This window comes from Homo sapiens, chromosome 22 (genome assembly GCF_000001405.40).
Source record: "Homo sapiens chromosome 22, GRCh38.p14 Primary Assembly".
In the NCBI taxonomy this organism is placed as follows: domain Eukaryota; kingdom Metazoa; phylum Chordata; class Mammalia; order Primates; family Hominidae; genus Homo; species Homo sapiens.
The window spans coordinates 32,161,186-33,058,776 of NC_000022.11; the positions used below are offsets into that span (position 1 = coordinate 32,161,186).

Genomic DNA, 897,591 nt, shown 5'->3' on the forward strand with positions numbered 1-897,591 from the left:
ATTTAAATTCTATTGTCATAACAGCATATAGAAAACAATTGAAGCCATGGGTAAGACCGTGACTGCTTTAAAAAGCTGTGTCTAATAAGGGGAGGGGTTGGAGAGAAAGGAGGCTTGGGGAATAGGGAAATGTATGTGGCATGAAGTAAAGCCTGCAAAAGTGAAAAGTGAGAGTCAGGGCACCTGAGTGTTCATCAGCAATGGCTGATCTGGTGAGACTCATCGGAATGGAGGTGGTGTCTGCTTCTCATTTCTGTAATGGCCTCACCTAGCACAGGGCCTGGTCAGTAGGTACTTTATACCTAATACCCCAATCAACAGAGCCATATGTTGCCAAGAAGGCAGAAAAGCCACAAATGCCATTGCCTGTGGCAACTCAGTGATTGGGGATGTGTGTGAGTAAGCTGAGTGTCAGCAGTGGGGAAAGAGTGAACTAGAAGTGAGAAAGTAAAGACATCAACTGAGGGCTTCTCCTCCTAAAAGTTTGGCTGAAAAGAGAGATGTGGGAATAGTTAAAGGGAGATATATGGTTAAGAAAGCTTTCATCCCCCCCCCCATAAAGATGAGTATACTTTTATGTTAAATGGTAAGAACCAATAAAGGAAACACATTTACAATTGGAAGAGAGGGAGAATTAATAACACATGATGCCCAAGAAGGCACAAGTTCATGCAATCCAGAGTGAGGACAGATTAGCTTCGGACTGATACAAAATCAAGAAGGGAGAAAGCACTGTGTGACTAGAGACATTTCTTCTAAAGGAGAGTTTTGCAAAAAGCTCTTTTCATGACCAGTTTCTCTCTGTTTGAATAGACTTGTCAGATAACTACTCTAGGAAAGAGGCCATTATGTATAGAGAAGTCTACACTTTAGAAAAGCTTGATACACCTTACAATCCCCAAATAATGGCTTTCCTCAACAGTGAGTAAATTGAAAAGCAATTTAAGCAAAAACCCAGAGGCTCAAATATGAATAGGTGCTTCACAAAAGTTGAAGAGGGGGCTAATTAACTCCCTCAAAGGGTTAAAAGAAAAAGCAACAACTGCGAGAAGAGTGAAAAATAAGAATAAAAGTATATGTAGTTGCAAAAAGTCTGAATGTTTACAAACCCTGTGACCACAAAAGAGACCATAAAAGGGGCCACAGGGAGTGTTATCACAGGAGGAAAACGGTTGCTTCAAAAAGCAGAGGAGTGGGGGTAATAAAGATTCCATTTAGTTGCAAAGATTTAAGTAAAGTTTGAGGACAGTTAGGTGACATGTTGAAATGTGGAAAACCAAAGTGGAAGGGGAAAAGACCCGATAAAGTTCAGTTTCAGCAACCAACATCCGATGAAATCCTCAGGACCCAGTGACTGCATTCTGCATAAATAATCATATTGGCTGAGGTCCCAGGAATGTCATTAGATACCATTTTGGATGATTCTTATGGACTTGAGGTGAGGTCCATTTTGTTACAAATCAGTGCGTGCATTTAACAACAGACATACACAAAAATACGTATCCATGACCATGAAAATCTTACTACTTTCCCTAGCTCACACTTTATCACATAATAATGAATTTCTTCTTTAAAAAAAAATAGAGAACTAATTTTGGTCAGCTTTAATATGATTCCTTGGTTGGGTGTGGTAGATCCTGCCTGTATTCCCAGCACTTTGGGAGGCTGAGACGGGCAGATCGCTTGAACCCAGGAGTTTGAGACTAGCCTGGGCAACATGGTGAAACCCTGCCTTTACAAAAAATACAAAAATTATGCTGGTGTGGTGGTGTAAACCTGTAGTCTCAGCTCCTGTGGAGACCTGAGAGAGACCCTGTCTCAAAGTAAATAAATAAATATGGGCCCTTATGACATTAGATGACTCAGACGTGGGTCTTGTTTTTGGTTCATTTATTCTCTTTTCCTCATTACTGTAAGTTGACATGTAGTAACTGTACATAGTTATGGCATACAAAGTGATATTTTGATATGTGTGTACAATGTAATAAATCAAGGAAATTAACATAACATCACCTCAAACATTTATTATTTCTTTACGTTGGGAACATTCAGAATCCTCTCTTAGGTATTTGAAAATACACAATAGAGTTAACCCAATTTATTTTACAGTGCCATGGAACACCAGAAGGCATTTCTCCCATCTAGATATAATTGTTTATTAAGTAACCAACCTCTCTACATGCTCTTCCAAGCCTCTGTACCCATAATTTTAGTCTCTGCTTCTGTGAGCTCAAAATGGTTGTTTTTTAGCTCCCACATAGGAGTGAGAACACGTGGTATTTATCTTTCTGTACCTAATTTATTTTGCTAGACAGAGACTCAGGTCTTGACCAAGAGAAATGAATAAATCTGCAGATACCAAAGGCTAAGTGATTGGTTTGTACTTAATTTATAGAATAATAGCTTTGTTTCAAATTTTAAATAACTTGAATATAATCTTACTATTTACCCTTCCTACACATGTATCACATATTAAATGTATATCTTATGTATATAGAAAGAAGAAATATTATATTTTTAATTCATATATCTATACACACAGATATATATTTTTTAAGATCTAAATTTGGTCCTATTAAAATACGACGCATGCTGGGGTAGAATGACTCCTTGGGATTCAATGTCTGAGCAAGGAAACAAGGCTTGGGAGACAGAATATTGCATGCGATTGGAATAAGTTGCATTCTGATTATAAAGGAATCATTTAGGGCTTACTTTTTGCTAGATGCAAGATGTAAAGACAGAGTCCAGTCCTGATGTATTCTCTAAGTGAGAAAATCTCTTCCATAAACAGAAACTATATCCTGATGCAAAGACAGAGTCCGTCCACGGTGACTCTGAGACAAGTGAGAAAATCTCTGCCTTAAACAGAAACGTGTTTTACACTGGACACAATGTGAAACAGCAAGGATGACTTATGAAAAGCCAGTTTCACAAGGTGATTCTATGAGCTGTTCCAGGCAAGAGGGAGAGAGCAGACAGCAAGATACATGTGTAGAAGAGCATGTGAGATCAATAAGACAGTGGTGCAGGTCAGGATGAGGCACCCTGAGCACAGAGATGCAGGCAGAGCCACTCAGACAGACCTGGGAGGGACTTGGGGCAACAGCCCAGAGAGGGCCTGGCTTCTGTGCAGCCCTTACCGTGAGAGGGGGCGGATGGGGAGGGGCAGCCCTTACGGTGAGACGGGGTGGATGGGGAGGGGCAGGTTCTTGGGTTTCTGCTCTCAAGGTGCCCACTATCAGACAGGGGGTGAGGAGCCATGATTAAGGGGTATCACATGGCAGTTATTTTGTGGTGATGAAACAGTTTTGTATCCTGACTGTGTTGATTGTTGCACAAATCTATACATGGAAGAAAGCTGCATAGCACCACAGATGCACACACACAGCGAACAAATGTGTGCCTGTAAAAACTGGTGAGAACCCAACAGGGTGTTTAGTGAACAGATTGCACCAATGTCAATTTCCTGACTCTGCTAATGCACTATAGTTATACAAAGTGTCATATTGGGGAAGCCGGGGAGGGTTCTGGGGATTCTACTTATTGTTGTTGCAACTTCCTCTGAGTCTATAATTGTTTCAAAATAAAGGTTTTTAAAAGGAGAAAAAAAAAGAAAACCTCTCCTGAGCTCTGCTTCTTCAGTGGGCAGCCTGTGTCTGGATGGAGGGGAGGGATGCGTGTGTGTGTGTGTGTGTGTGTGTGTGTTTGTGTGTGTGTGTGTTTCTGAACTGGACATCTTTTTTTTTTTTTTTTTTTAAGACAAGGTCTCATTCTATTGCCCAGGCTGGAGTGCAGTGGTGCGATCACAGCTCACTGCAGCCTCAACTTCCCTGGCTCCAGTATCCTCCCACCTCAGCCTCCTGAGTAGCCAGGACCACAGGTGTGCCACCACACCTGGCTAAATTTTGTATTTTCTGTAGAGACAGGGTTTCACCATGTTTCCCAGGTTGGTCTTGGATTTCTGAGCTCAAGCAATCCACCCGACTTGGCCTCCCAAAGTGCCAGGATTACAGGCATGAGCCAGTGCCCCCGGCCAGAACTGGGCATCTTCCTCCGGAGGAGCTGAAGTCAGAAAAATGCCCCTAATCCAGTGCGATTCCAGCCCTGGCTCTGAGATGAAGGTCCCCACAGAGCTCTTTTACTGGGATGAGGGCGAGGCAGTCAGGTCTTCTCATTTTTTATGTGATATCAAAGGTCTCCGACAGGGCGTCCAATCCAAATTCTGAGATGATGGAAATGTTCTCCGTGCTGTTCCAAAGGAGTGGAACCAGCTCCATGTCACTGTTGAGTACCTGAAATATGGGTAGTGCAGATGAAGAACTGAATTTGTCATCTTAAGTGTATGAATAAGTTGTTTAAATTCAAGTAGCTGCACGCAGCTAGTTTTTACTAAATGGGGCAGCGCAGGTCTGAGGAACCAGGGATTGAAGGAAGCTGGAAAGACCTTTCCCTGGCTTTGGGGTCTGTGGGACAGCCAGAGATGGGAACAGGCCCTAAGAGGGCCTGGTGGGGCTGGAGTTTGGAAACAGGAAAGGTGTAGGTCAGGTTTGATGGGAAACAGCTGGGATCTCTTGTCATTCGTGAGCTCTTGGTGACACATGCAACTACAGTAATAAATAATGGAATTCACTTTCTCAAAAATGCATTTCCTCTGTATGTAACCTTTACTCTTTTACAGAGACACACCCACTCTTTCTCCAACACAGGCACATACACACACCTTCTGTCACACACGCTCTGATATACACTCTCCCACTCTCTGTTCCAGTCTTTCTGTCACACTCACACCTTGTCTCCATCTCTCATCCATAGTCTGTCCCACAGCCGAAACACACACGCACAGCTAACACACATGCGCCCACAGACACGCTTTCCCTGGCCCTTGTCCTCACCCACTGACAGACAAATGTCTGCAGTTCTCTCTGCTTGTGCTGTCTGTGTCTGGCTTTGGAATCAGGGTAAAGCTAACCTCATGGGGTGGACTACGAGATGTCCTCTACTCTTGGATTTTCCGGGCTCTTGCTGCTGCATGGCTGTCATTTGGATCTGTTGATGTGCTGAAGTCCTCCAGCCACTTCCTCCTCAGTGGCATATCTTCCCATTGCATGACCTGCACAAGAGCCCCTCTGAGTCACTGTCTCCTCTTCTTCAAAGTGCAGGTAATAAGGCTGGGCATGGTGGCTCACACCTGTAATCCCAGCACTTTGGGAGGCTGAGGTGGGAGGATCCCTTGAGCCCAGGAGTTCAAGACCACCCTGGGCAACATAGTGAGTCCTCTCCTTTACAAAAAGTCAAAACATTAGCTGGTCATGGTGGCACACACCTGTGGTCCCAGCTAACACCGGGGATCAAGAGGCTGATGTGACAGGATCCTTTGAGAGCCCAGGTGGTCAAGGCTGCAATGAACCGTGATTGCACCACTGCACTCCAGCCTGGGTGGCAGAACAAGACCCTGCCTTTAAAAAAAAAATGCAGATAATAGTAGAGTCTACCTCCAGTGTTGTTCCGAGTAGCAAATGAGTTAACATTTATAAACATTTTAGAACAAAGTCAGGTGCATAAGATGCTGTACATAAATGTATATTAAATATTACTGGAGCAGCCACTTCACTGTTATCCCCATTGCCATTGTTTATAATACAGTCACGTGCCCCATAAGGATCTTTCAGTAGAGGATGGACCTCATATACAATGGTAGTTCATCCCATTATACATTATAATCTCATAAAGTTATAATGGATCTGTCCTATACAAGTGTACCTTTTTATATATTTTATACTGTATTTTTACTGTGCCTTTTTTGTTTAGATGTTTAGCTACACAAACACTGTTGTGTCACAGTTGCCTGCAGTATTCAGCACAGTCACATACTGCACAGGTCTGTAGCCCAGGAGCAATAAATAGGCTGCACCGTGTGGCCCAGGTGTGTAGTAGGCCGTCCCATCTAGGTTTGTGTAAGTGCACTCTGAGATGTTCCCACAATGATGAAGCTAACAGTGCATTTCTCATAATGCATCCCCATTGTTAAGTGACACACCACTGTACTTAGAACAATGTTCACTAACACAGCAAGTACCAGCATGCGTCGTGTCCGTTTAAAAACAGCTATTGGCTTCCTATTACTTTCATGGTGAGGTCTGTTCACAAACAAAATTTCAACCAATGTAAAGATTAAATTGGCTTTTATTAGTGATTCATAAATCAGGTAGCATTTCATCTAGAGATTTGGAAAAGGCACTCCACTGGGCGTGGCAGCAGAGTCAATTTTTATAAGGTAGGTTGAACAGGAACAAGGGAACGACATAATAGAAAAAGCGGGGCTGGTTGGCTGGGTGCAGTGGCTCACGCCTGTAATCCTAGCACTTTGGGAGGCTGAGGCAGGTGGATCATGAAGTCAGGAGATTGAGACCATCCTGGCCAACACGGTGAAACCCCGTCTCTACTAAAAATACAAAAAATTAGCTGGGCATGGTGGCGGGCGCCTGTAGTCCCAGCTACTTGGGAGGCTGAGGCAGGAGAAACACTTGAACCTGGGAGGCGGAAGTTGCAGTGAGCCAAGATGGCGCCACTGCAGTCCAGCCTAGGCGACAGAGCGAGACTCCATCTAAAAAAATAAAAAAAAGACGGGGTTGCTGGTTAGCGTCAGGTTTCTTTCCTTGTAAGGGTTAAAGCAGAGAGGACTTTCTTATGCTGGCTAAAACTGGCTTGTTTGGGGATTTGGCTATCATCTCTCTTCTGATTTCTTGGAAGGCCAAATCAACAGCTTAGTTTCTATTTGAAGACATGGAACTTAAGCATGAGTGACTCCATTTGGGTTTGATCTCTTGGGGCCCAGTACAGGAGCTCAGTCCAAGTCAGTGGCCTCCCATAAATTGTATTTAACAAGCCTAGGCTTATTTGAGTCCAGGCCTTGCACAGGGCACTGGGAATATGATGTGCTTGAGAGACCCACAGTCCAGTCACCACAGTCTCATAAAGAAAGATAGACAAGGAAAGAGGGTATGAGGCTGGATTTAAGCACCCCAGGGTGCCATGGAATCCCCACGCTGGTGACAGTCAGCGCTACAGGAAGGATCTGGTGGGTTTCTCAGAGATTGCCTGATTTGGACTTTGGATGACCTAGTGTATTAGTCCATTTTCATCTTACTATAAAGAACTTCCCTGAGACTGGGTAATTTATAAAAGAAAGAGGTTTGGCCAGGCACAATAGCTCACACCTATAATCCCTGCACTTTGGGAGGCTGAGGCGGGTAGATCACTTGAAGTCAGGAGTTCGAGACTAGCCTGGCCAACACAGTGAAACCCCCTCTCTACTAAAAATACAAAAAATTAGCCGTGCTTGGTGGCACACGCCTGTAGTCCCAGCTACTCGGGAGGCTGAGGCAGGAGAATTGCTTGAACCCAGGAAATGGAGGTTGCAGTGAGCCGAGATTGCCACTGTACTCCAGGCTGGGCAACAAGAGTGAAACTCTGTCATAAAATAAAATAAAATAAATAAAATAAAATAAAATAAAATAAAATAAATAAAATTTAATTGACTCACAGTTTCCACATGGCTGGGGAGGCCTCAGGAAACTTATAATCATGGCGGAAAGGGAAGCAGGCATCTTCTTCACAAGGCAGCAGGAGAGAGAAGAGTGACAGGGACTTCCAAACACTTATAAAGCCATCAAATCTCTGAGAACTCACTCATTATCATGAGAACAGCATGAGGGAAACTGTCCCCATGATCCAATCACCTCCCTCCCTTGACATGTAGGGATTACAAATCCAGATGAGATTTGGGCGGGGACACAGAGCCAAACCATATCACCTAGATTTTTCCAGGTGATGGAATCAAGTGTTCCTGGAAACGGGAATTGCAAAAACACACACCTGGGTGCATGCATTCAGTAACAACAGTCAGTACAGCAATCACTACAGCTTCTGATCTGACATCATATGCATGTTCCTGATGCTCTCTGCTCTACAAAAGCATGCACCACAACTAACAGGGCTTATGAGAAAGTGAGGCTGGGAAGGACCCCTCAAGATCTATGGAACTGGCTGGGTGTGGTGGCTCATGCATGTAATCCCAGCACTTTGGGAGGCTGAGGTGGTGGATCACCTGAGGTCAGGAGTTCGAGACCAGCCTGGCCAACATGGTGAAACGCCGTGTCTACTAAAAATACAAAAATTAGTCAGGTGTGGTGGTGCGTGCCTGTAATCCCAGCTACTTGGGAGGCTGAAGCAGGAGAATCACTTGAATCTAGGAGGCGGAGGTTGCAGTGAGCTGAGATCGCGCCATTGCACTCCAGCCTGGGCGACAACAGCAAAACTCCCGTCTAAAAAAAAAAAAAAAATCTATGAAACATCAAAACTAGACCACTAACCAAACAATGATCATGATAACAATTCCTCCCAGTTAAACCTCCACCAGCATTTGTACCTGGCCTCACAACCAGGCAATGTTTGCGGCTTTAAGCCCCAAGTCCTGATTCTTCCTTTGAGATGTAGGTCCTGGAGAACTTTTGCTTTTAATAAAGACTGTTTTCATCACAATTAAAATCAGATCCAGGATATAGCCTTCTTGATGAACCCACTATTTTAATACAGCAGGAAATGTCTTCACACTCTCCTCATCTGCACTCACGGTTTCACCAAAGAGTTGACCATCATAGAAGCTCGGAGGCTCTTGGAGGTGCTAAACCAGCCACAACTTACACAGAAGGGGGCAGTTGGGAGCTACTCAGGATGGTGGGGTGTTGGGAGGAGAAGGGTGGTCCCATGGTCCTGTAGATTGTCAACTTTGCCAAGTCTTTAAAATTAAGAGCCTGGGCACTGGCCTGGGCAACATAGCAAGAACCCATCTCTACAAAAAATAATTTAAAATTACCCAGATATGGTGATCCACACCTGTAGTCCCAGCTACTCGGGAGGCTGAGGTGGGAGAATTGCTTCAGCCCAGGAGGTTGAGGCTGTAGTGAGCTATGATCATGCCACTGCACTCCATCCTGAGTGACAGAATGAGACCCTGACTCAAAAAAAAAAAAAAAAAAAAAAAGCAACTATTTGTACTGCATTCACTTAGCACCTATTATATTCCAGACCTCCTGCTCAGGGCTGGTGGTGCCCTGGGGTTTGGGGTTCGAGTGCAGGAGGAGCCACAGGAGATGAGCTCAGGGTGGAGAAGTAACTGAAGCTACATAGCAAGTTAGTGCCAAGACTGGGAGTAAGACTTCGGGCCTGCGTGTCATCCTGGAGACCTCAGCTGGTTCCCCACAGGAAAGGAGGCTGGACAGTGGGTCGTGGCTGGACTTGGGCTGTCCTCTGAGTTAGCCAGTGGACGGATGGAACCGAGGTTGAGAATAGAGCCAGCCAATTTATTTCCTCTGTGTGATTTCTTTTCTTCTTTGTTTCGGCCTCCCAAAGTTCTGGGATTATAGGCGTGAGCCACAGTGCCCTACCTTTTTTTTGTTTGTTTGTTTTTTGTTTTTTTGAGACAGAGTTTTGCTCTTGTTGCCCAGGCTGGAGTGCAATGGCACAATCTCTGCTCACTACAACCTCCACCTCCCGGGTTCAAGTGATTCTCCTGCCCCAGCCTCCCAAGTAGCTGGGATTACAAGTGTGCACCACCATGCCCAGCTAATTTTTGTATTTTTAGTAGAGACAGGGTTTCACTATGTTGGCCAGGCTGGTCTTTAACTCCTGACTTCAGGTGATCCACCCACCTCGCCCTCCCAAAGTGCTGGGATTACAGGTACAAACCACCATGCCCACCTGGCCTCCTCTATGTGATTTCTGTTTCCCTTGAAAGTGTGTGTTGGATAAGAGAGGGAGGGTCTGGTTAGAGCTCAGTAACAGGGGTCCTTGGGTTGTTGGCAACCAGCATCACCAGAGGTGATAATAGCTGGATCTCACTGGCCGGTGATACTTGGGGGATAGGGAGGAGGATGGCTTCCCTCTCACCTCATCCTCAAAGTAAAGCCTTTAAAGAAAGAAGTATTGTCCCCATTTGGCAAAGAAGAAACCGAGATGCAGGAGGTTCAGGTAACTCGTCCAAGGTAGAAAGCCTGCATCCAAATCCAGGTTTATCCGACAGTTCTTTTGCAGTTTTTCCCCTGAAGAATGGAGAGGCAGGTGGGAGAGTGAGGATTCTCCAGGCTCAGCATGGGTTCCCAGACTACTTGGGGCATGGCCAGGTGACCTCAGAAGGCAGCAGCCGTGGGCCATTTGCATTTCTCTGGGCACTCTGGAGGAAGCAAAGGAGGTAGAGGTAGGACATGGAAGACCGGAGACCTGGCCCTTTGTCCCAGTGGCCTGGTCCCATGGGAATGGACTTGGGTGACATTATTAATGTGATGTGGGTCAGAACCGCCCCCAGGAACCTTCCCCGCTCTAGGCTGCCCCAAGGGTGCTGCTACTAAGGCCTGACAGGGGAAGAGGATTTTTTTTTTTTTTTTTTGAGACAGAGTTTCGCTCTTGTTTCCCAGGCCGGAGTACAGTGGCGCGATCTCGGCTCACCGAAACCTCCACCTCCCGGGTTCAAGCGATTCTCCAGCCTCCCAAGTAGCTGGGATTATAGGCACGCACTACCACGCCTGGCTAATTTTGTATTTTTAGTAGAGACGGGGTTTCTCCATGATGGTCAGGCTGGTCTCAAACTTCTGACCTCAGCTGATCCACCTGCCTCAGCCTCCGAAAGTGCTGGGATTACAGGCGTGAGCCACCATGCCCGGCCGCAGGAAGAGGATTTCTTTTGAGATACAGGAAGCCCAGAAATGGTTTCATCCGCTTTGTCTCTGAGCACCTCCTCTTTCCTGCAGGAAAACTGAGGCTCTGGGAGAGGAGTGACTTGTCCAGGGTCCTATGATGGGAGACTGAGCAGGTAAATTGCAGGACTCCACCTCTCTGGCCCTCTGTTCAGGCCTGTGAGGCGATGAGAGAAGAAAGAGACTGTGCTGTGTGTCCCGAATGGGAAAGATGGCCCACACTGAGGGGGTTGGGTGGGCGCTGGGTTGGTGGGAAGGATATGTTGCAGAGTGGTGTCTGCAGCATGATCCCAGCTTTGCAATCATAAGATTAAAAGCCAAACTGTAGGGCACATGTTCTTAGGATCTCCTGGAGCTATGTCATGGGGAAAAAAAATAGAAAATAAATTTTTTTTTTTTTTTAGACGGAGTCTCGCAATTTCACCCAGGCTGGAGTGCAATGGTGCGATCTTGGCTCACTGCAAGCTCCGCCTCCTGGGTTCACGCCATTCTCCTGCCTCAGCCTCCCGAGTAGCTGGGACTACAGGCGCCCACCACCACACCTGGCTAATTTTTTGTATTTTTAGTAGAGACGGGGTTTCACCGTGTTAGCCAGGATGGTCTCGATCTCCTGACCTCGTGATCCTCCCACCTCGGCCTCCCAAAGTGCTGGGATTACAGGCGTGAACCACAGCGCCTGGCCAGAAAATAAATTTTTTAAAAAGTAAAAGAAAAAGCCAAAGTGTAGATATGTGAGTGTAACTGTGGGAGTGTGAGCTTAGACCTCTGTGTTTGTCGAGGCAGAGACAAAGCAAGCTGCTACAAGCAGTTGGGGATGGAATAGCATTCCATTTCTTACTTTAGAAACTTTGTGATTGGCCGGACGCAGCGGCTCATGGCTACAATCCCAGCACTTTGGGAGGCCAAGGCAAGAGTACTGCCTGAGCCCAGGAGCTTGAGACCAGCCTGGGCAACAATGTAAAACCCCGTCTCTACAAAAAATACGAAAAATTAGCCGGGCGTGGTGGTAGGTTCCTGTAGTCCCAGCTACTTGGGAGGCTGAGACAGGAGAATCACTTGAACCCAGGAGGCAGAGGTTGCAGTGAGCCAAGATTGTGCCACTGCACCCCAGCCTGGGCAACAGAGCAAGACGCCATCTCAAACAACAACACAACAACACCCCAAAAGCCCTACGTGCTGTCCCTGAGGGCCTCCACTCCTCGAATGGCCTCAGTTTCCACCTCTGTTCTTGTTACACTTGTCTTTCTGCTTAGGTTTCTGTTCTGATCCCATTTGGGTGTCCCAGGAGCCCCTGACTTGCCGCGTGTCCAGAGAGAGCACCTTATCATCTGCTTCTTGCAAAGCCAACTCTCCTCCTCCGTCTGTATCACGGCTGAAGCGTTGGTCATTCTGTTTTCTGAAACCCAGGTCTCTTGGTGTGTTTAGCTCTCGGCCCCTCCTTTACTTCCTTCACCAAGCCCTCTTAATTTTGCTTGTGAAATGCCTCATGACTCTGACTCTTTCATGTCATTTCTGTGGCTGTGAGCGCAGTGGAGTGCAGTGCCCCTCGGCCCCATTTCATTCTTCACCCGGCACCTCCCTTCCAGCTGCTCCATTCTCTCTCTGCTGCTCACAGAGTCCTCCAGCAAAGCCCTACAGGTTACGGGCACCCCACCTCGGGCCCCTTGGCTTCCTCCCTTTGCCCCCGAGAGAAAGTTTGGTGTATGGCACCTTTTCCCAGCATCACTGTCCACACAGCACCGTCACTGTCCTGTGTGTGCATCACCTGTCTCAGGGACATAACGATTTCCTTCAACTGGTTCAGGTTTTAAAACTTCAATGGACTTATTTCAGAAGGCACCTTTACGTCACTACCATAAAAGGAAAATGAGGGTAGCCTGCCACAAAGAGGGTCTCTCAAAGCTCAGTAAGTGACTACTACAGTGAAGACCACCCCAGGTGCCCTCGGGGGCCAGCAGGGATGCATGCGTCCACTCTGGGAAGCCGTGAGCTGTGGGAGCTCCTCTGCAGCGGGCTCCTTCTCTTCATCCGAGGGAGTGTAGCACCGTGGTTCAGGCCAAAGACCCTGGAGCGAGGCCTGTGTCCAAGTCTCACTCTGCTACTTTCCAGCAACATGACCTTGGGCAGCTTAACCTCTCTGAGCCTCATTTTCCCATCTGTAGAAGGGGTTTATATTATTTTCTTCAAGGCCAGATGCGATGGCTCACGTCTGTAATCCCAGCACTTTGGGAGGCCCAGGCGGGTGGATCATGAGCTCAAGGAGTTTGACACCAGCCTGACCAACATGGTGAAATCCCGTCGCTACTAAAAATACAAAAATTAGCCGGGCGTGGTGGCGTGTACCTGTAATGCCAGCTACTCAGGGGGCTGAGGCAGGAGAATCACTTGAACCTGGGAGGTGGAGGTTGCAGTGAGCTGAGATCATGCCACTGCAGTCCAGCCTGGGCGACAGAACGAGACTCCATCTCAAAATAAATAAATAAATAAATAAATAAATGTAAAAAAGTTAAAAAAAACTATTTCCTTCAATGAATTGTGGGATTAAGTGAGATTTTAGTGTATGTGGATCATTTCATGCAGTGCCCTAACCCTCCCGTCGTCTCCTTTTTTTTTTTTTTTTTTTTCTTGAGACAGAGTCTCCCTCTGTCACCCAGGCTGGAGTGCAGTGGCATGATCTTGGCTCACTACAACCTCTGCCTCCTGGGTTCAAGCGATTCTCCTGCCTCAGCCTCCCAAATAGCTGGGATTATAGGCGCTCATTACTATGCCTGGCCAATGTTTTGTATTTTTAGTAGAGATGGGGTTTTGCCATGTTGGTCAAGCTGGTCTCAAATTCGTGACCTCTAGTGATCCGCCCACCTTGGCCTCCCACAGTGCTGGGATTATAGGTGTGAGCTACCGTGCCTGGCCTTACCCTCTCCTTTTGTGAGCCTACTCCACGCCCTCCAACGGTGTTATGTCTCTCCTGGGCATCAGCGACACCGGTGGTCTCTTGGTCGCGTTGGCCACCTTCCTCCGCGTTCCTGCCTCTGTGCCTCCTCTTCACCGTTTCTCTGGCAGGTCACTGCTGGCCTCTTCTGGAGGCCTAGATCAGCCGTTGCCTCCTGTGTGATCCCACAGCTGGTCTCCCAAGGAGAGCCAGCCCTCTCCTCCCTGTGACCTCTGGGCACTTGATTCTGGATCTCTTGTTTTACCCCATAACCCCACCATTCATGTTTGGCACACGAGTCTTTCACGTGGGTGTGCCGTGCTGGCACGATGGCTTTTTGCATTTTCATCTCCTGCCTGGATCATTTTCTCAAGTGCTTGTGAATCACACAGACGTCGCCTCCCAATGGGAGTCAGAGATCTCAGGGTGGAGGTCCAGCTCTCCTATTTTCTGACTCTGTGACCCAAGGTTCACACTGAACTCGGAATCTCTGCTGGCTTAGGCGTAAACCATAAAGCATGCGTCAGTTCTGAAAGCTGCTTGTCCAGTAAAGGCTTAATTTTCCCAGTGTGAGGATTTACCTATGTGGGTAGATTTGGTCCATTGTTCTGAGATACGTGCAGGGGAGGCCCAGACCCCCGACTAGAGGCCTGCGGAGGGCTGCAGAGGTTCTCTAGGGTGGTCTGCTCATATGATCCTTTTCCTCCTGGCTCCTGCCCTTTCTCCTAGCCCTGGTCCAGTTTAGACCAGGGAAGGACAGTGCTGTCCTCATCCAGTGCACCCGGAGAGCAGGTGGAGTGTCTCCTGAAGCTGCAGCCACAGAGTCTGGCCCAGGCCTCCCCTTGTGCCCCACGCAGCCACATGGTCCTGCGCAGGGTGTGGCCTGCAGCAGAGACTCCAGCCGGCACATCTGCACATCCTGGGCCTCCTGCTCTCTCTCTGCTCCGTGCAGAGGACCTGTAGCGCCACCTTTGACCCCTTTTTTCTTCTGTTCCCTGGAGCCCGACTTGGGGAGGGCGGACGGCAGGAAACGCGGGAGGCGAAGGCGAGGCTGCTCAGCGGCGGCTCGGGATGCCTCCAGCAACGGGGACTAGCCCTGCGCGCCCGGGGAGGGGGAGGCGCTGGCGCTGTGACGGCCGCGGGGAGGGCCACCTTCCCAGCACACGCACACATACGCCCCCGGCCCTCAGCCGCTCCGGCTGCCGCTGCCCGCCGACAGCTGACCTCCAGGCACCGCAGCGCCCGGGAACAGCCATCTGGGAACCGCGACCGCGCACTGACACACGCAGTGGCCGCCGCCGCCGCCGCTCCGCCAAGCGCTGCCTGTAGCACCTGCACGGTGGTTTGGAGGGGAAGGTCTGGGCAGGCGAACGTTCCACGAGGGCGTCCCAGAGGCATCTGCAGCCTCCGCTCTCCTGTTCTGCTCTGGCGCCCACCAGCCCCTGACCGAGTCCAGAGGGTCACCGAAGACGCCCCCCAGTGCTCGAACGCCCGTTGGTGCCAGGCTGCCCGGCCCTGAGGGCCTTGCCTGAGGACACCCCTTTCCTCCCCTCCGGAAGGGGCGACCGCCCTTTGCCAACCCCAGGCAAAGCTGGGGCCCCAACCTTATGTGCGCTACCGCCCCCTCCAGGCATTTGACCTCCCCGCGTCCCCATTCTTGACGAGCCCCGTCCTAGAAGTCTCCTGGGGGGTGGGAGCACTGTCCTCAGGCCAGGGCGGGGCCGCGGGCTCCCCTGGACTTGGCCCTCTCTCTGCCAGGTCTCACTGGCCAATCTTAGCCAAAGCAGTCCCGGGCCAGATGTACCCGAGTGAGCTGACCTAAGACCTTGGGTTCCTTGTGCCTCTGCATACTTAAAGAATGGGAATCGGCCGGGCGCGGTGGCTCAAGCCTGTAATCCCAGCACTTTGGGAGGCCGAGGCGGGCGGATCACAAGGTCAGGAGATCGAGACCGTCCTGGCTAACATGGTGAAACACCGTCTATACTAAAAATATAAAAAATTAGCCGGGCGTGGTGGCAGGCGCCTGTATTCCCAGCTACTCGGGAGACTGAGGCAGGAGAATGGCATGAACCCGGGAGGCGGAGCTTGCAGTGAGCGGAGATCGCGCCACTGCACTCCAGCCTGGGCGACAGAGGGAGACTCCGTCTCAAAAAAGGAAAAAAAAAAAAAAATGGAAATCGTGGTCATTAATCTATAAAGTCCCAGGGGCTGATTAATGCGAGGAACGCAGTAGGACATCAAAACACAAAACATACTTGAGCCTGAACCAGGGACTGTGGGAGATATCGACGACCTTGTAACAAGAATGGGAGTTTGACCTTCGCTGAGTACTTACTATGCGCCTTATAACGTAATCCCCACAACGGCCGTGTAAGCATACTGCATTACTCACCCTTACTTTACAGGTGAATACACTGGTGTGCAAAGAGGTTCTGTAGCTAGTGGAAGCACACAGAGCTACTAAAGGACCAGAATCCAGAGCCAGCAGGAACTCCGTGCACAGTGCAGTGGGAGCCAGGGATGTGGGACTGCAAGTTTCCTCTGCAGGAGGAGCACCGCCCTGACTCAGTTGCTCTGGTCATCGGTTTCCTCCGGCATATGGTGAGGGATTTGGAGTGGATGATGGCCACACACCAGCTCTACTGGAGTGAGGCAAGGGCAGCCCTGAATCCAGGCTGAGTTACTAGGAAACAGGAAGATGAGATTGGAGGCTGAGCGGAACTGCTAGAAAGTACCTTGGACAGAGCCAGGGAGACTAGGCCAAATTCTCTCTGCCCTAACTTCTCTTTCTAGGCTTCTGTAGACACCACCTCTCCCGGCTCCACTTGGCATTTCCTTTTCCCCAGGCTGGAGGGTTTGCATGAGCAGAGCTCACCAGATTATCTCCTCCAGGAAGGGAAGAAGGAAGGGAGGAAGGGAGGGAGGGAGGGAAAGAAATGGTCCAGAGGACAAGTATAATCCCCATATATTTGCTCAACTGCTGTCTCACTTGACATCACAAATATCCTCTAGTCATAGGCTTCTGGCACCTGCCATTCCTCAAACCCTCAGCTCAGGTTTCTGAATGAGCATTTTCCCTTGTTTTTTTCATTCTTTCCTTTAGTCATTTGTGTTCTCCTTGTAAGCTGTGCCAATATAGAGTGTCCACTGACACCTACATCTGGGAATAAGTTGAAAGCTGGGTAACTTTGCCTGACATTTACTAAGGGGTTAAAGACCCTGCCTGACATCCTACCCTACAGCCCCTCTGTCTCCATTTATGGTAGGGCAACCTGGCCCCAAGATGCATGACCTGGAATCTGCCCTGACCCAGGGGGCACCAATCTCACTCTCCATCGGCATGGCTCCAGGCCAATCTCTGATCTCACAGCCCACTCCTGATGCCTGGACATCACTATGGTTCCAAGATCTTACTCTGACCTGGTGTTACAGTTTGAGCAACTGGGTCCCTGATGTGCTTCCTGAGTCTGAGCTCCTGCCTCAGTCACCAGCCTAGAATGCATGTTCCTCCAGAGCTGGGGTCCAGCATCTTGCTTTATGATAATCATTCATTCCTTCGACCAGTGTTTTGAAGGGCATACTACCTGCTGGGCAGTGTCCTAGGAGTTGAAGATATAGGAAGGAAAAAAACCAGACCAAAATCCCTGCCCTTGTAGAATTGACATTCTAGTAGAGAAAGAGAGACAATAAATAGGAAGAAGATATGTTAGTATGTCTGTTTATGAAAAGTACCATGGTGAACAAAAACACAGGGAAGAGGATTGAGACTGGCAGCGTGGGGCTGCAATTTGAAATAGGGAGGTGAGGGAAAGACACACTAAGGTGACTTCTCAGCAAAGACACAAAGAAGGTAAGTTAAGAAAGGCGAATAGTGTTCCATGCAGAGAAACAGCAAGAGCAGAGGTTCTGAGACAGGAGTGTGCCTGGCATGTTCAAGGAGCAGTGTGGAAGCCAATGCGGTGGAACAGAGTGGGCAAAGGGAAAAGCAATGGGACCCAAGGTCAAAGGCAGGTGGGACCGTGTGGGGGCTACTGGGTAGAGCAGTGACATGATCTGATGTATTTTAACAGGATCACCCTGGCTGCAGAGTGGAGAATCAGCGGGGGAAAGAGTGTGAGCAGTAATACCGGTTAGGAGACTCTGCTACAATAAGCACATTTGGTGGGCAGGCCAGGGTATAAGCAGAAGAGAGGATGAGAATTGGCTAGAGTAATCATTGTGCTTCTTATTAATTGGAATAAAATGCATTGGCCAAGTCCCAGGATGTGGAAAACACTTGATTCCCATGAACACGTCTACCTTCTAAGAGATGTAAAAGAGACTTAGAAAGCAACGCGCTCAGGTTGCACCTCCAGGAAATGATGAAACATCCACATTAGTCCAAGTCTGTATGGTTTAAAATATTATCTTGTTTCCATAATCCTGTTTCCTTAGCAATCTTTTCTCCCAAACCCTCTGCCTACACATAGAAGTCAGTCTCCAAACCCCAGCTCAGAGGTTGACAGATGGTGCCCACTTCCTTTCTGGGGATTTTGGGGCTCCATGGTCCATCTGATTGCCTGTCAACAAGACGCTCCATCCCTTGGAACAGGATCCTGATTCTGGGAAGCTAACCAGGCCTCTCACTGCTGTCTGCTGTCCTTCCTTATTGGGCTGACACCCCCTGCAACCCAGAGCTGCTCAGATCTGCCCTCCAGAGCTGCCTCCTCCCAGGAACTGGGTCCAGTTTTTAACACCCTTTTCCCAATTTGATTGTTATCCATGCCTGCCTCTACTCTAACTCTTAACAGCAGCAAGGTCTTATCTTTCTTCTTTAAAACAAAACAAACTACACACACACACACACACACACATGCACGCGCGCGCACAAACATACATACATATATATACATACATATATATATTAGTTTGGTGCAAAAGTAATTGCAGTTTTTGCCACTGAAAGTAGTGGCAAAAACTGCAATTATTTTTGCACCAAACTAATATATAGGATTCAGACTGGCAGGGTGGAGCTGCAATTGTGTTTGTGTCTGTGTGTGTGTGTAAACCACACTCAGTTGTCACTCATATTCACCGTCTCTCTCGGTTAATGCCATTGTCCTTGCACAATCAGATTTTCTTTCTTGTCCTAAAGCATTAGTCAAAATGTTAAATAGGAGAAAGCCAAAGGCACAGCCCTGTGACTGGCCACACTGGGAGTCATCTGCCCCCTCTGGTCCTACAATTAAACCTACTGAAAATTGCTCCCAACTTCCACATTCTGTAGTCCTCATTTCTGTGTCTTGTACTCCTGAAAATCATGAAAAGTCTTCCTAAAGCCTGTGCTGAAACCTTGATATGTGCTATGTCCTAATTTCTCTGAGCTGTCAGATGAATAATTCCATGAATTAGGGTGGTTGTAACTGGGTCGGTTCTTGGTGAACACACCCACTCCTAGGGAGCTCTGCTCTCCTCTGTGTGATCACACATTGTTTGTACAATCAGCTCTTCTCAAACGCTGCTGACGATAAACACCCGAATCCCCTATTGCTGAAGTCACCGTTTTGGGCTCTCAGGAAACCTGAACCCTGCTGCATCCCCTGCCACCTAACCCTTCCCTTCACTCATCTCCCAAAGATCCTTCAGGTGCTCTTTCTGGATCCCAGCTACAGTGTCCTGCTGTCTTGACAGGTACTTACTCTGGCCCTAGAGACATAGGCTCATTGAAAGCATCTAGGTGCCCTCTAACAGTCTCCTCGTCTTTCATTTTATGCTTGCTCCACTATCTCCTGTTTCCTGGTCATTCTCTACCGGTACATCCTGTGTGTCTCTGTGACAGGCCTGGAGATGAGAAAGTTTTGCATTCTTTTCAACATCCACCCATGCTTTCTCCTAATGCACCATACGAAGTCCCTTTTGTGGTCCATGGCATTATCCCAATGCTTCAGCTCATTCTACGATTGAACACCTGCAGGGTCCAACAGCTTCCTGCTACCTCCGTTCCAGATCCTGACTTCCAGTTCTTTCCATGGCCCTAAGTATGTTTCATAAATTTTATTGAAATATAACAAACAGTTCAGTGAATTTTCCCAAAGTGAACACACTCATGTAACCAGCATCAGGAACCAGAACGTTACCAGCACCTGAAAGTCATGTTGTTGGCCAGTCACTAACCTTCCCCGGGATGACCACCATGCTGACCGCTAACACTGTAGATTTTGGTTCTGCCTCTTCTCAGGCTTGATATAAATGGAATCCCTGTCTGTCCTCTTTGTGTCTGGCTTCTTTCACTCAACATTGTGAAATTCACCCATATTGTTGTATATGACTGTAGATATTTTATTCTCATTGCCATATGGTTGCCTTAACCTTTAAAAAATCTGACGTCATCACGAAGATCTGAATGTATGGTTTTCTTTCCACCCACCCCCAACCTGGCTCGTTGTGGTCTCACTTGTATCTATTCCTGCCTCTATTCTTACACTTCTCCATGCTATTCTTCATTTACCCTGCCAAACTGACCTTTCCAAATCACGTCACCCCCCCACCCCCCGCCAGCTCAATGCATTCAATGGCTCCCTGTTACCTCTGGGGTACAAACTCCCATGTCTGGTATTATAAGCCATTTACAATGTGGCTCCAATGTTTCCAGCTTTAGCACCAGCTCTCTCTCCCTGCACCCTTTATATTCTAACTACTTAGAATATATTAGCTGGCCCATAAACATGGACCACTGTTCTGCCTCTATACCTTTGCTCATGCTATTCCTTCAACTTGGAACACTCTTCCCACTCTTTCTCCCACTGACAAAATCCTTTGAAACTCAGGTCAAATGTCACCTCCTTTGTGATACCTCCTCCAGTCACTCCAGCAGAAATAATTACTACCTTTTCTCAGCATCCATAGTAAGGCTTGGTTCATGCTGAAAGATAGTACTAATCACTTCTTTAAAAGTTAATTACCACATTTCACCATTCTAACACAGACATTCTTATTCATCTCTGGAATCAGGATGCACTTTGCCATTGATGGCATCTTGTAGTTGGAAGTATTTTTTTTCTTTCTTGTTGATACATAAAATAATGGTGTTTAAGATTCAGTGAAATATATTTCATGTTTATCTCAGCATATTCTAGGAAAGCTCGCCACACTGCATTGTATAGTTAGTTGTCTACAATTCTGTGTTCCTTTTCATGTGTGAGACCATAGACACACACAAAGCCAGCAATCTGTTGAATGAAGAGATGTGCACCATGCACTAGTACCTGAACATTTACTAGGTCATGGGAGGCAGCGTGGCAGGGAAGACCTCTGAGTGTGGTTCTTCATGAGGTTCCTCACAAGGTTGAAAGAGTTACCCTTTCCTCCTGAGGTGCTGAGGCCCAGGAGACCGTGGTGGAGGGCTGGAGAGAGCCACAGAAATCTCTCTTCCTTGTGGCTGGCTGTCATGTCAGCTTGCATCGGGGCAGGGGAGGAGAAGTTACATAGGATTAGTTTAATGCCCAATACTTGATCAGCAAAGCAAGCTTGATTCAATTATAACATCATTCCTATTGGGTAAATAGGATTTGCTTCTCAAGGATCTGATGTATGGCCTGGTTTTCAGGAGCACGCTATGATAGAACGCAGTAGCATCCTGTTGTGCCAATCTTATTCCAAGCCTCTCTTTTTGAATAACAACAGTGGGTCTTTTAATTTGCTTTTTCCTAATGAAATCAGTTATTTCTCCTGCCCCCACCACCACTCTATGTTATATTAAATAACAAAGGACACAGATAGGCTGGCATCTGACTTTAGTGGTATTTCAGTTACCTTTTGCTCATTTCTTAATATTTCAGCCTTTCAAATTTCATAGGTGGTTTAGGTAAAGGCCAGTATGTTTGTCTTAGTCCATTTGGGCCGCTATAGCAAAATACCTTAGACTGGTAATTTACAAACAGAAATTTATTGCTCACAGTTTTCTGGAGGCTAGGAAGTCCAAGAGCAAGGCACCAGCAGATTTAGTGTCTGGCGAGGACCTGCTCCTCGTAGATGGCGCCTTCTGTGTCCTCACATGGAGGGCAAGACTCCCTCAAGCCTCCTTCATAAGGGCACTAATCCCATTCAAGAGGGTGGAGCCCCCATGACCCAATCACTTCCTAAAGGGCCCACCTCTTAATACCACTGCAGTGAGGATTTGGTTTTAACACAATTTTTTACTTTTTTAATTTTTATTTATTTATTTTTTCTGAGACAGAGCCTTGCTCTGTCACCCAGGCTGCAGTATAGTGGCATGATCTCAGCTCGCTGCAACCTCTGCCTCCTGGGATCAAGTGATTCTCCTGCCTCAGCCTCCTGGATAGCTGGGATTATAGGCACGCACCACCACACCTGGCTAATTTTTCATATTTTTGGTAGAGACAGGGTTTCACCATATTGGCCAGGCTGGTCTCAAACTCCTGACCTCAAGGGATCCACCAGCCTTGGCCTCCCAAAGTGCTGGGATTACAGGCATGAACCACCACACCCAGCTGGTTTTAACACAAATTTTAGAGGGACACAAACATTGGGACCGTAGCAGTGTCCTATTGATTTTTCACATGCTTCTGAAATTTGGAATTATGACATAGTCAAATGGTTTGGGATGATCCACTTTGTATGATGAATGATACTCTCATATGTTGTGTGAGACACTGCACTATCCTGCCTGCAAAAGACCCCCTGAATTCAGATGGATCTGTGGCTATGTTTAAAGGATTGGTTGAGGAGAAAGTTTGCTCCTGGGTTCATTAGGATTACTGAACGAGGTAACAGTTTTACAAGATTTCCTCCAGTTTCGGGTTGGCTTTATAAAGAATCACTATATTTATCAGGTATTGCTTTCTGTTGGATGGTTTTCCTGGGTATTTCAAGGGCATTGGGGATTGCCAGACCTATCAGCATGATAAAGTTCAATTGCATGGCCATCTGGACTTCCTTTGGGGAGTTTCTTTGATTGATATCTTTATTTTGTCAGGATCCAGGAAAGCACTTAATTTTCATATGATGTTCATTATCTTTTAGCAAATTAGATGCTGCTGGGAATTTTCTAAATTCCATCTTCTCCTTCAGAAAATGGATACCATCGCTTGCAATGTGAAAAACACAATAAAAAGTTTCCTTCTGCCAAGAGTAGCAAACTCTGGCTAATAGGTCTAAGGATAAGGAATAACTGGCGGGGGGCGGGGCGGCGAGTAAAAACAGATTTATTTTTTACTTCGTACCCTTCTATATTTTGAATTATCTTTTACCGTAAGCATATATTCCTTTTTTTTTTTAAAAAGTTCTTGTATTACTTTGCCATTTTTTTATTGCTTTTGTTTCTATTTTTCTCCTTTTCTTCTTTTCCTTTTGTGAAGTTTGTGCAGAGGATGACAAATTCAGTTCATTTTAAAAAAAACTCCAACAACAAAACAGCAACCAACCCGCCATATTTGGTTTCTGTATTTACTATTGTTTTTTCCTGTTTCAGTTTTCTTTTTATCTCTGCTCTGGTCTTTCTCAATATTAGATTTACTCTTATAATAGAAATAAAAAAAAAAAAAACAATGTCAGCATCTCTAAACTGTGGGAGGGGGAGCTGTTAGGAACTCTTTAGACAATCTGAGTGGAGGGGTGGGGGTGGTGGCTCACGCCTGTAATCCCAGCACTTTGGGAGGCTGAGGTGGGCAGATCACCTGAGGTTAGGAATTTGAGACCAGCTTGGCCAACATGGCGAAACCCCATCACTACTAAAAATACAAAAATTAGCTGGGCGTGGTGGCGTGCACGTGTAGTCCCAGCTACTCGGGGGGCTGAGGCAGGAGAAATGAACCCGGGAGGTGGAGGCTGCAGTGAGCCAAGATCACGCCACTGCACTCCAGCCTGGGTGACAGAGCAAGACTCCATCTCCAAAAAAATGAAAAGAAAAGAAAAAAAAAAGTATTTCCTTCAACGGATTCTGGGATTAAATGAGATTATAGTGTATGTGGATCACTTCACGCAGTGCCCTAACCCCCCTCTTTTTTTTTCTTTTTTCTTTCTTTCTTTTTTCTTTTTTTTTTTTTTTTTGAGACAGAGTCTTGCTCTGTCACCCAGACTGGAGTGCAGTGGTGCGATCTCGGCTCACTGCAACCTCTGCTTCCCGGGTTCAAGTAATTCTCCTGCCTCAGCCTCCCAAGTAGCTGGGTTTACAGGTGCCCACCACCATGCCTGGCCAATTTTTTGTATTTTTAGCAGAGACAGGATTTTGTCATGTTGGCCAGGCTGGTCTCGAACTCCTGGCCTCAGGTGATCCGCCCACCTCGGCCTCCCAAAGTGCTAGGATTACAGGCGTGAGCCACCGCGCCCTGCCCCTTCTGGAGACTTGCTGCTTACTTCCTGCAAACCTGGCCTGAGGTGATTTGGAAATGGGGCCTCTTCTTTGGAGAAGAGAAGGGAGGCTTGTTGTGGGGTTTGGGCAGCTCCCTCGGCTCTCCAGCCGCCACGTGCTTGTCTGCATAGTGAGGCTGTTAAGTGGCATCTGATGCTTTCTCCCACGGCTGGTGCTCTCTTCGTCCATGAACCCTGGGATTGAATTAGGGGTGGGGATTGCCATTTTGCATTTTCTGTGAAGTCCTATTTTGTTTTTTGAGACAGAGTTCCACTCTGTCACCCAGGCTGGAGTACAGTCATATGATCACGGCTCACTGTAGCCTTGACCTCCTAGGCTCAAGTGATCCTCACACCTTAGCCTCCTGCATAGCTGGGACTACAGGCACGCACCTGGCTAATTTTTAATTTTTTTTGTAGAGATGGAGTTTCACCATGTTGCACAGGCTGGTCTCGAACTCCTGGGCTCAAGCAATCCTCCTACCTTGGCCTCCCAAAGTGCTGGGATTACAGGCATGAGCCACCTCGCCCGGCCATGTGGGGAGTGGGGAGTTTTGAATCATCAAAGGTCTAGAGTTGGTGCCCCAAATCTCTGAAATCCTCTTAAAGCATGTGCTGGGATGGGTTGTGACCCCAAGGTCAGCCCTGCCAGGTGCGAACAGGTGAGCAACACCTGCTCCTTCTCAAGCCACCCCCATTCACTCCACCTGTTGGAGTCTTTGTTCCTGAATCCAGTGCCCTCTTCCCTCCCCAACACTCTGCCAGGTCTGCTGGGCTCATGCCCTTTCTCCCTTCCACATTGGCCCCAGCACAGGCATGAGGGTCATCAGTGCCCTCATCTCCATGTCTGTCCCCTTGGGGCTTGGAACTGAGCCATGTGCATACACTCAGGGCCTGGTGGTTCCCATACTGTGGCGGGGCCTGCATGTCTCTGCCTCCCAGATTAGCATCCGCAGTATGAGGGGCAGCAAGTGCCCAGAGCTGAAGATGTCCCTGCCCCTGTCCACCTCTGCCTTCTGATCAGTTTTCTGCCTTGGCCCCTCCTCCTCCTCTTCCATTCTTCCAGTTGATTTGAGCCTTGGCAGCAACCATCACCCCCACAAGGTGACCAGCTATTGTGTTTTTGCCATGTACCGGGCACTGTACTAAGTGCTTTCTGGGCGTTATTCTTAACAGCCCATGAGGTAGGTAGTAGTCACACCGTTTTACAGATGAGGAAGCTGACAGAGAAGTGAGATAACCTGACCACATAGCGAATCAGGAGTGGTGCTGGAGTATTGATTAGCAGGAGCATTGATTAGCAATTACATCTCATTCCCCTCTCCCTGCAGCCCCTCCCTGGCAACCACTAATTACCATTCTGTCTGTGGATTTGCCTGTTCTGTGCATTTCATGGAAATGGAATCACACAACACATGGCCTTTTGTGCCTGGCTCCTTTCTCTTGGCATCGTGCTTTCTAGGTGCATCCGTGTTGTAGCACAAAAATTACATCAGTACTTCATTCCTTTTCTTTCTGTTGCCTTTATAGTCATATGCTATCATTGTTTATTCTGTTTATTTTTATTTTTGAAAACTAATTATTTTTCTTTCTTTTTATGGGTGAACAATATTCCACGGTATGGAACAACAGAATTTTATTTATCTGTTTGTTGGCGGATGGACACTTAGATAGTTTGCCCCTTTTGGCCATTATGAATCATGTCATGTTTCTTGTTCCTTTTGGTTTGGTGTTCCCAAGAAACTCTTTGCAGTGCCCAGTTGTCTGTATTCCTCTAGCTTGGCTATTTGGAAAGCAAGAGAAAGCATAGCTGAGCATGGGTGAGTGGCTGGGAGGGGTGTGGGGAGGAATGAAGAAAAGGGGAGTTGCAGGCTTTGGGAGAACCCTGCATGGAGGGGGCCTTACACCTGGCCCCAGAGCCATCTGCTGCTAGGTGGGTGTTTTTCCTGTGGTTGATTATTAATTAGGGACCTGTCTTCATCTCAGGCAACTCTTCCTGAGCATGAACTCTGTCTTTCCACACAACTTGGAATAAAAGGATTGGAGAAAGAGAGTGAAGGGGTCCCTTTGATCAGTGGTCCAGGGCACTCTGTCTCTAGGGAACCAAATTCATTTCTCCCCCCAGATCCTTCACTCATTAGAATGGGATTCTGCAAATCTCTCACCATCTCTAAGTGATACTCAGCCCCTCCTGTGCCCACCCTGCCGGGCTGATGTGGGGAGTCCCGGAGATAATAGGAGATGTCCTCCAGAAGTTGTAAGGCATCACACCCACGTAAAAGATGAACAGGGAACCACCCTCCACTGGCCTGGAGCCACCCAAGCAGCCTCTCTGTGTTCAGCCACTACTAAGTCTCCGGCTTATTCCTTCTGGCATTTAGTAAACCCTTACACATCACTACTGAAGTTCTGATTCTCTTTCTTAATATTCTCCTGCATTTAGTGATTTTTCTAGCCCCATACTGTGAGATTAATAAGTAGGCCCTATGAAAAGTTTAACATGACAGTGCAGAGATCTGAGGGCCGAGGGATTACATGACCTTCCCAGGTCTACGTGGCTCTAGTGGGATTGGGGTCCAGGCCCCCACTACACCAGCCCTCTGCCTTTCTGTATCGTCTCATCTATGTGAAGGCATCGCCCACGCAGTCTTTCTTTTTCTTTTCTTTTCCTTTTTTTTTTTGAGACAGAGTCTCAGTCTGTCACCCAGACTGGAGTGCAGTGGCGCGATGTCCGCTCACTGCAAGCTCCGCCTCCCGGGTTCGTGCCATTCTCCCGCCTCAGTCTCCCGAGTAGCTGGGACTACAGGTGCCCGCCACTACACCTGGCTACTTTTTTTTTGTATTTTTAGTAGAGACGGGGTTTCACCGTGTTAGCCAGGATGGTCTCGATCTCCTGACCTCATGATCCGCCCGCCTCGGCCTCCCAAAGTGCTGGGATTACAGGCGTGAGCCACCGCGCCCGGCCTCGCCCACTTAGTCTTTCTAATCCACTTATAAAGTGCTCACTGAACTCCATGATCTTCCTGAGACCCAACTTTGATTCAGATGGCTCTACTTGGAAGCCAGTAAACAATGGGATCAGAAGTTAGAACCAATTATCACAATTCTCCCTCTGGTCTTTCTGTCAGTAACGTATCAATGGCTGTCTGCATTGCAAAAAGATTAACCAGGATCTTCTCTGATAGAGACTTTCAGAAGATACAGTGTCTACACCAAGAGGCACATGACACAACCTGGACTCTGGGCAAACCACCAGGTGCACCCACATGAAGGTACCATGGAAATTTATTACGTTGATTTAAGAATAACAATTATGGATTATAGTCAGTGTCCCATATGTAAGAGGAAGCTATGAATAAGTTAAGCCATATGTTCAAATGTGCTAGTTTTTATTCGCCTAGTCAAGAAGTATTGCTGAAATCACAAAATTAAATACACATTTAAAAGTCAATTCTGATTCACATTTAATAGTAAGACAATCTTTCAAGCTAATGTCTAAACGTGACTGAATTGTTGAACATTATTGTGAAGAGATCTCCCTGAAACAGTCGTGCTATATTACAATTTAAAAAATGAATATGTTTCTTTAAACAAGAGTTTTAGATTGACATAAAGATTGAGCATGTAATACACAAAGTTCCCACATCATTCTCTTCTCTCATCCTACCTTATAATTCCACCTAATATTCACATCTTACATTACTGTGTTATATTTGCTAAAATTAATGGGCAAATATTGATACATTAGTATCTAAAGTCTGTCATTCACATAGTGTTCTTTCTTCCTGTTACACATTTCTATGAATTTTGAAATATTTACTATGTTATGTTTACCATTTCGAACTCATAAGGAATATTCTCACTGCTCCAAAAATTCCCTCTTCTTTACTTATGAATCTCTGTCCTCTTCTCCAGAAATCATGCCAACTATGGATATTTTTACTGTTCCCTTGGTTTTGCCTTTTCTAGAATGTCATATAGTTGGAGTCATATATTAGGTTGGTGCAAAAGTAATTGCGGTTTTCCCATTCTTTAAATGCCAAAAACCACAATTACTTTTGCACCAACCAAATATTATGCAGCTTTTTCAGCTGAACTTAGTTCACTCATCAGTATACTTAAAGTCACCCTGCTCTGCTGCCTTTCTGTGTGTCTCATCCACATGAAGGCATGCCCTCACAGTCTTTCTGATACATGCCATTGTCTTTTCTATGCTTTGATGGAGAACTCCTTTAAATCACAGAATAATATTGTGTTTTATGGATGATGATTTTTTTCATTCACCTCTTGAACATCTTGCTTCTAGTTTGGGTGGTTATAGATAAAGCTGCTGTAAACATTCCTGTGCAGGCTTTGTGTGGACGTAACTTTTCATCTCAACTGAGTACATACCTAAGAGCGCAATTTTTGGATTATATTGTGAAAATATGTTGGGATTCGTAAGAATTTGGTAGATTTCATAAGAGAAATCACCTGGTTCTGGTGTTGTCTTTTTTTGGAATGTTCTTAATGTTAATTCACTTAATAGGCTGTTTCTAGTGTGACCTTGGGAAGATTATGTCTCTCAAGGAATTGATACATTTCACCTAGTTATCAAACTGTGGGAATAGAGTCATCCATAACAGTCCCTGATTATCCTTTTAATGACCAACAGTTTGGTAGACATGGCCCCTCTTTTATTTCTGATATTAGTAATGTGTGTTATCTTTTTTTGCTTTGTTAGCCTGCATATTTATTAATTGTAACAATTACAATTAATAATTACAATAATTAACTGGGGGGAGTTACCATTGTTAATGTAGATGAACACACATCCGGGAAAATGTTACCTATACTGAGCAATGATGGCAACAACTTGTCTTTTCAGTTCTGGATAGGACATAGGCATTTATCCAGCTCTCTGTTCAAATACACACACACCCACACATGCACACACGTATACACACACACTCACACTTTTACTATGAATAAAATATATTGCACTCCTATCATTTAGAAAATCACATAATCCAGCTGGGTGCAGTGGCTCATGCCTGTAATCCCAGCACTTTGGGAGGCCGACGCGGGTGAATCATGAGGTAAAGAGTTCAAGACCAGCCTGGCCAACATGGTGAAACCCTGTCTCTACTAAAAATACAAAAAATTAGCTGAGGTTGGTGGTGGGTGCCTGTAATCCCAGCTACTCAGGAGGCTGAGGAAAGAAAGTCACATAATCCATTAGGTGATATTCCAATCTTTATTTAACTCATAACTTCTATAATACATTAATTTGAACTTGCAGAAATAAAAAAGTAAAGCATTTGGAAATTGATCCCAGAATACAGGACATTTCTATAGGAAACAAGATGTGAACCATAGGACTCAATGAGTTTGATGGTGGCAATAATTAATACTTAGGACTCTATAATCTAATCAAATTAGATTAAGTACAATCAAGAAATGTCCCATATTTTTCTCCCGTGACTTTGTATAATGCTTTTACGAAGTAGAGCGTTCCTAAGTCTACCCACCCAAGTAATTTTCTTACCCTGTTTTTTGTTTTTTTGGAGTGAGGGCTTATTTGGCCTCCCCAGGACGGACTGGAGCATCAGTAGTGCCTGAGTTCATCAAAGGACAGATGCTCAAGACACCTTGATCACCATTAGGTGGAACTGAAGGAGCCAAAAATGGGCGCAATGGCTCCTCAGCAGATACGCTCCTGAATGTATAGACATGGGAACCACTTTCAGCATCAAAAAAGGAAACGTTCTGCATGCCCATATCCAGAAAAATCCCCACTCGCTGTAACTTGCGGTCTACGAAGAGGAAAGTCAGCGGCACCGTGGTGGCAGAGAGGCGGCCTCCATCCCTCAAACTCACAGTCCAGAATCCAAGCTCTGTGGTCAGCTGGATCCTCCCTTTGCGGTGAACAGATTCTCTGCAGACTCCCAGGTCCCATTCTGTGCTTGTTCCCACGTCCACCTCCCAGCAGTGGCGGCCACAGGTAAAGCGAGGGGAGCCCAGGATGCAAACGGACACGTCAAATCTCTCGGCAAGGTCTTGCCGATTCTGTCTGATGCGCCCACTTCGGACGCTCCTGAGGTCGTCAGAAATGAGGAGGAAGTTGTTGGCTGTGTTGGCATCCAAGGTCATATCCACTGTGAAAAGGAAAAAAAGTTGCTCAGCAAATGGACAGAAACCAACCCTATGCCTCTCTTCTACTTCAAAGGCCCAAATATCTCTTGACTTTAGTTTCTTTAATTCTCTTCTTCCCCCAAAATCCAAACTTCATGAGGTAACTTCCCTGACTAGTTCAAATTCTCATAGGTATGCTTTGTGGCAATACCTGACCCTTATTCACAGTAGCAATTCTTATTTTACTTTATGTCATGTGTTTGCTTCATTGGCCTTTTCTTCGTTTAGAGTGGAGGGTCTTTGAAGGCAGACACCATGCCCCCCTTTCTACCACCTTGATGCATGAACAAATAAATGATAAGACAATGCAAGTGGTCGATATTAAATGATGTTTGTTTCCACATTTTTTTGCTTCAATTTAAATAGTATCTAGAGCATGAGTCCAGGCCTTTGTTTTCCATGTTTGTAAACAAATTAATCGTGTACAGTTCTGACAGAAGATGGAATATCTCTGCAGCTGACGGTGTGATGACAGAGGAAGGAGGCAATGTGATCTGGCCTAGAGAAAATTAATTGTCCAGAACATTCTGAAAAAAAAAAATCTACAGAACATATGATCCTTCAAGTCAAAAAACTGATATGATCACCAATATAGATTTTATAGATTACAGTAAGACTTGAAGAGATTGATTGCTGTTTGATGGTGAATTAGGGAATGAAATGAATGGACATGGATAAGGAAGGAGGAAGAGGGTTCCAAACATGACTTGGGCAGGGTGAATCTGTCCTCCATATTTCAGCAGAGAGACAGTCAGTTTTGGGTAGGTGGAAGAGTAGAGATCGTGGGTGTCAGGGCAGAAGCTACCAGTGTCGGGGACATCATAGGGGCCCACCACCATTTATAGGTGTAATTCTGTGCCCAGGCTGACCATAATCTCTTCATGTAAATGTCCCTTTTCTCCAGAGTTATAGAGATGTATAGTATTTTCTGTAGCCAGGACCACTGTTGAAGCCCATGGCGCATGGATGAGGAGAACACTGTCTGAAACTCTCCCCACACTCACAGAAACAAACACCATAGGTGCTCCATTCCCAACTCTTCCCAACCCTGGGGTAAGGTTGTTTGTACAATGGGTGCCAATATTCACCGTGCATTAGAATTACCAGGCCCATTTTAATGTTAGAGTCCTGGGAACCTTTGCTAGAGAGAAATTCAAATTCAGTTGCTCTATGTTTTTGCTACTCAGCAAAGTCCCCAAGCCAGTGGGATCAATCCTGAGACTTCCCAGTTCAGCATCTGCATTTTAACAAGATCCCCAGGTAATCTGAGCACACTAAGTTTAGAGAATCCCTTGTCTAACCCATGACATAGACATCGGGTTTTTGTTTGTTTTTGTTTTTGACATCACCAGGTGATTCTGTATGTTGTCAGGGCTGAGAATCTGATGATGAAGCATCTCAATTTTAGGTGCCAGACAGCAGCTAATCCCCATGTGGAATGAGGGGCCAACTGCACAAATGATTTTTCCTGGTCTGGTCTTGGGAAGGGGGCAGGGTATACAGATGCCTTACCTTGGAACTTCCGCATCCTTGGGTTCATCTGCAGAATCTTCTTCAGCTTGGGCTCCAGTTCCTTGATGTGGGAAGCCAGCCTCTCTAGCTGCCGATTGCGCCTGATTTTGTTCTTCCGAGAGACCATGGAAGAGCAACAGCAAAGTAGATCCTCCCCATGGGGCTCCTTCTGCAGTGAATTAATGCACTTGAGGCAGACGGCGCATCCACACTCCAGGGACATTGGTTTTTCCAGATAGTCTGAGCAGACGGGACAGCTGCTTGCTTCTTGGAAGAGTGCAGCCATGTCCACTGCCAGGGGAAAAGTACACAAGGTAAAAAAATTTCCATGAGGTGAAAGCCTGTTAGTTGTGACAAGTGACAACCTTTTCATGCATAGAGGTATTGTGTTCCAGCTTTGTCACTCCGAGAATAAGACCATGAGTACAAACACTCAAGCACATCCCCCCACCCCCCGTCTTCAGAGATTTGAAGTTCTATTGGGAAAGTCACGAATCATCACTGTGCTCTGAGCTGAGGTGGAGGAAGCGTCCATTCTCCTGGTGACCCAGCAGCTGAGCCTGAGCCAGTGACATGGCAGCACCCATGTGAGGAACAGCGAGCTGGGGTCATTTCACCTCCTCCTAGGGGAACCCCAGCAAGAGACTGATTGATGAACATAAGAATTAGGGGCTGGGAGGCCGGGCACGATGGCTCATGCCTGTCCAGCACTTTGGGAGGCCAAGGTGGGTGGATCATCTGAGGTCGTCAAAAGTTCGAGACCAGCCTGACCAACATGGGGAAACCCCATCTCTACTGAAAATACAAAAGAATTAGCCAGGCGTGGTGGCACATGCCTGTAATCCCAGATACTTGGGAGGCTGAGGCAGGAGAATCACTTGAACCTGGGAGGCAGAGGTTGCAGTGAGCCGAGATCCTGCCATTGCACTCTGGCCTGGGCAACAGAGTGAGACACCATCTCAAAAAAAAAAAAAAAAAAAAAAAAGAGGGGCTGGATGCAGTAGCTCACATCTGTAATCCCAGCATTTTGCGAGGCCGAGGCAGGAAGATCCCTTGAACCGAGGAGTTTGAGACCAGTCTGGGCAACACAGGAAGACCCTGTCTCTACAAATAATACAAAAATTAGCAGAGAGCAGAGATCACGCCAAGTCACTCCAACCTGGACAACAGAGTTAAGACCCGTCTCACCAAAAAATAAAAAAATAAAAAAATAAAAAAAATTACATCCTTCTCCAGCCTTGGAAGTGAATACCAAATTGACTGCCACCACTCTTACACTCCTAGACTGGGGATCCAGGGTGACTGGTTTCCAACTCTGAGGCAGCACTCAGACGGCCTTTGTTGAATTCATTAATTACGAATTTCTCTCATTCATCCCCCCAAGTCATAACCCCCATTTCTAGGCATCTAAGAGGAAAAACACACACACAGGCATGGGCTCACCTCTTCTGCTGGAAGCTCCTCTGTCCTCCAGCTGCTTCCACTGGGCGCTCAGGTCTTGTGGGGAAGGGGCACACGAGGGCCTTTTATTGGTGAGATTCCCACCTCCCACTGGGTCACGCCCTTCCACACCCTCTAACCTGATGAGGCTTTGATTTAATTATAACAGGGAATTAGGTTTTTACTGGTGATATATCTCCAGTTAATTATAACTTCAGTAAATCCTTCATCCTGACAGTGTATTTTTCTTTCATATGAAGGTAAGATTAAATTGCCTTTATATTAAATTAGGCTTAATGTACTAACTTCAAAAGCTTATTTTAGAGATGTTTCCATCAGTTGTCAGTAAAGATAATTCCTGTAATATGTTGTAGGCTTCAAGCTTTGCTTGGAATCCTAAAGTATTAAGTGTGATTGGATTTGCAATTTTACAAAATGGTTTAAATTCATATACATCAGACTCAAAGGTAATAAGGGCAGGCATTCCATTGAGGAAATTCTAGGTACTTTTTATTTGTTTCCATTGGTTTATTTCCGGCTTTGAAAAAATTTCATAATTCATAGGAAAAAATTAGATAATTACTATTTTGACAAATGACCATTAAGCTTCTTGGACCTTGAGTACTTCACAGAGTGTTAAGATAAAAGTCACAATTTAAAAAAAAAGATGATTTTCTTGTGAAACCTGTGTTTTCAAATAAAAATTGTTACCCGTGAAGTGAGTTGTGCTTTCTTCCATTTGAATCAACCCCGAATCTTTTCGTCTTCATGCCTTTCTGTGTAGTGGGATCTTTACTGCTTTGTTTTCAAATTTCAAATAATTTGAATATAATCTTATCATTTTCCCTATCCCTTTGGCACATATTAAAGGAATTTTCTCTTTTTGCGTAATTAAAAATAAAGACCTAATTTTGGTCAGCTTTAAATATGATTCCTCATGGGATTAGAGGACTCTGAGACACTCAGGTCTTGTTTTGGTTTACTTTTTTTTCCTCTTTACTTTCAGTTGACATGTAATAATTGTACATATTTATGGCACACAGTAATATTTTGATACATGCATGTATAATAATCAAGTCAGGATAATTAGCACACTCTAAACATTTCTTTCTTTTCTTTTTTCTTTTTTTTTGAGACAGTGTCTTGCTCTGTCAGCCAGGCTGGAGTGCAGTGGCACAAACTTGGCCCACTGCAACATCCGGCTCCTGGGCTCAAGCAATTCTCCTGCCTCAGCCTCCTGAGTAGCTGGGATTACAGGCATGTGCCACCATGCCTGGCTAATTTTTTTTTTTTTTTAGTAGAGACGGGGTTTCACCATTTTGTCCAGGCTGGTCTTGAACTCCTGACTTCAGGTAACCCGCCCGCCTTGGCCTCCCAAAATGCTGGGATTACAGGTGTGAGCCACCGCGCCCGGCCAACATTTATTATTTCTTTGTGATGGGAGCCTTCAGAATCCTCTTAACTTTCTGAAAATATGCAATCATGTATAAGTGACCATATTTACCCCACAGTTGTGCTAGAGCCCATTTCTCCCATCTAGCTGTAATTTTATATTCAATTACCGACCTCTCCCCAAGCTCCCCTCCCTCTTACCCTTCCCAGCCTCCACCAAAGCCCATTTCTCCCATCTAGCTGTAATTCTGTATCCAATAACCAACCTCTCCCCAAGCTCCCCTGCCCCTTACCCTCCCAGCCTCTATACCCACAATTCTATGCTCTGCTTCTGTGAGCTCAGCATTTTTCTTTTACCTCCCATATAGGAGTGAGAACATGCGGTATTTATCTTTCTGGTCCTGATTTATTTTGCTTAACATAATGTCCTCCAGGCTGAGACTCAGGTCTTGACCCAGAGAAGTGATGAATCTGCAGGTATCGTGGAAATGGCCAGGTTAGTGATTAATTTGTACTTAATTCATAAAATAACAGCTTTGTTTTCAAATTTCAAATAACTTGAATATAATCTATTTCCCTCTCCTAAAGTGTATCACATATTAAATGAAGATTTTTTTCTTTGTATATATATTTTTAAAAGACCTACATTTAGTTCTATTAAAAAATGATTTACAGTGGGATGAGATCACTCCTCGGGATTCAGTGTCTGAGCAAGAAAACAAGGCTTGGGAGACAGTGTGTAGGGAGCCAGGTTAACTTTACGTGATTAGAATGAATTGGATCCGGTCATAAAGCAATCATTTGGGGTTTGCTCTTTGCTGGATTCTGGGTCACTCCACATCCACATGTAAAGACAGAGTCCAGTCCTGGTTTATCCTCTGTGTGAGAAAAACTTTCTGCCAAAACCAGGCTGGATACAATGTAAAGAGTGTGAGAATGACTTATGAAAAGAACCAAATTCACAAGATGATCCTTTCAGCTGCTCCAGGGAAGAAGGAACAGACAGCAAGATAGATTTGCAGAAGAGATGTGATGTCAATGAGACAGCAGCATAGTGCAGGGTGAGGCAGCCAGGGCACAGAGAGCCAGCAAAAGCCACTCGGACAGGTGTGGGAGGGACACGGAGCCACAGTCCGTAAAACCCAAAGGACAACTGTAACACTACTTTTTAGTATTTAAAAGGCAATTTCTTATTAATCTGCTTAATTGACATTCATGGTTTGAGATGTTCCATATTTTTCTGCTGTAACTTTGTTCCATTATCTTGTACCAAGCAGAAAAGTTTCTAGCATTGGGCATAAAGTAACTGTCTAAATAGTTTTGTGGCTAAAAGTTTATTTGCCCTGCTCAGGAGAAACTATAGGTTTGTCAATGCCCAGATTAATCACAGGACAGATACTCAGGAAGATTTGGTCATTGATAATTGAATCTGCAAAAGCAAAAAATGGGCACAGTGGCTCTGCAGCAGAAATCTTAGTGAATGTAAAGATATGAGTCCCATCATTAATGTTATAAAAGGAAATCATTCTCATACACATATCCAGGAAAATGCCTACCCTGCATAGCCCGGGACTGACCCAGAGGGTGGTTAAAGGCACAGTGCTGGCTGCAAAGAGCTTTTCTTTCCTCACACCCACAGTCCAGAAGCCAAGTTCTTTTTTTTTTCTTTTTTTTTACTTCATTTTTTTTTATTATTATACTTTAAATTCTGGGGTGCATGCGCACAACATGTAGGTTTGTTACATACGTATACATGTGCCATATGCTGCGCCCGTTAACTCGTCGTTTACATTAGGTATATCTCCTAATGCTATCCCTCCCCTGTCCCCCCATCCCACGACAGGCCCTGGTGTGTGATGTTCCCCACCCTGTGTCCAAGTGTTCTCATTGTTCAAATCCCACCTACGAGTGAGAACATGCAGTGTTTGGTTTTCTGTCCTTGCGTTGGTTTGCTCAGAATGATGGTTTCTAACTTCATCCATGTCCCTACAAAGGACATGAACTCATCCTTTTTTATGGCTGCATAGTATTCCATGGTGCATATGTACCACATTTTCTTAATCCAGTCTATCATTGATGGACTTTTGGGTTGGAAGTGGGATTTAGAGATCACACTCCGGCTGCTACTTACATAGTCCTTTTGAGTCAGACACTCCAAACACACCCAAAATGAACATGAGACCCTGAGAGGGTGATAGGGGCTTGCTTCCAACTTCTCCCTGGAGGTTGAGGCTGGACTTTCTTACTAGTACCTGGCAAGACCCATCCCAAACTAAGACAACACCAGGGAGGATGGAAGGGAGACCCCTGGAGTTGTGGTTGTGGTCAGATTGGACCTTCCCACGGCTGCTGACTCTGGGCCAAGCTGCCCCTTCTCTGGGGCATTGGGGACACCTGAGGATGCCTCCCTGCTCTTGCTTTGTGATCACACCAAGAGATCAGGGTTACAACAACCCTGTAGTGTAGAGAATCCCTGTCCCTTTCCATGCCCCTTCCCTCCTTAGGGAAGCAAATGCCTTCCAAGGAGCTCCTTCCCCCTATTCCTGGGCCACAGTCAAAGGGAAAACCTGATCCAGACACAAACTTCCTTGGCCTCTGCATTTCCAGATGTCCTGTCATTGCATGCATGGGGTCAGCTGTCCCATCTCAGCTTGAGAAGGGCAGGCAGGTATGTGTGGACTCTCTGCTGAGCAAATGCCCACCGGGGTCAGTGGTTTGGCTTTCCTGAATCACGGCTGCAAGTGGGGGCTGGGGAGGGGGGCGTAGGGGGTCCTAGGGAGTAGATTTTCTATGAGCCTGTGTCACAGTGTGGGGTATTTCATGGAGGACCCGGCTGACTGTCCTAGGTGAGTCTCTTCTTCCCTCTCCTTCCCTGCTCTCCCGAAGGTACTGAGAAATTTTCTATTTTTCTTCTTTTCTGTATCTCGTGTTGGCTTGTGGTAAAGCTTTCTCCAGGGAGAAAGACCCTGGAGGAGCCCGGGCCCTGGGCAAAGACCTCTCCCCTCCCTGTTCAGATCCCTGCCTCAGTGGGTCACCGTGACCCCTTCACCTCTGACCTCAGAGGTACGGCACTAGGCCGGGTGACCTACACAGGTGTTCATCTGTCTGTCCATCTGTCTGTCAGGGCCAGGTTGCTTCCCTAAAACTTGCTCTGTTCTGTCCTCCCCCGTCTGGGCTTTTGTCTGCCTAATGAGCTTTATGCAGGGGAAACTGAGGCCTCATCCCATGGAGAAGAGAGAATGAGAGGCTTGAGGGAGTGACCACCTGCAAGACTTTAGAAGGACCTGGAACCCTTAAAGCCGAGACTGGGGAAGAAAAATCAGAGTCTCAGGGCCTAGTCCTTTGGGCTGTGGGACTCCAGATCCAGTCTAGGAACAAGGTAGGAGGTGCAGGGCCCTCTCCAGGTTTCCGTGGGCTCCCAAGGAGAGAGCTCTGTGCTGGCCTGGGACTCAGGAAGCCCAGTCAGGAGAGAGGGGAAGGCTGTGGACATGAAGCAGCCGGGCAAAGGGTCACAGAAGGACATGCTGTTCGTGGAGGTGGATGCTGAGTCTCTGTGGGAGGCACCCCTAGAACCAAGAACTCCTGAATTCAAATCTGACAGGCAGATCCCAAGGCAGAAAAACTGTAGATAAGACCTAAACACAGAGGGTCTCTAACCGGACTCCACAGACAGAGAACCCTGGACAGACAGTGGGACTTGGGTGAGCAAAGGCCCTGACCCCACTGCAGAGGCTCAGGAGAGACTGATCTGGGAGCAAACAGAGCTATTAGGTGAGAGACTCACTCTCTCCCAACCCAGAGCAGCTGTGTCAGGTGAGAAAAGTTCCCAGACTGAATTCAACAGGAGGCTCACAGAGCTCAGAGAACACAGCCAGAGCCGGACTGCGTCAGGATGATGCGTGGCAGGCAGCGGCAGGCGGTTGAGGGTCTGTTGTCTGTACAAAAGCCCAGGGCCTAGAAAGGTTTTCTGAACAGGTGATGGGCAGGGGACAGGCTCAGAGGTTCCCTGAATGACAGAGATTTGTTTTAGGAACATTGTGTGACACCCTTCTGAGACACTGTGGACCATGTCTGAGGGGTCCTGCACTGGCACTGAGGGGGCCTGACCCCTCTTCATACACTGAGGTCAGGGGGCTCCCAGGTACACAACAGGATGCTGACCTCCTGCCGCTCGCCCACTCACAGGCCAGCCCAAGGCCACCCCCTCGGTCACTCTGTTCCCGTCCTCCTCTGAGGAGCTCCAAGCCAAAAGGCCACACTGCTGTGTCTCATGAGTGGCTTCTACCCGGGAGCTGTGACGGTGGCCTGGAAGGCAAACAGCACCCCTGTCACCCAGGGTATGGAAGTCACCAAGGCCTCCAAACAGAGCAACAAGTACACAGCCAGAAGCGACCTGAGCCTGACACCCCATCAATGGAGGTCCCGCAGCAGCTACAGCTGCCGGGTCACACACAAAGAGAGCGCTGTGGAGAAGACAGTGGCCCCTGAAGAATGTTCTTAGGCCCCTGACCCTCGCCCCACCCATGGGGGCCTGGAGCTGCAGGATCCCAGAACAGGGATCCCCTCCCACCCCAAATCATCCAGCCCTTCTCCCTGCACCCAGGAAACCCTTAATAAATATCCTCACTGTCAACCAGAAATCCTGCTCCCTCTCTTCATTTCTTAGCTAACATATAATTTGACACTCACCCTGGGTTCTCAGTGTGTGTAAGGGGGGATTCCTGGCACCCAGTGGGATAGTAGCCCAGGGGGAGAGGCTCCCAGACTCCCAGGGGTGTCTCCTGGGGAAACAGGCCAGGCCATGCATTTGGTCATTGAACACCTCTCTCTCCATTCTCTCTCCTCTCCTCTTCCTCCTTGCAGCTTGGCCCCCAATTGCTGCCTCCTTCCTGGATGAAGCTGTCCCTGGCTGAACCTTCAGATGCACCCTCTGTCCCTACCTTGGTCAAGACTGTCTACCCACCCACCACGGCCTCTGTTTCTTTAGTCTTGAAATCCTATTCTTGGCCTGGTGCTCCACTGCCCCTGACCCCTGGAATGCCCTCTTTTCTCTCTGCCCAGCTCCCCAGCCCTGAAAGCCGGGCTGTCCAGGACACTGCAGCACCATCAAATTCATGAGGTCTCACGTTTGGGGCCCGCCTCGATTCTTCACCTTACAGCAGGTTCAGAGGCGTAAAAAATTGGGAGGAAGTCAGGACGGAAACACACACAAAAGGCCGGCAGGTGGCTCAGGATGCTTGTGAAAGATAGTATCTGAGCTCCGCAGGAAACAGTGCAAGGAGGGTAATAGGTGTTCCCTTATTTCCTTTTTTTTTTTTTTTTTTGAGACAGTCTCACACTGTCGCCCAGGCTGGAGTGCAGTGGTGCAATCTCAGCTCACTGCAAGCTCTACCTTCCAGGTTCACGCCATTCTCCTGCCTCAGCCTCCTGAGTAGCTGGGACTACAGGCGCCCACCACCACACCTGGCTAATTTTTTTGTATTTTTAGTAGAGACGGGGTTTCACCATATTAGCCAGGATGGTCTTGATCTCCTGACCTCGTGATCTGCCTGCCTCGGCCTCCCAAAGTGCTGGGATTACAGGTGTGAGCCACTGTGCCTGACAAGTGTTCCCTTATTTCTATGAGAATATGCAAAGCATTTGGTCAAGGAGAGTTGGTTTTCTCAATGTTGAAGCCAGGCATGTTTTCACAACTAAAAGCGAGGACCCGTCTTAACCAAGGCCTCAATATTGATGGGATTTGGTCTCTGACACATGCACAGGTGACCTGTGTCTGTAAGTGCACCTACAGCTGCCTGGCAGCTCTAGGACATGGCGATTCTCTCAGGTACTTGGCACAGAAAGTCACTGGCCTTCTTTGGAGGACGCATCATTTATAGAAACACTTCTTTATTGGATCCTGGGTCTCGGGTGGAAAACCAGGTCCCACATCAGGACTTTCTCTGTGAGGCTCCCAGGTTCTGGGGCTCCAGCTGCTCTCTGAGAGGAAGGTGTGGAGACAGAGAACATAGCCCAGCCCCACCCAGCCCCTCTTGCATTGTCCCTGCTCTGTAGGGAGTTAGAAAACTGGGGGCATCAGCAGCAGCAGGCCTGTGTCACTGTGGGTGGGGCCAGGGAGGGGCCGAGGGGCATCCTGGGTGAGTCTCTCCCACGGCTCCTGTTTGACTTGCCCATGGCCACTGTCACAAATGACCCCTAATTTAGTGGCTTAAAATAACACACATTTATTCTCTCCCAGGTATGGAAGTCAGAAGTCCAAAATGAGGCCTGAGCTGCTAAGATCAGGGTGCCAGCAGGGCCGGGCTCCTTCCGGGGGCTCTGAGACAAATCCATTTCCAGAACTTTTCCAGCTTCTAGAGGACGCCCCCAGCTCCTGGCCCTTTCTTCTAACTACAAAGCCAGAGCTCAGCATCTTCAGATCTCTCTCCTGATCTTCTCTCCCCCCACTTTCTGTCTTCCTCTCCCTGGACTCCCCTCTCCTTCTCTCTCCCTCCATCCCCACATCTCCTCCTCTCACTGTGACCCTCCTCCTGCCTTCCTCTTTCCCTTATAAAGACTCCACCCTGGAGCAATGCGGAAAACCCAGAATTGTCTCTCACCTCAGGCTCCTTATCACCATCATGTCTGCAAAGTCCCAGTGGCCACACAATACAGCACATAGACAGATCCTGGATTGGGACACTGCAGTCTCTGGGAAGCCTAATTCAGCCACCTCCATCGGAGGCAAATCATGGTGCCACAGGCTCTAGCCTCCAGCCCGTGGCATGTAGCTCCTTCTCAGGGCACTGGGCATCCGGGCAGACAAAGCCAGAAAAGCCTAGAACAGGATGCAGAGTGGTAACATTAGAGCGCACCTTGTCATGCTGGCCACTGGGTGGCAGGGGCCGGTTTCAGCGAAGGTACTCACACCCACACTTCAAAGTCCAGCCTCTCCTTTTAGCGCAAGCTGGCCAGGAACTGCGGCCTGGAGTGGGGACTGCAGACACCACAGTGCCCGGGCTTCCCACTCCACAGGAACAGCTGCAGCCACCCTGGCTGCACTCCTCGGGAAGCAGGAGCAGCAGAAACTCAACCCCAGCCAGCCCTCCCCACCCAAGTGCCGGTTCCCGTTCCTGATGCCTCCTCCACCCACAGGGCCCTGTAGCCTCCTCGTGTCCACTACTGCGTGCCCCGGGGTCCCAGGCGGTCTCTGCAACACAGAGCAATAGGAGGCGGGTCCAGGAAGCACCACGGGGCTGGGGCCCCTGCCGCGCTCAGGAAATGCTGTGCGCCCGCCGCACTTGAGCAAGAACAGGAGGAGGTGGCCGGGAAGAGGAGGACCGCTCCTCTCTTGCAGACCACCGCTGTCACTGACACCTCCACCGCCCGCCACCGGCAGTGCAGTCCCAGATGGCGCCCCTAACTCATCCGTGCCTAGTACATGCAGCACCCAATGGCGCTGGCAGCCTGCCCCCTGCCACGGGCAGCGCAGCCCGGGATAACTCCCCAAACCCGCTCTGTGCTGTGGGCAGTGCAGCCACGGATACCACCCTCAACCAGCCCCTCGCCACAGGAAATGACTCCCGGGATAGCGCCCCAAATCAGCCCCCAGCCTCGGGCAGTGACGCCTGGAGTAGGTCACCCAACCCAACTCCTGCGCGGGCAGTGCAGCACCAGATAGCGCCCCTAAAACGCCTCCCGCCACCGGCGGTGTAGCCCAGGATAGCGCCGCCAACCCGGTACTCGCCGCGGCAGTGTAGCGATAGGGCACCCAATCTGCCACCCACCGCCGGCAGTGCAACCCCAGATAGCGCACCGAACTCACTCCCTGCTGGGCAGTGCAACCCCACATAGCATCCAACCCGCCTCCCCACCCAGCCACTGGCAGTCCGCCCCCGATAATGTCCCATACACGCTCCTGGCTGTGGGCAGTGCAGCCCATGGGTAGCGCCCCCAACCAGCCCCCAGCCATGGGGAGTGATGCCTCGGATAACACACCCAACAAGTTCCCCACCATGGCACTGATGTCCCAGGTAGCGCCCCCAATCCTTGCCCCTCAGCGACCAGTGCAGCCATGGATAGCGCCCTCAACAAGCCCCTCCACTGACCCCCGCCGCTGTGGGAAATGACGCCCGGGATAACGCACCCAACCCTCCCCCGCCATGAGCAATGCAACACGCACTACTGCTCCTTACACGCCCCCCACTACATGCGGTGTAGCCAACGATGGCGCCCCCATCTCCCCCTCGCCTCGGGCAGTGTAGCTCCCGATAGTGCATCCAACCCATTCCCTCTGCCCCTCTCCTCCCACCGAGTCAACCACCGCCGGCAGTCCAACCCCAAATAGCGCACCCAATCCACTCCCTGCCAGGCAGTGAAGCCCCCCGATAGCACCCAACCCGCACCCCCACCCCCGCCACTGGCAGTCCGCCCCGATAACGCCCCAACACGCTCCTGGCTGTAGGCAGTGTAGCCCATAGATAGAGCCCCCAACCAGCCCCCAGCCAAGGGCAGTGACGCCTCGGATATCACAGCCAACAAGTTCCCTGCCATGCGCACTGATGTCCCAGATAGCGCCCCCAACCCGTACCCCAGCGCGACCAGTGCAGCCACGGATAGCGCCCCCAGCAAGCCACCCCGCGGCTGCGGGAAATGACGTCCGGTAAAGCACCCAACCTTCCCGTGCTGTAGGCAGTGCAGCACCCAATACTGCCCCTAACACGCCTCCCACCACCGGGTTGTAGCCCACGATGGCGCCCTCAATCCGCCCCCGCTCCCACCTCGGGCAGTGCAGCTCCAGATCGTGCATCCAACCTGTCCCCCTCCCCGCCCCCTGCCGCAGGCAGTGAGCCCTGGATAGCTCATCCACCCCGCCACCTTTCTACATTCTGGCTGCGGTCTAGTCTCCCTCACCGCCACCAACGGCAGCGAGCCGAGCCATGCTGCTGCAGGCTTTCAAGCCTCCAGCGTGGGACAGGTGACTCCTCCTCTAACCTGGGCATGGAGCAGATGGGCTGGCAGACGCAGAAGTGCCTGGAATGGCAAGAACCCCTCCCCCCACAGACCGAGGTTATGCAAGTAAGGTTTCTGGACTACATGTTCAGATTGGATGAGAGAAAAACCTCTAGGTCTACTCTGATTGTGCTTTATTTTCACGTTCTGACTGGATGACAGCAAGTCTTAGGATAACCAATCAGAACAAGATAACAAAGCCCGATCAGAGTAGGCCTAGAGGTTTCTCTCATCCGATCAGACTATGTAGTCGAGAAACTTCATTTGCATTAAACTCAGTATATAAAGGATGCCAAGAGGGGTGGCTTGCCCTTCCAGGCTCATCTGCGTCGGCCTGCGTAGCTGCTCTGTGCCCGGCTTAGAGGAGAAGGAGGAGGAGCCACTTGCCGCGCATGCCAGAGGCTAGAGTCATCTACCGCGCATGCTGGAGGCTGGAGCCTACAGTGGCTCACCTCGCTGCTGCGGTTGGTGGCCGCGAGGGTGACTACAGCGCAGCCAGAATGGTGAAAAGGTGGCAGAATAGGTTCGTTATCCCAGGCCGTACTGCCTGTGGCGTGGGGGGCGGGTTGGGGGCCCTATCCAGGGCGTCACTGCCCGTGTTGGGGGGCTGCTTGAGTGTGGTACCTCGGGCGTCACTGCCCGCTGAGGGGAGTGGGGTGGGGGCGCTATCCGGGGGCGCTATCCAGCCTATGGCTGGAGATGGGTTGGGGCGCTATCCGAAGCTGTAATTCCTGCGGCAGTGGGGAGTTTTGGGGGCACTATCTGGGGATGCACTGCCCGCGGCCGGGGGGCGGGGGTGAGTTAGTAGAACTATCAGGTGCTGCAATGCCCTGATGCCCTTGTTGGGGACAGGTTGTGGGGGGCTGGTGGGTGCAACACTGCTGGTGGCGAGGGTGGGTGCTGCTATCCGGTGCTACTCTGCCTGTGGGGGACGGGGGCGGGCGTGATATCCAGGGCATCATTGCCTGCATCTGGGAGCTGGTTGGGGACACTATCCATGGCTGCACTGCCCACAGTGGGGAGCGGGTTGGGGGCACTATTTGGGGCTGCAATGCTGGTGGTGGGGGACGGGTTAGGGTCACTATAGGGTGCTACACTGCTGGCAGTGGGGAGGGGGTTGTTGAGGGCGCTCTCTGGGGGCTACACTGAGACAGGTAGCGGGGGGTTGTTGGGATTGGTACCGGGGCTGGACTGCCCATGGAGAGGGGGTGGGGGCGTTGGTTGGGGGCGCTATTGAGGGCCGGGTACACTGCCTGCGGTGGAGGGGTGGGTTGGGTGCTATCAGGGGTCTGTACTGCCTAGCAGGGAGCGGGTGGGTGTGCTATCTGGGGCTGCACTGGCTGCAGCAGGGGCAGGTTGGGTGCACTATAGGGGGCTACACTGCCCTTGGCAGGGGGTGGTTTAGGTGAGCTGTCTGTGGCCGCACTGCCCGAGGTGGGGAGTAAGTTTGGGTGCTATCTGTGGCTGCACTGCCTGGAGGCAGGAAGTGGGTTGAGGGTGCTATCCTGGGCTGCTTCTCCTGGTGGGGAGCAGGTAGGGGCACTATCCAGGGTTGCACTGCCCGGGGTAGGGGGCGATTTGGGTGCCATATCGGGGCATCACTGCCCACGGCAGGGGTCTGGTTGGGGTCGCTACCCATGGCTACACTGTCTACAGCCACTGCCTACGGCAGGGAGCGGGTTGGGGGCGCTATCCCGGGCTGCGCTGCCCAAGGCAGGGGGTGGGTTGCGGGTGCCATTGGTGCTGCAGTGTCCGAGGCAGGGGCGGGTTGGGGTTGCCATCTGGTGCTACACTGCCAGCTGTGGGGGAGGGTCGGGGGCGCTATCGGGGGCTGCACCGTCCCCCTGGTGGTGGGCAGCGGAGGTGTCAGTGACAGCGGTGGTCAGAGGAGGTGAGAGGGACTCCAGTCTCTAGAGGGCCATCTCCTTCTGCTCCTGGCCAGCACACAGCATTTCTGCGGGGATCCTGAGCACGGCCCGGCCCCTAGACCTGCTGTGGTTCCCAGGCGCGCGCCCTCTCACCATGTGTTGCTGAGACCGTCTGGGACCCCTGGGCACACAGTAGCGGACATCATGGAGTGACAGGGCCCTGTGGGTGGAGGTGTCAGGAAGAGGTACCGGCACTTGGGTGGGGAGGGCTGGCTGGGGTTGAGTTTCTGCTGCTTCTGCTTCCTGAGGAGCGCAGCCAGGGGTGGGCCCAGCGATTCGTGCCGAGTGGGAAGCCCGGACGCTGTACTGTGGTGTCTCCAGTCCCCACCCCAGGCCCCAGTTCCTGGTGAACTTGGGCCAAAAAGGGAGGCTGGGCTTTGGAGGGTAGGTGTGAGTGCCTTTGCTAAAACTGGCCCCTGCCACCTAGTGGCCAGCATGACAAGGTGAGACTCTAATGCTACCACTCTCTGCATCCTGTTCTAGGCTTATCTGACTTTGCCTGCCCAGTTGCTCCGTGCCAGGAGGAGGAGCCACTTATTCCATGCTGGAGGCTGGAGCTGGGGGCACCGCAGCTCACCTTGCTGTGGTTGGTGGTGGCGATGGAGACTACAGAGCACCAGAGCGGTAGGAGAGCAGCAATGGAGACTGCAGAGTGCCAGAGCAGTAGGAGGGCGGCTGGCTGCTGCCTGGGCAAGGGCAGGCCTGCTGTGGTATCCAGGTGGTAGGAGCCTTGTAGGGTGGACCAGTGGACTGAGGGCAACAGGAACAGTGGTTGTATTGGCATCAGTGCTAGTGGTGGCAGCAGCAGCAAGTCTGGAGGTTGGGAAGGCGGGTAGGAGCGCTCCAGGGCTGACCCGCCCGGCTGGGCCTGGCCTGGGGTGGGTAGGAAGCTGTGGGCCTCTGGGGCAGCGGTGGAGGCGCAGCCTGGGGAAGGAGGAGTCTCCTCCGCTTCTCCTGCAGAATCTGGAGGGCGCCCTCCTCCTGGTAGGTCCTGAGCCAGGCGTGAGTGGCAGCATTGTGTCATTATTAACAAAGTTTGGGTAGTGACTATTTGTGTATCTTTTTGCTTGTTTTTTGTTGGGATAGTCTTGGGCTTTTTTAAATTTCATGAATCAGGGAGGGGACAAAAGCTGTAATAGGACTCCTGATTCCCTTGTCTGTTCTTTTTCTTTTCTTCTCCTTATCATCATTTTCTTGTTCCTCTTCATTTTCTTATGCTGCTGCTTCTATTTCTTGTAGCATGTGGAGGAGGGAGTGGGAGATAGAGACCAGGCCCTCTCTAGAAACAGTCACATCCTGGAGGAACGGTGATGTATTTTCTGATGAGGATTTTCATTCATGAGATGTGTGCAGAGTGACCCTGGCTAGGTGCCCAAAAGCCTCCTTGTCTATGGTGTGACTCCAGGCCCAGGAGGCAACCCCGTTTTTGTAGAAGAGCCTGTCCTGGAAGCATCTGTCCTGAGAGCACCTGATGGCACAGTAGGGAGCTGAGAGCAACTGAGTCAGGAGGGACAATGGCCAGCCCCTCCCAGGATTCCTGCCTTGGGCAGATGCTGGCCCACTGACTTACAGCCCAGGGGCTGACAGGGGTGTCTTGTCCAAGCCACTGTGGGCAGGTGTTGCCTAGGCAGTGTGGTGTTGGATGACACCGAAGCTGCTGCACAGCCTGGGGTATTCATCTCTGGCAGACTGAGGGCCAGGTACTGCACATCCTGAGGTGTTCATCCCTGCCAGACCGAAGGCCACGCCCAGGCAGCTCCCCATCCCCTGCCACAACAAGGCCTCATTTTTCCCACAAACCAACTCCATGCACCCATCCTCCAGGCCCCTGAGTATGCCAAGCACCAGGCCCGGTGAGCCCTGGTCTCTCTGTGCTGCAGCCACGCACCTGCCTAGGGACCTCCTCCTCACCTTCCTGCCCCTCATGCCAGTTATACCCCACATGCTGTGAGGCTGAAGTCAAGCAGGGAAGCAGCAGAGAAGGCATGGAGAGCGACAAGCCCCACAGCAGGGTGTGAAGGAAGGCCTCTCCAGGTCAGTGTCCTTGTCTAGCCCCCAGGCATGTGCTGCAGGCATTTGGGCCCTTTACTTCTTCTTCCAAGGGAACCACAAACAGCCCTGGGGTCCAGGGGGTTATTGGCCAGATCTCCAGAGAGTGACTCCAGGGTCCTGGTCTCCAAGGGAGAAGAGGGTTTGGGGAGAGGCCTTTGGTCAGGCATGTGGCGCATGCTATTCCTGAGCAGGTCGGGCAGCTGGTGCTTGCCTGGCTAATGCAGTTTCTGCTGGGCCTCTCTTCCTGGAGGAGAGTGTGGCCTCTTTCCCAGCTGTCTTTTAGCCAAGATGCACAGAAAGCAGACCAGAGATGCAGGTCACAGCCAAAGCAAGTGGCAAGTGGTGCTGCTTCCCAAGGGACATTGCCGTGGCTGTTCTGTGGCTCTGAGATGCTTGGGGTGCCCACCTGGAGCTGTGAGCTGGCCTGGCAGGCCTGGGAGGGCCCTATGGGCTCTTTTGAAAGTTCACTTTTGTTGAATTTTACATAGAATCTTCCCATGTCCACTCCCCAGTACTCTTTTCTGCTGTCCCCAGACAGTGCCAGCAGAGGCCACGTGCTGTCTAAATATGTCCGCAGGCACTCAGTGCAGGGTCCTGGCCTGAGGGGGCATGAGGCCAGCATCCCTCACTTTAGGACCGGGAAGTCAGTTCTCAGGCTTCCAAAACAGCTGAGACAGCTGCCACTTCCTGTCACTTAAGCCTGGTCTCTGTACCTCACTTTCCTTCTGGGACCTCAGTGCCTTCTTCCTACAAGATACTGGTGTTCACGTCACTAGCTCTGGGACTCGGGAGGAGACTGAGGCACACAGATGATCAGTTGTAATCACATGGACTCAGGGTGAGGTCCAAAGTTAACCAGCACGTGGCTGAGATCTCAACCATAAAGTTTCTAATTCTAAAGTCAGGCTCTGGGGTGGAGTGAGTGTGTGCTTGGTACGTGGCTGAGTCTGTGATGGTCAGCCTGTGTGAGGGGAGGATCCGGTCAAATGAGCAAAGGCACCATCCCAGGCACAGAATGTGCATCCTGTGGTTGTTGGGGGGAGTCTGTCAGAGTCTTATTCTGGACTAGAGTCAGGACTGGGTCCCATAAGGTCAGGGCAGGGTGAGTGTGACCTTGGGGCTACAGGCAAGGCCAGGCATCCAAGGGGTCTCAACTGCCCCAAACAACCCCATCCTGCCAGGCCCCACTCCCCCTGTCCCTCCCTCCCATTGTTCAGTCCCCTCACCCCCTCACCATGGGCACCTGCAGTCTCATTCAGAGACACCCTCATCTTAGAGTCCCTGATAGTGGGGAGTTTGGCCCCTCAGAGGCCTTGGTTGCTTTGGTCAATCCATAATGCCTGGGCCTGGGACCCCCACCATTTCTTGTTCATCAGGGACACAGCAGCTGTGAAGGCAGCTGCCTTCACCAGAGCAGCGATGTAGCCCAGCAAGGGCAGGGACAGAGACGCAAGGTCTGGGGGATTTTTCCACAATGCTGCAGAAAGAAAGTCCCTGTGGAGCTCAGTCTCAGCCATCCCTGCCCCAGCTGTGAGCTGAACTGAATTTCAGGCATCTCAGAGTCCCTTCACCTTTGCATGACCCATTTCCAGGACATGACAGGTCAAGCCCATGGGAGAGGGGATCACCCAGGTCTCCCTCATCTCCATGGACCTCCTGGGAACATTGCCAGGGTCCACTCCACCCCTGGACGCTGTCCCCAAGCTTCACCCTCTTTTTATAAGTTGTACATTTTTATTATGAAGATCTTTGAACACAAAAATAGGGAGATGAAAGAATAATAATGTCCCCAAGGTTCCCATCACCGAGTCCCCATAATTTTTGATTTTCAAATAATGTTGACTCACCCACAACAGAGTAAACGATTCCCTCAGACAATAGTCTGAAGCAGATGCGAAAGCCATCACAAACTTAAATGGAGAGAATCAATGATTTCTTGACACGAAAAAACAGTTAACGAGGGTCTCACCAAATGTCTTGTGAATTTCATTGTGTATATTTTTAGTTGACTTCGTGGTGCATTACGTATTTGTGGATTTAACTTTAGTTTCTATGTGGAGTAAATACTTGATGTTATCAGTGGTGAATGTGTTTTTAGACCCATTCTATCTACAGCTGTCTCCCAAATGGCTGTCAGGCTTTTCCTGGCAAGGCAGGAGTGGCAGGAGCAGAGAGCTGGTCCTGAGACCCTCCCACAGTCAGGATGCAGCCACTGCCTCCCTGAGCAGGAACCCAGTGCTTCCTTTAGCTTCTCTTTTCCTGAAAAATTGTTCTAGCATCAAGAGGCTCAGTGGGGTTCAGGCTGGACATTGGCATAACTGCTTCCTAGGACATGTGGTTACTTCTAGCAAAGCCACCCATGTTCATCATTCTTTTAGTGACATTAGCTGTGTTTGATGATCGATAACTTTGTGCTTCAGATAAAAAGGAAGACAGAGGGTTGAGGCTTCCATTCACCTCCTCGTGAGAGCTGCAGTGTGTCGCTGAAGGGAGGGCCCAGCAGCTGTGCTATGAACCTAGGAGTGTGCTTCCTGCTTTGGAAAAAAGGAAGAAAAGTAGTTTCTTCCCTTTTATTCACCACTTTGATAATGGACGATCTGGTGCTCGGCCATACTCGAGGGTGAACAGAACAACATAGAGCCAGAGTGAGCTCCAGCATGTGAGGACATCTGACATGTGGGATCCACTGCGGTTATATTGAATTGGTGATCATGATGTGGCTACAAAACATAAACATTTGCCCACTGAGCACCTCCTCAGGGGGCACCTCATTTTCTTTCATTGCTCCGGAAGCTTCAGTGGCTCCTGATTTCGCAGAGGATGAGAGGTCCTGTCTTGTCATGTCCCTTTCCTGCCCCAGGCCTGGGATCCCCCACTGATCCCACTTCCCTTAGGAGGAGGAGGTATTTAAGGACCACACCCTGGAGACTCTCTCATGTCCCCCATTTGAATAAGGAAATGGTAGCCATCACCCCACCTGACCTACCCAATGTAAAACCAGATTGAGGGGTCCAGGGATCAAGGATGGAGCTTCCATTTTGTTGAGGGGGACCAGCCGGGCCTCACTGGCCAGGGCCATCCCAACTGGGTCAAGACCTGGGAAGATGGGGCTGAAACTCCTGGAGTCAGGGCTAGGTTAATGGGAAGGTTCCCAGGACACTGCACTCTAGGGTAACCAGCTTCTCCCTGGAGGGAGAGGGTACTGTCTGCATCACCCCATGGTATCACCAAGCAATCAGTGTTGAGTCAACTCCCCCAGGGAGACCAGGTATCCCTGTCCATGAAAATTCCTCCTAGTGGCATAAATGCCCTCTGATAAACTCATCCCCATGACTACATGATGGTTGGTGGGAAAACCAAACCCAAGACGCCGATGTCCTCCAGGGATCCTGCTGCTGGTCACAGGATGTCACTTGTCCCCTTATCTGTGGGGGTGAGGGTGAGGGGTGTGTGGACTCAATGAGCAGATGCCACCAGGGGGAGTGGCCAGAGCTTCCTTCCTCACAGCTGCAGTGGGGGCTGGGGGTAGGGGCATCCCAGGGAGGGGTTTTTGTATGAGCCTGTGTCACAATGTGGCGCTGGGTCTGCTGGCGGGCCTCCTGATGGTTCTTGCCTGTGCCCATGGCAGCAGGTGGGACAGAACAATCCTCAGGCTCCCAGGTGCTTGCCTGGAAGTGCAGCGGCGGCGAGTGGGGCAAGTCTTCCCTCAAGCCCTGGGACAGTATCTGGGTGGGCTGGTTCCCAGACACAATGAAGGTACGTGCAATTTTGTGTCAGCCCTGCTGCTGGGGGTGGGATGTGGGGTTGCTGTCAGTGGCAGCAGCCACAGGCAGATGGCTCTCAGGCTCATGCACTTGGGTTTCCTTTGTCATGGAGCTGGCCTCCTTGGTGCACTGCATTGCCCATTCCCTGGGGTGTAGGACTCTTGTGTGGGCTAGAGTGCTGGAGACGCGGTCAAACCGCTGGTCTAGCCGGCATCATGCTGCTGTAGCCCTCTAAGTGGATAAGGGGAGATGTCAGGGGGGCTCTAGGGATGTGGAGATGCAGGGCTGTTGGGCCCCAGGGCAAGAGGCAATCCTCATGGGGTCTGGGCTCTCAAAATGGCACGTGCTGGAGCTTCTTGGATCTAAAGTGTGTGTGTGGTACCCAGCACGACTCCCTCTGGAACAATGCCATTGCGTGGACAAGTACAGGCAGCATCCTATGCTGTCTCAGGGCCCACAAGAGCTGAGGGGCTCTCCCATGGCCAGGGTTGCAGGAATCTGTGGTGGGAATGTGGACCCCTGGGAATCTCTCACTTACCTTTTCCCCTGCACTGGGGAGCTCATCTGGTCTTGCTTTTCTCTCCTTCCATATCTCGGATGGTTCTGTCACTTCCCCGCTGAATTCCAGCATTCTCTGTTAGATGCTCTATTTGACATGTGATTATCTGTTTTGCTCCTTCTTTGTGGAGGAGACGAATGTTGGGCACCTCTAGTCAGTCACCTTGAAGCTCTTCTCCAAGTGTCATTTTTTTTTTTGAGTTTTAAAGTTGGCCTGTTGGTCTTTTTATTCCGGATACAACTCCTTTGTCAGACGTGTGCGTACTCTAAGTATTTTCAGTTATTTTGTGGGTTGTTTGGTCATTTCCTTTAAGGTGACTTTTGTTGGCTAGAAGTTTTCAATTTTGATGTAGTTCAATATATTGCTTTTTTCTCCTATGATTGGTAATTTTTGTGTCCTCTGTATGAAGACATTGTCTATTCCAAGGAGGTTATATTATATATATACACACACACACACACACACACACACACTATATATATATATACACACACTATATATACACACTATATATACACACACTATATATATACACACTATATATGTATGTGTGTATATATATACATATATGTATACATATATATCTATATATGTATACATATATGTATACATATATATCTATACATATATGTATATATCTATATATGTATACATATATATCTATACATATATGTATATATCTATATATGTATACATATATATCTATACATATATATGGATATATATCTATATATGTATACATATATATCTATACATATATATGGATATATATATCTATATATGTATACATATATATCTATATATATAGCAGGGAAGCCCAAGTCTGTTTCTTCCTATCCAAATGCAGTTCAACAGTTAGGCTTACTTGTCTCTTTCTCATTTATTTATGGGAGCTCTTTTTTTCCTGTTTTGTAATATCTTTTGGACTCCACATTTTCAATTTCATTTGCACTGCCTTTTGATATACAAAATGTGTTTATTATTTTTAGGTTTCCTGTTTTAAGAATGTTCCTCACCTTAAACCACTTGATAGAAAAATAGGAAAAGGTTATAAATAGGCAACTAATTGAAGTTAAAATAACTGATTAGTTAGCACTCCTGTGAGATTTTTCACCAAGGGAATTAGCAAGATATATATATTTTTTGAAAAAGCAACAACTTTTGTTGCTACTGAGCCTGCAGGGGAAACGGTCCTCCTGCTTGTTCCCTGTTGATGGGAATGTGAATTGCTTCAACTTTTTGGAAAGTAACTAATCAGTATCTATTAAAAGTGTAAGTAAACATAGCTATGGCTAAGTTATACCACTACAAAGATTCTGTCCTGTAGAAATGAAACCATCCAGTGTAAAAGATGATTGCTACAACACTATTTGTGGTGGCAAAGAGTACTTAACTTGAATGTCCATCTGAAGGGGAATTGTTGGCTGGATGCAGTGGCTCATGCCTGTAATCCCAGCGCTTTGGGAGGCTGAGGTGAGTAACTTGAAGTCAGGAGTTCAAGACCAGCCTGGGCAACATGGCAAGATCCCATCTCTGAAAAAAATAGGGTGTGGTGGCATGTGCCTGTAGTCCCAGATACTTGGAAGGCAGAGGCAGGAGGATTTCTTTGGCCCAGAAGTTGTTCTTTTAATTTCTGGCCTTACTGAATCACTGGGCCCAGGAATTGCAGGCTGCAGCAAACCATGATAGTGCCACTGCATTTCAGCTTGGGTGACAGAGCAAGAACTTGTCTTAAAAAAAAAAAAGAAAGAAAGAAAGAAAAGAAAAAGCGGGAATTGCTAAGGAAATAAAATACATTCAATATTATAAATTAGGCAGAAATTAAAATAAATACATTTGATCTACATTAGTTAGGCTTAGTAATGTCCACAATGCAGTATAAAGAGAAAAAAGTAAATTGCAATATAATGTAGGATTTCAGTATGTCATTTCAAACAAAACAGACAACAAAACCCTGAAAAGACAATTGAAAGTAAGTCACAAAACCCAGAAGTCATAAGAGAAAAAGAAACAATTTGACTAAATATAAATTAAAGCTTCTGTACAATAAAAGACAACATAAAGTTACAAGGCAAGACATAGACTTTAAGACAAAATACTTGCTATTCATATGCAAATAATAAATATATAGAATATGTAAAGAATATCTGTAAATGAATTAGAGAATTGGTAAAGGATATCAAGTAATTCACAGAAAAAATATGAATAGCTAATAAATACATGCAAATATATACAATCTCACTAGTAAGTGGAGAAATACCAATTTAAAAAATGAAACTATTTTTCAATCATCAAATTGACAAAAATTCACTATGATTGGTAATATACCCTGTAGTCAAGCATGTGAGTAAATAAAAACTCTCATATACTGATGAGAATATAAATTGGCAAATCCTTTTTGAAACATAATTTTTAATCAAAATATTAATGCTTGTACACTTTGCTCCAGTATTCCATTTCTAGGAAAATAAAGAAAATAAAACTAGCAAATATGTCAAAAGATGAATATACAGGTATGTCTATTTGAGTATTGTAGATAATAGCAAATAATTGAAACCAACATGAATGCTCCTTAGTAGAAAAGTGGCCAAATTATAGTGAACTATCCTATGGAACAATAGTGCAGCTATAAGAAGAATGAGGGAGATCTATTTGTACAGATAGGCAAAGATCTCCAAGATATATTTTATGTGTAAAAGCCAGTCACAAAATAACACATAAAGGAAGATTGCATTTTGTAAATGTATGTGTATGTTTACATATGTATATAAATTAATAGAAAAATTACTTACTAGAACATATGCTTTAACTTGTCAACACTTCTTTGGGAAGTTAGTGACAGTAGATGAGAGGATTAGGTTGTCAGTGAAGAGTATTATATTTAATTCTACAGACCCAAGGGCATTGTTTGAATTTTTATAACAATATGATGGATATGTTTCTTTAATTTTTATTATTTTTACCCAGGAAGAGACAGTCTCCAGCATGTGCTGAAAGTGCTCTCTCTTCCATGTTTCTTTTTTGAGATGGAGTCTCACTCTGTCACCCAGGCTGGAGTGCAGTGCTGCGGTCTCGGCTCACTGCAACCTCCGCCTCCCAGGTTCAAACGATTCTCCTGCCTCAGCCTCCTGAGTAGCTGCGACTACAGGCGTGTGCCACCACGCCCAGCTAATTTTTTGTATTTTTAGTAGAGACAGAATTTCACTATGTTGGCCGGGCTGCTCTCGAACTCCTGACCTCGTCATCTGCCCGCCTCATCCTCCCAAAGTGCTGGGATTACAGGTGTGAGCCACCGCGCCCGGCCCTCTTCCATGTTTCTTACGTAATTTATTAAAACATATTTTAGTTTGTTGACTTGCTTACAAAAAGGTGTGTCTTAAACCTCTCTACAATTCTACATAGAGATAATTGTCATTCACTGTGTTAAAACAGAAATAAAGACAGAGAAATACGTATATTCAAGGATGCCAATAAATGTTAATATCTAAAATTGGATTGTGATAATTGTTGCAAAACTCTGTGAATATATTAAAATACACTGAATTATATGCTTTAAATAGATACATTTTATAGTATGTGAATTATATTTTAATGAAGCAGTTAAAAATCAATGGTTTGATGTTTTAGTATTCAGTGACAAATGGCTTTAAGATGTAAGCAATAATTTCCAGTATATTTAAAAGATATTTACAATGGATATTTCTAGTTCACCCCCCTGTCAACTATTAGAAAACATTTTTATATTTTAAATCCTTGAAATAACTGAGTGAAGGTCGCTTCACAGGAGAAGTCACTGTGGTGTAGATGAGAAGGTTACTAGGTGAGGCAGAGTTGGAAGAGGCATTCTTTTCAAATGGAAATCTCTGGAAACTTCAGAAAGCAAGTATGAGGTAGGGAAATTTGCCTGGTGTATTAGTCTGTTCTCACACTGCTAATAAAGACATACCCAAGACTGGGTGATTTATAAAGGAAAGAGGTTTAATGGACCCGCAGTTCAGCATGGCTGAGGAGGCCTCAGGAAACTTACAAGCATGGTGGAAGGGGAAGTAAACACGTCCTTCTTCACAAGGCGGCGAGAGAAAGAAGTGCAAAGCGAAGTAGGGGGAAGCCCCTTATAAAACCATCAGAAACCATCAGATCTCATGAGAACTCACGATCACAACAGCAGCAGCACGGGGATAACCGCCCTCACAATTCAATTACCTCCCACCAGGTCCTTCCCACAACGCGTGGAGATTATGGGAACTACAATCCATGATGAGAGTTGGGTGGGGATACAGCCAAACCATATCACCTGGTCATTTTCTTTTTAAGGCTTCACATATAAGTGAGATCCTATAGCATTTGTCTTTCTGTGTCTGGCTTATTTCACTTAGCATAATGTTCTGCAGGTTCATCCACATTGTTGCAAGTGGCAGGATTTCCTTCATTTTTAGTTCTGAATCGTATTCCATTATGTATATATACAACATTCTCATCATTCATCCATCACAGCACACTTAAATTGTTTCTGTATCTTAGCTCTTGTGAACAGTGCTGCAATGAAAAGTTGAACTCATAGAAGCAGAGAGTAGATGATGGTTGCCTGGGGCGAAGGGGTAGGTAACTGGGGAGGTATTAGTCAGAGTACAAACATTCATAAGATGAATATATTCTGAGGGTGCAAAGGATAGCATGGTGACTGTAGCTAATGATACTGTATTGTGTGCTTGCAATTTACTAAGAGTCTATCAGTTGTTCTCACCACACACACAGAAAAGGTAAACATGTGAGGTGACAGATGTGTTAGTTAACTTGATTGTGGTTACTGTTTCAGAATGTATACATATATCAAATCATCACGTTGTACATCCTAAATATAAACCATTTTCATTTGTTTACTATACCTCAATAAAGCTGGAAAAATAGAATTTAGACCTGTGTGTCTTGTTTGCACACGTAGAGGTCACTTCACAGTTTTATAAATTATCAACTCTTAGTGACACAAAGGAGCAACAAAAGCAAAATATCAAGTCTGTAGTCATCTCATTAGATAAAATTACCAACTGCTCATTTTTTTTTTTTTTTTTTGCCACACAACATACTATAACATGAAAATGGCCGGGCACAGTGGCTCACGCTTGTAATCCCAGCACTTTGGGAGGCCGAGGCAGGTGGATCACGAGGTCAGGAGATCGAGACAATCCTGCCTAACACAGTGAAACCTCGTCTCTATTAAAAATACAAAAAATTAGCCGGGCGTGGTGGCGGGCGCCTGTAGTCCCAGCTACTCGGGAGGCTGAGGCAGGAGAATGGCGTGAACCCGGGAGGCGGAGCTTGCAGTGAGCCGAGATAGCGCCACGGCACTCCAGCCTGGGAGAAAGAGCAAGACTCCCTCTCAAAAAAAAAAAAAAAAAAAAAAAAAAAAAAAAAAAATTAAAATCACTAAAATTATCCTTTGGTTCATTATTAAGAATTATTCATTATTCTAATGGCTCAGATAGAGTTCAGGCATAGTAGCCGTGAATAAAGACCACCACAGCCAGGAGGAGGATGGCGTTGATGTTCACTATTGTCCTCCACGAGGGCCTCTCAGACGTGTCTGTGAGCTTCTTGCTCAAGGCTTCCTCCTCCTCCTTGGTTAGCTTGGGTCCCTTCTGCAAACCGCAGAACAAGTCATAAGCTTTCTTGAGGCATCCACGTGATTTCTCAGGATAATCTGGAACAAAGATAAGCAAATGATTGCAGAAGATCTAGATCACAAAGGAACTAGAAATCCTTGTCAGTGTAGTACCTATGACTGTAAAAAATGATTACAATCAGCTGGGAGTGTTAAGAGGAATCCCTGAGAAAATGTAGATAAATTTAATCATATAAAAACAGGCGACTTTTGCATGGCACGAAGTTCAATAAACAAAGTAAAAACAAATGACAAAATGGGGGAAACGTTCGCATATTCTATTACAAAGGGTTTAATATCTTTAATATATAATGGGTTTCTAAAAATAGGTAAGAAAAGGCTATCAACAGCCCCATGTCAGCATATTAGAGAGATGAATAAACAGTTGAAAGAAAAAAGACACATGGTTCTCAAGCTCACTCAAAAAAGAGAAATGTAAACTAAACCTATACCACTTTCTCATCTATTAGTGGGAAAAATACAGAAGTTTCACAACATACTGTGTTAGTGAGTTTGCGTGGAAACAGGCACTCTTCTATATTGTTGCTAGGGAAGCAAGTCCCCTATGGAGGGGAATTAGTAGCGTATTGCAAAATCATATAGGCATGAACCCTTTGACCCAACAACGGAACTCCACAAAATCTATCCCCAGCTTACACTGGCAAAAATACAGAAAGACTCATGTATATGGCTATCTGTTGCAGCACTGGAAAATTTAATACTTCTAAACTCAAATGTTTATAAAAATCACAATTAACGTAAGATTATATTTAAAAAGAAATGATAATGAAAATTATACAAATTAAAAGCTGTGAGATTTAAAACAGTATTACTTTGAGGGAAATGTATATGGTCTTATTTATGTAGAAAAGAGAAAGAAAAATCAAAAGAAAAGTAAAATTTCCAGATTTACCGGAAATGAATGAGTTAATATCCAACTTAGCAAAAAAAAAAAAAAAAAAAAAAGAATAAACCTAAATAATGTAAATGGAAGAGAATACAAATAAAAACAGAAAGGATGAAATAGAAAAGAAGGAAAATAATAGAAATGACAAAGCCAGAAGTTAGTTCTTTGAGAAAAGCAAACTAGACAAATCTTTAGTAAGATTAAGAAAAACGATAAATCACAAAATATACTAGAGATTGAAAGGATAACACAACTATAGAGGCAGCATAGATGGATAAGTAGACACTATGAATAACTTTATGCCAATATATTTAAAATGTGCACTAAATGGGCACAATCCTAGAAATGTATAATTTTCCAAAAACAATTAATGAAAAAATGGAAACTCTAAATAGTTCTATAGCCATTATATAAATTTGATCAGTAATTAAGATGTGCAACACACACACACACACACACACACACACAGCCCTTATGGTATTATTGGCAAAATACCAAAATTCAATGGCAACATTATTTCAATCTTATTGAAATATTTTCATAAAATGGAAAAATGGGCTAATTTCTGATTCATGCTATGATAACTCTATGATCTGAATACCAAAACCAAAGACTTAGTACAAAACCAGAAAATGATAGGCCAGTCATACTCAGGAATGCTGATATAAAAAATCAAAAGGAACAGAAAGCACTGACTCTTCACTTTGAAGAAACCAAACCAAAACAGACAATTATTGTCCAGTTTAAGACAACATATTGTGAAGTGCTAAACCTTATCTGAGGTTTAAAAAACATTAGGTAAACAAAGAGCCAGGGGGATGACTGATGGAGAAATTTTCATGAAGGAAGTGAGATTAGAACTTAGTTTTAAAGAATAAGCATTTTTTTTCCCCTTGGACAGGAGGTAGAAATATTCTAGGGAGCTTGGCGCATGTGGAAAAGTGAGAAAACCTGTCTGCCTGGAATAGAGGGTATGTTAGAGAAAATACTGAGAAGTAAAGTTGGAGAGAAGGTGGGGCTAGATGCTTATTTGCAGACAATCAAGATTGAACACTTACTATGTAACTAGGAACAGGCGAGTCTGTAACTGTCATCTCAGTAACTATGGATGGATGATGGGTGGACAAACCAACCAATGGACAGGCAGATGAATAGATGGATTTAATATGTTGTCTTGGTTTTTGGAAAGGTAAAAATTTAAAGTTTCAGTTTGTCATAAATCTAACAGCCTTTTCGGAAGCTGGATTTAATGACATTAAAAGAAAACCATAAACAAGCCTGTGCACAGAGTTCCTACATGAAAACCAAATGTAAACCAAATATTACCTTCTTCAACACCATCATCTGTTTCTTCCTGACTTTTCTCTTCTGCATCTATATCGATTCGCTCCTCTGTACTGTTCCGAAGAACCCAGCACAGGCGGTACAGCTGAACAGGGACCATACAAAAGTGCATTAGTAATAGGCAAATGTTTGCAATAGTATAATAGAATGGTACCTTTGTTTATCGTCTGGTGTTTTTAAAAAATCAAACCATACAGGAGAATATAGATCACAAAGAAAAGGCCTCCTACCACACTCACTCATCAAAACACACTAATCATTTTAAATTTTTTTCTGTTTTTAATTCTTTCTGGTTGCTATTTAGAACTTCAAATGATATACTTAAAAATACCTACTTCTGGATTTGTAATTTCAGCAAAGTTGAAGATTTAGCTAACCTACACTATACCCCAGCTTCACTCATTGTCCTTAACATCCAACAGTTATTAGCCACATCATGATTTCCTTCAGTTTATCTAGTGGTTGCTTTTATAACTTTCAAACTATCTTCTTAAATTCTATTTCTGGATCCATCACATTTGGCTGGTATCTATGTACTATTGAATTCCAGTTGCAATTAGTACCCTTACACACTCCTTTTCCTAAACCATCTCCAAACTTCTGTCAGCTATACCATTATTTTAAACTATTATGCTTTATATAATTATTATTTTCTGTAAATATATTAAGATTTCCATGGTTAGTCTGTATGTTGATTTAAGCATTTGAAAATAAATAGAATTGATGCTGTATGTACTGATTGGACACAAGTAAATATCAGCCCTGGGTCATTCTAAGGAAATTGCTCCAAGTATCAATGTTTTTTTTTTGTTTGTTTGTTTTGTTTTCAATAAGAAGGAGTTTCCATCTTGTTGCCCAGCTGGAGTGCAATGGTGCGATCTTGGCTCACTGCAACCTCCGCCTCCTGGGCTCAAGCAATTCTCCTGCCTCAGCCTCACGAGTAGCTGGGGTTACTAAAGGTGACTGCCACCATGCCCGGCTAATCTTTGTATTTTGAGTAGAGACAGGGTTTCACTATGTTTTTGGCCAGGCTGGTTTTAAACTCCTGACCTCAGATGATCCACCCACCTTGGCCTCCCAAAGTGCTGGGATGACAGGCGTGAGCCACTGCGCCCAGCCTATCAATGGTTTTTAAACCTTTATAATCTATCATATTCTAAGTTATACCTCATTTTAATTTGGCTCATGACTTTCTTGTACAAATTTACTAGAATTTGTAATTGGTTTTATTTGTTCTTGATGTAACATATGCCTTTACCTTCTCACTAAGATTCCTAATCATGTCTTCATAAGCTCTTATTCACAGGATTTCTTGTATTAGATCCACTTTCTTTGTTAAAAACTCTCTTCTTGGGAGTCCTTCAATTTCTGTTTAATTACACATAGAGTAATTTCTAGTTTTGCTGAAAGACTATCATCCTGGGACATCTCATTTCTGCACTGGTAGGCTAGATTCACAACAGTTTTCATGACTTTCTCTGAAATAACCATGATATTTATCAGTCTATTTTGAAAGTTAAACCTTGCAGCATATTAATGAGACATTAACATAAATCAGAAAAATGGTCTCACTGGTCCTTCAGACAATATTTTTTTCCTAAAAATTAGTAATAAAATTGGTTACTTCTACTGGCAAATAAGAATTTAACATATATATATTTAAAAACTATGATATGTTTTCTAGTGTTCTTTCATCTAACTCAATATTCAGCGTAAATATTTAGTTAGGAATTTCAGTGACATGTCCTTCGTAAAACATTTTGAGCTGTGCTGTATTTCAGGTTTCCCATCCACACATAATCTACTGGCCACTTCTCAGGAAAATATATAAAGAAGCATTGCTTCAAAAATTGTGAGTGATAAATTCAAAATACATAAAAGCTACACATGTTTAGTCATAAATTCAAACAATTCAAACAGTATTAGTATATAAGCAGTATTTATATTTTAAAAATAATTAGTTAATATTTGCTGGGCCCCTAGAGTGTCTCCCCACTCCCTGAGATGCCTCTTGTTGAAAATCTTAGGTGGATATGCTCTAAGATTTTTTTTTGTATGCTTAGACAAACATCTATATGCCTACATGTGTTTTATTTCAGAAAGCGCTATTATACATTATTATATTATTCTGCACATATTTTTCCACTTAACCATATTATGAACATTTTTTTCCAAAGTGAATAATAGAGCTCCCTCATGTTTCTAAACAGCTGCATAATGTTCAGTGCCCTGTGTTTGTGTGCTCATTCCTTTCATGATGAAATCTGGATTTTCTCCCAGCTATTTCCTATTTGAAAACTTTTGCAGAGAAAATCCTTATACACATATTTTTCCTACTTGAACAAGTATTTATACACAGTAAGCTCCTAAAACTGGGATTGTTGTTTCATAAGTATTCATAAGTATTTATCCATAAATACTACCCAATTGCTTTACTATAAATTACAAAATCTACGCACTCTCCAACAGTTTTGGACTGTGGGAATTTTCCCACAACACTAATATCAACCACTAACATTAAATATTATTCATATTAAACATTTTTGCCAAATTGAAAGGCAAAAATGCATCTCATTATTCTATTCTTTCTTTTCCTGCCCCCTGGTACCATGTACTTTCCCCCCATCTCTGTGCCAGTCAGTGTTCATGCTGTATATGAAATCCTATTGACCCAAACAGGCACAGCCCAGATGACAGCTCTGCTGTGAAGTCTTTCCCAGTGTCTTTGGAAACACCAATTATTCTCTTCCTGGTGTCCTATGACAATGCTGTAGATTGACTTCCCAACTACTCTGTGAAGTTTACAAAATATAATGTCCATTTTCTAATCCCTTACTTTTTAATTCACTGGTGCTTTGCACATACTAGGTGCAAATTGTTCTTTATTTCAGTGACTGAATGATAATCTCTTAGGGTTCTTCTAGCTCTAGAGGTACAATGAATACATTTCCTGGAACTCATACATGCATACAATAAAAGGCAAGGAACTCTTTTTTTTTTTGAGACAGTGTCTCGCTCTGTCACCCAGGTTGGAGTGCAGTGGCCCGATCTTGGCTCACTGCAAGCTCCGCCTCCCAGGTTCACGCCATTCTCCTGCCTCAGCCTCCCGAGCAGCTGGGATTACAGGTGCCCACCACCACACCCAGCTAATTTTTTGTATTTTTAGTAGAGACAAGGTTTCACCGTGTTAACCAGGATGGTCTCCATCTCCTGACCTCGTGATCCGCCCGCCTTGGCCTCCCAAAGTGCTGGGATTACAGGCGTGAGCCACTGCGCCCGGCCAAGAACTCTTATTTAAAATTAGCATGTATTCATTACTCATCACTCACATGTACATCAGGAATGGGTTTTGTTAAGAGGGAAATTCCCAGGGTGACCAGCATGGACCCAAAAAAGAGAACGATGGAAAAGTACAGATAGTGCACTCCACAGATAATCTTGGGACAGTTACTGGGAGCCAAGCAACTCCCTGTTCCATAAGCAAACTCTGTTATCATACGAATGAGGCCCATTGCAAGTCCAACCATTAGACCCCAGAATGCTCCCTGCAAAAGAAGCAAGAAGAAAATCAGAATGTTTAGAAAATATGAGAAGCTTATTCAAGTAAGTCATCATTATAATCCTGCCTGCTTTCTCAGTTAAGGACCAACAAATGGCTAACCTTGGGCACAAGGTTACCGACATAGAGAAAATTGCAAATACATGTGCTTCTTAGTTGGATGCTGCTTTCCATGATCCTGAACTGTACATACCACTGCACCATCGTTGATTCTCCAATACCAGGACACTACTGTCTACACTGACCCAAGCTGAAGTTTTCCTTGACTTTTGTTTCATAGTTAGATCAAAACACTTGTGATTTATTTGATAAAATAAGCAGAAGTATCAATTATGTTACACAATTTCCAGAGCTGATATTAGGTAGTTTTGAGAGTTCTATGAAGCTCTTGATAATTTATTTCTGTGAGGAGTTGATGGGGGTGGAAACATGTGTCTGTTCCTCTGCTCAAGATGTTATGTTTTAGAAAAACTGTATTGCATGGAGATTAATGGTATGAGCTTTGGATGGAAGAAGATCTAAGCCTGAATACCAAGATCCCACTTACTAATATTAAGTAACATGTGGAAAGCACATAGATACTAACCCCTCTGCACCTGTTCCTCATCTGAAAATCATAATAGTAAGGCTAGTACTAAGGAATGATTGAAAGATTAAGGGTACATGATCCACAATAATCAATTAATTACATATATCACAATAGTAATGAACACAATTTGAATTCTTAGCAGTGTGGTAGGTTTTCTTCTAAGAATTTCACATATTTTATCTCACTTAATACTCACCACAATCCCATAGAATAGGTGCTATCATTATCTTCATTTTACAGAGACTCAAGCAATTTGCTTAGGATCACAATACGATTAGGTGGTATAGCCATGATTGGGCCCTGGCAGTCTGCCTCCCAAACATGTTCCTCAACTCTGCACCATGTATGTACGTAATATTTTGTAAGAAACATATAAAGACTGTACTATGAATGTGCGCTATATTTTTATACTTTAGCAAGGATCAGGAATTGTGGCTGACCTCAACTAAAATTAAGATGGGCCATGATTTGCATAAATAGGGGAGAAAGAATGTATTTTGATACCCCAGTGAAATAAACGATTTTTTTCTCACTCCAGCAGGGAAACTTTTTTTCCAGTTTTCACTCACCTGTTCATTGACTCTTTTACAGAAGATGGCAAGCACAAAGACAGCTGCAATTGGAGGCCCAAGGTAGCTAGAAATTGATTCTGTGTAATGGATTAGTTGTCCATTTTGAGAAACTTGTACCAGTGGGACCCACACAATGCTCACAACAGTTAATAGAAGAACAAATATCCTGAGAAGAAAACAACATAATTTAAACATTAAACAAAAGCACTATAGTTACTTCCATTGTGCTTTAGTTCTAGCGTTCATTCTTGTTGTCACTCATTGATTTTCCAAACAAAATCAAGCTCCTTGATCATACATAAACCCATGCTGTGCTTAATGGTGATCTTTTAGTAAAGTGCCAATAAAGCAATTGCTTGTCTATAATTAATCATAATAGCTTCATCTATGAGATTAAATATCTATTCATAAAAATAGTTAAAATATCAGTGATTAATAACTCCAATACACTACATGTAGTATATCAATTGGAAATAAATACCACACTACTTCTATTAACCAGCAATTATTTGTATGATAAAGAAAGCAGACTTCCATTTTTTGTTCTTTTGCTAGCTTGCAGGGAACAAAGTTGGTTTGCATAGGTTAGAATGGAAACAGCCTCTATCTCAGAATGCTGGGTAAATCAGCAAGAAATGCTAACTTGTGCATTTTACTACTTGAGTACTTCAGCAGGTAAAAAGCGTGTTAAAGGCTCCTGTTGTCCAGGGAGCATGACTTCTTAACCTTTCTAAACTGCAGCATTGTCTGTGCTTGTTCTGTGAGTAAATGAACCGACGCAATTTACTGCAGTGTGCGTAAAAGGCCATTCATCTCTCTCTGCTCACATGAAACAGAGAAGCAGTTGTGGGGTGGAGGAAGGAACAAGCATTTGGGCAGGAGACTGAAGCACAAATGTCTCATTTAAATGTTACAAAATCACTGCATCCTTGCAACAACTAAATGTGATAAACTATGGGAAGTCTTAGCATAATGCCTAAACCACAGTAAGGATTCAATAAATTACACTTACTGTTGGTATTTTTTTTTAATTACCATTGGAAGACAAATCATGTGCTTTCCCAACTCATTCAGTTCCAGTTTCCTATCACATGTAGAATAAAATCCCGTCTTGTTATGACTTCAATGGCCCTGGATGACCTCGCCTCCAGGCACCTTTCTGACCTTGCTCTTCACTCTCCCACTGGCTTCTCATGGATGAACCTCACTCCTGCTTGTTCTCAAACATATCACATATGTGACTGTGGGAGGAAAGCAACCCTCGTTTTTCCTTCCCCCAGAGCACCATGGGGCTCACTCCCACACTTCCTGCATTGCAGGCTCTGCTCAGATGCCACCTCCTCAGAGAGGACTCCCTGAGCACCTGGATGAGGTTACTTCCATCCTTTCTTCCTGCTTTGTCTTTCTAGCACCTCTGGTCACCTGAGGTAGCATACCTTTATTAATTGTCTATCTTCCTGACAAAGGCATATATTCCACAAGGCAAGAATTTTAAAAACGTACATGTTTTTTTCCTATTTGTGTTTTGTGAGATAGTAGACATTTGATAACAGAGAGAGGGGAAAAGAAAAAGTTATTACTTTATCATTGAGACTTAAGGAGGATGTGTGTCCAAGATCATATACCTATCAGTGGGACGACTGCATCTTGGGTCTCCTGAACACCAACCAGTACCTTCTCTACTAAAGGTACACTCCTGCCCTACTGTACTCCCTCTCCTACAGCATTTGTCCAGAGTCAAGCTCTGGGCCAAGTGAGGCCTTTGGGTTTTGCCCCAAGTGTTTTAATTTACTAAAGCTATTGTTACTGTCACCAACAAAGTACAGTCTTTTAAATAGTTGGTCAGTTTCTCTTGATACCAATTTCTTTGAAAAGAGTAGACAAATTCTGATATCTTACTACAGTGGAACATCACAGAGAAAGAAATTACACTACAGCTACACATAGCAACACGGTTGAATGTTGCAAACATAACATGAGCAAAAGAAGCCATATTTCGGCAGGTGGGGATGGCTCACACCTGTAATCCCAAGACTTTGGGAGGCTGAGGTGGGCGGATCACGAGGTCAAGAGATCAAGACCATCTGGCCAACATGGTGAAACCCCGTCTCTACTAAAAATACAAAAATTAGCTGGGCATGGTCGTGCACGCCTCTAGTCCCAGCTACTCGGGAGGCTGAGGCAGGAGAATCGCTTGAACTCGGGAGGCTGAGGCAGGAGAATCGCTTGAACTCGGGAGGCAGAGGTTGCAGTGAGCCAAGATCGAGCCACTGCACTCCAGCCTGGGCGACAGCAAGACTCTGTCTTGAAAAAAAAATTGTATTTCAAGGGATACAAATTCAATTATTCTACTTATGATAGCCTGAAGTTGGAAAAGACTAAGCTATAGCATCACAAGTCACAGTGGTTAGCTTTGGAACGAGGTGGCCCAAGACGAACGAACTTCTGGGTGCTGGTAATTTCCATGTCTTGACTTGATCGATGGTTACATGGGTCCTCACTTGGTGACACATCTCTGAGCTGTGCATCCATGTTTTAACTGTTTTCTTTATGTGTGCTGTACTTTGATTTTTAAAACATTTTACAAAATGCTATGACAGGCCAGGCCGGCGGTGGCTCACACCTGTAGTCCCAGCACTTTGGGAGGCCGAGGAGAATGGATCACCCAAGGTCAGGAGTTTGAGACCAGCCCGGCCAACGATGTGAATCCCTATCTCTACTAAAAATACAAAAAATTATCTGGGCATGGTGGCGGGCACCTGTAATCCCAGTTACTCAGGAGGCTGAGGCAGGAGAATCGCTTGAACCCGGGAGGCGGCGGTTCCAGTGAACTGGGAGCATGCCATTGCACTCCAGCCTGGGCAAAAAGAGTGAAACTCTGTCTCAAAAAAAAAAAATGCTATGACAATATAGGGTCTTCTCGAAAATTGTGAAGGTGAAAAAGGACATTCTGGTATCGATTTTTTTCCTCTTGTTTCCCTCCATCTCACTTCCACTATCTTCAAGGCCCCCAGGCTGCTCAGGGTCCCCTGGGTTGACTTAACTCTCCAAGCATCCTCTTGGAATTAGTCCCTTCCCTGCTCCTTTGTAACACAGCCCAATCATTAATGAATATGACTGATAAACTCCTCTGTGTTCATGTGTGGAAGACTTAATCCATTACCTCCATGTGATATACATGGAAACTGCTAGAGACAATGCATTCACCTATCAGAGTAGGTGGAAATTTTACACCCTATTAAAATACTGGTGGAGTTTTATGAAGATGTGGATAGGGGGGTGATGTGAGGAGGGGAAGAAATAAGAGCCATTCAGAAGCATTTGAAAGACTGAAAAAGTGATTATTTCATTTAAAGGTATGGTTCAAATTTTTGTATCTGGAAAGTGATCACTTGAATTTGATGTACTCCAATGTCTCTTCCCTCTACCCAGATGCTATGATTACTTTCACCAAAGCCAAAGACAAGGGAACTCTAGTTCACTTCTACGTCTGTACTTCTCCAGAGGATTCTAGGTGGGAACCAGGGTTCACTCACCGTCCAGCTATCAGGAGCTCTTTCTCCGACGCTTGCTTCCGCATCTTGGTGTAGAGGTCAATGGTGAAGAGGGTGCTGGCGCTGTTGAAGATGGAGGTCAGGGAGCTCATGAGAGAGGCCAGCATGACCGAAAGCATCAGGCCTCGCAGTCCTGGAGCCGGGAAAGGGTACAAGCACTGGTTAGTGGCTGGACACTGCCTTGCTAAACCAGAGAGGGTTGAAAGGTTAAAAGTATCATCTGGAACATAGGTTAACTGATGTCCTTATCAATACACATCAGCATGTGGAGTTTCCTGCATATTTTCCTGGTCACCTGAGAATAATCCAGTATAAATAAGTCAGGCACAGAAAGACAAAACATCACATGTTCTCACTTACTTGTGCCATCTAAAAATCAAAAACAATTGAACTCATGGCTATAGAGAGCAGAAGGATGGTTACCAGAGGCTGGGAAGAGTAATGGGGGACTAGGGGTGGCAGCGGGGATGGTTAATGGGTACAAAAAAGAGAAAGAATGAATAAGACCTACTGTTTGATAGCACAGCAGGGTAACCATAATCAGTAATAACTTAATTGTACATTTTAAAATGACTTAAAGAGTGTAATTGAATTGTTTGTAACTCAAAAAATAAATGCTTGAGGGGACAGATTAAAGCAAAAAGAATTTTAGTCCTAAACATGAACTTAGAGATCATCTACTGGAACCTAGTTTTAGAAGAGAGGAAACAACATCACACCATCTTTCTTTGGGTAGGGACTGTTGGCTTCCTGAAGACTTAAGAGAACTGGAGAGGAAGAAGTCCAGTAGGCGGTTCTGCTAAATAAGTCTTTGGAGGGGCAAAGCCAAGAGTTTTGAGCCATGATGGGAACTTCATCCTCCAGTTCCCTCTGCCCATTAGTAACGGCCCTAAGCCTCCTAGGACAGAGTGTGTGTGGATGGGAAGCATGTGGTGTCATGGTTGTGGGCCATGACATGGTTGTGGGCCAAAAGTTGAAAGATCATAAGGAAGGAAAGAGGGTCCCTTCCTCCCTCCTGTGTGTCAGGGTGGAGGAAGGTGGAAGAAATGTAGCCAACCCTTGATGGAGTAGGAGATCACCTGGTCAAGTCCTGAGCTCTGTACCCTACTCCATTTCTGTTCACCACAGCAATGATCACCTTCTGGCATCCTAATAATTTATGTATTTCCTATGTGGTTTATTTTCTATCTCATACTACTAGATTTTGAGTTCCAAGAGGTAGGGGACTTTATGCCTATTTCACTGATGTTTTGTTAGCACCAAAGCAGTGCCTGGCACTTAGTAGGCACTCAATAAATAGTTGCAGATTAAATAGATTGAGATCTATTATTTGGTTATCACTAGCCCCAAAAATGCCCCCCAAAAAGCATAATAAATAGTTTATTCTATTTGGTTTATTTGGTTATCACTAGCCCCCAAAAAGCAGAAAAAATAGTTTACCTCTAGGTCTTGTGTTTACAAGTTTATGACTATGCAACTCTTTTATTGACAAATGGATCATTTAATTTGTTCTTGGCTGCCTCAGAAAACAGTCTTGAATCTGAAGGAGTAAGAATTCTTCTAACAGTAATTGTACCTGGTTCATCTCTGAAATTTTCAGGCCTAGCACAGAGCTGGTAACCTGTAGAAGGTGCTCAAGAAATGTCTGATGAGTTGGATTGAATTAATGGAAGGTGCAAGAATTGCACCATAACCCTTCCTCGAGGCCCGTCTTAGACAGGCCTCTGGGGCTGTCCCAGCAGGGACATTTTCCTACCTTGGGGCATCAGTTCCAGCACCATCGTGGGGTATGCGTAGTTGGTGCAGCCAACATCAACGCCACAGTGTTTCACGCATTCAGAAGGTACCACACATGCTACCATATCTGGGGAAGAATTCAGAAGTGAGTCCAATGAGGCCCAAATAGGCAAAACCAACAACCATTAAACAAAGAGAAAAGTTGAAAGATCATAAGGAAGGAAAGACATTTGCCTGGAAACTGGAGATTCAATTTTGAACTCCATATCATAGATCTGGCCCCTCTATGCCCAAAACACAACCCCAAGTATCTTATCCCCATAGCCCCTTGCACTGACCCATGGGATAGGGGCTCCCTTGGGACGTGGCCTAGCAAGGGCATTTGAGCAAAGAGAGGGAGTGGACCCCATCCTCTGGGAAAACAGCAAAAGAAGAAATTCTTCCAGGAACACAGAGCTCCGGAGACTGACAACAGCAACAGGAAGTTAGGTCCTGTGTGCAGTCACATTTAGCCTAGTATCTTTCACCTGCATCTAAGAAGAGGTGTCGCTTGTGATGGTCAGTTGGGTGACTGTCCCATGTGTGATGATGCCTCACCTCTGTGGCAGCTGCACAATACCTTGTTGGTTTTTTGTTTTTGCTTAAACAACATTATGACAACAGACAGGGAGAATTGATAAAGAATCACGCAGAAAAATAACACTTCAGCACATTAGCTTCTTTTCATTCCTTCCTAATCCTTTTCTATAGAGAAATGTCTTTTTTGTAAAACTATGATAGTTGTTGAGACATTATGTTGCAAGTTTCTTTTTACATTTAATATCATAACCTCAGTATTTTCCCAAGTTTTGAGATAGTCTTCAGTCTCCTGTTTTCATTTTTCCATAAAGGAGGTGCACAATAATTTCTTTGGCCATTCCCCACTAGTTAGATACCTACACTTTTTTTTTTTAAGAGACGGGGTCTCTGTCACCCAAGCTGTAGTGCAATGGTGCAATCATAGTTCACTGTAGCCTTGAACTCCTGGGTTCAAGCAGTCCTCCCACCTCAGCCTCCCAAGCAGCTGGGACTACAGAACACATCACCATGCCTAGCTACTTTATCTTATTGTTTTAGAGATGGGATCTTGCTGTATTGCTCAGGCTGGTCTCAAAGTCCTGGGCCTCAAGCGATTCTCCTGCCTCAGCCTCCCAAGTGGGTGAGGTTACAGGCGTGAGCATTCTTTACCCTTATAAACATTACAAAGCTGCAGTAAGAAGTGATGTTGGTCCCTTGATGTTCACTTAACAAGATTTCAGTGAAATCAACTGATGCCCAGTTGAGAAAACATGAAGTGGATTCAGTGTTGTCTGAGGGATTACCCCAATAAAAATGAGTCCTCAATTAGCCAAGAAAGATTTGGTTATATTTCCTTCACTTTTCGTAATAAAGAAAGGAAGTTGAATTTTTTTAAGGAAGATTTTTAACACTAGCAGTTACTCTTAGCTGACTCAGAAATTTACATATCCTCAAACAACCTGATTCCAAAGCACTGAAAATTGATTCAGTTCTCCAGTTTTCTCAGAGGGACCAAGACCTTCTCAGTCAGAGATGTCACCAAACTCAGACAGTACGGCTCACTCAACTCAAATTAACCCAATTCTACCTCATCCTGCAGTGTCCTTTTGCCATATTCTCTGGACTTCCTTAAATCTAAGCAACTCATGAAGACGGAACTCACAGACTCAAATGTCTACGAGATAGGCAGATGGTATGAAGAGGATAAAGGAACAGAGCGTCCAATATGCCAAATTTTCCTGCCTTTGACCACTGTGCAGGCTGCTCCCTCCACCTGGAAGTCTGCTTTTACTTCCTTCCAGAATGGATTTTCTCAAGGTTTTATGACATTTTAAAAACACTTATCAGAATACAAGCATAAAAAAAGAGAGAACATACGGATTCAGGGCTTACCTGTGTACAGGATGCGGCTGATCATCCCCGGCATCACCATGAGGAACATGGGCAGCAGCTTCAGGTAAGCACACATAATGCAAGCGGCCTTCACGTGAGACATGTCCTTGCCACACAGGCAGCGCTGCACAATGACCTGCCGGGAGAACGTGACACACTCATGAAACAAGCCAGGGGATGATTTCAAAGGCAGTCAGCGTCCCTTTCCAGAGTTTAATGTTGCAATAAGAAATAATGTGGACCAGTATACCAAAGAGCTATCTGCACTCCTGTGTTCATTGCAGCACTATTCACAATAGCCAACATGTGGAATCAGCCTGAGTGTCCATCAGCGGATGAATGGATAAAGAAAATATGCATAATACACAATGCAAAACCATTCAGCCATACACAACAACGAAGCCCTGTCATTTGCAGCAACATGGATGGAACCGGAGGTCATTAAGTTAAGTGAAATAAGCCAGGCACAGAAAGACAAATGTCACACATTCTCACTCATTCTCACTTCCTGAGGCCTAGCTTAGGAAGATACTGAAGGCTTTGATTTGCCCTGAAGGACGGAATAAACTAAGAAAGAAGACAATAGGCAATACTGGAAAAAGGAGAAATAACCGGAGTAGGGCAAAAATGAATTCCCAAAGATGATAGCGAAGGGGTCATTGGATAAGGTTGGGCACCAGAGGGAGTGCTGCCAGACTGTGAGAGGGCAAAGACTCCAGGAGAATCTTTCATTCAATGAGTAATAATTAGCAAGAAAATTCAAAATGAAAAATTAAAAATTGGCCAGGTGCGGTGGCTCACACCTGTAATTGCAGCACTTTGGGAGGCCAAGACAGAAGGATTGCTGGAGTCCAGGAGTTTGAGACCAGCTTAGGCAACATAGTGAGACCCTGTCTCTATTTAAAAAATAATGTTTTTAAAAAAGGAAGAAAACAAGAATTAAAATTATTAATTCCAGGAACCAAAAAAAAAAAAAGCTGAGGAAAAGTCAGGCAGTATACATCACATGGTTCAGCTGTGAATTACATTCAGGTAGTCACAAAAATGGTGGCACTGAATGCTGATCTCTCCAAAATTGTGATTGACAGCTATTGGGAGGATGGGGGAACAGGTGTGCTTGCATGGGGCTGAGAAGGGAAAGTTGAAAGACAGCTAAACTCTCATCCTTCATCATAGGGAAGCCAACAATAAAATCCTAAAACCAAGAGAGAGCAACACAAGCATTTATCTGAATCACTTGGGGATCAAGTTAATGAGCAGATTCCAATTCAAAGGGTCTAGATAGGGTTATAGGGTCTGAGAGCATTTATTCCTAGTGAGCTCCAAGGTGATGTCCATGTTGATGGCTCACAGACTGCACACTGAGCACAAGGATTTAGGGAACAGAAATAAATGCCAAAACACTTACTTAAAAGAGCTGAAAGCATTTGCCTCTGAAGGACAAGAAATAGGGTGGAAAGCAGGGCACCATGCAGCTATTTTTAAATAGCAAGGTTTGTAGAAGTGTTTGACTCTTTAAGCTGGGTGCGGTGGCTCACCCCTGTAATCTCAGCACTTTGAGAGGCCGAGGCGGGCAGATCACCTAAGGTCAGGTGTTCGAGACCAGCCTGGCCAACATGGTGAAACCCCGTCTCTACTGAAAATACAAAAATTAGCTGGGCGTGGTGGTGCACATCTGTAATCCCAGCTACATGGGAGGCTGAGGCAGGAGAATCACCTGAACCCGGGAGGTGGAGGTTGCAGTGAGCTGAGATCATGCCACTGCACTCCAGCCTGGGTGACAGAGTGAGCAAGACTCCATCTCAAAAAAACACAAAAAACAAAAACAGAGAAGGGTTTGACTCTTTAAACGATGTGTGTGCAAAATGGAAACTAAATGTTTTTCTATGAGACAAGAAAGAACAAGCACATGCACACATACAGACACACAGACAGACAGACAGACAGACAGACACACATATACATATACTTCACCTGATTTGTGCACCAGTACCACAAAGCTGTAATGGGCATTCCAAATATAATTCCTGGCCATGGAATGTCCCCAGTCACAGCATCTCGGAAGATGTGGAAGGAGTCCGCCCGAGGTGTGTAGCAACTGGCACTGATTGTCAAGTTGTCCCCCTCGACTACGGATGGGGTGGCATTCACGTACTTCTCGGTAAAGCTCTCATAACCTCCAACTTCGTTAAATGCTAAAAAGGCATCAGAGTAAAATGAGATGTCTTACTGAAATCTAAGACATCCAATGTTTATGATGACTACTTTTTGGTGGAGGTAAACAAGCACCTCCCATCAGCCCAGTCCAATCCTCAGTGACCCTCTCCCAGGTCCATGTCTTTCTGGTACCTCCGCTGGCATTGGCCATGCTACCAGATTTACTTTCACGAAGTACACAAAGCAAATAACTGACTTGTCTTCCTATATTGCTCTTTGAAATTTTAAGTTAGTGTTTCTTTTAAGGTAAAAATGAAGCTGTTATCCAACAGGCTGACACTGATGTCTCACAACCATTTAGAGCATAAGCAAACTGGAAGGTGAGCTAACAAAGTGAGCCTCATGAAATTATCCATCAGAAAGCCCCAGCTCCTCTGAAAAAGATCAGGAGGCAAAGGCCTCTCTTCTTGACCCAGAGCTTGGCTCTTTTGATCTTACTTGCAATCTGGTTTTCTGGTGCAACACTATATTTTGCCTGTTACAATAAAAAATTGGAAAGATAAGAAGCAGAAATTGGGAGTGGCAGGTTAGACGTGACAAGAGAAAATACTGAGACTCAGCCTGTTCGGGTCTGGAAAGGCTAGTCAGGTGCAGAAGAGAATTGTGATTGCCCTTAGAAAGCTGAGTCCAGGCATCTGGGGTCCCTTAGTATAGCTTTAAATGATGAAAAATTCATCAGGGTATTATACAATTGTAGGGCTGAGTTAACATTAATTTACTTCATTATTTAGCTGAAGGACTACTATGCGCCAAACACTGCTAGGATCATGTGCAAAATAAATGTGCAAGGCAGGAACTTAGCCGAGTGGAGGATACAGACAATACAAGGAAGTTGCTTTGATTAGATAAATATGGTTTGCAACAAAAATACATAGGAGACCCTAAGAGATGAGAGTCCCCCTCTTCATCCTAAAGATGGCAGAATTGAGGCTTAGAGACCCTAATGCCAGAGAGTGCATCACTGAGGCCAGAAACCAAGGCACCATGAACAAGAACAGCACAGAAGTTCTGGATAACTGAATAGAAAGTACACAAAGAATTGGTGCTAACAATAGCACTGTGCAATAGAAACATTCTGCAATGATAGAAATGTTCCGTATCCATGCCGTCCAGTATGGCTAGTTTTCCTATGCAAAGATAAATACCATAATAAGAGAAAACAAATATTGGCAAGCAGTAAATCAGATCAATATTGCTTGACGGCAATGAACTGAATGATACTAATAAGTGAGCATTATTAAGAAAACTCCAACCTATATTTGTGTATTATCACAATGTATTGTTAATAGATTTCCATCCAAAATAGTCATAATGAGGTTATGGATGTTTTGGATGAAAATCCACTACAATACATTGTTAGAATACACAAACACAGGTTGTGTATTCTATGTGTATGATTCAGTTGAACTGACTAATATTCAGTTCTCAAATTTTTTCCTACTATTTAATCCTTCATTTCATAAAAATTCTATGTAAATGAAAGGTTTCTAGACAATACTTCTGTAAAATTATCAGCCCAATGCTACTGATTTTGTCTGTCCTTAACACAAAGAAATCAAGGTTAAATGAGATAACTTATCTAAGCAGTAATTTTTTTTTTTTTTTTTGAGATGGAGTCTCGCTCTGTTGCCCAGGCTGGAGTGCAGTGGCGCCATCTCGGCTCGCTGCAACCTCCGATTTCCGGGTTCACACCATTCTCCTGCCTCAGCCTCTTGAGTAGCTGGGACTACAAGCGCGCGCCACCACGCCGGGCTTATTTTTTATATTTTTAGTAGAGACGGGGTTTCACCACGTTAGCCAGGATGGCCTCGATCTCCTGACCTCGTGATCCACCCGCCTCGGCCTCCCAAAGTGCTGGGATTACAAGCGTGAGCCACCGCGCCCGGCCTCTAAGCAGTAATTTTTAAAAGAAAGTGATGTTCTCTTCCCCACCATCCATTTCCTCATGCTGAGCTAATAAAGCAAGAAAGAAGTCAGGCAGATATTTCAGTGATGGGGATTATGTAAATGACTGGAAAGTGTGACCAGATGGAACTGGAAGGCATCCCAATAAAGAGCAGACAGACCGAACAGAAACAAGTCCCGTGATTTCCAGGCCCTGGGCACTGCACGCAGGGTCATCACTTACCAAACCCCATGAGAATAAAAGAGCCAATCAGCATGATGATGGTCTGGAGGGTGTCTGTGTAAATCACCGAGGCCAAGCCCCCTAGTGAGAGAAAGAAAAGAACCAGGGCATTTTATCCATGTGTCCTCATGTATTTACCTTCACCACTGGGTTCTCCTCCACCCACAACCCTGGAAATGACCCAGTAGAAGACATCAAAAGCTCCTGGGTGAGCCACAAGCTTGTCCTGGCATCATGATCTCCTCAGCACTGGTTTTCCTACTTCCCTTGCCTTGCCCTGATTCAAAGTTTCTGTGAATTACAGTGAAGTTTCATCTTTGTGTGAGTTTTTGAATATTAAATAGGGGAAAAGGCAGCACTTTAATACCATGAAAGTTTCTCTTAACAATCCCTCAATTTACGCCCATTCAGCACAGTGCACCTGCTCTAAAATATCTAGTGAAACCACTTTTGCTCTAGTGCTGGAACGTATTATTGTTTCATTAATTCAGTACCAGATATAGTTACTGTGTTTTGTGTTTTGCTGTAGTGTTGAACAACAACAACAACAAAAATCCAAACCCAACTTCTTTTTCAGTTCTAGACTAACTAGGCTCTCAGTCTAGTTAGTCACCAGCACCTGCAACAAGATATTCCCTTTATGAGAGTGTCATGAGAAAATAAGATGAATCCTGAACACAGAAGACTCATGCCCTTATTGCTCCCTTATTCTGAAACACATGCTCTGTGAAAGTTGTCTGTACCAAAATAGAGACACTTATGCCAAACCCTAACAAAATGGGGCTGGGAGACCATGCAGGTAGAGCCCTCATACACCTATGCCGGTAACAGGAACTGTTGGAAGACATTATCATGAAGACTGTCTCCTAGCAACAGCCAGTACCACCAATGAACAAACACCAGCACCTGCAACAAGCAGGTGAAGCAATCATCTTTGTTTCAAAACAGCTTACATGGACTCTCCCTCTCTGTCTTTAAAAGCCTCTCCTTGCCCCAACCCCCTTGGAAGTCCTGTGGTCTGCCATAGCACATGTATCCTGGTTTGCAATCCCTCACTATTCCCGAAGAAACTCCTCATTTTGGAGAGTTGGTCTCTCTGTCGCTTATTTTAGGTTGACAGCTCAAATGCACGAAAATGGCCCCAAAACTGTTTTGACTGTTCTAGCTGGTATTTTTCCTTACGTCTTCCAACTCAGCTGGTATACTTTAATTTTTATGTTAGTATGCATGAGAAGCATATCAACATACCTGGTTCATGAGAGCCTGCTTGGACTATTGTCACAGATCGTCTCCCGCCAGCAACCCACTGCTCCAGTTCTCCTCTCCCAACTGCACCATTCATGGCCATGGCCATGCCCTGGCATCCTGTGTTCATTTGAACCTTGCCTTTCATTTGCTAGTCTCCTATCTGAGCTGCTACTTCCTCCCAACCGTCTGTGTGGATGATATGCTGAATTCGAAGTGCCAATCTGGTTACCAAACATATAGCTGAACCAAATGACCTGTTTCCTACCCCATCCCCCACATAATTCCCTTCCATCAAGATGTTCACATCTAATATGGAGGATTCTGTGTTGTATGGTCTAGTTGTGTTTCTGGTGCTGTGCTTGACTCTCATAGTGGAAATGAAATGGTGCCTTTACCTCGGCAGTGACAAGGTTAACACTGAGAATGCTAATTGCAGGTTGGGGTGGGATCAGCAAAAGATAGCCTGAGTGAGCAAAATATGCAACATACTTACCAGTGGTGGTGTAAACAGCAGTCATAGCCAAGAGGATGAAGATTGCCAGGTAAAGGTCCAATCCCAAGGCCAGCTTGATGAATATGGCTCCAGCAAATATGTCTGCCTAAAAAGGGAACAGTCAGGATGAGAAAGAAACATGCATTTGAGGCCACTGGCTTCTCTGCCCCAATGTCCACTCTACTCAACCCTTCTTTTTCTGATAGACTCCTACTTACCCTTCAAGAATCCACTGAGATGGCCCCAGAGTAATACCTTCCATAAAGCCTCAAAAAACGATTTTTACTCTCTTCACTCTCTTCTGTAGTCGCATAGAAGTTAGTTCATTGCTCAGTTGAGGTGCTTATTAAATGAAGTGACATGTCCTGAGAACTTTTTCTGTATCATGAGGCTTAGACAGGCTGAGTAATTGCTTATAGGAAGCCCCTTGACTGTGATGGAGTATTTAGAAATATATCTTCTCCTTGAGCCCAGGAGTTTGAGGCTGCAGTGAGCAGTAATTGAGTCACTGCACTCCAGCCTGGGAGTGCATATTATATATATATATATATATATATATATATATATATATATATATATATATATTTATATATATATTTATATATATATAAATTATATAAAATATATGTATAATATATAAAATATATATAATATATATATTATATTGTGTGTTTTATGTACTATAAAATTTATTAAGGGCAAAACCACAATTACTTTTGCACCAACCTAATATATTGGATAGAAAGTATGTACCAAACGGCCGGGTGCGGTGGCTCACACCTGGAATCCCAGCACTTTGGGAGGCCGAGGCAGGTGGATCACGAGGTCAGGAGATTGAGACCATCCTGGCTAACACAGTGAAACCCCGTCTCTACTACAAATACAAAAAATTAGCCAGGCATGGTGGCAGCCGTGTGTAGTCCCAGCTACTCGGGAGGCTGAGGCAGGAGAATGGTGTGAACCTGGGAGGCGGAGCTTGCAGTGAGCAGAGATGGCGCCACTGCATTCCAGCTGGGTGACAGAGCGAGACTCCATCTCAAAAAAAAAAAAAAAAAAAAAGAAAGTATGTACCAAAATAGAATGCAACCAAAGAGCATTGTTTCATTTATATTCCAAATAGATATGTGCTACAGTGATGGAAAATTGGTTTGAATTGGGGGGTTAGTTATGATTATTTTTGAAATTGAGGGGAAAATGTAGAATTAATTTAGATTATGCAGACTGTGCTGTAAAAGCATGATGTTGGCTGGAATTCAATTAATTACATGTGTCTCTGACCCTCCTAGGGCCCTTAGGTCTAACCATAAAAAAAGGAGACTATGATCAACTTAAAAATCTCTCTAAGGCAAACATATTTCAGTGGGAAGTACATTTTCTTATCTACACTGTTTGGCTCAGCATAATTAACATGAATAATTCAGGACAATTTCCTGCTAGTTATTATATATGTGTGTATATATATATATGTGTGTGTGTGTATACATATATAAAACTAATAATGTATATGTTCTTAGAATTAGTATTCTTGTTTGCCAATGAGGATTTTTATAATTATCTGTTTGTTTTAATTTTCCTAAAATTATTAACAGAACTGAGTCCGTTTTAAGAGACAAATTGCGTAACATTTTTTTCTCTGTTCTGGAAAAACTTAAGCTGCCAACAGATCATCTCTTACTTGAAACCTTGAAAGAATTCACCCCTACCCTTCTCCATGTCCCCAAACTACCTGTCAGGTAGGTTATTATTATCATCATTTTGCATCTGAGAAAACTGAGGCTTAGGGAATTTGTCCTAGATCACCCAGATAGAAAGTGGTAAGCTCAGGATTTAAACCTGTGTGGTGTGACTCAGAAGCTTCCATGGTTAAACACTTTGTTATACTGCTATCATGGAATTTTACTTAGTGAAATATGTGGGGAACACTTAGAGAAGTATAGATAAATTATTCTAGGAAGATGGTGAATATGGCAGCATAGTTTGTGAACTTCCATGAATCTCTACATTAGACAGAGCAAGTTTATGGCAAAACCAACAAAATTAGATGACAGGGTATTTCCGTGAGGCCCAAAAGGCAAGACGGCAGGTGCAACCTGCCACAAGACCTGCATGGCAGCAAGATCTGGGAGGAGGCAGAGAGAAACAGCAGCTTATCTGAAGAAACTTAGAGTTAGACATCTCCACATAGCCACCAGGTGACACTGAGCAGCACAGTGGGACAATTTCAGAACTACAGCAGAGCATAAAATAAGTTTTGCTTTAATAACCAGTGGGCAACTGTAAGGGCTCCTTGGTAAATTCCAAAAGGGTTCAGAGTAGTCTGGGTCAAACAAGCTCTCAAAACTAACAGCCAAAGCTGCCTTTCAGAACAGGGACCTACACCGAGGAGAAGCTTCTAGAAGTGGCAACAAAGTTTGGCAAAATGAGGAACACCATGTTTGATGATACACTAGTCTTATGGTGGGGATGGAAGAGAACTGCAAATAAGTTCTGAATTCATAGTTTGTTTTTTTTGTAGCAGTATGGGCGAGGCAATTCGGAAATAATTTTCTTTTTAAAAATATTTACTTATTTTTGTTTCAGCCGGGCACAGTGGCTCATGCCTGTAATCCCAGCACTTTGGGAGGCCAAAGCGGGTGGATCACTTGAGGTCATTTGTCAATTTATGCTTTTGTTATCTGTGGTTTTGAGGTCTTATCTAAAAAAACCTTTGCCCAGACCAATGTCCTGAAGCATTTCTGAAACCATTTTTGATGCATTATAGGATTGAGCAAACAAATTTTACATATATATATGTGTGTGTGTGTGTGTGTGTGTGTGTGTATATATATCTGTATGTGTGTGTGTATATATATATCTGTGTGTGTGTGTGTGTGTGTGTATATATATGTGTGTATATATATATGTATGTATGTTGATGACTTGGAGGGCCAGGATTCTCAGTTGTGGAAGAGGGAACATATAAATATAGAATTGCAGAAGGCAATAAAATACTCTATAGAGCTGGACTGGAATTGGAGATATTAGTGTGAACTCATGATTTCTAAACTGTATATGTACGTGTATAGCTGCCTAGAAAGTATATGTATGTGTGTGTGTGAATATATCTATTTATGTGTGGGCATTTACATGTGTGTATGTATGCATTTATTTCCTAATGATGTCAGCTAAAATAGTCAAGAAAAAAAGTCCACCCAATAAGCACACTTAGCACGCAGATTTTTGTTTCTAATACCCCTCCCCACTAAAGGAGCCAGGGCTCTCCCAGAAAAATAGGTGACTCCAGGACTGGAGCAGGGCTGGTACAAGATGAGTCTGAAACATTTTGTTAGGCCAGAATTTAAGAAATTGCCCAACAAAATGATGGGATCATGCCCCATCCTTTACACAGAATCCAGTTTGAGGAACTCTCACTGGCCAAATGTGGTGTAAGTATCAAAATAACTGGCTGGGCGTGGTGGCTCATGCCTGTAATCCCAGCACTTTGGGAGGCCAAGGCGGGCAGATCACGAGATCAGGAGTTCGAGACCAGCCTGACAAGCATGGCGAAACCCTATCTCTACTAAAAATACAAAAAATTAGCCAGGTATGGTGGCGCGTGCCTGTAGTCCCAGCTACTTAGGAGGCTGAGGCAGGAGAATTGCTTGAACCTGGCAGGCAGAGGTTGCAGTGAACTGAGGTCACACCACTGCACTCCAGCCTGGGCGACAGAGTGAGACTCCGTCTCAAAAAAAAAAGTATCAAAATAACTGCATATAATAATATTGGTAAACCAATGATAAATAGGAATGTATCAGTCCATATCAGTAATAGATAAATAGAGAAGGGAAGACTCCTGCCCTCAGTAGCCTGCTGAATGCTGTCTGGGAACTGTGGAAGGAGTGCTAGGAGTTTTGGAAAATTATTATTTGGCAACCATCATAGTAAAGATTGGATCTGATAAGAACCATTTATGAATGCTAAATCTAGTGGAAAAATTTGAAGAGGAACTGGATATTTCAGTGGTTTAAAGGATCTGTCACAGACTGCTTATTGGTTACAGGGGAAAATAAAACAGTAATTCTATAGTGGAGAAACTGGGCAATACTTTGACCAGGTGATTAAAATTAACATCACCATTGAGGAACAGACGGGCATTGAATGCTTCTAGATAGGATACTTTTAGTAGGATACATCACTTATGCAGTATTCCAGCCAAGAAGAATGCATAACGTGAATCCAACCATGAAGAAATATCAGGCAAATCCAAAAGAAAAATTGTCATATTAAGAAGGGTGGAGTAGGGACTCTATCCTTCAAATTGTCAGTATCATCAAAGACAGAAAAAGGGTATGGAAATGTTCCAGATGAAAGGAGGCTAAAGACACTTGGCAAGTGAATGTAGTACCTGACCCTAGACCGCATCCTGTACTGGAGAAGAAAAGATGATTAAAAAAGGTATTACTGGGTCAATTTACAAAGTTGGAATTTAAATGGTAGATTAGTGTATCCATGTTATGTTTACTTGAGTTGATAATTCCAATTGGTTTTGCAAGAAATTATCCCTGCTCCTAGGAATAACAATATACAGGGAAGGCTCAGTTTAAAAAACCATCATTTTACACTGCCACAGTAAAGACTGGATCAGGTAAAAATCACTGGATCAGGTAGAATCATCAATGAGTGTTAAATCTGGGGGAAATTTTACATTGAAATTATTGGGGTTAAAGGGCAATGACATATGTAACAATTTCAAATAGTTAAAAACATATGAGAGACACTTTGGGAGGCCAAGCAGGGTGGATCATTTGAGGTCAGGAGTTTGAGCCCAGCCTAGCCAACATGGTGAAACCCCATCTCTACTAAAAATAGAAAAAAATTAGCCGAGCGTGTTGGTGCATGCCTGTAATCCTGGCTACTGGGGAGGCTGAGGCAGGAGAATCACTTGAACCTGGGAGGCAGAGGTTGCAGTGAGCTGAGATTGTGCCACTGCACTCCAGCCTGGAAGATAGAGTGAGACTCTGTCTCTGTTTCTGTGTTGAAGTTGGGGCTAGAAACAGGTGTAGCAGGAGACGGTTGTATTTTTCTCTAAGATTTGAAATAAAATCTGACATTTTATCATCCCATGCGATACTGATGTTGGCCAAAAACCTGTTCTTGATTTTCTGAGCCTAGATCCCAACTCGGTTGTACAAATGCAAAGTACTTTCTGTAACTCTATTGCACATTGGGGTTTCCCAGGAATACCAACTAATATTGAGGGAAGATTTCACTTTTAAAAAAATGTTCAGCATTTCAGAAAAAGAGTGTTACCTGTGGAGGTGCCACGTGTGATATCTGCCTCTGCCTGCATTTATAGCTGTCTTCACTCATACTGCTTTATCCTCATCCACAGAGGGGCGAGTATTACACCACAGCATTTTGACTTCATGTGTAGTTCTACTTAATCATTTTCATATTAAAACACACTATCTTATTATGGATTCTTTGACCTTTGTTTCTATTATATAGTACTATTAAGGAATTAAATCCATGGTTTTAAAATTGTATGTAAGTAGTTGACATATTATCAATGAATTTTTTCCTAAAGAAATAGGGACTACTCCAGGTCACTCACGCTGTGGTGCAATGGCATGATCTTAGCTCATTATAACTTAGCTCCTGGGTTCAAGTGATCCTTCTGCCTCAGCCAAAGTAGCTGGGACAATAAATGTGTGCCCCCATACCTGGCTAAATAATTTTTTTTTTGGTAGAGATAAGGGTCTCACTATTTAGCCCAGGCAGGTCTGGAACTCCTGGCCTCCAGTGATCCTCCTGCCTCAGCCTCCCAAAGTGCTGGGATTACAGGCAGAAGTCACTGGGCTCAGCCATCAATGACATTTTTCTTTTATTGTGATGAAACATATATGACATAAAATTTACCATTTTAACCATTTAAGTATATAATTCAGTGGCATTAATTACACTAACAATGACTGTAAAATATTTCTCATAATAAAGAGGAATTGCAAGGATCAGGATTTTCTTTTGCTATAAAGGACTGTATTAAAACAATAGTCAATATCTGAATAAAGACTGTAGATTAGATAATAGTTTATATCAAATCTCAATACATATGTTATTGCAGGTTGAGAACCAGTGAACAAGATGATCTTTTTCCAACCTGGGCAGAGGAGAGTTATGAAAACTGTCCTGTCCTAACGTCTCATAACGATCTGTTTAATAAGTAACTAGGAGACAATCCGTGTGTCAGAGTGTAAGAGTACACAAAAGGTCATGTCTAAGGTTAATCATTATTAATGTCACTTAAGACATAAACCTGCAGGCAAGAATGGACTCCTGCTAAGGTGTCTTTCCAGCCAGCCACAGACTCTGCACAGCCACAGACCTGCACATGGCTTCCCTGCACCCACACCTAGCTCACCAACATTCTGTCCCTCCCCATCCACCAGTGACCCTCCAGTCTGGGAGGTTGCATCCTTCGGGGGCCCCTTTTCACTGTGCATTGTCCTCTGTTCTATGCCTTCATGCCTTCTCATGCTCTTTTTTAAATAAAAATTTTATTTATCTACTTTTTTGAGACGGAGTCTCGCTCTTGTCACTAGGCCGGAGTGCAGTCGCGCGATCTCGGTTCACTGCAACCTCTGCCTCCCGGGTTCAAGCAATTCTCCTGCCTCAGCCTCCTGAGTAGCTGGGACTACAGGTGCATGCCACAATGCCCAGCTAATTTTTGTATGTTTAGTAGAGACGAGGTTTCACCATGTTGGTCAGGATGGTCTCCATCTCTTGACCTCATGATCTGCCTGCCTCGGCCTCCCAGAGTGTTGGGATTACAGGCGTGAGCCACTGCGCCCGGCCTGCTCATGCTCTTCAGAACTGTAAAGCTGTAGATGTCAGCACCAGAGGACAATTGGGAGACTAGCAAGTCCAACGATTTAAGAGACGTGTGAACTCTAAGCCCCTGACACCTGTGAGCTTCTCTGCTTCCCTCTGCCTCGCCTAACCTTCCCATCCTGGGGAATACTTAAGTGCCCTCTCCAAGAGTATGACCCCCAATGCCATCCATCAGGGAGCATACTCTTCTCCGGGTGTGCACGGCACATTTTCTGTACTTGTCCATGCACTCTAGTTCAGCATGTATTTTAGTACATTTACATGTATTGTCATATGGGACTAATTGTTTCATGTGCAGAATTCTTATTTCCTTAGCCAGATGGTGAACTCCCGTGGCTCAAGAATCTTTGCTACGCTCACACAAAGCTCAATAATATGCAGTCAGTGCTGGGCAATGCTCACGTTGCATTGGGAAGGCTCATGCCATCTAACCTAAGCAGCTAGTTCACTTCCAACAACAACTCGGTTCAACAGAGGAGCAATAGGAAAGGTCAGCCTTTTCTCTCATGAACTCTGAGACACCTGCCTAGACTGTAAACTTGAGATTATTTCATTAGTCACCGATACATGAGGAGCAAATAAGTTACTCTTTGTTTTTTACATGTGCTGCTGAATCTTCATATTCCTTCCTTCTTTCCTCACTGATTATCTCCCAAAAATGTAATGTTTGTTTGTTTATTTATTTATTTTTGAGATGGAGTCTCACTCTGTCTCCCAGACTGGAGTGCAGTGGTGTGATCTTGGCTCACTGCAACCTCTGCCTCCCGTGTTCAAGCTATTCTCCTGCCTCAGCCTCCTGAGTAGCTGGGATTACTGGTGTGCATCACCATGCCTGGCTAATTTTTGTATTTTTAATAGAGATGGGGTTTTACCATGTTGGCCAGGCTGGTCTCAAACTCCTGACCTCAAGTGATCCACCTGCCTCAGCCTCCCAAAGTGCTGGGATTACAAGTGTGCGCCACTGCACCAGGCCCAAAAAAATGTAACTTTATAAAAAAGTACTTAAAATGTACTTTAAAATTTTTTAACACTTATTTGTGACATATGTCTTACCATGGTGGTCTTAGATAGAGTGAACTTAAGAAAAATCAGTATAATAATACAAAGTACTTTCCTTGTGGTTCACGTGTCAGATAATAAAACTGAAAATGAAAATATAAATCTGGACATGGTCTGAGAAAGAATATAAAGGTTATCTTGCAATGGAAAAGGCAGGCGACCAAGTCCTTCTCTTTACTACTAAAGAGCTGTGTTACTTGAATGAGACGTTTTGTTCTTTCTTTACATCCATTTTTTCATATCCTTGATGAGAGGGGAGATTTATACCCAGAGCCTCTCATGACTTAAAAGTCTACCACTCTACGAACACAGGGTCTTTGAAGCTCCCTTTTTCCTCATGAAGACTTTGAAGAGACAGTCCTGAGAATTTAAGACATCCATATCCTTGACCCTTTAAAGGCTGTTGACAGTCTACACATCCAGCTCTCTGATATTAGCACTCTGGCCCCATCTGACCAACCTCTTGAAGCTAAAATGCCAGGAGGCTCTGAACTCACAGAAATTAACAAAACCACACAGATGAAGAGGGAGAGGATGGAGAGGTAGACCTGGAGTCGCTCCCCACCAAACCGCTTCTTGAGATATTCCGGCATGGTCATCACCTGCAGAGACAGACATTGACAGGGACTTAACTTACCCTTAGGGCCCTGTGCGTTCAGATTATTCAGCATTTCCTAAGCACCTGTGAGTGAAAGTCCTGTGTGTGGCCCCTTCCTGGTGATGGAACCATGGCTTCTTACTCATAGAGGCATCCCTGATGCCATGCACAGTGACTGGCAGAGGGTGGGTGCTTAAACCATGCTTCTGAAGAGAAGGACCCCCCCATGGATAACTCCAGCCAAGGTCTCTCTCCTGACCAATCTGCAGATCTCACTTTCCCACTGCCGGTTGGGTGTCTCCACCTTAGTGCCTTGAATGCACCAAACATAAGTGAAGTCATCATTCTCCTTGTCATCCATCATTTGCCTCTGATCTGGAATCCCTGGCTCCATTAATGGTGGCCTCGGGCACTCCGACCCTCGAGCTTCAAGTCTTAGAGCTGATCATAATGCTTCCCCCTCCATTGCCTTCACTTTTACTCTGCCATCAAACCTGTCATCTCTGCTCCAGGGTCATTATGCAGGGGCACCATTGATTTCCCCACTGGCTGCAGCCACATTCTATACTGGAAACCTCTCTAGGCAAGAAATTTGATTTTTTTGTCTTCTGTATATTTCTAGCAATAGGCCAGGTGAAGGGCAGGGACCCAGGTTTCATGATTGAAGAGAAAAAATAAGTGAATAAATGAATGCCTGACAGATTTACCCAAACACTGTGGATACGGAACTGGCCCAGTTGTCCCATAGAACTGATGTCTGTGGTTTATTTGAATAAGCATAGAAACTGATCCTCCCAGTGTTACAACTTGAGAAAGTTACCTTTGTCTTATCTGAGTTCCTCTCTCAGGAAATCAACCATCAGTTCTCCCAGATAGGGTCAAAGAGCTGAAACTCACTAGATCAACACACCTGGACAATGAGAAGCCAGACCCCTTGCCCATTATAATTGTCTAACCCACCACCAGCTTCCTGTTGACCGACTTCTCTTCCTTATCCCCACCCCTAATTCCTGTTTTCCCACACATGGTTACATATCTTCCCTGTTATATAAACCCCTAATTTTAGTCCATCAGGAAGATGGATTTGAGACTGAGCTCCCATCTCCTCTGCTGTGGCACCTAAATAAAGCCTTTTTTCCTGGCAATACTCATTGTCTCAGTGATTGATCTTCTGTGCAGTGAGCAGCAGTGCCTAGAACTGAACTCTGGCATTTTGGTAACAGATACTCACCCCCGACTTGATGTAGATAGGGACAAAGATCCACCCAAGAATCAGCAACATTACTGAGGACTACAAGGAACCAAAATAAGAGACAGTGAGACATTAAAGAGGCTTGGCTTGTGGACCTTCTCCTTCTATGACCTCTGAGTCTGGAAATTAAAAAAAAAAGTTGGCTCAATCCTGTCCCATTCAAACAACTATAATCCCAAGACAATTGTGAGTTCCTTTTTTTCTGTTTCTATGACTCAGGGGCCACCATTTTCTGAGGATTAAATTGTGGTGAAAAAGGGAAAGAAGATAAGGGATCTGATCCCAGTGGAACCCCTGGAAGGTCATACAATCTTTGCCAAAGGGAATTTTTCTTGAATTGCATAAATGATAAATGGAGTGACAAAGCAATGAGAAAGGAACCTGGAGATAGAAGAATATCACCAGTGCTCCCCAAGTCTTCCCACATACAGTGACGATAATAATATAATCTAGCATTAATGTGCAATTTTTACAGAGAGTCTTCACATAGATCACTTACGCTGCTCTCAGCCTAAGTGAGGCAGATATGAGAAGCACAGTTATTCTTATCTTAGAGAGGGGGAACTTGAGCCTTACAGAGATTAAGGGGGCCCAAGGTCACAGTGACAGGGGGAGCAGCTCAGTTCTCTGCAGCCTGCTCATCACACCCACTTGGTCCATAGGTCATTCTGGCCATGCCTCTGGAGACTGGCTTCATTCTGGTGTCCATGGCACTATTAAAACAAAGCTCCAGCCATAGGGCATATCTGGAGGCTGGGTCCATCCTGGACTCCTGGATACTACTGAAGTAAATGTAGGGGCAAAATCTTCAGCAGGGGAGGGGCACAGGTATGTGTGATCTCTCAAGGTCACTTTCTGAGTTCAACCAGGGAATGGTCTGTTTAAACTTTCACTATGATCCAACTTTCCTTTACACAGGCATCGTCTTCTGCCGAATATGCACATGCATGTACATGAAAACACCAGAAAGAGTAAGACAAAAGAACAGAAAAACTCAGGCAACTCAAAAGCTGTTGGTGGCACATCCATCACATGTCCAGCCTTGTGCTAGAGCAAACTTGTCCAACCTGTGGCCCAAGCTGGCTTTGAATGTGGCCCAACACAAATTTGTAAACTTTCTTAAAAAATAATAAGGTTTTTTGGTGATTTTTTTTTTAGGTCATCAGCTATTCTTAGTGTATTTTATGTGTGGTCCAAGATAATTCTTCTTCTTCTAGTGTGGTCCAGGGCAGTCAAAAGATTGGACACCCCTGTGCTAAAGGATGGGCTGGACACATAGTGGGGACTCAGGGAGGAGAGATGAAAGGGAGAGCTAAAATGCTCAAGTGAACATAGGGATTGAGGCATATAGAAATGACATTCCTGGTGGGAATAACTGCTTGAGAAAAATCTTAGAGGTGAGCAGTGATGTGCATGGAATGGGCCAGGCAGAATGGGACCACAGAAGTGCTGAAGGTCAAACAAGAGGTGGAGGCTGGGTGCAGTGACTCACACCTGTGATCCCAGCATTTTGGGAGGCTGAGGTGAGAGGCTTACAGACCTCAGGAGTTAAGAGACCAGCCTGGGCAACATAGGGAGAACCCCATATCTACAAAAAACCAAAAACCTAGCTGGGCATGGTGGTGCACACCTGTGGTCCCAGCTACATGGGAGGCTGTGGTGGGAGGATTGCTTGAGCCCAGGAGGTCAGTGAGCCATGATCCTGCTACTGCACTCCAGCCTGGGGAACAGAGCAAGGCTGTGGGAGTGCAAATTAGTTCAAACATTGTGGAAGGCAGTGTGGTGATTCCTCAAGGATCTAGAACCAGAAATACCATTTGACCCATCAATCCCATTACTGGGTATATACCCAAAGGATTATAAATCATTCTACTATAAACACACATGCACATGTATGTTTATTGCAGCACTATTTACAATAGCAAATACTTGGAATCAACCCAAATGCTCAACAATGATAGACTGGATAAAGAAAATGTGGCACATATATACCATAGAATACTACACAGCCATAAAAAAGGATGAGTTCATGTCCTTTGCAGGGACATGGATGAAGCTGGAAAGCCCTCATTCTCAGCAAACTAACCCAGGAACAGGAAATCAAACACCACATGTTCTCATTCATAAGTAGGAGTTGAACAATGAGAACACATGGACACAGGGAGGGGAACATCACACACTGGGGCCTGTCAGGGGGTGAGGGGCAAGGAGAGGGAGAGCATTAGAACAAATACCTGATGCATGCATGGCTTAAAACCTAGATGATGGGTTCACAGGTGCAGCAAACCACCATGACACATGTATACCTATGTAACAAACCTGCAGGTTCTGCACATGTATCCCAGAACTTAAAATTGACAAAGAAGACAACAACAAACAAATAAGCAAAAAAAAAAAAAAAAAAAAAAAAAAACCAAAGAGGAGAACATTCTATACAGACACCCAGAAAAACCTGGGATATGACTTCCATTAATATACCTGGATGCTATGGTTTCAACGTGTACCACCAAGTTCATGTGTTGGAAACTTAATCCCCAATGCAACAGTATTGAGAGGTTAGACCATTAAGGGGTGATTAGGTTATGAGGGCTCTTCCCTCATAAACAGATGGATCCCATTATTGAGATAATGGGTTAGTTATAGTAGGAGTGGGTTCCTGATTTTAAAAAATGAGTTTCACCCTCTCCTCCCCTTTTCTCTTCTGTCTCTGTCTCTGTCTCTTTCTCTCTCTCTCTCATCCTCCATCCCTCTCTCTCTCTCTCTCTCTCTCTCGTGCCCTATTGCCCTTCCACCTTCCACCTTCCACCATGGGACGATGAAGCAAGAAGCCCTTGCCAGATGTGGGTCCCTCAGCCCTTGCACTTCCCAGCCTTCAGAGCTGTCAGAGATACATTTCTGTTCTTTATAAATTATCCAGCCTGTGATATTCTGTCATAGCAGCATAAAACATACTAAGACACTGGATATGGTTTTGATTTGAAGGAAAAAGCCTATGATGTCACTTACAGTCCATTCAAATGTTACGGTGGCGACTCCTGAAGCTGCTCCTGTCCCAGCCAGCCCCACATAGTGGTTGCTGCCGATGTTACTGGCAAAGAGAGAGGCGCCCATCTGGAATGCAAGAGAACAGACTAGGGTTGGAGTTAAAAGATCCAAATCAGACTTCTTGAAAATAGACAGATGTAGCTGGGCGTGGTGGCTCACGCCTGTAATCCCAGCACTTTGGGAGGCTGAGGCGGGTGGATCACAAGGTCAGGAGATCAAGACCATCCTGGCTAACACGGTGAGACCCCATCTTTACTCAAAATACAAAAAAATCAGCCGGGCGTGGTGGTGGGCGCCTGTAGTCCCTGCTGCTCTGGAGGCTGAGGCAGGAGAATGGCATGAACCCAGGGGGTGGAGCCTGCAGTGAGCGGAGATCGCGCCACTGCACTCCAGCCTGGGTGACAGAGCAAGACTCTGTCTCAAAAAAAAAAAAAAAAAGAAAATAGACAGATGCTGAGATGTTTCAGTCACTACTCCTCAGAGCAGGAGTCAAGCAAACAATGGCCCCTGGGCTAATCCAGCCCACAGTCAGTTTCTGAATGGCCCACGAGCCAAGAATGTTTTTTTACATTTTTGCATTGTTAAATAATGGTAAACAATCTAAGTAAGCATAATATTTTGTGAAATGTGAAATTGTAAACTTGTGAAATTGTATGATTCAAATTTCATTGTCTGGAACACAGCCGTGCTCATTGGTTTTCCATATGGACTTGGGCTGCTTTTTGTCCTACAACAGCGGGGTTCTGTGGCTGCAATAGACTATATGTCTAGAAAACTCTAAAGTATTTACAATCTGGCCTTTTACAGAAAAGCTCGTTGGCCCCTGTCTTGGGGGAGCATTGGTCAATCTACTAAAATGCTCTGAGTTGAGCCTGTCCTTGGCCAAGCACTGCCAGATCTCCCATCAGCTCTTCTCCCTTTAATCATATGCAAAGACCCCAAGCTGGCTAGGAGGGAGTTTCTCTCCATCCTCCCAGCCACAGGACACTCTTTTCATTCATCCCCTCGCCATTACAGTGTCTGCTGTTCTAAAGACCCAGAGACCAAGAGAGGTCTCTTGAGTGGACGTAGATGAGCACCAGTCCTAGCAGAAGAGAATTGGGGTGTGGCTCTTCCCACTTTTTAAGGCCTCTGTAAAATCACTTTTTCTGCTCAGCTACATGGGGCCAGAGGATGGGATTGAGCTGGTTTTTGGCTTCAAGATCGCTTGAGCCTCCTTGCATGTTTCACTAAACAGTCCTAAAAATGCAATGTCTGATTGGATGTCCCAAATAAAATTCATTTCAAACTTCCAGTTGTTCTGCTTCAGTCACCCCAGCCAGGACAGTTGCCCATCTCCACTTCCCCTCATACCATTTAGAAAATGAGTCAGATCTGTGAAGGAAGCATTTGCTAAGCACCCACTGTATAATGTGATGCTGGGCTGACACTCTCCAGGTGCAGAGGGGAAGATACAGCCTCTGCTGCAGTGGGACCCTGGCTGAGGGGGTCACACATCAAAACCCCACAAGAACACCCACTGGGCAAGAATCAAGAGGCATCAGCATTAGCACCATCACAGGGAACACAACCAATAACTGCATGGGACATAGGGACCCATGGAGAGAGCCGGGAGGCTCCTCAGATGAGAAAGGGCTGAGGTGAGGCATTGAAAGAGGACAGCAGACAAGGGGAGGCCAATCCTAACAAGAGGGCCAGCATCAGCTCAGGACTGGCAACAAAGCAGGAATGCGCAGAGCTTGTAAGAAGCCAGGAGAAGACTCTTGATAAGGAGCAGAAGAAAAGAATATAAGGTGGGGCTGAGCTGGGGTCCTTCAGTGCCAGACTGAACCGGCTGTCATAATAGGTGACATATTGTAATGTCCTGGAATTACAGAGAGGAGCCATGAAGTCGGGGATTTAGGAAAGGAGCCCCAGCGAGTAGGCAACCAATGTACATCAGAAATGATCAACATTCCCAATGTTGTCTACATTCACTTTTTTTTTTTTGAGATGGAGTTTCATTCTTGTTGCCCAGGCTGGAGTGCAGTGGTGTGATCTAGGCTCACTGCAACCTCTGCCTCCCAGGTTCAAGTGATTATCCTGCCTCAGCCTCCTGAGTAGCTGGGATTACAGGCATACACACCACCACGTCCAGCTAATTTTTGTATTTTTAGTAGAGATGGTTTCACCATGTTAGTCAGGCTGGTCTCGAACTCCTGACCTCAGATGATCTGCCAGCCTTGGCCTCCCAAAGTGCTGGGATTACAGGCGTGAGACACCGCACCCAGCCTACATTCAGTTTTAAGCACACACACAGGAAATTTATCTCCAGAAAACTTCGATCCACTTACCGGCCACCAGGCCATATCACGACCAGCGAGGAAGAAGCCTCCTATAGTACCTCGGTTGGTCTTCAGCATCGCCTGAGCAGAAGGGAAGACAGGTGAGGGTCAAGCCCCAGCAAGTGCACCCAGACACCCCAGAGGCTCTGGCCAGGGTGCTGAGAGGGGTGACTTCAGCACTCCTACAGAGAGAAACATTTCGCTGGAAAGTGTTCTATAGCATCAAATTTTAAAGGACTTCAAAAACAGTCGCTTTGTAAAAACCCAGGGCTGGAAGAACTTAAAAAAATCATAATCCTTAACTTCTATCTTAACTGCTCTGATTATTCTCACTTATGAAAACCATGTGAGGTATCATTGAGCCATGCTTGCAATAAAATTTGCAGTCTCGGCCGGGCACGGTGGCTCACGCCTGTAATTCCAGCACTTTGGAGGGCCGAGGCGGGTGGATCACAAGGTCAAGAGATCGAGACCATCCTGGCCAACATGGTGAAACCCCGTCTCTACTAAAAATACAAAAAGTTAGCCGGGCGTGGTGGCGCATGCCTGTAGTCCCAGCTACTTGGGAGGCTGAGGCAGGAGAATGGCGTGAACCCAGGAGGCGGAGCTTGCAGTGAGCCAAGCAAGCGCCACTGCACTCCAGCCTGGACGACAGAGCAAGACTCCGTCTCAAAAAAAAAAAAAATTTGCAGTCTCAAATTTATTAAAATAAAAAAATTCAACATAAATGAAGAGTCCAACTCACTAAATCAGAAAGTGAGCAAACAACAAAAGAAAGCGAAAGAAATGCGATAATAAAAATACACTCTTTGTCCATTATGCCAGGTGTTGGGGATGCATAGTAAATCTGAAGGTCCCGGTGCTGGCTGTGTGCACACGATGGGGTTATTAGGAGAATACATTAGTTCATTGTAAGCGTTATTTATGCAACACACAAGAAAATGATTCTGATAACACAATGACATTTGTGAAAAGCTTTGTCACAACCACACCCCTTCCCCCCTTAAGATACCCCCTCCTAAACCTTGTGCCCACCCTAAAAGCCACTGGGATTCCACCTACCCACAGCCCAACAGCCATCACCACCAGAAAATAGATGACAATGACTGAGATGTCAGCAGCATTTCGGATGTGGTCAGACAATGGAGGTGGCTCTGGGGTCTCAGCTATGGTGCTGGGGCTAACCGTACTGGCCATGGCTGCAGGCAGTGCTATACCCATTCCACGCATGAGCCATCTTTATATAAGTTCTGGGTTAATGATCAGCCTCAGGCAGGTGGGGCGAGATATCAGAGCCAGCTCCTGGATATGGAGACCTTTAAACCTCTTCTCCAAAGCTGTGGCACCCCAGCCCTCCACCAGTGAGTGCTAGCCTAGGTAGAGTGTGAGAATGAGGGATGCAGGGCCAGAAATGAGGGGAGAATTTGAGGTGGAGCATGGGGCGTTCTCTGAGTGCAAAGACAGGGTCTTTAAAGAGATTTGCCCAGGTGGAGGGGGGATTTGAGAGAAATGAAGACAGACAAGGAGGGGAGAAGGACAGACTAGAAGGTACCAGAAACCAGCCAGGAGGGACCGAATGCAATGGTCCTTCAGAGAACAGATACAGTTTCTGACCAATGAGCTATATCCCTTGACAGTGAAGTGAATTATGCCTTTCGTGGATTCCAAAGTCCCACATTTCTCTGAAGTGGGTTTCATGTGCCACAAAAAGACATTGGTGGCCTGTATAGGAAAGGAAGTGGCTCTTCAAGCACCATATGTGGTGAGTTGAGGGCAGAGCTGTGGAGAGCGCTGGGTCAGAGGGTTGTACAAAGAGTGAATCAACCTGGAAGCATGTGATGGGGATCATGAGGACTCAGGAAACAAGACTCCTGGACTACAGCCAAGAAGAAGTTAGAAGTAAAGCCTATGCGGTGGCTGACACCTGTAATCCCAGCACTTTGGGAGGCCAAGGAGAGAGCATCACTTGAGGCCAGGAGTTCAAGACCAGCTTGGGCAACATAGGGAGTCTTTGTCTCTATAAAAATTAGCTGAGTGTGGTGATGCACACGTATGGTCCCAGCTACTTGGGAGGCTGAAGAGGGAGGATCACCTGTGACTGGGAGGTCAAAGCTATAGTGAGCCATGATCACGCCGCTGCACTCTAGCCTGGGCAACTGAGCAAGATCCTGTCTCAAAAACAAACAAAAAAAACAACAACAAAAAAACAAAACCAAAAACACACATGAAAAAACGGAAAGCCCAGAAATTCTTCTTTTATACTTCATTTTTTATTGTGGCAAAGCATACATAGCATAAAATTTACCATTTTAATCCCTTTTAAGTGTACAATTCATTGGCATTAAGTACATTTACAGTGTTATGCAGCCATTACCACTATCCATTTCCAGAACTTTTTCATCATCTCCAAACAGAAGTATGTACCCACTAAAAACTAACTCCCCATCCCTCCCTCTCTCCAGGCCCTGGTAACCTCTGTTATTCTTTCTTACTATATAAATTTGCCTATTCTAGGTACCTCATACAAATGAAATCATACAATATTTTCCTCTTTGGTTTATTTCACTTAGTATGACATTTTCAAGGTTCATCCATATTGTAGCATGTATCAGAATTTCCTTCCTTTTTAAGGCTGAATAATATTCCAATACTCATATATACCACATTTTGTTTATCCATTCAACTGTTGATGGGCATTCAGGTTCTTTCTATACTTGGCTATTATAAATAATGCTGCTGAGAACACTGGTGTGCAAGGATCTGTTTGAATCCCTACTTTCAATTCTTTTGAGTCTATATGTAGAAGTGGAATTGCATGTGATAATTCTGTGTTTAACTTTTTGTAGAACTGCCAAACTGTTGTTCACAGCAGCTGCACTATTTTACATTCTTTCCACAGTGCATAGGAGAGTTAATTTCTCCATATCCTCTTCAATACTTGTCATTTATGTTTTAATTATAGACAGGCTAGTAGGTATCAAGTGGGTATCACAATATAGTTTTGATTTACACTTCTAACACAATCACTAGTAGTGTTGATTTTTTCATGTGCTTATAGCCATTTGTGCATCTTCTTGGAGAGAGATATATTCAACTTCTTCATCCATTTAAAAATTATGTTGTATTCTTTTTTACACTGCTCCTTGTGGAGCAGGACTACCTCATTGGCAGTGTACCCAGAATAGCCTTATGTTGTATTTTTGTTGCTGTTGAATTGTAGAATTTCCTTTTTATTTCTCAGAGACAGGGTCTCATTCTGTCACCCAGGCTGGAGTGCAGTGAGGTAAGCATGGCTCAGTGCAGCCTCAACCTCCTGGGCTCAAGTGATCCTCCCATCTCAGCCTCCACCATAGCTGGGACCACAGGCACATGCCACCCATGCCTGGCTAACTTCATTTTTTTAGAGGTGGGGGTCTTACCATGTTGTCCAGGCTGGTCTTGAACACCTGGGCTCAAGTAATTCCTTGTCTCAGCCTCTCAAAGTGCTGGGATTACAGGCATGAGCCACTGAACCCAGCAAGGTTTTCTTTTTTTTTTAATTTTTTTTTTTGAGACAGAGTTTCACTCTTGTTGCCCAGGCTGGAGTGCAATGGCACAATCTTGGCTCACTGCAACCTCCATTTCCTGGGTTCAAGCGATTCTCCTGCCTCAGCCTCCCGAGTAGCTGGGATTACAGAAACACACCACCATGCCCGGCTATTTTTTGTATTTTTAGCAGAGATGGATGGGGTTTCACCATATTGACCAGGCTGGTCTTGAACTCCTGACCGCAGGTAATTCTCCCGCCTTGGCCTCCCAAAGTGCTGGGATTACAGGTGTGAGCCACCTCGCCCAGCTAAGGTTTTCTTTATGTATTCTTTATTTTATTTGTGAGACAGAGTCTTGCTCTGTTGCCCAGGCTGGAGGGTGGTGGTACAATCTCCACTCACTGCAGCCCCCACCTCGCAGGTTCAAGTGATTCTTCTCCTGCCTCAGCCTCCCGAGTTGCTGGGATTACAGGCATGCACCACCATTTCCAGCTAATTTTTGTATTTTTAGTGGAGATGGGGTTGTGTCATGTTGGCCAGGCTGGTCCTGAACTCCTGATCTCATGTCATCTGTGAATAGAGATGATCTTACTTCTTTTCCAATTAGAATGCCTTTTAATTATTTCTATTTCTTACCCACTTATTCTGGCTGGGACTTCCAATGCTATGTTGAATAGAGGAAGTATGGTTGATTCCAAAATATAAAATAACCCCCCACAACTCAATGGCAAAAACAAAAAAACTAATAAGCCAATTAAAATGGGCTAAAGACTTAGACATTTCTCAAAAAAACACAAACCAATAGCCAAGAGGTATATGAAAAATTGTTCAACGTCACTAATCGTCGGGAAAATGCAGATCAAAACCAGTATGAAATATCCCCTCACACCTGTCAGGATAGCTATTATAAAAAAAAGAAAAAAAAGACAAGTATCAAGGATGTGGAGAAATTGGAACCCTTGTACACTGTTGTTGAGGGTGCAAAATGGTGCAGCTCCTATGGAAAACGGTATGAAGCTTCTTCAAAAAGTTAAAAATTGCAAGTGATCTAGCAATTCCATTTCTGGGCATGTATCCAAAAAAATTGAAATTGGCATCGCAAAAAGATATATCTGCACACCCATGTTCATAAGTACTATTCACAAAAGATACAGAAACAACCTAATGTCCATCAGTGGATGCATGGATAAAGACTATGTGGTATATGCATCCATGGAATATTATTCAGCCTTTGAAAGGCAGAATATTCTACAATATGCAACAATGTGCATGAACCTTGAGGACATTATGCTCAGTGAAATAACCTGTCACAGGAGGTCAAATATTGCGTAATTCCACTTATATGAGGTACCCCAAATGGTCAAATACATAGAATTCGTGAGTGGAATGGTAGTTGCCAGTGAGCATGTGGGGAGGTAAATGGAGAGTTGCTAATTAACAGGCAGAAAGTTCCAGTTAAACAAGATGAATCAGTGGCAGAGATCTGCTGTACACCATTGTACCTACAATTAAGTACTGTTTTGTACACTGAAAAATTTGTTAAGGGGTAAAGTTCATGTTAAGTGTTCTAATCACATAATTTTTTATTAAAGTCATGAAAGTAGACCACATGGTCTAGATCATAATCTCAGGGGAAAAGCTTTTAGTCTTTCAGCATTATTAGCTATTAATGACAAAATTAACCTATTAGCTATAGGGTTTTCATATGTGGCTTTATTATATTGAAGGATTTTTCTTATATTCCATGTTGATTGTTTTTTATCCAAAAAGGGCTGAATTTTGTCAATGCTTTTTCTGCACCAGGTGTTTTTTTCCTTTGTTCTATTAACGTGGCATGCTACATTGACTGATTTTCATATGTTGAACTATCCCTGCATTCTGAGAAAAAATTCCCCATGTTCTTGGTGTATAATTTAATATGCTGCTATATTAGGTTACCTATTTTGTAGATTATTTTTGCATTAGTATTGATAAAGGACACTGCTGTGTATTTTTTGTTCTTGCAGTGTCTTTGTCTCTTTTTGGTATCAGGGTCATGCAAGCCTCATGTAATGAGTTAAGAAGTGTTCCCTCCTCTTCAGTTTTTTTGGAAGAGATTAAGGTGGATTGGTGTTAATTCTTCCTTAATTGTTGGGTACCATTCACCAGTGAGTCATTTGGTGAAGGGCTTTTCAATTTTTTTGAGAATACACACCAAGTTTTATTGGGAGAAGGGAGTATTCACAGGAGTAGGTAAAAGAAAGGGAAGTCACACAGGGTGGAGCGGTGGGATGATTGTGGGTACAAGGCAGACAGGGGAACACAGGGCGATGCCTGCCCCGACCCCAACCCCAGGAAGGGCAGGGGAGCAGCGAAGGCCCAGGAAGATTGAGGCTAGTGAAAGAAAGCAACAGGGTCCCTGGGCTGGGGGACTCAGGGGCTTGTAAACATTGACCACTCTCAGAAGGGGATGAGGGTGGGAGAGGGGTCCCCCTATACTTCCTCACAGGGTTAAGGCCTCTCCAGGTCCCTGGGCCCCCTAATTCCAAAGCTTCTTAGCTGGAGGTAAAGAGCAGAAAGAGACAGGAAGGGTGCCCCACTTCCTCTACATTGGCTGCAGCAGAGGTGGGGGTGCTTACATTCAGTCACAACAGGAATCTCCCCCACACCTGCCTAGGGGAAAGGAGGAGCTGGGGGCAGCAGCAGCAGTCACTCCCCCCAGCCGTCACCTCTTATCACTTTAGAGAAAAGATTGTATTTTCATGGACAAATGCTAACACTGTTGAAACCAGGGAGAAACGGTGGAGGAGTGCTTCCACCCAAGGCCAGCTGTATTCCCCCAACACCAACCCAGCTGCCATTTTGGTGACAAAAAAAAAAAACAAAACCAAAAACAAAAACAAAAACCCACAAATCATCTTTCTAGGATAGACAGGGAAAGAAACAAGCCACTCTCCATATCCCCAGGGCAGGAGGGAGAAATCTACTCATGGAGGGTGGCAGTGGCAGAACCTTGCCCTAACAGTGCACTCTGAGCAATGAGGTCTACGAGAGGAGTTAGATGAAAAACCCAAAAGATAAAACAAACTATTAAAAATCGGAAAACGGATGGAGACAAATCCAGGTATGGGACCAGGAATAAGAAGTCATGAGGCTGGGCACAGTGGCTCATGCCTGTAATCCCAACACTTTGGGAGGCCAAGGTGGGTGGATAATCTGAAGTCAGGAGTTTGACACCAGCCTGGCCAACATGGTGAAACCCCGTCTCTGCTAAAAATACAAAAATTAGCTGGGTGTGATGGCGGGCTCCTGTAATCCCAGCTAGTCAGGAGGCTTAGGCAGGAGAATCGTTTGAACCCAGGAGGCGAAGTTTGCAGTGAGCTGAGATCGTGCCATTGCACTCCAGCCTGGGTGACAGGGCAAAAAAAAAAAAAAGTCACGAGCACTAGAAAAGGCAGCCTCCCCTGACCCAGGAGACTCACACTTCTCTTCACCCCTTTAGCGAAGGCTAAACAATATGCACAGGGGAGAACGCTCACTCCTCTCCCGTTTGGTCAGTGGAGGGGTCAGCTGCAGAGCTGGGTGGTCCACACCCCAAGAGCTGGCTGCAGTTCAGGTCCTGGGTCAGAGCTCCCTCTGCCATTGCAACCTTAAGCTGCCCACTCCTTACCCTTTGAAAGTCTATCCTCCTGCCCCCTTCACAGGCCCCTACTCAGTCCACTTAGCTTTCTCTCTGCAGCCCCTAGAGCAATTGTCCACCTTCGTTGTTCCCAGGAGTGAGGCAGGAGCGAGGTGGGGGCTTGTGGCCCAAAGAACACATTCACATGGCAAGACAGAGAGCTGGAGCTTTCAGGCTCACACCCAGGGTGCCCCCTTCAATGGCACTGGTTGGGGAAGCCCCTTACCAGGGGCAGGGTCAGAGTCCTGCCACCCCGAACTTCCAGACAGATAAGGTTGGCATACCCTGGCCAGCACAGGATGATCGCCCAGGGAGCTGGGCCACTAGTCCAATTTGTGCAACTCTCCCCCAAAGCAGCAAAGCCAAGGGGCAACTTTGTGTTTGTTTGTTTTTTAATGTACAATTAATATTGACTGTAGTCACCCTGTTGTGCTATCAAATAGTATGTTTTATTCATTCTGTTTTTTTGTACCCATTAACCATCCTCACCTCCCTCCCAGCTCCACAATACCCTCCCCAGCCTCTCATAACCATCCTTCTGTTTCCTATGTCCATGAGTTCAACTGTTTTGATTTTTAGATCCCACAAATAAGTGAGAACATGTGATGTTTGTCTTTCTGTGACTAGCTTATTTCACTTGACATAATAATCTTCATTTCCATCCATGTTGTTGCAAATGACATGATCTCCTTTTTTATGCCTGAATAGTATTCCATTGTGCATATACATCACATTTGCTTTATCCATTCATTCGTTGATGGACACTTAGGTTGCTTCCACATCTTGGCTATTGTGACTAGTGCTGCAATAAATACGAGAGTGCAAATATCTCTTCAATATAGTGATTTTCTTTCTTTTGGATATATGCCCAACAGTGGGATTGCTGGATCACATGGTGGCCCCAATTGTAGTTTTTTGAGGAGTCTTCACACTGTTCTCCATAGTGGTTGTACTAATTTACATTCCCATCAATAGTGTGTGAGGGCTCCAAGGGACTACTTTGGCCCCACCCCAGACACCTCTGCCAGTCACAGCCACAGCCACAGCCACAGGTTGTTGCTCACAGCAGGTCTGATGGAAGGGGCTCGGAGGGGCCTCACTGTGCAAACTGATGGCTAGCAGCTTCTAGTTACCCTGATGGCCCACCTTCTAGGGGCAGGTGGGTAAATGCAGCCTCAGGGGCCAGGCAGGACAGGTCCATGTGGCCTGTGTCCCTGCTGAAGGGCTCTTCTTTATCGACAAGTTTTTGATTATTGATTCAGTCTTCTTACCAGTTCCAGGTCTGTTGTTTCCTTCCTCTTGACTCACAGTTGGTAGACTGCATGTTTCTTTTTTTTGTTTAGACTCTAAGTTCTGGGATACATGTACAGAACATCCAAGTGCAAAAAAGAAAAGAAAGTTCAAATTCCTACAGTCAGAAATAAAAGTGCGTACATCACTACATTTTTATTTTTATTTTTATTTTTTTTTGAGACAGAGTCTCACTCTGTTGCCCAGGCTGGAGTGCAGTGGCGTGATCTCGGCTCACTGCAAGCTCTGACTCCCAGGTTCATGCCATTCTCCTGCCTCAGCCTCGCGAGTAGCTGGGACTACAGGTGGCCACCACCTCTCCCAGCTAATTTTTGTATTTTTAGTAGAGATGGGGTTTCACTGTGTTAGCCAGGATGGTCTCGATCTCCTGACTTTGTGATCCACCCGCCTCGACCTCCCAAAGTGCTGGGATTACAGGCATGAGCCACCGTGCCCGGCCCTACATTTTTTTTTTTGACAAGATACCACTGTCAACCAGGCTGGAGTGCATTCACTGCCTGCTGAGTAGCTACAAGCATACACCACCATGCCTGGCTAGTTTTTGTCTGTTTGTTGTTTTTGTTAGAGACAGGGTTTCACCATGTTGCGCAGGCTGGTCTCAAACACTGGGTTCAAGTGATTCAGCCTCCCAAAGTGCTGCGATTACAGGCATGAGCCACTGAGCCTTGCCTCAATACTGGTTTTATAAAAATTAAAAAGATTTTAAGAGAATACTATAAACATTTGTATGCCAACAAGTTGGTTAGCCCAGATAAAATGAAACAATTCCTTAGAAACATGCAGTCTACCCATTTATGCGGCCAAGAAACATATGAAAAAAAGCTCATCATCACTGGTCATTAGAGAAATGCAAACCAAAACCACAATGAGATACCATTTCACGCCAGTTAGAATGGCGATCATTAAAAAGTCAGGAAACAACAGATGCTGGGGAGGATGTGGAGAAATAGGAACACTTTTATACTGTTGGTGGGAGTGTAAATAAGTTCAGTCATTGTGGAAGACAGTGTGGCGAATCCTCAAGGATCTAGAACCAGAAATACTATTTGACCCAGCAATCCCATTACTGGGTATATACCTAAAGGATTATAAATCATTCTACTATAAAGACACATGCACACGTATTTTTATTGCGGTACTATTCACAATAGCAAAGACTTGGAACCAACCCAAATGCCCATCAATGGTAGACTGGATAAAGAAAATGTGGCACATACACACCATGGAATACTATGCAGTCATAAAAAAGGATGAGTTCATGTCCTTTGCAGGGACATGGATTAAGCTGGGAACCATCATTCTCAGTAAACTAACACAAGAACAGAAAACCAAACACTGCATGTTCTCGCTCATAAGGGGAGTTGAACAATAACACATGAACATAGAACATCATACACCGGGGCCTGTCATGGGGTTGGGGGCTGGGAGAGGGAGAGCATTAGGAGAAATACCCAATGTAGATGATGGATTGATGGGTGCAGCAAACCACCATGGCACGCGTATACGTATGTAACAAACCTGCATGTTCTGCATATGTACCCCAGAACTTAAAGTATAATAAAAAAAAAATTAAAAAAAAAAGAAATTGTCGTGAGACCACTTAAAACTGGACGATGACCTTTCTTTTTTTATATTAGAGAATATAATAGAACTAAGAAATCTCAATCAGGTGTGGCAGCTCACACCTGTAATCTCAGCACTTTGGGAGGCCAAGGCAGGAGGATCACTTGAGCCAGGGGTTCTAGACCAGCCAGGGCAACATGGTGAGACCCCCATCTCTACAAAAAATAGAAAAAGTTCGTTGGGCATGGTGGCATGTGCCTGTGGTCCCAGCTTCTTGGGAGGCTCAGGTGGATCACCTGAGCCCATGTAGTTAACGTTACAGTAAGCCATGATTATGCCACTGCATTCTAGCAGCAGTGGGCGACAGAGACCCAGTCTCAAAACAAAACAAAACGAAACAAGAAACCAGAAAAAAGAAGACATCTATTAATCAGACCAAAGTCCTAAAAAAGAAATAACATTTAATCAGACCGAAGTCCTAAAAGAGAAATAACATTTAAAAAGAAGACATCTAAAGTTGTAATCATACCCTGCATGTTTTATCCAAGCCTAGAATTCATATTAACACAAAATATATTACTGATAGCTGTTCCACACTTTTTTTGTAGCCCTTGTTAAGACTAAGAATGTATGTATTTTGAATCTGTTTTTGGCTGATAAATGTGTGAACCCCGCACGTTTATAGTCTGTTGAAAGAATATACCTCAAATATAGTCACTGTCTCATATTTTCTTTCTTTTTTTCATCTCAAGTTTGGAAATGTTTGAAAATGCCCATGTATAATGATAATTGTAGTCTCTTTCTTAGAAAGGAAATCACAAATAATTTATATAGAATCTTAATATTTCCACTTATTGATGTACTACAACTCAGATATACTTCCTTTGTGTTACTCTTTGGATGATGTAAAATCAAATTTGCTTCCTTGCCAGGCATGGTGGCTCACACCTGTTATCCCAGCACTTTGGAAGGCCAAGGTGGGAAGATTGCTTAAGACCAGTTCTGGCAATATAGTGAGATCCTCATCTCTACAAAATAGTTAAAAAATTAGCCAGTCTTGGTAGCACACACTGGTAGTCCCAGCTACTGGGGAGGCTGAGGCAGGAGGATGGCTTCAGCCCAGGAGTTCGAGGCTACAGTGAGCCATAATTGTACCATTGCACTCCAGCCTGGGCAACAGAGCAAGACCCTGTCTCAAGAAAAAAAAATTTGCTTCCTTAAATTATATTATTGTTTTAGATGACCTCCAGAGAATCATGAAACTGCAAGGAGGATGAAAAGCAAGAGGAAATATGAAGGAAACCAGATTGATTAAATTATATGTGGATCCAATAGTAATTATTTGTTGTCTACTTTTTGGTAAATATTTTTCATATTTCATATCCAAAATGTAGGCCACACACTTTCGGAGGCTGAGGTGGGTGGATCACTTGAGGCCAGGTGTTTGAGACCAGCCCAGTCAACATGGTGAAACCCCCTCTCTACTAAAAATACAAAAATTAGCTGGGTGTGGTGGCTCATGCCTGTAATTCCAGCTTTGCGGGAGGGAGAGGAACGAGAAACGCTTGAACCGGGGAGGTGGAGGTTGCAGTGAGCCGAGATCATGCCACTGCACTCCAGCCTGGGTGATGGAGTGGGACTCTGTCTCAAAAAAAGGAAAAACAAAACAAAACAAACAGAACAAAATGTAGGCCACAGATACAGCTCTCAACTAAGTTTGACTCTTTTAAGACCACATCAATACAAATAAGAATAGTAACAGATTCTGTTACAAGTGTTTATAAATTGCCAGGGGAGGACAACAGAGAAAGGATTTGCCTTGGGGCAAAAGGAAAGGCCCCTACAGGAAGAAACACTTGATCAGGGCATTGGGTGCAGGAGAGCTTAGCCATTTAGCCATGTCATTCAGGGATAAAGGTTTCCAGGGAGCAGGAAGGGGGAAACTTTGCCTTTGAATTTAAACTAGTATAATTTATAATAATCTTGTGAAGAGCAAGTAGTCAGGATATCCTCAGCTATTAAAAAACAGAAATGATGACTAACTGAGTGGTTATGAGATGCCAGGGGCCCGTGTCTTTTGGTGGGCGTTTCAGAAAGTAGAACGGGGACAGAAAGCTTGGATCCGGACCAGGTCTCTTCATAAACTTCCACACAGCGCCACCTGGAGACAGGGAAGAGGGAGGCAGCTGAGAGAAAACCCTAGGTAGTTTCACTATTACTTCATTTATCAAACGTGGTTCAATATGTCTGCAATAGTCATGCAAAAACTAAAACCTGTTCACACTTTACAGATTAAGCACAAACTATTTACAAATACAGAGAGTAATATTAATGAAATTAAATGTACAGGAATGATTTTGTCTAAAAGCAAAGAAAAAATTATAAATACTGGCCACGGGCAATGTTCTTGAGATTTTTAGATACAGCTGACCCTTAAAAAATGTGGGGTTTAGGGGCACTGAGCCCCCGGCAGTCCAATACCTGTGCATAACTTTTGACTTCCCAATAACTTAAGGATGAATGGCCCATTGTTGACTGGAAGCCTTACCCATAATATCAAGTCCGTTAACGCATATTTTGCATATGTGTTATGTACTGTGTTCTTACAGTAAAGTAAGCTAGACCAAAGAAAATGTTCTTAAGAAAATCATAATGCAGAAAAAATATTTTTATGTGGAAGTGAATTCAACCTCTTCTAAATGTGGATCTTCACAAGAGTAAGTCCTTTTTAATAAATGACTGGTCTAATGAGTGTGGTTTTAGGAAAGACCTGTGAGTAAGTTTGACTAATTTTCTTCATCAAACTGTGAGTTTTTATTTTCATGATCAAAAACAATTTGAAATTAGCTCCATTCATAACAATTAATTTTGATGCCAAATGTTTTGTTTGAACAGTTTCAATCCTGATCCCAAATCTTACCAACGCCCACAATATACAAGACCTAATTTAGAATGATGTGGCAATATTTGTCCATATTAACTGTGAAAACCCTTTAGTGAGGACGATCTCCTTTGTGGCAATCTGCTTATGACGTCAGTAAAAATCTAATATATAGCATAATTAAATCAAAATCTGATTGGATTAAGAATGATAAGCAGGATGTGAATAAGGTGGGAGGAGGGACACTCTACACAAAAACCCTTGTAAGTGGAGCTCACTCCAACTGAGTTGTCAGTGGAAGCAATTGGAGGCCAGGGGAGAACCTAGTGGAGCAGAGGTGAGAATAAATTAAGAAAAAAATTAAAATTTTAATACAGAAAATGTTATCATTTCAGCATGAAATTAACTTTAAGATTGTTTTTAAGAAACAGGGTCTCCCTCCATCACCCAGGCTGGAGTGCAGTGGCACGATCATAGCTCACTGTAGCTTCAACTTCTTGGGCTCAGGCGATCCTCCCGACTCAGCCTCCCAGGGTGCTAGGACTACAGGCACATGCCACTGCACCCAGCCAACCTTTAAAAGTTCTTAACAACATCATTTACATTCTCTATTTCTCATTACATTTTCCAAATCCATTATGCATTTTACACTGAAAGCACATCTCAATTCTGATATGCCCCATTTCAGGTGCTCAAGAGCCACATGTGGCAGGACAGCCCAGTATAGACACTTTTATGACATCAACTTCCCAAAGAAACAATCAAGTCCTGGCTGGACGTGGTGGCTCACGCCTGTAATCCCAGCACTTTGGGAGGCTGAGGCAGGAGGATCACGAGGTCAGGAGATTGAGACCATCCTGGCTAACACAGTGAAACTCCATCTCTACTAAAAATACAAAAAATTAGCCAGGCGTGGTGGTGGGCGCCTGTAGTCCCAGGTACTTGGGAAGCTGAGGCAGGAGAATGGCGTAAACCCAGGAGGTGGAGCTTGCAGTGAGCCGAGATGGCGCCACTGCACTCCAGCTAGCATTTAAAATATCAGAAGCTCAAGGCCCTGAGTCTTTTATATATGTATTTATATTGTGTTTCATTATGTTTCACTAGTAATTGTGCATAGTAGGCCCTGATATCTCTATGTATATAAGGAGGAAAGATTTCCAAGGAGTGTTGTCCTTCAACTCATGACACTCTAATAGCATGTACATTTTTCCATAGAGAGTGGTCACGGCTGAACAATTTCAAGAAGCGAGTCGATGTCTCATCTCCCTATCTTATCTTGAAAAACCCGTGTACCTAAGTCGTGGATGTGTCTGCTGCATCCGCTGCATCAGTTCACTTCTGAAGGAACCCCATGAGGAAGGTGTAATGTGCTCCTTTCGCTCTGTGGCTACTCAGAAGAATGACATCAGGCCCGATTTCCAGCTGGGAAAGATGGATTCTAAAATCAAGGAACTGGAGCCCCAGCTGACAATTCTATATCAGAACCCAAAGACGCTGAAGTTCCAAGGTAAGAAATCTGTAAAATTTGCTCTCAGCCCATCAATGGCCCTGAGAAAGTAGCCATTCAAAATGTTCTCCATTAAATATGGGCATAGGCTGAATTCTGGCACCTGAAATATTTATGCCCCCAAACCATAGTTGAATATAGACTAGAGATGACTAGAGATTTTGAAGGTAATGTAATAGTTAGGTCGTGCTCTAGGCCTGTGCTGTCTAATGTGGTAGTCGCCATTGGCTGCAGAGCCCTTAAATGTGGTTAGTGTCCTCTGTGAAAATGATAATAATTTGGGATATACAGGCTTATAATATACTATTTAAAGTATTTTTTGCATTTTTTCTCTTGAGACAGAGTTTCGCTCTTTCGCCCAGGCTGAGTGCAGTGGTGTGATCTCGGCTTACTGCACGCTCTGCCTTCTGGGTTCAAGCGATTCTGCCTCAGCCTCCTGAGTAGCTGGGACTGCAGGAGCATGCCACCACACCGGGCTAATTTTTATATTTTTAGTAAACACAGGGTTTTGCCATGTTGGCCATGGCGGTCTCGAACTCCTCACCTTGTGATCTGCCCACCCTGGCCTCCCAAAGTGCTGGGATTACAGGCGTGAGCCACCACGAGCGGCTGCATGTTTTTTATTACTTTTTTAGCATGTCTACAGGAAAATTTAAAATTATACATGTGGCTGTCATATTTCTTTGGGTGTAGCACTGACCTAAAACATAACTTCTCAAGCTTGTTTATATTAAATCACCTGGAGATCTTTTAAAAATCCGTATTTTGATTCCATAGGAGTGGGCTGGCCTGTCCTGTAGAAGCTACCTCATCGATGTGCAGGCCCTGGATGAGAAGCTGCTCATCATCATCGCCCTGCAGTTCCTGCACGGCTACTACAAGCCCATCCTGTTCGAGCCCAACCAGACCTGGCCCGGGCACGTGGCTGTGTGGCAGGACACGTGCTCCATCGTGGCCATCTTGCTAACATCACGCAGAAGGTGCACCCCGTCATCTGATCTCTCACCAGCTACCCTTTGACTGCACCCAGGCTCTGGCCGTACCCAAGCCCATAGGTGGGGTGGTGGTCTTTGTCGTCAGCTCGCTGTTATACCTGAACCAGAGCATTCCCCCGTACGGTGTGGCTCTCAGCAGCCTCACCACAGGCACCGCAGCTTTCCCGCTGTGCACCCAGCTGGGTGTGTGAATCCCCCTGGACTGCGCCCAGGCCACCTTCATCTCCCATGACAAGATGGTCATCTCCCTCAAGGGCAGTCAGATCTACATGCTGACCCTCATCACCGATGGCATGCGTAGCGTCCGAGTGTTCCACTTTTGACAAGGCGGCCACCAGCGTCCTCACCACCAGCATGGTCACCATGGAGCCTGGGTACCTGTTCCTGAGTTCTTGCCTGGGCAACTCTCTCCTCCTCAAGTACACCGAGAAGCTTCAGGAGCCCCCGGCCAGTGCTATCTGTGAGGCTGCTGACAAGGAAGAGCCTCCCTCACAGAAGAAGCGAGTGGACACATGGCCAGCTGGTCAGCCAGGGACAAATCCGTGTCACAGGACGACATGGACGAGATTGAAGTGTACGGCAGCGACGCCCAGTCGGGCACACAGCTGGCCACCTACCTTTGAGGTGTGTGACAGCATCCTTAACATTGGACCCTGCACCAATGCTGCCATGGGTGAGCCTGCCTTCCTGTCTGAAGAGTTTCAGAACAACCCTGAGCCGGACCTGGAGATTGTGGTTTGCTCCAGCCACAGGAAGAATGGGGCTCTGTCGGTGCTGCAGAAGAGCATCCAGCCCCAGGTGGTGACAACCTTTGAGCTTCCCGGCTGCTACGACATGTGGACAGTCATCGCCCTGGTGCCTAAGGAGGAGAAAGAGAATCCCAAGGGGGAGGGCACGGAGCAGGAACCCAGCACCCCCGAAGCGGACAATGACCACCGCAGACAGTGATTCCTGATTCTGAGCCAGGAAGACTCAACCATATTCCCGCAGATGGGGCAGGAGATCATGGAGCTGGACACCAGTGGCTTTGCCACGCAGGGCCCCACGGTCTTTGCCGAAAACATCGGGGACAACCACTACATTGTCCAAGTGTCGCTGCTGGGCATCCACCTGCTGGAAGGAATGAATCAGTTGTACTTCATCCCTGTGGGCCTGGTCACCCGCAACATGCAGTGCACTGTAGGCAACCCCTGCGTGGTCATCATGAGTGCCGACGGCCGCGTCACCATGTTCCTGCTGAAAAGCACACTCCTATAGTGGCTGCCACGACCACCTGGTGCTGCACAAGCCCCCGCTGCACCATCAGCCCAACGTGATCACGCTGTGCCTGTACCGAGACCTCAGTGGCATGTTCACCACTGAGAGCTGCCTGAGCGGGGCTCACGATGAGCTAGGGGGCCACAGTGGCTTGGAGGCCGAGAGCCTGGGCTCGGAGACTAGCCCCACAGTCGGTGATGAGGAAATGCTGTGTGGGGATTTGGGATCCCTCTTCAGTCCCAGCAAGGAGGTGGCCCGAAGAAGCAGCCAGCCCCTGCCGACTGGGACTCTGTACCCTTCCAGACAGAGCCCATCCACTGGTGCCTGCTGTTGCAGGAGAATGGCACCATGGTGACCTGCCAGCTCCCCGACTGGCGGCTGGTGTTCTTGGTGAAGAACTTCCCTGTGGGGCAGCGGGTCCTCATGGACAGCTCCTTTGGAGAGCCCACCACACAGGGCGAGGCCCGCAGGGAGGAGGCCATGTGCCAGGAGGAGCTGCCTCTCTCGTCAAGGAGGTGCTGCTGGTTGTGCTGGGCAGCCGCCAGAGCACACCTTACCTGCTGGTGCATGTGGACCAAAAGCTGCTTATCTACAAGGCCTTCCCCCACGACTCTCGGCTCAGCCAGGGCAATCTCAAAGTCCACTTTAAGAAGGTCCTTCACAACATCAGCTTCCGTGAGAAGAAGCCGAAGCCATCCAAGAAGAAAGCAGGTGGCCGCACAGAGGAGAGGGTCGGGCCCGGGGCCGCGTGGCGTGTTTCCACTACTTCGAGGACATTTATGGCTACTCAGGAGTGTTCATCTGCGGCCCCTCACCTCACTGGCTCCTGGCGACAGACTGAGGGGTGCTGCGGCTGCACCCCGTGGGCATCAATGGCCCTGTCAACTCTTTCGCTCTGTTCCACAATGTCAACTGTCCCCGCGGCTTCCTGTACTTCAACAGACAGGGCAAACTGAGGATCAGCGTCCTTCCTGCCTACCTGTCCTATGATTCCCCGTGGCCTGTCAGGAAGATCCCGCTGTGCTGCACGGTCCACTGTGTGGCTTACCATGTGGAGTCCAAGATGTACGCTGTGGCCACCAGCACCAACACACTGTGCACCTGCATCCCACATGACTGGCGAGGAGAAGGCATTTGAGACCATTGAGAGAGATGAGCAGTGCATCCACCCCCAGGAGGCGGCCTTATCTATCCAGTTCATCTCCCTAGTCTGCTGGGAGGCTATTCCCAATGCCAGGATTGAGCTGCAGAAGTGGGAGCTTGTGACCAGCACGAAGACAGTGTCGCTGCAGCAAGGAGACCAGGTCAGGCTTCAAAGGCTACGCGTGGCCGCCGGGACCTGCCTCATGCAGGAGGAGGAGGAGGTCATGTCCTGAGGGCGGATCTTGATCATGGATGTGACTGAGGTGGTGCCCGAGCCCAGCCAGCCCTTGACCAAGAACAAGTTCAGAGTCCTTTACGAGAAGGAGCAGAAGGGGCCCGTGACTGCCCTGTGCACTGCAAGGCCACCTGGTGTCGGCCATCAGCCAGAAGATTTTCCTGTGAAGCCTGCGGGCCAGCGAGCTGACGGGCATGGCCTTCATGGTCGACAGGCAGCTCTACATCCACCAGATGATCAGCGTCAGGAACTTCATCCTGGCAGCCGACCTCATGAAGAGCATCTGGCTGCTGTTACCAGGAGGAGAGCAAGACGCTGAGCCTCGTCATGTGATGCCAAGACCCTGGAGGTGTACAGCGTGGACTTCATGGTAGACAACACCCAGCTGGGTTTTCTGGTGTCTGACCACGACTGCAGCCTCATGGTGTACATGTACCTGCCTGAAGCCAAGGAGAGTTTTGGGGGCATGTGCCTGCTGCGCTGGGCAGACTTCCATGTGGGTGCCCACATGAACGCATTCTATAGGACCCTGTGCCAGGGAGCCACTGAGGGGCTCAGCAAAAAGTCAGTGGTGGGAGAATAAGCATATCGCGTGGTTCGCCACCCAGGATGGTGGCATCGGGCTGCTGCTGCCCATGCAGGAGAAAACCTACTGGAGGCTGCTGATGCTGCTGAACGTGCTGCCACACCACACAGGCCTCAACCTCCGCACCTTCCGGATGCTGCGTGTGGACCTCCGCACCCTCCAGAATGCTGTGCTGCAAGCTGCACGGGGAGCTGCTCAACCGCTACCTGTACCTGAGCACCATGGAGCAGCAAGCTGGCCAAGAAGATCAGCACCATATCCGACATCATCCTGGATGACTTGCTGGAGACAGATGGCGTCACTGCCCACTTCTAGCTCCATGGATGTCGCTGCCACCACCACACCGCACTACCTCCCACCACCTTTTTTGAACAAAACACAAGGAATATATACTTTCTGGAAGACCATCTGATACTATGTATCAAGAATCTCAAAAATATTCATATACTATAATGCAATAAGGCCATTTCTAAAAATTTACCCTGAGAAGATAATCCAGACCTGTGCTACAATTTCCATTACAGAGACATCTGTTGTAATATTGTTTACGGAAGGGGGAAACAGAAAACAGCCTCCATGTCCACAGAGGAATGATTAAATATGTGGTACACCTACAGGCTGGAGTGTAAAATGGACACAAAAACAAGAAGAAATGCTCATGAGAAAACACAGTGATAGACGCCTTTTCTAAACAGTTTCTGCTTTGTTTGGGGTAAGTGTTCCACCTTTACCATCCCTAAATGCTCTAGTATAGTATAGTCTTAATCACATGTTTATTTGTATGCATCTATTATTACTTTATAAAATCTTTGAAAACCAAGTCTGTATCTGTCTCATCACCACTGCTGGCACAGCTCACAAGTATTTGCTGAGTGAGTTATTTAATCAGAAGTTACAAAACCAAACCAAACCTTATTTCCTTTTTGATTCTTTCAACTACCTAACTCTACAGCATACGGCACTATTTCCTAAACAAGAGAAAGCAAAACAAACAAACAAGCAAACAAAAACAAACAAACAAACAAACTCCAAATACTTTAAATGCTATTACAGATTATAAAATTACAACACTGCAGACTTGGCAGAAGGAAAGATTTAGATTTCAGAAAACATACACAAGTCATTTGGTAGAAGGCCCAGGGATATGAACAGATACTACACGCATGAGAAAATATCATGAGTAAAACAAGTACAGAAAACTGTACAAAACAGTGCCACTTTTGGCATGTTAACATTTGATATTCTATTTTTTTTTTTTTTTTGAGACAGAGTCTCGCTCTGTCACCCAGGCTGGAGTGCAGTGGCGTCATCTCGGCTCGCTGCAAGCTCCACCTCCCGGGTTCACACCGTTCTCCCGCTTCAGCCTCCCCAGTAGCTGGGACTACAGGTGCCCGCCAACAAGCCTGGCTAATTTTTTTTGTATTTTAGTAGAGACGGGGTTTCACTGTATTAGCCAGGATGGTCTCGATCTCCTGACCTCGTGCTCCTCCCGCCTCAGCCTCCTAAAGTGCTGGGATTATAGGCATGAGCCACTGCGCCCGGCCCAACATTTGATATTCTTATTTAAAAATGGAAATGCCAAATACTGTTACAGATATGATGAAATAGTACCCCTCATAGTTTGTTGTAGATATTATAAATTGGCACTGTTCTTAAGATAATTATAAGTTAAAAAAAGAAAGTTCATGGCCCACTTACACTCTACTGAGAAGTGAACAAAAGAAACAATCTCGAGTATGAAAAAGCTTATGCATAAAAACAGCTCAAAATATTATTTGTGATAATAAAAAGTTGAAAAAAAATCCACACCATGAAATATTAAATATCTTTTAAAACAGTGGCCAGGAAGCCTATGAGCCACCTGGGAAATGCTTCTGAAATAATTTTAATTAGATAAAAAGCTCCAAAATAGAACATGTGCTGCGATTAAGTTTATCTTAAAAAGACAAATTCAGAGGTGACACCGGAAAGAAATATACCAGAACATTAACAAGAGTAGAGTTAATACATGATTTTATACCTTATCCCTACTTTCCATAATGTGGTTACACTATTTTTCCAATGATTTTCTTAAAACTGAAAAAGATTTAGAATGCTTGTATCCTGGCCTTTCTTTAAAGTTCAGTTCAACTTATGAGTCCTTGAAAGCTCAGCTTCCCTATTCAAGCTCTTTCTCTAGTCAGTCTTCATATCATACAATTCACAACTTCATTAACTCACTTGTTTGATTTTATAATTGTCTAACACTGTAACATACAGTTCTTATTTTATAGCAGCTTATAACTCTATTGTACACCAGTAGTACACTAATGGCTCTCTCTGTGTCTGAAAAGTTCTGTGGATGCTGGAGATACAAAAGAAAAATCGACTCTTGATTAATTGAATCAAGGTGCATACTCTGAACAAAAGGGGACCACAATTTTTTTTAACTTTATTTTTTTATTACACTGTAAGTTTTAGGGTACATGTGCACAACGTGCAGGTTTGTTACATATGTATACATGTGCCATGTTGGTGTGCTGCACCCATTAACTCGTCATTTAGCATTAGGTATATCTCCTAATGCTATCCCTCCCCTCACCCCATGACAGGCCCCAGTGTGTGATGTTCCCCTTCCTGTGTCCATGTGTTCTCATTGTTTAATTCCCACCTATGAGTGAGAACATGCGGTGTTTGGTTTTTTGTCCTTGCGATAGTTTGCTGAGAATGATGGTTTCCAGCTTCATCCACGTCCCTACAAAGGACATGAACTCATCATTTTTCATGGCTGCATGGTATTCCATGGTGTATATGTGCCACATTTTCTTAATCCAGTCTACCATTGATGGACATTTGGGTTGGTTCCAAGTCTTTGCTATTGTAAATAGTGCTGCAATAAACATACATGTGCATGTGTCTTTATAGCAGCACGATTTATAATCCTTTGGGTATATACCCAGTAATGGGATTGCTGGGTCAAATGGATTTTCTAGTTTAGATCCCTGAGGAATCACCACACTGACTTCCACAATGGTTGAACTAGTTTATAATCCCACCAACAGTGTAAAAGTGTTCCTATTTCTCCACATCCTCTCCAGCACCTGTTGTTTCCTGACTTTTTAATGATCGCCATTCTAACTGGTGTGAGATGGTATCTCATTGTGGTTTTGATTTGCATTTCTCTGATGGCCAGTGATAATGAGCATTTTTTCACGTGTCTTTTGGCTGCATAAATGTCTTCTTTTGAGAAGTGTCTGTTCATATCCTTCGCCACAATTTTTTTAAAGATTTGCAGTTATATATCAAGTTACTGTTTCCTAATATATAAAAGCATAAATGTTTTAGTTCTATAAATAGTATTACAGATTTATTTCCTTTCAAAAGCCATACATTATGACACTTTCTTTTGTAAAATGTAGATGAATAAATCAGATAAAGATAATCTTCCTATAGGACTTTATCTCTTAAGACAATCAATATTTTGTATAAAGTCTGTATAGCTGCATTAATAATCTGAGCTATCAATGAATGTCATCACAGGCTCAGGGAGAACATAACGAAAACTTACTAAATTAGTATCTGCTGGTTTGGTCTCTGTGCAAATTGAATACGGCTGACAAGGCATTTAGCTTTGTATTATAGTTTGCTAAGCAAAGGGACAATGGAAAGAAAATTTCAAAGGGAAACGTTTAACCAACTTTAACCAAGAGAACAAACTATTTTCAAGTATTGCAATAGCTCCATTTGCATAAAAATAATTAGGTGCTGATTAAAAATGAATCTTCTTTATTCATTAAATCAAGGGTGCATTGTAAGAATTTAGGATTACTATTGCCATATTTCTATATTATAATATAACTACATTTCTTTTAAATATCCCGTAATTCTGAATATTCACTAATTTACACAGACAACCCTCCAGGTCATCCAAAATGGAAGCTGAATCATAACAGGTGGACTACGTTTTGTAAAACTGATTTGACACTAAGAAAACTTACTGATTGAAATGACTGAACTCTGCTCTTTCAAGATATTCCTTTTAATTTTTTTGGCAAAGCTAGATATACTTTTTGATTTGGAATAATATATCTCAATGAATTCATTAATAAGGTCATATAGTTCATTTGTATTCTGATTCTAGGTATAAATTTTCACTTTTTAGATTTTCTTAAGTTATAATTATGCTTATAATTTGTTTTGGCATCTCTTATGACTATCAAACTGATGATTTAAAATACTTATTCCCAATGTAAGTGACATGATTTACTCACACTACATTATGAAATAATTTTTTCATTCAAAATTAAACTTCAGTTGTCCTTCTCTTTCTCTCCTTTTCTAATCCAACAAATCAGATCTATTTTTATATTTGTTTATATTTTTTAATCAACTACACATCCCTTTAAATCTGTTTATTGCTTTAGAATTTGAAGGTTCAAAAAAGAGAAGGGCCTATTAAGAAACTGTACAGAAGTTAGTACATATTTCTGGACACTTTCAAACATGTATTTCCTTAAGTCAACCTCTGAGTGTGATCTTTTAATAAAACTCATGAGTCTCCCGGAAATGATAGGTTAGAATAGAAATTATTTTAACTTCTGCTTTCTTATATGGATTAAAAACTTGTGCATAATCGAATTCATAGATTCTAATATAACAAAATTATCCTGAAATTTCACTAATAAAGGGGGAAAACTGTGAAGGATTTTAAGCTCTCATGATGTTCATCACTCTTGAATAACAGATGCTCATAGATTTCCGGTTTTATGTATTTACTTATTTATTTTTTTTGAGATGGAGTCTCTCTCTGTTGCCCAGGCTGCAGTGCAGTGGCGCCATCTTGGCTCACTACAACCTCCGCTTCCCGGGTTCATGCCATTCTCCTGCCTCAGCCTCCCGAGTAGCTGGGACTACAGGTGCCCGCCACCATGCCTGGCTAATTTTTTGTATTTTTTAGTAGAGATGGCGTTTCACCGTGTTAGCCAAGATGGTCTCGATCTCCTGACCTCATCATCTGCCCGCCTCGGCCTCCCAAAGTGCTGAGATTACAGGCGTGAGCCACCGCGCCCAGCCCGATTTCTGGTTTTATTTTAAAGTTCTATTTCAAAGGTCTAAATCTCAAAGAAAGTCTATCTTAAAATTGAATTAGGCAACTCATAAAAACTTCCATGACATTCATATCACATCTTCAGAGCTGTGGCCCACAGCTGGTTAGGCAGGGGGAAGGGAAATGAAAGCAGACAGCTTTGGTGAAAGAAAGAGGTTTAGGGCCCCACTGGATCATCTCTTATATGGGACTACAAGAACTCCCTGGGTCTAGGTCACTTAGCGTGTTAGGGTCTACTGTGAAAAGACTTTGAGAACATCTCTCTAATTTTGAACTATGACAACTAAGTTTCCAAAAGGGAGAACCTAAACCTTAGACCCCAAATGGCTTTACAAAATCATTTGAGCTGTGAATAATCTCATAGCATAATGGTGAATCCCTAGGTTTAGTCTAACTTCGATCAAGATTCTGTATTTGGGCCAAAATTCAAACTGTTTATGAGTGGTGTTTATTCACTTTGTTTTTCTATTCATTGTTTGTTATAATATGCACATTTCTTACCCTCATAAAGATGTAAGCAAGGACAAAATTCAAAAGCAAGAAAAGAATTCTTCAAAGTTAATAGAATATATCCCTGTCTTTACTGAGTTCCAGAAAATGCTTCAGGATTCACCCCAAGTCAAGCTGCTGATTTTTTTGTTTTGTTTTGGTTAGAAAATTTCAATCTTAAATAAAAATGGATCTTTAAGTTTTGGGAAAATATTCTGAAGTTTCTCTAAATCAAACAAATATTTGAACTGTGACGTGTGTAAGATTTTAAAAAATACTATATTCAAAGAAGAATGGACCAAAGCATAATTTAAAATGAATTCAAGGAACGCAACAAAAAATAAAAGTCCTCGAGACCTAAAATTCCTCCATAATCAATCAGAATTTTCTACATTGTAGTTAAATGACATTTTAGCAACTTCAGAAAAGAGAAAGACAGTAAGCAATACTATGAAATGGATAAAAAAAGAAGAAAACAAGATTACAGATCAAGTCAGATACAGTTCTTACAGAGAAGAAAATATTTATAATTTATCCCTCAAGATTTAGAAAACATTTTTCATTTCTAGAAGTTAAATACTAATAGAGAAAATATCAACATATCATTTAAAACTTGCTGCTATAGGCCGGGCGCGGTGGCTCACGCCTGTAATCCCAGCACTTTGGGAGGCCGAGGCGAACGGATCACGAGGTCAGGAGATGGAGACCATCCTGGCTAACACGGTGAAACCCCGTCTCCACTAAAAATACAAAAAATTAGCCGGGCGTGGTGGCGGGCACCTGTAGTCCCAGCTACTCAGGAGGCTGAGGCAGGAGAATGGCGTGAACCCGGGAGGCGGAGCTTGCAGTGAGCGGAGATTGCGCCGCTGCATTCCAGCCTGGGCGACAGAGTGAGACTCCGTCTCAAAAAACAAAAACAAAAACAAACAACCAAAAGAACTTGCTGCTATAAAATTAAATTGTTAAAAAGTTTATGCCCTGTGCTTAGCAGTAGGTAGGTTGACATCAATGAAAGAAGTATGCTGAATAATCGCTGAGAGCTGGAGAACTCAGTAGTGGCACAACCAAGGAAGAGGCTGCAATGAAACAAAGCAGGTCATCTGCCAGTACAAGAGACACAAAAAAAATGTTAGTGTAGGGCCGGATGTGGTGGCTCACGCCTGTAATCCCAGCACTTTGGGAGGCCGAGGTGGGCGGATCACCTGAGGTCAGGAGTACAAGACCAGCCTGGCCAACACGGTGAAACACTGTCTCTACTAAAAATACAAAAATTAGCCAGGTGTGAGGGCAGAACCCTCATGATCCAATCACCTCTAAAGGCTCCACCTCTCAACACTGCCAAATTGGCAATTAAGTTTTACATGAGTTTTGAAGGGGGTTATATTCAAACCATAGCAGTGGGCCACTGTGACCTCAAGAGCCTCCTCAACATGTCTGCCCTCTGTGATCCCAAGCCCACCCAGACCCTCCTCCCAGCACCACTCAGAGCAGACAGGAAGGCCAGAAGACCTAGAGTCGGTGGGGGTGGGGAAGGTGGGGAGGTGACCTGGGGGAGGGGCTGCTCAAGGGTGATGCACACCTGGACAGGTGGCCCATGCCCTGCGACCAAGTGCCCAATTGCCTTACTCCAGTTTTTTGTTGTTGTTGTTTGTTTGTTTGTTTTGAGACATAGTCTCACTGTGTTGCCCAGGCTGGAGTGCAATGGCACGATCTCTGCTCACTGCAACCTTCACCTCCCAGGTTCAAGTAATTCTCGTGCCTCAGCCTCTGGAGTAGCTGGGATTACAGGCATGCATCACCATGCCTGGCTAATTTGTGTGTTTTTAGTAGAGACAGGGTTTCCCCATATTGGCCAGGCTGGTCTTGAACTCCTGACCCCAAGTGATCCACCCCCCCTCAACCTCCCAAAGTGTTGGGATTACAGGCGTGAGCCACCGTGCCCAGCCCTCCAGTTTTTGATCCTGGGACTGACTCTTCCCCAGTGAGAATGTCAAGGGTGCCTGCCCACCTCTGGGAATTCCCGTCCCTCTGTTCAGAATGCTGCCCTCACTTGGACCCACACATAGAGCTCCTTCCTGTCACCCAGCTCTCAACTTAGTCGACACTGCTCAATGTCAACTAATGCAAAAAGCCCCCTCACCCTCTCCTGTGGCCTTGTGTCCTCTGCACTGCTAAGCACGAGCTGGACTCTCCTCCCTCCCTCTCTTCCCTATGCTGCTGTGTATAGGTTCCTGTTTGTCTCTCCACTGAGGGCAGGGACTCTGAAGGACCAGTTCATGGCATCCCATGTCTAGAAAACTGCTCAACACATTACAGGAATTCAAGAAAGAAGTTTGTCAAATGAAGGAACTTTCTAACATTCTGAACCAACTAACGACGGGCATGGACCACTTGGTGGTAGTGAGCTCCCTGCCATTGGTGGTATTTAAGCAGTAGTTGGATGACACTCGGAGGGTGCATTAGAGAGACAAACTCAGGAGGTACGGTTCAAGCTTAGGGCAAACACAGATCCTTCCCAGGGTCTCTGACCATTCAGGGTCCCCTTCTCTGCTACCATCTTGCCCTGAGACCCTGGGGGACGCCTTTCTTCTGAGCCCCAGTCTCTCAACAGTTCTAGAAAACAAAAGGTGGCAGCATCTATTTGGCTGAGCCACCCAGAAGGAAAAGGCTGTGGAAGGAAAGACCAATATTTATTCATTATCATATTCCGAAATTAGACTGGGGAGCCACAAATAGACATTTCTAACAAGAGCCCGTCTGTCCCTGCCTCTCAGGCTCATCCTGCACACTCCTCATTCATGTCACGTCTTGCTGCCTCCCGCACTGGGGGTTTGGCTTGAATATTTGCCAGCCACTCGGTTATTTTCTGGGGTGATTCATGGGAAGGTGGGACGTCCAGCTGCGGTTGGAATGTTCTTTTAAAACAGCATGTGCTGCTCCCAACGGGGCCGCATCTGAGCAAGGCACAGGGCTGCTCTCCTCTGGGGTTGGGCGTGCAGGGGTGGGGAGGAGCCAAAGCATGTGCCACTGACTGGAAGGGGCCCCATCAAAGCCCGGGCTTCACCAGGGAGCAGTCTGTCTGTTTTGTGCACTGCCACAGGTGCTCCACTCCTAGCACCAGCATTCATGCACCCATTGTTTCTCCATCTTTATTTTATTTTATTTTATTATTTTTTGAGATGGGGTCTCACTTTGTTGCCCAGGCTGGAGTGCAGTGGTCCAATCACAGCTCACTGCTGCCTGGAATTCCTGGGACTACAGGCATGTAACACCACACCAGGCTAATTTTTACAATTTTTGTAGAAACAGGGGTCTCATTATGTTGCCCAGACTTGTCTTAAACTCCTGGTCTCAAGCAATCCTTCCCGCCTCAGCCTCCTGAAGTTCTAGTATTACAGGTGAGAGCCACTGTACCCTGATTGTTCCTCCATCTTCAAAAGCAGTCTTGATCTCTACTCCTGCCCTCCGCTTTCATGTTTGTTTGTTTGTTTTTAATGGAGTCTCGCTCTGTAGCCCAGGCTGGAGCGCAGTGGCACGATCTTGGCTCACTGCAACCTCAGCCTCCTGGGTTCAAGCGATTCTCCTGCCTCAGCCTCCCGAGTAGCTGGAATTACAGGCATGTGCCACCACGCCTGGCTATTTTTGTATTTTTAGTAGAGACGGCGTTTCACCATGTTGTCCAGGCTGGTCTCAAACTCCTGACCTCAGGTGATCTGCCCGCCTCAGCCTCCCAAAGTGCTGGGATTACAGGTGTGAGCCACGGCGCTCGGCCACTTCCGTGTTTCTTTCCCCCTCTGGATAGCAAAGCTCTTTGTAGGAGCGAAACTCCTCTCCGTCTTTCTTGAACACCCCCCTCCAGCACACTCTTGACCTCATGGATTCCCTGAGGCTTAATGAAGTCAGCAGTGACCCCCAACCCAAAACCCAGGGTCGGCTGGCAGACATCGGCTGTCTGAGCCACCCACTGAGTCTGACTCTGCTGGCTAGTCTCTCTCTCCTTGCTGGCCTCTCCTCACCTGGCTGCCAGGACTCTGCTGCTCTCAGCCTCGCTCCCACCTTCTGGTAGTTCCTCCTCACTCCCTTGCTGGCTCTTTTTTGTGAACTTGACCTTGAACATGTTGGCACATTCTGGAGCTCAGTCCTTACTGTACCTTGTTTTATTACCCTCTCATTCCCTTACTGATCTCATCCTGCCTTGGGCTTTTAAATGCCCTCCAGATTCCAATGACTCCCATGTACGCCTCCAGCCTGGACCTCTGTCCTGACTCCTGACCTCCAACCAGGTTTTCAACGTGGATGTCAAAGATACCTCTGCTCACATCCAACACGTCCAACACTGAACTCCTCATCTCCTCCCACCTCCCTGTCTGGGTTGGTGGCTGCCCTGTCTTCCCCATGGCTTGGGCCAGGAGCCTGTGTTTGTTCATGGTTCCTTTTTCTCCTGCACCCTACATCCAATCTGTCAGGAAATTGTCGTTCCATTGCCCCAGCGCATCCGGGATCTGATGGCTTCTCTCCACCCGGCCCCGTTTCCATCCTAGTGCAAGCCACCTTCATCCTCGCCTCTGCAGTCTGCTCTCAGCACTGCAGTCAGAAGAAGCCTTTACAACGGTAAGCCAGATTATGCTGCTCCTCTGCTCAAACCTTGCCGAGCCTCCTCCTTTTCACCTGAAATGCAAGCCAGCGTCCCTCCTGGATTCTGCAAAGCCCCAGATAATTTGACTGGCTCCCTGCACCTTCTCTAACATCCCCTCCTATTGCTCCTTCTGCATTCTGCAACCCCTTCACTTTCTCCTGTTCACTGGGCTCTCAGCCACACTGCCCTCTTTCCCATTCCTCCAACCTGCCAGGCACACACCTGCCCCAGGGCCTTTGCACTTGCAGTTCCTTCTGCTCAGATGCTCTTGTCTCAGATATTCGCTGGGCTCACACCCTCACCTCCTTTACCTCTGTGCTTACCTTCTCCATGCAACCCCTCTCAACCAACTTATTTAATAATTCAAACTCCTCACCTGTCCCTGCTTCACAATGCAACAGCTACAGACGTGACACACTTTAAAGTTGAATTTGCACCATTAACATTTTCTCCATCACTTGCTTAAGTCTAGACAATCAACAAAACAATCAATCAGGCCCTGATGTGCATTGTTTGCCAATTCCCATGGTATATATAGTTCCACCAAGGCCAATTTTAAACTACCTATTTGACACCCCTGAACACAGTCTTGGAGAGAGATGCACAGAAGTTCACCATTACATAGTATTTTGTAATAAATGTAAGTCACCCTAGGAGCATCAATAATAGTAAAATGAGGTAAGATAATTAGGACTTGATTACTCTGAGTATGCATTACCTTTGTTTTTAATAACATGTACTTAATTGGAAGTTTGTGTAATTTAATTTTTTTTATTGGCTGCATTTAACAGCTAACTCACAAAATTCCTAAAAATTAACAGTAGACTTTCACCAGCCAGTATATGCTGGCTCCAGCACACCCCTGAGAATGGTTGATTAATATGGAATGGCCATGCTGTGTAATTTTATGCAACTATTTAAAAGAATGAATTGGAGCTCTATAGGGGATTTGGAGGAATTTTTACAAAGAATTGTCAAATAAGAAAGCAAAATATAGAACCACAGAATCATTTTTATAACACAATGATCCCCCCTCAATAAAACCCTCTCTATATGTGTCTGTACACATTAATAAATAATTGCATAAGTATCCAGAATCAACTTGATTTGGGGGCATAGGATGTGATGTGTGGGAGGGAGAAAAGGAAGCCAAGCAAAATAGGAAAACAGAACCAAAAAGACTGCCAGGAAAGCAAACTATACAGATGGTAACACGTTTTGGCATTTAAGCATAATATGTGTATGTATTTGTTCATATCATTAAAATAGATTTTTAAACCAAGTCCTCATTTGGACAGTTGTTCAGGTTATCTATTGCCATATAACAAACCACCCTAAAACTTAGTAGTTCGAATTGCCAATAACCATTCATTATGACAAGCCTGTGGGTTGCACATGTGGTGTATCTGCTTCACATGGTGTTGGGATACTGGGATGGCTGCAGGGTTCAACATTACCTCCCTCACATGGCTGGGGGTTGATGCTGGCTGCAAGCTGGGAGCTCAGCTGGGCCTATCAGGAGGGGACCTGAACTCTCCTTTATGTTGACCTCTCCACGTGGCTACTTGGCCTTCCTCACAGTATGGTGACTGAGTTCTAAGAAGAAGCACTCCAAGAGGCAAAGGCTGGAGCTGCGTCATTTCCACCATATTCTATTGATCACAATGATGACAGGGTCAGCTCAGATTCACGGGGAGGAGATACAACATTCACCTTTCGATGAAAGTGGCAAGATAATATCACAACAGTGCATGTGGTAAGGGAAATATTGTGGTAATTGTCTTTGGAAACACAAAAGACCACAATGATCCAAGCCCTTGATCATGTGGCCATGAAATCTTCACTTCTGTGGGGTGAGGATCCAGCAAAATCCTCAGTGACAACCCCCAGGAGGGTTTTCTTCCAGGTTGACTAAGTTGTCTGTGGGTAACATTTTGTTATATTTGTGTATTGGTTGCAACTATCAATTGGCTGCAGATACAAGACTTTGGCAAAAATCAAAAAAGCATTTTGTGAGAATCAGTTGAATATATACATTTTATAAAACAGTATCATATATTTTATGATTATTTGTAAACTTTGTGCCACAAATCTTTTAGTGTTAATAAATTTTATAATAAAAGTAGATGTGTGTGTATATATGATATATATATGCGTATATACGATATATGTGTGTATATGCATTTTTCCCCTGTAGCACACCTCTAAGTCTTCCTCTATTGATAAGCATCATTTTGTTTCTATTCTACCATGGAATTCCATTTTACTCATGCTGGGTTCAAAGTGTATGTGCATTTTTAATTTTAATAGATATTTTCAGATTGCTTTCAACAGAAGGTATAGTTCTCATTTCTAGCAGCAGTGCATAAGAGTACCCTTTTCTCACACAGCTGCCAACAATAGATTTATAGATTTATTTTTTGCTGTCAATTTGTGCATGTTCTCTGTATCTTAAATTTCAGCCTTACAAGTGGCTATGCATTCCAAATCTCAATTATATATTGACTTTACATCATCTTTTGTCATACAAAAATTAATTTTTGCATTACCAAATGTTTATCATTTCTTCTATAGTTTCCGGGTATCTGGTCTTGGTTAGGAACCTGTCCCTTTGTTGAGAGTGTTGATATAACCCTTCAGAATTTCTTGCTGAATTTTTATTGTTCTATTTAAGCCTTTAATATAAATCTTATTTTCTTTTTTTATTTTTATTTTATTTTATTTTTTATTTTTATTTTTATTTTTTTTGAGATGGAGTCTCACTCTGTCGCCCAGGCTGGAGTGCAGCGGCGCGATCTCGGCTCACTGCAAGCTCCGCCTCCCGGGTTCACGCCATTCTCCTGCCTCAGCCTCCTGAGTAGCTGGGACTACAGGCGCCCGCTACCACGCCCGGCTTATTTTTTGTATTTTTAGTAGAGACGGGGTTTCACCGTGTTAGCCAGGATGGTTTCGATATCCTGACCTCATGATCTGCCTGCCTCGGCCTCCCAAAGTGCTGTGATTACAGGCGTGAGCCACCGCTCCCAGGCCTTATTTTCATATATGGCTAAAACAGGAGTCCAATTTTATTTTTTTTACTGGCTAGGTAGCCTGTTATGCCAGTTAAATATTTGTGGTTTAGTGAAAACCAAAATAATTATGTATTAAATAATAATTCCCCACTGTATTGAAATGCTACTTTTGTTGTATTAAATTATTACATATACTCACATATATTTTATATTCTAATCTGTCACTCTTATGCCAATGACATATTGATTTGGTCATAGTGTTTTTGTAGTATGTTTTAATTTGTGGGGTTTTAGGAAGGCAGTGTACAACGCTATTTCTGGAATGAGGTCATGAGGAGTGCCTCCTTTATTCTGTTTCCCTTTCCATGACATTCACTGCAGGGAGGCTCTGTGTTGAGATTGTGGAGACACAAGATGAAAGTAGTTGGATCCCTGCATCACTTTATGGAGGAAAGTTTCTTGCCTGGAGCTTTGCCTGATTGCATCATCTTTGTATGAGCGATAAACAACCCTTTGTTTTTTACCTCAGCATAGCCTATCCTGTCCCGACTAATCATTGGTGCTGCTGTATCAAAAAGCCAAAATATACAGCATTAGCTTAGTGGCTGGTGATGTGTGCCAAGGACACTGATACTGGAGGCTGGGGCATGGCAGTCTGTACTATTAATGGTAACACACTTGTTAAATGGCATACTTGCATTAAGAAGGCTAAGAAAGAAGGCTATTGTAAGCATATCTTGGCTGTTGTCTTCATTCAACAAAGCCTTACAAGAAATAAGTGGCTAGTTTGTGAGCAGCAATAAAGGAAATAGAGAAATTCCAGAAAGTTAGGGCTTAGCAAAATTAAAAAGCTGTCTGCTTCCAGATGCCAACTAACTTGATACAGGATTGACAACACCATTGAGCAACAAAGGCCCAAATTACCTCAGGGCAAAAGGCAGATTAAAAAGATCCAGATAGACTCAAGGTAAGTGCCATGATATTGTGTGTGAGAGAGACGGGGGAGCAAAGAAGGTAAATAAGTTGAGATCTACATCTGAAAAATAACTTTTGGGGGAGTTACGGTACAGGGAACTCTTTGGAAACAAATTAAAAGCAGACTAAGTTTTTAAGGACATTGTATTACAAAAGAAACCCACAGTTTGAACTAAAAAAGGCTCGGACTATTCATGACTTAAAACAAGCTATGGCTCCCTAATTTTCCATGGGCCAACAGCAGCTGAGTTTCACAGTCCAAACACAGCATATTCTTCCACGTCCATTTCAGATGTGGCCAAGGAGAGTGATGGAATGACAAAAGGGCCAGGGAGAACAAGGAACAAGGGACTTCTTCCTAGAGAAGCTTAATGAAGAAACCTTCTCTAACGAGGGTATGAGCTTTCACAATGTCTACTCAGAAGGATTTCAGAATTGTTACCCCTACCTGTCTTCATTCTCTCCGTTTAAAAGTGTTTATTGCAGTTGTCCTAACCCTACTTCATCATTGAATATCGGGTCTATATAGGAGGCAAGTAATATGTCTCTTCTAGTTTATAACTCTCCAGACCAAGAAGAAGCAGGTGTAGACCTGATGGAGGGCACTAGGCAGTTCACTTGAAGACCCTCAATTTCTTTTTGTTTCTTTCTTTTTTCTTTTTCTTTTTTTTTCTTTAGAGATGGGGTTTCATAATATTGGTCAGACTGGTCTCAAACTCCTGACATCAGGTGATCCACCTGCCTCAGTCTCCCAAAGTTGTTGGGATTACAGACATAAGCCACTGTGCAGAGCCTAAGAATATTTCAAAATTGTTACCCCTATCTGTCTTCATTCTCTCCATTTAAAAGTGAAAGTATTTATTGCAGTTGTCCTAACCCTACTCCATCATTAAATATTGGGTCTGTATAGGAGGAAAGGAATATGTCTCTTCTAGTTTAGAAATCTCCAGACCAAGAAGAAGCAGGTATAGACCTGATGGAGAGCACTAGGCAGTTCACTTGAAGACCCTCAATTTCTTTCTTTCTTTTTTTTTTTTTTTAGAGATGAGGTTTCACCATATTGGTCAGGCTGGTCTCAAATTCCTGACCTCAGGTGATCCACCTGCCTTGGTCTCCCAAAGTGTTGGGATTACAGACATGAGCCACGGTGCCTAGCTTAAGAAGACCCTCAATTTCAAGCTGGATTTGCTGACAATTTCAAGTGAGGTTTTCTCTCTTGAGAAAGTGAGAGTATGTTCTACATATGGGAAAAACAATGACCAGAGGGGCGCACAGGAAGATTACACTTCCTACTACCTGGTAGTTAGGTGGGGCCATGTGACTAGTTCTAGCAAATGAAATGTGAGTGGAAATGCCATGTACCACTTCTGGGCCAAAGTTTAAAAGTTGATGTGTTTCCCTAACACTCTGTCTTTCATCATGGTGACCTTGGAGGCCACCAGTGAGGTGATGGTGGACAGGATGAAGGATGCCTAGAACTAAAGGAGTTTTCACCAACCCACATTAGATTTTGCATGAATGAGATAACATATTGCTTTCTCTGTCTCTTTTGTTTTTTTCTTTTTTTTGTTTTTGTTTTTGAGTTGGAGCTTCGCTATTGTTCCCCAGGCTGAAGTGCAATGTGCCTCACCACAACTTCTGCCTCCCGGGTTCAAGTGATTCTCCTGCCTCAGCCACCCGAGTAGCTGGGATTACAGGCATGCACCACCACGCCTGGATAATTTTTTATTTTTAGTAGAGACAGGGTTTCTCCTTGTTGGTCAGGTTGGTCTCGAACTCATGACCTCAGGTGATCCGACCGCCTCAGCCTCCCAAACTGCTGGGATTACATATTTCTTAATGTTTAGCTACTGGGAATAATTTATGTTAGATTATTTTAGGTTTTCTACCTATATGATCATATCATCTGTGAAAGGTGATGTTTGAAAATTTCTTCCTTTTTGATCCTTATACCTTTTTTTTCTTGTTTGTGTCTTGCTGTACTGCCTGGGACTTCATAGTCAATGCTGGGTAGCAGTGATGACAGCTGGGACCATGGGCTTGCTTCTTACAGGAAAGGAAAGCTTTCCGTATTTCAAGTATTGAGACAAGTAAGATTTTTCTGTAATTTTTTGTGGCTATCTAGTGTCTCTTAAAAGAAAGTTCCCTTGGACTCCTAGCTTGCCTAGCTGTTTTTATCTTGAATGGCTGTTGAACTTTACATTTTTTTGTATCTCTTGAAATGATCATATATTTTTCTATTAAAGAAAAAATGTTAATTCTCCTAATTATATTTATTGTTTTCTGATGTCAAAGCAACCTGATTGATATGGTTTGGCTCTGTGTCCTCACCCAAATCTCACCTTGAACTGTAATAATTATCAGGTGTCAAGGGTGGGACCAGGTGGAGATAATTGAATCATGGGGGTGGTTTCTCCATGCTGTTCTCGTGAGAGTGAGTGAGTTCTCAGGAGATCTGATGGTTTTATAAGGGGCTGCCGCCATCACGCTCCTCTCCTTTCTGGTTTCATTTGAGACGGAGTTTCGCTCTTGTTGCTGGAGTGCAGTGCAGCTCACTGCAACCTCTGCCTCCCGGTTCAAGCGATTCTGCCTCAGCTTCCTGAGTAGCTGGGATTACAGGCGTGTGCCACCATGTGCCACCTTGTGAAGAGGTGCCTTCTGCCATGATTGTAAGTTTCCTGAGGCCTCCCCAGCCATGCGGAACTGTGAGTCATTAAACCTCTTTTCTTTATAAGTTACCCAGTCTTAAGTATGTCTTATAGTAGTGTGAGAATGGACTAATGCACTGACATTCCTGTTCATATACCTGATTAGGTCATGCTGATTCTGTCTTATTGTCTTTTAATTGGTATTTTTGCATCTAGGCTGATGAGTGAGACTTACTTTGTCAGGTTTTAGTATCAGGGTAATTCTAGTCTCAAAAATGAATTGAGGCCATTTTATGCTCTTTAATATTCATTTTCTATTGCTTTTCTATTCTCTGGAAGAGCTTGTGTATGATTGGCGTGGTTTCTAGAAGAGCTTATGATTGGCATGATCTCTTCCTTAAATGTTTGGTTGAATTTGTAGGGCCTGGGTTTTTCTTTTTTTCTTTTTACTTTTATTTTACTTTAAGTTCTGGGATGCATGTACAGAATGTGCAGGTTTGTGACATAAGTACACATGTGCCGTGGTGGTTTGCTGCACCTATCAACCCGTCATCTAGGTTTTAAGCCCTGCATGCATTAGGTGTTTGTCCTAATGCTCTCCCTCCCCTTGCCCCCATCCCCTGACAGGCCCCGGTGTGTGATGTTCCCCTCCCTGTGTCCATGTGTTCTCACTGTTCAACTCCCATTTATGAGGACATGTGGTGTTTTCTCTTCCTGTGTTAGTTTGTTTGCTGAGAACGATGGTTTCCAGCTTCATCCTTGTCCCTGGGGTTTTCTTAGTGGGAAAGATTTGGTTATGGATTCAATTGATTTTATTACTACAGGACTCTTTAAATTTCTATTTTTCTAATATCAGCTTTGAAAACTTGTACTTTTTATTTTATATTTTCAAATGCTTTGGATATGATTTTTTCATAACAATTTCCTTTTTAGTCCTTTTGGGTTGCTGTGACAAAATACCTCAGACTCGGTAACTTACAAACAATAGAAATTTATTTCTCACAGTTCTGAATACTGGGAAGTCCAAGATCAGGGAACTGGCAGATGTGGGGTGTGCAGAAGACTCGCTCTCTGCCTCCAAGATCGCAGCTTGTTGCTGTGTCCTCTGAGGATGAATGCTGTGTCTTCACATGATAGAAGAGATGGAAAGGCAAAAAGGCCCAGAAAGTCCCCTCCAGCCCTTTTATAATGTCACTAATCCCATTCATGAGGGTTCCATCCTCAGGACTTAATCGCTTCCTAAGGGCCCCAACTCTTAATACTATCACATTGGGTCTTAGGTTTCAAAATATTAATTTTGGGGGAAAACATACATTTGAACCATTTCAGCCTCTTTTTTATGCTTGCTGGATGTGTAGTGGTGTCTTCTTTTTAATTTCTGATATTGGAATTTGTCTTCTTTCATTTTCATCATATGAGTTTTGCCAGGGATTTATCAATTTTATTTTTTTAAAGAGCTAGCATTTGGCTTTGCTGATCCTCTCTGTGTTATGTTTATTTTCTTTTTCTTTAGTTGTGTATTTATCTTCATTGTTCTCTTTTTATATACTTTGTGTTTGACTGTTCTTTTTTTTTTTTTTTGAGATGGAGTCTTTCTCTGTTACCCAGGCTGCCACCCTCCGCCTCCCGGGTTCAAGCGATTCTCTTGCCTCAGCCTCCCGAGTAGCTGGGATTACAGGCGTGCGCCACCATGCCTGGCCAATTTTTTGTATTTTTATAGTAGAGACGGGGTTTCACCGTATTGGTCAGGCTGGTCTTGAACTCCTGACCTCGTGATCCACCCACCTTGGCCTCCCAAAGTGCTGGGATTACAGGCGTGAGGCACTGCGCCGGGGTCAACTGTTCTATTTTTAATTTGTGAGAAGTATGGCTGACATTAGTTTTCAGTCAAACTTGTGTATCAACTTGGGGAAAATTGACACATTTACTGTGTTGTCTTCCAACTCATGAACATGGTACGTCTCTTCATTAATTTAGATGTTCTTTGATTTCTTTACCAAGATAGGCTCTTAAGCTTGAATTTTCTTTTAAGCACTTATTTATCTGAATCACCTAAGTTTTAATATGTAACAATTCCCTTATACTCAAATGTATTCTACTTTTCATTATGATTTATTCCTTGACCTTAGCCTATTTATATTTCTTGTTTTCCCAATGTATGGAAATTTTTATATTTTATATATATGTGTGTGTGTATATATATGTATGTATATATATAATTTATTTTTCTTTTCTATCTTTTTTTTTTTGGAGATGGAGTCTCATTCTGTCACTCAGGCTGGAGTGCAATGGCACAATCTTGGCTCACTGCAACCTTTGCCTCCCGGGTTCAAGTGATTCTCGTGCCTCAGTCTCCTGAGAAGCTGAGATTACAGGTGTGCACCACTACGCCCGGCTATTTTTTTATATTTTTAGTAGAGACGGGGTTTTAGTATATATATATAACATATATACTAGATATTATATATAATATATAATACATATACTAGATATTATATATTATATTCTATATATTATATATATAATATATACTAGATATTATATATAATACATACTAGATATTATATAATATATATATTATATTCTATATATTATATATATAATATATACTAGATATTATATATAATACATACTAGATATTATATATAATATATACTAGATATTATATATATTTTTCTAATATATATGGTATATGGAACTATAGGAATTTTCTAATCTGTACACACATATTTTCTAATATGTACATACTAGATATATATTTGTTTTTTTCTAGTGTATGTGTGTGTGTGTATATGCTAGAAAATCCCCATATGTTTGGAAAACAGCATTCATCCCCAGAGAACACAGCAACAGGGTGCTATCTTAGAGGCAGAGAGTGAGTCTTCCCCAGACCCCACATCTGCCAGTGCCTTGATCTTGGACTTCCCAGACTTCAGGACTGTGAGAAATATGGTAGAAAATTCCTATATATATATATTTTATAGAATTCTATCTTAATGGCATTGTGGTCAAATAAAGTCCTCTGAAGTTCACTGATACTTGCTTAATTATACAGTATAACATAACTTTTTGTAAAAGTTCTGTGTCTGTATGAGGAAAATGTGTATTGGTATGTGTTGAATGCATTGTTCTAGATATCTCCACTAGGTAGATTTCTTAATCACATTCAGTTCTTCATATTCTTACTTATTTTTCATCTGATTGTTTGACCTGTTGTAGAGAGAGGTAGGTTAAAATTTCCCAGTATAATTGTGATTTTGTCTACTTCTTATAGTTCTATCAGTTTTGCTATACATATTTTGAGGTTATGTGTCAGTAGGTGCCTACCAATTTAAGATAGTGACATTTTCTTGTAGAATTGGCTTTTATCATTATGAAATGTTATTCTTTATCTTTGCTAATACTTCTCATCTTTAAGTATACTTTAATATTATTACAGATACACCAGTTTTTCTGTTTATTGTTTGAGTTAGTGCTTGCACAGCATGTCTTTTCCCATCCTTTTACTTGCACTTATTTTCTGTGACCTAATGTTGTAAATGTCTTTTATAAATAACATATAGTTGGTGTTTTTGGTTTTTAAAAAATCCTATCTGGTAGTCTTTGTGTTTTAAATGGTGCATTTCATTCACCTATATTTGATGTAATTACTAAAATATTTGGTTTTAAATGTTTTAATGATGTGGTTTTTTTGGTCCCACCTGTTTTATATTCTTCTTTCTTCTCAATTTTTGTTTTCTTCTTTTGGATAAGTGCATTTTGTCATTCCATGTTTTCCTTAATATTACCTTGGAAGTTACATTTTCTTTTACTGTTATTGCAACTGTTACCCTAGAGATTACAAAATGCATCCGTAACATAATATTGTAAATATTGTTTGGTATTCCTGGACAATCCAAGGACCTAACAATAGTTTAACTTAATTTATACCCCTCCTGTGTTCTCTGCAGTTGTTATGTATTTTATTTCTGTATATTTTAAAACCCATGAGACATTATTACAGCCATCAAATCAGCCATTCTTTATTTAGATTTGCCCCAGATATAACCTTCCTGTTGCTCTTTATTCCTTTCTGTATCATCAACCTCTGCCTAGGATCATTTGTTTTACTGTCTAAAGAAGACACTTTGGTATATTTTTTAAAGTTGGGGCCCATTAGTTATTAGTTATATATTTTAAAAATTTTAATCTTTTCTAAGAAGTCTTATTTTACCTTCACTCTTGAAAGATATTTTTGCTAGGTTTAGAATTCAAACATATATACTGTTTGATATAGTAGTATAAAATAATATTATATTGTCTTCTAGTTTCCAGTACTTTTACTGTAGTTTGTAAGTCTAATTGTGCTTCCTTGAAGTTAATCTCCACCCCCACCCCAGCCCTTTTCTGACTGCTTTTAAGGTTTTCTCTTTGTCTTCTACTTCAGTTTAGTAGAGCTTCTTGAATTTGTGGCTTGATGTCTTTCAGTAGTTGCAGAAAATTCTTAGCCTTTTATCTCTTCAAATAGTATTTCTCCTCCAATCCCTTTCACATTGCCTACTGGAACAATTGTATTTGTTACATATCTCCTATGACTGCTAAGTACTTTTCTGTGTTTTTCATCCTTTTATCCCCTGCTCTTCATTCTGGATGTTTTCTTGTGACATATCTTCAGGTTGATTAATTATCTCTCCAGTTGTATCTAATCTGATTTTGTAAATTAAACCTTTTTATTCTGTGATAATTGCATATGCACATGCAATTGTGAGAAGTAGTACAGAGACATTCTTTTACTTGGTTTCCTTCAGCTGCAACATCTTGCAAAACTACATTACAATATCACAACTAGGATACTGACATCAAAACACTTGAAGATACAGGGCATTTCCATCACAAGGATCCCTCCTGTGGCTCTTTGAGAGCCACACCCACTTTCCTCCTGCCCCACCCCCTCCTTAATCCCTGACAATCATTAATATTAATATGGTACCCATTTTTATAATTGCATCATTTTAAGAGTATTATATAAATACAATGGTGGTTGGCTTTTTCTTTTTATTATACTTTAAGTTTTAGGGTACATGTGCACATTGTGCAGGTTAGTTACATATGTATACATGTGCCATGCTGGTGCGCTGCACCCACTAACTCATCATCTAGCATTAGGTATATCTCCTGATGCTATCCCTCCCCCCTCCCCCAACCCCACAACAGTCCCCAGAGTGTGATATTCCCCTTCCTGTGTCCATGTGGTCTCATTGTTCAATTCCCACCTATGAGTGAGAATATGCAGTGTTTGGTTTTTTGTTCTTGCGATAGTTTACTGAGAATGATGATTTCCAATTTCATCCATGTCCCTACAAAGGACATGAACTCATCATTTTTTATGGCTGCATAGTATTCCATGGTGTATATGTGCCACATTTTCTTAATCCAGTCTATCATTGTTGGACATTTGGGTTGGTTCCAAGTCTTTGCTATTGTGAATAATGCCACAATAAACATACATGTGCATGTATCTTTATAGCAGCATGATTTATAGTCCTTTGGGTATATACCCAGTAATGGGATGGCTGGGTCAAATGGTATTTCTAGTTCTAGATCCCTGAGGAATCGCCACACTGACTTCCACATTGGTTGAACTAGTTTACAGTCCCACCAACAGTGTAAAAGTGTTCCTATTTCTCCACATCCTCTCCAGCACCTGTTGTTTCCTGACTTTTTAATGATTGCCATTCTAACTGGTGTGAGATGGTATCTCATTGTGGTTTTGATTTGCATTTATCTGATGGCCAGTGATGATGAGCATTTTTTCATGTTTTTTGGCTGCATAAATGTCTTCTTTTGAGAAGTGTCTGTTCATGTCCTTCGCCCACTTTTTGATGGGGTTTTTTTCTTGTAAATTTGTTTGAGTTCATTGTAGATTCTGGATATTAGCCCTTTGTCAGATGAGTAGGTTGTGAAAATTTTCTCCCATTTTGTAGGTTGCCTGTTCACTCTGATGGTAGTTTCTTTTGCTGTGAAGAAGCTCTTTAGTTTAATTAGATCCCATTTGTCAATTTTGTCTTTTGTTGCCATTGCTTTCGGTGTTTTAGACATGAAGTCCTTGCCCATGCCTATGTCCTGAATGGTAATGCCTAGGTTTTCTTCTAGGGTTTTTATGGTTTTAGGTCTAACGTTTAAGTCTCTAATCCATCTTGAATTGATTTTTGTATAAGGTGTAAGGAAGGGATCCAGTTTCAGCTTTCTACATATGGCTAGCCAGTTTTCCCAGCACCATTTATTAAATAGGGAATCCTTTCCCCATTGCTTGTTTTTCTCAGGTTTGTCAAAGATCAGATAGTTGTAGATATGCGGCGTTATTTCTGAGGGCTCTGTTCTGTTCCATTGATCTATATCTCTGTTTTGGTACCAGTACCATGCTGTTTTGGTTACTGTAGCCTTGTAGTATAGTTTGAAGTCAGGTAGTGTGATGCCTCCAGCTTTGTTCTTTTGGCTTAGGATTGACTTGGTGATGCGGGCTCTTTTTTGGTTCCATATGAACTTTAAAGTAGTTTTTTCCAATTCTGTGAAGAAAGTCATTGGTAGCTTGATGGGGATGGCATTGAATCTGTAAATTACCTTGGGCAGTATGGCCATTTTCACGATATTGATTCTTCCTACCCATGAGCATGGAATGTTCTTTCATTTGTTTGTATCCTCTTTTATTTCCTTGAGCAGTGGTTTGTAGTTCTCCTTGAAGAGGTCCTTCACATCCCTTGTAAGTTGGATTCCTAGGTATTTTATTGTCTTTGAAGCAATTGTGAATGGGAGTTCACTCATGATTTGGCTCTCTGTCTGTTGTTGGTGTATAAGAATGCTTGTGATTTTTGTACATTGATTTTGTATCCTGAGACTTTGCTGAAGTTGCTTATCAGCTTAAGGAGATTTTGGGCTGAGACAATGGGGTTTTCTAGATATACAATCATGTCGTCTGCAAACAGGGACAATTTGACTTCCTCTTTTCCTAATTGAATACCCTTTATTTCCTTCTCCTGCCTAATTGCCCTGGCCAGAACTTCCAACACTATGTTGAATAGGAGTGGTGAGAGAGGGCATCCCTGTCTTGTGCCAGTTTTCAAAGGGAATGCTTCCAGTTTTTGCCCATTCAGTATGATATCGGCTGTGGGTTTGTCATAGATAGCTCTTATTATTTTGAAATACGTCCCATCAATACCTAATTTATTGAGAGTTTTTAGCATGAAGGGTTGTTGAATTTTGTCAAAGGCTTTTTCTGCATCTATTGAGATAATCATGTGGTTTTTGTCTTTGGCTCTGTTTATATGCTGGATTACATTTATTGATTTGCATATATTGAACCAGCCTTGCATCCCAGGGATGAAGCCCACTTGATCATGGTGGATAAGCTTTTTGATGTGCTGCTGGATTCGTTTTGCCAGTATTTTATCGAGGATTTTTGCATCAATGTTCATCAAGGATATTGGTCTAAAATTCTCTTTTTTTGTTGTGTCTCTGCCTGGCTTTGGTATCAGATGATGCTGGCCTCATAAAATGAGTTAGGGAGGATTCCCTCTTTTTCTATTGATTGGAATAGTTTCAGAAGGAATGGTACCAGTTCCTCCTTGTACCTCTGGTAGAATTTGGCTGTGAATCCATCTGGTCCTGGACTCTTTTTGGTTGGTAAGCTATTGATTATTGCCACAATTTCAGCTCCTGTTATTGGTCTATTCAGAGATTCAACTTCTTCCTGGTTTAGTCTTGGGAGAGTGTACGTGTCCAGGAATTTATCCATTTCTTCTAGATTTTCTAGTTTATTTGCATAGAGGTGTTTGTAGTATTCTCTGATGGTAGTTTGTATTTCTGTGGGATCGGTGGTGATATCCCCTTTATCATTTTTTATTGTGTCTATTTGATTCTTCTCTCTTTTTTTCTTTATTAGTCTTGCTAGCGGTCTATCAATTTTGTTGATCCTTTCAAAAAACCAACTCCTGGATTCGTTAATTTTTTGAAGGGTTTTTTGTGTCTCTATTTCCTTCAGTTCTGCTCTGATTTTAGTTATTTCTTACCTTCTGCTAGCTTTTGAATGTGTTTGCTCTTGCTTTTCTAGTTCTTTTAATTGTGATTTTAGGGTGTCAATTTTGGATCTTTCCTGCTGTCTCTTGTGGGCATTTAGTGCTATAAATTTCCCTCTACACACTGCTTTGAATGTGTCCCAGAGATTCTGGTATGTTGTGTCTTTGTTCTCGTTGGTTTCAAAGAACATCTTTATTTCTGCCTTCATTTCGTTATGTACCCAGTAGTCATTCAGGAGCAGGTTGTTCAGTTTCCATGTAGTTGAGCGGTTTTGAGTGAGATTCTTAATCCTGAGTTCTAGTTTGATTGCACTGTGGTCTGAGAGATAGTTTGTTATAATTTCTGTTCTTTTACATTTGCTGAGGAGAGCTTTACTTCCCAGTATGTGGTCAGTTTTGGAATAGGTGTGGTGTGGTGCTGAAAAAAATGTATATTCTGTTGATTTGGGGTGGAGAGTTCTGTAGATGTCTGCTAGGTCCGCTTGGTGCAGAGCTGAGTTCAATTCCTGGGTATCCTTGTTGACTTTCTGTCTCGTTGATCTGTCTAATGTTGACAGTGGGGTGTTAAAGTCTCCCATTATTAATGTGTGGGAGTCTAAGTCTCTTTGTAGGTCACTCAGGACTTGCTTTATGAATCTTGGTGCTCCTGTATTGGGTGCATATATATTTAGGATAGTTAGGTCTTCTTGTTGAATTGATCCCTTTACCATTATGTAATGGCCTTCTTTGTCTCTTTTGATCTTTGTTGGTTTAAAGTCTGTTTTATCAGAGACTAGGATTGCAACCCCTGCCTTTTTTTGTTTTCCATTGGCTTGGTAGATCTTCCTCCATCCTATTATTTTGAGCCTATGTGTGTCTCTGCACGTGAGATGGGTTTCCTGAATACAGCACACTGATGGGTCTTGACTCTTTATCCAATTTGCCAGTCTGTGTCTTTTAATTGGAGCATTTAGTCCATTTACATTTAAAGTTAATATTGTTATGTGTGAATTTGATCCTGTCATTATGATGTTAGCTGGTTATTTTGCTCGTTAGTTGATGCAGTTTCTTCCTAGTCTCGATGGTCTTTACATTTTGGCATGATTTTGCAGCGGCTGGTACTGGTTGTTCCTTTCCATGTTTAGCACTTCCTTCAGGAGCTCTTGTAAGGCAGGCCTGGTGGTGACAAAATCTCTCAGCATTTGCTTGTCTGTAAAGTATTTTATTTCTCCTTCACTTATGAAGCTTAGTTTGGCTGGATATGAAATTCTGGGTTGAAAATTCTTTTCTTTAAGAATGTTGAATATTGGCCCCCACTCTCTTCTGGCTTGTAGGGTTTCTGCCGAGAGATCCGCTGTTAGTCTGATGAGCTTCCCTTTGAGGGTAACCCGACCTTTCTCTCTGGCTGCCCTTAACATTTTTTCCTTCATTTCAACTTTGGTGAATCTGACAATTATGTGTCTTGGAGTTGCTCTTCTCGAGGAGTATCTTTGTGGCGTTCTCTGTATTTCCTGAATCTGAACGTTGGCCTGCCTTGCTAGATTGGGGAAGTTCTCCTGGATAATATCCTGCAGAGTGTTTTCCAACTTGGTTCCATTCTCCCCATCACTTTCAGGTAAACCAATCAGACGTAAATTTGGTCTTTTCACATAGTCCCATATTTCTTGGAGGCTTTGCTCATTTCTTTTTATTCTTTTTTCTCTAAACTTCCCTTCTCGCTTCATTTCATTCATTTCATCTTCCATCGCTGACACCCTTTCTTCCAGTTGATCGCATCGGCTCCTGAGGCTTCTGCATTCTTCATGTAGTTCTCGAGCCTTGGTTTTCAGCTCCATCAGCTCCTTTAAGCACTTCTCTGTATTGGTTATTCTAGTTATACATTCTTCTAAATTTTTTTCAAAGTTTTCAACTTCTTTGCCTTTGGTTTGAATGTCCTCCCATAGCTCAGAGTAATTTGATCGTCTGAAGCCTTCTTCTCTCAGCTCGTCAAAGTCATTCTCTATCCAGCTTTGTTCCGTTGCTGGTGAGGAACTGCGTTCCTTTGGAGGAGGAGAGGCGCTCTGCTTTTTAGAGTTTCCAGTTTTTCTGTTCTGTTTTTTCCCCATCTTTATGGTTTTATCTACTTTTGGTCTTTGATGATGGTGATGTACAGATGGGTTTTTGGTGTGGATGTCCTTTCTGTTTGTTAGTTTTCCTTCTAACAGAGAGGACCCTCAGCTGTAGGTCTGTTGGTGTACCCTGCCGTGTGAGGTGTCAGTGTGCCCCTGCTGGGGGGTGCCTTCCAGTTAGGCTGCTCGGGGGTCAGGGGTCAGGGACCCACTTGAGGAGGCAGTCTGCCCGTTCTCAGATCTCCAGCTGCATGCTGGGAGAACCACTGCTCTCTTCAAAGCTGTCAGACAGGGACATTTAAGTCTGCAGAGGTTACTGCTGTCTTTTTGTTTGTCTGTGCCCTGCCACCAGAGGTGGAGCCTACAGAGGCAGGCAGGCCTCCTTGAGCTGTGGTGAGCTCCACCCAGTTTGAGCTTCCCAGCTGCTTTGTTTACCTAATCAAGCCTGGGCAATGGGGGGCGCCCCTCCCCAAGCCTCGCTGCTGCCTTGCAGTTTGATCTCAGACTGCTGTGCTAGCTAGCAATCAGGGAGACTCCGTGGGCGTAGGACCCTCTGAGCCAGGTGCGGGATATAATCTCGTGGTGCACCGTTTTTTAAACCAGTCGGAAAAGCGCAGTATTCGGGTGGGAGTGACCTGATTTTCCAGGTGCCGTCCGTCACCCCTTTCTTTGACTCAGAAAGGGCACTCCCTGACCCCTTGCACTTCCCAAGTGAGGCAATGCCTCGCCCTGCTTCGGCTCGCACACGGTGCGCGCACCCACTGACCTGCGCCCACTGTCTGGCACTCCCTAGTGAGATGAACCCGGTACCTCAGATGGAAATGCAGAAATCACCTGTCTTCTGCGTCACTCACGCTGGGAGCTGTAGACCGGAGCTGTTCCTATTAGGCCATCTTTGGCTTTTTCATTAAGCATAATATCTGGAGCTTCATCCAGATTTTTGCATGTATCAATAGTTACTTTTTATTGTTGCATAGTATTCCATGTTATGAATGTACTACAATTTGTTTAACCATTCTCCAGTTGAAGTACATGTGGATTTTTCCCATGTGTTTTTCATCATTTTATTTCTGTCATAAAGTTGCCATAAACATTATTTACAGGTTTTTGTGTGAACATTAGTTTTAATTTAAATGGAATAAACGTGCAGGAGTACTGTTGTTGGGTTAGATGGTAGTTGCATGTTCAGGTTTCTTTTTTTTGAGACGGAATCTTGCTCTGTCGCCCAGGCTGGAGTGCAGTGGCATGATCTTGGCTCACTGCAGCCTCCACCTCCCAGGTTCAAGCAGTTCTCCTGCCTCAGCCTCCCAAGTAGCTGGGCTTACAGGCGCCCACCACTGCGCCCGGCTAATTTTTGTATTTTTAGTAGAGACGGGGTTTCACCATCTTGACCAGTCTGATCTTGAACTCCCGACCTCATGATCCAGCCACCTCGGCCTCCCAAAGTGCTGGGATTAAAGGAGTAAGCCGCCACGCCCAGCCACATATTCAGTTTCTAAAGAAACTATCAAACTGTTTTCCAGAGTAGCGGTAACATTTTACAGCCCCACCAGCAAGGTTTTTTATTTTTGCTATTCTGATAGGTGTGTAGTGATACTACACTGTGGTTTTAATATGCATCTGCCTAATGATTAATGATGTTAAATAGTTTCATGTACTTATTTGCTGTCTGTATTTAACAAAACAGTATAAAACTTATAACCTGAAAACTGCAAAACATTCTTGAAAGAAATTTTAAAAGGTCTAAATAAATAAAAAGACATCCTATGTTCATGGATTGGAATACTTAATATTGTTAATGTGACAATACTTACCAAATTGATCTATAAATTCAACAAAGTCCCTCTCAAAATCCTAGCTACCTTATTTGCAAAAACTGACAAGCTGATCCTGACATTTATATGGAAATGCAAGAGACCCATATTAGCCAAAATAGTCTTGAAGAACAAAGTTTGAAGACTCAGACTTCCCAGTTTTAAAACTTACAACAAAGCTATGCTAATAAAGAGAATGGTACTGGCATAAGAATAGGTATATTAATCAAAGGAACATAATTTAAAGTACAAAAAAAAAAAAACCCTCACATTTATGGTCAGTTGGTTTTTGATAGTGGTGCCAGAACAATTACAAATTGTACTGACAATTGGATATCCACATGAAAAAGAATGAAGTTGGACCTCTACCTTCCCATATACAAAATTAACTCAAAGTGGATCAAAGACCTAAATGTAAGAGCTAAAACTATAAAGTTCTTAGAAGAGAACATATGGGTAATTCTTCATGACTTTGGATTAGGCAATGGTTTCTTAGATATGAAACCAAAGGCACAAGCAACAATATAAAAAATAGATAAATTGAACTTCCTCAAAATTATTTGCCCTTTGTATATCCTCTTTAAATGGATATCCTCAGTAAAATGTCTCTTCATGTCTACTTTGATTGTTTTTGTCTTTTACTGTTTACTTTTGAGTGTTTTTTTTTTTTGTGTCTAGCTACTAGTCCTTTGCTGGGTATGTGGTTTGAAATTTTTTTTTTACAGTCTGTAGCTTGTCTGTTCCTCCCTTTAACAGGGTCTCTCACAGAGCAAAACATTTTAATTGTGATTAAGTCCAATTAATCAATTTTTATTTTAAAGAATATTTTCCCAAAGTTTTATAGTTTTACATTTAACATTTAAATTTATATTCTACTTTAGTATTATTTTTACTTAGTATGTAAGACTTAGGTACTTACCTCAAGGGTCTATTTTGTCTTTTTCCTATGAATGTCCAATTGCTCCAGCACCATTTGTTGGAAAGCCTATCTTTCCCTTATCAAACTGCTTTTGCCCCTTAGCCAAAAACCAATTTGGCAAATATGTGTGGGTCTATTTAAGTTCTCTGTTCTGTTCCATTCATCTGTGTGTCTGTCCTTCTAACAAAACTACGTAGACTTGATTGTTATAGCTATATAAGCAGTAAAATTGGGTTGAGTGATTACCCCCATTTCTCCCACTTTACTCTGTTTCAAAATTATTTTAAGCTATTCTTGTCCTTTGCTTTTCTGTATAAATTTTAGAATAATTTTGTCTGTCTTCAAAAAAATCTTCCTGGGATTTTGGCAGGAATTGGAGATAACTGACATCAATCTGATTTGGGGAGAATTGACATCTTTGTTGAGTATTTCAATCTGTGAATATGTCACATCTCTTCATTTATTTAGATTTCCTTCAGCAGTGTTTTCTCTTTTTTAAAAAAATAATTTGTTTACTTATTTTTTTTCTTTTTTTAAGCAGTGTTTTGTAGTTTTCAGGATATGGGTGTGAACCCAAAAGTCTCTGAGACAGATCTCAATCAATTTAGAAAGATTATTTTCCCAAGATTAAGGACACACCCATGACACAGCTTCAGAAGATCCTCACGACACGTGTCCAAGGTGGCTGGGGCACAGCTTGGTTTTATACATTTTAGGGAGACATGAGACATCATCAATATGTGTAAGGTATACATTGGTTCGGTCCAGAAAGGTGGGACAACTCAAAGTGGGGTAAAGGACTTCTGGGTCATAGGTAAGTAAGAGACAAATGTTTGCATTCTTTTGAGTCTCTGATCAGCCAGCCTTTCACCAAAAACACAATCTACATGTGGGGTGGCGTAGAGTAGCCGCCACTTCTACCTTAGTTTGGCTTTAGTGAAACAATAGGTCAGAGGAAGGAAATCAGACATGGCATTTGTCTCATGTGAGCAGAAGGAGGACTTTGAGTTCTGTCTGTCCTTTGTGCACAAGGAATTTCCTTGTGGGACAATCACAATTTCAGATTGGCTTCTTTCACTCAGTAATATGCATCTGTTTCCTCCATGTCTTTTAATGGCTTGATACCTCATTTCTTTTTAGCATTGAATAATCTTGTATTGTCTGGATGTACCACGGTTTATATCTGTCCACCTACAGATGGACATCTTGGTTTCTTCCAAGTTTCGGCAATTATGAATAAAGCTATAAACACCCATGTGCAGGTTTTGTGTGGCCATAAGTTGTCAACTCCTTTGGGTAAATACCAAGAAGTGTGAATGCTGAGTCGGATGGTAAAAATATGTTTTGTTTTGTAAGAAACTGCCAAACTGTCTTCCAAAGTGGGTACCATTTTGCATTCCCACAGCAGTGAATGAGAGCTCCTGTTTCTCCACATTCTCACCAGCATTTGGTGTTGCTGGTGTTCTGGATTTTGGCCATTCTAATAGGTGTGTCATGGTATCTCATTGTTTTAATTTGCATTTCTGATGACATATGAGATGGAGCATCTTTTCAGATGCTTATTTGCTGCCTGTGTATCTTCTTTGGTCTTTGGCTCATTTTTTAATCACGTTGTTTCCTTTTCCTTTCTTTTTTTTGAGAGTCTTGCTCTGTCATCCGGGGTGGAGTGCAATGGTGCAATCTCAGCCTACTGCAACCTCTGTCTCCTGGGTTCAAGTGATTCTCCTGCCTCAGCCTCCCAAATAGCTGGGACTGCAGGCATGCGCCACCATGCATGGCTATTTTTGTGGGGTTTTTTTCCGTATTTTTAGCAGAGATGGGGTTTCACCATGTTTGTCAGACTGGTCTCGAACTCCTGACCTCAGGTGATCCACCCGCCTCAGCCTCTCAAAAGTACTGGGATTACAGGCGTGAGCTACCATGCCCAGCTTGTTTTTTCTTTTTCTTTTTTGAGACAGGGTCTCACTGTAGCTACCAGGCTGATCTCGAACTTCTGGGCTGAAGTGACCTTCCCGCCTCAGCCTCCCAAATAGCTGGAATGACAGGTGCAAGCCACTGTGCCTGGCTCTGTTTTCTTATGGTTGAGTTTTAAGAATTCTTTGTATATTTTGGCTAATGACCCTTTAGCAGCTGTGTCTTTTTGCAAATATTTTCTCCCGTTCTTTGGCTTGTCTTTTCATTCTCTTGATAGTATTTCACAGAGCAGAAATGTTTAATTTTAATGAAGTCCAACTTATCAATTCTCTCTTTCATAGATCGTGTCTTTGGTGTTGTATCTAACAAGTCATTGCCAAACCAAGGTCATCTAGATTTTCTCCTATGTTCTAGGAGTTCTACAGTTTTTTTTTCTTTTTCACTTAGGTCTATGATCCATTTTGAGTTAATTTTGTGGAGTGTAAAGTCTGTGTTCAGATTCGTATTTTTCCACGTGAATGTCCACTTGTTCCAGCACCATTTCTTGAAAAGACTATTTTTTCCTCCATTCTGTTGCTTTTGCTCCTCTGTCAAAGATCAGTTGACTATTTTATGTAGGTCTATTTCTGGGCTATATATTCTGTTCATTGTCTGTTCTTTTGCCAATACCACACTGTCTTATGTAATCTGCTTTTCAACTCATGTACCGAGACCTTAATTTGGGTTATTATGTACTTTTAAAAAAATTTCTCCAGTTTCTAATCAGCTCTTTAAAAATTTTCCTGTATCTTTTTTTTATGGGTTTCAGATGTGATTTTATGTATTTGGAGCACAGTAAGCAAGTGTGGCTGTGTGAAGACACGTGTCTGACTGCTCCCGGGCTTGTAGTCTCTCTGCCTGTCTCCTAATCCTTGTGCCTCTGTTGCTTCTTCACATTGCTGCCTTGTGTACCTGCTGATCTCTGATTGTGTGCCAGGAAAGATATATTTAACAAATTGTTGGCAGAAATATTTTGAAGCATCGGATGACGAGACCTCTCTGGAGAAAAACAGTATTTGCCACCATCCATTGCCTGGGGGTGCCAGCAGTCTGGTATCCCCATCATCAGATTTCAGGTGTTGAGGGCCTCTGGGCCCCAGGTGAGGTGGGACTGGGCTGCAAGATCTGGTGCCGCTTTTCTCCACTGTGCAGCCTGTCCCTTCTCCTGCTGGCGGGTGGGGCCAGAATCAACTGTGTTCAGCGTGAGGGACACACGGTCCCAGTGTGAGGGACGGTGGCTTTTCAGGAGCACGGTGCTCATTAAAGGTGGTTACTCTGTCCCCTTGCCTACGAGATGAGAAACAAGAGGCACATGGCATGTCACACCAGGGGCCACTGAAGGCATGCCGTCTGCAGTGATTGGCCCTGTCCCCCCACCCCCCACGTGCTTTCGGCTCTGTCTCGTCTGGTGCCAGTGCCAGATTCAGGGCACTGTCACTCCTCTCTGACCTTGCCCCTGCCCCTTTAGAGGTGGCGTCCACCTGCCATTGGCATTGAGTGTGCAGGATGGACTCACGTGCCCAGTTCCCCCTAACACCACCTTGGCTGGGACCCCAGTCCCTGGTCCTCCATCCTCCCCTACAGAATGACAAATTATGTGGGCACAGGTTCCCTTGAGCTCATTTTGAAACATTGAAGCAAACGTCAATCTAGGGAACAGTTGACATGACACTCCTTTATTAAAACCTAGGGACATTGTTATAAAAATTACTGTATATAGGCCGGGCGCGGTGGCTCACGCCTGTAATCCCAGCACTTTGGGAGGCCGAGGCAGGCAGATCACGAGGTTAGGAGATCGAGACCATCCTAGCTAACACGGTGAAACCCTATCTCTACTAAAAATACAAAAAATTAGCCAGGTGTGGTGGCAGGTGCCTGCTAGTCCCAGCTACTTGGCAGGCTGAGGCAGGAGAATGGCGTGAACCTGGGAGGCGGAGCTTGCAGTGACCCGAGATTGCACCACTGCACTCCAGCCTGGGCGACAGAGCAAGACTCGGTCTCAAAAAAAAAAAACAAAAACTACTGTATATAAAGACAAAAGAGCAACAGCGGTCAGTGAAAAACTCATTATTGTTACACTCCAGTATTATTAGGAATGTTTTTGGTTTTCCTGGTTATCAGCTCTCAGAGAGACCCCATGCCTGCTCACATGAAGCCAGAGTTTACAGGAGAGAAAATATTTCCATCCCCCAACCCCTGCCGCTGTATGCCCTTGTCTGGCTGGCCCTGGGGAGGACACATCACCCTTTTGTGGGAGGTCTCCTGCCTTGTTAAGGTGACTGAGCCTCTCACCCTTGCAGCCCCCCACCTCGTTACTGCACATTGTCCAGACACTGACCGCTTGGTTATTTGACTATGATGTATGCTACTAGCTTTAAAACGGGAAATGGGGAACAATAGGAAGAAACTGGGTATGAGAAACTGACATGCAATTCCAAGAAGAGGCGCTCTCTCTTGGGCCACCAGCTTGGTTCCAGTTGTGGCCAGGGTGGCCATGTCATCCATAGTTTTTGATTCTGTGCTCAGGGATGGCGCTGACCAATGTGGAATCCTGCATATTTGGGAGGCTGGTTTAGGGTCATTCAACAGGGTACCTCATTGTACCAACCCAAGGGTAACCATTCTCAGTGCAGTCTATGTAAACGGTATCCCTGGGAGCCCATTACCATTTATGGTACAGTGTCGTGAATGGTGCCTACTGGAGGGTTGTGAACCCTGCAGCAGCCCTGGATTTCAGTCTGTTAAGGGCAAATCTGTCAGGGCTTTGATGTGAAGATAGGAGTTTTAGGTACAGAGTAACTAATAGTCAAATCTGCTCTTCATCAAGCATTTATCTAGCATCAGCTGTTGGCCAGGGGTTTGGACTAGAAACTGGGGTGGTGGGAGCAATGACACCTCCAAGGTCACTTTCATGGGTGGGACTTCTGAATTCATTTTGTGAATCTGAGTGTGTCCGTTAGGCACAAATAGCCATTTCACAGGTGGTCCCAGCTATAGCAGGAATGGTTCCCAGAAGGGCCCTGGGTACAGGGCCAGGCAAGTGGCAGGCGTTCGGCAAGTGTCTGTTGAATAGGTGAGGGAAGTCCATGTCATTGAATGGGTTTTCTAGGAGGATCCTGACCTCTTCTAGCTCGCCTGACTGCTTAACATTTGAGCTTTTCGGGTCACAACCCCCAAAGTTGTTTGCATGCACTGAAGCACCAGTGTGGGACGTGTTGGTGCTACAGCAAGGAACTAGGGCACTGTGCCTGGCATCTGGTACATAGTAAGTGCACAGGCTTGTCTTCCGGAGGGGACAGGGCATGGCCCCAGCCCAGTGATGTACTCCTGGACTGCAAAGGGCAGTGATTAGGGCGTCATCCAGGCATGGCCTGACTGTCCCAATGCTGTGGGGACCAGGCAGACACCCTCTGATACCCACCACGTGAGCAGGATGATTAAGAATCCCTGCAGTTTGCAGGGATTCTTACATGTTTCCAACCCTAGATTTTCACGGCAGACAAAATCAACCCACGTGGATGTCTCCCTGCAGTGATGGGTGGCCCTTCAACATTGATAAGACATGTTCCCAGTAACTGCATCCAGGTCTGTTATTCCTTCCTTCCTTCTTACCTACCTACCTACCTAGAGTCACTCTGTCACCCAGGCTGGAGTGCACTGGTACGATCTCAGCTCACTGCAAGCTCTGCCTCCTGGGTTCACGTTATGTTAATTTCAAACATGGGGGAAATCTGTAAATTCACTTCTGAAGGCTCTTCCTGTTGATGGGGACCAGTACACCCAAGTTGAAAAATTAAAATAAGCCAATTAAAAAATTTTACAAGTCTGCACCTCCAGGAACCCCATGTCCTTGAATGGCAGTCTCTGATAGACACGGTGATTGCGAAGGCAGCCACGCCAGTGGAGGGGCCTGGGTGTGGACAGCGGCTAGAGGGATGTAAAGGGCCTGGCGCCACCAGGCTGGAATCCTGACCTGACCTGGACAGCGGCCTGTGGGGGAGTCAGTGTCAGGCTCAGCCACACCCACAGCCCTAGTCTGTTTGACATGACCTGAAGAGAGCTTTTGGGATGACGGTTAACTGGAAACCATCTCCTGGCCAAAGAAGCCTGTTAACCCCCATTCCTGGCTGTGTTTCCCCTGACATTCCCAAGTCCTTCTCTTCAGCTCTGGGACACATTTGAATCTTTCTGATGATGAGGGGAGATGCCACCCACCCTGGGAACACTGTCAGCTGCCTACTTGCTGCTTTCTAGAGCATTGGAGACAGCAAGAGGGACCAGATCTACCTATGAAATCACATGTATGTGTGTGAGGGCATGTGCTTGTGTGTCCATGCATGTGTGTGCATGCACAGCTGGGTGTGTGTGCACCCATGTATGCATATGTATGCATGTGTGCATGTATGTACTTGTTTTCAATTGAGGCCTGTTGCACATGTTCCCAATAACTTCATCCAGGTCTGTTATTCCTTCCTTCCTTCTTACCTACCTACCTAGACAGTCTCACTCTGTCGCCCAGACTAGAGTGCAGTGGTATGATTTCAGCTCACTGCAAGCTCTGCCTCCTGTGTTCATGTTATGCTAATTTCAGCAATGGTTATGGTCAGCTGCTGGCCTGGCAGCTGGAGGGTACAGGTGAGGTGGGTGAGCAGGCTGCTTCTCTAGGTGCAGGGCATGTTCAGAGGCTAACATGAGGGCAGCGAGCCAGCAGGCACTACCAGCTATTGGTTCTGAATAGAGATTCCAAAACACACAATAATCACACCATACACAGATGAGAGGGAAAGCATAAAACTGCTCGTGAATCACACACAGTTCCCAGTGAGAAACAGTCCTTACAAACGCGGTAGTTCTGCAAAGCAGCCTCGAATGCAGATTCCTCTGTGGACATCTTATCCTCTTGTGTTTTTTTGTATTATTATTATTACAAATTACATGGTGATGGACAGAAGCTCACAGCAAAAAGTAAGAGTAGGCAGCTTAAAAAATCAGGTTGAGTTGCTAAAAACCGGTAACTCTAGAAATCTATGCTTGAACTTGTCACTACCCTGCATCTTGTTTCTCAGGGACACTCTACTCATTGAAGGACCTGCCAGCCATAACCACAGCAGGATGGGGACAGTGTTTATCACAATGACCTGGGGACCCACGGGGTTTTCAGGAGCCCTTGACACCACTGGGGGATTGAATACACACACACACCTGCTTTCCACACCGAGTGTTCACACCCAAGTGCACACTTCTCACCCCTCGGCTCCTCCATGAGACAGCAAGGGCCGTGACCCCCTGGCACCCCACCTCACACATTTGACAGATAAGAAGCAGAGGCTCTGAGAGGTTAAGTGGCTTGTGGGGGTGACCTGCGGGAAGGAGGGTGCTGTGGCTGGCTGCACTCTGCACCTGCCTTTGCTGCAAGCTATCTATACCATGTGTGCTGGGTCTCGGTGATCTCTGCTGAGGCCTCTTCCTTGCCACAGAATGTTCCAGTCCTCAGCCCAGCTGCCCAAGAGGGACTTGGCAGAGCAGCAGGACCACAAACCCCATGAGTTTTTCAGTTATTCCTGAAAAGACCTCTGGGTGGCAGCGGGGTGGGGAGGGGGGAGGGAGGACGGGGGATGGGGGGGGTGGCAGAAGGAATGTCCTCCTAGAAGGTTGTAAATCTCAAGGGATGCTTACGTGAACTCCAGCTCTGTCTGTTTGGCAGTGACCTGTGACCTTAGGTGTCCAGGAGAGGGAGGCAAGGCCACCAGTTCCTTTTTGGCAGAGTAAGCACCTATAGAGCATCATCCAGGACAGCAGGACATGAGGGTTGCAAACTCCTTAAATACCCATCTGACTCCTTCCTCTTACTGATGGGGAAACTGAGGGAACAGACCTTGCCTGAGGTCCCGCTGCTCTCAGTGGCAGAGCTGATGTCAGAATCTGGGTCTTGGGCCCCCACCCCAAGGCTTCCTCTGCCTTCCAAGGCACTGCACGTGGGACACAGCTGTGGCTGCCCCAGCTGGGCTAGCAGACAGGCTGTGCACCCCCTTATGGCAACATGGGCCTGGGGGGTGCCCTGGGATTGCTCATGTCAGGGGAGAGGAAGCCATGCCTTTCTCTAATTGAGACCCCCCAGCACAGGTTCTCCCACTTTGCCTCTGCCAAGCCATATGCCTGGACACTGGCAACACTGCCTGGAGGAGACAGCTGGACCCAAAGACTGAGGCCAGGGGCCTGGGTCTTCCACAGCTGACCTGTGTGACCCTGGGCAAGCCACTTGACCCGGCTGAGTCTGTCTTCTCATCCATAAAATGGGGAGAGCCCCTTCTTCATGGGGCTGTTGAGAGGATGAAGAGCCAGGGAGAATGGAGGATGCTTTATGCCCTAGCAAGTTTGTTCTGCTTTTCCAAACGCAGGGCATTGTTTGCACAGTGTGACTCACAGTGGAGCCCAGGGCTGGGCACTCTTGCCCTCATCTCCTGCCTTCCCTCTGGGTCCCAGCCACCTGGCTTTCTTATGCTTCCTTGAAACCACCAAGCCTGTGCCTGCCACAGGGCCTTTGCACTAGCTGTTCCTTCTGCCTGGAATGCTCTTTTCCTATCTTTAACGCCCATTACTCGGTCCTGTGTGTCATTCAAATCTGGCCTTCAATCATCTGCTCAATAAGGCCTTCCCAGACCACCCCAGGTCCACGAGGGTCTCACTCACTTGTCCCTCGAACTGAGTTCCCGGCAGAACACTCGCCGCCCTTGCCACCTTCACTGTATTCCCGCCCCAGCTAGAAAGCCAGCACAGTGAGCAGGGACCTGCCTTGCTCACTGTTGTGTCTGGTGAATGGATGGGCAGTCAGTGTGAGAACACTAGGTCTGATGAAATGAGGAAACTGGGTCAGAGGACACACATGTTTATTAAGCAGGGCCTCCTGAGCTAAGAACTGGGGGAGATTTGGTATCACTAACACCCATGGAATGAGTGTGTCTACACTGGCAGCGTGGCCTTTGGAGATGTTTGTGATCATTTAGGTGATGCCATCCATCTCATAGGTGCCCCGGGGCAGGAGTGGAGGTGATTAGCTCTGTGGGTGGATGTTACGGGCATCTAGGCTTATGTGGAAGTCCCAATTCAAAGCGGGTGGATTTCTAGAACCCTCCTCTCTGGGTTTCCATAGCCTCGTTACCCTGCCCAGCAAAGATCCATGTGTCTGTGTCTCCCACCAGATGGGAGGCTCCCCAGGGGCAGAGATGAGGTCTGACTCATCTTCTGTCCCCATCACTGCCCAGCATGGGGCCTGGCGCACAGCAGGTGCTTAGCCAGAATGTGCTGAGTGGATCAGCGCTCTCGGCGGTGATGGTGGAGAACTCAGGGCGACAGCCTGTGGAGGCATCAAGGAGATGCTCCTGGCATTGTGCAGGGTGTGCCCTGGCTGGGGATCACGTCATGTCCAGGGAGTTGGAGCCTGGACTTTGGGTTCCTGCACCCCTGAGGTCAAACGAGGGGTTGGTCTCCTCCTGGCCATGTGGCGCCTGGGCACCCCCCTTCCCCACTGTGAGCTTTTTCTGCAGCTTTTTCTGCAGGGGGTTAATCATACCTGCCTCCCACGTGGTGAGAGGGAGAGTGCATGAAAACACTTAACTTGGTACCTGCCCTGTGGTCAGCCTGAGATGCGTCCCTGAGTATTTTTGTTACAGGAATGAATTCTGTAAGAACCAACCCTGACTGGCATTTTCAAATCCCCAGTGCTCCCTGAGACACAGAGGGGCTGTACCCTGTGCTTAGCAAGAAGCTTGCAGCCTGAACATTGACACGGATGAGAACCCCCAGCCAGAAGGTAACCCGCGCCCATCAGAGAACTTGAGGGGGGAAGCCCCAATAAAAACCAACCAACCAAACAAGAACACCCCAAATCACACGCGCGCGCGCACACACACACACACACACACGCACATTCAATATTCTGACACAAATAGCCCCAAGGGGCCGCTATTGGAGGGAGCAGGGGCAAGGGAAGCTTCGGTTTTCAACCACAGGTATAACTCACAGGCCTCAATCCTCCTGGCTGGAATCAGCCAGAGTTGCTTTGTCTTGGTCATCCTGAGGCCACAATGAGTCACCTCTCAGAAGCCACCAGCCCAAAACAGGACTATCGCTTGTGGACAGGTGGCTCAGAATCCCCTCCCCTGCACCCCCAGCCCCTACCCCTGAGTTTGCTCGTAATCTTAGAAGTCCGCAGAAGGGGGCTTTGGGCACAGGCAGCATTCCCTTCTCTACCACCTCGGCTGTCCCTGGCATCTCTGTAGAAGTTGTCCTTCTCGGAGGCTGCACTGGGTATTTCAGATCTCATCTCCCCCATCCTGAGGCACAGCAAAAGGGTTTTCTGGAGGAAATACAAGGAAAAAAAATATCACATGGTGTCTCCTCAATGGGGACTCACTGGGGACATTTCTCTCTGGCCTCAGTGCCAGAAGAATCCAGGTTTCCTCTGAACACATGGGTTTTGTCTTCTGAACGTTGTGAACCATGTGACTTTAAGACTGGAAGCGAGACAAAAATGTCGCTATCATTATAGCTCCATATAGTACTAGAGCTCTGGCTCATGCAATAAGGCAAGAAAAAAAAGCATAGACTAGGACTGGAATAGAAGAACCAAAATTACAGTTAATTGTGGATAACTTACATAGAAAATTTAATAGAATCAACAGGTTAATTAGTAGAATGGAGAGTGCATACATAGAGGTATAATAGTCAACCTGTAAGACATCAGATCAATTTATAAAATGCAACAGTGTGCATTGACCTCAGCAGTTACTAGGGTAATTATATGTCATGGCTTGGGACAGTCTCAGTTGACACTTGTTGTTCTGACATAATTTTTAATGTTGTTCCCCTTTTACCCTCAAAAGTATTCTGATTTGGATGATAAATTATACTGTCACCCTTGCTATAACAAACTAAATATTAAACACAGATACAGATACCATTCATACTGACAAAAACGATCCTGTATTTTGGAATGACACTAAGATATGACCATGACCATGTCATACAAAGCTATAGAGAAGATACCAAGATGCTCCTGGAATAGGGAAGAGCCAGGAGAGCAGTGGAACAAGATCTACAGTGTGGAAACAGGTCTGCTGGGCACTTATAGCTTTGAATGGCAGAGTCAAGTTGCAAACAAGACAATGAGGAAAAGAAATACAAACTCCATCTGTGGCAGGCAGCATGAACCCCACTGCCCTGTGTCTATTACAAGAGCAATTGCCCAGCCACAACTACTTACCTTCCCAGACTCCCTTGCAAGCAGGGGTGGTCACATGACCCAGTCTGGCCAATGTCATGTAAGTGGGAGTCTATTGGGAAGGGGACATAAATCCAGGGGAAGATGAACTATCTTGCATGCATGAGAATGAAGGATGCTCACTAACACAGGTGGAGTAGAAGGCAGGGAGAAACTGGGTTCTGGTGGCAGCCCTGGACTGCCCCCTCCACACCACTGCAGTCAAATTTCCTTTACTTGCATAAATTGCAACTGGTGACAGTTCTTAACTGATAAACCATCTTCAACCAAACTACATGTTTTTTGGGCAAATGGAGAAGTCAAGGGAGTGGCTCCGACAAAGCCAGCAAAGCCCACCTCCCCAGAGTGAGAGATACGCCAAGAAGGAGAACCTACTCTCCACTCTTTGCATCAGTGGGAATGTGTACAGGGGCTAAGGGTGAGAGATTCCGTGGGGCCATCTCCTCAGCTTCACAGAACAAAGCCAGGTACTCTCCATCACCGACTTTTTTTTCTCCATAGCACACACCTCTATCCAGCATACCACCTATTGTACTTACTTGAATAATTTATTGTTTGTCTTCCCCACATAGAAAGTTAGCTACAAGAGGGTTAAGGTGATTGTGTGTTTTACACATTGCTGCATTGCCAGGGCCTAGGACAGTAACTGGCATACTGTAGGGGCTTAATAATGTTTATCAAATAAATGAATGAACCAAGAATTTAAAGCCCAATGAACCATCTTTCAAATATAAAGTCAACAGAAAAACATGTTGAACATATTTTTGAATTATAGTTCCCATGACCCCTTCTTAAAAAAATTAAGGACACCCTTAGGCAAATCAAGAATGATTCAGAAAAGTTTAATGTAAAAGGATGGGCAGATGATTTTTTTAAAAGTTCTGTGGATAGATGGCAGTGATGGCTGCTGTATTAATCCATTTTCATGCTGCTGATAAAGACATACCCAAGCAATTTACAAAAGAAAGAGGCTTAACTGGACTTACAGTTCCACATGGCTGGGGAGGCCTCACAATCATGGTGAAAGGCAAGGAGGAGCAAGTCACGTCTTATGTGGATGGTGGCAGGCAAAGGGACAGAGAGAGTGAGCGAGCTTGTGCAGGAAAATTCCCATCAGACCTCATGAAATTTATTCACTATCATGAAAACAGCATGGGAAAGACTTGCCCCCATGATTCAATTACCTCCCACTGGGTTCCTCCCATGACACATGGGAATTGTGGGAGTTACAATTCAAGATGAGCTTTGGGTACAGCCACAGCCAAACCATATCAGTTGCCCTACAGTGAGAAGGTACTTAATGCCCCTGAACTGTATACTTAAAAATGGTTAAAATGGTTATATGTTATGTGCATTCTACCACAATTCATAAAAAGGATGAGCAGAAGCATAACAAATGCAAATGAAGAGAAATCAGGGGTCAAGTTGTAAATGGAGCACTGCCAAGAGTGCCAGCAATGAGCACAGAATTTGTGTAACTGCAGGACTATTAAAGCCAATCTAAAGATTATGACCATCACAGAGAAGAATGAAACAAAACAGAACTGGCATAAATAATAAAAAGTAGGAGGGGTGGAGGTGAGAAGGAGAGAGGTAATACAAGTAAACTATGTCATATTCATATATAGTTGGAGGTCTAAATTATTGCTTAGAAGTCTAAGTAAAATTAGAGGCATCAAGGTAAACAAAAAATAATCAACTAAAATAACTTGATGGAAGGGAGACAAGAAGAGGGAAAGTAGAAATATTCTAATTTTGATATTGTTCACAGTAGGGAGAAAATAAGCGCTGTCTAGAGAAATAAAAGGATTAAAGATATCATGTCATATTATAATTATGAAGATAACCATGGGATCAAAAACGCAGCTTTCCAAATTATCAGAAGACATACACACAGAAAATAAAACAAAGACAACAGAGACCGTATGGTGAAAACTGACAACCCCCACAAAACTATAAAAGCAGAAAGCCTATCAAACAATGATGACAGAACTAAGACCAAATGCATCTGCCATATCTGTAAATGTTAGTGAGCCATACACACTTGCTTAAAAAAAAAAAAAAAAAAAAAGAGACTGGATCACAAACAAGGGCACTGAAGGTAGAATGATTCAGCAAGGTTTCATAGAAAAGGATGGGCAGGGCCGGGCATGGTGGCTCACACCTGTAATCTCAGCACTTTGGGAGGCCAAGGCAGGTAGATCACGAGGTCAGGAGTTCAAGACCAGCCTGGCCAACATGATGAAACCCCGTCTCTACTAAAAATACAAATAAATTAGCCAGGCATGGTGGTGGGTGCATGCAGTCCCAGCTACTCGGGAGGCTGAAGCAGGAGAATCGCTTGAACCCAGGAGACTCTGTCTGAAAAAAAAAAAAAAAAAGGGCAGATGATTTTTATAAAGTTCTGCAGGTGGATGATGGTGATGGTTGCACTACAGTGAGAAGTACTTAATACCCCTGAACTGTATACTTTAAAAATAGTTAAAATGGTAAATGTTATGTGCATTTTACCATAATTTTAAAAAAAGGATGAGCAGAAGCATAACAAACAAATGCAAATGAAGCTAAATCAGGGGTCATAATCTTAATATCAGACAAAGCTGAAGTCAGGGCAAAACATATTGAATGAGAAAAAAGAAGGGCACTGTGTGAGGGTGAAGGATGAGAGTCACCATGAAGATCTAACAGTAATGAATGTTCATGTACCAAATAGCATAGCCTCAATATTCATAGAGCAAGACTGGAAATTTAGGGAGAAAAAGCAGAGTATGCTAGCATTAGTGCTTTTTTTTTACTTTTTTTAAAGACAGAGTCTCACTCTGTTGCCCAGGCTGGAGTGCAATGGTATGATCTCAGCTCACTATAACCTCTGCCTCTTGGGTTCAAGCCATTCTCCTGCCTCAGCCTCCTGAGTAGCTGGGATAACAGGTGCTCGCCACCATGCTCGGCTAATTTTTTTTTTTTTGACTTTTTAGTAGAAATGAGATTTCACCATGTTGGCCAGTCTGGTCTCGAACTCCTGACCACAGGTGATCCGCCCACCTCAGCCTCCCAAAGTGCTGGGATTACAGGCATGAGCCACCACGCCCTGCCTAGTGCATTTTAATTCACCTTTCTCAATCCATTCCATATGCAGTTGGCAAAAACAAAAGTAAGGAGATAGGGAGCCAAATAATCTAATTAACAACTCTGTGTGTGTGTGTGTGTGTGTGTGTGTGTAAAACACAGTCTACCTTCATTCTATTCAAATGCTCTTGAAAGTGCATACACAAAAGTGACTATCAGGCCACAAAGAAAGTAAATTCCAAAAAATAGAAAAAAGACAACATTCTCTGATCACAATATACTAGAATTTGAAAATACTAATAATGAAACCACAGACCAAACCAAACTTTGCCACCAAGAAGTCTATAAACACTTAAATAAACTTGAGTTACAGACAGCAAAAAATAAAAACTGCAGAATATCTAGACTATAACAAAATATATATTTAAGGACCTGTGGGATGCAGACGAGCCAATGCTAAGAGGAACATATATAGCCTTAAAACACTGATCTTATTAATAAATTAGAAAGCATGAATTGCCCAACTCAAAAAGAAAAGAAAGACAAACCTAAGAAAGACATACAATAGCAATAAATAGATGAAAACAGAAATGGAGTTAACAGCAGAAGAAAGGAACTCATAAATAACTCCATGTTCTTTTTTTAATTTTTAAATTATTTTATTTTTTTAGAGACAGGCTCTTGCTCTGTCACCCTAGCTGGAGTGCAATGGTGCAATCATAGTTCCCTGCAACCTCAAACTCCTGGGCTCAAGTGATTCCCCTGCCCCTGCCTCCTGTGTAGCTAAGACTACAGGTGTGCACCACTACACCCAGCTAATTAAATAAAAATTCTTTGTAGGGATGGGGTCTTGCTGTTTTGCCCAGGCTGATCTTGATCTCCTGGCCTCAAGCAATCCCCCTGCCTTGGCCTCCCAAAATGCTGGAATTACAGGCAAGAGCCACCATCCCTGGCCCCAACTACTCGTTCTTTGAAAAATAGTGAGACATGTTCCTGCTGGGGAATCTAATGAAGCAGGAGATATAATACATAGAAGGTGGAGGTGACTGCTTGGAAGGATTCTCTGCACTTTTGCTCTCCAGTTTCACTTCTCACCATCCCTTAGCCCCTCCCAACAGGCTTTTCTTCCAACTTCTCTGCAGAATTTGCCCTTGTCAAGGTCACCAAAGACCTCCATGTTAATAAACCCAGTAGTCAATTCTCAGTCCCCCTTTCACTCATCCTCACAGCAGCATTGACTCAAGTGATCACTCCACCTGCTTCCAGGACACTGCACTCCCCTCTCCTGGTCCTCCTCCTCCTCCCACTGCTCCTGCTCCAGCCCCTTGTTGGTCCGTCCACATCTTCCTGACCTCCTCTTCACTCTTTCTACTCACTCATGGACCTCATCTCTTCCCAAGGATTTAAACAGCATATGTTGATTTTTTTTTTTTTGAGATGGAGCTGGAATTTCACTCTGTCACCCAGGCTGGAGATACGCTGATGACTTTTGAGCCTCAAACTCTCATCTAAACTCCATTCTGATGGCCAACGTGTCTACTCGATGTCACCAAATTGATATTTAATAGACACCTCAAACTTAATATATCCCAAACGAAAATCCCAACCTTCCTCCCCCATCTAGCTTTTCCCACAATTTTTCTGACCTCAGGAAATACAACTCCATCCTGTCAGTTGCTCTCCTCAGAGGCCTGGAGTCATCTTTGACCCCTCTTTTCCTCTCACACTCCACATCCAACCCAGGAGCAAATCCCATTGGCCCTTCCTTTGGAATCTCAACAAGCCTTACACTTCCTGCTGCCTCCACCACTCCTACTGTGGTCCACACTAGCAGGATTCTTGCAGTGGGTGTCTGTGCTGGTCAGCCCCTTCCATCTGCTCTCAACACAGCAGCCAGAGAAGCCCTGTGAAAACCTAAGTCCAATTATGCCACCCCTTTCCTCAAAACCCTCAGTGGCTCCCAGATTCACTAAGAGTAGAAGCTAAAGCCCTTCCCACCCCATCACCTCCCTGTCCTATTCCTCACTCTTTTCCTTTTCATTCTCTCCACTCCAACGGTAATGGTTTGTTTAGTGTCAATTTGACTGGGCCACAGGGTGCCCTGATATTTGGTGGGATATTTTTCTGGGTGTGTTGTGAAGGTGTTTCATGATGAGAGGAACATGTGACCTGGCAGATGGAGGAAAACAGTGTCCTCCCCTGTGCAGGTGGCCTCATCCAACCTGCTGGAGACCTAAACAGAACCAACAAGTAAGGGGGAATTCACACTCTCTGCCTGCCTTTAAGTGGGGACATCGTTCTTCTCCTCCCTTTAGACTCAGGGTGGGACTGAAATTCACACCATTGGCTCTCCTGGCTCTCAGGCCCTTGACTCATAGTGGAACTCATGCCATCAGCTCTCCTGGGTCTCAGGTCCTCGACTCACACTGGAACTCACACCATGGGTTCTCCTGGGACTCAGGCCCTCGACCACACTGGAACTCACACCATCAGCTCTCTTGGGTCTCAGGCCATCGACTCACACTGGAACTCACACCATCAGCTCTTCTGGGTCTCAGACCCTCAAATCAAACAGGAACTCACACCATCAGCTCTCCTGGGTCTCAGACCTTCAAATCAAACTGGAACTCTCACCATTGGCTCTCCTGGGTCTCAGGCCCTCGACTGACACTGGAACTCACATCATCGGCTCTTTTGGGTCCCCAGCTTGCTAACTGCAGACCTTTGGATTCCTCAACCTGCATAGCTGCAGGAGCCAATTACCTACAGTGTGTGTCTTCATATGTGTCTATATGCGATTGGTTCTGTTCCTCTGGAGCACACTGACTAATACACCATCTGTACCAGCATGCTCCTGTCTCTTCTCCCAGATAAACCCAAGGCTGAATCCCTGATCTCCTTTAAGTCACCTTTTTAGTGAGCCCTTGGCCACATGTTTAAAATTATCCTTTACCTCAAATGCATTATCGCTGTCTAAAAGTCCATATATTTCACATAAACATTTTAAAAACTGTCTGCAGTCTCCATAAAAGCAGGCTTTTTGCTGCTTTTGGCCCATGACTATATCCCCAGGGCCAATAACGATGCCCAGCACAGGGTCAGCACTCAATTAAGATGAACTGAACAAACAGAAGAACAAAAGCGACTGCCTGCTCAACTCTACAGAAACCAGGAAGCCTCCAAGAAATGGATCAATTTCCAAGAAAAGAGAAATTACCCAAAGGATCCGGGAAGGGAGAATCTAAACAGACCAGTTGCCAAGAAGAAAGAGAGAAACTGTCAAACAGCAAATCCAAACTCTAAAATAAGAGAAATGCAAATTAAAGCCATAATGAGAGAGGATTTCAGAGCGCAGACAAAAGGGAGCATCCGCATTCCTTCACTTGCCACCCTGACACTGATCAAAAGGGCTGAGCACCCAATGCATTTGCTGGTTTGGGTTTCTGCTTCACTGCTGGTGGGGGGGATGCTGGGGTCATTTCTTTGGAAGGCAATTTGACACATGCCTACGGTACAGATGCCCACATCCTCTGACCCAGCAGTCTCACGTAACGATTATCCTACAGACATGCTCACAAGGGCAACATAGGTACAAGCACATTCATCACACAAAGGTGGGTCACAGCAGAAGATTAGGATCAGTGAAGTCTCCATCAGCAGGATGCCAGGTCAAAAACAACAGCTCCTGCACAATGGAGAGCCATGCAGAGACCAGGCAGGCTTGGGCAGCTGTCCTCAGCCACCTCCCATGCTCTGCTTTCCTTTCCTGGGTGTTAGTCATTGAGATTCATGATTTGTGGCATTAATGCCACTTACACGCTGAGCCCTCTGCCCTGAACCTTAGTCTTGAATTCCCACCCTTCCTCCCCTGGGCAATTTCTGTACTTTCCGCTCAATTTTTCTGTAAACCTAAAACTGCTTTAAAAAAAATCTATTCATTACCTAGATAACAAAATTCGTAAGACAGTGAGATGTCACTTTAAATCCATCAAATCGGCCAAACTTAGGAGATCAGATGATTTGAAAGGTAAGTGAACACCCGCGAAGGGGACTCACCACCATGCTCTGTGGACGATCCGGCAACCTCTCTCTGTGTACTTCCCAAAGAAGCCCGGGAGCTGGTCTTCAGGGGCAACCCGTCACCTTCCTAGGGAACTGCATTAGCATGAGCTGCTTCTTTTTAAGAAACGTTTAAGGCCGGGCACGGTGGCTCACGCCTATAATCCCAGCATTTTGGGAGGCCGAGGCAGGCGGATCACCAGGTCAGGAGTTCAAAACCAGCCTGACCAACATGTTGAAACCCCATCTCTACTAAAAACACAAAAATAAGCTGGGCATGGTGGCGTGCACCTGTAATCCCAGCTACTCAGGAGGCTGAGGCAGAAGAACTGCTTGAACCCAGGAGGCGGAGGTTGCGGTGAGCTGAGATCGTGCCATTGCACTCCAGCCTGGGCAATAAGAATGAAACTCCGTCTCTAAATAAATACAAAACTTAGCCAGGCATGGTGATAGGCACCTGTAGTCCCAGCTACTTGGGAGGCTGAGGCAGGAAAATCACTCGAATCCAGGGGGTGGAGGTTGCAGTGAGCTGAGATCGCGCCACTGCACTCCAGCCTGGATGGCAGAGCGAGACTCTGTCTCAAAAACGAACACAAATCTTTTAAGTTCAGGGGTACACGTGCAGGACGTGCAGGTTTGTGACACAGCTAAATGTGTGTCATGGGGGTTTGTTGTACAGATTATTTCATCACCCAGACATGAAACCTAGTACCCATTAGTTATTTTTTCCTGGTCCTCCCCCTCCTCCCACCTTCCGCCCTTCAGTGGGCCCCAGTGTGTGTCCTTCCCCTCTATGTATCCATGTGTTCTCATCATTTAGCTCCCGCTTATAAGTGAGAGCATGTGGTATTGGGTTTTCTGTTCCTGTGTTAGTTTGCTAAGAATAATGGCTTCCAGCTCCATGCATGTCCCTGCAAAGGACATGATCTTGTTCTTTTTTATGGCTGCATAGTATTCCATGGTGCCTATACAGTCTTCCATACAGTTCTCAGAAGTGAGGGTGCAAGAGCGCCTATGGCAGAATGCATAGGTCTTGCACATAAAACGTTGGGTCAAAGGTGAGAAATACTATACATGACAAGTGAAAACACTTCCATGTTCCCAGCATTGTGCATAATTTGGGCATCACACTCAATTAAGATGAAAGAGTGGGGTGGACGGAGTAGGCTTGGAGGGTGGGAGAATGGGCAGGTACAGTAAGGGACCCATCACAGCCACTGATGTTGGAGCTAGGGACCAGGAGGTGTGACCAGCTCAACATTCTAGACCTAAGGGTTGGAAACCAGAATGAAGCCTGGCTGACTCGACCATGAGGCTGAAAAGCTGAGAACATCACACAAGGCAAGTGAAAAAGGGAAGCGCGTCCTCACCTGCCCTCCTATGTTCTTAGGTGGAAACTTACAACAGGGTGGCCACATGGTAGAAATGGCCAGAAGCAGGCCAGGGGCAGTGGCTCACGCCTGTAATCCCAGCACTTTGGGAGGCTGAGGTGGGTGGATCACGAGGTCAGGAGTTCGAGACCAGCTCAAACATGGTGAAACCCCATCTCTACTAAAAATACAAAAATTAGCCAGAGGCAATGGTGCACACCTGTAATCCCAGCTACTCAGGAGGCTGAGGCAGGAAAATCACTTGAACCCGGGAGGTGAAGGTTGCAGTTGAGCCAATATTGCGCCACTGCACTCCAGCCTGGGCAACAGAGCAAGACTCTGTCTCAAAAAAAAAAAAATTATTGGAAAAAAAAAAAGAAACAGCCAGAGGCCCAAGGGAGCTGGGAAAGAGCAGGATGGGGGCTGCTTCCTGGGTGGAGCCCTCGGTTGCACAAATGGGTTCTGAGAAGTGCTTCCTGCCCCTGGGCTTGTGCATGGCATGGCTGTGTGTGGGGACAGGCAGATATTCTCACATGCCAAGGGAAGCTGAGAAGGAAGAGGACTTTGGGTTGCATTAATAGAAATATATGTACCAAAATAGAGCAGATGACCCAAGGTTCTTCTGATCTTTGTGGTGGCTGGACCACAATGTCAGAATTTCAGCTTAGGAGGGCTTGCAACCAAGTGTCCAATTTTCCTAGAACTTATCTTTACCTTTTTTCTTTTTCCCTGTGTGTTCACCTCTTAGCTCTTCAGGAATGCAATTGTAACATTTACCTCCTCTCCACCAGGCACTCCCTGCACTGCAAGCGTATCTAACTATAGTTCGATTTGCTTAGAAATTCTCAGGACAAAATGTTGAACCAAACCAGGCACCCTCCGGGATTCTCCCCCACCAGGAGATTGGCTCGAGACAACAGCTTACAGCTTAGCTCTGTCCACCATGGCGCCCTCCAGACTACCCAATTGAGAAGACACAGAAGCAAGTCAGGTGGACCCCGCACCTCCTCACCCCCTCCCCTGCATGCTTTTCACACCAAGTTCCCTTTTAAAGACTCCACTTTCCTCCCCAAAAGCTGAAGCAATTCCCTTAAGTCAGGAGCCTGTATGTTCCCCCTTAACCAAGCTCTGGGATAAAGTCCCTTTCTTTCTACCAGACCTCTCTCTGTTCATTGGATTCTGCAAGAGGCTGGACATGGGTTCAGTTACGGCCTGACCCAAGAGCCCATCTCCAACCTCCATGCTGCACAGGAAGGGAAGAATGTGACATGGACTCATTCTCAGCCCAGGACCTGGTGACTATTCAGTCTCTGGCCTTGGAGACCCTGTCTGCAGGCACGGACGGTGCCATTAGGCTGGAAAAGGTTGGAACAGAGGGAGCCCAGGGGCTGAGGGAAGAGGGACAAAGTCAGAGGAGGCTTGGAGAGGAGGTCCAGGTGATGGTCGAGGCCTCTGCTTGGTTTCCCCCAGGAATGGTAAGCTCACTCCTTTACAGGCCATTCCCTTTTAAGCTGCTCAGTTCCCTGGAAAACTTTTACAACGCAGAGCCAAACCCTTGCCTGTGGGCCACAGTCTGGACTTCCTGGCCCATGGTGGCCCTTCTGGGATAAGGGTGGCAGCAGCCATGCCCCTCCTCACTCCTTTTTGCTGCTGCAGGCTGATATGTTAAAGAGGTTGTCCATTCTGGGGTGGGGGCAGCCTCACCCGACTTTGGCAGAGGCCTCCCGATGGCTGCCCCTGTGTGGCAGTCTTTGCATTCCCCAGAGCGGTGTCCCTGGAGGGCAAAGCAGCTTTGGTCACTCCCTGGGGATACACCTCCGTTTGGGAATGACAAGCACCAAATTCAGGCTGGTGGACCCAGGAGGGGAGGTGTGCCACTGGGGCATGCTGAGGGTCGCTATGGCATTGACGCGGCTCTATTTCTCATGCCAGTGGTGAAAATGTGGTGTTTGCTTCATTACTTTTTATACCTCATATATATACATATATGTGTATACATATGTATGTGTATATATACACACATATATGTATATATATATACACACATATATACGTATATATACTAGATTCTCTTGCAGAAAATGAAATATTTCAAAATCAATGACTTTTTAAAAAAAACATTCTACTTACAGTTTCTTAGAGGGTAAAATTTTGATGTCTTAGCTGGGCCTCAGGGCCTCTTACCAACAGGACTCTTACCGCTTTCAGTTTTATGGTCTCCACTCCAAAGGAGTCTTTCCAGAAAGCCCCAGTGTGTTCTTCACATTACTGGGAACACCCTCCCCTATCTCCACCTAGAAAACTCCTACACATCCTTCAAGACCTCACTCACTGGGCGCCCCTTCAGCGCAGCTTGTCTGACTCCCACAGGCCTTTGTAACACCCTGTACCACACAGCACCGTAGAGTCCCATGGCAGAGATGTCCACGGCCTCAGTGTCAGACAAGCCCGGGTTCAGGTCCCAGCTCTGCCCCTCACAAGCTGTGTGACCCTGGGCAAGTCATTAACCTCTCTGGGCCTTAGGCACCCACCTAATACCACTGTAGGCCATCCTCACCGCTGCCCAGCAGGGCTATCACTCCTGTGGACACAGCCCAGCCCATCAGCCCACAGTAGCCCCGGGAACGCTTCCACATTGCACAGCCTTCTGGAAGGAATCTTTGGCAAATGTCAACTCTTGTTCTGCTTTCATGGCAAGCACGCCTTGGTCACATGCGGGGCTGTAGCCTGTGAGTGCAGGAAGCTGTTCCTGTGTGGCCATCGACTCCTGCCACGGAGAGCACTCGCCTGCCCTGATGCGGGAGTCACGTGTCCTCCTAGGCACTCTGCAGGTCGCCTTGCCCCTCATTGCCAGTCCCGTAGACCCCGAGGCCCAGGCCCACCAGTGCTCCCCTCACTCAGTGTCAACTCTTGGCCCCTCGCACTAGGCCTTCCAATAAGCCAAAACTGTGGCGCCTTCGCCAGGCCTGGGCTGGGTGCTGGGGGCTCAGAACTGAGTCAGGTGCGGGCCCTGCCCTCGAGGGCTCCAAGCTGGTGGGGGAGCCACACCAGGACCCCAAAACAAGAGCAGCAGACCCACGCTGTGTCAGTGGTGAGTGTCTAGCAGTCTTGGGGCCCTGGCCGGGGTGGAGATTGGGGAAAAAGTGATCGGGAGCAGCCACAGAGCTGGGCCCTGGACAAGGTTTGTTGGGACGACAGGTCACTCTGGGCAGATGGAACAGCCTCAGCCAAGGCCATTCAGAGGATCACAAGGAGCATGGCTGTCGCGGCACAAGATGCTCCCGGCAGGGGTGAGTATGGAGAGGCAGCAGCCACAAGGCCTTCATCTGCCAGAAGGTGTCTGGACCTGATCCCGAGGCTGTGGGGAGTTGACATAGAAGATCATTCCTAATTCTCAAACCGGCAAGATTAGAGCTGCAGGGTCCTGATTATCTCCTCTGCGCCGGGCACTGTGCCAAGCACTTCCCATGCGTGTGTAGCCTCAGTTCTCTCAGCAGCCTCAGGGGTGGGGACCACTAGTCCCTGCAACTTGCTGATGAGGCAACTGAAGCTCAGAGAGACAATGTCACTAGCCCAAAACTGCCTATCTAGCTAGCAGTGGAGCTTGGCCTGTGCTGCTGACCACAGGGCCACACAGCCAGCCCCTCTCGTCCAGGGCAGTGGCCTGGGCAGGCTGGGGAGCAGCAGGCTGCCCTGCTGGCCCTAGTGAGAGAGGAGCTGAGCCTGGAATCGGAAGCAGGGCCCACGGGGTGAGGAGGGTCTGCAGCTGGCAGGCCTGGTGGGCTGGTACCTGCAACCTAAGTGGGAAGGTAACAGAGCACCTGGCAATTTGAATAACAATGAAAGCTTCCAGAATGCAGACCCTCTGTGACAATAACCCTTCCTGCAGACAAAAGCAGAGGAGTCATGAGGCACAACACGCCTCATTCCAGGTGAACTGGAGACAATGTGTTCCCCAGCAGCGGCAGCGGCTTCTGATAGTTGGCGCTGACTGTATGCACGTGGGGTATGGGGCTGGGAGCCTTCACGTATTTTTTTTTTTTTTTTGAGATGGAGTCTCTGTCGCCCAGGCAATGGCACGATCTTGGCTCACTGCAATCTCTGCCACCCGAGTTCAAGCGATTCTCCTGCCTCAGCCTCCCAAGTAGTAGGGATTACAGGCACCCAACACCATGCCCAGCTAGTTTTTTTATTTTTAGTAGAGACAGTTTCACCCTGTTGGTCAGGCTGGTCTCAAACTCCTGACCTCAGGTGATCCACCCGCCTCGGCCTCTCAAAGTGCTGGGATTACAGACATGAGCCACTGTGCCCGGCCACCTTCATAAATTTTTCTAAGGGATTCTCACAGGGACCTGAAAGGAGGAGATGCTATTAATCCTACTTGTAAATGTGTCCCTGCAAACAGTACAGGGACATCAAGGAACCTATTCGGGGCAAGATGGCCATCCCAAGGAACGCTACCTCAATACGGAGAAAGAGACTCTGCTGACACGATAGAGTTGAGGGTTTTGGGAGAGGGAGATGAGGCTGGATTAACTGGCTAGGCCTGCTGCCATCACAGGGTCCTAAGTGAGAAAGGCAGGAGGCTCAGAGTCAGCGGAGGGGATGTGGCCACGGGAGCAGAGGTCGGAGAGATGTCCTTGCATCTGGAAGGGGCCAAAAGCCAAGGAATGTGGGTGCCTCTGGGAACTGGAGCAGGCAAGGAAATGGACTCACCCCCGCAGCCTCCAGCAGGGCCCCGTGCTGCTGATAACTTGACATGAGGTGTTCATGAGTCTCCTTTCCAACTGCTGTCCTCCGGATCTGTACAAGACTAAATCTATGTTGTTTTAAGCTACTGCATTTGTGATAGTTTATTACAGCAGCTACGGGACACTCACATAATACCCAAGAGAGATGTGTGCATTCATTTCACCAGGAGACCTGGATGCGAAGGTTCACAGCAGCTTTACTGATGACGGTTAGAAGGTGGAAACAACAGAAGTTTCCTCAAAAGGTGATGGAGAAACATGGCGTGGTATGTCCACACAATGCAATGGGCACAGATCCAGGCTGATGACTATCACTGGGCACAGATCCAGGCTGGGGCCAAGATGGGAACCTTCATCTTTTGCTTCCTGGCCAGAGTGCTCTGCCCCAGCACCTGCCTTGTCAAAGCCCTGGTGGACCCATGGGATGGCCCAGTTCTTGCACCTTCACTGGGAGGAAAGCAGAGACAATGACTCCATTTTACAGTTGGGTAAAGAGAGGCTCAGGGCCATGCTGCCCAGGGAGGAGCTGAAGAGAGACCCGAGGCCTGCTGGGGACCAGATCTTCTCAATGGTGGTTCCTTTTGGCATCCTCTCTCCAAGCCCAGTGCAGAGCCTGGCACGTGGGAGAGCTTTATGGGAGTTTGCTGAATAAATGACAGAGAGCAGGTGTGGTGTGAGCTCTGGTGGCTGGACTCACCTTCCCATCCCCTGCAGACCTGTCCTCCTGACAGGGTCCAATGTGCACGGGTTTGGGACACAGTTGGGAGTGTCCTGACGGATGTAGTCACTCTCAGGGGATGTCAGTCCACGGACACAGATGCAGCAAGGTCCCTGGAGCCCTGCCGGCCTCCCTGCACACCCTCTGCACTCTGAGGAATGCTCTCTGCCGGGATGGGGCACCTCGGGCATGGCATGGGAGGCCTCTAATGTGGCCCAAGATGTTTAACCAGAGTCCTACAGGCCCCAGCCTGAATTGGGCCCAGCAATTCACAAGCTGTGTGACCTTGGACCAGGTCCCCAACACATACACCAGAGCCCCAGCAATTCACAAGCCGTGTGACCTTGGACGACGTCCCCAACACACACACCAGAGCCCCCAACACACAAACACACACACACCAGAGCCCCCAAAACACACACACCAGACCCCAGCACACACACACCAACTGTTGACTTTTCCCTTCTGCCCTCAGTTCCCCCATCTGTAAAATGTGGCTGCTCACAGCCCCCTACTCTGATTCTACATTGAGGCCTGTGGTATGCAGCCCTAAGACAGCCTCCAAAGAATCCACCTGCAGCTACTCACACCCTCCTTTGGTACCCAAAGGAGAACAAAGGATGGGGACAGAGCCAAGTGGCTCGCTTGTAACAAATGGATAGAATAGAAGTGACAGGCATGGGATGTCCCTTCCAAGGTTAGGCTCCAAAAAAGTGGGTTCCACTGGGCTTTGCACCTTGAACTCTCTCTCCCAGAGCCCTCTTTTTGGGTGGTCAGCTGTCATGCCATGAGCTACCCTGCGGAGAGGCCCACCCAGTGAGCAACTGACAACGCCAACCAACACGTGAACCTACTACCAGCCACCTGAGTGAGCTGGGAAGTGTATCCTCCCCAGCAGTGCCTTGAGAATGACCATAGTCTCAGCCAATGCTTTGACTGCAGCCTCCTGAGAGACCCCAAGCCAGGAGACCCAGCAAAGCCACACCCTGACTTACACCTTTCTGACTCACAGAAAGAGTTAAACGCTTGTTTTAAGCTGCTGACTTGTGGGGTACCTTGTTACACAGCACCAGCTAGCTAATACAAGGCCTCAGGGCAGTGCTAGAGATTCTGGGAGAGGGAGGATCTTGGAGATTGTGCATCTGGACATCCCTCTACTCTACCCTCAGGGAACGAGCCTCTGACCTTGGCCTGCACACCCCAGTGATGGGGAGCTCCCTGCTTACTGAGGCCAGCAAATCTGCTGTGGAGCCAGGCTGCCTGGGAAGGTCTTCCCTCTGCCTCCTGCTTCCTCTTCCTACTGGTGCCAGCATGGCTCTGGGGGTTCCCTAGCACCAGCCCCATCCTTCAGGGATGTGTGGGTTCCGCCAGAGTGAGCTGGCGTCTGGATCAGGCTTCTCTGCATCACACTTTCATCCCCTTTTCTGCTTTTTTCTGCTTCAGGGGAGAGTTGTTGGGAGGCAACTGAGGGCTCTGGCCCAGCCTTGCCATTCAGTGTGCACCTGGCAGAGAGGACCCCAGGATGCACCAATCTTCACTCAGCCTTAGCTCGAAGTCACCATCTCCACCCGCCTCAGTTTACTCATCTGCTACATGGAGATTTCTGTGAGGACATGAGACACTGCATGTAACAACACTTGGCACACAGAAAACACTCAAGAAATGTATGTCTATTGAGTCGGGAGAAAACATTCACAGCGGGGCCGCGGACATGCTTGAGGGAATTTTTACTTTGTCTTTAGCAAAATATCTTGCTGGGCCATCTAGATGGATGCAGATGGGGAGGGGACGAGGCAGTGGGGGTGTGTGTGTGTTTCTTGGGGGGGCTCTGTGTCTGTTGAGGGGCTCTGGTGTGTGTGTTGCGGGCTCTGGTGTGTGTCTTGGGGGCTCTGGTGTGTGTGTTGGCTCTGGTGTGTGTGTTGGAGGGCTCTGGGGTGTGTGTTGGGGGCTCTGGTGTGTGTGTGTTGGGGGCTCTGGTGTGTGTGTGTTGGGGGCTCTGGTGTGTGTTGGGGACTCTGGTGTGTGTGTGTTGGGGGCTCTGGTGTGTGTGTGTGTTGGGGGCTCTGGTGTGTGTGTTGGAGGCTCTGGTGTGTGTGTTGGAGGCTCTGGTGTGTGTGTTGGGGGCTCTGGTGTGTGTGTGTTGGGGGCTCTGGTGTGTGTGTGTTGGAGGCTCTGGTGTGTATGTGTTGGGAGGCTCTGGTGTGTGTGTTGGGGGCTCTGGTGTGTGTGTTGGGGGCTCTGGTGTGTGTGTGTTGGGAGGCTCTGGTGTGTGTGTTGGGGGCTCTGGTGTGTGTGTTGGGGGCTCTGGTGTCTGTGTGTTGGGGGCTCTGGTCTGTGTGTGTTGGGGGCTCTAGAGTGTGTGTGTTGGAGGCTCTGGTGTGTGTGTGGGGGGCTGTGGTATGTGTGTTGGAGGCTCTGATGTGTCAGGGGGGCTCTGTGCGTATTGGGGACTCTGTTGTGTGTGTGTTGGAGGGCTTTGGTATGTGTGTTGGGCCCTGTGTGTATTGCGGGCTCTGGTGTATATGTTGGGGTCTCTGTGTTGGGGGGCTCTGGTGTGTGTGTTGGGGGGCTCTGGTGTATATGTTGGGGGCTCTGTTGGGGGCTCTGGTGTGTGTGTTGGGGGGCTCTGGTGTATATGTTGGGGGCTCTGTGTTGGGGACTGGTGTGTGTTGGGGGCTCTGTGTATTGGGGCTCTGGTGTGTTGGGGGGCTCTGGTGTATATGTTGGGGACTCTGGAGGCTCTGGGGTGTGTGTGTGTGTGTGTTGGAGGCTCCACTGTGTGTTGGCTCTGGTGTGTATGTGTTGGGGGCTGTGTGTGTCTGTGTTGGGGGCTCTGGTGTGTATGTTTTGGGCTCTGTGTGTGTTGGGGGCTGTGGTGTGTGTGTGTGTGTAGGAAACTGTTGTGTCAGGAAGCTCTGGTGTGTGTGTTGGGGGCTCTGTATTGGGGCTCTGGTGTGTGTGTTAGGGGGCTCTGGTGTGTGTGTTGGGGGCTCTGTGTGTATTGGGGGCTCTGGTGTGTATGTTGGGGGCTCGTGTGTGTGTTGGAAGCTCTGGTGTATGTGTTGGGGGCTCTGGTGTGTGTGTTGGGGGCTCTGGTGTGTGTTTTGGGAGGCTCTGGTGTGTGTGTGTGTGTTGGGGGCTCTGGTGTGTAGGTGTTGGAGGGTCTGCTGTGTAGGAGTGTTGGGGGCTCTCCTGTGTGTGTGTGTGTTGGAGGCCTCTGGTGTGTATGTGTTGGAGGCTCTGGTGTGTGTGTGTTGGGGGCACTGGTGTGTGTGTTGGGGGCTCTGGTGTGTGTGTTGGGGGCTCTGGTGTGTGTGTGTGTTGGAGGCTCTGGTGTGTGTGTGTTGGAGGCTCTGGTGTGTATGTGTTGAAGGCTCTGGTGTGTGTGTGTTGGAGGCTCTTGTGTGTGTTCGAGGCTCTGGTGTGTCTGTGTGTTGGAGGCTCTGGTGTGTGTGTTGGGGGGCTCTGGTGTATGTGTTGGGGGCTCTGGTGTGTGTATTGGGGGCTGTGTGTTGGGGGCTGTGTGTGTGTTGGGGCACCAAGGCACATTGTAGGTGCTCTGGGAGAGCCTCTCCCTGGCTGTTTGACTTTGGACACGTGCTTTGGCCTCTCTGAGCCTGAGTTTCCAGCAAAATGGCAAGAAAAACGCCGCTGGCGAGATGGCGGCACGGGGGAAATGGCCGTGCTCTGCAAACTCCCTCGCGCCCCAGTCAGCTCCCCTGGTCTCCAGGAAATACCAAAATAAAGATCCTGCTTGAGGACAATGAGAATTATTTTGTGCTTTATAGGGCGCCGCATAATCTAAATAATGACACACGGAAACTTTGTTTCCTTCAGGAAGAAGCTGGCGGGCAACCCAGCTATAGTAAAAGGCAAGCGGTGGGGTGGAGATGACAAAGCTATTTGGTGCCAGCTATGCCCAGCGGCTTCTGGCAGACAGGACAGTGCCTGCTGTGTTGCTGGAGCCCACGGATTGTACCTGGGATGGGGACGTGGGCATGGGAAGCAAGGGACATCGCAGGAGCGACAGGCGGAGGGCAGGACACGCAGCCCACATCCGAGGCCAGATCCCATGCCCCTCGGCTGCCCTGATCCTCTCGCGGCTTCCAGACCCCATTCGCCCTGGGGTTCCTCCTGCCACGGGTGGGGGCTGCTCCTCCCCAGGCCCATTGCAGTGGTCTCTCGGGGCATCTCAAACTCAAGACACTCCATGCTGCTGAGCCCAAAGCCACATCTGCCCCAAGGTCCCCATCTTGGAAAATCTCCCAGGCTGCTCAGCCCAGGGGCCCAGACATCCTCCTTGGACCCCCACCTCCTTCTCAGCCCCCACCCCAGGCCCTGGCCAATCCCATGGACTCCACTCCCTGGTGCCGGCCCCTCCCCACCACCACCCTCGGCCAAGCCGCAGACATGGCTGCAGCTCGTGAGACAGTGGCAGCCTCTCCGGTGGACTCCCAGCTCCCTTCCCAAAGGCAAGTGCCTCCTGTCACTCTCCTCGAGGGCACCCTTGTCCCTGGACTAAGAAGCCCACATCTCACCATGGCCCTGCACAGTCAGACCTACTTGCATCTGCCACCCGTCCCCTCCTGCACTTCCTCCCCCACACTCATGCCACCTGACTGCCCTTCAGATGGATGGATGTGCGGCTGTCTCTGCCTCAGTGCCTCTGCACATGCTATTTCCAGTGCCTGGACCACTTACTTCCCACTTCCTCCCCTGGTCTCTTCCAACTCCGACAGGCTCATTCCTTTCCATCCTACAGATCCCAGCTGCCCCGAGAGGCAGGGCCAGGCCATGGAAAGCTGTGGATGCCCAGCTGAGGGCCTGTCCTTATCCTGCGGGCCTTCTGGGAGTCTCTGAGGGGCTGGGAGCCTCTGCAGAGACAGGGCCGGAGGCTGCCCTGGCGTTGGGAGTGGGGTCAACAGGGAGCTGTGTCAGTTTTAGAGGCTTCCATTATTCACACCTCACTTGTAGCCTGCCTTCCTGTCGCTTTACCCTCCTGACGTTCAGACACTTCTCGGGGAACTTAGGGACTTTATACATCCCCATGGTAAAGGTTAATTTTTAATACTGCTTTGGTAAATATTTGATGCCACTGCTTTAACGGGAGGATGCATTAGACATTAAATACCACAAAGTGCTCTGAGATGCTGTCCTTTTCATCGGCAGCCTCTGTCCGTAACTCCTGCCTCCCACTCTGCGAAAATAAAGACTCTTTCTCCTTTGCCTCCTGCTATGAATTTTTCAAAGCGTTTTTCAAATCCATTCTTACCCCTGATCAGCATCTCCATTAGCCAGATAGAAAGTCAAAGAGGTTTTAAGCTGAGAGATGGCTTAGAAGCCTCAGTCCCTTCCCTCATCTTACACAAGGGGAAAGTGAGGCCGAGGAGGGACGTGGCCTGCCCGAGGTTAAACAGTGAGTCTGTGGGTGTAGGAGTGGAATGAGGTGCCGGGACTCCCAGCCCAGGACTCTGCTCTAGCACTGGCACCCCCCCCCCAGAAGACTCAGACCAGTCCTGCCCTCACCCAGTCCAGTGGAAACAGGCCACGGGGCTCTCTGACTGTGCTGGAAGTGGGCAGCAGGCAGAGGGGTCTTTTAGAGGATGGGGAGAGGCCTCCGGAAGGAGCATGACCTCAGTGAGGTTTTGAGGAATGAGTAGGAGCTCGCCAAGGGGCCAGAGTGGGGAAACCTGTGAGGTGAATGGGTGTAGGTAAGCACCTCAGGGCAGGGATGGGGACTGATCCACTCTGTATCCCCAGTCCTGGCCTGGGGCCCAGACTTAGCCCATGCTTTTTAATCCTTATGAAATGAATGTGTCCTTTACCTCCAAGGCTGTGTGCACTGTGGCCCTGATCATCGGCTCCTGGTCCCACAGGCCCTGGTGCCCTTGCATCTCCGTGCTTCCTTCAGCCCGGGCTCTGACCTGACCAGCTTCCATGCATTCTGCATTCCTGGCCCGCCCCTGATGCTGGGGCTGCTTCCCCAACGTCCTTTCTACTGCCCAGGACAGTAAACATCCACAATACACACACGTACACCATGCCACACAGACACCCACAATACACATAAACACACACACCATGCCACACAGATCCACACAATATCACACACACACACCACATAGACCCTCACAATATACACACACACACCACAGACACCCACAATACACATACACACACACCCCATGCCACACACCATGCTGCATACCCACAACATACACATAGACACACGTCACACACCATGCTGCAGACCCACAATATACACACACACCATGCAACACAGACACACTACACACACTACACCATGCCAGATACACCATGCACACACACACACCATGCCACAGACTCACACAATATACACACACTATGCCAGACAACACACACACACACATCACATAGACCCACACAATATACATATACACACCATGCCAGACAACACACACACCCCATGCCACACAGACATCACACAATGCACACACCATGCCACACAGACTCCTGCTCACCTGTGACCTGTCCTAGCCCCTCAGGACCCACCTCTGCCCTCTCCACCTCTCCCCTGGTGCTGGCGTCCCATGGTGGTAACAATGCACGACCCTGTGCCCAGCCCCGCCCCTCCAGCACTGTCCTTCCTGGTCAGCAGCAACACCACGTGTCTCTTGGTTCAGACCCTCGAGTTGTCCTCGTCCTCAGTGTGCCCCTCCAACATCCAATTCCTCTGTGGCTCCTGCCTGCACTACCTCCAAAATACTGCCTTGTGTCCCCCCACTGCCTGGGGCACAGTGATGGCCTCCCCCCGGGCCTCCCTGCCTCCATTCCTGCTGGTTGGCTGCTGTGAGCTGTGTGGTAGTGGCCTCTCACCAAAACCCCCACCTGACCAAGTCCCCGTGCTTCGCTGGCTCCATGTTTCCCTTAAACGAACGGAACCACTCTCCCATCTCGACAACCCTGCAGACTGGAGTCCCGAAGCTCCCTCCCTCTTGGATGCTGTCAACGGTGAGATGTCCCAGGGATTGAATCATGGCTTTGGGGAGGACGTCAGCGGCACTCCAGTAAGCGTACACACTGATCGGGGGACACATCTGGGCTTGAGGCCCTGAAGGGTGACAAGGACATGTCCCTTAGAAACAAGTGACAACAGTATTGGTCAGAGTCCAGGCAGGGACACAGCAGCCATGGCTTCATGGAATAGGGCATTTATGATAAGGACTTGAGTTTCCACACTTGTAGGAGGAGCTGGGCAGTGAAGGTCCAGAAGGGACCGTGGAGGCTCAGAGAAGGGACGCTCCGCAGTGCTGGGCAGGGAGAGAGCGGGGCCAGCTCGCATGGAGGCTGAAGCCAGGCCCATCCTGCCTCCAAGAGATCACAGGGAGGGTCACAGGGTCTGCCAGCCTAGGGTAGGTGGTCGGGAAGGAGAGCCAGACACAGATGGAAAACCCAAGGACACTGGGAGCCCTGGGACACCCCTGCAGCTGTGCTTCTCTGGCTCTGCCCAGTGAGACCACCAGCACCAGTGACAGCCGCTTCCGCCTCCCACGTCTCAGACAGCTCAAGCCAGCTCACCGGGAAGCAGATCCTGGGATACAACGAGCCCAGAGCAACCAGGCTGGCAACAGAACCACCTAGCACAGTATCTCCTCCTTCTTGTCTGGCTAGACAAGCTGTGAGTAAGCCCTGAGCAACCTCAAATGAGGGGTAAGTGAAGGAGGCACGCTTGGCAGGGACCTCTTTCCACACACAGAGTGGACAGAGACAAGAAAAGAGGATAGACTTTGGGGGTTCTTCCTATGAGCGGAGTACGGAGCTAGGCCCTCCCCACATCCCCTCTGATTTCATCCCCTTGCCAGGTGGAGCTCATTTGCTCTCTGTGCCTACATCCACATGGCAGCCCAGAGAGGTGATGCAACTTGCCCAAGGACACACAGCTGGGCAGCACGGAGTCCGGTCCAAGCCCAGCCCAGGCGGCCCCAGAGCCCATTGTTCCTGCCTGCCCCCAGCTGCAGCACCCAGCGATTCCTGAAGCCGTAGGTCCCAGCACACAGGGTGTGACAGACTCAATCCCAGAGCTCACGGCTGAAGGGGTCAGGTGACAAGTCCCCCTCTCCCCCAGCACCTCTGGGACCCCTTAGAAGCTACAGGAAGTCCGATCTGGACGGTGCTTAGGAGGAGCAGGGAGCGAGCATCCTCCAGCCCACGGGCAAGCCTCGGTTTCCATCATTGTCACGGGAGCCGAAATGCCCGTGTTGGGAGACGTCTGCAGTTCCAACAAGCATCTATTCTTGGAAGCAGGTATTTTAGCAGTTAAGACCAGGGGTGAAATAGTGGGTGAAATAAAGTAGAATCCATAGTCCTCCCTGACCCAGGACAAAGGAAATAAATTCCTTATCCACTTGCCCCACCCTGCAGTGCCTGATCTGGGAGCTGGGCCCATTAAGGGTCACTGAACTAAATTGGTTTTTGGGAACATTACTGCCACCGGCCCAACCACACTCCTCTCTGTAGGATCTCGCGTCTTCCACATTACTCTTGCTGCAGCTCAGAGGGTGATTAAGTGGAATTCCTGTCAAATCAACATAAAGGAGCAGCCTCTGAGCTGGAGGCGTATTCACGAGCCCCCAGATTCACCTGGGCCTTTGTGGAAGCGTCTTTTTGTTAATTACTCACGCAAGCTGGCATCTTTGTTTGCACAGTAGTTGCTGCGTTAAGGCATTTTAATTAAGATTCCAAACTAAAGATTCCAAACTGGCTGGGTGGAGCCACGCGGGTCTCTTCCGGGGCAGGATTATAGGAGCCACCTCCCAGGAGGGGGCTTGTAAGATGCCCGCTGCAGGCAGCACGTCCCCAGAAACAGGTGTGCCATGTTGCCTGTTAGGAGCTTGGGCTCCTAATGGGAGCTGTTTCCTTTCTCCTGACAGCTGCACCCTGGGCCCAGAGACACAAAATCTCCATCTAAACTCCAAATAGCTGTGTTAGGTCTAGTTCATTCTAGAAGTGCCTCTTCAAAATGACTTTTCCAAAACCTTCCCTAAGGAATATTCACCCTTTGGCTGAAGACATTGATTTTTCCAAGCAAAGCCAGGGCAGGGTCAGAATGGATTTTCTACACATCACTGGACAGAGTTCCTTAAGGGCAGGGGCCTGGCCTTTTTTGTCTTTCTGTTCCCAGAACTTAACACGCGGCATGGCCTACGGCCAGCCTTCAATAAATGCTTGCTGAATAAATGAGTAAATTAATCTTGTCTGGGCTGCATCCATACAATGAACACGGATTGTTCCAGAGAAAGAAAAGCAGGACAGGGCTGGAAGCTTTGCAAAGAGGATGCCTAAGACGTTTCCTTGGGGGGACTAAAGACCCAGATGTGTGGCACGGAGGTCAGATCAGTCTTTCGGCCTCCTCATCTGCTTTCTTTGCCTGGGGAAGGGCCAGGAGCTGCAAAGGGCTGATGAATTGGCCTCCCAGGACCACCTTGCCTCTTGTCCTGGCTATCATCGCCCTGGGTGCCTGTCTGTGGGTGTCCCTGGAAACATTAGGTTGCTGTTTTCCTGTGCACATAAGAAACACATTGGCTGTAATCCCAGAACTCTGGGAGGCCAAGGCAGGCGGATTGCCTGGGCTTAGGAGTTCAGGACCAGCCTGGGCAACGTGGCAAAACTCTGTCTCTACTAAAAATACAGAAAGTTAGCTGGGTGTGGTGACACAGGTCTGTAGTCCCAGCTACTCAGGAGGCTAATTCAAGAGAATTGCTTGAACCCCGGAGGTGGAGGTTGCAGTGAGCTGAGATCGCACCACGGCACTCCAGCCTGGGCAACAGAACAAGACTGTCTCCAAAAAGAAAAAAAAGAAAAGAAAAAAGAAACACATTGGCTTCCCACAGTAGTGTTCACAGACCACTGGAGCAAGTGAGATTATGTGAGGAGATAAATACACTAGCATTTGAACACTTATGCACAGGGGCAAGCTGGTCAACATTTAACAACCTGTTCTCCAGAGGGAGAAAACTCTGATTTGTAGCACGTGCTGTCAATTTCCCGAGCGTAAATACTGGTGCTGTCACTGAATCAAAGACAGGAAGAGATACAAGTAGTCACCACTTAATAAATTTCCACCATACAGACACAACAGATGCAAATAACCTTGCCAGCACAGATGATAGGTAAATGTAGCAAAAGAACTAAGAAGTGATACATTTTGAGTATGTATTACCTCTGTTCAATACAATGTATTTAATTGCATGTTTATATAATTTGCAATAGTGGCTGTGTTTAACAACAGGCTCCCAAAATTCCTACAGCTTGAACTCTCTTGAGTCAGTGTGATGCAGCCCCATCTCATACTGGATATGTTTACTTGTTTTAATGCAAATTAGGAAAAATACAACTCTTAAATCAGCGATGATATTGCTTAGAGCAAATCTGAGTTTTCTACAAATTTGACTTGATTTCAAGTCAGTTAAAAATGTATTAAGTAAACAGAATGAGGGATGTACACAGACAAGAACACCAAGGAACTGAAACGTGGGGGATAAATGTTGCTTCATGAAAATGGCTTCAAACCTCAACTGTCCTGGGGGTGGAGTAAAATAAATGGGCAACTCACGAGAGGAAATACAGTTAACAAATGAAAGTGGTTTATCTCAAAAACCATCAAAGAAATGCAAACAGGCTGGACGCGGTGCCTCACGCCTGTAGTTCTAGCACTTTGGGAGGCCGAGGCAGGTGGATTGCTTGAGGTCAGGAGTTCGGAGACCAGCCTGGCTGACACAGTGAACCTCCCCCACCACCCACCCTGTCTCCACTAAAAATACAAAAATTAGCCAGGCGTGGTGGTGGGCGCCTGTAATGCCAGCTACTCGGGAAGCCAAGAAAGGAGAATCACTTGAACCTGGGAGGCAGAGAGAGGCTGTAGTGAGCCAAGATCACACCACTGCACTCCAGCCTGGGCGACAGAATGAGACTCCATCTCAAGAAATGCAAACTGTATAGAAATGGGGGCACCCCATACTGGAGAGGGTGCCCCGAATCCAGTGCCCTCAAAAGCTGCCTCACTCCACCAGCCCTTTGGGAATGAGGCTGGTGCTGAAATCGAGACCCATAAAACTGTCACCCCCTTGGACTCAGGAATCTCCCTGCCTGGCATCTATCCAGAGGAAATCATTCCAGAAAAGGAAAGGCCACAAACTCACAAAGGTGTCTGCTGTTTTCTGGAGTATGTCTCCTCCTCCTGCCCCCAGGAGAGCTGGGATTGGTGTTGTCATCGTATTACTAAAAAGATTACATGCAGTATAAATGCCCCGCTGTAGGGAAATGACTGCATGAATCCCACACATGGAATCCGGACAACTCGGTGGCCGCTGAAATGGTATTTAGAAAGGTCAGGTAAAATCGCAGGGTCATCGCTGATTCAATAGGAGAATAAAATCAAGGCACATCATTAGAGACGCGCAAAAGCAGGTGTGCATTAGAAGGGAGAAAAACGCAAAGCAGTCGTAGCTGCGTGTGAGTGGGATCCGTAGCGGCTTTTCTTTTCCTATTTTTTACTCTTCAAATAATGGTCGCAACAATCATCACAGTTAGCATTTCCTGAGGCATCTGCCACAGGCCGGGCTCTGTTCCAGTCCTTACAATCATCTCACAACCTAAAGGCTACTTGTGTCCATTGTACTGATGGGAACACTGAGACTCAGGAGAGCTACTGGCTTACCTGCAGTTGCCCACTGGCCCGTAGACAGGATCTGAACTCAGCTCTGATTCGAAGACTACGCAGCTCACCCCTCTGCGGGTTTGCTAGAGTAGAGTACAGCTAGGAGGTGTTCGACGTAAACTCATGAAAACTAAGCGTGGGTGTTGTGTTTTTACCTTCTGTTCCGCCGGGCCCTCCTCTTGTGGGGAGTGGTTTGCAGAGGGAGGTGGGGAGCCACCAGGTGGAAGAGATGAGTACACCTGCCGCCTCTGGAAAGATTCAAGGCTGCGAAAGACCTTCACAAATGGTGCAGGGGAAAAGACAAACCCCGAGAGCAAAACCAACCATGCACCCCAACAAAGACTGGCACCCTCACCTCGTTTAAACCCCTGCCTGGTAGCCCACGAAGGGGCCAATGGCAGATCAGAAGCCAGGCTGAGTTTCAGGAGGCTCCTGGACCCAGACCAGGACTTGTTTCACTGACACCTGCGGGCCAGATCTCAGGTGCTTTCGGGGACCCCCGAGGTTCTGCCCTGGGGATGGGTGAGACCTGCCTTGCACAGAGAACCCACAACCACAGGGCAGCTATGCACCCAGCATAGAGTGGCATCATCTCAGGTTTAGCTCTCACAGGGAGAGAAGTAAAGGCAGAGAAGTTGCTCTTCCCAGTAGAAGGATGTCGGCTTTGGAGTTCACCAGACCTTAGTTCCAATTCCAGCTCAGCTGCTGTGCGTTTCCCAGGAATCTCTCTCCGAGCCTCCTCGGTGTCTCCTTCATAAAATGAGGCTCGGGATGGCCAAGCTGCAGTGCAGCTGGGGAGGCTAAATGGCACAATTTGTTACAGCTGCTTAGCTCAGTGAGCCCTCAACAAATGGGAGCTACTGTTACTAACGGTACTAATGCAGTTCATTGATCGGACACTGTCTAGGTGCCTTCTGTGCACAAGGCACTGGGCAGGAAGATTCATTCATGCAACATGGATGTACTGAGCACCTACTATGTGTCAGGCACTGTTCTATATGCTGGGGTCACAGCTGAGCACAAGAAACACCAATCCCAACTCTCTTGGGGTTTCCATCCAGCAGAGGAGACAGGCACAAAGCCACAAAGCAAACGTTATGTCAGGCGGCGACGCACGTGACAAGGCAGCTGAAGGAGGACAAAGGGAGAGTGACGGGAGTAGGTGGCTGCTTCTATTTTGTAAACCTTGGTCAGAGAAGGCCCCTTTGATCGGGTGACCCTGAGCAGGGGCTGTGGAAGGGAGGCATGAGCCCTGCTGGTATCCCGGAGGGGAGAGGTCTGGTTGGAGGAACAGCAGCGGGGCTGGTGCGGCTGCAGCCAAGTGCCAGTGTCGGGAGATGAGGACAGAGGGACAGTGGGGTGGGGTGGGGTCAGATCATGTTGTTGGCCAAGGAAAGCATTTTGATTCCTAAGTGCAAAGGAGACCATCGGCACGTCTTGACTTAATGTTTTTAAAAGATCGCCCTGCCACTGTCGGGGACACAGGCTGGCATCAGGGAGACATGCGGAGGCGGCTGCCTCCATCCTGGCCAAAGACGACGGACAAGGAGGGCTGGTCTCAGTGGAGGGGTGGGTGCGGATGGATTCTGGCTTCATTTTCAAGGTATTGCTGATGGAACACGTGAAACAGGAAAGAAAGAGAGGAGCCAATGAGATGGTAGGAGGCAGCGGGGACGTGGATGTGCCAGTCTCCCACGTCTATGGGGTATCCAAGAGCTGCTCTTGAGGACTCAGGCTCTGCAATGAACAGCTAGTCTGGATTCAAGGGAGAGAGACCAGGGGAGAAAGACTGGGAGGTGGACAGGATTGGAGCTGTGGGTCTGGGTGGGGGTCCCCAGGGAGTGGGTGGAGATGAGAGAGAAGTTAAAGGGAAGAGCCCTGGTCTCTAAGATCAGGGAGATGAGGATGGAGCCGCAAAGAGGAGCAAGAAGGGCGGCCGTGAGGGGCCAGGAGCCTGTGGGGCAGAGGACCCAGGGCTCCCCAGTTCCCCTCAGCCCCTCCCTCCTCCGAGGCTCTGCCTATGCTGCCCTCTCTGCCGGGATGACCTTTCCCCACTTTGGTGAACTCCTAGCTACTCATCCACTGAAACTCTTTGTGTTGGCTCCTCCTCCCCTGGCTGACCAGTGCTTAGTCCAGTGGACCGTGAATCCTGGGACAGCAGAGCACTGTCTTCAACAGAGCCGTGAACAGCGGGGAAGGCTCACGGACGTGACGCCGGAGAGCATCCTTCAAAACCTACCAAATGCTTCTTGCCACAACTGAGTAATTCTGAAGTCCTATCCGTGGCCTAAATGGCCCCTTATGTTCTGCCCCTGCCAACCTCTTCATTTCCTACACTTCTTCTGCTAATGCACTCTGCCTAACGCTGCCTTTCTTGCTGTTCTCCAAATACACCCAGCGTGTTTTCAACTCATGCCCTTTTTACATTTCACTCCCTCCACCTGAGTGAACCATGAAACTATGTGAGTAAAGAGCATATTCAGGTCTCTGCTTAAATTGCCTCTCGTTAGAGAGATCTCCCTGGATCGCTTCATTTTCTCCCCGACATTTAACACTACTTGAAATTTTATTGTTATTACAAAAGCATTTTATTTTCTTTGTCTCCCCAGGCAGACCGTAAGCTCTGTTCACCAATGTATCACCAGTGGCTAGTACAGTCCCTGGTATATGATACAAACTCAAACCCTATGTGCTAAATAAATGGTAGCAGGAATTAGCATAAAATAAAACTGAAAATGGCTAATGCTACACAAATGGCTAATGCTACACATTATAACTAAAACATGAAGTTTGCTTTAGATGTAAGAACTGACTTGAGAACCTCTTCCTTTTGATTTCAAAGAACACAAAAAAATTTGACCCAGGAAAAATTAGACCTGGTAGAAACAACACCAAGTAACATTGTAGAAGCCTAAAACCACACAGAATAAAATCTGTAACTAATAATGATGGAAGAAGCAAATCTTGACAATAATCAAGATTTGTAATAACTAATCTATGTGAATGAGACCTGGTAGATATAACTATAGAGAGAAAAAAACCACTAGCAGGAGCTGAAATCCACAGACTTTAAGATAAACAAAAACAACCCAAAATTTCTTTGTGAAAGTTAATAATCTTAATAAATTAAAAATCAAAATAGAAGTACTTAGAATTTACTTCTACTTCATATAAAATTAATTTAAAAATTAAGCTTATTTAAGCAATACTTAGAAGTAATTTACTTCTACTTCATATGAAATTAATTTAAAATTAAGCTTATTTAATAGTGTCCACTGGAAAATACTTTCCCAATAAAAGTTATTCAATATTATAATAATTCTGATTCAAATCTGGATTCCCAAACATGCCAGCTAACATTCTGGAGAGGAAAACACCCATCAGAACAAAATGGCATATTCAAAATTAGAGTCAAAAAATATTCACTTCAATTAATACAGAGCATGAGAAAACTAGCTTTTTGGCTGCTAGATCACATTGTTGACAACTGCTATTTCCAAGTTTTGTCTTTTTTCCCCCAATCCCTGCCATGTAGCCATGGCTCCTGTACAGTTGAGTATTTAATCAAACACAGAACTGAAAAAATCATCCCTTTCAGATCTTACATGGTTGGTTGTTGAATACTTCTGTAATCCTAAAACTTGTTTGTCTTTCTCAGCGGCCTTCTAATACTCTCTCATGCTTTGCTGCATTCTGAAGGTGACAAAGGTCTTTATGACCATGTCATCTCAAACTGTGAAATAAACTGGTCACAACTGTGACACTTTTGGCAGGTGGTTTCACACCCCCACACCTTCCTTTTTCCTAACCATCTTCCAGTTTAGAATGAATGTGTGCCACGGTGTGTTCTGGCCATAGAGACATAGTCAGAAATCTGCTAGATGGGGCCTTTGGGGAAGACACTGCTAACCTGACAGAAAAGGACAATCAGCTGACATATCTCCTTGCCTTTTTCCTCCTTAGTCCTTTTCCCTTGTTCCTATCTGGATGGCAGATGAGATATGATGGCAGATGGAGGCATGATGAGAAAAACAACACGGTAAAAGCAACACTCTAAGAATCTTCCATTTTAAGAAATGGAGAAAAGTAGGGTTGCTGATGGCATCACAGAGTTGTCGGCTGCCAACCTCCAGACTCTATGCTACATGAAAACATAAATCTCTATTTCTCTTAGCTACTGTTAGTTAGATTTTCATTGCTTACATCCATAAGCAGTCTTAACGGATAAACTATCAGCTAATCTTCATGCATAGCTACTACATTTTTGTGGTCTCTACCCAAACTTTTCAAGGCTCTGTTGATGAACCCAATTATCAAGTCTGAGGCAGCACTAGATAAATTATCAATTAGAAAAGCACATTTTAAGTCATGCAAAATAAAACAATGCTAATACAACTTTTCTACTTCACCTTTGTTCAATACACATTTTAAGGAGTGAGTCAGAAGAGAAGCAGAATCATTCCACTGGTTTGTTATATTGAACTCATCCCTGGCATTATAGATCTAATAAGTAAGTCTTTAGTGTATATCTCCACCCACATCTTAACCTGTAGGCTTCGAACAGTTGTAAGAAAATGCTTAGCAACATAAATAATGAGACTGTAAAAATGTGAACAGAAAGGAGAGATGATATCAGTGATATCTGTAAGCGCTATGGCAGTGAGGGTGGATAGAATTCAGCTTGTGTGATAGATTAAAGAAAACAGGATGAGAAGGCTAGTTTTCAATAGGAAGAAAAGACATCGCTGGGTTCAACGTGTGACATTGGATGAGTCAGTGTGATATCCACAAAGAAATGTCAGGTTTAAAGGTCAAAAGAGACCTTTCTGAGCCACATTTGCCTCAGTTCACTCCTGCTGTGTTTTGTTTTTCATTGCACTAGTTTCCAGATAGCATTACTGTAGACACACACAAATATAAGAATACATACGCACATATACTTTGATGAGCCTTCTATTTCTCATTCCACATGTCCCCAGCTCTTATTTAAACCTTAATTAAAATCCCTTCTAAAAATCTTATTCACTAACAAAGATGCAGGAAAGTATATGTTTTTATGTACACGTACATAAAGTTTTTATTGCATCTAAGTAACTGTCTCTTATGCGATATTGACAAGACATAAATGCTTTCAATATTAAATCCATGTAAATATCCTGCAAAAATATATTAAAACTAGAAATGAGATTTTCAGTATTCTTTTTGTAGCGATTGGCAGATTTTAATATTCAAGAAAAATTAATTTCATCATACACATTAAAAATATAGGAAATTTCATGCAGACATGAAGCTTCCAATTCAGCTTTTATGGCAACTTTTAGAATGACAGTTACATATAAATACAGTATATTTTACAGTTAACAAACTTCATAATTTTATATTGAGATTCATACAGCTTCTCCTTATATTGTACACATTCCCCACCTTGCTCACTGATTAGCGTACCCTGTATCTGCACTGCTTCAGAATACGGAAATTAAAGAAAAAAACCCACAAGAACAATGGACTATCTCCTCCCATTTCACAAAGTATATGAAAATGTTTGTGTATACAGCTAATTTAAGAAAAACATTTTAAACTTTAAGGCTTACATACTTTAGTAGCTAGGACTAAAATTAATACAAAATTAAAGAAATCCTCCAGGGATACTTCTATTACTGACTGATAACCACATTTTCAAGTTTAGAATGTATTAACTGCAAAAGCTGTAAGAAAAAAAGTGAGGCAAATTTGTATAGAACATTTAAAAAACAATATTCATGATATGAGGGATAAATTAACAAATGAAGTAACCGATTTCAGAATTAACTAAAACATGTGCTACAATTTAGAAATGTAACATTATTAAAGAAAACCTGATAGAAAAAGATTAATTAATAAAGCCAACCCACCAGTGTCAACGTGTTTTTGCCTGTGAGAAAAACAAAGATCATTTCTTTTGATACAAGTTGTAAAAAAGTGAATGTTAGTCAGTGAATAAAAAGCACATCTAAGCCATTCAGAAAACATCATGCATTCCTTTCTGTTCAATTGATTTCTTAAAAATACGTAGTTTGCAAGTTTTTTTCTTTAAAAACAATAATTTGAGTCTTTTCTTCCTTGCCACTAAATTCAAGCATTCATGTAAATAAGAATTCCCACCAAATGAACATCTGCTAAGTAATGAGGGACATGAAAAAGAGAAATCTTAAAAAAATAAAAACAAACACAAAAACAGGTTACAGACTTCCCAGTTTTGACATGTCAAATTAACTGCATCAAACTCTCTATTGCATAATGAGAGTAAAGGGCACAAAAGTCCCATCACTGTACACAGAAAAGGTCCCCCCAACTAGTAAGATGCCAAATAGGGTAGTGAGTCCCCAGCCTAAGTGACAACAAAGGTCTAAAGATTTACAAGTAAGTTTTCCTGTTAAAACATGACATTTATGCGACCAGCATGTTACTGAGATTAAATCCGTCTAATTTAAATTGCCACAGAGGTTATTTAAAGCAATCACAATCATCTGTGAAAATATTCAACAAGAGTTCTTCCTTTTCTCCAAGAAAAGGCTAAAACATTAGTCATCTCTACTTTCCAAGCTACTGGAAACAGAATAACATACATTAAAAAATACAAAGGAAAACTCCCTCCAATACAGATCTGCTAGAGGTAGAAATTTAAAGCAGGATATACTGTTTAAGCTCCATCTATCAGGGAACAAAATTGGTATTAATCTGAAATTACATGATGGCTGCGGCTTACAATACTGAAGACACAGACCATAGGCAGCAATTTATCCCTGAATTTCATAATCAATATTGCCAACATTAATACCATTATGACAGTTTTTCCTAGTACATAATTGTTTTAATGAAAAAAGTGCTTGCTTTCATAATCCAGATAATCTAAAGAAAAGATATTATTGTCGCTACCAATGACTTTCTTCACAGAATTGGAAAAAACTACTTTAAGTTCATATGTAACCAAAAAAGAGCCCACATCGCCAAGTCAATCCTAAGCCAAAAGAACAAAGCTGGAGGCATCACGCTACCTGACTTCAAACTATACTACAAGGCTACAGTAACCAAAACAGCATGGTACTGGTACCAAAACGAGATATAGACCAATGGAACAGAACAGAGCCCTCAGAAATAACGCCACATATCTGCAACTATCTGATCTTTGACAAACCTGAGAAAAACAAGCAATGGGGAAAGGATTCCTTATTTAATAAATGGTGCTGGGAAAACTGGCTAGCCATATGTAGAAAGCTGAAACTGGATCCCTTCCTTACACCTTATACAAAAATCAATTCAAGATGGATTAAAGACTTAAACGTTAGACCTAAAACCATAAAAACCCTAGAAGAAAACCTAGGCATTACCATTCAGGACATAGGCATGGGCAAGGACTTCATGTCTAAAACACCAAAAGCAATGGCAACAAAAGACAAAATTGACAAATGGGATCTAATTAAACTAAAGAGCTTCTGCACAGCAAAAGAAACTACCATCAGAGTGAACAGGCAACCTACAAAATGGGAGAAAATTTTCGCAACCTACTCATCTGACAAAGGGCTAATATCCAGAATCTATAATGAACTCAACCACATTTACAAGAAAAAAACAAACAACCCCATCAAAAAGTGGGCGAAGGATATGAACAGACACTTCTCAAAAGAAGACGTTTATGCAGCCAAAAGACACATGAAAAAATGCTCATCATCACTGGCCATCAGATAAATGCAAATCAAAATCACAATGAGATACCATCTCACACCAGTCAGAATGGCGATCATTAAAAAGTCAGGAAACAACAGGTGCTGGAGAGGATGTGGAGAAATAGGAACACTTTCACACTGTTGGTGGGACTGTAAACTAGTTCAACCATTGTGGAAGTCAGTGTGGAGATTCCTCACGGATCTAGAACTAGAAATACCATTTGACCCAGCCATCCCATTACTGGGTATATACCCAAAGGATTATAAATCATGCTGCTATAAAGACACATGCACACGTATGTTTATTGTGGCACTATTAACAATAGCAAAGACTTGGAACCAACCCAAATGTCCAACAATGATAGACTGGATTAAGAAAATGTGACACATATACACCATGGAATACTATGCAGCCATAAAAAATGATGAGTTCATGTCCTTTGTAGGGACATGGATGAAGCCGGAAACCATCATTCTCAGCAAACTATCGCAAGGACAGAAAACCAAACACCACATGTTCTCACTCATAGATGGGAACTGAACAATGAGAACACATGGACACAGGAAGGGGAACATCACACACTGGGGACTGTTGTGGGGTGGGGGGAGGGGGGAGGGATAGTATTAGAAGATATACCTAATGCTAAATGACGAGTTAATGCGTGCAGCACACCAACATGGTACATGTATACACATGTAACAAACCTGCATGTTGTGCACATGTACCCTAAAACTTAAAGTATAATAATAATAAAATTAAAAAAAGAAAATGAACTCATAACTATAAAATTACCCACAAAAAAAAAATCAATGCCTATTAAAAAACGGTTCAATTTAAAGAACAGAATTCCAGTTCTCAGCTCCAACACTGATCAGCTTCGACAAATCTGTTCCCCTCTCTGGACCTTGTTTTTTGGATACTTCACATGGGGATAATAACAGCATTGACGGCTGGGTTGTGGTGAGAATTAAGGAAGAGAGTCTGCATAGTAAATCCTCCATAAACATGGGCTTCTGTGACTTAGGGTGAGCTCCTGGAGGACAGGGAGGTGTCCCGTTTTTTCCAGGACACCTCCAGGGCCCCACCCCAGGACTTCGCTCTGTGCCAGACACGCAGTAGAAACACAGATTGCTGAAGGAACTGAGTCTCCATTTCTGTGGCTACTGGCCAAAGACCCAGAGAGCCAAGGCAGGCTTCCAGAATGCCCTCCCCACCCAGGCCAACTCTCCTGTGTGTATCCATCTCATTTCCTGGGTAGGTGAGGGCAGAGCAGCAGCCCAGGCCTGGCCTTCTGTGCTGAGTCTGGTGGGGGCCAGCAGCAGCTGCTCCTCCAGGGGAGTGCCTCCCAGTGGAGGCCAGGAAGGAGGGGAGAGCTGGGGGTGGTGGTGTTACCAGAAAAGGGTCCCGATCCAGACCCCAGAGAGAGCTCTTGGATTTCTCAAAAGAAAGAACTCAATATGAAACCAAATTTTATTTTTACGTTAGTACATCTTTAATGTTAAAGCTACTTTTTAATAATAAAATTTTATGAATCTATCCAGTTTTAATTAATGACTATAAGGTAAGATTTTCGTAACTATTTATAACTCTTTATAACATTTTTTCTTGTTAAAGAACTGATCAATGTTCCAAAAAACCCTATTATTTTGACATATGGGCCCAGATTCTGGCTCTGTTTCAGTGCCTTCTGTTTTAATATTTAATTTATGGAAGAACTAAATAATACCCTTTTCATTTTGGTCAACACGCTCAGACACACAATTCTTTACAAAGTTAAGTTTCATAAATGTCCCATAACTTGCTTAAATTTTATTTTCTTTCAGCTAAAAATAATACTTAAAATTTCTAAGTTTAGACAAAACTCTTTGTTGTTGTTGTTTTTTTAAGACAGAGTCTTGCTCTGTCGCCAGGCTGGACTGCAGTGGTGCGATTCGGCTCACTGCAACCTCTGCCTCCCAGGTTCAAGTGATTTCCCTGCCTCAGCCTCCCGAGTAGCTGGGATTACAGGCGTGTGTTACCAGCCTGGCTAATTTTTTGTGTTTTTAGTAGAGACAGGGTTTCACCATTTTAGCCAGGATAGTCTCGATCTCCTGACCTCATGATCCACCCACCTTGGCCTCCCAAGGTGCTGGGATTACAGGCGTGAGCCACTGCGCCCGGCCTTCCCACGCCTTTTTTAAAAAATCAAAAACAGGTAATATTTCTTTTTAGTATAAGCAGTTTTAATTACGTACCAGGTGCAGAGTCTAGGATACAAGACAGAACTGCAGATAAAGTCAACTCTTTCTAGCATAGCTAGGAGGCATGGCTAACTCCACCTGTCCCAGGGCCTTACATAGAAATCTAACAGCTCCAAACCACATAATCTGAACAATTTTCTAAAGTCAAAGAAGTGGTCTATGACATTAAAGCACTTAGCAAATTTAACCTCTGACTTAATTTACACCAAATGTCTAAATTTTGAAGACATTTTCATTTTACCAATAACTTTTAAAAGCCTTTATTCCCCAAAGATTACTGAAATCACATGAACTAAAAGGCATTAGAGCTTCTATTTTTCTTAAGAAGTATTTGAGAGCTTTCATTCTCTTTAAAGCCAGTTAATTAGAACTCCTTTATACAAACATCACACATACAGCACTTCTAGACAAGATTGAGCAGTTCTAAGTTTTTCTTTCCCATATTATGGCTTTCTGACTTGTCCTATATTTCTCTCTTTTTCTAAATAGTCATTCTACTTTAGGACAAGAATTTGTAATACAAAATCCTCCCTCCCATAAAATCTCTTTCCTTCATAACCTTCTTTACCATAAATACACCTTCTTATCCGCAACTTTCTTTAGCTCTCTTTCCCCAACTAATTTCTGATGCCCGCCCTCAACAAAAAGGTCAGCTAAAGCAAGGCAAAACAAAGCAGAGCCTTCCCCAGGTTTTGAGAGGGACCTGTCTGCTTACACTTCTTGGGGGTCCATGAGGAAAACAGAGGCTCCTCCTAAAATGGGGTCTCTGGCACCTTCTGTTTTTCCCAAGGACTCCCAGGCTGCCAGAAATTACCTTAGCTCCTCTCATGTGGCCATCAAGAGTGACAGCAAGACAAAGACTACCGAAATAATTCAGTCAACTGAGAAGAAAAACTTAATACTGCCCCCATTGTAAAGATGGATACGCGGAAGTGCCACGCAGTTTAAAAATTCATGTACACATACAGTTAGGCTCCAAAGCTCACTCAACCATCCTGTAAAAGTCTGCTAACACTACGCCCAGTCACTGATGCACTTGGTATGGTAGCTCATGGCCCCCTTAGAGCTTAGAACCTGGGTTTCATGTCCTCATCTACAGCTATATAATTTAACAATTTTCCTCTGAATTTGTTGGCTTCTACCCCTATATATCTCAAATTGTATTAATATTACTCAATCTTAAAGGAGACTGTGATGCCTTTAGTCTGTAGAAACATTAATCTGTAAACAAATGACTACATGAGGTTAACGGTATTCAAATTTTTTCTATATGCTTTAAAACACTAAGGCTATGTATTGAGAAACACACCTAAGAAACTGCAACCGATCTACTCTGGACAAAAATTTAGACACGTCTTCAAAATAAGCTATATAGTGGTACTTAGGCATATTTTTACACATATCAACAGTATTTTACATATTCATGACCTTAAAAATAATTTTAAAAGTGTAAAAATTATAGACCTTATATATTTGTTGGCTTGAAAAAAATGATACAATATATATTGTTTCCTTAAAGCAGTCAATACAATGCATAAATTTCTAGAGAAATCAGTAAAAAAAAAAAAAGTTCATAACAAAGGTAGTAACATTAGGAATAAAAGAGGGCTCAACACTGCAGGTTCTTAAAGGCAAAAGTTAGTGAAGCATTGTTTTTGGTTGTGAATCTTGCCCTAAAAACATTATAATTCCACATGATCCTCCCCTTCCTTTTCCTGTTGCAACGATGTGATGAACCAAATTTGCTTATGCAGATGACAATACTCTCAGAAAATGGTGGCAGAGAAATAAAATGAAGGGAATATGGTTCTCTTAATGATCTCATACACTGGAACTTATTACCTCCATGCCTCTTGCCTATCTCCAGACTAATATGGGAGAGAGAGAAAATGGCTGTTTGCAACCAATATTTTATTTGACGCTTCATTTTTTGATTCCCCAAATAACTACTTACAACGAATTAACAGGATATGAAAGCACAGCTACTCAAGAATCTAAATAATTATCCAACTGATTTTTTCCTCATCTCTAAAACAATAACGGACCGATCATTTTTAAAATACAACACACTGGGCCGGCGAGGTGGCTCACGCCTGTAATCCAAGCACTCTGAGAGGCTGAGATGGGAAGATCACAAGGTCAGGAGTTCAATACCAGCCTGGCCAACATGGCGAAACCCCATCTCTACTAAAAATACAAAAATTAGCCGGGCACAGCAGTATTCGCTTGTAATCCCAGCTACTCAAGAGGCTGAGGCAGGAGAATTGCTTGAACCTGGGAGACAGAGGTTGCAATGAGCAGAGATCACCACTGCACTCCAGCCTGGGCAACAGAGCAAGATTCCGTCGGGGCGGGGGTGGGGGGCGTGGGGGGAGGGTGGGGGCGGTGGGGGGAGGGCGGGGGGGGGGTGGGCGGGTGGAATACAATGACAAGTCGTCTATTTTTAACTCAGTTTTGGACTGTTGTTTGTTAAGGCCATTGCTTGTGATAAAGAAAACAAAGGGAGGAGGAGGAGAAACAAGAAAGGACACAAGAAATAGAAGCAGCAGCATAAGAAAATGAACAGGAACAAGAAAATGATGATAAGCAGAAGAAAAACCAGGCTGGAAAAAAAGAAAAAGAACAGGTAAGAGAATCAAGGAGACCTATTATACATTTTGTCCCCTTCCTGATTCATGAAATTTAAAAAAGTCCAAGAAAATGTGGCACATATGCACCATGGAATACTACACAGCCATAAAAAATGATGAGTTCATGGCCTTTGTAAGGACATGGATGAAGCTGGAAACCATCATTCTCAGCAAACTATCACAAGGACAAAAAACCAAACATCGTTATGTTCTCACTCATAGGTGGGAATTGAACAATGAGAACACTTGTACACAGGAAGGGGGACATCACATACCAGGGCCTGTTGTGGGATGGGGGGAGGGGGGAGGGATAGCATTAGGAGATATACCTAATGCAAATGACGAGTTAATGGGTGCAGCACACCAACATGGCACATGGATACATATGTAACAAACATGCACGTTGTGCTCATGTACCCCAGAAATTAAAAAAAAAAAAAGTCCAAGACTACCCTGACAAAAAACCAAGCAAAATGATACACAAATAGTTACCCCCCAAACTTCTGTTAATAACATAATGGTGCCACTCACACCTGACTCAGGTGCCAGCAGGAGGAGGGCGCCCTCCAGATTCTGCAGGAGATGCGGGGAAGACTCCTCCTTCCCCTGGCTGCACCTCCACCGCTGTCACAGAGGCCCACAGCTTCCTACCCACCCCAGGCCAGGCAGGGCTGCCCCCCAACGCTCCGACCTGCCTTCCCGGCCCCCAAACTTGCTGCTGCTGCTGCCACAACTAGCACCGATGCTAATACAACTACTACTGCTGTCACCCTCAACGCACAGGCCCACCCTACAAGGCTCCTAACACCTGACCACTGCACTGCCTGTGCCCTGGCGGCAGCCAGCCGCCATCCTACCGCTCTGGTGCTCTTCAGTTTTCATTGCCGCCCTCCTACCACTCCAGCGCTGAGTCTTTAGTCTCCATGGCCGCCACCAACCACAGCGAGGCGAGCGGTGGTGCCACAAGCTCCAGCCTCCAGCAGGCGGCTCCTCCTCCTGGCATGAAACAACTGGGCAGGCAAAGCCAAGAAAGCCTAGAACAGGATGCAGAGAGTGGTAGCGTTAGAGCCTCACCTTGGCATGCTGGCCACTGGATGGCAGAGGCCGGTTTCAGCGAAGGCACTCACGCCCACCCTCCAAAGTCCAGCCTCTCCTTTTGGCCCAAGTTGGCCAGGAACTAGGGCCTGGAGTGGGGACTGGAGACACCACAGTGCCCGGGCTTCCTACTCTACTAGAACCGCTGGGCCCACCCTGGCTGCGTTCCTCGGGAAGCAGGAGCAGCAAAAACTGAACCCCAGCCAGCCCTCCCAACCCTAGTGCTGGTTCCCGTTCCTGACGCCTCCACCCACGGGGCCCTATCACCCCGTAGTGTCAGCTACTGCGTGCCCGGGGGTCCCAGGCAGTTTCCGCAACACATAGAGGGCGCGGGCCTGGGAACCACGGCTGGTCTAGGTGACGGATTGTGCTCAGGATCCCCGCGGAAACGCTGTGCATCCGCCGCGCTCCAGCAGGAGGAGATGGCCCTCTAGAGTCTGGAGTCCGGGGAGACGAGGACCGCTCCTCTGACCACCCGTCACTGACACCACCAGCACCAGGGGGGCAGCGCAGCCCCCAACAGCACCCCTAACCCGCCGCCGGCAGTGTAGCCCCCAGATAGCGCCTCCAACACCTCACCCCCAACCACCGGCAGTGTAGCATCCAATGGCGACCCCAACCTGCCCTTGCTTCGGACACTGCAGCACCCAATGGCGCCCAGAACCCGCCCCCTGCCGCGGGCAGTGCAGCCCGGGATAGCGCCCCCAATCCGCTCCCTGCCGTACACAGTGTAGCCACGAATAGTGCCCCCAACCAGACCCCTGCTGGGGGCAGTAATGCCCTGATATGGCACCCAAACCGCCCCCCAACTGCGGGAAGTGCAACCCCGGATAGTGCCCCAACCTGCTCCCCACTGGGAGCAGCAACCCAGGGAGACGCCCCAACTCACTCCCTGCCTCCGGCAGTACAGCCACAGATAGCGCACCCAACCCACCCCCTGCGCGGGCAAGGTAGCCCCCGATAGCGCACCCAACCCGCCCCGCCGGAACCAATGTGGCCCCAGGTAGCACACCCACCAGCTCCCTGGCACGCAGTACAGACCTCTGATAGCACCCAACCCGCCCCCTCCCAAAACGGGCAGTGGATACGTCCCTCAATAGCGCCCCCAACCAGCCTCCCACCCCCTCTACACGGGCAGTCTGGCCCCCAGTAGCACTCCCAATAAATCCTGCTATCTCTGTCTCAGTGTAGGCCCCAGAAAGCGCCCTCAACACCCCCCTCCCTGCTGCCAACAGTGTAGCACCCTGTAATGAGCCTAACCCGTCCCCCACCACAGCACTGCAGCCCCAGATAGTGCTGCCAACCTGCTCCCTGCTGTGGGCAGTGCAGCTATGGATAATGCCCCCAGCCAGCTTCTAGACGCAGGCAATGATGCCCTGGATATAACACGTCCCGCCCACCGCAGGCAGAGTAGCACCCGATAGCGCCCCCAACCCGTGCCTGACAAGGGCAATGCAACACCCGATAGTTCTTCCAACTCGCCCGCCGGCCACGGCCACTGCATCCCCAGATAGTGCCCCCAGAACTCCCCACTGCCGCTAGCAGTACAGCTTGGGATAGTGCTCCAACCCACCCCCAGCCACGGGCAGCGCACACCCGATAGCACCCCCAACCCACTCCCCTCTGTGGGCAGTGAGGCCCCAGATACCACATCCAACCAGCCTCCTAACACGGGCAGTAACGCCCTGGATAGGGCCTCCAACCCACCCCACCACGCCACGCCACAGGCAGTACGGCCTGGGATGGCGAACTTTTCCCACCACCATTTTACCATTCTGGCTGCGCTCTAGTCTCCCTGGCCCGCACCAACGGCAGCAGCGAGGTGAGCCACGGCAGGCTCCAGCCTCCACTGTGCTAATGAAGTTGCTCCTCCTCCTTTTCCTCTAAGCTTCCAGACTCCAGTGTGCTCAGGAAGTGACTCGTTTTCTTTTTCCTCTAAGCCAGTACTAACCAGCTACACAAGCTGACGCAGGAGAGCTTGGAATGACAAAACTCCCCCCACTTGGCATCATTTATATATGAGAATTTATGCAAATGAAGTTCCTGGGCTACATGTTCTGATTGGATGAGGAAAACCTCTAGGCCTACTCTGATTGGACTTTGTTATCATGTTCTGATTGGTTGTCCTAAGACTTGCTCTCATCCAATCAGAACATGCAAATAAAGCCCAATCAGAGTAGATCTAGAGGTTTTTCTTCTCATCCAATCAGAATATGTAGTCCAAGAACCTCATTTGCATAACCTCGGTAAGGGGAAGTCTCAGTTCCAGGCTCTTCTAGGCTATGTTCTCTGTCTCCACACCTTCCTCTCAGACAGCAGCTGGAGCCCCAGAACCTGGGAGCCTCACAGAGAAAGTCCTGATGTGGGACCTGGTTTTCCACCCGAGACCCAGGATCCAATAAAGAAGTGTTTCCATAAATGATGCATCCTCCAAAGAAGGCCAGTGACTTTCTGTGCCAAGTACCTGACAGAATTGCCATTTCCTAGAGCTGCCAGGCAGCCCTAGGTGCACAGGTCACCTGTGCATGTGTCAGAGACCAAATCCCATCAATATTGAGGCCTTGGTTAAGACAGGTACTTGCTTTTAGTCGTGAAAAGATGCCTGGCTTTGGCAGGAGAATCGCTTGAACCTGGGAGGCAGAGGTTGCAGTGAGCCAAGATTGTGCCACTACACTCCAGCCTGGTGACACAGCGAGACTTTGTCTCAAAAAAAAAAAAAAAAAAAGAAAGAAAAGAAAAGATGGCTGGCTTCAACACTGAGAAAACCAACTCTCCTTGAGCAAATGCTTTGCATATTCTCATAGAAATAAGGGAACACCTATTACCCTCCTTGCACTGCTTCCTGCACAGCTGGGATACTACCTTTCACAAGCATCCTGAGCCACCTGCTGGCCTTTTGTGTGTGTTTCCTTCCTGGCTTCCTCCCATTTTTTTTTCCATCTCTGAACCTGCTGTAAGGTGAAGAATTGAGGCGGGCCCCAAATGTAAGACCTCATGAATTTGACGATGCAACAGTGTCCTGGACAGCCTGGCTCTCAGGGCTGGGGAGCTGGGCAGAGAGAAAAGAGGGCATTCCAGGGGCCAGGGAGCTCCAGGCCCAGAGTAGGATTTCAAGGCTAAAGAAACAGAGGCTGTGGGTGGGTAGAGGGTCTTGACTAGGGTAGGGACAGAGGGTGCGTCTTAAGGCTCAGCTAGGGACAGCTTCATCCAGGAAGTAGTCAGCAATTGGGGGCCAAGCTGCAAGGAGGAAGAGGTGGGGAGAGAGAATGGAGAGAGAGGTGTTCAGTGATCAAATGCCTGGCCTGGCCTGTTTCCTCAGGAGACACCCCTGGGAGTCTGGGAGCCTCTCCCCCGGGCTGCTATCCAACAGGGTGCAAGTAATCCCCCCTTACACACACTAAGAACCCAGGGTGAGTGTCAAATTATATGTTAGCTAAGAAATGAAGAGAGGGAGCAGGATTTCTGGTTGACGGTGAGGATATTTATTAAGGGTTTACTGGTACAAGGAGAGGGGCTGGATGATTTGGGGTGGGAGGGGATCTCTGTTCTGGGATCCTGCAGCTCCAGGCCCCCATGGGTGGGGTGAGGGTCAGGGACCTAAGAACATTCTTCAGGGGCCACTGTCTTCTCCACAGTGCTCTCTTGTGTGTGACCTTACAGCTGTAGCTGCTGCAGGACCTCCACTGGTCGGGTGTCAGGCTCAGGTCGCTTCTGGCTGTGTGCTTGTTGCTCTGTTTGGAGGTCTTGGTGACTTCCGTACCCTGGGTGACAGGGGTGCTGTTTGCCTTCCAGGCCACCGTCACAGCTCCCGGGTAGAAGCCACTCATGAGACACAGCAGTGTGGCCTTTTGGCTTGGAGCTCCTCAGAGGAGGACGGGAACAGAGTGACCAAGGGGGTGGCCTTGGGCTGGCCTGTGGGTGGGCGAGCGGCAGGAGGTCAGCATCCTGTTGTGTACCTGGGAGCCCCCTGACCTCAGTGTATGAAGAGGGGTCAGGCCCCCTCAGTGCCAGTGTAGGACCCCTCAGACATGGTCCACAGTGTCTCAGAAGGGTGTGACATGAGGTTCCTAAAACAACTCTCTGTCATTCAGGGAACCTCCGAGCCTGTCCCCTGCCCACCAGTGGTGGCAGTTAATTTGGTATTCATTTCCAAGGCTGGAGAAGGATGTAATTTTTTTTCTTTTCTTTTCTTTTGGTGAGACAGGGTCTTACTGTGTTGTCCAGGTTGGAGTGACCTGGCGTGGTCTCTGCTCACTGCTAATTTTTGTATTGTTTGTAGAGATGAGGTCTTCCTGTGTTGTCCAGACTCGTCTCAAATTCCTGGGCTCAAGGGATCTTCCTGCCTTGGCCTCGCAAAGTGCTGGGATTACAGATGTGAGCTACTGCATCCAGCCCCCTTTTTTTTTTTTGAGATGGTGTCTCACTCTGTTGCCCAGGCCGGAGTGCAATGGCACAATCTTGGCTCAGTGCAACTTCTGCCTCCCAGGTTCAAGCGATTCTCCTGCCAAAGCCTCCCAAGTATCTGGGATTACAGGCGTGTGCCACCACGCCTGGCTAATTCTTTTGTATTTTCAGTAGAGATGGGGTTTCACCCATCAGGCTGGTCTCGAACTTTTGATGACCTCAGATGATCCACCCACCTTGGCCTCCCGAAGTGCTGGGATTACAGGCATGAGCCATCGTGCCCAGCCTCTCAGCTCCTAATTCTTATGTTCATCAATCAGTCTCTTGCTGGGGTTCCCCTAGGAGGTGGTGAAATGACCCCAGCTCGCTGTTCCTCACATGGGTGCTGCCACGTCACTGGCTCAGGCTCAGCTGCTGGGTCACCAGGAGAATGGACCCTTCCTCCACCTCAGCTCAGAGCACAGTGATGATTCGTGACTTTCCCAATAGAACTTCAAATCTCTGAGGACGGGGGGTGGGGGGATGTGCTTGAGTGTTTGTACTCATGGTCTTGTTCTCGGAGTGACAAAGCTGGAACACAATACCTCTATGCATGAAAAGGTTGTCACTTGTCACAACTAACAGGCTTTCACCTCAAGGAAATTTTCTTCCCTTGTGTACTTTTCCCCTGGCAGTGGACATGGCTGCACTCTTCCAAGAAGCAAGCAGCTGTCCCGTCTGCTCAGACTATCTGGAAAAACCAATGTCCCTGGAGTGTGGATGCACCGTCTGCCTCAAGTGCATCAATTCGCTGCAGAAGGAGCCCCATGGGGAGGATCTGCTTTGCTGTTGCTGTTCCATGGTCTCTCAGAGGAACAAAATCAGGCCCAATCGGCAGCTAGAGAGGCTGGTTTCCCACATCAAGGAACTGGAGCCCAAGCTGAAGAAGATTCTACAGATGAACCCAAGGATGCGGAAGTTCCAAGGTAAGGAATCTGTATACCCTGCCCCCTTCCCAAGACCAGACCAGGAAAAATCATCTGTGCAGTTGGCCCCTCATTCCACATGGGGATTAGCTGCTGTCTGGCACCTAAAATTGAGATGCTTCATCATCACATTCTCAGCCCTGACAACACATAGAATCACCTGGTGATGTCAAAAACAAAAACAAACAAAAACCCGATGTCTATGTCATGGGTTAGACAAGGGATTCTCTAAACTTAGTGTGCTCAGATTACCTGGGGATCTTGTTAAAATGCAGATGCTGAACTGGGAAGTCTCAGGATTGATCCCGCTGGCTTGGGGACTTTGCTGAGTAGCAAAAACATAGAGCAACTGAATTTGAATTTCTCTCTAGCAAAGGTTCCCATGAATCTGACATTAAGATGGGCCTGGTATTTCTAATGCACAGTGAATATTGGCACCCATTGTACCAAACAACCTCACCCCAGGGTTGAGAAGAGTTGGGAATGGAGCACCTATGGTGTTTGTTTCTGTGAGTGGGGAGAGTTGCAGATATTGGTCTCCTCATCCATGCGCCATGGGCTCCAACAGTGGTCCTGGCTACAGAAAATACTATCACTCTCCATAACTCTGGGGAAAAGGGACATTTAAATGAAAAGGTTATGGTCAGCCTGGGCAAAGAATTACACCTATAAATGGTGGTGGGCCCCTATAATGTCCCTGACACTGGTAGCTTCTGCCCTGACACCCATGATCTCTACTCATCCATCTACCCATACCTGACTGTCTCTCTGCTGAACTATGGAGGACAGAGATTCACCCTGTCCAAGTCATGTTTGGAACCCTCTTCCTCCTTCCTTGTCCATGTCCATTCCCTAATTCACCATTAAATAGCAATCAATCCCTAGTCTTGACTAGGGTAGTCTTACTGTGATCTATAAAATCTATATTAGTGATCATATCAGTTTTTTGACTTGAAGGATAATATATTTTGTAGATTTTTTTTTTTCAGAATGTTCTGGACAATTAATTTTCTCTAGGCCAGATCACACTGCCTCCTCCATGAGAATTGGCGGCTTCACCTGTCAGTCACATACCCAATGCCTTAAATTATTGACCTTTGTATTTTCTGCCCTTATTCTCTACAATCAGTCAGTTATGACAGACAACTTTCAAATACCTTTCTCTTGGCTCCAAAATTTACCATTGTTTTGCTTAAGGTCTCACCTTCCATGTAGGATAGAAAACATTCTTTCATCTAAAAGGTCCCCCTCCTCCACCTGGCCTTAGAGCCTCCTAATGTCCAGGACCAGCATCTCTGTCATCACATTGTCAGCTGCAGAGATACCCTATCTGCTGTCAGAACTGTGCACAATTAATTTGTTTACAAACATGGAAAACAAAAGCCTGGAATCATGCTCTATATACTGAATTGGAGCAATAAAATGTGGAAGCAGAAACATATTTAATATTGACCACTTGCATTGTCTTAATTATCATTTATTTGTTCACACATCAAGGTGGTAGAAAGGGGGGCATGGTGTCTGCCTTCAGAGACCCTCCACTCTAAATGAAGAAAAGTTCAGTGAAGCAAACACGTGACGTAAAGTAAAATAAGAATTGCTACTGTGAATAAGAGTCACGTATTGCCACAAAGCATACCTATGAAAATTTGAAATAGGGAAGTTTCCTCATGAAAAGTTTTGATTTTGGAGGAAGAAACAGAATTAAAGAAACTAAAGTCAGGAGATATTTGGGCCTTTGAAGTAGAAGAGAGGCATGGGGTTGGCTTCTGTCCACTTGCTGAGCAACTTGTTTTCCTTTTCACAGTGGATATGACCTTGGATGCCGACACAGCCAACAACTTCCTCCTCATTTCTGACGACCTCAGGAGCGTCCGAAGTGGGCTCATCACACAGAATCGGCAAGACCTTGCCGAGAGATTTGACGTGTCCGTTTGCATCCTGGGCTCCCCTCGCTTTACCTGTGGCCGCCACTACTGGGAGGTGGACGTGGGAACAAGCACAGAATGGGACCTGGGAGTCTGCAGAGAATCTGTTCACTGCAAAGGGAAGATCCAGCTGACCACAGAGCTTGGATTCTGGACTGTGAGTTTGAGGGATGGAAGCCGCCTCTCTGCCAGCACGGTGCCGCTGACTTTCCTCTTAGTAGACCGCAAGTTACAGCGAGTGGGGATTTTTCTGGATATGGGCATGCAGAACGTTTCCTTTTTTGATGCTGAAAGTGGTTCCCATGTCTATACATTCAGGAGCGTCTCTGCTGAGGAGCCACTGCGCCCATTTTTGGCTCCTTCAATTCCACCTAATGGTGATCAAGGTGTCTTGAGCATCTGTCCTTTGATGAACTCAGGCACTACTGATGCTCCAGTCCGTCCTGGGGAGGCCAAATAAGCCGCCACTGCAAAAAAAAACAGGGTCAGAAAATTACTTGGGTGGGTAGACTTAGGAATTTTCTACTTGGTAAAAGCATTATACAGTCATAGGAGAAAGATATGGGACATTTCTATAATCTATATTCTAATTTGATTCGATTATTGAGTCGTAAGTATTAATTATTGCCACCATCCAACTCATTGAGTCTTATGGTTCACATCTTGTTTCCTATAGAAATGTTCTGTATTCTCGGATCAATTTCCAAATGCTTTACTTTTTCATTTCTGTAAGTTCAAATCAATGTTTAAATTATAGAAGTTATGAGGTAAATAAACATTTGGATATCACCTAATGCATCATGTGATTTTCTAAATGATAGGAGTGCAATAGATTTTATTCATAGTAAAAACATGAGTGTGTGTGTATGTGTGTGCGTGTGTGGGTGTGTGTGTATTTGAACGGAGAGCTGGATAAATGCCTATGTCCTATCCAGAACTGAAAAGTTATCGCCATCATTGCTCAGTGTGGGTAACATTTTCCTGGATGTGTGTTCCTGCATTAATGAAAATTCCCCCCAATTAGTTATTGCAATTATTAATTGTAATTGCAATAAAATTAATAAATTCATTTTATTAATTTATTAAATTAATAAATTAATTAATAATTAAATCTTTATGCAGAGATTAATAAATATGCAGGCTAACAAAGCAAAAAAAGATAACACACATTACTAATATCAGAAATAAAAGAGGGGCCATATCTACCAAACTGTTGGTCATTAAAAGGATAATCAAGGACTATTATGAATGACTCTATTCCCACAGTTTGATAACTAGGTGAAATGTATCAATTCCTTGAGAGACATAATCTTCTCAAGGTCACACTAGGAACACAGACAATCTGAACAAGCCTCTGCCTATTAAGTGAATTAACATTAAGAACATTCCAAAAAAGACAACACCAGAACCAAATGATTTCTCTTACGAAATCCACCAAATTCTTACGAATCCCAACATATTTTCACAATATAATCCGAAAATTGCGCTCTTAGGTACGTACTCAGTTGAGATGAAAAGTTACGTCCACACAAAGCCTGCACAGGAATGTTTACAGCAGCTTTATCTATAACCACCCAAACTAGAAGCGAGCAAGATGTTTAAGAGGTGAATGAAAAAACAACCATCTATAAAACACAATATTATTCTGTGATTTAAAGGAGTTCTCCATCAAAGCATAGAAAAGACAATGGCATGTATCAGAAAGACTGTGGGGGCATGCATTCATGTGGATGAGACCACACAGGCAGCAGAGCAGGGTGACTTTAAGTATATTGATGAGTGAAGTAAGTTCAGCTGAAAAAGCTACATAATATTGGGCTGGTGCAAAAGTAATTGTGGTTTTTGCCAGTTGAAGAATGGAAAAACCGCAATTACTTTGCACCAATCTAATATATGACTCCAACTGTATGACATTCTGGAAAAGGCAAAACAAAGGGGATGGTAAAAATACCAATAGTTGGCAAGGTTTCTGGAGAAAGAGGACAGAGATTCATAAGTAAAGAAGAGGGAATTTTTGGAGCGGTGAGAGTATTCCTTACGAGATCGAAATGGTAAACATAACAGTAAATATTTCAAAATTCATAGAAATGTGTAACAGGAAAAAGAACACTATGAGAATGACAGACTTTAGGTACTAATGTATCAATATTTGCCCATTACTTTTAGCAAATATAACACAGTAATGTAAGATATGAATATTAGGTGGAATTATAAGGTAGGGTGAGAGAATAGAATGATGTGGGAACTTTGTGTATTACATGCTAGATTTTTATGTCAATCTAAAACTCCCTTGGTTAAACATTCAGTTTTAAAATTATAGCTCCACTGTTTCAGGGAGATCACAATAATGTTCAACAATTGAGTAACGTCTAGAGATTAGTTTGAAAGATTGTCTTACTATTAAATGTGAATCAAAATTGACTTTTAAATGTATATTTAATTTTGTGATTTCAGCAATACCTCTTGATTAGGCAAATAAAAATTTTGGCACATTTAAACATATGGCTTAACCTCCTCTATAGCTTCTTCTAACATATGGGACACTGAATACAATCCACAATTGTTATTCTTAAATCAACTTAATAAATTTCCACGGTACCTTCATGTGAGTGCACCCGGTGGTTTGCCCAGAGTCCAGGTTGTGTCATGTGCCTCTTGGTGTAGAGGCTATATCTTCTTAAAATTTCTATCAGAGAAGAGCCTGGTTAATCTTTTTGCAATGCAGAGAACTAATGACATGTTACTGACAGAAGACCAGAGGGAGAATTGTGATAATTGGTTCTAACTTCTGATCCCATTGTTTACTGGCTTCCAAGCAGAGCCATCTGAATCAAAGTTAGGTCTCAGGAAGATCGTGGAGTTCAGTGAGCACTTTATACATGGATTAGAAAGACTGCGTGGGCGATGGCTTCACATAGGTGAGACGATACAGAAAGGCAGAGGGCTGGTGTAGTGAGGGACCTGCACCCCAATCCCACTAGAGCCACGTAGACCTGGGAAGGTCATGTAATCCCTCGGCCCTCAGATCTCTGCGCTGTCATGTTAAACTTTTCATAGGGCCTACTTATTAATCTCACAGTATGGGGCTAGAAAAATCACTAAATGCAGGAGAATATTAAGAAAGAGAATCAGAACTTCAGTAGTGATGTGTAAGGGTTTACTAAATGCCAGAAGGAATAAGCCGGAGACTTAGTAGTGGCTGAACACAGAGAGGCTGCTTGGGTGGCTCCAGGCCAGTGGAGGGTGGTTCCCTGTTCATCTTTTACGTGGGTGTGATGCCTTACAACTTCTGGAGGACATCTCCTATTATCTCCGGGACTCCCCACATCAGCCCGGCAGGGTGGGCACAGGAGGGGCTGAGTATCACTTAGAGATGGTGAGAGATTTGCAGAATCCCATTCTAATGAGTGAAGGATCTGGGGGTTGGAATAAATTTGGTTCCCTAGAGACAGAGATTCCTGAACAACTGAGACCTCTATATCGTGCCCTGGACCACTGATCAAAGGGACCCTTTCACTCTCTTTCTCCAATACTTTTATTCCCAAGGTGTGTGGAAAGACAGAGTTCGTGCTCGGGAAGAGTCGCCTGAGATGAAGACAGGTCCCTAATTATAAAGCATTCTTTTCCTCTGCCTTTCAAATCTTCCACCCCAAGTATGACACAGTTTCCTTTAAAGGATGTCACCTGTGGGACCTTGGGAAGCACAAATGCGTGGCCTTCCTCCCCCACTCCCTTCACCCTGTCAGCTGCCTCTCAGTAACTGTTTCCTCCAGTGATCACAGTGAGCGACCAGTGTCTGCCTGTCTCCAAGACTGCTCAGGCCTTAGAACAATGCAAAACATCTATCACAAGATGCTTCTGCAAGTAACAACTTCTCTCCCACTTATCAAACCTGAATAAGTAGCTAATGCGAATTAACTGAAAAAGAGGCCATCTGGGCTGGTGCTTTGGTGGTTTAATGAATTTAGTCTGCCACCCCCACTTTCTCCTTGACTGCTGATCTGAGCCACCTGGAAAAAGGTGTGGCTAAGAATGGGCAGCAGGTGCACCAGCAGGGAGTGTACACCTTATCAGCTCATTCTTTCCCCATCAAAGATCACTTTCTATTTTACAAACTCCACATCCATTTCTTGACCTTGCCGTGGCAGGGGACAGTCCTATCTCCTGTCAGAAAGACCCCTCCGGCCAGGCGCAGTGGCTCATGCCTGTAATTCCAGCACTTTGGGAGGCCGAGGTGGGCGGATCATGAGGTCAGGAGACCGAGACCATCCTGGCTAACATGGTGAAACCCCGTCTCTTCTAAAAATACAAAAATTTAGCCGGGCATGGTGGCGGGCGCCTGTAGTCCCAGCTACTCGGGAGGCTGAGGCAGGAGAATGGCGTGAACCCAGGGGGTGGAGCTTGCAGTGAGCCGAGATCGCGCCACTGCACTCCAGTCTGGGAGACAGAGCAAGACTCTGTCTCAAAAAAAAAAAAAAACAAAAAACCCTCCATAGCCACAGCCTGGAAACCTCTGCCCCAGGACTCTGCCCCAGGACTCTCATTCAAGGTTCACTCTGATCCCCCTTTCCCTCTGACTCCAGATGTCCCTTCCATTAACCCAATGGCTCTGCCTCTTCTCCCAATCCTTCACCAGTGAAAATGCCACTGATTCTCTCTCGTGAGCCCTCTGAAAGTCTTCTCATAAAATACCACTCTTCATCCTATTTTTTTAAGTCCACCTCTAGATCACTAACATTTGTTTTCAGATTTTGGGTTCCACATTCAGAGGAATGTTTCTGTCCTTCCACTTTCCAGTCAAGTCTATTATTGCAGGAGTGGAATCAAGATTCTCCTAAAATGATAAAGCACTATGGCTGTGTTTGCTGTGTATTCTCTGGAAGTGTGTGCCCAGGATTGCCAGTCTTTATTATTTGGTAGAAATAAAAGTAAGTCACATGGTCCTGATATTTACATTTTGAGTTTTAAAAATTTTTATATTGTTTTCATCAAAACTCACTTTAGATATTAATATGTTCATCTTGGTATTTTCTTCTAAATGCTATAAACCTGTGTTTCCCATTATTTGTTTCTCTTAGTGAGCTATATCCTTCTGTGAACCCCTGCTTGCTCTCAGAGGGATCCTAAATACAGAAATGGAGATTTGCATTACTGTTTGGAAAGATCTCATTTTCCGTTCTCAGAGCCTCCTATGTGCCTTAGAGACCACCGTGTCCCTGCTTTAACCCTATGTAATAGAAACAAATAAGATCTTTATTCTCAGAAAATTCAACAGTCTTCAGAGGAACCCACATTCTTACACAACTCTGTCATCCAGGTCTCAGGCAAAGCCCTCATAACTTGGCAAAATTTAAGGTATCACAACTTTACAAGCTTCTATTTGTTATTATAAAGATGTGCCCACTTTTAGTAGAGATTTTAGCAACAGTTGCCTAGTTAATAAAACATAGAAAGTTCTAGAAGAAAGCACATAAAGAACATACTATGTAAAATTTGACCTAAAAATGACCAATCTCACAGGGACACACAGAGCTGAACAACACACACGGGGCTATCGGATGGGGGACGGTGGGAGGAGGGAGGATCAGGAAAAATAACTAATGGGCGCTAGGCTTAAAACCCAGGTGACAAGATAATCTGCACAAGAAATCCCCATGACACAAGTTGACCTATGTAACAAACCTGCACATGCACCCCTGAACTTAACAGTTAAAAAAACTGGTGGGACAAAATGAGATACCATTTCACACCAGTCAGAACGGCTATTACTAAAAAGTCAAAAAACAGCAGATACTGGCAAAGTTGCAGAGAAAAGGGAGCACTTATATACTCTTAGAGACTGTGTAAATTAGTTCAACCATTGTGGAAAGTAGTGTGGTGATTCCTCAAAGAGCTAAAAACAGAAATGTCATTCAACCCAGCCATCCCATTACTGGTTATATGCCCAAAGAAATATAAATCATTGTACCCTAAAGACATCCACACATATGTTCACAGCAGCGCTATTCATAATAGCAAAGACCCAAATGCCCATCAATGACATACTGGATAAAGAAAATGTGGTACATATACACCATGGAATACTATGCAGCCATAAAAGAGAATGAGATGATGTCCTTTGCAGGAACATGGATGGAGCTGGGCGACAGAGTGAGCCTCCATCTCAAAAAAAAAAAAAAAAAAAATTGTGCCGGGCGCGGTGGCTCATGCTTGTAATCCCAGCACTTTGGGAAGCCAAGGCAGGTGGATCATGAGGTCAGGAGATCGAGACCATCCTGGCTAACACGGTGAAACCCCATCTCTACTAAAAATACAAAAAATTAGCCGGGCATGGTGGTGGGCGCCTGTAGTCCCAGCTACTTGGGAAGCTGAGGCAGAAGAATGGTGTGAACCCAGGAGGCGGAGCTTGCAGTGAGCCGAGATCGTGCCACTGCACTCCAGCTTGGGCAACAGAGCAAGACTCCGTCTCAAAAAATAAATAAATAAAAAATAAAATAAAAGTTAAAAAATAAATGACCCGTCTTATTGACTAACCTCACCACGGTCTTATGGATTCAATTAACCTGTTCAATTCTTTTTTGTGTTTACTCCATCAACTTCCTGTGTAACTGCACTCCACAAGGCACATAACCACACTCCACAAGGCACATAAAACCACTGAAGAGAGGAGGCAAATGAGGTCTTTTATCCTCCCCTTCAATTGTCTTACAAAGCTCATGCCTGAGTTTAGAGCATAAGTCATCAGTTTAGTCATAAGTCTTATAACTTCCCAAATGAATGCTTTAACTGCAGCTACAGTACATATCATGTGTTGAGTAGCACTTCTCATGTGCTTTTAAGCAACTCTTTCAATATTGAGAGACAAGATTCAATACTAGGGAAATATTCTATGGTATTACATCATTAATTTTATGTTACAGAGACCATATATTGAAAATGTATAAATAATGAAGTCCAGTCTTACTTTCAATACTGTGTGTAAGTTCATTGAGTGTGCAGACCCCTTAAGCTTGCACTCACCTGTGTGTTAGACACACATTCACAAACACATCACACAGACCTACACATAGACACCTTCTGCCTTGGTGCACACAAATCCACCCCACCTAAAGTGAATATGCCTGTTTCCAGGGATTGCACATAGGTGACAAGAGTTTGTCACCTGAAAAACCAGTTTTAGTTCACCCCAAATTCTCGTTCTTTCCAGGTGTCTTGGATCATGGAGATGGTCTAGATGAAAGTCAGCAATTAAGTTCCACATTTCTTATACATACACTTTTTTTTTTTACACCTGGTGAATGATTCCAGAATACATACCATTTACTGTGTTCCTTGGGGTCACCTGCAATTAGAAGAAAGAAAACACTCTGAGGATGAGATCATACTGTGGGCTGTTTGCACAGGTCTTTCGTTCTCTTAGGGGCTCTTGGTAACCAAGATGGGAAAGAATGTTTAAGTCTAAAGCCCCAACATCTAGAGTAGAGTTCATCTGTAGAAAGCACAATAGCTTTTGTTGAAAAGTATCTTTGTTGGCCGTGCTCAGTGGCTCACGCCTGTAATCCCAGCACTTTGGCAAGCCGAGGGAGGTAGATCACGAGGTCAGGAGATCGAGACCATCCTGGCTAACATGGTGAAACCCTGTCTCTATTAAAAATACAAAAAAAAAAAAAAATTAGCCAGATGTGGTGGCGGGCACCTGTAGTCCCAGCTACTCAGGAGGCTGAGACAGGAGAATGGCGTGAACCCGGGAGGCGGAGCTTGCAGTGAGCCGAGATCGTACCACTGCACTCCAGCCTGGGCTACGCAGCAAGACTCCGTCTCAAAAAAAAAAAAAAATCTTTGTCAAGACCATTTTGAAGTAGCAGTTACAAAATACTTAATCTAAAGTGGAAAGCTTGTTGCAGAGGAAAGTGTCCCCTAACATGCTGTGTGTGACCCAGCCCTGCCAATTCCAGATGTCCTCTTCAATCAGGTGTCAGTGGGTGGGGTGCACCCCTCCATCCCCAAGGAAACATCATCTAACACCTATAACGCACCTGATCATTTTTCTCTATCTGATATCAATTGAAAAATGAAATAACCAAGAAAATTACACACATGTTAGGCAAAGACAGGCTACTTTACCTTGGTAACAGAGAAGGGGTCCTCACTTGCCCACTCTTTGGAATCCACCTTCCATTGATCTTCTGGGGGAACTGAAAGGACACAACATGACTGTCAGTTCATTGGTGGTGACATGAACAAAGGGCTAGAACTTATGGATGTGGTTGGTTAACAAGCATGAATTGAGCTTCTCCTGGGCCATCCTCTTCTATGGACCAAGGAAGGCAGAGAGACGGGCAGAAAGGAAATGAGAAATAGAGCCTTTGTCTTTCCAGGTAATAGCAGATGAAAGCGACACGAAATACTCAAACTTCAAATGAGCAACTACTAAAATGCATGCTAGAATTCAACCACAGAGTCCTGTCACTCCCTCAGCCCATTTTAAAGTCCAGCAGAACTGCCACTGACTCCTTGATATTGACCAACTCCCTTTCAACCTCCACAGACCCCCATCTGCTGCTGTAACATTTAACATCTGGGGTATAGGATTCAGCCCCTGTTTATGTGTAAATTTTTATTGAGGAACTAAATTCAATATCAGGTACCAGGGCTAATTATATTTACTCAATTCTTTGTTATAAATCAATTATTAAAAACTGGAAAATACTGAAATACATGTTAAAATATCCACTGTAAATCAAAGATCTTCCTTTTAGTCTTCCCTTCCTATCCCTTGTGTTTGCAATCATTGCATGAGGGGGCCTAGTTTCAGCCAGGTCTAGTTCACCTAGCCATATGAGGTCTAGTTTCAGCCCAAGCTACCCACAGTGAAGGAAGGCAGAGTGAGGAGATGACCCCATGTGAGCACCGAGGCTCTTTAACCCAGCTGTACAGGAGAGTTGCCACAAGGGTGACACCTGAGGCTAATTGTGAAGTGGTATCCTGTGTTCTGTGATTCTTGTGCCTTAGCCACCTGAGTAGCTGGAATTACAGGTGTGCACCACCACGCCCAGCTAATTTTGCATTTTTAGTAGAGATGGGGTTTCTCCATGTTGGTCAGGCTGGTCTTGAACTCCTGACCTCAGGTGATCTGCCTGCCTCGGCCTCCCAAAGTGCTGGGATTACAGGCATGAGCCACCGCGCCCAGCTGCCTTATTTATTCTTAACACATGTAAGTGCCTCTAACTTTCGATTGTTTCCAAGTCATGGAACGAACAACCTCCTTAGAAAGAACTCTGAAGGATAGGTCAGGAGAACTAAGTCACACAATCCATCAGAAACAGTATTAACAGTTTTTCAAAGTTACACTTTATATGCAAACTTGTACAATTATCATCTTATTATTTTTAAATGTATCTTTACATATATGTATGTGACCTACGTGTTTCCTGGTGTGAGTAAATCTGTATGTTCTTGGTTAATAGTGTTTACCGATTCATTTCACTTCTCTATCTTTGTATGTTGAAATATGAACTACTCTCTGGATGAGAAAAAATGATTACACTTGATTATATTTACCTTTGGAAAGGTAAGTGGTTTGGGTGATTGACTATAATTGTTATCTCTATCATTTTGGATAAACCCCAATCATAAAAATAAGTGTGTTTTGTTTCACACACTGACACATAGACAATACACATTCTTACTTCTTTTCAAAAAGTTAATATGTGAATATAAATGACATATTCCAAATTTACTAAACTGAATACACATTTCATGAAAAAGGAGAGAGGAAAGACATACTAAAAACAGGCCAGGGCCTGGTGTGGTGGCTCACGCCTGTAACACCACCACTTTGGGAGGCCGAGGCAGGTGGATCACCTGAGGTCAGGAGTTCAAGACCAGCCTGGCCAACATGGTAAAACCTTGTCTCTACAAAAATACAAAAATTAGCCGGGCATGATGGTGGGTGCCTGAAATCCCAGCTATTCGGGAGGCTGAGGCGAGAGAATCATTTGAACCCGGGAGGCGGAGGTTGTAGTGAGCCGAGATCGCACCGTTGCACTCCAGCCTGGGCGACAGAGTGAGACTCCATCTCAAAAACAAACAAACAAACAAAAAAACAACAACAAAAGACAAAGATGGACACACTTCGTTGTGTTAAAAGCCTCAAAGACATCTGCATCATTCTAGCTTTGCTCCTAATTTTTAAAATTAATGATTTTAATAGGTTCTTAATTAGGTAAAAACTGCATTAAAACATACTTTGCCATATTTTTCCCAGAAGGATACCTAATTGGGTGGTTTGAGGGGTGCCAGATGTAACAGGAAATAAGACATGTCTTTTAAATAAAGGAAAAGCTCAAAGGCATCCTGCTTGATACTAGAATCAAATATATAAATTGAGGAATAAAACATAACCGGGAAACACATTTATAACTGCATATGAAAAATACAGAGGAGAATTTTTTAATAAAATATATTTTTAAATATTAACTAGTACATTTGAGAGGACAGCATTCAACAGGCCAATGTGAACATACCTTTAATGCAGGAACTCAGGTTCCCCATAAGAAAGACCAGAATCTGTGAAAATGACAGCAAGCATGTTCAACCTGCTATGAACTTTGAAAAACTCAGCACAGACAGTGGCAGTTAGGACCGAGGGCAAGATATACCCAATCACATAACCATGGTGATAGGAGCATCATCAACGTCTCAGGGTAAAGTCACAATGTGTATTGTGAGGTCCGCTTTCTGCTGCACCAACAAGAGTGCTTTCACACGCACAGGAGGGTCATTAAAGATTAGGCCTTTTACGGCAGGGAGTGGTGGCTCACACCTGTAATCCCAGCACTTTGGGAGGCCGAGGTGGGTGGATCACGAGGTCAGGAGATAGAGACCATCCTGGCTAACATGGTGAAACCCCGTCTGTACTAAAAACACAAAAAATTAGCCGGGCGTGGTGGCGGGAGCCCCCAGCTACTCGGGAGGCTGACGCAGGAGAATGGCGTGAACCCGGGAGGCGGAGCTTGCAGTGAGCCGACATAGCGCCACTGCACTCCAGCCTGGGCGACAGAGCGAGACTCCGTAAAAAAATAAAATAAAATAAAATAAAATAAAAGATTAGGCGTTTTACTTAAAAAAAAAACAACAAAACCCAAGCTCATTAATTACTATTCTGTGCTTATTAAAATAAGTTTTAGGAGGAGAAATTGTGTACCCCAAAATACACTCAATGGCAAGAATTTCAAACTGAGCAGGGGCAAAACCGATATGTTAGTAACAACCAGAAGTTCCATTCTCGATTCGAAATTCCATTGCCAAATATTTCTACCATTCCTGAGTCATCTAATATTTCTAGAACCAATAAGCAAACTGTTCAGAATTAAAGACAGCATAAATGGATATTGTTATAAAAGTCATGTTTCTTAAAAAGTGACATTTTTTAAAGTCACATTTTAAAAGTCATATTTCCCTAAAAAGTCATATTTCTACCATTCCTGAGTGATCTAATGTTTCTAGAAGCAATAAACTGTTCAGAATTAGAAAAAAGTGTTACTTGATATTATAAAAATCATATTTCTCTCACAATATAATTATGAAACTTATTTTTCCACTTATCTCTATATATTACTATGCACTTATTTATCTCCCAAACTTTGTGAATTCACAGAGGAATTTGTCTACCATTGTGTATGTAAACGGCTGGCCATTCACTGAGTATTTAAAGGAAAAAAAAATCACTATATTTTCACCAGTGCATCTTCTCGGTGGGGTGAACACTTTGGGTGAATACATATAATTTTTTATTTGAGACAGGGTCTCACTCTGTCACTCAGGCTGGAGTGCAGTGGCTTGATCATGGCTCACTGCAGCCTTGACCTCCCAGGCTCAGGTGATCCTCCCAACTCAGCCTCCCATGTAGCTGGGACTACAGGTTCTTGCCGCCATGCTCAGCTAATATTTTGTAGAGATGGGGTTTTTCCATGGTGCCCAGGCTGGTCTTCAACTCTTGGATTCAAGCAATCCACCCACCTCGACCTCCCAAAGTATTGGGATTAGAGGCGTGAACCACCATGCCCAGCCTAATACATATAATTAAAGTGTTTCTGAATGCAGAATTTTAGATAACTTTCAAAATGTATAACTACGTGTGTATTCTGGCTGATACATAACACCCAATTGCAAATACTTTTATGATATGCCCAAGAAAACAAGCTGTTGAAAGTGACCTGCCCTAAAATAAATAGAACAAATGAAAATTTTAGGGTTAAGATGAGAGAGTTGCTATGTTTCAAAGAGAATAGGTACCCTTCATGATATAAATATTACAGTACAAATGTCTATCATTGCTAAGTACAAATTTCTAGAACAAATAAATAGGTCACAAATGATGTATACAATCTGCATTAATATAGATGATGCTATATTTTGTCCAGTGATTATAAAACAGAGGGTGTAATGGGGTAGGTGCTGAAAGAATAGGTCATTCTGTGTTGTTATAAACAGAAAATTTCAATGGCTTCCAGATTGAACAAATATATGTATATACACAAATTATACACACACACACACGATACTATAGTTATATGTGTATGTGTTTGTATACTCAGAAATGCAGCAAACTAAAAAAAAACTTTAACAATCCCCACAGATTCATGCTTCTGAATGCTCAAATGGAGGAGAAAATTTAAAAAGAAGTGGAAAATATAGTGAGAAAATCTACTCATCCTATTGGAGGAGCTGATATCTATTTTAAGTTTAGAGAGGCAGGCTTAAATAAGTAAATGTTTAGGATTTGAAATTTAATTGTACAAGTATTTTTTTCGTTGAATTTCCTCCCAACTTTGTAAAATCATCAGATCAAAAACACATCATTTGATTAGGGTGCAGTTTTATAGTACCTAACAATCAAGATTTTGGAAAAAAAAAAAAAAGTTGATGATGGTGAATTTTGATAAATTCTAACATTGTCCTAGTTGAAAGAGGTAAATATGTTTTTATATGTGCTAAGAATTGTCTAATTTAAGAGTACAATGATGTTGTTATGACTGTTGATAAATTTCAATCGTTTTTGAAATTATAACTAAAAGAATGTTTTTATTTGGCTATTATTCCAGTTGATTTCAACAATGCTAAGTGAAATACATGTATCAGAACAAAATCATGATGATGTCACAAATGTTAACTATCTAATAGCTACTGTAGGTCAGACTTTTTTTTAATTTGAGTCTAATTTGTTTCTTCCATCTTAAAACTCTCTAACATGAATTAAAGGGCTAAAAAGATGTACTGATTAGACATTTTTGATTAAAGGTTTGGTAAACTAAACAGTACTTTCATCTAGCATTAGGAATATTGAAAGCAAGAAAATGGATTATTTAGTAACTATGTAAAATGCATTAGTATTAGAGTTGCATTACTTAGTATTGTGGTTGTCATCTAGCTTTTTTTTTTTTTTTTTTTAAACGGAGTCTTGCTCTGTCGCCCAGGCTGGAGCGCAGTGACGCGATCTCAGCTCACTGCAACCTCTGCCTCCCGGGTTCACGCCATTCTTCTGCCTCAGCCTCCCGAGTAGCTGGGACTACAGGCGCCCGCCACCACGCCCGGCTAATTTTTTGTATTTTTAGTAGAGACGGGTTTTCACCGTGTTAGCCAGGAAGAAATGTTAGTGTAGAAAGGTAATATATTCCAAAAGAATCTGTTTTTCTTAATGAAGAGTATCCACACAGACACTCATAGCAAAAAAAATTATAAGATGCATCAGAGATAAATAAAATAAAGTGTAGTCTTCCTAGAGCTGGATTTAGTTTCTGGTTTGATTTATTTTAACGACAGACATAAGAGATCACTTCGTAATGAAGTACAATTTCACACTATAGAAACAGAGTAAAAATATCTTTTTGAAGAAAATGCCAAATCTACCTTTAATCTCAAGGAAATAGGATCGCTCAAATAGATCTGTTAGCATGTTACATATTAATAGACAACCTGCTGTGTAAATTACTTAAAAGCCATCTTTTGCAAAAATTTTCTCCCATTCTGTAGGTTGCCTGTTCACTCTGATTATCGTTTCCTTTGCTGTGCAGAAGCTCTTTAGTTTAATTAGATCCCATTTGTCAATTTTGGCTTTTGTTGCCATTGCTTTTGGTGTTTTACTCATGAAGTCTTTGGCCATGCCTACGTCCTGAATGGTATTGAGTTCATGTCCTTTGCAGGGACATGGATGAAGCTGGAAACCATCATTCTTAGAAAACTAACACAGAAACAGAAAACCAAACACCACATGTTCTCACTCATAAGTGGGAGTTGAACAATGAGAACACATGGACACAGGGAGGGGAACATCACACACTGGGGCCTGACGGGGGTTGGGGGCTAGGGGAGGGATAACATTAAGAGAAATACCTAATGTAGATGATGGGTTGATGGGTGCAGCAAACCACCATGGCACGTGTATACCTATGTAACAAACCTGCACGTTCTGCACATGTATCCCAGAACTTAAAGTATAATAAAAAAATAAATAAAAATTTAAAAAATGGTTAAAAAGCCATATTTTAAAAGGTTTTTAAAATTCACAACATACTCCATTTTTGATATAACTTCTAATATTTCTTCTCTGTGGTAGAAATTTGTTCCTGAGAAATAAGAGGCCAAGGATATTACAAGAGCACAAAAAGTTTACATAAATGTGTTAACATTTTAAAGGCAACTATATATGAATAACATTAAAACATTGTTAAAAATTTATTAGAATGAATAATAAAATCATCAAGTTTATACTTAATAAGATCAAATATATTGCTTATATAATTTTAAAAGTAGTGCAGAATGTTTATTATTCTAGTCTCACTAAAAATGATAAACTTCAAACATATCTATAGGAAAATAATTACAAAACTCAGCAAGTAATATGGGAGATAATTTGAAGAAATGTTGAAATAGTTTCTTACATAAAGACACTAGGTATTTCTTTCATAAAGGACACTAGGTAAAAGTTCCAGCAATGAGTAGGGAGGTGATCTAGGTACATTTTATTATTGATTATTGATACAGGTTTTCTCTTGAGAAAGTGCACAGTTGGGCTCTTCTCTCTCTCTCCTCTCTCTCTCTCTCTCTCTGCAAGACAGTTAACAACAATAAAACCCACCTGGTCAACCCATCGACAACACTCAGCTTTATCCCTATCCCTCTCTCACCGTTCCTCTAGGGACACAGTTACCCTGTGGTTTCTCCTGGGTTCTTTCTCCTTCCTCCTCCAGATCCCTGGGATCAGCCATCAACCCTCCTGATACCCCCTCTCCTGTTTGGCTGCCTTCAGGCTCTTTGTTGAACCTGACACCAAAGGATGTCTTTTTAAACTGTCAGTTTCATCTATTCTGCCTCCAGTTCACAACCCGAAACAATCCCAGATAATGAATCAAACCAAACCCCTCACTGACACACAAGGACCTCTACAGTCTGGATTCAAATGTCCTTACCTGACTTGACACTTACACTTCACTTGTTCAATCTTCTCATCAATGATGTATTCTGTCATCCCCTCAGCATATCATTGCATTGAAAATGTCTCTTTTTTTTTTCCAAAGCCCTATCTTTCCAAAGCTAGTAATGTGTGAGTATTTGTTCCAGAGCAGGACCCCACAGCCCAGTGAGACCCAAGTCACAATCACCTCTTTCCCTGGCCTCTGTGGAAGGAGCTGCCCAGGACTTTGCTCCCAGAGCCCTCTGCAGCCTCCCCGCAGCCTCCTTTCATTGGGTGGAGGTGATATTTTGCCCATGTCCTTCTAGTAATGCAAGAAAAACGTATTGAAAAATGCTGTCTTTCTTTTAGTATCAGCAACTTGGGCCATGGCCCAGGGCGTGGCCATAGATACTTCTAGACTGACACTCACTAGGCTCTCAGGCCGACACCACTCACATGACTTCTACTGAGGGAATGCAGTCTGGCGAGAGAGCAGCAGGAGACACTGTGGATCTCAGGGTCTGTGCAGTGGGCAGCCACAACTGTGCCAACCCCCTCCTACCCCACAAATTCCGCAGGGCTGGGTGATGGAGCCTGCACTCACTGAGGCTGACCTGGAAGCTGTGCCCTCCCTGGGTGTGGTTCCAGCACCCACTTCTTCCCAGGTCTGGCCTGTCGGACTTCCCCTGTCCACCAGCCCCTAGGACTTGAATAAATACATGGGGTAAAGTAGAGGCAGGCAATGTGGGGACACATTGGCATCTGTAACTCCTCCTCTGTGAGGTCAGTGGAAGGGATAAGAGAGGCCTGGAGCAGCCCACTCCAGCTCTGGACCTCAGAAGGGCTGTGTCCACCATGGCTCCTGTCCTCCTGCTGCTCCTCTCTCACTTCCCAGGTAAGGACAGGCCTCCCACGTCCAGGGCAGGTCCCCCAGGCTTCAGCAGTCCCCTCTGGCTCAGATCTTCCAGCAACTTCATGCTGGTAAGTGAGCCAGCAGCCATATCCACCTGTGTCTGCAGGTTCCCTCTCCCAGCCTGTGCTGACTCAGCCGCCCTCCCTCTCTGCATCTCTGGAAGCACCAGCCGCACTTCCCTGCATCCTGAGCACTGGCGTCCATGCTGATTTCTATTGGATATACTGGTACCAGCATAAGCCAGGGAGCCCTCCCTGGTATCTCCTGAGCCACTACCAAAATGTACTTCATGACCAGGGCTCCAGGGTCCCGAGCTGCTCCTCTGGATTGATGGAAGGCTGGTCCAATAAAGGGCTTTTGCTCATATCTAAGCTCCAGTCTGAGGACGAGGCTGACTAATTACTGTGTGATTGAGCACAGCAGTCCTTCGCACACTGACACACAGGTGGGGAGGCGGGATAAAACCTCAGCCTGCTCAGAGTCTTGTTCTCTGACAATGTTTAGATATTAAAATAACTCACATATACAAACTTCACAGGAAAGCACTTTCTGGCTCAAAAAATACTCTCTTCTCAATTCTCCATAGAATGTTTCTGAAGTCTCAGGAATGCTGAAAACAAAAACAAAAACCTCCTGATACACTGCGGTGTTGCCCGGTTATCTAGATGAGCAAAACTCAGAGCCTGTGGAGTTGACTTTTTTATTATTATTATTTTTTGGAAGAAGAGAAATGAGCCTTTCCTAGTTTTCTTTTCGGCCAGAGGCCGGAGACCATTCAAGCAGGTAGACAGTCGCTACAGCATGGACTACTGTCTTTGAGGGATCAGAGCAGAAACCTCCTTGTCCCTCTCCAGTCACCTCCCTCCAACCCCGATCATCTGTGCTTGGGGCTGCCTGAGGCTCCCCGTGACCCAGGGATGAGGCACTAAGGTGTGAAATGAGTGAGGACACAGGTCCCAGGGGAGTTCCAGCGAAGATGTGGCCAGAGTCACTCACAGGTAGGTACCTGCACCTTCAGTGTTCATGTCAGGAGGTTGGGGGTATGGATGGGGGGAAATGAGGGCCTGAGGCCAGCAAACCTCTCTGTGGAGCGTGAGAGGGTGAAGGCGAGGCTCCACCATTGCTGGAAAAACACCATGCCTGCTCTGGGGAAGTTGGGGGATGTTGATTTCATGGATGTGACTTTCCTATAGCTGATCCCACTCAGGACCACAGGGACCCCCATGGGTGATTTTCTCAGAGACCACAGAAACTATCTTGTGTTTTCTCCTCTCATACCTTACCATTGGAGCTTTTCAACAGTCCAGGTGGCGGGGAGGGTTGTGGGACATCAGGGAGTAGGAACTCCGCAACCTGTGCATGCAGAATTCCCCTTGTAAAGCTCTTGTTGTGCCCCAGACCCTGAGGTCACCTTCTCCTGCACAAGGGGCAGTAGAGACATTGGGAGTTACCATGGCAACTGGTGCCATGGACTCTGAGGCAGAGCCACTGTGTTTGTCACCTAGGACAGGGAGGATGGACCTTCAGAGATTTGAGCCTCATTATCCAGATGCAGGTTTGTCAATAGAAACCCTCTGTCCACCTCTGGACTCCAGCATTATGGGTAAGGCTGATTGTCTCTGTCACATAGCTGAACACAGCCTCATAAACAGAAAGAGCTCCTGATCCATGGAAAAATGGATAAAAATGTTGTCCCTCTCATCTTACCAGAATGTACGTTGGGCCAAATAGTGGCCATGGCACTAGCTGTGTAGGTGGCAGCTGCAGAGCCAGGGGCAGTGGATGGGCCAGGGGGATACGGCAGGGTGGGTGCTTGTGGGGTCAAGGTAGAAGTGGTGAGTAATGGCCCCCCAAGGTTGAATGTGTTTTGGTGCCTGGGGCTGGCTGGCCTCCAGGAGGCTGGGGCTGGACTGGAGCTGGAGGTGGCAGGCCTCCAAACTGGAAACAGTGGTCAAAGGTGGGGATCTGTGCTGCTGCCCCACAGGGGCCCCAGATATGGGCTAAGCAGTGGCTCCAGGGTTAGTGGAAAGTTTCAAATTTGGGGTGGGGCCACAGAACCCCAGTGCAGGAAGGTGGTAGTGTCCTTGGCTGAGGCTGTGCTGCCACCTAGGGATGTGGGAAGGGTCTGGAAAGATGGAAAGTAGTTCCCACTGGAGCCAGCAGGAGGCCCTAGAATGAGAGGCTAGGAAAGGGGAGTGGTGTCCGTGGGGGTGACAATGGTGTCCACTGGGGAGCCAGTCCTGCAGATGTGCTGGCTGAGGGCCTGGAACTGGCTGCACATGCAGCGAATGGCTGACCAGGGAGAGAGGGGCCTTAGGATCCATGAGGAGAGAGAGGCCCTGAGTGAAGAAGACAGGAGAATGCATACACATTTTTGTTGGGGTTGACTACTTCATTATGGGGGTGCTGCGAGACATGAGGAAGGCTGAACTGGCACCTGCTGCAGCTGTGGCTAAGGCCGTGGGGCAGGCCTCAGATGTCTTGAGCAGCCACCAGCCTGGGTCAGTGCCCTCTCTTCCTCTCTTTGAAGAGCTAGACTTGTATCCTTGCTGCCTCACCCATGAGCATCTCTGTTCCTGGTTTCCTCTCCGAGTATGCACTGACTCACTCACCTCCCTATCTTTATCTCTGAGAACTTCGAGACTTGCCTGTGCTCTGAGCAGTGGCTTTAATGTTGATGACTTTGTGACCATGTGGTATCAGCAGAAGCCAGGGAATCTTCTCTGGGTTCAACTGTACTCCTCAAGTCCACTGTGGGGATTAGAAATCCAGGGGCTTGGCTGGGCACCGTGGCTCACACCTGTAATCCCAGCACTTTGGGAAGCCGAGGTGGGTGGATCACAAGGTCAGGAGATTGAGACCATCCTGGCTAACACAGTGAAACCCCATCTCTACTAAAAATACAAAAAATTAGCCGGGCGTGGTGGTGGGAGCCTATAGTCCCAGCTACTCGGGAAGCTGAGGCAGGAGAATGGTGTGAACCCGGGAGGCAGAGCTTGCAGTGAGCTGAGATCGTGCTACTGCACTCCAGCCTGGGCAACAGAGCGAGACTCCATCTCAAAAAAAAAAAAAAAAAATTACTGTGAAAAATATTCCATTACATATTCCCAAGCAAATGAGCTGCATCTTCTTTACTGTATTTTACAATTTAGTACCACAATTTTAGGCCTCAATCTTCTCTTCACATCACTGGTATTTTAAATTTGGCAATAAATATGAAATTCCTTTTGACTTACAGACTCATTATATTATTACTTTGAAAACGCATTAATTTCTTAGGAAGGTTTTGAGCCTCTATCTTTTTTTGAGTTAATATTTAAATTCTCTGCTTATTTTAATAGCCTGTACTAAGTGAAAATAGTATTTATGCAAGTAAACAAATCACTATAGGTGTTCAAGACTTTAATTTTAAATTTTGTCATCATTGAGGTTTAAATTTTTTACCTGCTGTCCACTTAAAATGTATATTAACAGCTTGTGACGTAAAATAGTTTTAAGTATGATATACGATGCACCTGCATATAAATGAAGATGGCGTGCACAAAGACACTTTGCTATGGGAACTGTACTGGAAGATTTATGAAAGCATGTGAAATTGCACCTAAAATTGTGCTATTAGTGACTATAAGCAGCAATGCTAAATTTATTGTACTTGATGAATGAATGTATTTAGTCTAGTGACAATTACTTTGGTTTAAATGTGTAAATGTCTTGAGTTTTTTTTTTAAAGTGTAATTTGTACTATTGTGGGGGTGTACTTGGACTGCAGGGGTTATTGTCAATGTGTGATTTGTGTTTTTATTTTATGTATAATATATATTTATTTTATATAGTAGATGATTTCATAGAATCATCTAATGTGATATATCAATTTTTTTTTATTTTGAGACGGAGTCTTGCTCTGTCACCCAGGCTAGAGTGCAGTGGCGCGATCTCGGCTCACTGCAAGCTCCACCTCCCGGGTTCATGCCATTCTCCTGCCTCAGCCTCCTGAGTAGCTGGGATTACACGTGCCTGCCACCACACCCGGCTCATTTTTTTTTTTGTATTTTTAGTAGAGACGGGGTTTCACCATGTTGGTCAGGCTGGTCTTGAACTCCTGACCTCAGGTGATCCACCCGCCTCGTCCTCCCAAAGTGCTGGGATCACAGGCGTGAGCCACAGCAACTGGCCAGTGTGGATTTCTAGAGAGGGGGAATTCTTCTCCACACTTGTTGGGGAAGTAAACTAATACATACACTACGGAAACAATGTGAGGCTTCCTCAAAACATTAAAACTACAATGACCATTTCCGCTAGCAATTGTACTGCTAGGTATACATTCAACCCACATGAAATTGGTACATGGAAGAGAGAGGTGGTGGACTGCAGCACTATTCACAGCAGTCAGGGAAATGAATCAACCTACCGTCCATATGCAGATGAAAAAATAAACTCCCATGTGTGTACACAAAGGACGACTCTTCAGCCAGGAAAATTCGATGACATCACCTCATGGGGAGCCCTGTGGTTGTACCTGGAGGATGTGATGGTAAATGAAATGAGCCAGGCAGAGAAAGACAAACCTTGTATTATCTCACTCATACAGAATCTAAAAAAAAAAAACTTGATCTCAAAGACCTAGAGAGTGTAACAGCGGTTACTAGAGCTTGGGGGAAGAAGGGAGGATGATAAGGGATTGGAAATAGGTGCATAAAAAATTACCACTAAAGTATGCAAATATAAATATGTGGGACTAGGTAAAACTTTAGGATTTCTACAGAGCAAAGGAAACAATGAACCAAGAGTCAAGGCACCCTAAAAACTGAGAGAGAATTTTGGAGAAAATTCTATCTCTGAAACGGATTCTCATCTAACATGTACAACAAACTGACACGACTAAGGTGAAATAAACAGTATCAACAACAAAATGAAAAACCCCTGCAACCTCAAATACCCAATCCTAAAGGACCTGAATAGACCCTGTCTGAAAAGGAGACATGAAATTGACACAAATGAAAAGTTTCTCACAATCACTAATTCTCACAAAAACATAAATCAAAATCACACTCAGTTACTATTTTATTTCACTAAAAATGCATATTACCAGGCCAGGTGTGGTGGCTTATGCCTGTAACCCCAGCATTTTGGGAGGCCAAGGGGGGGTGGATCATGAGGTCAGGAGTTCAAGACCAGCCTGGCCAACGTGGTGAAACCTCATCTCTATTAAAGATACAAAAAATTAGCCAGATGTGGTGCCACGTGCCTGTAATCCCAGCTACTCAGGAGGCTGAGGCAGGAGAATCGCTTGAACCCGGGAGGTGGAGGTTGCGGTGAGCCGAGATCATGCCATTGCACTCCAGCCTGGGTGACAGTGTAAGACTCCATCTCAAAAAAAAAAAAAAAAAAGCATATTACGAAAACAAAAACAATAATTTTTGAAGGGGATGGCCAGTGCAGACGTGCAGAAAGGAAAACTCTCATACACTATAGGTAGGAATTAAATCACTCTACACACTGTGAAAAACAGTTGGAAGTTCCTCAAAACGCTAAATACAACTACCGTTTCAGCTAGCAGTCCTACCACTGGGTATACCTTTAAAGCAAGTGAAATCCTCATGTTCAAAAGAGGTATCTGCCTTCCCATGGTGACTGAAACACTAGTCACGACAGCCAAGGTACAGAATAAACCTATCTGTCCATCCTCAGGTGAAGGGATAAAGAAAATGCCGTGTGTGTGTGTGTGTGTGTGTGTGTGTGTGTGTATGTATATATATATATATGTATATATATATGTGTGTATATATATATATATGTATATATGTATATATATATATAATGAAATACTCTTCAGCCATAACACTCCAGGAAATCCTATCACCTCTGCAGCCAGGTGGAGAAAGCTGGAAGACATTAGGTAAACTATGAAATGACCCTGGTTGGAGAGAGATCTACACTGCATGATCTCAGGCATGCAGGATCCAAAAAATTTATCTCCTAGAAGCAGAAAGTTCAATAGCGGTTACCAGAGGCTGGGAAGAGGAGGAGGCCTAGGCAAGGAATGGTGAGCCGAACGCTCCCCACTCCAAATGTATTTACTTGTTTAGAGACAGAGTCTTGCTTTGACATCCAGACTGGAATGCAGCGGTGCCATCATGGCTCACTGCAGCACCCACCTCCCAGGCTCAAGTGGTTCTTCTGTCCTAGCCTCCCAACTGGGACCACAGAAATATGCGAACATTTTCAGCTAATATATATTTTTTTAATTTGTAGGGACAGGGGCTCCCTATTTTGCCCATGTTGCTCTCAAACTCCTGGGCTCAGGCAATCCTCTCACCTTGACCTCCCAAAGTGCTGAGATTCTAGGCTTTAGCCACCATGCCTGATCGTATGTTTACATGTTGAAATTCTAACCCTCAATCTCATGGTATCAGGAGGTGGGAGGTAATGAGGTCCTGAGGGTGGAGCCCGCATGAATGGGATTGCTGGCTTATTAAAAGGAACCCCAGAGAGCTCTCTTCTCCCTCTCTCTGCCAGGCGAAGACACAACCTGAAGTCTGCAGTCTGCCACACAGAAGACAGTCCTCACCAGGGCCCAACCAGGCTGGCACCCTGATATCCGACTTCCAGCCTCCAGAACTGGGAGAAATACAATTCTGTCTGCCCTGGGGATGAGCTCCCCAGGCTATGGCTCTTTGCTCTAACAGCCTGAACTAGCATAGAAGTGCTATCCCATCATCTGGGTTGTATTCTATTCAGAAAGGCGTCACTAACCCCTCAGTGCTGTGATCCTTGCGGACGCTGCCCACCATAGGCTGAGATGAGGCACAGGGTCTGGTTCTAAATAGAATCAGAAGGCACTGGAAAGTGCAATGTCAGAGGACGATGAGGGCTGAATTTCATATAATCTCAGCCTCTACTGGTGCGCATGGAAAACGAGGCCCAGAGCAAAAATGCCTTTCTCGAGATCACACTGTGGACCCCAAGCCCATTGGAGTTGTATTCCATGCTACCTCTCACCCCTCACTTCTTCTTGAAATTCTTCCATCTCTAAGCGTGTGCAGTATCTACAGGGGACACCAAACAATGAGTTTTATAAGATTTATCTCAAAGACACCTGATGAGTTCACCAGGAAGGAGATGCTAGCAAAACCCCATTGTGCATGTTGCAGGGCTGGGGAGGCCCCAAAACACCAGAAAACTTCTCTAGGGTCACAGAACTGGTAAGATCAAGGAGGTTTGGCCCAGCACTGTCTCCTCAAACCTAGGGCCTTAGTTGCCTCCAGGTCTTCCCAGGGTGACGAGGGGGCACTTTTTTTGCATAATTTGGAACAGGTAAGAAGTTGGTAGGAACAGGTAAGAATAGGGGGTTGGTGAGTGGTCAGAAGCCCAGTGGGGCCTTTGAGTAGGTCTTATGGACGGAAGGAGCATAGGGGATTGGACCTGGAAGAAGTGAGTCTCCTCTCAGATCCTGGGCCTTGTGATGGGCTTTCTCCCACCCTGGAGTCTTCCGGCATTTTCCCCCTGCCAAGGGCTGAAATGGCCTTAGCTGTTTCTCCAGACTCCCTTTGATGTTAAAGGATGAAATCCAATTATATTCCTTTAAGTTAAAGCATTCTTCTAAAGCATCTTGTCCTGTGCACTGTCTCTAAAATGAGGAGGGGACGAGGCCTCCCCAGGCCCTTTCCCTCCATATCAGAAGTGGAGCTTCAGGTGGCCTAGAGGGGATTTCATGTAGCCCTCCCTCTGGAAGGTGCTGAGTTCTTTTTTTTTTTTTTTTTTTTGAGACAGAGTCTCGCTCTGTCATCCAGGCTGGAGTGCAGTGGCGTGACCTCGGCTCACTGCAAGCTCCGCCTCCTGGGTCCACACCATTCTCCTGCCTCAGCCTCCCAAGTAGCTGGGACTACAGGCGCCCGCCACCATGCCTGGCTAATTTTCTGTATTTTTAGTAGACACGGTTTCACCGTGTTAGCCAGGATGGTGTCGATCTCCTGACCTTGTGATCCGCCCACCTCGGCCTCCCAAAGTGCTGGGATTATAGGCGTGAGCCACCACGCCCGGCCAGGAAGGTGCTCAGCTCTGACCCAGGTGCTGCTGCACTGCCATTTGACATCCAAAAGCCCGCGTCTCCTCATCTCTACCATGAGGATGATTTTTGAGGACTCACTGGGATGATGCTCTTGTAGGCTACTAATACAGCAGGTGCCACTGCTTCACAGCTGACAAACACCGTGAGGATGCCTTGAAGGCACTAATGTTTTTCATTATTCTCCACTTTTTTTTTTTTTTGAGTCTTGTTTTTTCACCCAGGCTGGAGTCCAGTGGTGCAATCTTGGCTCACTGCAACCTCCAACTCCCGGGTTCATGTGATTCTTCTGCTTCAGCCTCTCGAGTAGCTGGGACTACAGGCACATGCCGCCAAGCCCAGCTAATTTTTTTTTTTTTTTTAGTAGAGACAGGGTTTCACCATATTGGCCACGCTGGCCTCAAATTCCTGATCTCGTGATCCGCCCGCCTCAGCCTCCCAAAGTGCTGGGATTACAGGCGTGAGCCACCACGCCCTATTCTCCACTCTTATGTCAAATTTTAAAGTCTAGAACCTTTTCCACCATGGGAACCCATGTCCTCCACATCCACAAGTCTCCAAAGGGTTGGGGATTCCTTGTGTGAGCTCCAGATCCCAATCCTCTGGTGGTTCATGGTGTTGTCAATGACAGGTCTCTCCTTGTCACCCCAGTATGAAAATGAGGAGACTTACAGGGTGCGAACATTCCAGATAGGTACAGGGGAGAAACTGGTGAAGGCCCTGGTTCCAGCCTTTCTGGGTAGAACCATCTCCTCCTATGCCACCTGTTTGGGCCCCTCCTGGGACTTTATCACCGTGCCAGACTTCATGGAGGAACTGTTTACCAGGTGAATGTCCATCCCCTCCAACTCACAGTGGTGACTGTCTCCGACTAGCTGTGTCTTGAGGATGTCACCGAAGCCCTCTGAGCCTGTTTGCTCCTTTGTAAAGCAGTGAGATGAACCTCATAGGGTTCTTATGGGAACTAAATGGCCTAAGGCATGGCAAGCAGGTCCCAAGTGCCTGGCTCTGTGAAAAGGCTGCTGAGCATGCTATAGTTCACATTTATTATCTTTCCCTTCAATGGAGCTCTGGGCATGCTGTCTCAATGGCCCATATCCCTGTTTGGAAAAGCACACAGAAAGCAAATCTGTTTTTGCATTTGTAAAGGATGTCTGTGATTCTTTCTAACTGGTCTTTGTCCTTGACAGAGAAAGAACAGTGGTCCCTTGGGTCCTGAAGGAGGGGCCCCAGGCTCACTCAGGTATCTGTAGAGGTTCTGGTTGAGGTTCATTCATTCAACAGATATATATGAAAAATGTAATTTATGCAGTCACTTTTCCAGTGGCTTGGCATAATTTAGTAAAGAAAGCAGATGACAATGCCTGGGCCTCAATTCTACTTGAAGTGTCAGATACTTCCAGTAGAGCGCATAAGCAGGTCATATCCACAGAATGTTAGATGTGACAGCCTCATGGCCTCCTCTAGGTATGGTGGCATCTTCCCAGGTTCTGGGACTAGGATGACATAGCCCAGGAACAAGTATAAACTGGGTGGATTTAGGGTTCTGAAGGGTCTTTTGACTTCCAAACATACGTGGAGGAAATATGTGGACTGTAGCTGGGAAGAGACTGAAAAAACCCTGGGTCTCATCTCTCTTATGATTCCCATGAGAAAGTTGAGATCTAGGGACTTTCCCTACAAAAGGAAAGGAGAGTTGTAGATGGCACCTTAGGTCCCCAGTAAAATATAGGGGAGGCTATGGCCAGGGCCGACCCCCAAGAGAACCATTCCCAGCACAGGGGTTTCCTATCTCTGCCTGTCCTCCATGCCACATCTGCCTCTCCCAACCCAAGCACCAAGTGGCCCAGAGCTGGAGTTTTGATGGGCAACCTGCTCACACATCTGCCTGGAGCTGCAGTTGTGAGTGCCCAGGTGCTCAGCACTGTGTGCCAGGGCCTTTGGGAAGAGAATGTCAGTAGGAAGCCGGGGCCCGCAAGGGTCTGTATAGCCCTGCTGCATGGCCAGGTCTGCCCCTATCAAGACAGCACAGATGGCTGGGGCTGGAGTGGGGCTGTCCTCTACACAGGAAGCAACAAGCCAGGGGCCCAGAACCACAATAAAAAGCCCCGCAAGGGCCAGGCGCGGTGGCTCACGCCTGTAATCCCAGCACTTTGGGAGGCTGAGGCGGGCGAATCACGAGGTCAGGAGATCAAGACCATCCTGGCTAACACGGTGAAACCCCATCTCTACTGAAAATACAAAAAATTAGCTGGGCATGGTAGCGGGCGCCTGTAGTCCCAGCTACTCGGGAGGCTGAGGCAGGAGAATGGCGTGAACCTGGGAGGCGGAGCTTGCAGTGAGCCGAGATTCCGCCACTGTACTTCAGCCTGGGTGACAGAGCGAGACTCAGTCTCAAAAAAAAAAAAAAAAAAAAAAGCCCTGCAAGGCATGTGTAGGAGGGAGGCCAGGCCTCTGGTTCTGCTGTGCCCTCCATCACCAGCACCACCACCTACCTCCATTTTGTTCACCCGGCCCCATGGATACAAAAACTCTGCCGTGTATTTAGAATAAGAAAGGTAGTAAAGCTATGAAGACTTTGTCTTTTGGGCCGCTATTCCTTAAACCTCCCCATACTCCCTCTTCAATGTGTTCCACTATCCATTCATCTAACAGCCTGATTACAACTCCCTGGGTGCTCTCCAAGTAAGAGGGGTATTTAGGGTTTTGCTGAGTGCAGGGGTGATGCCTAAATGGGTGGATGAATGGACAAACTGACAAAGCAACAGACGAAAGGAAACATTCCAAAACCTTATTGAACAGAACTTTCTTCATGACACCTCTCGGAATGTAAACAGAGCTTGGTGTGAAGAAGATCAATCTGATGGCTAAAGATCAGTATGACTGCGTAAGGCAGTTTGACATCTACCCATCCCTAACAGATTTTCCTAAAACTCTGTGGAACAACCAAGGAGAAGGCATATTCCTCCCTTTCCAAAGGTGGGCAATGTGCCTCTTCCTGGAAGGTTATTTTACAAGCACGGGCCCCTGAAAGCAGCAGCCTCCCCATCAGCCATTTTGGCGTGAGCAGTTACAGCTGCACACTTTGCAACTTGTCCCGCCTTGAGTCTGATGTCAGAAGAGCATGTCAGTCCACTTCCACTTCAGAGAGGGTTGGTGGTGTCAGGCAGCCCTGCTGTCCAAGGTTCTATCCTTTGATCACAGCAATTGGTCTCAGTTTAATGGCTTTCTTGCTGATTCCAGCATCATGGCAGGTATTTACCACATCTGTCACATTCTTATAGGACTCAGGAGCCTGCAGGAGAGGAATTTAAACATTGTACAAGTCCACTGAAAACACAGTCTTTACAAGCACCAAACTTCACTTGTGATGAAATAAATGCACACTAAAATAATACAGAGAGTTTTTTTTTGCCTATGAAATTAGCAAAAATTTAAAAAAGAAGTAAGCCTGATGTTGGTCAGTGCTGATTTCCAAAACACTTTCACCTTTTTTTTTTTCTGTATTTTTCAAAATGTCTTTAAAGAACATGTATTACTTGTATAACTAGGAAATGTAGTAAATGTAAGTAAATAAAACACACACCAGAACCTGATTGGAAGAAACGGCACCCAACCATCATATGTTAGTGATAATTATCTCTTGATGGTAGAATTACTGGCAATTTTAATTTTCTTCCTTTATATATTTCTGCAGTTATCAAAATTTCTGGAATGAACATGTAGTACCTTCACAGTAAGTTATAAAATTCATATATGTATAAAACAAAGTAAAACTGTGTGCACATGTATATGTGGGTATCTATGTGTACCTACACTCACAGACAATTTCTGTGACTTTCCAGCAACATTCCCACCATTCCATCCTACCCACACAGCCTTGCCACCATTAGCACTAATCTCATCACACACTCACTTTATCTTCATTCCTGTCAATACAAGCTTAGGCCATCCATGCTGATTCCCGTACGGTTCTGTACATAATATCCTTTTCTATCCCATCTCCCATTCCCTTCCAGTTTCTGAAACTTTCCCACTGTGGCCTCTGGAACTCCTTCCAGAAGGAGCAAAATCCCCTCCCTCCCTTCTTCTTTGAATGTTCCCTTCACCTTCTTGTTTTACTGAAACACGGATCTTTCCCGAGGATACCACTTTCATCTCCAACTTTCTGAATGGTGACTGCTGTTTTCCCCAAATCAGGTCATGCCATTGGTCCCAGAAGTGGGACAGGTGTGCTCCTGGCTTTCATGGTTGTTTCTATTCTCCCGTTCTCCCTAGGCACTCCTAGTTTTGAATCTTGCAGTCATTACATCGTACCACAAACTACCTTTGGCTGTAGTTATCTGTGGGAGCCTGAATCACTCCCCAGTACTACTTGGCGATTTCTAGCTCCTGGCAATCAGATGAAATTCCACTGGGCCAATGACTGTCTCTCCCCTAGATGAATATTTCATACCTTTTCTCAGATCCCACTCTCACTTGCTGACCTTACTATGTAATACACTGAAAAAAATAGAAGCAGCCAGAATATTCATAAACATGCTAACTTTATCTTCCCCACATATCTGTATCTATACCTTCTCTCCTTTTATTTTTTTACTCTGTCACCCAAGGTTGAGTCCAGTGGCACAATCATAGCTCACTGAGACTACAGGCATGTGCCACTGTGCCTAATTTTTTTTATTTTTGTAGAGATGGGGTCTTGCTTTGTAGCTCAGGCTGGTCTCAAACTCCTGGCTTTAAGCGATACTCTCACCTCAGCCTCCCGAAAGTGCTGGGATTACAGGTGTGAGCCACTGTGCTCAGCTTCTTCTCTCCTTTTATAAAGGATGAATTATCTGTGCTCCTAGCAAAGACCAACCCCATCCACTTGTACATCAGACTCTATCTCCTCTCATCTATTCAAGGACACTTCTCCAGCAATTTCCTCCCTCTTTTCTGCATCATTAATTTCTCTTGTAGATTCTTCTCATCAACATGCAAACACATTTGTCAGATCACGTCACTATTCTGCTCAAAATCCTCCAAGGTTTTTTCATTTTAATCAGAGTAAAAGCAAAAGTCCAAATGCTCTGGCGCCCCCTACCTCTCTGACCTCATCTCCCTCTGGCTTGCTCTTGTCATGCCTGGCCTCCTTGCTGTTTCTTGAACACTCCTTCATAACCTCAGCTCACAGATTTTGCGCTTGCTGTTCTCTCTGCCTCGAAAGCTCACCTCCAGATGCCCAGGTAGCCTGTTTCCTCTCTCTCTTCAGGTCTTTGCTCTACTGTCACCTCACTGAAGTCTTCTCCGACCACCTGCTTAAAACTGTACCCCTTCCCACCTTTCCTTACCACCTTTCCCTGCTTTTTATTTCATAGAACTTGCATGGTCATTAACACACTGTATGTTTTATTATTTGGAAAGCTCCACAACGAAGGGACTCGTGTTTCTTTTGTTCACTGCAGTATCTCTAGCATATAGAACAGTACCTAACTATAGCGGATGGTTAGTACGTGTTAGCTGAGTAAGTGAATCAAATAATCACGTGTTGCAGGTGAAAAAACAAAACAAAACCAAAAAACCAAAAATCCAAATTTTAACTGTAATTATTTCTGGCTGATTGAATTCTAAATGTTTTCTGTTTTCTCCTTTGTATTTTCCAAATCCTTTTTTTTTTTTTGAGATGGAGTGTTGCTCTGTCGCCCAGGCTGGAGTGCAGTAGCGCGATCTCGGCTCACTGCAAGCTCCGCCTCCCGCGTTCACGCCGTTCTCCTGCCTCAGCCTCCCGAGTAGCTAGAGCTACAGGCGCCCGCCACCACGCCCGGCTAATTTTTTGTATTTTTAGTAGAGATGGGGTTTCACCGTGTTAGCCAGGATGGTCTTGATCTCCTCACCTTGTGATCCACCCGCCTCAGCCTCCCAAAATGCTGGGATTACAGGCCTGAGCCACTGCACCTGGCCAGTATATTCCAAATCTTTTAAATTAACCATGTATTCTTAAGATCAGGGGAAAAATGAATTGTTATTAAAAAAAATAAGTCTTTGTCATACTCTGACTCAGTAATTCCACTTTTTTTCCTTATTTTTTTTTAGAGATAGGGTCTTGCTTTGCACCAAGTCTGGACAATCACATAGCTTACTGTAACCTCAAGGTCCTGGGCTCAAGCAATCCTCCAGCTTCAGTCTCCTGAGTTGCTAGGACTACACCTGGCTAATCTTTGGCCAAACTAATCTTGAACTCCTGGCCTCAAGAGATCTTCCTGCATTGGCCTCCCAAAGTACTGGGATTATAGGCATGAGCCACCATGTAACTCCACTTTTGAGACTTTGTTCTAATTACTATAACAACTGGAAAAAACCTTCATGCATGAAGACACTCATTACAATTTAATTTATAGTAGCAAAAATTTGGAAGCTACTTAAATGTCCACTACAGGCAGAAAGTAAGGTACTCAGCTGGTGGAATATTCAGCAATGATTTTAAAAAGTGACACAAACAATTTTATAATAATGTGCAAAATTTTAAAAATAACTACAGAATGTTTCTTAACTATAATTAAGACTAGCTTTAAAAAAAGCATTTAGGAAAAAACTATGACAATAAGTAAATTTTTTTTTTTTTTTTTTGAGACGGAGTCTTACTTTGTCATCTAGGCTGGAGTGCAGTGGCATGATCTTGGCTCACTGCAACCTCTGCCTCCCGGATTCAAGTGATTTTCCTGTCTCGGCCTCCTGAGTAGCTGCGATTATGGGTGTCCACCACCATGCCCAGCTAATTTTTGTATTTTTAGTAGGGGTTTCACCATGTTGATCAGGCTGGTCTCAAACTCCTGACCTCATGTGATCTGCCCACCTCGGCCTCCCAAAATGCTGTGATTACAGGCGTGAGCCACCACGCCCGGCCGACAATAATAAGTATTCTAAAAGATAAGGTAATAACTGTGTCAGGGCATTGAGTTTTTGGATGACTGTTTTTCTTTTCTCTTAAATCATTAAGGAATTATATTGCTTTTAATTTAAATATGTACATATATGTAAACATATATACAGAATTTAAACAAAATCTGTTCTCCTGTGAATCAAATAAAACTTTCTCCAAACATTTATGCCTTCCTTTTTCAAATTTGCTTTCAAATTGAAACCTAAGTATACAATTGTGCAAAAACAAGAGTCAGCTCAAACTACTCTTGAAAAGCTTAATATGTAGATGGAGACTATAAATGAACAGTAAAAATCATTCTTAAGGACTTGGCTCGTAATTTTAACCAAAAGAAATGAAAACATAAAACTGAAATAAGCTAATCCAAGGAAGATAAGCCAAAATTGAGGTCATAAAAAAAAATAACCCAAACAATTTCTGTTAGTAACACCCTAAATTGCTGTCTCTGTAGACTGGAACAAATTACAAATGGGGAACAATAAATATTCATGTATTTATCAAAATTTCACTTACCTCTTCCATAACCAGTTTGGGTGAGGCAACACGGATCGCAATTCCCATATCTGCCAATTTGTCTAAGACATCCTGGAAATCTAAATTACGTCGAGATTTTGCTCGGGACAATGCACGGCCCTAGAATGGGAAAGGAATGAACTTTACTTTAAACCCTAAGATGATAAGCCCTTTCCCTGATTTTCTCTCACACTAAAAAGGAGCTTAAAAAAACATCTTTTTTACTTTATCGAATTGGTAACAGGCCTTTTAAACCTCATCATATCCTTTTAGATTTTGGACCGGAGAATTCTTTGTTGGGAGGCTGTCCTATGCAGGGTATTCAGCAGCGCAGCGCAGTGTATTCAGCAGCATCCCTCGCCTCTAAGACCCACTAAATGCCAATAGCAACTCCCACTAAACCATGACAATAAAAAAAGCCTCCAGAAATTGTCAATGTCCCCATGGCGGTAGGGGGATCTCCTTTGTTGAAAACTACTGGGTTAAAATTAGGAGTTGGGAGGCAGCTAGAAATGAGAAACAATCAGAAAAAAAAGTAGGATTAAATACATTTGTGAAGGTCTGTCCTAGGAGAAGGTACTCTAGACAGTTTCTCTTTCCCATTTCAACACTGGCTCAACACTCTGGATGGCTTAGAAAAGGGGCCGGCAAACTACGGTGTATGGGCCAAATATGGCCCACCACCTGCTTTTTAAAATAAACTATTTTGTTTTTTGAGAAAGGGTCTCCCTCTGTCACCCAGACTGGAGTGAAGTGACATAATCATAGCTCACTGCAGCCTTAATCTCCTGGGCTCAAGCAATCCTCCTGCCTTAGCCTCCTGAGTAGCTATGACTACAGGTGTGCCACCACACCCGGCTAATTTAAAAAGTTTTTGTGGAGACGGTGTCTTGCTAATGTTGCCCAGTCTAGTCTTGAATTCCCGGCTTCAAGTGCTCCTCCTGCCCTGGCCTCCCAAAGTGCTGTAATTACAAGTGTGAGCAACCATGCCTGGCCTAAAATAGTTCTATTAGAACACAGCATTGCCCATTTACACAGTACTTAAGGTTGCTTCTGCACTGAAATGGCATAGCTGAATAGCTGGTACACAGACCATCTGGTCCCAAAAGCCTAAAATATTTACGGTCTGGCCCTTTATGGGAAGAGTTTCCTGACCCCTGGGCTTAGAAGATGAGAGGCAGTGTTTTGAAATGGGTGTGTGTGTAGACTGTACATGGGCTCTAATTTGCAAATAGGGCCTATCCTTCCAATCTTGCGTGGACCTACACAATAGGAAGGGGCAAATTAAACAAAGGAGCAGGTCCAGTCAGTCGCTGAGATCAACTGTGATATTTGCATCAGTTAAAGTTCTATCACTTATAAACCAGACAGTAAGCTCAGCTAGTGTGACAATTTCCCAGTCTGGATTTTCTGGACTTGCAGAGATAAGAAACGGTCCCTAACCCTACCAGATCTCACTGAGGCAGAGATACTAGGTGACCCCAGTCAGTTCACTAAATAGTATACATTATGGGGAACAATTTGAAGTACAAGACATGATAGGCCCAAGTCTCAACTCTGTTAATGTTCAATCAGCTACATTTACCAGTCAAAATGGAAAACCATAGCTAAACTGAAGAGAGCATTTCTAAGGAAGTTTCTGTTTTCCTTACCGCTCCATGACAGGTTGTTCCAAAGGTCTCAGTCATGCCCTGTTCAGTGCCAGTAAGAACATAACTACAGGTTCCCATGGTGCCACCAATGAGCACTGGCTGTCCAGTGAGCTGAGGATGCACATAAATCAAACATGTTAAAATTCAGAAAAACATAGGCTTTTTATGCATAAAATTTAAATTTTCTCTTGCACTGTAGGATTGTAGGAGAAACCCAGACTTCTTTTTTTTTTTTTTGAGATGGGAGTCTTGCTCTGTCGCCCAGGCTGGAGTGCAGTGGCGGGATCTCGGCTCACTGCAAGCTCCGCCTCCTGGGTTCACGCCATTCTCTTGCCTCAGCCTCCCGAGTTGCTGGGACCACAGGCGCCTGCTGCCATGCCCAGCTAATTTTTTGTATTTTTAGTAGAGGCGGAGTTTCACCATGTTAGCCAGGATGGTCTCGATCTCCCGAACTCGTGATTTGCCCGCCTTGGCCTCCGAAAGTGCTGGGATTACAGGCGTAAGCCACCACACCCGGCCGGAGAAACCCAGACTTCTAAACGCGCGGCTAGTAAACTATATTAAGATAGTACTTTGATTCTTTGATAAATCGGAGGGGAAGGAAGAGGACGAGAGTGAAAATCTGAGGACCAGTAAAAATGCAGAAGAGTCAAAATAAGAGCAAAGCAAAATCCAAAAGTGTAGAGAAGTGTTGCTAGAACCACCATCCTGAGCAAGGTGCTTGTCTTCTCTGTTTTGGGTTTCTCATCTGTAAAAGGAGCAAGCAGACTATGGGGTCTTTCGAACTCCACCACAGCCAGACACCAAGAGGACAGGAGGAATGAAACAGACTGAGTTTACTCTGTCTTCTGTAACTGAGTTACTCCTGTCTTCCACTAATTCAAAGGCCTCAATTCACGGTAGTGGAGTAAAATACACTTCCTGCAGCACTTGCTATAGCACACGGCACCACCGCAAGCACAAATGATGGGGGAAGGAGTTACTGCTTCAGAGAAGATTGGGAATCACTGTTCTCATGAGTGACAGAGTATTTTCTTTTCACAATTGCTGCTTTTCGTTTTAAATGTAATTCACATTTGCAACAATCTAAATCGTGCCCCCACTGCTTAAAACTACAAACGTAGAGCTACGTACTTGGTAATCAACAGCAATGAGGGGATGGTGAGGAGGGAAAGCGCGGGTGGATCCCTTCCTGTGTACTAACAGTGTCCGTTCCTTTCCGTCCACCACATGCTGCTCCACTTTGGCAATGTTGTGAGAAACATCATAGATCACATGTAGGTCCAAGTCATCAGGGGTTGTGTTGAAGACCTTGGCGAAAGCCTAGGAGAAAACACAGAAGATAAAAGCAGCCAGAACTTCAGGACTTATGTTCAGCTCTTCGTGACTCATCTCACTGGTTTCAGGTAGTCTGTTCTGAAGGGAGTAAAAGATTTAAAAGTTCAAAAGTAGCCGTAAGATTATCTTCACGTAAAGGACAAAAGCTGTCCTTTAGACCACACAGGAAATGCCACCACATCATTTTCATCTTTAGTTGAAAAGCTGCTGGGCAACTTTTGATCCCACCTTTCAAAATTGCTTCTTCTCAGCCTTCTGAATCTTAGTCAGTGGCACTTTTATTCTCTATGCTGTTCAAGACAAATTCTAGGAATAATTTTGATTCTCTGCTCTCATTTCTCATGCCTGATACTCTGATGATTTAGTTTAAGACAACACCAAAACCTTGGACACTTCTCTGGTATTTTGAAAGTTAACTATGTGAATTTCCAAAACCAAACACCATAGGCTTTGACTGGACTGCACGATGTTTTTTTCTTTTGGAGACAGGAGTCTCACTCTGTCACCCAGGCTGGAGTGCAGTGGCACGATCTCGGCTCACTGCAAGCTCCACTTTCCAGGTTCACACCATTCTGCTGCCTCAGCCTCCCGAGTAGCTGGGACTACATGCACCCGCCACGACGACCAGCTAAGCTAATTTTTTGTATTTTTAGTAGAGACGGGGTTTCACCGTGTTAGCCAGGATGGTCTGGATCTCCTAACCTTGTGATCCGCCCCCCCTCGGCCTCCCAAAGTGTTGGGATTACAGGCATGAGCCACCGTGTCCAGCCTGGACTGCACTATGTTTTAAAGCACTTAACATCATCATGAATGACTCGGAACAGAAGAGCAACTTCTACTGTACCTGACGGGTTAAGAAGGTCATGGAAGAGCGGTTGACCCAGGCATAGTTCCCAGCAGCTGCCATTCCCTTCAGATAGTCTTGACCCTCTGGGGAAGCGATTCGAGCACAAGCCAACTGCCGATCATTGACTATAATCTTGTCTCTCTTCATGGCCTTCTCCATAGCTACCAGCGCATCTGGAACAAGAGCCACAAAGTCCAAACCAGTTAGCTTTCCCTTAAATGAACAGTTCAGATTTACTGCAGAAAGGTAGGCTACATTCAAATTCATTCCACAAAAAAACCCAATGAAAGCCAACTTTCCCTTTAATGTGTTTCTGAGTTCATCTATTTGCTCAGTCAAGACGTACTTGAGAATCTTTCAGAGTGCAGTGACAGTTTGTGGGACACAAAGTCAACATTTGCCCTCTAGGAACTTGAAAGAGAATGGGATGTGTAAACAAATAGCCACAAGATGGTCTTCATTACTCCTTTCTCAATATGTGAATGCATGGGAATAGTAGTAGCAAAATACATTTTGTTGCCTTCATGATTAATCAAATCCATGACAAAATGCAGAGAAGTACTCAGGGGAATGTTCTGAAACACTAGTTGACACTTCGTACATCTGCTAGGTTAAATAGTCTAGAGGGTCAGGCTGGCACAAATTATTAAATTCTCACACAATAAAATGGACTAGAGGCTGATCTGTAACATGGAATTTTAAGCTTATAACAATTTCCAGGCATCTATATACCTTTTCATTGATTCGCTGTTGGAGGCCGAAAGAATGAGGGTCGTGAACAACTCAGTATACCACTGGAGGCTATGAGTAAACAGCAAACTGTTCTTATGAATGCAAGATGCTGGCAAGCTGACAACTGCGTCTGTTGCCCAGAAGGAATGCTGAGGGCAGCCACGCCCCAGGCACAAGTGTTTCTTGTGACAGGCACATGTGAAGCCTGTTAGCAATAATATGAACCTGGGATCAATCAAGCAGCTGACCAATAGTTACCTCCTCCTCCCTGCTCTTTCTACCCAATAAATACAAAGGGCTGTGGAAGCTCACTAGAAGCAAGAAGCCCCTGACTCCTTCTTTAAAAGTTTCTTTTGTTTTTTGTTTTCATTTCTGCGTTCATCCCGCTTCATTCAGTCCTGTAGTAACCGTCACAATTCATACATTATTTCACACACCCTCCAAGCTATCCAAAAGGACCTATCCAATATTTCGCTGCTTCCTGCTTTTGTTCATGCTGCCTTTGTCACCAGTCTTTGTGTGTAATTGTCCAAACTGTGAGATCCAGCTCAACACTGGGTCCATGAAGCCATCTCCAAAATCTTTTTCTTAAATGTGTTTTGTTTGACTCTCCTATATAATTAATTGCTACCTTTTAATATTTATTTTTTCTTTTAAATGGACATGACCTTTACTTCATGAGACAATTTGAGTGCAAAGTATCTGCCTCTTTCATCAGCAAATCCACCATCACATCTACTGTTGCAGAGCAGGTATATGATACATAATCTGCCAAATGAAAGCCTATTTCATAAATTCCACTCTTTACACATTTCTTGCTCTTTCTTGGCCAGATAGTAACTCATAAGAGTAAACATAACAATAACTGCAACTAACATTTATTGAGTGTTTACTAATGTCAAACATTAAGTGCTTTACATATATTATTAACTTTCCATGATAATTCTATATGAAATAACTATTATACTCATTTTTTTAGACAAGAAAGTTATGGCCCAGTGAATTTGTCCAAGTTATTTAATTGTTGAGGACTCAGGATAAAACCCATGCAGTATATTTCAGAGTTTTCGCTCTTAAATTTCTATCTGGTTGCCCATAAAATGTACATTTTAGCACAAAGTCTAGAATATACCTGTGGCTACTTGGTGGCCCAAGCCTCTGCTTCCACTGTGGATCATCACACACACCTGTCCCTTATGGTCGATGCCCATTTTTTTAGCAGCATACTCATTGAAAATCTCATCCACAACCTGGATTTCTGCATAATGGTTGCCTGCTCCCAGGGTCCCCAACTGCAAATGTAAAAATGTCTGGTAAGATAGTTTTTATTCCAGTTTTTTTTTTAATCTATTTAAAAACCAAAAAGATAAAAACAAACTAACAACAAAATAAACATACAAATAGTGTTTCAGTAACAAAAAAATTCCTAAGCTATAGAAGTGTTTCATTTACAATATTCTACACAACAAAATAACGTAGACTAGCTCCTGAATTTTGTTATATCATTATATGCTTGGTATACACATATAAAAAACTAACACAGGAACAGAAAACCAAACACCACGGGTTCTCACTCATAAGTGGGAGCTGAACAATGAGAACACATGGACACAGGGAGGGGAACATCACATACCAGAGCCTGTCGAGGAGTGGGAGGAAAGGGGAGGGAGAGCATTAGGACAAATACCTAATGCACGTGGGGCTTAAAACCTAGATGATGGACTGACAGGTGCAGCAAACCACCATGGCAAATGTATACCTATGTCACAAACCAGCACATGTATCCCAGAACTTAAAGTAAATAAATTAATTTTTTAAAAAAAGCTTCATAAACAAAAAAAATCAAGCTTTTAAATGGTTCATGGGATATTTTAAACATCACAAAGAGTCAAATTTTGGGATAAATGTTGGTAAATGTTGACTCTTAGACAAGGTCCAAGTTCAAATGATTTTGAAACATCTATGAGTTCATGGACATCCACCATTATTTATAACTGAAAGAACATATACCACAACTACAGCTAATATTAATAGATGATTTAGAGAACTAGAGAATGTCAGTGCTGGAAGAGTCTTTAGAGGTTGCCTAGTTTTAACCATCCCAGTTTTCCATAAGAAAATGAGATCCAGAGAAGACAGTCTTGCCCACGTGTCACACTGAATTAGTGGCAAAGCCTTCACAACTAGCTGTAATTTCAAACATCTAGTATATTCTTATCTCATGGATACCATCTGTAGACTGTCAAAATATGTATATATGTAATTTTGACGTATGAACCTGATAAACATATTCTATTTTTCTCCCATTCACTTCTAATTCATTATTTCTTATTTTATGAACATTTGCAAGCTCCTGATTGCTCTGTCACCCAGGCTGGAGTGCACTGGCGTGATCACAGCTCACTGCAGCCTCAAACTCCTAGGCTCAAGCAGTCCTCCTGTCTTAGCCTTCTGAGTAGCTGGGATTACTTGCATGTGCCACCATGCCTGGCTAATTTTTTTTTTTTTTAATTTTTGTAGAGACTAAGTCTTCTTATGTTGCCCAGGCTGGTCTCGAACTCCTGGCCTCAAGCGAACCTTCCTCCTTGGCCTCTCAAAGCTGGTGTGAGCCACCGCATCCAGCCCTGATAGTTTTTTTAGAATAAAAATGAAGCATAAACAAATTTGTATTTTTTGATATACCATAAAAAAACCTGGGAATATGTTTGCTAAATGTAAGATATAGATTTTTTTCCCCCAATAAAAACAAAATATGAAAAAAAAATTAACATGTTGCCCCTCCAAAGTGAGTTACCTGAGGAAGGCCTCTTTTCTTCGCCCTTGCAGAAACTTTATTGGGGTCAGCCTGCAGCATCCTTCCGTACTCCTCGCAGTGCTCCTTGTCTTCAGCCCAGGCATACCCTTCTCTTAAGGACCAGTCCACCCCCATCTCCAAGGCCTCCTCCAAGTCTCTGGATAAGTATAAAAGGTGCTAGTCATCTCACAGCAAAGGCAGATCAAAACCTAAGGATGACCACATCCTTAAAGGGCAGAGAAAAACTCGACATTTACTATCTCCTGTGTTCCAAGCCTTGAGTCAGATACAAAGTTTAAGCTCTCAGTAACTGGTTTTTTGAGGAATGCAGTCATATAAATAATTCCAATATAAAATGATAAATGCCCTATTAGACATCATTATAGTTCTACTTGACATTTATACTGCTCCTTGTTAATTTTCAAATCTTTTTTATATTCAGTTTTGCCTCTCTGATCCTGAATTCCATGAGGTAGTGATTAAACAGACAAAAACAAAACAAAACAAAAAACAACAACAACAACTCTGTAACCTTAATCAGCTATCACTCTCTAACGACTAATTCAACCAGGTACACACCTTAATCATTTATGAATTACGGTCAAATAAATGAAGGTATCTAGAATTCCTCAGGCAACACAGGTTAAATTTTAAGCTGTTTTCCCATCTTCACAGAAGTTCTGAGTGGCTTACGGCACCTCCATTTTGAAGCTGAGGTACACGTACATTAAACCCTTAGAGGGTACAAGCTTTAATCTTCATCCAAGGTCCAGCTCTCTTCTAAAACACTGCCAGGAAAAACTACACTTTTCAATGTTCTCTCCCCACTACCCCAGATGACAGCCCATTTCACTATCATTATTTCATTTTGTTATTATTTTTTACTGCTCCTTGCAGAGCAGGGTCACCCCATAGGCAGTGTGCCCAGAGTAGACCCATTTCAGTATTAGTAGACAAAATTCCTATCTAAAATGTTTATAAAGATGTTTGGAATTTGTGTGTTCCACGTATGCTTTTCAAATTGGGGCTGCATGTCAGGGATCATGTGAAATCACAGACCACGCATCATCCAAGTATATTGATTTTACTTAGGTATTTTTTTTGGTTAGGGGGAGTTAAATAACATTACAAGTAACAGCTAAAAACATTTTTTTCTATTAATTATAATGCAAAGTTCACATAAATTTGAAGGATAAAGCAAAATATTAAAGAAACATAGCTAGCACACTATTCTGCTACTGAAGTACTCTGCAAAGTTTAGGGTGCACTGCTTTGCATAAGCTATGACACGGTAAAATCTATGGCCATCTGAGAGATACACTATAGCATTATATTTAATCCTCTACTTACCAAAGAACACATCCAGTGCTATCATTCAAAGAGGAAGGTTGGGGTTAAATAGGCTTAATGACAAAAGGCAGTAGGATTCAGAATACAGCTTCTGAAGTCAAAGGATCTTTGGTTTGAATCCTGATATCACCTACTAAGTTTTTTTTTTTTTTTTTTTAATTGAGACAGGGTCACTCTGTTGCCCACGCTGGGGTGCAGTACTGAGATCTCAGCACACTGCCGCCTTGAACTCCTGGTCTCTCAAGGGATCCTTCTGCTTCAGCCTCCTGAGTAGGTGGGACTACAGTCACAAGCCATCATGCCTAGTTAATTTTTTTTTTTTAGAGACGAGATCTATGTTGCCTAGGTTCATCTTTTACTCCTGGACTCAAGTGATCCTCCTGCCTTGGCCTCCCAAAGTGTTGGGATTCTGTAAACCCAACCACACCTGGCACTAAGCTTATTACCTCTCTAAACCTCAGTTTTCTTTCTTGTAAGTTAGGGAAGATAATAGGGTTATTGTCTGGATGAAATGATATGATGCTCAGCACCTTACACATAGAAAGTGCTCAATAAACGTTGGTGGATATGATGTTATTATAAATACTACTCTATGTCAAAGGCTGTTATAACATCGGTTGACTAATGTCTCCAATAAATGGGCTGTACCTCATGCTTAAAAAAACAGTTCTTACTACTTCCTGAAAAGTAACTGAACAATCCTCATCTCTCAAGTGTACTGCACTGGAAAGGAAGCTGAAGGTCATGTGGTTATTATCCCTCCCATACCATGTACTGGAAACGTGTGCTCTTACTTGGCATTCATTGGGATGACACCTTTTGACCCCACCCCAACAGGAATGTGGTCAAACATAGCTTGGGCAAGTTGCTCCTTCACAGGCTGGACATCACTTTCATCTAAATTGGTTCTTAGCAAGCGGACACCACAGTTGATGTCAAACCCGACACCACCTACAAAATAGAGAAAAGTTAGCAAAACCAGCTGGTAAGGCACTGTTACCTGCAGTTTCTCGCCATTAATATGGAACTATAAAGATACCCATTCTTTTAAAGATAACTATGTTTTAAAGTAGACAACAAAGTGGTTCTTTGCTGAGTAAAGCTTGATGACACCAAGATAATCTAAAGTAACATACACACTAAAGGCACTTTATGGACAAGGGAGGCAGCAATGAACATTGAGTAACATGTAAAACAGAGATCAAAATATGCCTCTCTTTTCTTCTTGACCACTGTTTTCACAGGTTCATGAATTTTTTCAGTCTTTTCAAATAACCAACTTTTGCGTTTCTTGGTCCTTTCTATAACATATCTTTCCATTTCACTAATTTTACTCCTAATTATTCCATCTTTCTACTTTTTTAGGGTATAATTTGTTGTGCTTTCTAGGGTCACTGATATTCCAGCCTTTCTTCTTTCCCAATTTGTGCATTTAAGGCTGCATGTTTCCATTCAAAAAGGACATTAACAGTGACCTCAAAATTTTAGACATAAGTACTTTTATTTTTCATTTTTGAGACGGAGTCTCACTCTGTCGCCCAGGCTGGAGTACAGTGGGGTGATCTCGGCTCACTGCAACCTCCGCCTCCTGCATTCAAGTGATTCTCCTGCCTCAGCCTCCCGAATAGCTGAGATTACAGGCGTGCGCCACCACACCCAGCTAATTTCTTTTATTTTTAGTAGAGACGGGGTTTCACCATGTTGGCCAGGATGGTCTTGAACTCCTGATCTCATGATCCACCCACCTCAGCCTCCTAAAGTGCTGGGATTACAGGCGTGAGCCACCACACCTGGCTGACTTTTGTTTTTTTGAGACAGGTTCTTGTTCTCTCACCCAGGCTGAAGTGCAGTGGAGTAATCATAGCTCACAGCAGCCTCGACTTCCCGGCTCCAGCAATCCTCTCACCTCAGTCTCCTGAGTAGCTGGGACTACAGGTGTGTGCCACCAGGCCTGATTAACTTTTGTATTATGCGTAGGGATGGGGTTTCACCATGTTTCCTAGGCCAGTCTCAAACTCCTGGGCTCAAGTGATCCTCCTGCCTCGGCCTCCCAAGATGCTGGAATTATAGGTATGAGCCACCGCATCCAGCCTATAAGTATTTTTTAAATCATTTTCTCCTCAGCTTGAGAGATGACCGGCAAATAAATGGCAAATAAAAACTGTATATATTGGCAGGGTGCAGGGGCTCGTGCCTGTAATCCCAGCACTTTGGGAGGCCGAGGCGGGCGGATCATGAGGTCAGGAGATCGAGAACATCCTGGCTAACGCAGTGAAACCCCGTCTCTACTAAAAATACAAAAAAATTAGCGGGGTATGGTGGCGGGTGCCTGTAGTCCCAGCCACTCAGGAGGCTGAGGCAGGAGAATGGCGTGAACCCAGAAGGCGGAGCTTGCAGTGAGCCAAGATTGCACCAGTGCACTCCAGCCCGGGCAACAGAGCGAGACTCCGTCTCAAAAAAAAAAGAAAAAAAAACCTGTATATATTTAGGTGTACACAATGTACATTTACATTGTGAAGTAATTATCACAATCAAGCTAATTAACCTATTTATGATCTCACAGTTACTTCCCCTTCTGTTTTTCTGGTGAGAACATTTAAGATTTATTTTCTTAGAAAATGTCAAGTACACAATATTTTATTTTAGAGACAGGGTCTTGCTTTGTTGCCCAGGCTAGGTCATAGCTCACTGAAGCCTCCAAGTCCTGGGCTCAAGCTATCCTCCCACCTCAGCCTCTGAATTGCCTGGGACTATAGGTATTAGGCTGGTGCAAAAGTAATTGTGCTTTTTGCCATTAAAAGTAATACAATACAATACATTATTATTAACTACAGTCACTATGTTATACATTAGATTTCCAGAACTCATTCATCTTAAAACTGAAATTCTGTATACTCTAACATCCACCCTGTTAGCACCATTCTACTCTCTCTGTGAGTTTAACATTTTTAGATTGCACATATGGGCAAAATCATGTAGTATTTTCGTTTCTGTGTCTGGCCTATTTCTCAGCATATCCTCTAGTTTCATCCATGCTGTAGTAAATGGCAGGATTCCCTGTCTTTTCCCTTCAATTTTAAAAGATTGATTTCTTTCTTTATTAAGGTTGAATAATGCATTCAGGCTGTTTCCGTATCTTGGCTACTGTGAACAATGCTACAATGAACATGGGAGGGCAGGTATCTCTTTGGATACTGATTTCATTTCCTTTGGATATACACCCAGTGATGCAATTGCTGGATCATATGGTAGTTCTATTTTCGATTTTTTGAGGAATCTCCATACTGTTTACCATAATGGCTGTGCCAATTTACACTCCCTCCAATAGCATAGAAGGGTGTCCTTTACTTAACTCAATGTCAATTTTTAGACACAAGTATTTTCTACTTACATTAGTTATTTTCTCATTTCCATAGTTTTGTTTTTGACTCATGGGTTACTTAAAAGTATACTACTTAATTTCCAAATATATGGATTTTCTTTTTTGAGATCATGCCAGACTAGAGTGCAGCGGTGTGATCATAGCTCACTGTAGCCTCAACTTCCTGGGCTCAGGTGGTTCTCTGGATTCGGCCTTCCCAGTAGCTAGAACTACAGATGTGCGCCACCATACCCAGCTATTCTAAAACTTTTTGTAGAGATGGGGGTCTCCCTATGTTGTGCAGGCTGGTTTCAAACTTCTGGTCTCATGTGATCCTCCTGCTTTGGCCTCCCAAAGTTTTTCTAGTTTGTTTGTTTGTTTTTGAGACAGGGTCTCACTCTGTCGCCCATGCTGGACTGCAGTGGCGCAATCTCAGCTCACGGCAACCTCTGCCTCCTAGACCCAAGTGATCCTCCCACCTTGGCCCTCCCAAGTAACTGGCACTACAGGCGCATGCCCCCATGCCCGGCTAATTTTTTGTATTTTTTTTTTTTTAGAGACGGGGTTTTGTCATGTTGCCCCTGGCTGTTCTCAAACTCCTGAGCTCAAGCCATCCGCCCGCCTTGGCCTCCCAAAGTGCTAGGTCTAGTTTTTATTTAAACCATTTCTAATTTAATTCCACTGTGGTCAGAAAATATCCTCTTATATGAGTGGGTTCTTTAGTATGGTCCAGAGACCCTGGGGTGGGGGTGAGGGGGAAGACCATTTCAGGTGTGTAAGATTCATTTTATAATACTAAGACATTATTTGTCTATTTTATTCATATTCTCCCATGACTGTACAGTGAGATTTCTCAAAAGCTATATGACATAACATCTTTGTTCTAATGGATGAGACATGTACTTATATATTCTTGTCTTTAAAAAATGTGTTTTAATTTCTAATAAGGTAAACATTGATAAGAGTCTGAGATTAATCCTCAATAATTATTACTAAAGTGGTCCCGAGTGCAAAAAGTTTGAGGACTGCTGGTCTATATGATTTCAATGCTTTGAAATTTGATGCCTGCTTTACCGCTCAGCATGTGGTCAGTTTTGGTAAACTGTGTGCATTTGAAAAAAAATGTATACTCTGCACTGCTTGGCTGTACTACAATGCAAGTGCACATACACACACACAACCACACATGTATATTAGAGGTCACGTGTCAAGTTTGTTATTGGATCATTCAAATCATGTATATTCTTACTGACTGAAATTTGCAGTCACCTCCAAACAGCCCTACATGTAGGGCTCACATATCTGGAACTTTTTCTTCTTTTCCTCTAGATCTTGACTTCGCAAATTCTTACTGCCTTAGCAGATTTTCTGTGCCTTCAAACAGATTTAAGAAAAAATTTTTTACCCAGCCTTTCTAATTATTTTCAGCAGGGGATTGGTCTGAAACAACCTAGTCCACCACTGCTAGAAACAGAACTCTCAAGATGTCATTTAAACTTCATTTCTAAATTCACACTCTTTAACAGCAAAGATATTACTTCTGATATAGAATGTTTATTGAAAGCACCCCATAACCACAGCAGAAGGCGTATGCAACCTTCTGTATATTCAATGTTATCATTGAATAACAATGATAGTATTACTGAATATGTTCTACCTGCTTAGCACTGTTCTAAATATTTTACACAGCTGAACTCATCTAAGCTACTAATACTGTGTGGTCATTAACATTATTAGACGTGATCTGTCCACGAGGTAACTGATTTACAAAGATAAAAAAAAATTGCCAGTTTGTTTTGTAGCCAAAGTCTGAATACCATGATGTTTGGTAGGAGCCTCCCAAAATTTTCAATAAAAATATGCTTTGCTTGAAGTTGTAATAGCCTCTCAGTATCCACAAGCAATACTTCCAGTAAATATCAAAGAAAAATGACAGAACATGATGAGACTGAGTCATGCACATGGAGAGAAGTGCTCTGTTTCACAAAGGCTATGGTCCATAGAGAGAAGCTACACACATTTTTTTTTGAGATGGGGTCTTGCTCTGTCACCAGGCTGGAGTACAGTGGCACGAACTCGGCTCACTGCAACCTCCGCCTCCCGGGTTCAAGTGATTCTCCTGCCTCAGCCTCCCAAGTAGCTGGGAGTACAGGTGCGCGTCACCACCCCCAGCTAATTTTTCTATTTTTAATAGAGACACGGTTTCACCATGTTGGCCAAGATGGTTTTGATCTCTTGACCTCATGATCCACCCGCCTCGGCCTCCCAAAGTGCTGGGATTACAGACGTGAGCCACCGTGCCCGGCCAATGCTACACACTTAACAGCAGATGTCCACAGTGATCTTACCTGGGGATACTACTGCTTCAGGGTCATTCATATCAAAGGCTGCCATGTTCCCAATAGCAAACCCATATCCTGAATGGACATCAGGAAGCCCAATAGATCGCTGAAAAAGAATTAGAAAATGAAATACAAGTGTCTTGACCTGCTACCCTGGATGCCCTGATGGACCTGACACTGATTCTCAAACAGGTTGCAGGCTGAAGCTTTCCCTAAATCAAGACTGTGTTTTCACAAAATCTTCTATATGCATGGAAATAGTAAGAACTCCTAATCACAAAGCTAAATACAGTGAGAAAAAAACTTTTTTATAAGATCTGAATGTTAATTAAGGAAATACAAAACAGAAAAGCCTCAAAATAACATGATATAGGAGTAACACATACTAAGTTTAATGTACTATTACATTTTAAAAATAATCTTAAGACACTGACAAACTTTGGTTTGTCAGGTTAAGAAGAGGAAAATAACTGATTTATATAGGTCATTAGTTTAAGTAATCACAGCCAAATGTAATCCATTTGATGGTATAAATACTGTAGACTTCCTACATGTGGAGCCTAGAAAAGGACCCTGACCCAGGAAGAATGCAGGTCAAACACAGGATATATGGAGATACCCAGACACTAACAACTTCCTTATATACACAAGCCATACCATTTCATTCCCTCTACCAAGTGCCCAACATGGTAACTGGCATAAAGAAGACCTCAAAAATGTCTGCCGAATAGATCCATTTTCAACATCTACCTCTGATAGAATATGAATGTTAAACTGTGGTGGGGGCTATGCTGTCCTCTCTTCCTCCCCCTCAGTGCTAACCCTTAAACTTCTTGCCATTTCTTCTTCAATGATCCTCTGCATAGGAAGTGAAACTTACAACCAAGCGAAACTTACAATGAAACTTACATTGAAACAGTGAAGTGAAACTTACAATGAAACTTACAATGGTGGTGCACTGATCCAGGAATAATGTTACCATGATAAGAAACAAAACACAAAAACTACTTCGAAGGTTCTTAACACTTACAGATTCTAGCCAAATGCATTCAGAAACTGAAATACCATCCAGATTCAATTATTTCTTTAGGTCCATGGTTATTTCCTTTTATTTTTTATTTTTAGGGACAGGGTCTCACTCTGCCATCCACGCTAAAAGTGCAGTGGCGTGATCATGGCTCAGTGCAGTGTGGAACTCTGGGCTCAAGCAATCCTCCCACTTAGCATTCTAAGTAGCTGGGACAACAAGCATGTGACATCACACCTGACTAATTTTTTTGGTATAGACAGGGTCTTGCCATGTTGCCCAGACTAGTCTTGAATTCCTGGGCTCATGCAATCCTTCCATCTTGGTCTCTCAAAGTGTTGCGGGTGGCATGAGCCACTGAGCCTGGCTTCATGGTTATGTCTGGCTGTCCAAAGGTCATTGTCTAAATGACACCACTATCAGGCATGGCCATTCATCCATTCAATGGACTTTAAGAAATATAAATGATTAAAGTTCTGAACTCTGACTCACATGAACAATTCCAGGCAGGGCTGCCACATTGCCAATCTGTTTCATGGCTGGCAGGAAGCCACCAACACCTGAAGACAAAAATTGGGTATTAGAAAAGACAACACACTTGATTTTTAGCATGAATTATATTCATGTTTTTAGACTGTATAACGTGAAGAGGTAGTCATTAGGGCTACTAAGACAACAAAGCCTAGAAGGATGTTTGAGATGCAAGATGGAAGGGAGCTCCTTTTAGAGTCACTGTAAGTATTGCATGAGATAATCTCTGCAAAGCACCTAGTAACATGCCTGGAATATAGTAAGTGCAAAACAAATGGTAGGTCACTTGCTATTATTGTTCAAGGTTAGCTGAGAAACAAGTTCTACCCAGCTTCAAATTCCAGATGGAGCTTCAAATCCGTTCTATAACGCCAACTGGCTGACAATGTGATCACAAATAAGTAAGTGCTTTTGGTCTTACTTTTAAGTTGTAATCACTCCTTGACAATATTTCAGAATTATAATTATTTGAGTTGCCACTTTTTCAGGCCACAGGGAAGGCACTACCGTACTAACACAAGTGAAACTCTAATGTACTTACCACCACCTCGACAGGCATTCCTTAATTCCTCAAACATCAATTTCTCCAGAGCATCATTCACATAGAAAACACCTTCAACCTAGTACCAAGGAAAGTGAAAAGCAATGTCTGAGTACATGCGCGGCAAGTGTAGGCACTGGACAGAATGCACTGTATGCAATATTTACTGTGCTTTACTCTTTACCAAACACTTTCACGTTACCTTAAGCACACAGAAAACTTCCTATCAAAGACTACGAGCTGCTCCCATCGGAAAATATACCTTAAGAAAAATTCTGCAATGTTCACAAATTGTTTTGTTTATTCTCATACCCTCAAAACCACATTTAAGAATTCAACAGATTCAGCATCTTTTTGTGATAAAGAAAAATCTTCCAACTATACTCTCACAAAGCCCAAAGGTCTTAATCCTCAAGCTTCAAAAATATCAATGGTTTTTTGAAAATTAAAAAAAAAAACCAAATGAATCAAAAAGTCCAATTCTAAACATAAAACGTAGTCATCTAACCTAGTATGTTTATTCTGTGTTTAAGCCAATAGCAAATTACATTTTATTGTGCTCTAGTGGTGACTTACAAATCTCTAGTTAGGTAAATAGTGAGAAGAAAAATTTAACATGCAGCTACGTAGTTGTGTGCTCAGTTCTGAAAGCTATATAATTTTTTAAAAAATCTATAATTTTAAAGCTTGACAATAGAGGCAGCACACAGAAGGCAATGGACGACATACTTATGTAACACTAAAGAGCAGAACATTTTTATCACAGGTCAAATATTGTGAAAGAGCTGTCCAGTAATGGAGAACCAAAGATTTAACACTTAATCAATTGAATGTAGTTTTTATCAGAAAGATGACTTCATCACCATTGCATAAATAACAATTTAATACCCACTGATGGAAAATATTTCCAGTATAATTTCTTAAGGGTCACATTTATTAATTCACCAAACATTAACTGAGGATTTACTATGCATGAAGCACTGTCCTGGGCACTAGGGGAGATAGAAAGAATATAAGATCTTCCTTTCAAGGAGCTCCCAGTACACAATACAGCTCTTATATACTTTTGTTTTTTTTTTTTGAGACTGAGTCTTGCTCTGTCACCCAGGCTGGAGTGCAGTGGCATGATCTCGGCTCACTGCAAGCTCTGCCTCCTGGGTTCACGCCATTCTCCTGCCTCAGCCTCCCGAGTAGCTGGGACTACAGGTGCCCGCCACCACGCCCAGCTAATTTTTTGTATTTTTAGTAGAGACGAAGTTTCACGTGTTAGCCAGGATGGTCTCGATCTCCTGACCTCATGATCCGCCCATCTCAGCCTCCCAAAGTGCTGGGATTGCAGGCGTGAGCCACCGCACCCAGCCAGTACAGCCCTTATATTCTGATAAGAATATCAGAGTGCAATGAAGCAAGTGCCATAACATTAAGTACACAGTGCTATGGAAGAATCTGATGAGGAAGTGCCTCAACAGTCTAGGGAGCTGGGAGAGGTTTCACAGAGATCCTGTAGAGCTGGTTCTTTGAAGACAAGAGACATCACTGGCGCAGCAGAACATCTAGGAACTAAACGCAAAAATGACGTAAAGATGGGAAGGGAGTGTTTTAAGGGAATAAAGAGAAATTTTTAGTCCAACATGTGGGTCTTGGGGGAGAAATGGAGATTTAGTAACAGATGATTATCTGTGTGAAATTCACTGCTCTCATATGGAAGCACAATTCACGCTTAGAAGTCAATAGCGTTTTAAGAGCAATGCATTAACATTCCAAGTCTCTATTCCCAAAGGAAAGGTGGTAGTAAAGTGCTGTATACAAACTTAAACCAGAACTGCCTAGCAAAATGAGACTTGCCCCTAGATAGAATGAGCAGCAGTGTGTGCATCAAAGGCTGAGTCAGAACACCTGCCAGACAATGACAGTCTGTGTTATTAGATCCTACAGATAATCATGTCATGGTGTTTTCTTTTTCTTTTCTTTTTTTTTTTTTTTGAGACTCACTCTGTCACCTAGGCTGGAGTGCAGTTTAGAATGATCACGGGTCACTGCAGCCAAGATCTCCCAGGCTCAAGCGATCCCCCTGCCTCAGCCTCCTGAGTAGCTGTGGTGCACACCACCCCGCCTGGCTAATTAAATTTTTTTTGTAGAGACAGGGTCCCACTATATTGCCCAGGCAGGTCTCCAAAGTCCTAGGCACAAAGGATCTTCCCGCCTTGGCCTCCCAAAGCGTTGGGATTACAGGCCATGAACCACTGCGCTCTCCCTATGTTAGATTTTCTATTCCTTCCTTCAGGGTAACGGTTTCCACACAAAGAAAGTGGCCAAACAGCAAACAGAACACAGATTTATCCCCGTGCGCTTTTTCTTCCCTCAGTGTAAGTGACTTGCCAACAAGGGAAACTCAGTAAGCTTTGATTCTGAATAAAAGAATGGAGTGACTATTGGGAGCTGTTTACCAAGACGTGAGACGAGACGGTAAACCTTTGAAGCATTTACTTGGCACCTTCAGGGATTTCAAAAACTATTTAAAAATACGTTGCAAAACTTCATAAACGTTTTCTTTTTTCACATTAATAAAAATATGAGCACAGATGGTGATGAAGGCCGAGAGATACAGAGCCCAGGCTTTCAAACTATCTGATGATCCTGAGCCCTCAAGTCTCCATCTGGGACGTCAAAGAAGTAAACCGGACATCAAGTCCTGGCTGAGCTTCTTCCTAGGTGGGTAGAGGAAGCTATGTCACCGACAGATCCTCGAGGTCCTTCTGTGAAGTGAATATTAAAATCAAACAGGCCCTGCCCTGCGCTACTGCAAGAAATGACATCGCTTTATTAAAAACCAACATGCGATACTGAATGCTGAAAACCTGGTTTAGTGAACAAAGGTTTGTAAACGTTATTTAAATAACCAGCATGACTCAGAGGAGGTGAATTCCAGTCCCAGCAAATGAACCTGGGGCTGGCTGTTCCACCCTGGAAAAGATCACTGAAGTTTCTGTGAACGTAAAACAGCTCACGATACGTTTATGAGACTGATCTGTGAAAACGCTTTGGAAACCCCAATTTCGTATTTATTTAGATTCCCATATCCACCGCACTTAGCTTGTCCTCGTGGTTCGGGGACCTCTCCTGGCGGGAGGTGGTGCCGGAACAGGTTGGGCGGCCCCAGAACCGTGAGGGGAGAAGGACGGGATGAGGGAAACTCTGCAAGGGGCCGGGGCGGACCCAGTGGTCAGGGGAGGTCCAGAGGGCGCAGTGGACGCCGGCCGGGCCGGGGACGGAGCACGGAAGGCCCCGCCATTTGCTCTCCTGCCTTACCTGCATGTTGGGCACGAAGCCCTTCTTGATCCTCCAGCAGTTTTTATTGATCTTCTCCAAGAACTGCAGCTCATCATTATAGCTGCGACTCATGGTGGCGAAAACTGTAGCAAAAACTCCCGGCTCCGCTTTGAAGAGCCGCTGCCGCGTAGTCCGGCTTCTCAGAGCACCGCCTTCCAAGAACCAAAGCGCAGGCGCGACCAGCGCCGCAGCAGATGAGCAACGGCAAGCGCCGAGGCTCAAAATTCTTCAGGCCAATGTCTTTCCTCTGGTTAAGTTGTACTGTCCTGTAGTGTATAACTTTAGGATCTTTATTAGTCGATTTCCTCTAAACTACAGCTAAGCGAAATCCAGAAGTTTAAAGTATAATCTAGTTATCTTTTGTTTTGGAAATGCTTTTCAGCAGCTTATGAAAACACCTTGAGTCTGGGTCAGGTTCGGTGCATTGGCTTGGAGTTTACACCCTCAGCTGGGAGGGGAAAAAGATAACGCCAGCAGCTGAGAAAGAAAAACCTGTTTGAGTAAATACCATAGCTGAACATTTATGTTTCAGAATGAATCTGGATATACACCAAATAACTTTTTTGGTCAGAAAGGAGCATCCCAAAGAATGAAGCATGGCAGCTTATCATTTATTCTGACAAACACTTGTGGGTGCATCTATTGTGGCCAGACATATACTACAAAATGATCAAATCACAGCCCTTATGGATCGCCAAAACTCCCCAGTCTAGCCGCATTTGATGATCAAGACCTCTTTAATCATGCTTTTATACGCCGTGTCTCTTGTTCATAGTGGTAAGTGAGCTTTAAGTGATTTCAGTTTCCAGTTCGGCCTCATGTCAACAACTGCAACTTTGGGATTAGAAAGACGCAAGATTCAATTTCTATCTGTGCCATTTACTGACTTGGTGTGATTAACCCCTCTTATCTCTGTTTCGTCATCTCTAAAATGGGATCATAATTCTTTCTTGAGTAGAAGGCTAAATGAAGTGACACTGGAGGGGTAATCAGCACGGGGCTTGGCACACGGCAAGCACTCTATAAACAGCTCTCCTCTTTCCATTCCCCCACTAGACTGTAAGTGCTGCAAAAAACAGTATGTAGTTTCCATTCATTTGTTGCATTATCTACACTGGTTCCGCTTTTCTTCTCTTCTGCCCCAATTTCTCCCCATTGATTAGGTGCTCTGACACATTAATATCATTCTCAGTTATGAATTGTCTGAGTTTAGTACTCTGCACTGCCATTTCATTGAATCTGTGGTGGGTGAAAAATCCCAAAGCTTGAAGTGATACAACTTTTAGAGTTTCCTGTGGTTACCCTGTTCCTTCTTGGAAAGATTTCAGAGGTAAAGAATTCTCTTTTAAAATCAAGCCTTGATGTCTGTGCAACCTTAGGTCTCTTCCCTTTTCTATGTCTTATTTTATTTTATTATTTTTTTGAGTTGGAGTCTTGCTCTGTCGCCAGGCTGGAGTGCAGTGGTGCCATCTCGGCTCACTGCAACCTCCGCCTCCCAGGTTCAAGCGATTCTCCTGCCTCAGCCTCCCAAGCAGCTGGGACTACAGGTGCGTGCCACCACTCCCAGTTAATTTTTGTATTTTTAGTAGAGACTGGGTTTCACCATGTTGGCCAGGATAGTCTCGACCTCTTGACCTCATGATCCGCCCACCTTGGCCTCCTAAAGTGCTGGGATTACAGGCATGGCCTACTGTGGCTGGCCTCTTATTTTATTTTTTAAAAATTCAGGGCAGGCCATTTCTCAAATAAAAAAACCAAGATTGAAGTTGATAGAAAACAATTTTAATTAAACACAGAAGATAGTAACAGTGAATATAAAACATGAAAACCAATATGCAGGTAGGGGAAAACCACTAGAGGGCCTAAGGGATTTCCACTGAGAATGACCAATACAAATACAGACTTAGAGTTGCTTACCCACCTGGTCAGAAGTACATGCCTAGCTCTTGTCCTAGAATCTTTCTTGCCCCAAACAAACAAACAAACATAAACACAGACACACGCAGCATGCATACACTCACATTCAGACACCTCTATTTATCCCTTTAACAGAGTCTGCCTTATTCTGGGTTCCTGAAGGCTTAAGAAAGAAAACTTTCTGCCTAAGCAATTCACAAGGGCTTTACAATTCCAGTGTGTACTGTCTTTCCCTTCTGGGTTTACAGTAGTTGTAGGATTAAGGACCATTTACTTCCTGGGGTGAATTGCAAACCGGCAATCAAGGGGCTGACTTCCCCCTCCACTGTCTGCTTATCAGGTTCAGACCTTCCCATACGTGGAAACTTGGCTGCTGCTTTGAGGATGTTTCATACTTCAGGTCGGTGGAAATCAAAAGGAAACCCTGGAAAGGATGTGACAATGAAGATAACGTCAAAACTTGGGCATGTCTGGGTTTGTCTGAGGCGTGAGGAAGAGATGGCTTCTTTTTTTTATTATTTTAATTTTGAGATGGAGTCTCAAAGGCTGTCGCCCAGGCTGGAGTGTGGTGGTGCGATCTTGGCTCACTGCAAGCTCCGTCCCTCGGTTTCAAGTGATTCTCGTGCCTCAGTCTCCCAAGCAGCTGGGACTACAGGTGTGTGCCACCACACCCGGCTAATTTTTGTATTTTTAGTAGAGACAGGGTTTCACCATTTTGGCCAGGCTGGTCTCGAACTCCTGACCACCTCAGCCTCCCAAAGTGCTAGGATTACAAGCATGAGCCACCATGCCCAGCTGAGAGATGGTTTCTTTACCAGGTCCTACAGAGAGTCAGGCCCTCCTCTACCCTGGCCCTACTTTGTGAATGCCCCAGAGAAAGGAAAGGCCATTTTGGAGTACTGTCACCCGATGTGACTTAGCCATTGTAGAAGCAGTGGGGGAGAAGCAGGGAAGTGGGAGAGCATGCACGGTAGTGTAGGGCAGCGGTCCCCAGCCTTTTTGGCATTAGCGACTGGTTTCATGGAAGACAATTTTTCCACTGACTGGGATTGGGGGATGGTTTCGGGATGAAACTGTTCCACCTCAGATCATCAGGCATTAGTTAGATTCTCATAAGGAGCGTGCAACCTAAATCCCTTGCACAGGCAGTTCACAATAGGGTTTGTGCTCCTATGAGAATCTAATGTTGCTGCTGATCTGGTAGGAGGTGGAGCTCAGGCAGTAATGTTCACTCCTCGGCCGCTCACCTCCAGCTGTGCAACCAGGTTCCTAACAGGCCACAGACCGGGACAGGTCCTGGGCCTGGGTGTTGGGGACCCCTGGACTGTACAGGATTGGAGAATTTCTTTAGAAACATATTTCCACCTCCCCAAACAAACAACAATGCCAAAAAGAAAGAAAGAAAAAAAGGTATTCTGAAGTGAATGCATAATGATGAGCCGGAAAACGATTCGATCCCTGAACTCAAAGGTGTGTGCCTTTGGTTCAGGGGAAAGTCTTCTGACTGGGAGAATCAGAAGAGCCAGTCCTGTCCCAGCCATGCTCCTTTCCAGCTGCCTGAGCCACTTCTCTCTGAGTCCTCCTTTCCTCATCTGTAAAATGGGACTAATAATTCCAGCCTTACAGATTGTCTTGTGGAATAAGTAAAATAAAGCGTGCTAAGGGGCATCTTCTTATACTGTGGATTTGGCTGCTAAGTGAAATTGATCTTGGTCTGATTTTTAGACTCAACTCTAAATATTTTCTGTTAATTGTGATTTAAGAACTAAACATGTTTATAAGATTCCCTGGTCTGGGAAAAAGCAAAGCAGGACAAAAACAAACAACAACAACAAAAACAAGCAAAACAGGAGGAGGCTTAGTCTACTATAAAAAGAAATGGGTCAGTTAAGAGGTGAGATTTGCATTCTTACCTCAAGAACTTCAATATCTGAATTGACGAATAAGAATTTGTGTGGATTGGACAGAGGAAATCCTTGCTGCAATTTTGCTAAAATATAGAACAAGACGTAAAACAATTGGGCACAAGCACAGAGGTTTTAGCAAGCTTTTTAGTAAGAGACTGACTGACAGCTTGCTTTTTTTTTTTTTTTTTGAGATGGAGTTTTGCTCTTGTTGCCCAGGCTGGAATGTAATGGTGTGATCTTGGCTCACTGCAACCTCCACCTCCCAGGTACAGGTGATTCTCCTGCCTCAGCCTCCCGAGTAGCTGAGATTACAGATGCCCACCACCATGCCTGGCTAAGTTTTTTTGTATTTTTAGTAGAGACAGGGTTTCACCATGTTGGCCAGGCGTGTCTCGAACTCCTGACCTCAGGTGATTCGCCTGCCTTGGCCTCCCAAAGTGCTGGGATTACAGGCGTGAGCCACTGAGCCCGGCATGGACAGCTTTTTAATAGTTGATCTTTTCATTCTCCCCGGTTCCATGTTTGCATTCTCTCTGATATGTCCCTAGAATTTTCCTGGAAGAATTGCTCATTAATCTGTGATTAATAAAAAATGCACCTACAATTATGTTCATTTGGACAGTAGAGAAATGCTGTCCATTTTTAGCCTACCCGATGTATATTTTGAAAATACATAATTAGTGGGTCTTGAGAACATTTTGGTGTCTAATATACTGGGCCAGACTCCAGATGCTGCAGTTTATGAACAACTGCTGTGCAAGGAGAAGGCCCAGGATTGTCATTCATGAAAACTGTGTCTATCCAGTTAGTGGTCCTGGCATAAGAACCACGGAGATATCCCGTAGGGAAAATAATCTCGTTTCCGGTTGACTGGAAGGAGATTCTTTACTGCCTAAGGAGCATGGTTTCAATCTCCTTAACTCAACCAGAGTTGGCCGATCTTGCTGAGTTTGCAAATAGAATTGCTAACAGGGCTTGGACCTAGAATAACTAAATGTGCCACCACAGCATTGATGGTACAAACTTTGCAAATTCTGACGCTGGCCTGGATTCATGATAACATGATAGAAGTACAAGCTTCAGGGTGGAAAGTCCCAAACAATCCCCAGTGCAGCCGATGCAGATGTTAAATGTTAGCCGATGTTACAGTCACATTGTTTTCCAATAATCCCTTACCATTGGCCAGTGGGAGGACTCCAAAGTGAAGAATGGACGATAGAATATTTTCAAACCTCAAGACCTAAAATAAAAGAGGAAATAGAATCAATTGGCAGATCGGGCTTTTTTTTTTTTTTTTTGCTTTGTTACCCAGGCTGGAGTGCAGTAGTGTGATCATGGCTCTCTCCAGCCTCGAACTCCTGGGCTCAAGCAATCTTCCTGCCTCAGCCTCTCAAGCAGCTGGGACTACAAGTGTGCACCACTACACCTGGCTAAGTTAAAAAAATTTTTTTTAGGGACAGAGTCTCACTATGTTGCCCAGTCTCAAAGTCCTGGGCTCAAGCAAACCTCCAATCTTGACCTTCCAAAGTGCTAGGATTACAGGTGGGAGCCACCACACCTGGCCAATCATGGGTGCTTCGAAAGTACCATGCCTGGTTTGGATGTGTACTTTCCCAGAACTTCTTAGGCTAGAAAGCAATAACTAGGATCTTTTCAGAGGGATAATAGCTTTGTAGAAAATCATATTACAGGGTTTTCTAACTTTTTCCCTCTTGAGGACAGACACTTCTGCTTCCCTCTACACTGGATTTTGGTGATAGCAAATTCAGAGGGACTACATGGTGCCAGCAAATGTGGCAGCTCAGGTATCTACCAAGACAGTCAAGAACAACTATTAGATTTCCCAATTAGCAATCTTCCCTTTACTTACTGGGAATCTCGGCCACAGGAGTTCCCTTGTGTTACATCACGCTCCAAAGCTATTGCCATCCCCAGAACACCCAATTTTTCTTTTTTTTTTATTTAAAAATTTTTTTTTTGAGATGGAGGCTCACTCTGTCGCCCAGGCTGGAGTGCAGTGGGTATGTCTTTATCACCATTGTGAAAATGGACAATGGGAATTCACTTTTGCAGTTGGGACCTCAGAGTTTATGTATGAAACTATTATGCTACACTGCCTCTTGACGTAAAAATGACAATAACTGAAATAATTACCGTAAATATGAAAACACAGAAGTGACAATAACTGAAACAGTTACTGCGAATATGAAAATAGTGGCCACTGTTCATTTAATGCCTTCTATGTGGTCAGTGTGCTAAGTGCATTTCATATATAATCTCAGCTAATCCTTTCAACAACCCCAAGGTTGTAATTTCAGCTCCCAACTACTTGCACTGCCTATCCTGATTTCTTTTTCTCTATAGTATTTCTTTTAGTAAACACTATATTTGTTTGTTTGTTGTATGCTACTCTCAGCCTGTCACACACACATAAGCACAGTCACACACACTCTGGAACAGGGTTTCCCAGGAGTGGCACTCTTGACGTTTTGGGATGGATCATTCTTTGCTGTTGGGAGCTGTCCTGTGCACTGTGAATGTGTAGCAGCATCCCTGGCCTCTACCCACCAAGTGTCATTAGTATGTCTCCTTCCATCTCAGGCTGTGACAACCAAAAATGTCTTCAGACATTGCCAGATGTCCCTAGCTGAGAATCACTAGTTGAGAACCACTGCTTTAGAATGTAAGCGCCTTGAGGGTAGAGATTTTATCTGTTTTGTCTAGAACAGTTCCGGGCTCAATAAGTATTTATCAGTAAATGAATACCGTTAATACTAATAATTAACATTATGTAGTGCTGCCCATGAACTAGGCACTATTCTACCCGGGCATTCTGACACCGAAACCCACTTAACTTCTCTATGATAGTGCCATCCATGAATGTATGAGATAGTGATTTAGCTGATCTTCCTGAAGCTTGAGGGAAGGGGGATTCCAAGTCACATGTTGGGGTATCATCTTCCAATCAGAAAGTCACAAGGCTGGGAACCCCCCTCCCACAAAGGTATCCATACAAGCAGCATTGACCTAATTTTAGGAGATGGGCAGAAAGTGTTCAAAGAGTAAACCTAATCATGGCTTAATAATTTACATATTCCTTTGGGATATGTAACTCTATATGTCTCGTCTATAACTCTAGAGGATTATTTTATTGAGAAAACAGGCATTCCCTGAGAATGCCTGTTTTTCTAGCATTATACAATGTCTCAACAGTCTTTTGAGTTTTTAAAAAAGTATTTCTGCATAAATAAAAGTAAACTGTAGAGTTCCTCTCGTGAATGGTTAATGGGCTCAATTGATGAGTAGCTACATAAAGAATTTCAAAGTTAAGTCCTACAATTATGGAGGAATCAAGGACTCCAAGTCACAGAAAACAATTAATTCGCTATTATATATAGTAGGAGAATCCTCGTTCTTCCAGTGCTTGGTAACCCCAAGAGCTCAGATTCCTACCTCAATGTTGCTGCGATTGGACTCTGGCAAAGCAAGGCGGAATCTAAAAGAAAACAAGAAAAGTTTAAAGGATTTGAAAACAACAGCCTTAGTAGAAAGAAACCAAAAAGTAAAAGGATATTTTCAGTTCAAAAGTCACTATTTAAAAAAAAACACACAAGGCTGGGCATGGTGGCCCACGCCTGTAATCCCAGCATTTTGGGAGGCCAAGGCAGGCAGATAACTTGAGGTCAGGAATTTGAGACCAGCCTGGCCAACATGGTGAAACCCTGACTCTACTAAAAAAATGCAAAAATTAGCCAGGCATGGTGACATGTGCCTGTAGTCCCAGCTACTTGGAAGGCTGAAGCAGGAGAATTGCTTGAACCTGGGAGGTGGAGGCTACAGTGAGCCAAGATCATGCCACTGCACTCCAGCCTGGGTATCAGAGTGAGACCCTGTCAAAAAAAAAAAAAAAAAAAAACAGATAAAAATAAAACACACACACACAAATAAAACTGGGAAGACATCGAGTTCTATTACATCTTCTACCCCTATATTTTGCTGCTTAAGAAGCAGAGCAGGAATAGTTTAGGGCTTGGATTTGTAACCAGGGTGGGTTCCCCAAGGGCGTTTGCTACACGGAACTTAATGTTGGCAACTTGGAATGTAGAACAATCTTAAGAAACAGTTTTGGCCGGGCATGGTGGCTCAAGCCTGTAATCCCAGCACTTTGGGAGGCCGAGGCGGGCGGATCATGAGGTCAGGAGATCGAGACCATCCCGGCTAACACGGTGAAACCCCATCTCTACTAAAAAATACAAAAAATTAGCAGGACATGGTGGTGGGCACCTCTAGTCCCAGCTACTCGGGAGGCTGAGGCAGGAGAATGGTGTGAACCCGGGAGGCACAGCTTGCAGTGAGCAGAGATCGCGCCACTGCACTCCAGCCTGGGTGACAGAGCAAGACTCCGTCTCAAAAAAAAAAAAAAAAAATAGTTTTCAGGTTTCTGGCTCTGAACTCAGCCTCAGCCTTGTAACTTCCCTGAGCCTTTATAATCCCAGTCTACTTGACACTAAATTCTATGACCAGTCTAGGCCACACCCATCAGAAAGCCACATCACTCACACCATTTTTTTAGCTGTTCAATCGTTGCAGATAAGGGAAGCATTAGCTAAGAAAGCTATCTGATGTGAAAGGTACAGTATAATTGTTAGTAACCCCATTTCTGCCTCTTCTTAACTCTGTAGATTTACTTAATCTCTCTGGATCTTAATTTTCTCAACTATGAAATATGAATAAGAATATGTGAAATGACTATAGTTAACAATAATATATTGTGTAGTTTCAAATAGCTAGAGGGAAGATAGAACAGCCTCAACACAAATAAATGACAAATGTTTGAGATAATAGACACGCTAATTGCCTTGATCTGATCACTATACATTGATACACATTGAAACATCACTAGGTACTCCATGAATGTAAAATTACGATATGTCCATTAAACAATACAATTAAAAAAGAACAATACCTGCCTCGCAGGGCTGTAGTGAAAATTGAATGAAATGATGCACATAAAATGCTTAGAACTGTGCCTAGCATATCCTTATCACTCTGAATATGAGCCATTTTTATTAGGAAGAGAAATGCTAACAGTTATAACAGCACATAATGTCCTTGATGTTCTTTTTCAAATATCAACAGAGCACTTGCTGTAGGTCCAAGTAGAAGGGAGTCCTCCTCCCTGACCCCTCTCCCAGCTTGGTAAGGCTGAGTGACAGCGTGTCCTGTTGCTTGATATTTTATGGGAATTTTCATAAGAAAACTCAAGGTCAACGTTGTCTGTTTCCCAATTTTGCCAAGAGCTGATCCATAAGTAGTCCTCCCAATATACACAGTTGATTTTTCTATGCAATAATAATGATACTATGAAGAAATAGTAATGAATAGAGAAGACTCCTTCATTTTGCAGAGGGAGAAACTGAAGGTCAAAGAGGAGAAATATTAACGGCAGATTTGTTACTGGGACTCAGATCTCCTGATGCCCATCCCAGAGCTCTCTTTTTCGTATCTTGCTTTTCCTCTTAGCTTTCTATGGCTCACTTTTGCCCAGGTCTAGAGCCCTACTTCTGCATCAGCCTTCTAACAAATCTCCCTGTTTCCACTATTGACCCTTTCCAATCCATCTTCTACACCATCCCCAGGGGAAGCTACGTTACAGGCATGTCTGATAGAGATACTCTCCTGATCAAAATTCTTGTATTCCTAGGATTGAGTACAGAGGTACTTAATGTTCACTTATTCATTGATTGGGTCATCCAGCAAATATTTATTATGTGTCAGCACTGGGACAGGTGCTAGAGATAGCAGCCTTGTGAGCAAAACTAGACACAACCACTGTTCTCATGTAGCTTACCACCTAGTGGGGTGGCAATCATTAATCAAATCATCCCACTAATTAAGGTTTAATTACAATTGAGATAAATGCTCTTAAGGAAAGAAACAATTTCGTGGAGTCAAAATACAAAGAGGAACTTGATTTCATTTGGTAGATGTAGGAAGGTTTCCAGGGGAGGGCTGCTTGAGCTGAAATATGAAGGATGAATAAGATTCAAAAGGCAGAATGGGGAACGGAGTGGGGAGGGTTCCAGGCAGGGGTTGCAAAAGCCCCACGGAGGGAACTGAGAGCTGGGAGAGCACAGCAGGGCGATGCGAGAGGCAGACAGGATTGACTAGGCTCAGTGCCTCTGGCTGTGTTACGATTTTCATTTTTTATCCTCAGAGCAAGAAATCCAATGAAGGTTTTTTAAGAAAGGAGATGATGTCTGTGTTTTATAAAGATCACTCTGGCTGCAGCATGGAGAAAAGAACAGCAGGCCAACAGGTTACCCAGGTGCTCATTCTGTGCTCAGGAATGTGCGAGGCAATGTGAAGAATTTAACCTCTACCTATAATTATGAGGGATGGAGAGAAGTCGTTTGTAGAAGGTAGAGAACAACACAAAGCAAGGTATACTCAGGTGCTTCTTCATGGGTTTACACACCATACAGACTTGCTGCAGAGACTCTAAAAAGGGTGTGAAGCTGGGCGCGGTGGCTCACACCTGTAATCCCAGCACTTTGGGAGGCTGAGACGGGTGGATCACCTGAAGTCAGGAGTTCGAGACCAGCCTGGCCAACATAGCAAAACCCCATCTCTACTAAAATTACAAAAATTAGCCAGGCATGGTGGCACGTGCCAGTAATCCCCAGCTACTCGGGAGGCAGAGGCAGGAGAATTGCTTAAAACTGGGAGGCAGGGGTTGCAGTGAGCCAAGATCATACCGCTGCATTTCAGTCTGGGCGACAGAGCAAGACTACGTTTTGAAAAAAAAAAGAGAGTGCGAAAAGATGAAGAAACCAGCGTAGGCTAGAGTTGTGTGTGTGTATGTGTGTGTGTGAGCATGCATGTGTATGTGATATGGGGCATATCATGGGGGGAAAACAAGTTTCCCTTTGAGAGAAGACTCTGTACACATCTCTAGCATGTCCTTGGCACCCAGTACTGTTTCTCCCACCAGGCTGTGGACTGGGAAAATAGAAACCATTGTCCTTCTGTGTTAAAAACAGTGCAAAGCACATAATAGGTTCTCAGTAAATTCTTACTGAATGGATGTGTGGATAAATGAGCGGATGAAGGACATGGGTTGGGGAGTGTTTGTTGGAATTGGGGTCACTTTGAAGGTGAGCCAGTCTAAAGCAGAATGTTCATTTTAGTGAGCTTAGGAAGATAAGGTTGGCCGGCTTGAGAAGTAGGACCAGTGGATGAAGAGCTTGAAAACCTCAGACGGTGGATTTAATCCAATGATGAAAAGTTTTAAAGGGAAGAATGTGTTGAACCCATTCCACTATTAAAGGACCCTTTTGATGAGTAAGAGTTATCCAATGTTTGAATTTCATTGTTTCCTGCAGCCTGGAAATTCTGGAAGAAGCTTCCATTTGGGGTTTCCTCCTCTGGCAGGGGCTACCCCACTGTGGCATTCTTCTGCCATGGCTTCAAGAGTAGTTCAGAGGAAGGGTGGAGTTGGGGGGGTCAGCCCAGGTGCCAAGTCTGAGCTCCACTGACTTGTCCATCATTGGGAATTGTTTATATGCCCAAGCTTGAGGAGTAGAGTTAGGTAGTGATTCCATCTGCTTGTAGTCAGCTATATTTGCATTCTCTCGCTATGTTGCTTGGGAGGAGTTGTAGGGTGTGGGTGTGTGTGTGTGTGTGTGTGTGTGTGTGTTGTGGATGTGTGTTGATGGTGGAGTTCAATTTGGAGTGTCCAAAGTCTCAATCAATGCAATGTCAAAAAAAAAACAAAAAAACCTCCTAAGTTATAGATGGCTCAACAGTAACGTACATCTGATTGCCTTGAGCTTTGCATGGGATTAAGAAAAGAGGGTTAGAATTAAGTGATCTGGATGAAGACCAAAAAAGGGAAAGTGTCATTTAACTTGGCCTCTGAAGTAATCTAAAATATGTCTACTATGTGGGCCAAACTGTACTGAGGTTGCCTCCAAAGAGAAGTATGTTTGGAACAACTCTCAATTGTAAATAGAGCAGTGAGTCTGGTTTAAAACTCCACAGCTTTAAAAACCATCCTGACTTGTCATGTCTCTTGGGATCAGTTTCTCCCTGTTATTTGGTCAAAATTTGATCTTAGAATGGGGAAAAAGAATGAAATACTAGTACTACTAGGAACAAATATTTCTGGATCAATGACTATATGCTGACTGTTGTGCTAAGTGATTTACATACATTATCTCATCCACCCATACAACAACCCTATGGAGGGGTGTTCTGTTTTGCTAATGAGGAAACTGATACTTAACGAGGTTAAGTAACTTGCTTAAGGTCACTAGGTAGCAAGTGGCAGAGGTAGAATTCAAATCCAGATATGCCTGACTCCAGAGACTGTGCTCTTAACTAGACATGCTCAAAGAGTTCAAGTGTATTATTAGAATTGCTAGTTTTTTACTTTCTTCACCATTTTCTCCCCTTGATTCCTTGATGCGGTGACAAAAGTGCTGTGTGTTTTTTTCTATTTCAGCACAACCAGTTCCAGTGTTTTCTCTTTCTTTTATCAATGCTGAATATTGAAAAAGGGCATGCTGCCTGTTTCAACTTAGCGTGACTCCATGCTTATGGGTTTCCTCTTCCAGGCAAGGGTATAAAGGTATTTATTTCCTAAATCTTAAGTGTTATTTTCTTTCTTCTTCTTCTTCTTCTTCTTCTTCTCCTCCTCCTCCTCCTCCTCCTCCTCCTCTTCTTCTTCTTCTCTTCTTCTTCTTCTTCTTCTTCTTCTTCTTCTTCTTCTTCTTCTTCTTCCTCTTCTTCTTCCTCTTCTTCTTCCTCTTCTTCTTCCTCTTCTTCTTCCTCTTCTTCTTCCTCTTCTTCTTCTTCTTCTTCTTCTTCTTCTTCTTCCTTTTTTTTTGAGACGGAGTTTTGCTCTTGTCGCCCAGGCTAGAGTGCAGTGGTGTGATCTCGGCTCACTGCAACCTCCGCTTCCTGCATTCAAGCGATTCTCCTGCCTCAGCCTCCAGAGTAGCTGGGATTACAGGCATGCACCACCATGCCCAGCTAATTTTTGTATTATTAGTAGAGATGGAGTTTCACCATGTTGGCCAGGCTGGTCTCGAACTCCTGACCTCAGATGATTCACCTGCCTCGGCCTCCCAAAGTGCTGAGATTATAGGCGTGAGCCACCACGCCTGGCCTTGCCTTATTTTCTAAGTCAAAGCTCTTCACTACATCAAAGGCAGTATACTGTGGTAAGTAAATACTCACTGCTTTGAAAGCGGACTCACCCAGGTTCAAGTTCTGGCTCAGCCATTCAATAGCTCTGTGACCTTCAGTAAGTTATTTAATCTCTACAAACTGTAAAATGGGGATAATAGTACCTACCTCTAGGACCGTTCATTTAATCTACTGACATTTATTGAGCACTGTGCCAGGCCCTGGAGACACAGAGTTGTAAGATTTAAAATGAAATAATAGAGGTGTTGGGCTTGGCACAGGACCTAGTAGATGACAAAGATCCAATAATAAACAATAGCCATGAATTATACAAAAAAGGACTATTTCTTAGCTATCCATGGGCAGGATACAGGGGAGCGAAGTGTATTCTGAATCAGGGGACTCTGGAAATGATCTTGTACGATTGAGCACCTCCTTGTCCTGGCTGAGGCTATCTCTAAATTTGAAATCATAGTCAAAGCCAACAGCTAAGAAATAGTCTTTTTTTGGTACAGTTCATGACTATTCTTTATTATTGGGCCTTTACCGTCTATTAGGTCCCGTGCCAAGCCCGGTGCCTCTGTCATTTCATTTAAACCTTACAACTCCGTGTCTCCAGGGCCTGGAACAGTGCACAATAATGGTCAATAGATTAAATGAATGGTCCTGGAGGTAGGTACTATTATTCCCGTTTTATGCTTTATGGAGATTAAATAACTTACACCCAAGATCACAGAGCTATTGAATGGCAACCACACACTTTACCTGTATTAACTCTCATACTTCTCACAACCTTCTCCTGAAGTAGTCTTTATTACACCATTTTACAGAGGAGGAAATGGAGTCCAAGAGAGGTTAAGAAACTCGCCTGAGATGCCAGAGCTAATTAGTGGCAGCACTGGGATCAGAACCAGACCAGCTAGTCTGACTCCAAAGCCTGTGATCCTACAGTCTGTCTAGACCACCAACACGGGGTTTGTCTCTGATTTCTGTATTTGCTGTCTATGCAGCCAGCCCCGAGCAGCTCCAGGAAGAGGCACATTCAGGCAGGGGATAGTTAGAGAGGCCATGTTGTTCTGGGGAGAGTAATTTGGAGCCCCCGTGTTCCCTGGTTCTTCTCAGGGATGTTCCACTGATCTCCACCCACTTGATCCTTTTCCTGCTGCATCTCTCTGATATCACCCAAGACCAAACCAGCTCATCTTGAAAAGCCTGGGGAGCCCAGGAGTGGAGGAGCCAGCTGGGGCAGCCTGCATGGGAGGCAGGGCTAGGGATCCTACTGCCAGAGCCCAGGGCTGTCATTTCAACACAGCCTTGGCTCCTCTGCAAAGTCTTGCCTCCTGGTTTGGCTGCTTTAAACCTGAGTGAGGCCCAGCCCACCTGCCTTGCCCCCAGCCTGCTCACTGCCTGAGGTTTGCTATAACACCCCATGCAGGAGACACCCTCACTTGTGCTTAGAAGCCCCCTGTGCTTGGTTTAATGCCTTGCCATCTCTATCTTAAAATTCTTGACCAGGCACGGTGGCTCACGCCTGTAATCCCAGCACTTTGGGAGGCCGAGGCGGGTGGATCACCTGAGGTCAGGAGTTCGAGACCAGCCTGGCCAACATGGCGAAACCCCGTCTCTACTAAAAATACAAAAATCAGCCATGTGTGGTGGCACACGCCTGTAATCCCAGCTACCCAGGAGGCTGAGGCAGGAGGATCACTGGAACCCGGGGTGCAGAAGCTCCAGTGAACCAAGATCGTGCCACTGCACTCCAGCCCTGGCAACAGAGCAAGACTCTGTCTGAAAAAAAAAAAAGAAAGAAAGAAAAAAGAAATTCTTAATCCTTTTGAAAAGAGGCTCTGCATTTTCATTTTGCAGTGGGCCCTGCAAATTATGTAGCCAGCCCTGCTCAGACCCAGCTAAGGCATCAGAGCACCAGAAGTCTGCCCAGCGGAGAATTTCCAGGAGACTGCTGGGCAACAGACAACAAGCCAGAGGTCCTAATTTCAGGGTTCATGTTCATGAGGTCAAAGAACTCTGTGGACTGTAGGAAGCCAAGAGAATGAATTCACACATTTCCGGGATGATGTAAATTTATCGGCTTAAAACAGTTTTTTCTATTACTCCCATAAATAAACATAACAGCCATTGAACGTGCTGTTGCTTACTAGTATTATAGAAACATTAGAGATAAGGCTCAGTTTGATTTAAGCAGAAAAGTGAACCTGGTCTCCATGCTTCTTAAAGTCTTTTGCACCTTCTTGCCACAACCCTGAAGTTGAATCATGATTAAATTCTTCCTTGAGATCCTGCCAGTAAACCAGACACCTGCTCAGATGCAAGTGTTGTTTCTACCTTCTCTAGGAACCTTCTGCCTCAGTTAGCAGCCCTGCCCCTGTGCCCCGCCCCGCATCACTCCCCATTTCCAGCCTTTCCTTTCCTCCTGGTTCTTTCCTCTTTGTTTCCCAACAGACTGAGCATCACGGTCCCGATGCTCAGGCAATGCTATCCAGATTCTCTCCTTCCTTCCGCTCGTGGCCGATCTCAGATGCTGCCAATTTCTCACCTTTGGTTCCTTCCCCCCTCACCCTCATGCTCTCTGGCTTTCATCCTCTGTATTAGAACTGCCAAATATCACACCTGTAATCCCAGCACTTTGGGAGGCCAAGGTGGGTTGATCACGAGGTCAAAAGATCAAGACCATCCTGGCCAACATGGTGAAACCCCGTCTCTACTAAAACTACAAAAATTAGCTGGGCGTGGTGGCGTGCGCCTGTAGTCCCACCTGCTCAGGAGGCTGAGGCAGGAGAATCACTTGAACCTGGGAGGCAGAGGTTGCAGTAAGCCCAGATCGTGCCACTGCACTCCAGCCTGGGTGACAGAGCGAGATTCTGTCTCAAAACAAAACAGAACAAAACAAAACAAAAAAGAACTGCCAGATAAAGATCACTCTTCATGGTTCAGAGTTTCATCAGCCTGATTCCCTGGAAATGGGGTCACCTCATGACTTCTGGAGGCCTGAGGCACTTTTGTCTTTGGGGACCTTTCTTCTGTTAAAAAAAATGAAAATTATATTTTATAACTATTTGATATAAAGATAAGTATGATCAAGTCTAAATTGTATTCATTTTTAAAAATTATTATTTTAAAATACATTAAAACGTGTGTGTGTGTGTGTGTGCGCGCGCGTGTGTGTGTGTGTGTGTGCTTTTGGACAGGGTCTTGCTCTGTCGCCCAGATTGAGATCATAGCTCACTGCAGCCTCGACTTCTTGGGCTCAGGCAATCCATTCACCTTGGCCTCCCAAAGTGCTGGGATTACAGGTGTGTGCCACCCTGCCCGGCCTCTCATGGGCTTTTAAAGTATTGTGGCTCTAGGCACTGTGCCTATTGTGCCTAAAGGAAGCTAATGAAGAAGTCAGGACTGCTTTGAAGGGCTTGGTAAATGCGAGTAAACCTTCGTAAAACCTTTTCTTTCTGGGAAACCATACTACTTTAAACAAACAAACAAACAAACAAAACATTGTATTTCTGGGCATGGTGGCTCACGCCTGTAATCCCAGCACTTTGGGAGGCCGAGGCCCCAGATCGCCTGAGGTCAGGAGTTTGAGACCAGCCTGGCCAACATGGTGAAACCCCATCTCTACTAAAAAATACAAAAATTAGCCAGGTGTGGTGGCAGGCGCCTGTAATCCCAGCTACTTGGCGGGCTGAGGCAGGAGAATCACTTGAACCCGGGAGGCGGAGGTTGTAGTGAGCCGAGATCGCACCCCTGCACTCCAGCCTGGGTGACAGAGTAACACTCCATCTCAAAAAAAAACAAAATTATATTCCCTTTGTTGGAAAAACAATATACTTACAAAGAAAATTTTAATGAAAAAAGAACCCTCTCATAATCCCATATCCTAATACAACTCTTCATTTTCAGTTTTGTGATTCACTTCCTTGTCCAGATGCAAAGCTATTTTCCTCTTCCGGATGCAAAGCTATTTTCCTCTTCCAGATGCAAAGCTATTTTATACAATTAACAGCTGTTGTGTTTGTGCAGTTTTGTATTCTGTTTTTTCCATTTAACATAATTTTCTTGAAAACATTTTCCATGTTTCTTTTCTTTTTTTCTTTTTCTTTTTTTTTTCTGAGATGGAGTCTCGCTCTGTCCCCCAGGCTGGAGTGCAGTGGCGCCATCTCGGCTCACTGCAAGCTCGGCCTCCCGAGTTCACGCCATTGTCTTGCCTCAGCCTCCCAAGCAGCTGGAGCTACAGGCGCCCGCCACCACGCCCAGCTAATTTTTTGCATTTTCAGTAGAGACGGGGTTTCACCATGTTAGCCAGGATGGTCTCGATCTCCTGACCTCATGATCCGCTCGCCTCAGCCTCCCAAAGTGCTGGGATTACAGGCGTGAGCCATGGCAACTGGCCTTTGTTTTTTTTTTTTTTTTTTTTTTTTTTTCATGAAGTCCCGCTCTGTTGCCCAGGCTGGAGTGCAGTGGCGCAATCTCTGCTCACCACAACCTCCACCTCCCGGCTTCAAGCAATTCTTCTGTCTCAGGCTCCCGAGTAGCTGGGATTACAGGCACATGCTACCATGCCCGGCTAATTTTTGTATTTTTAGTAGAGATGGGGTTTCACTATGTTGGCCAGGCTGGTCTCGAACTCCTGACCTCATCATCTACTTGTCTCGTCCTCCCAAAGTGCTGGGATTACAGGTGTGAGCGACCGCGCCTGGCCATTTTCCATGTTTCCACAATAGACTTCATAACTACCACGTTGACTTGTGATTGATTTACTCCCCCTCTGCTGGTTTCTCAGATCTTTTCTGACTCTGCTTACGTCTGTTTCATTGCTTCCTTTTCTTCCATACATTTAGTCTATGCCGTCTAATCTTTCTGTAAATTCTCCCCCCAGGTAGTCTGATGGATGACTTCAACTACCAGCTTTATAGGGCTGAGGAAAATGGGCTTTGCAGACGGTTCTGCCGAATGGCACTTAGTGGTCAATGATCTGCGTCTGTGGCCTGCACATGGCCTTTCACCGTGTGTCACATGCATTTGACAGTCAGACAGGCCATGGGGAAGATCTTGTTAACTTCTCTGTTCTAGTAATGGGATCAGATGGTCAGAGTCTGAAGGTACCTTAGGCATGATCCAGTTCAACTTCCTTATTTGCAGATAAGGAAACTGAGGCTCAAGGAGGTTAACAGACTGGATCACAGTCATAGAGCCTGTGAATAAGGACTGGAAACTTGGTTCCTTAACTCCCAAAGCTTTATGCTCTTTCCTCACTAGCATGCTCTATGAATTTGATAAAGAAGAACTGAAGTTTATATTGCTGTACCATTAGAATGTACACTTCTATTACAGAATTATATATATATTCTTTGTATGTTTATATAAAATAAATAAAAATAAAATATAGGAAATAAATATAATATATAAAACATAATATATTTTATAAAATGTTTTATATAAATATAAAAATATATTTATTACATATGTAATATTTTATGTATTTAATTTGTATATGTATATAAAATATATAATATAAAATATGTGAGAGAGATATATTTTTTTGAGAGACAAGGTCTCATTCTATTGCTCAGGTTGGAGTGCAGTGGCACGATCATAGCTCACTGTAATCTCAAACTCCTGGGCTCAAGCAATTCTTCCCTCTCAGCTTCCTGAGTAGTTGGGATTACAGCGGTGCACACCACGCCTAGCTAATTTTTAAAAAAGCTTTTGTAGAGATGAGGTCTCACTTTGTTGCCCAGGCTGGGCTCAAACTCCTGGCCTCAAGCAATCCTCCCACTCCCAAATTGCTGGGATTACAGGTGAGAGCCTGTAAGATGGCACCTGACCATATTACAAAATTATATTTATAATTATTTTGTTCCCTATTTTATTTTTATGTTACTATAATGGAAAAAAGAAAAGCTTGACAGTACCATTTTTAGTAAAGTACATACTTTAAAGTTATCTGGCCCATTACAGGAGAGGTGCTTAACTGACTCATGTTCACACAATGGTTAACGTCCCTTTTTTTTTTTTTTTGAGACAGAGTCTCACTGTCACCCAGGCTGGAGTGCAGTGGTGTGATCTTGGCTTACTGCAACCTCTGCCTCCCGGGTTCAAGCGATTCTCCTGCCTCAGCCTCCTGAGTAGCTGAGATTACAGATCACTTGTTTTCTTAATGGTCACTTTGTCTCTGATCAGTTGACTCACTTATTACTAAGGTGCCCCAACAGTCAAATTGATTGATCTTACCTGTTCAGAGACAAGGAGCAGACCAGTCTTTGTCCCAAAATAACCAGGCCAACACTGGTACTAGCAACCTATAGACAATAAAAGCATTTATTATTAAGACGAGTGAGTGTCAATTTTGGCCATCAGTATAATTTCCAATAGTTGAAACATTATAAGCCCAACATTCCCCCTTAGTGTAAAGACATTGGAAGTCTAAAAGACATTGGAAATACAGACCTCTGAAAATCCTGTCTTGTAGTTAGGGAAGCTACCTGCAAAGACTTTTTGTTTGATGATCTCCTTTGAATTTTTTTTTTCTCCTAATCGCTCTTCTTTATGTATGTGTGTGTATGTGCCTATGTGCGTATGACATTTTTGTTAGGTTTATTATGTCCTTCTATCAGATTGCATTTGGCCTTCATTTGCTCAAGTAAAAATGAATTCTACCTTGATTGACTTATTTAGATTAAAAAAAAAGAGAGAATTCCAGCTGTCCATGTAACTGAGGTAGGTGGTGGGAAGAGCGTGCATGAAGTAGAGACTGGAGAGATTTTACAATGTATGAGAGTGTGAGTGCTTACCTCCCATCCTGCCACACATACCCTTCCCTCAACTCTGACCTCACTGAGACAGGGTCTTACCCTGTTGCCCAGACTGGAGTGCAGTGGTGCAATCATAGCTCACTGTAGCCTCAAACTCCTGGGTTCAGAGCAACACTTCCACCTCAGCCTCCTGAGTAGCTAGGATGACAGGTGCACAACACCACCACACCTGGCTAATTCAAACAATTTTTTTTTTTTTGGAGAGATGAGGTCTTGCTATGTTACCCAGGCTGGTCTCTAACTCCTGGCCTCAAGCAATCTTCCTGCTTCAGCCTCCCAAGACACTGGAATTATAGGCATGAGCCATCACGTCCAGCCTCCATCCTCACTCTTAATCAATGTAGCATCCCCACCCTCTTCAAACGTTTAAAAGCTGCTGGCCAACAGTCCACAGCAGGAGCAGGATTGGCATCTACAGGCTGCTCCACTGTCTCCCCAGACTTACGAAGTCCATGGAAACGATGGTTTCAACTGTGGAGTTCTTGGGTTGGGTGAGCATCATGATGGAGGCAGGGATGTCCAGGGTGAAATTGCCTGGTTGTAGATTGATTATGGGAGGCTCTGTGGCCATGATCCTCACCATGAAGGGCTGGGACAAGATGTAGATCTCTGCAATCTGCCCACATTCCGAGAAAGAAATAAAGATTGTGAGGCGTGAGTTGGTGAAGGGAGATCACAAGGTTAGGATGGCCTGTGGTGACTAAATCTTACATTGTGCAGTTAGAATAGAAAAAAAGCTCTTTAATAATCATAATTACACACAAAAATCAAACGATGATAACAGTTGGCAGTTACTGAACATAATACTTGATACTACCCACTGTGCCAGGGGCTTTATATATTATCACATTTAATCTTCAGAAAATCCCTGTGAGGCAGATTCTATCAGCATCCCTGTTTCATAGTGGAGAACGTGAGTCTTACAGAGGTTAAATGATGTTCTCAAGGTTCTAGGGGAATAAGTGGTAGAATTGGGATTCAAATCTAGGTCTGGGCTGGGCACAGTGGCTCATGCCTGTAATCCTAGCACGTTGGGAGGCTGAGATCGGTGGATCACTTGAAGCCAGGAGTTTGAAACCAGCCAGGGCAACATGGAGAAATCCTGCCTCTACAAAAAATAGAAAAATTAGCTGGGCATAGTGGCTTGTGCCTGTAGTCCCAGCTACTTGGGAGGCTGAGTTGGGAGGATCACTTGAGCAGGGGAGGCGGATATTGCAGTGAGCCAAGATCGTGCCACTGCACTCCAGCCTGGATGACAGAGCGAGACCCTGTCTCAAAAAACAAACAAACAAAAACAAATCTAGGTCTATCTGACTCAAGATCCTTGCTCTAGAACCAGGATGCTACATGAACATCTCTTTGTCCTCAAGGGCAATCCCTAGCCCGTAGGTTCATTATGTTCAATACTTAGTGTGCTACGAAGGCACAATATTAACAGTTGCTTTTTACTACAGTTACAAGTGTGGGCACTAATCCTTCATTTAAGAATTGAATCCTTCATTTCCACTAATAAATCCTTTATTTAAACTAATTATTTCAAGTATGATGGAATATTGTGGAAGGCACGGTGATTTATTTTGTGAACTTACAATTATACTCTCACTTGTATGTTAATTGCACTTTAAACTGTACTGTTCAGTAAATATTTGTAGATATTCGATTACGAGAAAAAACTCCCAATAATAGACAGAGGGACTTATCCAAAAAGGAATACGTAGAACCCACAAGTCTTCCAGAAGTAATTGCAATGGAGCCAAATACACTATCAAGACTCAAACCCTGAGCACTTACCCGGGAGAGCACGTTGCCAAGGCCTTGAGAGTTTTGAACAAAATGGTTGGAAATCTGGAAAATAAAGCCCATTATGTCACTGTTAGGATTTTACGTGGATTGTCTTTTCAGGGAAAATGTAGTGTTCCCTATAATTTGACGAATTGTGAAGCTGTTACACCATAAAATATTCAGTGTTTAAAGGTGACCTATCATTTTATAGCCCAATCATAGGGAATCCGAGGCTCAGAGAAGTAAAGTGACTTGCCCAAGGTCACACAGGATGTTATATTTCTTTTAACTCTGGGAACAATACAGTCTATTGTTAATAACTGTAGAATGTTTACACATGAATTGTACGTATGTAGTACAACAAAGTTTTAGTTATATATATATATATCTATATGTACATATTCTTTATTTTTATATATTACAACCTATCTATGTGTACATATTCTTTATATATATATTACAATCTATCTATGTGTACATATTCTTTATTTATGTATATTACAATCTAATGTGTACATATTCTTTATTTATATATATTACAATCTATGTGTACATATTCTTCATTTATATATTACACTCTATATGTACATAGTCTTTATATATATATTACACTCTGTGTACATATTCTTCATTTATATATATTACAATCTATGTGTACATATTCTTTATTTATATATATTACAATCTATGTGTACATATTCTTTATATATATTACAATCTATGTATACATATTATTTATATATATTACATCTATGTGTACATATTCTTCATTTATATATATTACAATCTATATGTACATAGTCTTTATTTATATATATATTACAATCTATGTGTACATATTCTTCACTTATATATATTACAATCTATCTATGTATACATATTCTACAGTCATTAACGATAAGCCTTGTGTTACTGTCCTCACTTTTAGGGATTACTGAGATACTGGATGCTTAAGGAATTTACCTTCAGAGATAAATGATTTTGAAGTCTGCAGCTAGAAGTGTCTAATTCTCAGTATCGTAAGATAGCCACTGCTGCCATACTTACCATTCTGAACATAAGCTTTATACCTACTTATATAATTAAAACATATAGAATGAGGAGATTCAAAAAGAGATGCTCAATAAAAGTTTTTGGTTGACTGGCTAGAGACAGTGCTGTCATTATAAAAGGGAGGTGCATGACAGAGGATCAATGAATATCTGTATTATTACTGATCATTGTAGATAAACCAGCTGTAATTACAACCAGGATAACTTTACGTCAGCATAATACAGGGAATAATGATGACAATGATGATAAGCAACAGTTATATCGCACTTATTCTGTGTTGGGGATTGGTCTGAATGCTTGACATGTATTTAAATCTTTTAATGCCCATATAAACTCTATGAGTAAGGAACTATTATTATCTGCCTTTTCCAGATGAAGAAATTCTGGCCCACAGAAGTTATATAAATTGAAATTACCTCTAAGGTCACAGGCAATACATGATGGAAAGGGATCTTGCTATTATTGGAGATTAATCTAGAACAGTGGTGAGTGGTGAGGTATTAGCAGAACTGGAAACTTGACAACTCCCCAACTAATACAGGTTGAACATTCCTAATCTGAATATCCAAAATTCAAAGTGCCCCAAAATCCAACTATTAAATGCTGACATGATACACAACGGAAATGCTTATTGGAGCATTTTAGATTTTGGATTTTCAGATTAGGGCTGCTCAACCGGTAAGTATATATAATGCAAATATCCCAAAATCTGACAAAATCCGAAATCCAGAACACTTCTGGTCCCAAGCATTTTGGATAAGGGATGCTCAACCCGTAACAATGTTCACTCCACAATTCCCTCATTCCTTCACTGTCTTGCTGGGAGTGATAGCCTAAAAAGGTCCCAGAATCGAAATTGTGGCATAAAAGTTCTACAATAGGATACTTATAAAAAGGCTGAATGATGGTGACCATTGACATCCTCAGTTAACTCTCCTCACCTCTTCGGTGGAGAGAGTGACATTGAAAACCCCAGCTGTGAAATGAGCAAAGGACGCAGATTTAAAGAAATACTCGGCGATTCCAATGTAGAGCATGGAGTTGCTGCGTTCTGGGAGCACAAAAGGAACTGGTGAGAAGGGGGGGTCGGTGAGGTTTTCCAGTGGGTAGAATACACCCTGTGGGAAAAGAGAGAGAAAGACCAGTGTATCAGGTGAAAACTCAAATTCTAAGAAGACTAAGAAGATGGACCCTCTGAAGTCAGAATAAGAATTCCAGAAGCTCGGGCCAGGTGTGGTGGCTCACGCCTATAATCCCAACACTTTGGGAGGCTGAGGCGGGTGAATCACTGGAACACTGGAGTTTGAATTGATTGAATGACTGTTTTTCCATGATCAACCTGGGCAACATGGCAGGCCCCGTTTCTATAAAAAATACAAAAATTAGCCAGGTGTGGTGGCGCGTACCTGTAGTTCCGGCTACTTGGGAGGCTGAGTGAGGTGAATCCCTTGAACCAGGGAGGTTGAAGCTGCAGTGAATTGTGACTGTGCCACTGCACTTCAGCCTCCAGCCTGGGTGACAGAGGGGGACCTTGTCCAAAAGAAGAAGAGGAAGAGGAAGAAGAAGAAGAAGAAAGAAGAGGAAGAGGAGGAGGAGGAGGAGGAGGAGGAGGAGGAAGAGGAGGAGGAGGAAGAGGAGGAGGAGGAGGGAAAAGAAGGAGAAGGAGAAGGAGAAGGAGAAGAAGAAGCATAAGAAGAAGAAGAAAAAGAAGAGGAAGAAGAAGAAGAAGAAGAATCCTAGAAACTCAGTAATGATGAAAAACTGTTAAGGCTTTCTGACTCCTTGACCAGTGACTATTTTTCAAAGCTCTTAGGATTCTTGAGCATATTTAGGTGTGTCTGTTTCACCCCAGGGTGTAACCCAATGAGAACCCTTGTTTGAACTTTTCTAAGACAAAGAAGGAGGTGTATTTAGCTGGAAGGACAACTCTGAGTAAAAGCACTTCCTGAGGTGCCATGTAGTGGTGTCAAACACTTGACCTTCAAAATCTGTGTCTGCTGAGTACCTGGGGAATCATAGAAAGAAGACCCAAGACTCCAAATGGTTTAAGGCATTTTTGTAGCATTTCTAGCACTGCTCTCATTAGCTATAGGGCGTTATTACAAAATATTGTCTTGTCCAACACTGAACTGAGTTGAAAGACTCTGGTGAGTGAAATATGAGCCAATATGCATTTTAAAAGACAATGATATTAGCTTTGGGGCAAAATGAAACATAACCACAATGATTGTTTTTCCATGATCAGTGAACACTAATGCCACGTGCTTATGGCCCTGACAGAGGTCAGCAGCCCTCAGTTAAATCCACTAACCTGAACACTTAGGAATGGAAGTGCCAACGTGTACCAGCTACTGATGTGTTTAGTTCCAATAAATGCAGACTGCTCTACTTGCTGCCTCCTAGCCTCAAACCTACTCCTAGGGGCAAAGACATATGATCCTTCTCCTGAAGAGGGCAGACATATGTTGTACAATACAATCATTTGCTTATCAATAAAACGTTCAAGAGTCTTTTGAAAAGGTGTAAACATGAGGCAGTTGCTTGAAAGAAAATTAAATTATTCCAAGAGCATGTATATAGATTTCCTTCTGTACAGAATCATTGTTTTTTGTTTTTGTTTTTGTTTTCATTTTGTTTTGTTTTTTTGAGATAGAGTCTTGCTCTGTCACCCAGGCTGGAATGCAGTGGTATGATCTCGGCTCACTGCAACCTCTGCCTTCCAGGTTCAAGCAATTCTCCTGCCTCAGCTTCCCAAACAGCTGGGAATGCAGCTGTGTGCCACCACACTGGCTAATTTTTTGTGTTTTTAGTAGAGACGGGGTTTCACCATGTTGGCCAGCCTGGTCTCAAACTCCTGGCCTCAAGTGATCCACCTGCCTGGGCCTCCCAAAGTGCTGGGATTACAGGTGTGAGGCACCGTGCCCAGTCCATAATCATTGTTTTCTAAATATTGGCTGTTGACAGCCAGGCTGAGGATTCTGATGATGATAAAGTTACCTTCAAGTTCAGGTCAAGGTAGTTCTCAGTAATTTCTGGAGAACTGATTAGGGAGTAATCCAGCAGAGTGTAGTTGTCAATCTTGGTTAAAACTAAATAACCAACAAAGAAAAAAGAAAATCCATATTCATTAAAGGCATAGTATAATATATGAATGATGTCTATCTAGAACAATATAATTTTAAATTCTCTGTTTAAAAGATCAATTCCTGCTTTTCAGAAGTAATACATGTTATCTTTTGAAAACCCAGGAAAAGTAGATAAATCAAAAGAAGAAAGTGAACATTTTTTCCAAGTGTATTACTCTGAGAGAAGCATCACTAAAATTTTGGTGTGCAGTGGTCCCCCTTATCTGCAGGGCATATGTTCCAAGACCCCAGTGGATGCCTGAAAGTGTGGACAGTACCAACCCCTACATACACTGTAATAAAAGGAATGTGAATGTGAATGTGAATGTGGTCTCTCTCTCTCTCTCTCAAATTCACATTGAGATATTAAATATTTTTAAACCACGGTTGACCACGGATAACTGAAACTGCAGAAGGCAAAACTGCAGATAAGGGAGGACTACTGTATATCTTTTTAGGTATACACACATACAAACACACAAAATGCATGTATAGTTTTGTTTTTTGTTTTTTGTTTTTTTTGAGACAAAGTCTCACTCTATCACCCTGACTGGAGTGCAGTGGTACAATCTCAGCTCACTGCAACCTCTGCCTCCTGGGTTCAAGCAATTTTCATGCCTCAGCCTTCCTAGTAGCTGAGATTACAGGCACCCACCACCACACATGGCTAATTTTTGTATTTTTAGTAGAGACAGCGTTTCACCATGTTGGCCAGGCTGGCTTCGAACTCCTGACCTCAAGTCATCCACCCACCTTGGCCTCCCAAAGTACGGGGATTACAGGAGTGAGCCACCACACCCAGCCCTATATAGTTATTTTTTAAAAAGGAAATTAGTACAAACACAAAACTCATATCAATATTTAGAGATATGTATTGGCTTGGTATAATGAAAGACTCTTCAGTTTGATGTTATAAATTGCAGTTAGAACTTTTTTTTTTTTAACAAGGAGTATGCTTTACTGTTGTCATTAGAAATATTTTTAGAAACAGATTGTGTGAGAGAAAATAAAGTCCACTAAATTGGAGAGGCCAAGGAGATTCTTAGGCACAGTGCTGCTAATCCAAATAATTTTATGTATTATCATTTTCAGAATAAAGCAGAAGTCAAGGGGACCAGGGTGCAGTGGTGGGTGAAGTTCCAGAAAGCACAGATTGGGCTGGGTGTGGTGGGTCACGCCTGTAATCCCAGCACTTTGGGAGGCTGAGGTGGGCGGATCACCTGAGGTCAGGAGTTTGAGACCAGCCTGACCAACACGGAGAAACCCCATCTCTACTAAAAATACAAAATTAGCAAGGTGTGGTGGCACGCGCCTGTAATCCCAGCTACTTGGGAGGCTGAGGCAGGAGAATCTCTTGAACCCAGGAGGCGCAGGTTGCGGTGAGCCAAGATTGTGCCATTGCACTCCAGCCTGGGTAACAAGAGCGAAACTCCGTCTAAAAAAAAAAAAATAAATGAAAGCACAGATTTTAGTCTCTGAAGCTAGTTGTATGTGCAGTGACTCAGGGCTCAGGTTTCCCACTCGGCTTTGGAGAGCTGCTTTCCTGACCACCATTATGTGTTCTACAATATGAAGACCTACTCCCTGTTCTAGAGAAAGTTACCTGAGCATCATGTCTTCTCTTTTCTTGCATGTCATAGATGGAGATGAAAAGCAAGAAGAGATGAAGTATCTTGCTAAGATAAAGGAATAATATTATCCTAAGCCACCATAGTTTTTATTTTTTATTTTTCACTTTTTTTTTTGAGACAGAGTCTTGCTCTGTCACCCAGGCTGGAGTGCAGTGGCACAATCTTGGCTCATTGCAACCTCTGTCTCTCGGGTTCAAGTGATTCTCCTGACTCAGCCACCCAAGTAGCTGGGATTACAGGCCTGCGCCACCACCTCTGGCTAATTTTTGTATTTTTAGTAGAGACAGCATTTCACCCTGTTGGCCAGGCTGGTCTTGAACTCCTGACCTCAAGCGAGTTGCTCGCCTCAGCTTCCCAAAGTGCTGGGATTACAGGTGTGGGCCACTGTGCCTGGCCATTGCCACAGTTTTTAAAATACTTTCAAGTTGTTACTCTGAGGGACAGCAATCATTTCACAGATGTGGTGAGTGAGGCTCAGAGGTAAAGGAACTTGCTCAAGGAAAGCTAGAACATGGTGATCCTTGGCTACTTCTTTCCTCACTACATCTTGTTTTCCTTCCCTACATCTCCAATCCATTCATTTTCTTTCATCCATCTGCATCCATTTATCAGTCTAATATATATATTTTTTGAGACAAGATCTCACTTTGTCACCTAGACTGGATCTTGGCTCACTGCATGATCTTGGCTCACTGCAGCCTCAACCTCCTGGGCTCAAGTAATCCTCCTACCTCAGCCTCCCTGTAGCTGGGACTAAAGGCGCACGCCACCATGCCTGGCTAATTAAAAAAAAATTTTTTTTATATAGAAACAAGGTCTCACTATGTTGCCTAGGCAGGTCTTGAACTCCTGACCTCAAGCAATCCTCCCACCTTGGCCTCCCAAAGTGCTAGGATTACAGGAGTGAGCCACTGCGCCTGATATTTCTTAATCTAATGGGCTAGGTGCTGTGCCTGACGCTGGGGGCACAGCGGTGAGTCAAAGTTCCTGCACCCAAGGAACTCATAGTCTTGGGGAGTAGACAGATATATCAACAGGAAATTATAATACAACACAGCAAAGGCTGATCTAAACTGGGCTCCTGATGATCCTGCTACAAACTTGTTCTTAGGTTCTTTCCCATCTCAATAAATGCTAAATCCCTTCTTCCAATTTTCCAATTGCTTAGGGTTTTACCCACCAAAGTCACCCTTCACTCTTCTCCTGACCTACATTTGATCTGTTGCACAAAAACCACTGTCTTGACCTTCAAGGTACATCCAGAATCCCAACATGCCTTACCATCTTCATCACCCCACCCTAGGCCGGCCACCATCATTAATTGTATGGGTCACTGCACTCATCTCTTAAGTAGTCTCTTTGCTTTTGCCCTTGACCCCCTTCCTTCCTGTCTATTTTTTTTAGCACAGAAGCCAGACCGATCTCCTTAAACTGTAAGTTAAGTCATGCCGGCCTTACTCTTCAAAGGCATCCCATCTTAGATTAAGAGGTGGACTTTGCAGTCCCTACACATCCCTGAAGATCAAACCATCCCCTCTTCCCCATCTCTGGCCTCATTGCCTGCTCTCCCCCAACCCCCTGCTCCTAGTGTGTCCTTCTCACAGCCTCCCCAGCACACTTGAGATATTCAGCCTCAGGGTTTTTGTGCCTGCAGTTTCCTCGATCTGGAATCTTCATCTAGATTGAGCAGCAGCTCACTTTCTACTCCCTTTGGGTTTTTCTAGTAATGCCACCTGCTCAGTGGTGGCTTTCCTGGTCACTCTATCTAGAATGGAAATTCCTCTCCACCTCCTCCACTGCTTTATTTTTCTTCTTACCACTTATCACTGCCATAACTTAGATTTTACTTGTTTATCTTGCTTGCTGTCTGTCTCCTCCCACTACTCCCATGACGGCAGGTATGTCTGTTGCCTGGGAATACTGCTGCATCCCCAGCACCAAGAACAGTGCTCAGGCTATTTCAGGTGCTCAGCGCGCCATTGGTGAATGAATGGATGGAGTGCAAAGTGAGAGAGAGATGTCCAAAGTGTCATGTGAGCACAGAGGAGGCATAACTTTACGGAGTGGGGGCTGTCAGGTAAGGTTTCCTGGAAGAGGCTATGTCTGAGCTGGGTCTTAAATATAAAGAGGAGGGAACACAACATATAAAGAGAGATAGAGAACGGAAAGGATTAAATCCTCCAGGGTTTAGCACAGTGCTGGCTAAACTCTGCAGGTTTAGAAATGGGCACTCAATATGTATCTGTTAAAGCAGCGGTCCTCAACCTTTTTAGCACCAGGGACCAGTTTAATGGAAGATGATTTTTCCATGGCCTGGGGTTGGGGGGGATGGTTTCGGGATGAAACTGTTTCACCTCAGATCATCAGGCATTAGATTCCCATAAGGCACATGCAACCTAGATCCCTCGCATGCACGGTTCACAATAGGGTTCGCACTCCTATGAGAATCTAATGCTGCCACTGATCTGACAGGAGGCAGAGCTCAGGCAGTAATGCTCAGTCGCCTGCCCACTGTTCACCTCCGGCTGTGCAGTCCAGTTTCTAACCTGTCTGTGGCCCAGGGACTGGGGACTCCTGGGTTAAAGGAATGAAAGGATGGAGGAGAGAGGAAGCTCTTCCAGGCAGAGAAAACAGCAAAAGCAAAGGCAAGGGGTGAGGAGGGCAGTGGAAACAGTTTGATTGCTGGGGCAGAGAAAGGTAAAGAGAAAGATGAAGCAGAGAGAGGTAAGTAGGAGATGGGGTGTGGTGAATCTTGTAGTCCATGCTAAGGTGCGAGGACTTGATGCTCAGGGCAGCCACTGCAGGCTGAGAACCCCAGAATAACCTGGTCAAGATCAGTGTTAATCCCTCTGAAGAGAAGGGATGTAATGTCACTGCTTGGGTTCGTGCTCGTGAGGGTTTAGTTCCTGAACCTACATCTCATCCCCCTGGAGCCACCCCTCTTGTGGCAGTGAAGTTAGTTATTAGCCAAAGAGTACATATGCCCTAAGCACAAGGCACATCCTCCCAAGCACCTTCCCGGGGCTCTAATTTGCAGAATATGAAGCAGGATGGATAGCTCAAGCTATACCGCCTTGAAAAGCAAACCCAGGCAGTACCAGCTTTTGAAGGTAGGAAGACAACCATCTGGAAAAGACAGTTCTAAGACTCACCCTCCAGTGTGCTGAGGTTGGCATTTAGCGCTTTGACTTCACTTGCAATAATGGGACAGAGCTGGCCACAAAGGAATAAAAAGAAAAAAGCAAGTTACCATGTTGTACTGGAAAGCCTTATTGATGGGCCTAGACCCTGCAAACAAAGGCCTTCTGGTTAGCAGTCATTATCCCTTTGGTCATCGAGACATTCTCTTAAATTTGTTGATGTCTATGGGCCTCGCTTTACGTAGATACGGGTGGTATGTCACTGAATGCCAGCTGAACTTTGTAGCAACTAGCACTACATCCAATCAGCCCTGTAAAGAGTGAGTGAGCCCTTGTCGTTTCTTTCTGTGACATGATAGGGCATGCGTCCCAGTCCATGCTGTTATACCCGAGGAACCTGCTGCTGGAGCTGCTGTATCTTTCCTGACTGCTGGGGGTGCCGCCAGCTTGCCATCTCCTCTAGGAGCGGTTGCATGCCCTACCTGGAATGGTTAGAGCTGGAGCTTTTTTTTTTTTTTTTTTTGAGACGAAGTCTCGCTCTGTCACCCAGGCTGGAGTGCAGTGGCGCGATCTCGGCTCACTGCAAGCTCCGCCTCCCTGGTTCATGCCATTCTCCTGCCTCAGCCTCCTGCGTAGCTGGGACTACAGGCGCTCGCCACTATGCCCGGCTAATTTTTTGTATTTTTAGTAGAGACGGGGTTTCACCGTGTTAGCCAGGATGGTCTCGATCTCCTGACCTCGTGATTCACCCGCCTCGGCCTCCCAAAGTGCTGGGATTACAGGCGTGAGCCACCGCGCCCGGCCCCAGAGCTAGAGCTTTTACTTTCCCCCTGGGCTAGTTGGAGAGCACATTATATCAGAGATCTACTTAGAGATCTATTTTGTTGCCACCTTTTTGGAATTTGAAAATTAGTCTTGAGTCACATTAATATTTTTAGGAAGGGGCAGAGGTATCAGCACTGATGTGCCTCTTGTGTGCTCATTGATGTGCTTGGCATAGTGGGTACAGCACAGGCTTGGCTGCCTGGGGCCGAGGGTTGAATCCCTTGGCAAGTTACTTGTATTCTTTGATCTCAGTTTCCACATCTGCAACATTTGCATGGGGATGATAATTGTGTCCACCTCATCACATTGTGAGTAGAAATGGAAGTAATCCATGTAAACTTGCCCAGCTTATAGTAAGCATTGAGTAAGTGTTAGCCGTTGTTAGTTTAACTCCATTTCACCTTCACTACAGCCTTGAGAGGGAGGCATGACGGTCCCCTAATTACAGATGGGAAAACCAAAGCTTAGAGAGGTTAAGTGAGTTGCCAGGTGTTGCATAGCCGGGATTTGAACTCAGTTTACACAGCTAGACAGCTGTGGTCTCAGCATTCTTTTCTATCTTCCAGTGGCACAGAGAGAATCACAGAAACATCTATTATCTTTAAGCCATAAATCAATTTCAGGCAAACTTAATTATTGGCTTCTGTGACATAACTCATTCTTCACTGGCCTCCTGTCAGAGGCAAAAGGACCGTGCCTCGTTTCAAACAGGGGAATGATCAAGTTTGGGGTCCTTGAGGATGACAGTGCACTTTGCCAGGGACTCTAATATGCACACTCATTGGCACTCAGCATCTGTCAGGTAAGGATGGAGAAGGACTATAAGGCTTCTGAGTCCTGGACAGCTGCGCCACCTCCTGGGATGAGCTGCTTGATGCTTCTGAGTGTTGATTTCCTTACGACTTTCATTAAGCACCTATAATGTCTGTCAAGCACCGAGCTGAGCACTAGAGAGATGGACGTGACCAGACCCTGTCTTTGTCCCTTCTTTTCCAGAAGAGTCTTCCTTCTTTTCTATTCCTCCTCATCCCTGTCCTTATCTCCCCCAAAATACAGGTAAACGGTTCAGGGAAGGTGTGGTCATTATTGGAAAGAGAGTGCATAGACAATTCCATCTTTCCCTTCTTCAGACACTGACTTCTGAGACTAGAAGCCTTATAGCTTTGGAAAGGATCTTAATATATTCTATTTTCTTAACTTATTCCTATTGTATGTCCTGGAAATACCTCTTCTTATCCTTCATTCCTTACATATACAAATCCTACCTATATGTTAAGATCTAGTTCAAGTTCTGCATCCTGTAAAAATTATCTCCCAGGACACTTCCAGGCCCTATTTCTTCAAAATTTTCCATTTCTCTGAACCTCTCCTGCTCAATCTAATGATCGTGTAACTGTATACTAAATTCAAGTACTCAGTTAGTTATTGTTTCACAAGCCCGAGTTTGAGCTTTTGAATACACAAGTGTATCCCTCTGTCCTATTCCCAACAGATCCTAGTCCATGGCAGCTGAGCATGCAATAGGTACATAATAAGTAAATTCTTGTTGGTTGTTTGCCCACCCTATGGTAAGAAATTTGAGAGATGTGCTGTTGCTTTCTTTATCTCTGCATCCCAAGCACCTACCACAATATTTGGCACATAGTAGGGATTTGAGAAACTGTTATTAAGTTGCAAAGGATATTTAATGTGTGTGAAAGTGCCTTGGATAGTGCCTAGCACACAGTAGATGCTCAATAAAGGTTTCTTGATTAAGAATTAATTAAAGGATTGGCCAGGCGCGGTGGCTCATGCCTGTAATCCCAACACTTTGGGAGGCCAAGGTGCGCGGATCACGAGTTCAGGAGATCAAGACCATCCCGGCCAACACAGTGAAACCCCGTCTCTACTAAAAATACAAAAAATTAGCCGGGCATGGTGGCGGGCACCTGTAGTCCCAGCTACTTGGGAGGCTGAGGCAGGAGAATCCCTTGAACCCAGGAGGCGGAGCTTGCAGTGAGCGGAGATCGTGCCACTGCACTCCAGCCTGGGCGACAGAGCGAGACTCTGTCTCAAAAAAACAAACAAACAAACAAAAAAGAATTAATTAAAGGATGATAGAACTTCTACTAATGGCATTTTACTGTGGTTGCCTAACCTCTAAAGACTCACCATTTCATTTAAGTTCTTTAAAATGGGTTTCTCCATGGGCTCAGCAAAGGAGTTATACAGAACACTGAGGAAAAAAATGAAAAAAAAAAAAAAAAAAAAAAGAGGTTACTCAGAGACCATAATCAGCCATTTGTAAACCTTCCCTAGGCGATGCCTGAGTATCCAGCCCCTAACTAGCCACTGCCCAACCCAGGGCTCTCATTCACCTGAGTTCTCCGGAAAATGAGACGTGGGCATGGCTCAGTTGGGCGTAGCAATCTTGGAGCTTCAGGGTAGGATGACCAAAGTCATTTCGGGTTAGGATAATGATACCGGTAAAGTAGACTCCGGAGAGAAACAGATCAGCCCCTCCTGTGTCTTGGCTGTTTAAAGAAGTGCAAGGTTATCCAAGCCTGAGTCAGGCACAGAGATGGATCTTGTTTCTCTGATTACCCAGAGACTCTAAGCTCCTGGACTGCAGTGACTTTGTCATGTTCACCTCTGACTTCCTTGCACCTACAACAGGTAGGAGCAGAGTGGGTGCTGATTGAATATTCCCAGAACAGACGAAGTACTGAATATGTGAAAGCTAACAGCTATTGGGATATTCTAATTATTTCACCCTGAGTGCTCTGGCCCTGGCAGCGAGTGAGCTTGTATTGAGCACCCTTCATATACAATGTTTGTTTGGGGAGAGAAAAGAAAGGGCAAGACTGGCAACACTTTATTCAGGAAGGGCATAGATGAAAAAGTGATGCTTAGATGTAGTCTGTGAACTCCTTGAGGGAGTGGATTGTGTGTTACTCATTTCCATGTCCCCAAGACTTAGCATGTGGCCTGACACAGAGTAAGTACTCAGCATATGGTTGATGAGTCATTGAATAAATGAATGAATACATGAATCTATGTTGCTGTGGGGAACGTGTCATTTCTCTACAATCTACAAGACTGGAGTTCTTTAGATGGGGATAAATGTTACACAGCAGGCACTCAATAAATGGTTGTTGACTGACTTAGTGGAAGAATGAATGTGTTATCCTGTGGCACCAACCAAGGCAGACCTAAACATTACACCCAGAACAGTGATTTACACATTGCAACTGGCCTGTAAAAGTACCTTGAATCTGATTTCCTCCTTCTACACGAGGGTGCAAAGGCCTTCCAGTTGGGCTCAGGCTTAAGCTGACTACCATTCTTCAACCTCTGTGTGAGGGAGAAAGACTCCATTTCCCATCACTTACTCCTGCAGATGGGGAAGTGTGTTGAATGGCTGGCTCAAGATCATGCAGTGATTTGTGGGTGATCGAAAATGTTGAGCATGCATCTGTTTCTCTGATAGTCAGGGACTTCTAGTTCTTAAGAGAATCTTAAATGACATTTGATCATATGCTCTGCCTTTAAGAGAAGAATGTTTTTCATCAAAACCCCCCAGTAGGATTTCCTAATTTAAGCCTCACCTGGAAAAAAATGCTTTTGAGAAAGATTGTTAATAATGAGGGAAAGAAGCCTATTGCCAAAAACATTGGTGAATTTCTACATTTTCCGTTTTTGCTCACATTCTCCCAGAACAGCTGCAGACATTTCAGTGGAATACTCACAAAAGTGGAGACTCGAACCCCCAGTCTGTGCTGATGTTGGCAGTGCCATGGTTGGTTAGCGCTTTGATTCCCACTCCAGGCACAAAAGCCAATGAGGTATTTGGAAATGAAAAGGCACTGATTTTTATACTGTAAAACCAGAAACAAGAAGTTAGGGCGACTCTTCCAGCACATCTCTTCAGTCAAGCAAACTTGGGAACACAGTTGCAGAGCTCTTACCATTGAGGCCATTGTGAACTCCTACAGAGAAAAGAACCTCCTGTCTGCAAGGCTGTCTCTGGGGAACTGCCTCCTAATTCTCCTCAAACTCTTACCAGGAAGTCCCTTGAATCCAGTTGATGAGGGAAATGAGCAAGTTTAGAAATATATATGTAATTTTTCTTCTCTCTCGCTCTCTTTTTTTTTTTTTTTTTGAGACAGGGTCTCATTTGTCTCCCAGGTTGGAGTGCAGTGGTGTGATCATAGCTCACTGCAGCCTCGAACTCCTGGGCTCAGGTAATCCTCCTGCCTCAGCTTTCCAAACAGCTGGGTCTACAGGCATGTGCCATCACACTTGGCTAATATTTTTTATTTTTTTTGTAGAGGCAGGATCTCACTGTGTTGCCCAGACTGGTCTTGAACTCCTGGCCTCCAGCAAGCCTCCTGTTTCAGCCTCCCAAAGTGTTGGGATTACAGGCATGAGACACCTCGCCTGGCCTAGAAATATATTTGTAAATAATCAAACAATCTACTTGTTTAGCTTATTTAAAGACAAAAAAAAGGCACAACATTGCCATCATTATTTTTCCTTCAGCAGTTCCAGTGTTTCACGAAAGGGGTGATATTTGTATTTTGCACGGCCCAGCTATTTTTTTTCTTTTTTCTTTTTTTTTTTTGAGACAGAGTCTCGCTCTGTCACCCAGGCTGGAGTGCAGTGGCACGATCTCAGCTCACTGCAATCTCCGCCTCCTGGGTTCAAGGGATTCTCCTGCCTCAGCCTCCCAAGTAGCTGGGACTACAGGCGCATGCCACCACACCTGGATAATTTTTTGTATTTTTAGTAGAGACGGGCTTTCACCATGTTAGCCAGGATGGTCTTGATCTCCTGACCTGACCTCGTGATCTGCCCGCCTCGGCCTCCCAAAGTGCTGGGATTATAGGCGTGAGCCACTGTGTCCAGCCCTTGGCACAGCTATTTTTGTAGAGGACTATCATACACATTACAGGACATTTGGTGCATATGCCAGTAGTGTCCCTCCCCACCTGTCATTGGGACAATCAGAAACGTGCCTTCCTCCTATTTCCAAATGTCCTCTATGTGGACAGTATCTTTGCTAGTGGAGAAACTTAGAGAGTTGACTTCCCCTAGGATTCTCTGGGCTGTCAAAAGGGTAACTAGGAGGCAGTGAGTTGCATGTAACCTGCAAAGGTAGATGGCCACATGCATTATAAGAAATTATTATGAACAGCTGGGCGCGGTGGCTCACGCCTGTAATCCCAGCACTTTGGGAGGCCGAGGCGGGCAGATCACAAGGTCAGGAGTTCGAGACCAGCCTGGCCAACATAGTGAAACCCCGTGTCTACTAAAAATATAAAAATTAACCGGGTGTGGTGGCATGTGCCTGTAGTCCCAGCTACTTGGGAGGCTGAGGCAGGAGAATCCCTTGAACCCAGGAGTGGAGGCTGCAGTGAGCCGAGATCGCCCCACTGCACACCAGCCCGGGTGACAGTGTGAGACTTCGTCTCAAAAAAAAAAAAAGAAATTATTATGAATATCTATTGAGTGGTTGCTACCTGCCAGGCATTGTGGTAAGTGCATTACACGCATTAGCTCATTTTAACTCTCACAGTAATCCTATGAGGTGGTTGCTGTTTTTGCAATCCCCATTTCAAAGATAAGAAGATAAAAAAAGTGGCTGAAGTCATATATAAGTGGCAGAACCAGACCTGGAACCCTCCTCAGTCTGACTTCAGACTCTTCACCACGAGGCTATGCCACTTCACATATTGTGCAAAGAGTGCTTGACTTGGAGCCAAGTTTAGTACCAGCTGTAAAAACTTGGGCAAGGCGCTTAACCAGATTCAATCACTCAAAAGAAGTGCTACTCACAGGTAGGGGCGGGGAGACAAAATGACTTCATTTGTGTATAATTACTGCACCCAAGAAAGGGATTGTTGTGAATGAAGATGAAGAAAAATTTAAAACATAAATGTGATAGCTGATAAGAAACAATTATTTGCTAATAATATTTCCTCTTCTATGCATCCTTTCCTACCTAGTCTCTGTCACGCATCCTGAGTCCCACTGTGGGAAGAGGATGGCAGAGATTCATTTACTATATCTTGGAAATATTTTCATTTTGATACATGCAGGTCTAACCAATTCTTTATAACTGCTGCAGAGTATTTCAAACTGTGGATGGATGTACCATTTCAAAAAAATCATTCCTATGTTGGTGGACATCTAGGTTCTTTCTAGCACTTCTGTATTATATACAATGTCACAGTGAACATCCTCATACATACTGCTTGTGTACATGTACTTCTCTTTTTTTCTTTTTTGAGATGGAGTTTCACTCTGTCGCCCGGGCTGGAGTGCAGTGGCATGATCTCGGCTCACTACAAGCTCCGCCTCCCGGGTTCACGCCATTCTCTTGCCTCAGCCTCTGGAGTAGCTGGGACTATAGGCGCCCACCACCATGCCCGGCTAATTTTTTGTACTTTTAGTAGAGATGGGGTTTCACCGTGTTAGCCAGGATGGTCTCGATCTCCTGACCTTCTGATCCACCCACCTTGGCCTCCCAAAGTGCTGGGATTACAAGCGTGAGCCATCACGCCCAGCCGTGTACATGTACTTCTCTAAGGAGGATGCTGAGCAGTGGAATTGTTGGGTCAAAGAGCATACACACACACACACACACACACACACACACACACACACACACACACACATATATACACATATATACACACATATATATAAGATTATATACTGTATTTTTACTGTCCCTTTTCTATGACTAGATATGCTTAGATACAAAAGTACTTACCATTGTATTACAATTGCTTACAGTATTCAGTGCAGTCTCATGTTTTACAGGTTTGTAGCCTAGGAGCAACAGGCTATGTCATATAGCCTAGGTATGTAGTTAGCTATACCATCTAGGTTCGTGTAAATACACCGTATAATGTTTGCACAATAATGAAATCACTTAATAAGGCATTTCTCAGAACATATTCCTGTTGTTAAGCAATGCATGACAGTAATTTAAAATCTTGTAGTAATCACATTTTAAAAAGGGAAAAGAGAGGTGAAATTAATTTTCTTAATATATTTACTTAAGCCAATATATGTAAAACATTGTCATATGAATATGTAACCAATATAAAAATTACTAATGAGATATTTTCTTTTTTTAAAAAAATAAGTTTTCAAAATCTCGTATGTATCTTATACTCATGATACACCTCAATTCAAACATTGGATTTTATGAGAGATACTGACCTATATATGTTTAGCATCCCAAATCCAAAATTTTTAAGTGCTGACATGATGCTCAAAGGAAATGCCCCTTGGAGCATTTTGGATTTTTGGATTAGGGATGATAAGTAAGTATAAAGCAAATATTCCAAAATTCAAAACAATTAAAAATCTGAAATACGTCTTGTTCCAAGCATTTTGGATAAGGGATACTCAACCTGTATTTAGATTTGATAAGATTTTCAGTTGAAAAAGTAAACTTACAAAATTGTTCCAAACATACTTAAAAGCTTTTCAGTAGTCAAACTGAGCATCAGTTTTTATAATTAAAATTAATGAAAATCAAATAAATAAAAATGCATTTCCTCAGTTGTACTAGCTGCATTTAGTGTTTAATAGCCACCTGTGGCTAGTGGCTACTGTTTAGACAGCACAGGCCTAAAACGATTGTATTGGTTTATCCACCCTGTCTAGCAATGCATGAAAATACCTGTTTCCAGCTTCATCCACGTCCCTACAAAGGACATGAACTCATCATTTTTTATGGCTGCATAGTATTCCATGGTGTATATGTGCCACATTTTCTTAATCCAGTCTATCATAGTTGGACATTTGGGCTGGTTCCAAGTCTTTGCTATTGTGAGTAGTGCCACGATAAACATACGTGTGCATGTGTCTTTACAGCAATATGATTTATACTCCTTTGGGTATATACCCAGTAATGGGATGGCTGGGTCAAATGGTATTTCTAGTTCTAGATCCCTGGCAAGGACAAAAAACCAAACACCACATGTTCTCACTCATAGGTGGGAATTGAACATTGAGAACACTTGGACACAGGAAGGGGAATATCACACACCGGGGCCTGTTGTGGGGCAGGTTGGGGTAGGGTGGAGGGATAGCATTAGGAGATATACCTAATGTAAACGACGAGTTAATGGGTGCAGCACACCAACATGGCACATGTATACATATGTAACAAACCTGCACGTCGTGCACATGTACCCTAGAACTTAAAGTATAATAAATATATATATAAATAAATTTTTAAAAAAAGAAAATACCTGTTTCTCCCCATCTCCACCTACACATGATATTGTACAATTCTTCCTGTACTTTCTGCTGTGGCATTATTACTGTAATTAAATAATTAGTTTTGTAAATATATATTTAATGTCCATCTCTCCCACTGGACTTTAAGGGCAGGTATGTTGTTCACTACAATATCCCCTATTGCTTTCTCTTTTTTTGAGACAGGGTCTCACTTTGTCCAGGCTGGAGTGCAGTGGCACAATCATGGATCACTGCAACCTTGACCTCCAGGGCTCCAGTGATCCTCCCACCTCAGCCTCCCATGTCACTGGGACTACAGGTGTGCACCATCATGCCCAGCTAATTTTTTGTATTTTTGGTAGAGATGGGTTTTCGTCATGTTGCCCAGGCTGGTCTCAAACTCCTGAGCTCAAGTGATCCTCCCACCTCGGCCTCCCAAAGGGTTGGGATTACACGTGTGAGCCACTGAGCCCAGCCTAATATCCCCTGTTCCTAGGACAAGGCTTGATATGTAGCAGGTGCTCAATAAATACTTGTTGAATGGCTAACTTTATACAGATCAGAGCATTAGCCAGAAACTTTCCCTAAGTCACCATCTCTCTTCCTCCTTGTCAAAACATCTTGGTTTTGGGCTGGGCGTGGTGGCTCACGCCTGTAATCCCAGCACTTTGGGAGGCCAAAGGCGGCCGATCACTAGGTCAGGAGATCGAGACCATCCTGGCTAACACGGTGAAACCCCGTCTCTACTAAAAATACAAAAAAAAATTAGCCGGGCGTGGTGGCGGGTGCCTGTAGTCCCAGCTACTTGGGAGGCTGAGGCAGGAGAATGGCATGAACCTGGAGGCAGAGCTTGCAGTGAGCCGAGATCGCGCCACTGCACTCCAGCCTAGGCAACAGAGCAAGACTCCGTCTCAAAAAAAAAAAAAACACAAAAAACAAAAAACCTCTTGGTTTTATAGAATATTATCATTGACAGCAGGGGAATGATCACCCCAAAGGGTTGGAGTAGCAGGGAATTATCACTGGATGGGTAAAATCTTTAACAATTGGGGCAAATTGTGAATCACAGTCACAGAGAACCCCTTAGAAGAGCTTGACTCTCCCTTGACCTTTAAGACTGAGCTCCAGATGGACAAAGCTATCCTCTCCTTATACTGCCTTTGGGGCTTTTGCTGGAGACTATGGCAGAGATTGTCAGTTGCTGTCTGAACTTCCAATTCACTTTCTTCCCTGAACATTCCTGATTTTATTGGGAACGACAAACTTGTTTGGTTGGAAAACTAGTTTTCCAGTCTCCCTTGCTAATAAATGTGGCCATATAATTAAGTTCTGTCCATTGTTGGTTAGGCAGGATCTTATTAGGGTAGAGCTTCAGAAAAACTCATTAAAAAAGAAGACTGACTCAGCTTTTAAGAACGCCTTTACCCTCGTCTCTTCCTCCTTTTAGCTGCCTGAAACATGATGATTTGATGGCTGGAACCGCAGTGGCCATATTGAGCCATGAGGCAAACTTGAGAATAGAAACCAGAGCTAAGGACAGCAGAACAGAAAAAGATAAGAAGGCTGGATTCTGATGAAATCGTGGGGCTTCCATAGAATTCCTCCACTGTTTCCTTTGAGCTTCTTATAAGAGGCAAAATGCTCTTCTTTTTACTTACTTTGAAAAATTGTAGTTTACATAATCAACTTTTAGAAATTCAAGAGACTCAGAACCGCTTAAATCTGGGAGTTTCTTTTCTTTTAGCATTTGCTCAATCATCTTCATTCCAGCTTGAACACCTGTGAAGGAAACAAGAAAGAATCTGTTGATAATGACAAAGATAATAATAGCATAATAACATTAACCACACAAATACAATTTATTGAGTGAGACATGCCCTTAGATACTTAGAAAATGGCAACCCCACAAAGTGGGTATTATTGTCTCTGGTTTACAGATGAAAACTCTGGTTCTCAGAGAGGCTAAGGAACTTGTCCAAGACCACAGAGCTAACATGAGACATTTTCATTACGTCAGGAGGACTAAAGAGTTTTATCACAGAACAGTGTGAGAAGAAAAGTATAACATTTTCTTCAGGTCAGGAGCAGTAGCTCATGCCTGTAATCCCAGCACTTTGGGAGGTTGAGGCGGGAGGATCGCTTGAGCCAAGGAGTTTGAAACCAGTCTGGGAAACATTGAGATCCTGTCTCTACAAAAACAAACAACAACAACAACAACAAAAAAAAAAATTAAAAAATTAGCTGGGCATAATGGTGCATGTCTATAGTACCAGTGACTCAGGATGCTGAGTTGGAAGGATTGCTTAGGTCCTGGAGGTCGAGGCTGCAGTAAGCCATGATTGCACCATTGTACTCTAACCTGGGCAGTAGAGTAAGACCCTGAGCCTCAGAGAAGTTCACTGTTGCCCAAATCATACAGCTAAGAACTAGGGGAGCCAGTGGTCAAATTCAGACACTTCGGCTCCAGAATCTGTGTGCTATGGACAGTTCCAGAAGGTTATTCCACACTCTTTTTTCCTTTCAGATTCTTTAAGCTCAAGAATTTTTGGCCTGTGGTTCTTGGGCTGTAGGAAACTCCTGAACTACATGAAATTCTAATAAAAAACTGTGGGTGAGTCGTGTGTGCATATGTGTCTCGTTTTTGAAGGGAGAGAATCTACATTTTGACCAGATTGTCAAAGGATCCTGATATTTTTAAAAACTTAATAACGACTGCTTTTGTTTCATCCTGGAATAACTCATCAGCTTCTTTATATGGAAGCATCACACGACACATTTCTCTGAGCTCATTGGGGAAAAGAGACCTCTCCCACATTAAAGAGCTTGAGAAAAGTAACCTCCATAGTTAATGAAGAACATTTACTTTCACCCTTTTCAAGGAGGAAATATTGCCTTTATCCCCTTATTTTGCAGTTTAAGTTCCTTTCCAGTTATCCTATCCTTGTTGGGGATGAAGAAGAGCAGGTTTTATCCTCTAAAATGCCAGAAAAAAATATTGCAATATGGTGATGCAAAGACAGATATAAAGGATGTGAAGATAGAGCCAGAGGCACTACCAGAGAGCTTAGGTTTGAATCCCAACTTTGCCACTGAATAGCTTGTGTGACTCTGCAAGTTACATAGCTTCTCTGTCTCTTACTTTCTTCATCTATGACAATAGTAACCTTGGAGGGGTCTGTTCACACATGTGAAAATGACAGTAGCTGATACTTGTTGGGCCATATTTGCTATGGCCAGACAGCATTCTAAGCGCTTTACGTATGTTAATTCATTTATTTTCCACAACAATCCTATGGGTAGGTACTATAATTTTCATTTTCATCTCCATTTTTTTTTTTTTTTTTTGAGACAGAGTCTCGCTCTGTCACCAGGCTGGAGTGTAGTGGTGCGATCTCAGCTCACTGCAACCTCTGCCTCCTGGGTTCAAGTGATTCTCCTGCCTCAGCCTCCCAAGTAGCTGGGACTACAGGCGCATGCCACAATGCCCAGTTAATTTTTGTATTTTTAGTAGAGATCGGGTTTCACCATGTTGACCTGGATGGTCTCGATCTCTTGACCTCGTGATCCTCCTGCCTCGGCCTCCCAAAGCGTTGGGATTACAGGTATGAGCCACCACGCCTGGCCTTCCATTTAAAAAAATATCTTGCAGATATTACTAATAACAGACACATCAGATCTCTTACTAGAAAATGTGGAGGCATAAATCATTGATAAAATTTTAAAAATACCTAATTTGTATTGAGTGCCTGTCTATGCTAGGACTCCACATACGTTCTCTCCTCTCTTCTTGGATCCTCACAGCAACCCAGTGACGAGGTGTTATTATCCTTGTTTCACAAAGGAGGCAGCTGAGGCTCAGGGAGGTTCAGTAACTTGCCCGAGAGCCCACAGCTAGTGAGCAGCATTATCCAGAGCTTGGAGGAACAGGGAGTAGATGATAGAGTGCAGGTTTCAAGCTCCGGCAGCACAGACCTGAATTCATATTTGCCTGAGTCCCTTACTGCTGTGAGACTTGGGAAATGTCATATTCCTCCTCTATAAAATGACAACAGCTTATTTGTAGGGTTGTTGGTGGAATTAGATCAACACACAGCCCAGAAAGCACATTCAAAGAGGCCGGCCATGGTAGATGCTCAAGAAATGATTCTGAATTCAAAGGCTGCCCTTCTCCACTAGCCCATGCTATATTTCCTGTGGGTGGGATTATAGCCCATGGATGATCCCGTTTGATCCTCACCTCACACTAAGTGTAGGTAGGTAGGCACCATTTTTATCATCCCATTTTCCATATGAGAAAATCCACTGGCCCAAGGCCATGTATCAAGGAAAGCAACAGAACTGACATTTACAGCCATGTGGATAGACTTCAGATCTGTTCTTTTAATGACTCTGCTCCAGAAGGTGAAGAAAAGAACTGCACAACTTTAATACTGTTACAAGATATCTGTTTCTGATATGTATTTCTTTGCACATCAGCACATCAGTATAGTAACAAGATACACACACATGCATATACACATACATATATTCCTGGTACGTATTTCTACACACACCATTGTCCACATAACATTTGTGCAAGATGGCTCAATTTTAGATCTCCTGCACTAGATGATGTACTAGCAGAAAAACAAGGAGTTGTCTCTAAATCCTTCTTTCTTCCCTCTCTCCCTCCCTCCCTCCTTCCCTCCCTCCCTCAATCCTTCTTTCTTTCTTTCTTCCCTCCCTCCCTCCCTCCCTTCCCTCATTTATTTATTTTATTTTTTCTGGTATAGTAGAAGAAGCATTTCTTAGTTAGGCTTAGTTAGGTATTTCTTGGTTAGACTAGCAGTGCTTAGGTTGACTGCTTTAGTTAAAGAGGACTGAGAAAGCTCCATCATCAACCTACCCTTAGCTAATCTCAAGTAAAATTTCACAGGAGAAAACAGGTCCATATACTTTGATTTTTGCAGTCCATTCCCTCTCCACAATCTGCTCCCACCTCATCTTAGCCCAAGGAAAATCACATCCCAACGTTTGTCTCTCCCTAGTGTTTATAAATGTTCTCTAAAGGAGTGGCTTTTAACCTTTCAGTGTTTCAGACTCCTTCCCACATCCAATAAATATGAAGGAGCCTCTCCTCAGAAAAATGCAGTCACCCATATTACATTTTAACCCAATTTTAGGGGATTCTAAGTCCCTTTTGAAACCAAGCCCTTTCTGAAGCCCCAAGGTGTTACTTTTACTTTCAAATTTCCTTTCCTGTATCCTACAAATGTGTCTTATTTGGAACCCTCAGATGTTCATTATGTGTATATATGGGAAAGAGAGAGAGACAATGAGAATCTGTGCTGTGTTTGGACATGCCTCCCATCAAGTTGACTATTTTTTAGGCAACGCTTTCTTCGCAGCCATCTTAGCAGTTTCTGCATAAGGTACTGGATCACCCCACAGTACGGCGTTTCTCAGTCAGGAGACAGCCCATGTTATGAGCTGTTCAGTTTGGGTCACAGACCCCACCTAGTGGGCCTGAGGTCTGGCTTCTGAAAACATCCAACTCACCATAGTCAAGTGCCCTCTGAGTAATCCTTGCCTTGATTCCAGGGTAAATGGTCTGAGAGGATGAGACATAGAGATTCCACAGGAGGAAACATCCCCAGAGGACTGGGATTGTCTTTGTACACATCTGAAATTAACCAACAGTTAAGGTTCCTTTATTATTCTTGACTTTCTCTTTGGTCAATTAAATCCAACATTTCTAGATTTTCTCATTTTTACTGTTTACTTCCAGAACTCAATACATCCATCCAATCCATCCATTCATCCATCCATCCATCCATCCATCCAACCATCCATCCGTCCATCCATCCATCCATCCATCCATCCATCCATCCATCCATGCGCTCTCCCACCCATCCATCCATTCATTCAGCAATCATTTATTGAACACACCAGCATGTGTTCTAGGTGCTAAGGGTGTAGTGTTGACCTACACATGGCCCCTGACCTATGTTTTTCACAGACTAGTAGTGAATATGCATCCTTCAGGGCCAGCTCCATGTCCCTCTCTGTGAAAACTTCCCTCACCAAGTCATTTTACCCTGGGCTCATCACATTCTACTCTGGGATCCCACCACACTTTACACAGTGCATATGCGTCCATTAGAACATCTGATACACGATGTTGTCTGTTTGCAGGCAGGACTTCTCCTCTTACCCTGGTTCAAGCCAGTACCATTTCACATAGATTTTTGTGATAGCCTCCTTACTGGTCTCTCTGCTTCGGCCATTGCTCCTTTCTGGCCATTCTCCACACCACAGCCAGAGTGAGCCTCTTAAAATGAAAGTTAGATCATGTTACTCCCCACCCCCATTAAAGCCCTTCAGTGGTTCCCCTTCTTACTCAGTGTAAACGCCGAAGTCATTTTATCAGCTACAAGGTGTAGAGGGCCTTGTAGCTGATGGAATGACCCTATGCCTCCACTTCCTCATTGACCTCTGTCCTTAACACACACACCTGGCTCTCATGATCCCAGCATCACTGGCTAACTTGATCTTTCTTTAATGATCTAAGTAGCCTGTACACCAGGATCTTTGTATTTGCTGTTTCCTCTTCCTGGCATAGTCTTCCTCAAAGAACCCGGTCTTGCACTTCTTCAGATAACTCAAATGTCGTCTCAGCAAAGTCTTTCCTAGCCACTCAATGCAGAACATGGACACCTTCCCTGTGGCCCTGTTATTATGACTCCACCATTGCTTTATTTTCTCCAAAGCACTTATCATCATCTAGTGTAGTATCCAGTTACTGATGTGTGTATTGTCTATCTCCTCTGCTGGAATTTTTAGGCTTCATGGGGAAGGACTTCATCACTTCAGCACCTTGAATAGTGACTGGCACACAGCAGGCATTAGGGAACTACTGAATGGCAGATGGAATGAATGAATGAATGAAGTCTCTTTCACAAGCTGTGAATTGGGCCATGTGTGCCTTATGGGTTCTCCAGCACCTGGGGAAGCCCTTAATCTTAGTATACACCATCCCGTATTGTGACTGTCTTTTTACTTGTCTATCCCTTTGTCATGGGGATTGTGTCTTACTTCTATAACTCTGGAGTCCAGTACAATACCTGGCACATAGTAGGCACACAACAGATTTTTGATGAAATAAACATTCTCTGCAAAGAGTGGGACCACATCTTACTCACTGTTATATCACCCATACTTGGCATACATGAATGATTAACGTATGCTTGTTGAATTAATAGACCAAACAAATTAATGGCATCCCATTTTCTTGATAGATGAAGCACAGGTCCCAAAAGCAGCAGTAATTTGGGTTTCTTTTAATGAAAATCAAGTGAGTAATATATTCACAGGCCTTCTTTCTAGTTTGGAAGTTACAATCTGGGTGAGCTATCACTGCTGCACTTACACATGCAAAAGACTCACAGGTGGCAGGTACCACTGCGCTAACACACAAACATGAAACAAATCAAGGAAGGCCCAGGAAGGTGACCTTGTGGATGTGGTCAGAGAGGAAGAAGTAAGCCAGGTGTGGTGGCTCATACCTATAATACCAGCACTTTGGGAGGCCAAGGCAGGAGGACTGCTTGAGCCCAGGAGTTTGAGACCAGCCTGTGGAACATGGCAGGACCCCATCTCTACAAAAAATAAAAAATAAGGCTGGGCACGGTGGCTCATGCCTGTAATCCCAGCACTTTGGGAGGCCGAGGCGGGTGGATCACGAGGTCAGGAGATTGAGACCATCCTGGCTAACGTGGTGAAATCCCATCTCTACTAAAAATACAAAAAATTAGCTGGGTGTGGTGGCGGGCGCTTGTAGTCCCAGCTACTCGGGACGCTGAGGCAGGAGAATGGCATGAATCCGGGAGGCGGAGCTTGCAGTGAGCCGAGATCATGCCACTGCACTCCAGCCTGGGCGACAGAGTGAGACTCCATTTCCAAAAATAAAAAATAAAAATTAAAAAAAAAACTAAAAAATTAGCTGAGGATGGTGGTACACACCTGTAATCCCAGCAACTTGGGAGGCTGAGATGGGAGAATTGCTTGAGCCTGGGAGGTGGAGGCTGCAGTGAGCTGTGATCATGCCACTGCACTCCAGCTTGGGCAACGGAGCAAGATCCTGTCTCAAAATAAAATAAAATAAAATAAAAAAAGAGGAAACTGTGAGAGCCATGTGTTTAGATAGAGGGAGGGGTCAGGCCAGGTGGTCAGGTAAGGATTCAGAGATGAGTAGGATTCAGAAGCAGCCTGGGTGAAGGAAAAGAGGTCACTGTAAGAGGTGGAGCCCTTGGCCGAAGTAGGTGAGAGGTTTGATTAAGGGGGGTGAGTAGGCTTTAAGGTGAGGCCATGGAGGTGGGAATGGGGCAATGTATATAAAGGGACTTCTAGAGAATTTGCTTGAAAAGAACAGAGCAGTCTGATTAGGGATGGAAGTGTCCAGGCAAGGCCACTGCTAGCCTATCTTGGGCTTTTGTGTGAAATGGGAAAAGGCGCCCCTCTGGAGAGATGCCAGCCTCTTGGCACAAAGTGGAGCCAGTGGAAAGCATTTTAGGAAAACCCCACACCAGTGTACGCAGCTGGGTGGGAGGTGGAAGGGCTATCCTATGTATCCATTGGGCTGGAATTTTGTCTAGTGCACAAACTCCCCAACTTACACAGGGGGCCTGTGCTCAGATTAGTGAATGCTTATGTGGGTATTTTGCTGGAGGCCAAAGGTTTAGAAATAAGGTCTTCACCTGTCTGTGGGTAAGTTCATCTTCAGGTCTGAGAAGGCTGGCTGGGTCAACCTGCTTACATCTCTCACCTGATCTCCTAGGAGCCCCCTCTATACCCCACCATCCAGCCAAACTGAACTACTGGTCCCTAAACACATGCCACGTTTTCTGCCTAATGCTATTGCCTATGTTTTTCCCCTCTGCCTATGCCTGCAGAAACCGTGCATATCCCTAAGGCCCATTTAAAGCACCATCTTCTTTCTAAAGCCATTTATGACTTCCCTGAGTTAATTTCATTTCCTTTTAACCCTTGATCAAAATACATATTTATTCATGCGTGTATGTTTCTTTTCTGGCTTATGATTTGCCTTCCCTACCAGAATATAAGTGCCTGAAGGCAGAGACTGCAACTGGTTTGGAGGTCCTAGGTCTGGCTCAGTGCCTGGGATAGAGTGAGTGACTGTTAAGTGTTGGTAGAATGAATCAATGGTAGAATGAATAAATGAAGGAATATCCCTTACCTTACTCTATCATGTATTACACTTCTTTACAGAGATGGTTAACAAAGTATTTGTGTACTAGTAAACTGCAGGCATCCATCGAAACAGATGTTGGCCACAGTCCTGGAGCAGGGGCCAGGAAGTTGAGTGCCAGATCATGGGGAGGACAGGGGATGTCTTACAGGAGGGGCCAGAGTAGTTGGGGGCACTGGGAATAGGAGGGGGACACTCAGAGTATTGGCTCCTTACCCTTAGCTATTAAGGCATTTTGGTATTTTACCACTGATATGGCCTTATGAATCCAGCATGATATTTCAGCCCTAAAGAGCTGGTTTGGGTTCTACAGGACAAGTTACAGAGGGAAACTGGGGAGCAGTGTTGGGAGCAGAGCTAAGAAAGGATGACTTGAGGGTGGTCAGGGTGCAGACAGCACTAAGGGAAGCACAGGGAAATGGGAGGGTTGAGAGCTGAGGGGAAGGGATTTGGGTAGGAGAGGAGGATCTCTGGCCAAGCAATGAGTGATCTGAAGGTTGGAGGAAATGTGGTGAGTGGGATAAGGGGGTGTAAAGCCCTCCATGTCCTGAGAGGCAGAGTGACAGTAACAGCATCTTAACACTCTGAATGGATGCATGTACCTCCTGCAGGAGCTAGATCCAGCTGATCTTCTGCTGTGCTGGGCCTTTCTTGATCCTTTAGTTGCCCTTGGAGGTTAGTCAAGGTGTCCTGGAAAGGGGGATAAGTAGAGATGAACTATGGGAGTGAGGAGAACACTTCTGGGACTCAGGTTAGTGGCTGCTGACCAACTGGTATAGGAGCATTTCCACATTTTAACATATGGCGAGGCCAAACTGAAAAGCAGTCTTGCTAATATCACTGCCGGCTAAAAATTGTAAATGGATGTGTTATGCCAAGACAGGCATTAGAGAGATTTTTGTTTTAAAAGAGCAAAAATAGGCCGGGCGTGGTGGCTCACGCCTATAATCCTGGCACCTTGGAAGGCCAAGGTGGGCGGATCATGAGGTCAAGAGATCAAGGCCATCCTGGCTAACATGGTGAAACTGTCTCTACTAAAAATACAAAAATTAACCAGGTGTGGTGGCGCACACCTGTAGTCCCAGCTATGTGGGAGGCTGAGGCAGGAGAATCACTTGAACCCAGGAGGCAGAGGTTGCAGTGAGCCAAGATTGTGCCACTGCACTCCAGTCTGGCGACAGAGCGAGACTCCATCTCAAAAAAAAAAAAAAAAAAAAAAGAAAAAAGAAAAAAAAGAAAAAAAAAAGAAAAATATTTTCATAGCAATGGAATGCAATGGGAAAGAATGTTAAGACCAAAATGTCTGTACCTATTAGACTGTGTGCAAATTAAGGCAGACATGATATCTCTCCCTGGCACATGGTAAGACCCAAATTAATATGTGCTAACTGATCAACTGACTGACTTAAAAGATTCCAGTCAACTAAGAAAGGTTCTACAAATGGTTAGAAAAAAAGGAAAAACCAAACTATCATATATAATATAGAGCTCTCCATTTCTATAGTGAAAAAAACATAATAAACCAGAGAAGAAATATTACTTGTGAATGGAATAACAACTAAAATAATAAATTTTTATTTCTTTACCCTTTACAAAACTCACAGTTCTTTGAAGTGGATGTTCTTATTATCTTACTCCCATTTTAGACACGTGGACATGGAGGCTTAGAGAATCTGATGACTCGTCCAAGATCCCACAGTAAGTAAGGCACCTGGGAACCCAACCTTGTTCTTCTGGTTCCTAATTCTAGTGTTGATGAATTTATTTTTATTGAATGACTCGATACATGCTAGGGTTTTCATTTTCATCTGGGAATTTTAAATAGGAGTTGCTTGACACCATTTTCCTTTTTGTTGTTGTTGTTTAAAAGTTACTCAATTTTTTTTATTACACTTTAAGTTCTAGGGTACATGTGCACAGAAAACCAAACACCATTTTCAAGGTGGAAAAATTCAATAAGCATCTAGAAACGTTCAAGCATCACAGTGCAAATCCCTTCTTATTTTCTTGGACACAACTGGAGTTTTAAATTCCCTGCCAGCAGTAAAACCTGTTTTCCCTTCTTGGTTAAAAAAAGTTTCTGAAGTGGTACACTTTGATGGAGATCCAGGAATCCAAAATTACAGGCAGGAAAACATATTTTTCCTCTAGAAATTTTATGAGTGAAAGAAATTACTGGGGTATGAAGGGGTGAATTGTACATAACTTTTCATTGAATTGTTCAGTTACGATGATAACTTATGGGCAGGGGAGGAAAGGAACCTTGTCAAGCAAGGTGATGACTACTAAAAGGTTAAGTAATTTGGCTGACAAGTGCAGGCAGGGCTAGTTGCCTGTTAAAAGGATCCAAGATCACTTAAAAACCCCACCAGCAAGTTATCTATTTTGTTGCTTCTGGGGAATTGCTTCTTTCCAAGATTCAAAATCTCAGTAGTCATTATTTTTCCATACAAATACACAGACAGAATAATACTCCTAAATTAAATGGTCCTTGTGTGAGTCATCCTGACAGCTAAGAAAATGCCAGTCCAATTTAGAAAACACCTGAAACTCACAGATGGTCCTACTACTACTGCTGCTTGGCAAGAGCTTTGACTGACTCTGGAAAAACCGATTAAGGGAGTAATGAATGAGTAAAATGTAGCCTTCAAAACAGAGGCGCAGGTTGAAAAATTAAGTTCAACAGGTTTAAAGAAGTCTAAACTAGAAGGGTATTCCGACATATTGGTTAAGACAAAATGACCGTACATAAGAAGTCTAAATCGACAGGTATGGAACGTGGGCAGAATATTTCAAGGGATCCACTCCTCACATCTAGTTTTATAGCAACATCTCTAATGACAAGGACCTTGAGAATTCATAGCATGTCTTTTCCCCAAAACTCTATGCCTAACACCAACAAGTTCAACAGTCCAGGCAAGTGGGTGGCTAGTTTTGCTCTGGCAGGATCTAGGTCACTGATGTGCTTTAAGACCTGCCTTGAAAGCACAGAGATTATAACAACTCCTTAGTCCTAACCATGCTGATTTTGAGAGACAAGATAGAATTTTCTGCCACTGTGCTGGGTTCCCCTCTGAAATGGAGGCAAAAATAAGTCCAGATCACTGAGCAACCCTCTTAACATTGTTCCATGATGCAAAACTAAGTAGGTGGTTTAAACCAACTCTTTTCTCTCTTATGGCTGTTTAGCTGTCACTAAAGCTTTTGCCTAAGAAGCCTCCAGGTGCGCATATGTGACATCACACAAACAAACAAACAAAGATACAGAAAAATCTAGGCAGACAATAATAATAACCCAGGATATATGACAGCTGCCTGTTCAAAGTGTCCTACCAAATCTGGGACATCTCCAGTTTGGAGATCATGGCTGGCAGAGACCTGAAGTTTGTTCATGAGTCTTACCTCAAGCAGAGGAAGTGTCCAAAGCTGGAGAGCACCTTCGATTCTCTCTGCCTTTGAAGCTGATGTGTTCTCCACCTTGCGCCTTAAACTCAGCTGCTAAAAAGCCAAGATAATTAAGTCTGACTCATCTCAGTGGTGAATTTTTTTAATGCCTCTTTCAAAATGTGATACATAATTGCTTCACTACAATTACCCAATGGCATGAATGAGCACTACAGTATCTACCTAGATAAACAGACAGTGCCACCTATGCAATAATTATCTTCCTGCAAAACACACACACACACACACACACACACACACACACACCACTTGTGAAATTGTGATGGCTACTTTACCAAAATGATTGAAAACGGTGTTAAACTGCATTGGAAGAGGAAGAATTTTCCTGTCTGGAATCATAAGCTGGTTCCTTCTGGTCAGGGTGCCTGCGGTGGATGGCTCTACTACTGCCCAGAATACCTTTGGGACTTGTGGTGGATCATCAGATTCAGTCTGAAAGCATGAGGCTTGACAATCGGGCTGACCTAGTTACCTTATCACTCAGGGTAGGACCTCAGTTGGCATCTCTCAGTGTCCGTCCGCTCCTTTTCAGAATGTTATTAATGACTTACTGTTCCAGCATTCCTTAAACCTAAGTTGGGTGGGTGGGTTCATCAACTATTATGCAACTTAACATTTTCAGATTCCAAACTCCAGCCCTACTCTCATCTCCAATAAATTCATTTTAGTTAATGTGTTTTATCTATTTTTATTTTTATTTATTTATTTTTTGAGATGGAGTCTCACTCTGTCACCCAGGCTGGAGTGCAGTGGAGCGATCTTGGCTCACTGCAACCTCCGCCCCCTGGGTTCAAACAATTCTCCTGCCTCAGCCTCCCTAGTAGCTGGGATTACAGGAGTGCGCTACCACGCCCAGCTAATTTTTTGTATTTTTAGTACAGACAGGGTTTCGCTGCATTGGCCAGGCTGGTCTCGAACTCCTGACCTCATGTGATTGATCCACCCGTGTTGGCTTCATAAGTGCTGGGATTACAGATGTGAGCCATCATACCCGGCCATTAATGTATTTTAGATGGCCAGGGATTTGATTGTATGAAGTTTTTTTTTTTGTTTTTTGGTTTTTTTTTTTTTGAGACAGTCTCACTGTCACCCAGGCTGGAGTGCAGTGGCATGATCTTGGCTCACTACAACCTCTGCCTCCAGGGTTTAAGCGATTCTTGTGCCTTAGCCCTCTGAGTAGCTGGAATTACAGGTGTGCACCACCAAACTTGGCTAATTTTTGTATTTTTAGTAGTGATGGGGTTTCACCATGTTGGCCAGGCTGGTCTTGAACTCTTGACCTCAAGTGATCCACCTGCCTTGGCCTCCCAAAGTCCTGGGATTACAGGCATGATCCACCGCACCCAGCCTGATTGCATGAAGTTCTTATGGCTTATCTACACTTTTCTGGGTAAGACCCGGTGACCAACTGTCCTGGTTTCCCAAGAATGCAGGATTTTCAGTACTAAAACCAGAACAGTCCTGGGAAAATCAGGATGATAAGTCAGTCTGAAAGGAACCACAGACGCTTTCACTTGGCATTGTCCATACTTCTCACAGCTTCTCAGGGGAGTTATACCTTGGGTTATACTTACTGATTTGAACTGAGTTTCCTTAAGGTAAAGTGGGGATAGAAATAGTAACTTCCTTGATTGGTTCTGGTGAAGAAAAACATAATAACACATGAGAATGCGCTATTAAAACTGTAAACTGCTGTGAAATTCTACTCATTAGCACGTGGCCGTATCAATAATGATACGGTGCAGAGACGCTCTTCATGGGATCATTTATTGTCGGTCATCATAGATGAATTCATTCATTCAATCAACAGATTTACTGAGCACCTACAATGTGCAAAGTCCTCTTCAGCAAAAAAGATGAAATTTTTGTCCACGAGGAGTTTATGTTCTAGTCGATGGAGACAAAATAAATAAGCAAACAATAAAATAAACAAAAATGTATAAATTGTGACATGTACTGTGACGGAACTAAGGGAATGTTGTTGGTAAGGTGGTCTTGTAATAGGTAGAGCAATGCAACTGGGGGAGGTGGGCTTATTTTATCAGGATACCCACGTGGGCGTCTCTGAGGAGGTGATTATTTGCGCTGAGATGTGACCGTTGGAAGCCAGGCAGGCAAAGTGCTGAAAGGAAAAGGTGGAGGGAACTGCAAAGGTGAGCCAGTTTGTCTGAAATGGAGTTGGGGCAGAAGTTATGGTATTCGAGATGTAAATGGTGATGTCAGGTGGGTAGAGTTCAGGGAAGAGGTCAACTGGAAATATGAATGTCTAAGTCATCATCCGAAAGGTGGAGTTAAAGCCACAGAAATGAATGAGATCATTGCAGGCAGCTTCCCACGTGCATGTGCTACTGAAAGTGTGGAAGATGAGTTCAGGCGCTATGCAGAGAAGCTCTTGAAATTGTACTGTGCATTAGAAAAAATACAGAGCTAGACATGGAAGACGAAGGACAACATGGAAGATGAAGGACAACATCAAAAGCACTATATGGAAAAAAAAAATCACAAAACACCTCTACATCTTTCTACCTTTTCCTCACTATTTTCCCCGGGTGGCAACATCAATTTCCTCCCCCGCCCCCTCTCTCCCTGTCCTTCTCCAGGGTCCGAGGTCTCCTCTTTCGTTTCTCTCCTCTCCAGAGCAGCTTCTTGGCTCCATCTTCTTCCCCTGCTCCCACCTTCACTGTCTGGCCCCTGCCCAGCCCATCCCCTGCTCATTCTCAATTCCTTTTCTCTGTTAGAAAGAAACCAACAATCGGCTGGGCGTGGTGGCTCACGCCTGTAATCCCAGCACTTTGGGAGGCCGAGGCGGGCAGATCACGAGGTCAAGAGATCAAGACCATCCTGGCTAACACAGTGAAACCCCGTCTCTACTAAAAACACAAAAAATTAGCCGGGCTTGGTGGTGGGCGCCTGTAGTCCCAGCTACTCAGGAGGCTGAGGCAGGAGAATGGGGTGAACCTGGGAGGCAGAGCTTGCAGTGAGCCAAGATCTCGCCACTGCACTTCAGCCTGGGCAACAGAGCGAGACTCCCTCTCAAAACAAACAAACAAACAAACAAACAAACAACCATAAAATAACAGTATCTTTCCATCTTTCCTGATGCAAATACTTTTTCTTCCTGTTACAAAAGACCTGAAAGTCTAACCACATCTTTGGTGAAAACCCCAGAATCATTGCTGTATATTCCAGGAGTCTGCCACAAGATAGAAGAGGGAGGTTGGCTTGAATGAGAATGGTGAGGAGAGACAGTGCAAGGTGTAGAGATTCGCCTTGCAGTCATGAGGGCTCTCGCCTCCCCTGGACCTGGACCTGCGCTACCCATTCCAACGCTGGGTCCTTGAACAATTTACTTCACTTCCAGGTCTCAGAGCCATCACCTCTAAAAGTGGAGCTCACATTTACTTTGAAGAGTCATTTTGAGAATGAAATTAGACGAGGCAGCACCTATGTTTTTCACACAGTGTCAATAAATTAGATGCATTTCATCTATTTTTATTTAAAGTTAATAATTACAAAGATATCTTAAACAAGGTTTGTTTTTAAGAAGTATACAAAGTTCAGTTTTCATGGTATTTACTTTTTACAGTTACCCTCTATTAGGAAATTTAAAAAGTTTCCCCTTTATATAACTTTTCCCTTTTAAATAAGATTATATACATTTTAAGAAGTGGGTTGATTTATGGGAAAAAAAAGTAAATAACAGTACAGCTCACATGGGACATAGAATACTTTTTTTTTTTTTTTTGAGATTTAGTCTCACTCTGTTGCCCAGGCTGGAGGGCAGTGGCACCAACTCGGCTCACTGCAACCTCCCGCTCCTGGGTTAAGCAATTCTCCTGCCTCAGCCTCCTGAGTAGCTGAGATTACAGGCGCCACCACCACGCCTGGCTAATTTTTGAATTTTTGGTACAGATGGGGTTTTGCCATGTTTGCCAGGCTGTTCTCGAATTCCTGACCTTGTGATCCACCCGACTCGGCCTCCCAAAGTGCTGGTATTACAGGCATGAGCCACCGTACCCAGCCTTAGGACATAGAATAATTTCTGAAAAAGGGGCTCAAATAATTAGAGTCTAGGAAACAAAGATCTAAGAAGAGAGTGTAGCTAGTCTGTTGTCTTTTATTTGGAAGAGGCCTTAGAAATCAGCTAATTAGCCTTCCTAATTAGCTGTTTAGGGCACATTTGCCAAATTCATCTTTAAAAACATCAACAACAAAAGCCAGCAGCACCCTATCCAGTTTCACTGTTTATTTTAGCTTTCCATATTTAACAGAAGATTTGCTGGGAATGCCTGCTTCTTCAGCCTACTCATGACGGCAATCTAAAATGCAAGATTAATTATTACACTGTCAAATAGCTGACAGTGTGTTTGTCTTTGCAGATCAGGGAACACTCTTAATTAAGACTCCAAAAGAAAAATCATAAATAACTGGCTAGAAATACTTGTTCATTAAAACGAGATGTCAAGAGATAGTGTTAGGGAACTGAGCATCCCTGTTCTTGGTTTCTAGAATGTCTGGGCTATAACCATATAGAAAGAGCTAACTAGGCCGGGCGCGGTGGCTCACACCTGTAATTCTAGCACTTTGGGAGGCTGAGGAGGGCAGCTCACGAGGTCAGGAGATGGAGACCATCCTGGCAAACACGGTGAAACCCTGTCTCTACTAAAAAAAAAAAAAAAATACATAAAATTAGCCGGGCATGGCGGCGTGTGCCTGTAGTCCCAGCTGCTGGGGAGGCTGAGGTAGGAGGATGGTGTGAACCCAGGAGGCAGAGCTTGCAGTGAGCCGAGATCACGCCACTGCACTCCAGCCTGGGCGACAGAGCGAGACTCTGTCTCAAAAAAAAGAAAAAAGAAAAAAAGAAAGAGCTAACTGAAGATCAAACATTTTTGAGATTGGAGGACAAATTATATTATTCTTGCTAGGAGACAAAAGTGGGAGGGAAGAGGGATTATGTGGATATGGAGGGAGGCGCCACATAGGGCAGTCTTGGGGCAAAAGACACTGTGAGTTCCAATCGCTCATTGCCCCCAATGTTTGCGTTGGTGAAATCTGGTTAAAAGGAAACCCTAAAGAAGGATACATAGGGTAGAGAAAAATAAGAGCTAACATTTATTGTTTGTTATGTTCTGGGCACCATCCATATATGAATTCACTAAATACTCATCAAGACTGTATAAAGAACTAATATTATTTCCATTCGCTAGGTGGGACAACTTGCCTAAGCTTAGACATTACAGCTAGTAAGTTGCGGAGCCAGGATTCAGGACCCAGGTGTTCCGTTTTCAAGGATATGCCTTTTTACCACTATACTATGCTGACTTTTTAGGAAGGTCACTAAAGGGCAACACACAACCCAGGGTACGCAGAAGGTGGCAAGAGAGAAGGATGCTGTTGCTAGGCAACCCATCTGGTTTTCTGAGCTGCTAATTGAATCTGTGTAGCGCAGATTTATGTGTTTGTTTGAAATAGCTAGTTTATTTCTAGCCAGAAGAAGCTGCCTGGAGTTCATGTGATTCTGAAGGTGATGAGTCATCTTACAGTTCATCCTGGGAGGGCTGGGGAGAAGTCTGGCAGAATCATCCTATCACCCAGCAGTAGCTCCTCCTCTTGTCCCTGCTCTGTCGCAGGCCACACTCCATTGATGTCTGTGTAATGATGTTTCTGGGTGGACATCAATGACTGACTCAGACTGTGACTTCTCACACCAGTCACGCTCTGGAACGGTTTAGAGCAGTGATGCTCTCTTGGTTTTGACAAATGAACCTACTCACGTCGGTTCCTTCCATTGTTACTAGTTATCTAGAAGGGAGTCACATTATCTTACTGCAGTTCAAAATGAACTTAAATTCATGCTAAAATTTAAATTCATATGTGACTTTTTGAGATATGAAGGGTATTATGGAACCAAACAAACAAGATAGTGTGATATTACTCTGAAACATCTGGGAATCGATGGTGTGAGCCCAATCCAAGTAGACCAGGATTTCCTTACTTTGGCCCTGCTGGCATTTTGAGCTACATAATTCTTGGTTGTAGGGGGCTGTCCTGTCTATACTAGAATGTTTAGCAGGCCAGGTGCGGGGGCTCATGCCTGTAATCCTAGCACTTTGGGAGGCCAAGGCGGGCAGATCACTTGAGGTCAGGAGTTCGAGACCACCCTGGCCAATGAAGTAAAACCTTGTCTCTACCACAAATACAAAAATTAGCTGGGCGTGGTGGCACACGCCTGTAATCTCAGCTACTTGGGAGGCTAAGGCGGGAGAATGGCTTGAACCCTGGAAGCGGAGGTTGCAGTGAGCTGAGATTGTGCCACCGCACTCCAGCCTGGCAACAGAGCAAGACTCCTTCTAAAAAATAAATAAATAAATAAATAATGTTTAGTAGCATCCCTACTATTAGATGCCAATAGCACCACAACCTCCTACCCTAGTTGTGACAAAATGTTTCTATACTATATCAAATATCTCCTGTCAGGCAAAGTCGCCACAGTTGAGAGCCACTGAAATATGGTATATTCAAGTATTCTGTTTAGCCCTTGCGGCAGAAAACAGCATTCCTCTCTATGATCAGATGCTGATATTCCTAATAACATTTTTCTTAACTATCCAATAAATATGTGAACACATTCTTGTGATAAAGGATTCAAATAATTACTGAAGTTTACAGATCAAATTGGGAAAATTACCGCACCCCCCGCCTCCAACTTTGTCCCTATCCCTCCCTCTTTTTATTTGTAATTTTTATTTTTCGAGATAGGGTCTCACTCTGTAACCCAAGCTGGAGTGCAGTGGTGTGATCACGGCTCACTGCAGCCTCAACCTCCCAGGCTCCAGCATTCTCCCACCTCAGCCTCCCTAGTTAGCTGGGACTGTAAGTGGGCACCACCATGCTTGGCAGATTTTAAAAAAATCTTCTACAGAGACAGAGCTGGTCTCTAATCCACTGGTTCTCAAGGTGGCATTTCCTCCCAGGGAATAGTTGGCATCTTTGGTTCTTACAACTGGGGAGGGAGACGGTTCTACTAGCATTTTGTGGATAGCGACCATGGATGCTGCTAAACATTCTACACACAGAACCGCCTCTTGCAACAAAGACTTAAGTGGTCCAAAATGTCAATAGTGCTGAGGCTGAGAAACCCTAATCTATCCCCCACATCCTATCATAATCCCTAGTGATAGATTCACATTACAGATCTGAGCCTGCCCTAGTAGTTAGTATACACCTGTCAGATTCAAGGCTTCCCACCATCTTTTGAATAGCCTTCCCTTTTTCGGGAGGAAATTCCAATATTCTACGTCTTGCCTCCCCGAGGAAGGAGTTCAGACCCCAATTCCCAGTCTCCTTTGTAGCCAGGACCCAGGTGTGGGGCCCAGACTTCCTCAATCAGACATCCCTATGAGCTTTTGATGTGGAAGTGAGCAAGGTGAAGAAACAGGCTCTTTTGGAAGTTTGGCATTATGCAGGAGGCTGCAAAAGCATGTGGGATTTGATGTTAACAGTGGCAGTGGCAGCCATTCCCCAGTGAATCCCAGCAGTTGTGATGGCGATTTCCTCCAGCAGCAATCCCAGTCTTAGTATTTTCCTCATCAGGCCAGTTTTCAGCTTGGTTCTGAGCTTCATTCTTGGAAGCTTAGCCTGGGGCCACTTCTCCATCCTCCCTAGAATTCCCTGAGCTGTACAGCATCCTTTTAATACACACCTTTTCTGCTTAGTCAGCCAGAGTCAGCTTCTACTGCTGAAAATTAAGAACCCTGATAGTAAAGACTCCCTGCTAAAAACTGTCTAGCGGCTTCCCATACATTCTAGAATATGTCCCAAACCCTGTGCTTAGCCCAAGGCTCTTCTTTATCTGGGATGTACCTATGCTGTCCATCACTCTGGTCACACAGAGTCATCCTGGTCCTGGCACCATTCCTCACTGCTCACTACTAAAGAATCCTACGGGCATGGCAAACCTCCTCTATGTACCCTCTTAAAACCAAAATGTATTCAAACACCCATGCTAACATTCTTAAATATCTGCTAGCCATAATAAAAAAATCAATGTACTTTACAATCTTAACTCCCACAATTTAGCCTAAATATTTGCCCTAACATATTTATACTAGTTCAAACAAACATTAAGTCATAGCCTATTCCTCTTCCTTAAAGGGGTGTTGACCTTTCTCAACATTCCACAAGTTACTTCCTCCTTGCTTTGTTCTCCTCTGCCTTTGCCTCTTTTAAAAAGTTCTAAATTACTAGCCAATCAAGACAAATACAAAATATAAAGTCCCATTCCAGCCAATAAAAACCAGACACAGGCCAGGCGCGGTGGCTCACGCCTGTAATCCCAGCACTTTGGGAGGCCGAGGCGGGCGGATCAGGTCAGGAGATCGAGACCATCCTGGCTAACACGGTGAAACCCCATCTCCACTAAAATAATAATAAAATAATAATAATAATAATAATAATAATAATAATAATAATAATACAAAAATTAGCCAGGTGTGGTGGCGGGTGCCTGTAGTCCCAGCTACTCGGGAGGCTGAGGCAGGAGAATGGCGTGAACCCAGGAGGCGGAGCTTGCAGTGAGCCGAGATCACGCCACTGCACTCCAGCCTGGGCGACAGAGCGCGACTCCATCTCAAACAACAACAACAACAAAAAAAAACAAAAACAAACAAAAAACCAGACACAGCAGTAAAGTGGACACATCAGGTTATATATGACCCTGTCTCCTTTGTTCGGTGTACTCTCGTGACAAAACTGCTGGCGAGTATACCCTTTCTACAAAAAATAAAAATGGCCTTGCTAAAAAAATTAAATTTATATTCAAGTGCTATTTCTTTACAACATCAAAAAACAAACATTTCTAACAATCCCATTCCTCAGGTCTGTATTTATGTCTATCATAAAGCAGAGACTTTTTACACTCTACTGAAAGAGCTGATTCACTCAACTGTAAACTTTGCATGGGCAGAAACATGTCTTTTTGGTCTCTTGAGTCTCCAGCATGTGGGGTATCTGTCACAAAGTAGGCAATCAATACATATTTATTTGCAGAATCAAGGGCAGGATGTGGACAAGTGCTGCCACCTATTGGGAGAAACTTTATTTGACTCTAAGGATTTGGACTATGGTTATCACACAAGGACGAAACTTGATACTCTCTCTCATCTAAGTTATCATTAGTTAGACCCTCTATGGTAGCCAGCCTCCAGGATGGCCCGCAGCGATCCCTGTCTGTTGGCATTCATACCTTTGGCTGGATCCTCTCACACATAGGGTTGGTTTGTAAATATGACAAAAGCCGTATGTGACCTCTGGAGCTAGGTCATAAAAGACATTGTGGCTTATACCTTGGTCTCTCTGGGATCACCTGCTCTGAAGGAAGCCAGCTGCCATGTCATGGGGACACTCAAACAGCCCTATGGGGAGGTTCACGTGGTGAAAACAGGTCTCTGGCCAACAGTCATGACTGTGCCATCCTGGAGGCCGATCCTCCAGCCCTAGTCAATAACTGCTGCCCTGGCCTACAGTTTGTAATCTCATGGGAGACCTGGAGACAGAACCACCCAGCCACGCATCCCCAAATCCCTTTACCTCTAAAACCTGTGGGACAACAAATGTTTATTGCGTTAAACTTTGGGGTGATTGTTATGCAGCCACAGAGTTCTAATAAACTGTCGGACATAGATTACTGGCTACAAATAGTTCTACTTTTTTTTTGAGACAGGGTCTCGTTCTGTGGAACCAGGCTGAGGTGCAGTGGTGCGATCACAGCTCATTGAGGCCTCGACCTCCGGGCTCAATCGACCCTCCCGCCTCAGCCACCCAACTAGCTGGGACTACAGGCAGGCGCCACCACACCTAATTTTTTGTATTTTTTGTAGAGATGGGGGGGGGGGTTTCACCATGTTGCCCAGGCTGGTCTCGAACTCCTGGGCTCAAACGATCCACCCGCCTCGGCCTCCCAAAGTGCTGGGATTACAGGCGTGAGCCACCGCGCCCGGCCAACCTAAGGATTAACCTAAGGCTTCTCAGAGCAGATGCCGCTGGAACTGAGGGCCACGGAAGAAAGGGGGTGACACTTGGTCCTGGGGAGTGGCGACTGTATTGTCTGTCTGCAGCATCCCTATCAGCGCTACCGTTGTTCCACGCACACAGGGAGTAAGTACTGGGAGTCCCAGCCACCGCCGCGGAAAATCTGGGATGCCAGCGAGCGGCCGCATCTCGGCGCCTGCGCACTGTGCCCGCGCTCTCAGGCAGCGCCGTTGCGCGCGGAGTCATCGATCGGCCGACCCCGAGAGGCCCGGTTCCTTTAGGCCGCCTGCCCGCCTCCAGCTCTCGGGGTCGGCTCCAGGAGGCGCCCTCAGGAGAGGGGCGGGCGCTCTATTCCAGAGACCGAGTGGCAGGGCGGCCACTGTGGCGGGGCTCTTTCCCCGTTTCGCCTCAGCTACCCCTCAGCTCCGGTAGTCGCCAGTCCGGGGTCGTCGCCGTTTGGGGCGGGAGCTGCTCGGCCCCGCCGCCGTCCCCGTCGCCGCTTCCGGGTCCAGGCCCCTCGGGCCGCCTGCCGCCGTCATGAGGCTGCGGGTGCGGCTTCTGAAGCGGACCTGGCCGCTGGAGGTGCCCGAGACGGAGCCGACGCTGGGGCATTTGCGCTCGCACCTGAGGCAGTCCCTGCTGTGCACCTGGGGGTACAGGTACGCTGGGGCCGGGGCTGGGCGGCCCGCGGGGAGTGGGGAGTGCTTGGGGTGGGTGCAGGGCGGGTTGGCGTCATCTGTGGGCTGCAGGCGCGGGCGTGGCCGGGCGATAGGCCAAGTGCGGGGACGCCGGGGGGGCCTTCACGGGAGGCCCGGGCTCTTCCGGGCGTCGCGGAGCCGGAGGGTGCAGGCGACGGGAAGCGCGGGTGGTCGGCTGGGGTCCGGCTCCTGGAGAACATGGCCCGGCCTCCCGGGGGCTCTGGTCCCCTCCTCGGTGAGTCATGGCTTCTGGTTTTGCAGTAAACGGAACCAGGGAGAGGAGGGAACGCACAATTTCCACAACTGGTTAGATTTCAAGTTGGAAATGATGAGCTTGGCTTGGGTTAAACCTTTCTGGACTGTGAGGGGTCCGAGTTAATTTCTTCAGCTGTTGGAGTATTTCAATGAAAAAGTTTGGAAATTGCTAGAAGTTAAAAATCTGCCCTCAATCCGAGGCCACCGGTAGCTTGTATCGCTGCTGTGAAGCGGCAACAATTTTAGATTCTGTTGTGTTCATGCGCCGAGCACCGCGGTGAGCGCTTGGACTTCGCCGCCGAAAAGTTTTAGAAAGGACAGCGTGTAGGCGTGTTTCAGACCATTTCATTTTCTTGGGTGAAATGTTGCTTTTTTGCTAAAACTGAGGCAAACGTTGATCTTGAGAGCTTGCAGTTTGGGGGCAGTAAAGTTGAGAAAGGATCATATTCTGTTATTGGTTTGTGGGACTGCAGGTGAAGCTGCTTTGTTTCCCTAAAAGATACTTTTTGGGGACAATAATTTGGGAGTAAAGCGGCAAGGTAAGAGTGGTCCTCTTCAAATACTGAGCTAGTGAATTTGAAACTTGAGTGTGCTAAGGAAAAATGAAAAAGATGTTCCCTGGGGATTTTTAGGTGAATTCTTCAAAACAAAAGCAAACCTTCCTACGTTTTCACCTTATTTTTAGGGAATTGGGTAAAATGAGGCCGTTATTCTGAACTTCTCGCCCTTTCATTTTCCTGGTTAAGACATTATTAGATTGAAAGTAAGCCTGTTTTCTTCCTGATTAAAAAAAAAACCCTAAATAAGATACTGACATAACTCCTTTTAAACATTATAGTAAGTGACATGCCTACTGTTATTTCTTGTTGTTAAACCTGTGTGTTTTACATACTGGCATCGTTACCAGTAGGTTACGAGTAGAAGATTGAATAAATCTTCAAACTTATTTTTTAAAGGTATTACCAAGTATATATATATTTTATTATTTTTAAATTAGGCAGTCTTGAAAGGACGTGAAACTCAATATGACTGCCCAAAAGGGCACGTTGGTTTCTCTTTCAGATTTCTTTTTACAGTTGAGGCTGGTTACCTGGACAGAATTTAAGCTTCAGCTTGTGAAAGTAAACTCATTTTTTCTGAAAGTATACTCATTTTCTAATAAAGGTGCAGTTTTAAAATATGTCCATGTGATATTATTTTAAAAATATCTTTACTGAGCAAGTGGAGCTAGGATTGTCATGAAATGCTTTTATTTGTTTTGTTTTTGTTTTTTAAGAGAAAAGTGAAAGCAAGTTTATTAAGAAAGTAAAGGAATAAAAGAATGGCTACTCCATAGGCAGAGCTGCCATGAAATACTTCTAAGAAGGCTGGAGTTTCTAGAATTTCATTTCCTGGAATTAAATACTCCTCTTAACGCCCCAATTTCAGAGGTAGAATCCTGGAAAACTATATATTACTTTAGAAATAGCTTTTCCCTTTTTCTAAAGTGGGAGGAAGAGCTGGTATATTTATTAAGCGGACCATGACCTTTTCTGCAAACAGATACTTGAACGTACCTTGTACTAGATACTGTTTTAAAAAGCAACCTTTTGCTGTGACAAATGACCCATAAACACATAGTTCATTTGAGGTGTTTTTGCTTTTTCTGCCAAAGTTGGGGTGGTGTTTTTGTGGGCAAATGGCAGATTTTCAACGTTTTGTTTATCAAAGCATTTTGAAAAGAGAAGCAGGGCCACTTGTTTTCTAGCAAACAGGAATAGCTTCTATTTCAGTAATTTTAATTTCTCTACCAAGGACACTTCAATCAGTAAGAAAAAATATATTTACGAGTGAAATAAAAACAAGAATTATTTGGAGCACTTTTCAAAATGCAGCATTGTAAGAATAAGTAAACAATATAATTTTTAAAGGACTTCATCTTTTGTTAACCTCTCAAAAAAGTAATGAAATTAGCATTGCTGAGTGTAAATGTTTTTAAAAATGTTTTATAATGTTTTGTTATTGTTCCTCACCACTGTGTGATGAAAAACATTTTATTCTTCTAATGTCAAATAATCTGTGATGCAGAAAGAATGGGAGTTTGTTGCTTCCGGGCTTATTTGAATTCTGAGCTTGTTTAACGTGGGCTTTTGGGTTTGCGCTATGTTCCACTAAAAGGCATCATAACTGATGATCAGTAGAAGGGTGAATTTAGCTTGTCATCATCAGTAAGAGAGATGAATTTATACTCAGTCATATACATAATACTCCTCTAACTTTTTGTGATTATGAATATATGGATCTGGTTTTTCGGAACCATTATAAGTAAACTGTCCTGTAAGGATATTGAATAGACATCCTTGATTTCACGCTCATCTCTTGATCTTCCCAACTAGTGTTTGGTGGTTGCATTTATTTCACAAGTACTTTATTTGCCAGTGTTGAAGATATGGTTTGAACTGTTCAGACAAGATCGCTGATCTTATGAAACTTAAGTTGTAGTGGCAGAGGTAGGGTAGACAGATCATAGACAAGTAAATACGATGTTTTCAAGTAGAACATAACAGAATAGAGAGCGCTGGAGTCTGAATGAAAGGCATCTCTGAAGAGGTGACATTTGGGCTGAGACTGGAATGATGAAGAGGAGTCAGTCATTTGAAGATCTGGAAGAACAAACGGAGAGGCCCGAAGGCTGCAATGAAGTTGATCTGCTTTTTGGAACGGATGGAAAGCTCATGTGAATAGAGAACAGTGAGAGAGGATGGATGGCACAGGATGCAGTAGGAGAAATGGGAAGAGGTCAGACGTTGAGCTTTGGAAGTTAGGTTAAGGATTCCAAATAGAAGCTATTGGAAGATTTTAAGTGAAGGAATGATGTGATCTAATTTGTATTTTAAAGGTATTTCACTGAATCTTAGTTGCTGTCACTTGTAAGACATATTGTTTTATGTAACAGCAGGGGAAAATGCTGTCAATTGATATGTCATTGATTTTAGGAAGTATCTTAATTTCAAAGATGTCAAAAAAAATTTGTGCATCTTAGAATTGAGGAAAGCATGGATTAGTGATAGAGGATTACTGTATCCCGTCCCCCAGGTGGAGAGTTTTAGCCATTAGAAATCTATAGATTAGGCATTCATTGATAAATACTTTTGATAATTTTCTCAAAACTATAAGCTTGATAGGGTAATGCGTGCCTATAGTCCTAGCTCCTCTGGAGGCTGAGGTGAGAGGATTGCTTGAGCCCAGGAATTTGAGGCTGCCATGAGCTGTGATTGTGCCACTTCACTCCAGCCTGGGCAACAGAGTGAGACTCTGTCTCTAAAAACAAACGAAAACAAAAACAAAAATGTAGCTGGACATGGTGGCTTATACCTGTAATCCCAGCAACCCAGGAGGCTGAGGCAGGAGGATTGCTTGAGGCCAGGAGCTTGAGACCAGCCTGGACAACATAGTGAGACCTTGTCTCTTCATCACTTAGTTCTTCTAGGGTCATACTGTGTACTTATGTATGCTTCAGATGTGCTATTGAAGGTATTAGAAGTAGGTAGTTCTTACTATGCTTATCTGTCTTTCTTGGCAGTTCTAATACCCGATTTACAATTACATTGAACTACAAGGATCCCCTCACTGGAGATGAAGAGACCTTGGCTTCATATGGGATTGTTTCTGGGGACTTGATATGTTTGATTCTTCAAGATGACATTCCAGCGCCTAATATACCTTCATCCACAGATTCAGAGCATTCTTCACTCCAGAATAATGAGCAACCCTCTTTGGCCACCAGCTCCAATCAGACTAGCATGCAGGATGAACAACCAAGTGATTCATTCCAAGGACAGGCAGCCCAGTCTGGTGTTTGGAATGACGACAGTATGGTGGGTATTAAACACCAATATATCAAATAGAGTAGGTGATAAGTCATATTGAACACCTCAGTTGAATTCTGTTCCAGTCAGGATAATTATCATCGATAGATTGCACATTTTATATATATTTTTTTCTTTTTTTTTTTTTTTGAGACAGAGTCTCACTCTGTCACCAGGCTGGAGTGCAGTGGCGCAATCTCTGCTCACTGCAACCTCTGCCTCCCAGTTCAAGCGATTCTCCTGCCTCAGCCTCCCGAGTAGCTGGGACTAGAGGTGCACACCACCACGCCCAGCTAATTTTTGTATTTTTAGTAGAGACGGGGTTTCAGCATGTTGGTCAGGATGGTCTCGATCTCTTGACCTCGTGATCTGCCCTCCTCGGCCTCCCAAAGTGCTGGGATTACAGGCATGAGCCACTGCGCCTGGCTGCAGATTATATTTTTATAGAATATATTTTTTTTAACTGCCAAATGCCTGTACCAATATGGGGCTGGCATCCCAAAGTACCTAGTGTCTGTCTGTTTTGTTCACATACTCTCCTTCAGATCAGTTATTCCTTGACTTCTATTATTGTTCCTAAGCTCATGATTCCTAGCCTTGCTTCTCTGATCTGGTCCGCTCATTAAGGCTATAGATGTGGTCTAATTATTTCCAGATGACTTGCAGGATATTTATACCTGGATTTTAAATTGTCATTGCAGACTTTAGATGTTGAACATAAATTTGGAAATATGTGTGCTCAGTTCCCTTCTTTGTCAGTGGCACTGCTGGTTTTCTGTGATTTTTGACTCCTTAAATCTAGCCCATTAATAAGCTTTGTCAGTTCTTCTTTTCCATTTCGGGTTCCATGGCTTTATTCCTCAGTCTGTTTTCTGGATTTGCCTTCTTCCTACATGGTTCTGATGCTATTGTTCCCTTGCTGTCTTTCATAACTCTATCTCATAAACTTGTGCTCATAATTTTTGAGCTGAAAAAGACAATATATCTCTAGTTCAACCCTGTCATTTTACAGAAGAGGAAAATGGTGTCTGTCCTCCTGTACCTAGTGCTCAAGGCTTTCTGAAAAGTTACTCCACTCAACTTTTTTAGGGCTAGTTTCTGTTCTTCCTTCCTTTAAACTGTCATCTCCAATCAGAACAGACCCATCATTTTCCCCCGCCCCCACCAACCAGCACATTCACCTGCTTGCATGCATGTGCACACACACAACCTGGTGACTACTTTTGTGACTTTGCTCTTGCTGTTCACCCAGACTGGAACCTGTTACCTTTCCTCCCTCTCTAGTCTATATTTCTACCCATCTTCCTAAGCCCTTGCCAACCATAGCCCAATAGTTTTCTTTAATTTCTTTGTATTGATTATCTGATTATCTTTATTGCCTTGTACATGCCTCCTCATTTTTCCCACCTTTTTTTTTTTTGGTGACAGGATCCCACTCCCTCACCCAGGCTGGAGTGCAGTGGCACAATCTCAGCTCACTGCAACCCTACCCTTCCGGGGTCAAGCGATTCTCCCACCTCAGCCTCCCGAGTAGTTGGGACCACAGACACCACCACGCCTGGCTAATTTTTGTATTTTTGGTAGAGATGGGGTTTCACCATGTTGCTCAGGCTGGTCTTGAACTCCTGACCTCAAGTGACCTGCCCACCTTGGCCACCCAAAGTAATGGGATTACAGATGTGAGCCACCGTGCCTGGCCTTTATCCGCCCTTTTAATTTTTTGAATGGTGCAAATGATCACCTTTATTTTTTTAATACCAATACACATGCCTTCTTGTTAATTGGTTTTTGTATGTATGCTTATCACCTCAATTTAATTGCTGGCCTTAAACATTTTTGAGTATAAGTATTCATGGTAACTTGTCATGGCATTAAGTATAGACATATTAAAAAATACTTTTTAATAGATTGGTAAATTGTGAAAATTATGTCCAGATATGTGGATTTTAATTTATTTTTAAAGTTATTGTTTTATCTGTGTGTTTCTGCCTCATAGAGGTAAACTGGGGAATGAGTAAGAATATTTCGCTGTATATTTAAATTATATTTCTGAGTCTTTTTTGCTGATAGACTTGTTCTGGGATGACTTAGTAGGGGCCATTACTTTTACTTCTGTGTACTTTTAAAGTTGTCTAGTAAGATGAAGCTTTTCACAGTATTTGTGATAGTTTGCTAGTTTCCTTTTGGAAAATTTTGAGAAATTAATGTTGCCTGAAGTTACTAATTTCAGTTCTAAGATTTTGCATATTGTTTTGTATTCCAAGACTTGTAAAGGGTGACAGGAAAATCTTTAGAGTATGGAAACTGAGCTCAAGATCTCATAAATAATGCTTTCAAGTACATCACACTCTGTAATGTAGAATGGAGCATTAGAAAAGGAAAATAGATGCGTAAAACTTGAAACCATAGGAGGTAAATTTACTCTTGTAATTAAATATCAGTTTTCTTATTTCATCATATTTGGGAATTCATCGAGTGCCTCTTGAGTCTTTAATGAGAAACGGGTAGCAGGTATCAGAACCTAATATTAGCTCTCATGCATCTTAGTCACTTGTTTTAGTCTTTTGTAAATGACATATGGCAAAATGATCTGTTTAGAGAGGTGTGGTGCTCACCTTTTTTTTTTCATTTTTACACATGTGAAGAATTTGATAAATATTCATATCAGAATAGCTCAGAGAATGTCAGTGGTTCTTATGGAGTAGTAGTAAGGCTTGACAAGCCCAGCAGGGGATTTTGATATCTCCCTCTCATGTACTCAGCCTAGGGTACCCTTTTTCATTTTTCCTCATATATTCTGTCCCACACAACTGCCAATAAGTAGTAAATGGCCAAAAGTTAGACATAGTGGTAAAGAAGCAAAACCTATGTTTCATAGTTTAGCTTGATGTTAAGTGGTTTTTAATGTAGTTGTTTCTGTTTTCTTAGGAAATATGGAAATATTTTTGTGCCATACCTCCTTTTTGGGTAATGTGACTTGTCATTGGCCTTTAGGTTTTAACAGGTGACTTTGGATCTTTTCCATAAGCCCTAGGGCTTAGGTCCTCAGAGATTTTGGAAGAACAGCTGTCACCTCCGGCTCCCCTCCATTTCTCCAACCTTTTACATATACTGTGTAATTTTAATTTCCTTTGCCCCTTCTTTAAACAAACCCTAAAAAGACGAAACGTATGCTTTGCATTAAGAGTTGGGCATATGCCTAGGAAACAAGCTTTCTGAGCAAACTTAATATAGGTAACTTAGTTTTTTTTGAAGCCATGTATTACATCTCAAAGCCCTGAACTGCAAGTTTAGAGATCTGGGTTCGTTTCAAATTTTTATTAGCTGGTAACCTTGATTATGTTATTTAATCTTTCTGATTTATAATTATAGGATCTATAAAAAGGCGATACCTGCCATGCCTATTTTATAGGATTGTTATAAAGTGCAAATAAGAAAACATTTTGAAAATAAAGACATTATGAAGTTGTAAGGTATTATCCTTCAGCATTTGTTCAGCAAACATTGAATACCTGCTATGTGCTAGGTACTTTACTGGGGTTACAAAAATGGGTGACATGTAGTCTGGTTTTTTATAAACTTGCAGTCATGGAAGGATGCAGATATGTAATCAGAAAATTGCAATACAGTGCAGTGTGATAAGGTGCAGTAATCAAGCCCGTTGCAAGGCAGAGTTGTGGTCTGTGTTACCTCTTTTGAAGAAGTGGAAAATACTGGGATGAGTAAGAAGGCACTGGCAGAAAGTGAACTTGATAATGAGTCAGAGATCAGGTAATGAAGGACTTTGTATGCTAAGGGATTTAGAAGTTTGGTCTTCATTTGTAGACCTGCATTTCTCAGTGTCCTCTGAAAATCTAGTTTCATGAGATGGTGTCACAGGGATGTTGACTGCTGAGGACGGAGGATAGTGTTTTTTGGTAAAGTGTTAGGCACACACTATTATTGTTATTAGACTCCTCAGTGCTTATATAATGCGAATAGTGTATTTTGTGAATATGGAGGGTGAAGTTAGGTGGCTGCAGCATGCAGTATTTTCCACACTTATTCCGTGTGCACCACCTTTTTTCCTAAGAACATCTAAGGCACAATTGAGGGAAATGCTGTTTATGTTGGGGAGGTACTGGTGAATTTTAAGCTGCGACATAGTACATGATCAGATTTTTAATTGTCAAGAAAATTCTGGCAGCAGGGACTGGGGTGTATTGGAAGACAAGAAAGTTGAAGAAGGGATACTTGCAACGGAAGCTCTTGCTGGATGTCGGGAAATAAATGATGAGAGTTTGAAGTGCCAATAGAGCAGGAAGGGGCAAATTTTAGACATATTTAGGAGTTAGTTTCAGGGAACTTTGAAGACTGATCAGATGTGGAACAAGGTTTAGTTAGGGAGGGAGGAGTCTAGGATGATTTCCAGGTTCTTGACATACCAGCTAGAATTAACAGAGGTAAGGAATTCAGGATGGAAGAGTAGGTCGCAGGCTTATTTATTTGTAAGGACTCACTTAAAATGTCTCCCATTTCTGAACCCAATGATGTACTTTGACTTTCAGCACTTAGTTCACTTTAGGATACAAAAATGTATAGTGTAAAAATAAGTCTTTAATTAATTCATTGTTTTGTTTTCCTTTTTCAGTTAGGGCCTAGTCAAAATTTTGAAGCTGAGTCAATTCAAGATAATGCGCATATGGCAGAGGGCACAGGTTTCTATCCCTCAGAACCCATGCTCTGTAGTGAATCGGTGGAAGGGCAAGTGCCACATTCATTAGAGACCTTGTATCAATCAGCTGACTGTTCTGATGCCAATGATGCCTTGATAGTGTTGATACATCTTCTCATGTTGGAGTCAGGTTACATACCTCAGGTAAGTACTGCAAGCAAAACACAGACATCTTATGATTGCTCATACATGTGGATGGTTCCTGCTCTCAAGTTGCCCGTAGTCTGAGAGTGGCAGAGAGAGACAAAAATATAAAGCACTGTGCTATATTGGTGAAGTTCTGGGAGAAACATACTCATATATAGGATGCCAGGAATTCATGGAGGAGAACATTTAGAATATTGCTTCTCAAACTTTAATGCGCTTTGGAATACCTGGGGACCTTATTAAAATGCAGATTCTGATTTAGTAACTGTAGAATGGACCGTGAACTTCTTCATACTCCTGCATAATACCAATGTTGCTGGTCTGTGAGCCATGTTATAAGTTACAAAGATACAGAGTAGTTCGGTGATCAGTGCACACCTGCAGCATGCCATGCACTGACCTAGAAATTAGGATATAAAAATATTGGGATATTTCTTGTCTTCAAGGAGTCCATACATAGAGGAGAGAGATGAATAAAAAGATACTCAGAAATAACACAGGTAAACATAGATAATAATACAATTGAAGTGTAATGGAAATATGAATAGAATGCTAGGGGATGAAAGGAAATGGCAAACAATTTTTCTTTGAAAAAGGCTTTACGGAGGAAGTGATATTTGAGCCGGAGTTTTAAATAATCATATGGCTTTGCTAGGAGAGAAGTGAGTCTTTGAAGAGAGAGATCAATCCCTGTTTCCATGATGCAGTTTTACCTATTTGAACAAAAATTTTGATTAAAAGTGTTCTAATATATTATCTTATACAATATGGTTATCCTACAATATAAAATATATTGGCAATGTTAATGATTTGATGCATTTTATTAAGAGGACTGTGTGGAGTGATTATTTCAAACAAGTTAGGAGTCTTTTGGATTTTTAATCTTTTTGAGAGTAACACCTTTCTTCATTATTTGTTTCCCTTTCATTTCGTTCCCCAGGGCACCGAAGCCAAAGCACTGTCCATGCCGGAGAAGTGGAAGTTGAGCGGGGTGTATAAGCTGCAGTACATGCATCCTCTCTGCGAGGGCAGCTCCGCTACTCTCACCTGTGTGCCTTTGGGAAACCTGATTGTTGTAAATGGTAATTGGATAGCATAGTCATGGTTGCTGGTTTATGGATTCTTAGACGTTTCTTTCCAAATGTTTTATAGCCACTTCAGTGATTGGCTATCATGATACAGTTGTGAGTCCTTCTCAACTGTATTTAATTCCTAGGCCACTGATAACATGTGTCTGGAAGATCATGGAATATGAGGTTGTTGAGTTGTTTAGGCCAGCACCCTTCATTCTTAGGGCATCCATTTTTTTGATGTCTTAATCTTTGTAATATTTTGCTCTGGGGGATAATATTTAATATTATCCAATATTATCAGTATTTGATAATAGGAGTGAAATGAGCCTATTACACATGAACTCCTTGGAGAATACTTTTTCTTTATGCCTGTGGATGGCTTTATTTTTTTAACGAAGGTCTTGAACTGAGACATGGGGAGCTAGACCTGGGGTCACCATTTATCCAAGTTGGCATCCCTGTGACCAGCAATGCACAACAACAATGCTAAGTTTACTGGGGCCTTAGTAAGTATGTGTTTTATTTGCTGGGCCTCCCCCAACAAATGTCACTCTGTATGAATAACTTTTCCTGTTTATTTTTCATATTAAGAAATTTCACTGGAATAGCAATGCATTCCATCTCTGTGTTTTAGTTCAGGTACCACTTTGTTTCATATCAACTCCTAGTGTTCTGTCATAATCACACATACTGGAGATCCATTTGAATGACTAGGAGCTTTCATTTTTGTTCTGTTTTGTTTTTTGAGATTTATCCTTTTAGTTAGAAAGATAGCGTGGTAAGATTGGGAGGGCTGCGTTTGTTGTTTTTTTATTCAGTATAGCTCATCTTTTTCGTTTAGCAAAGGCAGTTGCTTTGGTAAGCCTTAGGTCAAAGGTTTAGGTCAGAGGTTTTCAGTATGTTCTGTAGCTACTCCTTTCTGCTGAGATGAAAGTTAGGTAGAAGCCCTATCACCACTTAAACCTTGAGCAGCAAAATGTTTATCTGTTTCATTTATTGAAGTTCTGTGTAAGATTCTGTTTGAAAAAATGTTGGTTTTTTTTTTTCCTGCTAAAATCTATTTTGAAAGCTACTGACTCATGCCATCTTGATCTTTGACATGTTGGATAGTTCTCATTCCCCTCTTACAAAGTTTCTTTTTTCTTTTTTTTGAGACAGGGTCTTGCTCTGTCGCCCAGGCTGGAGTGCAGTAGGCAGAGCATGGATCATTGCATCCTTGACCTCCTAGGCTCAAGCAGTCTTCCTCCTTGGCCTCCTGAGTAGCTAGGACCACAGGCGTGTACCACCACACCTGGCTATTTTTTATTTTATTTTTTGTAGAGATGAAGTGTCACTGTGTTGCCCAGGCTGGTCTCAAACTCCTGGGTTTGAAGCAATATTCCTGCCTTGACTTCCCAAAGTGCTGGGATTACAGGTGTGAACCATGCCTGGCCTCTTACGAAATTTCTATTTCTTTAGTCATAAGATTCTTTGAAATGTTATTTAAAAGTCTCAAAACTAGGTTTAATAGCTTTGGTGGTACTTCACATTTGTCAGGACATGACTGTCTGATGACACTAGGACCTAGCAATGTCTATTCAGCAGTTCATCATAATTAGCAAATGTAGCTTTTACTTTGGCATTCTTGTACACAGAGTGTCAACAGTTTCTGCCTTCATCTAATCATTCTGCTACATCACATCATAACTTGCAAGGTTGGAGTTACCAAATAGTAAATGTGTAGTTGCAAATTTTGCCTTGATTTTTTATAAAAGCACTTAATGACGTGTATAATAACCTCTATTCACTAGATTCAGGATACTTAATATAAAAAGAATAACTGCTGAATGTCTTGATGATTTCCTAATTTCTGATGTTTTGTTTCTTTACTGTTCTTGGCAAATCAGCTCTTGGCAGACTTGCATGGCAGCCAGCCGTTCCAGGATTGATTCTTTGAAAAGGAGCAGTGTGTCTTTAAATCTTTCCTTCACCCAAGGCATCCTGCTTGGTGCACATGTGCATAAGCACATCACTGGGCTCTTTCATGGAATGAGATGAAGTGCGCCTTTGTATACATGATTAAAATTGAACCCTCTGGTGATGTCAAGTATATTTATCCTTTGGGTCTGGAAGAGAGATGATGCTGTGAAAACTAGCAAGATTATTTTAATGAACAAAGGAAGACTCATTGCCAAGGGTTAAATAAAAAATAAATGGAGTTTTTAGTGACTTCATTAGAAATAATGATTTTATTGTGTTTAGTTGCCTCTGATTAACCTTGTTGCATATCTTTAAGTTACTAATAAGCTGCTGCCTAGTGGATTTTATATAAAGATGCTTACTGTAGTTTTTAAAGGTGGTGTTGTAGAGTGATTTTACTTCATGTGATGCCAGGTTTACACTTTTGAACTTGCTATCAGAGAAAGAAATAGGCGAAGAACAGTTTGTTTTGTATAATGTGTCCTTAGTATATTAGGAGCTAGGAAATGCAAGCCCATACTAAAAAAGAAAGGCAGTTGATGAAGTGACAGAATTCTTTATCATCTTTCTTTTGTTTATTTACAGCTACACTAAAAATCAACAATGAGATTAGAAGTGTGAAAAGATTGCAGCTGCTACCAGAATCTTTTATTTGCAAAGAGAAACTAGGTAATACAAACATTATTTAACTTTTGGGGTGAAACTCTGTGAAATTCATATAAGAAAAAAATCTGAAAGATAATGTTCAAAAGACTGAAAATTTCTATATGAGATTAAAGCATATTGAAGACAATGTGGTTTGTTTAAGAATGCAAAGGTTTAAAAAATGTGAAAGTTTTGCTTATAATTTGAGGAGTTTGTTTCTTTCCTGTTTTTCTTAGGGTCATAGTGTGCTGAATTATATTGTTATGAGATAACACTAGTATGTAATTTATTACACTCTGATGATAGTTCATAGTTTCTGTACTAATCTTTGGAGATCTCCCTATTGAGATCTCCATATTGGTATTTAACCAATATGGAGGGGATCTGTGTTTCATGAAAGTAATTCAATGTCAAGTTCATTATTGAAGATTATTGGAGGAAAAACTACAATCAAAATGTTTGTTTAAACCTATATAAATTTGATGGCTATTTTATACAGATTGATACTTTACCAAAGGTTTGCATTCTAGGTAAGGTTTTGCTTAAACTCTATAAAATTATTAATAGATACAAAGAAGACAGGTTTTCCCTTTTATCATTTTTCAGTTAAACCAAACTGTGAGAGGCAGTTATAGGTGGTTGGAGCAGAAGAGATAAGGTGGAGAGGGGAACTGACATTTTTTAAGTGCCTGTTTCATTCTGTACTTGTGCCTGTACATATGTTATTCCATTTAATCTTCTTAGTAAACTTAGGAGGGTTTTAAGAGCCTAGTGGGAATGTTGTGGTACAATGGGAAGATGGCATTTATAGCAGTCCTTTAGGAAAGGCTGGCTAGATTGACATTGTTGCTTTGAAGGCCTAAAGGCTTATTCTTGTTCATTCCTAGGGGAGATCAGCCCTGAGAGATTGACTTATACTAACTAAAACTGACAGGAAAAGGAGATAGCAGAATACATATTTATAACGGTCTCTGATTGGATGTAGAGTCAGAAATTGGGAATTAGCTGAATTGAATTTTTTTTTTGAGACGGAGTCTTGCTCTTTCGCCAGGCTGGAGTGCCGTGGCGCTATCTCGGCTCACTTCAACTTCCACCTCCTGGGTTCAAGCAATTCTTCTGCCTCAGCCTCCTGAGTAGATGGACTACAGGCGCACACCACCACGCCCAGCCAATTTTTTTTTATTTTTAGTAGAGACAGGGTATCACCATATTGGCCAGGCTGGTCTCGAACTCCTGACCTTGTGATCTGCCCGCCTCGGCCTCCCAAAGTGCTGGGATTACAGGCATGAGCCACTGCGCCCGACCGAGTTGAACATTTAATGTCAGACTAGGCCAGAGTTTCTCAATCTTTTTATTCTCACTTCCCAAAGGAGCCGTTGGAGATTTTCCCCTCAATCTCTCTCCTTCATGAAATTTCATACCACAAATATAGTATGTTTTATTTATGTACTGTGACCCTTTGAAGGATCACAAACCAATATAATAGTTTTTCTTTTTAACCCGTCAAGGACCAGTTTTTGCCCCTGTTGGAAATGCATAAACTGGACTGATGAATTGGTATAGATGGCTTTTATCATGAGGATCAGAAAAACTTGAAATTCCTTGGCTACGACACTCCATATTTATCACCGTATAGGGAGGACCTTGTTATGGGGAGTAGAAACACTCTACACTTTACAGCAGTAGAGGTTTTATGCCCATTTTATAGATCAGGAAACAGATCTAGAGGAGGCTCACTTACTTAAGGGTCACAGAGCCAATAAATGGTGAAATACAGGATAGGAATAGATTTGGCTGACTCCCAGCCTTTTAAAACAACTTTTACAGGAATGTAGCTCAGATTGTTATTCTTTATCTGGTTTCTCTTAAATAAAGAAAAATGAAATGGAAGGGAGGAGGAACATTAAATACTGTTAAATTACAAGTTTATGGACTGTTATAATGAAGTATTTTTAATAAAGTCTTATGTTGAGTAGGAATATGCTGCTCATTTGGCAAGTCATTTTAATGAATTTTTACTGTGGTTCATAGCACCTAGTAACTATAACTAGGCACTGTTATTTATCCTTTTATTTATAAGTTCCTAATTAAATAGTTACATACCAGGTTGCTGAAGGAAAACATTCATTTAAAGAAAATCAATTTTCACATTTGAAAAAAGCCCTTGAGCCAAATTGATTTTAAAGAATGATATCTTGACAGCAAATTTCAACTCAAGATTGCAAGTCACACAACAAAGATTTAGACATTAGCTGCATATCTCTTTCCTTCTTCTTATCGATCCTGTTATACTGAGTGTTTTATTTGTTATAGATAGTGAAATACATAAATATGAAATGGGGAAGGAGCAAGCATAAATTGCCTACTGATACCCTAGGCACTGCTCGTGGAGCTTTCAATTATAACAACGCTTATCTGGTGTAGTGGTGGTGTCTCCTTTAAACAGTTGAGCAAAAAGGTGAGGATCAGAGGGGCAGGTTATTTGTCCAAGGCTATACACTTGGTAAATAGCAAAACAAGTGGGAACCTCGGCTGCAGTTTGCTAGTGCGTCCGTACTTTACTATGAGTCACCTGGGGATCTTATTAAAATATAGGTTCTGATTTGGTAGGTCTGTGGGGGCCTGAGATTCAGTAGTTCTAAACAGTTCCAGGTATTGTCAGTTCTGGTGATCTGTCGCCCACATGTTGAGTAGCAGTGTGGTGACTAAAAATGAGTGCTTTTGAGCCACACGGACTTGGGTTTGTGCACTGTTCTGCCACTAACCATGGGGCCTTGGACAGGCTTTCTGTACCTTGACCTGTTTTTAAAATGGAGATAGTAATTAGGAAAGAACTTCTGATGTGAAAGCTTGAAAAACGCTTGACACAGGTGCTGATACATAGTCATCATGCGATAAATGCTATTAATTTACCAGGTTCTAAGCGTTAACAGGAGCAGTTCTCCACTGTATCCTTAGTGCCCAGAACAGATTGATAGCTATCAGGAAATCTTCGTATGTATGAATCTCTCACAAGTCTTTTCTACAACTGCAGCCTATGAGCTAGAGAGGTTGGGCACAGCTCTACTAATTTGATATCATGGAATTTTTAGCTTTTATATCTAAGATTCAGTTTCATCAAGTCTTGCACTGTACTTCTTCCATGAGGGAATTTGGTTCATGCTTATCTTTGTGAATTATTTGTGAATATTTATTCACCATGTTGATTGGGTTTGGCAGAAATAGAGGACAGTTTTTTCACTTGATTTTGGGTTTTGATTTTACTTTAAAAAATATTCTAGGGGAAAATGTAGCCAACATATACAAAGATCTTCAGAAACTCTCTCGCCTCTTTAAAGACCAGCTGGTGTATCCTCTTCTGGCTTTTACCCGACAAGGTAAGAGATGAAATACTGTCACAATTTAAATGACTGTAAAGAATAGTAAGTATACTTAATATTCTTGGTGAGTATGACATCTGACTGCCCTCTTTTCTGCTCCTGGCGAAATGTTCCTCTTCTAAGACTAAGCTTAATATTCCTTAAGTGCTATTTACTTTATCTTTGTATCTCCATGCCATTTTGTACATATTTTTATTGTAGTCTCTTTTCCATGGACTATAATTGTTGATATGATTTCTTTCCACCTAAGGTTGGGAATACCTTGAAGGTAGGGAATATATCTTACTTTTGTATTCTTGTGGTCTAGCATGAGGTCAGGTACATAATAGATGCTCTTTCTCTCTGTGTAGATACATATATATATGTCTATATAGACATATATTTAGATATATATGTCTATATAGACATATATTTAGATATATATGTCTATATAGACATATATAAATAATACATGGTCTGTAATTGGATCTAAGTTTTTTTTTTTAAACCATTTATTGGAGGCTCTTTGCAGGCACTTAGTTGGATATTTCACATGCATTCTTATTTACTGCTAATGACTTCGAAGTAAATTATGTGGTACTTATTTTATAGATGATGAAATCATAATTCAATAAGGTTTATAATTCACTCGAGATCCTTATATTAGCTTCTCATTTTTTTGCAGTTAAAAAAATTAAAATCTCAGTGTCTTACAGTGAAATTTACTTCTCACTCGTGTACATGTTGTGTGTGGGTTTGCTTTGGCTGAAGGAGTTGTCTTTATCCAGGACATGCTCCTCTTGTAGTAGAAGGAAAGGAGTGCCAGTGGCCCAATTATGTGTTGGTTCAACGCTTTTGCCCAGAAATTATATATGTCACTTCCACTCACGTTTTGTCAGAAAAAATAAGACAAAAATGGCCAAGCCTGATGGTGGTGGGATGGGGAAGTATAATTATGCGTAGGAAGTGATTGAGAACCATAATACAATCTACCACAATTCTCCAACTAGTAGGTAGTTTGACTTATATGAATAGATAGTGGCTTTTATTTGCTCTCTATATGTAGAGAAATAAGTAAAACGTTTTTGGTGTCAAGTTGAATGGTGGCATGTCTATTATTACAGTAGTCTTCTCTGTAGTTGGTGATAAGGGAAAGGGAGTAATGCCAATTGAAAAACATGTAGATATGTCTGTTGGATTTTGATTATTTTTGCTAGTGGAGAATAGTATCACAAATATTTTGAAGGTGCTAATAACCAAAACATAATTTTCATTGAACTTGGGACATATTATTTTTCCTTTCCTTTCTTGGCTTTGTTTCTGAATTTATCTATCTCTTTTTAGCCTGCTAGACTTCAGATAATAGTAATTTGCTAACACTTGAGTGCTTATGCTTGGTGTGCCAAACATTGTTCTAAGCACTTAATATGTGTTAATACATTTACTTCTCACAACTCATTGAAGTAGGTGGAATGTAATATTAATCCATTTTACAGATGAAATTAAGATAGCATTTAAATAACTTGTCCAAAGGCACACAGTTAATAACTGGCATGGAAACAGATATAAAAGCCAGTGAATTATTCATTTTCTGTAGTTGAATGAAGAAATTTTGTTGTATTGAATAATGTTTGAGACAGAAGAGACCATTGGCTAGTATTTAGCAATTATCATAGTTATTTGATTTATATTAAAAAGCATTTGTCTTTCCACTAAAACATAAAGGGAATAAGGGCCTAGAGTTATATGAGTTAATAGTAATTATAGTCAAGCTGGGGTTAAAAATTTGTTGTAGATGATGCATACTTGGGGATAATTAAGAGTACCATCTAATTTTCTGTCACTTTAGAAAGGAACAAGTGGCAACTTTGTTGACTATGTGGAGAAAGCCAGATGTTCTTTACTCAGTAATACCTGTTACTTCTCTTTTTTTCCTTTTAGCACTGAACCTACCAGATGTATTTGGGTTGGTCGTCCTCCCATTGGAACTGAAACTACGGATCTTCCGACTTCTGGATGTTCGTTCCGTCTTGTCTTTGTCTGCGGTTTGTCGTGACCTCTTTACTGCTTCAAATGACCCACTCCTGTGGAGGTTTTTATATCTGCGTGATTTTCGAGGTGATTTCCGTAATGACATATTCACAAGAAAGGGCTCTTATTGTCTTGATTACTCAGCTCACCAAAAGTTTTTAGTTGTAGGATTTTTCTGTTGCAAATGATTACAATAAATAGCCTTAAAGAGACTGACTCTAAGCTTCATATACCTGTGCCTGTGTCCCTAAAACTCTCTCATTTTTGTGTTTTGCACAACACAAATCACTCATTAGACTAAGAAGATTATTTCAGGATAGAGAAATGGAAGTAAAACAGGCTTATTTTCTCACTAGAGACCATAGTCAGTATCTGACGTAGAAACGAGCTGGCATTTCTGAACTGCTTTCATGGTTGAGACCAATGTGTAAGTTAGGAGAGTTTTGTTGACCTGTTCCAAGTTGCTAGGGTAGCTTTATTTCTGTATGGTCACATTATGGTGACCTGGTAATTATTTTGGCAGTGATGATGGTAGAACTTGTGCATCAGGATTTCCTGCTACAAGGCCAAAAGCCTGATTGTGGAACTTTTTTTTCTGCTACCACCATTTTACTACATATTAGTGTTTTCAGAATGTTTGACCCTGGGGTGGGTCATGAAATCCATTTAATGGGTCATGTTACAAAAAAACAAAACCCACAATGGAAAAATCCATATTTATTTTATAAATAGTATTCCTATTTATAAAATAGGAGTAAACTTCTATTTCAATTATGTATAGGTAGGTGTATACTGTGTTGCAATGTAAAATTTTTATGTGGTTCACATAAATGTTTGAATGATACTGCTATATGTGATGTTAACACATACCACCTTAGTAACTGTAAAAATGTGGTGGGTAGATAGCTCCCTTAAAAAAAAAAAAAAAAAAAAGAATATCATGTAGAGTCATTTGGATTGCTAAAATTTTTTTTTCTTTTAAAATTTCAAAATGTGAGAAGTGTAAATGACCTGGTTTGTTCCTTTTCTTCTTCTTTGATTCCTGAGGTCCTCTTTCTGCTTTATTTATGCCCCTGAATTTGACATTTAAAATGTTATTTTGTCACAATTGGCAGCAAGAAAGCATCATCTCAAAAAATAATTCAATTTTATTTATTTGTGTATTTTTGAGACAGGGTCTAGTTGTGTTGCCCTGGAGTGCAGTGGCGCAGTCATAGCTCACTGCCACCCCCAACTCCTGGGCTCAAGTGATCCTCCCTCCTCAGCCTCATAAGTAGCTGAGAACTGTAGGCATGCGCCCCCACACCTGGCCAATTTTTGTTTGTTTGTTTGTTTGTTTTTAGTGGAGACAAAGTCTTGCAGTGTTGCTCAGGCTGGTCTCCAACTCAAAAAAGAATTGAAAATATAGTAAAAAAAGAAAAGACAGAATGACTGATGTATATGGAAGCACCGAGAAAAAGCAGAGTATGATATAAATACTTATAAAAGCAACAAATACCCTTTCACTTGTATATTCAAGTTTAGGATTAAAGCACAATTATTCTTTAATTTTTAGATTGTGGCCCACAAGCTCATTTGTAAGCTGTTCAGATTTTTCTGTAGATAAAATGTTACGGAGCTAGAGCTTTTATAAATCTTACTTCCATGCTAATGTAGTAACTTGTAGAGAAGATATCATCTTTTATTCAAACTCTTTTGTATACTTAAAGTTGAATGGGTTTCTCTTTCCTCATTTCACATATTTCAAATAAATAAGTACATTAAAAAATACTTAGTTATGGTCATGCTTCTGATAGCCGAGTCATTCAGGACATCGTTGGGAGAAAGTAGTGTAACCAGAATATGGATGAAAGCCTAAGTCAGCTTGACCTCCAGTAATGAACGTGGGCTGTAACACAGAAGCTCAGAGGTTGTTGCCCAGTTTGGTGTAACGTGAGATGTTGGATTAGAAGCAGGTGACACACCTAAATGAGATTAGGGGGAGAAGAGGTAGTGTAGGACCAGTTAATGCAGGAAGAGAGTAGCCACATGTTCCTCCATAGTCCCTGAGGAATCACACTGCATTGAATTACCATGTAGCACAGAGCAGCAATGATCACCCTTAACCATCAATAAAGTGTTTGAATTAGATAAGAAAGTACAAATGATATAGTGTGTGTTATATAAATGGTTAGTTTTTTTTTTTTTTTATGCTTAACGGGTAAGTTTCACTTTTCTTAGGAGAAAAACAAAACCCACTGTTTAATGCAGGACGAATGAAATGTTTTTAAATCCTTATTTTTCCCTTTTCCTTTGTAGACAATACTGTCAGAGTTCAAGACACAGATTGGAAAGAAGTAGGTATTTTTAAATATTAAGACTAATGTCCATAACACAGAAATGACTAGTGAATTAATATATTAAGGGTATATTTTCACTTTTATATGATGTAGTGAAATCTGTTTTAATTTATTGCTAAATTTCAGTAAATGAAAATGTTTTCAACTTTTACTTTAGACTCAATCCTTATTATAATTATATGGAAAAAAATGTTATCATTGTGTTATTTTTCATCTTTATTATAAAACATTCTTTTTTGCAACAAAATTTAAATGAGTTGTCTGTGCTGGAGTAGTCATCAGCTGTTCAGCTAGTTAAGATAGTACCTTATGAAAAGAATATATTGTATTGTTTCATAAGGTACTATTCTAATGTCTCTATAACAAAAACTGCAAGGTGGAGCAGCAAGTGCTGATGGAAAAGCTGCTGCAAGTTATCCAGAAGATGTAGCTAAAATCACTGATGAAGGTGGCTGCATTACACAACAGATTTTCAGTGTAGGTGAGACAGCTTTCTATTGGAAGAAGACGCCATCTATTTCATAGCTAGAGAGAAGTAGTCAGTGCCCAGCTTCAAAGGACAGGCTGACTCTTTTGTTAGGGGCTAATGCAGTTGGTGATTTTTGAAGCCAGTGCTTGTTGACCATTCTGAAAATCCTAGGGCCCTTAACAATTATGCTAAATCAGGCCGGGTGTGGTGGCTCACGCCTGTAATCCCAGCACTTTGGGAGGCCGAAGTGGGCGGATCACCTGAGGTCAGGAGTTGGAGACCATCTTGGCTAACACGGTGAAACCCTGTCTCTACTAAAAATACAAAAAATTAGCCGGATGTGGTGGTGTGGACCTGTAATCCCAGCTACTCAGGAGGCTGAGGCAGGAGAATCGCTTGAACCCAGGAGGTGGAGGTTGCAGTGAGCCAAGATCGCTCCATTGCACTCCAGCCCAGGAGACAGTGTGAGACTCTGTCTCAAAAAACAAACAAAAAAACAACAAAAAAAGGAATTATGCTAAATCTGTGCCTTTGCTCTGTAAATGGAACAACAAAGCCTGGATGACAGTACATCATTTATGGCATGGTTTACTGAATATTTCAAGTCCACTATTGAGGCCTACTGCTTATAAAAAATACTCCTTTTAAAATACTACTGCTCATTGACAATGCAGCCAGTCATCCCAGAGCTCTGATGGAGATGTTCAAGGAGATTAACGTTTTCATGTCAGCAAACAACTGCATTCTGAAGCTCATGGATCAAGGAATAATTTTGACTTTGAATCTTATTATTTAAGAAATACATTTTGTCAGGCCATAGTTGCCAGAGATGGTGATTCCTCTGATGGATCTGGACAAAGGAAATTGAAAACCTTTTGGAAAGGATTTAGCCTTCTAGATGCCATTAAGCATACTGAGGATTCATGGGGGAGATAAAAATATCAACAGGAGTTTGGAAGTTGATTCCAATCCTCGTGGATGACTTTGAGGGGTTCAAGACTTCAGTGGAGGAAGTGCAGATGTGATGGACCTAGCAAGAGAGCTAGAATTAGAAGTGGAGCCTGAAGATGGGACTGAATTGCTGCAGTCTCACAGTCAAACTTGAATGGATGAGAACTTGCTTCTTACGGATAAAGAGAGAAAGTGGTTTCTTTTTTTAAAAAAATGTCAATAGTTTTTGGGGTACAGGTGGTTTTTGGTTGCATAGATGAGTTCTTTAGTGGTGATTTCTGAGATTTTAGTGCACCCGTCACCCAAGCAGTGTACAACTGTACCCAATATGTAGTCTTTTAGCCGTCACCTCCCTCCCAGCCTTTCCCCCTAAGTCCCCAAAGTCCATTATGTCATTCTTATGCCTTTGCATCCTCATAGGTTAGGTCTCACAAGATTTGGTTTTCCATTCTAGAGTTACTTCACTTAAAATAATGGCCTCCAGCTGCATCCAAGTTGCTGCAAAAGACATTATTTCATTCCTTTTTATGGCTGAGTAGTATTCCATGGTGTATATATGCCACATTTTCTTTATCAGTGGTTTCTTGGAATGGAATCTATTCCTGGACAACAAAGGATTTCGAATATTACATAAATTTAGTTGACAAAACAGAAGCAAGGTTTGAGAAGGTTGACTCTGATTTTGAAAGTTTTACTGTGGGTAAAATGCCATCAAACAGCATCGCATGTACAGAGAAATCTTTCATGAAAGGAAGAGTGAGTCAATGTGACAAACTTCACTGTTGTATTATTTTAAGAAATTGCCACAGCCACTTCAGCCTTTAGCAACCAGCACCCTGATCTGTCAGCAGCAACGAACATGGAGGCAAGACCCTCTATTAGCAAAAAGATTGCAACTTGCTAAAGGCTCAGGTGATTGTTAGCATATTTTTAAATTAAGGTATGTACATTGTCTTTTTAGATACAATGCTATTGCACACTTACTATAGTGTAAACATAGCATAGCATTTATATACACTGGGAAACCAAAAAAATTTGTGTGACTTGGTTTATTGCATTGGTTTGGGACTAAATCCACAATATGTCTGAGGTGTGCCTATAGATCTTTACTATGAAAGCAAATTAGAACTAAAGGGAAACATCCAGATCACTTACCTTATCTTGTTCTTTTATTTTTCTTTTTTCTACAGCTGTACAGGAAGAGGCACATACAAAGAAAAGAATCCCCGAAAGGGCGGTTTGTGATGCTCCTGCCATCGTCAACTCACACCATTCCATTCTATCCCAACCCCTTGCACCCTAGGCCATTTCCTAGCTCCCGCCTTCCTCCAGGAATTATCGGGGGTGAATATGACCAAAGACCAACACTTCCCTATGTTGGAGACCCAATCAGTTCACTCATTCCTGGTCCTGGGGAGACGCCCAGCCAGTTTCCTCCACTGAGACCACGCTTTGATCCAGTTGGCCCACTTCCAGGACCTAACCCCATCTTGCCAGGGCGAGGCGGCCCCAATGACAGATTTCCCTTTAGACCCAGCAGGGGTCGGCCAACTGATGGCCGGCTGTCATTCATGTGATTGATTTGTAATTTCATTTCTGGAGCTCCATTTGTTTTTGTTTCTAAACTACAGATGTCAACTCCTTGGGGTGCTGATCTCGAGTGTTATTTTCTGATTGTGGTGTTGAGAGTTGCACTCCCAGAAACCTTTTAAGAGATACATTTATAGCCCTAGGGGTGGTATGACCCAAAGGTTCCTCTGTGACAAGGTTGGCCTTGGGAATAGTTGGCTGCCAATCTCCCTGCTCTTGGTTCTCCTCTAGATTGAAGTTTGTTTTCTGATGCTGTTCTTACCAGATTAAAAAAAAGTGTAAATTACATGGTGGTCTTGACTTTTATTACAGAAAGATATGTAGTAAATATTCAGAACAGATACACAATGTTACTTGGACATTTCAGAATTATCAGAGAACATAGCATAGGCAGATAATTTTTGTAAGGGTTTTCTGTTTGTTTGTTTTTTTTTTTTTTAGCAGCGCTCTGTCTTCTAATAAAGGCCTGATTTATGAAATGAATGAAAACAGAGCTAGTTTGGTTGAACTGGACTTGGGGTGGGTGCTTTGGCTACACACCTACTCAAATCCACCTCTTCTCTCGACTTCTCTCTCTCTGCAGCTCTTTCTTGGGTTCTGTGGTGGAACTTTCTGGGCTGTGAAGCAATGCTGTTGAAAGGCCATTTGGTATTAGGGACTCCTGTTTGTGGCTCCTGGGATGAGGTGGTTATGATTTTGTTTTCCTTGTGTTTTGAACACTTAGCCCCTAATTTGTAACTTAAGTAGAAGATACCTTTTTAAAAAGTTTTACTGCTTTGAGTGCTAATCAGGTACTTGTTCTTCAAAGATAGCCTTTTATTTGAAGAACATTTTGCTTTTCAGACTTAAATACACAAAATTCAAGATTTATTTTTTCTACAAGAAAAAGGCCAAACACAAATGACTTACACAAACAACTGTAGAAACATGCTATAGTGACAATCTGATTCACAACATAGGAATAAAACACTACTAGCATCTACAGAAAATAGGAATATTGCCAATGTCTTCCTGCTTTTTTAAAAATTCTGTTTTGCATATAAGGAAATGGCTTGGAATGTTATGTGCTGCAAGAATATTTTGAGTCCTACATACAAGTGAATTTTTTTTTTTGCTACACATGTATATTGAGGTTTTTTTTTTTTATCACAGTGAAGAAAATGCAGTGAATAATACGATTTTCTTGAGGCCTGTTACTTTTAGTAGCTTAATGTGTAGTAAAGAATTGGAGTTGTTGACATTTCTTTCTGTGGTATTTTGTAATTTCTGAGCTACAGGATAGCCTTTTAAAAATGTGTTCACTAGATGCCATATGGCTTTAATTGGGTCTAACAAGGTCCTCCTGAAGCTTTGTTGGGTCCATATACTAGTTCTCTGATACATTTCTTTGTGGCTTTGCAATGTTATGTTGCACTATGCAGGGGATGTGTGTATGTGTGTAGTGGGCGTGGGAGGACATGGTGACGACCAGAAGCACCAAATACTATAAAACAACAAGTGTTCAGAATGCAGGCTTTTTTGAGTGGCCCTTGAGAACTCCATGGATGGTGCTGGTGTCCTGTGGATACTGGTGCTGCTTTCCATCCTCACCTCTGACTAACTTGCAGACATTACAGATCTCACTTAGTTTAGGATATCAGCAGTGGCCTAAACCTAAATTTGCAGATCTCTCACAATAGTTTTTTTATAATTCTTAAGACGATCCTCAAAGCATTTGCTCTTGAAAAGCTGAATTTATGGTTAGAAGCTTGTGAAATCCTACATTCTTGTCATTAAACTGAGACTGTTGAGCTGTATGTATTGCTGGTGTATAATGAGAGGAAAGTCGTAGTTTCACAGTAGCCTATTCACTGCACAATTTTCTGAGATCACCTGGATGTATTGTCATGGAAGCAAGCAAGAGAGTTTAGAGTGCCACAGCAAGCAAAGCATCTTAGTAAGATGTGGTTCAACATCACTGATTTGTCCTATGCCTTTCTGTAGCCCCTTATTCCCCCCAACTTTTTTTTTTTTTTTGAGATGGAGTCTTGCTCTGTCGCCAGGCTGGAGTGCCGTGGTGCGATCTCGACTCACTGCGACCTCTGCCTCCTGGGTTCCAGCGATTCTCCTGCTTCAGCCTCCTGAGTAGCTGGGACTACAGGTGCCCGCCACCATGCCCAGCTAATTTTTGTATTTTTAGTAGAGATGAGGTTTCACCATGTTGGCCAGGATGGTCTTGATCTCTTGACCTCGTGATCTGCCCACCTCAGCCTCCCAAAGTGCTGAGGTTACAGGCATGAGCCGCTGCGCGTGGCCTCCTCTTTTATTAACAGGAGCTTTCTCTGCCCCATTCCCCCCATTTATAAATGAAAGATAACAGGTTTTATGTGGCTGGGAATCAAATCATGGAAGGTGTCCTTCCAACTTAAGATTTTGAGATTCCTTGTGTAAAAACTGTTGAAGTCTGACTCTTCCTTGGTAGCTGCCTGATTACAGAGCTTCAGAGAGGAGCTGGGCAGGTCCCGGTGCTCTGCTGTGCCATATGCATGAGCAGTGCTCCTTTGGGTAGTCTTCAGTTGACTGTAGAAGGTGTGGAGTGGATAAGATTATTGGGAAGTACTGGGTAAGTCACATAGAACAAAGATTTGATTTAAACTGACTAGCTTAAATGTCACTCCTGGCCGGGCGCGGTGGCTCACACCTGTAATCCCAGCACTTTGGAAGGCCGAGATGGGCGGATCACGAGGTCAGGAGATCAAGACCCTCCTGGCTAACATGGTGAAACCCTGTCTCTACTAAAAATACAAAAAATTAGCCGGGCGTGGTGGCAAGCGCCTGTAGTTCCAGCTACTCGGGAGGCTGAGGCAGGAGAATGGCGTGAACCCGGGAGGTGGAGCTTGTAGTGAGCCGAGGTTGCGCCACTGCACTCCAGCCTGGGTGACAGAGTGAGACTCCGTCTCAAAAAAAAAAAAAAACACAAAAAAGTCCCTCCTGAGATTCCCAATAGGTTACAGCACTTAGTTTCTGCTAAGCCATAGCAAAACATAGTATGTTAACTGAGTGCCAAAGAATGGTGACCTTGCTTCTGCTCTAGACTCAGTGAAAGACCGTGGAGAACAGACACTTAGAATATGAGAGTCTGGAAACAAATTACAGTTGGGAAGACCAATCAGTATAAAAATAATGAAAGGGATTGAGGATTTTCAAGGATTAAAACACGTGTAGCCAGGTGCAGTGGCTCTCACCTGTAATCCCAGCACTTTGGGAGGCCTAGGTGGGAGGATTGCTTGAGGCCAGGGGTTTGAGACCAGCCTGGGCAATATAGCAAGACCGCATCTCTATAAAATAAAGTAAGTGTATTTCATACACACATTGTGGAAAGAATGTTTAGTTTTAGATTGATTTCCCTTGCAGGAATGCCTCACCAGTTCCAAAAAATATTTCCCAACCACTTTCTTCTTTTCCTCTTGGCCTGCCAATTCATCTCAATACAAGGTCTAAGTGTCCACAGCTCATCTCTTTCAGCTGCGTGTCTCGTCCATGGAAACGGGAGCCTCTGTGTCTCTTATGCATTGTGTTTGATAAATGGACGACTTTAACTTACTTGATGCCCAGCCTTCCAATTTGTCTCCTACCAAACCAAAAGTGCTGCCTTCTATTAGAGTCCAGATATTAGACTGAACAGTTAATCAGCAGCAACTTAGGAGTGAGTCTAGGACAGCTTTTGACAATATAGTTAGTAACCAGCCAGCTTGCTTGCCCTCTAGGATAAAGGAAAAGCGGAGACTCTTTTAAAGTGCTCTCAGGCAATGAGCTCTGCTCCAGGATAATTAAGCCACCACTTGTATCTGCAAGGCTGACTTAATGAGCTTAACCCGTGACTAACCTGCATCCTTTCACCAATTCAAAACACATAAAATGAGCCACCAGTGTTTTACAAAGTTGAATAAAGCATAAGAGATTAGTCTGCCCTCAGGGGCTGGAAGGGGCAGAACCTGAAAGGACACTGTGTGCTCCTGGGCTGGTTCGAGCTGAGGCTGTGCTGTTTGGAACTCTGCTGTGTTTGTTGTGTGAAGCACAGTCTGTGTGCTTCCTTTCCTTGGTCCCAGACCTTTGCTGCTTAAGCTGTGGAGTTGTCCTGGTCTGCTCACTCCAACCTCCCTGACCGATGCTGACAATGGCATCTCCCCTACAGCTCACAGCCCTGTAGTCACCTCACCTTCTTGGGGGCTGTCAGGCCTCTGAGCCCAAGCCAAGCCATCGCATCCCCTGTGACTTGCACGTATACGCCCAGATGGCCTGAAGTAACTGAAGAATCACAAAAGAAGTGAAAAGACCCTGCCCTGCCTTAACTGATGACATTCCACCATTGTGATTTGTTCCTGCCCCACCTTAACTGAGTGATTAACCCTGTGAATTTCCTTCTCCTGGCTCAGAAGCTCCCCCACTGAGCACCTTGTGACCCCCGCCCCTGCCCACCAGAGAACAACCCCCTTTGACTGTAATTTTCCATTACCTTCCCAAATCCTATAAAATGGCCCCACCCCTATCTCCCTTTGCTGACTCTCTTTTCGGACTCATCCGGCCTGCACCCAGGTGAAATAAACAGCCATGTTGCTCACACAAAGCCTGTTTGGTGGTCTCTTCACACGGACGCGCATGAAATTTGGTGCCATGACTCAGATCAGGGGACCTCCCTTGGGAGATCAATCCCCTGTCCTCCTGTTCTTTGCTCCGTGAGAAAGATGCACCTACGACCTCAGGTCCTCAGACCGACCAGCCCAAGGAACATATCACCAATTTTAAATCAGGTAAGCGGTCTCTTCTTACTCTCTTCTCCAACGTCTCTCACTGTCCCTCAACCACTTTCTCCTTTCCACTCTTCAATCTCTCCCTTCTCTTAATTTCAATTCCTTTCATTTTCTGGGAGAGACAAAGGAGACACGTTTTATCCGTGGACCCAAAACTCCGGCGGCGGTCACGGACTGGGAAGGTAGCCTTCCCTTGGTGTTTAATCATTGCAGGGACGCCTCTGATTATTCACCCACGTTTCAAAGGTGTCAGACCACGCACGGACGCCTGCCTTGGTCCTTCACCCTTGGCGGCAAGTCTCGCTTTTCTGGGGAAGGGGCAAGTACCCCAACCCCTTCTCTCCTTGTCTCTACCCCTTCTCTGCTTTCCTGGGGCAGGGGCAAGTACCCCTCAACCTCTTCTTCACCCTTAGCTGCTAGTCCCGCTTTCCTAGGGGGCAAGAACCCCCCAATCGCTTATTTCCACGCCCCAACCTCTTATCTCTGTGCCACAATCGCTTATTTCCGCGCCCCAACCTCTTATCTCTGCGCCCCAATTGCTTATTTCCGCGCCCCAACCTCATCTCTGCGCCCCAATCCCTTATTTCCGCGCCCCAACCTCTTATCTCTGTGCCCCAATCCCTTATTTCCGTGCCCCAACACTTTCTCTGCTTTTCTGGAGGGCAAGAAACCCCCACCCCTTCTGCGTGTCTCTACTCTTTTCTCTGGGCTTGCCTCCTTCGCTATGGGCAAGCTTCCACCTTCCATTCCTCCTTCTTCTCCCTTAGCCTGTATTCTTAAGAACTTAAAACCTCTTCAATTCTCACCTGACCTAAAATCTAAGCGCCTCATTTTCTTCTGCAACACCGCTTGACCCCAATACAAACTCGACAGTAGTTCCAAATAGCCGGAAAACAGCACTTTCAATTTTTCCATCCTACAAGATCTAAATAATTCTTGTCGTAAAATGGGCAAATGGTCTGAGGTGCCTGACGTCCAGGCATTCTTTTACACATCAGTCCCTTCCTAGTCTCTGTGCCCAGTGCAACTCGTCCCAAATCTCCCGCCTGTCCCCTCAGTCCCAACCCCAAGCGTCGCTGAGTCTTTCTAATCTTCCTTTTCTACAGACCCATCTGACCTCTCCCTTCCTCCCCAGCCTGCTCCTTGCCAGGCCAAGCTAGGTCCCAATTCTTCCTCAGCCTCTGCTCCTCCACCCTATAATCTTTTTATCGCCTCCCCTCACACCTGATCCGGCTTACAGTTTCGTTCCGTGACTAGCCCTCCCCCACCTGCCCAGCAATTTACTCTTAAAAAGGTGGCTGGAGAGCTAAAGGCATAGTCAAGGTTAATGCTCCTTTTTCTTTATCCCAAATCAGATAGCGTTTAGGCTCTTTTTCATCAAATATAAAAATCCAGCCCAGTTCATGACTTGTTTGGCAGCGACCCTGAGACGCTTTACAGCCCTAGACCCTAAAAGGTCAAAAGGCCGTCTTATTCTCAATATACATTTTATTACCCAATCTGCTCCCAACATTAAATAAAACTCCAAAAATTGGAATCTGGCCCTCAAACCCCACAACAGGACTTAATTAACCTCACCTTCAAGGTGTGCAATAACAGAAAAAAGTTGCAATTCCTTGCCTCCACTGTGAGACAATCCCCAGTCACATCTCCAGCACACAAGAACTTCCAAACGCAACCAGGCGTTCCTCCGGAACCTCCTCCCCCAGGAGCTTGCTACACGCGCCGGAAATCTGGCCACTGGGCCAAGGAATGCCCGCAGCCCGGGATTCCTCCTAAGCCGCGTCCCATCTGTGCGGGACCCCACTGAAAATCGGACTGTTCAACTCACCTGGCAGCCACTCCCAGAGCCCCTGGAACTCTGGCTCAAGGTTCTCTGACTGACTCCTTCTTGACTTACCGGCTGAAGACTGATGCTGCCTGATCGCCTCAGAAGCCCCGTAGACCATCACGGATGCCGAGCTTTAGGTAACTCTCACGGTGGAGGGTAAGTCCGTCCCCTTCTTAATCAATACGGAGGCTACCCACTCCACATTACCTTCTTTTCAAGGGCCTGTTTCCCTTGCCTCCATAACTGTTGTGGGTATTGACGGCCAGGCTTCTAAACCTCTTAAAACTCCCCAACTCTGGTGCCAACTTAGACAATACTCTTTTAAGCACTCCTTTTTAGTTATCCCCACCTGCCCAGTTCCCTTATTAGGCTGAGACACTTTAACTAAATTATCTGCTTCCCTGACTATTCCTGGACTACATCTATATCTCATTGCCGCCCTTCTTCCCAATCCAAAGCCTCCTTTGCGTCCTCCTCTTGTATCCCCCCACCTTAGCCCACAAGTATAAGATACCTCTACTCCCTCCTTGGCGACCGATCGTGCACCCCTTACCATCTCATTAAAACCTAATCACCCTTACCCCACTCAACGCCAATATCCCATCCCGCAGCACGCTTTAAAAGGATTAAAGCCTGTTATCACTCGCCTGCTACAGCATGGCCTTTTAAAGCCTATAAACTCTCCTTACAATTCCCCTATTTTACCTGTCCTAAAACCAGACAAGCCTTACAAGTTAGTTCAGGATCTGCACCGTATCAACCAAATTGTTTTGCCTATCCCCCCTGTGGGGCCCAACCCGTACACTCTTTTGTCCTCAATACCTCCCTCCACAACTCACTATTCCGTGCTTGATCGTAAAGATGCTTTCTTCACTATTCCCCTGCACCCCTCGTCCCAGCCTCTCTTTGCTTTCACTTAGACTGACCCTGACACCCATTAGGCTCAGCAAATTACCTAGGCTGTACTACTGCAAGACTTCATAGACAGCCCCCATTACTTCAGTCAAGCCCAAATTTCATCCTCATCTGTTACCTATCTCGGCATAATTCTCATAAAAACACACGTGCTTTCCCTGCTGATCGTGTCCGATTAATCTCCCAAACCTCAATCCCTTACAAAATAACAACTCCTTTCCTTCCTAGGCATGGTTAGTGCGGTCAGAATTCTTACACAAGAGCCAGGACTGCGTCCTGCAGCCTTTCTGTCCAAACAACTTGACCTTACTGTTTTAGCCTAGCCCTCATGTCTGCGTGCAGCGGCTGCCGCTGCTTTAATACTTTTAGAGGCCCTAAAAATCACAAACTATGCTCAACTCACTCTCTACATTTCTCATAACTTCCAAAATCTATTTTCTTCCTCATACCTGACGCATATACTTTCTGCTCCCCGGCTCCTTCAGCTGTACTCACTCTTTGTTAAGTCCCACAATTACCATTGTTCCTGGCCGGGACTTCAATCTGGCCTCCCACATTATTCCTGATACCACACCTGACCCCCATGACTGTATCTCTCTGATCCACCTGATACTCACCCCATTTCCCCATATTTCCTTCTTTCCTGTTCCTCACCCTGATCACGCTTGATTTTTTGATGGCAGTTCCACCAGGCCTAATCGCCACACACCAGCAAAGCCAGGCTATGCTATAGTACAAGCCACTAGCCCACCTCTCAGAACCTCTCATTTCCTTTCCATCGTGGAAATCTATCCTCAAGGAAATAACTTCTCAGTGTTTCATCTGCTATTCTACTACTCCTCAGGGATTATTCAGGCCCCCTCCCTTCCCTACACATCAAGCTCCAGGATTTGCCCCCACCCAGGACTGGCAAATTAGCTTTACTCAACATGCCCGAGTCAGGAAACTAAAATACCTCTTAGTCTAAATAGACACTTTCACTGAATAAGTAAAGGCGTTTCCTACAGGGTCTGAGAAGGCCACCACAGTCATTTCTTCCCTTCTGTCAGACATAATTCCTCAGTTTAGCCTTCCCACCTCTATACAGTCTGATAGCAGACCAGCCTTTATTAGTCAAATCAGCCAATTAGTTTTTCAGGCTCTTAGTATTCAGTGAAACCTTTATATCCCTTACGGTCCTCTATCTTCAAGAAAAGTAGAACGGACTAAAGGTCTTTTAAAAACACACCTCACCAAGCTCAGCCACCAACTTAAAAAGGACTGGACAATACTTTTACCACTTTCGCTTCTCAGAATTCAGGCCTGTCCTCAGAATGCTACAAGGTACAGCCCATTTAAGCTCCTGTATAGATGCTCCTTTTTATTAGGCCCCAGTCTCATTCCAGACACCAGACCAACTTAGACTGTGCCCCCAAAAAAAACTTGTCATCCCTACTATCTTCTGTCTAGTCATACTCCTATTCTCCGTTCTCAACTACTCATACATGCCCTGCTCTTGTTTACACTGCCAGTTTACACTGTTTCTCCAAGCCATCACAGCTGATATCTCCTCGTGCTATCCCCAAACTGCCACTTTTAACTCTTGAAGTAAATAAATAATCTTTGCTGGCAGGACTATGCTGAATCTCCTTAGGCACTCTCTAATCAGATGTCCTAGGTCCTCCCAATTCTTAGACCTTTTATACCTGTTTTTCTCCTTCTTATTCCATTTAGTTTTTCAATTCATACAAAACCATATCCAGGCCGTCACCAATCATTCTACACAACAAATGTTTCTTCTAACATCCCCACAATATCACCCCTTACCACGAGACCTCCCTTCAGCTTAATCTCTCCCACTCTAGGTTCCCACGCCGCCCCTAATCCCACTCGAAGCAGCCCTGAGAAACATCGCCCATTCTCTCTCCATACCACCCCCCAAAAATTTTCGTCGCCCCAACACTTCAACACTATTTTGTTTTATTTTTCTTATTAATATAAGAAGGCAGGAATGTCAGGCCTCTGAGCCCAAGCCAAGCCATCGCATCCCCTGTGACTTGCGCGTATACGCCCAGATGGCCTGAAGTAACTGAAGAATCACAAAAGAAGTGAAAAGGCCCTGCCCCGCCTTAACTGATGACATTCCACCATTGTGATTTGTTCCTGCCCCACCTTAACTGAGTGATTAACCCTGTAAATTTCCTTCTTCTGGCTCAGAAGCTCCCGCACTGAGCACCTTGTGACCCCCGCCCCTGCCCACCAGAGAACAACCCCCTTTGCATGTAATTTTCCATTACCTTCCCAAATCCTATAAAACGGCCCCATCCCTACTCCCTTTGCTGACTCTCTTTTCGGACTCATCCGGCCTGCACCCAGGTGAAATAAACAGCCATGTTGCTCACACAAAGCCTGTTTAGTGGTCTCTTCACACAGACGCGCATGAAAGGGGCCCCAAGGAGAGGTCTCATGTTCTCATTCTGCCTCCTCCCATTCCTCTTCAGATTCAGTTTGGAAGAGGTCTTTTTGAGGTTGAAAACCTGCCATTGATCTTCTTCCGCTTCTTTTCTCTATCTCATTTTACTGGGTTTTGGTTTGTTTGATTCTGTTCCTGGGCAAGTGACTTCCATATATTGATACTCTTAGAAAAACATCTTTTTACTTCAATCTTAATACTTTTGTTTGGATTTTATTTCATAGTTTTCTAGGAGGGCTGAGCTAAAACATGTCCTGAACACCTGCTGGGTGCCAAGCAATGTGCTCTGAGCTTCACTCTCTTGACCCATGCACAAGATACCTGCACTAGCTTGCCAGATGAGAACTTCCAGAAGGCAGTTGATGTTCAGTTTTATGGGGTTTGCTGCTGTGTTTGTTACCATGTGAGTGAAGACCTATCATCCCCTTAAATTTTGGAAAGATAGAATTGAGTGTTAGTTCTATCTTGAATGTATCTGAATATTAGTTAATTCAGCAGGGACGGAATGTTAGGCTAGAGAATGTAGTAATGAAGAGAATCTAGGGAACTGATGGAAGAGAAAGGATATGCCACTGTTCCTGGAAAGCTGATTTTACATTTAACCAAAGTACGGTACCATTTTATCGCGCTGACGGGAGGAAGATCTGGAAGAACTTTTCTGTGGCTGGTAGAGCTGTCCGCTAAGGCTGCGTTTTTAAATCCCTGTTCATTGTGAACAAATCAAATAGGTCTTTGTTGTGTTTCAGCTTCCCCGAGTCAGCTTGGAGGGAAAATGCTAGCCTCTCTCTGGCTCAAAGTTGTGAAACAAAGCAAGAAAAACAACAAACATAACATTTTAGAGTCTATACAGCATGACTCCCCTCTCCCTCCTTTTTGCCCTTTCCCATTTCAAAATGTCACAATTATTAAAGGTTACATGTTTGGAAGGAACAGGTACTAGTCTATGTGACAGAACAGACTATTTTAGGGTCGCCATGAGACCTATGTGTCCTTGGTTCCTATGTTCATACACAGACCAATGGGGAAAGTATTATTATTATTATTATTATTATTTTGAGACAGAGTCTCACTCTGTTGCCCAGGCTGGAGTGCAGTGGTGCGATCTCGGCTCACTGCAAGCTCCGCCTCCCGGGTTCACGCCATTCTCCTGCCTCAGCCTCCCTAGTAGCTGGGACTACAGGCGCCCGCTACCACGCCCGGCTAATTTTTTATATTTTTAGTAGAGATGGGGTTTCACCGTGTTAGCCAGGATGGTCTCGATCTCCTGACCTAGTCATCCGCCCACCTCGGCCTCCCAAAGTGCTGGGATTACTGATGTGAGCCACTGCGCCTGGCCCCAGTGGGGAAATTATTTAAATGTGTTGGCTATAAACTAGTGTTATGTCATGGATCTGGATATATGAGTATGGTTATAAAAATCAGGATGCCTGGCCTGATTTGGAGCTTGGAAGGAGGTTCTGCGGCTGTTGTACACAGATACTGGAGTATCTGGGAGATATCCTTTGGATGCTGAGGTGTGTCTGAGGCCAAAGGACAGAATATAGGAATATGGGAGAATTTAGGCCATGTGGTCATTGTTCACGGGGCCACTAGTTTCACTCACTAAAGGAGTGGGTTCGTAGCTGCGTTGGAGACTGCAGCACACCCGTAGCAGTACTGTTTCTCATGCAGTGGCTTTCCCACAGAGCCCAGCTCAGGTTTGCTGGTCTCACATCAAAGTGCATTCAAAGTGGGGAGATTGACAAAGATGCAGGTTCTGGGTCCTGTGACCAGAAATTCGGACTCCTTTAGTCCGACATGAAGCTTCATCTGCCTTTGTAACTAGCTCTGCCCATGGCCGTGGCCCACAGGTTGAGAAACTTTGTCCAGCCTATTACCATTCAGTTGTATGTTTTGAGCTGTCTTTTATTACTAAGTGAAAACTGGGTGAGATTGTTGAAGAGGGACGATTGCCACAGGGGTTTCCTGTGTTCTTAATCTCCTGAAACTTGAGGACCTCATGGTTACACCCTGCCCTACAAGTTTTCTCTTACCCGTTTATTCAGGATGTCACACAGCATTATTTATTAATATTTGAAAGGTCTACCCCTGAGTAAGGAGGGTGGATATATATTTTTTTAAGTGGAAGAAACCAAACTTCAACTCCTATAGCTCTCTGTGCTTGAATCTTGTAACAGGCTGCTCTTATAAGCAGTGCCCCAGATCCTTCTAATGGGGGAACCTCACCTGCCCTTGTCAGGAAAGAAGGGGGAAGGGCCCAGGAACCTTCCAGTCTGAGAGGCTGGTATTCTGGTTCTTTCATCGTGTGACTTATACTAGTGATCCCTATCTTCTTGGGGGCAAGTGGGGAAGCCATTCTCCTCTTGAAGCCGGTTATCAGAGAACTATGAACTCATAGCGAGGTGACAGGATTTTAGGATGTGCATTTGTCAATTCCAAGTTATTGTCCAGGCGTGTGTGTGTGTGTGTGTGTGTGTGTGTGTGTAAGGGGACTCCTAGAATCACTGGCTAATCATCAAACCTTATGTTAATCAATATTTATACTCTCTTCTGTTAGATTTCTTTTAACAGAATAACTTTAAAAGGTACCCACATCTGATATTTTGAATTTCACCTCCCGTCTCTTTTCCCTATGCCCCACTTGGCTTTCTTCAGAAATTCCAAGGGAGTGGTGAAAGAATTAAGTGAGCAGCAGCAGGAGGATGAAGCAAAGTTCTACCGGATTATAAATGGTCTGATCTATTCCTTGCCATCACCTGACCTCCCCCAAGCATGACTGTGGGATATTGACCCCAGGACCCCCACCTCCACCCACCTTGGGGGTCTAGAAGAATGTGTCGACAATGATGCCTGCAAAGCAGCAGCTTCATGTGTCTGACTGCCCACTGCATCATCTCAGCTGCCTCTGGATAGGATTCTGCCAGCTCCTGGCCAGACTAGTTCTGTTGCATTGCACAGGCTGAGCAAAAAGAAGGGAGATGTGTTACTGGGCAGAGTGAGCTCCAGACATGCCAGACATGCAGGGACTGTCCTATAACATGGAACTCAGCCGAGCATGGAGACAGAGTAAGGGTGGTGGGCTTTTTGGGCGCTAGAAAGAGTACCAGGCCTTCACCTCTTCACCTCTCACCTCACACAATGGCTATTTTATTTGCTGCTGATCCTAGCCAGTGTTAATCAGGCCTGAGCCTACCAGTCTCCAGCTGCCAAATTATGGCTCCCAATAGTCACTGGCAATTGGACCTATCTGATCTTTCTTATGTCAGGTCTGCTACTTATTATTGAATCCCAGACCAAGAGTCTTGAACAGGAGGAGAGAGAGGACTTCTGAATTATCCTGGGGTCTCTTGCTCTTAAATCCAGACCTGATCATGAGTGAGGGAAGAGGGCAATGTGAAGAGGACTGTCCTAAAGGCCAAGTGGCTTTCTGGCAGCCAGGTGCACAGCTAGCACTTTCAATACTGACCCAGTCTCCAGCCAATAGCCCGTCAAAAGCCAGCTTGAAGGCAGGCTTTTCTGAGGTTGAGAGTTCTAAGTGATCCAATGCCCACAGAAGGAGAGGGTCTCTGGCCCTGACGTCACCACTCCAGTTTGGTTTTGAAGGACCAAAAAGGAGATGATTGCTTTTATGCTCCTGGGAACCTGGATGGATCTTGGCTGATTACCAAACAATCTACATTGCTTGGGCATAACTAGAAGCTGCTCCAGGCCAAAGCCACTTCCATTTTTACCTCCCTCTCTCCCTTCCCTGTGGACAGCAAAAGGAAGACATGTCTCATGTTGCGAAGTGGGAGGCAAGGGGCTAACATGGCTATGTTCTAATATCTTGGGCTCTCTTTGGGACCAGGAGGCTGCTTCTGGCACCTACAATGTTTCCAGCACCAGGTGCTTGGTGATTTGGATCACCGCTGAACGCTGTCTAAGCATGAGAGGCAGACTGGTATAGGGGAAAGAGCACTGGGAAGGGAGTTAGACTACTTTTTCCAGCTCTGCAACTAACTTATTGAGTCAAATCATCAGTTTGGATTTAACAAAGCTGATTTCTTTCCTGCAGGAATTCCGAAAGCCTTTGACATATATTATATACAATGCGTCTCCAAAAAAAGAAATACAAACAGCGGTTCCTAAACATATTTGGCCATGGGGCCCTTTTGAAATTGAGTAACCTACCAATACCTTGCTGTACAGAGTTTGTGAAATGCCAAACTAGAAGTGACTATCATTGCACTTCGGATCCTATGTCATTGATCTGTTGATTCTCTCTGGTTCCCAACAGATCCATAAAAAGGAAACGGCATTCCTGGTGGGAGGCCAGAGAGATCAAACAGTGGTGGAACAGAATGGGTACAGGAGCCCTAACCTGACCCTTTCCTTGGGAAGTCCAGGGCCTCTTTCTCCTTTGTAAACTAGTCTTTATTCCTACAATAACCTGTGATCTGCCCTTGGCTGTCCAAATAAGAATAATGCTCTGAGTATGAGTGGCATTACAAGGGCCCCCCTGTTTCTGTCGTGTTCTGAAAGACCCCACTTGTCATACAGGGTCTGGTTTCTTTCTTGGCCTCAGGACCCCACTAGTGGCCGAGTGTGATGGGGGCCTTTGCCTGCCTGGTCTAAGGGCGGGTCTTGAGCGTGGATGGAACTAGCGTGGGCAGGTGGCGAGTTCCCCTGGCTGGGATTTTTCTCTTTTTGTTTGTTTGCAAAACACTGTTAAAAGATTATTGCCTCCTATATTGCTGAGGTCTGACTACAGTGTCTGCGTTTGATGGAGGTGGGGCAAGGCCTAGAGGGGGCCTTTGCCCAAAGGTGAGCCAAACACTAGTAAGAATGTGAAAACTAGCCACTCGCAGACATCTCACTTGGTTATCTGGCAGGTAAGCAGGCACGTGGGTAGGCAGAGGGTGTGATGCCCATCGCTCAGGCCTGTTTTGAGGAACCTGGAGGCTCTCAAAGGCCCACCTCACAGTCAGACAATGCTGGAATGTCACGGTGAAGGAAAATGGGAACAAATATAGATAATCGGTTCCTGGGTCAAAGGCATTTAGAAAGTATGTTCTCAGGCCCTCCATTCTGTTCCCATCAGGAACCAAGGCTGAGAAGGAAGATGAGGCAGGAGGGGGACGAGTGTAGCAGAGCACTCTTCCCCTCCCAGCCTGGATGGCGTTAGTCAGAGAACAGGCTGGCAAAAGACTTCCTCAGGTTGCGGATGGTTTCAGCCTTGGCCTCGTCTTCACTTGGGGTCCCACGCTGGGAGGTGTCGGATGTGCTGAGGCTGTTAGTCAGGGACTGAGATTTGCTGAAACAGAAAGGCAAGGGGGTTGAGGAAGACAAGGCGAAGACTATCAAAGAAATGGGTCTTGGGGGCTTGCCTGTAAGCCAGATGGGCTACCCCAATCATCATAAGGTTATGAAGACCAGAAACCAGGCATTCCAATGCTTACATGATGTCAGGTACATTACACACATAATTTGCAAGGTGGTTATTTTCCCCATTTCTTAGGTTCAGAAATAGGGGTTCACAGAGTCAAGTAACTTGCTCCGGTCCTCACAGCAAGTAATGGGGGAGCACCCAGAGGCCACATTCTTTCCATTATACCAGACTGTTGAGGCAGCAGGCATTGCTGGAGAGTAGCTTGGCTGCTCTCCTGCCTATGGGTACAAACCCACTTTGTAAACTGCAATGTGCTGTATCAACATCAGGTTATAGTTATTTCCAGCACTCGTTTAGGTATCAGGAGGCCTGTATTCTAGAACCTTCTCTGCTCTTTGATGTGTGTAGCCTTGGGCAAGGAACTTACCTTCTCAGGGCTTCCTTTGCCTCATCTGTAGAGCGAAGGGTTTGTCCTGCTGACCCTCAGGCCTCTTCCAGCTCTGACATTCTGGACTTCAATTCCCATCTCTTCTCCAATGTCTTTATGGCTAATTCTGTCCCCCACCCGCTTTTGGAATTCTTTTAGTGCCATCTTTTTGAATGGCAGATGCCATTCTGAGTGCTTCCTAAATGCCAGCCTGTAGCAACTGCTTGCTGAGCACTTCCCCTGTGCTAGGGGACAGGGGTGTAAGACGAATATGATTCAGGCCCTGCCTCAGGAGGCTCAGTCATAGGAGGGGAGGCAACAGACCTAGGAAGAGATTATGTAAATGTGTCAAAAGTTGAAGAGCTCTGCATGTGATGCTGTCATCACATTAAAAACTGCACCACACTGTGCTGGGCGCAGTGGCTCACGCCTGTAATCCCAGCACTTTGGGAGGCCGAGGCAGGCGGACCACAAGGTCAGGAGATCGAGACCATCCTGGCTAACACGGTGAAACCCCGTCTCTACTAAAAATACAAAAAATTAGCCGGGTGAGGTGGCGTGCGCCTGTAGTCCCAGCTACGCGGGAGGCTGAGGCAGGAGAATGGCATGAATCCTTGAGGCGGAGCTTGCAGTGAGCCGAGATGGCGCCACTGCACTCTAGCCTGGGCGACAGTGAGACTCCATCTCAAAAAAAAAAACAAAACAAAAACTGGGGACTTCAACGCAGGGACTGTCTTTTACTCCTTGCTTATTACCCCTCAGAGAGTCTTATCTAGAACAAGGCACAGAGTAGGTAAATTCAGTAAATACCTGCTGACTTGAATTGAACCAAGTTCTTTAAAGCAGTAAGTCAGGAAATTTATGTGTTTTTAGCTAGAACACTGTAAGGTCAGTGACCAAACCTGGTTTAAGGCCCAGAGCCCCTGTCTGTCCTGTGATTAGTTGGCTGATCTCCTTATGTGGTGACAGGCTGTATGCAGATAAGCCTCTGTAGTGGCAGCAGCATTCTAAGCACCAACTGTGCATAAACTCATTGCAATCCTTATAATAACCCTGTGCGGTTATTGTCCCCATTCCACATGTGAGGAAATTGAAGCACAGCGAGGTTAGGCAACTTATCTGAGGTTGTGTAGTTTTTAAGTGGTGGAGCTAGGATTTGAACCCAGGCAGTCTGACTCTAGAGTCTGTGCTGTCAACTGCTATTCCATATTGCCAGGAGGGCCATTTGCTAGTGTCTGTCAAACTAAAAATACATTTATCCTTTGATCTAACAATATCATGTCAGGTTATTTTCTCTAGAGTGAGTCTTGCAACTATGAAAGTATATGTTCAGATTTATTAATTGCAGCATTATTTGTAAGATCAAACCAAGTTTCTATTTGTGATGGATTAGTTAGATAAATTATAGTACAATGGTACAGCGGAATACTATACAGCCATAAAAAATAAAATTCGAAGAAACTCGGTGCTCCAGGATTTTTTTTTTTTTCGAGATGGAGTCTTGCTCTGTCACCCAGGCTGGAGTGCAGTGGCACGATCTCAGCTCACTGCAAGCTCCGCCTCCTGGGTTCACGCCATTCTCCTGCCTCAGCCTCCCTAGCAGCTGGGACTACAGGCGCACGCTGCCGCGCCTGGCTAATTTTTTGTATTTTTAGGAGAGATGGGGTTTCACTGTGTTAGCCAGGATGGTCTCGATCTCCTGACCTTGTGATCCGCCCCCCTCCACCTCCCAAAGTGTTGGGATTACAGGCATGAGCCATCGCATCCAGCCCAGGATTTATTATTAAACATGAAAAGCAGTGAGCAGAATGGTGTTGATAGTGAATACTCCTGTGTGTGTGAGAAAATGAGGGCGAGGATCTGAACAATTTTATTATTTATTTATGCAAATATTTTTTATTTGCATAAGGAAGCACTGAAAGGACACATAGGAACTAACAAAAGTCATTTCTGGGGATGGGGGTAGCAAAGCGTTGGATGAGAATGGGGCGGGAACGAGGCTTTTCAACATACATCTTTGATTTATTTATTTATTTATTTATTTATTTATTTATTGAGATGGAGTCTCACTTTGTTGCCCAGGCTGGAGTGCAATGGCGCCATCTCAGCTCACTGCAACCTCAGCCTCTCAGGTTCAAGCGATTCTCCTGCCTCAGCCTCCTGAGTAGCTGGGACTACAGGCGTGCACCAGCACGCCCAGCTAATTTTTGTATTTTTAGTAGAGATGGGGTTTCACCATGTTGGCCAGGCTGGTCTCAAACCCCTGACCTCAGGTGGGATCCACCCACCTTGGCCTCCCAAAGTGTTGGGATTACAGGCATGAGCCACCACACCTGGCCTGATACCTTTTAGATCTTTGAACTATGTGAATATATTACCTATTCAAAAAAATAGTTGTTAGCATGATCCCTGGACTGGATGTCGTGGGTCTAATCCCAGCTCTTCTAGTTATTAACTGGAAACTTTGGCAAGTTATTTAATCTTTTCTTTGCTTACTCGTCTGTACAATGGGGATAAGAAATAGTTATTAACTCCTAAGCTTGTGAGAACTTAAAAAAAACCCAAGTAAGTAAAGTGCTTGGCACATAGTAAGTGGACAATAGCTGTTAGCTGTGAACTGTGATGATCAACATTTGGCCTTGAAAGAAGGTAGAGCTTTCCAAAGATCAGTTACTTGGGACCTCTCTTTAGGACAAACCAAGAGATGGGCCTGAGAGGAAACAGGATGTATATGTGTATTGTGATGGATGGCTTACAAAAATGACTGCAATGATTCCTCTTGTCCCTGTAGCCTGCCCTTTTGAGATGTGACTTCATGGCTCCTCCTACCAAAAATTTATTTCCTACCTCTTGAATGTGGGTTTGGCCCTGTGACTTGCTTTGACTAAAAGCGTGTGATAAAATAACATTTCATAACTCCCAAGGCTGGGCCTCAAGAGGCCTTGCAGCTTGTACTTTCTCCCTTTTTAAAAGCAGTTCTACCATGTAAGAAAGCTCGGCTTAGCCTTGGGGAGGATGAGACCCCATGGAGAGAAAGAGGCCCAGCTGACAGCTAGCACCAACAACCAGATGTGTGTGTGAGGCCTTCTTGGACCATCCAGCCTCAGTGAAGCTGCCAGATGACTGCAGTCGTATGAGTGATCCCAGGAAAGTAGAGTTGCCAGATTTAGCGAATAAAAATGTGTAGATAAATGTGCATTTCAGATAAAAAGCTAAGACTTTTTTTTTAGTGTAAGTATATTCCATGCAATGTTTGGGGCATAATTATACTCACAATTATCTGTTTTTTATCTGAAATGTGAATCTAACTGGGTATCCTATGTTTTATTCTGTAACTCTATAGGAGACACCAGCAGAAGAACCTCCCAGCTGAGCTAAACTCAGAACAAACAGCTGAACCAAAAAATTATGAACAAAGAGAATGATTGTTTTCTTCAGCCACTAAGTTTTGGGGTTGTTTGTTATGCAGCAAACAATAGCTGGTAAATGGCTGGTATGTGTATACACGGAGGGTCACGGTGGTGTCTAATCTATACTCTCACCTTGTTGGGCCTCCCCAGCAAATTCTGTCCTCTAGTCCTGTTTTTACCTATTTGAAGTCTAGGCAAGGCCTCGTTGGGTCTTCCTTTGTCTCCAAGTCCCTAACCCTGAATCAGCCAAGCTCTGCCTACACCCCAGCTCTATCCTATACCTTTTCCAATTCCCAAAGCACTTACTTGAGATGCGGATGGGGTGGTGCTGGCTTCTTGGACTCTTCACCCTGCTGGGAGGTACTACGGCCCTGCACAGGGGGCCGGGGCTGTGAGGCGAGGGTGGCACCTGGCTTGGAGGCCTGGTTTGGGGAGCTGCCACTGGATGCCCGGGATAGCTGCGGAGAGCCTGGTGACCTTTGCTGCTGTGGAGATCCGGACTGGGGGCTCAGGGGCTGCTGGCCTTGTGGGGAGAGCCTCTGTTGGGAGGGGCTTCCAGATCTCTGGGGCTGAGGAGACTGAGCTTGGCGAGGGCCTCCTAAGGGGCCAGAAAAAAAAAGGTTCAGTTCAATTTTTTTTCTTAGGATAGATATGGCTGTACACAAATAATGTTGCTTCAAGGATGTTCATTACAGTGTTTCTTATAATGGTGAAAAACTGAAAACCGTATAAATACCTAACCATAAGGAAGTAATTAGGAACATTAAGATACATCTGTATAATGGAATATGCTGTGGTCATCACATAGGATGTGGCTGAGTAATACTAAATGACACAGGATACTGTTGATAACATATGCTAAATATTATACTGCTGAACAAAATAGCTTAGAATACAGTACTTATGGTTTTATTTTGGCACATATGTAAAAACATATATAAAAAAGCAAGACTGGAAGACTGTACACTAAAACCAGTGTGCCTCAGACTTTAATGTGCATATGAATCACTGGGGATCTGGTCAAAATAAAGATTCTGATAGAGTGAGTCTCGGGCTGCGTTACGGACTGAATTGTGTTCACCCTGTCCCAATTCATATGTTGAAACCTTAACCCTAACCCTCAATGCAATTCTATTTGGAGATAGGATCTTTAAAGAGGTAATTAAAGTTAAATGAGGTGATACGGTGGGGCCCTAATCTGATAGGCCTGGTGTCCTTATAAGAGGAGAAAGAAATATCAGGAGTGTCATGTACCCAGGTACAGAAGAAAGGACACACGAGGATACACAAAGAAGGCTGCCATCTGCAGGCCAAGGAGAGAAGCTGTACCAGAAACCAACCCTGCTAGCACCTTGATCTTGTACCTGCAGCCTCCAGAACTGTGAAAAAAACATCTGTTGTTTAAGGCCCCCCCAGTCTATGGCATTTTGTTATCAAGGCAGCCTGAGAAAACTAATATAGGCAGGATCTGCGATTCTGCATTTCTAACGGGTTCCCAGCTTATCCTACGTTGAGTAATGAGACACTAAATAATCATTACAAAAGTGGTGAGATTAAGAAGGATTTTAATTCTCTTTTTTTTTTTCTCACGGGTATTTTCCACACTGAAGATGTATTTCTTTGGAAACAACGACAAGAATTAACTCTTACTTTTTGAGTTGCTCTCTAAACTTTTCCAAGAACTTTCAAAAGCAACATATCACTTGACCTAGAGAGGTCAGTAGGGAAGATACCATTCTTCTCACCACATAGAGGTGGAGACTGAGTCTTATTAAGGTTTCCCAGTTGGAAGAGGAGCCACAGAAAGCTCAAAGAGAATCTTGGTTTCTCCCTCTCACCGTACAGGGCACACAGGCTTCCACAAGCAAGCCAAGAGGCATCTAAGCTTGGGGATGTTGTAGCCACCCAGAAATGACTTTGAGTAGAATTCCAAGGCCCCCAACAATCAAGGTGCACTCTCCTAACCCTCAAATTCTGGGTGTCAGGGCTGTTGATGGTGAATTGCATTTTGCCAAAGCCGACTGGCTGCCCGTAGGTCTCTTCTCCCTACGACATGCTGCTGCTGGGAGAGTGGGGTTATTCTTGCCACGTTTTTTTGAGAGCACCGTAGGCACGTTAGGAGACTGAAAACTAAAAGGTGCTGGAACCCATCTCTGTGACTCTGTAACAATGGGGCTTCTACTGAGCACCTATTATGTCACCAGCTTTGGACTGGGCACAACAGCTCTGTGGGTTAGGCATTATTTTCATCCCCTACCCCCAGCCATGGGAGTGCTGTCCCTGGAACTCTAGAGAGAGCCACATGTATAATTACACATTTTCTAGTAGGCACATTTTAAAAAGTAAAAAGAAATAGGTGAACATAATTTTAATAGTGTGTGTGTGCGTGTATATAGGTATGTATGTATATATATAATTTTTAATTAAAGAGATGGGGTCTCTGTCACCCAGGGTAGAGTGCAGTGGCATGGTCACACCGCAGCAGTGAACCCCTGGGCTGAAGCCACCCTCCTGCCTCAGTCTCTAGAGTAGCTGGGACTACAGGCCCAACACCACTTTTTCTTTCTGCCTTTTTTTTTTTGTAGAGATGGGGTGTCGCTGTGTTGCCCAGGCTGGTCTTGAACTCCTGGCCTCAAGCAATTCTCCCACCTTAGCCTCCCAAAGTGCTGGGATTACAGGTGTGAGCCACTGTGCTTGGCCCCATTTTTACAGAGAAACTGAGACCCAGATATATTGTGACTTGCTTAAGATGTCACTACGAATAAGGGGACACGCCGAGATTCAAACCTAGATCTCTTTGACTCAAAAACCCTGTTTTATTACTTTTTCCTTTATGAAAACTACACCACGCAGGCTCGCCTGAGTCCTCATAACATCTTTATTGCTAATTAAGAAAAGGCGGCTTCCTTCAGCTGAAGCAGCTCTGAGCCAGATGCCAAAGGGGCAAGGACTAGATTTCAGCCAGCCTCCCTTACCAGATGTCACGTCAGCTGAGCACATTTTCAGAGGACATGCCACCTGTATAACCTCCATGACCTGTGGAGTCTGGTGGCCCTGACTCCACACTGGCACCAGGAGCCTCAGGTCCTGACTCAAGCCTTGCCATTAACTCGCTGTGTGACCGTGGGTAAGTCACTCCCCTTCTCTGGGCTTCTGGGCCCTCATTTGTAAAATAAGGTCATTGGACTGAACATCAAACATCCCTCCCGATCTGAACATTTTTGTGAGCTTGTGGAACACTAAATTGGATTAAATTGCAGCATCAGTTTAGCATCTGATTATATTACATGGCTTTGATTCATTACCTCTTTCATGATTGTATAGGCGAGTAGATGGGAGGTCACATTTATCTCAAACACCTCTAGGGCCAACCAGGTATGTAAATAAATAAAGCAGGCAAATATAAGAAAAGTAATGAGGCTTTCAAAAATTTGCCCACTTGAGATAAAAACAGTCCAGAGAACTATTTCTCTGAAGAGGTGCAAGCATAAAGAACATAGCAATTGCCCCTCTCTGTCACTATGGAAGTGAGGAGTAGGGCTGGAGGCAAACGCAGGAGCCCCTAGGAGCCCTTGCTCTGATCAAGGAAGCCGCTGTTAGTAACGCCAGGGACAGTTGCTGTATAGAAACACAGGCCCATTGTTTCTAGAGCTTCTGTGCTATCAAGAGATGCTGGAAATCTAGATGTTTAAGCAACACCTCTTGATTTTTTTTTTTTTTTTTTTTGAGACGGAGTCTTGCACTATTATCCGGGCTAGAGTGCAGTGGCGCGATCTCGGCTCACTGCAACCTCCTCTGTCTCCTGGGTTAAGAGATTCTCCTGCCTCAGCCTCTCAAATAGCTGGGATTACAGGCGTCCGCCACCACGCCCAGCTAATTTTTTGTATTTTTAGTAGAGACAGGGTTTCCCCATATTGGCCAGGCTGGTCTCGAACTCCTGACCTTGTGATTCGCCCACCTCAGCCTCCCAAAGTGCTGGGATTACAGGTGTGAGTCACCGCGCCCAGCTCACCTCCTGATTTTTAAATGTTGGTTACTTTTGGGTTTTCTAAACCCACCGCAGTTCAAATAAAACATTTGTTTTCTACTTTTATCTTCAGTTTCCCCTGATTCGCCTCCCTTCCCAGGTTGATATCTTAGAAAATGTGAATACCCATTCATTAATTCAGTAACTCTTTGTTGAGTCCCTATCATATACCTGGGATTTATCAAGAGAGACACCCTAGTTACTGGATTCAGAGACCAGAGTGCTAACCATTACCACTGCCCTAGTTATTTCTTTCGGCTTCTTGGCAAAGCAAACAATTTAGTATTTTTCATATGAGCACATACACAAAATATTAACATATATAGAAAGTATTTGCCTAAGCACAGACATGAAGCTTATTAAAAGAAAATTTCACTTTTACTGAGTTGAAATGAACAGCAAGTTCAAAATAATAATGTGATTTGTTAATTGGGGAACTCAATGAAAGCGTTGTTTTTCATTAGCCTTGTTATTTTTAATCTGAGCGTTAATTCACTGGGCATTTTCTTTAATTACCTTAATTGGTTTTAAATTGATTGTTTTTCAACTCACTAAAAGTGTGTTTAGCCTCATTTCCCTTAAAATAATATCTCTTTATCAAGCATGTTTTACTCTGGGCCAGAGAGGAAATCAGAATACAGTAGCTCTCTGTTTTAAAACGGCTCTGTTCAAATGTGCTTTTAAAAAGCAGGTCCCAGGGCAGAGGGGAAAGGAGGGTGTGGGGCAGAGGCACAGCCAGGAGCCTGGTAGAGTGAGGAATATGTAGTTTCGGAACACTTATTACTATAGAATTCTTGCTGGGTAACGGGGCACTGCATTAGTTACAAGGATTGTTAATAATAAACATGAAAAGCAATATGTATAAGACACACGTTATTAATAGTAAGCATTATGTCATAGTTATTCGTAGTAAATTATTAGTAGTAAGAACTGACACCTTCTACGCACTATCTCTGTGTCTGATGCCTTGCTAATTGCTTCACCTGCATTTATCTCATGGACAAGCACCCCATCCTTAAACATGGAAGCTGTTATTTCCTCCTTTACACTGAGGAAACTGAGGCCCCGAGAAGTAATATGACTTGCCTAACACTGCAAAGGCAGTGAGATACGGAACTGGATTCAAACACACTAGATCTGCCTGAAGGAGAATACTAATGTGTATTTTATACAGGCATACCTTGTTTTATTGTGGTCCATTTTATTTCAGTTTGCAGATACTGTGTTTTTTCTAAATTGGAGGGTTGTGACGACCTTGCATTGAGCAAGTCTGTCAATGCTGTCCTTCCAACAGCATGTACTCATGTGGTGTCTGTGCCTCACATTTGACAATTGTCACAAATTTCAAACTTTTAAATTATTATTATATCTGTTATGGTGATCCGTAATCAGTGATCTTTGATACTACTATTGTATTAATAATTGTTTTTGGGTGCCATGAACCACACCCATATAAGACAGTGAACTGGCCGGGCGTGGTGGCTCATGCCTGTAATCCCAGCACTTTGGGAGGCCAAGGCAGGCGGATCACAAGGTCAGCAGATCGAGACCATCATGGCCAACATGGTGACGTCCCTTCTCTACTGAAAATACAAAAAAATTAGCTGGGTGTGGTGGCATGCACCTGCAGTCCCAGCTACCCGGGAGGCTGAGGCAGGAGAATCGCTTGAGCCCAGGAGGCAGAGGTTGCAGTGAGCTGAGATTGTGCAACTGTACTCCAGCCTGGGCAAAAGAGCTAGACTCCATCTCAAAAAACAAACAAACAAACAAACAAAAAAAGACAGTGAACTTACTTGATAAATGTGTGTGTTCTGGCTGCCCCATTTACCAGCCATTTCCCTATCTCTCTTCCTGTCCTTGGGCCTCCCTTTCCCCTAGACACAACAATATTGAAATTGGACCAGTTAAGAACCCAATAATGGCCTCTAAATATTCAAGTGAAAGGGAAAGTCACACATCTCTTACTTTTAAATAAAAAAACTAGAAATGATTAAGCTTAGTGAGGAGGGCATGTTGAAAGCCAAGACAAGCTGAAAATTAGGCCTCTTGCACCAGAAAGTTAGCTAAGTTGTGAATGTGAAGGAAAAGTTCTTGAAAGAAATTAAATGTGCCACTCCAGTGAACACACAAATGATAAGAAATCAAAACAGCCTCATTGCTGATACGGAAAAATTTGAGTGGTCTGGAAAGAAGATCAAACCAGACGCAACATTGCCTTAAGCCAAAGCCTAATCCAGAGCAAGGCCCTAACTACTTTCAATCCTATGAAGGCTGAGAGAGGTGAGAAAGCTAAAGAAGAAAAGTTGGAAGCTAGCAGAGGTTGGTGGGTGAAGTCTCAGGAAAGAAGCCATCTCCATAACAAAAACTGCAAGGTGAAGCTGCAAGTGCTGACGAAGAAGCTGCAGCAAGTTATCCAGAAGAACTAGCTTAGATTATTGATGAAAGTGGCTGTGCTAAACAACAGATTTTCAGTGTAGATGGAACAGCCTTCTATTGGAAGAAGATACTATCTAGGGCTTTCATAGCTAAAGAGGAGAAGTCAATGCCTGGCTTCAAAGCTTCAAAGGATAGGCTGACTCTCTTGTTGGGGCTAGTGCAGCCGGTGACTTAGAGTTGAAGCCAGTGCTCATTAACCATTCTGGAAATCCTAGGGCCCTTAAGAATGATGCTAAATCTACTCTGCCTGTGCTGTGTAAATGGAAAAACAAAGCCTGGATAACAGCATAGTATTTCCAATATGGTTCATTGAATATTTTAAGCCTACTGTTGAGACCTAGTGTTCAGAAAAAAGATTCTTTTCAAAATATTACTGCTCATTGACAATGCATCTATCCACACAATAGTTCTGATGGAGATGTACAAGATAATTTTGTTTTCATGCCTTTTAATACATATCACGTCTTTTAGTTCATGGATCAAGGAGTAATTTAAAATCTGAGGTCATATTATTTTAAAAATACATTTTGGCCAGGTGCAGTGGCTCATGCCTGTAATCCCAGCACTTTGGGAGGCCGAGGCGGGTGGCTCACAAGGTAAGGAGTTCAAGACCAGCCTGGACAACATGGTGAAACTCCATCTCTACTAAAAATACAAAAATTAGCTGGGCATGGTGGCGCGTGCCTGTAATCCCAGCTACTTGAGAGGCTGAGGCAGGAGAACTGCTTGAACCAGGACCCGCGAGGTGGAGCTTGCGGTCAGCCGAGATTGCACCACTGAACTCCAGCTTGGGCTATAGAGCGAGACTCTGTCTCAAAAAAAAAATTTTTTTCATAAAGCTATAGTTGCCATAGACAGTGATTCCTCTGATGGATCTTGGCAAAGGAAATTGAAAACCTTCTGGAAATGATTTACCTTTCTAGATGCCATTAATAATATTTGGGATTCATAGGAGGAGATCAAAATAGCAACATTAACAGGAGTTTGGAAGTTGATTCCCATCCTTATGGATGACTGTGAGGGGTTCAAAACTTCAGTGGAGGAAGTAAGTGAAGATGTCGTGGAAATAGCAAGAGAACTAAAATAAGAAGTGAAGCCTGAAGATGTGATGGAATTACTGCAGCCTCGTGATAAAACTTGAATTGATGAGGAGCTGCTTCTTATGGATAAGCTAATAAAGTGACTTCTTGAGATGTAATCTACTCCTGATAAAGATGCTATGAAGGGGCCGGGCGCAGTGGCTCATGCCTGTAATCCCAGCACTTTGGGAGGCTGAGGCGGGCGGATCACGAGGTCGGGAGATCGAGACCAGCCTGGCAAACACGGTGAAACCCCGTCTCTACTAAAAAATATACAAAAAATTAGCCGGGAGTGTTGGTGGGCACCTGTAGTCCCAGCTACTCGGGAGGCTGAGGCAGGAGAATGGCATGAACCCGGGAAAGCGGAGTTTGCAGTGAGCGGAGATCACGCCATAGCACTCCAGCCTGGGCGACAAGGAGACTCCGTCTCAAAAAAAAAAAAAAAAATGCTATGAAGATTGATGAAAAGACAACAAAAGGATTTAGAATATTACGTAAACTTAGTTGATAAAGCAGCAGCAGGTTTTGCGAGGACTGACTTCAAGTTTGAAAGAAGTTCTACTATGGGTAAAATGCTATCACACAGCATCACGTACTGCAGAGAAATCTTGTGTGAAAGGGTGAGTCAATGCATGCAGCTAACTTCACTGTTGCCTTATTTTTATAAATTGCCTCAGTCACCCCTTGCTTCAACAACCAGTACCCTGATCAGTAAGCAGCCATCAGTATTGAGGCAAGACCCTCCATCAGCAGAAAGGTTACTATTCACCTAGGGCTCAGACGATTGTTAGTAATAAAGTATTTTATCATTAAGGTATGTACTTTGTTTTTTTCAGACATAATGCTATTGTACTTAAGAGACTACAGTGTAGTGTAAACATAGCTTTTATATGCACCAAAAAATTTGTGTGACTCCCTTTATTCTGATATTTACTATATACTGGGGTGGTCTTGAACCGAACCAGCAATATCTCTGAGGTATGTCTGTACACAGTTGTGTACAATTATACAATTTCCCTTTTCTTAAAAATATCTCCTGCTTTTCCAGAAGGAGAAACACAAACAAGAAAAATGAATGGGACATTTTATCTAAGACCTGTGGAAGAGGAAGCCATTTGGTGGCCAAGGTTGACTTTTTTTCACAAAGTAATGAATCTGTTGCTTTTAATAATAGTGACTGGGAAGGCCACAACATGATAGTAATGCCTTCTTTCTGATATATATATATAATTTATTTATTTTATTTTGTTTTTTTGAGATGGAATCTCCCTCTATCGCCCAGGGTGGAGTGCAGTGGCGCAATCTCGGCTCACTGCAACCTCCGCCTCCTGGGTTCAAGCGATTCTCCTGCCTCAGCCTCCCGAGTAGCTGGGATTACAGGTGCACACCACCACCACATCTGGCTAGTTTTTTTGTATTTTTAGTACTGATGGGGTTTCACCATATTGGCTAGGCTGGTCTCGAACTCCTGACCTCGTGATCCGCCCGCCTCGGCCTCCCAAAGTGCTGGGATTACAGGCCTGAGCTACCGCGCCCGGCCTCTGATAGGTTTTTAAGAAGATCCTTAAAAGATTGCAGCGAGACTGCCTGCTTTGGTTTCTTGGTGCACAGGTGCTCTGAAGCTCCATGCTGGTGCCAGAGCGAGTGTGCCCAGGAGGTTTTGATTGCAAGAGAGGATACGGGGCGGATTTCTCTCAAGACTGCATGCAAGAATATCAGAGCAGCTGATATTCTTTGAGAAAGTTAGTTAGCCATTGCCCTGATTGCTTTTCATCTTTTTACAATAGTTTGTCCATTCTCTAATAAGTGGTGGAATGTAGTAATGCTGGAATATATTTGAGGAGGAATTTCAATGGCCAAGGTTTTATAGATGATCTTCCCTTTTTCTATCTTTCTTACTCTAGCTGGTCGACTCACAAATCTATCATCAGGCACCACTCATTGAAATGAATAAACACTTCCTAGGTTTGAAAGGTCTGAAAGGCCAGACTTGTAAATCTACCATTTTCTGCCTCCTTGGGCAAAGCCTCAACTTTTACCTCGCAGTAGAAAGGCTCACGCCTGTAATCCCAGCACTTTGGGAGGCTGAGGTGGGCGGATCACCTGAGGTCAGGAATTTGAGACCAGCCTGGCCAACATGGTGAAACCCCATCTCTACTAATACTACAAAAATTAGCTGGGCGTGGCGGTGTGCACCTGTAATCCCAGCTACTCAGGAGGCTGAGGCAGGAGAATCACTTGAACCTGGGAGGTGGAGGATGCAGTGAGCCGAGATCGCACCACTGCACTCCAGCCTGGCGACAGAGCAAGACTCTGTCTCAAAAGAAAAAAAAAAAAAAGGAAATAATGACATTTTCACTGCAGGACGGCTGGGAAAATAAAAGTGAGAAAATAGGTGGGACATTCCCTGGCACAGTGCTTGGTGCATATTAGGTTCTTAATAAATTAACCTTCTATTTCCCTTCTCCTTTCTTGACTTTTTAAAGAGTTTGACCAACCCCATAGTCTCATTCATTCTGTGGATAAAGTATTCAGGTGCATTTTCCCAGAGCCCCTTGTGGGAATCACATGTGGATCCCTCGGTGCATTTCAGCACCCTCACTGCATGCTTTCTTGCAGTGGCTCGTCCTGGGTCATACCTTGCGGAGGTGGGCGTGGCTGGGGCTGGCCTAGCTGAGGCCCCAGCTGGGCTTGCCCTGGGGATTTCGCTGATTTAATCTGTGGAGCCTAGAGCAGAAGAGAAAAGAAGCCTGTTGGTATCACCACAGCCCTTTACTTCCTGGGTGAGAGGGCAGCATTTATGAAGATCTTTTTATCATTGAGAAGAGACTCTTACACATAAAGTGTACAGTTCTGGAGTATACAGTGTAGTGAAGTTCTATATGTGTATACGTCGGTGTAACCACTGCCCAGATCAAAACAGAGGGCATTCTCTGCGATAAAGCCTGCCCCGTGCCCCTTCCCAGCCAGCAGCCCCGTCAGTATAATAACTACGATTCTGATGTTTGTTATCATAGATTACTTTCTGTGGGGAAATCTGGGGTGGGAGGTGGAAGTTTGGGGACTTGCTTTTACATAAAGCTGGGGAGCTGGCAAATTCTTTGGAGAGCAGTCTGGTAATCCATGGTGGGAACTGTGGAGGGGAGGAGCGACGTGGGAGCTCATCGAGGTTGGGGAAAATGGGAGACACAATAGCGTCCATTGACTGGTTCCCTGGGAGCACACAGAGGGCTTGTGTGTCCATATGCTCTCGCACACGCACGCACACACATCCTGCTCAGGCCCAGCACCGAGGGCACAGAAGGGACAGCAGTCGATCATCTCTGCCCACAGTGCCCAAAGGCCATTTGAGACAAGATTGTTCTCCCCAGGATGGTGAAGAAGGGAAGGGGCCTCTGAAAGCCTCCTCAATTCACTTACTGGGGCAGGCTGTGAAAGCTCTCCCCAATGTCTGGCCTTCGTCCACACCCCCATTCCTTCTCCCCAAGGTGGTTTCTTCCTGGGGGTATCCCCTTTGGATCCAGGGGCTCCCCATTTCCAGACAGCCTGGCATTTCTCATGGCTATAAAGTCTCCTTTGATCGTGAGGGTCTTACCCAAGGTCTGAGGGGGGAGGGCGCTGTGCCTCCTGGCATCGGGAGCTGGCTCATTTTGGAGACAACAAGGTCGGCCATCAGCTGTCTGTCCTCTTCCACATGCTCTCCAATCAGCGGCATTGAGCTGTCCATTACCTGTGGGGAGGAAGGGAGAGCTGAGGGACCCCCATGCCAGGAGAGATGGCGGTTGGGCATCACATCCCAGAAGTGGGGGCTCAGGGCTCAGGACAGAAGTGACCACCAGATGGCGATGTCCTCCATGCAAATCACCTCCAGCTGGGACTGGCCGGCAGCGACATCAGTTCCCTTCGGTTCAGTCTAAACCACTCCCTGGAGGTAGTTCAATTCGGCCCACGTTTGCTGGATGACAGCAATGCGACAAGGGCCAGGGAGCCTCTGCCGACCTTTTCTGTGCTTTTCTTTGGGGAGCCGCTCTCCGCCCCCTCCTTTCTCACCCTGGCCCCCTCCCAGGGTCGGGGCTGGCCACCTCTCCTTTGGCCCCAGGTCAAGGCTGCTTTCCACAAAGCAGAAACAGTAAAGGTGGGGGCTTGATCATGACAAAAATATGACGCGGGCTGGAGTTGACCCAGGGTTCAGAGGAAAGAGGGAAGAGGAAAGGCCTGTTTTCCGAGGCCCTGGCAAAACACAGGCGGGAGGGAAAAGCATTCCACAGGGAGCTGGGCTGTTCTCAAAGTGCTTCTATCGGGAGGAACCTGAGGGATCCGAGTTTCCCCTTCTGCTGTTTTTACAAATAGAGCAACTGAGGCCCAGAGATGGGAGGGGACTTGCCCAAGGTCACACAGGCCAATGCTCCACGTGATTCCCTGGGCATGGGAAGCTATGGGAGATCTGGAAGGGGTGTCTGTCAGGCCTTGGCGCATCTGCGGAACAGCTGGCCGCGTCACCCTCTCTGCTCCACTGCAGGAGTCGGCGGCCTGCATTCACCCACGCCACCCCATCAGACTCACCGTCTTGTCTCCCCTGTTCCCACGCTCTGGACATATTAGGTTTTCTCTCTCCTCCAGGTTCTTATGTAATCCCTCTACCCACTCCTTACCTGGCCAACTCCTTTCATCCAACAGGGAACAGCTAACTAGGTCTTCCTCCAGGAAGCCCTCTCTGATAGTGCAAGCTCTGACGAGCCACCTGACAACTGTATCCTGCCGTTCTCACCTGGTTTCACACGGGACAGCTTATCCACGGCACTGTCACCCCTTGCTTACTATGTCTCCACCACCAGACTGGGAGCCCCCAAGGTTAGGAATGGGCCCCGTGTCCTGCTAAGCAGGTGTGCCCTCCACAGACACCTGTTTAGTGGAGGAATAAGACGCCCTTGTGATAAGCCCGGCTCATAAGGATAAGGATACTAAGAAGCGCCGTATTTTATGGGGCATTTCCTACGTGCTACGCTCTATTCTAAGCATTGGGTGTGGAGGATCTCTCATAAACCTCAGAATAGCTCTTTGAGGCAGTACTATTATCCTCATTGTAATCAAGAGGAAGCAGAGGGTCAAAGAAGTGGCAAGGTCAAGGACACAGCACTGGCAACCCACGGTCCTCCCACTGCATCAGGCTAATTCCCACCAAGCACTGGAACAGCACACCAGGGTAGGAACTGAGAAGAGGGAACCTGGGTTCCAGGCTTGGCTTCTGCTGTGTATTTGCTCTGTGATCTTGGGCAAGTTTCTTTTCCTCTACGGGCCTATTTTTTTTTTTTTTTTTCTCAACAGTGAACTGAGGGATCTGGGCAGCTGCTAAGACCCTTCCAGCTGGGACTTGTAGGGATCTGTGAGTTTAAGCACCCACTTTGATTAGGAAACTGAAAAGCTAGCTTAAGAATGTGAATACTGGCTGGGCGCGGTGGCTCACGCCTGTAATCCCAGCACTTTGGGAGGCCGGGGCGGGCGGATCACGAGGTCAGGAGATTGAGACCATCCTGGCCAACACGGTGAAACCCCGTCTCTACTAAAAATACAAAAAAAATTAGCCGGGCGTGGTGGCAGGTGCCTGTAATCCCAGCTACTCGGGAGGCTGAGGCAGGAGAATCGCTTGAACCTGGGAGTGTCGGAGGTTGCAGTGAGCCAAGTTGCTCTATTTGTAAGAAGAGCAGAAGGGGAAACTAGGATCCCTCAGGCTCCTCCCCATAGAAGCACTTTGAGAATAGCCCAGCTCCCTGTGGAACGCGTTTCCCTCCCGCCTGGGTTTTGCCAGGGCCCCGGAAAACAGGCCTTTCCTCTTCCCTCTTTCCCCTGGCGACAGAATGAGACCCCGTCTCAAAAAAAAAAAAAAAAAAAAAAAAAAAAAAGAATGTGAGTACTGCTTCTAGCAGGGTCCTGAGCTCTGCGCAGGTCGTACCTGGGACTGAGGCCTCCTGGATCCCAGCGCCCCAGACAGGGACAGTCTCTCAGTCACCACTGGCTGAGCTCTGACTGTGGAGTCTGCCGCGAAGGTACACAGGCTTGCTGCACCCTGCCTGTCCTCTCTCCCCCTGCCCCTGCCAACCCCATTTTATTCTGGTCTCTGTTTCCTACATTCCCTGCAGTGGAAAACAGCCACCGCAAGGAACCTGAGGTTCATTTTGGAATCCCCACGGTAGAGACAGCCAAAGGAAGTGGCCACCCTCGTCTCCCCAGGGAAACATTTTTCCAGTGAGCAATGTCATTCCCCGGACAAGGTCAGAGAGGACAAGTTCAAGGGTCTTTTCCCCTGAGTATTTCACTGTGAGCCTCTTCACAAAACATTTCACACACATTTTCAGTTCTCACCACAGAGATGGCTGAAGAAACCAGTGTTTTGGGATCTCTTCTGCCTTTTTTTTTTTCCCTTACTGGGGGAAAATACCTTTTATATTTCTGGTAACAAGCTTCCCATCTCCCCTGACCCCACTCCAAACTCAAAAGCAAAGGAAACAACTCTGCAATGTTTCTGCGAGGAAAAAAAAAATCTGAAAAGCTATCTTTCATTTTTCCCCTGGAACATTCTTGGGAGACGTTGTTTTCTTATTTTTTGAAGTCCGAGCCCACTACTTTTACTTTTTTTTTTTTTTTTTTAATGTGAAAGGTCTTTCATCCCCAACCCTCTGAATGGCTAAAGGCAGGAAGCCTGAGCCCATGAACACAGATTTTTTTTTTTTTCCCTAAGACTGAAAGCTGAGACCCGGAGAGGTAGGGGCTCACAGGGGACAGAGAGACTGCTGGTGCAAGGGAGGAGCTGGCCTTTGGGGGTCAGGGCAGTCCGGGAGCTCTAGGAGACAGGGCCCCTGCTCTTGTGTTTGCAGTTGTACTGTGTCCACCTGGCTTGGGGGCTGGCTCCTGGAGCAGCGGCTCAGTGAATAAACAAATGAGTGCGTGTGTGCCAAATCTGGGTTCATGTCTGGTGGTCCCCGTGAGGGGATGCAGAGGCAGGAGGACCTGGTGGGGTCTCAGGAGCTGCCGTGCTGGGGGTTCCTGCCCCACCTCTGGGCTGAAGCTCCCAGAAGGCGAGGGACCGGCTCCTCCAGGGAGCAACTGTACAGGTCAAGGAGTCTGTTCCCAGCCCCTTCCATGGCTCCTCCAAGTAGGGGCTACTTGGGGAACTTCAGGTGTGGTGGCGGCCAGAGGGAAGGCGTTTCCGGGCCTTGAGAGGAGAGCTGTTCTCCAGAGTGGGACTAGGTCTGCTAATGCAGATGCAGCTCTTCCTGCAGGAGCTTCCTGGCCTCTCTGGGGAGGAGAGAGGGGCTGTGTTCATCCTGGACTCCCTCCTCCTACCTCCAAGGCCTGGGTGTGAACACCCTCCTGGCATGACTGGGCTCCCACCCACTGAGTCACCTGGTCCTGCTTGGCCGTGGGCCCCTGGGGAGCGAGGCAGACATGAGAGACGGGAGGACCGGCTGGCTCCTGTGGTCACCCCAGCCATGTGCTTCCCATTAGCCGCCCACACCCCGGGGAGGGGACGGCCGCAGGGCTCTCCCTCACGTGTCCTGGCCTTGTGTCAGCACCGCCCATGGAAGGAGGGGGCTGGACGCGGCACTGGAGCTGTGAGTGTGGAGATGGGAAGTTATGGCGGACTCTGAGGCCAGAGGGGCCTTTTCAGGGGAAAGCAGTGGAGAGCCATGGGACATGGAGTGGGGGGGCAGGGAAGAAGAGTTGGGGAGGGGACGGGAGGGCTGTGGGACCGTGAGAGACACTGGGAAGACATGGAGGAGAGGTGGGGGTTAGTGGGATACGGGGAAACAGAGAGAGGAAGCGGCGGGGATGGGAGGACTATAGGATTGGGAGAGGCATGGGCTGCTGGAGGGTCTTGAGAGAGATTCCGGGACCCACAGCCCCTCTGTGAGCCCTCTGTTACCATTCTGTTTCCCTACATCTTTCCCTCTATTCATGCCCCTGTACCATTCCATCCCCCTTCCAAATCCTCAATGCTCTGCCACTGTTTCTCACCCTCTCCCCTGCCAGCCTGCACACCCCATGTCTATTATGTCCACGGCTGTATCCCCAGAGCCACACCCATGCTTAGCCCATGGGAGCCCCCTAAGGCCATGTTTGTTGAATGAACAAATGATGGACTGTCTGCATGGTGACCAAGGAAGGTGCCCATTTCACATGCTTGGACACTGGGGAAATGGAAGGGGCCCCATGGGACAGTATCTTGTTGACCCTTGACCAGATGCCCTTTCCTTCCCTTAGGCCTGTGGGTTGGGGATGTTGTTCAACCTCGGGCCCTGAGGTCTCCCGACTCAGTTCCAAGTCCCCAGGCATGAAGCCTTTCGATGCCTCTGAGGGTGGGAAGGAGCCTCCAGAAGCAACTCACTGAGGCCTGGGTTGCGTGTGCCCTGGAGCCAGGACACAGCTGATGGTGCCAAAGACCATGCAGGGATTCCCTCCCCCTGGCACGCCTGCCAGGCTGGACCAGCCAGGAGGACTCCCTGCTTCATCCCTCACCTCGATGATGTAATCTCTGCCATCCTTGCTGTGGACAGCCTTGACGGCACAGATGTCCAGGCCGCCAAACATTTCCGAGCAGCTGTCCACCCACAGCCTGTACCTGCAGGGACAGATGGACAGACAGTGAAGTGGCCTGGGAAAGTGGGGAAGCGGGTAGAGGGAGAGAAGTGGATTCACATGGAAAAACAGGCAGGGAGGGACAGTGACTCACACATCCAGACGGCGATGGAGAGAGACAGAGAAGCAGCAAGAGAGACAGAAAGACGGAGAGAGAGTTGGAGTCCAACACGCAGAGACAGAGAGGCAGGGAGAGAGGCAGGGACACACATGACAGTGAGAGAGAGACCCAGAGAAAGAACACGAGAGAGCCAGGAAGGAGGGGAGAGAGGCAGGGAGAGAAGGAACCAGAGTTGGGAGAGGTCTCCCCCGACCCCAGGACTTGCTGGCTCTGCAGTAATGGGGAGCTTGCCCTGTCCCCATCCGGAGTCATCCTGGACACCCAGCCACCCCTGTGTCCCTTTTCCCTTGGGAAAGCTGCTCCAAGGGCTCCAGAAGTCCCTCCAGGCTGCCCTTCCAGTCCCAGCCCTGGCCGGACAAGAGGCTGTGGAGGACAAAGGGTGCATTTTTCCCAGGGCCCGGGGCGGGTGGGCTGGGGAGACTGGCAGGCTGCTTCTGCCTCGCCCAGGGGGCCTGGCCCTCTAGACCCACTGCTTTTGTTCCCTTTCCAGCCACTTGATGTCTGCAAGGCCAGTTTGCTTTGCTGGGGACAGATCTCAGCACTGGACTCTGACCCTGCAACAAGGGGGTGGTTGTATGTGAAGAAACTGTTCCAGCTTTGCACTTAGCTTCCCCTGTGGGCTGGATTTGGGAGTCACAGGGGACTCTGTGTCAATGTTCTTGCTTCTCACTCTCCAGGGTCACACGGGGCACGCCTACTCTCACATCGCTTTGCGTCTCTGAGCCACAAGTGCTGGGATGAGGAGGGACTGTGACTGGAATGCTCTTAGAATGGAGTCTCATCTCATCCACCAAAGCCTACTGAGGCCCAGAGAGGGAGGGTGGCTGGTCCAGATCACACAGTAAGGTGTAAGAACACCAGGATTCCCTCGATCTCCTTGACTCCCAGTCCAGTTTTCTCATTCAGCTGTAGCACGGAGCATGTGAGATCATCAAATAAAAAGAAGGATGGAGACTCACACCCATGGAGCTCCTGGTATGTTCCAGGCATTCTGGGCCCGGGGGCTGACTCCTCATTCCCTCGAATCCCAGCACAACTCTATGAGGAAGGTTTTAACCCATCTTACTGATGGAGGAACAGGCTCAGAGCGATGATTAAGTGACTGTACCGCTTCCAAATCCAGATCCTGTCTGATTCCAGCTTCCAAGCAAGCCACCCTTCCTCTCATTCTGAAGGTGCCCCAGCCCATCCATTCTCACTCAGCATGGGAGACCAGGGACCTACATTCTTGCTATTAATTCCTTAATAATTTTGGAAAAGCCTCTCCCTCTTATCATAAAATGGGAAAGCCTAGATCTGATTCTGGTTGTACATCAGAATCACCAGGAGAGTTAAACGCACAAACAGCCAGACTTGGGGCTCCACCCTATGTTAGAGTAATTTCTATAATTTTTTAAAGCTTTTCATGTGATTCTGATACGTGGCCACGTTTGGGGACAACCTTGGGTCCTTGGAGCTCGAAGAATCCTCTGGGCTCTCTGATCAGGGTCCTCGTTTTTGGCCCCAGTGGCTGACTTGTGGGTGCCACACACAGGGTGAGCTCTGCCCTGAGACACACTCATAAATCAGGTTTCTTCTCAATGGAACGTGGAAATTTGAGCTGAGGTCCAGAGGCAGCTGTTTCCAGAGGCTGTTTTGAAAGGATGAACCTTGGGGTCCCCTGCTGGCTACGCCCCATAGGGCACAGGCATCCCAGGGTCTAGGAAGGGGCTGCAGGCGTACAGCAGCGTGAGAGTGCTTGGAGAATCGGGGGGGGGGCCCTGCTCCCCTCCTGCCAGGTGGGACTAGCACTGACCAAGCGACATCATTGGTTTTGCCCAGGAGTCAGGCCACCTGGCAAGCAGGCGAGCCAGTGGAGGGCGGGGTCAGGCCCTGTGTATGAGTCCCTGTATGGATTTTGCTCCTGTGGGGATAGGACTGGGGATCTCTCCAGCCCAGACCCTGGAGTTCTGCCTGTGATTGGAAAAGGGAAAGTGGATTCCAGGCCTGGGCAGGCCCACTCCCACGTTAGGTTCCTCCAGGGATGGCCCATGCAGCCTGGGACTTGGCAGAGCCAGGGATAGGTGGCCTGCTGGGGACATCTGTGAGTGGCTCAGGAGGCACTGGGGAAGGCTGGGCTCACATTCCGGAAGGGCCATAGAGAAGATGGCCACGACTGTCCCGTGAACACCTGTTGGGGGAAGGAGGTGACTGCCTCAGCCACATGATTCAGTCGTGCCAGGTCATGAGCGCAGCCTCCAAGAGACTCATTAGCACAGGTGGGTTCCCAGGTTGAAGGTGGCAGCTGCCCCCTGGGGTTGATGGGAAGGACAGGTGTTCCTCCCTGCCAGGGGCTGGTTCTGGATTAGGTGCAGCCCTCTCTCATTCAGTCCTCACACCTGCACTCTGACTTGGGTATTACTACTGCTTTCGTTTTGCAGTTGAAGAAGCTCAGAAAGCATGAGCATGCCTAAGGTCACACTCAGTCTTTGTTGCTGTAGGGGATGCTCCCACTCCAGTCTCCAGGGGTGCAGACCTGACATAGGCCTCCAATCACAGCGTTGCAGTGTCTTGGGCCATAGTGATTGGTTCAGGGATGGTCATGTGACCTAAGCCAGGCCAACCAGTACATATGGCTCAGTTCTAGGCTTTGGTTGAAATGACTGGGAAACAGAAGTTTTCCTTCTTTTGAACCTGACACTGTGAGGATGAAAGCCTGGAGCCACTGTGTGCCACCATGAAATGAAAGAGCCTGCCTGGATGAAGCCAACACACAAAGAAGCTGAACTTGGGTGGGCAGAGGAGGAGCCTTAAGGCCTTACCTGACACTGTATATCTGGAGTCGTCAGTGACATGAGCCAGTAAATCCCCCTTTCTGCGCAAACCAATTTGGTTTGTGTGGTAGCCCTTGCAACCGATACAGAGTTCTTAGAGGGAAGGATTGGATTTTTTCATCCTTTAGCGCTCAGCACAACATGGCCTGCAGTAGGTACTCAATAGGTGTTTACTGAACAGAGCTTTTTGAGTTCACAGCCCATGCTCTGTCCATTGCTATTGTGTGGCTGCTAGCAGAGGTCACAGGGCATGCAGGCAAGAAGGTATGTATGTGGCAGGCCCTGAGACCAGCTGACTTGGCCCTTCGACCCTTCCCCCCCTTTTTTTTTTAAACAGAGTTTTGCTCTTTTTGCCCAGGCTGGAGTTCAATGGCACGATCTCAGCTCACCGCAACCTCCGCCTCCTGGGTTCAAGTGATTCTCCTGCCTCAGCCTCCCGAGTAGCTGGGATTACAGGCACCCACCACCATGCTTGGCTAATTTTGTATCTGTAGTAGAGATGGGGTTTCACCATGTTGGCCAGGCTGGTCTTGAACTCCTGGCCTCAGGTGATCTGCCCGCCTCGGCCTCCCAAAATGCTGGGATTACAGGTGTGAGCCACCGCACCCGGCCGGCACTTCCTTAAGTGGGGCTGGCACACAGTGTCTAAAGGGAGAAAGACCGAAAAACCCTTCAGCCAGAGAGCATCCCTAAAACATGCATGATTCATGGGACGTCAACCTTTCCCTATTCATATTGAGATGGAAGGACGCTTGAGAGAGAAGTGGACTCTCCAATATGCCTGGTCTCCTAATAATGCTTCCTTGCAGCTGTCAGAGCACAGGAGGGACTGGCCAGGGCTTCCTGACCTCTTCCTATAGCAGCTGGTCAGGGCTGGAAAGACCTCGGACTTGGAGTCATGACATCAGGGTTCTACTCTCAGCTCTGTCATCAACTAGCTCTGTGATCCTAGACAAATCACTTCCCCTCTCTGAGTTTTCTTCTCCCATCTGTAAAATGGGGTTATTTTAATACCTGCCCTGTAGGTTGCTGTGGGCAGTGAAGATGATCATGTCTAAAAAAGTGCTCTGTGGATGGTGAGGCACTGGACGGAGGGCGGAGTGGCCTTCTCTTCAGGGCCTTTTGTTGCATTCCCCCTTCAGCTCCTACTATGGCCAGTGCCTCTCCCTACACCTCCTTTGTCTCTTACCTCTCTGTCATGGCCACCTGCTCCAGCATGGCAGAGCCTGTGTTGGCCTTCCAGTTCCCAGAGATGGAGGTTCTCCTGTACCAGAACAAACAACACATTGAGGGAATTAGGGACCCTCGTCACTGATCTGCTTTCCTTCTTTGCTTTGGCTGTTAGGAGGCTCTGATTCAAATAACTGGCTCACGTAATGGCATGTATTCTTACGTACACACCTTGTCTTCAACTATATTTTCCTATGTTTATTTCCCTTCATGCTGTTTGCCTTTTTTATTTGTTGGATCCTAGGTATTGTTTTCTAAGTCATCTTTGAAATTGAAAGATTAAATTAAAAAATGCCTACATCATCTGATGAAATCCCCCAAACTTTGGCCTGTTTTTGAGGAGAATGAGGGCAGTGTGTATAGCCCCTGGTGATTCTGGAATCTTTTGAGGGCCCCAAAATGTTAGAAAAGTGATCCTTAGAGAGAAGTGACTACTTTTCTCTGGTGAAGATTAGGAAGGCCTTCTGGTCTCTGACTGTCTTGCCATCCTTCTCTGTTTCCTTGCCCTTTCTGCTCCAGTAACAACCGACCTCCCTTCCGGTGCTCCACTGCCCATGGCTCTTTCCCAATGTCATGGCCTCTGCAGGTCTTCTTCCCTTTACTCCGTACAGTCTTTGTCTCCATCTTTGCCTCCCTAAGTCCTGCTCATCCTTCAGGTTTCATCTGACATACGACTTCCTGACAGCCCACCTTTACACAGCAAAAATAGACTGCCCGGTACTACGCCCTACACTAATGCTCAGTAATGCTCATCTCCCTTCTGATGACTGCATTAGTGTCCTCTCTTCTCTGATGGAGGAGAATCCTGACGGTAGGGGACATGTTTAACTTCATCCCCTGTATACCCAGTATCCAGTGGGATCCGGCAGGTAGTAGGTGCCCAGTAGGCACCTACTGGGTGAGGAACTGTGTACACTGGGGGAGAATCCAGACAAGCTATCTATCACTAATGATGCATCTGGCCTCGGCAAAGACTGAACGAGTTTAAGCATAGTGGTGGAGGTAAAGCTATTTGTCTTACGGTCAAGGGAAGCTATGTCATTGAGATCAAAGGGTGAACTGGTGAGAGGAATTGACACAAAAATGTATCATTGTAAGAGAAAATTGAAGTAAAAATGCTGAGAATAGATGACCACCAGGAGCCATAAGGCACTGCACCGTAGTTGGCAAGGTTGTTTCCCATGGAGCTACAGGTGAACCATTCTGAGACTGGGCACATACACTGAGATGGAACCAAAAAAGTGGAATAGATGGTGGATGGGGGAGCTGGATTTTTCTCTGTTGGAGTGGGAAGTTATAGATTAGCAATCAGGAAAGGCTAAAATGAACGAAGTGGTACCAGATGAAAGTCAGGGACATCCATAGGACTCTGTTTAGCTTCATAGGGATGTGGATGGGAACATATAGAAAAAATTATGGATATATGTGTATACACGGGTAAGGATACACACATGTACTTCCTTACTGTGTCTGCTAGGACTTAGAAAGAATGACAGCCCAGTAGCGACAAGCACAAAGGCCCGAGTGCAGGGCAAGGAGTGGGCCAGAGAGGGGGTTGAATGGCCGGGGAAATTCTACACTGAAGTCTGACATGAACCCCCTCCTTTGGAGATGGGCCAGCCCAAGGTCCAGGAAACTCGGTAAGTAATGACAAAGTGGAGCTGTCAGGCCAGGGAGGCTCAGCAGAAAAATGCTGCAATGAGGTAATCCTCAAGAAAAAAAAAAACTGGGACAAGGTGTCGTCAATGTCAAGTGGAAGCTCAAACAATGAAGAGAGGAGGGAAATGATATCATGGCTGAAGGCAGGGGCCTCAGGAACGCACTGGAATGGGCCATAACTCAGAGGGGGCAGGGAGGAGGTGATTTTATCACCCCGAGGCCATCTGAGAGCAGTGGCAGGTCTGGCTTGCCTCACAGGAGGAAGAGGTTGATTAGTGGAATAGGGCAGTTACTCCTCAAGAATGAGCTCCATCCCTTTCCTGGGAACACTTCCTTCTAGGGCAACTGCCTGCACCTCCTCCAGTTTCACAAGCAATGACAGGGCTCAGTAGTTGCAACAGAGACGATATAGCCCGTCAAGCCTAAAATTACCACCTGGCCCTCTACAGAAAAAGTTTGCTGACCCTTGGTCTAGGCAATCCAGGTAGTGCTAAAGCAACCACAGGCAATCCATAAATGGGCGTGCATGGCTGTGATCAACAGAACTGTATTTAGAGACAGGTGGCAGCTGGATTCGGCCTGTGGTTGTGGTTTGCCAACCCTAGCTTAAAGCACAAGCTACCCACACAGAAGCCTGCGGATGGAGGGACTTTCCAGCTGTCCAGGGCTAACCCTTGCAGTCCTCAGATATGGAGCCCTGCACACAGTCAGTGCCCCATAAATGCTTGGCAACCAGGCAACGATTGGCCCTCTGGGGTCTCATCATTTCAAGTGGAACTAACAATAACATTCCAGAGTGAAAGATAGAGAGGGCTTGGAGCAAAGACCTCTCCCAAGAACGAGACAGTCTGCCTATTCCAGAAGTCCCCATTCATCCTTATAACCACAGCCCCATGTAATCCGTGCTTTGTTGAACCACCTCTAGGGTGAAGGCGGGCTGCTTTTCTCTGCCTGGCATTCTTTCCTTTTCCTCTAGATTCAGCACCTCTATTTCCACTGGGCAATGGCTCTGCCCACACTGCATGCCTTCTTATAAAGTTTTCTGCTTTTCTCTAATCAATAAAATGCGATCAAAGTTGGACTAATCAGTACTTTTTCCACGGAATCACAATCTTGAGTTAAGCCTTGAAAATGACTAGGGCAGATTCATTTACCAGTAGGGATGCCATGAAAATTGTTTATTATTATTTCTGGCTGCCCACCTTCCTGGGGCTACTCTGTATCTGAATGTTTCTGAAATTGATAATTGAGTTGGGAGATATTTTTGTTTGCTTTTTTAAAGTTTCTGATAACCCATGGTTTTCTAGTAAATTCCCTTTAAAAACCCATTAAGTTAATGAGATGTGGTTTCTGTTGCTTGCAGGCAGAGAAATCTGGTGTAACCTCCTAACTGGTCTTATTGGCTTCAGAGAAACCGTTCTGCACCTCCCAGCCTCATGGTCACCTTTTTATAAACACAGATCAGACCCTTTGCTCAGAAGAGAAGAGAAAAATACTCCAAAACCCTCAGCAAGGTATTCAAAGCCCTCCTTGATTTGTCCCCAAATTTCTCTCTCAAAGACATATATCCTGTGTGTATGTGCAGTTCCCTAGACATGCCAAGCACCTTTCTTGCTCTGGAGGAAACAGCCCTTGCTTGGGTAGACAGATCTCTGCCCAGGGATAAGCAGTGACTGGACATCAGCCCCTCAGCCACACTGGACAGAGAAGAAGGGCAGTAAGGAGACAGGAAGGAGGATAATGATGCACCCTTGGGTGCAGGAGACAGCGGCTGGACATGCACCTCTGGGCTGCCTTCCTCCCACACTCCCCCAGCCCCTGCCCCAGAGACTCACATGTAAGCCTTGTAGTTGGATCCAATTTTCTGGATGCGGATGTCGTACTTGGAGTCGATGAAGGCCTCGGTGGTGGCGTAGGTTTTGGCCATGGCGACCACGCTGGTGATGTCCTGGAAGTCAAGCTGGTTTTCCACTTTGATCTGTGTGGGAGGATGAGGGGGATGAGTGCCACCCACCCCGTGTTCACTGAGCCCACCCTATGCCAGGAACAAGTGCTCTGTCTATAGACACGAATTCCCTTCAGAAGGTCACCTGCTGGCAGGGGAGACAGACACGGGAAGCAAATCATTCCACCACACACCGCACGAGCTGCAGAGAGGAAGGGAGTGATTCTGCTTGGGTGGTCAAGAAAGCTTTACAGAGGAGGTGAGCTCTGAACTGGGTTTGGAAGGATGAACATGTTTCAGATGGATGAGGTAGGTAGTGGGGCCATCCTCCAGAGATGCACGAGGAACCCACAGTGGGGGAAAGGGCAGGTGGCACAGACTCGCTGATGGGGGATGCGGCACGGGCCATGGGGGAACAGACTGTGGAGGGCCACAGTCTCTGGGAAGGAGCTAGGATTTTTAGCCTGAATTTTCTGGAAAGCCACTGGAAGAGGGAGTGGAGTTTAAATAAGGAAATGGTGTAGTTTGCGTTTTAGCAAAATCACTGAAGCAGCTGTGTAGAGGATGGAATGGATGGGTGTGATATGAGACACAGAGGGGCCATTAGGAAGAAGGGAGCGTGCATGTGTGCATGGTGTGTATGTGTAGGGAGCATGCATGCTGGTGAGTGTTGTGGAGTTTGTGGGAGATGTCTGTGTGTGGTGTGTTTGCATATTTGCTGTATGCTATGTGTGGTATGTTCTTTGTGTATTCATATGTGTGTGTGTATAGTGTGTGATATATGTGTGTGTGGTGAGTTTGCTGTGTGTGCTGTGAGTTGTACATGTGGTGTGTAGTATGCGGTGCTTCTGTGTGTGTGTGTAGTGTGTGATATGTGTGTGGTGTGTTTGCTGTGTGTGGTGTGTGTTGTACATGTGGTATATAGTATGCAGTGCTTCTGTTTGTGTGTATGTGTGTGTGTGTGTGTGTGTGTGCGCGCGCACACAGGCACACACTGGAGAGGCCAGCTTTGCTAGGCCAGAGGCTGGGAGAGAAACTCACACTGTTGACTAGACTGAGCCAGGAACACAGAGAGGTGTCCTGGGCTTGGGGAGAGGTCCCAGGAGAGCTTCCAAGGCCAAGCGCAGAGGACGAGGCCAAGGCTCTATGATAGTGATCTTAAGACAGAACAGAGGCTGACTCCCAGCGGCTGTGGACAGCTGGGCCAGCTGCTCCCTCCCACTGGCCACGGGAGCCCTGCTTGTCCAGAAGCGGCTCCCCACTTCCCTGTCACCCTCACCCCGACAGCAGAGGAGTTCTGATGCTGGGTCAGAGACGGGCAGAGCCCTGTGGAGTGGCCGGGCACTAGGCGGTCCACGTGGGGTTGGTCTCGGCCACACCCCATCTCACGTCCTTCCGATCTTCCTCTCAGCCCTTTTCTGCCTGCCCTTTGTGGCTCAGCTTTGCCTTGGCAACTCTGTCCCTCCCACAAGAATGCCCACTCACATTTCCACCAGCGTTGATGCTTATGCAGAGTCTTTACAGCTCTCCGTGGGGCCCAAACAGGATTGTGAGCAGGCAGGCAGGCTGGGCACTGTCGTGGTCACTTAACAGATAAGGAAACTGAGATTTCTTGACTTGCTCAAGGTTATAAAGCAGCTGAGCCCAGAGCTAGGCTTGAAACTCTGGACTCCGAAGGCACAGCTTTTCCTTGAACCATCTCAGGGGTCTGTAAGTAGGTGCCTGCCTGTTCTACCACAACGGACCTAAACAGCAACAGGAGAGAGGCTGGAAAAGCCATCTCTCTTCTTGGCTCTCTGAGTGATGACTCCAGGTCTCAATTTGCAGAGAAAATAAAGGTGACCAGGCAAGAGTTCCCTATTTTCCAGCCCTTTTCAAACTCAGCTACCCCACTTCTTCCTCCCAGCTGCAGTGGCGGTGGTGTGCCTCCTTCCTTTGTTCTGGGCCTTCTAAGCCCTTGGTTTTAGCTGGGTACCTGGCCTCCTCAGCCAGAGATTACTTTGCTCCAGTCTGTCGTGCGGGTAGATGTGCCTGAGTCTCCAAGCTCTGGCCGGTGAAACCTGGGTAGCCGTGATATTAGCAACCTCTGGGTGGTGCCCTGAAGATGAAAATAATCTTCCCCGTCCTTTTTCCTTCTTTGCTCTGGCAGGGAATGTGAACATGATGGTATGAGCAGCAGCCTCCATCTTGGGCCATGAGATGGAAGCTGCATGTTGAGGATGGCTGAGTAGAAAGATGGAAGGACCTGGGTCACTAGCACTGTGAAGCTCCCTTTCTGAGACAGGGTCTCAATATGTTACTCAAGCTGAGTGCTGTGGCATGATCATGGCTCACTGCAGCCTTGACTTCCTGAGCTCAAGCAATTCTCCTGCCTCAGCCGGCCGAGTAGCCGGGACTACAGGCGTGCACCACCATGCCCGGCTAGTTTTTGATTATTTGTAGAGACAGGGCCTCACTATGTTGACCAGGCTGGTCTCAAACTCCTTGGTTCAAGCGATCTTTCCGCCTCGGCCTTCCAAAGTGCTGGGATTACACACTCGAGCCACTGCGCCTGGCCCCTATTATGTGGGTCTTTGTTAAAGCAGCCAAATGACATTTCTGCTCATTATTTTTACTCTCTTGCTTTTCATTGATTCTTTATTCTTTGGATTAACGTGATCAAGGATCCACCATTCTCCTCAACATGTTCCTGCTTTTCAGAACCTCAGTTACGCACCACTGTCTATCTCTACATCTTCATTCCCCACTTGCCCCTCAACCCACTTTCTTTAGGTTTTACTCCCTACCATTCTCCTGAGACTGATTTGGCCAAGGTCCCTTTTAGTCCACTCTTTGGCAAATCCCATAGAATGCCTCTGGTCCTTGCCCTGCGTTGACCCTCTGTAGCACCTGAAATTAGTGAACTTTGGGAAATATGATTTCTGTACCACTGTTTTCCCAGTTCTCACCCTTCTTTCTGGCAACTTCTTCACAGTCTATGTTGCCACCTCTTCTTCCAATGCCCCTTTGATTATCCTGGGGTTTCATCTCAGCCAGTATTCAGGGTCAGGTGGAGAGAATCGGAATTGCCAAAATGAAAGAATCGGGTGAGCGTTTGCAGGGACGGCTTGTTTAACTCACATTTCTGTCCTTGGTGGCCTTGGAAAGAACCAGAATTTCTTTGGCACCTTGGTTTCCTAGACAGCCCTGAGCACAGAGTGGGCTACCTCGGAAGTGTCTAGCTGTCCACAGCATCATTTTCCTGCTTTACAGTCATGATGCACCCTGATATGGGGGGCATGTGTCCATCCAGGGTACACTTTACACTCTCTCCTCTCCCTGGCATCTTCATACCGCTGTGTGGCCACATTTTGGCCAACAAGATGTGAGCGGAAGAGGTGTATGAACTTCCAGGCTGTGCCGTTAAAGGGCAGGGGAGGGCTTTGTACTCCTCGCTTCTCTCCCCTTGCTGGCTGGAGTGTGGACCATCTTTGACAGTGTAGCTGAGGGCAACACACCAGGCATGGATGATCAGTAAGATGGAAGAAGTCCATGGTCATGAAACCATGGTAGTTCCAGGCCAGCCCTGGGCTGCTTTTGTGCAGAGCAGAGAAAGAAAGTCCTAGTTTGTTTATGCCTTTGTAAGTCTTTGTTATGGCAGCTGAAATTTATCCCAATTATTATACAAGCCCTAAGTAAATTTTTGTGGAATACATCATGCATTCTTTCACAGAGTAGACAAAGAGAGCAAAGGGAGAAAGCACAGACATAGTGGTTTAATGCAGGAGTGGGCAGGCGCCCTCTGGGAACCCTTCTCTTCTGTCTTCGTTTGAGTGGTTGTGCACTGGGGTCCCATTCTGTTGTCACCAACAGTGAGCATGGAACCCAGGTCTCTCTCTCTCTCTCTCTTTTTTTTTGAGACAGTCTCACTTACTCTGTTGCCCAGGCTGGAGTGCAATGGTGCAATCTTGGCTCACTACAACCTCTGCCTCCTGGATTCAAGCGATTCTCTTGCTTCAGCCTCTCAAGTAGCTGGGACTACAGGTGCGTGCCACCATGGCTGGCTAATTTTTGTATTTTTAGTAGAGACGTGGTTTCACCATATTGGCCAGGCTGGTCTTGAACTCCTGACCTCAAGTGATCCACCCACCTCAGCCTCCTAAAATGTTGGGATTACAGGCGTGAGCCCGGGTATCTTATACACAGGCATTTCAAAGCTTCAGGAGAGGCCCTGGCCAAATGTTCCTTTTTATTTTATTTTCTATTTCTATTTATTTATTTTTTTAAAGAGACAGGGTCTCACTCTGTCACCCAGGCTGGAGTGCAGTTGTGCAATCATGACTCACTGCAGCCTTGAACTTCTGGGCTCAAGCATTCCTCCCACCTCTGCCACTTGAGTAGTTGGGACTACAGGCGTCACCACATCCAGCTGATTTTATGTTCTTTTTCTTTACAGAGGGTCTCCCACATTGTATGACACCTGGGCAATAAAAAACGGATTCTACCCCTGGAACCACCATTTCTGTCTCCCCATTAGACTGTGAGCTTCTTGAGGACAGACGAGTGTTGTCCCCAGCTGTTGCACTGGTGCCAAGCAGATTGTACATGCTCTACACAAGTTTGCTGGATTGAATTTAAGAAGGTTGGATCAAGACCTGCTTATAATTTGGGAGGGGGGCAAGAAACTAGAAGGAAAAACAAGAGAGTTCCAAAAAAAGGCAAAGAAACTGTTTCAAGGAAACTTGTCTTTTATAAGGTGGATATTTCCATGCATTCTTGGGTAGGTGCTACGCTCTCTGAGGGTTACTGCCTGCCTCACAAGTTCTTGAGAACCGGAAGAATTCCAGGATTCTGGCGAAGAGGGGAGGTGGTCTGGAGCCTCGGTGGGTGGGTGCTGGAGGGGACTCTGGGATGGTCCTCAGGCCAGAGAGGGTAGTTGGGGTGAGAGGGCACTGGGGACACAGCCCTGAGGATGGTGAAATGGCTGCTAGCCTGGGCAGGGAGTCTTGGCACTCCGCTTTATTTACTGGCTGGAAATCCCTCCAAGGGTTCACAAAGACAAGCTGAAAACAGGAAGCCCTCAATGAGCTGTGATTCAAGATTACCCATTTGCTGCCCCAGGGGCTATGATGGGGCCACTGTGAACTCTCCAAAACAGACCCACCCACACCCTTGCCTCCCTCGCCCCTCTTCTCCCTTCTCTTATCTCCTCTCTCCTTCTCTCTCTCCTTTCTCTTGCGTCCTTGCCTTCTCACTCTCTCCTCCCTCCCTTTTCTCCCCTTTCCTCTAACACTCCTTGCCTTCTCTCTTACTCTGTTTTGTTTTTTTGTTGATGTTGAGACAGAGTCTCTCTCTGTCGCCTAAGCTGGAGCGCAGTGGCACAGTCAGGGCTCACTGCAACCTCTGCCTCCCAGGTTCAAGCAATCCTCCACCTTAGCCTCTTGAGTGGCTGGGACTACCGGCGCATGACATCACGCCTGGCTGTTTTTTCTTTGTCGTATTTTTTGTAGAAATGAAATTTCCCCATGTTGCCCAGGCTGGTCTTGAACACGTAGGTTCAGGCGATCCTCCCACCTTGGCCTCCCAAAGTGCTGGGATTACAGGCATGAGTCACCATGCCCGGCCACTCTTCCTTTTGCTTTTAATGCCATCTGTTTCCCTCTTGCACCTCTTTCCTCCTTGATTTTTCCTTGTTGCTTACTTCTTCTCTTATCTTTCTCCAGCCTCTCCCTTCCACCTCCTTCTCTGTCTCCTTCAGTTTTCCTGACCTCTTTTCAATGTTGCCATTCTTCTTCTCCTTCTCATTTCTTCTTCATTCCTTCCTCTCTGTCTTTCCTGCCTCCTTCCCCTCATGGTCTCCCCATTCAGGTTCTCACACTCTTCTCCTCTCTTGCTTTCTGAATTGCTTTACCCTCTTGTGTGCTTGTGTGCACACATGTGTGTATGTGAGTGTGCATGCATGCATGTGTGCTCTGTCCTGAGGCTGAGCAAGGAGGGAGAGTGGAAACAGAGGCAGAGAAAGTGGAGAGAGGAGTCAGGATGCAATTCCAAATCTTCTGAATGGGTTTTGGCTCAGAGGTCTCCTGTTCCAAATTACAAAATCCAACCCGGGATGGGAAAGTCATCTACATACTTAGTAGACTGTCTGCTATTTGCTTGAATATCTCCAATAGCAGGGAGCTTACTATCAGGCAGGGCAGCTCAATCCCTTTTAGGAAACCTCTAACCTGTTCTGGTGTATATCACACCAGGAATGAATGAATGGCCCTCGTTATTCTATGGAGTAAGTCTTAGCCCTCTGCCTTGTGTCTGCACTTCATCCACTTGAAGAGAGCCACCCAGGTGTGCACAAGTCATTCTTTCCTTAACCCATTCCTAATACGAGCTGCTTCCAGGCCCTTCACCATCATGAAACGCCCACATTTGACAACCTCTTAAACTACATAATACCCAGAATTACACAACAGACCCCAGGTGTGGTTTCACCAGCAGAGATCAGATAAGACTGTCCCCTCCCTCTATCCAGAATCCACCTGGCATATTCCTGCCTCAGGGCCTTTGCACTTGCTGTTCCGAGCCTGCATGGGGTTTCACCATGTTGGCCAGGACGGTCTTGAACTCCTGAGTTCAAGCCATCTGCCCACCTTGGCCTGGCAAAGTGCTGGGATTACTGGCTGAGCCATGGTGCCTAGCCTCAGGTTATTTTATTTTATTATTTATTATTATTTTTTTGAGACGGAATCTTGCTCTGTCGTCAGGCTGGAGTGCAGTGGCACGATCTCAGCTCACTGCAACCTCTGCCTCCTGGGTTCAAACGATTCTCCTGCCTCAGCCTCCTGAGTAGCTGGGACTACAGGCGCCCACCACCATGCCCGGCTAATTTTTTGTATTTTTAGTAGAGACGTGGTTTCACCATGTTAGCCAGGATGGTCTCAATCTCCTGATCTTGTGATCCGCCCGCCTCGGCCTCCCAAAGTGCTGGGATTACAGGCGTGAGCCACCGTGCCTGGCCTAAAATATTTATATTTTTATGCCACCTGTTCTAGAAAGAATTTATGGCAAATTTCAAAGATATATAACATACAACATGAGACGTAATTAAAAGCCGGATGATAGTAATTCCACTATTAAACATCCATCCTAAAGATATAATGGAAGACACATGAAATGGTATGCACGCAAGGCTGTTTATTGCAGCACTACGTGTAAAAGAAAGTTTTCTGTCAACAATTGGGCCATGTTCTATGATCTCAGAGGTTTATAGCTCCACCTTAAGCCTTGAGGACAGGATGAAGTTAGATGAGACCCTGAAGACAGGGGTGGGCGGCCTAGAGCTGTGGATGGAGCTGGAGGGATGTTGGGATGGTCCTCTGGCCAGAGGAGGCATTTGGGATAAGAAGGTATGTAGGGCGGACTGCCACCGGGATGGTGCATTGACTGCTGACCCACATGCTCCTCAGCAGGGGACAGCTGCATCCATGGTGCTCCATGCACACAATCGAATGCTTTGCAGTCAAGAGAAGGCAATGAGGAGGATCTACATACTGCTATGGCGTGAAAAAAATAGGGTGCAGAATAATGAGGATAACATGCAAGCTTTTTTTTTTTGTTTGAGACAGAGTCTCCCTCTGTCACCCAGGCTGGAATGCAGTGGCATGATCATGGCTTACTGTAGCTTCAACCTCCTGGGCTCAAGCAATCCTCCTGCCGCAGCCTCCCCAGTAGCTGAGACTACAGGCATGTGCCACCACATCTGGCTAATTTTTTATTTTTTATAGTGACAGGATCTCACCATGTTGCCCAGGCTGGTCTTAAACTGCTGGGCTCAAGCAATTCTCCGGCCTTGGCTTCCCAAAGTGCTGGGATTACAGACATTAGTCACCATGACCAGCCAACATGCAAACTTTTATCAAGAATTTTTTTGTGGACAATGCACATATTTGATTAAAAAAATACAGGCTGGGTGCGCAGGCTCACGCCTGTAATCCCAGCATTTTGAGAGGCCAAAGTGGGTGGATCACTTGAGGGCAGGAGTTTGAGACCAGCCTGGCCAGCATAGTGAAACTCAGTCTCTAGTAAAAATACAAAAATTAGCCAGGCATGGTTGTGTGCACCTGTACTTGGAAGGCTGAGGGAAGAGAATTGCTTGAACCCAGGAGGTGGAGGTTGCAGTGAGCTGAGATTGCACCGTTGTACTCCAGCCTGGGCAGCACAGCGAGACTCTGTCTCAAAAAAAAAAAATGCAATGAAGGAATGAACCAAAACCAAATGAGAATGTTACCTATAGAGGGAAGGGAAGCGGGAGGTGACGGGGATGGAGGCTAGTCCTCACTGTATATATCTTGTTTTTATAATTTTGGCTTTGGAATCAAGCAAAAATGGTTATTAATTATAAAACAAAATAAATCAACTGGAGAAAGAATTTCCTGAAAACAGAAAACAAAATAAAGTTAGTCTAACAATATATTAAGCTAGTGGCTTAAACTTACAGAGAAGAATTATTTCAAGTGACTTTGTAACAGAAGGCTGAGCACGTGGATCTCTGTGATATTCCATTTCTTAGATGAATAAATTCTTACTATTACTTATAACCCACAGTATTATAATATACTTATTTGACTGTCCTTCACACTAGAATTTATTTCTTAACAGCCTGATCAGTAATTGGCACATGGTAGATGTTCTATAATTTGTTTAACCACATTAAAAAAAAAAAAAAAGCTCAACACAACAGTAACTATATATCCCTAGCAGAAAATATCCAAAAGATTTTTTAAAACTGCTAAGAAATATAAAATTTTATTCAACTTGTTAGTAATAATAATGGTATTGCTATTTTAAACCATGATAATAGTAATAATGCTATTAGGACCCAAGATTTTTAAATATAAGAGAAAAGAGATACAATTTTAAAATAAAATAAATAAGTGTTGTAATCTAAGATTTGAATTCAAAATATCAGGATGAATTTATGATGTATTTTTCTCTTAAAAACATATATGCATTTTTCCCTGTGTCTGCCAAAAAGGCCTAGAAATGGCAAAAAAAAAAATAAGAATAAACATATTTAGCACCCAGATTGTGGTCTCTAAAACCCATTATGTTATTGAAAGGCTTCCATGGCTCCTTGGGGAAATGACTGATTCCAGGTTTGGGCAGAAAATGTACAAGATGAGTTCAAAACATCTTATCATGCTAGTAAAAGGAAAGCTACCATGTCAAGAAGACACATAAATCAACTCAAAAGGGCTCCCATTAGCCAAAGATGGGATAACTTGAGTATCAGAAAGAATAGTGACTTCAATAGATTGAAATACATCAAATTGTTAATAACCAATGACAAAAAGATCATTGGTCATGTTTGGAGGGTGCTAAGACACTATCTCACTATTCCAAAATAAATGGGTAAATAACAGTGATGAAGAAATATTCTCTTTGATGTTTTCTAGCTACTAAATGCAAAAGAAATAGAATTAGGACATCATCCTTCTGCAGCCCCTAATGCAATAACAGATTGAGGCAATGCTGATCAATGCCAAGGCCACTGGGGAAAGGCTGATGGGAAACTTGATAATGTGTGGATCAGGCAGACGATACCTGAGCTCAAGGACCACTCTTGACATCTCAACAGAGAGACTTGCCAGTCAGATGTGATGCAAGATAATGGCCCCTACCCCCACCCTGCACCAGGGAAGTATTCTTGCCAGAATCCAGAACCTGATTCAGATAAAAATCTCTGCATTTAACTACTAGTTTACAGGAAATGCAGGTGATAGAGGAACAACATGGAGCTGCCATTGGCCAAATTAGCATGTAGGAAATTCTACAGGAAAAATGGCCTCCCCCCACCAACAAATAAATGACAAGGAAAAAAAAAAAACAGAGGAGACTGAACTGTTATAGATCATAAGAGGCTTATGTCATACTAACCATGTGAATATGAAGGACTTGTCTGCATACAATGGAACACATCAATTAACAGGAGGCTATTGAACACTGATGATATACTAGATGATATTAAAGAATTATTATTATGTTTTTAGGTCTTTGGCTACATTAGAGACAAAAAAAGAAGCTTTTGTGTGTTAGAAATATTCACTGAAATATTTATGGGTGAAATGACTTGATATCTGAGATTTGCTTTAAAATATTCCAGTGATCTACAGAGACAGGAAGCAGAGGAGCAATTGCCAAGGACTTGGGGGAGAGGAATGGGTAGTCACTGCTAATTGATGTGGGATAATGAAAATGTGCTACAATTATACAGCGGTGATGCTTCCACCTTGTAGATATTCTAAAAAACACTGAAGGCCAGGTGCGGTGGCTCACGTCTGTAATCCCAGCACTTTGGGAGGCCGAGGTGGGTGGATCACGAGGTTAAGAGTTGAGACCAGCCTGGCCAACAGGGTGAAACCCTGCCTCTACTAAAGACAAAAATTAGCTGAGAGTGGTGGCGGGCGCCTGTAATCCCAGCTACTTGGGAGGTTGAGGCGGAAGAATCGCTTGAACCCGGGAGGCGGAGGTTGCAGTGGAGCAAGATCGCGCCACTGCACTCCAGCCCGGGTGACAGAGTGAGACTCCATCTCAAAAACAAAAAACAAAAAACAAAAAACTGAAAACACTTTAGAAGGGTGAATTTTATAGCATGAGAATTAGATCTGAAAAAAGTATCCAGAGGTGTTTGAGAGGAAGATTGGAGATGTACATAAAATATAATTGAGCATCAGTGGATAATGGTTGAAGTTGGGTCAAAGGTTTTTCTTTTTTTTTTCTTTTTTTTTTTTTTTAGTGTGAGGCTAAAGGTACATGGGGTTCCAGTTTACCATTTTCTCTTCTTTTGTATATATTTGAAACTTTTAGGTTAAAAACAAGCAGGACTAAAGGAGAAAAACAAAGATGAGGACATAAAATTGTACTTAGACTGGGGTTAACAGTGGTTATGTCTGGATATAGATGTGGCCCCTTTTTTGTGTGTCTGTTGAAGAAAAGAAACTTTGATCAGTAACATGATTCAGTCTCCCTAAGAGGAAAAAGCACGAGGTGCCTAAGAGATTTACAACCCATTCTTGCAATAAAATCATATGATGTTTCTCCTGAGCTCCTCCTATAGAGGACACTGCGATATGTAACAAATGTAAGCCTCAACAATGCTCTTTGATGATTGGCTGTTTCCTATAATGTCACTTAGTTAGGCTTCTGTCTTACTCTACTGGAGCTACTATCACAAAATACCAGAGACTAGGCGGCTTAAACAGCAGACATTTATTTCCCACAGTTCTGGAGACTGGGAAGTCCTAGATCAAGGTGCTGGCATGGTCAGGTTCTGGTGAGGCGCTCTGCCTGGCTTGCAGATTGCTGCCTTCTGGCTGTGTCCTCATGTGCCACAGAGAGAGAGTGAGCAAGCTCTCTGGTATCTCTTCTTATAAGGACCCTCATCCCATCATGAGGGCCCCACCATCGTGACCTCATCTAAACCTAATTACCTCCCATAGATCCCATCTCCAAATCCCATCACTTTGGGGATTAAGGCTCCAACATATGGGCTTTACCGGGGACACAATTCAGTCCAGAGCATCTCATGTCCTCATGTCCTCTCCTTAAAGCATGATTCAAAGAAAGCAGTTTGCAGATGGCCAATAAATGCAATGCAGTGATCATTTTGATCCGTTTTTAAATAAAGCTTATTAATTACTTGAAAAAATTATATACAGACATGGCAAAAAAGGTAAAAGATATCAAAAGGAAATCTGGAAAAAAAATAATTCTAAACCTCAAGCCTCCTGGTGATAAGATTTCTTTGTACTTGTCTGGAAATATTCTATAAATATAATAATGTAAGGTGATAGAAATGGGTCTCATTCTGTCTCAGTCTGAAATGAATCAAGAAGACAAAGTTGCTATTTCCCAAAGTGTGCTATGAGAGACTGCTATAGTCAAGACCTAGCAGACTCACCCATGTATTATATAACAAGGTTAGGTTGCTGGAGATTAGGGAAGTTTTTTGAAATGGTGGTTTCTTTGGAAAATGTTGTGTCAGCCTACTCTGGCCTTTTGGTAGATAGGTCTGGTAAGAGAGTCTATGGGACACCCAGTGAGGTGGGGCCTGGTGAACTGGTGCTGATCCCTAGGGCATCTGTAGGTGAGCATCCCAGCCTTTGGGGTTGGCCCACATCCCAGAGTTTATCCAGGCTCAGAATGCAAATGCTTCCTGTGGACTACAGTTGGGCTGTATGGGAGAAAGGCTGGCTTTGAGCCACTTAAAAATCTTACATGGGGGAGCAGCAGCTGAAGGAGAGACATTGCCACCTCCACTGCCACCACCACGGTCCACACCATCATCATCCCTCACTGGACCATCGCCATCATCTCCTTTGAAAATTCCCCTTGCCCAGGCCAAATGTCAGGCTTATTTCCTCAAAATCTCCGGAGGTACCAGTGTCTGTTGAAGCTCTGCAGGCAGATGTGTGCAGCCCAGGTTGGAGAGGTGGTGTCTGGCCATCTCTCTTTTGCGTTCAGCCAAACTTGGTCCTGCCTCAGTGACTTTGCACTTGCTGTTCCTGCTGCTTGGAACAATTTTCCTGAATATTGTCTGTGGCTGGTTGCTTCAGGTTTCAGCCCAGATGGTCCCTCAATACGGGCTTTTTCCAAGTACCTGATATACAGTGGCCACTCCTCCCTGTCCGCTCTGGGAAGTCTCTACTGAAATCCCCTGGTTTATTATCATTTTTGTTACCACCTTCACCTCTCTGAAATTACTTGTCTGTTAATATATTTACTGCCTTTCTCCTCCACTAAAATATAAGCTCATAAGACTAGGAACCTTCAGTGTCTTGCTAGGGAGGCAATTTACCAGCATGTTTAAAAATGCAAGCTCTCTGTCCTTAGGCATCCTTAGTCACCTGCTCTGTAACCGTCCTTCCAGCCAAACTATTCACCCCGCCACTCCGGCTCGTACCCCTGCTTTCTTTAAAATAGCCAATCGGAATTAGCTTAGACTGTATGGTCCAACCCTAGCCAATAGGGGAAAGACACAGCAGTAAGAACTAGCTGCATTAGGAATAAGACCCCCTTCCCCTCCCTTGTCCGGTGTGCTCTCGCCATTGCTCCATCTGCGAGACACACCCTTCTCTAGAAGTAAAATTGCCTTGCTGACAAAAAAAATGCAAGCTCAAATCCCAACTCCATCACTTATTCGCTGCATGGCCTTGGGTAAGTTACTTAACCTCTCTGTGTCTCACTTTCCTCATCAACGAAATGTGGATAACTTGAATACTGGATTGCTGTTGAGCATTCAATGAGATACTACATGTAAATGCACTAAAAGAGCACCTGGCTCATCACAAATGCTCAATAAATGTTATAACTATCATTATTATTCCTTTTTATACCCCTAGCACCCAGCATAAGGCCTGGCACATAGTAGGTCCTCCATAAATAATTGCTGAAAGAATGAATGAAGAGGCCAGTCATGAGAACTGTGGTGGGAAGAGAGTCTAGGCCGAGGAAAAAAGGAGGTGCAATAGCCCTGAGGTTGATGCTGAAACTCACAAGCTGTAACAGAAAACTGGGTCTTAACATCCTCTTACGAAAGCTGAAGGCTAATAGGGAATAATGCTTGAAGAGGGGACATCCCATCTCCCCTGAGAGAGGAACACAAGGAGTGAGGCCAAGATCCTTCCCAGAAAGTGATTTGGAATCAATCCTGATACAGAAACACATAAGCAACTGAAGCTTATTGCCCTATTTCAATCACCCAGAAAACATTTAAGGCAACCATGACCAGTTGCTCACCCTGCTGAGTTTCTCTCCAGCAAGCCTCCATAGAAGTCCCAGCTTGGAGCATGCTCCCTCCTGGTGTGATGGCCGGGACATACTGGTTTTTTTAAAGTAAAGATAACTGCATGAGGTAATTTACTGAACCAGGTTATTTACAAATCAGTGAAAAGTCAGGAGGATGCATACCAAAAATAATCACCATAGGTTCAGAACAGTCACTCTGTGGCCTTTCTTTCTGGCAAAAATTAGCTGGCAGGGCCAACTGGATGTTCAGGCCACTCCTAGTTGGAGATAATAAAACCATAACCCGGGCACACAAATGGATGCTTGTTTTCCTGTTTTTATAACAGGAAGGCATGCATCCAGCTCATTCCAAAGGGGTATCAGCTCATTAAGAAACTAGTCGGATGGGGTCAAGGGGGATAAACTAAATCTCTGTTTTACCTCCCAGGAAATTCTTAACCAGCCTGCATGTCCCAGACTCTCAAGACAGGATTAAGTACAAGTTCTGTGTGACGAATATTAATACCAGGTCATGCTCACAGAGTTTAGCTCAGAATCAATTCCCGAGCTCATCAAAGGCTTAGAAGCAGCAATGGGGACTTGCAAAAACCCTAAAGCAGAGGTTCCCAAGCCTTCTTGGTTTATGGTGCCCATCTCAAGAATTTTTTCACGGCATTCTTAAGGCCAAAGAAGTACTAAGCAGATTCACGTATTAAGTAGTTAGAGCGAAATAGCTTATTAAGTGTTTACATCCTAACAATTTAGTAACCATTTGAAAAAAAGTACGGAATGTTTTTATTTCATTCCTAAATAACTACAATTACTTACTAATGGGATGTATGTGCTTATTGGGCAGTGCACAAATTCCTGAACCTTAGAATCAGATTGGACACCATTACCCTCATTTCCTCTCCCACGTGATTTTCACATGGTACTTAGTTTTTGGCACAACCACCACCAAAAACTCAGCTTCACAAAGATGCAACATCACTGAAAGAAACATACGATCCAATCTAGAAACGAAACTACTTCGGCCATTAATTTACATGGCGTCTGACAGACGCTGAGAATTGCTATGTTTCCTTTGAAAATTAAAAATATACTGTGCTACCCCCATGAGTCTGTGGCGCTCCAGGACTTCTCAGTGTCGAGTTTGGGAACTGGAGCCCTAATGTGATGACTTTTGGAGTTCTCCTCTAACAGTAAATAACAGAAGTCTCTGGTGTTATATCCCAGGGAAAAAAGCCTGACTGCTCCTCATGTAAAACACAGGTCTGAGAAACCTATGGGGTGGGCTGGGGGGAGGAGGTATATCCATATACCCAATGACCCAATGACCCAATGACCCAATCTATAGGTTTCCTGGTTTTTTTTTTTTTTTTTTTTTTTTTTTTTTTGTGTGTAGAGATGGGGTCTTGCTGTGTTGCCCAGGCTGGTCTCGAACTCCTGGCCTCGAATGGTCCTCCTGCCTTGACCTCCTAAAGTATTGGGATTACAGGTGTGAGTCACTGCACCCAGCCTAGTCAATCTATACTTTAAAAAAGTCCACACTTTAGGAAAATTAAAAGGATATCACACTTTTTAAGATGGTATAAACTCTGTTCAAGATAGATGCATCAGGACCATGTTCTTAATGCATACAAAGGTGGGTTAGTTAGTGAGAGTAAGCTCGCTATTTAGAATAGTCCTTAAACATATCTGAAAAGAAAATGTTGCTCAAACGGTGTATTAAAAAGATTATTAAGGTACCATTTCTATCATGAAGGAGTTCACAGTCCATGGGAGAGGCAGATACATGAACAGATAATTCTATAGAGGGTGACCAACACCACAAAGGGCATGCGGCTGAGGGGCCCTGATTCACAAGGGGAGGGGGGATGGGTGCAGAAGTCTTCCCCAGTGAGGGGATGGAGTCCACCTGAATTTTCTTTGTAATGATTATGGAGATTAACCTGCAAAATAACAATTCACAGTGGGTGTTGGCATGGGGCTTCATCTCATTTTCACACTCATTCTTTCAAGACATCTTTCCTGCTTTTTACTGGGCATTAACTATGTGCCAGCAACTGTACTGCACAGTTTACATGTATTATCTCAGTTAATCTTCAAAACAACTGGATGAGCCTCTGGCCATGACGTATCCAGACAAGCCCTGTCTCTGTAAACAACTATAAAACTGGAAATAATTTATGAGCCAACTGTTTCTAGGCAGCAGAAATAGGCAATGCAAGGCTGTGATCCTAAGAAGAGGGGAATTGGGAGGGGAGCCTCGTGTTCACCCGGTGCCTTTCCCAGCCTCGTCACATGCCACTCTGCCCTTGCCCGTGACACTCCAACTTACTGGTCTGGCACTTCCTAAACAACCCAAACTCTTTCCTGCCTTTGGGCTTTTGCATCTGCTGTTCTCTGCCCCCAGAAAGTTCTTCTCCATTGTTCTGTGCCTGGCTGGCTTGTTGTCACTTTTCATATGTTTTGTGTAAGTGTCACCAGGTCAGAAGTTTTTTCTCTGATAGTTCTACTGTGTTTTTCTCTCTTTTAACAATCTCTTCTTCTCACCAAGAAGTACCAAGTTGAGTTTGTAACTGTGTATTTATTTGCTTGCTTTTGCATTGTCTGCCTATTCCACTAGACTATGACTTCTCTACCCAGGGCTTAGCACAGCACCTAGCACATAGTAGGTGCTTAATAAATAGCTGTTGAATGAAAAAAAGAAAGAAGGATTAGATTGGCCCCTCTCCTTCCTGGAGCAAGTGAGGGAATGAGGAGTTAGGAGGAAAATTAGGAGAAAGGCAATTCCTCCTTCCTCTTTACAATGTTACTGAAGCTCAGAAACCCTGTAGGATATAGCTGAGAAGGCTTTGTGAAGGATTAAAGACATGAAGACAGTGTATGTCCACTCAGTAGAGCCTCTTGGCAATCTTGGGAGGGAGATGTTGTTCCTCCCATTTCAGGGATGAGGCTCAGAGATGCGAAGAACTTGCCTGAAAGCACCCAGCTAGTAAGTGGAGGAATGAGGATATGAATCTGGTCCTGGAGAATTCAGAACCCCATGATCTGTCCATGATCTTGCCCTGGTTTGAATGCAGAGGATGGAGGCAACTTTTCCCTTTTCCTATCTTTTCTCTTTCCTATCTTTTCCCTTCCCCACTTCCCCTCATCTGGGTCTTCTGCAAACTCCAGTGACAGATGGGCTTGAGCTGGCAAAGTGCAGGTTTTGAGAGTGCCATGGGGCAGGTGCCTAGTCTCTTCCTGGAAGGACCCGGGAGGGCAAGCTGTACCAGCCAAACTCTATTGCCAAGGTATCCCCCACTGGAATCATGGCCCTGATGACTCAACCCAAGGGCCCCTTAGCCAAGGCAGACTGTGCCAGGGGACCCTAACATGGCCGGGGCTCTGGGCTGACTCACAGGGCAGGCTGCCACCACCTGAGTCACCCGCCCCACCTCTGACTGGAGAGAAGAGGCTGGGGAGGCTGGGGTGGGGCACTGGTCTGGGACCATGTGACTCAGCCTGTGAATAAATAATGATGACAGTGATTGTAATAACAAAAATGATGGACAGTGACAGCTACCTCTAACGAGTGCTTTCTATGTGCTTGGTGCTATTCTATGCACTATATACAGTATTCATTTAGTCTTCATAACAATCCTATGAGGTAAGTACTACTATTCCCATTTCATACATGAACAACTGCGGCCCAGCAAGGTTATGTCATTGGCTGCAGGACTCACAGCTGGAACAGAAAAGCTGAGATTTCAACTACGTCCGTCTGACTCTAAAGCCCAGACATTCATTCAGTTAATATTTATTGAGCCCCTACTACAAGCCAGACACTGTTGTAGACACCAAGGAGACAATGGCAGGGTTGGGTGGGAAGATAAACAAATAGATATATGACATATTAGGTGGAGATGAGAGATGAGTGCTACTGTTAGAGTAGCTAGTCAGGCAGACATGAGGAGGGCCAAGAGGGCTCTTCCCCATCCACCAGAAATGTCAGGCGACTTTCAGGTGATGGTCAGGCAGTTTTTAATTGTCTCGTTAAAATAATAATTGGTTGCAGCTGGCACCAGAGAAAGGCAGTCTCCTAATGGATAGAAAAAACCTTGGCCGGGCGCGGTGGCTCACGCCTGTAATCCCAGAACTTTGGGAGGCCGAGATGGGCGGATCACGAGGTCAGATCGAGACCATCCTGGCTAACACGGTGAAACCCCATCTCTACTAAAAAAATACAAAAAAATTAGCCGGGCGTGGCGGCGGGTGGCGCCTGTAGTCCCAGCACTCTGGAGGCTGAGGCAGGAGAATGGTGTGAACCTGGGAGGCAGAGCTTGCAGTGTGCCCAGATAGCGCCACTGCCCTCCAGCCTGGGAGACAGAGCGAGACTCCGTCTCAACAAAAAAAAAAAAAAAGAAAAAAAGAAAAGACCTTAAACTGGTGATCAGCAGCTTCCTGATTAGATCTCAGGAGTTGGGTGAGTGGGCTCAAGCCTGTGCACTAAGAGGCAAAATGGCGGAGTGTATGTAACTGGTATATGACCTTCTTCTAGGAACACGTGACTGGGAAGGGCAAAACGCCTCCAGTGAGCATGCGCACAACTTCAGTAAACACACTGTGCCTGCAGCCCCTCCCAAGTGCTGGCAGGCCACTGCGCATGCAGACAGCCCACCTCAAGGGAAGAATCAGGGGAGAAGGAATGCAAGACCCCGGAAGCAACCCCAAGTCAAAGGTCAAACTGTGCACTTGATCTCTCAAGTTGCCCGACTGGCCCTCTTCCAAGTGTACTTTACTTCGTTTCATTCCTGCTCTAAAGCTTTTAAATACAGTTTCACTCCTGCTCTAAAGCCTGCCTCCTTCTTTCCCTCTGCCTTAGGCCTCTTGGTCGAATTTAAGGCAAGAATGGAGGTTGCTGAAGGTTCCACTGCTAACAGTATGGGGAAAATAAATTACATAAAGTGGGGTAGGGATGATTGGGGGGTCAGACTTGGGACACTATTTCTCATAGAGCAGCTGGAGTTCTCCCTAATAAGACGTCGTCGAGTAAAGACCCAAAGGAAGTGCAGAAACAAGTCACAGGCCTATCCTGTCGATTCCAGGCAGACAATAGCAAGAGCCAAGGCCTGAGGTGCGACATTGACGTGTGTGCTTGGAGAAGAGGCCGATGTGGATGCAGCGGAGTGGAGGGAGGGCTGAGAGGTGGGCTGCAGGTCAGAAAGATGGGGAAGGGTCATGTAGGGTCTCAGAGCCACCGCAACGACTTTCGTTTTTACTGCAAATGGCATGAGGAGCCACGGAGGGTTTCAAGCAAGGGGGATCACATGATCTGACTTATGGCTTGAAAGGTTCGCTTTGTTGTGAGACTAAAGCAAGGACTGAAAAGCAAGGGACCTGTTGGAAGCCCACTTTCATCATAGAATCCCCATGAGAAGGGACAGTGGCTTGAACGAGGGTGGTACATTCTAGAAATATTTTAAAAGTAGAGCTGAAAGGATTTGCTGATGGGTAGGATGTGGGGTGTGAAGGAAATGCAGGAGTGGAGGATGATTCCAAGGGCTTTGGCTGGAGCATTTTGAAGGCGGATCCCGGCTTTCCCCTCCTCAGCCCACCCACAAATGGGAAAGCCTGCGGAGGAGCAGTTGTGCCCACGATCAGAGTCCTTGTGGACAGCCCCAGTCAGACGACAGAGAAAGTCTCCCTCCAGGTTTTTCCTGCTCCTAGTGGATGGGAACAGAGACCCCTGAAGCCCAGAATGTCACCTGCGGCCAGCGTAGGTCAGGGGAACTCGCTCAAGAAGGAAGTTGCCCCTGAGGCCAGCAGGAGAGACAGACAGAGCCTAGGGCATCGGTGACTTCACTGAGACACTCATCACCAGGACTTCATGGTGTTTAGGCCAGTTTGAACTGGAATTTTCTAGTATTTACAGCCAAAATAATCTTGATACAGGGTAGGTGCCTTCACTGGCTTCTGGCTGCCCAAACCTGCTTGGCTTGCCTATGGGTGTGTCTGCAGAGAAGGTATTTTTGCTGAGGCTCTAGTCTCCAGAATTTGTCACTCTGGAGGGACTTGGGGGGTCCTGGCTGGTTTTCTTCAGCAGCAGAGGACCTTTCAGTTGGGGGAATGATAATGGGGGCATCTCTTATTTCCAAACTCTGGCAGTTTCCTTCCATGTGGAGGGAACAACATCCCTGGCCTGTCGGCTGCCTGCCACTCACCCGTCCCCGGAGCAGGTGACATTCTGATCAGAGAGTTTGAAGGAGAAACGGGGCAAGTGTGGACCAGTCCATTCTTCTCTTCTTTCTGTTTCCCACGAAGAGCATGGAATCTACTCTGCTTCTGACTGGAGAGTTTGCAGGCCAGGCTCCTACGTGGGGAAGCCTGTAGAGGCCCAACGCTGCCTCCAAGGCTTGGGGGAGGCAAATCTGTCTCATTCTGGGGTTAAGTCCTGAGGAGCCCATTTGCCTGCACAGCAAAGCCACATTCCTCCACATCTTGATTTCTACTAGGTGATATATTTGATTTTGCAAATTCCTTCCTCTTACGACACCCCAGCATAAACCTGCAACGTGGCTGACTGGTTGGAAGAGCATATTGAAGGAGTGAAGCCAAGCATGAGGTGGGTTGAATTCTTCTTCCAATCCGAGATCCAATGATTCTGTTATCTGACAAAAAGAAGCACCCCGGTTCTGTCAAAGAGATAACATCCCCCCCAATACTTAATTCTGAAAGGCACATATTCAATGGTTCGTCATGAGACTTTGCACAGTGGATAACAAATAGCACCATTGCTGGTGGTTTTATAAAAGTTGCCGAAACGTCTCCAGCCGACTGGAACCTTCCTCCCGCCCTTTCCCACCTTCATTGCATGACCCCTTGGCTTTGTCAGGCTGAGGACAGGGCAGCGGGCTCCTCCAGAGCTCATTAAGGTTTGCTTTTCCCTTGCTCAAAGTGATCCTTGGTAAATTTCCTCTTCAGGGTCTGAGAACTCGACCTTTAGTCAAGGAACCATCTGGGTTGGCCTGGAGGGACATTGCTCACCTGTGAAATGATTGCCCCACAGTGACCGGCCCTGACAGAGAGCTCCTCTCTCCCTGGTCTCTGCCTAATACTCCCCACAATCTGGTCTTTCACGGGGAGTGCCCGACAGTGGACTTGACCGGCTCTGCCCCCTGTCAGCACTTCCTCACTAAGCCGCTCCACCCTACTCCGTTTTCTGCCCAACAGGAGAATAAAGGAAGCATCAGAGCCTCCCAGGCGAGATTCCAGATTGTCTGTAATGAAAACAGACCAAGCCAAGCAAACAAAGCAGATGCTTGGCCTAAGCCCTGCTTATTATTTCAATCTTATATGGACATTTCATTGCTTCGGGCCATGTCTGCAGGTGATTGGCCCAGGGTCCTTCCTTTCTGTTGTTGGGGGGCATCAGCCCAGGCTTTCATGGGAAGGACACAGGATCAACCAGGACAAGGGAAAGAAGAGCCAGGGGGCCTGAACTCCAGTTCCAGCTGGGAAGAGACCTCACTGGGTGACCTTGGGCAAGTAACTTTCCCTCTCTCAACTCTCAGATTCAAATTTCCACCATGCAAGCATAGGGTATAAAAGTAAATCAAGGTTAAGAGAGTGGCCTCTGGAGTCAGAGCATGTGGCTTTCAGTTCTGACTCACCGATTGCCATAACCTCATTGCGTTCCCACTCCTTCAACTGTACGCTGGTTATTAGTATCCAGCTTAGAGGCACTATAGGTAAGAGGTTTAAGTAAATTAACTCATGGGAAGTTCTCCAGGCAGGGCCTGGCATGTAGCATGTGCTCAATACATTCATCATGATTATTATGAATAATCCTATGAAGATCACAGCCTGTAAGGGCAATGAGACATGTCAAAGTTAAGTACACCAGCAGATTACAGATGGGGCCCCAGAATTCTGCATAAACACAGTGTGGATGCAAAGCAGGGAGGGTCATGTCAACTGAAGGTGTTGGGGAGAAGTTCAGGAAACTCTTGAACTTGAGCTGAGTTTGGTCTTGATGAGGCTGACACAGGTGTAGGACACTCGTGGAAGATAAAATGGAGGGAAAAGCCAGAGAACATGGAACAGCCTGGCATGTTCCGGGATTGGAGAGTGGTTGGGTGTGGCTGGAGCAGTGGGTGTGAGGAGGCATGTGCCGAGAGGACCCTGGAAAAGTTGATGGATCAGGGTGGATCCTGTAGGCTTTCCCCTTGGACAACCTGGAGCCCTGCTAGTTTTTTTGTTTGGAGACAGAGTCTCACTCTGTTACCCAGGCTGGAGTACAATGGCTCGATCTCAGCTCACTGCAACCTCCGCCTCCCAGGTTCAAGCGATTCTCCTGCCTCAGCTTCCTGAGTAGCTGGGATTACAGGCATGCACCACCATGCCTGGCTAATTTTGTATTTTTAGTAGAGACAGGGTTTCTCCATGTTGGTCAGGATGGTCTCGAACTCCTGACCTCAGGTGGTCTGCCTCCCTCGGCCTCCCAAAGTGCTGGGATTACAGGCATGAGCCACTGCGCCCGGCCCCTGTTGGGTTTCAAGCAGAGGAAGTGAGGTAGCCAGTTCTGGGTTTTAGGACCCTAGCAAATGGATGGGAGGGGCCAGCTGGGGGGCCACGCAATCCTTAGGCAGTGATTGTTGCAGTTTAGAGCAGAAGTGGTGCAGAGCTGACCTAAGACACCAAGATCAGGGAGGCAGGAAAATGCAACGCATGCCTGAGCTGGGAACACAGGACTCAATCATGGAGTGGCTGTGAGGGCCCAAAGGGGAGCCAAATGATAGAACCATTTGCCGGCCATGACTGCACGTCTTTCATACTGGGAGTCCTGCCCTGCTACAGATGAAGAGGCCCCGGGAGGGTTGAGTCACTTCTTCCAGGTCACATAGCTGGTGAGCAAAGGAGAAGGATGCCTACTGGGAATCTGGCTTCGCAGCTCCCAGCCATAAACCAAGGCTGCTTCTCTGTAACCATGGCCAGCCTTTATTGAATGCTTTTCATATGCCAGGCATTGTTCTAAGTAACTTTCCCAAGGTCACACGGCTAGTAAATGACAGAGCTGTGATTCAAACACAAGCAGTACTCCCAGACTGCACCCAAACAATGCTCCCGGACTGTACACAAACAGTGTCCCAGACTGCACCCAAACAGTGCTCCCGGACTACACCCAAGCAGTACTCCCAGAATGCACCCAAACGGTGCTCCCGGACTGTACACAAACAGTGCTCCCAGACTGCACCCAAAGAGTGCTCTCGGACTGCACCCAAACAGTGCTCCCGGACTGCACCCAAACAGTGCTCCTGGGCTGCACCCAGTGCTCCCGCATTGTACCCAAACAGTGCTCCTGGGCTGCACCCAAACAGTGCTCCCGCATTGTACCCAAACAGTGCTCCCGGACTACACCCAAACAGTGCTCCCGGACTGCACCCTAACAGCGCTCCCGGACTGCACCCTAACAGTGCTCCCGGATTACACCCAAACAGTGCTCCCGGATTGTACCCAAACAGTGCTCCTGGACTGCACCCAAACAGTGCTCCTGGACTGCACCCAAACAGTGCTCCCGGACTGCACCCAAACAGTGCTCCCGGACTGCACCCAAACAGTGATCTCAGACTGCACCCAAACAGTGCTCCCTGACTGTACACAAACAGTGCTCCCGGACTGCACCCAGACAGTGCTCCCGGACTGCACCCAAACAGTGCTCCTGGGCTGCACCCAAACAGTGCTCTCGGACTGCACCCAAACAGTGCTCTCGGACTGCACCTAAACAGTGCTCCTGGACCACAACTGCTTATCACTATGCTGAGTTGCTTTGGGTGACACAATGATGCAGGTGAAACCATGGGAGTGGATGGGATTGTCTAAAGCATTGTTGTCTCTGGAACTCCAGTGAGAGTCACATGTATAATTACAAGTTTTCTATTAGCCACATTAAAAAAAGTAAAAAGAAATAGGTGAACATAATTTTAATAGTGTATGTATGTATGTACATATATATACACACACATATACATATAAAATAGTTTACGTATATACATATATAAAAAATATAAATTCATACATAAAAATATATATAAATATATAAGTATATATAGGAGACCGAATCATGCCCTGTGCCCAGGCTGGAATTCAGTGGTGCGATCCTAGCTCACTGCAGCCTGGAACTCCTGGGCTCAAGCAATCCTCCTGCTACAGCCTCCCGAGTAGCTAGGACTACAGGCATGCACCACCGTGCCTGGCTAATTTTTAATTTAATTTAATTTTATTATATATTTATTTATTTATTTAATTTTTTTTTACTCGCTCTGTCCCCCAGGCTGGAGTGCAGTGGCACGATCTCGGCTCACTGCAAGCTCCGCCTCCCAGGTTCACACCATTCTCTTGCCTCAGCCCCCCCGAGTAGCTGCGACTACAGGCACCCACCACCACGCCCAGCTAATTTTTTGTATTTCTAGTGGAGATAGCGTTTCATCATGTTAACCAGGATGGTCTCGAACTCCTGACCTGGTGATCTGCCCGCCTCGGCCTCCCAAAGTGCTAGGATTACAGGCATAAGCCACCGCGCCCAGCCTATTTTATTTTTTTAGAGATGGGGTCTTGCTATGTTGCTGAGGCTGGTCTCAATCTCCTGACCTAAAGTGATCCTCCTGCTTGGGTCTCCTAAAGCACTGGGATTACAGGTGTGAGCCACTGCACCTGGCCAGGGTATTTTGTTTAACCCGATATAAAAAAAGTTCTCATTTCAATGTGTAATCTATATAAAAATTATGATTGAGATATTTTATGTTCTCTTTTTTGTAACTCTAGTCTTGGAATTGGGTGTGTATTTTATACTCAGCCTATCTCAATAGAGGCATGTGTCAAGCACTCAGTAGGTGCACGTGGCTGATGGCTACCAAACTGGACAGTGCAAGATGGAGGGATCTGTGGACAGTGAGAAAGAGAGAGGGGGCAAGGTCAGAACCGTAGGGCACATGGATGCTCAAGGGAAGGGTGGAAGAGGAGCTTGCAAAGGAGCCTGGGAAAGCCTGGCTGGAGACAAAGGAGGAAAGGCAGCCAGCATGGTGTCCCTGAAAGTGACGTAAAGTTTGTGTGTTAAGAGATGGGTACAACAGTGACACAACCCGGAGGAGAGCAAGCAAAACAAGGGGCTGAAGACTTTATCAGGATTTTCTATTTGGAGGTCATGAATTATCTTTGCCAGACCAAACTTTGTGGAGTGGTGGGAGCTGATTCAGGGAGCTGGAGAGAATGGAGACAACTACAGGCTCCTTTTTAAGAAACTTGGCTGAGAAGGTAGGTAAAGGGGTACAAGGGCTCAGCAAAGACTTATTTATTCTTTTCAAATCTAAATGAGACTTGAACATTCTTTAGTGTTGAAAGATGCCCTTCAGAAAGCAACATTGAGCGCCAGGAGTGAGAAGAAACGGACAGGTAGCCAAGTCCTAGAGGCTATGATGGAAATGAGAGCCAGAACTCAGAGGTAAAATGAAATCTACAAAGGAGAAAAGACTCCACTGAGATGGGAAAGAAGGTGTGGGGGCAGGCAGAGGTGCAGGAAGATGAACTTTGATACAGGGGAATGGATTCTCTTCTTTGATGGGAAGGACGTGGGGCTTGAAGAGAGCAGCAAAGTTCTGGAAATGCCACAGTGAGACTGGGAAAGGTAACTGACTAGGGAGATGTAAAAGCTTCACCAGGACCCACTAGGGCCCTGCTGGGGTTGGAGATGAGGCATTTGTAGTAGGAGCATGAGATCAGTGATGAGGTTTTCTCCAACTGTGCTCAGCAGTGTCAGTTTAGGAAAGGAGAAGGCCCATCGGTGGATTGATTCAAGGTTGAGTGTTCTAGGGCAGGTGCAATAGAACGATGACGGAGATCCTCCCTCCCTCCCTCCCTCCCTCCCTCCCTCCCTTCTTTCCTTCCTTCCTTCCTTCCTTCACCAAAAATGTATTAAGGGACTGCTGTATGCCAGGTACTCTGCTAGGTGGTGGAAATAGAACACAGAGCCAAAAGAGATTAAGATTCCCGCCTCCATGGAGCTTATGGCAATGGTTTTCTGCAAATTCTCAATTGGTCCTTAATATGGAAGGGGAAGAAAAGGGTTATGTATTGGGCCTCAGAACATTAGCTAAAAAATTGGGATGGACTGATACATTTCACATGTGGAGCTGGCATGGTCTACTGTGTGGTCGGGGAGAGGGTGGCTACTTTGGACAGTGGATACCAATCTTGAAGTCATGGAAGTAGGGATTATCATCCACATATCCCCAGATGGGGTTGACGAGCCTCAGAGGCAGCACGTGACCAGCCCGAGGTCACACAGCCAGGAAGTGGGAAGATTGTCTGGGCCCAGAGTCTGCTGTTTTTACTTTCCTATACTCCCAAGCTGATGAAACCCCAGGAAGAGGAGGTTTATTGAACTCCTTGCGGGTATAGGTTCCCTGCCTCCCTCCTCCTTCTCTTGCCAACCCTGATTTGGGCCAGAGCCATGGCCATTTTATGCATCAGTGTTGTTTGGAGGGGGAAGCTTGCTAATGAGGATGATCCCCAGTTTCAGAAGGGACCGGACGGTCACAGCTGCATAAAGTCCTCTGGATGATTAAAGCTCCTCACGGGACAGGCAAGGCTGTTAGAATCTTCCTGGAGTTGACAGGCAAAAGCACAGCCAGACCTTTGCTCCTAGCTGCTGTGGAGAGCTGTGCCTCTGGGAGGTCCTGAATGACACCAGCCTGGGCTCCCTGTACCTTTGCTCTTGTTTCCTTCCTGGAATGCTCTCCTTGCTCCTCTACCTAATTCCTACTCATTCCTCAAAACCCTAAAACTCAGTTCCTCCTCCAGCTCCTAGGAATTTCTCTTTCCTCCTCTGGACTTCCACAGGGCTTTGTATTTAGTCTACAAATATTTATTGAGGGTACTGTGCTAGGCATTGGGAATACAGTCATAAATAAGACAGGTATATTCTAGTCAGGGAAATGGAAAACAAATAAGCAGATAGTGTCTTGGGTCCATTGGGGTTGCTCTAACAAAATACCATAAACTGGGTGGCTTATAAAGGACAGAAACGTATTTCTTACTGTTCTGGAGGCTGGGAAGTCCAAGGTCAAGGTGGATTCAGTGTCTGGTGAGGCCCTGATTTATTCCTGTAACCTCACAGGATGGAAGGGACAAACAAGCTCCCAGGGCCTATTTTAGAAAGACACTAATCCCATTCCTCAGGGATCTGCCCTCATGACCTCCCGAAGGCTCCACCTCCTAATTCCATCACCTTGGGGGGTAGGACTTTAGCATATAACATATTTTAACATATCTGTAGCAGACAGATAGGTGGATACCTAGCTAGCTAGGTTGGTAACAAATTGGTAGAAAATAGCTAGTTTGCAAAGACTTTGAAAGACACAACCGGAGAGTGTCCTAGGGGATGTATTACTTTGTATTGCCTGAATACTGAGGGGCCTCCTGAAGCTAATCAATCAGGCTGGGTTTGTAGAATTCCATTTGATGGGTGTTTAGGCTGCACTATGACACACATTCTTCCCATGCAAGTCACAAAGTTGTTAGAGGAATCAGAAGAAATTTTGCAGGCAGCACAATGCAAGTATATAGATGACGGGGTCAGGATGGTCTAGATTCACATCCTAGCTTAGGGACTTACAAATGCCATGATTTGGAATGAGTTCTTAAGTCTTTCTGGGGTTCAATTTCCTCATGTGTAAAATGGAGATGATAATATTTATACTCACCCTCAGAGAGTTGGGAGGATTAGAAATTCTATCTACCTAATTCTTTCTTTCTATCTATCTCTATGCATCCAAAATCTATCTATCTATCTATCTATCTATCTATCTATCTATCTATCTACACCTATCTATATAAAATCTATCTATCTATCTCTATCCATCCAAAATATATCTATCTATCCATCTATACCTATCTAAAATCTATCTATCTCCATCCAAAATCTATCTATCTATCTATCTATCTATCTATCTATCTATCTATCTATCTTCTCTATCTATCTAAAATCTATCAATTGATCTAAAATCTATCTGTATCTAAAATGTATCATCTATCTATATCTATCTAAAATCAATCAATCTCTCTCTCTCTCTCTCTCTCTCTCTCTCTCTCTATATATATATATATATAAAATCTATCTATTTCTTCTAGGTGATGGTTATTATTGCATGCATAAGAGTTTTAAAAATACGAAATACTCCACAAATGGAAGGTATGGCTTTGAGCATGGTTTGGGAGTCAGGCTTTACTACTTCCTAACTATGTGACCTTGGGACATTTCTTAACTTCTCTAAACCTTAATTTTCTCATCCGTAAAATGGGGTTTGTAATAGTACCTGCTTCACAGAGTTACTGTGAAGATTTAGAAGTAAACTGGCCCAATGATTTGAACAGTGCCAGGCACAAAGCAACGAATGTTAGCTGTTTGTCATTAACCGTAAGCACCTTTATCAAAAAGGTATCTAGAGATTTTGTAAAGTCCAGGATACATTAATAGCATTAAAGCTATTGTCCTCATTTTTCTGGCCCCGATGGCTTACGTTTTCTGGGCATGGACACCCCTCTCCCAGTCCTCTGAAAAGTGTTTTTAGTACGGGCCATGCTGAGGGTGTGTTAGGTGCCACAATGGCTGGACTTATCTTGCTCATGCATAGCTTCCGAGGTCGATTAAACATGGTATTTAACCAACCTCCCTCCACACACACTGCCTTCTAGGGAGGACTGGAAAGCCTGCTGACTGTCCTGCAGGACTTGGGAGGGGTTTGTCTATATCCAAAAGACAGACAGTGGAGGAGGATGCTGAGCGTGGGGTCCCGCCAGGGGATGGCTAGACTCCTTGTCTGTCTGGCTCCCTTGTGAAATACTGGGAAATTAAAGGCCATTGTAAACATTTCCCAAAAGCAGTAAAGATTTTTTTATGCAGATGGGGATGTGACTCACTTTACCAAAGTTAAAGGGTCTAGAGCGTTGTGCTGAGGTTAGGAAGAATTGGAGGTTTTTGTTTTCTGATTAAAACATTGAATTTTAATTTTGGAGTTGAAGCTGTGCATGTTTCTCTCCCAGGTAGATCTGGGAGTAGGGAAAGGGGGTGTAGTAGGGTCGGGGGAGGAGTCTCAGGAGGGAGGGAGAGGGTGGGGTGCTGAGAAGTGTGCTCTGAGTATGCCGCATTTAGCAACTCTACCCTTATAGAAAAAACAGCTTAGAATCTCAGTGTGAAGGGACGTGAGTTGGCATCTGGTCAACCCTCTCATTTTGCAGCTGAGGCACACAGGGAGGAGCAGGTAGCTTGGATAGGGTTACTTACCCATGAGCCAAAGACCAACACTGGCTTCAAGCCTGCTCAGCACTGGGATGCTGACTTCTCTCTACCAGTGACCCACAATGCGTGACACTGGTGGCCCACAGGATGATTTAGGGGGGACACAAATGAACATGGATAATTTTAACAGTTAGATATTTATTTCAAGGTGTATTAGGAAAAATTATCTGGCCCATAAAACTCATAATCTATGGTAGTGATACAAAACACCATTTAAAAATATATTTAAGCAGAGCAAGAGGGAATTGTGTGTGTGTGTGTTTCTAAAATGTTGGCTAAATAACAGAATGGGTGACCTGTAGGGTGTCCTAAATCATGACCACAGTCCACTCCATCTTTAGGGCTTTTGGTGCTACAGGAGGCAGTCTGAGGAAGGCCTTTCAGGCTCTCCTAGAGTTTTAAGTCTGAGAAGGAGCAAACTTCCCCAGAGCATCCCCCCTCCCCTTCTCATCCTCCTTTCTTCTCCATTTCTCTCCTCCTTTGACTTTGTCTTCTTCCTTTCCATCCCCAGTGCCCAGAACAACCAGTAGGCAGCGGGAGTGGCTGGCCCTGGGTTGCTCTGGGAGGTCAGGATCTGCCTCACTCTACCCATTCCAGGAGCTTGGATTTATGTGGCACCCTGGCCACCAGGGGCAAAGCCTCAGGCCTTTTGCTCATCCTATCTCCAGGCATGTTAAGCTCACTCCATCTATCATTTTGGCCAGGGCTTCCTAACCTGTGAAGCAACTCAGCCTAAGCTATTAATGGGTTATAGTGGATAAATATGTAACAAGCAACCTCCTCCCACAACCCTTGACCTATGGCGATGGTACCTTAATACACCTTCAAGTCCTTCTCCCAAAGTCATAATTAAAAAATAAAACCAAAAGACTATGAAAGGTGGCACTGTTTATGTGTGGGTTCTAGCTAGGGTTAAAATAAAATGAATGAAAGTTCTTCTCTGCCAGCCTTCCTAAGAACAGCAACTGCAGGGGACTGACTTCGAGAGTCTTATCTATTGAGTGTCTTCTAGAATCAAACCCTTCATGAAGGCATCAGCTTTGTTTTGTTCACCACTGCATCCTCAGTGCCCAGAACACTGCCTGGCACTGGGTAGGGGTTTAGTTGGTATTTGTTGAGTAAACTAATGAGAGTATCAGGCTGTGTGCTCGGTGTTGGCGCTCCAGTTGTGGTTTCTGCCCTTAAGGTCTAGCCCAGAAGAGGAAACTGCAGATGGTGAGATGGTGCAGTAAGATGGGGCTGTGCTAGGCCCAGAGCTCGCTCACAGGAGGGCATGAATCGCATCATGCTTGGGCAAGCAGAGGAGGCTTTAAGCGGGGAAGGTACTTAAGTTGGGTCTTGAAGTATGATTCTCAAGGGGAAGGTAGGCTATGACGTGATCTGAGGTGTATAAAGTACAGGTAGGTTTGGGAGAGCTTGGCTTAAAGAGGAGTTACCATTTCTGCCCCTGGAGTCAGATTCTGGCTCCTTCCTTCCTTTCCTTCCTTCCTTCCCCCCTCCCTCCCTCCCTCCTTCCTTCCTTCCCTCCCTTACTCCCTTCCCTTCCTTCCGTCCCTCCCTTCCTTCCTTCCTTCCCTTACTTCCCTTCCACCCTCCCTCCCATCTTTCCTTCCTTCCCTCCCTCCCTCCTGTCTTTCCTTCCTTCTTCCTTCCTTCCTTCCCTCCTTCCTTTCCTCCCTTCCTTCCTTCTTTCTCCTTCCCTCCCTTCCTTTTCTTCCTTCCTTCCTCCCTCCCTTTCTCTTTCCTCCCTTCCTTCTTTCTTTTTTCTCTCTCCTTCTCTTTCCTTCCTTCTCTTCTCTTCTCTCTCTCTTTTTTTCCTTCTGACACAGCATCTCACTTTGTCACCCAGGCTGGAGTACAATGGTGCAATGATAGCTCACCGCAGCCTTGACCCCCTGGGCTCAAGCAATCCTCCTGCCTCAGTCTCCCAAAGTGTCAGAATTATAGATGGGAGCCACTATATCTGGCTCTCTGGCCATTTCTGACAATACACCAGCCCCAGGACTTCAGCAACTCCAGCTCGTGTCTTCCACTCCTCTGTTCCCCATCTCACTCTCACTGGCCCTCCTTGGCTCCAGCCAAAGTTATCAGGGCCTTGCGTTGCCACTGCGGGTGTTTGTTTTCAGATGATAGCATTCGAGGGGGCTCGACTCAAGAACACCAACCATGGATAAGGGCTGGAAGCAATGGTGTCCCGGAGCTGGCTCAGACTTGCTTATAAGAGGTGATTGTTAAATATTTAGACATCTTGTCAGCCAGTTATTAGATCATTGTTAGGTTGAAATCATTTGTGGTGGAAATATTTATACCCCAGAAACTGGCAAACACAACATATTAGGGTTCCCCCCTGTTTTCCCCAGAGAGCCAGTTTGCCAGCACACCACTGGCTGGAAGACAGTTTATGACTGTTTTCAGTATTCCAGGTAAGGATATGACATGTTGCACAAATGGCTTGATTGTCATTTTGTTAAAATAAAATATTTAAAAGCTTGACTTTAAAGCATCCAAAAAGGACACTCAAATGTTCCACACACATGAGCTGCCTGGGTGACCTTTTCTGGTGCAATCCTCAGAATAAGGCCTCTCCTTCCATCTTGGTTTATTTGGAGATTGCAGAGAAAGCCGGTAAAATACTGGTGATTTTGTCAACACTATGCTATTCAAGGACACAAAATAGAAAGGGAAGTTGGGTGCTGAGGCTAATATAGGACTGAGTTCATCAAAAGGGCCTTATTGTTCTCTTGATGAACTCTATCATACATGTTGTAAATGAAAAGTTATTGAATAAAATTACAGCTAATCTAATGCTACTTTTATCCATGATTTCAAGTTTCCTGTAGGATTTCATGCAAAAGGAGAGTTTTGAGTGGCCCAGTTCACTCATGTTTTGAAAGAGGACACAGCAGCCCCCGAGAGGAAGTCACTCTGTTTTGGTGGTACAACTGGAAAGGAAAAGGAAAGGAAAACTCACAGGGGAAGGAAGGGGTTTTTTTTTTTTTTTTTTTTTGGGAGACAGAGTCTCGCTGTGTCGCCCAGGCTGGAGTGCAGTGGTGTGATCTCGGCTCACTGCATCCTCCGCCTCCCAGGTTCAAGTGATTCTCCTGCCTCAGCCTCCCGAGTAGCTGGGATTACGGGTGCCCGCTGCCACGCCCGGCTAATTTTTTTTTTTTTTTTATTTTAGTAGAGACGGGGTTTCACTATGTTGCCCAGACTGGTCTCGAACTCCTGAGCTCAGGCAATCCTCCCGCCTCGGCCCCTCAAAATGCTGGGATTACAGGCATGAGCCACTGAGCTTGGCTGGGGTTTTTTTATTTTTAAGTTAGGACTCTCATCTCCCTCTCAGGGCCCTTTCCTTGATGAGGAAAGAAGTGAAAGTGTCCAAATTTCATTATTTTGGCAGGAAATAAAACCACCATCGTGAGCCGGGTACAGTGGCTCACACCCACAATCCCAGCCACTCGGGAGGCTGAGCAGGAGGATCGCCTGAGGCCAGGAGTGTAAGATCACCCTGGACAACATAGTGAGACCCTGTCTCTAACAAAATAAAAAAAGTAGCCATGTTTGGTGGTGCACGCCAGTAGTCCCAGCTACTTGGGTGGCTGAGGTGGGAGGATGGCTTGAGCCTAGGAGTTTGAGGCTACAGTGAGCTATGATCACGTCACTGTACTCCAGCCTGGGCACCAGAGACAGACTCCATCTCTTTAAAAAAAATCACCATCGTGTTCGATGCCAACAGCACCTGAACACAACCCACGCTTGCTAGTGTTTCATAACATGCACCTACAGGGGCTAATGTGGTTTAGCCTTGCTGGTTTCTCTGACCTCATCTCCTACCACTTGCCCCCTCCCTCTCTCTTTTACTTCCTAGAACTCACCAAGCTCAGTGTTGCCTCAGGGACTTTGCCCTTGGTACTCCCTCTGCCTGCAAAGCTCTCGCTGCAGCCAGTCCCATAGCTAGGCAGCGCCTTCTCATGATCTGAATAGCTGATGGATCATCCCATCTAAAGCAGCCCATCTGTTACTCCCAGTCATATGCTATTGCATTACTCTGTTTTGTGTTTTTCCTCGCACTTAGCACTGTCTGAAATTATTTTGTATTAATAGTTTTCTATACCCTCCAAAATAATAAGCAAAATATGGGCTCTATGAGAGTAGGGACTTGGTCTTTTAAACTCGCAAATGTATTCCCTGCTCCTTGCACACTAGCAGGTGTTTAGGAACAATTTACTGAATGAATAAAGGGATGCTGACCCTGGTACCTAGGCCCTCTTTTGACCTAAGCGGGTGGTTTTCAAACTGAATTCTATGGAGGGAATGGCGCCATGCCGGGAGCCCGGCTGGGTGGGTCTCTAGATCTCTTTTCTTTTTTCATTCAGAACAGCTCCACTAGGATCTGTTTAATATACTAAGTGTTTTCATTGTTCATTGGACAAAGGGCTCAAAGTCAAAAGAGCAAAGCCAGGTCACTGTTGAGGAAGCATTGGGTGGAAGGTTGGACGCCACATCTTTGGAAGTCCTCTTTAACCCCAATACTTGTGATTCCATGAATGGGACACAAGTCGAGTCAGCTTTGATATTGAGATGCGGTGGCAAGAAGAGAAGGACCATGACAGACGTGTTCTGGCGAGGGAGTGGGTGGGGGTTCCCCAAGCATGGGGGTGGGGGTCTTCCAGAGGGCGGCAGCCTGGTTCTAAGTTCTTCCTGCAGCTGCCTCAGCTACCTGCCCCTGAGTCATGACCTGCGATGCACTGGCTGATGCTTTTAGCTGAGGCCACATTTGAGGATCCAGCATTTTCCGACCACAACTTTAAACATAATGTTTGCTCCTCCACTCACCAAGAGAGCAACGGTCTTGCTCTCTGCGGTCTCATTAAATAGGATTCTATTTTCACAGCACTCACTTTTAGGACATTCTTATTTGCTGTTCCAGGCTCTCGGAGAGGCAGCCCAAGAGGCGCTGCTGCTAAAATGACTCTGGGCACGGTAGAGATGGGGAGATACGGAAATGAATAGCAGCTTTGTTTATTTGGCATGGGACCAGGCAAGAGGAGCTATATTAAAAAATAAATAAAGTTCCCCTTCTTTCCTCAAGACAAAAAACAAAACAAAACAAACAAAAAAAAACAAACCTATTCCGGCTGCGTGGCCAACAACACAATTTCCCTCACAGAACAGAACAGATGTGAGTACATTGAGATTAACTTTGTAGGAAGAAATTTAAAAAAATAAAATAATGATGAGCGGTCGTGGGATAGGGCTGGTGAGGGGGTAATATCAAGAGTATTTGAGATGCCCTCATTAGGAAGCCGGAAATAAAATGAAGCAATGGCCTGAGTATGGTTCTATCGACATATAGACACTCTGAGGCACCCACATATCCACAGGGCTCCCAAGTATTCCTGATTCCCTCTCTCGCAGACCTGGCTTGAGGTCTTCCCACAGTGGGGAAGAGATAATAACTATTAATAGTATGGCCATTCTCTGAGCATTCACCATGTGCCAAGCTCTGTGCCGAGTATCCCGTGCACACCATAATGGATGTAATTCACCATTCTTCCCACTGGCTTCGCTTGTCTGAGCTTCAGTTTTCCCTTCTGTAAATGGGTTTAATCAGATTACCTACCCCAGAGAGCTGCTGTGACAACTGAGTAGGAAAACGCACATGAACTACGAAGCACAGGGCCTGGCACCTAGTATGCGGTCAATAAATACACGGTTTATGATGGTGACTATTTTCCGTAAGGTATTTCAAATTCAAAATGTTAAAACCTGAACCCATTCTCTTTCCCCTTCAAGCCATTTTTTCTTGATTGTACACTTCAGTAATGGAATCGTGATAATCTTGAGTTCTTTTCCCGCCTGGCACAGTCAGTTCCCAAATTCATTCAAGTCTGCCGTTTTTCATATCACTCGACTGCATCCTTATCTCATTCCTCACGGCCTTGCTTCCTGCCTGGGTACAAACCCTTATCATCTCTTCTCTGAACTGCCGCAGTTTCTTCCTAATGGGGCCCTAATCCCCCGCTTCCAACCCCCACCCCTCTCTTCTCTTCACACCACTGCCAGGACGCCTTTTTTCCCTTATGAATCTGACCATGCCTATTCTTTGCTTGAAACCCACCAGTGGGTCTCTCTCACCAAGAAGATAAAGCCTGTATTCTAGAGTGTAGCATGAAACACTCTCATGATCTGGCCCCAGTCTCACTTTCTCTTCCTGGCCTCACTCCAGCCCAGGGCTTGTCCACACTGGCTTCACATTAGCATCACCAGGGGATAATACAATGCCAGCATCTGGGCCTTACTCCAGTCAATCACATTAGAGTCCCTGGGATTAGGCCCTGGGCAGAAGTGGAATTTACAAGCTTCCCGGGTGCTTCGAATGCACTGCCAGGGTTAAGCATCGCTGCTTCCCCCCATTCTGAGCAGCTTGCTTGGGCCTTTATGCTTTTGTGTGTAGGTCCTGCTGTGTTGGACAGTTTGCTCTGCTTTTTCTACCTGCGATGTCTCCTTATCTTTGGAGACACAGCTGAAGTTTCCCACCTTTATGGAAGTCTTCCCTGGGACCCCCTCGAAGGGGCTCCTGTTGCCCATGACATTTCCTGCTATGACAATGTAATCATTTGCTTGCATGGCTAGATTCCTGCTAGAAAGGGACCCCCTTGGGAGGCCCAATGTCCATTCATCTTTGGATCCTCACACTGTTGTGGTTGTCTAAGTACAGCGTCTACACACACTTACATGTTTTTTTGATAAATGAAAATATCATTGGAGATTTGTCCTCCATCATGACTCTAACTGGATTCTCAGCTCTTGGCTTATATTTCTGCTTTAGAGTTTATTCATTCTGCCTTGATCACAGTACATTGTCTACATGATCTTCCTCCACCACCTGTCCTCACTCTGGGAGCTTATTTCCTACCACTTTTTACCTCAAGCACTCACTCCTGCTCCATTGGCCTCCTCCCTGTTCCTTGACCTCCCTGTTCCTGCCCCAGGGCCTTCGTCTGTGCTGTTCCTTCTGCTGTCATGCCCTTCCTCCACATGTCCACATGACTCACTCTCTCCTTCCTTTACATGGCACCTCACAGAAAGGCTTCTCTGATCACATTCGTCACACTCTGCCTCTTACTTGGTGTCTTTCTTTTTCAGAGCCCTTCTCATCTCCTGATATATGGAAGATTTATTTGTTTATTCTTTTCTTCATCTGCTTCCCTCCATAGCATGTAAGCTGCATGGGGCAGGGACTTGATTGTGTTTGATATTGCATCTCCAGTGCCTAGAATAGTGCCTGGCATGTACAAAGTGCCTGGATGCTATAAATACTTCTTCAATACACGAATGAATGAAGATGATTTGCTTTCTAGTAAGCCAGTATTTTCTTTCTTTCCTTTTCTTTTCTTTCTTTCTCTTTCTTTCTTTCTCTCTCTTTCTTTTTCTTTCTTTCTTTTCTTTCTTTCTTGCTTTCTCTCTCTCTCCCTCTCTCTTTCTGACAGGGTCTTACTCTGGGGCCTAGGCTGGAGTGCAGTGGCATGATCATGGCTCCCTGCAGCCTCAATCTCCCATATTCAGGTGATCCTCCCACCTCAGCCTCCCAGGTATCCAGGACAACAGGTGTGCACCACCACACCTGGCATTTTTTTATTTTTATTTTTAGTAAAGATGGGTTTTGCCATGTAGCCCAGGTTGGTCTTGAACTCCTGGACTCAAGCTATCCACCTGCCTCTGCCTCCCAAAGTGTTGGGATTACAGGCATGAGCCACTGACCCTAGTCAAGCCAATATTTTTCAAACTGTGAGTTTGAAATTGGTCATCAAATCAACTTAATGGATCACAACCAACATTTTAAAAAATAAAATACACTAGAACTGAAGATATCACAATTCCTTGAACATAGTAAGGGCAAGTATTATTCTGTAAAACTTATCTTGGTCAATATACAGTATCTAGCAATCAGGTGGCAAGACAAAATGTATTCCTCATTGGGGTTTATTGTACACATTTTTGGAAAAGCATTGTGTTAGGCCAGAGATTGGCAAACGTTTCCTGTAAAGAGTCCAGTGGTAAATATTTTAGGCTTTGTAGGACATAAAAACTATTGAACTCTGATTTTGTAGTGTGAAAGTAGCCACAGACATTATGTGCACAAATAAGCAGGGCCATGTTATAATAAAACTTTATTAACAAAATCAGGTTGTGGGGCTAGATTTGGCCTGTGGGTGGTAGTTTGCCAAGCCCTGCGCTAGACTGTTGTCTAGCCTGTGACTATGTTTCATATGTGTAAATTCCCTTTATACAGGAGCTATGTCTTTTTCATCTCTGAATCTTAACCATGAGTGTGTCATCCCAGCATCTAACCCATTGATTAAATATAACAAATGTTCATGAAATGTTTGCCAATATATTCAATGAACATTTATTGACTCCTTAACTCCAAACAGCTTGGCACCAAATCCATCAGTATTTGTTGAATGAATGTAAGAGCCATGTCTTAGTCTGTCTGGGCTGCCATAACAAAATATCTTAGACTGGATAATTCAGAAATTTATTGCTGACAGCTCTGCAGGCTGGGAAGTCCAAGATCTAGGTGTCAGCAGATCAGTGTCTGATGAGGGCTTTATAGATGGTGACTTTTGCTGCATTCTCACACAGCGGAAGGGGCAAGGGAGCTCCCTCACACCTCCTACGTAAGGGCACTGATCCTATTCACGTGGGCAGAGTCCTCATGACTTAATCACTTCCCAGAGGAACCACCTCTTAATACTATCACATTGGGTATTAGGTTCCAACATATGAACCTAATAATATGTTTAGGAAGACACCAACATTCAGACCATGGCAAGCCATTAGTCTCAAATTCTCAAAAGCCTTTGCCCCTCCTCCAACCCTTCTGAAGATCAGGACTCAGAGCTCAAAGGTGTCCTTGCCCCAGCCGCTTGGGTCACTTGCTGCCAGGGGCCAGAAGGGGTGGTGGGAAGGTGATGGGAACAACAGGGTTTGATGGACTGTTTGGGGAACTGTCTAATTATCCTGCTTATCAGTGCTGGTTCCTTTTCTTAGCTCTTTCCCTTAATAAATGAAAACTCCTTCTGTTGTTATTGAGCTCCCGGGTCACTGATTCTTTTGAGTCATATAAACCACATGTTTATAGAGTTACAGTGTGACCGTGAAATTGAATGGAGGGGAAGGGAGGCACCAGAGAAGTGTCAGCCTTGAAAGGCAACACTTTCTCTTCCCAGGCTTCTGCTCATTGTGTAGGGCAAAGGACAGGGCTTTCCGCTGTCCAGGGCCCTGGCCTAGGCGGGGAGGGGAGCTGAGGTCACTGGGTACAGCTTGTGCGTCCACAGAGCTTACAGCCTGGTTGGGGAGGGAGATGGCCAGGCTCAGAGTTGAAGATGACCTAGATCATGCGTCAACAAACTATGGCCTGAGGGCCAAAGCCAGCGCACCACCCGTTTTTGTACAGCCCATGGGTTAAGAAGAGTTTTCAAAATTTTAAACAGCAGTCTCCCCTTATCCATGGTTTCACCTTCTGTGGTTTCAGTTACTTGCAGTCAACCATGGCCCAAAAATAGGTGAGTACTATACAGCAGGACATATTGAGAGGGAGAGACCACATTCACATGACTTCTGTGACAGTAGATTGCTATAATTGTCTGATTTTATTATTATTTATTATTATTTCTCTCTTACTGTGCCTAAATTTATAAATTAAACTATATCACAGTTGTGTATGTATAGGAAAACCCAGTAAATGTAGGGTTTGGTACTGTTCATGGTTTCAGGCTTCCACCGGGAGTCTTGGAATGTATCCTTTGCCAATAAGGGGGAGCTACTGTAGTCGGGAAAAAAAATCAAAGAACAATATTATTCGAAGTGGGAACATGATATGAAATTCAAATTTCAGTGTCCATGAGTAGAGTTCCAGTGGAAGATAGCACTGCCCATTCATTTACGTATTGTCTGTGGTTGCTTTCCCACTACAAGAGCTGACTGAGTAGCTTCAGCAGAGACCATGTGCCCTGCAAAGCCTCAAATAGGTAGCATCTGGCTCTGTGCAGAAAACTTTGATGACCCTTGCCTAGATCATGGTCTAGCAGCATTGATATCACCTGGGAGCTTGTTAGAAATTCAGAACCCCAGGCAGGCGGGACTGCAGATCTAGTGAATGAGAGCCTGCATTTTAACAAGATCCCCTGGGTGATCTGTGTGCACAGTCAGGCGCTAGAGGAAGCAAATCAACATCTCTTAAGTATCTACAATTTTTTAAGAGTGCGTTACCTCAATCAGTCTTTAGGTTAATCCCTTTTCCACTAGGGACATTTACTGGCCCTGTTTTGTTTTTATTTTTTGAGACTGAGTCTCGCTCTGCCACTCAGGCTGGAGTGCAGTGGTGCAATCTCGGCTCACTGCAACCTCTGCCTCCCAGGTTCAAATAATTCTTGTGCTTCAGCTTCCTGAGCAGCTGAGACTACAGGCGCCCACCACCACGCCCAGCTAATTTTTATGTTTTTAGCAGAGACGGGTTTCGCCATGTTGGCCAGGCTGGTCTCGAACTCCTGACCTCAGGTGATCGGCCCGCCTTGGCATCCCAAAGTGCTGGGATTATAGTAGGCATGAGCCGTAGCTCCCGGCCAACTGGGGCTATTTTACAGGTGAGAAAAACAAAGATCGCACGTCAAGTGCTCGCCCAAGGTTATATAATTAGGAATTGGCTGAGTCAGATTTAAACTCTTAGGTCCTTTGTACATCCTGTGGCCTTAACCATTAAGCTCAATGGTCCCCTATACAGAGAGGGTAAGGCCAAATTCAGTGTCTTCTGTCTGAAGCTGGAGGCACTAAACTGGCTCCCTAAGATACCCTAAGTGGGTGGCTGTTTTATTTGACGTATACAGTGTTTCAAAAGATTTTTAAATTAGTTGCCAATATTTAAAAATAAGGAGTCTGGATATTGGAGACCCCAGATAATTGATTCTTTTTTTCTTTTTCTTTTTCTTTTCTTTTCTTTCTTTCTTTCTTTTTTTTTTTTTTTTTTTTTTGAGACAGAGTCTCACTCTGTGGCCCAGGTTGGAGTGCGGTGGTGTGATGACAGCTCACTGCAACCTCCGCTTCCTGAAGAATTGAAGCAATTCTTCTGCCTTGGTCTCCCAAGTAGCTGGGACTACAGGCGTGCACCACCAAACCCGGATAATTTTTATATTTTTAGTAGAGATGGGTTTTCACCATGTTGGCCAGGCTGGTCTTGAACTCCTGACCTTGTGATCCACCCATCTCGGCCTCCCAAAATGCTGGGATTATAGGCGTGAGCTACCACACCCGGCCTGAGAATTGATTGTTATAAAAGAATCTGGAAATCAGGCTTCCCTGGCTGGGGCTAAGTTGTGACTTCTCTTGCAGGATGGCCTCGAACTCCCAGCCTGGGCTTCTGACTCATGGTAATGCCTGGTCCCTTGGGCATCTGAGTTTGCATCCCTTGGTCAAAACCAGTGGTTATGCAGAACAGCCTGCAAATCACCTGTGCATTTTGTTAAAATGTAGATTCAGAGTTGGCAGGTCTGGAAACAGGTCTGCATTCTCCCTTTTTTTTTTTTTGAGACCGGGTCTCACTCTGTTGCCCAGGCTGGAGTGCAGTGGTGTGATCACAGCTCACTGCAGCCTCGACTTCCCAGGCTCTAGTGATCCCCCTACCTCAGCCTCCCAAGTAGCTGGGACCACAGGCACATGCTACCACAACCAGCTAATTTTTATTTATTTATTTATTTAATTTTTGTAGAGACGGGCTGGGGGTGGGGGTGGGTCTCACCATGCTGCTTAGGTTGGTCTTGAACTCCTAGACTCAAGTGATTCTCCCATCTCAGCCTCCTGAAAACTTCTGGGATTACAGGTGTGAGCCACTGTGCCCAGCCTATGTTCTGCATTTTTAAGGGGCTCCCAGGTGATACGGATGCTGCCAGTACTTCCATAGGGCACACTGAGCAGCAAGGCTACCGAAGAGCTCAGGACCGTCTGACTTCAGGGCCCATTGCCCAGATCATCTGAATCGGTGCCCTTGGCTGCTGATCCATTATCTGTTAGAGTGGCCAGGGGCCTCTAGGTCCTTCTCTTCAGCTGTTAGCAGCCTCCTCCATCGACCTGCTGAGTTGTATAGCTACCACTCTTTTCTAGGAGTGTCATGACGTGAACAAGGCTGAGCAGCATTCACTGGCCCATCACAGTGCCTCCTTTGTCTTCCAGCTTCACCCCTGGAGGACAGAGCTATTGGTATGGAGGTCTCCTGGGGGTGAAGACCAAGAGTCAAGCAAGAGATCAGGGTCTGCCGCTAGTGTCCTATTGATCTGGAGGCTTAATGGAGGCAGATGTTTGTATTTTAGAAAGCTGCTTCCCCTACCCCCAACACATGGACAGACACACACCCCAAAATGTAACAAACCCATTGTCTGCATCATCTGTGGTCTTCCTGGAAAACAAGCCTGCCATGGCCACCTGTCGGCAGTGATGCCAACTGCTCCCCGGTACAGCTATTTCCAAGATTCCAGAGATGTGGCTGGTTTCACTTCCAGGAAGCTTGCTGGAAGACTGCCCTGTGCCCCACGCCTCAGTAGGGCAGGGGGCCTCCCCTGGTTTTAGGATCATGCTTCTCCTGCCTGCTGATGGTAAGAATGGGCTGTGCCTGAGCGTTTTGGCTAGAGAAGCCCTCAGCAGACATATAGGCTGTGTTCCAAAAGGCCTGGCAGAACTCTCTGGAGTCTTACCTCCCCTGGCATGGATGCCAGAATCAGTGGGAAGAACGTGTGCGTGTGATATGCAGCCCTGTGCAAATCATTTCTCCTCTTTGATCTCTGCTTATCTCATCTGTAAAATGAGTATCATTGAAACGGTCCTCACAGGGATAACAAAAATTACATCCTGGGTCCTGTGCAGAAATATAGTTCTATTAAGCACTAATCAGGCCACACTTTGGCCCACTTCCTTGTAACTGAGAGTCAGGTAGCACTAGATACTGACCATCTGCATCCTCATTGTTCCTATACCTAGGATTTCTAACCTTAGAATCATAGGTTTTTGTTTACGAATTGATTTATATCCCCATTGTTCCTATAGCTACGATCAGTGACCATGGACTCATAAGGCTTTTGTTTAAGAATTGCCTAAGATGTTCTTCAGATCCTGAATTCCAGCAGGAAAGCTAATGCCAACCAGTTTGAAAACAACCACAGAGGAATCGAATCAGCACGAGAATGCAGTTTCTTCATTTCCCTGTCCCATGACTTTACTCTGCACTCTTTGACCAATCAATAATCCTGGACCTTGGCCCACTTCAAACCCCTTGAAATCTCTAGCTCCAACTCCCTGGAGGGGTGGATTTGAGGTTTCCTCCTGTTTCCTTGTTTGGCTGCCGTATGATTATTAAACTCTTTCTTTGCTGCAATCCCTGTTGCCTTGGTTTATTGACTTACTGTGCATCGGGCAAACAAACCTATTATGATGACATCATGACGCAATATCCACCTCAAAGGACTGCTGGGAGCCTCAAAAATTTACAAATTTGTGAATTGTATGTGACTGTCTGATGCCGGGGAGCAGCAAGGAGCTTTTGGTGATTGGAGTGCGGTAAATTATAATGTTCCCCACCCCACCGGGTGATGTGTGCCCCACTTCTGTCTGAGGGTCTCTTAAGGGGAAGAATTCTCTGGCCTTTGTTAGATGCAGTGTCAGGATGGCTCAACAGACATGACCAGGAAAACAGAGAAAAGAAAAAAGGAAATCTTATTGCTTTTCAATGTCTGTCAGTTAAAAAAAATTGATATTCTTTGTTTTTCATGGAGGGGTCCTCTGCATCAGTGCTCATAAGAACAGACAATTTATTTCTTCCAAATGAGTCTGTTCCTGGGCCTCTGTCCCTCTTGACAAAATGGGGCTTATAGATGGTGTACACTGTCTTTAAAACACAGTGCCAGAGGGTGGTATTCTTTCTTTCTTTTTGTTTAAATCATTCTTTTGAAATGAATGTTCTTGGTTTTGGCTTCAGGCCTGGTGTGAGATCAGTTGACCAAAACACAAGAGCAGTTCATATGCAAAAGGTCAGTGCTGGTCTCAAAGGTACTGACATGTTTCTTGGGTGGGGCCTTGTGAAATTCTTTATAAATAAACTCTCTAATTAAGTTGGCTCCTTGCCTTGTACTGGGAAGAGATGATTACACCAGGGTGTTCCTGAGGGTCCCTGGCAGCAAGCAGAACAGGGCTGTCAATCTCAGTCCAAATTCTGCTTCACCACTTACCTGTGACCTTGGGCAGAATGACTCTTGGCACCTCTATAAAACAGGGATCAGAAATACCTCTGAAATACCTCTGAAGGTTAGAGGAGATGCACAAGGCACTCATCGTGGTGTACGGGCACTTGGGAATTGTTACTATCCTCCTTCTCTTTCCTTATTCATCCATGTAATCTGCTCTGAGCTATCCCAGAGAAGCAGAGGCCCAGGGAAGTTAAGAAATTTGCTGAAGGTCACAATGCTGGCAAACAGTTGAGCCAAGCTCAGAACCCCAGCATCAGTTGGTTTTCCCCAGCGCCAGTCTAAGCCCAAAGCCCATACTCTCTTTTGCTTATCTCCCCATCTCCTATTTCTATGAAGCTTTAGACTTTCTAATGCACTTTTATTCACTAGCTCTCCCAAGTGATTGGGTGAGGAAAATCATGAAATAAGGGAAAATTGCATTTACAGGTTTAAGTGACTGGCACTGGTGGTTACTGCTGGCCCCAGGGAGTGTGAGGCTAGCAGGATGACCCAGATTTCCCAAACCAGGCCAGGGCTCTTTCCAGTGAACCAAGGATGATGTGAAGATGCAGGAGGTGGCAGAGGAAGATCTCAGGTAGAGGTCTTAGCTTTAAGTTCTTGTAAGAAAAATGACTTCATGATCTAGATGGTCCTGCCTTCAACAGGTGAACATTGGGTTACACAGAGAAGCAGGATGACTGTTTCAGTTAGCTCTGCTTACGCCTAGAATCACAGCATTTTAGCTTTCAAAGGCAGGAAGCAAATTTAAGGACTCTTTACAAGATGGGCATGTGTGTCTTTTATATGTATATATACGTATATAGACATATATACGTATATATACGTATATATGTGTATGTATACATATATGTGTATATACGTATATGTGTATGTATACATATATGTGTATATACGTATATATGTATATATGTATGTATACGTATATATGTATGTATGTATACGTATATATGTATGTATGTATATATGTATATGTATATATGTGTATATGTATATATGTATACATGTATACATGTATATATGTATATATGTATACATGTATATGTATATATGTATATGTATGTATATACATATACACATATACACACAAACACATGCACACACATGCAAATATACACATGCAGTTGATTCTCATTATTAATGCTAGTTATGCCTTATAAAGTTGCAGTGAACACTGAATAAGTGAATACTGACCCATTGCTCCTAGGAGAAATACAGAGTTAAGTTCCTTTAAGCCTCTGGTCACAATATTTTCATCCAGTGATTAATATATAAACTTGTGTTATGTGTGTTTCTGCTGAAAGACATTTTAATATATATTGTTGATTCATTGACATTAAACTCAATGCCAATGGTACTGTATAACTCATGCCTAAATGAAACTTATCTAACACATCTATTTTTTTCCATAAAGAATATCACTTAGGAAGACTAGACAGCACTTCAGCACTACACTTCGAGGGCATTTTAAACAGTGAAATCATCAACAAAAAGCACAAAAATGCATAAGTGTGGCACCAAATAGACTGCAAGAAGGACACTTGTTTACGGTTTGAGAGCTGAAACCAGGAGACAGAGTGTTATCTTATTTGACTCAAATTTTTCACCACTCTGAGCAGGTCCGTGAATGGCCACAAAACTGCTGCGAGATTTCATTTTGGGGCTACAAAGGAATTTTTGCAAGTAGATGAATTGGCAAACATGGAGTCTGTGAATGATGAGGATGGACTGTGTATGTTGCATTTGTGGAGAGGACAACTTCATTGCAGAGGATGTGTAAAGGGAGCACAGTGCCTAAAGTCTTCATTAAGGTGTAGGGGACTGATGTATCCCCTCCCGAGGGCCCACTGTGCTCAAGAGAAGCAGAGAATACGCCGGGAGCGGTGGCTCACGCCTGTAATCCCAGCACTTTGGGAGGCTGAGGCAGGTGGATCACGAGGTCAGGAGATTAAGACCATTCTGGCCAACATGGTGAAACCCCATCTCTACTAAAAATACAAAAATTAGCTGGGCATGGTGGCCTGCGTCTGTAGTCCCAGCTACTCAGGAGGCTGAGGCAGGAGAATCGCTTGAACCTGGGAGGCAGAGGTTGCAGTGAGCCGAGATCACACCACTGCACTCCAGCCTGGGTGACAGAGCAAAGCTCTTATCTCAAAAAAAAAAAAAAAAAAAAAGAGAGAGAGAAGCAGAGAATAAAGGAGGCCAGTGGCCATCAAAAGGGAGTGGCAGGTAGGTGAGAGAGGACATAGGGAGGGAGGTGGGATTGAGAGGGAGGGCAGTGGGTGTTGGGGGGGAGGGTCCCTCACGGTTTAGCTGGGTCCCAGAACTCCCTCCCCCTGAACACCTCGTGGGTGGGTGCCTCTTCTCTGCTCACTTTTGGCTGGACTTCTGCTGATCTGTGAAACACAGAGAGACTCTCCTCTCTGGCTGTCTCCCAGTTGCGGGGAACCTTTTGATTTCTTAACTATTCCCCTGGGATCCATTCCTCTATTTGCTCATTTTCTAATACTCCCTCTTCATCACCGTGTTACTGGGCCACTGACTCCCACTCCAAAGGCCGACCAGGCCCGGAAAGCTCATAAAGTGAGTCAGCCTAAGAGAAGGGATCCGAGTCCAGGTCACTTGGAGCTGATGACGGCAGCGAACCTGGCTAAGCCAGCGTGTGCAAGATGCTGGCGCTGCTGGAAACATCGCCTGGAGGAGCGGCCCTCTCATCACCCGGAACAGACAGGGGTGTCTGCAGAGGTTTCCCAACCTGTCATCATTACTCTAGGGTCTTCTTAGAAGGACAACAAACCCTGTACCTGCATGGCGGAGTGTTAGGATATCTGGTACCATGTCACTCCCCTGAGCTCAGCCAGACTGCCTGAGGGTTGTGCCCCACTCCACCATTTACTGCTTGTGCCTCAGTTTCCTGATCTGTAAAATGGAAGTTCTAATAGTATCCACCTCATAGGGTTGTTATGAGGACTGCACTACATATATACATATAGCACTGAGAACAGTGCCTGCACAGAGTAAGCTCTACAGAACACTGGCTTTTATTATTGTGATTATTATTGCTCGTATTATTACTACTCTTCTCATCTCTAAAGAATGGAATGGGGCTGAACGATTTCAAAGGCCTTTCTTTCCCTTCCTGTTCTGTTACTGGAGATGCTCCCTTGCTGTGTGGCCTTGGGCAAGGCCCTTGTCCTCTCTGGGCCGCAAGTTCTTATCTTCTAAGTGAGGTGCTGGGAGTCAAGCCCTGAGAGCCTGAATCTATGAAATAAGGATAAGATGACTCCTAGAGTGGGGTTCATTTGTGACTGCAGCCTCTCCTGGGGATGCTGAATTTCCTTATTTTAAGAATTTACTCAGAATTTAATCCAATTCCTCTCCCCTTTTTGTCTATTGTAACTGCTTATTTCATCTCAGCTGAGATAAATGGTTAAGTAATCAACATAACAGGGTATATTTGTAGTGTGTTTTTAAAGCTCCCATTCACTGAACCAACCACCTTCCTAAGCCTGGATTAATTTATTCTATCATCATTACAACCCTGGGAGGGAGATTATTGTCCCTGTGTTAGAGATGAGGAAATTGAAGCACAGAGAAAAGTTAAGCAACTTGCCCAAGGACACACAAACAGTAAATAGTAAATCCAGATTTAAACCAGGAACCTTGACTCCAGATTCTGTAAGCTTTACCCTGACACTATACCAGCGGTTGGCCTTGAGCTTAATTTCTAATTCTACGATGGAAACGCTGAGGTGGGAGGCAGGTCTTTACTCCAGACCAGACTGATGACTGGCTGAACCAGGGAAGAGGCAAAAGCACCTCTCCATAAGACATGCTCACCAGTACATGCCAGTTTACCCTTGCCAGTAACTCAGAAGTTACTGCCTCTTTCCATGGCATTGACAGATCCACCCCTTTTCTAGAAATTTCTGAATAGCCCGCCTCTTAATTTGCATGTAATTAAAATGGGTATAAATATGACTGAAACACTGCCCCGAGCTCCTATTCTCAACACACTGCCTGTGGGGTAGCCCTGCTCTGCAGGAGGAGTCACGGAGCTGTAACACTGCTGACTCAATAAAGCTGTTTTCTCCTACCACTGGTTTGCTCTCTTGCTCTTGAATTCTTTCCCGAACAAAGCCAAGAACCTTCCCAGGCTAAGTCCCAGTTGTGGGGCTTGCCTGCTCTGCATCAACATGATATTGAGCAATTCCTTCCAATGGACTGCTCATAACATTGGTTAATACCACAGAATCTCATCATTGGAGGATAATGTAAGGGTCACCTCCATGGTGTCTTAATTGGGCTGGTCAGGCGACTAATGAGAAGCTGAAGGAAGTTATGGACCCCTTTCCCCCAAAATGCTCATGTCACATCCACACATAAACACACATGCAAGTTTGTCTCTATTTCAGGGGGTGCAAATATCTCAGGCTAAGAACCTCACATAATACTTAATCTCTTGAAACTCTCAATAAGTTTCCTAACTCTCTCATCTTTGCTCCAACTGTCCAGTGATGAGAACCTCTTACCTAAGGGGGCAGTCCAGTAAGATGTGCCTCTGATTGTTAGAAAGTTGCTCTTTCCACAGGACTGATAACACTGATTGGGTCCCAACTATGCCCACTAGATGTTATGTAGAATCGGTCTAATCTATCTTCCCATGATAATCCTCCATGTTTCTGAAGATGTTGTTGGTCACACTCTCTCTAGTTCTTCTGGGGTATATGCCTCATCCATCCACTACTTGGTTCATTCTTCCATACATTAATTTGTCACTATCCCTTTCAAACACCCAAAATTGGTGCAGCCCAGAACACCAGAATCTTCTGGCTGTGGACTGGCTAGCTAGGTGCAGGGCTCTTGTTTTTGTTCTGGGTATCATCTTTCCATTCATAGATCCTAAGAGTGAATTACATTTTTAAAATCTTATTTTGAAATATAGCACAACTATGAAGAAGGGCAAAAACAAAAAACAACAACTCAATGAACTATCACAAAGCAAATACCCACATAACCACCCCCTAAATCAAGAACTAGAACTTTGCCCACTTCTGCCTCATCTCCATGACTATCCCTTCCGTCCTCTCCGAAGATAACTTCTATTCTGACTTTTATGGTGATAATCTCTTGCTTTTCTTAGAAGTTCTATCACCTAAATATGTATATGAGTTAATGCTATAGTTAAGTTTTCCTGGTTTTTAAATTTTATATAAATGGAACTATAGAAATAGGCAATCTTTTGTTTCTGACTTATTTCACTAAATGGTGTGTTTGTGAGATTCATTCAAGTTGCTATATGTAGTTGTAGTTCATTAATTTTTATTGCTGAAAATATTCCATTTATATGAATATACTACAATTGATTTATCTATTCTATTAAATGGACATATGAATTTCCAGCAATTATAAACAAATCTAGCATAATCATGTGCTTTGGTCACACATGCATGTATTTAGGTCAGGTATACCTAAAATAACTCCTGTGCGATCAGCTTAGTAGACAATATCAAGCTATATTCCGAAGTGGTTGTACAAATTTATGCTTTTACAAAAAATATGTACTTTCTGTGTGTCTGTTCCAACTGTTCCATGTTCTCACCAACACTTAGCATTATTAATCTTTTTAATTTTGGCTATTCTCGTGGCTATAAAGTAGCAACTCATTGTGGTTTCAATTTGCATTTCCCTGATGACTAATAAAGTTGAGCCTATTTTCATCTATTTATTTGGCATTTGTTGATTAGAGCTTTTGGCAACCCAGTCCTCATCTGAGTCATACTAAACTTGTAGCCAAGTGAAATAAATTATGTGACATATGATGCTATTTAATCATATCTCCCCTACTGACTTAGGTTGGATTTTGGGTGCCCAGAACAGGTCTGAACATTCTTAATAATGACGGGCCATATTTCTGGTGTGCCCACTTGTTTCAGGCACTGAGCTATGTGCTTGACATATATAATGTCTCTTAATCCTCACAACCAGCTTACGAAGCTCATACAATTATTACTATGTTCATTTTACATGAGAAGAAACTAAAGTGGACGAGGCAACTTATCTAAGGTCTCACAACTATTAGGTGGTGTGACCTAGATTCAAATAAACACCCTTAGCCACCGTAATAACAATCTGCTTCCAAAGACGGAGACATATGGCTGCATTTAAAAAAAAAAACTTAAAAATTGCTAAAAACTGAATAATAAGGCAAACATGTCATTGTCAAAAGGAGAAAATAGTTCCAAAGTATGACAAAGCATTAATGGTTTTCGAATGTGAGATGTTCTTACAAATTAATAAAAGGACAACCATCTCAATAGAAAATGGCAAAAGTTTTCTGGGGTTAGATAAATCTGGGAATTTCTACTTACTTTTCCGTTCTTGTACCCCAACAATGTATATGACCAAATTTATGACTCTAAGAAGTTCTGCGCTAAAAGCTTACTTTAATGCAGAGTTTTCCAAACCTATATGACAAAAATAGATTTTGGCATCCTGAGTAATTACAATTCTTCAGAACATGCTTTGAAACATGTTGAACTCTATTATCACCACGGCTTCCTCTGGTTTCTAGTCTGGTAAAATCTCCAAAAAAGGAAATGAAGTTAGTTTTGTGCAATGTTTCTCAACCTTGATACTCCAGTAGTCCCTTCTTATCTGTGGTTTTGGTTACCCACGGTCAACTGCGGTCCAGATACATTAAATGGAAAATTCCAGAAATAAACAATTCCTAGGTTTTGAAGTGCACACCATCCTGAGTAGCGTGATGAAATCTTGCACCACCCAGCTCCATTCTGCCCAGGACGTGAATCATCACTGCGTCCAGCACGTCCATGCTGTATATGCCACCCACCCGTTAGCCACTTAGGAGCCATCTCAGTTACTGGATCCATTATCACGGAATGTTCAAGTAAGTGTTATTCTACTTCATAGTGGCCCCCAAAGTTCAAGGGCACTGTGCCTAATTTATAAATTAAACTTTATCATAGGTATGTAGAGGAATAATGATTCAGAACTATCAGTGGTTTCAGGAATCCACTGGGGGTCTTGGAATGTATCCCCAGCAGACAAGTGGGATCGACTGTATTGACATTTTGGGGCAGTACAATTTTTTGTCGTGGGAAGCTGTCTTATGTACTGTGGATGTCTAGCAGCATCCCTGGCTTCTACCTGGTAAATATCAGTACTACCCCCTCACTGTCCCCAGGTTATAACAAATAAAATTGCCTCCAGACACATCCAAATGCCTCCTGCCCGGGGGCAGATCATTTTCCTCCCAACCACTTGTCTAACCTGACTGACTTCTAACGAACTTATGGTATCCCCATGAATACGGACCACTGTCTAAGCACTCCCAAAATGGCACAGAGTTTCACCATATTTTGATTTCTGTTTCTCATGATGTCCACTATTTTTTTGTTTTAATACAAGGGGGTAATTGTTCCATCTCTTGTCTTCTAGTCTTTTTTATTTTTTAGGATTTCTTAAATCTCCAGGCACACCCAATCACATGCAGTTCCCCTGATGCCAGGTTTCCTCTTACTAGTTGAATTTTCTCCTTTCCTGGGCATGCTCTTAATCACCAGTGCCAACAAAGGCCATGCACTTTTCTTTCTAAATCAAGCCTCAATTCTCCTAGGATGCCTTTTCCAACTAGGTAGAATTAAGTTCTTTTCTCTAAGCCTCATACCCTCTGCACAGCCTTCTACCAGGCCCCCAACAACACATTATGCATATTTACACGACTATCTCTCCAATTCCTTGAGGACAGGGACTGGGTCCTATTGATTTTCCAATTCTCAGCATAGAGTAGGCACCACAAGTATAAAAGAACAAAGGAGTGAAGTATAATTTGGGATAGGCCAGCAATTGCATCCATGGGGGCCTGGGTAGATTTCAAGCAACACTGAGCTCATTGACAGCCTCCTTACCAGCTTTCTTCTAGGAACGTTCTCTTTGCTTGTCTCCAGGAGGACAATCTTCACTCCCAAGAGAAGGTAAACGTACCACAGGTACCAGCTTTGTTTTTCTCTCTCTCAGCTATGAATATGACATCCTTTGCTTCATCAACTTGGTCGAGACTGTTACTGCAAGTTTTCTCATTCCAAACATAAGGAGAAAAGTCCTTTTCCCTTGATCTCAGCATTTTTGCAAACCTCAGTTTATTCTCGTCTGTGTCATTTTTTTTTTTTTTAATCCTTGGAGTGCACCCTCCTTTCCATGTTTTGGGAGGCCCTTCTGGACCTGAGTTTCTCATCTCTTTATTTCCTTTTTATGTCCTGTTGGGGATTATTTTAAGCTTTAAGCACAGAGTTTAATTCTTGGGAATGCTTTGACTTTACCAGAGCTGTCCAAGATAGTGGAAATGGGTGGAGAGAAAGATACAGGTCAGAGAAACATTAACAAGGGGCAATTGACAAGACTTGGAGACCATTTGGACATGGAGGAGGGGGAGATGACTCCCAGGTTTCTGTTTTGAGGCAACTAAATGACTGGTGGTTCCTGCTGCAGAGATGGAGGTCACAGGAGGAAGCAGAGGAGGAGGAGAAGGAGGGAGGTGAGGGTGTCTGGGAAGATGCTGAGCCTGGTCTGGGATGTTTAGGCTCTGAGGTTTCCATGGGAGACAAAGTAGAGATGTAGAGGACATAACTGGATATAAGAGCCTGATGCTCTGGGAAGGAAAAAGGTGACTCGGGAGTCTGTTGGCATGCAGATGGCAGCTGAAGCTGAGGTAGCTGACAAGAGCACTCAGGGATCGTGTGCAGATGGAATAGCCACGGTTAGGGATGATGCAGGAAGAAAAGTTCTTGAAGGAGAACAAGAAGGAGTGGCAAGAGACAGAGAGGAGGAAAGCCAGGAGAGAAGCATGCACCAGAGGCCACTATAAGGAGAGTTTGGGACAGAAGGATGGCCAGCCACTGTAAATGATAGAGAGAGGTGGATTCCAATAAGGACAGAAAAGTGCCTGCTGAATTAGCAACAGACGATCATTGGAGACCACTGAGAGGACAGCTTTAGTGGAGTGGAGGGGGCTGGAGCCATATGCAAGGATGGAAGAGGCAGTGGGAGACAAGGGAATTGGGGGGCAGACATAGGATGATGGTTAAAGAGGGGTTCGTTCATTCATCCACCCAAGCAAGAAGTGGGGCAGGGGGCCTCCTGTGTACCGGGTGCCACTCAGGGCTCTGGGATACAGCAGTGGAAAACCAGGCAGAACTTCCTGCCCTCAAGGTGTGTACTTTCTAGAGAGATATACTCTGAAGGGAGGACTCTTTTTAAAAGATAGTTATTAGAATTATCATTTGACTGATGAGGAAACCAAGAGAAGTTAGATGGTAACTCACCCAAGTTTATGAAGATGTCCAAGCTATGGGTCATGCCCTGATCTGCCTGACCCATTCCTTTTGTTTTGATTTTTCTTTTCTTTTTTTTTTTTGGACTGAATTTCACTCTTGTTGCCCAGGCTGGAGTGCAATGGCGTGATCTCGGCTAACCGCAACCTCCACCTCCCAGGTTCCAGCGATTCTCCTGCCGCAGCTTTCCAAGTAGCTGGAATTACAGGCATGCGCAACCACGCCTGGCTAATTTTTGTATTTTTAGTAGAGACGGGGTTTCTCCAGGTTGGTCAGGCTGGTCTCTAACTCCGAACCTCAGGTGATCCACCCTCTTTGGCCTCCCAAAGTTCTGGGATTATAGGCGTGAGCCACCACGCCCAGCTGACCCATTCCTTTTTAGGCTGCCTGAAGGGAATGGAGTTTAGCCATACAGAAGGTATAACAGGGTAGGGAAAACTATAGATGTGAGGTGAAGAATTATTCACGTCTGGGTGGGCCTACTCAAAGAAAGGTGTCTACTTGGCCTCACATTGTTTAACTCCAGCTGTACTTTATCTAGGACCCACTATGTTGGGCATTGTGTCTGGGCTCAAGTCCCCTCCAATGTGAGTGGCAGGTACTGAGACCCACATGTTCCCACTTGTTTCTGAACCAGAGGCTTGAGAGGCAAACTGTGGGAGACCCCCAGTGCCCCCTTTCCTGTGGGACTCTGATGCACATGGTTTGACTGGTGTTAAACTATCTCTACATCCCATTGTTGAGGCCAAGTACATTGATCCAAGCAAGGTTCCATGGGATTAGATACAGAGGTGCTGGACAAAAAGAGGGTCTTTATCCTTTGGGGATGGTGAGCTTAGGGACCAGGTTGGGTGGCTCACAGCCATTTTGACTGTCTGAAGAAAATGCCAAGTAGAGATGAACAGAGCCAAGAGATAAAGAGGGAGATCAAGCTCTATTTCATTTGAACTCCTGGATCCAGCTCTGCTGATCTTGGTAGATTCCTACCAAGAACTATCTCAGACATCCTAATATCTTGAACATTTTGACACTTGCAACTGAAGGAGTCTGACCAATATAGTTTGTCAGGATGTTATTTGTGACTGTGTGAGATATATTATATTATTGACTTTTGCAGTTAACTGACTCTGGGGGCTTCTTCCATGAAGCCAGATGTGTTTGCCATTTTCTAGGTGTCAGCAGCCCTACAGTGATTGATATGGTTTGCATTTGGGTCCCCACCCAAATCTCATGTCAAACTGTAATCCCCCATGTTGGAAGAGGGGCCTGGTGGGAGGTGATTGGATCATGGGGGCAGATTTTCTCCTTGCTGTTCTTGTAATAGTGAGTGAGTTCTCACGAGATCTGGTTGTTTAAAAGTGTGTAGCACTTTGGCCAGGTGTGGTGGCTCACGCCTATAATCCCAACACTGTGGGAGGCCATGACGGGTGGATCACTTGAGGTCAGGAGTTTGAGACCAGCCTGGCCAACATGGTGAAACCCAGTCTTTACTAAAAATACAAAAATTAGCCAGGTATTATGGCACACACCTGCAGTCCCACCTACTTGGGAGGCTGAGGCATGATAATCACTTTAACCTGGGAGGTGGAGGCTGTAGTGAGCCGAGATCACGCTACTGCACACCAGCCTGGGTGACAGAGCGAGGCTCTGTCTCAAAAACAAAATAAAGTGTGTAGCACCTCCCCTTTCTCTCTCTTCCTCCTGCTCCAGGCATGTAAGACAGGCCTGCTTCCCTTTCGCCTTCTGACACAGTTGAAAGTTTCCTGAGGCCTCCCCAGCCATGCTTCCCATACAGCCTGTGGAGCCACAGCCATTAAACCTCTTTTCTTTAAAATTACCCAGTTCCAGGTATTTCTTTAGAGCAGCGTGAGAATGGACTAATAAAGAGATGAGTAAGACATGGGCTTACAACATGGCTGTGGAGATGATGACAGCAACCCCTTACAAAATAATTACGCTCAATAAAATGCTCTACATCTCTTTCTCTTCAGTCGCAATCATAGAGAATGATTAGTTAGCAATTCCAGGTAGGATTTGGCAAGGATGGACTGAACTGGAGAGATGTTCTGTGCACCAGGAGCTCTGAGGAAGGTGGGCTGGGAGGGGAAGGAGATGTACTATGGATTCTTTCTAACACTCTGTTCTGGGTGCCTGTGCTAAGGGGTTGATGGGTGACAGAGGGAGAGAGGAACAGGTAGTCTGGGGAATCTCTGGGTGTGTCCACTGTGAGTGGAAGGGCTGTTTCTCATACCTTTCCCATTCCAGCGTGGGCATGTCCCAGCTTGACTACCACCGGGAAGTGTGGGGCTGTGACCTGAAAGAGACAAGAAGAAGTCACTCTTAACATCTCAGAGCATTGCCACCAAGGCTCTGGGTGCTGCTTGTTCCATAGAAAGATCCATTCATTTCATATGGTCGGGAATCCCCACAAGAATGCTTCGACAGATGGTCACCCAGCCATGGCCCAAACACCCTCAATGTCAGTGCTTTTGGCTTCCAAAGGAAGCTCTGAGCTCTTAAGACCAGCTTGTCTGGGGCACCCATCAATCTGCAGAGACAATGGAGTGGGACAAACCAACTGGTTTCCAATCTTGGCTTTACCGCTGTGCAACTTCAGGCAAGTTATTGCATTGACCCATGCCTCAGTTTCTTCATTTGTCAAATGAAGACGATAATAATAGTATCCCACGGGGTTGCTGTGAGGATTGAGTTATTACATGTGTGGCACTCAGTGAATGGAAGCTTAATTATTCCTGGCATACTCCTGTCTTACATTATTCTCTTTTTTTTTTTTTTTTTTTTTTTTTTTTTGGGACAAGTCTTGCTCTTGTTGCCCAGGCTGGAGTGCAATGGCACGATCTCAGCTCACTGCAACCTTTGCCTCCAGGGTTCAAGTGATTCTCCTGCCTCAGCCTCCCAAGTAGCTGGGATTACAGATGCCTGCCACCATGCCTGGCTAATTTTTGTATTTCTAGTAGAGATGGGGTTTCACCATGTTGGCCAGGCTGGTCTTGAACTCCTGACCTCAGGGGATCCGCCTGCCTCTGCCTCCTGAAGTGCTGGGGTTACAGGTGTGAGCCACCGCGCCTGGCCCATTATTCTTTCAAATAACACTTCAACCACCTGAAAACTTTCACTACTTCCCTTAAGCCTCCCCAGGCCACCATACGAGGCTGCTTAATAATAGCGGCCATGTCTGCCTCTGGCACAAGCGTTTATCGACTGTACCACATAGGCTCCGTGCTGAGCGACTGCTCTGCGTCACCTCCCTTAGGAAGCCACACTTGAGGACAGCAGCCTTGCTGGGTTGGTTCCCTGCTGCACCCCCAGCTCCTAGAACACGGCCTGATCCAGGGAAGGTGCTCGATACTGAATCTGTCCTTCAATCAGGCCCCTCAGCAAGACCTAGGAGGCATGCATGCTTCTCCCTCTGACACAAGTGAGACAGTTGGGCTGGAAAGACTGTATACTTCCCCACACACACCATCACTTAACCAGGGAGCTAGGAAGCCAGGACTCAGGCCTGAGCTTTGCTTTCCCCCTTTCATGTTGTTCATGTGTTTTTTGAGGGTGTTTTCTTGATTTCTAGAAGAACATTTTGCATTGCGTGAGGGCAAAGGTTATCCCTCCTAGTTATGTACTAATAACATAACTTCCTTCCATGTGGACCATTCCCAACTGGGGGCCATCCTGACCCCTTCTCCTCGGCTGTCCATGGACAGCACTGTCTGTCCTCTTACACTGTGGGCACCGAAGGAACGCAGCCTTGCCCTCTTGATGTCTCTTGCCTGGTCTGTCCTGTAGTAGCTGCTGAGCCTCTGCAGAAGGCCGCCTGTGCATCACAAAGCCATTCTGTGGCCCTCATCTCATTTTACCCCCACACTGGCCTTAGAAGGCAACCAGGGAAAGTATTTTAATCACCATTTTACAGATAAGAAAATCGAGACTCAAGTGAGTTGCTGGGAAGGGGTGGAGCTGGGACTTGAACTTGGGTCTGTCAGACTCCCAGCTTGAGTTGAACAGTTCCCTTTTAGTCTAGCACAAGAGTGGCCTGCAGTAGACTTTAAATAATATTTTTTTTGAGACAGAGTCTCACTCTTTCGCTCAGGCTGAAGTGCAGTGGCACGATCTTGGCCCACTGTAATCTCTGCCTCCTGGGTTCAAGCGATTCTCCTGCCTCAGCCTCCCAAATAGCAGGAATTACAGGCATGTGCCACCATGCCTGGCTAATTTTTGTATTTTTAGTAGAGACGGGGTTTCGCTATGTTGGTCAGGCTGATTTTGAACTCCTGACCTCAGGTGATCCGCCTGCCTCAGCCTCCCAAAGTGCTAGGATTCCAGCCCCGGAAACCACTGCGCCCAGCCATAGTTTTTTTTTTCCTTGATTTCAGGCTAAAATTTACCATACCCTGGTGTCTATGGTGAATACATACATGTTAAAAAAACAGCAACATTTGATTTTGATTCCAAAAGCAATAAGTACTCACTATAAAAACTTTGCAAAATATGATAAGATTAATTGAAAGAACCTCATCAGTTACCTTATTGATTGATATATATATCAATTACCTTAAGTATAAAGACGTCAATAAAAATCATCCTCAGACTGCTAACAGTTTTGGTTTATTATCTGCTGCTCTTTTAAAAAAAATCTGTATTGAGGTTTTCCCTTGATTTGTTCTGTTTTTACAAAATTGGGAGTATAGTGGATATCCAGTCTTGGTTCTTGCTCTTTCCACTTAATATTATGTAATGAGAATACTCCTGGTGGTTATTACTTGTTAACTTAATAATAATTATGAAATATTTCACATATGGAAAAAGCCTTAAAGAGCAATATTACAGACATCAGCTTGCTTAAGAAATAAAACACTGCTTAGACAGCTGAAGCCCCTGATGTACTTTTTTTTTTTTTTTGAGGCAGAGTCTCGCTTTGTCGCTCAGGCTGGAGTGCAGTGGTGCGATCTCGGCTCAGTGCAAGCTCCGCCTCCCGGGTTCACACCATTCTCCTGCCTCAGCCTCCCGAGTAGCTGGGACTACAGGTGCCCGCCACCATGCCCGGCTAATTTTTTGTATTTTTAGTACAGATGGGGTTTCACTGTGTTAGCCAGGATGGTCTCGATCTCCTGACCTCGTGATCCGCCCGCCTCAGCCTCCCAAAGTGCTGGGATTACAGGTGTGAGCCACTGCGCCGGAAGTCAAGTTTATGTGTCTTGACTCTCCATCAAGCACTCTCTCCATCAAGGCACACTTTTCTGGGAATCATATGCATATCTGGGGTGTAATAAATGCTCCCCACCCCCCATGATAGTGATCAATAAAATAATATCAAATCAATTGCGTGGGCACGACTGAATGAGAACTATGTGGCTAGTTATGTGTCTTGTGCTGGTTGGGGCACACCAAAGGTTGAGACAAGATTTCTGCCCTCAGAGGATTTATTATCTGCTTGGACCCATGGGCTGTACAATGAAAGAGCAGAGTGAGGCAGCATGGCAGGAAGCTGTGGGGTACGTCGCGGTCATGTGCAAGTCTCCAGAGCAGAGCCCAACATTTTTGGCACCAGGGACCAGTTTTGTGGAAGAGAATTTTTACACGAACTAGAGGGGGATGAGGGGATGGTTTTAGGATGATTCCAGAGCATTGCATTTATTGTGCATTTTATTTCTATTATTATTACCTTGTAATACATGATGAAATAATTACACAACTCACCATAATGTAGGATTAGTGGGAGCCCTGAGCTTGTTTTCTTGCAACTAGACAGTCCCATCTGGGGGTGATGGGAGACAGTGACAGATCATCAGGCATTAGATTTACATAACGAGAGGGCAACCTACATTCCTCGAATGCGCAATTCACGACAGGGTTAGTACTCCTATGAGAATCTAATGCTGCCTCTGATCTGACAGGAGATGGGGCTCAGGCGGTCGTGCGAGTGATGCAGAGTGGCTGTAAATACAGATGAAGCCTCACTCACTTACCCACGGCTCACCTTCTGCTGTGCAGCTCTGTTTCTAACAGGCCATGGACCTGTACTGGTCTGTGGCCCAGAGGTGGGGGACCCCTGCTCCAGAGGAAATGAGGCTCTGACCAGGGTTCTGAAGGATGAGTAGGTTGTGGGTGGATGGATAGAAGGCACAGAGTTCCCCCAAGGGTGAATGGTGCAGACCACCACGGTCTTCCCGTGGGGCATGTTTAGATTCTTCATGAGCTCTAATAAACAAAGACCCATAGGAAGGAAGGATTTATTTTATGCAACTTAATATGATTTTTTTTTTTTGAGACAGAGTCTTGCTCTGTCTGCCAGGCTGGAGTGCAGTGGCACAATCTCGGCTCACTGCAACCTCTGTCTCCTGGGCTCAAGCAATTCTCCTGCCTCAGACTTCCGAGTAGCTGGTATTACAGGCTGTGCCACCATGCCTGGCTAATTTTTGTATTTTCAGTAGAGACCGGGTTTCACTATGTTGGCCAGGCTGGTCCCGAACTCCTGACCTCAGGTAATCCACCCACCTCGGCCTGCCAAAGTTCTGGGATAACAGGCGTGAGCCACCCCTCCCGGCCACTTAATATGATTTGATCTGCAATAAATCTATTTTGCAGGTGATTGCTGAACAGAATTGTATATTTGAACGGCATGTCCTTCTCCAGGGTTCTTAAATGAAATTGGAGGAATGTGTTCATTGCTAGAAATTGTGGAGTAGGTGCTGTATCTGTATTTAGAGAACACAGAAAGTCAATCTAGCAAAATCTGAGAATGTTTAAGTAAGATATTTCACAGAAAACATTTCAGAATTCATCCAAAGCAATGGATTTTCCTGATACTAGGGGAAATTTTCCTTTGCCTTTTTTTTTCTTTCTTTTTTTTTTTCTGAGATGGAGTCTTGCTCTGTCGCCCAGGCTGGAGTGCAGTGGTGCGATCTCAGCTCACTGCAAGCTCTGCCTCCTGGGTTCACGCCATTCTCCTGCCTCAGCCTCCGGAGTAGCTGGGACTACAGGCGCCCGCCACCACGCCCGGCTAATATTTTGTATTTTTAGTAGAGACGGGGTTTCACCGTGTTAGCCAGAATGGTCTGGATCTCCTGACCTCGTGATCCACCCGCCTTGGCCTCCCAAAGTGCTGGGATTACAGGCGTGAGCCACTGCGCCCAGCCTCCTTTGCCATTTTTTACTTTGACTTGTGGGAAACAGCAATCTTTTTAGAACCACGTATGGGCTGGCAAGACTCCGGGCTAGTGCTGGGGACACAGAAGAGGTAATTTGGGGCCAGATTATTGGGGGCCTTTGAAACCAAAGAGGGGAGTTCAGGTTGCTTGGATGGACAGTGGGGAAGCAGGATAGTTCTGGAACCGGGGAGCGACCTGCCAGCTGTGGGCAGGATGGATTTGTGCTAGTGGTGACTGAAGGGCCAGGGGCCAGTTTGGAATTCATTCTAAAGACAGTAAATGCCACTGGTTGGGCCTGGACTGGGAAGAAATGGTAGAGGGAGTGGGAGCACTCCCAGAGCTTTTCTTTTCTTTTCTTTTTTTTTTTTTGTGACACTTCTTTATTGAAATAATAGTATTAAAATGACCAGAGAAATTCAAGACAAAAATTGTCTACAATCTCATTGTCTAACCAAATCAGTGTTTGCATTGGTCCACATTACCTTATAATTTTTATATGTCCAATAAAACCCCCAGGATACTTTACAACAATATTAGAGGTAGAATTTTGCATCTATCTTCTCACTTAATATTATACCATAAGTGTTTTCTTATTTTTGCTACAGATGTTTTTATTTTCTTCTATCTTTCCCCACTCCCCTTCTCCAGACCAGGTAACTAATCTCACCTCCCCAGTGTGTCTGGGGTGTATTCCTGCCCATCCCTCACCACGTGCAATCTTTGCAAACACGTATGCACGGATATGGCTGAGGCTGATGTTTGTATTTTTGAAAATAGCTCTTATCTCTTAACGTCACACTGTATACACCCCTCCTCCCATGTCAATAAAGATAGTTCTATCCCGATAGTTTTTTGTTTTGTTTTGTTTTGTTTGTTTGTTTGTTTGTTTTTGGAGACAGAGTCTTGCTCTGTTGCCAGGCTGGAGTGTAGTGACACGATCTCAGCTCACTGCAACCTCCAACTCCCTGGTTCAAGCGATTCTCCTGCCTCAGCCTCCTGAGTAGCTGGGATTACAGGCACGAGCCACCATGCCCAGCTAATTTTTGTATTTTTAGTAGAGACGGGGTTTCACCATGTTGGCCAGGATGGTCTTCATCTCCTGACCTTGTGATCCGCTTGCCTCGGCCTCCCAAAGTGCTGAGATTACAGGCGTCAGCTACCGCGCCCAGCCAATCCTGATAGTTTTAATAATAGCTGCACCGTCTACACATGTACACGTGCACTGGTTTCCTATTAATAGACATTTGTGTTATTCATTCTCTCTCTGCTACTATAAACGAGACTTCATTAAACATCTTTGTACACATGTCCTTATGAGCTAGTGTTTTAATTCCTCCAGGCCAGTCCAGGAGATTTTCAAAGGGAGAACCAGCAGAATTTGGAGACATTCTTTTTTTTTTTTTTGAGATGGAGTCTCGCTCTGTCGCCCAGGCTTCTATTTCTAAAGTCAGTTGTTAGAGCTCAAGAAATGAAACCGGATGCCATGGCATTGCATACGGGGTGAATCAGCCACCATATTACCTCCAGGCTAAAAGTGACTGTATTTATTGTCATGTAAGAAGGGCCAGGAACGGGACCAGGCACTTTATGGATGGTAGCATCCTTTCCCTCCCCCATGTTATAGATAACAAAACACAGCGCTGGCCGGGCGCGGTGGCTCATGCCTGTAATCCCAGCACTTTGGCAGGCCAAGGCGGGCGGATCACAAGGTCAGGAGATGGAGACCATCCTGGCTAACATGGTGAAATCCCATCTCTACTAAAAATACAAAAAAAAAAAAAAATAGCCAGGTATGGTGGCGGGCACCTGTAGTCCCAGCTACTAGGGAGGCTGAGGCAGGGGAATGGCGTCAATCCAGGAGGTGGAGCTTTCAGTGAGCCGAGATCGTGCCACTGCACTCCAGCCTGGGCGACAGAGCGAGACTCCGAGACTCCGTCTCAAAAAAAAAGAAAAAAAAAAAAAAGAAAGAAAGAAAACACAGCCCTTTGCCCGAAGCCAGACAGTGAAGACGGTGCTGCTGCCCTGTGGCCACCCCACTTCCCAAGCTGTTCAAATGGGTGTCGAAGGCCATTCCCACTTCTACCCCTTTGCAACATGCCAGCCCCTCCCCAAACACAGACAGGTCACAGAGGACAAAAAACATCTTGCCGGCTATTTTCTCTCTTCCCTTCCCAACAATAGCTTTATTTAGTTCCCCTGGGGATGCCGAGGTCTGCATCAGCCTCTCACAGGCTCCCTGTCCCGCTCACATGCCCTGGGCACTCCAGAGTGCAGCACTGCCCAGTGGCGTAAGAGGCCTGACATCCTGTCAGAAGGGGCAGACCGATTTTGGAAAACAGAGATCCCCACCCAGATAAGGGCTTTATTCAAAAGAACCCAAAGAAACCAAAATACTCGGGGTAGCCCAGTGCCTATGCTGGGTGTTCCCTTGGGAGGATTAGAGATGGGAGTGGAAGCCCAGGTCAGCCTAGTCACAGCCGCATCCTCAATCCACAGAGTCAGAGAAACAGGACTTTAGAGTGGCCCGGACAGCCTCCCACCAAAGGAGGCAACTCCTCCTATGTTCTTGACTCTGAAGATTTAAATAGTCAGAGTCTGGTCCTACGTAAGCGATGGGAAAATCAAGATCGAGAAGAATCTGGAGGAAGAAATCAAGGACTGAAGTCTGGGAAGACTTCCAGGAGGAGCTGGCCTCCATTTCCTGCCTCCAAGGCTCTGCCTGATCCAGCTCTCCCCCATGTCTTCTGTTTCATCTCATGTGTCTCCCTCCTCCTCCTCAGCCCAACCCCTAACTCCCAGTTACAGCCTACTGACCTTTCAGTTCTTTACTGAATGTGCCGCACTCCCTCCAGCCACGGTCTTTGCGTAAGCTGTTCCCTGTTTCCCTGAGATACCCTCCCTCACACTCTTTTCTAGGCCAATCCCGTCTCATACTCATGTCTCCGCTGAGATACCCTCCCTCACACTCTTTTCTAGGCCAGTCCCGTCTCATACTCATGTCTCCGCTGAAATTCTGTCCCTGAAAAGCCCTCCCGGGCCACTGGTCTCCCGTAGGCACTTCCTGTTATCTTCTCTATCTCACTCTGAGAGTTCTCTTTTCCTAGCTCTAGACACCATTTAGAATTATACATTCATGACTGGGCGCGGTGGCTCACGCCTGTAATCCCAGCACTTTGGGAGGCTGAGGCGGGCAGATGACGAGGTCAGGAGATCGAGACCATCCTGGCTAACACGGTGAAACCCACTCTCTACTAAAAATGCAAAAAAATTAGCCGGGCGTGGTGGCGGGTGCCTGTAGTCCCAGCTACTCGGGAGGCTGAGGCGGGAGAATGGTGTGAACCCGGGAGGTGGAGCTTGCAGTGAGCCGAGATGGCGCCACTGCACACCAGCCTGGGCGATAGAGCGAGACTCCATCTCAGAAAAAAAAAAAAAAAAAAAGAATTATACATTCATCTTTTTTTTAACTGTCTGTTTCTCCACTCCCCATAGGTGGTCTGAGGACAGGAACTTTGCTTGTTTTGTTTACCACTGCGTCTCTAGACTCTCCACAAGGCCCGGCAGACAGTAAGCGCGTTTGTTGAATGCGTATTAGACGAAGTCTCCCACAACAAGCGGGAGAAGTCATATGCGAACAGGCAGAGTCAGGAGGAATGTGGTGATTCGAGTGGAAGGTTTGTTGGGGATGCAGCCAGAATTAGGGCGGACAGATCAGGAATGGCAAGCTTGGGAAGGGCCTGGCACCAGAGGTAGGAGTTTGAACTGTGTTTCATGGCTACCAGGCAGCCGTCGAGGGTTTGGATGCAGTGGGGTAGACACCTGTAGAGCAGGCTTTAGGAAGAGTTCTCTGGAGGCTGTGGAAACAACAGCTCATATCTCTTGAGCCCTTAGTGTGTACCAGGCATGGGGCTAAGCACTTTACATATATCGCCCCACGTAAGCCTCTTGATACTTCTTCTGTGAGGTAGCTCCTATCTTTATTCCATTTTACATACATGGAAATAAAGGCAAAGAGAGGTGAAGTTTTTGGCCTAAGATCACTCAGCAAGAAAGTGGAAGAGCTAGGATTCAGCCAGAGCCACCCGCCCCTGCTCCCTCCTGCATGGTGCCGCCTCTGGACAACTATGATCATCCAGTGCTTCCCCTGCACCCAGAACTGGAGCACGTGGGTGGAGGCCAGCAGACCTGTTAGGACAAGACTGGCTGCAGTCATCACTGGGCAGGGCAGGGCAAGGTGGCAGCAGCATGGACATGGGTAGAAGGATGCCAGTTCACTTCTGGCTCCCACATTTACAGTTGTGAGCCCTTGGGTAAGTCACCGACCACTCTGTGACTCAGTTTCCTCATGCCCCAAATAGGAAGATCACTTGAATCCCACCAGATTGATGGGAGGAATGGACATTATAATAGATTTTGGTCACTGAGGAGTTGGTCACTGGATGGTTGTTGCTAGTGGAGAGGCACAAATGAACTTAGAGGATGCCCAGGGCCTGGCTGGCCTGGAGTAGGACGGCAGTCTGCCCTTGCTCTCATCTCCTCCACATCTATGATCTCAGGGGCACGGCAGCAAGTGGGGGCCATGGGATGTCAAAGGCTGATCTGTTATTCCTTGGAAGCAGGAAGGGAAGGGAAGGGGAAGGAAGCCTGAGGCCCAGGTTGTGAGCAGGGAGCGCGTTACGAAGCCTTTGACAGAAATGGGGCAGCCCGGAAATGGGGTTTGTGGTAGACATTTAAAACAGACTCATTCAACAGAAAGCACAGGAGCACTCCCACGGCTGCTTCATAAAGCTTAACCTTGCTGTGTAGCATCTGACAGACTCTCCTTGGAATTTTAAGCACGGCACATAGAGACACTCCTGTCAGGAGGAGGAGCACAGACAAGATGACCTTTGCAACTCTTCTGTAATTCTGCCATGTTGTGACAAATCTACCAAATGCCATTTAGAGGAGTGAAATGTGGAAACGCAAATATGTTAAGACAAAACTTCACGGCTTACGGGGCTCTGTGTGGTCTGACCCCTGCCTTCTGCTCCAAACCCATCTTACCCACACTCCCCCATCAGCCTCTCTGGCCCAGGCTCAGTGGCTTTCTCCCCAGCCTGGATACTAGTATACTAGTGCTGTCCCCTCTGGCCACAGGGGCTTTGCATATGCTGTTTTTATTGCCTGCAGCGAAGTCCCTCTCTGCTCCTCTTCATTCAGCCAACTCTTTATTTTTTATTTTTTATTTTTTTAATTTTTAAATAAGTATTTATTTAAAAAATAATTATTTATTTATTTATTTTTATTATACTTTAAGTTTTAGGGTACATGTGCACAACGTGCAGGTTTGTTACATATGTATACATGTGCCATGTTGGTGTGCTGCACCCATTAACTCGTCATTTAACATTAGGTATATCTCCTAATGCTGTCCCTCCCCGCCTCCCCCCACCCCACAACAGGCCCCTATGTGTGATGTTCCCCTTCCTGTGTCCATGTCTGCATGCTTCAGAAGTCAGCTCCAACATCACCTCCCCAAGCAGCTGGCTTGCATCTCCCTGCCTATGTCACAGTCTGCTCATCTGTTCTTCCTTCTTAGCCATTTCAAATGGATCTGTGTGATTGTTGAGGAATGTCTGACTCCAAGAGAAGCGGTGGGGCAGTGTCTGTGGCTGCTCAACATTGAACCCTCAGGCCTCTCCTGAATGACAGACCTGCCTCCTGATCCCGGCCGCCAGGTGCTGCTGCAGAACCTGCAACTCAACATTTCCAAACAACTGCATGAATTCCCATCAAAAATGTTCTCTTCTCTTCTTGTACCCCAACCTCAGTCAACGCTGCCACCACCCGCCCAGGTGCCCAAGATAGAGATCCTGCCTGCCTTCTTCATCCTTATACCTGTCCTGACCCTGGTCAGGCACACAGGAGGGCCCAGGAGATGTTTGCAGAGTGAGGTCTGTGGTCTCCCTGCCCAGCCTCGAGCTCTCTGGCCTTCTAATCCCACCTCTGAACTCCCTGCATCACCTCCTTCCACCTTAAGTCTGTCTTGGGAAAATACCGGTAGCATATTCAGAAAAATGAAACGAAATCTGCCCTACCAAAAAACAAATATTCCATTATCTTACATTTCCTGTTTCCCTGAGAAACGGAATAGTCAAAAATAAACAAACTGATAGGATGGCAATATTTGTCTGCTTTTCTTGTTCTTGCCTGTGTGATGTTTATAGCATAGAACAGGTTCAGTCTCCCATGAGGATCCTCCTGGGTGACACTCACCATGCAGACAACATCTCCAGCAAACTGTGGCTCTGGGGAGGGTCTGAATGATCCTAAATGACGGGGAAGCGAAGACCACCCTGAGCCACATGGATACACGCAGCTGCGGGATCACAGACCCTCTGGGCTTGTGCTATAATTTACTTTTTTTGACAGTCTTGTTCCAGCTGCATCTGTAGATGGGGAAAAGCACCCCTTTCCAAGTCAGATGACCCTTTTAAAAAAAGTATTTATTCTTGAGATGGAGTCTCGCTCTGTCTGTCACCCAGGCTGGAGTGCAGTGGTGTGATCTCGGCTCACTGCAACCTCCGCCTCCTGGGTTCAAGCGATTCCCCCACCTCAGCCTCCTGAGTAGCTGGGATTACAGGCACGTGCCACCACGCCCAGCTAATTTTTTTGTATTTTTAGTAGAGGTGGGGTTTTGCCATGTTGGCCAGAGTGGTCTCGAACTCCTGACGTCAAATGATCCGCCCGCTTCGGCTTCCCAAAGTGTTGGGATTACAGGTGTGAGCCACCATGCCCAGCCCATGTCAGATGATCCTTAATATGGGAATTACTGTTCTTCTTAGTTACTTCAGAAAATAGTTGAATAACAATTACTTCAGTGTCCACATTTCTTTGCTTCAGTTGATGTTCACACATTTAATGTCTTAAGATTAAAGATAAATGTAAACTTTTGTTTAAAAGTACTGTTGTCTTGGTATTGCATAGAAGAAATACTGTTTGCTTGGGGCTGTAGGCAAAGGCATTTCATCTGGTTCAGAGAAACTATTTGTGCAGTGCCATGAAATTAGCTGGAAGAGAGAAGATAGGCTTTGAAGCCAGGCAGACTTGCGTTTAAATATCATTAGCATCAGTTCCTATGGGGATATCCTTGGCAAGTTTCTTAGCCTTTCCAGTCTCAGCTGCTTTACCTATAAATGGGAATAAGCACACCCAAAATCGACGTTGTTGTGAAGATTTGAGTTTTCATGTAAAATACATGTTATAGGTATCTGGATCCTAGCCAGAAACTCTTTGGGGATAATTTAAACTGATACGCAGTTAAAATCAGTACAACTCCCCCTCCTTCAAATTAGTACTTGATACAGTGATAGCCATTGCTCTTTTTTTCTTCTTCTTTTTTTTAAAGTTTTCCTTTTTGTACTATTTATTGTAAAAATATCTGCTTTGAATTTATTTTTAAAGTTATTAAATTGGGCCAGGCCTGGTGGCTCACACCTGTAATCCCAGCACTTTGGGAGGCCGAGGCGGGTGGATCACGAGGTCAGGAGATCGAGACCATCCTGGCTAACATGGTGAAACCCCGTCTCTACTAAAAATACAAAAAATTAGCTGGACGTGGTTGCAGGTGCCTGTAGTCCCAGTTACTCGGGAGGCTGAGGGAGGAGAATGGCGTGAATCCGGGAGGCGGAGCTTTCGGTGAGCGGAGATGGAGCCACTACTCCAGCCTGGGCGACAGAGTGAGACTCTGTCTCAATAAATGAATAAATAAATAAATAAAATAAAATAAAGTTATCATTACATTGAATAATGAATTTGTCTGATATTCCTTATATAAATAATGATTCTATGTATTTATTTACCTGTGCAGAAATATACTTAAACTCTAGTGATGACATCCTGCCTGGTGTTTTTTTTTTTTTTTTAAGAGACAGGGTCTTTCTCTGTTGCCCAGGCTGGAGTACAGTGGCGTGGTCGTAGCTCACTGTAATCTCAAACTCCTGTACTCAAGTAATCCTTCTGCCTCAGCCTCTCCAGTAACTGGGACTACAAGCGTGTGCCACCATGCCCAGCTAATTAAAAAAAAATAAATAAAAGTGTTTTTGGAGGAGACAGGGTCTCGCTTTGTTGCCCAGGCTGGACTCAAACTCCTAGCCTAAAGCAACCCTCCCACCTCAGCCTCTCAAAGTACTGGGATTACAGGTGTGAGCCACTGCACTTGACCTCTGCCTGGTTTTTATCCTGTAAATCTTGCATAACCTTTTAATGTAATTCAGTGAAATCTGACCCACTATAGCTGCAGAGATGGTGCCCGAATTTTTAAACTGTTTACAGCTGTTATTTTACAACTTTATTGAGATACAATTCACATACCATAAAATTCACCCTTTTAGAAATGTGAAGGAAACTAGTCATAAAAGAATGTACAATTCAGACCAGGTGTGGTGGCTCACGCCTGTAATCCCAGCACTTTGGGAGGCCGAGGCAGGCAGATGACAAGGTCAGGAGCTTGAGACCAGCCTGGGCAATATGGTGAAACCCCGTCTCTACTAAAAATACAAAAATTAGCTGGGTGTGGTGGTGGGTGCCTGTAATCTCAGCTACTCGGGAGGCTGAGGCAGGAGAATCGCTTGAACCCGGGAGGCAGAGGTTGCAGTGAGCCAAGATTGCACCGCTGCACTCCAGCCTGGGCAACAGATCAAGATTCTGTCCCCCTGCCCCCCCCAAAAAAAGAAATGTACAGTTCAGTGCTTGTAGGTTATTCACAGAGTTGTGCAGCCATCAACACTACCTATGTTTAGAACGTTTTTATCACTCAAAAAGAAACTCGGTACATAGTACCAGTCCTTCCCCATTTCCCTGGAGCCCCTTCCAGCCTCTGATGACCAATGCTCTACTTTCTGTCTCTACAGATTTCCCTATTCTGGACATTTCAGACACATGGACTCAAACAATATGTGGCCTTTTGTGACTAGTTTCCTTCACTTTGTATGTGTGTTTTTGTTTTGTTTTGTTTTGTTTTGTTTTGTTTTGAGACAACGTTTTGCTCTTGTTGCCCAGGCTGAAGTGCAATCACGCAATCTTGGCTCACCGCAACCTCCCCCTCCAGATGTCAAGCAATTCTCCTGCCTCAGCCTCCCAAGTAGGTGGGATTACAGGCGCATGCCACCACGCCTGGCTAATTTTGTATTTTTAGTAGAGACGGGTTTTCTCCATGTTGGTCAGGCTGGTCTCGAACTCTCGATCTCAGGTGATACAACCACATCAGCCTCCCAAAGTGCTGGGATTATAGGCATGAGCCACTGCGTCCAGCCACTTTGTTTTGAAGGTTCATCCATGTTGTAACATTTATCAGTGCTTCATTCTTTTTATTGCCACACAGTATTCTGTTGTATGGATGGTGTCTGACGTTTAATTATATTTTGGAATGACCTGGATATGTATTTCCAGTGATTGCAGACCATGAAGACAAATGAATGTCTAGGAAATCTCAAGAATATGGGTAATACTTTGGCAACGCCCTGGATCAGAAGTGATTTCTATACCTAACTGGGCAGCTCATGAATTTTTAACATTTGGGAAGAAGGAGGGTTTTCACAAGTGAACCAACACTAGCTTGCAGGGTCTTGCATCCTGTGTGAAACCTTTTCCGTCTCATCCACTGTTGTATCTTTGGCCATTTGAGAGCAGAGGGCTTCAGCTAGAGTTTTTTTTTTGTTTTTTTTTTTTTTTTTTTTTGTGGGGGGGATGGAGTCTCGCCCTGTTGCCCAGGCTGGAGTGCAATGGCACCATCTCGGCTCACTGCAACCTCTGCCTCCCAGATTCAGATGATTCTCCTGCCTCAGTCCCCCGAGTAGCTGGGATTACAGTCACGCACCACCATGCCTGGCTAATTTTTGTACTTTTAGTAGAGGTGGGGATTCACTATGTTGGCCAGGCTGGTCTCGAACTCCTGACCTCGTGATCTGCCCGCCTCGGCCTCCCAAAGTGCTGCGATTACAGGCTTGAGCCACCGCACCCAGCTGAGCTAGATCTTTTGTACAATTATTGGGGTGAGCAAGATCTCTGCTTCTGGCTTATTCTTACTTTGTCATCCCATGAGCAAGGTGATAAAGAGAAGGGCTAAGAAGGAAGAATGTTCAGGATGCTGTGACGTGATAAGAAACATGCATTTAGTCTGTGCTTCCAGTTCCTGAGACAGAGCTCCTAAAAGCCTTGTAATTTCCTGAGTGACAGGGGTGCTGGGAGCATCTTTTGTTCTAATGAGGCCACTCTTGGTGGGCTCCTGGATAGCTTCAGGATGGGGGCTGGTCACCAGATTGAGGCTTGAATCTTTCAGTCCCACCCTTCATCCTCTGGGAAGGAGAGATGGGATAGAGATTGAACTAATAATTCTTCATGCCTATGTGATGAGGCTTCCATAAAAATCCCTCAACTACAGAACTGGAGAGCTTCCGGGTTGCTGAAAACCTCCGTGTGCTAGGAGGGTGGTGTGCCCCAACTCCATGGTGATAGAAGCTCCTGTCCTTGGGACCCTTCTGGATTTTGCCCTATGTTCCTCTTCATCTGACTGTTCTTTATATCCTTTCTCACATCTCTTATAATAAACCAATAAATATAAGTAAAGTGTCTCCTGAATTATGTGAGCAGTTATAGCAAATTATCAAATATGAGCAGGGACTTATGCGAACTCCAACTCCAACTCCAACCAGTCAGACAAAAGTGTGGGTACCATGGGCACCCAAATTTGCAACTGGCTTCTGAAGTGGGGGACAGTCTTGTGGGACTGAGCCCTTAACCGGTAGGATCTATGCTAACTCCAGATAGTTAGTGTCAGAATTGAATTCAATTGCAGGACACTCAGTTGGTATCCACAGAGAACTGGATAATCACTTGGTATGGAAAACCCACATATTTAGTGTCAGAAGTGTTGCGAGTAGAAAAATAGTTTCGCTTTAGGGGCTAAAGAAAAAAGTATAGAGAAATACTGGAGGCCACGCATGGTGGCTCACGCCTGAAATCCCAACATTTTGGGAGGTCAAGGCAGGAGGATCGCTTAAGGCCAAAAGTTAAAGACCAGCCAAGGCAACATAGTAAGACCTTGTCTCTATAAAAGAAAAAAAAATTAGCCAGGCATGGTGGCACATGCCTGTAGTCCCAGCCACTTGGGAGGCTGAGGTGGGATGATCACTTGAGCCCAGGAATTGGAGGCTGCAGTGAGCAGCTGCACCACTGAACTCCAGCCTGGGTGACAAAGTGAGACCCTGTGTCCTAAATAAATAAATAAATAAATAAATGATATGGTTTGGCTCTGTGTCCTCACCCAAATCTCATGTTGAATTATATTTCCCAATGTTGGGAGGAGGGACCTGGTGGCAGGTGATCGGATCATGGGGGCAGATTTCTCCCTTGCTGTTCTTGCGATAGTAAGGGAGTTCTCACGAGAACTGATGGTTTAAAAGTGTGTGGCACTTCCTCTTCTCTCTCTCCTGCTGCCATGTGCAAATGTGCCTGCTTCCCCTTCACCCTCCTACCATGATTGTAAGTTTCCTGAGGCCTCCCCAGCCATGCCTCCTGTACAGCCTGTGGAACTGTGACTCAATTAAGCCTCCTTTTTTTTTAATAAATTAAAAAATTTTAATTAATTTTTTAAATAAAGTACCCAGTCTCAGGTAGTTCTTTATAACAATGTGAGAATGAATTAATATAATACAGTAAATAAATAACAAATAAATAAATATGAATAAATAAATATTGGTACAGGGTACCAGCAGCAGGGTAGGAGAGAGAATTATCTCTAGCCCTCCCTCCTCCTTGCAAGGCCATTGCCTCCTCCCTTCTGAAAATGACCTTCATTTTTTCAAGAGCTCTTATGCCATGGCTAACTTTGAAGCCATTCAGAGGGGAAGCTTTGAGACCTGGAGTTAATCCTGCCAACAAGGAAAGCTAAAGTTGGGTTTGCCCTGATATATTTATTTCCACGTTTATTTGAGTTCCGTGAGGGCAAGGATAGCATTCATTTTGTTCATTGGTTGCCCAACATGGAGTAGGTCCTCTGTAAGGATTCGTTGATGGGATTCATTGAATGAATGTAGGCACACAGATTGCCGAGAGCTCTGTAAACGTCAGGTGCTGTTGTTGTTACCATTATCATTATTACGTATTGACTGAACTACTTTTAGAGTATCAAAAACTCCCCTGTATCAAACCCTCTGCCATTCCAGGTGACTGGTGCTCTCTTGGTGTCTTTGTTGTTTTTCAGCCCTGCCTAGGGTGCACCATGCTTTCTTTAGCTTCTCCTTCACCCTTCCTTCCACCTACGGAAGAGGCTGCAAAACACAGTGAGCACTTAAAACTACAGTCTTTGAAGCCAGACCACCTGCGCTTGAATCTCAGCCCTACCACTGCTGAGCTGTGTGTCCTTGGGCAAGTTGCTTCACTTCTCTGTGCTTCAAGTTCTGCATTTGTGAATAGGGCTAAAAGTAGGATGCTCCACAGAGGTTGTCTCAGGGTTTAAATGAATTAACCGGCACAAAGCACTCAGCTGGGCATACAGGGAGTGCTGGCTGTTGGTATTATTGTTGTTAACCCAACTGCATTCCTGCAACTGCTGTTCTGTCTCACTCCATTGCTCTCAGCTTTCCAAAGTGACATCTGACAGGAGGAATCTGGGCTTCCGTGGTAGAGGCTGGCAGGGGTTTAATGGGCTACCGGTGTGCCATGTATCTGCAGCCGATGGATGTGTGTGGGTAACAGGGAAGGCTGCCCTGAGATACTGACTCTGAGCCCAAAGAGAGAGATGGACAAGGGTCACTCCAGCTCCTTCCTGGGCCTGGGGTCAGGCAGCTCTGTATGGACACAGTGGAGGGATTTGATGGTCCCTTGAGGGTTATTGCAGCTGCCAAGACCCCCAGTTTTCTTCATTACACTATATTGGGGTCTCCCCTTGAGTGGACAGGGGGATGAACCCTGTCTGACCAGTGGTGGGGAGGTGGGGACTCACAGGTCACCCAGAGCAGCAGAGCTCCTTCATCACACAAAGGAGGAAACTGAGGCCTGGGAAGCAGAGACTGTGGGCAGGTCCCATTTCTAGTCATCATCCTTCAATCTCCACTTCATTCTGCATTTGTAGCTATTATTAATGATATACAAAAGGCCGAAGGCATTACCTCAACTTTATAAATAAGGAAACTGAGGTTCAAGCTTGTCAAATGAAGCTGTGAAACCCAAGCCTTAAAACTCAAGAGCGGGGCCCCCTCCTCGGAATCCAGAAGTAGTTTTGTTCCATCCCCAGTCTTCTGCACTGGAAAAAAAACTTTATGAAGCACATACTGTGCTGGCCCCATGGAAACAGCCCCTGACTCCAAGGGACCTTTTATTCTGCAAATTTCAGACAAATGTTCCAAAAAAAAAAAAATACTGCCAATGGGGAAGAATAATTGGAAAGTAAAAAATTACCCCCACCGTGGTTGGGAGCCGACAGTGGTGACACTCTGCTAAGTGCTGATGTGCGTTTAACTCCTTTGATCCTCGCAATGACTCTTTGAAAGCTACAGATGGGAGGCCGGGTGCGAGTGGCTCATGCCTGTAATCCCAGCCATGGGAAGAATCCCAGACTTTGGGATCCACCGCTGAGGTGGGTGGATCACCTGAGGTCAGGAGTTCGAAACCAGCCTGGCCAACATGGTGAAAGCCGGTCTCTACTAAAAATACAAAAATTAGCTGGGCATGGTGGCAGGCGCCTGTAATCCCAGCTACTTGGGAGACTGAGGCATGAGAATCCCTTAAACCAGGAGGCGGAGGTTGCAGTGAGCTGAGGTTGTGTCACTGCACTCCGGCCTGGGCGTCAGAGCAAGACTTCATCTAAAAAAAAAAAAAAAAAAAGAAAAAAAGAAAGAAAACTACAGATGGAGAAATGGAGTCAGGGAGGGAACAACAGGGGCACAGGGTCGCAGTAAGTGGCAGGGCTCGGCTCCATCCAGCTCTGCCACATTCTGGAGGAGGTGGGAAAAGTCACAAGGTGGGAACGCCACTGCTCTCAGTTTAGGGAGTGGGCTTTGAGGGATAGCACGCTCTAATAAGGGAATCATACTTGTTCTAAGAGGCTGGCCATGAAGCAGTTTTAAACCCACCCTAGTGTGTGAAACATCACAGCAGTGCTCAGAGAGAATAACACAGGCCGCTTTTTCCCACCTGTCTGCAGGGAGTAGAGATTTGGGAAGAGGAGGGCTGTTTTGGGGCTCGTTCACAGCACGGCTGGGCCAGAGGAGGTCTTCCTGGGAGAAAGGGCATCCAGGTACGACAGGGACAGCTTCTCAGCTGCAAAGTGGAGGGAATGCAATGGGGGCGGAGTCTCCCTAACTTCTGTGAGTGAACGTGTGGGAATGGATTGGCTGAAAGCCAAGCTGCAAGATCCTCCCTAGGTCACAACTGGCCTGGCAGACGGAGCCTTCCTAGACACCTGAAGTTCCCAGGGAATGCAGGATGCCAGGAGTTCCCTGCAAGCTGCGAGGAGAGAGGGGCATTCCCCTGGACCCAGCCAGGAGCCGGAGTGACAGCACTGAGTTTCCGTGTAGAAGCCCCCAGGGAAGGGTGCAGAGTTCGCAGGGCCTGCTCTCCTGCATGGGGGCAGGAGGTGGGGGGCAGGAGGTGAGGGGCAGCAGGAGCCTCGAGGTGGCGAGCTGGTCCATGGTCCTTTACTGCAGGCTCAGTGGCCCAGGACCAGCCAGGAAACTTCCAGGGTCTCTGACAGAGGGGAAAACGACCAGGGCCCAAACACGACTAGGGCCTTATGCTAAGGACGGACATGTCTCTGGCTGAGGGGCCCCTTTGAGGGAGGAGTCATTGCTGACACCTGGTGATGAAGGTCACAATTGTTCAGTGTCTCCTTGTGGCAGTCGGGCCACAGTAGCCGCACAGACACAGGGCACTGAATCCACACGAGAGGCCTGTCATAGTGCTGAGTATAATAGCATCCCTAGTTCACAAACAAGACCACTGAGACTCAATTCAATAGCTTGTCCAGGCAAGGCTGAAGCCAGAATCCATGCTTGGGGACCAGATCGCCTCTCTGGGGGACACAGAAAGGACCCAGACCCTACCCTCGAAGGGTTCCCAGGCTGGTGGGGGCAGCAGATCTGTAAGCAAATGATTTCAACTCAGAAATATCAACATTCAGGAGAATTACGAAGAAAAAATGCTATAGAAGCAAAGAAGAGTGAGTGATGACCTGTGGAGGACAGGAGGTTGTTGGAAGAGGTATCATGGACAGTGCATAGGGGAAATTTGCACTGGGCTTTGCTGGTCATGCAGGAGTGTGCCCAACAGAGGAAAGGACGTTCCAGGCAGAAGTGGCCACAAAGGACACAAGGCCCAAAGGTGTGAAAGTGGTTGGAGGATTCAGGAAACAGGGCCAACCACAGGGATGGAAGGTCAATGGAAGGCGCTGCGGGAGGGAAGGGCTGGCCAAGGCTTCACGTTTAAGAAGGGCCTCAAATAGAGATTCCTCAATGGTCTCTCCAAATGAGGGCAGACATACAATCACTACGCCGTGTGTGTATGGATGTGGGTGTGTGTTAAAAACATTGGCTTGTTAAACGTGCACATTAAAGCTGTACCACAAATTCAGTTATTCTGCCCCCAACAAACTTGGAGCCTCAACAAAAAAAGAAGGACCCTCCTCATCTGTCAGAAATACATGCTGAAGTATTTTCAGATGAAAGGACATGGTGTCTTGGATTGGCTTTAAAATAATCCAGTGTGGGGTTTGGAGCGGGGATGGGTGGGGACGTGGAGGTGATGAGATTGGGCACGTCCTGGAACTGGGCAATGGGAATACGGAGGCGCCTCACATCACTGACTCTGCATTTGCTTACATTTGAACATTTCCATGACACATCTTTTTTTTTCTTTTTTTTTTTTTAAAGAGAGAGAGCCCCTTGTTCTGAGTCATCCCGTGGAGCTCAGGATATTCAGTATAGGGAGAGAGAAGGATGAATGATGGGGAAGCGGGGTGGGACCCAGGGCTGAAAGGTAGATTTGGAGCCAAATTGTAAAAAGCCTCGTAAACTATTCTGAGAAGTTTGGACTTAATCCTGCAAATAGTGGGAAGCCCAGTAAAGAATTTTTAGTAGGGGAATGACACCATTAGATTCTCATTTAAGAAAGAACTCTTCTCTGGCTGGTGCCTGGAAGATGGAAGGGGTGTGTGTGAGGGAGGCAGGGTTAGGGAGAGGAGGGGTTGGGGTCAGGGAGAGGACCCTGCCCGAGGCTTGAGGAGAGCTTGTCAGCTGCGAGTCTAGGTGGGCGACCTGCCTTCTCCTCTATGCTGTTTCTGGAGCAAGACCTCTTCTATCTGCCTTAGTAGTAGGCACTCTATTGTGATTACTTATCACAATAAGTAATTCCTTATTGCAATACATCAATAAGGATCACTTAGTGACTCTCTCTCTGGCTAGACTAGGTGTAGCCACATCACGCCTATCTCAGTCCCTTCTTATCCCCGGAGCCTGGCATGACGCCTGGTAATAAACCACTGTTAAGTGAATACGGAAATGTATAGCACAGGGCTCTCCCTAACCACTAAATCTTTGATGATCGAACGGACAGATCCAGCACAGTGCCTGACACAGAGTCGTAGAGTAGCCCCTCAATAAATGTTCGGGAGCCAAACTGAGCTCGTGTGAAATTGTAGGAAACTGATGCCTGAGTGGGGCGAGGAGGGTTCAGGTCTCCCCTTAGGAAAAAGCAATTTCCTCCCAGCACGAGAGCTTCCAAAAAGGCAGTGGTTTCCAAGCTGAAAGTGGATGGGAACAAACAAACCGGGCACAAGGTTTGTCTATGAATGTGTCAGCCCTCGAAACTTATGTCTCCACATCTCTCTTGGCTCCTTGATGAGGTGCTTCCTCCATTTCAGATGGATGGTGTTTCTTTCCCCCTTCTAAAAAAAGCTTCTAGATGCTTTTAAATTAGGCAAATGAGCAAGGGCAATGTTCATTTTCCCCCCTTTCATTCTGAAAATGTGTGGCGTGCCAGAAGGCCTTTGGACGGAATGTTCAGAGGCTGCATAATAGAACAAGAGAGGCTGCCAAGCTCCTAAATCACTAACCAGACAATCTCAGGCCCTGGGACTTAGAGACCCCTGGGACAACATCATGAGCTGAGTCCGCAACAAGTGAAAAGATGGCCCACAGCCCAAGGTCTCAGCAGGAAAGGAAGCCCCTACCTTGAACAGCTGAAAGTTCAAAGTGGGCCACAGCTCCTTAAGCTCAGCTCTCTAGGAGTTGCCTGGTGATGGAGGACCTTGGGCCCCCTTCTGTAAAACCTCAGGGAGTAGATCCAATGCCAACACTTTCTTTGTGAAGCTCAGTTTACCCACTGGTAAAATGGGTCTAAGCTGAAGGACTGCAAAATAATAGAGAGGACTCTAAATGCAGGTGTTTCTACCTGTGACCTCCTCTCTATAGAATCTGTGAGGTCCAGAGCCTTAATATTGAGCATTTGGTTGCAGGGCCAGCAGCATCAGCATCACCTGGGCTCTTGTTAGAAATGCAGACTCTCAGGCCCCACCCCAGACCGGCTGCTCAGATTCTGCATTTTCACAGCATGCTTAGGTGATTCATGAACACGTTGAGGTCCGACAGCACTGGCCTACCTAACCATATGATCGTGGCTAAGTCGCTTTACCACTGGATTTTAATTTATTCATTTGTAAAATAAAAGTGATTAATTTAAATGGCACATAGACCTGAAATCCTATAAAGTTCATAGCCTGCTAATAAATACCAGCCTTTGATCCCAAAATGTACATAGGAGTTCCACCCCTGTTCTGAAATACCAGGTTTTGAATTGGGTCAGATAATCAACAGTGGAGGTCACTGGGTCAGACTGTGCTAGAGTGATGTGGAGGAATAAATGTGAACATTCATTCTGGAGGGTCTAGGACAAACCCATTTGAAATACTGTGTTACACTATGAGCCCTTAAATCTCAAATTTTGGTTTGGAAAATAGAGGCTCCCATAGCATCAGACACAGTCCCAACTCATGTTAGGTTGATTGCACTGATAGTATCAATTACTGACTTTCCTGTGTCCATGACCTTTACAACATGACTATGCAGTTCCTTCCACCAAGAGAAGGCATCTGTTTTCCCACCCTTTGAATCTGGGCTGGCCTTGAGACTTTCTTTGGCCAAGGCAGTGCAGCAGAAGTGTCCCAGTTCTGCCTAGGTCCCCAGAGACATTGCATGTTTCAGCTCTCTCTGGGACCCCGTAATCATTTTGTGAACTAGCCTGGGTTAGTTGGCTAGAAGATGAGAGAATACGTGGAAGAGTGCCTACTCATCTCAGATGAGAACAGCCAGGACTGGCTTACAGCCAGCTGACCTCCAAACACAGGAGAGAACCCAGCCAAGATCAGAGCTACCGACATGACCACAACTGACCACCAATGGATGAATAAGACCAGCTGAGACTAGAAGTGCCACTTAGCTGACTCATAGATTTGTGAGCAATAATACATTCTTATTATTTTAAGCCATTGAGTTTTTGGGTGGTTTGTTACACACCAATAGCTAACCGATACATAAACCTTAAAGATCTTAAATCTGGTTGGAAAAAATTTCAAACTTCTAAGATTGCCTCTAGCTTGAAAATGCCATGGTTCTTTACAAAAGAAAGGTTTAGAATATGGTGTCAAAAGTGAATGCCTTCAGGGGCTTTGAGTGAAGAGAGCCAGTGTACTCCAAAAACTTTTTTTTTAATACATATATGAATCACGAAAGGCATATTTCTCTACTTCCACAGGGAAATCTTGTGGCTTCCATTTTCCTTGAATCCTCTCAGTTTGCCTTTTGTTTCTTCACTTTTGGTATAGACAAGGTAAATAAGACATATTTTCTTTTCTCCTAACGATAAGGCCAACCAACCAGCAGCCTCAGTATGGGGGAACAACCTGGAGTGGTGGGGACTGGGGCAAAATAAGGAGCATATACCTGGTTTCAGTGGGTCAATGGTTGTCTTAAAAGAAAGAGGGCCCCAAATTGCCAGATCTTCTCAATTTTCAAGAGAACCCGGAAGCCTGCATTTTTGGATATGAACTTACCTAATTTTCAAACTTGAGTTCAAATTGTTTTAAGAAGCTTCACAACCCAAATCACTCTTTTTTTTTTTTAAACGGAATCTCACTCTGTTGCCCAGGATGGAGTGCAATGGCACTATCTCGGCTCACTGCAACCTCCGCCTCCCGGGTTCAAGGGATTCTTCTGCCTCAGCCTCCCGAGTAGCTGGGACTACAGGCACGCGCCACCAAGTCCAGCTAAGTTTTGTATTTTTAGTAGAGACAGGGTTTCACCATATTGGCCAGGCTGGTCTCGAACTCCTGACCTCATGATCCACCCACCTCGGTCTCCCAAAGTGTTGGGATTACAGGTGTGAGCCACCGCACCTGACCAACAAAACACTTTTGATGGCTGAAGTTGGTCAACAGCTAGAGACTCCTGGTGTGGACTGCTAATGCAGAAGGGTTCTGGAGCAAGAGCACATGACCATGTAAGACATTTACACCAGATCCCTCCATGCTCCCTTGGGCTCACCAGGAGAGCAGCTCCAGTCAGGGAAGTCTCCCTTTGCTGGGCCACTTGTGTTAAATGATGGTACTGCAGCTTTAGGAGGGTCAGGCAGGCTAGAACCACGCTGAGGGCCAGGTAAAGCTGGTCCTGGTAACTTTTGCCTTTTTTTTTTTTTTTTCCATTTTAGGGGCCTCGCTGACCTGTGACTTCATGATCTCATCACCCCAGTGACTTCAGGAATGAACCAGGAACGTATGCTCCAATTTTACCCCTTATTAGGCATTTTAGAGGGGATAATGATTCACTGAAAGACTGGGGCTCTAAAAGAAAAACCATCTCAGATGGAGGGTGGGCAGGACAGCTTGGATTTTGTGACTGCTGTTTACATGTGCTGTGTGGGTGCTGGTCTGCACAGGAGCCCTGGGCTTGGGGGTGAGAAAAGGCAGATCTTGCCAAGCAATGCACCTGGTGCTGGGAACTGCTTCTCGGCCTGAAGCGAGTGCTGCCTTTCCCAAATTTCCCTTACAGGGGGTGCCTTTTACCTACCTCACCCAAGGTCTCCCTATGTGCTAATCTCTATTTCAGAGAGAGGGAGAAAGACATTATGGAATCTCCTCTGTTAAGCGCTGCCTGCAGCATTTCGAAGTTAGGTAATATGGCCATTTCACAGAGGGGAAAACTGAGGCTCAGAGAAATTAAGAGACTCACTCACGTTCACCCAGCTAAGAAGTGGAAGAGCAGGCCTCCTGACTCAGATCTATGTGTCCATCCCAATGCCCAGGTGAGCCTTGCTGGGTCCCCAGAGGTGGGGCTGAGGATGGTGACAGATAGGTATAACTCCTGATATAACTCTTCTGCTTGACCTGGGCACCTCATTTCCTCCCCTACAGGAAGGGTGGAGTGAGCTCTGTAAGTACAGGCTAGGGGTGGGGAATCTGAACCCCACAAAAGGCCCTGTTTGCTTACAGTCCGCACAGCTGGGCTGGATTAGTCCAGCTTCGTAAATAGCTTTCGAAAACCAGCCGACTGGAAAAGTCCACTTTGTCCTGGAGAATGCACAAAGGCCCCACCCACATTCATCACTGTCCGCTGCCCTGTCTCCCCAACCCTGACCTCTCTATCTTGTGGCCCATCTCCACCTCCTCCTCTGGGCCTCAGTTGAAAAGAAAATTCTCAAATCCCCGTTCCCACCTCTATCAAACTCTTGAAAGACAGAACTGGAAGGAGAGGCAAGGAAAAGGAAATTCCTTTGAGGTCGAGCTGCCTGGATTTCCTTCTGCATCCTGCCTCATTTCCATGGAGCCTACCTTTATTGATTTGGGACCTGGGTCTTGAGGAAACTGGGGGCTGAATTTGGGGCCATTAGTGAAGCCCAGGGCTGCTTCCTTCCTGAGGGGCAGCTGAGGGGGAGGCCCAGCGCTGGCCTCAGAGGAGAGCAGCTGGAATGTGTTTTCTCACAGCCACACTTCGGTTAACATTCCAGAAAGTCAGAGCTGGGAGGGGCTTCCAGATTAGCAAGTCCAAAAGACTCTGACCCTGGGTTCCCTTGTTGAGCTGCAAAGGGGCTGTGGATCTCCAGAAATCGGATGCAAAAAAAAAAAAAAAAAAAAGTTTCTCTGTACTAGTGAGGAATTGGATTTTTGCAGGGAGAGGCTTCAAGCTTCGTTTTCTTAAAGGGGGCTGAGACACTCTTCCTACAAGTTAAGGACACAGGATGTTTCTAGTTTAGCTTGTGTTTTATGTAGAAGGGGAAACTGAAGCCCAGGGAGGGGACATGACATGCTCAGGGACAGAGATGTGACTGAGCTCATTTGAGAGCACAGCAGAAGTGTAGTTTAGGGGAGGGAGGGGCGAGGGAGACTTGTTCCTCCTGAACACATTTTCCGAAAGTGGGGCCTTTTCAACAGTGTCTACCACAACAGATTAGCCAAACAGCTATTTAAAAAAGGGATCAGACTTTAATGGAAGGAGCATGAAAGTGAGATTGTGAACCCCAGGGAGAGAAAGTTGTCACAGATTGTCAAAGGATAGTTTTTGCTTTTTTTTTTGTCATAGTTTTTTTTTCAATGGAGACAAGATCTCACTCTGTTGTTCAGGCTGGACAGCTGGGGCATGATCATTACTCACTTCAGTCTTAAACTCCTGGGCTCAAGTGATCCTCCTGCCTTGGTCTCCGTAGTAGGCCAAGGGACTACAGATGCATGCCATCACAGCTGGCTACTATTTTATGTTTTATTTTTTGTAGTGATGGGGTCTCATTATGTTGCTCAGGCTGGCCTTGAACCCCTGAGCTCAAGTGATCCTCCCATCTCGGCCTCCCAAAGCACTGGGATTACAGGTATGAGCCACTATGCCTGGCCAAGTTTTTGAAAATATGTATTGTGCACTTCCAGCAATCAATGGCGGTCTTCCCATAACCCCAACCTGCCTGCCCTGCCTGGCCTGCAGGCCTAGCTGGCAAACCTGGATATGCTCCTGGATCCCTGGAATCCAGACGTGCCACTTCCCACTCCATTCCTCTCCTTGCCATTCATTCAGCCAATATTTATTGATTTCTTTAACTCTGTATGAGATGTTGTGGATACAGTGGTGAACAAAACTCCATCTTCATAGGACTTATTCAAATTGAGGAAACTGATGGCATTTTTCTAATAATAAGAGGGGACTTGGGTCCAGGGTGGGGTGGCTGAACTCTGTCGGAAAAACGCTTCTCTGTGAGTGCCGAGGTGTCCCCTCCCACCATAAAAGAGGGTTCTGACGGGAATCGAGGACACCAATGCCCATTTGTTTCAGATTCGACATTCTCCATCTTGACAGGGTCCCCAAGGTTCTCCTGAGTCCAAGGACACCGCTGCCTCCCAGCTCATAACAAACGATGCTCACAAGCATGCCAGCCCTCTCCTTCTATGAGGCAATCCTCGGAGGCCCTTGCCAAGATCAACTGTTTGGACTTCTGCCTTGAAAACTGATCCTCTTCCGAGTCCGGTTATTGCTTTTCTGAAACATGGGGACAGTGACATCATCGCTCCCTCCCTGGCTTGGGGATTTGGTGGTCAGCATGAAGTCAGGGTTTGGAACGGTGCCTGTTCTCTGCCAATGCCCAGGGAGGCCTGGGTTGGGGGCTCTGGAGTGAATTGGGCTTGCTGGGGAAGTCCCCAGAGGCTGGGTGGGGGGTCACTTTCAAACCTGTTGCCAGCATCTGGGTCTGCCTTGCAGTCCCCAGGATGAGCAGCATTCTGAGGAGGGCTGAACTGATGGTCGGTGGATACACACCTGCCCGGTCATACCCATTGTCAGGCTATTGAAATACTTTCATCTCATTGGTAGTCATTTACCGGGAAGACTTCCTGCCACCTTAGCTGTACTGGCTTCTCCCCTGGGCCACCTCTCCATAACTCCTACCATCTAACACCTGTAGGGACCTGTCCAACAGTACTCTGATTGTTGGTGCCCTGCACCACACCCATGGATAAAGATTTCGGCGATGACTCCAGGATCGGAGTGGAGCTGTGAGAACTTGGGCTGGGCCTTTGGTCGCTGGGCACCTGCTGGAAGGCACTGCCATGTGGAAAGAGGCAAGGTCCACATCTAAAGTTCCCAGGTCTGGGCCCTGCCAACAGGAATTCTCTCCTGCCACGGTGGGACCCATTCCTTGCACAGTCACCGGTTAGCATTTCCTTGCCAGAGGCTGAAAGGCATCTCAGGGGTATTCTAGTCCTGCCCGCTAATTGTACAAGGAGACTCTGCAGCTCAGAAAGAGGATGTCACTTGCTCAAGTCAAATAAGCTGGTGACTGACCTAAGCCTTCTGCCTACCCTCTAGGTCATGATTCTCAAGGCACACAAAGATCCTGGCTTCAGAGACCATGAAGACATTCTAAACCTTCTCCTATCACTTGCCCGCTGCCTTTCTATGCCCAGGGTTGGTTTATTGGCATACCCAGCACTTTCTCTAGTTGGGTGGATTTTAGAATTAGCTTCAGCAGGGAGCCCGTCACAGTCATGTCACTCCATAACCTGGCATGCACCTAGGTAGGAACCTCAGTCTGGCAGCCCACAGGCTGAATGTGGACGGATTTCACTGGGACCACCCAGTGTTGTTGATTTTTCTTTCTAATGGAATAGATTGCCCACACTTAGAAAGTGAGGGATTTCATACAAAACTGTGGATATGGGGCTTTTTGGAACAATGGTTAGATCCAGCCATCCATGTGCCACGTTTCTGCAGGCAAGACCAGCTCCCTATAAATGGGACAGATGCTCTAGTTTGTCACCAACCACCCCTTTCTCCCAGCTGGCTTTGGTCCTTTGCTGGCCTGAAGGCACCCAAGTTTGCCATCCCCAGCCCAGAGTTATCTCAGTACATGACACGGCCTTGCTTTTTGTTTCTTGGAAAAGTTGTGGTCCAGACGGAATAAATAGACCACTTTAGCATCCTTCTTCTTTCTTCACACATTCAGGCCATTTTGGATAAGGGAGATGTTTGGGGTCTCAGGCTTATCACAGGGACAGTCATTGGTTGACCACCTGGCTGTGACTTCCAAGACTCCTTCCTTCTGCTCTTCCCACCTCTTCCCCTGACAGTGCCATGATCTCCAACCAGGCTACCCAACTCCTGACATTCCATGGCTGAGCTTTGGACTGAGTTGTGCAGATGCTTACTGAGCACCTGCAATGTTGACGCCATGTGAGGATTCAAGCAAGAGCAAGACACATTTTTGGATGCTTAGTCTTAAGGATCTAAGTCTTCTTGTGCACAACAGATAAAGATATCGATAACCGTAAGTCAAGGCCAAATATTCTGCATCACAGGAAAGGTTTCAAATCAGACAGAGCTCACGTCTACTGGGTGGGGAAGGAGGAATCAGGAAAGGCTTAAGGAAGGAGGAATCAGGAAAAGCTTAAGGAAGGAGGAGGTGTTTGAGATGGACCTTGAAATGACCGTGAAAGGAAATGGTTGGGGGTAGAGGGAGGAAAGGGTGTTCCCAGTAGGCAGAGGGAATGGCTTGAGAAGAGGCTGGGCTTGGGAGGAGACTGTGCTGAGGGTGCCTCTTGTGCAACACAGCTTGGCCAGCACTCACAGGCAGGACACACCACACATCTTTCCTGCCACCCTCCTCTGCACCCAGGGACACACACGCATCTCTCTGGGCAGGGGCACACTCAGAAGCTGAGACTTCTGTACACCTCCCAAACCTGACAACAATGTGTGCTGAGATGTTAGGGATGATGTGGGACCTAAGGTGGCAAAGATGGGCTGCGGTCATTTCTGGGAGGGCTCTGATCGTCCTGGTAGAAAGTGGGGTTAGAGTAAGGCAGGGAACCTGTTCAAGTGTAGACAAAGAGAGAAGAGTTCATTAGGAATTTACAGCTTTGAGTAAACAAGGACCGAGAGTAGGTTTTTCAGAGGGGAGGAAGGAAGGCGGGAAAGGAATGAGCACTTGGGCAGAGCTGAGAAAGATGGGGACTCTGTTGACCTGCCCCAACCGGGGAATGGTGGAGCAGGGAGAAGTGTGGGAGCACAGACTCATGAACTTGCCACAAAAGAATCACAGAATTTCTGATGTGGAAGAGGCTTTGGTGCTACCCAGTTTAACCCCCTTATGTTATGGAGGACACTGGGTGCCCCGAGTGTGGAGGTGCGGGCACCAATCCTAGGGTGACAAAGCTGTCGTTTTATCTTCCACAGCGTCTATCATGTAGTAGGTATTTGGTGAATGTGTGTTGAAACGATGAAAATGTTGACTTCTACCTAGAACTGACCTCGTAAAATGGAAAATGAGGTCCCTGGACACCTGGTTGGTTGGCAATAATTTCCATGTAAAGGTGTTGTCTCCCTGCACCCCCAGCTTTGGAGGAAGCCCCCAGATGATGCTCTTATGCCCCCACACAGAGTCTCAGTTCCCATGGAGGGCCTGCCACTGGCTGGGGCGTCGAGGGGTAGCGAGCTGTGCGGTTCCTCCTTCCCTCCCACCCACCCTCCCGGGGTCGTTGTGTAAGTGGGGGGTGGCAGTGCGGCGGGCGGGTAACTTCCTGCAACAGCGGCAGGGCTGGGCATCCGAGCTGGCACGGTTCAAGTGCACCACAGCATTCTGAACATTTGGGAACACAGGAAGGGCTGCGTTTTTTAAGCTCCCTTTGTTTTCAAGGAGGGGCCAGAGTCCATGGGGAGGAAAGAAACAAAACCAGGAAAACAGATGACTTGCTTTGCAAAGATAGTGTGTACGTATGCTGCAGCTTCTGTGAGCCCTAATGCTCTGCTGTCCCTCTACACTTATGCACACCTACACACCCTGACGCACACTCACGGCAGGTCACACCACACATCTGTACTTCCATCTTTCTCTGGCACCCAGGGATGCAGACACACATCTACCTGGGCAGGGACACACCCAGAAGCTGAGACTTTGATACACAGAGACACCTCCCAAACCTAACCACAGAGGGACATCCACACACATGGATGGGCAAGTGCAATCATACACACATGTAGGAGTATGAAGCTTTCATGCATAGACATCCAGACACCCAGACACACACAGAGACATGCTCGGAAACTCCAAGACCCCCATACTTATAGAAAGATCCAGACTGAACACACACACACACATATGCAGGCTTGTGTACACACCCATCCCTCCTTGAAGAAGCTCCACCTGTACAAACACAGAGGAGCATTTTTTTTGTTTGTTTTTGTTTTTGTTTTTGTTTTGAGACAGAGTCTCACTCTGTCGCCCAGGCTGGAGTGCAGTGGCACCATCTCGGCTCACTGCAAGCTCCGCCTCCCGGGTTCAAGTGATTCTCCGGCCTCAGCCTCCCGAGTAGCTGGGACTACAGGCACATGCCACCACGCCCAGCTAATTTTTTGTATTTTTAGTAGAGACGGGGTTTCACCGTGTTAGCTAGGATGGTCTCGATCTCCTGACCTCGTGATCCGCCCGCCAAATCCCAAAGTGTGGGGATTACAGGTGTGAGCCACCGCACCCGGCCAGAGGAATGTTTTTACCAGGGGTCCAGGGAGCCTGCACACCCTCAGCCCTGCTCTCGGCTACCAGAAGAGTGTGGGCAGGCAAGATACAGTTCCAAAAGGCTCCACAGAGAGGGGCCAATGAGTCCTTTTGCTTTTCCCCTTGCTCTTGATGTTAGTGTTTCTAGAAGCTTCCATGTAGTGCCCTCATTTAATTTACAAGTTTGAATTCTTCTTTCACAAGGTATATTGAAGACCATTACTGGAAGTGAGGGGAGATGAGGAGGAAGAGGCCCTGGAAGGACATCTGGGACTGGTGGGAACAGCAGCTGGATTACCTGCTCCTGCCTGGGGATTTCTCTACATTCCCAAGCTGGTGCTGACAAAGTGCAGCCCCAAAGAGGCTGGGCCAGAGAGATTGGAAGAAGAGCTCTCAGGGGACTCCCACAATTCCTCTGACAATAAAATGAGACAGAGAGGTTAAAAGTCATTTAAATTTGGCCGGGCGTGGTGGCTCATGCCTATAATCCCAGCTACTCCGGAGGCTGAGGCAGGAGAACTGCTTGAACCTAGGAGGCAGAGGTTGCAGTGAGCTGAGATCATGCCATCGCACTCCAGCCTGGGGCACAAGAGCGAGACTTCGTCTAAAAAAAAAAAAAACCTCACTCAAATCTTTAGTTACAAGCTGGAAGATGCCGGGCTGTTCCCCCTGTAAGCTGTGCTGGCCGCTGGTCATGCTTCCTGTGGTGTGCTTTCAATTTCCCTCGTTGTAACTGAAAAGTGGGGGCCTTTTCTCTGAAGGAAGAGGCTGTGGTCTCCCAGGTGCCCTGTTGGGCTCTTTAGGGAGGGACTTAGACCCAGGAGGGCTCCTAGACCTGGGCAGGTAGAATTGCTCCGCCTGATAGAAAGAGAACCTGGAGCTCTCCAGGCAAGCTGGGCAGGTTTATGAGCTCGGAGCCTGAGAGGTGAAAGGTGAAGCTCCTCCCCTTCTGCTCTGACCCTGTCGTGTGTGCTCCCCAAATATTTGGTGAAATCCATCCCACTCAGAAATCGCTTTGGATTTGAGCGTGGGATCTGGGTCAGTGATAGCAACAGAGCAGCCCTCGAGGTAGGAACAGAGGCTTCCCCATCCTCTAGGAATTTGCATAAATATACTAGGAGATTGTGAAATGAATGAAAGTCCAAGAAAATCACATCTAGATCTGTGAGGCAAGGAGAGAGGCCCAGATGCCATCTGGGTAACATATGGGAAAGTGTTTGCAAACTTTAACCACTACGTAATGCAAAGAATCATTTGCTATCCTTGTTATATACAAAAATCTTCATCAAAATGTTTGCATTGAGCAGTTGAACCTAATGATGAAAGAGGCTTGCAAGAGCAGGCTGGCCGGGTCAGCCCTGGGACAGCCAGCCCAGGCTTTCTCAGGCAGGCGGCACGGTGTGGACGAGAGGTTGGTGGGCAGGGATTGGCTTCCTGGGTCCAAACACCTCCTTTTTCTCTTACTATCTTTCTTGTCTTTCACAGGTTTATTTAAACGCTTTATAAACTTTTTTCTTTGTATTTTGCCAGAGCCATCCCCTGGGAGCCTCTTTGCAATCTTCCTTCTCGTCCAGCTCCCAGTATAAGTCACCTCCTTCAAAGCTCTTTGAATCCTGATGGTGCCCTTGACTGGGAGAGGCCACATAGTGGGGTGGTTAAGAGCATGTACCCTGGAGGGGAACAGAGCTGGATGATCAGGGCCAGGACTAGGGTAAGGAGGGTGAGACCTGAAAATTAAATAAAAATGAAAATGAAATGAGATGAAAATTAAATAAAAATCTGAGAAGGTGCCTGCAAACTCATAAATCAAAATAAATATTTTAATGTTATTTTATATAGGTATGTATTTTTTTTTTTTTTTGAGACGGAGTCTCGCTCTGTTGCCAGGCTAGAGTACGGTGGCGCGATCTCGGCTCACTGCAACCTCGGCCTCCTGGGTTCAAGCAATTCTCCTGCCTCAGCCTCCCAAGTAGCTGGGACTACCGGCGCCCACCACCATGCCCAGCTAATTTTTGTATTTTTAGTAGAGACGGGGTTTCACCATGTTGGCCAAGATGATCTCCATCTCTTGACCTCATGATCTGCCCCCCTCGGCCTCCCAGAGTGCTGGGATTACAGGCCTAAGCCACCACACCCGGCCGTATGTATGTATTTTTAGAGATGGGGTCTTGCCATGTTACCCAGGTTGGGTTAAAGTGATCCTCCTGCCTCAGCCTTCCAAATAGCTGAGGCTACACGTATGTCCCACTGTTCCTGGCCTTATTATTGTGATATTTAAGTAAATGAATATCAATGTAAATAAATTCATGATGAGCAAAATACTAATATTTTAATGAAGATAGGATCCAACCCTACATTTGCATAACCCTGTCTCACTTGCCTGCCCTGATCTGGTCCTTTCTGAATTTGTATCTCGGCTCTGCCTCTTATTAGCTGGGGCACACTTTTAAAAAACTGATGTGCACGTTACAAACAGTAAAATGAATACTTTTAAAGAGTACAGATCAATAAATGTTTATATACGTGCACAGCTATGTGACCAACACTTAATCAAGACATAGGCCATTTCCATCTCTGCGGCAAGTTTCCCCTTAGGACTTCCTCTTGCTTAAAATGCTTCAGTGGGTGTTCACTGCTGTCAAGATAAACATCAAATCCTTTTGTCCTGGCCCCTTCACAGGCTACAGGTGTGTTCCCTACTGTTCTATGAGAAGCCAAATACAGGTGTTTGACCTGAAAACACCAGTATATCTAGCACATCCCACTGCTGAGCCTCTCAAAGCTGACCTTGGCTCTGAATTTAACAGCAACTCGGATTCCAACCCTAATGCTAACCTCAGCCAGAGGGATGTTTAAAAATACCTGCAGAGGGCCGGGTGTGGTGGCTCACGCCTGTAATCCCAGCAATTTGGGAGGCCGAGGCGGGCGGATCACCTGAGGTCAGGAGTTCCGAGACCAGCTTGGACAACATGGAGAAACCCTGTCTCTACTAAAAATACAAAAATTAACTGGGCGTGGTGGCATGCGCCTGTAATCCCAGCTACTCGGGAGGCTGAGGCAGAAGAATTGCTTGAACCTGGGAGGCAGAGGTTGCAGTGAGCCAAGATCATGCCACTGCACTCCAGCCTGGGTGACAAGAGCGAAACTCCATCTCAAAACGAAACAAGCAAAAAAAAAAAAAAAACCCAGAAAAACCTGCAGAGGCCAGATGATGTTTGAGATGTTGGGTTTTTGTGCGTATTTTCAAACGCTTGTCTCTTTAGGCTCTTAAATCATTGAGCACATCCTCTGTATGGCTCTGCTTAAGGCTGAAGTCTGCAAATCCTAAAGTTCCTTCAGGGACAAGAAGGAAAGAAAAATAAATTCACCTGGAGTCAAGTAATTTCACAGATCTTTAAAGCAGGAAGGACCTTAGGAAACCACCTGATACAACTCTGGGCTTTTGAAAATGAGCAACCTTAGAATTGCTGTGTCTTTCCTAAGGTTGCAGTAGTATAATAATTACACCTTTTATTGAGAAACTACTATGTGCCAGGCATCAAAGTGCTTTACATTCAATATCTCATTTAATCCTCCCACCATCCTATGAGGTAGGTACTGTTAAGATTTTCCGCTTTACAGATGAAGACATTGAGGTCCAGAGAGGGTGAGTAACTTGCCCAAAGTAATACAGCAACAAGCGGTGATGTATTATTTGAACCCAGCATGATCAGACTCCAGCACCTCCACTCTAAAGCCTGCATTGCCCAAGCCAGAGCCCTTTTATGTCACCAAAGGCAGGGAACAAATAGTCTATGAGGTGAGGAATTTGCCTTTGGCTCTTAGATTGACTTCCTATAAAAACAAGACAGAGAGTGAAGAGCCAGGATCTGTGGGTTTACTAGGCGCCGGAGGGATGCTGAAGGGGAAGATAGTGGCTGCCCTAGACAGATAAAGGTCTTGTGGCAATTCCTGGACTGGGGGCCTCATTGCTCAATGCAGGGGTATTGGCAGTATGTGAGTGGGCCTGCGCCCATATCACCAGGCAGGGTGTGGAGCCCTGGGTGTTCCAGCATACACTGCCAGGAGGGGTTGGTGAATCTCCCAGGACATTGCAGGCAGCAGCTTAATGTTAGGAAAAGAGACTTGAACTGGCAACCTGGACCTGGGCTTCTGCTGTCCACTGGGCAGTGTGCTATGGCGGTGAGAGCTCTTGCCTGGGCGTTTAGAATCCCAGCTCTGATATTTACTTGTATGGGATCTTGGGCAAATTACTTCCTCTTCAGGGTCTCAGTGGCTGATCCACAAACAAGACATGTTTGTGAGTGGTGCAGTGTTTGATAAATCCTAAACTAATGGGAAGTAGCCCTTGACCTTGGCCGAGACACCTTCCCTTTGGGGCCTTCGATCTTTCATCTGTGAACTAATGGGAGATGGGCCAGAGAATCTCCAAAGTTCCTTCCTGCCCTAAGGTTTGATGACTGAGAATCTGCAGCTTGGTGCTTAAAGGTTTGGGGCAGGAAGCTAGGGGCAGAGCAAAGGCCCTGTAGGCATTCAACAGCTGTTTGGCAATCATCCTCCTTAGCCTTTCCCTTCCTATTTACTTCTCAGCCTGGCTCAAGGTTTGATTGTATTACTGGTAGAAGAATTAACCCCAAACCCAGGGAAATCGCCACTTCACTGTGTTTTCTTACTGTCATTTTCTATTAACGTGACGCATACAGGGTTTGCAAGACCCGGGGACCGCCGTGGATGTCTTTGGCTTCTAATTCCATTAGTTCATCGGGTAGTTATGGATAATAACACAAAGCCTGTCATTTGGCCAGCACTTGAGAATTTATATAGTGGTCAAGCGTGTTCATTCCGAAGCCACAACCCATGGGTTCTCACCCGGCTCCTTCACATACAGGCTCATGACGTTAGGCAAATTACTTCTCCACTCTGAACCTTGGTTTCCTCATTTACCAAATGGGAGGAATAACCGCACATTGCCTCATAGGGCTGCTGTAAAGATGAAGGGATTTGACGTCATGTACGGCACTTAGCACCAGACTCATAGTCATAACTAAATCATCAGTTATTATTTTTACGAAATACTTCATATTCATTTTCTGACTTGTCACACCCATCACCTCCATCAGACTGCTTTGATTTTATTATCCTGATTTTTGAGCGGAGCAAACAGACTCCGAGGAACAGTGACTTGTCCCGGGTCACACAGTTAAGTGGCAGAGCCCCTGGGGTTCTAACCTGGGGTTCCTGAAACCTAGGATAGGCCATGTTCCACTGTCTCCCCCTGCCCTTCCCCCAGGACCAAATTTCTCTGTGGAATAATAAGGTAATATTGGATGAAGTACCCCCAAAACAAGGTTGGTCCTACGTGCGTAGGCATTAAGAAAAGAGGGGAATCCTAGTTGTTGGGAAGGCCTTTGGGCCTCAGGTGGTACGCCGAGGACAGCAGATTTTGACCTCCGAGGCAGAGGGAGCAAGGAAAGGAAAAATAATCTTTTTTTAAATTTTGAGACAGAGTCTTGCTTTGTCACCTAGGCTGGAGTGCAGTGATGTGATCACAGCTCCCTGCAGCCTCGACCTCCCAGGTCCAAGCAAGCCTCCTACCTCAGCCTCCCAAAGTAGCTGGGACCACAGGTGCGTTTTTCTCAATCTCATTTTTTTTTTCTTTTTTTTGTAGAGAAGGATTTTTGCCATGTTGCCCAGGCTGGTCTTGAACTCCTGGGCTCAAGCAATCCATCTACCTCGGCCTCCCAAAGTGCTAGGATTACAGGTGTGAGCCACCCAACCTGGCACAAAAAAAGGCATCCTAGGAGGGAGCTGGCACCGGCAAAGACTTGGTTTTAGAAATGGACAGCCTACTTAGAGGACCATCAAGGGACTGCCACTGGGACAGAGGGCTCTTGGAGGGAAGTTGTAAGAGATAAAAATGGAAGCAATACTTGCTAACATTTACTGAATGCTTACAAGGTACTGCTCTGATCACTTTATATGTATACGTAATAACTTACTAAAGTCTCATAACTGTTTTTCCAGGTAGGAACCAATATTATCCCTGTTGTATAGATAAGGAAACTGGAGGCACAGAGAGGTTTAAGTAACTCATCTGTGGCTACAAAGCTGATAAACAGCCGAGCCACTATTCAAACTCAGCAGGCAGTCTGGCACCAGAATCTATGTTCCGAACCACTAGACGATAGCATCTGACTCAATAGAAGCATGATCACCCAAATCAGTTCAGGATTCTTGGCATCTTCTGCTACTTGCTGTGGCACTGAATTCAAATATATGTTCCTGTATTCACAGAGGCAACGTAGAGATAGTGCATATGGGAATGAGGGGTTGACGGCATCCGTGAAAAGGATTCTCAGTTAAGATCTAAAATGCATATCTGACCAGGGCACTCTAACTCAAAATCACTAGACAGCTCGGCACCACCTCCAGAAATACAAGTGTCTGTGGTTCCCTCCCTGCGAGGGGTTTCATGGCTTCCTTGTTTTTTGTTCACGCTGTTCCCCTTTTGTCCTCTTCCTCATCTAACTATTACTTCTCTTTCAGGACTGCCCTCCAGCATCACCTCTGCCCCAGGAATCCCTTCTTGGTTTCCCCAGGCTGGCTTCCAGGCCCTTTCAGTGCTCCGGAATCCCTTGGCCACCTCTGCCTTCCCACCCTGGGCAGAAATTATGTCTACTGCAAGCTTGTCCAACTTGTGGCCCGCCGGCCATGTGTGGCCCAGGACAGCTTTGAATGTGGCCCAACACAAATCTGTAAACTGTCTTAAAACATTATGAGATTTTTTTTGCAACTTTTTTTTTTTTAGCTCATCAGCTATCATTAGTGTTAGTTTATTTTATGTGTGGCCCTAGACAATTCTTCTTCTTCTAATGTAGCCCAGGGAAGCCAAAAGATTAGACACCCCGGTCTACTGGGAGAACCCTCATGATGTTCTCAACTCTGTGCTTGTTGTATATCGGTCTACATCTCCCATCCAAATACTAACCAGGCCCGACCCTGCTTAGTTTCCAAGATCAGACAAGAGCGGTGTGTTAAGGGTGGTATGTCTGTAGGCTAATCTTTCTATCTATCTGTCTGTCTATCTATCTGTCTGTCTGTCTATCCATCCATCCATCTATCTAGTCTATCAGTCATCTATCTTCTATTTTCTATATGTATCTATCTTCTCTCTTCTTTATTTTCCATCTTCAGAATCTGGGGCTGTATTCGGCCTGTATTTGGGAAGCTCAGTAGATGTTGGTTGAACTAGGTGGATGAGCATTCCCAGTGACTATGATACAGGGAAATATTTACTCACAGCTGATGCTGAGTTAACCCACTACCTTCACTTATTTCAACCCAAATCAGAACATATCTGCAAACATTGGGGCCAGATATTTGAAATAGGGACATTCTAGGATATTAGAGCAAATATTTCACAGATGCTTTCAAGGTCCCTGGTGCAATGCTGGGTTTCTGTGGATGGTGAATTTCCTGGCATCTGGCTTAGTACTCGTTGTAGTGCAGGTGCTCAGCCGGTATGTGCTGGATGAATGACAGAGCCATGTTATACAGAAAACGCAGTTTGACGGTTGCTCTCTGGGACTCTGTTCTCCAAATCAGATGGAGGAGACAACTAAGTAGACTCCCAAATAAGCCATGCAAATTTCCCGAATCTCCCAAACTAAACCCAAACGTTATTTTTGTTTTAACTGAGTTAACTTTTTTCTTTAAAAAGACTTAAGAAAGAATGATAAAAGAAAGAGAAAAAATCCTCCTGATCCCTCCTTTGCTTGAAATCATTAGGCAGCTGCTCATTGGAACAAAACAAGATTTTTTGAACTTGAAACTCTACATACGTATTTTTTCCCTTAAGGTATCGATGTAGAAGGAATCTGACATTTTTGAATGTTGTCCCCAAAGAAATGAACCATATTTGTCATTCTGAGGAGCCTGCTAAGAACCCTGACAAGGACTGTTAGAAAATCAGAACCACGGCCGGGCGTGGTGGCTCATGCCTGTAATCCCAGCACTTTGGGAGGCCAAGGCAGGCGGATCACAAGGTCAGGAGATTGAGACCATCCTGGCTAACACAGTGAAACCCCGTCTCTACTAACAACACAAAAAAATCAGCCGGGCGTGGTGGCCAGTGCCTGTAGTCCCAGCTACTCTGGAAGCCGAGGCAGGAGAATGGCGTGAACCCGGGAGGCGGAGCTTGCAGTGAGCCGAGATTGTGCCACTGCACTCCAGCCGGGACGACAAAGCGAGACTCCATCTCAAAAAAAAAAAAAAAAAGAAAAGAAAAGAAAATCAAAACCATTTTGCTGGAACTGCTGTTCCCACCTTCACCAGTCATTGGTAAAAGAGAAGATCCACCTTAAAAGTGGCTGTCCCCATGACGGGCCATTGCTAGATGGACTTGACACCTTGACCTCTCGCCATCTGCAATCAGTGAGGCTCAGTAATGGTGACCTTGATCCTGGGGGGATAATCATGGCTGAACACTCAGTATAGTTGGAACTGGGCAGAAAACTTGGCCTAGGATCTAGACACTCTGAATTATTTCATTTTTCTTTGCCTTGGATATCTGAGAGCCCCAGAAAGAGAAACAGGCTCTCTAAAGCAGTGTCAGGAGATTTGGACACAGGCTCAGTCCTGACATTCATTTGCTATATGATCCTGCAATAGTCGCTCAACTCTTCTGGGTTTCAGCTCCTCTATCTATAAAATGAGATGGTCAGATTAGACAGGTGGCTTTCAGTTTTTTCTTTTAAAGCAATTAACCTCTTTTTGAAAAAATAAAATTATAGCCAGTGTCCCAGTATATAGAACAGATAAAAGTAAGGCCACTCCACCCTGTCCCGCCTCCACCATAAACTTGACTCATCCTGCAGAGGTGGAGGTGCACAGTCTGAGAACCACTGAACTAGAAATGACAGCAACAACAACAAAAATGAATCTTTACTGAATGCTCTTCTGTTCTACACAGGGAGTCCCTGCAGGGAGGAAGACGGTTGTGCCTGCAATTCTAAATCTTACCAGAGGCAAAGTGAAGTGTTGTAATAGAGAACCAATGTCTGGAGCCAGACTGCTTGGTTTCCATCCTGACACTCCTGCTTGCTAGCTGTGTGAGGCTGAGCAAGTTTTCTAACATCTCTGTGCCTCAGTTTCCTTAACTTCAAAACGAGGATGATGACGGTCCCACCATCATAGGGATGTTGTGAGGATGGAACAGAGTTATTATATCTAATGTGTTTAAAGTCTGCCGAATACACAGTCTGCGTGGTGGATATGTCAGGTATTATCATTAATTTCCACCTTCTCCCTGGGTTTTTGGTTTTGTTGTTTGCTTTTCTTTTTCAACTTGTCTTTTAGATTCAAGGGGCACATGTGCAGCTTTGTTACCTGGGCGTATTGCATGATGCTGGGATGTTGGGATATGAATGATCCTGTCACTCAGGTACTGAGCATAGTACCCAACAGTTAGGTTTTCTTTTTTTCTTTTTCTTTTTTTTTTTTTTTTTTTTTTTTTGAGACAGGGTCTCATTCTGTCGCCCAGACTGGAGTGCAGTGGCACGATGCCAGCTCACTGCAACTTCTGCTTCCAAGGCTTAAGCGACTCTCCTGCCTCAGCCTCTTGAGTAGCTGGGATTACAGGCATGTGCCACCATGCCCAGCTAATTTCTGTATTTTTAGTAGAGATGGGGGTTTCACCATGTTGGCGAGGCTGGTCTCGAACTCCCAACCTCAAATGATCCACCCGCCTTGGCCTCCCAAAGTGCTAGGATTACAGGCATGAGCCACCGCGCCCAGCAACAGTTAGCTTTTCAACCCTTGTTTCCCTTCCTTCCCTCTTCCCTTTAGTAGTTCAGTGACTATTGTTGTCATCTTTATGTCCGTGAGTACTTCATGTTAGGTCCCATTCATAAGTGAGAACATGCATTGTTTGGTTTACTGTTCTGCATTAACTTCCTTGGGATAAAAGCCTCCAGCTGCATCTATGTTGCTGCATAGGACATGATTTTGTTCTTTTTAATGGCTGCATAGTATTCCATGGTGTGTGCGAACCACATTTCCTTTATCCAGGTCACTCTTGGTGGGTGTCTATGTGATTCCATAACTTTGTTACTGTGAATAGTGCTGCAATGAACACGTGAGTGCATGCGTCTTTTTGGTAGAATGATTTGTTTCCTTTTGGATATATATCCAGTAATGGCTGGGTTGAATGGTAGTTCTGTTTTAAGTTCTTTGAGAAATTTTCAAACTACTTTCCAGAGTGGCTGAATTAATTTACATTCCCACAGACAGTGTATAAACATTCCCTTTTCTCTGCAGCCTCACCAACATCTGTTGTTTTTTGACTTTTTGATAACAGCCATTCTGACCGATGTGAGATGGTATCTCATGGCGGTTTTGATTTGCATTTCTCTGATGATTAGTGATGATGAGCAGTTTTTCATATGTTTGTTGGCCTCTTGTATGTCTTCTTTTGAGAAGCATCTGTTAATGTCTTTTGACAATTTTTTTAAATGGGGCTATCGGTTTTTTGGTTGTTCAATTGTTTAAATTCTGTATAGATTCCACATATTAGACCTTTGTCAGATGCATAGTTTGTGAATATTTTCTCCCATTCTGTAAGTTGTCTGTTTACTCTGCTGATTGTTTATTTAGCTGTGCAGAAGTTCTTTAGTTTAATTAGGTCCCACTTGTCAATTTTTGTTTTTGTTGCAATTGCTTTTTAGGACTTACTCATAAACTCTTTCCCAAGGCCTGTGTTTAGAATGGTGTTTCCTAGGTTTTCTTCTAGGATCATATAGTTTGAGGTCTTACATTGAAATCTTTTTTTTTGAGACAGAGTCTCACTCTGTGGCCCAGGCTGGAGTGCAGTGGCGCGATCTCAGCTCACTGCAAGCTCCGTCTCCTGGGTTCATGCCATTCTCCTGCCTCAGCCTCCCAAGTAGCTGGGACTACAGGCGCCCGCCACCACCCCGGCTAATTTTTTTGTATTTTTAGTAGAGACGGGGTTTCACCGTGTTAGCCAGAATGGTCTCGATCTCCTGACCTCCTGATCCACCCGCCTCGGCCTCCCAAAGTGCTGGGATTACAGGCATGAGCCACCACGCCTGGCCCATTTTGGTTAATTTTTTTACATGGTGAAAGGTAGGAGTCCAGTTTCATTCTTCTGTATATGACTAGCCAGCTATCCCAGTATCATTTAGTGAATAAGGGAGTCCTTTCCCCATTGCTTATTTTTGGCAACTTTGTCAAAGATTAGATGGCTGTAGGTGTGCAGCTTTATTCCTGAGTTCTCTATTCTGTTCCATTGGTCTATGTGTCTGTTTTGTACCAGTACCATACTGTTTTGGTTACGGTAGCCTCTTTTGCTTCTTTCATGTTTGTGAATTAAGTTCCTTTTCTTTTTTTGAGACACGTTCTTACTCTGTTGCCCAGGATGGAATGTAGTAGTGTGATCATGGCTCAGTGGTGCTATCATAGCTCACTGCAGCCTCGATCTCCTGGCTCAAGTGATATACCATCTCAGTCTCCCTAGTAGCTGGGACTATAGGTGCCACCACAGCTGGCTAACTTTTAAATATTTGTTTTGTAAAGGCAGGGTCTTGCTGTGTTTCCCAGGCTGGTCTCAAACTCCTGGCCTCAAGGAATCCTCCCACCTTGGCCTCCCAAAGTGCCTGGATTACAGGTGTGAGCCACCATGTCCCTTTTCCTTGGATGAGTGCTGTTGTCAGAATCTGTGGTTTAGCACTGAATTGGATGACACTTTGTGTGGCTATTGGATGTTATAAAGTCCTATCCTCTTCCCATTTGATCCTGATCCAATTCTTCAGTCTCATGCTCTTGCTGCCACTCCTTTCTTCAATCCATATGTTCTAGAACTGCAAAACTGTTCTCTCCACAAACACACAGGCCACTCTTGCCTATTTACCTTTGCACCTGCTTTCCTCCAACTGAAATGCTTTTTCTCTCCTCCCTCTGCCTGGTGAAGGACTATACTGTCTTCAAGTCTCCACTGAGGCCTCACCTCCTCCAGGAAGCCTTCCTTGGTACCCCACAAATCACGCTGGCTGCCTCCTCTGCCCATACTCCCAGGAATGAACCTCTATTGTAGCATTTATCCCATGCCTCTCTGCTAGATTGTAAGCTCCTTGGAGGCAGGGACTGTGCCTTGTTTATTGTGTACTCAGAATCGACCAAAGTGCTGGCACAAGATGGCTGTTTAGAAAGGGTTGATGAATTAATGAGACATTATTAATCTCATTTAGATCAAATTCTCCTTGAGAGATGACTTTAAGCTCCTAGGCCAGCGGTTTTTAAACTGTGTTCTTCAGAGAACTAGGGGTTCCACTAAGAAGCTGCAGGAGTACCACTGGGGTGGAGTAGGGGCTAAGCAGACAGGACTCCAGCCCCAGCTCCTCACAGTCTTCATAAATCTATTCATATTTGGCCGGGTGCGGTGGCTCACGCCTGTAATCCCAGCACTTTGGGTGGCCGAGGTGGGCGGGTCACAAGGTCAGGAGATCGAGACCATCCTGGCTGACATGGTGAAACCCCATCTCTACTAAAAATACAAAAAAATTAGCCGGGCGTGGTGGCGGGCGCCTGTAGTCCCAGCTACTCCGGAAGCTGAGGTGAGAGAATGGCGTGAACCTGGGAGGCAGAGATTGCAGTGAGCGGAGATCGTGTCACTGCACTCCAGCCTGGGCGACAGAGCAAGACTCTGTCTCGGAAAAAAAAAAATCTATTCATATTTGTCAGATCACTTGGATTCATCTTTGATTTAGAAACAGAGTCACAGGGGTATTATAAATAAGCATCGGGCTTCAAGTCAGAAGGCTCTGGTTTGCTACGTAGCTTAAGCTGGGTGTGCCTGGGCATTCGCCCAGGTCTCTGCCTCTGCAGCAAAACGGGGGTGACCAAACCAGCCCCACAGATTGATTATGAAGAGTAAATGTGGTCCCATGGCATCATCATATATGAGAAACACCTCAATACATTGAGCACGAACGTCAACAATGGTGATTAAATTACAGGCAGTCAGGCAGGGCTGGCCTCTTTCTGACTTGTGATCTGAACCGTGGAGCTCACGTGTTCAGAATGAACATCACCTCACTGGAGTTCAAGGCTCTGCAACTCGTACGTGCTTCAGAATCCCTGGGAAGCTAAACGTTAAGATGTGAGTTCTGGGGCCGGGCGCGGTGGTTCATGCCTGTAATCCCAGCACTTTGGGAGGCTGAGGCAGGCGGATCATGAGGTCAGGAGATCGAGACCATTCTGGCTAACACGGTGAAACCCTGTCTCTACTAAAAATACAAAAAATTAGCTGGGCGTGGTGGCGGGCGCCTGTAGTCCCAGCTACTCGGGAGGCTGAGGCAGGAGAATGTTGTGAACCCGGGAGGCAGAGTTTGCAGTGAGCCGAGATGGTGCCACTGCACTCCAGCCTGGGCGACAGAGCAAGACTCCATCTCAAAAAAAAAAAAAAAAAAAAAAATTGCCTAGGGCTGTTGGGGTGTGGGAGGAGGGAAGGGGAATGACTGCTTAATGAGTATGATGTTTCTCGCTGGGGAGAGGAAAATGGTCTAAAATTGAAGGTGGTAATGGTTGCACATATCTGCGAATATACTAAAAGCCACTTAATACTACACTTAAAGTGGGTAAATTGTATTGTAAGTGACTTATATCTCAATAAAGCTGATATTAAGAAAACGAAAAAGTGCTTCCTGAGAAATTGGGGGACCTCATTGTTTGAGAAACCCTTTTCAGGGGTACAGATTGCCCCTCCCCAGCCTCCAAAGATGGAAACTCCCATATTTCTAGAGCATTTCCTCTGGCAATCCTCACACTGTGCTGGTTAAGTTTCCGGTTAAGGCCCGGGTGCGGTGGGTCACATCTGAAATCCCAGCACTTTGGGAGGCAGCGGCAGGTGAATCACCTGAGGTCAGGAGTTTGAGACCAGCCTGGTCAATGTGGGGAAACCCTGTCTCTACTAAAAATACAAAAATTAGCCAGGCGTGGTGCAAGCGCCTGTAATCCCAGCTCCTCGGGAGGCTGAGGCAGGAGAATCGCTTGAACCTGGGAGACGGAGGTTGCAGTGAGCCGAGATCATGCCACTGCACTCCAGCCTTGGGTGACAGAGCAGGACTCCATTTAAAAAAAATAATAATAATAAAGAAGTTTCTGGTTAAGGATTCCAACCATTTTCTAGAAGGGCAATCCAAATCACAAGACTGTGAAAGGACTTAAGCCACACTCAGTGTCCTACCCCAAACTTTTTTATTTTGATTTTGATTTTTTATCTTTTTATTTTATTTTTTTAATTGAGATGGAGTCTTGCTCTGTCGCCCAGGCTGGAGTGCAGTGGCGCAATCGCGGCTCACTGCAAGCTCCGCCTCCTGGGTTCACGCTATTCTCCTGCCTCAGCCTCTCCGAGTAGCTGGGACTACAGGCGCCCCCACCACGCCTGGCTAATTTTTTGTATTTTTAGTCGAGATGGGGTTTCACCGTGGTCTCGATCTCCTGACCTCGTGATCCGCCCGCCTCGGCCTCCCAAAGTGCTGGGATTACAAGCGTGAGCCACCGTACCCGGCCTTATTTTTATTTTTGAGATGGGGGTCTCACTATGTTGCCCAGGCTGTCTCGAACTCCTAAGCTCAAATGATCCTCCCACCTTGGCCTCTCAAATACTGGGATTACAGGCTTGAGCCACTGTGCTTGGCCCTATCCCAAACTTTTTGATCAGGCCCCCTATCAAAAAAAGGTGAGGATGCATCTCAATATATGATGAGTTATTTGTTTTTTAAATCTACCTAAAAGTTATACTTGTATTAATATGCTGATCCATATGGACATTATAAAATGTGCACACAATTTACACTTAAAAAGATGAGCTTATAAAAGTGATAGGGAAACCTTTTTTGAGGAAGTTATTTGTTTGTTTGTTTTTTGTTTTTGTTTTTTGAGATGGAATCTCACTCTGTCACTCAGGCCGGAGTGCAATGATGTGATCTCAGCTCACTACAACCTCTGCCTCCCAGATTCAGCAATTCTCCTGCCTCAGCCCCTCCTGAGTAGGTGGGATTACAGGTGCACGCCACCATGCCCGGCTAATTTTTGTATTTTTAGTAGAGATGGGGTTTCACCATGTTGGCCAAGCTGGTCTTGAACTCCTGACCTTGTGACCCACCCACCTCGGCCTGCCAAAGTGCTGGGATTACAGGCGTGAGCCACTGCGCCCCACCAAGGGGGTGAGATTTGAGCAGGGATGTGAAGGATGTTTATCTTCACACTTTGCGTTGCCACCTAATCTCGCCCCACAGGGGTCAACTTAAGCCTTCTGCCAAAAGCCCAGAGAGTCCTTGAAATCACTGTAAGAGATCTCTAAGAATAATGAGAGGGCAAATTAGAAATGGTGGGGGGGCGGGGGGGGCAGAACAGACCCATAAAGGAAAAGATAAATGAAGAACAGAGGAGGGAAAAAAGAGTTATAGTAGAAATAAATCAGAAGACCCCATGTTCAAATCTCAATATTTCAAACCTCTAATATTTTATGATTGGTATGAATTTGACCTTGAGTTTAGCCTTCTCATTTGTAAAATGGAGGTAACAATACTTCTCCTATAGGACAGTTCAGAGCATTTACTGAGAGGATGTGCTTAAAGAAAGAGACAAGGGGCCGGGCGCGGTGGCTCACACCTGTAATCCCAACACTTTGGGAGGCCGAGGCGGGTGGATCACAAGGTCAGGAGTTCAAGACCAGCCTGGCCAACATGAAGAAACCACGTCTCTACTAAAAATACAAAAAATTAGCTGGGCACCTGTAATCCCAGCTACTTGGAGGCTGAGGCAGGAGAATCGCTTGAACCCAGGAGGTGGAGGTTGTAGTGAGCCGAGATCTCACCACTGTACTCCAGCCTGGGCAAGCGAGACTCTGCCTCAAAAAAAAAAAAAAAAAAAAAAAAAAAAAGCGACAAGACTGACTGATGATGGGAGAAAGGAACTATTCAGGGAGGGAGATGGGAGACAGAGTGCAGTTTCACAAACATATACTGAATACCCACTGAGTGCCAGAAACTGTGCTAGGCAGGACATACAAAATGGAATTTGACCCCATTGCTACCCTTTGGGGAGCCTGAAGTTTAGCAGGGAGACGAGACATATAAGCAGATAGTCAACCGTACATTCAGGGTTGGAGGCTGGCAGTGGAGGGGAGGGGTATGAGGTGGGGAAGAGGAAGAGGGAGGTGCTCTCCACCAGTCCCTGAAGGCACACTGAGGATAAAGATCCTCCTTCTAGGTGGCAGGTGGCAGCTGTCCTGCCACGTGAGTGTCAGGGGCCCTGGGAATGCCTTTTCAGCATGCCCTGGCTCCACGCAACCCTCCCAAATAAACGCCTTCCAGCCCAGACAAGCAGGAAGTGTGCTGGGCTGGCGGATGGACTGACGCTCGCACATGCAGGCACATGCACAGGAAACTGAACTGCTGGGCAGGTTATTTTCGTTTTTCCCTTTCCACCACCACTGGAGCAATCAGTGACATTCCTTTCCCTCCTAAACACACAGGTTTGTGTACCAGAGCCTGGCAGGAAGTGAAGAAATCCCCTTTGGAAGAGCAGCAGCGGCCTCTATCCCGTGGCCTCCTCCCTCATTCCTGGGGTGGCTGCCTGGGGCCTCCCAGTGCTGTGGCCTTGGTGGCTTTTCTCCTCTTTTTCTGACTGTTCCGGGAAAGGGGAGGGATGGGGGAGAACCTGGTTCAGACCTCTTTTTGGAATCACAGTGCCTTTGGCCCTCCACTGCCTAGCTCTCTCCAGCCTCAGCTCAGTTCTTAGAATGATGTCGTAGCAGGAAGTGGTTGGGGAAAGGGTGGTGAGAGGTGGCAGACACAGGAGGAGAGAAGAGGTTCCCAGGTCCGAGAGAAAACACCAGAGGGGAGAATCCAGAGAGGACTCAGAGGTGAAACTGTGCCTTTTGACAGTGACATTCCTTCCTTCAAAACACTTTTCCTAAGAAAATTAAGAAGGCAAGGACAAGGGACCCAGAATCCTCCCTAAAGCCAGACAATAATTAAATGAGAGCTAAGGGCCGAGGAGGGCAGATCACCTGAGGTCGGGAGTTCGAGACCAGCCTGACCAACATGGAGAAACCCCGTCTCTACTACAAATACAAAATTAGCCGGGCATGGTGGCGCATGCCTGTAATCCCAGCTACTTGGGAGGCTGAGGCAGGAGAATCACTTGAACCCGGGAGGCAGAGGTGGCGGTGAGCGAAGATCGCACCACTGCACTCCAGCCTGGGCAACAAGAGCGAAACTCCGTCTGAAAAAAAAAAAAAGCTAAGGGCCCAGGAATGGCAGAAAAATACCTCCTTGCATCTTAAACTTGTCTGCTTTAATAATTTACTCTACAAGTAATACGTGCTTTCGTGTGTGTTTAAAGCTTGTGAGGCTGGATGATATTTCTGAAACGTTAATTGGTAATTGTTTCCACCTGGTATGTCCTTTCTCTTGAGACCCTTCTCCATTTGAGCCAGTGGGCTGCTCTGTGGCTACTGCTTTGGGAAAGGGACGTAACTGCTCCCTGCCCTCTGCTTTTGTTTCCAAAACCCAAGTTCTTAGGAAAACCAAAACAACTCTTGGCATAGGAGACAACAGATTTGGGAGAAATACGGTATGTAAGAGCAGGGCTTCTCACCTCTGAGATGAGACAAGAATTCCCTGTCTGGGGGAAAGGGGAAAAGTGGAGGTAAATCCACAAAAGGGGATATTTTGGGGGTTGGGGTGGGGTGGGGAGCTGTACCCCACTTCTGGCACGTGAGCCTTGGAATAAGGAACAAGTCCCAAGGAGATTCAGGCAAGGAGGGGACCTGCACATTACTTCCTGGTAGAACTATGTCACTGGAGAAGCAGCAGGACCCTAGAGTGGAAGTGGCTGCTTGAAACGTCCAGGTGGATGGAGCCGCGGAAAGGGTGCCTACTGAGGTATGAGAATAGCAGGAAGATTCCCGTGCATCCAGGAAGAGCACAGAGCAGTGGAGATGCATGGAATGGATCCCTGGCTCAACAGCAACCTGTGTGGACCATCAGCTGAGCACCTAGTGATGGACATCTCCATGAATGCCATTTGGATCAATAACATTGGTGTTTCCTCCCACTGTCTTGGAACTAACTCAAGCTCCAAAAGTCTGGCGCAACTCTAGGAGAAGGGGAGGGAACCCCAAACTGACTTTTGTTCATGCTGGTGCTTAAAATAGAAAATGAACCTTAGAAAAATCCACTTACATTTCTTGCATCTGAGTCCCCCTGGGAAGGTGGATGGAGAACCTGACTCATAAGGTCGCTTATTTAGTGTTGGCAGTTTCCATAAATATTTACACCTGAGTTTTAAACATCCGGCTAGCGCTTCTTTGTGCTAGATCTTTTTTTGGGGTAATAGAGGGATAAAGAAGGAGCAGATGTGTTATAATAGGTGCTCCAAGAAGATTGCAAATACAGCGTTATGGGAGCAGGAGGATGTTGAGAAAGTCTTTCCAGGCCCTGCAAACTATGAGTAAGGGTTTTCTCGGGTTTGAGTCAAGGATTGAGGCACTTCTGATTTGACTGGCTTTGTGAGCAGAGACTGAGAAACAATGAAACAGTGGAAAGAATGGAGGCAGATATTGCAGAAATACAAGAATAGCAAATGGCAAGGCCCCCTCTCCCTCTGTGGTTCTGTTTTGGATGAGATATTCCAGATGGAGCAGCTGAAGTGAGTGGAGACCTGTTTGGCTTGTGGAAGAGGTTTTGGTTCTGTATGGAGAGTAAAAAGCCATCAGGTTAAGAGACAAGGGCTGGCTCCCCTGAAGCCCCCTGCCTTCGCTGGTTGCTGGGAACCAAGTGAAACTCTCTTGAACTTGAGTCAGCTTGAATACAGGTCTGTGTGTCCCTGTAACTGCCAAAGGCTTGGGGGCTTGTCTGGTCACCTGTTTTATGTGTCTGGGTTTTACCTCTCCTACTTATATTCTATGTCATGAGAAAACTGGCCTTTGGTCTTGGAAGACACCACCCAGAATGCCCCTCTGCATGTCTATGAGTTCCAAATCCAAGGGGGTCAGCAGAGGAGGGACCCAGGGATCTCCAGAAGGCCTCTTGGTGTTCTTTTCTCGGAGCCTACTGTGGGCTCCTCTTCCAAGGCTACAGGCATATGAGGTAGGGACAGAGATCCTGGTGGCATCTGAGATGATGTTTGGTGATGCTTGAAAATAGCATCAACAGACTGAATCATATGCTGAGAAAGTTATTTCCTTTTCAGTGAATTTTCTAGCTTTGAGATTTTTCTTTTTCTTTTTTTTTTTTTGAGACAGGGTCTCACTCTATAGCCCAGGCTGGAGTGCAGCGGTATGATCATGGCTCACTGCAGCCTTGGCCTCCTGAGTTCAAGTGACCCTCCTGCCTCAGACTCCTGAGTAGCTAGGACTACAGATGTGTGCCACTGTTCCCAGCTATTTATTTATTTATTGAGATGGAGTCTTGCTCTGTTGCCCAGGCTGGAGTGCAGTGGCGTGATCTCAGCTCACTGAAACCTCCGCCTCCTGGGTTCAAGCAATTCTTCTGCCTCAGCCTCCGGAGTAGCTGGGATTACAGGTGCGCGCCACCATATCTGGCTAATTTTTGTATTCTTAGTAGAGACAGGGTTCCATCATATTGGCCAGGCTGGTCTCGAACTCCTGACCTTGCAATCCGCCCACCTCGGCCTCCCAAAGTGCTGGGATTACATATTTTTAATATTTTTTTACATTTTTTTTGTTTTTGGTAGAGATGGAGTCTCACTATCTTGTCCAGGCTTATCTTGAACTCCTAGGCACAAGTGATCCTCTCACTTCAGTCTCCCAAGTAGCTGAGACTACAGACACACTTTTAGAAAAGTTTTTGTAGGGATTGGGGGGGTGTCTCACCACATTGCCTAGACTGGTCTCAAACTCCTGGCCTCAAGCAGTCCTGCACACTTCAGCTTCCCAAATTGCTGGGATTACAGGAGCCGCTACACCTGGCTTAGCTTTTGAGACTCTATTAAGGAGAGTCTTAGTTTGGTTCCTGTGCTCTTTCAACACCTCCCCAATATTAGCAAACCTCCCACTTTCCTGGAGAGCTTGGAGCCCATAGCAAGCAAGAGTATCCAGCATGAATTCAATAATATTGCTTTGTTCTTGTGTTTTTTATGGTTATTTTCTTTTGTCAGGAGATACTGGTTTTCCATTTATGGTAGTCATCAGTTTCTTTGAAAATAGGTTTATTGAAGATAAAACTTAAAAATATCAATAATTATATGAATTACAGTATACACAGTACATAAATATGGTAAAAATTGTAAAGGTTGTGACCAACGATTGAAGTTTGGGAAACCCGGACTTAAAGTTTTGGCCCCAGTGAAAATCCTGCCCTTAGTAGTTTAATGGAAAGAGCACAGCATTGGTTAGAAATATCTGCATTTGAGACTTGGCATTGTAAAGCCCTGTTTGGCACATATTAGCTACATGACCATGGGCAGGTTGATTAACCTCTCAAAGCCTCAGTTTCATTAGCTGTAAAATGGGAACGTACTACCTCTTGAGGTTGCTGAAAGATTAAATGACATCACACACACAGAGTATACGCTGAGCTCAGAGCCTGGCTCACAGCAAACAACTAAGATGGACAATTATGATTTTTGTTGTTGTCCAAGAAGCACCTCTTTTACTCTGAGGTGCCACACAACAGTCATTGGCCACTCATACCAATGAATGTGCATTTTACATTTTCTCCCTGCAGGGAGTTTGGATGGGCACAAAGTAAAACAAAGAGGCCCCTGGATGTGAAGGAGTGTATGAAATTAGGAAACAAGTATCTCCTGACCACCTATTACAGTTGATTGTATCATCGTTCCTAATTCTTCACCCCTCTCTGTATCAATACCTGTTGTCAGGTGACTTGATAGTTTCTTCCACTAGAGGCGGAGTATACTTCCCCTATCCCTAATTCTGGGCTTGGTCATGTCGCTTATTTTGGCCAATGGGCTGGTAGCAAACGTGACACAAACAGTGGCTTAAAATGTGCTTGTGAATTTGGGTATGACCCTCTTGTACTGCTGCAGTTAGCCATGTCCTGGCTAGCTTGCTGGTCCACTCAGCGCCAGGCCTAGAGCAGCCAATTCCCATCTGACCTGTGAGAGCAAGAATAATTATTTTTTAAGCCGCCGAGCTTTGGGATGGTTTATTATGTTTCAAAATTGTGACAATAGATGTTAATGACCCCTAGTATGTACCGAGTACAGGCATTTTCGTATAGTCTATTTAATTTCATCTTCAAACATCCCCATTTACTAATGAGGAAATTGAGACTTTGAGAAAGCCCTCCTGGTCCAAGATCACACAGAAAGGAAACAGCTGAGCTTGGAGGCAACCCTGTTCCAACTCCCAGAACATGCTCTTCTTACTACACCACGGAAGAATGGGGTGGTGGGAGGCGGAACACAACAAAACTAGCTTCGCGGCTGGGCCCAAGGCTGGTCCCATCTAGAGTCATCTTTGAGACCACAAGAGCCAACATCATAAATCTAGAATTGTGACAACACAGGATGACTCAGGCAGGGGGTGGCCGGACAGGGAAGCCCTGGTGAGGGGCTGGTTGGTTATAAAACCTCAGTCTAAATAGGGACAGGGCGGTAACATTAGTAGACAGGGCTGGGCCACAGAATCGGGTGGTTTAGGACAAATAATGACTTGAAATTTATTTTGGAAAATATTTTCCCAAGTGTCTCACTGGGCCTTGTGGGAATGAGAAAATCAGTGGGGAAAAAGCCAGGAGAAAAAGCTGATGAGGCTGAGAAGGGGCTCATGACTAGTAGGCTTTGATTTCATAAAATTCAGAGCATTAGATGTTCCTGGAGGTGAACTCTTACTCATGCTATAGAACTCTTCCCCCAATTCCCCCGCTCTGTGAGTTATCCCATCATAAGACAGACGCAATCTCAAATTTCTCTATTCATTCTCCAACAGTTATGACAACGGCCAGCATTCATTGAGCATGTACTAATTGCCAGACACTATTCTAAGCTCTTTACACTTTTCTTTCTCTCTCTCTCTCTCTCCCTCCCTCCCTCCCTCCCTCCCTCCCTCTCTCTCTCTCTCTCTTTCTTTTTGAGACAGAGTCTCACTCTATCACCCAGGCTGGAGTGCAGTGGAGCGATCACAGTTCACTGCAACCTCTGCCTCCCAGACTCAAGCAATCCTTCCACCTCAGCCTCCCGAGTAGCTGGTACCACAGGTGTGTACCTCCATGCCTGGCTAATTTTTGCATTTTTGTGGAGACGGAGTTTCACCATGTTGCCCCGGCTGGTCTCAAACTCCTGGGCTCAAGCGATCCCCTCATTTCAGCCTCCCAAAGTGCTGGGATGGCAGGCCACTCTACCTGGCTGCACTTTACACTTTTATTGGTCCTTTCAATCTTCACAATAATGCTAAGCAGAATATGCTCCTACTCTTTCCCATTACACAAATGAAGGAGAAAAACAGAGGCCCAGAGATATGAACTACAAAGCCCAGGCTCACACAGCTGGTCAGAGGCAGGGTTGGAACTCTAATTTGAGAGAGTATGCTCTGACTCACTATGCCGCGTGTTTACTGTACAGCGCTGTGACAATCTGAGTCTCTTATTAAATGAGATAATGCATGCCAAGCACTTAGCTTCTTGCCCAGCATTAGAGACGGCCAAAAATATTACAATACCAAGTATTCTTATGCTGATATGAATTTTATTTTATTACCTTATAACAGCTGCTTCCCCAGTCCTCCTTAGAGAGGAAAGTCTTTGTGGGGAACATACTTAGCGACTGGAATAGAAGGTCAGTCACTTGAGGGTCTGGGGTCAGCTGCAGCCAAGTCCTCATGGGTGGGAGGGACTGGGGAGAAGAAATTGGAGATCTTGGCCAACTGTGAGGGGTCTGAGGAGTAGAGATGGAAGAGCACAGAAGGCCAAGAAGACAGACAAGGGCTCTGTATTGTGAGATAAGACTCCCTTCTTGGGACCTCACTAAGGAGGTCAGTGAGTCTACTAAACACACTGCTCTTGGTAGGAGACATTTTCGCTTGTGGCGGGAGAAAGAGAAGCCACTGAACTTGATGCCAGCATTGATGTGTGTGGGGTGATGGCCATGGGGGAGTCAGTGCCCCAGAGGAAGTTCAGAAGAAGATGAGCCCACCAGTGATTAGCAAGAATCTGAGAAAGGCCAGGGAATTTTCCTTGAGTTAGGAGGTCTCCAGCTGGCCTCTGGGTAGGGTTGTTATTTTCGATGGTGTGGCTAACATTCTTGCCCCTCTCCATGATATGCATGTTTCTGGAGCACACAGGTGGGGCATGATCGCTCCTCTGGCTCCCCCAGGGCCAGCTCAGTGAGAAGTCAGGAAGCCTTGGATGCATGCTTGAATGAATGAATGAATGAATGAAAAGGCTTTAAACTGAGGATGGCCCATGCTTGCTCAGATATACATCAACTCAGCCACGCGTGATACCCCATCATCAGAGGATGCTTTAGACATCTCAGTTCGCCATGTTCCTAACCTACACCCTGCTTCCCAAACTGCTACTGATGCTGCAACCAACTCCATCTCTGGGTTGATCCCTCAGATTTACATTAGGGGATGGTGACATATGGGCCTCGTGGCTGCCCTTTCCTCCTCCTCACTTGGGCTGACATTAGAGCAGTGTGGTTCCACCATGAGCCAATGTGTGGAGACATTCTTGGTTTTCACAATGAGGGGAATTGCTACTGGCATCTAGCGGGTAGAAGCCAGGGATGCATCTAATCCTAGAATGCACAGGCTAGCCTCCTGCAACAAAGAATTAGCCTATCCAAAACGTTAATAGTGCCAGAGTTGAGAGGCTCTGCATTAGAGTGTCATGGTTCAGAGCACACTCACTGGAATTTAAGAGGACTGGTTTGATTCCAGACTCTGCCACTTAGGTTGAGACAGAGATGATAATTGTATTTACCCGTAGGGTCATCAAAATAATTAAATTGGGTCTATCAACAACCAACTTCTGCCATCTCCTCCCCGCTAGTCCCCACCAAAATGCACACACTCAATTTAGAACAGCCGGCCAGATTTCACCATGGCCCAGGAACAGAACTCGTATGGGTTCTCAGGCCCAGCAGGTTCTTTGTTCCACGAGCCATGACATGCTTCAGTCCTTCCACGCTAAGGGCATCTTTCCCACACCTAAGTCTGCGATGCAAGTTTTTTTTTTTTTGGAAAAAAAAAAGTTTTCTTTTTTGGAAGAAAACAAAGAAACAAAGTTTCTTTGTTGGAAATGGCTAATTGTTTTGCTTTCATCGTCTCAACTGGGGAGTTGGGTTTGAGGTAACAAAGTTGTGAATGCAAATGGTTATATGCAACTAGGCAAATCAGATTTATATAAAAATCTAATTTTACTAAAGGGAACACTTTCTGGTAGGGGGTGGGGGACCAGCAGCTCAATTCTATGAAGCAGAAGGTCAGTTCCTCGGAATTTATGCTATAAAAACTTAATGCACATCCACAGAATGTCAGAGGAAGTGATGTCAGAGACCATTTTGTCAAACCCCCTTTGAGAAATTGACGCCCAAAGGGAGGGGAAACTTCCTCAGGGTCACTCCCTAGTTAGCGGCAGAGAGGAGATCAGAACCGAGAGGTCCTGACGCCCTGTCCAGGCTGGCTCCACCCCACAGAATTGCCTCTCCCTAAGGGAAATCCCTATGAGCTTAGGTGTCGAGGAAAAGATGACTTCTCCCTACGTTTTCAGTTCAAACCTCACAGTCAATAAGAATTTAATGTTCAGAATCATCTCTTGCAATGGGGCTTTCATTGCACGTGTTTTTTTCTTCTCTTGGCCTAGAGGCAATATTAAAGTAATTCCCTCTGTGGGTGCTTTGCTCCATATGTAAACACATGTCTACCATCTATACACAGGCACATGCATTTGTCATTTCTTCCCAGAATGACTTAATGATTTCCATGTAACGAATATGTTGCAGCTGTTGGTTTTCTTGAGGCTGAAGCACTCAGAAAATCATCAGTTATCAAATTGCTTTCCCATCACTGTTTTTCCCAAACTGGACAAATTTTCTCCCCCTTTCCTTAAAAGAAAAAAAAAAAAAGGTATGATGGGCCAAGATGATGCCCCTTAGGCTTTAGAATTTTTTATCAATGGCAAAATCACGGCTAAAATATCCCTATCAGTTATTTTCTGAAGTTGATGTCTGCCTTACCTTTAAAAACAAAGGCTTGTGCTGCCAATGAAAAATGAAACAAACAAAAAAGGTTTACAAGAAAAGCATGAAAAGGAGGTTAGAAAACAAGGTAAGAAAAAAATGCTAGGGCTTCATTTCCAGCCAAACCCAGAGTCCTTTATGGGAGGGGCTGCAGGGACCAGGCTCATGGTGTATTTTTGGGGAAGCTTCTTTGGAGGAGAATTTTAGTTTGCTCACACATGGCAGCCAGCTTCCAGTCAGAAGATGCAGGAGGTGAAAAGTTGGGGGTCAGGAGGTAGGAAGTGGCTCTGGGGAAGACAGTGTGTTGAGTTAACGGGATCAGGAAGACTCGGGTCCAAATTCTCATAGCCATTTAGTAGCTTTGTAACTTTGAGAAAATGGTTCAACTTCTCTGAATCTCAATTTTTAAACTCCACATACAGAGCCTTTTCTCATTGGGTACTGAGGATTAGAATGAATGCCCAATAAAGGTATCTCCTCTCTCTCCCTGCTTCCTTTCCAGCCTTTTGAAGTCTGAACTCTGGCTGACAGAACGTAAGAGGTAGGTGTGTTCTGTGAACACGTGCCACTGCACCATTAGTTCCTGCCTGGCCTTGACCCCAACACGTTCTCTGCTTACCTGGACCAGGGACAGAAGAAGATCTTCCTGCTATAATGCCAGGGCCCAGTACCCACACTGGGGGCCTGTGGTGCCCAAGGTGTCTCCAGCCAGGCCTATGCCTGAGAGTTAAGAGAGGACACAGCAACAAGGTAAGTCGGCCCAGAGCAGCCTGGACCTGCCAGGTTGCCTAAAGCCCTTTTTGTCTGTTTCATTTCCTCCATCCCACCCTGACACCCACTCCCCTCCCTCCACTTTCTCAGTTCCTTGGTCCTGGCAGTTTTTCTTGTCTGGACTGTACTACTACTCTCAACTCCAGCCTGCTCACTCTGCCACATGTGTCTTCTCAAAGCCTGGCTCCAGTCATACCTGATTGTAAAACATAAATCTGTCAATGGCGACCTCCTCAAGTGATCCCCCAAATCAAGTTCCTTGGCTCTGCCTCCAAAGCCTCCTGTGGTCTGGCCCCAGCCTTATCTTCTGCTGGTCCTTTTCCTGTCCCCTACATGCCACCCAGACGGGACAGCTTGTCCCCTGCCTACGTGGCTCAGAGCCTTTGCCCTGGCTGGGTCACTCTTGGAGGTACTTCTGTCTCTCTCCACACCGAGATCTCATTCATGTCCATATCCAGCTCAGAGACCCTCACAGAAGTGTGAACCCTACTGTGAACTGCACATGCAAGGGAACTAGGTTGAACGCTCCTTATGAGAATGTAATGTCTGATGATCTGTCATTGTCTCCCATGCATGCTTCCCAGCATGCCTGCCTAGCCCCATTCCACGTGTTCGGCAGCCATTTGCTGCTGCTACTCTGGGCTGGGGCCAGGCTCCACCCCTTGATATTCTAGGTGCTTGTCCCTTTCTCTCCTGACATTTACCATGTTCTATGTCCTTTTGTAGTTACTTGTGTATATGTCACATTTCTTCTACTGTTGTCAGCTCTTCTAGAGCAGGAAAGGAAGCCTCATGCATTTTCCCCTAAGCTACAGGGCAAGCATAGAATAATGGAAGAAATTAAGACTTGAAATCACATGACCTGGGCTCAAAGCTGCTATGGTTTGAATGGATGTGTCCCTCCAAATTTATATGTTGTAGCTTAAACCCCAAGGTGATGGTATGAAGAGATGGGGCCTTTGGGAGGCTTCAGAGAGCTGCTTGGCTCTTCCATGTCTCATGCTATGTGAAGACACAGTGTTCATTTCTTTTATGCCACTTCTGCTGCATGGTGACAGAGCAAGAAGTACCCTCTTTGAGGCAGAGCGTCCTCACCAGACACTGAACCTGTTAGCACCTTGAACTTGGACTTCCCAGCCTCCAGAACTATGAAATACATTTCTATTCTTTATAAATGACCCAGTCTGAGGTATTTTGTCACAGCAGCAGGAATGGACTAAGACAGGGGTCTCCAACCCCTTGGCCACAGACTGTGGCCTTGGTACCAATCTGTGACCTGTTAGGAATTGGGCCGCACAGCAGGAGGTGAGCAGCAGGTGAGCCAGTGAAGCTTCATCTGTATTTATAGCCCATTTATACCCCATTGCTCGTATTACCGCCCGCACTCTGCCTCCTGTTAGATCAGTAGCGGCATTAGATTCTCATAGGAGCGTGGACCCTATTGTGAACCATGCATGCAAGGGATCTAGGTTGCATGCTTCTTATGAGAATCTAATGTCTGATGATCTGTCATTGTCTCCCATCACCCCCAGATGGGACCGTCTAGCTGCAGGAAAACAAGCTCAGGGCTCCCACTGATTCTACATTAGGGTGAGTTGTATAATTATTTCATTGCATATTGTGATGTAATAATAACAGAAATAAGGTGCACAATAAATGTAATGTGCTTGAGTCATCCTGAAACCATCCCTCCCCATCCCTGGTCAGTGGAAAAATTGTCTTCCACAAAACTAGTCCCTGGTGCCAAAAAGGTTGGGAGTCGCTGGACTAAGACAAAACCCCAGCTTCACCACTTCATGACCATTGGAGAACTAATCTCCCTAAGCCCAGTTACCCACTCTACTTGTAAAACAGGGGTGCAGGATTATTGTGAAAATGAGAGGATATGGTCTCTGGGAATGCCTGCTGTGTGGTAGATGCACAAAAACCAGTAAGTGTCCTTCCTTTAGCAAGGGGTTTTGAACGGCTCATAATACTACCGTCTACTGTTTCACAAGTATATCCTTCCATTCTGCAAATTTCTGCAGGGCAGGCCTCATGTCCCCTTTCAGCACAGTGGTTATGAGTCAAACATGTTGAGCTCCATTTCTCCATTTCTGACTCTCTCACTTACTTGCTGCTTGACCCTAGGCTAAAGAAGCCTCAGTTTGCTCATCCATAAATTGGGAAAAATAACATAATCTACCTTACAGACTGTTGAAAGGATTAAGCGACATGATGTATATCAAGTGCTTGGTTCGTGGTAAATCTCAACAAATATGAGCTGCTGTATCAGGATAGTGCTTTTGAAACATGATGCAGAAAGAGCTCTCCTTTGCATCTCCTTGGATGGAAACTTACCCAGCATGTGCTTGTCTTGGGGAGGTTGAGGTTTGAGGTGTTAGCAAAGCAGAGTGGTAGCGGATCGATAGTCAATGTTTAACATTCAGAGTAGGACTTTTTGAGTCTGTAAAAGGAGTCTTGTCTTAAGCAAAATCAGAATTTCTAAATTATTTTAGCTGCTATTGACTTAGAGGGAGCAGGACATAGTTTTTTGTTGTTGTTGTTTTGTTTTTTTGTTTGTTTTTTCTTTTACTGGATAGAGCAGCTACCTCTTCTATTCAGGCTGAGCAAGAGGCTGAATGCCCGTAGGAGGAAGACGGGATGTAGGGACGTCCATACCAGAGACAACAAAGAAGAAAGCTTTTCACTGCAGGGCATTGTGGGAGGGAGACAGGGAGAGAGGGGAAGAGAAGTGAGAAGCCCCTGTGTCCATGAGGTCTCTGAGCTGAAGCATTAGCTAAGGGCACCTTGTTGGGTGGAGAAGAAAGCTGGCAAGGTGGGTGGGGAGCTTCTGCCCCATTCTGGCTTGGAATTCTGGGAAGAGATCCCCTCCCAGGCATCCCCCTCCCTACCTACTCAGCATCAGTCTCAGCCTGAGAGACTCTGCATTTGCCCTCCTGAGCCACCCTCACTTCTCTTTTCTTTTTTTTCTTTTTGAGACGGAGTCTTGCTCTGTCACCCAGGCTGGAGTGCAGTGGCGCGATCTTGGCTCACTGCGAGCTCCACCTCCCGGGTTCACGCCATTCTCCTGTCTCAGCCTCCTGAGTAGCTGGGACTACAGGCACCTGCCACCTCACCCGGCTGATTTTTTGTATTTTTAGTAGAGACGGGGTTTCACCATGTTAGCCAGGATGGTCTCGATCTACTGACATTGTGATCCACCCTCCTCAGCCTCCCAAAGTGCTGGGATTATAGGCGTGAGCCACCGCGCCCGGCCCGAGCCACCCTCACTTCTTGTCTGACATGGAAGGGAACCAGAGGCTCCCATAAGCCACTGAGAGAGACACAGAAGTTAGCTGAGACTCAGACAGGGGTGCTGGCCAAGGAAGGTTGTTGCCCCAGGGCCAAATGGCCTTCAACCAGGGGCTACTCGCATTCAGGCTGCCCGGGCAGAGCAGAGTGGGGGTGGCATCATTCTGAGAACAAGGCAGGGCTTGGTAAGAAGGGCTGCAGACTGTGCTCTCCGGAGCCTTCCCTATGCTCAAAGGACACAGCAGTCATGAACTGGGCTCCAGTGTCACTCATCAGCTGAATGCTTGGGACAGGATCAGGCCAGCCCCTCCTCAATGCATGCCAGCCAGGCACAACCAAAGTGCAGACCTACAGCCCCCCAGTGGAGAATGGCCAAGGACCATGTCAGAAGACCTTCACCCTCTCTCCCCTTGCCACCCTAAGTCTCTGGCATTGTGCTGGCACCTTCAACAAACACTTCTCTTTCCCCTCCTGTCTTCCTAGGACAGTGTTTGCATCTTACTCATCCTGAATCTCCCTCAGTGCCCTGCAGAGAGTAAGTGCCTCACACAGTGCTTGATGAGTGGATGAAGGTAGCCTTGTTAAAGCCTCTGGGATGGATTTGAGGACGTTAAAGCATGCTGAGGGGGAGGAGAGAGAAAAAAGGAGGGTGGGCCGGGAGTCGGGAGGAGACCTCTCCATTCTTACGGTGAACAGGCCAAGTGAGGCAGAAGGAGAATAAAGGCAGAGCCTAGGGTGAGGGCAGGGGGGCTGCAGACACCCCTAGAGCCCAGGAGAAACCAAAGGAAGGTGGTCGGTGACGAGCAGGTGGGAGATCCCTGGGTAGGCTGTGCTGGCAGCACCCTGTGCTCATAGCTGGTGTTTGACTTCCCCCAACCCCGCTTTCGGGTGGATGGGTGAGAGAAGCAAGTGTGGCCCAGCAGGCTGCAGAGTGAGCTGGTGTCTGTGAGAGGCAGGGGTCCTCCTGGAGACTGGGCCTTGGGTCAGCGAGGGACATGCTGACCCTGCCTTGGCAGGTTAGAAGCTGGACAGCCAACAGCCCTTCCATGATGGCAAAAATACACATCTCTCACGCTCATTGAAGGCTTTGCAATTTACACAGGCTACAGGATGACTGTGGAGTCGCCCATCCCATCCATAAGGCATTTCAGGCAGGTACCATGATCAACAGATGCTATTACACCCCCATTTGATGAGTAAGGATGTTCGTGGTGACAATGGGATTTAGGGTGAACATGGGGTCGGGATGTGTACAAAGATGAGGGTGCACTTAACTTCCCCTACTGCTAAAAAAGGGACGTTGAGCTGGAGCTTGAAGAATGAGCTGTTGTCCATCTGAGGGAGAAGGCAGAGAAAGGACATTTCAGGCACAGTGAACATGTGTGAAAGGATGGGGGCGTGAGGAAGCATGTTATATGTAGCGATAATAACAGGAATGATTGCTAACATACATTGCGAGCATACCACATGACAGGCGCTATTCGGACTTCACATACTGAACTCAAATCCATTCTCACGACAGCCCAGTCTGGTAGATGCTAGCATGAACTCCATTTTATAGATGAGGAAATGAAGGCACAGGGAATTAAGTGATTTCCTTAAGGTCACAATGAGAGCAAGTGGTGAAGCCAGGACTGGAACCTACTTGAGGGACAGGCGTCCTAACAGTGTAACCAAGGTGAGTAAGGGCTAAGCAGGAAGGGATGAAGTATGTAGCTAAAGAGTTGGAGTGGGGTGATGATAAGGGAAGATATTTAGATTTTATCTAAGAAGCAATAGGGAGCCATTGATGGTCTAAGCAGAAGAGTGTTAGAAAGGTCCATGTGGCACAGGAAAGAGGGAAAATTGAGAGAGAGAATGAAGCCACGAAGAGTGTGCTGGGGAGACAGCCAGATCCTTTATTGTTACATGTAAGCCAGATTGCTTCTTCCATCTGGGTAACCATCACCCACTCTGGAGCTCAACTTCAGAACATGGGTTATACTATTTCACAAACTCTTCCTGGGAGACAAGAGCTCCACCTGGACCTGTGACATGACTGGTACCTCCCACATCACATTCTGTGCACCCAGTAACTGCATTTGGCTCTGTTTTCCTTGGATTGCTAGACATTCTTTACCTCTTTATTTAATGCACTAGGTGGTGTTCCTTTTCACCCTAGGAGCACAGGATAGTATTAGAGTCCTTGAAAAGGTGTTTCAGATATTCTTAGTGGGAAGCTCTTCCACTGGGTGTGACCCTGGACAAATGCCTCCTCCATACTTTTTTTGCTGCCTGTCTTGTTTCTCATATATACATGGGCAGGCAACCTGGATTCTGCCAGGCAACCAGGTGGCAAGTTGGCCCGCCCACCAGTCCCAGTTCTAAAGAGTGGCTGTGTGACTTTGGTGAAGTCACTGTGTCTCCCTGGGATGCATCTGAGAGGAAGGAGGCTGTACTAGACAATACAGGCAATACCTAAACTGTCCTCCAGCAAATCATGTTTGCTGTTTCCAGAATCTTTACTTCCGAGAGTCTAATTTTATTCAATGGTTCAATGTATATTTGTAGAGTCAGGCATGGTGCTAGGGATATGGTGGTGCAAGATAGAAAGAACCCTTGCTATCATTCTCACTGATCATATTCAGTAACTGATCCCATTGAACATCCATGCATTGAGCACCCATTACCTCCTGGATCTGCTGCTAGAGGCTATGAGAGGCATAGAGAAGATGAAGATATGGTGCCTGCTCTAAACTAGCTTTTCCTCCAAGTTCACCTCCTTAAAGGGAGACAGCCAGCTGAATGTGGTCAGGAGGACTCCTTAAAAGGCGCTCCTTTTGCTCATCACCTGTAACTTCAGTCAAATAAGTAGCCGTGCCAAACCTGGTTTCTTTGGGGCATGGCTTCCAGGTCAGTGCGTCTCTGACACTTGCCCCAGGTGCAGCAAAGTTGCGAAATGGACACGGCTCCGTGTGCCCACCAGATGGCGGCATTCTAGCATATTCCCTAACAGCTGGGGTCATTGAGAAACAGCACCCTGTGTTGGTGGAGGGAAGAGACCACTTCCTCTCTAATCCAGGGCCCATTCATACTGATCTTCTGGAAAGTTCTGGGGTTAAGGGGCTGGCGGGGAAGGAATGGTGGTCGGGCAAAGGAAAATGGCGCTAAATGCTCCATCCAACAAACATTTCTGGCTGCCTTCTGGAGCTCCCCTTGTCCCCAAGTCTGCATTTGGTGATAAATTTGCATCATTACTTATTTACCTGTCATTCTCTTTTGTCCAGTTGGCGCCATGTCTATTTCCTCTTGGGATCCATGGTGCCTACGCAGAGTCTGGCCCAGAGCAAGGATTAAGGGTCTTGGCCGAAAAAAAGTGAAGCTTATTTTAAGCAAGAACTTAAAACAGACTCTCACCTAAGGACCACCACCCAGGCGAGGGCTTCTTGGGCCATTAACATCCTTGACCTCAAAGATGGAAATTGCAAGATGGGAGACTGAGAGTGCCGTTCAAGGTTCCCTAATGTGAGCCATTGGAGACATGGCTGGGATCAACTTTAACCTATCTCTGCTCAAAAGGTGTCAACCTTGTCCACATCAGCCAGGATGTCAAGGTGGAGAGGATAGAAATTCCGGATCTGGCTGAGTCTAGTGCCCACCAGAGAAAACTTTGGCCTTTAATCTGGGATTTTTACATCATTTTCTTCTCTAACAGAGGGAGAGAGAGGGGCATGAGTTGGGTCCACCAATTGGGACAAGCAGGTCCAACCTGCTTCTCTGCTGTCTTCAATTCCATTCAGACCCCTACGCCCTGCTGCCTAGCACCTCCACCTTCCCCTCTGGGGCTCCAGCAAAGAGGAAGGCAGTCAGAACCACTCCAAAGGGTCCAATCTCCTTGCATTCCAGCCCTGGCCAAAGTCAGCCCGGGAACAAGTGGAGAGCCCCTCTTGAAGGAAGTGATTCAGAAACCATGATGGCCTGGCGGCCCGCCGTGACTCACAGCACATCAATGGGGGAATTGTCTGTAGAAGCCGAGAATTCCAAAGCTCTTTTCTTTCCTTTCTTACTTACTTTCTTTTTTTTCTTTCTTTCTTTCTTTTTTGCCCTCCCCTTGGCGGCATTGTGCAACAGCAGGGCTGCCCAGAAACATGTGGTTTTCATCATTGGCTCCACAGCTGCCCTAGAGCACTGTGGAGAAAATAAGATGGAGAGGGAACAGGATACAAGGGGACCTGTCGCGGTCAAGCAGGGTCCTTCTCTTTCCCCCCACCTTTCTTGTCAACACCAACATCCTCAAAGAGCATCTGGAACGGAAGGGAATAGAATTTTGGATCTGGGAGAAAACTTAGAGTATGTCTCATCCAATAACTCTATGTACAGATGAGGAAACTGAGGCCTCAAGAGGGGACGTAAGTGGCTTGGCAAATGTCCACAGCCAAGTTGCATCTTGCATCTTGCTGCAGTGACTGACTTTTCTTAGCCTCCAAGTCAGGAAATGTAGTTTGACAAAGGATAATTTTTTTCCATGGAATGTGACAGATGAAAAGTCATACCAAGTTTAGTTATAAATCTCTCCATTGTCCCTTTCCCCTTATCTACCAGTCTAGGGAGTCTGTTTTACCCGGAGTCATCTGTGGGGACACGTGCAAAATCTAAAGGTCTTTTTGCAGTTGTCATCTGATTGGTCATCTCTGTAGCATGTGAATTAATGTCCACAGGTTTCCAGGTATTCCCCCTATGCATCCACTCCTACCTCTGCAACGTCTCCTTTTCGGCATTCTTTTCTCCTCCCTTGGCTCTCAGATGCCTTAGTTCTATAGGGCTGTCTTATCTTAACTCATATCCATGTTCACGGTTTCAGTGGCTATCATTCAGCTGAGGACTCCCAAATCTTATCTATAGTCTGTTCATCATTCCTGAGCTACAGACGTGTACATACAGCTGCCTTCTCAGTGCCTTTCTTGGATTCCCCAGATGGAACTCATCATTTCCCTCCATAGCTCTTTGACTACTTTGATTTTATTACCAAGTAACTATGGGACCAATATAGTCAGTGTTCCAAAGCACATGCTTTGGCATCTTATTGACCTGGGCCTGACTCCCAGATATGCCACTTAACTGGCTACGGGTCTTTGGCCAAGTTACTGACCTTTCCAAGTTCCTCATCTGTAAAATGGGGGTAATAAAAATACCTACTTCATAAGGCTGTCATTAAGAGGAAATGAGTTAATACAATAGCATTAACACAATGCCTGGCACATAATAAATACTCAATTACTGCTGAGCTGTTATTTTTATTATGTACCTCAGCATCCTCCCAACTTGAGCCACACTGAATTCTTAGCACTTAAAATATTTACTGACCACATATGTGTTCCAAGCACTGTGCGTGGTATAGAATTACATGAGTGGATAGATGAATTTTCTGTTTTAAAATTGCCTTACAAAGTATCCCCATTTTACAGATGAGGAAGACAATCACTTTCTGAGAAAAGCAAACAACCAACCAAGAGATTCCCTCATGTTCCTTCTTACTAGCCAATAATTTATACTGAATATGATGACACAGAAAAAAAGAAAAAGGTAGGCCAATTCATAGTTCACTTTTCTTTTAGTCCTTACTTACTCAACAGTAAGCCTCAAGTAGAGGGGGTTGGAAGAATGTGTGTGCATCCAGAAGTGAAATAAAAACAGTTGAGTTAGTTTTGTGTAGCATGGTTGTGTAAGAGGAAACCCCTTTCGCTTGGCTCTCATTTTCTCTTGCTGCCGCCATGTAAGACGTGCCTTTCGCCTTCTGCCATGATTGTGAGGCCTCCCCAGCCATGTGAAACTGTAAGCCCATTCAACTTGTTTTTCTTTTCTTTTCTTCTCTTTTTTTTTTTTTTTGAGTCTCACTCTGTCGCCCAGGCTGGAGTGCAGTGGCGCCATCTTGGCTCACTGCAAGCTCCGCCTCCCGGGTTCACGCCATTCTCCTGCCTCAGCCGCCCGAATAGCTGGGAGTATAGGCACCCACCACCACGCCCGGCTAATTTTTTGTATTTTTAGTAGAGACGGGGTTTCACCGTGTTAGCCAGCATGGTCTCGATCTCCTGACCTCGTGATCCACCTGCCTCGGCCTCCCAAAGTGCTGGGATTACAGGCATGAGCCACCACGCCCAGCCTAAACCTCTTTTTCTTTATAAGTTACCCAGTCTCGGGTATGTCTTTATTAGCAGTGTGGGAACTGACTAATACAGCATGTAGGAACTATGAAATATGAATTGTGTAATTTTATTGATTCTGCTTATGAGTTCAATGTTTTCATATTTGCATTTAAAATTTTGCATTGCACAATGTAAAAGTAAATGGTAAAATCCACGTGAATAATGTAAAATTTCATTTATTTATTTTACCTAGAATGATATTAAATAGCAATTAAAACAGCATTATGACAAGTCAAGAGAGAGATAGTGGAAGGAAAGAAAAAGCTTTATATTTAGTATCTTTAACAGCATTCCCCCCCCACACTGCACATTTTGAAAAAGGGATCCTGCAAATTATGTAGCCATCCCTGACTAAGATAGGGAAATGTCTTTGAATTTTAGACTTGAGAAGAGACTATGAAAAGTCTCTCAGAGAACCCTGCTCTGCTCACCACCCATCATATTGTATGTGAAGATGGTAAGAGCTACAGGGAGTCTTAAGGTCACACAGGGAGCAAGTAGATAAACCAAGACTGGTGCCCATGCCATCTGACTCCATTCCTTCCTAGTCTAGCATTCTTCACCTAATGTGTGCTCTTCCTTCTGTCAGAAATCCCACCTTATGACTTGGAGATAAGATTTCCCCTTTGCAATTGAAACCATCCAATCAGTACTTGGCTGATGATGTGCAATTGATATGCCTTCCATCCAAGGCCAGGGAGACTTGGCCAGCACTTGGTTAAAAGTAATAAATAGTTTTCAGGGGAAAATCTAGTGGTCGGTGTTTTAGTCCTTGTCTTTCTTGACCTAACAGCAGCATTTATTTATTTATTTATTATTTTTTATTTCCATAGGTTTTTGGGGAACAGGAGGTGTCTGGTTACATGAATGAGTCCTTTAGTGGTGATATCTGAGATTTTGGTGCACCTGTCACTCGAGCAGCATACACTGTACTCAATTGGTCGCTTTTTTTTTTTTTTTTTTTTTTTTTTGACAGAGTCTCGCTCTGTCGCCCAGGCTGGAGTGCAGTGGTGCGATCTCGGCTCACTGCAAGCTCCGCCTCCTGGGTTCATGCCATTCTCCTGCCTCAGCCTCCCTTGTAGCTGGGACTACATGCGCCCGCCGCCAAGCCCGGCTAATTTTTTGTGTTTTTAGTAGAGACAGGGTTTCACTGTGTTAGCCAGGATGGTCTCGATCTCCTAACCTCATAATCTGCCCGCCTCGGCCTCCCAATCTGCCCGCCTCCACCTCCCAAAGTGCTGGGATTACAGGCGTGAACCACTGCACCCAGCCTAATTTGTAGTCTTTTATCCCTCAACCCCTCCCACCCTTTCCTCCCGAATCCCCAAAGTCCATTGTATAATGTATAATTCTTTTTTTTTTTTTTTTTTTTTTTTTTGGGGCAGAGCCTGTTCTGTCACCCAGGTTAGAGTGCAGTGGTGCCATCCCGGCTCACCACAACCTCTGCCTCCTGGTTCAAGGGATTCTCATGTCTCAGCCTCCCACATACCTGGGACTACAGGCATGTTCCACCACGCCTAGCTAATTTTTGTATTTTTAATAGAGACAGGGTTTTGCCATGTTGGCCAGGCTGGTCTTGAACTCCTGGCCTCAGGTGATCCACCCACCTTGGCCTCCCAAAGTACTAGGATTACAGGTGTGAGCCACCACACCTGGCCCATTGTATCCTCCTTATTATGCCTTGGCATCCTCATAGCCTAGCTCCTACTGATGAGTGAGGAACATATGATGTTTGGTTTTCTATTCCTGAGTTACTTCATTTAGAATAATGGTTTCCAATTCCATCCAGGTTGGTGCAAATACCATTATTTTATTCCTTCTTATGGCTGAGTAGTATGCCACAGTGTGTGTATATATATATATATATATATGTCTCACATATATCACAGATTTTTATCCATTAATTTCATTGATTAATAGGCATTTGGGCTGGTTCCATATTTTTGCAATCGCGAATTTTTAGCAGCAGAATTTAATCACGCGCTCTTCTGTCAAACACTTGTGTGTTTTGGCCTTTAGGACCCAACCTCCTACCTTGCTGGCTGCCCTCCCTTAGTCGCCATCACAGATTCCCCTCTACCTTCCTGACTTTGTATCAGTGAAGTGTCTCAGGGGTCAGCTCTCAGACCTTTTCTCTTTTTCTGTCCATACTCATTCCTTTAGTAACCTCATGTAGCCTAATGACTCTTAACACTATCTATATGCTGATTACTCATCTGTTTATACTTCTAGCCCTGACCTCTCCCTGAATTTGTTCTAACATGTCTAACTGCTTTCTTGACATCTGCACTCTGATGTCCAACGAAATCACACACTATATCTGTAACTGAGCCCTTGAATCTCTCCCCCAGCTCCAAACTAAGTCCTACTTCAGTTAATGGCAGCATCAGGTCAAAACCCTGCGGCTCTCTCGATGCTTTCTCATCTTTCACACCTCACACCCAATCCATGAGCAAATCCTAAAGCCTCTACCTTCAAAATACATTCAGAATATGGTCATTTTCCTCCACCATTACTGCTTCACCTTGGCCCAAATCACCTGCATTATGCCAGTAATCTTTGAATTGGTCTCATTTTGGTCCTCATCTCTCTTTTACCCAGAAGGGTCTCCTTGAACCACATGTCGGAGTGTGTCACTCCTCTATTCAAAACCTCTCAATAGTTTCTCATCTTACTCTAAAGAATAACCCAAACCAAACAATCCAAACAAGCCACAGAGCCTGACACCTTCAGGCATTCAGCACCAGGGCCTTAGGACTTCAGCTCTCTTGTCCCCTTTGTCCCCTCTCTCACTCTGCTCTGGCCATGTGGCCACCTTGCTCTTTCTCCAACTCACTGAGGACTCTCCCACCTCAGGCCCTTCGTCCTTGCTGGCCCTCTCCCTGGAATGCTCTTTCCCCAGGAATCTGGAAGGCTCCTTCCTTCACCTGCTATGGGTCATTATCAGATGTAACCCCTCTCATGAGGCCTTCTCTGGTCACCTTGTTTAACACGGTGGCCCCTTCTGCTCCCCATGCACATTCCCCATCTCCCATCCCTGATTTTTATTCCCCATAACACTTATCTCCATCTAACATGCCATCCAGTTGACTTTATTTTCTGTTCATTGTCTGTTTCCCCCTGTTGGAATGTAATTGCTTATTTGTCTGTCTTGATGTATTTTGTTCAAATATCTAAGCCTGCCTTGCGGTGGGCTGTGGTCTAGGTAACGTGATGGCCAAGGATTTACCAAGGAATAATGAACCACCTCCCCACCTCGACCAAGCTCCATGAATGTCTTTGACTCCATATTCCAGCCTCTACCTGGAATGTCCTTTGTCTGTTTCTCTGAATACCATGCCATCCTTCAAGGTCTGGTTGAAAAGTGATCTCCTCACGGAACACAAGGTCAGGAGATCAAGACCATCCTGGCTAACACAGTGAAACCCTGCTAAATTATGCCCCTTTTTGTTTTATTCACAGACTTTAGAACCAAATCTCAGGGTAACATACAATCTCTCTTCCTTCCTTCCTCCCTTCCTTCCTTCCTTCTTTCATTCCTTCTCCCTCACTCGCTCACTCCTTTCCTCCCTTTCTTTCTTCTCCATTCCTTCTTCCTCACTCACTCACTCCCTTCCTCCCTTGCTTCCTTCTTTCATTCCTTCCTCCTTCCCTCCCTCCCTTTTCCCCTTTCTTTATTCTCTCTTTCCTTCCATCATGCTTTCTGTAAGACTGAAGGGATCATACTATGTATATCATTTGACACTTAGTTTTTTTCAAGATGACAAATATCTTGACATATTTTTCTATCAGCATGGAGTAGCCTATAGTACTAAAGTTTATTAAACCAGTCCCTGCTGATCACACAAAAGTATTGCAAAGTCTTGGCACACCGTCTTTGCGCACTTGCTTAGGTTTTTGGGTAGGTCAAGTTCCTTAAAGTGGGTTGCTGGGTCAAAGGGGATGCACATTTTTATTTGCTAAATTGCTGGGTTGCCTTCCAAATCCATACCACTGTATACTTTAGTATGTGTTCATTTTTATCTCCATAAGGCATCATATAAGAGAGCTCTCCTTCTGCATTTCGCTTAGGTTTTTGGAAAAGTCAGTCAGTCAAGGTCGGGAAAGAAGAGGATCGGGGAAGGCTTCCAAGAGGAGATCACTTTTCTTTCTTTCTTTCTTTTTTTTTTTTTTTTTGAGACGGAGTGTCGCTCTGTCGCCCAGGCTGGAATGCAGTGGCGCCATCTCTGCCCACTGCAAGTCCGCCCGGGTTCATGCCATTCTCTTGCCTCAGCCTCCCGAGTAGCTGGGACTACAGGTGCCTACCACCGTGCCCAGCTAATTTTTTTGTATTTTTAGTAGAGACGGGGTTTCACCCTGTTAGCCAGGATGGTCTCCATCTCCTGACCTGATCCGCCTGACTCAGCCTCCCAAAGTGCTGGGATTACAGGTGTGAGCCACCGTGCCCAGCTTGGTTGTTCTTTACTTTATGCTCCTTCACAGTGTTTGAATTGTATACAAGGACACTTTTACCACAAGGAGTGATATAAATGTTTGAAAAATCACCTCATAGATGCAGAAGTAGAAAGTATACATGAAGAGTGTAAATTAGGTTTTACTTTAAAAGTAATCAATTGTTTAGAAGTGTTAAAAGAAACTGTGGATGAGAAATTGTTACATAATTATCTTTTCAATGAAAATGACAATCGGTTTTGTTTCTCCTCACTTCCCTCATTTCCACCCCCCCTTCCTTCACTCCTTTCCCCTTCTCTTTCCCCTCTTCCTGTGGATGAGAAATTGTTACATTGTTATTAACTTTTCAGTGAAAATGACAATCAGTTTTGTTTCTCCTCACTTCCCTCATTTCCCCCTCCCTCCTCCCTTCACTCCTTTCCTTCCTTTCTCCTTCTCCTTCTCCTTCCCCTCTTCCTTCCTCCTCCTTCCTCCACTCCTGCCTTCCCTTCTTCCTTTGTTGTTGTTGTTGGAAGCTGCAGGTATTTCAAGGAGCCAGCAATCCCATTGCAGAACTGATGTAAAGGGACAAACAGCATGGAATTAGGGCTGCCCAAATGTAATGCATGCTACACAAAAATGCTTCCAGTGAGTCTATCTGGGGATGAGGGCAGGGAGAAGGAGGAGAGGTTGGCTTTTAGCTTCACATTGTCCCCGTGCACTCCTGGACCTGCCATCTGCCCCATGAAAGGCCCCAGTGTTCAGATTGCTGCTGCTGAAACTCCCCTTAGGATCCAGAGTGGGCCCAGGCTCATGGTGCCCTGTGTTCTAGGAGCCACATGATTTCACAAACTCACCCTTGCATTTGCTACATTCTTAGCAGGGCCCTGGAACAAAGGAGACATTGAATAAAAACAGTTGACATTTATTAAGCTCTTACTATTATGTGCCTGACTTAGGTTACCTTTTATAATTTCTCAAAAATCCTATGAGGCAGGTATGTAAATCTATATTTTGCAGATACAGAAACTGAGTCATAGGCTAAGTAATTTCCCTAGGCTTGTAGATCTGGGATTTGAAACCGGGTTCTTAGACACTAAGGCTAGTCCTTTAACTACACCCTTTACTGCCTCCAAAAATTATGCTGAATGCTCTGATATCCTGTCAGGAGATATTTTTCTCTAATAAAATAGGGATGGGAGGTGTGTGTTGGGGGAGCTTTCTAGCTTGTCATTCCTTATGGGCCAGCAGGTTGGTGAGGATTAGAGCCAAAAATCTTTGGGGAAGAGAAAAATGGAACCACATGGTCTGTTCCTGAATTCTCCAACAGATCCCTTTGGTCCCAACCTCCAAGTGAGGCTCATTTTATTCTCTCTAGCTCTACACCCTAGTTTCTCTAGTCTGGAGTCATAAACACTGGTGTATGCAAATTAGGCATCAGAGAAAAGAGAACGGCTGTCATTTGCTACAGTTGGAGTAACCACTAGAAAGATGGCAGAATCTGTAAAAGAAGAGAGCGTAACAGTGACAGCAGTGGTGGGCACGTTGTTCTCTAATGCCCATTCTCCCTTGTTCCAAGGTTAAAGAACTCCTAATTTGTAGTTTTATACATGGTTGTCCAGAGTCAAAGCTGTATATTCCAGACTGTTTTCAAATTAGTTGTGACCATATGATTATGTTCTGGTAAGATTTAAGTGGAAGTGTCATCTGATAACTGCTGGGAGACTTCCTTAAAGGGGAGCTGACACATTCTCTCCCTTCTTCTTCATCCTTTTTTTCTTTCTGTTGGATGAAATGCAAATTGGATGGCAGGATAGGGCAGCCATCTTGGGCCATGAGGCAGGTATAGCAATACCTGTACTTTTCAGATAAGAAAACTGAGAATGCAATGAAAGCAACAAGCTAGAAGGAGCTTGACTCCCTGAGGTCTTCATGGAACAGTGTCATTATACTAGCCCCAGACTGCTTACTTCTGGACTTCACTGCATAAGAAAATTAAACTTGTATCATGTTTAAGGAATATTATTTTGGGCCTCTGTTACTTATACCATTTAATATACATCATCACGGCTTCTTGGAAAGATTTCAGGATTGGTAATGAGATTTGTTTTATTTCCATCTTTTCCCCTAACTTATACGCTTCTAAGTTCTCTTGTTCCCAATATAGAAATTAGAACTAGATATATCTCCCTCACATGCATTGATTTTTATATTATAGTAAAATACATTTCATAAAAAGGAGAATAGAGATTTGAGGAGTGGATGCAAAAAAGTCTGAGGGAATCTGATTACACTGGTATATTTTGGCTTTAGGCTATAGGGGGGAAAAGATCCTGCTTAATTAATTAATATAAGCACAAAACAGAGAGAGGACTAAACATTCAAGTTACAGCAAGACCAGAGATGACGCTGGGTCTCTGAAAAGCTGGAAAGAGGGATCCTCTGCTGTCTTTTAACCCTACTTCTCTATCGTTTGGATTCAGTCTTTGTTATGGTGGCTTTGTGGCTTCTTCCACAAGGTGAGTTTTGTATCTTACAGCATTAGGCATTGAAGAGGGATGACTCCCTTTCTTCACTGTGTTGTGAGGACTCTCAGGGAAGAGCTCTAACTGGCCAATCTTGGTTCAGCTGCTCTTCCTAGAGACCTATCAGTCATTGCCAGGAAGCATGCTGTGCAAAAGAACTGTTCTTGCAGAATGTGGCTATGTGGATTGTATATAACGAGCATGTGCTACTTTTATCGTAAGTGATGAGATGAATGTCTGGAGTAATGAGGTAAGTGTGGGACGTGGTGAGTAGGAGGGCATGGGGGGATTCCCCCCTTCCTAAAAAGGCAGCGCTGACAGCACACCCCTAGGTGACCACTACGGTGTTCAGGAATAGCAAGAGCAATTCTATTGACAACGGAGCAAAGTGTGGTGGACCGGGTGGAAGTCAAGAGACGCGGATTCTAGCCCTGGCACCATAAGGCTATTTGGCACATCTCTTTCTTCAGTGGGTTTCAGTTTACATATCTGTCAAGTGATGATGTTAAATCAGCTTGAACTAGCTCAGTTGTTTTCAAAGCTTTTTTTCGTTTACAGAGGTTTTTGGGGTGCACGGGTTAGGGTGCTAGGGATCCTCACTAGATCTTCTTTCCATTCTCTACAAAACCCGCCCATTTTCACACACACACATGCATTGACATGCACTCTTACACACTTACACTCCCACCCATGCTCACAGACACGCACACATTCACACACCTCCTGTCACATACACACACCCATCCACACCCACACTCACTCTTACTTCCTCACACTCACCTGCACACTCACCCGCATCCTCTCACACTCATCTCACATACATACTCACACATCCACCTAAAAACACACCCTCCCTCACACACACAGACACACCCACACTTACACACACATGCTGTCGCACAGGTGCACACACGCTCTCACACAGCTACACATACACACGCTCTCACGCAGGTGCACACACACACACATGCTCTCAAACAAGTGCACACACACACGCTGTCATACAGGTGCACACACGCTCTCACACAGGTATACACAGACGCTCTCACACAGATGCACACACGCTGTCACACACGCTCTCACACAGGTACACACACGCTGTCACACAGGTGCACACACATGCTCTCACAGGTACACACACATGCTATCACACAGGTGCACACACACTGTCACACAGGTGCACACACACATGCTCTCACACAGGTACACACACACGCTGTGACACAGGTGCACACACATGCTCTCACAAAGGTGCACACACACGCTCTCACACAGGTACACACACACACGTTTAGTGTATGCGGAGTCACATTTGTTCTCCAGAGCTTGTTGGATTGGATGATCTCAAGTGTCCCTCACAAGTTGTCAGCATCCATGGTTCCATTCAAATTGGGAACTTTCCAGGGCTTTGAGCCCTAAATTCTGGAGAGCAGCAGTTGTTACAGAGAAAAGTCATAATGAAGAGAGTCTAAACAACTATGAGAGACTTTCTACCCTCCTTTGCTCTTCCTCCCCCATCCATCATGGCCAGCAGGCTGGATGTGTCCTTTCACTAGTGATGGAAGATGAAGAACATCTGTAGATCCCCAGGGAGCTGCATTTATTAAAAAAAGGTCTGCATAGCCCTATTAATACACAATGTCTTGCCCATCCTTGGGTCCATCTATACAGTACTGATCCATCTTTAAATACATGTAAAAATAAAATGCAAACATAGACTATCTGGCAAAAAATAAAATAAAATAAACATATGTAGATGAGGAATAAAATTAAGATGCATGGTATGTTTTGGTTTGGAGCTATTTTCTCAGTGAGCAGTCATCAACGTAAAGAAACTGATGTGTGGGGCTGCAGAGAAATGGATTGTCTTGGAGAAGTCTCAGCGCTAAGTCTGGAGTCAGGCGTCTTCTCCCCTAGGGCAGGCGTGTGCTTCCAATGTTCCTGCTGCTTGGGGCAGGGATGGCCCCGCCATCCTTTGCTATCTCTCTGATCTCTCCACAGGCTGCTATGTCCCTCCGCCTGGTGAGAAGACAGACTCTCCCAAGCACAAAGCCACGCTGTCTTGAGCTGGCACCTTCCTGCGTGGGAACCCAGAATCACTCTCAACAGCCCTTTCTTTCTCCCTGCAGCCTGTGAGCTGGGGAGGCGGCCAGCTGGGGTGGTTCCCACATTGGGAAACTGGGTGGGGCCTGGGGAGCCCCTTGGCCTTGGTCAAGAAGACAGACCCAGGCCCCTCCCTGGGAATTCTATATAATGCAGAAGTGGCGAGAGAAAGAGAGCTTTGTGGATAGTCGCCTCCCATTGGGACATGGATTGGTTGGCCACTGACACTGATGTGGGCAGAAAGAAGTGGCTGTTGTTTTACCAGGGCTGGCACCTGGTTAGGACGAAGCCCAATCCCCTTTGGAGGGCCCCAGATGGGGTTCAAGTGGGAAAAAATGGATCTCAGGGCAGAATCTGATGTGGATTCCTTTCTGGGTGTTGAGAAAAACACAAAACAATAACTCTTCCTTTCGCCTCCTAAGAAGTAGAGTAGGTTCAGCAGGATGAAGTAGGTTTCTTGGGATTAAGGGTACGTAGGATGTTCTTTGGCAAAGGTGGTCATGCTTTGAAAAGGGGGATGCTCTATGGAGCTGTGGGGAAGAGGGAAGAGGGGAGGTTCCCACATATAGGGTGTTGTGTCAGAAATGAAGAGGGAGGCAGCTTCTCCTTCTCACTATCTCCTCCCCCAGAGAGGGACCCAGCAACAGGAGTCAAGGGTTGCCCCCAACACAGCTGAGCAGGACCCTCCCCACTGTGGGTCTTGATGCAGAGCATGGGCCGTTCGGTCATTGCTCATGGATGAAACGACCAAGCCTGTCTTCCATGTTTCAGGCACAATAAACAAAAGATTTCAAGAAGCTCACTGTGTACTAGGGAAGGCAGACAAGCCAACAGGCAGATCTGACATAGTGCCATGATAGTGGAAGGTTGGCAGCCATGGGAGTTCCCAGGAGGGTACCCCATCAGGACTTGAAGAGCCAGGGATGGCTTTCTCGAAGAAGCAACATTTAAGCTGAGAGTTCAAAGATGAGTTGGGCTTAGTAGGATGAAGGAGGGGCAGAGGGCGTATTCTAGACAGAAGGATTTGTACGTGCAAAGGCTTAGGGATGAGAGAAAGATGGTGAGTTCCAAGAGTTCAATACAGCTGAAGGTTTTACCATATGTAAGTTTCCCCAAATGAGGTGATGCCAGAGAAATGAGCGTGGCTCTGATGTGCAGGACAGTGCTGAGGAGTATAGGCTTTCTCCTGGGGGCAAAATCATCTCCTGGGAGCCCTGATGGGTATGGAGCTCCAGAGTGGCACGATTGCATATGAGCTACTCTGTGGAGGTGTGGCTACTCTGTGGGAGTTGGACTCAAAGGGGATAAAGGCGGGGAGGCTGTTGCTGAAACCCAGGCAAGAGATGGCAAGGGTGAGAGTGTGGATAGTGGCACAGGGGATGAGTGCTGGGCGGGAGGGGACCCAGATGGAGGGCAGCCTAGATATGGGTAGAGTAGGAGAGGGAGAAGGAGAGGTCAAAGGTGATGCCAGGTTTCTGGTTTAGCAGAGACTGAGATTGTTTTCCAAGCTGTGAATTGCACCCTTCCAGCTTTGGGGAAGCCATTTCTGCAGCCAGTCTTGTCTGTCCCTGAGGGATGGTTCTGGAGTTGGAATTGGGGTGGGGAGGCACCTGGGAAAGCGATGTTCCAGTGAAGATAGTGGTTCTGATAGAAAGACTGGACTCTGGCCTGCATATTTCTCATGCAAATCTGCCACCAGAATGTTCATGTCATGAGGGAAGGGGCTTTGCTTCTGTTGCTCTCTTTTGTTGCTACAGGTAATGCCTATCAGTGCTACCAGTTGCTAGAATAATGCCTGACACACAGGAGATGCACAGAAAATGTTTGTTGAATGGGAAAATGATGGTGGCTACAGGTACAGGATTGGGAGGATTTACCATTCCAATCAGTGAAATGGGATAATTGGATCCCTTTGATATGTCACAGAAACGTCACTCTGGTTTCATCATTCCTTTTGATCAAAGGGTGTCTAAGATGGTGCAGATGACCAGAATGGAGAGAAGAGGGATAATGGCATATGTATGCACACATAGGTATGTAAAGTACACGCCCTAGATGATAAACAAGGCAATACACCATGATGGCTTAATAACTTTCATTGTCATCATCAGCATGGGTATCATCACTAGCTTAGATTGATACGTTAACGTGTACCAGACACCAAAACTTGCAGGCGCTTTATATCCATTATCTCATCTAATCATCACAGAAACCCTATGGAGGAGATCCTGATATGATTATAGTTGGACTCATGCAGAAACTGAGACTCAGAGAGGTAACAGATGTACCCCTTGTCACACACCTCAGCTGTGCCGGGCCAAAGACTGAACAAAGTTCTGTCTGAATCTAAGGCCACTTTCCCTCTAGTCTGAGCTCTTGTTTCATGGAAGAAACAAATGTGGTTGAAACAGAAACTAAGGGTAGAGAGAAAACTCTGCAATGTCCCAGGAGGCCTCTAGGCTTGGTAAGAGTCCAAATGGGCCGGAGAACTTTCTTTGGCCCCTGACCTGGCTGGACAGTCAGCAGGAAGTATCATCTTGTGGGTTTGTTAATTTACCATCCACCTGCAAGCCTTGTCATATATCTTCCAGACCTGACAAAATACCCTCACCTAACACAACCCTGTCCCTGCTTAGTGTCTTTTCAAAACCACCACCAAATCTGAGAAGGGAGAGCCAGGAGCAGGTGCTTGCCACATCCTCTCCTGGAATCAGAGTGCAGCAACCTAGGGCTATTGTTCAGCTGCCTGGGACATGGCATCTTAGGTTGGGGTGATTCTGGAGACACTGGGAGAACAGCTGGCATCTGGTGTGCTGGGCTGATGCTGGAGACGTTATTAAAAAGTGCCTCCTGCAACTCTGCACCCCACCCCAGCCCCAGAGTAACACGTTTCTTCTCTTTCACCCAAGGGTACCCTCTAGAGAGATGAGTCACTGCTCTGGGGGAAGGAAGTTACTATGGAATCTGAAATCAAAGGTGCCACTTTTCTGATTATTAAGCTAAAAGCCAGCTAAGCTGCATGAAGGCTGACAGATTCAGTTGCCTGCTTTTGTTGTTTTTCTTCTCACTGCAAACTTGATGAAAGTCTCCCTGAGCTAGCAAGTGGTGAGCGGGAGGCGAGATCACAGACAGGGACCCAGTGAGGGGGAAGAATTTCCCCTTTGCCCTAGGAGCCCCATGATGGCCAGAAACCTAATCAGAGCCCAGGTGTCCTGCTGGTTGTTGTTGCATGAGGACCACAGGTGAACTGGAGGAAATATCTGTCTTGAAGACATTGTTCAGCTCTCATCCAAACTGTCATTGTGTGGTCAATCCCCTATCCAGTGGTCCAGAGCACTCTTCCAGCCCCAGGATGAACTCTGAGGATGAAGACTACCTGAAAGGTATCTCAGATGATACTGGCCCAAGATCTCCCCTGAGGAGCCCTCCCAGCCCCTGCCCTTGAGCACGCATATTGAAAGAAATACTGTCTTTCATCAAGCCTCCTGCCTTCACAGTGTGTCCACTTGCAGAGAAGTTCTGGGTGATGTCCACAATGCTGGTTCATTAAGGCGTATCCCAGGGCTGGAAGCCAGTCATCTCATCAGGGAAGGGCCTGGGTATTTGGAAGGAGCTGGGCAGAGGCAACAGGTCCCAGACAGCTTGGCACCAGCAAGATTTATCTGGGCATTTGTCAGAACTGCCAGCTTGTCCTAGGGAGTTTCCCTATCTGCAGAAGCCCGGAGGTGTGTGGACAGGGCCCTGTGCCAGTGCAAAGTCTCAGTGTAGCCTCCTTCTCCAGACAAACACCAATCATAACAGCTTCCATTTTCTTTCTTTTCTTTTCTTTCTTTTTTTTTTTTTTTTTTTTTTTTTTTTTGACAGAGTCTCGCTCCGTTGCCCAGGCTGGAATGCAGTGGCACGATCTTGGCTCATGCAAACTCCACCTCCTGGGTTCACGCCATTCTCCTGCCTTAGCCCCCCGAGTAGCTGGGACTACAGGCACCCACCACCACTCCCGGTTAATTTTTTGTTTTTTTTTTTTTTAGTAGAGACGGGGTTTCACCGTGTTAGCCAGGATGGTCTCAATCTCTTGATCTTGTGATCTGCCCACCTCGGCCTCCCAAAGTGCTGGGATTACAGGCGTGAGCCACTGTGCCCAGCCAACAGCTTCCATTTTCAAATGGCACCCACGTGACAGGCCTTGTGCGGCCAGCTCTACATGATGTCATCACATCCTTCTGAGAACCATGCACACTTGGGAATTATTCTTCCCCTTTACAGGTGAGAAAACAAAGCTCAGAGGCTGGTGACAGAACCACGACAATTTGAAGTCTAATCAGTATGGTTTCAAAGCTCAAATTCTTTGCAATTAAACTCAACACATACATATTGGACATACATGTTGTGGCAGACGCAATGCTAGACTCAGGGGCTTCAGAGATGGATAACGCTGTTCCTATCCTGGAGGAGCTTACCAGAAGCTTTGACATACCCCTGAAAATGCTCTAGCACCTGGGATTAAGGAGGCTTAGAGGAAGGAGGAATTCACTCTTTCTGGGTAATCGGTGATGAGTTTTTCAGAAGCAGTGATCCTCTATCCAGCTTTCGAGGAGTGTGCCAGGGGAAGAAGACCCTTCCAAATGCGCTAGTATGTAACACATCTGTACTAGGATGTTTACTGTACCATTGTTCATGGAAGACTGCAGGGCAGTGTGCATACCATAAATCCTCATTGGTAGGGGACTGGTGGAATAAATTGTGGCTCAATCACATCAAAGAATATTTTGAAACCATTGAAAGAAACAAATTAGAGTCATATCAAAATGACACAAGATTGACTGGGCGCGGTGGCTCATGCCTGTAATCCCAGCACTTTGGGAGGCCAAGGCGGGTGGAACATGAGGTCAGGAGATCGAGATCATTCTGGCTAACACGGTGAAACTCCATCTCTACTAAAAATACAAAAAAAAATTAGCCGGTCGTGGTGGCGGGCGCCTGTAGTCCCACCTACTCGGGAGGCTGAGGCAGGAGAATGGCATGAACCTGGGAGGTTGAGCTTGCAGTGAGCCGACATCGCACCACTGCACTCCAGCCTGGGCGACAGAGCAAGACTCCTTCTCGGAAAAAAAAAATAATCATAATAAAATAAAAAAAGACACAAGATTGAGTGAAAAGCAAGCTGGAGAGAAGTGTGTGTGTGTGTACACAGATAGGCATGTATGTTGATAGGAATTCAGAGCAAGGGATTCCCTGCAGAAGACACAGCATGGTCAAAGGTAAGGAGATGTAAATAATGTCTAGGGAACTACAAAGAGCTCAGTTCTGCTGGAGTGTCATGAGGAAGGTGAGGCCTCAGAGGGAGGCAGGAAGTTCCCAGGAGCTGAATAGTAGGTGTGGTTGGAATGAGAGTTTGATTTGGCAATTGGATAGGCATCTTTAGGAACTGGCCCAATCTGGGGAGATTCGTGGCTGAATTCAGGCTGGGATTGGGTGTTGTAATGGTCACAGCCTTACAGAAAAGGTGGAAATGAATTTGACTCTAGAATGGAAGTCCAGTCAATGGAGTGAAGCAGAACATTGGACAGGAGAATCCAGGCACCTGCGGCCCAGTCCAGTCTAGCACAAACTCACTGTGGGCTCTCAGATGTCCCTTTTCCTTTCTGAATCTCTCCTGTCTATTCCCACTTCTCTCCAAATGTGTGATGTCAGATCACACAGAACGCCCCAGCCACATCCAGGCAAGGTCCCTCAACAATTAGTCCAGGCAGGACAACAAACTCTAACCACATATCTGTCCCCACAGCTTCACTGAAAGTACTCTTACTAAGATCATCCTTGTCGTTGAAAGACCTTCCTCCTCCTCCTCCTCCTTCATCCTCCTCCTCCTTCCTCCTCCTCTCCTCCTCCTTCTTCTCCTTCTTCTCCTTCTTTCTTCCTCTTCTTCCTCTTCCTCTTTTTCTCCTTCTCCTTCTCCATCTCCTCTTCTTCCTCCTCCTCCTCCTCTTTCTTCTTTCATCAGAAGCATTTGACTAAGGAGCCATCCTCTCCTTTGCAAAACACTATTCATCTCAGCTTGTGTGACAGGACAACTCTTATGGTTTTTCTTCTCTTCCTTCATATTCTTTGCTGGCTCTTCTTTTTTAAACTCTGAAATTTAACTGCTACTCTATTTCTTTGACTATTTTAGATGCCTCATATAAGGGGAATCATGTAGTGTTTGTCTTTCTGTAGCTGACTTATTTCACCTAGCATAATGTCTTCCAGATCCATCCATGTTGTAACAAATATCAGGATTTTTTCTTTTTTTAAGGCTAAATAATATTCCATTGTATGAGCAGAAGACATTTTCTTTTTTCTTTGTTTCTTTCTTTTTTTTTTTTTTTTTTTTTTGAGATGGAGTCTCGATCTGTCACCCAGGCTGGAGTGCAGTGGTGCGATCTTGGCTCACTGCAACCTCCGCCTCCCAAATTCAAGTGATTCTCCTGCCTCAGCCTCCCGAGTAGCTGGGACTACAGGCACCCACAACCACATCCAGCTAATTTTTGTATTTTTAGTAGAGACAGGGTTTCACCATGTTGGCCAGGATGGTCTCGATCTCTTGACCTCATGATCCACCCATCTCGGTCTCCCAAAGTGTTGAGATTACAGGCATGAGCACCGCGCCTGGCAATACCACATTTTCTTTATCCATTCATCTGTCGATGGACTTTTGTGTTGCTTCCATATTTTGGCTATTACGAATAATGCTGCAATGAACATGAGAGTGAAGGTATCTCTTTGAGATCCTGATCTCAATTCTTTTGGATATATATCCAGAAGAGGGATTGATGGATCATACGGTAGTTCTACTTTTATTTTTTTAAGGAACTTCCATACTGTCTTCTGTAGCAGCTGCACCATTTTACATTCCTACCAACAGTGTGTAAGTATTTTAATTTTTCCATAGCTTCATCAACACTTTTGTTTTTAATAACAGCCATCCTAACATCCTAACAGGTGTGAGGTGATATCTCAGTGTGGTTTTGATTTTTGTTTCCTAATGATTAGCCATGTTCAGCATCTTTTCATATATCTGTTAGCCATTTGTATGTCTTCTTTGGAGAAATATCTATTCAAGGTTTTTGCCCACTTTAAAACTGGGTGAGGTTTGTTTTTTGGCTTTTTTTTTTTTTTTTTTTGCTATTGAGTTTTAGGAATTCCTTATATATTTTGGAAATTTATCCCTTACAGCTTCCACAGTAGTTTTCTTCATGCTTATTTTACTAAATTACCTTGATTATTTACCTTGTCTATATCTTTCTTCTCTGTTTCTCCCACTAGAATATAAACTCCATGAGGGCAGAGCCTAGTCTGCTTTATTTATGTCCTCAGCACCTCAATGCCTGACATGTAATAGAGGTTCAGGTAATATTCTGTAATCGAATGAATAAATAATTATTGATTTCTACTTCTAAAAGTCCTTCTTTATTTACTTCTAAACTACAGCTCGCCATGGTGCCTTGGATAAATCTCTCATTCTAGCCACATCCTCAGATATTCTCTTTCCTTTTCTGTGGCTCCAGCTCAAATTCAATTTTCTCCATGTGGTCTCCTTTGACTTTTTATGGCAGAATTATGCACTCCCTTCTCTGTGCTCCCATACCCTTTGCCTCTGCCTGAATTCATGCACTTGTTTAATTCTACTTGATAGTACTGTTTGTTTTTCCCTTGTTTGTCTTCCCCAGAAGACTGTCAACTCTTTGAGGACAGAGGTCATGCTCTAATTTTGTCTGTATTCCACAGCATCTAGTTCAGTGTGTTTTTCAAATCAAGACACCTTGTTGAATGGGATGGGATCTGGCTGACAGCACTCTCACACCGTTGCTTGCACAGACTGGCCAACTGGTTTACCTGGTTTGCCCAACAAAGCCTCCTTAGATCTAGGTTGACTCCCTGTTCCAGAAGGCAATCCTGTGTACTCAACTTGCTAGTAGGTTTCATCCTTTGGATTCAGAATTTCCTATTTGTTCAGAGTTGTAAATTTCAGTGCCAAGCTACAAGTCCAACTCCATTCATTATCCTCTCTTTTATGTTCATGGCATATTTCAAAGTCAACATCTAAAGTCAAAAATCAAAGGATTTCCAAACTTAGTTTTTCCTCTCTCTTGAGGTTCCTTCCATATATCTAGGCTATTGCTAACATCAAATGTCCCAGCTCCAGAAATGCAGGCTGGGCTGACTTTTTTCTATGCTCTAGAAGAAAGCTGTGAAACTCAGCAAGATGTGATTCCTCCCCTTCTCCACATATCTTCACTTGTTAAATTCTACTTCTTATTTAAAGCTCAGCACAATCAATCTTTTCTATGTTTCACATATCACTTGCCATGATAAGGGAGGTGGGAGCTTGCCTGGCAGGCTCAAGGAATGGCAAGAAGGGTGATGTAGCTTGGTGAAGTGAGGGAGGAGAGAGTATGGGAGATGAGGTGGCAGAGTCGACAGGGGTTGCAGAGGGTGTAGAGAAGTGGTTCTCAACCAGGGGGCCATTTTGACCTCCAGGGATATTTGGCAACGTCTGGAGACATTTTTGGTTGTTACAACTTGGGAGTGGGGGGTGGGATGCTACTGGCATCGAGTTAGTAGACAAAGGTCAGGGATAGTGCCAAATGGCTTGCCTGGCAGGTTTGAGGGTATAGAGGAATGGTTCTCAACCAGGGGCCATTTTGGCCCCAGGGGATATTTGGCAATGTCTGGATATTTACCTTGTGCCTGGATTTGTTCTAGATACACTTTCACCTACATGTCCTCTAATCTTCTCAACAGCCATGGAACACACATATGATCCCATTTACCATATGAGAAAACCACGACTCAGAGAGGCTGAGGTTCCTGGTCAGTATGTGACCAGGGCAAGACTGGACTTCAGCTCACCTGACCAGGAAGACAGTGCTTTCTCCACCCTATTTGGCTGTTGCAGCTGCTGACTCAATCCACCATTCACAATAGTACCTCACTTTATTCAACAAATATTTTGCAAACACTTCCTATGCACCAGGCAGTGTTCTAAGCACTCAGAACACATTAGTGGATATAGCAAACAAAAGCCCATGAAGGCATGTAGATAGTTATATTCTAGTTGTGGGAGACATACTAAAAACGATCAATAGATAAAACAAGTTATGAAGTACTAGAAAGTAAAAAGAGGTATGAAATGAACTGCAGGGCAAGTGGGATAGAGAGTCCTGGAGGTATGGGATGGTGGACACAATTTCAAATACAGCTGTCACGAAGCCACATTATGATGGTGATGTTTGAGCCGAGACTTAGCAGAGGTAAGAGAGTTAGTCATGTGGGATTGGGGAAAGACGATGTAGCTTGGTGAAGTGAGGGAGGAGAGGGCACGGGAGATGAGGGGCAGCAGGGGTTGCAGAGGGTGGAGAGGAGTGGTTCTCAACCAGGGGCCATTCTGACCCCAGGGGATATGGGCAATGTCTGGAGACATTTTTGGTTGTCACAACTTGGGAGTGGGGGTGGGATGCTACTGGCCTCTAGTAGGCAAAGGTCAGGGATTCTGCAAAACATCCTACAATGCACAAGTCTGCCCCCACAAAATAGAATTATCCAGCTCCAAATATCAATCGTGTAGAGACTGAGAGACTGGTTGAGAGCCAAGATCTTTTGAGGATCTTGAACAGAGGAGTGACATGATTTGACTTACATTTTGCAAGATGCCTCTGGCTGCTGTATTGAGAATAGACTATAAGGATAAGGGCAAGGGAGGAAGCAGGGACACCAGTCTGGAGATTACTGCAGTCACCCAGGAATTAGATGTAGGACGACTCATCCCCTTCTAGGGTGGAAGGCCCTGGAAGCCAGGGAGGAAGGGCAGTAGCATTTACGGAGCACCCAGAGGGTGCTAGGCTTTCATATACATTATCTCTTTAGACCCCATCTGATCTTTATTAGTCCCAGCACTTGGATTGGAGTTAAGTTGTTTAAGTAGTTTGACATCGCTGGATGTAAATGAGGCTTTGAGTAGAAAGAAGAGAAGGTTTTTATTGCACAGCGTTTGACGAATCAGTATTTATTCTGGGTGATGTTATTTTTCACCAATAGGGTGGATGCCTGGACTGCAGGTAGGCACATGCCCTTGTAAAGGCACACGAAGAAACTCTTGGAGAAGCCCAGACAGAGCTCTCCTGTGGTACCCATGTGTTATCATTTAGCAGATATGCCCTTGGAAGGTGCCTTGGTGAGGCTAGCTGTGACACATTCCGTTAAGAATAAACATTTGCATAGGGCACCTGAAGCCAGGCACCTGTGGCCACTTTTCCTGGAAGAGCCAAGCTCTTGAAAATATCTACATTAGGGTCTTTCCTCCAAGAACTGGAAGGTCATCCATGCAAGAGTGGACAAATAGGTGTGATGCGGGTTGCAGAGGAGCAAGAAGCTCAGCCAATAAAATGCCAGATGGTGACTCACAGCAAGTGATGATGGAGTGAGCTTGTTTGTGTCATGCCAGTGAAATAATTCATGACCATATCAATGGTGTGGTCCTGCTCTTTCTTCTGCGGAGGGGAGCGGGGTGGGGGGCAGTGCAGGAGATGATGTTGATGACATTTTCTGCCTCTTAATTGCCTTCCCCCTTCCTGGGGTAGGTGATCAGGCTGACCAAACCCCTCCTCCTTAGAACTCTCTCCTCTCTAGGCTTCCATGGCCATACTTTTTATGCCCTCAGCTCCTTCCTGGTGCCATTTCTTCTGCCTGGAATGCTTGTTTCTTAGGGCTCCTGTAGCTCTGCTTCACAGATCGGGTGGTTTAAAAACAGCAGAAATGTATTCTCGCAGTTCTGGAGGCTGGAAGTCTGAAATAAGTAGGGGCTTCCTCTTCCTAGCTTCTGGTGGTTGATGGCAATCTTTGGCGTTCCTTGGCTTACAGCTGTGTCACTCCAGTCTCTGCCTCTGTCACCACATGGTGATCCCGTGTGTTTCTATTTTCACATGGCCGTCTTCTATAAGGACAACAGTGATATTGTGGTGACATCTATAAGATGTCTTCATGCTGGTCCTAATGCTCAGTACTTCAGAAGGAAGTATTTACTTGGAAATAGTGTCCTTGCAGATGTCATTGTCCTTACCTTTTTTATGTGTGTTGGGGGGAATACAATTTAACCCATAACAATACCCTTCTCTACTTTCCCCTCATAGTCTAGAAGTACACTAGCAAGCAAGCTAACACTGCAGTTTCTGGGAGAATTCTTAGGTTCTCTTGCTACTGGGGCCCTCACTGAATGGATGGATGCAAGTCTCTTCAGATTGTTGTTTTGCTGCATTCGTGGACTTTTGGTCCACTAGTATTCATTCCTAAAAGGAACAATTCCTATCCCACCCATGTGATCCCAATTGAGCATCAAATATGATGCATAGATTCCCAAACAACAGTGGTTAATCAGAGTGCTGCATCCCTCCCAGGAACAATGATTGATCCAGTGGGGGAACATGACCCAAGAAGGGACGATCACAGTTCTTCTGTGAAATACTGAAATAAGGCGTTAGGAGAGTGAGTCTTCCTTTCTTTTGAACACAGTTGGAGCTTGCAGAAGCCTTCTTGTCTACCACATAAAGTGATCTAATCTAAATAATGAAGCAGGAACAAGCAGAGCAGAGAGAGGAGACAGAGATAGAGCCCTGATGACATCATTTCAGGTCCTAGATCCAGCTGTGCCTGAAGCCATTGGCCCTGGAATTCTAAGAAACAAAAACAATGACTTTCCTTTTTCTCTTAACTACTTGGAGTTGGGTTTTTTCTTATTTCATTTGAAGGAGTTTATTAATTCAGCTGCCTTCCACCATCACCAAGCTCTTTTCTAAAACAGCAACCACATCATTGTCAAACATTGCATTAACACTAACTCTTTACAATGCAAGGCACTCTACAGAGCAATTTCTTGCACTTGAAAGCATTGAATTAGGATTCCCCTTGCTGAACTCTGAGCCCTCAAGCACACCATGCATTTGGCAAAATGCCTTGGATGTTTTTTACATTCATGGCTTTTTAACTGTCACTGCTACACGTTCATGAAAAGGGGCTCATAATGCAATAAAGAGAGCTCTAAAACAGATGTCAGAAAATGTGGGTTCAAGTTCCGGCTCTTCCAATTACTAGCAGTGTGACCGTCAAAAAGTTACTTGGTTTCTCTGAGCCCCAATTTCTCTATCAGTGTAACAGGCACACTCATTTCCTGCCCTATCTAATTCTCAAGATTGTTGGGAGGACGAAATGAGATAAAGTAGGAATTGGCAAACTGTGGCTCATGGGCCAAATATGGTCCACTGCCTCTTTTTTTATAAACCAAGTTTTATTGGGACACAGCCATGCCCCATTGTTTATATATGGCTACATTCCTTTCACACTACAGCAGCGGAGCCAGGTGACAGACTTTATGGCCGGCAAGCAGAAAAGTAACATTATGTCAAGGGCATTTTCCCATTCTATTTACTGTCTGGACTTTACAGAAGAACTTTGACAATTCCTGCTCTACAAACACAAGGTAGGGTTTCTGTTGACAGCAGGGTTTCCTCAGGTGATTCCTATATCCCTACCTGGAAAACTTCTTCAAGGAGTTTTTCTAAAGTGATAACATCCCAAAATTAGCAAGATGAATGATGAAAGTGAGAACAAACTTTCTGGAGGGCAATTTGACAACACTTCGAAAGCCTCAGAAATATAGTCATGTGCCACATAACGACACTGTAGTCAGTGATGAACCGCATATACAACAGTGGTCCCACAAGATTGTAATGGAGCTGCCCTATACAGGTGTACCACTTCTTATCTTGTGGCCATATTTTTACTGTACCTTTTCTATGTTTAGATACACAAATACCAATGTGGTACCACTGCCTGCAGTATTCAGTAGTACATAGCATGCTGCATAGGTTTGTAGCCTGGAAGTAACAGGCTGTATCATCTAGCCTAGGTGTGTAGTAGGCTAGACTATCCAGGTTTGTGTAAGTGCGCTCTGTGATGTTCACATAATGACGAAATTGGCTAATGATGCATTGCTCAGGACATAACCCAGTCATTAACTGATGCAATACTGTATAACATTCGCCTTGACCTCATCATCCCATTTCTAAGAAGTTGTCTTAAGAAATAATCAGAGTTGAGATGTATCTACAAATTTAAGAAATGATGGTGGAATAATTGCTTAAATTATTCAGCAAATTATATAGTCTTTCCAAATTATGTTTCCAAAGAATTTTTAATAGGATGGGAAAATGTGCCTGTTATAGTATTAGTGAGAAAAAAGTCATTAAAAAACACATTTAATATGATCCCAATTTTATCAAGCAAAACTAGCAGGAAACACACCCCAATTTCATGGCGATTTTCTCTGGGTATTGGAATTACAAGAGGCTTTTATAATGTTAATTTTTATTTTTCTTGTTCTTTTTTATTTCTTTTTAATCTGAAAAGGAATAATTTAGCGAATATGGGTTGGATAAGCTTGAGAAATAACTGATGATTTGAGTTACTCTCTTATCATTATATAGAAAAAGGGTATTATCCTCAACAGGTGTCATGTGGGGCATGTGGGTGAGTGGAAGGGGATGAGGGTCCTGGAGCAGGAGGAGAGTCTGTATCCTGCAGTGACAGCTGCCACTCAACTCTGCCGACCATCGCCATGTGGGGATCTGACGTAGACTGAGTGTTGTACATCTTCTACATCTCCTTTTTTTTTTTTTTCAAGAAAAGTCAGAGATTTAGATTGCTATGGGGATTTACCACACTGATATGTGTGGGTCAAATAAACCACTCCATGCCTCCTGAATCCAGCTTCCCAAGTCACCCATTTGAAATGCCTGCTCTAGAGCCATTGAGTTTGGTGCTGAAAGGAGAGCTACAGATTTTCCAGTCCAGCTGCTCCTCCATTTTTTTTTTTTTTTTTTTTTTTTGAGACAGTCTCGCTCTGCTGCATCTGGGCTGGAGTGCAGTGGCATGATCTCGGCTCACTGCAACCTCCACTCCCGGGTTCAAGTGATTCTCCTACCTCAGTCTCCAAAGTAGCTGGGATTACAGGCGCCCACCACCACGTCCATCTAATTTTTTGTATTTTTAGTACAGATGGTGTTTCACCATTGGCCAGGCTGGTCTTGAACTCCTGACCTCAGGTGATCCGCCTGCCTCAGGATCCCAAAGTGCTGGGATTACAGGCGTGAACCACTGCACCTGGCCCAGCCGCTCCATTTGATTTTGATGTTATGAAATGCCTTATCCAGAGTCACACAACTAAATATCAGCAGAGCTGGAAGTGGAGCAAAGAGGAGTTGTTGCTTCTCAGACCAGAACTGACCATTGCAGTGCCATCACCTCTCCCCTCCTATAGCTTTCTCCATCTCAGAAAACTGGTGCCAGCACTGCCCCAGGTGCCCAGGCTGAGTGTTCTCCTTGGTACTTATCAAACATGAATACCCAGTAGGTCTTGTTTTTATTTATTTATTTATTTTTATTTTTATTTTCTGAGACGGAATTCTCGCTCTGCCGCCCAGGTGGAGTGCAATGGTGCAATCTCGGCTCACTGCAATCTCTGTCTCCTAGGTTCAAGCAATTCTCCTGCCTCAGCCTGCCGAGTAGCTGGGATTACAAGCGCTCACCACCACGCCCGGCTAATTTTCTGTATTTTTAGTAGAGACAGGGTTTCACCATGTTCGCCAGGCTAGTCTTGAACTCCTGACCTCAAGTGATCTGCCCACCTTGATCTCCCAAAGTGCTGGGATTACAGGCATGAGCACCACGCCCGGCCGGTCTCCCTTTTAAATATACCTTGCCTTCATCCTGTTTCCCTCTCTTTCCATTGCTGCCCGCTAAGTCTAAGCCCCCATTACCTCTTGCCAGGCCCATTGCAATAGCTTCCTAACTACTCTCTGGTCCTGTCATTCTTCTGCTTAAAACTTTGGTTGGTTTCCAAAGAGTAGATAAGACCCTGCTCCACTCCCGCCTCCCTCTTGAGCTCACCTTGTATCACTCTCCCCCTTACTATAGTCTTTCAAGTCCTCGAACCTGCTGTTTTCCTCCTCGCTTCAAGGACTTTGTCATGCCTCCCAACCTGTCTGGCATTCTCTGTTCACATCTCTCCCTATTGTTAATTCCAAAGAATCCCTGTGGTCTCTGAATAGTGCTGGCCCATCCTAAGTGCCATGTAAGTGTCGGCTGTTGTGATTTTTACTGTTATCATCTCAGCCCAAATGTCACCATCCCAGGTCAGGTCATCCTGTGATTCCCCTTCACAGCAATCGCACAGCCATAGTTCAGTCATCAACTACCCTTATTTGTTTCCCAGACACTGCTTCCTTGAGACTCCAGGGGACCTCCAGGACAAAGACTGAGTCAGTCTTGTTCAATTCTGTATATCCCCAGTGGATGTCAGACTATATTTGAAAGCACTCAATACGTTGAATGCTGCTGAGTAAACGCTTACGTCTATATACATGTATCAACTCTAATGTCCAGTGGTACCTTCAACCCCACTTCCATGTTGGGCATGTTCAGATGAGGAAACTGAAGGTCAGGGGGTCATAAGTGACTCCATGCGTCTGTGGCTCATGAGAACATAAACTCCCAATCCTGAGGCCTTAGCGTGGTGCTCTGGCCTGTGCTTCTGGTTCTACTGGCTGGGTGAACAGTTACTTCTGCTACTTCCCGTTCAAAATTGGTCAACATATATATTTTTCAGTGGCAGGAAGTCTTGCCCGAGGTGGGAATGTTACTGGGTTAATATCTGGGGGAAAGAGAAATATTTTTCCCTTTGTTAGCTGGCTCTGGGCAGCCTGAAAACTCTTGATCCTCTCTGTCTGCTGCTTGGGACATAATGACCTGCTTTCAATCCCTTTCAATTACAGGATTTCTGATAGGAATTTGGAAAACAACCTAAATCCCAAAGCTTGGATGGTAGCCCATGCTTCATTCCACGTCTCTGTACCCAGTTTTTCAAAGAGATTTTTTTTTTTCACCTGCTCCTCAGGCAGAGCCTTGTCCTCCACCACTCCCATTCCTCCCAAATTCCCTGCCTGGGGCTGTCCAGCCACGCTTCTTGATTTTCTCGCTGGATGGAAGCCTCCTTTTGCCTCCCATGCTGGGCTGTGTTTTTCGGTGCTGGTGGTTGTCCTGAAGCAGTCCTCAGCGGGTAAAATACTTGGGCTGGTGTCTAGGGAGAGGCAGCCGTAGGCAGGGGCCTGGGGGTGAGCAAAGCCAGGTTTGAATGCTTGCTCTTCCTTGTGTTAGCACTGGGGCCTTGGGCAACCGACCTAAGACCCCAAGCCTCAATTTCTTTAATTGCAAAATGGGAATAATCATATGTATCTTTGGGATTTGTGGTGGAAACACACAGCACATAATAGGCAATCTAAAAAATCATTTCTTTTCTCATCTAACTTTTGGTACAACTAGGGGTAGTGGGGGTAGCAGGTACATTGAAGACTACAGTGATGGCTTAGGGAAGGGAGCATCTCTGCGGAGATTGGGCAGCTGAAAAGTCTAGTCTAGGGCAGAGACTACAGCAGTCTATGCCCTCGCTGCATGTCAGAATGAGTGGAAAGTGAGGAGTGGAAAATGAATGACTTCTGGACATTGGAGCCAGACAGACCTGGTTTGAATCCCAGTTTTGCCACCTAATGGCCGGGTGACTGTGGAGGATTCAACTGCTCTGAGCCTTCGTTGCTGCATCTGTAAAACAGGGACTCCCGTGTCACGGGGTACCATGAGAATTGGAGTAAGATACAGGAAGCCATTTATTCTGCCCAGTGACCTTTACTCTGTGATCTTCTCCTGCTCTAAAGGAATGGGGATACTCTGGCCCTGAGTTTGCTCCAGGGCGTCTCCTGGGGAGGCACAAATAGGAACTGGAATTCTTACCTGCTTTCTTTGTTTCCTAAATGACAAAAGTTACAGCAGCTTCTCTTTATTGGGCACCGAGTGTTCTTAGTGTTTTTTAATAGTGAGGAGACTAGAGCCCAGAGACCGTGGCTTGTCCAAGGTCACCAAGAGGGTCGAGGAGAGAGCTGGATTGTCTGGTCCTCATTATGGACTGAATGTTTATGCCCTCTCAATAGTCATGCATTTAAGTCCCAGATCCTAATGTGATGGTGTTAGGAGATGGGGCCTTTGGGAAGTGATTCGTCATCAGGGCAGAGTTTTTCATGAATGGGTTCTCAGTGCCCTTATAAAAGAGGCCCAAGAGGCCAGGTGTGGTGGCTCAGCCTGTAATCCCAGCATTTTGGGAAGCCGAGGCAGGAGGATTACCTGAGGTCAGGAGTTTGAGACCAGCCTGGCCAACATGGTCAAACCCCGTCTCTACTAAAAATACAAAAATTAGCCGGGCATGGTGGTGGGTGCCTGTAATCCCAGCTACTTGGGAGGCTGAGGCAGAAGAATCACTTAAACCTGGGAGGTGGAGGTTGCAGTTAGCTGAGATCGTGCCACTGCACTCCAGTCTGGCCAACAGAGCGAGACTGTCTCAAAAAAAGGAAAAAGGCCCAAGAGAGATCCATCTCCCCTTCTACCCTGTGGAGATACAGCTAGAAGGTGCCATCTATGAACCAATAAACAAACCCTCACAAGACACTGGATCTGCTAGTGCCTTGACCTTGGACTTCCCAGCCTCCAGAATGATGAGAAATACATTTGTTGTTTCAGCCTCCCAGTCTATGGTATTTTTGTGATAGCAGCAGAAATGGATTAAGACACTCACAAAGCACATACTCTTTCTCCACACCAACCTCCTCTCTGACTCTCTTCTCACCACTGTGAGCCTGGATTCCTGAGGCTCGGATGGACCTGAGCCAGCTGTTATGGCCTTATTTGGATGGGGTCACTCTCATGGGAGCAGCAGTTTCATCCCCTTTCCCTGTGCTCAGGAGCTCCTTCCACATCTCAATGCCCCCAGTTTACTAACTGCACTGTCCCCAGCATGTCAGGCAGGCGATATCAGGAGGTGGTAGTGGTGGGAATTCTCCACCTTCCCTGCATCCCTCCACCAGGTGGGAGCTGTGGCAGGAAGAAAGGCTGATCAGGTGCTCCCAGGAAGACAGGGAGGAAGAAGCTAAAGATGATCAAGGAAGGATACCAGGGGACAGTTCTGATTCTAGGGCAGAGACAAATTTACCTTCATTTCTTCTGCCCACATGGGAAGCGAGGGCTCATGAGCCTGCCCCCTGCAAATGGGAGAGAGAGGTCCATAAGCATCACACTCCAGAGGCAGAGGCTGGACTGGTAGGAAAGAGGAGGTGGCAGTGAATTTGAGCCCCACAGGATGGGGAGGCTGTGGGCTCAGGCTGCTGGGAAAGCCAAAATGTGATGAAGAGAGAGCTTGGGGTGACACATTTGTGGAATAAGCCCCTCCTTTAAAGCTTGGTTTCTCAGTCCATGCTTGCCTCCCTTTTTTCTCTCCTACAGAACGTCACTCCTCTTCATTCCCCTCCCACTCCTGCAGTCTCACAGAAACTGACCAGTGGCCTTGCTGGGCGCCCCGGTTCCTTCACCCATACCCTGGGCTCTGTGGAACATCAACACAGCTTGATTCAAAATCAGGAAGAAGACTACTGCCAGGACAGCGCTGTGCTTGTCATATTGGCCAACAGGATGCCACCCATGAAGACTGAGCAAGAGGCAGCTGGTCACCCTCTTGAGCTCCTGGTTAGTTGTAAGAGAGAACTTCCCTTAGCAGGTGGATCTGGGAAGGAGTAGCCAGGGACATGGGCTGCCTTTACTTTTCTGGGGAACTTTTAAAAACAAGCCATATATTTGTGTGTCTGGCAGGATTTAGGTAAGGTCTTGCCTAACAGAAGAGAAATAGATGTTTGCCTTCCCGGAAAGTATGGTTACTTCTACATCCACCCGCCCATAATCTCAGGGCATTTCAGTGAATCAGATGAGGGTGAAGACTGGGATTGGGAGACTTTGCAGGGGGTACTCCAGATCAGAGGAGAATGAGAGCAAAGTAGTTATGGGGGAGAAACGCTTGGCTAAGCTGCCTTCAGAATCTTGTGAGCCGGCTTAGTTCTGGGGGTGGTGGCGGGGAGAGAAAAAGCCAAGTATAAGTGAGGCATGGGGCAGAGAGAGAGGGGCAAACAGGAAGAAATGCAGCCACCTGCTAAGATACCCACCAATAAGGGCAGAGTCTAGAAGACACCTGTAGGCCCTCACCACATTCTCTGAAAACTGTCTGTCACCTCCATCCATGGAATGAGCTCCTGGGGTGAAAGTTTATTTTCCCTGGTAGGAAATACACTGGTAGCAGGTGGGACCAGGGTTGGACCCTGGAGTCATGCAGGCCAATCAGATCACCTCTCTTGAAGATTTGCAACAAAAACAAGAAAACAACTGGGGTAATTGGTAGCCTTGCAGGAAAAAGTGATGTTACTCTAGAGCTGCTGTGGTCATTGTTTTTTTTTTGTTTGCTTTTGTTTGTCATTGATACAAAAAAGAAAAGACAAAAAGACAAAAAAAAAAAAAAAAAAAAACAGGACGGTCTGCAAAGAGAGAAGAGAGTGCAGCAGACACACAGCTCAAAGAATCTTAATGCAACACATGAGCTAGTAGGTCCTTCAGTTTAGAAACTGCTGCAAACAACCACTGCCTGGTCCTGAGGATCTGAGACTCAGAGCAGCCTGGGAGGTGGGGAAGCCCTGGGAAGCCACCTCTGCATCCCCATCAGCCTGCTGGAGCTCAGAGGATGGCCAGCCTTTGGTCCTCTACCCAGAAATGACCTTTGCTTTATTCTGCATCATTTCTGACTCCAGCACAGCGTGTTTATTAGCATGCATTCAGGCCCTGGGACGAGCAGACTAAGCCTCCGACGCAGGCCACCAACACGCTCACTGTGGGCTCCAACCACCCTGGAGGCCTTGTCATTTGTGAAAGACCCATGTGCTTTTCTGTCTCCGCTGCTTCTGCTTTGTCTGCTTGATCTGAACCTCAAAAAATGACAGCCATTCTTTAAAGTTCAGCTCATGTGTCACTCGCTCTTCTGAAGCCTTTTCTAGCTTCCTCAGGCATAATTAGTCATAATTAGTTCCTCTCTCCCATCACTTCCCAAAGCCCTGTCTTTGTAGAGTCTCCATTATGGCATTTTTCATATTATATTATACACACTTGATATTTAAATTACATTTCAAAATACAGGTGTACTACATGTTTTCGGCATAAAGTGAAGAACAGAATCCCTCTCCTCCTCAAATCTTTCCAGCACCATTTCCCAAAGCTAATCACAATTAGCAATATATTTGGAGGGCTCCCAGAAATTTCTATGTATAAATAAGCATACATAAGGACGGCTGGATGTGCAGTAGCCCCCTTATCTGAGGGGGATACATTTCAAGACCACCAGTGGACTCCTGAAACCTCAGATAGTACTGAACCCTATATATATATATACTATGTTTTTCCAATTACATACATACATATGATGAAGTTTAATTTATAAATTAGGCACAGTAAGAGATTAACAGCAAGAACTAATAATAAAATAGAACGATTATAATAATATGTCAGTATCACTACCCTTGTGCTGTGCGGCCATGATGAAGTAAAATCAAGCCCCGTGACACCACCACTGTCGATCTGATAACAGATGGCTGCTAAGTGACTCACAGGCAGGTAGTGTAGAGAGCGTGGGTACAGTGGACAAAGCATGATGCATGTTTTTGGGAGAACAGAGCTGGACAGGACGAGATTTCGTCGTGCTACTCAGAACAATGTGCAACTGAAAATTTATGAATTGTTTATTTCTAGAATTTTTCATTTAATGTTTTTGAACTGAGATTGAGCTCTGGTAACTAAAAACTGGGAAAAGTAAAACCGTAGATAAGGGGAATTACCCTGTATAGGTAGTTGTTTGGCCTAAATCGGGTAATATAATATTATTTTTCTGTAGCTTGTTTTTTTTTTTTTTTTTTTTTTTGAGACTTGCTCTGTCACCCAGGCAGGAGTGCAGTGGCGCAATCTTGGCTCACTGCAATTCCAGCCTCCCGGGTTCAAATGATTCTCCTGCCTCAGCCACCTGAGTAGCTGGAATTACAGGTGTGAGCCACCATGCCCAGCTAATTTTTGTATTTTTAGTAGAGACGGCATCTCACCGTGATGGCCAGGCTGGTCTCGAACTCCTGACCTCAAGTAATCCAGCCTCCCAAAGTGCTGGGATTACAGGCATGAGCCACTGTGCCCGGCCTGTAACTTATACTTTTATTGAACATCTTTATTTTTGTAGAAATGTACATTCTGTTTCCATTAATGTTCTGTTGGATATATTTGGTTGAAATCTGTCATCTTATTTTATTCTCTTTTTTAAAATGAAATGTTTGTTTTCTACTTTTTGTTATATTTTTGAAGTTTCTGTTTTTTCCTTTGTTTTGTTTGTGAGCTATTTATTTATTTATTTATTTATTTTTAATGTTTTCTCTCTTTCTAATGATTTGGAAGGTTTATAGTCTGGTTTTCATTCTTGAACTGGTTACCATTATGCTTTAAATAGCATACTGAAACACCTATTTCTTGATTTACCAATTTTATTCTACATCCACAGACTCTCGACTATGAAAGATGTAGAAACTCGGGCAAGCATACCTTTCCCCATATCCCTTCCCCTGCCACATATAAGCCATTTCTTTTTATTCTCTAGTGGTTTAGGATATTTACCTTCTGTTCTCTAACCAGGAGCCCCTCAGCTGTTTAGCCTTAGTTTGGTATTTAAATGGATACAATGTTTACCATCAATGAATGCTTACTTTCTACAGCTTTTCTATTCCTAAATTGATAATATTGATACAGTTGATCCTGGAACAACACAGGGTTGAACTGTGTTCGTCCACTCATATGTGGATTTTTTCCAATAAAGATAGTTGGCCCTCCATGTCCCTTAGTTCTGCCTCCACAGCTGAAGGCAGTTGAAAAATATGGTATTCTCAGGATATGAAATCGTGTACAGGCAGGACCAACTTTTTGTATCCACGGGTTTCAAGGGGCCAACTGTAGGTGCTAAAGTATGCATGGATTTTGGTATGTGTGGGGATCCTAGAACCAATCCTCTATGGATACTGAGAAATGACTATATATTTTTGGGGGGACTAGATTTCATTATCAAGTTGTCCACCTCCTCTATTGAACTTATGAGTTCCATGCGCTATTTTCTCTGAGTCTGTGCTGGTGAATGTCTTTCAGCTACTTTATACATGAAAGTCAACCAGACTGGCTTTTAAATTTGAAATGTGTTTGTTACAATAGCTTCAGAATTTTGTACCTGTTCCTTTTGGCACTAAAGGATAAAGAGAAGTTGGAGGCCAGCTTTATTTTTCCTTCAGAATTTTGACTGAACATTCTCCGTCAAAGTTCTATGGTATATTAAGACCACTTTTAATTCTGTAGAGGCATTTCTTTAGTTCAGAAAAGTTTTCTTTTATAATATCTTTGAATATGTTTCTGTCTTATTGCTCTGTTCCTTTCTTTAGGAATGTCCAGCATGCATATTCATATTTCCTAAGTATTTTTCATTATTTTATTTCATTGTTTTTATTATTTCTCCTTTTCTTTCATTAAAAAACTCTTACTATGTTACTGACTCTATTATCAACTGAATAAATCCCACATTCTGCTGATGCTAATTTTCTCCTCTGTAATGGCTTTCATTATCATTTTCATTTTTTCATCCCATGTTAGATCTTGTCTGCTTGTTTGTAGTTTTACTTTGGAAACGTCTTGTTGTGTTCTGTTATTTTCTCAGGGATGGAGTCAAGCTGGGGCTACCAGCAGATTCCATTTGAGTTTGGTGTCTCAGAATTTATCAGATATGCTCTTCCCTGGGGACACATTTCCCCCAGGTTTTGAAGCATTCCCATGAGTATGAGGTCAGTGTGGGTCACCAGAAAGCCCCACAGATTCATGGGTCCTCTGACTGGCCATTTAATGTTTATGCATCTCTTCTGCTGACAAGCTGCAAGGCTGACTGCTGCTCCCTTTCTCTTCCACCTCACCTCTAAGACATTTAAGCAATGGAGGTCAGGGTTTGTACTACTGGCTATCCACATAGTGCCTTCCTATCCACAGCCCTGTCTCCCTTGCCCTTTGCCTTATAGAAATGAGTCACTACAGGGAACTTTACTCTTCTATGACTCACCTACCTCTCTTTTCCTTTTTTTTTCTCCAATAAATGATTATTTATTCAGCCTTTAGGGATCTTTTATCTTACTTTCAAGAAAATCTGGTAACATATAGGACTCCTCTTTTTGTCTTCCTCTGATGAAACCCAAACTTCACTGAATGTGGCAGATATGGGTTTTAGCCTGTTTTCTTTAGAGTAATATTAGCTTCTGTAACAACTGAACACACCTCCAAATTGCAATGGTTTAACATGTTATATATTCATTTCTCACTAGTGTAAGGGTCCAGTGCTGATGTTCCTGGTCAGCAGGTAGATGCCATATGGTGAGTCAGAGGACTGGGCTCCTTCTCTTTTGAGGGGTCTTGGAGTACCCTGAATTCTACTAGGGGAAGGGCAAAGAGAGAGAGTAGAGAAGGTGTTCCCATCTCTTGACCATGCTGGCCCAGAAGTGACATAGATCACATCTGTTCACATTCCAGCTTTGAGAACTCATCACATGGCTCAACTAAATGCAAAGGAGTGGCTGAGAAATGTGGTCCCTGCCTGGGCAATTGTTCCTTACCCACTCCTCTCTATTATGGAAAGACAGGAATGAACTGTGGTGAGCAGTTAATCATCTTAGCCCATAGCCATTTTCTAGTTGTATTGAAGATGGAATTTTCTGTTATATTTTCATTCTTTTTGTTGCTTTCAGTGGGTTTCAGAGAAGGGAGTACAGTAAACATCTTTTAACTTGTTTACAAGTATGTCTTTTCCACCCATCTGTGATCTCCTCTAAATGGGGACCATGACTTAACTTGTTTTCTATTTTCCAGCACCCAGCATGATGGCTGACACAGAGCAGATGCTTAATAAATGTTTCTTGGATGAAAAAATGAATGCATTCCTGTCCTGAGTGGGTGAAAACGGCTCTTCCCACCTTCCTTATTCTCAACTTACTCTTCCTATCCCCTCTCTCTCCTCTCTGTAGGAGAAAGGAGGAATTGTCAGGATGGCTCCATTCTTTTTTCTCTGTTTCCCCTTCTTATCATGGTTTGGCTCAAGGCTTGTGTCTCCTGTCTCCAGCATTGATTTACCTCTCCCCAGAATGAAATTTCATTCTAGCTTTGCCTGTGGTGCAGCCTGCTTCCTGCTGCCCAACCGTTTAACAATGTCCTCCTTGCAGCTTGGGGAAAGACACTGGGGAAAGAAAAATCTCTCTCTGTCCACAGAACCATAACTCACTGGTAAGGTAGCCAGCTGCCCTATCACTCCAGCTGGTGTTAAAAGTCATGGACATTAAGTGGGACTAGGATGTGGATCGAACATGTATGAAGGAGCCTGCCCAAGAGGAGACCCTCTCCTGCTTTAAATGCCCTGATCTAAGTGGGCCACTCTATTAAAATCCACCTACAGTGGCAAGTTACTTTTCTAAAATAGAGAGTCCTCAGGAGGAAACATCAACAGAAATGGAGTAGAATGAAGGAGCTCAGAGCATGATCACTGGAATCCAACAGACTTGTGTTTAAATCCTGCTCTGCCATTTACTGGCTGTATGACTTTGGACACATTATGTAAGCAATTTGAGCTTCAGTTTCTTCATTCATAACACTGAGATAATTATATCTATCCTGTTGGGTTGTTATGAGGATGAACTGAGTTCAATTCTAGGCATGTAAGAGGCATTCCATATTTTTTGAATGAATAAATGCCAAATGTACATAATGTAATGCCTGGCACGTTGATAAGCAATCCATATAAGATGGTTGTATCAGTAATGATAGGCTAGGTTGGCTAGGTTTACAAAAGTACCAAATTCCCCAAATCCCATGTCTTAAAACAAAGAAAGTCTATTCTTGATGATGCAATATGTTCACTGAGGGTCAGCTGGGGACTCTGCTTCAAGTCATCCTGAGGCTGATAGAACAGCCACCACCTGGAATGCTATCAGTCACTGTGCATTCACATTCACAGGCAACGTATATTTTTCTAGTTCTTGATTCCGAGTCTGGTCACTTGACTGACTCTGGCCAGTGGGATTTGAAGCAAATACAGACTTGAACAAGCACTCACACATTTCTGCTTGAACTTTGATACTCTGCCATCAGCATGAGAGCATGCCTGAGCTAGCCTGCTGGAGCAAGAGAGATGCACGGAGCAGAGCTGAGATGCCCAGTCCCCCGGGCCATTCTAAGTTAGTTGACATCTAGGTGGCCCCCAGCTACGTGAACAAGACCAGGCAAGATCAGAAGAGTCAACCCTAGCTGACCCCAGATTCATGAGCAATAAACACTTATTGTTTGTTGTATGTAGAGGTTTGGGGGTTGTTGGTTAAACACTATTATTGTGGCAATAGATAACTGATACACCCTGCCTTGGCTTCAAGTTCTGAAGTATATAGAACTCTGCACCTCTTCACATTCCTCAGAAAAAATTCACACAGTAGATTCTACTGACAACTTCAAGGTGGGGTCTGAAGGGGTTTGACATCACATATCTGCATGAATCTCTATTGATCATGGTTTTTCTCCCCCGTTTCTTTGGCTGAGATGCTAACCAGAGCTTCTCTATCACTCTTACCTTATCAGAATTGTGTACAAAGTTCTGCCAACTTATATCCACTCTATTCTCTACCTGTTCATCTCCCATAAAATCTCTTACCGTTTCTTTCACAGAACAATTCATCCTTGCCCCAGATGTGGAAGCCCCACATTCCAAACCCAAAAATGTGGCAAAGTGTTTTTTTTGCTGTTGTTGTTGTTTGAAGGACCTACCTCCTTAAAAGCTAGTGTTTTATAAATAATAACTCTTGTTTGTTTTTCTTCATCATTAGAAAGTCTGTAAAGGGCAATGATGGTGGATTATTAGTTCTGTTATCCTTAGTACCTAGCAAAGCTCCAGAATCATTTTAGGTAGTTAGTAAATGCAATTGGAAATACACATTGTTATTGAAAGAATTTTAGAGCATCTATATACCCTTAATATCACTCTTTGGTGATTAACTGAGAGCTAACTGTAGGAAGTAAATACTATTTATCTTCTCTGTACTTGAAGAAGATATGGGACATTAATTTCTGCAAGTACTCAGTGGCATGAGATGGAGGAGGGTAGATAATGTGTTCCAGGATGGGGGGGTGACACATCATCTTCATTTTATCTACCCAAGGTTGTGAGGCCCCAGTAGGTCATCCGTGTCCAAAGTTAGAAAGCCAATAAGAGATTGACCGGAGACAAACATCTGGACTTACTCTCCACTGAACCAGACATTCAGCCTTGGCGCTAGACGCTCTGAAACTTGGCCGGGCTTCCCACAGAGCTTGGCCCAGGGTCTCCAGTGGCTCCATTGAGCTTGGCGGAGCACATTGACAGAGTTGGCCCAGAAAGACTCCAGGACAACACCCAAACTCCACAGTGCCCCCACCATGGAGTACTTGTTTTGGGGGGCTTTACGTGATGGAGGGCAGGGTGTGGACAGCCCCTGGCATGTAGGCTGAAGTTGGTTCTGACAACCCAGACCTCCACATGGGCCGTTGGGCTCCCCTGAACCCTGCTGGGCTCAGTTCAGGAGAAATGCTCTTGCCAATGGGCAGGGAGGCTTAGCATTCCACCCCTGCTCTTTTAATCCCCTCTGTGCAGGAATGTTCCACTGCAGAGACAGCAGAGCTTGCAGAGACAGGAGGTGGTGCCAAAAGGGAGAGAGTGGTGGAGAAACAGTTTTGATGAGATTTAGGGTGGTGTGTGTGCAGGGATGGGGGTAGGTGCTGAGTTAGGCTCTACCATGGACTCACTGTGTGACCTTGACCAAGTCACATTGCTCTCGGGGCCCAATTTGTTTACCTTCAAAAGATGAGGATAGACAAAAAAGATACAAGATTCATTTCTGGATAAAGCTGTAAAATTCTAAAAGCTGTTTTACTTGTGAAGTCCAAAGTAAGATTCTGTTTTTCATCTACAGGGCCTCTCCTCTAGAGAGATTTGTATACAAGTGCATTTGTAGGAAACAGGGTGTCTGTCTTAATGGGAATATCAGAGTCTACCTCTCATCTCAGTTCTAGAATTTTAAGCACCTTGAGGCAAGGTCTATGACTCATACCGCCCAGGACATAGAATTCCTCTGAATGTAATAAATAGAAGAGCACTTTGAGGTCATCGAATCCAATCTTCTTAGTTTTAGATGGGGGATAATGGGACCAGAGAAGGGAAGTTGTTCTCTCAATATTATACAATGAATCTCAGGCCCGGAACTCAGGTTCTCTGCTCCTAGAACAAAGCTTGTTCCAACAATCGAAAATTTCTGCCTGAAATTTTGTATACGGTCTCTGAATTCCAAGGCTTTCAGATGCTTCCTCTTTTTAAAATAGGCTTGACTCCTCCCTCCTTTGGGCAACTTTCAGGTTAACTCAGGGATTGACTATGGAGACTATAAGAGTCTTAAGCTCATGTGAAGTCTGTGAAATTCCACAGGCTTAAAGTATCCCTTGGGAATCTGAGAGATTTTGCCCAAGTAGCCCAAGCCTTGGACAGCAGCCTCCCTGGAAGGGATGTGGCTCCTGCATTATCTGGTCCCAACTCCAGCTCCAGGATAGGATCTCTGAGCTGACATAATACGGCCCTATTGTAAACAAGGGAGGGTCATGACCCTCCACAAATGACTAACATGCTAATTTGAAAAGTCTGCCTGGACTAGAAAAACAAACAAGAACAATGAAATTTAAGGCAACATTTTAGACAACCAGGAGGCAAGGGGAAACTCAGAAACATGAAAAAAGGAGTCCCCAACAGCTATTGTCCCTTTCATAAACACTCACTAAGCACCGGTCACGTGCCAACCAATGCATCAGCCAACACAAGAGGAAAACACATCAAGCCAGCCCTCTAAGACCTCACAATTCTAGGGGATTAGACAAGCACTCATATGGCCAGTGCTTCTAGGCTGTAAATGAAAAATAGCTTTAAACACCATGTAATAGGAAGCAGCCTCAGCCCAGATTTCTGTATTGAACTTCAGACCAGCAGCCTGCCTAACATCAACCACTTGGATGTCTCATAGGTAACGCATCTTCAAAACAGATCTCATGGTTTTTCACCCCAAATTTCCACTGTTCTGTTAGAATAAGTGACACCATCATTTACTCAGTTGCTCATTCCAGAAATGGGAATCATCCTCGATAACTACTTCTCCCTCGTTAACTCCTCATATTCATTCAATCAATCCCTAAGTCCTATAAATTCTAAACATATTTTAAATATGCCCCATCTTAACTGCTGCTTCCCTGAAAGCAAGTCAACATGATCACTTTTCTCAACAGACTCAGAATTAGCCTTCTAGAATCCACTGTTGTTTCTAATCTGTTCTCTGCAGAGTAATAATAAGACTGATTTTTAAAGAAACACACACAGTTGATTGAGTCACACTCTTGCTTAAAAAGCTTCAATGAGGACTTGTGATTCCATCCATGAATAATTAGCTGTTACAGAAACTGCCCTCCCACTGATGCAATTACTTAACTGCTCATCAGAACAAAATCTAGTATTCTTGAAATACACACAACAAAATCCACCACCTAAGAACATAAAAATCACAATACCCAGCATCCAGTAAAAAATTACCAGGTATGTAAGAAAGCAGAAAAATATAACCCATAACCAGGAGAAAAATGAATCAACAGAATCAGATCAAGAAATTATAAGAAGGTTGAATTTGTAGACAAGGACCATTAAAAAGCTGCTATTAAGTCTTACAAATATGTCCAAGGATATAAAGAAAAACATGAAGCTGATGAAGAAAGAGGTTAAAGATGTAAAAGGATGCTCATAGAATTTATAGAGATAAAACATATAATATCTGAAATGAAAAATACATTTAAGTGAAATTAAATGCAAATTATATACTATAGAAGACAACTGAAGTTGAAGCTGTAGCAATAGAATCTACCCAATATAAAGCACAGAAAAACAAAACAAAACAAACAGTGCCGCAGTGAGCTGTGGAACAATAGCAAACAGTCTGACATTATGTGTTATTGGAATCCCAGAAGAAGAGAGGGGAGTACAGAAAAAATTATGAAAATATTAATGAAAAAAATGTTTCCAAACAATGGAAATTTTAAACCCAAGAAGCTCAATGAACCTGAAATAAGAAGAAAAAACACAAAGAAAACCATACTGAGGAACTTATTTTTGTGTGTGTGATTTAAGTATTTTCTTGATTTTCTTTCAGGAATAAATTCATGTATTTATTTTCAATATTTTGGTAACACATAATAGATATGGACAATGTAGACAGTAAACAACAAATCTAATTATTTACGTATTATCTTCTGAAGCGTAGAGACTTAGTGACAGGAATGTCTAATCCATTGTTGAGCTCATTGATTCCCAAGATAAAAATAAAGTAATAGAAGCATCGGCCAGGCGCTATGGCTCATGCCTGTAATCCCAGCACTTTGGGAGGCTGAGGCGGGTGGATCACGAGGTCAGGAGATCGAGACCATCCTGCCTAACATGGTAAAAACCTGTTTTTACTAAAAATACAAAAAAATTAGCCGGGCGTGGTGGCGGGTGCCTGTAGTCCCAGCTACTCGGGAGGCTGAGGCAGGAGAATGGTGTGAACCCGGGAGGCGGAGCTTGCAGTGAGCCGAGATCGCACTCCAGCCTGGGCCACAGAGTGAGACTCCGTCTCAAATAAATAAATAAATAGAAGCATCTAAATTAAGGTAGTTATTTTTCACCTATCTTGTCTGCACTATTTATCAGTGATTCTGAAACTAAGAGCCCTCAGACCTGAATTCTTTTCGTGTTACAAAAGATCTTCTGATATCCACTTAACATATGTTAACCTTTAGCATTTGACATTTATTAGTCATGGCTTTCAAATGAAGTACTTAATTAAAATCAAAGTGCCATTGTCTTTAGCAATCCTGAAAGAACTGGGTATGAATTAAAATTAGAAAAAAAAATGACAGTGGTTTTAAGAGTACCATAGTTCCTGTGTGAATATTGCAGTTGTTTGAAAAATTTTATAAAATATTCTTATTATCAAAATCGAATTTAAAGTTTAATGATGCAGTAAAGTTGAGACATTCACAAAGAAACTAGAATAATAACAGTAAAAATTTAGTCATAGCTAAGTGCAATCTAACCAAAATGTTCTGGTCAATTGGATTTCGTTGTGCTAAAGACTGACAAACTACACAAGTAATTAGAAATCAAATATTAGTGAGTGTCTAGATGCTGGGGTTAGTTAGAGGCATTTTATGCTGCCAGATATTTTTTAAAATCACTTCTTGGGTCTCCTTAAATCAGGGTAGATAAAATTATTGCAATTTTTATTTTCTTGAAAAAGTTATCACTAGACTATTTAATACATGTGATTTATACAGAATTTACTCTTTGCTCTTTTATTTTCCTTAAGAGGTAGACTTTGCTTTGGGTTCAAAATTAATAAATAAATTAGAGCAGTTAAATGGTCTAACAGTGACAATTCACTGGGAAAATTAAATCTGGTATTATACACACTCAGGATCTGTACATTTCTGACCCAATGGAGTTAAATAAAGAGTTTTGCCTGGCCGGGCGCGGTGGCTCATGCCTGTAATCCCAGCACTTTTAGAGGCCAAGGCTGGCGGATCATGAGGTCAGGAGACTGAGACCATCCTGGCCAACACGGTGAAACCCCGTCTCTACTAAGAATACAAAAATTAGCTTGGCGTGGTAGCGGATGCCTGTAGTCTCAGCTACTCGGGAGGCTGAGGCAGAAGAATGGCATGAACCCGGGAGGCGGAGCTTGCAGTGAGCCAAGATCATGCTACTGCACTCCAGCCTGGGTGACAGAGGGAGACTCCATCGCTTAAAAAAAAAAAAAAAAGAGAGAGAGAGTTTTGCCTATGTTCTAAGTCTCATCCAAAGGGGAAAAAGAGAAGAAAACTGATGGCAAAAGTCTTGAGGTGCTTTTCATAATGTCCTTAAATGCATCCCACCCAATGTAATTTCATCTAAACAAAATTTTCTAAAATCAATCTACTCATCAGGAGATTGGCTTTATTAGGAAAACTCATAGTCTATTTATTTCAAATGCATTTTTGATAAAAATCATTGAAATATTTTTGGTTGGAGGTACATAATTACACTTAACTAATGTAAAAAGCATACAACTTATGTACCTAAAATAAATATTTAAATTTTATTGTATTATTTCAGGGTAGAAATGGTAATTTTTGTATTATTAGAACTTATCCTTGAAACTGAAATTATATTGTAACTTTTTTTCTTTTAAGATAATTTTAAAAGACTTTTAGGTTCAGGGGTACATATGCAGGTTTGTTATATAGGTATACTCGTGTCACAGGGGTTTATGTACAGATTATTTTGTCACCCCAGTACTAAGCCTAGTACCTTATGTTTATTCCTTCTGATTTTTTTTCCCTCCTCTCACTCTCCTGGCTCAAACAGGCTCCAGTGTCTGTTGTCCCCCTTTGTGTTCATGTGTTCACATCCTTTAGCTCCCACTTATAAGTCAGAACATGTAGTATTTGGTTTTCTGTTCCTGCATTAGTTTGCTAAAGATAATGGCCTCCAGCTCCATCCATGTTCCTGCAAAGGACATGATCTCATTTTATTTTATGGTTACATAGTATTCCATGGTGTATATGTACATTTTCTTTATCCAGTCTACCACTGATGGGCATTTAGGTTGATTCCATCATATCTTTGCTATTATGAATAGTGCTGCAATGAACATATGCATGCACGTGTCTTTATGGTAGAACAATTTATATTCATTTGGGTATATACCCAATAATGGGATTGTGGGGTCAAATAATAGTTCTGGTTTTAGCTCTTTGAGGAATCATCACACTGCTTTCCACAGTGGTTGAACTAATTTATACACCCACCAACAGTGTATAAGTGTCCTGCACAACCTCACCAGCATCTGTTACTTTTTGACTTTTTAATAAAAGCCATTCTGACTGATGTCAGATGGTATCTCACTGTAGTCCTGATTTGCATGTCTCTAATGATCAGTGATGTTGAGCTTTTTTTACATGTTTGTTGGCTGTATGTATGTCTTCTTTTGAAAAGTATCTGCTCATGTCCTTTGCCCACTTTTTAATGGGTTGTCTGTTTTTCTTGCACATTTAAGTTCCTTATAGATGCTGGACATTAGACCTTTGTCAGGTGCATAGTTTGCAAATATTTTCTCCCACTCTGGAGGTTTTCTGTTTACTAGGCTGATGGTTTCTTTTGCTGTGCAGAAGCTCTTACGTTGAATTAGATCTCATTTGTCAATTTTTGCTTTTGTTGCAACTGCTTTTGGTGTCTTCATCATGAAATTTTTGCCAGTTCCTATGTCCAGAATGGTATTGCCTCCATTGTCTTCCAGGATTTTTATAGTTTTGGGTTTTACATTTTAAGTCTTTTATCCATCTTGAGTTAGTTTTTGTATATGGTGTAAGGAAGGGGTCCAGTTTCAATCTTCTACATATGGTTAGCCAGTTATCCCAGCACCATTTATTGAATAGGGAGTCCTTTCCCCATTGCTTGTTTTTGTTGACTTTATCAAAGATCAGATGGTTATAGGTGCATGACTTTATTTCTTGTCTCTCTATTTGATTACATTCGTCCACATGCCTATTTTTGTACCAGTACCATGCTGTTTTGGCTACTGTAGCCTTGTAGTATAGTTTGAAGTCAGGTAGTGTGATGCCTCCTGCTTTGTTCTTTTCGCTTAGGATTGCCTTGGCTATTCAGGCTCTTTTATGGTTCCATGTAAATTTTAAAATAGTTTTTTCTAGTTCTGTGAAGAATGTCATTGGTGGTTTGATAAAAATAGCATTGAATCTGTAAATTGCTTTGGGCAGTATGGCCACTTCAACAATATTGATTCTTCCAATCCATGAGCATGGAATATTTTTCTATTTGTTTGTGTCATCTCTGATCTCTTTGAGCAGTGTCTTGTAGTTCTCATTGTAGAGATCTGTCACCTCCCTGGTTAGCTGTATTCCTAGGTATTTTATTCACTTTGTGGCAATTGTGAATGGGACTGTGTTCCTGATTTGGCTCTCAGCTTGGCTGTTGTAGGTATATAAGAATGCTAGTGATTTTTGTACATTGATTTGTTTTCTATGCTGAAACTTTGCTGAAGTTGTTTATCAGCTTAAAGAGCTTTTGGGCTGAGACCATGGGGATTTTCTAGGTATAGAATCACATCAATGGCAAACAGGGATAGCTTGACTTCCTTTCTTCCTATTTGGATGTGCTTTATTTCTTTCTCTTGCCTGACTCTCTTGGCCAAGACTTCCAATACTATGTTAAATTGGAGTGGTGAGAGAGGACAACCTTGTCTTTTGCCGGTTTTCAAGGGGAACGTTTCCAGCTTTTGCCCATTCAGAATGATGTTGGCTGTGGATTTGTCATAGATGGCTCTTATTATTTTGAGGTATGTTCCTTCAATACCTACATACTGAGGAACTTTTAATTGAATTGCAGAAAACAGTGAAACAAAGAGGAATTTTTCAAAGCAGCCAGAAAAAAGCGACACCATAAGTACAGAGAAACAAAAACAAGAATGACAGCAGACTTCTCATCAGAAACTATGCAGGCCAGAAGATAATGGGATGGCGTATTTAAAGTGTTGATGCAGAAAATGCTAAAATTAGAATTCTGCACGCAACAAAAATATATTTGAACAATTAAGAAAAAATGAAGACTTTTACACATCTATAAAAGCCGAGATAATTCACTACCAGTAGATTTGCCCTAAAAGCAATGTTAACAGGAATTCTTCAGGCAGAAGTGGGGAGACCAAGGTGTAGAAAAAGGGAGACCATGGCAAAGAGACGGGGCAGCTGAGGGGCAGATGGGGGACCTGAGAAGGGAGACTCAGAAAGAATTAATTTGCAGCACACTGACTTTGATCTGACTGATTTAGAGCCTTTTGGTGCTGAGGCACCCTTTGCTCCCTGACCAGTCTCTTTCATATGTACCCCACTGTTTTCTTTTGCCTCTTTTCCTGTAGAGTCCTGAATGTTGTCCCAGGGCTGCTCCTTCTCCTTCTCTCTGTTCCCAAATTGCTCACCCCAACCCTACTCTCTCTTCACCTTCTTCCCTGGCCCCTGGAATTCCCTAGAGGGCAGGACATTTCTCTCTGCCTGCCCACCTCCCCTCCCCAAGAGACCATCTTCCTCCTATTGTCTCCTGTGTCAGCATACTCACATTTAAATGCTTGCTCACCCTTTAAGATGATGTCCTTCTATGACTTTTACTGTTTGCTGTCCTCCCTTCAGTATCTGTTGAATTTTTCTCATGTGCATACATTGCTTCAATCATATTAATGATAAAATAATGATGATATTGATAAAAACCCATGATGGGTAATGAATGAATGAGAGAACGCATAAAGACTCTCAGTCCCAGACTATCACAAATGATGCAAGCTTAGAGGATACATGAGCGGATGTGGACATGTTTCCTAGCCTCCTCTGGAGCCAAGGGCACTTGCCACACAAATAATAAGGGACTCATGTTAGTGTAAGTCAGAAAAACCCCAGGCCATATGGAGGAAACGTCAGTCATCTCTTTCACTCCTAGACCTCAACTTGTAGTCACTTGTGATTCTGAGAAGCATGGGCCTCAGCCTTTCTTTTCCCAAATGCTCTTTGCTTGGATACTCAGGGCCACTGTGAAAACACATTAGGTGCAGAGTGTCAGTCTCAAATGGACCAGGGTTTACTTTCAGCTCTGCCTCTTATTTGCCTGTGTACCTCCAGGTAAGTAAACTTTATCTTCCTGGGACTTGATTCCCTTTCCTGTGAACTGGGAATAATCCACCTCTTGAGGCATCTGGGAGGCCCAAATGAGATAATAAGTGGGAGTAACTGGCATGAAATGGAGATTTTTTCCCTTTTCCTATCTGTGTCAATTACCTCCAGGTGGTAATGGTTTGGCCTGCTGCCTCCTGATAGTCTTCTAGACAATGCCTTAAGCCCTGGTGCCACAACAGACCCATGGGGAAGGGGCTTGGAGGCACTCTGTCTCCTTTCCATAAGGGCTCCTGGGCTGTTCACTTCACCTGCCTAAGCCTCTGTCTCCTCAACTGCAAAATGGGCATCACTGTGCCACTTCATAGGGCCAGTGTAAGAATTCAGAGGGAATTTTTGGGAAAACACTTTGTAATCTGCCAGTGCTCTGCAGCATAGATCAGAAACTAAGACTTAGAGCCCTTAGATGATCTGCTCAGGATCTCCCCATCTATGACATTACAGCTTAGCATTCACATCTGACAGTTGGATTATTAGTGCATATGAATAAGAGCCAATTACATATAATTGCTAATACTGTTTAGTAATAAAAAAAGCACTGTGACTAATGGAGTGTGTGATCTGCAGCAGGCAGTGGTGTGGCCACGTTGGGGGCTGTCACGGCAGTCTACACGGATGATGAAGAGTATTTATTACTGGCATTGTTTAGAAACGGTGGTGCGTGGGGATAATACAAAGCAGCTCAGATTTTAGTAAGCTTTATAATGGTTTTTAAATTATCTGCAGACAATGCAGCCCCTTCTTGCCTGCACTCCAGGCGGCCCATTCCCACCACGATGTAGTAGGCAGTTTCAGAACTTTCTCTAAGGCTCTGACAACCCCGTGCAGGAGGTGTACTTCTCTGCTGGTTTAAAAAAAGGAAACTGAGGTGCAGTTGAAGACATTTTTCCAAGGAAGACACAGTTTTAAAACCATCGTCTCTCCCTGCTGAGGCTTAGATGGTCTCCAGAAAAGCCTCAAGGGCCAGGGTCTTCAATGAGCCCTTTGGGGACCCTACCCGGTGGTTTGGGGAGAGAGGGCTGCCCCATTCATTTCACAGAAGCAGCTTGCCTGAGGCAGGAACTCTGGGGTCCCCTCTGGTCTTTATCACTCTTGCCTCCCTCTCCTCACCTTCACACCTTCTTCCAAGAGGAAGGCACCCAGGCCTCGACACAGCCAGAGAGCACACCTTAAAAACCTTTAAAAAGGAGCAAGATGCATGTGCTGTTGGTGAGCAGCTCAGTTACCCCTCACGGGGCCCTTGAGCCAGCCATTTCCTGGCGTGGGATGCATGATGACTCCGTGCGGAAGGACTTTTGCCGCAGGCTGCACAGCCCAGATGGAGCTGCTTTGGGGGCTGTGCACGGGCCTGGCATGGAAGAGAGAATCACTCGAGCCCTGCGGGGCAGTGATGGGAAGTGGGGCCAGCTCCTGTCTTGCAGCAGCAAGCAGAGGCTAAGAGCACAGAGGAGCTGAGGTCCCAGGGCAGCGTGGCTCTGGCCACACTGTGGTTGGGGCCAACAGGCCTTCTGGAAATGTCCCAGCTGTGGCTTTGTTCTGTGCCCGGGGGAAAATGACCTCTTGCAGGCCCTTCCAGGATGAGACAGACAACAATTTTCTAGATAATTCAGGCTCCAAAATCTCTCTCTGCCTTCATTCCAATGATTCAGGGTTGTTGTGGGAATTCTGAGGAACAACTTGAACGGCATCAAACCAAGAATAGGAACCAATGGCTCAAATGGCTGAATCCAGCACCAAATCCCAATATTAATTTTCTATAAACGTAATACAGATGAAATCAAAGTTGTTTTTGTTTTTAAACAAAACCAAACCCAAGTGGATCAGTTGGAACTTGCATCAAACCTCTGCGTGTCCTAAAATTAACAAACCAGAACAAAATTGGAAAATAGAAACTTTTTTGAGTGAAAACACCATTTCATCAGGTTTGTTGAACCAGGGTTTTTTTTACGCCCCTTTAAAAGATAGAAAAAATTCCAAATGTGAAAGTAATAATCTCAGTACAAAACATTCAGAAAAACCCAAACAGTTTAAAAAAGGAATATCACCTCCAATCCCACCAGTGGGATATTTCCAAAGCTTTTTCCTTTTTCTTTTTTTTTCCCCCACAACTCTTTTCAATGCATCTTTTTCTTTCCTTTTTACATAAATGGGATTGTTCTATAAAGGCTATCTTATCTTCTGCTTTAGTTCATTAAGACTGTCTCATGGAGAAGTTCCCTATCAATATCTAGAAAGCCAAGTTATTATTCTTAATGTTGAAAAAGTATTCCATTGGACATATGCTGGTTTATTTCACTAATCGGATTACTGTACAGGTAGTTATTTAGGTTACTTCCATTATTTTACTTTTACAAATAATGTTTCAGTGAATGGCTTTGCATATAAATCTTCATAACCTGGACTGATTATTTTGGATACATTACCCCAAAAAAGTGTTTCTAAGTCAAAGAATATGTATATATATATATGCACACACACACACACACACACACATGTGTGTGTGTATGTGTGTGTGTGTGTGTGTGTATTTACTTTTCATACATATTTCCAGATATGCCCTGATATGGTTTGGATCTGTGTCCCTGCCCAAATCTCATGTGAAATGTAATCCCCAGTGTCTAGGTGGGGCCTGGTGGGAGGTGATTGGATCATGGAGGTGGTTCCTCATGGTTTAACACCATCCACCTTGGAGCTGTTGTCAAGATAGTGAGTTCTTATGGGACCTGGTTGTTTAAAAGTGTGGGCTGGGTGCGGTGGCTCATGCCTGTAATTCCAGCAGTTTGGGAGGCCAAGGAGGGTGGATCACCTGAGGTCAGGAGTTCGAGACCAGCCTGGCCAACATGGTGAAACCCTGACTCTACTAAAAATACAAAAAAAGTAGCCAGGCGTGGTGGCACATGCCTGTAATCCCAGCTACTTGGGAGGCTGAGGCGGGAGAACTGCTTGAGCCTGGGAGGCAGAGGTTACAGTGAGTTGAGATTGTGCCACTGCACTCCAGCCTGGCTGACAGAGCGAGACTCTGTCTCAAAAAAAAAAAAAAAAGAAAGAAAGAAAAAGAAAGAAAGTGTAGCACTTCCTCCTCTCTCTTCCTTCTGCTCTGGCCATGTGAGACATCTGGCTTCCACTTTGCCTTCTGCCATGATTTTAAGTTTCCTGAGGCCTTCCGAGAAACCAAGCAGATGCCAGCATCATGCTTCCTGTACTGCCTGCAGAACCATGAGCCAATTAAACCTCTTTTCTTTATAAATTACTCCATTTCAGGTATTTCTTTATAGCAATGCAAGAATGAACTAATACACGCCCCCCATGAAAGATCATAACAATTTTCACTCCCACCATCAGCAGATGAACATCGCCCTTTCTCTATACCCTGCCTAACAGTGACATGCCGGAGATGCTCTTCACTCTTCTTCTCCTTCCACATCTCCAAAGGGAGCTGTCCTACCCACAGCTGTAGAGTGACTAATTGTCCCTGTTTGCCCAAGACTGAGGTGGGTCTTTGGACATGGGAATTTCAGTTTTCAAACCAGGAAACTCCTGGGCAAACTGGAATGGGTTGGTCACCCTACACAGCCCATAACAGCTGGGTGGCCAGGATTTTTTGAGTGCACATGCTCCAGTGCTGAGTTTTGCCTCAACTGATCGAACCAGGAGTGGATACCTGGCCCTAGGATGTCTAATGACTTGGCATGGGGAGACGATCTGAACCAATTGGATTCATTCTCTTGGGAATTTGTTTTGGGAACAAGAAAATAATTCATCAGTTAGCAGTGAGAAATAGGTCTGAAAGGTCATTAACTAAAGGGTGACCAATAAAGTTTAAACACCAGCCAAAGTGATGGGGGAGAAGAAGCTGAGGGTAAAGAAGAGGAGCTGTTTCTAAGCAAGAGACAGAGAGAGGGGCAAGCAGAGTAATTGTGTTGTGTTTATGGAGAAGAAAGATTCTTCAATGTTCCTGTCCATCCCAAGGCTCTCTTGCTGTCCTTCTCCAGATTCCTGTGCACCTGTACTCAAAATAACTGCCTATGCCTCTTCCTTCTTATCAACTTGCTACCACTGGAAGAAATCTCAATTCCTTGCAAGCCAAGAGGTCTATTCAACACTCCTGGGTATCATCCATCACTTTCACCCTTGCCAACCAATCTGATTGGCCAAAATGGACTTCTTACCTAATTTTGTTAGAATTTGCATTTCTTGAATAATACCAAGTTCAAACATCTTCTCGGAAATGCTTGCTTCCAGGAGTTGGTCTGTGGGCCAGGGGCAGGTGGAGAACGAGGTACAGGGCAAGACTCGCTGGATGGTTTGATCAGGTGTCTGATGCCCTCTTTTCTTAACCTCAGTTTGACAACCTGCCTCAGCTTTCCAGCACTGACTCTGGCCTGGTGACCTGAGGGTGGTCCTATGGGCCACAGCCCTACATCTTGGTCTTTCTGGCTTTTTAATCCCAGGCTAACAACCTCACGAAGATTAAACCCATCTCTGCTGCCGAGCAGGAAGAATTTCACCTTGACTCCTCAATTGAGGCTGCCTTTGTCCTTGGTCTTTCCCCTGCCACTTGTGCTCTTTAGTTTTCTCATGGCCACAGGCTCCTTATCATTTGGGTTTCAGCTCAAATATTAGCTCCTTTGAGAAGGCTACCCTGACTGTCTCAACTAATGTGGCTTCTGCTTCATGCACTCTTCCTAATATTGCTGTTTTATTTTCTGTATGGAACTTATCACTATTTCAAAGCATATGATTCATTTTCATTGTTTGCCTCCCCCACCAGATACAAGCTTCATGGGACGTGTCTAGGGTGTCCTGCTCACTGTATCCCCAGTGTGTAGGACAGTGCCTTGCAGGTGAGCTGCTACTGACTGCTTGACTGAGCTAATTAATTAATGACAGACAAAGAAAATTTGCTGCAGCAAAAGTGGCTTGGCCTCTTGTCATAATCAGCCCGAGCGGGGATAGCTCACAAGACCATGTGATTTGGGGTTCTGATGTATTTCCCAGAAACTCTGTTGTGGCATTTCTGCTTGAAACTTTCAGTGGCTCTCCACTGCAATTGAAATACCAGGGCTGGCAGGGCTTGACCTCTGTTCATCTGCTCAGTGCCCTCTCCTCCCCTTTGCCCCTTTCTCACTCAGCTTCAGACCCACTGGCATTCTTTGAGATCCTTGAGTCAAGAAGCTCTGTCTGTCTCTGAGCCTTTGCATGCACTATTCCCTCTGCCTGGAATGTGCGAATCCCTGTTTTATCTGCAGTCCAGAGAAACTTTCTGTGACCTTCATACCAAAGCTTCTTCCACTGGGCTTGGCCTCTATCACTTCCACTTGCTCACTTCCTTCATTGCACATGCTGTGATAGTTCCTTATTCATTTGCTTTTAGATTATGTGCCTCTCCCCATTCTCTTCCCCATGAATTTTAAGTGTCATGAGTGGAGACACTGTATTTTTTTTCCCTTTTTTGGTCTATCACTGTATCGTCAAACCCAGGACAGATGCTTGGTCATTATTTATTGAATGGATGGATGAATGAATGAGCTATTCTAAAATCAAAGCCAGCCACTGTAATAGGCCACCTCTAACATTTAACTGACTCATGGTTGATCATTCTGTATATTAAATTAATTCAGTTGCCAGAAAATGTCTGCATTCAGTCATCCTCAGGGGTACACCAGAAAGTTATAGGCTTAAGAATAAACACTGTAGGCTTTGTAGAAACTGTTTTATGGGCTTTAAGCTTCACCTACATTTTAAATTTTCTGCCCCTAGTTCCTCCGTGGTCAGGTACACTTTCAGAGGCTTGCTTTGCTTCTCATGCAAGCCTTCAGTGGGCTCCAGCATATTGCTGAAGATCATGTGGGTTCTGTCTTTGGGTCATTTTAACTATCCTTGCCTTGGTGGCCTGTGCCTCCATTCAGACTTGACAATATGTCCTAGAAAACAGATATCCCGGCTGGGCGCGGTGGCTCACGCCTGTAATCCCAGCACTTTGGGAGGCCGAGGCGGGCGGATCACAAGGTCAGGAGATCGAGACCATCCTGGCTAACACGGTGAAACCCCGTCTCTACTAAAAATACAAAAAAATTAGCTGGGCATGGTGGTGGGCGCCTGTAGTCCCAGCTACTCGGGAGGCTGAGGCAGGAGAATGGCGTGAACCCGGGAGGCAACGCTTGCAGTGAGCCGAGATTGTGCCAGTGCACTCCAGCCTAGGTGACAGAGCAAGACCCCGTCTCAAAAAAAAAAAAAAAAAGAAAACAGATATCCCAGGGAGCACCAAATCTGCATCAACACCAAAGGAAACCATGCCAAAGAAAATAAAATGCTACTGTACAAATCCCCTTGGAGTGACCTTCCCAGTAACCCAGTTATGTGTGACTACGAAGGAGGGAGGATTCTTTCCAGATGAGCTTGAGGAACACAGAAGGAACTATGTGGCTTGATTCTGTACACAGCTCAGGACAATGGTCTCCTTGCAAGGGGGAGCATCTTTTCCTGAATGCCTTTAGCTGATAAGGTTAGCTTTTCCATGGAAAAGTGGCCAAGCCTCAGTTGTCCAAAATGGGTTTGGATTTCAGCTGAAATCATATCTGTTTAGGCAGTGAGATCTGAAGGCCCCTCATGCTAAGTGGAAAGGGCATTGTACAGGAGCCAAGAGACCCAGACTCTAGTCTTATCCAGCAACTGACAGTTATGTGACTGTGGTCAGGTCACTTCCACTCTGTGGACCTCAGTTTCCCTATCTGTAAAATGGGAGTTTGTCTGGCTGGTCTCTAAGGACCCTTTCATAACAATTTCAGTGGTTCTCAACCCTGGCTGCAGGTTAGAATTGCCTTGGGGAGTGGGTAGAGCCAAGCCACCAGCATTTTTAAAAAATGCCCAAGAGATTCAGAAGTCTGGCATATTCTGGAATGCCAGCCCATAGCAGATGACAAGACTGAAGACTGTGGACCAGCTGAGACTTTCAGTAACTTTTCTTTTTTTTTTTTCTTGAAGTGTCTCTGGCAACTCTAGATAACTAGATTCTAAGTATAGCTCATGACCTGCATATGAGCTATTTAACAAACTCTTCTAAAATGATTACCTAAATCTTGTTGCGAATGCCACCCCACTAGACATTATAATCTCTGATTAAGATAGGCTTTGTGCTGCTACTTCCTGGCTGTATGAAATTGGAAAAATTCTTTGATCTTTTGTTTCCTCATTTACAAAATATGGGCACTATTTGTACCTCTTCTAGTGTTTCTGTGGGAATTACATGAGGCCAGGTATATAAAGCATCCAACATCATACTTAGCATATAGTAGATGCTCAATGAATGTAAGTTCTTCCCGCTCATCTCCCATGGTATTTAGTTTGGGTATCTTTGCATGGAACAACTTTCCCCGAAGTATGTTCTGCGGAGCGCTCCTTCCCCCAAGATGCTTCCCACAAGATAATAAAGGAATTTTATGATGAAATACATTAGGAAAACCTACATGCCACAGTCTCTTCTTGAAGTGGTATTCAGTAATGTGCTGGTAAGCCAGCTCTCTGAAAAAAACAAAAACAAAGCCTCAGATATGTAGCGTTTGCTTATTTTCATGGAATAAATACTATCACCCTGGCCAAGTCCAAATTACCAAATTTGTGTCACTGAACTATAAGAGCTGGTTCCAGCACACTACTAAAGTAATTGTTGGCATTTTCTAGTCTCTGGTATGTCCTGTAATAAATACAGCTGTTTATTTAGCTCAGTGTTTCCCAAATGTATGGAACCCTTTTGTCTCCTAATACCTCTTGACATCCTATGGCACTGGTGTTTCCTGAAACACACTTTGGGAATTGCTGATGTGAAATAACGTAAATATTTGTTCGTTTCTAAAAATTCATCAGCATGCTACCATTTTTAAAAAGTGAAAGATGGCTGGGCGCGGTGGCTCACGCCTGTAATCCCAGCACTTTGGGAGGCCGAGGTGGGTGGATCACAAGGTCAGGAATTCAAGACTAGCCTGGCCAAGATGGTGAAACCCCGTCTCTACTAAAAATACAAAATATTAGCCAAGCATGGTGGCGGGCGCCTGTAATCCCAGTTACTCGGGAGGCTGAGGCAGAGAATTGCTTGAACTCGGGAGGCAGAGGTTGCAGTGAGCCAAGATCGTGCCACTGCACTCCTGCCTGGGTGACAGAGCAAGACTCTGTCTCAAAAAAAAAAAAAAAAAAAAAAAGTGAAAGCATAGTCTGCACAATTAGGAGCAGTGTGCAAGGAAAGAAGTACAGAGGAGACATGAGACAGCACACACAAAGTGATTGGTGAACAACAGCTGTGCTGGAACCAAGTACTCCACGGAGGCTTTGATTGTCAGTGCAGAGAATGAGCCCAGAAAGAGCTAGGGAATCCTGGAGAGCCCTCTGGAGGAGGTGGCTGTCAGCTGAGCCTTAGAGCACTGGAGGGCTTGGGAGGTTTTGAAGAAGATCAAAGGAGAGAAAGGATGCTGCAAATGGGTAGAGCCCACACAAAGATGTGGATGGGACAATGAGGCTGTGTTTGGTGATCCTGCCCCAACCCCATCTGATTTCCTTCAGCGTTTTCCCTGAAGCAGTTGGTGTACCCATCTCCAAAGAGTAAAGTTCCCACTTGAGTACCTCATCCCTTCCTGTCTGTCTACTTGGACATGTGTCTGTGTGTGTCTTTCTGAAACTGGGCACATATCTCTGTGTATGTGTGCCTGTGTGTCATTCAGAGGGCTCCCCAGGCAACTAGGTATGTGGGTAGAACCACTGAGAACTTCAGTTTAATGTTCTTGGGTAGGAGAAGCTTCTGGAGCTCACCATGGAGCCTAAACTCCATAATGAAGGAGGAGGCCATTCCTCTGTCCAGCTGGCAAGTTTTGATGTTTACCCTAGGGCCCCATGTGGAGCTGAAGGTGGCCCCATCAAATAATAACATAGCTGTTATTTTTGTTTGTTTTTTTGAGACAGATTCTCACTCTGTCACCCAAGCTGAAGTGCAGTGGCATGATCTCGGCTCATTGCAACCTCTGCCTCCCAAGTTCAAGTCATCCTCCCATCTTAGCCTCTGGAGTGGCTGGAACTACAGGTGCACGACACCATACCCGGCTAATTTTTTGTGGAGACAGGGTTTTGCCATGTTGCCCAGGCTGGTCTCGAATTCCTGAGCTCAAGTAATCCACCCATCTCGGCCTTTCAAAGGGCTGGGATTACAGGTGTGAGCCAACACGCCCTCTCTGACCTTTTTTTTAAAGTGTGGTAACATACATAACAAAATTTACCATTTTAAGTATTTTTAAGTGTACCATTCAGTAGCATGAAATACAGGACACTCAGATTGCTGTACAACCATTACCACCATCCATCTCCAAAACTGTTTCATCTCCACAAACTGAAACTCTGTACCCAGTAAATACTAACTCCCCATTCACCTCTCCTATTATTACTTTTGACCACTCCTTGGGTCCTAGGCAGTCTTCTAAGAAACTTACATATATCAACTCATTTAGTCCTGTTATAACCCTGCAAGGTAACTATCTGCCCTTTACACATGAAGAAACTGAGGTTAAGCAGCTTGCTTGAGTCCACAGAGCTAGCAAGTAGCAGACCAGATTGAGAGCTCAGCTAGATCTGACCCCTGAGCCCACGATGCTATACTCCTGCCTGCTTCAGGGAAGTCTGAACTCACCTAAGATTCAGTAAGAAGAAAGACCCCTGTAAGGTCCCTTGAGTCTCCTGGGTAGATGAAGGCTGGAAGCCCTCAGTGTTTGGGGCCCAATATCTGACATCACCAATCTCTCCCATATCGGGTGAATGAGGCCCCAGCCATGGTGATCTGGGGTAGTCAGGTCACCCTGAGCAGTGAGGGCTGTGCATGTGGCTGGAATGGATGCTGCTTCTCTGAGTTGTCAGCCAGACATGTCCAGGAAGGAGTGGGGGACCAGGTCTGGCAGTCTCAGCCTCTGAGGTGGCTCTTTATTCTGGGGGTGGTGGTGGGGGTTATGGGTGATGTCAGACTTGGGCAAGCTGAGGGCTGGGGCCAGGAAGCGGCTGGCAAGACAAGCTCTTGGCAGAGATGGCTCACTCTGCACTTGAGAACAGCCATTGCTGAGCTGAATCCAGCTCTCAAGAGTGGTCAAGCTGAAGAGTGTGGAGAGAGGTGAAGGATTCTTGGCTGTGGAGTCAGACTGCTGGAGTCTGACTGACAAGGCCTGTCAAACGCCTTCCACTGCGGATCTGACTTGAAATGGGAGCTTTGGTCTCAGTTTCTGCATGGAGGCCTGGTATGGCCTCACCCCGTGGCGGCCTCATCTTAAACCTTTCTGTTTGTGCACGCAAGCATGCATGTATCCATGTGGGTTCAACAGGTTTAAGAATGAGGCTCTCTGTAGCTATTTCAGATCCAATCACGTCAAGCCCAGACAGAGATTTAAGGCGACTAGCTTGTGTTGTTTCCTGTCGAATTCCTTGGCCTTCTTGGAATAAGACTCATAAGGTTAGTTTACACAGCCAGGATGTCTTTCCCAGCTGGAGCAGGGTGGGGTGGAGATTGATTGGTGCTGTGCTACTCCCAGTCTGGCGAGTAGGCAGTTACTATGGAGGGGCCCAGGCTGGGGAGCTTACGGCCTTGCTTCCCATATTCTCCCACATCCCCTTCTAGGGCCCTCCCTGCTGCCTTGCCCTCTCCATCAGAATCACCCCAGATTCTGCTCCACCAAGTCCACCATGATCTCTGCTATGTCCACTGTGTGCTTTAAAGGAACACTTCTCTGACCTCAATGCTCTGCCAAGGGAAAGACTCCAAACTGCTTCTTTGAGCAAGGGGTGGTCACTGGTAGGACCCGAGGTGTGCCCCTGACCTGGAAGCAGCCAAGCATGCTATGAGACAAGTACTGTCTCATAGTCCTTTTTTCAAGGACTGAAAAAAAAAAAAAAGAAAAAAGAAAATGTAGAAAAGGCAATCCATATATTGGCATTCTTAGCCATAGACTGTAACAATTGATTTATATGTTCAAGGAAATAAATGAAAAAGATGGAAAATTTCCACATAGAAGTGAAACTGACCAAAAAAAAAAAATCAACCAGAAATTCCAGAACTGAATAATGAAATAACTCATTTTAAGTGTCCAAGAGATAGGTTTAACATAACTTTAGACACAAATGAAGACAGGATCAATGAACAGGAAGACAGAAAGATAAAATACATGTGTGACTGATCACACCCTTACAGGTCTCCCACAACTCCACATGACTTACCTACCGGCACCCAGCGTTCCTTTTAATATTATACTCTCCTGTCCCATTTCTCCTCTACATCCAACTTATTCTTTACCCACATAAGAATGACTACTCTCTGTTCCCAAACATGCTATGCATATTCTTGCTTTTATGTCCACTTCTTATTCCAGGAAGTCTTGACTTCCATTTTTATCTGGTCGACAGATCAGCCTCATCTTCCAAGGACCAGCTCAGACATCACCTTCTCTATGAAGCCTTCCTCAGGCTTTTCCTGGTTCTTCCCTCATCCCCTCTTTGAGGTCCTGGGGAGGAGGGGATCCTCTAAAACAGTTCTTAGCACCACATACTAAAATTACTCAATATGTCTATTTCTCTCCTAGAATAGGACTTCACCAACGGTAAGGTACATGTGTTATTCATCTTTTGCGTCTCAGTTCCTGGCATAATTCCTAGCATACAGTTAGTATTAAATATTATAAGGAAGAATGCAAGAACCAAACTCTTTTGGAGCCCACAGATAAGTATCTTACAACCTTTGATAAACGAATACTGGTGAAACTGTGATTTGGTGTTTAAAATCTCATTTGTCCATTTGTTCATTTTCCCCACCACTCCACCAGAATATAAGTTCCATGAAGATAGGGATTGTTTTGTGTGTGGCTGTTCTGTTCACCGTTGCATCCAAATGCCCAGCATATAGTAAATGTTCAAGAAATGAACACTCTAACACTTACTGAGGCTGGGCATGGTGGCTCACACTTGTAATCCCAGCACTTTGGGAGGCCAAGGTGGAAGGATCACTTGAGGCCAAGAGTTCAAGGCCAGTCTGAGCAACACAGTGAGACACCATCTCTCCAAAAAAACAAAAAAGAAACAAAGCCAGGTGTGGTGGCATGTTCCTGTAGTCCCAGCTACTCGGGAGGCTGAGGTGGGAGGATGGCTTTAGCCTAGGAGTTTGAGGTTATAGTGAGCTATGACTGCAGCCACTGCACTGGGTGACAGAGCAAGACTGTCTCAGAAAAAAACAAAAAAAGAGAGAGAGAGAAGAAAAGAAATATTTATTGAATGAGGGAAATAGTCTTTCTAACACCCTGGAGGGGAAGGGGGGACAAGGGGACAGCTGGCTACCCAATTTGGGCACTTTGAGTCTGCTGACAATTGGATCCCAGGAAGCAGGTAGATACCCAGAGCAGAGAGGAGAAGCTACAAACTTTGAAGAATAGCCTAGTAACTTAGCACACACTCTGGAATCTAGTCTTTTCAGTTTAAGCCCTGGTTTCAGCTATTTAAGGGCAATGGTAGTACCGGCCCCATGTGCTTTTTGTGAGGATACACTAAGATCTACAGCACAGAGCATGGGATATTGTACCCACTCTACTATTGGTTACCTTTTATTGTATTGTTTGAGTGTGAGTCCAACCTGGGTTTGTCTTCTGGTTTGGTCACAGATTGCTCTGTTGCGTCTAAGGCCTTTGGGCTCCAACCCCAACCTCAAACACCTACCCAGGGCTAGCAGTTTATGTGTCTCTTCTCATTTGACCCTCATTACATGCCATGAGGTTGATGTTATTGGTGCTGGTTACGGTGGAGGAAACAGATGCTCAGAAATGCCCAAGTGACTTGCCCATGTGAGAAGTATCAAAATTTTAAGGTAAGTCCTTTTTGCTATCCAAGGCCCATTGCCTCAGCCTGCCTTGCCCCGAATCACACTTGGCTGAACCAAGGCTAGAACCTAGGTCCTCAGGACCTCCAAATAGTGTTATTTTCACTGCCCAGTGAATAGCAGTGTTGGGATTCTCACTGATCACCACCACTGTGCTAACTGGCTGGAGGAAACTGAGGACCAGAGTCCATAAACCCGGCCTTGTGGCCTCAAAGCCCGTGGCCTTCCCACCCCACAGGTGGCACTTTGGCAGCTCTCAGTACAAGGAAACTGTTGTTATTATTATTAGGCATTGCCTGACTTGGCGCCCAGGCCTAAAAAGAACTCAGCATGATTGGAAGACCCAGAGCTCAGAAGCCCTCTCCCAAGGGCTCCTCTTAACTGCCAGTGGGGACATTGCTCTTGCCTCTACCCCCACCTCTCTGCAACTCCTTCCCCTGCCGTTGAAATAGCTCTGTGGCCCCAGAGAAAGGGGAGGAAACAGTCCCTTAGTACACACGTTCACATCCAGGTTCTTGGGGGCTTTCCTTTGCCTCCTGGGCTCTCAGAGCTGCAGCTGGAGCCAGACAATCTGTTTCTCATTAGCTGTACTTTTGCTGTGAAATGAAGTGCTCTTTGAACCTGTGGGAGCAGGAAACCCATTTACACCCTTGAGAAGACAGGGACGTCAGCTTTGCCAGCACATTCCTTCGGCTCCTTTTATCTCCTGGGTGGAGCTCCCGGTGGTGGGCAGGCAGCTGCTGCTGCCACCTCCCCTGGTGCAGCCATGGGTAAAGGTGGTCCATGGGGTGGGCACAGAGGAAAGAGGGGATCATGCCTCTCTCTCACTTGGGGTAAAAGAAGCACATTCTGACTGGAGTTATTTGCCCCCTTTCCCTGCCTCCATCTTGCTCCTGATAACTCCTCTGTCCCAGGTGTCTTCAATAAAACCCCCAGAAATCATCCATCCATCCATCCATCCATCCATCCCAAGGGCAACTTGTGGATCCAGAGATCCAGAAAATGTGAGAACAAAGAGAATCCTTTGATACAACCCATTTCATTCTCCTTTATTTTATCAATGGGCAAATTGAAGCCCAGAGAGTTAACTTGTTCCAGGACATAGCACACTTTTGAATTCATTTTACAACTATTTATTGAGTGCTTTTTATGTGCCAGATTCCCCCCAGCTCCCACTGGTGGTACAGTGTAAATATAGCTGTGAAAACATGCACTTTTCTCAGCCTTCATTATCATTCTAGTGAAGGGGGCAGATGGTAAACAACTGAACAATTAAGTAAACATGACAATGTCAGATGATAAATCGTCTGAGAAAACAACAGAAGTGTTGAGAAGAGTGAGTGGGAGCAGGGAATGCTTTAGATGGGGTGGTCAGGGAAGGCTTTCTGAGAAGGGGACATTTGAACTGGAACCTGACTGATGACAAAATGCTGGCTCCAGGAACATCTGAGGGTAAAGCCTTGCAGGCAGGGAAGTGGCTGGTGCTACACAGTCCTGTGGTAGGAAGGAGCTTGTTTAACTTGCTTAAGAAGCAGAGAGACCAGCATGGCAGGAGCAAATGAGCGAGAGGAAGAGCGGTGGAAGATGAGGCCAGACGGTTCAATGCATCTCGAAGGGTCTGGAGACCATGTAAAGAGCTTAGTCTTTGTCCATTTGGAAGCCATAGAGGGTTTTAAGCAGGGAGTTGATGAAGTATTTTCCCAAGCAGATGCCTTTGGTTGTGTCAAGGGGAGGCAGGGGACAACGTACCCACAGGGTGGTGAGTTGGGGTTGCCTAAGTAGACTAAATAAACAACGATGGTGGCTACCAGCACCTCTCCCTTGACCCTTGATGGTGTACCAAGGTGGAGAAAAGACAGCAGAGTCGGGAAAAAATTTGGAGATCGAATCAAAGAGTCCACATAATTTGCACATGGCTCGGATACAGGCTGTGAAGGAAAAAAGGTGAATGGAGGGTTTTAGGTTGAGCAACCTGGGTCATGCCCCTCACTGAGATAGAGAAGACCAAGGGAAGAGTAGATTTCAAGGGGGAAATCAAGAGTTCTGTTTGGGTGGATTAAATTGGAGATGTCTCTTACTCGGACAGTGCCAAGGAGTCAGGCGGATAGAAGTCTGGAATTGGTGGCCGAGGCCAGTTTCCCACGGGGCTCCACCCGTACCCAGATGCCTCACAGGGGTGGGGAGGAAGTGTTGGCTCTCACAGGGCCATCCACTCTGGACAGCTGACTCAAGGCTGCTAAGAAGTCACTGCCAGTCCCCCAAACCCTATCTCTAGGCTAGGAAGGTGGCTTTGGAGCTGTCAGCATTCCAGTTGGACCTTCCTTCTGGAGTCCCTCCCTAGTAAAAGCAGATCTAGCTAATAACCCCAGAACCGAGGGCGGGAGTAGGAGATGTGAAATATGGGAATAATAATAAAAGCCTATGTTACGAGACTGCTTGTCTTGGTCCCGAGCTTCTTCATAAATAATCTTCACCTCAAATTGCCTACACACTATGGCAGATCAACAACATGGGTTCAACTAGCTCCATTTCATTGATGAGAAAATGGAGGTTCCAAAGAATTGAGTGACTTTCCCAAGGTCACGCAGATGATGAATCCAAGACTCAAACCTGAGCCCTCTGAGATCACACCTACTGCGCCCTGCTCAATAGTAAGCCATCTGCCGCCAGAAAGGTCTTATTTTGAGAGAGCCAGCAGCAAGGGCTCTGGAGCCAGATCACCAGGGTTCAACTCCTGACTTGACCACTTGAAGGTAACGTGAGCATGGGCAAATTAGTCAACATCACTTGCTTCTGTTTCCCATCTATAAAATGGGGACAGGAAGAGTGTTCACTTCAGAGGATCAACATTTATAAAGTGCTTAGAACAGTGCAGGAAGGGCTATACATGTGTTGGCTACTACTGTGCTCATTACTTTCATATACACTAAACAGAGACGTGGGGACTGCCTAGAATCTGGAGAGAAGATCCAGCCCTCTCATGTAAGATATGGAGAAACTGAGGCCCAGATAAGGGAATGGAGGCAGCCTCTTAGACAAGTTGGGCCCAAGAATCTGGCTGGTGGAGGAACTCTCCCTATTCTCTGAAAGTCACCCCAAGCCAGACTATTTTCAGGAGATGAACTTCCAAGCTCGATATACCCTTAATTCATGTGGAATTTCAGCTCTGGGCTCGGCTCCCAGGAGGAGCCCCTCCACCCCTTTATGAAAATAGAGCGGAGTCATTCGGCAAAACCTCAAGCTAATGCTTTTAAGGAACTGGCAGGTTGAAACAGGAAACTGTTCTAAGTAGAAACCACAGAAACAGCACATGCTTGCCGCTGCCGGCTGCCGCCTGGATCCTTGCCGGAGGCCCCAGGGATAGGGGAGCTGTAGGCCGTGCCACGTGAGGGGGCCTCAGGAACCTAGCCCTGGTGCTGCTGACCGTACGTGGCCATGTGACAGCAAATGCCACGTCTTGTGGGCATATTTAAAGGTCAAAGCAAGGTGGGGTGGTAACCAACAGGCTACCAGCATTAGACACACAGAAAGCTAGTGTCGGAGCAAACCTGCTCCTTTCTATGCAAGCCCCTCATGTTGTATCTGTTAAAACTGAGGCCCAGAGAGGGGAAGAAACTAGTCCAAGTCATCCAGCAAGGAGTGGTGAAGCAGGATAGGAAATCTAGACTTTCTAGCACCTAAGCCAATGCTATTTAACAACAGTCAGTGCATTTCCTGCCTTCCATCCATTCACCTCTTCCAATATAGGGTACTTTTCTGTTTTGTTTTGTTTTGTTTTGTTTTGTTTTAGAGATAGGGTCTTGCTATGTTGCCCAGGGTGGCCTCAAACTCCTGGGCTCAAGTGAGCCTCCTACCTCAGCTTCCCATGTATCTGGGACTACAGAAGGGTAATTTTGTAAGAGCATAAATTCCAGGTCAGAAGACCAGAGTTCAACAAAGACTCTGCCTATTCCCAGCTGAGTGATCTTAGGCAAGTTACCTAACCTTTCTGTGCCTCAGTGTCTTCTTCTCCTTTTCCTGTTAATAAAATGAGGGACAGTAACATTACTTATCTAATAGGATTTCTGGAAGGATTCAGTGTGATAATCTATATGAACCTCTTCGTATAGTGTCTGACAAATAGTAAGAGCTCAATAAAGTTTTTATTTTTTTCATGTATTAAATGCCCAGTAAGTGACAGCCACATTGTCACAAAGAGATCAGTCAAGTGTCGGGGACAGAGAGAGTAAATTTTGACATGTCTAGAAATGGCGCAAGAGAGGGAAGGATGCCATTAGGACTCTGGCATCCTGAAAAACCTGGCCCCAGGGAGGAGAGGGCTGCTGAGAGGAGTAGGCCAAACACCTCTTCTGGGCCGAGCGCGGTGGCTCACGCCTGTAATCCCAGCACTTTGGGAGGCTGAGGTGGGCGGATCATGAGTTCAGGAGTTCAAGACCACCCTGGCCAACATGGTGAAATCCTGTCTCTACTAAAGATACAAAAAATTAGCCAAGTGTGGTGGTGCACACCTGTAATCCCAGCTACTTGGGAGACTGAGGCAGGATCGTTTGAATCTAGAAGGTGGAGGTTCCAGTGAGCCGAGATCGCGCCATTGCACTCCAGCCTGGGTGACAGGGTGAGACTTTGTCTCAAACAAAACAAAACAAACACAACACAACACAACACAACGCAACACAACACACCTCTTCTGTGCAGAGATGAGAACCCATGCCCAAGGGTTTCTTTCCACCACAGCAGGTTTTTTTTGCTACTTTGGAGGATGATCCCAGTAAAGCATGCCCTGGTTTCCTGGGAGTGGGGACACAATGCACAGGGTCATCCCCACTCCAGAGCTGGAATGCCAACTGAGGCCATAAAACAGGATTTAACTATTTCTTATGAAACTTGGCACAAACTTTTGCTTTCAGTCTTTAGAACAATTCCCCGTCCCTCCACTCCAAAGATGCCTATGTCCTAATTCCCAGAGCCAGTAAACAGATCACTTTGCATGCCAAAAGGGACTTTGCTGATGTGATGAAGTGAACGATCTTGAGATGGAGAGATTATCTTGCATTCTACGCGTGGGCTGATGGGTCCGTGAAATTAGGAGGCAGAAGAGTCAGAGTGAGAGGAGGAGATGTGATGACTGAGGCGGAGGTCAGAGTGACCTGAGGCAGGGGCCATGAGCCAAGGCATGCAGGCGGCCTCCAGAGCTGGAAAAGATCAGGAAACAGATCCTCCCCTAGATCCTCCAGAAAGAACCAGCCCTGCTGACCCAGTTTAGACTTCTGACGTCCAAACAGGAAGATCATAAATTTGTGTTGTTTTAAGCCACTAAGTGTATGGTCATTTGTTATAGCAGCCTCAGGAAGCAAATATGCTTAGTCAATATTTAGTCTGACGTTGGTCACTGTAGCTCTATTCTCCGCTATGTGTAGTTTGAGTCTTATTTTTTGCATAATCCCCAAAATACGTAAAAGCTCCCCTGAGCATGACATACAAGGCCCTGCTTGCTCTGGCTCCTTCCTGGTACATGCCTCCTTTTCATCTTTTTTATCCTAGGACAGGGTCTTGGAGAAAACAGGAATATGTAAGGTGTGCCATGTGAGGTCTAGTCTTCATATTTCCCATGAAATATTCAATAAAGTCTAGATAATAATAACTAGTAATCCAGTATAGATTTTTATTTTTTTTTTGAGATGAAGTCTCACTCTGTCACCAGGCTGGAGTGCAGTGGCACGATCTTGGCTCACTGCAACCTCCGCTTCCCGGGTTCAAGAGATTCTCTTGCCTCAGCTTCCCAAGTAGCTGGGATTATAGGCATACGCCACCACGCCCAGCTAATTTTTGTATTTTTGGTAGAGACAGGGTTTCACCATGTTGGCCAGGATGTTCTTGATCTCCTGACATCATGATCTGCCCGCCTTGGCCTCCCAAAGTGCTGGGATTACAGGTGTGAGCCACCACACTCGGCCCCAGTATAGATTCTTTTGGGGTACTCAGAGGGGATCCGAACTCTATATCCATATGGGCTTTACAGTGTCATGCCCACAAAATGTGGCATTGTGATCTGGCTGTTGATGACAACAGCTCTCGTCTCCTATCTCTGCCACTCCCTAGTGCATCTGAATCAGCCTTCATTTTCATGTATGAGAGCTCATGTTTTGCAAGGGGGAGGGTGCTGGGATATGACATGGGTTGGAGAAAAGAAGCTTGAACGGGACAAAATGGATCTGGACTTCCCTGGTCTCTTTGTCTGCATTACATCCTCAAAGGCCAGGAGGGCATTAGAGGAAAAACCTGAAGAAACTATTTAAGGGCAACGGTGACACTCTTGTTTCAGCTGAACTGGCCTCTTAAGTGGTTCCTCAGCCTCCATTCTTACTATCCCACAACCCATTCTCAACAAAGCACCCAGAAGATCTTCTACAGATAGAAGACAGAATCATTTGCAGTCCCTTCCCTGTCTAGAACCCTCCAATGCTTGCATTGAAACTGGAATGAAGTTTTTTTTTTTTTTTCCCCAACTGTTACTTTAAGTTCAGGGATACATGTGCAGGATATGCAGCTTCCTTACATACGTGGCCATGGTGGTTTGCTGCATGGATCATCCCATCACCTAGGTATTAAGCCCAGCATCCATTAGTTATTGTTCCTGCAGCTCTCCCTCCTCCCACCTCCACCCTCCTGCAAGGCTCAGTGTGTGTTGTTTCCCCCATGTGTCCTTGTGTTCTCATCATTCTGCCCCCACTTATACGTGAGAACATGCGTTATTTGGTTTTCTGTTCCTGCATTAGTTTGCTGAGGATAATGGCTTACAGCCCCATTCATGTCCCTGCAAAGGACATGATCTCATTCCTTTTAATTGCTGCATATTATTCCATGGTGTATATGTACCACATTTTCCTTATCCAGTCTACCATTGATGGGCATTTAGGTTGATTCCATGCCTTTGCCATTGTGAATAGTGCTTTGCTACTGTGAATAGTGCTGCATACACATATCTTTATAATAGAATGATTTATATTCCTTGGGGTATACACCCAGTAATGGGGTTGCTGGGTCAAATGGTATTTCTGCCTCCAGGTTTTTGAAGAATTGCCACACAATGGTTGAACTAATTTATGCTCCTACCAACGGTGTAAAAGTGTTCTTTTCTCCACAACCTCACCAGCATCTTTTGTTTTTTGACTTTTCAGTAATAGCCATTCTGAGTGGCGTGAGATGGCATCTCATTGTAGTTTGGATTTGCATTTCTCTAATGATCAGTGATGTTGAGCTTTTTTGTGTTTGTTGGCTGCATGTATGTCTTCTTTTAAGAAGTGTCTGTTCATGTCCTTTGCCCACTTTTTAATGGGGTTGTTCATTTTTCTCATAAATTTGTTTAAGTATCTTATAAATACTAGATGTTAGACCTTTGTCAGATGGATAGATTGCAAGAACTTTCTCCCATTCTGCAGGGAGATACCTGTATACCTACAACCATCCGATCTTTGATAAACCTGACCAAACAAGCAATGGGGAAAGGATTCCCTATTTAATAAGTGGTGCTGGGAGAACTGGCTAGCCATATGCAGAAAACTGAAACTGGACCCCTTCCTTACACCATACACAAAAATCAACTCAAGATGGATTAAAGACTTAAATGTAAAACCCAAAACTATAAAAACCCTAGAAGAAAATCTAGGCAATACCATTCAGGACATAGGCACTGACAAAGGTTTCATGATGAAGATGCGAAAAGCAATTGCAACAGAGGCAAACATTGACAAGTGAGATCTAATTAAACCAAAGAGCTTCTGCACAGCAAAGGAAACTATCATCAGGGTGAATGAAGTTTAATTGCCTATTTCTCCAGCTTCATCTCCCATCATGCTCCCCTGTGCTTCCTGTGCTCCGGCCATACCAGCTGCCTCTGGGCCCAGCCCACATCAGCTCCTTCCTGTCTTAGGGCTTGAGCTCTTGCTCCTCTTTTTAGCTGGAAAGCCCTCCCCTCCAGACCTCTGCATCTTGGTTACTTCACATGATTTGCATCTCGGCTCAAACATCAGTTTCTCAGAGAGGCTGACCTTGACCATGTATCTCAGTTTGGCTTCCTGCCAATCAGACACCGAAAGAGACTTGGTATAGGTGGATTATTTGCAAGGCAATCTCAGGGAGCACAAGAGGTTGGGGGAGTCATGAAAGTATGACACAGATGGGTGTGTTAACAGGATGTGTTACTGAGTTGGTTACCCTTGAGGGAAACTGAGACTCAGTCTTGTTGGAGACCCCTGAGGTATGGTGTGAAACATGCCTCCAAATTGTCCCACTAAGAGATAGAGGAGTTGAAGTATTTATCCAACAGGCTCTTGCCCTCATGGGTTGAAGGTTGCCCTGGGGGTGCGGTGGGTAGTCAGTCCCTGTGTGTGGGCAGAGCACACTCCTGTGGCACCAGAGAAAGTCTTCAGAAGGAGAAGAGGAGATGCAGGAAAGCAATGTCTGTCTGCATGCCTGGGAACTGACCACAGAAGGTGCCAGTGAGCTCAACGGTGGGCCCAGGATACGTGGGGTGGGGTTACCCCATCCTAACTAGTGCTTCTCCAGCCAGACAGTTTTATTTATTTTCTTTTTAGTTCTGAACTCTGTCTGAAGTTGTTTTACTCATTTATTCAGCTATCCATTTGTTAATTGTCTGTTCCCCCTACCCACAACTAGACGATCAGCTATACAAGAACAGGGACCTCTCATTCTAGGTCACCATCCTCTTTCCGGGCTTGAGAGCAGTGCATGGCACAAAGCAGATCCTCAATAAATATTAAACGAATGAGTGAGTGAATGAATGAATGTACTACTTCACGGTGTGGGGGCAAAAGCGTGATCCCGATTCAGTGGACAGTTGACTCCATGTGGATGATGGACATGGATAAGTTGCAGACAGAGCCAGTGGGAGAGGAAGAAGGGGGCTGATACCCACACATAATTACAGCTGGTCACCTGCTTTGTGGGCAGATGGGAGGCACCTTCAGGGGATCCTCCAAAGTAACTGGGAACTACAGTGATGGGGACTGAAGTCCCGCTACCACGCATTTAGAAACTTCCAAGCCAGCAGTCACTGTATTAGTAAGAGTACTGATGTTTGTACAAATACTTCCTCTTTTAATAAATTAGAGTGGGTTCAAGGTTACCCCCATAATGACATCACTCTCACTGACTTGCAATCTAATCTATTTTCTTGAGTGGGAGAGAAAAGGTTGAATTTACAGCATCCACTTGCTCAGCAGGCATGTGAAGTATGATCCATTTTCACTGTGCTTCACTAGGGCTTGTGTTGAAGGTCATTGGAATCCCTTCTCTTCCATTCACTTGCTGGGTGACCTTGGGCAAATGATGGTACCACTTTGACCCTCAGTTTCTTCTTTCTTCATCTACAAAATACGAGTGATAAAACTACCCTATAGGGGCTGTAGTAAACCTTAGTAGTACTTAATAGTGTGCCCTAAACATAGGCAGTCGTTCATAGATAATGACTGCTTTCTATAATACTACTACTAATGCTCACGAGATGGATGACAATGATAAAGGCTTAGATTTTCATGAGGGCAATGTGCAGACTCTAGACTATTTCCCTAGATAAGTAATAATAGCCCTTGAGATCAGAGCACATCAGCACTATAGAAGTCACCTAGTCTACCGCCCTTAGACAAGGACATTGGCTAAGACAAAGAATAACCATTGTAATGGTGGCTACCATTTACTAAATGCACACCTTGAATATATTTCATCCCATTGGCCTGACTAAACCTACTGTGAGGTGGCTGCATCAGACCATATAATGGTCGGGTACCATTAAGCATGTGCTTTAATTGGTTCCCATCACTTCGACACTCGGCTTACTGAGCAGCCACCTGGGTAAGCTCTGGCTTCCCATGTGCTTCTGCCTTTAGAATGGGCTAGACACTGCAGATTCCAGGATCTTCCCATTTCAGCTGATTTTCTCATCATGAATCAATAGACTGGTATTCTGATCTCCATTTGATTTCCTACATAACTTGATGGGAGAGGATGAGTTGACAGTGTGTTCAAGAGGATTCTGGTCTAAGTGTTACTTAAGGTTCTCATCTCACTTTTACAGACAATAATATTGTGAGTTTGCTTATCAAGTATCCCGACCTGAATGGTGTACTTCCTCAGGATTTGCTGAAAAATTCAGGTTCTGGCATCTCTTGAGGCACAGAAACTGTGAGGTAATAAGTGGGTGTTGTCTTGCAATGCTAAATTTGTGATAATTTGTTACAAAGCACACAGAACTAATACAGATCTCAAAGCCTTCCGTGTCTTACCTTTACCTACCCAACACATCACTTGCCACTCTCCCTTTTGCCATGTTTTGGTTTCTAGAGTGCCCTCTCTGGTTGCACATGCTGTATCTCTGCCTGGAGCACATCTGCCACCTCACCTGCAACATTCTGTCACCCTGTATGTGTCACCACAAACATCACTTTCCAGGATGGCCTTTCATGACCCCCTGGACAAGGCATGTCACCAGATTGCACGGTCCCAGAGTCCCTGTGCTTTTCTCTCCATGACACTCACCCCAGAGGTGATTGCTTGTCACCTGGCTGGCCTATGAGCTCCACAACAGCAGGACATATCTGCCTCATCCACCCAGGCATCCCTAGTGCTCAGCCCAGCTCCTGGCATACAGTAAGTGATCAATAAATGTATTTTCAGTGAAACAATGACTCCAATGCCACGCAGGGGAAAGAGTCTTGGGTTGAGAGTCAAGAGCTGCCCTTTGGTGTGTGATTTCAGTTCTCTGGCCATTACGGCTTCAGATGCCATGCCAGGACTGGGATTCAGGACACTTGGGGGTTGGGGGCATCTTTGCACCCAACTTTACTGGGTGACCTAGAAAAAGTAACTTTTTTTCTGACACCTCCAGCTCCACAATCTATAAATCTGGGATGAAGCTGCCAGCCGCTCTTTCTGGGGAAGCTGATGGAGGACAAGTGAGGTCATATCCAGGAAGTTCTCTGAAAGATACAGCTTCATAAAAGCCTACGATCAGGCTTTTAGATGCAAGATACAACCCAGGCTCTTGGCTTGGCCAGCAGTGATGTCAAGGCCAGTGGTGAGGTAACTACCAAGGCTGTGGGGCCTTGCCAGCAAGTGTCATGGGGTGTTGCTCCCCAGCCTGTAGCCCAAAGTCTGTCTTTATGTCTATAGTAGATGCAGGATCAAGACCAGGTATAGAGACTTGTGGGCTAAATCCTCCACGGTTAATGACAAAGCCCTTTACAAGGCTTCCAAATGTTTCTAAATATATCACCAAGAGGCAAGCAATCAGAGGCAGTAGCATGATGTAGTAGAGGCCATATGGTGTGATATTTAGAACTCAAGGCTCTGAAAGCAGGCCACCTACAATGGAAAACCAGCTTCACTGCTCAACTAGCTGTGAACCAACAATGTCTCTGGGCCTCAGGTTTCTCATGTGTAAAATAGGGATCAATTATAAGGCCTATGTGCAATGTTTTGAGGCGACTGAGAAAATGCATGCAAAGAGCTTAACATCGTGATCAGCACAGCAAAAAATGTTTAATGCATGCTCATTATTATTGCTTTTATTATTGTGTTGTTTTGTTTGTACTAAGTCCCTGTAGAGATGCAAGCACCTTCACTTGCTTAGTACTAATGGTGAACCTCTGTTTGGGAAGTATTCCCAATGAGATCTTATTCTCTCATTTGACAGTAAGGCAGGGACCCATTTGTGGCCAAATCATGGTCTTTCTCAAAGCTTCATCCCCAGCACTTAGGACAGTGCCCGACACACAGCAAGCCTGCTGAACCAATGGATTTAATCAGATCTACTCAAGAACTCTGGAGGCAGTGGTTGTTATTGGTGTAATTTTCCAAACGAAGAAGCAGAGTACCTTCACCATTATTGTGAAGTCAGATTCTCACCTGCTGAACTCCAAATCCAACCCTTTCCACTACCTTCAGCTTCCTGGTGACTCCCCACACTAACCTAGCTCAGCAAGATGGTGCAGGCAGCAGAGTGAAGTGGTAGGACCATGGGCTCTGGAGCCAGAAGGACAGGTTCAAATCCCAACTCCACTGCTTCCCAGCTCTGTGACCATGGATGAGTCATTCAATCTCCCTGGACATCGTAATTTCATCTGTAAAGTGAGGATTAACAGTGTCTACATATCCTATGAGGTAAATATTACTGCCTGCTTGACAGATGATGATGTTTCACACAGGTGAGCCCAGTCACTAAAGATCTTAAGGTTCCTGAAGGTGGGAACCATGTTCATTTACTTCACCAGACGTACTTAGAACTTACAGATGGAAACCATATTTACTGACCATCCACTAAGTTCCAGGCAATGCACTGGGGGTTTTACATATGCTGTTTCATTGAATCCTGCAATCAACTTTATAAAGCTATTTCCATAAGTCTTATATTATCCTTTGGAAAAAATCAAAACAAGACAAAAATCTGAGGTTCAGAGAGGTTAAAAAAATTGTCCAGGTCTTCACAGCTGATAAGTGATTCAAACTCAGGATAGTTAAACTTTAAAGTCATGTTCTTCTCCCCATGCCATGGTATCTTTCAATAAAGTCTGCCCCTGGAGCACTTGGAGAATTGGCTGATCCCTTTACACAGTGGCTGAGTGTGGGGGGCAAAGGCAATGGAAGGAAGAGGCTCCCAGATTTTCAACTCTTGAGAAGTCTAAATCTAATGCCACAAAGCGAAATTTGATTGAAGGGGATCACAGCAGCATCAGCATCGACAGAACTTTATCTTACCCAACCAGGATTTGTCAAGGGGTGGGGTGGAAAGAGGACAGCCATATCACACAATTATGATGATGCATAGATATTTCTTGGGCCTAAAATGCTGCTCAAGTCCTGAGGGGAACAGCATGAATACCTCATTGTACCCATGGAGGAGGAACTAACAAAGACGTCTTATCTTCCAGCTTCCTATTCCAGGATCAGAATTATCTCTGACATTCTGGGCTGTTGTGAGTTCTCCTCTGGCTGTCTGAGCCCAGGAGAGTGGTTCCTAGTAGCTGGCTCTTGGTTTCTATCTGATGTCTAACATGGCCGGCGCCTGGCGGAGCTCAGTCTTTGCCATATCTGTGGCCTCCTTAAGGCAACAGCCTTATCTTATTCATCTCTGTGTTCCAGTGTCTGGCAGAGGGGTTGGTGTGGAGCCCAAACTCACAAAATGCTGAACCAAGGCCCAAGAGTTTGGCCAAGTACAAATGGCTGAAAGTTCATGTGATGCTCTTGAAGCCCTCAGTGTAGACATCTCAGATGGGCCCAGCCAGGATGCTGACTGATAAGAGCTGGGGGGTGGGTTTTGAGGTAATGGGCAGTGGCCTTCATGAGGACACTCTGGACAAGGAGGGGCATTATAGGATCACAGCGCCACACTTAGTCAAAGCCTGGTGGAGAGGACAGAGATTTACACCAGGGAAACCAAGGACTGACAATTATTCAAAAGGACCAAAAGCCAGGCTGAGCCAAGCAAAGAGCCAAGACTCTAAAGGAGAGGCAATCTGAGCAAGAAAAGGTCCAGAACTAAACAGACTGTCTAGGGCCACTGCTGTCATGGTCTGTGGGTGTATTAAGCAGCTGAGTCTGCTGCTTTAAAGGGCCTGGGGTGGGTGGACAGAGGCAATCCCTCATCTGGTGTCTGAGTGTCAGCAGCTTGGAGGCCTCTTTGCATGTGGGAGCAATCGGAAAACTTCCTGAGCCCTGATTAGGCTGGTTAACAGTATGAGTGGATACACGCATGCAGGATATATCTTACAGGGTGTTCTTAGCCTATGGGGCCAACAACCTTATCCGCTCTATCATCTTAACCACCACCTTCATCTCCAGGTGCAGGGGGGAGAGAGTATGGGCAGCTGCTGTTTTGTACACATCCCCGGCTGCCCCAGCCTTCACGCATGTGACCCGAGGGATGGGGGCAGAGACACTGATCCAAGGTTAACCAGGTCTCTTCCCTGAGAACTTGGAATGGGTGATGGAGGAGCAGAGAAGAGGCAGGCAGGCAGACAGACAGACAGACAGACATCGCCCTGGGAGGATGGCCCTGTGATGGCTGCCATGCTTCCTGCTGCATGGATTTGGGAAGCAGCGGAACCCCATCTGCAGGGACAGAGAAGGATAAAGACGACACACAGAGTGGGGCTGAGATCCGAGATGAAGAGAAAGTCCTGACAGTGTTTGCTGATTCTAGGACATTCCTGGGTTTATTTGTGCCTCTGGATTCCACAGGACATTCCCCCTAGGTCTTGGGCTAAATCCTCATGGAACCATGCTTACACTGGTTTCTACTACCTGTTATCCAGGAGTCCTTCCTAATACCCTGTGTATCCCTCATGGCCTTTGACTCTCCCCAATTCAATGTTGCTTCTCAGGGTGGATACAGTCTTCGGCATCCATTCTATTCTCCTTCTAATGTGCCTACCTGTTTTGGAAGGATCACAAAAAGCTAAATCCACATACCTAGACTTTTTGGGAGCTAAGGCTCCAGGGGTGATTTAGGCTTCCCAATGAGGGGCAATTGCGCAGGATTTGGGGGTGGAAGTGAGAGGTGGTTACACTCCATCTGCCTCCACTGCCACCAATGGGTTCTTCTGTGGAAGTGTTTACTGAGATCCTCGTTTCTGGTCCCTGGCTCTGTGTGTGTTGAGGGGCAGGATACAAGGCTTTTGGCAGGCTCCTGGATCAGATGGAGTGGGATCAAGCCCCATATCTGCATTTCTAGCTGTGAGACTTTGGGTAAATAACTCATCTTCTCTGTGCCCTAATTTCCTCATCAGCAAGATGGGGATAGTGGTGGCACCTACATGACAGGGTAGCTGAGGTAATATATGTAAAGTGCTTAGGGAAGTACTTGGCACGTAGTAAATTCTCAATCAATGCTAGCTATTATTATTACTATCACTACTATTAGCAGATCAAGCCCACAATGTTGCGGTGGGAAGCAAAATAATTTGTACGAATGACCTAGTGCAGGCTGGAACATCATTCCTGTATTTGTTTGTTTGTTTTGTTTTTTGTTTGTTTGTTTGTTTGTTTTTTCCCCCAGCTTCCCTGCAAATCCAGCCCTGGAATTTGACGGCTCTGGAAATTCTGATTATCTAGAAGGGGATCTGTCTTAGTCCCAACATGACAGATCTTCAAGCATCACCATCAGCTGACTGCCCTGAGGCCTCCCACGCTGACTCCTGAAACACGGTCAGCAGCCCCTAGCAGCCAGAGAGGTCATTGGGTCTCCCAGCCCACAGGGAGGCTGGTGACATTTTCATCCTTTTATGAGCTAATATCTTGGGCTCCCACTCATGTCTGGGAACTTGAACCACTCCAGCCTGCACCCTTATGTTGGTTTGCTGACAAAGCAGAGAGCTTAAGCTGGCTGACCCGAGGGCAGAGAAAGGGACCAGGACTTGTGGAGGAAGAGGCCCAGAGGCAGGGGGATGGCAGCAAGGGGCTCCTGCCCAGGAAGCTCTATTTGGTGGGGAGAGGAGGGGGCCATGCCTGGCAGGATTTCCTAGAATCAGAGGTAGGCTCATGTAGTTCAACCCTCTCATTTTATTGTGTTTTTGTTTCTTAATTTTAAAATCGACTTTACTGGAGTATAATTTACATGCAATAAAGGCATCAGTTTTATGTGTTCAGATTTCACACATGAAATACTAATGGACTAATGGATACACATATGGGACCATGACCACAATCAAGAGATAGAACATTTCTAACATCCACGAAATTCCCTGATGCCCACTGTAGTCATCCCAGATCCCAGGCAATCTCTTATCTGTTTTCTGCCACTGTAGAGTAATTTTGTCTTTGCTAGAGTTTCATATAAAAGTGCAATTATGTGCAACTGGCTTGTTTTGCTCAGCATGAAGTTTTTGACACTCATCTATGTTGCTGCTTGTATCAACAGTTTGTCCTCTTTTGTTACTGCATAGTGTAGAGTACTTACCCCATTATTTTGATAATATTATCCAACATTGTGGATTCATGTCAGACAAACACAGTGTTAATGCTTTGTATAATTTTTTTTCTCTGGGTCCCCACAATGATCTTATGAGACCATAAATGGAAAAAACTGAGGCTCAGGAATGATAATATAATTGTCCCAAAACAGGCAATGGGCAAAAAAATTAAAACCTACATTTGAACCAAGACAATCTGAGTCCAGAATCTATGCCCTTAAGAATCATGCTGTACTGTCTCCTATTTTACAGACTGAGAAACAGAGACAGGAATGGAAACAATTTGACCAGCATTATATTGTATTGCAGCAGAATATTTTGAGAATCTAAGGGCTCAGATTCCTAGCATATCATGTGACTTCCTTTAAAACGGGCCTAAAGACCCCACCAACCCCTTCCTTACTTGCCTGAAGCCTGTGTATTCTTCAAATGCTCTCCTATTCTTTTTTCACTAAACATTTACCAGCTCAGGGCCAGGCATACCAGTAAGCAAGCAGACAGACCTCTCTGAACATAAATCAATGGGTCCAAAACACCAGCCACAGAAAAACAGAAAGGGGAGAATTGCAAACAACAGTTCAGAATTTTTGTGTGTGCTAAGTTCAAAATGTTCAGTGACGGTGTAGACCCAAAGGGCCAATTGGAGCTGAGCTCCCAATCCAACTAATTTTTATAGAACAGTCTTAATAGGTCAGCTCAGTCTTATAGACTGTCATATTTATCACCCAAACCTCAAAACAACCCATGAGGTTAGGTACTTGTATTCTCCTCATTTTGCTAAAAAGGAAACTGAGGGTTGGTGAAGCTAAGTGATGTGACTGAGCCATTCTTCTGGATCTTTTCTTTTCTTTTTTTTTTAATTATACTTTAAGTTTTAGGGTACATGTGCACAACGTGCAGGTTAGTTACATATGTATACATGTGCCATGTTGGTGTGCTGCACCCATTAACTCGTCATTTAACCTTAGGTATATCTCCTAATGCTATCCCTCCCCCTCCCCCAACCCCACAACAGGCCCCGGTGGGTGATGTTCCCCTTCCTGTGTCCATGTGTTCTCACTGTTCAATTCCCACCTATGAGTGAGAACATGAGGTGCTTGGTTTTTTGTCCTTGCGATAGTTTGCTGAGAATGATGGTTTCCAGCTTCATCCATGTCCATCTTTTCTATACATAGTCTCATTCTCAAATCCTTTTCAAAGGAGGTGAGGGAGCTATATCTATTCCTGTCCACCTAAATAATGGTTTCAGAGACGGTATTAACTACCATATCTCCCAGTGCTCCTCTCCACTTCCCATCCTCCCTAGAGATCAGGACCAGGACCCTGACTCATTCTGAGAAATGGACTATGAGCAAAGGGGTTGAGATGTCACTTCTGGGCAGGTCAGAGCTGATGTGCCTCCTCCACATTGCTCTGCTTTTCTGCCATGCTGATCATGGAGGCCATGCGCTCCAGAGGATGTGGTGGCCAGATGCAGGAGGACTGCCTGACCCGTATCAGATCTCACATTGTGACATCTTCTTGTGGTAAGCCACTGAGATTCCCAGGGTTTTTCTGTTGTAGCAACTAATTATCAATTATCCTGGTAGTAATACGGTCATCATAACCACAGCTACCACCACTTGTTTAACGTTGACCCCGTACCAAGCACTATGCTAAGCACTCCACATCTGCCAAGTCCTTACATTTTAGTCGCTTACCTGCACTTATCAGATGTGTGGTTTCAAGAGGGCTCTGGGTTTGTTAATAACATATGAGGGAAAGACTCTCTCTGGGAGGCAGGATTCTCAGCCCTAAGCGACTCTACTACCAGAGATAACACCTGCAGAGGCACAAGCCTGACAAATGCCTGTTCCCATGAGTGTGAACACGATGTCACTAAGTAGAATGCAGACTTACTTCATCAATGAGCAAGAAACACAGCGTTCAAAGAGGAAAAAGAAATTGACAGGTGGGATCCTTCCCTCTCCCCACTGGCAAATGCAAAGCGCCAAGATGAAGCTCCTGCTGCATGACTCTGAATTTGAAGAAAGTGCTTCCTGATATCTGATTTCCTGTAAAAATGAATCCCTTCCAGTTATTCCCTGTTGGCTTCCTGTTGTTCTTAGGAATGACATCCTGGGCTCCCACTTGAAGTTCACAGGCAGGGGTAGGTTTTGGTGGAGGGGATGTGTGAACCAAGTATTAATGCATGAGTAGGAATTTGCCAGCCAGAGAAGGGAAAACAGAACATTCCAGAATAAAAGAACAGCAGGCAAAGACATGGGATTATCAGAAGAGAGGAGTTAGCATTTTAAAAAATGATCATTAAAAGCTCAGTGTAGCTGAAACACAAAGTGTGTGACAGAGATCAGGCTGGAGACTTAGGTGGTGAGGGAGGCCCTCCTGGACCAGCAGAGTCTGGGACCTCCCAGGTGAGTGGGTCTAATCCTGCATTCAGGTAGGAGCCCACTCACCTGCAGATATAAGCTGAATATTCCAGCCTAACTTTTCTTATGTAATAAAGGTGATATTTTCTTTCCCATCTGCTCATTCTTTTTTCTTATTTCTTAATTGGTTTGAAATTTTGGCAGGAAAGAGGGGATGTTACTTATTGTGTCTGATATGGGTTTGGCTGTGTCCCAATCCAAATGTCATCTTGAATTATAGATCCCATAATTCCCATGTGTTGTGGAAGAGACCTGGTGGGAGATAATTGAATCACAGGGGGGGGGCGGTTTCCCCCATACTGTTCTCGTGATAGTAAATAAGTCTCATGAGATCTGATGATTTTAGAAGGGGTTTCCCCTTTCACTTGGCTCTCATTCTCTCTCTTGTCTGCCACCATGTAAGATGTGCCTTTTGCCTTCCGCCATGATTGTGAGGCCTCCCCAGCCACATGGAACTGTGAGTCCATTAAACCCCCCCTTTTTTTTTTTTTTATAAATTACCCAGTCTCGGGTATGTCTTTATCAGCAGTGTGAAAATGAAGTAATACAGTGTCCCTTCAAAGTCCCCAGCAGTGGCTACTACCTTCAACTCCATTTCACAGATGAGGAAACTGAGGCTCAGAGCACTGAAGTTACTTTAATCTGGTTGTATCCATTACTGATATCTACCTGGTCCACACAGGTGTGGCTGTACCAGCTGTTAAAATGTTCAGATATTGTGTGTTGGTTGAGAATTAGCTGCTTCCCTGATCCCCCACCTCCACCTCTACCCCATGATCCAAAAACCAAAAGGATAACATCAGGCACAGCAGGGGCTTTTTTACTGTGCTCCAAAGCTGTAATTGACTAGTTAGTTCCTGAACCATGTCATTTGTTAAATATTTTGAGTATTACCCCTAGTTACATGGCTGATGGATGCCAACATTAGTTTGAGCCCATGTGTAGCTGGCTCTAATGCCAGTGCTCTTTTCATGCTATGAGCCACGTCAAGCCCAGAACAAGTGAAGAATAGTCCTGCTGCACCCCCTACACATGTCGGACCACTATGAAGTCTCGGGTTCAACTTTGGAAGACATACATTGAGAAAGATGCTAAATCCCTGGAATTGTCCAGAGGAGAGTGACAGAGGTAAAGAATGACTTGAAACCACATCATATAAGGAAATGCTGGCAGCATTAGGGATGTTAACCTGGTGAAGAGAAGATTCAGGGGACCTGAGAACTGTCTTCTAATATTTGAAGGGCAGGTGTGTGAAGAGGGTTAGACTCAAAATGGAACTTGCACCAACAGGTGTAATTAGCAGCCAATTTGGTGCTTGTTCATTCACTAGATAAATACTTTCTGGACAACTGTTCTGTGCAGGTGCTAAACTGGGCCCGAGAGGTGCAATGTGGAACATGAATAAGGAGCTGCCACTCACTGGGGAGATGGGCACATCAACAGATGATTACAGCACAAAAATGAGAGGTGCTGGAGAAGCTTGGGGAATGGAACCCTGAAACCCTTTGAGGGAACTGGTCACGCTCTTGGAGAATAAGAGTTTTGATCAGAATCTTAGAGAATGTGTAGGAGATTGCCAATCAGAGAAGGGAAGAGAGATGGAACAGCATATGCAAAATAGCAGAGTTGTAAAAGGATGCACAACATTTAAAAACAGGTGAGACGCAGAGTGTGGCTGGAATACCAGACTTGGGGGCAGAAATGCAGCTGGAAATTGCAGATGTCTTAGGAGTTTGGACATAACCCTGGGGTCAATGAGGAAAGACTGAAAGTTAACTAACAGGGAAATGATCTGATTGGGATGCTTTTGCAGGCTCAGATTTGAGTTCAGTTCAAGAAGACCTTTTCTTGAATTACAGCCATTCAGAGATGAGGTGGGCTGCCCAGGAGGTGGTGAGCTCTCTGCCACTGGAGGCATTCGAGAAGAGATGGGAGGGCTATTTTGAAGGGATGTTAGCCAACAGATCCCAGTATCCAAAGAAGGATCAAATGAGGTGATCTTGATGGTCCATTCCAACCTTGGGCTTCTCTGAGAACTGAAAATCGCAGTCCCGTGGGGGCTGCAGGCAATGGGGACAAAAGAAGGTTTGAGGCACAGTAGGGTGGGCACTGTAGATAAATGTTACCATTTAGGCTTTGGCTTAATTTTATTTCCAGATGGCTGAGAAAAGGGAGACACTGGATCAGGGCATGAGGAACAGGTTCCAAATGTCTTCCCCCAAAACACTGGGAGATGCAGAGTTGACAATAATAGGCTGGTACTTACAGACATGAGCACTGTTCTTAGCATTTTACATTGGTCAACTCATTTAATCCACATGCAGCCACACACAGTAATATTATTATCTTTATTTTACAGACGAGGGAACTGAGGCACACAGAGGTAAGCAACTTGCCTAAGGTGCCAAAGCTGGGATTCAGACCCAAGCATTCTGGCTCTAGAGCCCAATTTTTTTTTTTTTTTTTTTTTTTTTTGAGACAGAGTCTTGCTCTGCCGCCCAGTCTGGAGTGCAGTGGCGTGATCTCAGCTCACTGCAAGCTCTGCCTCCTGGGTTCACACCATTCTCCTGCCTCAGCCTCCTGAGTAGCTGGGACTACAGGCGCCTGCCACCACGTCCGGCTAATTTTTTGTATTTTTAGTAGAGACGGGGTTTCACTGTGTTAGTCAGGATGGTCTCGATCTCCTGACCTCGTGATCCGCCTGCCTCGGCCTCCCAAAGTGCTGGGATTACATGCGTGAGCCATCGTGCTTGCCCTCTAAAGCCCAATTCTTAAACACGATACCATACCAATCTGTGCCTTTCCTCATAGGACAAGCTCTAAGAATTAGTAGAAACCTTTGTCAATAGCGAAATTAGTGGGAGACAGTGTTCACTTTATAGATCAGTTTCTCATAGGGTCTCTTTAACTAGTATCTTCCCAAACATCTATTATTAATCAGATTACAGTCAAATGTCCCAAGCCAAAGGGTTCCAAACTCTTCCTCTTAACTAAGATAAGGCAAAGAGGAAATTAGTTATTTGACCCAAGTATTTACCTTTCTAGTTTAACACTTTCCATTTTTCCAGACAGGAAGTTAAAGCACCAAGCCCTGGCCGGGCGCGGTGGCTCACACCTGTAATCCCAGCACTTTGGGAGCCCGAGGCAGGCGGATCACGAGGTCAGGAGATCGAGACCATCCTGGCTAACACGGTAAAACCCCACCTCTACTAAAAAAATACAAAAAAATTAGCCGGGCATGGTGGCGGGCGCCTGTAGTCCCAGCTACTCAGGAGGCTGAGGCAGGAGAATGGCCTGAACCCGGGAAGCGGAGCTGGCAGTGAGCCAAGATCGCACCACTGCACTCCAGCCTGAGTGACAGAGTCCATCTCAAAGTAAATAAATAAATAAATAAATAAGTAAATAAATACAAAATAAAGCACCAAGCCCTTAGTCACACAGCCCAGAATGACTCCTAGGTCTCAGCTTGGATTCTTATAGGATCTCATGGAAATCTCTGGAAAAGAAGAGAACAGGACAGAAGACCTGGCTCAACACAGAGCTTCAATACTCGCTGGCTTGGCAGTGGAGGCAAGGAAAAGAATGGTTGGGAGAGGATGGGAAATGAAGGGAGGATCTTACACCAAGGACACTGCTGTTTGAATACCTAGTCTCTGCCAGGCACAGACATGTTCTTTCTCACTCTATAGACAAGGAAACAGAGGATCAGAGTAGAAAAGCAATTCAGCCAAGGTCACCCAGTGAGGAAGCACATGAGCTGGGATGTGAATTTAGCTCTGCCTGAGTCCAAAGCCCATATTCTTTCCATTTTATCCTACAGCCTTCCCATTTCACCTCCTTGGCCTTGTTTTCTCCTCAGCAACCAGAAGTCCACGTTATTAACAACTTTCCCCATTGTGCATAGTATGCTTTAAAATATTCCGTCTTATCACGCCATTAATAGCAACACTAGCAACAAAAACAGCTCACACGAATAGCTATAAGGTCCCTGGAACTGTTCTAAGCCTTTTATAAGTATTAGCTCATTAAATCCTCACTAAGACCCTATCACGTATGATGCCCTCCGTTTATAGGGAAGAAATCAGAGAAAGTAAGTAACTTACCCAAAGTAACATGGTGAATTGTCCATTCAATAATAGTGAATAATAACAAATCAATGAAAACCTTGAAGTAATTGAAGACTGCTCCAATTACCAATCAAGTGATCAATATGAGATAATCAGCATTTTTTTAACACTAGCTATTTCAGTTACCCCCTGAGTGAGTATAAATGTATGATTCATATGTGGCTTTGGGAAATCTAGGAAGTTGCCAGTGGATGCCTAAGCCCTGGTGGGGAAGGGGGCGGCCTTGTGAGATGTCACAGTCATCTGATGCCTAGTATCCCAGCTCCAATTCTGAACATTCAATGTCTCACCAGCAGAACGGAAATAAAGGAACAACCCTTGGCTGGCTTCTGCAGACAATTCTGGGCCATCCTGGTGCCCCGAGCCAGCTAGTGGCCTAGAATCCCTTCTAACCAGGGGCAGTGGACACAGAGGAAGGAAAGAAAGGTTGGAGACAGAGGAGAGGGAGGGAGCATTAGGGAGAGAGAGAGGTGGAGGAGACGCTGAAGGCTGAGACAACCGTCCATGCTGCCTGCTGCCCACCTGCTTGGGAAGAGGTAAGTCTTGGGAAGAGGTAAGTTCTAGCAATTTCACCAGCCACTTGCCCACCTGAGCTAGATAGGGTGGGTGGTCAGTATCCTTGGGGCTCAGGTGACAGTTGTCTTTAGCTGCCTCTCCCCTTGGACTCTAATTTGCACAGATGAGCTTGAAGGCCCGCCTGGGAGGTCAACATCTCCTCCCTCTCCTGTTCCTTCCCTCCTGGAGACTGGGCGGCCTGAGGCAACTGCAGAAGGCAATGAGTTGGTCTTCCTGGGGTCCAAGCCTCCTTTTGGGGGCCTCTTTTTCATCTTGGTGGCAACTGTTTCCCTCCAGAGGCTACAGGTGTCATGGAAAACCCAGCTCTGGACTCAAACAGACCTAGGTTTGAATCCTGACTCATCACTACTACCTGCGTGATCTTGAGCAAATGAATTTTCAGAGAGAATAAGAGGTACCACACCAGCCGGGTGGAGGGATTATTCATGAGATGATGACCCCTTTCGTGCCCAGGCCACCCCTTGCTCTCACTCCCCCTTCTCAGTGCAAACCTACTGTAGAGAGTGGCTTGTACATCAGTGCCCTCAGGAGTTAAGAGCAGATGCTACCTTCTCTGCATTTTGATAGAGAACAAACAACTCTATGAACGTGTTTACCAGAAGTTTAAGCAAATCTCTTTCCCTCGTTGGGGACTCATTTTTCCCTTCAAAATGTGGAAATGGATGGCAGACCTAGATGATTCCAGAAATTATTCTGAGTCTGAGAGACTGGGCACTCCCAGGAGCCCAGTCCAAGCTAAATTGTAATAGACAAATCACCAACGGGAAGCGATCTATGAGAGCCGTTCCCTGTTATTCCAGCTCTACTCATTAATGCCTGCTTCTTACCTAACAGTATGCTGGGTATCGAGTGAGCTAACAGGCCGTGTAATAATAGCTAAATGTCACCATTCCTGAGGGCCTAGTGTGCTAAGAAATTCATCTATTTAATCTTCAGAACCCAATCCTCTCCTTATCTTCATTTCACAGGTTAATAAGTAAGAGACGGTCAAATGCAAATTTGGGTCTAGTGGACCCTCAAGTCCATGCTTTCACCCAACATGCTACTGTGAGTGTCTCTCTCTTACCGCAGGACTCTGTCAACCCGGAGAAGCAGCTCACTGTGTCGGTAAGGAGACAGGATGTTGGGCAGAAACCCCGCTGAGAACTAACACCACCACCACCACCACCAAGGGCAAGCTCAGGAACAATGATGGTGTGGGCGATTGCCCACGCAGCAGGGTGGTCTGACAAGAGGGCAGACCCAGGCAGAAAAGACACACAGAGACCGGCAGGGAGCAGAGAGAGGAGAGTGGGAGAGCCGGGGAGTCGGGCTTGTCCAGGAAGACTTTCTGGAAGGTGAAGGAAGGAAAGCAATGTTTACGGGGCACCCAGCACTCTGTGCTAGGCATTTCAGAGAAGTGATTTCATTTATCAAAATGTTAGGATGGCTCTGTGAGGGAAGAAACGGCACTCTTCTGACGGGTTAGGAATGATGGGCTGGGAAAGGGAATCAGTGGTGCAGAAGTTCACTGCTAGGAACCAGGAGGAGCCAGGATTTGAATCCAGCCAGCAGGGATGAGGGTCTCTCTCTCTCTAAACTCTGCGCTCCCAGCACCCAGCTTCCCATCCAGAGCAGATGGAGAGCCTGGACTTTTGCTTTCACTGATATTGGCTCCTGTTCCCCATGCACACCCTCAGCTCCCCCAGCTTAAGTGGGTTGTGAAGTCACCGCCTGTCTTTCCTGCCAGCTGCTTCAGCCTCAGGCCGCACATCTGGAGGGTGGGACTCCACCCGTCTTCAAACCAGATGTTCGGGGGTGGAGGGGGTGGATGGCGGACTGTCACTGACCAATGCCTCCTGTTTGTCTCTTCTCTGGTAATCCTCTTTCCTTTCTTGTCCAGGGAATGTGCAGCTTTGGGCAGGGGCCTTGTCAGATTCCCTCAGTAGCTTCCCCCTCCCACTGCTCCGGGAACTGGTGACTGGAAACTCGGAGAGGTCTGCAAGACGCAGCCACTGCACGGCCCTGGGTTAGTCACAGCAAAGGTATTTGGCACCTCCAAGTACCTGCAGAGCCTTCCTGGGAGGGGAAGGGGAAGAGAGGAGACAGAGGCAGAGAGAGAAACGGACACGTACACCCAGATAGAGAGCAGAGAAAAACACAGAGGTGGGGAGAGAATAAGAGGCAGAAGGGAGAAAAAAGCAATATGGAGAAAGAAACGCAGACAGGAATAGAGGCAGAAAGCCAGGAAGAGAGCGAGGAGGACAGAGGCAGGATCAAAAGGCAGGAAAGAGAAGACGCTCCAGCCAGCGTGGTGCCGACCAGTCATTCCTGCTGCTTAGAAGGCAATTTTATAAAAGAAAAGAGGAGAGGACAAGGAAACAGTTACTCCTAAGTAATGAAATTGACTTTCCAGTTTGAAGTTGGATGTTGACTCAGGGCTCTTTGACTTTTGAAATCAATTTTTCAGTTTCATAGTCACCTCTTAAGAATTGTTGTCCAAACTCAGTTTCCTTATCTGTAAAACAAGTTAAGTGACGGTCAGTTCACAGAGTTGCTATGAGGACTGAGCGGGTTGCAGGAGCCCACATAGACTGTGAGATGCTGCACAAGGATCAGGTCCACGGTTGCAGCCTAAGGGGCAGAAGAAAAGGAGCTCCAAGAATCCCCCTTTGGGTTGACTTTTATGACCAGCTGGTGCCCTTTCCCAGACAGTTGGTCTGATTGGAAATGGATCCCCAAGAAGAAAACATTAATCTTCACATAAAAGATGCCCAATATTTTCAGTAGATCCAGCTGGGTAACCATGAGAAAGTCACTTCAGCTCTCTGGGTCTCTTTGAAATGACAGCTGGACTAAATAATATTTTAAAGCTACCTTTAGCTTAAAGCGTGGACAAACCCATGACCACAGGGATGAGGAGGTGCTAGTGTGGTGAAGGCTTCACCATGGGATGAAGGCTTTCATATTTGGATGTGACTGGGTGAGGGTTGGGCTCTTCTCAGATGTCCCTTCCTCCAGGAAGCCTTCTCTGATTCTTCCAGCACAGGTACAGTGTCTTCCTCTGGGCCCCCAGTCCAGTGCTACCCTAACATGTGTTATGGTTGTCTGTGAGATGACTGTTTCCTAACTGGACCATGAGCTCCTGAGGGCAGAGACTACCTTGTTCAGCCCCAGGTGCCCAGGGCCCAGGGCCTGGCATTTGCAGGTGGTCAGTGGATGCTTGTGGACTTGAATGGGACTGAATTGCCAGCCCACATTCTTTCCCATTAAGCCAGACATTTTCAAGGAGGAAGGGCTGGGGCCAGGCTTAGCCGCCGGAGGCTTTGGAAGCAACCTTTAGACAATTTGTGCTGTGCTCCAAATGCTTTCTGGGAGCCAACTGAGATTCCAGGGCAGCTGAGAGCCAAAAAGGGCGGGAGGTAGACTCCCTGGCTGGAGGGAGCCTGGGTGGGGTGGGGGACAAGAAAGGGGAACTACCTCAACACAATGGCTAGCATTTCTCCTGCATTTTCTACTTTACATAATATTTCCACAACACCATTTTGTTTGAGCCTCATGCGAATCCCAGGGCTAAGTAGAGCAGTTCAATAGCACGATTTTTCTTTTTCAGACAAGTCGGACAAGACTGAGAGAGGCGAAGTGACTTGCCAGAAGTCACACAGCCAGATTTGAAGTTGAATCTTGAATCCTCAGATTTCAGGTCCAGTGTTCTTCCAAGACCAAAAACAAAACAAAACAAAACAAATCAAAACAAAAAAATTGGGAGGTGATGTCCATGGGTCTGTGTTATTTTCCCATTCATTGGTAGCTTAATGAATTGTTCTGTCTTTCTCATCCCATCAATATTTAAAAATTACCACAATTGGGGCTGCTATTGATGGGACACCGGTAAAGTGCTTTGTTGTAAGTCCTTTATCAACATTATTATATTTAATCTGATCGATGACCCTATAAGACAAGTTCTATTACTAACCCTATTTTACAGATGAGGAAAGTGAGGCTCAGAAGGAATAAGGAACCAACTAAAAATCATAAAGCCAATGAGTAGCCTAGATTTGAACCCAAGATGTGAGACTCCAGAGTCTGAGCTCTGAACCACCCACCATGCTGCTAAGATTTAATTCTTTACACCAAAGCAATAACCACGCAGTGAGTGGGTTCCAGCGCCCAGCGATGAGCTCATGCACCAGTGTCAGTGGAGAGGCATGTTGTTGGCCTTGTGTCTCCAGACTTGGAGACTGACCTGTCCTGGGCCTGCCCTGTCCACTCATGCCTGATTCTTGCCTGGGCTTGGTCAGTACAGGTACACTGGCCACTATCTGCAAAGCTGGAGCAGCATAAAACTAATGATCCCAAGGGTGAAGCAAACAGAAGCCTTGCTCTTGGCAGCCTGAGCTCATCACCAAGAGTCCACCAGCCTGGACATGGCCTCGTGTCCTGGCATTGTGGAGCAGTGAAAAGAGCTTGGTGTTGGGGTCAAACAAAGCCAGGTTCCAATCCAGCTCCGAACCTTAGACGCTGGATGACCTTGGGAAAGGTAGATAATCTCACCAAACCTCAGTTTTCCCACTTGTAACAAGGGCCTAATATGAGTCTCATAATATAAGAATGAACTAGAACAACCTACCTGAGGTATCTTAATGCAGTGGCCAACAGATAGTAGATACTTATAATTCTTCATTCAAGAGAGGGTGGCCCAGGAGAAAGAGCATGGGATTTGGGGTCAGACAGATCTGGTTTCAAATGCTGGTTCTGCCAGCTGTAAGTTGTATAACTTTGTACAGACAGCAACCTCTCTGAGCTTCAGGTTCCTCATCAATAAAACAAGGTTGACAACAACTGCCTTAGAGAAAATGGCAAAACCAAGAAAGGGTGTCGGGGGCAAGGGTGTGATCAGAGTTCAGTGAAGAGTATCTTACATCAACAGTAAAAAGTTGATCTTCCCCTCTTCCTTTTCTTGGAGTGGAGCATGGGAGAATTCATTCATTATTTCATGCATCCAGCCAAAATTTAGAAACATTATCTGCCATGTAGATAAATAATGATGTAACTTGGAAGGTGGTTAGACTGAGCTGTTTGCTAAGTGCCCTTGCCAATCTGGGGACAGCGCAGTTGTGGGGAGATGGACTCAGGTCTTATCCTCGACCAGAACGAAGGTAGCCCCTAGAAGGTAGAAGGCATGGGGCCAACTACGATGGAACATTAGAAGCCCCTGGTCTCTGCCCCAGGTATCCCCAGTAACACCTGTGGCCTCTGTCTCCCTCGGCCTTCCTGAGCCAACCCATGGCACGGTTCTGGCTTAGCTAGTGACTAAAACTCCATTCTGGTGATACTTTTGGGTTCTGTTTCCTGGGTTTCCCTCTGGGGCTTATTGAAACTCTGGGACATTTTGCCCCCGCTCCCAATTCCCTCTCTGTTAATAGCTGACCCTGCTTGGCTGTGTTAATCCACTTGGGTAGCTGTAACACATTACCAAAGACTGAGGCACTCATAAACACAGTTTCTCACACTTTTACAGGCTAGGAAGTCCAATATTAAGGTGTTGGCAAATTTGGTGTCCAGGGAGGGTCCACTTTTCGGTTCATAGACGACTGTCTGCTCACTGTGTCCTCGAATGCCAAAAGCATCAGGGGATCTTTCTGGGGTCTTTTTTACAAAGGCATTAATCCCATTCATGAGGGCTCTGCCTTCATGACCTAATCACCTCCCAAAGCCCCCCCCCCACCCCAAAATACACACACAAATCCATTACCTCAAAGGTTAAGTTTCAACATATAGCCGTGCTCAGTGGCTCACACCTGTAATCCCAGCACTTTGGGAGGCCAAGGCGGGTGAATCGTGAGGTCAGGAGTTCAAGACCAGCCTGGCCAAGATGGTGAAACCCCGTCTCTACTAAAAACTACAAAAATTAGCCGGGCACGATGATGGGTGCCTGTAATACAAACTACTCGGGAGGCTGAGGCAGGAGAATTGCTTGAACCTGGGTGGCAGGGGTTGCAGTGAGCCAAGATCGCACCACTGCACTCCAGCCTGGGTGACAGAATGAGACTTCATCTCAACAACAACAACAACAACAAAAATTCAACATATACATTTTGTAGGGGGGACACAAACATTCAGTCTACGGCATTAGTCTTCTCTGAAGATCCCTGCTTTGCAGTGCTGTTGGTCTAAACTCTAACCCAGCCCTCTCTGGCAATGATAAATATTCATTTGGTAGAGACTGAACTGTGGTTGGAAGGAAGAGTGAGGAGAATAGTTCCAGGTCAAACTTAGCATGCCAAGCTCCTCTGGATGGTAATGAGTCAGGGCTAGATAGGGGTCTGTTTGAATGAGAGTCTGATGCCTTCCCTAAGTGCAGTAGGAGTCAGTGCCTACTAGTAGAGTTCAAGGCCATGAGCCAGGATTGAAGGAGGGTAGACGTAGGGTCAATATCAAGAGTGGTATCTTTTACAAATTCATTCTGTAAGCACCTACTAAGTGCCAGGTCCTGTTCTAGGTGCTAGAGACACGGTGGTGAATAAGATCGATGTGGTTGGAGACAGGCAACAGACACATAAATACATCACTATATTGTATGTTAGCTGGGAGATGAGCTACAGAGAAAAATAAATCAAGAGAAGGGGACAGAGAACGCCATGGGTTAGAATGGGTTCAAGTTTCAACAGTGCAGCCAGGGAAGCCCTCTATGAGAAAGCAGTATCTGAGTAGAAATCTGAACTAGGTGTGGGACGGAATCATATGAACATCTGGGAGAAGATTGTTTCAGGGCAAGGGCAAGGGCAATGGCCTCGAACTTGGAGCACACCTGTTGTGTTCAGACGACAGCCAGGGCTTCATATCTATTAGAGCTCTTATTGCCTAAACCCCTTCTGCATCATGGGGATGAGGTCTGAGAAATAACGGTGGTGTACAGGTGGCAGCGGGTGTAGATCATGTAGCACCTTGTCAGACATGGCAATGACTTAGACTCTTTGTGGGATGGGGCCACTGGATGGGGTGGAGTGCTAGAAGGGTGACCTACACTTTGCAGTGTCATCCTGCTCTGCTGAGAATATACTGAAACAGGGCAAGGGCAGAAACCAGAAAGCCAGCTAGAAGGTGGCTGCATCGAAGGGTGAGAGATGGTTGGATTCTGGAGGGATCTGGACCTTGGGATTACAGGGTTTGTTAACGGATTTGATTGGGTGTGAGGGTGGGTGGTGAGAGAAGGGGCAAGCAAGGAAGACTCCAAGGTTTGGGGTCTAAGGCACAGTTGCCTAAGGTAACTTGGATGGGAAAGGCTGAGGAAGGCACAGGTTTTGGGGTGGGGAGAAGATCAGGAGTTCAGTTCTGGAACTGTGAGGGTGAAGGCCCATCAGACATCCAGGGGAGACACCTCATAGCAGTCTCTGATATGTGAATCTGGAGCTGCGGGTTTTCAAACCATGACACCAGGTTAGAGCAACAAAGGAATGAAGGTGTGTGTGCAGGCAGGGAGAAAAAGAGGACCAGGAGCCCTGAGCCCAGCCCCCAGCCCCCAGCCCCCAGCCGGTGTTGAAGCTGAAGGGTAACCCAGTGACGCCAGGAGGGACGCTGGTGAGTGTGTCATCCTGGAGCCAAAGTGGAGGGGGTGTTTCAAGGAGGAGCAATGGACCAGCTGTAGGTCAAATTAGGTAAGATGGAGCAGTGACCTTTAGAGGTCACTGACCTTAGCAGGCGCAATTGCAGTGCAGTGGTAAATGGCAGCAGGGCCACTCAGAAGTGGCCTCTGCTCTGGCCCTGAGAAGTTAACTCAGAATTCCAGGGGAAAGGCGAAAGTGCTTTTTAAAGAAGAGGGGTGGGGTAGGGAAACAAGGCATGCCCCTCCAATGTTCCCCTGGGATCTGGGGAGTCCAGGTGCGGGTGGTCATGGGAGAGATCGGGGGACAGCTCTCTTGGGCAAGGTGTGTCTCTGACTCAGCCATTGTCAGTCGCGTACAGGCCTCTGTGGGTGCCCGGCAGAACTGGCCTATAGGCAGTTTCTGGTGGTGACCTTGGCAGAGGGTGTTGACAGCAGTGGGATATCACCACCTTCAGTCAGAGTTGCAGAATCAGAACAGGAGGAATAATGCCACTTGTTTGCCAAGAGGACAAATTCTGGGAGACCTTGTGACAGGCCCTCTCAGAGCCGTTGAGGAAAGGCTTGCAGGGGCTAAAATGCTTAAACAGTGGAAGCAGAGCCAAAGAAATCTTGTTTTATGATGGCCATAGTGATGGTTTACACTCAGACTGGTGAGGCCAGAGCTAAAATAATAGGAAGCATTTAGTGAGCACTTACTATGTGTCAGCTGGGCACTCTCTAAGTGCTTTATGCATGTTCTGATGTTTTAAAGCATAAATGATCCTTCTCTGAGGAAAAACACTGCATACTACATATTCTCTAGGTTGTTCGTTTATTATCTGCCACTTCCTCATTAGATGATAACCTCTTGAGGGCAAGATTTGTTGATTGGTGCATCCCCAACTCCTAGAACAGTGCCTGAAATATAGTAGATGCTTAATAAATACTTGCTGAGTGAGTACATGACTACGAGTCCCCTAGGCATTGAACTTGATGAGCCCTCACTGTGAATCCTTACTGAGGGTAAAGCTGGGAACAGCAGCCATCCTTTATTAAGCACCAACTGTGTGCAAAGTGCTAAGCCTGTGCCCTCTAAATATAGGTCGATATCCTGCAACCACTGAGAGCTGTGTTTCTGGTCACTGACTCAGTTTAGAACATTCGTCTCCATCCTTCTCACCAAACATTTGCTCTCCTCACTACCAAAATCTTGCTCATTTATGAGCTGTCCTCCTCCACGGAGCCACCTCTGATAGAGCTGGCCTGCCTCTGGCCCCAGCCTCCCTTCAGCCCCCTCAGCACAAGGTTGTGGGTCTGAGCTGCGATTAAATTAAAATGACTCATTAAATCACAAAAACTATAATACAATGACTGCTTCTGCTACTCCTTCTACGACTCACCGCATTTGTTCTGAGCACTTGCCGCGTGCCGGGGCTCTGCTGTCCCTGTCCAGGCCTCATCTTGTTTCACCCTCCCACCACCCCAGAAGGGCATCCTATTTCTTTTATTTTGCAGACAAGCAAGCAGCCCCTGCTCTCGGCCAGTCACCTAACCTCCTTCTGGGGGTCCTGGCTCCTTGTCGATCTCTGATCGACAGGAGATCAGAGAGTTCCTGAAGCAGAGATGGTGGGGCAAGGCTGAAGTGCAGAGTGGTGAATGCCATGTTTTACCATGGGGAGCATGCATGGGGGGCCGGCTTCTCTGGCGGAAGTGTGTGGGAAGCAGAGAAATGGAGCGGGGGTGAGTGGAAGCCCCAGAATGCAGCAAAGGGAAAACCGAGCACTCTGGGGAACAGCTCCAGCCTCCCCCAGAACCACTGAAACCACCAGAAGGGTCAGGGGTTGGTCCCAAACAACATGGACTTCCTCCTGGCAGTGAGCCAGCTGGAGAACCTCAGCAGAGGCCAAGAAGAGCCCCTCGGGGCCCCTGAGGAAGATGTATATATGGGGGTTCCATCAGCAGCACTGCCCCTCTCCATCTCTGCCTGAGCTCTCCTTTCCCCCCAGAAAACCAAACAGTAGAGCCTGCTGGGGTCAAAGGGTCAGGTTGTATGAAAGGTCAAAGGTCACGGGTCCTGTGGGCCTGCAGATACAGATCCCATGACTCCAAGTCAGGCCGGTGGGAGCTCCTTCCTAGTCCCAGGGAACAACCCCAGGGGCCCACACTTGGCCACCTCCAGAAATTCCCAACTCCTGACTCAGGCTGTCTCTAGAGGGGCTGCAGCTGCCTCCAGAAGACCCTGACTGCCCCATGACGATGACGCATAGGGAGCTTCCTGGGGAACGGCTGGCTCCACCTCAGGAAGGGCCCAGGCCCAACAGACTCCCCAGCAGGGGCCTACACCCAGCCACCGCTGGGCTTCTTAGCCCACCAGAGACCTTCACTGGCTCCCCACGTTTCACAGGAAAAGTCCCTATTTCTGGCTTCCGAGGTTTCCACCACCCTTTCATTCTCGTCTATGGAATCTTTAAGAAGCCCCACACTCCAAAGGAATCTTTATTCTTGGGTGTTGATTTATCCCATACACTTAACGCCCATTGTGCCTTTCATCAATCCCTCCTTTGGCCAACACAGACCAAGGGGTCACCCCAGGCCAGGCCCTCCAGGCCTTGTCCTAACAGAAGCCAATGAGAGAGCCAGGGGGGTCACCCCAGGCCAGGCCCTCCAGGCCTTGTCCTAACAGAAGCCAATGAGAGAGCCAGGGGCCTGCTCTCACGGAGCTCACGTGCTTGTGTGGAATTCTCATCCCCATTTTCCATATGAGAAATTGAGGCTCTGAGAATACGTAGGCAGCACAGCAGTGGTCTGCACACAGGCTTGTCTGACTCCAGAACTCTTCTTTTAATCCCCATCCTTTCTCATAACCACTCGAAGTCCCCGGACCATGGTGGTGGTCCACACCTCTGGGCCTTTGGACGACTACTCCATTGACTTGGAATGTGCTCCTCATCTCTTCTCCAGCTGATTCCCTTTCCTCCCTCCCTCCCTTCCTTTTTTTCTTTTTGACACAGAGTCTCACTCTGTCGCCCAGGCCAGAGTGCAGTGGCGCGATCTTGGTTCACTGCAACCTCTGCCTCCCGGGTTCAAGCGATTCTCCTGTCTCAGCCTCTCAAGTAGCTGGGATTACAGGCACCTGCAACCACGCCTGGCTACTTTTTGTATTTTTAGTAGAGACGGGGTTTCACCATGTTTGCCAGGCTGGTCTCAAACTCCTGACCTCAGGTGATCTGCCCGCCTTGGCCTCCCAAAGTGCTCACATTACAGACATGAGCCACTGCACCTGGCCTCTTTCTTTTAAAAAAAAGGACTTTGCACTTTGGTCATCCTCCCAGTACTGGACTACTGAACACTGCCCAAGCAACCAGACCATCCTCTCCTGCTGCCGCAGACCTGATATGTGAAGAGTTGGTCCTGAGCAAGGCAAACAAAGTTCTGCAGAATCTCGCCTTGTCTTAGCTCCTCCACCCGGCTCCCCCTTCCCCTCACTCTGATCTGCACTGTAAATTCCAGCAAGTCCTCAGACGTTCCCTGAGCATACCATACAGTCCTACACCTTGATGCCTTTGCTCCTTCGGCACTTGCTGAAAGGGAAGGTGAGCGTCTCCATGTAACATTGGCCAAACCCTTGTCCAAAGTCTCCAGATTGAGAAATCACTTTCCTGTGCTTTTCCTGGTGGGTGGAGCCTTGTTCAGGGCCAGAGAGGCCTCCAGAAATTCTCCCTATCTTAGTCACTCTTCTCTCCATGGGCCCCACAGCTGGCCCAGAGAAGGAGGTGGAAACTCCCTGGATAGGAAGGGACTTCTAACCTCTGCTCCCCCTGCAAGGACAATGTGAGACTCAGCACAACTCCAAGTCCTTCCCTCCCAAGTCTGGCACTGGGACTGAGGGACTAGAGAGCAGAGCAGAGGCGCAGAGGCTGGGAACTGGTCTGGGGAAGGTTGGAGGAAGGAAACTAACATCGAACATTTACTGAGAACTATGGAGTTCCAGCACTTTTTGCAAAGGTCATCTTGTTAAATCCCATCACCCCAATGAGGTAGGACTATGATAATTCCCATTTTATCTGGGCTAAAACGAAGGCTCAGAGAAATGAAATTACTGGTTCAAGATGGCATCTCCAGGTTCAAAACAGTGAATGCTCTTGTCACTTTCACCCGCTGCCTTCAGACCCACCACACTGACTGTTCCAGAGGGGAAAGCAATCTTGAGAGCCCTTGAAAGCTAATCCTTGAAGCATTCAAACGTTACATGGCAAGATCACCTAATTCTGGTCCAAGGGGCTCCCATGATGATGGAGAAACAAAGACCAGAGAAGTTTTGCCTGGTTCCAACATCTGGAGGTGGCAGAACCATGATTCCAACTCAGATCTTTTGACTCCGAGCTCAGCGTTCTTTCCATTAGTTTATCTACTCTAAAGACAAAGAGCTTTCTTGCCCAGGAAATCATGCCCCAAGCCTACTGCAAATCCCATAAGCAGAGCTTCCACTCTTCTGTCCTCCAAGGATGGAGGAGGAAGAACACTTTGTCATTCTGTTGTGGGCAACCTTCATCTACCATGGTGGCCCCAGCCCCAACTTCTCACACACCAATGCCCTTCTATGACAAATACCACTTAATGCCCCTTGTACTATGTTGAAACAAAATTCATAGTGAACCTACGTACACAATTTTTTTTAAAAAAGTTAAAACGTGGCCCATATGCACCATGGAATACTATACAGCCATAAAAAAGAATGAGTCCACGTCCTTTACAGGGACATGGATGAAGCTGGAAACCATCATTCTCAGCAAACTAACACAGGAACAGAAAAACAAACGCCGCATGTTTTTACTCGTAAGTGGGAGTTGAACAATGAGAATGCATGGACACAGGGAGAGGAACATCACACACCGGGGCCTGTGGGGGTTGGGGGGCTTGGGGAGGGATAGCATTAGGAGAAATACCTAATGTAGATGACAGGTTGATGGGTGCAGCAAACCACCATGGCACGTGTATACCTGTGTAACAAACCTGCACATTCTGCACATGTATCCCAGAACTTAAAGTTCAATTAAAAAAAAAAAGTTAACTGGAGTCCCCTAACTGTAACATAAAGCAAAAATCAAACAGAAATAATTTATAGAGGCATAGCATTAGGAGATATACCTAATGTTAAATGACGAGTTAATGGGTGCAGCACACCAACATGGCACATGTATACACATGTAACAAACCTGCACGTTGTGCACATGTACTCTAAAACTTAAAGTATAATAAAAAATAATAATTTATAATGAAAATGGACAGTCTGATGCTTGCACCTATGCATAGAATTGCCATGCATTTTACAACTATACATGCCGACTGATATAGTTTGGATGTCCCCTCCAAATCTCACGTTGAGATGTAATCCCAGTGTTAGAGGTGAGGCCTGGTTGAAGGGGTTTGGGTCATGGGAGTGGATCCCTCATGGTTTGGTGCTGTCCTCAGTATAGTAAGTGAATTCTCTCTCGTGAGATCTGGTTGTTCAAAAGTGTGTGGCACCTCCCCTGACTCCTAGCCACCTCTCTCACCATGTGACTTTGCCTTCCACCATGAGTAGAAGCTCCCTGAAGCCCTCACCAGAAACTGAGCAGGTGTCGGGGCCAGTCCTGTACAACCTGCAGAACCATGAGCCAGTCAATCTCTTTTCTTGGTAAATTATCCAGTTTTGGGTATTTCTTTATAGCAATGAAAGAAAAGCCTAACACACCAACTGAAATGTTTCATTAACAACTCAAATGCCAGAAGTAGGATTGCCATTGTCATCAGTGACTTGATTTTTTGAAATGATTAACAACTGTCGGAAATGTTTCAAATAAAGCAAAGTATAATTGTCCCTTAATTGACACAGTGGTTGCACTTTTTTTTGAGGGGGGGTGGTTTGGAGGAAAAGCAAATATTGAAAGTGCTTCCTGCCACTCATCATCACCCCTAGTGATCCACTAGCATGATTTTTGCTTTTGCTTCCTGTTCTCACACCATTACATTCTGCTGGCATATAGGTCTTAGTTCCAGAGGGAGGAACACTGCCACCAGGAGACACAACAATGATTCTATTAAACTGGAGTTAAGATTGCCATCTGGACACTTTGGGCTCCTCCTACCTTTTTTTTTTTTTTTTTTTTGAGGTGGAGTTTTGCTCTTCTTGCCCAGGCTGGAGTGCAATGGCGCAATCTCGGCTCACCACAATTTCCGCCTCCTGGGTTCAAGCGATTCTCCTGCCTCAGCATCCTGAGTGGCTGGGATTACAGCGGTGCGCCACCACGCCCAGCTAATTTTGTATTTTTAGCAGAGACGGGGTTTTTCCATGTTGGTCAGGCTGGTCTCTAACTCCTGACCTCAGGTGATCCGCCAGCCTTGGCCTCCCAAAGTGCTGGGATTACAGGCGTGAACCACCGTGCCCGGCCTGGGCTCCTCCTACCTTTAAGTCCACAAGCTAAGAAGGGAGTTACAGTGGTGGCTGGGTTGATCGACCCCGACTATCAAGATGAAATCAGTCTACTACTCCATAAAGGAGGCAAGGAAGAGTATGTGTGGAATACAGGAGATCCATTAGGACATCTCTTAGTATTACCATGCCCTGTGATTAAGGTCAATGGGAAACTACAACAGCCCAATCCAGGCAGGACTACAAGTGACCCAGACCCCCTCAGGAATGAAGGTTTGGGTCACTCCACCAGGAAAAAAACCACGACCTGCTGAGATGCTTGCTGAAGGCAAAGGGAATACAAAATGCGTAGTAAAAGAAGGCAATATCAATACCAGCTATGACCATGTGACCAGCTGCAGAAACGAGGACTGTAACTGTCATGAGTATTTCCTCCTTCTTTGGTTAAAAAACATGTTTGTGCATTTATACACTTGTACTAAGAAAATATTTTCATTTTATTTCCTTTTCCTTTATCATGCCACATAAGATTTATTGACTTCATATCAGCATTTAAATATTGTTAACTTTATGTAATAGTATTTAGGTTGGGGATTGGTTTGTTTCCGGTTGTACCAAGGATAGTTGTATTATGTTAGGCATAATTATGACCTTATTATTGTCTTTATTTGAAGATTATGTATGATCTGAGGAGATGTGTATGGGTTCAAGTTAACAAGGGGTGGACTTGTGATGGTTAATACTAAGTGTCAACTTGATTGAAGGATGCAAAATATTGATCCTGCGTGTGTCTGTGAGGGTGTTGCCAAAGGAGATTAACATTTGAGTCACTGGGCTGGGGAAGACAGACCCACCCTTAATCTGGTGGGCACAATCTAATCATCTGCCAGTGAATATAAAGCAGGCAGAAAAATGTGAAAAGACAAGACTGGCCTAGCCTCCCAGCCTACATCTTTCTCCCGTGCTGGATGCTTCCTGCCCTCAAACGTCGGACTCTAAGTTCTTCAGTTTTGAGCCTCAGACTGGCTCTCCTTGCTCCTCAAGCTTGCAGACAGCCCCTATTGTGGGACCTTGTGATTGTGTAAGTTAATACTTACTAAACTCATATATATATATATATATATGTCTTATTAGTTCTGTCCCTCTTGGGAACCCTGACTAACACACTGCCTAAATACTTTGTGTTTGAATTTAATATGGAATTAGGTTCTAGGCTCAGATAATTATAAATGACTTTTCACCTATATGGTGTCTGGTAGGACCAAATCCAACAGTCCTGTGGGTAGCAGGACAGCTGTTGGCTGTGCAGAGTATCCTGTATGCATTCCCAGTCCCCCTGACTATCTGCCCATAGTGCCCATTGCTTGTGATGATAACCAAAAGTCTTCCCACAAGTTTCCAAACTGCATTTCAAGGGAGGGTCCTGTCCCCATGGAGGACCATTAACCACATCATTAAGATTTACTCATAAGATTATATCCCAACCTCTCAATATCTCTCTAAGTTCTTTAAGCCCTGTATTCAGTTGTGGTCGCCAGATGGAAGAGACAGAAGCAAGAGGAGGTGGAAGGAGCCCCAGAATTAGACAGGGAATCCAGCTTGCCTTTCCACTGCTGCATTCCCAGGCCTAGCCAGCACACATGAGGTGTTCAACAAATATTCATGACATGAAATTATTAGCCGTGTAGGCTTGGGGAAATTATTTAATCTTCCGGAACTGTCAATTCCCTCTTGGTAAATGGATGGTCACACCATGGGGCTCTTGAAAGGACCAAATATGAGAAAGCCCAGGATATGTACAAGGGGCTCAACGACTATTAGTTGACCATGAAAATCGTGGTCCTGCTACCATCAGGCTGGGATGAAATTCTCAATCATGGCACAGCTAACAGAAGAGTGTTTTCAAATCAGCCTGTGACTAGACTACTTGACATTTTGGAATGTAATTTCTTCCAACCTTGAGATCTGGCAGTTCTGAGACCCTTGTCTTGACAGAGCTGGTGGTGAGGAGAAATGTCCCCATCCACCCTCGACCTGCCTGATTCCTACATTCCTACCACCCCCAGCACTCACCCACCCCCAGCCAGCACCCACGGCACCCCCAGCCAGCACCCACGCACCACCAGCCAGCACCCACCCACCATCAGCCAGCACCCACCCACCCCCAGCCAGCACCCACCCAGCCCCAGTCAGCACCCACGGCACCCCCAGCCAGCACCCACGCACCACCAGCCAGCACCCACCCACCATCAGCCAGCACCCACCCACCACCAGCCAGTACCCACCCACCCCCAGCCAGCACCCACCAACCAGCAGCCAGTACCCACCCACCAGCAGCCAGTACCCACGCACCCGCAGCCAGCACCCACCCACCAGCAGCCAGCACCCACCCACCCCCAGCCAGTACCCACCCACCCCCAGCCAGCACCCACCCACCAGCAGCCAGTACCCACCCACCCCCAGCCAGCACCCACCCACCAGCAGCCAGTACCCACCCACCACCAGCCAGCACCCACGTGCCCCCAGCCAGCGCCCACCCACCAGCAGCCAGCACCCATGCATCCGCAGCCAGCACCCACTCACCCCCCAGCCAGCACCCACGTACCCCCCAGCCAGCACCCACCCGCCCCCAGCCAACAGCCACGCACCAACAGCCAGCACCCATGCAGGCCTGCGGCCCTTCCTTGATTGAGTCTAAAGGAAGGTCTCCCTCCATTCTGCTCCTGCCCTGCCCTTCGGTTGAAGGAGAGGAGAAGCAAACAATTACTGAGCACCTCCTGCATGCTTGGAGCTTTATTCTTCCCCAAGTTATGCTGCTAAATCTCGTTCTCGAAGTGGGATGAAGGGGAGTGACATCCCACACATGAGGAAACGGGGCTCAGAGATGGTAAGTAATGTCATGTGCCCAGGGTCTCAGAGTGGGCATGAGGTGGACATTCCTTTTGGAGTGGTCTTCCCTTCCACCACAGTCAGGGGAGGTTGACAGAAGGCACATGCAGGGCCCCCCGTGGGCAGAGCTCACATCACACCAGCCTCCCACCGTCTACCCTAGCCCACACCCACAGTGCCCAGGCTTCTGAAATTCACCAGGCTCTGAGGGTGGGGCTCCTCTGTCCTTCCCCACTGGTTCAGAGGGGCGGTGTAAAGACAGACAGGGAGAGAAGATGAGGAAAATGTCAGCAGGCCTCAAATGCCAGGGGTACTGGGAGTGAGTTGGAACCAGAGCAATGGATAGATTTTTAGCAGGACCAAAGAGAAACTTTGAGTATATTTGAGAGTGAGATGCTTTAGAAGACTATGATGGGCCAGGACACTTCACACTGCCCAGGCAGCTGGTCCAGGGTCAAGGAAACACTGGCGTCATAGATATTGTAAGGGGTTCCTGTCTTACAATGTTCCTCTCAACCTCCCATTTCCAGTCTGTTCCCTCTAGCAGGGGGAGCTCCCGGGGTACACGGTGTCCCAGCCAGCTCTTCAATCTAGAGGACAGCAGCTGCTGCCAGCCTCTGAGGGCTGGGAGGTGGAGAGTTGAAGCCCACTGGGTCATCTGCTGGTCAAATGCTGCAGGGGGCAATGCATCTTCAGTTCTAGTGTTAACCTTGCTGCAAAGGTGCTGTGTGACCCAGTGCCGGTTACTGTTGCTTTCCTGGCCTCAGTTTCCATATTGCCAAGTTGAGGGGATTGGACTAGTTGATTACCAAAAGCTCTCTTTCCTTTGGTTTTTATGAGGAGCAGGAGCCCAGGGAAGAAATGGGACATGAGAGAGAGGCAAGGGGTGGCCGATAGAAGCCATGCGCGTGAGTCACGAGAAGGGGTGTGAGATCCCAAAAGGAAGCTGAGCAAATTTGCAGAATGTCAACACCCCAGGGCAGGTCACTCCTAGCCCTTCACTGACCCTGGAAGGGAGTGGGGGGACAACAGCAAGGTCAGGCTTCCCAGAGGCCATGGGATTTAGCCAGCTTGCTCCTGAGGGCTGGCAGCCCAGTTTTGAGCACCTCTTGAAGGCAGTGGGGCAGGTGCTTCTGGTGGGGGTGCCTCTGAAACCCCAGAATGCAGTATAGTCCCAGAGAGGTCAGGTCCTGCAGATTTCTTTGGTGATAACAGCTGCTTTGTTTTGCGGGGAGGCCACAAAATTCCTTTTAAAGCAAGATTTCCTTCCTCCATTTATTTATTTACTTTTCACCCAGTGATTCAGCGAAACAACCTCAAAACCAGTCTCCAATGGGAGGCAGGAAGAACCAAACCCTCAAACATTAGTGTCTCTGTGAGGTTTTGCCTGGTGGAATTTTCCTTAAAATAACTGCACCCGGAGATTGTCGGATACGGGATGGGGAAGGGGAAGACCTGAAAACGGGGTCCTGCGGGGCTTGTGAATGACTCAGATGCTGGAGTGAGGAGTCTCAGGAGTCTGCCCTGAGTGCCACCTGTCCTTAGCGAGGGCTTGGGTGGGTGATGGCATCGGTTTTCTCATTTCACAGACTCCAGAGGGTGCCATCTTCCTGAAGACAGAACGAGCCAGTAGTTTGAACCCTAAGTGCAAGAGAAGGGACTCAAGGCAGCACGTTTATAGCAGTGGGGTAGGATTTTAGCGCCATCTTGCTCCCTGTCCATACATCCTTCCTCAGGGTTAAAGCAGTGGGCTGGGACTGGCATCCTCTTGCTCCTGTCCATGCGTCCTTCCCCAGGGTTATAGCAGTGGGCTGGGACTGGCACCCTCTTCTCCCCGTCCATACATCCTTCCTCAGGGTTATAGCGGTGGGCTGGGACTGGCACCCTCTTGCTCCCTGTCCATACGTCTTTCCCCTAATTCCTAATGCAATGGCTTTAGTTTCTTTAACTCAGTGGGAACAACAAACAAACAGAAAATGTCTTTCTCTTTGTTATAACACATCTGAATTGGAAAAGGACCAACAAGATAAAAGGTTGTGGTGGAAATGGTGCCAGATTAGAAATTAATTCAGGATACCTGGGATCTATTTCAGCTTTGGTGTATTAAGCCATGAGACCTTGGGGAGGTCACTTCCTAAAGGGCATAAAGATGGCCAGGGTCGCGAAACCCAGTGTCTGCAACCAGGAAGTCAGGTGATATAGAAGAACAGGTCTGCTGATGGACAGAGCGAGGTGGGGCGGGCGCCCTTGCATGAAAGTCACATGGACTTGGGGGCACGCCCTGGTTCCCACTTATTGATAGGATGATCTGGGGCAAGTCAACTCCTTCTTTCTGAGCCTCAGCTTCCCCATTTGTAAGGTAAGGAAAATAGTAATCATCTCAAAGGGCTGTTGAGAGAATGCACAGGGAAGAGCTTGGTAAGCCAGAAAGCATGAGTCAAATAGGAGATACTTTCATTACTCTAGACACTTAGGAGCAAGGAATATTAATCACATAGTCCTCAAGGGGACCAAGGCTAAATAACAATAGCTACAATAACAACAATTAGTATCTTATTGAGTGCTTACTATGTGCCAGACACTGTTTTGAATGCTTTGAATGTATGAACTCATTTCATCTTTTTTTTAAAGTGTAACATAACATATACACAGTAAATTAGTAAAGTGATCTATTTTTTGTTGTTGTTGTTTTTTTTTTGAGATGGAGTCTCACTCTGTCGCCCAGGCTGGAGTGCAGTGGCACTATCTCAGCTCACTGCAAGCTCCGCCTCCCGGGTTCACGCCATTCTCCTGCCTCAGCTTCTCGAGTAGCTGGGATTACAAGCGCCTGCCACCACGCCTGGCTAATTTTTTTTTTGCATTATTTAGTAGAGATGGGGTTTTACCATGTTAGCCAGGATGGTCTTGATCTCCTGACCTCATGATCCGCCTGCCTTGGCCTCCCAAAGTGCTGGGATTACAGGCGTGAGCCACCACGCCTGGCCAAGTGCTCTAATCTTAAGAGTACTTCTTGATGAAGTTTTACATTGGTACATATCATATGAGCTCATTTAGTCTTCAAGGCAACCCTACACTGTTTATTTCCATTTTACAGATGTGAAAACCGAGGCAGAGCCAGGACTCAAATCCAGACAGTCTGCATGCTGGTAGCCATGCAGTACTGCCCGGGCAATCCAGTATATCGAGATGGAGAGTGTCTGGAGTGACTGGGAGTCTGACAGGTGAAGCCAATGGAGGATTCTGCCTTAGTAGGAAACTTTTTTTCTGTTTGTTTTTGTTTTGTTTTTTCACTTCCCCAGGTGAGGAAAGGCCAGGATCCCAAGCTCAGGGAAGAAAGTAGATGAAGCTGAAAGGAAAGGGGAAGGAGATCAGGGTATGGAAAAGCAGGCTGAGATAGTAGGGGGAGGATTTGAGGGAAGCGGACAATTGCTGCTGATGACTGATGCCTCCAAAATTTGGTGTAGAAGCCCCCCCCCCCTTTTTTTTTTTGAGACTGAGTCTCACTCTGTCGCTCAGGCTGGAGTGCAATGGCGCAATCTCGGCTCACTGCAACCTCTGCCTCCCGGATTCAAGTGATTCTCCTGCCTCAGCCTCCCGACTAGCTGGGATTACAGGCATCCACCACCACACCCAGCTAATTTTTGTATATACTTTTTAGTAGAGACGGGGTTTCTCCAGGTTGGCCAGGCTGGTCTCGAACTCCAGACCTCAGGTGATCCACCCGCCTCGGCCTCCCAAAGTGCTGAGATTACAGGTGTGAGCCACTGTGCCTGGCGAAGACCCCATTTTTAATCAGCTTTCTTAAGGAACTGGCAGACAGAGGATCAAGCACAGAAACAAAATGTCCCCGTTTTCTGTAACTGCTCACCACTCCCAGGCTGGGGCCCACTCATTTCCCCATGGATGTCACCCCCAACCCCCAACTTCACCCTTTGTAGAGAAGCCGGCAAAGACTGCGTTGAGAAAGCAAGTTTGGAAGAGAATGACCCAACAGCCTCACTGCTGCGGGTGCTGGAGGAACCAGTGGGCTGCTTTCGGATCACGAGAAATGGATCAGAAACGCAGCAGAAGGCAGCCTCGTGGCCTGGAAGAACACTGGGCTGGAAGGCAGGTTCTGGTCTTGGCTGGGGTTCCAGTGTTGGCTCTGGCTGTGGATTTACATAATCTCCCGCTAATATCCCAAACTGGGGGAAGTCACGTGATGTCTCTGACTCTTGGTGCCTCCCCACTATGGAATTAGGGGCATTTAAAACTTACTGCAAATTCTATCTCCTGACTGGAGACCCCAAGGCGTGAATCTGAACTCAGCCCCTTCAGCAGGTTGAAGTTCACATGTGTGAACATTGCAGTGGTGGGGAGCAATGGCAAGCCTCTGCCATCTGTCCTCATTCTGATTCATGGACATTCTTCCTCCCTCATAGTCTCTCTCCTCAAAGCTCTTAAGTAGGTTGTGAAATCATGACTGAGCCGATTGACATCATCTCCTTATTTGGGAGGCAGGAAGTTGTTCCCCACCCCCACCCTCTTGTCCTTCCAGGGCCCCATCCTGCGCCCCCACCCCACCCCACTGTCCAGTTTCCGGCTTCCTGAGGGTCTTTGAGACCTCGCCGTTTGCTGGCCTGGATGACAACTATTTTTCCCTGGTTTGAGAGCGAGAGAGTGTGTGAGTGTGGACTGTGTGCACCAGAGGGCCAGAGAGGCAGTGGTGAGGGTCACTCAGAACAAGCCAGTCCCAAGAAGTTAAAATTAGCTCTGGGAACTGGAATGTCGGGGTCTTCAAGGAGCAGCAGCTGTGAAAAGAAAGTACAAGGCGAGGAAAGAAAATACACCCCATCCCACACCCGCCACAAACCTCGCTCGCCCACTTCATCTGCCCTGGGGTCTCTGCAGCTTCTCACTCCTCCCGGGATATCTCTGGCCAAGTCCTTGAGGCCGATCAGTGGGAATTTCCCCCTGTATGCTGTCATTTTCCTCTCTGGTAACCACAGAACAAGGTGGCTGAGGATTCCTGATAGGACAAGGTTTAATTGAAAAACAGGAAAGTGGAGGACAACTTTGGGGCTGGGGTGGTGACGATAATGAGAAAATGACAGGCGAGAGGGTGACAGTGGAGGAGGGTCGCATAGCAAGGAGGGTTCGCCACAAACGGAAACTACTCCTGGGAGAGCTGGACACGTGAGCGTTAAGAGTTTGGGCATGGCTGGCAGGAGCGGGAGGCCTGGGAAAGGCTAGAGATAGAGAAGGGGAGGAGGAAGGCTGGGGGACTGTGCACCCCTTTGCACAGAGACAAAGATTGGGTGTTCAAAAAAAGATCACACACCACTGAATGCAGGATCTTGTGTTTTTGAATGGTTGGAGCTTATGTGTCAAACTCAGGCTGTGTGGAAGAACCTTAGAGAAGGGCCAGGAGCCAATCTGAGATGGAGAACTTATAGAGAGTAATCCCTTATAAGCTGGGTCTGAGATTCCAGTCCTGTAAACCCAGGGGCCCTCCAAGCACTAGGCTTCCTCTTCCAGCTCTTTGTCCAGATGAGAGAGGCTGGTTTTCAAGGTTTTTGTTGTTGTTGTTCATTTGTTTGGTTTTTGTTTCTGCTGAAAAACCAGGTAGCTTGCACCTCTGTGGTTTGGAGAACTGGAGGAGGTATTTGGAGCCATACAATTCTGCCCGACATGGGGAGAAAGACTGGGGCGTGGGTGAGATATAGAGCCTTTGGAAAAGGCACTTAGGGAAGGGATCAGGTGGAAGTGGGTATGTGCTGAGCACCTTTTGTGCTTTCCATGACCCCAGCTGTGTATCTGCAGGCTTTCTTCTTCTACTTCTCATGATCACCTAGAATAGAAGCTCCAGGAGGAAGAAACATGTACAATTTTCTTTACCAAGAAATTCCCAGCACTGGAAACAATGCCTGGCACATAGTAGGCCCTCCACAACAACCTGTTCAATCAGCGTGATACAGCAGTTCTGCAAGGTCACTGCTGTTGCCATCTTTTATAGATGAGGGACCTGATGCTCAGAGAAGTGGAATCATTTTCTCAATGACCCACAGTGAATGAAAGCCAAGATTTGAATCTCCGCACCCAGAAGGCCATACCTATTGCATCGCACAGCCAATCCTATTCTTATGCACTGCTGTTTCACATCATCACCTGATTTTGTCCTAGGCTCCTGTCCCCACCTCCGTGAGCCCTTCTACTTTCATCATGTCACTGAGAACCAAATATCTTGATGTTTTCCCCCAGGTACCCAGTCTAGGATTCCCAGATATGCTCCAATTCATCCTTCCTCTAAATAAATAAAGTATCAGTCCCTTGTACCCTTCAGAATAAACCTTTCCAGAGGTTTACTTTGGTTGAGTGGGAATGGGTATAGACAGATTCCAGCTGAATGCTGCACTGACTGGGCAACACTCCAGATTATAGAATTAAATACGCTGATACTAAAATACAGGACTTACGTGTGCAATTCTGATAGACAGTTGGGTATCCACAGTAGACCATTTGCGACCCCATGGTCTCAACTTCCTTCTTTCCCCTGACAGTTCTTACATCTCTCCCTCCCTTCCAAATCCAAATCAGTTATAGGCCTGTGCCTTCCGGGATAGAATGAATCCTATTCTCCAATCATCGGAATTGACTCAATCCCTACTGCGCATCAGGGATGCTACACATGTTATTTGTGTACTTTGCACACCTGCCTACTCACAACTCCTTTTCCTCTGCCCACAAGCACACTTGGGGTTTTGCTTTCGTAAATAAAGTCAAGTGTTCTTCTGACCCTCAAGTAGCCTTCTCTTCTTATTTTTGTCTCCACGTTTCTTAAAGGAATATTATCTGGTTACTGCTTTCATGTCCCCTGCAATCCAGTTTCTGCTCCCACTACTTTCCTAGGATTGCTCCTTCAAATGATTGCTGGTGACTTCACACACACACATACATGCACACACACACTCTTATTTGCATGATTTATCTTCCCTCATTTTGAGATCCATGTTTTGACTGAATTTTCATTTGATTGGAATACATCCTTAAGTAATTTCCTCAGAAAGGGCCTATGGATGGTATCCTAGGGTGTTAGAGCCCCTCTAATATGAATGGCGTCATGACTAGGTAAGGGAATTCTAGTTCATATTCATGTCTTTCATTAGTGTAAGAACATTATTCCACTGTCTTTGAACTTACATTGTTGCAGATGAGTAATCCGGTATCAGCTTTCTTTTCTTTTATTTTCTTTGTAAGTAGACTGTAATCTTTCTTTCTCTGAGAACATTTAGGATTTTCTCTTTAGAGCTCAGAATTGTCACCAGATTTTGTCTTTGTATTGATTTTATCATTCATCTTTCTAGGACTTGGGGACTCTTCTCTACCAACACTTCCTTCTCTTGTTGATCTCACTCAGCCTCATGACTTTAAATATAATCTATGTGTTAACTACTCCCAAATTTACCTAGACTCAATTGCTTCTTCAACATCTTCCCCTGGATGTCTAACACGCATTTCTAGTTTAACATGTCACCCCTTTGATCAGACAAATTAGGTATTTCTTTAGTTCAGAGACATTTTCTTCTATTATATCTTTAAAAGTATCATTTCTCTTCCAGTTACTCCTCTCTCTCCTTCCAAAGTTCCAATTATTTGCACATAGCTCTGTTGGGTCTGTTCCTTCATGCCCCCTATCTTTTTGCTCATGATTTCCTTTTCTTTGCATTTCTGCTAAGTGCCCTGAGATAACCCAGCTCTGGCTTCCTTCTGGGAAAATTCAGTGGTCTTTCTCCTTCTCCTTGGTCTCCCTGAATAACTTTATACTCCTTTTCTTTCAACTGTCTCATTTCTAGGCTGCTGGAAAGACATGCTTCATCTACATATTCGCCCCTTTCTCTGCCTTCTTTGATGGATGGCTTTCCTCTTTTTACCCCTAAAATTAGGATGTTTCCCAAGTTTATGCCCAACTCTCTTCTCTTTATATTTCTTTCCTGGGAGACCTCACCTACATTCTCAGGTTCAATCGCCACCTCTTTGCTGATGATTCTACCTTTATCCCAGACCTCCTTCTGAGCTCCAAGCCATATATGTATAATCAACTGCTTCCTGGATATCTAATGTGTGTATCCCATGGGCATTTCAAATATATGTTCAAAACAAATCTTGCCTTTCTATGTACTATAAACACTCTGTTTTATCTTATTTTTTCTCTTGGTTGCAAAAATATACCACATCTGAACATGGCTGGAGAAAACTGTGACCATGAACTGCAGGACTCATCCCATAGTACTTCCTGAGCCCATTCATTCTCCTACTCTTCCAGGCAACTATTTAACATTGCTTCCTTTCATCTCACACTTCTCATATGTCCTTCTCCTCTAGATTCTCAGTGACGATGATTTTGTTTCAAATTTCATTGAAAACATTAGAAGCAATAAGAAGAGAACTGCCAAAGCTCTCAGCACCACATCTACCCACCTTCCAGTACCTATTCCATATACCCTGCTTTCCCTCTTGCTCCTTTGCATGAACCCTGTGCTCCTACTCCATGGAAACCCTTCACTTGTGCTCTAGGTATCACCCCTTTCGCCGATTCTAGGACAATGCTCCACCCACATCTCCTCTTTCTCCGGCATCCACTTTTCTTTTTCTAATGGATCATTTCCATTCATTTCAACACGCCATTGTAATATCTTCCTTAAAAATAAAAACCCTTTCTTGACCCTATATTCACCATCAATTACCACCCATTTCCCCCCTGTTCTACTTTACAGCAAAAAGTCTATACCTCTGGATTCTGCTCTCTCTTTCATTCTCTCTCGACCTCACTCCCATCCCTCCACCTGCTATGGTCATCAATGACCTCCATGTTGCCAAATATAATGGCAGAATTTCAGCTCTTGTTTTACTTCGCTATGAAGCTGCACTTGACATAGTTGATCATTCCACCTCTTTGAAACACTTTCCTCACTTGGCTTCTGGGACACCACTCTCTCACTCTTGATTCTCATCAGCTGAGTTGAACTCAGTCAACTTTGCCGGTGGCTCCTTATCTCCCTGACTTCTGTGTTTGTTTTTTTTTTTTTTGGAGACTGAGTTTTGCTCTTGTTGCCCAGGCTGGAGTACAGTGGCGCGATCTCGGCTCAACGCAACCTCCGCCTCCCGGGTTCAAGTTATTCTCCTGCCTCAGCCTTCCTGAGTAGCTGGGATTACAGGCATGCGCCACCATGTCCAGATAAATTTGTATTTTTAGTAGAGATGGGGTTTCTCCATGTTGGTCAGGCTGGTCTCGAACTCCCGACCTCAGATGATCCGCCTGTCTCGGCCTCCCAAAGTGCTGGGATTACAGGCATGAGCAACTGCGCCTGGCCTCTCCCTGACTTCTAAACACTGTAGCACTCCTGGCTCTGCTCTTCTCTCTCCACACTCCCTCCCCTATTGATCTCATTCAGTCTCATGACTAAATATCATCCATGTGTTGACAACTCCCAAATTTACATAGATTCAACTGCTTCTTTAACATGTCCCATTGGAGGCCTAATAGGCATTTCTAGTCTAATATGTCAGCAGGCAAACCCTGACTTCTAGCCCCCCTGACTGTTCAATCTGCAGCTTTCCCCATCTCAGTTGATGGCAGCTCCTTTCATTTGCTCAGCCCCGAAACCTTGGAGTCACCCTTAACTTTTTCTCTTGCACTCCACATCCAATCCATCAGCAAATTCTCCTTCAAAATAAAATCAGAATTGACCTCGTTTTACCACATCTATCACTAACTCCTGATCCAAGGCAAATTCACCTCCATATGCTCTCTCTATTTCTGTTCTTGCCCCACAACCAATCTCTTCTCATAGCAGAGTGGTGATGCCTTCAGATGTAAGTCAAATGCCACTCTTCTGCTCAATGCTCTGCAATGACTTCCCATCTCCCACTGAATAAAATAAACTCCTTACCATGAGCCACAGGGCCTGTGTGATCTGCTCTTCCCTATCCCCATAACATCTCTACCCTCATCTTCTGCCTCTCCTCGTCACTCTCTCTGCTCCTCGTGCTGCTCCTAGAACACCCCGAGTTTGCTACCACCTCGGGGCCTTTGCACTTGATGTTCCCTTGTTCTAAAACCTCTTCTCCCAGAAACCCACATGGCTCTCTCTGTCTCTGTCCTTGTTCATGTCTCTGCTTCGTTGGAGAGACCCTCCTTACCCATCATATAATACAGCAACTACATGGTTCCTGACATTCCATATTCCCCAATTAATAGGTGTAAGGCCCTGAGTCAAGGCTCTTAACAGTTCTGTGTCTCTGTTTTCTCCTCTGTAAGGTAACTATAGCAAGAGCACCCATTCTATAAGGATGCTGGGAGGATTAAATGGATTACTCGATATGTAGCACACGGAAGAGTGCCTGGCACATATGTGTTCAATTAACACATATGTGTTCAGTTATTATTATTATTTATTTATTTTACTTTAAGTTCTGGGATACCTGTGCAGAACGTGCAGGTTCGTTACAGAGGTATACATGTGCCATGGTGGTTTGCTGCACCCATCAACCCATCATCTAGGTTTTAAGCCCCACATGCATTAGGTGTTTTTCCTAATGCTCTCCCTCCCCTTGCCCCTCACCCCCCAACAGGCCCTGGTGTGTGATGTTCCCCTCCCTGTGTCCATGTGTTCTCATTGTTCAACTCCCACTTGTGGGTGACAACATGTAGTGTTTGGTTTTCTGTTCCTGTGTTAGTTTGCTGAGAAGGATGGTTTCCAGCTTCATCCATGTCCCTGCAAAGGACATGAACTCATTCTTTTTTATGGCTGCATAGTATTCCATGGTATATAACCAGCCTTGCCCTCTGAAGTTGTCCACCATGGAGATGTTAAAATTCTGAAAGTTGAGTACCGGAGGAAAAAGGTTCAACCACAGAGTTGGTGACCAGAAGCCACCCCTAACCTCCCTGCCAGGCTCTTTGGGCCCCTGTGCACTGCATCTGTAACACAGCACAGTGGCCCCTGCCCAGGCTGGTGGAAACAACACTTGGTGAAGAATGGGCACCAGGACCAGGTCTGCATCTACTAGCTGTCTGACATTAGGCCAGTTACTTGATCTTTCTGAGCCTCAATTTTCCTTCTTTAAAATGGAGATAATATCTGCCTGCCTCCCTCACAGGGGAGGGTCACAGGACACACTGATGCCCAAATACATCTACATCATATTCGGTGTACATGACTGGCCATTTCAAATACCCTACAAAAGATGAACAATGCCCATTATTCATTTTCAAGCTTGGGGACTATATTAAACAATGCACACTGCACATGGAGATTACCCGTGAGTCTCTGTGGTATTCATTCATTCCCAAAGCAAATGGTCATTCATGACATTTGTGCTACAGTTTTACTGGCCAAGGAAGACACTCAGAAACGAATCTAGATCTCTCTTCCAACGGTCAAAATTAGAAAGGGGAGAGGGAGTACATTTCTTAGGCAGCTGCTGCTTGGAAGCAGGTTTGTTTGAGGGTTGGGGAGCACAGCCGTTTAATGTGGGAAGGGTGGTTGTGTGCATGAGGCTGCACTAGGCTGTCTGGAGAGCAGTTTTAGCCCAGAGAGGATGGGGCAAAACCCTCCTAGGACATCTGAAAAAGCCATTAAGCCTGGAAGAAAGGATCCTACATTGGAAAATAGACCTTTTCTGCTAGAAACTTCCCTCATTCTTTCTGTCCCTGAGGATAGTGCTGGGCCACAGGGGGGGAGAAAAGCAGGACCAGAAGGTCAAGAAATGCTGCAGATGTTGGTGTTGTTTTGTTCTTCTTCTTTCTTTTTCTTTTCTTTTTTTTTTTTTTCAAGAGGAGGGAGGCAGGTATGAGGGAGATCAAGGCAGCCCTAGGGAGTATCTAACAAAATGGAGAACCCTGGTGTGACCCCAGATACAGATGTGGAGTGAGCCTGGGGCTTCCAGAAGGGCAGAATCAGAGGTAGGAGCTGTCCCATCTCGGGCAAGCTTCCTTGTCCTTCCAGAACAAGGGTCAGCAAAGCTTTTTTGTATAGGGACATGAGATAGGCTGAAAAATGATCCGCCTCCCTCCACCAATGATATCCTCACCCCTAAAGCCCATAAATGTTAACTTATTTGGAAAAAGAGCCTTTACAGATGTGATTATGTTAAGAATTTTGAGATGAGGAGATTATCCAGAATCATCTGGGTGAGCCCCAAATGCTCACATTTGGGCAGAAGAGGCAGAGGGAGACTTAAGACAAAAAATGATTAGTGTAGGAGACCATGAGGCCAGAGGTTGGAATGATGTGGCTGCAAGTCCGGGAATACTTGCAGCCAGGAGAAACTGGAAGAGGCAAGAGAGGGACTCTCTCCTCAGGCCACTGAAGGGAGGATGCCCTGCCAACATCTTGATGTCAGCCCAGTAGAACTGACTTCGGACATCTGGCCTCCATAACTGCGAGACAAAAAATCTAGCTGGTTTGGGGTTTCCAATTCTGTAGTAGTTTGTTACAGCAGCCACAAGAAACTAGTGCAAGCTAGATAGTAAATATCTGGGGCTGTATGATCTCCCTCGCAACTACTCAACTCTGATGTTGCCATGTAGAAGCAGCCATAGACAAGGAACAAATGAATAGGCATGGTTGTGTCCCAATACAACTGGGGAGCAAAGGCCCTGTCCAAAGAATGGAACAGTGTCGGGCGTGGTGGCTCATGGGTAATCCTAGCACTTTGGGAGGCTGAGGTGGGCAGATTGCCTGAGCTTAGGAGTTCAAGACCAGCCTGGGCAACACAGTGAAAACCCTGTCTCTACTAAAATACAACAATTAGCCGGCCATGGTGGCATGAGCCTGTAGTCCCAACTACTTGGGAGGCTGAGGCAGGAGAATTGCTTGAACCCTGGAGGCGGAGGTTGCAGTGAGCCGAGATTGTGCCACTGCACTCCAGTCTGGGCAACGGAGCCAGACTCTGTCTCAAAAAAAAAAAAAAAAAAAAAAAAAAAAGAACGCAACAGTGACAGTAGTGATTCAGCTTCAGTAGGTTCTTGCTGGCTGGGGACAAAGATCTGAGACGGCCAGATCCTCCTCTTTCTCAAAAGAGGTGGGAATTACAGATTTTTATGAGAAATTTTCTGGATGTAATTGTTGGTAGCTATCTTCAATTCTGGTTGATGTCATGCAGACTGAAGAAAAACACATCTGTTCAGCCATATCTAGCCCTTGAGCCTCCAATTTGCACCCACTGGTCTATTGTATGCTGGGCTCTGGGCTGGGCCTTGAGGACAGTGTCTGTTCATAAGAGGATCATGGTCAAGTGAGGGAGACAGACACACTGATGCAGTGAAGTATTACAGGGCCTGCAACTGAATTAGGTAGAGGGTACTATGGGGGAGGAAAGGTTGCTTCTATCTGAAGAGGAAGGAGGGAGAGTGAGGAAGGGCTGCAGGGAGAACTGATATCCAAAGTGAGTCTTGCAAGATGAGCTGGAGTCAGAAGTGGACAAGGTTTGGAACGGAACTGCCAGTAGGAGGGCTGGTAGAAGCAAAGGAAGGGAGATCCGGGGAAGCAGAATGTGTCTGAGGAGCAAGAAGTTCCAGTGTGTGCTGGTCCCAAGGACAGGAAAGAAAAGAGTGAGATGGGCTTGGAGGGAGAGGAAGGGAGGGTCTTGATGGGATAGCCATGAACGGATCTTGGATTGATCCTGGGGACAAGAAAAACCATGAGGGTTTGTTATGAATTGAAAAATGTAACCTCCAAAAAGATATGCTCAATCCCTCACCCTTGGTCCCTGTAAATGTGACCTTATTTGGAAATAGGGTCTTTGCAAATGTAATCAAGTTAGAATGAAGTCAGTGGATTAGGGCGGGCTTTAATCCAATGACTGGTGTCCTCATAAGAAGAGGAAATTTGGACACAGACACACAGAGAATGCCGTGTGATGATGGAGGTAGAGGTTAAAACTGGGAATGCCCAGGATTGCTAGCAACCACCAGAAACTGGAAGAGATAAGGAAGGACCCTCCTCCCCTCGAGTCTTCACAGAGATGAAGCCCTGTCCACACTCTGGAGGCAAGAAGACTGGGTAGGGTGCTGTTGGAACACCACAGGCAAGAGTTTTCAGGAGCCTCAAATAAGGCTCACCCTCTCCTCTGTTTTAAGCATTGCACTTTTTTTTTTTCTTTTCCCGATATGGAGTTTTCTTGCCCAGGCTGGAGTGCAATGGCGCACGATCTCAGCTCACCGCAAGCTCCGCCTCCGGGGTTCAAGTGATTCTCCCGCCTCAGCCTCCCGAGTAGCTGGGATTACAGGCATGTGCCACCACACCTGGCTAATTTTGTACTTTTAGTAGAGATGGGGTTTCTCCATGTTGGTCAGGCTGGTCTTCTCCTGACCTCAGGTGATCCACCCGCCTCGGCCTCCCAGCTTTGCACTTTTAAATGAGCAGAGTGTTTAGAAACTGAACAGGGGTCTTGTCTGGTTACCCATTCCACTCATTCAACAAATGCTGAGGGCCTCCGTGGAGCTGAGGCAGATAAGACAAATGCCAATCCTGAAGAAGGCCCCCAGCTTCCTCCTCTGACCTATCTGTCTCAGCCTGCTTGGACAGCCATAAACTTAGCAGCAGATTTTATTTTCTCATAGTTCTGGAGGCTGGATGTCCAAGATCAAGGCTCTGGCTGGTGAGGGCTCTCTTGCTGGCTTGTAGACAGCCACCTTCTCACTGTGTCCTCATGTAGCCTTTCCTTGGTGTGCATGCAGGAGTGTGGAGAGGTGGACTAGGGAGCAAGTTCTCTAGAGTTTCTTCTTATAAGGACACTAATCCTATGAGATCAGGGTCCCACCCTTCTGACCTTGTCTAATCTAACTACCTCCTTACAGGCCCTATCACTAAATACAGCTGCACTGGAGGTTGAGGCTTCAACATGAATTTTGGGGGGACATAATTCAGTCCTTAGCAGCATCTGAGCCACAAACACCTGTGGAATGCCAAGAGAGTGGTGACCTGGTCCTCCCTGTTCCCACTTCCCATAGCAGATAACTGTCGACGAGGAGGGTGACTGAGGCAAAAGTACCCCTTCTCCTTTGCATTGCAGTAGAGGACACATGTATCCTTAGCCTAATGCATCCTCCAGTCTGCACAACCCAGAAGGGTGGCCCCAGTCATACAAACTTGGCAACACTCAAACAACCCACCAACCTCAAGGTATCATGGTAGTATAGCCATAAGTCCTTGAGATCAGGAGTTCTGCTGCCAAGGCTACATTCTGCCACTTCCTGGCCCTTTGAGATAATCCCTCTCCACCTCTCAGAGCCTCAGTTTCCCTTTATGTAAAACAGGATGATTAACAATCATAGCTACTGTTTCTAAGTACCTACTAAGGGCTTAGTATCTGTTGTCAGCTGAAAAATGGCCTTCCAAAAGATATTCATGCCTAATTCCTGAAACCTGTGAATGTTACCTCCTGTGGCCAAGAAAAAGGAAGTGGCAGGGGGCTGTAGGGGGTAGAGGTTTGCTTATGTGATTAAATGAAGGACCTAGAGATCAGGAGATTATCCTAGATCACCCAGGTGGGCCCTAAATACGATCACGTGTATCCTTATACGAGGCAGGCAGAGAGAGATCTGGTGCCCGCAGAGAGAGAGATCTGGTGCCCTCACAGAGGACGAGGCCAGGCAGATGGCAGCAGAGGTCAGAGCTTTGTGTCCACAAGCCAAGGAACTTGGACAGTCATCAGAAACAGGAAAGGATCTCCCCTAGAGCCTCTAGAGGGAGCACAACCCTGGCGACACCCTTTTTTTTTCAGCCCATTGAGACCAGTTTGGGACTTCTGGCCTCCAGAAATGTGAGGGAATAAATTTCTGTCATTTTAAGTCACTTGGTGAATGGTACTTTGTTATGGCAGCCCAAGGAAAGAAACACACACCCATTATCTCGATAAATCCTCAGAGTCACCCATGAGGCAATAAGATAGTCATGCCTTACCAGGTGCCAGGTAGTGTTCATTCAATATTCACAACAGCACTAGGAGGCAGATACTGTCAACATCCCATTTTACAGATTAAGAATTGCCACCCAGAGAAGTGATGTAGCTTGCCTAAGGTCACACAGCGGGCACCTGTGCCAGGCTTTGAATGAAGGGTCTGGCTCCAAGTTGCTGCCTTAGGCCACCTTGAGGCGAGCTCTTTGCACCAGAATGGATGCTCTGTTTCCTGAGCCAGTCACGCAGCCTTGAGCAATGGCTTACCATGCTCCCTCTGCACTACCCTAAGTGGCTTATTCTGGGATCCTATGAGGATCAGATGGGACAGAGGGCATGAAAAGCATTTTGTAAACTGTAAAGTGCAGTGCACGGAGAAGGCATAAGAATTCAAAGTGGAAGCAAACCTGCTTACCTAGCTGGCCATGGCAAGGCTACCCTGGTCATCACTGAGATAGGTGGGGACACCAGCAGCAGGAGCCGCCCCCTATCCCTTGAGCACACACAGGAAAGTTTCTAAGCCTCGAAGTGCCCGTGGGTGAACTCACAGATGTTACCACCCAGAACCACAATGCTGACCTCACAGCATGATCACTAGATGTCACGTGAGTTCTTCAAGCCTGAATCCAGCCTTGTACCAGCTCATCAGCACCTCCTCCCGACCTGCCCTTCTCCGTGGCTTTCAAATTCAGAACCAGTTCCTCCCAGAATCACATAATTTCTTTAGCTGTAATGACTCCTTCATTCCACAGAGAAGGAGACAGGCAGGAACATTTAGTGACCCATCGAAGACCACACAGCTAGTATATTCTATCGAAAGCATCCTTCGTGTCCCAGCTGTGGGTCTCGGTATTCCCAGCTCCCCATTCATCTCAGGCAGCTAGAAATTCTTTCTGGTTGGGAGAATCCTAAAAAGGGGAAACTGGCATATGGGCACATTAGATTTCATTTCATGGCCTGGAGCCAGCCTGCTCCTTCTTTTTTTTTAATCCAATTATTATCACACAGAAACCTGTTTAGGAAGAAAAGTCCTGACTCGGTGCAATATTGTCCCCAGTATGTTGGTAGGGACTTTACTTCAGTGGATCTGTCAGAGCCCCAGATGCCAAGTCTATCTAAACATTCTATCATCAGTTCATCATTTTTGCATCCATCCATCCCTCATTCACTGAGCTTCCTGAGCTCCTGTGTGTCGGGTACCGTGCTAGACACTGGGATATAAAGAATATCCCCAAAGAACCCTCAGATTTACAGGGAGAGAGGCAAGAAAATAAATAATAGCAGCATTTCTGAAACTCACATATTAGCTTTTCTTGCTTATGATTTTTGTCATTTTCTTGTTATAGTTTACTCTTCATATTTACTTAGTATTTTCTTTGAATTAACTCTTTTTTTTGTCTTACTTAAATGCTAGCTTTGGGTTCACCCTAAGCAATAATATCCATGAATTCATGGATTTAATTGGCTAGTTTTTTCTGACTACATGTTGTACTAAAAAGTTTAACTATTAAAGAAAGAATTCCTGGGATGCCACCTAAAACCATCCTGCGTCTCAGAGGTATGTGAGGCTTCCAGTGAGAAACACTACATTATTGCTAAGGAGGCCCCTACGTGTTAGAATAGAGTCTGCCAGCTGCCACTCCAAGAGGACAATGCTTTTATCCTATCAAGTGCTGGCTGGTGAAGACACATTAGGATTAATGGTTTGATAAACAACATCTCAAGGCAGGACATTCTATGGCAGGAAGCAGATAAGTCTGTGCCTTTCACTCAAGGATCTCAGAAACATTAACTTCTCAGTTTTCATGCCCTCTAAGTGGGAGACAAGGCTATTCTCATGCCTCATTTCCTAGCTACAGGAAAAGGTGTTCTGTGATGTAAGACTGCATTTTTTTTTTTGAGACAGAATCTCACCCTGTCACCAGGCTGGAGTGCAGAGGCACGATCTTGGCTCACCACAACCTCCGACTTCCGAGTTCAAGCAATTCTCCTGCCTAAGCCTCCCAAGTAGCTGGGATCACAGGCACACGCCACCATGTCCAGCTAATTTTTGTATTTTTTTTTTAGTAGAGATGGAGTTTCACCATGTTAGCCAGGCTGGTCTCGAACTCCTGACCTTGTGATCCACACACCTTGGCCTCCCAAAGTGCTGGGATTACAGATGTGAGCCACCGCACCCGGCCAAGACTGCATTTTTTTAATCTCCTGTTTCCATCACAACACAATGACGGATGATATTCCCATGGGAGCCAGTATCAGGGTTTACGCTGAGTGAAGCGGAATCCCTAGGACTTGCATTTAACTGCAGCGTCACCGAAGAAAGTGCGTCAAAATGCAAGCAAAAGAGGATGACATTATTTTGAAGACAACCTTCAACATACCTTAATTTGTTTCTTAATAAGAAAGCAACACACAAACTCCAGGACTTTTACTATCAATAATAAAAACTGATTTGTAACACTTTGCTCCAAATAAATGAATATACCATTGTATTGGGTACTTCTCATTTCCTTTATTAATTTATTCCATAAATATTTATTGAGCACCTCTTACGTGCCCAGCTTGCCTTAGGCACTGGGGTTAGAACGATGGCTCAAGACAGACATAGTCCCTACCTTCATACTACTAGTGAGGAAGGCTGACATTAATCAAATAATCATCCAAATGAATGTAAAATGTAATGTAAATCCAAATGAATGTAAAATGTGATGTGTGGCCACAGAGGATTGATAGGAATGGTGAATGATGGATTTAAAATATGAAGCAACCAGCCGGGCATGGTGGCTCACGCCTGTAATCTCAGCACTTTGGGAGGCCGAGGTGGGTGGATCACTTGAGGTCAGGAGTTTGAGACCAGCCTGGACAACATGGCAAAAACCCATCTCTACTAAAAATACACAAATTAGCCGGGCATGATGGTACACGCCTGCAGTCCCAGCTACTCAGGAGGCTGAGGCAGGACAATCACTTGAACCTGGGAGGCGGAGGTTGCAGTGAGCCGAGATGGCGCCACTGCACTCCAGCCTGGGCAACAGCGTGAGATTCTGTCTCGAAAAACAAAAACAAACAAACAAATCTATGAAGCAACCATACAAGAGACATCACTAGTCACCCCTCATTAAGTTTCTTCCACAAACCAGATTGTCTCATTTAATCTTCGCTGCAACTCTCCGAAGCGGGCATTATTATTCCCACTTTACAAGAGAGGAAACCTTGGCTCTGAGCAGTGTAATGACTTACCCAGGGGCACTCAGCTGGCTAGTTGCAGAGCTGGGAATCAAACCCAAGCTGTGCTTTTCTCCCAAATGCCCAGTCTCCCCAGGGGATGCATGAATAGGAAAAACAGGACCTTACGTACTTTGCAGGTTACTACCGTGATGTCCTTGCTAGCGACTCCTCCACGCTTTAGTACCATCAAGGGTCCAGGTTGGGCAAGTACTCGAACCTCCATTCTGCCCTGGGATAACCTGGGCAGAAAAGCCAAACACAGCAGGGGAGCAGGAACAAAGCGCTCCCTTTTATGGTGAGGCGGTGCAAACCTCTGCATCTGCCTCCAGGCCTTGCCAAGGCCCACAGAGAAATGGCCTGCCCTAAAGATTGCAGTGAGCTGAGATTGCGCCACTGCACTCCAGCCTGGGTGACAGAGTGAGATTCTGTCTCAAAAAAAAAAAGAGAGAGAAAAAAAGAGAAAAAAAACAGAAATGGCCTGCCCTGACTGAGCCCGAAGCCTTCTGCCCTGATCTCTGCTTTTCTTTGTGTACCTGTCTGGTTACAAAGGAAGCAGCTGCCAGCTCACTGGTGTGGGACGCCATGTCTGGTCTGTGCTTTGCTGAACTGTGCTGGAATTTCACGGGCTGAAGCTGGCCCTGGGGGGTGCCGGGAGGTGAATGAGAGAAGTGTCTCAGGAGTGTTGTTCTGGGGGCTAAAATTACAGGTGATCGGACAACTGCTGTAGGAGATGGAGACAGAGCAGCACCTGAGTTGACTCTAAAACCAGAGGGCCTCTGTGCAGTGCGCTGTTGGCCGCTCTGGTTTCCTTTTCGCATCTCTGCAGCCCTTGGTATTTTCTACCTGTGTTATCAGAGAATCTCTGGCTGAGGACCCTGGAAATTTCTGCCCCCATCTCCACCCTTGGAAGCCTTTCCACAAAGAGCTTTGTAATTCACCAGGTGCCTTGCATATGGGAGGGATTACACCTTGACCTCAAATATTTGCTGTTTTCGTCACTGGCTCAGAGCCTGGGCACTGAAATAACACTGCATGGTTGGAATCCTGGCTCCCTGACTTACCAGCTGCATGACCTTGGACAATCTACTGAACTTCCTGTGCCTTAGTTTCTTTATCCTTAAAATGGAGGTAATAATAATATTAACCACAATGTAGGCTTGTTATTATAAGGATTAAATGATTTCATGTAGGTAAGGCACTTAGCAGTACCCAGCGTAATAAGCACTTAATGAGAGCAACTTGGTATTATTGCCTGCCTGCCTGCCTGCCTTCCTTGCTTCCTTCCTTCCTTCCTTCCTTTCCTTCCTTCCTTCCTTCCTTCCTTCCTTCCTTCCTTCCTTCCCTCCTTCCTTCCTCTCTCTCACCCCCTTCTTTCTTTCTTTCTCTCTCTCTTTTTTCTTTCTTTCCCCTCCCTCCCTCCCTCCCTTCCTCCCTCCCTCCCTTCCATCCTCCCTTCCTCCCTTCTTCCTTCTCTGCATCCCTCCTTTCAATAAACAAATCCTTTTAAATTGTATAAAGCCCTGGAACTACCAAGACCTGCAAGGCTCAATAGCTCGTAGTCTTGTCCAAGGTTCCACAGACAGAAAATGGACTCACTGGGAAGTGCCATCTTTTAGGAATTCACTCTTATCTGACTCCTCCATCATCCTCCCTCTCACCCTCATGGTGCCTAGCATAGTACCTTATAGAACAAGTACATCCTCAATAAATCCCTGAGAGCCTGAATAGATGATGGTGGTTAAGGACACAAAGCTTAGGGAGCAAGGCTATGTGGGTTTAAATCCTGACTCTATCACCAATAGGCTACATGGCCTTGGACGAGTTACCTAACCTCTCTGGGTTTCAGTTTTCCCCACCTATAAATTGGCATTACGATAATGCACTTACCCCACAGGGCTGGGCTCAGGCTTAAAGGAATTAATAATAAAATGTTTATATCAGTGCTTGGCACATAGTAGGTGTTACTTAGGTGTTTGCTATTATTATTATATTAGCAAACACCTAAGGAGGTGTTACTTAGGTGTTTGCTAATATTATTATTATTATTAATATTATTATTATTATTGTTGTTGTTGTTGATTGGCTGAGCTAGGGCTGAGACACAATTGCTATTTGAGAGTCTCCCAGTTCATTTTCTGATACTTTTCTCCTCCAGGACTGCCTTAGGATTCTTGGGCACAGAGAATTGGATTACTGAGTAGATTTACAGCAGACTATGCTTCTCCTCCTCCTTTTTCATTCTCTTACAAAACAGTTTTCTTTTTTAAACAGAACAGACAAGCAATGTCAAAGATTTCTTATTTCGCAATGAAGTTTTCCTTCCATGTGTTCTCCTCTTTCTATCTTCTCAGAAGGTTGTTTTTTCCCCTTCAGAACTTTTTTTCTGAAGGAAAATTCCATAGTAAGAAGGAAACAAAATAAGTTTCAGGCTCTGTAATTTTTTTTTTTTTTTGACAAAGTTTCACCTTGTCGCCCAGGCTGGAGTGCAATGGCATGATCTCGGCTCACTGCAAACTCTGCCTCCTGGTTTCAAGCGATTCTCTTGCCTCAGCCTCCCAAGTAGCTGGGATTACAGGCGGGTGCCACCACGCTCGGCTAATTTTGTATTTTTAATAGAGACGGGGTTTTACCATGTTGGTCAGGCTGGTCTCAAACTCATGACCTCAGGTGATCCACCCACCTTGGCCTCCCAAAGTCCTGGGATTACAGGCGTGTGCCACCACGCCCAGCTAATTTTGTATTTTTAGTAGACATGGGGCTTCACCATGATGACCAGGCTGGTCTCAAACTCCTGATCTCAGGTAATCCACCCACCTTGGCCTCCCAAGGTGTTGGGATTACAGGTAAGATCTACCACGCCTGGCCAGGCCTTGTAATTCTTTTTTTTTTTTTTTTTTTTGAGACAGAGTCTCGTACTGTCTCCTGGGCTGGAGTGCAATGGCATGATCTCAGCTCACTGCAACCTCCACCTCCTAGGTTCAAGTGATTCTTCCACCTCAGTTTCCCGAGTAGCTGGGACCACAGGCGCACACCACCACAGCCGGCTAATTTTTTGTATTTTTAGTAGAGATGGGGTTGCACCATGTTAGCCAGGATGGCCTCCATCTCCTGACCTCATGATCCGCCCGCGTCAGCCTCCTAAAGTGCTGGGATTACAGGCGTGAGCCACCGTGCCCAGCCCAGGCCTTGTAATTGTAGCAGAGGATTTGGCTTCCCTCAGCCTATGGATCTGCGCCCTGAAGGATGAACAGGAATTAGTGAAGCAATTCTCTATTGAGAAGGAGCAATTCTCTATTGAGAAGCAACTCTCTATTGAGAGGAGTTAGTTAAGCACTTCTCATTGAAGCTTCCCAGAGAGTAGTGAGACCAGAACCTGTTATTCCCATTAAACGGTATGGGAATTGAAGATCTGGGGAAGCCAGGTACTTAATCTTAGTCCACAGCAGAGAACTAAGCTCAATGACCCCCTTCTTATCTTTACTTAGCTTCTCGGACAGTCACTAAGACCGGGTTTCTCCTGTGCTTCCTCTCTTGATGCAGGTTTATATTGCCTGGATGCCTGACTTGGAAGTTCATGGTACAGTTCAGGGCCTTGAAACAGGTGAGTATGACAAATAACAGACCTGTGGCCTCAGTTGGAGAGACAATACAGAAGGCTGTCCACTGGGACGGGTTGGAGTACACTTGCTTCATCTAACCTGGACAGCATCTTCTAAGCCCCTGCTAAGTAATTCCTTGCAATGTGGGCCCGGAGCTTCTGGTTTTTCAGGAGAAGCTGGAAACTGGAATTACTGAAAATCTGAATTTTTCTGAAAGTTTGTGAATTACATTTTAAAATGCGGCATGAACCAAACACAAGGCATCTGTGGGCCAAATCCAGCCTTGAGATTGCTAGTTTTTACATGGTTTTTAATCTTCGGATTTAAGGGGGCTTAGAGGATGTCTTGTCCACTGTTCTTTACCATGCTGGAATCCCCTGTGCGCCGTCTCTGAAATACAGTTGTTCAGCCTCCAACTGAAATACCCCTGCTCTCTCCTGCTAGGAGTTTGAAATTCACCAGAACTCACAGTTTTACTTGCTCTTTATCATTATAAACCCCTAATCTACCACCTGGCAGCTTTTACCCTTTGGTCCTAGTGTCTTTTGGGGGAAACTAAACAAACCAATCTCATCTTTGGCACAAACCAATCTCATCTTTGGCATGAATTCTGCAGCCAAACTGCCTGGATTCGACTCCCAGCAATACTATAACTGTGTCGTGGTAGGCATGTGACTTGAACTATCTGTGCCTCAGTTTCCTTACCTGTAAAAAGGGGATGATAATGGTATTTACCTTACAAAGTTGGATGAGGTTTAAGTGAGCTAATATATTCAAAAGTCCTTGGAAAGGCAATATAAGTGTTTGTTATTTTTTCCTCTTTCTCAGGTTAAACTTTGCAAGTGCTTCCAACTATCTCCAGACCCTGTGTTTTCTGGGGCTTTTGTCATTCTCTCTACTCTGTTTGGAGGGTGAGCCAACGTGGCTCCCTTGATCCCTGACTCTTGGTATTCACAGCCTTGCCTAATTCCTCCACCTTGAGTGATGGTGGGGCTTGTGATATGCCTTTAACCAATAGAACATGGCGCAGGTGACAGGGCATATGCGATTATATGAATATGAACAATCATGTTACATGAGGCTGGAATGCCCATCTTGGGAGGAGGCACTTTTTCCTGCTGGCTTTGAAGAAGCAGGTTGCCGCATGGTGAGCTGCCTGTGGAGATAATCACATGGCAAGAAAATGAGGGTGAATTCCAGCTCACAGCCAGGTAGAAACTGAGGAACCAAATGTTGCCATCAATCAAGTGAGTGAGGAAGTAGGTGCTTCCTCAGTCAAGTTCCAGATGAAACTGCAGCCCTGGCTGACATCTTAGTTTCAGCCTTGCAGAGGAGCCAGCTAAGCCATGTCCAGACTCTTGTCTCACAGAAATCATGAGATAATAAATATGTGTTATGGTAAGCTGCAGAGTGTATGGCAACATTGTCATGCAGCAATACATAGGTAACTAACAACAATGGTAACTCTCCCTCACCTACCTTACTTTGGAAGTTCTCTACTTATGTCAGTGTCCTATTTAAAACAGAAGTTCTGGAAGAGAACAGCATATCGCAGCAGGCATTATTTGCACACTGCATGAGCTGTGGCCATAAAATAATGTTGCTGATTTTCTAATGGGCACGAGAGAACAAATGCATGCAAATGCTCCTGTTTATACCAGGGCAGGGCTTGAGCCCCAACTGTGCACAAAGCACTGGGCTGGATCTTCTGAGACAGAGGAGCCTTCTCTCCCCTTCCTGCCTCCAGGTATGATCACTTGGTACAAGTGATGGTGGCAGCTGATCTGTTTTCCTTCCTAATTCTCTTCCCTCTTTTGTTACTTTTCTTTATTGAAGAGGAGGCAGAGGAAGAAAAAAAAAAAGGACAAAAAAAAACCAGGTGAATGCATATAGTCTGTTACAGCTGGAGGGGATGAGAGGGGTCAGTCGGTGCAGCTCTGGGGTCAGTCGGTGCAGCTCTTGTTGTGGAGGGTTATACAGAGACTCCATGGCTCCTAAGTGATAGAGCCAGAGTTAGAACGTCTTTGACACTTGGCCCAGGGCTCTTTCCTTCAATTACAACTTGCCATTTTTTTCCTTGTGAGTACTAGGAAGTTGACACCATGCTTCCGGGTAGAGTCTTGGGTGTTACATGTTGTCAGAGGGTCCCTCGTACTTTCTTTTTGTTCTTGGCCAAAGGGATCCCCTTCTCTGAACCTCAGTCTCCTTCTCTGTAAGATGGAGTCCTGGGGGGCTGATGGAATAACACATGCTGGCTCCCAGCAAGTGGGAGAGAAGCACTTGGCTTGCTCCCATTAGTGTGTTCTTCTGCAAGGATTTCAAATGCTCGTGCATCCCACTGTGCATTCAAGTGTTGGGAAAACATTTATTGTGCCTGACATTTTCCCAGAGAGTGTTTTCTCAGATTAAAAGAAAGTAGTCAAACTTTCCCCTTCTCTGATTACCTTAACTGAAGGAGACCCTATATGCTCCACATCCCACAAGTTACTCTGTCTTATCATCTTCATTGCACTCATGGCCCGCTGAGATGGTTTATCCATCTGTTTCTGTGTCCACCAGGCCAACGCAAGCTCTCTCAGCTCTCAGAACAGGACTGTGTCTGTCTTGCTTCCTGCTCTGTCTCTGTACCCAGAACAGGGTCAGGCCTGGTGTAGGGGCTCAGTAAATAAAGCCTGAATGAATGACAGAACCTGTCTTGCTTTTGCCTATGAGACTTGGCCTGAGAAGAAGGAGAAATCCAAGGAATTCAAACCACTTCAAAGAAGAAGAAGAAGAAGAAGAAGAAAAAAAAAATACAGCATTCTAGCAAGATACAATCCCATTTACTTACTGCACACTTTCCACATCCCAAGCAGTGCTTGGCCCTTAGGGCTCCCATTTAATTGGGATATCTCATTTAATTTTCATATTTGCCGTATGAGGTGGGTGCTGTTAGTGCCCTTGTTTGTAGCCGAGGAAGCTGAGTTCCAGAGAAGCAAAATCTTTTGCATAAGAGCACACAGTGAGGTACAGTTAGGGTTTGGAATGCAGGCCTGTGTGCCTCCAGGGCTGAACTGCTCCACACTACAAAAGTTGATGGTGTCTTTATTTCTAGGAAGTACATATTGAAATATTCAGGGGACCAGGAGCATCATGTCTGCAACTTATTCTTTTTTTTTTTTTGAGACAGAGTCTCACTCTGTCACCCAGGCTGGAGTGCTCACTGCAAGCTCCACCTCCCGGGTTCACACCATTCTCCTGCCCCAGCCTCCCAAGTAGCTGGGACTACAGGTGCCCGCCACCACGCCCGGCAAATTTTTTGTATTTTTCATAGAGATGGGGTTTCACCATGTTAGCCAGGATGGTCTCGATCTCCTGACCTTGTGATCCACCCACCTCAGCCTCCCAAAGTGCTGGGATTACAGGCGTGAGCCACCACGCCCGGCCCTGCAACTTATTCTTAAACAACCTAAAGGAGGGGGGATTTAATAATATGTTAACATTTGGGGAATCTGGGTAAAAGGTATCTGGTAATTCTCTGAACTATTCCTGCAGCTTTTCTGTTAAGTGAATTATGTCAAAATAAAACATTTTCAAAAGCTCATGGTGGGAAGAAGATGAGACTCATGTCATGGGATGAAGGGCACAGGTCCTGCTTGGCTACAATAAAGAGGGGGAATGGGAGGCTGGGGCAGACTCTGGGGGCTGGAAGGACCAGGTTTCATCAGGGAGGCAGTGTTCAACACGGATAGGACCAGTGATGATACTCTGTCTTTAACCAAGTCTACCCATACTTCAGCATCCCGAATGTGCCAACTTCTTTTTTTTCCTTTCTTTTCTTTTCTTTTTTTTTTTTTTTTCCTCACTCTGTTACCCAGGCTAGAGTGCAGTGATGCAATCTCGGCTCACTGCAGCCTCCATCTCCTGGGCTCAAGTGATTGTCCTGTATCAGCCTCCCAAGTAGCTGAGATTACAGGTGCGTGCCACCACACCCGGCTAATTTTTGTATTTTTAGTAGAGATAGGATTTCACCATGTTGGCCAGGCTGGTCTCAAATTCCTGACCTCAAGTGATCCTCTTGCTTCAACCTCCCAAAGTGCTGGGATTACAGGCGTGAGCCACCGCACCCAACCCTTTCTACTGTTTTCTAGAGTAGCTGTCTGTGGGGGAAGGTTATATATATCCATCCTAAAATATATGCTTTCAGATCAGACAGACCTCAGTGACATCGCTTCCTATTGGTGCCCTTGAGCAAGTGATTTAACCTCCCTGAGCTTAAGTCTTCTCATCTGGAAAATGAGGATGATGATGTCTACCTCACTGGGTTGTTGTGAAGATTCACTATTTCAAAAAAATATTTACTGAGCCTTGATCTGGGATACCGGGGACAGAGCAGTGAATAAGACAGGCATCTTGCACTGTTTTCTTTGTGCAGCTAGAAACACTAATTGTTTAGAATTAAAGGACAATTAATAAACATTTTAATAAGTTTTTTTCAGATACTGATAAGCCCAGAAAAGAAAAATCCATGTGAAAAATGAGACCCTGGGAGGCTCCAGTGACTGGGGATGGCTGTGCTCCTCCGCTGCGGCACACCTCCCCGAGAAGGTAATATCTGAGCTGGAAGCTGCAGAATTAGAAGGATCTGACTGGCCATGGCAAGACCTGGGAGAGGCAGAGGGAGGGTCAGGGCAGTCCTGGAGCTGGGACTGAGTTTGGCTTGGTTAAAGGAGGAAAAGGAGGTCAGTGTAGTGTAAACACAAGTGAGAGTGGGAGAGACATGGACAGCCACAGCAGGGGCAATGCCACGCTGGGTCTAGAAGGCCAAGGCATTTAGACTTCAAGTGCATTAGGGATCCACCATAGAGTTTTGAGCAGAAGAGTAATATGATCTCGTTTTTTTTCTCTTGAAATCGGATAATCCAGTCAGCCCTCTGTATCTGTGGATTCCACATCGGGATTCAACCAACCGTGGATGGAAAACATTTGGAAAAAACAAACAATAAAAAATAACAATACGACTATATTAAAAAAAACATGAATTTGGCTGGGCGTGGTGGTTCACGCCTATAATCCCAGCACTTTTAGAGGCCAAGATGGACGAATCACGAGGTCAGGAGTTCGAGACCAGACTGGCCAACATGATGAAACCCCATCTCTACTAAAAATACAAAAAATTAGCTGGGCATGGTGGTGTACCCCTGTAATCCTAGCTACTCAGGAGGCTGAGGCAGGAGAATCGCTTGAACTCAGAAGGCGGAGGTTGCAGTGAGCAGAGATCGTGCCACTGCACTCCAGCCCAGGTAACAGCGCAAGACTCCATCTCAAAAAAAAAAATAATAATAATATGGATTTAAAAATACAGTATAACAACTACTTAGTATTTACATTGTATTAGATATTATAAGTAATCTAGAGATGATTTAAAGTATGTGGGAGGATATGTTTAGATTATGTGCAAATACTATACCATTTTATATCAAGGATTTGAGCACCTGTGAAAGTCCTGGAATCAATGTTATTAATACAGGACCTGAAACATGATAGATATTTAATAAAGAACAGCTTTATTATTGTTTATCATGACTTGGCATTGCCACTAGTCATTACGGACTTCTAGAAGGTGGGCGGCCTGTGCCTACCTTCATTCTAGAGGCATGCATCTTGGTGCACCCACCTGCCTGGGGAAAGGGGAGAGGAGTGGGAACAACTCGGGACACCTCTGACTTCCTTCCTCCTCCTTGCCACATGCTGCCCCCCCACCCCCAACAAGCCAGATGCCAGTCACCTCTGCCAGGCCAAGGGGCGGCCAGGGTAGGATTGCTGGGCCCCCCTCCAGCTGGCTCCGGCTCCAGGCCTCTGAGCCGCCTTCACTTTGCCTTAAAAATGCAAAGCATTCCAGCCATTTTAATTACTGGGCATTGCATAAGCCAGCAACCAGTTCATACAAAGGAGCAATAGACAAAAAAATGATTTTTCAACATGCCTTCAGCCTCTCCCCTTCTTTCCTCCTGAAATCAGCCCCCAATCACTGCCTCCCAGGCCTAGAAAAAGCACTCCAGGTATGCACAATCTCTTTTTGAGTTTGTTGATGTGACATCAAGGTCTTTTTTCTCTAAATACTTGAGGCAAAAAGCAGTTCCAGCCACCTTCAAGTGTTTTGGAAAGTTACCGATCATATTCCTACTTGACATGCTAAGACAATCAGAGGACTCCATATTATATACACTGAGAACTCTGATATAAAACAGAGTTCATTGTGCAGTGGGTCTGTCCAGGCACCAATTCAGGGCGCTTTCAGTTCTGGAATGACTTTACTATGGGGTACTCCTAAGAAATGAACCTCAAACACAATGTTCCAGCAATGCTTTTGTGTGGAGAATTATTAGTACTTAAATATTTATGTGATTGGGGAAGCTTCCATGTTTCCTAATTCTGATTTTTCAGTAGCCTCTAAACTGTTTTAACTAAATTTAATCCAAAAATTTGTTGAGGACCTACTGGGTATCAGTATTGGTTACGTTCTTGGAAGAGGAAATTCAATTAGCCCTGTCAATTAGCTCACTTTCTAAAGAGGGAAAGTTACACAGAAACTGACAATCCCAGTACAGGGTGATGAACTTCAAGTTAGGTCATCTCTGATGGGTGCTCCCAGCTTGGGTGGGAGGAAAGGCTACTTGTAGATTGTCTTAATAATATTGACAGTGACTATTCACTGATTGGCTGGCTCTGTGCCAGGAATTCTGCTAAACGCTTTCCACATATATCATCTTATTTATTCCTTGTAACTCTGTGAGGTAGGCGCTATTGTTGTCCCTGTATCACAGACGAGAATACGGAGGCACAAGAATGTTAAGTTACTTGTCGAAGGTCACACAGTTAAGAAAAGGCAGTAGTAAGCTGGTAAATATTTAACAAGTAGCTCTACAGTACAAAGAGCCCTCATTTGCAGTGTTTGCCAATTTCTGTGGTGTAAATACTTCCATCATAGCCAATTTTAAGTTACCAAGGTAATGTTCCTAAATGCAGTAGCACATCATTATATAATATTTCCACCATACAGAAACAACAGATGAAAGTTACCCTGAAAGCATAAATAAGAGTATACTGTAATAAACAATTAAGGAGTGAGGAGTTTCAAGTGTTCATTAATATAATTTATTAGTTATAACATTATATAATTAAATTAAACTTTATTTATTTATTTATTTATTTATTTATTTATTATTGAGACGGAGTCTCGCTTTGTTGCCCAGGATGGAGTGCAGTGGCATGATCTTGGCTCACTGCAACCTCCACCTCCTGGGTTCAAGCAATTCTTATGCCTCAGCCTCCCAAGTAGCTGGGACTACAGGCACGTGCTACCAAGCTTGGCTAATTTTTTGTATTTTTAGTAGAGACGGGGTTTCGCCATGTTGGCCAGGCTGGTCTCAAACTCCTGGCATCAAGTGATTCGCCTGCCTCGGCCTCTCAAAGTGATGGGATTACAGGTGTGAGCTACTGTGCCCAGCCAAAATTTTAAATAACGCCTATGTTTAATGACCGACCTGCAAATTCCCGAATGTATAACAATAGGCTCTGACAAGCCAGGGTGAGCCAGCTCCAGTGCAGCACTGGGGTCTCTAGAACCTTGCTCTTCACCATCGCAGACAAGTAATAGTAGCTACGAGAAAAGGTCAAGGGAACGGAATGAACAAAGACCTAAGATGTGACTACCGGAGAAAAGAAACACAATCACATTTAGTGTTCACAAAATCTTTTTAACTGATCACTAGAGTATTCAGAGATAGTGAGGAGTGCAGGATGGGACGCTGAACTTGGAAATCTCCACCACAGATTAACTGTGTAACCTTGGCTACATTACTAAACGTCTCTGTGCCCCAGTGTTCTTTTCCATAAAATGGGCATGATCATAACAGCCCCTACATCATAGAGTTGTGTGAATTACATACCTTTACACTTGTATATTACATAGAATAGGACCTGGCACATAGCAGCGCTCAGTAAATGTTAGTTACTTATTGTTTGATCTTTGCAGCTGCCTCTGTGAATTAGATGTTTGCCTTCGCTTTATAGGGATTCAATTTACGCTTAGAGAGCAATGCAGGAGGCTGGAGGAGATAGGACTCAAATGTTCTGATTCTAACTTCGGTGCTTACCTCAAGGGCTGGAAGGCATATTGACCTGGCTGAGTACTGTTCTCCAAGAGGGGCTGCCGACAAACTCAATGCCCTACTAAGTGTCACTTCTGATAGGGGCCATATCTAATTAATGGCTCCTCACCCTTGATTGGCGGGTACAGGCATTCTGGGAAGAAAGACCCATCTGGTTTCAGGAACTGGGCATCTGACCTTTGCATCCCTTCTTATTTTCCAAACGCTCGCCTTCTGCTTGAAGAGGCAGAGTGGTGGGGTAGTTAAGAGGATGGGCTCTGGCTTCCAATTCCAGCACGGCAGCATACTGGCGATGTAATCTTGAGTAAGTGACATAATCTCTGTGTACCTTAGTTTTCACTGCGGATGTGAAAAGGGATGGCAACGATGATCTCATCTACCTCATGGCTTTTGCTATAAGAACTGGTACAAATTAATATATGCAAACTGCCTAGAAGAATACCTGGTACCCAGTAGGCACTCTATAGGAATTAGTTATGACTATCAAATTTTTTTATTCTCTTTTGCCTCCTTTCTTCCATCCCTTCTTTGAGTATTAATTACAAGGTCAAAGGGGATATAAGCACATGCTCTTTCTTTATAAACACAGGTCACTAGACTATAGGCTACTTGAGGGCAGGGGCTGTTCTCATTCACCTTTATACCCCTGGGGCCACACCCTGGTATACACAGTCCTCAGTGAGAATTTACTATGTGCCAGGCACTGTGCCATGCATCTTATTCAGCTTACAGTGTTTGATCTTCATGAAAATCCTACGAGGTATGCATCTCTCCTCCCTTTTAGCACGAGACAGCTGAGGCTCAGAGAGAGGTTAAGGAACTTGTTCAAGGTCACAGTGAAAAAGCAAAGAAGGATAAAACTCAGACTTATGACATCACAGGCCTTCGTTGGTTCCTAACCTCCCTGTTGGGCTGCCTTCTAGAATATTCCATGGGAAATTTTGAGAGATCGTTAAATCCAACCCACTTGGTTTTACATTTAAAGAAAGGAGTCACTGATTTACTCAAGGTCACACAGCTATTTTATGTGGTAGGACTAGGATAATAACCTGGTATATTGCCTCAATCTCATGTTTGAAATTTCAGGAGGAAATGAAGCCAGGTTCATTAGCTGTTAAAATATACTGATGAGTATGCCACCAGCTTGCCTCTGGTTCTGGGCCCTATCTACGTAATACGAATGTAAATTTCCTATGGCATCTATCAAAATTTTGAGTAAGGAAGGGCACACCCGCACCCCTAGAAATTGCCTGCCAAGTCACTTCTCCTGCCTTCTCTCCATTGCAAACCAAATGAAACAGAGATGCATCTCACTTGCCTGCAGATAAAGCTCTCTCCCTGGTCGTCAGAGGTAGGTACTATGCTTTTCTCTGCTTGGCTGCATCAAGAGCTCTGAGCACTCAACGAGAACCCAAGAGACAAAGAGAAAATCACCAGTGCTGCAAATGCCCCAATGAACGTGTGGGCACATTGACTTTGAAGTCTTCAGGAAGAGTGCTGGTTTGGAAAGAGACCCCTGCATCTGAATCACAGCTCTGCCACTTCCTTGAGTGTAAGAAATTGAACATGCAATTTAACTTCTTTGAGCCTCCGTTTCCTTGACCATAAAATGGGCATAATACCATAGTACCTAGTACCTATTATTAAGGGTTGTGAGGATTAGTGGGACTACTGCATTGAAAGTGCCTTGTACATAGTAGGTATTCAACTAATGCCAAGTTCCCTTCTCTTTTACTCATCTTAGAAACATTTTTCAGCTTATCATTCCAAGGTTGACGAGTTGCAGAGCAGGGAGATGATTATTTATTGATTATCTCTCATGGGCCCAGCCTGAATTAGAGCAGCCTGGAGTGACGGGAAGATGATGAGGTACTAAGGAGTCTGATTCTTTGTTTGCTTCTGCCAATAATCTGGTGTCTACCTCTCTAGGCCTGTTTCTGTATCTGTAAAATGAGGGAGTTCAACTTGGTAACCCACAGCTCTCTCCTACTTCTGACCTTGTGTCTTACCATAATCTGAGTTCCTAAACAACTCCCTGCTGCCTGGTTGGATAGGTAGCTCTATGATCTCATGGCACACTTGACTATCCCACTGTAGTTCTTTCCACCAACTATTATTTTCTTGTGTTTTTCTCCCAGAAGACTGGGAGCTCCTTGGGAACAGTTCTATGCCTTGTTCACTGTTGTATCTTCAGGGCCTAGCATGGAGTAACAGACATTCTGCCAATGTTTGGTGAATATTTGAAGGAAGGAGGGAAGGAAGGAGAGGACCCTGCCCCTATCCTCCAAACACTTGATCATCACACTATGACACATAAGATGTGAGGCAAATGGAGAATGTCAGTGGAGAATTCATGATTAAGCACACACCCAGAACTTGGAAACAAGGTCATCTGTCTTACTGAAGCCATACATTCATGCACCATGCTTGTGCTTAGCCATCTGTGGTAATAAATCAAGACACAGCAAGGGCAGAGTTGAAAATCTGGGAATACCAGAGCCCAAACTAGTTGACCTGGGGGTAATCTTTGAATGGTGACTTGTATACTAAAATGTAGAAGCCAAATGAATTCCAATATTCCAAGTGCAAAGAAAGTGTTGGGGAAGAGAAGGATGGAGTGGCCAGCCTGGTGCTGAGAACCAAGAAGATCCAAGAGCCTGCAGTTGGCATTTGTGTGTCCAGCATTGTCCCTGTTCAGGAAGAGAGGCTTTGGCCAGTGGTTGTGAGCACTGGAATTTCCTCAGCAAAGCTTTTGCTTCCATGAAAAGGAGAATTCCAGGGTATCTCAGCTGAAAGACCCTTCCTATGATGCCCTCAATCCCTGTATTCTGAATCTACACACACCACAGCAACCTTCTGAGGAGAAACTAGCTTCATATTGAAGCTCTCTGTGACTATCAGGAGGAAAATATGGGGGTGGTGTTGACATGAGTCCTCTAGCCTATGTGACAATGAAATACCTCACGGGAAACAAGCCCAGTGGGATTTTGGTTGGTTTGCTGAGCTCTTAGGATCAGTCCGTGAGAATGATCAACTGAGGGAGCCTCATCTAGTTGAGTTTCTGGACCCAAGGAGCTGGATTCCAGAACCTCTGTTGGGGTGAATGTGTGACGGTGATACTCTGACTCCTCCTTTTCTCCACTCCATTCATTGGTTAGTTTATTCCTTTAATATTTGTTCAATGTCTACTATGTGCATATGATGTGTTAGGCAGTCACAGAAGCACCTGGATTTGCTCGATATCTAGAAGAGAACCAGGGATATCAACCACTAGGGGCAACAGAGTGTGCGAGGTGCCAAGCTGGAAGCCCGGAGGACCCAGTGTGGGTGGGAGGTGAGTGAGAGAAGAGGAGAGGCCTGAGAGGGGGTGGTCCATTCTGCTGGGGCAGAGAGAGGACCGGAAAATATTCACTAAGTGGTGACTCTAGCTGAATCCTGAAAGATGAATACGTGATTCCTGGCAGATGAGGTGGAGGAGGGTGGGGGAATATATTGGTGGCGGCTAGATTCCAGGCCAAGAGTGCATTGTGAACAAGGCTCAGAGAAACCGATAGCTGGAATATAAAGGGTTGGAAGAGGGCAGCATGGGTTTAGAGAGATAAGCAAGAACAGAGCCTGCTGTTGTATAACTGCAGGGGCAGCCATCTCATTGTATTCTATGTGAAGAGGGCCTCCTCCAGCTGTGGACCGTGGGGCCCTGGGGATGAGCCAGATCACAGAGGGCCTTGTTTGTCTTTGGAGCTTAAGACTTTGTTCAGAAAGCCACGGAGCACAAGTGAATCATTTCAAGCAAAGAATAGCATGTTTTCAGATTTATATTTTAAAAAATGTACAGAAGCAGCAATGCAAAGTTGAAGTTGATAGAGAAAGACTCTGGGGAGTGTAACCAATTATGTCACTATTGAAATTGTCAGGAAAGAATCCACAGGGGCCTGATCCAAGGTAGAAATGGTAAGAATGAGAGGAAGGGATGGTTAGAAGAGATGTGGATCATGAGACTCTATAGGACCTGGTGAGTGATGATGTCATCCTTCGGAATGGGTAACCCCGGAGGGGACTGAGGGGAAAAGACAATGAGTTTTGGACACCTGGAGTCCGAGGAGGCCATAGGATCTCTAGGTGAAATTGGGCAGGAGGAAGTTGGAGATAGAAGACAGGCAATCAGAGGGACACTGTTGCTTGCAGTGTGCACTCCGGTGCACATAGCATGGTAGCGACCATGGGGGTGCGTGGGGTAGGCCTGGGAGAGTGTGGAGGCTAAAAGGGAAGGGGAGAGAGCCAAGGACAGAAAATTGGGAAACAGCTACATTTTAATTTCAGGAAGAACCTGAGGAGTCTGCCAAGAAGACTGAGAAGGTATAGATGGAGAGGTAGAAAGCAGAATCCCAGAGAGAGTAGGGTCTCAGCAGCCAAGTTTAAAGAAGGATGCGATCAATGGTGTTAACTGCTCTTTGGACTGTCCCCACAGCACAGGACAAGACCATATCAGTTCCAGCAGGTTCCACTGAAGAAAGCTCATGTGCCTTGCAGAAACAAGACCTCCAGCCCAGTCTAACAGGAGACCAACCACATGTCCATCCCATTCCCTCCCAAGGCATGACAGCACCTGGCTGAGATGCTTGTGTGTATTCTCTGTGTGAAGCTGAGCATGCAACCTTCAAAGAAACCACAAAGGAGCTACTCGTTTTTAAAGGAAAAACACATGAACTCCACGGGCATAAGGAAGACATTAAAACAGGGTTGGGGAGAAGTTCTTCTCCTTCCATTTCATAGTACCCTTCACAGAAATAATTGACTGCTTGAATATATGGTCATTGAAACATACATACACACACATACATGCACATGAAAACAAGAGCTGGAATATTTGACTCTGCTTTCCATTTCCCACCACCCTAGATAACACAGGATACAACATGGCTTTACTGCACACATGTGTTTTCTGGCTTAAAAACACTGAGAGTAGATCCCTGTGGAAAGAAATATGAAAACCTGAGGATTCATGCGAATGTAGCCAGAGGCGAATGTAGCCAGAGGGGTCTTCAATTTGCTGGCAGAGCTGGGGGAGAGCTGGGGCAATTTTACTGCCATGAAATTGGCTCCAGATGGAGGCAAGGAAAGGTGTTTACCCCCTGCTGGTGCCAGACACAGAGAGATCCTGCAGTACCTCGCATCTTAGGCTCAGAATTGCCCAGTGCTGGGCAGCAGCCCCACTGAGGGTCTGGCCAGAGCTCATGGGGATGGGTGGACCAGGCTGTCTGTTGCTTGGAAAAGGCCATTTTGAATATAATGACTTTCACATGGACGGTGGGGCTTGGGGGAAGGCATCGTGGCTAGGGTCTGGAGGGGAAGAGGGAGGAAAGCAAAGAGGAGCTTCCCTATGAGGCAACAGAAATGACAGTACCTTCTCCAGGTTGAATTTCCAAAACCCAGCTCTGCCCTGGAAGACTGGGACTGTGGCATCCTCTGCAGTGTTCCCAGACCGCCCTAAGGCCCCCAAACCAATGATTCACAACTATGTTGCTTCCCCAGAGAGCATCTCCCCCTTTGGTTGACATGTGGCCAGCTCAGGGGTGGAGGAGCTCCGGCAGCCACGAACCCAGACGGGATGTTGACTGAGAGCTTTGTGGCCATGGCAGATGGGAGGGGTGAGCTTCACCCACTCAAAGGCACCCGCACCCCACCGATGAGTGTGGAATTGTGCTCTCCCGCCCTCGCAGTGAGACGACCGACCAGGACTGCAGGCTGAGCAAATGGGTGTTCTCTGGCTTATAGCGCCCCCTAGCACCAGCCAGCGGGATAGAGCTCCGTGAACTCTCCAAGGAGCCACCACCTGCCTGTCTGAATGCTGGAAAGGGGTCGGTGGTGCTGATCATTGGACCCATTCAACCAATACTTATTAAACTCGTTGTTACCAACACTTAATCCCTGTGTTCTAGGGGCTTAGACTCCAGCAAGGGAAACAGATGGGTAAATAATCACATTAGAGTCAGCTAAGTATTGTCAAAGAAGTTGATACAGGGTGTTGTGGGGATACATGGGAGGGGAATCAGAGGAGGTTTCCCGGAGGAGGTGACATCTAAGCTGAGGTCTGAAGGATGTGGAAGAGTTCAGTAACTCCTGAAGACCAAAAAAATGGTGATAAAAAAGACACCTTCCTAACTTTTTAGTGCTACGATCCAAGAGACAAACAAGCAGGTGAACGCATAACTACACTGGGCTCCACCATAAGCCAGAGCCTGTCTCTCCTAGGACTTTGGCATCACAATCTTCTCTGAAATTCTGTTTTCGGCATTGATTCTTGGGGGAGGTAGCAATATAGGAACTCAGTGTTCGTTGCGAAACTGATGGATGGTCTTCAGTCTTGGGTACGTTCCCATGTGTCAAACCTGTTTAAATGGCAGGACCCATCTCCCCTTCAGAAGCATTCACTTGTCCTACAGGATTCCCCATGGAATCTTGGAGTTTTTGAGGCGAGAGGGATCCTGGATACCACTGAGTTCTATCTTTCATCCAATAAACACAGAAGTGGACGCCTGGACAGGCAAAGTGACTTGACCAAGGCAGGTGCACAGCTATTCTGCAACATTGGGAACAAATCTCAGGTCTTTTGATTTTTTGTTTCCACTTTACTCTCTTTTCATTTCCCAGAAACAAAGTTTTCATGTGCTTTTTTTTATAGTGATATGTTTGGAATGCATTAGCTAGTAATTTAGGAAGGGAAAAAAATAAACACACAAGAGATAAACCTGTCAGGAGGACAAACCTGTATTGCTTCTGATTGGCTCAGAGGGTGATTATTATCATGGTAGAGAATTATTTAATCAGTGTAAGTAAAATTTCTCTGTGGGCTGGGCACTGTACAAAGACTCAAACGAATCTGTCTACAGATCTGAAAAGCAGATACGAGATCTGTGAATGGCTGGGGTTTCCAAGCCCACAGTACAAGCATGGGCCACACCTTACAGCTTGGAGGACTGAGCCCTGAAAATGGGCAAGTTCCTTCACTTCTCTGAACCTTATTTTTCCCACATTTAAAACAAGGATGAGTAGTTTCTGAGGTCCTTTTTACGACTTCTCTTCCTACAGACTCTAGCATCCTATAACTTGATACAAAGAGGGTGGATATGAACTCACCTTTCCTAGAAAAGTTCCAGGAAAGAGAATACCAGGTCATCCTAGTAGGTGTGTAGACAGGCCAGATAGATCTTGAAACTTACTCAGTTCTTCCCAGATGTATAACTCTATCATTGTTCTTAGCTGTCAAGAGAAAGCAGGAGAGCCTGCATCTTCATTCTTTTTTTTTTTTTTTTTTTTTTTGGAGACGGAGTCTCACTCCATCACCTAGGCTAGAGTGCAGTGGCATGATCTCAGCTCACTGCAAGCTCCGCCTCCCAGGTTCACGCCATTCTCCTGCCTCAGCCTCCCAAGTAACTGGGACTACAGGCGCCCACCACCACACCTGGCTAATTTTTTGTGTTGTTAGTACAGACGGGGTTTCACCATGTTAGCCAGGATGGTCTCGATCTCCTGACCTCGTGATCCGCCCACCTTGGCCTCTCAAAGTGCTGGGATTACAGGCGTGAGCCACCGCACCCAGCCTGCATCTTCATTCTTACTGTTAGCCTCAGGTTCACCCCACCTAGCTTATTAAGTGATGTTGAATAACCAATTCTTACATATTATTAGGCTCATGGACACCATGACATCCAGACTGATGGGTGCCTGCTGAAGGGGGTGACCCTAGCAGGAGGACTCCCCTACGCAAGGATTCATGGAGTTTGCTGTTTCTTTTCCTTAGGGTGAGAACCAAACTGCCTTCACACGGTGGGCAGAGGGGAACTGACTCAGGTTTGGAATAAGAGAGAACATCCCAACTGAAAAGCTCTTGGAATTCGCTGAACTTCAAGACACTGTGTGGACCAGCTTAGGATAGGGAGTGAGAAGAAATTAACCAAAAGGTAATTTCGTTACTTTTCAGCTGGAAAAAAGATCAGATTATACTTGTGCTTTCATAATTAAGTAGCTGCTGGAAAAAAACGCTTCAGATGCTTTCTATGAGAAAACTGCTGCTTGAAGTTCAGCAGAAGTTATCTACTTGATACTTATATTCCAGGCAAGGCCTTCCGTTGGAGAAAATATCGGCACTTTGGACAAAACTGAAATGTGAAAAGAAAGGGAAGAGAGGGCCTCTATCATGTAAGATGCTTATCCAAAGTGGATTTGGTCTGGAAAGTCTTCTAAAACCTTCCACATGACTGTGGAATAAGTCATGTGGGGCGCGGGGATAAGCGAATCTCTCAAATTCCACCACGTATGCCCTCATTCAACCTGGATCCTTAGAGTGGCCTCCAGGGCACTCTGCTCAGGACTCAGTCAGCTGTTGGCCACACCCATGCTCTCCAGTCTCCTGAGACCCTATTTGGTTCTGAGAGGGCTAAAAAGCAGTGTGGCTAAATATCCCAGGCCTCAAAGTATTCCTACTGTGGTTGGGGAAGCAATAGAATCATACCCCATAAAACAATGAAAACAGTGCTAGAAAAACATCGAGAGACAGAAACATCTCTACGAGTTAGGCCACAGTTAGAGTGAAGGCAGGGAAGGTTTTTAAAGCTGGGTGGAGGGGACAAGTCAAAAAGATGTGGAAACTGGTTTCCCTTTCCTATGGCTAAAGTGCTCAAAGGGGAAAAAGGAGTTTCAAAAATGTTCTTGGAAATACCATCTCTCACGAATTCTTCGGCCTCTGCTGTCCCAATGTCACTTGTCTGAGATGTAAACAGAGGAGTTCTGAGAAAGAAGCTGAACTTGCATTTCTCCCTGTTTCTATTTGTTCCAAACTTGTGGCATTTCTAACAGGATGAAGCGGAAGAGAAAGGGAAAGAGACAAAAGTGTAGAAAGATGGAAGATCCCAGCTGCAAATGGCCATTTGCAGTTAGATGGAACAGCTGCTGACGTTCAGGGAAATGCATGTCTCTCTTCAGATGGGAAGGAGCAGTGGAAAGGGGTGACGAGTTCCTGGCTGGCCACCAATCATCCCATCTTTCTGTGCCGGTTCCTCATCTGGAAAGTGGGAGTGATACTTGTGCTTGCTTTTCCTACCCACAAAGATTATTGTGAGAGCTATAATACGGTGAGATACAGAATCCTGCTTTTAAAAATACAAAGCAGAATCAAGATGTCAATAATAAGGATAGTAATTGTGTTAGTTATCTGCAATCATCTATTATAGCTAGTCGTCTAGGATCCTGGATCGTTCTCCTGGTTTTACTACAGTTTTGGATCAGCTCACCCCCAAATCCCTTGCTGAAGGGTGGAGCTCTGTCAGCCATGGGCAGGGAACCACTTCCTCTTGCCTTTCTACTTTCTGTCTTTCAAACATGCCCAGGGTCTTTGCACTTGCTGTTCCCCCTGCCTGGTACCTCTCTCCTGTGGCTTGCCCCAGAGCTGATCCTTGTCTTTGTCCACTTCTCAGCGAGGATGGCACTTCAGGGAGCCCTTCCCTTACTATCGCAGAGAGAGCAGGCCCTCCCCAGTCATGTCCAACCCAGAACTCTGTTTTGTTTTCTTCATAGCCCTAGCATCACAGAAAATCACCCTGTGCATTCATGGATGTCCACGGGGGCAAGGGCTTTGTGTTGCTTAACCCAGCATCCTGAACCGTGTTTGTTGAATGAATACAGAACCCCGTTTGCTCTGGGAGAGCACAGAAAACAGTCTTCTATCATATATCATAGCCAGCTGCAAACAGCAGATGGCTTCCCATATCCCAGAGAGTAAGAACCAGAGAGAGAGAGAAAGAGAGAGAGTTTGGGTCTTTCTCCTCTGTGCCTGCTCTCTCCAGAGAAACTGGAGGGGTAGCAGTTAGCATTCCCCCGCTGGTTCCACCAAGCACAGTCAAGGTCTCTAGGACATGGCCACCCCTCACCTGTGGAAGCGGTCCTGCTGGGGTGGGTGGGTGTTAGTTGGTTCTGGTTTGGGTCAGAGACACCCAGTGGCCCAGGTGGGCGTGGGGCCAGGGCGCAGACGAGAAGGGGCACGAGGGCTCCGCTCCGAGGACCCAGCGGCAAGCACCGGTCCCGGGCGCGCCCCAGCCCACCCACTCGCGTGCCCACGGCGGCATTATTCCCTATAAGGATCTGAACGATCCGGGGGCGGCCCCGCCCCGTTACCCCTTGCCCCCGGCCCCGCCCCCTTTTTGGAGGGCCGATGAGGTAATGCGGCTCTGCCATTGGTCTGAGGGGGCGGGCCCCAACAGCCCGAGGCGGGGTCCCCGGGGGCCCAGCGCTATATCACTCGGCCGCCCAGGCAGCGGCGCAGAGCGGGCAGCAGGCAGGCGGCGGGCGCTCAGACGGCTTCTCCTCCTCCTCTTGCTCCTCCAGCTCCTGCTCCTTCGCCGGGAGGCCGCCCGCCGAGTCCTGCGCCAGCGCCGAGGCAGCCTCGCTGCGCCCCATCCCGTCCCGCCGGGCACTCGGAGGGCAGCGCGCCGGAGGCCAAGGTTGCCCCGCACGGCCCGGCGGGCGAGCGAGCTCGGGCTGCAGCAGCCCCGCCGGCGGCGCGCACGGCAACTTTGGAGAGGCGAGCAGCAGCCCCGGCAGCGGCGGCAGCAGCGGCAATGACCCCTTGGCTCGGGCTCATCGTGCTCCTGGGCAGCTGGAGCCTGGGGGACTGGGGCGCCGAGGCGTGCACATGCTCGCCCAGCCACCCCCAGGACGCCTTCTGCAACTCCGACATCGGTAAGCGCTCCTGGTGCCCCGCCCGAGCCCCACGCTGCAGCCAGGACTGCAGCGCTGCTTAGGGAGGCAGGGCGAGCCCCACTCCTTTCCTCTGCCCCAGGAGAGGGGCAGACGGGGTTGGGGCGGAGTGGAGAAACTCGATGTCCTTGGGCGGGGGCGCTGGCATAGCTGAGAGGGGAAGATGCCCTGCAGAGGAAACTCACAGTGGCTGAGGGAGCCCCTGGCCGCCTTTGCTTTCCTAACTTAGGTCGTGAGGTTCCTACCGGTCCTTTTGACATCTGGAAAATGTCCCCATTCACTACTAACGGAGGAAGGGCTAGAAGAGAAGGGTGGGGAAAGGGTTCCCAAAACTTGGAATGCTAACTAAAGTGCTGGGAAATTGAATAGTTAAAAAAAAAAAAAAAAGTTGCCCGCCATGTGCACGGAAAGTTGCAGGAGAAACTTGGAGTACTCCGAGTCTGCATCATCTCCTGCGCCTATGAAATTCATTCTTTTCACTGAGACCCAACCCAGCTGCAGGCTTCCCAGGCAAGCGCTAACCGAGCTTCTGGGACTGCCAAGTTTGGGTGGATTTAAGGGGGAAAATGAGGAGAAAGCTGTGGCATTGACCCACGCCCTGGAGGCACTGTGTTTGAGAGTGTTGATAGCCAGCAGAAGGTGCGAGGGGTCACTCACCACATAGCTGTGAAAATTCACAGGAAGGCTATTTTTTTCCCCCTTGAATGTGTGTGGGGAGGGGGAGAATGGGTAGTGGAAAACAGATTTGTCACCAAAAGAACAAACCTGCCAAGGGTCACATCACGGTGACAGTTCCAGACTGGACTTAGTGTCTTGAGTAGAGAGACCCTGTAAAGAGACCTCCTACTCCTTAGTGTGTATGGAGGGCCCCGAGAGCATCCTGGGAGGCTTGTCTGGGAGTGTTTGGGACACTTGTGTTTGGATGGCTAAAGGTGGAGTGGCATCTGGGAAACATCTCTCTCCTCCTTTCCAGCCCATAAAGCGTGCAAGTCCAGTGGCTCTGCTGGGAGAGTGTGTGTGTGTGCACTGGGCTGGGCTGGGCGGTGGGGTGGGACAGCCTTGCCGCCCTCTGCCTGTGTCGATTCAGAGGTGAAGAATGGAGCGTGTGTGTTTTAAGTACAGTCATAAAGGAGAAGGAAATTTTCCACTGAGTCTTGGGTGAGGGACTCTACCAGCGTGTTGTGGTGAGGAGGGGGAGGAGGTAGGAGCTTGGCAGGGGAGGCAGTGAGGGCCGGGAGGGGCACTGCTGGTGGGCTGGGCTGAGCCTAGAGGTCAGAGTGGGGGTGTGGTGACCAGAATGTCAGTGCAGTTGGCAGCTGAGGGTGTTTGTGTGACCTGAGGTCACCCTTGTAAGAGGCTCCCTGGGGCCTGCATGGTACATCCTCCCCTCTCCTGGGGGAACCCAGCTGGCCCAGGATTTGTGGATTGCTTAGAAAGATCCTTTTGGGCAGCCTGAAGACTGGGGAGGGTTTTCCTCCCTCCTCCACCTCCACCCACATTCCACTTACCCTTTCCCTCCTCATCCCAGTTGGTAACATTCCCACCTGATTAGTGTGGGGAGTTGCTGCTGCAGCTGAGTTCTGGTTTTGCCCAGCAGGATCACACACGTGCGGCCAGGAGGCTGGCAGGTGGAATCAGGGTGTGCAGGGGTGCAGCCCAAGTCCTTTTCTGCTGGAAAATGGGCTGGGTGACTTCACTTGCGTTTTTTTGGTATGTAGTGGGAGTAGGTCCCCATTCTTCCCCCTTGCCCTTTGCTTTGGGGTTTCTACCCTAAAAATTGACCACGGAAAAGTGAAAACAAGCATGAGTAGATCCTGCTTCCAATGGGGGCCTTCCCGTCTGCTTACTGCTTAGGTTTCCTGCGGTGGGTCTGAGCAATGCAGAAAGTTTCTTACAATTTCTCTGGATTGAAACAAGAAATAGCTCCCTCGCTCCTCTTCATAAATTTCTCAGAGAAAATCTAAGTTACCAGGAAGTAGCCAAAGACCAGGAGATTGTGGAATCAAAAAGAAAAAAAGAAACAAAAAATCTTCGATGCTCTGGCACGGATCCCAAATTGTTCTGCCTGGGTTTGGTGAGCTGCACTAGTGGCAGGGATGAGCTAATGCTTTTAAAATGGGAGGTGTGGGTGTGAGCTGCTTGCCTGCCGACCTCCCTCGCCTTGCACAGCACCCTGCTGGCGTCCAGTACTTGGCTCCCAAGTTTCATTGCTCAGAGCCTTTCTGGTTTCCAGTCTGGGTTGAAACTGTCTATTCTCGCCCTCAAACAAATATGAAGGAGCTCCCCATTCCTTGGGACCCACACAACCCCACCAGTCAACTTTGTAGCCCCCTAAAGGTGTTCACATCAGCCCATCAACTTCCTGTTTTAAAACCATCATGGTGGTTTTCTCTTCATGGCTTGGTGCCATGTTGGCCTAGCAAAAGGCACAGGAGGCCTGGCCTGGTCCTCTCCGGGGGGCTGCCCGATGGCCTTTCCTCCTGTCTCTGCTCATCCACAGGTGTCTCTTTTTGTCTTTTTTCCCCAAAGTCCTAGGGCCTGGCATGGCATTCTGGGGGAGGAGGAGTTAAAAGGTGTTTCTATGGCAACTCCAGGCCCTGCACCCTATGGAAGTGTTTAGGAGAAGAATAAACTACATGCCGGCTTATAAGACACACTGTGGGGGAAAGAAAGGGACTTGGCAGCAGGCAGGATGTCTGTGGTCCCCCTCCCTGGCCAGTCATTGCCCCTGAAACTCCTGACAAAACCTTGACTCTAGAAGAGGAATGGGAGGGGGCTGGAGATGAAGAAGGCGGCCTCGGCCCGGGCAAATCTGCCCTGGCAGCTCTGTCCAGCTCAGGAAGGGGTGGGCTGTGCCAAGGGCTTTCTGAAAATGTGCGTGTGTGCGTGTGTGTGTGTGTGCGCGTGTGTGGCTTCTGCAAAGGTGGCTGGCAGGGCTGAGGGGGGTTGCAGCAGAGAAAGAGAATTTTGCTTCAGAATGCCAAGCCCTTCTCTCCTTCTCTCTTGCCGCCTTTGCATGGGAGGAATGGGGCTGTAGGATGAAGTGTGTTCGGGGCCTGCCTCTGAGCCTGTTGGGAATTTGAGCATGAGGCTCAGCTGGGGGGCCGGCTGCCAGCCCCAGAGGATGGCCCCTGGATAGCTCCAAATTGTTCTGACAGGGGCCAGTGCCAGCAGATTCTTTCAGTATCAGATCTGAGGTTGTCGTTTTAGCAAAGAAGCCATTTTCAAAGAAACCAGATCCATCCCCTCTCCCTCTTACACACAATTACACCTCAACACTGGGCTTTGCAACTTAAGGAAAATAGAAAGAATCAGACTTTGGAGAGGCGCCAGCACTTGGTAGGGCAAGTCTGGGGGACCCAGGCTGTGGATGTCTTGGAACCATGGAAGGAGGAGAGCTGCTATCCAGCTGGAGGAGGGAAGAGACATGTCTTAGGCCCCTCCTGGTTGCACGCACTTCCCAAATGCCATCTCTTTCACCCCCTCCCCCGACCCCCCACAGCAACCTTAAGAGTAGGTATTGCACCCATTTTTCAGATGGAAAACACTGAGGCTGAAGAGACTGTGCTTGTCCAAGGCCACCCAGTTGCTAAATGATAAAGCTAAAACGTATTATCAGTTATACCATGCTTCAAAAACCTTTCAACTTTCATTGACACATGACATTCTAAGGTGACCAGGAGATGGAATGGATGGTTAACATTTGAAGAATGCTTTTCTTCTACATCTGGGTTTTCTTTAAAAATATGAAGATAGCCAAAATGGCCAGAGGTTTTAATTAAACATCATCTTTAGGGAGGGAGAGCTTATTATTATTCTAGTGTATCATAGAGGAAAATTCTAATGTTCTTTGGCTATTAGATCTGGAAAAGACCCTTGAAACCATCAAGCCACAGTAATAAAAGGACTTGGTTTGTCTCACTGTGGCCCAAGGAGAAGTAAGGTTAATAGAGACAAGACATTTCAGGGCTTCAAGACTCTTCCCTTAAAGGTGGGATCAGTTAGGGCTCCCCAGTGGGAGGTACCCGGTCTGCCAGTGTGGTAGGAGGAAAGCCAGGGGGAGTCAGGAGACTGGGTCCCAGCTGGAGAAGGTGCCCCTCTGACAGTTCTGTGTCCCTTTCACAGTCCCTGGATAGATAAGGCTAGAAAAGTGGCCACAGAAGTAGCTTGGGTGGAGGGATTTTTGTTTGTTTTGCATGAACAGCAGGAACCATTCAGCTCCACTGCTGAATGGCACATTCCAACAGGTTCATTAATTAAAAACAAAAACAACAACACGATTCTCCATCGCACTTGGCTTTTACCATTCCAGCCAGTATGGACAAGGAGGCCCCTTCTTCTACCTTTTGTCATAGTCTACTCCTGGGTGGCCTTGAGAGGCAGGGTGGAGTGGTGGAAAGGCAATGGGGAGGGCAGATCTGAGCTCCACTCCTTCCTCTGGGGCTTGTTGGCTGTGTGTGCCTAGGCACATATGGGCTACCTTTGAGCTTTAGTTTTCTTATTTATACAAGGGGAATAACAATTTGTACCATCTTGGCCTGTTTTATCTATATTTTAAAAGCTACAAGTATATGAATACATTCTATGTCCATGTATGTATCTCTCTGTATATCTATGATATATCCATTTCTATTTATCATTTATCATCTATCTATCTATCTCTCTATCTAAAATCGGAGAAGAGTAAAATCCTTTCTGATTACTTTTTCTAACTCTAGTCCCTTCTCCAAATCCTTTTCTTCCTATACATTTACATACATAGGTATCCATAGCAAATTTATAGTAGTTTTTCCCTTAGAAACATGAATAGTAGAACATTAAACATCATGGAATACCACATAATACCACATATAGTATTCTGCTTGTTTCCCATTCAACAATGCGTACTAGAGATCTTTCTACTTAATATATATATAAAACTGTCAGAGGAGCACCTTCTCCAGCTGGGACCCAGTCTCCTGACTGCCCCCCTGGCTTTCCTCCCACCACATTGGCAGACTGGGTAGCTCCCCCTGGGGACCCCTAACTCATCCCCACCTTTAAGGGAAGAGTCTTGGAACCTTGAAATGTCTTGTCTCTATTAACTTTACTTCTCCCTGGCCACAGTGAGACAAACCAAGTCCTTTTATTACTGTGGATTGATGGTTTGGAGGATATATATATATAAATATATAATATATAAATATATAATTTATATATAATATATAAATATATAATATATAATATATATTATATATAATATATATTATATATAATATATATATATTATATTTACATATATATTATATATATAATATATATATTTCTTTTATGTATTTCATGAGGTTATAATTTTAAACAGCTAATAAGTATAGAGTGATTACTATGTGCCAGGCATTATTCTAAGTCATTAACTTACATTAACTCATTTAATTCTCTCAGTTTTATGAGGGAGGTGTGCTATTGTCATCTCCATTTTACAGCTGAGGAAACTGAGGCTTAGAAAAATGAGGTAACTCGTTTAAGGTTATACTGCTAGCAAGGAATACAGCCTGTATTTAAGCCCCTTCACCCTGGCTCTAAAATATATTTAACAACTATACTATAGGTCACATTATACCATATCATATTATATATACTACTACATACTCTTATATTATTATAATTATATAATATGCATTTTCAATTTTAATAGTTCCTGCCAATTTGGCCTCCACAGTGGCTGTGTTAACACAGTTCTTTTCATATATGCAACATGAGGGGATGGAGGAATGTTAGAGCCCTGTGCTTAAGAGACTCCCATGCTTCTCTCAAATAGAAAAACAATTTATAATTTTTATTGACTTACTGAGTGTTTTTTTTCCTTCTTTTTGTCTCTTTGAAAGGGAGCAAAATTAGGGCCACGAAGATCAAGTTAATGGGAGTATTTTCATAGGGAGAGGAAGGCTGCAATGCCAGGAAAGCTGTGACCCTTGACTTGTTGCATGCTGGAGTAATTCGGTTGAAGATAGCTTTATGTATTTATTTTGCTTTCAGAATAAGCAGTGGACCATTTATTACACCAAGTTGTTTGACTTTGAGGACTTACATGGACTCAGGTTCAAAGGTATATGTGGCTGTGTTTTGAACACACATACACAGGGTTTTGCTTTCTGACTCAAAGCTGTCCGCTGGCCAGGCTCATGGTGGCAGCAAGGGCACTCACTCATCTGTCTCCCTTCTTGTTGCCTATGGATGGCACTTGGGTGAGAGCAGTGGGATGGTCACAAGGAGGAGGATGGACTGCCGAGAGGGAGGCTGGGTGGACCCCAGCCAAGAAGGACGCTGGGGTCTCATTATTATGGGAGCTAGAAGGCCTGGTTTAGGAAAGAATTCCTGTTCTGATGAAAGCTCTTCAGTGGACTCTTAGGATAAAGTATCATCAAATGGCTTTTACAAGGGCCAGTGTGGACCCTGCCTACCTCATCCTCATAGTCTCATCACTGGTCTGTCCTGCTCCAGCTGTTCATACTCTGTCTCTCTGGCTCTTGGCCCATGACACCCCCTCGGTTTTGAACAGTCCTCATTAACTTCTCATTCTCTAGGTCTCCTTTGGTTCCTTTCCCTGATCACTCCTTGGCATTGGTACAGACGAACAGTCATAAACCTTGCCCATATTTTAAGCATGCTGAAAAACACCATCTCTAGTAAAACCCAAATTCTCCAAAGCTGCATGGGAAACTCCCAGAGGGGATCATTCCTGCGCTGGGAGAAAGAACTTAGGGCTGCGTGCCACCCAGAGGGATAAACCTAACCCACTTTAGAGGGTAAGCACCCACTATGCTCTCTGCATTACTTGATAAGTCTAGTCCTGTCTTCTGGTGGACATGATACCCTAGCACCCTCCCAGAGAAGAAAGTGGAGATTTCTAAATGCCAACCCTGCAGGAGATCACAAACATAATACTGTAATTTTCATAGTAAGTTTGGTGCCCTTACTATGTGCCAGGCACTGTACCAAGCTCCTTACTTGCCTATCAGTCATCCCAGCTGCCTGATGAGCTGTCTCAGGCTAGGGAAGCCAAATGGCTTGCCCAAGCTCACACCACTTGCAACCTATACTTGCTTAGCCTATCTCCAAAACCTGTGTTTCCAATCAGTCTCTCATATAGACCAAGGGCTACAACTTTTTAGACTTGGGAAGATTCTACCCATTTTGCGACCTCTCCACATGAGTCTTTGGCTCCCCACTGTTGGGGTCCCCGTCAGTCTGCTTATCTTTGGTTTTCTTCCTCTCCAGACATGCCTTCCCTGCTGCCCCCAAATTTTATTACTGTATAGTCAGTTCTGGGATCCTAACATAACCAAGCCTTACCTCCTAACCCAGTGCCCTTTCAACTCTCTCAGTGGTTCCCAGACTTTTCAACACTATGGAATTTTTTAAAATTAATTTTTCCCTCCAATAAGTTCTGTGTTTGGAACAGTTATCCGACACAATTTCATGTGTTGAGTGTTGATTAACTTTCCATTAAAAAACAAATTAAAATATAACTAGAACTGCTGATACTAGCCAGTCATTATTCTGACACAATCAGCTAATATACTAATTAATTATAGCCGAAAGCAAGGACGGTTGGTGTTTTCATAAGCCTGGGAAGTTTTCTCATGGGTTCCTGGGTGATTGCATTGTCGGATTTGGGTTGGCTTACTGATATGCCTAAAATAGCTCCTGGCTTCTTTGGTATATCGCTGTCCTTTGCCCCTCCTGAGAATCTTTAGTTTCATGCCAGCTTAGCATCTCTTCTCCCTGTGGGCAGGTCCCATGCATTTACTGCCATTGTCACTTCTCCCTGTTACCCACAGTGCTGCCACCATGCCTGGGATAGACAGCAGGTAACTGATGTGTCCTAGTTGAGGTCCCTATCCTTTCAGAGGAGGTGACATGGGTTCAGATATTTTCCTATGTTCATGTCTGGCATCCAGGGGTACACAAAGTATTGATTCTAGCTAAAGGGACTTACTAAATACTGTTTGACAGGAGGCCCACAGGTGTCTATGTGGGCTGCAGTGGAACTAAGAGGTCTTTTTGTTCAGCTGTTAAAAAATTAGTGTTTGTAGCTTCAGAGGGGCCCCAGAGAACCTTTCCTGACCCATTTAGAGGCCATCTGTGTGGCTAGGATGGCTTTGCTGTCACAGAAGGGACAGTCCACACTACCCAACACTCAAGTCTGATTTATGTTCATGTAAATCCGATCACCTAATGGTGGCATTCACGGCTTGGAGACAAGAAACTATAAGTGTTTCCAAGCCTGCAGCCACCTGGCTTTTTGTGGGGGTGGGGAAGGGAAGGAAAGCTGTACGATCTGGCCTCAGAGAGCCCAAGGTAAAGTTCAGTTAGTGGAAAAACAGAGCCCTAGATGATTGGGCGGGGGGTGGGTACTGGGGAGTGGAGAGGGGAAGTCCTGAGCTGACCAAGCCTCCAAGAGCCATTCCGGAACTAGAGATCTTAAATACTACATGGTAATTATCCCCTCTGCCTCTGCCCATGAGGGTGTCAGGCACAGGGCCGCCTGGCTGCCTGCAGAGAAGAGCTGTTTCATTCAGAAACTTCAGAGCTCCTGCAATGCCTGGATTAGGATGTGGGGATGGTGAGTTTCGCAACCAGGGTCAGATTTCATGAAGACTTGGTTTCGTGACTTGAGGTGTTTGACTAAGGTGTTTGCATCTCATGTATTTAGGAAGGGCTCCCTTTTGACTTAGACTTTATCATCATGAATAAGCTCCCTGCCTTTTCGATTTGGAAACATGATAGCTCTAGTGAGCTCTGCTACTCCCAAGCTTGGGCAGGTTCTTTGCCTCAGTTTCCTCATCTCTAAAATGGGGGGAAATATATTATGTACCACGTGGTAACTTCATTGGCAATTAAGTGAAATACTTCATGGAATGTTTAGCACTAAATATTCCTTAGTGTTGAAAAGGCTGGGAACCACTGAGACAGTTGAAAGGGCACTGGGTTAGGAGGTAAGGCTTGGTTATGTTAGGATCCCAGAACTGACTATACGGTAATAAAATTTGGGGGCAGCAGGGAAGGCATGTCTGGAGAGGAAGAAAATCAAAGATAAGCAGACTGAGGGGGGCCCCAAAAGTGGGGAGCCAAAGACTCAGGTGGAGAGGTCGCAAAATGGGTAGAATCTTCCCAAGTCTAAAAAGTTGTAGCCCTTAGTCTATACAAGAGACTGATTCTTGGCACAGAATAGCTCAATAAGAATAAGCATGAGCTTTTAGTAGTAGTGTTGTTATAGAGCAGAGCTGATATTCTCACTTCACTTTCGGTGAGGAAAATGGCGCTCTGTGGTGTGATGTGATGTTTTCCAGGGTCATATAGAGAGAGCTGAGTTTCAATTCAAAATCGTGGTTTGATCCCCCCGCCTCCAAATCTAATGTGTTCCATTTTGTCACAGTGCTTCCCACAGGGCAGAGAAAGAAACAACAAAGTTCCTACTCTATTTTCACAACTCTTCACATTTTAGAGTCTTAAGTCCATTTGATCTCATTTGATGACAACTTCGCAACGAGGAAAGCAGGATGGTGATTGGGGGGTCGGTCATAGTTCCTAGTTAGTGGATGTCAGTATTGAGAATGGCGGGGTTCTGTGGCTTAGCCATATAGCCAATACATGGAATGGGATTGGAACCCATGTCTTCTGAGGGCAAGCCCAACACTTGTCAAGGATCTGGTGCTGCCCTTCCCTCTTTAGACAGCTCCCATTGATAAGCAGAGGTAGAAGTCACTAGGGTAGCCAAAGAGAGGGCCCTAGAAATGGAATGGTGACAATGAACTTGGCTGAAGAGTCAGCAACCGCTCCCCTATCCACTGCCAGGGCTAGGAGGTGCAGTGTGGCATGGAGGAGGAGCACTGGCTGGAGTTAGGAGGCCTAAGGTCTAGTCCTAGTTCATCATCTGACTCTGGAGTCCCCTTGGTGATACTGACCTCCCTGGGTTTGGTCTCTTATCTGTAAAACAGCAGGATATTGGCTCTATGTGGTGTGTATTTCACTGAATGCCTACTATGGTCAAGTTTTTCTGGCTCTAAGTTCCCTTGGAAAGGGCTCTCTACTTTAGCTGAATAACTCAGCACCTAAATCTGTCAACCACACCCTTCAGTAGGTAACTTTGTTAGAAATATGGTCTATTAAGGTAAGAGCCAGGATTTCTGTGGTTGCAAAAGTGGATGCGGGCTCTGAACAAAACCTCTAGTGAGCTGAGATACTTTATCAGATGACATATTTGACCACCAAACTTCTGTTGGAGCAGGGCTGATTTGCCAAACAGACAGCAACCTTGCAGACTTAGTCGATGGCTAGAATTAAGACTCAAGGTCACTTCAGGGCCTGTCACTGATTGTGGGAGGGCTTGGTAAAAATTGAACCTCATTAACACCACTGAAGAAGCTGATAGACAAGAAATGGGATTAAGACTCAATACTCATCAAAATAAGGCTTTCCTTATCCACAGCCTACCTGAGCAGTGCCTCACTCTGGAAAATGTGGTTCATGGCTCGGCTCAAACATTTTCTGTTGCTGAGAGGACTTCTCTCATGGAAGTCTGGCTCAGATGAACACATGTGTGATCTGATGGAACCTTTGTTTAAGTGAATGAGGAGGGTATTTGGAAGACTTAGATCAAACGTGTGCCCCATTGGGCAGTCACTATCTGCTCCCCTGACAGGGAGAAACCCCAGTGACAGGATAGAAAGCTCCAAAGATCCTGAGGAAGTTTGGAAGGTCAAACTTCACCACTGCAAGGACTGAGAGATCCAAGAATCTCAGAATCCAGGTTGGTCTCCAGGGTGCAGTTCTGAACAAATGAGTGCAGTGGATAAAAAGCTTATACTTAAGGTGGGAAGGTGGGTGTGGGTTCCAGTTCCTTCTTTGGCTGATTCTCTTTTGGCCTGGATTTCCTCACTTGTCATCCATGCCATGTCACAAACCCAGTGCCTACAGGGACCAGGCACAGAAGCTGGATATTTGAGTATCAGACATATTGGAATATTACTCACTCCTACCAAATATGTTTATGGTTCCCCATTCTCTTGGTTTCCATTTTGGAGAGCTAAACAGGTACTAAAAATGATTTCTTTATTATAAGACAAGCAATAAAACAGTGGGCAAGTGTGATGATAAACAGCATCTGAGCTTTGGCTTTGGAGTTGGGGAGACAATAGAGAGTGGCAGTAACTGTGGTGAACCGTACAGTCCAGGTCCCTTCTGGAGGGGACAGCTGCTGTCCAGCTCCAGCCTATCAGGATGTGAGTCTAGTGATGCCAGATTTCCAGTCTCTTAGGACAAGCAAGAAATCCAAATTTTTAATGTAACATCTTCTGAAAAGATACACACACACACACACACACACACACACACACACACACACACACACACACGTGGACCAAACAAAACATGTCCATGGGCCAGATTCAGCCTTGTGGGTCACCAGTTTTGTGATCTGGAATCCATTTTATTTCTAGAATCTCCTTTCAATTCTCGGATCTCTGAGTGAGTAACACCCAATTTTTTTTTTTTTGGCAAAATGTGTCCTGCATTTCCCACACTTTCTGAGCTGGAGCACAGGTTCTGGAGTTAGACCACTTGGCTCAAACCTTGGCCTCGTTCATGGCTAGTTGCCTGTCCCTGGACAAGTTAATTCCCTGGTCTCATTTTTCCTATCTGTAAAATGGAGTATGCAATAATAGTACTCTTAACCTCATAGGTTGTGGAAGAATTCACAGACACAATGGAAATAAAAGGCCTGGCTCATTGCCTGGCATGTAGTAAGGACCTGATAAATGTCAGCCATCATATTATTACTACATGGTATTACTGCCTCCCCTTAGATGGGAGCCAAGTCTTGCTCACCAGCTCATTGCCTGATGTTAGTAGGCATTCAATAAAAGTATCATGAATGAATAAGAACATTTGAGAAAGACAGCATTCCAGCCTTTCCAGGCAATACTCGTGTGTGTGTGTGTGTGTGTGTGTGTGTGTGTGTGAGAGAGAGAGAGAGAGAGAGAGAGAAAGAGAAAGAAAGAAAAGAAAGAAAGAAAGAAAGAAAGAAAACAAAGAAAGGAAAGAAAGAAAAAAAAAGAAAGAAAGAAGGAAAGAAAGAAAGAGGGAGGGAGGGAGAGAGGGAGAGAGGGAAGGAAGGAAGGAGAGAGAGAGAGAGACAGAAAGAAAGAAAGAAAGAAAGAGAAAGAAAGAGAGAAAGAAAGAAAGAAAGAAAGAGATTGGTTTGAAACATTGGGAGCTGAGCTTAATGAGAAAAGGCCATTCCTAACTGCTAAGCTACCGTATTAAACAGTGGCAAGTACCTTGGAAAATAAAACAGAAACCACTGCCCATCTTTTTCTAACGGAGAAAGACAAGAGATGGCTTGACCAGAGTGGAGATTTAGAACTTCAGGTGCTGATAAATATGGTAACATCATGGGGTGCTTTGGCAGCTGGATAGATTTTATTTATTCAGGGCTCCTTTAAGCCAGAGGAGATTCCTGGAGGCTGCTAAAATAGAATGCTCCACCTGGATAGTTAACATCTGGATTTTATTTTGTTTCAAAAAGTTAATTACAAATAGTTCGAATTCCTTCTGGTATCCCTCTGAGAAGAGTTTCTTACTGGGTGGCTCACAAGCGGGGAGACAGAAAGGGAAAAAAACTAGATTGATATTGCTCAGGAGAAACAGGATTGTGGCTACACGTGAGCCATGTATGCAATTTTGAATTTTCCCATAGTCATGTTTAAAAAAACGAGGAAAAAGTGAAATTAATTTTAATACTAAACCCAATATGTATAAAATATGACCATTTCAATATGTAATCAATTTTACACTTATTAATAAGATCTTAATATTTTTAAAATTAAGTTTTTGACATCCATTATGTATTTTACACTCATAGCATATCTCAGTTTGGACTAGTTGCGTTTCAGCTACCTGTGGTTAGTGGCCGCCATGTTAATACTACAGCACAGGTCAAGATAACATTTGCAAAGGCAAGGCATCTTCCCCTCCCCATTTCTAGTTTCATGAACTGTGCACAGGGATATGGGGCTGTTCGAGGTACTTTTGGGCTGACCAAGGCTCAGAGGCTACTGACAGCTTTGCTGCAAGTAACTTCTAGGCCTTGTGGGTCCCAGTGCAGGGAACCCATGTGCGGTGACACTGGAGAAGCCATCTGATCCAGGTCTCTCACTTGACAGATGGGGAAACTGAGGTCCAAAGAGGTACAGCAGCTTGGTTTAAGAGATAGAGATGGAACTGGAACAAAAATAATAACCATTTGATAATATTTTAACATTTATTGATTTGTTTTTATATGCCAAGACCTTTTAAAGCATTATCTCCTTTAAACTCTCATAACCACTCATTGAGGTAGGCACTCCTATTTCTACTTTGCAGATGAAAAAAATTGGGACTTAAGAGGAATTAAATATGAAAGCAGCTACTATTTGTTGACAGCTATTTTAAGATCTTTATATACATATATACATGTAATAAATTCTATTCTTTACTATAAACATACATGTCAGAAATTATTAGTGTTATCATCCTTGTCCTCCTCATTCCACTTTGCAGATGAAAATACTGAAGCTGAGAGAGACTAGGTAACTTACCTAGTATGTACCTACATAGTGAAGCCAGATTTGAGCCGGACCTCCTGACTCCAGAGTCCGAGCAATCTCACCAATTCTGCCCACGGTCACCCCACTGCATGATGGCAGAGCTAGTATTTGAGCAGGTGTGTCTGTTCTGTGGTCTGTGGTCTTCACCGCCCCACTAGACAGCCTGGATTTTTCTGCTCTTGAGTCTCAACACTTTCTGCCTTACTGTGCCACTAGTAAGGAACAGAACAGGGAGGTTTTTGACCCCAGCACTGATTGAAGGGCCCAGGCAAAGCAGGCTCGTCTCCTCTGGCTTGGCTGGTTCCCAGGCTGCCCTAACCCATGAAGCCAGATTCTTGGCCAAGTTAAGCAGGGTGGGAAGAACACTTGTCCATTCCGCCTTCCCAGTTGGGCGAGGTCAGTGTACCAGGTTGGAAAGTGGTATGTGTCTAATTGCAGGGGCGGGGGTAGGGGGGAGGCCAGAGGATTAACACTCTTTAAATAGACATCAGAAAACTAAGAATAGCCTTGCTGCCTGGTAATTGATGGGCATTCCTGACTACGGGCCACACACTCAGTAGGTGCTCGATAAACATGGGTGAAATACAGGAATAAACAAATACTGAAAATGGGTCATTGGGTGAGCACTTAGCCAGTAAAAATCTGTGCTTTGTATAAAAAGAACTTTGGACTGAGGTTATATGAGTCTTCCTGCAGGCTGGAGACCTCTGTTACCTTTACTTCTCTACTTTTGTTGTCTTGAGACCAGCTTTTTTATTTTTGGTGAGGAGAACAGCAGGCAGTTCAAATGTCAGGGAAAGACAAGTTCAGCTTGCTTTTTCCTTATTTCTGTCTTGTTACCTGCTATCCTGCCAGGTTAGAAAGATGGAATCACTCCCTTTTGCCCTATCATCAAGACTTCAGTGTTCCCTGGAGCACTCTAAATTTGCCATCAGACTTGGATCATCCTCTAATACCAAGCTCCTGGGTCCTTCCTGAAGGCTGCCTCCTTGTCTTGCTGAGAAGAATTAAGGTCGCTTCCCTGGGAGGAATTCAGCAGCACCTCTTGTAAGTCATCAGGTGTGCTGTAAGGATGGGGCAGGCAACATTTCTTTGTACTGTGGGAAGGCCTAAATCAGTGTTTCTCAAGGTGTGATCCTTGCACCACCAATCTTAAGAAATGTTCTTTGGAGCCGGGCACAGCGGCTCACGCATATAACCCCACCTTGGGAGGCTGAGGCGAGAGGATCGCTTGAGCCCAGGAATTGAAGACCAGTCTGGGTCACATAGTAAGATTCCCTGTCTCTACTAATTTAAAAAAAAAAAAAAGAAAAGGTGGTTGGGCCTGTAGTCCCAGTTACTCTTGAGGCTTAGGTGGGAGAATCGCTTGAGTCCACGAGGTTGAGGCTGCAGTGAGCCATGATTGTACCACTGCACTCCAGCCAGGGTGACAGAGCAAGACTCTATCTCAAAAAAAAAAAAATGTTATTTGGGAGAGCTGTTTATTGTATTCCCCTCTTGGAGAGACATGTGGCTATTAGCATAGTAAAAGCTCTGAGAAGTCCTGCTGCATGGTGACCTGTTTAGCTCTGTTTAATCCAGTGTTCTCTGAACATATCTAGCCAAGGAACTAATTTTCCCAAGAAGCACCTACAAATGCAGTTGGTGAGACACTGCCCAGATGAGGATTCTGAAAACCCCTTTTGCCCACTTGCCTGCCATTGTGATTGCTGAGTAGGGAAGAAGAAATTAGGAAGTATCATCTGCATTACACAGGGAAGCTGCTCTCCTAGGGTTGCCAAACAGAAATGGCTGTAGTGGTGCCAGTGGGTGCTTTGTAGGGACCAGAAGAAAAAGGAGGAAGGGAAGGCTGACCTTCAAGGTCACACATTTGCCAGATTTAAAGTTCCTTCCTGTGGTCATGACTTGTTTTATAATCTTGCTTGGCTCAGTTCTGGGCACACATCAGATTTTTAAATCCTAGGATCTTGTTTATACCGTTAAGGACATGATTGAAGGACATTGTGGTGAGTGTGAAGGTGAGATGTTTCTGATTGAAGGTCCATGGGGCAGGCACCCTGCGAGCAGGTAATGAACAGTAGGGGACATACCGGTGCAACCCCACCCTGGTCCCCTGGTCGTCTGGGCCAGATCTCTCCCCTCTCTGTTCTATACTTCTCTTACATCACCGTCCTACCTAATCATTTTACCGATAGGAGCACCTTTGGGATTCTGATTAAAGCTATGCATACAAATTTCAAGAGCTTCAGAAATTCTCCTAAAAGCTATCTTGGATCATTAGAACACTTGCCCTAGAGTATCACTGAGTCAATAATGGTGTTGAAACTAAACAGCAACAAAATCCCCCCAAAAAGGTAACCTAACTTAGTCTGAAATTGTCTGAAAATTAATGGCACTGCCAGTTCAGTGGCTGCTCAGAGCGTTTTGGTGAAGAAATTGGCTGATGGATATTTTGCAGTAGTCTACAGGATTTGACGTGGGATGCCATCTTTATGGACATGGCTCTGCTGGGCAAAGCAAGGACGGGCACATCCAGCCTATGCGGTCCATCAGGGGCACTCACATTTAGAATGGGGGAGTCTTAGTTAGCCCAGGGGCTGGGGGCAGCATGGTAGTGTAGAAAAAGGGGCCAGTGCCTCCAGAAAATGGGACCCCAGGCCTGGCTCTGCTCCTTCTGCTGTGTGATTCTGGTTGAGTGGCCTTCCCTTTGAGTCCTCTGGATGAAGTTAAGGAGAAGTCTTGGGTTCTCAAGTAGTCACTATTCAGACTCTCGCTTTCAGAGTATTTAAAGGAGGAAAGGAAACAGAAGGATAGGGCTGGTGGACTTAAAAGGCCGTGTGTTTGCCGCCACCCCATTTGCTCCCAGGGCTGGGTGTTTGTCTCCCCTCCGGCGCTGGGCCTCCTGCTTGGCCTCCAGCTCTTGCACCATTAACTGCAGTCAGAAAAGCTGATGTCACTGTGGCCGGCCTAGGGGGAAAGTCTCAGGATAAAACTGCTTCCACCTGGATCTGGAGAAGGGGAAGTGACTGGCAAGAGATTCGCAGGTAGGGCTCAGAGACCAGGAGGAATCCAGTCTGGGTAAGAATTCCCTGTCATGGGGCTCTGAAGCCACGGGCCAGGCAGGTAGTGGATTTCAAGCCAGCCAGCGGGGTCACTTGGCCCCTGCAGCTACTCCTCGCCCCCTCCTGCATAATTTCCTATTTCCTGCCTCCTCCTCCTCTGACACAGTTATAAATAACCTCGAGGCTGGCCTCTGCGCTTAAGTATAGGTGAGCCAGAGGAAAGTGGAGGGGATCAAGGTGGAGCTGGATCTGCCACTTGGCCAGGGGGTCACAGGGTTTCAGATTGCTCAGGGGAATTTTGTTTTCTTGTTTTTTCCACTAGGGAGTGAGGTAGTGAAAGAGGAAATAAGCTGTGTTGGCATGGGGAGGCTTGGCCTTGCAGGCCGGTGCTGGGTTTCACCCGCAAGGAGCTGCCTCTCTGCTCACTGCAGATCCCCAGGACCAAAGGTCTGGAAAGAGGCTTAGTGAGAAGGCATCTCAGGACACAAAGAGGACACGATGCCTTGCTGGTGAGGTCCTGCGGTCTCCTTCTCGAGGCCCAGCCCGGCCCCATATTGGAGGCCAAACATGTAGAAGGGTGTATCTCATTTTTTACCTTTTTTTCTCAACCACCAGCCAACGATGGGTATGTGATTTCTAAGGATGTCCATTGACTATAAAGGTCCCATTAATACATATGCTATGGACAGATTCTCTCCTTGAACACAGGTTTATGGAGCACCTACTATATTCCAGGTGCTGGGCAGAGTGCTAAGGTCACAAAAATGAATCAGCTGTGGCCTCTACAGCCTGTTCCCCTCTTGGCATAGATCTGCCCTTCCCCCTCCACAGTCTGGACAATCAAGGACCTGGAGTAAGCACACTCTAGGGGCCGCGTCTCCCAGCATATCTTTTGTTTTCGAAAGTTCAAAAAACAGAAGAGGAGGATTCTGAAACAGCAAACTTGCTGGGTCATCCATAGAGTATATTAACTGGCTATCTTGCTATCTGTCCATAACTTGCTACCTGTCCATAGTGTATATTAACTTCCTGGGAGCCCACTCACTGCCTGACTTCCTGTTCTGCGCATGGGCCCAAGGGAAGTTCTCGCAACCATAGTTTTCTGTGATATCCATCCTACCACATGGCTTCCTGGGAAACCCATTAGCTTTTTTGTTTGTTTTAGAGCCCAAGGGAATCAGGGCCTTGAGGGGATTTTTTGGTGTGGGGGGTGGTGCAAGCTTCTAACACTGAGAGTGGGTGCTTTTCTGATTCCTATGAAGGTGGAGTGTAGGTGTCGTTCCTGGCTCAGCAGAGTCAGCCCTCTCATCCTATTCAGGCCGTCTCTGAGGCTGGCTCCTGTGCCCAAGCCCTTCCTCACTCCCTCAGGGCATGATCACAGGGCATTTCCTTAGCATTCCTCCTTTCTCCCCTGTGTGTGTGTGTGTGTGTGCGTGCGCGTGTGTGTGTGTGTGTGTGGTGTGTGTGGTGTGTGTTCTACTCCGTGTGTGTGTCATCCTCTGCTCATCCACCCATTCCACTGCGTGTGTGTGTGTGTGTGTGTGTGTGGTGTGTTCTACTCCGTGTGTGTGTCATCCTCCTCTGCTCATCCACCCATTCCACTGCAGCACCTAGCATCACCTAGGGGCCTGGAAAACCTGCACCTGAAAGCCGTAACTCCCCGGCACCTGGCTGGTTGACTTCTTCCCCCTTAACCCCATTTACTTTGAGGATGGAGGTAGTCTTTAGGGTCAGGCTGAGATTTGTCCTGACCCATGCTTAGTTGGCACATCTTGCTTCTGCAACATGCTTGCTTAGGGTTGGGCAGGGGCCCGGAGAAAACAAGTCGTGGCATCACCAGGACCTGATTACCCCCAGGCACCAAGGAGCACCTGGGACCAAGGGGAGGTTTGGGGCTTGGGATATGTTTTAGGGTGAAGGATCACAGAAGCTTACTCATACCTATTTGAAAGCCAAGTCAACAGATGTGGGTTCTTGGAAGGAGAAAAGGAGGTTAACTGCTTACTTATTAGATTAGAAGTGATGTATGAATGATAAAGAGCAGAGTTTGCCAGATATTGCTAATTAATTCTCTCACTGCTTATTTTATGGATGATAAAGGGTAGGGAGAGACATGTTAATTGGCTTCAAGGTCTCTGAGCCAAGCATGACCAATCCGAGAAACCCAGGTGGCTTCATGCTCTTTCAATATGATCTCATCCCTGCACTAGAGAATTTATATTTTTGAGCATAAAGAATACCCACCGGTGCAATCTCCCAGGCTCTTCTGAAGGGTTTGGAGAGACAGTGGAGGATGTCAAAAGAGATGAACTTAGAGTCAAAAAAAGCAGAGATGGAATCCCGTCTCTGCCTTTTACCACTGGAGTTAGTTGACTAAAATGTAAACTCTGAGCCTTGGTTTTCCCAATTGCAAAATGGGAAAGACCCCATTTATAATGCAGGTGGGTGAGAGATGCCAGCAGTGACAGGGACTTTCAGTAAAGGCTGAGCTGAAGCTGAATTTGAAAAGCACATTCTTTACGTTCCATTGAAGATCTGCACTTGCTCTTCTGCTAACCGCTAAGGTGTCATCAGTGCTGTGCTATTAAAATCAGAAGTCAAAGAAGGTGGGTGTGGCCCTCATAGCCAGAGTTGATAGAAATGGATTTATTAATATAATGGATGGTCCATAGAAAGGTGAATGACCTGGTTAACAGACAGGGATGGAGTGGAGACCTGTCTGCCCTGGTCTTCAGGCTGGTTCTGAAATCACAGAATTAAGATGATCTCAGCTGAGGGGCAAGGCAAATCGGATGGAAGAGCGGAGGCCCAGAGAAGCGAAGCCCTTTCCCAATATCTCACAGCAGGTGGGGAGTGGGGGAAAGCAGCTTCCAGGGGGTGGATTCCTGAACCAGGTATTTGTCACTGTCCCACGTAGCTCCTCTTGTCACCATATGTCCCACTCAGTGGAGGGATACTTCCTGCAAGACAAAGAGGGCCTCATGGTTCCCCCGTCACTCACTGCCTTCCACTCCCTGCTTCTGATTATTCTGTAAGAAGTTGAGGCCGAGCGCAGTGGCTCACGCCTGTAATCTCAGCACTTTGGGAGGCCGAGGCAGGCGGATCACCTGAGGTCGGGAGTTCGAGACCAGCCTGACCAACATGGAGAAACCCCATCTCTACTAAAAATACAAAATTAGCCGGGCGTGGTGGCGCATGCCTGTAATCCCAGCTACTCGGGAGGCTGAGGCAGGAGAATTGCTTGAACCTGGGAGGCAGAGGTTGCAATGAGCCGAGATCGCACCATTGCACTCCAGCCTGGGCAACAAGAGCAAAACTCCATCTCAAAAAAAAAAAAAAAAAAAGAAGTTGGAGCTCTGTCTGTCTGTCCTTTCCCCAACTCCCCATCTCCGAGGCTGGCTCCTGTGCCCAAAGTCTTCCTCGCTGTCTCTGGGTATGTTCACAGGGTATGATCACATTTCCCCTGCATGCCCTGCGTGGGATGTGCTCCATGTGCTGATGCCTCTGGGGATTTCCAGATGATGTCCCTGGACTTGGCAGAGCAGTGTGGGGAATCTGGGACTTGCACTTCCTATCCTCATGGAGTCTGGTCTCTCACCTTCACAGGCCACTAAGAGGAAAGGCAACTGGTGTGACGTCTGGGGAGGGAAGTATGTTCCTGTGCATCGAAAGCCTCAAACATGTGCATACACTTTAACTAGCAATCTTACTTCTAGAAATTTAGTCCTAAGAAATAACTAGGCAATGGAGTCCATTGCTACATTGTTTATCCCCAAATTAATCTAAATGTCTATTGCAAATAGACTGCTTAGATTATGGTGCGTTCATACAGTGAAGATCTGCACTTCCTCTTCTGCTAACCGCTAAGGTGTCATCAGTGCTGTGCTATTAAAATCAGAAGTCAAAGGAGGTGGGTGTGGCCCTCATAGCCAGAGTTGATAGAAATGGATTTATTAATATAATGGATGGTCCAAAGAAAGGTGAATGAAAGAGTCATAAAAGATGTTGAGGTAGTTCTCTATTGATGCCAGAATAGCCCTATGGTGCACTTTTGAGTAACAGAAGCCAATTTGTTAAAAACAACAACAACAACAACAACAAAAAAAAAACAGAGAGAGAGAGATGAATGTGCATCCAGATGCTTAGAGAAGAGTCTGAATGTCTGTATACTAAATATCAACACTAGTTACTCTGCGCTGTGGGATTTTGGATGATTTTAATTTGATCCAGTGTTTTCTGGAAAATAAAATTTCACTACATTGACACATCATTTGATAATCAGATAAAAGAACAATGGTGGGAAAGCAAGGACTCAAGTGACCCTTGCTTTTGGGTCTAGAGCATCATGTAGGAAGCCAGCACAGCCCATCCCTTTCCTAGGCGCCACCTTCTGGCTCCTGGTGGGACTTGTAAGTCCCGTGGTCAGTTACCTGATTGCTCTTACGGACCTGACGCTGGAAATCCTCTCTCTCCAAGGTCCCTGCAGGAGATGGGACCTGCCACAGAGAATGCCGCAAGGGATGTTTCTGTTGGGAGCTGTGAGTGGGGTGGATGTCCTCTGCCTCTCTTAAATAGATGAGCTAGATTTGAACCTGGGGCTGGCCAAAGGGAGTCTCCTCTCAGAAACCAGGATGCAGTGGGCCGTCTGTGTCCCAGCCCCAAAGCAGCCAGGGTCCAGTGGATTAGCACAGAGCCGACCAGGCCTGGAGGGTGGTGGTCTGGGATTGGGTGAGCAGCCACCAGCAGGAATAGCAATTGGAGGGAAGGAGAAGCATTGCCAAGAGCAACTTAGGGGGCCGTGAGTGCAGGTCTCTGGACAGACAGCATGGTAACTGGCTGAGGCAGGAAGAAGCTTGGTGGGCTCCCATGGTGCTAATAATAGGCCGTGTAGGAGCAGGGGAGGCAGCTCCAGACTTGGAGTGAAAAGACGTGGGGTGCAGTCAGAATGAACTCCCCAGCCATCCATGTGGTCTCAGGCAAGTCACTCTGCCTCCAGAGCCCCATGTCCACTCCTATAAGATGGTACATCCCCACAGTGCCCTGCCACAGGTGATTATAGGTGAAGGTCTTTTGACACCTATATGTCTAAGGGTCATGGAGTGACATCTTATGAAGTCAGCACATAGAAAGTCAAAAAACCCTTACATTCCTGTAAAATACAGTGCAGGCCAGGCGCGGTGACTCACGCCTGTAATCCCAGCATTTTGGGAGGCCAAGGGTGGCGGATCATGAGGTCAGGAGATCGAGACCATCCTGGCTAACACGGTGAAACCCCATCTCTACTAAAAATACAAAAAATTAACCAGGTGTGGTGGCGCACATCTGAAGTCCCAGCTACTTGGGAGGCTGAGGCAGGATAATCACTTAAACTTGGGAGGTGGAGGTTGCAGTGAGACGACACCTCGCCACTGCACTCCAGCCTGGGCGACAGAGCAAGACTCCATCTCAAAAAAAAAAAAAAATACAGTGCCATCTCTCCATAACTCCACCTGAGCCAGCAGTTCCATCAGTGTTGTGACAGATTACTATTTTTTTTTTGTTGTCAAGTACCCTCAGGTTGAGCAGCTGAGATGCTTTTAGGGAGTGAGACAATCTCAGGATCTGTCTTTAAACCCCGTAGTCATATAGGGACTGGCACCACCAGAGACAACAGCAGATCCCTGTCTGGAGCTCACTGAAGAATCAGGGGTGGGAGGAATTGCCCTTTTAAAATGGAGTGTATATATGTATATATTTTTTGCATAATTAAATAATATATATATGTCATTGAACTCAGGCTGGTTAGAGGCATGCATGTATGATATAAATTCTCTGTATACAAATAAAAGGAAGTTACTTGTATTCGTTGAATGGGTTGTTATGATGACTCCCTTCATAGGAAACATTTGGATCCATTTCCTCTGCTTTCGATGTTGTTCTTTCGCTTCTGAACCAGTGTTTGAGGCAGATGTCTTTGATACTGAGTAAAGACATGGCAGTTTGCATTCACTCTCTGACCAAAAGAGATGCTCCCTACTCTTGCAGAATACTGATTGCCCATGACAACCAGAGTACTTTTATAAGAAAAGGAGCACACAGAAGGCAGAAAGGGACCTTGTTTGGGGAGGCGGCTTTGAGCAGTGACTTTATGACATAAACGATTAGGCTCTTCCTGGCCCCGCCTGTCTTGGGATATCTACTCAGACCCTGGAACTTTGAAATCGCAGGCTGGGTCCAATGAGCGCAGAAAAGGGACAGGACTCAGGCAGATAGGATTTCTTTCGGGTTTGGTAAACAGCTGGCCTCTAGGGGTAGGGACAGGGGCAGTGGGTGGGAGGACTTGGGGGAGGGATGGGTGAGCTCGTGGGAACTGAGAAACTGTGTCTAGGGCTTCCTTAGTTATACTGAATGCTGCATGTAGAGGTCTGCAGGGTGGCCAGCTGATGGCTGGCGGAAGATCTGCTGACTTGGATTCAGTTACTACTAAAATGGCAGGTTTAGAAAGAGGAGAGAACTTCTAGATCCAGAGGAAATAATCAGGTAAGTATGCTAAGATGTGTGTATGTGTTAGCCAGGCACGGTGGCTCACGCCTGTAATCCCAGCACTTTGTGAGGCTGAGGCAGGTGGATCACCAGGTCAGGAGCTCAAGACCAGTCTGGCCAACATGGTGAAACCCCGTCTTTACTAAAAATACAAAAATTAGCTGGGTGTGGTGGCGGGCGCCTGTAATCCCAGCTACTCGGGAAGCTGAGGCAGAGAATCACTTGAACCCGCAAGGCAGAGGTTGCAGTGAGCCGAGATCATGCCACTGCACTCCAGCCTGGGCGACAGAGCGAGTTTCCATCTCAAAAAAAAAAAAAAAAAAAAAAAAAAAAAAAAAAAAAAAAGATGTGTGTATGTGTGTATGCTTATATATATAATACATATTTATTTGTACATATGTGCATGTACAGATATAAACACACAAGGATGTTTATCATAGAGTTGTTTATAAAAGCATCCAACTAACATTTCTGTATCTATGCAATTGAAAACAACATAGCCATTCAAAGGGATGAGGCAGAGCTATATGAACTGATATATTGGGATTGAAATAAACCAGATCACCAAGCACATTTTGGATGATTCTATTAGCAGGGGACGTATCCACAAGTTTATAGTAGCATAGGGAAAAGTCTTGAAGGTAATATAAATATAAAGCATAGTTATAACTGGACAGTGGGAGTTTAGGTCATTTACACAATTATTTTATAGGTTTTTGTTTGTTTGTTGACTTCTTTTTTTCCCAACCTTTCTTTAGTGAAGTTGTATTACTTAAGTTAAAAAGGAAATAATGAGCCTGGTGTGGTGGCTCACGCCTGTAATTCCAGCACTTTGGGAAGCCGAGGCAGGAGCATCACTTGAGGTCAGGAGTTTGAGACCAGGCTGGTCAACATGGTGAAACTCCATCTCTACTAAAAATACAAAAAATTAGCTGGGTGTGGTGGTGACACCTATAATCCCAGCCATTCAGGAGGCTGAGGCAGGAGAATCGCTTGAACCCGGGAGGCGGAGGTTGCAGTGAGCTGAGATTGTGTCACTGCACTATAGCTTGGGAGACAGAGCAAACTCCGTCTCAAAAATAAATAAATAAATAAATAAACAAAATTTAAAAAGGTAATAATGTAAGAAAATAAAGAGCATGGAGAAAGTAGAAAACCAGATAACCTCGGTCCTATTTTGTTAAATTTTGGGAAATTTCAGTATCTGCATTGTACAGATGACAGGCAGAATCTTGAGAAGTTAACACTTTAAAAGAAAGAAAGAAAAAAACTAGATATTCACTATGTGTCATCTTGTTGACTATTCTCTTCTCTGAACTTCCTGGCATCTTAGTTAGCCTATTTGAGCTGGAATAAAATGTACTACGTGTCTTCAGATTCTGCAAACATTTACCAGGCACCAGGGCGTCCACTATCCAGTCCCAAGCCTGCCACTCAGGAGTTCATGGGGGAGTGAGTGCATGTGGCAGGCATTAGGCAGGGTTTTTGCATTCTGCTCTCCCACTTGATCCCTGTGACAACCCTAGGAGCCTGCTGCCACTGATCTTCTTATTCCACTTGAGGGAACCTAGAGGCAGAGACAGGATTTGAATCCAAGCCTCCAGCTCCAAACCCCAGCTGAAGGAAGCAAGCTGGAACCCAAGATGCTTTCAATCCCTGCTGCTCTGAGCACTGAGATTTGTTCACTGGAATGCTGGAGTTTTGCTGATCATTGACCTCGCAGGGGCCCACTCTGAAGTTAAAAATCCCCGAGTGAATAAATCTCCAGCCTCTCCTGCTGTTTCCTTCCCAGTTCTGAAAGTGAGGGCAGGAGAGATGAGCTTTGGCCAGGAATTCAGCGAGTGACTTTGCGTGGAGTGTCAGCTTCTCCACATTGCTGGGTGTTAGCTTACCCCTGTCTGGCACCAGCAGCAAAAACAGAGCCAGGCGTGGCCTATAGCAAAGCTCCCAGTTTAAATATGTGAATTCATTTGGGCCTGGACAGCTGCATAGCTCAGGCTGGGCAGAATCTGCCACCCTACCCCGTTTCCTTGAAATCTATACAGGAACACAGTTCCAAATACCCTGGTGCCAGTCCCTGCAAGCTCCTACTTGTACAAATGGATTTTAAAACATGTGATGATATCTACCTCCTCCCGTACCTCTGGGCTTTTCTAGGTGTCAGCATGAATCTCATGTGAGCTTTACAATGACCCCAGAGTGGGTGGGCAAGGGAGAGGTGGTTATGACTATCATGAACTCCCTTGCTTTTACAAGCCACTCCCCTACAATCCTTTCTCCAACAAGTAGACAGTGAACTTTAAAAAATGTCAGTCACATCTCTGCCAATGCCCTGCTCAAAGCCCTCCAGTGGCTTCTTAATTCCTCAAGAAGCTCTAGAAGTTTCTACGGGATCTGGCCTCTGTCTCCCTTGGCCTTGCTGTTGCCACATACTTCTAGCTATTCCTCAAATGCTCCAGGCTCCAAGTTTGTCACTGTCTCTTTTGAACTTGCTGTCCTCTCTTCCAGGAACACCTCATCCCCCAGATACTCACTGGCTGGCCCCTTCTCATCATGGAGGTCTCAACTCAAATGTCACCTTCGTAGAGAGGCCTTCCTTGCCTCCCTTCCCCTCCTACCAGCCTCCTTGTCTATTCCCCTTTGCCTCCTAGCACCTGCCATCATATTGGGTATTTGTCTTATTGTTTGGCCTGATTCCTCCTCCGTTACTTAGGCACCAGGAGAGTAGAGACCTTGTTGGTCTTGTTCACCATCTAGAAGATACTTGAAACTCTAACATTTGTTAAATGCAGGAAAGAATGCCCTTTTGACAGCTAGGAAATTGAGGCTGAGACAAGTGAAGTGTCTTGCCCTGGTTTCCCAGCTAGTGAGTGTCTGTGCTGGATTCAAACTTAGCTCTTATGCTCCAGCCTTCAAGTGGGGGAAACTCAAGAGGGCAAGTTCTTACGGGGCCACTTAGGAGCAGACAGCTTCTTAGGACAACATTCTTTTATGTTGATGTGAAGTAGCAAATCTTTCAGAGATACAGGCCTCTAAAAAATTCTGCCATCTGCCGGCTGCTGTGTTAGAGCCAGCCTCAGAAAAAGGTCAGAGATCCAATCCCTGGCTGGGTGCTGTGCACCCAGGAAAGAAGGAGCAGAATTGAAATAAGTCTTTTCCACTCTTCTAGATGAGCCTTCTAGGCCACAGGCAGGGCATACCCATGCATAGACTTTAAGGGCCTTTATTTGGTCTGTTTGCTTCCCAGTTGGGGAAACAGGCCCAGGGACAGGAAGTGACCTGCCTGATGCTACCTCATGAGTTAGTGGTCCAGGCAGTTAGAACCAAGGTTTCCCAATCCAGCGGGAGTTCTTACCTACCCACTATAGACTTCTTGGCCGGTTCTGGGAGACTGAGCTCTTTCCTTCCCTGTGTTTGCCTCATCAGCACGCTGGACTGAGCGTTCCCAGATTCAGTGCTGGAGCCAGCGGTGGGGAGGGGAGTAGGGGCTGAAGAGTATATCAGCCAAGCTTGGGGGAGACAGTCACATAAGGAAATTCACACTCTTCCTCTCTCATTAGGGGGCCCCACAATGAGGAGGGGAAAGACAAAAAACAAGGATCTTGGGTACATTGGTCCTTACCTCCCCACTGCCCCAGGAGCGGTCTTGAGGGTTGGAGGAGACTACCAGCCTCCTCCCTATAGCGGACTTGAACTTGGCACATGGAACCAGCTGAAACTGGCACCATTTCTACCCTCAGAGGGTACCGCTGAAGAAGACGGGCAGAGATGAAAGAGGAACTGCTTAATTCAGCTCGGCACTTCTTAGCAGCTCCCCCATCCCATTGCCGGCTTTAGTCCCAGGCCAGAGACCCATGAGGTGCGTTGAACATTACTGATACCCTCTTTGATCTAAACCCTCCTTTCGTGATCACGCCTGGTGGCTCAAAGAATTGCTCCCCCAGCTTACTGTTCCTGTTGGTGCTGAAAGAATGCTCGTAATTGTTACCAAACAGTGGACGGAGCAAGGCAACATGTCCCCTTTGCCCAGCTGGCTCCCAGTTGGCACTTCATTATGGCAAAGACAGAGGGGGTGGGGTCCCCGGGCCTTCGGCATTTCATTTGCACCCACATGTAGGCTCACTTCTTGGCCTGGGAATTGATCGGTGCCAGATGCTCCATCTAGCCAGCATCCCCACCGCAGCAGGGCTGCCCGCCTCCTGTTTCGTGAAAAACGGCCCGGATTTTCATCAGACCTTAATTGGCCTGGGTCTGGCCTTCATTCTACCCCAGCCTCTTCACAGACTGCTGGCCACTGGCTGTTCCCTCCTCCAGCCAGGACAATGCCGGTCCCCGGGCACTGACCCTGGCCCAGGCAGGCCTGCCAACTCCATAGCTCTCATTTCTCACTCTGCACATCAGTGCTGGCTTCCCACACCCACAGCTCCTCCAGAAGGAAGGTTTGTCAGCGGGCTTCACCATGCACTCTGACGTACCACTTTTGGCCCAACCAAACTACACCCCACCCTTGGGTAGAATGGGACCAAGATGCGACCCTGACAGACTTAAATGAGAAATGAGCATTTTCCAGTGACGCCTCCTCTTCCTGCCTCTTGCTGGGCCTCTCTCTGCATTGCTCTGGGGTGTTCACTGCACTTGGACTGATACCAGTCAATGTCCCTCGCTTCAACCTGACCTGAAACTGAAATGCTCCAAACAAGAGTAAGTGGGGCAGCCGACATTTCAGGAGGAGGAAGGTTGGCAGCCAGGCTGCTGTGAGCTTGCACGGCCCATATGGGTCCCAGCTAGTACTTTGCATTTTCTTTTCTCTCTTCTTGGAACCCCTTCGTCCTTTTTCCCGCTGCCCTCTAGCCTCTTCACTGTCTTGGGAAAGGGGGCCTCTCACAAAACAGTAGTCACCGCTGCTGTTCACTGAGTGGTTACTTTGCACCAGGCACTGTGCTAAGTACCTCAAGGGGAGTATCTCCCTTAATGCCTGCAACATCCTATGAGCCTTGTATGATTGCATCTCCCTTTTCAAGCTGAAAAGAAGTTACATGCTTTGCCCGACAGTCTATAGCTAGGAGGAGCTGGAGCTGAGATTCAACCCCAGGTTCTCTGGTGCCCAAGTGCTCATGTCTTTGCCCTGTGTGCCCCTCTTTCACAGAAACAGAGCTTCAGCCAAATCCTGGAACGGAAGCTCTTGGGAAGCTGCCTGTGACCTTTCTTATTGTGTCCCCTCAGCACAGGTCATGCACAGGCAGCTGGGAATAGATATGCGAGTTAAAGGAATTCTCGTTGGAAAACACCAGAGGGATCCACAGGGCCACCCCCCCGCCCCCGCAATACCACTGTGTGTCTGTCCCTGCAGGGCCCTGGAATCCCACAGTTGTTTCCTGTACCCAGGCCTGGGGAGCCAGCCAGTCACATGGACCGTGAGTGTATCCGCCTCACGCTTCTCTGTGGCCCCTGGCTTCTCCCAGTGGATTCCGCAAGGTGTTTCCTGCAAATCCTGCTGATGGTCTTCGCTGGCACGTAGCAAAATCCACCCAGAACACCGCGATCTGCTGGCCTCAGCCTGGATGGGGTTTTGTTTTTGTTTAGCTTTTAAAAAAATGTGTGTTTTTTTTTCCCCAACCAGGGGCACAGGGGTGGGGGAAGAGGAGAAACATGAAGGTAAAAATATTGACAGAGTGAAAAGTATTGAATATTCCTTCTATTTCAAAAATAGCAGCTTCCATGGCTGGGATGCAGGCTGGCTAGGTTCAGGTTGGGCTGAGGTTGAAGTTGAGATCAAGGTGGCAGCGTGACCCTTATGCCTCAAGCATGTCCTTCAGGAGGGTGTGGGAGCCTGAGGCAGAAGAGAGCTCCTTCCTGTTTTAAAAACACCTTTTTCTGAGACTCTCAAAGAATGTTTGAAATCAGCCATCCAAGGTGCTCTGCCATTTTTAAGAGGGAGGACGGGGCTGGATGGTGTCCCTGGGAATTGAAGGGACCCAGAGAAGAGGTGAATTGTTTAAAGTTAACTCAGAGCATTAGAGTGGGCTGATATCCTCTGAAGAGTCTACTTGTCTGTGAGAGCTGTTTCAGCTACTTCAAAGCCAGATGATCAGGGCAGCGGGGCTGGATTTTCATCTTCATGGCTGTGCACATCTCCACTTGATATGTGGGGGTCGGAGTTGGGGGGCAGTAAAGCCTGGTCCCCATGGAGATGCTATCCTGGAAGCATTTTTATTACCAAGGACTAGCATATAATTGGAAGATTGAAGGCAGAAGCCCTTATCTTCTCGGCATTCTTTAGAATTCTTCTGTATGTAGATTTCAGAACACACAGAGCCAGAGCAAAAGACCTTACTTGGCATTAACACCAGGATCCACCTGCCCCTCCCTTCCTGGCATTAATGTCCAGTGCTCCCCTAATGCACTTTAAGCTGTGAAGTTATCCCAGGTTTATTTACACTGTAACTAATTTACTCTTGGCTGGACTGTCAGCCTGGAAAATAGGATGTCACTGCACCCCCCCCAACCTCCACCAAAAAAAGACAGTGGCTAATGAAGAAAACAGATTGTTGAAGGGCACTAAAATTGAGGCAAGGAGCTGAATAATGTGCCCTCCTCAGGGGCAGGCAGGGCAGGCGTGGCAGGCTGTCGGCATTGTTACAGATCAGCAATGTCCCACTAGTTAGCAAATGGGCCCCTCTCAGTTTGAATGTGCAGCTGATGGACCAGGTGGGGTGATTAGGGGCCAACTCCGTACTTGTTTCTGTCCCCAGTTTTGTTAAGTGCAGATCACCCAGACAGATCCCAGGCTGAGAAAGAGACTGAAGACAAAGCTAGAAGAGGCAGCTGAAGCATCCTAATGTCTTAACTCAAGTTTGACTTTTCAGAAATGTGATTTTAGAACATAGCAAACAGGAAGCACGTGACAACTTGGACCACTACAACGAAGAGAAAGTGGAACCCAGGGGAAATGCATGAGTTAGAAATATAAAGTGATGGGACTCTTAGATTCTAGGGTTAATTGGGACACTAGAATATGTCCAGTCCAACGTGTTCATTTTGTACAATAAAAAACAAGGGCTCCAGGAGGAAATGATTTGTCAAACTCACATAGAAAATGAATGGAAAAAAACAGAAAGAGTATCTAGCTTCCAATTCCTGGCCCAGGGCTCTTCTTGCTATTCAATACTTTCTACGTAATAAGCCTGGGTTTTTTTTTTTTTTCAAAAAAATTATTATACTTGGCCACCCAGATGAGTACAGTTATTTAGTAGAGTACGTAGAGTTATTCACTAAATCACATCAAAGTTGGGAGACAGAGTCTGGTTTGAAAACCCTCGAGTATTTTATTTTATTTTATTTTATTTTATTGTGATAATACTTAACATGAGATATACTCGCCCCTCTCTTTTTCTGAGACAGAGTCTCACTCTGTCGTTCAGCTGGAGTGCAGTGGCATGATACTGGCTTCCTGCAGCCTCAACTTCCTAGGCTCAAGTGATCCGTTTCCCTCAGCCTCCCAAGTAGCTGGGACTACAGGTACGTACTACCATTCCCAGCTAATTTTTTTTTCGTGGTTTTCGTAGAGACAGGGTTTTACCTTGTTGCCCAGGCTGGTCTCGCACTCCTGAGCTCAAGGAATTCACCTGCCTCGACCTCCCGAAGTCCTGGGATTACAGGCGTGAGCCACCGCGCCCAGCAAGATCTACCTTCTTAACACATTTTTTAACACTAGAAGTACTTAAATAGATGATGGTGAAGTCTCAAGCTGTCCTACCAGCAGTAAAAAGATTCCAAGTGGGGAAGGTGAACTCTCAACCTTGTATACTGATCGGTGGCTCCTGGGAAATTTGCATTTATCCCCTAACAAAGCCATTAAGAGAGTCATTGGCCCCCAGCAAGACTGAGATGGTCGAAGGACATGGGACCATGTCATAAGCAGGGAGAGACCATCCTAATCTATGAAAATATTTATCCTGGAGATGATTTGGGAAACATGACCCTTCTTTTCAAATATCTTGTTTTTTTGTAAGCCCAAGATGTCACCTAGGTGGGAGAAAGCCACAGGGAAGCAGTCCAAAGGAGAATTTTTTTATAGTCAAAAAAAATGGCTTGACATGGAACAGGCTGACCTAGGTCAGAGATGGTTGCACACTGGGCAGTTTAACCTTGGGATGGGACTGTAGAAGAAATTCAAAGGAGCTTACACTGAGTGACCCTGAAGGTCCCACCCAACCTAAAGTCTGTGGCCTGTGAAATGTGCCCATGCCACTGTGCCGTAGTTTAACATGTCCTTCTGGAAGGCAGGTAGGACCCAGAGATGAGAAGTAGGGGCTCCCAATTCAGGCTGCCTGGACTGGCATGCTATGTCCACCACTTCCGCATTAGATGATCTGGGGAGAGTCACTTCTTCTTTACAGGCCTCGATTTCTAAAAGATGGGCTAATGACAACACTTACTTTATAGGGCCCTAGTGAGGCTCAAATGGGAAAATCCACGGAAAGCATTTAGCACTGATCATGCATGGAAAGTGCCTGATAGCTGATGGCACCTATTGTAACTAATAATAGTATTAGAATTAGTATTGTAATCATTGACAATAGGATTTTTATAATTAGGGAAAGTGGGGAACTACCCACATGACCATCCTCCTGCTTTCTGTGTCAGTGTTTGACCAAATGTGTTCATCCCTGGTACTCTCATTGCTTATCCTCCGAGAGCACTGGCATATAATGGAAAATGTATTCCAATTTGTTCTGTTATTCCAGCCAGGAACATCTAGGAACAGGGGTTGGAGGTGTGCTTCAGGGACTACCTGAGCCCAGCTTTTTTTTTTTTGAGATGGAGTCTCATTCTTCTTGCCCAGGCTGGAGTGCAGTGGCACGATCTCGGCTCACTGCAGCCTCCGCCTCCAAGGTTCAAGCCATTCTCCTGCCTCAGCCTCCCAAGTAGTTGGGATTACAGGTGCCCTCCACCACATCTGGCTAATTTATTTTTTTTTTTGTATTTTTAGTAGAAACGGGGTTCCACCGTGTTGGCCAGGCTGGTCTCAAACTCCTGACCTCAGGTGATCAGCCTGCCTTGGCCTCCCAAAGTGCTGGGATTACAGGCATGAGCCACTGCACCCGGCCAAGCCCACCTTTTGATAGGAGCCTCCCATGGGCAGGCAGAGTAAGAAGTGTCACATGCAGCCACTGGTCACTTAGGCAAAACCCTGCCAGCTTTCAGATGTGCAGTGGAGGTGGCAGGGGGAGGTGGCTGGTGCTGTGTATGTTTTGCAGATACTCTGTGGTGTGGCAATTGCTCTAGAGGACTCTAGTGTCCAGAAGCAGGCATGTGCAGTTTATCATTACAGCCCTCCTTCAAAGAGGACAGCTGGCCCTGTGCTTTGCAGGGAGAGGTGCACTCCGGGTGGCCCATAAACCCAGAAAATATGATTCCTATCTGGTACAGGGTACCATCCTGGCACCTGGAGAGGGGTCTGCATGAGACCCAGAAATGACTGGATCCACAACAGACCTAGTTTGTGGAACAGTCCTAAAGAATCCTCCATTCAAGCTTATATCTGTCACCCAGGGAACTGGACATTCCCTTCAGTCAGAATGAACTAGTGGCCTCCCCTTCTCTTCAGCCAGGGTCTTTGCAGTCCTCAGCCATGTGACCTCCGACCTGTCAGTCTTGGTCTGATTGCTGTACCCTTGTTTGTGCTGTTTCCATTGCCTGGACCATCCTTCTTTTCTTTCCATGATCAAAACCCTATACATTCTTCTGAGTCAGTTCATGCAGCGGAATTGGCATTGGAATGTTGCAGCTAATTGCACATACTGGGTGACAGAGTGCACAGTAGAGAAAGGTAGGGTGATACACTCTTCTTAGGAAGCAATCAATAAGGGCCAAGATGGAAAAGATGTCTTATTTCACCCACTGAGCACCTACTATGTTCCAGACACTGTGAGATGTTGCGGTTAGATACAATTGTGAGCAAAGCAAGATGTAATTCCGGCAGAATTTAGTGAGTGTATGGGGGCAGGGAAGAAAGAGGATGAGACATGATTCAAATGAATCTACGAACATATAGTTACATACACACTAGGGCCCCTGAGAATACAAAACAGGGGTTCTGTTCTAGTCTTATGCTTGCAGGAGGTGGTTGGGGATGGCTTTATGTGAGGAAGTGTTTTTTGATTTTAAATGTGAAGTATGAGTGGCAGTTGATGGGTAATGGGGAGCAGAAGAGGGTCTCATGCAGATAGAATGGTATGTGCAAAGGCCCCAAGGCTTTGCAACTGAGAGATTTAGACCAGGGCTGCCGATCAGATGTCTAAAAAAGTATACTTGTTCGCCCCTTGCCATACTCTTTGGTCCAAAGGGCTGAGCTCCCTGTCTTCAAACCAGGGGGCTTCAGGTCAGTTACTGGACTTCTCTCTTCCTGCCCTTTGTCTGCAAGCCAAGGTACCCTCAATCTGGCATTGAGAGCCCTGGGGCCCACCCAGCTTGTAAGTGGAGATTTGAATCCAGACTTCACCATTGGATGAGATTCTTAGACATTACAAGAGTTATGGAGAGTTAACTCCACCTCAAAGTTCTCACCATCTGTAACTTATACAAGCCCTTCTCTCATAATTCAGTCTTGGGAATTTTCCCTATCTCCGCATTTCCAATGCATTTGACTTGGTGGGGTGTTTCAGATTTGTTAAATATTTAGTAGTAGAAAGAAGATGAGCTTTGCTGCTGGGCATATTTGGATTCCTAGCTGTGTGACTTCTGACAAGTTTCTTAACTATCCTGAGACTTGTTTTCTTCCTATACTCAGTGGAAATAAAGCTACACATTTTGGGGAATGGTTTTAAGAGTAAGATGTACTGTTTGTAAAGTGTGTCTGTCTTGTTCACTTTTCTGTTTCTGCCACCTGACACAATGCCTGGCACATAGTAAGTGCTCAGTGAATATTTACTGAATGAATAAGAGGTTTAGGCACCATGATTGCACAGACACGATGTTCATAGAGTAGTTGGTCTTCTCCTTCTTTATCAATGACTCCATCTCCCTGTCACACTTCAAGGCCAGGGCAGGTGGTTCAGAAATACCAGAGGTTGGCTTTATAGTTCTGCCATTACCCACTTTGACCAAAGAGGGCAGCAGTTAGCATTCTTTACTTATTTATTTTATTTAAAATGAAGGTTTCCTTAAAAGGATTTGGATCTTCTCTTTAATCATTCCTCCGCACCTTCAGTGCTATTGATTCCTGATAATGGTCTTAGGGCTTGAAGACCTATGTATGGGCTCGTTTTTCTCGTACCTGTTCCTACCTGAGTGCCCACTATGTGAGTGATGTGGTTGTGAGCTGGAAGGGAGGTGCTGAGTGAGTAGGGGACACCCGCTGCAGCAGGTGGGCCTTCCAAACTATGGCCCTGGGTGTCCACAACCTTACAGAATGAAGCTTGTGGAACTTAAAGGTGAGGAAAGCCTACACTATTTTAAAAGCCACATGAAGGGTAAGTTATAGATGTACCAGGGTCTCCTTGGCATCTGTGCTGTATAAAATCCATAGACAGAGCAGCCATTGGCTCTTGTTCAAACCACAAGAAAGTCTCCTGCCCACTCCTGGTGCATTCTGGGAACAGATTTGCTGTCTGCAAAGGCTGCATCTGCGGGTCTGGCGTGCAAAGGAGGGTGGTTCTTTGGCTAATGGTGGACTTGCTCCTAGGCCTATCCCAGAGTCCCTCAGCTCTCCTAGCAAACAAAATCCCAATTAGGAGAAAAATAAAATGCTATAGATGGCTCCTGAGATGTTGCCAGCTGTTTGGGCTTCAAAAATGCCCCGACCTGAAAGCTGGAAGTTCTGAGAACCGTTTGAGGGCATGGTATTTTTCTGGGCACTGCTTCAAAGGGGCTGTGGTTGAAGACCATGCTGCTATTCTGGTGGCCACTTGTGTGGGATAAAGTTTCCCATGGGCCCCCGTGGAGAGGCTGGAGCACTCTCAGGGGATAGGGGGTGGTCTCAGCCCCCCTCACCGAGTGCACTTGCATGGCAGTAAGCAAGTCGGCGCCTCTGACCCCTGAGTGGGCTTGAGCTTTTGAGAGGTCAGCATGCCCCCTTAAACTTGATGTCTCCTCAGAGCACAGCACAGATGCCCAGCCAAAACACCCAGGGCGAAACCACTCCAAGAGGTGAAAGGGCTTGAGGGGAGACAGGGTACGGCGGGAGACAGAGATGCATGAAATACTAACGTTGAAGATTAGAAATGGGATGTGCACTGGAATGAGATCATTTGTGGTTCTGATGCAAAGACCCAGGCTTGTTTCTAGGGGTTTCTTGGGGCTTCGGGGGCCTCCTGTCAATGGACTGTTTGGACACCCATTTGGATACATGCAATCCTAAAGTCTATGGGCAGTGACAGAGTGATAAGTCTTTATCACTAGCCTCAGGGAGTAGAAGCCCACCTAAGAAATGGCACTGTCCCATGTTGGAGCAAGACCCAACCTACCAAGCTGGGAGTTACCGCCCACTGCAAGGCACCCCTGTACTTTGTTGGACTCTCTGTTTTCTGTCTCTCCAATGGGCTGGACTCTCCAGCCTCCGGGCCTCTGCCCAACCATGACCAGAAGGTCCTCTCCTTTCTCTTTCTCTTAACTGTCTCTAGTGATTCTCTGATCCCAGCTCAGGCAGGATGTCTCCCTCCGGCGCCTCCAGGCTGGCTGGGTGTGTCTGCTGCATGCTCCTGTGGCTCCCTGGACTATAACTCCCTGTCTTCTTGTCTCACAAGAGTAAAATAAGCTTCTTAAAGGTAGGAACCTTGTCTGCCTGCTTATTACTGAATCCCCAAGACATGGCACAGGATCTGAGATGCATAGTTCCTCAAATACTTCTGAATAAATATCAGATGAGTGAATCAATGAATTTCAAGTGGACTTGAGGAGAAGGAGGGGGGGTGGCAAAATAAAACAAACAATAAACACTATGGCAGAGAGGGACACAGGACCTGGAGATGGGGCCTGGATAAACAGCCTGCCATGCTCTTCATATTTCCTGAGTGCTACCACAAGGAAGAGGGGCAGCTGGAGGCCAGAGGGCCTGCAGAGGAGTCAGCAGGTCTAGCAAGGAGTGCCTTGGGTGGAGACTCCCTGGGGCTAATTTTGGTGTCACCACTGACTTCCTTGAGGGTGCTGAGCCTTGGGATCTTCATGTGTTGGTAGCTTTTGGGTGCTGTCCTTCCACAGACACATCAACAAGTTCATGGGGGTCTCCTGTAATAGGGTCCTGTGACTTGCCTCTTTTTGGAGGTCAGTCTTCAATATTTTGGAACAATGTCGGTATTCGGCCTCTCCAGATCACATTTTTACTTGTCCCTTCCTTTTCTGAGTAACTCTATGGAACAAGGACTCCTGACCCAGCACTCCAGGAAGCCAAACACAAAACCATCCCCGTCTTCGTTATTGTATTACCTTTGGTTCCCTCCCACAGCCTCATTCATTCATTCATTCAACATTTTTGGGAACCCTGGCCACAATCTAGGCTCTATGCCATGTGCTGGAGTCCCAGATGCAGTCCCTGCCATCCGGTAATTAGCGATGCTAGTGAGTGTCCAAGGAACCAATCATTAAAGAACACGTGCTGGAAGAAAGAGAGGAAAGCCAAGCAGAAGAGAGGTGGACTAGCTTGGCCTGGGGTGGACAGAAGGCTTCCTGGAGGAGGTAGCATTTCAGCTGGGTGGGTCTTGCAGGAAGCCAAAGGTGCAGGCAGATGCACAGGGAGGAAGTGATTCTCACCTAGGCAAGGGGCATCATAGGACAGGTTCATATAGTGATGGGGGCTGGAAGCTTCAGAGTGATAGGGTTTGAGGTATGGTCCCAGCTCTGAAGAGCCATATATATGCCACCGAGCTATGCAGAATAATCCTGTAGATACTGCAAACCCAAGGGAGGTGTAGGTGAGGATGTAAATGAGGGTTGTGGATCCCATTTGTTCCTGGGAGAATGTGGGGGACTTAGGGGAGAAGGACTGTGTTTCCCACTGTCTATCCTTTGGGGCTTTGACATTTCCCACCTGACAGCCATTTGCAGAGTAAAAGCCTCAGGGATTCTAATCATGCTTGGTGAACACTTTGAGGTAGTCGCCTCATTGGACCCTTAGAAACCCAGGTCACAGAAACACCATCACCCTTCTGAGATTCACAGTCCTCCCTCCCCAGGTAAGTCGGCCCTGAATCCAGGAATCAGCCAGCCCTAGGACTTTTGCCCTGTCCCAGGCCAAGGTATCTGTACCTTTCTTCCAAATTGCTGGTGGCCCCAGGAAGAAATCAAGAGTGGCTGACTTTAAGCAGTTAGATTAAACATCAAATGCATTCATCCCAAGTCCAGGCATATACCTAGAAGGAGCGACTCTTAAATTTTGTCATTTCATTGTGTAAAACTGAGGTTGCCCCTTAACACATGAAGGCCAGCATGGGATGCTAATTTTGTGTTGTGTTCTTTTGGGTAATCTCAAAGTTCCAGGAAGCCTGACCTTCCTAAGCCTGTGTTTCCTTGCCTCCCCTTCCCGGCCCCTTCATTTCATCTACAACAGACGTCAGCAGGGGCCCTGAGTTTTTCCCAGACCGCTCAAGCAGAAACCCATCCTGCTCACAAGGTGAGGAGAGCCAGGAGCTCACAAAGGCCCCTCCTCCCCTTCCCCGGGAGGTCCAGGACAGGGCATCCCCAGGACAGACCTGCCCTGGGGACCCCGGAACACAAGGCAGGTACTGAGAAACAGGAATCTCTGGGCAGGGAGGTTTTCATATCCTCCAGGTTTAATAGCTTTCCCTGAGATGGAAACTTGGGTTGAAATGATTTGCAGCTTTCCAGATTTTCTGAGTGTGTGTCTTTGGGTTTATTTTTAGCCACAGGCATTCATTTCTTGCCAAAAAAACCTGCTTAAATAAAACCAAGATTAATATTTTTACTTAACGGAAAGAGTTAGTCAGGACAGGCTTTGAACTGGGACTCCTTATCTTGATGGGGAGTGCATGTTAACGGTCTGGCCTTGGCGTTGACATCAACGAAAAGGGCCTTTGAAACGGACAAGAGAGAAGGGCCCTGGGGGACCAGGGTAGGATGCAGGAAAAGCCTATTTGTGGGACTTCTCTGAAGAGAGAGAGTTCCTCTTCACTCAGGCTGCTCGCCGCTCCCCACCCCCAGCCCCCAGCCCCCATGCTCTTGCAGTGGGAGGGGGGTCATCATCTTCCTGGAAAGGCGGGAGATCGGCTCTGGCTTTGCTCAGAGCCCGGCTGTGATTCTGCCTCACTTCCAGCTGCTCTCCTTACCGCCGCCCCCTCCGCCCCCCACCCAGATCAGATCCAGACTTCTTCCTCCTCTGGATTCAGACGCAGCAAACTGAGTCTCTTCTGCAGGATGGGCTGAGGCTCAGATCTGATGCCATCTCCAGGGCGATTCCCTGACACCCCTCCCCTGAGATGGACTTCATCTCTTCTTGGCTCTGTCCTGGCTTTCCGTCCTTGCTTATATTGCTGAGCCTGCCTTACTTGAGTGTCATTGCTGGTCTCTCTCACCTCTGGCCCTTGAGTTCCTAGGAGCCTTATGTATCTCTCTATCCCTGTATACGTCTTCACAATACTGAAACACCTTCCTGGTTGCTGAAGAGTTGTGTATCTGACCCTGTGAACCGAGAATTGCTGTTACCCCCTTTTGATTGAATAAGACTTAGAAAGACTGGTCATTTGACAGAGCTTGCACAGGAATTATTTATCTGTTTTTAAATCACTCTGTGTGTGGCACTTTATACAAGAAATCACACGTAGCTTCCCATATTCAGCAAATACATATGAGGTGCCTGTTATGTGCCAGGCACTCTTCGGGCAGCTTTGGCTACAGCAATAGGTAAAGCAAAGAACCTGCTGCCCGGGGAGGCTTACATTTTAATGGGGAGAGATGATCAGTAAAGAAGCAAGTTAATGTATAATGTCAGATGGTGGCCAGTGTCTGATAGAGCACAGTGTCAGGGGCCAAGGGATTGCGAGGAGGGGGAGGAATGTGCATGGATCAGGATCAGGGAAGGTCCCCCGCCCAAGTGAAGAAAGAGTGTTCCAGCAGAGGGAACTGCAAGGTCAGAGACCCTGAGAGCATGCTTGGGTGCTAGGGTGTGCAGTAGAGTGAGCTACAATTTCCTGAGATTAAGAAGGCCATGAGAGCCCCGGGTGCAGGGAAGGCCTGTTATCTGGAGCTCAGTGTTGGATGGGTCGAATTTGAGATGTTTTATTAGGCTTGCAGGTATAAATGTAGACTAAATGTAGACTCTGGGATATATAAGTAAAAAGATCATCAGGGAGGGGAACAACATACACTGGGGCCTGTTGGTGGGTGGGGTAGGGGAGGGAGAGCATTAGGAAAAATAGCTAATGCACACTCGGCTTAATACCTCAGTGATGGGTTGATAGGTGCAGCAAATCACTATGGTACATGTTTACCTTTGTAACAAGCCTGCACATCCTGCACATGTACCCCAGAACTTAAAATAAAAATACAATTTGTTTAAAAAAAAAGTTCATGAGAGTTCTAGGTTGGCGGTGGCAAAAGCGTGGGAGCTGTCAGTTGTGCAGATGGTGCTGAGACCCACAAGCTGGAAGAACATAGCAGGACCACGAGCCTGCACCTCGATGACCGGACTGAGCACCAAGAAGGTCATGGGTGACTTCGACAAGCACTGCTTTGGAGAGGTTAGGGGGGAGGCTGCCTAGGTTATTGCAGGCACCTTTGGAGGCTGGTAATTATCACCCACAATTTATCTGCTGGGATGGGAAGTGACTTGCCCAAGGTCACAGAGAAACAGGGCAGCGACTTCACCCAGACCCCACGTGCTCCATGCCTGTTTTTCATTCCAGTACGCCGTGATCACTTCTCCAGTTTTCTTGATCTGTCCTTTCAGCTTCTGAGTCTTTCAGGAGGGTTTTTTTGGGAGTTGGGATTGTGGTGATCAATAGGCTGGGAATCAGAGGGACCCAGTCCAGGCAGGCCCCTCAGGCCTCTGCTTTTCACCCTTAGTTCCGAAGGCCCTTTCCTCTCACCTAGACATCATCAAAGCATCCCCAGAGAGGCAGCAGATATCTGAGAAGGACCTTGGGAAGGGTCACTGAGGAAGGTTCTCAAGATCCTGGGGGGATGAGGAAATGCTGAATCACAAGAATCTTTCGGGTTCCTCTTGCTGTTTTCCTCTGATTAGTAAATTTAAGAATCTACAAGTCATCACCATCAGCAATATAACAGTGTATCATTTGTCTAGCTTCAGGGTTACAAAGTACCTTTGTACATATACATTGTCTCATTTAATTAATCAATCTAATTAACTTCAAACTTCCTGTGTTGGGAGAACCCTTAGGGAGCCTGTGGTTTTGTGGTTTCTAAGTTATTTGTTTTTATTCCATGAAAGCCTTGCCGGGGAGCACAAAGGTCTAAACAGATGATACGATATACTGTTATACTGCTGATGGCGATGACTTCTAGATTTTTATTACTAATCAGAGGACATGTGTTTGTGTGTCTGTGTAAGTGATTGGGAAGGGTGGTGGGTGGGTGATCAAAGGGATGTGGGGCTCACTGGGAGCTTATCAAGGGTCCTTCCTTTTAGGTATCAATCTTCTTCTCTGATCCTCTGCAGTGAAAGTGGGGAATGCAGTAAAATTATGAACTATTTTGCAACCAGTGTGAAATCCCATGTAAAGGTTTTTAGGTGGTCTGCTGTCCTGGGGGACCTCCCATTTTTTTTTTTCCCCCACTAGGATGCAAAACTGCTTACAGGCTACCTGATCCTCATTGTCCACAGTTGGAAAGTAGGGACATTAACAGCCACAACAGTAGCCACCTTACCAGCTTGCCATGAGGACAGAGTTAAAGAACATGCACACGTTGCTTGGCACCTAAGAGGCATTCGATAAATGGTAGTGGTTGTTATCAGTATGTTCTAGTTCCCTTCCTTCTCCTCTAGATTCACTAATGTGATGCTAAGAAAAGCAAGCAGTTTGTAATTCTTGAATGGGTGAGCAGCTGGAAGAGTGAGAGAGCCTGGCTCTGCCCTCCTTGGGCAGGCTACATTGTAGAGTGTCCAAGGTGGGCAGGAAAAAGGCTTGCTTGGCGGGCTCCAGGCCGACCTCCCTGTGGGTCCCTGACCTATTGCCTTTGCCATGAGCACTCCGGCCTCAGCAAGGCCGCTCCCTTTGTCATCCTGTGGGAGATGATAAAATACACACGAAGGGGCCGTGAGACAAGCTGGGTGACAGGGATCCCTCTTTCCTCCTTTTTGGTGTGTTTTCATGGGTAGGGCATCATTCCAACACTTCCAGATCCCTCTTTTCCTCCAAGTCTAGGCCGAAGATGCGAGCCCATGGTCCAGGCTTTTCTTCCTACCTAGAGCCTGCCTGCTGGGGTCCCATCAGAAGAGCAGCCCCTTCCCTGGGACTGACACTAACAGTGACTTCTGCATTTGAAGAAATGCAGTCTACCCACTAACCAGACGTCCCTTACTTATCCTTGCTGTCCTTTTAAAAACCATGCCTTAAAGCAGCAAAATCATTCTATGGGGTCTTTGGAGAGACAGGAATGGGGGTGTTGTGTGTGTGTGTGGGGTGGCGGTGGTATCTCACCTGCTAGATAGCATGAATCAACTCCTAAGTCATGGAGAGGATTTGTACTGCTCTTCCGTTGATGCTACCATGGGTGGAACCTGGACTCCTAAGTTAGTATACATTAATTAGTTAAGGAGTCCTTGATCCCCAGACCAGCCAAATGGGTAGCATTGTTGCTCGGCCTTCTAGTCTGCCAGTAGGAAAGTCCAACCATTAGGTCGGGGAAGAAGGGTCTGGATTTGGTTGACAATGGTTGGATGGGGGATAGAAGCAGAGAGAGAGAGGGAGGGCAGCTCAAGGGTATCTTGCCCCACTCTGTTTATGCTGATGAACAGCACATGTGCAATTTCTGGAGACACACCAGTAAGCTTTTCTGGAAACTCAATCCCAATTGCCATTGGAAAATTGTTCTTTGTTCAAAACTTGTGCCACTGTGGTCCATACTGCTAGAGCTGGAGGTGGGGAGAGGCAGCATGAAGGTATATTTATGGAAGAGGTGTGCCTTGTTTGCCTTGCTTTTGTAAGCTCTTACTAGCACTCTTGCCCAAACAAATATTCAAAGGAAGCAAAGACAGTTCAATAGAGATATATGCCTCTATGCCTGGCTTCTCAGGCGCATGATATATTCAAGAGGGCCCCATATATATTTATAGATCAATGTGCCCATTATATAAGTTCACACATCCTAGTTAGTTTCTTCTTAGATACTTTTACATTGAAATACTGCTTATTCCTTAATCAATCTCTTCCTTGTTTCTTCTTCTTCCTTTTTTTTTTTTGCTGAGACAGAGTCTTGCTCTGTCACCCAGGCTGGAGTGTAATGGCATGAGATATAGCTCACTGTAGCCTCGAACTCCTGGGCTCAAGCAATCCTCCCACCTCAGCCTCCTGAGTAGCTGAGACTACAGATACACGGCACCATGCCTGGCTAATTGTTTTAAATTTTTATAATTTTTTATTTTTTATAGAGACAAGGTCTCACTGTGTTGCCCAGGCTGGTCTGGAACTCCTGAGCTCAAGTGATCCTCCTGCCTTGGCCTCCCAAAGTGATGAGATTATAGGCATGTGCCACCACACCCAGCCTCTTCCTTGCTTCTTTTGACCACCAGATCCCTAGAAGCCCAGATTCTCTTCCTAAGAGCAAAAGAAATTCTAGAGAGACAAGAGAGGCTCAGAGGCTGAGATTCACACTGAGCCTCACCTCTCCCTTCTCTGATTGGTGCTTCTGTACCTTGGAGACTAGTCCTCTAGCCATAAACTTTTTTTTTTTGAGATGGAATCTCGCTCTGTTTCCAGGCTGGAGTACGGTGATGCAATCTCGGCTCACTGCAACCTCCACCTCCTGGGTTCAAGTGATTCTCCTGCCTCAGCCTCCCAAGTAGCTGGGACTACAGGCGGCCCCATGCCCAGCTAATTTTTGTATTTTAGTAGAGATGGGGTTTCACCATGCTGGCCAGGATGGTCTCAATCTCTTGACCTCGTGATCTGCCCACCTCAGCCTCCCAAAGTGCTGGGATTACAGTGGTGAGCCTCCACACCCGGCCAGCCATAAACTTTTAAACCTTATCTCCCCACTAGACTAGCCATCAGTGGAAGCGGGAAATAGGACTTCTATTTCTTGTTGTCACCCTCACCAGCACCCAACCCAATGTTCCAGACACCAACCTAGTTCATGCCTATGTTGGTTTGATTGTTGGGGGCACTGGGTAGACAGTGTAGGGGCCATACTCCAGCATGAATGGGAATAAAGACAACCTGTGTCCAGCCTGGCCCATCTGTAAAGCTGGCTTCTAGCCACCACAACAAGGTGGAAGGAATGGCTAGACATGCTGCCAGTTACCAGTTTGAAAAGTGTCTTCTGTTGTTGGAAAAGCACAACCTCCTCCCACCCCACTTCCCTTGTTCCCTGTGGCCCCTGGGCCAGCGAATGCCTCGGGAGAACCCTGATTGCCAAACAGGAGAGTACAAAATAGCACACATTTGAATTACAGAGGAGAAACTGGAGCAAATACGGACAGATTAATGCACAAACCAAATAGGTGGATCTGGGGTTGGCCAGCAATTCTACTTTGGAAGGACTTTGAGAATCTATTTGGAGGGCAGAATGTAACTTAATTTTAGTTCAGTTTAGTGAAGTTTTGTTTTTGTAAGGAAAACACTGATGTGGCCTCTTCACTGGGCCATCTCTGCCTCAGACTTTTGGAACCATGACTGTGATCTTGTTTGGCTGGTCTTAGTAGGCAATTCTTGGGTTACACATGGGTGATAAGGTGGGATGGGTACATGTGATAGAGTAGGCACTCCTGATCCCAAAATACCTCCTATACTTGTTCTGACTACTTCATCTGTGCTTCTCCACCTCTCCCTGAAGTTCTGTAAGGCTAGAATATTTTTATGAGGTTGCCTTTCTTCTCATCCTAGGGAGAACTCCCAGGCCTTAGCTTACAGTGCATGTTAGAAGTCTGAAGATGGTATGCCCTAAGATGGAATAAAAATAGACATCACCATAGTGGTGATAATGCTAATAACAGTGGTAGCAAACACATGAGGTTTGGGATGGACTACATACTGTTCTCAGCGCTTATATTAATACGACCCTCACAGCAACTTTATGAGGCATTGTTTCATCATTCCCATCTTACAGATTGGGAAACCAAGGCATAGAGAGGTTTAGCAACTTCCTGAAGGTCACCCAGCACCAGGGCTGGGATTTGAACCCTGGCTCTCAGGCTCCAGAGACCAGGCTCTTTAATGCAATGCTATGTTGCTGCTCCAATAGTAATAAGCAAATCACTTGTTAGCCACATGAGAGGCACTGGGCTAAGAAAGCCAGAGAGATTCAGGAGGAAAGAGCCCCAGAGAGATCATACAGTAATGGTGGAACCCAAACTTCAATGCAGCTTCCTGACTACAAAAACGTATTCTTTTCACTGAACTATCCTCAGATGAAAAGGTTCCAAGCTCAGGCTATTTGGGGTAAGGAAGGAGTTGGCTGGTTGTATGTGCAGAAGCTTCCAGCAGTACTCAGCTTTATGGGGCAGGTCTGCTTGTGACATCTTCTGTCTAAATCAAGTCAAGCCATTTTTGAACCAGGATGTTGCTATTTAAAGGAATCCCTTTTGCCTTGCCCCTCCCACACCCCCCGGCCAAGACTCGCTCCCTTGTTTACCTTCTGTGTTAATGAGGCAGAGAAGATGGGTCCAAATCATTTCAGGAAGAATCAGTGGTAAAGGCTGGCAGACATGCCTCTGCACGGAGGTGAAGCTGTTATAACCTGCCTGTGAGAGTTAATATGGAGGAAACAGTCCCCGGGGCCTCCGGGAGGCTGGCTTGTCGCCGAGAATACTACCGCAATGTTAGAAACAGAGGTGGATGCAGGATCTTGACAGACATTGGCCTGGGATCTTGCCAACCTCTCGTTTTTACAGCAGACTTGGAAACAACCACTCGCCTCCTCCTAATTTGAGCTGCCTCCGCTAAATTGCTCACTTTGCCAATGACTGTGTGTTTTGCCATCGCCGGCAGGGAAGGTCTGAAGGGGCCATTGATTCATCTGAACCCTGACTTCATGTCTGACTGCAAGGGTAGGATCCAAGCTCATTTGGAAAGAAACAAGACAGAATCCAGTATGGATGAGGAATCAGTTCTTAGTAAAGATTTTTTAAAAACAGAGATTAGAGTCAAATAACTGGGATACATAGTGGAGCATCCACAATGAGGAAGGATAATGGAGCTACCAAAATGTGTGTGTGTGTGTTTGTGTTTGTGTGTGTGAAGGGTATTTTACTTAACAAGCATTTATTGAGTATCTACTCCTTTTTGGGCTAAGTGCAACTTGAGATAAGAAAGATTGATAGGATCTCAGGGCTGAAGGAGTTCAATTTGTAATTCAAAGTATGACTGCATAAGCAAGCCCCATTCCAATTCCTGTTGAGGTCTTAGCATGGAAGTATCCAGCACCCTCATCACACCCCCTGATAGAGGCACTCTCTGCCCTAATGGCAGCCCCCCTGCCTTTTGTTGCTGGTTCTTATTATTAGACGATTTTTTTCTTTGGTTGAGCCAATGAATGTTACTCTCTGCAATTTCCAGTTTTGGTATTCAAGACCTGTCCATTTGCTCCTCCATGTGCCAATTTTACAAATACCTGAAGACAGCTCTTGGGTGCTTCTTTTTCACACAACGTAGAAAGAGAAGCACAACCTTGTAGAATCTAAAAGTCAAGTCCTCTCCTCTTTCTGTTCCCAGTGCATGTGGTAAATGCCTCTCTTTCAGCCCTCAACCCACTGGGTGTAATTACTTTTGTATTCATAGTTAACTAGTATCTACTGGGTAAATCCTTTCTGCCAGACATTGTAGTGGGAAATTTCATAAGATCTTTCGTTCAATCCTGATTCCAATTCCCTGATGTAAAGAGAGTTATACCCTCTTTATAGATGAGAAAATTGAGGCTCAGAAAGAGGAAGTGGTTTCACTTCTTGGTCTGTTACCTTATCTAGATCATGTGGATGCTAATACTGCCCTTGTAAGACAGTTAAGAGCAGTAAATAAGTGAAATGTACATGGCACATAGTAGGTGTGCAATAAATGGGAGCTGTTTTCATTGGAACAGCCCTTCCATGGTTAGCCCATTTCATTTTTGGTGATGATAATGATGATGATATTAATAATATTTGTCTAGTGCAAACTATGTCCAAGACAGTATCAAGAGTTTCACATTTGTCATCTTGACTAATCCCTTCAGTTCAAGAGATTAGTATCATTATGATTCCTGTTTTATAGAAGAGGAGGCCAGAAACAAAGTTACTTACTTGCATACAGTCGCAATAGCCATAAACAGCAGAGCTGAGATTGGAACAGTTCTGTCTGGCTCCTGAGCCCCGACTCCCAATTGCTCCTTCTTCTAACCACATCCCCATAGAGCTCAGACTCTATTGCATCCCTTGCTATCTAAGCACTGGATACCAAGGGCTCAATCAGAATGCTAACTGGGGGCACTGTGGGAAGCTAGGGTGCACCACAACCCTGTAGACATGTCAAGATGTGGTGAATTAATGCATGCAAAGGAAGAGCCCCAAATGAGGTGGTTAGAAAGGGGTCCTAGTGGAAAGAGAACAGATCTGGGAGACCATGGCATTGTCAGATGGACAAGGGAGGGGGGACAATGGCTCTAACAGGAGAAGTAGGTTTTGGATTATGGTAAAGTCACAAAGTCAAGAAAATCCTCAGGGTCGGCGGGGGTTGACTATAGCCTTGGAAGTTCTGGAGCTGGCAATTGTGAATATTTGGGGTAATTAACTTGAATGGTGGCTGTTTCTTTTTCCTCCAACCTCCCTCTCACCCCAGGGAATTCCCACTCTTGTAAACACAATCATCTATTCCAGTTGGCTCCAAGGTAAGAGTGCAATTCCAGGCTCCACAGAGGCTAGCGTGCCCGCCCTGAGATGCTGTTCCTGATGTGGTTCAGGCCTTCCTAACCTCTTATTGTCTCCTTCTGTCTCTGCAGTGATCCGGGCCAAGGTGGTGGGGAAGAAGCTGGTAAAGGAGGGGCCCTTCGGCACGCTGGTCTACACCATCAAGCAGATGAAGGTAGGTAATGTCATCACCCTGGCTCCGGGAAGGTTTTTGGGTTTTTGCCAGAAGAGTCCTGGCTAAGGGAGGCAAAGTGGGTTGGAACTGGGGTGTGTGTCTAAGCACCAGCCAGACCCAGCCCTTCTGCCTGCTGGAGAGGGAGCTGCTAAGGCTGCATAAAGGGATGGGTAGGGAGGGGGCATGGGGCTGCCTTGTCCAAGAGCCCATGCAGGTGGAGTCACTCCAAGGCACTTGTTAGGAAGCTGAGCTCTGGAGCCAGATGGCAGATAGCCTTGTTAGCTCGTAACCATGAGACCTTGGTCAAGTCACTGCCCCTCTCTGGGCTTTAATCTTCCCAATTGTGAAATGAGGGGGTTGGACTAGATCATCTCTATGAACTCTTCTGAGCTCTGACTATCTGGGACTCAACAGTGCTTACAGGTTTCATGCAGCCACTGAGGTTACAGCTTAGGTTTACAGCCCTCAAATCTTTACATGGAAACTGTGCTGATCACAGGAACCTCATCCCAAGGCAGGAACTTCACCTTCTTTCCCTATTTTCCCAGCTGATTGTCTTCTTGCATCCTAGATAGTTAGCAATGTTTGCTAAGCATATTCTTATCATTAAACATATTACTGAGGATATGAACATCATGAAGTACAGGAAGGAGGTATGCCCTTAAGAAAAAGAACACCAGATTTGAAATCTAGAGAACCTGCCTCCTAGTCTCACCTCTACTCCTAAATAGCCTGCTTACCTTGGGCTTGTCCCTTTTCCTGGGCCGCAGTTTTGCCACCTGTTAACAGTGTGGGGTTGGGCTTGGTGCTCCTAACATCCTCTCTAGCTCAGGCATTCTAAGCACCCTGGGATGCGGGCCATGTTACTTGTAAGGAGGAGCGGGTGGTATACAATGGAAGGGTGTACTGGTGATTGCCTTAGCACAGAAGACTGGGGCTTCACCTTGAATAACTCAGCAACTGGTTCATCACCCCATCTTTGTAAGCACCTCTCTACATGCAGAGCTCCCAGCTAGGAGCCAGGGAGGCCGTGAGGGAGATACAGTTTCCATCTTTAGGAACTAGAGTCAGGTTGGGAGAGAAGAGGCAGGTATGTGTGTGACTCATCAGAAGTTCAATGTGGGGTGTGCTGAGGTCCACAGGAACTGTCCAGCCCTTTAACTTATTGCTCATATTTGCATCCCTAGCAATTAGGGTAGGACCTGGCATGCAAAAGTGACTTGGTGAATGCTTATCTGTCTAATACGGGCATGAGGGTGAGACCCCACAGGCCTGGAAACTCCCCAGAGGAGACAAGCCGCAATGTCCAGGTAGAAGGGAGTGGAGGAGTGACGCAGCCCACGGTGGTACCCAACCATCCCCAAGGCCAACCTCCAGGCTTTCTTATTCCTGTGTCCTGAGGCTGGATGTACTAATTTTGTGGAACCTGTTGCTTTGGATTCAATTTTGCAAACATCCACAGCCTTCTGGTTATGTAATGTCCAGAGTCAGCCCTGGCCAGTTGCCCTTGGCTGCCTAAGCTTGGTCATGAGACCAGCTTATGTCTTCAGACAGCCCTGGGGAGAGAAAAATGGGCAGGGGTGGGGAACCAGCAAGAGCAACAACAACGCAAAAAGCCCACTTTGCAACCTCTGGCAGACAGCGCGGGAATGCCAAAGCATATTAGACCAAAGCAGAGGTTCAGAAAACACACGAACCTGCCTGGTCTGGAACAATCCTCATTACGAGACACTCGGTGGTCAGCAGAGAGCTGAGAGGGAAATAGCTGGGAGGCAGCAGTTCCTAAGCCTGCCTGGTTTCCTTCCTACCATCAGGGCCTGGAGACCAGGGTGACCAGAGGCCCTTCCTGTGGACATAATGTCCCATTCCCCCTTGCTGGTGTCAGACCAGCCACGGGTGGTTGTTTAGAGACCAAACAACACTTGCTAGCCTATCAGCATCAGACACTCCCACTCCCAGGCTGGTGGGCTTAGAAGACACACTCCCACTCCCAGACTGGTGGGCTTAGGCTTTCGGTTCACCATCCTTCGCCTGAGCTCATGAATCATGGTGCTGGGAATTAGATGTAGGATCCCTCGTCTTACTTCTGACAGAGGCGCAAAGGGGAAATGACTTACTCAGAGTCAAGCATTTAACTAAGGGCAGATCTGATCCCCAAGCTGAGGCATCGGAATTTCTTCCCAATCCTGTGTTCTTTATATGACTCCCAAATCTCCCTGCCATCTTAATCATCAGTCACCATCTCATGCCTTTCATTCACTCTGACCCTCCATAGAGGGTATCATGATCCATAGAACTGGTCAGTGCCCTTCTATCCAGAGACACCACTGGAATCTGCTTGTCTCTAGGTACCAGCCTGCAAGTCAGACAAGATACAGGCTAGAAGTAATAGTCCGTCCATCCATCCTCTCGTGCTTCCTTCCCACCCTCTCTCTGTGCTTAGTACTGTACTATGAACTGGGGATACAAAGATAACACTGCTTATAATTATGATAAGACTTGGCATCAGTTAACATTTACTGAGCAATTGCTTAGTGCCAGGCATTCTGCTAGGTCTTTGCATAGATCAGTACTTATACTAACACTGTAAAATAGATAACACCTTGTCCTCTGTTTGACAGGTGAGGCAACTGAGACCTGGGAGGTCATATAACTGTTAAGATTATATGGCCACAAAGTGGCAAACCTGAGCAAAACTACAGGGTCTTTGCCTATAAGGAGATAATACAGTATGGAGCAGCAGGCTGATTCATCATTCCTACCCACTTTGGGGTATATAAATGCCCACTCCATATGTTTTTAGTTCCCAGGGAACAAAAAGAGGTCAGTTTGGGTTTGTTGGTTTATCATCCAGCAGTGTAGGGCTGGACTTGTAATATCCTGCAAAGGGTGTATCAGAAAAATCTTTGTAGGAGGGAAGAGAGAGAGGCCAGAGAGGCAAGCCTGCATGAGTTTTGGCACTGGTCCCTGGGAGACTTTGTTCTAGCAGATTAGACAGTCTACCCTAGAGAGTCAGAAGGGGTGAGCAAGGGCTTCCTTAGAGCAGGACTAAAGGAACTTGGAGAACCTGAGACTCCGAGCCGCCCTGTCTGACCTCTCTCTTCTCTCACTGATGGAAGGCAGGCAGACCTTCTCCCGTCTGCTAACTCTGGAGCCTCTGACCCATCTCTCAGGAACACTTCAGTACACAGAGACCTGCGATATGTGTGTGTGTGTGAGGGAGCAGGGTGTTAGAATGTTGAGAGAGCTTATTGCAATCCCAAACTTGGAAATTAGCTGGGCTGTGGGGTGAAGGTGAAAGTTTCCAGAACTGGCTGCTCTAAGCTGTGGGGACCTTATCTCCCATCAGGACCATGAGAAACCGATCCACTGTGCCAGGAGTTATTGTTTATGTAGCGGAGACATGCTCTCCAGCTGGCTGCAGGGGACAGAACGTGGGGGACATTATGTCCCAGCTGGTCCTGGGAGGGTCCCATGGGGAGACCCGCTGGTCATGTGCTTTGCATGTCCTGACTGTAGGCAGAGCAGACCTCCAGGGACTTCCTTCCTTTAGTGGTTTGTCTAACCAAATGAGCAATAGCAGGGTCTCGCCTTTGAAGCTCTAGCTGGAAGCATCTTTGACCCCCAGCCCACAGGGAACCATTCTTCTTGCAATGCCCGTGGTTCTTCCTGCCTTAGGACTCTCATCCAGCCCTCTGCAGAGACTGGCTCCATTTCTACATTCTCTGCCTGTCCTGCTAGACAAATTGCTGTATAGAGAAAGATCATGGCCGTGATAGCTCGGTCGGTCTGTAAATAAGAATTTGTGGGTTTAAATGAGTCCGTGATGTACACCAGCATCCAGAACAGTGTTGATCTTTGGTAGGCATGCAAGACATAGTTGGAATCATTGAGGCAACTCATGCTGTCAATGTAGAGTGAAGGCCAGACATTTCATAAGAAATATGCAAATGTCCCCAGACTCAGAAACTTCTTTTTTACTTTATTTGTCCCTTCACTCCAAGGGAAGCTAACATCTTGGAACTTTGTGTAGATGCTACCAAGAAGAAGAAGAGGGGCCCAGAGGCATGCAGAACCCAGCTGAAAAAGAACAACCCACTTATGTCTGAAGTTCTAAACCAGCTTTAACTACTCTTGTTAAGAGCTGAGGAAGGGACTTAGGAGAAAGGGGACCAAACTCATTCCTCCTCTCCTTACGAATTTCAGTATAACTTGTTCTAAGCTAACTTTTATTGAATGTTGTGGGCTGACTGCTATTCTAAGTCATTTGCTTCTCTCAAACACCCTAAGAAGTGCTTTGACCCATTTTACAGATGAAGAAACTGAGACCCAAAGAGGTTAAGTAACTTTCCAAGTGGCGAACACAGGTGGCAGAGAAGATTGAAGATTCAAACTCTGGCTGTCAGCCTCCAAAACCTGAATTTACCACTGATCTCCATGGCATTGGTTTGGATTAGATTACCTTTAACATCTTTTCCAACTCTGAGATTCTAGGATTCTCTGATGTCAGGACATTATAAACCTATTATAACTCTCCTAAATTTGTCAAACCAATTCTAGATCTCTATGATTACAGACATGATACTTTTAGAATCAATATTTAAATCAAGGTAGGATTATTACACAGAAAACACAACTGAGTAGAATCTACCTTTGCCATGTTGTTCTTTTCAGAATTGACCCTAAAACACAGCGCTATGTTTGTCAGAGCCAGTCATTTGTAATGTGTCAGAATTTCGACTCTAGGCAAGTGCTAGGAGCTAAAATGCAGGTTCCTTCAAACTTCCAAGTAGCTGCGGTGCCAAGCTGATTTCGATGAGTTGAGTTCTTACTGAGCAGTTCAAATGACCAGACTGTAACCAGGGGCTTCATTCTCTCACCCACGAAGCACTAGGGCAGTCAAGGGGAAAGACTGACGCAGAAGGAATGAGGTTCCCATGGGCTGGGTCCAAAAGACCTAGAGCGAGTGCTTAGTTGAAACATTTGCCAAAACCTCAAGGAACACCCACACAAAAATAAGAAGTTGCTCGGCACAGAAGTCAGGGTAGGGGATGTTCTTCGAAGGCCACACTCCATGGCAGGCATACAGCAGCACGCTTAAACATGGTTCCTGTTAAGGCTAGAGAGGCACCATTCACATAGAAGAAGTCATCATCGTGACTCTACCCACCCCGCGCCCCCACCGCGTAATTGAATGCTGAGTGTGGACGGCACTTCTTCCAGCACTTGGCTGCGTTACCGTGCTCAGTTGGCAAGCCTTGGGGGAGAAGAGAGGTTCAGAAGGAAGACCATCTGAGTCCATCAGAACAATGTGTGCTTTTAACAAGGCAGGGGCGCCCAAACTCAGTAGGTCCAACAGACCAAGTTATGCTATGAAGGTCTTGTGGACCACCTACCCCCGCCAACCAGTCACCACTTAAAAGATGAGAAAACGCCAGCTCACAGGCCAAATGGGAGGCATTTAGAAGAGACACCAATGAAGAGATGTCTGGCTTTGTATTAATTACTGTAGGTAAATTAATACCAAATGCCAGGAAGTAAAGTAGAGGCATTTTCCTATTATAAACCCTTGGGACAAGCCCAGAGACCACCAGCAGTCCAGGGCTTGTGTACGCTGAGAACTGAGGGGATAACAGAATTGTGCAACACCTTGGTGCCCCACCGCCCCCGTTACCAAATCTCACAGTTCACAGTATCGCCTTGGCACACTGGGCTTGTGTAATACTCATGGACTTGACCTGGAATCACAAAGCGGACTCAGCTTCTGTTACATTCATTCACCCCAGTGACTCTGGGCACACACTGTGCCTCTGAAGGAGGCACAGTGGCCATAAATGGAAATAGCATTTGCCTGCTTCTGGGGACCTTGGTCATAGACTTCTGAGGCTTTCCTGGGAGCCAGTCTAAGATAATGGGTAAGAGTATGGACTCTGAAGGCAGAGTCCTCTGCTTGGAATCCTAGCCCTGCCATTTCCCAACTGTGTGGCCTTAACAAGCTACTTAGCCTGCCTGTGACTCAGGCTCCTCATCTATAAAATGGGCATAATAGTTCCTACCTCATAGGGTTGTCATGGTGATTCGTGGGCTAATATTAAAGGAGATTTCTCAACCTCAGTACCATTGACATTTGGGGCCGGATAATTCTTTGTTCTGGGGGCTGTCCTGAGTATTATGGGATGTTTAGCAACCTCCCTACCCTCTACGAACTGTTGTGACAACCAAAATTGTCTCCAGACATTGCCACATGTCCCAAATATTTCCTAGGGGGGCAAAATTGCCTCCAGTTGAGAACCACTGTATTAGATTATGTCGTAGATACAAATAGCCAAATATCAGCAATTTCACGTGGTTCAATCTAACAATTATAAAGTATTTAACAGTTAAAACTCTTTGAACTTTGTAGATACATTTATGTGCTTCATCTGGGATAAACGAACCCAATGCTTTCACCAGACGCTCAGAAGAATAAAAAACATGGAGAATTTCTAGCTTGAATTCAACGTTCACCAGCCAAATAGAATTTCTATAAAGTGGGGTTTGTAATACATCCCTCCCAGGGCTCTTTTAAGGATACTGCAAGGAGAATGTGAGTGAGAATGTTTTTGTGGGCTGGAAAGTGTCACAGAGATATCATGAGAATGCTGGCTGAGTTCACGGGACTCAGGTCCTAAGGTTGACAAAGAAAAAGGACCTTTGTCACAGCTACTTCTCTGGATTTCTGAAAAGGTGCTGGGATGTCAGACATGTGTAGCCGAAGGAGTGTTGTGGGGCAGTTGGAATGGGGGGTATGGCTGGCTGCACAGGAAGGTTTCTCTGGGAAGGCACCAACCTGGCTAGTCAAGAGGATCGGTGGCTTCATCTGGGGTGAAGGGGGCCCTGGGGTGGGTAGATCAGTGACCGGCCACTGGACAGCTGAATAGGGGAGCGAGATTCCCTCAGATCCAATGTCAGCAAGCCTTCTGGGTACTGAGACTCCTCTCCTGTGTTCCTCTTATTTTATTGATACATAATAAATGGACATATTTTGAGAGTCCATGTGGTATTTTGATATATTCAAAAATGTATAGTAATCAAATCAGGGTAATTGGGATATTCATAACCTTAAACATTTATCGTTTCTTCATGCTGGGAACATCTGAATTATCCTCTACTAGCTACTTTGAGATATACAATAAGTTATTGTTTACTGTAGTCATTCTACTGATTCAATGAACACTGGGTCTTACTTGTTCTGCGTACTCGTATTTTTGTACCCATTAATTATATCTCTTTGCCCCAATCCTTATTACCTTTCTTGCCTCTGGTAACCACCAATCCACTGTCCATCTTTATGAGATTTACTTTCTTAGCTCCCACATGAGTGAGAACATGGTGTATTTGTCTTTCTGTGCCTGGCTTATTCCGCTTAGCAAAACGACCTCCAGTTCCAGCTGCATTGCCACAAATGACAAGATTTCATTCTTTTTTCTGGATGAATCATATTCCATTGGGTATAGATACCAGGTTTTGTCTATCCATTCATCTGTTGATGGGCACTTAGGTTGATTTCATATCTTGGCTATTGTGAATATTGCTGCAGTCAACATGAGAGTGCAGACCCCTCTTCCATATTCCGATTTCCTTTCCTTTGGATACATACCCAGCAGTGGGATTAGGGATCATACGGGTGTCCAAACTGGGAAAGAAGAAGTCATGATGTTCCTTTTGCCCACAGATGTACCGAGGCTTCACCAAGATGCCCCATGTGCAGTACATCCATACGGAAGCTTCCGAGAGTCTCTGTGGCCTTAAGCTGGAGGTCAACAAGTACCAGTACCTGCTGACAGGTAATGGCCAACTCTAGCTTCTAGGCCAGGGTTTGGCCAAGGTCCACTGTTTCTTGACTTCAGAAGAACACATACGGAGTAGTTGACTCACCAAATGTCCAGTAAATTGTAAGGAGTCTCTAATGTTGAATTCATCCCACTTACCCAGTGCTAGGAGCTTGAGGCTCCTACACTTAGGCTGGACTTTGGAATTAGCTCCACCACTCACCTGGGGGAGGAAATCTCCTAATTTGTAGCTTCTCAACTTTACTGTAAATAAAAAGGGAGTATCTGTTCCTCTCCACCTCACACTCGACCTGTTAGGCCCGTCTTTGAAAGTTATTCATCTTTAGGCAGTCAGTGTAGTAAAGGAGAAAACAAAAACAAAAATCATTATAAAGGGAGTGAAGAGTTGGCCTCTAGTCCTAGCTCCAGTATTTAATGGGCTTGGGACCTTTGGCAAATCACTTTACCTCTCCAAGCCTCATTATCCTCATCTGGAAAATGGGGCTACAGTCCATTTTAAAAGGTGTTGGGTAGGGTGAAATAAAATCATGGGTCTGAAAAGTACCCAGCCACAGTGCCTGGGCTAAGTGGGAACATAGTAGGTGTGAATTCTCTCTGGGCTAGGCTCTGGACAAAACAACCTCTCCTTGTTTTCTTCTTTCCTCCTGTAGGTCGCGTCTATGATGGCAAGATGTACACGGGGCTGTGCAACTTCGTGGAGAGGTGGGACCAGCTCACCCTCTCCCAGCGCAAGGGGCTGAACTATCGGTATCACCTGGGTTGTAACTGCAAGGTAAGCTCTGGGGTCACTGGGGGAAGGAGGGGAGGTGCTGACTTGCAGCCCTAGAAACATCAGCTCCCAATGCACTGGGTGCCAGGCCCTCGGCTGGGAAGGGTATGCATGTGTTAGGCCAGGGCAGAGGGGCAGGTCTGAGCAGATATAGTAAGGATTGTTGCCCCAGGTGGGGCAGTGAGGAAGGCAGGGAAGGAAGAATGCCTTTCTGCTGTAATCGGCTGCCTCCATGATGACCACTTGGAAGCTGCTGGGGCATGAGGGCTCTTGAGTCCCTGGCCCCACCTGGCAGTTCAAGGCTGGAGGTATAGGATCCTGACACTGGCAGGTTCTCCCAAGTGGTTTCAAGTGGGCTCACCCTGGTAGCTGACTCATCGCTAACCCCACCCCAGGTAGGCAAATGGGCCCAGGACTGCAGAGACCAGATGCTACAGAAGGTCTCTCTTTACCAGGCCCATCCCCCTGACCCAAGTATAGGGCCAAGGTGCAGCCTGCCTGCTGTGGGAGGAAGTTGGGCCATTCTCTCACTTCATCTTCAAAACAGTCCTGTGTGGTTTTAATTACTATGATCTCCATTCTGCAGATGAGAGCTCAGAGAACTTAAGTAACTAGCCCTAGGTCCCACAGTTCACTGAATCTGGTTTCCAACCTAGGGCAGCTAGACTCCAAAGTTTATGCTCTAACCTTTCTAATTCCTCGATTCCCTAAAACAACTGAGATCTCCCACCTGAGACGAAAAAGTCCTCTCAGTAGTCTAATTCTGCTACTTACTGGCTGTGTGACCTGCAGCAAGTTACTTAACCTCTCAGAGCCTCCTAAAACTGTGATAAGAATTAAAGAGAATAATATCAAAGCACTTATCAGAATGTCTGTTAGACAGCAGATGCTCAAGCTAGTGCTATTTATATTATGATCACTGAGGGACTGATGTGGCTAGGCTTCCCATGCAGTGGCCCCAGGGTCTGAATCCAGGCTCGGTAGCCTCAGGCCTGGGCATACCATGGCAGAGTCCATCAACTGCTGCCTGTTATCTAATTGCAGATCAAGTCCTGCTACTACCTGCCTTGCTTTGTGACTTCCAAGAACGAGTGTCTCTGGACCGACATGCTCTCCAATTTCGGTTACCCTGGCTACCAGTCCAAACACTACGCCTGCATCCGGCAGAAGGGCGGCTACTGCAGCTGGTACCGAGGATGGGCCCCCCCGGATAAAAGCATCATCAATGCCACAGACCCCTGAGCGCCAGACCCTGCCCCACCTCACTTCCCTCCCTTCCCGCTGAGCTTCCCTTGGACACTAACTCTTCCCAGATGATGACAATGAAATTAGTGCCTGTTTTCTTGCAAATTTAGCACTTGGAACATTTAAAGAAAGGTCTATGCTGTCATATGGGGTTTATTGGGAACTATCCTCCTGGCCCCACCCTGCCCCTTCTTTTTGGTTTTGACATCATTCATTTCCACCTGGGAATTTCTGGTGCCATGCCAGAAAGAATGAGGAACCTGTATTCCTCTTCTTCGTGATAATATAATCTCTATTTTTTTAGGAAAACAAAAATGAAAAACTACTCCATTTGAGGATTGTAATTCCCACCCCTCTTGCTTCTTCCCCACCTCACCATCTCCCAGACCCTCTTCCCTTTGCCCTTCTCCTCCAATACATAAAGGACACAGACAAGGAACTTGCTGAAAGGCCAACCATTTCAGGATCAGTCAAAGGCAGCAAGCAGATAGACTCAAGGTGTGTGAAAGATGTTATACACCAGGAGCTGCCACTGCATGTCCCAACCAGACTGTGTCTGTCTGTGTCTGCATGTAAGAGTGAGGGAGGGAAGGAAGGAACTACAAGAGAGTCGGAGATGATGCAGCACACACACAATTCCCCAGCCCAGTGATGCTTGTGTTGACCAGATGTTCCTGAGTCTGGAGCAAGCACCCAGGCCAGAATAACAGAGCTTTCTTAGTTGGTGAAGACTTAAACATCTGCCTGAGGTCAGGAGGCAATTTGCCTGCCTTGTACAAAAGCTCAGGTGAAAGACTGAGATGAATGTCTTTCCTCTCCCTGCCTCCCACCAGACTTCCTCCTGGAAAACGCTTTGGTAGATTTGGCCAGGAGCTTTCTTTTATGTAAATTGGATAAATACACACACCATACACTATCCACAGATATAGCCAAGTAGATTTGGGTAGAGGATACTATTTCCAGAATAGTGTTTAGCTCACCTAGGGGGATATGTTTGTATACACATTTGCATATACCCACATGGGGACATAAGCTAATTTTTTTACAGGACACAGAATTCTGTTCAATGCTGTTAAATATGCCAATAGTTTAATCTCTTCTATTTTGTTGTCGTTGCTTGTTTGAAGAAAATCATGACATTCCAAGTTGACATTTTTTTTTCATTTTAATTAAAATTTGAAATTCTGAACACCGTCAGCACCCTCTCTTCCCTATCATGGGTCATCTGACCCCTGTCCGTCTCCTTGTCCCTGCTTCATGTTTGGGGGCCTTTCTTTAACTGCCTTCCTGGCTTAGCTCAGATGGCAGATGAGAGTGTAGTCAAGGGCCTGGGCACAGGAGGGAGAGCTGCAGAGTGTCCTGCCTGCCTTGGCTGGAGGGACACCTCTCCTGGGTGTGGAGACAGCTTGGTTCCCTTTCCCTAGCTCCCTGGTGGGTGAATGCCACCTCCTGAGATCCTCACCTCTTGGAATTAAAATTGTTGGTCACTGGGGAAAGCCTGAGTTTGCAACCAGTTGTAGGGTTTCTGTTGTGTTTTTTTTTTTTTTTTTGAAATAAAACTATAATATAAATTCTCCTATTAAATAAAATTATTTTAAGTTTTAGTGTCAAAAGTGAGATGCTGAGAGTAGGTGATAATGTATATTTTACAGAGTGGGGGTTGGCAGGATGGTGACATTGAACATGATTGCTCTCTGTCTCTTTTTTCAGCTTATGGGTATTTATCTTCTATTAGTATTTGTATCTTCAGTTCATTCCACTTTAGGAAACAGAGCTGCCAATTGAAACAGAAGAAGAAAAAAAAAAAAAGCAGCAGACAACACACTGTAGAGTCTTGCACACACACAAGTGCCCAGGCAAGGTGCTTGGCAGAACCGCAGAGTGGGAAGAGAGTACCGGCATCGGGTTTCCTTGGGATCAATTTCATTACCGTGTACCTTTCCCATTGTGGTCATGCCATTTGGCAGGGGGAGAATGGGAGGCTTGGCCTTCTTTGTGAGGCAGTGTGAGCAGAAGCTGATGCCAGCATGTCACTGGTTTTGAAGGGATGAGCCCAGACTTGATGTTTTGGGATTGTCCTTATTTTAACCTCAAGGTCTCGCATGGTGGGGCCCCTGACCAACCTACACAAGTTCCCTCCCACAAGTGGACATCAGTGTCTTCTCTGTGAGGCATCTGGCCATTCGCACTCCCTGGTGTGGTCAGCCTCTCTCACACAAGGAGGAACTTGGGTGAAGGCTGAGTGTGAGGCACCTGAAGTTTCCCTGCGGAGTCGATAAATTAGCAGAACCACATCCCCATCTGTTAGGCCTTGGTGAGGAGGCCCTGGGCAAAGAAGGGTCTTTCGCAAAGCGATGTCAGAGGGCGGTTTTGAGCTTTCTATAAGCTATAGCTTTGTTTATTTCACCCGTTCACTTACTGTATAATTTAAAATCATTTATGTAGCTGAGACACTTCTGTATTTCAATCATATCATGAACATTTTATTTTGCTAAATCTTGTGTCATGTGTAGGCTGTAATATGTGTACATTGTGTTTAAGAGAAAAATGAAACCCACATGCCGCCATTTTCCTGAATCAAATTCTGCAGTGGAATGGAGAGGAAAATACTTCTAGGCAAGCAGCTAGACTGGTGAATTGGGGGAAATAGAAGGAACTAGTAACTGAGACTCCTCCAGCCTCCTCCCTATTGGAATCCCAATGGCTCCTGGAGTAGGAAAAAAGTTTAAACTACATTCATGTTCTTGTTCTGTGTCACTCGGCCCTGGGTAGTCTACCATTTACTTCACCCCAAGTCCTGCTGCCCATCCAGTTGGGAAGCCATGATTTTCCTAAGAATCCAGGGCCATGGGAGATACAATTCCAAGTTCTCGCTTCCTCCTTTGGGCATCTCTTCTGCCTCCCAATCAAGGAAGCTCCATGCTCAGGCTCTCAGCTCTCGGGCCAGTGCTCTGCTCTGTCCAGGGTAGGTAATACTGGGAGACTCCTGTCTTTTACCCTCCCCTCGTTCCAGACCTGCCTCATGGTGGCAACATGGTTCTTGAACAATTAAAGAAACAAATGACTTTTTGGAATAGCCCTGTCTAGGGCAAACTGTGGCCCCCAGGAGACACTACCCTTCCATGCCCCAGACCTCTGTCTTGCATGTGACAATTGACAATCTGGACTACCCCAAGATGGCACCCAAGTGTTTGGCTTCTGGCTACCTAAGGTTAACATGTCACTAGAGTATTTTTATGAGAGACAAACATTATAAAAATCTGATGGCAAAAGCAAAACAAAATGGAAAGTAGGGGAGGTGGATGTGACAACAACTTCCAAATTGGCTCTTTGGAGGCGAGAGGAAGGGGAGAACTTGGAGAATAGTTTTTGCTTTGGGGGTAGAGGCTTCTTAGATTCTCCCAGCATCCGCCTTTCCCTTTAGCCAGTCTGCTGTCCTGAAACCCAGAAGTGATGGAGAGAAACCAACAAGAGATCTCGAACCCTGTCTAGAAGGAATGTATTTGTTGCTAAATTTCGTAGCACTGTTTACAGTTTTCCTCCATGTTATTTATGAATTTTATATTCCGTGAATGTATATTGTCTTGTAATGTTGCATAATGTTCACTTTTTATAGTGTGTCCTTTATTCTAAACAGTAAAGTGGTTTTATTTCTATCACACATCTGCTGTCTCTTGCCTTGTTGTGTTCTGACGCCACGGGGAGTTATGTATACACCAGCAGGCCTTGAAAGTCTATCCCCAGCTCCAGGCCTGGACACATCCCTCCCTCCATGCACCGCTATGGCCTGGCCCCACCCTGCTCCAGTCCTTTTCCCTTGCAGAAGGAATCTTAGGAGAGGTGCCCTGCCTTGACTTTGCTCCCTGATTCTATTGCTAGAGTCCTCCCTAGTTCTGCTGAATCTGGATGTATTAATATATCTGTACCTAATCACCTATTGGTGGTACAAGTACCCCCAGACTGGAGTCCTTACTCAGCCCTCCTTGTTTTCTTCCTAAGAATCCCAACCTGGTGGAGGTGGGGAGGGGCGGCCTGCAAACAGCAGTCCTTGATGTCAACTGCCTGCTTGAAATTCCAAGTATGGCTTGGCCTAGTTGGGAACACCAGGAACTCATGAGGTCTCACGACAGCTGGTGACCTTTTCCCAGAGCTTATAACAACCTCCTTTCAGAGTATACAGCAGGGCCTCTCACTGTCAATGGGCTGGGCTGGCTGCAGACCCCTCGCCTGACTTTCATCCCACCATTGACAACGTTCTAGGTTTTCACCCTTGTTTTAAAGCTACTCCTACTATATGCCAGGTACAGCACTTTATATACAGGATCTCATGAAATCCTGACTACTCGATGAGGTTGCTCCACAATCATCCACGGTTTTTACCTGAAGAAGTTGGGGCTCACAGAGATAAAGTCATTTTCCTGAGACCTAGTGTGTAGACAGAACTGGCATTCAAATTCAGGCTAGTTTGATAATGAACTCTGAATTTTCCCCACTGTAAGGATGCATACAGTAAGAAAAATCCAGGGTTTGGGGATATGCTGGGTTTCACATGTGCCCTTCTTATCTCAACCAGCATGTTCTGGATTCTGTGACTCTTGCCCGATCAGATACAGGGGAAAGATCATCAATAGAAATTCTGCTTGGTTAGAGTGATTACTCCTGAAATCTGCAGTCCTACCCATCAGTATCTCCAAACAGGACTGTCTAGCCCAGAAGCCTGAGCTTGGACTCTACAAACAGCCACAGTAAGTCCCCACCTGGGACTATGGTATACTCTATTCATTATTCTGTTCCCAAAGACGCATTCCCTGCAAGGCCAAGCGCAGGGTCACAGCCTTGAATTCCTTTGACCAGTTTACGAAGACCATCAACTATGCAAGCAGGCATGTTGCAGGCTCTTTCCTGCTGCTTAGAGCTCCTCCCCCCAACACTTTCTGGCTTCAGGTGGAGAACCCTTCACCTCATTCAGAAAGACATTCACCTCTTCCACCCAGGTATCCTCCAAATGGGAGGCTGTACCACATATCCTGAGCTAAGCCCTGCTTCCCAGAGGAGATCTCAGGTGCATTCAGAAATTGGAAAGTGAAGAGGACATGTAAGGAAACTGCCCTTCAACAACCAATGCAAATCAAATATTAATATTACTGCTTTTTATTAAAATATGAGTTGAAATCAGGTTCCACAAAAGGCTCAAGTAAAACAACATCCCACCTTGAAAACATCTTTTACCTTTATAATCAGCCTCTGGTTCTAACATGCCCCCAGAACGTGTCCCCTGATTTGCTGAAAATCTCCAAGTTCCAAGGAATGTGGTTCACCTTTGTTATTTGCCCTATTGCCTGAATTTCACCTGGAGAGACGACTTCCCTTAGGAAATCCAGGCACTCCCACAGGACACTGTGACTCCGCCTTAGAGTCTGCGTGGTCAGTGTACAACCCCTAGAGTCCACCTCCTCCATCCAAAGAGACCGAGGACAAGTCATCTGTATTCATTCCGCATCATGCAAAGAAACAGAGTAAAAAAGGGCACTCACCATTGGCTTATGGTTGGGGAAAAATGTTTGCTCCACAAGCGGGAACTTCTCAGGACCCAGGGAATGGAAGATCTTAATGAGCTGAGAGAACTAGGATAGAAGAGGAGAGAACATTGATCAACTATTGTCACCCAGTATAACAAAACCTCCCACTTGATCTGAGGCCTCAAGCATCTGACTGTTCTGAGCCGAGCTTCAGTAGGTGCTATCCTACCCTGCCTATAGGATAAAGACCAGATTCCTTGGCTGGACATTCATCCTCTCCATCATCTAGCCATATTAACCCCTCCATTTCTGCCCAAGACCTAGTAAGTAGGCAGAACACTGGGTTCAGCCCAACCATATTTAATGAGCACTTACTATAGCCTCAGCATTTCACACCATGTCCTTCTCCACCTGCTGATGTTCATGCCCTGCTCCTTGCCTGCCATACCTTCTTTCTAGAGAGGCAGCGCTGCATGGTAATTGATGGTGTTAGATGTGGATCCAGCCTTCCTGGGTTCAAATTCTTGCTTTGCCACTTACTAGCTGTATAACCTGGGAAGTCAATTCAGGTTTCTGAGCTTTCGTTTCTTCACTCGTAAACTGGAGATCCAACCTCATGGGATTGTTGTAAGGATACAGTGTGTCAGAGGCAGTGCTTTGTCCACAGCAGTGCTAAAATGCTAGGTGTTATATTAATAAATATTTTCTCTGCTGTTGCAACCCCTCTCATTTCCAACAGCTCAAGCCACATCCCTTCCCACTGCTCTCCTCCTGCTTCAACACTTGCTTGTTTTGCCAGATACTAGCTACTGTCTCCGGAGCTCAAAGGTGAGCTCTGTCGCTATGCTTTATTATTGGAGCAACAAGCTGAATATGGGGGCAAGGCCTGAAGGAAGACAGGCTGCAGGTGCATGGCTGTGACACTAATATCTTGCTGGAGGGAAGCATAGGGGGTGAAGGGACCTGGAAGGGGGACAGAGTAGGGAGTCAGGATGATCCCCTGGAGCAGACGACATAAGAGAAGGAGAAAGGGCCCTCCGGGTGTGCATTGAGACTAATGTATGCTGGAGACCCTCTGCAGCTGCCATGCTGTGGCGTCAGTTGCAGGTGATGATGAGAGACGAGGTGGAAGCATGATCCATCACAGACCACCAGCCTTAAAGGCCTGACCAGAAAGCTTAGAATTCACCCAGAAGGTGAAGGAGAGCTGCTGGTGGATATAAGCAGAGAAGAGCAAATCAGATTCCGAACAAGATAAAGGAATCAACTGGAATTTGTGGTCCCATGTGGATGCCCAGTGGTTAAAGGAGTGGCCAACCTGACTTGGAGGTCACTCAATACTAAGAGCCTGGACACTGAAAACAGAGTAACTAGGAACTTTCTGCATCCACCCAAGATTGGTCTGCAAACTCTTGGGGTATAGCCTTCAGATGCAGCACAACAGGGAGTCAACTTCGAGGGTTTAAGAGAACTCAGAAATATGGAAAACGATGTATGTGTGTGTGGGGTCCCTCATTTTGCAGACAAGGAAATTGGAGTCCAGAAAGGGAGAGTGATTCCGCAGGTAAGCACATGAGTTTTGAAGAGGCCTAGCTCTACCACTTTCTACTAGCTATGTGAGCCTCAGTTTCCTCATCTGTAAGATGGAGATATTAGCAACTCCTACTCATAAGGGTGCTAAGAATTAAACACAATATGCACGTTAAGGGCTCAGGATAGCACACGGCTAGTGCTGATGAGTTGTGGTTGCTACTATCGTGATAACTGTGATAAAAGGTGGGGAAGGGCTAACACCATCTAGGACCCTTTCCTAACAGTGGCACTCGAAAATCTTGGATGCCATTGGCCAAAAAGCCCAGTTAGGGCAGAATGAGAAGGAGACCAGGGCCATGACAATAGTGGTAAATTCTATCCATACCTATTAAATTAATGCATGTAGCCATTCAGTAAGTACTGAGTGTTCCAACTCTACATGGAACTTGTTCCAGGTATCTAAGGCAGTGAAAATTTTTACCACTTATTGAGTGTGTACTTTGTGCCAGCCACATTCTAAGCGTTTTCATCTATTAAATCATAACCCTACCAGGAAGGCGCTATTACTACCACCACTTTCCAAATAAGGAAGCTAAGTTCAGAGAGGTTAATGGGGTTGCTGCTCGAGTAACACAGCTCATAAGTGGAGAAGCCTGGACCTAGGAATCTGGCTTCAGAGCTCACACTCTCAACTACCACCCTACACCACCAGGTGATCACACAGAGAGATAGCAAAACACCACAGACCAGACAGCTATGAGCTTCATAGAGCACTTTCTACATACCCCAAGCCTCCACATTACCTATCCTCTTTCTGTCCTTGATCTTCCCCCTTGCCACTGATCATAGGACATATTGCATATTTGGCATAAGTATTAAAGCACCGCACATGCCCCTGCTCACTAGAATGTAAGATCCACAGGGCAGGGATTTTGGTCTGATTTGTTCACTGCTATGTTTCTAGGACTTACAACAGCACCTGGAACACAGTAAGTGCCCAAGAAGTATTTGCTACATGAACGAATAACTTCTAATCAGGGAGACAGATAATGCACAAATGAATGGATAAATTTATCATTCTAGGTGGAGATAAGTATCTAGGAAAAAAATAAAGCAGGGTAAGGGATTTGAGAGTACTTGAGCGAGTGGAGGAGTGGTATTTTTTCTTTGAGATGGAGTCTTGCTCTGTCACCAGGCTGGAGCGCAGTGGCGCAATCTCAGCTCTCTGCAACCTCCACCTCCTGGGTTCAAGCAATTCTCCTGCCTCAGACTCCCGAGTAGCTGGGACTACAGGTGCACGCCACCACGCCCAGCTAATTCTTGTGTTTTTAGTAGAGACGGGGTTTCACCATGTTGGCCAGCATGGTCTCGATCTCTTGATCTCGTGATACACCCGCCTCGGCCTCCCAAAGTGCTGGGATTACAGGCGTGAGCCACCGTGTCTGGCGAGGAGTGGTATTTTAAGAAGTCTTTCTTACAGGTAACATTTGGATGGAAACTCAAATAAATCAAATGAATGACTGAAACTAAGGAATAAAAGAAGAGAAATTAAATGTTGGGTGTTGGAGAGAGAGATGGCTTAAATTGTGGCCTCACCACTCACTGAGCAAGTTCCTTAAGTGGCCTGAAGCTGAGCTTCCATCTCTGTAAAATGAAGGGTTGACACTCACTTCACACGAGAGCGACAGTTTGAGTGCCAGGTAGCATAGTTTTCTGGGACATAGTAAGTGCTCAATAAATGGAGTCTGCTGTTAACAATAATGATAGAATGTTCATAAAACAATATGGTGCATCTTTATGACTAATATTATAACATAACACCATATCATAATGTTATATAATAACATGTTTTGTTATTATATATTATTAATAGCATATATTGTCACTGTATTATATATTATATATTACAAAGATCAATTATTACATATATGTAATATCATATATCATATATTACATGTAACATGTATAATATATAACATGTATATATTAACGTATATGCATTTATTTATTACAAAACTTTTTTTCGAGACAGAGTTTCGCTGTTGTTGCCCAGGCTGGAGTGCAACGGCACGATCTCGGCTCACCACAACCTCCGCCTCCCGGGTTCAAGCGATTCTCCTGCCTCAGCCTCCCGAGTAGCTGGGATTACAGCGGGATTACAGACATGCGCCACCATGCCTGGCTAATTTTGTATTTTTAGTAGAGATGGGGTTTCTCCATGTCGGTCAGGCTGGTCTCGAACTACCAACTTCAGGTGATCCGCCTGTCTTGGCCTCCCAAAGTGCTGGGATTACAGGCATAAGCCACCGTGCCCGGCCTATAAATATTTACCATAATAATATATAAAATATAAAATTAATATAATTGTTAGGCAACAATTCCAACAAGAGCCCTAGGATCCAAGTTCAGTTCAGTTGCTTAAATAAGAATTTTTACTACTGAGGCCTCCATGCTGGGGAGTGGGCTTGTCGCAGAGTGGGAGGCCACCCACTGCCTCCCAGATCCCTCCAGGTCAGCCTGCCCTGTCACCTACCACCCAGGGCTTGCTGCAGAAGTTGTAGACGGAGTAGAGAGAGTTGACAGCAGGCAGCCCTCCATACTGCAGGCCGATGACCAGGCTGCGGTAGTCTTCCCCCAGGGCCATGCTGTAGGCATGCTGGCGGACCAGGATGAAGTCTGGCTTGAAGGATCTGCTGAGAAAGCCAACAGCAGTGTTACCACACTGGGACATTGATGAAACACCAGGGCATCCGGCCACAGCTTGCTGGGGATGATAGCACTGACTTGCAGGGCGGCAGCTTAGTTCAGAAGTGGGAGCAGGTGGGGGATGAGGGCAGTTAAATGCAAAGGCACAGCTACTCCACTATAAAGTCAAAGGGCTGGAAACACTATATATATTCTCTCTCTCTCTCTCTCTCTCTCTCTCTCTCTCTCTCACAGGCTCTTTCCTAAATTCCCTGCATTGAACATCTATTTCATTTGCAACCAGAAAAAAATATATCAAAGTGAATCAACCGAGATTCTGCAAGGTACCACGCACTCTACTGAATGTATGTATTATCCATGGTGAGGACAACTGCCCTAGGAGGTGAGGGTTGTCATCAACTCCCATTTCACAAACGAGCACCCTGAGGCTCAGGAAGACTAAGTCACTTGTTCAAAAAGATACGCTGCAGAGAGGCAGCAGGGCCAGGTCTGTGTAGCCTCATGGCTCCGGCTCTTGTTCCTGCAGATCTCAAATCAACCAACACATCTTGGTTTTTTTTTTTTTTTTTTTTTTCAAGTAGCAACCTCTGGAAAGCAGCAAGAGTAGGGATTTGATGGCCGAGCCCATGCCAGGCTATTTGCTAGGTCCCTCTAGAGACAGGATCCTGATGAGTGCTCACAAACAGACCTGGGTAAAGATCTGGACCATCTCCCCATTTTATAGATGGGAACACTGCAGCCCAGGGAAATTATGAACTTTCCGAATCACAAAGCTCAGAAGCAGGAGAGCCGCATTGGAACTCAGGTCATCTGGCTCCAAGTCCACATGCTTTTGACTCCATCACAGGGCCCCAGGAGGATTCACACATTGTTTGATTCATACCACCAAAGATCAAACTATTTTTGGATTCCTTATTTTTAAGTAACACAAAAAAATCAGCCCAGGCTGGGGCAATAGGGAGCACTTATAACCATTTGCTACTTTTATCTGATTTTAAAAGTAATACACATTCTTTGTGTATAAAAAAACAAAAATTCCTTGGCATGTACAAAGAAGTAAACAAAATGCTCATAATTTTACAATGCAGAGGAAACTCCTAACAACCTTTGTATATACATTTTTGATCCAATGATCAATTTCAATGTATATAATATGCATTCACATTCATAATTGCTCCATACTTTCTTTTGATTTTAATGTTTTCCACATAATAATATAGTGTATATATTTTTCTCTACTACCAAAAATATCTTCTAAAATATAATTTTTAATTTCTACACAATAGTTCACTGAATGATATATCATAATTAAGTAAACCAATCATCTACTATTATCATATAAGCTATTTCCAATATTTCATATACAAATCAGTGCCATTATTTTAAATTATTTTCATAAGATAGATCCTAAGAAGTGGGACTAATGGATTAAAGGGTGTAAGCTTTTTGTAAGATACCCAAAAAAAGTTCCCTTTTTAAGGTACATCTCACAAATTGTTTATGAGAATGTCCATCTCATTACAGCCTCACCAGCACTGCAGTTTTTGAAAAATATTTTTTTCAATTTGACAACAGAATTCCCCCCAAAAGACACCCTGTATCCTGCTATTGTTTTAGTTTGCATTTGTCTGATTCTAGTGAAATTAAATGCTTTTTATTAACCATCTGCATTTTCTTTCCTGTAAAAGTCTGTTCACATCCTTTTCCATTCAAAACAAAATAGGGTCTCCAGTTTCCTATTGAGGTGAGTTCTGTGTATTAAGGATACTGCCCTTTATCCATCATGTGTGGCAATGTTTTTACTAGATGCTTGCTTGTCTGTTTCTTTTTAATGGATGTGCATCTTAAAAAACAACACATAAATACATTGTCCATGGCCCTGGTTCTGACAATGAGACATCCACTCCTCCCTGGCAGCGTGGGTTCCATCACAGACAACAGTGGCAGCAAACGTGGTGTCTTACTAAGAATAACCCCATCCTTCTTCATGAGGAAATAATAAAAGGTCTCCTGCTGGCCAGCCTCCTATTTTTTTTCCCCATTGCTGGGAATTCATAAGAGGGACATGGGAAAAACAAAAAACACCAAACCTGGCTATCTAAAAAAAGAGGATGCCCTTCCAAGACCACCTTCCAAGAGGAGAATCCCATGGCTTGTTTTGGGATCCCCGACTCTGGCTCCAGATATTATGGTGCTCTCTCTCCAGGGCTTCCAAAACTCACCTCTAAATCAGAACCTTTCTGATTCCTCAAAATAAAAGTAGCAGGAAGCTCCTCATTGTCTTTACGGATTTGGAAATCTACCTCAAGATCCCACATGTGAAGTGCTCTTACAAAATTATACATCACTCCCCTGCTTCAAACCCTCAAAAGGCGTCTCTCTTTCTGACAAGAGATCCCTAGTGCCTTATCGTGGCTACAAGGTCCCAAATGGGTTGCCTGCCACTCCATCCTCATTTATTTTATTTTTTTAAATTATTATTTTTTTAGAGACAGGGTCTCCCTCTGTTGCTCAGGCTGGAGTGCAGTGGTGTCATCACACTCACTGCACCCTCAAACTCCTGGGCTCAAGCGATCCTCCCACATCAGCCTCCCAAGTAGCTGGGACTACAGGTGCGCACCACCACATCCAGCTAATTTTTAAATTTATTTTATTATTATTTTTTATTTTTTGTAGAGATGAGATTTTGCTGTTACCCAGGTTGGTCTTGAACCTCTGAACTTAAGTGATCCTCCTGCCTCAGGTTCCCAAAGTGTTGGAATTACAGGCATGAACCACCCTACCCAGCCTTCCATCCTCATTTTCTATCTTTCTCGCCTCCCTCACTGCCACACAAGCCACACTGACCACCTTCTCTTCCTTCAATTCCCTAGATGCTCTTCTCCCACATTGCGTGTAGGTGCCTCGTCCTCAAAGCCACCATTCTGTCTACTCTATCAAAATTTGCCCCAACCCTCGTTTTGCCCTATTTTCTTTATTCATGGCTCTGTGACAATTTTATTTCTCCTGTTTGTTTGATTAGCTGCTTAACTGTCTAGTTCTCTTTTCTAAAGATGTCAGCTCAATGGGAACAGAGGACTTGACTGTCTTGGACAAAATAGGCCTCAAAACTGTTTTTAAATAAATGATTGCATGAATGAATGCATATATGAACACATGAATAAATGAATGAACATGATGTGAAATGGCCACTGGAAAGGGGAGGGATCACTTTCCCTGCGATCCTAGAGAAGAAAACTAGACTGATAGACATAGTAGCCAGGAGACAGCAAGTAGCCCCTTATTACCAAGGGGTTGCCTTACAAGCTAACAAGTAACACCACGAAGAAATTCATAACCCCAGGGAATTCAAGGTGGCCACCATGACCTCTTAAGAGTCTCAGATCTAATATGTGAAAAATAAGCACTTCCTATGCACAATATATCAGGCCAAACCAGGCATGTGTTATAGAGTGAATTCTGCCATTCACTGCTACAGAAGGCATAGAGTCCTTCTTGAAAGTCTAGGGTATGATGGATATGCAATGACTATAGAGAAATTACTGACTTAAGCTGGGCAACCTGTGGCATTCAGTTCCTCCCTCTGTACCCAGCACCCCAGGTTCTCCATCTGGCCAGGGGGTGGCCAAGTCCTGCAGTCACCCCAACATTTAAGGTTGTGACCTCCAGTAGTTACCGAGCCTCGACAGTGGGCCAAGCACTCTGGCAAAGGTTGGAGATCCCAAGATGACAGGGATGATTCCTGCTTTTAAGAAACTCACAACCCAAGAGGAGTTGGGTGCAACGTGCCCTAAGCACTTTTTTTTTTTTTTTTTTTTTGAGAGACAGAGTCTGGCTCTATTGTCCATATTGTCCAGGCTGGTGTGCAATGGTGTGATCTTGGCTCACTGCAATCTCCACCTCCCAGGTTCAGGCAGTTCTCCTGTCTCAGCCTCCCAAGTAGCTGGGATTACAGGCACGTGCCCCTGCACCCGGCTAATTTTTGTATTTTTAGTAGAGGCAAGGTTTTGCCATTTTGGACAGGCTAGTTTCAAACTCCTGACCTCAGGTGATCTGCCCACCTTGGCCTCCCAAAGTGCCGGGATTACAGACGTGAGCCACCGTGCCCGGCCAGCATTTGTTAAATTAACAAAGGAGGGAGTGAGTGGGTGAGTGAGTGAGTGAAATAATTGAGGCATGTACAAGGGCATAAGGTGGTCCAAAGGATGGATTCAACTCTGTTAAGGGATGAGTGTGAGCAAGTGTGTGCTGGAAGCCTTGGTCTTAAAAGCTGAGGTTGTCAAGTGGGTTGGGTTTGGAGAGTATTCCAGGCAGGGGGAAGGCACCTGCGACTGAATGAATGTGCCCTCGTTGTTGGGGGTGTAGTGGACTGTGCTGGTTTTATCTGCTCTGTACCCAGAACTCCTCCTTTTTCTAGAAACAGAGCCCATGCGGAAATCCTCTCTGATCAGAGAACCACATTTTCCTGGGCTGTAACTGGTCTAAGGACGGAACACCTGATGTAAAATGGGCCTGTGAGAAAATTCTCGGGTGTGTTGTATCTGAGCTCTGAAAGACAGGAGTGGCCAGCTACACTGAAGTAATATAAGCTGGGCTGATGGGAGACCATTTTCCTGTTACATGAAGAAATCCCATTTGTAGCAGAAGTACCAGCTGGGAAAAGAGATAAGGAGGGAGGCAAGACACCTGTCAACATTAGATGAGTCGGCCAAATGCAGTGGCTCATGCTTGTAATCCCAGCATTTTGGGAGGCCAAGGTGGGCGGATCACTTAAGGCCAGGAGTTCAAGACCAGCCTGGCCAACGTGGCAAAACCCCATCTCTACAAAAAATACAAAAAAAAAAAATTAGCTGGGCATAGTGGCACACACCTGTAATCCCAGCTACTTGGAAGGCTAGGGCACAAGAATTGCTTGAACCAGGGAGGCAGAGGTTGCAGTGAGCCGAGATCGTGTCACTGCCCTACTGCCTGGATGACAGAACAAGAATCTGTCTCAAAAAAGAAAAAGAAAGTAAAAAGAAAAATCCCCCAACCTTTTAAGCCCCTTCCTTCTCTTCCTGCCGTAGAGCCCCACTGAGCCCAAGACCTGGGTCTCTCGTGCCTGGGTAAGGTCTCCTTTAATCTCACACAAACTGGCACGTCCTGGCCGCAGGTTGTAGCTGGGTTTTCTTGTTATTTCACCTTTAACCGTAATATGAGCTATAATATTTGGGCTCCTGATCCCAAGTCTTTCTCAGAAGTGGCTGTTGGCACTTGAGAGGAAATCAAGGACAAGAAATAATTAACGGTAAAGATGGGACAGGTGACGTGTCACAGGGGGATTACTGAATGCTTCTGGCAGCGTCAAAAAGCTGGAGGCCAGAGGTGAAGTGACTCTTAACCATTGGAGAAGTGTAATAATTCTCTCAAATATGCAGAGGTCTGTGGTGGCAAGAACAGCTCTTGGCTGGACTTTGCCTGGGACCTAAGTTAATCAGCAGAAGCCTCATTATTCTCAGTCACTTGACCACTATTTCATAACTGTCCCCTGGTCCCCAAGAGCCAGGTTGGCAAAGGGTGATGTTCATGCTGATTTTGTTCACATGCTGAGACCCATCACACCCAGAGCTGATTCCAGCCAGGCCTGCGAAGGCTCCAGACTTTCTGACGTCCATGTCAACGGGCAAAGAGACTTCACGTTTTCTCTTAATTGTCTCCACACTCTTCATAACACTCCACCTTGGAAAATTCAACCTTGGGTATCAAATCTGGGGGAAGGGGACAAAGGGAACCGAGTAAACCAGCAAATGGGGAGGGGGAATTCAAAACATTGAAACAAGCTCCATGCTCCTGCAGACTTAGGGTACCACTATTCTGCAAGGATAAAGCCAAGGAAATGTGCACGCTTTGCAGATGGAGGGGTTTGAATCGCCCATATGGAAGGACTTTGGGAATTAGTGATGCTTCCCGCCAGCCCGAGGACTGCAAGAAATTAGCCCAGGCCAAAAAGAAATTAGGTGGCAGCCAACCAAGAATCTGGTGAGGAGCAGACAACAGGATGCAGGAGGGAGGCCTGTGGGGCCCCCATGGCAGCTGCCAGATGCACACCGGTGGAGAAGGGGCCCGGTGGGGTTTACAGACAGCCCGGCTCTCTGTTGAATCCGAGGGCCCTCTTTGTAAAGTGCTAGGAGGTTAATAAAACACAGACACGAGTTGCTGGAGGAAGGAAGCTTCCTTGTCTCGTTTCAGCCTCACAATCCTGGTATCTTTATTCCGGTCTCTTCCTTCCTGAATCTCTGTCCTTGCTCTATCCTCTTCCTCCTGGTCACCCTGGGAACCCCACATGTTATGGGTTGAACTGTTGCCCCCAGGAAGATATGTCGAGGTCCTAAGCACTGGTACCTGTGACTGTGACCTTATTTGGAAAATAGGGCCTTTGCAAATATAATCAAGTTAAGATGAGGTCACACTGGAGGAGAGTGAACCCTAACCCAATGACTGATGTCTTTAGGAGAAGAGGGAAATTCGGAAACAGACACACACAGGGGAAGAGAATGCCATGTGATGAGGGAGTCAGAGATTGGAGTGATGTGTCTATAATACAGGGAATTTCAAGGATTGCTGGTGACCTTCAGGAACTAGAGAGTGGCAAGGAAGGATCCTCCCCTGGAGCCTTCAGAAGGAGCATGGCATAGGAGTCTTGATTTCAGACGTCTGGTCCCCAGAATGATGGGAGAATGAATTTCTGTTATTTAAGCCACCCAACCTGTGGTGCTTTGTTATAGCAGCCTCAGGAAACTAACACACTGCACGTGCCCACTATTCCCTTTTCCAGTATCTTTCAGGACTTGCTGGCTTCCTTTGTTCTGGCGTACACCCATGCATGGCCCCATTCCCCACTTCCTAAAACAACAACCCTGACTTAGTCTGTTTGGGCTGCTAGAACAAAATACTATAGACTGGGTGACTTATAAACAACAGAAATTCATTTCTCACATTCTGGAGGCTGGGAAGTCCAATATCGAGGCACCATCACATTTGGTCTCTGCTGAGGCCCCCTTCCTAGCTCCTCACTGTGTCCTTACATGGCAGAAGGGGCAAGGCAGCTCTCTGGGGTCCCTTTTCAAGGCCACAAATCCCATTCATTAGGGCTGATGACTTCATGACTTAATCACCTCCTAATGGCCCCACCTCCTAATCGCATTGGGCGTTAGGATTCAACATAAATTTTGGGGGGACACACATATTCAGACCATAGCAAACCCCAACAATAAAAAACCTTCACTTTAAGGTTCCAAATGGACTGGCAGTTAAATCATGTTCATATTTACATAAAAGAAGGAGTAAGTCAACAAATTGATAAACGCGTGGAGATTTGTTCGGATGGATGTTCACCAAAATGCTGGCCTTAAAGAGTGAGATGGGAAATGGGAACTATTACATTCTTCTTCATACTTTTTGGTACTGCCTGCATTGTTAAAAAAAAAAAAAAAGAGCACAGAGCATTTTTACAATCAGGAAAAAAACAATGAGGTTATCTTCATTCTGGAAAAAAATGGAAAATGAAACAGTGGAGTCACATCATGGAAAATGCTTATGGTACAATTTCATGTGACATAAAACAATAGAATAGAGGACCTGTTTTATGACTAAAGCACTGTAAAAATGACAGGCCTGGAAGGAGAGATGAAAACCACTCATTTGTTAAGGTAGTCAGGTGGCAGGTGATTTCTCTTCTTTTGAAAATTTCCATTTTCATTATATCGCAGTTTGTGCATTTACTAAAACTTTCGGTTGGTACACATGCATAAATAGATAGATAAATAAGTAGATAGATGATAGATAAATAGACGGTAGGTAGATAGATAGATAGATATGAGAAATAAGTCCCCTGTACTTGGCCTTGCAGCCATAACTAGTCATTCCCCTTCCTCTGTCCATTGCTATGCCTGATGGACAAGGCAGTCTGTGCCCTCTGGCCCCAATTCCAATGTGCCCTCTGCTCCTGGCTGTTAGTCCCTTTCCACCCCAATACAATTGCTCCGAGGTCACTTCTAAGTGTGAAGCCCCCAGATCAGATGGCTTCTTCTGTGTCCTTACCTTACCCAATTTCTAATTATAACTAAAACACAATGAGGCTCTAGTAAAATACCATGAGACTTCAGGCCCTCTGTATAACTTCACTCATTTAAACCTAACAAGGAAAACCTACCATGAATCCGAGGCACAGAGCAGCTAAGGAACTCACCAAGGTCACGCAGCTATTGGTGATGGAACCATGAGTCAAGCTTCACAGCCTGTTGGCTCTAGAATAGGGTTTCCCAACCTCAGCACTGTGGACATTTTCAGGCTGGATAATTCTCTGTTGTGGGGGGCTGTTCTGTGCCTTGTAGGATATTAGGAGCATCTCTGGCCTCTACCCACTAGACGCAGCAGCACTCCCATGCCCAGTTGTGACAACAAGCAATGTCTCCCACCATTGCCAAGTGTCCCCTGGGTGGAAATGCACCCTGCTAGAGAAGCCCTGCTGCAGGGCTCCTCTTGTCCTCTGTGGCTTCTGTGGCATGATCACTGTCCCCCTTCTCCGCAAACCCTTTCCACCTTGCCTCGAAGACACCCTCCGCCCTTGCTTCCCAACTCCCAGCTCCTTCACTGTTTTCTCCCTAACTACAGCTCTTCTCCAAGAGAAGAGCTCCTCCAAGGCTCAATCTTTGGTTCTCTGCTTCATGGAATCATCTCCATTCAGGGACTTCCCTTACCTTGTCCTCATAGGCAATAATGAAAGTGATTCAGATTTATAGAGCACTTCCTTGGTGCCAGGAATAATTTTTAGGATTTTACTTATGTTATCTTTATCCTCATGATAACTCTACAAGGTAGATACGATAATAATAGCTTTATTTTTCAAGAAACAAAGGCATAGAGAGATGAAGCACAGCCAAGAAGGTGTCCACCTGGGACTGGAGTGCAGGTCTTTGGGCTTCGAAGTCCGTGTGCACAATCACCGTGCAACCAGAACCTTCCACCACCCTGAACCTCTCATCATCACCTCCAACTCAATGTGACTGGACCCCAAGTCATCAGCTTCCCCCAAAGTGGATCTGAGGACTTCTGTTAAAGGTCTGTCGTGCTCCCAGGAACTGGGCGTATGTCACCCTGAAGTCATGTGCAGTTCTTCTCCCTGACATTCCTTAAGTATGGAGCCACCAGAGCTGCTAAGTCTTCCCTCCAGAAGTGTCTAGGATTGGTCCCTACACTCTCCACTCCTCATTTCCACTCTGGTTTTCTCCTCCAATGCCTCATGCTTGAGACACCTTAACAGACCTTCAGCTTCTAAATCCTCAACACAAGTCCTTCATCTTATTCCTCTCTGTAGCCCCAGCCTAGTCCAGGGTCCATACTTCTGAGTGTTGAGTGTTATGTGATTTCCCTGCCACTACCCCAGGGGGCCAAGCAGGTACCACCATGGTTGAGTGAGGTGGGCCTCTTCGGTTTTCTCTTCTCACACACACTCTCTGTTTTCATATAAAGCACATAAGAATATCCTTCATTTCCACAATGCTCTCTTCAACCTTTTTTGGAAGCAGGCATGTCCTTTCACATATCTTTCATTTTGTCACTCAATAGTATGAAGTATATTTCACTTTTCTGTAGGAGGGCACAACCACTAAGACAAAGGGCAGCTAATGGAAGCCTCTGTGGAGGATGAGGAGGGAGAAACCAGGAGTGAGGAATAAGCAAATGGGGCCCAGTCTAAGGTCTAAGCCATTATGGCCATGTGGGAATGAGGGTCCTGCATGGCCCTTGTGACTTTTCAAAAGATACCTAAATCTGGGTATTTATGTGAAATTCTCAATTACTTAAATGTTGACAATGCACTTAAAAAATTTTTGAAAATCACTATACTGACTGGTTAAAAAAAATAAAGGTAACCAACACACACACAGACACACACATACACACACACACACACTTTGAAAACAGTCTTTGAAAACAGTAAAGTGTTCTGCAATCTCTAAGTGTCTAGAAACTCTGCAGCTGCAGTCTCTTTAAGATCTGCCTGAGCATCACATACCCTTAAACAGATTTTCTACCCAGGGAGGTAAAGTTTCATGGATCTGCCAAGACACGGACTGATTAATTAATTATTCCATTTATTTAACAAAAATGTATTGAGCACTAATATGTGCCAGGCACATTTATAGATCCTGGAGAGACAGACTTGGAGTTGCTACAGCAAAATGCCATAAACTGAGTGGCTTAAAAACAACAAAAATTTATTTCTCACATTTCTGGAGGCTAAGAAGTCCAGGACCAAGGCATCAGCTGATGTGATGCTGGGGAGGTGGGGGACCTGCTTTCTGGTTTGTAGATGGCACATTCTCATTGCGTCCTCACATAGTCGAAGGGGGAAGGGAGCTCTCTCGGGGCCTCTTACTTATAAGGGCATTAATCCCATCCATGAAAACTCTGCCCTCATGGCTAATCACTTCCCAAAGACTTCATCTCCTAATACCATCACATTGAAGGTTAGGATTTCAACATTTGAACTCTGAGGAACACAGGCATTCAGACCACAGCAGTAAGGATAGGAATATACTTTTGTGACCCCTTCCCTGAGTACCTAGCCGGTGTTAAGCACATAGTAGGTACTCAAGGGATCCACATGGAAATGGCTTCTCTTCTCAGAGTCCTGGTCCATATAAAGTCAACAACCCTTTTAAAAAAATAACTGAAAACAGAGGATCAGAAAGTGGTTAAAATAATGAGGAGTGGTGGGAAAAATCAAGACATCTTCTAGTCCCAGCTCTGCTCTTGTGTCTTTGAGATTGTTGCTTCTCCTCTCTCAGCTTCAGGTTCCCGATTGGTCAAAGGAGAGTTGGGCTATGTGACCCCTGGGGGACCTTCCTGGGATGATTGTCTCCCATGCCAGAACTTGAAGCCAAGGTTTTTGACTCCCACCTCCCACTGTAGCTGTGCATCTGAGCTCCCCTGTTACATTCTGTCAGGTGTTACTGGTTTGTAAGAATCACGATTACTCATTATTGGGTACTTGCTGAGTGCCAGATGCTTGCAAAAGGCATTTCAACATGATCTCATAGCATCCTCACCCCAAACCCCTGTAAAGTAGCTACTTCTCTTGGGCTGGGTTCCCTAGAAGTGGAGGCTAAAGTAGGGATTTGCAAGCCAGTGACTCATGGAGGGAGTCCTCTTCAGGAAAACTGTGAGGGGTGACGGTGGTAGCTCAAGGAAGGGGAAGAAGCCAAGGAGGGATATTGTCTTAGAGAAGCTCTGGCCTTGGCCTGGTCTACAGGGGGGCTCTGGGGCAAAAACAGTGCCATGGAGTTGTCCCACTTTGAGGAAAGAGCGCTGGGCTTCTGTATCCCCAAGAGCAATCAGTCACTGACCCCCTGGTGGGTGGTGGTGGAGAGGGTTTACCCTCTCAGCCGTCTCAGGGATGCAGTTACCATCAGCCCAAGAAATGGAGAAGGCCACGGGTACAGCATTACCATGACACCTGGAGCCGCTGGGGGCACTGGCTGGCAAAGAGGATGTGAGCAGAGAACTGACCAGCATTTACACTCCACTATTACTAGCCCATTTTGCAGATGAGGATAACTGAAACCTGGAGTAGTTAATATGTTCCTAAGAACTACTAAATACAGAGGTCTGAACTGTTAGGTACAAGTTGCGCGTCTCGTAAACAGCCCTCGCCACTGAAGGACAGGGCCCATGTCTGAAATGCCTGTTTCCCCAGCACCCAGCATGGCAATTGCACCCAGGGGCTGCTGAGATGTGCTTGGAAAGGCTGAGTTTGTGAGCTGCAGCTCGCCAGGGCAATGGGGCCTCAAGTGGCATGTCGCCGGGAGGCAGAGGGGTTAGCCCTCACCCACGTGGTGGCCTGGGGCAGCCCTGCTCTCCGACAGCTGCCTGAGCTCCAGCGCTGTCAGCAGCCTGCTCAGCGCTGGGGCGGGCCTCCTGCCAGGCTGCTGCTCGGGGAAGGGGAACATTATTCATCGGAGAGATAAGGCAGCTGATGAGAGATGGGCCTCAGAGCAGCTGTTCCTCGGCAGCGGCTGGAACGGATGCTGGGGCAGTGGAGTGGAGGAGAGAGGAGTGGGGGAAGGGGAAAGCCCATTTTGAGATGAAAAATGATGGTACTGCCGAGGGGTGATGGGAGAGCACATTTCAAACCCAGGCCAGGCGCTAATATGTACTTATACCCAAGGCCTTCCCCACACATATCTCTGTCTGACAGGCCACATCTGTGCTCTGTCGGGTTAACTATTGAACTAGTCAGAGGGCTCACTTATCAGCTCGCTCAGCAGGAAATATCTGCCTGGTAGGGCACCCCCTCCCAAGCTGCTTCCTCAGTGCAAGACTGAGAAGCTGGGCCCAAAAGATGCTAAACGCTCCTGCCTGGGCCACAGCCCTAAATCACCCATCTCCGCCCCCAGAGCACCCAGGTGGCGCTGATCTCAGGTGGCCCAGCCACTTCTCGCTGGTTCCCTAGGTTCTCCATCTTCCCTCAAAGCTAGCTGACACAGGATGGAATTTTCCAGGTTGAGGGGCAAGAGTGGGTGAGCTTTCTTTATTTTATCCATTGTTTGATAGTTGTTTTTTTTTAAAGGAAAGATGTGAAAAAGGAACCTTGAGGCCGGGCACAGTGGCTCACGCCTGTAATCCCAGCATTTTGGGAGGCCGAGTAGGGCAGATCACCTGAGGTCAGGAGTTCGAGACCAGCCTGGCCAATATGGTGAAACCCCGTCTCTACTAAAAATACAAAAATTAGCTGGGCATGGTGGCATGTGCCTGTAGTCCCAGCTATTCGGAGACTGAGGCAGGGGAATCACTTGAACCTAAGAGGCAGAGGCTGCAGTGAGCCGAGATCATGCCACTGCACTCCAGCCTGGCGACAGAGCGAGACTCTGTCTCAAAAAAAAAAAAAAAGGAACCTCGAGGGTTTCCTGGGAGACAGGGGAGGGCAGGATGTGACGTCTGTCTGTGACGGGACCTGGGCTGTCAGGTGAAACGCCTGATGGTCTTCCCTGACAAGCTGCGGCTGCCTCTCCAGCCTCCTCCCCTGCCCATCGGTCAGGTCATCTTCCTTTCTGACCACATCAGAGGGTTTCCTCAGAAGCCAGGGCCTTCCCTGTCCCTATGTTCTAACATGGACTTTCCCACTCTGACCGCCTGGCTAACATTTTGTCTGTCATCAGTGCAGGGAAGGGTGTAGACAGGAGTCCTTAAAAGTACCTATGGTATTATATTTCTTTTCATTAAAAAAAATCTAAAACAAATTCGGCTAAATGTTAAGATTTGACAAACTCAGTTGTGAACATAAGGGAAACAACAGTTAGCATTTAAGAGTGCTGGGAACTTGTATTTTTCAGAGTATTACCTTAATTGATCCTGACAGTTGCCCTTTGAAGTGTGTGTTTAAACGAGACAGAGGCACAGAGAGGACAAGCAGCCTCTCCAATGTCACACGGCAGATGCAAGTAGCCTGGCTCCAGAGCGGGTGTCTTAACCACCTTAGTTTATGAGTGTTTGCTAAATTATTCTCTGTACTTTTTCTAGCCTTAAAATAGTTCAGAATTTTTTTTTTTTTTAGGATCTGAAGCAAACATGGCAAAATGTTAATATTTGTCAAAGTAGTGTGTTCAACTATCTATGTGTAAGATTATTCCGAACTTTGCAATATGTATATGAATATTTAAAAAGAAAACAATAAAAAAGCCTCAGCGCTATTACCACTTCTCCTCAGAAGGCTTCTGAAGTCCCCCCGCCCCCCAACCAGCTCCTCTAAGCCCTTGCTTCTCTGAACTATTCTCCACCAGGCCCTGACTGTGTCACATCCTAGCAGTTGATTTACTTCCCATTTCCCCCTCCAGGCTGTGAACTCCACCAGCGAGTGGTGATGTTGAATTTATATCTGAATTTCCAGGGTCTGGCCAATTGCAAGGAATCTAGAAGCTCAATAAAATTATGAAACTAAAGGGAGCTATTTAGGGGGCCCCCATGGGTGAGTATTGAGCAGCTACATAAAGAGGCTGCAGAGGGTGCAGGGAACAAATGTGGACCCTGCCCTCCCTGCTGGAGACATATGGCAGTAATTTTTAGGACCATAACCCAGTAAGGGCTTCCAGCATAAATGCTTCCAGCTGCACCCTCCACTGTGGACAGGAAACTGGGAACCTCTTAAGACAGGATCTTGATGGCTTCCAGCTCAGTCGGATGCCCATCAAAAGAAGCAGAGGGTAGGAGCAGCTTTCTAGAAAGCCCTCTGGGTTTTACCCACTGTGTCTGGGGCTGTGTGTGTTTACTGGTTTGGCAGCTGTCAGATCAACCCTCCTCATTCTAGTTTAGTGGCTCGCCAATCTTGGCTGTACATTGGAATCACCCAAGGAGCTCTCAAAACTAGTTCTTCCTCCTCTTCTCTGCCCCTAGATATTCTGATAGAATTGACCTGAAGTGCCCACCTGGGTTTGGAGATTTTTAGAAGCTTTCTAAGTAATTGGAATGTGCAGCCAAGGCTGAGAACTCCTGTTAGGTTCTCTTTTTTAAAAAAAGATAGCTGCTACCAGGTGAACTGTGATGATATCTCCATTCAGTGCACATTTACTGAGCATCTATTATGTGAAATGCACCAAGGAAGGAAAGGGTTTGAGATTCCTGTCCTATGGCGTAGCTAAGTTTGATGAGGGGAATAAGTTGGCAAGTTTTGGTGTGTACAGATCCAACAGCCGGCCTCAGAGTGGTAGTAGAATCTTGGTATCTCCTAAGCCCACATCAGACATCACTGATTACAGTATAATTTCCTGCTGAGTCCATAGTGGTGGCCAATCAATGGCTGCTGGACAAGAAAGCAAGGTGGTAACAACACTTAGGTATGTTTCCTCAAGTTCTAGCTGGGACTTATTCTTTCCCCTGCTAGGTGGGACTTCATATACTCATACCAGCCAAGAAACACGTCAGCATGCAGCTACCATGTAAAACAAAGTCTGGCCGAACCTGGGAAACGTTTCTAAGCTAACACATTTCCCAACAAATACACACCTAACAAATTTCTAAAACTGCTGGAGCATGAACTACCCTTTGAGAACTACTGGTTAAGGCCAACACTGGCTAAGCACACAAGAGCTCATTTAATTCTTCCAATAGCCCCAGGGGTCAATTGATTGCATGTTTAGAGCACAGACTTTGGGTTCAAGCCCCAGTTCTACCACTAAACAACTGTGGGATCCCAGGAACACTAGTTAACAGTTCCATGCCTCAGTTTACCCATCTTTCAAAAAGAGAATGGTAACAATAACATGTACTTCAGAGTGTTGCTAAGAGGATCACATAAGCCAATCCACATAAAGAATTGAGGCAATAAACTTCAGATGTTTTTCTATGACCTTGGATTTCAAAGTCTCCTGTATACTGTTCTAACTTGTTTTTCTTCAAAGTAGCATATCTTCAAAATCATTTCGTGGCCGGGTGCGGTGGCTCACTCCTGTAACCCCCAGAACTTTGGTAGGCCAAGGCGGGCGGATCACGAGGTCAGGAGACAGACCATCCTGGCCAACATGGTGAAATCCTGTCTTTACTAAAAATACAAAAATTAGCTGGGTGTGGTGGCACGTGCCTGTAATTTCAGCTACTCAAGAGGCTGAGGCAGGAGAATAGCTTGAACCAGGGAGTCGGAAGTTGCAGTGAGCCAAGATCACGCCACTGCACTCCAGCCTGGCGACAGAGCGAGACTGTCTCAAAAAAAAGAAAAGAAAAGAAAATCATTTCATATCAGTACAAATGGAGATGCTTCTTTATTTATAATTGTATCTCATTATGTGGCTCGACCGTAATTTATTTAACCAGTTCCCTACAGATGGACAGTTAGGTTGTTTCTAAGCTTTAGCTATTAACAAACACTTCCGAGAATGAAACTAATCTTAACACTTACATAGTGTATAATTTCAATTGCCTGCCACTAATTTTGAATGGAATGTCATGTATAAAAGCATTCATAAGAATTTTATGCACCATGGAGTTGGGTGCAAAAAAAAAAAAGACTTTTGACAGTATCTGCTTATATCTTCTGAATATGAAGATGATTTTGGCTGCAAATAACAGTGATGACTAAATCAATAAAGAAAATGCATGAGCTCATATCACTGAGCTAGGGCAATCACAGGGCCGAGTAAATCAGAGGCTCAATGTCAGACTCAAGGATCTAAATGTTTTGTGTCCTTCTGACTCTTGTTCTCAAGGATGGACTTTTGTTCTCATACTGTTCCTTCACGTTATCAGTGAGCCACCCTGGTGCCCCGGGCCATACCCTCATGCCTATGAAAAAGAGTCTCTTTCTTGTGTCGCTTTTAAGAAGCATGGTGGATGTTCCAGAATCCTCCCGGCAGGTACATCTCAGGCCTCCCTGGTCAGAACTGCATCATCTTCCCTTTCCTTTTTTTTTTTGAGATAGAGTCTCGCTCTGTTGCCCAGGCTGGAATGCAGTGGCACGATCTCAGCTCACCACAATCTCCACCTCCTGGGTTCAATCGATTCTCCTGCCTCAGCCTCCCGAGTAGCTGGGACTACAGGCGCCCACCACCATGCCCAGCTAATTTTTGTATTCTTAGTAGAGATGGGGTTTCACCATGTTGGCTGGGCTGGTCTGGAACTCCTGACTTAAGGTGATCCGCCCACCTCTGCCTCCCAAAGTGCTGGGATTACAGGCATGAGCCACTGCACCAGGCCCATATTCCCTTTTCTAAACACCTTTCCCAGTGGGAACAGAATGACCACAGCTGGCTGAAACGAACCAGGATTCACCTCATGGCACCAGAAAGGGGCCTATGTTTCCTTGAAGCACATGGCCACCAAACAGCTGAATAAACTCAGGATTTGGCAAGCATGAAAGAAGGCGGGCAACCAACAGTAGACAGCACACCTTCCGAAACCTTTATTTTCATGGACAGCCATATGTTGTTCTTGTAAAGAACTGGCTCATAAGCTTGTGTGTTTTAAAGAACAATATTGCTAAGTGTGTTTACAATGACACACATGGGTAAATTTTAAAAATGCAATAGTAACTCTTAAAATCTGCTACAAGACTTTAATGAGGTCTGGCAACCCCTTGACCTGGAATCAGAACACATAAGCTTGAGAACTCAGTCACTTCTGCGAGGTCGTGAGAATGTTTCTCTAGCTCTCCAAGCCTTGCGTTTCTCCCTGTGAAAATGGCAGCTTCGAGGAGAATTAGGGGTCATGCATAAAGGAAAAGAGAAGGGGCTTTGCAGTTAGACCTGGCTTAGGATCCCGGCTCCCCCAGCTGTGCGACTCTGGACACGTTTTGAGCTTCAGTTTCCTCATCGGTAAAAAGGGGATAAAAATGTGCAATTCATAGAGCCATTTAAAAATATATACTTTATAAAGGCATGATTTGCATAAAATAAAATGCACCCATTTGAAACGTAGTTTGATTTGCTTCGACATATGTAACACTAATATAATCATCATGCCAAATAAAAGATATACTTTCATCACCTTCACAGGTGACTTGTGTCCCTCTACTGTCAATCCCCTGCCCCTTATTCCCTTGGCCCTGGGCAACCACTGATGTTTCAGTGACTATGGATTAGTTTTGCCTGTTCTAGAATTTCATGTCAGTGGAATCATGAAATGTGTACTCTTTTGTCTCTAGTCTTTTTTTCCTCAACATAATGGCTTTGAGATTTGTCTGCATAGTTACGTGCTGCCAAGTATGGACTGGAAGGCAGCCCGCAGGACCCTGCCTCTCATGTTCAAGCCCTTACATGCTTCTCCCCCGGAGGGGGTGGGATCTGTGACTGGTTTGCTGAATACGGCAAAGGAGATGGGTTGGCACCCCATGATAATGCTACGTCAGATAAGTCTCAGTCTTGCTCCCAGATGTATTCTTGTTCTCCCTTGCTTTGAAGTAACAAGCTGCCATGTTATAGAAAGACCCATGGAAAGGCCCACATGACTCATGCTTGTAATCCCAGTACTTTGGGAGGTCAAGGTGGGAGGATCGCTTGAGTTCAGGAGTTCAAGACCAGCCTGGGCAACATAGTGAGACCTCATCTCTACCAAAAATAAACAATATTATCCGGGCATGGTGATGCACATCTGTAGTCCCAGCTACTTGGGAGGCTGAGGTGGGAGGATCACTTGAGCCCAAGAGTTTGAGGCTGCTGCAAGCTATGATCACTCCACTGCACTTCAGCCTAGGCAACAGCGAGACCGTGTCTCAGAAAAGAAAAAAAAAAAAGAACTGTGTGCAACTTCCCGCTGATAACCAGCAAGAAGCCAAGGCCCTTAATCTCACAGTCACAAGAAAAATGACTTGTGCCAACAACCCAAGCGAGCTTGGAAGTGGTTCCATTGCCAGTTGAGCTTCCAGATAAGAACTGAGCCCCAGATGACAATCTTGATGTCAGTCTTACAGAAGACTCAGCTAAGCCATGCCCAGCCCCTGGCCCCCACAAACTGTGAGATAATAAATATGTGTTGTTTGAAGCTGATAAGTTTGTAGACAACTAATATACATCTCTTAGTAGTTTGTTCCCTTTTATCCCCAAGAAGCATTCCCTTATGTGCATGTACCACATTTTGTTTATTGTTCACGAGTTGACAGGCATTTGGGTTGTCTCCAGATTGGGGCTATGATGAATAAAGTTGCTATGAAGATTCTTATAAAAGTCATTTAGATAACATATTTCATTTTTCTTGGGGAAAGGTCTAGAGGAGAATGGTTGGCTCATACGGTGCCTATATATTTAACTTTATAAGGAACTGCCAAACTATTTTCCAAAGAGGCTGCACCACGTCACATCCCCACCAGCAATGTAGGAAAGTTAGTTATTCCACAGCCTCAACGACAGTTTGTACTGTCAGTCTTTTTAATTCAATACCTCATTATAGTTTTTATTTTTATTTCCCTGATGATTAATGATGTTTAATATCATTTCACATGCTTGTTGGCTATTTTTGGATATCTGCTTCTGTCGAGTGGCTATTTGAGTCTCAAGATATTACCATCCCTAGGGATGTTTTAGGAAAGCATATGTATGTAACATGACTGGCATTTAGTAGACACTAAATAAGATATAACTATTATTCTAGATGTTATTATTTTTAAGGTCACTTAGAGATAAAGTTATATGATTCCATAAAGGGCCCACACAGTATGCTTTAAGAATCTGTTCTAACTCATGTTCTCTTGGGGAAAAGTCTAGCAGGGGAATGATTGGATCATATAGTGCCTATATATGTAACTTTATAAGAAACTGCCAAACTATTTTCCAAAGGGGCTGTACCACGTTACATCCCCAACAGCAATGTAGGAGGGTTACAGTTACTCTACAGCCTCGCTGACAGATTCGACTGTCAGTCTTTTTAATTTGACATCTCATTATAATTTGTATTTTCATTTTCCTGATGATCAGTGATGTTTAACAGAGGAGAAGGAGAAGGAAGAAAAAGGTTAAATAACAGAGGAGGTGAAGCAGGAATGCAAGACGCCCCCAGGATTTGAGATGGAAGACTTCATGGGCAGGAGGTACAGGTCATGCATCTCAAATCTGAAAACCTGAAATCTGAAATGCTCCAAAATTCAAAACTTTTGGAGCACTGACATGACACTCAATGGAAATGGTCACTGGAGCATTCTGGATTTTTTTCATTAGGGTTGCTCAACTGCTAAGGATAATGCAAATATTCCAAAATCTGAAATCAAAAACCCTTCTGGTCTCAAGCATTTCAGATGAGGGATACTTGATCTCTATTGCCCAGTTTAAGGGATGATGAGTTCTGCCTTAGCCACATTGAGGTTGAAGGGAAAGCTGGCCCTCTAATCGGTCTCATCACTGGGCCTCAAAGTAGGGTGAGTGCTGAGGAGCCCAACTTTGCCAGACATGGCATCCCAAAGGGTGCCAAACACCTCTATTTAAAGCAGCAGAGATCTCAAGCATTTTGTTACAATCTGAAGTCTATTAGTGCCTGTGTCAGCCCTGCAGTCACTGGGGTGGAGGCCGCAGGACAGAGCTAAACATGTGCAAAAGGAGTGTAGGGATCTTGGAATAACTCTCTATCAGGAAGGCTAAAATTAGCTCATCTCCCTCCTCACCACTCCTCTTGCCCCAACTATAATTACTCACCTTTGCCCCCAGCTCCATTCCTGGGTTCTAAACACTCTTGCTTCAGGGGGGCTTTGGAAGGGTTTGCTTTCTAAAGCTTCCGGAATGGGGTAAGGGTAGAATGAGCTTCTCAGGGCCCAAGTTTTCCTCCACAAGGAAAAAAAAAAAACAAAAAACCTTTTATAGGAATTTTTCTGTTAATAAATGTGACATGTGCTTATTTAAAGAAAATAAAATCAAATAGCACAGCAAGGTATAAAGAAGAGGATAAACGCAGTAGTCCCAGGATGTAAAGATAATGTTTACACGTCAATGTGTTCCCTCTCATATTTTCAGTATGTAAACAAATCAACGCATATATTTGTAAATAAAATAGAATTATACATATATGCCATTCTGTAATCTTTTTAAAACTGACTGTATCCAGGGATCTTTGCATGCCAAAATATAAACTTTTAGATCTTTTTATTGAGTATCTAGTATTTCACAGTTGTTGGGCATTTAGATTTTAAAAAATATATTACAAAGACTTCTGGGGAAAATGCCTTTATATCTTTTTGGATTTTCCTAACTTTTTATCAAAAGTCATTAGTAGGGAATTTACTTACTGAATCAAAGGCTTTGAATGTATAAAGGTATGTTGTTCTCTCAGAATATTTGTATTAATTTCCATGTTTATCAATACTTTACTAGATGGCCAGTTTCACCTACTCTGAGCAACATTAAATTGATCTTTAATTTTTTTTTATCCTAAAAAAAAATTTCGTGGTTTCCTCCATTTGTTCTTGGGTAATTATTGAGATTTAGCTGCTTTTTTTTTTTTTTTTTTTTTTTGAGACAGGGTTATTACTCTGTTGCCAAAGCTGGAGTACAGTGGAAAAAATATAGCTCACTACAGACTCAACCTTCCAGGCTCAAGCAATCCTCTCACCTCGGCCTCCCAAGCAGCTGGGACTACAGGTGTGTGCTACCTTTCCTGGCTAATTTGTGTATCTTTTATAGAGCATTTTCCCATGCTGCCCAGGCTGGTCTCAAACTCCTGGGCTCAAGCAGTCCTCCCACCATAGCCTCCCCAAATGCTGGGGTTACAGGTTTGAGCCACTGTGCCTGGCCTGATTTAGCACCTTTTTTTTATTTGAGACAGAGTCTCGCTCTGTCACCAAGGCTGGAGTGCAGTGGCATGATCTTGGCTCATTGCAAGCTCCGCCTCCCGGGTTCACACCATTCTCCTGCCTCAGCCTCCCAAGTAGCTGGGACTACAGGCGCATGCCACCACGCCTGGCTAAGTTTTTGTATTTTTAGTAGAGACAGGGTTTCACCGTGTTAGCCAGGATGGTCTTGATCTCCTGACCTCGTGATCTGCCCGCCTCGGCCTCCCAAAGTGCTGGGATTACAGGTGTGAGCCACCGCGCCCGGCCGATTTAGCACATTTTTAACCTGTTTTTTCACACGCCACTTCTTCTTTTGGGCAAGTTGCCTGTTTATATCTACTGCTTATTTTTAGATTAGAATATCCATCTTCATTGATTTATAATAACTATATATATAGAGAGAGAGAGAGCTTCCCTTGTGTCTCCTGGGATGGATGCTCATTTGGCTGGCACTGCACCTCCCTACTAGCGTGTCCTCTTGGACTGCAAAGGATGCAATGGTAAAAACTTCATTTCCTAGACCCCCTTGCAGCTGGGAGCCTAACAATACCAGATTCAGCCAACTGGAAGCACTTGCTGGACTCTGGGAGGCAGAACTGAGACCACAATCACCTCCCACCTCTTTGGCTGTTCCCTGCATGCAGACAAGTTCCTGAAGACCTAACTGCATGGGATTGTGATTTCTGTCCAGGGCCCTGCTCCAGTTTCTTAGGTACCAACGAGGAGCTGAGGTGGCAGCAGCTTCCAGACTTTGCTTTCTGAATCCCAGCTATGGCAGAGGGCTCTTGAATTGACACGTTGGCCATCTGGGGGGGTCAATTTTGCAGGGCTCAGAAGCTTCCTGGAGGCCACTTCTCCAGTCCTTTTGATGACATTCTCGAAACCTAAAGCCACGTCTTAAGCACCTTTCTGCATAAAATCCCTACAACACTTTCTGTTGCTTGTGCTGAGCCCTGATGGATTTTTCTGATACTTCCCATGGCTTCTGAATCCTGTCACTTCTTTGTACTTTCCCAGGTCTTCCCACATCCCACTCCAGCCACTGAGTGATTCCCTCTTCTCTGTAAGGAGGTCTGAAGAGCGCTCAGCATTCTCTGAGGATTTATAGAATTCTTCACATCCAGATTTCTTTGCAAATGATAATAGTGGAAACCAATGAGCTTGCCATCCGACTTCGGTTCATATCCTGGACCAGCCATTCCTGCTTAAGCAAGGTGCTTAAACTGTGCCTCAGTTTGCTTATCTGTAAAAATTACACCATAGCGATGGCAATGCCTAATATACGGACCTGTTTTCAGGGCCACGCACACCAAGGCAGGCAGCAGGTGCTCAATACATACTTCCGTATAACTCATTCAGCCCCCTTTTCCTGTCTTAATGTGACTCTAAGAAAGCTACTAAGCCCTCTGAGCCTCAGCTTCCTTCCTTAATACTAGGAACCTTAATACCTTCCTCACAGAACTGCTGTGAGGACCAGAGGAAATCAGACAATTGGAAGTAAATTCCAGGTCTATATAAAAGGTATTATTTGGAGACCAGGTATTGTTTCAAGATTCCTTTTTAGCTAATAATAATAATAATAATAATAATAATAAAAAGCTGGCTGGGCGCATAGCTCATACCTGTAATCCTAGCACTTTGGGAGACCGAGGCGGGCGGATCATGAGGTCAGGAGTTCAAAACCAGCCTGGCCAGAATGGTGAAACCCCATCTCTAATAAAATAATACAAAAAATTAGCCAGGCATGGTGGCACACGCCTGTAATCCCAGCTACTCAGGTGGCTGAGGCAGGAGAAGTGCTTGAACCCGGGAGGCTGAGGTTGCAGTGAGCTGAGATCACGCCACTGCACTCCAGCCTGAGCAACAGAGTGAGACTCCATCTCAAAAAATAAAAATAAAAAATAAAAAAGCCACCCTGTGCACAGTCATTGTCTTATTCAACAAATACACGCTCTGCACCTATTCTAGGCAGTGTGCTGGGAGCTGAGGATACAGAGGTTAATGGGATAGACGTGATCCTTGGTTTTGTAGGATAGTGTGGGAACAGACAAAACCCAAAACCTATGTAAACACATACATGCTATTACAAATTGTGATGAGTGCTGTGAAGGAAACGAGACTCTAAGTAGTAAAAACCAGACACTGGTACCAGCATGGGAGAGAGAGATGTATTTCTGATCCTTGAAAGTATAGTATTGGAGAGATCTATTTTAAAGAGGTGATCTAGGAATTCAATTCTGCTAGGTGGACATATAAACTGGATACCACAGCCACCCACAGCCCCAGAATCACCTCCCACCCATCTCCCATCTCCAGTCTTCTGCTGTAGGTCTTAGCAAGGGAGAGGATGAAGAGTTCTTTGTCCCTGGGTTATCAGGGAGGCTGCATGAATGCCAGTTTGCTGAAGCCTGGAGATTATCTGGGGGAAGCTACCTATTTCTGGGGTAGGCTAGGTGAATGAGTGAATTGTAAAAACTTAGAGAAGTGAATTTAAGGGAAAAAGAGAGGAGAAGCTTAGAGAATATGAGAATCAGGACCATAAAGAGAAGCTTGGGAGAAGAAGAAACCAGGAAATGCCCAAGAATTCTGATAGTCTGGAATCTATTTCTGGACCCTATAAAATTAAAAAGATGGGCCCTGCTTCCTCTGGAGGCAACATGGTAGAATAGAAAGAATCTGAATCAGGGTCAGCTTGCCTGGGTTCTAGTCTCGCTCTCACTTTTATGACCAGGGGCCCAACACTCTGACCCTTCTTCATCTGCACTTCCTCCATTTGCGTATGAGAATAATCAATGTTTGCTCTGCCCCCCTCCCAGGACTTATCCATTCACTCCATTCCTCAACTATACATTGGGATTAATTGGATACCTGGCACTGCCGTAGGCACTGGGCTGTGGAGATGCATGAGACACATTCTTTGCTGTCACGGAGCTCATGGAGCCCTGGAAGAGACTCACATAGACAGAGACATTGCCAACATGGTAAGGAAAATGGTGAGGACACCACAGGAACAGAGAAAGGAGCCTTTGTCAGTTGACACAGTAACAGGGGCCCAGGATATTGTCTCCTGCAGGAGTCAACCCTTCAGTAGAGTCTTAAAAATCAGTAGAGTTTGGCAGTAAGTGGAGATTAGGAATTAAGGAACTCCAATAAGAGAACACTTGCATAAGCACTTTGTAGCTGAGTGACTGTCCACGTGTGGGGAAGGAGCATTTTCACTCCAGAGTCTGGTAAGACCTGAGCAAACCCAACTGGTCCACACCTCCACATGCTGTATATGCTATTCCTTTGGAATAGAATGCCCTCCTCTATTTTGTCTGCTTGGAAAATACCCACTCATCCTTCCAGTTGGCTTCAATATCCCCTTCTTCGCAAAGAAAGCCTTCTTTGAACATGGCAGTGAGCTGGCCTGTCCCTTGCTGGGCTTCACTGTATCACATACATTCCTCTCTCATGGCCCTCAGTCCTTCAACAGTGCACATTTGTTTCACAACTTGGTTTTCCACCAAGCTGTGAGCTCATCAAGAGCACAGATGATGGTACCTTCTTTCTTGCAATGTTATCACAGCCTATACTATGACAATCAGACAGTGGACACTCAATAAGCATTGGTCCAACTGGATCGAGTCTTGTTCTAGGGTAGACAAGATCCTGGGACCCTGTTACTGGCCTACTTGTGTGTCATTTATCCTCTGAAAGTCTTCACCTTGTAATACTTATGTCTTCTACGCAATAAACTGAGAGCAAGGGCCTGGTGAATCACTGCTAAGAAACAGAAATTGGAGAACTGTGGAGTAAAGGCTTCAGTCACCAAATTGTAGCCTAGAGAATAAAATGTCCTTCTCTTTTACATATTATAGAAGAAGAAAACAGTCAAGGGTCCTAATTCTGTTCCTACTACTGATTCTGTGACTTTGCACAGGCTGCTCTGATAAATGCTGTGGGTTGGCTAACCCAACAACTACAACCTTCCTCTCTTTTGTCTCTTTCTATTGCAGAGGGTGGAAATCCAGATATTCAATCTTGCCAGGCTCCCTTGTAGCTAGTGCTAGTGACACGTGACCCAATTCTGGTCAATGAGGCCAACACAGAAATCTGCTAAGGACTTCTGGCAAAGTGTCTTAAAGGAGGAGGCCTGAGAGGAGAAGAGCCACCAGGCACGACCCCGTCATCCTGACCTGACATTGACATGATGCCTCCACCTGTGGCAGTCAAGTTGGGACAGCAAGATGGTTCATCTTATGTGTCAACTTGACTGGGCTACAGGTGTTTAAACATCTGATTAAACGTTATTCTGGGTATGACTGTAAGGGTGTTTCTGGATGAGATTTGCATTTGGATCTATAGACTGAGTAACACAGGTTGCCTGAGCCATTGTGGGTGGGCTTCATCAGATCTGCTGGAGGCCTGCATAGAATAAAAAGCTGAGTAAGGGAGAATTCGCTCTCCCTGCCTGCCTGTTGAAGTAGGAGTTGTGAGTAGGAGGATAATGCCAATATTTCAGGTTTCTAGAAATGTAAATGATCCATAGTATAAACCTCCACCAACATGTAAGAAGAGGCAGATGAAAAATATTGAAGCATCGTTAGCATGAAAATAGCGGACCATTCAGCCGTAGTTTACATCTCAGCTGATATGAGTGACTGAAGAGAAGGCAGTTGAAGTGTCTGATGTGTAGTGCATGGCTAAGAATAATCCTGTAATGATCTGAAGGATTAGGCAGGCACCAAGGAGTGAGCCGAAGTTTCATCATATGGAAATGTTAGATAGTGTGGGAAATCAGTGAATGAGTAATTAATAATTTTTATTAGCAGGTGTGTTGAAAACTAGGACATCAGTCTCCTCCTGACTCTGGACTTAGACTGGGACTCACACCATTGGCTCTCCTGGGTCACCAGCTTGCCAACAGCAGATCCTGGAATTCTCAGATTCCATAATCCAGTGAGCCAATTCCTTATAGTAAATCTGTAGCTATACTTGCATGTACATCTATCTATCTATTTATCTATCATCTACTATTGGTTCTGTTTCTCTGAAGAACTCAGACTAATACAGACAGTATAGTATTGAGCATGATAACAAAATGCCAATAATCTAAGAATGACAGGAAAGAATGGCAAAGAGTGACCTGATCCTTGACAGCAAACCTCTCATTGCACCAAATCTGGAAACACCTAGACTCTTGCTATGTGAGAAAAAGAAATGTCTTTATTGCCTATGCCTCTACATGTCAGGTTTTCTGTTACTTGCAGCTAAAAGCATTCCTGACGCATGCAATTATCTCCCATCTCTAAGCCTTATTTCTCGGGTTACACAATGGCCTTAAATGAAACCGACAAACATTTCCAAGTGTCTCTTAGATGCACGGCTCTGAGTGAGGGGTTCAAAGGGAGCCAGCAGAGTAGAGCTTAAGAGTAGGAACTCTGGGGCTAGGCTGCTCGGCTTAGAAGCCCAGGTTCACCAACCCAGCCTGTTATTTAACCTCTCTGTGTATAAGAAGGGTCATACTAGTACTATTAATATTAATAGGGTTGTTGGGAAGATTGAATTAGTTAATCCACGTAAGGCCCTTAGAATAGTGCTCAGCACATAGAAAAATGCTCAATAAATGCTAATTATAGCTAAGAACTAGACATAGGTCAAGCCTTCTGGGAGTTTAGAGTCTAGCTTTCAAGTCAAGAAATATACACACACATATAAATATGATATTGAAACTATAAAGATATACATGTATAATTGAAAACAGAATCATTTAACTTCTTAAATTCTAAAGTAAACTTAGCCTGTAATCCCAGCACTTTGGGATGCTGGGTGGGAGGATCACATGAGGTCAGCAGTTCGAGAGCAGCCTGGCCAACATGGTGAAACCCCGACTCTACTGAAAAAATACAAAAATTAGCTGGGCATGGTGGCATGCGCTGTAGTCCCAGCTACTCGGGAGGCTGAGGCAGGAGAATCACTTGAACCCAGGTGGCAGAGGCTGCAGTGAGTTGAGGTTGCGCCACTGCACTCCAGCCTGGGCAACAGAGTAAGACTCTGTCTCAAAATATAAAAATAAATAAGGTAAACTTAGCAGCTCATTATCATAAGACATAAAGGCTAAAAACTTAACTGCCTCCAGAGAAGACTTAGATAAATAGGCAGATGATAAAACTATAATAATATGTTAGTCAAAGAAAGTAGGCATTTTGAGGCTAGCCTCAGAATTTGAAATTAATTAGAACCAAATAAAATAGGAAAAGATAACATTTCATAGTGTTTTATAGCTTTTAAAGCATTTTCATGAAATCTAACAACTTTGTGAAGAAAGGGTAAACGTGAAATTTTTTCCATATGTGATCTCATTTTGGCTGTCACCTTGTTCGAAGATGTGTGTAATTCTCCTTTTACAGTTGAAAGGCCATGGGCTTATGGTGAGGCTTACCTGAGATGATACAAGTGAACACAGTCTCTAACTTTTCTTAAACAACTCCAAAAAATGCAAGACATTCACCAAGTGGTGGCTTAGAAGTCACGTATTCCCCAGTGATGTTTGGTAACCTATGCCCCTGTCCCCACCCTGGTCTCCAGAAAAGGACTTTAACCTACGTCTCTCTCTCTGAGGCCTTGAGCTGCAGGAACTCTTACATAGAGGACTCTTTCTGGCTCCCTTTGAGTCTCTAAAGTTACCGTCCCCTGGGGCCAAGTAGGTTGTGAAGGACCTGCTCCTGACTCCACCCCAGCCACCTGCCCTACCGCTGAGCACCTGAGGCCTCTCTAGAATGTGAGTACCTGGACCCGGCGCCCATGGGTGTAAGATAAGAGTGCCGGCAGACCTGTTGTTTTCTTCTAGGAAGTCTCAGATTCTGGAAGCATGACTCTCTCTCTAATCTCCTGAGAGCTAAGGCCCACACTTAGGGAGCCCCACACATCCAAGGAGGTGCTTTAAGAGCTGGGCTGCTCTCTTGGATGCTGCGTGCAGCTCATCCCTGCCTGGGAACTGGGTCCTTGCCTTCCTGAAGCAGATTCTCAGTCATGACAATCACTGTTACACACAGAGGGGGTTCCCAGGATGCCCAATGGGCAGGCACTGTAAATCTGCTTCCCCGCCGGCCTCCCATCCTGCAGAGAAGGCAGCCGTGGAGTCAGACCTGGATTCAGAGGGTTAAGAACACAGGGTCTATAGCTAGATGATCTAGGTTCAGATCCTGACTCAGCCACTTCTTAGCTTTATCACCTCAGGCAAGTTACTTTCATGGTCTGTGACTCAGATTCCTTGTGGAAAATGAAGATCATAATAGCGCTTACCTCACAGAGTTGTTAAGAGGATTTAAGTGAGTTAAAGAAAAAAATGCCTGGCATGTAGTGAGCGCATGATGAATTTTAGCTATTTTATTTGTTTTGTGATTTTTGAGCAAGTCTTTTTATATATATTTTTTTATTTTAGGGACAGGGTCTTGCTGTGTTACCCAGGCTGGAGTGCAGTGGTGCGATCACAGCTTGCTGCAGCCTTGAACTCCTGGGCTCAAGTGATCCTCCCACCTCAGCCTCCCAAGTAGCTAGGACTACAGGCATGGGCCACCACACTCAGCTATTGTTTTTTGTTTGTTTGTTTGTTTTTGAGACAGAGTTTCGCTCTTGTTGCCCAGGCTGGAGTGCAATGGTGCAATCTTGGCTCACTGCAACCTCCACCTCCCGGCTTCAAGCGATTCTCCTGCCTCAGCTTCCAGAGTAGCTGAGATTACAGGTGTGCGTCACCACATCCGGCTAATTTTTGTATTTTTAGTAGAGACGGAGTTTCACCATGTTGGTCAGGCGGGTCTCGAACTCCTGACCTCATGATCTGCCAGCCTTGGCCTCCCAAAGTGCTGGGATTACAGGCTGAGCCACTGCGCCCGGCCCCAGCTATTGTTTTTATTTTTTGTAGAGACGGGGTTTCACTATGTTGCCCAGGCTTAAGCAAGTCTTTAACGTATCTGAACCCCAGTTTCCTTGTCTATGTAAGGGGGATGATTACATGTGCCCAGAGTTCACTCTCCTTTCTCCCGTTGGTAATCACATCACACTTGTAGCTACTCATCTGTTGTCCACCTATCTGCATACATCTGCAGCAAGGCACTGTGCCCATTTACTTCCAGCTCCCAAGGCTTAGTAGAGGGCTTGACACATAGGTGCTCCTAAATATTCATCAAATGAAGAAATGGCACTGTTGTCAGGATTGAATGAAACAAAGATAGCCAGTCTGATAGAAAAAACAGTGGAATCCCTATATACATATATGCATGTGTGTGCATGTCTTGGGGAGGGAGGAATTTGGACCATTGAGAAATGGGCTGGTGTCCTAACTTAGTCCTTATGACCTGTGTGACTGTAGGCAAGTAGCTGACCTCTCTGAGTTTCCATGTCCTCAGCTATAAAATGAGATGGTGGGCTGGGCGCGGTGGCTCACGCCTGTAATCCCAACACTTTGGGAGGCCGAGGCGGGTGGATCACGAGGTCAGGAGACCGAGACCATCCTAGCCAACATGGTGAAACCCCATCTCTACTAAAAATACAAAAAATTAGCTGGATGTGGTGGCGTGTGCCTGTAATCCCAGCTACTCAGGAGGCTGAGGCAGGAGAATCGCTTGAACCAGGAAGTCGGAGGTTGCTGTGAGCTGAGATTGTGCCACTGCACTCCAGCTTGGCGACAGAGTGAGACTCTGTCTCAAAAACAAAACAAAACAAAACAACGAAAAAAATGAGATGGTAGATTGACCTGATTAGGAAGATTAACCAAGGTAAGTTATGGTCGGCATCAAGTACTGTGCCTGAATCCTAGCGGGTGGTTCACAAACGGCAGCTCCCTTCCCCACTTTTCTGATGCCTATGGACTGAGCCAGTGCACAATGAAAATGGCAATAATGAACACATATTGAGCACTTACTATACACAGGGCACTGTGCTAAGAACTTAGCTTATATTATCTACAGTGCAGTGGTTTTGAAATGGGGTTTAGGAGAAGAAATCCTTTTGTAAGCAGGAGTGGGACTGGGGAACGGAGGCGTTAATCAAGTGAGACTTTCATACAACTGAGAAAAGGTTAACTTCCCCCTAAAGAAGGAGCGTGTGTGCAGGGAATGAGGGGTTGGTCCATGATGGAGGTTATGGGCCCACCAGTGGCCTCTATATGGCTTTATCTAGAGCATTTCTGAATTCATCCACTTAAAATTTAATTAGGAAAAAGGGTTATTCTGCTTAAAATTAAATTAGCTTGGAAACACCACATATAATAAGGCCTGGAGTTAAAATGCTGGGTTCTTGTCCTGGCCCTGAAACTCACTAGCCAGAAACCCTGAACAAGTCAATTTCCCTCTTTTGAGCCTTCGTTCTTTTACAGTTAAAACAAGGAAGTCGGCCGGGCGCGGTGGCTCACGCCTGTAATCCCAGCACTTTGGGAGGCCGAGGCGGGTGGATCATGAGGTCAGGAGATCGAGACCATCCTGGCTAACAAGGTGAAACCCCGTCTCTACTAAAAATATAAAAAATTAGCCGGGCGCGGTGGCGGGCGCCTGTAGTCCCAGCTACTCGGGAGGCTGAGGCAGGAGAATGGCGTGAACCCGGGAGGCGGAGCTTGCGGTGAGCCGAGATTGCGCCACTGCAGTCCGCAGTCCGGCCTGGGCGACAGAGCGAGACTCCGTCTCAAAAAAAAAAAAAAAAAAAACAAGGAAGTCAGATGGTATACTTCTGGGGCCTTTATTAGCTAAAATATTCTGAGAGAGCGTGACCTTCTAGTACTGTCTCCCATGGAACTGTCCTGGTGAAACCCAGAGATCAGCTCATGAAGATGGACTTGAGGCAAGAGAGAGCTGAAATGAAATTGGGCTTGAGTTGCCACTCAGCCCAGCACCATCTTTTCAGATCCTTGTTCTGAAGCAGCAGATCCTCTTCATCTTTTCAGCCCTGAAGGAATCCCTTACATCCGGGTCACTGCAAAGTTCCGGGCAAATTTCCTGACAAACTTCTGTTCATTTTTTAAAACCCATTGTAAATGTTATGGTCATTTGTTCATTCAATAAACATTTATTGAATAAATACTCTGTGCCAGGTGTTCTTCTAAGGGATTTGGCAGTGAACAACAAAAACAACAAAAATCCATGCCTTCTATATTTTAAGAGACATCCTTTTTTGACCAACTAGCCTTTTGCATAGACTTTGATAGTTTTACTGTTCTAAGTGACATGTCGGCTTCCCTATTAGACTGTAAGCTCTATGAGGCCAAGAACTGTATATACTCCTCACTTCATCCCCAGTTTCCCAATGGAATACCTGGCAGACTGCCTGTATTTTTCTCTTCCTGAGGATTTAAAGACCTGGACATGTATACTATGGTCATTATCTCACCATCCTAGCCAGGAAATTGACATTTATTTAGCATTTTTTTCTGGGAAGACTTACTGCCTAGTACTTTCCTACTTATATTCTAAGATGGCACATTTAATTATTTGATCAATATCTGCCCCTTGTCCATTAGACTATCAGCTACATGACGGCAGCGGAAATATTTGGTTTACTGATGCAGCAACAGCATCCAATAGATGTATCTAGCATACAGGTAGCACTCATAAATGTTTGCTGAATGAGTGTTAGGATATGGAGAGGAAAATGTGGTGATGCAAAATTATGCAATTTGCAGTCTTTAATGCTGATCAGTCTAGCTGGGTACTGGGAGCACACAGATGGTGTATGCTTAAAAGCTTATGAATAGGAGTTGGCATTTTAATACAGTAACAAGTACTTGAACATTGACTAATACACAGTTGCGTGTGACAAAGTGCCACATTTCTGGTATAGATAAGTGCTGGAAAACAGGCTTTGGAGCCAGTGAGATCTGAGTTCAAATCTTAATTGTGCTTCTTAGAGGCTGGGTTGTTGGGTGATACTTAATCCACCTGAACATCAGTTTCCTCACTGGGACATGAGCACTGAATTAGCAAGTATATAGTACAGTGTCTGGCTTTTAGTTGATGCTACATAAATGTTAGTGCTTCTTACTTCTTGCCACTAAAGAGAATCTTGTCCCTCCTTTCAGGCCCAAGTCCAATTCCTTATCTTGGTGAACCCTTCCCTCACTGCACAGCTCACAGTCATCCTGCTTGTCTTGGAGCTCCTCTCATAATGATCAGCCAAGCATCCTGCTTCACATATTTAGCTTTCTATTTATCAAATACTTTCAATGTGCCTAATATGCACCATAGCCTCGTGTAGATGTTTTACAGGTTTTAGTTTCTTAATCCCCAGGACAACCCTCCGAAGTCGGTTCCCATTTTACAGATGAGGAAAATGGCACCAGTGAGATGTCACTAACTTGCCCGAGGGCACACAACTGGGAAGCAGTCCTGCCAGTATTTAAATCCAGGCAGTCTAGCTGCAGATGCTGCATTTGGAAACCCAAGGGCCACATGGCCTTTCTGCCTTACGATGTCAACCAATCATGGTTTGAGCTGGGCCAGCCTTGCTGGCTGGAGCTGAAGCTACTGAAGGGGAGGACAGCCCAGCTCCTGCCTCCCAGCATCTCTGTTCTTCTGAGGAGAGCAGAGCCCCTCTTGGAAAGGGCCCATTCCAAGGTCTCAAAGATTTCTCTATGAGATCTGGGAGGCTGCACAGCTTTGTTGGGCACATGAGAATGGAACCAGAAGACCCCCAACTCTACACCCAATTCCTCACCATGGAAAGGAAGTGGAGGCACCTTCCAGGCAGCCCCCTAGGTGGCGGCTGTTCCCAACACACATTTATTTAGCATGAGCCTAGGGCTTGGTTCTGGGGATAAATTCTTAAGCAAGACAATATGAAACAACTGAAATAATTTGAAACAATATGATGAGCTTAAAATCCATGCAGTCCCCAAATTCCAGGCTGGTCTGGGTCAAGGGAGAATGTAGTCAGTGAGGGTTTCTAAGCACAAGTGAGCAGTAACAAGGAATCAGGAAGATGGGTGTGAGTTGGCCATGCCAAAGATATTTTCTGGAGCTGGGATGGCAACATGGGTATTCCAGGCAAGACTGGCCAATACCTCCAAGGTCTGAAGATAGAGGAAGCCATTTGAAATACCTTCTCCATTCAATCTCTGCAATCTTGTGAAAAATTCATTGGTTTTTTATTAGCCTATTTTTCAGATGGGAAAATTGAGGCCCAGGTTGTACCTTGCTTATGATCACCTTGCTAATAAATGGTAGAGCTGTTCACTCCAAAGCATTCACACCAGCTTCTGAGAATAGAGGCTTTTATAAAACAAGCAAATGCAAGGAGGATGGGACTCGTGGGCAGGTTCATGGGACTAGGTTCTAACTGAAGATGTGGTACCGTCACTGACCATGGGAAAATTACTGGAACTTTCTGAGCTCCTTTTTCCACATCTGTTGGCAAATAGAGAAGATCTGAATATGTCTCAAGTCAGAGTTTGCAAAACAGTATGCTGCATTAAGCATAACCCCTGGAGACAAAAAAAAAAAAAAAAGTTGGTGGTCCTGGATGTATTTTACTGAGGAGGACACTGAGGTTTAGAGCAGTTAATAACTTTCCCAGTTTACATGGCTAAAATGTGACAGTGCCAGAATTTAAACTACGGTGGTTTGGATTCAGAATCACAGTCTTAAAAAACACGCTCTCTACTGTTTTTCGAGTACAGAGAAATGATAATTGATGCTCAGCCCCTATGTCTGGGATACATTAGGGAGTGGTGGGGACTCTGGTGAGCTATAGAGTCCATGCTCTGACTAAAGGTACACTCCTGTGACTGACCTTGAGTAAGACCAGTGAATGTTTGGTGCCCCAATTTTCTCTACCCTAAAATTGCTATAATTATCTCTTCATCTCATAGGGTTGTTTTGAAGACTAAATTAATTAACATGCCTGGCACATAGTAAACATTATGTAAGTGCAAGCTGTTATGACCTGTGAGGTGATCTTTGTTTTACACATTCGTTTTTTTAAAAAATACCCATCTAACAAGTTCTATGTCTTAAACATTCAAAACACCTACTTATATATAGTACAGGGAACTGCGCACACCACTGACGATCAAGTTTTGACAACTGTTCTGGGGCCTTTTCCTCCTCCTTCTGAGCAACACTAGAGCTTGTGGGTAGGGGGAGGGGGCTTGGGAAAAGAATTGAGCTCTCCAGGCCACAAGCCATGCGCTTCGCACATCAGCAGCAGCCTCCATAGCTGGCTGCTGTAGCCCCTCACAGAGCTCATGGTTACCATCGGCCTCCAGGCTGTAAAGAATGTGAGGTGCAATGGGCAGCCTTCCAGGTACCCAAGAAGGGAGGCTTCATCCTTTCAGGATGTCTCAGGCTTCAGATAAAACCCTTCCTGTGTTCCAGCTCATAGCTGGCAGGGGCAATCGGCAATGACTGACGACAATGGGTGACTTGTCAAAAAGATGTGTGTGTGAACCAAATGCCAGCTAGCTGGAGCAAAGCATGCATTCAGGAGGCTGGTGGGAAGACCATCAACTGCACAATGGTTTGTTTTGCACCTACTATGTATTGGGCCCCGGGCCAGGCCCAGTACATAGTAGTACATACATTTCAGGAGGTGGTGAAATTAATAATAATAGTAGTTCACCTGTATTTACTGCCTCAGAGCACCACAACAGACATTATTTCTCTTAATCCTTGGCACAAGTCTATGATGTAAGCAGGCCTCATTTCCTTGCTTTAAAGGTGGGTAATAAATGAGACTTGTTTAAAGTTATAAATTATGGCAGAGATATTTGGCCAAGCTTGTTTCCTTTTCCACCTGGGTATCCCCATCTGGACTACATTTCCCAGCAGGCCTTGTGGTTGAGTGTGGGCATGTGACAGAGTTCTGGCCAATGGGATGAATGGAATGCTAGTGATACTGCAATATGGCTCTGCGAGGCCTGGCCCATAAAAATCTTTCCAAGCAGTCTATCCTCTCCTCCTCCCTTGGCTAGCAGATGCAGAGAGTCTGCAGAGGGCTCTGAGTACCTAGCGATGGTGGAGTCACAAGATGGAAGGCGCCTGGTTGGATTCCTGAGGAACTCTGAAGAAGGTCGTCTGCTGAATGCCACACTCTACTCTTGATTGAGTGAGACCTAGGCTTCTTTTGTGTTAGACCACCAAGTTTTTTGTTTTTTTTTTTCATAACAGATAGCCTGCCCTAATATACACAGTAAAAGCAGAATTGGGGTTTTAGAGGCATTTTGCTTGTACATGTGACAGTTTTTTCGACCATCTTCCAAACAGGCAGAAAAATCTCCTTATGCATATAGAGTCTTGGGATTTTATAAAGCATTTGAACAAGTAATGGGACAGTTTCTTCCTTCCACTCCACGCAACACTTGGACTGTGGACTCTTGTCCACTGTGGGAAGCTTTCAGGTGGGGTAAGATGTCTGGGCTAGCCACAGCTCTGGTATCATTTGCTCAGCCCTTCGCAATTGTCCTGGTAGACAATAAAGTGTCAGTGTTGTAAGGCATTCTTTGCATGCAATGAATTAACTTCCCTCCTGTCCATGGATAATGGTACAAATTATATACCGTCCCTCAGAGAACTGTGAAAATAGTCATCATTATGTGCTTTTGTGTTCTGTGGTTCAGATGAGAACCCCCAATTGCAAGCCCCTTCCCCTCTCTGAGCTTCAGTTTTCTCATCTATAAAACCACAGGGTGGAATTAAGTGAACTAAAGAGTCTCTTGCGAGCTCGAATTTGCTATACTCTCACAAAAAAGCAATATTTTGTATGAGTCAGACACTGTCCCACATTATTTCACTTAGTCATTGAAATGAAGGAGGATACAAATAAGGTATTTTGGGGAAAATAATAGAGAAACTGGAATTGCCCACCTTCAGTTGTTTCCTCCAAAGTTTCTATTCAATAAACTTTAGGGGAGTGGCAAAGTGGTACACAGTATTACTCTAACTTGCAACTTCACTGAGCCTGCAATCTAGGTGGGAGGACAAAAACCACACTTAGGGAACCAATAAATGTCCCAGAGCATAAGGCAAAGAGTCTGCATGGTCAGGAAGACAAAGGGGGACAGAGGGAAAGAGACCTACCTTGGTTGCCACCCTCCACCCTGCCTCAAATTCCTGACTGCAGACACAGTTACGCTCTGAGCACTTGCTGTGCGCCAGACACTGGCTGGGTGTTTTGCTTTCACACTGCATTTGATTCTCACAGGCGCATTGCCAGGAGGGCATGATTCTATCTGGTTAAAGAAGTGGAGCTTAGGAGGCACATGGTCAGTAAGTCACTTATCCAAGGCTCCCACATAGCTGATAAGTACCAGAGCCACAGGGTTTGAAGCAGGTCTGTGTGGCTGCAAGAGCCTGTATTCCCTGCACTCTGCCTCTGCCCTCCTATATGGGCAGCTCTGGCCTGAGATTCAAGCTGCACTAACTTCCCCGGGTCTTGAAGAAGAGATACTGGCACCCCCTCTAAGGGTTCGTGCCCTTTCATTCATGAATCACAGTCAGGTATCCTGAGGAAACCTCAGCTTGCAGGGCATCCCATGGCAGAGAGGTCGGACATTCACAGAGAGGTGCAGCAGGTTTGGTATCATTGGCAGAGCCCTGGATATTCTAACTGGGAAACTCTGGTACAAAAATTCCAAGGTTTGCACAGCTAGAGGCCCATGGGAAAGACCTAGGAGCAGCTGAAACTAACTGACCCCACCTGGAAGCAGATCCCCTCCAAGGACACAGAGGGAAGAAAAGCGGCAGGAAGTAGCTGGTCTGGTTGTTCTCAGGAAGGCGCACGACCTGGAAGAGAGAAACGTCTTTCCCTGCAAACAACGATCTGGCATTTCTCAGTGTGTGCTCCTGGGACCCTCTGCAACACAGCTCACTTAGCATGTTGAAAAAGGGGATTCTTGGGCCTCAAACACAATGAATCAAGATCCCCTGGAGTGGGGAACAGGAACCTGCATTTAGCCAAGCTCATCAGATAGTTCTAATGCTCACCAGGATTTAAAAATGGAAAATTCCACTTATTTGAAATGATTCTACTTAGTTCTTCCTTAGATGCCCTATTCATTCCTGCCATTTTGCCCATCAGTGATGCTTAACCCCAGGGGAAAAATAGTAAATATATTAATATCTTTTTTTAACTTTAAGTTCTGGGATACATGTGCAGAATGTGCAGGTTTGTTACATAGGTACACATGTGCCATAGTGGTTTGCTGCACCTATCAACCCATCACCTAGGTTTTAAGTCCTGCATGCATTAGGCATTTGTCCTAATGCTCACCCTCCCCTTGCCCCCCACCCCCCGACAGGCCCGGGTGTGTGATGTTCCCCTCCCTGTGTCCATGTGTTCCCATTGTTCAACTCCCACTAATGAATGAGAACATGAGGTGTTTGGTTTTCTCTTCCTGTGTTAGTTTGCTGAGAATGATGGCTTCCAGCTTCATCCATGTCCCTACAAAGGACATGAACTCATCCTCTTTTATGGCTGCATAGTATTCCATGGTGTATATGTGCCACATTTTCTTTATCCAGTCTATCATTGATGGGCATGTGGGTTGGTTCAAAGTCTTTGCTATTATGAATAGTGCTGCAATAAACATACATGTGCATGTGTCTTTATAATAGAATGATTTATAATCCTTTGGGTGTATACTCAATAGTGGGATTGCTGGGTCAAATGGTATTTCTGGTTCTAGATCATTGAGGAATCACCACACTGTCTTCCACAATGGTTGAACTAATTTACATTCCCACCATTAATTAATAGATATATTTATATCTATTGTGTGCTCATCATGTGTCCCAGATTCCTGTAAGCATTTTAAGTGAATTAAGTCATTTAATATCCTCACAACATCCTTCTAAGGAAGGTACTTTCACTAGCCTAGGATTACATATAAGGGAACTGAGGCACAGAGAAGCTAAGAAGCTGTGAAAAGCCACACAGTAAGTGGCTGGGCCAGAACATGGACCCAGGCAGTCTGATTCCCAAGCTTGACCTCTAAACCCCTACAGCATGCAAACACTGTGGGAAGATCCATTTATTGAAGACTCACTCTGTGCTAGGCCCCATTTCCAGGTACTTTCATGCATTCAACAGACATTCAGCAAATGCCTACTATGTGCCAGGAACTGCTCTAAGCTCTGGCCAGGCTGGGAGGTGAGTGAAGCACTCACCTTGGGAACTGAATCTAAGGTGGGAGTAGGGAGCCAAAAAATTCACTAATCAAGGGAAACAATATTTTAGTGTAATATTTTTTAAAAAATATCAAATTAACAAGCTATGGCCCATGGGCTGGCTCACCTGTTTCTGTAAATAGTTTTATTAGAGGGAAATAAAAAACAATAAAGAAGAAAATACTAAAAACCTTGCTCTAATGGAGCTTACGTAAATGACCTCATCCAATTCTTACCATACATGGCCCCAAAAGGCTGCTATTGATATCATTACAGGGTAACATACACCACTCTGTCTATGGGTAACTAACGATTATAGAGGCTGACAATTATGGAGTGCCAGACACTATTTTTAAGTGCCTTATAGTATTATTTTATTCCTTGCAACCTCCCTATAAGGGAAGATCATTATCATCCACATTTTACAAATGGTGAAACTAATGCACACAGAAGTTTTATAATTTGTCCAATGTCAATGCAGCCAGTAAGGGCTGGAGCTGGGATTTTAACCCAGACAGGCACACTCCAAGAGGCCATACCTTTTTTCTTTTTTTTTTTTGAGACAGAGTCGCACTCTGTCCTCCAGGCTGGAGTGCAGTGGCATGATCCTGGCTCACTGCAACCTCCGCCTCCCAGGTTCAAGTGATTGTCCTGACTCAGCCTCCTGAGTAGCTGGGATTATAAGTGCCCACTACCACGCCTGGCTAATTTTTGTATTTTTAGTAGAGATGGGGTTTTGCCATGTTGGCCAAGCTGGTCTCGAATTCCTGACCTCAAGTGATCCGCCCACCTTGGCCTCCCAAAGTGCTGAGATTACAGGGGTGAGCCACCACGCCTAGCCTTTTTTTTTTTTTTTTTTTTTAAGAGATGAGGTCTCTCTGTATCACCCAGGCTGGGGTTCGGTGGTATGGTCATAGCTCACTGCAACCTTTTAACTCCTGGGCTCAAGTGATCCTCCCACCTCAGCCTCCCAAGTAGCTGGAACTACAGATACACTCCACATCTGACCCAAGGCCATACCTTTAACCACAGATTGGCAAATTATAGCCCAGAGGTCCTATCTGGCTTATCACCTGTTTTTGTAAATAAAGTTTTATTAGGACACAGCTATACTTAATCATATGTGTACTGTGTGTGTCATGCCATAATGATAGAGTTAAGTAGCGGTGACAGGCCACGTGGGCTGCAAAGCTGAAAACAGATTAGGACCCTGACCTCTAGGGTCAAGGGCTAAGCAGTTTAAGCTGGTTAATACTATGGATTTAGATGGAGACCATTGAGACACTCTAACTAACTTGGGATAAGCAGAACACTAGGTAAACAGAGAATTAAGACATCCTAAAAAACCCTAAACCTATCAATTAATTTAGGCTGTTAGGGCAGATTATCATAGCAATGAGACCCCAAGAGAAAGACTGGACATTCCCAAGTAAGGACCATCTAATTCTTTCTTTAGGCTTGATAGGCCTCACCACAATATGATACACTGAGGTTCGCTCATTCATTCATTCATTCAGTCAACATTTACGAAGCCCCTTCCCTGGACTAGGCGGCATGCTAAACCCTGGGAAAGAAGGACGCATGGGCACCCATGAGGGAGGTACACAGCAAGATACAGTTGACAAGTCATGGTCTTTAGAGATACACCTGGGTTCATACTCCACCTCTGTTCTCTTCTGGCTGTGGACATAACTCCACTCTCTGAGCTTTGGTGTTGAACATTGGATATAACCCAGTGGTTAAAGGCAGGTTAAATCCCGGTTCCTTCACAACCATTAGCTGTGTGACCCTGAGCAAGTGACTTTGCCTCTCTGAACCTCAGCTTCCTAATCTGTGCGCTAGTTTACTTCAGGGACAGGATCTAGGCAAAGCTGCCCAGCACACCGTAGGCCTCAGTGGATGGCTGCAATTCTTTATTACGATGATGGAGACAGTTTAGGAGAGCTGTCTGCGGAAAGACCCCAAATCTATTAGGCATGTTTTATCTTTGCTCTCCCAGGGTCTTGAATAAACAACGTCTTCATCCAGTTTTTAAAAGACACTCTAATTCTGTCTCAGAATATACTGCCACCCCCGCCCCCCCACCCCTTACCTCACCCCCAGCTGAAATTTGGCCGGCTCAGTGCCTGGCTGCTGGCCTGAATTTCCAAACACTGTTGGTTTAGCATTTCTCAAATGTATCCCATTAACACTATGAACCTGTCAGCCTTCTCTCCTCTTTGAGCTCAAGTCCGACCATCACGGCGAGAGACAGAGCCAGTAGCATGAGCCCAGCCTCCTAGACTCGCCTTTGTGAAGCAGTGCAGTTCCCGGGTCGGTCGGCCTGGGACTGGGGGCACCTGTCAGCATTTGCATGAAGAGTGTACCCTAGTCAGACGCACATACAAGCGGTGTGCTCGGAGACTGCGAGAAGGCGCGTTGGAATGAGGGGCTCTGGGAAATGCAAGCAAAATACATTCTCTGGGTTGGCACTGGAGGGGAAAAAACAAGACCTTGAAGGAGGCTTAGCAAAAAGCCACTGCTCTGGGAAATCAGGAAATAGCTCTGCCCTGGCACAGTCTCCAACTCACTCTGTGTGTCACTGAGCACGCTACTTGCCCTCTCTGTGGCACGTTTATTTTAAAATGAATGGGTTAGGCTAGCCCACGTGTTTTTAAACTCTTGTCTGGCAGTGGAACTCTTTTCTGGAAACATTTTTACTTGGAATTTTAAGATATAAACAGATGAAAGTGTTTATAACTAATTCTCTGGGTTAAAGAGATGGGGGTGGGGAGAGGAGAGCTGGAATTCTGATCACTCAGCACCCCGTACCCCCAAAAAGCTCAAAGAAACTAGGAGGCGCCTCTGTGGAACAGGGTTCGAGAACCACATGACATGATGGATGATCTGTAGAATTCCCCCCTGCCCTGGCAGCCTTGGATCCTGGTAGCCTGCTGATAACAGCAATGGCTATTATTTATTGAGTACGTTCTTTGTGCAAGGGACTGGACTTTACTTCTGTGTCTTTTACTTCAAGAGTTAGTAGACAGCTCTGATTCAGACCCCAGCTTCACCAACTGAGCAGCTGTCTGACCTTGGACGAGTTATTCGGTTGGTGCAAACGTAATTGCGCTTTTGCCATTGAAAGTAATGGCAAAAATCACAATTATGTTTGCACCAACTGAATAGCTAACCTCTCAGTGCCTCAGATTCTTCATCTGGAAAATAGGTCGTTCAGAGGATTCAAGGAATTAATCTCTCTAAATGTGCTTAGAACAGTGGCAGGTACATAGTAAACAATTGATGCTAGCCATTTTTATCATGGCTGCCTAGATTTTATCTAACCTTTATAAGCACCATTCTATTTCACAGGTGAGGAAGCTGAGGCTCAGAGGTGAAGTGAGTGACCTTAGATCACACAGCTAGTAAGTGATGGAGGGAGAACCTGAATCCAGGTCAGCTTAACTGCATGGCTTGTGGTCTTAACACCCTGCCTAAACTGCTTTGCTCTTGACCCAAGAAGTCACACACAGACATAGGGTCATAGCAATTTGCACGAGGAGTTCCAAGTCTAGATAGAAGAGTTGCTAATGATGACTATAGTGATTTATGCTTATAGGAGCTCTGGTGTCAGCAGTCTGGGGTCTGGGCATCTTTGCAAATTCAGATCCCACACAGAAAGGAGGTATTTGGTTAACAGAGCCCAGGGATATCCAATGTTCTTTCCTGCAAGCCACGTTCTCCAGCCTTTCCTACTGACCTATAAGACATCTGTGCAAATTAGAAAAAGGGCAGGGGCAGCCCCAAGCTAGAGCACAGGTAAGCAGACATCAGGCTGATTTTCAATCCCCACTTGGAGGACACCGTATGCCTTTGCGTGGTGCACAAGCTGTGCAACCTTATCCAGCCATCTTGACTCTTCTCCTGCCTCAGTGTTTGGTGGAGAGAGAATAAACATGGCCAGATGGGAGACAAAGAATGGTCTCAACCTTGCCCTGATGCCTGTGGGGGCCTGGGATGGGAGGGGGGCAGCAGGAGCATGGAGGCAGCGCAGGCAGGAAGCAAATGCAAGCCACACAGTCACTTTATCTCTTTATGTTTCTTTCTCTCAGCTCCGAGGGTGGTAATAAAAGATGGCTGCACGGCTCTCCCCGGGAAACTGAACGGGAGCCAAACCATCATGTGGTGAACAAATGCTGTGATCGCTCAACTGCAGAGCTGCTGCTGCACCGTATTAAAAAGGTGACAGCCTCTCCTCTGACCCTTGAACCATGGAAATGGGCAGCCACCAGCCCACCCACTCAGAAAGCCCCAATGCTCTGTCACCAGCAGAGGCCCAACACCCACTCCGACGTCAGAAAAAGAAGGTGGCATGGTGTAGTTGTCAGAACATGGACTTTAAATTCAGACAGAGCTGGACTCAAATATCAACTCCACCCTCATAAGCTGTCGAACTTTGGGCAAGACACTGAACCTCTCTGAGCCTTGATCTCACATTTATAAGATGTAGCTTATCGTACGCATCAAGAAGGGAGAATGTAAGAATTTAGAAATAATACATGCAAAGTGCCCAGCACAGTTCCCCGACACAAAGCAAGTGCTTAATACATGGGAGCTATACATATAGTTCCTCCACTGACTCAGTAAAGACTGATAGTTGCCCGCAGAGCTTTGGGCACGATGGAGGTCAATATGAGAGGGCATCAGTGGTTTCTCTGAGGAGTGACATTTGAGCTGAGGAAAGGATGAGCAGAAGGTTTTTTTGGTGAAATAAGAAGGGAAGAGCTTCTCAGGCAGAGGAAACAGAATACGTGGGGCCTGGGATAGGAAAGAAGAGATGAAGATTGAAGAGCTGAGAAAAATGTGGCTGAAACTGAGACAACAATTAAAGTTTTAAAGCACTCACTCTTGGCTGGGCACGGTGGCTCACACCTGTAATCCCAGCACTTTGAGAGGTCGAGGTGGGAGGGTAAGTTGAAGCCAGGAGTTTGAGACAAGCCTGCGCAACATAGTGAGACCCCCCCATCTCTACTAAAAATAATAATAAATTAGCCAGGGGTGGTGGCATGCACCTGTAGGCCTAGCTACTCGGGAGGCTGAGGCATGAGGATCACTTTAGCTCAGGAGATTGAGGCTGCAGTGAGCTATGATTGTACCACTACATTCTAGACTGGGCAAAACAGCAAGACCTTTTCTCTAAAAAAAAAAAGTCTCACTCTAACAAGGCTACATACTGAATAATTCCAACAACATGACATCTAGCAAAGGCAAAACTAGACGAAGTTTGTGAAAAGATCAGTGGTTGCCAAGGTTTGGGTGGAAGGAGTGATAAACAGGTGGAATGCGGGATGTTTAGGGGAGAGAAATTATTCTATACGATACCGCAATGGTAGATACATGTCACACATTTGCCAAAGCCCATAGACTAAATAACACTAAGAATGAGCCCCAGTGTCAACTAGGGACTTTGGACGACGATGGTGTGTAGATGAGGTTCGATTATAAAAACTATACCCCTCTGGTACAGGATAGTGAGGGAGGGAAGCTTTGCACGTGTAGGGGCAGAGGCCTATGCAAACTGTACTTTCTGTACAATTTTGCCATGAACTGAAAACTGCTCTAAGATGTAAACTCTATTAATTTTTTTTTTTTTTTGAGATGGAGTCTCGCTCTGTCGCCCAGGCTGGACTGCAGTGGCACAATCTCAGCTCACTGCAAGCTCCAGCTCCCAGGTTCACACCATTCATTCCCACTCCTCCAGAGTAGCTGGGACTACAGGCACCCACCACCATACCCAGCTAATTTTTTGTATTTTTAGTAGAGATGGGGTTTCACCATGTTAGCTAGGATGGTCTCGATCTCCTGACCTCGTGATCCGCCCACCTCGGCCTCCCAAAGTGCTGGGATTACAGGCATGAGCCACCCCGCACAGCCAAGTCTATTATTTTTTTTTTTTTAAAGAAAAAAACAGAAAAACTCTCTGGCTCCTGTGTAGAGAAGAGATTGGGGGCAGGCAGAGGAGAATGTGGGCCAGTTAGGTTTTTCTATTTTCTTGCTGGGCTCTTAGGGGCAAGTTATAGAAGCTCTGAGAGCTTCAGTTTCTTCATCTGTGATATGGGGACAAGAATATAAAGTGACACAGTGTGTGGGGAAATGCCTCACAGAAAGCCTGGCACAGGGCAGGCGTTCAATTCATGCTGCCGGAGTGGGGAAGAATGACAATGCGAAGAGCCGCAAAAGGTGTCAGGACACAAGAGCTCTTTGTGCAGGCACAGTGGGCATCCTGTGGTGCCGTTTTGTGGCAGGTCTCACTGTTTATTGGCAGGAACAAATAAAAATAGCAAAAGTCTCACTCTTTAACGGGAGAGGCAAAACAAGCGTATGTTCCAAGCATAAAGTTGTGTTTTGTGCTTTGATGAAAATCGACAATAATCGTAGCTAAGATTTATTGGGTGCTGACTATATGGCATTGTTGCAAGGCATGTTTGTAAGCGTTTAATGTGAATTAGCTCATTTCACTCTCCCAACCATAACTTAGGTTAGTTTCTATTATTATCTCCATTTTGTGTTTGGGGAAACTGGGGCACAGCAAGATTCGTTAACTTGTCCAATGTAAGTGACAGCGCTGGCTTAAGAGAGAATCAAAAGATACAAACCTGAGCTAACAGAGGAAATGGGATGAGCATGCTTAGAACAGTTTTGAAATAGACAAAAAAGACGAGTCATAGTCATACTCAATCATGTAGAAAGCAGCATGGTGTAGAAGTTAAGAGCATGGATTTAGAATAAGCCAGCCTGGATTTAAATTCTGGCTTCTCCACTTTTGGGGTAACCTCAGGCAAGTTATTTGGCTACTCTGTGACTCAGTTTCCCCATCTGTAATATGGGGATAGTAACAGGCCCTATCATGTGGAGTTTTTTTTTTTTTTTTTGAGACGGAGTCTCGCTCTGTTGCCCAGGCTGGAGTGCAGTGGCACAATCTCGGCTCACTGCCAGCTCTGCCTCCCAGGTTCGTGCCATTCTCCTGCCTCAGCCTCCCGAGTAGCTGGGACTACAGGCGCCCGCCACCATGCCCGGCTAATTTTTTTTTTTGTATTTTTAGTAGAGACAGGGTTTCACCGTGTTAGCCATGAGGGTCTCAATCTCCTGACCTTGTGATCCGCCCGCCTCGGCCTCCCAAAGTGCTGGAATTACAGACGTGAACCACCATGCCTGGCCCATGTGGAGTTGTTTTGAGGATTAAGTTGGAAAATGCATGGAAGCTCACTAGCTTATCACATTATATGGCAAATAGTAAGAACTTGATACATGTTTGAAAACAAAGGAAGGCTATAGAGATTTCTAAAAGAGTAAATTTGGAGCTTCAAGCAAGGAGTGGGGCTCAAACTAAGGCTCAACAGTTCTCATATAACCAGGTGCTGCAGCTGGTGGCTGCAAATATGAAAGCAACTTGACCTCTGCCTTCAGGGACCGGACAGTCTGGTGGGGAAGGCAGGCTCAAGTGCAAGTTATTTTTTTAAAAGCAGGCTATAAGAATTATTCATTCAATGAGAACACATGGACACAGGGAGAGGAACATCACACGCTGAGGCCTGCTGCAGGGTGGAGGTCTGGGAGAAGGATAGCATTAGGAGAAATACCTAATGTAGATGATGGGTTGATGGGTGCAGCAAACCACCATGGCACATGTATACCTATGTAACAGACCTGCACCTTCTGTACATGTACCCCAGAACTTAAAGTATAATAATAATAAAAAAAGAATTATTCATTCAACCAAAATAGTGCCATTCATTCTAAGTACTAGGGATGGAGTGAATTATTTACAAAACAGATAAAATTCCTGCCCTCAAGGGGCTTATATTCTGGTGCCAGAGGTTGGGTAAGGAACATATAAGCAAGCATAGCAGTAGCAATGAGGGCTGTTAAAAAATAAAGCAGGATGACGGTATAGAGATCCACCTGTGTTATTCTGGGTAGGATGGTCAGAGAAGGAAGTGGTAATATTTGAGCAAGGCCGAAATGTAGTGAAGGGGAGAGCCATGTTAATATCTAGGGGAAAAGCTTTCCAGTTGAGGGAATAGCAAGTGCAAAGGCCCTGAGGAGAGAATATGCTTGACCTACACAGAACAGCAAAGGATGGAAGTACCATTGTGGGTAAGGGGCAGGAGGGTGGAGAGGCAGCAGCAGAAGCCTAGATCATATGAGGTTTTGCAAACCATAGTCAGGATTGTGAATTTCATTCTAACAGGGATGGGAAGCCCTTGTAGAGTTTTAAACATGCATTTGGCATCTGATTTAGTTTCAGAAGAATCACTCTGGCTGCTGTGTAGAGAACAGATTGAAGGGGGAAATGGTGGATTAGCATGTCTTCAAATTCTCTGGCCCTCCTTCCACTGAGAGGTGGGGTGTCCTTAAACCTAGGTTTCCCCTGTGCCTGTCTTTGACCACTAGAATGAGGGAGAAGTTGTGCTGTGTAACTTCTGATGCTAGTCCTTAAGATACCTGCAGCTTCTGCCCCTCTTGTAATGTGCCCTCTTGAAAACCAGCTACCACATGAGAAATCTGACTATGCTGAGACCACATGGCTGTGAGGAAGCTCAATAGCCACGTGAAGGAGCACCAAGGCAACAGACTGAATGTGAAGTTTACTTGGACCTTCCAGCCCAGCCAAGCCACAAGCTGAATGCAGTCAAGTGAGTCATCCCAGGCAACACTGCATGGAGCAGAAGAACCACCCAGCTAAGCCCTGCCCAAATTCCTGGCCCACAGATTGAAAGCAAATAAAATGGTTGTGGGTTTACAACACAAAGATTTGGGGTAGTTTGTTCCACAAAAAAACTTTATACAAATCTCCACTTTATAAATGAGGATACAGATCCAGAAAGGAAATAATTACTGTCGGTAAGTGGTTGAGCTAGACTTTGAACTTATAACTTCTCTAGGCAAGTTCAATTTTTTTTCTTGGTTTATGACTGTTGCTAAAATTTCCACATTTATTTTAAAACCACATAGAACAAAATAAAATCATACAACATGTTATTCTGTGTTTTAGTTGCCTGCATGCTGCTATTTTTCCCAGGCTAGCTGTGCAATGGCTTTTAAAGTGGGGTCTGTAGACCCCTGGTGCTAGAGTCACTTAGGCGAAGCTTGAAAACATGCAAACTCCTGGGTCTCACCCAGGAATCTGACTTTCTGGTACCAGGGCACAAGCATTTGCATTTTAATAAGTAGGGTAGAGGTTTCCTAAATTATTCACATCACGAAAGGTTTGAATGTCAATAAACTAGTGGATCAACAAGCCCTCAGGAAGCAGATGGACATTTTAAATGAAGATAGAGAGTTTGCAAACAGTAAATGCAAACTGTAAATGGAGCACTCCATCCCTGTTGTGGGGCTCTCCTCACTACACTGTGTTGCCTGGGTGAGGAGGGGGCCCTAAGATGGTCTCCCCCCAACTCTTCTCCCCATGAGGCTCATCTCAGGGAGCAGGGAAGGGTGTACAAGACTAGTTGTGGGGTATGAGATGAAGCAGGGGTAGAGGGAACATTCAGAGAGCATTCACTATATTTCAGGCACTAACAATTGAAAGACTTCCTCATTTAGTCCTCAAAAAGAGGCATTATTTCCATTTTACAGTTAAGGAACCTGGGAGTCAGAGGTAAGATTACTTGTACAAAGCCATACAAACAGCAAACGGGAAGTCAAGATTTGAACCCAGGACTGCCAGACACCAATGCTAGTGTTTTTTTCCAATATTAAGCTGTGTCAACCAGGTGGAAGGATCGTGTGATATGAAATCATATCAGAACTGGAGACCTACTCCTCCACCTGTCAGCTATGTGGCCTCGGAAAAACGTCATTTCACTTCTTTCAAAGGGAGGATGAAATGTCCTACCACTGAGAAGTACTGGGTACCCAACAGCCTTTTAGTAAAAGGTGATTGCTTCTGAATGAGAAGACGCCAGGATGCCAAGGCCAAAAGTCTGAAGTGGCCACCGGGCAATTTCTCCCACAGTGGCATATGTCAGGGCAGGACAGGTTCTTGGGGGGTGGTGGAGTGGGACCCAGAGCTGGAGTCATTCCGGGTGTGGCTCCAGCACATGGGAAAGTGCACAGGGTCAGCGGGGCGCAGCCAGCGGCCTCACAGTCTTTCCCATCCCCAGTTTCTGTGCTTCTGGGAATCAGGAGCCACACTGTTTTTCTCTGTCGGACCCGAGCTCTCTCTCCCAGGGGAGTTGGCAGATCTGCCGCTGGCCTGTTGGCTGGAGGTGCACAGCAGCGGAGCCTGGCATCGCTTTACAGGCTCACACTGCCTCTTTCTTGTGCTGCTCTCTTCCCGTTCCCACGCCCCACCTCTGCAAGTCCCCAGGGATCCTGCTTTCTCCGGCAGTGGCAAGGGCAGAGGCCCTGGGTGAAGAGATTAGATGGGGGCTTCCCCCTCCAAGGCTGCTCTGCTGGGCCCCTGGACGACCCTAAGTGCCTGACCTTGCAGACCACATCCCCGCCTGGGGACACAAGGCTGTGGGTGGTGGGCTGTCAGGAAGTCTGTGCCTGGTGCAAGCCAAGGCCTGACTCCCCTCAGCCGTGAGCTTTTCACTTTGCAGAGTTGTAGGATTCTTATTCATGCAAAGAGTCGGCTGGTCATGAATGCCTTCAGCAAAGATTTAGGCATTGTGCCAGGTGCTGGGGCCACAATTCGGAAAAACAGCTTAACTTGATCCTCAAGGAAGGTTCAGTCCAGGGGGAGACGGGGGAAGTAAATAATAATTACCCTCCTGAATCAGTTATAGTACAGGAAGAGCAGTAAGACCAGAACACATAGCTGTTGGTGAAGGGCTGGTGCATTCCTTCATTCAATGAACAAATAGTTATTGAGAACCTGATATGTGATATGGGAATATAGTGGGAACAAAGCAATCTTTCTGGCTATCTAGACCTTCTGTTCTAGAAAAGAAACAACAAAATAAATTATACAATAGCATATCTTATATCTCTATATTATTTAATATTATATGTCTCTGTATTAGCGATCTAGCTAGAATCGCTTCAGGCAGTGATAAATGTTTGAAGGAAAAAAAATGCATAGTTGGGCCTAGAGAGTGCGGACAGCACGGTCTGGCAGGGTCTCCCTGAGGAGGCGACATGAGATCAGAAACTCAGTAGGAGGTGCATGGGTAAGAGTGGTCACATCTGCAGAAATGTTTCAGGAAGAAGGAGAACTAGCAAGCGCCGAGCTAGTAACACAGACACCATGGACATGCTTTACACATACCACATCTATGAAGTGAGGACTCTGTCCCCACTTCAGGTGGGGAGGCCAAGAGCTAGAAATAGGGAGTGACTGATCGAAGGCCTTGCAGCTTGGAGAAGGCAGAGCCGGGATCCAGCCCAGGCGGTCTGCTTTGCCTACACAGGTGGCCTCTGTGCCATGAAGCCAGGCCGCCTACCTGGGCTAGTCCTAGATGCTTTGTGAGCTCGGAGGTGGGCACCAAATTCAACTTCAGGGAGGGAGAGAAGCGGGCACAGAAGCACAATCTTGATGGATGAGAGCAAGGTACATGCCAAGCCAAGGAAGTCTCTGCCTTTCTCCTTCCCCTCATTTGGCCCCCAAGCTGCCACTTACCTGTGTGCATGTCCACCCAAAGTTGAGAGAGAGGGAAGCTCCACCCTCCATACACACGGGGCTCGCTCTGCTCACTCTGTTTTCCTCTCCACTCAAGTCACCTCCTCAGGAGGCCTTCCCTGCTTCCCACACCTCAAATACCAACTTCTCTGTTGCTTTTGCTTCACCTGTTTCTCATGACCTGCCCTTAGCCCACATATCTGCTTACTTATTGATTGTTTTCTGCAACTCTAGTATCAGCTCCACAGGAGCTACTGTCTATTTCATTCACCACTGTACCCTCTGTGTCTGGCACATAATGAATGAAAGGAAGGAAAGGAGGAAGCAGCTTAATGCATACAGAGACATTTAGAAGAGGTGAAGGGAACACTTTTCCAAACACACACACAGGTACCTGGGAGTGAGTGCAGGAACTGTGTTCTATGTAATGTTTGCTGGAGCCTGGCACTCGAAATTTGCCTCTAATAAATTCTGTTGAATGAATGGATATCTGGAATTTGAAATTAAAAGTTCAGGAAGCCCAGAAGAATCTGGGCAATTATGTATGAAATAAGGAGTAAAGAAATGTTATTATAAAAATTAAGTTTCTTGATGGGATGTTAGAGAAGTCCCAGGATAGAGATTCAGGAGTCAAGGGCTCATTGTGGCTCAGGGGCTGATACGCTGGGAGGATTTGGAAAAGCCACCCTTCTCTCTTCCCTAAGTCACAGTTTGCCCATCTGTAAAATGGGGACACATAGAAAAGTCTAAGGGGCTCTTCTGACTCTGGAACTCTAAGATTTTATAGACCATCCCCTCCTCTGGGACAAGCCCATGCATCTCCCTCTTGCCCCAAACATCCTCCCTACAAACAGTAAGCCTGGGTGGGAGCTGGGGAGGGGGAGGATCTGAGAGACTCTGATGCCTTTCGTCAAGGTCTTGCATTACTGATGCTTCCTGGCTCCTGCTCTTCAGCCCTCTCTGAGGTCTGACCTTCTAATGAGCGGATGCACATTATCAGCCGCTGCGGTTTGAACGGGTGCCTATAATTTAGTGTTGCCTAATGCTGGAAACTGAGAGCAGAACTTGCGTAATTAGATTGGGGTCTCATTAACGTCTGCCTCCTCGGGTGTTTTTCATTCTTGGTTTCTCCTGCCCTGTATTTGCAATCCCTTCTGTCTGTATAAACATGGCTGTCCCTTTTTATCTCTCCCTTGTGGGGCCAGGCTAGAATTTGGGTCCAGAACAGCGAAGGCACTCACAAAGCATGAATTTTAACATGCCCCGGGATGGCCCCTGCTCTGCTTTCTAAATAGAGAACCTGGATGTCTGGGTTGCGCTTAAGCACCTCGAGCTGGCTGGCTGGCCACCCTGGGTTTGGGTTTGGACAAAAACCAGAGGAAGGAGGGCTATCAAGACAGCTGCTGCAAATACTGGTGATTTAACCAACTTGTGTACAATGCTTGGCCATTTACAAAGCACTCCTAGAATCTGACCTTGTAAGCAGGGACCTGGTCTATTTTGTCCACTGGTCCCCTAAGAGTTATTCTCTTTTTGTGCCCTCCTGACCCCATTCTATGCTTTTTCCACTCTTCTCTGCCCTGCTCTGAGCTACAGGAGATGGGTCCCTGTTGGCAGCATCAACTCAGCTCCCTTGCTGAAAGGTTTCTGCTTGCCTTTGGCCAAAGTGAGGCCCCAGCAGGAGACTGGAAGGCAGAGGGAGAGAAGGGGGTGGTACTTCTCTCTAGTGCCCACTGTGCTTTAGTGCCATGACTTTGAAGGTAGCTGAGTTCCTCCCCAGTTATAGCTTCAATGGACCAGCTCTCCTGCTCAAGTCTAGATTAAACCTACTAGATTTAGTCTAGAAATTCTATTCTCTCCTTTTGTCCCTTCACCCCTAGGGATAATGGTTTCCTTCTGTTGTCAGATTCTAAATACCTCACGTTCCCTTAGCCCCTCACACTCCTCCATAAGTTGCCCCTTCCTTAAAGTCTCTTTATTTAGACCATTTAGGGGTGAATTCTGTCTTTTGCCTGGTCCCTGTCTGATACAATACCCAATGTCTGAAGTGGTCCCTGGAACATAGTAGGTCCTTAATAAATGTTTGTGGAATGAATGCACAAACTTTTCATAGATGACATCTCATGTCATCCTTACAAAAACTATGCAAAATAATATTATTACCTTTTACAGATTAAAAAACACTGAAGCTCAGAGAGGTAAATTCTCATACCTGAGCAACAGATTTTTAAGGGAGGGCAACACTCCCATACTGTACCCTGAATGAGCTGTAGCTTCACTCTGCACCCTGGAGAAATCTCTACATACTGCTGCTTTCTGTACAGAGACTGAGTGTCCACTCACGCCAGCCTGGTGTGGGCTCAACAGGACCAGAGGCTGGTGGAGTGGACAAAGATTCGAAGACACTTGGAAATTCACTCGGTATAGAATCAGAGACCTGGGTTCAAATCCAAGTGGTGCTACTTTCTAAAAGTGTGATCTGGGGCAATGAAATCAATGACAATGATTTAACTGTCCCAGTTGTGACTCAGTTTCTTCCTCTCTAAATGGGGCTATAATAATTATTATTACACACTTAATTTAGTGATTATCCTGATCCAGGCATTGTGTTTAGCATTTCACATTATACTAACTCATGTAATCCTCACTGCAACCCTATGAGGAGGTATTGTTATTATTATTATTAGGAGGAGGAGGGGGAGTATTACAGATAAGTTACTGCCCACGGTCACACAGCTGCTGTCACCGTGGCAAATCTGGGATGTCCACCAAGGCAGCCTGCAGCCTGCTCCAGAACTGTGTTCTTAACCTTCAGGCTATACTGGCTGTCTACATTATTATTAGGCCATTTCATGAGTTCGTAACAACTAGGTAAGAAGACCATCTATGATGGGCACTTAGCACAGCCCTGGTGCACAAGGTGCCATCAATAGTGGTGACTGACTTTTCCTTGTTCCCCACCTAAAAGTCAGATGCATGGATCCTCTCCATATTTTTCTTCCATGTCGTTGTTCGATTGTACTCTTGCATGGCATTCATAGTAGGAGACATATGGCTTCTTTAAGCAGCTCTGCCCCTTGCCACACACAGGCCTTGGAGCCAGACTGCCTTGGGCTTGAATCCTAGCTTTGCCACTTATTGGCTGGAGAACTGGATGTCATTACCCCATCCATTGGTGTTTCAGCCTTTTTATCTATAAAATGGTGATTTTAATAGCACACACCCTATAGGGTTGTCGAAAGGATGAAATGAGTTAATTCATGTTAAGTGCTTGGAGCAGTGCCTAGCACGTAGGAAATGCTATAAAAGTGTTTGCTAAATAAATAAAAGTTCATGAATTTTGTATGTGCAATTCAAGCTGGCTTAAACAAAAAGGGATTTTTTTTGGCTCAACTAAGTCCGGATCCAGAGCCTTGAATAACATCATCAGGGCATCGTCTCTCTGCTTGGCTGTGTGTTCCTTTACCTTGGCTTCATTCTTGGCAGATTGTTCACTCAAGGAGAGAGATGGCCACCAGCAGCTCCAGACATACATCCCATCCGCTCTGTGGTCCCAGCAGAAAACATGTGCCTTTCATCCAAGAGTTCTGGCACTGGCCTGGCTTGGGTCCCAGTGAGATATTCCAATTGACTGGGGCTAGTCATGTGCCATCAGCTGCACACACCACACAGACTGCAAGTTGGGGAGGGGGTCACCTCAATGGAATCCTAGGTGCTGTTTGCCAAAGCAGAAGGAATGGAAGCTGGAGAAAGCCAGCAATGATCTTCTCTGCCATCCATCCTGGTCACCTATATTAGTCAGGGTTCTCCAGAGAAACAGAACTAACAGGATATATCAAAGAGGAGATTTATTATGGGGATTGGCTCACATGATTACAGAGGCTGACAAGTTCCACAAGATGCTGGCTGTGAGCTGGAGAACCAGGAAAGCTCATAGTGTGATTTGGTCTGAGTTTGAAGGCTTGAGAACCAGGAGTGTCAACCGTATAATTTCCCAGTCTATGGCTGGAGTCTTGAGAATTGGGTGGCTGCTGGCATCAGTCTTGAAGTCTGAAGGCCTAAGAACCAGGAGCGTTGATGTCCAAGGGCAGGAGAAGACAGGTGTCCCAGGTCAAGAGAGAGAGATTTAGCTCTTCCTCTGTCTTTTTGTTCTAGTGGGACCCCCAGCGGATTGGATGCTGTCTGACCACACGGTGAGGGAAGATCTTCCTTGATGAGCCTACTGATTCCAACGCTCTTCCAGAAATACCCTCACAGACGCAACAAGAAATAAAGTTTTACCAGCCCTCTGGGTAAATTAACCATCACATCACCATTCCTGAAGTTGCTCCTTGTGAGCAAGACTTCGGGAGATCTAGACCTTGGTCACAATGCATACTGGAAGTGCTTACAGGCAATTTCAATACAACGTCTACATGTCTTTGAAAGAATACACAGCAAGTCAAGAGCACTGTTTAACATTCCTATTTTGGGAGACCATAGCTAGGACTTGTTATGGCCCTATATGCCTGTGGAAGATTCCACTGTTTTTATTTATTTGTTTATTAAACTTTTATTTTAGGTTCAGGGTTACATGTGCAGGTTTGTTATACCAGTAAACTTGTGTCATAGGGGTTTGCTGTACAGATTATTTTGTCACCCAGATACAAAGCCTAGTACTCAATAGTTATTTTTTCTGATCCTCTCCCTCCTCCCACCCTTCACCCTCAAGTAGGCCTCAGTATCTGTTGTTCTCTTTGTGTCCATGAGTTCTCATCATTTAGCTCCCACTTATAAATGAGAACATGTGGTATTTGGTTTTCTGTTCCTGTGTTAGTTTGCTAAGGTAATGGCCTCCAGCTCCATCCATGCTCCCACAAAAGACATGATCTCCTTCTTTTTTATGGCTGGATAGTATTCCATGTATATGTACCACATTTTCTTTATCCAGTCTACCACTGATGGGAATTTAGGTTGATTTCACGTCTTTGCTATTGTGACTAGTGCTGCAATGAACATTTGCATGCATGTGTCTTTATGGTAGAATGATTTATATTTCTTTGGGTATATACTCGGTAATGGGATTGCTGGATCAAATGGTACTTTGGAAGATTCTACTGATTCCCCCCACTGAAGGACACACTGAGTCACAGGCTACTTAGTGTGTGTGCACATTCTCATGGGTCTGACATCCTGTAACAAATCTTGCTAAAGTGAGCTACCTGGCTGAGATTGTAAGCACCATCCTGGGCATGAGACAGAATAAATCTCAACAGCCATATGGGTCCCTGAACCCAGGCCTTTAGCTATACTGGCACTGTCTTCACAGCCCTGGCTACTCAAAATGTGATCTTCCAACAGCAGCATCAGCAGCATCCAGGAGCTTGTTCACATCCTTGCTGCTCAAACTGAACCTGCAAGACCAGATGCACTGGCTTCATCTGGGAGCTCAAAGAAAACTCAAAATCTCAGGCCATACCTGAAGACATAATGGATGAAGATCTGCATTTTAACATGAGATCTCCCAGAGGTGTGTAAACACATTAAATTTCAAGAGGCACTGCTATATTCATTTTCTAGGGCTGCTGTAGCAAGGGACCACAAACTTAATGACTTTAAACAAGAGAAATTTATTCTCTCATGGTTCTAGAGGCTAGAAGTCCAAAATCAAGGTGTTGGCAGGCTGGGCTTGGTGGCTTATGCCTGTAATCCCAGCACGTTAGGAGGCCAAGGTGGGAGGATCGCTTGAGCTCAGGAGTTCGATACCAGCTTGGGCAACAGAGCAAGACCCCATCTCCACCAAAAATTTAAAACTTAGGCAGGCATGGTGGCATGTGCCTGTAGTCCCAGCTATTCAGGAGGCTGAGGTGGGTGGACCGCTTGAGCCCAGGAGGTTGAGGCTGCAGTGAGCAGTGATCGCATCACTGTACCCCAGCCTGGGTGACAGAGAGAGACCCTGTCTCAAGGAAAAAAAAAAGCTATTGGCAGAGTTGGTTTTCTTTCTGAGGGTTTGGCAGGAGATGCCTGTCTCCTAGCTTCTGATGATTGTCAGCAATTCTTGGTTTGTCAATGTATCTCCCCAGTCTCTGCTTCCAACATCACAGGGTGTTTTCCCGTGTCTAAATTTCCCTCTTCTTATAAGGACACCAGTCATATTGGATTAAGGGCTCACACTACTCCAGTATAACTGCACCTTAATCATCACATCTGCAACAATGCTATTTCTAAGTAAGGTCACGTTCTGAGGTACTACGAGTTGAGACTTCATCTTTTTCCAGGGGAGCATAATTCATCTCATAACAACTGCCTTCAAAGTCTGCCATTCCTGAATGCTGGAAGAACTGCCAATTAGCAAATACCTGGAACATTTCTGTAACTTTATTTTTGTAAACAATGTTGTAAATTCAGGAAGAATATGGCAGGTCTAGAATAAGACTTGAAGATGTCTATTTTTGCAAAGTGATTCTTGTGTTCAGGCAGCATACCTAGGAGTGTCCTCAGCTTTTCAGCCCGTCCTGCCTCAGTGCAGGGCCATGTTGAGAACAATCTGGGGATGTTTCCTACTTTGGCTGCCACTAGAATCACGAGGGGAGCTTTAAAAATATGAATACCTAAATCCCACCCTCAGAGATTCCAGTGCAATACGTCTGGGACACTGCTTGGGTATCAGGATTTTAAAATAATTCCTAGGTGATTCTAATCTGTAGCTAAATCTGAGGACCAATGGGATAGTTGTTCTTTTTTTTTTTTTTTTGTGGCAGGGTCTCAATCTGTCATCCAGGCTCACTGCAGTGGCTCACTGCAGCATCCGCTCCCAGGTTCAAGTGATTCTCATGCCTCAGCCACTCAAATAGCTGAGACTACAGGCGCACACCACCACACCTGGATAATTTTTGCATTTTTATTAGAGACAGGGTTTTGCCATATTGCCCAGGCTTGTCTCAAACTCCTGATCTCAAGCAATCTGCCCACCTTGGCCTCCCAAAGTGCTGGGATTACAGGCGTAAGCCATTGTGCCCAGCCGGGATAGATGTTCTTGTTTTTACCTGTTACAAATGAAGGAGATCCAGCCACCCTACCAAATAGGGAAGCAGACACGAGTACAAAAAATACCAAATATGAGCACAGATTCCTAAACAATAGCATTTTAGGCTTTTTATAGTACTTGTGTGCAAAATGAGGGTGCTATGAAGAAGTACATGAAAGTATATATTTAGCATTATTCTCCTAATCTCCAATAATCAGGAACTTCTTTATGTCTCCTTATAGTTTTGTCCATTTTTGAAGTATATCTTGAGGTATTTTTATATAGTGCTTATACATTTAAAATTATTTCTTCTAAGTAAATGAATCTTTATCATAATAAATTACTTCCTTTTCCCTAGTAATGCTTTTCACCTTCGAGTCTATTTTTTCCCCCAGACATTAATGCAGCTGCATCAGTGAGCTTTCTTTTGCTGCACAGTTGCATGGTATATTTTTCCCCTTTCTTTAACTTTCAAATTTTCTATATGCTTATATTTTAGATGAATGTCTTGAATGGAAAACATTTAGATTTTTTAAAAGTTACACTGATAACTCTTCTCTTTAATTAGTGCATTTAGTCCATTTACATTTAATGTAATTATTGGTATACATACACTGGTGACACAAATATTTAACAACTCCCAGAGTACTTTGTGGGGTTTGCAGTTCTCACAAATGACCATGAGAGGGCGAATCCAGAAGATGCACAGGCATTTATAGCCTTGAAGAGACAGGAGAAACCAAGCATTCACTCTCTGGGGTTCCACTACTACTTCTGAGGTTCTTCCCTACAATGTCTGGGCATCCTGTGGCCAGGGGAGAACAAGAATATGGGCTTGGGGACAGGAGTGTGGTGGACTGGGGGACACAGGAACAGTCTCATGGGGTTAAGGTGGCTGAAGTCACTCAGTAGGCTCAAGGCAATGGCTATTTACCTACCGGTATAGAAAAGTTTCAATATTTTAATAACCAGCACTGCTGTATAAGCAATTCAGAATGATATCAGATCAGACCTGCTGTTATATTGGGTGTAAATCAACCATTTACTTTGTGTTATTTACAACACCTGTTCTGTGTTGGTTTTTAAAGCCTGCTATTAATATATTTACTTTTTTTTTTTTTTTTTTGAGACAAGATGTTTCTCTGTCACCCAGGCTAAAGTGCAGTGGCGTGATCACAGCTCACTGCAGGTTTGACCTCCCCGGGCTCAATCAATTCTACCAATTCAGCCTCCCTGAGTAGCTGGGAGGATTTCTGCTATTTTTTTGTATTTTTCATAGAGATGGAGTTTCACCATGTTGCCCAGGCTGGTCTCAAACTCCTGAGTGCAGGCAATCCACCCACCTGGCCTCCCAAAGTGCTGGGATTTACAGGCGTGAGCCACCACACCTGGCCATGTTTACTTTCTTCCCTGACAATACAAGGGCCTCAGAATATCTTAATTCCATTTACCCTCAATCTCTACTAACTTAATGTTGTATATTTTAATCCTTCATATATTTTTAAATCCATAAAATTATTTTATTGTCTTTTGAAGACAATACCTATTAACACCACTTTCTTTGCCCTTCATATAATCTTGCAGCTCTACGTTAATCTGAGGTCATTTTATTTTTGCCTAAAGTACATACATACTTTACAGTTTCCCTTTGTGAAGGTCTGTAAATGTTTTTATTTTGCCATCATTCATAAAAGATGTTTCTCTGAGGATAGAATTATAGGTTGGCAATTAATTTCTCTCAGCACACTGAAGACATTTTTCCACCACTGTTCTCAGGAAGCTGCCAGTCTGTTACTTTAACAAAAGTACAGATGTTCCTTAACTTACAAAGGGGCTGCATCCCAATAAACCCATTGTAAACTGAAAATATCCTAAGTTGAAAATGCATTTATTGGCCGGGCGCAGTGGCTCACACCTGTAACCTCAGTACTTTGGGAGGCCAAAGTGGGAGGATCATGAGGTCAGGAGATGGAGAACATCCTGGCTAACACGGTGAAACCCCGTCTGTACTAAAAATACAAAAAATTAGCTGGGCATGGTGGTGGGCGCCTGTAGTCCCAGCTACTTGGGAGGCTGGGGCAGGTGAAGGGTGTGAACCTGGAAGGCAGAGCTTGCAGTGAACCGAGATCGCACCACTGCACTCCAGCCTGGGCGACAGAGCGAGACTCCGTCTCAAAAAAAAAAGAAAAAAAGAAAATGCATTTATTACCCCTAACCTACCAAACATCATCGCTTAGCCTAGCCTACCTTAGACATTATCAGAGCACTTACATTAGCCTACAGTTGGGCAAAATCTTTGAACAAAAAGTCTATTTTATAATAAAGTGTTGAAGATCTCATGCAATTTATTAATGCTCTGCTGAATGAGTGTCACTTTGCATCATCACAAAGTCAAAAAATCATAAGTCAAACCATTGTAAATTGGGGACCATCTGTAATCTGCCTTTTTTCCTCTGGCTTTTTCTTTCTAAATATCACTATTGAGTCTTGGTGTGGAATTATTTTTATTTATCCGCTTGAAATTTGCCAAGCTTCTGCTTTCGGTGGTTTGGTATCTTTCCAAAACAATCATTTCTTCAAATACTGTCTCTGCTCTATTCTCTTTTACCTCTCTCTTTTGAGATTCTGATTAAATGAATATTAGGCCCTCTCCTAGAATCTAACAGTCTTTCCTGCACCTCCGATCTTTTTCTCTCTGTGCTTCCTTCAGGATAATCTCTTCAGCTGTACCTTTCATTTCATAAACGCTTTTTCAGCCATGTCTAATGTGATGTTAAACACAATAATTTTGATTACTGTAGTTTTCATTTCCAGAAGTTGTGTTTAAAAAAAAAATGGTTGTATCGGCTGGTCGCGGTGGCTCACACCTGTAATTCCAACACTTTGGGAGGCCAAGGCCGGGGGATCTCCTCAGGTCAGGAGTTTGAGACCAGCCTGACCGACATGGCAAAACCCTGTTTCTACTAAAAATACAAAATTAGCCTGGTGTGGTGGTGCATGTCTGTAATCCCAGCTACCCGGGAGGCTGAGGCAGAAGAATTGCTTGAACCTGGGAGGCGGAGGTTGCAGTGAGCCAAGATCATGCCATTGCACTCCAGCCTGGGCAACAAGAGCGAAACTCCATCTCAAAACAAACAAACACAAAAACCTGGTTATATAACTTTTTTTAGTGTCCTTTTCTCCGCAGATATCTCCATACCTGATTTTTTTCAATTTGATATGTATAGTTTTTAAAAATAACCTGTGTGATAATTCTAATGTCTTCTGTCTTTGAGGTTCTGTCTCCATTGTCTATTGTTCCTGTTTCACCTGGTTATCTTTGACTACGTACTAGCTATTATACAAAAAAATTATTTGAAGGATCATTTGAAGCCTAGCTTGAAAGTGCCTTCCTTTACATAGGATTTGCTTTTATTTCTGGCATGTCTGGGATCACCATAAACCAAGTTCAATGCCTGAGGTTTCCTGGAGGGCTGGGGTATTCAAACTGCAATTCAAGCTGCAAGTACTTGTGAGGGCTCACCTACTTGTAATTCATGTTCACCTAGAAGCTGTAGTCCTTTGGGGAATCTCAGCTTATTGTGGAGAGGGTCTACTGTTACACTCCCTATTGTGAGTGGCCCTGAGTGTTGATTTCTGTCTCCCTTGCCTCCACTAAGCTCTCAAAACCAGTTGCAAATTTGGCTGATCTAGTGAATACTCTCAGGATACAGGTGGCTTTGTACTCATTTACCTGTCTGGGTTTTCATTTTCCCATCAGTCTCTTCCTGGTAATTCCTTACTGTCACACCAACTCTTAGAAGGCCTTTAAAGACTGTAATTATTTAGTATCAGTTTTTACGTTGTTTTCAGGGGAAAAGCTGGTCCAAATGACCTAGCCCACCGTTACTGGAAATAGGAAGCCAAATGTCTTTCATGGCATACAGTAGGCACTCAATAAAGAATGGCTGAATTAGTTGAATTATCATAATTTACCAAATGATATGGTTTGGCTGTGTCCCCACCCAAATCTTATCTTGAATTGTAGCTCCCACAATTCCCATGTGTCATGGGAGGGACCTGGTGGGAGGTAATTGAATCATGGGGGCGGGTCTTTCTCATGCTGTTCTCGTGTTAGTGAGTAAGTCTCAAGAGATCTAACGGTTTTATAAAGGGGAGTTTCCCTGCACAGGCTCTCGTTCTCTCTTGTCTGCCATCAGGTAAGATATGCCTTTCACCTTCCACCGTGATTGTGAGGCCTCCTCAGCCACGTGGAACTGTGAGTCCAGTAAGCCTCTTTTTCTTTATGAATTACCCGGTCTCGAGTATATGTCTTTATCAGCAGCATGAAAAAGGACTAATATACCAAACATGCACCTTTTTTTTTGGATCTGTCTTTATTTGCAGAGGCTGTTTCCTACTCTTAGGATATACTTCTCTTTCCCTACACCCAGCCTGAGAATGTCCACATTCTACCATTGGACCAGGCTCAGAACAAATGTTACCTTTTCCTCAAAGCTTTTCCTGTTTTCCCTCCTTCCCCAAATCTGAATCCTGTCTCTTCCTTCTCTAAACCCTCATGAGACCTAGTGTGTATCGTTCTCTGGGTACTTAACTAGATAGCAATGTATTCATACATGTGTTTATCTCGCCTATGGATTTATACATTCTTGTCATTTTTGGCTTCTGAAGAAACCCCTCACTTGCTCTCCAATTCAGCATAAATTACAAACAGATTTCTGAACATATTATATATCTAGTGCTTTTAGTTTTGGTCTACTTGGAGAAGATTCTATGAACACTTAGTCTGCCATATTGCAGGAAGTTGAATTTCATTTATTCTAATAAACCTTCCATTCGTACCGCACTTCAGAGTTAACAGGGTGCTGTCATACATGTGAGTTTCTGTAAACTTTAGCAGCCTCTAACTTCAGTGCATATCATCATGCTGCAGATGAGAAGTAGAGGACAAAAGGGACTAAATAATATGCCAGAGCAGAGCCTCAAAGCCAGAAATGGAACCCAAGTCTTTTCTCTCCAAGCCCAGGGCTCACTTGGGGACACCACAGGTGCTGCACGTATGATATGTGCCGCTGGTCATTACTACTGCAACCACACCTGGGAAGCAGACATTCTGTACAGGAAAGTACATGTGGCAAAGGAGTTAGGTCGCAGGAAGTGGACGGAGGGGTGGGCTACATGAGGTTCCACGTATGCAATTCTCAGAAGGTTCTGCATATTTTAATCCTACTTACCTCACCACTTTGGTCCCATTTCTCACGACCTGCATGTCCACCATGCAGCCCCCGGTCACATAGGCAGCTAGGTTCAACTCTGAGAATTCAGCCTGAAGAATAAAGCAAAGCAAAAAAGGATTCATCAAATACCAACGGTGGTAACAACGGTTAACACATATTGGGTACTTAGAGGTACAAAGTACACCTTTAAAGCTCCCCTCAAACTTAGGAAGTTGCCGATATTATTTTCATCTTTCTTTTTGAAAGATGAGGAAGCTGAGGCTCTAAGAGGCCTGGTGGCATGTCCAAGGCAGCACAATTAATACAAGGCCAAACTGGATTGAAGCCCATGTGTCTCTGATTCAAGGACCTATGCTTTTAATCCTTGCTAATTTCTGCCTCTTTGAAGGTGGAAGAGGCAATTCCAGCTCCAAGACCAGAACATGCCAGATGCTGTTTGATGGGACATTTTCTCTAGATTTTCTCACCTTCATGCTCTACAGTAGTATGGCATCATGACTCTGCAGATGCTGTTTGATGGGACATTTTCTCTAGATTTTCTCACCTTCATGCTCTACAGTAGTATGGCATCATGACTCTGCAGATGCTGTTTGATGGGACATTTTCTCTAGATTTTCTCACCTTCATGCTCTACAGTAGTATGGCATCATGACTCTGCAGATGCTGTTTGATGGGACATTTTCTCTAGATTTTCTCACCTTCATGCTCTACAGTAGTATGGCATCATGACTCTGCAGATGCTGTTTGATGGGACATTTTCTCTAGATTTTCTCACCTTCATGCTCTACAGTGGTATGGCATCATGACTCGGTGATTATTTCTCTCTATTAACGGACCCACCCCCCACCCTGGTCATATGCCCAGTTTTCTTCTCTTGGTAATGGCCCCTCCTCTTGCTCCATCCATCTGGTTACAGCAGCAGCACCATGTTTGTTCATTGACATACTGCCCTTTTGGTCACAGTTGATGGGGTAAGCATCTGACTCGGGGTGGAAGAATGAGATACTCTTCCCTGAGAGTTTGAAACTGATGAGTGAGTCATGCAGTTTCTTTCTAGGTGGTTGTATCTTTAATGCACAAACCATGTTTTCTGTCATCTGCACTGGCAAAGCACAGAAAACCAGGGTGGAGAGAGACAGAGAGAGGGAGGAATGTCACAGTCACCAAGAGAGGGGCAGGGGCAAGAGATGGGGATGTTTATGTGCCAGCTACAGACCTACCTTTGGATTTTGTGAGTTCATCTTTTGGGTTGCCTATTTGTTTAAATGAGCTTTCATGGATTTCTGTTGCTTACAACCAGAGTCCCATGGAATACATCCCTCTTACCAGATGACATGCTCCCTGGGATTTCTCACTATAACCACCTGTCTTAGTCTCCCAAGGCTGCTGTAATAGGTGGCTTAAACAGCATAAATTCATTCTCCACAGTTTTGGAGGCTAGAAGTCCAAAATCAAGGTGCTGGTAGGGCTGGTTCCTGCTGAGGGCTATAAGGGAAGGATGTGTTCCAGACCTCTCTCTTTGGCTTGTAGATGGCCATCTGCTCCCTGTGTCTTCTTACATTGTCCTCCTTCTATATCCAAAGCTCCTGTTCTTATAAGGACACCAGTCATATACACTACCCTCACTTTAATAGCCTCACTTTAACTTGATTACCTCTTTAAAGACCCTATCTCCAAATAAAGTCACATTCTACTGTGGGTTAGGACTTCAACATATGAATTTTGGGGGTGACAAGTCAACCTATAATGCTATCGGCTAAAATGCATAGCACCAAACTGTGCCTTATACACAGTAGATGCCAAAAGCAATTTCTTTGGGTTTAATGGATAAACATAACCACTCACATGTATGAAGCACTCACTATGTGCCAGGTACCGGCCTAAGCATTTTACACATATGAATTCATTTAATCCTCATGCTTGTCCAGATGAGGAAATGGAGGCAGAAAAAGATCAAATAACATGCACAGCATCATATAGTAGGTAGCAGAGCTGGTATTCAAACCCAGGCGGTGTGGCACCAGGGCCTGTGTTTTTGTTGTTGTTGTTGTTTTCAGACAGAGTTTCACTCTTTCACCCAGGCTGGAGTGCAGTGGCTCAATCTCGGCTCACTGCAACCTCTGCCTTCCAGTTTCAAGCAATTCTCCTGCCTCAGCCTCCCGAGTAGCTGGGATTACAGGTATCTGCCACCACACCCAGCTAATTTTTGTTTGTTTGTTTGTTTTTTAGTAGAAAGGGGGTTTCACCATGTTGGCCAGGCTGGTCTTGAACTCCTGACCTCGTGATCCGCCCGCCTCGGACTCCCAAAGTGCTGGGATTAGAGGTGTGAGCCACCACGCTCAGCTGGCCCTGTGCTTTTAACTGCCACACTCCATGGCCCCCACTGTTCAGCTGAATGAGGCATTAGGTGGCTTATAACTGGGAATTTTAGGGACCTAAAAACAACCCATTTAAAGAAAAAAGTTTACATTGAAGGGAAATATCATTTCATGGCAACTTAACTGTATCTCCTTGGAGTCATTTAACAGGAATTATGACCAAAGACCCAGCCATCTCCCCAGATAGCATTAGAGCAAACCGGGAGTACTTACGCCTCTTGCTGTAATTAATAACCTCATTATGCTGTGGCAAGGCGAAAAGATCACTGTGAATGAGTCCAGGTTAGTAAATAGTGGTAATGGCCTAGTTATTAAGTTTAATGCCTTAAACATTCAGTCCCATCATGTTCAAGATTCTTAGTTGGCAAGGTCACAAAGAAGAATTAAGAAGAAAAGTTGTTGCTTATGTGCGCAGATAAAAAGACATTAGAAGAAAGTTGCAAAACAGGATACCTGGTCACCAAATATATGCAGAGAGGGAGTGAAACAGAATCTTGGAAGATAGAATCTCTGACTCAAAAGTGGCAAGGACCCAAGGGCTGTCTCGCTGCCCAAATGGAAAGAGAGATACCTGGAGAGAAGTCACACTCAGGCTTGGATGTACAAGTTAGAGGTTCATCTTGTTCAGATGTGGGTGTCTAGAGTTATTTCTCAGTTGTGGTTTATGAATAATTACAGGAGATAACTGCCTGGGTTGCAAGGTAGCCAGCTTCCGTGGGATCAAGCAGAAAGGTGGCCTAGCAAAGTAAAAGGGCATTCTTCTGTTATTTAACTGTCTAAAACCTTCAGCACCATGGAAATGAACACAGAGGTGTCCAAACCACCTTCCCTTCAAGATAGCTTGATAGCCTTTCTGGTAGAATATGAAAGAGCAGCCATTTGGAAGACTCTCATGAAAATTGTAGTGAATTGAATTGTATTCCTCAAAAAGCTATGTCCAAGTCCTAACCTCTGATACCTGTGAATGTGACCTCTTTGGGAACTAGGGTCTTTTCAGATGTAATCCAGTTAAGGATATCAGATGAAATCATCTTAGACTGGTGGGAGTTGCGGGGGAGGCACACTAAATCCACTAACAAGTCCTTAGAAGAGAAGAGACGAGGAAAAGACAGAAAGACACAGGAAAGAAGATCATGGGAAGATGGCAGCAGAGATGGAGTGATGCTGCCACAAGCCAAGAAATGCTGAGAGTCACTAGAAGCTGGAGGAGCCAAGGAAGGTCTCCCCTGGAGCCTTCAGAGGGTGTGCAGCTCTGCTGAAACCTTGATTTGGGAATTTTGGCCTCCAGAACTGGAAGAAAATAAATTTCTGTTGTTTTAAGCCACTAAGTGTATGGTAATTGTGGAACCTAGCAAATTAAAATAATAACTTTGGGAATTGAATGCAATTTCAGTATCATATTCAAAGTCACCAGGGCTCGAAGAAGGTCAATGTGGCCAGGTAAAGCTCCTTTATTCACTTCACCAAAAACATGCGCATAGAAATCTGCACCTAGACTCATTCTCTCTCTCTCTTTCTCTCTCTCTCTCTCTCTCTCTCACACACACACACACAAAATAACAAATTAGTTATTCACCTATATCGCAAAAAACGCTACTATCAGAATTACTTAAATATTCTGCATGAGCTAACCTTTTCACCACAAATTATTTTGACCTCTAAGGCTTTTGGTATGGTATTTTTTTTTTTTTTTTTTTGAGATGGAGTTTCACTCTTGTTGCGCAGGCTGGAGTGCAACGGCGTGATCTCAGCTCACTGCCACCTCCACCTCCCAGGTTCAAGCAATTCTCCTGCCTCAGCCTCCTAAGCAGCTGAGATCACAGGCACCCGCCACCGCGCCCGGCTAATTTTTGTATTTTTAGTAGAGACAGGGTTTCACCATGTTGGCCAGGCTGGTCTCAAACTCCTGACCTCAGGGCGATCCACCCGCCTCAGCTTCCCAAAGTGCTGGGATTACAGGCGTGAGCCACTGTGCCCAGCTGGTGGGATAACATTTTAATACTACACATTAGGCACTGTGGTATGGACAAATGAGTACTCAGAGAGACTACATTCACATGTAAGCTGTTCAATATACTAGCTGATGAGTTTAGTGAAGTTACTGATTTGAATATCAATTTTGATATCTTTAAAACAGAGGTAATGATATCAATAATATCTATCTTTAAATGTTTTTGTGATGATTCAAGACAATGTATATGAAACATCCAGCACAGGGCTGAGACTCAGTAAATAGTTGCCATTATTATTTTCAAATATTCCATTGTCTTAGTAAGCTTAAACTGAAAGCATCCAAACTGGTGTACCCTGAAAAAGAACAACTCCTTCAAGTATTTATAACATATACATTTAAAAAATATATGGAGGTGTGAAATGTAAAGACTTCTGCATATGGCAACAATGAAGTACCAGAGATTACATATACACTCCCATCTTAAACAACAATAAAGCCAGACAAACTGCATTACATATCAGTTTTCAGGAACTAGACAACAGGCATTTCAGGACTATGATTCCTGTAAGAGGGAACAAAATTATCCCTATGTTTATCCTAGCTTACTGCCTAGAGGCAGTTTCCAGGCAGCAGAACAGCATGGGAGAAGGCAGAGTTCATCAGTTTCACTGAGTTAAGGATACAAAGATTGAAGTTCAGGGTAGCCATGGCAGCTAAAATTTGCAGGACAGAGTATAGGAAAAGATGAATCTGCAGAGAAAAAATAAAACAAACAAACAAACAAACAAACAAAAAACCTCACAAACTCCAGGGAGATCTATGTCTTTCGCTGAGTAACTAATTTGAGCATACATGAAAGGAAAGTAATCAAGGCCAGGAAAAAGCCATTAGGAAACAATCTCCAGAATCCACAGAGCTGGGAAGAACCCATGTGCTCACCAGCTAGAGGGTAAAGACCTTGTCAAATGGGTAGGTTACTCAAAATTTCATAGTGGGACTGAATTATCCCTGGCCAACAGCATGCTCTGGATCTAGGACGACCAGTTTGTCCCGGTTTGCCTTGGGCTTTCTCAGCTTTAAAACTAAAAGTCCCATTTCTCAGAAACTCTTCAATCCCAGTTTTACAGTGAAAGTCCCATGTCTTGGAAAACTCCTTAATCCCAGGCAAACTAGAATAATCAATCACTCCATGTAGATCTGTCCCAAGAAAAGCTTAAAACCAAGTCTTGAATGGATCAAGTTTATTACAAGTAACTTAACTGCATCTCAGAAAAAACTAAACCACTGTTTAAAGGAATCTAACAAAACCCAGCACCCAACACATCACATTCACAATGTAAAAGTAGTGACATTCAATCACAAATTACGAGGAATGCAAAGAAGCAGAAGAATATGACCCACAACAAGGAGAAATCAACGAATAGAAACAGACGTGGAAATGGAGAGATGATGGGAAGAGCAGAAATGGAAGTTAAAACAACTGTTATAAAGAGGTTCTCAAGAATGTAGATGGAAACAATACAATGGGAGAGAAAGAAACATATTTTAAAAATTAAAAATGAAACTTGTAGAGATAAAAATTATAATATCTGAAATAGAAAATGCACCGCTAGGCTTAACAACAGATTAGACACTTGTATCAGTCTGTTCTACACTGCTATCAACTACCTGAGCCTAGGTAGTCTATAAAGAAAAGAGATTTAATCAGCTCACAGTTGTGTGGGCTGAACAGACTTCTGCTTCTGGGGAGGTGTCAAGAAACTTACAATCATGGTGGAAGGCCAAGGGGGAAGCAAGCACTATCCTCATATGGCAGAGAAGCAGGAGAGAGAGAGAGCAAAGGGGGAAGTGCTACACACTTTTAATCAACCAGATTTTGTGAGAACTCTATAATGAGGACAGCAAGGCGGATGGTGCTAAATCATTAGAAACCACCCCCATGATCCAGGCACCTTTTGCCAGGCCCCACCTCCAACAGCGGGGATTACAATTCAACATGAGATTTAGGTGGGGCACAGAGCCAAACCATATCATGCTGCTGAAAAAAATGCTAGTGAACTTGAAGAGAAAACAATAAAAACAACCCAAAATGAAGCACAGAGACAAAAATACACACAAAAAAAAGCAAAGAAAGAAAAAGAGAGCAGAACCTCAGTGAGTTATGGGATAATATTAAATAGTCTAATATATGAGTAATTAAAGTCTCAGTAAGAGAAGAGGTAGGGACAGAAAATTTAAAACAAAATGGCCAAAGTTTTTCTACATTTAATGAAAACTGGACCTAACAAGTTCAATGAATCATAAGCAGAAGAAACAAAGAAAATAAACAGCAGGACATAGAATAACCAACTTATTAAAAACCAGTGGTGAAGAGAAAATCTTCAAAGCAGCCAAAGGGGGGAAAATACATTTTATATAAAGAGAAACAAAGATAAGAATGATAAACAGCTTCTTGTGAGAAAATAGAAAACCAGAAGATAGTAGTAAATCTTCCTTAAAGAGCTAAAAGAAAAAGAAAACCAGGCTGGGCGCGGTGGCTCACGCCTGTAATCCCAGCACTTTGGGAGGCCGAGGCGGGTGGATCACAAGGTCAGGAGATCAAGACCATCCTGGCAAACACGGTGAAACCCTGTCTCTACTAAAAAATACAAAAAAATTAGCCAGGCGTGGTGGCGGGTGTCTGTAGTTCCAGCTACTCGGGAGGCTGAGACAGGAGAATCGCATGAACCCGGGAGGCAGAGCTTGCAGTGAGCAGCAATCGCGCCACTGCACTCCAGCCTGGGCAACAGAGTGAGACTCTGTCTCAGAAAAAAAAAAAAAAGAAAAAGAAAAAGGAAAAGAAAAAGAAAACCAACCAAAAAACAACTGTCGGTATGGAATATTATACCCAGTAAAATTATCTTTTAAAAGTGAAGGCATAGGCCAGGCACAGTGGCTCATGTTTGTAATCCCAGCACTTTGGGAGGCCAAGACGGGTGGATAACCTGAGGTCAGGAGTTCAAGACGAGCCTGGCCAACGTGGCAAAACCTCGTCTCTACTAAAAAGACAAAAAATCAACAAGGTGTGGTGGCACGCACCTGTAATCCCAGCCACTTGGGATGCTGAGGCACAAGAATCACTTGAACATGGGATGCGGAGGTTGCAATGAGCAGAGACTGCACCACTGCACTTCGGCCTGGACAGCAGGGCAAGGCTTTGTCTCAAAAAAAAAAAAAAAAAAGTGAAGGCACAATAAAGACTTTTCCAGACAAAGAAAAATTGAATTTATTATAAGTCCAAAATGTGTTAAAGGAAGCTCTTCAGACAGAAGGACAATGATACCAGATGGAAATTTGTACCAATACAAAATGAAGAGTTCTAGATATGGTAAATATGTGGATAAATACAAAACCCTTATTTTTCAGTTTAAAAATATCCTATAAAAGATTATTAACTGTTTAAAGCAAAACATTGCAGGCATCATGGGAGTTTATAACCTGTAGAAGTAAAATGAACAACAACAAGGACACAAAGAAAGGGAATGAGAAATGGAAATATACTGCTGAAAGGTTCTCACAGTATATGTGAAGTGGAATAACACTATTTGAAGGTAAATGATGATGAGGTAAGGATGTACATTTTAAACCATAGAACAGTGCCTTGAAAAGGAAATATAGATAAAATAAATAAAGTATACAAATTTTAAGTTTATAGCTTGATGAATTTTCATTTATTTATGCTGTGTAATCAATCCTCAGATCAAGATATAGATCATTTCTAGAACCCCTGAATCCTCCCTCATCCTCATTCCAGCTGATCTCACCCCCACACCATGATGCTACCATTTTAATGTCTTCTATCTCATAGATTAGTTTTACATGTTCGTGAACTTGCTATAAATGAAATCTCACAGTACATGCACTTTGGTATTTGCCTTCTTTCATATCTGTGATTCATCCATGCTGCTGTGGTTAGCAGCAGTCATTCTTTTTTAATTTCTGTGTAGTATTTCATTGTCTGAATATTCAATAATGTGTTTATCCATTCTGCTGATGGTAGACACTTTAACTATTTCTATTCATCAGCTACTAAGAAAAGAGCTGCTATGCACCTTCTTATACATCTCTTTTGGTGGACATATACATTCATTTTCCTGGGTTATATACCTAGAAGTGGAATTGCTGGGTCAGAGGATAGGCATACAGGATTTAGAAGATACAGATGGAGAATTTTCCTCAGTGGTTTTGCCAATTTACATACCGTTAGCAATATGAGAATTACAGTTGCTCTGTGTCTTTTTCAACACTTAGTATTGTCAAAGTTTTTAATTTTAGCCATTCTTCAGGTGGGTTGTGTAGTAATAGTACATTGTAGTTTTAGTTTACATTTCTCTGATGATTAATGATACTGACCACTTTTTCATGTGCTAATTAACAATTTAGGTAATTTCATTTGGTGAAGTGCCTGTTCAAGTTTTTTGTTCACATTTGTATTCTTGTTTGCATTTATCTTATTAATTTATAAAGGTATCTCAAAATATATTGTAGATATGAGTTCTTTGCTGGATATATTCATTTGGAAATTTCTTCTTCCATTCTGTGGCTTGTCTCTTAACTTTCTTAGTTTTTTAACGAAGAATATATTTATGCACACACATATGTATATATGAAGTACAATTTAGTATTTTTTTTACAGTTAGTGTATCTATTGTCTTTAGCTTAAAAAATGTTTGCCTATCCCAAGGTCATGTAGGCACTCTCAGTGTTTCCTGCTAGAAGCTTCTCTGTTGAGTATTTCACATTTACGTCTGTAATCCACCTAGAATTTTTAAATATATACTATGTGAGGTAGGACCGAAGGTTCAATTTTTTTCATATGGTTATTCATATACTTTGGTACCATTTATTGAAATGAGCACTCTTTCTCAATAGAATTGCATTGGTACCTTTGCCAACCACCAAGTCACTTCATAGGTGGCAGTCTATTTCTAAATTCTCTATTTTATTCTATTTATCAATTTGTCTATCCTGTTTCAAGTTGTCACAATTAATGTAGCTTTACAGTGAGTCATGACATCAGATAGTATAATATTCTAAGACAGAAGTGACCCAAACAAGCCCCAGTGATGACAGGAGCAAAGGCAAGATAGGATGACCATCCTCTGTCTCCTTAACCTACTGATCAGAAAAAAAGTTGTCTTATTTGCTCACTGCAAAATACACATGGACACTGGTCAATCATATGACCTCAAAGGCTCTGTCCTGAATAAACTGATTAGATGTTTCCCTAGCAATATGATTGACTAGACAGAATGTGTTCTACTATTCCTTGCTTTGCAACCAACCCACCATTGCAGCCAGACCTCTCAAAGACCTCCTCAACGAAACCCTCACTTATCTTAAAGGTTAAAAAAAAAGTTTTATTAATTAAAAACAAAAAAATCCACAATTCTTAACAGCTTGTTAGTATGGTCAGCTGGTTGAGAGGGTAATAAATGGAGGAGAAAGCACATCTATTCTTTTAGATCATCACCTATACTGAGGACCGGCACTTATGGCAACTCACTATTGACATGCTCACACACCTCTAAAGGTTTCTCTTTGCTTTATAACGAACTTTCACACTTCAGCATATTTCTAAACATTCTTTAACATTTTAACTTCTTTTCCACCTTGTTGAAAGCTTGAGCCCACTCTCTCATTTGTATTATTTTTTGCGCATTTGTTGCTAGCCAGTGCATTTTTAAAAATTTCTTTCCCGGGCCGGTTCCAAGATGGCTGAATAGGAACAGCTCCAGTCTACAGCTCCCAGCATGAACAACGCAGAAGATGGGTGATTTCTGCATTTCCAACTGAGGTACCAGGTTCATCTCACTGGGGTGTGTCGGACAGTGGGGGCAGGACAGTCGGTGCAGCCCACCGAGCGAGAGCCAAAGCAGGGCGAGGCATCGCCTCACCCGGGAAGCGCAAGGGGTAAGGGAATTCCCTTTCCTAGCCAAGGGAAGCCATGACAGACACCACCTGGAAAATTGGGTAACTCCCACCCTAATACTGTGCTTTTCCGAGGGTCTTAGCAAACAGTACACCAGGAGATTATATCCTGCGCCTGGCTCAGAGGATCCCACGCCCACGGAGCCTCGCTCATTGCCAGCTCGGCAGTCTGAGATCTAACTGCAAGGCAGCAGTGAGGCTGGGGGAGGGGCATCCGCCATTGCTAAGGCTTGAGTAGGTAAACAAAGCAGCCAGGAAGCTCAAACTGGGAAGCCCACCGCAGCTCAAGGAGGCCTGCCTACCTCTGTAGACTCCACCTCTGGGGGCAGGGCATAGCCGAACAAAAGGCAGCAGAAACCTCTGCAGTCTTAAATGTCCCTGTCTGACAGCTTTGAAGAGAGTAGTGGTTCTCCCAGCATGGAGTTTGAGATCTGAGAACAGACAGACTGCCTCCTCAAGTGGGTCCCTGACCCCCGAGTAGCCTAACTGGGAGGCACCCCCAAGTAGGGGCAGACTGACACCTCACACGGCCAGGTACCCCTCTGAGACAAAGCTTCCAGAGGAACAATCAGGCAGCAACCTTTGCTGTTCAGCAATATTCGCTGTTCTGCAGCCTCTGCTGCTGATACCCAGGCAAACAAGGTCTGGAGTGGACCTCCAGCAAACTCCAACAGACCTGCAGCTGAGGGTTCTGACTGTTAGAAGGAAAACTAACAAACAGAAAGGACATCCACAACACAACCCCATTTGTACGTCACCATCATCAAAGACCAAAGGTAGATAAAACCACAAAGATGGGGAAAAAACAGAGCAGAAAAGCTGAAAATTCTAGAAATCAGAGCGCCTCTTCTCCTCCAAAGGAACGCAGCTTCTCACCAGCAATGGAACAAAGCTGGATGGAGAATGACTTTGACGAGTTGAGTGAAGAAGGCTTCAGACGATCAAACTTCTCTGAGCTAAAGGAGGAAGTTCAAACCCATCGCAAAGAAGCTAAAACCTTGAAAAAAGATTAGACAAATGGCTAACTAGAATAACCAGTGTAGAGAAGTCCTTAAATGACCTGATGGAGCTGAAAACCATGGCACGAGAACTACGTGACGAATGCACTAGCTTCAGTAACCAATTTGATCAACTGGAAGAAAGGGTATCATTGATTAAAGATCAAATGAATGAAATGAAGTGAGAAGAGAAGTTTAGAGAAAAAAAGAGTAAAAAGAAACGAACAAAGCCTCCAAGAAATATGGGACTATGTGAAAAAACCAAATCTACGTCTGACTGGTGTACCTGAAAGTGACTGAGAGAATGGAACCAAGGTGGAAAACACTCTGCAGGATATTATCCAGGAGAACTTCCCAAACCTAGCAAGGCAGGCCAACATTCAAATTCAGGAAATACAGAGAACACCACAAAGATACTCCTCGAGAAGAGCAACTCCAAGACACATAATTGTCAGATTCACCAAAGTTGAAATGAAGGAAAAAATGTCAAGGGCAGCCAGAGAGAAAGGTCGGGTTACCCACAAAGGGAAGCCCATCAGACTAACAGTGGATCTCTTGGCAGAAACTCTACAAGCCAGAAGAGAGTGAGGGCCAATATTCAACATTCTTAAAGAAAAGAATTTTCAACCCAGATTTTCATATCCAGCCAAACTAAGCTTCATAAGTGAAGGAGAAATAAAATACTTTACAGACAAGCAAATGCTGAGAGATTTTGTCACCATCAGGCCTGCCCTACAAGAGCTCCTGAAGGAAGCACTAAACATGGAAAGGAACAACCGGTACATCTGGCATGAAAAAACATGCCAAAATGTAAAGACCATCGATGCTAGGAAGAAACTGGATCAACTAACGAGCAAAATAACCAGCTAACATCATAATGACAGGATCAAATTCACACATAACAATATTAACCTTAAATGTAAATGGACTAAATGCTCCAATTAAAAGACACAGACTGGCAAATTGGATAAAGAGTCAAGACCCATCAGTGTGCTGTATTCAGTAGACCCATCTCACGTGCAGAGACACACATAGACTCAAAATAAAGGGATGGAGGACGACCTACCAAGCAAATGGAAAACAAAAAAAGGCAGGGGTTGCAATCCTAGTCTCTGATAAAACAGACTTTAAACCGGCAAAGATCAAAAGAGACAAAGAAGACCATTACATAATGGTAAAGGGATCAATTCAACAAGAAGAGCTAACTATCCTAAATATATATGCGCCCAACACAGGAGCACCCAGATTCATACAGCAAGTCCTTAGAGACTTAACAAAGAGACTTAGACTCCCACACAATAATAATGGAAGACTTTAACACCCCACTGTCAACATCAGACAGATCAACGAGACAAAGTTAACAAGGATATCCAGGAATTGAACTCAGCTCTGCACCAAGTGGACGTAATAGACATCTACAGAACACTCCACCCCAAATCAACAGAATATACAGTCTTCTCAGCATCACATCACACTTATTCCAAAATTGACCACATAGTTGGAAGTAAAGCACTCCTCAGCAAATGTAAAAGAACAGAAATTATAACAAACTGTCTCTCAGACCACAGTGCAATCAAACTAGAACTCAGGATTAAGAAACTCACTCAAAACCGCTCAACTACATGGAAACTGAACAACCTGCTCCTGAATGACATGATCAAGTGGGCTTCATCCCTGGTTGCAAGGCTGGTTCAACATATGCAAATCAATAAACGTAATCCAGCATATAAACAGAACCAAAGACAAAAACCACATGATTATCTCAATAGATGCAGAAAAGGCCTTTGACAAAATTCAACAGCCCTTCATGCTAAAAACTCTCAATAAATTAGGTATTGATGGGATGTATCTCAAAATAATAAGAGCTATTTATGACAAACCCACAGCCAATATCATACTGAATGGACAAAAACTGGAAGCATTCCCCTTGAAAACTGGCATAAGCCAGGGATGCCCTCTCTCACCACTCCTATTCAACACAGTGTTGGAAGTTCTGGCCAGGGCAATCAGGCAGGAGAAAGAAATAAAGGGCATTCAATTAGGAAAAGAGGAAGTCAAATTGTCCCTGTTTGCAGATGACATGATTGTATATTTAGAAAACCCCATCGTCTCAGCCCAAAATCTCCTTAAGCTGATAAGCAATTCAGCAGTCTCAGGATACAAAATCAATATGCAAAAATCACAAGCATTCTTATACACCAATAACAGACAAACAGAGGGCCAAATCATGAGTAAACTCCCATTCACAATTGCTTCAAAGAGAATAAAATACCTAGGAATCCAACTTACAAGGGATGTGAAGGATCTCTTCAAGGAGAACTACAAACCACTGCTCAACGAAATAAAGGAGGACACAAACAAATGGAAGAACATTCCATGCTCATGGATAGGAAGAATCAATATTGTGAAAATGGCCATACTGCCCAAGGCAATTTATGGATTCAATGCCATCCCCATTAAGCTACCAATGACTTTCTTCACAGAACTGGAAATAACTACTTTAAAGTTCATATGGAACCAAAAAAGAGCCCACACTGCCAAGACAATCCTAAGCGAAAGAACAAAACTGGAGGCATCACGCTACCTGACTTTAAACTATACTACAAGGCTACAGTAACCAAAACAGCATGGTACTGGTACCAAAACAGAGATATAGACCAATGGAACAGAACAGAGCCCTCAGAAATAATACCACACATCTACAACCATCTGATCTTTGACAAACCTGACAAAAACAAGAAATGGGGAAAGGATTCCCTATTTAATAAATGGTGCTGGGAAAACTGGCTAGCCATATGTAGAAAGCTGAAACTGGATCCCTTCCTTACACCTCATACAAAAATTAATTCAAGATGGATTAAAGACTTAAATGTTAGACCTAAAACCATAAAAACCCTAGAAGAAAACCTAGGCAATACCATTCAGGACATAGGCATGGGCAAGGACTTCATGTCTAAAACACCAAAAGCAATGGCAACAAAAGCCAACATTGACAAATGGGATCTAATTAAACTAAAGAGCTTCTGCACAGCAAAAGAAACTACCACTAGAGTGAATAGGCAACCTACAGAATGGGAGAAAATTTTTGCAATCTACTTATCTGACAAAGGGCTAATATCCAGAATCTACAAAGTACTCAAACAAATTTACAAGAAAAAACCAAACAAGGCGATCAAAAAGTGGGCGAAGGATATGAACAAACACTTCTCAAAAGAAGACATTTATGCAGCCAACAGACACATGAAAAAATGCTCACCATCACTGGACGTCAGAGAAATGCAAATCAAAACCACAATGAGATACCATCTCATACCAGTTAGAATGGCGATCATTAAAAAGTCAGGAAACAACAGGTGCTGGAGAGGATGTGGAGAAATAGGAACACTTTTACATTGTTGGTGGGACTGTAAACTAGTTCAACCATTGTGGAAGACAGTGTGGCGATTCCTCAAGGATCTAGAATTAGAAATACCGTTTGACCCAGCCATCCCATTACTGGGTATATACCCAAAGGACTATAAATCATGCTGCTATAAAGACACATGCACACGTATGTTTATTGCGGCACTATTCACAATAGCAAAGACTTGGAACCAACCCAAATGTCCATCAATGATAGACTGGATTAAGAAAATGTGGCACATATACACCATGGAATACTATGCAGCCATAAAAAAGGATGAGTTCGTGTCCTTTGTAGGGACATCGATGAAGCTGGAAACCATCATTCTCAGCAAACTATCACAAGGACAGAAAACCAAACACCGCATGTTCTCACTCATAGGTGGGAATTGAACAATGAGAACACTTGGACACAGGAAGGGGAACATCACACATAGGGGCCTGTTGTGGGGCCGGGGGAGGGGGAGGGATAGCATTAAGAGATATACCTAATGTAAATGATGAATTAATGGGTGCAGCACACCAACATGGCACATGTATACATAGGTAACAAACCTGCACGTTTTGCACATGTACCCTAGAACTTAAAGTATAATAAAAAAAACTTTTTTCCCTTATTTTTAACAGAAAAAAAGACCCCATGCCATAATATATTGCTTTAGTAAATGAAGATGGCTGCATGTAATTCTGATTGTTTTAGGGGGGAAAATAGCCATGTTATACATTTGTAGGAGATTATGTCTAGACATCATTAAGGACAAATAGGTTTTAATTCTTTGGTCTCTAGATGAGGGCTATATATAGGCACAGACAGAGCTCTTGGTATTTTGCTACTCTTGCTAAACTAGCTGTGAGAGGTTTTCAACACTGATCTCAATGATAACTGAACGTACTGGACTATCTGAGCTTTTCTGTTTGTGTATAACTCTTTAAATATGTACTTGGAGGAACGAATAAATGGTGGAAAAGGGATTGGCCTTGAAGTCTGGAGATCAGAGATCTAAATCTTGAATTTGACACTGACCCAGTGTATGGCCTTAAGCAAACCCCTCACTTCCTCTCTGCTCTTAACTCTCTTCATCTTTCAATTAAAGAGCTATAATTAATTGAATCAATTATGTCCATGGTCTATTTAACTGTTATATGTTCATCTTTTTCTCAACCAATGTCCCCTAACTGTCATCAAAGAAATCATCTATTATCATGGCATACTTTATAAGAAAGAAATGCCAGCCAAGTAGGAATATTTTTTATAAGAAAGCTGTTCATTGTTTTATACCCAGCTCCTGGCACACAGTAGGTATTCAAAAATACTTATCACCAAAATTTTTTATATTTTACAGATGAATGGATACCCTCACACATTAAGCAACTTGCCTTCTGAAACTGCATTGCCAGGGCCTCCAGACTGTGACAAGGAGGATGTTTTCAGGCAGAGAGCAGGGGAAAGGCTCAACCTAAGTTTCCAGGAACAAAAGCACAGGTGAGAATAGGGCTATGGGGCCAATGGAATGGTGAGGTGTCGTTTGTAGCTGGGACATGGAGTATATGGAAGCACATAATAGAAGGCAAAGGTTGCTGGGAGACCAGTTCATGAAGATTTTGAGTGCCCTGTGAAGGAACGTGAATATCATTCTACAGCATATTAGTCTTCTATTGCTGCCATAAAAGTTATCACAAATTTAATGCCTTCAAACAACACAAACTTATTATCTCACTGCTATATAGGTCAGAAGTCCAGGTTAGCTTGGTTGGTTTCTCTGTTCTGTGTTGCACATGGCCCAAATCAAGGTGTTGGCCAGCTGGGCTCTTATTGCAAGGCTCTGGGAGGAAGCCACTTCCAGATTCCTCCAGGTTACTGGCAGAAGTCAGTTATCTGCAATTATAGAACTGAGGTCCTCGTTTCCTGGGAGAGACTCTCAGCTGCTTAGGGCTGTATGTTTTCCTTATGACGTTGTACTCCCATCTTCAAACTAGTAATGGCACACTGAGTACTTTTCACTTTTCAAATTTTTATTGACTTCTTGTCTGCCACATCTCCATCTCCAGTATGAGAAAGTTCTCTGCTTTTAAGGACTTGTGTGGTTTGATGGGGTCTAGTTGGATACTGTAGAATCCTCTCCTGTCTTAAGGTCCATAACTGTAATCACATCTGCTAAGTTCCTTTTGAATAACATTTTCATAGGTTCCAGGGACTAGGGCATAGACACTGTAGCGGGCTACTAGGAAACACTAAGGGTTGCAGAGGAGGGGAGTAACTCAATTCCTAACGACAAATATTTATGCAGCACATTCGAAGTTCCAGGCTCTGTTATAGGTGCTAGATATAATTGGAATCATCCATTAAGAAAATCTCTTTGGGCCAGGCGCGGTGGCTCATGCCTGTAATCACAGCACTTTGGGAGGCCGAGGCGGGCAGATCACAAGGTCAGGAGATCGAGACCATACTGGCTAACATGGTGAAACCTCGTCTCTACTAAAAATACAAAAAAATTAGCCGGGCGTGGTGGCGGGTGCCTGTAGTCTCAGCTACTCGGGAGGCTGAGGCAGGAGAATGGCGTGAACCTGCGAGGCGGAGCTTGCAGTGAGCCGAGATCGCGTCACTGCACTCCAGCCTGGGTGACAGAGTGAGACTCCGTCTCAATAAATAAATAAATAAATAAGTTCCTCGGTATGGTTTTGTGTTTTTTCTTCTTATTTCATGTTCGTTGAGCTTCTTGGGTTTAAAATTTCCATTAAGTTTGGAAACATTTTTTCATTAAATGTTTTTCATTAAATGTCTAAAAAAAAAAAAAAGAAAGAAAGAAAATCTCTCTGACATTCTCCTAGGTCAGAAGGAGATACAGGTTGAACATTCCTTATCTGAAATGCTTGGGACCAGAAGTGTTTTGCATTTTGGATTTGTTTTCAGATTTTGAAATATTTGCAGTATATATACTTACCAGTTGAGCATCTCTAATCCCAAAATCCAAAATCTGAAATGCTCCAGTGAGCATTTCCTTTGAGCATCATATCACTAAAAATTTTGGATTTTGGCCGGGCACAGCAGCTCACACTGATTTAATCCCAGTATCTTGGGAGGCCAAGGTGGGAGAATCACTTGAAGCCAGGAGTTTAAGACGAGCCTGTGTAACAAGGTAAGACCCTTATATCTTTTTAAAAAATTAGCCAGGCATGGTGGTGTGCACCTGTAGACCCAGTTACCAGCGGGGGGCGGGGGTGCTCAGGCAGGAGGATGCTTGAGCTTTGAGTTCAAGGCTGCAGTGAGCTATAACTGCACCACTGCACTCCGGCCTGGGAGACAGAGCGAGACTCTATGTCAAAAAAAAAAAAAGTTTTGGGTTTTGGAGTATTCTGGATTTTGGATTTTCGGACTTGGGATGCTTAACCTGTAAGCACCTGTTTGTAATTAAACTCGTGTCCAGTTTCAGGAACACGCCCACACACCCACACACACGCATGCATGCGTGCACGCACACAGGAATAGAGATGGAATGCATTCAATTTCCTGTAGGGTCTTTGGCTGCATTTTCACCGGCACTGGCACCTGACAAGAAGGTAATGCCAAGCAGATAATATTACTGAAAGCACGGGGTATTCATGTCTAGTTACTAATAATTGCATTTGCGATGATAATCATGTTGATGACAGAATGGAAAATGGTGATTGTAATCATCATCATAATACTAAGCTGAAGCATGTTATTAGGCCAACAGGTCAATAGGAAAGAAGCAGAAATCGAGACATGGACGTGGATGACTGACTGGAATGTACACAAGAAACCAAGAATGTGTGGGAATGTGAAGGTAGCAGCTGTCAGCTTTGACCTTGAAGCCTGACTGAGGGAGGATTGTGACACAACGAGATGTTGTCCAGAGTTCCTGAGAAAGGCAAGATGCTGGCAGATAGATTTGTCTGGAATCCCAGGGTGACTGATAAGATACTGGGAATTCCTGTCAGTTGGTGAAGAAGTATCTGGTCCAGACTGTACCCTTAAACCCAACCCTTAGGCGTGTTCCCCTGCCCATGGCCTTGGGCACTTGCATATTTTGCAGGAGAAACAGAGAGAGAAAAAGAGACAGAGAGGAGACAGAGACACACAGGTACTAAGTTCACAGGAAAAAGTCAGCACTCTCAGCACCTCTCCTAATGCTAGAACAACTTCAGACCCCGTGGTCTGTTCCATAAGGTTTTTCTTACTGCATCTCATAAAGAGAAGCAGTTAGTCTACTGGTCAGGAATCACAATGCCACATTTGCTAGTGGGCAGGGTCATGGCCGGGGGTGATTCTGGCCTCCACATTCTGCCTCTCTGTAGCTACGTGTCTGTTGATCTGGGTGGTCATTGTGTTAACTTCCTCTTTCCTGCTTTTTAAGTCCTGAAAGATACTATCTTTAAGCATTCATCTTTCTCTCTGCAACTCTGACTTCCAATCTATGAGTTGGCAGCCATAAACTCTAATTCCCGGGAGCTTCTTCTGATTCCCAGGAGGCCCGGATGTCCTGCTATTTTTTCATAGTTGTCATTGTGAGGCCTTGTGACTTTTGAGTAAGAACAGCCACATATCTAGTTAGTAACATCCGCAGATGAGGTTTGGCTTCAAGGGAGGGTAAGAGGTTGCACTGCTTAGTTCTAAAGCCTAAACTGAGGGATTCAGCCCAGATTTAGCAGAGGAACTAAGGGTAGCGAACCTGGGGCAGCTAACGCTGGACTGTAATTTCAGTGGTGATTTGCCGTTCCTCCTTTGGTTGTCAGCCATCTTAGGAACCTATAATGAGGGGTGTAGCAGGGGTGGTGCTGGTGATTGTCAAGGAAGGATTAGGGCATTCCTGAGCCCTCTTGCAAATTATCATCAAAATTCTACCCTAATTCCTAGCAGACTGATATGTTTACTCTTGGGAATGAAACTGTATCATTAAATTCCTTTAAAAAACATCAGCAGTCTGCATGTATTATGATCTTCCTCACTTCCTAAATTCTTTCATAGCCAAAGACACTCATTCAAAAAGGATAAACAATAGCAGTGATAATAAAAAGGAAACACAAACCCTACATGACTTACAAGGTCTCACATGATTTACTCTGATGCCTCCCCCCATCCCCCTAGTTCCGACTTGCTCAGCCATTGCCACACTGTCAAACACACCAAGCAAGCTCCAGCCTCCTGTCCCCACCACCAAAGGGCTTCCCTGAGCCAGCAGCATGGCTGCCTTCCTCAGGCCATTCAGAGTCCCTCTCAGTGGCGCCCCCAGCTGCATCCTCCCTGCAAAGCACCCTGCTGGGTTCCACAGCCAATTTCCTTGCTTATTCTTCCCTAAAGCACTCATCCCTACGTGACATAAAGATTTACGTCCATCTCAATTAACTATTCAATGGTCTACCTCTCTCACTCAAGTAGAAGCTCTGCAGGGCAGAGATTTTATCTGCTTTGTTCACCACTCTATCTCAGCTCCTAAAACAGTGCCTGTGCTCCGTCAATATCACTCAATGAACCAATGCCCATTTTGCAGATGTCAAAGATAAGACTTAAGGAAGCACAGAGACTGTTCCCCAAGTTCCACCCTGGAAATTATGTCAGCTGGGACCCATACCCAGGCCAACATGCTTCACAAGTGTGATTTTCTGGTGGGCAGGAGGTGACATCAAGTGCATGCCAGTTATTTGAGGTGACTCCCGTTGGAGTGTGCAGAGTTGGGCCAGCTCGGACTCAGTTTGTGGCCTACAGTCGCCCTTGTCTTTCACCTTCCCGGTCTTGTGCACACCAGTTTGCAGCATCTGTCAGCGAAGCCCATGGGCCCCCTCCCCTCCTCCATTCGGCCTCTTCTGACTGCTCCACCGATGGCAGACACTTGGCAGGTGGCCTGAGGCCTGCAGTCAGCAAGAACTGCTTCCTGTCCACTTCCCGGCACAGGCTGTATTTTTAGCTTGCTGGTCCTGGGGGGGATCAGTGACTTCCTTGGCTGGCATCTCAGGGCTGAGCTCTTTCCCACCAGTTCAGACTCACCTTGCAGACGAAAAAGGCTTTGAGAGTCTGCCCACTCACCTAGCAGCCCATTCCAGATGAGGAAATCTTGCTCAGTAGAAGCACTCGGCATCTCAGTGAAGGCCTGGCCCACCAGAAAAATCATAGCATGCCTGTGTGTGTGTGAATATTGAATGAGTGTGTGTGTGCGCACACGCATGTGAATAATGTGTGTGTGGGGGGGTGTGTGTGTGTGTGGACAGGCAGGGTGGGGAGGGATAAACACATTAAAAATGTCCAAATAAATACAAAAACACAGAAAAAAAATAAAATAATAAAAACCTACATTCCTAAATGTTCATGTATTAGAATATTCAAAATTAGGATGGGTTTGCCACATTGTATTTGAAAAATCAGACTGGTCTCAGTGGCTCACACGTGTAACTTCAGCACTTTGGGAGGCTGAGGCAGGAGGATTGCTTGAGCCCAGGAGTTCGAGACCAGCCTGGGAAAACATAGTGAGACCCTGTCTCTACAAAAAATTTAAAAATCAGCCAGGTGTGGTGGTGCATGCCTATCGTCCTAGTTACTTAGGACTCGAAGCGGAAGGCTCACTCGAGCCCACGAGTTCAAGGCTGCAGTGAGCTATGATTGCACCATCGCCCTGCAGCCCAAGGAACAGAGCAAAACCCTATCTCAAATAAATAAATAAATAAATAGAATTTAAAAATAAAAAGCAGTGTTTTGCAGTTTACAAAATGTTTGATGTAACATAATGTTTTCTGGAATCAGAACAAACGAGTTTGAATCTGATCTCCACCCCTGCCTTGCTGTACAACTTTGGGCAAGTTAGCCTTCTTATGCCTTAGTCTCTCATCTGTAAAAAGAGGCTATGGTGCCTTCATAGGGCAGTTGTGAGCATTAAATGAATTAATCCACTTGAAAGCTCTTAGCAAGGTGCTTAGGCAAAAATAAATGTGTAATGAATGTTAGCTATCAAGGTTATACTAATTAATTTGATTATCACAACAACATTGATAGAAGCATGGGTATTAGCCTCCTCATAGTTGATAAGAAAACTGGAGAGCAGAGAGTGTTCAAATGACTTGGCTAAGATCACAAAGCTATTGCACCAGAGAGCAAGGACTTGAACTCAGGTCAGTCTGATTCTGTTTGCATCCATTTATTCATTTATTCATTTAGGACATTCTTATTGAGCAGCTGCTCTGCCAGGGCTAGGGGCTGGTGACACAGCAGTGAAAGTAACAGAAAAAATTCCCTGTCCTCACCTTATATTCTAGTGCAGACCATTAATAATAAATATAAATAATACATTGGGAGAGGAAAGAGAAACACTGGCAAGAAGACAGAGTGCCAGAAGTTGAGTTTTGTGTTAAATAAAGGGGTCAGGAGAAGAATAAATTTGATCAGTGATATGAGCAAAGTGAGGTAGCAAAACCTATTAATAAGGGGCGGGGGAGGGGGCTTTCCAGGCAGAGAGACCAGCAGGTGCAAAGACCCTGAGGCTGGAGTATATATACAGAATTCAAGGAACAGCAAGAAAATTGGCGTGCCTGGAACAGGGCTAGTAAGGTGGTCAGGAAAGAAGATGAGATCAGAGAGGGGATGACGGACCAGGTCACAGCAAGGGTTTAGGATTTTATTCTGCATGAGATGGGAAGATGTTGGCATCTTTACTATCCTTATCACCAACATCATCATCTCCACTATTGTCAAGGAAGATAATGGTGGAGATGATTCTCCTCCTCATCCCCCTCCTCCTTCTTCATCAACATCATCACACTTGGCAATATAAGATGTTAGGGAGTCAAGTTTGAGAAAAATCATCAGTTAGATGTATTGTTCTGATTTTTAAGGAATTTCTTAATGGCAAAGTTTTGTTCCCAAAAGCCTAGATGTACATTTGCTAGGATCGAGGTGGGGTTCTGGTGACTGGAGGCCAGAGGACCAGGCATGCCCTAATTCTGTCCTGATAGTCGCCCCTTCCTGCTCAGGGTTCCTGAGAGAGTTGTACCCACACCCAACAAAACAAAACAAAACAAAACAAAACAAAACAAAACAAAACAAAACAAAAACCGCACCTGAGAATCAAAGTAAAACATCCATTGCCCTTTGCCCTATGCCAGGGGAGACTTCAAGGTTGGGGAGAGCCTTTAATAATGTCCCTAGGACAGGAAGGAGGTTCATCGAAGGGGAGAAAAAGGGGCCTTTAAGGGGAACAGGATGGTGAGACCACCACAGCTTCATCTCTCCCCACCTCCAGAGCTTTTAGAAGGTCGACAGACCTAGAAACAAATTTTGCTAACTGCAATGAATTTTTGCTACCTGCAGTGGATAGGGCAAATGTTCAGAGATTTTAAGACCACAGCTTAGATACAAAGAAAAGAACAGTGGTTAATGTTTCCTTGACATTTACGTCCCATTGCTATGAGCTGGGCTCCACATGCTTAGACACCATTCTGCCAAATGCTCTGCAAAGTGTGTGAAAAAGTGTCCTCGCAGCCCTCTGGCTCTCCTGATGGATGGGTTCTGGGTGCATTAAGATCAAGATGTGGAAGCACAGTCCATTGTTGGGGGCTAACACTCAGTAGTACCACAGATGAACCAGAAACTGCAAGAGGAAAGCAGTCCTGGGAAGAGAGGCTGTTTGGGGTAAGAAGATGCTGCTGGAGCTGGGCACTGTGGATTCTAATTCTGCAGACCATAGTGAGGGGACATATTGAAGGAGCTGAAGCGGGGCTGGTACAGTTATATTTCTGTAAATGTTTTTTTTTTTTTCCAAATGGAAAACTCAAAGTTATAATGTGATGAGAGGAACATCTTGTTCATCAAAGCTCTAAGAAATTCAAATGCTTTTTCCTTTTCTTTTTTTTTTTTCTTTTCATTTTAAAGGTCCAAAATCTTTCTCAGGATTGTAGGAAGGAAAAAAGGCACTCAGACTTCCTTTTCTATTCTCATTGCTACCCATAGTGCAGACCTCGCCTTCTTGTTCTAGAACTACTGTCTCCCTGTATCTCATTTACCCTCCATATGATCCAGTCTGCACATCCAGGGAACAGCCCTGCACCCCCAGGTGAGGACCTACTACTTCCTACTACTGGGACCTCCAAGAATACGGCCACCTTTGAACCCCAAATGCATAGACCCTGCTGTTCCTATCACAGCTCCAGCTAAGCACCAGACACTTTGAAAGGCCAGCGGGTTCAGCACTCAGGATGCTAAATGCTGCAAAGAAAAATGAGGCAGATAAAGTGATGGAGAAGTGTGCATGGAAGTGCCATTTCAGATAGGGGGTGGGGGGCAAGCATTTCTGAGGAGGTGACATTTGGGCAAAGCACCTGAATACAGTGAGGGCATGAGCCATGCGGACACCTGGGGGATGAGGGGCCCAGGCAAAGGCCTTGATGCACTTGCTTGATATTTTAAAGATTTTTATGTTTTTCATTGTGGTAAATTATATACAACATAAAATTTATCATTTTAATCCTTTTTTAAGTGTACATTTTAGTGGCATTAAGTACATTCATGGTGTTGTGCAACCACCACCGCTAACCATCTCCAGAACTTTTTCATTACCACTTGTGATGGTTAATACTGAGTGTCAACTTGATGGGATTGAAGAATGCAAATTATTGATCCTGGGTGTGTCTGTGAGGGTGTTTCCAAAGGAGATTAACATTTGAGTCACTGGGCTGGGGAAGGCAGACTCACCCTTAATCTGGGTGGGCACCATCTAATCAGCTGCCAGTGAATATAAAGCAGGCAGAAGAACATGAAAAGGCTAGACTGGCCTAGCCTCTCAGCCTACATCTTTTTCTCCATGGTGGATGCTTCCTGCCCTCTAACATTGGACTCCGAGTTCTTCAGCTTTGGGACTCAGACTGGCTTACTTGCTCTTCAGATTGCAGATGGCCTATTGTGTGAACTTGTGATTGTGTGAGTTAATACTACTTAATAAATTCACATATATATATATATATATATAAAATCTCCTATTAGTTCTGTCCCTGTAGAGAACCCTAATACCGCCCCCCCCAAAAAATGTTATACAGAACCTGTCCCCCTCCCAGCCCCTACTAACTTTTTTTTTTTTTTTGAGACAGAGTCTTGTTCTGTCGCCCAGGCCAGAATGCAGAGGCACGATCTTGGCTCACTGCAACCTCCACCTCCTGGGTTCAAGTGATTCTCCTGCCTCAGCCTCCCAAGTAGCTAGGATTACAGGTGCCCACCACCACGCCCAGCTAATTTTTGTATTTTTAGTAGAGACAGTGTTTCACCATGTTGGTCAGGCTGGTCTCAAACTCTGACCTCAAATAATCCACCTGCCTCAGCCTCCCAAAGTGCTGGGATTACAGGTGTGAGCCACCTTACCCGGCCACCCCTACTAATTTCTATCCTACTGTGTCTCAATAGATTTGACTACTCTAGGTACTTCAGATTACTGGAATCATATAACATTTGTCCTTTTGTGTCTGACTTCTATCACGTAATATCATGTTTTCAAGGCTCATCTATATTGTAGCATATGCCAGAATTCCTTTTTTGAGGCTGAATAATATTCTATTGTTTGGACATAGCACATTTTGTTCACCCATTCATCTGCTGATGGACATCTGGGTTGTTTCCACCTTTTGGCTATTGCGAACCATGCTGCTGTGAACATGGGTGTACAAATATCTGTTCAAGTCCCTGCTTTCAATTCTTCTGGGTAAATTCCCAGAAGTAGAATTGCTGGATTGTACAGTAATTCTACATTTAATTTTTGAAGGAACTGCCATACTGTTCTCCACAGTGGCTGCCTCATTCTACATTCCCACATCAGTGCACAAAGGTTCCAATCTCTCCACCTTCTCACCAACACTTGTTATTTTCTGTTGTTTGATTTTAAGGAAGAGCAAGACAGCCCGTGTGGATGGATCAGAGTAAGCCAGGAAAATAGGGTCAGGAACAAGGTCAGGGCAGGCTAATCAGGAAGGGCCCTTAGGTATTGGGAAGGACTTTGGCTATGGCTTGGAGTGAGACTGGCACCTCTGGAGAGATGGTTTTCTACCCACAGAGGGGCATAATCTGATTTACAATAAGGAAGTTAAGCCCAGTGCTTTTAACTCCAGAAGCACGAGGGCTCCAAGATTAGCACAATCCTCTTTTCTCCCAAGCTGCCCAAGGGTTAAGTAAACGCAAACATGGGTAAATGCAGTGAAAGGAGATATTTCCTTCCCCTGGCTGACACACCTGATGCAGGAAGCAGACTCGTGCTCTCTGGGAATGAGAGGCCTGGCCGGACTTGTGCTTCCACAAGAAAATGAACATCGCCGGGATGCAGGATGGCTTAGCACTTCTCCTGTGAGTTTCTGAAAGCTACCGAACAGCCTAAGGCCCCATCTGTTTTCAATCTTGTTAAAAGGGCCTCATGTGCTGGCGCCTATTTAAAATAATGCACACATGGAGTTTTTAAAATGAAGAAGAAAAAAGCCCCGCGCTCTCCCCACCGGCACAGCTTATGTGTTTATTTTGGAGCAAGCTTTGGAGCAAGACACAGCTAATTTCTCTTCCCGAGGTTGATTTGCAAATCCCCATAGGCTTTTGCTCCAAGCATTTAAGGCAGCTTGGTATGAACTGGTCACCCTTTCAAAAGTCTGCTGTGAAATATCTCCAAGTTAAGCCTAGGCTCAGGAAAGGAGGGAGCCCAAGGGCCACTTTGCTCCTTGCAAATAGGTTGTTTCCCTGATCCCTTTTCCCTCAATAGAGACTCATGTTTCTAAAGGCTGAATTCCTCTTCTCAGATGCTCATTTTCTTCCACAGGGGCTACCGTGGTTCCACCCCAGCATGACTCAGATAGAGCTTCGCGCTAACCCAAACCTAATCTCCAAAACGGGGACTGCAAGGGACAGTGTCAGGGAAAAGAACCCACCTGTGGCAAATGCATTCCGCATCAAGAAGCAAAGGCAATGAGGTCTGTCTGTCCATATTCTGAGGAGCACAGAGGCCCTCTGCACTTCTGAGACAACAACATGCTCAACTCACAATGACATTCACATGTCCAGTGTCCACAAATAGCTGTAATGGATCATTTCCAACCCTGTAGGCTCAGAGAAAACATCCCGTAAACGTAGCATCACTTCCACAACCACATCAACAGCAGCTCCACACATCTCAGGGACTTCATAAACGACTCCCCCTAGACCCAGAGCAAGGGAAGTGCAAACAGGATACAAGCAAAACAGGATAAGTGTGTCCGGAATGGCCTCCCAGTGATTGCTCACGTCGCTTTCTGCATCTTCACACTTGAGTGGTAGCAATACCCAAGGGTGGTGATGACAATAATTATCCCAGCCAGTACATTAGTAGGAGAAGTAGTAGTTGGAGTCTTTGGAGAGGTAGAAACAAAAATGGTGATACTAGTAGTAATAGCACTAGATGTGGTAGCTGTATGAATACTATCCATAGTTCCAGTGACAATATAATAATTATTACATACTATATTTGTATTAGATTTAAAATCTATCATAGTTTTGTTTTTTGTTTTTGTTTTAGCACTTACTATGTGCCAGGCACTAGTCTAAGGGCTTTGCATGTAGTAATGAATCCTGACAGTAACCTGGTGAGACAGGCCTTATTATCCCCACTTTAGAAAGGGGCACCGAGGCATGATGAGATTAGTATGTTTTATGAGATCACATAGCAGGGAGGTGACAGACCAAGTATGCAAACACGAGTCTGAATCCAAGGTCCCTGCTTTTGACTGTTTCACTAGGCTCCTTCCAACATGCGGCAAAGTCCGAGACAATGGGAGCAGCAGGACGATAGAACCCCAGTGAGGGAATTACTTCTCGGAGGGGCACAGTGGCTCACCCCTATAATCCCAGCACTTTGAGAGGCTGAGGCGGGTGGATGACTTGAGGTCAAGAGTTCAAGACCAGCCTGGCCAACATGGTGAAACCCCATCTCTACTAAAAATACAAAAAATAGTAGGGTGTTGATATGGGTTGGCTGTGTTCCCACCCAAATCTCATCTAGAATTGTACTCCCACAAGTCCCAGTGGGAGATAATTGAATCATGGGGTTAGTTCCCCCATACTATTCTCATGGTAGTTGATAAGTTTCACGAGATCTGATTGTTTTATCAGGGGTTTCCGCTTTTGCATCTTCTGCATTCTGTCTTTGCTTGCTGTCATCCATGTGAGATGGGACTTGCTCCTCCTTGCCTTCCATCATGATTGTGAGGCTTCCCCAGCTACATGGAACTGTAAGTCCAATTAAACTTCTTTGTTCTGTAAATTGCCCAGTCTCGGGTATGTCTTTATCAGCAGTGTGAAAACGGACTAATACAGGTGTGGTGGTGCACGCCTGTAATCTCAGCTACTTGGGAGGCTGAGGCAGGAGAATCACTTGAACCCAGGAGGCAGAGGTTGCAGTGAGCCAAGATTGCGCCACTGTACTCCAGCCTGGGTGACAGAGTGAGACACTGTCTCAGAAAAAAAAAAGAATTACTTTTCAAGAGGCAGCCTAAGGAGAGGCCTCAGACACTTTTTTTTTTTCTCCTTGAGACTCGGTTGCTCAGGCTGGAGTGCAATGATGCGATCACGGCTCACTGCTGCCTCGACCTACTGCGCTCAAGCAATCCTCCCACCTCAGCCTCCCCAGCAGCTGGGACTACAGGCGTGTGCCACAATGCCTGGCTAATTTTTAAAATTTTTTTGTAAAGATCTCACTATGTTGTTGCCCAAGCTGGTCTCAGACTCCTGGGCTCAAGTGATCCTTTTGCCTTGGCCTTCCAAAGTGCTGGGATTACAGGCGTGAGCCACCATGCCCAACTTCAGATACTTTTTTTTGAGGCTCAAAGGGTTCAGGACCTTCCAGCTACGCATCAAACAGAGCAGTAATTTTAATTTTTTAATCTGCTTAAATATTGGGTTTTACATAAAATTTAATTGGAAACAAAACTGTTCTATTTTGAAAAACCGTTAGAAAGCAACAGTGTGCTGAGGCTTTGGAGTTAGACAGGTATCATAACTATGTCTTTCATTGTCTGTATTCTGATGCTTTGACCCCTGGGCCTTGCTGGCCCTGGAGGGAATGCCCTTCCTAGGTTAGCCAAGACTTGGAGATACCAAAGAGCTTGCCTGGAGCACGCCCTCTGAATGCAAACCAACCAACGCAGGCTCAACCTCCTCTATATATGGGGCTGTCACACTGCAGGGCACTGCCCATCTGCCCTGATCACCCCAGGGATAGGCACCAGGCAACTAGGGACAGCCCCTACTCTCCAAGGCCGGTTGAAATAATTCAAACTCACCAATCCTAAACCTGTTTCCCCTGCCTTGCTCACTCCTCCCCACAAATTCACAATAAAAGCTCTCGCCCACATCTCCCTATCATTCCCTCTGTCTACGAACAATCATGGTGCTCCCCTGTGCCCCCCGCCTGCATGTGGCATGGGGTGCTGTGCCTCCTCCTTCTAGGGGACTGTGAGTGTAAGAGCTCCTTCCTTCTTGACAGTCATGCATGTGACTGCGCGTCTTGCATGCTCAACTAAAACAAATCCTGGTTATGTTTAAGACAACAGGCTCTGACCAGCTTCCCCCATGCCCCTCAGGACTTTCGACAGGTGTCAGGCCTCTGCTGGGTTGCCGGGTACAAAGCCTGGGACACACTGACCAGTGTGGATCATGTCACAAACAGTGCTGAGCGTGGGGTCAGACGGACCTGGGTTTCAATTGCATTTCTAGAACTTCCTAGCTCTGGGATCTTGGGGAAATCACAGGCCCTTTTGCCTCAGTGGCTCTACCTGTAAAAATAGGGCATAAGGTCCTGACCCTGTCCCTATCCTGAGGCTGCTAACAGGAACTGCAGGAGAGAGTGAAGGTGAAGTTTCTCCAGAGTGAAGCCCACACCACCATAAACTGTCTTTAGGGTACCCAAGGGGCTCCTTGCACAAAGGTGTGTTTTTGAGTTGTTCGGTCTAGAAGGGGGTTTCTCAACCTTGGCGCTATTGACATTTTGAGCTATGTAACTCTTTGTTGCGGAAGACTGTTTTGTGTATTGTAGGAGGTTTAGCAACATACCTGGCCTCTGCCCACAGGTGTCAGGAGATCTCCCCTGTTGTGACAACCAAAAATGTCTCCAGGCATTGCCAAATGTCTCCTGTTGGGGGGATTGGGGCAAAAATCACCCCTGGTTGTTAGCTACTAATACAGAAGAGGAGACAGGTTAGGCTAAGCGTATCTTCCTCTTTCTAGCATCTCTCTCTCTCTCTCTCTCTCTTTCTCTCTACTCTTCCAAGGATGCCCAACAGTTCACAGAGTACCCAGGTACCTCTGTGGTAAAGTAGGGCTCTAAGGAGCATGGTTGGAAAATACTTGTTTCAGTAGACACTCTAGGCTAGAAAAAGTAGAGTTGTGTTGTCAGTGGGTTTTGGTTTCACCCCCATCATATATTTACCAACTGAGCTCATCTCATGATCCAACCACTTTATCCATAATTTACCATCCTGTTTAAGTAGCCTCGTAGCAACCCCACAGAATGTGAGAACTGCAAGTTCTTTTCAGGTCATCCAGTGGGTTTGGTCTTGCTGCCAGCTCTGGCTGCTGTGCAGAGAAAGATAATGAGGCCGCCCCTCAGCTGGGCTGGAAGGCATTGCCTTCATTGAACAGCGGAGGGCCGGGGGTTGCACATGCTCTGTATATTTCCCAGTTCCTCCTTTTACAAATGAGTCAACTTACATCCAAAGTTCCCTTAGTGTTAACTAAAACAGACCAAATTCTCAACGTGTGCTGGACATAGTAGCATTGCGGTTACTAGCTCCATTCTGTGAATAGAGAAACATTAGCTTGGAACCTTGAACCACTCCCTTGAAGTCCCCCAGGTAACAGGAGGCAAAGCCACGATTCAAGCCCTTGTCCATCTGATCCCGGGTACAGCTCTGTCCATCAAACCAAAGTGTCTCAAAATATGGCTTCTTCCTACTGAGGCAGCAAAAAAATGTTCCTCCACACAAATAAAATACTATAGAGGAGTCAGTGAGAAGGAGCCTGTTTACTTTTAGAATCTCTTTTTTTTTTTTTTTTTTTTTTTTTGAGACAGAGTCTCGTTCTGTCGCCAGGCTGGAGTGCAGTGGCGTGATCTTGGCTCACTGCAACCTTTACCTCCTGGGTTCAAGCAATTCTCCTGCCTCAGCCTCCTGAGTAGCTGGGTCTACAGGCGCCTGCCACCTCACCCGGCTAATTTTTGTATTTTTAATAGAGACGGGGTTTCACTATGTTGGCCAGGATGGTCTCGATCTCTTGACCTTGTGATCTGCCCACCTCGGCCTCCCAGAGTGCTGGGATTACAGGCGTGAGCCACTACGCCCAGCCTACTTTTAGAATCTTAATGTAATTTCCCATTAAATACATGCAGAGAACAGTTAAGGTAAGACTGAAAAGAAACCCAAAGCCACGCGGAAGCAGTATGATGGGGAGAGCAGATGATATCTCAGGAATGAGGCGGCGAGTTAGCTGTGGGAGTGAGGAGGACACAGTGTTTTATAGAGCATGGGCAGCTTGGGAGCCAGACGGAAGCCAGACAGACAGGAGTTCAAATCCTGGCTCTGCCAATTCTAAGCTGCGTTGCTGGGCCTCTCTGAACCTTAGTTTCTTTGTCTGTAATAGTAACAGGTAACTCACAAGATCACTGTAAGCAGAAAATTGGGTTATAGATAGTAAAGTCTTGGCAGAGTATCGGCATCTATCTATCTATCTATCTATCTATCTATCTATCTATCTATCTATCTATCTGTCTGTCTTACCTACCTACTTATCTACCTATCTCTCTCTATATATATATAAATATTTATCTATCAATATAGATAATAATGACTCTTAAACAATTTCTCTCTATATGGGTATAAATGTATATATATAGATTTGTATATGTATGTATATGTATATATACATTTATATAGAGAGAGGGATAAATGGCTTAAGATATTATTATTGTCTCTATTATTGACATTACAAAATACTTTTTTTTTTTTTTGAGACACAGTCTCACTCCATCACCCAGGCTGGACAGCAGTGATGCAATCTCGGCTCACTGCAATCTCTGCCTCTCGGGTTCAAGCCATTCTCGTGCCTCAGCCTCCGAGCAGCTAGGATTACAGGCATGTGCCACCATGCCTGGCTAATTTTTTTTTTTTTTTTTTTTTTTCAGTAGAGACAGGGTTTCACCATGTTGACCAGGCTGGTCTCAAACTCCTGGCCTCATGTGATCTGCCTACCTCAGCCTCCCAAAGTGCTGGGATTATAGGCATGAGCCACTGTGCCTGGCCCAAAATACTAAATTTAATGAAGGTGTTTAGGGGAAGGAAAACCTAGTTCTGAACTGATTAGAGACCGCAAAACAGAAGCCTGGAGAGTTAGGTTCTAGAGAGATGGAGAAAGCATAAGTATATGGATGGATGGATGGATGGATGACTGAACAAATGGTCAGATGCATAGATATTCATTATATAGAAATAACACTTTTGGACACCAACATGCAGAACTTGAGGGAAAGCCACCATAAACAAGAAACCTTATAAATTAATTATTTGCCTCCTCCAATGTCTCTCATGGGGACCACTAAGCAGAGAGAGGAAAAGAGAGGTGGTGAGAAAACGAGGCTGGTGCCAGGTTAGGAAGGGCCCTGGTGCTGCCTAAAGACTTTGGCCTTCATCCCATAGACATTGAGGAGCCTGCACCGTGGAGAGCTAAGGGAGCCAGTGAGAGACCAAAGCAATTGTACAAGAATAAGCAAATTAAGACGAGTAATCAAAATCTGGTTCTGTCCAATGAATGCAAAGTTTGGGGTTTCTGGCACTTGGCTGGCCCAGCAAGGGGAGGTTCAGGCCCCTCTGCTTTCCCTTGCTTTTCCTGGCAGCACTAGAGGGGGTGAGCCTTCCCGTCTCCTCCCTGTCTGGACAGAAGGCAGGCCCTGAGGTGGGCTGGGTGGGGAGGGCACCAGTTCAGTTCCATTTTAAACAGGCCAAGAACTCACCCATTAGCTCACGACATGAACCTCAGGGCTGTTGCTTAGGGAAGAAAGGAAGGTTCCAGCAACATGGCTTAAGAACTATCGCAAGGACAAAAAACCAAACACCGCATGTTCTCACTCATAGGTGGGAATTGAACAATGAGAACACATGGACACAGGAAGAGGAACATCACACACCGGGGCCTGTTGTGGGGTGGGGGGAGGGGGGAGGGATAGCATTAACATGTTAAATGACGAGTTAATGGGTGCAGCACACCAACATGGCACATGTATACATATGTAACTAACCTGCACGTTGTGCACATGTACCCTAAAACTTAAAGTATAATAAAAAAAAAAAAAAAAAAAGAAAGGTCAGAAAACCCAGAGAGGCTGTCTGTGGTCCCTGAGAACATGGATCTGAAAAATTGCTTTAGGCTGTAAGAAGCAGGTCATTTTTCAAGTCTGGCTGGGCAACAGGTGAGTCAGGGGAAAACAGGTAGACACAGGTTATGATCACAATTCTGCCACTAACTAAGCAATGACCTATTCAACTTTGCCAAGCCTCAATTTCCTCATCTGAATAATAATGAGCCTTACACCTCAGGAGTTGCTGAAGGACGAAATATGTTGAAAAGTTAAACGCATGAGGGCAATGAAAAGCACATCACTGAACTAATAGTTTATTTTCCTTCTTGACCATATACTCAGAACTCCACAAGTACAACCCTTGATGCCCCATGACAGAACTTAGCTCCATTTCCTGTCTGGTGCTGACCTTTTATTATTGCCAAGTTCTTCCCCTTAGGATGTCTAAAGTCAGACTTGGCAAGGAGGAGACAAAGGCAGATGGTAGTTTGACTCTACAGTAACCAGCAGCATGACCCAAGCAAGAAACTGCACCTCGATCAGTCCCCATTCAACAGATGAGATAGAAAGGTGGTCAATGCAGGGGTCAGTGGTATGGGCTCTGGAGCATCTGGGTCCACATCTCAGCTCTGCCATCTCCTAGCTGTGTCGCCTCGGGCAGGACACTTAACCTCTCTGAGTCTCAGTTCCATCAGTACTCTGTGGGGTGGTGATGAAAATTAAATGTATACAGATAAACTGCTTAGAGGATGGCTTGCACATTGTGTAAATGTTAATGTCAAATCTTGCTTTACCTGCACTGTACTATATCAATGATTTATCTGCATGATTCCTGCAGGGCTAATGCTTTGTTTGTGTTGTTTACCATGCCAAAGGCTCTTTGGGTTCTTGCAGTAGCCTAAAGCTTTTCTCTTTAGCTTCTTTCATCTTTCCCCACTCTGGATAAGTTTGAGAAATATATATTGAACACAGATTAGGTATCTGGGTCCTTGGAGCACCTATTATGTACCGAATAAGTGTCCTGCCAGCCTCCCCACCACAGTCTACCATAGCACTGTGTACCCTACTTTCACGGCTTCTAACAGTTTGTAATTATGGTGCGTACGTGTGTGTGTGTGTGTGTGTGTGTGTGTGTGTGCATGCTTGTGTGTGTGCGTAAGAGAGAGAGAGACAGATAGATAATATGATTAATTTCTGGCCCCTGCCATTAGATGTTAAGTTCCATCAGGTAGAGATTCCATCTGGCTTTTTCGTTGTTGTTGTTGTTGTTGTTTTATGATGGAGTCTCGCTCTTTCGCCCAGGCTGAAGTGAGTGGCACGATCTCGGCTCACTGCAAGCTCCGCCTCCCGGGTTCGCGCCATTCTCCTGCCTCAGCCTCCCGAGTAGCTGGGACTACAGGCGCCCGCCACCACACCCGGCTAATTTTTTGTATTTTTAGTAGAGACGGGGTTTCGCTGTGTTAGCCAAGGTGGTCTCGATCTCCTGACCTTGTGATCTGCCCGCCTTGGCCTCCCAAAGTGCTGGGATTACAGGCACGGGCCACCGCGCCCGGCCAGATTCCATCTGTTTTTAATCACCATTGTAACCTGAGCACGCAGCACATAGGCAGTCAATGAATATTTGTGGAATGAATAAAGATACTGTCCCTGTTCCCAATGAGCCCAGAGTCTACAGGGAGCGAGGGGCAGGTGAATTAGTAATCTCAAAGTCATCTGGGAAGTGTGATGTAGACACAGGTATGAGGTGCTAGGGGAGTACAGGGAAGAGGCACCTCACCCTGCCTGGATGGAGGGGGAGGGCAGAGGAAGCAGCACAGACATCATGTTGGAGCTAATGTTGAAGAATCTATGGCAAAATCTAAGAAAGGATGTCCCAGGAGGAGAGACGTGCATAAGCAAAGGCATGGAGATGTGACTCCAAGATGGTATTACCATGGGTGGGCACTGGGGAACCACAGCAGTTTGGTGAGACCGAAGTCTAAGGTAGAGCACGGGAGGAGATGAGCAAGGAAAGGCAGGCAGGGGCAAGCTCATGGAGGGCCTTGTGTGCAGAGCTTGAGACCCCCAAAACAAGTCTAATGCACAGGTCAGCCCTTTATGCATGAGAGGAAAGTGACCAAGCCTTCCCTGGATTTTACTGCTTCAGGATACACCTTCCCAGATGAGCCAGCATAAAGATTAAGAACCATAAACAGGCAGGGCATGGTGGCTCACACCTGTAATGTCAGCACTTTGGGAGGCCAAGCTGTGGGGACCACTTGAGCACAGGAGTTTGAGACCAGTCTGGGCAATACAGTGAGACCCTGTCTCTACAAAATATTTTAAAAATTAGCCAGGTGTTGTGGTGCGCACCTGTCATCGCGGCTACCCAGGAGGCTGAGGTGAGAGGATGGCTTGAGCCCAGGAGGTTGAGGCTGCAGTGAGCCATGACTACACCACTGCACTCCAGCCTGTGTGACAGAGTGAAACCTGTCTCAAAAAATAATAAAATAAAATAAAAAGAACCATAAACACAGATTCTTCAGTTAAACTGACTCTGAATTCCAGTTCTGCCACTTGTATGCTGTGTGGCCTTGGGTAAGCCTCAGGTTCCTCATCTGGAGAATGGGGGAACTCATAGTACCTGTTCATCAGAGTCATGATGAGGATGAAACACGCTAATCCATATGAAATGCTTAGCGTGTGCCTGACACTTAGTAAGCATGTGATTAGATACTGCCTATGATCATTAATTCCTTCAGAGCCCAGGCTGTACAGCTGCCATCTGCCTCAGGCACCGCCAGTGGAAACTCTCTCAGGTCACCCTCTAAAACTCCCTGAGATGAGGGGGCCAAGACTGGACCAAAACGGGTCCAGTTTAGGTTGAATTCTATTGTAAAGTAAATAGTGCCTTAGAACTACTAAAATCCTATGTGATACTAAAGATAGACATTGTAGGGCACATAAACTCGTTCTCTGCTATCAGCCTCCCAGCTCCTTCCTGAGGGACTAGAAAATGCGCCCAGACTGTGTATGATCCAAAGGAAGTCATTTCAATGCCTAAGTCCTGTTGATATGTCAGCTCACTCCCCTCCTCAGGAGACTCTGCTTAGAGTGGGCTGGGAGATTCCTTAGACAATCTAATAGATTAGTTTCCAGTTTAGCATAACAGCCAGACAGATTTTTGCAGTGAAGTCATCCAAGTCAATTAAAAGGCATTTTTCCCTGCTGTGAGTTCAGAAGTCCCTTTGGTTCATTCCAGTTTTCTGGGATGTTTCATAATAGGTTCCACCCTAGGTTAATTAATAACCCTTGATTCCCACTGAAATGCAAAGGCTCAAATCCACTGTGTAAGCACATCCGGGCAGAGGCTGCTGGCAGGGCTGGGGTGAGCCCAGTGGGGGCTCCTCTCATCAGGGAGTGGGCCAGACCCCAAATGGTACAGACAACAGCAGAGCTGGCAGAAAATGTAGAGTAGCCACACAAAAGCTGAAGGCCACGCTGGAGAAGTGGTGTAACCAGGGGCAGTAGCGCATGGGGAGGGAGATCATCAACAGATGAAGGAATCACAAGGCTGGGGATTAGGCAGATTGGGAGCAAGTTGACATGTGCAGTGTGAAACGGCTTAGTCCAAGTGGCTGGACTAAGGTGGTGAACAAGAGGAGGTTGGCAATGGCTCGCTTTCAAGAAATGCCAGCTGAAACACATCATGTGGGTCTGACTCCATCCTCTCAGTCTTAAGAAAAATAGGTCATCTCTTCTCCTCCAGTTTCAAATACGAATTACAGGTATGAGAATGGCTCAAGTGGTTAAGGAACACAGTGGCGAGGATGTACATGCATTCACTTAACACTTATGAAGTCCCTTCCATGTGCCTCCTACCCAAGCATCATATTCAAGGATGAGATGACTTTTGCACCAAATCCAGAGCTGAGCTTTTCTGCCTCCAGTCTCAAGCCACCATTCCTATCCAGCGAATCTTCTAAGACCACTGTCAGCCTGTGCATTCTAAAATGAAATCACGGTCACAGCACTCCATGGCTTAAAAAGTTCAATACATACATCCTGCCTCTAGGACACAATTCTTAGTTGCATGCCTTGCACTAATAGCCCACCCTGAATAGACTGCCCTCCACCTTCTTTGTCAGCTTCGTCTCCCACCAACCCTTCTCATGCATGGCATACCCTGGTCATTTGCCCTGTACGTGACAAGCTGAGACTTGAATCATGCTCTTTAGCTAGAAGGCCCAATGTGCACATCTGCCCACTCACCCTCACCTAATTCTTGTCCCCAAACCCAGCTGCACATCAGGTTCTCTGTGAGGTCTTTCCTGAGAACATCCCAAGGTTAGACAAATCTCTACGATAGAGAGATCCTCGTCGCAACACATTTTGGCCACTGCCTTCAATGTCTATCTTCCCACCAGATAAAGAACCCTTTGAGTGTGGAGGGCTCTGTCATTAGGACAAAGTACAGAGCAGGTGCTCGGTGAGTGCTTCTTGAATGAAGGAACAGGTTCAGATAAGACAAGCTCTGTTTGTTTTGTTACACATCCTTCAAGAAGTGAAAGGGCTTACTAAGTTCTCCTTCAGAATGTCCACTTAATTTCCACTGGAGTCTCATTTATCAATGGTACTAACAGGGGGCCGTGCTGATGCTGATGAAGTGGTGTGGCAGTAAGGAAAGGTGAATTTCCAAACACAGCAGCTAAAGGCCAAGGAACTGAGCTGGGTTTCCCAGTGCAAGAGGATGGACTCCCTTTGACTCCCATGCCTCCTTCCTTCTCATCTCCAGTGCAGGTGCTGAATGGTGCCACCAAACCAGGATGCTGTACTCTCCTCCAGCAGAAAAGAAGAGGAGAGTCTAAAGGGTCATGCAACGGGCAACACAGTCCATGTTGTGTTCAGAATCAGCGGGGCTCATTCAACCTTGGTTTCAGCATTCCCCAGCCCTCGCTGCTTGGAGCTCTCCTTTGGCTATCAGCTATGGTTCAGCACTCTATCCTAGGCTCCTCCCAAGAAGAAGGCTTCTCACAGGTAAACGTGAAAAACATAAACTTCATTTGTTTTTGCTATTTTTTTGCTTGCTATTAAAACCATCAGAAGGGACTAATGGCTTCTTAAAAGGGAAAAACAAAAGATGGCATGGGCAGGGGGAGAAATGCAGTGTGAAAAGCAGGGACCCAGGAGATGAAAGCTAGTGCTCTCCACACTTTGGACTCCAACAATAATTTCACGTGTGTGCTAAGTCACTTCCCCTCTCTGAACCTTTCAGCTGTTAAACAAGGGAGCAGGATTAGATAATCTCCTAGGACACTCCCTGGCTCTATCCTTCCATGACTATGTCACACCTTCAACTCACTCACGCATTCACTCAACAAACATTCATTGCATTTTTTCTTCAGGTCCAGAGTCTGTGCTATCTACTATCAAAGAGACGTTAGAAATGGATGACAGGTGCCAACTGAATGTTGTATATCAATGGGAACTATGATTGAACATATGTGTAAATAATCAAAACACACACACAAACATAAGCTTTTTATATTTTTTATCCCACAAACTGCACTGCAAACTTCTTCAGTGCATGGATTATATCCTTTCTATTTCTGAATGCTTCAAGAGACTGAAGCCTAGAAACTACTCAGACAAATGTGTTTAGTGACGTGAAGCTGATCATAAAAATAGTTCTAATATTTATTAAGCACTTTCTATATGCTAGGCTCTGCTTCAAGTGCTTCATGCAGTCTTATAGTAACTTATTTCAGTCTCACAACTATATGCGCACTTACTATTTTATATGAGGAAACTGAGGCATGGGGCAGTTAAATTACCACCTCAAGGTTACTCAGGAAGTGGTGGGGCCGGGATTCAAACCTAGTTGATCTGGCTTGAGAGTCCAAGCTATTATACTATCCAGACAGTCTAAAGACATAGAGCTTAGCTGGGCGTGTTGGCTCACACCTGTAATCCCGACACTTTGTGAGGCCAAGGTGGGAGGATCACTTGAGCCCAGGAATTCAAGACCAGCCTGGGCAACATAGCAAGACCCCGTCTCTATTTGGAAAAAAAAAAAAAAAGATATCACGCCACTGCACTCCAGCCTGGGCAACAGAGCGAGACTCCATCTCAAAAAAAAAAAGAAAAAAAAAGGTAAAGACGGAGAGCTACGTTTAAAGACAATAATGAACATCAGCCCTTGGGGGAAAACAATGAAAAAATATAGAATTGTTAACAGAGAAACTATGCAGGAATAAGCCAGAAACATGAAATGATGAATAATAACCATTGGGGTTAGTCAGGAAAAGAGGACTGTTTTGCTGGGAAAACACCTCATATGAATTTGTAATTTACCCAGTAGATCAAAAGAGTAGGGTGAGATAGGAAGATACTGTGGGATACGTACTCAAGCTGGAAGGGGAAAGGCAAAAAGCTTTGTAAAGACAAATTCATGACCAGCATATATTCTGATAAATGTACTTTGATTAAGAACTAAGACCTTGGAGTTAGCCAGACCTGGGTTCAAATCCCATCTTCACTGCATTCTTACTAGCTGTGTCACATGCCTGGGCAATTTATTTAAGCTCTCTGGGTCCCAGTTTCCTCAGCAACAGGCATACTGTGTGGATTGAATGAGTTACTGCATGGAAAACACTTAATGCGGCACCTAGCAAATAGTAAATGTTCAATAAACTTTGCTTCTATCATCAATGTTATTGTTTCTCCATTTTCTGTAGAGTTCTTAAGTTGATGAGCCTAAAGGTAGACCCAGGAAGCTGATAAACCTACATTAATCAATGCCATGGTTAGGAAGGGAAACACTCACTTCTCTAATGAGTTATGTTTCAGCTAATGGGCCCTAGTATTCCACCTGCTTTTTTTATCCCCCCAGCTGGTTCTTAGATTTGAAAAGAAAAAGGCCTCCATGGAGACCTGCACGCTTTTAAAAATAATACAAAACAGAACATCTGAGGTCAGGGTAAGCCAAGCCAAACAAATAAATCTTGCAGGATTGTGTTAACAAAACAAGGCTTAGTGGATCAGAGCGGGTAGAGTTCTGTCCGACTCAGTCCTGCAGAGAAACACCAAGCTCTGGTGAATTTCAAACACAAGGAGGTCAAATAGGAAGATCAAATTATGGAGCACTTCAGAGTTCAGCATCCATGCCTGGGCTGTAACCAGGAAAGCATTCTGTGCAGGATGGACTCCAGAACTCACGGGTCACGTACAGTCCTAGAAATCGAGACCAGAAGAGTCTTACGGATGAATTCTATGTGACCTCTATGGAAAGTAATTTTGCAATATCTATCAAAATTATAAATGTGTTCTCTTAGGTTGGGTTCTCTGGAAAGCAGACCCTGGGATGGATATTAGCCTGGGGGGAGGTTTATTAGTGAATTCCCTGGGAGCTCCATCACTGGAAGGGGGAAGAAAAGAAAGGAAGCAGGACTGTGAGAATTTGGGCCACACAGCCGTCTCAGCAGAGGTCTCCGGCAACTCTGCAAGAAGCTCTGAAGCCGGACAGCCCTTCAGAGTTATCCCAAACTGGGGTGATGGGGACAGGGATTTATTATAGCCTCTGACGGCCAGTCATTGGATGTAACTGCCACCAGGAAGGAGATGTGACCTTGGAAGAGGCAGCTCTCCTCATCTGAGGCACTTTCAAGGAGGAATGACAGAGGAATGAAGAAAAGTCCTTCATTCCTCAATGTGCATTACAGCATCCACCACCTGCAATGCTTTTGGAACAAGTTATCCTATTTCTAGAAGTGAATCCTACAGATCGATTAATAAATGTTTGAAATGACATAAGTTTAGCATTGTCTATAATAGTAAAATTATGGAAAACAAATTATGGTGTATCCATATGACAGACCCCAGGCCATCCTTAACAAGAATGAGGCAGGTCTGCATATACTCTCATGGAATAAACTCCAAGAAATATTAAGTGAAAAATGAGGGTGCAGTGGAGTATGGATAAGGAGAAAGGCATGTGTAGATGCCAAGTAGCCAAAGGGGTGGACTGTGCCAGTCACTGTCTATTGCCACTCATCCTTCTATAGTCTCTCCTGCACTATGGGAGCTGAAAGCCTAAAATCTGCATTCCCCAGATCCTTTTGCCACATAATTTCAGCTCATTTCTACCAATGGGAGGCATTCATGCAGGAATTGAAGGTAGAAAGAAGGCAGCAACAATTCTGCTTCTAGTGGTAGTTACAGAAGCTTCACCAACAACTATAGCAGTTTGAACAAGTGGTGGCAATTCCTGTAGCCTCAGTGGAAGCACAGGTCTGGCTAAGTGCAGTAGCCCACACCTGTAATCCCAGCACTTTGGGAGGCCCAGGCAGGAGGATTGCTTGAGCCCAGGAGTTCATGACCAGCCTAGGCAACATCGCGATGCCTTATCACTACAAAAACTAAACAAAGAAGAAAAAAAAAAAGCTGGGCATGGATGGTGGTGCACACCTGTGGTCCAAGCTACTTGGGAGGCTGGAGTGGGAGGATCACTTGAGCCCAGGAGTTTGAGGCTACAGTGAACCATGATTACACCATTGCACTACAGCCTGGGTGAAAGAGGGGGACCCTGTCTCAAAAACTAAACAAAACAAAACAACAGCAACAACAAAAAAGAGCCCAGGCTCCTCATTCCTCAGTGACAATAGTGACAGTGACAAACAGTGAATGTAGGACTGTTGTGCCTCTGGGTAAAATGATTTCCCCTTTTGATCCATTTGTAATCAATCCTCCTTGTTAAATTCCCTCTGAAATACATAGCATGGTTGATGTTTTTCTAACCAACCACCCTCTGTGAAAAGCATATATATGTATTTGCTCATTGCATTTAAAACTTCTCTGGAAAGGTGCCCAAGAAACTAGTGATAATAGTTAAGTACATGGAAGAGAACTAGATTGGTGCGGGCAGAGTGGGAGGCAGACTTTTCACCACATACCACTGTGTAGCTTTTCAATTTTTAACTATTTGAATATACTACTTTTACCCCCGCCAAAAAAGAAAAAGATTAATAAAGGTTATCTCCTATAAGCACATTAATTTCCTGTGAAATATTCCCCAAGGTAGCCACCCAGTTTCTGCCACAGCATTTCCAGCACAGGAGGCGCCCTACCTACAAAAAAGGCATGGCCCATTCCTTATTAGTTCAGCACTACTTAACAGTTTCTGTGTAGACCAAGTTGAAATCCATCTTCCTGTAGGATTGCACCAATAGACTGAACTCGAACTCCAGTGAAACAATAGAGGGTGATACTTAGCACAGAAACCTGGGTTCAGATTCCTCCTCTATCACCCATTTCTGCTGCTTGTTTAACATCTCTGAGCCCCAGCTTCTTCATCTGCTAAAAGGGACAAAGTACCCATCTTTTGTTAGTTTGTTTGTTTCAGACAGAGTTTTGCTCTTGTCGCACCCAGGCTGGACGATCTTCGCCCACTGCAACCTCTGCCTCCTGGGTTCAAGCGATTCTCCTGCCTCAGCCTCCCAAATAGCTGGGATTACAGGCATGCATCACCACGCCTGGCTGATTTTTGTATTTTTAGTAGAAACAGGGTTTCGCCATGTTGGCTAGGCTGGTCTTGAATTTCTGACCTCAGGTGATTTGCCTGCCTCAGCCTCCCAAAGTGCTGGGATTACAGGCATGAGCCACTGCACCCAACTCAAAGTACCCATCTTAAAGAGGCATTGTGAGGTTGAAATAAGATTATGCATGTCAAGTGCTTTAATCAATACTTTTGCTTATTGTTCTTGATATTTACAACACTGGAAGAAAAAAATATACAGTGGATAAGAAGAGGACCCTGAAGTCAGACTGGCTAGGTTCAAAAACAGACCCATGCCACTTATTAGTTGGGCAACCTTGGGCAAGACACTTACTCTCTGTGAGTCTCAGTTTCTGAAAGATGGAGGTGATAACAGTGCCTACTTCACCCATAAAATGCATTCAGCTTTATCTCATAAGGACTCAACAAATGGTAACTTACTTTATCAACCATACTTGTTCAAGAGGTAGATATTTGTAAAGAGTAGACTGGGACCTATCAGAGACCTTTCTTCCTCCGGACTAAACATCTCCAGTTCCTTAAACGAATCCTCTTTCCTTATTGGCCTTAGTTTCCCTTACTCCAATCCCTTTTCAGAAGGCATTCCAGGTTGCTGCAACCCCCTTCCAGAGCAACACACAACTGGATCTCTTATTAGAGTGTCTCACTAGCATTGTGTGTGTGTGTGTGTGCATGTAAGAGGGAGTGTATGAACTATCACCTTCCTGCATTCTAACTGCTGTGGTTTGATAGTGCAGCCTGAAGTGACATCAGGTTTTAGGGGAGTAGCAATCTCAACTGTAGTTTATTGAGCACCTAATACATGTGCCGGAAACAAATGTTCAGCATATTACATTAACTCATTTTGTCACACAATAACTCTAGGGAATAAAATTTATTTCATCATTTTCAGGTGAGGAAATTGATTTAGAGATGTTTTAGGTAAAAAGCAAACACAGCTAAAATATGACTGAGCTGAGATTTCATCTTCAGTCTATCTTACTCTGGAGCCACGATCTTAACCCCTACACCGCATTTCCTCCCACACATATTAAGCTGTGCTCAACTCAAATGTTAGGTCTTTTTCGTTTTTCTCATGTGATGTTAACAAGATAGGTCTCCCCAGCTGGGTGCGGTGGCTCATGCCTGTAATCCCATCACTTTGGGAGGCTCAGGCGGGTGGATCATGAGGTCAGGAGATTGAGACCATCCTGGCCAACATGGTGAAACCCTGTCTTTACTAAAAGTACAAAAATTAGCTGGGCCTGGTGGCAGGTGCCTGTAATCTCAGCTGCTCAGGAGGCTGAGGCACGAGAATCACTTGAACCCAGGAGGCAGAGGTGGCAGTGAGCGGAGATCTCACCATTGCACTCCAGCCCAGCGACAGAGTGAGACTCCGCCTCAAAAAAAAAAAAAAAAAGTCTCCTTAATCCTGCTCCTTCACAGCTGAGTTTTTGAACTCAGCCCATCAGCTTAAGGTCGTCAGTCATCATTTTTTAGTTTTTGCAGAGACAGAGTCTCACAATGTTGCCCAGGCTGGTCATGAACTCCTGGGCTCAAGCAGTCCTGCCTGGGCCTCCCAAAGTGCTGGGATTACAGGCGTGAGCTACTGCAACCAGCCGAACCTGCACTCTCCCTCTCACTGAGGCTGCAGGAATTGCCACCACCGACTCGACTTTATATTGTATTCCTATTCAATTTGATCACATCAAATTTAATCTGGCGTATTCTCTCTCCCATCTAGTTTAAAGTCATTAGCAAATGTAATTTCATAAGTCACTAGTAAGAAGGAAAACAAAGCCAAGGACAAGCCTTTTGGCAAGCCATTAGATTTCTCCCAAGGTGTATTTATTTCTATCAAGTAATCATTTCCTAATGAGGATGATGTTCAACCTGTTACCAAACCACCAAACTGAATTAACATCCAACTTACACTTCTCTATCTTGTTGACAACTGTTTCTTGAAATATCACCTGGTCTTTATGGTCAATATCTACAGCTAAGGTCCATTCTAAGAAATGTCCCAGAAAGAATTGTGGGTTGAAGGCTGAAGTGCATGTGAGAAAATATAAATACGGGGTCTGAAGTGTTTAAAATATTTTAAGGGGAATATCTCATCTTTCCATTCAGAAGACATTGATGTTAAATACATAAAGGGCAGAAGATGAACAGGTCTCCCAACAGCAGCCTCCCCTGGACAGTTTCCTAACCCCATCCCAACCCAATATTACACAAGGACAGTACTCAAAGGAGCAACTAGTATTCATATGTAAATCCATGGGTCGTTCTGGCTTCCTTCATTGGATTGGGAGTTGCTCAAGGGCAGGGTTTATACCTTCTCTTGCCTTTTGCTCCACCTGCTAGAGCAAGGCATTAGTGTTCTTTCTGCCTTGGTACCTCTGTCAACACGGAGGAAAGACTGGCCGTGGTGATTTCAGTCTTCTCTTTTAAAAATTAGAGACTGAGGCTCTACCCTAGCAAGTCCTAGTCCACTGATGTCCCAGAACTGTGAGTCTACTTAATATTAATCCATTCATCAACCTCACTGCTTGGTCCCACAGAGGGGTGACTTGTGCCTGTGGAGAAAAAGACCCTTTGCCTCAAATATAAACAGAGGAGAGTTTGACATGCCAACCATCCTGGCCTGATCCTCTCAGACCCTACTAGGATACTGCTGTGAGGGCCCCGCAGAGCCAGTAGGGCATTCTGGGTAATAGAATGCAAAATGTGCTGTCTCCTCCACGGGCCTCCCCAGGGTTTCTTGATTCCTGGCTCTGTAAAAGTTGAGGCAAGCAGTTTTTAGACTGGGGGGAAGAGGATGGAGAGAAGGGGCGGAGGCTTCCTCTAGGCCAACCACAACTAACTCATTCGCTCTGTCCAGCAAAACCCAGACAGTGCAATTATCTGGTTAATTTGGCCCTTGGTTGGGAGACAGGATCCCAAAATGTGAGGCCAGCTCAGACTAAACAGTGGCTTCCGTCCTGAGACTTTTCCCAAGTGCTAAAGGATGCATGTGAGATTCCTGGGGGGGGGGTTGCTTGTGTGTTCCACCCATTGATACAGATGGGCAAAGACAAGTGATTCTGATTCCAAGATGGATTTGGAAAGGTATGTCTACTGGGGAAAAATGCCCAAATGACCTGCTAATTGGTTTCCTGGCTAATTCACCTTCTGGCTTTCATAGAGGGGCAGGTTGGAAATCAGAATGACTCTAAATTAGCCAAGGTTTCTCAGTGTGATTGTAGACTTCATAGACTGGCTGACGGGCCCCAGAGCCCCTGGGTGAGTTATTCTTAGGGCAATTCCCTGATGGTCCTGCTCATAGATTTTGTACTGACAAGTTGGGCCAATGGCATTGCTAAGATAAAAGGGGAAAATTAAAACATGCCCCTGGGATTTCCACACATGGGATGAGGCAGGGTGAGCTCAGCTGGCAACCAAGTATCTACCAGATGGTTTATGGAAAACCCAGATTTTTGAGGGGAGATTAAGAAGTGGTAGCCATGTGTGGTGGCCTGTAATCCCAGCACGTTGGGAGGCCGAGGCGGGTGGATCACGAGGTCAAGAGATCGAGACCATCCTGGACAACATGGTGAAACCCCATCTCTACTAAAAATACAAAAATTATCTGGGTGTGGTGGCAGGTGCTTGTAGTCCCAGCTACTTGGGAGGCTGAGGCAGGAGAATTGCTTGAACCCGGGAGGCAGAGGTTGCAGTGAGCCGAGATTGCGCCACTGCACTCCAGCCTGGCGACAGGGTGAGACTGTCTCCAAAAAAAAAAAAAAAAAGAAGCGGTGACTTATCGCCCCTGGAAACTGACAAGCAGCCTGGAATCTGTAGAATCTATCAGTTATTCATCCTGCAAATATTTCCTTCAGTTCTCTTTTGTGCCAGGCCCAGTGCTACTTAGGGTAAGATCCAGACAGTCATAGTCTCCACCCTCATGCAAATCGTCCCACTCAAAATGTGTGGCTAGAAACTCAGATAAGGGCCAGGAAGAAAAAGTTGAGGAGCTATGAAAGGGAATAACCAGGTTACCTGATTTAAATCTGGAAAGACTCAGAGAAGGAGTCTTTGAGGAAAGGATTGTAAAGCTAACACTTCAAAGAACCTAATTTGCTTTTTGAGGAAGATCACTCTAGCGTTGGGATGAAGAATACATTGGAGATGGGTGGAAAACATGAAGTTGTGAGGCTGTTGATGAGGAAGACTGGACGAGAGTTGAGGGTGGTCCAGCCAAGGATCTAGGTGATGGGGATGAAGGGAGAAGTGGAGGGACCAGGAAATATCAGATGCGGAGTCAGCAGGGTCCAGTCATTGAATGGGTGCAGTGGTACAGGGAGAGGGGCACATCCGGGAGCCAGAGCAGGTTTCTGGCTAAGGTGGAAGGTAGATGGCCACACTCTTCATTGAGAGAGAGAATTAGGGAGGAGTAGGGTGGGCGCAGGGGAAGATGATGTGTCCTATTTTGGAGAACCACACCGCATTCCCTGTCACTCCATACCCTGTACTTCTGGTCTCCTTATCTTTGCTCACACTGCCTCCTCCATTCACACGCTCTTCACGCCACCATCTCCACTTGTTGACATCCTATCCATTCTTTGATCTATTTCAAACACCACTCCCTCCTCGAGGCCACACCTGAGTCTTTCAGTTGACTGTGACCTCTGCTGCCAGGAGTGCTAAGTTTGGACCTCTCATCCCTGGCTTCTACCTGTAAGTTCAAATCCCAGCTTCACTGCATTCTTACTAGCTGTGTGACCTGCCTGGGCAATTTATTAAGCTCTCTGAGCCCAAGTTTCCTCAGCAACAGGCATACTGTGTGGATTGAATGAGTGACTGCATGGAAAACACTTAATATGGCATCTAGCAAATAGTAAATGTTCAATAAAAGTGTGCTACCATCATCAATGTTATTGTTCTGTAGGCCAGGTGTGGTGGCTCACGCCTGTAATCCCAGAACTTTAGGAGACCAAGGCAGGTAGATCATTTGAGGTCAAGAGTTTGAGACTAGCCTGACCAACATGGTGAAATTCCATCTGTACTAAAAATAGAAAAAAAATAAAAAATAAAAAAATTAGCCGGGCATGGTGGCACATGCCTGTAGTCCCAGCTACTCAGGAGGCTGAGGCAGAAGAATCACTTGAACTCGGGAGACAGAGGTTGCAGTTCACTCCATTGCACTCCAGCCTGGGCAAGAGAGTGAGACTCCATCTCAAAAAAAAAAAAAAAAGAAAGAAAGAAAAAGAAAAGAAAAGACTTAGCTCACCTCTCCTCCTAGACCACAGGCATTTGGAGACTGGGCCTCTTCTTCTATATACTCGTTCTCCACATATTAGCTAGCTAGCATAGTAGACTCTTGACAAATATTTGCAAAATGAACAAAAATAACCTGTTCTCTGCCATGGAAGGAAAACCAGTAGACATTGGGTTGACTTGAAAGCCACAGAATCAAATTGAAATTCAAAGTGTAGGTGTTTTAATATTAAGCCAACTTAGTTTGCTTAGAAGACCTTTCTGTTTCTCTGACACGGTAAGCTCAAAAAGTGCAGGGAGAAGAACAGTCATGCCCCCCATTTTAAAAATTGTATTTTGAAATCATTTTTACAGCAAGGACCTTGTCTATGTTATTTACTGTTTGCCTTTGATGATGAGGAGGAGGAGGAGTAGGAAGAGGATAAAGAATAATGATGCTGATGATAAATGGGTAACATTTACTAAGTGCCCAGTATGTGCCAGGTACTGTTCAAGCACTTTTCATGGACTAACTCGTTTGATCCTCACAGCACCCTATGAACACAGGCTGATGCTATTATTGCCCCAGTTGGACAGATGAAGAAATTGAACTGGAGGGAGTGTAAGTATTGCTCAACCAAGGTCACAAGGTTAGTAAGGGGCGGTGTTAGGATTCAAACCTGGAGTATGGCTCCAGAACCTATGCTCAAATGTGCTCTCCTAAGGCTGAGCACAGTGTTTGGCAGAGAGGAGGTCCTCGCGGAACGAACAGGAGAAAGCTTTGATCTGGAGCCAGGAGACCACACCTTCCACTCCTGATTCTGCCACTGCCTCCCTACACAGCCCTAAAAAAATCTGTGTTTCTTTCCACATAAAATGAGGGACCTGGATATTGATATTAATAGCAATAGCAAGAGATAGTATTTGCAATTCTGGTCCCTTCTGAGGTTTTAAATAATTTAATCCCCACAATGATATAAGGAAATCAAGGCAGAGAGAGATTAAGTCACCTACCCAAAACCTAGAAAATGAGAGAGGCAGGATTCAAGGCCCTTCATTATGTTCCTAAACTATGCTCTCTAGCCCAGGTGGCTGCAAGGAGATGCCCCAGGGGCCAAAAGGAACGGTATAGAACAGACAGAAGTTGGGCTCCACCTGCCCATTTCCATCAGAGCAGCTCTACGTGTCTCTCTTTTGTAGAATGAGTTCCTATTTGACATTTCCCTTGAAGAAAGGGTCTCTGCTAAAACATAAAAGGTTGGAAACCACTGGCCCAAACAATTCTGAAATTTAATGAGACTCCCAAGTATAAGCTTGGACTTTTCTGGTAATCTTGGCTCATTATGACCACATAAGATGGGGACCAAGATTGCATGTAAGAACAGCCCCAGCGGCAGAAAAGGTCAGTTGACAGTGCTAAAGACACAGCTCCCACCTACCTGCTCCACTCGGATCTCAATCTCTCCATTCACCTTCTTCCCATGGAAATACTTCGACCTGTAAAGGGGAAGAAATCAGCTGAGTAAGGATGCAGGCTGTTTTACTCTTTTCTCCCTTCTCCCAAAGGCCTTACCCCAGAGGTGCATATTGAGACACATCCTCAGCCATCCTACTGTCTCCTCCCACCTTCACTACTGATTTTCTCAGTCTTTTTTTTTTTTCTTTTGAGACGGAGTTTCACTCTTGTTGCCTAGGCTAGAGTGCAATGGCCTAGTCTCGGCTCACTACAACCTCTGCCTCCCAGGTTCAAGCGATTCTCCTGCCTCAGCCTCCCGAGTAGCTGGGATTACAGGTGCCTGCCATCACATCCGGCTATTTTTTTTATTTTTAGTAGAGATGAGGTTTCACCATGTCGGTCAGGCTGGTATCAAACTCCTGACCTCAGGCAATCCACCCACCTCGCCCTCCCAAAGTGCTGGGATTACAGGCGTGAGCCACCGCGCCTGGCCGATTTTCTCATTCTTTATAGGTGGTGTGTGGTAGAGGGGAGATGGTGGATAAGATTGGAGGCTCAAGTTCTAGTTCTGTCACGTCACTTGACCTCTCTGCATCTCAGTTTTAGCATCTGTAAAATAATGATATTAATAATTTTGCTACAGGCCGGGCGCTGTGGCTCACGCCTGTAATCCCAGCACTTTGGGAGGCCGAGGCAGGTGGATTGCCTGAGGTGAGGAGTTCGAGACCAGTCTGACCAACATGGAGAAACCCCATCTCTACTAAAAATACAAAATTAGCCAGGCATGGTGGCACATGCATGTAATCACAGCTACCCGGGAGGCTGAGGCAGGAGAATTGCTTGAACCCGGAAGGCAGAAGTTGCGGTGAGCCAAGATCACGCCACTGCACTCCAGCTGAGCAACAAGAGCGAAACTCAGTCTCAAACAATAATAATAATAATAATAATAATAATTGTGCTACATATTTCTAAGGGTTACTTTGAGGATTAAATAAGAAAAAGGATCCCACATAAAAAGGTCTGAAATGATGGCTATGCTGACTATCCTAATCTAATCATTATACGTTACATGTATCACAACACCAATACGTACCCCATAAATATGTAAATTATTATGTATCAATTTTAAAAGAATTAAAGGATGTTTATAGTGTTTTATCCATATTTTTCTTAAATTCATGATTTTCATCATGTTATCTTCACATATATGTTAATCCTGTCTCCCCTACCCTTTGAAGGCAAAACCACACATGGTTTATCTTGGTATCCTCCAACCCTCCAATTTAGTCTTCAGAAATATGTTGAATGTATAAAAGAATGATGATTGCTAGAAAGTGTGTAATTTAAAGACTTTAGAAAATACAGTTTTGTTTGATCCAGTTTCATTCTCAAGTATATATGTTTGTGTTCTTTTAACATTAAAAATGTTATGGCATTTTAACTCTCAACAAAAATCAATGTTTTAGTGACGCCCATTATCCAAATCTTCTAACTATTCAAAAAAGGGAATCCTACAAAAATAAATAATGCAGTATTGTTTTATTGAGTTATACCTATATGCCCCACATACTCCACCAAAGATTTATTATTGATCTATCCAGTCTCACCCATTTCTCTATTTTTCTATTTGTCTAATAAAGCAGTCCTCATTTGTTCCTTTGTCTATCTGCCATCCGTCCGTCCTTCCTTCCTTCTTTCCACAGACTTCCTTCTACATCCCTGCCTCTGTCTTCCCCATCATCAGTACATGACATCCCTATCTACCCATTGTTTAGACATCATCCCTACACTCACTGATTCTACATTTTAATTATTTCTCAAATTCATTTACCTGGTGATTTTTCTCCATAAGCACCCTAATCCTGACCTATGATTCATCTCTATACTGAGAGTCTCTTCATATTGTTTTCATACTATTTATTACAACAATAATTATAATTAGTAACTGTGTTTAATGTCTGTGTACCACTAAACTATACCACAGCTCCTTGAGGTCAGAAATAACCTATTGTATTCATCACTTTCTTCCTAACACCTACCAGAGTGCTTAACACATAGTAGGAAATTGATTAATATTTGTTGAATGAATACATGAGTGAATGGACTGATGAAAAAACACTTGTTGAGTATCAACTCTTGTGCTAGAAACTCTGCTATAGAGTTTAACCTACAGCCTTTCTCATTAACACTCACAACCACCACCACGAAGTAGATATCATTATTTCCAACTTACAGATGAAGAAACTGAAACCCAGAGAGACTAAATATTTTGCCTAAGGGATTTGAACCCAGGACTTCTAATTCCATATCTGTGCTTTTGCTCAACTCTGAAAAATAGCAGTGAAAATTGGGGTCTTTATAGGTTTGGATATCGTCTCACAAAAAGTAACAAAGTTTCCATTTTCTCTTTTTGATTATTGGTATGATGACACTAATAGTTCTTGGTGACTTGCTGTGAACTGAGCATTGTGTTAAGCATTTCCATAAACCTTCTCTGGGACGGAGACAGCTCTTTGCTTCCTAATACTCATTCTCCCCTTTTCCCACAGTAAGAGAGTTGACAGATTGGTACATAAAAATGTGTACCCCAAGTCTCCCATCAGCTGGATGCAGCCACATGATTTATTTCTAATGGATAATTTTTTAAGCATTAAACAACCTTCTTAGTCTCCTACTCTTTTCCTTGGAAGATGGATGTCATCACCCATTATTTTTCAGCCTTCCATTTGTGAAAGAATCCTTTCTACAAATTCACTAACTGCTTCAGCCTGTCTGCTTCCAAAGTCTCTCTACCTACTCTTAGCTGATGCTGGTGGAGTTAATCTCTTCCCAAAACTGACTGACAGCTCTGATATTAGCACCACTTTTTCTTACGTCCTGATGGGCTTAGATGTCAACTAGGCGGTAGTTTAGTAGGAAAGGAACTATTAGTATGACTCGAAAGCAAGATTTTGATTTTTTTTTTCTTTCAGCAATGGTCTTCAAATAAATACCCATGTGGACAGCCTCATGCAAAGAGAATCTTTTCATACAGTTTGTGAATTTTATCGTAATCCTTAAAGGTAGTATCAGCAAATTCCAGACACCAGGACAAGCCCATGTCTAGTATTTGAAGTGCCTGGGGCAAAGCGACAAATGGAAACCTATGGGTCATATGTCTAATATTTAAAATTGACAAAATCAAGCCAGCAAACATTTAAATAAAAGACATCTGTCCACTGGGCATGGTGGCTCATGCCTGTAATCCCAGCACTTTGGGAGGCTGAGGCAGGCGGATCACGAGGTCAGGAGTTGGAGTCCAGACTGGCCAACATAGTGAAACCCCATCTCTACTAAAAATACAAACAATTAGCCAGGAGTGGTGGTGGGCGCCTGTAATTCCAGCTGAGGCAGGAGAGGCTGAGGCAGGAGAATCGCTTGAACCTGGGAGGCAGAAGTTGCAGTGAGCCAAGATTGCGCCATTGTACTCCAACCTGGGCGACAAGAATGAAACTCCATCCAAAAAAAAAAAAAAAAAAGAAAAAGAAAAAGAAAAGAAAAAAGAAAAAAAGAGTCCCAAAGAGTCTGTCTTCCTTCCTTGGCAGATACAATTTCATAATGACCTTAAAGACTCAGAATGTAAACTTCTCAGAATTCTTTGCACTCTACCCAGCACGTGGCAGCACAAGGATTGCCAGCTCTTGGTTCTCAGACCTCACCCAAGATCTTCCTTAATTCCCCACCCACTCTCCTCTGCACCACTGAGGCTCCTGGTGCGGGTATGTGGATTGCCCAGACCACGTGGCCAAGCTTCATCTACTCCCTTCCCCTCCCCAAATGGTTGTCCTTTGGCCACCCCTTGGAAAATGGACCAAGGAATTGGCCTATATAGGCTCTGAAGTTGGGTTAAGGTCCCTTTGAGGAGGGAATTCTAGAGTTTGGGTACCCAGGGCATGGCCTAAGAGTGCAATTTGTAGGGTCTTGGTGGGAATATCCCCTCACTCCTAACTCCTCTGCCTGTCAAGAGAGGTGTGGCTAATAAGGACCAGAGCAGGATCCAAGGTAGGCATCTTTCGTGGATTTAAAAATCACTTGCTTTTAAATCCAAGCTCCAAATTTAAAAGAAGTACTGGGTGGGCCTGGGACCGGGAATGGTAACCTATCATTACAATCACCAGCATACTGGGAAAAAAAACATGGATTTGCAATCACACAGGCTTGGGCAAAATCTTAGCTCTACTACTCACTGACCATGTGTTCTAAGACAAGACACTTAGCCCTCTGGGTCTCAGTTTCCTCATTTGTCAAGTGGTGACAGTAACTACCAGGGAAGGGTGTGGTGAGAAAGTCACATAATCCTCTATGCAACAAGGCAGTAAAGTGCAATGGCTTCAGGGCATACAGCCTGGATAGGACCCCAACTCCTCCACTCACTTGTGCAAGCTTGGGTAAGCCAACCTCTGAATGCCTTAGTTTCCACACCTAGGAAATGAGGCTCATAGTAGTAGCCACCTCACAGGGTTGTTATGAGGATTAAATGAAACAAGGCATACAAAGCACTGAGAATAGTTCCTGGCACACAGTAAGCTGCAAAGTATGTAGTCCATGGCCTGAAACAGAATCCACAAGAGCAAAGAGCTATCGAGTGCTTACCCTGTGCCTAGTGGGTGCTGTGTGCTGGGGACCCACAAATAAACAAAACAATCTTACCCTCTTGGGGGTTCCAAAGCAGAATTATGACTCACCTTGCTTTGATCTGTCTCACAGGTGCAAGGAGTGATGGCTGGTGATGGGGAAAAGAGGTGGCCTTGGCCTATAAGGACAGCCAGACCCTTCACATCCTTCCTCCTATTTGACCCTCATGCCAACCCTGAGGGGTGGTAGGGCAGGGATTGCTCCCAACGTGTTCCAGATGGAGAAGTCTCTGCTCAAAGTCACACGAGTGATCTGGGTACCCAAACTCTAGAGGGAAGAATTTGGGTACCTTTCCTGGAGACCCTAAGTGGTCTTTCAGACTTTTTGGATCCAGTCCAGAGCCCTGGCGTCCTTCATGATCTGGACCCTGCTGACTGGGGGTCTGCTTCCCCTCCAGTTTGCTGTCTATTTCATGGTTGCATCCAAATTCCTGTGCTTCTCTAAATACTCCTGTGCTGTCCTGCCTCTGAACCTCTGCACAGGCCTTCACCTCTGCTTGGCACTTCCTTGATTGTCTCTTTCTCATGTTTCAAGATCCTATGAGTGATATCTACTCTGCTGAGTTTTCCTTGACAGCACCCCCTTCCCTAGCTGGGCTGAGCGTCCTCCCTTGGTTCCTACAGCACGCTGCACTTACAACCATTCCAGCCCTTACCACTTCACGTTGTCATTACACATCACTTAGCTGCCCTCTGCCCCCAAACATATAGTCTGTGAGCTCCTGGAAACCAGAAACTGAGTCTCCATGCTCACTGTGTCTCCAGTATCCAGCACAATGAGCTAGGGCACAGGACAACAGGCTTAACAAATGTTCGCTGACCGGGTAAGGAAATACTGTCTGTAGGCCGGCCTTTCCTGGAGACACTTGACTGCCATCTACTGGCACACCATTGTAATACAGTCACAGGTCTACAGCCACTGCGATGTGGGGGTGTGTACGAGGCCAACCTTCGCAACTGGCATTCCTCGACTTGATTCTAACCTGGAACCTGAAGCACTTTGCACTACACCAATACCACCCAAGCAGCTGTGGTCTTGATGAGACCTCACCTTCCCAGGAGAAACATTTGTTTTGCCCATCTCTGGAATGTTTACTGCAGGGCCTGGCAGACGGACTGGGGCTGAAGCTGAGGGTCAGGGAGTCCATCCCCCCGCCTGGCTGCAAGTCAGAAGTCTGTCTCCTGATGGGCCACACAGACTGCTGCCTCCTTGCCGGGGGCTCATTCAGGCTTCAGCCGCCTCTGAACGGTTCTGTCTGGCAGAGGGAAGGGTAGGGATGGTCTGGAATTCTAGATGCCTTTGGGGGCTGGGGTTGCTGCCTCTGTAATTGACTGGCTGTTTGACCTCAGGCAAAATGGATGGACCCGCTGTGCCTAAGGGCTCTGTCTCTCATGGCTGCCTCCTCTTCCCACCCTAATATGTTCAATCTCATAATAAGCTCCCTGAATACCTCAGCCAATCAATCAAGTCCTTGGCCTGGGGGAGCTCTGGATTCCACGAAGATTCTCTCTCCGTGGGTGGTCTCATATTTTACTGCCACATCTGAGGCCCCAGGAAGAAGAATATTATAAAACTGGTGCTGCCTGGGGTGGGAAATCCCTAGTTGAGGGAGGTGGGAAGTGTGTATGAGAGAGACTGATGAGGAATGGGTATGGGGCTCTTTTGTGGCTGCAGCAGGGGCAGAAGAAGGGGAATTCATACAAACAGGATCTGTGTTCAAACAGGACTGTTTTCCAATAAATCGATCCTGTATGTAGAGTTAACGCAGCCAGGGCTTGGTGATGTCCTTCCAAGGAAGGAGAGGTCAGGAATGTCCTGTCCCAGGGACAGCTGTCTCTCCGCAGGCCACCCCCACTGGGGGTGGAGTGGAAATAGAGAAAGAGATTTTCATGTTTCTGATGCAACATGTCAGTTGCTGATTTGTGGCCCAGGCAGAAGCAGGGAAGACAACCAATGGGCTGTGCAGAAAATGAAGGCAAAACACTCAGAGACTTTGCCAGTTAGCAAGAGAGTCACGTGGCAGGCTGGATGGGCAGAGATGTGGCAGAAGAAAGACCTTGGAACGCAAAGGGACCCAAGATCTGATTCTAGCTCCATTGTTTTCTCCTGAGAACAGCTCACCCTCCTGGCACCTTCCCATTGCCAGAGGGAGGAACCGCCCCCTCAACCGCAAACAATGGTGCAGCCTCTCAGTCCTCCATGCAATTAGCAAGGTCCAATGAACTAGGAAGGGAAGGAATGCACTAAGAGTGATGAGACTCCCTATGCCTGTATGGGGATCTGCGGAGGCAAAAAACTGAGACATAACAGGGCCCCGAGCCACAGGATGTGACAAATGATCCCCACCTTTTGCCTCTGAGAACAATAGAGAAGGAGATTTTTGTGGGCAGGATCTGATCACAATTCACATCACTTATTCACTCCCTCATTCAATCACTATTTATTGAGCCTTATGTGGACTAGGCACCACACCAGGCATAGGAGTAGATACAGCAGATACAGTGGCAGATGTAGTCCTTGTTCTTGGAGAGCTTACATGCTTATTGAAAAGACAAAAAATAAATAAATAAACAGATAAAAAGAATGAGTACTACGAATAAAATGCACGACCAATGGAATTGAGGATAAGATGTGGGGTGCAGGGGAGATTGGACTTCAGTTGGTAGAAAAGGCTTCTTTGAAAGACACTGAGGCCGGGAACAGTGGCTCATGCCTGTAATCCCAACACTTTGGGAGGCCGAGGTGGGCGGTTCACGAGGTCAAGAGATCAAGACCATCCTGGCCAACATGGTGAAACGCCATCTCTACTAAAAATACAAAAATTAGCCAGGCATGGTGGTGCATGCCTGTAATCCCAGCTACTTGGGAGGCTGAGGCAGGAGAATTGCTTGAAACCGGGTGGTGGAGGTTGCAGTGAGCCAAGATCTCGCCACTGCACTCCAGTCTGGCAACAGAGCAAGACTCTGTCTCAAAATAATAATAATAATAATAATAATAATAATAATAATAATAAAATAAATAGATAAAAAGAAAAGTACTATGAATAAAATGCACAACCAATGTGATTGAGGATAAGATGTGGGGTGCAGGGGAAATTGGACTTCAGTTGGTAGAAAAGGCTTCTTTCAAAGACGCTGAACATACACAGATAGACCACCTACTATGTGCCAGAGTCTGCAGGCTTTAAGGAAACAAGCGCAAAGACAACATAGCTAGCTCTTGGTCTCAGGGGGCTTACTACCTAATGGGAGGGACAGACACAAAAATAGAAAATGACCACACAGAGCATTCACACAAATATCCCCCTCAGCCCACAGAAAAAGCAGCCAACTCAGTCTGAAGGTCAGGGGTCACCTTCCTGAGGTCACCGTCCACCCATCCATCCAATGTTTGGTACCTAGTCTTTGCCAGGGCTGCAAAGATGAGTGCAGCAGGATCTGGATGTGTGTGTCTGCCAAAAGGACACGGGCAAGGGCAAAGGAAGTAGGTACGTCCTGGGGGCACCCAGGAGAGAAATGAATGTTCCTGGGTGTGTCCTTTAATGTACAACAGGCACAGAGCAGAAGACCTGGGTTTGAGTTGGCAGCTCTGGCACCTGCTGCCTGATTTTGGACCAGCCTCTGCTTCCTCTTCCGTAGATGGGGATAAGAAGATCTACTCACATGTTGTCAACAGGATTATATGAAGACACAGATTTAAGGGCCTCTGTAACCTGCCAAGAATGTGCTAGCAAATGAGCTGCTCCCCGATGGGCTGCAAGGGTAGAATTTGATCTCCCCAGGTAAGGAAGTGCGTGAGCACCACTAGCCTTGGAGACAAGCCCAGGTCCCTTTCAGCTATTTATTTCCAGTGCTGCCTCAGGCCAGTGTCAACCTTCCTGAACCTTGGTTTCCTTAACTGTAAAAATAAGGACATTACTATATCTGCTGTAAGGACCCCATGAATGATACCCCTGACACATGGCAGGTGTTTAACTAATGTTCATCTCTTTCCCTCCTGTGCATCAGCATGATGGGTGGAGGGTCGAGGTCAGCTGGGTATGTCCCTAAGAACATGACAGGTCATTTTCTCTCTCCAAGAGGAGGTAGATGGCAGCATCTGCCTTGCTCTAAATGAAACCTTGCTTGGTGTCGAGCATGATGGAGACCTTCCCTGTCTAATCCCTGGGAACTCCCTTCCTCTCCAGCATAGGCCTTTAGGGTAAATAAAGTCATCAGGGCCGGGCACGGTGGCTTATGCCTGTAATCCCAGCACTTTGGGAGGCCGAGGCGGGTGGATCACCTGAGGTCAGGAGTTCAAGACCAGCCTGGCCAACATGGTGAAACCCCGTGTCTACCAAAAATACAAAAATTAGCCGGGCATGGTGGCATGCGCCTGTAATCCCAGCTACTCGGGAGGCTGAGGCAGGAAAAATGCATGAACCCAGGAGGCGGAGGTTGCAGTGAGCCAAGATCAAGCCACTGCACTCCAGCCTGGGTGACAGAGTGAGACTCCATCTTCAAAAAAAAAAAAAAAAAAAGGCATCAAACACCCACTCCCTCTACCCCTCTCCTCTCTAAAGACACAGCACTATGTCACCCTCATTCCTACAGATGTCTGCAAGTTCACACTCTTCATACCACAGAAAGGGTTAACGTTTGGAAGGCTACATCATGCCTTCAGCAAACACTTATTGAGCATCTACTAAGGGCCCAACTGGGGAAATCCCCACAGGAAAGGTAATATACTAAAAAGTAATTCATGCCAAGGTGCAAGTGACTAACATCTGATCATCCCAGAAAAGGGTTTTTGATGGCATAAGGAGGATAAGGGGATCACGGGGATATTGTGTGTCTTGTTTGGCAAGGGAAAGTGGAGCCTGTCAAGGTGAAAAGTGCAGAGCACCAAAAGAGAGGCTAAGACCATTTATTATCCATTCATCCACCCAACTACCCATCCATGAATCCATCCATGAATCCATCCATGAATCCATCCATCCATCCATCCATCCATCCATCCATCCATCCATCCACCCATCCATCCACATATTCATCCATCCATGCATCCATCCACCCATCCATCCATCCATCCAGCCATCCATCCATCCATCCATCCATCCATCCATCCATCCATCCATCCATCCGCCCACCTACCCACCCATCTACCCATCCATCCACACATTCGCCCATCCATCCACATATCCATCCATCTAGGACATACTATATTCTCAGCACTGTGCTACATAGGCCCTTGAAATTGCACTGAACAAAACAGCCCCCTTGCCATCCTGGTTTTTACTGTCTAGCCAGGAGATAGTCCCAGAAGAGGAACTAGACCAAATAGTTACTCTGACTCCTGTCTTCTTTATCAGAAGCTGCCAACTAGTAGACCTCATAGAATCCACAGTCTTGTTTTGTTGCACTTAAATTGTATACTTTTAAAATAGAATATTCGCTGGCAAGGTGACTCACGCCTGTAATCCCAGTACTTTGGGAGGCTGAGGTGGGCGGATCACTGGAGGTGGGGAGTTCGAAACCAACCTGGCCAACATAGCGAAAACCCATCTCTACTAAAAATGCAAAAAAAATTGGCTGGGCGCAGTGGCTCACGCCTGTAATCCCAGCACTTTGGGAGACCAAGGTGGGCAGATCACAAGGTCAAGAGATCAAGTCCATCCTGGCCAACATAGTGAAACTTTGTCTCTCCTAAAAAAAACACAAAAAATATTATCTGGACGTGGTGCCTGTAGTCCCAGCTACTCAGGAGGCTGAGGCAGGAGAATTGCTTGAACCCAGGAGGCAGAGGTTGCAGTGAGCCGAGATAGTGCCACTGCACTCCAGCCTGGGCAACAGAGTGAGACTCCGTCTCAAAAAAAGAAAAAAAAAAATTAGCCGGGCATGGTGGTGCATACTACCGGGGAAGCTGAGGCAGGAGAATAGCTTGAACTCGGGAGGCGGAGGTTGCAGTGAGCCAAGCTTGCACCACTGCACTCCAGCCTGGGTAACAGAGTGAGACTCCATCTCAAATAATAATAATAATAATAATAATAATAATAATAGTAATAATAGAACATTCATATAAAAATTCAGATTTCTGACTTTTCTTGAAAATCAATAACTCGACAACACCAGGCCCTTATTCCCACATGGTAAAAACTGGCTGCGGGGCCTGCAGCTGCTGCCTCAGAGGAGGCATCGGTTCTCACGCCCAACACAGTTCCCAGTGCTCCCTGTCATCTCTCTGCAGCCGAAGCCAAGTGGCAGATATCATCTGTCATAGAGCCTATGCTGCTGTTTTTCTTATAGCAGGGAAATATTTCTCTATGCCTGTGCTTTTTCCTACCACCTGCCCCTTCACTCACGGACTGATTTGTCCCCTCTGAGCAGCTGCACAGACAACCCCTAATTTCGCTAAGCCTATTCTGAAGATGGCAATTAGCTTAGTGCAAATCTTCAGGAAACCCACACTCCTGTCCCTTCTGCAAACCCAGGGCAGAAAGTCAGGAAAATGGAAATGAAGCACCATCCCTTCTCCTGCCACCACAGATGGCCTCTCTCCTGTCGAAGATGCACGTCCCAGGCAGGCCTCCACAGGCCCCAAGGGCTTCCTAGACGTTCTGTAATGAGGCTGGCATCTGCCCAGAGCCCTGCCTCCCCCAGGGCAAGGCTGTAACTCAGGCAGAAATCTACTCCACCCCAGGAGTAGCTATTGCTCAAGAAGACCCGTGCATCCGAGGGACTCTTTGGAAAAAAGGTCACTTGGAGGGCCTGGGCCAGAAAACCAGGTTGTGGAGGAGAAAACACGACTCACAAGTGAAACGCTGAAACTCCTCAGACTTTGCCCAAGGCAAGGGCATGAGAAGTGATAGAGAAGACATCAGAGAGAAAACAAAAGACTTCAGGGCCGAGCCTCCCTTTTAAAGGCTTGCAGCCTGACCCTTTCATGGTCTAAGCCCCATTATTTTTCCCAAATGGGTAGCCCAGCTGTGTCTGAACACCTGCACCTGAGGGGAGCTCATTCCCTCACCAGGAAGCCCACTCAGTCTCTGGATGACTTTGCCAATTAGATGAATTTTCTGTATACTGAGCTTAAATATGTCTCCCTCTTTGTTCTCCCCCACTGGTTCCAGTTCTACCAGGTGGGAGCGTCATGAAACAAGTCCTCTAGCTTGGGGGGTTTCTAAACTTGGCCTTACACCACTTAAAAAATTCATCTCTGCCAGGCGTGGTGGCTCACGCCTGTAATCCCAGCACTTTGGGAGGCCAAGGCAGTTGGATCACCTGAGGTCAGGAGTTCAAGACCAGCCTGACCAATATAGTGGAACCCCGTCCCTACTAAAAATACAAAACTTAGCTGTGCGTGGTGGTATGTGCCTGTAGTCCCAGCTACTGGGGAGGCTGAGACAGGAGAATTGTTCAAACCTGGGAGGCGGACGTTGCAGTGAGGCAACATCACTCTGCTGCACTCCAGCCTGGGTGACATAGCGAGACTCCATCTCAAAATAAAAATAAAAATAAAAATAAATTCATCTCCTGAGCTCCAGTCTAGATATTCTGATTCCATCATTGCAGGGGAACATCTCCGTGTGGCCTGTCCTGTATCCATTCTGCCTTCTTCTGGTAACAGCAGTTCTATTTGCATTTGCATTGATGGAAGCAAGCCTTCTTTTTGTGCAGTCCTGGTGGGACTGTCCCAAAGTGCCCGCAGAGCAAGGAGTAGAACAAGCCGGGCTTGTTCTTCCCCAGGAATTTGATTTTTGAACAGAGAGAAACAAGGATGAAAGCAAGCAGGAGCTGATTTATCCCGAGACTGTTCCTGCCACCTAGATCTGTAGAGGGGCCCAGGGATCCAGGGACCCAATGGCCCCATCTTTCTGACACTCAAGCTGATGTATCCTGAGACTGTTCCTGCCACCTAGATCTGTGGAGGGGCCCGGGGATCCAGGGACCCAACAGCCCCATCTTTCTGACACTCAGGTCTCCCTATTTTCCTTTGCTTCTGCAAGCTTCCCCATACATTTTCAATAAATCTCTTTTGTTTGTTTGTTTTGTTTTGTTTTGAGATGGAGTCTTGCTCTGTCGCCCAGGCTGGATTGCAGTGGCGCGATCTCGGCTCACTGCAAACTCCACCTCCTGGGTTCAAGTGATTCTCCTCCCGAGTAGCTGGGACTACAGCATGCCGCCACCACGCCCTGCTAATTTTTGTATTTTTAGTAGAGATGGGGTTTCACCATATTGGCCAGGCTGGTCTCGAACTCCTAACTTTGTGATTCACCCGCCTTGGCCTCCCAAAGTGTTGGGATTACAGGCGTGAGCCACCATGCCCGGCCCAAAGTCTATTTCTTTTTCATGCAAAGAACTGTATCCAACACAGAGGGTGTAGATGGTGCCTGGGAATCTGAATGTCATTGTGATAGAAAGTCTTTTGGGGGCCATGCTCCTAGGCCAACCTCACTGTTTCACATAGGAGAAACAGAGGCCAGAGAAGGTGATCCCTCAGCACCAGCCTCAAGACCCCACAGCATCTGCAGAGTTCTTTAGAAAGGCAGCCAAGAAGAGAGAAATTTAGGAAGAAACAGCACCCATCAGATTTCTCCCCACACTCTCTTCTGCTCAAAGCCATTTCCCCCAGATTTTCTAGCTCCTGTTTCCGAGGGTGAAGCTCTCCCCTAAGACTCCACTAGGGCGGGGGTAACAACTCTTCACTGTTCCCCCCTCCTCCCCGAAAGAGCTGGGTAGGAAGCAGCAGGGGCACCGGGCCGCTGGATTGGACAGCGTGTAGACCTCACGGAGAGGGGTCAGCACTTGAAAAATTCCTCAAGTCAAAGGGCTCGGGGCTTGGGTGCCGCACAAGGCCCTCACTGTGTGCACATTGTCTCCCTGATAAAAGGGGCCGGGCCTGGGAAAACGGAGCTGTCTCCAGGCGACGGGGTAGGCTGCTGAGGAATGCCCAGGACCCCTCCCTCCCCCAGACACCAGGGCCAGGACTGCGAGGGGGTAGGGAGGGGCAGGGGGTGCAGCGTGGGTGCCCAGAGGGAGAGGAATGAAGTCCAGAGCCCCTCCAGGTGGTGTTGGGTGGTGTGTTTGAGTGATGGAATGAAGCAAGCAGAAAGTGACAAAACTCCCTTCATTAGGCCCTTCCTATCTCCACCCCCAGCCCCTCCAGCCATCCCAGAAACCCCTTCATTTCCCCACACAAACAGGCAGGGCCTGCCCTTGTTCAAGGAGAGCCTTAGGGGTAGGGGAAGCGGTGGAGAGAGGCACAAGGATTTTGTTCCTCAGAGCCAAGTGTCTTCAACAGAGAGTTGTGTGTCTCCACTCTAAGCCTCTCAACCAACTCTAGGAGGAGGGGACTGACTTGGAGTCGGCACCTCATCCTCACAGCGGAGGGACTGCCAGCCCGCCAGGATCTCGACACCCTCCTCTAGGGTTTCTGGAAGACAGCCCTCCAGCACATCCAGCTGAGCTGAGAGGCAGGCCAAATGGCTTCCTTCCCCCTGGCTTCCACAACGATTATACTCACCAGCAATTAGTAATTGCAATTAATTGTTAATAACAGTTACCATTTCAGGGCCTCTTAGGACAGCCTAAGCCGTGTACCAGCTCCACCCATGTCATTATCTCTAATCTTTCCAGTTACCCTTCCAGGAAGATATTCCATGACCCTGCCTTCCTGCTGAGGAATGTGAGGTTCGGAGGTTGGATTTGCCCAAGGTCACATAACTGAGAAGGAAAACAGGGACCAGAGCCCACAGTACCCAGGCCGTCTGGCTCTGGACTGTCCCCTCAGCTTTGCTCCCTCCCTCCCTGCTGGTGGCGGACAGCCCTCCTCACAGGCAAGGAAAGCTGCTCTCTGAGAATGGGGTCAATAGGGGGATCTGGTTTGGCTCTTCCCAGCCAGAAAACAAGGAAGCTCTAAGGCCAACCTCTCACTGGCCCCGTGGTAGCAGAGCCAGCAGTGTCTCTTGTTGCTGCCCTCCATAAGCAGAGAGGCCAGATAAAATCCAGGACATCCAAATTTTCCATCCAATCCAAATTTCCAATGAACAATACATCATTTTGTAGTATAAGTCTCTCCAAATATGGCATGGGATATACTTAGACTCATTCATTGTCTATCTAAGTATTAACTGGGTGTCTTGTATTTTTATTTGCTAAATCTGACAACCCTACCCCAAGCCACTGCTGGTTGTGCCAGCTCTGAGTTCACCCCCCATCCTTCCTCCACGTGGCACAGGTGGACGCAGCATGTCCTGATCACCACAGGGCTGATCAAACCCAATGCAGTCCTTACAAGGACAGGCCAAGATGCCCTGCAGTCCTCATGCCTTCGGTCAAAGCAGACTGAAGCTGCTTTTTTTTTTTTCTGAGATGGAGTCTCCCTCTGCCACCAGGCTGGAGTGTTGTGGCACTATCTCGGCTCACTGCAACCTCCGACTCCCTGGTTCAAGTGATTCTCCTGCCTCAGCCTCCCAAGTAGCTGGGATTACAGGCATGCGCCACCACGCTCAGTTAATTTTTGTATTTTTAGTAGAGATGGGGTTTCACCATGTTGGCCAGGATGGTCTCGATCTCCTGACCTTGTGGTCTGCCTCCCAAAGTGCTGAGATTACAGGTGTGAGCCACCGCATCCGGCCTTTTTTTTTCCCCCTGAAGGAAACACTGGCCTCTGAGTTACCAGCTGCACCAGAAGGAGGAGGGGAAGCCTTGGAAATAACATGCAAGTATCAGGTACTCTCCCTGAATTCCAGGGCAACTGAATATTTTCTAAGACTCTCTTCCAGGGCATCCTCAATCCTGAATTTACCCTTAATAATGGTAACAGACTTTGGCAAGAGTATCCATTCATTCCTTAAGTCATCCATCTATCCCAGCCTCCCGTCCATCTATCCTAGCCAGGCACTGTGCTGGGCTCTGAGGGTCAGTGGTTGCATAGGAAAGGCATAAACTCTGACCTTGAGTCAGAGTTGGTCCAATATGGGTAGGACCAAACAAAGTCACTCACATCTACATTGAAAAACTAAGCACCCACACTGAAAAACAGCTGTGGAGGAGAGGAACTCGGCACTCTCACTGGACACTTCATAACATCCCTGTGAAGTCAGTGGTATAGGGAAGGTGGTGGCATTGTGATCCCACTTTACAGACAAAGAAACTGAGGTACCAAAAGGTACAGTATCTTGGCCAAGACCACAGAGACAGTGAGTGGCTGGGACTTCAAGCCCACGCTACCACCTGTCAGCCTAGAGTTCTCTTGAGTATTATCTTCTTTCCCATTTAACTCTCGGGAATCATGTCTGACATGTGTTAGGAAATCACATCTTTAATATCTAAACATACGGGAAAGAATAGAAAAGATCTTGCCTGAGATCCCTTGGTGCTTTAAAAAGAGGAAAATATTCTCTGCACATCCAAGGACAATTTCTGTAGAAGGTCCAATTTGCAAACCTGAACTCGTAAGTATGTGTATGGCTAAAGGAATTCCCTTTTCCCTGGGCACCCTTTAAGCTCTGGCTGCCCGGAGGGCTCCAGCAGGGCGGGGCTGCCTGGCTCGAGGTGGGGCGCCTTCTTCTGAGGGTGAGGTCACCGGAATCCTGTGCTTGGCTGTGCACTGTAACATGGAGTGCTGCCACCCGTTGCCTCACACTGCTCTCAGACGCTGGGTGTGTGCCGGGGTGTGAGGCCCCAGGGTCCTGCTCCCCGAGGTCAACACCCTCAGGAGCAGTAGAGGAGGGGCTGAGCTTCAGGTGGGAGAGGTTGGGGAGTGGCATAAGAACTGCGGTGCCCAGGCTAGCCCTTTGGATGGGCCTGAGCCAGGTCCCAGATGTCAGTAGCATTTGCTTTGATTTTGGACTCAGAGCCTCAGTCTTCCCTATGTATACAATGAGAATAGTACTGGTGCCCCATACAGTTATTGGGAGAGCTAAATTAGAGAATCTATGAAAGCCATTGAACCCCTGGTCAGGGGACGTGCACAGATGCTTGCCAAAAGATGATGATGCAGACACGACCCCATCCTCAAAGAGCTCTGTCATTCATGTGCTTGTTCAGTCATTTGACCAACACTCTTCAGCATCTATCTCGTGCCACACACTGAAGCAGTAGCAGTGGTCAGCAGGAGGGTGGCACCATCAGAAATTCCTTTTACGACATGAGTCCAGTTCAAGTCCCAGCCCAGCCCCACTTCTGTCTCCTTGAGCAGGTGCATGGTTTCTCCACGCTCTGCCCCCCTCACCTTTAAATGAGCTGACAGTCAACTCCTGCTCCTCGGCAAATGCTTAACAACCAGTTCTCTGGATGGGGGAACAAAAAGCCCTGCTTTCTAGCATTTGCCAGTTTCCACAGTGTAAATGCTCCCACAACAGCCAATGTGATTTTCAGCTGGATTGAGTCAAGGTGAGAGGGAAAAAGAGAATTTTAAGAATGCCACCGGCCGGGCGCGGTGGCTCACGTCTGTAACCCCAGCACGTTGGGAGGCCGAGGCGGGCAGATCACGAGGTCAGGAGATCGAGACCATCCTGGCTAACACGGTGAAACCCCCGTCTCTACTAAAAAATACAAAAATTAGCTGGGCATGGTGGTGGGCGCCTGTAGTCCCAGCTACTCAGGAGGCTGAGGCAGGAGAAGGGCGTGAACCCGGGAGACGGAGCTTGCAGTGAGCTGAGATTGAACCACTGCACTCCAGCCTGGGTGACAGAGCGAGACTCCATCTCAAAAAAAAAAAAAAAAAGAATGCCACCAATGTCATTCCTCAGTTTGATTGTCACACCCCCAACCTTGTCATTGCCAATAACGCACCACCTCCCAAATTCCTCATTCAGTCAACAGGCATTTCCTACGTACCTATTATCTGCCCTGTTCTAGGCATGGGCAAATACAGACACCATGTAGAAGTGGGTGGGCAGATAGGTGATGATCATACAGCGTAATAACTCTTGGAAAATCTAGAAATGCACAAGGTGCTTACCAATGGGTGTCATTAATCCTTGTTTGGTAGGAAGGTGTAGTCTGATATTCTCTCCACCAGATGGATGGTAGCTGAGGAGGGTTTCAGAGGGTTTCAAACCAAGGACACCCTTTTAATTTCTTACCCAACAAATAAAAGAAAAAAGAAACCATTGGGAAGGGTGGGCAATAACAGCAAAGATAGCAATAGATCATTGCGGAAATGGAAGAGCAGATTTTCTGAGAAAAAGGCTACCAGCAGAGTAAGAGGACAGGAGAGCCAGGGCTCCAGAGGCCACCCAGGGAGGACCGCAGTGACCTGGGGAGGAACAGCTTCTATTCGCTGCTCCCCCAACAGCCCTCCTCCCCATTCTATCCAGGCTCCAGAGACCTTGTAGGATAAACTGAGGGCAGGGAGGTACACCAACTCCACCTGTCTTTTTTATTTTTTGGGTCATGTTAAAGGTTTTGATTTTGAAAATCAAACCTGGGATTCTGGTACATTCTATAGAAATAGTAAAAAAAAAAAAAAAAAAAAAAACAAAAGTCCCTCCATCCTCCTTTTTAAAAACAATTTCAAATAGCAGCCTTACAGTGACTCTGGCATCCTGGTAAGTAAAGAGCCAAGATTTTATACAGAAGTGAATAAAAATAGAAACTCCTCCACCGTGTGTTCTGTGTTCCTGAACCCTAAGGTGAGGTGAGCTTCAGACTCCACTATGCCCAGTACAAGTTATCCTGCTTGGACTAAGGTAGGGCAATGACATATGCTAACTGAACAGTTACTGTGTGTTGAGCTCCAGGGACATTAGGAAGAGTAAGAGACAGGCCTTGTTCTTGCAGAAGAGACGATTATAATACAGATACAGTGTGGTATGTGCGCCTGCATGATGCGCCAGCATGATGAAGTGTGTTTTAAGTTACACAAGGGAGGTCGATATTAACACTGCAGGGTGGGGTGTGTCAGGGAAGAATTCTCAGAAGAGGGGACACCTGAGCAGGATTTCAAACATGAATGGAAACTTGCCAGGTGTACAAGATAGGGAAGGGTATTCCAGGTAACAGGGAACAGAATGTACTAAGGCGGAAAGGTGTGTTTGAGAACTACAAGTGGCTTACTCTTCCTGCAGAATAAACAGGACAGGGCCAGTCACGGTGGCTCACGCCTATAATCCCAGCACTCCGGGAGGCCGAGGCAGGCAGATCACTTGAGGTCAGGAGTTCGAGATCAACCTGGCCAACAAGATGAAACCGTCTCTACTAAAAATACAAAAATTAGCTGGGCGTGGTGGCCTGTGCCTGCAATCCCAGACCCCCAGGAGGCTGGGGCATGAAAATCACTTAAACCTCGGAGGTGGAGGTTGCAGTGAGCTGAGATTGCGCCATTCCACTCCAGCCTAGGCAACACAATGAGACTCTGTCTCTAAAAAACAAAAACAAAACAAAACAAAAACAAACAATAAAAGCACAGGAAGCAGAGCTGGAGGCAGAACTAGAGGGAGGGCAGGGCAGGCATGCTTATGACTTTGAGGGCAACGATTCCCCCACCACAGGATTATATTAATAAAACGAGATGCATGGGGAGGGGGCAGGCAGGAGCAAAGTGAAACTGGTCAGATTTGTGTTTCAGAAAGATGACCCTTGGGTAGTCCCATGGAAGGTAACCAGAAGGTGAACTCAAGATGGGAGGTTTCAGACCAGTGAAGCTGCTGGAAAATTCTAGGCAAGATAAGCAGTGGAGTGGCAGTGGGGCTGAAGAGAACTGAGTTTGATATCAATTAATTATAATTCTCCTTTCCCTTGTGGTTCTCAAATCTACAGATGAGGCTGGGCACGGTGGCTCACACCTGTAATCTCAGCACTTTGGGAAGCCGAAGTGGGAGGATCGCTTCAGCCCAGGAGTTCAAGACAAGCCTAGGCAACACAGTGAAACCCCACCTCATTTAAAAACAAACAAACTGCTGATTGTCCCCCACCATCCCAGAGGAGAGCATCACCTTTAGTTCAGACCTATCCGGAGCCAGGCCTTACATCCTTGCCTAGCCAGGCTGGTCTCCTCAGGCACCCCCAACAGGAGAGAGTATCTTTAAATGCCTGGCCATGAGTTCTCCCAGCAAAGACGGCTTTGAGACCCTCTATTTCTCCTGAAGATGAAAGGTCTCTCTCCAGGTCACTGGCCAGGTTTTGGATCGTCCTCAAGGGACCCAGGCTGACTCAGAGTCTACAAGCTGGACACATCAGGCAGGGAAGAGTGGTATCCTGCAATTACCCCACCTGTCCACAACAAAACCTGATTCTACTGGAAGGCCCTGGACCAGGAATGGGAAGACAGAGAAACGTCTGTCTTCCTGAGAAGGGCTGAGAAGGGTAGAAAAGGGGGCAGCATCATCGTCCCCGTTGGGGTTGGGGTGGGTTCACTGTCTGTCCAGACTGCAGCTCCTCTCCCCTTCATTATCATCTGAAAGGGGAAAGAAGGGGGCCCTGTGAGCTGGCTTCTTCCCTTTAACCACTTCCTCCCCTGGGAGACAGCTCACACAGTGCAGGAGGGGCTGGGGAGGGGGCTGGCCCAGAGGCACCAGACTCTGCAGAACCACCCAGGCATTGTGGGGCTGCCCTGCCACCTGCTGGCCGCTCCTGGTGGCAGGGGACAGGCATTTTTCCGGGATTCTTCAGGACAGGACCGAGACTCTAAGGCAGTCAGCATCAATTTGGAGAAAGCCGGGAAAGTGTTGCGATTCAGAGAGGTTAGGAAGTTCGTGAAGAATCTAGGATGGAGTTCTGTGGGAGAAGCTGTATGTTGGTGGTAGGAAGTCTCTGTCACAAACATCTAATAATTGCAGGGCCAACTGCCAGATGAGTTAATGAGTCTTAGTTTCTTACTTCTCCCCTTTTTCACCCACTGAGGGGCAAGAACACCATAAACAAAGACTGTTGAGTCCCAATTAAAGTGTGGCCATAGGACGAATGATTGAAATATATTGGGAAAAACTCCTCTGGCCAAAGCTGTGTCCCTACCCTTGCACACAGCCTAAAATTCACACACTGGTCCTTCCTGTGGAATAGAGAGACTGAACATCAAATTCAAAATTTAAATGTTATGTCTGAGGCCACTCATTGCATTTCAACCTCATTCACTGTTCCCCTACCCTACTGTATACCACATGGACACTGGAGGGACAGATATTAATAAGACCCAACTTTATCACCCAGGACCTACAGGGAAGAGTGACCAACGGACCAATGGGTTAAATAAATAGCACAATGGGATAAATCCTAATCCAGACTGCCCTGTATATTTGGCATGAAGAAATTAAACAGGCATGCCTACAAGGGGCTACTGTTAAGATGATTAATGTTACACAGGAAGGATCACAATAGTCAGCAATAATAATATACACTTATGCAGTACTTACTGTCTACCAGGCACATCCCATGCACTGTTATACTAACTCAGATCTTAACCCTACTTACATACATTAACTCTATGACATAGGTACTATCATTATTCCCATTTAGGTGCAGTAATTTACAAAGGTCATTAGTCACTTCAGGGTAGAGATGGAATTTCAACCCAGATAGCCTAGCTCTGATGTCTGTATTCTTAACATTGCACCATACTGCCATTTATTAAGTTCAACCTCCATGCAAAGACGTAACTTCCCTGACAAACAGCTGAGCCAGGGATAACACAGCTAGCAGAGAACACTCAAAATCAAGGTCAAATGTTGGGATGAAGAGAGAGAGAAAACTTCAAGGGCCATGCAGGCATTTTGACTACCAGGCAGATGGGCATTGTTCAGGGCAGAGGGCCTAAAAGAAACACCCCGGCAGACATCAACCACTAAGCTCAGAGCCTAATAGTGATGCTTTACATAAACACATAAGCAGAGACAAACAAAGTTTCATGATAAATACCCTTAAGCAAGCAGCAACACCTAAGATGATTCACACTGGATCGGAAGACAGGTGATTCACATGACCAATCTGGTTAAGAAGAGGCAATTTCTGAGCAGGAAGCAGTAAAGTCAGACTGATGGTCTGAATCTGCTGAACATACTTTAATGTTGACTTTACATAGAGTATGCATTAAAAACTATAAATAGCACCAGGTGCGGTGGCTCACACCTGTAATCTCAGCATTTTGGGAGGCCGAGGTGGGCAGATCATGAGGTCAGGAGATCGAGACCCTCCTGGCTAACATGGTGAAACCCTGTCTACAGTAAAAATACAAAAAAATTACCCGGGCGTGGTGGCGCCTGCCTGTAGTCCCAGCTACTTGGGAGGCTGAGGCAAAAGAATCACTTGAACCTGGGAGGTGGAGGTTGCAGTAAGCTGAGATCGTGCCACTGCACTACAGCCTGGGCAAGAGAGCAAGACTCCATCTCAAAAAAACAAAACAAAACAAAAAAAACTATAAATAGCAAAGCATAGATTTAATCATTCCCAAACTAAGTTAATGTCTCAAGGAGTGAATGAGTGTATATACATGCACATTGGACTAACAGAGCATCTGGCACATTTAATGAATGGGATGCATTCATTTATTCAGTTAATACATAGTTACTTGGTGCCTACTGATACGGTTTGACTGTGTACTCACCCAAATCTTATCTTAAACTGTAGTTCCCATAATCTCTATGTGTTGTGGGAGGGATTCAGTGGGAAGTAATTGAACCATGGGGGCAGTTACCCCCATGCTGCTGCTCTTGTGGTAGCGAGTTCTCACAAGAGCTGATGGTTTTATAATGTGCTTCCCCCTTCACTTGGCACTCATTCATTCTCTCTCCTGCCACCCTGTGAAGAGGTGGCTTCTGCCATGATTGTAAGTTTCCTGAGGCCTCCCCAGCCATGTGGAACTGTGAGTCAATTAAACCCGTTTTCCTTTATAAATTACCCAGTCTCAGGTAGTTCTTTATAGCAGTGTGAGAATGGACTAATATAGTAAATTGGTACCCCAGAGAGTGGGATGCTTCTGTAAAGATACCCAAAAATGTGTAAGTGACTTTGGAACTGGATGACAGGCAGAAGTTGGAACAGTTTGGAGGGCTCAGAAGAAGACAGGAAAATATGGGAAAGTTTGGAACTTCCTAGAGGCTTGGAGGGCTCAGAAGACAAGAAGACGTGGGAAAGTTTGAAACTTCCCAGAGACTTGTTGAATGGTTTTGACCAAAATTCTGATGGTGATATGGATAATGAAGTCCAGGTTGAGGTGGTCTCAGATGGAGATGAAAAACTTTTTGGGAACTGGAGTAAAGGTCACTCTTGCTATGCAAAGAGACTGGCAGCATTTTGCCCCGGCCCTAGAGATCTGTGGAACTTTGAACTTGAGAGAGATGATTTAGGGTATCTGGCAGAAGAAATTTCTAAGCAGCAAAGCATTCAAGAGGAAGCAGAGCATAAAAGTTTGAAAAATTTGCAGCCTGACAATGTGATAGAAAAGAAAAATCCATTTGCTGGGGAGAAATTCAAGCCCACTGCAGAAATTTGCATAAGTAACAAGGAGCCGAATGTTTATTACCAAGACAATGGGGAAAATGTCTCTAGGGCATGTCAGAGACCTTGGGGGCAGCCCCTCCAATCACATGCCAGGAGGCCTAGGAGGGAAGAATGGTTTCATAGGCTGGGTCCAGGGCCCTCCCTCCTGTGTGCAGTATCAGGACTTGGTGCCTGTGTCGCAGCCACTTCAGCTGTGGCTAAAAGAGACCAAGGTACAGCTGAGGCTGTTGCTTCAGAGGGTGCAAGCCCCAAGCCTTGGCACCTTCCACATGGTGCTGGCCCTGCGGATGCACAGAAGTATTCAGGTTTGGGAACCTCTGCCTAGATTTCAGAGGATGTATGGAAACACTTGGGTGTCCAGGCAGAAGTTTGCTGCAGGGGTGGGGCCCTCATGGAGAACCTCTGCTAGGGCAGTGGGGATGGGAAATGTGGGGTTGGAGCCCCCACACAGAGTCCCCACTGTGGCACTGCCTAGTGGAGCTGTAAGAAGAGGGCTACTGTCTTCCAGACCCCAGAATGGTAGATCCACTGACACTTCACACTGTGAGCCTGGAAAAGACACAACGCCAGCCTGTGAAATCAGCTGGGAGGGGAAGCTGTACCCTGCAAAACTATAGGGATGGAGCTATCCAAGGTCATGGGAGCCCACCTCTTGCATCAGCATTACCTGGATGTGAGACATGGAGTCAAAGGAGATTATTTCAGAGCTTTAGGATTTAATTACTACCTCATTGGATCAGAGTTACCTGGATGTGAGACATGGAGTCAAAGGAGATTATTTCAGAGCTTTAAGATTTAATTACTGCCTCACTAGATTTCAGATTTGCATGGGGCCTGTAGCCCCTTTGATTTGGCCAATTTCTCCTATTTGGAATGCGTGTATTTACCCAATGCCAATACCTCCATTGGATCTAGGAAGTAACTAACTTGCTTTTGATTTTACAGGCTTCTAAGAGGAAGGGATTTGCCTTGTCTCAGGTGAGACTTTGGACTTGGACTTTTGGGTTAATGCTGGAATAAGACTTTGGGGAACTGTTGGGAAGGCATGATTGTGTTTTGAAATGTGAGATTTGGGAGGGGCCAGGGGTGGAATGATATGGTTTGGCTGTGTACCCACCCAAATTTCATCTTGAATTGTAGTTCCCATAATCCTCATGTGTCATGGGAGGGACCCAGAGGGAGGTAATTTGAATCCTGGGGGTGGTTACCCCCACGTTGGTGTTCTCATTGTAGTGAGTGAGTTCTCACAAGAGCTGATGGTTTTATAAGGGGCTTCCCCCTTCACCTGGCACTCATTCATTCTCTCTCCTGCCACCCTATGAAGAGGTGCCTTCCACCATAATTGTAAGTTTCCTGAAGCCTCCCCAGCCACGTGGAACTGTGAGTTGATTAAACCTCTCTCCTTTATAAATTACCCAGTCTCGGGCAGTTCTTCAGGCAGTGTGAGAACAGACTGATACACCTACTATGTGGCCACCTTTGGAGACATGCACATGCGACCCTGTTCTCCATCCCCAAAAGCCATGTATGAGTCCACTGTCAGACTTTTCTGGTTCCCATCCATGTATTCCTCTGCTCTGGATGCAATGCTTCCATCTCCATAGTTGGGCTCACTTCCTGAACTGCAATTTCTATGTCTCCAGCTAGACTGATAACATTTATCACCTCTGAGTACCAAACAGCTGGGATAGACTTATTCTCCAAATGCAGCTCCACATAAGCAGGAGCCTGTTCCCTACTATACCCATGCATCTCAGCTATGCCTGGCACCGAATCAGTGCTCAGTAAACTACCTGGTGAATGACTGCTACAGTGATCTTGACACAGGTATCAGGTCTCTGCCACTGTGGAACTTACCAGCTAGGGAGCACTGTCTGAGAAGAGGCTGGCAGTGGTCATTTCTGCCCACCTTTGGTGTTCAGAAGACAGGCTCTGGAGCCAGACTGCCAGTACCTGGGAGAGCTGAGATGCACACTCAGGCACTCTGATCCCAAGGTTTGGGATAAGGACTGTGGACTTGTATTGCTTTCTTTTATCCTCATAACAAGCTCATTTTATGGAAGGAGGGTGGCTGAGGCTGACAGGTTAATCTGCCAAGTACTGCCAGACGTATTTCAGATATTAAAAGTTTTCCATTTTTAGGAAGGTAATATGGTGAATATACCATATTTTATATAACACTTCCAGCAGGCTCTGAACTATACTCCATATCAAACACATTCAGATGCTTGCAGCAAATCATATGAACAAACACACTTAGTATAATTATAGCCTCACTTTCCTGCAGATTAGGCTTTGCTACCAAAAGAATTGCAAAACATTTTCTAGTTTCCAGAGTGTGTTGGATTTGGGATTTGCAGGCGAGGGACTGTGGACCTGTAAATATAAAGCCCTTAGAAGAGAATGTGGCACTAAGTAGGTGCTGTGGGCCTAGCATGCAGCAGCCACTTGGTACATGTTAGTTTCCTTCTCTCCAGCCAGGCTCTGATAGCACCCAAGCCTCTCATAGCTCTCCCCTTCTATTTCCCCAGGAGATGAGATAATCCCCACTCCTCTCTTGCCCCAGAAGGTGGTAGCACTTGCAAATTCCTACTTACCAGTCTGTATGGGCATCATCGATCACCAACAGGATCCTGGGTCTTTGAACAATGGGCGTGGAGGGACCTGGAGGCTCCATCAGTCCTGAGGTGGCCTGAGGGGCCTGCTTCATGGCACTGGAGAGGGAGCTAAAAAGGCTGGATCCTGGAGAGGAGAAGGAGGCAGCCAGGGGCTGGGGGTGCCTCCTCTCCATGGCGGGGGAAGCAGGTGAGCTGGTGGAGCTATCTGGGCGTTGCAGGTCCGTCATATAGCCATTAGGCAGGTTGGCCATGAAGCTGCTGTCAGAGAGACGTCGCCGGAGGAAATTCATGGCTGTGGATGGATGGAGATGACTGGCTCCTACCCAGACGTGTGTAGGTGAGGCCCAGAAGACAGGCTGCTGCCAGGTACAGGGAGTGGTAGGACTTTAGCCAGAAGAGCCAGGGGGATTTTGCGCAACCAGCAGTCAGCTTTAGCTGCCTTTATTTACCTGCTGGAAATAAGCCAACAAATACATAAGTGGAAACGACCTCCACCCCCTTAAGAGCAAACAGATACAGCGCTTTCCTGCCCCACTGCAGGTGGTAATGTAAATTAGGACATCCTTCTGGAAAGGAATTTGGCAACATGTATTAAGAGGATAGCTTTTTAACCTACAATTTCCATTTTCTGGAATTATATCGCAAAGAAAGATTCTAAGTTACAGAAAAAGCTTCATGCACAAATATGTTAATCACAGGTTATTTACACTAGCGAAATACTGGGAAGTATCTCAACATTCAACCACAGTTTAACAAATAAGTCAACTACAGCACAGTTACTCAATGAACCTATTGTGGCTATTTTTAAAGGTGCCCTGAAGAACGGATTTTGGTAACAGAAACAATTTCATGTTCTAATGACAAATTTAAAAGATAATGATTCAAAATTATAGGAACCAAATGACTACAAAGATGTACAAGTTGAAAGAACAAAACTTTGGAAATAAAAGAAATCAAAGTGTTAACAGTGATTATATTTTGGTAACGCAAGTACATGCCTTTTTTTCTTTTTCTTTCCTCTTACTTATATTTTTCTAATTTTCTAGAGTGCTTATTACTATGGACCGGCATGTCCCCCACCTCACCAAATTTATATGTTGAAGATAATGCTGAATATGATGCTTCGGAAATGAGCCCTTTGGGAGGTAATTATGGTTAGTGGGGTCATGAGGGTGTGGCCCACGCGATGGAAGTACAGCCCTTATAAGAAAGGATGCCAGAGAGCTTGCTTTCCCTGCACTGTGTGAAAGCAAAGGTAAAAGGCAGCCATCTGCAAACCAGGAGAGAGCCCTCACCAGAACCAGGCAAAGCTGACACCCTGACCTTGGACTTCCCAGCCTCCAGAACTGTGAGAAATAAGTACCTGTTGTTTAACTCACCCAGCCTATGGTATTTTGTTATGTCAGCACAAGCAGATAATATACACATCTATTGCTTTTCTAAACAGAGTAACATAAGTTTAAAAAACCCACACTGTTCATTTGAGATCAAAACATCCCATTGAGAACAATGACTATTTAAACCATGGAATTAGATTTTATATTTTTTGTTAAGATTATTATATACAATTTTTTTTTTTTTTGAAACGGGGTCTCACTTCATCACCCAGCCTGGAGTGCAGTGGCACGATCTTGGCTCACTGCAACCTCTACCTCCCAGATTCAAGTGATTCTCCTGTCTCAGCCTCCAAAGTAGCTGGGATTACAGGCACCCACCACCACGCCCACCTAATTATTGTATTTTTAGTAGAGATGAGGTTTCACCATGTTGGCCATGCTGGTCTCAAACTCCTGGCCTCAAGTGATCTGCCTGCTTTGGCCTCCCAAAGTGCTGGGATCACAGGCGTGAGCCACTGTGCCCAGCCAGTATTTTTATTGCAGTAAAATTTACTTAAGATTGAAATGCACAGTTCTTAGGTATACACTTCTTTGAGTTTTGATAAATGTATATACTGGTATAATGTTTATTATATTTCTACACCTCAGAAAGTTCTTTTGTACCCCTTCTGGTCCCTCCACATCTCCTAACAGGCAAATACTCTTCTGATGCATGTCACCGTTTATTAATTTTACCTGTTCTTGAACTTCATATAAATGTAATCAAATATATTATGCTTTTGTTAATAACTGCTTCCCTCAATGGTTCTGAGATGCAATATGTTGTATAGCAGTCATTCTATTTTTAAAATAACTGAATACCATTCTACTGGATGGATAAACCACAAATTGCTACTCCATTCTCCTGTTGATAAAAATTTGAGGTCAGGCATGGTGGCTCACACCTGTAATCCCAGAACTTTGGGAAGCTGAGGTGGGCAGATCACTTGAAGCCAGGAGTTTGAGACCAGCCTGGCCAACAAGGCAAAACTCTCTCTCTACTAAAAGTAAAAATAATTTTTTTTAAAAAGCTGGGTGTGGTGGTGTGGGCCTGTACGCCCAGCTACTGGGGAGGCTGAGGCACGAGAATCGCTTGAACCCAGGAGGTGGAGGTTGCAGTGAGCCAAGATCACGTCACTGCACTCCAGCCTGGGTGACAGAGTAAGACTTTATCTCAAAAAAAAAAAAAAAAAAAAAAAAAAAAAAAAAAAAAAAGAGAGAGAGAGAAAAGAAAAAGAAAAAAGAAAAAGAAAATCGGAAATGTTTGCAGTTTTCAGAAATTATGCATAAATTGCTGCAAGAAATTTTTATTTAAGTCTTTTTGTGGGGCTAGATAGATAGATGATGAATGGATGGATGGATAAATTGAGAAGTAGATCTTTTCTTTGGGAAAATACCTAGGAGTTAATTTGTTGGGTCATGGGGTAAGTGTATGTCTAAATAAGAAACTGTCAAAAAGTTTCCCATAGTGGTTGTTTGATTTTGCACACTCCATTTGAGAGTTCCCGTTCCTCCACATCCTTTCTCACATTTGGTTGTCGTCGTTTTCATCCTACCCATTCTAGTGGGTGTAGCATAGTATCTTATTGTGTTTTAAATTTATTTTGTCTGATATTTAATGACATTGAACAAGTTTCATGGGTTTACTGGCCAGTGACATATCTTCTTTTGTGGATATCTATTCAAATCTTTGGCCCATTTCTAAAAGGTGGGTTGTTTATCTTTTTATTTTTGATTTGTAGGAGTTCTTTATACATTCTAGATACAAGTCCTTTCTCAGATACGTACATTGTAAATATTTTCTACCATTCTGTGGCTTGCTGCTTCATTTCCTTCATGAGCAGAAGTATGGCAGAATAAAACAACTCTTAAAAAAGTGAATTGTTTATTTGAGATAAAAGCATCCCAATAAGAAAAAAAAATTATACTATAGGATGAGACCACACTTCTGTATTTTGGGTACTGGGAATACTTTACATATCCTTTCATATATACGTATCTAAACACACACACACACACACACACACACACACACACACACACACTTATATATGCATATAATATAAATATAATATATATAAAGTCTTATATATATCTGCAGATGTTTTGATAAACAGAAACTTTTATTTTTATGAAACCTAATTTATCAAATTTTTCATTTATGGTTAGTGTTTCTGTGTCTGTTCTTAAAAATCTCTGCCAGGCTGGGCGTGGTGGCTCACGCCTGTAATCCCAGCACTTTGGGAGGTCAAGGTGGGTGGATCACCTGAGGTCTGCAGTTCGAGACCAGCCTGACCAACATGGAGAAACCCCGTCTCTACTAAAAATACAAAATTAGCTGGGCATGGTGGTGTATGCCTGTAATCCCAGCTACTTGGGAGGCTGAGGCAGGAGAATCACTTGAACCTGGGAGGCGGAGGTTGCGGTGAGCCAGGATCGCATCATTGCACTTCAGCCTGGGCAAAAGGAGCAAAACTCTGTCCCAAAAAAAAAAAAAAATCTGCCAACCCCAAGATCACAATCATACCATCCTACAGTGTCTTGTAGAAGCTTTATAGTTCTAGCTTTTCTGTTGAGGTCGGGGATCCAACTAAACTTGATTTTTGAGTGGTATGAAGTAGGGTATGAAGTTCATTTTCAGCCCCGTTCATTTATCCAGGTTGCCAGCACCATTTATGAAAGTATTTTTCTCCCACTAAATTGCTTTGGTGGCCTTGTTGGCACCAATTGGCTGTACATGTGTGGGCCTACTTCTGGACTATGTTTAATATGCTCCACTGATCTCTCTGTCTATTCTTACATTTATTGATTGCTATGGCTTTCCAGAAAGTTTTAAAATCAGGTAAAGTGAGTCCTCCAACTTAAATTTTCTGTCTCAAGATTGTCTTAGATATCCTAGGTCCTATTTTCATATGCATTTTAAAATCAACTTTTATGAAAAAGTCTGTTGGAATATTGTTCGAGATTGCATAGACTGAGTAGAATTGTCACTGAACAATATTGGGTTCTCTATGAACACAGTAGACCCCTCTACTCAGAAATTTTTTTGTGATTTTCAATATAGAGATCTCGCATACATTTTGCTAAATTTATTCCTATTTCGTTTGGGGTTTTTTGCATGTTTTTAAAATGACACTGTTTTCTAAATTTCACTTTCCATTTGTTTGCTGCTAGTATAATATTATTTTCAATATACTGACATGCTCAATTCAAGTATTGTTGCTACTAGTTGTTTATAGATTCCTTGATACTTTCTATTTAAATAATGTCATCTATAAATAGAGATCTTTACTTCTTTCTTTCTAATCTGAATGCCTTTTACTAATTTCCCTTATCTGACTGTCCTAGCTAGGACCTCCAATATTGAACAGAAATCATGAAAACACACACCTTACCTTGTTCCGAATCTTAGGGGGGAAACACTCAGTATCTCACCATTAATGTGGTGTTAACTAGAGGTTTTTGGTAAATCCACTTTATTAGATTCAGGCAGTTCTCTTCTATTATTATTTGGATGAGAGTTCTTATCATTTGGGAGTTGAATTTGCCAAGTGATTTACTAAATCTATTGAGAGGATTATATGTTTTTGAAACCATTTATTTGCTTAACAATGTGGTAAATTATACTGATTGATTTTTAAATGTTAAACCAAACTTGCATTCCTGGGATAAACCCCACTTGATCATAGTGTATTACCCTTTTTATATATTGGTGGATTCAATCTGATAATATTTTGCTATTTTTGTGTCTATGTTCATGACAAAAAAACATTGGTCTGTGGTTTTATTTTTTGGCAATGTTTTTGCTAGGTTTTGGTATCAGGGTAATATTAACCTCACAAAATAGGTTGGGAAGCATTCCCTCCTTTTCTATTTTCTGAAAGAGTCTGTGTAATATTGTGTTTTTTTTCTTAAATTATTGGCAGAATTCAACAGTGAAACCATCTGGGGTTGGTTTTTCTTTGTGGGAAAGTTTTTAATAATGAATTCAATCTCTTTTATAAAGCTATTCATATTTTGTTTTTCTTTTTATCTCAATTTTGACAATATGTGATTTCGAGCATTTTGTCCATTTCATCTTGGTTGTGAAACTTACTGGCATAAAGTTGTTCATAACATATCCTTTCTGTAGGATCTTATGATTCCTCCTGATATTCCTGATATTGGTAATTTGCTTTTTCTCTCTTTTTGACTGATCCATGTTGCTAAGAATTTATAAATTGTATTACTCTTGCAGGGCACCAACTTGCAGCCTTTTCAATTTCTCCATTGTTTGTTTTCTATTTCACTTATTTCTGTTTTTTATTACTTCCTTTCTTCTCCTTACTTTTGGTTTAAGTTTAATTTGCTATTCTGTTTTCTAGAGCCTTGAGCTGGAAACACAGATCATTAATTTTAAACTCTTTTTTTCCCCAATATAAGTATTTAAAGCAATGTGCTTCCCTCCCAGAAATTCTGACATATTTTCATTATCATTCATTTTAAATTATTCTGTTTATCCCTTATAATTTTTTGACCCATGTATTACTAAAACATGCATTTAATTTTCAAATTTCAGTGCTTTTTAATTATTGTCTTGTTAATGCTTTTAATATAATTCATTTGTGATTCTTGAACACAGTCTATAAGGTTTTAAACCTTTGCCGTTCATTAAGATTAATTTTATGGTTCAATACAGTCTACCTTGATGAATGTTCCAGATGCACTTGGAAAGAATGCATATTTTGTGGTTGCTGGGTGTAATGCTCTACAAATATTACTTAGACTGCTTTCAAGTCCAATTCCCCAGGTAGCTGACACTCCCATGGTGACTTGCAAGCAGGAAGTTTATTAGGCAGTGCTTCCATCTATGCTCAACAACTGTGGGCAGGAATGAAAAGCAGATTTGGGCTGAGAGACAGACAGAACCATCACAGGTTCAACAGAGGTGCCAGTTGATTTTAGTGGGCACATGGACCTGGGGCATCTCTTTAGATGTCCTCATTTTCCAGCCACTCTGTGAGCTTATACTCTGCCCCCTGATTTGTCAAACCAGCAAAGCTGCAGCTCTCCACTTGAGTTCCAGCTGCTCCATGCCAGGTGGCGTGGGAAGAGCCACCTAAATGTATATTTCACTAAGTGGGTGTGGTTTTCCTTCCTTCAAGGGTCAAATCCTGTCCACCTCCTGTCTATTTTTTGTTTTTCTCCAGCAACCTCAAATCGTTTTAAAGATTTTTTCCAAAGTTTATCATTATCATCTGTGAGAGGTTTAGTTCAACTTAGGCTATGCCGTCATTACTGGAACTGAGCCCCTTCCATTTTTCAAATACCAGATGGAAAAGTTAAAATGTTAGGGTTGAAGGGATCTTAGAGTTTATTTAACAATTCCTTCTTCAGGAACTCTGGTCAACCTTCCATTGATATGAATTCCCTGACTTTGAAAAAAAATCACCTCTTACCATCTTTTGACCTACTCCAATGTTAGTCAAAGGCTTCTCAGGTAACTTCTGCCCACTACAGGCCCCAGTGGAACTTACAGGCTGGCAAAGGGAGGCCAATCATGAACATGCAGACAAACATTTATGGTTTAGGGTAAGTGCAAGTAAACAATACACAGAGTGTGGTCATCGAAATTCACTTGGGGCAGGACTTTTGCAGAGAGGATGGTTAGAGAAGGCCTCTCTGAGAAAGTTACTTTTAAAAATTTCATTTTCAATTGACAAGCAATAATTATATATATTTCTGTGATGTTTTGCTATGTTTACATTGTGGAATGATTAAGTCAAGCTAATTAACAAATCTATCATCTCACACACATCATTTTCTGTGGAAAAAAAATTTAAAATCTACTCTTTTAGCAATTTTGAAATATACAATGCATTATTTATAATGCATTATAGTGACTGTAAAGTCACTATTCTGTGCAAAAGATCACAAGGGCTTATCTCTCATAACTGAAACTTTGTACTCTCTGACCGACATGTCCGCTTTCCCCATTCAGCCCCCTCTCCAGCCTTAGGCAACCACATTCTACTCTCAAATTCTATGAGTTCAATGGTTTTAGATGCCACTTACAAGTGAGATCATGTGGTATTTGTCTTTCTGTCCCTGGCTTATCTCACTTAGCATAATGTTCTTCAAGTTCATCCATGTTGTAGCAAATAGCAGAATTTTCCCCTCCTTTTTTTTTGGTCTGAGATGGGGTCTCACTCTGTTGCCCAGGCTGGAGTGCAGTGGTGTGATCATAGCTCACTGCAGCCTCAACCTCCCAGGCTTAAGTGACTCTCCCACCTCGGCCTCCAGAGTAGCTGGGACTACAGACGTGTACTAAGATGCCCAGCTAGTTAAAAAAAAAAAAAAAAAAAAATTAGGGGGCGGGGCTCTCACTATGTTGCCTAGGCTGGTCTCGAGCTCCCGGCCTCAAGCAATTCTCCTGCTTAGAATCCCAAAGTGCTGCGATTACATGCATAAGCCAATGGGTCCTAGCTTCCCCCTCCTTTTAAGGCTGAATGGTATTCCATCGTGTGTATATATACCACATTTACTTTATCCATTCCTCTGATGATGGGCACCTAGGTTAGTTCCATATCTTAGCTACTGGGTATAATGCTGCAATGAACCTGGGAGTGCAGATAGCTCTGATAAATTGATTTCAATATATTTGGATACATACCCAGAAGTGAGCCTGCTGGATCATATGGTAGTTCTATTTTTAGTTTTCTGAGGAACCTCCATGCCGTTTTCCATAATGGCCGTATTAATTTACATTCCCGCCGGACAGGGTGGCTCACGCCTGTAATCCCAGCACTTTAGGAGGCCGAGGTGGTCGGATCACCTGAGGTCCAGAGTTGGAGACCAGCCTGACCAACATGGAGAAACCCCGTCTCTACTAAAAATATAATATTAGCCAGGCGTGGTGGCAGGTGCCTGTAGCACCAGCTACTCGGGGGGCTGAGGCAGGAGAATCGCTTGAACCCGGGAGGCGGGAGTTGCGGTGAGCCGAAATCGCGCCATTGCACTCAAGCCTGGGCAACAACAGCAAAACTCTGTCTCAAAAAAGCCAGCTTCGCAGTCGAAGGACAAGAGTCGTAGAAGCGGTCGAGGCTTTTACGGCTCCGGCGTGCCGGAAAGTGCGTGAGTGGAAGGTGCTTGAGTGCCGCCGCCGGGGAGTTTTGTTCCGTTTCCGGGATCCTGGGGTCTGGAGGCAAAGTATGTTATGCATAAAAGTGGATAATTTACATGATAAATGAAAATGGCCAATTCTTTAAGAGGATAAGTACTAAATCTTTATAAAAATCTGCTGTATCTTGATGAAACCCCGTCTCTACTAAAAGTACAAAAAAATTAGCCGGGCGTGGTGGCGGGCGCCTGTAGTCCCAGTTACTGGGGAGGCTGAGGCAGGAGAATGGAGTGAACCCGGGGGGCGGAGGTTGCAGTGAGCCGAGATGGCGCCACAGCACTCCAGCCTGGGCGACAGAGTGAGACTCCGTCTCAAAAAAAAAAAAAAAAAAAAAACTACTGTATCTTGGACGAGACTATCCAAAAGGAGCAGACTATTTTAAACGGCGTTTGAACAACATTTTCCTTAAAAACAAAGACGTGAAGAATCCAGAGAAGATCAAAGAACTTACTGTACAGGGCGAATTTGTAATGAAAGAGCTAGAAGCCTTATATTTCTTTAGGAAATACAAAGCTATGAAACAACGCTGTTATTCAGATATCAACAAAAACTAGTTGATCCTTACTACTTTAATTTAGCTGACAACCAGTGCCAGCTGTTTCTGTACACCAGCTATTGTAAAATAATTCTAACTTAAAATGGGAAGATGTACATGTTGTGTAAAAAAATCCCTGAGCTGCCCTACTGAACTAAATAGGTTTCAACTTCTGTTCATACTGAGAGATTTATCAGCAACTTTATGCTCAGTTTTTATACAAAGATAGCAATTTAGCTATACTACCGATTATAAATTAATGAGCACCGAATTTTGAATGAAAATATAATACACTTAATCTTGTAACTTAATAGGACTTAGCCAATTATTTTTAGCTTATTTTTCCATTTTACTGACAAGAGAATGCCACATACTGAACATTTAATAGGCAAATTTTCTTTTCTTTTTTTTTTTTTTTAAGACAGTTACACTCTTGTTGCCCAGGCTGTAGTGCAATGGCACCATCTCGGCTCACTGCAACCACCACCTCCTACGTTGAAGTGATTCTCCTGCCTCAGCCTCCCAAAGTAGCTGGGATTACAGGCGCCCGCCACCACGCCCAGCTAATTTTTTTTGTATTTTTAGTTGAGACGGGGTTTCACCATTTTGGCCAGACTGGTCTTGAACTCCTGACCTCAGGTGATCCACTCGCCTCGGCCTCCCAAAGTGCTGGGATTACAGGCGTGAGCCACCGCGCCCAGCCACAAAATAATTTCTTACACACTTGTTTCTCTTAACTTTTGAAAGGAATCCCTTATTTTTTTCCCCAGTTTGGTACATTAACAGCACATATTCAAGGTTCACTACAAAACAAAGCAGTTCCTGGTAATGACTTAAATGTAGTTATAGAAATAATAATATGTATGGAGTCATTCCTGCTGAACTTGAAATAGCCTTCTGGTGACAGGCATTACATACATAACTATTCAATTATTTCCATTATTAATGTTGCTGCTGCTACCTTTGGGCCTGAAACCAAGTCACCTGTTGTGTATCAATTAGCTTCTTTGATAAAAGGAAATAAATAATGTCATTCTATTATTTTATCATAAAGACAAAAAATTTACATTCCCACTCATGGTGCACAAGTTTTCCCTTTTCTTTACACTCGCTCCAACACTTGTATCTGACATCTTTCTGATAATAGCCATTCTAACAGGTGTGAGGTGAGATCTCATTATGGTTTTAATTTGCATTTCCCTGATGATTAGTAATAATGAGCATTTTTTTCATATATCTGTTAGCCACTTGTATGTCTTCTTTTGAGAAATGTCTATTTGGTTTACTTGCCCATTTTTTGATTGGATTATTTATTTTCTTGTTATAGAGTTGTTTGAATTCCTTATATATTTTGGATATTAGCCCCTTATCAGATGTATGGTTTGCAAATATTTTCTCCCAATCTCTGGGTTGCATCTTTATTCATTGCTTCTTTGCTCTGCAGAAGCTTTTTAGTTTGATGCAATTCCATTTGTTTATTTTTGCTTTTGCTGCCTGTGCTTTTGGAGACACTTGGACAATGTCCAAGAAATAATTGCCCAGACCAATGTCATGGAATTTTCCCCCTTTGTTTTCTTTTAGTAGTTTTATAGTTTCAGGTCTTATATTTAAGTCTTTAATCTATTTTGAGGTGTTTTTTTGTATGATGTGAGATAAGGGTCCAACTTCACTCCTCTGCCTACGGATATCCAATTTTCCCAACATCACTTATGAAGAGACTGTCTTGTCTCCATTGTGTGTTCTTGTCACCTTTGTCAAATTTCAATTGATTGTAAGTGTGTGGGTTTATTTCTGGGATCTCTTTGCTGTTCTATCGGTCATTGTGTATTTGTCAGTACCATGTTTTGATTACTATAGCTTTGTAATAGATTTCAAGTGCCTCTAGCTTTCTTCTTTTGTCTCAAAATTGCTTTGACTATTCAGATTCTTTTGTGGTTCTATACAAATTTTAGGATTTTTTTATTTCCATGAAAAATAACATTGGAATGTTGATAGGGATTGCATTGAATCTGCAGATCATTTTGGTTAGTACGGACATATCATTCTTCCAATCCGTGAACACGGGATACCTTTCCATTTATTTGTGTCACTTACAATTTCTTTCACCAATGTTTTATAGTTTCCAGTAAGAAGGTCTTTCACCTCCTTGGTTAAATTTACTCCTAAGCATTTCATTTTTTGGTGCTATTGTGAATGAAATTGATTTCTTAAGTTCCTTAGCAGTTAGTTTGTTGTTAGTATAAAAAAATGCTACTGATTTTTGCGTGTTGATTTCGTACCCTGCAACTTCACTGAATTTGTTTATCGGTTCTAACAGGTTTTTTTTTTTTTGTAGAATCTTTAGGATTTTCTATATTTAAGATCATGTCATCAGCAAACAGAGACAATTTCACTTCTTTCAGGAGTGATCTTTAGGCTGAAACATAAAGGATGGGGAGAGAGAAGTGTATAAGCAAAGGCACTAAGGTAGGAAAAAGCAAGGCACATTTGAAGAACAGAGGGATGGCCAGCTCCATCAGGAAGTTAGAACAAGATTCTTGTAAGAGAATGTTTAGAAAAGCAGAGAGGGGTCAGATCATGAAGGGCCATGTTGAAATCAATTTTGATTTGAAGCCAATTGTGAAAGTAAGCCATTGGAGGGTTAGAGACAAGAGGGATATCTGGTCTACCTGGCCACTGTGTAGAAATAGACCTAGAGGATGTGTCTATGAAAGGAGCCAGACAGGTTAGAAGGCCGTTGTAGTCATTTTGGTCCACAGATGTGAAAGTGGGGAGCTGGATTATGTAATTTTCAAGGTCTTTTCCTCTTGAATCATTAGGACAGGACACAGGATATCGCTCCAATGCCAAACTTAATCTGATGGCAAGACAAGGTGCGGATGAGAGGGATTCTGGTGAAAGCCTAGGAAAAGACAGGAAGGCAGGGAAGACGGGCTGGGATAGAACCCAGTAGGCCCCGTGGGTACCCAGCCCCATGCTGCCCTAGCACTAACCACTAGAGGGCAGGAGTGACCAGACCAGACAGAAAAAGAGACTTTATAAGGCAAGTTTGCAAGCTTACTTCTTGGAGGCTGTGGCATGAAGAAAAACTTCACTGGGAAAGGTTAAATAAAGGATGAAAGACTTTCCATACTTGATGGTGAAGCCAGAACCAGAAGTAAGGTGAAAATCATAAGGATACGTTTTGCATCAAAGCAGGAGGAATGAGAGCTGCCCCACAGCGGCAACAGCTACTTTGAGAAGAGATGAGCCACTGATCAGCCTGGACAGGAGAGTGGACATGTCTGCTTGGGTGACTCATTGACACCCCAAACTTCTTTCCTTGCTCACCCTCAGATGAGTTTATGCACCTGGGTTCCCCACTTCCGGAACCCTGTGACCCATCCACTCACTGAGACCTGAACCTAAGTCTCACACTTTGCTCCTCCTTAACCCTGGTGAGTTTCAGCCACTCAATCTCCAAGTCCTGTCAACTCTGTCTCCACTAACATCTTCAGCATCATCCCCTCCTCTCCATCATTCCTACCATAGACTTGGTTCACGTGCTGCTAAAGCTCTCTCCCCTTGCCTATTACAACAGGCTCCTAATCAGCTCCCTCCCTCTAAGCTCAGTCATTCAGTCAACTTTCCACAGAGCAGAGAGAGCTTTCCAAACTACAACCCTAACCAGAGGAAGCCCCCTCGTGACTTTCCACATATCCCTAGGATAAAGGACACACTGTAACCCAGAAATACCTTAATCATTGCCATCTTCTTCAAGGTTTTCCTTGCTACTTTGGCCATGCAGGATGAAACTCTTCTAATGAGTCATGCTCTTCCAAAAGTCCATATCCTTTGTATATACTTTTCCCTCTGCCCGGAATACTGCATCTTATTCCCCTTTTCCTTCACTGCCTGGATACCTAGAGAGGCCATGAAACCTGTAACTGGGAGCACAGGTTTCAAAGGCAGACAGACTCTGGTTCCAATCCCAGCTCTGCCACTTACTCATGTAATATCTATGAGAGTTGGGGTGGCTTATTCAACCTCCGTGCCTCAGTTTCCTCATCTGTAAAACAGGAATAAAAAATAACGGCTACTTTACAAATTGATATGAACACTGAATGAGATAACTGATGTGACACAGTGCAAGGCCTGACATGTCAGGCACTACATGTACTAGCTCCTGCTGTTATTTATTTATTACAGTTGATTTTCTTGTTGTTGTTTGTTTTTGGTTTTGCTTTTGTTTTTGAGACTGGGTCTAGGCTGGAGTGCAGTGGCGCGATCTTGGCTCACTGCATCCTCCCGCCTCAGCCCCACAAGTAGCTGGGACTACAGGCACGTGCCACCACCCCCAGCTAATGTTTGTATTTTTTGTAGAGGAGGGGTTTCACCATGTTTCTCAGGCTGGTCTTCAACTCCTGAGTTCAAGTGCTTGGATTGTAGGCATGAGCCACCACGCCCAGCCCCATTGCTTATTCTTAGCAATCCACATGAAGCTACTGGGAAGATCAAATGAAAGAATGCACAGACGTGCTTTTGAAATAATGAATGATTATACAAATAATAGTAATGAAACATCGTTTTTAGTAGTGGTATCTTTACAATATCATCAGGATGCAGAATTGTTATTCCTGACTTCAACCATCCCTGAGAGTCATTAATGCTTAGAGACTCTGAACACAGAGGCCCCACAGTCACATAGAGGCCCCAAAGCATTTAACCAAACACCTTCAGATTTAATTCCTCCAGAGGAGAAGTATTCAGTTGAATAGTTAACCATGGAAACGTGTTTGTTCACATAGACCCAATCCTAGGAAAATGGAGAAAGTGGTGAGGTTTATTTCTGGATCCTGTACCTCTTTCAAAACCCATCTTCCTCACTTCTTCTTCTTCTCAATACCTCACCCCTAAGATCAGATCTCTTGGCAGGACCTTGTCATTGGAGCCTCTAATTCAGAGAAGCCTCAGGACATAGGAGATGGGGTATTTAAGAATAAGAGAGGGTGTCTGAAGAGGAGGACAGGCCAGATGCCCAGCCCAGAGTACCAGCACCTCAATACAATCACGCTATTAAAATGATTCTTCCAATGGTATAAGGTATAAGGCCTGAAAGCAATCTTTTTGCTCAGTCTTTAAGATTCACTGAGGTGACTCTATTGATGATACTTTGGGCACCATGACAAGCAAAAGGGGAGAAATTTCTTTTGCAAGATTGGGTCATACAAAAGGCCAACCTATACCACTTTGAAAACAAATCCTATATAAAAGGGACTCTTCAAGTGCAAGCCCCCTCCCAAACCCAGGCTAAGGACTACAATGGCCTCAGCACTCTGGTGCTGGACACAGGTAGACAGAGGCAGTAAGCTTGAAGGTTAAGTTCATGGATCCTGGGACCAGGTTGCTTGGGTTCCAATCCCAATTTTGCTATCTACCACCTACAAAGCCTCGAGAAAATTACTTAGCCTCTCTGTGCCTCAGTTTTCTTATCTGCAAAATGGGTATAATAGTACCTACCTCATAGAGTTCCTGCAACTTAACATATGCCAAGTATCTAAAACAGTGCTTGGCACATGGTAAACAATCTGTGTCAGCTGCTATTATTATTCCGATTTTTTTTTAGACAATGTGTTTCCCATTGCCAGAAAGTCTGACAGTGTGGTTAGTTTGGAAGGCAACACGGCAGGTGCAGTATTTACATGAGAATGAGCTTTGGCATGGATCTGACTTTGAGCCCCACCTCTGCCTCTTGCAGCTCAGTGACATCTAAGTCACGGGTTCTTCATCTGCAAAGTGGGGATACCAATACCCTGCCCTTCCTACTTCACAGGTCTTTGAGCAGACCAAAATCAAGTGCACTAAAGTGCTTTTCCAAATGTTTATTTTTTAAGTTAACATAGAATAAAATAGACTTTGGGGGTGTATAGTTCTATGAGTTTTAGCACATTCAGGGAACCACCACTACCAAGATATGGAAGAGTTCCATCACCCCCCATACAATTGCTTTTTAATCTTGATGACGTAGTGTTTCACAGCCTAACACCTGGCTCTCCTACAATGGTACATTAGATAAGAAATATTCAAGGCCTGGCACATTTCTTAGATAACAAAGAAAGAAGATGAATTCCAGTGATTGAACTTCCTGTGCATTAGTTGCCTTTGCACTGTCTGTTCCTTCATCTGGAACTCTCTGTCTACAGACACATGCGTGGCCCACCCACCTCTCCCTCAGGTCCTGCTGAAATGTCACATTCTCAGTGAAGCCTCCCCTCTGACTGCCACTGTCTGGTACTTTGGATCCTACTTGTTCTTTTTTTCCATAGCATGCACCATCTTCTATAAACTATATACTGTAACTTATTTTTTTTTTTTTTTTGCTTATTCTTCATTTTCTGTTCCCTTTCATAGAATGTAAGCTCCCCAGGGAGAGAGACCATCGTCTGACTTGTCCACTGATGTACTCTAAGCACCTAGAAACAGTGCCTAGCACATAGTAGAGGTTCAATATATATTTGTTAAGTAAACCTGTTTAAAACAACAAGGATGAAGTTAAACTATCTTCACTTGTTGTTTGGGAAGATTAAATCTGTGATTATACAAAAGAAAGCAGCTGTCACAGTGCCTGACACATAAACCTAAGTTGAACGAAAATTGGAATAATGCAAAGGACTGACTGATTCTCCCTGTCCCCCATGTAAACACAACACGGCTTATAAATTCTCCACTCGATGAGGGCTAAAACAATTTTTTTCCTTCCCTATTAGGAATCAGTATTTAGGTAATTAATCCTGAAATGCTAAAATCCCCTCTGCACAAGCAGAAAATTTTAAAATTCATGGAGACAACATAACCTGGGCTTTAGCAATGTATTAATGAGCATAGGCAGTGAAGTCTAGGGACAGGCTGAGAACTCCGTAGACTGTGTCACTCCAGCTGCAAAGCTAAAAGATGCTTAACTTCCTGAAGAGCAGGTCCAACATGCACCTGCTGAGGAAGCAGCTCCATCCTGCTCCTTTCTCACACACAGACCTGCTGGCCCTTTTGACCCCAAAGCTCTTTTCCAGCCACATCAACAGGAAAACATGCACTGTCTTTGATGAGTTCAAATCCACCCACACAGGCCTTGATCTCCTGTGGGTAGCATCATTGTTCTCGTGAGTGGGACACCGTGGGTCCCCAGACAAGAAGAATTTGGGCTTTGGAAACAGGATTTGTAGGTGAGTGAGCACAAACAACTCCCTCCTCTGGTTGGAGAACACCCCAGGGTGTCAGGAAATTTTGTGGGAGAGGGTCTCCTCGAAGTCAAGAGAGGAGACGAGATTCTTCCATTTATTTGCAACCACTCCCACAAACTGAAATATATTCAAATACAGAAATGCCAAAACAAGGTCCCAAAAAATTTTCATGTAAATGAACACTTACCTTTAGCAAATTAAAGCATTTAACTTCCTAAGATTATAAGGTAACAATAACTGAATTTTCCAAAAAATATTCACAGGATTTATTTACGAACAGAATTTATAGAGCCCTACAGGCAGCACTAGCCAGGACTGGGGCCCAAGCTTTGAATTATCTAATAATCATGCTGGATTGCCTCTAGCTTATCAGGACCCTCATCTGAAGGTCATGTCAAAAATCTAAGTGGCCAGGCATGGTGGTTCATGCCTGTAATCCCACCATTTTGAGAGGCCAAGGCAGGAGGATTGCTTGAGTCCAGGAGTTTGAGACCAGCTTGGGAAACGCAGGGAGACCCTGCCTGATACGGTTTGGCTCCGTGTCCCGACCCAAATCTTACTTGAACTGTGAAAATCCCCATGTGTCATGGGAGGGACCCAGTGGGAGGTAACTGAATCATGGGGGCAGGTCTTTCCCATGCTGTTCTTGTGGTAGTGAATAAGTCTCATGAGACATGATGGTTTTATAAAAGGGGAGTTCCCTTGCACACACTTTCTTGCCTGCTGCTATGAAAGACATGCCTTTGCTCTTCCTTGACCTTCCACCACGATTGTGAGGCCTCCCCAGCCATGTGGAACTGGAAGTTCATTAAACCCCTTTCCTTTATAAATTACACAGTTTCAAGTATATCTTTATTGGCAGCATGAGAATGGACTAATACACAGTCTCCACAAAAAAATCAAAAACTTTGCCATGGGTGGTGACACATGCCTGTGGTCGCAGCAACTCAGGAGGCTGAGGTGGGAGGATTGCTTGAGCCTGGGAGGTTGAGGCTGCAGTGAGTCATGATTGTGTCTCTGCACAATCTGCATGATTCTAAACACTCTGGGTCACAGTGCGACGCTGTCTCAAACAAACAGAATCCAAATGGAAGCCCTTGATAAGGTGAGGTCTGGAGCTCAAGTGTCACCTGGGCCCCTCTGTGATTGTTGCTCCAGATGAACCCTTCAAAATAAATTTCAATGATTTTTAGCAATACTCACCTACTCTAAAATCAATCATATATGTATTCTAGTCTATCTCACAATATTATTTCTGGACTTTTTGGTTCCAAACTGAAGCTGGAGAGGTGTCCACCTTGGTGATCATCTAGAACGCTGGCCTCTCTGGGCTAGATCCTCTCCTGAGTGTGGACACTCAGGATACCATACGTTCCCTGAGCAAGGAAGGCACTCTCTCAATGACAGCTCTTTCCACGGGCAGCAATGTCTGCCGGGCACAGCCTCCTTCTCTTTTGTGGCATGACTAGGTCTTGTTGTTTCTCAGAACTCAACTCTGTATCAATCATTCAGAATGGCTTTCCTGACCACCCACCAGCACCCTCCAGACTGGGTATGGTGGAGTGCAATTCCAGTGTTCTTAGAGGCCACTCTTGAGCTTCTTTCCATCACAGACCTATGGCTTTTTTAATGTAAGCATCAAACTCTAATATGCGCCCATATCATCTGGGGAACTTTCTCACCAATACAAATTCCCAGGCTTCCTCTCCAGAGGCTCTGATTCCACAAGCTGGAAAAGTAGTAGCCTGGAATCTGCATGTGATCAAGCTCTCTAAATGACCCAAATGATTCACTGCAGCTGGTCTTGATCTCCAAAATGGGACACTTGTCCCCTAGGGATTTCCAAGATGGTACATTGGAGTACAGGGAAAAATGGTTAGCACTTTCATTCCAATCTTTGATCTCACCCTTAAATTTCTTTTTGGCATGTACATTTTATGGACACAATATATTAGTAAAGTATTGTCAATCTTAAAAGACACTAGAGAAAAGTCTCTCTAGCTATGTTGGGTTTGTCCTGGAATACAATAAAGATTATAATCCGGAATGCATGAAATGACAAGCCACCAGTGCACTCAATGAGGGAAGGATAAAGGGGAGCTTTTATAGCAATGAGAGATTTACATAAGCTGCTTAGAAAGACAGTTCATTGGTTCCAGAGGCTGTTGTTAGTTCGTTGGGGGAGATGCCGTTACTGGGCAAGTGTTCTTCCGAGAACATCTTATCTGAATTACTGCAGTCCTAAAGAATGTCGAGTGATTTATCAAAGCAGGAGATGCGTGAAGGACGTGAAAGTGATTTTAGAAAGTCCTTGAAAACAGTTCTCATCTCAGACAGGTAAGTATGAGTCTCCTCTCCTTTCTGGCCCCATTTTGTCTGAGTCTGACAAAAATTATTTTGGTGGGCACAGTGGCTCATGCCTGTAATCCCAACACTTTGGGAGGCTGAGGTGGGTGGATCACTAGGTCAGGAGTTCAAGACCAGCCTGGCTAGCATGGTGAAACCTGGTCTCTACTGCCAGGCATGGTGGCTCACGCCTGTAATCCCAGCACTTTGGGAGGCCGAGACGGGTGGTCATGAGGTCAGGAGTTCGAGACCAGCCTGGCCAATATGGTAAAACCCCGTCTCTACTAAAAATACAAAAATTAGCCAGGCATGGTGGTGCATGCCTGTAGTCCCAGCTACTTGGGAGGCTGAGGCAGAAGAATCGCTTGAACCCAGGAGGTGGAGGTTGCGCCACTGCACTCCAGGGTGACAGTGCAAGACTCCGTCTCAAAAAAAAAAAAAAAAAAAAAGAAAGCTGGTCTCTACTAAAAATACAAAAATTAGCTGGGCATGGTGGCAGGTGCCTGTAATCCCAGCTACTCAGGAGGCTGAGGCAGGAGAATCGCTTGAACCTGGGATGCCGAGGCTGCAGTGAGCTGAGATCGCACCACTGGGTGACAACCTGGGTGACAGAGCAACACTCCGTCTGGAAAAAAAAAAAAAAAAGATTTCATCCTGGTATCTGCAACTTTCTCAGTATTCATGATTTATAAATAAATATGCTTATGTTGGGGAGGGCAATTTACAGTTTGAATTATTAGCCACAATTCTTCATCAGCCCCCAAGGTCTACAGTTTGCCAAGTGAGTTTTCAGTTCTCCCAGTAGAAGCTGAGTGACTCTCCTGCCCACTGACTTTGGGTAGTCATGTGACTGCACCAGGCCCCATCATGTGACCAGTTTTGATTAATCAGGGGAGCCTTGATAGTGACCAGTTTTGAACCATGAGCCAAAGAGACGTCCCATGTTTCTACTTGCCCTCTTGCACCTCTGTCACTGCCATGAGAAAAGCATGTCCTGGCTGTCCCACGAATCCAAGGAGCAAGTGAGAGGAGACCTGGACTCAAGCTGCACCTTAGAGCCAACTAGATGGCTGCATCTTAGAGCCCAGCCAAGAAGAGTGAACTCCTAGCCAACCTGAAGGCACATGAGCAAAACAAATCCCTTTCATTCATGCCATTGGGGGTCTGTGTTGTTTATTACAGTAACTCTTGATAGTGAACATTGGTTCAGATCTCAGGCTTGCTGACGGTGTATCTGTATTTCAGCTTTGAACCCATAGCCCCTTGTAGGCCCTTAGTTAATAACAGAATAAATGGAGGTTTTCTCCATTTTCTGGGAAAATTCTGATTGATACTCTCTGTGGCCCTGTCTGAAAGGGTTGATGATCAACTCACTTTTCCAAAACCAGCCACCAGGACTAAGGCTCCTGGAGTGCTCCAGATCACCTTTTTTGCCAGTCAGACTCAGAGCTTGATGTCCAATGGTACCCTGGGCTGTTGCATTATCTTCAGGTCAAAATACTACACCCTATTACCTGAAAAATACAGTATCTGACTGAACCAAGGGCTGACCTTAGCCTGGGTTCCTCATTTTCCTTTGACCAGTTGGGCTCTCTATGAAGCCAGTTCCCAGTAATCCGGTGAGTCCCAGTGTCTAGGCTCTGCCTTGAATCTCACTCCTTGACTGGTCCTGTTGCCCCTGGGAGGACCAACTCCCCAACTCCTAGTTCCCAGAGCTATGGCTGCCATGCCCATCGACCTGGTTGGGAACCCACACCCTAGCCATTTCCAGAATCAGAGCTGAAAATGCTCCCTCAATCCCTGACAAAGAAAACCCAGAAAGCATTGGTATCCTGATGTTGTTGAGAAAACGTGGCGACTGTATACTGCACAAACTCCATCTTTTCTGTTTTTATCCCATTAGAAAAGGGCACTTCACCAGAGGCTCGTTCTTGGGAACTCCGTCTTTCTTCCCTTCTTTATTTTCTTTCCTTCTTCCCTCCTGCCTCCCTTCTTTATTTTCCTCCTTCTTGGTTCTGTATCTTCCATTTCTCCATTAAATCAGAGCTGCTTTTTCAGGAACTAAATTTGAATCTGAAACAGACTTGAGAGTTGATGTGATTTCTTACTCAATATAGAACTTCCCTCTATAGTGTTTCCAATGTCAAATTCATTGCTGTCATTTACTGAGGACCTATAAAGTGCAAAACACTCTGATATATATCTATCTACATATATATATATGACGTATATATTCTAATTCAGGTATTAACTAGAATCTGTCATGTAGGTATTATCATTTCCTTTAAACAAACAAAATGAAAACTTCAGGCCGGGCACGGTGACTCACGCCTGTAATCCCAGCACTTTGGGAGTCAGAAGCAGGCAGATCGCCTGAGGTCAAGAGTTTGAGACCAGCCTGGCCAACATGGTGAAACCCCATCTCTGCTAAAAATACAAAAATTAGCCGGGCATGGTGGCTCACGTCTGTAATTGCAGCTACTCCAGAGGCTGAGGCATGAGAATCACTTGAACCCAGGAGGTAGAGTTTGCAGTGAGCCGAGATTACACCACTGCACTCCAGCCTGGGCGACAGAGTGAGACTCTGAAAAAAGAAAGAAAGAGAGAAAGAAGGAAAGACAGACAGACAGACAGAGAGAGAGAGAGAAAGAAAAGAAAGAAAAAGAAAGAAAAGAAAGAAAGAGAAAGAAAGAAAGAGAGAGAGAGAAAGAAAACTTCACAGGGGTTAAGTTCCTCATCCAAGATCAAATAGTAGGTCAGTGGCAAAAGCAGAGCTCACTTCACACATTGTTGTGCCGAAAATTCTCAACTAGAATCTTCAGAGGATCCAGTTCAACAACTTCATTTCATCAGTGAAGAGACAAAGAGCTGAGCAAAGAGAGGTGAGTTTTATTGAACGTTGGTTCATTTCATCCTCATAACAACCTTATGAGTTGTACAAATACAAACGCTTATCAACACTCTTTGCATCTAACAGACGTGAAGGCTGAGGCACAGGGAGATGAAGTGCCTTCCCCAAGGCTGTGTGTCTAGTTCAGTGGTGGAGCTGGGATTCAAACCCAGGCAGTCTAGGTCCTGGGTCCAGTTTTAATTACAGAATGTTGCCTTCCCGGGACACATACCAGATCAGAAGCAGACAAGGACAGAGCAGAGAGGAATCCCAGCCCGTGGTTTCCACAGCCTGCCCTTTCCCCTCCAGCACACTGGCTCCAGTCTCATCATCAGTGAGGAGCACAAGTGGAAATCCAATTCCACATAAGTGGAGGGAGCAGAGAGTGGGACAGCCTCAGGATTTCCCTGGATTTATCACAGCTCCTTCCTCCTCAGCGCCTAGCCCCGAAGCCATCTGTGGGGAATGCTAATGCGCACCAGCTTCAGAGAAGGCCGTGCTGCTGGCCTTTCATGTGACTTAGGGGAAGGCTGAGGATGCAGCTGCCCGCACAGCCAGCAAAGCATTTGAATTGCTGCTGCCCTGCAAAAGGCAGATCATCTTTCCAGGGCAACCACGGCCCAGATTTATAGCCTGTAATTTCCAGTCTCCAGGCTGGATGATCCATGACGCTTGCTGGGCAGAGGAAGGGATTAAGCAGCAAGGAGGGGCTGGCACAGCCCACTAGGAAGTATAATAAGAACCATGATGGTGGTGGTGGTGGTGGTGGTGGTGGTGGTGGTGGTGGTGGTGGTGATGGTGGTGGTGGTGGTGGTGGTGGGGTTGCTACCATTAACTGAGCCTCTTTTAAGAATCAGGCACTGTGGCCAGCACGGTGGCTCACGCCTGTAATCCCAGCACTTTGGGAGGCCAAGGCGGGTGGATCACGAGGTCAGGAGATCGAGACCATCCTGGCTAAGACAGTGAAACCCCGTCTCTACTAAAAATACAAAAAACTAGCCGGGCGTGGTGGCGGGCGCCTGTAGTCCCAGCTACTCGGGAGGCTGAGGCAGGAGAATGGTGTAAACCCGGGAGGCAGAGCTTGCAGTGAGCCAAGATCCCGCCACAGCACTACAGCCTGGGTGACAGAGCGAGACTCTGTCTCAAAAAAAAAAAAGAATCAGGCACTGCTCAGACAGTCCCTAGATGATCCCCAACTCTCACGACAACCCTGGCCAGGAAGTCAGGAAGTGCTATCACCTCATTTTACTGATGAGGACACTGAGGTCCAAAGATGACTTTTTTTTTTTTTTTTTAAGAGACGGGGTCTCACTTTGTTGCCCCGGCTGGAGTGCAGTGGTACAATCTTAGCTCACTCTAACCTCAAACTCCTTGGCTTAAGCAATCCTCCTGCCTTAGCCTACCAAGTAGTCAAGACTACAAGTACAGGCCACCACCTCCAACTTTTTTAATGTTTATTTTTATTTTTGTAGAGACAAGGCCTTGCTATGTTGCCCAGGCTGGTCTGGAACTCCTGGCCTCAAGAAATCCTCCCACCTCAACCTCCCAAAGCGCTGGGATTACAGGTGTGAGCCACCATGCCCAACCCTAAAAATGATAAATAACTTACTTATGGTCACTCAACTTGTATACAATAATTACAGCTCTGTCAGGCACTGCTCTGACCCTGAACTCATGCCATCCTCCCTCCAGCCTTAGGAGGTAGGTGTGCTGGTATTACTCTCCCTTACAGATGTGGACATTGAAGCCCAAAATGACACAACTAGTAAGTGTCAGAGCTGTCATTCAAACCCAGGCTCTCTGGCTCTGGTGGTCACAGTCCTAACCACTAAGCAGCACTTTCCCTCCATGGTATTAGGATTACAACCCAGCTCTGACTGAGTCCAGGCCCTACGGATTTTCCATTACATCATCGAGCCTTGGGTCCCCAGGGGCCTGGAATCTGTCTTCTTGGGCTTCAAACTTAGCTCGGTTATACAGAGGCACTTATAGCTCCATTCCCCACGCCCTGACCCTCACACAGCAGGTTCACGTCTCTGTTCCCTCTCTTGGCATGCCCTTCCCTACGTTTTCCTACTTTCTTCAGTTGGCTGTTTTTGACTCATCCTCACTCAGCTCATCACCTCCTCTAGGAAGGCTTCCCTGACGTGAGGTGGTCTGTGTTCCTGAAGTTCCCTGTGCAAACCCATCACTGTGGGTTTGGGGGAAAGGTACCAAGTCTGGCTTTGGACTCTGAGTTGGAGGCAGTTGGAGGCAGCAGCAGGCAGGGCCAGGCACCCCGTCAATGAGAGATGCCTGCGCTGCCAAGATCTGGGAACCAGACCTGACTCCACAAGCCGCTCCTTTCTGCTGGAGAAGAAAACACACGGTGCCAAATAAGTGCCCTCCTTCCTAGAGACAAAGGGGACCTTCTGGATGCCTTGCTTAGGGCTGTGATATGCATGAAGTACAAAGGAAGGCACCGAAATGAGGGGAAAACACCAGTCATCTGAAACACCTGGAGGAAGCTATTGACAGGGGAGGGAGAGCCAGATACATAGAGACAGAGAAGAGAGAGAGGCTGAGACAGACACAGAGAGACAGATATAGAGAGACTGTGACAGAGACACAGAGAGATAAGGCAGAGAGATACAAAGAGACCCACAGAGAAACGGAAAAAATATATAGAGACTGAGAGATAGAGACAGAGAGAGAGAGAGACAGAGAGAGATAGATAAAAATAAACACAGAGAGACAGAGAAACTTATATAGAGACTGATAGAGACAGAGAGAGAGAGAGATACAGAGAGAGACAGAGAGATCAACACAAAGAGACCCACAGAGAAACAGATACACAGAGACTGAGATAGAGACAGAGACAGAGAAACAGAGAGAGAGGTAGAGACAGATAGACAGAAACAGACCCCCAGAGAGAGAGAAACAGATACAGAGAGACAGAGAGATAGTGACGGAGATAGAGAGACAGAGATACATAGAGACAAATAGACACAGAGAGATAGAGACAGAGAGTGATAGAGACAGACAAAGATATATAGAGATACAGAGACAGAAAGACAGATATACATAGACAGACACAGAGAGATAGAGACAAACAGAGACATAGAGAAACAGATAGAGACATAGAGAGCCAGGCACAGAGAACAGGCCCTGCTGAGCACCAGCTGTGGATGTGGCAGCACTCAGTCTTACCACCTTCAGTTGCCCACGGCCCCCTGCCTAAGGCAGGGCAGATGGCCAGCTGGGCAGTGCTTCTGGTGGCTGAGTGCTGCCCTACTGAGTAATTGGGTGAGTTCCCTCTGGAAAGCAGAGAAAGCAAAGTGAATAGGTGTCTGAAACTCATCACATCCAAGACAGAACTCCTGGGGTCCTGCCACCTCCACTGCAAACTGCTCCTCTCCCACCCTCCTTATCTCAGGAAATGACCCCACTAGGTGTTCAAACTAAAAATGTAGGAGTCTTCTAGGATTCCTCCCTTCCTCTCACCTCCCAGACCCCGACCACCACCAACCCTTATCTTTAAAACAGCCCCGGAATCCATCTCCTTTCAACTCCCTGGTTATCACTGGGAGCCAAGCCACCGACATCTCCCCACTGGACAAAGGCAGCTCTCCTTTGGTTTCCTGCCTCCCCACGGGTTCTCCCTGTTTACTCTTCACAGGCAGCTGCCCCCTTCTAATCCTTCTGTGTCCCCCTGTCCTTTGGGTAATTCAAGCTTCCTTCACAGCCTGAGGGCCCTCTTCCCCTTCTCATTTTCCACATCCGAGCTGTCCTTTCTCTTCTCAAATAAGCCAACCCCATTCCCCCAGCACCCCTGTCCCCCATGCCCTTCTCAGGTCTGTAAACCAAAATTAAAATCCTAAGCCCCCAAGCAACTGGCTGCATCCTTTCTTGGCCAAGAGGACCCCAGAGAAACCTGAAAAACTGAATTCCTGGCTGTGATGGGAAGGGAGGCCAGACATGTCCCATTCCACGCCCTCCCTTTTGGAGTTTAGGCACAATGGACCAACATTAATGTTGAAAAAGAGATCATTGGCCAGGCATGGAGGATCACGCCTGTCATCCCGGCACTTTAAGAGGCTCGAGGCAGATGGATCACCTGAGGTCAGGAGTTCGAGACCAGCCTGGCCAACATGGTGAAACCCCATCTCTACTAAAAATACAAAAATTAGCAGGGCGTGGTGGCGGGCGCCTGTAGTCCCAGCTACTCAGAAGGCTAAGGCACGAGAACTGCTTGAACTTGAGAGGCAGTGGTTGCAGTGACCTGAGTCTGTGCCACTGTACTCTAACCTGGGTGACAGAGCAAGGCTCTGTCTTTAAAAAAAAAAAAAAATGCTGGGCATGGTGGCTCACACCTGTAATCCCAGCACTTAGGGAGGCTGAAGCAGGTGGATCACATGAGGTCAGGTGTTCGAGACCAGCCTGGCCAACATGGCGAAACTCTGTCTCTACTAAAAATACAAAAATTAGCTGGGCCTGGTGGTGGGCACCTGTAATAGCTACTTGGGAGGCTGAGGCAGGAGAATTGCTTGAACCTGAGAGACGAAGGTTGCAATAAGCTGAGATCGTGCCACTGCACTCCAGCCTGGGTGACAGAGCAAGACTCCATCTCAAAAAAAAAAAAAGTTAAAAAGATCATTAGACTAACAAAATTTTAGTCTTTGTGACAATAAGGTACCAAATTATAAACAAGACCTGAGGCCACACAAGGCAAACATTAAGTCATGCCCTACAAACCATAAAATCCTGTTAAATTTTTTTTTTTAATTCATCCCATATAAGGTAGCTTACTTTCCAACCTGACTCTGGTGTCTTTACTGAAGCATTCCTTTAAGCCTTTAGACAAAGCTGGACTCTTTCAACCAACTGCCAACTAAAGAATCTCTAAAACCCATCTATGATTTGTAAGCACCCCAACACCACCCGCCCCAGCTTCAAGATGTACTGCTTTTTTGTGCCGAACCAATGTATACCTTCCATGTGTTGATTTATGATTTTACTTATATTTCCTGTTTCCATGAAATGTATGAAACCAAACTGTAACCTGATGGCCTCAGGCACACGTTCTCAGGGCCTCTCGACTGCTCTCTAGGCCTAGGTCACCCATGTGTGCTCAGAATAAACTTTTTTTTTTTTTGAGATGGAGTTTCGCTCTTGTTGCTGAGGCCGGAGAGCAATGGTGTGACCTCAGCTCACTGCAACCTCGGCCTCCCAAGTAGCTGGGACTACAGGCACCCACCACCACGCCCAGCTAATTTTTTGTATTTTTAGTAGAGACGGGGTTTCACCATGTTGGCCGGCTTTCACCATGTTGGCCAGGCTGATCTCGAACTCCTGACTTCAGGTGATCCACCCACCTCAGCCTCCCAAAGTGCTGGGATTACAGGCATGAGCCACCAGGCCCAGCCCAGAATAAACTTCTTTAAAATATGTTGTAGAGCTTGGTTTTCTTGCTCACAGGCCTTTGCACCGGCTGTTCCCCTGCCTGGAATGTTCTTTCCTTGCTCCCTCCTTGTCATTTTGGTCCCACCCCAATGTCACCTCATCAGAGTTCTGTTGTAACCCCCAGCACCTCTCACCCTTAACTACGCACTTCTTCCATTATCCCACGGTATTTTCTGTTTAGCCAGAGGGCTTTATTTCCTGTCAGACTCCCCCATGGAATGGCCTGGGACCCTTCTCACTCAGCCCCCTAGTCTCACTGCCTCACCCAGGGCCTGCACACAGAACTCACAAGGGGCCAATGTCTTGGGGGACTCTGGGTGTCCAGGAGGTCATGGGCTCTGGGCTGGTAGAAACAGTTTCTGGGAGAGAGATTCCTGTGGAATAATAGCACTGCGCACTGTGGCACTCCTACTCCAGCCTCTGCAACTCTGATTAGCCAACGGGGAGACTAGGTGCAGACGAGGGAACAGACTTGTCCAGGGTCACTCAGCCAAGCAGACGCAAGGCCAAAGCCACAACACAGGTCTCCAAGGTACAATGATCACAATTAAAAACCATCACAATTAGCCAGGCACGGTGGTTCACGCCTATAATCCCAGCACTTTGGGAGGCTGAGGCGGGTGGATCACCTGAGGTTGGGAGTTCAACATCAGCCTGGCCAACACAATGAAACCCCCATCTCTACTAGAAGTACAAAAATTAGCCCGGTGTGATGGTGCACACCTGTAATCCCAGCTACTCGGGAGGCTGAGGCAAGAGAATCACTTGAACCCAGGAGGCGGAGGTTGCAGTGAGTCGAGATTGTGCCACTGCTCTCCAACCTAGGTGACAGAGCAAGACTCTGTGTTAAAAAAAAACACACACACACAATTAAAAGACAAGTTCTCAGGATATCTGTATGTACTACTTGCTTTCTTTCTTTCTTTCAAGACAGAGTCTTGCTCTGTTGTCTAGGCTGGAGTGCAGTGGCACGATCTTGACTCACTGCAACCTCCGCCTCCTGGGTTCAAGCAATTCTCCTACCTCAGCCTCCCGAGTAGGTGGGATTACAGGTGCCCATCGCCACACCCCCAGCTAATTTTTATATTTTAGTAGAGACGGGGTTTCACGATGTTGGCCAGGTTGGTCTTAAACTCCTGACCTTGTGATCTGCCCACCTCGGCCTCCCAAAGTGCTGGGATTACAGGGGTGAGCCACCACGCTCGGCCAGTATGTACTACTTTCTAGTGACTCACTTCACCCTCTCTCCAGACGGGGAGCATTTTTCTCCTAAATAACTAAATAATAAGAACAACCATCATGTGGCTGTTTACTCAAGCACTGAGCGAATTACAAGCACCATATCATCATTCCTCACACAACCCCGTAAAGCAAAAACTATTTTTAACCCCATTTTACGCATGAGGAAACCGAAGCTCAGGGGGCTTCAGCAACTTGCAGAACATCATGCACCAGGGAAGAGGCAAATCTTGCCTTTGGATCTGTCTAGTCTATCTCGAGATGCAGCCCTTCAACCACTATGATATCCTGGTCTGCTGCCCGGCCCTTGTGTCTCCTCTCCTGGTGCCAAGATCAATAGGGTTCTCTTTGATACCTGATGCCTTCTGGGCAGGACTCTGTGGCAGCCACTGCAGTGCCCTTCACCTTGGGAGCCCAATCTGGTCACTGGCTCAGAAAATTCCATAAACAGCAGGCTCAGTGGCAAGTATGGGGACACGTTCCCCATTTGTAGGCTAGCAACAGGCAGCTTTACTGCTGAAGGAAAGGAGTGGGGTGGGCATATTGTCACTAAAGGAAGCTGGGCGGTCACCAGCACTGGCTTTCTATGCGACAGTAACAATGATAATGATGACGATGATAGTAATAATAATAATAATAGCAGCTATTCATTTAACATTTCCTAAGTGCTAGGTACTATTTTAAACTTTGTTCATATATTAAACCAATTAATCCTAACAGTTGTAGGTGGAAAGAAAAATTAAAAATCTCGGGACCCCCCCCCCCCCCGCCACCAAACTTCTTATGCAAAAGGGACAGTTAAGCCCAGAAGCTGAGTCATTGCAACACCCTCTTCCAAATGAATAGCTGTTACATTATGCATCAGCCAGGTCCCCGTGGAAAGGTGGAAGGCCTCAGGCATCTGCAAAGGACTGCCCCCAAAGATCATTCAAAAGTGACCTTGGCTGCCCTCCCATAAACAAGGACGTGCCAAATGTAACTTTAGGTCTACGATCTAAATCAAGGTCTTTATTTTTATTTGAGACACGGTCTTGCCCTGTCACCCAGGCTGGAGTGCAGTAGCACGATCACAGCTGACTGCAGACTCATACTCCTGGAGTCAAGTGATCCTCCCACATCAGCATCCTGAGTAGCTAGAACTATAGGCACGTACCACAAGGCCCAGATAATTTTTCATTTTTTATTGTGGAGACAGGGGTCTTGATATGTTGCCTAAGCTGGTCTCAAACTCCTGGCCTCAAGTGATCCTCCTGCCTTCTGTCTACCAAAGTGTTGGGATTACAGGCATGAGCCACAGCACCAGCCTAAGTCTAGCTCTGATTCTACATTATAATAAGCTAATAACGTTGACTATAAGCTTATCTTCCCAGGTCCAGGACAAAGTCAAGACTCATTCTCCAACCACCCAGAGACATCCATAACTGACTCTTCCTTTACTCCTTTTTTCTCTTCATCATTCACCTTATCTTATGTAAAATGGAGATTTACCGGGCACTAAGGAAAGTCTCACAAGAGTATAAGCATTTGCCTTACCGCCTACCTGCCCCTCTTCCTACATGCCTTCCTCCTCTTTAAGAAAATGTATAAAGACTAAATTTCCTGAAAACCTCCTCGGAAAAGCAGCCTCAGATGTGTCTGTGGCTTATGTTTTTCCCAGACGTGCCCTGAAGCTGCCTTCATAAACCTCGATGATTGAGACTTATGCTTCAGTCACTCATTTCAGTTGTCATAGGGGACCAGAATACGCTATCCCAAAATATACCACTTTGGCATAAGGATTATTTTGAGCTGAAGGCAGTTGAGAAGAAGCAGATATAAGAAAAGCTCTCTGCCCTCCCTGTGTTTGCCTAAAAGCAGGACAGAAATTTGCAAAGCTGATCCCCTAAACCTCCAGCAGAAAGGACAGAAATTAATCACTGATAACTTTAAACCCTCATCAGCCCAAGGCACCAGAGGCATCTATATAACGAACTTTACTGGCTTCTATCAGCTTCCCCATATATTTACTTTCCACAATTTGCTGCCCTGGAAATTCAAAATCCTTTTCTTTGTCTTGTCCCTTGTCTAAAAAAATTTTTTTAAATGCTGTAAAGCCCAAGTTCTTTTTTTTTTTTTTTTTTTTTTTTTTTTTTGAGACAGAGTTGCGCTCTTGTTGCCCAGGCTGGAGGGCAATGCCGCGATCTCGGCCCACCACAACCTCCGCCTCCCAGGTTCAATTGATTCTCCTGCCTCAGCCTCCTGAGTAGCTGGGATTACAAGTATGCACCACCACACCAGGCTAATTTTGTATTTTTAGTAGAGACGGGGTTTCTCCATGTCGGTCAGGCTGGTCTTGAACTCCTGACCTCAGGTGATCCGCCCACCTCGGCCTCCCAAAGTGCTGGGATTATAGGCGTGAGCCATCATGCCCGGCCAAGCCCAAGTTCCAATCACCCCTTTGAGTTACTGAACTCCCAGCGCTTCCAAGTGTATGCACAGCTGCACTTAATAAATTAAGTATATGCACCTCATAAACTTCTGTTTGTTTTTCTCTTGTTAATCTTTCATTAGTTTATTTACAGGGCCGCAGCCAATGCACCTAAGACAAATAGCAGAAAAAGTGGGTTTTTTCCTCCCATGTATGGCAATCCTTTGTTATTATCTCTGCTTCACATATGGAGAAAACTAAGGCTCAGAAAGGTGGCGTCACTTGCCCGCTTGCTGCCCAGATTTTTTGGGCCCAGATGTTCTGGCTCCAAAGTCTGAGCTCCTTTCTCCCCATACAACCTACCACTGGGCTTCTTTCCTCATTTGAAATTGAGGGGCTCAGTCCTGAAGAACTCAGGTGCCTATCTTGATTCTCACTTTCAAGAGCAAGAACCAGACCCAGAAAAGTATTTTATTTCTCTGCTTTCCTTTATCCTGATTTCTAATAGTGTTTGTCAAACTATATTAATCATAGTCTGTTGCATTCTTGTACATGCCAGGCACTTGGCTAGGCAGTTTCCCTGCACTCTCTCTAGTGTTTCCAGCAATCCAATGAAGAAGCTTCTGTTATCCTGATTTTACGCTGAAGCATCCGAGACTCAGAAAGGTTCGGTAATTTGCCTAAGGTAACCCAGTGAAGAAGCCACTGGTGGGACTGCAGAGTCTAGAACTAACAGGCTTTTAACTACCACTCCTGCCTGCTTGCCTGTGTCTTCTCCCCACATTCCCACAGTGTCTGAGCTCCTCCAGAGGGAAAGGAAGGTGTTACCTGCACCTCCAGCTCTAGCAAGAGGCTGAGAAAATGCTAGATGGATTAATACTGAATTAACAAATAAGTAGATGAAAGGCAGGAAAGAAAAGGAGAAGAAAGAGAAAAAGAAAGGTAAAAATTAGGATGGAAGAAAGTAAAGAAGAAAAATGCAGTGAATGAATAAAATAAGAATGCATGAAGTTAAAAAAAAAAAGGAATAAAAACAAAAGATCGAGAAAATGAAACCAGAAAAAAGAACTAGATTAAAAGAATACCCAGGCAATCCGGTGCCCTGCTGGCTCTCTTTCTCATCAGGGGCTGCTGCCTCCCAGGCTCCCCACCAAAAGCTGCTTCCTGAGCCCTGGGAAGTGGCTGGGATTTTGCCAAACAGCAGTAATGCCCCCTTAGGCCAGGCACCAGGATCCCTAAGGTTGATGGCACGCCATAGGCAGAGGGAAGCAGAGCCTTCACATCCTGGCATCAGATTCCACCAAAAGATCCCTAGCTGCTGTCACTTGCAGGCAAGGAAGGGATTTTTCACAGCCAGGATGGGGATTACTGCTGCGGCGCTGCCTCCTCCAGCTCTGCAGAAAACAGTCATTCCTGCTGCACTGTCTGGTTGAGCTGCTGAAGAAAAGCCGACTTGCCTTCCAGCCCACCCACGCTCTCTTAACCTCCACTGTGAGCTCCGATTGAGCAATTCTCACATCCTTTCCCCCAGGGTCCAGACCTGCTTAGGGACACAATCCTTCTCAGAATGGCAGAAAAGCAAGCTCTGGGGGCCTTCAAGAAAGCCTCTAGGGCCACAGAACTGGGCATGACATCAGGACCCAAGACTGCCCCATCCCCAGTGTGCTGCTGCACCCTACTTTATTAAAGAGGCAGACAGGAGTGGAAGGAGAAATCCAACGTTCCTGGAGCCCCTGCCACCAAACCCAAGGCAGCCAGTCATCCTATTTTACAGAAGAGTCAAGTTGGAAATCTTAAGAGTCAGATTAGAACTGAGCAGCTCTCGCACCCCTAAACTGTGCCATGATTAGCTGAGGTAGTGCACTACAAAACCCTGGCCAAAGGATCCCTGAGCTGCAGGCGGAAGCCCCGGGGCTGTTCTGGGGCTTCTGCATCTCTGCTCCAAGTCCCTGGCACTCTGTTCTGCAAAACCTGCAACAGCAGAGCGGAGAGTTCTGGGCAGGAATTCCTGCTTCAAGTCCTCCAGGGCTCATCTCCCAGGGCCCCTTCTCCATAAAGCCTTTGAGATGCCTCCATCTGACTCATCCTCAACATTCTGAAGATGAGCTATTCAGCAAGGACTCTGTGCACCAGGCTCCTGGCAATCCTGGGAGATGGGTGTCACCAATCCTATCGTATAGATAATGACATCAACACTTAACAGGGTGAGAAAGCATGTCTAAGGTCACCCGGGCAGTACGGTGTGGAGCCAGCATTCAAATTTAGGTCTACTTAACCCTAAAGTCCATGCTCAAAGCTACTATGCCATGATGCCTCCAGGAGGTGTTTTAGCCTGTATATTTTTATATTTATAACATTCTCTTACTTCCTTAAGCTCTTTATTCAAATGTGACTTTTTTTTTTTTTTTTTGAGACAGAGTCTCACTCTGTTACCCAGGCTGGAGTGCAGTGGCATGATCTTGGCTCACTGCAACCTCCGCCTCCTGGGTTCAAGCGATTCTCCTGCATTCAAGCGATTCTCCTGCCTCAGCCTCCTGAGTAGCTGTGATTACAGGTGCCTGCCACCACATCCGGCTAATTTTTTGTATTTTTAGTAGAAACGGAGTTTCATCATGTTGGCCAGGCTGGTCTCGAACTCCTGACCTCATGTGACCTCATGTGATCCGCCCACCTTGACCTCCCAAAATGCTGGGATTACGGGCGTGAGCCACCGCGCCTGGCCTCAAATGTCACCTTTTTAAAGATGGTAGCCCTCCTCTCAACACCCCTCTCTCTTTCCCTGTATTTTCTCTGTCATACCCATTATCTAACATATTATATATTTACTTTTGTAGTGTATTACTTCTGTGCCCTTTCAACTTGTATGTGACCTAAACAAAGACAGGGATTTTTGCTTATTTTTTTCACTGTCATACATCCAGCACCTACCAGAAAGTGTTAGCTCATAGTAGATGGTCAAAAGATATTTGTGAAACAAAAAACCTGAGTGGCTCCATCTCTTGTATTATCACTGGTTTCTTAGATGTCTCTAGATTATACACTTTTTTTTTCTTTTTTTTTTTGAGATGGAGTCTCCCGCTCTGTCGCCCAGGCTGGAGTGCAGTGGCGCGATCTCGGCTCACTGCCCGCCACCACACCCAGCTAATTTTTTTTGTATTTTTAATATATATTTTTTGTATTTTTAATAGAGATTTTTGTATTTTAATAGAGATCCATGTTAGCCAGGATGGTCTCAATCTCCTGACCCCGTGATCTCCCGCCTCAGCCTGATTATACACTTTTTAAGGACAGGGATCCTACCAAATTCACCTCCATTCAGCCCCATAACAGAGAAAATGAGTTTATTCTGAGAGTGTGGACGAATGAAAGGGATGCTTTGACCCTCCCTTAATCTCTCTCAATCCCTAGCTCAAACATGCATCATGCCTTTCATGGACCACAGCAAAACTATGCATCCACTGCTCTCCATGCATCCAATTAGTTCTCCTTCAAATCCACTTCCATATCACTGACTGTCACATTTTTTTCAAACGTAAGTTTAACCACATCATTCCCTACTGAAACACTACAGTTGCTCCTCGATATATGTCTGATATGGTTAGGCTTTGTGTCCCCACCCAAATCTCATCTTGAATTGTAACTCCCATATCCCCCATAATCCCCATGTGTCAAGGGAGAGACCAGGTGGACGTAATTGAATCATGGGGGTGGTTTTTCCCATACTGTTCTCGTGATAATGAGTGAGTCTGACAACATCTCATGGTTTTATAAGCGTCTGTCATTTCCCCTGCTTGCACTTCTCCTTCATGCTGCCTTGCGAAGAAGGTGTTTGCTTGCCCTTCCACCATGATTGTAAATTTCCTGCGGCCTCCCCAGCCATGCTGAACTGTGAGTCAATTAAACCTCTTTCCTTTATAAATTGCCCAGTCTTGGGTATGTCTTTTTTTTTTGAGACAGAGTCTTGCTCTGTTGCCAGGCTGGAGTGCAGTGGCATGATCTCGGCTCACTGCAACCTCCAACTCCCTGGTTCAAGCGATTCTCCTGCCTCAGCCTCCCGAGTAGCTGGGATTACAGGCATGCGCCACCATCCCCAGCTAATTTTCTTTTGTATTTTTAGTAGAGATGGGTTTTCACCATGTTGGCCAGGATGGTCTCGATCTCCTGACCTCATGGTCTGCCTGCCTCGGCCTCCCAAAGGGCTGGGATTACAGGCGTGAGTCACTGGGCCCAGCCTGGGTACTCCTTTATTAGCAGCATGACAGTGAACTAATACAATGTCCAAAGCTCCCATGTAGCACTAGGAACTCTTTCTTTTTTTTTTTTTTTGAGACGGAGTCTTGCTCTGTCGCCAGGCTGGAGTGCAGTGGCGCGATCTCGGCTCACTGCAAGCTCCACCTCCCAGGTTCACGCCATTCTGCTGCTTCAGCCTCCCGAGCAGCTGGGACTACAGCTGGGTGCCCGCCACCACACCCAGCTAATATTTTTTTGGATTTTTAGTAGAGATGGGGTTTCACCGTGTTAGCCAGGATGAGTCTCGATCTCCTCACCTTGTGATCCGCCCGTCTCGGCCTCCCAAAGTGCTGGAATTACAGGCATGAGCCACCATGCCCGGCCTGCACTAGGAACTCTTTCTAACCTGTGCCAGCTTCATCTCCCACTAGGGCATCCTTGCACAGTAGCTCACTGACACTTATCCTCTTACCTGCCATGCATGTCATGCCTCTGCACATGCTGTGTCTGCTTCCTGGAATGCCATCCTTTTTCATTCACTCCAAAATCCCTCCCCACCCCATTGGATTAATGAGCTCCAAGCATCTTTCAAAACCCAGCTCAGATATTAGCTTGCTCAGGAAGCCTCCCAGGTACTCCCTCTCTCCCCCTGCCAAAGGAAAGCTCAAACCTCTCTCCCAGATCATGCTGTACTCCTGCATTACCTGGAGGACTGCTGTGCAGCAAACTAAACCACTCAGCTGCTAAGGACTGAATGTGTGTGTCCCCCAAATTCATATGTTAAAACCGCAATCCCTAACGTGATGGTATTTAGAGATGAGGCCTTTGGAAGCTGATTAGGTCACAAGGATAGAGCCCTCATGATGGGGTTAATGCATTTACAAGAAAAGACACAGAGGTCGTTTCCTCTCTCATCTGCAAACCAGGAAAAAGGGCCCTCAAGCAGAACCTGACCAGTCTGGTACCCTGATCTCAGACTTCCCAGCCTCCCGAACTGTCTCTTGTTTAAGCTACCCAGTCTGTGGTAGTTTATTATAACAGCCCAAACTGACTAAGAGCCAACACAGTTGAGAACTTGGAAATAAAAGTGTGGGGGTCAGGGGCAGGAAAGGCCCCCAGACCCACCTGTCTACAGCACCTCTCTCTAAACCTTACAAAAAGAAGCAAAGCCCTTTAGTCACATGATTCTTCCTTAGTAAACAATACACGTATATTTCATCATTTGTTTTCCCAGACTTTAGCCAAACGGACGTGGTAAATCAGAAAGAATCTTGCTGGAAGAAAGTACACTGGCTGCTTGAAGAGAAAGTGGAGAGAAAGATTTTGAAGAGCTCTAAAAACATAGTAATCCAGGGCCCTTTCTCGTAACAGCAAACAGTCTCACATAGAACAACCACTCTAAAGGGCAGTTGACACTGGGTCCCACCTGCTCCTGTCCCCAGCATGCTGCTGCACCCTACTTTATTAAAGAGGCAGCCAGGAGTGGAAGGAGAAATCCGACGATCCTGGAGCCCCCCGCCACCCAATCCAAGGCAGCCAGTCATCCTATGTAACAGAAGAGTCAGGTTAGGAATCTTGAGTAGGAGTCAGGTTAGAACTGAGCAGCTCTCCCACCCCTAAACTGTGCCATGATTAGCTAAAGTAGTGCTCCATGAAGCCCTGGCCAAAGGATCCCTGAGCTGCAGGTGGAAGCCCTGGGGATGTTCCGGAGCTTCTGCCTCCCTGCTCCCATGATATTCTCACACTTCCTACTGCTCTTTCAAGTCTCACAGGCCATATACCCTTTTGTTATTAACCAGACAAGAAGGAAGAAAAATAGAAAGTTTCAACCCAAGGACTAACATCAAAAAGAAAAATCTTTAGAACATAAAAGTGTATTATTGAAATAGTCCTTACTGGGACTAACTCTAAGAATACCACATAAGCTAGTGACTGGTCTATAGTAAGTACCTTATGTATGTTGTTGCTGCTGCTACTGCTTCTCCTCCTTCTCATACTCTAAAGATGCCCCTACAAGGTTAGTGCGGCATACTGTTTAAAAGCACAAGCAAGAGCTGGGCACAGTGGCTCACGCCTATAATCCCAGCAGTTTGGGAGGCCGAGGTGGGCGGATCACCTGAGGTCAGTAGTTCAAGACCAGCCTGGCCAACATGGCGAAACCCCGTCTCTACTAAAAATACAAAAATTAGCTGGGTGCGGTCACGGGCACCTGTAATCCCAGCTACTGAGGAGGCTGAGGCAGGAGAATGGCTTGAACCCGGGAGATGGAGGTTGGAGTGAGCTGAGATCACGCCATTGCACTCCAGCTTGGGCAACAAGAGTGAAACTCCATCTCAAAAAATAATAATAATATAATAAATAAAAGCACAAGCCATGAAGTCAAAACTACCTGGGTTAATATCCCAGCAATTCTGTTTCTTAGCTCTGTTACATTGGGCCAGTCATTCATCCTTCTGTGTCTTTGTTTGCTCATCGTAAAACAGAGATAATAATTCTAACTCGTCCATAAGCTTGTGGTGAGAATTAAGTGAATTAAGCCACATAAAGTGCATTGAACTGGGTCAGGCGCAGTGGCTCACGCCTGTAATCCCAGCACTTTGGGAGGCCGAGGCAGGCAGATCATGAGGTCAAGAGATCGAGACCATCCTGGCCAACATGGTGAAACACCGTTTCTACTAAAAATAGAAAAATTAGCTGGGCGTGGTGGTATGCACCTGTAGTCCCAGCTACTCGGGTGGCTGAGGCAGGAGAATCGCTTCAACCTGGGGGGCAGAGGTTGCAGTGAGCCGAGATTGTGCCACTGCACACCATCCTGATGACAGAGTGAGACTCTGTCTCAAAAAAAAAAAAAAGTGCATTGAACTATGCTTTGCACACAGTGAGGATGCAACAACCTAGCAGTTAGGCCACAGGAAGATGTGGCTGCAGCATGCTCGAAAAGTGGGCAGGATGATGTACAAAAAGAAGATGTGGAGTCTGTGAGCTTCAACGCAGGCCCAAAGCGGTACTAGGTACAGTGCGTTCTTCCACCAATCTTCTGCCAACACACCACCTCCAGCCAGCTGGTTCACTGTAGCAGTAGCTTTCCTCAAACATGCCTAGTCACGTGAGACTTTGACAGCACAACAGACATTCTGTCCACGTGGCTCTTGGACTGCCTGGTGTATTTCACCATGGCAGGCCCCCTGTTAATAACTGAGGAGCTGATGAATTGCTTCAATCACTTTAGACTCACAGACTCATTGAGCACAGGAGGTCAAGTGACTCCCATCCCATCCCTAAACAGACACGTGCTCTTTGATCAATCCTCATCACCTCACCCAACATAAGCTTATTCTAGCCTCTAGCCATTCTCTAACCTTATTCCAGACCTTCGCTTCTGCTTGTGCCTCTGCCTGGTTGTCATTTCTCCAACTTTCTCCAAGTCGGAATTCCTACTAAATGCTGAAATCCCATTTCAAACATCACCTTTTCTGTGAACTCTCCCCAGCTCCCCCTAGGGTTTCTCATAGTGGTTTCAACCAATCACCTACACAGAATTATTTCTGGTGCTTGCTAACTACAGGTCTCCTACTTGAGGGATCAGGGCCTAGCCACCTGCATTTTTAACAACCTTCCCAGATGATTCTTCTTTTTTTTTTTTTTTGAGATGGAGTTTCGCTCTTGTTGCCCAGGCTGGAGTGCAATGGCATGATCTCGGCTCACCACAACCTCTGCCTCCCGGGTTCAAGCGACTCTCCTGCCTCCGCCTCCCAAGTAGCTGGAATTACAGGCATGTGCCACCACACCCGGCTAATTTTTGTACTTTTAGTAGAGACAGGGTTTCTCCATGTTGGTCAGGCTGTTCTCGAACTCCCAACCTCAGGTGATCTGCCCGCCTTGGCCTCCCAAAGTGCTGGGATTACAGGCATGAGCCACCGCGCCCAGCCCCAGATGATTCTTAAATACATTACAGTTTGAAAGCAGCTGTCCAGACAGCTAGCCTTGCAAACCTGACACTTAGTAATTTGGCCCTCACCTCTGCTCCCCTGATACTTTGCACATGACCTGTGACAGCACACCTGGCTGTGTTCCAGGTGAACTGCTTAGAGTAAATCTCCTCTCTCCAGACTGGGAGCCACTTGAGGATAGAAACCTTGCCTGATTTATATTTAAATTCTCAACATCTCCAGGTATGTTACTACTCTCACCGTCTCTTTTCCCTCATATTCCACATCTCATTCATCAACCAGGTGGCTCTACTTTCTTTTTTTTTTTTTTTTTTTTTTTTTTGAGATGGAGTCTCGCTCTGTCGCCCAGGCTGGAGTGCAGTGGCATGATCTCAGCTCACTGCAAGCTCTGCCTCCCGGGTTCATGCCGTTCTCCTGCCTCAGCCTCTCCTGGGACTACAGGCGCCCGCCACTACACCCAGCTAATTTGTTTGTATTTTTAGTAGAGACAGAGTTTCACCGTGTTAGCCAGGATGGTCTCGATCTCCTGACCTTGTGATCCGCACACCTCGGCCTCCCAAAGTGCTGGGCCTACTTTCAAAAAAGAAATTCTTTTTTAACCACTTCTCACTTCTTTCACCCCAAGGACCTTAGTCTAGCCCATCATCATCTCTCCCCCATTAACTACCACAATGACCCACTCACTGATCCTATAGCTCCCACCTTTCCCCCACTATGGCTCTCTTAATACACAGCATTCAGAATGATTCTCTAAAAACATGTCAAATATTTGCAAGTCACATATCCAAGAAAGTACTGGTATATAAAGAATGCTAAAAGCTCAACAATAAAAAAAGCAATTAAAAAAAAAAACAAAAAACGTGTAATAGACCTGAACAGACACTTCGCCAAAGAGAATATAGGAATGGTAAATATACACTTGAAAAGATATTCAACATAATTAGCAAATTAGGGAAATGCAAATTAAACCATTGAGATAGCACTAAACTATAAAGACGGCTAAAATAAAAAATACCAACCACGCCAACTACTGATTCCAATGCAGAGCAACTGGAACTTTCATACGTTGTTGATGGAAATGCAAAATGACATGGCCACTCTAGAAATTAGTTTGGAAGTTTCTTATAAAGTTAAATGTAAACTTAGCACATATCCTAGCAATCCAACTCTTGGGTATTTACCTTAGAGAAGCAAAAACTCACATCCACACAAAAACCTAAATACAAATGTTTATAGCAGCTTTAGTCACAATCCTTAAAAACTAGAAACAACCTGGCTGTGTGCAGTGGCTCACACCTGTAATCCCAGCACTTTGGGAGGCCGAGGCAGGCGGATCACAAGGTCAGGAGTTCGAGACCAGCCTGTCCAACATGATAAAACCTCGTCTCTACCCAAAATACAAAAAATTAGCTGGGCGAGGTGGAATCCCAGCACTTTGGGAGGCCGAGGCAGGTGGATCACGAGGTCAGGAGCTCGAGACCAGCCTGGCCAACATGGTAAAACCCTGTCTTTACTAAAAATACAAACAAATTAGCTGGGTGTGGTGGCAGGCATCTGTAATCCCAGCTACTCGGGAAGCTGAGGCAGGAGACTAGCTTGAAGCTGGGAGGCGGAAGTTGCAGTGAGGTGAGACCACACCACTGCACTCCAGCCTGGGCAACAGAGCAAGTCTCTGTTTAAAAAAAAAAAAAAAAAAAAAAAAAATCCAAACTCCTTTCCACAGCCCATGAGTTCCCACCAGGCCTGGCTTTGGGAACCTCTCTGAAGACATCTTCTCCAACTCTCCCTTCCCCCACCTCTTACCTGTCCTGAGGTCCATCTGCTGTTCTCTCTGCCAGGTACTCTTTTCTACAGGTATTTCCAAAACTCACTCCCAAACATCACGGCTCTACTGAAATATTTACTCCTTACACAGGTCTTCTTTAACTGACTTTTCTATAATAGTATCTATAATAGTATTTCCCTCATACTGTTTCGTTTTTCTTCATGGCACTCATTACTAAGTGGCATCATATAATATATTTGTTTTGTGGTTATTTTCTACCTTTCCTCTGAGAATATAAGATGCATGAGGGTAACCTTATCTGTACTAGTCACCAATACATCCCCAGCACTTAGAATCTGCCTATCACAGGATTAAAACTCCATAATATTTGTTGAATGAATGAATGAGCACACCCAAGAGACGAACACTCAATAATGAAACTCCCAATGCTTTCAACGTGGAGCCATACTTTGACTCAAAAATTTCTTTGTATCACCCCTCAAATCACCTGCCTACGTGGCCCCTGAGTAAAGCAGTCCTAGCCCCGAACATTTAATTCAGCTGTTGGTGCTTTCAAAAAATGTGTTAAGTTCAACATCTCCCTTCTAAGTGCAGCTTTCTGGTGCTTGATTAGAAAACTGGCAGGAGGTGCCAGGCTATAAGGACAGCATTCTTAGAGTAATGTCATGTGGGGTTTCCTGAGGGCTTGCAGAAAGCTATCCAGAAGTGCCACTAATGTGAACAAAGAAGTTTGAGGTAAGATTGAAGAAAGAAAAAAAAAATAATAAAAACACCTCTCTGTAACACCTTTCCAAGGAGAATGAATACATGAGCATTTACAGAACACCTGCTCTACAGGTTCCTGGCACTCTGAGGGTTCTCTCTTAATCCTCTTATCCTTCAAGGTTAGACCTATTAGTCCCATTTTCATGTGCAAAAAAAAAAAAAAAAAAAAAAGGAACCAACACAGAGAGGTTAGGTAACATGACCGATGTCACACAGCGATGTCTGGCATTTTGAACTCAGGTCTGTGTTGCCTTCAACTCCATTCTTTTTCCACTTTGGACTTTAGAAGCAATATTCAGGGGCATGAGAATGAATACTGTCCGGAGGAGGCAGGCAGAACATGCCAACCTCAAGTAGAAAACACCGACCAACACCTGGACACTAGTGGCCAGTTTCTTCTCTAAAATGTTTCAAAGACCAGCATGGACCAGTCTGCTGAAGCAATATGCTGATTACCTTCCAGCAAATATTACTGAACACCTACCATACAGCAACATTTCCTGGGCTGGAGGTTTCCACATATATTATCTCATTTAATTTTCATTATTGTTAAAAAAAAAACTATTAACGTGATATAATTTGGATGTTTGCCTTCTCCAAATAGCATGAGGGTATGGCAACACTGCATCTTATTCATTCTTTAGGTTCTAAACCCATAGTATGGTGTGAAAATCATGTGTAGCTAAAAATACCCTCAAAAATATTTTTGAAATGTGATCCCCAGTATTGAAGGTGGGGCCTGCTGGGAGGTGTTTTGGTGATGGGGGTGGATCCCTCATGAATGGCTTGGTGTCCTCCCCTTGGTGATGAGTGAGTTCTTGCCCTATTAGTTCACACAAGAGTTGGTTGTTAATAGGAGCCTGGCACGTACTCCTCTCTCTGTTGCTCTCTCTCTCACCATGTGATATGCCTGTTACCCCTTCGCCTTCTGCCATGAGTTAAAGCTTCCTGAGGCCTCACCAGAAGCTGAGCAGATGCTGGTGCCATGCTTGTACAGCCTGCAGAACCTTGAGCCAAATAAACCTCTTTTCTTTATAAATTACCCAGTCTCAGGTATTCCTTAATGGCAATGCAAAATGGACTGAAACAACATGTATGAAGGTATTAGAGGCTGTTTATCCAAACTGAATGACGGAAACCTTGCAAGCAAATACATACTCCTAAGAATTCCCTCTCCTTCACCCCATGCCCTAGAGATTTGACAGTTACCTTAAAAACAGAGCAGCATGAAGATGCAGACAACTTCTTTTTTGACCTTCTTTTTCTACTTCTTTTGCTGTAGGCCAGAGTTTTGCACACTGGATAGCACAGGGAATTACTATTCAGGGTTTCATACACAAAAACCATGTATAATGCAACTTTCTGACCATTAAAATATATTTAGGGTATTTTTGGCTACACATGATTTTCACACCATACAATGGGTTTAGAGCCTAAAAAATGAGTAAGACACAGTGTTGCTGTACCCTTAGCTTCCTCTAATTTACTCCCGCTTGATAGATAATCAAGAAATGTTAGCTCTAGAAAGGAAGTTACAGATTGCCAAGTTCCACTCCTTGCCAGGGCTTCAATGATGACAGGGCCTTGGAAGGTGGGCTCCCCCTGCTGGACAACTCCACTACCAGCACGTTCTTCCTCTATCTGCTATCGGCTTTTCTCCAAATTCCACTGCTGCAGCTAGCTTTGCCCTCCAGCCCTGCAGAATAATTATAACTCCTCTTTCCTATGATAATAATTTGAATTTCTGAAGCCTGTTATTTGGGTGAGACTTTCTTAATGCTATAGTGATCATGAAAAGGGTCAAGTATCTGCACTGTGCTTTTTAATAACCACGGGATGGTTTTTATTCTGGGTGCTCGTCCAAGCTATTGATACCCGCCTCCCCATTAGGCAGCTCCACCAATTAATTAAATTCAATATTTTGGGAGCTACGCTCTGGAAGCATGCCTCTTAGTCGGGAAGACAAAGAACAAAAACCACACGGCATGTGGCAACTACTCTTACAGTGGCACAGATTCGGTGCCAGCCGCACGCAGGAGGAAAGGGTCAGGGTCTCAGCCCATCCATTGGGAAGGACTGCTAACCTGTGAGCTAGAAGACCCCAGGAAACACAGCCTGAGCCTGCTCAAGGAAAGTGACCAGGTCTCATACTCAGCTTGCCTGTTGCCCTCTGTGTCTCAGACACCAGCCACAAAGCCAAGCAGAGGAGGTTTTCCATAAGCCTACTCCAATCTTTTGGCACTGGAAAGGGGCCTGGAGGTGAGAATAACTAAATGCAACTCACTCACCCCATGTGTCTCAAATGAATGAGTGTTGTTGTTTTATTTTTTCTTAAAAAAAAAAGTTATAAAAATACAACTCCAAACACCTAAGACAGGGAGTCTTTGTGTCCATTTCTTCCCATCTGTCAACTCATCAAGTGACATGAAACAAATCCCCTAACTTCTGTGGACCTCCATTTTCTCAGCTACAAATTGAGGGGCTTGGCCAGGCACAGTGGCTCACACCTGTAACCCCAGCAGTTTGGGAGGCTGAGGCAGGTGGATCACTTGAGGTCAGGAGTTCAAGACCAGCCTGGCCAACATATTGAAACCCCATCTCTACTAAAAATACAAAAAATTAGCCGGGCGTGGTGGTGCACGTCAGTAGTCCCAGCTACTCGGGAGGCTGAGACATGAGAATCTCTGAGCCTGGGAGGTGGAGGTTGCAGTGAGCTGAGATCATGCCACCGCACTCCAGCCTGGGTGACAGAGCGAGACTGTTTCAAAAAAAAAAAAAAAAAAAACAAAACAAAGCAAAACAAATTGAGGAGCTTGATCCAAAGAACTGTAAGATCCCTTTCAGAACCAGGGTCCTCCAATCTTCTGTGGTCCCAGACAGTGAGTGGATAAGCTACAGTGACCTGGCTGAGCTAGTTTATCTCAAAACCAGCACATGACTTCTAGTACAGAAACAGCATGCAAGGAAACAAAGGCAGACAAAAGATTCCTGCTCCAGCCCCACCATTATCCTGCCATGGATCCCTCCCTCAGTACATCTGCCTGCACAGCTCTAAATACCAGCCCTGCCACTGAGCAAGTGGATCATCTTGGACAAGTCACTCAACCTCCTTTAGCCTTGATTTGCACATCTGCAGAGTGGGGTTAATTTTACCCACTACCAGCGCAGCTCGGATGATGAAATAAATTAAAACCCGTATAAAGCACCCAGTACCTAGAGGACATATGCCGTGTATCCCTTTATTCAAACATTCTTTACCCACTGAGCCCACTTCATCAACATATTCAAATTCCAAAGGCTTATAGTAATCTGAAGCCCAGGTGGCCAGACCTAGAAGGGCTGCAAAAATCAGCAAGTCCAACTCCTTTCTACCTCTGCGATTTACAAGGGAGAGAACTGAGGCTCAGAAACGTTCGGTGACTTGCTCAAGGACCTACATCAGCAAGCCTGGCCTAGAACACAGGGTGGCAAACACCAAGGACCACACAAGACACAAAGATAACCCTTTGTAGGCCTCATTCTCCAAAATTGAGAACCCATCACTTATAACCCAATTCTGAAAAATTAAAAATAGAAAAATTTTCTATTTCTGTATATCTTTGGAGGACCGCAAGAGATAGCCAGGATCGCAGTGTGTCTATGAAAGGCAAGGATTTCTTGAATTACTTATGAAATGAAGGTCAGTGGTTCTTGCTAGCAGTTTTCCTCAGCTGCTCTGCTCCCCTCTCCCTTCCCCACATCTACTCATTTCAGTTTACATCTTGAGGCACACATGCCTACATTGGGACCCTTTCTGGACAAGGTGAGAAGTTTTAGGTAGAGGCAATAATCCATTTCCCATTAAACACAAACAAAAAAAAAATCACAGTTACACTATCCATAATACAAAAAGAATTCCTCTCCTCACCCCTAAGAGCCCCAGCCTGGGACACCTAGAAAAGTGCCCAAATACATTAAGGCACACAAACAACCAAGGGTCAGGGACCCAAAGGTCCCCCCAAATGACATGATCAAAATCCATGAGACCATTCAAGAGTCTCTGGAGAAACCTCAGCCCAGATTCTACAAGGGCCACTGGACTGAGCCGGAGTGCTCTAGAGGGAGCTCAGACAATATAAGGAGGAACCAGATTAGAAGTGGTTTCAGAGATACAGGGATAACCTGACGAGCTCCCCTCCTGCCCAGATTCCCAAAAGAAAGCGTGTATCTTCAGGGAGTATCTGACAGAAAGCTACACCAAGAACACGCTTCCTTGTAGCTCCTGGTGAGCACACTCCCTAGACAGTGTCTGCTAAAACTTGGATTAGGAAGGCCCTAATCCAAGCCTCACATCGTGCACTTTGGCAAACAGACCCAGAGAGGGAGACCATCCTGCCCAAGCTCATATCACAAGTCAGCGGCAGCCACTGGCTTGAGCTTGCACCTGACCTTCAGTCTAGAGCTAGTCCTCCCCGCACCCCACGGCTCCTTCCCACCAGGCCCACTCCCTCTTCCAAAACCTTGGGCTCACCTCCTGGTTCTAAGGATTCTGCCAGGTTGAACAATGCTCAGAAGCAGGTGGCAGTTTAGCAATTCATTCAGAGGGACCTGGGGCTGTGCCCGTCCCCGGTGGCAAGGAGAGACTGCAGTAAGAGACTGCAGTGTGGAACTTTGAAATCTCTTCTCTAAAGAATCCTCCTCCTCCTCCTCTTCTTTCTCCTCCTCCTCCTCCTTCTCCTCCTCCGTAGTACTACGGACACATGTGCTCTGTTTGGGAGGAGGAAAGGAGGAGAGTATGGATGTGTAAGGAGAGTGTGGATGTTTGTTGGAAGGAGAAGGGCAACAATCTGCAGGGCCCTGCTGTATACTCACACCTAGCAGAAGAGGAACAAAAAAAAAAAAAAGAGAGAGAGAGAGCTCTAACTGCTTCCACAAAATTATTAACCCTTGTGCTCCAGCTCTGCTCCTCAAATAGCTGAAGCAAGAGAAACAATACACTTAACCAATGGAGCACCAGCCAAAGACATTACATCATCGGTCAGCACCGTCATTGGCTAATAATTCCTAGAAGGCAAAATTCTGCTTCTAGGTGCTTAACCCTTTCATGCTCATCAGAGCAAAGAGGATTTGGTCTAAACCAATGGTTCCTGAACTTGCTTTTATCAGAATCATCCAGGATGCTTTCTAAACATACAGATCATCATTTTTCATTTCAACCCATCTAAATCAGAACCTACAAAGGGAGCATGGATAGCTGTATTATAAATAGTGTACAGAGTGTGGCAACCACTGATCAACTCAGAAAGTCTTCCTCTCCAAACAAGATAACATTTTTCTGAGCATTTTTCATGTATCCAACACTTTGCTACATCATCTCATTTATTTCCTGCACTGAACAATGGCTCCATATCCCAAGTATAAAAAGTCAGGTTAAGAGAGGCTGAGTCGGCCGGGCGCAGTGGCTCACACCTGTAATCCCAACACTTTGGGAGGCCGAGGTGGGTGTATCACCTGAGATCAGGAGTTCGAGACCAGCCTGACCAACATGGTGAAACCCCGTTTCCACTAAAAATACAAAAATTAGCCGGGTGCGGTGGCGGGTGCCTATAATTCCAGCTACTCCGGAGGCTGAGGCAGGAGAATCACTTGAACCCAGGAGGCGGAGGTTGCAGTGAGCCAAGATCACGCCATTGCACTCCAGCCTGGGCACAACAGAGCGAGACTCCGTTTCAAAAAAAAGGATAAGTCAGTTGAGCAAGAGATGGAGCCTTGCTTTGAAAGACAGGCTGTTGGGACCCGACCTTGCTACCCTTTTGAAGCTCCCGCTTGAAGTCAAACCAAGCCTTTTATTTACTTATTGCCTCTAGAGTTACAGAAAACATAGACTCTCTTGATGAGTTGGAGAATGCCAGGAACCTGGGAGGAACGGGGAAATGAAGACAATGGTGGATTATTCTCTTTCTTGGGCTAATTCCCTCTGCTTCTGTTACAAATTCAGCTTAAACATCACTATCTCTTGGAAGCCTTCCCCAACCACCCGCCAACCCCCAAACCAGGGATAGATGCCCCTGCTCTGTGATCTTAAGGTCTCCTGGAGTTGTGGGCTGCAGTTTCCTGTTTACTGGATAAACTCCATGAGATTAGAGCCATGTCTACTTTCTCCACTAACATAAACCTGGACAGTGCCTGCCACGTGTGAATACTCAATCATGACCAAAAGATTTGGGAGAGAAAGTGTTTGCCGAAGTTCTAAATGGCATCACACTGAGATGGGAAAGACAAAGGATTGGAAGTCTGGAGACTCACAGGAACGAACTGATTTTGGGCAAGTTCGTTTGGACACGGGAGAGGGGGTTGGTGTCCTTATCTAAAAATGAGGACAATCGCATCTCCTATGAATAGTTATAAAGATCAAATTAAAGAATGATCCAAAGCTCTGATTTTCTCCTCCTCTCTCTCTCACACTCGAACTCATCCATTTTATTGGCTGACATCTAAGTGCTGACAACTGCCATATTTATATCTCCAGCCCAGACTCCCCTCCTCGACTCCAGACTCACAGCCAATTCCTGTCTCTATGTGGATGTTTTACGGGCATCTCCAAGAGGGTATTTGAATTGTATCCTCTAAGCACAACCTGCTCCTCGCCTAGTCTCTGTTATGTGAATAGTGCTCCCATCCACCCAACTTTTGTTTGTTTGTTTTTTTAATTAGGTGAAATTTACATAACTAAAAGCTAGCCATTTTAAACTAACAATGCGTGGCATTTACTATCCTCATGATGATGTACAAACTGTCGCCTCTATCTAGTTCCAAAACATTTTCATCACCTCAAAAGGAAACCACTTAGCCATTAAGCAGTCAAGCCCCAGTCCCACTTCCCCCTCAGATCAGCACAAACACCAATCTGTTTTCTGTCTCTATGGATTGACCTATTCTGGATGCTTCACATAAAGGGAATCATACACTATGTAACCTTTTGTGTCTGGCTTTTAAACCACGTTTTCACATAGCATTTTTAAGGTTCATCCACATTGCAGCATGTATTAGTACTTCACTCCTTGTTATGGCTGAGTAACATTCTATTGTATGTTATACTACATTTTGTTTATTCAGTCACTTACTGATGGAGCTGCCAGACTTTCAGTAGCCAACCAATCTGAAACCATAAGGCTGGCCACCATCCTTCATCCCCACCCTTTTCCCATATTCCCTGCATTTAAAGTATCAGCAAGTCCTGTCCATTTTGCTTCCTAAATAGAGCTCAAACCCTTTTACTTTTCTCCAACACTATTGCTGTCCTCTAGCCCAGACACCAATATATATCTCACTGAGCTTCCAACTGTGACAAGATCTTTCTTCTCTCTATTCCACTTCTCACCTGGAAGCTGAGATTGACTCCTTTTAAAACATAAACCAGATCATCCATTCATTTAAGCACTATTTACTAAGCACCTTTCTTCAAGGAGTTCTCCTCCCAGAGGCATAACAGACAACACACAAATATACACTATCACATCAGGCTTAAAATCCTTCAATGATTCGTTTGTTGCACTTTAGATAAAAATGTAAGCTCAGCATGGCCTCCAAGACTCCACTGCCTTCAAACTCATCTCGGGCCACTCCACACAATTTGCCCACTATGCGCTCCAACCACAATAGCCTCCATTCCTCCACCTCGCGGTCTTTGAATAAGCTGTTCTCTCTGCCTCTTGATCTTGGCGTTGCCGGATCTTTCTCATTCCCCAGATCTCAGTGTAAATATCACTACTTTGGGAGACCTTCCCTGACTACACTGTTAAGCACATCCACCCTTCATTCATTTCACTCATTTAAGAAATATGTGCTAAACCCTGTGGTAGGCTCTTGGGATGAAGCAATGTATGATCCCCTGGAGTCTGCAGTCTAAAGGGGAGGACCAACAATAGGAAAGTAAATAAAATAGATAAATGACTGTTACGAAGGGAGAATAAAAGGGAGGGAGTACAGAAGGCCTTTCCAAGAAGGTTATATTGAAACTGAAGGCAAGGAGTCAATTGGACAAAGAGCCTGTTATTCTCTATCACATACTGGCTATGCAATGCAATGTTCCACCCCTCAACACTTGCTTTTGATGAATCCAAGCATTTAATGTCTATCTCCTCTAATAGACTGAGCTTTCTCCCCATCACCTAGGATAGCGCCTACTCCTTAAGAGACACTCAATACACATTGATTGATTAATTAGTGGATGAATGAATGATTAATCAATCAATCCACCAATGAAAGCACTTTGGAAAGTGTAACAAATCATAGAGTTGTGAGTGATTGTTATTATTATAATTATTATTTTGTGGCAAAAGAACATCAACTTGGTTGGGTTTTGGAAGAGACTGGGTTTACTATAAAATGAGAATAAAAGTACCTAAGTTGGAGTATTATTGGACAACTAGAAGAGAATGTATATACATAATAGACACTCAAAAAAGGGAAGCAGTAGTCTTCGTGGCTATTATTATTAAAAGCTCCTCACAAAAGCTGACTCAACTCGAATTCCAAAACTCATTTTCAGGTGCAGTCATGAAACTTAAAGGTGAGAGAAATGAATACTTTTAAGATATCTACTATGCACCAGGCACAGTACAAAGCACTACTTCATTTGTGAGGTAGTGTAGTGGATACCGTGGGGAAATGCTCAACTCCCCCTCCAAGACCAAGACACTCATGACTTCCCCATGTCCAGCTGCCAGAGTGTTGGTTACCCCAGCTCCCAGGTGAGTCCCTAGTCAGGAACTGTCCTGCTGAAGGGACATCCTAGCTCCCTCCCTAGGACCAGCCTGCACCCACTGGCTGATCAACATTAAGCTTCAAAGGCCTCGTCTCTTTGTCTCATGGGAGGGATTGAGACCTCTCTTGCACTGCACCATAGATCAACATCTCCCTCTGCCCAGTTCTGCTTCCCTTATCTGCACAAAAATCTCAGAAGCGCCAAGTCTTTTTCCAGGGAACCCAAACCATGACAGGTGAGTACAATGATTTCCTTTTAAATCAGAAAAAGAAGGTTCATGAAGGTTGCTAATGTCCCCAAAGCCTATGGCTAAAGTGACTTTCTGGTCTGATTTCCCAGCGAGCCCTTGTTCTTTCTACTACACCAATCTACACACAGCCTTGCCTCCAATGGCTGAGACTGGATCTCTGTGAAACAGAAAGGGGAGCCCAGGCAGAGGGGAAGGGCACACAGAGGGCTTGAAGATGAGAAAAGAAGAGCAGAGGCACCCTTCAGAGGCCTGATGACAAGACTGAGGTCACAGGCTCCAGAAACAATATCAAAATGATGTGCAGGCTGCAGAAGCAAGCATTACACGGGCAGCATCTCTTTGCCTGAATCCATGTCCAGAAGCCAGGGAGCAGGGCTCCCGGGCAGAGGGGGCTCCCTTAAGCAGGGAAGAGTATTTGCAGCCAAGGACCAGAAAACAACTACAACTTACCAGCTTTCTGATGCTCCGGCCTCCATCCATTGTCCCCAGAGCTGCCAGAGGGACCTGATCACTGATCAGAATTCTTCCACGGCCCTCCTTCATTCCAGGATAAAATTCTAAATATTCTAAGGCTGCACTTTAAGGTCTGTGCAGGTTTTAGCTTCCTGCCATGTCGAGAGCTCATTTCCTACCTACAGCAAGACCCGGTCCTACTCCATTATCTGCTGTAGAATTATCTGATGTGCTAGGTCAGGACACCGGACCTTTTCAGTTTCTTTACCTTTACACAAGAAAACCCACCTGGAATTCCTGCTCCCTATCAACTCACAGTCCCAACACACTTTTCAGCCTGGCAAAACCTCCGACTTCCAGTCAATGCTCACCTCCTCTCTGAAACCTTCCTGGCTTCCTCACCGTCCTCTTCTCCATCTCGAGTCTTCCGCACTACCCTGCACTGCAATTGCTCCTCCTACTGTCCCTCTTAGCCCCAGAAGCTCCCCAAAGGCCATTCTTCATGCTGCTAGGGCTTGGCACAGTTCCTGGCACTCAGAAAAAGCCAAGTAAGTGCTGGATAGATACACGAGGTGCTGTATCCATAGCTATTCTCTGCTTCTAGCTTGGCCAGGAAACCACTCTGAAATTTCATCCTGCCCCCAGGATGACTGGAAATCGGAAATGGCATGACAAACCTGACCTCCCAAACCCAAGGCAACAGGTCATGAGGGGTCTGGGGACCTAAGGCAGGTCCTAGGAGCCGGCGCAGAGCAGAGGTCCGGCCGCTGCGGTTCCTGGTTTCCCGCAAGCTCTTCCCCGGGCCGGGCGCTGGGTGGAGGCAGTCTTAGGATCCACAGTCTTGCGCGCCCCCGGCTCCCGGGCCCGGCAGACGGCCCCCGCACGCCGATCTGTCTGTCCCAGGGACCGGCCCAGGGCCCCGGCAGCGGCAGCCTGGGGAGACACCGTGGTGCGCGGCTCCTTGCCTCCCTCCCTGCCCCTCCGTGCGCCCGCATCCCGCGGACACAGAGCCGGAGCTCCAGGGGACGCAGCCCGACGCGAGAACGCACCAGCAGCCCCCGCTCGAGGTGGGGTCTCCCGGCTGTCAGAAACCCCACAAAGTCTACTTTGCGGCGCCGCGCCGCTTACCGTGCGAGCCGCCAGGAACTCGGCGCCCGGTGGTGCCTCGGCGCGGCGCCCGCCAGTCGATCCGCTCCGGGTCCCGGGAGCTCAGCCTCTGCCCCTCAACGCGCGCGAGCGCCCCCGCCCGGCGGCCCGGCCTCCCCGCGCCGCGGCGCCCCATTGGCTCGGGCAACGAGGCCCCCGGACGGCCCCGCCCACCCGCGCCCACTCCCTCGCCCACGCCTCTCCCCAACGCCTTGCTGGGTTCACCTCTCCAGGCAGGGAAAGTTGCTTCTAGACTCTGAGCTCTCACCGGACTCAGGAGCCCAGTTAGCTAATAATTCTGGGTCCCAGGAGTGTCTAGACGCCCCTCGGGGAGTGCGAAGAATGCAGTGTCCTTGGAATCCACCTTTGGGAAAGTCAGCTGACCTCCCGGACCTCAGGTGGCACCTCAGAGAAACCAGGGCCCCTTGTCAGGAAATGTCCCAGGTTGTGGGCTAGGCCCTAGGGCC

The 897,591-nt window shown here is 45.3% G+C and overlaps 8 protein-coding genes, 9 long non-coding RNA genes and 5 pseudogenes across 66 annotated transcripts, besides 36 other annotated features; 14 read left to right on the forward strand and 8 right to left on the reverse strand.

Moving 5' to 3' along the window:
* Positions 1–29,252: 29,252 nt before the first annotated feature.
* RFPL2 (ret finger protein like 2) lies at positions 29,253–43,888 on the reverse strand. Of its 15 annotated transcripts, none has more exons than NM_001364982.2 (6): positions 43,522–43,888; positions 41,148–41,365; positions 34,906–35,019; positions 33,160–33,213; positions 31,717–32,007; positions 29,253–30,167 (listed from the first exon to the last, which is right to left on the reverse strand). In NM_001364982.2, the coding sequence occupies exons 3-6, from the start codon at positions 34,910–34,912 to the stop codon at positions 29,587–29,589; spliced, it is 933 nt and encodes a 310-aa protein (NP_001351911.1). In that variant the 5' UTR covers positions 34,913–35,019; positions 41,148–41,365; positions 43,522–43,888; the 3' UTR covers positions 29,253–29,586. The 15 variants fall into 15 exon arrangements, with proteins under 15 accessions (NP_001351911.1, NP_001381483.1, NP_001351912.1 ...); NM_001394554.1 differs by having other exon boundaries at positions 33,160–33,305; NM_001364983.3 differs by having other exon boundaries at positions 33,160–33,305; positions 43,308–43,888.
* Positions 43,889–43,929: 41 nt separating this feature from the next.
* On the forward strand, positions 43,930–112,430 carry SLC5A4-AS1 (SLC5A4 antisense RNA 1). Its single transcript, NR_149072.1, has 4 exons — positions 43,930–44,062; positions 45,951–46,091; positions 107,103–107,394; positions 108,172–112,430. It is a non-coding gene; the product is annotated as an SLC5A4 antisense RNA 1 (long non-coding RNA).
* Positions 45,332–46,062: an enhancer, noted in NCBI's record as "H3K27ac-H3K4me1 hESC enhancer chr22:32602504-32603234 (GRCh37/hg19 assembly coordinates)". NCBI's record gives its function as "activates a minimal SCP1, AML or CMV promoter by ChIP-STARR-seq in primed H9 embryonic stem cells {active_cell/tissue: H9 hESC(primed)}" and the evidence as "EXISTENCE:reporter gene assay evidence [ECO:0000049][PMID:30033119]".
* Positions 50,917–51,418: an enhancer, noted in NCBI's record as "H3K4me1 hESC enhancer chr22:32608089-32608590 (GRCh37/hg19 assembly coordinates)". NCBI's record gives its function as "activates a minimal SCP1, AML or CMV promoter by ChIP-STARR-seq in primed H9 embryonic stem cells {active_cell/tissue: H9 hESC(primed)}" and the evidence as "EXISTENCE:reporter gene assay evidence [ECO:0000049][PMID:30033119]".
* On the reverse strand, positions 57,279–193,878 carry SLC5A4 (solute carrier family 5 member 4). 6 transcript variants are annotated; one of them, XM_017028920.2, is made up of 17 exons: positions 193,662–193,878; positions 191,692–191,829; positions 105,050–105,167; positions 92,957–93,028; positions 90,585–90,689; positions 87,558–87,617; positions 86,226–86,330; positions 77,800–77,905; positions 76,059–76,139; positions 73,688–73,908; positions 71,714–71,849; positions 69,783–69,890; positions 68,009–68,159; positions 64,470–64,638; positions 63,082–63,297; positions 59,735–59,837; positions 57,279–57,540 (listed from the first exon to the last, which is right to left on the reverse strand). In XM_017028920.2, the coding sequence occupies exons 2-17, from the start codon at positions 191,796–191,798 to the stop codon at positions 57,329–57,331; spliced, it is 2,070 nt and encodes a 689-aa protein (XP_016884409.1). In that variant the 5' UTR covers positions 191,799–191,829; positions 193,662–193,878; the 3' UTR covers positions 57,279–57,328. The 6 variants fall into 6 exon arrangements, with proteins under 6 accessions (XP_016884409.1, XP_011528644.1, XP_006724371.1 ...); XM_011530342.3 differs by having other exon boundaries at positions 191,653–191,829; XM_006724308.4 differs by lacking the exon at positions 105,050–105,167 and having other exon boundaries at positions 191,653–191,829.
* Positions 108,196–112,009, forward strand: CPSF1P1 (CPSF1 pseudogene 1; annotated as a pseudogene).
* On the reverse strand, positions 155,952–185,198 carry LOC107985561 (uncharacterized). 2 transcript variants are annotated; one of them, XR_001755500.2, is made up of 2 exons: positions 181,827–185,198; positions 155,952–166,252 (listed from the first exon to the last, which is right to left on the reverse strand). It is a non-coding gene; the product is annotated as an uncharacterized LOC107985561 (long non-coding RNA). The 2 variants fall into 2 exon arrangements; XR_001755499.2 differs by lacking the exon at positions 181,827–185,198 and adding an exon at positions 172,349–172,607.
* RFPL3 (ret finger protein like 3) lies at positions 193,700–199,976 on the forward strand. 2 transcript variants are annotated; one of them, NM_006604.2, is made up of 3 exons: positions 193,700–193,712; positions 196,969–197,259; positions 199,067–199,976. In NM_006604.2, exons 2-3 carry the CDS (start codon positions 196,974–196,976, stop codon positions 199,645–199,647), a joined length of 867 nt encoding a protein of 288 aa, NP_006595.1. In that variant the 5' UTR covers positions 193,700–193,712; positions 196,969–196,973; the 3' UTR covers positions 199,648–199,976. The 2 variants fall into 2 exon arrangements, with proteins under 2 accessions (NP_006595.1, NP_001092005.1); NM_001098535.1 differs by lacking the exon at positions 193,700–193,712 and having other exon boundaries at positions 196,682–197,259.
* On the reverse strand, positions 198,721–210,079 carry RFPL3S (RFPL3 antisense). 3 transcript variants are annotated; one of them, NR_104232.1, is made up of 5 exons: positions 210,013–210,079; positions 209,714–209,756; positions 207,312–207,382; positions 206,505–206,529; positions 198,721–199,654 (listed from the first exon to the last, which is right to left on the reverse strand). It is a non-coding gene; the product is annotated as an RFPL3 antisense (long non-coding RNA). The 3 variants fall into 3 exon arrangements; NR_002596.2 differs by lacking the exon at positions 210,013–210,079 and adding an exon at positions 201,787–201,873 and having other exon boundaries at positions 209,714–209,891; NR_001450.3 differs by lacking the exon at positions 210,013–210,079 and having other exon boundaries at positions 209,714–209,891.
* Positions 215,479–223,158, forward strand: LOC339666 (uncharacterized). Its single transcript, NR_038918.1, has 3 exons — positions 215,479–215,536; positions 216,141–216,552; positions 222,071–223,158. It is a non-coding gene; the product is annotated as an uncharacterized LOC339666 (long non-coding RNA).
* IGLCOR22-2 (immunoglobulin lambda constant/OR22-2 (pseudogene)) lies at positions 215,497–215,950 on the forward strand (annotated as a pseudogene).
* Positions 225,483–226,131, forward strand: RGL4P1 (RGL4 pseudogene 1; annotated as a pseudogene).
* Positions 226,397–251,062, reverse strand: RTCB (RNA 2',3'-cyclic phosphate and 5'-OH ligase). Its single transcript, NM_014306.5, has 12 exons — positions 250,879–251,062; positions 247,570–247,648; positions 246,990–247,057; positions 245,477–245,576; positions 240,562–240,718; positions 238,418–238,574; positions 236,756–236,915; positions 234,889–235,064; positions 233,841–234,029; positions 232,707–232,817; positions 231,055–231,174; positions 226,397–226,914 (listed from the first exon to the last, which is right to left on the reverse strand). Exons 1-12 carry the CDS (start codon positions 250,969–250,971, stop codon positions 226,807–226,809), a joined length of 1,518 nt encoding a protein of 505 aa, NP_055121.1. The 5' UTR covers positions 250,972–251,062; the 3' UTR covers positions 226,397–226,806.
* Positions 233,478–233,675: a silencer, noted in NCBI's record as "fragment chr22:32790650-32790847 (GRCh37/hg19 assembly coordinates)". NCBI's record gives its function as "represses an EF-1alpha promoter that drives an FKBP-Casp9 reporter gene in an ReSE screen in phorbol 12-myristate 13-acetate-treated (for megakaryocytic differentiation) K562 erythroleukemia cells {active_cell/tissue: K562(+PMA)}" and the evidence as "EXISTENCE:reporter gene assay evidence [ECO:0000049][PMID:32094911]".
* Positions 251,032–251,211: an enhancer, noted in NCBI's record as "active region_18876". NCBI's record gives its function as "activates an Ori minimal core promoter by ATAC-STARR-seq in GM12878 lymphoblastoid cells {active_cell/tissue: GM12878}" and the evidence as "EXISTENCE:reporter gene assay evidence [ECO:0000049][PMID:35858748]".
* On the reverse strand, positions 252,660–303,261 carry BPIFC (BPI fold containing family C). 6 transcript variants are annotated; one of them, NM_174932.3, is made up of 17 exons: positions 303,189–303,261; positions 300,389–300,476; positions 296,078–296,201; positions 292,198–292,318; positions 286,027–286,155; positions 284,656–284,811; positions 284,450–284,513; positions 281,486–281,546; positions 276,575–276,666; positions 274,519–274,695; positions 272,534–272,587; positions 271,188–271,358; positions 270,162–270,229; positions 258,177–258,219; positions 255,900–255,963; positions 254,730–254,806; positions 252,660–253,240 (listed from the first exon to the last, which is right to left on the reverse strand). In NM_174932.3, the coding sequence occupies exons 3-17, from the start codon at positions 296,199–296,201 to the stop codon at positions 253,118–253,120; spliced, it is 1,524 nt and encodes a 507-aa protein (NP_777592.1). In that variant the 5' UTR covers positions 300,389–300,476; positions 303,189–303,261; the 3' UTR covers positions 252,660–253,117. The 6 variants fall into 6 exon arrangements, with proteins under 6 accessions (NP_777592.1, XP_047297258.1, XP_011528391.1 ...); XM_047441302.1 differs by lacking the exon at positions 284,656–284,811 and adding an exon at positions 298,541–298,658; XM_011530089.2 differs by lacking the exons at positions 300,389–300,476; positions 303,189–303,261 and adding exons at positions 296,733–296,849; positions 298,541–298,561.
* Positions 312,601–312,660: an enhancer, noted in NCBI's record as "active region_18877". NCBI's record gives its function as "activates an Ori minimal core promoter by ATAC-STARR-seq in GM12878 lymphoblastoid cells {active_cell/tissue: GM12878}" and the evidence as "EXISTENCE:reporter gene assay evidence [ECO:0000049][PMID:35858748]".
* Positions 313,386–313,886: an enhancer, noted in NCBI's record as "H3K27ac hESC enhancer chr22:32870558-32871058 (GRCh37/hg19 assembly coordinates)". NCBI's record gives its function as "activates a minimal SCP1, AML or CMV promoter by ChIP-STARR-seq in primed H9 embryonic stem cells {active_cell/tissue: H9 hESC(primed)}" and the evidence as "EXISTENCE:reporter gene assay evidence [ECO:0000049][PMID:30033119]".
* Positions 313,386–313,896: a biological region, named in NCBI's record as "H3K27ac hESC enhancer GRCh37_chr22:32870558-32871058".
* Positions 313,549–313,718: an enhancer, noted in NCBI's record as "experimental_63231 CRE fragment used in MPRA reporter constructs". NCBI's record gives its function as "activates a minimal promoter by MPRAs in K562 erythroleukemia cells, with activity observed for both the introgressed and non-introgressed 22:32870806 variant alleles {active_cell/tissue: K562}" and the evidence as "EXISTENCE:reporter gene assay evidence [ECO:0000049][PMID:34662402]".
* On the forward strand, positions 313,626–337,644 carry FBXO7 (F-box protein 7). 3 transcript variants are annotated; one of them, NM_012179.4, is made up of 9 exons: positions 313,626–313,939; positions 317,796–318,090; positions 322,712–322,939; positions 323,883–324,024; positions 326,560–326,643; positions 329,901–329,996; positions 331,920–332,096; positions 334,308–334,345; positions 336,959–337,644. In NM_012179.4, exons 1-9 carry the CDS (start codon positions 313,818–313,820, stop codon positions 337,343–337,345), a joined length of 1,569 nt encoding a protein of 522 aa, NP_036311.3. In that variant the 5' UTR covers positions 313,626–313,817; the 3' UTR covers positions 337,346–337,644. The 3 variants fall into 3 exon arrangements, with proteins under 3 accessions (NP_036311.3, NP_001244919.1, NP_001028196.1); NM_001257990.2 differs by lacking the exon at positions 313,626–313,939 and adding an exon at positions 314,083–314,213; NM_001033024.2 differs by lacking the exon at positions 313,626–313,939 and adding an exon at positions 314,083–314,213 and having other exon boundaries at positions 317,948–318,090.
* Positions 313,707–313,896: a silencer, noted in NCBI's record as "silent region_13643". NCBI's record gives its function as "represses an Ori minimal core promoter by ATAC-STARR-seq in GM12878 lymphoblastoid cells {active_cell/tissue: GM12878}" and the evidence as "EXISTENCE:reporter gene assay evidence [ECO:0000049][PMID:35858748]".
* Positions 313,887–314,387: an enhancer, noted in NCBI's record as "H3K27ac hESC enhancer chr22:32871059-32871559 (GRCh37/hg19 assembly coordinates)". NCBI's record gives its function as "activates a minimal SCP1, AML or CMV promoter by ChIP-STARR-seq in primed H9 embryonic stem cells {active_cell/tissue: H9 hESC(primed)}" and the evidence as "EXISTENCE:reporter gene assay evidence [ECO:0000049][PMID:30033119]".
* Positions 313,907–314,216: a silencer, noted in NCBI's record as "silent region_13644". NCBI's record gives its function as "represses an Ori minimal core promoter by ATAC-STARR-seq in GM12878 lymphoblastoid cells {active_cell/tissue: GM12878}" and the evidence as "EXISTENCE:reporter gene assay evidence [ECO:0000049][PMID:35858748]".
* Positions 313,973–314,142: an enhancer, noted in NCBI's record as "experimental_63233 CRE fragment used in MPRA reporter constructs". NCBI's record gives its function as "activates a minimal promoter by MPRAs in K562 erythroleukemia cells, with activity observed for both the introgressed and non-introgressed 22:32871230 variant alleles {active_cell/tissue: K562}" and the evidence as "EXISTENCE:reporter gene assay evidence [ECO:0000049][PMID:34662402]".
* Positions 324,324–324,493: an enhancer, noted in NCBI's record as "experimental_63238 CRE fragment used in MPRA reporter constructs". NCBI's record gives its function as "activates a minimal promoter by MPRAs in K562 erythroleukemia cells, with activity observed for both the introgressed and non-introgressed 22:32881581 variant alleles {active_cell/tissue: K562}" and the evidence as "EXISTENCE:reporter gene assay evidence [ECO:0000049][PMID:34662402]".
* Positions 327,621–327,790: an enhancer, noted in NCBI's record as "experimental_63240 CRE fragment used in MPRA reporter constructs". NCBI's record gives its function as "activates a minimal promoter by MPRAs in K562 erythroleukemia cells, with activity observed for both the introgressed and non-introgressed 22:32884878 variant alleles {active_cell/tissue: K562}" and the evidence as "EXISTENCE:reporter gene assay evidence [ECO:0000049][PMID:34662402]".
* Positions 337,820–337,989: an enhancer, noted in NCBI's record as "experimental_63244 CRE fragment used in MPRA reporter constructs". NCBI's record gives its function as "activates a minimal promoter by MPRAs in K562 erythroleukemia cells, with activity observed for both the introgressed and non-introgressed 22:32895077 or rs73170400 variant alleles {active_cell/tissue: K562}" and the evidence as "EXISTENCE:reporter gene assay evidence [ECO:0000049][PMID:34662402]".
* Position 337,905: a transcriptional cis regulatory region, noted in NCBI's record as "Neanderthal adaptively introgressed variant 22:32895077 (GRCh37/hg19 assembly coordinates) or rs73170400 in the experimental_63244 CRE". NCBI's record gives its function as "modulates activity of the experimental_63244 enhancer by MPRAs in K562 erythroleukemia cells {active_cell/tissue: K562}" and the evidence as "EXISTENCE:reporter gene assay evidence [ECO:0000049][PMID:34662402]".
* Positions 340,348–341,034: an enhancer, noted in NCBI's record as "H3K27ac hESC enhancer chr22:32897520-32898206 (GRCh37/hg19 assembly coordinates)". NCBI's record gives its function as "activates a minimal SCP1, AML or CMV promoter by ChIP-STARR-seq in primed H9 embryonic stem cells {active_cell/tissue: H9 hESC(primed)}" and the evidence as "EXISTENCE:reporter gene assay evidence [ECO:0000049][PMID:30033119]".
* Positions 341,035–341,721: an enhancer, noted in NCBI's record as "NANOG-H3K27ac hESC enhancer chr22:32898207-32898893 (GRCh37/hg19 assembly coordinates)". NCBI's record gives its function as "activates a minimal SCP1, AML or CMV promoter by ChIP-STARR-seq in primed H9 embryonic stem cells {active_cell/tissue: H9 hESC(primed)}" and the evidence as "EXISTENCE:reporter gene assay evidence [ECO:0000049][PMID:30033119]".
* Positions 346,635–897,196, reverse strand: SYN3 (synapsin III). 18 transcript variants are annotated; one of them, XM_017028963.3, is made up of 15 exons: positions 891,040–891,359; positions 853,216–853,740; positions 845,167–845,636; positions 819,460–819,517; positions 770,205–770,296; positions 707,781–707,940; positions 703,730–703,819; positions 435,489–435,551; positions 380,386–380,528; positions 376,851–376,925; positions 372,608–372,710; positions 367,689–367,823; positions 366,733–366,820; positions 356,858–357,149; positions 346,635–352,639 (listed from the first exon to the last, which is right to left on the reverse strand). In XM_017028963.3, the coding sequence occupies exons 3-15, from the start codon at positions 845,475–845,477 to the stop codon at positions 352,507–352,509; spliced, it is 1,743 nt and encodes a 580-aa protein (XP_016884452.1). In that variant the 5' UTR covers positions 845,478–845,636; positions 853,216–853,740; positions 891,040–891,359; the 3' UTR covers positions 346,635–352,506. The 18 variants fall into 18 exon arrangements, with proteins under 18 accessions (XP_016884452.1, XP_047297482.1, NP_001356838.1 ...); XM_047441526.1 differs by having other exon boundaries at positions 707,781–707,937; positions 845,167–845,639; NM_001369909.1 differs by lacking the exons at positions 853,216–853,740; positions 891,040–891,359 and adding an exon at positions 897,107–897,196 and having other exon boundaries at positions 707,781–707,937.
* Positions 367,701–368,202: an enhancer, noted in NCBI's record as "H3K4me1 hESC enhancer chr22:32924873-32925374 (GRCh37/hg19 assembly coordinates)". NCBI's record gives its function as "activates a minimal SCP1, AML or CMV promoter by ChIP-STARR-seq in primed H9 embryonic stem cells {active_cell/tissue: H9 hESC(primed)}" and the evidence as "EXISTENCE:reporter gene assay evidence [ECO:0000049][PMID:30033119]".
* Positions 368,203–368,702: an enhancer, noted in NCBI's record as "H3K4me1 hESC enhancer chr22:32925375-32925874 (GRCh37/hg19 assembly coordinates)". NCBI's record gives its function as "activates a minimal SCP1, AML or CMV promoter by ChIP-STARR-seq in primed H9 embryonic stem cells {active_cell/tissue: H9 hESC(primed)}" and the evidence as "EXISTENCE:reporter gene assay evidence [ECO:0000049][PMID:30033119]".
* Positions 370,506–371,143: an enhancer, noted in NCBI's record as "NANOG-H3K27ac-H3K4me1 hESC enhancer chr22:32927678-32928315 (GRCh37/hg19 assembly coordinates)". NCBI's record gives its function as "activates a minimal SCP1, AML or CMV promoter by ChIP-STARR-seq in primed H9 embryonic stem cells {active_cell/tissue: H9 hESC(primed)}" and the evidence as "EXISTENCE:reporter gene assay evidence [ECO:0000049][PMID:30033119]".
* Positions 370,666–389,889, forward strand: LOC124905103 (uncharacterized). Of its 2 annotated transcripts, none has more exons than XR_007068066.1 (3): positions 370,666–371,703; positions 379,914–380,804; positions 384,931–389,889. It is a non-coding gene; the product is annotated as an uncharacterized LOC124905103 (long non-coding RNA). The 2 variants fall into 2 exon arrangements; XR_007068067.1 differs by having other exon boundaries at positions 379,914–380,754.
* Positions 371,144–371,781: an enhancer, noted in NCBI's record as "NANOG-H3K27ac-H3K4me1 hESC enhancer chr22:32928316-32928952 (GRCh37/hg19 assembly coordinates)". NCBI's record gives its function as "activates a minimal SCP1, AML or CMV promoter by ChIP-STARR-seq in primed H9 embryonic stem cells {active_cell/tissue: H9 hESC(primed)}" and the evidence as "EXISTENCE:reporter gene assay evidence [ECO:0000049][PMID:30033119]".
* SYN3-AS1 (SYN3 antisense RNA 1) lies at positions 413,754–425,334 on the forward strand. Of its 2 annotated transcripts, none has more exons than XR_001755503.2 (4): positions 413,754–419,165; positions 422,692–423,201; positions 424,314–424,461; positions 425,299–425,334. It is a non-coding gene; the product is annotated as an SYN3 antisense RNA 1 (long non-coding RNA). The 2 variants fall into 2 exon arrangements; XR_001755501.2 differs by lacking the exon at positions 413,754–419,165 and adding an exon at positions 420,571–422,243.
* Positions 454,950–455,449: an enhancer, noted in NCBI's record as "H3K4me1 hESC enhancer chr22:33012121-33012620 (GRCh37/hg19 assembly coordinates)". NCBI's record gives its function as "activates a minimal SCP1, AML or CMV promoter by ChIP-STARR-seq in naive H9 embryonic stem cells {active_cell/tissue: H9 hESC(naive)}" and the evidence as "EXISTENCE:reporter gene assay evidence [ECO:0000049][PMID:30033119]".
* LOC107985545 (uncharacterized) lies at positions 460,343–468,734 on the forward strand. Its single transcript, XR_001755504.2, has 3 exons — positions 460,343–460,731; positions 462,768–464,730; positions 467,161–468,734. It is a non-coding gene; the product is annotated as an uncharacterized LOC107985545 (long non-coding RNA).
* Positions 473,917–474,013, reverse strand: RNA5SP497 (RNA, 5S ribosomal pseudogene 497; annotated as a pseudogene).
* On the forward strand, positions 480,046–503,381 carry LOC105373002 (uncharacterized). The gene is made up of 4 exons (XR_938176.4): positions 480,046–480,130; positions 492,710–492,748; positions 492,836–492,957; positions 499,539–503,381. It is a non-coding gene; the product is annotated as an uncharacterized LOC105373002 (long non-coding RNA).
* Positions 499,743–500,942: an enhancer, noted in NCBI's record as "CDK7 strongly-dependent group 2 enhancer chr22:33056914-33058113 (GRCh37/hg19 assembly coordinates)". NCBI's record gives its function as "activates an origin of replication core promoter dependent on BRD2, BRD4, P300/CBP, MED14 and CDK7 cofactors, with strong dependence on CDK7, by STARR-seq in HCT116 cells {active_cell/tissue: HCT116}" and the evidence as "EXISTENCE:reporter gene assay evidence [ECO:0000049][PMID:35650434]".
* Positions 591,125–591,909: an enhancer, noted in NCBI's record as "H3K4me1 hESC enhancer chr22:33148296-33149080 (GRCh37/hg19 assembly coordinates)". NCBI's record gives its function as "activates a minimal SCP1, AML or CMV promoter by ChIP-STARR-seq in naive H9 embryonic stem cells {active_cell/tissue: H9 hESC(naive)}" and the evidence as "EXISTENCE:reporter gene assay evidence [ECO:0000049][PMID:30033119]".
* Positions 596,392–596,573: a silencer, noted in NCBI's record as "fragment chr22:33153563-33153744 (GRCh37/hg19 assembly coordinates)". NCBI's record gives its function as "represses an EF-1alpha promoter that drives an FKBP-Casp9 reporter gene in an ReSE screen in HepG2 liver carcinoma cells {active_cell/tissue: HepG2}" and the evidence as "EXISTENCE:reporter gene assay evidence [ECO:0000049][PMID:32094911]".
* Positions 602,713–603,223: an enhancer, noted in NCBI's record as "H3K27ac-H3K4me1 hESC enhancer chr22:33159884-33160394 (GRCh37/hg19 assembly coordinates)". NCBI's record gives its function as "activates a minimal SCP1, AML or CMV promoter by ChIP-STARR-seq in primed H9 embryonic stem cells {active_cell/tissue: H9 hESC(primed)}" and the evidence as "EXISTENCE:reporter gene assay evidence [ECO:0000049][PMID:30033119]".
* Positions 640,520–701,856, forward strand: TIMP3 (TIMP metallopeptidase inhibitor 3). Its single transcript, NM_000362.5, has 5 exons — positions 640,520–640,937; positions 688,267–688,349; positions 696,064–696,175; positions 696,832–696,953; positions 697,995–701,856. Exons 1-5 carry the CDS (start codon positions 640,817–640,819, stop codon positions 698,190–698,192), a joined length of 636 nt encoding a protein of 211 aa, NP_000353.1. The 5' UTR covers positions 640,520–640,816; the 3' UTR covers positions 698,193–701,856.
* On the forward strand, positions 650,131–653,155 carry LOC124905104 (uncharacterized). Its single transcript, XR_007068068.1, has 2 exons — positions 650,131–652,946; positions 653,116–653,155. It is a non-coding gene; the product is annotated as an uncharacterized LOC124905104 (long non-coding RNA).
* Positions 659,142–659,641: an enhancer, noted in NCBI's record as "H3K4me1 hESC enhancer chr22:33216313-33216812 (GRCh37/hg19 assembly coordinates)". NCBI's record gives its function as "activates a minimal SCP1, AML or CMV promoter by ChIP-STARR-seq in primed H9 embryonic stem cells {active_cell/tissue: H9 hESC(primed)}" and the evidence as "EXISTENCE:reporter gene assay evidence [ECO:0000049][PMID:30033119]".
* Positions 714,644–714,856: a silencer, noted in NCBI's record as "fragment chr22:33271816-33272028 (GRCh37/hg19 assembly coordinates)". NCBI's record gives its function as "represses an EF-1alpha promoter that drives an FKBP-Casp9 reporter gene in an ReSE screen in phorbol 12-myristate 13-acetate-treated (for megakaryocytic differentiation) K562 erythroleukemia cells {active_cell/tissue: K562(+PMA)}" and the evidence as "EXISTENCE:reporter gene assay evidence [ECO:0000049][PMID:32094911]".
* Positions 720,837–721,131: an enhancer, noted in NCBI's record as "tiled region #12398; HepG2 Activating non-DNase unmatched - State 24:Quies, and K562 Activating DNase matched - State 5:Enh". NCBI's record gives its function as "activates a minimal TATA promoter and a strong SV40 promoter by Sharpr-MPRA in HepG2 and K562 cells {active_cell/tissue: HepG2 | K562}" and the evidence as "EXISTENCE:reporter gene assay evidence [ECO:0000049][PMID:27701403]".
* Positions 725,935–726,145: a silencer, noted in NCBI's record as "fragment chr22:33283107-33283317 (GRCh37/hg19 assembly coordinates)". NCBI's record gives its function as "represses an EF-1alpha promoter that drives an FKBP-Casp9 reporter gene in an ReSE screen in K562 erythroleukemia cells {active_cell/tissue: K562}" and the evidence as "EXISTENCE:reporter gene assay evidence [ECO:0000049][PMID:32094911]".
* Positions 790,173–790,674: an enhancer, noted in NCBI's record as "H3K4me1 hESC enhancer chr22:33347343-33347844 (GRCh37/hg19 assembly coordinates)". NCBI's record gives its function as "activates a minimal SCP1, AML or CMV promoter by ChIP-STARR-seq in naive H9 embryonic stem cells {active_cell/tissue: H9 hESC(naive)}" and the evidence as "EXISTENCE:reporter gene assay evidence [ECO:0000049][PMID:30033119]".
* Positions 824,899–825,193: a silencer, noted in NCBI's record as "tiled region #592; HepG2 Repressive DNase unmatched - State 12:CtcfO, and K562 Repressive DNase unmatched - State 12:CtcfO". NCBI's record gives its function as "represses a minimal TATA promoter and a strong SV40 promoter by Sharpr-MPRA in HepG2 and K562 cells {active_cell/tissue: HepG2 | K562}" and the evidence as "EXISTENCE:reporter gene assay evidence [ECO:0000049][PMID:27701403]".
* Positions 825,769–826,670: an enhancer, noted in NCBI's record as "H3K27ac-H3K4me1 hESC enhancer chr22:33382939-33383840 (GRCh37/hg19 assembly coordinates)". NCBI's record gives its function as "activates a minimal SCP1, AML or CMV promoter by ChIP-STARR-seq in naive H9 embryonic stem cells {active_cell/tissue: H9 hESC(naive)}" and the evidence as "EXISTENCE:reporter gene assay evidence [ECO:0000049][PMID:30033119]".
* On the forward strand, positions 853,795–854,276 carry ETFRF1P1 (ETFRF1 pseudogene 1; annotated as a pseudogene).
* Positions 891,036–891,719: an enhancer, noted in NCBI's record as "H3K27ac hESC enhancer chr22:33448207-33448890 (GRCh37/hg19 assembly coordinates)". NCBI's record gives its function as "activates a minimal SCP1, AML or CMV promoter by ChIP-STARR-seq in primed H9 embryonic stem cells {active_cell/tissue: H9 hESC(primed)}" and the evidence as "EXISTENCE:reporter gene assay evidence [ECO:0000049][PMID:30033119]".
* Positions 892,942–893,634: an enhancer, noted in NCBI's record as "OCT4-NANOG hESC enhancer chr22:33450113-33450805 (GRCh37/hg19 assembly coordinates)". NCBI's record gives its function as "activates a minimal SCP1, AML or CMV promoter by ChIP-STARR-seq in naive and primed H9 embryonic stem cells {active_cell/tissue: H9 hESC(naive and primed)}" and the evidence as "EXISTENCE:reporter gene assay evidence [ECO:0000049][PMID:30033119]".

Excerpts from the sequence above, each read along its gene's own strand:
- RFPL3 (NM_001098535.1), top strand. The coding sequence starts at position 196,887 with ATGAAAAGGTTGTCACTTGTCACAACTAACAGGCTTTCACCTCAAGGA. Across the intron at positions 197,260-199,066 it reads AAGGATGCGGAAGTTCCAAG|TGGATATGACCTTGGATGCC; the intron begins GTAAGGAATCTG and ends TCCTTTTCACAG.
- SYN3 (NM_001369907.1), bottom strand. The coding sequence starts at position 845,477 with ATGAATTTCCTCCGGCGACGTCTCTCTGACAGCAGCTTCATGGCCAAC. Across the intron at positions 703,820-707,780 it reads TCTGCAGCAAGCCCTGGGTG|TTCTCTCAGCTCATTAAGAT; the intron begins GTAGGTGACAGG and ends CTTCTATCCTAG. Across the intron at positions 372,711-376,850 it reads CAGGTGGCCATGACAGAGAG|GTACAGGCTGTGGGTGGACA; the intron begins GTAAGAGACAAA and ends CTGTCCCTGCAG.
- BPIFC (NM_174932.3), bottom strand. The coding sequence starts at position 296,201 with ATGTGTACAAAGACAATCCCAGTCCTCTGGGGATGTTTCCTCCTGTGG. Across the intron at positions 286,156-292,197 it reads GTAAACTACAATTTTTCAAA|TATAAAAATCAGTGCCTTTT; the intron begins GTAAGTAAAAAG and ends CTGGTTTTACAG. Across the intron at positions 284,514-284,655 it reads TCATTTTCCGGAGAACTCAG|TGTTCTGTATAACTCCTTTG; the intron begins GTGAATGAGAGC and ends TTTTTTCCTCAG.
- RFPL2 (NM_001394554.1), bottom strand. The coding sequence starts at position 41,266 with ATGGAGGTGGCTGAATTAGGCTTCCCAGAGACTGCAGTGTCCCAATCC. Across the intron at positions 32,008-33,159 it reads AGGAGCTTCCAGCAGAAGAG|TGGACATGGCTGCACTCTTC; the intron begins GTGAGCCCATGC and ends TTCCCCTGGCAG. Across the intron at positions 30,168-31,716 it reads AAGGATGCGGAAGTTCCAAG|TGGATATGACCTTGGATGCC; the intron begins GTAAGGCATCTG and ends TCCTTTTCACAG.
- SLC5A4 (XM_017028920.2), bottom strand. The coding sequence starts at position 191,798 with ATGCCAGGAGGAGGAGCCGCCTGCTGGAGGCTGGAGCTTGTGGCACCA. Across the intron at positions 93,029-105,049 it reads TGGCATCTCATAACCACTCA|GCGATGCTGAAGACCAACCG; the intron begins GTTAGTCATCAT and ends CCTTCTGCTCAG. Across the intron at positions 77,906-86,225 it reads GTGTGGTTTTGTTAATTTCT|GCAGACATATTTGCTGGAGC; the intron begins GTGAGTTCAGAG and ends TTCCCTTTTTAG.
- FBXO7 (NM_012179.4), top strand. The coding sequence starts at position 313,818 with ATGAGGCTGCGGGTGCGGCTTCTGAAGCGGACCTGGCCGCTGGAGGTG. Across the intron at positions 313,940-317,795 it reads CTGTGCACCTGGGGGTACAG|TTCTAATACCCGATTTACAA; the intron begins GTACGCTGGGGC and ends CTTTCTTGGCAG. Across the intron at positions 326,644-329,900 it reads TATTTGCAAAGAGAAACTAG|GGGAAAATGTAGCCAACATA; the intron begins GTAATACAAACA and ends AAAATATTCTAG.
- RTCB (NM_014306.5), bottom strand. The coding sequence starts at position 250,971 with ATGAGTCGCAGCTATAATGATGAGCTGCAGTTCTTGGAGAAGATCAAT. Across the intron at positions 238,575-240,561 it reads GTCATCCCAATGAATGCCAA|AGACTTGGAGGAGGCCTTGG; the intron begins GTAAGAGCACAC and ends ATACTTATCCAG. Across the intron at positions 231,175-232,706 it reads GAACAACCTGTCATGGAGCG|GGCCGTGCATTGTCCCGAGC; the intron begins GTAAGGAAAACA and ends TTCCCATTCTAG.
- TIMP3 (NM_000362.5), top strand. The coding sequence starts at position 640,817 with ATGACCCCTTGGCTCGGGCTCATCGTGCTCCTGGGCAGCTGGAGCCTG. Across the intron at positions 688,350-696,063 it reads ACACCATCAAGCAGATGAAG|ATGTACCGAGGCTTCACCAA; the intron begins GTAGGTAATGTC and ends TTTTGCCCACAG. Across the intron at positions 696,176-696,831 it reads GTACCAGTACCTGCTGACAG|GTCGCGTCTATGATGGCAAG; the intron begins GTAATGGCCAAC and ends TTCCTCCTGTAG.